The sequence below is a fragment of the Balearica regulorum genome, chromosome 6 (assembly GCF_011004875.1).
Source record: "Balearica regulorum gibbericeps isolate bBalReg1 chromosome 6, bBalReg1.pri, whole genome shotgun sequence".
Lineage (NCBI taxonomy): Eukaryota > Metazoa > Chordata > Aves > Gruiformes > Gruidae > Balearica > Balearica regulorum.
Window position 1 is genome coordinate 15,265,817 of NC_046189.1, and position 1,118,144 is coordinate 16,383,960.

The window sequence follows — 1,118,144 nt, forward strand, 5'->3', positions numbered from 1 at the left end:
ACTTTAGGTGTTTAGAGGTGCTTAGTGTTTAGACTCAGTGATTTAATGAACTTTTAGACTGTCTGAAACTGAGCTTTTACATCTGTGGTACATCTTTTTCTATCTGTACTTGTGTTGACACACAAGTTGACGGGCTACTTGTCACCAGCTCTTTGTGGGAGATATTTTCCTGTGTAATCTGCCAGTGAAGCTGCTTTTGTGAGTGCTGCCTATCACATTTCAGACATAATGAAGAGGGTTAGTGAAAGCTTGTCATTTAAGCTTGTGCTAGCTCATGTGACTAGTTTTAACTGAGGCCATTCAGGGCATGCTCATACGAACAGCTCAGTTGATCTACCTGAGCTGGGGAAGGCAGTATTGCTTCACAGGGGGCATGGCTGGGAAGTACATGTGAGAAAGGTAAACCACAGCTTCCTTGGCTACCATCCCAAGAGGACCTTTTAGTTTTGGGACTTATCCTTCACACACCCGTGTAAGCCAAAAAAGAAATATTGGGGGAGGGCAGGAAGGGGTTAAACGAGGTGCTATATTCTCATACAGACTGCCTGTCTGCATGGTAGAGTCTCAAGGCTCATTCACTCTGTTTCCTGTTCAAAGTAAAAGCTGTTAAGTCTGCGTCTTTCCAAGCAAGGAGATGTGTGCCTGCTACATTTGGATCCCTGGCAAGCCCCTGGCTACAGTGTGCTGCAGGCAGTTCTAGTGCTACAGCTCTTTATCATTTTGCAGGGGTAGGGGCTGGAAAATCAGTAGTTTTACTATGCATGCCACTGTCTACAGAATTGGGTAGTGACCCAGTTCTCTTTATGCTTACCAGTAAAATTAAACTGATGCAACAGTCGTACATGGCAGGTTTCCAGCTCTCTGCTCTTCTTCGGGTGACAGGGAGGGATTGCCCTTTCCTTAGAGAGAAAGAGGACTGGATACTTTCCAGAAGCGAAGGAAAAATCCTCCTGTGACCACTGTGGAACTGTAGATGAATCTTCTGAAGGAAGGAACTTACTGTAAATGCAGCAAGGTAGAGATAGGAGAAATAAATCATAGATTATAATAGGGGACATCCCCTTTCCTCCTCAGCAAATATAGTATTTCATCATCTACACTCAACCATAAAAGGCATTTAGGCTTCTCCCATGCATACTAAATAGGAACTGTCTGGCTCATGTATTTCTTAGAGTCAGAGAACTGATATATCCCTGCTCTTGCAATTCTAATTTTTTACCAAGCAATACAATGTACTAGCAAACATGCCAAGAAGGTTGTATCCAGGTGGAAAGGAAGGACTGAAGTACTTATGTTCCCCAAGTCACAACATCATTTGGGAAAAATACTGTGTCATCAGGGTTTATCTGCAGTTGTGAGTAATGGAGTTGACAGCATCTCCCTGTTTTCCTGTGTGATGGTTGTTTTTTAAACTAGCAACAAGTTTGGAAAATCAGGCATCAAGGCAGGGGTTTTTTATTTTTTCTTGCAAGCTATTGCACATAGGTACTATGAAGGAGGCAGCTGCTTTGAGCTTACTGGGAGGTGGGAGGAGGGAGCGGATGGGAATATGTTCTTACCAAAATATCCAGCAGAAGGTCTTATGATGAAAACCTGGTGGAAAGGCAGAAGTCCTGTTCTCCACTTTACTCCAGATTTCAGGGTTACTTCAAGCAAGGACACATCTGTTTTGTTCTGCCTCTGGTTCTCTCCTGTGCAGATCTCAGAGAGGGCTAATGCCCATCATTAAAGGCACTGGATATCTTGGATTAATCCCTATGTGCAAAGCATTTCAGGCCTCTTTATTTGTCTGTTCCCTCATGCGTTGGCTCATATGAGAGGGCTCACAATGCAGGTGTGTGGCTGAGGCAGCGGCCCATGCCCAGTTACATTCCAACAGAGATTCTGTGGTGCTAAACCGTAGGTAGGTAGTAGATCTTGTAGTGGGGCTCACTCATGCCTATAATCTCATGTATTCTTCAGTGGGTCAGGGAAGAAGCCAATTCAGAGAGGTACATGGGGCCCTAGATAGAGACAAGATCTGACATGGTGGTATAGAGTGGCTCAGGCACTTACAGCAGGTGGGACTTGCCTTTGTCTGATGTTGTAGCATATGGGTGCTAAGAAGCTCTGCTCTTGATTTCAACCCTAGTGCACTAGGGCTCTTTGGATACTTAAGCAGCCACAGCCCCGTGCTGGAACAGCATGAATTCCTGTAGGTCTACTCTAAGTCAAGCAGCAGTTAGAAATTTGCATGCCAACAAACCTCTTTCCCGAACCAATAGCCAGGAAAGCCTTTGAGCTTTTTAGTAAGGGAAACAAGCCAAAACTGGGGAGAAATACAAGGCAGTACTGGGCTTTTGTTCATCCTCTGTTCCGTTTAATTCCAGCTTGTCCTGGTTTTAGCTGAGATGATAGAGTTAATTTTTCTTTCTAGTAGCCAGTATATGCTGTGTTACATGTTGATAACACACTGATGTTTTTAGTTGTTGCCAGGTAGTTGTAGTGTTTACACTAAGTCAAGAACATTTCAGTTTCTCACACCCTGCCAGGAACACAAAAAGCTGGGAGAGCACAACCAGGACAGCTGACCCAGACTGGCCAAAAGGATATTCCCTATCATATAACATCATGCTCTGTATGTAACTGGGGATGCAGATTTGCTGCTCAGAAACAAACTGGGCATCAGATTGTTTTATTTTCCTTTCACATGTGCTGAGCAATTGCATTTGTGCATCACTTGTATTATTATTGTTGTTATTATTATTATTAGTAGTAGTAGTAGTATCTTCGTTATCCTATTAAATTGTCTTTATCTCAACCCATAAGTTTTTTTTTTCCATTCTCCTCCCTATCCCCTTGTGGGGCAGGAGTGAGCGAGTGGCTGCATGCCAGTGGCATGCTCAGTTACTGGCTGGGGTTAAACCATGACATAGCTCAAGAACTGTGGATGGTGAATGGTAAACTGAACACAGAGCCATAGTTATGCAGTAACATATGCATTTCTTGCAATTTCTCCAGCTCCCTGCCTCCTCTATTCTTTCTGCCTGAGCAATGAACATGATTTCAGGTGTGAAGTGCCCTGTTTCAACATCAGCACTTGTCCCCAAAGTTGATCTCTGGTCATATTTGGCCTTGATCTCTCATTCAGTACTTCCTAAAAACCAGAATGGAAGCTTCTTAAGCCCCTTTTAAATAATGCTGAGTGGTGATTTAAGAAGCAGAGGCAAGATAGGGAGGGAAAAAAGGCATTTTCTTCCAGTGTTAAGTAATGCGTCTATATTTTAATGGCTTCTCAAGTCAGGCAGTCACTGTTGCTTGGTCCCAGCTGGACACTAATTCCTTCTGGGAACACCTCATGGCAGCTTTCAGAGTGTTCTGAAGCTGAATCTGTAATTGTGACTCAAAGCAGATCAATTCCCTTTCCTATCTGCAGTGAAATTTGTGTTCCGTTACAGACGCGAAGATCCCCCAATGTACTAGCAGCGTTAAAACAGCAGAGCCTGCCAGGCACCAGAAACCAGTACTACACAGTATGGTAGCCAGGGTTTGGATAGACATGTTAAACTAAAAGAAGTGCAAAGAATAGAGCTTAGAATAGCTGAAAGTCTCTTTTATTAATTTGGTTGATCTTACAGCAATGGCCATGTGAGGGCTTTCTTCTCCTTGGGGATATTAAGCCATGGTTAAGAGCAACTTTGAAATATTTCTCCTTTATTTGAAACTGTGGCCTGCTACATTTTCATCCCACTCCTATTCCTCTTCTACTTGTTCTTGCTTAGCCATGTAGCCCCAGTTCATTCAGGAGTGATCAGTTGTAGCCTCTCAGATAGTGGCATCATTGTCATCCTGTGAGAGTAAGTCGATTATACAGCCTTACCTATTAATGAATAAAAGAGGATGATTTGTCTCTTATTAAATCCAGGTTCAACTATAAAATATAGAAGGATAGGTCTAGTCAGCAGTCAGGAGTTTATCATCCAAGTATTTAAAACCTAAATTTCTGAGAAGAAAGAGTTACTTTATCTCCCAGCTCCCTTACTGGACACCCACCCCTAGAAGTACTTTATCTTCACACTGGTACTTCCTCTTCTTTGCAAAAGCTTTTGAACAGTGAAGCAGTTAGTAATACTGCCACTTAAATTATTCTGTCTGGAATCCAGATTGGATTGGAAAGGAGCAATTCAAAGCTGGCATTTCAGGCTACTTGCAGACTCCGGCAGATCTTTTAAGCAGTGATACTTAAGTTGCTTTCTCAAAGTTCCCTTATCAATTGTTATACCTAGAAGGTGCTTAAAAATGGAAAATGAGAGTGTAGTGTACAACTGAAACATCTGGCTATTTCCCCACCCTGAAAAGAATGTGCCTGTTCCTTCTGGGAAGTGAAATTTTATGTTTTATGATAATTATGAACATTTCCTGTCCTACTCAGGCTAAGAAGTGCTTTCATATTGATTTCAAAGGAGCCATGATTTAGGCTTCTTTTATACTAGAATGGATGTCTGCTTCCACTTTAAACTGATGACATTTGTGACTTCAGAAGCTCATATTCAATATTAAGGATTTTATTATCTGGTCAGTGCTGCATTAAAATAACTGAGAAAGCTAAACTGTGCAGCAGAATTCTTCTCAGGCAGATTCAGCTTATATTTCTCTTCCTAGTGCACAGAGCACGGTCCACTAAGCTTTTGAATATCAAAGGATGAGACACTGGTGCCTGCCATTTAAAAGCAGCTGTTCCCATAGGAGAGCTAGGGAGTTGTGGACAGTAACGTTGGGATCAGATGTGCTGTCATGTTAATGGCTTGAATTTGCAACATGGTGCTGCATAACAGCTTGCAGAGATGCTCTAGCTCATGGTCCCTGGAGAGTATCTGGAGGAGAGAAGTTGGAGGGGGGAGCAGGGTGCAAAGAAGCCCCATTGGAAGTAAGCACAAAAGTAAAATAAAATGGACTAGGCTTTATAGTTAAAGACTATGCAAACTGTACACTGAATAATGCAAGACATCCCATTATCCTTAGCCTGTCACTGAGAACGTCTGTTGTGTTGCAGTCATCTCCAAGAAAAGTCTACTCAAATTAATTTTGATAGTAGCCTTTACAAGGCAAGCTCATCAGCCACTGGGTTTTTAACTCTCAAAAGCCTAACAAAAATTAAAATTAAAAATGGCTGCAGCCTCCCCACCTCCCCTGTGCTCCTCATCTGCCCCTCCTGCCCCTCTTCACTAACATTTGCCTTCAAGATGATTATGAAATTGCATTCCACTCCAGGCAGCAAACCCTTTGAAAATGTATATCCTTCCCCAAATGGTTGCATTTTTCCCAAATGTGCTAGAGACATTGTGTCATGATCTGCAGTAATTATCTTGACAGGTCAATTATTAAAAAAGAAATTAAAAAATTAAATTTAAAACACGATACAGGAGCTTGGCTGCTGATTTTCCTTTTACTGCTGTTTCTCTGCAGAATGCTCTTGGCACTAATTGACATGGGAACTGCATTGCACCAGAGAGGGAAATTATCTTCCCCTATCTTGATGCCAGAGGAAAGATAACCTCTAGGCAGAGATTTCTCTCTAGATTTGTGGGCATTCAGAGCAGGAGCAGCACCCCCTGGGAGATGGCTGATTATAGTACCTGGGCTAGTAATCTGAATAGTCAAGTCATTTACTCCTACTGGCCTGCCTGAAAGAACTATCTATTCAGGAAAAGAAACTTGGCATGAAAGAGTAAGAGTGTATGGAGATAACTGTTCTTGCTTTACTGAAAGGGCTTAAAGGAAGATGTGAATTTCCACCTATCAGATATTTGAACAGTTTAATAATATCCACATATCAAACCTCACGAGGGTTTTTTTTAAAGAATCCTTTTGAGCTTGTAGGTTAGTAATATATGAATAGTATGTACCTGCAAGATTCATGCTAACAAGTAAGCTCTTTGGGGGAAGTAGTTCATCTGTTAGTTCATTTTTCTTGCAAAATTGACATTAACATGCATTATTGCAAGATAAATACTTCAGCACATCATATAAGCAGCTATTGAAAAAGGTACCAACTGAAGTCCTTAAGCTTCTACACCAGTGGAGGAATGCAACATAAGGAAGAAATTGGGTCCTCAAGGTGCCTTTCAAGGCTGATTAAGAAACTAACTTGACAAAGAATCTCCTGAAATCTTGTTTTCTGCTCTGCTCTGCTCCTCTCCTGGGTCTTGGGATAATTTGTAATTCAAGCTTGGAAAGAATCCTATGCTATTTCCTTCAAAGTTATTCCTTCCACATGTGAAATCTAGTAATTTAAACACCTCATCTCCTTTCATAACTGAGGCAGGAAAAAATAGCCAATGATCACTGATTGAATCCATATTTCCACAAAGTTCCAGTTACTTTGTTTGATGTTTAAAAAATAAAATTAAATGAAGGTAGTTAAAGGAATAACTACACTTTTGTAAAAATACAGATGGTTGTAGCAAATGAATCTGTACTAATCTGGACATGCAAATAAATCCCTAAAAACCTACTGGCTCCATTCCTGAGGTGTGATATCAAGCAATGAATTTGAAACCAAAGACAGGTTTAGTAGTAAGTGCTGGTTCAGCTTCACAGGGTGGGAAGCAGCTCAGAATGAGTGATGATGTATTTTGGCTTAAAGCTTTAAGAAGAGCACAGGATAAAGATTGAAAATAAGCTCCATTACCTAATTACTTGGGGCTCAGTGGGAACTGAGGATGCTCAATATCTTGGAGCAGAATTTTTCAAACTTTTAAGAGTTGAGCTCTTCCTCACTAAAGCCAATCATGCATCTCCTGTGCTGCCTCACGTGGTTAAGGACCTAACCGTATTTCAGATCTTCGTAGTTTTATACTCCTTCACCATTCTTACATGCTGAGGACTGTGAAGGAGCTAACTGGTGGTATTAAAGGTACCACAGTTCAAATCTGAACTGGCTTGCTTTGAGATGAAAAAAGCAGATTATGCATCTCATAGTTGATGTTTCAGGCACTCTGCAAACTCCAGCAGGAAATGAATTGATTACATTTGAGTTATGTTTTCACAGTTGTTTGGTTGTTGTTGTTTTTCTTTCACAAACAAAAGAGCTACAGAAAAAAGAAGAGTGCTGAGACTAAAAAATCTGAGGAAGGCCTGAGCATTCTATACATCTTCCTTGAGAAATAGCAGCCACATAATAAACTAGTTGCAAACTGAATAACTTTCTTGCTTTTAAACTGCTTCCTGTTCATAAACAGACAACATCTCTAACTTTTGTATCTCATTCTGAGGATGACTTTATGTTGTGAATGCTGTCACTAAAATGCAGGAAACTGAAAAGAGCAGCAGAGTTTTTCCCATTAAGTTAAAGTTTGTGTTTCCTAGCCTCCTACCCAGATATTTAAGCAATATATTTGTTGACCAGGAACTTTTTGAAACCAGAGGGGACCCTGACTCATTCTGCACAGATTGTTGAAACAATGAAAATGCCACAATTGCAGCCACATTGTAGAAGACAAATGGGTAACACTGGGGAGCTGAATTTTAGCCCTTTTCCCCCACATGGCATGTTTCCTGCAGCAATTCCCAACTGAGTCATCAAAGGAAGAACAAGATGCTTTTCCCGCATCAGCAAAGCCATTTTACTCGTGCAAACCCCCAGGTTTAAAACAAACAATTTTTCAACTGTTGGCAGTTGAGGTGGACGGCACGTATTCCATCTGCCACCAGCTTTTCCCTTCCCTTTCCACACTTGTAACTGTACTTTCTCTTACTTGTTCTAGCAGGGAGTACAACAGCAGAGGTATTAAGTACAGTTCCACTCAGTAAAGCACTTCTAAATTATTTCTGCCTAAACTCAAATCAACTGTCAAACCCATCCCTCCAGACACATTTAGTCAATGTGCAACAGACTGGTGTAGAATTAGCCTGTATTGTGTGGTAAAGCTCAATGGCTGCCCTGGGAGAGGCGGAAGGACTGGGTGCTCATGTATACCGAGTTCAGCAGCTACACAGTGCTCAGGGCAGCTGCCTACTGCTCATTTCTGTTGTAACACTCTCCAGCAGAACAAGCAGAGAGAAATGGTGTGTTGGCACAATGCTACTTTCTGAAGTCCCAAGACAGCCCATAGAGAGGGTGTCCATGACATTGAAGCCTTGGAATGATACTAAGGAGATGTTGAATTCTTTCGTGACTGGCACACAGCTGGGCACGTCTAGCACAAGGTTTGCAGAGACGTGAGTATTGGAGGTACTCAGCATTCATAGATATGCTCAGGTCTTCCCTATAATGCAAAGGGTCCTTTGTTAAGCACTAACAAGAGTACCTTATGTGCTGTGCGTTCTGCTTCATTAGCCAGCTGCCTGGCTCTTAGGCAGAGCGCTGCTGTGTCACCAGGGATGCCAAGGTCCTTCTGCAGATCCTAGCCTTAACTCCTCTCTATTTAAGCATCTTCTCTGTAAAACAAGGATTTTTTCCCTGTCTGCCAGCACTGCAGGGAGGGTAAGTCTCTTGTGCCTACAGGAGATGATTACTGATAAGCCTGCTAGGAAGTATATGGAGTCTCTGCACCCAAGGCTCTTACAAAGGTAGAGTGGACAAGGGTTTCCACATACTCCATCCGCATAGAGAAGATACCCAGGAAAACCTGGCAGTGCTGCTTCTCAGCAAAAGGATAGGAGGCAAAACTTATTCCACTAAACTGAGCTGAAGGAAAGAAATTTATGAGTGGGAATGTGGGTGCAGCTGGCACATTATTTACAATTTTAAAAACTTTGTCTCTCTGTCTGTCTACCTTACCTCCCTGAAAAATTACTGTATTTTCAAACGGGTGAAGACTTTTGCTGTAGAATCAGAGATATCAGCTCTACTTAGCCCAATCTTTCTAATGAGCTGTTTAACCAATACAAAGTTCAGTCTACCTGATGTATGTCAAATGGAGAGCCTATTTAACTTCACATTAATTATGACAGAAGACTGGAGACAGGAAATAGTCATGGCTGAGAAGGTATCAAATCACAATTTATTGCAATGAAGCTTCAACTATACCACAGATGTGGTAGCTGTACACATCTCTTCTTTTACCAGATAAAAGAAGAAAACACATTCTGATAATAAAGAAATAAAAGCATCCATCCCTTGTATTAAAGCCTGACCACCCTGACCTTTATGCAATGCATTATTGACAATTCCGTTAGCATTTATTTAAACTTAATTTCCCAGAGCAGGACATGACAGAAAGTAAGAAACATTCATTTCAATTGTAAAACCTTTCACTTTAATGCATCTCTGAATTAATTGGGCACAGTCTTCATATCAAGTGAAATAAATGGGCTAATAATTGATTAGGACCTCAGGGAACAATGAGATCTGATTGGCTAGGAAAAGAGAAGTGACCTATAAAAGGTCAGGATTTTTTCAAATTGCTTTTTAATAAAGCATGTTGATGAAGAAATTATCTGCAAGGCTTAGATAAAATATTCTGATTTGATATATAACTTCTGTCAAAGTGAAAATGGGATTTGATGAAACTTAACTTGAGATCCCCTTTGAAAGAGATGAGTCCTCCTCTGAGCCCCAATACTCAGCTTTGTTATGCTCAAGTCCAGCATGGCTTTTCTTATCTTACCTTTCCATCTTTTTGTCAATAGAGTGTGGTGGGTTAACCCAACACATAGAGGTATGCCAGGTCTCCCCCTCTGCTGAAAAGCTCATGGAAGGGATTTTGGTTGGTTTTCTGCCTTGCCTGTTACGAACACTGCTTTTCCCTTCTAAGATCTCCTCTCGCCTCCAGCTGTGCCTTTAGCTGAGAGGCTGGGATGAGCAGACAGGGATGCTGACGCTTGTGGTGAGGCTGATGGTCTCACCTTCATCCATGGCCAGAACATTCACCTTTGGAGCAAGCCCCTCTCCTCTTAGCTAAACTGTTCAGCCTGTCCTCAGTCCTTGTCCTTCTTCCAGCTGCTCTTTTAGAGTCCTGTGCCCTTCTCTCCAAACTCCTGTGCTGACACAGCACTACAGCAATTATTGTGAATATGGGAGCCTTACAAGTTTCCAGCTCTATGAAAACCTTTCAAGGTTCTAATAATGATTCCTGCCTCACTCTGCTGAGCTGGTTGCAGCTTGACCATTTTCACTGTGTCACTAGAGGAAGATATGTCCTCTTCTTGTGCTCCTGGCTCACATGTCTATCCCAAGTTGACTTATTATTGGTTCATCTTGACCTTCCTGCAAGCCTCTGCTTCTCTCTGAGCAGATCCAAAAAGTACTCACCAGGCTTTGTGCTGTGCTGGTTAAATCAAACAGAGCAGACCACTCTGGGGCTTCTCTTCCTTGAGCTGGATCCCAACTAATCAGTACAGCAATAATAAAATGCTGATCCCTACCTGATGGACAGCCTCCCTCTCATCCATGAAGGGGCTGCTGAAAACATTGTGTTTCTGGGAAGCCTTCCGGTGCCGATGATCACATACCCACAGCAAATGCTTATTTGGTTCCTATTTGTTTTGTAATGATGTGTATTGCACTCTTGCTGTAATGTTTTATCAGCACTATGGTTTCTCAAGAGAAGGTGCAGCAAGGCTTTCACTGGATGAGCAGTCAGCCTAGTCTAGCTCCTGGAAATACCTAGTTTTTGCAGGATACCTAACTATGTTATTAGTATTGTCATCTTCACCACAACACAAGGTGATCTCATTGCATAGCTGTCCTCTTCAAAATATTTCACTGTTGAAAAGTAGTTCGTTACTTTCATTTTTCTGCACTCTTAGTTGTCAGCTTTGTTTGTGGAAGTGTTGCAAAGATTGCATTTAATGACAGATCCAAACTGGAATCTCAAATTTTACCTTGTAGATGTTGGAGATTTCAGCCCATCGGGGAAATGATCATCCCTTTGTACTTGGCATCTTTAAGACTACACCTCGAATGTTTGGTTTTTGCCCCTCACTACAAGAAAGATATTGAGGTGCTGGAGTGTGTCCAAAGAAGAGAAGCAAAGCTGGTGAAGGGTCTAAAGCCAAATCTTAGAAGCAGCTGAGGGAACTGGGATTGTTTAATCAGAAAAAGGGGCTCAGGGGAGACCTTATCGCTCTCTACAACTACCTGAAAGGAGGTTGTAGCGAGTTGGGTGTCGGTCTCTTCTCCCAAGTAACAAGTGATAGGACAAGAGAAAATGGCCTCAAGTTGCACCAGGGGAGGTTTAGATTGGATATTGGGAAACATTTCTTCACTGAAAGCCTTGTCAAGCATTTGAACAGGCTGCCCAGGGAAATGGTTGAGTCACCATCCCTGGAGGTATTTAAAAGACATGGTTGATGTGGTGCTTAGTGACTTGGTTTAGTGGTGGACTTGGTAGTGTTAGGTTAACAATTGGACCCAATGATCTTAAGGGTCTTTTCCAACCTAAATGATTCTATGATTCTATGATCCTGAATCTCAGTTGAATGCCCTATGCTTCTGAAGACTCACATTCACAGAACAAACGGCTGTATCCCTTGAAGATATTAGTGCCTTAGAGCACCATAGGAGAACAGATGTGCCCATGCTCATTCACACCAGCTCCTGAGTGCAAAACAGTCTGCCATTGGTTGTTAAGCCAATAGAGCAGAGCGTGAACAGGAATGAGCGAGACATGGGCCATGTAGCATGGAGATGGGAGCCTTGTGCCACCACTGCAGGGTGCACAAATCAGAAATGAGATGTACCACAGTTCACCTGGCAGAGCCCTTGTGTTTTGGCTGTACTTTGATTGCCTGCTTTTCTTCTGCATGAATCCCTTTTTTTCAGGCCCCTGTTGAACCCTCGATTTCCCTCCCTTCATAGCCTTTGGGCACTGACAGCTATTGTTTTAGTGATCTCTAAACAAAAGGACATTAAGGGTTTCTCTCCCTCAGCTGAATGGAATGTGGCTCCAGCCCCGGAGCTTTAGTGGGACCTGTGGGAGGTCAGGCCCCATTACGTAGTGCCTTCCCTCGGCATGCTTTCTTCGGGAACTCTGCACTGCACATTCTCTTTCTGAAACTTATTTATAGGAAAATCAAAGCTCTTTTTTCTAACAAGTTTCAAAAACACATGGTTCCTGGGAATGCTTGGATGGGGGTCTTTCTAAGAAAAACTGGTCTATGAAAGTAAAAAAATTCCCTCTATATTTCTAGAAATAGAAAGGATGCCATAGCTAATGATGTATAGGACATATTTTGAGGTACCCATTTGGAGATGCATATCGCTGCAGCAATATAATGTCCTTCTTCACTGATAGGTTCAGCAGTAAGCTGATGCCTCCCTTACGCACAGCCAGTGTGAGGGAGGCGGGGGTATAGCACAAGCCATGTTTGTCACCTCTGGGAAGCTGCAGATGAAGGTAGTCTGGGGCAAGGAAGGGGCCCTTTGGTCTATGATGGCTACTTGATAAAATCTGGGCATTCCCTATGAGTTAAACTGATAGTCCCACTGTTAAACTCACTGTATCTTCCTCTCCTCTATAGCCAACTGAGAAGTGGATATAGAAGTTTAATGCCTGAAATTGTTTATGACTTTCTCCCCCTCTTCTCCCCCAGCTTTCAATCTCTGTAATTGCTCAGAAAAAACAGTATCAGTGTTGGTCAGAAGGCATAACAGGCTTTACAGTATACAAAGTGCAGGCAGTCCTGGTCTCTGTACAGAGACTTGACACACATGGGCTTATATAAACAAGTCAAAAGAGGACCGGTAAAAAACCTTGCTATGTTTTTTGGCTGAAAGGATCCTAAACTTCTCTAGAAACCACAGCAGCCTGTAGGACTGCAGTGTTGTATATATTTCGCCCACCTGCTGGTCATCTATCTCTGAAGTCAACCTTCAGAAGTCAGGAGCCTCCATGGAAACTGCAGCCATTTCAAATTACAAGTAGCATGCTGACACCAGACTCCAGCTGGAAGTTGTCCAGGGAAACGAAGTTTGCACCTCAGGCAAGATGGGCTTGGACTGCTGAAGTGGAAGTAAGCAATGTTCATTGGCAAGGTTTTGAGATAGGGACCTTACAGCTGTAAACTTGAAGTCAGACTCTGCTCTGCAGCGGGTCTACCCTTACCTTGTCTTAGGCATTCCAGCCCCCAACACTGGTTTGCCTGTTTGTGAAAGAGCTTGACAACTGCTGTAAATAATAGCTCAAACTATTAAGGAAAACCCAAGTCACTACCAGGAGCTAGTTCACAAGCAGGTCAACAGTACCTGCAGTCAGAGCAGGAGTCCCCAGGAGAGGGAGAGGGTGGACAGCTGGGAACTTCTTGACATCTGTCCCAAAGTAAGTCATCTTCACAGTCCCCCTTGCCTGTGAAATCACAGAGGCATGTAATTGACAAAAAAGAAAAAAAAGATTAAAATAGAAATGAGCAACATTTGGGATTTCTGTCCAGTGGAAAACTTCAGCATTTCAGGACTTTTTTATTCCTGCTTAGGACAAAATGCTGACATGTTAACTATTATTTTTTAAGAAAATAGAAATTCTGCAGGAAAAAAAATATTGGAAAATATTGGAATATCTAATTTTGTTTTTCCAAATGAAAAATATGGCCTTTTACATTTGTGTGTAGTATAGCCCAGGCTCAATGTTTTCTTGTAGAAACTTCTTTCATTTTGTAGAAACTGCTTTTCTTTTCTACCTTGCCTTTCTTTCCCTTTCCCTTTCCCTTTCCCTTTGCCTTTGCCTTTGCCTTTCCCTTTCCCTTTCCCTTTCCTTTTTCCTCTTCCCCCCTTTTCCCTCTTCTCCTCCTCCTCCTCCTCCTTCTCCTTCTCCTCTCCTCTCCCTCTCTTTTCTCTTTTTTCTGCAGAACCCCCTAGGCTGTGTTTTGTATGAAACATGGCCTATTTTGTTCTAGGGTGACCTCAAGCACCATGCTGAGGAGCTGGTTCAAAGCTTTGCCAAACACTTCCCCCAGCCCTTAGATTTTCTTTTAAAGTCTCCTAGTCAAGTGTTAACTGAGCTTAGTCCTAGTTATAAGATCTGAGAAGATCACATCTTGCAATGATATGACTCTAGGTATGAAGCAAGTGTACTGATATGTAAGTTACACTCAGAACTACTCTCGTACATCACAGGTTGAGATTCTGTCCTGTTCCTTTCAATAGCACCTTATAACTGCTACACCAGAGGAATGTAATAAGATTCTGCGTTAGCAAGAGTGTGGGAAAAGGGTTGCAATTTGGTGTGCAGATGTATGCATGCCCCTTTCTCAGGAGAAACAAGGGCTAAAATGCAGTAACCAAAAGGCAATTGGATTGTGCTTTTGTCATTCTAACCCAGAAACAACTCTGACCATGTCTTGCTGTCTAATGCAACACTGACTGCAAATACAAGGATTTGTTCTCTGCTTACACCTATACAAATAGAGTGTAAATTCTTAATGTAATACAGTAATGTTTGCCTTCATATTGTATTTTGCAGGCAGAAGAGTACCTGTGAAAAGTGTACCATGCAAGAACAAAGTCCTCCCCGGCTACATTACAGATTAGGAAGCACAGGAACTCTTGTGCTTTTGAACTTTGGAGTGAAGTTGATCCAGTTTGGTACTCTTTTTCCAGTAGGAATATGTAGTACAGCTCCCTGCCCTAAGGCATTTTCACCTAAACCTATGCTGTTCTTTGAAGATATTTTGTCTAACATTCTTATAAAAACCTTCAGTGATCATGATTCGATAGCTTCCTTATGAAGTCTAGTCTGATAGTATAGTTCCGTTACAGTTTTTAATGATTAACCTAATGTTTGTGGTAATTTCAGGCTATTACAACTCATCCTGCCCACCATCAAGTGGGAAAGCAAACTCATCCCTTCCTCTCTGAAGCTGTTCTTTCTGCATTTCAGGACTTAGCACAGGTCCCCACCATGTTACCTTTACCACACTAAGCAACACTAATTTTTGCAGTCTTTATGCTGTCTTTTCCTGTCAATCTCCTTTTGTCTCCCATTTGATCTGTATCTCTTTTAAATAGGTATTGCTCCAGTGGAGGCCTTAATAATAGTCTGGAAACATTATTTCATATGATATGCAGATTACGCTCTTGTTTGTACAGGATGATATGTGCCCTTTTTTCTTTTTTTATTTTCATACAGAGATGCTATGGTGCTGTCAAGTCATGTTCAGCTTGTGATCCTTTCTTACAGAACTGCTACCCAACCTTGTTCTGTACTTGTACAGTTGATTGTTGCTGCCTGAACTCAGCATCATTGGTAGATTTGGTGGGTGTCCTCCCTAATCTATCATCTAGGCCCCCGTGAGAACATTAAATCTTTCCTATGGAACCTCACTAGGCTTAATTTTGACAGTGAATGATTTTCCAACTAAGTCTGCACTGCCTGAGCCTTAGAGTACTTTTGTCTGTCCCACATTTCCTTAGCTTCTTTTTCAAAGTATCATGTCAGTGTCAAAAACCTTGCCGAAGTCAAGATATATGACATTTTCTGGTTTTCCCCTAAAGTTATTCCCCTGTCATAGAAGGAAGTTAGACTGGTTTGACATGGTGTCTTTGTGACAAATCCATGTTGGCTATTACTCATCTTTTGTCTTCTTCTAGATATTTAAGTAATTTGTTTATTTGTTCCAACATTTTTCTAGGAATTGGATTTTAGCTCTATTATTTCTTGACTCCTGCTTTTCTCCCTGCCCCCCCACCCCCCCTTTTCTTTTTAAGATACAGGCATTCTTCTTGCCCTTTTGCAGTTTTCTGAAGCGTTACCCTTCTTTTTGGGGGTCTTGGTGCTCAGAGACATCTCCAGCCAATTCTCTAAACATCCTGGGATTTTCATTAAGACCAGCTGATCTGAAAATATGTGAATTATCCTACTGCTCTGTACTGCAGCCTCAGCATGTGCTCAGGACTTTGTCGTGCTAAGTGTTGGACACAAGTAATAAAGATAGCTCTTTCACTGAAGTCCTGATTAGCTGTGCATACGGATCAGCGAGACTAAGCAGAAGCCTCTGGCCAGACAGAAGGCAGGTTAAACAATGAAACATTCTTCATTCGCTTAAAAGATAAAAATGTAGTCTTGCACATGGTCTGGCTGCTATCAAACATTTTGCAGGCATTCCAGCAGGGGGGATTTTAAAGCAGGAGTCAAAAGAGGACAGGGTTTTAGCTGGCCTGCCTTTTTACACAGATCTTCTCTAAAGCAATAGAAGAGTCAGGTATAAAGACTAGACAAAGGAGCAGGTGTTAGGAACAAATGGTGAAGAAGAGATCACCTGGACTGCTAGGCTGGCCACTGTGTGCAGAGCTGGAAGCACAAGATGGGCTGAGTAAAAGTTGTTAAAACAAGCAAGGAACATAAGGATGGACCTCCTGCCATATGCTGTTTGCCAGCAGCTGGGGTCCACTGATGTGTTTTGGTGCACGTGCTTTCGCCCAGCAACTCTTCCCTAGAGCCCACTCAGATGAACTCCCATCATGGTGCTGTAGCCCTGGGAAAGTGGTGTGAGTGCAGCTGAGCTATGGTTTGAGTGAAACCTTATTTTGCCTTCTGTTTTCTCCCTCATTTGGCATAGGGTTAAGCTGCACAGGTTTGCATGAAGAGGTTAGTGTGGTTCTATTTGGACTGGGTGCATTTACACTCTGATCTGCTCAGTGCTCAGCTGCAACTGCTGTCAGTCCATCAGCCCAGGGGCTGGGTGGATGTTTGACAGTGATAAGAGCGCTGCAAACTTCTGCCTTGAATGCCTAGCATTACGGCAGCTGTACCGGGGAAATGGGGTGCATGTCCTTGTGGGAAGGATGACCAGAGCAGGGAAGAAAGAGGAGGCTGTGAGAGGCCATTGGCCAAAGGTGTTTTTCACTCAGAGGCTTTGAAGAGCTCTGGGTCCTGGGCAGGGGCTAAGGCACTTAACAGTTCAGAGATACCATTCCTGTCTGCTAGAATGGTGGAATTCAGATTGGCCCAAAAGTGGCTACATGTCGTGTTTTAACCTGGTCAGCAGCTAAAACTACCACACAGTCATTTGCTCACTCCCCATTTCCCAGTGGGATGAGGGAGAGAACTGAAAATGAAAGTAAAACTCATGGGTTGAGATAAATACAGTTTAATAGGACAGAAAAGGAAAATAATAATAACAGCAGCAGCAACAACAACAACAAGTGCCAAACTGCACAATTTCTCACCACTCCAAGTTGATGCTCCACAAGACCCCAAGATACCTCACTTCCTGGCCCGCCCCCCAGCCATATACTGAGCATGATGTCATATGGTATGGAATATCCCTTTGGCCAGTTTGGGTCAGCTGCCTTGGCTGTGTCCCCTCCCAGCTTCTTGGACATCCATCGCCTTCTTGTTGGCAGGCCAGTATGAGAAGCTGAAAAGTCCTTGACTGCTTGGCAACAACTAAAAACATCAGTGTGTTATCAATATTATTCTAATCCTAAATCCAAAACACAGCACTATACCAGCTGCTGAGAAGAAGATTAACTCCATCCTTGCCAAAACCAGGATACTACAGACTTTGTCTCCTGATACATCTGAGACTGTTCTTGGAAATGATTATTTTAATAGCTGATTAATGAGTTGTGAGCCACAAGGGGTAATTAGTCTGCTTATCACCAGGTTCAGCAACCTCACCAGCCACTCAGATTGCTCTCAATGGTAGCCCTTTTACGTCCATAATGCTAAACTGGCATTAAAGAACACTATTAACACCGTGATGCTCCAGTTGAGCTCAGCCTTGCCAAACAGCATTAAGCTATACATATTCTCCTTCACACCATGGAGCTCTTCACTGTAGAGATTGTTTCTGCATTGGGCAGCTTCATTAATTCAGTCATTGCATCTTGCTGTATAATGAGAGAAAAAAGTGCACTGGCTGAAGGTTTAATTCTACTGCCCAGAAGGTTTAAATAAATAACATAAAAATAAAGAATAAAGCCCTCTAGCCCATGTGTTGTGCAGAGCCCCAGCTGAGCCAGTTGGCTGTGTTTGCCCGACTGCCGCTAAACTATGCTGCAGGTGTTCTCTGTCACGGCGACACATGTTTGAACCAGGCGCCCTGTGAAATCCAAAAAAGTGCACTTCCTCTGCTTTGTCAGCACGGCTCCCCTTTGCCTGCAAGGTTTTTCAAAAGTATGAGGGAAATGACTCACCCAGCAGAATGTGGGAATTATCCTGTTTAGCTGCTCTGCTTTATCCTGTCAGAAACGCACGATGAAAAACTCTAGTCACAAGAGACCAAAGGGGCTCCCACATAACTGACAGACACCAACTGTTTGAGAGCACTCAGATCCTGTTATCGAGAGGAGCCTGACCCCTGTGCTGCACCTCCATTTATCATCATTTTAATCCAACTGGAAGTCTTTTCAAAAGTCTCCATGTTCTTTCATCTTTTTCCCACTTTCTCTTACCCCAAATGTCCTCTTCTTTTCTCCTTTTTTTGTTTACTTTTAAACTCCTTGCCCTCCCAAATATTTTTTTGTTCTTTTAACTTGGAAAAGGATAAATTTTTAGAGATGATCCCAGGCCAAAACCTCTCTGTTAAAGCAGCATAAAGAGAAGATTACTTCACCAAAATCAATGGAGTTAGTCCAGATTTAGCTATCAAACTGGGCAGAATTCAGCTGGCTAAGTAATTTTTTTTTCTCTTTTTAATCTTCAAAGTAATCCTGAAAGGTGCCAGACAGCAACTGAAAAGAGTTTACTCATACAAGCTAAGGTCCAAATTTCTCCATCTCCTGTTTGTCATTAAGGTAGTGTTACTCTGCCAGGTATTTTATACTCAGAATGAGTACCCATGAGATCTAAACATTTCTTCATGAAGACATTTAAATGCCTGAGCACTTTGTAAGCACTCAGGAGATTACTTGTGTGTTTAAGTTCCTATATCCGCCTAAATGCATTCTGAATCAGTGTCCAAAAGAGTAGGGGAAAAAAAATACTGTTGTCATTCCTGTTTTACGGGAAGAAGGAGGATGATACTGAATGATTCTGTCCCTTGAAAATAGAATCTTGCTGTTGATATGCTGGCACAGTCCTCCTGACTGTATCACCTGCACACAGTGGGACCTTAGTAAGGATCTGGCTGTGACGACATGTTAGGCTGTGGCTGTGGAATATATCTTATTTTTGAGTCCCCATTCAGCACAGAGAGAGAGTCACAAGGGACTATGGAAGGTGTGTGGGGTCATTCTCCTTTCTGCTGCCCAGCTAGTAGGTGATGTTCACATAGTTGTCCTGTGCCTTGGAGCCAGAAAGATCCCTAGAATGTCTCTGGGTGCAGCTGAGGGAAGGTGAGGAAGAACTGCGGACACCTGCACTCAGAGCAGGAGGCTTGAGGGACTGTAGCGCAAGTGCCTGCTAAGTGGGAAGTCCAGGGGTACAGCTAGGCCCCCGGAGTATGGGGCTAAGGTACTGCCTAGTTCAATGAATACTCTGAAGTTGTTATAATGCAGCATATAGGCTGGAGAAATAGGGAGAAGGCTGGAGTTTTCAAATTATTTTTTATTTTCATTAAGAAAATAAATTCAGCTGATGAAATTCCTCAGAAACCAGAAACAGAAAGAGCAAGCTTAAGCTCAGAAATTGTGTATTTTGCCTCAAATCTGGCATGAACTAGGTAACCTATGCAAAGGGCTACATGAAATATCTCGGTTTTCACGGTGTCAAACACTAGTCATGCTTTGTCCTTGTGCATACTCTGATATTATCGGGACCCATCAGTGTTTGTGCAGTGTCATTGGAAAGCTGCTGACAATAAAGTCATGCCTTCTGAAAACAAAACAAAGACCAAATAGTTTTACCATGTTTTTGTGTCAGTATGTTTTATGCATTTTATCTGAATGATAACTGCTACTACCAACAAAAAAAAAAAAAAAAAAAAAAAAAAAAAAAATAAAAAAAAAAAATAAAAAAAAAAGTAGCAAACAAAAGGTAATCTGAGACTTAGGAAGGGCTGAGGTCTAATTCTGGCTATGCTGTGGGGCTGCATTGAGGATCTGTGATGCCTTGGCTATTTGCACTTGCTGGCAGTACCTGTTGCTCTGTGGGTGCGTGGTGTGTTCTGGAGTGTCACCCTTGTCTGTGGGTGAAGGTGCAGGAGAGACAGAAGTGCAGAGCTCCTGGGGCTCACTGCCTTTCTCTGTAGGGAAAGAATTGCATAGGATCAGTTGTGCCATATTTAAAGCATAATTATTTTGAAGGCTAATTTGGTAAAAACATAAATTTTGGAAAGAACTGTGGTTTTGTGATGAAGGAAAGAGTGCAAGTGTTTCACAGCTTAACCAAGCCATCCTTGATGATTATTCTGATCTTCAGATTTTCAAAACTGGTTTGGGAGAATTCCCTTCCCTTCACGGCCACTCCCATTCATGATTATGGGAAGACTGAACCTTCCTTTCTGGTTCCTCTCCTTATCTTTTCCTGGCTGAAACAAAGCTAATCTAAGTAATTTTTGATGTTCATGATGTTAGAAAATCAAAAATGTAGGTCCGACTATCCGTTGTGCATGAAAAGATACTGTGAGTTTTCCAGAGCCATCTGTAGCTAGAGCATCCCTACACTCCTCCTTATGCCTCTGATCTCTTGTGTTCAAGTCAGGGTATACTCCTATCTATTTACTTATTTATTTCACAATTTACACCATATAGGTACACTAAAATTCTATCAAAAGTCAGTATGTAACACAGGTGAAAAAAAAAATCTGTAACAAGGAACATCTCCATTCAGCCCATTTTTTCAAGTGGGGAAAAACACAGAGTGCATAAATAGATGTCTTTAAAGCATTGAAAACATAGTTATGGATTTGTATGGTAAAAATTTCACCTTACAGGGATACTACAATTGTCACTTACATGAGGATATTCTTAGTATGTAATAAAAAGGGAAAGCTTGAATTATTTATTCTAGCAGAGTTTAAATTATTTCCATGCAAACTTTTCTGAATGGATAAGACTGAGAATATATTGCCCTTTAAAGTAATGTTAATAGAAATGTATAATTTAGAAGCCCTAAACCCACAAAACTCATGAAAAGTGTCAGGTATCACATGAAACTTAATATTGATTTGACTCTGAAAAGTGGTTGGGTAAAGCTGGAGTCTTGCTCGAGAGATCTGTTCATGTTTGCATTTGCTGCCTTTTCTGATAAAAAATACCTTGTATTGCTTGATATTCCCATTAGCACTGCAGCATCAGAACAGCCGGGGAAGAGAACTGCCTCCAATTCCTTCCTCTGCATGACAAGCAGAATATTCTTGCTAGTTCATTGTTCGTTTAGCACCTGTGCAAATCTACTTCATAAACTGAATGCAGTGCAGCTCCCTTTGCTTTCCTGAGGCTGTCACTGTGGCTGTAGAGCTTTTCTTGCTTGCATGGATGCTAAACAGAACCAAAGGACTCCAGCATGACTTTCTGATCCCAGACTTAGTTTGCAGTGCTGGTGGTTGTGAGAAAATCCATACAATAACTGCTCTACTGAACAGGTCTCTTTTAGCCAAAAATAAGCCTAGAGCCCCATGCTGTAACTTTAACAAACACTTCTACAGCTTCCCTTGCTGAACACATTACAGCTTTTAGAAGGCTTCTCAAGAGACAGAAGGGAATAATTCTCAATAAATAATTCATTTAACAATTCTCTTTTTTTTTTCCTATTCACAAACAGTTGTAAAATTCTCACATTGATTCATTATTTGAAAGTATTTTCCAGTGAGTTCATGGAAAAGTACTAAGATTTCAGATCATGTCAGTTGGAAATGTTAGAATTAACTGTGCCTTCACACTGTGAAGCATGTAACTAACTGATATAAGTTGAATTGCACAACTTGAGCTATGCAAATAATAATGTGTTTAATAACATGCAAATGTTGAAGTACAGAACATTTTATTTGGGCAGTCTATGTTAGTTCTGTAAGTCACCTAATCAAACCTGGGAAACATAATCACATACCTTTGGTGACTAACAAGTTATAACTTGGATTTTCGCTGGGATGTAAGAGTTTAGTAATGCCAGCACATATTGAAAGCATGGCTGTAGCTGCTAAATGCGTGCTTGTAACAACAGTGTAGGATACTTCTGGGACTTCCTGTACACCTTGGTTATTTGGCTTGGGTTTTTGGGGGGGGGTTTGTTTTGTTTTGTTTTTGTTTTTTTAATCTAAAGCATTAGGACTGTGCATACTAGTGATATTATAAGGGAGAATATATTCTCAACCCACCTCTACTTTAACCAAATTTTTCATCAGGGAATTCATTAGAATTTATGTACACTGGGAGCGATAAAAAAGTTTTATTTTGTGGAGTTTTTCTCATGATCACAACTCAGAAGAATTGCAGAATGTATTTGCTGATCTATTCGGTAAGGGCATACTTTACCATCAGTGCTCAGGGAGTTTGTAACTTTCATGAAGTCTCGTAAGTAGCTCTCAGGGGAGTTGTACAAGGTTTGGTTTTGTTTCTTATTTTAGTGCAAACACAAACGTACCTGAGAATTTATTGCAGTTATAAGAGTCACCTGGATAAACTGTAGAGTTTATTGCAATGAGCTGTATTTTTCCACTTGTGGTAACCACCTTAGCTGCTGACCAGTGCTTGTGTCCTTTTAAGCTAAGCTGGCATGGTCCCAGTTTCCTCACTAGCTATCAGGCAGGTATTCAAAGTGAAATCTGTCCCATGGTTGATGTAGACTGACAGCCAATCCCACAAAAACTGTGGGAATAAGAACTTCAATAGACCATAACTGAGGTTGGCAGAGATGCTGAGTGTCAAGAGCATAATGTTGGTTTCAGTGAAATTTGCACCTGCTTATACCAGATTTGCACTTCTCTCCAGCAAAGAGGCAGCGGATGTGGCTAAGTTTCCAGTCACAGAACTCCGTGGTATGTTGCTGCTCCTATCTGCTAGGAAGACGCTATGGGTAGGTCCCAATGAGCTGACCAAAACATGAACCAGACATCACGGCTGCTTTGTAATGGTCCTGATAATTCATGTTAAAGTGAACGACTTTTACTTGAAATCCAGCCATTTGCTATAATATGTTGTTCCTACAGATTTGCCTACAGGCTGAGGTAGTGGCAATACAATGTCAGGTATGGGGACTCAGTGCAGGGTGACTCCCTGTGCTTTCAGACTAACCAACTGCTCCTCTTTTCTTGTTGTTGATTCACTGCTGCTGAATCCTCAATGTACTTGATAAGAGAGAAGCAGGGAAGCTCATTTACCATTTTTGGGGTATCTCTACACATTTGCTTTGCTATCTGAATTGAGCCAGTGGGGTGGAAGACTTCTGCACATATATCTTCTTATCACATCTTGTTGTGGGGGTTGTTTCAGCCTATAATACTGTTGTTGCAAACTCTCTTCACTACAGACTGTCTTAAGAGCCTCAAAGTTATCCTGCAAGCCTCTGCACCCACACAGTCGAGGCTTGTCTAGCAAGTACCATGCCCTCCTGTAGTCTGCATTACATAGATACCACTATCACAGCTACTACTGTTTACATGACTACTCTTAAAGAGCTATTCAGTGGAGGATCTTGTTCTCCTTACTACTTGCTTCTTTTTGTTTTGTCCAACCTATTCATTCTGTATATCAAAGACGGACATGTGGAGTTTGCTTCTTAAAGGGCCCTTCTAATTCCAAGCCTACAGACTGGGAACTCTTCAGTCTAGACATGGCTTTCAGGCAGCCCACCTGCTGTCAACCTAAACCACTGCAGAACTGGCTCCTTTCCATGCTATCTCCTATCAGTCTCTCTGAAGGACCCGCTGTTATCCAGCTGAGACGATGTATCCTATTTGCTTTTTGTAATTAATCTTGAAGAGGAAGGAAGTGACTCGGTAGCAGGGCTGTGGTAGTACATTGCATTTTATGGTATTTGCCTTGTGGTACTCTCAGACCTATCCTGGACTACATGGTGCATAAAATTCAGGCAAGAACTCCTGCCCTCTTGAGGTCTGAGGGTCCGTTGAGGTTTGCACCTGTGCGTTCTGCTAGGTGTCACATGCATTGCTTGTAAAGACATAAAGCTCACTGTTTGACTTCTTTGCTATCCAGAATGACTATTTTTCCTTCCGGTCTCACTCTCTTGAACAAAAGCCCACAAGGTAGGTCATTCCCTTGATTGAGAAATCTGCTTGAGAATGAAATGGTGGCTGTGAGGCACCTAAAGGAGCTTTTTCTTATGTCTGTGGGCAGGAGTGTAAATTCTGAGGTAAAAATAGACAACGGCCAGTACCTGAGCAGGCCAAGGGAATCTCCTGGCTTAATGCAGAGACTGGCATCTGGCCTACTGTAAGTTTTGTGATTGTCACTGTTTGCCCATCCTGTTTGTAGAGTTTTTCCAGTATTGTCATGGCATCATTCATCCCTTCTTCATTGTAAAGCAGTAGGCACGTAGTGGATGGCAACTCGTTCCTCAGGAGGCTCCATGGCTGTCACAGAGAAAAGTGGTGCCTCTCTCTCATGATTGTCGTTCTCATGTGCCATGTCCCAGAACCAAAACTCTCTTGGTATGGTGTGCTGCTGTGTCCCTTCAGACACTGCAGGGCTATGTATTAGTGACATTTTGTCTATCTCTGCTGCCTCCTTGAGCATCAATTGTTGTATCCACCCTTTGCTCTGCCCTGCTCTCTCAGCTGAAAATAAAGGAGTCTCTGTTACTCCCTGAAGTCCCACAGGCAACCTAAAAGGACCAGAGCAGCCTCTCATGTCCCTGCCACTTCTCTACGTTGCAACGTGTTGGCTTTTTGCAGGTGTGTACATGGTTAAAGAGATCACTGAGCGATGCTTCCTGCTCAGCTCTGAAATACTCTGAAATACATCATTCTTGGTGTCCCTGTATATTTTTTCTGACCAACTCTAAACCACAAGATGCATAGAAGTCAAGAGAGGAAACTCATTCTGGTGAGATTTCATGTTCCCGTAGCACCTCATGTGTGCCTCTCTACTTTTCACATTTGAGCAGAAATGCAGTGCTTCTGATCAAGGCTGAAAGTATTCTATTTCTTGTGTATGAAAGCGAGGTTTGTTTTGGTGGGGGTTTTTTTTGGTGTGGTGTTTTTTGGTTTTGTTTTTTTTTTTTAACCAGAAAAACCAAACTTATGAAGTGCCTACAGAGGTTTGGGTTAAGGAGTCCAGGGCAAAAGCCACGGCTGTAAGAAGGTGTATTATAATGTTTCGTTTTCTCTAGCCTTTCAGATTAGTGTGAGAAGGGAAAAGTGCCTGTTGGCGTTTGTAAGTCTAGGTAACAGCACATTGAGTTCTTCTTATCCAATTTTCTTACATGTAGTAAAGAAGCAAACAGAATTCATGGGTACACCTGGTATGAGCATGGTGCTCTAACATGGTCCCATAAAATCAACAACCCTATTGGAGTATGATTTATCTCCTTCTCATGCCCAGACAACAAAATGAGACTTTGGGTTTCAGAAAGAAGGTGGTCTCTAAGGACAGTGTTTTGGCACAAGATAAGGCAAGCTCACACTGCCTGATCAGAGACACCAGCCTCTGCGAGAAGGTGCCAAACCACACAGCTGCGGCAAAGGGTGGGAGCCCAATTTCCCTGTTGGTCTGCCTTGGTGAGGCGTTGCTGGTGGCTTTTCTTGTGGTAAGCAAGAATGCGAGGCACTGTCTTGCAGTTCTGGGCCTGCTTCTCTGCTCCTGAGCTGCTGTTCACGGTGTCACAACCTCTTAGGGTTTTTTTCTGCATTGCTCTGACTATAGTGATGCTGGGTTACAAGATGCACACTTTGTATCTGCTGATGTCAGCATGAAAAGAAGGAAATCATCTTTTCACTTAAAGTATTGTAAATCAGCCCAGTAAACCAGACTATACATTATGCTTTTGTTACTGAGAGTTAAATTATAAGGAAATGAATGGTGCATAATAATTCCCCATGTCACTGAAATCTCCACTTCTCAGGAAAATAGTCTCACACACAAGCAGGTTTACAGTGCTTGTCCCATCGCTGTGGAAGAGGCGCTCTCTAGTGGCTTTTTGTCTGAAAAATTGCTGCTGGGTGGTGGCAGAACAGCTCAAAATAGATTCATCTAAATGTGGAAAAGGGTGATTATGACAGGAAGTTGTATTCAGATAAGTCATGTTATCCCAGTCCAAGATTTGTTTTGGTGAAATAATATATTCCCAAAAAGACTAAAGGGTTCTTTTGTATTTATTGAAGGCATTATTAGTTAAACGGTGAGCTCATGTTTATTATGTTTGCAGCCTTATTCTCTCAAGGGTAAAATGATAACCAGTAATTCCATTTTGAAAAGTAATGTTTATTTCAGTTCCCAGTTGCATTTGGTGATCAGCACTTCTAGGGCTGTGCTTTCTTCAGCTGGGTTTGGTGGTTGACTGCAGAGCAAATGTGCACTGCTGGTTGCCTGCTCGAGTTTAACAACTGAGTTTGAATAGATCAGTAAAACAAAGCTTGGAAACAGACAGAAACAGGTCTACATTTATGTACCTCAGGTGGCCATTTCTGTGTGCAACTGTTTACAAGGGTGTGTACAGTTAGGTATAACTAATCCTCTCTTTCACGTCAGATTTACAGATACCTATAGCTAATGTTGTCAAAAGGAATCTTAAAAAAAACCAAGAATCCAACCATCTGAGACTGTCCCAAGGGTACGGGAGCTAAGAAAGGGGGATCCTTCACGTACAAGTCATTCTTTCAGGTAGGAAGGGCACCCAGGAAAAGGGTTTTGTTTGCAGCATTATTACCCCTCCCCATACCGCTTCATCCCCTCTGCAAAGACAGGCTCTGTGCAGCTCAGGGAAGGATGTGTCAGCAGGGGAAGGTGGGGCAAAAGCAGGGACGTATGCGTGTCACATCTTTTCTGTTTCCTAAGCTTAGGTCTAGAAGGTGTCTGCACATTCAGGAAACCTTTTTCTGATATTGGTCCTGTGGAGAGGATGACAACAAAGAGAGACCAAGGGAAGGGTTTAACTGGAGATCAAAGGGTTTAACTGGAAACAAAGGCTGGTACAGAAGTTCTGAGGCTTTGAAAGGATGGTCCTTGTCGCTTAGGAGTCCCTTGAGATCTGCTAGTTTTAGGCAGTAAGCCTTACAGCCTGCTGTGCCAGGAGAGTTCAATTAAGGGCTTGACATGTTGTGTTTTGGGCAAGATGTCCTGCTGCAGTACAATGGTATGAAGGATATGAGCTGGTTTGTGGTTGCTAACACTAGGTAATATTTCCTCAGTTCCTCTGAATTCAAGAGGATAGGCTGAGAAAAGCTATGCTAGGGATACATAACTTGCAGCCTGAATCAACAAGAGTACTATCCCGTTTCTGTCTGCTGCCCCTCCTCAGTTTCACTTTCTAACTGGATGCTAAAAAGTTACGCTACCTCAGAGCTCTTTTGTGGAACATGGTGGCTGTGTTGTAATTTGACTTTTGGAGCTGTGGGCTTGAGAAACTGATCTTCAAGAATGCACTGTTCTTCCACAATCAGAAAACTCAATGTCCATGTTATGCATATAACAGCATGTGATTCTAGCTGTATAGTCAACAAGATGATATCTCTAGAGACAACCAGTCAGGCTCAAAAGCTACCACACCTTCATCTTGGCAAAACATTTTAGGATCTCCACTCAAACACAAGACTGACACAGTTACTGGTTCCAACTGGTCCTCAGCCCCATTCCTGGGTAGTGTTGCTGTCTGTGGAACTGCATGTGAAACAATTCCTGCGATGCTCAGTTTTGCAGATCAGTGTTAATAACAAGATGTTACCCGTATGTTCAGGACATGAGATATACACTGTGGTACTTTGGGTGCAGTTTCATTTCTATAGTTCAGTTGTCCCTGTCAAGGGGGAGGAAGCCTCCAGGGGATATGCAAGGCAGTTCTGAAGGGCTGCTACTCTTCAGGTTTAATCCAGTCCTTCCATGAGTCAACACCCTTCACTTTGTGCTGCCTGTCTGTTGGAGTGTCCAGCCAGTAATAGCACAGGTACTTTGTTGTCTAAGTACCTATTGTTTCCATTTTGCAAAAATGTACACATTGATAATGTGACGAAATGAGAGATTAAAGGATGGTGATGTATGAAGAATTGATTATCTGAGCTTCTAAGCAGAGTGAGAGATGGCTCTTCATTTGAAAACCTTTTTTCTCCTCTAATAAACACTGTAAGGCATCATTTTGTATTAAAAACTAATGTATGTGGCTCTTTTTTTAAGGGTATGAAAAGAAAGAAAGAAAATGCTTTGTTTCTCTGAGGTACCATACGTACCACATGCTGCAGTTGCTATGGTAATTATTCTCATTTTATTGAATAGCACTGCAAGGGGTTATAGAGAAATGAATCTGACTGGCCAAAGTGCTTGCTAGAATGAATATGTCCAGTTATTTATAAAAGCCTCCATGAAGTACTTGAGGAAAATAGGAGGGTGAGGGAGAGGGAGGGAAGGAAGAAGAAGAGAGGGGAAAACTTTTATAATGCTGAGACAACATAGTAACATAATGTCTTTTTCTCTCAATGGGAGATGGCATTCCATGAGCCTTCTTGCAGAAGAAAAACTAGCAAACTAACTTGCGTTTACTTAAGTTATTAAGTCATTGACAGACAAAATGTGGAGTAATTTCTGCACAAAAATACTAGTGGGGATCCAAGCTTGAGGGTCTAGTAGGACTTAAAGGGTTAACTTTGATTTGCCAGACTTGGCTATGTTTGCACTTTTCTTGTCCCTGGTTAGGTCAGACAGAGAGTACTAACTTTTTAGTTCTTGTGTGCTTTAAGGCTGGCTTTTCAAGGGGAGCACTGACCTTCTGAGCTGACTGAAATCCTGAGAGAGTGAATCACCTGTGAGGTAACAGCTTCCAAGATTTCAGAGTTGGCTAAAGCCAATATGGCTTGAGGTCACAGCCGAAACCTGATTTACAACTGAACACAGAATCACAGAATGGTTTGGGTTGGAAGGGACCTTAAAGATCATCTAGTTCCAACCGCCCTGCTGCAGGCAGGGACACCCTCCACTAGACCACGTTGCCCAAAGCCTCATCCAACCTGGTCTTAAATACTTCCAGGGATGGGGCCTCCACAACCTCTCTGGGCAACCTGTGCCAGTGCCTCACCACCCTCACAGTAAACAATTTCTTTCTAACATCTCATCTAAATCGACCCTCCTTCAGCTTAAACCCATTACCCCTTGTCCTGTCACTACACTCCCTGATAAACACTCCCTCACCAGCTTTCCTGTAGGCCCCTTCAGGTACTGGTAAGCCGCAATTAGATCTCCCCGGAGCCTTCTTTTCTCCAGGCTGAACAATCCCAACTCTCTCAGCCTGTCCTCATAGGAGAGGTGCCCCATCCCTCCAATCAACTCTACTTCGGTGTTTCTCTGAAACATAACATTGCAGTTAATGGAGCTATCCATGCAAGAAATATTCCTAGGCAATGCAAATAAATTAACAGGAATTAATTTAGCTAATTAATTTGATTGCTGTAAATTGATAAAATTTTACCAAACGCACAAATCATGTCTGCATATTTTCTATAAGGAGGTGATTAGCGTGCCTTGATGTCAGAGGCACAGATAAAGCTCAAGACCTTCTTGCACTTAAATCTAGAGAAATGTACTCTTCCCGTGACACAAGTGAAATGCTGTCCTTGTACTGCTTGTAGCTAAAGAGACGTCTGTGTAGATTGGCATTTGCAGTTTCTTTTGTAGACTTGGGAAGGACGTAATGAGGGAGGCCCCTTACAGATCTGTAGATACTAAAGTTAGAATGAACTTTGGTGGCACAGCTTCTGGGCAGTTACCATCAACTGGAACTCTGCCATGGTTTGCCACATCTCTGGAGAGTCACCAGTGCCTTGGGGGTTCATGTCAAAGGAGCACTTTGTGGGATCAGAGTCAGAGTGCTGCAGATGGGGTGACGGTTAGCTTGAGATCTAAAAAGTGTTAAAGCAAGGCTATTCACTTAGCAAGCTCTGTTGGTGCACGGTCATCTTTTAGTGCTGTGCTTGGACAGCAACTCTTATAGTGGGGCTGCAGTGTGTGAATGGGTTCTGGAGGGGACAAGGCTTGTATCTCTTCAGTAAAGAACATGGTTGATGTGACAATGTGTCTGCTAGTTAAACTTGCAGGTGGCACCAGGCATGCAGGGCCTGCGGTCACGTTGCTCAGCAGGAAGAGAATTCAAAAAGATATTTCCAATTTGGAAATCTGATCTGAAAAACAGTAGAATGAAATTTTGTAAGAAGATGGTACAAATGTCTGTATCTTATTAAGAGTAATCTGTTGCAAAAATGTCAGATGGGGAACAAAGAAATAGATAGAAACTTTGCAGAGCCAGGAGTCAAAAATGTGATGGCATTATAACAAAAGCAGAAGTGCTAGCATATATTTATATATATGTATATAAAATTGTCTATAAATTAGGGACAACACTTTTTTACTGTATTTAGTACTTGAACTAAGTATCCAGTTTGTGGTACTGTAATTCAAGGTATGGGTTGCCTGGCTGGAGAGCAGACATGACTGACAGCAACCATCAGAAATTCAGAAAATGTGGCAGGTGAAGACAGATTGAAGGTTTTAAGGTTGTTCAGTCTACCAGAAGATACTTAGGGGAGATTTGATAAATCTACAAGCAGGAAAAGCTTGCTTCAAAGAAAAGGGAATAATCTATTTTCCTTGCCCATAAATAGAGATGAAGAGAAGCAATGGGCTTAAACAGAGCATGAGATTTAAGTCATGATTAGGAGAACCTTTTGCATTGTAAGGCTAGTGTAAGACAGGGTAAAGCCAGAGGCTCCTGTCTGTGAGGCATGGAATGGGTAGAGATTTTCCTGTTCTAGGAAGAGGAGGTAAACAAGGTTGTTTCCAGAGGTCTTCATGCTCCACTTCCCATGATTATAAATAAATCGTCATAAATCTATAACACATAACATAACATGTATAATGACTCACAATTCTTATTAACTAAAATTGCAAATTTGCACCAGGACTAGGTGTTGGGTTCAAATTCTTTATGGAGTGTGCTGCTTCTTTTAAAGAGTCTCTCAAGGAAGTAAAAAAAACCCCAACTCCACAGACTGAGTAAAGTAGAGCATGGGGAAAAGCAGAGAATTCCCTAAGAAACAGTGTATGCCAAAAAGGAGTCCAGCTCGGTTGGCTTAATTTGAGAACAATTGTAGGGACACTTCCCCCGCCAGAAAAGTTGTCTTCTAATTGAACATGCATATGACATTGAATTCAACTGCCTGGTTAATGTTAGGGTGAGCCTCTTTGCTTTGGGAAAGGGGCTCTGCACAGGCCGTGAGAGACGTAGCTGGGCATAGACAAGAGCCATTGCTGTATGTCTAGTAGCCCAGTTTTTCAGTCGAGAAGAAAGGATGTTTGAAGTGTAAGGGAACAGGAGTCCCAGGGTTGCTCTGATTCTGCAACCTGCTCTGTGCTAGGACACACTTGGCCTGCTCAGGCAAAGTAATAAGGGTGAATGTCCAGGAGGAATATCTCTATTTCTCTTCCCATGACAATGTTTTCTCATAAACATAGGCCATGGTTTGCCCCCAGGCCTTAGCTTTGTCCACATGAAGCAGTTGGCCTGGCCTGGGACTTGGTTTGGTTGCACAGCAGAGTCCAGATGCAGCACCCAGGTAAGGGGGGATGGAGATGGGGCCCCACTGTGAGGTCTCCCAGGGAGCAGATGTCATCTTGTGTCACTGAGTGGAGTCTTCTGGTAATCAGGGAAATTGCTTTAACAAGCTGTCCTCAGGGATGTCTCAACACTGAGGACTCTTCTGGCTCAAGTGTTTGCGCTTGGTTGAGACTGGATTTCACAGTTGTTTTCTCCCTCTGTTCAGACCTTCCTCTTTGTGCTACAGAGGAGATGTGTTTTGTCTAAGCATGGGATTTGGTCTGCCACCTTTGGAGATCCGTCTTCCAAGCAGATGGAAGCGAGATTCAGCAAGCAACCCCTGCAGCCAGAGACAGAGATGCTTTTTTAGCTGGCAACCGGGGAGCTTCTTTTGCCTGCAAGTCTGTGTCCATCTCCTCACCAACTCCCACTAATTATGTCAGCTTGTCTTTCACCCAACTTCCAGCCGCTCCTTTTCAATGCCCACATCTGTGACTACCAATTAACACAACAGCAAGTCGGCACAGCACTACCAGGCAGCCCCCTGTAGCCATAATGGCATTGAAATACTGTTTTGACCTGAATGAATTCTCTTTGTTGGACAGTTACAGCCTTATGGAGGCTATAATTACAATGGTAGCCTTAGTTCTGCAGATATAATTTAGCAGTGATGTACTGAGAACAAACAGGATTACAAGGCAGCCTGTATGCCCAAATATTCACCACTCAGTTTAAAAATCTTTAAGAAATCATTACAGCTGAAGCTGAAAAGTACAGTGTGTGATTACATGCTCACTGCTAACAGCAGAGCTTGTCACTTGCTATGGGAAGCAGGCAGCACAAAAGCAAAATTTATTTTTGAGCAGCATGTGACATAAATAGCAATCTTCAGGGGATTCGCCGTTAAAAACATCACCAGAGACTCAGCTGCAATCTGAAGGACTTGGTGAAGCGATGTTTTGAGAAGAGATTGTAGTTTAGCACGTAAAACATTTAGATAAGGTACTAAAGATGATGTGCTCAGCTTCCCAGAAACACAGAAGGCACCTGACAATGTATTATTAACAGCTTAGAAGTTCGGTGGTGGGCGGGCAGGAGAGTAGAATCAAAAGGGATGGAAAGCTTATGCTGGGTAAAAAGATTTTGTAGGAAACACTCCAAAGGCTGGGCCTGGAGGGAAGTGAAGGCAAAGCAAGCTGGTGACTTAATAGGAAAAGATGCCTAGCCATTACTACAGCTGTGAAGAGTGCCTGGCAGGCATATTCAAGTTGCTGAGGGCAGAAATGTCAGAGAAAAGGATGCCTGAGGGGAGCTGAGAGGCTCAAGGAACTGATAAATGAAATGGGAATTGGGAATGGATTGACAACTTTTCACCTTTTTTTGCAACCAAGTAATTATTGCCCTGAGAAGGCCAACTTGAAAGCTTAGGGTAGGCTTAGTCTGTTGCCGAATACCTGTCTCCCAAACGTGGGCTGTAGTTAGCTTGCTCCCTGGGAGCTCTTCCTCACGAATAGATACTGACTACTTCCTCCACCATCTCAAAAGCCCTCAAGTGCCTCCTTTGAGCAGGACTAGCCCACCAAGTAGTAGCATAAAGAGTCACTAATGTTGAATTACTTTTCTGCTCCACAGTAAGACACGTTGGCAGGATTGAGTCAGGATCCCTAGACTGCTGCTGTTCAGTGTGCCAGTGTGTGAATGGGGAACTGCAACCTTGGGGGCTGCTGACTAGCAGCCTCCCTGCATGCTAGATGTACTTTAAAAATTAAATCTCTATTCTAATTTCCCAAGTCTGTCTGAATGAATGGTTTTTGCAGGAAAGACTTCATGAGGTTTTTATGGAGCTTGTGTCATTTGAAAGCTAGTGACCTGGAGACATGCAATATATTTTTGATTAAGTTAAGATGACCTCTACAATCAGAATGGGAAGTAGAGAAAAAAAACAAACCAAACCAAACCAAACCAAAACCCTTTTGTGCTTTTAAAAGGAAATGAAAATGTTTAAAGCTTCTTGAATATGTAAACCTAAGAGAAATGCAAATCACTATTTTTTGAAAGGCTCTATGGAGAAGCTATGTCTTCCGCTATGCTTAACGAAGGGACCTTAATATAAAGTACAGGGAGTTGGGCAGATTTTAACTTTGTAGCGTTGAGTGCCAAATTTTTCAGAGCTAATGTTTTGTATGTATGACATCCTGCCCTTCTGTTGTTATTGCCAAATGCTTCCATGACTAGATCTGGAGAAGCATATTTAAGGGGAAGGGTGTATATTTTCATATTGCTTTATTGCTGGGAAATGAAATACAACTCAGTGCAGATATGCCTGGCAGAAGGAAGGAATATGATGGAGAACTGAGCTGACAGAGAGGGAGATGTGGAGTGCTGTTTGATTACCCTCAAATTCTGGTTTGCAGCCATAAACATACTAATAAAATAGTTTCTCTTAAGGTTACTGGGAATAAAATATTCTCAAATTTTTAGATGAACCAAAAAAGAAGAGATTAAAGTATTTCAGCTCTGTATTCTTGCTTTCCAAAGATTTTTAAAAACACCTGGAAAATTAAGCCAAGAACAAGTCAGGTCAATATCATGCAGTTTCTGAGTGTATGCTCAATTCTCTCAATTCTCTGACCCCCGTCACTAATGAAATAAAAGATGATCCTGGACAGATCAGTGCTGGGTCCTGCTTCAAGTATCCCTCTAGCTGGAGAGAGATCCACTAACGGTATGTATTCTTTGTGAGTGATTTTTTTAGCCAGTCTGGTACAGTAATTTCTTTCTCTTACAGTAATTTCTTCAAAGATCTGTTTCTGTAGTTATCTGCAATGGCATCAGAGGCCCTCACAGTATATGCTTCCCCTGGATCCTGTCAAGAAGGCATTTTTCTACACTGTTCTGAGTGGGTGTTGGTGGGACATGACGCCATTTGTACAGGTTGGGGCAAAGGATGTTTCAGTGATGGAGATGAGAAATCATGAGAGTCAGCATGAAAGCTTGACTGAACAGGAAATGTTTAGAGATGCTGTGCTAAAAGTTACGTATAAAGCCTGTGTGTAGGCTGGGTTGGAGTACCGAGGGAAAGATCCCAGTTTTAGATGCCATTTGGGCCATGGGCAGAATGGGGATAACATTCAGAGCAATTGAACAGGAGGAAATGAGGGAATCTTGAAGTACAGGGAGATGCAAAGTCTCATTCCAAAAAAGTTGACATACATTCTTGAAATACAATACTTGAAATACAAGATGACAAGACATTCTGATGCTTTCAAAGTAAATTAATTTCAGGTATGTATCACGAACTTAGGTAGAATAGATAGCAAACAATTTCAGACAAAAAGAAAAAAATAAGGAGGGAGCATTGTTTTTAAAATGCTGTTTTGTTTTAAACAAACTTGCCTCTTCTTTTTTCCATTTTTGTACAGATGAAACTAGTTTGTCACAGTGTTCCATACAAGCTCATAGTTTTGAGCCACCTGAGATACCTTTTCTTTGGCAAATTGACCTTTTGTGGTAATTGCTTTAACTTGATTTGACTTCAGCCCTCAACTGCAAGTGTGGACTTCCATGAGCTGAATGATGATGCAGGGGAAGAGGAGGAGTTGGAAAACAGCAGGGGGTTGAGATGGACGATAACATAGTGGGAGGAATAACAAAAATATTTAAAAGGTTTTCTATGGCAAGAAAGTGTAAGACGGAGAGCACGAGGGCACATGGGATAAGTATATGTGAGGGGCAGAAGAGATAATACCTTTCTCTATGTGGCGAAAGGTACAGGAAGGCAGAGCAATAGCTAAGGCAATATAGAAGATCTGTAGATGTCGTGAGGATTCTTTCCTCCCATCTCTTTTCTTCATTTTTTTGTATCCTTTCTTGTGTCCCACACACTCCAGGAATCAGTAAGGTTCCTTTCCTTTCCCTCTTCATGAACAGCTCATTTTGCTTCTTGCAGCAAAACTGGCTCCAAGTGTAATTATTTCCTGGTGTCTGTGCATTTACCTATGCCTCCCAGCAGGGCCCTGTGTTTGGCTCAGACAGGCTCCCCTGCTCTCCTCCTCCCCCATGTGATGTGGCTCCTTAGAAGAAAATTTCCTGAGAGGGTTTTAAACTTCCCTGCCAGGGTAGGTTTCTTCTTTTGGGCCTCAAGGTTTCATGACAACACACTCAGCTTTTCTTTCAGAGCAGTTTACACTGGCTCTGCTCTTTTCTCTTCTTTTTGGATATTCTTTTATTCAAACAACTCCTGCAATATGTATCATTTCAATTACCCTCGAGGTTTACGCAGTTCTTACAATGAACTGAGCCGTGCTTCCAACTTCTGCCCATTATATTCTGACAAAGAAGCTCAGAGGCAAGGCTGTGTGACTGGTGAACAGTGTGTGAGGCAAGGTTCAAAGGGAAGGAGCTTATATAATAGTTACTCGTAACTCTTTTCCCCTTTCCACGGCCTAGCTCTGTCTTGTAATATTGAAATTCAAGCTGCAATCAGGGTCTGAGAGACTTCATTTTAGAAGAGATTTTTCCTAAAGGTAATAGGGGAAATGTAAATCAGCTGTTTGTTTGTTTGTTTATGCTCCTGGACATTAAGAACATAGGCAATTGTAATTCCAAGTATTTACTAAATACATTGAAGATTTCTTTTTATAGCAGATTTGTTTAACTGAAGATTATCCAACATGCAAACGACTGCTTCATGGGAACTTCTATATCTATAGAGTTTTTGGCTTGTTTCAATGCTTGCCAGCTCCTCAACCCTTTTCCTTTCCCCATCAAAGTCCTAATCATAACAGCCCTAAAAGCCTGGGAAACTGCCTGTTGTAACTAAAGGTTCCATCCATAATTTAAAACCAGAGGAATAACATTTGTTTGCTATGGGGAAACTGGTAGTGTCCACTATGAATGGCAGTCCCTAAAAAAAGCTATGCACTTCACACAGATGGAACATCTCCTGCTTTTAGAAATGAGGATTCCCCAGATAGGTGCCTTTTAAAGTAATTTAGTGGTGCCCTACTCCTTACATTCAGGACTGTGTGCAATCTGGTAACATCTTGCAAGCACACCTGGTCAGGACAGAGGATTGTATTGTAAATGCCTAACAAAAGGATTCCCTTTCCTTTCTCGCCTCCTCCTGCACTTACTAAGCTAATTACTTCATTTTCAAAAAGGGAAAAGCTCTTCTCTCTTCATCTTTCACATGCCTCCCATCTCTCTGGCTTGATCTTTGAATGCTGTGTGCTTTGACTGTGAAATGACAAGGTAAAAAGCTCACATTTGCTCTCCAGTTGGAATTCCGAGACTTGATTTTTTTCCTAACCCAGCTTTCAGCTGTTACTCGAGGGTCAAACCACTGTAGACAAAAGCTTTCAAACTTCAGAAGACATAATTCAGCAAGATTTGCTGAGGTGCTGACGGAAGGGAGGTCTGACCATGTCTTCCTACGGTTAAGGATGACAGTGCAGATAAGAACATGGTAATGGATGCAGCCTTTCACCTTCTGACGCCTTACTTCATCAGGACTACATTTTTGTCAGCTTGGATGATCATTCCCCCAAATATCAGAGACTTTGGCAGAGGGTCCTGATTCTTTGGTTACAGCTGAGCTACTGAAAGGAAAGTAGGATAGGTACAGCCTAACATGGCCAGTTTTGCCTTGAAAGAATAATAGTTACTCTGAATTCTTTTAGATGTCTGAAGTCTTTTTTTTCCATGTGCTACTGCCTAACTTACTGATAATTTCACCTGGGGTGGGACAGACCACCATGTCCTTATAAAAAACCTGCCTCTTCAAAATGATATTTTGGGGAATAACAGCAGGAGCAGCAGCAATCAGCTCAGCAATAATGGTGTGTGCCAATGCTGTTCTGGAAAAGCATTGCTTCTTCTCTACTAACACTTGCATGCCATCTCTTGCACAGCTTGAATGGACCGGGAAGAATTAATAATTTTTATTTAATTAAAAAGCTACTGAGGTAGCAAACAAATTCAGCAAGCAGCTTTTCTTTAACTTCAGAATGAGTTTTTATTATTGGTGATATTTTTGTGAGGTCTCAAAGCTCTGCTGAATTTAAGATCTATCTGAAGTCCTAAACAAAGAAGGGGATTTCATGGCTTATACATTCCCTCAGGACAGGACAGGCCAAAATCCTGACCTTTGGTGGGTTTATTTTCCAATCCAGATCTATGTTTGGCTGTCCCTCCTGTCTAGGAGACTGCTCACGGCATTTTAGGCTGTCATTAGCCATCATAGTTCTGGGGCAGAGGATGTCTGTCTCCCATACTGACAGACATTTAGACTATATTGCACATGCACAGCCATTATTTGTCATTGCTTTTCCCACCAACTACTTATCAACCTTTTACCTACCATCAACCCAACTTGCAATCAATCCTTCTTTTTTTTTTATTTTTTCTTGGACTGGAGGGTTTGAATGTGCAAAACCCGCAGAACCAGGGATCTGAAATGACAATCCTTTAGTTCTAAAAGTCATAACTACCAGTGGCATCTTTTGACGTATAGTCTCTTAATGAGTAAACACCTACTTCGCAATGCTATGAAAATCTATTTCCTAAGCTCCATCTTGCAGCCAAACATATATTCCTTATTGTTCCTTCTTGGCATGCTGCTCATAATGTTGATCTGCTCTTACAGAATTAGCCAGACCCTCATAGACAGAATTTCCCCCCTGCGCTATAAATGCTTTATCAACACAACTAGATATCTCTCTAAGTACAGTACCCTTTGCTTCTGCCTTTCTGCCCTTTCTTCCTCAGACCACATAAAACCCATCTGTCAGAAAGTCTAAAATTACTTGTTCTGTGAAGTGAAATCTTCAAAGCCCTTCAAATATCTTGTGTATGAAAACTCTTTTCTTTATCCCATTTAGGATTACAGCCAAAAAAAAAAAAAAAAAAAAAGGCAAGACAGTTCTTTCCTTACAAAGAAAACAGTTATTAACCTTCAGGATAAAAGCAGATACAATTCCAATGATGGACTTTTTTCCCAAAGGAAGTGTGGAGAAGGTAATTGCTGAGGTCAGCAACAAGCAAGTTGTAGAAGAGCAACAGCTCCCACAAAGATTTGTCACATTTAAGGAAGAGAGTAAAATACGCGTTCTAACACTGGCCTACTTTGGAGCTACCAGAAATACTAGTTTGCATCAGTGATTTGCAAATGGTCCCTCTCCTGACACTGTGCCAAGTAAAACCTTTGCAGCTCAGCAGTTGCATCTGAGTTTGGTGACTTTCACCAATATCTAAAAGGCATGATCTGAGAAGTGTTTGAAGCAGAGCCTTTTGGATTATGTTTAAGTTTGAAGTCACTCAATATTCACTTTTATGAGCCATATATCCATATATTCAATATATTCATATTATTGGCTTTCACTTTGTTATTTTTATACTCATTGAGCCATGACAAGGCTGATTAGAGGCATTGGCCCAAAACCAAATGTCAATAAAACATCAGAGGGGAGTGGTAAAACATACCCTGCCTGAATACTTTGAAAATCTTTGGAGAGAAGGTTCATACTGCTTTGGAAAGGCAAACTCTTTGTGTTTCTAGCTTCTTACATGTACTCCATATAAACTGTGTAGGAGCAATTTGCAGGACATGATGAAAAGGATAAACCGGCAGAACAGCAGCATGATTTGCCCAAAATCAGACATCTCCATGAGAGCAAAGAGAGAATATAAAGAAACACAGCCCAAACCACATATGCTGATAAGAGAACTACAGAAAATAGAGATGCAGCGACATGAAGCTTTGTGAGGTTTAGAGAACACATTTTACAACAAACATGTAAGTCAACATAAGTTTTAAAGCATCTTATCAGTATCTAACTTCCTTTTTCTTGCTGTTCTTCAGGTTTCACTGAAACCCTCAGCCATCCAGGTTCTCTGCACATTTTTCTGCTCCCAAGGGTGAAACTGGTGTCAGCTTTGCAACCAGAAGTGGTTCCTACCCTTGGGACTTTCCCACACTGATTTCTCTTTGCCTATTTGTTCACTTCACCATTTGCAGGTTTAGGCCTGTGAGCTGTTCATTTGGGTCCTCATTCTGCTGCTGCCAAAGCCGCTGACAAAGCTCTTTTTGGCCCAAAGACTGGTATAATCCCTGTCAGGAATCAGCAAAAACAATTCATGCCCATTTCAAGAAGAGACAAAACGACTTGGCCATTGTCTTGTCCGGAGAGGAGAATGCAGGTATCCCACACTGCTGACAGTTCTTATCCTTCTGCCTTCTCAGCTGCACACAGAAACACAACAGCAGCAGGAAGACTCTCTCCCCAGCAGAGGAGAAAGGGTTAAATCTTAGACAAAGCTGAAAAGAAATAAAAAAAATTTCAAATATCTCTAATTGCTGCCCCTATCATATTACTAGTGCCACAATAATGTCACTCTTTGCACTGCAGCAGGCCTTGCACTTTTCAGGGAATCATTTATTAAGATTAGTTTGGTGGTCCTCATTTGCTGAGTCAATACAGAGCCACACAGACACAACTACATATTTATCAGTTTTCATTATCCTGTTTGTGGATTTAATCACATATTTGGACACGTCCTGAGTTCTTAGCCTCCCAAATGCTCCCTATGTGCTGGGACAGGCAGAAGAGCTTCCTACAGGTTCCTGCAGGAACTACTGGGCTCTGAGTTGTGCTGATCTTATTTGATCTACATGGCTGCTGGATGGCCTCAACTAAGCTTCTTGACAGCTCACGTGGAATAAAAAACACTGCCAGCAGGGGCTATGTTCCCTAAACACAGTTTCCATCAGACCAAGGAGTGACAAATTATTTTGTCTTTCCCAGTGATGATTATGTCACAAAAAACAACCTACTGCTGCACTTCCTTATTTTCCAAGATGAGGTAGAGAATAGGAAAAGGGTGGGGGGAGTTGAAGTCGGAGAGGTTTGAGTTTTTCTTTGCTTTCATCTGTCCTCAGATATCATTCAGCACTTTGGTGAAAAGCATGTAGTGCCAGCTGGTATGTGTGGCACATTTGCATGTTAAGAACCACCAGTGGTTGCTGCAAAAAATAGGTGTGTTTTCTTATGGAGGAGCCGTCTCAAGGACAGCTGCTGGCTGTTGACTGGGTTTCCAAGGCAAGGACCCCACCTCTGGAGTCCCTCAGGGAGCAGCCTGAACGTGCATCTGACCTCACTGCAACCTGCACTGCTGCTGCAGCAAACTCACAGAATTACTCTCCAGAATGCTTGCAGATATGGTATTTCCTGATTTCCAAAAGACCTTGAGAACACTAGATAATGCTCCAGCCATGCAGGGAGGTTCCTCATCCTAGGCGTTAACCTAGCTGGGGTGCAACTCCATCTCTTTCTTACAGTGGGACAGGGAGCGAAGAAGGAGGCTAAAGCTTTGGATCTGGTGAGTTCAATATCCTAAAATGGAAAAGGCTGATGCAACATCGTTTATTTTAATGAAAGGTATTTCCATGGCCCTTATCACTGCAGTATCTGAGCCAAGGCCAAAACTCCACTTTCCTGTCAGGTCGGCAGGGCTAGAAGCAGAGAGCTGAGGGATAAGTGTCTGGTGAGTGGTTGCAGCTGGAGTCTGTTAACCTGTGAGGCCCACTGAAGCATGCAAAAGGAGGAAGAGGAAAGGGAGGGGGAAGGGTTGAGTATAGCTCAGGGATGGGTTTGGTGTTGGCTTTGGGTCCTGGCACCAATGGTATTTTTATTGAAGAGCTTGTCCTGTCTCTGAGAGGCAGGAAGATTTTTTGCTCTGGTCTTTTAGGCCTTTTTCATCTGTTTGTGAGGCAGGCTGTTTCTCACCCGTGAGCAGTTCCCTCAGTTCTACTACATCCACCTTGAAGAACATGGAGCCCTGTGAGACCTAATCGATGCTCTAGGAGGAAGCTGAGGTAAAAAATGGAGTGTCCTTGGTTTGCAAGGTAACTTGGCCCCTTCAAATGGAGTACATGCCTTAGCATGTCTTCAGACTCAGCTGGAAGAAGTTCTTTTGCCTTGCAAAATCTGAGTTTTGTGAGGATCTGATAAGCACGAGGCTAGTTTAGGAAAGGAGTTGGTGTTTCTCCTTGGAAGAACAAACATCCTTTTCTCTATGTGCCAACTTGAAAGCTTGCTTGCTGTCCTTCAGAATCCTGTGCAAAGGTCTTAGCCTTCAACAGGAATAGCCTCTTCCTTGCAAGGTTTTCAGGAGGAGCCTGAGTGATTTGGTTTCCATCTTCTCTTCCATTTCAGTTCCTGAGCACGTGCACCTGGTGCAGAGGGACTGTGGGTATGTGAGGAGCAGGGAGGGCCCCCTTGTCCCCCTCCTCTTTATCTAGTGAGGGTATATCAAGTTGTAGTACTGAATGGTACTGAAAGGAGTCTGTGCCCCGTGCTGCCAAAGGTGGATTTTTCAATGGAAAATGCTATTTTTGTGGGTAATCTTGAAATCATTCCACAGAAATAGCTAATTCAGGCCTTGACTTTTACATGACTGCATTCTGCCAAATGCTGTTTTTTATAATCACCTTGTGTAGTCCCACTTTCTTGATACTTTCCTCCTATACCTTGTTAAACTAATTAGCTGTCTTGGCTTGATTTGGATGGTAAAGTGCTGCTTAGTCTGTTTGCCTTTCCTAACTTACGGTTTCTATCACTGCAGCTTTCTGGAAGGAAAATAAAAATCTGCCATACATACCAGCAATAGATGAGTAGAAATTGCCTCTGCATTTAAAAAGTTACTGAGTGGCCCTTAAATGCTGCTAGAAGGAGGTACTGCTATGTGGTTAATAGAAATTTGGTGGGTGGGGAGGGAGAAAAGCAAGAGATACAGGTTCATTTCCTGTGTCAGCAAGTCGTGACACCTCTGTGGGCCTCAGCTTGCTTTTATAGAAAGAAGATACAGTTTTCTTCTACTCTGTTTAGATTGTGTAGTTAAATTGTCAGCTGTTTGGATTAGGGACCATACACATTTATGTATTGGCATGTAAAAGCCCCTGGTTCGGGATCTTAGTACAAGATTATTACAAGAGTAACAACATTAGAGGCTGTCACAGGAGAAGAGCCGTTGCACTTGGTATATGAAGCTCCTTTGAATGTGCCTACCACTAGCCTGCAGACAGGGAAAACCTGGTCTTATGGTGATTTGGGTAACTCTCACTTCTACAGCATACCAGTAGGCATCTTGAAAATGCTTTCTTTAGATTTTGGTGGTCACATCATCAAAGAGAAAAAAGCACTGCTCCATGATTCCAGCAATCAGTGATACCATGAAAGTGGTGAAGTGAATTTTCAACAGATAACTGAGGCAGTTTGCCACAGATTTTAGGCTGAAATTGGCTCTGTACAAAACAGCCTGATGAATAATACAGGACAAAGAAAGCATACTTATGTATTTCCTACTTGCTTAGAAGGAAGACTAAATCCATCAAAATCAGTTCCATACCACAAATCATACAAAGTCTGATTTTTAAACTTAATAAATGTAAGAATGTTGGCAGTGTTTCATGTTGGTTTTATCTCAAGTAAAGGATTAACTGTCTACCAGCAGCTTTTGGAGCATGAGTCAGGAGCTAGTCTGGAAACTAGGACTCTGGGCTAGGTACAGCACAAGTTCTTCAACTTGTGACTAATTGGGGCACAGCTACCAGTATTTCAGCATTCTTCATCATACCCATTTTTTTAAATATCTTTCTCCATGGAAAACACAAAACAGTGTCCATAATCCACTGAGATTTTTTTTCTTTTTTATTAAAAGCAGCATCTGTCATGAGCCACTTTACGTTTGTCCTAATCCTGAGACCTCATTCATCCTTCTGCTCACAAAACTATGACTCATCAAAACTGGTCCAGCCCCATGGTCTTGACTCAGAGACAGAAAAGAGGAAAAGAAAACTGAAGCATATAGAGTAACCTTTTCCCTGGTATCTCCCCCCTGTACCTGTAATCAGTGGCTTAAGGATAGGGTGTAGGATGGCCTACAGCTGAGCTCCCCCTTCAGGACCCTGATGCTGCACCATTACCATCTGGTAGGCTTGTTTAATTAGCTGGGGAGGGTTTGGCATTTTATTACCTACCCTGTCTGCTTTATCATTTGTGTTTTCTTGGCATGTTGAGTTATGTCTAACGACATTTTCAAATCCAAGCCACCTATTTTCTAGAAAAGTGTTTCTCCAAAACAGTGGCAATTTAAAGAATATTTTGAAATTGAAAGGGTAGCAGTTCCTGCCCCCATAACTGAAGCTTTTTTCCCCATGGCATTCATTTCCTCGGGAAGGGAGTCACGCATATTTACTTGTTTATCTCTGTCTCTCAATTGCTTTTTTGGCTTGTCTTACCACCCTGATCAGTTCTGTATATTTCTAATTAGTTTTCAGGCAATATTTTTGGGGTTTTTTTTGTTTTGTTTTTTTGTCTCCATCTGCAGATACTTGCTCTTACATGCGTCCAGCTTCAGCTTGGGATGTAGAAAATGCCGCTGGCTTCTATCAAGAGAAGCCATCCTTGTAATGGGAAGATAACTGCAGCAGTTAAGGCAAAGGTTGTGACTGCTCTTGGAAAGCATGCTCAGTATGTCTTTCGGTGTGGGGTGCCTGATTGCTTTGTAGCTTGCTTCTCCATAGACTTCTCCCTGTGTTTGCTTGTTTTTCTTTTTCCTGGACACTTGTGCTCGACATTGTCTGATATTCCAGAGACTGGTCCTTGAACAGCTGCCAGCCGCTCCCCTGGGTATTGCCTTGGCTTTCTTGTGCTATTTGAAAAACAAATATGAAACAATTAACAGGAAGATCAAAATCACTCAGTGCTTTTGGAATCCCCGAGAGGAATCTGTCTGGCACTCAGGTACATCCCAAGGCTGACTGTCTCTTCCCTGTCTCTTCCCTGTCTCTTCCCTGTCTCTTCCCTGTCTCTTCCCTGTCTCTTCCCTGTCTCTTCCCTGTCTCTTCCCTGTCTCTTCCCTGTCTCTTCGACTGTCCCACCATCAAACCAGTAGCAAATTTTATGCAAGCTGATCAACGTCTGCTGATTATATTTTTGCCATCTCTGATCAATGGCTCTGCCATGGCCCAGTGCAAATTCAGGATACGTTGGTACTACATGCCTTTCTGCTACTGGCATACTTGATGATGATGAAACCATTTCTTCTGTACATGCCTCAGTTTCCTGATCAGTAAAACACTACTTACCTGTTCTGTAATCTCATGATGAGGAGAATTCTTAGAGGTAGTTATTTTTAATTATGTCAGGTGGGTGACATTCCAGTTATTATACAGCTGGTAAAGATTGTTTTACATAATGGTTCTTGAGATTAAAGGGTTGTGGGTTTTTTTTTCAACTAATAATTAGGACATCGTAATTTTTTAGGACAGATAATAATTCTATCCACCTTCCAACAGAAAATTGAGCACAAATAGCAGTGAATCTGAGAGATATTTTTCTAATGAACTCTGTTGATGGGCTGTCACATTTTGAGCTAGCTGTATCTGTTTGGGAGCGAGGGATCCATTTCCGGGTATGCAAGAGAGGAAGAGATTGCACTAGGCTATTACAAATATAAAGGCCAAAGTTATTTTTTTCACAGCTAGCCATGCCTGGGATATTTTGCTCTGGGCCCAGCATAGCTATGTGGACATTTATATGAACTGCAGAAAGCATGTGCATTTCTGCATGGGTGAGGACAGCTGGATGGAGACTTCTTTACTTGCATGAAGTGGCTTGACAGAAGGCAGTTGCACTGCGCTGCTGCAGAGCTGGTACAGTCAAAAGACATTTACTTTAGGCTCTGGGCTGGAGAAGTATGGAGACTGGAGATGCCCAGGGAGTGTGGAGTACGTGCAGAGGTCTGGTCTGTCCCACCTTTGTAGACATGACTTAAATGGACCTGCAGACTAGCTGAACAGAGGGTTCCACTAAGCACGTTTTTCATGTATGAGCACATCTTAAATCAATTTCTTCTCCAAACTTTGCTTCATTCTTTCTTTTTCCAGGTAGTAGTCATAGGAAATCCACTTAGGAAAGTTCTCCTTTGCCAAAGGAGTGGATAGGTGTATTCTGATGGCACATTGGTACTTCTGGTGGGACTGGGACTTCTCACAGATGGAAGTTAAAATGAGAGGGAAAATAACAGCTGTGTAAAATGCTGGTAGCATTGTCCACAACACTTTCAGACTCTTGTTTAAGAGGAAAGACCTAAGTCATGTCATAAACTTAAGCCAAGATTGTTAGTTGTCATTTCACTCCTTCACGCTGCTTTTGAGTAGTGATTTGTGCTTGGCTGGCTGTTTCAGATGTAAAGCCTGCTGAGTTTCTTCCTGGAACATCCTGACACAGTAAACAAGGGAAAGCACAGGCAAAGCTTTTCCTGTGCAGCCAGCTGGAGTGCCTGTGCTTTCTCACTTCTTCGTGCATTCTTACCCTTGACCCCGGTGTGCTATCCAGTTCCCTCTGTGTCAGGTTCTCCTGAAAGCTGCGATTTCCTCTCCTGACAGGCAGCAGGAAGATGAGAAAGCTGTTGGGCAACCTTTGCTCTGAGAGTACTAGAGGGTTATTAACAAAGCATGCCTGACAGGCAGGGTTTAGGAAATACTGATAACATCAGGAAGAGGGAGAAAAGTAAACAGTCCAGTAGCTTAGGGTTTGTTTGTCATTTTAAAATTGGCCTAGGCCAGCAGCTTTATAAGCTGTTCTTTCCCTTGCAGTGTCACTGTCACAGACTTGGTGCTGCATATGAGGTCACCCCATTTCCACCAGCAGCTGAGATGGATTCATTACCTTTAGCTGGGACTGCGTTCTGAACCAGTCCAAAGGTTGGAGAAGTTTTGGCTTGGTTTCAGCACCATACAGGACAGTAAGATGATCCAACTTATTCTGTCCTCAGATGTGATGGTGTGGCAAAAGGGAAGAGTCTCTATTTCCACTGCCTCATAGCCACTGCAAGGAGAAGCCACCTATTTTACAATGGAATCAAGGCCAGGAATAGAACTTGTGTCATTGACTTCCGCTAACCCAGCTCTGTAAAAGCCACCTAGGACATTTAGCTGGGAACTGTGAAATCCCATTCTCTGGGCAGTTTGCAGCTCAGCTTTTGATATAGCCTTTTTCTAATTATCACTGACAGACAGATAGAGGGTAAGATTATACGTTTGAGTTCTTGTTTTTTCTCTTCCCTCTCCTTCTTCATATCATGTGTCAGTTCTAGTTTCCAAATACATTTCCGTGTCAGAGCACTAAACTTCATCCATCATAAGCACGTTTGTGCAAGTCTTCATAAAATAACCCTGCTGCCATGTCTCTGAGAAAGTAGAAACTCCAGTCATAATGTAACATGACAATGGAAGCACCATGAGGCTGGCTAGTGAGATTATATCTTTTCCATTTGTGCAGTAACTGTTGTTTAGTATGGCTTGTCAGTCTGTCAGATAAAGGCACACAGCCATCTATGAGGTATTATTAATGAAGATTCAGACATTTTTTCTGCTGGAAACAGATTGCTTCACTCTTCATCTCACTGAATTCTTACATTAGAAAACTAAAAATAGCCCTGAGTTTATAAGGAAAGACCTTCAATATCTGGCAGGTTTTGCCTTTCCTTTCCTGTAGCCCATTCCCCAGAGGAAGGCTAAATACACAAACCCTTTTTCTAATGGTTTGAGCTGAGCATTTCAGAACCATAAACATGAATACAAGGTGTGCATCTTTGTCCATTAAGCATATTCAGTCCACCAAGCCCCCTTATCATCCAAACAGAAAGCAAAGACCAAAAAATCCCTCCAGCCTCTGATAATTTACACTTTTGAGGAAAAGGCAGATTAAGAAAAATAAGTGCTAATCACACCAGCTTGAATAAACTTGGTGTTGCCAAATGCTGTACAGCTTTCCCCACTCTTCCCTGCCAATGCAGCTCAGCCTCTCTCAGAGCATCCCTGTTGTTGCAAAGCTGGGCCACACTGGAGCAGTGTTTTTCCCTTGCACCAGAATGTATTGGGGGATGTTGGGGAAGGAGACGTAGGGGGGGGGGGGGGGGGGGGGGGGATTGTTACACAGGCAGCTGTCTGTTGATGACCCACATTATTGCTTTATGACTTAGAAAATTCATTTCTACAGATGACCTTGACAGGGCTTTCCTTCTGGCTTTTCAAAGTAAATTGGCTGAAACCCAGAAATATTATTGTCTGTTGAGGTATGTTTTTTGCTTCTTCTTCCCCATAACATAGAGGGTCCAGGAGCTATTTAGATCCCCAGAACTTCGGTGTTTCAGATGCCAAGGGAGAAAATCTGTGTAGTTGGTTGTAGTACCTTCCCATTTTCCATCAGGATGATAGTGAGATATTCAGCTGATGTGGATGAGCTGCCCTTTCCAATGGGCATATGCCGAAGGCACCAGAATAGTGTGTAACACAATACCACCTTCATAAATGGGCAGTGAAGCTCCCTGTATATATACCCACACATGCACGCACACATCTAGTGCAGAGACTACGTTAGAAATGCGTGATTCATTTTCCCTCCTTACTTCCTGGAGGATGGGATACAATTCATGTCTAAATGCACAATCCTCAGGTGTGCCTCTTCATTGTGTGGTGCAAAGCTTTCAGTGCAACAATGGCCAACACTCTAAAATCCCAAGAAAGGGAAAGAAGATCAGACTCTTCTTTCTGCCAAAGAATCTGAATATGGTTCCACACGATTTAACATAACTGATTTTCTCAGATATACTGGGACTGTGCTCCATGCGTAGTGCTTTCCAAAACCAAACCAAGTCAACAGAGTGCTCTGCAGTGCAAAGCAAAACAAAACCACAGAAAGTTCATGTGTAGTCATCACACAAAAATTTGCTAAGTACCAGCAGAAATGAGGAGTTAATGGGTCCCATATGTGGCAGCTAACCTAGGCTTTATATGATTTTCCATGAGATTTCTGAAAGGATTTCTATAGCACCAAATGAGATCAAAAATCCATTTTCTTGTTAAACTGGACAGCATTTTCTTCCATAGCTTTGTCTATAAATACAGGCTAACAAACTTGGATAGGATTCTTATTCTGTAAAAAAAACCCAGATGACAGCCTCTAGTATTCCTGAGCAATAAGGCACTTAAAGCTTTAATCAGTTTCTCAGCAAGACAAGATCTGAAATAGTTCAGAAAAATATTTACCTTTTAATGCATCTTGTGGAGATGTGAGTTTTTACAGTCTTCCTAGATATTTTTGTATTCATAAGTTGCAGTCAGACCATGTGCCTTGCTGCTTGTACAGTGTACACATTAATTTGATGAACTTGGTGATCCCTTCAACAGATATGGCAACCAGTGTTGCCATAGCACTGGTGTTTAATCCTTACTGGGACAGATATGCATTGTATTGGACTGTACAAAGCCTGAGGAGGCTGGGTTTGGTTTGTTATTTCCCTGTTCATTTGAAGTGTGTTCTGAACAGCAGGCATAAGAAATATTGTTGTTTTCATGACATCAATTCTGCAAGAAAGGTCAAACCACTGGAATTCTGTTTACCATTGCATAGGAGAAGGATCAGTAGGCTAGGTCTGAAAACTAAAAGCAACGTGTTTCTCCCAATGATTGCCTGGAGTGCAGATGTGCAGATTTTGCTTGTGTGGTTTTAAGGGCTTAGACTGGTAGAAGTAGCATTTGGGGAATTTTGAGCTAGAACTCCTGACAAAGAACGTCTCCAAAGGCAAACTGGTAACAAAAACCACTACAGGCTGAAGCAGCATCTCTGTTTTTTGGTAACCATGCAGTTTCCATGCTGGCATTCAGAAGATTGTGTCTTCCTTGGCCATTTCCATGTTTACAACACAGCCTCAAATGCAATTAGGAGGGCTCTTCAGACCTTCCTCGCATTTCCCCAGGAAAGCTCATCAGTGTAGAAGCGAGTGATTATCCCTAAGAGCAGGACACAGAATTGCTGTTCCTTTGACACCACTTGCAGAGCCTGCTTTAACATACAGGCTTTAGCCTCTATTGAAGTTAGAAGTTTTAAAAGTATCAATAGATAACTTGCCACATCATCATATTCTCAGTTTCTTCTGACTCTGAGATTCTGGGTAGCTTCATTAATTTCTGTCTGTAGCTTTCTATGTGATCTTCAGGTGGAACATGCTCAAGAAATGTAAAGTGTTACTGCTGAAGAAAAAAGTCAATGAGAAAGATGAAGAATGCAGCAAAGTGTGAGGGCAAACTGTAGGTGTTTATGTGGGAGACATTATTGTGTTGAGTCACCCTATATTACAGTCTGAGCTGACCTTGGAGATTTATCTGTTCCTGTATGGCTTTTCCAGAAACAAGTAATAAAGATCTGGACAATTAAGAGCAGCCTACAGCTGTCAGGGGGAAACAAACAGAAAGAGAGAGAGAGAAGTTCTGGAAGGTGCTGCAAAGATAGACAAATCTGGAGAATCCTGTCAGACAGTCCTCCATAAAAATCACAAGGATAGCCAGGAAGGCCAGCATGAAATCGTGTCAGTGCATGATGTAGGAGGAAGATTTGGGCATAGGCTTCCCATATCTTGCCATCCTGTGAGGGGTGCACCAAAGGGTGTGTTTGTCATGCCACCTGGCAAAGCCATGTGGTAACTTCAGTCAGCATGCAAAAGATAGCTCAGAAACTGAGGCCAAGGGAACAGCAGTCTGTTTGTGGTAGGAGAAAAGCTGAATTCTCAGAATTAAGGGGCTGCATTAGTATGCCAGAGTTAGTAGTCTATTCAGACCTTTTGAACTGCCCTGGGACCGTAGGAGAAGCAGGTTTCTCCTGTGGCAGCAGGACTAGGTCACTGAAGTAGCACAGAGCACTCAGTGGTGTAGTTGACTGGAAAGACCATTAGGTGAAACTCCCAAGGAGCAAACCCAGGCAGGGAGCAGATGCAAAGCTGGACACAGTGGGTACAGTCTCACAGGATGCACCCCGCAGCACTGCAAAATGCAAATACTGCATGAGCAACCGAATGCAGCCTCCCACTGAGGTGCGTGGGCAGGAGTTCCTGGTACTGCCAGCAGTGGTGGGATGATGAGCCACCACAGAGTGAGACAAGCTTCAACTCTGAGATAGTGTCTTCAGTTGAGCCTTGGCAAAATTTCTCCTGATGGACATGTTTATATGCTTTTTTGGGTTCCCCAGTTTGGGGTACGCTTCGGTATTCTCCCAAACATTCCTCCTCAGAATAGATGTTTTCTTCTAATGCACCCGAGACACCTCCCCTCCCTCATAGATGTGGCTGCTCTTTCAGGAATGTGGAACCTGTCTGGACGTTTGTCTCCCTCTCTGAATTGGCAGAGGAGAAAGTTTCTCTTCTCTAATAAACCCCTTGCCCAGCTTACCTTTGGCCAACCATTGCAATTAATCCAAGTTTCTGCTAACTGATCTGTTCCTTAATTAGTCAGTGAGCCTGGCAGACTCTGTTTCTACAGAGGGGGAAGAACAGCTATGGGAAGTTGTTCTTTGGTTGGGGTTTTTTTGTTTGTTTGTTTGTTTGAGGCTTGTTTTATTTGAGTTTTCCCTGGACAGTAGCCAGGTATTTGTCCAAGGCTGTCTGTATGTGAACAGGGCATCACCAAGACTAAATCACCCCCATTGTTAGCCTTCTGTCACTATCTCTTGGCACATAGGTCCAACTTGGAAACAGAGAGGCAGCAGAGAAAACAGATGTTGAAAATTAAATTTGCAGGCTGACAAGGATACAGGAAGATCATTGTATAAAAAAATGTTTCCTGGATGATCACAGCCAGCGGACAGAGAAACCTATGCATCGTAAGTGGAAGAAGATGACACTCAATCTTCAGTATTTCTCTGTTCAGCCTTTGCCACATTTGTGCTCCTGCCAAATCCCGTTACCTCTTCATTTGCAGTGATTCTGGAAACTATCCTTTCCTTCTGAACTTGATTGCAAAATCTTTGAAAGTGAATCAGGGACTGGGCACGATGTCTTTCAACATTTGTTATTGCACCTTAGTTCATCTTTGTGGATCAGCATTTTTGTCTGAGCTTTTTTCAGAGCTAAAATATTTTCCTGCTGATTCTGATCATGCACCTTGCTTTCTCAAGAGTCTTAATCAGTTCCTTCTATTGTCAAATGTAGTGTTTTCGTCCTCCCCTACTAGCCTCCGCACAGCTCTGCCCCAGTGCATCTAACACATCTAACATCATAGCAAGCATGGTGCATCAGCTTAGCACTCTGGTGGGTATATCATCTGCTCTTCCAGCAAAACCTCATCTCTAGAACTATATACACTACAGCCAAGCGCCAGGGAAAAGTAAAGCTGGGGAGGAGGGCACTCAGCACTGCAGGAGGGTGTAGAAATGCCTGTCTTTGACTAGGTGTGGGAGAAGAAGCTGTGTTTTCGAGGGATCTATAGTGTCTTTAGAGGTCTGGAGAGGAGGGAGGAAAGCAGGCTAAAACTGCATGTGGCCAGAAGCTGTGTTGTCCCACTGAATGTATTGTCAGTGCTTATATGCAACTGAGAACCTGTTTGGCAGTGGAGACAGATATGAAAAATGCTGGAGGAGAACAGGCTCTGTGTGTCTCTCTGCAGAGTGCCATGTGCTGTCATGCTGGTGGACTTACAATGAAATGCCATATCGATACCAGACAAGCTCCAGATGCAGAGCAGCCCGAGGCCAACGGGGGAGGAGATTGAAATGTAGGACACGTGAAGAGACAGTGTGATCCACCGAGATAATGCAGAAATTCCGTCTGACATCTGAAATGATGTAGCCAGGAAAAGATAAGGCTCTCCCTAGGAGGAGAGACAATAATTGTTTTTTTAGCGTAACAGATCAGAGATTACGCACTCTGGCCTGTAATCTGCCATGCTGGAAACAGTAGCTTCCTGTGCTGATGCTAAATATTTAAATTGAAGACTGCAACTGTCCACAACATCCTCCTCCATTTATCTCTGGAGAGAAAGGATTAAATTTCCATCCAGCTTAAGTTAATTTTGAACTTGAAAACACTGCTACTTCTTTCTTTTTCTCTGATCATTTCCTTACAGATGAATGGAGGAGACTGGGTAAAGCAAGCCAGAAGGAGTAGCAGAGGCTCTGCCAGCTGGGGACATGTTGGGGGACACTGATTTTGGAGGGCTTGCTGTTGACCTCCTGGGAGAGCTTGTAGTGATGTCTGTAGCGTTCAACTTTCTGCTGTAGACAAGGAAAAGAGAACTGAAGACAGTGACTAGCAGGTCTCCTTTTCTTCTCACGCATCTTCACTCCAGCTTTGTTTTCCCGCGAAGTGCTATTACTAAGCAGGGTGCTATATAACACTCAGCTTGCTATATAAAGCAAGACAGCCAGGGAGCTTTAAATGAAAAGCAGTTAGCCAGTTTTGCTTCCCCCCCTACCCCAAGGAAGCAAGCAGAGCTTTGGTCTGTTTTTACATCTGCTTCATAAGTGCATAGCACAGACCGCATGCGCATGTTACAACCCCACCTCCTTCTAACACACCAGCACATGTACCAGCATAAATGCATAAGCAAAGAATTGGGTTATTTTCTCTCTGTGAGGTAGATTTATTCGCCCCCCCCCCCCCCCCCGTTCCCCACAAGCCTCCTGACCCTTTCGCCCCCCTTTGGCAGGCCCCTTACGCTTGTACTCTGGAAAAACAGTAGTAGCGAACATTTGTGCCTTTGGCAATAAAACCACAGGCCTTGCAAACCCCAAATGGCAAAAAGACATTTCCATTCCAATCCCAGTTTTAAATTAAACTGTAATGAAAAATCAGCAGTGGCAGCTGGGACCAGAGACAGTGATTGTCTTGAGGAACAAAAAAGCGGAAGGAGGAGGAGAGAGGGAGAGACTGCAAGGAAAGCTCAGCCTGGTAATAAAGCAGCTGGTAAACCTTCAAGTAAAAAGAAATTAGAAAAACAAATCTAGCTGCGAGGGAAGCAGAGGCGCCTGCCCTTCCCGCACAGTGCGGTAGAGGAGGGCCCCTGTGTGCCGTGGCCCAGGCGGCTGCGGGTGGGAGCTACGCAGTCCTGTGCTGACATCTGGAGGGCACGTGTGGCAGCCCGGCACTGAGCTCATCGCTCCCGCCCCGGCCTGGCCAAGTGACACCCACCTGAGCTCCATCCCAACCAGAGAAAGACCCTACAGCTCTGCTTGAGTGGTGACACGCATGACACTTCATCTGCCTCTCTAGGCACATACAGGCAGCCAGGAAGAACAGAACTAATGGGTAATACTGCTCCAGGAGTTCGGGTAGGTTTTTCAATGAAAAATGGAAAGCTAGCCATCAAAACTCTGAGGTTTTTTTTTCATATGTCGGTTCTTCAAGAAGTCAAAGTTTTCTTTGGCAAGCAGACACTTTATTTTGTCTCAGTGGGAGGCTAAAACAAGGAAGACAGACCAACTTTGAGAAGGATGTGGGTCTGCAATGTGAGATTTGTTTGAGGGTTTGGGGTTTTTTCCTTAATAATGTATACAGCAATTCAGCCAAAGACCTGACTTACATTTTCCTGGCATACCTTAAAGAGACAATCACAAGAATATAGTGCTGCTACATCTCGTCCTTGTGGACAAAATTATAACATCCATGAACTAAAAATGAATTTATATTCTTTTGGTTTTCTCAGTTGCTATTATTTTTTTTATTTCATCACCCCTGCATGACACTGAAGGATTAAAAAACCAGAAATTTTTGCTCCAAAGAATTTGCAGTGAGAGAAAGCAGGCCTGGGAGGGGAAGTAGAAGTGCAGAGGAGCGCAGGGATGCTCCAAAGGTCATGTAGCACATGCATAACATTTCTAAGAAAATAACTGATGTCTCGGAGAGTCAATTCAGTGCCCCACGCACCACAGCCTTTCTAGAACCTCTGCCTCTCCTGGGCCCTAACATAGATCTGATAGGGTGAGATTGAAGGGTTTGTGGTACTCACATATAGTACAGCTAAGGTGCCTGATTCATCCAGACAGACACAAGTGTGCCTGTAAGTTAGGTGACAGTGCACTGGAAACAACTGCACAGGGTTACACTGCTCACTTGCCTATACAGTTTTGCAGTCAGCACACACAAGTGCGGGAACTAAACGTCCACACTTACTCTGCCAGGCCTGAATACAGACTTGATGTGAGTTGCAAGTTTTAGCCATGTTACTTGTAGACCATAGAAAGAAGTGCTGATTCAAAACAAATTTGTAATTTTGTTGATCTTTAATTTTCAACAGTATTTGGAACATAAATGAGTTGCTAGCCAAGTGTTCTCTTTAGATTGTCTGTAAGATACCTGAAATTAAGATCCCAATTCAAGTTCCTCAAAAGTAGTTAGGTGCTTAAGTCCTTTGGAAGTCCCAGAGTAGGAAGCACCTGGATATTTAGGGCCTAAATTTCCAGGCTGCTGAACACCACAAGCTCTTTCACTGAACTGGTAGGAAAGACCCTTATGTATTTAAAAATTAGGCCAGTTATATTTGCATCTAAACAAGAATTTAGCGCCCACATTTAATTCAGAGGAACTGTACACCTATTTAGAAAAGTCTCTGCCTGTCTTTGTGCCTCTGTTATACTAGATAATGGTAACTGCTGTGTGTGTCTACCGGTAGAATATGTTTCCATGTGTGTGGCAAATACAAAGGGCGTTGCTCTATATTTTTGTGATTGTTTGCAAAAAGCTGTTCAGGTTATTTTGTTACAGAATAAGGGAATTAGATACCCAGCTTCCACTGAACTGATTGTGCTTCATTCCATGGCAGTCTTTTAGAGGAGGAAGAGAGAAAAACGATGAGATTTCAGAATCTCCCACTCCTGATCTCCATCACAAGACACACACAAGCAAATCTCTCTTCTCCTGTTCTGCACCTCCTCTGCTGGCCTCATGTGTGTACATGGGGTGTGATGTGGGTGAAGGCAGTCCTGTGAAACAGTGTCTTGGCCACCACACATCCTCTTCTACTTGGCTGAAATGCTTATAATGCAATGCTTCATTTCAACTTTAAGTGAGCTTCTGGTGGTGTGGATCCCTTGAAAGTGCCCACAAGAATTTAGATGTTTGTGAACAGTTGATCTAAATCATCCCTTGGACCTTTCAACACAATGGACAGACTTTCCTCAAAAGCTGCATTTCTCATGGGATTTTTAGTCATACCCTAAACCTTCAAGTCTCACCTCTGCTTGCTTCTTTACTCAGATTGCTTGTGTTGGCCTTAACGTTACTGTTGCTGTGCTTACAGTTGTGGCGGGGGGGGAGAGAGAGACGTTCAATCAAGACCACAGCTATATGTCACAGCTGGGTTTTTCTCCACTGTTTGTTTGCTTTTTATACAAGCCATGTTGGGATATTTGCATGATAATGCGCTTTTTAAGGTGCTCTTGGATGGGACTGGATCCTTTTTGTTTGTACAGTGGTTTGAGCCTTTGAGTCGTGCACTGGCCAGAGGCCAAAATTCTGCTGTCTGTTCTGTGCCAGCAGCTTCCACTGACTCACAGACAACGCAGAAGCCACAGGAGCTGCCTATTGCTGTGTGTGTCTGGGGATAGAGCTTAAAACTCAATCAGTGACTTGCTAATTTTGAACAAAGCTGTAAGCAAAGCTGTCTCAGAAATCAAAATAAACTCCTGTGAAGACTCAAGACAGATACAATCTGTATTGTTGCTACTTCGGTGAACTTTCTTTTGCTTTTCAAACACAGCAACTTGGTTGTGGGACTGTAACTGGTTCCTTATAATTATTTTCTCTTGTGGAACCTCTGTAAAAAAAGAAATAGTATGAGATTTCTCTGTGAAAGGTTTCAGAGGGTTTGCAGACACCAAACCATATCAAAGAGGTTTCTGACTTGAATTTCTGAGTTATTTAAATTACAGAAGGTCACATCTGAGTTTGTGTTACTTAAAAGATCTAGTGGGCAAAGCTTTTTATGCTGTGGAAACAACTTAGTGCACATACAATCATTCCTGTATCTTTTGATCTATGCACAGGGCACAGAAAGCAGCACAGCTGTGAACTAGAAGGACACAGAATAGGAATAAACTTGGGTCTGTTTGTAGTTCTGTCAAAGCCAGTGGCAAATGTCCCATCAATTTCCCAGAGATCAGGTTCAAGCCTCCATGAGCACAGCAGAACACGCTCATGCAGTGGGGTGGGTAAGTGATATACCCCAGAAAGTAAAGTCTGGAACTGCGTTGCATGGAAGGTCAGCATTAGAAATAGGCTTGGGATCTCCGAGTGCTGCTGGCTTTCTGCTCCATGCCCAAATCAGACTCCATCTCTCTTAAAACATTCCTCCACGTGGAAGAATCATAGATTTTTAGCACATACATTAAGAAGGGACAATCACGAAAGTCTGTTCTGACCTACTGGAATCAATTTTATAGGTCTTTTATCTGGTCCTTGTATGAGTCAGCATATCCTTACATAGCATGGGAAAAGCCCTTTCATCTCCAAACCTGGCATCGCAAGGTATTGGTTATATGGCTAGAAAAGAAAGGCTGTTTCTAAAACTCCAGGCTGCTCCTGGCCTGTCATCTGAGGTAACTGAAAGGAGCCCCAACCCCAAACCTTCTGTTACCACTGCTGACGTAGTCAGTACTTTCAGAAAATCAGAGAATCACAGAATGGTTGAGGTTGAAAGGGACCTCTGGAGGTCATCTGGTCCAAACCTCCTGCTCAAGCAGGGCCACCTAGAGCCAGTTGCCCAGGACCAGGACATGTCCAGACAGCTTCTGAGTATCTCAAAGGATGGAGACTCTACAGACTCCTGCTGGCAATACTTTGCTTAATGCAGTCCAGAATGCCATTAGCTTTCTTTGCTGCAAGGGCACATTGCTGCTTCATGGTCAACCTGATGTCCACCAGGACCCCCAGGTTCTTTGCTGCTGCTTTCTAGCTGGGTGGTCCCCAGCATAAATGCTGACTCCCTTCATAGGAAAATTGTTTTGTTGAAGCATTGTTCTTTGACAGCCAAAGCCCCATTCTCACCCACCCCCAAGTGTGTTGGGACTGGGGTTTTTTTTGCTGAAAACTGCCAAAAGAATTCAGCTGAAATTTTACTGGAGACAGTTGTCTCTTGATTGGGGAGAGAAATCAGATGGTATTTTAGGAGCTCAGAAATTAGCTCATGTTCTTGCAAATCCAGCAGATAACAGCTTGCTTAGTGCCATTCACACAGCTGTAGGGGAGAATATTAAAAAACTTTCAAATTCTATTTATTAAACTCACTAGAAAACTTGTCAGAGTAAAAAAATCCCTCTTCAGCAACTCCATTCGCCCAGCTCATGTGAGATGCCATGGTAGCAAAAGAAATGTCTGCAGCTTTACTGGAGGAAGTGAAGTGTTAGAGTAATAGAGCAGGAATTAGGACTCCTGACTCATTCTGTCACTGCCTCAGACTATTTCTGAGCGGCTCTTACCTGAGCAAGTTCAATGACACTGCTGCCTGACTCATTCAAGTAATCAAGATGACTGAAAGCCTAATTTGACCTGAGTTTATCTGACAGTGACGCATGATAACACCTGGCTGTCTTGCATATAACAACTGATTCTGGATAGTTAAACTGTTTTGAGATCTTTTGAGTAAAATGAACTTTGTAATTACAAAGAGCTCATATTTTACCTAGTCTACACTGGCAGGTTCTTTGCAAAATACAATTTTAATTGCTTTTAAAAAAAGATATCTTCCCTACACCTTGAAAATAAAAAAGGTTAAAAATCTCTATCACATTCTTCTTTATTCTTCAGGAAAATTCAGCTCTGTTTTTGAAGCTGCTTTAAGTGAACAACAACAAAAAATGTTCACAATTTTCTCACCCAACTTTGTAGAAACCCAAAATATAGGTCTCAGCCTTTAAGACTCTTGATCTTCTATTTCACAAGTCATTTCAAGTTCATATCAAATGCTAACGCACTGGTAGAGTTTCTTCTTTTTTTTTTTTTTTTTTCTTTTCCCAAGCTATATTTAAAATGCATCTATTTCATTCCCATTGGACTCATGGTCATCATTTATCCATTTTCTTTATCTAAGGGGAAAGGGAGGGAATGATTTGACAGAAGCAGTAATCTGCTTGAGAAAGCCAAAGGCTGTTTGATATTAATATGGAGAATAATTAAGCAAAGAAAGAGTAGTCCTCCAGTAATAAGCAGAGGATGAGGTCATTAGCTGGGTAGCAGAGACCAGGCAGCACTTCAGGATATGCACTGGGGTCAAGAGTGAATAAGGGAACCACGGGAGTTTTCAGTCCTTTAGAACATGGTAATGGCCTTACTGGTTAGATCGAGGATCCCTCTAGCTCTGCAGCCTGTTTCTGACACAGTCCAGTAACAGATGTTCAAGGAAGAAGTATAGGAAAAGGGGAGAGTGCAGAGTACTCCTTCCCTGCTATATACCTTTTCAACAGTTAATAAGTTAGGGACCTCGTGAGCATATAAATCATTGTGTTTAATAACCACTGTGGGTGTATCTGCCATTCTGTTGAATCATTTTTCAATCCATCTCTACTTTTGGCCTCCACCAATAATGAGTGGCAACGAACTACACAGTGTAACTGGGCAAAGCGTGAAGTAGAAACCATGATACAATCCCACCAGTGATGCTGTTACCCAGGCCTGAGAAATATCAGAGGCAGGAAGCACTCAGTGTTTCTTTAGTTCATTTCTTCAGCGTCTGTTGAGGACTGAGAGTGTGTCTGCTTCCCCACAAACCTGCCACTACAAGCTCATAGACAGCCTGTGTGTTCCAGCAATTCATGAGTGCTGCAGGCCCTGTGTTTACTCTACTGGTGCTTCTAAGTCAGTGTCTGAAGGGGATTGGCAGGGAGATGAATGCAGGAGATGGGTCCTCAAGAACAGGAATAGTGTGGAGAGAGGGAGACAAGTATAGAAGATGATAGCAAATGGAGGGACTGGGTGATATAAAGACTGTGAACCAGAAAGCTGAAACCAGTTTTGAATGACCTGCTGTTTTTATCCTTGGCACGGGCAGTCCTGAAAGGAGTCTTGCAAGTCTTGCTTTTAGTGCAGAACACAGTGATATGGTGTGGGTTGTGAGCTGCAAGCCCAGCTCTCCAGGGCTCTGGAGAATTAGTAGGTACCAGTCCCATCAGTCTGTGGGTGGTTCCTCTTCTCTCCAGGGGATTTTACCACTTGTGTGGTGTAGATAGGAGAACAAGCTGGCTCCTTGTCCTGCTGAGCACTCCCAGACATGGGAATGAGCCCTTACTCCAAAGACAGATGAGAGTCCTTGGACGCTGCTTCTATCTGGTCTTAGACATCTACAAGGATTTGACGGTTGGACTTGATGATCTTAGAGGTCTTTTCCAACCTTAAGATTCTATGATTCTGTGAATCCTGCAGCAGGGTCTGTCCTGGCACCGAAATCAGTGAAACTCTGTGCAGATGCAGGAATTGACCCAGTTGGATCCAACCACAGGAGCAGGGGTCAGAGACAGGTTGCAGATAAATGTGCCTTCACAGGCCCAGGGTTCATGTCTCAACTGTGTTGTGCTTGCAAGGCAAAAGCTGAATGCATCCAAGTCTCCTAGAAGCCCCCCTCCCTTTCTGCTGTGTATATTAAAGACAAAGCAGATTTCATCTCTAATAAATAATTCTTGAAAGTCAAAACAACAAGCACATTTGTTCCATCTATTTTTAGCTTTGCCACTTTTTTAAATCTTGGGTGCCTGACACTGCTTAGATCTGTGATAAAGGCAGACAGCAAGAACTTTATCGTGCTTTGATAGGGCTGGTTTTTGTCAGCACGCTCTCTCCTTTGTCATCGGCCTTAGAAAGCAAAAAGCTGGAAACCATTCATGAGGAAATAACTGAAACTCATTCTGCCGAAGAAACAAAAAAAGAAAGAAACACAAAAAAAAAAAGAAAAAGAAAAAGACCCTTGAAACTGAGTGAGGCAGTGCCCTCATGATGAGGGGTACCAAGCCCTGGAGTGACTCAGCCTTTTACAGGATCAGACCAAAGAACAGCTTGTCTGCTTTGCAGGGAAGAACAAACACCTGCATAATCCTGCCAGAAAAGCACAAAGCCTGGAGATGGTTTTCTACCTCTCTCGCCCCTGCCTAAGACATATACATTAGATTCTACCTGATGGGGAGGGAGATACTAGCATCTTCTATTCACCTAAATCATATCACCAATTCTCTTCCCCTTCACTACTATGATGCCTTGTGAGGACAAGAGCCATCTTCTTCCTGTCTTCAGCGAGTCACTCACTCTCAGCTTCTGCCTTCTTGCAGTAAGCAAAGAGCTTTCTTTCTATAACCTCTTCCTCTCTGTTACCCCCAGCAGACGGAAAGGGAAAGACATCCATCCTGGTCCTGCCAGGGTTATTTTCCAATGCCATTTAATAAGATAAAGGCAGACCTTGGATCAGGATCACTCTGCTGTTTGCCAAGAATCCCGTAACTGTTTATCCTGGTTAAGGCCATTTACTGAGGACCAAACCAGCAGGATGTGGCTCACACAACCTAACAGCAACTCCTATGGATGATGGAGGAGCACTGTGAAATCCCTGTGGGTACCCGGTCCATGTGGATTGCTCCTGTGACTGTGCTCTTTGCTAGATTTAGAGAGAGAAATGATACTTTCCCACAGCTCAAACGGGAGGTCTCTAAAGGGAGGGGTAAAGGACTAATTGCTATTTTTTCACTTGTTTCTCATCTGTAGAGTCCTCCGTGGGCTCACAGCACCTTTTTACCTGACAGGTCCTGTTTCTTGAGGTTGATGGAGTAATTCTGACTTCTCTTACGCTCTTCCTGTGGTGTGCTGTAGTTTCAGGGCTTCTATTGTGCAGGCAACAAGCCTGCATTTTCAAGTGTCTGGACTTAATAACTAAGGGATACCTGTGCTTGGTTCATAACTACTGAAGTACAAGGTAGTTTTACAAATTCAGCCCTAAATGGGTATTAGGCATACTGTGCCTCCCAGTGGTGGTGGCTCTATTTCCACATGTGTACGGTAGACATTAAGGAGGGAAGAGCTTCAGGTTTTACAAATGATTTGGAGCCTGTTGAAGCTTTTGACACCCTAGAAGAAAAGTGGTTTGGAGGCAGTGCTTTTGCAGTGGAGAAAGGATTTGCTTGTTCTTTCATCTCTTTTCTCTGAACATCATTGATGTGATGTGAAAGTTTGGATTCCTAGCTCTTCGTCTCAAACAACTGTTGAAAGCAATCGATCCTACAGCTTGGCAGTTGAATAGGACTTCTATAAAAAGATGGTTTATTTTCCTGATACAGAAGACACAGGGCAGTGGTGTGTGCTCCATTCCTAGTCTTACTCATGCTTCATAATAACATATGGGCAGGTCACTCAGCATCTGGTTTGTTGGTTTGTTTGTGGGGTTTGGTTTTTTTCAAAATTGTATTTGAGAGAAATATTATAAGCTCAGAATCACTCTCTCAGCTGCTACAATCAAGTTACTAAACACAACTGGCCAGTTTCATCACTGTATATACAAACACCTAATTTGTGCTTGCAACCACATCTCTTGTTTCTATGCAATTAGGTGCACACAGTTTAGAAACCCAGACCTCTTTAAAAAAATAAACAAAACCTGCTGTAACTGACAGTTTGGTGAGCCAGTTACTCGATGTCTTTATTAAAAGAAAGGGGGGAAAAAAGAGATAAAGTACATTCTTGAAGGGAGGCCATGAATCTCAATTTCTTAATACTTGATAATTATCTTTAGGTAGCAAAGAGAAAAATGCATTAAGACACATGCAATGTTATGACTTGCACTGACTAAAAATAGCATTTGCCAAGAATATGATGCACTGGAAATGGCTGTTACTGTTACAATGCTATCAGCCAGGGTAGCTGTGAAGGATTTGTTTTTATGTCTCTGCCTTTAATTTCATTATGATTTTTAAAAATTCCCAGAGAGTGTTGCAGCTGCTCCAGCATTAACAACCCTGAAATAGAAATGTGTTACTTAGCAAGATACAGCTGCAGAGGAGAAAAAAAAATCCCCAAACAACAACCCTAACATTTGGATTGATTAATCTACCAAGATCATTATTCGTATTTTAAATTCATGTTGTTTAAACTCAAATCTGTTTGCCTTCCAGCCATTTTATTTAGTTATGTTTTTCCTAAAGTAGTTACAATTTCCAAGATCTGTGTAAAAAATGAACACTGCCCAAGCAGCTCAGCAGCTCCTGCCGCTTGTTGGCACCTACTTGTTTCAGTATCACAAACTGAGCCACTGAGATTGCTCTCTTGAGGCTCTTTATCCACAGTGATGTAAATAACCATTCCTCCTTACTTTGCCCTTTCTGTAGATGCTTCCACCATCTTTGGCCTTTCCTAGGTACAGAGGATTTCATACCATCATTATTAGAGGTTGGAAGAACACACAGTGTATTTGCACGTTTCCAGGTATGTAAGACCTAAGGGAGCGATAGGAGAAGTTCACCAGTTCCCAGACTGATTATCGCACACTCCAACACTGCTGTTAGCATGTTTCTGCTCCCTTTGCTTCCAGTGCCATAAAACCATTGCTATGTCATGAATTTAGTAGAGTCCTTCGCTGGATGGGTCTTGAGTTACAAAAGCCTGTCTGTAGCTCAGACTGCCTTTCTGCACCTTGGATAAGCACAAAGGAAGCTCTCTAACAGTTGTTGTCAGAAAAGGAATCTCAGAGAGGGGTGGCCAATTTTTCTTGTCTCAAGAGCTGCTTATGATGTGGCTGAGAGCTGCATGAGACCTGCTGTGAACTGAGAGGCAGAGAGCTCCTTTGCCTGCCAGGCAGGACGAGGCATGGTGCAGGTCCCTGCTCAGCTGGTGGCTGGGCACAAAGCAAAGCAGTCCCTGGTAGTTGTGCACTCCCCTCAGGAGCACTGATGTCTCCAGGGGCCAGCTCAGAGCACCCCCATGGCATGGCAGAGACCACGCACAGGAGCCCTCCTTGCCTGTCCCATATCTAGAGAGGCCAATAAGAATAACTCTGAGCAGACCTAAAGGTGCCTGATTCAGGTGCCATCCCCACCCTATGGCCGCACTGAGCCTTCCTCCTAGCTCCACCTAGGAGCTGGCTCTTCACGAATGAGGGTATGGTGGGTACCTTGCTAGGAGAAACTCAGTTTTGACATTATCTGTGGCTGTAACCCCACACAGGCTTTCACATATGGTACTGGCGAGACGTGCTTAGGCTAGGAAACAAAAGAGTAGGAGAAAGCATCCCTAAAAACGTCAGCCTGCATCAAGCCGGAAAGGATTTTCCTTCCAACACATCCTGTGAGAACTCCCACTCCACAGTGCCTCCATCTGCAAGAAGATGAGAGGAACGTGACTTTTGAAAAAAACTGTGCTACCAGAGGGGTGTTCCTGGAAGCACAGCATGAGAGCAGGCAGTCCCAAAAAACAATGTTTCAGACCTCCTGACATGCTCTGATATCCAGGGGATTTCCTCCTGCAGTCTATAATATTCATGGGTTTTGGAGAACTGTTATCCCTTCTAGTCCTGTGAGACCATATAATTTATAGGAAACTCAGAAAACAGGAAATCTGTGGCATTTCCCAGCTCTCTCACATTTTTTGTGCTGATGGTATAATCTCATTTTCATGATCTAGAGAGAGATATATCTTTTGGTCAACTGATCATTGTGTAGCATTTAATACTACTCACATCATTGACTCCTACAATCACACATTATGCAGCCAAGCATGCTTTACCTTCAGTATACCACTTACAGAAACCCAGCTGGATTAATATTTTATTCCTTACTTGAAAAGAGCTGCCCAAGGTTATCTTATCCTGTCAGACCGTACTTTTTCCCCTCTCTAAATAATTCCTTTGCCCTCACATTGTTTCAACTTTTTATTTAGCAGCTCTCCATTTCTCTCCCAGCTAATCTATTCCTTGAAGTGCCTCCTCAGTCCTTTTAGTTTGTCTGTTCTTTGTTGATGACATTCATGCACCCTAGCTCAACTAGGCTACAGCAGCTTTTTCTTCTTCTCTCAGAAGTTGCCTGCAGTACTTTAATAAGTCCTATAATCTCCTTTTTTTTGTAAAGAATGCAGATTCAGTTTACCTAACCTTTCTAAAAACTGCTGTGTGTCTGAGTCATCTCTGTTGCCCTCTGGTACTTTTCCACAATATCCTTCTTTTATAAGGTGACCAGAAAGGCATACAGCATCTCAAATGTGACCTCACATGTACTTAACCAACACTATAATAATTTCCTGTGACTTATAATTGATACCGCAATATTAATGTTTCCCAGGATTTTGCAGAGCATTCCTTTTTCCTTGAGGCTTCCCCCACATGTACTCTTCCAAGCTGGCTCTCCCTCATACTGGCCCACAGTCTTCTGCCATTAACCATGTACTCCACTGTTTCCACATGCAAGTCTGGACAAGGTGTTGGGAATCATGCTTCTCTTCAACCTTTCTGTATTGGCGGGTAGGCATCCCTCTTAGACAAGTACAGCTGTCACTTTCCAGATATCCAATCTTCATGTTGAAGGGTTAATGTTACAAGGGTCTTTTTGCATTCAGCCCTCTTCCCCATGAGTTTGAATGCTTCCAGACTCCAGTGCTGGCTGTGCTGTGATGGCTGCAAATTAGGTATTTACTGTTATTGACAGTCTCTCTGGACAAGAGATGATCTGAGTCTCTCTCTTCTGCAGCAGGTATTGGATCTGACTGATGGAGAATTAAGTGCACAGTTGCTGTAACAGTAAGGAAAGGAATAAGTCTGGGAAAAGAATGAGAAATTACTGAGTTTCAGTAGTTGTAAATCTATGCTTGATGCCTTCTATAAAGTGCAAGGAATTCCTGACCACTCACCTCCCAGCAAACCACATACTTCAAAGGATAAAATCTGGTTCTTTGTGCTAGAAAATATATTACATTTTTTTCAAGTCACTCTTGGCTTTTTCAAGTCTGAGAGAATGATTCTATAAAGATAAAAGAGTAGAATCTATGGCCTATTACCATTCACTCCCACAGGTATTAAACCAGGTATCTCTAGCCTCAGCATTCTTGAAGGCAAATTTCAACATGGATAAAGGGAATCCCTTTCAGTTTTACAAAGTAATCGTGCACATTTATCTAGACATTCCAGATTGTAGGCTCCAAGTGCTATTAACCTGCAAGGCAATCACTTGTGTGTATACATGCTGTGCTTTTCTGGCTTTCCTGCTTGAACAGTTAAGTACACAACTATGCACCTATGCACCTGGTGTCCCTATATTCGTATAATTACATGCCTCAAGTAGACATTAAAGCAGGTATGTTTCTTGTTTTGTAAAAAGCAGCCTGGGTGGCTGACTTCAGAGGTACTGACTGAGGTTCTGTTCTTACACAGTGTGTATGACGGCGCTGCAACCAGGTCACAGGTCTACAGCACATCCATAGGTGAAAATATGATTTGTGTGGAGTGTGATTGCAGCTCCCAGTCTATAATCATTTCATCCTGAAGTGTACTTGTTATATAATTATCAGGAGGCCTGAGGTGACAGGGCAAAAAAGGATACTGGAAGAAGTGGAAAAATTACCTGGGATCTATTCAAACAAAGGAGCACTTGCTAATTAATTTCACTGGAACTCTGTGATTCTCTTAGACTTACTTAGATGATGACTCCAAAGCACGCAAACCTAGCAGTAGCTAAGCTGGATTTCAGTGAGTGGTATTTCACAGCACTGCAGAATGGCTAAGGTTGGCAGGCATCTCTGGAGATCGTATAGTCTACCTCCCCTGCTCAAAGCAGGCCGCTCAGGACCGTCCCATCACGCTCCTAGTGAAAAAGTTTTTTCTTTGTTTAAATACAATTTCCTATATTTTACTTTGTGCTCACTGCCTCTTATCCTGCCACCACTGAGAAGTCTCTGTCTCTTTATTTCCCCCATCAGATATTTATGCACACTTATAAGATCCCTCTGAGCTTTTTCTTCTCCAGGCTAAATAATCCTAGGTCTCTCAGCCTCTCCTTGCGTGACAGAGGCTCTGATCCCTTTACAATTTTTGTGTTCCCACCTCCAGATAGAGGAGTTGTTCTGGTAGCAGCATCCACGTGCTTTGCTGGGGCTTCCTCAGAGCAGGTGAAGGAGTGAGCACCTACTGCATGCACAGACAGGAAAGCTAAACTCGGTCTCCTTAGGCTCCCTCAGTAGCCAGGAACAAACTGCAGTTGCTTTGTGCTTGAAAATTCCTGAACTAGTTTTTGGATTTGCACAACCAGTTTGATTTCCTGAACCTTTGGTGAACTTCAGCTATGCTTTATTCAGGGATGACTCAAGTTAAAAATATGCACATTTCTCCAGCTCTGTTTCTGGGAGTTGAAGACTATCCCTCAAAACCTTGGCTGCCCCAGATGAATGCTTCTTCCTTAGACTCAGTCCTTGGCTGGCCTGGATGGACATAGCTGCACTGACATGAGTGAGTGCTCAAGGAGTTGGGCTATTTCATTTTCTTCCTAACCGCCTCTTACTTTATTCCCTGCTTCTCTTTCATAAACACAACTGTTGCCTTCTGACTATGCAGCATATCTCTCCCTCTTTCCTCCACCCTTTTGTAAGATTTTCGGCCAGATCCTTAGCTGTGATAATAGCTCATTGCTCCATTGAGCTCAGTTTGGTTTTACTTATCAGAGCCGCACAATTCGTTTTAAGGGAGCTGTGCCAATTCATAACAATCGATGATTTAGCTCCTTTTTTTCACCTCTTGTTACAGCATCTCCCTTGTTAACATTCTTGGATATTCAAATACTATGGTGCTTGCTGCAATAAAAATATTCTCCCTTCTCCCAGCAATTTCTTGGTGAATAATGGAAAAAAAATACCCATTGATAAAGCAGACATCTTACCGAAGCTGTCTGGCTTATCCTGATCTGGTCAAGAGGCAGGCTGGTTCGGAGTTAGTTTCCTAGTACCTCAGCACGCTCATGAGACAACGCATTTTGTGCAATTTTTACAATTCTCTCTGTAACGACCTGTCTCCAACTCTTTAAAATTAGATTTTTTCTCATTAATTAAGTTCCATGGCCTTTATGAGAAAATTAAAGAAATATTATCTTTTTGAACCAAATTGGTATTTTAAAGGTCTAATAAGTAAAAGTATGATTTCAAAATTAAACATGATATTTCATCTTTGTCTGCTATGTTCATTAAATATTTAATTAAATTCCAGGTTGAAATGGATTGATGGTTGAGAGGAGGGGGATGTGAGTTGCCCTTGAACCCACAAAAGTCTTTTATTTGGAAGTCTAAAGGTTTTGTCAGGAAAGCAAGCCTTCAAAGCCCAACTATATGACACCACTGCTGTTGAAGAAACAGTGAATCATAACTCATTAGTTCGGTCCACCAGCAGCTAAACCCTGTATTCACCTTACCCTCTCCTGGGTGTAGCCTAAGGAGATAGGGGAAAGGGCTGACTGTGGCACTGCCACATGTGTACGAAAGACCTCCTCCGATCTCTAGGGACCTCCAGGCCCAGTGGACCCAATGCACAACTCTGCTTCTTTCCTTTAGGTCAGGAAGTACAGAGTGAGATTTGCATTTGCTCAGCAATGTGGGGCCAGAACTTAGTGAATCCAGATGATTCTTCATTATCTTTCTCATTCCCTTATTCTGGAATTCTTCCTGGCTGCTGGTGTCAGTCTGGTCCACTCCAGAGCTGTTCGTTTTTATCTTCTTCCCCTGTGATGCCAGACAAATGAAGACTCACCATAGTGCTGCTTGCAGGGGATGTAGCTCCTCACTACTTGGATGCTGGGAGCATGTATCACATACTAAAAAGTCTGTGGTCTCAGGAGTGCCAGGTTGGTATGAAGTACGCCTTTGTGAATAGTGCCACAGCCAATATCTTTTTCTTCTTAGCATGCCTACCATATGTTCATGTCCAAAGTGTATGAGTATGAAATAAAGACCATAATTAACTCATTTGCTACCCACATTATATACAGATTCATAATCAGATCAGACCCCACTTGAAACTAGATAGGAATCCTCCTATTCTGGAAGGCTAATTTCCATTCAAACTCTATTCTTGGTTGATTTAGACCCTCTTTTTCATGTGCCAACCTGATTCTTCAATGTAAACAGTTTAGCCTGGAGAACAGGAGGCTGAGGGGAGACCTTATCGGTCTATAACTACCTGAAAGGAGGTTGTAGCAAGTTGGGTGTCAGTCTCTTCTCCCAAGTAACAAGCGATAGGACAAGAGAAAATGGCTTCAAGTTGCACCAGGGGAGGTTTCGATTGGATACGGGCAAACATTTCTTCACCAAAATGGTTGTCAAGCATTGGAACAGGCTGCCCGGGGAAGTGGTTGAGGCACCATCCTTGGAGGTATTTAAAAGACATGTAGATGTGGTGCTTAGTGACATAGTTTAGTGGTGGACTTGGCAGTGGTAGGAAATGGTTGGACTCAATGGTCTTAAGGAACTTTTCCAACCTAAAAGATTCTATGATTCTATGATATGCCTATAACAATGTCTTGATACACAGCAATCTGCTCCACCCTCTTCTCTGAACCTGTTCCAGTCTGAAACTCTGCCTTGAATAAGTTTGCCCAGTATTCCAAACCAAGTCTCAAGCCTTGTCTGATGACACCAGTGCTTCCTTATTTTCCTTGGAAACCTTTCACCCAGCAGTTCTTAGAATTTTACTTGCCTTTTTAATGGCCATGTTACATTGCTGGCTCATAATCATTCAGTGATCAAATAATATACCTAGTTTTTTCTCCTTTTTAGTCACTTCTGACTAATGAGCCAAAGCTTACAGTTGGAGTTCTGTTACTGGTCTCTAAGTGCATGACTTCACACTACTTTATTTCATTTCTGGTTTTTGAGTTCTTGCCACTTGATATATTGACAGTCTTTTCTTTTTACTGACAATGCCTTTCAACTTTGTGCATCTGTTAATCACTTCTGCATACATCAGCTCTTCATGCCAAGGTCATCAAAATACAGAAGATACAGAATGAGATTGGTTTCAATACCAGCTGTTGAGGGCTGACACTAACCAACCTCCCACCAGAAATGTCTTCCGCACAGAGAGACAATTGCCTCATTCCCTTTAAGAAGTTCTTACAAGTTCTCTTATGGTTTTAAAGCTGTCTGATTTCTCCAGTTAAACCCATATCTTTCTATATTGTATCATATTAAATGCATTATCAAAGCCAAATTAGTAAGAAGCAGATCATTGCCTTGAAAAGTAAAACCCTATGTTGCATTTTCTTTTAACTTCATGTCAATAGCTCTTGATTCTAAAATACATTCTTTAACCTTGCATACCATAAAGGCCAGGCTAGCACATTTCTCTACTTGAAAAATGAAAAGTACCTAGAGTGTGCAGTTGGTTAGCTACGCATTCATATTATATATTGTTTATTATCTAGACGCAATGTCAGCACTTCACGAGTAAGAATGAATTCTGTGTGCTAGAGTTATGACTGTCATCTTGAGAAAGTAACAGGAACAGGCAGAATAAGCTGGTATTAAATGCTAAATCATATGGCAGCTCAGGAGCTCACCTTTCACCTTTGGGAAGCTGGATTTAATAGAAGTCCATCAGAGGGAGAAAAATATGACTTCAGCTCAGCCCTTCTGCAGTTCTGCACACCCCGGGCAATTGGGGGTGTGTGCTGGTGAGGGAGGCATGCCAAAGCCAATCGTTAAGCTCTTGCAGGTGCTGCAGCTTGCACAAGGCTGCTGTCCATGAGGCCTCTGATATCAGGGCTTGTCTGACCTCATGGAGTTTAAAAGCAGTACTTAGAGGCTGATGCTGTACCTTACTAGCCCAGGCTTCAAGAAGGGGTGAGGTGAGGGTTTTTGACCATGTGAGTAAATCAGTTTGTGAGCAGGGAGCCTTCAGCCTCACTTTACCAACGTATAACCTAGTACTGATGTGGGAGGACAGCCCACTGGGAAGCCTAAGGCTGCTGTGGGTTTTGCGCTCAGGTGGCCAGCAGGACTGCTTGAAGAGCAGGGGCCAGGGGAGGCATGGTCAGGCTGCTTTCCCTCCACCTGTCACTCCGTACTGCAGGGGTTTGGGGGCACTTGTCATTTCCTCCTGTGCAATACCTGTGAGCTGTGGGAGAACTGCAGCAGAGAGGGAAGAGCTAACTATCAGGGTGGAGTGTGCCCTTCAGGTTTTGAGAAAGAAAATGCCCACGTAAAGCAGAAGCTACTACAAGGAAAGAGCTATGCAACCTCATTCACTCCCCTTCATTTGCCTTGCATACATGCTGTGAAAATACACACACAGAGACAGCAGCAACACTGGATACTCCTTGTACATCACTCTTGCTGTTTCCTTCCCACCCCATCTCCTTCCATCATTCACTGTACAGGGGTTCTGCACCAAACTGATCCTGAGAAACAGCCGATCTCCTCTGCTCTGCCCTTGCACAGCCAGCCCTGCCACTTTTGCCTGTCTCAGTCTCCCTGCTGTCCACGGGTTACTATTAGATCACTGCTGGTTTGGCCTGTCAGTTCTCCTTATGGCCAAGCAACCTGCCCAGTCGTTTCATGTTCTTTATTTTCTGGATTACATTGTTCTCCTGAGTATGTTGCCTGACTGCATGAAGTGCTCTCTCCCTTTCTGCCTTAGTTATTCCAAGTATCAATCACTCCACAACCACCTTTACTGCTATTAACCTTCTTCCTGTCTTCCAAATCAAAACCCATTTCTCACTTCCATATGTCAACACCAGCAACAAGCATCGATTAAATGTCTTTCATTTTTAAAGCACACAGCCTTGATACCCTTGCTTATATCTTAATGCTTCCCATATGCTTCTCATCAAACTCTAAATTCCTCTGTTTGCTTCCTCTGAGAAGTCATTCTTCATTATAATAAGTTGCCCCAAGTAAATTTATTCATCATCTTTTTCTATGACAGCCACGTTCTTTTACTACGGGAAATTAAACACTGTACCATATGGCCAGAGCAGCAAACTTTCGTACTCACTTGCTCAATTGTTTTAACACTTTGCCGCCTTCATACAACAGTCTGTTTGCCACTAGTGTGTCAAGCTTCCGCCTGACATATGCATTAGACACATTAATGGGAAGGAGAAAATTAAGTGAAGTTGACAATGTGAGGAAAGAACAGTATGATTCCCATTAAGTTCCAAAAATTCACTATTTCTACTATTTTTCACTGGGTTGGGGGAAAAAAAAAGCCCCTTAAACTAATTCCTCTGAACGTGCTACATCATTAGCCTGCTGTGCTGCCATATGACACCTTTCAAAATCAGAACAATGTGAGAATTCAGAAGTCTGGGGATAGCATATACATGGCTCTGCTGTGCATCCCTTTTGTGAGCCTTGTACTGTCGTTAGCTTTACTTTTCATGCTGCAGTTGTTCCTCAAGCCACACTAGATCCTGTCTAATTAATGACACACCATCAACTACTGTTAGAAACTTAATTTTCTCCATGTTTGTCTTCAGAATTTGGCTCTCCTGACAGAGCCTTTTTGATACATGTAACAAATTGCATTTAATAGTATAGGAGGAATACAGACTTCTTTCCCTGGAGTCTCTTCTGATGTTGACTTCTTGAATATCCTTCTAATATATATATGCATCTCTTCTCAGGAGATAAAAGAAAATTAAAAACTGGGGTTGAAGACAGCTACATGCTTCCACAAATTTATTTTATTTCATTGCAGCAGCATGTAATTCTTTTTCTTTGGTCATTATCTCTCTCTGGGCCAAATCTTAAGCTAGAAGAAGGCACCCCTGCCTCTACAGTGAGTAGAATTATATCTGAATGTGCCAGGGCTGAATTTGGCCCTTCTCTCCAGATTTCCTCCAGCTCACTTATTGAATTTCTACTTTGGTCAGGCAGCTAGGAGAAAATTGGTACCTTCAGTTATGCCATGTTTCTATTCCTGTTTCTGATTTACAGCTGGGAGTGATGTAACAGCCAAGCAGCCCCTGGCCGATGACTGTCATGCTCCTTGAGTGTGACTCTTTGCCTCCTCATACTAGAGGGGATGTGACTCACTGCTGACTGAGGTGTATCCCACTGCGTCTCTGCAGGTGAGGTTCCTGTGAGTTTGTTTCAGTGGAGCACAGGTTGCTGAATGGAGCCACTGGGTGAGTTTGTGTAACTTCTTTAGATTTCCCTGTGCCTATTGCAACTCCAGCTCCCAGCTCGTTGGTTTTGCCTCATGACAGAGGATGAACTTTTGTTCTTCCACTCACTCACGTGCCCATGGCCACAGCCTGGGGACCTCAGCAGTTGTGCATAGAGCAACCAGAGATAGTCTCAGCAAGGCAGCCATGCCACTGGGCACAGAAACTATTTTTCAGAGAGAGAAGGAAAGATCATGAAGTCAATGATGTGGCACATCACTCTTGTGTGCCAGCGCTATTGGTACTCTGTCAAATATCCAACAGGCATTTTTCTCAAAAAATGGTGTTCTGAAATTATAAAGTTTTGAAATAATCAAACCTTTACAAAACTGTATTGATTTTTAACTCTGTTAAAAATAATAGCTTTTACCAGCATTATTCATGCATCAGATAATAGATAGTTTCACGTTTTATCAATTCAGTGTTATCCTGTGAGGGTTGAACTTGACTACACTATTATTCCTGCTGTTGTTATAAGTTAAGCATTGACAATGTTCTCAGCAGTTTATTTAAGGGAAAAAAGATGTAATAATACAGCAAAAAGGCATTTTGCATCCAGCATGGGGCTGCAGAAGGAACTGTGAATAACCTGTGATCTTAAGGAAAAATCAATGACAATCTCTCAAAGCTCAAGATTGGTTTTCAAGGCTGCTGCTGCTAAGGGGACGGACTAGAAACGTGTCTGCTGGTGATCCTGGACTTCCAGGCAGATGTGGGCAGCTGCTCAAATGGCAGAAATCCACAGAGTCCATTTGGGCTCTGTTTGTGTAAAAGCACCTGCTTTTGCCAAGCTTGCTGGAAGTTTAGAGCTCTGCTCATCTAATGTAAAATAACAATATCCAACAATCTCCATTACAGTTCTTCTTTCTGGATCCAATACTCAGCACTGATGTGTAGCAACCAATAAAATGAATACTTGAAATAAAATTAATAATAAGCAATAAAATAAAGCCCTTCAAAAGTACTTCCTGTACTTCAAGTAGTGATGATTTCATTCAGTGCAAGATTTCCATTATGCTGGTTTCTCTATTATCTCTATTGCTCAGTGTGCAGAGTTTCTGCATTATACATGAAGATAGATTTGGGACCGTAAAGAATCACAGGATTGGGAGGGAGGTCATCTATTGCGTCCCTCAGCTTGAAGGAAGGAAGGATTATACTTATGCCATTTTTGACCCCCTGTAATGGAGACTGTACAATCTCCCTAGCCAATCTATTCCAGTGCTTTATACCCTCAGAGAGAGAGCACTCTTCCCTGTATCTTACCTAGGTCTGCCATGCAGCAATTTCAATCCATTACTTCTCATTATATCCACCATGAGAAAACATTACTTCTCGTTTGTGAAGCAGACTTTTATGTATTGGAAGACTGTTATCATGTCCTCTCCAAGTCTCTTTTAGAATAAGCAATCCCAATTTATTTCATCTTTCCCTGTAAACCACATGTTTCTAGACATCTGATCATTCTTGATTCTCTCCTTTGGGCTCTCTTCAACTGGTCCGTGTCTTTCTAAAAGCCCTTTCCTGTCATTCCTGAAAGACTTGATGAGACCTTCACTTGAAGCAGTCAGGGAATAATATTTTCTTTTAAGTGTTCTCCATGGATAAGTGAAAAGGCTGCTAAATGGGCTCATGTAGCTGTTCTCAAATTTAAAATATAACCCTCTTTGAATAGCATTGGTCCAGTGAAAAAAGAAATTACACAGCTCTGAAGTGTATTCATTTGCCTGCAAAATGAGCTGATGTTACAAAAAAAAATTTAATCTAAAGACATTTCTAAGCTAGTCAACATGAATACATATCCACATGAAATTAAATGAGTCCATTGCATGTGTGCCACTAAATAGTGACTCAAATAGTAGAGACAAGGTGAATCAGAGATTTAATGCATTCACTGCTGGTAGAGCAGCTCTGAAGAGTATTGCTTTGCTAGCCATTGTGTAACTGCAGAGTATATGGTAGACATTGCCTTGAAGAGCAAACAGCCTAAAGAGGAAGGGCAAGCAGTGGCAGGAGATATTGCATTTCACAAATGAGATAACTGATACTTGGGAAAGGAAGTGTTTTGCTCAGGATTATTGTGGCAAAGAAGAAATTGATACTCACTTTCCTGAGCTCCTCTCTTGCCATGTCACTGGGGCATTCTTCCTTGCCATGAATGAATCTCTGGCCAGTCCTTGGAGTTTGCGAGATGCTATCTTTATAGATTTAGGACCTCGAAGGGACCCAAAATAGGGTTTCTTCCACAGAATCTGATGATGTATACTGAGCTCACAGCACTCAGATTTGCCATGAAGGACAGCAAAGGAATGTGTAATACCTATGTGTACAATCTTCTTTTAATCTCCTCTGGCTTTAGAGATACTGAGTTGTCAATGAGCAGGCTGTGACATCACATACAAAATGAGATCATGTCCTCCTCTTCTGCACTCTTACTCTACACCTGTACCAGCAATTTGGCATGAAATCCAATTTCTATTGATTTAAATGGATCAGCAGGGTTCCCCTTGGGCTATAGTAAAGCTCTAGGAGAGAGGGAGCGTGTGTGAGTCAGAGGTTTTCATACTTTGAATATTGTGAATTTTCTGATAGCAGGGATTTTAATGGCTTTTTCTGGGAGTGTCATCTGGCGTTGTGAGGAGATTCTTCATTCTGGTGGGGCTCTGTTGACCCCTTTTTCGCTCTCTTCTTTCCCATCCTAGGGTCAACAGCTTAAACATTGCAAATGCTAAGGATCTTCCACCCCCAGTGTCTCAAAGTTATTTATGGCAATCTGTCCAGAAGCAGCCTTGCCCTGGGAAGGAGGAAGAGCTGAGTAGAGGCAAACGCTACAGGCAGGGTCCCTGTATGTTCTGAAAGTTTGTAGCCTCTGGCCCAGGCAGCCCAAGGTCTCCAGGCAGTACACAGCTAGCTCAGTAGCATGCTCACTGTTAAGAGAGAAAAGGAAGCCAGCTCACCATGTAGCACACTAGGGATTCCTAAAGTTCTCCTGCCATGAGGCCTTCAGAGATGACAGCCCTCCCTGTTTTTCTTTTCCCAAAACTGTGTCCTCCTTTTACAAGGCATTCTTATTTGAAATTAAAGCCTCAAAATATTTCACTTTGATTGTGGTTTAGCTAGCCCCTTCCAGGCTTCACAAGAAATCTGACAGGCACGCTTCTAGGGGATACTACGAGCACTCAGAGTAGAGGCCCTTCTCCACAAGGAAGAATGCATGAACGAATTGCAGCCAGAGAATGAGATGAGAAAACAGCCACCCTTGGCTGCTAAATTGGAGTTGCAAAGCTCCAAATCACCCAGCATGAGCCCACTCTCTCTCCCTTGCTCCTCGCTCCCCTGCCATCTCCACATCCCCCAACCCTCACTCCTCCCCAGCTCCCAGAGTTTGCACAGCAAAAGCTAAACCCCTTGGTTTTTTAGCAGCTGCAATTTGAGACAGGGCCAGACATATTTTCACAGGCTTTTCCAGGGTTGTGGTTTGCACTGTATTCCCTCTGAGCATAATTTACATAGGGAGGAAATGAATCTTGTGAAATAAGTCTTAGTGTGTTTAGATGCTGTTCAGTTTGGTTAGCATTGCTCACAGTTTCAGAGAGTTGGGCTGCAGTAAAGATGACATTTGAAAGTGCAGCATTTCCTAGTCACTTCATCCAAACAAAGCACCAGTACAAAAAACCCCAACAAAACCTGAGAAGCCAGAAAATGCCCACTGCAGTCAGATTCCATACTACACTCTTGTTCCTCCAGCCAGGAACTTCTTTTTACTTTTTCCTTCATTTTTTTTTTTCTCTCCAATGCCATATGTACAGCTTGAGGTTATATTGGAACATATAAATCTCATGTGAGCCACAAAGCATTAAGCCACCATTATGCTTATAATTTCATTATCTCAGTTCCTACCCTAAAACATTTAAAACTAATTGAACACTCGAGGTTTTCCTGTGAAGTTTATTTCCTAAACATTATTGAAATAGTGTTGATAAAGCTAAAATGTACAAAGTCAGCACTTCCTAAAACAGCCTGATTTATTAAAGTAGAGATGTTTTTTATTAATAGGATCCAAATGCCAAATAGTTCTTATCATTTTATGTTTCCATGCCATGTATTTTATTTGATTTCCAAGAACAAGTACTTAACTTCCATGAAGTTGCGCCAGTTTTCCTTCTCCTCATAATATCAGTTTAAGATGCTTGCCAGTTTGTTCTTTTTAACTATGAATTTACATTGTCTCTTGGTATTTTCTTTGTCTTGATTTAAACTCTTTGGCTTTCCTTGTTCTTGATGTCACAGGCTTTCTCTGATACTTCATGTATGCTGCTAATGGTTCCCAAATGTTCTCATGTTACAATAGGCTATATTTTTCAGTAGAAATGTATTTTATACTCTTGGTGAAGTTCATAGCATGGAAGACTTGTGTAGCATAGAAGATCAGACTAAATGATCATTATATTCCTTCCCAACATGTAAAATCAGTAAAATAGTTTCACATGCTTTGTCATTAAAGATAGTTCTGCGTCTGCGTTTCCTTCTCCAGCCTTATGATATTACAATGATGTTGTATCCAGCTGCAAAATTTGGACTAGAATTTAAGTTTGGTGGTTTTCATTTGGCAGGTTATAAAGGCACAAGCCATTATTTTTTCCAGAATAAAAAACGGCAATCATGCTTCCACCATCAAGCAGCTTTGCTTTTATATAAAGAAAAATACATGAAGAGAGATGGAAAGATCAAAGCTTTCCAGATTTTTTATGTTTTGTACAGGTAGTAGCAACCTTAAACATAATGATATCTAGCAAAGCAACAATGAGGGAAGCTGGTTTACTACTGAAAATGCAATAACTAAACTGAGTAGTAACAAACCCTCACTCCCAATTTCAAATTCAAGTTGGTAAGCTTGGATATAAAGCTGAGATCAGACCTTTATCTGGGAAAGGGCTAGAATTGCTTTCTCAATACAATAAATTGAAGTAGGTATACAAAAGACAGGGGTTTTTAAACTTCATCCTGCTGGGTTACTCTTCCAAGTAGTTCCGCTGAAGTCACTGAAACTTCAGCTCAAGATCAGCAGCGAGTATTTGACCTATTAGATCACTGGGTCTTTGAGCTGGCCATGACAATGGTCTTTGGTAGCTGTTTTACATGTAATATCAGATTGCAAGTGAAAAAAACAAAACTAAGTTAGGTACCCAGTGGAAAAAATCAGTCTTTCCCCTTTTTAAAATAAATTGCCAGCAGTTACCATAGTAACTGCTAACAGTAGAGCATTTTGAGTGTCTTTATTATGAATGGCAAAGTAAAATACTCTGTTTTCTTGGGAGAGCTAAGGAATGTTCATCCAAAACAATGGATTAGCTCATCATTGCTTGCATAGCAATTCATCTCCAAGACATAGATGGACAGGAGGGGGGTCAGCTGAAAGCTGCAAAGCCAAAGCATGATTTGTTGTCCCAATTAGCTGGACTGCCTAGAAAGGAGAATGACACAGTGGACCTGGAGGTTGCCCTTCTTTGTCACCTCTTAAAGAGATTTCTGCTAGTCTGATATGAACTCTAGAGGAGGTGATGTGTAGGAAAGCTGAGCATGTCCCATTGTCAGAACTATTCAGCTGAAACCGTTTCCTCAAACTAATTCTTAACTGGAGAAAGATTCTAATCCATTCATGTGTTTCCTACACTAAAACCAGTTGTTTTCTTTTTTATTCTAGTTTTTGGATCACCCTCCTTATTTTTCCATCCTGTCTGCTTTCACAGCTACTTAGAAGAATGTTTTTAAGCCCTTGGGTTTTGGGTGTCATGGGCCCAGGCCAGGTGAGTAGCAGTCAGCACCAGGGCCTCTCCCCAGGCTGGAGCAGGTGTCAAAGCCACTCTATGCTAGAGCAGAAAAACAGACTGAATGCAAGGGAGCAGCAGTCCAAATAATAGCAGAAAACTGACAGGCCTCAAGTCATGTTGATGATCACTGGCACTACAGTCTGAGGTATGGGATTATGACATTGAGGCTGCGTTGAGAGGAGGTTTATATTAACCTCCCTTCCCCAGAAACGCAGGCCAGTTCACTCACCTCCCCAGGAGCTCTCATCATATTGTTTCCACTGGAAAATCCACCAATGCTCTTTCCAGTCCAGTTTGACTGATGTGAATGATGGGGCTTCCACCTCTGCTATAGTGAGACTAGTTGCAGTTTCACAGGTCTCCATTTTTAGGCATTTCTCCTGAAAATCATTTAGACCATCTTATTCTAGTTTCTAGGGGTCAGCTAGCCATTTTCATGAAGAGTATGAGCACTGGTGCAATTGCCACCAATAGTACAGATATTCAGCAAAGAAGGTCCAAATAGTGACTGGGCACAAAGACTGAGTTGCTCTGCCATTCCTTAAGTTAACTGCTGCCAGTCAGGACAGCAGTGGAGAGATGATTTGGGAAAGCACAGTCTGTCACTTCTATGCTCAGACAAGTGTCGAGATCAAAATCAGGCAGGCCGGGATCCTCAGCTGTTATGAAGAAGTTAAAAGAAGTGGCACTATCTTGGTTTGCACATCTGAGAAACCTGTGTCTTTGGTTTTTAATCAGTTCCCATCAGAACCTGTTGGACCATTTTAAACTATTTCTCCAGCCTTCATGTAGACAGGCACTTTTCTCCTTTGAGCCTTATACCTTCTTAAAGCAAAAGGAAAACCATACAAAGTATAGTTAAATATCCTTTCCTTAGTCATCATTTGGCCAAACTTTTCAACCTGAGGTCTTTTAATCTCTTGTCATAAATCTGTCACTTCAGTCGGTTAATCAGGTTTGTTGCTGCTCTTTTAATTCTCTCCGATTTGCCAACATCTGCCTGGCTCTGAGGTGCCCTGGAGAAATGGCAGTGTGTGCTGGCTCCTCGCCTCGGTGCTGAAGGATGGGACACTGCTGCCACCCTGGAGTCCTGCTCTGGTTGCTGTTGGGCATGGAAAATCTGAATACTTATCAGGCAAAACGAGTGTGGGAGAGACAAAGAATATCCAGTGGAGGTGTGCTGTGTTGAGCTCAAGTGAAATCTTAACTTTGTTTATAATTTGTTTATGCCAGGAAAATATTTGGGATATATGGTTTGCAGTTATAGCTGATAAAAATAGCTTTTCAGGTAAGCTGTCACAGGGGAGTTACTATAAAAAGGGTACAATCAAAGTAGGATTGTTTTGTTTTGTTTGGTTTGTTTTTAAATGGTTGATTAGGGCCTGATCTGGTTATATACATTTACTGTCATATATTTCTGCATGTGCAGTGGAACGCAAGCCATGATCATAGGAACAGAGAACAATTTTCATTGGAAGGGACTTTTGGAGATACCTGGTCCAATTTCCCTCCCAAAGCAGGGCCAACTTCAAAATTATGCTAGCTTGCTCAGAGCCTTAATGTTCACACTGCAAACATTTCTGCTAAACCTCTGATGAGGACTTCTGAATAAGCAATCAAAGCTTTCTTCAAAGAGGCTGTTACAGGTTTTCAGGGCTGGGACAGACCCTGGAAAGATGAATCTAGTGCTTTATGAAGCACTAACCCATAAATCTCATCCAGTAAGCGCTCCACTAATAAGAATCTGCGATCAGTGCTAAGATGTCCCAAAGCCAAGAAGAAAATACCAATATTGCATCAGACAGCCATCAAATCTTGTACTTTAGGTCTTCTAAGGTGTGTTTTTTATCTCTCTTGCCACAGCAATACATAGGTATGAGGACACAAGTGCTTTATGGGAATAGATGTATATCAGCAGGGACAGAAGTTAATGAGTGGGCTTGATTCTGACTGTTGAATGTGGATATTGCTCCTCCACTTCAAGCAGCCGCATGGGCTGATGTGTGATCATGAGCCACGGAGGAGACCTGAGGCTAGTCTGTGTGATCTCTGGGCCCAAGGGTGGCAGAGACATCTCCAGGTCGCTTGAGTGAAACTTATCAACCTCTCAGTTTCTTCAAAGATTGTCTCTTTTTGTATTTTAGTGATCCGAAAGTTCAGTTAAGGGGAAGCTCTTTGAGAACATGATCCGACACCACGTTACTAGAGCTAATTGGGGAGCCAGACCTGGCTTTGGTTCTGTCTGGTCAGATTTCCTGAAAAAAGACTTCAGAATCTTGCCAGAGGAGAAGATAAAAGCTGATGTCAAAAGAGACAGTGTGTTCTCTCCTATTTTTTCATTTGATGATGTAAGTCCTGCTGGTTTAATAGTGCTGCTAGTTAAGCAGAGAAGTTTTCTGTAGTTAACTGTTTGCAGTGACAGATATTAATTAGTTTTACTTCGACAGCAATTCTTCAGTAATAGCTTTTCAATGGCAATTCCTATTTGACTGATTTATAAGAGCTCTTTACCCTCTATTAAGAGACAAGTTAAACTTAAACTTAAATCTTATTACTCATAATTGGGGCTTGGAAAAAATAGTATAGACTTCAGACTTTTAAATTTTAATTATGAGTGCATTTAATAGTCATGAAAGTGAACAGCTAATTGCTCTGGTTTGAACTAGACACAATGCATGTTCTCTACAAGCTTCATCTTGTAGTTCAGCCAGTGCACCTCAACCTTGAATCCTGTTATTCCAATCTTGTGGTTTTTTTTGCAACAGGACAGCCAGTTTGTCAGTGTGTTTTATGACCTACACAAAAAAAGGAGCAAGGCTAGGATTGCCAAATTCTTTCTGTATCCAAAAGCAAGCTTTGAGCTTACAGCTGCAGGAGGCAACTGCTCATGTAATAGCCCGTTGTTCAGCAGCAACCTTTTTCTTCTGCAGCTGAAACCTAACACAGGTAAAATCAAGTGCTTGTCCATAAACCTACTAATTTTTATGTCAGTTTTAAAAAAACTTTATTATTTGTAATAATATTTTTAGTGTTGTATACATTTTCAAATATTTTATGTCTCTTTCTGGATCAATATTCTATCAAACATATGTCAGTTCTTTGTATTATTTATTTTTCCTTCTTTGGAGATTGGGTTCACTTGGACGTGATAATAACTTCCAGCTTGCAGTACTCAAAATTAATGGCCAGAGTATTGAAAAGCTTGCCATAGATGTTAATAATCCTTTTTTGTGCTGTTTTCGTTACTTCCATCTGTTACCACAGGAAAGATGACTTGGTAATAAACCCTGTTTATACCTTCACCACAAAACAAGAGAGAGGAAATGAAATGTCAGCAAAAATGCAAAGGGTGCCATAATCATGTTCAGCAATATTCTTTGTGACTTAAAGACTCTTACAAATATGTTGTTGTTAATGCCCATATCTCTGAAGAGTTTGGCATAGTTGCAATAGGGTAAGTTCATCCAGGATGCTGCTCCTCAAGAGCTGCAATGTCCACTGAGAACCAAGTCATCTCTGTTGTGTTGATTTACATTCTAATGCAATTTGAACTTCACCTTCAGGCTGAGATAGGACTACATTGCAGCATTTTACAATAGTGAGAAGCTATGCTGTGCTGTAATTTGAAAACCTGTATCCAAATGGTGTATTTGTGATCACAGAATGTCCCTGTTTCCACAAGTTGATCCAAATTTGCAAATCAGCCATCCTGGTGACTCTGCTGGCACAAAATTGAGATTCTCTTCTCGGTTTGCAAAGGTCTGGGCTTTATTCCAGCATCTGGCATCTAGCAAGAAGATCAGTACACTTCATGACTACATTCATACACCTGGGATATCTGGGCCCAACAGACACCCACCTTCCCTTCTTCCTATCGTATATGCTCAGCTGGATTCTCCAGAGCTCTGAAACTACATGCAGGTGGTTCCTAATTTTAGTAGCATCTACACAATGACTATCATGATGTGTGTTAGACAGAAAATCCCACACCTCTCTGATAAAATGAGCTTGGGCTTCTGATGGGTTTCTGAGCAGCCCTAGATATGCTGTGCTAGAGACGAAGCAGCTGAGCAGCTGCAAGGCTTCAGGTGCTTTTGTAAGAAGGAATAAAGATGGGGAATATGGGACATTTGGGGGAAATCTTACTTCTCCTGCAGTGGGGGTATAGGTTTTTTTGCCACAGTGTTAGCTAGGTAAGCCTTTCCCTCAAGGCGAAAACATTCTACATTGGACACCTCTTCCAAAAGACTGTAGTAGTGTTAGGCCCATTGCGAAGTAGCTTGTGGAAAGTAAAGGTCACTTTTCACATGGCTTTTTTACAGGTTATAGATAGGACTTTCAAGACCACACTTTCAGTTACCAGGCCCATGCTGTCTTTTGACAGTGGCTTCCGCTCTTGGTACTATGTACAGATTCTGTACTTGCCCCTGCATCTTTTCTCTTTCCAAGAAGGCACAAATATAGAAAAAGTGAAGCTCTCATTTACTGGCCACCTAGATGTCCCAGCAGGCCCATGAAATCCTTTCTGCTAAATGTGGCCTTGCAATTGTTAAGTCCTTTGTCAAAACACCCAGGGGACCACAGAGATTTTAACTATGTAGGTTACTCTTCTGCTCAAACTCTCTCCGCACCCTGGTGGCTTGCAGCAGATCATAACAGGTCAGTCCACAGTGGTGCAAGCTCATGATTCAGAAAAGTGAAGTTAGACTCATGGAAGTCTGACATGTCAGGGTACCTGAATGCAAGGCCTTTCATGTATTGACTGGAGCTGCATCTCTTTGCTGTGTCATCTGGATGTACTGCAACTTCTAAAAAGCCCTCAAATGTATTTTTGAAAACAGTGTGGAATGAAAAAGAAAAAATTCTTCCAGTGACATTTTCCAACAGTACTTAAAACTTCCATTAATATTATGAATGAATCCAGCACATAATCTGCTGCTGAATCAAAATTTCCAGCACTGTATTCCAACTGCATTAATAGCTGTATTTCCATTAATGTAAAGAATGAATCCAGCCCGTAATACATTGCTGAATCAGAATTTATGCAACAGATTAGTTAAAAGGCTACAATCAACTACTATAACTTGAATATCTGAAGCCTGACATAATACTATAGCCACTGCAATTAAAAAGCCAGCAGTAGATATGAAAAACATGTCTGTCTGTGGAGGAAAATCTATTTCTCTAAACAGTGATGTGGACAGAAAGTGAAGAGGTTGGAAAAATTGGCTCTGAAAGTAAAACAGTCACCTCCTTCATAAAACAGGCTACTATTGCAGTCTGTTTTCTTGGGAAGGTGGCAGAGCATGTAACAACTTTAGTATTTTTATTTAAGTTTAGTACCATCTTATTTTGCTTCTTCAAGAAAAAGTACGACAGGAAGTACAATAAAAGTTTGAGAAAAATACAAAAAGTTTGAGAGAAAGTACAATAATGTGTCCAGATTGTTCAAAAATTGCCTTGAGACTCTCTCCAGTGGAGTGTTCTTCTCTGAATGCCTGTGTCCTTTTCCCCTTATATTTTGTTATTTTGGGAAAACCCTTACCTTGTGAGGTTTATTTCCTAATTTGTCTATGCTCTTCAGCAAGGCATTCTTATTTCATTGACAGGACTTATAGGCAGAGGAATGCTCAGAGATCTCAGCAATTCAAGAATCTCTCCCAATTCAAGAGACATAAGAAAATCAGGAGGCAGCAGCTCAGTTTGTGAGAGGCAGAGATCCAGCATGGCTAACAGGTTCCCTGGGAGGGGAGGGAGACCCTTTCAGGCTCACAGGTAGCAAAGGGTCCTGGCAGGAATTCCCCTTCCCAGAAACTGGAACCTACATTTGCAAATTATCTTCCCATGTAACAGCTAGTGCCTTGAGGGGAAAGAGAAGAGCCTCAGGTACTTTGGTTTAGACAACTCTTTCCCCTCTCGTCCTCTCTCTCAGCAAAGTGCTGCCAGTGGTGACATGTACCTGTATTGTCCCTCCCATGAGATGGCAATATATAATTCTGCCTAAAGTTATCCTTTACAATTTCACTTCTACTCTGATGAGGCAGGATTTTACTAACAGGTTTATTGCTAAGCTTGATATCTTGGGAATTAGCATTACTCCATCCCTGTCTTTATTATCAGCCTCATTCTTTCAGCCCCCCCTCTGTAGCATTCCTTGGTATTAATTTTATATTTTTGTTATCATTCTACATAATCTTCTCCATTTTTTGCATTTCTTCTTTATTTTTACTAATGCAAAATTGCTTTATCATTCCTTTAATATTAGCAGTCTTCTTCCAGCCAGAGCTCTAATTTTAGCTCGTCTTGGCCTTCTCAGAAATGCTTAGACATCCTCAGTCAAAGGCAGCTGAGGATATGCAGTCCCTTGCAGGATCCAACCCAGATATGAGAGGAACTTGTATGCTCTCTAGATGTATTAAACTAATTACTTTGACTTCCATATACTCATTGTGGGTTCAAAGGCCAACAACCAGGCATCCTATTTGAGAATTTCAAGGGAGATGGCTGAGCACGGGAGAGCCTGGGAGCAAGTTTCAATTATTTTATTAGACAAAGGGTTAAGAGTCATGCCTGGGAGGAGAGATGAGTGTTTCTTGACGTGGGATTTAGAGTGTAGCAAGGAAGACTTGAGGGCTTTTGATCTGGCATCTTTCTCAAGCATTATCTCACTTCTTTTAAAAAGAAAAAGGAAAAAGAAGAAAGGATGGAAACATCTAGGCAGGAGATTTTGTAATGAATTCTGACACCAAGAGAAGCTTATGAAACACTTAGTTTGTGTGGTTACAGCTAGCAAATCTTGGGCAAACAAAAATTCATGCTAAAATGATAAGGAGTTTTGTTCACTGGGAACAGGTCCCCTGTCCTGATACTTCCAGCAATGGATCAGGATACAAATTTCCATGTTTTGGACAGGCTTATGTATTAAGAGTTATGGCCGGGAAAGGCCATTAAGAAAATCACTGTAGTAAAACTCTGAATCAATTATGGAAGAATATCCGAAATATGATTTTAGTTTATAGATGCTTTCAAGCAATAAAGTGTGATGAGTTAATTCCCTTATGCTTATTTCTAGAGCTGCAGAGATGAGATTAGAACTTGCAGATTCCTGGCACCTTGTCTGTGCTGAGTCCACAGACAATTTAACTTCTATAGCATTTACTGTGCTAATGCATGGAACATAGGAAGTGTTTTAATATTACTGTTCAGACTTCTCTTTCCCCACTTTACATACTTGTAGTCTCTCAGTATAAACTCCAAATATCTGCTGTGGAGGAGAAAATTACTGTAAAAGAAAGAAACCTATACTTTATTCCAATTCCAAAATACTGAGTGTAACTGGCTATCTGTTCTGTGACACCTCATAGGGTGAGCCGAGGACAAAAGCCTATTCCTATTACATATTTCAATGCAGCTTGGGACATCAGTAGTCATTTGAATGAAGTTGTCTGCTTAGCCTTAAAAACAAGCAGTGGAACTGTTTAATGTGAAACCTGGGACAGAATTATAAAATGTGTGAAAAATAGTACAGCAGCTACTATAACTTCCAGTAGTTTTTATTCAAAGTTGCTTTCAGAACAAAAACTACAAAAGAGTCATTTCAAGAAATACACCTCAGTAGAGAAGAGGTACATGAAAAACCATAGATGGGTGGGCTAGATTCAACCACCACTTTCATACTTGTAATGAAAATTAGTAAATACAATCCAGTGTATTCTCCAAATGCTCCCAATATGAATCAGTACGTCCATGAGTAGGTCTAAAGAGAGTATGATAACAATTCAGCTGTATTCCTGCCGCCTACACTACTGCAGTATTTGAATACTACAGAATTGTTACAGGATTTTGTCTCTATGATGTTATTCCCCCTCCTCCTCATAAGGTAGGGAAATATCCCTTCTCACAGGTAAGTTGGTGTTGAGCCTGACCGAGAAAATGGGGTCATTTGGTGCACTGGATTATGCGCATGCCCAGGTGCAACCGCACTGATGTGGTCTGCCCATCACTGCCAGTATCTGCAGGGCTGATTACATGACCTGCATAAGGTCATGCAAAAAGTTGATCTAGAAACTGAATTTTGTGAGTCAGAGCTGAAGTCTTACAGAACTGATTTTCTAAATAATCTAATTGTTTCAACAGAACTAAGTCCTTTGCCTAGTCCTGTGAAGGGAAATTGTAGAGTTTGGTCTCCATGCAATAAATATACAGTCCTGCAAGGCATTCCTTTATGGACATTAGAAAAATTAGAGCCTTGAAAAATCCAGAAGAGTTTCTTCTGAGGCCTTCCCCTGCAAAGACTTTTGTTTACTGTCTCTGTGTTCCTTACAGCATTAAACACTAAACTTTCCTCAGTGACTTTCCCTAGTGAGCCCTTCATATGATGAAAACAGTGAGGACATGATGTCTACTCCTGTACCATAAAACATTAAGTGTTACCTTTTTTTATACCATTGCTATGCCTGTTAAAATTGGATATATTTATTCTTTGACTGTTGCAATTTCATGTTTGGTAAGTGTCAAAGTGACTCTGAATCCATGGACCACTACACACAAAAGTTTGATTTTCCTTCTTTTATTTTATGTTATACTTAAAACCAAAATATTCTTGAAGCTCAATCAAAACAAGGAAAATAAAAATGCTTAATTCAAAAAACATTGGAATGTGATGCATGGACAAAACCAAGAGTACTCTCTCTTTCCTCTTTTGTTTGGTTGCCAAAATAAACTTAAGCCAAACTGATTTAGCTTGTGGGAATTGCATCTCCTGATAGCAAATGGTTCCACCAACACTCCATGCGGCATTTTCCAGCAGGTTTTCTGTGTGCAGCATCCACCTCAGGGCCCCGCCAAGGTGGCTTTGAGAGGCTTGTGAATACTCTCTAGTCCTTTTCCAAATCAACTTTTCAAGGCGCACAAATTTGTACTGTTCTCTCTTTCTACACAGCATCTAGATAGCCATTTTGATGAGTGATCATAGCATAAAAGTTGTGGTAGTTATAGCTCTGCCTAAATCAAAAGAGTGGAAGGGGGGAACATGAGGGTATAGAAGTGTACTCCTGAGCCAGACCGGTGGTCTGTCATTCAGTGTCCTCTCTCCATGGGTGTCAGTAAAAGTAGTTGTTCAGGGAGATCATGCAAGCTTGGCCATAGTCTGCAATCCATAAGCTTTGTACTCCCTGAGCATCAAAATCGTTGAGTTAGGATGTTAGAGCATATATCCCTGCCCAGATTTTCACGTTCCATCTGTACCTGTTGTCCATGAATTTGTCTGAAACCTTTTTTTACCTGCTGCTGTGCTTGCCTCCACAACCTCCTGTGGCAGCAAGTACCAGAAACTTACTATGTGTTTTGTAAAGAAGCACTTTCTTTTATCTGTTTTAACCCAATCTCCTACTGGTTTCATCAAGCGCCCCTGGTTCTCAAGTTGTAGGACTTAGTGAAAATAGTTCTGCCTTTACCTGAGGAAGTGCTGTGTGCAGACAGTGGAGGTGGAGGAGGAGAGAGAAGGAAAGAGCATTACATGGGTTTCTTACAATTCCCTGATCACAGAGTTGTGTAAAAATATGTCTGTTGGTAGATTATGTAAACTAGAGCTCTAGCAGAAGCCAGAATAACACCTTCCTGGTAGCTGTATCCTGCCCCTGAAGCCTAGTGCAGCAGTTACAAATTCCAGAATAAGGGAACCAAATTAGTGGCTTAAACGTGGGCATTCACTGCCTGCAAGAGAGTGTGTGGGCTCTCTACCTGGTACAGGAAGCTCGTCTGGTACTTAGCCTACATTTTCCTTTCTTTAGAATGATTTTTGTATTTATAAGCATAAACCCATAGACCACACTAAGTAATTCCTTTCCATTCTTGATTTTAATTTTCTCCACATATTTATCTTGTCTCACCCGCAACTATCCCTGTGTCAGGTTATGCAGTACAATGGCTTTTTTTAGCTTGTTCTCTATTCACTAGATTCTCCCTGTCCTATGGCAATTTTAGTTGTGTTTTCACTTCACTCTGATTTCCCTGAATAAGACTTGTCTGTTGGCTGTCTCATGGTATGTTTTATTTCAAGAGACATTTGGTGTCTGGTATTTCTCAGTGCTCCAACTGGTTTCTCTTAAAGTCCATGAAGGTTTCTAATTCCAGAGACACCCTTTTTTTGTAGTCTCACTGCTTGAAGTGGGGGCCACAAGACAAAATAGAGAAATAAAATCAAATACGTGCCTGTGAACTACCATCTCCTCTTAGTGGCTTTATGCAACTATCTTCTGTTAGAGGCTTCATGCAGCTGTCACCAGAGATGTTTCTGAATCAAAACCTTGGAATTAGAACTGTGGAGCCCCCCGGGGGGGGGGGGGGGGGGGGGGGCGGAGGGGGAAGGAAGTTGCTCCAGATCTAAAACCTGCTGTTTGGGTCCCTCTGGCTTCTCCCCACCCCCCAGTTTCCTTTGAGGCACATGTTCCGTTTTGAAATAAAATGTCTCAAAGGATGCAGTGTTGGTGCCCTCTTGTGGGGTGAAAAAAGAGATATGAGGTGAGGAAAAAAATTGTGACACATCAGTGGGACAACATTTAAAACAGGTTATAATGGATTACTTTGGCAAGGAATGGAAATGGGGAGTTCACTCAGCTACACAAAAAGACTTAGTGCAAAGATTTATTGATGAGCTCCAGGGGGTATTGGCCAGATGAAACTTCAACAGATTGCCTGAGGCAGGTCTGCCTGACTCACAGCTGATGTGTGTGTCATGCACTGTGGAGCACAGCCAAGAGATGTTGGTGTCGGTGCCACAGCAGGCAGCGTGCTGTCCCCTGCAGAGAGCCAAAACCTACCACAGAGGTGGGGCAGCTGCCTGAGCAGTGCTTTGCCTGGGCTTTTGGGGCCTGGCCATTAGGTTGGGCCCAGCTCAGCTCTGATGCGGCTGCAGGTTTGCAAAGGGGGTTCAGTGCCCTCTGACACTAATGTCTTTGGACTCCACTGTATGGCACAGAGAGGCCTTGCATTTCATCAGGTCACATGGGTCACCTCTGAAAGGGGACTGTATACCTATTTGTTTTATCTATGTAATCCTTGTTCACGGCAACTTATGCCAGCATCTCTGTATTCTGGCTTTTCAAGATCCCTTTTGATTATGAAAAACAGAGTCCATAAAATGTAACAGAAAGTATGGTTCTCTACTCATTTCAGTTCAGTGTATTTCCCATTCTTTTTTCCATTAATTAGAGCTCATGGTTTGTTTGTTGTCAAATGATTTGTGTGCTATCTTTTTATGAAATCATGAACACAGACTTGTAGCACATGAAAACAGTTAGGTTCTTCACCTGAGACACCAAGTTTCTTAGGCTGACCTGCAGTCAGCCATCTCCTTGCCAGTTATCTGAGATGTCTTCTGTTTCCTTCAGCAGTTAATAGTTCTGGTTTTAGCTGTTTGAAGAAAATGTCCGTGGATGGTCAACAACATCTTGATGCAAAGATTTGCCTGTGGTAGTACATTGCATGTTTCTGAAGTAACAGGCTATTAGATTCCACTGCCTTTAAGCACCGAAAAGAAGGCTGTGAGCCAGCAGAATCCAGCATTAGAAGACATTAATGGGATAGAGAACAGCCTTATTGCATCAACATTAAGTAGCAAACAATAAGTCATAAACCTAAATCTAAAGCCTTCTCCATTGCTTGATGATTTTAAGATTTCCCTTGAAGTGTTTTCTGGCTTCAAGGCTTCTTGAAGATTTCCAAACTCTGGCTTAGTCAATTTGCAGGTGACAACTATACTTCTTTAGGCTCCCCATTTCAAGTTCACTAAAGTGAGGGGGCTATCTTTTTAAGCAGAGTCCTGAAACCTATTACAGGCTTGGGTAGATTTCAAGGTTACTTGCTATTATTCACAAGCAATAGCTGTACTGTATGACCAATCACCAGGGTAGTGGCAAGGAAATCAGTATGGTAGTTCTAAAACAGCTATGAGTAATAGACAAACCTATTTAAAGTAGAAACTAGGGGAAAGGTATGTCTGTCATTCAAGTAAACAGAGAATGCCATTTCTTTAACAGAGAGACAAAGAATTCTTCATGCAGGTGACATGGGCAATGATGTACAGCATTTCAATAACCACTTGCTTTTTTTTTTAACCCCGCAGTAGAGGCATAGTATGTTTAAGAAGGGAACCTCCACTAGGCCCTCAAGGACTCCCATTGTGAAATGGAAAAACAAGGGAAGACGGAAGCAGGCAAACTATCATGCTACTGTCAAATCTTCTAACCTGGCTTTTCATCTTGGAGGGGTTATTTTGTCCCTAGTCCTTCTTTTCTACTTTCAATAGCACTAAATCTCTAGTAAGGATAGAGGGACAAAACTGGCCTGCCCTTTCTATCTCTGCTTTTTACTATGGGATAAATTCTGCCACAAATTTTCTTCCAAGGCTAATCACCTTCTTGGCATCCAGTTTGTTCAAGCCATCTGCATTTCATTATCAATTATATACAGTCCTTCCTTGACGCATTCCACTACAAATGTCGAAGTCTTGCAGCATCCTTATCTGCAGAGTGATGTGTGTCAAATCTGCCTTATCACAATCTGCCACCAGGGTTTTTACACATGTAACTTTCATTATAGTTGACAAGAGTGATATATGCAAATCGACCACATAGCAAGAAAAAAATGTCTTTTTTTTTTAAATAATCTGATTTGTGGAAATACCCTCTGTATATTACAGTGAAACAAAGCCAAGATTGAAACAGAAATAGCTATTAACAGTTAAATATGACATGCCAAAATGAAGACTACTAAGCCTGCTTTAGAAACAGTTAGTTAGGTCTGTCCGTGGTCCATCTTGGGCCAAACAAGAGGATATTCCATAATTTCAGGGTTCAGATTATTAGATGGACAAACCAACAGCAATGATGGAAATCAGCAGAAGTGTTGTGTCACTTCAGATGTTACGGGCCAAAACATGAAAAAGACAGTCAGAGGAAATTGGAAAAGGACCTAGTGAAAATCTGAACCAAAAGGTAAAATTTTGTACAGGACCTCAGAGGTAGTGAGCTTGATTCAGCTTGTCACCAAACACCCAGTTTTGGGTGGCATCAACATGCCACGCAGTACTCTGGCCACAGGAATGCTTTTACCGGAAAACCAAGAAAATGTATGTAACAAGGCACAACATATATTGCTCATATCCACTAAAGACAGTGAAACTATCAAGTTAGCTGCTGACTAAAAGCTTCCAAATTTGTAGTCGGCTTAGACTGAAACAATGAAAGTGGTGTGAGTCTGGTGCCACATATGTGGGAGTGCATCAATGCACAGTCTGAGTTTACAGGATATCAGGCAGTAAGCAGTTGGGTATCAGCAAATAGAATTAGGACAGGAACTCTAATCTATTATAACTATTAATTGTTTGGCTCTTTTCCGGGGCTTTGTAGACATGAATTTTCTTTCGGGGTTCAGTTCCCACAAACTTCCTGTGCCTCTCAGGCAAGTTTCAGAGCCAGATTCTGATCTTCATTTATTCTTTGTGAATTCAAAATAATTCAACTGAGCACAACATGTGAGAGTTGTTCAAAACTATCCTCAATGAGCTCAAAAGGGCATGCAGGGTGCCGTATTTCTTCTTCTGTAAAAAGAGGAAGGACTGTTCTCTCACTGTCCTTTTTGCCTATTTGGTATTGTAGCAGAAACAGAGTTACTGTGCACATATCGGTGAAATCTTAGCTGGGTTCTCTATCTCCTAATACGATACAAACAAGGGATTGGTACTCACAAAAGATTTGAGCAAGTTTTTCAAGATGCAGTCCCAAATTCCAAACACCATGAGAGCAGAGAGCCATGTAGCCCTGGCACATGTGCAGTAATTCAGAAGGGAGCCTGACTGGAAGAATTTACCCATACAAATAAAGGCTCAGGATTTTAACTCTGAAAGTGATCAACTAGCAAAATAAACTTTCAAAAGAAGTGGTGGGATTTCTCCGTTTCTTGATGGTTTTTAAATCAGCCTGCAGATGTATTTCTGGATGTTATGTTTTAATCAAACACAACTTTTTGTCTTCCAAGCAGAGACAGACTAGAGAAATTCTATATTCCATCTGTTTAAAGGAATCAAATTCAATAAATTAATGTGTTAAACCTTTAAAGTCACTGAAATCTAAACAGGGGAGACAAAAACATAACAGAGATTCAGAATGAAGAAAGTACAAGGAATATTCGTACAAGAACCTGCAAAAGACCAGGCAGTAAATTGCTCTAGAGTAATAACAACATAGTGTCTATATTTCCAACAGACACAATTTTAATAATAAAAGCAAAGAGAGACTAGATTGCATAAAGTAATGCAATCCCATTCTCAGTATCTGTGTGTGCTCCTAGCCTTCCCTAAATACATAAAAAAGTGCCTTTGCAAAGATACCTTTCAGTTAAGTGTTCAGACTCTACACAATTTGTAGATTAAAATGTATGTTTTTCTTGAAATGAGGACTGTTTGAAAGTAAGTAATCTGAATTCAACAATACATCTGAGTAGTCTATAGATTTATTCATTTTTTATGTTGAATCTTTCACATTTCCCAGAAAAATTACCTTAAAAGTACTATCTATCTAAATCATCTTTACTATTTAGCCATATTTGTTAGGAGAAGGAACATATATGATGAAATTTCGGAATCATGTACCTGAAATGGATATTTTAATCTTGAAAGTCCTGATACCTAAGAGGAAAGGTGACTACATTTTTAAAATCAAAACTGGGACACTTTTGCATTGACGTGTTTTAAGATTGTGAAATGTTTCTATGAAAGAGAGAGGTGCTTCTTGTAAAAAATTAGTATATTGAATACACTGGAAAACCTTAGGTGTAGCAGCAGTGTATACCTTTTTTCTGAATAAGTATTTCCAATAGTTTAGTGTCTGATTCAAAGTTTTCTCTAAGCCCTGAAAAGTCCTATTAACATTTACTCTCTGAAAAAGAACAACTTAATGAAGGCTAGGTTCGTCTGCTCTTTCTCTTGCTTCCAAATACTACTCATCACACCAGAGACCCATTCCACTGGTTGGTTTATTTTGTGATACAGACAGAACATTGTGTCTTGGGCAAACATGATGTAGCCATTTATCTAAAAAAAAGCTTGATGTAAGAAAATGAGATGTAAAAGATTTTGTTCCTGCACAGTGAGAGTAGACCATGCAGAATCCGGGCTTGTACCAACATAAAAATTCAGAGCATGTAGGCATTTTAATAGAGAACTCACATATGCTGAACTCACATATTCTTGAACCATAGTTCAAGAATGGTCCTATTAATTTGGGCAGCATAATCTCAGTTTTAAGGCTAGGAGAATCTGGCATGTAGTAAGTAGTTATTTCTGAGGAAGTCAGAAAGAAAGATACAGAGTGAAGGGGGTTATTATGTATTCTTTGTGTATTTGAGAGTTGTTTAAAGTAATTTTCCCTGTGTTGTTTCTATGGAAGACTATAATCACTTGGCTGATTTCATCAAAATCTTTAATTGTGAAGAGAAAATTATAAAATATGCTATTTTTAAAATTATTCAGGTTTGCAAAATTCAATTTGATTAATTTCTTCATAAACAGTAATGCCCGTGTTCTGTTTATGAATGGCTCTGTGCCCAGATTATTTGTGCTTATGTATGGCTTTTCTCATTGGTGTTAGCTGGTGTTAGATTCTTCTTGCAAGGACCTTCTGAGTAGCAGGAAAAGATAGAGCTTTGAGGAAAGTGTCTTTGTTTTAGTATTCTCCAGAAGACACTTGGGAGAAGCTGAGATGAGAATTTAGAAAATAGGAGGTCAAAGAGGGTTTTCTCTCTTTCTGGAGTGAGACTTGTAGGATTGCTGCAAGCTGTTGGGATGAAAGCAGGTTCTAGGTAGCTGGAATTAGGGAGTGGGGTAGACAGTGGGCAAATGGTAGGATAAGAGCTTGATTTCTCTCCTTTTCCATAGCACTTGCTTTTAAGGAAGAGTCTCTTTGAGGACCACCTGCTGTGTCTCACAGTCCCCTTGGAGGCAGGTGGGTTTCAGGAGTGGGCATTACTTTGCAGGTCTTTGGTTAGAAGCCATAGTATGTGGAAGGTCTTCTCCATGAGCCTGGCTTCCATCTATGGGGCTGCGTACAGAGCTGAACACAAAATACTTAGTAAGTCATGCATGAAGCCATCAACTACATCAGCATGAGAGTAGCTTTTTTGTGCATGTTCTAAATTATGTAGTCAGTCTTGTTCTGGATGCTTTGATAGTGATATTTAAGAAGCTATATCTGCAGTTTTTAAATTACAATGAGTCTTAAATTGTAAAATCAATAAGTTGACAAGAACCAATGGATAAAGCTTTCTGAAGGCGAGAGAAGATTGCCTCCTGGCTAACACCAGCTCTATAGAATAAATTATCTGTACTAGGATGTCCTAGTGGGCATTACATTTCAGCACAAAATTCTTCAGGGCCCAGTTATACTTCTGGAACTGAATTCTGGAATATTGAAAAATACACAGAAAAAGCATAGTAAAGTGTCTTTTGTGAGTTACTTGTCATACATACTTGGCTGTGTATTTTAGTTCTTGCAGACAGCTGTTAGGTAGGAGCATTTTAGGTTGCTGCAAAGTACCATCCCGCCGGGGGGGGGGGGGGGGGGCACAGTGACCAAATTGCCTATTTCTGCGATATTTCAGGTGTCTTTGTCATGTCATTACTTCCCACCTGCGGGTAGAAGAAGATGCTGTAGGAAAACAGGAATCAAAAGATCAGCTAGTATTAACCCAAGAGATATGAGAGGAATCAGGATAAAATGACAAAGGCAAGATGCAACAGCAGAGTGAGACAGGATGGGGGGGTCATGGCATGGAGGTTAGTGCAGGGAATGTGTTACAAATCTGGGTGTCATGCTGTGCAAATAGGCCAGTCAGGGAAGTACCTTTGTACCAAATTAGCATGGCAAGGAAGTGATGAGAAAAAACTCCCCAACCAGTCCTGCTAATAAGTCTTATCTCTGATCTTGAAGGGCTTAAAACAATTTACTTTCCATGCCTGTGTAAGCCATTTGTGCTAGTAAATCAGAAGTGCGTGCTCCATATCCTGTTACCTTCAGATCTGCCTCAATAGCCGCAAGCTGTGTAATGCCAAAAGACGTGCCTCTATCTTAAAAAGAAAAAAAAACCCCTGAAGGTCCTTTTGATCTAAATTGAATCTCATTCAAGTCTATATAAACCCTTATGTCTGTGGCACACAACACATGCTTCGTGGCCTTGTTCCATTGCATTCAGACTGATGTCCTGTGGTTTCCTTGTCATTTTTTGCAATCAAGTCACATGAAATATATTATTGTCTACCTTGTTCTGATAATCTCGATACCACATTTTCCTGTTGCACAAACATCTTTTTCAGGGTGATTTGATCTAAAAGTTTAAACCCAGCAGAAAGGAAACAAAATGTGAGGGTTTTTTAAACATCCTACTTCACCACACTGAGAGCTTGTTCTAACTGCTGCATCCTAAATTTAAATGTTGGGATGAAAGTGGAGTAAAGGAATGATGTAAGGAACTGGACCATATCTTCTTAGATCTCTGACACTGTCAGTATCCTCCCAAAGATATGGGTTACTTTGATTTTAATTAGAATAGTAAATTTATGCCCCTTGTGCTCCCACTTGAGAAAATTGCTAGTAACTCCATGATGGGTGGGTCTCATATAGGCTACTGCATTAGACCTCCTGGCCCACACGTTCGTTTTCACTCTGCTCTTCTTGTGTGGGAAGAGGGCAGGCAGCTTGTACACTTGTTCTCTATGGCTACGGGCAACACGAAAGTAACTGGCTCAAACTGTTTGGGTCAAGAACTGGAGGCTGTTCTGGGACGCAGCTGATAGAGGCAGCAAAACCGCAGTCAGAGGCACTTGCCTGCTGTCAGTTTGCCTGTCCCCAGTATGGAGAGACTGCCTAGCCCCTGGCCATGGTCACTGCACCATTCTTTACTTCTTCCAGTTAGAAAATGTGACAGGTTGCCACAGCTAAAAAACAACATCCATTAGTCGTCCTGTCACAGGGACAGAATGAGTTAAAACAGAAGCAACTCTGTCATGCAACTCTTGCTGTTTCGGCTGTTCGCTGGAGGTAGCATTGATGTCACTGAAATAGTGACTCAGTTTGTGTGTTTCTTGAGTCACCTGTACTGAAACTGGCAATGTGTGTGCTAGTAAAGCCTATTTCAACTTTGGTTTTTAGTGATCCAAGTATGTTCCTTCCTCCCCCACTCTAAAACTAGATTGAAACTGTCACCTGATAAAATCAAATTATGAGCCTTCCTCAGAAGAGAGCTTAGACCAAGACTTCTCCAGGTCTCACTTCATATAAAGCCTGATATGAATACATAAAGTCATATAAATCCAAGGCAGCACACCTCCCACAGCAGCTTTTCCCCTGTTTCAGCTTTCTGGGCTGAAGGCAAGATCCAGATCCTGTCCCTAAACCTCACACTCACTTGAAGGCAGAAGCCACCTGCTCTGTCAATGAACAAAACGGCTTTTTAGAATATGGGGGAATGGGGTGGGCTGTGTCTTACATCATCTTCCTCCCTGGTGTGTCATATTAAGTGCAAGGTATAATCCGGCTCCACAGGCAAGAGCACATTTGCAGCTGAGTGTGATTTTTCTGTGGGCTGGACTCTAGCAACGTCAAGCTGTGGTGTTTCTGGGGGCTGGGAGTTGGGGTGGCATGGGAGGCTGGCCACTAACTTGGCTGGGTTTTTCTTTGATCATATTGGAGCTGAGGTTTATGCCTCCTAAACAGCATATGGTAGTTTTCCCTCAGTGGCCTGAACTACAAGTGCACGTGTGAGAAGCGAAACTAATTACCATTGAAAATGGCAAGTAGGAATGAGGAGACACAGGTATGGTTGAACTAAATCTCCTAGAGCTCTGCATAGGAGTACATTCTATGTCTGGACTGCCCTTAAGCAACTAGCTGAATTCCTTCAGGTACCAGCACTGAAACCAGCCTGTAATCATTGCCAGTAACACCTGGCAGCAGGATTAGAAATCCTTTGTCTCTGCTCTGGGCTCCATTTTCTGCTGCTGACTTAGAGCTACCAGGTCTTAAACTTTCTTCTAAAGCCCTTCCCTAAGGAAAGGGAAGGAAGGAAGGGGGAAAACGGAGAGAAAACAAGAAGGGAAAGGCCCTTTTACCAAAGGAGGCTATGTGAGTGTGTTAGAAATCAAAAAAGCCTAGAAAAAGGTTATTAACAGATGTAGGCCAGTGACATTTTCAAAGCAGATGGAGTTATTAGCGTGCAGAGGACAAGGTGCCAAATAAGATTACTGGGGAAGAGCATTTGCTCTTTTTACCTTCAAGAATTATAAAAAGTCAACTGCAAACATGGACAGGGTTGACATGGTTGAAATTGCTACAGCTGTAAAAGGAGTAAAGGAAATGAAGAAGAGGGAATGTGAGCTGGGTTAGACCATCACGAGACAGGTTAGTTTTACCTTACTGATGATGTGTTGCTGCAATAGTAAACAGCAAGTGAAGCTTGCAAGCAAGTAAATAGCAAGTGAAGTAGCTGGGGTGGCAGCTGGATGGAAGTCTCAGAAGTGTGTGATGTTTGGACAGGGATGCTTTCAGGAGATAATATAAGCGATGAGAGCTTTTACTCTACTCTGTGCAGCAAAGCCTGTGCTGCAGTTTGCCCACAAATCATGAGTTCAGGTTTTACAATCCTGTCAGTTAAATCCTTGAATCTCTCACATTCTTGGGAAGAGGATTTAGTGGAAATACTCTATCCCTACAGCTGGAACAACATCTCTGAGGAAACTGCTTTTCAGATCTCCTGAGGGAGGTAAAAAAATGGACATAATTTACGGTGCACTGCTATTATTTGTTCCTTCAGGAATTATTGTTTCACATGAGCAAAGGTAGGACAGGTAGGCTAAGTTGCCTGAGATACTGCTGAGCAGTGAACAGATGGCTGGAAAGAAAATCTCTAACAGTGCTTAAATGTTTTCCAGGGATGGTAAACTAGCCCTTATTTTAAGTAATTCTGCTGAGGCGTTGTTCATGAATTCCTCTCCACCACAGAGATTCACAAAACATCTATCTGGTGGTGCGTATACATGGACACTGTAGAGCAATGGCATGTGGGGGACTTGCTATACGTGGGTTATACTGCATACTCCTTCAAGAAAAAAACAGTGTTTATTCCTTATGTAGGACAATTTGCTTTAAGTTCCTGTGAGTTATGTTGACACCATTACCAGAGAAATAAGGGCAAATAAATCCATCATAACATTCCTTCTTGGTAAGGTAATGGTTAAGCTTAGTCCTAGATCATCAGAAAGCCTTTGGATTTTGAATAAGATAGTTATTGGTTGTGATCAAAGTTAGGAAGATACTTCCATATGCCAGAACTATTGCACGATATGTCCTTCAGTGGGTTCCTGATTCGCTATGACGAATGTGACGTGTAGGGCACATATCTGACAGCCTGTCTCAAAAAGCTGTACCCTTTTTCAGGAACAGCCTAGAAATTGCCAGGCCTCATGTAGTGGTAGGACATTTTGAATAAGGTGGATTCAGTACTCTCAGGGTAGTGTTTGTGTCTGATGTATAGTAAGAAAAGGAAGCCTAAAATAAAAAGAAGACTTTAGTTCCTATTACCCATGTCCTCCTAAACCCTTTAGAAGCAAGGTCAATAGACATGGCACCCACCATTTGTGAGGAAGAAGTAGCTGAGAAAAAATATGAGAAACTTTCCCATAGGTAATAGAGTTATGTTAAATGTGGCTCTCATTCACTGTGGTTTTGAAGTGTCTGTCAAAGTCAGAGCTAGAACTGTTTCAACTCTTACTCACCCAGATTAGCAGAGAAAAAGCGTCTACGTAAAGGTCCTTCCTGTGTCGCTTATCACCAACTTTTTGCTGCTGAGAATGACATTGATTACATGGATTTAAAATATGACCTGTCTCCCAATCAGAGATGTTTCAACCAGTATTCACTGATTAAAGCAGGGAATCTGAGGGCAGAAATTTACTTTGCAAGGATGCAGAGTGACCACCACTGTTAACAGGTCCAGGTGGGGACTTTTTGAGAATGTTATAGATACAAACTATGGGAGAAGTTGGCTACCCAGGAACATGGACACTACTCAGCTCACTTTCATTTTATAAATATGAAGAAGACATTCTTAGACATGTTTCCCTGAAAATGGATCTCTGGTGATTTGCTCATCCCAGAGCCTTCCATTCCAAGAGTATGTTCACACTGACAAATCTTATTAAACAGTGCTTCAGCCTATGGTGTAAAATCTTTGCTGAGTCCATCCAGCACTTCTAGAACACCAAGGGCAGCGATCTTTGGATTTAGCAGATACTTGGCAGGCTCACTCTTCCTGCTGTGAAAGAAACAGCATTAAGTTTCTTTATCCACATCATTTGGCTTAGGCTGTGCCAGGCATTTCTGAAACGTGGAGGAGTAAGACTTACTTTACGTGTTCATATAAACCTGTCTTTAGAGAGTAGCTTTCATTTCAGCCACTGCGGAGTTTTCAGTGTGATTCTGGTGTTTTCTCCTTTGAGGAGAAGGCTTTAATTGCTACAGCTGATGGCTGGGTACCAGGTGTGGTACAGTTTTTCAGCATAGCTATTGCTTAGTTGAATTAAGGGATGGAAAAATTTTAGCATTGAGGTGATTAGCCCCATACATCTCCCAGCTGTTTCTCGCCCTCCCTGTTTTGGGTTTGTTTTGTTTGTTTTTTTTTTTTTAAAGCCTTTTGTTACCCACACTTTTTATATGCTTGCACATCGTTTTTGGAATGCCAGTTGGTGACTTATCAAAGTTATTTTAAAGCACTGAGGGCTTTTCTAAGACTGTGGCCACTATATTTTCCAAGGAGGAGTAGAATAGAGCTATTCTCCACCAGGTGCAGAACAGGACAAGAAATTCTAAGAAAGCCACATTTCTCTTCAGCCTCATGACATCTACTCCTGTGGCAGGCTCAGCTTGGAGAAGAGGTTGCTATCAGCCCATCTTAATTCATATCCAGCTGACTTTTTTTCAAAAGCTAAGTGACTGCCAATCTGCAGAAGAAAGCCCTGCTCTGAAACTAAAACTCTTGGGGACAGAATCATTTAACTCCACTGCCACATAACCCATTCTTTGTTACATCCTGAGTAGTCTCTGAAAAGATATTTGACAGGCCTGGTTTCATTTGCCTCACCAAAGGTTGCAATCTGTCATTGATCCTGGGTTGTTTCATAAAGAATTGTGCACTTTGCCTTTACGTTTGTAGAAGGTCAGTTTTTCACTCAAGTGAAGATATTTTGGGCTAAGTACATGGCAGTCAGACTCCTGTGATGTATGTATTTGTGGAGGCACTTTGATTTTCACCACCTTCACAAGCAGAGTCCATCAAATCATCTGCAATAATTGTGCTTATTTTGTGGCTGGGAAACAATCAATCATCATTAACAGCAATAGTCAAGCCTCTCGCAAAATTAATGAGAGAATATTTGAAATGCAATTCTTCAGACAAAGGTTGCCAACTATTGTAACATCACACAGTATCTTCAAGTAACGCTTAGCATTATCCATCCTTTTTTTTCTAAAGTAACTTTTACCATGGCTCCTGGGTGCTGTGAAAATGATAGAAAGGTATACTTCTATTTTCAGTTGGTGGAGAGGATAGATTTAACCCTTTTGGCTATAATGCTCTTGTCAAATCATTTTCTTAGTCTGCTTAAGGGCTTGTATTTCTCATTTTAGTTTCCCTCAGACTTGGATTTCTCACAAAAAGCAGCAGTTACCTCTTTCTTTTGAGGATTCTTCTGAGGACCAAGCTGTACTCCAGAACAAACTACTTTGAACTGCCAAATCAAGGGATTTTCCTGAGTAGCACAATGTAGTGTAATCCCCATAACACTTACATAGATGATAGGCTTTTCCTCAACAACTTGTACCCATGCTTTTTCTATCCTGCCAACATAAACTCTAAATTGGTCTGTCAGGAGCTCATCTGAGAGTTCTCCTGAATTATCACTGAGGGAAGGGTTTTGTTTTCTTTGACACCTCAGATATTACCAAGTCTGTGTCACGATTGAGGTAGGAATTTTGCAACTGGTCTGACAAGTTGCATCATTCTAAATTAGCATAAGCAGCAATAAACCAGGCTATGAAGTACATTTGTATAAGTAATGTGTACAGCAGTGTATGTCTTTGGCATGTTGCTGGCATGTTTTGAAGAGACGTATCTTCAGCCTCTTTCAATCTTGTATAGTCATATGATGAAACTATGTATTCTGGGGAAAACTAACATCAGAAGAATTTATTAGCATCTTTCACAATGCTGAATTTGGGGAGGATCTTATTCGCCAAATTTACTGCACAGAAAAATTTTAAACAGTTTGACAATTTGTTGTTCGATAGACTTCACTTCCTGTGCTTATGTTAATGGACTCCTTCTCTCTCGTTGAACATATTAACGTACTTCCTTTCTTTTCCAAAGGTTGTATACTGTGTGGGAAATCCTGAGGTCTCTTGTTTCTGCCTGAGGTGGAGTTTTTTCATAATGAGAAAGAGGAAGTTACATTTCTCTTCAAAATGACTAATCTGGTAGATTTTTTAGCTATCCTGTAACCTTTGCTCTGATTCCCCATGAGGGACATTTCCTCACTGTTTTCTGATGCTTTCTTTCGTAGATGTGCTAGAGAGGGAATGTAAGTTTGTTACCTACTCTGACATACGACATGAGGGAGAAAAGCCTTCTCAGAAGACATGTTTTAACTTCAGCAACTCCAGATTAATTTGAGAAAGTGCCAAAATTATGATGATTGATTCTAAGATATCCACCAAGGAGCGTATAGGTTGGTAAAATCATAATAATGGATTTCTTGGTTGGGTTTGGGCTTGTAATAAAAGCACATACATTGATTGTTTCCCCAAAAAAGAATATCCCTAGGGACCAGAGACCACAGTAGTTGAGCTTTCTTTAAAACAGCCACAGGCTCCCTGTCAAGTTCTAGCATTCACAAATGGTCAGATAGTGCTTTAGAGATGCAGAGATACATAGAAATAATCTGTAGCTTGTTCTGGTAAGAAGAAAATTGTATGTTGGTCTCATTAGCAAGTATCTCTCTCTTTTGCAGTAGCAGGTGACAAAATGTGGGGGGAAAAAATCTGTTAAATTCAAAGGCCATGAGTTTCCCAATAGCAACTGCATCATCATCTAAAAGCAAAGGCGATCCTTTAACTCTATCCTTCAATATATGACAATTCTCAGTGTTCTTTTTGTGTGAGATAAATAACAGTTGCTGTTGATGGGGTTGAATATGTTTCTCCACCTGTGATAGCTGCCTGCAAGAAAGTGCTGTGTTTCGGGTCTTTAAAAATATAAATCTATACCTAGCCATGCAGAGATATGCCAAGGCTATGTACTGGTAAGGCTCTGAATACTGTTTCCCTATCCTGAACTTTTTCTCCTCCTTTGTGACAAAGGATTTCTTTGTCACTGATGTGATCTCTTTCCTGTTGAGGAATCAGGTCCATCTCAAAATACAAACATCCTGCTGGCAGCAATTAAGAACCATGTTCTGCAGATCACAAAGTTTTAACCCTGTTGTTCTGACACCATTCTAGAAACTCTGCTTCTTCCCAGGCATCATGCTGTCAATGCCATAGTATTCCTCCCTTGGTAAAGGACCAACATAATGAAGTTTTCTCATAATGGCAAGAAACCTATGGCAATATGCTTTAGAGCCTTTAAATCCCATGACCAAGAGGGAGCTTGCAATTTTTTCACAGGCAAAGAATTTGCTCTATGAATTTTATTTTTGTGCACACCAGATCACCCTCCTCAGTGTAGACTGCTCAAGTCTACATTGTCTTTCCCTTCAGGAAACTAAAAGAACCCCAGTAACCCCAGTAACTGTTAGAATGGGGCACTATGAAAATATAGCCCACCAATTTTGTGCCTGTAAATCTTTTACCAAAAGCTGGTAGACATTGTTCATCCTCAAATTAGTAATATTCTTCCCGTTCTGGAATTATTAAAAAAAAACAACTATAGAGCATGTATCTCCCTGTCTCCTCATAATCTCAGAATTGTAAATAATACAATTTTCTGACTTTTCCAGGTCTTTTATTTGGAGCATAAATGTGTCGTCCAGACCAGGCTGATGTTAATAATATGTGTGTGTGTGTGTGTGTACGTGTGTATAAATAATAATTATATATATAGTATTTATATGTAAGACACTGATTATAATGATATCCTTATCATCTGTAACTCTAATACACACGAGTGGCATCTTTACTAAAATTTTCAACCATCATTCAACCCAATTCTCAGAAGCCAAAACCGCATATGCGTCTAAGCAGTTTTTAGAACAACAATACCGTCTGCAACTAGGACATCTCAAAGGCCACTCTGCACTGTCTGCATCCTTCTCACCCAGACAGAGACAAGGAGATACCAGCAATCATGGCTAAAGCTTTGCTCACTGAGGAAGTCTTTCACATCTGAGTAGCATACTAAAGATCCACATATACCAGCATGAAAACACTCTCAGAATACATGGGAGTGCCACAAATTAAAAAAACCAAACGAACAGGACCTTTATTTCATTGGGAGAAACCATCTCAATATTGACCTGCACAGGGTTTTGAAATTATTCGATGTTACTGTGCATTGACTTTTTTTACCATGTTATCCCAATTCCTCATTTTTGATCATTCTTATAATTGTGTACCATCATATCTCCAGCCAGCAAAAGAGACAGAGATGGTTTCAAAACACAGATTATTGACTGCGTTATCTTAAGTCCACTAGACACCTCCCTATTTTTATGGATGAGAATATCACAGGGCATAGAATAATGCCTTGCCGCCACTTCCCACTGCTCCGATTGTTTCCACAGTGTTCGTTGGTCCTGAATGGGGGCACCTGCCCTGCGCTTCTTCCAGGAGTGCACCCCTGTTCTGAGAGACTCCCTGCTTCCAGTGCATCCATGGAGGGGACCCACAGGTGGAAAACCCATACTGCAGATGCAGGGAAATAGAGCAGAGTAATCCATCACATACAAGCCTAAATATAATTATGGGAGATCCAAATATATCTTGGGCCCCAGAATATATTAGGGTGCTCTGAACCCACCTATCATTGCAGGGGGAAGGTTCTGTGCCATAGGGCTGCTTGTCTTAGGAGTAATTTCTTAAGAGGGCAATCTTGCCACAACAGCTGTGCCTCCACTGCTACAATTACCAGACATATCTCAGGAGGCAGGGAACAAAGTTACCTTGTTCAGCTTTCAGTTCAGCTTGGCACTAGGATTAGAGGTGTCCATGAGTTGGAAGAGGAACAGAATGGTGGGCCTGTGAAGCACCGCAGTTCTAGGCAGACCTTGTTCCTCTGCTAGCTGTGCTGCATTAGCCGGATTCAGGAGCTTGATTTTTGCTTTGTCTCCTTTTTTGCTCCAATTTTAGATGTCCACAGGAGTCACTGAAGTCCTTAATCATGCAGCCTGAATTCTTGCTGAGGAATTCCTTCCCATCAGCAGCGGAACTCTGACTTTCCAGTATGGAGGGGAGAGTACTGAGCTGTGAAACTGAAGAGAGGAATTTGCTGTGGGCTATTTGGGATCTTTTGAGTTCCCAAGGGAAGCTCACAGGCTCTTTGCTGATGGTGATGAGGAAGTGGCTTTTTAGTTCTGCACAGTACCCATATTGTCTGCGCCAGTAGACTCCAGTTGCCCTTGATACACCCATCATAGCTTGTACTTTGTGTTAAACAGGTTTTGACACACAGTTGTTTGTAGTCAAAAGGTGAAGCTCAAGATCAAAGGTGGATGTTGGTGCCCTATCAGCTCACGTGTAATGAGGGCACACTCGTTGTGGCTTCACAGTACACACGGAAGCAGCAGCTGAGGTGACAACTCCACAGCTGCTGCCTCCCAGCCAAGTGAGCATTGCCCATTTACAGCTGGGTGAGTTGGGAGCAGGTGAAGTTCAGGAGATGTTTAGAGATGGGAAAGGCTTTTATGATTTTATTTTATTTACACTGTGTGTACCAGAAGGCCTGAAAGAAGGGGTTGGGGCCTTGCTGTACCCACATGGCATAAAGCTTACTCACTCAACTGAGGAACCTCCAAATTAAAGGCAGAAGACAAATATGAAGAAGCAGGAGGGAAAGAATGAAATGGAACAGTAGAGAGATCAAAATGATTTGTGAGAAATATCATTTAGCTACTTCAGTTGTTCTTTAGGAAAAAAAGTGAGGATATATATGTATTTGGCAACATGAAAGACTTATAAAAGCGTGCATCAATCCTATGCTCCTCAGAAACACTTCTGCATATTTGATAGATTAAGTTATTTGATCTTCAAAGTCTCAATGTGCTTAGATAAAATACAACTTTCAAAAAGAGGTTTAGCTTGTAGGGTTTCAGTTCCTGGAAGCTGTGTGGTTAATCATGCATTTAAATATTACTAATTTTACCTTGGTAATATTGAAAATAATATTCTCAAAATACAGCCAATCTTGATAAAAGATTGTGACCTTGTTGCTTCCCCGAAGATGAGTCTTGCTGAAATTGCTGATTTTGATCCCAGGCTGTCATGAGAAGCTGTCTGGGTTTGTTCAGAAGTCAGACTGCCTGTAGCAGCATATGCTTGCTTTGAATAGAAGCAGGGAGAGAGTACCGTCTTCTAGCAGATCTGCTTACTCTGTGCGTTTAGGGTTGTATATGCGTAGTTTCATTATAAGAATATTTCATTAATTTCTTGTTGCTGGCAGCCCTGTGGAGCAGTGGCACACTGAGAAATGCTTTTTTGGCTGGCCTCACCAGCTAAACTTCCAAACAAGGGCTTGATTCTCCACATGTGAACTCACGTTGCTGTTATTTTTATTTACTGTTATTTATGAGCATCATTATCTGTGGCATGTATTGCAGCGCTGCATAAAGATCCTAAGCATTGCTCTGTATGTGTTCAGTGGAGTTATAAACGGGTGCAGGTGTCAGCAGAACTGTGCTGCAGGCCCAGATCTATGTGTACAGAATCAGAGACCAGCTGCTTTTCATGCTCTTTGCATTGTTTTTTAACTCTTTTTGATGCAGCAGAGGAAACGATGTGTTAGAAGTCTGTGTTGGAAAAGGGGCTGGCGTCAGAGATGGTTTTCTGCCACTTTCAACCCTCTGGGAATTCTTCAAAGTTCACAGCAGTCAGTTTAGTGTCAGGCTATTCACTGTGCTGAAATCTCTTGCTGGTGGCATAAGAGATCTGTGGCCCTGACAAAACTTGAAGAGTCAGAGAAGGTTTGTGACGAAAGCTAGTCCCGATTGTCCAGCCTTACACAGGACCCCAGAGAGCTGCCTGGAAGGGAAGTTCCCAGGGACCTCTGAGGACAGTAGGAGAGAGACTTCAGTGAGAGTTTTACTGTAGCAGTGCTGGAACTGGTCTGCAGAGTTGTCAGCAGTGACCACCTAGGAACCAGAGAAAAACAGCTTGACTCTCCATTTTATTTGAGTTCATTTTACATAAGTTGCCTCTGCAGATAAAGAGATTGAGATTAGCTCAAATCTTTAAGCAAACTTAATGAAAACCACAGAGTTTCATCAAATGTTTAACTACAATGGAAGCACATCATGAAAGGACTGTGAAATTTGCATTATTTTGATGTCAAATCAAAAGTAGCCAAATGTGGCAAAAGTATTCACAGATTAACTGTATTTTAAGCAAACATGACCTGAATCTCAACCTTGGTTAAGAAAGTCCAGATAATTTGATTTTTGCATAGTTTGGAGTTTCATTAAAGTTTACCCATACAGTTTACACTGTGAAATAAAGTGGCGTTGCAAAGCATTACTTGAATACAGGTTCTCCCAAGGAACAAGTTTGATCTCTCTTCATCCATTTAGCCTCTTAGCATTTTCTTTTCCCTTGCTCCCTCCAAAAGACCCAGTTCAGTTGACAGGCATTGAGCAAATCTTCCTGAAGTACGGACAAAGGATAGATCTCACCTAGCGCAGGTCTCATCTCTTCCACCCTGCTTCCTGTATGAGCAGAGCTACATGCAGAGCCTTTTTTCCTCTTCCTTCTCTCCAGAACTGCAGAAGACACCATGAGCAGAGGCTCCTGCAGGGGAGGAAATTAGGCAGTTGTATCACAGTGTCCCAGGTGGGAATTCTGTAACCCTAAGGAGTGAGGTAGTAGAAGGGGGAGACAGTAAGACTCCCCTTTTTCCTCCTACACAGGCCTGAAACCTCAAAGCTCCTTCTGCTGGCCAGACCCCCTTAACTGCAGTGTCTCTTTCCTGTGTCCCCCATTGCACTAAAACCTCACTCCCAGCTTCAATTTTGCCTGTTATGTTTGAGGGGCAGTAACTGAGGGTAGCTCTAAACATGCTCGATCATTTCCTGACAGCAGTATTAGTCTGTGACACAGGAAACACTGGCGATGTGTGAGATACCAGACAATGATGTATAAAGTAGTTGCAAAAAACTCTCCCAAATTTCTAAACTCTCCTATGTGTTCCCTTGCTCTTCACAGATATGGGTCACCATCTATCTGCAGGCACAGAGACTAGCCAGCATCCAGCCACAAAATGCCTAATTAAGGTGATTTGTAATTCTACCAGTAGCATTTGGTTTACCCAACGTGGAGTATTTTACCGAGCATCCTCCGGGTTATCAAACAGCTCCTCCCAGGAGGGGTGATCTAAGCCTGGAGATTCACTGAGGGAGAGGGAGAGCGTGGGAGAGAGAAATCTCTGTAGTCTACTAGTCACTGGCAGTCAGCTGAGAAGGGACAAGCCATAGTTCTGATTCAAAATCCATTTTGGTACTTTATTGCTGAATTTTTTGCATGAAGTTCATTAGCAGCCCTTGGGATGGTGCTGTGAGGGTGCAACGATGAGGCTGCAGGGACATGGTCCATCCCTTCTCCAGCTCTGTGACCTGCTGCAGTGAATCCCCTGGTGAAGTGCTGCCCCCAGGCCCTTAGGACATGACACCATAGTACTTCTGTCAGCTGTGGCATCGACTGCCCAAGTCAAACAGCTATACATTGGCTTGGAGAAGGCTGAGTGTTTCAGTTTCTCAACTCTTCAGTGGATCTCAGATCACACAGGACACCAATACCTTACTGGTGAATGAGCTGTGTTCTAGGTACAAGTCCTAAGCACTTAAAAAAATCCCTTTCTGACCTTAAATCCATTTATCCTGTGACAACACTTGTGAATTCAGCTGCTGGAATGTGGCTGCAGGGAGCTAGTGCACACAGGCAAAGAAATTGCACTTCTCTGCTAATAGGTTCTTTGGGCAAGATCTCTGGATGCCTCAAGGAGCCACAGACCCAGGCAGGTCCTTTATGGATTGCTCAGTACCATTTAAATGCCTGAAAAATTATCCTTGTTGCTCTTACTCTAGACTCACATTCTTTGTCTGCATTTGCCAGCACCACAGAAAGCAGAGAAAGTGTAGCTTAAAAATGACTCAGAAGTGATTCCATGGTCATGTGGTGTGATGATCTAGACAAAGCAATCTGACTGAATGTCTACATTAAAAAAATCCACTGCGTACATTTTATTCCACTAGCTTAGCTGTAGCAATGTTTCTCTGCATATTTTTCTTCACAGCTGTTGTTTTTATTGGTGTCTAGTAGCCAAACACTGTTTTTTCATGGAAAAGGAAATGGGTCACCATTACTGGAACATAGTCCAGGACTCTGCAAGACACCTCAGCTAGTTGTAACTACAGGAGAGATGTGGTCTATGTGCTGAAGGCATTTGGAGTCACTTGGAGACTTGTGTTTGAATTTATAACTGCAGTTAGTGACAGGAATTTTCTTAAAACGGATAGAGGCCTCTTTTCTCATCAAATAAAGTGTATGTTTTCACCATCTTGAGCAAAGAGGATATTTCTTTTACTCAAATTTTCAGTGGAAATTATGAATTATGAGGCACTATTCAACAGGAGTGGCCATTTTCTTTAGTACGTCTATGTTTTCTAGTAAAGAGCACACTTCTCTTTAAATGGAAAGATTACCAACAAACTTAGCAGAAAAGACAGGGCTTGTTTCTTCTAGGTCAGATTCCTGATGGAGATGAAGTTTCCTTTAGCTTTTGAAGCTGATGAGACAGATGTTGCGGTAAGAAACGCTTCATAACTCTTTGCATTGGCTGCATGAAAAAGAAACAAGGCAATGCAGAAAAGGCGACACTGCAAATACAGGTGAAGAGGTGCTCAGCAGCAGCTCTTGCACTCCCTCGATATGGCTCCTTGGCCAGGCCAGACTGCTGTGAACTGCAGAGGGTGCCCCTGTCAGGGGCTGATCAGCTCCTTCACAGAAGGAAAAGCCATGGGTAACAGCTAGTGTTTTTCGGGAGAGGAGTGTCTCCATCAGACCTTTGTACGAGGAGTGTTCTGTTGAATAAATATATTATGCTTGAAAGAGATCCTTATTCACTGGCTGCATGTTTTAGTCAGTCCCTTGAGTAAAAAACATGGCTTTTTGGAAGCAAAGATACTTTTTGTTCTGGCAGTATGCCTTAAGAGTTGCTTATTTTAGGTTGTTGTACTCCATAGAAGTTACTGCTTGGCTAAGGTTTTGTCAAACAACTTGGTGGATGCCAGGTATTTTTCTGGAAGCTACCTGTCCTCACAGGCAATGTTCACAATCTTTTATTGCAATTGGAGACCATGTCATGGTCCCTAAATCCTAAATCTTTTCATTTAGTTTATCTTTCTTACACTCCTGGAACCCACACATCCGTCTAACATGACCGTGGCAATCTCTTTAATTTCTGTTTCATAACCACTGTATAACCAAGCAGGGGCTTCTGCCATGCATCTCCCCTGAGCTTCGCCTTTCTGAGCAGATGAGCTACTGCAAAGTCCTGCTACTGACAGCCTGATGCCCTGGAGTGCTTCCCTTGCTGCAGAAGAGAAAGTCCTGGTGGGATCTCTGAAGCACAGGCCTTAAAAAGGGGCCAGGGCATGGGATCAGGTAGATTTCCATGGAGCTGTGGCTGAACAGCAGGGACATAGACAGGAAAAGCAACGGAAATACAAGCATTGATCTGGCTTTCAAGGATGTAATAGCTAGTAAGAGCTTCCTAGGTATATCTCAGTTTCATGAGAGCAGTAGCACTAAACTCTGATTCCAGCTCTGACCCTCATGATACTCTTGTCTCTTTGTCTCATGGTCACGGTCCTGCCCAGCTGTGTGATAGCCCCATGCCAGCCTGATCAACAGGAGGATGCAGAGATAGGAGGATCAACATAGGCACTTCTGCGGGCACTCAGCCAGGTGCTTACTACAATGTCCCCTGTTTCACTCAGGCTCAGAAGAGCCTTCATGAGTAAATCCTGTAATTTTTTTTGTCTTACAAATGGAAAATGATGTGATTGAATAGACAAACACAGGTACCTTAAATTTTGTGGAGGAAAGTAGCCAGCAAATGGTCTGAGAATCCCAGTTTTGAGCTCCCTCCTCCAAAATTTGGCCTCAGTAGCCTGAAAAGCCTTTGCAGAGTTCTCATACTCCATAGATTATGTTCAGTTAAAATACCACCTTTGGAAGGCAATATGCTCCCTCCTGCTCTCATCAGCTGGTGCTAACATCATTTCCACTTTTCTCAGTGTTTCAGACATTTTTTCAGAAGAACTCTAGGGCAGCAAATGAGCATTCCTTCTCAGCAGGGGGAAAGGGAATACCCCCTTGCAATCCAGACATTAAATGCTGGCCTAAATTCTGGGACATGGCAACAAACTGTGTAAGCTGCAGTGAAACTTGTTCCTGCAATGCATTGGGACAGAGGATGAAATATTGGTGATAGATTTGCCAACAGCGTGCTGAAAACTGGGAGGACTGATGCAGGATTTAATATGTGGAAGATGGTCGGTATTCAAAGTTGTTAATGTTTGCAGTTTTAAAAAATGATTATGCTTGATGTGTGCAGCAGCTAAATCTTTCTTGTTGATAATCAGAGCTGATTTATCTCTTTTTAAAAACTGATCTCAAGCCATACAAGATCTTATGACTCCCAGGAGGAATTAAATAGCTCAGGCATACTCATTTAGATGAAGTTCACCCCCTGACCTCTTCTTCATATCTCCAGTTCATACCTGTCCGGTTCATTTTGCCAGAAAAGCTGTTTAATCCTTCCTATTCCTCCCTCTTCTCCAACCAATCCCTAACACTGAATTGAACTCATAATCATAGAACATAAATACAAATCTCAAAATTTTATCTCTTAAGGAAATGGGAAATTTTTATGACAGTGGGTAGACTGCTATAGCAATGATAGACTGGACAACTCAAGGGACTTGGGTGTATGGCGTGTCCCATTGCAGTTAAAGTCAAACCAAAGGCAAAGATTTAGATCCAACTCCCCAGTAAACCTTGTGTGGGCAGAAGTCACCACTAGCTGATTGGATTTATTTTTAGCCAAATAATTTCAATGACCTGTATTTTTTCTATTTTTATTATTGCTGTGTTCTTCAGCATGGCAAGTTATAGATTCACATGCATAGGGGACTCTGCACATTGTAAAACACTTTATGAATAAAGGTGTATGGTATCTTCAGTACAGATCCTCATTTCAATTAATTTGTTTGCTTTACTCTAGTTTGAGAGCCTCTTTTCCTCAGCCTTAAATAAACTTTGTAAAAGTCTGTAGGAAGTATGATAGAATTTAAAACTACTTGAAATTTGAAGTTAATGTAATACCTGTACTAAGGGAAAATGGCCCACAACATTTCATAGTGTCATTTCATTCTCAGTGCTATATATTAGGTATGAAATTGCAATCTTGAATCTAATCATTAAACTCCAAGAGCGTTCAGATTTGGGTTCATAATTCAAGCTGGGAAGACAAGCTTGCAAAATACATATCAAGGTTTGGATTTCAAACCATCTCAAGATATGCAGGTGTTCAAATGATGATTTTCTTGTCATTTATCCTTCCTTAAATTTTGGAGTTGTCATCCTTAACATCTTTCACCTGTTCACATTAGACCATACTATCTGTTTAGCAAGATTAAGTTTGCTCAAGTTGTAAATTTTTATTTCAGGTCTTTACCTTCAAGGAGATTATGAGTAGTTCTTTGCCATACATACCTATTTGTTTTATTGACTTACTGACTTCATACTGTCCATACTGGCACGGACTGAGAAGATCTAAAGGGCATTACCGAGTGTAAAAAATACATGTGGGGCAACTTATAGCAATGATGGATCAGAAAGGATGAAAGCATCTTACTGAGACTGAATCTTATGTTACATGACAGAAACTAGTTTTACATGAACACTGTTGTTAGGGTTTCAGCTCCTGGAAAAGCCCTAGCCAAAATACTTTTTCAGTTATATTCCCCATAAAGAAATAAAAGATGGAGAGGGACAGGTTGTAGAACCCCCGTCACAGACTATAGTACAATTGTAAAATTTCTGTTACAGTTCTAAATCATTACATAGCAAATGGAGAAAACAACATAGGTTGAGATTGTGTCTTAGTAGTTTATTTTACCCTCAAACCTCTGATTTCCTGGACGTTATTTGGATGTTACTCATGTTTCTGCTTGTCTTGAAAATGAATTTTGTAGAAGAGTTGGCTGAAATATTCTTATTTGATTTTTTTTTCCCCTGCTAAAATGGTCTTTTCCCAAAGCTGGGTTTCCAAAGAGAGTTTTTACTTTTTGAAATGCTGATCTGTTAGAATATCAGCCTTTTTGTTTATTCTTACTGACTCCTTTATTTATTCTATTTTAATCCTTTCTTGTCACACAGTCTGTAGACTCAGTTCATGTTACTTTTTTCATAGGGTGTTTTTTCTCATTCTGCCATCCTTTATCTTCTTCCAGCTCCTTTTGATTTGGAGGTATTGAAGAATGGCAGAAAGAAACTGAAAAATGTCCCAAAATAATCCTGAACATTATCTGTATACTGCATAAGGGATTAAAAGAAAGGAAGAAGAGATGGGAAGAGATGGGACAATATGAGAAAAGTAAAAGGAAACAAGCAGATCCAAACAGTGTCATTACTTCACTGTAGAGAAACAGATCTGAATTTTTGGTTTTCACTTTTTTTTTTTTTTTTCTTAATCCTTTTCCTGTTTCCCACTAAGGTGCTATACGGGGTTAAATTGCTCCGTACTCTCTTGTCATTGCACTGTGGATTTTATAGAGCTTGTTTCTTTTACATGACAGGCGTGCATGCATGAACTTTCTTATGGACACATGTAGCATAATAAAAAAATGTTTTATTAGGAATAAAAATCTCTTTTTCCAAAAAGAAAGCAGTGATGGAACCTCAGACTTCCAAAACCTTTGTTACAATGAGTATAAATCATTTATCTCTCCAGAGTAGAATGTATGTATTTTGAACTACCTTGTTCAGACTTTCATCATTTGTCCTTTATCCAGCGGCATCTCAAGGCAAAACTCAAGTTTTTCCTTCTTTCAGAAACTCTTTATTCCTTGAATTTCCTTCTCAGTCTGGTGAAAGGTTCCGGGGGATAGGACTCTCCACTGTTACATAGGATCTTGCATCCAGCATTTCCCAGAACAGTAGAGGTTAGCTATTTTCACCAATAATTTTCAAAGGCAGTAATTGTCAAAGGTAATAATTTTCAAAGGCAATAATTTCACCAATATTTTTTGTACATGGTGAAATCAGTGTATTTATGGTTGTACAGAGGAGAATTTTCTTTGCTGGGGAGGTCAAGTGGTTTGGCAAAGGTTATGTGGCAGACCGACAGGAGAGAATGTGATGTTACTCAACATGCCAGGGTGTCCCTCTGCATCTCTGCCTAAAAGCTGGTTATCTAAGCAGGGTACCCGCTGTGAAATTGGCAGTCCCCACTTTATTTGATGTATTAACCCTTTGCTTAATGTCACAGTTAACAATTTGCACCTTCTCTGTGCAGTACTTCTGTGTATTTAGGTGTTTGTTGAGGAAAACCCTCTTCTTGACATATGAGTTTATGTCCTCTTCATGCCTGACAGTCCCTGTTTGTCCTATCAAATTTGAAACCAGCCTTTGGTTTTCCAGACAAGCAGGCTGTGTGTCTTTCATAATACTGTCCTCTGACCGATATTTGTTTTTTCGATGAATTACAGAGAGACTCAAATCAATGCATTGCTCTGGTTCCAGCAGCCAAATGGTGTCATATCCAGGCTGGATTCCGAGTTGGTCATTTATGGTCACTTTTGACGGATTTCACAAGGAGCATGAAGGATTGATCATTTCATTCATACTGAAGGCTCTGAGAAATTTGAGGCAGGTCAAGTAACCCCTGAACCACTGGGGAAGTGGTAAAAGTTTCATGTCGAACCACAAGAGGAAGATAATTGCAATGCAGAGTCCATGAATACACTGGCCTTATGGACTGTGTTGTATTTGTGCTGCAAGACATGTGAATACCTGATCCTGCAGGTTTGAACTGATTTAAAGAACAATTGCAGTCTGGAAAGCAATATATTCCTCTGTTAGTTAAAAGAATTCAGAATTTAATTAAATAAGAGGAGTCCGAAGGTGTGAACAGCAAAGATGTATTGATAGCACAAATATGAAAAATGCAGATGCACGTACTTGAGGTACTGTGTCACAGTGAAGTCTCTGCTGTGCTCTCTCAAGTTTTGTTCCCCTGCTGTACCACAGCTTGGTGCAGGAGAGCATGTGTGCATACAGCACTCTCCTAGTGTGGTGCTGAGAAGTTTGACAGTGAATCTGAGGATTAATTGATAACATCAGGCTAAATTAGCCCTAACAAAAGGGCATGTGCAATACATTGACAGTGCTTCATGGCTGTGCCAGAAGGATTGGCATTGGAGGTAGTCTCTTTTTTTTGTCCCCAATGGAAAGTTTATCATAAAGGAGACTGTAGAAAATAAAAGTTCCCTCTGTAGTAGCACTACAGGAATCTACTCTCAAGCAAACTCACTAAATTTTCTTCAACTAAAAGCTGACATCTTTAACACATTGATAGCACTTCAGGTACAAGTCAGTGGATCAGGCAGTGTGCCAGTTAACACACAAGGCTCGAGCAAAACACAGCTCACAACAGTACTAGAGTGGGTGTCTCATGACTGAGCACAGGACCATCACAAGAGCTCAGGGAGGCTGGGAAAGGTGAGGAAATGCTGATTTCCCATTGTCCAGGTTCAAGTAGCTGGAAACCTCTGCTGCCAGAATTTCCATGCCACAGGCAACTTATACCTGGAATAGGAATGGAGAATTAGTTATATGCAACCCCCATACATCTGAATCAGTCCACATTCTGCTTCTGTTCTGTATCCAAAACTGCTTCTGGCTACTATGCAAAGTCTTAAGTAGCTAGGAAGTTCCTCATTCTCTACAGATTATTTGCCATTAGCCAACAACACCCAGTAAATCTAGCAAATTACTTCCCCACAGAGATTTTTGGTACCACCCATCATCTGAAGAATCTGAATGGAACAGTTTCACATCTCTTCCTCATGCATAAGATCTTTACTTTGCACTCATGTCAAGCAATTGCATTTCTAGGAACCAGCCCACCATTCTGATTCAAAAGGTTTCCAGAAATTGTGCTTTTCGTTTCCTCTTCCTGCTACATTGCAGCATAAAGTCTGTTAACAAGCTATTGTAACAATCCCTCCCACCCACCTAGAATCAATGGGAGACACAGCAAGCAGCCCTTTCCCTGCCAGAGAAAGCCTTGCAACAGATACAAGCAGAGGTGTAAGTAGAACTAGGCTTAATACAACCTCAGATTCTTGGTTTTTTAGCTGCATTCACTGCTGCCATGGGCATGTATTCACCGTTATACTCATGGGAGTTGGATTCACACTGCTGATTCTGCAAACAGAGAGAAAATGCCATGAATTTAATTTGTGGTCACTAACCCCCTGCCACTCCTGCCTTTTGTATTTAAGAAGGACAGTTACTCTGACTGTTTTCAGTGGGAATATTAAAGTCAGAATAGACAGGCACTCATGTAGAAAACTTGGAATAAAACAAACTGAAAATGAAAAACACAGGTTGTCCAAAAGAATAAATAATGTCCATGGTCTCCCTTCTTTCCTGAGCCAACTAGTTCTTTGTTTACGTGCTTTTGCTCCAAAACAGAGCTGGAATTGCTCCACTGATCATTTGTTTCCCCTTATTGAAGAAAACAATCAGGTGAATTGCTTACCAAAGTAATTTTGCTGACTTGTGCAGCATTTCTCCTCTTTCCTTTGATGCCCAGCCTTTAAATCAATAAACAATTCTGTCTTAGAAAAATTAAATGTGAGCTGCTGTTATCAATGACTGAATTCCAGTGGTAAATTAACAACTCAGTCTGTCAAAAAACACAGCATGTGCTGAGTGAGTATGTGCCTGTCCCACCTTCTAAATCTCATTAAATCAAGTTCCACATCCATGACCCTTGGAAGGAGGGTTCTGCAGAATCTCATAGACTTGCTTACCTTGTTCCTTAAGCAACAGGCTACAACACAGCACACACAGGAAATCATGGCAAACGTGATCAGGCCAATAATTATCCATGACATGAGTCCCAGTGAAATGCAGTCTTCCTTATCTGGAGATGGGGAGGCAAAAAAGTTGTTACTGATAATTTGCATTTCCCGCCCTAGAGATAACTTTTCAAATTCTTTCCCCTCTTCTCTTCATATTAATAAAATAGCAAAAGTGAGCTCTGCAGAAGGATTTCCCTGAGGTGAAAAGCCACCATGGAAAAGTGTGTTCAGGAGAAAGCAGAACATTGCAGTTTTCCAGAAGGAGAGGTGAAACTGTTGGTACACAGAGCTGAAAGTATAGACTGAAAAGAGACCAAACCAGGCTTGAGAGCGTGATGGTATTTCAGATCTGAGCAAGGCTTATGCTTACATTCAGTGAGTACCACAGGTGATTTAAAGGGCACCCTGGTCAAAAGAAGGGTGAACTTTGGCAGTCATGTTTGGATAGGAAGGCAAGCTGAGGGACACAAGATTACCCTTGCCCAGATCTGAGAGAAAATATGATAGGGCATAAAACATCTGGCAATAGCTATGAGCATCTGGCTATCGATGCAAATGGAAATGGATAGCTTTGGGAAACACTGCAGACAAAAAAGGATGTCACAGCTTGATTCTGGGAAGCTGTTTTAAGTTCAGAGAGGGCTGAGAGATAATTTGACCCAACCACATAATTGTATCCTTAGCATTTCAGCTTCTATCTTTTTTTAGTCTTGCTGTTGAGATATAGGAAAAGATGGCAAGGGAAGGACAACAGGCAGTACCATGTTGCAGCTGAACTATATGGAGAACCAAGAAGCGGTGTGAGCAAAAGCACTGTGAACTCTTTCAGCTTAATATACCAAAGAGCCACTGAGTGAAAGGCAATTCAAAATTAAAGCCTGTGCAGCGAGTCTTCTGAAGTTAGTCCAAGCCCTTCTCAGTAAAAGGCCCAAAATTCTCAGCAGTTATGGATCTTTTCTGCTCCAAGAAGGCTCTAAAGCTGAAGGCCTGCTTCAGAGAGGTGAACACCATCTTGTTCACATCAGTGTGGCATCAGAGAGTTCCATGTACCATTACTAGTACAGATATTTGACAGCTGATTTTTGTTTTAATCCTAGGCACAGGAAGATAGCTTTCAGGATGGATAATTTTCCCCCAGCTAGAAATAATTTTAACATTTACATTCAGCAGCTTGAAAAATGGACAATGGGAAATTTCTGGTGCAGAAAAAGGTGGGAGTGCAGTACTCCAGAAGAGGTAGTCTAGCTAGCTTGAGTGCCACCAACAATATGCAGAGCTCAGCATGACCTGCAAAACCTGTCCAAGAAGATGAATAAATATGGAGAGGCCATGCTGAGCAGTCTGCCAACACTGCTCTGTTACCAGCCCCCTGCTAAGTAGTTTTAAGCTGTCTTGGAAATATCTCTGCAAATTCTAGTCACATTTTTCACTGCTGCATAGATGTGCCCAATGTCTACTTATCAGTAAACTGAAGTGAAGGGAGAAGTAAACTTACCTTGGATATACAAATAGGTTTCTTTCAGCCGGCAATCTATATAAGGAGGGGGTAAGAACATCTCCAGGCAGTAGGTATAAGTGTCGATGTGCTTTCTTTCCAGATTTTTAAGAATGAAAGTGGTGCTGCTATTTGAATGCTTTGTCTGACAGTAGGAGACATTACTCTTGGGGATAACTTTCTCCTCGCTCGAATGGAGTGCACAGATCTCCTTCTTTTCATGCCCTTTGAAGAGGGTCATGCTGAACTCACTCACATTTTTGGGGTTGGGGAATGTGAACTTGAAGTTTCCATTTTCAAATTCCACCATTACCTGGGAGTCAGAGACATGAGGCTGATCTGAAGACATGAAAACAATAAGTACAGTCACTCACATAGCAATGAAAAGAATCCCTAAAATGCTAAGAAACTAATTTAAGCAAAACAAGTGAACCACGTGATTGAAACTTAAGGTATGTAGGTACTCAGAATAGTCTGGCTGTGGAAAGCAGCCTGTACTTCGAGATACCAGTGCGTCATTCTGGTCATGTCAGACATTACTGAGAAAATAAATGAGATGAGATAAGACCCAGCCTGTTATCTGCTCTAAGGCTGGAGGAGGTCACTGTTATCATTGGGTCAGTGAGTTACTTGATAATGTTTAAAGGCCCCCTTGGACCAACCACTATACGGACATGTAATCCCTGTCTCTGATTGATTGTTGTGTTGACAGATAAAACAGGGTGCGATAAACATGATGATAATTATGTCTGGTTTATGGTTCATAATCTGCACCCTAATGATGTAGCTGAAAACTTAAAATGGGATGTGAACCCAAAACTCCTACATAAGTGCCTTAACGACAAGACCTATCTATCGTTCCTTTCTAGAGTAGTTAGTGGTTTGAGGCATGACATAAAGTTTAAACGTAATTACTTAGATGGCTATAGCACCTTTATCACTAACATAATGGGAGGAGAGAGGACAAATATCACTGTGTGCATGCACCCACGTGCAAGCCAAAAATCACATTTGACCTTCCCAAAAATTGTCTGAAAAAACTCTCAGATGTTGTGCAACTCTCATTTTGCAAATTTCTTGGAGAACAGAGAAAGTAAACTGATCAAGGACCTCCTGCTACCTCTCAGTTTGACTTTGTAAAGTCAACGACCAATAGCATGGGAAACTCCTCAGACAAAAATATGTTAAAATGTGCTGTAAAAAAATGACAATTTTTTTCATCAAGGGCAGTATTTTCTGATCTAGAAAGACATTTAAAACTGTAAACCAAATTATGCAAATGTGTCTTACCTATATTTTTGCATCTTGACGAGCAGCTATCAACTCCTGAAAAATACAAAATTATTTCCTGTTTAAAATTCAAGAACAGAGATGCAGGAGCAGGGGCTGAGCCATGCTATGTTGAGATGCTGAAGTATTTTCTAATTTGTGTCTTAACCTATCTGCTCTTTTCTGTGCTACACTATAAAATCATATGATGTGATAAAAGCACAAAATATAAAAATCAAAGTAAAAGAAAATGCATTGAGCAAGAATAAGTATTGATCATACTTATAGCATTTACAAATTCTTAGACCTCCCCCCACTCCTCCCATCTTCCCGGGCTCAACTTCACTCCCGGCTTCAACCTCCGCCCCCCCCCAGCGGCACAGGGGGACGGGGAGTGGGGGTTACGGTCAGTTCATCATGCCTCATAAATAGAAGGTGAGATGAAAGTACGATTTCCCCAAAAACACTGAGGAAATCTGCCCCCAAATGAAAGATCATACTTTTGATTTCTCATGAATCCACAGTTTGCAATGAGCCAGCACTATACTTTGTTTCCAGACCAAAGTACTCCTTTTGGTCTGTGTTCATTCTGGTTCCCCCACTGCTCAAGACCACATCAAAACATCTTCTTATGGCACATCCAGACTTAATATCTGGAAGATGCTCCAGTACATAACAGCAAGAAAATATTCAAGCAGTGCATATGGGTTTGTTCATTTTTCAGTAGCAACTTTTTCTCTTCATGATTATCAAACTGTATTCAGTCCATTGTGCATAGGCAGCTTCCATTACAGGAGACAGGCACATTTTTAATAATTTTTCTGGATTTGTTTTTTAAGCCTCTGCCTCCATAACCATGGCACTATGGCAATACTGAGAGTGGAATTTCCTGGCTGTGTTGGTGGCATGTGCCACTTTGAAATAATTTGCATATCAGTACTGACAGCATAGCACAGCCTGATAATGTTTCATTTGGAATTTTTCTTTCTCCAGTGCCCTAAAATTAAAGGTACAGACAGGTATGCAGACAAGTAGAAAAAAACTGTATCTGCTTTTCTTGTTTTCTGGTAGCCTGAGTAAGTTCTTCAGAGTCTGCTTAGACTGAAATATACTCTACACCAGGATTTTATGATGCTAAGGAAATACGGGGCAAATACTTAAAGACTTTGATGCACTACCCTATTCTTCTTGTTACTGCTACATGGTAGTCTAGATCCACATGGAGTAGGTCCCCAACTGTGCCAGGTATTGCACTCATAACACAATATAATCTTTTTCCCAAGGCACCTGTTATCTTTGACATCCAGCCTACATATGCACAGGAACAGAAGATTATTCTCATTGGGGTACCCCTGTAAGTTCTCAACTCTTTCTAGACAGAGGCAATTTTTCACTGTCCATGCTTTTTCCTTCTTTGAATTCTTGCTCCCCAATTACTACCATTGGCAAGGGCATTGGAATGAATGATACTAATTTAAAATATTTTTAGTGTGACACATAAGCTAATGGACTTCTGGAAGACACTGTGTGATGCTCAGTTGGAAAGCCTTAGAAACGGTTATTCCTTTTTGATTGATTTCCCTTCTTCCTAGTTATCACAGTCTTCCTGGTTTACAGTGCACAGTCAGCACCCTTATCTAATTCAGCAACAGGTCTAATATCTGTACTTCTCTCAGGACCATTACTTAAGTGTGTGATAACAGACAAGGTATTTGGCATCTTGTACCACTGGTGTGAAGATAAGATAGCAAAACACCCAGCTCGCCAACCCACAGTGAAATAGAGCTGAAGGCACAGATACTGAAAGCGCCAGCCCTCATAACGGTACATAGTCTGAAAAGCTGAAAGCAAAGGTCAAATAATGAAACAGTTCTTGATGACTCACATGTTGCATGGTGAAAGAAAACAGTTGGTATGAGGACAGCATTTGAAATAAAGGTCTTTTAAAATGCTCTGTAGTTTGATGGCCTGTAGTTATATATATAAACATATACCTTTAAAATTAAGCCCAACAGCAGACAAATTATTTAGGGAAGAGAAGAAAAAAACAAGTGTATCGATATAGCAGAAGCTAGGGAGCATGGTGAATATGTGAACTGATCTGATACTTTTGAGAAGCATCTACCTGTAGCTGAGACCTCTACATTTGTCACTGGTCATCTGAGAGGAGAGGGACATGCTGACTCTGTCGGGGCAGCTACAGAGCCAAGCACTGCCATATTCCCCCAACACCCCAGAGGAGTGCCGAGCTACCCTACTCTGAGTGCTAAAGCAACAGCTTTGAATTATATTTTTCTGTTTGCCTCTGAGAATAGTTCCATTTTGCTGATAGCTAATGAAATCACCCTTTCATACTGGGTGGTTTAAAATGCTTGTCAGAGATCATAGTTTTAATCCTTGTTTTTAATGGAAAAGGGCAGAGAGAGGTCATTAAGCGTGTAGTTCGTGTGACCTTGTGGCAAGCTGAAAGATCGTTTTGTATCCTCTCAGGCCCAGAATCCTTAACTGGCTATTTTCAAGAAAGACTCAGTAATGTATTTCCCTGAATGAGCATTTTGGTAAATGTGAAGCAGTTGGTATTCCTCTGAAACAAGTGACCATATAGAAGAGTGTGCTTAGCATAATATAAAGGGAGCACATTTTAAAATGAGATTAACAGTGCCTGAGATTAGAACACAAAATTGTCTACATGGATGACCACAATGGGTGAGATTTGATATGAATTTCCAACTCACTAGCTATACTGTATCGGCTCCTAATGTGAATGCTGTCACTGCATACTAAAAGGAGGCTTATTCTCCCCTCCCTGTGCCTGATTGCTGTTCTCTGGTGCCCATTTGTACTGGTTCATTCTTAAGGTAATCCTATGGGCCTGTTGTTACACTCTGTAGTCAATGGCCAGACACATTTGGGATGTCATTTGCCAAGCTACAGTCAGAATAAATGTACTAATAATAAATGTCCCTAATACTACCTCAAAAAATATTTGAATAAAAGACTCCATCACGGTATTGTTGAAAATGAATCACTGGTTCAGTAGCAAAAATACTTAGATTTGGCCATAAGGTTCCTTTTTGGTATTTTTCATAACAGAGCTAATTCAATTATATATGAAGGTTTTGAGACAAGAGGAAACAAATCTTTCATTCATTCCATAGCAGTGTCACACTGTGGAGCTGTGTAGAGCTGTTCCTGGCTCACCTCACGTGAAGCAGAGTGTCCAGACAAATATTGTGGTTCAGATGTGAATCCAAGAGATGAACATGTGTATGAAAGTAACATCTTGCTATGCTAAACTATGAAAGAGTGTGTGTGTACATTCTATCTATATGTGTATTTACAGTCATGTACATTTCTGTCTGGATTTCATCTTTATTGCAGTGGGAAAGCACTTTGGCAGAGGTTTGGGAATTTCTATGGTAGTGTGCTTGGACACTGAGGCCAAAGGAAGGCAAGTTATTTTTGTTATAATGAGATTGCAATTTTTAGTTTTCTGGTTGCTCTTTGGCAGACCCAATGCTATTTGCAAACTTCACCAATCTGTTACGCATATTGGTCCTAACAGAAGTTTAAAAACCACTTTTGATTAATTTTAAAACTTGGGGTTTATGGTAGGAGAATAGTTTTCTTGCTGTTTGTTTTATCTGCCCCAGCTCTCAGAAAACTAATTAGCTGATAAAAAAGAATAAGCATAGTTTCACTTGGGTGTGTTTGCCTCTGAAGATGAGCAAGGAGAGTGCAGACTCTGCCTTTAAAACAAACACATTTGTTTTATTAATACTAAATCTGTAATGAAACTACACGTAGTTTTTTGAGTTGCTATAGCTTTGACCTTCCAAGGCACTCTGAAAGATGACACTGTCAATTCAGTGTCATTAGTCATACGCCTAAAATTAACATGTTCCTATCTTTCAAGAATCAAGGATTAAGAGAGTAAAGCAGTGCTTCTGGGCAAAGCAAGTAATGGCCAGAATTACTCTAGGAAGCCATTACTTTATATTCTGAATTATTTCTATGGTATAACATAATCTGTGAAATACGGAAACTCATAAAAAATACCACTAACACATCAGCCATTGTTGACAATATTTCAGACACCCTTCTAAGAAATCACCATGATTTCCTCCTGTATTGACAACAGGAGATCTGTGGGTGAACAGTAATAATGCTTTGCAAGTGTTGGCGTGCAAAAACTCATGTGCAATGTTTCATAGCAAGGGCCTCAGGTGCTATGGAATCCTACAGCTCTGTACTCCAAAATCCCTGTGTTTCTCTACAGGCACCAGAGCGGTTCCATGCTCTTACAAACAATTTCTTTCTCACAACTGGGTTATCAAATCATAATACACCTATATCACCTTCTGTGGCCTATTTATATTGAAAAAAACTATCCACAGATCACATGTAGGGCTTGCTAATCGCTAAGTCAACTCCCCCTCTCCCCTCCCCAATCTCAGATGTTACTCTGCTTTTACTCCCAAAAATTTGACACAGTGCTGGGCAGCGCTCTCTGGAGTGCTAGCTTGTTCTCTAAATGAAAGTATCATTCCAATGTGTCTTACATCAAGCTGATTTTTTACAGCCCTTTTCTTTTTAGCAAGAATGATAATAATTAGTACTTTTTATGCTGAAAGCACTGTGAGGTTAAAAAAACTGAGAGATGCTATTTCTTGTTACAGGCAATCTCTTTCTCCTGCCATCTCCTCTCCCTAGCCCCCTGCCCAAATCCGATCCTCCATATCTGAAAGAAGGGAGAAATGCCGGTATCAGATAGAACAATTATTTGTACCTTTAAAATTGCAGCCTGTTTGTTCCCACACGGAATGGCCTTTTAGATAGCTCTAGCCACATGTAAAAGCGTGTGGCTAGAGCTCAAGTATACCTGCTAAATTGACTAGCTGAGAAATATTTAACAAAATTGATAACATTTTTTGTTACTAGATTTAAGAATAACTTTTCAAGGAGAAAAAGAGCAGTTCATGTCCCTTTACAGATACTGATCACAATACTGCTTCCTTGTGATTTCACCCATCTTTTCAATCTATCTGAAAACTCAGTATACTATTGCTGTATTAGTTAACCTTCAGAAGGATATCTGCATTGCCTAAAGAGCTGGAAACTGTTTTTTATTTAAATGAAAGCTTAAGTTCTGTGTGAAACCTCAGGAGTACTTAAATTCTACAGGAGGACTTGAAACCTATTCTGTATCACTAGAATTTCAGAAGCAAACATATTCAATAGCCCTTGGCATGACCTTCAAAGGAACATGTTTAGATGCTGCTTAGTAACTATGCTCACTAAATCTCAGGTCTTACTTATATGATGCATCATACCAAATCTTTGGACAGTGTATGTAGGAAAATAAAAAAAGACTCTTCTTAATCAAGTAGTATCTGTATTTCCATCCTGGCCTGATAATATGTGGGTTCCAGAGAGGCTACTGATAAATGTGAGCTCTGGCATTGTACTTTGCATAGCTGTGATAAAATAGTGAATCTTGTAAAATGCCACATCCATGTTTATGGCTGGAGTGAGATCAGTGCTCTCATCATGTGCCTTCTCAAACACAGCATTAGGAATGCTAGGCTTCCTTTTAAGTCAGTCTGCATTTCAAGCCTGCACCAAAATGATCTCATTCACTCTTCCATGCCATATACATTTTTCACAGTATAAAAATTCCCTGCCCAAACAAGAGCATGTTTAATATCAATAACTCAGCCATTCACCATCATGTTGCTATAAGACCTTATGCCCGGCAAGGGAAACTGGCTGGAGCACTACAGTCTAAACATCTAGAGGGTAACACTGAGCAGATGAGCTAAAGAATATAAACAATGAAAATTTGTACTTTTTTGCTTCAGAGCAAATGCCCTGTGCTGGCAGGAATTCACTTCCCACCAACTTTAATTATACTAAAGTTGAGAGCATTCTTTTTGCAGCTGGTTCCCTTAATTACTTCTATTCCTCAAATCCCTTGCTATCATGCCTCATTTACTGTCTTCCATCATTGGGTGAGTTATATTCCACAGAGACATCTACTGCGAGGAGAATAATCCAAAATGCTACTCACCGTACAGTGCTTCAAACTGAAAGCAGAGGACACAGAAAGTTGCAGCAACCAACTTCATGCTTGCCTGATGCAGAGGCACCAGCCTTCTGTCTACTGTGAAGATGGGGAAGAATTCATGGGTAGAAAAGGAAGTGGTTTGTGGGCAATGGGGGAAATTATATGATAATCAGGACTTTTTAATTTAACCTCTGACTACGTTATAGCTATGTCAGCATTAGCTGTCGCCCACACCTGTTGAGTTTGCTGCTTTTATTTTTTTCCTACCTCACAGCTTGCTGTCACAGACAGAAAGATGAAAGATTTTCTGATATTACATTTGATGTTCACTGCTGTAAAGAGTATTTCCAGTTAAATCTATTACGATAGAGGCTACAGTCACCTACAATACACTTCCTGCAGATGGCCCATGGTCAGCAGCTTGTTCTTTAACTTACAATACATGCATATTTGCAACTGGCAACCTAGTTTCTCCTCACCAGTTTCAGCAGTTCTTACAAAACTGATGGTCTTGCTCTATGCAGAAACTGTTTATTAGTAGGGCAGGAGTCTTGTGTGTCCTGGTCCTGGAATTCATTGGAAGAACATGTACAAATTGCAGAAGGATCCCCTCAGCCCTGTGACTTCTTGAATCATAGAATCATAGAATGGTTTGGGTTGGAAGGGACCTCATCTAGTTCCAACCCCCCTGCTGTGGTCAGGGACACCCTCCACTAGACCACGTTGCCCAAAGCCTCATCCAGCCTGGTCTTAAACACTTCTAGGGATGGGGCCTCCACAACCTCTCTGGGCAACCTGTTCCAGTGCCTCACCACTCCAACAGCAAAGAATTTCTTTCTAACATCTAATCTAAATCGACCCTCCTTCAGTTTAAACCCATTACCCCTTGTCCTGTCACTACACTCCCTGATAAACAGTCCCTCACCAGCTTTCCTGTAGGCCCCTTCAGGTACTGGTAAGCTGCAATTAGATCTCCCCGGAGCCTTCTTTTCTCCAGGCTGAACAACCCCAACTGTCTCAGCCTGTCCTCATAGGAGAGGTGCTCCAGCCCTCCGAGCAGCTTTGTGGCCCTCCTCTGGACTTGCTCCAACAGCTCAATGTCTCTGCTCTACTGGGGCCCCCCAGAGCTGGACGCAGTACTCCAGGTGGGGTCTCACAAGAGCAGAGTAGAGGGGCAGGATCACCTCCCTCGACCTGCTGGTCACACTTCTTTTGATGCAGCCCAGGACATGGTTGGCTTTCTGGGCTGCAAGCGCACACTGCCGGCTCATGTTGAGCTTCTCATCAGTCAGTACCCCCAAGTCCTTCTCCTCAGGGCTGCTTTCAATCCATTCCTCGCCCAGCCTATAGCTGTGCTTGGGATTGTGCCGACCCATGTGCAGGACATTGCACTTCATGCGGTTCACATGGGCCCACCTCTCCAGCCTGTCAAGGTCCCTCTGGATAGCATCCCTTCCCTCCAGCATGTCGACCACACCACACAGCTTGGTGTCGGCAAACTTGCTGGGGGTGCACTCAATCCCATTGTCCATGTCACCGACAAATACGTTGAACAGTGCCGGTCCCAGTACCGACCCCTGAGGAACACCACTTGTCACCGTTCTCCACTTGGACACTGAGCTGTTGACCACAACTCTTTGAGTGTGACCATCCAGCCAATTCCTTATCCACTGAGTGGTCCATCCATCGAATCCATGTCTCTCCAATTTAGAGACAAGGATGTCGTGCAGGACAGTGTCAAATGCCTTGCACAAGTCCAGGTAGATAATGTCGGTTGCCCTTCCCTTATCCACCAACGCTGTAACCCCATCACAGAAGGCCACCAAGTTTGTCAGGCACGATTTGCCCTTAGTGAAGCTGTGTTGGCTGTCACCAATCACCTCCTTATTTTGCATGTGCCTGAGCATAGTCTCCAGGAGGGTCTGCTCCATAATCTTGCTAGGCATGGAGGTGAGACTGACCAACCTGTAGTTCCCTGGGTCTTCCTTTTTACCCTTCTTAAAGATGGGGGTTATGTTCCCCCTCTTCCAATTGGCGGGAACTTCGCCGGACTGCCAGGACTTCTCAAATATGATGGTGAGTGGCCTGGCCACTTCATCCACCAGTTCCCTCAAGTCCCGCAGATGCATCTCATCAGGTCCCATGGACTTGTGCACCTTCAGGTTCCTTAGATATTCTTGAACTTGGTCTTCTCCTGCAGTGGGCCGTTCTGCATTCTCCCAGTCCCTGCCTTCTGTGACCTGGGCAGCGTGGCTCAAGCATTTGCCAGTGAAGACTGAGGCAAAGAAGTCATTGAGTACCTCAGCCTCCTCCATATCCTGGGTAACTAGGTCACCTGTTTCATTCCAGAGGGGACTCACATTTTCCCTCGTCCTCCTTTTATCACTGACATACCTGTGGAAGCTTTTCTTCTTGTCCTTGACATCCCTGGCCAGACTAATTTCTATCAGGGCTTTGGCTTTCCTAACCTGCTCCCTGGCTGCTCGGACAGTTTCTCTGTATTCTTCCCAGGCTACCTGCCCTTGCTTCCACCCTCTGTAGGCTTCCTTTTTTTGTTTGACTTTGCCCAGGAGCTCCTTGTTCCTCCATGGGGGCCTCTTGGTGTTTTTGCTTGACTTCCTCTTTGTTGGGATGCATCGCTCCTGAGCTTGGAGGAGGTGATCCTTGAATACTAGCCAGCTGTCTTGGGCCCCTCTTCCTTCCAGGGCTTTGTCCCATGGTATTCTACCAAGCAGATCCCTGAAGAGGCCAAAGTCTGCTCTCCTGAAGTCCAGGGTAGTGAGCTTGCTGAGCGCTCTCCTCACTGCCCTGAGGATCCTGAATTCCACCATTTTGTGGTCACTGCAGCCAAGGCTGCCCTTGAGCTTGACTTCCCCTACCAGGCCCTCCTTATTGTTGAGAATAAGGTCCAGCATGACACCTCTCCTCATGGGCTCCTCTGTCACTCGGAGGATAAAGTTGTCATCAACACATTCCAGGAACTTCCTGAATTGCTTGTGCTCAGCTGTGTTGTCCCTCCAACAGATGTCAGGGTGGTTGAAGTCCCCCATAAGGACCAGGGCTTGTGAACGTGAGGCTGCTCCTATCTGCCTACAGAGGGCTTCATCTGCTCGGTCTGCCTGGTCAGGTGGCCTGTAGCAGACCCCTGCTATGATGTGCCCTGCCCCAGCCCTCCCTTTAATCCTGACCCATAGGCTCTCGGTCAGCTCCTCATCCATCCCCAGGTGGAGCTCCATGCACTCCAGCTGGTCACTGACATAGAGGGCGACACCCCCTCCTCAACTGCCCTGCCTGTCCTTCCTAAAGAGCCTGTACCCTTCCATCCCAACACTCCAGTCATAGGAGCTGTCCCACCACGTCTCTGTAATACCAATAAGGTCATAGCCTTGCAGGTGCACACACGTCTCCAGTTCCTCTGGTTTATTCCTCATGCTCCATGCGTTCGCGTAGAGGCATTTCAGTTGTGCCCCCGATGAGGCTGACTTATTGGCTGGGGTGGCTGGAATTCTCTGATGTATTCTCCCAGTGTTACCCTGTTGGTTCCTGTTGTATCCGGAGCCCCTGGCTCGTCTCCTCTAGGCTTCATGCGTGCTGTAGCGTGTCCAGCACGTCTCTGAGCAGTAGGCCGAGGGCCCTTGCCAGCACCCCATCCCTCCAACCTGGGCACATCATCCCACAACATGTCACTGGCAAGCCTGATGTTATCCCCCTCCCCCTTCAAGCCTAGTTTAAAGCTCTGTCAATGAGCCCTGCTAGTTCCTGGACAAAGATCCTCCTCCCCCTTTGAGAGAGATGAATCCCATCAGGGTTCATCAGGCCCAGTGCCGTGTAGGCTGCCCCATTGTCAAAGAACCCAAAGTTGTGGCATCAACACCAGCCACGGAGCCATGCATTTATGGACCGTGTCTGCCTGTTCCACCCAACACTGCTGCCCTTAACTGGAAGGAGGGAGGAGAATATTACCTGTGCCCCCGAATCGCTCAGTGACTGTCCTAAGAGCCTGAAGTCCCTTTTGATCGATTTTGTGGTACGTGTCTGCTTCATCCCCACCCACATGGAGGAGCAGCAGTGGGTAATAGTCAGAGGGCTGCACCAGGCTGGGGAGTTTTCTAGCAATGTCCTTGACATGGGCCCCAGGGAGGCAGCAGACTTCTCTGAGGAGGCTCTGCCCTGCATATCGGGCCCTCTGTACCCTTCAGAAGTGAGTCCCCTACGACTATAACTCTCCTTTTCTTCTTTGTTGGGGTGGTCACAACCCGAGGCACGGGCCTTTTGGGCCTAGGTGCTACCTCTGGAGTAGCTTGACTGTCATCCATATCCTCGCTTGACTGGCCTTCTACAGCCAGAGCCTGGTACCTATTACACAGGGGTACGTGGGATGGTGAGGTGGGTGACGAGGAGAAGGTTCGCCTGCCACGCCACACATGGACTTGTTTCCATTCACTCCCCTCTTTGAGGCTTCTGCCTTCTGCCTGGCAAGGGGAGAATACAGGGTCCCCTTCACTTTGGCTTTGGTCTGTTAGCTGTCCCTGTTTCTGCATCAGGGAGGGTAAAGCTTGGCTCCCCCAGTCTGTCTCTCTCTCAGCCTCTCTTATGCTCCTTAACCTCTCCACTTCATGGACTTCTGCCACCAGGCTGAGCAGATCATCCACCTGGTCACACCTCACACAGCCAATCTCACTACTGCCTTCCCCTGCCAGTGCCAAGTTCAGACACTCCCTGCAGCCTGAGAGCTAGGTGGCTGCATGTTTCTGTGGCGGCTCTGTGTTGCCACATGCCTTCAGGGGAGCACAGAGCTTAGGGCTTTCTGCCTGGTGGGCGCCATGGCTGAACTCCTTCTATGAGAGCGTGATGACCACCAGTGGACTCTCCTCTTGAGCAGGTAGACTGACTAGGCCCTACCTGCACACCCTGCCTGCGCAAACTGCCGCGCAAACTGCCGTGCCATGCCCTGGCTGACGCACCACACTGTTTGCCCGCTCTGTCAAAGGCTCACTCTGACGTAAGACTTCCACCCTGGAGGTCAGGCTTGGTCTGCGAGGACATGAGAAACTTCATGTGGCTCCATGAGTGGAAGGAATCTGACCCAGTGCCCTAGGGCTTTAGGTCAGAAGTTTTTCTCCTTCCCTCTCCCTGCTTTTGTGCAGCACACTCTATTCTGGCCTGCTATCCATCTGTATTCTGGGATGTTTTAAGACCCTTTGGGATTACATATTCTGCAATCATTTAGAACTGACTATTTATTCATGCCTATAATACTAATTTAGATAACAGATAACATGCTGGAAAAGCAGCTTCTAAATCATGTTTAAAATATTAGATGCAGTTAGCATTTCTCATTGCACAAAGAGAAGACAAAAAAGAGTAATAGTGGAGCCTGACAGACACTCCTGGGGTTGAGTCCTTGTAGTGATCATGCAGTGGTACCAAATAATTTGTGAATAACAGGAGTGGGTTACAGATTCGCTCCTACTTTGTACTGTGTAAATAAATCTTCACGTGTTGCTTTTCGTCAAAAAGTGATTCAACTTCTTTCACTACTACTGCTAAATATCTGTTCACATGGACACTGGCAGAGAGTTTTACTCTCTTCAAATCTTTACAAAGCCATGCAAATCTTTGCCTTTTGTTAAATTAAAATCAGAGCTAAGCCTGAGTCAAGTCAGGATTTGATCTAAATTTTCAGCTCTGGTCTCTGAAGCCGAACTTAAGCAACTCTACTAGAGAAAGTTTCTGCAGTATACTTTTAATTCTAAAGCTCAAGAGTAATATGTGGAGGTTCAAGCAATGAAAAAGCCAAAAAAGATACATCTGACTCCTGAGCTTTGCCTAGGAAGTTATGACCCATGTTGGGATCTACTGAGGTTCCAGGTAGGACCATCTTTCCCATCCCCTGTAACAACTTATGGGAAGTGCTGAAACAACAGAGCAGCCCTCTCCTGGGACAGGACCTTTATTGTAAGTGTAAGACAAGCAGCCAGAAAGGCTTATTGTAAAAAGAGCTGCTGCTGCTACAAAATTAAGGTAGGAAGAGAATCATGTGTAAAGTACTCCCACCCACACCTTTGGGAGAGCATGCTGACAACACACCAAGCATTGAGTCCCTACAAAGCCTACCGTTGGCTGGGAAGGTCAATAAAAGTGTAGGGGAGTGTACTGTAGGGGAGCAAAGTTTTACCTATTTTTTGTGAAAACAAGCTTTTTTATTAGGGTTCAAAAATATGTTGTCTTTCTTAAAAATGTCAACATTTTGCCGGGAAGGTAATTTTGATAGAGAAGATTATTCTTTTTAACCAATATAGTTATTTTGGAGCAACTTAGTCCTTCCCTCCCCTCTCTGTGACCTTATCAGTTATACTAATGCAGAGATGATTAATACACATCTATTTCCCTCCTGGGGTAAGAATAGCTACCAGCATAGCTTGGTTGGCATAGATCTCGCTACAACTATTGGAGCAAGTCCCACCGTCCAGTAAACAGTTTGTATTTGTCCTCTCTTTCTCCTGTCATTACAGCCTCGAATCTGGAATTACCCTTTTTCCTTTTCTGCTTCCTGGCACTTGGGCTTGCTAGAACACACTGCTCCCTTTGTTTCAAAAGGGTTCAGCCCAGAGTACACTTTGGGGTATGTTTGGCAGCACTCTGAAGTTTGATCTAGACAGTGATTTCTTTTGGTGGTCATGTGTATTTGATGATGAGCCAGCAGAGCCTGGGGCATGCACAGTGTATGTTCACAAGTGAAGAGACACAAAGTCTAGCTCAGGGCCAAGCATGAGGGATGCTCGCATTCTAGTCCCACACCAACAGGGATTCCTCCGTTGCCTTTGAATATTTCTGTCATTGCCTCCCTCCTCTGCCAGTGCTTACCTACTTCACAAAGACATTGTGACGGCAATTTGGAAATGTTTCTTGCAAATACTACGGTTGGTTACAGTTAACCACCTGGAACAAGCAGTCTGTTTCCACAACACACTTCCTATAACTGCAACTATTTTTGCTCACAAGCACGTGTTTCCTTTTTCCATCCTCACTCATTTCTCTTCTTTTTATCTTGATTTTCACTCTCATCCACATACACCTCTCATAGCTGACATCTTTCCTGACTGTCCTTCCTCTAACCTGACTGTCCCCCAGTCTCTGTCTACCCTTCTTCTCAAGAAGAGGCTGCCCTTCAGCATATGCAGTAACTCCTTTCTTGAATGTGGTTTCTCCCTCCCCCAAGCCCCATCCATTATTCATGTTCTACTCCCAACACTACCCTACAATGATAAACTCCTGTTTCACCTATCATCTCACTTCAGACTTGCCATCACTGACTATTAACAACCTGGAAAATCCTTAAAGGCAGTTTTATGCCTTTAAAAATGCATCCAGTGATACACCCAGTTCTAAAAAGAAAAGTTCTTGCTCATCCCTTGGTCCATACAGCAGTGTTCTCTTCCGCACAGTCTTCAGTGCTTCTCCCTTATAACTCCAAGCAATTTGGAAAACAATGCTTCTGCTGCTTCCCTAAGGAGGCTGATTCACAGCGAAGATTTTCCCTGTGATGCACAATGTATATTTTTCTTTGCTCTCTTTAATCACATAACTCTTATTATACTTACTGTTATCACCCTAAACAATGTCCATGTTAGCTAAATGCTACTGCATTGTTTGCCATGAAACAAAGGTGGTGTTTACATTGAAGTAGCTTGTTCTGTCTCACCAGCAGTTTTCCACTTCTCCTTGTGGATGATGAGCAGTTGCCCACAGCAATGTAAAATATTCTCTCAATAAAATGTTTTGTGATTGTTTCTGCAGAGGCTGGTACAGTCTATCCACACAAATTATATTCTGTTGTCTCCTGCTGCTTCTCATTCTTTGCTTCAATATCTGGCCTATATTCTCATGACTCTGGGTCATTCCCTCAGGGCTGGAGAAGAAAGGCTCCGCACTCATGTGTTTTTGTTTCCTGTCCTAACTGAGAAGGGGAACAATGACTTTCACTGTGCTATTTTTAGGGTTCTGTGATGGCTTTAAATCCCACTTCCCATCTGCATCACTCCCCATTAGGTGTGTAAACAAGCTGCAGTCATTCCGGATGTAGAGATTTCAGCCCAAAATGCAGCTCAGGTGCTCCCTCATTTGTTCTGATGCCTCCTTTGTTGATATATTGGTCTGATCTCTGCTACAGGCCTGTGAGGCATGCTGTAATATTCTCTCCATCAATGTGCCAGTGGAGGCTACCAGGACTCAGCAGCAGGGCAAACACCTCCATGCAGAGCAGATCTAATGAGATAGTCCCCTTGCTACAAGCTCAGGTATCCCATGAATCACTTTTTTTTTTTTTTTATGATGTTTGAGAATATTTCATTGTCATTAACTTTCCTAAAAGAAGAAAAAACCCATGTATGTTAAGGAGTTAAACCCAGATCTAACATATGCAAAGGCATTGACCTATAAATTCAGTCAACAGGCACTAAGTGGCAAATTTAATCAGTCTAGACAGGTTTCCCAGAGAAGTGGTAGATGCCCCATCGCTGGAAACATTCAAGGTCAGGTTGGATGGGGCTTTGAGCAACCTGATCTAGCTGAACGTGTCCCTGCTCATTGCAGGGGGTTTGGACTAGATGACCTTTAAAGGTCCTTTCCAACCCAAACCATTCTATGATTCTAAATGCCACTTCAGATCCTGCGACTAGTGTTTTGGACTCGCTGGCTGAAGGCACCGAGAGCTGACTAGGCAAAAGACTGTCTACATCTGGTCTCGGGAGCTTCTATGCCTCTGTGTATCCAGCCCCTGTGCCTGCTGCAATGCAATTATCTAAAGAGGTACCTAACCACTCCTCCAGGACACAGACTATAGATAGGAATGGACCAATAAAGGTCATGTGCATATGCTGGTGGTGTGGACTGCAGACCTGCGGGATGGCTGTGGAAGGTTTACTGTCTCGATTAACAACAATGACAACAACCACCATGTTCCTGCCCTTCAAGATGTTCTGGGAGGAAGACTATGAGCAGCTGGAACCTTTCAGTGGCATATACCTGAGTGTGCAGGCAGTATTTAGAATACCAGGGTTGTAAGTGGCCTGGGTTCATGGAGTGCTCTGGAGGATACCTTCTGAAGCCATTGCATTTCCCCTATGGCCAACATGCTGCTGAGTGGGATTTTGTCATCAGCACTGTTTATATCTAGGTTTGGAAGGGAGGTCTTCCAGAATGAATAGTAAATACGCAAAACCCAAATGAAGCGCAAACCTGGGGACCCAGACTGTTACTGTCTTGCATGACAGATACAGGCTGATGAGCTAGGTGACCATGAAAATTATTCTGCTTTTGGATTTGAATTTAATTGTCTTTGGGGTGTGACAGTGATCAATTAGACACATTCTGTAAAATTTTCACACCTCAACTGTTTCAAAGCTTGCGGTAGGGTGAGGACTCCTGTTATGTGGTTATCTGGTCAGCTGCCTTGGGGGAGTTAGGACTGAAAGCCACATACTGTGGTGGTACTTGGGGTTTGTGGTGTGATTTTTATCTCAGCATTCTTGTGATTACTTTTTAAAGGTAAACTTTTGCTACCACTGCATTGACATTATAACAATGGGGAACTTTCTCTAACAGAAACAGCCCCCAAAGTTGTGATGCATTCTTGCAGATAAGAGATAAATCAAATGTCATGCTGAAAATTGCAAGGACAGGTAACCCTGGCTTGGACTTCCAGAAACATCGAAGTGACTGAGGACACACAGGCCACTGTCTGTTCTCATCTGAAGTGCTTTGGAAAACCCTATCTTTCAAGTGTTTTCAGGCCAGGCTTTGCTGTTGCTAACAGTGGTTAACTGGAGCTCGGCTTAGTCAGCTCAGGTCTTGGTGGATTTGAAGGAGTACATGCAATGGAATCACAGCTTTCTCAAACATGTAACTAAGTCTCCTCTAATCTGTGTCTGTCATTCAGAATCTCACAGGTTACTGCCTTGGGAACAAACTGCTTTGAGCATGTAGGTCAAAGCTACACAAGGCAGTGCTCCCACCTGCAGAGCAGAGATCATTCGCCCTGTCGTGCTCAAGGCGTGGTTCAGCCACGCTCCTCTTAGGGGTGACAGAACAAAGACAACCAAAGCTGGGCACGCTGCGGTGCTGTGTCAGCCCTTGGGCTCCTGTGGCAAGAGACCGGTGAAGGGTTTGTTTCCCCTTGGGCAGGAGATGCTTCCAAGAGCTGCCTTTCAGGCCGAGCTGACCTGGGTGCTGTGAAACAGGGGGAACGGCAGTGGGCCATGGGGCAGGTGGAGCAGCAGTTCCTGGGCAATGAAACCAGGCCCGTGGCTGAAAGCCCTCTACATCCCACTGGTGACCCACCACACTTGCTCTGTGTGCACCTGTGCTAGCAGAGCCCCCTGGAATAAAGTGAACCCCCCATCTCAGGAGGGTGTCGGGCAAGGCCCAGCCGAGGGACAAGCTCTGATACCGCCCTGCGGCCGAGCCGGGGCGGCGCCCAGGCGCACACCGCCCCGCAGCAGGGTCCGCTCAGCCGCGGCCGGATACCCACGGGCCGCGAGGCGGCTGCTCGGCGAGGCGTGAAGCCGCCCGCGGCCACGGCCGCCGCCCGCCTTTGGGGCAGGAAACTGCGGGCGGGTGTCCCCGGGCGGCGGCTGCGGGGCGAGGCTGCGCCACAGAGGGGAGGCCGCACGGGGGCGCTGCCGGCCCGCGCTCCGCCGCCCGGCCCTGCGGAGTGCTGCCTCTGGCGCAGGCCCAGCGCCGCCGGGCAGGCCGAGCTGCGGTGGGTGTCGCCGCGGCGAGGGAAACGGCGACTGGAGTGAAACCAGGTGTGCTGTGGGCGCCGGCCAGGCTCCTCCCCTGGCCTGGCTGCGCAGCGGTGTTTTTTGGGGAACTGTTCTGAGGTGCCAGACTGTGTTCTCCTTCACCCAGACCTCAGCCCAGCGTAGCTCGGGGCTTGCAGTGCACCTTTCCAGGGTCTCACTGACGTGCTTGGTGTTGGTCCCTGGCTGCTGAGCCTTGAGAAGGTCTGACTGCTCTCTGTGGTTTCCTAGAATCCTGTGCAAGTCTCGCCACATATACGTGCCTTTATGTTTAAAAGGGTCTTTTTCATCAGAAAGAAATTCTGAACCCTGCACAGCAGAGGCCAGTGCAATGTTTCCATCTCCACTGCCTGCACTTGGAGGGGCAGAGCAGGTTTCTTAGGGCTCAGGAGCTTTTGGAATTGTCATAACTGAGAATGGGAGGATTGGTCTTCTGTGTAGGCATTTGAACATTGTCTGTTCTTGCTACTTTGATGTGAAAGAACAAGCTGTAAAAACAATCCTTCCAGCAGGCAGGGAAAGACCAAGAGGCAAAGCAGTTTGAATAGAAGTCACTTCTTTCTTTGTGTCACTGTGCTTCATCCTAATTGTTAGCAGCCCCCTCCTCAGGGCAGTGGGTTAGGTTTGCTGGTTCCAGCAAAAGCCCAGGTTGGCTTGTTAGTAAAATTGTGATTACCCACATTCAGAGCAGACAGGCTTTAGGTTGGAAGGTTCCCCCTTACTACACAATAAGTAACAATTTATTGAGTGTAGTTATACTGACGAACCTATTGAAATCAGAGCAGTTAACTGATAAAACATACACTTACTCATGATCAGCACGGCTCGTGTGGCCGTACTGGGTCTGGAAGCATCTATCACACAAAACACGTTAAAGAAAGTATGTGATACTGGTCTGCATGTGTTAAATTGGAAAAGAGGACAAAATACTCACATGAGGGCACACATCAAATCCTCAACAGAATGAGGAAGAAGATCATGCTAATACCTTATCCTGGCATTGACAGTCCCGGATACAAAAGAAATTCAGAGCAAAATGAGTTCTGTCACAGCAACCCTGAATTCTGGATCCTGGCCAGAAACAGTTCCCTGCAGCCACGCAGAGGCTCCAGTGATTGAAGGCATCGTCTTCTCCAATCTGCTTGGCAGACCCAGAGTCTGTAGCACAAGCAGAGCATTTACACTGCGGTGCCCAGAGCAGTCCTGGGCAGGGGTCTGCCCTGTCTGTGCAGAGGGAAGACTCAGCCCCTGCATAAGCCATTGGGGTGGATAGTGCCTCTGATCGGCTGTGGGACTGCCATCCTTCAGCAAGGGTGGCTTGGCTGGAAACCCCCACAGGGTGCGAAGGTTGTTTCATCCCTGTGCAAGCACCTGAATATGCTGTAGCTGAGGGACAGCTGAAGGGATCGTTGGATGCGAAAGACCAGGGAGTCACAGCAAGGAACTGCAAGTGTGTGGCTCATGCAGACTTGGAGACACTATAGTGCAGAGTGGAGGACAGCCATACCTCCAGAGAGTCTGAAGGAACTCCCCAGAGGCCAAACAGAACTCAGCAGAGTTTCCTACCACTCAGAAAGTCACTGAGTTAACCAACATTAAGCCTGGGAACAAATACCTGCCTGCAAGAATGCAAAAGACAGGACAGGAGTTGTCAATAAACCCTTCTGATGTGTTTGCTATTTATCCCAGACTATTTTTAATCTAGTGAAGTATGGCTTAAAAGCCTTTGGTGTTCTTCAGGAGTTCATTGTAAGGAAGGGGTCTAGGCACCCCTCTCGCAACCAGCTTGGATGCTGTCACCACAAGAAAAATAATTTGCAGTAAAAATTAGAATGACAATGAGCAAAAAATAGAAATCAGATATCTGTATTCTCTAGTGAGAACGTAAGTGATTGAAATGACTACTCTAAAATATCACTTTAACCACATTGATTGCATTACAGATCACCATAGGATATTCTGGTGAGTTGGCCTTTGTCAGGTGAAGACTCCAGATTTCCTAACTGAAGTTCCAAGCCTCCATGCACCTCCATGTTCCTGGGAAACAGGCATAGCTACTTTGTAAGAATAACTTGCACAACTTCTTAATTGCTGAACCTGCACCTTCAAAGTACGATGACATTCTTCCTCATTTTGAGGGCCCTCCACAGCCATACATTACCATGTCAAATCAGCATGATTATTGGGGACTTCACCCCGCGAATGCAACCAGAAGAAACTGCAGCGCATGCAAGTTACAAAAGTTAACAGAGCCAGGACACAGCACTCACAGCAAAAGCAATTAGCTCTGCAGCTGCCCAGCTCCCATCTTGATTAACTGTCTTTCTGTGTCTCTAATGCACACTCTATACAGTTCAGGGTGAACATATTCAAACTAGCTCTTAACTGGATCACAGCACAAGCCTGAATGCAGAAAGTATCTAGTTACATTCAGGCAAGCTCTGCAGTAGCTAATATACCCTCGTTCTCAGAGTAAAGCCTCAGTAAGCTCTGCTCAGTCTAAGCTGTTCCCAGCTATTATTAAGTTGGGCCAGGCAGATGTATACACATCGTATAGCAACATACAGCTCCCTGCTTGCCCATGACTGACTGCTGGCAAACTGTAAAGAACAGGCTTTTCACGTGTGGTCTCTTTGATCTCAGCTCTGTGGTTGCTGGTCATTAAAAGTGAATGTTTGCTCAGGGGGCTTTTGTTGTCCTAGCCAAAGTGCTTCTTCAGTTTTGGGTCTGTAGCCTCATGCAATTCTGACTGAGCCACAGCAAAGCAAACCCATATCCAGAGGAGAAGTCAAGCAGCCTGCTGGAGCCTGCTGCAGCATAGTGAAGCTGGGGAAATAGAAGTGTCTATGTTGTTTGTAGAGACACTACAGAATCCTGGATTTTCTGTGTCCTCATCTTAGTCAGCTGAGTTACAAAGACATCAACCCAAGTAAAGTCCTCAACCTGCAAATTTTTGTAGGTTATGAGAGTCTTTCAGGATAGCATTACCATATGCTTTTCCCGTTGTTACATTCCTCACTAAGCACCCACTGTTGGATACTTACCTGAAGGCTAAATACTTGACCTACCATTTTTTTTGTTCTCATCTGATACAGTCAGCCCTTATGTTTACACTCTCATCAATTGTTTAGATGACTATCAGAGAAGGTGAAAGTTGGTGTTTCTCTGTTCTCACTGTGTGCATACTGCTGCTAAACGTTAATGTTACATTAGTGTCTAGGGCTAATCATAGCGCTGTTCCCAAGTCTAACTTCAGAATTCCTCAGGAATCCCCTTCTGGCTAGGACCTGCCTTGGTTTGCTGCCAAGCCAGGAATGGAGCTATGTCTCATCAGATAGCCCTGGAAAATATGGTGTGATAAATCTCAGTTTTCTCTCCGTAGATCTGTTTATAGATCAGCTGCTGATTGTGTTGTTTCAGGTTAACACTGAAAAGTCACACACATATGTCCTATCCCTCTTTAATTCAAAGTCAACTCTTCTTGCTGCTTACCCTGTTTGGTTGCTAGAATTCTTTATTCTTTGTCTATCTGTTATACTCTGTCAGCAGCAGAGGCAAGGTATGGCCATGGAGAAGCTGTTAGCAATGAAGTTGTGTTCAGTGCATACCACAGAGATCAGCATCACAGCTGATGCTTGTTTTTGTTGGCTGAACTATACTCCCTTTGACAAAACTGGCCCTTCAGGTGCTGCTGTGTACCTCTTCAAAGGTGCTGTGGGATGTGATTATATTCCTATTGGTTATCCCAGATCTTTTTTAAGACTTATCTCTGTGCGTGATGTTAAGGGATGCCTGTTGTGGCCCAGGAATTTTTAAGGACTGTTTGTTTTGTTGGTGTTCACAGTATGATGGGGAGCATACAAATGTATTATTTCTTATGCTAGGGGTCTTGCTGCCCATGCAATCAATGATACACAGTTCTTTAGTTACCAAATCATTGATTCGTCTTATATTGATTTAGGCATTTAGCTCTGCAGGCCGTTTGTTTCTTTCCTTCTGTGCTAGGTAAGAAAACAGCTGTAACAAAAAAAAGTAAGCCAGTCACACCACTTGACTTCTCATTGGGTTGCTGTGGTTACACTATGTTTTCTGGTGACATCAGTGAGAGCTCTGTAATGCTTGCGTGATGGACTGTTTTGGTGTCTCTTTTGCTTGAAGAAAAAAAATAGTTGAAGGGGAAAAAATTAATTTGGCCATTTGCATCTTTCCTTCTAGTTACATTTTCGTAACTGGGTGATTAGTGTTAGTGGTTTACAGAGGAGCAAGTGGTGATTTTTTTATTGGTTTTATATAATACAGCTACAAGTTATTCTAGTCACTGCGGAAACATAACTATTTTTCCACTATGAAAAGAAACATTTCATTGTTTCCAAGCTTTGAAAACTACTTCAGATATTACCTTTTGTCTGTCTAGGTTTTTCTGCTGTTTTCAAGGCTATTTGAGTTTTTTTCCAAGTTCTTTCATTTCTTCTGTAACACAGAACAGCTGATTGTCCTTGTTTCCCTGGACTCTGAGTCCACAGGGTTTCAAAAAGTGACAGGATAAATCTGTGGGAGAGGAGTCCCTCAGGGTTGTTAAATACAAAGACATCACCCTTTGAAGTTCTTGAGCTGCTGGTGAGGGTGAGCTGGGACAGTATTTTAGGAAGGTTTCAGAGCATACTTTCCTTGATTTTATAGTCTTCCCTGACATCTGCTCTTGGCCACTGTTGGAAAGTGGACAGTGGGTGGAGTGCACCATTTATCTGAGCTGCTACGGGCTCAGTTATGTTCTTAGGTTCTCATTGTTGTTGACTATGATAGCAAATTGCAATTTTGTTCGATAAATAAACTCAAAGCCTAAGAAGTAGAATATCCTGCATATTGTTTGAAGCTCATAGGATTGTAATGCCTTTTGGGTGGCTTATCGCTTTATAGGAAAAAAGTCATACTTTGGGGTGATTGTGTAGGTCAACAACTGCAAGTTCTCTGACTGACCTGCTATTTATTTCTGTTGCAGGCCAGGCAGTTCACCCATGTAACAGAGTCTCCTGCAGCACAGTTGGCGGTTGGAGCAGTCAGATGTGCTCAGCACAGAGAAAGGAAGGAAGCAGCCTTGAAAAAAATTGTCGCAGAACTCAGGGAACAGCCTGCAGACTGTGTGCTTAAAGTGAGTAATGTCTTATCTCCTAACAGGTTAACTGGTTAATTTCACATCCAAGTCAAGCAAGGGCCATTCCTGATTTCACAGAGGCTGGGACTGTTTAGCCTCAAGAAGGGAATACTTGGGAGGCATCTTATTAGTGTGTATACATACCTGATGGGGGTTATAAAGAGGACAGAACCAGACTTTTCTTAGTGGTGCCCAGTGACTGGAGAAGAAGCAATATAAGAAATTCCATTTAAATATAAGAAAACTCTTTTATTTAGGGAAGTCAAACACCGGCACAGCAGCTGACCCTGCTTTGAGCAATGAAGTCGGACTAGACAGTCTCCAGAATTGTCTTTCCACCCTAACTATCCCATGATTCTCTATTCCTTTGTTCCAGGCAGTCTGAATTGTGGCATTGTCACATTCTCTGTTATATGTCTGTATAAGTTTTAGGTCTCATCCTGACTTACCCTTTCCAACAGAAATATCAGAGGGGAAGGGTCTTCTGTTTCACCACCTAGGAATCCAGAGGTGGAAATCACCATCTGTATAGCTGCTGCAGTATCTTTTAGCATCATTGGTACCTTTTACTTCTGCCTGCTACGTCTGGTCTTGAATCATGCCTGCAGACACTATAAAGCAGGTACTATTTTATTAGTACTCATTTATGTTGTACTCAATTACTTCAAATAATATTACCACATATAAAATAGTTACTGTTGCTATGTTGTCCTACCACAGAACTGAGTGTCTATTGGTATTCACACAGCCAGTGAGTTAACAGTGACTCTTATTTTGTGTCTGTGGAAGGAAACAATAGAAACTCATCTTAAAGAAAATGCTAGACATTCATTTTGCAACAGTAGCTATCAGTGGATTCACTCAGAAATGTGATCATACAGCAGCTTGTAAGGCCCAAACTATTCACAAAGGCATAAACTTACGGATTTAAAAACAAATATAGGGAAAAGGAAGGAACCTACAGGGGCAAACATAAGACCCATTAAACAAATCTGAATACACTGTATTAAAAAAGTAGGAGACAACCTTTTTTATAAAAAAAAAGAAATTAAAAAGTCTCTGTATAATATATGCCTAGTGCAGACTGTTTTGGTGACAATGAATGTACTGCCTGCCTTGCTGTGGAAATCTCTGTCCCAGAGTGAGTTAGCTGCAGCAGGACTTAGAGCCAAGGGCAGTCTGCTACGTAGTTTGCCAGTTTCAAAAAAGATGAGCTATGATATCCCATGCTTAAATACCTGCAAACGGTACAAATAAGATGCATAACTGCAGTATGTGTGTGACTTGGAAAGGGAAAAGAAAAATTAAACACAGCATTACCAGCATAGATAAAACTACAGCTGTAAACAGATTCAAAAGACTAATCCTTGGTAGGCAGCAGCACCTAAATGGGTGATATGAGTTACATATGAGTTTTTCAGATCAGAGATCTTTCTTGCATAAGCATAAAAGATGCTTATTGGTTTTGAACCTTATACAGTCAGTTTCTTCTGTCATAAAAATCTACTGAGTAAAGTATGTTTAAGTGTCTCAAAACTGTTGAAACAATGATTCCTAGTTCTATTGCAAGACATAGATTACAGTACTCATCACTAAATCTGCTGCTGAAATCACTAAATCCATGCTGTAACAGGACAGTGTTAATAGCATAACCTCTTTAGCAATCTCAAAGAGCTTTAATACAACAAACAAATAAATCATTATGATGTTTGCTATTAGATTTGCAAAGTTTCAAGATAAGAATTTCCCAATCTGTATCAGTGCAAATTTGCAATCTTTCACAGATTTTCAGTGAAAATAAGGAGGGCCTGGCAGCCTTGAAAATTTTCCACTGAAAGCGCAGAGAGAGTGAGCACTCTCCTAGGATAGTCAGTGGTCTTGGCACGTCTCTGCCTTTGATGTGGAACCAGGCAGCAGCAATCTGCGTGTCTTACTTCCCAGCTGAGTGCCACAGCCTTCAGGCAAGTGGCTTTTCTTGTTCCTGTCTCTGGCACTGAACAGAAAGTCTAACTTTGACCCAAGGAAAGTTTTGTCAAAAACAGTTTAATTGCTGCATGCATGTGTGTACACACGCACAGAGTTTTTTAAAAAAGGACCATTCTCTGTATGAACAGTCTGGCCAATTCTAATTATGTGAAGGTGACTAATAGGACCAACTCACCCACCACTGGAAAGTGGCAGCCATGTACTCATGCATACCCAAGTGAACAAATGAGGGCAGGAAAAGAGAACTCTGCATGACTTGTAAAATATCTTGATTTGATATTTTGCTGGGGTAGTCTCTTTAAACACTTTACGATTACAAAAATGCCATGGTATCTCCAGTGATCACATATCATTAGAGCATCAGTTTCATGTCGAAAGAACTGAAAACAGCATTTCAGCAAAACAAGGAAATATATTCTAGCAACTAGACAGAAACTGGCAACATTTCATTTTTCAGATAATTTATAGGTTTTATTTTAGAACAGAGTCATGACAATATTTCTGGATAAGTGACAGGTTTTTTCAAGAGTTTTTATTATAATCAAGTATGGATTTGGGTAGCATGGGCAGCCTTCAGGCATGCTCAATATAGAGCTATGCGTATTTCATATGCATAATTCTATATTACTATATTTCATTGTATATGTTTAATAGATTTAAATCCTAATTCTACTTTCCTACACTACCTGCTTCACATACAACACACTATTTCCAGCTTCTGCACTTCCAGTTCTGTTGCAGGGACAGCTTTCTGCAACACCTAAACATTTCACTAATCTTTGCCCTATTGTTACTATTATATGATGAGTAAGATTTTGTGATTTATTCATGAGCTTAAAGCCACATGAATGAGCTTTTAGGGTGAGTCTGACTAGTTAGCTGCAAGTGTCAATGCTTTTAATCCATATACTGGTCTCCAGAAAAATTAAATTCATAGAGAAAAGAAAGGATTAAGTTAAAAGGAAGTTGGAAAGATCCAGTTGGGTCTAACTGGCAGTATCTAAAGTTCTATTCATCATGGTAATGAATTGAATTTGGAATCACATAATGGTAGCTACCTATAGCATAGGAAGAATTATAATCAGAAAAAAACCACCTGACTAGTTATTGAAAAATAATTGTACCTTCATTAGCCACTCAAATGTCATAATTGACACAAAATACTTCTGGTTTTATTGTAAGGTGAGAAAGGAGGATCAACACAATAGTTTCTGCTACATTTGGCCTCTTCTGGATTTTGTAATATTAAAGCTTCATTATTTTTTTCTTTACAGATTTGACACTCACATACATAATTTCTGTTCTTTTGCAAAGACTAGACTTATAAGAATATCTTGTTTTAAATTCACTGTCCAATATGAAAAGAATCTGAATTTTTTACAAACTAGGAAGTTGAGAAAAAAATACTTGTATGTTTGCAAAGTTTTTTTGTTATAAATTTGATATAGTTAAAGTAAATCTTGAAGAGAAACACTATTTCAAAGAAGTCAAAGTATTTCATTTTGAAATGCCAACATATTTCCTTTTCTCCAGAATTTTTCTATACACAAAAATTTGCCAAAATAGATATAGACAAAATGTTTAATGTGAGCAGTTTGTCAGTGGAAGAGGATATGCAATTCAAATACTTCATCTATCTGGAGCAGACCTAGGTGCTGTGTGTTTCCTGCTCTGCATGTTGGAAAGTAACACCAAAAGCATCAATGTTGCCACATCTAAACTGACGTTTTGTGGGGAATCATTTAAAGCGGTGCCGCATTTAGACATGACATTCATGCTATGTGCAGACAGGCTGACTTCCTCTCACTTCCTCCAGACTCTTCCTGTTGCCACCTGGCTTTCATTCAGGTGCCATGCAGTTTGTTATCCCCCTCTGCATGTCATCCACCTAGTGAATAAGACATAGTCCTATTTCATACATTTGTTGGATGAGACACAAGCAATCTGGTCCTATGGAGCACCCAGCATTGAAAAACAAAAGAGGAGAAAGAAACACATGTCCACACTTAGCATTGTGACTGCCCTACTTCCAGGAACCATAAAGCAAATGCTTAAGGTGTATTTCCAACTGAGGTATCTGAAACCTGAGAGTGAAGTGACTTTGTCCATTTCCATGAAAGAACTACAACTTCCTTGTGATCACTGGTAGTAGAGCAATTGCTGTATTTAATAATAGTATATGGAAGCCTGGTCTTTCTTAATCATAAAATATGAAGTAAAAACATGAGAAACAATAATGGAAGTTAATCTGAAAATTACAGTATAAATGATGACGTTAATGCAAAGAATTTTTACACCGGATATGAGCCTGTGGCTTACATATGGGAGGGGGAGTAACATGAGTTTGGAACCTATTGGTAAAATTATTATAATGACATTATATTATTGCAGAGAGACGAAGAGAGAAAAGAGCTTAAAAGATGTTCCATCTTAATGAGAGAGTACTATAAAAAGACTAGACAAATAGTCATAAAATAAAATATGATATAGTGAATTAGTTTGGCATTATAAGAGAAAGGAAAATATTATTAATTTGCGAAGCAGACAGTCATCTTTGCTACAGAATTAAAAGTGAGAGAGCTTTTATAAATACTACCCACACGATGTAACACCTCACCAAAGCTCAACTATGAAACCAACTTATTCTGCTGATTACTGCTGTTCTAGCCATCTTTCCTGCATGTAAAACATTAAGTCAGCCAGTTATGAAGCTATCGAATGTTTCCAGAGTGTCACTTACCAGAAGAATTTGATAATTTACAGAGAAATGAACTGTTTTGCTTTCTGATCTTGATTAAGTAGTGCTAGCATACCACATTTTGTGACAGTTTCAAATGTGGATTATTTTTGGTTCTTGTTTCCCCCTCAAGTATTTCTACAATTTTTGTCCAGCTCATTGCATCTAAATTTATAGTCTGTATGATGCAAATCAATTAGTGCAGGTTTTGTGTTTCTATAACCACCTAAACGCTGTTTCTGGTGCAGGAGAAGAGAAGGCCTATTTTTATCACCTATTTGTTGTATTTGTTTTGGTTCAAATGAAGTAAAAAGATGACAATAGCAGGAACTAGAGACTGTCTAGCAGGCAAGAAGGTCAACTCTGAAAACATACAAGAAGAAAGAAGTCTTATCAGAGTTTCTGCAGAACATCAAACACCTCAGCTTTCACCACACACCAGCACATGAAGAGAGGTCTCTGTGGTGCGGCTGAAGGCCAACAGAGACCAACTTTCAATGAGAATTTTCACAGGGAGGAAGGAGGTTGATATATTTTTTATAGTTAATGAATGATGATGCAAGTGCCCAGCACTAAGTACTGTGGAAGTTAGTACATACCAATCCCCTTACACTGTGGAGGGACACTTTCTAGTTTGCACAGAAGTAATCAGTACTCCTTCTGGCCCCATTCATCACTAGTTCAAGGAAGCTACAAATCCCCAAGTAGAAGCTCTAAAAGCGGGACTAAGGTGTAGTAAGTTAACAATAACCCATTTCATATATAGCAGGGTTCATTTATTGCCTCTGTGTACTGACCTGTAGGAGTCTTTGGGGTCTGGCTACTCAGTTTCTGGTTTGAAGAATTTGCTCAGTGTATATATTTTTATTTATGTAAAACCAGCAATTCTATATTTTTCATGTAAATGGTGATCTTGGCCAAAACATTAATTTCCATTTCCCTTAGAAAACCCACATCTCAGGCTCTAATCCTGTCTGTGAAGAACGAAGCATCCTTCTGTTTGTTCCAGCTTTCAACACAAGCTGCTGCATCACAAGGCAGAGCATGAATGTTGATAAATCCCACCCATGACACAGCATAGTCCAACCAGATGTTAGCCAGTGTTTCAAGCTCTCCCAGTTGTATCACATATCCTGTTACAGGAGGTGGTCTTCTTAAAGTCCCACCTATTGGAATCATGCCATTATGTGAGAAATTCCATTTTCCTTAACAAGAAGGTATTGTTTTTAGTTGAAAAAAACCAACTAATCCAAGAGTAGTCCAATGATGAAAGAAACATATCTCAAAATGGATTTTTTCAAAAAAAATTTTTAATATACTTATATTGAAAAATGCCTCTGTCTTACCGCTTCTGCTGCAGGAAGCTTGCCTGTTGCTGCTCCAATGAACAAAAGTAACTTGAATAGTTTTGGACCTCATTTATATCACGTGGATATTTGAACAGAACAGAAGTGGTGTTGTATAGAAACATCCCACCCCAGAGCAGCAAATGAAACAGATCAAACTGAATATTTTAAAGTACTACTTTTCCAAAAGAGCCAGTAAAGAAGAAAAACCGTCAGTGAAGAAACTGAGAACTTTTTGTTCAACTGTAACTTCATAACCACTAAAAAAATGTTCATTAAGATGTAAAACCATTACTGTGGTTAAGACAGCTGACTATGGAAATAGAAAGAAATCTCCATTTTAAAAGTTAAAAAATGAAAGAATAGTGAAATTTTGAGTGGTTAATAATCTTCTACTTCATGGAAGCATCTGCCATATCACATCAGCAGGAATAATTAATGATACCCAATGAAGTTTTGTCCCTTACATGAACTCTTCCTTGCTCTGTCCCTCCAGTAAACAATAAAAAATTTTAAACTGACACAGGGACAATTTTTACAACCCCCTTCCCATAGTTACTAAGATCTTTTATCAGTAACTGTTATTTCCTCAAACATACCACAGTTCCTCACCATTCCCCTTTGGTATACAGTATAAAAGTACCCTTAAATAAGACTATTCTTTTATCAGTCAAAAAAACATTCACAGAAAATGATAACAAAGTCATGTAAGTGCTGAATGTATGCCTGTAGAAGTACAGGAATAATTATGCCCAAGTGATGCTCAGGAATCTGCAGGATCAGCAGAGTATGGTGCTGTGTATTTGTAATTCTTTCCTCATTTTCTGCAGCTCAAAATTTTTCTCAATTTCACCTCTTCCCCACACCTCCCTCCCAGCCATAAGCCTGCATTCAAAATTTACATTACCTTCCAAGGATGGAAGCTAGCTCAAAGTACCATTTATGTGTTCAAGCAAGCATCCACTTTACAAATGTCAAGAATAAACTGGGTTTAGGAATGCATAAAACCATCTGTTATACACCAGCCATCTTTGGTTTGGATTTCATGATATAACTTTTGGCTATATCATCTGATCCTATTTATGCCTCTCCTAGAAGCAGAGCTCTTTAGTCATGGTTCAGACTGTTCCCATCACAGGGAAAACTGATGCATTTTCTGGTTTATTTTTCAGGGCTCACTCCCCAGCAATAGCTTTTGTCTAGCGAAAGGAAGAAGCCAGTCATAGCTTACCTTCCGACATACTTTGCCTCCAAATCTCACCCCAGCCCCTCACATACATACTTATACGCTTTGGAGCTGCAAAGCCTGAAGTCAGTACCCAGACAGGAATTGTATCAAACCAGTTCAGTTAGTTAGGAGTTACCTGGCCAATGCAAATGTTGGTTATTGAAAAGCAAGAAATTAGGCCCAGAGGAATCTTGAGGAGGTCAGGAGCTTAGGAATGATTGGAATAGGTCAACAAAAGTCTGCTCTTGCATAGCCTAGGGGTCCTTGATTATTCTTTTTTTTTTTAATTTGGTAAAGATCTGTGGAAAACAGGATGAATGGATTTTCCGTACAGACCTCAAGGCCTGGCTAAGTAGTGAGTTCAGATTCACATGTTCCTCCAAAGAGTGGGGAATCTGAATATTTCACAGGAAAATCTCTAATGATGGACTAAAATCATCATCTAAAATGATGGACTACTCATTGCCTACTCATAGAGTAGCCAGGTAGGATACTTTTGTCACACGTTTTTCTGTATCAGCTAGAACTCTGATAATTGAAAATGGCAAGGAGAAAAATACTTCAGATAAAAAAGTGGACGAAAATGGAAGAATATTGAGGGGGTGTTTGTATGCATATGCCATTGTCTTTGATGCAGGTAAGTATACCTGTGAACGTCCACTCAGATGCAGCCAGGCACTCACTACTTCTTTTTCACAAACAGGCTGACATATGTCCTGTCTGGATGAAGGGGCACATCAAAAGAGACTCCTTCTGAACCTCACCAAGCAGTATGGTCTCATTATTTGGCTGTCCAGGTAAGATTCTTAGTTATGTTTTTAAACTCCCTGTTCTAATAAGCAGAGTTCTGAGACCAAATCCTTTTGCCTTTGCTTTCCACATTCTTACCAGAAAGAGTCAGGATTTCCTCTTTATTGCATTTTTCTGGGTTGTACGCTGACCTAGACTTTGTGCCTTTCATATTGGTACTGCTGTGATTCGACAGAAAACTATATCGGACTTGCATACGTCAACTTGGTCATGGCAAGATGCTCTCCAAGCACAGAGCTCAAGGTCCTGGAGGGCAGCACAGGTCATCAGGGGAATGGGAATTCCCTGAGGTCTGGGCTCTGCACTCTTCAGAGCTAGCTACTATATGGACCATATGGAGATAGGTATAAATATCATCTCTGTGGGCACTTAGGCTCCACTCGCCCCTGTGGTGCCAGATATAGATTACAAGAGTATTAATGTCAATAAAATCTGAACTGAAATCCCACTTTTGTCTTAACTGCTACATCTGCTGATTGGAGTGCACCTATTACCCTGGCAGAAAATTCAAAACAGGAACCTGGCTTAGAACAAAAATGACAATGTGTACCTACATAACATTTAGCTCAGGGAAGGCTGCTACAGTGGTAAGGAAAGCCAGAGAAAATTAAGCACTGCAGAAATAAAATGAGGTTGGAAAAAGTAGCTACTGTTGATGAAGAGAAGTTCAGAACAGCCAGAGAATTTGGGCAAATTAATTTCCAATAGGATAATTAATAAACATCATACCAGGAATTATTTAAGTGCAGGAGCAAACACAAAATATTGCTATTGCCATATGTGAGATGATGGTTTCTGCTCTGCTCTCCTGTAACCTTCACTAATCAGGCAATTTAGCGACTTGCAGCTTATTTAGGGCAGAATTCTTCACTGGTCATTACAGGCTGAATGTCTCAAGGAAATGCTACTATACTAAGAGGGGTTAGTCCAGGTGGATGCAGAAGGCCTAACCATGGTCAACTTAGCTGCCTGAAATTAAGCTGAATTGGGATATACAGAGGTTCTGCGGTAACACAGATTCATAACCAGCTGTGGTCAGAGGTCATGGGCTTGTTGATACAGGTCCAAAGCATCTCTTCACCCAGAAATGATAAACTTAGAAAATCATTTAATAGAGCTGCTTATAGATTGCTTTAAAAAACTGAGTTCTTGGTCCCAGTGTATAGGAGTTGTCAAAGAAAAGAAGAAGAAGAAACAGCTGATTCCTGATTAGGAGTCAGACACATGATTCAGGGGATATCTGAGCTACTACTTGCTGTGGTGGAAAAAAATTGCCCTGGATAGTTATTCTTGCTTTGCCAGGGTAAATTTATTGAAAGACTTCACAGCTTGTACAAGTGGATGTGTGGGTCAAATCTATTTTTACCAATCATGGAACACATTTCTCTAAGCAGGCTGCACTTGATTAGGCAGAAATTCAGTCATTTTGCAGTGACATCAGATGTGTGATCTTCGACCATTTTTTATCCCCAAAACACCAGGTTAGTGGAAAATTAGGGGAAAAATCTCAGACTGATGTCAGAATACTGAAACACCTTCAGCAAAAGGTAGCATCAGATGCTACTTTTACTTAATGCGCTACAATTGTAGGTTAACACTGAGAGAGCAGTTAGCACCTCCAAATGCTGGCAAATTGAGAATGTGAATGTTTATTTGTACAGTTGGAGGTGGTGCCAGATGAAGGGGCAAGAGGGGAAAAGTGAACCAAAAGAGCAATGAGATTTGGTGTTTTGGGAGCTGCTGCCACCGCAGGAACATGGCATAGAGGGCTGTGGGGTTTGGGTTCACAGTTATGGAGCCAAGAAGATAGATTCACAGCTGTGAAACAGAGACACATGCTGCCAAGTTTTTCGGTCGTAAGGTGAAATTTTGATAGCAAAGAGTCACAGTAGTATGCAGTAGCTGAGAATGCTGAAATTGTTTTAAGCTCCAACAGCTTTGTGTGTCAGCTACCATTTAGTGAGTGAGAGTGTCAAAGAGGTGCAAAGAAAACAGGATTTGAAACTAGGACTAGCTTTTTGTATAAACACGTACAGGAGAAGCTGTCAAAGTCGTTACAGCTACCTTCTGCAAATAAGTAACATTGCTGGAAGTGAAAAGGTGATTGGTAGCATCTCTGAACCACATCACAGCAGCTCTAACTAGACAAATAGAAGACTTGATGGATTTTAATGGTGGCCCCCTGAGGAGGAGAGCTGAGAAAGCAAGTGTTGGCATGAGCACATAGGCTTTCTCAGAAGGACAAAACACAGGGTCAGAGGGGAAAGGTTCATCTTCTCATCGCTGCTTTCTAACATGTAGCCACTTCCTGTTTCTTCTGAGAACGGTGAATAAGAAATGAACTTGAATTTGGGCAAAGCTTCAAGGTTTTTATTGAATGGTACATAACTAATAAACAAGATTATACACTGTTGGTATTTTCATGGAAAATAGACTCAGTTAAACACAGCAACATACTTCTGCCTTTTGGATAGATGCTAATTTAGCATTTGTAAAATGCAAGGCCCCAGCAGAGCTGGAACAACCTCCCAGCAACAGCCTAAGAGGGCTCCTGCTGGGCAGCCTTTCTCTCCAACAGAGCTGTCAGCACTGGCTCAGATATCATTGATATTAACTCCAGCACGGCACTGCTGGGACACAATGCCGGTGAAAAGAGATGAGATCGGGCTTTCAGAGCAGCAGTGTCATCAGTGCCAGCCTACGGTGATGTCTCTGTGGAAGCGCAGAGCACTAATGCCAGAAATGGGACCAATAAATAGCAATGCAGGGAAACAAGTCAACATTCCTTCGTACATTAGTGTGCTCTTCTGCCTCTGCCCCCCAGACCTATAGGATCAGCCTTGCAATGACACAAAAGCCTCTGTTGTAATAGTGTTTGGATTTCAGTTGATCAGTAGACATGGTGAAATTTGACAGTAAGATGCAACAGCAATAGCTCTTAATGCTATACATATATGCATGTGTATATATATAGACTACATATTGGTACAATACAACTCCAAGAATCAATGGCCTAATGTAGCCATTTTTAAGTGACAGGGTTAACCTTGAAATATTAATGCATAAACTATTTATTCTCCTCCAAACCATAGAAGTTACAAAGAATATTCTCTCTCCTTCCCGCACACCTTTGTGATAAGACAATTTTATTTCTTTAACTTAGGTGAATTAGTGGACTCTCCATCCCAGCTAGGAACGGTTTCTCTCTTTCCTTATTTCAATTAACAGTGATGTGGAATGGAATCACTTTTTTCTCTAGCTTTTCAGAAGGCATTTTCACATATACCCCAGTAGTGAGACATCGTCTTCTCTTTATCTATAAAATATAGGAAGACAGTAAAATAAACAAGTGATCACAGCATTATCATTGACCAGCACATTTTAGAGAAAACTGATGGATGTTCTGCCTTTACTGAGTAGAAGGTATTCTAGATACCTTTCCCTGTCACCCACTTTGTAGAAGATCAATTGAGACCATTTGAGGGAGAATCAGGAGTTACAGAGCCCATGTAGCAAAAAAATGGAGTCCTGACATTCGTTTAGACCTTTGAAGGTGCTTCTGCTGCAGAGTTCAGCACTGAATACTAAAAACTAGGAGTGTTCACACCGGACAATTTCATTTAGCTTCTAGGGACAAGGGCAGACTGAAAAATATGGGACAAGGATACTGTTTGGTTTTAAGCTTTGGCATCAGGTTTATTTCTAACAGACTGTGAGTACTCCAGATCCCATGGAAAGAGGCAACCCAGGCTTACATTTCGCATGCCTTTGTCTGTGTGCAGACATTTCTAGCAGTGAAGTTAAAATGCTGTAAGTTACAATCCCCCCCCATCACAAGGGGGAGCCTCTTTAAATTTGCTTTGCACAGAGGTGAGAAAAGAAAAAAATCAGATCCTGGGATTTTGTATGAATCAGTTGTGAAATCAGAGTACAGATGAAGACTGTTGCCTTTGATCCCAGAAGCATCCAGGACTCCAACCTTTTCTAAGCATCCAAACCTAGGCCAAGGGTCAGTCCAGCTGATGTAAGCTGACTGCTTTCTGGTACTCTGGCAACACAAATGAGCCATAAACAAATCTAAATACTTGCTCCAGCAAGTTCTCTTATTTTGCATTATTGTAACAGCATTGCACTAGTAAAAAGGAGCATCCCAGTGTGTTTGTTCCTAGTGTTCTCCCCTGTTCTCATTTCTTTCTCCTTGTCCTCATCAGACAAAGGGGTGTTATTAGCAGGATGGGGCTGAGTTGATGGGACTTACCGCTTTGCCCACGAGAATGGCTGAGATGATGACACTGTAAAGAAAAAATCCTGAGGCAGTAGCTCCTAATACCCAGAGATATATGGCAGTGTCTGGGCAAGGTTCTGGATCTAAAACATATGATATCACACAAGTCATGTCACACATGAGCCTCATAAGGAAGACCCTAGAGTCAATAAGTCAGCCTCCACACTGCTTTTCGCTAGCATGTGCTATCCCAGGATACTACCAGGAGTGAGCTCTGACTCCCTGCCCACTCAGTCTCCAGTGAAAATAGGCTTTATCTCCAGAAGAACATACACCTTGCTCTCCACTGTTTCTACACTTACATATCTAACTGCCTAGACATACATGAACACATGAATACAAGAAATATATGGTATTTCTTATGCTGTCAAACATCCATACATTGCTAAATACATCACATGGCTATGATTATAAATGCTTTAAGTGTGTGCAGGGACACCTGAAAGGAATAAGAACTAACCATGATTCTCAGAGCTTGAATCAGTGTTCAGCCTCACTTCCAAACAGAACTTTGAAGACTTTTGAGAAATAATAGCAACTCCCTTGACCTGGGAATATCACAGTACTGTAAAGCAGCTTGGCTTACCAATGACATAGAGATGCGTCCCATTTCCCTTGTTCATAAAATAAGGTGGAGGGTACATCCGCTCCATCTTGCAGACGTAAAGACCAGTATCATTAGCTTGCAGGCCAGTGAGGGTGAGGGTCACATTGTTTCGGCTAGGGCTAACATGGCACTGAATGACCTCTTCCACACTGAACATTTTAAACTCCGTTGTATAGGTTGAAGCACAAATTTCAGTGAATCGGTCACCCGTCTGTTTAAGCAGAGTCACTCGAATTTCCTTTGCATTCCCAATGTGCTTGTATTTACACACCAAGCTGGCAACTCCTTGCCTGTTCGCCAACACCATTGCTGGCTGAGTCACTTCCATTACTGTAAGGAAGTAAAGAGCATGATGGTAAGTGAACTGTCAAGAAATGATCTGCAGTCATGTACTTGAAACCTGCACAATAGGAAGGGAGTCCTACCACCTCCTATTATCCATAGGCAATTCCTAGAAATGCTGCTAAATCCTTCCAAAAAAAGGTCTCCCTACACCACAATTAATAGGCACTGCATTCATATACTTAAAAAAAGCTCCAGAAGTGCCTTGATTATTACAAATGATATTATAAATCTCAGCAATTACTTGTTGCTTAAATAGTAATTGGTAATTTGGCCCACTTACTGGAGCAATGACCTGCATGCTTCAGTTGCCCTCAACAAAAACTTTGTAATATACTTAAGAAAGCAAAAAAAATAGAGTTCGTATGGTAAAGCTGAAATTTGAAATTTAAAATTAGGCATTTAAACCCCTATTTCTTCCTGGTACAAATAAGCATATTCACATCTAGAAACAAGCAGGTTGACATCCTGTATGGAACATGGAACAGAACCATTAGATTAACAGTAAAACTGAACGGAAAACCTGTTTGCATATTTTTGTTTCTGATCTTTTTGCTCCTCATTTTTAACCAGCTATTCCCAAGCCACAGTACTGCAACACACAGCCAAATCTGATAAATATACTGCAAAAAATCATTACAAATCTTAAAGGGAAACTAGTGTACCATGTACATCCCCACTGGCTGCTTTTTACAACTTCTGTACTCTATCCTGCTACACAATGGGAAGACACTGACTTTTGCTTTAATAAGCTCTGAAGACTCAGTATTATTTGTTCATTTCATTTTATATCAGTCCATTTTGGGGCAGGGCTTATCTTCTTCAGTTCTGCAGTGCAAGAATTTGGGATGAAGAGGAATAGAATTTCTTCATCAATTCAAACCTCTATATCCACATTATCAGCTGCCAACAACTCACAAGGCCTGGTTTGTCAAAATCTTTCTTCCTTCTTGAGCTACTCTGAATCCTGCCCAGCCTCTCTACAGATGCTACTGCTCTAATGTGTCTGGTTTTCCAAATAGCTTGTGGTTGGCCAAGACCTTGTTCCCAGACTGTCCTATGGAGGGATCCCATGTCATTTCCCTCTCCCTGTTGTACCCAGTCTATCTCCTGCAGAGATGTGAAACCGAGAAGATGTAGTCACCCCCAGCTACCTTGCCTCCTTCATCTACCCACCTGCAGCAGTGGCAGTGGCTGTGCAGAGAAGGCCCACGGTGACCAATATTGAGAACATTCCTGCGCTGGGACAGATGCTGAAGGGGCTGAAGGTGGCTGATGTCTTCAGAGTTTAAGACAAACTGGAAGTCTCAGGACTGGAAAAAAGGCGACACCTTTCAGGATACTGAATCTTCGAAATGTTTGAACCCACACAGAGTCAGTGTGTATATATATAGCTTTGATCCCAGATACTGTACCTGAAAGTAATATGAAGCTTTGTTTTGGTTTTACGAGAAAGGAAGTAGTAGGTTTGATTAGTACGTGCACAGTTAACCTCAAACAGCATGAACAAAACAACTATTCAGCAGATGGAAAATATATATTCAATCTGAAACTGCCATCCATTCTGCTTTAAGAATTGGGGAGGAAACGTAATCATCCAATAGAGCAGTTCAGGCCCTTTGGTGCTGCCAGCTTGCACAATCACAACATTTAATATTTTAGCAATCATCAGGTATTTCCTGCTAGGACAACACACAGAGAACTATACTTCTGCCTAATGTAGCACAGCGAATCAGTGCAAGCTAGCTTTTTTATGGAGGACTTCCCTCCGCCCCCAATTTCTTTGCTTGCTTTAATGTTAGTGCTTTTGATGTTTTAAAATTGCTGCCCCCTTCAAAATACTGATTACACTTGCAATGACTTCAGCTTTTCATATCAGCAAATGTGACTTGAATCATAACCCAGCTTCTTTAGGCTTTCTGGTTTCCAAGAAAAAAAATCTATCTAGGTTTATAGCTAATGACTACCACATCTATATAGTATTTTCCCTACCTATGGACTTTACTATCTATGTACCTTGAGATCAACAGATGAAAAACACTGCAGGAGCTTTGATTATTGCTATCTCTGCTTAGAGCACCTGTGTAATTTCAAATCTCAGTGAAACAGTTTTCACCCACTGGCCTTTCAAAAGTCTTGTAAGGTCTGAAAATCATTTTGCTGTTTTATGTGATTGACTGTCATATCCCTGAATCATTGCCTAAAGAATTTCATAAAAATCAAGTTACACTTCAGTTACACTGAAGGTCATGATTCTTTTTTTCCCTCCACTTTGAGAAGTTCTTCTAGAAGATGCTTCATCATTTATATATGCAGATCTAGTAGATTGCAAAGACCTACTTTTGGACCATGACCTAGAAAAACTAACAGCATTAGCTCTTGAACAGTAGCCTCCCCAGTCCAAAGATATGGGATAAATATTTGATCTTGAAATCACATAAATACCTAATGATATAAATAAATTTACTGCTTACCTACTTAGGTGATGAAACAATTGTTTGTAATGACAGATTCATGGTCGGTTTGATTTTAACCAGCATTCAAAACAGAACTGATGATAAATAAAAATATGGCTATGGGAAAATGAAAAATTGCACCCTAATGAGTCAGGCCCATATTGTATTACTGGTTAGACAAGCTTAAATCAATTTTAATATTAAATTTAGTATTAAATAAATGGTATTGCAACATCGTGTATCAGAATATCAGTGAGATTTATGGCATGAAATTATGAGGTTATGCCTGACATTTTCATATCCAGAGTAGTAACCAAATTACCTGTCCTATGTATCTTTTGGGCTTGAGTTTTGTATGCAGTTAAACATGATGCATTTGAACCTCATCAACCATAACATCTCCTGATAATTGATCGAGACTGCAAATTGATGGTGCAATTAACCACTAAACACTTGCAAAGGATTGCCATATAAAACTCAGTGCTGCCTGCCCCACATATCCACAGTATCTTAGACAGCTAGCGTGAGAAGTAGCACTCTGGTGCTCCTCTCTCTGGCAATTGAGACTGTTCTGGCAAACTTCTGTTTCTAGTGGTACTCATCTTGTTTCCTGGCTGGTTTGTTTTCAGGGTGCCTTTTCACACTGACCACTTTTTACTTTTTACCTTGTTCCTCCTTAAAAACCTCATGTTACAATGACAGATCTTCTATGTAAGGCACAATATGTCTCCCTGTGGAGTCTCTTGAAGTTGTCTCTGTCTTCACAGCCAGAGCAGCCTCAGCTGAGCGCAGGGTATCCTCCTTCCAATGGATAGAGACCACTTTGCTATGGTGCCCTCTATCCTTGCTCATCAGACTTTGGATCTTGAGTTAACGTAGGCAGATAGCAGATGGATGATGCAGTAAAATAGAGATCTTGTTCCAAATAAGATCTCTCCTTCACTGCTCCCACCCTTCCCAGTTCAGTTATGGCATGGAACAAGGTATTGGTAACTGTATGTGTTGCACCCTAAAATAAGATCCACAAGAATCACTGGGGATGCCTTTTCTCTCTTTTCTGCCCCTCTTCTAACTACTCTTCAGCTGATGAAGAGGCTCTGGACTTCTGCTTGGTCCACCTTTCCTATATAGCAATGCTGCATAGGAAAGCATCACAGCCATGCTTTGTGGGCTACAGCCATAGGACCTATCTTACCTAGTTACTGCACCTTCTTGTCTGTGTAGTCTGGTATCTTCCTACCTTGACTTCCTCATCTTGAGAACTTTTTTCCTTCCATCCTTTCCCCATAACTGGAAGCTGACACATAGCCTAGGGCAAGGGAATGGGTGAAAGAGCCCTCCCTATGACTTTGAGACTCAGAAGGTCTTTCAGGAAGGATATTCCCCAGGCTGCCTCCAACAGCCTGTGCTTTACACTTGCTGTGTCCAAAAGCTCAGTGTAAGATAAATCTTTCCTTTAAATGCATGTACTTATAGTATTCTTTGGTTTTAGGGGTGATATTAATCCCTAGGTCACAGGAAACCTTTATAGTCTCCATATGCTACCATAGCAAAGTGTCAGAGCAGGGGAGGGGACTGAGGGCCTTGCAGAGCTAAGCTGTAGAGCCTTAAACTGAGGAAACAGCTTAGGAGTGGTTTGGGTCTCGGCCTCTTTGAACCTAGCTCAAAGAGGGACACGTAATTTACACTGAACACTGGACTACACTACTGTGATTAGTCAGATTGCTAGTAAGTTAAATAACTAGGTTTCTCATGTAAGTTTCTTTCTCATTTTGGGTTAGTTGCTCACATTTTAGTGATTTGAATTGCTTTTCTTCATTGAATGCATGTTGGGGCAAATCTTCTGGCTGACACCCTGTTAGAATTCCCATTGCGAAATGTTATTATTCACGCAATTATTTTCACAGTTTAAAGCCTGTCTCATGCTGCCCATGTTTTTTTCTTCTGTGACAGGAACTTGCTTGGTGAATTGCTTGAGATGTAATGGGGAGAAGAGAAGCTTATCATTTGCATAAGTATCTGGTTTCAGGATATTTTTTAAACTCAGAATGTGAGATCATGTCTTATTATGTTAAACAGTTCACGTTTTTATCATGTTAGTTTGCCACAAACCTATTGGGGTTTTGAAATGCACTGTCATTTGAAAAAAAAATCCAGACCTCTAAGTGGTATGGCTGAAGAAAAAGTCTTTTCTACAAAACAATAGGTAAAGAGAAAAGGAAATAACACAGTGACTGGAAAAATATTGTTTCATTACCATTAAAGGACTAAAACCTGATTAGTGTAAGTAAAGGCCTAGATATGACCAAGTTTGGTGGATCAGTCTTGGTTCCTGATGGAACCACAATTCACATCATAAAACCACTGATTTTTGTGTCTGAGAAATGTGGCCTGTCAGCTTTTCTAACCTGGCTTTGCAGATGCTGCTTTCTAGTCCTGAGCCTGTGCCCTCAGTCCAACCTCAGAAGAGCAAGGACAGCACTAGCTAAGGAATTCTCTTTCTGCTATTTCTCAGGGCACACGGGGCTGGTCTTCGTGTGCACTTCTGCTCACCAGCAGATTGTCCACAAGGATATGAGGTGTGGGTGGATGTGTGAGTGTCCTTTTTCTTTGTGCTACCATTGTTGGCATTTCTTTTTTAGAGTCTAGGCTTTGTTTCCCCTACTGTAAAGTTAATTATATCCAACAGGCTTTCCTGAAATTCAGGGCATCTACAGTTATCTAACACAGAAGGAAAATTGTCTCCCAGCTTTTCTTGCTAACAGTTCTCAGTTAGCCTTGAAGGTCTGCATTTTACCCCTTACCTGGCTGGGTTTGCTACATGTTATTTGTAATAGTCCATAGGTGCCCCAATAGCAACCAGGACCCCTGCCCATGTGAATGTATTACCTCCTCTTCAAGCCCCATGCAGCTTACAGTCAAAATGTAAGATCTGAGAGACTGTATGGAAAGAGATACAGACAGAATAAGAGGAAATAAAGAGACAGTACTGAGAAGCAACACAGACAAAAGGTCTTTACACACCAGCTTCCCTACTCTTCCCCAGTTTCCTGTAAGGGACTGTGGCAAGGGAGAGACTTTAGGAGGAATTTGAACACAGACCTTGAAGTATCTTGGCAGATGTTTAAGGACTTACCTTTAAGGAAGGAACTTTCCAAAGCAGAGCACCAAAAATCTCTTGTTAATAGGCTGATCACTTGGGAGTGAACACAGAATAAAGCAGCCACCTTCATCCCAGAGGGAACACTGAAAGCTACTCTGTTTTCATGAATAAGCAAAAAAGAAGCAAAGGAACCCCCCCAAGTTTAGAAATAAGCAGTTAAGTATACCTTGTGATAAGTTGCAGCTGTGGAGACATGGAGAAATACTGGAGAAAGGTTTTACTTCTGCTTTCCTTTATTTCTTAAAGCATTGCAAAAAGGAAAACCAGCAAAAGGTAGCTGTATTTCTGATAGCCTCTGGCTCTGACAGTAGTTTGCATTTAACAAGGGACACAAGAATAAATCATTATAAAGCTTTGCTGAAGACATGTGAAGAGTGCTGTTCTCCTCAAAAACGAGATGCGTAAGAAACATTTTTAAAGGGTACAGACAAGGTGTGTAACACATGTGTGGTATATAGCTTAAGAGCCTACCTCCATTTTCACAGGGCTAATTAATTCCCTGGCTTGTGTGGCAAGGTTTTGGTAGTGGGAGGGCTACAGGGGTGGCTTCTGTGAGAAGCTGCTAGAAGCTTCCCCCATGTCTGATAGAGCCAATGCCAGCTGGCTCCAGCATGGATCCACCACTGGCCAAGGCCACGCCCATCAGCCATAGCAGTAGCACCTTTGTGGTGACATATTTAAGAAGAGGAAAAAAACTGCCAAGAGCAATTGCAGCCGGAGAGAGGAGTGAGAAGATGTGAGAGAAACAACCCTGCCAACACCCAGGTCAGTGCAGAAGAAGGGGAAGGAGATTCCCCTGCAGCCCCTGAAGAAGACCATGTTGAGGCAGGCCATCCCCTTGCAGGCCATGGAGGATGATGGTGAAGCAGATATCCACCTGCAGCCCATGGAGGACCCCATGCTGGAGCAGATGGATGCCTGAAAGGAGGCTGTGACCCTGTGGGAAGCCCACGCTGGAGCAGGGTCCTGGCAGGACCTGTGGCCCTGTGGGGGACCCACGCTGGAGCAGCCTGGTCCTCAAGGTCTGCACTCCGTGGAAGGGACCCATGCTGGAGCAGTTTGTGAAGAACTGCAGCCTGTGGGAAGGACTCACATTGGAGAAGTTCGTGGAGGATTGTCTCCCATGGGAGGGACCCCATGCTGGAGCAGGGAAGGAGTGTGAGGAGTCCTCCCTTGAGGAGGAAGGAGCGGCAGAGACAACGTGATGAACTGACCACAATTCCCATTCCTTGTCCCCCTGTGCCGCTGAAGGCAGAGAAGGTGGGGAATTTGGGAGTAAAGTTAAGCCGGGTAAGAAGGGACAGGTGGGGTGAAGGTATTTTTAAGATTTGATTTTATTTCTCATTACTCTATTCTGATTTGATTGGTAATAAATTAAACTCATTTCCCCAGGTTGAGTCTGGTTTTCCCATGATGGTAATTGGTGAGGGATCTCTCCCTGTCCTTGCGGTGTATTTTCTCTCTCCTGTCCAGCTGAGGAGAGGAGTGATAGAGCAGCTTTGGTGGGGACCTGGCCTCTAGCCAGGGTCAACCCACCACATTTTTTAAATTTTTTTTATGGCATTTCAAACTACAAGATCAAAGCAGGACTCCTAGAAAACCTAGAATTAAAGCTTTATATTTAACATTTATAAAGCAAAGGACTAAAAGTAGTTTCAATAAAGGAGATTATGCTCCAGCTCAGTGGATATACAGAAAATCCAAATATTTGAAAGACAGGAGACCTGACAAGGAAAGGCATTTTCCTAAGCTCACAGTGGGAATTTCATCCAAAGGATGGCACGGAGCACATTCTAAAGCACCTCTTTAAATTGATGACAAGTGGGTAATCAGCTTTGTTCGCAAGTCAAAGTCTGGAGGCCGTTTCTGAAGAGTGAAGGAGAGCTGATAGAATGGGATGGGCTGGAAAATGAAATGAAATTAAATGAGGGAAGGAAACTTAGTAATATAGCAGAAGGGGGAAGCCAGCAGATAGGCACAAAGAGAATAACCAGGTGTTCAAACTGGCAGATTCACAGTAACATTTTGAATACATAGCAGTGAGCCAAAGTTTGTCAAGGCCAGAGAAGAGAATGTTTCAGCAGTTGAGGTGAATAGTGATCGCAAGCTAAGACTTCTAAAGGTATTTTGTCACATTCACCCACATCCGCACTCGGTCTGAGTTGCCTGTGCGGGGACTGGATCTCAGAACTACAGCACAGGTATCCATCGTTTCCTGGGGCCCACTGAGTTTGGGAACAAAAGCCACAAGCCTTGGACATCTTAAGGAAACAGCTTCTATGTGGAACTCTCAGAGGGCTTGTGATGAGATGGAGACAGGGAAATGAGAATACCAAGAGGCAAAAGGATATGTTGGGCAGAAATATGAGTGGCGGGATCAGTGAAGGGTATATGTAGCTTTTCAGTGCTTTCAGATGTCACTGTTAGGCTGTGAATGAAACATATTCCCAGACAAAACCTGACCAGAAGCCACTTACAAATTAAAACACATTTTAGTAAAGACCAGACAGTGCGCCACCTGCATCCCCATCAATAATGTTCTTTAAAATTTGCATGAGAGAGCAAGGTGGCATGGAAACACAGCACTGAGGGATGTGAACCACTTCAGAATCCCTCCTTGCTATAACCTCACCTTGCTCTTCTGCTTCCCACACCTTCTCCTTGCCTCTTTCCTGGCAGTTTTATCTACAAAAGCCATAGAATGAATAGTGGCTTTATTACAGATTGCTTATTCATAGCTTGTCAGAGAATCTATTCCTGGGAATTATGTCTAAGGTCTGTAGGGTTGATGCCTTGATTTATGGAACTGATATGCTTGTCCTGCTTGCCTTCAGTCCGTAGGCCACCACATGTTACTGTAAGTTTATAGTGATGTGTGCAAGGATTGTGAGTTTGCATAGAATATGTGCTAAATCATAGGCTGGAAGCTCTGGAAAACAAAGATAAAGAATTTCTGGCAGAGGGTTGTAGATTAAATCCCAGACTTTGCAAGAATCTTCTTGCTTTTGAAGTGTAGCAGTTGCACGAAAATTTGTCACCCCATAACCCAGACCTCTCTGCAAATGGGATGCTGTAGCCAAGCTCTGGCTTTGTGGCTGGCATCGTGTGAGTCGGCAAACTAAAAGGAGGTCCTATACCTTCCAAAAATGTATCAGCTGCAGGATTTGTTGTTCAACCCACTCCTCACCACAGAATCTGATCTGATGTACAAAGCTTTACCCTTGCATTAGTGATAACTCAAACTCCCTTTGTCTTCCCTTGTTTACAAAGTACTTGAAACCACATTTCTAAGACTTAGCAATTCCCCTTTCCCGGAGTCCCTGCCGGGGCTAAGTATGAAAACAAAACCCTGAAATGTCAGAGAGGCCAGATGTGCAAGGGGAGGCTGAGTCTTTCATTAGCCAAAGTGATAGTTTGAAAAAGCTGACAAGCCTCTACCTCTCTGTTCAGAAGCTCTTTCTTACTGTACCTGTTTGCTGACAGATATTACCACTCCCTACAAGCTTTATCTTTCTCATATACTTAGACAATCATATCTGTAGCAACTTTAAGAATATTAACGTGAATGTGTCAGTATGGCCACCTTGCTCTCCTGGTTATTTGAGCTGAGCACTGATTAATGCCTGCTATAAAGCCTCTGATTGCAGTGAGCATCCAACTAAAGTGCTTCTTCACAGCTCCAGCTGCCTCCCCCCACTATCATCACCTGTAGGAAGTCCTACATTTTAAAATTCAGATCCAGCATCCAAAAGAATTCTTTGGCTACAGGGATAAGGGATGCTAGAACATATGATAGTGGGCAGTTTGGTTGGCCTAAGGATGAAGGAGAGAATCAAGGAGGTTTGCAAATGTGTTTCTAGGGGGAAAAGACATTATGAAACAGGGCTGCAAAATCAGTAAGAGGGGATAAAAAGAAGGACGAGCTTGTGGGTAACACACCGCTTGGGGAATTTTTATTTTAGATAGCAGTGAGATTATATCTGATACAAAGAAAACAAATGTGTTGGATGGGGTCCAATGAAAATCAAGTCCTACGCAGAATGGGAGGAAATGTTTTGAATTTTATAATTTTGATGAAATGTTGAAGGAAAAGGGGAATTTTTTTTTTAGAAAATGCATGTACATCTTTTCCTAAGGCTTTTTTCAAGCCCCCACCAACAACATTTTTCATTTTTAAATCATCAGCTTTTTTGCAAAGAAAACAACGGTGTCTTACACACTGGCAAAATGTAACTTTGCCTTTTTTCTGCCTAGACCCAGTACTGGGTGAAATGAGAAAAATGTGAAGGGAACCCTTTGCAGCAAGAGCAACTGCAGTTAAGCAGAGCTTTCTTGAGAAAGTTTCACTTCCTAAGGTTTTTTGCTATGTTTGCTCATTTAAATGGCCATTGTATTAACCCACTTTTAATGATTTTCAAACGTCAGCAACCAACTTATGTCTTGTAAAAGAAAAAGTGTAAAGCAGAAAACATGGTTCTCATTAAGGATCTAGCTGCATCAACAAATTTTGCTGCCACAGCCTTGTAAGTGACGTTGCTGCAATATTACCTGCCTGATATATCAGCCTGTGTTGGGTTATTGCCAGAGGTCAAGATTCAATGAAAATACATGGTATCTCTGTACCAAGGTCTTTGGGCTAGAGGGGTTAGGCAAGACTTGGTCTCCCTTCATTCCCATTCCTCCATTCCTTCCATAGCTATGAAACTTCAGCACTGCCCATTCCTGACTTGAAGGGATTTAACTGTGAATGCTCTGTAAGGGCACTTTTGTTGTTGCTTTTTTAATACTACATCCTGAAACAGAGTAATTTCATTTGCAAGCTATTTAATAGTAGACTGTGTATTAGGTCATAACACACTGAACTAGTGAATGCAGGCACTGGAGAGAGTGCAGATATCATTTTTCTCTGTGACTTTGCACTGACCGCTTAATGTTTTGTTGAGTTCCTGGGACACTGAGGAGCTGGAGAGACATGGAGCTGTAGGTTCTGGAGTTTTGAGAAGTTTGGATTTGTAAGATAAACTGTTGAGCCTGGGAATGTTTTTGAAACAAACTTCTGCAGTCAAAAGTTCAGGATAGGAGATAGTAATATATTTCAGGGGCTTGGCCAGTATGTTCATATTCTTTAATATCACGGAAAAAACCCTTCATAATTTCCAATGAAATAATTCTCAATGTTTTTCAAATTAAGTGATTAAATTTTTCTTGTTCAAAGCAACATTTTCTTTCAAAAATCCCTGTTATTTTTAAATATTCAAACCATACTTAAATAGCCACCATCAAAATGAAGCATTATTTTTTTTTTAGGAACAAATGTCTCATTTGAAGCCTCCAAATTATTATTTGTTTTACTTTTCAATTCACAAAAAATCAATTTTTTTTCCTTTCAGTCTGATTGAAATGAGTCCTCTTGACTTTCCAAATTTGCCAACGAAACAAAAAAAAAAATTAATTATTCATCAAGTTCCAATGAACACCCTTCATAAAACGTCTGAATTATGCAAACTAATCACCTTCTGGGAAATAGGTATAGATCATTTTATGGTACAAGCTTGCAATGTGACTCAATGCCTCTTCACTTGCACACTATAACCCTCCTCACTCATCTGATTATTCAGACTTTTGCCTTGTCTATGGTTTTCAGCTCATTTCTCCCCCACTACCGCCATCGATCTTTTCTAGTTTTCCTTTGCTTACAACAAAATATTCTTTATCTTTCAAGATATCAAATGCTGCCATCCTGTGAGGCATATGCAGCTGGGAGAACAGACAATGGTTATATGACTTGGCTCACAAAGTTACTCGTAAAACTTGTCACTACTCTGATGGTGTCAGCAGGAAGGGTGAGGAGCAGCCACCTGCCCCTGTCACACCCATGGCACCCCCAGGTAGCACGAGTACAGGGATGGCGGGGACAGCAGGGATGGCAGGGATGGCAGGGATGGCAGGCTCAGGATGTCTAACAGAGCAGGCGTTCTTGTTTGGCACAGGGAGGAAGGGATTCTCCTCACAGAGGTCTGGCCTTGCAGGTGGACCTATGGGGAAAAAACACTGAGAAACATAACAGAAATAAGACACAGGAGCTCAAATTGAGGGGCCAGAAGCAGAGGGAGGAAAGGAAGAAGCTTTGATCTCTCCCTCCTCTTGCAGCAACCCCATTCTCTTCATTTACCCCTTCTTCTGTGCCCCGTGGCTGCAGATGCTGCATGAATGAGCATGGTGGGAAGGAAGGGCTGCCAGCCTCCTCCTCACAGTCAACCAACGCTCTCCAGAAGTGAATCACTCTCTCTCCCTCCCCAGCAGCCTCTCTGAAGCAGGACCCCGGCCTCATTCACCCACATACTACCAGGCCCTTCAGCTGACCTTAAAGAGGAACACACCTGCCTCTTGCTTTTAGTGTTGCTGCTTGCAATTTGCACAAGAAGCTCTATATTCTCTTTCCTGCGCTTCTTACTCATGCGCAGGGCCAGCGGGGCCCCAGAGTGGTGTTCTGGGTGCCCGGGCTGAGTACCCATCCTTCTCTTTGCACTAAAATGGACAGCAGCCACATGCACACCATGCACATGGTAATCCATTTGCTCTGCACTTTCAGGGATTAACTACCTTTTTAGCTAACCTGCATGTGCTGTTCTTGGGATCCACTTTATTATCTTGATTAAGTGCCCACAGTTTCTTCAAGACTTTTGCCCAGTAAACTGGTTTAATAGTAAATATCATAGAGGCCACAACTAGAGTCTGTACACTCCAAACTGTGTAAATGCCTACGATAGTTGTTTGCATAATTGTTGGACATTTCTCCCCCTTGATAGCTGGAAGTTTTCTACAAGAGTGACTGCCTACAGCAACCATCATTCATTTAGCAGGAAAGGGAGGGCAGATACCGAGGTGTTTTTTTTATCAAGGACAGATTGGTTCTTTAATCCCAATGCCACCGAGAGCTCCAGTCCTTGCAGAGCAGGCAAAAGAAGGGCATAGCTGATGGCACCTTTTCTTCTGAGCTGTTTGTGTTCATTTCAGGGACATTGTGAAGCCCAGACAATCAACATGTCTTTGTGGGAAATCATGTTTCATGTGGCTTGACTTCTGGTGAAGACATGACAAAAAGTTTGTCCATGTGCTCTTTAGCTGCAGGCTGCAGGCAGCTCTAATTTGCATTGGTAATCATCAGCCTCCAAGAGGAAATTCTCCTCAGGGAGCAGCACTGTCTACCAATGACAGGGCCACTTCTGCTGTTGCACTGTGGGCTCACATTCAGTCTAGGTACTGCTGTGCTGCTTTGGAGCTGCCTTTTTTAATTCCTGTTGTGACAGCAACCTCACATAAGGCAGTACTAAGCCTTCCCTGCCAAGGGAGGACTGGCCTGCAGTGAGTCCAACAGTTAGATGTATGCCACTGCCAGGGCTCAGTTCTTATCCCTGAAGCTAAAGTGGTTGTGGCTCCCACCTCAGCATTTCCTTCAGGCAGGCCAAAGCTACCATTTTTTAAGCTAATAAACTCGTGGGGTTTCACTGTATTTATTACTGTGATTTGAGTGAGAAGGCACTGCACATTGCCTAAATTATCTCATCACACAGAGAAGAAGGAAGGATCCTTGTCCTGCAGGTGTGATTTCACCAACAGCCTGACCCCATGGCAGAGCAATTGCTACCAAAATGGCCAGGATCATTCCCTGCCCTCCAAAATGGCTCTCCCTCCCTTGTACCAGCACTAGCCCTTGTGCAGCTCTGCAAGCTAAATCCTTTCTCTATTCCAGTGCATCCCACAGCCAAATTAATCCCAGCACCAGTACACGGGGGGATGGGCGTGGTGGTGCCACTGGAGGCCAGAGGGACAGTCTGGATGGCACTGCCTTGTCTTGGCGATGTTGACTGAGATCAGGTAAAGCAGAACATGAAAATATGTCCTAAAATACTACCTGGCACAAAACTGTCCTGACAGTCAAGACAGGACTGGAGAATTCCTCAGGGCTTTCTCTTCAACCACATACATTTTTGTTGCATTTGAATCTTTCTGAGTTTTGACTCTCCAGCACACCATATATAGTATATGTAATGTATAGTGAAGATAATTAAATCCTAAACATGTGATCTGAGATACAGCTAAGCTGTGTGAGCAGTGACAGCTCAGGGAATAAATCAATGGAATTAATCTTTGAAATTGAAATTTATTTCTGCACAGTTGCCTGGTGAGGCACTTGAGGTTTACTCAGCTTTGACCTCAAAGGCCCCAAGCAATGACTGCAGTAGTAAAGTCTATGAAAATGCCACATTTTCACTGATAGAAAGGGCTGAAGGAGTGGCTGATTGAATGATTGCTGTGAGAAATATCAGCGATATTGAATTTGGGCAGGGGAATGTCTTCCAGAGGCGGATACATGCAGTTCACTCCAGAGACAGACTGGCATGGCAAGTGATGTGATGGGGTTAAAGCAGGGTTGAGCTCTCCGAAGGATAAGGCAAATCTGGGCATGTTGGGGACCTCAAGAGAGGGAGCTCAGGGAAAAGGAGTCCTGGGTGCCCAGAATTTCACTGCAGCGCTCTCTGTTTATAAGGTAAATCCTGCTGGATCAGTCAAGGCCATAGGAATGAGGGAGATGTGAGGAACCCTGCTACGTGCCTGTGTGAGCAGCAGACACTGCTTTGGGTGTTTTCCATAAGGTACTTGCTTCTGGAATGAGTGGCTCTGGGCATCAGGAATACCCTGGCTGCACCCACACGCGTTCTCCAGCAGCTGTGCCTGACTGTCATAAGGTATTTAAATTCAAAGATCAAGTATTAGCTACCAGCTTGGGTGCTGGCAGGAGGGGAGCCAGCCATTACCCGGGGCAGGGGTGAGCCAGCAGGTGCCCTCACTGACCAGACCCACACATGCGCAGCAAGAATGTTCTAGTACCAGCTCCACTGCAGCAGTTTGGGTGCAGCCACCCGGCCTTGGAGGCTGAGAGTTTTTCCCAAGAGTGTTCTTGGACCCATTTGATATACTAACAGATACAAGTCATACAGACCAAAGCAAGATTTAGCCCCAGGAAAATGGTGCAAAGAGAACTTTTTTCCAAGCTTTCTGAGCAGATGTTCCTGTAACTCTGGGGTTTGGCACTCTGAGGCTTTAGAAGTAACTCATGAGGTTCCTCCCCTTCTAGGAAGAACACACCTTTTACATTAAAGAGTGGGTCTCAAATCTTAAAAGCATTGCTAGCTTTCCCATCCCCTTAAATACACCCACATATACGTGCTTCACATTTATGGTGTGGTCATCCTCACCATTACCTTAGGACCAGATTGTGTAATCTTTTATCTAGTCCTTGTAAATGGGGCTGTGATTGCCGTTGTAATACGAAATGACAGTTGCCGATGGTTGTAAATTGCCAGCCCAAAAGAAGAGGGAAAAAAGGAGGGGAGGAGTGAATCTCAGTTTAACATCTCTAAATTCAGCATCCCCCTAAAACATTTAAGTATAGCCAATTAGGTAAAGACTCTACTATAAATGGATGATGAAAAATTAACTTAAAAACAAGTAAAAATGTGCTGAGTGCACAATGATATTCTCATCAGACCTCCTCAATAGATGGGCAGGCAATATATATCCTTTCGCCTTTCCGCTTTGGCAAGAGTGTTATGTGTTATCATGTGGTGTATTCTTAGAAAAGCATCTGCCATACCTTCCTGAAGAATTCATTTCTCGCAAGCCCTCCTCCTTTTCAGTTTGAGAGCTGTGGGTTTGTATGAAGTGTCATTGTAAAACAGATCTACCACAGCCAAATGTCATTTGGCATACTATATTCTCAGAACCAGCAATAGTGCACCCTAGGCAGGAATGATGAAATATTGAGGGTAGCTATGAAACACGTGTGAGGCAAGTCTTTCCTTTCATACCCTTCTCAGCACTGCTGGTCTTGTCTTTAATGCTGAATGGGTGTCGAGCACAGCTGGGTCCCCCTATCAGATGTCCTCAAGAAGGGAACATGCTCCCTGCTTTTTCTACTCTGTATTACTCGCAGTCATGCTGGGCAGACCACAGCTGAAAGCTTGGTCCCCTTCTGCAGGTGACAGACCCATCTGCACTGAGGTCTGGTTGCAGAGATTTGCATGGCCCCAGACAGGGCACACAAGGCACATTATGGCAAGTGCTACATGAGATAAGGGAAAAGCGCTATCAGTATCACAGGGGTCCAGTACAGAGCTTGAACAAATCTGGTCCTTCAAGTTCATTCCTCACTGCAGTGTCACTACAGCACCATTCCCCAGTCAGCAGGTGAGGCATTGCAGGTGTAGCATCCCAACAGCTTTTCTGGTGGGAGCGCCACACAGGAATAAAACCAGTGAAAGTCCTTTGGATGTGTTTGTGCAGAGTCTAATTCTCCTGCCAGGGAACATTTCATCATCACCACGCATTGCTCGGTGCTGCTATCATCATAACTCTTACAGGGCTTAAGGAGTATCACTGCCTGTGGATGTGAGGGGAGAAGCCAAAAGTTTGGCACTAGTTTGGGAGCTTATAGGGAATGTGAGGAATATTTCCTGCTCTCTTGGGATGGAGTCATTCTTTGTCTTGCACAGGTTTAAATCAGGAAGCACAAGTTTAAACCAGGAATAGTTAACTACGTCAAGCAAAGCTTGTTCCCGGGTTTTGTACCATTGGGCTTTGTTTACCAACTGAGACAAGTGAGCACTATGGAGTGAACGAAGTTACGAGAACTCTGGTGAACGTCCTGGAGTCTCCAGTTCCCTCATTTTGTGTTCATAGAGAGAAAGAATCAGCAAACAGACCCCTGACCTTTTTCTCCCCTCCACACATCCTCTGATGTGGGAACTGCCCAAGCCAGGCCTACCAGACCTCTGCTGCTCAGCCTGGAAAGTCACTGCTTGCAGGAACATTTGTTACTTTCGCAAATGCATCAAATTCCTTGGGACCCTGGGGAATGGCTGAATGGCATCTCAGCAGAAGAGGCACCTCCAGACTTTTTCCCACATGCAGTTTTCCTGGGCTCAGCTCACAAGCTGCCCACGTTGAACAGAGGACTGCAGCCCGTTGTGCGTTAGCAGCATACCGGAGTGGATGGTCTGCCAGAAGGGACACACAGCTTTCCCTTTGCGACATAACTTGAGCCTCTTCTTGCAGCAGCGCAGTTAGATGCATGGCCCAAAACTGAAGTGAAGCACGTCCCAAAATCTGTGGGGTGCTGCTAGTTACCTCCCTGCAGGCCTTCAAAGGCAGAAGGAGAACTTTGATCCGGATGGATCAGCAGGTGGAGAAACACCGCCCATTGAGGTATTAGGAACTGCCACGCGTCCTACCTGTGCCCTCCTGTCCCCCAACTGCTTGTGGCAGAAGGGCTGTGGATCTGTGTGAGTGTGAGGAGAGTTAGGATGTGGTCCTCGGCTATGCACGGCCCTTCGGGGAATGTACAGGGAGGTGGAAGGGGTGTGCGGAGGGAAGGTGCGCGCTAGGGGTTTGCAAAGACATTTGCCGCGAAAGGGCATTTCATTGCCTTCTCCAGCCGGCCTGGCAGGCAGAGAGGCAGGAGGGCACCTGCCGACGAGCGGGAACACACGGCCCCCGGCCCGGGCCTCCCATCCCGGCTGTTCCGCAGCCCCCGCGCCCGCGGCTCGGTGCCGCAGCCGCGCAGTCCCGGGGCGCAGCGGCGGGCGGCGGCCGCGGGGGGGCGCGCTGGCAGCCGGGCCCGCGGGGCCGCGCGGGGCCCGACAGCGAGGGAGGGCGCGGGGCCGGCGGGAGCTCACCCGCGAGGGGCGGCGGGCATGCGCCTCGTTTGTGCCTGCAGTTCATTGTCATTTCCGGTGGCAGAAAGTACCTTACGGTGTTATGGGAGGGTCCCCCCCAACCGGTTACCCGTCACGACTTCCTACCTGCTGTTTTTCCTTCTCTTGTGCTGTGCGTTTCTCTTCCCTTTGGCCCAGAAAAGGCATCACGGCATGAACGCGGGCGCCCAGGGGAGCGTGCCTGCGTACTGGGAGACGGTCAGAGCGTCGTGCTTTGTGTGTACAAGCTTTAGGGCACCGCATGCTTCAGCCTGCTTTCACTAGCTTGGAGACCACAGTCGGGTTAACAGGAGAGGACAGTGTGAATGTAGCTTTCTATAAATTTTGGATGCTGCTGAAACCCAGTGCTTTTCCACCAGCACACCCACAAGTAGACCTACAGCAAATAGGAGCGTACTGAATCCACCCGCTGGAGAGCTTGGAGAAGAAAAACATAATCTCTTCAACCACATATGAGCCTTTCTCATTTAATATCCATGACTCAAACATGCCCATGCAAGAATGAAGTTTTTTGGGGTTTTTTGGGTTTTTTTGGTTTGGTTGGTTTTTTTTTTTTTTAGTCCAGGGACAGCACTGAAGTGCTGTACAAACTCTACAAGTTTAAAGGCAGGGAAATGGTTTGCAGCATTTTTTTATGTCATTTCAGTCATTTAAAATCAGTCTGCATTGCACATGTGTCACAGTTAGGAAAGCAACTGAATTTCTAAGTGTGGGCACACACAGTGATCTATTTAAAATGATGGTTGCCATTTTATTGTGAAAGCAAGAAAGGCATAGGTGAGCGTTAGATTTCAGGATCGTATTCTGTATTTCCTCATTTCCCTTTTTATTATTAGATGCTCCTTTTAACTATTGATTAATTTTTGTCCTGTTTTATTTATGTATCTCCTTCTAGCTCAAAGACTGCCCACGTACAGAAGCTTAGTTTGTTTTATTATTGTGAGGGCTTGGGTTGAGGTTATATGTTTATATACTTTTAACCAAAAATATACCAACCCTGTATCAGTTTCCAGCTTTCTGTTGTTTATCAAGTTGCTCACTTGTGTACAGCCTTTGTGTGCAAAAGCTCACTGGTGTACTGCAAAACCCCACTGTGTCTGAATTTTTAGCATGTATCCTCTCCACTATAATTAGCAACCTTCACTCTGCACACTGTTGAGTCATCATCCAAATATTCCAGTTTTCATCTATTTTTTCATCACGGTCAAGTAAGAATCCAAATGACCCGTGCATAGCAGGTAGATAACATTTTTACCTGAAATGATTAAAGCTTTGAAACTAGAATCCCCCTGTGTTCAAGGGGAAGAGCTGGATTTCTGTGCAGCCAAGTAAAAATTGAAAGAGTAAATAGAGCCGTTGCTTGTGCTTTCCCCCCAGTGAGACATGATTACTTCAGGCAACACCTCAGGCTCATTTGAGGGTTGTAGCTCTTAGAGGATGGCTGGGCTTAGATAGGAAGTGTATTCCCATCCCCCAAATTACCATCTATGAGTTACTGTACCACTGACATGGTTAACTGAGCAGTCACGTACAGAGACAGGGAGTTTTGTAACGCTATGTGAGCTAAGTAGCTGTTTGGCAGTTGTCTGCTTCTGTGAAGCTCTGGCCACCATAAAGCCTTTTAATACTTTTTTCTCTTAGCAAGCACTCCAGCCCACAAAGTTTTTCTTCTCTGAGGGCTTGCATGTGGCCTGTGTCGCTTAAGTCCATCTGTGAAGTCTTTGAAAGTCTTGAGCCCAACCATACCAGCCTGTGTGAAGAGCTAGATCAGGATTTTCTTGCTGTGTCACAGCTTTGCTCAAGCCAGAAGCAGACAACCTTCAAGAAGCAGAAGCAACCTGTTTTCCCAGACTTATCTTCTAACTGATCAGAGGAAATGCTTGGACTTAGCTTGGCAGGAGTTAAGAGCAGTGGATGAGGTTGGGCCGTTATTAATCAGCACCTTTCGGTGGGTCAGAGCCAGAGAGCAGAGTGCCATTGCTGGCAGTGGTGCGAATCAGGACACAATACCTGATGTTAGTTGACTGTGTCAGAATGTCATTGAGAGCACAGCAAGCTCTGGCTGCAGCTCTTGTTTGTTTAGATGGCAACGAACTATTAGAGCAGAATCAGTCTTTCTAGAAAGATCATTTCAGTGTCGCAAAATTTTAAAATAATTGCCTGGTTTATGTTGTGTAAATGCTCACAGAACTGGCTGTTGGGTCTAGCAAGGAGTTGTGTAAAACAAATACACACCCATTGTAACGGAGGGGATGTGCTACTGTAGTTGCAAGATAAAGTAAAGGTGGAATGTCCAGTAGGAAATCTTAAGTACTGACTAGCCTATCCTGTTTTAAAGTACATTTGGGTTAATGCCTTCTTTCAGTACTATAATGATACATTTATTCTTTTTGTCTCTTGTTAGTCTGGCACATAGTCAAACCAGTGTCAAAATAATTTAAAAATCAATTTGAGGGTGACACATTTTTGTTCTTAAAATAACAGTTCCTTTTGAGGCTGTTGAATGAGATGGATTTATCTGGGGAAGGGATGTGTGTGCATGGGGGAACAAAGAATAAAGAAGTCTGCACCGGAAGGGTTTCTCCTCTAATCTGAATCTTCTGCACCATCTTGACTAGTCTTGCTTAGACAAAAGTCACTCCAGACTTGAAGCAGATGAGTCTTTCTTCTGCAAGAACTTAGTTAATATCCAGGTCTGGGTGACAGCAGACAGGAATGGTCCCTTAGAGCCTCTCTGGTAATAAAGGAAAGGCTCCACTACACTCCACAGTGGGGTTGGAAGTCACAACAGCACTTGGAGGAGCAGCAAGCAGTTTTCTACCCACCTGTGAGGAAATACCTGCTCTTCTACAGATGGATGGCAGCAGGGATATCTTGCTACTCCCCGCCCAGATCGCTCTTCCTTTCCAGCTGATGTTGTGGACTAGGCCAATGATGTTATTCTCCTAGCATTTCTAGCAGAGTAGCCAGCTCAAGCAGAAGATGAACCAAAGAGAAGGTAGAACAGAGCACAAGAGAGGGAAAGTTTTTTCTCTGGGAACTGCCTAAGGCAGCCTGTTAGCCAATGCAGGTGCCTGCATCTAAGGCAGTTCTCCAGGGCTCCTTTCAAATCAGCGGAGAGAAATCATCTGCTTACTGGAGATGTCAGAAGTTAGATGAGATGAACCCCAGTCTTGCTGTAGTAAGTGTCAAGTATAGATGTACATAAAATGACTGAAATAAATACAGGTCATTTTAACCATGTGGACTGGAAACTTACAATCGTGGCATTTTTGTGAATAAACAAAGCAACTAGGAAAATGGGGAAGTGGGTATCTGCATAGTCCTGGTAAGAAACAGGATCCATCTGATAGGAATGAAAGAACTGAGTTCAGAGAAGATCATGGAGATTTGACATCAAATCAGGGGCTGAACTATTTCTAGGACAAAATATTAATGAATAAAAGGTGCCCAGGTAAAGAAAATAGCTATTATATGTATATTATATGATGTTAGTATAATGAAATGGAGCAGCAAAGGACATACATTATCTCCCATGAGATTTATTGAGTATTTATACTTCTTCACTGAGGACTCTTTCCCAGTTTTCATTTTTTCGTCACAACAAATCTCTCATATCTTCCACCAGGGTGTTACTTTATTGTGCACCAGAGGAGGGAGATACATGCCCACAAACCTTCTGAGAAACACATTTACAGGAAATAAAAACCAGAAGTAAGTCTTTCTGCCCCATCCTCTATAGGGAGAGTAAGCCTTTACTCTCTTCCACACCTGTTAAATAGCTTAGCTCAGGATTAAAGTAGTGCTAACTATTGAAAATGCAGTGGACTATATAGTGATCATAGCATGGTATTCGCCAGGTGCAGCTATGCATGAATATTATCTGAGGAAATCATAGCCCACTGAGTGTCATACACAAATGACAATTTCTGCTGTTCTAAGAAGTCCATCTTTTTAATTGCTTCTCTGGCAGATTAATTCTGCACAGGGTCTTTTTTTCTCACTGCAGGCTGCCTTTATTTTTTCACACTTTCTAATCAGAAAATTCAGTATGGTTTGCAGATACATCACAGTGCTTAGACATATGCACCACTAAAAAGATCTCTTTCTGCAGTGTTGGAGTTTCTCCATACTGGTGACTTAATCCTTCATAACCTAGAACAACTCAATATAAAAGGAAATAGATTTTACACAGGTAAGGGTTGCCATTTTAGCTTTGAGATAATGGAGAAACTTCCACTTTCTCTCCATCCTCCTTGCCGTGTGCAAGAAATAAAAGGCTGACAGTCAGGCTCTCCATTTAGATAAAAGATTCAAGCTTCAGTCTGTCTCCTGAAATAGTTTTTAAGTAAGAGCATCTGCAAACTTTTTGGAAAATTATTTGCTTTATTCAGCAGGAAAAAGATAAGGTGATCCAACATTTTTGTCTCACGTGGGGCTCTTTCACAGTGAGTGGAGAACTCAAAAGGTTTTAAAAGAATCCACATCCTAAAAGCTTAATGGATTATTTAGGTGGCATGCATAGTTCAGCCTTGTAGTGCCTGAATTGGTCTCTGTACATCTGGTGGCTCAGGAGTTCCTAACTTATTTAAATAAATCGCTTTCAGGTACTTGTGTCTGGGGAATAGGGATCCCGTATTGATTTGTGGTTATGTTGCTTCAGAGTATCTGATTCCTTGAAGAGCTTCTGTTTGTGCTTTTGCTTCTTTGTAACAGAAGGCTGTTTTGCATGTGCGGCTGTTCTTTGTGTGTCTCACTCTTCACTGTGGGACTTTTCACTTTCTCAGGACCCAGGCTGTTGCCAAGTGGAGGGCTAAATTTCTTCTGACATTTTGAAGGAACTCTTCTTCACGTGGCTGTCCTCTCTGTGCACAGAACTCACCAAGCCACATCACGGGGGCTCTGCTTCAGAGCAGAGACCTCAGATTTGAGGGCAAAATAACCATTAGATAGCCTCTATGCTTGTATTTTTGTATTAGTCCCTCAAACCAACTGATGAGTTGCCATACTATTTCCCTAGGGAATGAGATTTCTGCTCTAATGTAGAGGTATCTCTTCCTACAATTGTCATCAGTGAGATTCAGTATTTGCTAAAGAAATACCAGCACATGCTGATATTGCAAAGAGGGCACGGTACTTGTGCTTTCATTCAGCATCACCGTAAGCAATTTCCCTATCCTGATGGTTAGTATTTGCAAGTGCAGCTGGAACCCGGAGGTCAGTGGGCTGTAGATGACAAATTTGTTTTGATCCAAGGAAGGGAGAGTTCCTTCGAAATAAAAGGTATTTGATAATAGAACATCAGTGGTGAAATCTAAATTAACATCATCCAATTGCCAAGGCTTCTTCGCTGCAGAAGGAGGTTAATTAAGCAGCAATCTCTTCTCCTGAGCAGTCTCTGCTTTGAGAGAATGAGTAACAACATGAGCTGGAGTCTACAGTACATAATGCCATTAGGTTTATTACTCCCGTTTTACATCTTGCAGTAAAGAGAACTATTGCAATTAATGAATGAAGCGGATACAATGCTGCAGTCGAGGTCAGAGTGAGGCATAAAATGCAGAGCCCAGTTCTGCCTGAGTCGTGCTGGCAGTAGAAAGCACCATAGAGGAAAGGAAAATGGCATCAGCTCTTCCTTTGAGTGCAAAGAAACTTCTCTCTCACATCTGTCTGATGGCATCCTACCAAAATTCTCCAGGAATGATACGTGGGAGCAGAGAGGAAGTTAATGAAAATGTCAGTAGCCCAGGAAGAGAAAGACTGTTCAACCAATTAGCCAGAAACTGGTGACACTCCTCAGCAGATTGCTGGCTATGGCAGGTTATATGTGTTGTTATGGGGAAAAAAAAAAAAATAAATGGCTCCAGTTCCAAATGTTGTGCTCTTGCACTAGTGTAAATGCCAAAGAGCCACCGCTGACTGTTCAGTGTTGTGTAGTGATGTAGAATGTTTTCCTCTTCTCAAGCATTAAACTGGTGCTTGACTGAAGACAAAGCCAGCTAAGCCTGAAAGGCAGTAACAGTATATATTCCTTTATTTTCATTCCTTTTTCGGTGGTTATACACCCAATTTAAAAGCAAACAGCCACAGATGCCAATCACATTACAGTTCCTTACATTTTCTTGTATTCTATTTCCCAGTCGATCAGCTCTCATCTGTTTTGCTTTTACACTCTAAACTCTTCAGCGCATGGAGTATCACTTTTCAGCTTGTACAGTTTGAAAAAATATATCTTTGATTATTACTGTAATATAAATGCATATTTGTGATCACAATGATTGCAGTTGTAGAAAATGGAAATCAGAAGATTATTTCTCAAAGCTCCTGTTAAAGGCCATGAGATCATTGCTAGCTAATGATAGAAGCACATTTTTTTCAGGACAAGCTAGTCAATCATGAAGGCTCAATATCTTCCACTGGAGCAGCTAGGTTTGTTGGAAACAAGACACCATTGCCAGATGGAGCATAGGTCTGTGTGTTTATGTTCTGATGCAAAATGCATGTGAAAAGCCCCAAGAGTTCTAGGTCCCCCAGGATGAGGGAAGAGAGTTAGTAAGATCGACTTTGCCAGAGGGCTGACGGATGCATTCAAATAGCAAGTTTCTTCAGGCATGGTTTTTTCCATTAGAAAGGGCCGCACTTTGCCAACCAGAGAACAGGGCAATCAGCAGTCACTGAGCAGCACGGACTGTTTGTGCAAGGAGGCCTTACACTGAGCAAAGCTGGGGAAATAGAAAAGCATGCTGGCATAACTGTAAGAGAAACATTATGTACTCAAAGAACTGACTATATGTCTATATGTTTACACACACACCCAACCATATACCCATGTTCACCATGGGTAAAAGCATTTTCTGAATGTTCTAATTTGAAGGGGTGAGGTGGGGCTAGAGAACCATAAAAGACCTTCCTCCTGCCCTTTGAGAAACACTCATTTGTATTCTGGGTTGTGTATGTGCGCTTGAATTGCGCTCCGTTCCTCCTCCTTCTGTCACCCCCAGTACTGTGATGTTGCAAAGTCGTTGGGAGTCAAGCATCAGCAATTCTCTCTCAGTGGAGCTGCTTCAGAGCAGGCTGTGCTTGAATACAGTGTGAGGGGATTACCTGTGGTTTCTGGGTTGTGAAATGAGAGATACCACTTACAGAGCTTTCTATTGATACTGCTTTCTTAGCTTCCCTTTGATGATGACTTGTGTGGCCATATAAATAAGTGATAAAGTGAAAAATAAGCTCTGGTAAGACCACAGCTCTGATGGCCAGATGTGTTCCAAGTGGTAAATAAGAGGCTCATCAGAAAGGAAGTGAACAAGTGAAAGGAAGAAAACAAGAATGTTATGTGTTTCTGCCCCAGCCTCTACAACTTTGCAGGTTTGTTTTTATACTTTCCCCTCCATGGCTTTTCGTGCTGACATTTGCTGAGGAAGGGACGAGGATCTGATATAACACCTTCTAAAGTTATCGCTGTCATTTGTACTAGAATATGAGAGGCTTGACCAAGTTTGGGGTTCCAGGTACTGTACAAAAATGTAATGACTAGTAACACATAGCCCAAAGTGATGATGAGTCACCCAGGTATGCACAGTAACTACAGTGGTGGCCCTTCCAACACCCGCAACATCCTTTGCACTGTGTCTTGGTTTCCTGTTCCCAGCACAAAACCTGTTTGCCTTCAGCAAGTTAAACCTGTTGCTTCCCTGTATTTTCGCCCGCCTTGGATCCTTTAGAATTTTGCTCTGCCTTTGCAGTCTATATGCATCTGAGATCCTAAACTTGGAGAAATTACAGCGTGAACTCACTCCTAACCGATCTGAGAATGATACTCATCTGCTAGTGCTCATGCCATTCAACAAGTGGCAGCACTCGATTGATCAGTGCCTCAAATTTCACAGGTCTTCGGTTCTGATAGTTTTCTTGTGCTGTTCTCTAGCCAAAAGTGCTAAACATTAGTTTGTTGAACCAGATTGCAACCCAGCACTTACATGAGGGAAGAAGACACTCCCACAGCAAGTTGCACAGATGTGCAACTTCCTCACACAACTAATGATACTAACATCAATTGGATTCCTCCCCTCAGTAAACGGACACAAGAACTTGTTGTTTGCAAGAACAAGGAACTAATCATTATTGACCAAGCATTCATTATGGCAGCTATCGAGAACAAGTGAGTTTAATTTTTGTAAAGAGGTCTGTTTAGTGGGGAAGGTGAATGTCATATTTTGCAGTTGGGTGAGAAGGATTAGTCAGGTCCTTGGTTTTCTTGGGCTATAGCTGGGGCACAAGAAGAATGCAACATGCCTTCTTGCTTGATGATTAGAACAGCTATAGCAGAGCCACAGGGAATCCACTCTCTGATCTGCAGTCGAAAAGGGATGATCATCAGTTTTCTCACTGGGCTTAGTGATAAAAGGGAGAGTCTTATGAATATATCTCAAATCCAGGGCTAGAGCAAATTACAGCAAATTTGGAGGTGGAGGAAAGTGTTATTTTTAAATACAGATACTCTGAATTTATAATTTTTCAGTTTTCTGATACTTCTTATATCTCAGAGGCGAGTGAGTTGACCCAGGCAAATCAGTACACAGCCAAGTCAAACATTAATCTAAAGATATCTTAGACCCAATGAGCATACTGTGCTTGACATACAATCCAGGACATATGCTTACTGGGGTTTTTTTTGTTTATTTTTACATATATACATAATGACGGGGAGAAGAAACAGAGGCTTGCATCTGTGTTTGTACAGTTTTTTGCATGTCCATACGTAAAGTATCCCTCAGTAGTTCCAATGTAGGCGATGCCTTTTCTTTAAATCTTTCTGAAAATAGTGAATTCTATGTAATGTATGCAGCAAGCAGTATTTAACTGTGTGCAGAGATTCACTCTGTGTCACAGACACAAACATGCAAGCACGGAAGAACCACATCTACATCTACACAGATGCTAACACTTGTGCCATGGGTGGTAACCCAGGGCTTCCAGTTTCTGCAGTTTCCCTCAATAGCAGCCCGAACAAAATGTTCATCTGTAAATTGATTGCATGGCAGATGATAGAAAACTTTTCATGTTGCAAATCCCCATAGTTCAGCAGATGGGAGGAGAGGGGAGGGAAAAATCAAACTCCATGCCATGAGAGCCAGGCTGTCTTAGTGATTTACAAATGACCTCAGTGATCTGCAGTCATTCTGAGCACTTGATATTACTCAAGTACCTCTGTCTCCCTCTCTCTTGCACTCTCTCTCAGCATAATAAAGCTAAGGAAATCCAGAAGACTAAATTCAGTGCTGCAAATTAGTGACGGGAAGGAAACTGGATATGCATGAATTAAACAAGACCATTTGCCTTCTCTGATCTGCAGATGTTTTTCTCTCAGCAATGCAACTTCTTTTTTTGCAGGTGACACCCACACATCTCCTTCACTTACTGGCGATGGTAATAAAGGAGATAAACAACTGGAGCTCATGCAGTTAGACTTAATCTTTGTATGTCATCGTCACCAAGCAAAGCCACAGCAATAGGAAAATAGAGCTGTTTGCTGCTGCTCGTTTCTAACTGACATTTCTTCACCAAGTTGCTCATGTAACCTATGGACTCTTTGAACTTTGTTTTCTGCCTGCTGTCTTTCACAGTGTGTGGGTACTGCCATGCAGTGCTGAACTGCCAGCACGTATATCCTCCGCCCCATATGCCAGTCCTCAATTTGCCTCTCTGCCTCAGTGGTTGAAATCAGATTGTAGAAACTACAACAGAAACTCCTGTTTGAATAAAAATTCAAAAAAAAGGGTAACAATACTCCAATTTTAAAACCTTATACGGCAGGTTAAATGTAGGATTTGTAAGTAAGTAACCCTTTAGTCCAGAAAGGAGAAAAGGAAGAAATAAGGGTATTTTAAAAGTCTTTCTTGGTTGAGTGTATATGAATGGTTATTTTGACTTAAATCTCAGGAAATAACCACAGATCTTCATCCTTCCAAGGGCTGCTTTTATTGGAGGAAATTCACTGGAGCTGCAGCCCAAACTAATGCATTTCTCTAGCTGCTGGAGACAAGCCCTGGAGTCTCTTAACTCCACTTTTCCTGCAGTCAGCCATTGATCCATCCTGCCTTTCCAGCCTGCTGTGGTTTGCTTGGCCATTGCCCCTTTGAATATAATTTGCTGCTTTTATCTCAAGAGTTTCCTGGGACTCAAACAGTGTGCCCAAGTCCACGCACAGGACCTAACCATGGCTTTCACCATCAATGCAGCTAGTTTCTCATTGATGCATAGCAGCCTATGCAGTAAAAAGTGCTTCTCCAGGCAAGGACTAGGGTATTTTTTAATACTGTTATTTCTACTGTGTGGCCAGGGAGAGGCAGAAGTCTGCTTTGTGTAATGCATCCTGCAGCTGGTTTGTTCATTTCCATTCCCTGAGGGACCGTTCCAGAGTTTCACTGAAGTGGTGTCAGTATGGTTTCTCCTTTAACCCCTTTTGCTTCTTCCATCCTTAGTGGTGGATTGCTCCATCACAGGGCTGGACTTGAAAGTAGTGTCAACTTGGTGTGTCTGCAGCAAGGAAGAGAGGTTATTCCCTTGCTGTCCAATTGTGCAGCTTCATAGTATCATACTTTTTTGTTGTTGTTAAGATAAAACATTGGCATTACTTCAGCATTCTGCTCTGCTAATGAGAGAAAGAGCTGCATAGGTTAATGCTCCCAAAGGCAACATTCCGCCCTGGACTTCAGCCTCTGTCCCTGTGAATGAGGAGCTGATGAGCTATGCAAACAGAGAAACAATTTCCTCTCTGCAGCCAGTTTTGATTTGGCTGGGGAAGGCTGAGAAGCCCAGGAAAAAATGCAAGCAGCCTACTTTATGATTTTCATGAGGAAAAAAATAAATCAAGCTGTTATCTTGACCACTGGTGTTTGAAGATTAAAGTAGCCCAAAAACTGTCCACAGGCAGCGAGCATAGCAGGAAAATTAGTTCATTCTGACTCACAACAGAGTGATATAATTTAATGGGGCACTGACAAGGCTGTCGGGCATGAACTTAGCTCTTATCTAAGGTAGCCTAATTGGTGGCTGGGTCCTGCTACAGCCCTCCATATGTGGGGCTTGAGATGTCACTCGGACTCTAACTGCAGCGTCGCCAACTGAGTGCCTACTCTGACTGGAGCCTCTTACTGCAGCCCTCTGCAGTAAGACCAGCATCTCTTGGCAGTGTATGCTCAGATTAGAAGGCAAAGTCCCTGAAGCAGGGAGAAAAATGCAATTGTAATTAAAGAGCCACTCCGGTCACACAAGGGGGCAGAAGAGAGGCTGGATAGGAAAGCTTCCTTCTGGCATTTCCTGCCTTTGATTTCTTAATTTTGCAACCTGATCTCTTTTCTTTAAGGTAGTTTAGTAATGTAATTCTTAAGCTTCTTTATTTTAGAGCAAAAGGACTTTGTAAAAAGGCCATTTGATCCTCCTACCAGATTGAAACCACTATGTTAATTTCCACAGAACTGTACTGTTACAAATTGCTTGTTTGCGTCTTTGTTTTTGCTGGTTAGGGAGTAATCTCTCCTGACTAAAAAACTAGAGTTGTTCCAGCCCATGAGAACACTTCAACCTGATCCAGAAGAGTACCCTTGAAGGAATAAAAAGCCAGTGAGGAAAAGGAATCATGTGGCCACATAATGATATTATGGCTAGGAAAACTGTGGCATTGAAAATTCCTGGTCATTTTCAGTGGTCAGATGAATGAGATGGAGCCAGCTCCCCAAAACTGAAGTGCTCCTGGTAAGTTTGTGGGTCCTGAAAATAAAGTTACATTTTGCTTTTATTATACAAAAAAGGAGAAGAAATAAGAACCAGCGCCTTGATCCTTGAGATCCAGTAAAAAACCCCAAAACAAACAACAAAAACCCATCACGAATTTGAGACCATTCAACTTTTTGTCTTTGCAAATGAGTTTGTATGAAATTGGCAGCCTCCTATTACTTTGTCAGCCAAATTGGCCACATCAGACTATGCGTGCCCTTGAGGCTGGAATAGTAACATACTGTAATGTGATGCTCTGACAAAAGCACCTAATTGTGAAGAACAATCCATTTGCATCAAGATAAGCAGCTAGTAATGTTTCCCTCTCACAGCCCGCTTTACAGACACTGACTTCGGCTATAAATTTACTGCCTCGTGCAGTTTTCAGCCTTTCCCACTCTTTACTGGACCTTAACAAAGCTGATGTACTCATTACCCTAACCTGTTTTCTGGTTAGTGTGAGTGACTAACAAAATTATGTCTTGGTGTGTGATTCATCTTGAATAAAGTATTTTCCAGTCACACAGCAAAAGCCTTGCTGAAAACGGAAAGATTTGATCTTTCGCACTGAAGCCTTTGCCTGTGTGCTCCTAAAACTCAAGCTTTTTGTACCCTGTTATTTGTTAGTATCAAACATACCATCAGTAGCCAAAGTTGCTTCTGCTGTCAGGGCACGTCTGCAGGCATAATGAATTTGGCAATAGCCAGAAGCCTGCTATGCCCAGGAAATGAAACATACAGAAATTAAATGCACTGTGGGAAGCACGTGGGGTATGGGATTCCCACATGGTTGGTTGGGACGACTGAAAATCTGAAGATGATGGGAAAAATCAAAGAGATGAAGGACCCCCAAATCCTTCAAACAGAAAACAGGTACCTACCCAATCACCACATGGCTCCTAATCTCCTATGGCAACTCCTTACCCCAAACTGAAGAGGAATGTGACACACAAGACAGTCTTTTGTGAAGCACATAACTAGTCAGGGTACCGTGGAAGGCTGCACAATGGTGTTACAGATTAACAAATTGGATGGCTTCCTGAATTTCTGAGTCTAGCACTAGAAACGAAAGTAAAAGAGATGATACATAAAGAAGAAGATGTGATTATTGTTTGACAGATGGGCAGGGTTCATATTTAAGCTGCAGAAGAAAGAAGAGGGTATTTTTGAAAAGTCTGATACAGGAAGAGGATATTGGAATTTGGGGGATTCAAACTAGAAGGAATGTCTGAGACTTTTGGCTTTAGTAAACCTGACAATCCCAATGGTGAAGGTTCAAGATACCACAAAGATCAGGCTACCTCCGCTGCATTCATTTCCTAGGGGCTTGGTTCCTGGAAACATAGAAGAGCCAGGCTGTTGTTTTGTGCTGTGCTGGAGACATGCAGAACAGGAATCAGCATGCAGGCGGCTTGGAGCTGCACAAACCCTTGGTTGACCCCCTTGCAACATATGTTGATTGCCGTTCAGATATGATGACTGCAGATCAGATGTTCATTTGACACTGAGATCCAAAAGTGGGGGAAAGGAGGACGAAAAATTAAATCACTCTTCAACAGGATTATATTTGCATTTGAATTAAGACCTGTGTGCAAGGCAGAAAACCCTATTGATCTCTCACTGCCCTCCATGAAGGCCAGTTTCCAAGTTCGGAGCAGCAACAGAGGGAGGTTTCTCTTTACATCATCCCGTAAACTACATATAGACCCCAAAGGCAGGGCCAGGGAGGGCCAGGGCTGTGCTGGCATGTTATGCATTGCCTAAAACCAGATGGAATAAATTAGGATTGTTCTGTTTGTTGTATACGCTAATCCACGTGTGCAGAGCCAGACTCCAGGCTTAACTGGCTTGCTTCCCTGCACACGCTTTCTTTTAGTCCCTTACAGTGGTGGATAAAAGGTATTTACTGGTATCTCATCTCCAATAGTCTGTAATTCGTGTCCTTGTAGTGCTTTAATGTAACAGTGTTGTCTATTTTAACACAGTGCTGGGGCCTCTCCTGCCTGTCCTGGTTCTCCTAATTTTTTTCATTATATGTTTAGGATGTTTCCCTGTATCTCCCTTTCTTTTGGTCAAATGAATTAATACTTGTTCCAGATGTTCCAGGATTTACTTTTCAGTGTCATATCCTGGGAACTATCACTATGTTTTAAATATGGAAATTACAAAAGTGTTAGGGGAGGAACGCAAATTATACCAACATTTGCTTTAGAAAGTAATACTTTCCTCTGACTAGCCTCAGGCCCAATGCATTTATTCAGGATTCAATTTACTGTATCTATTTAATAATCTTAAAAGGAGAGTGCAAAAAGTATAATAAAATTCTAAGGAATATAGATATAATGAAATAGATACATATATATCTAAAAACATATATATATGCAGTTTAAACAAAGAACGTTTACCCTCTTTTATGCTTTTAATACACATTTGCCATCTCACCTTACATTTGCACTAGATGTGATTTTTCACTGTGCATTGTAATCAGAGTACTTGTTAATGTGTTATAAAATGACAACACTGGTAGATGGCATGGAGCACGGTGAGACGGTGCTGTACCCTGACGGAGAACTGTGCCCAGCCTGCTACTCTCCACCAGGAGTGGCTGGATGCCCCTGGCGCAGGTTCATCTACTTCTCCCCTCCAAGTGTGGAGGGAGGTGGCAAGGGGTTGGCTTTCCCCCCAGTCAGTGCCAGTAACGAGGGTCAAGCTGGGACCATGCAGGGACTGCCATGGCTCCTGCCTGGCTCCCTCCCCTCCACCCCCTGGAGGTGCTCCTTGCTGCCTCAGCTGTAGTACAAAGGTGCAGTAAGGGGCTTTTCAGGAAAAGTGAGTAAAAAATGTATGCAGAAAAATGTCAACCTTGGGAGGTTTGTGCAAGTGGTGAGTGGAAAGGAGAAGAAATAAATAAGACTGTGTTTTGAAGTTCTTCAACCCAATCATAAGCTTTTGGGTTTGCTGAACTGACCCAGAGCAAAGCTCTCAGGGCCTGCTGTCCAAAACCATGGTCCCATGACAAATGGATAGCACAGCGTCATGGCAGTGGGCACTCAGGCATTGCTTGTCATTGCCATTGGAGCTCCTGCACCCAGCCCTGGCAGAGCTGTGCCTGGCTAGGGGGGCAGCAGGCACCTCACCACTGCCCAGAGGTGGCACAGCACCATCCAGGAACATGGATCATGGTGATCTGACCCAGAATTAATGGACTGGGGCCCAGTCAGCAAACTCAAATAAAACTTCCAATTTGAAAGTGCCAAAGTTTTTTTCTTGGGTTAAGATGTCAAAGCAGATTGTTGCCACATTTCCACGTCTCTACTTGTCCTGGTTTTGGCAAGGATAGAGTTAATTTTCTTCCTAGCAGCTGGTATAGTGCTGTGTTTTGGATTTAGGATGAGAATAATGTTGATAACACACTGATGTTTTTAGTTGTTGCCACGCAGTCAGGGACTTTTCAGCTTCTCATACCAGCCTGCCCATGAGAAGGCAGGGATTGCCCAAGAAGCTGGGAGGGGACACAGCTAGGACAGCTGACCCAAACTGGCCAAAGGGATATTCCATACCATATGACAGTATGCTCCGTATATAATGGGGGTTGGCTGGGAGGCAGCGCCGCTCAGGAACTAGCTGAGCATTGGCTTTGGGTAGTGACCAGTTGTGCTGTGTATCACTTGTTTTGCCTATTCTTTTATCATTATTATTATTTCCTTTTGTGTCCCCATTAAACTCTCTTATCTCAACCCATGAGTTTTACCTTTTTTTCTTTTTGATTTTCTCCCCATCCCACTGTTGGGGAGAGGGGAAATGCACAAACAGCTGTGTGGTTTAGCTGCCTGCCAGGATAAACCATGACACTACTTTTGTCCTGTCCCCTCAAAGAGAAAAAGAATCTTCTTATCCCAACTTGGAGGAAAGTAAATGTTGTACAATCCCAGTTTTATTACAAGGCGGAATATGGATTTGTTTTTCATGTAATTGTTTATTCAGAAGTCCCTATAAAATAAACTGCATCTCCTCAGTGTGAAAAGGGATTTTATGGCAAGACGACCCCACTTACAGTTTAGGATGTCTTGTTAATGTAAACATGCTTAACTGAAGGAATGAAGCAAGTTTTGCTGAAGACTTTGTCCCTACTCCGGCATGGAGCATTCCTGAACAACATTTTTAGATAGAAAGGTAATCTCCAGTCAACACAAAGTTCCTCAGAGTGCCCAGAGCAGTCTCTGCAGGCAGCTGAGCACTTGCACATCCTATTCACAATGGTGGGAATGAAGGACCCTTTCACACCACAGAAATTGAGCGCTTATGGGAAAAAAATTAAGTGATCTTTAGTTGCTCATAACTGGACCCAGATTTGGCTTCTGGTACAACCTAGGTGCCAGAAGATGTGTGTGAATTTTCAGGAGGACTCAGCAGAATGTGTTTTGGATAGGAACAAAAATTCAAAAATAAAAGTAAAGCTCTCCTCAAAATCTGACCTCTGAGTCTTCTAATGCTTCCCATATGACTTGGAGTTCCCTGTAGGAGGCAAAAAAACCCAGAAATGGGGTTCTTCATGATGACAACAGATCTTTCTTCCTCTCCCACTTGTCTTGATTTTGTCTTCAGGTTGATTACTTTCTCACTCTGTGGAGTTGCTTGGTCATGACTTCAAATGGCCTTATGAACATTTACAAAGTGTCCAACCTAAGGACTCACATATTGAAGGTTTAGTAGTTTTCTGTCAGTTTGATTTGTCCAGATGGCCCATTTGTGCCATAGCCTCGTAGCTTAGATGCCTTCAGGCTGACTTTTCCCTCTTTCTTTCAAGCATGTGTTTTGAACTTCAAACTGTGCCCTGGTCTTGTAGAGAAGAAAAGACTTTTTTTTTTTTTTTAAGTTTTTCCATATTTAACAGCAACAAGGGTTTCCGAGGATTAGACATACAGGAAAAGGAATTAAGGGTTAAATCTAAGGCAGCAGTTACTGAGAAAGGTCAAAAGTTCTGGTTCTCCAAACAGCTGAGCAAAAACACATGTGTTAGGAGGAGACCAGCTCTGAGGTCCAATGACATCTTTCTGTCTTACCCACTGACAACTGTCAACACAAGTTGTATCTGATTTTCAGCTGTCATGGAGAATAATCCTTTTCTACTCTCCCCCTGCCCCCCCTTTTAATGTTTGTTTGCTTTTTCTTTTAGTATAATATGAAAGTTTAGCCAATACTTGCTATGGTGTAGTTATCCATGACCAATAATGACAAACATGATGAGAAAATGAGAGACTGTCCTTCCGTGTCCAAGAGCAACTGCCTGCCTAGAAGCACGTGAGGCTGCTGGTGGGTATCACGGCTGCCAGGACCGATATGCAGTGTAGTCTCGTGTTGGCGCATAGGATGGGTAACCCTTGTTCTTTTGGTATGGTGGATGCCGGGGAGTCATGTTCATGTAGTCACTCTGATGGTACATATTCTTTTTAGATTTTTGCTGTGGGAGAACGGGAAAGAGAAGTGTAAAAACATTTCTGCAATTAGCCTGTCCTGCCTGGGGTGAACATTCAAAAAGGGAGAAGAAGAAAGGGAACAGGGATCCTTTCAGCAGAGAGGTTTTTGACTGGTTAATAAGACCTGAGAAAAGTTAATAATGGATTTGATTAATTTTTCCTTCTTTGAATTAACAAATTGTCTCACCCAACTCTCATATTAACTGCTGACAGTTCTGGCCCTAGGCCCTGGTTCAGGGAAGCAGGCATATTTATAAGGCAGCCTCAGGTTTAAGTACATTTAGACAAGAATTAGAACACATGTTCTCATAATATAATCTATGGAATTTGCCCAACCTGAATGTAAGTCTCCAGCTTATCTGCTGAGAGATTTACAGTGTTAGTTCTCCAGGTAAAGGAATGCTGCAAACCAAGGATACAAACTGATACCTCTCACCATTAATCCTCAGCTGGAATGACTCAGCAGAAGCAATACGGCCTGAACAATGAAGGCTGTCCTCATTTATTAGGAGAAAAAAAAATAAATTAGCTTAACTCAAATAGCATAAGAGTAGGAAAAAGCAGCCTAGGCTACGTGTAACATGGTTTGCCTATCGTTTACAGCAGGAACACACAATGTATATGTTGTTCTGAGCCTTCCTTCAAGGGGCAGAGGAATCAGAGCTGATGTTAGTCTTTTATCTGTCTCACTATCTGGGCCTCAAAAATCTCATTTCCACTGTTGAATGCCCCTGTGAGACAAGGCAGGCATCATCTCTTTCAGAAATAAGAGTAGCAGAAGACAGGTGAAATAATTTGCCTATAAGCACAGAGGAAGTTTGTGGCTGTTAGCAGCGTTTCAACCTCTGCTGCAGGCTGTGTACAAGGACGGTGTTTTTGTGTAGCTTAAGGCTTTATTGATCAGGGGCTAGGTAAAGTGCTTCCATGCTTTTTCCTTAATACTGATCATAGCTTCTTTTGCAATCTCCTTTTTACTGAAATTTCCTTCCTATGTACATAAATATTTGCATACTCTGCAGTATACTTGTGATGCTGTGGAATTGGAGGAGGTTTGCATTAGAAAATCTGATGGCTGAATTATGCTGTACATGCAGAGTGGGGCAGTTACTATGAAACAATTTAAGCTTTTTTGTATTAATGTTACATATATGCAAGGTGTTGAATATAAGTTACATGGTGCTTAAGCCATACAATGCAGTCAATGCACATAAATCATTAGATACAAAAGCTTTATCTGTATGTGTTCATGTCCATAATGTAAGATTTTTAATTCACCTAAGAGGTAATTTTGCATGGGAGAAAGACATTTTGCTGGAATGAATGAATGCTGGACTGTTCCAGGATCAAAGACTGCTACTTTTGGAGAGGAAAGCAGTTTTCCTCCAGGGAAGGCAGAACTGTATGAAAATAGACAAATCTTTAGCTGCTTTCAGGAACTCAAGTGAAACAGGCTTGCCACGGCTGTCAAGTATTATATTTTAGGACCTTTTTTTACAATTCACAGTGTCTTCTAGGAAGCTGTATTTACATTCAGCAACACTCTAAATGCATCCACACTCAGAGTACATACTGGCAGGAGAATACCACCAGCAGTGATAACAGCGGGTAAAAACTGATGCAGCAAACAGCACACATCGCAATGCAGCCTTGTCACTCTTGCTGGGGGCAGACATGTTAGTAGCAAAGTGCGTAGCCATTAGGCACCAAATGAATATAGCAGAGAGAAAATGGTTCAGATGATTGTAAATGATGGATTTGAAGCTACAGTATCTCATCAGGGCACAGCCACTGTAGCACAGCACTGTAACACCAGCAGCTGTTTGCTGTAATCCTCTCAGCTCTCCTAGGAGTCAGCCTCCACAGTAAGGCACAAGGAAGGACCACTTAACCTGCCTTTGCATTTTCCTGTGGCAATGCCCCATTTGATTGTTTTCCATTAGGAATAGCTATATATTGAGCAAGTGTATTTTTGTGAAGCACTTAACAGATCTCAAGCTTCAGCTAGCAGTAAGAGTGGCTTTCTGTATGCATGCTACATTTAACCTATCAGGGACTCTAGGCCCTGTGTACAGGCTAACTCATCACATGTTGAAAAACACTATTTAACGACAAAGATACAGGGGAAAAGGAGAGTGCAAGGAACAGAGCTCTCTACAGTCATTGTTCAAGCCTTTCCCACACGGAGTAAGTAGCGTAAATCAGCTCTGGGAGATCACAATCCTAAGCCTTGTCTAGGAAGATGTCCTGCTGCCTCTGTGTGACGCCCCTCTCTTTTTACTCCATTGTGCAGAACTGGATATGACCTTGGCCAGCCAACTCTCCAGAGAGATGAGAAAGCAAAAATATCGAGTCATAAGACTGTCTCAGCTTTCTTAGGGTTAATATACAGAGACAGACGAGGGACTACTGACATCCCGGTGCTCCTATTCCCTTGCAGTCAAGCTGCCAGAAATAGTGGGTACTTGAGGGAATTGTTGGAGAGGCACAAGACATTGGTGCAGATGGTCTTGGGCCAACTGAGGGTTCCCTAAAGATTGTTTTACTGTAGGAGAGCTCCTTCTGTCAGTATAGTCTCAAAAGGGTTTGCCAGGAATGCTTGCAGTGCTAGAGTTCCCTCATGGGGACAATCAGCAGACCTAGAGACAGCATCCCAGAATTGCTGGTGTGCAGGGCACTGCCAACACTATGGCATTACTATTTGCTTTAGTACTCTACTGCAGAAGCCTGACTGCCCGCCTGGAGAGCATCTGGTGTTTCAACTCTTTGGGGGCATAGCATGGGTGTGCATATATAGCTGGGGTGAAGAAGCACTGTGATCCTGAAGTGAGGGGTATCAGTGAGTGAGAACTGAACTAGGGACAAAGAGCATATAGAGCAAAGGAAAATAGTAGTTTCTTACCCAGTAGTTAATAAAAACTGCAGTTATTAGCATACTGTACAAAGCAAGAACTCCAGTCACTGCCACCATAATCCACAAAGGAATTGCAGACTGAGGCTCTTCTGTTTCGATGGGTGTCTCTTTAAGGAAAAGAATAAAGAAAACTTTAAGTACACGAAAGCAAAAACCTCAGTCTCTGCTTAGTTACCTCTTGCTCCAATGCACCATTTGTATTAATCATCATTTTAAGATGTCTTCTTCAGGACATCAGGAGCAGGTAGTTTTACCAAGAAACCCAACTTTTTTTTTTTTTTTTTTTTTTAAGGAAACAAACTGCCTCAAGCCATCATATAGGGAGTGTGTCTAGGGAGGATACTGGCCTACAGACATTTCCCAGCTTACCTTTCACATGAATGACAGTCCCGTTGCTCTTTTCATTGTAGACATATGGGGGTGGATACATGGCCTCGATTTTGCAGAAGTAGATGTCAGTTTGGCTGGCGCTCATATTCCAAAGATTGAAGATGACTTTGTCTTTATCATGAATCCCCTGGCAGTTGAATTCTTTATTTGAATTACTGCTAATTTTGGTCGTGTTCCATGAAATAAAGCAAACTTCAACTGCACTGTCTGTTCCTTTGTGCAGAGAAGCTCGAAATTCCTTCCCTGTTCCATTGTATGTGTAGTTGCAGACTAAAGTTGCAGTTTTGTTAGCTACAATGAGCAAAGGACGCTGAGCCACTAAAATCTTGTTTTCTGGAAGGGAAGGGAAGGGAAGGGAGGGGAGAAAGTGAGAAAAACACTTGTTTATAAAATACAGTATGAGACTTCAGAACCACACATCCTCCCGTGCATCTCTTCTCCATATCTCCTCTCCCTGCTGACACTCCCTCCTGGGCAGTACGTAACCACCAAGCTGCAGAAGCAGTTTCTCACTCTTGTTGCAGCAATTCCCCTCTATATAAATAATTACATAGTCACTAGGGGAGACTGTGAAGTCAAGAGTGTTTTTCTTCAGAGTCAGAACACTAGTACGGAAAGTGGCCCATGTGATTAAGATTTAACATCAGGGCTCAGAAGGCTTTTTTGCATGTGTGTATATATATAAGACCACCTTGGTCTATCCTTTTGTTAGCAAGCAGATTCCCAGGGGGCAGGAGAGTGAAAATACTGTGAATTAGATGCTTAGTTTAGCAGTCAGATAAGAGAATATTATTTATACATTTGCTTTTTAATCCGAGGACAGATTTGAAGAGTTTGCAGGTAGAATTTGCTGAATCATTTCAAGGGTTTGGACCTTGGACAATGAGCACTAAATCATGATCTGCTATCATTTTAATGTAAAAGAAGTAATATCTCTAGCTAGCAACTGTATTAGATCCTTAATCTCTCAAAGGACTCAGGAGCTGTCTAATTTGACACTGCATTGGCACTTAGCACTTGAATGGCCTGCAAAAAAACATGTGACATGAAGGTATAATTCAATTTGAATTGACTGGACTGATACATAAACAGGAAATGTTTTCTGACATGTAGACCTCTGTGCTACCATCTGCCAGACAATGAAACACTGCAAGCACTATGCAGAAAGACAATTTCTTCCAAGAAAAATCATCCTGTACAAATGAGGCACTACTTTTCAAATGATGACCCCTAAGTAAGAGGAAGTAAGTTTTGGCTTCTAAGCTAGGAACTTGCCAGAGCTAAGGACAGCCCTTTCCTGTGTGTATATGACTGCATAAGTCTTCATGCAAGACCTCGACTCATGTGAGGTCTCAGTAACCTTTTACAGATCCCTGAGTATTGCTGTGGTTGTGAGAATGACAGTTGTATCTCTTGTCCTCAAAATCTGCTGCAAAACCTGTATTCTTTCTACTTAATCCATGTGACGAGACTTTAAAAAGGCTAGTAAGGGGAATAGAGTGGGAAGAAGGCCAGATCCAGAATGCCCGAAAAACAAGTATTTCACTGTGTTTAACAATATTTAGGACCAAATGGCTACATTTAATGTGTTCACACCTGCACAAGAAGATGGAGTACCCCACCCTCTTGAGTAGGATACACCTTTGGGATGAACATGATCCAGGGAGTAAAGTAAATACAGAGAGATGCATGAGATGGCCAGGACTGGTGGTAGGGTGTGGGCAGTAAAAACAAGCCACGGCTAACAGGTTCTCCAGTTACCAGCCCAACCCATGAAACTACAAAACTACTGAAGTTGTTCATTTTCTCACTGAATGTCTTGTTTACCAGCTTTCTTCTCATGAGAGCAGGAAGACATGAGACAGGGAATGCTCTACTGCCTCATCTTTAGGAAAGAAAGATTGTAGTCTGTCTCCTCGTGTCTCTTTGTTCAACATAGTGTGAGGGGTGGAGCAGAGGTCATCACAGCTCTGAAATCCCATGTTTGCAGGGAACTCAAACACTGTGAAACTTTTTGTTTTGATGAACAATAAGCATTTCCAGGCTTTCCAGCAAAAAGAGACACAGATCTTGGAATCCTAGAGCTGAGCAGCAGATTAATAAGAGATAATGCAGGTTTCTACTTGAGGTGCTGCCTGTGGTGAATTTTCATCGAAATGAAGACATTTCAGCAAAACATTTCAGTTTCATCGAATCAGCATTTTCCGACACAAGCTCTTGCATAGGCTTATAAGGCATTCTAGTAAGGGGTGAGGTTTGGATTCCATCCCTTTAGACAAGATATTTGATCATATTTTCGTCAGCCAGAAAATTGATCTTTGGCCTAAGTGTCAATGTGCAAGTCTATGGTAGAATTGTTCTACATTTAGCACAGCAGAATTCTACACATCTCGCTTGAGATGGAGTTTTTCTTCTGATTTGCACTACAGTAGTACCCACCACTACAACCCTGATTGTCAAAGGGACTGAATACACCATCAGAAGAGACCTTTTCTGTCTCAGTTTACAAATCAAATAGGCATCCCGGAACAGAGCACTCGCAGCAGCATTACACTTCAGAAAAATGCTTGCCTGTTTTTCACTGCAAGTACTTACAGAAAACTAATGGATGTTTATTGCTCAGCCTGATAAGATTTTTGCTATGGCCAGAGGAAAGACAAAGAATACTGAAAAACTCATCACTGAGGAACCACATTCAAATGTTATTTAGACTCATCTGCAGACCCCATTGACTTACCCTCACCTTTTGCTGTTGTCAGCTAATCTGGATGCCTGATATATAGTACATAGCTTCATGCCTTGAGCTCCACCATTTAACTATAGCTTTGGACTATTTATGTCCTTGCCATGGTATTGTGCTAATTGCCAAGTGGTCTCTTTTCATATACCCACCTAAAAAAACAAGTTCCTTCAACTTATTTCCTCCTCTTGGATTTATGGCCCAGTCTGTTTGCCTTGGCATGCAGGCTGGGTGTTGATAACCCAGCACCCTGCTGCTGATGCTGGGATGCAGGATGGCTGAGCAGTTTATTTGTGGATCATTAAACGAAGACTGCTCCTACATGATTTAAGCTAAGCTCCCAAATCCTTTTACACAAAGTGCCTCTGCTAGTTGAAATCAAAATTGATTGAGGGAGATCTTTTATTTTTCATTTATAGGAACTAATTAGCACCACATGAATTGGTTGGGCTGCAATGCCAGCAGGGGCAAGGCAGGCATACCCCACGGGTGTGTTAGACAGGCCCTGCTCATCCTCCTCCTCCAGGCTTGGATTTTTTTTGAATTGAAGAAGTCAAGCATGCCAAAATGTGTATTAGTTTCACAGGAAAAATAGAGTAAGGTCAAACATCCCTTACTTCACTTGTGATCTGAATAGGATTTGATTATATTCTTAGTAGGATCTGGACCATTCTGAGCAAACATGGGCTGAGGCTGCTTTTGCCTTCACAGAGGGTTTTTCTCGTAAGTGTCGCTTTGGGTTTGTTAAAATGGTGAAACTCTGAAACATTTAGAACGTGTTTCCATTAGTGTATGCTTTCCTCTAAATAGGGTTATGATTGCCATTTCCAGAGCTGTGTTCAGGCATGCTGCACAGTAATAAATATCTGTATCTTGGTCTTACCAAGCCAAGAAAATGGCAGTTATGAAAAATCATTGTCTACAGTTTCAAAAAGCTGTGAAGTCTAAAAATATAAAATCATTGAAGTCAGTGTGCACAGGCTGCAAGCTTTCTCAGGATCTTAGGATTTATATGCAACAGTGTGTAAGATCTCTAAATGTTTGTTAAGCTTTTTATACCTTGTTTGTCATGCTAGACATTTGTTATAATCACGTGAGGCTTTTTTTTCATCATGAAAAAAAAATGCCATCAATATATAATATCCGTAAAATACTGACTCTCTAATCATGGACCCCTGATGCAAGCAAAACTTCATTGACTTTTTTTTCTTTCTTTCTTATTTGCCAAGAAAGTGAAATAGAGACGACAAAGTACGGAAAATAACTATTTTGAGGGTTTTTTTCCAGAACTTTCCATGAATCATCATCAGCTACTGGAAAAAATATTCTACTAAAAATATTTTGTACTCTCTTTCTTTTCCATGCCAGTTGACTTCAAGGAGCTATTTGTCAGAGCAAGGAATCTGGGATAAGTTGGGATTTCTAGAAGCACGGTAAAGAAATGGCCCACTTAAGTCCCTGGGGGGATAGGGGAAAACCTGAAAGGAGTTTATTTAATCCACCAACAGAAAGACACACATCTATGTTATAAACAAGGCTAGTCCATTTTTGCTGCTGCTGATCTGTTGTTCAATTATCTTTACTCTTCTTTCCCAGGTACAAGGGTCTTTCTCTTTTACTTTGGTTTTAGGTCACCCAGCTGTGTGTATAATGTGCAGCTGGAGGGACCTGCCCCTTCTAGCCGTTACAGACTTGCTTTTTGCTAATCTTTCCTACTTTGGTGCGAGTACTGCAGGAAGCACGGTACTACAGAAAGCCCAGGTGACACTCTGGCTTTAATCAAACCCAGTGTGAGTACAGGGGGGTTTCTTGTCAGTTTGTGGTATTATTTTTGAACAAGAATTTGCTGATGTCATTCTAATCTCAGCTAACCTTGCCTCATACATCTTCTGCATTCTGGTAACCTTAGTGGTTGATTTTAACACCCAGAGACCATAAGCCAGAAGGTTGTGCAGGTAGTAGCAAGATGAGGCGATTTGCGGTACGCTGCAGTGGGAACCCACTTACATATTACTTATTTCACAAAATACGTGGGACAGGCAACTTGATCTAGCTGCCTGTCTGACAGACCATAGCAATAATTATTTAGCCAACAAAAAGGTAGGGAGGACAAACTTTGTAAATGTTAGTGTTTCTGCAAAAGGGAAATGAACAAACCAATCTTTTAAGTCTCTTTCCATGATTCAGACTCAACCTGCAGCACTCACTGGTACAGTCTAACAACAGCAGAATGGGACAAATTTTGTTGTCTTCTCCAAAACAAAATACCTGAGGCCTACAATACACTCCATGATTGAGGAAGTCCTGCAGGGTTTTGACCTGCCTTAATGTTTTCCATGTACTAAAGATCAATCGTCTCGATCGAAATGAAGAGGTGGAGAAAAGATACGGGGAAAAGATGAGAGCCCTTAGAAGCAAGTGACCTCACGTTCTTCTCTTTAAGCAGTTGAACAGTCTCAGTGAAGCTATTGGAGAAATTCAAGTTCTTCATGCAAAGCAAGTGTATAAATGTCTATAGAGTCATGGCATAACATCTGTGTCTGGAAGCCACACACTATATTTTATTTTGTTGCAATTCAAAAGAGTTGCTTAAAAGTCGTTCATGCCTCATGGAAATGTTTTTAAAACTGTTAGCCCACTGCTGATACTTATCCCCTCCTGGAATCAGTGTCTTCTCTGACAACCCAGGGGCCCGCTGTGATATTATGATGTTGCAAACACATAATTGTAAACATGGGAAAAGGACAAGGAAGAAAAAAACCTATGATCTCTTAAAGAAATGTAGATCACAATGTCATGCAAATTACAATGCCTTCACTGAGGAAAAGAATTGTAGAAAAATAAGGCAGAAATAAAGAAAAATTAGATTCAATTGTATCTCTCATATTAGAAAGAGCAACTCTTTAAAGATGTTCTGTATGTGAAAAGTTTTGTCCTGGAAAACAGATTTTTGTTCCTCTCTGTAACTTCCCTGTAAAATACAAAACACTGATATTTGGAGAAGACTCAATAACAACAGTTCACAGGCCAGCGGTTTGAAAAATTGTCTGTCTCAAGATTATCCTAGCACAAGCCATCATCCCTTGCCTTGCTTTGCATTTTGATCTACCCCTTGGAAATACATGTTAACCCTGAACATACTACCACTGTATCAGCAATACAACACCAAGACAAAATACCCTCTCAGCTACAACTGGAGAGTCAGAAAGATTCGCTGAGACTCAGTATTTCAAAATCCCAAATAGATGTTTTTTGTTGTTGAATATCTTTTCAGAAAGACACTAGATATCTAGTAAGTATCAATAAACTACTAAACAATGCAAAAATCAGAAAATCAGCAATTCCGATCCTCCCATCTTTGAGCTCAGTAAGCAACTCTGCTTTTGGTCCATTTATTTGCTAGTTCCATGAGGATGTGTGTGGGCTCAGCTCTGCAGCCCATCACATCGAGCTGGGACATGGTGGGACCTGGAGCTTCGCACAGGAGACTTGGGGATGGTGGACAGGCACTGGCAGCAGGTCTGCTCAGCCTCCCCGCCCCCCAAGAAAAGCCACTCGTGAGCAAAATCTGTAAAGCCCATGGGGAAGGTGACATAAACCCTCCTCTATGTATGCATGCAGTTTCCAAATGCATCTAAAGAGATCAAATTAAAGGAAAGCTCTTGGGTCTTATCTTGGAGGCATACTTGTGGCATGAAAAAAAAATCAGCATCTTAGTTATATCAAGTTGATCCATGTGCAGTCTTAGCAGTACGGTCTGTTTCTCCCCTTTCATCTAAACACAAAATGATTTGTGCAAAATTAATTCAAAGCTATACTAGACCTTCTCCCCCCCGATGATGAAAGTGAGGAAAAATAGCGGAAAGAATTGAACTGTGGGGGGTTTAGTTACCTGTTACATCAGCAGCGGGGATGAAGCAGAGCACCACGAGGATCCCCAGGAGCATGGTGCTAATGGTGGGCCTGATGCCTTGTCCCCACCCCCTCCAGGCACTGCCACGTCTCCCAGGGCCCCACGCTACCAGCCTTCCTTCCCTGTGGGGCCAGGCTGCACCCTTGGTTGCTGACACAACTTTCTTTCTCCTCCCTCCACACCACATGATACACAGCCAAGTGAAAGCACTGTAATAGCAACGCTTGAACAGGAAGTTAAATTGTTTGATGAAGTTTTATGAATTTGCCTCTACAAAGCTCAGTAATGTCTACAAGGTAGCAGAAGCCCACCTTTCAAAACAGGGACTCTCGTCCCTGTATTGCAAGATGTGTGCTTGTGTTTGGGGCTCTACAGAGTTGCTCCTATCAGGGAGAAAAGGACTTCCCTAGAGGTGCAGTGCCGTTTCTTTACCAAGAGTACATGCAGACGTACGCTGTTCCCATCATCATGGTAGAAGCAAACGGCAGTTTCCAAGTTCCTGGTGGCCAAACCTGGCCCCTGAGGAAGTTGTGTGCTCAGGAAGCTCCATCTCTCCTCACTCCTAGGAGCAGAAACCTTCCTCTTCTGGCCTGTCGGCTTGCTTCTGCTTGTCTTCCCAGCCCCTGGGAACACTGACATATTTTTCAGTAGATGATCTAGATTTGCTCATTTGAATTTTTCTGCTTCTGCTTGCCAACTAAATGCAGACCAAGCAATGCAAGAAACAGTGATCGGGTATACCTTCCCTTTTTGAAAAAGATCCCAAGTTACGAATGAGCACGGCTGTAATCCAACTGACATTTAAAAAAAGGCAGCATGCAGCAAGCACACTTCTCAGTTGGTGCTTTCACTGGAGGTCTTCTTATTTAAAGTTTTTCTCTTCAACTCACCTGGCAAATGCTCACCCTTCCCTGTCCTCCAAGCTCAATGTCATCTCTCCCCTTGAAACAGCAGGATTGTGAGAGCCAGTTAATGGCATTTATAACTCTGGTTATTAACGATTTACTTTTGTACACCAAAGTAGAAATATTTAACTGCATCAATATCTGTGATTTATTTGAGAGAAAAGGAGAGGTGTTTAGCAGGAAGACTTTCAAGAAAATTGGGCTGCTGTAGAAAGGGATGAAGAGCCATGAACGGTTCTTCCTTTTCCCTCAGTGTCTGAGGTCTTTAGGCCATGTTCTATCAGAAAGTACATATGCAATCTAAGAGCAGCTTTAGCTGGTATATCCATTTGCAGTCTAGGAATTTTAACAATATTCTTTTGTTTTGTAATCAGTGTAAATTGCCTGCAGTACTGAAAGTTTTGGAATTTCCTTGTACTTAAAAAATAAAAAAGAGAAAAAAAGTCAGATTTTCTCTTTCTTAGCCCACTTTTGTGGTTTCTAGATAAATATCCTGAAACCTTTTTTGAGTCATATGTGTGTGCCTGCAGTTATCAATGAAATAGTCTCAGCTTAACTTGAAGTGATAATCCCCCAACAAAGTTACAAAATTCAGTATCTTTTTGCTGAACTGCTCTGACAACCACTGTTGTCACGTCTCAGGTAACTGCACAATGTTTGTCAGGCTCAGGTAACTGCAGAACGTTTATGGAGTCTGCTGCACAATTCTGCATCCTGGCTGTCAGATCCTTTCTGTATTTGGGATACGGACTGGAAATACAGAGAGTACATTGTCCCCTCATCACAGAATTAGCAGAGTATATTGCAGAGACACAGCTACTGCCATTCATTTCACTGGCATGTGTTGACACAGGGGCATCATTCAAATGGAAACCTGATTGTGGAAACAGTTGTATAGGAAGACATCCTGCTCTAGAAATACCACTAACAAAAAAAAAGAGGGAACAGGGCACTCTCTAAATGTGGCTGTGGACCCATTTCTTACCTTCCATCCTTTTTTGTTCCTCATGTGCCTCTCCCATGGTGAGGACAGACCAAAGCACTGACTGCAAACAGGGACTGGACTGGTGGAATAGAGGAGAGGGAAGAGGGGCCACTGAGGAGTTATCCACTGTGGCCCTAGAGACCAAGCTGCGATGCAGCATTTCTCGCTGTGCTGATGAACAGCATTACCAGTATTGCCCTTTCTAGAGCATCTGGTCCTTCAGTCATGTTTTCAGTTTTGCCTGATAGTTTCCTCTTTGAACCCTGGAGTGAGGAAGGGCTTGGTTTTTTTTTTTCCCTGCTTCCCCCCCTCTCCCCCCCCCCCCCAAATACCTCTTGGCTCATCTGCACTTCGTGGTTTTCTAGGATTTTAAAAGGGCACAAACTGTCATTGTGTTCCCAAGGATATGGCTCTTTTCCTTCTTCAAATTGCAGCTTTTGCTCTAGTTTAAACAGTTCATTTCCGATCACTTAGGTACTTGACTTTGTCACTTCACGTGTATGATCTTTTTCTGTTGCTGAACTTATCATGAGGGTAGGGGAAGAACATATTATAGCTTTCAGTAAGCCATCTTGCACTTAGGACAAACCACATAGAAGTTTATCTAGGAAAAAAAACCCTGAAAATGTCCCTCCATATGGCCTCACTCTTAATTTTTTATTATTCTCCCATCTCTAAGTATCTCTCCTTCTATACCCAGAGCATTACCCAAGGGTGTTCTGCAGTAGCATTAATTCAGGCACCTTTCACTCCTATTCTTACCCCATTTTCCATTCAAATTTCAGTGTGTTGAGTCTGTCTGAACGCTGGCAGCCAGGCTCTGCTTGCTGTCACAGCAATGGAAATCTAGACTATCATTATAATTTCAGTGGAGCTAGAGCTGTGAGAGCACTGAAAAAGCTAAAAATGCAATTTGGCCATGTTTGGGAAAAAGAAGGTTTCCATCCCATCACCAAATGGCTGAAATAGCAGTCCAAGAGACGTAAATGAGAGGTTTGTAAATGGGTTTTCAGGGTACACAGAGATCTAGGCTACAGGCTTGGGATTTTTACTCATCGCCATATGTAAATAAAATAACAATCCAGGTATTCGATCATAGCTTTTCCTGCCTACTGTTAGAAAACCAAGCACTGACGGGAGCTATGACCTGAGTTTTAGAGAAATGCTGGTATGATCTGGTATGGTTTCGCAGAGGATTATCTGCATATCTTTAAAAAAGTCCTAAGAAAACCCAAACAGGCTGCCAGGTTGTCTTTATGTCAAAGAATGAGGAAGTAATGACCCACATATCTGGAGACAAGTGTTCAGCTATTAAAGTCAAGAAAAAGATTCCAAATTTGTTATGATTAAAGAGGTGGATAGTTTAGAAGCTAATTTTAAAATAAATGAAGTCTCCCTTCAATCACTGGAAGTTGTATAGTGCCATAATGGTTCCCAGTACATACTCCTGTTCTCAGGCAAATAAAAATGTGTGTGCATACTAGGAGAGTAATTGCAACAATATACTATAATTCACTTATTCCTCAGGACTCCAGTCTAATGGGAGAACAGTAGGTCACTAAAATTCCCCTTTAACTGCTATAGACAACTAACTTTTAAGTCCCTTGACTATCCTGCAACTTCATACAAAGATTAAATTTAACAGTTGTCTGAAGAGAATCTTCCTCTTTATTCCCCACTGTGAAGATTCTTAACATAGACCTTGAGCGAGTAGTCTAGGTAGGCTTTGTTCTGCTTGTTCTGCATGCGTGTATGTTATCAACTGCTAGAGTGAATGCTTTCTTTCCTACAACTGCAAATCTTAAAAATCTTTATTCTTCCATTGCTGCTGCAAGTAATGATTTGTTCTCAAAAGTGCTATGTGTACTTGGTACAGATGGAAGGTTGATTCTTTCACCTCTTTATTACAAAGAGAATGCACTTTAACTAGCAGCTGTAGAGATGCAGAAGTGGGGTGACAGAAAGAGTTTAACAAATAGTAACGTTATTTTTACCTAGGGACACAATGAATGATCGATGTTATTCACACACTTCTGTGTCCAGTAAGCTAACCCTAAGGAGTTATGTTGCGTTTGTAATCTGAAGCACTTCATAAAGTTACACGTTATTATCTTCACTTTACAGATGGGGAATGGAACCACAGCAAGGTGAAGAGACATGCTCGAGGACATACCTCAGGTTAGTGGCAGAGCTAGGAACCTCTACAAGTAGCCCTGTGCTCTCTAGCTTCCAAGATCTGATCGGCTTTCTGAGAGTGTCTGTTCTATGTTGTCGTTTCTCTTGTACACTCATGAATTTTCACTGTGTTGTGAGTCTTTTCACATCCTTCTTTCTATGAATCCAAATGCCTTCATATGACAAGTACAACCATCACACTTAGAAGGGAAAATCAATATAGTCCTTCAGTGGGAATTTTAAGTTGGTTTTCTGTACCTTAAAATGTTACAACTGATGTCTGGTACATAGGAACCTCCCAGGGCCAGAGCTTAATATGATATGTCGCAGTGAAGAGGGAGCTTTCTTTTTTGGAAAGATGTGAAATTTTTGTTTCCAGCCCTCAAGATAGCAGCCCATAAACGTGTCAGTAATATAGGACTAAGTGCTACCATCAAACACATATAAATTTGAGAGAAAGCTTGAGGGAAGCCTTCCCTATTTGAGGAGAGAAACATTCCCCTGACAGGTTGATTATTTTTAATGCCAATAGCTGGAAGCTGTTCATTAGTGTTTGTTGGGAAAGGGGCAAGAGTTCACACATGTACATTCCTGGATCTTTTCAAGTTAAAAATCTCATCCAAGTTTCAAAGTTGTAACCATTTCTTCTGGCTGTACCTATTCCTGGTTTGGACTGTTAGAACAACTCTCAAAGGAGGTGGATTAATGGATAGAGAGGGAATGGCTCAAAGCTGCATGATTAACTCCATCTATCACCTGCCCGTAATATGACATATAGCTGCTGCTTCATTAGAGGTCACATGTTTAGGTAGGAACACCTGAAATAAAGCCCACATGTGAGTATGGATATACTAAATGTTCTGTGATAAAAGAGTTTTCAGATTAAGGTTAGAGGGAGAATAATTTCTCTTAACTGCACTGCCTGCTCCTTGTTTCTCTTGGGTAGAAAAGGTGAGTGAGACCCCTGCATATTACTATGGAAGTTGACAAAATTGTTCCAGTTTACTTCAGCTGAGGACCTGATGCTTGGGACTGGTAGAGCAAAGAGAGCCTGGGAAAATAATCCTTAGCTCTTCTCAGCCTCTGTTTCAGAGCTGCTGCCAGAGAGCTGGAGGGAGCTGAGCTAGCTCTTCCATTTCTGCTGTGAATGACAGGCCGGTGATCTTCTGGCCTCCTCTAAGGAGAGGAGTATGGGAAAAGTTGGAAAATAGCCAGTAAAGCTGTGAAGGATATGGCAGCATAGCAGTGGTGTCCTGTGTATGAGGGAGTTCAGAATGCCTCATTCCTTAAGAGGGAGAGAATTTCTTTCCCTCTCCTTTATCCTGATGAAAAGAAAAGGTATTAATGAAGACTGCAGGAATTCTACAAGCAGTTTTAAATAAGAGGAAGCATCTTCCAAAGAACTTAAGGCCTAGAAATCTTGAGCAGACAAATTCAGAATTCAGCTTTGTGCAACAAGACAGGTTCCAGACCTGGCTGTCTGTAGCTTGTCCGTAAAAGTTACATAGATCCCTAAATATCAGTAATGATTTCTGTTTCCTGGGGCTGCATTTTCTTATCTGAGGGCAAGGTGGAGTGTCATGGGTCCTGTAAGGTCTGAGGGCCTGTAGAGGGCTGCTGAGGGAGGAAGGTTTTCTGGGGCTGTGCTGAACGGCAGTCACGTGGAGCAGGAGCCCAAGCCTGGGAGGTACACATTCATTATCATCTGCCTGGAGCTGGCTGGTCTGCCAACTGTGCCCGCATTTCCTTTTGGAGACAAATAATTGACCAAAATCATTGCTGCCAAAAGGAGCACGTGGACAGTATGGATAATCGGGAAACCAGAGCCCTGGGGTGAAACGAGAATGAAATCAAACTGGTGGTGTAGACACTTGAGTCACTTGGCAAACATTACCTGTAGTAAGGGAACGCTGTAGCTGAGGTTTCCAGGGAATTGTCTGCATTGCCTTTATTTGTAGAGAACAATCTACATAGCCTGTATTTATGGGTAAAGCCTTAGCTAGGCAAAACAATTCCACCTCCATGGGGTTCAGCAGAACCAGGACAACCCAGGTTCAGCTCAGAATATTAGTTTTTAAGGCTGCCATGATCAGGCTCATTTTTAAAAGCTTTAACTCTTTCACGTCCTCATTGCTGTGTTACTTTTTGTTTCACTCAAATGCTATATTTTATAAAGATGGTAGTCATGCTATCAGCATGGTACATGTATGGTGAAGCACCACCCATTTACAGTTCTTCCCATTTACACAAACTTGGAAGGAAGCATTACTCATGTTTATGAACAATTGAAACTACAATAGAGCACTCCATACAATGAGAGCCCCTTTGAGGAAGTGTCGGAGGGGCTGTCCAGCGACATCACTTGTACAATGGAATATATTCTTTGAGATTACTTCATTCTGAGTAGCCGTCACAGGAAATAATTATTTTGGTAGACACTAATGCACTCTAACTTGTAGAATAAGCATTTCCAAATTACTCCTTTCCCTGAAGACAGTGGCTTCTTTACGCCTAGGCAAACCTAGCTTATGTCCAAATTCAACAACTTTCTGCCTGAGAAGTGCCCTATTCTTAGACTGTGGTGTTGCCAACACCAGCCCACAGAGTTGTTTTCTGCCAAAATACTATGAGAAACAGGCTTTTCATTGTATTTTTGCCACTTCAAAAAAAGTACTGAGTCATAGCACACTGGAAATGTTTGTGCTGGGCTGCATAGGAAAACATCATAAATATATTAGAAAGAGTTTTAAATATTTCCACACAGGAACTAGGGACCAAAATTCCTGATTCTTAACTGTGAAAAGTACCTAAAGCAGGAGGAAGCCCTTTTCAAATCACAGTAGGAAGCAGCTGCTTACTCATTTGGATATGCACGTGAATTGTGAGAAGTACTTATTAATTTTGTAATGAATTTTTTCTTAGAAAAGAAATCCTGCTTTTATTCAATGTGTCAGCATTCCTTTAAACTATTCGTTTAAATGAGAAATTGAAAATAACCATTTTGCTGTTTACAAAGACCTTCGTGCGTTCAGAGGATGGGAATCCTTGCTGGTTTAAAGAGGAGGAGAAAAAAATCATATGATGGTTTATTAGAAGTCACGTCCACACAAGAAACAGAAAAAATTTCCATGCTTTATTTCAGAAGTGTCCATTCTGTCTACTGGTGCAAGCCATAAAGTCCATTAGGGAGCCACCTGGGTGCTGAATGTTTAGGTGTCTCCCCTAATGTATCTTAGGACATGGAGCCAACAAGTACTGGTACTCCGGACGTGCCAATGACGTGTAATGGCACAGACTTATCCCTCATCACATCAACCAACAGGCACGTGCACAGCCTGTTAATGTGAACGGGCGTTCTGCTGTCCTTTGACTGGCATATTGCATGGCTGATGTGTATGACTGCTGCTAAAGGGCCTGTGGGAGACAGCAGACTGCAGGTTGGGTGTATTGTTCTTACAGGCTAAACTGGGCCCTTAGACCAGAGATTATCCAAAACTGACTGATAATGAAACACTGTGTGCTAGAAAAAGGAAACTTGTATGTGTGCCAGCAGGCAACTATTAGGATTAGAAAGCTAGGTATATGGGCTTCCACTTCACATTGCTGCTGTCTCATATACATATAGATTCCTTTATAATAAAACCAGAAGAATCTCATCTTTTCCTATCACAAAGTTTGACCCTGAAGAGGTCCTGCTACATATTGCTTGTTGCAGCTGTCTGGATAATCTTTCAGATGATATTAAAATACAGTCAAATTTTAATATCTCACTAAGCTTTGGAGGTTATTAAAGGCAATGTAAAAACTCTGGTTTTGCTGACTTCAGGATAGTCTGAGTTTATAAAAATTAAGGCACATTTTTGTAGCCAAGTCTGCTAAGGTTTTATGATAAAATTGGAGTTCATGATTAAATTTCTGAGCTTTTACTTTTATGCCTCAGAAACATGAAGTTTTCTGGTGTCATTTTTCCTTGGCCTCAGCAGATTATTGTTGATGATTCCATTAGCCCTAATTCTACCTTTTAAGGTACTTGCACATGCTTGTTATTAAAAAATATTCTCACAAGTCTCCCAAGTGTCCATGTGGCATACCAATAAGACAATCATTAATTCAATCCTCCTTTCATAATTGCAAGTAATTTTGTAAATGTCTTTTACAAAACAAATTATTCTATATAACATTTTGCCTGTTCAGTCAAAGTTCCCTTAGTTAGTATTAGTCAAATTTTGACTAGTTGTATGTGGGGTTTATATTATATGTAATATCCTTGGAGGTTTTCACAGAGCAGCCCTGCAGGATAAAAGACAAATTAGTAAGCAGCAGAGCTTTTGGTACTAGAAGGAAGTAATTCATGACTATTCTCATGATTAGATCTCACTCCGGGTTTCCAGGGGTCATGTTTATTTAAGATGTTAGTTTAACAATTTATTTGTGAGTCCTAAACATTTTGTAAACAATTTTTAATACAGATTAATATTAATCTGGAAGATCATCATACAGGGGCATTATTATCTGTTCAGGAACTGATATGCTTCCATCATTATTCTCCTATTTTAAAAGTTTTAGTTTCTCTGTTGGAAACGATGGCATGTGAATTAGGCAACCAGCCACATACCCGTGAGGGTGAAAAATAAATTGGGTATTTTCAAAGACATTGGTCTGCAAACAACTCATCAATTGAAATGTATTTGTATAATCTGTTTGGTGAATGTTTACAATTAATCCTACAAACACAGAAGTCAGGATGATGTGATGGTCAAGTCACAAGTAGGAAAAAATGGACTAAGTTAAACGAATCACTTATTACCATAAACGATTCATTTAGCTCTGGGTCTGGGAAAATTGCATTGCACTAATAAAGCTAGTAGAAATAGATTCCTTTTTCTGAAGGCCTAGAGAGAATTAACAGTGTGAGGGCAGTAAACCTGTATAAGGAAGGTATAATCTTTATGTCAGGGAAAAGCACAATCTCTGTAGTGCTGCAATGATGGGAAGGAGAAAGAGTGTTTAGCTCTTCATTTGACCTGTGTTGGAGGAAAAGTGCAACTTTCCTTTTCAGTCTTGCCTTTCCACTTGACTGTTTTGTAAAAAGGTTTAACTGACATCATCACTTTGATATTTCAACATCTGGTCTTGGCTTTTCCTCTTGTCCCTAGGGATAGGTTATGCTAGTTTTTATTTGTTCATTAGCTTAAAATAATGCATTGAACCTAAGCTAATATCAGAGTACTAGAGCCAACATTAGTTCTGTACAGGCAGAAGCCTACAAAGGTGTGGAGAGCAAGAGACAGCACAGGAGCACTTGAATCCTTGCTGCTGCCTGGCTGTAAACACTGGAAGGAAGTGAGAAGAACACACACCATACACAAGTCAGGCATGAACAGGCAGTCTAAGGTAGAGTATATTGTTCAGCTGTCATCAGCTGAAGTGGTAAAGTATTGTTTTAAGTTTAAGACAGCAGTGTAGATTTCAAAGCAGAAGGAACAACTCCACAGTCAAGACCCAGGTTGCACCCATGCTAAGAATACCTGTTTGTTATTGTCCTGTCCACTGAAGGAGAGCAGCGATTGTGGGCTAAGCAGCTGGGAGAGAGCAAACCATCTGAGGCCCAGGTGCTGCGGCTGGGTATGTGTGAGTTCCAGAAAACCTGACTCATACTCATCTCTTCCAAACAGCACCAGCCTCTGTTAATCTGTACAACAGAGAAACCGCTTCTGTTGCTGAGTAGCATTTGAGCTTGGCGCATCTTGTGGAGAATAATATAACTCTCATGGATCTAGGGATCCATACCAAAATGGGCTCTTATACCAAAATCCATAGCTCCACAGAGCACCCTACTTGGCTCCTATCTGCCAGCATTGCAGAGTATTCCTTTGTCCATCCTTTCACCTACAGTAGGGACAGTGTCTTCCAGAGCCTATTTTGACCTGAAACCAGGACACCACCCTATGTATATTTCCTTGCCCCAAACCATTCCAGTTTGAATATCACAGAATCATAGAGTGGTTTGTGTTGGAAGGGATGTCAAACGTCATCTAGTTCCAACCCCCCCTGCCATGGGCAGGGACACCCTCCACTAGACCAGGTTGCCCAAAGCCCCATCCAACCTGGCCTTGAACACTTCCAGGGATGGGGCATCCACAGCTTCTCTCGACAACCTGTTCCAGTGCCTCACCACCCTCAAAGAGAAGAATTTCTTCCTAATATCTAAGCTAAATCTACCTTCCTTCAGCTCAAGGCCATTACCCCTTGTCCTATCATTACACGCCCTTGTAAACAGTCCCTCTCCAGCTTTCCTGTAGCTCTCCTTCAGGTACTGGAAGGCTGCAATAAGGTCTCCCCAGAACCTTCTCTTCTCCAAGCTGAAGAACCCCAACTCTCAGCCTGTCTTCATAGGAGAGAATATATTCATGTACAAAACGCTGCATGACATTTGCCACTTTTTAAAAAAGGTCAGCATTTGGACACAGTTTGGCCAGGCTGAAATCCTGGCCCCAGAAAAATCAATGGGAGTTTTGGCATGGTTTTCATTGGGCCAGGATTTCATACCAGCTCATTATTTGACCTACTGAATTCTGTTAAGCTGGTAAGCCTGGACTGTGGACCATGTGAGAAGACTGTCTCCCCACATTTTGGTTTCTGTTATATTCCATCCTATTCCATCAGAAATGTTATAAAGCTCTTTTGCCTTTCTTTTTTCTTGGAATAAGTAGCCAATCCTGCTTCTAGTTCTGGACAGAACATGAAAGCAAGGGAAGAGATGTATGTGTTCTTCAGTTAATGCGAAGCTGCAAATTTTAACTTTAGGTCTACGTTCTCTAACGTTTGCAGGTGCTCAGGTTTTGTGTGAGACATGTAAGCTATAGGCTGTGGTATGCTTATGTGGTTACATCACATTTTAGGAAGTGATGCTGGAAGGATGTAGATTAGCTTGTTGATTTGTTATTTCTTTTGTGGTTGTTCTGTCAGCATCACTATTGTTCAAGTAAGACAGGCATGGGCTGAATTTTGATGACTTCCAGGCATATCATCTCACATGTCGTAGGTGTAGGAACTAACTGAAAGGCTTGAGATGAGTTTCTAATCCAAATGGTTCAGAACTTGAAAAATATGCTAAATTTGGCTCTTGAAATCGTAAGACCTAAAGCCTTCTAAGTGTGCCCTCTCACCGCAGAGCACATGCACAAGTCTTGTCTAGCTTGTCATCTAAATTTTCAAGGCCATCTTTGCTATTAGGTAACAGATGTGTTCAAATGGAATACAATTTCAGAAACATACAGCTGTGGTACAGTGCGGGCAGTTGGCATTGGCGATTTATACCTGAGTAAATGCACTTTAACGGGAGTAGCTAAAAACCCATGGAGACAGTTGTATGTTTCCCAGCAAGACCAAATGTGTCTGTGGGTGACATAATTAGCTGTCTCTGTAGCATTTGTGAAAATCCTGATGATATGAGACTGTTTTCTCCTGATGGGGACTAGAAGCACAAGAGACTTTAGCAGCTGGAGATGCTGCCAATTTTTGAAAACTTTCAAAAGCACTCTGTGCACCTTGCATCAGATACCACGTGCAGATAAGAAATCTTGAGAGGCATCCGCACTGTAATGCAGTCTGGCATAAAATGTTTCTACAATAATGCTGAAGAAACAGGAGGCCTAGAGCTCTTCTTGCTGTACAGTTAAAATGCTGGCCTTGTGATCAAAATAATAAAAACACAGTTAAAATCTCATTTTCAGAGTAGCTAACTGCTTCCAGCTTCTATAGCATTCCTTTGGAAATTGAAGGAGAAGGAAGACAGCAAAATAAGGAGTATAGACATCAAGAAGGCATATTTTAAAATGTTCAGAGATACTGGACGGATGTAAGGGAAAGGCTGCTTAGAAAGAGAAGACAGGTATTAAGAAACTAGAGGATTACTGAGGATGAGTGTACAAACACGGCACTAGCATGTGAGATTGAAACACAAAAGCAAGAGCACAAAATGAGGTAACATAACCAAATTCCCTAAAGGGTAACAAGAAACACTCAGAGTAAAACGAATCCCAGGGAAATAGCTAATTATTAACAGAAAGGGGAAATGTTACTGAGAAAGCCACGTGCTGTTTTTGTCTCAGGGGCTTCAGGAGCCAGCTGCAGGCAGGCAACCAACACAACCGACACCACAGCAAAGCAGTACGATCTCCATCTAGGAGAAGGGGAGAATGCATTTGGAAGGGCATAAAACACCAACTATATTCAAATTAACTGGGCATGATGAATTATAGCCCAGAATACTTGGAGAATTACCTGATGTAATTTCAGAACCATTTGTGGTTCTGTCAAGAAAGGTGAGATATCAAAGAAGGGAAGAGGGCAAATGTAATACTTCTCTTTTTTAAAGGGAGAAAGAAGAGTCAGAGCATTATAGAGAGATCAGCTTATTTCAGTTCCTCCAAAAATACTGGAAAAATTACTGAAGCCATTATTCATAAGTACCTAGAGGGAAAAAAACATGGCTGTCTGAAGAACAGACTGTGTCAAACCATCTAATTTCATCATTTGATGAGGTAATCCTTACCATGCTGACAGGGAGAAGCAGTAAATGCCATATATCTTGATTTTCAGAAGGCTTTTGGCAGAGTTTTATGTAAGCAAGGAAGAGAAATATGGCCAGCTGAAAAGTGAGTATCAAACTGATTGGAAACAAGGCTCAGTAGTTACAGACAATTTGCTGTCAAAACAGAAAGATAAACTGAGCTTCTCAGTTCTGAGTTCCCCAGGAGTCTGGTCTGGCCTGGCACAGTTCATTACTTTCATTAGTAACTTGGATGATGCATAGAGTCTGCTTTTTAAATCTCCACACAGCCCTGGGTGGGAGGGACTGCAGGCATATTGGGGAATAGGATTCAAACTGTAAAAACTGAACAATCTGTCGAACTGGTCTTATAGAAAACCCGTCAAGTACAAGGTCCATTAGTCATGCAGAGGCAGTCTGCAGCACGAGTATGCAGCGAGGAACAACAGGTGAGATGGCAGCTCTGCAGAAGAAGGAAAAAAAAAAAGATCTGTGAGGATCACAGGCTAAACACCAGTCACTAATATTATGAAAAAGGCAAACACCACACTGCACAAGCTGGGAGAGCGGACTGAAAGTTACGTGAAGTCGTCCTTCAGCTTGGTTCTGCATCGGCAGTGCCTTAGCTAGAGTAGCAAGCGGTGGTTGGGGCACTGTGTAGCCAGGAAGTTGTGCCCAGCTGGAAGGAGGTGAGAGGAGTGCAGTAAGGTCAGTCAGAAGTCTGGAAAGGATTGAAGGGTGTGTGTTCACTCTGAGAAGAGGGGACTGAGTGGGGAATAGCAGATGTTGAATACGCAAAAGGCTGCTGCAAAGAGGAAGGAAATCATGTGTCCTTCATGTCTGCTGTAGGCAAGGCAAATAATGATGGGATTGCACTGCAGCAAGAGAGATTTCAGATTTAGAAAAAGCTTTCTAAAGGCAAGAGTACCCAAGCAGAGCAGCAGACTGACCACTGGTTTCCATTTCTAGTGCTGGAGGCTTTTAATTGGTTAGACGTCCATCTCAAGCAGTTCAGGTGGTATACAAATCCTGCTTAGGATCATGATCCTCTCATGCTCCTTTTTCTATAGCCATTGGAAAGTGTGTAACACATCACAGTGAGCAGTTACAGCATTGTAAAGCTTTGTGAATCCTTTGTAGGTGAAGTCTCTTCACCCTACTGTAAGATCATAAATGTAGGGAGAATATTTGCGCACGTCATCCTGCCACCTGTGGAACAAATGACCTGGTTTTCTTTGAAATACTTCACATAAAAGGAGGTTCCTTGACTGGTAAAATTAACATACTACACGTCACATGTAGTTTTGAGCATCACAGCACTTGCTCACTGGCTTGTCGAACCCATGAAAATTTTTAGTAAGGACTGCTCTCAGTTTTGGAATTTTTTATTCAGGAACAATCAATCCAGGTAAGGAAACCCTGCTAAAATATGCAGTCAGGTTGACAGTGGCCCTCTAATGAAATTATGCACCCTTTTACCACAAAATCATGCATTAATGTTCTCATGAATTACTGTGGTATTCAGCAAGTTATTACATATTTATTATAGATCAAATGGCAAGTAGCAGATATCAAAAGGGCAAGCTTACTAGCCAAACATTGCTTGTTCACAAGCACTCAGGGCTCATGCATCTGGAAGTTTCTTTTATGGGAAAAAGCTTTATTTTAAGATTTCCAGTACTCCTGGGTTTCAGTTCTATAAAATCCAACAAAACAGCTGTTGTGGTATTTTAAGTTATTCCTGCTTGCAGCCTCAGCTGAGACTGGGATATGTGCATAAGAATGGGAGCACACAGATGCAAAGCATCTGATACTCTGCCACGTTCAGCCAAGTCACGCAGGAGAGGAGGTTGGTCAACGGCCCCACCGTCATTGTGATCACAGGGTGTCCCTTCTGAACAGCACTTCTTCTTGGAAAGGGAGAGACTACCTGAAGCAATATATGTCTTATTATATGTAAGAAAGAAAAAAATGCCCATCCCAACCCAAGAGGCTGATTTAAATTCTCATGTGCTCTGTGATAGGAAGCTTTAGGAATAGAAATAAGAATAGCCTTGAGAAAGTCAGACAACTCCAGCTATTTATGATTTAATGTTCTAGCAGGGTTCACTCTGCTTCTTTCTGTCCCCATTGGTTTCCTAAATGAACTCCTAAATTTTGCCCAAACTGCAGATCATTAGTATCTTCAGGTTACAGCTCTGTGGTCCCTGCTTCTCTCGCAGCTGGTAATACCTTTCAGGAGAACCTGCCTTTCTCCAAGACCACAAGCCTGGAAGCCTTCAAGAGGTTCCTTGGGAAGATGCCGGTGATTGTGTGATCACACATGATACATAAGGCACTGCAGTTGTCATCTGCAATATGATATGCATCCTGCTCTTCTTTGTGGAATAGAGAGCACCTCTCTCTCTGGTCTCCTCCATTCATCTGGGTTTTTTTCTGTTCCCTTCTACCTTTCTGCACTGTACAGGATTCCCTGCCATGGGACACTTTTTTTCCAGCCACTCCCCATCTCTCTCCTCTTCTGGATATAGATCTTGTTTGCCTCATACCCTTTCCTCTAGACTCTGCAGAGGCCGTTACACAAGGGGGATGTCTCTACCAATTTCTGTGGTTTCTTTTGCAAAGGACAGCCTGTCCCCAAGTCCAGCCAGATCCTCACAGATGTTTATTCAAACTGCCAAACTGTTAGAGGTTTGCCCACTTAATTTCTAGCTAGTGTGCTGGAGTTGTTTGCAGAATGCCATGGTAACGGATGAAAACACTGCTGTGTCATTTCATGGTAAGGAGAAGTCTGAGGAGCTGGGCTTGAAAGCCTCAGTGGCCTTCTTCACTCTCTCTTCTTCCATTTTTCACATCCCCTCATGCAAGTCTGTTTCTGTGTCAAGAACTGGCCAGCCCAGAGGAACACAATCTGTGCCAGGTCACCTAGACATGATTGCAATACAAGTAATAGGACACATCAAGATAATCGTAGGTAGCAGATGTATTTTAGCTATTCTGCAGCTTCTGGAAATGATATGGAAAGAATATTGCCCAATGGCAATATTGAGGAAGATTTTTCTGGGTGACTAAAAATGATTGTCAAATCTGCAAGACATAAATGAAATATCATTCACTGGCTTTTACCTACAAAGTTAATTCATCAAATGTCTTTAAAAAGAATATGATTCTGCTACTAAGGTGAAAAATAAAAATCCCACAGGAAATGATCCCTGTTCTTCCCATCTTTTCGGTACTGCACCAAACAACAGCAATAACTTTAACAGAGGAATGAATGCTTGTCAGAGTGCTGTTGTGTTCCATGTACTTAGCTCTCCTCTGCTGAGTGAAGCAGGGATCTTCAGGATTTTCTACCAGTTTTGAATCAGATACAGTGTGACCTTTTCTCACTATTCAATGCTACCTCTGAGTATACTGATGTGTCATGCCACAATGTCATCATTATCTTGGTGCAAGTGCAGACCCATGCAGCAAGGGAGTCCCTTTGGCTTTTCAGCACCTTAGTGATTTGAGTCACAGCACCACAACAGCAAAGACCATACCCTTTAATGCTGTGAACATAGACCATTCTTTGTATGTCTTTAGTCTCTTTCTAATTGTCTCTTTCTAATTGTGTGTGAAATTCTAGTCCATTTTTGAGCTACAGAATTTTATCTATAAGAGACAAATACACACTGTTTAGCAACCCTGCCCTGTACTGTATTTTCCCTAATTAAAACCATATAACATATGACAAAAAAGCTTGTTTCAGGTTAGCAATGAGTTTTGTACAAAGATTCAACTCCATGTTTATTTTATCTGGGCAGATTACTTCTCTGTACAAATTACCTCTATCAGTTTCCTGTAACATCTCATTAGTAAATCCAGTAATTCATGTTGCCATTAGACTGCAAGGGATCCCAGCTTAGAGATTCACCTGCTTGCAGGACTGTAATGAGCATCAAGCTTGAAGGTATGAATGACTCTGAGCAGCAAAAAAGGCACTATTTTCTAACCTGCAGCCCACAGAATAAGCACAACTAGGGTACAGCTCTCAAATCACACGGTGTAGTGAGGGATTTGGAAAAGGACATTTCAGAAGTCAGTGATGCATGAGTCTTCAGTTTGTGGGCTGCTACCTGAATGTATCTGACTGTGCATTTTCTCCTTAATATAAATTATCTTCAACTGCCTGTCTGCCTAGCATAGATTAGTTCTGATTTTAAAATGAATGTAACCCATCCTCCAGCAAATCCTTAGACATTGTGTTCCTCTACAACTGAAAAACCCCAATGAAGCAATATAAACTCAGTAATAATAACAAGTAATGGCCACGGCTTAATGAAGGATAGCAATTCTGCTCTGGGGAGATGTCTAATGGATGTGGCTGTTCTGGTAGCTGATTCTCTTCCCTTCACATATGTTGGTCCATATCTTGTTGCATATATGTATAGACAAAACCAGGAACTGCTTCTGTGTGGGGAGGAAGGCTAGCATCCAGGTGTTGGGCTTGGACTGGACTCCCACAACAGCCCGGCTGCAGCTCTCCTTTCCTTTGGAATGAGGCAAAAAGCAGGTCTGCCTTTACACCTGTATGAATACTTCTGCTTTTGAAGTATTGGCATCTTGTTTAATTTGATGTGTCAATTGCTGAGTGCAATAGGCTGCTCACTAAGGGAGCTGGGCAATTAAAAGGAATCTATAACGTTTTTTTTTAAAGTATCACTCTAAAAGAGTGAAGCTAGAAATCAGGACCCAGAACACACATGCATTCAGACAAATAGGCCTTAACTACCAGAGCGAGAAAAGAAAACAAAACAAAAAAGAAAAGAAAAGAAGAGCAAGAGGTCTCTCCTTTTTCTCTTGCTTTTAATTTACTGTTACTAGTCCTCACCCAAGACTAACCACTTAGGGGAGGCAAATGTTTTCTCTCTCTCCCTGGTTTTGAGACTAATGCCTTCCAACCAAACTAACAGTACTGGAGATGCAGCTGTGTCTTGGAATTCAAAGATGGTCTCAGTAAAGAGCACATACCAGTCTCTGTGAAGGGCCTTGTTTCAGAGGAAAAGTAAATAGCCAGTGTCACACAAACCTGCACACTCATCAAACACTGGAAAACAGAACTGAGGTTTTTTTCCCTTAGTCATGAATCAAGGTTAGACTTGTCTAAAATTGCCTTCTTTGTATGATGCTTTAAGTTGGTGAATTGAACCCAGAAGACAGATTTCAAGCATTAACCAGTGAAAACACAAACAACTTTTCATTTCAGAAATCTCTCTTGAGAGTAGCCTTTGCTGTTTAACACTGAAGAATTACACTCAGAAGTAGGTGATCTTTGCTGCCATGTCTCCGTTCAAACATGATTATAAGCAACAATCTTTCCAGGCTTACTTGTTGTTTCTTTCTTTCATAATTTAACATCTTTTTTTTTAAACCCTGTAGAAGCTTTTACTACAGATAAAAAAGGTCATCCTTTGCTCCTGCATTCTCCTTGCAGCATCATCTTTATCAGAGCACAAAACACTTACGCATATTTATTTATTTTTCTTGTAAATATCTCATTGATTGAAGTAAGAAAGGTCCAGGTCAACAAACATGCACTAACTGTCCTCTCCCAACTCCATTTCCTGAAATCCTTTCCCAGCTGGGAACACAAATGAACTCAGGGAGTCCTGCTCCAGCAGCACACCAAGGAAGAAAACAAATTTGCCATTTCTACTACACTTACTATGTAATACTCCAGGTAATTATCTTTTCCTGTGTATGCACATACTATTTTAGGTATATACTTACAAAATCTAAGGCAAGCATCGCTCAGATCTTTGACTTGTTGATGCTGCGTGGCTTTCAACTTCTTCAGTATTTAAGGGAAGAAGGATGAGTTTGTGGTTCAAGTACAAGTCTAGGAGTCAAGAGGTCTGGATTCTATTTCTGTGCTGTGCCACAGACTTCCTTTACGCCCTTGAACCACTCACGTGACCTCTTTGCATTTTTATACCCCGTCTACTAAATGGAGAATAATTGTTGCTTCATACACGCTGCTGCTGTGAGGCTTAAGTCATGCTTCTCTGAAAGTGTTTCAGGTTCCTCAGAAGAAAAGCACTCAGAAATAAAGCCTCATCTCAGTTTTAATATTGTCTGAGCTGTCTAGCTTATATGTAAGCTCATCCAAAGGGAATGATGTTTGTAAATGTCATCCTTATAATGAAAAATCTGTTCTCCTTTTTCTGCCCCCCATGCCTTCTCCACTTCCTCCCCTTCTTTCTCTTCCAACAAGCTGCAGCATTGTTAAAATACCTCCTCATCCCCTGGGACACCCGACTGATTGCAGACCTGGATGTGGGGTTTGTTTTATGTGGAGATGTGCATGCATCTATGTTGCAACATTCTTTCTCTGTCTCTGAGCAGGCAAACGGCTCTGCAGAAAGAATAGAGCATATCTGTATTTGATTTAAACAAGCATTCAGAACAAGCTGAGCATTTCAGGGAAAAGATTCATCTTTAGTTTCATTTAAAACAAAGGGATTCCCAGACTCTGACATTTCTGAGGGCTTGAGGCTTTTTAATCATCTCTTGAGGGTTTCTGAAGGTACAGAGATGAGATACTGTGCTGCTGTTGGACATGAGTGTTTCAGTTAATGAATGATTACCAAATGATCCATTACTGAATCAGCATAATACAAAAATTACAGTGTTTGCATATGTAGAGGAGAAGCGAGTGCTTTGTGGGAGCTGGATGTGTTGTCTAGGCCTGATAATTAATGAAAAGTTTTTATTATTTGTATAACACTTTAAGTAGTGCCATCTTTGTGCTACAGCCAGCTCCGTCGAAGTCTGACCCTGCTCAAAAGCTCCATCAACTTAAAGGCTTGGCAAGGACTGCAGAGGCTCGTGTGAGTTGTGAAATCCAGACCCTGATTCTGAGTGCGGTGGCTTGTCTGTGCTGCGTGCCCCAAGGACAGAGGGCTGTCGCCTTCACAGCCACTACTTGGACTAACCTTGTGGAATAAAGGCTGATGGTGAACAGGGTGATCCTGCTCTTCTGTTGCGCAGCCCCCAGGGTGCAAGAATAACATCAGGAGTGCGTGGAAGAGGAAGGCCTTTGTGCACAGAACAAAAGCACCCTGGTTAGTCTTGGACTATTTCAGTAGTCCAGAGGACCCGTAACAGTGGTACACTGGTGAAGTCACTATATAATTGCTCACTTGTTCCCCTGAAGCCCCATCGTGCATGTCTCGAAAAGTGGATCCTTGCATTTAATCTGCACATATACAGAGGTCAGTGCTTTAAAAAGTCAATCAGTTCCCTGAGCTGCGTGAGATAACCACTGTCTTTTCGAACTTGTAAGAGCCTTCCGCAAAATAACAGAACGAGTGCTGAGACACTCGTGTATTTGCTGTAAATGCTTTCTGAAAGAGAGATTGTCAAGCAGAATAAGCATAAAGAAGAGGTAGAAGTTTGGCCTGTGAAGAAGAGAGAGAAGAAGCAAGTTGCTACTGGGAATAGTAAACTCCAGTGCTAAAAAAACCTTGATGATGTTTGAGAGACCTGGAGGAGCCTTCATCAGGAATGAGAAAGGAAAAACAGAGAGGCAAGGTCTGAAATATTGAGAGCCATGAAAACCAGGAGAGGAAGTTGGAGCTGTCTGCAGAAGGCAGAGGAAGCAGGAAGCCAGGTTTAAGAGAGGACACAAATTTATGTGGGGGTGCCAAGGTGTGACAAGTTCAGTGTCCCAGATTCCCCTGCATCAGGTGACAAGTGTCAGCTGTCAACGGTTTATGTGGGGGTACGCCAGTTATCAGATGTGGACCCTTTATATACTGCCCATCTCCTCCTTTTCTCTGTCAATTAGCAACAGGAGGTGGTGAGGCACTCGCATTATGCATGCTGTGGATGTTAGCTGTCAGAGCTGCAGCCCTCTAGCCATTCGGTGTTTTCAGGGAATGCAGGGCTCCTTTATCAGTAACTTTAGGAAGTTGCATTAATCAGTGGGGGGATTTATTATAAGGCCAAATGGATAAATTTGTGGTATTTAGCCTGCCATAAATTATCTCACACCGAACCTTTTTATTTTCCATTTGGTGTTCTCCTGAGGGTTAAAACATACAGCTCTCAAAATGACAGATTCAGGAGAGCCTGGGAAAGCAACAATATTGCAAAAACTATGTATCCCTCCTACACCTTCAGTACATTCTTCTCATTACTATGAACTGTCCCCAGGAACACTTGATCTGAATTAACTACAAGCTCTGCAATATTTTAAAGATCTCTCTAGGCCATTTCCTGCCCTCTCCATGCTCCCTTAGTTGGGCAGATATCCCAGTGAAGGTCCATGGGAGTTTTGCTTGAGACATCTGTTCAGATTTCCATTTCTGCTTTCTTTTTTCAGCCAGTGTTTTGCTGCTTTCCTCTCACTCCTTGGTTTTCTCCTCTTGCTGCTTAGTGCAAAGTGAGGAGAGGAAATGACTAGATGACACAAAGAGAGGAGAAAAAGAAACCTGTCAGAAAAGAGCAGTAAGGGCCAGGAGTAATGGGAAAGACTGGAAACTTGGTCAAAATTTATTTCATAATACCTCCCAGCAGTGTTGGTCACAGTTTGGTGGGTACGCTTTGAGTTCAGCTATCCAATTTTTGTCCCACAAAACACATCCCTGTCGTAATTACCAGGTCCGAGTTAGCTTAATTAAGTGTGGTAGAAAAGGTGATCAAAAGATTGCCTTTAGCAGCTGCTCTTTGTATTATTTCAGGTCTGAGAAGGGTCGGTATTGAAACAATGCCAAGTAGGAATTAGATTTTTGTAGGTCTGAGCTACCTCTTCAGTGTCCTCTCACAAGGTGCCTATGCCTTTGCATATTACCAACTCACTGCATCAATTCAGCAAGTTAAGCAGTCACTCAAAAATAAATGGCAGACAAAATGAAAATACAGTTCGTTCTTCTTGATGGTTTGAACCCCCAAAGAAACCTGCTTTCCTCATCAGAAAAGACACATCGCACCACTTCAGCCAGGAAGCAGGAGAAAATCACAGATGTCGCTATGCGTATTTCTTTTTCTGTGACGAGCTTACATGTCCTTGTGTAGACATGAAAGTGTCGGTGCACATTTTTTTCTCATTTAAACACATCTAGCAGCAACTTGGTTTTATTTCCTGAGATGGGTTTTGGTTTATTTTCTTTTTCAATTTTAACATGAGAAATTCCAACATAGCTTCTTGTCTCATATATTCTACTTCATGTTTGTCCTGCAGAGTAAGTGTTGCTTAAATATTTTAGGGATTCGATTGCTTCACTTAAAAATTTCTGTCTCCATGACAACCTTTCTGTGCTTTGTAATACCTTTGGCGAACACAGTAGAGCTGACTATTTATTTACTTCAACCTATATAACATTTAGCAGTGAAGATGCAAAGGGAAATGGAATCAAAAGAAAAATACCAAAACATCTAATTTGCACCATTTTCTTTTAAAATAATTTTCAAAATGACCACATCATTTACTGCATAGGAAGCCTGGTCATGTCAAAACTGCCTCATTTTTCTCAAAATCCACCTCTTCTGGGCTCATTCTTTATCTCACTACTGTGTCTTGATACAGACTGCAGAGTTTGGCTTTCAGTGTCATCTTCATGATCATTACTGCTCTGTGAAAGAAAGTTAACTTCATGTTGAAAGTGCTTCCCCAAGCATTATATTTTTTCCCCCCCCAGGCATCCAAATCAACTCCTACACTGCAAAAAGCAGAGCTCCGTTCTTGCCTGGGATGATGGATGATCATCTGCCACATGATGGAAGGTGTGGCAGGGTCACGCAGCTCTTGTGAATCTTGAAAAAGATCCCATACTTCCCTTGTTTGGAAACTTGAGTTATGCAAATAATATCCTGTATATGGAATTTCAGTTCTCTGATCTATAGCTGTGATGGCTTTCTAATAAAAAAAAAATAGCACTCAAAATAATTTGTCTAGGTATTTTCTACTCCATTCTCAGACACACTCCTACATTTGTGCCTTTCTCTTTCTTCCAGATGCTGTCCTATATCTACCTCAATTTTCTAGTTCATACCTGCTTCACATATAGAGTAGCTAACCTGCACATCTATTTGCTGCCATTGTGCTCTTCCAGGTGTCAGACTTCTGACAGTTGGGCTTTGCGTGAGCTCTTTGTGAATAAAGCTCCTGGTGAGTATGTTTTTTGAATAGTGGCTTGATTTCTGGATGGATCTGTAGCTGGATCAAAACAAGGCCTTATTTACATATAATGTTAAATGCCAGGGTCTTTTTAAATTGGACCATGCAAAAGTGGTTGAAGTTGGCCATGCCATATCACCAGTGCCTGCTGAAGGGTTTGCTGTGTAACATCTTAGTGCTTCTATACCTCTGAAGAGCAGCAATAATAGTCAAAGACTGTCTCCTCTGCTCCTGTGTCATACTGGAACTTTCTCAGAGAAATGAGGAGCCAGGAACTACATGTGATCCAGGCATTTTGATAAGATATCCCTATAGCAATGCTGTTTGGTATTAAAAATATCATATATCTGAGAAACCTTTCCCTTCCCCGCCCCCGTTTTGAAAATTAAGGCATAGTTAGAGCCTAAAATTTCACACTGAATCCATAAAACATAAATGCTCTTGGTGCCAAGGTTGTCTAAGACACCCTCTTATTCTTAATACATCATGTTGTTTCATAAAACCCACTGAGATGCAGCCCCAGAAGTCTCCCATGCTCTTCTGATGCCTTCTCTCTTGGTTTCTAAAGCCACTCAGCTCTGCCTCCTCCTAGTCATCAAGTGCTGTAGTGTTCTCTCATGAAAGAACTCCGACAATTTATAGTGTTAATGACTGCAGGTGGTGCTACCTTGACTATAAAAGCAATCTAATTAGGCCACCTTCTGGCTGAATCTGATTTAGTCTTTGACTCAGAAGAGACAGGGAAGATGAGTGAGTGTATGCGATAGTGACTGTTGTGAAGAGCAGGCATTGCTGAACACAGTTTTTTAAGTTCTACTGTCTCCTTTGTTTTTGTTGTTTCCTTGTTGCACTTGGACTATCTACAGAAGACCTTGGTGTAACATGATATAGCACTTAGGACAAGTGGGATGATTATAAATGGCTCTTGCCCCACTTCTGGGTCCTACAGATGTTGCTACATGAGATTTGGTTCTTCCTGATTCTATAATTTGATTTTAATGGCTAGATACCATTGGAGCATGCAAGTCCTACAGACAGTGGTGTCCTTTTACAGTCAGAAACATCTGTTAGCTAAGTGCTGTTGTACAGCCTGAACTCTAAATGAGGAGATCTGTGTTTGAACACCGGCATTTCATACCAACCTGACAGACAGCTTTCTCAGGAGAAACAAAGTCTAATATGTCTGTTCTCATTTGGTAGAGCTCTTTTCTTTCGCCTGTCCTTCATGTTTCTCTTTATTTCATCTACTACTTTTAGGGATATGAAGTGTGAGAGCCTTTTCTAAGAGCTTAATGCAGCCTGGGGACCAAATGTGTAATTCAAATAATGGTGCTTTGCTGTTCCCTTGAAGTGCAGGATAGAACTGGCGCCACTCAGAGTAATATTTTGGGCTGTCACTATTTGATCAAAGAACTTGGACTGGATCTGCCAGTGTTAATGCTTTTAGGATGGATGACTCTTTTGCTTTAGAAGGGGTTTCCAGTAACCGAGGGCAACACATAACATCTTTGAAATTTCTGTATGTACAGAGTAGTGAACTCTCCATGGTAGTGTGCTTCAGGCACCCTCCAGGGAAGAAACACGTTACAGAGCTCTTTGGCACGTCCCTCCTTTTCCACTTCTAATTTTTGTTCCTTCCAGTTTGGTCTTGTTTCTGCAGATTTCTATAGCTTTCCATAGCACTCAGCTTGAGGAACAAGCCTGAACTCAAACCCAGCTAACAAAGACAGTTTACTCATAGCCATGGGCTGTAAGGAATAAATTTTAAAGATGCCTGAGTTCTTTGGGGTTGGAACCACAGTACTCTTGAGTCAGCTGAGTACGTTTTATACCTTTAGTGCTGTACAATAAAAGTGGTCTTTTTAAAACAGCATATCACATGTACAATTAACGCCTGCAGATTAAAACAGCTGTCAGGCAGCAAAACTGTTGCATGCAGAAAAATCAGGTGGACACTCAAATTTGGACCTTAAATTAATTGTCTGTTAGGGAGGTGCAAATCTTAAGGCAATTTCAAACAAAGAATCTTACAGAGGTTTGGAAATTAAATTCACAGCAATTTTTCTTGACCTGTGTTTAGCTTTGAAGGCAACTGCTTTTATTCTAGACTTGAAGAAAACTTGCCCGGTCTAATTATTGGTCTAATAAAAGTCATTACTGCTCCTTAAAAACGCTGCCTCATATAGTGTGTAGCTAGCTCATGACAAAGCCACTACCATGTGTGCTTGGAACACAGCCACTTATACTTTGTTCTTTGTATTCAGAGCATCTCCCTGCAAACCAGCAACAGTTACAGCTTTCAGAGGAAGTTAGCAAGTACTGGGGAAGGATCATTTGTTTCTGATAAACCAGCCAGCTGCCCACTTACTTTTCAAGTAAATCACCACATTCCGTTACCAGATTTCAGGCCTGTTTAGAGTATTTATAAAGAGAATAATTGGACTTACTAACTTTATTATTTATCTTTTTAGACATTAGTTATTTTAAATTGAACTAAGTGAAATTTAGGTTCCAAACAGAAGTATATGTTCACTGGACCTAATTCTGAAAGCCATATGTGAAAGTTGGTACAAAGATTCAATAAATTTAACTTCCCTGCCATCATGCTCAGAATCCTTTCTTAATATCACCTGCTCTCTGTATTGAAAAAACCATATTGCTTCTTACTGGGCAAACAAAGCACATTATGAAACACAGGAAAAAAGAGAATGGGATTCTCCAGAAGAACAAGCCTCTTTGCAAAACTTCATTTCCATTTATGTCACGTTAGAACTTTTAAACAGAAGCTTGTGTGTGTTGCCACTACACATTGTTTTGCCTCTGACTCTCACTGTCGTTTAGTCCTTAGACAGTTCTGGAAGTATCAATATTCAGTGTTTCTTCCCTGCTTCTCAGCAGATTAAATCAATCTGCTCCCATCTGCCTTCCTGAGACAAAAGTTATTTCATCCATGGCTGTCATGTATTTCCCAGATAACGTTTTAATGTAGTTCCACCAGTCATGACTTTCATAAGCTTGATTTACTGTCTGGTTTATTGACCTCACTTTGCTAGGCTTTGCCTCCCTTCATAACAGCTGTGGACATGTTGCCATAACAGGAGTTTGCCTTCTGTACACCAGCAATTTGCCCTTTTCGTGTTCTGAAATCTCCAGGGAAACTCTGTTGGTGTTAATCTTTAATTCCTGGGAACCTACCTCAAACTCAAGACACTCTGGGCATTTTAATAAAAATGTAACTAAGGAAATAATTTAGGGTAATGAGCAATGTGCATTAAACCACCAAGACTACAAAGGATGTTTTCCAAGTAAATTGTTTATTGAGAGTAATATCCTTGGTCTCCAAATGAGTAGGAATTTAAAATAGACATGAGAGTACGTTTGGAGACATACAAGGCACGCACAGTGTCACCTTTGACTAGTTTGCTCATGCCAATCTAGACCTTCATATTCTCCAATGTCAATAGGTTTCTATTCACAGGCCCATTGGAATAATGAGAGACTGACATCTCTGCAGCTGAACAGCCACTCAAGAGCTGATTGGAGAAATATATATATTTCTGCAATATATATAACCTCCCACTGTATATGTGGAAATGGCAATAGGAGCCTACTGCATATGCAGGGATGTAGAGAGCTGGCAGCTAGGGAATGAAGGCAAATGGGATTGCAAGGGGCAGGAGGAAATGACTAAGAACTGTAGCAGAAGTGAGATCACACTAGTATACAGGCTGAGCAGCAGAAGCACGGAAAGGAAAATAGAAAGGTGTAGAAGATGTGGGAAGAGAAGTCGTCCATGGGATGTACAGAAGCAGAAGGCAGAGAAAATTCTCATGGCTTAATTAGCTTTTTTTATTGAAAAGCACTTCTGCTTGTTGAAAGTTTTAGGCAAAGCAAGCTGAGGCAAAGATACAAAAATACATAGGCAAAGGAAAAAAATGGACTGGAATTTTCTATTTGTGATGCCAATAGACAGTGCAATTAAATAGCTTCTGAATTTAAAAAAAAAAAAAAAAAAAGATATCAGGGACAAATTCCCACCTCCAGTAGTGTCCCTGGCAAAGGTCTCCCTTTCTGAAGAAAGGCTGTGATTTTGTCCTAGACAACCAAAATTAATCAAAACAAGGAAAAAGACAGATATTAGTAGTGGGAATCAACAGGAACAAGCTTGCAAACAGAGGTCTAGAGTCAGACACAGTGAAAGAGAGGTTGAATGGTTAGTGGCAGAGTGAGAGGCAGACACGACCTAGGCAGCAGCCTCACTAACTGCAGAGTTTCCTGCCTTCTGCTCACTCTATTCACCAGTGCACTGAATGGCCCTTCAGCAGAAGTCCCCAAACTTCTTTTCTGTTGCTGCTTTATCAGCATTTTGATAAGCTGGCTTGTTGACACTCCTGAACTGAGGAGTGTTGCCATGAAGTGCCTCTTTCCATGTTACTAAAAGTTACGGCCTTCCTTTACTGTGGAGTTAGCAGATGACCTTTCAGAGGCCAATTATAAAAAATATCTTGGAAGTGTATGAGAGCCACTTCTTCTTATCCAAGCTTTTAGCCCAGCCCTGCTGTGCTGTGGCATGTGCATAGCGGAACTACTTGTGCAGAGTGGGATGTCTCCTGGTTTGGATTGTAGGGTAATACATTCTAGGATGATAATATTTGACTGGGTCATGGCAAGAGGTTTGTGGTTGAAAGAAAAATCTTAAATTGTTTGTATTCCGTCAGGGGGAAAAGGCCATATATTATTGGATTATGCATATTTTATCATCAAGTTCTATAAGTGGGCTATTAAACTGCATACAATTCTTGCAAGTCTTTGTTTTATAGATTAGTTTTACAAAGCATTTTATGTTCCTGCTGAACATAAACAGCCTCTCATATCTCCACCTACTACACCAAGTATTCTCCTGATTAATTCATGAATTCTATAATATTCAAAAGGAACCAGGGAGAAGAAATATGGTTTTAAGCCCTCTCCTAGCTTTGGCAGAGCAAACTCTCTGTGTTCAAGTCAGGAAAGCAGATTCCTTGATCAGTTTTGTTCAACACAGCATGTGTTGTTCTTTCATTAGCATCATGTCTGGTCCTCTGTCTTTGCAAGGAATACAGGGTAGTTCTGCAGCTACACAATGGACACGGTGGTAGGTCTCAGAGGTTATTATCATCAAGGCTAAAGCTAGAAATGGAGGAAGATTGGGACAAAATCAGCCTCACTTGAAGCTTCATCCACAACTAGGTGAAATGCCAAACCTCAGCTCTTCCCAGCTGGGGGCACACTGGCACCCCTTGGTACACTGGTTCCCAAAACCTTGGCCAGGGCACCACGCAGAGGCAAGTTCTGTAGGCTCTCCTGGGCGCTACTACAGTGACCCACAACCACACCATGGCAGAGAGAAGGACAGGCATTCAATGGGGAGATTTATAGCCTCCCCTGGGCAGGTGGGTAGAGCAACATGGCAGACTGAGCTCCCTGGGTGCTCATCGCTCTGGCCTCTGTTGGGCTTTTGCCTCAGAGTCCTTTGCCTCAGAGCATGTTGGGTGGCTGTAGGCTAATGCCCGGGCATAGGAAGTAGCTGTGAGACTTCAAGGATGGGATGGCAGAAACAGAAAACTTCCCCAGGAGCAAGGACAGCTGTTTCACAGCCAGTTTATGACCAAATATAACATCATCTCAAATAGGTTCATTCTTACGTGTGGATGTCTTCCAGGGCCCAGAGCAAGGGATGCTCCATACGTAGTACGTTGTTTTCACTTTCACAAAACAGATTATCACAGGCTGAGCCTGGCTGGCCACAGGCATGCAACAGAGCCAGAACAGTAATCCCGGTATTTCTGACCGACCCACTGAAGGGAAGTACCAGCAGAAATGGAGGGAAAGCCCAGTCTCCCGAGGCTTTGCAGGCTCCAAATTGCTGGCTGCCTCACAAAAGGCTGAGTATTGTGCTCATCCAAGCAAACATTCCTTGGATTTTCATTGCTTATTAGTTGACAGCTCTTAGAAAACCTCTGTCTGAAGAAGATGGAAAAAGTCCCCAAACCAGATTTTTGTGTGTACCTCACTCTCTATGTCTGCTGTATGCATAATGCAGCAGCAGGGCATTAGGGTGAGCAGTATTGCTTTGGGAAGTATCTGGGGAACAAGGTTTTTATGTGTTTCTATTATCTATAGTCTGGCAGGAATGAGGGGGAGACAAGAAAATGTTTCAAGGTGCTGGCTGTTGTGCCCTCACTTGCACTTTGATTTCTGCAATGAACTAGGTATCTATCCTTTTGCACTAATGATGAGCTAGGTTTACTGAACGTTTTCAGAGCTCAATTTAAAGCAGATGTCATTCTGCTAAATTAAGGAAACATTTATAAAGAAATAGCATGACGTTATTATTGGTATTGTTATCCTTTCCCCCCAGAGGCTCCAGGTGCTCTTAATTCTCACTGGAGTGCTAAATACTCAATTCCTTCAGGAAAATCTGACAAATAAAGGTTAAGTATGTTCAACTCATCATTTTTGGCAATGTCTTTTTAACTCAGGTGTCAGCTGGAGGGGTTCTTGCCACTGTTTCTTCTGTTGTTCTCTTAAAATCCCACTAGATACCATAGCAACAGCTGGATCACATGCTCCTCTGGTGTGCTCCCTGTAAGCAGATGTGAACAATGCTGGCTAATAAAGTCTCAGCAAGTGTTGGACAGGAAAAGGGCTGAATTCAGCCTCTACATTTTTCTTAATAACTTCCAACAAAGGCTTTCTGTCATTTCTTATGACACAGGTAAATCCAGATCTGCAGGCAAAACAGATTCAGGTTACTTCCTCGCTTAATAAAAAGACTGTCCAGGTAGCTGACATTTTACAGCTATTTTCTCCCCATCCTATGTAAGCATTTCTTGGAAGCCTGAGGCTGGAATATGTTTCTATATTCAAATGTGTTTGCAGTGCCTGAATAAATGCTACCTCTGCTTTACTGATGGGTTAGTCCTGCTGTTAAATTGATTACACTCTTTGGTATTTTTTGAAACTTTACCCCAAAGAAGGAATTCAGAACTATTCATATGTCAATTGAGTGCTCCATATTCAATTGTGCTCTAATTATTTTCCATGCATGTGGCAAACATTTAAAGTAATACAGGTTGGTTTGGCCTAATAAGTATGTCATTGTTTTTTAAATCACAGAATAAAGCTTTCCACATGTCAAGTGAACATTTAATAATGCCATCGCTTAGAGGAAGTGTTCATAATCCTTTTCCTCAACCAATGCGGAAAATCTATGTACAGCCTTATTTATGTTCATATTTAGGCAAGCAAAAAATAATAATTCTCTCTTTTAATCTGATTTCTTCTTCCAAGTATCTCCCATAAATTCTTCCCATATAACACTAAACCATATGCAGTCTCAGCTGTGTCATACTCCCTAGGTTGAGAGCTGACTTGCAATGCATAAAGTCTGCAGCTATGTCAGACATTGTGTAATCAATCTCTACTTTAATTATAGGTTCTTATAAGGACAAATAAATCATACCTCCATGAGCATGATGGAAGGACTAAAACCCAAAACAGGGAAAGAGAATAGTAAATTTATTCCCTTATGCAACTAGATGGAGGTTTAGTAAGAAATCAATGCTAATACTTCTGATGAAAATCCAGAGTGAATTCTGTGATTTGTAAAATCCGAAGTGGCTCTGAAATTGCAGATGCCTGTGGAGTTCTTAGACTAATGCTTGTTTATAGTGTCTGCATCAATTTAGATGCAAAAACTTAAGGGATCTAATTATTTTCCTTCTGTTTTACAAAGTTTCTTTTCATTACATACCATCAAGTTAGAAATCCAGGGAGGAAATCTTAAATAGTAATGTCTGCTGCCGATTTTAGCTCTCTTTTCTTTCTGAAGACTTACGAATATGCATGTGTGTTCCTCACAAAGGGTCTGCTTCTGCCACCCGCTTAGTAGTGCTACAAGAAATTTTTAGTGATTACTGGAAATGCTCACTGGTAAGTTCAGAGTAAGGGAAACATCCTCCAGTCAAGTAAAATGACAGCCCGTGCTCCAAAGCATGAGATCATTGCACAGCAAGCTGCCTGACGGGCACTTCCATGCATGGCTTCCATAGGTCTGGAGCAGGCACTGAGCGGTGTAAAACAGCACTGGCACTTAAACAGGGCAGGTAGGGTATTAACAGCATCATAAGGTTTACTTGGTGGGGCAGATGCAGGTTTGGATGGGACAGTATCTGGCATTCACAGGGTCTATGTGTGAGTCTCTCCCGCATGTGTCTCTGGGAGAGCAGGGCACAAATGGAAGGCAGCATCCTGGCGGGCAAAGAGGAGACACCAAAGGCATGGAGTATCCCGATCCTCAGAGCAGCTCAAGTGTGCTGCCAGTCTCCTCCTGGACTGCCCGTCACTGCCATAGGCTGTTGCGTAGCTCCTCATGAGCAGTCTGGAGTGTCAGGACAAACCCTCTGGGCCAGGTGGGCCAAGGGTGCTTATTCTGCTGCCGCCCCTTGTGGGGACACACCAGTGTATGGTCCCCAGACTGCTGGTTCAGCATTTCTCACAGGAAGAGCAGATGAGGTTGAAGCAGTGACAGTGCTCTATGAAAAACTAGACCGGTTCAGGCTAGGAAGATGAGCTGTTCTGTACAAGCTGGAGTGGCCATTTGCCCCTGCCCTGCTACCGAGGATACATCCTCCCCTGTCACCAGGAACACATCTTCCCCTGCCACCCAGGACACATCTTCCCCTGCCAAACCGTCCAGCTCCAGGAAGGATACTGGCACAGGCCTGCAAATTGATATTGCACTTAAATGATTACAGGCTCTTCACCTTCAGCCTGATTGCAGCTGACTTGAGGAAAAGCAAGTTCAGAAATCTAGTTCTGTCTGTCTAAGGGTTGCTGAACAACTGGGCTAGTTAAACCAGGCTAAATTAGAAATTAACAGGCATTGCCCTGGGGATGGTCTTATAAGCCATGAGTGAAGGAAATAGGCAAGTATTCAGCAGCAGCTCCTAGAAGGATGAATTGCATGTAGACATACAGATTTAGAGTCAGGAATAACAATTGTGCTTAAAAGTGGAAACAATTTACTTTATTGTTTTATTTGTAATCATTGGGCACTAGTATTTTTGTTCAAAACTCCTAGACAGACCATGTGTTATGAAAGTCAAAATCATTCTTAAGGCATAAGCATAATCACTAAGAAATTTTTCATCACAGTTCTGTTTACTGACCTTTCACCAGCAGAAAATGTTTTTTATTGCAGTCTGTGGCAAGAGAAATTCCAGAGAATTGTAATGAGTGCAATTAACAGAGGGTCAGCATTGCAGCTAGTATAAATCAGGGTAGCTACAACTTGGAGATATACTTACTTACATCAACTGAGTGTCTTACCCCAAGAATGTAAAATAAGATGTGGTCTGCAGAATGAGACTACTGTTACTCAGGATCCCATGACTAGCCTTTGTATGGTGAGAAAATGCAGAGTTAATAGGATTTTGCTATTAGTGAATTTGATCTGATACCATGCTTTATTTTATTCCAGAGCAGCCTAGGAGATATTTAGCATCAACAAAGCAAAAACCGTGAGAACATTTCTTGCTATTGCGAACATTTTCCTGAGTGTACCGTTTCTCCCCAGGAGCACCACAGGGTGGCCCCGGGTGGCCTCACCCCGTAGAGGGTGCCCTGGAGTTAAGGCTGCCAGTTCAGCTCTGGCATCATCTCCGTCACGCTCCTCGCAAATGTTGAAATGCAAATCAGAAAAACCAAACCGCACCTCTTTATTTCTTGACAAGTACTTAAAATAGAAATACTCTGACCTATTTTTTTAAAACTACTCCTGTCTTGATATTCCCATGTACAACAAAGCTGCATGTCACTCATCACAGCAGCCCTGTTCTCAAAGACTTAGGGCTGGATTCAGCCCAGCAGCTCTAAACTAGGGAATATCCACCACACTGCACTGAAAGCTGGGGTCATTTGACAATGGCTCAGAGCAACCCTTTTCAAGCCTTGAAGAGCACAACAACTAAAATAATAGTCACTGCCTGCTTTGCTCTTTTCGTGCTCTCTCCTAGCTTGGCACTGCAATAATAAAAAGCCTCTTTAGAAGATAATGCACACTTTGTGTCGCTCACCCTTCCTGTAATTTACAGGAGCTAAGGACACTAGTAAGGTCCAAGAATACCAGGCATTTCTGCTGCATTTGAAGATACCTTGGCAGAGTCTTCTGATAGATTAGAAGAAAAAGTAAACAGTTTAATGCAATCCCCAGTAAAGCCCAGGTCTGGCTTTGAACGTAGACAAGGCCAATCTTCAAGAGGGCTTTGCCTGTACAGTGGCTGGTGCCTCTGTGCCTCGGGGCAGCAGAGCCAAGAAGGGAAATCCTGTGTGGACTAATTCCTGAGCCCTTCCCAGGCCGCAGGGATGGTCAGTGCTCAGCTGGGCAAGACCCTGTCCCAGGAGCACCCTTGATGTCAGCTGTGGGTGGGCACAGCTCTGTCCTCATGTAACTGTCTGAGGACAATATCCAGCAGAGCAGAGCATCTCCCACATTTTACAGAGCATCTCTTCTCGCTCCCACCAGCTGCTGCATCCCCTCACACAGTGCTTTCCTTGTTCCCTTGAAGCAAGGACAAGCCTTTCCTGCTGCCTTCTGTCACTCATGGTGGAAAATCCACAGGTGAACACTGTACTCGTCATGACTGTCATCGCAGGGCAGATGTTTTCTGCAGCAGCTGGGCAAAAATAATTAGTACAACAGAGGTATAAACAATCCTGCACTGTCTGTTCCTCAGCAACAAAGACCTTAGGCTTTGGCTGCCTGTGCAGCAACATGAAAAAGTGATGTAGTCTGAGGGATCTATTACACTAATCTGCATTTAGCTTGCAGCACAGTTTGATCACTCAGCTCCTTCAGAACACCCATCTTTGACCTCACTTGCTTCTCATTAATGCCTTCTGCTTCTCCTTGGTACCAGCACGTGTAAAACAGAGGCCTTCTGGAGGAGAAAACAGAGGTTATCAATATCTGCTGTGCAGACTGTAGTAGCTGGACTCAGAAGGGCACCTCCTTGCCAGAGTGAATTTTGTTTTGCTCTTCATGGGTTACAGCTGTTCCTGAGCAAACTTTTCTCTCCTTCTCTTATTTGCATAGGAGATTGCAAATTTTTCAGGCCACTTCAAATGGCAGTCTGGTTGAACATGAAATCCTTGCCACCAAGAGGTCTGTCATTTGGCAGATAAATAAAATAATTGCTAAAGTATTAAATAATAAATCTTCCACCCTCTGTGTCTTATGGCTGTCCTGGGTCTGTGGAGCTCCCAGGTGTTTTTCAGGAGGGAGACAGATTTATGTAGAGAACTAATGTGCATGTAAATCTCTTCCACATATATGCTGTCTCCTCCTGCGTTGAATCTTGGCCTTGGTAAGAACTGTCATAACATCCAAAACTTTTTAGCATTGATTGAAGAGACTATCTGCTGTGAAGTCACTCCTCTGTTGGTTCTCTCTGAATTGGGGAAAGAATAAAAACTAATTCAGAGATAGCATTGCAATCAGTAACAGATTCATACTGATCAGATTCAGAAACATTCATACTGAAAGGGTGCAGTCTGTTCTTCTCTCTGTTAAACTCCTGTTACGTATATTGACAGAAGAGAAGCACTTCTGTATCTATGTGGGGTCCTTTAAACAGAGGTCCTTATAATTCTGCCAGACTCTCATCTCACTCATCTGAATATTGCCCCCTGTCTTGAGAAGCAGCATAAATCTGACATTACTGTAAAGAGTTATTCCTACCCCATAGAGAATTTTCATTACATGTGATGCAAATGCTGCTCCAAGTTTATGCTCAGAGTTTCAGGTTTCAGAACAGACTGTAAGTGCTAAGAGGAGCAAATTCATGATAGAACACAGCTCTAGCAAAAAATGGGAAGATTACGGAGCCACATAAGAGTATACATGTAGAGACTACCAGGCAAGCTGTCTTAATCTGGTGGTTACCTTCAGCCTGGAGGTGGTCCTGGATGGTATTACCCTGCCCAGTCTCAGAGCAGCTACCCCTCCTTGTTTCTGTAAAAGCAGAGAGGACAAGGACTGGATATGTCTCCTACTGTCCATACAGAGCCCAGCTTCTCAAACCAGGGGCTGCCACCACTGCAGCAGAGCTCATGAGTGGAAGCCAAATATACACTGACCGTGAAAGAGGATGCACCTGGAAGCGTGTGCATCTTCCAGGAAGATCATGGAAATCTAGAATTGCTCAGTGACTTTTGTCTTGCGTGTTCAGGAAGGATGACAAAAGGTGAGAGATGTAGTGCAATGTGGCTGCAAATGCTTTAACTCCAGACATGCAGTTATCCATGCATAGAAGGGCAATATTCCTCCCTCACTCGCGCCGATTCAGGGGATGAAATTTCTTTCGGTATAACGGGACCTGTTGCCTAACTACTTTGCCAGAGAGGTTCCTTCTGTGCTGAATGAATCCAAATGCAGAGCTTGCTCAGACTAAGACCTTGAATGCAAGCTTCTTTTCATTTTCAAGAAAGGGTCAAACACTTGATCTGTTCTCTTGTCAGCCATCACCACAGACAGGCTGTTTTCCAGTATCAGCATATCCTAAGAATGGCAAAAACCTGCAGCTGGCTCACCAGCCCCTAGCACTGCCAAATCAGAAACTATGTCCAACTTTAAATCCACTGCAAATTAGTCTGGATCTGAGAGCAAACAGTATGCTCTGTTTCAAACACCAAAGCGAGAGAACAGATCCACCCTACAAAAACAATTCAGCCCGGTATGACCTGCATACCGAAAAGCATCTGTTAGCATTAGCATGCAGATTTAAACATGGCAAGGCAAAGAAGGTGGCAACTAAAATTAAGATGCATAGGGCACAGAAGAGTCCTGTTCAGCTTCTTGCTCATATTGCACCAAAAAAAGAGAAGGAGGAGAGATGCCTTTTGTCTTTTGTCTTTTTTTTTTTTTTTTAAACATAGCATTATATAGAATAAACTAATCCCTTTCATTTAGCAAATCCATTTTCTTTCTTGGAGGGTTAAATCCTGCTTGCCTCAAACAAATGAGTAATCCAATTGGCTTCAATGTGACAACTCCCAAAATGCAAACAGGATTTGACTCCCTCCAGAATGTAGTACACAGATTTTGTGAATGAGCTATTTGAAACGCTGGATACTTTGTGTGCTAGCTTTGCTGCTGCCCTATAAACCCATGATGACTGTGTCAGCCAGTTTTTCTTGTGCTGAAGGTTTACATGGCTTCCTATGGCTCTAAATTTAAACTAGGGCCTCTCACTACAAATCATAAATTTGGCCATGTTGGTTTTGTAAGATGAAGAGAAAAGGGAGGAGAAGGAAGCACTCTTTCTGAAAGCAGTAGTTAGGGCCAATTTACTTTTAGTGGATCTTTAAATTTCTTGACAACCACGTAATCTCTTAGGATTCTTGCAAAACTGTAAGCTCTGTATCTCTAATATGAGAGAGCAAGAATGATTGAGGTATATTGTATAAACTTTACCAGTTTGCTGGCATCAGGGGCTTTCTCATCTCCTCACTGACTGAATTTCTGTTTCTAAGCCCTTTCGCAAGAAAGCAGACATCTGAGCTTGCAGTTTGTCTCACATTTGCTACTGACAGTGCAGGCCATTTTCAGAGTAGCCTGAATTTCTTTTCTTTGACACCTCCAGTTACTTCACAGAAGACACCTAATTAGACACCTCCCAGCACCCACCTACAACACTTGCATCACTACAGGAGGGAGCTCCCTTGATGAAAATGTTCATTCTGGCAGGAAACCAGATCAAGAAGGTAGTCAAAAGTCCATATGGATGAAACTCATTCAAGGAAAATAGCTTCAGTGATCTAACTCTGAGAGCTGAAAGAATGTGGAAAATCACCCACTGGATGTTTAAAAACAGTCAGATGTGTGAAGGCACTGAGACCAAATAGCGAGAAAGAGAAAATAAAATTGCAACAAACAATGTGCTAAACACATTGTGTGTTGATTTAACTATATTGCAGTTGCCCACTGCCCCATGTGTGCTGACAGGTAGCAAAGCTTAGGCAACTTGCATTTTTAGAAGAATATTTGCATCCTCTTTTTTTTTTTTTTTTTTTTTAAATAAAGCCTACAGAAGGAGAGGGGGAGTGAAGAAAGTTGTTATATAAGCAGCGAGGATAGGGAGTTCTGGTTAGGCTTCTACTCTGGGCTGCAAAATAAATAATCAAAGCAAATGAAGGTGCAGGTGCTTACATGAGGACTGAATGTGGCTCAAGGTTTTGTTTCCTGGGCACTTCTTCCCTGATAATAGAGATAGGGTCAAGGGACTCCTCTGTGCTACAGTAATCAAGCTATGTAACACCACCACATACAGTACATCTCACCAGAAGGGAGTGTATTGGAAACTGGCCTAGTAATTTTAAACATGCACTGCTCATTACTAAATTCGAGCATCATATTTTAAAGAAAAGTCTTTATATTCAGAACAGGCCTCAAACCAAAATAGTGGATGTGAATATCTCCTGTCTGCTGCACCAGGTTTGATTCAGGATCACTTTGGAGCAAGGGACTCTATATTCCAGCGCTCCACCCAGACCGGGTGGGTGATAGCAACTACAGCCTTCCGGCAGCAGAAGGGCACTGTGGCCAATCTTGTGTCCTGCCCTTGGCAGAATAAAATGCTGGAAATTTAAGGCAGGTTTACAGGCTGTGCCATTCTCTCCAGAGAAATTTCACAGGCAGGACCATGTAATCCATGACCATTTGAAGAAGAAAACTCTTGCACACCTTCTTAAATTACTTACAAGGACTTTGATTTCAGTATATTACAGGTTTTATTTTGGTAAACATGAAACAGACTCCAAGCCTTGAAAGAGCAAACATCATTGGAAAAGAAGACAGAAGTCACCCATGAGCTAATTTGCTCTTTTGCCCAACTAAGTTGAGATAGCTCCCTGGAGTCTATTTTCCTAAGATTTTTTTTCCCAGTTTAGTCAAAGGTCTTAATTAATAGAGCTCAGCAGAAAAAAAAGCACAAAATTAAAATAATCCAAAGCTCATGGTATGATCTGAAGTGCTTTCCAGTTCCACTGTGTGAAATTTGCCTCCCAATAGCGTGTGGGAAGACCTGAGAGCTTGGCTGCTGCAGGGGCTGTGTCAGCATGGAGGCGGGCTGTGGGAAGATGAAGCTGTACAAACCTCAGCCGTGTGAGTTTCCCAGATTTGGGGGGGTTTCTGTGTCACATGGAGGGCATTTCCAAGCCACCTTCTGGGAAATTACTGCCTCAAATCTTGTTCATTGGAACTAGATATTCCAAATCCCCTAGTTAACCCTACAAAGCTATTTTGTTAATCTTATAAAAACATTTAAAATCTTCATCTTAAAGGTCATAAGAGACAAAACAGTGCTCAGCCTCCCTCTCCTGAAATCCTGTTGATGTAAATTGGAGTGAAATACTGGGCTGAAGGTGATTTAAAGGGGCAGGAAAGAGGCAAAAATTTTACAGTGATTACCAAGACTGTTTTAAGGTTTAAAACTTTTTCTTTCGGAACTTGCAGGGCCATGTAGGAAGAGTGAAACAGGGATTAACTGTGAAGCCAGATAGTCAGCCGACAGACTGCACTTACAGATGTTTCAATCCAGTAGAAAACTATTGATTTGTTTTCTGTGAAAAACAGCAGCAAATATTTCAGTAAAACTTCCCTCTTTTCAACAAATACAAGTCTAGGAGTGTGGGTTTTTTCCAACGTCAACTGCCAGTAAGTGACATAAACACCTACAAGAACAAATACATTTAGCGGAACAAACCCCCAGCTTTTAGCTGGAAGATACCATGAGTTCAGCTGAGACATCTGAGCACACTTGATGGCCAGCGCTGCTGCAGGATTCACAATCCTTTCCAGATAATTCTTTGAAGAAAGAAAGCTTAACCCCATTTGACCTGCGCTTACTCAGGGTGTCTCTTCCACTTCAGCAGCTTGAGCCACATACAAAGGACCTTGTTTTTGCAGTGGTTTTGATAGATTTTCAGGGACACAAATGTGCCTGATCCTGAGGGACGGCTGATGCGGTTTGTGCCTCTGGAAGTTGACTTGCAGTTCGTTAACCCTAGTAGCAGCTGTTGAAGTCTGTTGTGCCAAAATAATAAAATGCAGCCCTGATTTCCTTTCTTCTGGGTCAGGTCTTGACAGCAAGTGACGTTCTCAGCTCTGATAGCAGCTGAGGTCACTGGCTCTCAGAGAATTAGGCTCTCTGTCTCCTATGGAAAGTCTTTGGTCTGTTGTGGCTGTTGCTTTGATTTTCTAGTGATGTGTATTTTTATACATGTCTGTAAAAACAAACATAGTTTACCCTGCTGCCACACAGATCCCTAGTGATCCCATGTCAACAATGTCAAGCCAATGTTACACTCAAGCCCAGGAATGACTCATTTTTTACAACTGTGGTCTTCTGAGAACATTACAAAAGGCTACAGCGGAAATGGTTTGATTCAGAAGTATTTCCTGCATCACCATCAGTGGCTTATTTTTCCTGGGTCTCCATTTCCTTTGCTTTTCCAATGGTTTGGGTGTTCTATATTTAGCCAGCCCACTGAAGCACATGTAGAGAACTGAACTAAGTGCTTTTCCCCTGAATTTCTGCCTTCATAGTAGAACCCCCTGTAATTTGACTGTCTTCCTACTCCCACTCATCCCTGCTGAATACAGCTGTATAAGATTTTAGCAGTGCACATTGCATTTTTAATTCACTGTGTGCCTCTCCCTCAAATGAGAAGCAGATGACATCTGCTGCCAGGGTGACTCAGCACGCGAAGAACTGCAATCGCAACCCAGCAGCCTATGCTAAATAACCTGACCCATTTACTTCGAAAGTCAGTCAAATCTAAATGCCAGATATTAGATTAAGGTGTGGGTGGGTGGGGATTGGAATGAGCCTAGGAGAGGTGAGGGAAGGGACAGATGGTGTCCCTGAACTACAAAGGCAAGCACCGGAATAGGGAGCAATGCAGTGGTGGTGCTTGGACCTCTACCCTGCAGTCTTGGGGAGGGTGCGTGCTGATTTGTAGCCCACCCAAACAAAAATATCAGGCAAAGGTATTACTGCAGTTGAAGGGGGAGAGAGATATGCAGGGGCAGACCAGGGGAGCCTGTATGAACCTGCCTTCTGCTGCAGGAAGTGTAAGAGAAGGTAAAATGACTGGTTTCACAGGTGGCTCAGACAGAGGATGGCCTGCGGGCAGTAGAAGCTCTCAGGAAGCAATTGCTCGCTTTATCTCCAGCAGTATTTTGGGAGGAGAAGAGAGGGCACTATCCTGCACAAGCTTTGGCACATGAACAAAAGACACTAGGTAGCCAGCAGTTAATCCACTGAAAAGGTGGATTCCCTGCCTTTGTAACAATGGATTTTCAGTTCCAAGCGAACAAGTTCTTTGCAGGGATAAGAGATTAACAATCTAATGCTTCTCAGTCTGCCTGATCAAGTGTAATTTTCCAGCAGTGCTTATCAGTGTCCAAACTTGATTTTCATAGGAATGTAATGTTTTTACAAGGTTGTGTTTGGTGGCCGAGCCTCAAAAGGGCCTTCCTGTATGTGTGAAGCTATCATTGATTTTAGTATCTTCACTGAAAGTTGCTGGTTATTTACAAGCCTGCTATAGGGGAGTTGGGCTTCATACTGCTTGCTTTGTGTATGTGACAACATTGTCATATGCTTGTCATATTTTCCTTCAGAGTAGGAGGAGCTTTCCATGGATCTCCAAGCTAAGCCCCTCCCTGCAGAAAGCTTTCCTTGTTCAGAGATGAGGAAACTAAACCAAGAAATGATTCAGTGATTTTCCCGAGTTCACACAATGATTTGGAACTTATTTCATGTCTCTGATGGAAGAAGCCAGGTTTTGTGGCTGAATCCAGTGGCAGGAGTCCTTAGGTCTGGGTCTTTACCCCTTCTATGACCTAGAAGTTATGTTACAGCTATGTGCTTCCATGTGCCCATCTTTTTGTTTAAAGCAATCAGGATGAGTTCTAACTTTACAGTGATTGTGTTTGGAAGAATTAATTGTGAAATGCCCAGGAGTTCCTGGAGGAGTGAAAGCATAAAGAATTTGCAGGTTCTGTCTTCAGTCAAAAGGCTCTATTCTCATCTAGTAATGTGACTGCAGTTTCAGGGGTCTCTTTTTTTTAGGAGCAAAAGGTCCTAGATTACTTTCCTGTGAGATCATTTGCAGAGCTCCCTGCGAGTCCTGGTGGCTTTGACTGTATAGCGTTGCAATGTATGAGTGAGAAGACACGGAGGCAGCTGGCGTTCATTCCAGAAATACATGGGCACTGGACTTTGCCAGGGCCACGCCTGGGAATGTCTCAGCTCTTCCGCTACAGGGATGGAGAAACACAGACTGTTTCTTCTGCAGAGCTGGTTAGTTCAATCTGGCAAACTCACCATACTTTCTTCTTGGGAAAACAGTTTTGCACTTTCAAGATCCTTACCCTTCAAAGGTGTCTGAGCCTTTGTGCAGACTCAGGTAGAGAATGCTCTGGAAAAGGTGGACTGTTGGCCATGATGCACATGACAAATAGCCACAAAGAGGGTTTTTATTTCAAAATGCCACATCACATGCATTATGAAATTATATGAAAAGCTACAGCTGCTCTGCTAATAATTTTCTACATTCCTTAAAATGAAATACTTCAGGAACTTACTATCTTTCTTAGACATCCTTTATCATGATCTCCTAGCAGCCTCAAGCTAGTTACATTATCATAACGATAAACAAAGTGTCCATCTTGCTGTCTCATCCACACAGATATCCTTTATGAACACTAGCAGCCTCTCTGAAGTCAACTAAGCCACTTGCATGCATAAAAATGTTTGCAGTGAAATTTCAAGGGTCAGTCCCAGCTTTCATTTTGTTTGATTATGTTTCATACATTCAGCCATTTCCCAGTCCTTATCTAGAAAGCATCCGCCCCTCTAGTTACACGGGGAGGAGTGAAGAAAAGAGCAAACTACAACATGCAGGCACTTCAAAGGCAGGGAACAATGATATCTGCAGAGAAACACATACACACAGCCTACTGCCCATAAGGAGCTGGATGAAAAGACTAAAGCAGCACAGAGGGAAAAAATAACACAGAGAAGGCCAGCTGTGCCTTGAGGCACAGTTTCAGTTGTCATGTCTACTGTAGTATAGCAGATACGCCTTATTTTCATTAGTTGTGCTGAGGATGAAGTGAAGCTGAGCTGCCAGACAGTGCCTTTAGATCCTGAGTGCACTCTCCAAACATAACATGCAACGAATGCATTAAACAGTTCTGCTTGAATGGTGCAGCCCTTCAAAGTGTGTGGTGTGAGCACGCTGTCGTTTCACTGCCTGATCCATTGCAGCTCTAATGTCTAAGCCTGTGTCATCAAGGACCGGAAGGGATGTTAGCTACCACCCAGCCCTTCCAAACGGCATATGAGGATGACTGAGGACAAGATGGGTGTCACAGCTCTAAACTGCCCATCAGTTCATTGAAACTTGAGACCTTTAAGGAAGAGCTGAGTGAAAATACAAACTGCATTAATTCAGTAGTATACCACAAAAACACTTTGAATGTGAGCTGTGTTGTAAGTAATCAATACTTAATGTTACGGTGAGTGCTTCTGGTTTCATAAAAACTATCTTAACGGTACAAAGCACTCAAAGGATTAAAAATAATCTTTGCATGTCCTGCTAAGATAAACGGGGGATGTTTGCAATGAGTTGATCCTGTTCTGTTATTCTCGGGCTGTAATACACACAACAGTACTCTATTGTCTTATACTTCAAAAAATGTCTTCTTGCCCACCAGAACAGCAATAATCCTTGTTTGAAATGAACAAACCCATCACCAATTTAACGTGAAAAAAATAGTGAGTCAGCCCATAGATTCCTTTTTCTTCAAATAGCAAATTCCTGTATTTATCTCTGAAGTTCTCACACATAGTTGATCTGCTGGGGAATAAACTGTACAGCAGCACTAGAGAGCCAGTCCTTAGGCACATATGAACTGATCACATTAATGCATAATTAGCACATAATTTTCTGGAGATCCCATAAGGCTCCAATCATATCATTACTCACAGCAGCACATCATATCATCCAACAAGAGCAGGTCAAGCCCTGACCTTTTTCTAGCATACATGTTCTGATAATGATAGATATTTTTTTTGGCTAGAAATAGATTTGTGGTGTAATTTATGACCCAGCCTATTCTTCTTTTTTCTTAAGAGTGAATGTTCTCTTTGATGATCTTGGTGGTGGTGTCTGATATCTTGCTGCTGTGGCTCACAATAACATAACAAAGCCGATGATCATCAGCTCAGTCTTACAACTGAGTAAGAGTCTGGCATCTTCCCAGCTCAAATAGTGGTGCACTGGCTGCAGGGCCCAGGAAAAAAATGCAAATATTTCAGCTGTGCAGACGGCTATACAAACAGCAGAGCAGACGAGGCACCCTCATCTGGGGAGACAAAAGATATGTGTGATGACCTCCTTCATTCAAGTTAAACAAGTAAAATCTTACCCTGGCTCATTGTCACAAGCTCCCCTCCTCTGTGAATGTGCACAAAGGGCAATGCTCTATATCTGCAACTTGGCAGCATGACAAGAGCCTGGAGAGGATGTTCTGCGGTCAGGTCTCGCTGTGCCCCGTCTGTGTGCCTGCTGCGTGTGGTCAAGGTGCCTGGGGCTGACTGAGCACACAAGGCCGCAAATACCAATGCAACCTGCATGTTTCCTGCCATTCTGTCTCTGCTCCTCCACCAGCATCTTTGGTGTTGCCATTCTCCCCGTGGTGCTCTGCTTTTCTTGCATTCATTTTTTTCTTGAGGGAGCACAGAAGTTTTGCAGGAAAACTGGAAGCTGCCTCCTCTCTGCTGAATGTCCAACATCTTGGCCATTCTCCCGTTTCAGCATGGTAGGCTTGGATGTTGGGGTGTGATAGAGGTTTCCTTGCCCATTTCCGTCTATCAAGTCTGGCACAATGAGCAGCCTCAGCTGAGATATTTTTGGCCGACAGTGTCCCAACATGCCATGCATTGTGCAATTTACTTGGTTTTGCTTCTTACCACAGAAATTAACAAAATTCATACCATGCTTCTTGCCTGTCAGGAAGCTATACTCTGCATTAATCTCTTGTTTGGGAGACAGCCTGTGTGACAGAGATGATTAATCCTAGCTACAGATAACACTTCCTGTCTTTAAATAGTTTCAGTAGAAAAATAACTTCTATAATGAAACACTATCCCACATTGGGGTTTTGGTCTAAGCCAGGAAGTTTTGGGTTTTAATTCTGGTTTTCAGACAAAATCGCTTTGTGAATAAGAGTAAGTAGAAGCCTGATTTTTTTCACGGAGAAGGTACACTCAGATTTTTTTCACACTCCTCAGGAGTTCCAGCTCTTCAGCACCTGCAAATGCAACTCTGTTTCTCTGGCCAGTTCTTTTGCTAGAAGCTAGTCATAGAGTTTTCCCTGCAGAAGTATCGAAAGAATAAACCATTCAATGTCAAAAAGATTTCTGAAGATGCAGGTCATGGCTTGAGGCATATTACAGTCATGCACAGTGGGGACCCTGCATTGTCTGCTCTGGGAAGCCTGCATTGTCATCATGGATCCCATCAGTACACAGTCTTTACCTGGAAAATGTACCCAGCAGACCTCATTTTTGAATCTGGGTTGCACATACGTTCACTACTGCTCACAGGTAGGATCTGGGCCAAAGCCCATTAAAATCAGCAAGAGTCTTTCCTAATCTAAGTGGGTTGGAGTCAGGGCTTTGCAGCATGCATGAACCCCAGCCTTCTCCACTTATGGATAGCACAGTGGTGATCTAACACACAGCTGCGCTCTGAGAGCATGTTTACACAACTGGGGAAGTCTTGGCCTCTAGAAGATAAAGGACTTTCTACCATGGGCACTGTCCAAATGGTATTTAAAAAATAACATTCAGACTCCTGCAATCTCTCTGCAGTACTTGCCATTTAAATCCCTTTTCAAACCACACAGAAATAGAGCATGCATTGTAGCAATTTTCTTTGATTCCCTTCCATCAGACAAACCAGGGAGGGGGGGCTGTGACCACCAGGTCTTGGGGCTGAGGGGAAATAAAGAAAAACAGAAAATGTTGTGTGTAGGAATCTCATGATTGCCAGGCCATTTAAAAATAAGGAGTGGTGGTGAGATAAATCCTTTGAAAGAGCTTGAATTTGTTCCAGGGACTCTTTCTTTTTGTAACATGCAAAATAAATGCTCTACATGCTGGAAGTGCATACTAAAGATAGCTGTGCAGATGCAGGAGCATCACTGAGCCTCCAGAAACGCTACGACTGCAATTTTAGCTTTGAATTAGCTACAGAGGACAATCTCCACATCCCCATGGCTGCACTGCTGCTGCTGCTAGGCCCTGAACTAGCTACACAGCACTGCAGAGACTTTCCCATGATTTTGCTGGTACTTGTAATACCTTAACGCAGGCCAAAGTATCAAGCAAACACTGGGATTCTGCATCGATACAGGCTGGCAGCTGTGAGCTGTGTATGATGGTCTGATTAATGTTTCAAGTAATAACCCATTATTCTTTCATAATGGTGAGAGAATGGACTCTAGCATATGGTGGTGATTGGCAAAGTAGTGCTGTCGCTACTAGCACTCGTTTAATGCACCATGCAACAAACAGAAAGATGAAGCCAGGTTCCACCCTGTTGCATAATGATTTTTCCTGGTAAAAATGTAGGCACAAGGATCTCAAGGACTGGAGGGAAGTGGTCCTTGATCTTTTTTCAGAGCAAAGTGGAATCTAATACCCAGTACCTCTCCCTCTGTTGCCTCAAGAGGAGACAGTGCTGTAGCACCAGTTAACCAGAAAAGCAGATCGGCTCACCTGTTTAGCCTCCCAGGCCAAGCAGTGAGAAGCAAATAAAGTTTCTGTTTCATGAATTAGAAGCAGGGAAACTCTTTTACTTGTGATTACTTTTGGCTAGGTATTTACAGGGAAAGGACTTGTGCACTGTGATTGAATGACTCTGCCAATTCAGCACTGCCTGTGACAGGTGCTTTCCCCAAAACCCTCGCCCTTCCCCAACTTGGAAGTCCAAACAGGTCAGCAGAGCACTGAGGCTCCAGTCACCAGCTCTTCTCAGAGGGCAATGGTACCTCTGCCCAGGATGGAAGCCACACAGCTACTTTTTCTGCTATAATTTAAAGATATAAATATATAATTTAAAACCAAATAGACCAAATAACAAAATACTTATTTTGATAACAATTGCATTTAAACAAGTTTTTGCTTGTGAAAATGCTGACTATTGGGGCTCATATCCGTGAAGGACGTTATTGACAGAAAGGTTTCCAAGAAGAGTTCTCAAAACAAGTTTCTCTCCTAGAAACCTAGACTACAGCTAAGGTATCTCAGCATATGTGTAATATTTTCAGAGGTGGGGGAAGGTCAGCATAAGAATTGTTTATCTTAGTTAACTGTAACCTCTACCATTAGATCAGACATCCTACTTCAAAATAGGCTTTAGATACTCTGGCTTAATATTTTAACTCCAGGACATGAAATTTAAGCTCCAAATGTCATATTTAAACTCCTAAATATAAGTGGCCTGATTTTCCAGAGTGTTAAGCATATGCAATGCCTGTTGATTTCAATGAGAAATGTGGGTGCTTGCCAACCGTTTTGGAAAACCAGGTCATTTTATTTAGTCATTGATACATAGATTCCTAACTTTAAGCAGCCAGGTTTGAGACCTTTTCTGGGGTCATGCAGTTCTGCTTCAGCTTTAGCAGAAAATAATTTCCATTAAGAAGTACCCTTGGCCTACTCCCTTCCAGCCCTATCTTGTATGCTGTTGTAAGTATTCATTTAAGGGTGATTTTGCAGAAGCAAACAACAAAACCACATGAATTTAAAATATTCCTTTTTAATTTTTATGCAGAGTAAATAATTTCATAAACATTTAAAAAAATGTTCCTTACAGAGAGAGTGACCTCATTTTTATACAGCAATTACTACTTAGACAGAAGGGAATTTGTGCTGCAGAGCTGTTCTCTTTAGTACAGATGACACATTTCAGTGGGAAAGGCAAAGTTAAATACATAGCAAAGTTAAATACACACACTGGGTTCCAGCATTATTTGGACTGTATCACAAACTAAATAACACTAGAATATTAAAAATGAGCACTGCTTCTCAACTCTAATCGAGATTTATTGTGCTCATCCCACACATGTGATGCTTGAACAGAAAGGAATAGGAATGCATGTAGCAGGATACAATGTGCCAGGTCTATGCTAGATTGAATTTACCAACTGTTCAAAAACATTGTCCTACTGTAGGGACAACAAATACAAAGGAAAACAAATATGCTTTAACCCTTATAGCTTACACTAGTTCAGTATTAATTACCGTGACCAAAATACTTTCTTCTTAGGACACTCTCTTTAATATATTATATTAGTTATAAATACTGCCGAAATTTCCTTTCTCTGATTGATATTCATACAATGGCACAGGCTTTTAGGGGTCTTAGCCTTAATCTTAGACTTTCAGAGAGAATTAGCAGCATGTGTTGCTTGCATACATCTCCTTGCCATCTGTGGATTCTTTAGGTTCAAAGAAGGCAACAAATACATCAACCCTTAGGGAGCCATTTGGATTGAGAAGTCTTAAAAGGGAAAGCATTTATAGAAGGTTGCAAATAGTCTGAACCTTCACACAGGAGTGGATGTTGCAGGCTAAGATGTCTCAACATGGGCTCAACAGAAACATAAAATAAATTAGATGTACCTTTCAGAGAGCAAGGGTAAGATGGTGAGGGGACAGGTGGGGTTAGGGAAGACTTTGGAGACCGAAGGATGTAGCAGAGGGACAATAAGTCTCTTTGAAGTCTTTTGAAAGAAGGAGGACATTTGTTTCCAAGGGATAGGTCTGAGCTTCGATGCATCTTACACTGTCCTGCACACAACATTCTGACCAGCAGTAATTCAGGCTCTGGTTACATTATCTTCTGGAAGAGCAATTATGCTTCTTCCCTCAGTATGTCCTGGGGTTTCTGTAAGTCCACTGTGCCAAGCTGAAAGGTGGATCTGCACAGGGGCAGTCAGATGAGCAGGGAGTAGGTGACAACAGTCCTGCGATCAGCTGCTTAACACAAGGCACCACCAGGTTACTCGCTGAAAGGAAAATCTGGAACTATAGTGGTGTGGTCTTGGCATGCTGAGGATCTGGTTGCAATTTGACATGTATTTAGTGGCGGTATTTCTATTCAGCTAACTAAAATTGTTTACAATGGTGTAAGAATAGCTCAGAACAGATCATACTCTCATTTTTCTGACTTTCAAGACGCAACCATAATGCTTTAAACACAGGTGTTGGGCTCAGTCTCATGTCTTTGACAGTGTACACAACAAACCCATGACATAGTCATAGTTGAATCCTAAGTAAACCCATGCAATAAACATACTCAAGCAAACAAAAGGCAAAGAACATATGGGGTGCTGCTGGGGCTGATTTCTGGTTGGTTGTAAAACAAAAAAAACCCCAAGGTGAGCACCACTCATAAACTATTTAAAGGAGACACAGCTGTAATCTTCACCATTCCCCAGCCTGGCCCAGCTGCACAGACTCTCCTCACCACCATTTTTTTGGCTGTGGCAGAGGAGAGCTTCTCAGAAAGCAACCACTGCACTAAGAGCCTTACCACATCCTCCTGCAGCCGCAAAGGGCTTGGCACTCCCCACAAAGCCACTGCTCCCCAGTCCTAGCAGAGCAGTGGGCAGGGCAGGATACCTGCCTGCTGCAGCAGATGTGCAGCCCAGCTCAGACAGCCATGACCTACAGCACCACAACACAACCTGCCCCAGGGGCAGAGCTGCAGCTGCAGCCCGGGCCCCTTTCCTGGTGAGGCTGGAGTACAGCTGGTCACCTTGAGTGTTCTCCAACACTTTTGTAAATCAGCAGAGGTAAGTCCCTGGAAAGACCAGGCTGCTTTTGTATCATTTATTGTTTGTATTGTAACAGAACACAGGCTGCTGTGCAAAAATTTTGTGTAGGTGGAAGATGGATGGGGTTATTCATCTGGAACTGCTGAAGCAGCCCTGTGGGAACTGTCACTCTGAACAGGTAGCTCAATAGCTGGGTGTCTCCAGTCTGGCCACTTTAACCAGACCAACTGTCCACCGTGTTCACCAGCATTAGGTGTACTGCTTGCACACTGGCATTAGGTAGCAGATCTGTTGTACAGCTGATGCAGCCAGGATACGTGGGATTTGCTGCCTGCTGTGTGAGTCAGTATTGCCACCCCAGGCAGCAGTATGGGTGTGGTAACCCAGGTCCTGACTCTGCTCTCAGTGCTCTTTTATGCCAGATATTCACATGTGTAGCAGGGGACCTACGTCTTACTAAAGAGCTGACAGTCAGTTTTGACACGATATAAAAAGTGGAAGAATATCCAGTGGAGGAAACAGGCAAGGAAGGACAAGAATAGCAAAGACAAAAACAGGCAGTTGCACACATTGATTTTGTGCACTGTAAGCATTGCCAGATTGCTATTTTGAGACATATGTATTCTCACTGGTTGCTGTGGTAGCATTATCAACTTCACAGATGTCAAAATGGGGTGCATATGGAAGACGTTTGTAAGGGACCATGCAGTGGCTTCATGTATTTGTCCAGGGAGTTTACTTTAGGACACAAAGGAGAAGACAACTTGTACTTACAGGAGAAGAGGACAGCTGGTCAGTACAAGAGGAGGAAATGGTTAGACTTTGAGTTTTACAAGGATTCAAAACTTATGTGAAGAGGGTCAGCTGGGCAAATTGGTTAACATGAAGGAACCTCTGGGAGGATCTGGAGGAAGTAGCAAGACAGCAGAATAACCTAGTATACATACAGTTCTAGAAAGAGAAGTGCTATTACGGTGACTTCCAAATTAAGGTTTGGAAGAACTCACTGAGGCTGCTAAATATGAAAATTGTGGGTTTTAAATCTGATATCACAAATACCTTTTAAAGTAATTTTATAGATTTTTCTGGTTGAAAATCTGTCAATTTAGTGTAGGCTTATGAGCTTTGCAGTCACATTTATAAAAATGCATTTAATAAGAAGGCAGCATCCAGTTATGACTGTCTGACTTGCAGATAAACTATGTGCCACAATATGATGACGAGTCAAAAGAAACCACACGGTCCTCTCTTTCTCTGCATGTACATATTGATACAGTACAGGTGAAAAATTAGTTTCAAGATTCCAACAGAAGACAAAGTACCTTTCACCTAGACAGTATAATTTTGCAGGATTTCCCTCATAACCAGTGAAACTTCATACCTGTCAATTCCTTCCTCAGAAAGCCTGTCCACACAGACTCAGAAGTAATCCTCTAATAAGCAATATAAGTGTGGCAGAGTAAGATGGAGGGGGATTTTATTTCCAGCTTTCTTAACACCATATGTTCACTTAATCCCACTCTTCATTTAGTTAGAGGTAATCCCTGAGTACTTCAGTACAAATTACATGCAAACATACATTATGTGTATGGGTGTACCTGTATATAACACTGCATGCATCTCAGACTGAGAGAAATCACACTGACAGATAGCTAAGGCAGCTGGATTTTCCTAAACAGATGCTCCCAAATCATCTACCTCAAAAGTACACATTAAGATTCAAGAAGGAAATTATCTCTGAAATAATTAATAATGAGGATTGCTTGGATTTTTACCCATCAGATCTTGAATACAAATCTTCACAGTTGTTCTGAAGTGCCATTTAATTTTTCCTATCTCATCAGTAAAATTATTCAAAAAATAATGACTTTGATAAGTCCAGAAACATCACACAGACCACGTTAAATATAACAAAATGTTTATTTTCCACTTTTCACTTCAGATTGAGAGTTTTAAATAAATTGCAAAAGTTTCAAAATACAATGAGAAAAAAGCTGAAATTTTATGTTCAAAAATCTACTGTCCATTTATCTACAGCTGTTCAAAAAAAAATCTGAAACTTCCCACAACTATTTTCAGTCGCTCACAAAGTTAAAGAACAACCACACCAGTTTAGTTCTTTAAAAAAAATGTGACAAGTCCTGCCAACATCACTTAAGTGGTCAAGACAGAAATTCCAGTAAATCCTAATGTATGTTTTACAAGAATATATATCAAATATTTCACATATGTACAAAAATTACAGGAAAAAAATAGTTCTGCTCTGTAAACATTTGGTACAGTTAAATAACACAGAACTTCTAGAGAAAGCTGTACTTTCTATCCAGTCTTGCAACTCGATTGGTGCCAGCTGGCTCCTGAAAGAAAAAAAAAGTCCACTTGAGCAAGTCACTGTCCAGAGCAAGATCTGAGAACAAGGCATGCCTGAAGATAGCTGGGAATGAACAGTTAATAGTAACTAAAAAACAAAGAGTAGAGCCAGCACTGAGTATACTGGAGAAGTGCATATCTATTCCTGCAGCTCCAGAAACTGTACTTCATTGCTGCAGTATATACACACAAAGCTTCCCCCTGCAATTATGTCCAGTGCATAAATGAGTTAGTTTGACTGAATTTAAAATATTTCACTCTATAAAGAAAGGAAGCTAACTGTAGCATATTTGATTTTCACAGTGCAGCAGAAGCTCCGAAATTCAATTCTACTTCAGAGAGAAATGTGACCAATAGCTCTATTTTATTGCACATTCATAAAATCACTTTTACGTTAATAATTATTAAATCACATTTAGCAGGTAATTATTCTGTAATGAGGATTAGCTACATATAAGGTGTTTGGTCTTGAAGAAAAGACACTTTCAACATTTACATTAAAATGTTGTTCTTTTTCTAACTCAGTAAGCAAAACACATCACTTCTGAAGTGAGATGAAATAGAACCTTTTCAGTGTAAAATGAGCAATGTTGTCATGCAGGAAGTAAAAACGGAAGATTAAAAGTAATCCGGAAGGTAAATGACTACTTGTTGCTTCTTTTATGCTTTACTCTGTAATGGTAAAATGGATAACATGAACTCCCAAGCCCTTCTGAGAAGTGCTTTGCAGCCTGACCCAGAGAAATGCCTAATCCAGACCTCTGAATTATCCTGGGACTCTTCCGGTTTGATATCAGGCAGAGCCATTATGCCTAAAGAGTCAGTAAGGCCATATCAAAAAGGTCATTGCAAGAGAAGAACTTTTTGTCAGAACTACAAGACAAATTTGAGCTGCAAAGTAGAAGTAGCAAGCAGAAACAAACCCAATTTCTTTTCCCACCACACTCTGCCACTCACCTCCCTTAGTATTTTAAACATATTGTAGACTTGGGGTTTTTATGTAAAGCAATGGTTCTCATGACTGCAAAACATCTGGTATACTTCTGTCATTTCACTGAGATGCTAATGACCAAACCTCTGCCATTACACCATAGCAAATGGGAAGTTTTAATGCTTTTGAAGTTATGTGTGATGCTTGCTCCTATGCTGAAAATTCTAGTGTTGTTTGAATGAATGTGTGGAAAAGAATCACTATCTGTATTTTAAGTGAATTGTCGGCCAGAACCTCATAATTCCTATAAATGAGTAACCTCATCATTTTCAGAGGCATCACTCAAAGAAAGCAAAGATCCTCCAGGCTGGATTTATCTGCAGAGTTGTTTGCAGAGTTGTTTGCAAAGTTGTTGCCATAGGTTTGGCCTCTTTTCTTAGACTGGCCATTCTTACCCTGTAGTGACTTCTCCAAAAACTGACCATGACAGAGTCAATGATGTCCTCTACATTTGCATTTGTTTACACCATCCCCCTTGCTGGTTTTGGCACCTCATTCCAGTTCATGTAACTTTTTTTTTTCCTATGCTAATGAGCCTTTTCCAATTAATCTTCACCACTGAGATTTTCTTCTCTTGGTTTTAAAGGTACTGTCGGATAGAAAAGTATTGGCTCCTCCTATCTCCAAGAAGATGATGAAAAACCTTGTTGTATGAATGGCCAGCGCAACTATTGTGATTGGGCCCACAGCTACATTATTTTCCCTTGTAATCGTATTAAGTCAGAAGAAGGAAAAAGAAAGGCAGCTAGAGAGTACTAATAGATCTTGGGGCATGCTAGATCTTAAGGCTTGTAACTGTGCTGCAGAAAGCCACTCATTTATTTGCCTCTCAGTAAGAATCTCTAGAAACAGAAGTGGTTTACATTATTTTGTTCCTAAAGATATAAAAATGTATACATTCTAATTGCACTTTGGAGAAGGAAAATTAATAAAGACAATTGTGCCATTCCCCATTAGTGAAAATGCCCCACAGTTAACCTGCCTCAGGCACTTTCAATATCACTGAATCCCTTGGGTGGGATTTTCCAAAGTGCCAGCATTAGCTCAGCCCTGCTCCCATTAAAATCAATCACTGACTTCAGCCTGGGAGGTGAGTCCAGAGAGTCCCTGTGGTGCCCTGTATATTGGAATATCCTAATCTTTGTGTGTGCTGTTGCTTCACTATACTTATGTGCATGGCTGCACAGGTGCTCAGGATATGTTCATGAAGGCCAGGATTTTCCTCAGAGGACCTAAAAAGGAACCACAGAGTCAGCCGTGTGGAATAAAGAGTAATGGAGGATAATATAAGTCATGGAGGAAAAGGGAACTTCACATAAGCTGAAACTTCAGTGTCTAGTGAAGTCAGTTAGTTGCAGCCTCTGTGCCCCACGTCACAGAGCAAAACCTTCCCGGACATGTTTTCAATGCTACTTCACACAGTATGTTTTCTATATATGGAATCCAATTGCCATAGGCAGTCATCAAGGCAAAGAGTTTAGTAGAATTAAAAAAGGGATTTAGGAAGCTTTGTGAGCAAAGATAACATTTGCAGCTGCATGCACTAGATTAAAACAATGCAGGGGACAAACAAGTTTGCTGCTACAGCAGTATAAGCTGATTGCTTTGAGGGTCAAGAAGAAATGTTTTCTTGCCATGTGTTAGTCCTGCTGATTTGTCGAGATGTGGGACGGGATGGTTTGAATTTTCACTAAAAGAAGTCATAATGATAATGAATGCTATAGGTAGATTATTTGATAGTGTATTATGGTAATGCTGGCACTTGCATAAAAAGAGTATCAGTAAGTCTGCCATGAAGAGTAATCTCCCAAGCAAGGGACTGGTTTGGCACTGATGAGAGCAGAATTCAGACCCTGGGTAGAAATGAGACTTCCTTTCTGACTGTAGGGAGATAGCTTACTCTTTCTGCGCTTTAAATCATCACCTGAGAAATGGGAAGACAGTACTTCTCTAGTTCTCAGAGGTCAAATGAGGGAAAAGTGCATAAAGAGAGTGATCATGTTTTCATTCACAGCCATTCTGTGCTTTGGATTCAGAGCTGTCATCCCACTGTAAATCAGTAGTACTTTGGCTGGAATTAGTCAAGATTTTCCTGATTTACACTGATGAAATGAGTTCAGAAAACAGTTTGTGGTGCTTCTCTGTTTGAACTTGTTCCCACATGGAAATAGCAGCAGCCTTTCCTAAGAAGAACAGTAGCCCTGAGAAAGCTTAGCAGCCTTAACCTAGAGCACGAGCAGTTTCTGCAATGGATTATATATCGTGCTGGCTGGCTTGAAATCCGAGAAGCTCCTGTCCAAGTCTTCATTCCTATTATGGGCTACCGTTGTCATTACACCTGTTGCTTCAAGGTCAGATCCTTTTCAAAGACATTCTTGTTTACTCTAAGAAAAGACATTTTTAACATATAGGCTGGATGAGCTGAATTATTTATGTTAATGGCTATGGGTGCTGTACCTGTTGCTAAAAAATACTGTAATACTTTGTCATAACTCCTATTTGGAAATGCCATTATAGCTAGCTGAGCAGCAGTAGATACAATATAGGTTGAGCAAGCTATTGATGCACAGGAAAGGCTTTTTAATGATTTTGTACCTTGAATGCTGCAGTTGGCAAAAATTTGATAAAGAAGCTGGTGGAAAGAGTCAGACTGCTCTTCTCCTTGTTAGAGCTGGCAGGGATCACAGGTGCTCAAAGTTCCATGATGGGATAGCTGCATGTATAGATAGATGTACGTATATATGCACATATATATATAGCGATAGAGAGTAAAGTTTTGATTGATAGATATAGAATCTGGATCAGAATCAGCTGGTCTTCACCAAAATGTGAAATTTCTACTGCACAAGTCCTTGAGCTTTCTTGGGTCCAACAAAGCAATCAAGATGGCAGTTGTTGGGTTTTTTTTTTTAATTTTGAACTCTCATATTTCCAGCCTTTGCCTGCTGTGTCCTTTATGGAAATTCCCTCAACTGCCTAAGGATCCAAAAGCCTATGTAACCTTTATTTATTTATGTTTTCTTATTCACAATCATTTAAATACGGAAAATAAAACCTTTGAAGGTTTCAAAGTTAAGCTCAGCTGACAATGCTGCTTAGCCATACTTAAAATTGAGATTGATAGACAACGTTTAGGGAAAAGGAAGGGTCAATAGCCATGGAATTATTGCCCTGATTAAAAACAATGATCCATTTTATCCTTTATTATTTGGAAGCAGATATACATTTAAAATGACCTTTTAACCTACTCAAAAGGCTTAACTATTTTGATTATTTCATTTGCTGTTCATTTTATTGGCAGATGTATGATTACACCCCCTGTACTACTTTGAGAACCTTACCCAACGTCTACTGCAGGTATGCACTATTTCCCTAGCCTGGGGGATGATTTTACATTAGTAACTGATGTATGTAAAAGTGGTTCTATAGGATGCACACAGATCCAATCTGGTCCTCAAGCTTAAAATGGTCTGGCTCTGATCTCTACCTTGCATTAAATTAACTGTGTTGTCTGTTCCCTGCTTAGGCTCAGGGCAACTTAGCAAGTTTGATATAAAGGAATAACATTTCCACGCACCAAAAGCAGAGTTTGCATTAGTCAGCTGCAGCCTCTTTTTCCTTCTGATACAATTTCATAGTTGAGTGTATGAAGCTTTGCACACTTCATGGCCACGTAGTTCCTGAGCTGCTGTGGTGTTGAACGTGACTTGGCGGCACTTCTGTGCTGGGTTAGGTGTAGCTGGAGCTGCCACAAAGGTACAGAACGAACCTGGGCACGGCACACCCAAGTTGCTCCTTGTACTGCCCGTGCATTCACTGTGCTTACTCCATGAATCTGAGTCCACTTCTGGTGTTGTCATTCTAATCTTCTCAGGGTCACAGAGGACCATTGGGAAAGCATGGTGGGATTAATACAGCCTGGAGACACAATCTAAACCTGCTGATAACATCAGATTCATAGTCACTGCTGATATTCAGCAAGTACTGAAAAGGCACTGAAAACTGAAGTACTTATCACTTTTGTTAAATAATGTGAGCTCAGACATTTATTAATTGTGGAACATTTCCACAAACTATGAAGCAGTGTAGCAGTAGTGGTCTATTATCTTGAATGATTGGATTAAAATTATTTTATTTCCAACTCCAGAAGGCAACTGTAGTCTCTTGGTGATGAATGCATGTATTTTTATTACACACTGACAATTTATAAAAGAAATTCAGAGTTGCAGTTGAAACAGTCTGATATTTCTGCATCCAAAACTTTGATCTCAGCTTGTCTGGGATATTGTTAATTGTCAACATTTTACTATGTTGTCCAAAATTTGGAAGTGATTACATGCTAAGGCTAATTTGTATAGCAAAGAATTTTTGCTATATACATTAGAATTTTATGTGTGAACTTTGTCTTTCAAATGACTTAAGTGTATGTACACATGAAAATCATTTTCTCTGTGTACTAGCTTGTATTTTAAAAGCTGCCTCTTCACGTTGGTTTTGACCTAGCTTATAACCTCATCAGTAAATTAGTATTTACAGAAGTAAAACAACTAGCATGATTTTGCATAATTTTTTTCATGTATGAAAAATACTGTGCTTTAGCTGACTGAAGTTTTCTTCTTGTCAAATACTGACAGATAAAACTTGATGTAAAAAATACCTCTGTTCTGGCATGGTATGACATGCATGGTTCTGGCAAAGGGGAGATGTACCTTCCCAGCCGAAGGCAGCATGAATGTCACCTCTGCTGCACTACAGCTTGGAGCCCCAGCACACTGACACGTTCCCAGCAGCCCACACACTATATGTAAGCGAATCTCTTCTCGCATAGTATTACTTGCAGCAGCACCCATCATTTTATCCCATTTTGTAAATAATTTAAAAAATTGTGATCTCGGCCCTGAAGTTGTGGTAGGATGACAAACAAGGGTAAATTCCCAGCCGGGGGAGAGCCTGGCCGAGGCGGCGCGGCCCGGGGCTGCCCCAGGGCAGCCGCTGCCGGCTGTGTGGGGGACACGACCGAGGGTTTCCGTAGGATTTCCAGGATTTGGTAATTTGCTACCTACAGAAACCCTGGGTGATCGGCGCGGGACGGGTAGCGCCTGTAGCTGCGTACGGAACCGCACCGTATGTTCCGTGCCGCAAGCCGCCTGGGGCACAGCCAGCGTCCGGCGAAAGCGCGCTTGTCGCCGACAGGTCCGGGCGGACTTGCTCTGCTGGGCTCGGCATCGCGACCGCCTGGGCGAGAGCCAGCGGCCCCGGGGCGGGGGCGGCAGCGCTCCTCAGGGCACCCCGGCACCGCGCCCAACCGCTCCTCGCGCGCCCAACCGCCCCTCGCGCGCCAACCGCGCAACCGCCCCTCGCGCGCCCAACCGCCCCCCGCGTGCCAACCGCCCAACCGCCCCTCGCGCGCCCAACCGCCCCTCGCGCGCCCAACCGCTCCAGCGTGCCAACCGCCCAACGGCCAGCAACTGTCCAGCCATTACGGGGCCTTCGCCGCCCCCCTGGGCGCTGGCGGTGGGCCCGGTGGGGCGGGGCGAGGTGCGGCCTGCGCGCCGGAAGTGAGCGGCGGGGGGGGGGGGGGCCTGGAGCGGCGGTGGGCGCTGGAGCGGTAGCGGCGTGGAGGGAGCGGTGTCTGTGCTGCCGGGCAGGGACGTGCTCCGGCGGCCGGGCGGAGGCGGTTCCGCGTTTGGCGGAAACAAGAAACGGGAAAGGAAGGGAGCGGCAGTGGGAGCTGGTGACGGCGGCTACCATTAGCGGCGGCAGGAGGAGGAGAAGCAGCAGCAGTCGCCGCCGCAGCAGCTGGGGTCTGCAGGCGGAGTCCGGGTGCTGCCGCCGGCAGTGAGCGGGAGTGTGCCCGCCGCCTCGTTCTTCTATTTTGTGGGAGGTCGCCGCTGCCCGCCAGCCCGCCGGGGGCTTCCCCGGAGCCGGGGCGAGGTGAGTGGTGGAGCCACCTTGTCGTTTTTTTTTTCTTGGGGGACGCCGTCGCCGCAACGCCCGGGGGGGGGGGGGGCGCAGGGCGACGGCGGTGGGAGAGCCGACGGGCGTCTGCCGGGCCGTGGCGGGCGGGGGGCGGGCAGGCGGGGAGCGGCGTTTCCTGCCGCTTCTCCTTAGCCTGGCGGCGGGGCGGGGGCCGCTGAGGGACCCTTGCGGCCGGGAGCTGGGCTGGGAGGATCGAGGCGAAAGAGTATGAGAGGGGCGAGGATTTAACTGCCCACGGTGTGTGTCTTGCGCCCCTCCACGCCCCAAGCATCATCGGGTGATTTTTTTAATTATTTTTTTTTCAAACGGCCTTTGCAATGCTGATGACTGGTGGAGGTTTTGTGTGTGTGTCTGTGTCCCCCCCCCCACCGGCTTTCCCCTGTGTAAGGCATGCCCCAGAAGAGGCTGGGAAGTAAGCCGGGGATGCGCGAGGCATGTAGTCTGTGGCATCCAGACAATGTCAGCTTGGGTGAGTCTCCACCCTGTGGAGCTGCAGGCAGTCGAGTCCCCTGCACAGGCATCGCCAAGTCTCTGGTCGACCTGGGGAACAAAACACGCTCAAATTCTCTTTCCTGGTGCAGAAAGGAAAGATTGGTTTTGGTTGGTTGTTACAGTATTTTATTTAAAAAAAAAAAAAAAACAACACACCAAAACCCTGAAATCTTTTAAGCTTTTTAGCTATATGACTTACTGAGGGCAGGCTGGTTTGTGAAGAGCCTCCTGAGCAAGGCTGGTGTCTGCATCGGTTTTCGTGAAGATGGGGAGAGTGGTATACTATTTTTTTTTGCATGTGGAACATCATTGATGGTGGGAGGGGAAGGAGGAATGTCTCTATACATGAGCATTACATGACCTGTGTAAAATTCATATAGGTATACTTACTTTTCTATTAGGTTAATGCTAGTTGTTTTAAGAAGCCAATGACTTACCTGTTCATTTTGGAAGGTTTTATTTCTTTTGGGTTTGTTGTCTTGTGTGGCAGAAAATAGTCACCTGTGTGTTTGGGCAATTTGTTTGCATTTTGTCATTTTTACTAGTATTTCAAGGCTTTTATTGTTTTTACCTGGGTATAGGTATTAAGATGGGGACAAACAGTAGTATGTGTAGTGTAATTCCTTTTTTACTGGAGGAATATAAGTACTGTCAGTTTGGCACAAGTATATTATTTCATATGGCTAATATCTTTACATTGCTATTCATGGGATGGAGGAATGGGGAGCTGCTGTTTCATGAGACTAGAATCGCATCCACTTCATTTTAAACAAATTGCCTTCTGTCTGTCCTCCAGACAGGGACGCATTAGCTTGTAAAAAACCTTTGAGCAGAAAGAATAATTTAGATGTTTATTGATGAATGAATTTAGATGTTTATTAAAACAATATGTCTGATCCCGCAAATCTTCCTATTTTACTGTCTGTTTAATCAGCTTTTCTCTGCTGAGAAGTTTACTATTAAAATAGAGGAAAAGAAAAATCACATGCTAACTCATCTTAAAAAACAAAAGTATAGGCCATAAACTCCAGTTCTAGGGAATACTTTACATGTAAGTTATATAAAGGTGTAGGCATGTCCATATTTAATATGCTGGTATCCTTCGTGGGTGGGTGGTCGATAATGGAATATAGAACTGTGTTTCTGCACCTAAGTTGGTATGTGGTTTTTCGTATCAGTGGGTGACACTCAAATTATCTTACAGAAATCCATACTAGGGAGACTTTGCTTTTATAGAACAAGGAGGTGGCACTAAGGAATTTATTTATTGCCCTCCTATAAATTTCATTTTCAGATAGGTATTTCCTTAAAATGGCTTGGTTTTTTAGAAGAGTCTTTCTACCACTGTTTCTCTGACTCAGCATGGGATGACAGAGAGAAAAGTATTGCAGAGATAAGCTACAGTTCAGGAAAGCAATGTACTTTACCAGCTGTTCATCTCTTGAAAGAATATTAAAAAATAATGTGGAAAGGGATGCTGACAAACTTTATGTAATCTTTAATCTGCCTTCCTTGAATAATACCTTGAGACCACTGCTTTCAAACTTGAATTTAATACAGTTTTTTCCAGGGGAGTAGTGCATTGACATAAACTGTTTTGAACTTACTTGCAGCCTGTTCCTTTCTTAATAAGGTGAGCCATGGTACAGAGAACACCTGTTGGTTTAAAGGAGTGTATGAGACTGCAACAGTAACTTTTGTAGGTAATGGTTCGATGCGATTGCTTTTAAGAGACTATTTTTCAAGAGTGTGTCTCAGTCTTCTGAATATAAGAATATGTGGATATTGCTTCATTTCTCCTTTCCCCCACTGACTCTTTTTTTTAGCCCTAAAGCGATTGTGTTGCTTCTTTATTTGAATTTTACAAGAATGTGAACATGTGCTCTTTTATCTCTTCCTTCAGCATTAAGATTTTTAATAAAATCAGCTAGCTCCTCTAGCCAGAAATAGTAATTTCTTTGTACTCCTAATTTAACATCTTTATGTTGTATTAATCTGATCTTTACTGGTCATACAAATTGCTTGCCTTCTTCAAATGTCTTTTAGTTGCTGGAGGGGGAAAAAAAATTCTGTCAAACTGGGACAGAGTTAAATCTGAGTGATTAAGCCAGTGAGGCAAATACTAAGAAGAATAGTGCTGAAGATCCCAGCCATTAAGTAATTTAGATCACATTCTTAACAGTAGGAAAATCCAAATCTCTTGTAGTAGAAATGAAACCAAAGGTTGCAAAATAATGACAAGGCCTTTTTTGTTATGTTAAACAGCAGTTTTATTACTGAATTTTCAAGTAGAACTGAAATAATGTGCTTCATAACTTCCCATTAACATCTGTTCATACTGAGGACCCTGCTGATTAAATCTAGAACTTGTTACAGACACTTACCAAAGCCAGAAGTGTCCAACTCTACTTCAGTCTCCAACGATAAACCAAACCTTGATGGATGCTTATTTTGTGATGTTTCACACCCTCTCTCTGCCATCACTAGAAGAAAACATATGTTGATTTACAACTGAATCAGGCAATCTTCTATAAACAAGCCTTATAAAGAGGGGCAAGCCAGATTTTTTTTATTGCTAAGGTTTAATAATATGCAGAAAAAATGCAGACTGCTGAGTAGTCACATTTAACATATTTCTATGTGGAATGTTAATTCTATTTCTACTTAAGAAAATGTTTACAAATGGTTACAAAACCAAAATTGTCATACTGAGTAGATTCTTTTTAAGGATTCAAAAATATCTCTATCATAATTGGCAGTCACAGATTTTGAGCGAGTAAACATGTTGAATGCTCTCTGCCTTTAGGAATGCCTACAAGGTTAGGGAATGCCAGTAAAGAAATTTGCACTATAATTGCCTGTTATAATTGTTCTTCAGATTGGCAAGGGACTTAAGTTTCTTCTTTTTAATCTTCAAGCATTATCGTCACTTTAAAACTGTGTTCGTTGAAAATGGCACATTATTTTCAAGAGTTTGACACTAGAAATTAGTAATAACTATCCAATTAAGCATATCAGTCCCTGAGAGAGACAAAATTCCTTGATGGTTCAGGTTGCTAATAATCATCCTCATAGTTGAAAATCTTATAAAGACTAAGAAAAGTGTCTGCAACATACTTTTTATGCAACTTGATCCAGATACATTGGCTGATATTTTCGGACTTTTCAATGAGTTAGTCTTCTATTTTGTCCTAAGTAGTAATTTTAATTATTTGCTAGGACAGGCTGTAGTTGAAGTGTTTAAGATGTTACATAGAATAATATTTTTGTTGACCTTGCTTTTTTTAATATAATCTATTAATGAAGAGCACTTGAAATGTCTTGTTCTGTGAGCTGTCACTCTCTTTGTTAAGAATTGTATGGAGGAAGGTAACATGCACAAGAATTTGGAACTGGTCTAAGGTTAAATATTAGGAAAATTATTTTTTGCCATCTTATTTTGTAATGAGTTAGTTGAATTATATAGAGAGGGCTGGGGAGTAGGAGGAATTCCAGAGCTACTATAAAAATAGTTTTAAAACTTTTTAGTTGTAGAACATAATTTTTATCTGTTACTGAATTTCTAGTCTCAGAGATTAATCAGATTAGTTTAAATTGATGTAATCAGAAAGATGATTGAATCTTCATTGCCTCTGGTATTTCCTTTTAGGAGAGCAGTGTGTAAGGTGAAAGTTTTTATAAAAAAATATTTTAGCGAGTCTGGTGAGGGAATATACACAGTAGCAAAACTGTTATGATACATTTACTTTTCTTGAGTAAATATTTTAAAGTGTACAAGAACTCAAGTTGTTGCTGATAAAAATGATGCAGAGTAAATGGTAAACTGAATGAGGATTGTTCTCATGTTGTGTAAAAATTATCTTAAATATCATCCCTTATTGGAAAGTGAACATATTGTTCTAATTGTTATATTTGACTTCTGCTGAACTGATCTTGTACTCTGTAAGGGCATCGGTACTCTGTCAATGTGTTTAGAATAGCAAGTTGTGTTCATATAGTAAAACAATGCTCTCTTGTTTAAGCTATGTTAAGCAACAGGTCCAAACCACCTTACTATTTCCTACTGTTTATTACAGCACAATGGCTGATTTCTAGCGTATCAGGGTTAGAAAGAAACAGGAGGAAGAAGTGACGTCATTTTCCAGTTTTGTGGCTCTGATCAGTTTACTAATTGTGTCAGTATTGCACTTTGATCTGAAAAAATCTAGGAGAAGTTAAATAAAGAACCTGATCATTTCTCTAAAATACATGTATGAAGTGGAAAAATAAGCTAAATAAAACATATATACAGAAAGAGGCTGGGGGGGGAGACTAATTGGCATCATTCATCCTCTCTGATAACTTTAGTCTTCAGAAAGCTTTGGGAGCAGTTGCATGGGGACCAGCAGAAACTTCTGTTCATGTGATAGAGTTGAAGTCCACTGCCTATCACTGGCATAGGGTCATTTGCTATTGCCAGTGCTGTCATTATCTCATCTTGTCCTTCCCTTTCCCCAAAGACTTAACAATTTGCTATGTTTGTAGGCCCTGTAGTATTCCTGGCGTATCTTTTTGTCCTTAATACTAGGATAAAGAAAAACAAAAAGCGCTGTGCGTAGAGTTGACATGTGCAATACAATTACTTCTTGCAGTTATTTTTTTATAATTGTTGCTTTTGTGACTCTTCCAGAAGAAAGGAAGAGTTTAGTAGTTTGCTCCCTAAAGAAAAGCTCCAAGTAGAGCTTGTTGCTTTCCAATGATAGACTTCATCTTGATGCAAATTCTGTCATGTTACCAGTTTTCTGCTTTAAGAACAGCCATCTTTAGCATAGGAAAGGTAGTTCATTCTATGTGATCATAGTCTTAATGTGTGAACTTCGTTATAGAGTCCTGGTAAAAGTGCTCCCGCAGACTAAAACTGTTACCAAGCAAGTAGTTTCTGCTTCTACTATACCACAATCGTGTATCAATGACTTGTGAAAAACTCTGCAGGTTCTTCGAGGATCTACTGCAAAAGGATTATTCTGTGCAGAATTTTACATTATCTTCTGAAATCCAGTTAGTCATCGTAAAAGCAAAAATGTTTTCAGAAATGTCCAAAAGACTTACTAGCCTTACTGAAACTGTAATCGGTAAATTTACATCATCTGCTTGTAAAATTGGATTTTGAAGGCTTTGTCATTAAATGGTGTTAGAAGTGCTAATAATGAATATGTATCAAGCATTGATGATGAAATAATCCAGTCTCAAACGGTTGAATTCTTACTCCGATATCACCTTTGCAGTTAAATCCCTTCAATATGTGTCATAAAATTGCCTGCTGAGTTAAGTACAACATTAAAAGTTGAGTGAGTTACTGCATACTGTGAAAAATACTACCTTTACAACATAGAATTCAAAAAGGGCTTTTTGGTGTGTAGATTTTAATTCTTTTTGGAACTTACAGATGGTGCTAAGATAGCTTTGCCCCAACTGTGTTTTTTCAGTCAGTGATGAAAAAAATATTTAGTGTTTTCTTAATGTCTCTGGGTTTCTTTTAAATAATTTCATTTATTATTATAATGAAATATCTCTTTGTCCAAAATGCCTATTTGATTGGTTTAATCAATAAGAAAGTATGCTGAAACTATATTTGACAGGTTTTTTTTCTGTCAAAGGGCTTGTGGATGCGTAGTGGTATTCTTAATTCTGTGAAGTTGCTGAATTGATCCTTGTGATATACTATTAGTGAAAAGACAGATGTTCAGAAGGAAACAGCTTGTGTACACGGTTGCTGGCTTTCCATCTCTCCTCTTTCCATCTCTTTGTGATGAGATGTCACTGGTGGACTTTGTTATAGATGCTATAGAAGATAGCATTAGCGAAACAAATGTGCAGGTTCTTTGGAGGAAGTTGTTCCATGCGTTGTTCGTAAACTTCTTCTAGTCATTAATCTCTATACAGATGCATTTGCTACACCTGGATTAGCCACAGGTTTGCAGTTCTCCCAGCTTGTGTCTCTGACAGTGCTAACCCAGCCTCAAGAACTGTGTGTTCCACTCAGTGGTTTTTCTAGTAGGTCTTTTAATGAAATGGTATAAATAAGAGCAAAAGAGAAGCAATTGAGATTAGAGACTTTTTTTTTTTCCTTATGTTTTTCCTGGCAGAATTATCCATAGGTCTTACTTAGCTTTAGTGATCACTTAACTGTTGTGTGCTAAAAATACTTTTTAAAAGAAGAGAGACTTAATTCACCTAGGTTATGTGATCCAGTTTACAGCATGATCCATAGCATGCCAAATTGATAAAATTGAAGGCTTGATGAGTTGCAGTGAAAGGTTCTACCTTGGGGAAGCTGTTGAGAGAGGAAGAGAAGCTACATCCTTGTGTACATCTTCCTAGACCATGATTATATAGTTTTGAAAAAAGTAAAGGTTCTTTCATCTCTGGGATATAAAAGCATTTTTAAAAACAAAGACAGACTCCCAGGCTGCAATGTGCATCTTATGAGTATTAAAAGGCATCTATCCAGGATTTCAGAATCTGTCATAGGAAATACTTTGCACTGTGATGTTGTATATGAATTCATTTTCATATACAGATGATGAATGTTATCTATAATTATTTTACACAAGCTGATTTACAAAACTGGGATGGGTTCTAGCACAATATTGAAACCAGTAAGTTTTCAAGGATGTTTTCAAACATCTCATGAATGAGACTGATTTATTTTTTTTTTAGCTTAATGATGATCTTGCAAAGGTGAAATTGGCATGGGAAGCTTATTAGTTTTGCAGCAATACTGTATTTGCATATTAATTGCCTTAATTTTAATCCTGTGTTTTTTTCTGCTTTGTGTCTGAGCTTACTGCTTGTTACTCCTCTTCTTTATGGTTTAGAACAAGAAGTATTGAATTAGGTGGGAAAAGAAATACTGTCTAACAAATGTGAAACCATTTCATTATGACTATGACAGTGTTCCCTCAGGTTTTCTCATATCGTTGGCTGGGAATATGCAAAGAGAAGTTCAGATCTGAAATTTGTGTTAACTCTGAACCATTGTATCTTCAAGGACAAGGCACCCTGTGTGAAATAAATGGCCTATCTACTCTAGCTTCCTTCAGAAGTGAGGACAATGTTCACCACCCAGGGAGGTTCCTCACAATTGTTCTATGGGAGGTACGTTACTGATGGATTGTGTCTGGACTTAAAATAAAGCCTCAGTATTTGGTATTGTGCTGTTGGCTATTCCAAGGCAGTTTCCCACTCATGTATGGCTGTTTTCGATTTCATTCTGACTTGCCTAGTTCATGCCTGTATAGTGATGAGGCATCTTGCATAGGATTTTTGAATACATGCCAGAAGCCAAGCATTCCAAGCTCTGTTTATCCTTAGTAATTTTGCTTCCTGCTTTTCTCCTTGCTAGAAGGATCACCATGATCTTGTTGCACTATTTAAAATTGAGTTAATCATTGTTGGAATCTGTTTTCTTTTAATATACTAATGCAAGTTTGGACTTCCTAGGTGTCTGCAATCATTCTTAGTCACAGGTGACTAAAGACCTTTTACACAAATGTGGTTTATAGTGCATTTAAGAAAAAAAAAATCCCAGAGCGAAAAAAACATTAAGTTGTTCTGAGTCTTTAAAGAAAAATGCTTTACAGACCTCTGTTCTCCAAGGATGTTGTCACTTATCTCTTTAATGCATAACGTAAGAAAATGACCTTTTACTTGGACGTGTAGTTCTGAGTGACTTTGATAGAAACATGGATGATTGCACGCTATTCCCGGAAAAGCCCTCTGCAAGTTTGTTGTGCATATCAGTGACTAACAATTCTAGTACTTTGGATTTTAGTTAACAGTAGTTGTGTCTGAGGGCTTAAGAAAAGCACTTATATCTATTAAATAGTGGCATTTTATTGGGGGGGGGGAGGGGGAGCCAGTAGTTTTCACTCACTAGTAACTTTGCGAGGTAGTAATACTGACTAAAACTTGTGAATTCCTTTGGCCATCTGTGAGCATGTCACAGGTCAGGACAACAGCTCTGCCTGAAGCTGGGTAACAAAAGATCACTTTTTCTTGCACCTCTACTCAGGTATGTCTATCAATAAGTAACTTAATGATATCTTATGATCAGTTCTGTGAAACTGAAAGGCTATTTGTCGGATTGATGTGAGTACCAACAATAAATGCCTGCCCAGGGAGGAAGGAGAGGAATTCTTTTCCTAAAGAAATGTTCAGTTGTTCTGGATTAGAGACCTCAGAGATTCTGTCTAAGAAGCATAGCAGAAGTGAGAAGTCTCATTTTCAGCAGTTACATGGAAGGAGGAGGAGGGCCCCATAGAAAAGTGTGAATGTTGTCTTCCCTTCTGGCAGCTGGCAGAGTGGACAATTGAAGCAAAAGGGAAACGAGTGAAACAGCCACGTGACAGTTCTTAAAGACACTGTACATTTCACTTTATGAAGACTGATCTATATTAACTAAACTCCAGTTGATAGTGCAGCATACAGCTTAACCTTTTGTGCTTGCTATCCTAGTTAATGGAAATCAGAGACTTTCTTGTTAAAAGTAAAATGGAAACCAAACCCCCACTGACTAGTGCTTGTGATTAGCTTGAATGAAACTTTCTATTTTGATACTGCTTTTTGCTATTTAGCTTGAATCTGTGCAAAAACTTCAGAAGGTCTTCAGAAACAACAAGAATTAAAAAAAAAAAAAAAAAGGCTTTGGAATTAGTTATTCTGGCTTTGTAATGAAAAATCTTAAATTATCTTTTATCAACTGGAATGGAATATTTGTGGAATGACTAGCATGAATTGTGGGGTTGAAAGTCCAGTGTAGAGCAAACAAAGTATTTTTAGACTGTGTACTTTCAACTTTAGTGGTTTCATTTCTGAAATGTGATGGCTTGGGCATCTCTCCTTTTGAAAAGAGATGTCACTTAATCTTCATTCTCCTGAAGTGTCAGGTAGTTAATATATTTACAGGTGTCATGTAGGAAGTTAGCTTGGATAGATTGTTATGCGCAAAAGTTTGGGGAATGATTTTGTGTCTTTTTTTCTGGGCCTAGATTCTTCAAAAGTGTATTAGGTTTGTGTGGCCTTTAAATTTCAAATACACATAATGTAGGAAATAAACATTGTCACTTAACAGAAACTACTTCAATTTAATGTACAGGCTGTCTGCTGTCATTGTCATGAAAAGAGTTTAAATTAAACTGCTGTTGCTTGCTTTCTGGCCTAAAGACTGATGTGAGTGCAGTACATAAGGCATGTTACTGTATTGTCTGTGAATTTTCAAATTATTACTCGTATCTAGTACCTTCTGATGATTAATGTTTTCCACTAATTCTTGTGAAGTGTGTCCTTTCTTATTTTGAAGATGACAACACAAACTGTTATGTCCCTCTATAACATGACCATGGGCCAGCCTCATGTCTTTGTATACTGTAAAGTGAAAAGTGCATTAGCATTTGAGAAATGAGAATTGAACCTAAAACAATAATAAAATAGGTGTAAAGTGTTTATAAAACAGGATAATCTGCTTTAAAGCAATGTCTTCCTAAAACTTTACTTAGTTTCTCAATTTTGTAGAGCATGATAAAACCCCTACCTTCTGAGCGTGGATTACACTTCTCATTTTTTCCTTCCTTCCTTTTGTTTAAAATGTCTCACCTGAAACTAGAAGGCCAGAACTTTTATTTTTCTGCATTTATGCTCATTATTAGCCTTCTGAGATAAGGTTAGTCTGGCATACTCTGATAAAACTCTTGGCAGGCTGTGAGCATTTGAGAACAACACTTCTATATATGTGATCTAATGAAACATGATAAAATGTTACAAGATATTGATGTCTTGTGTAGTACGCTGTTCCAGTTAAAGCTGCCTAAATCTTTAGTTTTCTACTTTAGAGTGAGTTGAAAAGCAAGATAAAGGACCAGTTGTTCTCTTACAAAAATGTTAAAAATTGCAGTTGACCTTATGTTGTCTGCATTCTTTTTGCCTTCCAGTGTGGATTTAAATATTTGGGTTTACAACTGCGCATGCTTTCACTATGTTATGATGTGCCATAAGACTTGAGAAGCTATAGCCTACTGGTAAATTCAGCAGCTGCTTCTTCATTCCTAAAATGACTTTTGCTGGATTATTTTCCTTAAAATGTTGGTATTTTAGCATGGTTCAGGCAGCATTGTGGGTGGGAATATGGAACTAACATATATTCAAAAGTAGGGCTTTTTTTGTTTTGCAGTGTGATTAAATATATTGTTTCGTATCTGGTTACTCTATATAAAGTATGCATCTTAAATCATCACCTTTTATCATGTCTATTCCAGGACACTCAGACTGAAGTATCAAATTTTTTGGAGTATAGTGACAGCCATTGCTCAAAACAGTGGTATGTAGGGTCTGAAGTTTGGTTGGTTTTTAATAGAATTTGGAATATGTAGACAGTTAACCAGTTAAAATATTATATTATTAGTTCATTTTTTGAAAACAAAATTTAAAATTTTGCCTGATTTGACTCATTGTGGATAACTGTAGCGCTGTGATGGAATCACCTATTGAACTAAAGAACACTACTTTGTGGGGGAATTGAAGGTCCAGTAAAAGAAGCCCTTAGTTTACTTATTATGTCTCTTGTAACTTCTGAAGTTCTGGTTGCATCTGTAATGTGATTAGTAACATTCAACTGGGGGGTGAGGGGATAGCAGCACTCTGGTCCTGTGTGCATCAAGAATTATCCATGGAGGTACATGGAACTAGTTTGAATATAGGGTTTGAGGCTTGTATTTCAACACTAGTAAATAGTGGTGATCTTCCTAGTATTAGGTATGCACGCAGTAGCCTGGTATTTAATGGAATACAAGTTGATAACTCTGTAGTGTAGTTCGCGTATTTATATTGCCACTATGCTTAATATATTTATAGATCATGTTTAGAAAATCTGTTTGTAACTAACTGATCTTTTTCTTTCCAAGGATGAGCAATATAAGCACTGAAATGATACCCATGACTCTTGATTTGTGCCCTCTGTGTATTGCTGATCTTTTATAGTGTCTTGAGGAACAGGACAGTATTTAAAAAGAGGAAGTTAAGTCTGCCACAGAGGAAGCATTATATTAAGGATTAAATACTGTCCTTGTCATCTTTGAACCACACTTATTCTGCTGTCTTGTTACATGCATGGGTGTTTTTCTTTATACAGTCTTCCAGTTCTCTAGCTGAGTTGCAGACAACAAGTAGTTTTGAAAGTTAAGTGTGTGGCTCTCTTGTCCTCTTTTTGGGTATTGGTCTTGGAATGTTTGTTTCTGAAACGCTGCTTGATTTGAAACTGGATAGGTGGAAAAATCCTTTTTTCTGTGCTCAATTCCTTCCTATACTTGGGCTTAAGTTTGCATGTGTGCTCTTAAGTTTTGTTGGCTAGAATTGCCCCACAGGAGATATTACATCCACTGATAACTGGACAGAATATTGTTCTTTGTGTTTCCCATCTCAAAATGCATGTGGAGGGGGATTGGATAGTATAATTAGCTGTGCTAGTCCTGTGCTTTGTGCATATTCTCCTCATCTGGGAGAAATTCTTTAGATGATGCCCAAGAATTGAAAAAGGGGATGAGAACTTGCTTTCTGTGACTTGTTTGCATTTTAAAGAATATAAACTGTCAGGAATAATAGAGCTGTAAAGACATACTGTTAGAATTGACCTTACTACTCAGCACAGAAGGCTGTAAATGATTCCACAGATGTATTGTTCTTTTAATTGTTTTCTTCTGAGAGAAAGTTGTGGCATCAGATGAAAAGTTGAGATCAGGAATAAACAAGGTCTTAGGACGGATCCTGTTTTTTTTACAGGTATTTCTTCATAAATGATGTTATGGGGCACACTCTGGCTTGTGACTGAGCTGTTTCATCTCGAGATCTCATAAATGGTTGCACTGAATGGATAGAGACAGTGACATACGAATAATGCTAACAGCCAGGCATGGATCCCTGGTAGTCATTCTCAGTGGTATTGCCATGGGACCATAGCCAGTCAGTTCCCTTAATAAGTGTGAAGGTCCACTGGCAGCTCTGACAGAACAGCTGCAACTGATGTTATAGCTTACTAGCACCTAGTTGTTGAGTCATTCACTGCTGATGGTTCTAGCTACTGTCCAGTATGAATTTTGGCTAGTTTCTTGACTAAAATTTCCATGTGCACCTTAGTGACCAGGCTTTCAAAGAGTGGTTACTACACTAATTTTGCACTTATTACGGTTTTGTCAGGCTTTTCTTACACTGCTGTATATTCAGGCAATATCAGAATGCAAGGTTAAGATTTTAGAATATTGTTGGACAATAAAAGGAGAGCAAAACAACATGACCCATTTTCAGCTTTTTCTAAGTTCAGTAAAACTGAATTGTTTGTATGACTTCCTTCAATATGACGGGAAAATTGCCCAGGTAATTGCTTCCTCATTTTTTTTCTGTTTATTTGTGTCATCCTTCAAAGTGGTGCAGGATTTCTGTCAAATGCAAAAGAGCGTTTTCAACAGAATGCCAAATCCAGCCGTATGAGAACAGAACTAGTTGCTTTGGCTTCACCAGGTTAAAACCTACCTTGTGTATAAGTAGTTTAATCAGGGAGGGGGAAAAAAATAAAGCCCCAGACAAAAAAACCACCCACACCCCAAAACCTAACTATGTTCTGCGTGGAAATGTTCTAAAGACTTATTTGTTGAGACTTAAGTATTTGAGGACTCGTGGTAATGGATTATGTTTGTAATACTACCTGCCTCTTGTCTAGTGCTTTTTATGAGCAAGTATGCAAAAAATATACTGGTATAAATAAAAGTAAAGTTGTTGGCTTTTTTCTTTCTAATTTTCTGACCTCTCTAATATAGTTGCAGCTAGAAAGTGATAGCAGTGAGTACTAGGAATCCATCCTTGGTCTGTGTGACCAGCAACGTTTAGCATTGCAACAATAGCAATGTGTGGAAATCTTTCCCAACTTTCTTCCACTGACTTTTGGGCTTGTTTTTCTTTTTCCTACAGAAGGTGGACTTTTCTTATTTGCTTTTCTTTACTTGAAAAGGGATGGGGGGTCTCATGGTTGTGTTTTGTTGTTGTTGTTGTTTGTGCGTTTTTGTTTGGTTTGGGGTTTTTTTTGGTGGGTTTTTTTTTTTGTTTTTTAAGAAAAAGCTTTTTGAGGTCCTTCCAGTCTTTGGCTTGTAAAATTAAATTTTAAATGGCACACTGTCTTTCGTGTGTGTGTAATGTTGTCCAATCCTGAATATGCTATTGTATATCTAATATTTCTTGACTTTTTAACACTGTGGTGGTTCTTTCTGCTATCACTTCCTCTTGGAAAAAAGAAGACCTAATTTATTTTAGATGAATCAGAAGATATATATGAGAAACTTTGATTTTCTAACTTCACATATGTGAATTGCTTGGATTGTCTGCTGCACCCTGCAGATAGTTTAGTCTTAACCTTTTTTCTTATGAGGGGAAGGAGAGGTCTTCTGGCTCCTTTCAGTACTTGATTATGAGGGAGGTGATGATATGTTTATACCCATGTGAAAGCTTTGCATCAATAAATTTTCAGTACTGTAATGAAGTGATTTGAATTAGTCACTTTAGCAGTTTTAAAGGCTTTTGCAGGACTTGACAGTGGGAAAAGCCTAATTCATGAGAATTAATTTTATTCATAATAATTAGTAGAATTTTTAAACTGCTTTGATAATAGCTTTCATCTGATTCTTATGCAGTGTGACCTACAAACTGAACTTGTGATTTCTGTGTTTAGGCATGACATTAGCTAAATTTTTTTTTTTTAATATCCTGAAGTTGTTTTGGATGAGACATCTGAAATATTTTATGTAGTGGTGTCAACAAGCATAGGCGATTTTCCTAAACTTTTCTTTTGTACTTTATTAAATGTTTGGGTTGTCCTTGACCTAATTTGAAGTCTGATTTTTTTTTTATGATTTTTTTTTTTTGTCCCACCACAACCTGCAAAGTCAATTTGGCAATCAACTTTTTGATGTTCCAATTTATACAAAAGTATATAGAGATTAAATGCACCAGAAATGCTCAGGGATTGTTAAGTCTAGAGATATAGCTCAGACATTGGTGGATATTTTTTTATGAAATGGTTTATTATTATTTGACCTGTTTAAAAACTGTTGCTCTGAATTATGTCAAATCCTTTCAGCCATTGAGTCACAAATAATAATTCAATCTCTTATTCCTCTCCTAATACATCCATGTGCAATGAAAATTCAGATGCCTTGTCTGTTCTAGGGTGGACTCTGTTACTTCCTCTATTATCTTAAAGGCCCAAAGTTGACTTCGCTTGTTTATTCGTGGAACCGATCAACTTGTCTTTTATCAGGCTGCAGTTTGGAAACCTGTTTTCCCCATGAAACATATTCATCTGAAGTCTAGTATGGCACAAACCCTGTTATATTGCTAGAAGTCTTCCTGAAAATAATTGATTTACAGTTCTAGGTCTACTTTTACTGTTGAGTAGAAGGAGAGGGGAGATTAATGTCAGGGGATACCTTGACGAAAGAGCTGCATTTCTACCTACAGGACCGTGTTCTCTGCCCATCCCTCTGCATGCTTTAGAGCTAGTCAAGTGAACTACCTGCTGTAAATGAACAGGATGAGATGCTCTGACCTGTATGAATGCACTTCAACATGTTTCTGGAGAATGAAAAGGAGAAAGAAAAAAAAAAAAAAGAAGACGCAGAGGTGGTGATTTAATAGTAAGAGCTGTAATACCTCATCTTTTGACATGGAATGGCATCTCTAATTCTGAAAGGTAAAGATGGATGAAGTCCATCACCAGTATAGATTTTGGGTCCTCCAAAGAAGAAGCTTCATTTAATTCCAGTGTTCCCCTACTGATGATGGAAACAGATGTGTGGCACTATCAAATGCAACATTCCTTTACAGTCTGGATGTGGTCCCTGGCAGAAGTTATAAATAAGTATACATAAGGAATTCAATTACATACGTTATTAATTATGAGCTACCTTTAGTGCAGAGATATGTTGGGATGCAGAGAGAATGTGCAGAAGGCCCCCAGTGGAATGAAATTTATAACTCTGCAAAAATGATTTCTTTTTTTGGCTTGTAAACCAGTGTCTGATTTGTCACAAGCTGGCCCTTTAAGATATGCTAGGCTGTGGCTCCTATCAGCAAAACTTTATAAATCCTTCGGAAAGATAATAGGAAGAAGTTGCCAGCAAGACTTAAACCTGAATGGCCATTTAGAGGTCTGAAGGAAGATAGAAAACCAATAAAAGCAATGAAATAATTTTTCTTTTTTTAAGCTTGACTGTAAATCCTTTCATTGTGCTGCTTTCTTGATTTAATTCAGCTTGAGATAGAGAGCTAAGATTCAAGTGTAATAATCTTTTCTACAAAAAATGAAGCTAAAAAAAAATCTTGCAGCCAGTTCACACCTCACTGTTAGCAATTCGAGGAAGTGAGACTGTAGGCTAGTGGAATGTTCCACAAACTTCTGCATCTGCACAAATCTTTTCATAGTGCAGTAGACAAACACAACTTGGAAATTATTTTGCTTTTAAATATTGAGGTGTTAATGAATTAAGAGATTTACTGTAATGTGGCTTTTAAACTGGTTGCTGTCACCTACATTTTAAATAGCCACTTTTGCTGCTTTGTGTCTCATTTTGGCTACAGCAAATTAATGTACATCAGTTCTTTCTTGCCAACCCTTGTCCTTAACAAGATGTGAATGTGGTCCAAGCGATTACCATTTCTAGTGTCACAAATGACATTCCTTATACAGTGTGGTCAACTCAGTACAGCTGCTTTAGCAATAAAAACAGTTATTGTGGTACATATTCCACTTTTAGTGTTGTATTCTGTAGTTTATTCGTCTGCCTCAATCCTTAGAGAGGTCTTTATACCAAAGCATATATTTTTTGAGGAAACAAAAATAATTGTTGCTTTGGGATGTTCAGAAAAAAACTTCACTCTGAGGCTTGCCAAATTGTTACACAGCTGTTAAGATGATATAATGGTTTTTTGTTTGACTAAGGTTGTAAATACGAACTTCCTTCCTCCTGCATTTATAATGAATCTAGCTGTATGCAGAATTTGTGATAAATCTTCCAAATTTCTGTTGAGGGAGAGTACCTATGAAATGCTTACAAACTTCAACATGCAGTTTATGTTTGCTTATGAAATGGGTGACCTAATTTTCTGTGAACTAGATATAACCTCCTCCCCTAGTCCTGCCAAAAGAATGTATGTCTAGAGTAAGAGTTTGTCCTGGTTTTATATAGCAGAAAAATATTAATCTGTGAGAATTCTTGGCCAGAATAACCTTAATCCTGGGAGGAGCTCACTATGGTTAAGTTGCAATAGAGCATACTTAGCCAGACTTCAAAAATGGGCTCAGAGTGAACAGTAGGTTCTGTTTTGTTTGTGTGTACCAGGTATTCCTGCATTTGTTGAGCCACGTTTCCTGCTGGCTTCCAAATTATACTGAAGGAAATGACAGCGCTGGGGATCAGCTTTGTGGACATAGACTTAAGTATTTTGGAGAGGAACTGAGACTGGCTGCAGCGGTACTGTCAACCGAGGTAGTATTTCACCTTAGGATGGGCATGGCTCTTTGAGCATAATGCAAATTCAGTATGCAGTACAGTATAAGCTTGTTTTTAGCCTTGTTTTTCTAATTATTTTTTAATGCTTAGAAATTGCATGTAATTGTTTTCATATGAGGACATGAATTTTTATGTTCTGTAGGAAAAAATGAGGCTGTGTTAAAAAAAATAATACATCTATAAAAGGTTTGGGTTTTTTTAACAATATTGTAGTATCAGTATGTCTGTAAAAGGTTTTTTTGTTGTTTGGGGTTTTTTTGTTCAAACAATATTTTGTTGGTGTCACTACATTTGTAGCAGGGGAAGATGAAGGGATTAAAATATTTGACTATTTGAGAAAAGTCATCTAGAAGTTAATCTTCTTGCAAAGTTTTCCATTTTTCCATTGAATTCAGGAAAGAATGAGCCTTGATGGCTTCTCATATTAAGATGTGATGGCAAAAAGAGGCAGGGACATTTGTTTCTTGACAAACTGTTACTTGCTTGAAGTTTTCTCAGGTTTGTGGGTTTGATTCTCAGTTATATAACAAAATAATAATAAATACAGTAAATAGTTTCATGATCACCTTTAGAGACAGGTATTGGGAAGACAAAAACATTTCTTTCAATGGCAACAAGCCATTTCACAGAGTGTTATTAGAAACCATAGATACAGCTGAGGGTGTAGCTGGCTGGTACCCTTGTTTGAGTACTGAGCTCTGTATGCCTGCTAAAACCAAAAATTTCCAAGCTGTCATTTGAGTTAGGGAAGCCTTGAGAGTGTGCTAGTGAGACATGTCTGCGCTCAACAAAGACAATGGGAAGTGGTCATTCTTCCTTCGCCAGGAAACAGAATACGGGTCTTTTTCATCTTCTATAAGAGAAAGATCACTGAAAAAACAAAAATTGTCTGTAGTTGCAGTTAGGGTTCTCTTTATAAACTTAGAGTTAAGGTATTCAAGGATCTACAGCAGAGTGTTCTTGTAAGTATTCTTTACGCTAAGTAAAGCTCTAGCAGAAGATATTTTAAAAGTGTCATTTCAAAGGAGTTTTGAAGTCTAGACTGTGTCAATGTGGGGAAAAGATTAGAAAATTCATACTTGCCTGTGTTACTCTAGACTTAGCTTGGCACTGCTAATATCTGGTTGTTACACAGAATTTTGTGAGCCCTTACTATTCCTTGCTTGGGATTATGAGTGATTTTTTAATTATTATTTTTTAAGTATTAAAGTATGTCCAAGTATTATTCTGAAAGAATTTGAATGTAGGAGTTTCTGAAAATATTATGGTATGACATGAAGCATTCATGCTCATATCTTTTTGGCTTTTGAAAAAAAAAACCTCAACAAAACCCCAAACCATAGATGTAGTTATTAGCATGTAATGGTTTATAAAGCACGTATTGTAGTCTTGAGGGCTGTCAAGGAATGTAGGAGGATGGGTGCTCTGTTGTGTGTCTGAAGCTGGTCACCCCATTTCTCTTTCTCATTGCTCACAGCAGAGTCAGAGGCAGTTAGCTGTGTGCTGGTGGTGTCAGCAGATCATGCATACTCATCTGAATGAAGCCATGTACAAACTTTGAAACAAATGTGAACTTGTGTATCATAACTTAACATTCTGCAGTCTTCATACAGGAATTTCTTACATTGGCGGGAGAGGCAACCTATATCAAATAGTTAATGTATGGTTCAGACAATGAAAAGTTGAAGTGACTTTAACTTCATAGAATTGGTAGTAAATGTCACAATTATAGCTGTACCCAAATGAGATTTTCATAGAATATCTCAAGTTGGAAGGGATCCATAAAAATAAGAGTCCAACTCCCTTCTCCTCGCAGGACTACCTAAAACTAAACCATATGACTAACAGCATTGTCCAGACACTCCTTGAGCTCTGACAGGCTTGGTGCTATAACCACTTCCCTGGGGAGCCTGTTCCAGTGACTGACCACCGTCTTGGTGAAGAACCTTTTTGTAATGTCTGATTTGAACTTCCCCTGACGCATCTTCATGCCATTTCTTCATACCGTTTCATGTAGCAAAAGAGTGTTTACATCTAAGGAAAGAATGTCTTGTTTGTTCCTGATAATTTGGGAAAACTGCTACAAATACAGGCCTGGAATTTGTGTTGCAACAAGTATTCATTTGTACCTTTATGTCATTAGTTCTGTGATGCATTTTAACAGAGCTGTGCCTTTGCTCATGCACAAATGTTTCAATGTTATAAATACCAAGAGGCTATTCTAGTGAATAAATAATTACATTGGCAAGAGAGTTTTATAAATAATGTATTTTAAAATTTTATACGCACATGTATATATTTACAAGCACAGACATGCTTGGATGTGTTGCCTTTGGGCTGGTTCTGAGACCAACAATTCCACAAATATATGCAAGGTCCAGCGCTTGTGAAATAAGTTTTTAGTTTCCAGAAATGTCTGACCAGTGCTTGTAAGCATTAAATGAAGTAGTGCAACAGGGAAAACACCATTTCTGTATTTAGCCTCTAATTTGAAAACTCTTTGTAATGGCATGGAAATGCTGTATTTTCATGATCTTGTGCCTCAGTACTACAGAATTAATGCTGGAATTTTTCTGAAATCGGAATTATTAATGTATTTATGGATGATAATGCTTTACTTCCCCCCCCCCCCCCCCCCCCCCCCCCCCAAATTGCTCTCACTTCTGTTTAAATGTAGTCTTCTCTAGGGGTTAACTTGATAGCTGAAAAGTACTAAAGCATTAAATGCTTGTAATGAAAAGTATAAACTTTAAATAGCTTATAGTTGTAGCTAATAGTTTGTACCTAAAGTAATTTATTAAGACTTTTCATTTTACTGATTTGGTAAAACTAATCCAATTTCAATATAAATAAATGCAAATGCAGTAAAACTATAACTGTTTTTCAGTGTCATGCATATGTGTTTGCATATGCCCTACAATAGGTAGCACTTGAAACTTTTCTGTACCAATTGGAAAGGTAGCCTTTTCTATTCATTATGAACTTAGGAATGTAAGGCAAGAGTTTGAATTTTTTATATTACACTCTGTGAGCTAGAAGCAGAGTTCCAAGTTACAGGTGAACTTGCTGCTGCCAAAAAGGGGAAGTCCCACTTGTTTCTTTCTCTGTCCCCTCTTCCAGCTGTCTGGTATGAAACAAAAAAAATGTGTTCACTCTAGTATTTCTCCAGTCAAAGGGTAATCTATTTCTGCTTGCTGACTCAGCAGACATATTATTTTGGTGTTTGGAATGTTGAGTGAGTTTTCTGGTGGTTTTGAAGGATGAGCAGGCTAAGTGATGTTCTGGAGCAAAGTACTAGAGGATGGAGGGGAAGAAGAGTCCTTCCTTTTCTTGACTGCAGTGAGGTATTAGACTGGCTCAAGCTTTAATGTGTGTGGGTGTTTTTGTTGTGGTTTTTTTTAATACCTTGCAGCTCTTAAATGCCAATAACAATAATAAATTGCCTGAATTTCTCAAATGCTTTGCTAAAAATAAGTGTTTCTAGATTTACCCAGCTGATAAATTTGTAGGTGTATTTGATGAATGAGTTTTGATCATGCAGAGTAATGCAGTTAGGAGGCAGGCTGCCCCTTTCACAATAGCATGTTGCTGGGAGTAGGTCAAAATGAAAGATTTGGTATTGGAAGTATCTTAACATTTTGGTGCTCAGCTTCATCTGAACAGGCAGTATATTTATCCCAGGAGAGGACAGGAAGGAAAAAGGAGGAAGTGTGTGCTGTAGCTGCACTTCTTGTCCTGTGTGACTGGAACTGTTGGGAATGCACAACCCAGTGTGTGCTTGTAGGTCAATTTCTTTCTGAAGGGGCAGGCATAAATGATCTGCTACCTTCAGCATATCACACAACCTGCTCCCAGCTTTGCTTTTCCTGGTCAACTTGAATGTGATCTGTGTGAATTATGTTGAAAGTCATTCCCCTGTTTATCTTGAGAAATAGACAAGCTGAATTCATCTATAACTTTTTACTAAGCAGCATGTTCCAAATAAATCCAGTGTAATGGAGGAGAGGCTCTGTGCCTGCCGGGAAGGATGGCAAGTCAAAGGATAGTTGCTATCAAAAGAAATAATCTTCCATTTTGCTGCTGAGGATTCTGTGGGAAGGTGCTGTGTGGTGAAGCCCACGAGCCATCCTCTAGAGTACCATTCTTCTTGAAAGTTACAGGGACTCTTGGTCTTCACAGTTCAGTTGTGATAGGAGAGTATCTGTCCCTCAGATTGAAGGCCGTGGAATATCTCATTCCTGTCCCTATGAACTTGTGTTTCTTAGCGTGGAAATGAGACTACTGTACAGTATTTGTCAGTCAGTGTGACTCTTGCTAAGAAGTCCTGGTGTTTAAAAAGGCTCACTCACTTTTTGTATTAACAAAAAAAAGTTGCATAGAAAACAAGCACCCATGTTACTTTCACATTGCTTTAAAACTAACCATAAATTATATCAGTCTGATCTAAAAATTGTGGCTTCAGAAGAACTTTTTTGTAAACTTTAAAATCATTTTAGTCAGCCTTTGGTGTTCTTTTTTTTCCTCATCACCTAAATCTGTCTTACCTGGGTTTATCAATTTACCACAACATCAAACTTAGATGAGAGACAAGAATCACTGAATATTGAGTGACAGAACTTCCTAGTGTGTTTATAAGCAAAATGTAATGTGAAACATAACATACAGTCTATATATGTCTGTGTGTATAATAGCTGCACTCAGCCACCTGCTTAGGATTATCCTTCACTGGATAAAAAACCTCTTAGTTTAAAAGTTTGGGGGTTTTTTTTTGTTTTAATCAAGAAACTTTTGGGGGAAAAAGTCTTGAAACTTACATTCATGAGTGGCACTATGGAGTTTGACTCACTTGATTTATTTTTTTCCCCACAATTGCAGTAGCAAAGCGCTCTACTGTCTTTAGTTTTCATATGCAAGAAAAGTTCCATTTGCAAAGCTACCAAGTGTGGTGGCAGCAGGCTTTACAGTAGTTGTTTATGTGATTCAGGTGCTGAGCTGTTTAGATAAGACCTGTGCATCTTAGGATCTGAACAGTGTTTCGTAGGAATGCTGGCCTAATCCCATGAATTTAAATCCTTCTTTTTAAAGTCCTTCTTTAACAAGACCCAGCTGTCAGCCCTGTCTTCCATGGTTGTCCTACCGTATAGAAATTTCATGTTCATTTCCTCAGTGGCATGACTTACACTTTCTTTTTTCCTTGTTGCTATGGGAGCTGATTTTCTTACTTTTTCAGGAATGCATGCTTTAAAACATTGATTCTGTGTTAAATATTTGCATTTCGTCTTTATCTAGAATTTAATTATAGATGAAGTCCTTTTGGTATGGATCAACTGGTCTTTAACTGGCTTTTAGACTGCTCTAACCTTTGACATAACAAAACTGCTTTATGTTGAGGCTGCTTTCTTGCTTTAAGTGCTTTTTTCCAGAGAGTCATGTCTAGAACTGGTGTTTTTCCCCCCCTTCCCTCCCTCACTTACCACTGCCAGGATTTATTTAGAAACTGAAGTAATGCAGCTTTTCACTATTAACGTATAACTTATAGAGCATATCTTAAGTATACAAAATTAATTGAAAAAAAAAATAATGAGTTTAATAAGGCTTATAAGCCAGAGATTAAGGTCAGTGCGCAGTAGGCAATGCTTAGATTCCTGTTAGCAGTCTGTGACAAATTTCATGGCTTTATACCTGAAATTGCTGACACTGGTTTGAGTTATTATGTGGTTTAAGATAATTAAACCGTCCTTCCAGGGAAAGGATGTTGAATTGATAGTAGAATCAAAATCGTGGGTGAGGAAAGTATTAAAAAGAAAAAAATGCAGGGAGAAATATTGTCAAGTTTCTCGGTTTTTTAGAAACTTCGGAGATAATTCTTACTTGCCGTTTTAGCAGAATGTCACTGAAAAACTAAGTTGTATTTTCAGCCTTTATCAGTGATGAACATACCTTTCTATATCTGCTCACAGACTTTCTTCTCTTCAGCAATTTGTGCAGGCTTTACTAGAGAACAGTGGTGGTGGAATTGGCACCCTGCTCAACCAGATGTCTCACAGAAGTTGCTTTGTGGATTGCGATCACTTCTGGAATGGCTTCTCTCTCACTTTTTGATGAGAAAAAGAGCAAGTGCTGAGAAGAGTTGTGCAAGCGTAGGACTTCCTTCAAGGGGTGTGTTTTTTTTTTTTTTTCCTTGCCTGGTGGGGTTGTCAAAATACAACTTTGATTCTTCCAGTATCAACAAGGAAAATGATGAGTTGCAGTTTATGCAGCAGGAAATTGGCTTTCTGTCTTGTTATTGCATGTGAGATTTATGGGGATCTGCAATTGTGCCTAATCACCTGCAAGACCCAAGGGAAGATTCTGATGAAGTACTCTCTCAAAGCAGTGGTTCTCCTACAGTTGTGAGATTCATAAACATATTTTTCCACCTACAGCCATATCATGCAGAACTTGTCTGTACTTTCTCCTTTCCATGCCACATAGCTGCTCCCAAATTTCATTGCGTGGCAATGAAATTTCCTGTCATAGAACACCGCCCCATACCTGCTAACTTCCAGCCTTTCTTTCCAGTCTTGACTGCTAGGACTCATCTGTCCAATGCCCTGCGTCAGTCTCTCCTAGACTCACAAGGCTTTCCTCTATGAAGTCCTTCTAAGCCTCCTGCAAGGCACAGCTTTTCCATGGAAAAACCTCTCCCTACATAGTATTTATTTCTTTTCTGGTAATGTCATGGTGCAGTACCATACATTCATTTCTTTTTTGCTCCCCATCAGAGTGGCTAGCCTCATCTGCCTCACACCCCAATAGACACACAACCTTCTGTGTAGAGGTTGGTGATGAGAGTGATGGGGATAGAGAGGGGTTTTATGTCCCTACTTGTAGTTTGCGATGAAGTTGGAGGATGCAAGTAGACTGCTGATTTAAATACTTAAATCTGTCTTATTAGTTGCTTAAAATATAAAATTAGTTGATCCAGGTAGCCTGTTGTTTAGATGTGTTTATTTTTGGTTTAAGCTGGTGGTGGTGGTGGTGTTTTTTCGTTCAGCTTGTTAGGAGTGGGCTTAAAATAAATAAGGTGTCTTCTAAATTGAATATACTTTTTCCTTCTTTGAAAATGTTAGAGCCAAAAGATTATTTCCCTACTTGTTCTCTAAACACTTTTTTTTCAAATGGTGTTTCTTAAGGTTAGGCTGTTTTGAAATGGCTAACTGTAAACAACAAAATGTGTTGACTCATAAATGCTAAGAATGAAACACCTGTACTTTAGGTACATTAAACATTCATTTTTGGGTTTTCTGAAACATACGCAGTTGTAGTTTTTTTATTTTTCTTTCTTTCTTTGGTAGTTCCAGCTATAGTGAGATTCACAATGTAATCTTAATTCTTACCAGAAATCTTAAATCAACTTCCAGTGTGTTGCAGCTGAGGTTAGTGTAAAGAATATATACCCTGATACAAAAGCTTATATAAAGCAACCTGTGAAGAATGTTGGTTTTTTTAATCATAGCTAAAGCACTACTCTACTTCTTTTTTTTTAAAAAAAAACCACGTGGTTCATAGGCTGTCACTAGGCCCTTGTTGAAAGGGATTTGGCAACATCTTCTGAGTCTAGATAGTACCCCCATCGTACAGATTACCAGTGTCTGGTGTGGTATCTTAAGTGAGCATTGGCGTTATGATTATTTTTAACCTGTGAGAGGGTCCCTTGAGCAAAAATTAGTTTTTAACTGTACTAAAACGTAGAACAGTTCAGAGTCTTATGAGGAAATACTCTCACCTGCATTGTAATTTGACCTATGACCTAAATTATTTTCTTACACCTCCCTCCTCCTGGTCGGTTTGATCCTTCATATACACGATCTTCTATAAGCACTGTTAAGATGTCCAGCTTTTACAGGTAGTTGGCAGTTACTTGCTTTATTTTGCTTTCTTATAGTTGAAAGACAGCCTAGTATACATGTTAAAAAAGAATTTGAGTATTTATTTATGGTGGAAAATGACCCTGTACAGGTACAATAGACCGGTCTATAAAGGGATGTGAATTTTGTAGTGATAGGTTGGCAAGGGCTTCTTCCCTTCCCAAGTGCAGGGTGAGCCTAAAAGTGCTGCTATTAGTCTGGTGATTGTTATTACTGGGCCATAGCTACAAAAATATTAGGGTATTTCCTGGGATCTATGCATAAGGCCCAATATTATAACAAAATTCATTGCTATTCTTAGTCTGCTGATGGAGAAGAGAGACTACATAATCTTTTCTGGAATGGATGAAGTTGCAAGAGACAAGTAAGCCAATAAAAACTAATTTATATTGTGCCTTGTGTTTTTCTGGATTGAAGAGAAGATCCACAGGGCAGTGTGGTAGGTTGGATACCTGTGGAGCTATCATTCAGGGAGTGGCCAGAATGACTTGAACGTACAGCACCTGTGCACAAGCTAGTCTTACCTGCTTCTGTTGTTCATTTAAACCCTGCAGCTGACAAGTGTTTTTCAGTGCCAATTGGGTTTAACTATGGATGTATACAAAGCCATTCTTTCATGCTGTGTGTCTTCTCATGTATTGTTTGAGACATTCCCTCCTACAGAGTGCACATCCCTTCATGCAGTTTCATACATCTTGGTTCAGTCGCCTGCTGATTGTGAATTAAGAAGTTTCCTGTTTGCTAGGTTTCCTTACCAATCACACTGACATAGAAGTACCTCTTTTTGCATTACCTGCAAACAGAATTGTCAATGCAACCTGCCTTTTGGACAGCAAGGACAGGGGCGGAACTACGCACTGCCTGAGAGGAAAGAAAGTACATCTGCATCACAAAAAGATGCTTTGCTCCTGTCTCAGTTGAATCCTTCTTTTGAAGGCTGTTCTGTGGCCCTCTTACAGAATAAGACAGCTTTGTTTTTGTTGTGTGTTATTGCTTGGTTTTGGGTGTTTTTTTTTCCTTCTGTTATAATTCAGTCAATGTTAACAGCTATAGAAGAAAGAGAGGGCCAAATGAGACGTAGTAGAATTAGGTGCTGTTTTATTTGAAAAATGTGTTAGACATTTTGGATCATCATTTGGACTGTTGCTAGAGGTATGTCTGAAAATGTTGTCCTTATTGCAAACTAGAATCCTTTAACTTGTTCTGTAAAATACTATGCATATTTCTGTGCTTTTTTAGTCAGACTTTGTATTTTGTTGTTACATGCAGAATATTGCTGAAGGTACAGTTAAGGATGTAGGCAGTTTTCCTTGTTCTGTCCTCCCAAACCATGAGCAGTTTTCTTTGTATTCCTTGCCTTGGACTTTAGCTGTAAAATGGAAATCTTCCTTCATTCTTCCAACATGTCTGGTGTAGTTTTGATAATAAATGCATACAAAAATGTTAAAGGCTTTCAATGTTACTTGAATCATTAAGCCCTTGGGAAGTTTCAGTAAAAGTTTAGGTATCTAAGTTCTTCATTTCTTTTTCTAAAGGTTTTATATAAGCTTTAGCGGAGCTTCAGTTTGGCTGATCAGTATGTGTGAGTTTACCACCTCATTAGGAGATGTGTACTTCTGGATCTCTCGTCCACTTTCTTTGTGTACTCTGGGGACAAAAGGATTGCCTACATTGCCCTTAGTGTTCTCATATCATTTGCAGCTGTGTGTTAGGATACTAAGTCCTGAAGCGTAATATTCAATTCAATTATAGTTGAGTTGCCTGCCGTGATCAGGAATGTTTTCTCCCTACGCTGCTGCACATCTCCCTCCTCCTCCTCTTCCTTCACAACTGATGAAATATTTAGGGGTGTTCTCCTGAACTGTGTGGCCATAGCTAGAATTGGGAAAGCAGAGCAAGGAGCCCAGTGGTCTGAGGCAGAGAATCCTCATTCTGAGATGCTTGCATAGTCTATTTTGCTTTGTACCTAAACTAGTGACTAGAGTTGGCTGAAATCTATTCTGCCTCTATCCCTCAGATCAAATTGTCAAGAAATATCTGAAGACTTCTTTTTCCTAATGTGTATGCACCAAAAATCACTTCTTCGAGGAATCTGAAACTTATTTTGCTTAGTAATTTTTCACTTATTGTGGAGGCTTCATCAGCCTCCAACCTGGGGGAAGTTTAATGGCCTGCAACGTATAGGAAGTGTAATCCTGAGGAACTGTAGGAAGGATTCTTCTGAAAGAAGAACTCAGGGTTTAAATAGCAGAACTAGTTGCAAGTCGCTTGTGGTTCTTCAGTAGGTAAGAAAGAGATCATTTACTTGAGCAAAATTTGCCATTAGTCTAAAAACCTCTGAGAGAGATTGACCTGATGGTGTATTTATGTCCTCTTCAGATACTGTCATGAGAGCATATTCAAAGTACATGTTGTCTGGAATCAAGCATAAATAATCCCCTTAAAGCTTTGAATTTGTACATTCTCAAATTGTGTAATAAAGCTTAACTTACTATGACACCATTTTTAGACATCTACCTGTCTTTTGTCAAGGTTGCAGCTGCTCTAAGATACTTTTGTTTCATTTATAATACAAAATGCATCCTCTGTCTACTTTCTACTAATATTTTAAAAAGATTAGTTGTATAAAAAAGTTTATTTACAGACATACACTTCTCAAAGTAACTGCCTTAAACTTAGTTCTTTCTCTTCTTCTGCATCAACTTGTTTGTTATTCTTTTTTTTGGACATTGTTTCAAAGCTAAAACTGAATGGGAAGAGATGCTACAATAGTGTTTGTGTTACAATAACTGTGTAACAAAGATTCCAGAAAATTGGAGCTAATGTATGTTAAGTACATCTCTCTGCCTACTGAAGGCAGACTATACTTTAATAGAGATTTAAAGCTATACATTTTTCTAGCTTTCATAATCTCACTCTGTTTTCAGACTGAAAATTCTCTAGTCTTACCAGCTAAGACAAAGATGTTGGCTCCTGCAACTAATGACTGTCACTGTTTGAGAGACCACCTTTATCCTCTGCTTGAAAAATACCTTAGCTAAAGGCAACTTTTGTTTTTATGATCTCTAGCTAAGCAGTCTTTTAGAGCTGTCTTAAGGTTGTCTTCATATAGAATCTGCTATGAAACATGATGTAATCTAGGATGCTCTTTTTATGGGAATTAATTTAATGTCCACTTGGGTACTCTGGCTGGAATCTTGATTCAGGAAATGGGGCACAGTGATTGATAAAGCCCCTTCTTTTCAAGGCAACATCTGTTTGGCTAGATGTGAGACATGTACTGAAATATAGTGGAGGGAATAAAGGTTTTACTGTGTGCCTTCTCAGCAGTGCAAATCTCAGATGCAATTAGGTTCTTCAGTAGACATTTCAGTAATTTTGGTGTATCCCCTCTCTTACAAGAATAAAGATCTTTTAAGTGTGTTTTAATATACAAGCAGTCACCCTATGGAGACTAGTTTTAAATTTCAGGCTGCAATTGTGGAAAGCTAGTGTCAATATAAATAGTAATAATAATACAAAGACAGCTTAAGTGATAATGAGAAACCAATGCTGTGGAATATAGGGTAGACTTCTGCTTGACTCACTGTATTTTACCTCTCTTCAAGCTTTCAAACAAAGAAGGGGTGGGTGGGTATTTTGTTGGGGGGATTTGCTGTGGCACATCAGAAGTATTTCGCATGGTTCGTTAGAAATCAAGATGATAAAGTAAACGTTCTAGTATCTTCCAGTTGTTTATTTCGGGAAATTGTAAGTGCTTGTGTCAACTAAAATTAGAAGGGGAGTGTACAAGTTTTGATTAAATACAGAGGGAGTGGGTAGCTGCAGTGGATGTGAATATGGAGAGTTACATTTTTCTGTTTCTTCATACTGCTAGCCAAAAAAGCTTTATTCTTTCATATTTGCATTGTCTGTGAAGAGTACTATGTTGTCATATCCCTGCTAACACACTGTCTGCTTTGTTCTAAAGATTTGGTGCTGAATCCATGGAAGACCAGGGAGCAACTGTGGTATGTTTGACTTCCCTGGTTAGAATCTCTGGGAGTAGTTGTTGAACAGCCTGTTGTAATCTGAAAGGCCTAACAGTACTCTCATGAACAGCACTGAGTTCTAGAAAAACTGTATTTACTGTATACAGCATTGATGTATTTTGGGGGATTCTAGTAACAGTGAGACAGTTTGCTTTGATGTTACCATCTGATAACTGATTAAGACTTTCTTCTTCTTCCAGTTGCTTTTTCAAACAATTGTTTCATTAGCAGTTGCTAAAATTTATGTAAGTTGTGTTCACTTGTGTTGCTATAAATATTTATATTACAAACTTATAGATAATGTAAAGAAAAATATTTTTAAGAGCTTAGTGAAAAGGTTGTTTGAGTGGGCTTAAAATACAAACAGCTAGAGGCAAAGGCAAGTTCTTGTACAGGCTTGTGCTTAATTATAGGAGTAGTGTTAGAAATCATGCTGTATATGTTTGACTGTGTAACTTTCAGCAGCTTTTAATTGATCTTTTATTGAAACTGTAGCTTGTCTGCAATTAAAAACATGCATTTTCAGACATGAAGATTTCTTTTCTGTGGTTTCAAAGATACATTCTTGCATGTCACATGCATCAGTGGGTAAAGGGAGGGAATATCGCAGGCTGTCCAGTCTTGCATCTCCACCTAAACCTGAGAATAAGGCCTTACAGCGAGGATGACTGGTTTTCATAATTGCTGGATTTCTGCAGTCCAGACCAGCTGCCTAACAGAAAGTAAAAGACTTGAAAATGAAACGTGCTTAAACTGCGCATTATTTTAAAACTATTTTTTGTATTCTGTAATTATTTGCCTTACTTCTCCTAGTTGCTTTGAATAAGTCTTGTACGCTTCATATTCTGCTCTTCCTATGTTTGAAGAATAGGATTTATTGCTAAAGTCCAATGTCCTATTTTAATTTCAAAGAACAGCTTAAAGAACTGCATGCGTGTAAATGTTTGTTCATTCCTTTTTGCCAACCCTATTTCCAAATTGCTACTAATTAGTTTATTTCAGGGAATAAGTAAGGAACCAAATAAAGTAAATTTTCCAAAATAATGCTGAGTCCCATGCTTCCTTGAGAATTGGAACGCAGTTGAGTTTGACAGGACAGATCAATTGAATTGTGGCAGATAATGTGTTGATGTAAAGAAAACATCCTTAATGGGTTGGGAAGAGTTGGTAAGAAGGGCAGGAAATAGGTGGTAGACTTGAGTCAAAGGTTGTCACATTTCTTAATAATCCAGTGACCCAGTATTGAGATACATTAGTAACTGTGAATGCTTTATGCATCTTAATTATATCTTCAATCTATTGATGTGTGATTAGGTGCAACTATTTATTTCTTGGATGTTATATTGAGGCAGGTAGATATTGCTGACCTCAAGAGATGACTCACAGTACTTTTGAGAATGTGAATCTCTCCGTGTGTGCAAGACATAGATACAATATTTTTTCATTTTAAAGCTGTATTGCATAAATAGATTTACCTGTTTAACTGGTACCAAAGAGTGCACAGACTTTATTTGATTTTTAAAATATGGCAACAGATGCTATCTTTGTGTAATACATAAATGCAAAGTTTTAACTATTATTGCCTGAGTAATTTCAGAAACATGTGAGGTTATTGGTTATAAAAGGTCTCTGCTTTTACTGAAGTGATTGAAGCTTTTATCTTTTATCAGACATTCAATGTGTTTTCATCATGTCGTGTGACTACATGCCTGGAAAACTATTGCCTGAAGCATGGTTTAAAAAAAGAAAAACAAAACTCAAAGTTGGCTCAAAATAGTATATTGAGGGAGGCTTTCACTTGACATAAGATTTTTATTTGGGATGGTTTTAATTTGAATTTTTTGGCTCACACATTTGTACCTCAGGTTTTGAATTTGGGAGCCGTTGGAATGTCTGTGTGCTGTAGGAGCCTTGGGATGTATTCAGCTAGTACCTATGCTATTTGAAGCTAAAAGAAAAAAAAAAGTGCTCTTTTGTTCAGGTTTTCATCTAGATTACTCTTAATGTAAACTGGGTTATAGGACACTGGATAATGCACAAAAGATTTCCCATAACTTTCTAATCCCCTTCCAAATCTCTTTTTCAGGAGGAGTTAATTTCAGAATATTTTATGCTTATTAAGAAGAAACATGGAAGTACTAAAGCAAATGATCTTCACTGTATTGTTGGCTTAGTGTGCTGCAATATTAAATTCAAAGGAGAAATGTTAGTGTCGGTTATGGCATAAGACTTTCTTATTTTTTACTGAAAAACATGCTGGATTTGGTTGCTGTCATGTAGACAGAGTATTAGTATGAAACAATTTATGTGTTCAAACTACCTTTCATTATTTACCAGAACTTCAAGAAAAGGGGTGGAGATGTAGATATGAGCTTTGGCTCTCAGTTTTGTGAAAGTATTTAAGTTTTTTTTGTGTGTATAAGTACCCTTATTTCTTTAAGCAGTCAGGTGACTGAGTACTAGAAGTGAAAACCTGCTAGAATCTTACTCTTGTATTTATGTGCGCACGCTATGCTTATATGCTTGTACGGTATACTACTGCAGTATTCTGTCATATACAAGTCTTAAACAGAAATGGGTACTGGCATGATGACACGTGGATGATCACAAGTGGAAGAACAACTCTGATTTCCAAACCAGTTCCAGAGTTTTTTCCAACCAGATGATGATATATAGTTCCTTTTGGTTCCTGAGGCTAGACTTTAAAATGCAGAAATCCAGTTACTTGTTCAGATGATATTTTGAATGTTTGTGTATCATCTACTGCATCCCTATAACAGATTTGTAACAAATTCCATAGTTGTTTTTAGGAAGAAGATCCTTAGTTCAGTAACAAGCATGAGCTTGTACAAGCTTGGTTTAAATAATGAGGAAGATTGGGGGTGAAAACGTCAGCTGCCTGAAAGATGGATTGTTTTCATTTGGGGGTTTTAGGCTGTTTGTTGCTTTTGAACATACTTAAGCATCTCTAGTGCAAAATGCTTATTACTGTGGTTCTGAAATTATAGTGAATTAACACATTCTTGTTGCTGACCCTTTAAGCACAATGACTTTTCCATTTAGACTCAGAATTCTTTGTTTCTCTGATAATCTTTCCATCATTAAGCGTGGTGTAGACAAATCCTGTAGTCTGATTCTTTTACAACTACTTTTTTCAGTGCAGAGTGTTCTCATTATAAGGAAATGTTAATATAATAAAATTTCTTACTGTCTCAAACTGGATTGATTTAAGGTAGTAACTACCATCTCAAAGTGCAAGTCTGCAGAATGAGGTGTCAGTGAAAGACACTTAAGTACGCTTTTGATTGTAACTTACCTCTGTCCCAAAGCTGTTGCTTTCTGATGACAGCAATTTCTTATTTCAGAATTCTGTGATGGTGTCTTTCTTGAAAATGTCAAAATGCTGTATTTGAAGTATTGTTCTTGGGCTTTTGATCTTTCTTTATGTTATTTGATACCATCATCTCATGCTTGACCTGGCATACTAAAAGCTACAATGCCTTGCATAAGAATCAACTTGAAAGAGTAAATGTTTCCTTTTTTCTGAATTATTGGTAACTTTTTTTTGTTACAGTGTAATTAAAATAGTTGGATATGATTTAAATGTTGCAACTGGTGACTTCTAATGAAAGCCTCAGTATTTTTTTTATAAAATAATATTAGAATACTGTGCTTCATGCATTTAAAGGTGAACAAACCTAATGAACTGTTTTGGAAACTAGAAAGTTGACTTACAGCAATTATGGGTCTGCCTATTTAAGTAGCATTTCAAACATAAAATTGACTGCAGTCCATAGTGGATAATGAAAGAGTACATAGAGCACACTTTAGTGCAGGAAACCTTACTTATATATGGAAGACTATACCATGTTGGTACCTTGTTTTACCTAGGTATCCCAGGATACTGCTGCTCACTTTCATTAAGTTCTATTCTGACATACACTTGAGCAGAATAGAAGGTGAAGTGTTGAAAAATAACTTGAATCCTACAATTACTTTGGCACTTCACCTGGTATGAGCTAAGCAGAAGCAACAGCAACTCTGCTATCCTGCAAATGCTTTAGGAATGTTAAGTGGCTTACTTTATGGTGTCACACTAGAACAGTTATTCCTTTTCCATTTCTTAGATCTAATTTAGTTCTAAATGACTTCTTTAAAAAAAGCAAACAACAAAACACACACAAACTCCCCCCCCCCCCCTTTAAACTTATGCTATTTTTTCTTTCTTGTTATAAATAAAAGTGTCATATCCTTAGAAATATGGGATAACTCCCAATAAGGCCATGATTTGCTAAATTATGGTGGACGTTTGCTGTGATTAACAACAGTGAGAAAGAAAATGGCTGTAAAACCGAAAATGTCAAGCTTTTTAATTGGAATATGCACTCTTTTTTGAGTTGTTACTGTTTTGAGTTCTTATGTCAAAATGTTCAGATACTGTTATGTGAGCATTTTGCCTCTGCCTTAGTTTTTTGAATTAATCCTTTAATTAATGCCCTTTGGGATTCTCCTTCCAGTAGTGGAGTTTGTGCTAAGAGAGATCCCTTTTACAAAACTATCAAGTTAATATTAGCTGTTTCTTAAATGAGACACTATCCTCTGTGTGCCTTTTGCAAGCAAACATTGACAGACTCATAGGAAATGCAGCTGACGTTAGGAAGCTTGGGTGGGGACTACAAGGAGCTGGCAAATACTGCAGGGCTTAGTGCCAGACTTGCTGACACAACAGTACTTTACTTGTAAAAGTTTTCTTTAGGCTGCTAATTCTGTCTTCAGAGTAACTGGAACTGAAGCGATGTCTCTGACGCCAAGTTAAAATAGCTAAAGCAACAGTTTATGGCAAACTGAGAATGCTGTTTTCTTTCCACAGCTTAGATCCTCAGGAATATTAGTAAAATGAACAATCTCCTCTCTTAATGAAAGGATGAGTTATGAACAGTGCCACAGAATGAATGCACTGCAAAACAGGTCTCATCTAACTGGCAAAAACAGCTCAGAGGGAAAGGCTAGCGGTGTAGGTATCTGTAAATACCGAGCTCTGTCTGTTTTATATCATGGTTTCCATTTATTTGATTTGCCAGTTCATAGTCATATTTCCTAAGTCACGCTTTTAATAGCTTCCCTTAGTCTTCAAATAAAAATTCTTTACGTCAAGTGTATCTAGACATTGAGAAATGCTATGTTGTCAAATGCAAACGTCGTTACAGCAGTTCAACCATGTCACCTTAAGTATAATGTGTTTTGTCTTGAATTTACAATATTTCTGGTCCACGTAAAAGCCTAAGGCATAGTAAAGCAAAGCTTTGAAGGGGTGTGAAAGTGGATTCCAGCTTCTCTTTTGCAGAAATTCAGACAGCGTGTGAGGTGCGGCAACCCTGCTGTCCCATTTCTGTATGCGGGAGGGCTTTCAGGTGACATGGAGAGGAATCTTGCAGGGGGAAGCATGCCTGACTTACAGAACATAAAAACTGGTGCAGCCCTGGTGGAAGGATGCAGCTCTATTGTATAAGCATATTGGCATTTTTTGGATTTCAGTGTCACTCTTAGATTTTAGGAAGAGCTTCCTTTCCTTCCCTGGAATGCTAGAAGTACTATACAGGACTCGAAACACGTGTTGGAAGAAATGAGATTCAGATTAATTTCATCTGTTCAGTGTTTGCTCAGTGTAGTATGCCATGCCAGGTTAGCTTTAATATTATTGCCTCTTTTAAGGTAAGTAGCTACATTGTGCTGTCCCACAAAAGTAAAATCTTAGTAGGAGACTGAAGTGGCTTTGCGTAGAGCAACTGAATAGCAGTATCTTGTATCTGTGGGAGCCATTGGCTTGTGCTGACCTCAGAATTGTAGATGACGTCTAAGTCTTCTGTTCCTTGATTATTTTATCAAGGTAAAGTGAAGTATAAGCAAAATATAAGTAGAAGGAAACGCTGTTTTTAAATCATGGAGGTTTTTTGCATGAACTATTGTAATATAAAGTCAAAGATTGAACAGTTTTTCTCTGAGATCACCTTTATCATCTTTTTTAACATCTCCCATCAGTTCAACTCTGCAACACTGTGATGTCTTTCAGACCAAGATTTTTTCTTTTCCTGAAGATTAGTACTTAGAAAGCTTGCTTTTAAATCCACAAAATGTAAACTGGTGTTTTCTGAAGGCTATGTAGCAAATCACTATGTAGCCCCTGACTTGACCCAATCAAGCTGTGCAGTACAGCATGAATTTTTTGTGTAGCTCTTGGTCGCAATCTGTTCTCATGTCTCTCTGGACATTCTGTAGCACATCTAGGGAAGAACGATCCCAAGAATCAGTACAGGTTAGGGGTTGACCGGCTGGGAAGCAGCACTGTGGAGAAAAAAACGGGAGTCCTGGTAGACAGCAAGCTCTCCATGAGCCAGCAATGTGCTCTTGTGGCCAAGAAGGCCAATGGTATCCTGGGGTGTATAAAGAGAGCGTGGCCAGCAGGTTGAGGGAGGTTATCCTCCCCCTCTACTCTGCCCTGGTGAGGCCACATCTGGAATATTGTGTCCAGTTCTGGGCTCCCCAGTTCAAGAAAGACAGAACTACTGGAGAGAGGCCAGCGGAGGGCTACAAAGGTGATTAAGGGACTGGAGCATCTCTCTTATGAGGAAAGGCTGAGAATGCTGGGTCTGTTTAGCCTGGAGAAGAGAAGACTGAGAGGGGATCTTATTAGTGCTTATAAATATCTAAAGGGTGGATGTCTAGAGGAGGGGGCCAGACTCTTCCAGTTTGTGCCCATTGCCCCTCATCCTGTCACTGGGCACCATTGAGAACACAGGAAGTTCCATCTGCGTATGAGGAAATAAATTTCTTCACTCTGAGAGTGACCGAGCACTGAAACAGGCTGTGCAGAGAGGTTGTGGAGTCTCCTTCTCTGGAAATTTTCAAAACCTGCCTGAACGCAATCCTGTGCAACCTGCTCTAGATGATCCTGCTCTAGCAGGGGCATTGGATTAGACGATCTCCAGAGGTCCCCTTCCAACCCCTACCAATCTGTGAATCTCTAGGATTTACTCTTCTGTAGTGCCTGATCACTCCCAAATTGTTGCCTGTATCATTTCCCACCCCCAATCCCCCAAGTATGTAAATCTTCATTCTGAACCAGATCCTGGGTGTAATAGTGTGGATGTACCCAGGAAGGCATGTGCGTTTTTAGCCCCATACAAGGGGCTTGAGGACATGTTTGGGGAAGAGAATCGAGGCTTGTTTAACAAAAGATTAATTTCCTTTGAGGTGGTAAGAAATAACCTTTGGAGAACATTAAGTCTTTATCCTGGTCACTCAAATTTGTTGAATGAAAGAGAGTCTGATAGCTGTAATGGTGACTCTTTGCTTCCAGAGAGGAGTTTCTTTGTTGGGGAAAAATTGCGTGGTATCACTGAAGTGATCTGGACAGTGTCCAAGATTTAAACTGTCTCATGGGATGTATTGCTGGCATTCTCTGTAGCCTGTTTAAGCATTTCTGTTTACAGATGTGTGGAGTCAGCTATTTGTGGTGCAGTGAGACTGCACTTCCTGTGGGTTGAATGGTGTTGCTTAACTGTGGTCAGCGGAATTCCTTGGACAAGAGTTGAATTTTTGTAATGCAAAGTCACTAGACTTTGCCAACAATAGCTGGCAATGAATGCACATGCAAGGCTAGCATGCAATAATTTCTGATGGTGTATTAAATATTGTGGACTGTTCTTTATCTTTTTCTGCATGGTTCTGACAAAAGTGAGCTGCAAGAATGTTTTTGTAGTTATCCATTGCAGCTTTCACACTAACTCTTTACTTGTGAGCAGGATAATAAACTGTGAATATATGCAATTTTTAGAAGGCTAACGGAAAGACATGTGCTTTGACTTCAGAACACTTTTTCAGGAATTTAGTAGTTTACACCAGTTTTCTTAGACACTGATACAGTTTGAGTATCAAACGTTTGGGGGTTTTGTTTTTGTTTTTTTTCTTTTTTCAGATGGAGCAATTATCAGATGAAGAACTTGACCATGGTGCAGAAGAAGACAGTGATAAGGAAGATCAGGACTTGGACAAGATGTTTGGGGCCTGGCTGGGGGAACTGGACAAACTCACACAGGTTAGGAAGGTTTCAATCAACTCGCAGAATAATTCTTTATAAGTATTACATGTTTCTTTTCAGTTAGATGCTAACTACTTAGCACTGCCACTTGCAGCAAGGTAGACTATAGCGTGTGATCAGCTCAGTACTCCTTAAAGCTGTCTAAATTGACTTGCTTTCCCCATCTTGAAGTTGTTAAATTAATTTTTCACCACCTGCTAGTATGACCTTTCCCAAAGGGTATGATTCCTTTGAATGAGAACTACGGAATTGATACTTTGTCCTCATGTATATAGAGAAACTCTGACTTGAGTTAGGCTATATCTCCAAACATATGATTGGACATTGTCCAGCTATGACAGCATTTATTTGTTGCACCTGAGCAGTAATAAGGAACAAGAAATTGTGAATGTTGCCACTGATGACATGGTAAGGTGCCCTGATACACCCTGGAGGACTCACCGTTATTACAGAGTACTTTTCCTGCGTCAAAAAGGCAGCTAATAAGACATCTTCTTTTGGCACTTCCTTCTTTCTAGTACTTTTCCTTTTCTTCACCAGCAGATTTTGCATTTTGCATGGTATGCCAGACTCCTGGGGTGACAGACCGTTTCTCTGTGACTGCCTGCTGTGGTTTTCTTCAGCTGTGTGAGCTGGCCTTCCTGAATAATGTATTTCATCATAGAGTCATAGAATCCTGGAATGGTTTGGGTTGGAAGGGACCTCAAAGATCATCTAGTTCCAACCCCACTGCTGCAGGCAGGGACACCCTCCACTAGACCACATTGCCCAAAGCCTCATCCAACCTGGCCTTCAACACTTCCAGGAATGGGACCTCCACAACCTCTCTGGGCAACCTGTTCCAGTGCCTTACCACTCCAACAGCAAAGAATTTCTTTCTAACATCTAATCTAAATCAACCCTCCTTCAGTTTAAACCCATTACCCCTTGTCCTGTCACTACACTCCCTGATAAACAGTCCCTGACCATCTTTCCTGTAGGTCCCTTCAGGTACTGGTAAGCCGCAATTAGATCTCCCCGGAGCTGCCTTTTCTGCAGGCTGAACAACCCCAACTCTCTCAGCCTGTCCTCATAGGAGAGGTGCCCCATCCCTCCCATCAGCTTTGTGGCCCTCCTCTGGACTTGCTCCAACAGCTCGATGTCTCTCCTGTACTGGGGCCCCCAGAGCTGGACGCAGTACTCCAGGTGGGGTCTCACAAGAGCAGAGCTCTTGTGCTTAAGCCACATAGACTTAAGCAAAGGTATGATACCTCAAGTTTCAGTAAGCTAAAGAGGTGGCAGCTTTTATCATCTTCATCTTACCCAAAGACTGAAGGAAAATTGAGCTAGTCATGTGACAGCATTTCAAATTCGGGCTCATTTCTGTTACCTTCTGGTTAAATATCTGCCTGCAAGATCTAAATGTAGATAGCATCTAAAGGAAGATGATTTTATTTTTTTTTCTCTGAACTTATGCATGCAGAACAGTAAAGAATCCTGCCTTTTGAGATAGAATGGAAGACTGTGAAATAAATCTGCATATTGTAATTCTTGTTTTTTTTTTTTTTTTTTAACTTCTATGAAGGATTTTTAATGGTAAGCAGGAGCCATTTTGAAGGCATGGGCTCTGTAAATTAACCTCGTGTGGATCCTCACAGAGGAGCGCAATGAGTAATTAGTCTTAAGCCTTTTGTTTTCTGCCCCATTTTTTTCAGGTATGAGCAGCCTAGAAATATAAGCATACTTTACTTGAGGCTTATGGCTCCACTATTGACATACAGACTTTATGGTGATGTCTCAATTTGTGTGCTGATCCATGCAAAGTTCTTAAAACCTACTAACAAATAGTTAACAAGAGGACCCACCTTATTTCTTTCTCACTTTCATATTGCTGTACAACACAGTCTGCAGCATAGCCTGACAGTTGCCCTTCTGTCTCTTGCAACTACTGATAAATGACATTTCTCCCAAAACTTTGAATGACCTCATATGCTTTTGTATAAATAAGTTAATGCAGTTGTTATCTCTCAGTTTGTTTGGTAAGTGATTGTGCCCTGATGCAGCTGTCCCAATAAAGTCCCAATAAAGGGGGTGATTAGACCTAAGAAGCTTCAAAGTGCATTCTCCTGTAGTATCAGTATTTGTTGCTACTTATGAGCTGGACTCTAAAAGTAGTAGGAGGAAAGGGTTTTTGTCCCCGAGTGCCTTGAACTTTAACTTCCTTTTCAGATTTCCTAAATGTTTATTTGCAGGGAATTAAAAGTAAGACCCAGATTCCTTTCCAGATGCAACTGCTTTTTAAAAGATTTGTAATGGCTAAATATGCCCAGGAGAACATTTGAATTCACTTTGCCCTCTTACACTGTTGGTCTAATAAAAGCATTCTAAAATGTGGTCACAAAATTTGCAGCAAATGTGAGCAGTGTGTGGCACTGATGCAGAGTGCATTAATGTTTATTCTGCTCTATGGTGCAGGTTAAATGAAAGAAATCTTACCTTGCTTCTCATGGTCATTCAGAACTAAGCTTTTGGTGCTGTTGCAGTTTTCAGCAGTTCTCCAAACTGCTAGTTTAGCATCATAATGCATTATGGAGAACGTCTCTGCTAATAGTGAGAGCATATCACACGTGTTTCCAGGGATGCTTCCAGGGATGTGAAATTATTACTAAATTCAGTAAAACACATTTTAGGTGCTTTTAACCAGAATTTGTCTGCTTTACAGAAAATCTTTTGTGGCAGTGTATGGGTTCAGTCTGAAGGAATGAGCTCTAACTTGCCTCTTCTATCTGCAGTTTCACTGCTGCCTTTAGGGTTATAGATACATATTTGTATTATTTTAAATTTTTTCAGCTGTTCTGTGTGGAACAATATGTAAGCTCCATCAGAGGTACTAGAGGTGAGGATTTTTCTACCTGATGGAAAACAAGGCTGTATCACTGGCTTCTCATTAAGTGATAACTGACTTCCTAATAAAGTGATTTATTTATTTATTTATTTATTTAAATTCAAGCCAAAATGAGGAGAGAAGAGAGTTCAGCAAAAGTAAATATTAGGGGGAAACAATGGTGCATTTGATTTCTAACAAAGGCTTGAGTAACGATGTAGAAAATGAAAATTAAAAGGCTTAGGTGAGAAACTTTGTTCTATTAGAGCTAGAAGATACTTTTCTTTCAGATAGGTGTATCTTCAGGGAAGCTTTATCAGCACAAGCATTGTTTTAATTCAAACCTCTGCAGGCCTTTTGAGCCTGTGACAGCAAGAGCTGATTCCCCATAAAACACTTGTTACTCAGGGACAGCAGCTCCGAACCCTGTCATGCACCTCTTGGATCACCAGCTGGATCATAGCGCCCTACTGCTTGCTACTTACAAAAATGCTGGTATTAATAATAAATATATTATGCCCATATTAGCCTTCATAACATAACAATTCAATGTATTGGGTAGAAAGATGTCTTGTCTCTTTTTTTAACCTGTATTAGTTCTTCTAAAAAAAATAATAATTATACTATGTAAACTGGGTAGGGTTTGCTTTCACAATTAACATTTTTGTGAAAAATGTCTGAATTTAGCCAAATTAAGATCCTTTTTAATAAAATAGAATTCTTCATTGAATGCTTTTGTGGTCTTATGCCATGATTATACTCATAAGCTAACGATGCATTTCTTAGAGAGGGTGCCACAGTTTGAATGTGTTTAGGTACTTGTGCAATTCACTGCAGAGAAGTTGTTACAGGTAAGCCAGTTGTCTGTGTTTCAAAATGAGCTCGTATGTAACACCACTTAAAAATGCATTTGGGGTATGATTCTGTCCTTTTGATTCTAAAGAAAACAGAATGTGTTTAACGTATTTTCCATTGAATATCTGAAGCTAAATCTCCGGTATGGTGACATATGTTTTCAGTCTAAAGCCTGAAAAAGTTAGGTGGGTTTTTTTACGTGCCAGGAGTTTTTGAGAAATTTCTTAGAGAAAATTGATTTTCATTCATCTTGAAGATTTGCTTGTCTAGTTCCTTGTCAAACTTTATTCTGCCCTTTTTCTTGTCTTTTTCAGAGTTTGGATACAGACAAACCTGTAGCACCAGTGAAGAGATCACCTCTCCGTCAGGAAACCAATCTTGCCAACTTCTCATATCGCTTCTCCATGTACAATTTGAATGGTTTGTTGAATTATTTACCCCCTCAAATGTTAGTTTAGGGAAAAAACCCTGTTCCAGCTATAAATGAGAACATTTTAAAATATAAGAGCATTTAGACGTACTTCTGGCTGAAGTGAGAACATGTTTGCTGAAGGTATTGCTTTCTGATGGCACAGAATTTTGAGTATCCTAAAGCAGTATCTTTTACAGCACCCAGTACCTGAGAACTGTAATCTAGTGTTTGTACACAAACATGTTCTGGGATCTGGTCTCATAAAGGAATGAATTGATCTCTATCTGTTAAACAGGAAGAAAGAGCATCTTGTTTCATTGGACAGGATATAGGAATATAGCAACAAAATGCTTTCATGTTAAACAAAAATTATGTTTTTCCTTGTCTTAAAATAGCTTTCCTTGGTTTTAATACAGGAAGCCTTAATATAAAGGCTCGAATATGTGTATAGTATTTTGCAGGGTTTTTTTAAAGCAGTGTCACATACCTTGTATTGCTTTAGTAGAAAATGCCTAGCAAAACACCTATGCTTTTTTAAAAAGTTGAGGCATGATATTGTATAAATGTGTGGTTTAGATTCTCTTCACAGGACAACAGTTTACAGTTTTCAAATGTAATCTGAACATTCATAGATTTCTTCTGTCGGCAAAATATATTTAACCTAAATAGTGGGGTTTGGGTTTGGTTTTTTTTAGTTGTACTTAGACTGGTCAAGAGTAGCACTGCAAAGAGATTTGTGCTTAGCAGTGAGCAGAGATTTTGCAGTACAGATGGGAAAAGAAAATGCAGCTTCCTTTGCTCCCCTAACCTAACTGGAAAGTGAAGAGTTTTACAGACAAATTAAGTAACTCTGCATGTACTGAAAACTCTTGTTTGTTGCAGAAGCTCTGAATCAGGGGGAGACTGTGGATCTAGATGCCCTCATGGCTGATCTCTGTTCCATAGAGCAGGAGCTCAGCAGCATTGGGTCTTATTCAGCAAACAATGCTGCAGTGAAACGCCTTGCCACAGAACCCAAAGCCCAGAAACCACCTGCTAGCCGACCTTCTACTAAGCACAGCAGCATGAAAGGATTATCCTCCTCATCTGGTAAGGTGACTAAACCATCACATGCCAACATATCTTTGGATGACATCACTGCACAGTTAGAGAAGGCCTCTTTGAGCATGGATGAGGCAGCCCAACAGTCTGTTGCAGAAGACACCAAACCACTAGTTACTGCTCAGCACAGGAGGACAGCATCTGCTGGCACAGTGAGTGATGCTGAGGTGCGCTCAATCAGTAACTCCTCCCGTTCCAGCATAACCTCTGCAGCTTCCAGCATGGACTCCTTGGATATTGATAAGGTGACAAGACCTCAAGAACTGGACTTGACATCACAAGGGCAACCAATCACTGAGGTAGTGTGTCATTCATTCAAGATTTTGGTTTGATTAAGGTTTTTTTGCCTTCAAACTCTCTTCTTGTTTTTTTTCCCTTTTTTTTTTTCCCTTCCCCCTCCATCTCTCATGCTGATACTCCTAGCTGAACGTCTTCAGTGCAGTGGGGCTGATTAAAGATAGCATGTGCAGCCCATGCAAAAGCAGTAGCTATTCCTTTCTCGGTTTTGTTTCTGTCTGCAAGGAATCTTTTTAAAGAATGTGTACTTTTTTTTGTTAAGGGCTTCCCCATCTCTTCCGCCTCCTAAGCCAGTCACAAATTTCAGTGTTTTATAGTTAATGGTTTCATTCTAAGTAAGTCTCACATTGCTTTTAATTTAAATCTGAGGAGCACACAGCTATGGAAAAAAGAAAGTACAAGTGACAAGACCACATTCCTGTTACCATACACTTAATACCTGAAACACAGAGCAATTTATGAGTGCCTGTCTGAAGCTATACTATACCAGTAGTTTGTTGCTATTAATATTCTTGCTTAATGTATGACAGGGAGAACTCTTTGAGGCAATGCACAACACAGAACAACAACTGGGCTGTGATACAGCAGTAGCAGATGTTCATTTTGGATTTTGGTGCTTTGGTGTTGCTTAATCAGAGAGGAAACTTATCAGTAAAAACACAGCCAATTTGGGCAACATTCAAAGTGCTGCTGACTTATGTGAGGAGATGTGGAAAATGTTCTGGTGAATTTAAAGAACTTAAACTAGAAGCTGTCTTGTAGGAATATTCTCTGAAACAGAAATCTGGTCTGTTCAAAAGTCAGTTGTACTAATGTGCGTGTTCTCTTTTATGGGAGAAAATTGAAACAAGTTGAGTTTATTCTAATCAATAATTAATTTCAATGAGCTGTGCTGAAAGCATGCCTCTACCCATCTGCAGCAACAGTTAATCTGATGTAAAGAGTGAATGATGCAGGCTTGTCAGTCTAATGATCAACTCAAGGTTACACTTAGATTTAAATCTTTATTTGAAATGGTGAGAAATGAAGAAGTAACAGTTTACCTAAACTTTCTTTTGTATAAAAAGTTAGTGTTCAGTATGTTTTTATTGGAGATTCATATTGACTGAAGCAAAACAGAGGTAGATAGAAATGTGTCCTTTTGTCTTTGAAAAGTTAAAATGCAAACCTTCACATTATTGCTGTAGGCCTAAGAGTTGGAGCCAGCCTGTGACAATCATTGATTATATTGTTGTTTGCTTGTCAGTCATTTTCCTTCTGTGGTATGACAAGGCCTATTTCTGGGGGTTTTTTTGGATTTTTCTTATTCATGCTGTGGTTTTTTTTATTTTTTTGTGGAAAGTTGGGTAATATTGCATTTTTGTCTCTCCTCAGGCTAAAAAGATTATTTACTTGAATTAATCACTTCTGTAACTTGCACAGCTCAAGAGAGACTTGAATTTTGCATTTCTTCATTTTCAGAAATGCAAGATGTTTTCTGCAGTTAATTTTGCAGGTCTCCCGCTAGATCTCAGCCTGTCTTCTTACTTCAGGACTGATATGCTTGAGGCATCAGTAAGATTGCCCTTCTTGTCTCCCAGATTTTTCAGTTCTTTGTGTGGCATGAGTAATCAACAAACCAATTGCTGCACTTAAGTAACTTGATGTTGGTGAATCAAGAGACTGAGGTCAAGAAGTTACTTTGTCTTCACCGGAAGCTAATCTATGTTGTTGCAAGTGTTGCAGTTGCTTTCTCAGTTGCTTGCTGAGCTCTTAGCCACCGACTGCAAGGCTCAAAATCACCCCCAAAAGCTTTTCTCAAAGACATGAGAGGTGCTTTTGTAAACCTGGTGATTGCTTCTCATAAGAATGTGGCTATTGTTCATCTGCACAGATAAGTTGATAAGAATGATTCCTTTGAAGGAGGTAACCAGAAAGTGTTGGTAATTTGAGAGCCAAATTCTGCTCTGCTCTTGAGAGCAGAAACCTCTACGCTTTGTTTTTGCTCTATCTGTTCTTTAATTTCAGTAGCCTGAGGAAGGTGTTCCACTCTGACAAATTTTCCCCAAGATCACAGAATTGGTATTTAACTATTCAGTATTAAAACTGTTATGTGATGGGATGGGACTTTTTACTGTGAAGCAACTTTTTTTTTCTTATCGTTGGTGAAAGGAAAAGGGGAAAATCACATTTGTTTGGAGTTTGTGACAGACTCTGTGGTCATAGTTATTGTTAAATAAAATTCACCTTATAAATGGGCAGAAACCCAAGGATTCTTTGATAAAATCATTGGGTACCAACAAAGGAGTTTATTTCCTTTTTCATTCATTTAGTGCCTGAAAACTATTGTTTAGGGTTTATTAATCTTCATGGCTAGGTTATGAACCAAAACACCTTTTCCTAATGTGGAAAAAAAGTCACCCACACAGGTGACTCAATGGTGCTGTTTCTAATGGAGGACATCCCTCTGAGAAAGTAGCCTTTGAAGAAAACATAATGTCCATGTAAGGAAAAAAAAAGTTTTTTATGTGTAAACTGGGAGAGGCTAATATTTCATGGCCATAGCAGATCTGTCTTGAGATTTGTTATTCTCACATAGTGCTTTAAGTTAGCTCTCTTCTTTTTGCCTGCTTTCCTTGAGACTGTCTGTAGTTGAGCTGACCTTTAAAATTTTTCTCTGCTGTTATGGTTCTTACAAAAGAGGTCAGTGACTTGGCAGCTCTGCCCTTTTGACCGATCCTTTCTGTTGTCTCCAGGCAGTATAGGGACTTTAAAAAGTCATCCTTTCTTCCACAACTTAGTTTTACTGGAATCACAAGAGTATAACAATAAGTAAAATGAAAGACTGTTTTGATAGGCAGAAATGCTTGTCTGAAAAAGAATACTGAAGTTAACTGCAAAGCTTAATTTCCTATCTTAAAAATAATTCTGCTGTGTATTTAAGAGCTCACTGACGTGGAAATGTAGGGAAATCCTGTAAAAGAACTGCCATGCATGGCCCACTGAAGGTATGTATAGTCTAGTATACTTTCTGATTGATAATAGTGACAAATCTTATGGAAAGAGGCTGTGATTCCATAGCCACCAAAAATGGGAGGATATGACTTCCCCTCCCTCCCTTCCCCAAAGCTCTTACACTGTCTCATCTCCTCCCTTGGACCAGCTTTGGCAATTACTGGTACTCAAAACACCAAAACTTACTATTTTTATTCTGAGGCTTGTTCTGTGTTATTTGAGTGAATTGCATAGGCTCAGGGGGGTCTGATGTGTGCTAATGTGCAGTAGGAGGATTGTAGCTAAGAACTGGAGGCTGGAAGGGAGAGCAGGAATACACCCATTGGTGGTAAGGGATTATTCAAATCTTTTTTGCCTGAGCAATTGGACAGGCACCTTAGTGCTGTGCTGTAGGAACTTTCTGGGGTTGAAGATAAATCAGCATCGTGACAGACGGTAAGTCTCAGTGGTCCTATTGGTCAAGATCATTGTTGTTCTCATTCTGAATTTGTTTCTATGGCACTTTCAGGAGAGTTGACTGGAATTCCCTGGGTTGTCTAAAATCATGGTTTTATTAGTTGTTATCATGATTTGTTTAATTTCTCCCTTTCATAAGAATTCTTAACCCTATCTCTTTGGATGCTATGAACATTAATGTCTTCAAAGACTATTGCTTTGCAGTCTCATGATCTTGTCTTTGTGGTACTAAGTGTTGTCTGTCTGCACTTAATGTTCTTGTCTTCAGTTTTCTAAGCATTGCTGAATAAGAAAAGTTGTTTCCACACCACCCCAACCCTCCCTAATTTTTGCTAAATTGAAATTTGTCTTTCACAAAAATATTTCCGAAATCCTTGCTTGAACAGTATTCTTCCTTAAATTGGTAGGTTGCTTTTAGTTGTGTAATGAGTGCCATACACTTGAAATCTTTTTTTCTGCATGTGGGATACTTCACTTGAATGTAGACCGAATGAGTGATGTAATAGCATGAGTAAACATAGGGGAAGTGATGACTATGACTAACTTGTCCCTTCTGCCCACCCATATTACTTTTTTCCTTCTTGCTTCGGTCCCTCTGCCACCGATAAATTGTCTCTTATTTTCAGTGAGCTGTGCTAGAGCAATAGGAGAAGTAAGTAGTGGGGAGAGAATAGAGAACTGTGGTGATCATGCTGTCTGATCAGTGAAAGGGTCCATTCATGGACAGTCATTGAAGGTTGCAGATAAGTTTTTGAAGTCTGCCATCTGGTCTGGCAAAGTACAGCATCACTCCTCCCTCCTAGCGTGACGGACTTCTTTATGTCTGTAAGCCAGTTTGCACAGCTGAGAGATTCTGACTTAGATACAAAGATAATGTGTAATTAGGCAGTTAGTAATGCTGCATGATTGGCAGCGGGGGTGGTGTTTTTTGGTTTTGTTGGTTTGGTTTTTTTAGTTTAAATTCATTGTTGTTTTAGTCTTGATGTATAAGCAGTGAAAATCATGATAGGTTGCAGTATAGAGTAAACGTTAACATTTCTTTTGGGGAAAACAAGGGAGCTTTGGGAGCATGACAGCTGGTAATGGTTGTGATGTAAGTTCAGCACACATAGACAGATTTGTATTGGCTAATAACTCCTGTGGGATAAAGTGGAAAACTTGAAATGGATGTAAGGAAAGACAAAGTTTGTGTTCCATAGCAATTTTGCCCTGATTCTTGTAGGACATGTCACTAAAATAATACTTACTACACAGTAGCACAACACAGATGCTTTCCTAACCATTAAAGATTATTGTAGGTCATGTTTTATCTGTGATTACTAAATATTACATTGTATGAAAATGCAGTTAACTGTTTCTGTATGCAGAGAAATCAACACATAATATACATGGTCTTTGGTAGGCAACGGTATCTTGAAATAGAGTTGGACTACTGAACTTCATCTACTATTTGCAGGTGATTTAAAGAACAGTTGTGATCTATTTTAGCTCTTGGAGGAATAGAGCATTATTGGACATTCTATTTTAGGAGCTTAAGGTTTGAGTAGTTTTCCTTATGTTCCATGTTTTGTGTAGTTAGCAGATGCTAAGGATGTTAGTCTCCGATTTGTGAGAGTAGTCACAGAGATGCAACAAACAAGGCATGACAGACATTTGTTTCGTGTTTCTTCTAAAGACCTTTAAAAAAATTAAATTATTTTCATTTTCTGCCAGTTCTATCGTGTTTTTAGTTTTGTATACAAAGTGTATCCTGGAATGTTTCCAGTTATCCTTTTCCTAAGTTGAAAATATTCATGGAAAGACTTAATTTGGAACACAATTAGACCATCTCTTCCTCTTTCTTTTTTTCCAAATATTAGTCACAAAATGTTTTTTAATAAGTCAGCAGTAAAGGGAAATTGTGCATATCTATAATCTTAAGTTATTACTTTGGCTTCTAATTTCCTTGGCATAAGAAGTGTGAGCTGTCCAGTTTTCAAATGTTCTTGAAATACATGTAAAATGACTCTTCATTTGCCAGATTTTTGGAGGCTTTCAAAACATCCTCTGAGATAAACATATCAGTTTATGAAATATAAGCAATACTTATGTATTTTGGTAATCAAATGTGCTTGGCTATTCATCATTAAGTTTATACATGACAGTGAAACAGTTTTCATCATATGATGCACTAGAACCCAAAGATTACTAATACAGTCTTCCCGATGCCTGTAGAATTAGCATCTAAATTTTTTTTCCCACATTATACTTATGGACTCTGCAAAGCAAACGATGGGAAGGGATTATTATTTTTTTAGTAAGAATTTTGAATTAGAATCCGAAAGAGAAGTTCTAAAAGTTTATATTACTGCACGTGCATGGAATGGTAGGCTTTAAAAATTGGATATACAGATTCAAAATAAGTGAAAGGGAAATGAGAACCTAAACATTTTCCTTGTGTTGATAAATCCTGATTCTCCAGTCAGTGTATCTGACTTCATAGTCATGAATTTTAAATTTACTTTTTCCACATAGGAGGTCATTAACTAAAGTGTAGCAGGAACCATAAAATATGTAAAAATATATTTATCTTCTGAGATTGCCTTTCAACTTTGCCTCACACTGATGAATAAGCTTAGAAGTTTTCTCCCTGGAAGGAACAGGAAAATGGACAGTATGATACATATCTTGTTTGACACAGCTGGCTGGCAAAGCTGGTATCAACTAAAAAATTACAATAGTGTTCATACTTAAGAAAATATACCATAAAAGGCATTGTCTATGCCTAAATGCTGTTCTTTCTGGTTGTTCTGTGATGTTGGAGTCTTTTGTGGATGAGCAACTGAATGACTCAAACTTTACTAACCCAAATGCATTTATCTGCAGTTAAAACTGATTCTTCAGAAACTATCCTGATAGCCCCTCGCATATGGCATTAGTGAGATGACTTTCTCCAGCGAAGTTGTACTATATCACTTAGAATTTGCCTGTGGTGTGCTTGTCCATTCTTCTGGAAATACCAAACACTTGATGGTTTCTATTCTCTAGCTGTTCTGACTTTTTTAAGATGAAGGCACACAGTTCAAGGTTTTTCAGCCTTCACTTTCCAGTTGCAGTAGATGCTTGTCTATTGCAAGAAAAGAATGTGAGCTAGTGGCAGTGGTAGTCGGCTGAGCTGGTACCCTCTTGAAATGGTAGGCTTCTGTGTGTGTATGTACGTGCACTGTTTTGATTAGTAATGCTAACAGTAGAACATCTGCTGTTGCTGATGGAAGCTTTCTGCAGTCCAGTGACCTTTTTTTATCCTTTTTGCATCTCCTCCTGCCTCTTTACATGCTTTGATTAGAGAAGTTGCTATCACAGACTTCATCAGTTGTAGGAGACAGTTTGAATTGGGTGTTGTGTAAATAACTACATTTTAAATTAAATCTCACTGCTTTCATGCCAATTCCATGACACTTTAGAAAAATACTTGTGTTTATGATGGGATTTATTGAGAAAAAATGTATCATTGATACAGACAAGCTAAGAAAATGGTTGCTCAGAGATTGGAACTCTTACTAGATTCATCTGCAAGAGACAAATACCATAGATCAATGACCAAGTAAATCTAGGCAACATGCCTTTCGGAAGAAGCCGTCTTGGACCAAGCCACTAGACCTGAGTTGAGAAATGAGAATTCTTACCTTATGATGTTACCAAATCTTGTCAAAGGCACTGCAGGGAGGAGTTGTATGCTTTGGTTGCAGTTTCCAGTGAAGATACCACTCGACAAGTTGTGATTAATTAATGGAGTTTTTAAATCAGCCAATTTCTTTGTAGATACTCCAGTCCACTTAAAACCAAGACCAATTCCTTTACTTTTTCTGCAACATCTAATTAGATTACATCTGTAGGAAATTAGCAACAGATTACTTGTTTGTCCTTACGTCAGGTTGCCAAAACTCAAATTTGGAACAGATGACAAAAATTAAGAGCACTATCGTGGAACATTAAACTCTTAAGAGGAGAAAAGAATTTATGCAGTTGTTTTCAGTTGCCTGTACTTCTAACTTACAAGGATGAAAACTAGGGTTTGCCAGGTTTCCAAAGGAGTTTGAACCCAAAAAAATGAGACTTCATGTTCTGAAGAAACAACTGAGCTTGTCAGTTTTGCACGTGTTGGTTAGTGTTTAGTCTGTTATAGTATAATAAAAGTTGTCTGCAAATACAAAGAAAAGTCTTCACTTTTAGTTAACCAAATTTACAGCCTTGGTTATAGTTTCCTATGTTGGACATTTACAGGTCTCATGTTTATAAAAGTTATTCAAGATTTTAGACCAGCCATGTAAGTAGTTTGCTTTATGAATACAATAGGGCAAGGGGTAATGGCTTTAAGCTGAAGGAGAGTAGCTTTAGATGAGATATTAGGAAAAAAATTCTTCTTTGTGAGGGTGCTGAGGCACTGGAACAGGTTGCCCAGAGAAGTTGGGGATGCCCTATCCCTGGAAGTGTTCAAGGCCAGGTTGGATGGGGCTTTGGGCGACCTGGTCTAGTGGAGGATGTCCCTGCCCATGGCAGAGGGGTTGGAACTAGATGATCTTTAAAGTCCCTTCCAACCCAAACCGGTGTGTGATTCTTTGAATGCAGGTTTAATTTTTTCCATATGGCTTATCTGCTCTTCACCGAAAAGGTAAATTTGTGACTTTTAACTCCCCAGCTGTGTGTACCCATTCTCTTCTAGTGATCGATCTCTGGATGATTTGATGTCTGCAGTCATATTTTTAGGACTGATTCATAGTTTAGAAGTCAACAGACATAAGCAAATGTTACTTAATACAGTTACTACTTAGTGTAAAAGACAGCAGATTCAAACAAAACCAATTAAACCAACACGTACTTTTATTCCTTAGGTTTCTTAGCTGCTTTGATGTCTTGTTTTCTGTGCTGCAGGTAGAGCCCTTTGCAGCCTGAAGTATCTGATATTCTTTAACTAATGCAATTATGCATGAATTAGTCTTACTAAAGTTTGGGGTTATTTTTTTTTCCTTCCTTCTTTCAGTCTTCCATTTAATGCATTCTCTTTTTGGACAGATCAGATGTGATTTTCCATGAAATTATACTCCATCTTTTTTTCTTTCTTTTCTTTTTTCTTTCTCTTTTCGGAAAACTCCACTGCTTGAAACCATCTCCCTGCAGACAAACTTTATTTGGGATTTCATGTTTGGTTTATGCCAATTTAGGTCCATGCTACTGCTGAATTGGGCAGTTTTGCCCCATCTTGTACTGGCACTAGTGTTTGTGCAGCTGCCTAGTGATTTGGATCAGCTTGTGGTCTCCCTGAAAATGAATCCTTCTGAATTAGTTGTTCATTGATCCACTGGACTACACGATCAAAATCACTGCTGTCCACACAAGAGATGTGAGATCACATGGCTGGGGGAAGGTTGGGACTGCTTCTTTCTTGTGGCAGTTTAGTCTTAAACTTCTTAAAACCAGTAGTGAAACTAAGCTTGAACTGAAATGTTTACTAGCTTATGCAATCCTTTCTGTCCTGCTATGTCCCAAGGAACTTGTGTTTGACAGGGAACCATCACAACCTGACATAGGTAGTGTGCGTGGACTAGCGAATAGTGCACCTTATGCACATGGTGCAGCAGTTTCTCAATTTGACATGTCCACACACATGTTTCTTAAATTACAATGAATTTCAGTTGGTTTAGACTGTAACTGTCAGAACTAGCATGAAGTTATAAGCATCCCCAGTAGTTAAGAAACACTTGCGGTAAATGAATTTTTTTTTTTGTCCTGATTTTTTTTTTTAAAGTTGCAAAGTTGAACACTTAGAGTTAGGAAATTCCAGTTGCCTGCAGTGAAATGGAGTTGCATGAGTTCCAGGAGGAGGATTGGCCACTTGGGAGCACAGAGTAATAGCTCCAGATTCTCACTTCCCGTGTCTGGCTCCAATATGCTCTGCAGCAGCCAGGCATTGCAATTTCAAGAAGGCTGCTGTACTCTCCTGCCCTGGACCCAAGCATTCCCAAACTTGACCAATCCTTTGTTTAAGGCTAGTAGTGTGCAGTCCAGTTGAAGGGCTGGGCAATGCTCTGTGAGAGGATGCAGCCTTGAGTTTTTTTTAATTTTGATGCTCCAGGCTTCACTGAGGCTTTATGGACTACAGTTTCAATTCTAAAGGTTTATGCTCAGACAAATTTGGGTAACTTCTGTGGGACAGCACAAAGCAAGTCTTTGAGGATGCCCCTGCCGATAATCTATTTCCTGGTCAGACATGCAGAGGTCTTTAAAAACTTCTATATTTTAAATGAGATGCACCTTCCTTTCCTCTCTTGGAAATACTTTGTCTAATGTAAATAACTAGTAATCATCCTATAACAGTAATCCATGATGGAAAATTTCTGTCTTGGTGGTTATAGTTTGGCAAAATTTTTATAAGTAATTGAAAACACATCTTGTATGTGGAAGCTCTGTTATCTAATGTTACTGCTTCATTTTCTAAGTCTATTTTCCTTTTCTGAGGCTTTGATAAGAATAAATTGTAGACTCTTTTGCATCTGTCAAACCTTAACTGTGTAGTTCGGTTACCAAAATCAACATGCCTGAAACAAATACTTCTATACCTTTGAAGGAAAAGGAGCAAGCGTTGGATGACACAGTGGAAATCTTAGGCACTCTGCTTTTTAGTAGCATAATATTCAATTTTTTATCCCTTACCAACTTCACACTAAGAAGCTTGTCACTGCCATGAACACTGTCCTGAGCCACAGATGTGGGTTGATTTAGGTTTTTTCCTTTCCTTACTGAAAATTACAGAGATACAGAAACACTTCCTCTTAATTTCTTTTTAAATGAAATTACACTATGAGGGTGCTCAGAGATCTAAAATAGTATGACCAACTGGAAATAAGATAAATCTCTACTAAGAGGACATTCTTATTATATGCACTTAGTAATTGTTCACCAGAGTGTATTATGTTACTTCCTCAGTTATTCATATGGAGGAACTGGGATGGGAAACAGATAAGCTTGTGTAAAGTGACAGTATGGGGTTTTTTCTGTTTGTAGTATTTAGAGAATTTAACTCTCAATTATTGACTTAGTGAGCAACTGTTTGTGCAAAGAGAATCTTACCCAAGTTTATTTTCTGATTTGTTTCAACAGAGGTAGAAAAATTGTGTGGTGTGTGCCTGCAGATATTTTACTGCAGTGCTTTTATCTAAGATTATTGACTGTTTCCCCTCTTATTGTGGTCAAAAACATACCAGTATCCTATCTCCTTCTCCCTTCCCATAGGAGAGAGCCTGAATCTCTTCTTGTCTTCAAGTCATTGATCATTTGTGCATAAGAAATTTGGATGAGGGACACTGCAACTTCTTAATTTAATTTTGTTTCCTTTGCTTAATTGTCATCACTGCTTCTTTCTTCCCTCTTCTGAGCGATAATAAAGCCTTTCTTTCTCTTCCCTCCCTCCCTTTCCCCTCTTCCACTTTTGCATCCTTCCTTCCCCATTTTCCTATTTTTACTGTTTCTATGGGACATTCCATCAATCAGTTCAAGCATCCTATTAACTTTCCAGAAGAGGAAGCTGAATTGACTGCTGTAAGTTATGATATGCTTATATGGCTTCTATTTATGTCAATAGTTGTGTCAGTTTGCCTGTGTGTGGGGTTTGCATGGCAAGGTTTTGGTAGGGGGGGGGGGGGTGGGGGTGGTCTACTGAAAAATCACATTAGTGACTTGAGTTTAATTCATATAGTATCCCAACAGTGCATTAAGGTAACCATGTATATAATTACAGTCAAGCTTTTTAGTCGTATGTTGCTCATTGCCTATTTTCTAGTTATTAATTGGGTGAGACTACTTAAAATACACTTTTTTTCTGAAGCATGATTGCTCTTGGCAGTCATAAAATCATAGAACAGAATCATTTAGGTTGGAAAAGACCTTCAGGATCATCGAGTCCAACCGTAAACCTAACACTGCCAAGTCCACCACTAGACCATGTCCCTAAGTGCTACATCTACACATCTTTTAAATACCTCCAGGGATGGTGACCCAACCACTTCCCTGGGCAGTCTGTTCCAATGCTTGACAACCCTTTTAGTGAAGAAATTTTTCCTAATATCCAATCTAAACTTCCCCTGGCACAACTTGAGACTGTTTCCTCTCATCCTATTGCTGCTTACTTGGGAAAAGAGACTGGCACCCACCTCGCTACAACCTCCTTTCAGGTAGTTGTAGAGAGTGATAGGGCCTCCCATGAGCAGAGTTTGCAAAGAAAAAATTCAGTTCTCCTTTCCAATCTTTTCCCCCCTTCAGGACAAAATTACAAAAATTATGTTTAAACTATTTTTAATTCTTGAGTTCTCTTTTGAAAATAGAGGATTCTAATTCTTTAAACTGGACTCTAAAGAATTCAATATGTGGATGTAGTTGAAATGCAAACTGTAGTAGTTATCTTTTTCAACAAAGTTTTGCAAGCGTATAGCACTCTATTGGACACTGCTTACTCAGTTTTCCGTATTTTAGTTCGTTTCTTAGGGACAGAAGGAGAGTTTTTAAAAAGATTTTTGTAGTGTTTCTCAAGTGTAGTATTAAATCCAAAATAGTGGCACAAGGGTGCCACCAGCTGGTTTAATTAGATATGTGTGTTAATGTTCAAGTGTTACAGTTTTGCAAGAAATGTGGCAAGATATTTATTTATGTACACAAGTCCTCAGTGTCTTGTCATTTTTTATTTTTTTTTTGATGGACGGAAGTATGTTACTCTATTCTATATAACTTGAGTGAATGATGTCTTTGAACCTACAGATAATATTTAACCAGAAAGGATTTTTTTTCTATTTAACATATTTAAGGCATTAGAACAGTATCATGAAATACCTTAGAAGATTGCCACATCATTTTTTTTTTACACTCCTTACACTTTCTTACACTTTCCCACCTAGTTTTTGTTCATGATTTGTAAATTGACAGTGTAACGAACACGTTTGGCACCTTTGACACTGTATTGTACTGTTTTTAAACCCTGCATGTACATATTCTGAGCCCTTACCTTAAAATTAGAGGAATTAGATACAACTCTGTCTCCTAGCAATGAGATTGAATCTTTCTAAATTTGTCCCACTTCTGTACTAAGTGATAATCAGGTGTGTAACAAGAAAATGGATCAGTGGTCAGTATGAATGTGACTGTCAAGATTTTGCAAAAACATGCAAGTGGAATTGAAGAAATGAGGCAACATATTTCGCATGTCACCTGCAAACTGATGGCCTGCCGCAGTTGCAAGAAGAATCCTTCAGAAGCTAGCTATACAGCTCAGTTTATCACCTCTTCTGAAAGGAGCTTACTTCTTAAAATCCACCCATCAGTTACTGTCTGTAAAAAATAATTTTAATATGCTCAGTAATTCAGTCTTAGTTTAGAAATCATTTCAATTTGGTGGTTGTTTTTTGTTTTGTTTTTTAAACTGCCTTTTATCCTAAGACCTCAGAACCTCAATAATTAAAACAACCCACTGAACTTTTCATAAAGGAACTGACAAGGATAATAGGGGAGAAAATTTTGAGCTTTTGGACAGGTAGAGTATTACTTATTGTTTAGTATAGTGCAACTAATTACATTCTGAAAATCTGAAAGGTATTTTCATTTTCCTGGTAGTCCATCTGTTGTACCATGTTTAGCAAACATATTTGTGGGTTGTGGTTGTTTTTTTTTTTTTTTTTAGGGAAGGAATAGTATCTTCTGAAGATTATAAACAAACAAACTTAGTGAGATGCAGTCTCCAGCATGGCTAGTGCTATGTCTGTCCAGTGTCACTGTTGTAAAGTCTTGTAGCACAGTTTATATCAACTGATTCTTCACTTAAACAGTTTCTGTGGAAGTGTAAATTACACAATTTGATGACCTGACAAGGAGAAAAAAATTCTTATTGCCTCTTCAGAATCCTTTTAAAGTCCTATCACATTTCCCTTCCTGGCTGCTCACTAGTCTATGGTATTTTGAGTTCTGCCTGAGCAGCAGTGGTGTTAGGTTAACTGGGAAGCTTAAGTGAAGTCTGGCTCTCATCATTTAAAATATCAAAGCACATGTTGGTTTTAAGGGGTTTTTTTATTTTCAGAGTGGTTTTATAGATCCTGTTTTAGTAGAAAATTTTAACATCTGCTAATGCTTAATAAATGAATTTTTTCTACATATAGTGGAAATAACTTTGAGAAACTTTTTCATTTGCACTGCATTTGCATTAGTCATTTTATACAAAAACTTATGAAAAGGTATGGCTGTAACTGGCTGGATTTTATTGAGAAAGCTATCCTATACATAAAAAATACAGCTTTTTAAAACCTAGTAGAAGCAAAGAATTATAGCTAGCTTTGGACTGTGCACATGTTATATACTGTTTGGGTTTGCACCCTTACTTAAGTGCTGGCCTAGAAGTATGTGATTTTTCAAAGAATTTGGTAAATTAATTAGGCATCAAGTCTTTGACTCGGTGTTATTCATGTTGAATAAGCTTTACTGAGTATTTTAGTGAATGCAGCAACTAAATAGTCTTCCAACACTATTATAACCAAGCTCTCATATAACTTCATGCTTAGTATAAAGAACTGCATGTTTTTGCCTTCTCTAAAGCTTTTGTTGAATTTCGATACTTTCATGATGTTTCAAACTACTTTTACCTTCCAAGGATATTTTAATGTTCTGCTTGCGTGACAATTTAAAACAAAAATACCCGTTATGAGAAATGGTGGCCTTGTACTGTGGAGGCACTGGTGGTGTGGGGGGCACAGGGCGTACTACTTTGTGTAAGTGGAATTGGTTTTATATCCTAAATGAGCCTAAGACGATGCACTATGGGAGAAACTTCTTTGTTGCCAGGGCATGAGTTCTCACTATTGTGATGGGAGCAGGTGGAAGGAGAAGAGATGCTTTTCATGGTGGAAGACTAGAAATGTCTACCAGGAGTAATTAATGTTTTGATTTTGTTTTCCTGTATTTCATTGGTGTTATTTTCAATCTGGGAAAGTGCTTGGGGCAGAAAAGTAGGTTAATTTATTTGGAAAAATCGAGCATTTATATTGTCAGGGCTTTGATACATATTTGAACTCCAGAAGTAGAGAGGAGGAGCGGGCTATTTAGATCCTCTGTGTGGTCCAATATGATTGTAGTATCTTAAGAAAAAATATTTATCTTCCCCTGAACAATGGAATATTCCTAGGAGCCTGTATTAAAGGGCAAAATCTCTTCACATCAAAGCTTGATGTTTGAGATGAAGTCTTTCCTTTGAAATAGATTAAATGCTTTAAAACTGTGGATTGTGAAAGAATAACACGTTCTAAATGAAACTTATTTTTCTTTCTATAATGGTTTGTGCAGATCAAATATTTAAAAAGTTTTATGTGCATATAGGTGGTGTTGAGTCAAGCTATAACTCGTAGAACTTGGGCTTTCCTGTTGTCTTGCTATTTCTGCTCTTTGTAACTTTCGGGTATCTGCAGTACTGCAGAACGTATTATGCAGTAGGAAGGAGCCATGCACAAAAGGTATCTGGCAAAGAAGTGTTGCCTTCCTGTTTCTAGACATGTCTTTCCAGCTCAAATTCACATAGGTAGTTGTCATCGCACTGTTATTTCTCATTTTACTGGTCAACACCTGTTCCCATGAAATACCATTGTTCTTGATTTCCAGAAAAACTTTCCTGTGGTTATCTGTTTTCATATTTTGCTGCACATCTGGAAAGCAGTATTAGCAAAGACCTCAGTGGTTGTTATTTTGTAAGAAATATGTGGCATTCCCATATCTGAATAGAATAAAAGTTCCTTAGTGGAGGAAGTGTACTTAAATGCAAGGTGACAACAGTCAAAATGACCAGTGATTGGAAGAAGGTTAAACAATCTGCCTTGAGCTTCTCTGTAGGAGGAATATTCTCCAGCAAATAGTATTTCCTTTAAGGAGAGATTCAGTATCTCTTCTTTACCCTGACACTGTTGTTGACTGATAGACTAAGGAGAGAAAGTGGTGAAACACTAAGGAAGAGGCTGCAAAGGTACATTGTAATGTTCTTTCTACTGCAGTGCTCCGTTCATCAAGAAAAAGTGATCCATATTAATTGGAGTCCAACAAGAACTCTATCAAGAAATTCTTTAAAAGAATTTCCTTGAACTTGTCTTTAGTTTTTTATGTATATTTTTGAGCTTTGGATTGAGCCAACCAATTTATTCTAGAAGTTCTGGAGTAGTATGTTGTAATGAGACCATTCTAAACTGACTGTATGAAATTAGAGCTTCTGTGTAGATTCAGAGTGAAAATGCACCTAGCAGAAAACCTGAAAAGAGGATTAGTCTGCCTTCAAGTTAAGCAAAGCTGTATTATTTGTCAGCAATGATAGCATCACCTCAGCCTGCTCAGGCCGAGTAAATGAACTTTCTTTAAATGATAGCCTTTCATAAGTATCATTGAAGTTGCTGGAAATCCTCTGTATGTAGAAAAAGCAGAATGTATTCATTCATCAGTCCCAAATGATATGATTATGTGTGTGAGGAAGTCTGATCTGAGAATTCTGTATGTAAACAATGCATGAGACCTTTTAATTATATCATGTCCTGTATCACAATGCTCTCATTAGCGTGTGCTTGAGGTGTGAAAAATTTGTCACTAGGCAGTAATGCTGTGCTTCTAAAACATACGATGTAGACACAAATGGTAATTAATCTGCAGGCTGAAAAAAATCTTCAGTCTGTAGCGTATGTGTCTATATTAGTGGCCAAGTACCAGGTTGAGCTTATGCTGGAGCCTAGGTTTTACTTCAGATGCTGTCTAAAATCTTTTCTGAGCTGTAACTTTTAAAGCCTGTTAGAGATGCTTAATTACTCATCCCAGCATATGTGGCAGTCACATCAAGTAGACTTACCCAGGAACTGCATTCACCAAACTACTTGATATTGCCTTGTGTGAAGTTGTAGACAAGGTATCTTCATTTTTTTCAGGATACTATACCTTATTGTCTGAAGAAGAGGTGGGGATTCTGTGCTGCTAGTTATTAAACAAGAGTATAGCAGGCTGCTCAGTTGTCATGCCTTGATCTATATAGCGTTGGACCAGTCAACACAAATAAGGCTGAGACAGATGCAGCCACATGGGACAAAATTTGCAGTACAGTGGTGGTACACAGGAGATATACTTAATGCTCCTGTTAAGTGCCACAGTATTAACCTAATTTCCTTAGCAGACTTCTGACTACGTTGTTCTGCAAATTTCTGTGGGCTGATGGTTTTGTTGTTCTCTGTAGCAGATGCTGGAGAAGAGAATCACTCTGTTAACTGTCATTATCTGATTTTTTGCCTTTCGAGAAGTCCTTCTCTACTGGTTGCTGCTACTTTTTAAACAGATTAAAAAATATTTTCTGCTAATTTCTCTTCAAGAGAAATACAGGTATTTCGTTCTAACTTCCTGGGTTATATAATTTGGCCTGTACAAGAGAAGAGACACTTAAGTCCTTTTGTTTAAAAAAAAAAAAAAAAAAATCATTTTAAGTCAGGTTTGGATTATTATTATTGTGGTAACATCTTTTTTTCTTTAACTATGGAAGCAGCAGACAATGTAGAAAGCATGAAACCAGTTCCGTGTCTCCAGGATTACCAGTTTTTAGTGGCTTTAGGTTTGTGTAACAGAAGTAGAACGTTCAGTTTTAGAAGACTGGACAGGATTTTGGAAAGCATTGTAAGTGCATGTTTTCTTACCTCAGTAGTTCTAAATGTCTTTAAAAATAAGATGTCTCTTGCAGAAAAGAAACCAGTAGCAGGTAAGCAAAACTTTTAATTCTATTGTGTGACATTTTGTACAGGGGAAGATTAAAATAGTGTCCTCTGTTAGCACGACTGCTTTTATACTAGTGTGTTAGGCTCATAGTATTTGGGAATACTCATGTGTTTATGGGAGGGAAATAAAGTGATGATGTAGGTTTTTTTCCTTAAACTCTACTTTGTCTTCTGCAATCAAGACACTATAAAATTACTATACTGACTTCTTTTGACTTGTGTTCTTTCTCTTTCTTTCTGCACAAGCACTCCTATTTGGACAGGGAAACCTCCCTCCTTCTGAGAAACATTGCAGGAAAGCCTTCTCATTTGCTGACCAAGGTGATGCTTCTTCTTTCCACCTGTATGTGACTATTTCTATGTAGAAAGAATGCTTTTGGTGTGTGCAATGCTCCTCCCACCCCTGCCCCTTGTGACTTACATGATTTTCCTGATTGTCCAAGATGCTTTTAAAGGGTGAATTTTATTGTTCATTTCTGCAGATTTATCAGTGTTCAAGTTCTTGGCAAATACTTAATAGCCATGTCAGCAGGTAAAATACCTTAGCTGAAAAGAAAATGTGCTGAGCTATAAGTTCTTTTATTCCTATTCCCATTCAGTAGTTTAAAAAAAAACCCACAACTCTGGAAGATATGTGGGAGTATTCAGTACTGTTAAATGCAGTAGCATCCTTAAAATAAGTTCTCTTGTTGTATTGAAGGTAAGTAGTAGTAAGTAATGGAATTTTTTTCTTAAACATTGAACATTTTGAATGCTGTCTTGATATGATGTGGGGACCATATCTTAGTAAGACAGTGGTCTAATGAGCCAAATATATACAAATCTTGATTATAAATAAATTGTCTTTACAGGAAAGAGATCAGTAATGTACTAAGAGAGCACAAATTACCATTCAGTTTAAGGATTACATTTTCTATGCGTATTTCCTTTTGAAACTAGAGTAGGAAGGATTGGTGCAAGCTATAAATCTCCTTGCTGACAAAGCAAGCTGGGATGAGGAACATACAGCTTCATGTTGTTGAGAAAACTTTGAATGGTCAGTAGCTGAGGTGTCAGATATGTCTGATGCTACTACCTACTGCAAACCACTCCTTGTGTTTATTCTTCTAAAATAGACGCTCTAGAGGAGAAACCTCAGGCAAGCCTGAAGTAACAAAATGTACCTTGGCGACTTGAAAACAATAAGGATAGTGTTTGGGCATAAGTAGTCTGTATTTTTCAGTAAAAGTTTTGAACTAGTTTACTGCTTTTCCTTAAATACCTTAACCTTCTCCTCAAAATACTCAGTGTGCATCATGACAACTAATGTTCAGACTGTCTTCTAGAGGAGTATAAACAGCCAAAACCAAGTTTTTTTTTCTGCTGTTCTGATTGTTTTGCTTAAAATGTAAGTCCATACCTCTTTCCTTCTTCCCCATCAACTCCTTGACCCTGCACCCCCAACAAAGCAAACAGCCACCAAACCTTGCTTGACTGCAAATAAATTAACAATGGCTGTGGCACAACCAGAAACCATAATTTTTTCTCTTTCATCTCCATGTGTGTTCATATCCTCTCTTCTGGTTATTTATATATGGGATGAGTGTTGGTTAGCATATGGAACTTCAGTGTTTAAAAAAAAAAAGCGTAAGTCCATTGTGTCATAGGACCATGAACTACCTCATATCAGTGATTCTAATAGTTAAATGTTTGGATTTATAAATCTTTGTCTTGGCTTATTAGACTTTGTAGCCCTTTGAGTCAGGTGCTTATGGTGAGCTTGCTAGTGTTCTGAGGATAATACTTAGGCCTGTGTCAGTACAGCTGTACCCTCTACTTCTGACTAGTGAGCACACAGTCCTGGTATGGATACTTACTGGTTCTCTTCTGTCCTCCTGTGGAGAGAAATATCTTCAGTAAAATGATGAAATGAAAGTCCACTTTGCTGCTTAGATCTGTTCAGCTTGCTGTACATGAGATAAGCCTCAGTATGAGAGAAGCAGTCCCAAGAAATGGGGACTTTCCCTGCAATTGTAGCAAGGTGTTAGATCAGTTAACTGTAGGATCATGATGCAGTGCTATGCTGGTGTCTCTGGTGTGTGAACTTTTTCTTATTGTCTTACTGTTTCTTCTATTCTTACCCTTCTTTGATCTGTCTACCTCTTATATTGAGACTAGAGACATTTTGGGGAAATGACAATGCCATTTTTGTCCTCTGGTAATATCACTAATTGTAAAAAATTGTAGTCATGGACTAGATTGCTTTTGTGTAACAACCATGCACAAACACATTTCATGTTGCAGCACAGGGCAGATCTCAGTGCAGAAAATGGTCTATTCGTTGTGGTGGTCTCTTAATTTTTAAATGTAATTCTATGTGTTGCTGTTCACACAGCATTCAAACCCTTTTTTTTTTTGAAAACAGAAAGAAGTGAAAGCATATCAGTAAAGTTATTGAATATTGAAATTAAAGCAATGTATCTTTAATGTCAAATTTGCAAGCTTGTTTCCCTATAGAGTTGGAATTAAGCCATCAAATGAATACTGAAAACTAAGCTTATGGCTATGAAATATAGATCACAATAGAAGTAATTTTGAGAGAGTATTCAGGGCTCAAATGTATCCCGGTTTAAGACGTTAAAGTAGGAAATAGAAATGTAACATGTTGGATTTTGAAGTTACCATTTCTTCTACCATTCTGACGCATGTGAAGCTGAAACTACATTCAGGAAGCCAGATAATGGTGGTTTAATGATGTAATGCTTCAGATATGTATGTCAGCATCTGGAGAAAAGGAATCATGTTGTGCATTCTCTTCCCAAATATCTACTACTTCATTCTTCTTTTCTTGTTGACCTGAAAGGAAAATATTCTTCTCATGAATGTTGATTCCCCTGGTTTGTAGATTTTGGTTACTTACACATTGTAATCCCTTCAGACCTTTGAATAAATCAGTTGTGAAGCTAACTTCATGCCTCTTAGGTCAATCTGATTCAGATGTCCTCATTCTTGAATGAAGCATCTGTTTGACATTTTTTTTAATGCAGTTTAAAAATGCAGCGATCTGAAAACTCCAGTCTCCTACAGCCAGTTTTTGAGGAAGCTATGATGGCCACACCTGGAAACCACAAAAAGAATGTAGGTGGTTAGTAGCAGGGTTTTTTGCAACGCTGAAAATTATGATATAAAATTTTTATTCAACAAGCTGCTTTGTACTAATCCACTGTGATTATTGTGGTACTCCTCTATAGTTTTAACGTCACCTTTTGTCTTTGAATGAATTATAATAAGTTATTGTGGATACATTGCTAGACAAACAGTCTGTGTTCTCAGATCTGTTGTTTCTGCCCTGTTCTGCATATCAGTCAAGCTTTTTGTCCAGCTATAATTCCTTACCAGTCAGTCCTAGTGCCTATCTCTTATGTTGTAGTCGTCTTTCCACTCTCAGACTTCCTTACCATGGTTTCTAAGGGCTATTCTTCTTCCTGTTTGGTTTTTTGGGTTTTTTTTGTCTCCCCTGTCTTGCTTTTTCCTGGTCCCAGTTCTAGTACTTTTTATCATATAATTATTTGCCTTAGGTAGCCCCAGGAGAAACCTGGCCTAGAGCTGTTAGAAGAAAGGTCCTATTCAGAAGCAAAAAGGAAGATAATGTAGTGCAGATGGATGCTTCAAGGGGTAAAGTGCCAGTGAAATTTCTTGCAAATGTGTTTTGGTTTTTTTCTTCATTGCTACTAGCTTTGTCAAATCTACTTTGAGTATTCTTTCAGGGGGACAGCAGAATGTATGTCCCTGCTGAAGAAGATTATATTGTGCCATACTTTCTTACTTTGAAGCATACCTTCAAAATGGCACAAAGTCTAGGTGGAGACCATTAAGCACTTCAGAGATCAATACTGGGTCCAGTACTTTTCAACATCTTCATTAATGATCTGGGTGGTGGGGCAACCACTAACCCTAATTTCTGGCTCAGGCTTGGACTAAGTCCCCCACTTCTGGCCCATACCAAAACCTGCTCCTCAGCACTGATCTCTTTACTCCAGCTTGCCCTTGGCTGCCCAATTCCAGCACCACTCCCATGGACCCTCTATACACTCTTTCACTCTGCCCTAACCCTATAGACAAGCTAACCCTCACAGATAAGCTGTTGATGTATGGGCTGGATAAGCAGACATTGAGATGGACTGAAAACTGGCTGAATGGCTGGGCCCAGAGGGTGGTGATCAGTGGCACCAAGTCTAGTTGGAGGGAAGTAACTAGTGGTGTACCCCAGGGTTCAATACTGGGTCCCATTGTCTTTAACATCTTTGTTACTGATCTGGATGATGGGGCAGAGCATACCCTCAGCAAGTTTCCTGATGACTCCAATCTGGGAAGAGTGGCTGTGGTGCCAGAGGGTTGTGCTGCCATCTGAGGGACCTTGATAGGCTGGAGAAATGGCCTGACAGGAACCTCACAAAGTTCAACCTCACAAAGTTTCACAAAGGGAAGTGTGAAGTTCTGCACCTGGGGAGGAACAGCCCCATCCACCTGTCCATACTGGTGACCACCCAGCTGGAAAGGAGTTCAGCAGAGAAAGGACCTAGGGGTCCTGGTGGGCACCAAGTTGATCATGAGCCAGCAATGTGCCCTTGTGGCAAAGAAGACTAATGGTGTCTCAGGTTGCGTTGGGAGGAGTGTTGCCAGCAGTTGGGTAGAGGTGATCCTTCCCCTCTAATCAGCACTGGTGAGGCCATACTTGGAGTAGTGTGTCCAGTTCTGGGCTCCCCAGTATGAGAGAGATATGGAGCTACTGAAAAGAGTTCAGCAAAGGGCCATGAAGATGATGGACTGGAGCATCTCTCTTGTGAGGAGAGGCTGAGACAGCTGGGGACTGTTCAGCCTGGCAAAGAGAAGGCTCAGGGGGATTTCATCCATGTATAAAAATATCTGAAGGGAGGGTGTAAAAAAAAGACAGGATGGACCTAGGCTCTTTTCAGTGGTACCCAGTGGCAGGATGAGAGACAATGGGCACAAACTGAAACACAGGAGGCTTGCTCTGAACATCAGGAAACACTTTTTTTACAGTAAGGGTGATGGAGCACTGCCACAGATTGCCCAGAAAGGTTTTGGAGTCTCCATCCTTGGAGATACCCTGAAGCCATCTGAATCTGGTCCTGGGTACCTGGCTCTAGGTGGCCCTGCTTGAGCAGGGGACTTGAATAAGATGACCTCAACCATTCTGTGAAAATTGGGAAGAACAGGTTTCCCAGGGATAGACACATCCACATTTTTTGATATGGACAAACTTAACTTTTGTTTTCCTCATCCTTTGAGGTAGCTGAGGTAGTAGTTTTGCATCCTCTCTTCCTCAACTTCAGTTTGAGATAGACACTAGCATCACAGTTCTTTCTAACCAGTTGGTTTAATGATATTACAAGCAAATACAATTCTGATCTTGTTAAAGTTGCACAGTGGTTCTTTTTAATAAAAAGTAGCACTGCCACATTTGTGTGTGAAAATTTCTTTGCATCACGCTTGTAGTATTAACATTTTGCCAAATAGTGTATGTTGTTGTAGTATGGCCCAAGATCATGGGGGAGAGTGTGAAAAGCTTAAGCACTGGGTAATTTTGATCAAGCACAAGGAGTGTTCTGGAGAGATTAATAGATACCATTACGCATTTAAGTTCATAAGCCACTGCCATCTATCTTTTGGCCTTCCCTCTTTGCACTTAATAGACTGTGGGGGGAAAGATCCCTTCTGTAGGAACTTGCAACAAGGGCCAGTGTGACTTTGAGATGCATTTAAAATGTAACTGCTGCTTTCCAATTTCCATTCAGAAGTCATCTTCTGCGTTGGAGTAAGGCTTCTCATAGCACAAAGTTTGTTAATGGTGCACAGAAGTGGAACAAAGGAAAAATATGGCACTACCTCTGTACTGTCATTGTAATATTTAAAAACTTTTCAGGTGAATAATTCTCAGATACAACACCCAGAACAATACTACTGCTTTACATGCATTTCCATATTTATTAACATAATATAATCTGGTGACAATAACTCAGGAATGTGCCAGATGTATAGAAAACTCTATATAGAGTTGGGAAGGAAGAAGGAGAAAATGTAGGATGAGTCTACATTAGGGAGGATGGACCCCTCATCAGGAAAATGGCTGCTGTACACTCACATTTAGTGAGTTTTGAAAGAGAGTAATGTTTTGTTTCCCTTTCTGCTTTACCCAGATAAAGGTTATTCTGGGTTAAATTGAGAGGAAATACAATAAAACATGTTTTTAGAAAGGTTGTGAACTACTCCTGTAAACACAAGTTCACTGTTAATAAATGGGCTGTACTACCATTGCCACACGTTGTTTTTTACAAGTATTCTGCCTGTCCTATTGAGTTTATCAAGAAATACAGAAGAACTGCTGTTAATATTCACTTGTTCAGCTTTTCCCTTCCAGTGCTGATCAAATACACACTTGTTCTAGTGTTCCTTTTTAAAAAAAAATAAAAAAAATTAAACGAACCAACAGAAAACACTTCACTAAAGTGATTAATGTTCTAATTCACCGACATTAAACATGGCGCTAATAAAGTTGTCTTGAAGTTTTGGGGAATTGGGTACAGTTGAGATGTTAAGATGGTGTTCTCAGGCATCAGGAACCTCTGTTTCAATAAAAACTCTGCTGGAAGGAGAGTCCTTGCAAAACAGGCAATTACCTTTCTATCTGAGGCTAGACTGTAGCTGGGAAAATAAACAGTGGATATCTGCTTCTACTTCGTCAGAAGTCAATGCTAGTTGTGTATTTAGTTATCTTCTTACCTGCATTCAAAGAAGGACTTCAGAGAAAAATTTCAAATATTAAACATAAAAGAAATTTCTTCTTTTATGCATCTTGTGATCTGTGTATCTACCCTGCTAACAAGTGAAATGTGGACTTTGTTACTTACCTCTTATCATTTAATTACTAGCTTTCCTAAGTACTGTGACCTTTAAGTGATCTTCTTTCCCCCTTTTTTTCCATTCTGCCTGTGATCTCTGCAAAAAATGTACAATGAAACAAAAAATAAAACCCCAGCCTAGAAATGTGAGGCATAAAGTCATTTGAACAAGGTCACCTCTGTCATAGCACACATCTTGCATATTTAATGTTAAAACACAGCTGGAATATCTTTAACTGCACATTTAATTGGCAACTGAGGCAGGAGACTGTGATTGTTGTTATATTAAGGAAATCTTAACTTTAGATTTTTTGGGGTTATTCTTTCCAATATTCCAGTATTGGCTAAAATTATTGAAAACTGAGTTCTGGTATAAAAATACAAAGAAAAGTCATTAATTTATGTAAGTATATGTATGTATCTCCTTTGTGCTTTTCCATAGCATGTATGTGACCATGAAGACAGTCTTATCGAGGAGTGGATTCTGCTGAATCTTTCTGCTGTGTTAATTTGCAACCAGATCAGCTCCCTGACTCAATTGTCTGTGTGGCCACAGCAGCACTGTGACTGCTATAACTGAGAAGTAACACTATGCAAGGGAGGCAGGTGTATCAGCCATATCATTGGTATATGCCGCTTGTGAAACCATGACCTATGCAGCAGTCCTGCCATTTATATGCCTGTTTATGACCCTTTGGCAATTTAACTTGTATCACTATTACCAGAAGGATTTACTACCAAAGGGGAAATAAATACCTAAGTGAAATGTGATTGAACTGTATGTCCTGGCCTTGTTAGTTTGTGGTGTTGAGTAGTTTACAGTTGCACTCAGGTATTTTTGCCACCTGTCACCTTTCTCCATGTGCAATGAAAAATGTTGTTAGCTTAGAACAAATGGATGGATTGCATGTGCTTCCTCCCATTGAGGAGCTGCCTTGGTTCCATGTATGGGGGAGGAGGGAGCCTGTGTTTGTGTCTGAGTGCAGTTTTGGGGTGGCTTTGATGGGGAACAGTTGTGAATGGCTGTTTTCTTGCACCATTAGGAGATAAATAGAATAAATTGTGAGTTTTGAAGAATTCTGTAGTTATTCAATTATTGTATTAAGTAATCAAAAGATATAGTTACTCCTCCAGCTCCAGTGAAATGTTTATCACATCAGCAATGATGCAGCAGTGGCCTGAGCACTAACTATGAAGCAAAACTTGAATAACTTAAAATCCTTGACTACTGTGAGCTTTCAGAAATTTCTAATTCTTGCTTCCATTTCCTCTGTGCATTTCCAGTAAGTAGATTCAGACCTTTTTTTATAAATTGTTGCTGGTTGAAACTGGTTCTTATTTCAATAATCGTAATTCTGGGATTTTGTTTAAAATTAAACTGACTTTGTTTAATAAAGTATAAGAAATCCTGATCTCTGGACCCACACTAAAAGTGAGTGGGAAATGAAAAGTAATTGGTGGGTGTTAAAATAGTAAATCCTCAAAATCTTTTTTTGATCTACATATTTATTTTTTAAAGCATTTTAGGGAATGGTGGATTATAAACTTTGAGATCAACAAAGATATTTTAGCTATGTTGGTGCAGCTATATGAGAGAGCCCCAGCTGATTCCTTGTTGCTTGCTCTCTTGTTGCTGCGTGTGCCTGCGTGCCGTGGCTGTAAAGTGCTCCTGCTGGGGTTTGCTATAGATAGTTGCATTGCACAGGTGTACACTGAAATGGGGTGGAAAATTGTGCTACTTGACTTCAGTGAAGAGCAAAACTAAATGTGCTGTCAACCTTTGTACAGCAATAGAGGTTTATGGTTGGCTTAATAAGCAGCTTTGTTTAAGCCATAAATTACAGTTTCTCCAAATGGGTGATAAAATAAAAAGTCTTTTGCTTTTCCTGATTTCATAATGCACAGGTGCATAGCATCACTTTTAGAAATTTACAGGTATTTAAAACCTTGGGTTTTAGTAATAATTTATTTCTACAGATGATTAATGTTAAGGAAGAAGAAGAATATTTTAATATTTTAGGTGTGATTTACGTTTAAATGAATCCAAGTATCATGGTACTTTGGTTTTTTGGGTTTTTTTAATAGAATGCTAATCTGATTTAACCTTTCTAAGCAATATGATACCATCATTATGGTGAATAAAAAGCCACAGTTCCTTGTAGACTAATAAAAAAATGATGTTCCTAGGTAACTGAGTTCCCACATAATGTTTCAAGCTCACATTATTTCTGCTCATGTCAACTTACTGGTTCATTTTATTAAAAAGGATTACGTTTCTCACACGGCAGCCTATTGTCTTGTCTAGCTGATGTTTTTTTCTGGTGCATAGTATGGTCACAGGTGTGAGGGAGCAAAAGCAAAAAAAAAAAGCAAAAGTAAGAGTACAGTAAGCAGTAGTACAGGGAATACCCTTTAGCAGTTGATAGGAATATTAGTAATTCAGTGAGAAATGGAAAACTTAAACCCCATGGATTTCAAGATAGCTGAATCTTGACTTTTACAAGAAAAGCAACCATCTAAACACATGGTAAAGAAACAACAAATTACATTCATACAAGAAAGCAATGCAGAACTAAATGTGGCATGCTGGGTGTTGTTGTGATGGGCTTGGGCTACTTTTGATCTAAGAAAAATCTTAATTTTTCTTTTCTAAGGAGATTTAATATTTTGGAGGGGATTTGTTTATTTAATATGTTTGTTTCATGTTCTAGAAATTTTAAAATTATTATGAAGCTTTTAGCTATTAGTCACAATGAACATCCACAACTTCAGATTTGTAAAATGTGAAACCTGCATATGGCATCCTAGAAGGAGTGGTTGCTTGTTTAGGTGTGTATTTCAAATCCACTTTGAACAGAAATATCAATAATCTCCAGAAATTAAAAAGCAGTATTGCTAGTCTTACAATATACAGGCTTCTTTAGTCTCAGCAGATAGATTTAAATTATCTGAATTTTTAATACATTTCCAGTTGTAACAAAAATAGATTACTTAGAAGAGCATCAAAGAAAAGAACGCTTGTTTGCTTTATGCATCTTAAAATATTTAAAGTGAGGAGAAATACAGCCTGGATTTAGTAAAGATAAAGGGAGCATTCAAGCTATTTACTGCAAACGGGTTTAATAGTTAAAAGTCTTCCAAACCAATGCACATAGTGTGGAATCCTATTTATAGGATTTGTTTTCCATGCTTTCTGTGTGCTGTTAAATTCTGATATTTCTCAGTGTGCTATTTATGTTTTATGTTGATCAGCCAAAAATCTGTTGGGTGTACTCAATTGTACACTCTTGTTAAATGTGTATTGTCCAAATCTATGACTGTAAATACATGATATGCTAAAAATATTTGGTAGTAATGTACAAGGCTACTTACAGTATGAAGAACAGACAAATGCTAAATGTGTATATACAAAATACATACCTCTAGTTTGTTCTTTTGGAGATAATGGTAGTTGTATTTCTAAATTTTAGATATAGATAGTAACACTTTTTGTCTTAAAAAACAATGGTCGTCTTCATCACTAAGAAATAGTTGAGGGTTTATAGGTGGGTAAATCAGCATGTCAATTCATGTTTTAAAGCTTGGTAACCTCAAAATTAAATCCACTAAAACCAGACTGATGTTTGTGTTAACTGGAATTCCATGTGTTGTGTCCCCCTAGGAGGAACAGGCTGCTAAACTCAAAGCTGAGAAGATTAGGGTTGCGTTAGAGAAGATTAAAGAGGCACAAGTGAAAAAGGTAAATTATTTATACTGGTTTATAGAACCTTTATTTTATACTTATTCACCTGGAAAATGCAGGCAAAATTCTTCTCATTTGTATCTGTTACCTTTAAACTGCCCAAAAGAAAGTAGGAACACTGTAGTGTTCTCTTCTTGAGTGGTAATGTACTTTCTCATCTAGACTGGACCTTATGAAGAAAATCCTAGCATATGGAATAACGTTATGTTTTTCTTAAGGAATAGCTTATTTTGCAGCTAGTACACAGTGAGAAGGCTTTGCCAACTTCCACACAGAGCTGAAATGAAGGTCCAGCCTCCTGGGGTTGTCTTTGTATATTAAGCTGTCACATATTTAAAATTCAAGTCTGTTTTCTTTACAGAGTACTTCCCATTATGCATAGCGGGATTTTCCAGTGACAAATGGAGCACAAGCATTCCAGACTACATTCCATACAGACAGGGGTTACCAAGCAGAGAAAGTCTACTGACATTACTTGATGCACTATCAAAGAAAATAAAATGTTCCCTTTAAATTTGGCATTTTTATTATGTTTGGAGTTTTTCAGTAGCTTAAAATGCCTTTTATATTTAGTGTTTATGTATCAAAAGCTGAAAAACCATCCTGGCTGGAAGATGGGAATTAACAAGCCAACCTGTGTCTTACAACTAGTACATTTTAACTTTGCCAGCTGAGCAAGGTGTAAAAACGGAAGCATAATGATTGGCAAGAAGGATCTATTGTCTTAAGGTTTTTTGATTGGTTAAAAAAATGGCTGCATTGTTCTTTCTGGTGTCACTTTCTTTAAAGTGCCTATGAAAAGCCATCGTGTTTTAAAAGCAGATTTCTTTCACACTAATGCTTCATACTCCCCAGAAAAAGAAGATTAAGTATAGGTATATTGTTTATATAATCAGCATTTCTAGAAAATATGGAGGAAGTGGGCAGAAAGTTTGAAGTGCAAATCTGAAAGATTCTAATTCTGTATAAGTTTGTGCAGAACTCTGTATCTATGTTTGTTCCACCTAGATATGTGAGAAAAATGGTCACAAAGACACTTTATTAATCAGAACAGGACACTTTGGTAGAAGGGATTTTTTTCCTCCTTAACACACAACTAAAGCACGTTGTCATTGTGTTGGGAAAACCTTTATATTAACTCTTTTATACTGAAGGAGAACAGTATCTTGTTAAGTGTCCGTGATACAAATATCTAACCATCGTTTATGGCTTTTTACGTTTTGAAGGATGGTTTTGATTGAACTTAATATTTTATGCTATTTAACACAATCTTAGATAAAGAAATAAATCTTAAAAAACATGTTTTTATTCGAAATCTGGGAAGTGAATCCTTCTTGTTTTCCTAATTTTCTGCTTAATAGTTGGTGATCAGAGTCCACATGTCTGATGACAGCTCAAAAACAATGATGGTAGATGAGAGGCAGACAGTGAGACAAGTATTAGACAATCTGATGGACAAATCACATTGCGGTTACAGTTTAGACTGGTCACTGGTGGAAACCATCTCTGAATTGCAAATGGGTAAGCAATAATTATAAACATTTATAATTCTTATCTTTTGATGTAATGCTTGTCTGTATGTCCTCAGAATTATTTAAATTCTTGTCTTCATAATGTTCATCATCCTGTTCATTCATGTAGTAAATGTTCATTCAGGTAATAAAGCTCATGAATGACATTGTTTCAGAATGATCTGGGAATGTTTTTTTTTCATTCATGTTAAAAGCATGTCTAAATTCTAAGGTGTAATATAAGAATTTTACTAAGGTCTAGTCACTGAGCCTCTTGGCTTTGATGTGTTCCTTGCAGAAGAAAGAGGTAAGGGATAAAAAATTTACTGTGCATCTTCCTCTGTGTAAACAGTATTTTGTACTGATCCTATTAGTTCTTATTACAAAAAGCTGTTGGTTTTTTTCCTATTAAATATTTTAATACAATTGGCAATATGGCTCTAAAAGCAGTTAAAGCTTCTTTGCATTGCATTGCATGTACCACAATGTAAGTTGTTCATTTAGCCAAAGGATATAGTATCTGAATGGAAAAGAAGGGGAAAAATGATAGAAAACCATTATTATTAATCCCCATTATCAGAAAAGAATTACATCAAAGAGCTGTTAAGCAACTTACACATTGACTAAAGAAAAGCCCAGAATTGAACCCAAATATCTTGATTTCACGTTAAAATGTAAATTATTATTTTCTCTGTCTTTTGGTGAAACCTTTTCTATTTCAGGCAATCTAGCATGTTAACTTTGCTTATTGTTAGACAAAAAAGGCCATTGTAAGGTGACAAGGTATCCTTTGAATCTTCTACCTTTCATATGAAAAACAACATCTTACTGGGCTCAAAACCTTAAAATTTTAATCAATGAAATCTTGAAGTTGTCCACTTTTAAAACCAGAAAGAATTTGCACAAATTCTATGTAAGTCCAAATTAGGTATATAAAAATCAAAGGTGTAACTCTGTACGTTTTTACCAGTGAGAATAGTATGAATAAATAACCTTATTAGTTCTGCAATAGTTTTATATTTCTGTCACTGAAAAATCTTTGAATGTGTAGGTAGCAGGTTCCTGGGCTCAACCAGGGGTCTTTACCATTCTAGATTTGCTTTCATAAGACATTTCCATTCACTGTGCAGCCTGTAAAGAATAAAGGAAAAAAATATTGGAAAAAATATTTTCAACTTGTGTTAGAAACAAAGAGCTGGGCTGCAGACAGAAGGATAAACTGATATTTATGCAAATTAACAGTGTGGCTGAATTAAGATTATTTTGAAGTTAAAACTGGGTTAATAAATCTCTCTCGGGTGTTTTGCAAGTATATGCATGACCTACTGGATGGGCTCAGTGACATACAGGGAATGTCAGAATTTAACTGCTCTGTTGAAAGAGTTTCAAGCTAGAGAACATCATCTATTGTAATTACAGAATTTTAAATTCAGATTACAACATGATAAACCTAAGAGATGCAAGAGGTTAAAATTCAGTTTCCTCTTTTATTTTTCAGTTTGGCTTTCCTTGGTTGGACAACTGTTAGGTAGTTTTTCATAGATTTCACATACGTGGGGTTTTTTTTAGAGACAATCAAAAATGCAGCCAGTTTGATTAATATATTTTATACTGGAACTTGAAAAACAGATGAAAAAATGATTACAACACAGCCCTCACCCTATGTACTATTGTGTATTGTATTGTGTTATTTTGCCAGTGGCTCATCTTTTGAAACACTTTTTCTGGCAATGCCTATGTAAGAGGAAGTAAGTTTATTATATTTTTCTTTAGCGAGACACAGAAGACCTATGTACCTTCACAGTGTATTTTACCACGTTGTCTTGTCAGTTGATTTTTAATTGCACAGTTCAATAAAATGCAGTGAAAGCTTTAAGCTGACATACTGTGGAGAAAGACATGAGGCCTGTGGAGTTCCTGTTTGCCTTTGCATTTTATGTGGTCTGCTTCAAATGTGCACGTTTAACTAGTTTTTGAGGAGTCTGATTTAAGTACGTGTACTTGAAGTAGAAGACCACGTGTTATTATCTAATGGTTTAACCAGGAGCTTTATATGTACTTTCAGAAGAACTCAGTGATATTATTTCCAGAATGCAGAATGAAATGCTTTGCCCAATTTTACCCTGCAAGTTTGTAACAGAAACAACTCTGGAAGGTTTCTCTTGGTTGAGATAAAGGTTGTTTTTATATTTTTAGTTAGAGCAGAGTATGTCTATGAAGTATCTAAGTTGCGATGTTTTAATTTTAGACAGTATGTTTAATAACAGGAACATTGCAAGTACATCATTTATTCAGCAAGATAGATTGTGAGAAATAGACAGTGTCAGTTTTCAGACTTCTACCGTACCCCACTAACCATGGGTATTCTACATTTTGGAAGCATTTTGTTTCCTTCTGATCTTGTCTATTACTTTTTTTTGATACTTTATGAATGAGGTAGTGATTTGGGATGTAGAAACAAATTTTGTGCTGAAAAAGCTGCCTAATAAATCCCTCCAGGGACTGTGTGGACCAGAGTACACATAAATGTGGTAATCTTCTTATTTGTACTTACAACATTTGAAATGTTACATTTGAGTCTGCTGTGCTCATGTGGAATGGTAGGCTCTGTCAGGTAAAAAAAAAAAAAAAAAAAAAAACAACAAGAAAACCACTTCATCTAAGCCTGAAGAGACAGAAGTGAGAGTGTTGAGTAAGTGTATGTGTAAAATTAAACCAGGCACATCTGAAAGTTGACTAAGATCTTTTAGTTTCTTCGTGTAAATTTCTTCACCATTTTAGTAGACCTTGAACTCCGTTTTCTCTCCATATATGCCTTGTCTCCCAGATATGACCACAGAGAAGTTTCTATTACAAAATGTGACAGATTCAAATGTATTTGCTCTCTTATTATTGCTGCAGAAAGGATCTTTGAAGATCATGAAAATTTAGTTGAAAATCTTCTGAACTGGACAAGAGATAGTCAAAACAAACTAATGTTTGTGGAACGTATAGAGAAATACGCATTATTCAAGAATCCCCAGGTAAGCCTGAGATGGATGTTGAATGTGTGTGCGTGTGCACGCATGCATGCCTGACTGCAGTTTCTTACATTTTCTGGTAACATTTGTTTCCCTACCTTTATTTTGATACTTGTGTATGTATTAAAATGCCAGGCAACTTTACATTTCAGCACCGTGTACATCCACATTGTGGTTGGCATAAAGTCAAGCCCCTAGCAGAAAACCATGAGCTGAAGCAATCTGTTTGCTAACGTGTTTGTAGGTAATTTTAATGGAGATGAAGGCAAGCAGTTTCATGGCATTTGCACCAATACTTAGCGCTGTTCAAATATGTAAAATGTGCAAGAAAGGTGTTGACAGATAGTGCTAATAGCAGTGCCTCTCCACTGCGCGTTTTTACGTTGCTGGCAAAAAAGAGGAAGAGAAAATCGAAGAGAATAGCTACTCTGTGGTCAAATGGCGGGTGAAGAGAAGAGACCATGTGTCCCTCCCTGTGGAAGCTGGGACCTGCCTCTATTCACCTGTGTTTCCTGTTCCCTGACGAGGAAACCAAAGGCCCCTCTTCTCTCTCAAATGGCCTCAAAGGCCTCTCTTTTCTCAAATGATAGCTGCAGATCTCATATCCAGCAGCAGTTCAGTACTGTAAGGGAGTGAAGAAAAAGAAACAGAAAAGCAGAAGGTGTCTTTCTGAAGAATTTGACTTGAAAAAAACTGGATATACAATCAATTAATCTCTCTCTTAACTCTTACCTAATGTATTCCCTTTTGGGGTCATAGATTGTTTTTATGTCTTCATGGCTTCTGTGTGGTAATTTCTTGGATTTAAACTGAGTATCAGTTTTGCATGCTCATTCTTTGGGACACCATTAGTGTACTTGATTTTTTAAAATTTTTTTTAAGAAAGAATTGAAAACCAGGTCTTATTGAAGTGCTTTGCAATGAAGCAGCAAAACGCTAAATGCTTTTTAAAAGCATGTAGTTGATACGTTTACTATCAGTACATATGGTAGGCATTGTCCAAAAGAATGAAGTACCAGCATAAAACCAGTATTTCTCCTTGGTGTAAAATATTGAACTGACTGAAGTTTGTGAATATTGGGTCTTTTCCCCGTATAAGAGCTAGGGGTTAGGAAGCAGAAGATTTTCATTGTTCCAGTCCTTTCCAAGCTGAAGAAGACTAGAAAACTTCTTATTAAATAAGATAAGGTACCTATGCATATTTAGTTCATTTTAAGAAGACAATTGAGTATTTAGTAATACTTCATGAAAAAAATTTATTCAGCAAAACTGTCAGGGCAAGGTGGAAAGAAGTCCATTGCTTCTGCATGTGCTTCTTTGAACACATAAATAATGGCAGTATGTAACAAATTTAAAGATCTCTGTTTTTTTAAAATATTTTTATTGTGGGATTTTCAAATTCATAGTATTATTATTTCTGGGTACATTGTACTAGGCAGCTCTTTGTTTTGTGGAAAGCCAGGACAATGTTGTTTTGAGGCTGTAACTTAAGAGTATGGACTGATATTTCTGGAAAAGGGGATTATAACTTAGTTCTGTGTATTATTTAGCGGCCTGACAGTTTCAATTCAACTACAAAGTTTTATTCAATTAACGTACTGTTCTTAGATAATAGCTAGTTTTTTCTTACCACTACAGTAAGGTAAATGAGAAATGTTATTTGACTTGATTTCAGAATGCCTATAGAAATATTAAGCTTTCTCTTGTTACAGAACTATCTTCTGGGGAAGAAAGAAACCTCTGAGATGGCAGACAGAAATAAAGAGGTGCTGCTAGAGGTAAGACTGCCAAAACAAAAAGTGCGTAGTAGTCATTTCAGTCAACAAAAGGTTGTGGTGATTGAAATTGATGGATGGATCTGAATGTAATTCTGGAACAACTGTGAGTGGAGTGTGTTACATTTGAGATAAATGGCTCTTTTGATGTTACCCTGTTTCAGATATGATCAGTTAATAAAAATATGTTTTTATTTTGTTTAATAACTAAAATACCATAAACAGTGATAATCAAAATGAGGTTACCTCTAACTGTGGCTAAAACCAGTCGAAATTTGCAGAACTGTCAATTGTTTTTTTGACCTGTGCTGGTAGAAGTATTTTACTAGTACTCTACAAAATTCTATAGCATTGATTCAGTGAATGATCTATGTTAATATTTTAAATTTTGTTAGTAAGTGAGTAGTTAAAAAGTTGTTTCAATTAAATTTTAAAATAAATTACCAAATATTAAATTTAAAAAATGAGCAACAGAAAAGGAAGCCAATTAATATCAAACACATTAAATAGTTTACAGAACTAAAGACAACAAAAAAGCGTGGAGCAAATAAAGCAAACAGTAAACATAGCCTCCATAAGCTGAAAACTGCATGGTTTTATGACATTTTTGTAGAGACATACCCATGCTGAAGTGTCATAGCTTCCACTTGATTTTCTGAATAATGATTTCAATAGTTACACAAAATTAAATATTTTGGGTATTTGTGGTGGGTTGACCCTGGCTGGGGGGCCAGGTGCCTGCCAGAGCCGCTCTATCACTCGCCTCCTCAGCAAGGCAGGGAGGGGAGAAAGGAAGATGGAGAAAAACAACCCCAGACTCGTGGGTCAAGATAAAGGCAGTTTAATGTAGCTAAAGCAAAAAGCCGTGCAGGGAAGCAAAGCAAAAAGCAAAGATTATTCTCTACTTCCCATCAGCAGGTGATGTCCGGCCACTTCCTGGGAAGTAGGGTTTCAGTATACGTGCCCCTTACTCCGGAATACAAACATTGTAAAAAAAAAAAAAACAACGAATGCCCCCGCCCTGTTCCTCCCCCTATTCTCAGTTTCTTATTGCTGAGCAGATGTCGTATGGTATGGAATATCCCTTTGGTCAGTTTGGGTCAGCTGTCCTAGCTGTGTCCCCTCCCAAGATCTTGCCCCCCCCAGCCTGCTGCTGGGGAAAAAGAAATGTTGTAGAGACAGCCTTGATGTGTGCTGGCACTGCTCAGTAGTAGCCAAAACACTGGTGTGTTATTAACAGTTTGCTAGCTACCAATACACAGCACAGCACCATGAAGGCTGCTGTGGGGAGAATTAACTCCATCTCAGCCAGACCCAATACAGTATTTAATTTTGAATTATACTTAATACAATTTAACTTATAAGTAGCATATGCATGCTGTTAGTATATTATTAATATGGATTTTAATAAGTGGTCATGTGAACACTGTGGATCAAAAACATCCTTGAAGCCATGATGTGCAGAGGGATGTAATTCTATCTAATTCTATCTTCTAGGATTACTCATAAATCTGTGCTGCATATTAATCTGGAATGTATTTAAAGCATTTGTTTTCCTCTGTTAGCCTTTTATAACTTCTGTTAAGGTTCTATTTATAGTGTTGGCAGTTAGTAGCAACACAGTATTCATGGAATGAATTCTAGCTGTATCTGATGGATATGTAATTAGATTTTGTGTATACTTAGACTTATGAGGCTATATCTGTAAGGTGACCTCGTGACTGTAAAGCCAGTAAAGCCATTGGGGGTCTATTACTGATAAGCAGTGGTTAGAAAATCTTTACAGGATCTGCTAATATTTTTGTTGTCATTCTTACACTGAGAAAATGCTAAGATCTCCTATTGTGTTTGTCTGAATTACCTTATTGCTTCTACAATTAATCTCTAATTCATGTTACTGCATGAAAAAAAGAGCTGTCCCTGTTATGTGTGCATTCCTTAGACAAAGAATTACAGAATTTCAGTCATTAAGAACAAACCACTGCATGCTGTTCGTTCTGTCTCCTTCTCTCTTCCCAAACCACTGTGTTTATTGGCAGGAATGTTTCTGTGGAAGTTCTGTAACCGTGCCAGAGATTGAGGGAGTTTTGTGGCTGAAAGAGGATGGTAAGAAGTCTTGGAAGAAACGTTACTTTCTTCTTAGAGCTTCTGGAATCTACTATGTCCCTAAAGGGAAAGCAAAGGTATTGCTATTTTAAAGCAATTTTGCTGAATTGTTTATTGCTGGTAAGTCATGCACACAAGAGTCAGCCTTAAATTTTGGCTTAGCTATGCCTGGACTAGTGCTACATCATTAATTAAAAGTGCAGCTTTATCATGGAAATTTTGTGTAGATTACTGTGGTAGCATTTGATGTGAAGGGTGTAACCTCAAATTTAAAAATACAAGAAGACAGACGTCGGCTTTTTGAGTGAGCTTGGGGTTAGGTGTGCAGAAACAATTGAGGAAAAATGATTGGTGGAGTTAAGAGGCTGTCTTTTCTCAAGCAGAATTCAGGTGAAGGGCCAAATTGCACTGCAAATGTAAATCATAAAATATCAGACCAACTCCACAATCAGTGTGCATAATTTTATTGGGTTTAGTTAGTTCATATAACTGGGATTCTTTTTGGACCAATTTGTGCTATGTTTTTTGAAACTGGTAAATATAAAACCATTACTTCAGTGTCAGTTACTGCTGTTCTGTGAGTATCAATAATGAAGGGTGAATAGACAGCTGCTACTAATGCATTATAGCTTCAAGGCTGAACTACTGTGAGTTCAAGTTGTCCATGAATCCACCAGTCTTGACATCATCAACTGATCCCCAGTACAAGGAAGTCCACTTCCCACACAGCTGGCAATGAAGAGGAAATCTCTGTCAGCACATCAGCTCCCTTTAGAGCTGAATGCATCTCAGATGTTCTTTCCACAGCCTTTTGCTTCATTAAAACACTATACGCAAGATAACCTGTTGAAATTCTGTGCCCTACGATCCCTGCCAAACATCATTAGAATTTTACTCACAGTCACACTGGAATTTGGACACCTTGATTATTACCAAGATGAAAAGTAACCAGCAGCTCTTAAACAGTTCCTGGACAAGCAATCCTATTTACTTTCTCCTAATACCAACTGTAAATAAACATTAGTAGTCCGGTGTAAGATGTTGTCAAAGGGCAAAATGCAGACAAAACACAAAAAAACCAGACTGAATTTGGAAAGGGATATACTGGTTAAAAATGAACATCTGATGCAAGAGTTTATGCATGACTGTATCTCCTTCTTGTATTGGTAGTTTTCGAATCAGATTTAAACTAATATTAGAGCTTAACTAGACCTTATATTAGTATTGGATCTTAACACTAGACTGATTTGTCAATGCATGTCATTTTCTTATAAAGACATTTTGTGATTTATTTTATTTTATTTAATAGGTCTCACGGGATCTCATGTGCTTTCTACAGCTAGATCATGTCAATGTTTACTATGGACAGGACTATCGGAACAAATACAAAGCACCAACAGACTATTGTTTAGTGCTAAAGGTAACTTGTTAATAGTTTTAAAAATTCTCATACTGAAAAGAGCAATTAAAGAGCTTGAAACATTTCCACACTAATCTTAGTGTCTTACAATAACTACACTTCCTAATTGTGAGCAAGAGCTGATTCACAATATTAATGTTGGGAGAGATTATAATTGAGAATACACTTCCTCTAGTAATATAACAACTGGAAAACTATACCTGTCAGTTTTCAGAGTGAATCTCTAAATTGTTTTTATTCTGCACATGAGAAATCTAAATTGCCGTAAAGTACAGTGATAATGAGAAAGCTGTACTTAACTACATTTTCTGTGGAATTGTTGTAATGACACTCCTTGACAGAAATACAGTAAAAAAAAAAAAAAAAGAGAAAATGCCATGCGAGGACTAGTGCAGAGGGAAGAAATGGCTATGAATCACTTTCTTCCACACCAAACTGACAGATTTCCTCCTCCTGCCAGAAGATCCCATGTGGATTGTGTGGCGGGGGGCGGGGGGGAAACAAGATCATAGAGAGCAGCAGAAGAATGGCTTTACTGGATTCATCAAGCCCAGTAGGTTTCTCTGATAGTGGCCTTTCTTTATAAGCTGCTTAGGAAAAGATTAGAAGTACAAAACAGTGTTGCAGATATACTTCCACAGAATACTTTTTCAGCCTTTAGAAATTTAGGGAGCCAGGGAGTAGATCTTGGCTGTTTAGTAGCAGTAGTGTGCCCTTTCTCTTTTGCGATTCCAAGAAACTTTTAGAATGCTGCAGCAGTTGGGTACACCTTGTACGCTCTTTACTTGTTCTGAGCCATCAGTTGTTTTCCATTTCATTTTCCCCTCGCTCTTGTTTAGGAAGCAAACAGTTGGTGAACAATTGTTGCCTGTTCTCCATGCTCCTCATGACTTCGTAAATGTTTTCATATTGCCCTGAATTGTCTTGCTTCTAGACTGATGAGTCCCAGAGTACGTTCATCACACTCTAAAACATAATACTAAACAGTTTTTGTCCTTTTGGCAACTCTAAACCATACAACAACTCAGGTTCAGTGAGATAATACCCTTAAAACGCTAACTTTAGGGAGTTGCCATCTTCTCAGAGTGTAGGTCCAGAGTTGTGCCGAAAGTGGTATTAGAGAGTAAAGTCTACCCATATTGCCCAACCTGAGGGAAAGGGGATGCTGTAAAGGAAGAAGTATCCTTTGTACTTTCTGAGTATAAAGGACAGGTAGAAAGAACAAGAAAGAATCAGCAGTGACCTGATCTTAAACTGTGATATTAATAACTTGAGTTCCTCAAGTTATTTTAAATTGCATCAACTCATCTCTCATCTCTCTTGACTCCCACACAGTGTTCAAAGTGGTGTTGGTTCCTGCAGGATAGCTAGCTACAAAGCTATTTTAATACAAGTTTTCACAGTATGTTCACAGCAAGTAAAGTGTCTTCATGGATTTGAAAATGATGCAAGTAACAAGAAATAGTTATAGTTGAACTTACAGTTTTCTTTTGACCTCTTACCTTCCCTGTTTTGTAGCTCATGTGGAGTTGCATATGTCAGTATATTAGAATGTTGTATGTGCCTGGAGTGTGTGGCTGCCTGTCCCCTGTGTGAAAAAAGGATTTAATCTTCCAATAGACAGGACAACATGCATTTGAACCCACTGAGGGGTAGACACTGAATATCAAATAAGGGAGAAAGCATATGGCTGAAACTGGAAATATTTTCCATGTTCTTATAGGTCATTGGCACAGTTAATTGAATGCAATTAAAAGCAAAAATGTCAGTGTTTGTAGGTATTTATAAATTCCTTGAAGTAAATTGATTTTTTCTGCTTACATTTCACTATCCACATCATTTTGACAGGTTAGCAGTGAATTGTTTTTTCAGACTTGTTGACCACACGGAGTAAACCAGACTGAGTCTTATCTAAGTAGGTTTTTTTAAAAAGTATTGTCATTCTGAGCATAAATGAAGACATGAAAATGTTAAAGTCAAATTTTAACGTGTCTAAATTGTCTCTTATTGACTTATTTAAGTAAATCAATGGGGTGTAGAGTTAGTCGGGTAACTTAGACAAAGTTTTCTTGTGGAACTGATGAATCGCCATATTAAGGCAGATTGAGTTCTGCCTTCCTCAATTCTTAAAATGTTACATCAGTGTTTTATATTAATACCAACATACAGAAGCCATACAGTTGGTTTTTTTTAATAGAAACTCAGTTTTGTGCCACACAGACTTACTACACTGGGAAGTATCTCCAAAACATGAACGTGTTTTTGGAGAGGTGAATGGCAAATACAAACTCAAAGGTCAATTCTCACTGAAGTCCAGAATGGATTTGTCTTTACATGTTTGCTTCCTTTGTTTATTTTGAACCCTTATTGTGCAAGACAGGTGCTGTGCTATTGTTATATTTAACATTTGTATGCTAGTATATAATATTAGCTCCTTGGTCCTAAATGTTAGATTTCTGAGAGGTTCTTTTATTTCTGTATAGACAAATTTTTTAACAAGTCCAGGAAAAAGATGGCTTGTTGGTGAAGTAAATTTTTGTGCTTGTATAGATTCTTCTTTGTTATACAACATATATATGAAGGAGACTGGTAGTGAAAAATGAAAACAATTATCTAACATTATGAAGTTATACATATTCTGTTTATGGAGATAAACATGTTCATGTTCATTTGAATTTTGTTTGGAAGACAACAGGAGAAAATATTCTGAAAAGAGATTAAAAATTCTTTGATATATGTTTCAGTCAGTCTTCAGTAAAACTTACTATGATCATCTGGTAGAACTCTGTGTCACTGAACTGTAAACAGAGGAAATTATAAGAACTTGAGTATTCAGATTTGCCCTGACATGTAACTTCTACGGCATGGACAGGAAACTACTGAATAATCCATCCAGAATGATTTCCAGTGTCTGATTTTTGGAAAAAAAAAATTTTTTTGAAAAAAAATTTTTTTGAAAAAAAAGTTCTGAATTGGTAAATACAGCGCCTTTTCTTTTTTTATACACGCGTGTGGGAGCAGCAAGTATTTTAGATGATAGCTCTGTATCAGTAGGGTTAGGAAAGGTTTTTACAAGCTGAGACTGTTCTGACCACTTGGCTTGGGAGTATAAAGATTTCTAAAGAGCCTTACAGGTACAGAAGACCCTGTTGGTAGGTAGAAATACTAAATACTAAAATATTGAAAGATTCACCCTTTCTTAATGTTTCAAAGCTGAAATCAGTGCACACTGCCCATCTGTGTGTGAAGCAATCCCCACTGCCACCTCCTGAAATACTCTTAAACATTTTAAGTGGGCTGAAAACACAAACTGCTGTTGAAGAGCTTCCAGCATTAAGTTTGTCTGTATAGACCTCAACAGATAAGTGGCTTTCCTTGCATTCCTAGCTATTGAAATATTGATGAGGATTAACAATTTTTCTGCAGCATCCTCAGATCCAAAAGAAATCCCAGTATATCAAGTATCTTTGCTGTGATGATGTAAGAACTCTACACCAGTGGATCAATGGCATCCGCATTGCTAAGGTAACCTCCTCTAGGCAGTCTTGCACTGTTGTCATGAGTTGTTGTCATGCTCTGTTTGGAACTATTTACAGTTGCTTAGCAATATACATGCTAAATCTACCTTCCCTGTTTAACTATTCTGAACATGAACTGTACAGTCTTCTTACATATTTCATTCTCTAGCAAAATTGTTAGGCTTCATTGTTATGGTAATTCAGTAATTGGGCCCTTTCTTCTTGTTTCTGCTGCACCTCTTTGTCACATGACAAAAGTTCTAACTGCCATCATGGCTAGATTTTAGCCAGCTCCCTTACAGCTTTTATAAAGAAGGCTTATGGGAAAAGAAGGGAAGTGAGAAAACAGAATTGTTTCCTAAGATCCCCAAGTTGGTTTAGTTTACTCATTGGCCCATTTCTTGCTTGACCCTATCTCTTCTAGCATAAGTAAACTGTTTTTCTTTCTTTCAGCAATTCACTAATAAAAAGGCAAAAGGTTGGGGGAAGGGAGTTGCTACTTTGTTAAATAAAACAAAATGAAATTTGCGCTGAATTAATGTTGCCTGAGCTCCTTAACAAGGAGCCTGTTGTTTCTCTCTGTGGGGAAAACAAGGTGGAATAGAGAAGCCAGAGATAGAGCCCAACAGTCTGAAAAGGGTACACAGCCTATACAGTTGTTAAATTTGTTTGTTGTTTTGCTTAGTATGGGAAGCAACTATACATGAACTATCAGGAAGCATTGAAGAGAACAGAATCGGCATATGACTGGACTTCTTTGTCTAGCTCCAGTATCAAGTCAGGCTCCAGCTCATCTAGTTTGCCAGGTAATAATGTGATCTGTCTCATAATAGAAAGATTTAATTACCTTTTTTATCATCGGCTATCTGGAGACCTCAGGAGAGACTATTGCAGGAAATGGACTGTTTTTCCAAAGTCTTTTATGCTATGTTTAGGAAGATGAGAAATAGCCTCTGCCCAAAGGCAAATATCCAAACAAATTCTTTAGAGAAAAAAACTTTGAAAATACTGTTTCTGTTCCTGTGTCAAACTGTGCATTCCTGCAGTAATATGCTCCTGTTTACCTCTCAGCAGGACCAGGACTGTTTTTTTTTTACTAGCACATAACTGTTTAAAAATTGATGAATGATTTATATAGTCTAATTTCACTGTTGAGATCTCACTGATGCTCTGCTAGGTTATTCTGAACCCTCAGCAGCAAGTTTCATTATTGAAAACAGGTTATTGTGTGAAACTGTTTTGTCCATCACAAATACAGGTCAGGAAGTAATGCTACTGAATTGGAAAGGTTCAGAAACTAGCCTGTGAAAATGAGCTAAGCAAATTCAACCTAACTGGGAAGGCACCATGTTTTTTCGACTGTGTGGGACAGATTGCCGGGTGTAGCAGTAAATTCTCAGTTACTAACAATTTTTTCCATCCAAGCTGGGTGGTTTTTGATAAAGTTTCTCTGGTGGTGGGGAGCTGAGCCACAGCCCACAGGCCATGCAGGTTCTGCCAGAGCCACAGTCCAGCCTGTGCCTAGATGGTCTTTTTCCCCAGGATAGCTTGGGACTACACTGAAAGTAGGTGCCAGGCTGGATAAATCGGTCTGGCAGTGGCTGTTGCTGTCTTTTCAAGTTACCCTGTGGACCCAGAGCATCATCTGTATTTGCAAGTTGCAAGATGTGCATCATTCCTTCTCTTCCCTTGAGGAATGGAGCAGTCAGAAGCAGACTGTTGCCTTGGCTAGCGTAGTTTGCCTGTCCTCAGCCTATGTCCAGTGTCTGTTTCTAAGGTTGTGCTGGAGAGAGCAGGCTGCGTGCGTTGCATGAAATGGGACTTTTCCCAAAGTGCAGGAGGTGTTGAGTGTTTCGGAACCTATACAACTGCAGTCTGGTTTTAGTTGGCAGCATATCTGACACACTGTCATCTTTCTGGAACTTCAGATTTGGTTAATATCAGGGATCTGTTGCACTGTTTTGTTTTCTAGACAGAAATGTCCTGGATGTGAGCTAGAGCTTATGCAGTAGTTAATGGGAACAATGTCCTTTGATGGGATAACATGTTTAACAAATGTCACCAATAAATGTCATACAGAGTTGCATTATAAATACATCGACTTTACTCTTGCATTCAGAAACATGTGCTAACTGTTTCTTAACTTTCTTCTAAACAGAATCGCAATCAAATCATTCCAATCAATCTGACAGTGGAGTTTCTGACACCCAGCCAGCTGGACATGTCCGTTCCCAAAGTATTGTCAGCTCCATGTTCTCTGAGGCCTGGAAACGAGGCACTCAACTGGAGGAATCCAGCAAGGTAACAAGAAGACTTTAGTTTTGAGAACCAACGCCCAACCAAATGTACGAGATAGAGCGATACCTTTTCCATCTCTGTCTTGAGTGGGATTTTTTTACTTTTTTTTTTACTCTATGTTATTGACATATGCTGCCATATAATTGTTTTTTTCAGGAATTGTTTTTTCAGGGATTTCAGCCCTGGAACCTTCTGTTCTTGCTTTTATCTGTGTGCACAGAAGTCCTCTGTTCTTTGAAGGCATGATACAGCCCTTCCCATAGAATCCTATTAACTAATGTTGAATAAAGACAAAATAAAAAGATCAGCTGTTAACAAGTTGAATGAAATTCTTTCACTAAGATCTTTCTCCAGTTAACTAGCCACATCTTTCCATTGTAAAGATGTGAATAACTGAGACCTGAGGGCAGGTATATCTATTTAAGTACTCCAGTAGTTTTTACTCAAATGTTTTCTATTATATTTGGTGGAAATGGAAAGAGTAACCAAAGATATGGTAAAAGCAAAAGTACTAAAACTGACAGCAATTGTGGATTGAGGCAGATTTGGTATCTCTTGTTGCTGGTAGAGAGTTACAAAAGATTTTAACCCATTGAAGCCTGGGGCTCGGGTCTGTTGTGGTTTGGTTAGTTTTCTGTCCTTTCTGTGGTAGTTGACTGGTGTAGTTCCTGGGGAATACTTCCAAACACATCAGAATTGCTACTTAAGCTGGTTTTTTGTCAGATGCAAAGGAATTTCCAGGTTCCTGAACAGCTATGGCATCAGTATTAACTGCGGCAGTCACATGTGGAAGTACATTGGCAGGATGCTATGAGAAGCTATCTTCACTCCTGTCAGTTTTTAATCTTTCCCAGAACCCAAGTTCAAGCTAGAGAAGCTTTTTAAAACTAAACCCACGAGTCACTACATCTGGCTTTGATGCATCAGATAAATAAATAAAAATAAGACACGACATCACATTTTCAAATAAGAAAGCACATGTGGCACAATGTGAAAGCTGACATGGCTGCATTCTTTGGGATTCATAACTTTTCTGCAGTGCCTGCTGGCTTGGAAGTTGTCTGATTCTAATGGTAATGTAGTACTCAGCCCAAGAATGTAGCTTGCTAATTGTGATCCAAATTTTTCTACTGCATGAGTGCAACACCTGGTGCATGTTCATTAGCAGATGCTTTGTTTACGTGTACAGGGTGCATCGTGTCTGCAGGAGCAGCTTAGATGCAAAAGACAGGGCACTTGAGTCTGTCTAGCATATATCTGACAGAGGTGAAAGAGTGCTGCTATGAGAACTGTAATGTTATTGTTTGCTAAAGTTTTGGGTTTAATGTGAAAATTTTGCTGCTACACTCTCTGTGAGCTTTTAGAGAGAAGTTTGAAGTTTACCACAGTGAGATCACTGTCGTTCTTATCAAGTCTGGAATGTTGCTGGCAATTGCTCATTTAAATAACCCCTAGGAATTCTTATGTAATCTGATTAAAGCCATTTTAAAAATAAAATATTCAGACTGCTCCCTGTTGAGGGCCATCCATGTTTCAAGATTTCATCAATTTGAATTCCTTTCTATACACAAATCCAAGAAAAGCTGTATTTCTCTTCTTTGTGTGTCACACAGGTGAATGGATTGCCCTAAAACTTCCAAGAATCCAAATGAAATGAACCATGTCAAATTATAATCTGAAAGAATGATAAAAAATTCTGAGTAAATTGGTGACAAATTTATCTTCAGTGAAACTACAGTACATGGGGTTTTTTTTTTATCCTGTACAGGTCGGGCCCAAGGAACTTTAACTAATAAATCAGACTGGCAGTGGAAAAGTTAAACTATGGGGCAAGAAAGGAAACAACAATGTTGAAAAAAATTGTAATTTACATTAAAAGGTAGCTGTACTTGCAGTGATACTGAGACATGCTGGTTTAGGCAGATTAGTCTCCAAATGATTATTTCAGAGGTAGTTATTCCACAGCACTTTGGTGACAAAGCTGGCTTAAGAAGTTCATACAGGCAGGTTGCTGCAAGTGACAGAATGAACAGACTTGTCCAGCATGTCCCTTCCCCTTCTGCAACAGCTCTCTCCCCCCTTGTCACCCTTGTCTCATCCCTCTCAGCAAGCAGGGAGATGACGTTGAGGCTGACCACCCAACCAGGATGTTGTACTGGTTGGCCAGTGGCTAACTGCTCGGCAGGTTAAAAATGGGTGAGTTCTGCATCCTTTCCCCTCATTTACCATGTGCCAGTAACTTCACAACAATTTCTTGAAGTTGAAAATATATTGAGCTTTCTAGTGATCTGTCATATTTGACTGAAATTTGCTAACCAATCCAAAAGCAACCAGCATAGGAAAAGAGTTCAGTTGCAAAAGTTCGTTTTCTTAGGAAAAACAGCTTAAAAAAAAGTGCAGTTGTTGTTTTAAAAAATAGATAGTATTATTCTTATAGCATTTCTGAGAGTTCCAGATAGTCATTAAGATGCATGTTACACATATGAATTGATAGTATGCAGTAAGTAATTTCAGACACATAGAAGAACATCATGTAGTTACAAGGATGAACAAGGACAATGATCTGTTTCAAAGTTCTTCTGTAAACAAAGTATGACTGAATATGTGTCTGGTTGTGGAAATTTAATTTGATTCTGTGAGATGAGAGGGACTCCCCCTCTTGAGATGCACAATATTCTTTTCCCTGTCCTGAGTGTTTAATTTGCTCACTGAAAATGATTGTCTTTAATGGATATGAGGAAAATTCCTCTCTGTTTCATGTGTGTGTACCTAAGATTTAAAAAAACCACCTTTCCCAAAATGTAGGTCATCTGTCCACTTCATATTTTGAAAATTGCTGTTTGCCCAAAGAATACTTTATTCGTCTGTTCACATTCTTCATAACTGGGCAGTGAACATGATCTCATCACGTCTCATTTTGCTTGTTAGATTTTGAAGACGTTATTTCAATTGGGATGCTAAAACAGGCATCAAAATGCGTGCTTGCTGTGTGTGCTTTAAGTGACAAATGCAAGATTCTCCATGGTCTTGCCATTCAGGGGTAGCTGTTCTGTTATGCCTTGGTCTCCCTGTTTGTTTGTTTTATGCTGCTTTTATTTTTCCTGTTGCCTTTTGCTGTCTCAGGTGTCAAAAGCGAAGCTCAGCACAGCTAAGGTCAGCACACCCGTGGTGCCTTATACAGGGCACAATTAAGGTCAGGTGGTGCTAGTTGAAAATTCATTAACCTGGGTGATTGGGAGAATGGTAATTTACAGACTAACACTTGCAAGAGATCAAGATTTCTCTCTTGTTTTGTTATGTGAACACCTTAATTTAGCTTCAGAACTTTGTTATACTCTTGCCTTCTAGACCTAATGTGACAGGTAAAGGCACACCCTATGGGTGGTGTAAATCACTGGTTGTTGTTTCTGACTCTAATCCTTTTGGTGTTCTGCGCATATAGAAACTCTGTGCATCTGTGTTTAGAACAAAGCAATAGGCAAACCTGCTCATGTAGTGCAAATGAGCATAACTGGGTTAACTTGTGGCAAAGTATCTACTAATGAAGTATAGGCACCCAGTGTGGTCAGTTGCCATGTTCACAATTTGGCTTGTAGCCAAACCACTTTGTATTAGGAGGATGTTTATAAATTTGAGTAATGCAATTATTTTTTTCATTTTTAACAGGAATGTAGGCTTACAATTTCAAAGAAACAATTTAACTTGAGCAAAACCCAACCAGTATTCTAAAACATTGCCTGCTGCTTTCCCATTGCTCCTTCCCTTAGTCAGTTTTTCCCTGACTTTCCTTTCTTTTTTCTGCTTAACATAATAGATGCATGTATAGCTCTTCTTTCCCAAGCTAACTTTCTTTTGCAGATCTCTAAACATTTCCTTCTGGGGAGATTTTCTTAGGAAACCTCAGTTCTCCCTCTTTGTCCTCATTTTTTTCCCCTGCCTGTCTTGGATATCAGAGCATGTGGAGTGGAAGGATCTCAGTAGTATTCCGGCATAGAGCTTGCTCTTCACATGTTTTAGAGCAGTTCAGGATTTCTGCATTTTGTAACACTGAACAGTGTAAGGCCTGAGCTAACCAATGTAAGGGCTTGACAGATGCTCTGGGAGGCCATGTATGGTCCTACTATACTAGTATACTCTAGTCTGACTGAGCTGAGGAGGTGTCTGCAGGGTCTCTTGTTCTGCATGATGTCCCCGTCATGGCCTGTGGCGCTCTGGGGAGTGCTCTTTTGGGGTCATTATACTTGCCCAGAGGAGGTCCAGCGATTCTCCCTAGGTGTACAGCTGCCGGCCCCACAGAAGTGATGAGGCTGGTGTATTCTCTCCCTGATACTCAGACTAGCTTGGAGTAGACCTGGCTTCACTGATTCGTGCCAGCTCCCCTCCCTGCCTGCCTGGTCCAGGCTTGTCCCTGTGTGGAATTGTCTCTTGCTGCATTGTTTTGCTAATGCTTCCTGCATGCTGTAATCTGCCACTTAATTTTTAATGACAGGCACATTTAGACCTTGACTTTATAATCTCTTTGTCTCCCTCCCTCCCTCCCCCCCCCCCCCCCCCCCCTTTTTCTTTTTCTCCCTTTCCACTTTCACTAAAAATCCCTTCCCAATAGGCCCGAATGGAGCCTGCAGGTCGACCCTTTGTGTCTGTCGCACCTCCTGTGTCCCCACAGACAAAAGTGGCGACCCCCTACACAGCATCGCAGCCGTCCCCCCCACTGCCCCCTCCACCTCCTCCACCCCCCCCTCCCCCACCCCCCCCCTCCTCCGCCCCCACCCCCACTCCCCAGCCAGGCCACCCCATCTGTGGTCTCACCTGCCACCATGTTTGTCAAGTACAGTACCATCACCAGGTTGCAGAATGCTGCTCAGCATGGTGGGCCTTTTTCCAAAGCCCCTGCTGCACAGCAGGCCCCTCCACCCCCCCCACCCTCAGGAAAGCCTCAGATACTGGTGCCCCCCAATGGGGTCATGCCACCTCCCCCCCCTCCACCACCTCCTCCCACACCAGGTTCGGCCATGGCACAGCTGAAGCCAGCACCTTGTGCCCCCTCTGTGCCACAGTTCACGCCGCCGCCACCGCCCCCCAAAATCCATCAGGTTCAACCAAATACAAGCCAGGCCACTGCCACCTCCTTGTTGCCACCACCTCCTCCTCCAGTGCCTGCCCCACCACCACCCCAGGCACCCCCAAAGCCTGTCATGGCAGCTCTCCCACCACAGCCTAGTGGGAAGGCAGCATCACCAGGGGTCACACATGTCACCCCCCCTGTGCCAGCTCCCTTGCCCCTTGCAATAAAGAAACAACCAAGCGTCACCTCTCCCCAGGTGCCTCCACTGCCCCCAGCCCCTCCTGGCCCCACTCCCCCCCCAACGTTCCCAAAGCAGCAGAGTTTCTCTGCAAAGCCTCCTCCATCCCCTCAGTCCCCAGTGCCATCGGTGGTGAAACAGATAGTTAGCCAGTTCCCACCTCCTCCCACCCCACCTGCCACTGAGCCCCAGCCTCTGAAACCCCTTCCACTGAGCGTGGCTCCACAGTCACCTCCAGCAGTGAAGGCAAAGCCCAAATGGCAGCCCACTTCTGCTCCCTCACCAGATTTCCCCCCTCCTCCACCAGAGAGCAGCTTAGTGTTTCCTCCTCCACCTCCTTCCCCCGCTTCCTCTGCAGGTTCTCCCCCCCCTGACAAATCAGGGTCTCCAGTCAAAAAGACCAGCAAGACATCAAGCCCCGGAGGGAAGAAACCACCTCCAACACCTCAGCGAAACTCCAGCATCAAGTCCACAAGCTCCACTGAGTACCATGAGTCCAAGAGACCTTCAGTGGACCGCCTTGTCAGCAAATTTGCACATCCACCAGAGCCATCAGGGTCTCCTTCCAAGGAGTCATCACCTCCTGCAGCCCCTCCAAAGCCAGGAAAGCTCAACCTTTCTGGGGTGAGCCTGCCCATTGTCCTTCCGCAAGGAGGGATCCCAGCCAAGTCTTCTGCTCCGGGTATGTCTGGGAAGGAACCTGTGGTTGAATTCCCTTCACCACCATCAGATTCAGACTTTCCACCACCACCACCTGAAATAGATCTTCCTCTCCCACCAGTTGAGATCCCATCTGTGTTTTCAGGCAGCACCTCCCCAAAAGTTGCTGTTGTCAATCCCCAGCCTCAGGCATGGTCAAAACCATCTGTGAAAAAAGCCCCACCGCCCACACGTCCCAAGCGGAATGACAGCACTCGACTGACACAGGCAGAAGTTGCAGAGCCACCAGGGTCAACTGGCCCTCAAGTGCCCACTTCACCCAAGTCCAGCCTTAGTGTTCAGCCGGGATTCCTGGCAGACCTCAACCGGACACTGCAGCGGAAATCCATCACCCGGCATGGCTCCCTCTCCTCTGCACGGATGTCCAGAACAGAGCCCACAGCCACCATGGATGACATGGCCCTGCCTCCACCTCCACCGGAGCTGCTGGCTGACCAGCAGAAGACGAGCAGCTTTGGGGGCAGTCATATATCCGGCTATGCAACGTTACGGAGGGGGCCACCCCCTGCACCTCCCAAAAGGGATCAGAACACCAAGCTGTCACGGGACTGGTAGTCAGTCCCCAGGGGCCGGTGCTCTCTGTGACTTGTGGGCCACTCCATGATCAGCCAACCTGTGATCTTGCGCACTTGGAGAGAATGTGGGGACGTGGATGATAGCCCCATCAAAAGAGGTGATCTCAAACTGTAGCTAAGGCTAAATGTAAAGACATTCCCCTTTCAGGGCTAGGACAAAAAAGTTGGGGGCTTGGGGTGTCGGTATTTTATTGGGAAAGGTGGGTAGAGAGGCATTGACTTATCATTTCAATTTCTTTCACCCGTCATATGGATTGGACCAAAAACCCATTTTCTTACTTTTTCTGCATTTAGGGGGGGGAGGGAGATAATTTTTGTAGTGTCTGTCCATGTGAGACATGTTTGTGCATGTATTATAAGTGTAGGTATATAATATATTGTGATATATTTCGTCGCAATTATAGAAGATAACCAGAATGTTTTTGTAGAACCGTATTTATTGTTTCAGTCACTATATTATCTGGAATTGGACTCTATAACTAGTCAAATCTTACCACAAAGATGAAGATGTAGGGGGCACTTTAAAGAAAGGAAGAAAAAACCCAAAACAAACAAGCAAAACCACAACAAGAAAAAACCCCCACACAAACCTCTTGGCAGTTTGTGGTGGGTAAATGGTACAGCGCTGAGGTGTTCTGCTAGTAACTGTGCATTGTCCATTGCTTGAAAAGTACAGATGCAACATACCAAAACATTCTGGTCATAATACTACTGAAAATGAGTATGTTCTGAGGAAGAAAATAGATTTTATATATAGTGGGCTGGAGTGAAATATATTTATACTATAAAGAGCCTCCCCCTCCCTTCCAAATAGTTTAAAAATATACACTGCTACAAATTATTTCAAAGTTATTTGTCCATGCAGTAAGTAGGATAAATATATATTATTCCAATCCATTATGCATTCTAACTTTATAGTAGGCTCAATCATTTGTTTCTATGTCTCAAGATGAATATATTTGTGTTAACCCCTTTAAAAGCTGCCAGGACTCCTGCAATGGCTGCCAATCCGCAAGGCTGACCCATACCGATACGTCACTTGTATGTGTAATTCTTTCCCTGAAGGAACAGGTAGGTTTCTGTAGAGAGTGTTATGTTCTCACACAAGCGTACACAGCATACAGTCTCATCTTGTCTGTGCCTGATAAGATGTATTATCTTTACCAAAACAAGTGTCTGGAAACATTTAAAGAAGGTATTGTTTGTAATTCATTAGAAACTGTCAGGAAACTTTCCCTTTTGAAAGAGAGAAGGGAGTGGTAATTTCAGGCCAAGCAGAGTGGGAATTCTCTTTTCTTTGACCCTCCAGAGGCCGTGACCATAGCATAAACCTGTTAATTACGAAGTTGCACTTCTAGCAGTCGTGGGAGAAGACTGGAAAAAAAACCCAACCTTGAGAGGCAATAACATTTGCTAATAACTTAATTTAAGGGCCCATATGAGTAGGAAATAGACTATTTGCTTTGGTTTTTTTTTTTTGTTTGCCACTGATTCACAGTCACTCACCAGATCAAGTACTAGAATCCTTTTATGTGTACTTCAGTAGCCTGATTGTACAGTCTTACCCGCGTATTTGGTCGTTGTGATAAGGTAGTGTAGTTAGCGTAAGTGGTCTTATGTATCATGCATGTTCATTACAGGGTAGTGGTACACAACCTTTGTAAAGTAACTAAAATACTTGGACTGTACCTACCCCGTCTTTGGTTGTTACAACTTCCCTTGTCACCATGGGGATACTGTCAAGGCTCGGATGGCAGATGATTTTACTGTTTACCTTTTCTCCAAAAGTAAATTTTAAATGCTTTCCTTCCCCCAAAGAATGAAACAAAGGAAGAAGCTTGACCTGACAGTATCCTCAAGCGTGTAAAAAAGATGTAAACTAATCTCTCATTAGAGTAATTCAGGCTGATAGATTTAAGAAATATTGTGACAGTGTCCCCCATTCCTTTTTTTATAAAGTGTTTTATAAAAAATCCAAATAATAAAATAAATGTCTTTGTGAATAATTTATGAATAGGAAAAAAGCTTTGCTAATTAGAGGGGGGAAATGACACATCTATAACTATATAGTTTTACATAAGTACATCATGAAAAGAGAAAAATTAATGGTGCTGTCTCTGCTGACCTGTTTCATATGATTTTTTAAAAATCTGTTTCAGCACCTCTGGAAATTGTTTTAATATTTCAGACTAGTTTTTTTGAGCAATAAGAGTATATACCATTGTGTGCATTTTTAAAGCACTGCTATGGAAAGGCACTTTTTTGTATCTTTCAAATTGTTCACAAAGTTTTGTTTCTACTATTTTTGTGCTTATAAAGTGTCCTTAAAAGCATTTGCATTGTTGATTTTAAGCATGCTCAGTGTAGCTGGCAAGTAACTTCACAGGAAGGTTGTGAAGCTATACTGCAATTCATGGGTGCTGTAATTTTCAACATTGGTCCTCCTGCTGCTTTGTACTGTACGCAGCTCATGGGGCTCATACCCACCAGTGGAGCAAAAGGTGCACAGGTAGAGTCGTAACTCCCCAGCTGTTACTGATGATAGGTAAGTGGACATGTTCCCTGGCAAGATGCATCTAGGCTGACACAGGATGTACTTCCATATGAGAGCAGTCAGGGAAAATTCTGCTTGCCCCACCTGTTTCTTTTCCCCCAAGACAGCTTCACTGGTGTGTGTCAGTCCCAGCTCTTCTTTTCTTCATTCAGTGCAGATACCTCTGAGCTTTGGACTCAGCAGAGCAATGTTTTGAGTGCAGTTTCTTCAGAGGCATTTGAGCTTTGTTCTCATTTTCCTGTGCCCAAGTTCATTTACCCAGTATCTCTCCCTAGACAATGAATCCATGCTTACTATTGCAGGCTGCTACACAGCTTGGTGGGAGACAGAAGTTTAACTTTTAAGTTTGCAGCAAAAAAGAATGAACGTCAGCAAAGGTGGCACCCTGTATTCCTTCTTGTTACAACCTACTTCCTAAGCCAGTCGTGATACAGAAATATAGTGAGTGGCTGCAGCTTGGTTCAGACAACCTGGTTGCCTTTTCAGCTTATGATGAGATCCCTTCATTGTAACTTGCTTTTCCAGTGTATTCACTGTTTTTGTGACAGTAAATATTTATGCCTTATTTGCAAGTATGTTAATTTTCCACATGTGCACTGGTCTCATAATTGCACCATTGTATTTCTTTAAATCAGAAAACAAAGAGGCCAGATCTTAGACACACAGCGAGAAGCTTCCTGCTACAAACATGGGCTGTAATCCCTTTGGCACTATTAAAATAAGCATGTGAGATCTGAGCTTTCATATACTGGACACAAAGATAGCAGATGATTTGATCCTAAAATACTAAGAGAATACAGCTGTAGTTGTGTTATGTGATGAAGCATATGGCCTTTGACATTGGTTAAGGTCAGTGTCGGGGAAAGCCCCACTGCTGCAGGGGCAGCTGAGAGCATACGGCTGTATTCCATAACCTGTTCCAGATTTGGTCTTTATTTCCTTTCTGCCATGCAGGAGTAGCATCCACCTTTGTGAGCAGCAGGGTCCCTCCCGTTCAGCCAGGTTTCTTTGTGCCTGCAGCACAAGTATAGAAAGCAGGGAGCTACTCTTCTCGGACACTTTCATTTTAATTCTGGTCCTGGGGAGCTGCTTTGGAAAGGAAAACTAGGTTCTTATATCAGCACTAATCTTAGAGGAGAAATTATTTTAAAAACAAAAAAACCCACAGGTTCTAAACAAACCAGAGGTAGTATGTTTGAGGTGGATATGGGCAGGGTTCTGTTTAAGTCAGTCCTTCAAAAGGTGTGATTGGGGGGGCAGGTTAGGCACAAGTCTTATGCTAAAATAATCCTTTTTCTGTGGAAGAGGAAAGCTCCTGATTTGCCCTGTGCAGGTTCCTCCTGCAGCAAACTTGCTCTGACTTGGTGCATGGCCTCAAAACCAAAGAGCTCCTCTCCTGAACTTACCCTGCAGTTTCCTGCAGGGCATAAGTGACTGACTGACTGACATATCAGGGAAACAAAGTGAAGGTACCTGGATCACTTTGGTTTCAGGTCTGATGGGAGAGGGAGCAGTTTTTTTTTTTTCAAGTGCATTTTAAGATTTACTGTTCTGGACTTGCACATTTAAAAGTTTTCTAATTTCTTCTTTCTGTGCCCTTAGGCAACCAGATAACTCAAATCAGCTCAGAGATAAAGTGTGGCCAGTTTTCCTGAGTCAAAATTATTTTTTCCACAGTTAAAGGAACCAAAAGTGCCGTTTCAACAGCAGAAGGGCAAAAGAGAAATTTTCTGATTACAGAAAACTGCACAGAACTAAATTGTTTTACTTCAGTGGTACATTGCAGGTAAAATTATTTCTTATTCAAAATAACATCGTAAGTGGGTCTTACTAGTATTAATTCAAATAGAGGGGGCATGTTAAAATCAGTTGCACCCCAGGAAAGCAATATAAACTCCTGACAGACGGTAGTGAGAATGCAGCCAGAACATGTGAGTGTTTTGTTTGTTTTTTTCCTTTTTTCATTGTTAAGGTATAGAATACGTACTTGTTCAAACAATGCTTCCTCATCTGGAGGTGAGGGGAGTCTTACTACTTTGAGGGAGGAGATGCTTTCCCAAAGCCCATTTGTGGCTTCTGGTGTTTTAGCTTTGGATTCCTTCACACAATCAAGGCAGACTCCAAAGCAGAGAGGATTTAACACTACAGGGGATAGTTTGTCTTAGACATTTTTGTAATGTGGTGGTTGGTTTTAAGCTTTTAGTTTGGCATTACAAGTTTTGTCTAAAGTTGAGTAATTTTGTTTTCTGAATTCTTTTTCTCCTTCAATTAAAAAAATGCTTATGAGGACTGACAGTACTAGCGTTATGTTGCAGGAGTCAGCACTTGCTAATACTGTGATCCAGTGAGTCACAGGCCTTGTCTAGTTTTGAAAAATTTAAGACACTAAACTGCAAATGAGGTGACAATGCATGCTCATCCCTCACAATGTAAATTAAAGTAATTGCCACTAACATGGGAAAAATAGTGATTTGGGTTGATGGCTACGTGGTGCTCTGAGCCACTCAACAGGGCGAGGACTCAGTGAGCTCTCTGTTCATCAGCAGTGTGTATCTTTGGTGAGGAGAGCTAGAGAAGTTGGAAGAACAGGAGCAACAGGAACTAGAGTAACAGATTTTGGACCTCTCCCTTATTTAATGCTTAAAGGTGAGTTGTCTTTTAGGACACTTAGGAATTCAACCAACTGTTCAATAGTTTCCTCCCCCCTTTCCCAAGATGCCAAAGATGCAGTCAGAGCTAAATTCCAGGTACGCAGAGGTGCTTGCACCAGCCTCTCCTGAGGCCAAGTTGCTAGGAGCTGCAGTGCTGCCAATCTGCAGCAGCTGTTTGGCAAGGAACAGGGCTGCCACTGTTAGACATTGTGCATCTCTTGCCTTTAACCAACACTGGTAACTGGGTACAGATCTTGCAAGGGGCAGGGGCAAAGGACAGTTTAGCAAATGAACCTGTGCCCAAGGCTCCCTGCTGCTGATTTGGAGCAGCACTATAAAGCTTATACTACTAAAAGGAAAACTAAATGCTTTGTCACAAGTTTTAAGTGCAAATCTTAGGTCTCCTTCTAGTGGACTGCAGTGGACCAGAAATTAACTGGAGCAGCAGTTTGGTTTATGGCTTACACTAATTGTTAGCAGCCACTGGTAATATTCTGTATAATACTGGGGATGCAAACGTAAGAAAAAAAGTGTCATTGCAATGATGATTTGTCTGTGCAGCAAACTTGTGCTGAGTGCTGTAAATACATCCATGTTTACTGCTTTAAAAAGAAAATTGCACATTTTATCTTTTAATGGGATTGCCTCCCCTCTTCTTCCCTTTCCAAAAAACAAAAATCAAAGCTCTTTTAGACTGATAGCTTCAGGTTGGGGGGAGCTTTGCCATATTATAAATATATATATGTATAAATATACTTTTTTAAGCATGGGAGAGGACAAAAAAATACATTATAGAGTACCCAATATAGATCATTATACAATGGAATATGCACAATTCAATAAAGATGTAGTTAAATTTAATACTCTGTTTTAATCCTCTGTCTTGCCCTTTTCATTTTTCATGAATTCAGAACCCACATTGTCTTCTCAGGGCATCAGTGGTTCCCCTCTGTAGGGATCAGGTATCTGATGGCCCACAGGTTACCATTTATATGATCACTCTCAATACAATTGCTTTTTATTGTTCCTTTGCACAGTTCTTTCCAGTGGGTCAGAGCTGGCTGTACCAGTAACATGGTGCATACCAATTACAGGTTTAAAGAGGACCCAGTGTGAAGGCTCACCTTTTCCATCTGCGTCCTCCCTCAGGTCTGCAGAGTCCTGTACAGCTCTGCTCAGGCAAGAACAGCTGATGGCTGGTAAGTGTTGCTGCAGCCCTTCTCTGGGGTCCACGGTAGGGAATTTAGCTCTGTTCACCTCCTCCTGGGGTACACTCGCAGGCTGGCCCTGCATCAGTCATCAGCTTTTACAGCAGAGATTAGTGGTGATTGCAGGAAATGAGTAGAGGAAGACAGAAGTGGAGAGAGGACCTGCTGAAGGCAGCAGGCTCATCAGTGACCATACCTTTGCTGGGGGAAGTGCTGTGCTCAGAGGGCCTCTGTGACGGGGCTCCTGCATACATAAGCAACTATCCTTGTCCTTGGTGTCTGTAGCCAAAGACAAGGAACATGACGCAGCAGGGGCACACTCACACAACACATGGCGTGTGCTTTGTTCTTTTTATTTAGGGCTCGTAACAAGAGGGTTTAGTACACAGCAACAGTTAATTCCAAGTACAATTAAAAAAATTTTAAAATTGGGTTTTGCACTCACTGGAAGGTGGTTCAAATGGCACACACAATAAAACATTACTGGTGGTACACAGCTCCCCAGAGTCCTGCGGGCTTGGTCATTTACTACAGTGGGCTCTGCACTCATCTGCTGCATCAGCAGTGCCAAAAGCAAAAGCACAGTGTGCTGCTCCTCTGACTGCAAACCAAAGGGGGGGTATATCTGCTTTCAGAAAAAAGTGCATGGACAAAATCCATGTTAGACACTGACATTTCCAGAGAATTCATAGAAAGTACTTGTCCATGCAAGTTGCAAAAGACACTTTTTCAAATGTGAAAAGAAGCACTTGTTCTTTAAAAAAAAAAAAAAAATCTCAGATATGTCAGCACTTTAGCAAGGCGCTGTAATGGAAATGAATTTGTACAGTTCTTCCTCATTAGTCAATAGTGGTAGGATTCTTCTGAGGTTTTAAGAGAAACAGGAACAAATCTACTGCACACATTTGAGCAGCGTCACCACAACTGTGTTCAGCAGGACACTGGGTGTAAGCTTACCTCCGGACAACAGGCTGCTGCTGACTTTACTGTTTTGTAATATGTTCTGTAAGAAGCAAGGTGCTAATAAAAATTAAAATAGTTAGAGTACCAAAGAAAAAAAACCACTTCCTGCAAGGGCAGGAAATTGCACAAAACATACGGGTGGTGGCTGTTTGTTTTTTTTTTTTTAAATGAAAGCAGCAGAACACCATGGCCTGTGAATCATTCTTTTTATAACAGCAGTTGGCAAACCTTGATCAAGTCTTCAGCAACCTTCCCATGGACATGAGGTGGGGGGGGGGGGGTGTCCCCGCTATTCTTGCAGTTTCAAAATCAAAAGTACATCAATAAAATTATTACTACACACTGACTTAAGCTACTGGGGGGGGGGAACCCCCCACAAAAAAAACAAACCACAACCCAAACCAAACACCACACACTGTCCTCTTCTTGAGTACTCTGACCCCTGTGTATCCACAAAATGTGGGAGTGCCTAACACTGACAGATGCCAAAAGGTGGGGAAGGTGAACATATATGTAAGCACAGTAAATTCTTGGAAGTGATGCCCCATAAGCTATAGCCCAGCTGCCTGCTAGTGCTCAGTTTACAACACTATCTTCTCTAGACACTAGGGTTGTAAATACTTGCCTTAGTGAATGCAACAGCACATTTCTCACTGCCAGTGTTGTCAACATAGGAACTGAAGTCTCTGCAGGGGTGTTGTAATGCTTCCTGAAATGCTGCAGTGCTCCCTCAGTGACTCCTATACTCTCAGTGCAAGTACCACTCCCAGTAGGAGCCACAGCACTATGGTCTTTCCAACAGCATCCTCCAGCAGTGTCCAACAAGTTGCCCGGCAGAGAATACAGATGCCACCTGTTTCACAGGATGTCCTGTCCCACCTCTGGGAGGAGAAACCCTGTAAATGCTCTAGGTTTACTAACCTGCATAAAGTCCCCGACCCAGAAAGGAAAAACATGAGAAAGTGCTGCTTTTGATTTATGCCTGAAGCCCACAGTCACAACTAATAAAAAGCGAGGGCATGTCCAGCAGAGGCACATCTACAGCACTTGCTACAAGTGGTGGAAGTTGCTGGGACGAGCACAGCATTAAGTCACCTTCAAGCACAGGTGGGAGACACCACAGAAGCACAACAGTTTGTATCAGTACACAGCCCTCCTCCACGTCCAGTCAGATATGTGTGTACATACACACCAGGCACGCAGCCTACCCTCTGCCAAAAAAAAAAAAAAAAAAAATCAGTCCACCTGCTGTCTTGCTTTCTTTTCATGATCAACTGAAAACAGCCTAGATAAAAGTGCCACTTTTCAGAAGCTGCATCACCGCCAATGTCAACTTTGGCTGGCACAAAGAACCCTCAGCAGCACAGAAAGAAAATGCCCAGGGCTCTGTGAAAGGAGAACAAAGTGGTCTAGCAAGAACTAGCTGGTTCTAAGCCTTCCCAGCACCCACTGGTAAGCCACCCAACCTCAGACCACTGTGACTGTGGGGAGCTGTGGTTCAAATCAGCAGCAATCTCCAGCCACTTTCAGGAACACTCAACTCAACTAACTGCAAGGACAAGCTGAGTCCCAGGAATGTAGTCAGCCTCTTGGTAACACAAGCACAAAATTTGCTGCATGCCTCTCTTGCCCCTCTCAGCAGTCTGCTGCAATGGCCACTGAGAGAAACAAAGAACATGAATCCATCATTTAAAAAAAAAAAAAAAGGGTGACACACCTGCAACCTCAGCCATCTCCCAAGCTGGAATGAAGGCACCAAAGTAACCTGCTTCAGCACTAGATGGGGACAGACTCGGTCAGACTTCCTCCCATGCAGGGACATGGCAGAGAGGCAGCTGTAGTTAATAGCTTTGTCTCTGGGGCCAAGAGCAAGGAAGAAATCTCTGATAGCACAAACCAAAGCAAAATACAGTGCTAGAGGATGCTGACCAATTTCTGTGCACAATGAAAACAGCTGGCTGGGCTAAGGCAGCTCTCACAAAGGGAAAAAACATACTCATTTTGGCCATACAGCACTCTCTGGGCTATTCCGGAGTGTCTCCTTCCCCCACCTCGCTCATGCATATGCAACTGCTAATTCAACTGCCTGTGATTCTGAACACCTTCAGCTGTGGCAGCAGAACTCAGTGAAGAGATGTTGCACACCTCTTTGAACGATTAAGGTGTTTCTCTTCCCCCCCACCCCCATTCTCCAGCCCCTTTTAAAGTAAACATGTATTAATGGGGAGGAGGGGGAAGATTTTGGAGAAGTACAAGGGACAAAATGGGAAACACAACCCTCACTGACTTTACTAGCATGCAATCTATGTAACATTAATATACAAAGCCTGTTTACCTTGGCCTGGTCTATGACCATTACATCGCATCATCCCCAAACAAGCCACAGAATTAAAATCTGTACAAAATAAAAATGCATAAAACTCAACAAATTTCTTTACATTAGTACTGCATAATAAAGCATAAAACCAGCAGGAGGTGACCCAAAAATTCCATCCACAGCAGTTCTTGCTATCAGCAGGGACCAAACTACCCCCGGCCCATCAGACCAAAGCCAGTTCTTTAAGGAGCTGTACGCATTTCACTTTCAAGGTTTTGCAGTTTCATCTTCTGTGCTGAGATCTGGCCAGAGTTCACCCCACTCTGCTCTCACAACACAGAAAACTTGCATGATGAACAACCCACTGAATGAAGGTTAAGGACATGGGTGTCTATCACACGCAGTGGAAGTACACGCTATCCCCACCCACCTGTCAGAAGCATTCAAACGCATGCTCTTGCACAGACTGAGTCAAAGATGCATTTCACCAACACGTGACCTCCCAGCCGGAGCATGGGTGCACAGGGAGAGAGGTTCAGCTCTCATTTAGTAACTCACTACACTGCCATAACGATGCATTTGAGCACCGTGTGCGCAGCCTTTACCACAGATGTACCCAGGGCAAGAGAAAACAGGAAAATTCAATCCTAAGAAAACATAGCCACGCTGTGAGCACCACAGGTTTGTCCAATACTGCTGTTCAATCACCTGGGCCGCTAGCTGGGCTGCAAGCACCACCTCCCTGTGTAGACCTGCACTATCATACTAGTGATTGCACAACCAGCATTTCTAGGCTTGCTCCCAGAGAAATGATGGGCTGAGGGAACTGAACATAGATGTTCTGGTTAGTCTTGCTGCGAGACAAAAGTTTTCACAGAGGAAGGTAGAAGGGTATCTGTTCTGGCTAACACTCATCCGAAACAATAATACTGTCAACTTCCAGAAGGAAGACAACAGTGTCTTGGCTACACGGCTGTGGACTGAGCAGGGGAGAAAGTAACTTCTGTCTTTCTAGTATCTTCAAAGTTGTACCTCCTGTAGGCTTCAACCAAACTAGTTCCTTACACACTGTCACAGGAGTTAATGCACACACTCCTCTGCAAGCTCACCGCAGGTGATCACATTCATCCATATCCCACAAACATACCTCACCTGTTTGTTTCCTCCTTCTCCCGCCTTGAGCAGCTATGGCACCTCCCTGTACCTTCATCCTGATATTGCACTAATTGCCAAGCAAGGGGATTGGGTCAATTACCTGCATCGTTGCCAATATCATCACAAATCCAGCCCTAACAGCGCTCTCCTGTGCACCGCTCTGTTTTACACACAGGCCTCAGAAGACAGCTGCAGCATTGTCTCGCTTTTTGAGAAGCTACTGTTGGTACCAGCTGGGACCTGGCCAGGCAACAGTCAAAAGTTGTCTGGGAAGATGCCTTGGCCCAGGAGGCTGTCATGACAGTGGTCAGCTCAATTTGCAGGCTAACAGGACCACAACAGGAGGTTTAATCAGTTCATTCTGTTAATGCATGACATTTACCCAAAGATAACATTTAGTCCATCCTAAGGGCAGACTAGTATAGCCATCACTTTATGCTGATCTGCTAGACAGAATCACTGAGCAGCATTTTTAACTGAGATTAGATCAAAAAGCAAACTATCAACACAAGGGGCTACAGAGCCTTCACTTAGTATTACTCCACCCCAGATCCACCAGTACAGCTCAAAATATCAATTTCTTTATAATAAACAATGGAGAGGGCTGGGGGAAGAGCTAGGACTACTACTAGTTACTGCTTGGATTTCCATGGGAAACCAGTACACACAACAGCCCTTTTTACTTCCACTGAAGAGATTTTGGCAACAGACATGAAGACGACAATTGCCGTTTGTCCTGCCTCTGCACAGGGCTCTCACAGTACATATGCAAATCTAGTCATCAAGTATAAAATAGCCAATTTACAATACCTGATTGGATTTGTAAGATTATATTGTGCATAAGACTAAAATTGGGAGTAAGTTTCTCTAGTGCAAGCAGGCGTGAGTAGATTTGAACTTTAGATCACAGCCCCTTGAGTTTATCCTCAGACCCCAGGAGGACCTGTAAACTTTAGTTTCACCTTCACCGTAACAGCATCTGGGTGTTCTGTTTAAACTGGCAGCACCCATGGTGAGTAGCTCGCTGCGGAGAGGAGCACATTTACATCAGTGCAGAACACAAAACAAATCTGTGGCATTCAAAAGATGAGGAAATGGGAGTGAGGGTCCTCCGGGCTGCAGCCATCTTAATTGTCTAAACTGAAAGGTGAGCAAATGAAAGCCAGCTCTGTGTGCCCCTGTGTCAGCCTACATGTGCAGAGCAGCTGCAGAAGTGTTTACGCTAAAGATGTATCCAACTATCTGGAAGTCAGTTACAGGAATGGCTCTGTGCAGAAATCCCAGTGTTTGCTAGCATACGGCTGTTCTTCCAGCTGCACAGGAGTGTAGTGTAGAAACAGGAGGGATGTCCACTGGCCAGTAACCCTTCACCGCAAGCATCCAGGACATCCCAAGCGCCAGGCACTGCTGCCAAGGGGAGTACCACGAGGGCACACAGGATTCCTGAGACAGATCCCAAAGCCTGTCAGAAGTCAGAATTCAACTGAAGCATCAGCTACTCAACGAGTTTGTTACATCTGAATGGGTCAGCTTAATTCAATGTCAGATGGCTCAGGATAGCCTCTGCTGGCAGCTGGAAGAGCCATTTGTTCAAACAACTCAAATCACTATTGTTTCATAATGGGGGGGGGGGGAGAAAAAAAAAAAATGAAAGAGTGGTTGTTACAATTATCCTTCATTCAGTTATACTGGATGGGGCCCCAGAGGCTGGTGGAGATCTGGGAAGCCCTGACAGCTCCTGCAGCAGGAGATGCAGTGTTCTGTCTTGTAGTCTTCACTCTGAGTAATGCATGATCGACTCCACATAGTTCCCTGGGAAGAGCCCCGTCACTCCATTCATGACTCCCTCATACCAGCCGTCGTCATTTTTCTTGATGACATAAATGATGGCACCTTCCTGAAAGGAGAGCTCATCGTCTTTGTCCTTTGTGTAGTCATAGATCGCCACCACTAGGAAAGAACAGAGCATGACTGTTAGGAGAGGTACAGGGAGGAGGTGGAAAAATCAACCTACCTTGTACAAAGATCTCCATATTCAAGGCAATCTCAGAGAACTGCACTGCCTCACCTCTGTGTGTGCAAAATGACCGGCTGAGAGGGGCGGTTTCTTCCAATCCCTTTTATAAGAGCTCATGCTTTGAAGCACATGAGCCAGGACTACTTTAATTCTTCTATTCTTACTACTTCCAGACCCATCAGAGGAAAAGTTTAAAAACATATGATAAACTTTTGGTGTGGAATGATGCAAGGAGGTGGATGTAACTCCCCATGGCTATGACCACTCAGACCTACTCCAAGATTCATGTATTAGATATATGTGTTAAACCAGATCTGTGCACAACTAACAGTCAGCAGGAAAACACGGAAGAGGGAGAGTAGTAAGAGTCTCTTCAGATCACAGTAAGACTGAGCCAAGGCTAATGTCCCAGACTCCATCTGCTTTAGCTACCTCCACATTTAAATCTGTAAAACACATATGTGCAATCCCAGTAGCTAGAAGTCACTCCCAGGGTATACAGCGCCAAGGTGAGGCAATCCCAGATAGAAGCTAGGAAGAAGTAAGGTGGTTCTCTGAAACAAAATGTACACCTACTATATCACAACATTTTTCTTACAGCTGCAGAATATTTTACTGAAGGCACAAAAGCTGTTAGGAAAGTCAAAGAAATTGGACAAAGCACTGGCAAATATTAAAGACAGCATTCTCCTCAAATGGCAGAAAATAGACATCAACTTGATATGTTTTTCTATTCTCAGTTCTATCATTTTGTGTTCCATGCAGAAAATTAGCTGTCGGACTCTGAATACTTTAAGAAATAGCATCAGTCACTGCCTTCAGCACTTGGCAATGAAACATGCAGTGCTGCCATTGAAACAAAATGGATGTTGGACAAGAATCCTAAAATCTTGCACCAAGGATAGAAGGGAAGATACTCTAAATCAAAGCAAGGAGAAAAAATTAACAGCATGTGTTCCTGAGCACAGCGTCCAAAAGTCCCACTAAACTCATCATCCTTTTCAAAAGAAAAGAGGTCATTTCCTTTTGAGAGAGCAAAGGAATCAATACAAGTATTTACTAGGGAAACCCGGATCCTGAAGAGATTATAAGCCTGGTTGTTTTTACTTCACCATTGCTTCCTCCTGCATGTTACTTTTGTACTGGCAGCGTTGCTCTCTCTAAAAGACTGTTTAATCCTGCTGTCTGTAGTCCCACCCATTCAAGCTGTGAGCTTGTCACATACCACGAGTTAGCAGGAGCCCAGGCCAGTATTGCAAAAAAGGCTCCAGATGATCCAGGAAGCAGCAATACTGACTCAGGAGGTGGCATCCTTCCCTGCGAGACTGAGCCAGGACCTCTTTTAGTTTCTGTCTGAACATGTTTCAACACAGATATGAAAACCAGAATTACTCATTTAGGTTGATATTCTTCCAATCAGTGATCTTTGGTTCTGCAACAATTTCACAGAGTTTGGCTGAACTCTGTTACATCAAACACCACAAATGCAGGCCAGACTGATTATCCAACTGAAATCTGATAGCTGTGACCACACACTTTCTCTGTGTGGTATGAGGACAATTTTTCCTTCTGGATACCCATTTCTGTTCATCTGATTTGCAAAGTTAGGACATTTTCTTACCTCTTCATGTCATGCACCCTGACACACAGCTCAATGGAAAACTGCAGTATGTTTTCCTGGATGCTGCTGGCTGGCTGTTGCTATTACAGCCATCTGGTAGCGTCCTCAAGTTCAACATCCCTAGTAACTGTTTCCTATCTAAGAGTTTCTCCATCTGTTCAAAATGGATCTGCTATTCACCTCCTTCCTCAGCTGCAGGTTACAGCATGGCTTGATGTTAAATATATGCCCCATACTGCATTACCCCTTTACAGAATAGGATCATACTGAATCCCACCTCAATATATAGCAACCCTCTGTATTTGACACCTCCTTGGTGTCCCAGCTTCTACATTCTCACTTTTGCAAAGGTTATCTACACTAATCCTGTTAGAAATGCTTTCATATGAACCTAAGTGAACAGTCATACCAAAAGAACAAGCACAAATCCTAGGAGCTGCTACTCTACTTATTGAGGGTAATAGTGTTTGAACAGTCATTTCCTTCCACCAGTTCTCACTGCTTGGAATCATGTGGCACAGAATACTACTTATAGGAACTTAAGGAGTTGCCATAGGAATAATTATTTTGCAGAAGACAAAGCATTATCAGTTTACAGCAGGATAAGCATACACATTCTTTCAATACAAAAGCCCTCTTTTAGCATGGGGCTTTTCATTAACTTTAAAGCTTGTTTGCTAGCCAAAAAATAAATAAATAAATCACAGCCAAGCACCTCTCAACTCCAGCAATGCAGTCAAATTGCAAGACATGGGCTGAATATAAGCTATTCATATTACTACAACATAAGCCACACCTATGTCAATATCTCATTTTTTCTGGTATCCTAAAACTACTATTTAACAGTTCTTAATACATTGTAAGCACTTTAATTTTTTATTATTTTTATGAGTGTTTCTAAGAACAGACCAACCTTTTAGATGTTTTAGTCATCTAGTTTTCAAAACACAGATCAAAATTGTGTTTTTGCATGGTATTCTACATCAATATGAGAGAATGCTTGGTTTCCTATACTTTTGCTTTTCTGCACGAAAAACGTTCTGACTAAAAACCTGACTTCCTCCAGCTTATCTTTAAAGACTTGCAGTACAGTTTTGCTATCCCATGGGATTTTCCCTGTAAATATCAAACTACAAGTGCCTCAGAAAAGGAGATCAGAACAATATGCTATAATTCAAATATTATTTCTTCAAAGAGAAAATTCTTTTCCCTGGCCAGGTACGTATGTGTACACGTACGCACACACCCCCCCCCCCCCCAAACACACATCTACACCCACACACCCCCCTTGCATTACACATGCACACTGAGGGCCAGGTGGCAGGAATAACTGAAACATAAGAAAGTTAGCGATACAAATATAGAATTAGGCTAAAGAGTGTCTTATGCCTGGAAAAATACAGAGAAAAATCTGAAGATGCACTCTCCTATCAAAAAGTAACATGCTGCAATCCAGCACAAAATACATCAACAACAATGAAACTGAGCAGATCCTGCGCATTCTCAGAACTGCCTGATAAGGAGGTGTTCATTAAGCAATGTAGCACATCCAGTATGTGCTGAAAAGACCTGTACTGGTCCCAACTTGAAGAAACTTGCCATCCTCCCCCCAAAGAAAGAAATGCAACTTCAGGAACCCCACCCCACTCCAAAACCTGATTTTGTGAGGCCAGGTAGCTAATATCAATACTCAGGAACACCCTCCAAACTGCACAGCAAGAGTAGTGCTTTGTATATGAGACCCCTTTTTCCCCCTATTCTCCCTCATGGAAATAAGCTTCCCTGACAAGAATAAGCTGAGGCAACTTTTACTCAAAGAGCCTGTGTGCATCAATAGAGTAACAGTGACACTTGCTGTCAGCCAGGGGTGTGGAGAGGTCAACAGATAAAGCGAGTCAGGTAAACACCCTGCAAGACAGCCACTTTGACAAATGGTCTTGGCTTGTCAGCAAAGCCTGGGTACTCCTTGCACTAAACACTTACACCAGCTAGACAGAGGGTGGGGGAATAACAAAACAATTCCCACATATTCCTCCATCTCCCTCAGGAATAGTAATATTTTCTTTGGGCTGGAGTTGGCAGAAAGTGCCTCTTCCATCTTTGTTTTTTTCCTCCCCTCAAGTCATGCACTGGGTTTGTGTCTAACAGTCACTCAGCTGAGATGCCTGGTTGCTTTGCAACATTAGATTTTACATCACCCTTTACTAAGAGGTACATGACTGTTTCACAGGAGAACACCAGACAACAGATTTTTTTCATATTCAAGTGCCATTTACCTACTCAATTCACTTTACCTGTAGTTTTACTGCAGCATGTTTCTACACACCTGCTTCAGAGCTGGAAGACATCTAGATGCAGCGATGCAGCAATGCCTCAGTTAGTCAGTCCTACACAGACCCAGCACTTTTTAGCTTAGTACAGTCCCATACTGATGCAGCATTGCAACTTCCAGAGCCCCAAACACACATTGCAGCACTTCTCAGATGCACCCGTATGTTCAAAGTTCAAGTGCAATTGCAGCACTGATCCATTCGTTTTTGACCTCATATGAGTCTGATTATTAGAATTAAGCAGCCTACTGAAAGGTGAGTCTTAAGTAGATTACAAAGGATTTAAAAAAATACGTAATTAGCCAGCTAGTCATTATCTTCCCTTTGTGGAGAAAGGGGTGAAACAGTCAGACTCAGAAGAGTAGCTTCACTTTTGTTCTTTAAGTTGCCATTGGAGGAGCATGTCTACCACAAGACCACATACTGACTACAAAGGAGTCGAGGCAGACTATGTCCAAAGCAGGATGGCAGGAGCTTATCCAAAAGGTTGTTACAGGCATGACCCTGCTACCTCTACTAGCTCTAAACCTACCCTTTTCTAAGTAGGTCCTTGGTGCCCAAGGAGGGTCCTCCTCAGCATATGGATCACTGTACTCCACCACTGCTGCTTCCTCCTCCTCATAATCCTCTGGAGGTGGGGGTGGAGGTGGAGATTCATCAAACACTGGCTCATCCACAGGCGGTGGGGGGGGAGGAGTATCTGAAACTGAAAATAAGCAATAGTATAACCATGAAAATGTCTCTAAAACCATGGTAGCAGGTTGAAGTGCTACCCCCTATCCCAATTAGTTGCACTGGGACCAATAGTTAGAACTTGTAAAAATACACTAGAGACAATAAAGATCCTTCAGAGAATGAAGGATCAGGTTCCTCCAGTAAAATTATTTCCTTTTCCATCCCTTCTCAATTTCAGACAAACTTGCAGAGGCAGTAGAGAAGGCAGAAATCTGGCTATAGACAGACAAACCTTTCATCCACTCAAAACAAAAGCCACATCCAGTAATAAATCATAGCACAAGGAAGCAGCAAACTTACTGTTTTCTTGAACTCTGGCCACAAATCCCATTAGCGGTAACTGTGGAGTTACCTGTAGGATGGAGGGGGGAGGAGGAGCAAGGGATGCTGCCACAGAAATTAAAAAAAAGAGAGAGGCATTCAGTTAGGGACACAACAAAGCAGCAAACAGGAAAGTAGACATCATCACCACTCGGACAGTGTAGCAGTCTGCCAAGAAGCTGAGATAAAAAGGCTGACATTCAAAGAAAAGTGGCTCAGGTGGTTTAAGCATATTCCTAATCCTTACTTCAAGGAGATTTCTCTATTTTTAAAATTTCCAGCCCAGCACTTTTTCATAAGATGGAGAATCCATGCTCAAGTATTTTCCTGATCTGACTATGAGATTCCCTTAAGTTGAAGTTTATTACTGCAGCAATATAGCACTTTATGAACAGACCTAAGTAACAAATATATCAAGAGGATTCTCTCCCTATAAATCTCCACCATTCAGATCAAATTGCTATTTATAGACGTGACTTCTGTAACACCATACATGAATACTTAGTTATGAAAATGGATATAACTAGTTTTCTCCAAAATGTAGGCCAAAAAACCCCAGCAAATAAGGCAGTTATTTCAGGCAAGACATAACACCTTTGAGAACTCAGTGCACTCAGAAGACATGGGACTTCTGATCTTATTGGTAGAACAAAGCGCACGGTACTGCTGCTGAACAACAGGGCCTATTCCAGATGTGCTGGCTCACTTCCTTCCCACCTGATTTTGCAGCACACTGCGCTGAACTCTGAACAGTCCTTTTACTGGTACCAGAACAGCTGTCTTTGTACAACACATGTGAGTTCACATTTAAAGAAGACAGTGTCAGCCAGCTGCAAATGTTGTAACACTGAACTGTGGTTTAAACCAGGAATGAAAGTTTCCATTACCTAGTTAAGCTAAAAAAAATAGGTAACTAGTTTTATCTAGTTTTAGTATCACTTTGCAAGAGTAATGCAGTAATACTCTTTAAGCAAGTTACAAGATTATTTTTCAGAACACACATTTCAGGAAAAGCACAACTAAATAATTTTCTTGTTAGTAGTGACATACAAAAACATTTAGTCATGTCCAAAAGAATGAGAGGAAAAAGGTCTACACTTCATTGTACCAGTACATTTATTTAGCTTGCAGAACAGAACTAAATAAATTTTAGACTAATTCCAGAGCTGGTAAGAAAACTGCCAGGTATGATGTAGCATTTTTCAGAATTAATTTACATCATCATAGCAAATGAAAAGAACTCCACAGCATTTAAAATTCATGTCTCAAAATTTCTTCAGTTTGCTTATTTCAGAATTTCTTCTGTCAATCACATTCACATTCCTTTCACAACCACACACCCTAAACAAACAAAAAAAAACACAACAAAGCAACCATCCTGTTTGTTGCAAAAATATCCTTGTACCTCCATATGAAGCAAGCTCAATTATCTCACCATTTAATTGATATTTCTTGAGAAAAAACAAAATACATTTCTAATTACAGCTTCTTTGACTTGAATGACATGACCTCTAAGAGTATTTATTCCTTCAAGTGTAACCACAGTAGCTGGAAAAAGATTTGGTCTTGCATTTTTTCAAAGCAGGAAAAGAGAACTTGAATTTGAAGTCCTACTGAAATGCAATAACATTCATGAATTCAGCATTCTTGTGCAACTATGAAGTCCCTGCCTTTTTAATTATATATGCTACAAAAATGTTCTGTTTCAAAATGTTTCCTCTACTCAGCGTCATATGGATTCATACAATTCAAATCTATTATATGAGACTAGCTTCAGTTTCCTAGGCCCCTTCAGTGTACTTTGTGTGCTATATATATTCCTTTGAAAGAAATTAATGAGGCTTTCCCTGTAGAAGAATAAATCACTCCAGACAAGCACTCCAAGCAAATACAAGAAAATCCCTTAGTTTCGTTTGGGTTGTGTAGTTTATCAAAACGGCGATGCTAACACTAGCTGACATCATTCCTTGCTTATCTTAACCATTTGGTTTGTGCTTCAGTCTACGCACAGTGCAGGGACTTACATATTATATTGTCTCTATAAGATATATAATGACTCTAAGCTAGTTTTGACTTTTAGGAGCCAATACAATAAATATTTTATTAATAATGACTGTTTATAAAGTGCATCAGAAGAATTTTACTGTACCTCTGCTGTCTCAAAAGATAAATAAACACCATCTTAAATGTTCCCTCCATATAGACCATCGGTAGATTAAGAGTTTGTCTACACAGTTGCTGTAAATTAATTCAGAAATGCTTGAAAGCACCTTCCACCAGACTGCTTCAGCTGGTAAGAATTCAGCTATACAACTAGTGTGTAGTGCAGATCACCATCTCAATACTTGCCCAGTTTCTCCCACAGGGCTTTTAGCCTGTGCTGAGCTCTATATTGCTTAGATACTGGTATCTGAGGTTGCAAAGTTAAAATACTTGTTAGGTGGCATGGCTGGCAAGAGCGGCTTTGGGACAGACACATGCTGAGATCATTCAGGGTCTACAATTCTTAATATTTTCTTTCCAGTTGTTAAAAAGGTCTCACCATGAAGTAGAGAAATTATGTTATCTTAGAAGTGGCATTCAAAAGAACAGGGCAAGGCAAATAAGTATCTTTCATCCTCCTGTGAAGTGAATAAACAAAAATGACTATGCCAACATACTAAAAAAATAGAAGTGGAAAAAACAGTACTGCTTTATTGCCAAACAGCCTGCAAAGAAGAATAAGCCATAGCTGGCACACCCCTCTGCCTGTTGTAAGGTCTCTTTTTCATCTCTTAAGTTTGCATTTTCTCCCTCTATTCCGGAATGCTGAGAAGCAATTGTAGCCCCCGTCCTGTCACTTACTAACCCTGCTCCTTACAGACACAGCAGTCCCTCTGTTCTTAAAGTCTTCATCAATTATGCATGCTTGAGCATCCTCTCCTTTCAAGGTGCAGGCCAGAAAAACTTGGTTCAGTATAACTGCAAAGCTAAGAAATTCTGTATTCTGCTAGGTATTTTGAAAAGTCTCTTACTACAACTGCTTATTTATATTGTATCAAGTATGCCAGTATAATTGAAGTATTTTGTGATTTACAGCTCAAGTGACTAATCACCATAATAATTATCTTATTTCTGGGTATGCAGACTGTGGTTATGTAACTTATGTAAAGTCTATTTGGCATCTTCTGTGATTACCTATCAACAACGCAATGGTAGCTTGCAGAGCACTATTCCTTTGCTAAAGCAGAAATGCACAGCACTTGTCAGAAACTCTCTGGATACACTGAAAATCCTCTTTACTGGCAAGGTAATCCTGAAAGGTTTCTTTTGTTGCCATTACCCTATCCTTCTTGCCTATTGCCTTTCAGCCTTCGATATGCACACAATGTGCTTAACAAATACCACATATTTCAGGCAACTGGGCTGCAATTTAGTCAGATAACCTCTTCTACCTCCCTTGAGAAGGGCCATCCATTTCCTTCTCAAGTTAAGCAGACACATCTCTTTGCAGAATAGCTCACAAGCAGTTATATTTGAACCTGATCATATACCTTAAATGTAGATTGCAGCATTTGACCTAATTCCAAGTTCAGAGCTCAATTTAAAAAAAAGCACCAAAACCCACCACCACCACAAAACACAAACGCACTGTAGTGCTTGCAAGTCAACATTCCATCTTGCTGCTAACAGGGCACTTCCTAAGAAGGAATCTTTAGTATGTCCCCCTGCATCTTTCTGTAGCCTTGTCAAAAAAGGTGGCCTCCCCTTCTCTGGTATCAAAACCCTCACATTGCATCAGAAGCACAGGGAAAAGGACTCCTTAGATAAAAAACTACTGCGTTCTGCCTGACACACAGGACACGCCACTCCTTGTTAATATCTCATCCTGCCTTTTAAGACAGGTCGCCCATTAAAATAACATCACCTGTGGACTTGGCAGATGACACAGCTCCCTTGCATCCCATACCAAACACCACTGATGTCTCCAAGATGTCTAATGCTTACCCCTTCTATAACAAGTCCAATTTCTTGAACTGTCCATTAATCAGAAGGAAGAAGAATACAAGATAAAGACTGATTAATGAAGAATCAGTGTTCTGGTGCAAAATCAAATACCCATCCTACACCAAAGCAGATACATGCACATGGTGTAGCAAAGGACTAAAGCATGTCTAACAAGGATGTGAGATCAAAAGTAATTTATCTGGCAACAAAGCCAGCATTGTTTTAAGCTGCTTGCCATAATGGAAGCTGAATGCTCTGTACTTGGACTACAACTTTGACATGGCTACCAGCAACATACTGAGACTAACTGCAAGATCTGCAACGGAGACAGAACATAAGATTTGAGAGATCTGAAGGCCACTCCATTCACCACTGTGGTGAATTCAACAGAGCAGAAAAACTTTCTTACCTGGGTTCTGGTTATAAAAGGGTCCTCCGTTCATCTGGTTCTGAAGGCTTGTCTGTGACGTGATCGAAGGAGGACGCCGATATGGCAAAGATCCCCCTATTGTTGGGGGGGTGTGTCGAGATGCAGGCCTGTTCATGCTGTAGAACTGAACTGGGTGACCTAGGTGAGAGAGAGAAATGTCTTAGCAAAGAGAAGAATGATGACTGCCTTTTTTATATCTGCATTCAAAGATTCAAAGGCTTGGAAAAGATTTTGGTTTTTTTTTAAAAACCAAAGTGTGCAACCTAGAAGCAGTCAGCCAGTTCAGCTGCCAGACTGGCAGGACACTGCATGTCTCAAGAGCAAAACCAAAAACAACTCTCCCAACTGCCTGTACTCGGCACTGCTCACAAAAGCCAGTATGAAAATACAAAGGTGTCTAAGCTACAAAGTTTCAAAATGAAAGAAAATAATTCCCAGTTATCCTTTTTATATCAGGTATTATTATAACTTCTTGCAAATTTAGCTATCTATAAAGCGTCAAAAAAGTAGCACCTCAGAGTCCAGCCATTAAGCAACATACTAACTAACCGTATGCCATTTCCAAGATTCAAAGCTGTTACCTTCTACAACTGAAAAACACAATACTAACTATCTTAGTGCTGTTCAAGAAATATGCAGAGAATTATTTGGGGAGAAGAGAATCTTTGAAACTGCTTGAAGGATGGAATAAATGAAATCATACTCAAAGACCCTCTTTCAGGCAGCTGTCAACTGAAATGACTCCATAAAAACTTGCTCTCCATTTTAATCACTTCCTGTATCAAAGTAATCGATCCTGAATCTAAGCAAGCAATAAACGAAGCAACACCATTAAGCTATCTTCTGTGTTCACAGAAAATTCTCTAGCTTATATACTGTATGTAACAGTAAACTGGATTTATTATACCCATATGGGTTATTACCCTCCCTAACTATTCTGCCTCCTTCATTTGTGCTAGAAGTAAATTTCAGAGTTTGCAAGAAAACAAGGGAATAAGGGATGGTCACAGCAGTTGAGGAGACATGCATGTAGGGAAGCAAAAAGCAAAACAGAACAAATGAACATGCAATTTTTTAAAAGCCTGCATTGTTGTCCACTGTGTTTTGACTGCTTTGCGAAACTTCACACTAGGTCAGTAAAAAAAATGCAAGTTGCTTGCTCTGTTACTTGCTTCTAAGAGCAAATGCATGAAGTAGAGATTCACATTCCTCCTGCTTTGTACAGATATGTACGTCTCAAAAAATGCACTTTTTACAGGTGAGGAAGAACAACAGTTAAGAAGCATCCATCCATAGAGGCTTCTTCACATTTTTCCTAACACGTCTTTCCAATGTGCCTGTCTCCCTGTTACTTAATGCACTGGTAGAAATTGGCAGTGATTGGAGAGAAGAGGGGAGAGAAGAAACAGGGGTAAGAGATCCTTAAGGACCAAAACCTGCAACCTCATAAATGGTAAAGTATCCAGTCTCTTCAAATACTTTATTTCAGAGAAGCCATGCAAGCAACCTCACTAATAGCACAGGGAAACAAAAGATCTTAAAACCAGTAAGTAACCTGAAATTTCTCTTATGGAATTGTGAATGTGAATTTATAGCCATTAAAATATTAATCGCTGCTTGATTTTGACTTGTCAAAAATACAGAAGCAATATGGCTTAATAACTGAGATACTGACAGCACATCAAAAATGGCAAACTGATTGAGGACCCGTATTACACAGCTCATCTTCTAAACAGGAAAGATATTTAGACATCAGGATCATCTTCTGATACCAAAATTCTTCACAGTTTGGAAGCTTCTAGTCATAGTCATGGATACTACCGTAAGTATTTTCTAGTTTTATATGAGCCACTGCACCTTAAATTAAATACAATTTCAAGAATGCTTCCAGCACCTGGTAAAATTCGTACTAAGAAAGACACATAAATGAACACTATGAACACACAAACCATTCATACCATTGTGATCAGCCTATAATGTGAAGTAACAAAGCATGTAGGTAGCTATACATGAATTTGGTTGTCTAAACGAGATCTTTACAATACAGGTGTAACTCTTCACTAAAAGCTGATAAGAACAGTGTTATGGTTAGTAAGTACTATATGCTGCAACTTCAGCATATGAGAAAATGAAAAATGTAGGGTAATTTCATAAGCATTAAAAAAAGCAAGTTGCAATATACACCATAATTACCATCTATTAAAACAAAATGCTTTAGTACTATTCTGCATTAAAAAAACCTTGTATTTTACCTGACATTGAACACAAAATATTGCCCTTTTTATCAGTTCATTAAGAGGAGACTTGTCATTTGAAAGCATTGAAGAGACAAGTCATATAAATTATACTTTGCTAGATGCACTTTTTTTTTATTCCATTAATGAAAGAGAATAATCAGACCCAGAACTAACATTGCTGGTGCGCCCAAACATAATTATTCTATGAGATTCTCAGTACCCAAAATGGCAATAAAATGATAACGTAATAAATAATGATATAAATGTAAAAATAATAAAATTATAAAATTACATGATTGCTGTTTATTAAACTAGCACACCTTGAATTGTCTACTATAACCATTACCTTACAGTTGGGTATTAGTAAATATTTTCTAGTTATATTTAAAAAAAAAAAAATCACTGCCTCTGAGGTAACTTTGAAAAGCCTTGGATCGTGATCACATCTGGGTTCATCTGCCCACCAGCTGGAGCAGACACTCACCTGTAGAGGGTGTGGAAGAAACAGCAGGGGGAGTTGGAGAGGTGAAGCCATCAGCAAGGGGCTGAGCTCCTGCAGCAGCAGCAGCAGCATCTGGGGCAGCGGAGGAAAGGGCAGGAGCAGGAGGAGTGGGGGCAGGAGCAGAGGTAGCAGGAAGGGGAGAGGTGCCAGCTGAGCCAGCAGGGGCTAAGTGAAGAGAGGAGGAAGAGGTGGAGTTAATAAGGAGATATGTTAGCAAGGATTAGAGAAAGCCTTTGACTATTCAGAGTTAGCTATTTATTAGATGCATAGTATTTTAGAATGCACGAGGAGATGAGAGAAAAATGGAGCTGTTAAAGAAAGGTTCATTCCTATGTAGACAGTAAATGAGGGTCAAGCAAATCCACTTCTTTCCAGGTCTGAAGGGAACAACCCAGAACTTTTCTCTGAAAGCCATTACTTTTGAAAGATGTCTTTACACTTTGTTATTTATGTTTCAATCTGTAACACGGCTGCCTTTAGCTTTTTTATGAATTACAAAATAGAGAGAAGAGGGAAGCCAAAAATTTCCAGTTCTTTGGTTCAGAAGCATCATGTATTTCAGATCACACTGCAAGCCAACACTGTGGACTCTTCTTCACTGAAAGGGCTGAGCAAAGAAAAAAGGACTACTAATATCACTTCCTATTTCTGGAAAGACTGGGACAATTACATTGAACAAGTGTCTGTCTGTGACAACTCCGTTAGGCTTGCATTAATGCACTAAATATTACTCTGTGCCTGCCTCTCATTTCCTCTAATTTTCTAAAACCACACTTCAATGTATCTGCATGAACAGCCAATGAAAAAACACTAATTTGCTTAAAAGGACAAGGGAGAAGTTTCCCCCAGCCCACTGAAAAAGGTGTTGTGTCCTACCTAGTCACATGCAGGCAGCCAGGCAAAAAACTCTGATAAACAAATTGATATATAAAACAAGCATTAGAGCACATCAGACACTACCAGAAAAGATACTACTTGATTCAAACTCATACTATCAATAGCAAGCAATTTTCAAGGCTTTTACATTTCTAGGTAATGAAATTCAAAACTTCTGTTGGGGCTTAGAAGACTTGCAAATGGTAAAGGTTAATGCCGAGTCAGAAGGAGGAACAGCACGTTTCCATTTACCTGGATAGACACTGGGAGGAGATGGTGTGGGAACAGCAATAGGAACACCCACACTTCCACTTCCACTGTTCTCTCGACTGCTGCTCCGACTACTTGGATGGCTTCCTCCACTACTCCCACTGCTGCTGTAAGAAACCAGAATAACCCAAGGTACGAATATGCTGCTGTGCATGCTGAAACATAACATCCCTCATAGAGCACCCTACTAATTCAGAGAAGTAACAGGGAACAAGAAAAGAGAAACAAGGATGATATAAATCTACATGAAGCTTTGTCTTCCTAAAACTCTTCACTTTGACTGCAACATAACAGGTTTTTCAGTTACTCTTAGTGAACTTCCCCAAAAATGAAACATTTTCAGAACCTTGTTCCAAAGCATGTCATTTCAATATTGTTACACCCCTACTGAGCAAATACAGACCTTTTTCGTATAACTTATAAAACATGTATATTGTTTAGACTCTGATTTATATGCTTTCATGAGACTACTGAAATCTGGAGACTGTAATATAGTAAAGTCAGATTTTCTTATATTTTAAGTCCATCTGTTTAGCCATCCTCAAGTACTTACAATGTTTAAAAAGTAAAGATGTCAAAGGAAGTATTTACATCTGTCACATCATGAAACTCTTACTATCCTAGAGAAAAAGCTAGCCTTCTGCAGAACCTTTGGTGATACAGTTCAGCTTTACTCTGTGTTTGAAGTTACCAGCATCCTCAAAGTACAATGCTCTTTTTCAGCTACTCAACCTATAAACATCAAAGACAGTTCAAACAAAAATGTGAACTATAAGCATACTATGCAGTCCCTCAACATGTATAAGGCAAGTTGTCTACAAAGTCTTTTCCTGGTTTTGCAAATATTTCATAAAATAACAGCATGATCTACCTCCTTGAAAGACTTCACAATTTTAGTAATTCATTAAGTACTGTAACTAAGAGTTAGCACTTAAATTAAGGTGACTAAGGTATTAAATGAACAATCTTAACGATTCACTATTCTGGTTTTATTAGAGTGCATTCTCGTCATGTCAAATGACGTTCCCAGTCCATATCATGAATGAGCAAGCTCCGCTGTAGAGGTGCAGATGGATTTGATATTTATCGTAGCATTTTCTGTCCATATGCTTATACAATACTAACCACATTTTGTACAGGACTACACTGAATACCTGTATGTGCGATTCCTCTGATTCACAGAAGCTGTTCTAACAGGGCTCTGTTGTGAGGGAGCCATATTGCGGGTTGGGCTAGGCACGTAGTCATTTGGTACCACCGGAGGACGTACTGGCTCCAACGTACGGTAGGGAGAGTGACGCCTACACAAGTACAAGCGTATTTCAGAAGCAAATGAAGATAATACAGATAAAACCAAAGATTTTTTCATTCTTTAAAAGATAGCTACATACTAATCAGTAATGAGAGCTAAAAAAAAATGTTTTTCTATCAGTTTGCAGTATCTACTTAATAGGATGAGAAAAAACAATTCACGATGTTCTTTATGTACTTCAATCTTCCTATTAATAAACTCTGTGTTGCACATCCCATTCTTGTTTTAAAACCAATCCAGATCTTATTTTAAAATAAAGGACCACAGTCTGTATGTATATACATAATCACATACCAACAAACAGCATTCATCCCAGCTACAACACATTTTCCTAAGGTCAAAGTCGAGTTCACAGACTTAACAGGAAAGTACCTTTATCACACATAATTAATGAACAATGCCACATACTAATTTTCTAGTTGTTTAGCATCACCTGTCAAAGCCACACAGTTAATGACTTTTTACTCTAACACATGTAGTTGTAAGTGTTCTGCAATGACAAAAAGGTTCCTGTTGGGAAAGGCTGATGATGCCCACTGTCTTCTGGCAGAAACGTGCTAAGACACGATCCGTATAAAAAAAATACCGATACGACACCTCTTGACCTTCGTGAATGGTTAAAACAAACACAAAACAAAACCAAAACCGCACACACAACAGAAAAAGAATCTTCCCTTCTGTTCACCAAAGCCGTTTACACGTTCGGTAACTGCACTTACCCAATAGTTCCTTTTCCTGACATTGGTGGACTTGGAGGCTTCTGGGTGGGTGGTGTTGTACGAGGCAGCCCACCCATCTTCATATTCTGTGTGCTGACCTGCACGAAAGAATGGCGAGAAAAACGGCCTTCACTAAGCTCGGCTTCTACGGGGAGAGACACTGAGATGCCTTTAGCAATTAACTCTAAGTAGGGGAAGGTTAAAACAAACAAAAAAATTGAGAGGCCATGCATTTTATATGCAATTTCCACTCTGCTAGAAGTCAAGAGTTGTGCTCAAAGGACTCTTTATTACATAGGGTTTTTTAAAATTGTATATGCAAAAAGTAAATTTGCCTTTAGGCTATCACATAAACATTATATCACTGACAATACAGACACTGCATCTAACTTGGCTAAAACTCCCAGTCACCTTTTAAGATAAAGGCAGGTATTTTCAGGCTGCACTACTGAATGGTAAATTTGAAAAAATATTTTTGAATGCTCTTTAAAAAACACTATAGTTTATCTAATAGGCCACAATTTTATGTAATTCATACAAATATGGAGAAGTCAAAGTAATCTCCAAATACGATCCATTAATGTTTTAATGTTTTCACAGTACAGTATCAAACAATTTAAGATAATATTTATTGTAAATATTATTTATGTATATGAAATCAGAGAGAGAAAGCTATATGGAAAAAATACAAAGACTTTTTTCCCCACACACACCACATCTGTAGCAATTTGATCTCTAAGAATTCATAAATAAAGGGGAGAAAAATATTTAGCAGTGATGTGATGTGATGCAATTGTAGTTGTCCCCTCCCCCTCTTTCAGGTTAAAATACTAATGAGGTAACTTTTATATAAAGAATTGACTCTTAACTTCTTTAAAAAACCTCATCTGCATTCCTGACTGATTGATCAATCTAGGATTCATAAACAATTGTTACCAACGTAGGCATTTTGCTTATCTGTATACTGTGAGCTAAGCATAATTCTCTTAAAGCATGCATCCTTACTGGAATCAGTACATGGTCTTCTTACAAGTCTCTGCTAAACAGCTTTGATTTGTGAATGCTCAAACTATTGCTTAGACACAGAGCTATTCATCAAACCTAAATAAGTATGCTTACATCCCTTCTTCTGTTGTTCCTGTCATGCTCTATTTCACACTGTTTCCTATTTCCAAAACTCGAGTCTTGCCTACTGCCCCCACCTCCCATCTAAAAAAGGCATTAAGAGTAATTGCAAACATCATTAAAGGCTAATTACTCCTTTAAAATTTGACTATAAACTCACTTAAAACCCTGGCAATGCTTAGATTTGTGAATTGATAAATATTGAGAACAGTGTAAAGAATAATATATTTGGTATTCTAATCCACTGAAACTTGATACCCTGGCTTTAAATAATCCCAGTGCTATCACATTTTCAATCTGCTGGGAGGAAAAGAAAACCAAGCATTGGAAGGGGTTTTATTGTCACATTAAAAAATTAGTTGTGCAAGAGTACTTTGTAATGTCAATTTAAGACAAAATTCATTTGCATAGCATTATAAAGTCCTTTAAGCCAACTCTAAGCAACAAGAAATCTAAAGTTAATTCAAGTGAGGGATGAGGTAAGCACTGAACTACAACTACTTGAAGGGAAGAGGGAAAGTGTAAAATGAAGTATATTTTATTCTATACACGGAACATTAAGAAATAGCACAAAATCTGTTATTTTTTTTAAAGTTGCAGCACTTCCTGTATTTCCTCTTTCATTAAAGATGCCTGTTTCACCCACCTACCTGTTTGAGTTGTCCAAAAAAACCCACAAACACACACAAAAAACTCACCTTAATTAAGCATTCCCTGCATTGTCCCTTGCTATATTTCAAACAGCCCATTAAGCCTAGGGGAGCAGGGGTTTTGGATGTCTTTAGATGACAGCAAACTTAGACCAATCTGTGTGCCCCTGAATAGACCATTTAGATGTTCCAACTGGCTGCACTATTGTTTCTGACCAGATGATGTAACCACTAGCTATCACTTTACAGTTAATGTAAAATTCTGTATCTTTAACCATAAACAATCTTATTACTTGTATGCAACCACTGCACAAACAAAAATGAAGTTTTAGGCTTCCACTGCGCTAGAGCTACATGAAAAGAAAGGACAGTAGAGGTGGAGGACGCAGTGACATCACACAGTAGTCAGTAATACTTGCCTGACTAATGCAGAACTCCAGTGACTGCTAGTTACTTCCATTAACACTGCGAATAAACGTATCCTTGACATAGGATGGGAAGAAAGCTTTAGAAAATCTGGCCAAAGAAAAAGTGATCCTTTTTCAGCCATGGAACTTTAGACACAAAGAAGCCATCCTTAAGAAAGGCTAAACTGAAAGGTGGGGAAATGCACTGACAGTAAGCTTAGTTTCAGGCTCTTTGAAATGACTTTTCAACATTGAAATCAAAACATTGGAAGAGCAAGTAATTAAAGTTTACAGGGCTATCTTCAAATCTGACGGGATTGATGGCTTTAAGATCAGCTACTCTAAGTTAAAAAACCCTGAGTAACTTCCCCTTTGACTTATGGCCAAATAATCACAGAAGAGAAATGAAGAATATAAAATTATTCCAACAGTTCTGATCCAAATGGACAGATTTGTGGAAATAACATCAGGCAAGACACTAAAAAAGGTTACAGACTTCCTTAAGGAAACAAAAAAGAGGGAGGAAGGGAGGAAAATTTACAACTATACAAGATGCAACTTAGTTGAGATGGAAACATTACAATGTTTCCACCTGTCCCCTTCCTTGATGACTTCGGGAGGGTGGGGAGGAGTAAAGTTACTAATGCCCCTCTCTTGCAAAACTTTATTGCCTTTTCCATTTTGCACATATGGTTGTAAATATAGTTTCCATACACAAACCTTCATACGCACACATCTCTCTTACAAACTTCTAAAATCTGAAGCAATCACTAAAACTCAAGGTTACATTGGCATTTGCTGTCAAGTTTTAAAGAAACATTTTCTGGAGTAAGTTGGAATTTGCCAGAAGTTGCACTTTTCCTGACAGCATTTCCCCTAGCTCCACACAGCTGGAACTATCCAGATGTAACCGGTTTAATTAGAGGGTGGAAGAGGAATGCATCTGTCGATAGTTTGTTTGACTGCAGGACCCCCCAGATCTGTGGTAGGTTTGTAGTTAAGAGCTTGCAAATTCTTTTAGGAAATTGTGTGGCAAAACAGAGCCTGCAACCTTAAACACAAAAGAGTATCTCTGCCTTTGCTCACAACTACCAAAACAGCTAACCACTGTGCTAAAAAAAGAAAAAAAAAGTAAGAGAAGCAGTAACGATTTGGGCACAAAGCTCAGAAAAAACCCCCAAACAACTGATTGTTCTAAAAGCAGGACAACCACCCTGTGAACAGACAAGTAGTGCACCGGGTCTATGCAGAATGCAGGGATTTTTCCAATTCTTTTTTTGTCTCTTCCCACAAAAGCAAAAAAGTAGAAAATATTACCAATTGAAATTACATGGAGGAACACCAAATAATTCTAGGGAGATCTTGGATAAGCTTTTTTTTGTTTGTTTTTTCATTAGATACTTTGCAGAAGTTTTTTATACATGAGTTAGCAAGCACCTGCACTACAGAAGAAAATGTCTTCTACCTAAGCTGTAACTCTGTCAGCGCTGGAGCTGGAATTTCAAGTTCTGCTGAAGAAGAAACTGCATAAACAACTTAAAACAAGCAGATCCTTGGTAAGTACCAAAGATATCCTGGAGGATGGTCTGAGATCCAGCTCCATTGTAACAGTCATAAAATGAACTGTAAAGAAATGGACCGCCTACGGACCATTCTGTTTAAAAAGGGTACAATAGTATTTCATCCAATATTTTCTATATTGAGCTACAGTGTCAGTTTTAGAAAGGTAACATCTGACTTCAAGACATGATATGGGACTGACTAGAGCACTTAGAGAATTAAGAATTATATGTCCAATTTTTATTTTTGGCAACCAGTTTTTCATAGATCCCAGTGATTAAATCACCTTCTTATGGTCCTACATATAACTGAGTTTCCTTCATAGTTAAATTTTTATAAACATTTAACAGATTGAGCTGCTTTAGCACTCCACTGTACAAAAAATTTGTAGTGACATAAACTGGTTAAAACTGAGAAATCCTGCAGTTCATTTAACTCAATGCTTGAAATGTTTCATGAGCAAAAAATTCACAGAACAAGAAGTGCAAAAACACACAGTTGCTCAGATGTAAGAGCTGGTCATCAGACATGCAAAAACTATTTGCACCAATGCCCTGTGTATTTACACGCTTGTAAGGCACTTACCTGCAACAAAGATTTCAATCCACATTTTTTTATCTGCTGCAGAACATTTCATTGTCAGTTCAATTACCAAAACAAAGTGTGGTTTGTTGGGGTTTTTTCCCCCCCAAAAATCCTGAATACCAGATATTCCACACAATCAAGTATCAGGAAGAGCCACTTTCTAAAGCCAAAGTTGGACTCAGCCCAGAAATTTTTAAGTGGTGCTTTATAGTCACATCAGATTTTCTAGAACTTTCAGGATGTCAAAAGAATCATTTTTTTGACCAAAATCTAATAAGAAAAAGTGTCCCATCAGTGATGTACCATGGATTATATTCAGAAACTTCAAGCAGCTGCCCAACCTTCTTGAGCAATTTTATACCTGACTCCAGCAAAAACAACCTAAGGCTGAATGAAAACTACCTTTCCATGCCTTGCTTCATCTTGTAAATGCTACAAGAGGATAAACAGATTTTTGGCCCATCATCTGCTACCTCAAAATAAATTCCTTTTCAGGCTGTGCTCAGCCTCTCGAATACTTACTCTGCATGTCTAATTAATCCATATGTTGTTAGTTGATTAACTAGTTTATATGGAAGTGAAATGTCTAAATTTCAACCCTGTCTTGGCAAACAACCACAAGTAGAAGCTTCAGCAAGTGAGTTTACTTGTTTTTACCACATACACCTATGTAGAGTAATAGAAGAACGAAGTTTGGTAAATATAAAAAGGCTTAAACAATGTCATTTTCAATTGATTTACTCCTTTGACTTGTAATTTTCTTCAAAATCTGCTTAAAATTTAAATTTAAGCTCCCCAGACACAAGCACAGTTAGCCTGGCTACAGTCAATCAGTTTAATATTGTAACCGCTAGCTAAGACTAGGGTTTCTTTGCAGCCATGAAAAATAAATGCACGCTAAACATATCATATCCAATCTCTCCTAAGTGAAATAAAATTATTATTCACAAGGATCTAGACTTAGCAGCCACCTTTTAGTTTTCTCCTTTCAGGCTGATGCACAGCGACCATAGAGAGACTTAAAAGAATAACTTATGTCCACTGAGAGGTGCTGCGCTGCTTTTTGCCTTTTCTTTATTTTTAAACTCTTATGTTCTGGTAATGAGAAGTTGATTGACATATTGTGATTTCCCAAATCAAATTTCTGATCAGGTTTACTTTAGTAAAAATAAAGCAGTATTTTAACTGGCGTTATAACAACAAAACAAAAGGAAAAGTTATTTTCATTCCGAACCTATAAATAGAAAAAAATAATTTTCTCTGAAAAGCTGAAGAGTCTCTTATCACTACTGCAGATGATGCAGAGATATGGCAGTTCACATATAATCTATAATTAAACAATTTGTAATTTTCTTTTTTTCTTTTTTTTTTTAGGGCAGTCATTACTTGTTTATAACTGCAACTGCAGAGAGCAAGAAAGAACACTGAGTTTGCAAATTGTTTTAAGATCACTGAGAAAACCATCCTCCAATATGAACTGTGCCCAGAATAAGGCATATTCAGCACAGAAGTATCCATTTTGTGTGGATAAAGAGCCAGGAAGGACTGTATTTTGCAGTTCTCAAATAAAAAGCATTTAAACACCATATGACTTGAAATACTGTACCTCACACACACGTGTGTAAAAGTAAATTTCAAATGACATGCAACAAATCTCTCATTTATTAAACATTTTCCATTGTGATCAGATGTGCTACATACACTTAAATACCTCACTAAAAGTACCATCTGGCTAATTCCATAAGGATATCATTGGGATATCTACAGTAATGCTTGGTTTTACGGGCATTATTTTCAGGAATGTGCAGAATTTTCTTTTAGCTTTTTCCAGTCATGCAAAATACTTAGTCATGAAAAATATTTCACATCAACTTGGAACTTCATTTAATTAATATACTCATACTACATCTCAGTATTCTATGGTCTCTGGTGGCTGCTACTAAAAAACTTTCATTCCCTCTTTCCCCAAACTGGTTGCCCTTCAGGAGGAGGAGGAGATCACAATATTCAATAAAGACTATAGCCTATCAATTAATGTGCTATGAACTCCAACATAGATTCCTGTAACTTCATTTAACTACTTGTCTAAATGATTTGCTGCTTTTTATTGCTACTTCTGCAGCCACTAAGGCTACTAACATTTAAACCTCTTTAAGATCCTTGAGAATTTGACATACTTCAGTCTGAGTTCTTTAATGCACTATTCATTTAATATTCAACTACATAATCACTTAGCTTGTTGTTTACACAACTATCAAACTTGTGAAAATTTCCACGAGTACCTCTCAGTAGTGAAATAGTGCTAGCAGTTTCTGAAAAAAAATAGGGATACTGCAACTTTAAAAAATAATATACAGATTTGAATTTATTACACACCTTTGGAGCCCATTATCTGAACAATCTCACTGAAACGTTAATCCCAATCAAATCATAACTTACACCGTATATAGGATAAAAAGAATATTACACAGGGGGAGGCTCATATTCAGCTGCTATCTATTCACTGTATCTTTTTCTCTACCCAATTAGCACAATATTCCTCCCTTGTAAATGATCTGGTAAATATGCTGAGGCATTCAATATTTTGCCACAAAGCTTTTAAACTGAACTGTGTTAGCTTCCTTACATAAATGCATCAATTTATATCACAAAATGTTTATCTGCAATGAAATCATTCAATAGAAGGTCTGATACACAGGAGGGAGAGCAGGTGTCGTTTTAAACAATCAGTAATATTCCTGTTAATCATCTCCCCGTGTGTAATAGTCTCAGAAGAATAAGAATGGAAATCCAGCCCTGGGGTTTCTTACCTTAAATCTAAGCAACCACTTAATGCATAAATGGAGCAAATAAAAGAGGTAAGGAAAAAAAGCATTGAAAGGTTAGTTGGAACTTCAGGATATGAAGAGAAAGGAAAAAGAAAGAAAAAAGTTAAGCATTCAGCATTAACAAAATAATGTATCAGTAGATCATAGAAAGAGTGGTTAAAGCAGAATGTGTCATGAACAAGAGATTTTCAAGCTGAAAATTTGAATATACATTGACCACAAAGCCTTTAGATTAACACCTTAAAATTAATGTTCAAATGCTTATACACTGTTTATTCAAGTTCTTACAGTGCTAACAAAAAGTCACCTTCTTTCAGAATGGATCATGCTGTCTAGATGGATTAACTTCAGAGATTAATTTATTTGAGCTGTCAAAGAATAGCCTTATCAATACCTTGCGCTCATTTAAATTGTTACATGCACTAGCACATTTACAACTAGCTGAAACAGAAGCCTCTAGAATATATGTTCTTTCCTAGACAATGTTGTTAGTCAACTCTTAACCTGATGCCATGAGATACCTTTTGAACAAAGATCAAGAGCAAATCAGCAGGTCGAGGGAGGTGATCCTGCCCCTCTACGCTGCTCTTGTGAGACCCCACCTGGAGTACTGCATCCAGCTCTGGGGGCCCCAGTACAGGAGAGACATCGAGCTGTTGGAGCAAGTCCAGAGGAGGGCCACAAAGCTGATGGGAGGGATGGGGCACCTCTCCTATGAGGACAGGCTGAGAGAGTTGGGGTTGTTCAGCCTGGAGAAAAGGCGGCTCCGGGGAGATCTAATTGCGGCTTACCAGTACCTGAAGGGGTAAGGCCTACAGGAAAGATGGTCAGGGACTGTTTATCAGGGAGTGTAGTGACAGGACAAGGGGTAATGGGTTTAAGCTGAAGGAGGGTTGATTTAGATTAGATGTTAGAAAGAAATTCTTTACTGTGCGGGTGGTGAGGCACTGGAACAGGTTGCCCAGAGAGGTTGTGGAGGCCCCATCCCTGGAAGTGCTTAAGACCAGGCTGGATGAGGCTTTGGGCAACGTGGTCTAGTGGAGGGTGTCCCTGCCCATGGCAGGGGGTTGGAACTAGATGATCTTTGAGGTCCCTTCCAACCCAAACCATTCTATGATTCTATGATTATGCCTTGTAAGACGTACAGCACTCTATATGAATACTGCACCGCATATCAGTATTTTCTAAACTATGTATTAAGACATTAACCAAGAACAAAATCGTATTTTAAAGCCTAAGTACTAGCTTTTTGATATCAAGCCCTACATCTTACTGGCATGATACCATGTATCTTCTTTCCCCATAGTATTTTTTTAAAAATACTTGTCCTTCCATTTCAGTATCGTTTGATCTGTTTTAAGTTCAGCTAATCTAAATGTATCATTACATTTCTCACACTTTTAGCAACACCAAAGATTAAATTTGCAGAATCTCAGCAGTGGAGCATCCAGAGTGACTGCTCTGTTTCATCCGTTTCAATCAGAAATAGACCCTAATGTATTAAAAAGGAAACATAATCTGATTTACTAGAAAATCTCCTGTCTGAATTTAAAGTTCCACAGATCTATTAACCAAAATGGTCTCTGCTTCACACAGCTACACTGGAAAACCAGGTCCCCCTGTACTGGCCAGAGTGGCCAGTTACAGTGGAGGGTCCATGAGCTGAGACCTTTTCCTCAGCAGCACTGCCTGATAATTACAGTGCCTTAATACATACCACTTTGAATGGATCAAACTTCCCCCCCCCCATCCTCTTGACTAAAGAACTCTTCAGAGGGAAGAACAGATAGGAAGACTTTGTAAGTCAGGAAACATTTCAAAAAATTGAAAGCAATTCTCTTTCAGACAAAAGGTTCTTTAGACTTCTGCAGCATTGTAGCCTCAGGGAGGGAAGATGAGGGAGGACTGTTGGACAGATACAGTGGCACTTAACTTCTCTCTCACCTATGAAGAAACCATTTTGTAGAGCACTTTTTCCTGAAGATGGTATCCACTGATGCTTTGAATTTCTGAATGGAAGGAACAGGTGCTTAAGTGCCTATACTACTCTTAACATGGCACACTGGATTTCTTGGCTAAGAAATCCCTTTTTCTCCTGTATTATTCTCTGTCCAGTTTGCCATCTTCCTCAGGGGTTGCAATGAATGCTTGCTGCATTAGCTCTTTGATTGTCCTGACAATGCATAATTCTGGTCCAAGTACTCTCTAGCAGAAAAAGGACAAAGAATGCAGACTGAGGCACCCTGATGCTAACTGGAACTTTAGTGCTACTTATCCAATAACGCCTTCTGAATACTCATTTGAAGGAAAAAATGGCACAGCTCAAGCAATAAGGAGCTATAAATAGGAAAATTTAAAGCTCCTACCCATTTTCTTTTTTTCTCTTTGTTCTACAGCTAGAAATCTAGTAAATTAATCTGTCGTTACTCAAGCAGAACAAAAACAACAGATTCATAAGCACAACTGGCCACTTTCTCCCCATAAGCAAGAGAGTGGTTCTTTCTTCTGTGCTGAACACAAAATTAACCTGATTGGAACAGATCTATGGATCTTAATGTTAAAGATAGCATGCTGTCAAGTTCTCTGCTTACTGTTTCACAAGTACACAATACTTTTTCATTTTCTAGATAAATATAGTGTATTGTAAATATAATTTGTAAGATGTTTCAAGCATATCACAAGTATAACAAATGGATGCAGATACACATTTGAGTCATCATCCATTTGATGAACTATGTTCTTTCAGAAGAACGTAATTCATTGCATCACAGCGAGTGTGTTTCTGCTACATTGAGGTAAGTGGGATACCAATTATAATGGTTTAGAGCCAGTGCTACATAAGATTGTGCTGCGGAGCAATTAAAAACTATTCTTTAATGAGTTCTAAAATAATCTCATTAAAACAAAAGCGATCATTAAAATATTAGCAACAGTAATCCTACAGGTTAATATGCTCCATCCATATCCAGAAGGAGTTCTGCTGACCTGCATAAATTCAAAATTTATAATTGGCAGTAGATTTTAACACAAGACTGGTAATAATTTCCTGGTCAAAACTGTAGCTATTAATGCTGGTTTGTTTTTTTTCCTTTGGTTTGGTTTTCCAAATCAAGCTTAAAGAGTCACTTGTCTTTTTTAAATCTGGTTTACAAACTGAGGTTGACTCTTTTGGTAAGAAATGGGGGAAAAAATACTTTCTGTTAACACTAAGTAAAAGTGCTTGGGAAAGATATTTTAATAGCACTGTTCAAAATTTGAATTTAAGAGTTTGGTTAAACAACCTATTGCCATTTAAACAACTATCCAGATAGTTCAAATTGAACAACATAGATAACCTAATGCACTTAGGTGTCAAGCAAAAGAAATTCTGGTGTACTTTGACTGGAAGAAGCATCTTACCTTACTGCTATTTAGTAGGTTTACAAATTTGTTAGTTTGTCATGTAAAAAAGACACCGCTTTGTGTTATTTACCTTTCTTCTCCTGGAACTTTAACACTGTCAGTGTTCTCATTTCCATATTTGTTTTCCTGGCAGCACAAGTTAACAATGAGCTCACACCTGCTGAGACTGTTTACATTCAGGATGTGCTTTTAAAAAATGCACATTTAATCTCACACATGATATTACTGCTGTTGTGTACACTGATCTAACGTTTGTATACAACAGGCACCAGTTGTGTGTCAGTCTGATCTTTGCCCTGAAATTCCTCCTTTTTTCCTACTCTTAAAAGGGAGAACCAGCTGGCTTCAAACCTGGCAGCAACATTCCCATTCTGAAACCCCATATGGCACAAAAGTTGTAGAGAGCTCACTTCAACAAAGCACATCACAGGATATGGGTATAACTGTCTCTGACAGAAAGAAGAAAAGGGAGCACATACTACTTCTCATGCAAACCCTTTCTTCAGGTGAGCTTCAAAGTAAACCAGTGGCAATTACAGCTGGATCATACTTCATGGTGCTAATTCAGACAGAAAAGTGATGGTGATTAGCCTTTCAGTCCGCAGGTTATTTCCCTGGCAACTGATTCCAACAATAACAGCATCATCACACAAATAGGCATTCAGAAGCATTTTAAAAGATGAGACCCATAGTCCCGAATATCCTCGGAAATAAGATTCAGTGGGTTTGCAAGGTTTAGAAACACTGGGGCAAGGGAACAGGAAGGGGCAACTGTAAATTTGACATGACTCCTCTTATGTTTATAAACACACTGGCCAGGCAAGGAGAAACTGGTATATTACCATGAAAAGCATCAGGTTATTTTGAAAATATACAAAGACAACGTATTTGCAGTTTGGCTGTTTTAACAATATCACCTACCTTCACTCCATGTCCAATATCATCTAGAATTGTATAATCAATAGGTTTCCTGATGTAGCGAACTGGTCGCTCCAAGTTAGCTGGTGCAATGATTTTGTGAGTTCTTGAGGTGTTTTTGTTTGTAGTCAAGATACCAATTTCTCTTCTAGCAACTTTCTCTTTGTGAATGTCCACCGTCTACAAAAGACGCAGTGTATTTACTAACAGTGGTATGCATTTGAATACAGAGTCAGTATAAAAAAAAATTTAATCAGTTCCAACGTTTCAAAGATCTCTGTATACTGTGCTAGACATATCACTACATATATTTGCTTACATCATCTTTGTTCAATTTACTGTTGAACTTGTCACCTCTAAACCCACACTAATAGCCACAGGTTCTTTGGGTTTTCTGTTACTCTCATGCTTTACAGTTCAGCAAAATTCCTTCTCCTTTCCATTCTTAGCAGTTCCCATTAATTTACTGACACTGTTTTATATGATTCTTTCAATTATCCTCTTTAATTTTACAATTGCTCTCCAAGTCAATCTTTGACATAGTCTCCAACTAGATGAAGCGTAAGGATACCTTCCCAAACCTTATCTTTTATGACCTGAAAAATAAACCATAAGCAGGTTTCCTTATACTGTAAAACAGTTTGCAAAACTAGGACAGGTAGTCATATGATAGAATAAAATTTCACTCAGATAATCAACAAGGTATTTCAGTCATTACAAATCACTCCTCACAAAGCAATGATTAGATTTTTAGAAGGTGCTCAGTACTAATTTATCCACAATGAAGCCAGTGGTTAAACCCTGTGCCTTCACTTAGAATGCCTAAGGCTAACACTTAGAATGCCTCCCTCCACATTTTACAAGGAGTACCACAGAACAATCTCTAGTGTAAGACAAAGCCCTGATGAAAATTCTTTGCCTAAAAACATGTACTTGAACCTTATTTGGTAACAACACTAGGAAAAAGTTACTAAAAAGTCTATCTATCCCTTCCAGGAAAACAAAATTTCTTAAATCATGGTATGTGGAGTTGTTTGCATCATTTAAAACAAAAATAATTCCTTGCTCACAAAACAGCTTTTCTTATGGGAAATTTGCCGGAATTGTGAACAAACATTTTAGCTACAGGGTAAACAAAAAAAAAGTAAGAAAACAACCAGAATCACCACCATTAGGATTTCTAAACATTCATAGGATTTCTTGTTACCACTTTAGTTATTATGAATGGTACCAGAAAGACTTTTCACAGTTAGGAGGCAGGCTCTGTAGTAACTAAGGAACAGGTACAAATGAGAACTCATTTTCATAACACACGGTTTTTAATTTTATTTTTTCTGCGGGCAGGGATTGGGGCAGTGGGGTTGGTTACACTGTTTTACCCTTGTGTTTGTGCTACTGATAGCAAAACAAGCAAAATGGACCCTGCTTTACCTTGTGCAATCATCACAACCTTTAAAATTATAACAGTTTAAAAAAACAAGCAAACAAAACCACAAAACAAACAAACAAAAAAACCCAAAGAAAACCCTACTTCCAAGAAATTGTTTCTTCACATTCTTTCCAGAGAAGAATTTCCACAAATATTTGGGCATTATATGGAAGCTTAAATTACTATCTATCAAGATTACCTAGTATTTGCCAGCAACATATTTTCAAGATCCTGTAACTTTGCTAAAATTAAGCACTGAATATAGCTGTCATGAACATTTCTGCCACCTCTAGTACCACCTGCCTAGAACTGTAAGGTTTCTTACTAAAGCTGCACAGCTATTTCTTAAAACAAAGCTACAGAAAAATACATTATTCAAGGTCAAAATATGTTGGCAACCCTCTCTTTGGAAAGCTTGAGTTCACTGACCAATGATTTGAAATTTAATAGGGGTAGTTAAACTATCTGGGACACATCTTCCATCACCCCCACAAAAACCCACCCAGATTTGGCCAATATATAAACTCTGCAGAAATTCACAGTTCATACAAGCTTAACAGAAACACATATATTTCTGTGACTAATTAACAACTAAACCACTCTCCAACCAATTTAGCCGAAGTCGTTCCTGAAGCTCCCTGTAATGAGTAGGTCTATATACTATCCCCCGATACAATAGCGACCAGATCTTCACAGCTCTTACGATATATTACTGATCGTACAAGCACTAGTGCAAATAGAGCTCATGTTCCAGGGGAAAGTACCAAAAGTATACCATTCTGCATCAGGGTAAGATTCAATATTTTATCTGCTGTCACAGGTTTGTATCCCTTCTCTGTGCCAGACCTTTGCTTTTGCAGCATAGTGGAAGGAGAAGTTCTGGAACAAGTAGCAGTCATACCAAAGAGATCATCTACAGAATCCTCACTTCATCTGTTGAGGAGTTAGAAAGCACATACTTTCTTGATAAGCTAATGGTATGTGATTGCAGCAACTTGGAGAAGAATCTCATGTATAATACCACTGAAGAATTCAATCTCTGCGATTACCTCAGACTTCATCTGTGATCTGGATATGTCACTAGATAACTGCAGAACATTACACTGACTCTTGTACATTCTTTGTCTCACAGGCCTCTGATACCATTTGCTAGCATGTTAACCTCAGCTGCAACAGCAGCTGCACCTCAAATGCTATATGATGTTTCAGATGTACTGAAAGATCAAAATCTTATAGGTCTGAATATGGTCATTCAAAACTAGTTTACGCTTTGGACACTACACTCTCAGAGCCTTAATTTCAATCTGCAGAACAGAAAGAAAGAAATTAGGGCAGCATTGGCAAGATGCTTTCTTCATTTCTCTGCATTTCAAGTGCTTAACCTCTGCAGCTTTAAAGATGTACTTCTAGTGTTTTCTTATGCAATTGTCTACTAATACGATGTCAGTACTGATATTTAATGCATGTTATTGTATCAATGTTATCTGTGCACTGTGGAAACTTGTTTCCATGAATGAAAAGCATGATTTTTTAATTATTCATAAGAGTTATGAGTACAACTGGTTTCCTTAAGGACTATGGTGATCACTGAGGCACGACTACAGTAACAAACAATGAAATGCATAAAACCTAATTAAAACCTTAAGTTCATCTAATGGGAATTCTCTTGCATGATGATTCAGAACATCTCTTTTACCTTGAATAGCTATGGAATGACTAAGAGTATAAAAACAGCACCTAATTCTGGTACATACTCCTAAAATTGTACTGAAAAGCATTTTGCTGACAGGTTTTTCAAAAATTTCTTGTTTTCTTGCTTAGTAGACTACTGGAGTCATAAGATCTTAAGACACTTATAAAACAGCAGAAACAAACATTGAGGTATTTGATTAGTAGAGAAAGGAACAAAGATTAACATACTACTAAAGAAAATGAAAACATTTATCCTGAACACAAAGGTAATTATTGCCTCCAGTGCTAGCACAAATCCCTTAAGCTAGTCAGGATAATCCTAGCAGAATATTTATTCAGCAGTTTAGAAACTTCTATTGAGAAGTTTTTGGGGTTAGAGCTGGACTAACAAAACACCTGGCTTGGAAAGTCTACCAGGAAAAGCAGATGAGATACTCTGTGCCCTTCTATAACATAAACCACTGTTTTCTAACATGAAATTTCAGACTCCTGACAGCATTATGCATTTTTTTTATCCCCATAGCTCTATTACCTTTAGCAACAGCTTTTAAATGACAGTTTGTCAGAGCTTAGGCTTATTACTATCACCTTTTCATATGCTTTCCAAGATGCCTGCCATAAGGCAAGGGATAAGCTTAAGGGGAAAAAAGTATAAACCACTGTGCTTTTTTTTCTATTAGGAATTTTCTGGCCGTTTTGAAACATCAAGTTTCCATACTCAATTCAATAAAAATAGCCTCAAGATCTGTGAAGATTAAAATAGACAAAATATGAAATCATTTCTGGGATTCCAAAGTTAACACTATTTAACACTTCACTTAAAAGTCACTGAACTCAGAGTTTTGAGAAATATTCTCTTCTACCTGTAAGTAAAATTTCTCAAAGTTAGCACTTGTGCTGGTTTTGGCTGGGATAGAGTTAATTTTCTTCATAGCAGCTAGTATGGGGCTATGTTTTGGATTTGTGCTGAAAACAGTGTTGATAATACAGGGATGTTTTAGTTCTTGCTAGGCAGTGCTTACACAGAGTCAAGGCCTTTTCTGCTTCTCACACAACCCCACCAGTGAGTAGGCTGGAGGTGCACAAGAATTTGGGAAGGCACACAGTCGGGACAGTTGACCCCAACGACCAAAGGGATATTCCATACTATATGACATCACGATCAGCAACATAAAACTGGGTGGAGATTGGCAGGGGGGTGTGCTGCTTGAGGACTGGTTGGGCATCAGTCAGTTGGTGGTGAGCAATTGTTTTCATTTGTATCACTTCTCTTTCTTGGGTTTTATTTCTCTCTGTTATTTCCCTTTTCATTACATCATCATTATTATTAAAATTCTTACACTGTTTTTATCCTGACCTACAAGTTTTCTTCCTTTTACCCTTCTGATTCTCTCCCCACAGCCTGCTGGGGCGGGGAGTGAGTGGCTGTGTGGTGCTTTGTTGCCAGCTGGGATTAAACCATGACGGCACTCAAAGTCTAAACTGTAGTAACATTTCGGAAATAAAAGGCTCCAGAAACCTTGATTTCTTCCTCTTCTCAAAACATTCTAATTTAAATTTATCAATGTATTGTCAGTCTGTTACTCCGGGCTTTTAAAATTCAGTTTAAAAAAAAAAACCTTAGAAGAAAACTTTGCTTAATCGTGTTGCTGGGCTTTTATTTTTTTGAGATCTAATTTGATGGAATTTAAACAAACTAATTGCAAATTACCTTGAAATCCAGATTATTACTTTAAAATGAGTAACTGTCTAATTTTGACATGTTAGAAATGTGACATTAATTGCCTCAACTCAAGTTGTGTGTAATTTATACACAAAGGAAGAGGTCATAATGATACAAAAATGCTGAAAAGCTACTTGCTCCATAAATGGGTAATATATACTGTGAAAAATTAGACTTGCATTACCATTTTTGAAAGAGTTTGGCTATTCTTGTAACTTGAAAGAATAGGACAACTGAAAACGGTTACAAGCCTTTACTGACTTATCAATGGAAGGTCCAAGTGAACTTCCCTGCAGAGACCAACCAGCGCACACATGCTGCTACGCTTCAGCTAAGCAACACATGCTGACTACAGAGAAGTTCAAGTCTGCAGTCTATTCAATACCTACTCTCACAGTTGCTATCACGGGAGTCAGATTCTGTAAGAGGATGAAGCAGATTTCTCCATCATGCATTGCCATTGGAGATAACTCATCACTATCACTCATCTTTGTGATAACATGCTTGTTTATATAAATAGCAGCAGAGTTTTAAAGATGACCTTGCTAACTAAGAGTATTCTGTAACTAAACCAGAAAAAAGTATTTCTCATCATACAAAATATTAAAACCTGAAATCTGCCAGATTGATTTAAAGGATTCGGATGTTAGCAACACTTCACAGTGTCTGCTAACTTCAAAACTTTAACACAATTTTTTAAACAAGTATAAATATTTATGCAGATGATCTGTATTTAGGATTTAAATTTTCAGCCAAATACAAAAAACTGCGTATCATCTAGTTCTGGACAAGGTTCAAGAAGGCAAGTAAGAATAGATTCATCAGCTTTCAGAACAAATCAAAGTAATCCTAAATTTTAAACCAGTAAGATTTAATCACTTGCATAAATACAGTTTCAATAGTAATGATTTCCTAATTCAGGACCTATATATAATCTGAAAAACCACAAATGATTAGCAACTTCCTTTTCAGCTCTTTGATTAAGTTGGCATTTAGAAGGAAACACAGAAAGTGATATAAATTGGCATTCTATCAGTGAGCAAAGAACAAGAATACTTTATCTTCTAAAGTTAGTCATGTCTCTTACAGTTTGAGCTACACTTGAACAAAACAAGCATTTTTTCAAAAGTTTTCTTACTAAGAGCCAAATGAGTTTGCTCCCTTCTTTGGAGAATGTGTGGAATTCCAAATCAGAATTAAAAGCAGGATTACACATCCATTTATCTTATTTTGCATTAGTGTTTTCTAAACTGAAATATCAATACCTACTGACCAAAGCATTGATGCAATGATGCACTGCAAGCAGATGGTAACAACCAACCTGTTTTCTGTTCTACGTTACTGACATCATTTCACGTCACACTAACTGAAATCATAACTTGGCAATGAGGTATTATACCATGAGGCTTTTAAAGTGATACTAGAAACAGTCCACTAAACGTTACACCCAACATAAAGACCAAGGAAGTCTTCTGCAGGTTAGGCTTGTTTCAGGAGAAGTATAATCCAATTTCCCAAAAAGAAATTATTCATCACACAGAAACGGTGACAAAATAAATTCATTTTTTAAAGAAAAATAACCACTGAAATTAAGACAGATAATATAAACACCTACAACATTGGTGTCATGGAATGAAGCCATTTCTGAACATAGTGAATTCAACTTTACTAAGTTCCTTGGATCAACACACTTGGTGTATGTAATGTCCAAAATTCTAATACTGCCTGCTCCTCTGATATCACTTCTTCCATGAAGATTTGGGGCGCATCCCACATATGGGTAATGCATACTCAAAAAAACCCCAAACCAAAACAAACAAAAAACCCCCAAACTTAAATTTCAATTTTACAGAGGTATTAAGAAAACCAAACCAAACCAAACTTTTTTTGGTTGTTAAGTGCAGCCTATGAATTTTGGCAGATACATCTTCAATAGGTGTTGGGCGCTGGTAATTTAGTGCTCCATTTTAAATAACTAGCCATTATGTATAAATGCCAAAGACAATCTAACCCAGCATCTCAATCTGCATAAATCTCAACTTCTCAGAAGGAAGAAAACTTAAAATGTTATGGCCCTTTCCCCAAAAAGTTAACTTACAGAAACTGTGACAAAATGAACTTTCCACATCTATAAAATGCAAAATCCAATGAACTCTGAATATTTTTATTCATATACTGTCTTTTGCTTCAGGCTCTCAAATAGTTGAAATACTTGTCAGCTGGCACTACTCTGTCAAGAAGCATATACATACAAACACAAGCACATACACATGTATATACATACACAGAGGTATATACACACATACACAGCATACATATAGCACATACACGTGCACACACACACAATCTGTGACATTTTCTGGAAAAAAAAAAAAAGAATTTACTTGTCCAGGGATTAACAAGAAGCATGTAGCAGAAGAAATCAAACTTCTCAGCCTATTTTTGAGAATGCAGTTGCATGAGATAACTGAGGCAATCTAATAGTGTACTACTACCAGAAGGAAAAATCCTCCCCACCTCTTCCTTTGCACCTGCTCTGGAATTCATCTGACACTTCAGTAAGCCAATTCAGCCCATTAAGCTAGCATAAAATTATTCACTACTTTTGCTAGTTCAAACCTCTATTAGCTTAGCAACCCTTTCAGCACCAGCAAGTTAACAGATTGGCTCAATCTGCATATTTCATACCTTACACAGCTCTTACTTTCAAACATCTTTCTAAACGCCACAATATTCTTTATTTTAATTTATGACATTATCACATGGAGATCAAGAAATGCTAGCAGCCAAAATGTATTGGTCAAATAAGACACAAAATATTCAGTAAGGATGCCAATCAACTCTCCAGTAACAGAAAAACAGAAAGTGCTGTATCATTGCTCTTAATTTCTCTTTTAATCCATCATTGGCATATAAACTTCCAATAAATCTATCATCCATTCTCACCTCATTCTCACAGTCAAAAGTCTCTCATCAGTGTGGTGATGGGACATGGATTCCTGATAATAGTAGCTTAATTTATTGCTGCTCAGAAAAACCTGCAAACAATGGCAAGAGTTCTGCAGCCATACACAATCTTGAAACATTAATTTTGCCTTCTGTTCATGTCATTGCAAAGTACATTTTATTAAGAAAAGCCAGGAACAAACTATTTTTGTCATCTCTGGTTTTATCATCAAATGCCAGAATTACAGCAATAGGAAAAGTAAAAAGATGACAAGTATTGTTTTCCACCATCCATTTCATATTTCTTTAATTTTAAGTGCCTGCAGCCAATAAATACCAAATACACTAAGTCACCAAATAGGAGATGGAAAGCTTAATCCATCCCTTAACATAATATTCTGATTTTTCCATTAGTGATTTTTCTGTGCTTTTCACTTATGCAGAATGAACCCTTCTCCAAACAAATTGGGCAAGAATATATTTAATCTCCTATCCTATGTAAAATGCTGACACTAACACAGATATACAATCACATAATGTGATCTGTTCCCAGAATTAACATGAGAAGAAATGCTTCCTTCTGTTTTAAATGTGACTATTTTTCTTATTCACAAAATGTCAGGTGAGAGTTTTACTTGCTGTGTAACTTCAAAAATAAAGACAGCGGGGGGTGGGGTGGGGGGTGAGGAATCAGAAAAAAAGTCTCACTTGTGAAATATGGTTGATTGAAGATTCCATGCGTCGAAGTTGGGATGCTTGGATATCCAGCATTTGGAGAACATTGTTGGCCAAAGTGTTGATCAGATAGGCTACGCTTGCTAATGACTGGGTTGTGTAGGCTTTGGTTTCTTCCAGGGCTCGCTGCTTATCTGCCGACTAAAAGCAGAAATAAAAGGTTTATTTAGTAAACTCTCTCACACAAAGATTCTTGGAATTAACTCCTTTTGCTTGTCTTTAAAGGACAAAGAATTATACAAGTGAAACTAATTCCACATCAAAGTTACCATTTTTCCTCCTTTCCCTTCATTCCACAAAAGATACTAACTTTGAATTTTAAGAGTTTCTATACTTTATAAAAGGAATTAAGCTAGTATACAACATGCTCATCTCTTCTTGAAATACTTAAAGTGCAACTTTTTGTACTGTATTTTAGCAATAAACTTCAAAAGCACTCTGAGGTACTTTCGTTCTTCTAAACTTCATACTATTTAGAACTATTTAGTTGTTCTGAACTTTGTACTTCAATTAGATCTCATAACAGCCTACAAGGATGTGCCAAATACCATATTCTTCATCTCTCCCAATTATTTAGACCTAATTAAATCCACAAATTGTCATTCACAGTGAATGAACTATAATTACTCCCTTAAAATGGTAGCCGAATAAAAAGTGAGATAAATCATTTTTAAAAAGAACAAGTCCATGTTTTCTTTTTAAACACATTTTGTGCTTTTTCACATTGTCAGTATTTTCTTCTATGAAGAATGTGTGATCCATTTTTCTAGTATCAGAGCACTTAAAAATATTTAGGCTATCAAGCCAGGAGACATCCATTAGAAGTTTAAAAACATACATACATTTCAAACAATATTAAAAATAAAAAGCTATGAATCTACTTGTCAGGGTTCTGTGTTTCTCCTTGAATAATAGTTAACATCACTAAGATCTAATTTGGTACAAAGAATACAGATTAAAGCACTGGTAAAACATACAAATAAGATGCTAAGAAACTTTGCAGTTTCCAAGGCTTTGGCATACACTGAATTTCACTTTTAGGTGAAATTCAGCCACCTCACAGACTGATGGTGCTGTTTCTAAAGCAACAGTTGACAAGCGTTCTCTACTCCCACCTGCCATTATAATACTATATTTCATAATTTCCTTTCCTTTATATATTATTCACAGAGGCTGGCTATCAAGATTCAAGAAATGTGCTTTCATTAGAGGGAGAATATAAAGTCATTCCATATTTTTCAGCACAAGCTGAATCTACCATCCATTTTATTATATGTACTTTGGGAAACACTAAAGTAAGCATATCTCTATTTCAGGAAAATAATTCTTACAGCCCAAGATATTTCCTAACACCTTGTAGTAAGACTCTTAAAAGAACACTGCTAGTTTTCAAGAAAAAAAACAACAAATAGAAAACAACAACAACAAAACAACCACACATGTAAACACAGACACAGGACTTCAATTAAATGCTCTCACAAAAGATATTCAATACTTTTTCTTTCCTGGCAACCTCTCCTGTGTCCACAAACAACAACAGAAACTTGGTTGGCCTGTTAGCATCCCTTCTTCATGCAGGCCACACTGGTACTACTTCCTAGTCTACTTCTAGAAAGGAGGAGAGAAACAGTTGCTGTTCAGCCGTGCAAGAGCTTCCACCATGGTGCAGGAGGGGAGGAACGCTGTAAAAGGTAAGCATTCTTGCCTGGCTGTTTCTTTCCCATGCAGCTGACAAAACCAGACTCAGCAGCAGAAAGAACTGAAAATTTTGGGAGACAGCTTCTCAGGGCACAATATGATGATGTTCCCCTACAGAGTACACTTGTAAAGACTGCCTTATATCCAGCTATAAAGAAGTTAGATAAATGCTATCCCCAGACCCCATTTAAGAACTCATTACTTTTAGCCAGCTGGATAGCATGTCTTTCATATAAAAGAGCTCCAAACTTAGCTTAAGCACTCCCAAATGAAGGAATACAGAGCTCTTTGCCTCTACTCTCACACTGTTGGCTTATAAATGCACTCTTTCTTTCCCTCTCCCTACTCATAACCTCAGCGCAGTCTGCAGACATACCTACCACTGAACATTTTCAAACAATTTCTGAATGGCAATAATAAAAATAACCAGAAGCTTGTCAGTTTTGCTCTGCAGCTGCTGAGAAAGTCTATTTATAGAAGCAGAAACTGCTGATTTACATTAGCACACTGTACATCCAGAATAGCTGAGTAGAAGCCAGCAAACACAATATTTTTTCATTAATAGCCAAAGTGTTTGAGAACAAAAGGAAAACAATCTATCATTTTAGAAATTATGAGCCTCTGCTATGGTTTTACTGCTTAAAGAAGCACAAATATGGGTATGTGTTCAGAGCTAGTCCTTCCACTGATGTAACCTAATAGCTAAATTCAAGTCACCCTCATTCACACCAGTTCAAACCAAGAAGAAACTAGCTTCTCAATGTTCAAACACAATACAAATTTCATAAAACAACAATCCTATAAACACATTTGGAACTGTTATTAGCACAAACCCCCTTCTGAATGAAGGTCTAGTTTATGTATTTGGCTGATAACCTGAATAACTGTGATTGGCTCTGCATGCCTTTATGCAGAGCCCAAAATTCTGGGAGCAAACTCTACTCATGCTTGGCACAGCAAAAATAAAATTTGAACTTTCTCCCTGTATACTGAAAGACGCCAAATGTGTTGTATTTTCAAATTAAAATGACTATTTGAACCTACTTATTGTCAAGACATTTCACAACAACAACAAAAAATTCATTAATGACAGCATTTTAAAACAATCACGTTTACTCTAAACACTTTCAAGAGATGAAACCTTGGGTCTCACACAACAACTAGGAAAAACAGTCCAGAATACTTATAGCAAATCTGAAGTTCCCCAGTGGAGATGTAATACTAAATGTCAGTTAAAATTTGACTTGAAATAGTAAGTTGTGTTTAGTATGAAATCTAATTTTTAATTTGGAAAGTAAATTTCCAGAGGTGGTATCTTATCATATGCTCCTATGTAACAAGCTCCCCATGTATACTCCCAAAGGATTACAGCTGCTGCCATGTTCAAACCTAGCAAAATATTTAGACAACTAAATGGTATGCTGATAACTATCTGAGTATGTAACTATGTAACTAAAGGAATTTCTGTAAATAAAATAACGATTTCAAGTTATCAATAAACCAAATTCAAAACATAACCCTCATCTCATACTCTGTTCTTCAGAACACCAAAATACTAGCCAATATGCTTCATACCTCACTGTAAAGGCATGAAAAAAGTTATTTCAATATCCATACTTCCCAAAATGCTCTAGTCAAAGACAGAAATACTCATCTGGCCCTAATCAAACTGATAGCGTCTCTACAGTAGTTTCAGTAACCTATGGAATACTGTTTCTATGTAGAATATTCAAAACAAGAGACACATATTCTGCTGTTCATCATAACAAAATGAAGACTCATTACCATGAATATTTAAGGATATTAACCAGAGTCCTTGAAGCTCTTCAGTTCTCAAACATTGCAGTCAGCATGGTCAAGAACTGGTAGCAAGTATGTTTTCAGTGCCCTGACCTAAATTAAATGCCATAAAACAGACCATTGAGTATCTCTCCATTTTAAAGTTTTTAAATATCTTTAATCTAGCACTCACGCACATAAAATTCTGCATACTTATAAAAATTGGACATCATAATGGCTATACACACACCACTCTTAGGGAAGCAATGCTTCCAACTGTTGGATCAGTCTGACCTGTACTTTTTTTTTTTTTTTAATGTATATGACATTTAAGAAATCAAAGCCATTGTTTGACAAGTCTTCCAGAACACTGCCAACATAGGTGGCCTCTCATTCCCAGTCTTAACACATCCATTCAGTTGTGACAGTACTGTATTTGTAGGGCTGCATGGTGGACTGAGTACCTAATCTAGTTTACAAATAACCTAAGAAACAAATGGATATTTTAAACTCCAATCAATTCCATTACCTTCCCTGCAATGCAAACATGCAAACACTTGCCCTAGCAAAACTAAGTAGATGTCACAAAAAGAGCAAACCATGTTTACTGAATTATGGTTTGAGCAACTAATTGTGATATTATGGTGACTCAGGTTCTAGTTTCATCAGCAGTACTTGTGGAAGTAGAGGTCCCCAACACAAACTGCACACTCCCTTTGCTGTAGTGAATTAGACCAGGAGGTGAGTCCCAAATGAAAATTATCTGATCCATACAGCAAATTATGAGTTTTCCTGTATCCAAACTACTGCATAGCCACAGAAGCACAAGGAAGCACACAATCAAGAATAAAGAGGGAAGAACTATCCAGAGTTGCTCTGCTTGCTAGAGAAAAGGAACAAGTGCTGGAAAGTAGACATCGCTGCAGTTTTGCCAGCCCTCCACTACTTATAATGTTTTCTCTCAAGACCTGTGCACAGTGCCTCATTTGTTTCCCTTAATATTTTTCCATTAACTGTGTTAAGAATGCTGCTGCGCCTCCACCTCTTCCAGCTTTGACTTTTCAAACAATGTTAAGACAATACTTAAGCATCACAGCTGGATCATCTTCACAGCCTTTAAAAGATAAAATTTTTTGATCATTGATACCTTCTGTGCCCATGTTATCCAATTTGCATGCAGCAGCCTGCATCTATTCTGTTTATCATTTTTTTCGCCACACAATGAACACATCAGGTGGTCCATGCCGAGTCACGAAGCAGCATCCTTTTCTCCTGCTCTCAGCGGTAAGTGAGAGCACCATTTTAATTCACCACAGAGAGCTCATCTGATGCTCCTGCCAGCCACGTATGGGGTGAGGATGGTGTCAGCTACTAACGGGAGAGGCAACCTTTGCTGCAGCAGGAAGTGGTACCTCATGCACCTAGACACAGCAGCAGCCACTGAGAATATTTTCCATTTGTAGGAAGCACCCCCTACTAAAACAGTTGTTTTGCCTCCTTCAGAAAAGAAAATAAAACTATAGACTAGATAGAAATATTTCCAGGATGGATCCAGTCTGAGAGTTACAACATAGACTACTCTATATAAAGGTGGGGGTTTTAGATAAATGGAGAAGATCAAAGTCATTCAAGTCAGGTATGAATGCACAGACTTCAAATTCAGTCAGAAAAGGCATGTATTACATACACAGTGCAATAGTATGTGCTTGTTTTCAGAGAGTTTCCACTTCCACATCCCAGTCCAAACAAAGATGGACACTAAGTCTAACACAGCTCAGGAATGATAATTCAAATGTTCACCTGAAAGTATTTCTCATTTTTATATTAGATTGTATAACCCAAATTGCGAACATTGGAAAGGATGTGGAAATCAACCTGCACTAAGTGGAAAGATGACTACTTTTCATGTCAGGATGCAGAGCCTAGGCATGGTTTTTTCTAGTCACTCTGGAAGTACTATTTGCATAGCACAATTACATTACCAGATATGAATAAGAAATGGCCTGGAGTGCTGCCTATGTAAGATATCCTTTTACTTTAGGAATTAAACCTCTCAATTTTTTTTTTTCCTGCCTAGGGAAATACAAACTTTTGTATTTGTACAAACCATATAAAAACAAGTTACAAAGAAGAAAAAAACTATATTGAATGGAAAGTGTGGGGCAGATGAGTGAATAAAACATGCAGTAAGGTATGTAAAGTGCCAAAATAATTTGGCTATATAAATGGTAAAAGGAAATCTTAACATGCACATGAAACACAAAAAGAAGGGCTAGAAAGGAACCAAGAATTTAATGCATTCTCGCACCCCAAGTGAAATCAGCCAGAACACAGCGATGGTCTGTTATGCCACTGTTAAGAACTTGAACAATTTTGTACACAAAGCTATTAATGCAGAAAGAAATTCTACAAGGAAACAAATGATGGAGACAACATGAGCACTATAGTAAGATTTACAGAATATCAGCCCAACTAGATGAAAGAAGAAATACTACAAAATGCTACAAATTAGACAAAAAGTAAAGACTTCAAAGACTGCAACATGTTAAAAAAAGAAAAATACAGCTCTCATGAATTGGAAAGAGCTAATTAAGAGAGGTCTGAAAGTGGTACATGAAGCACTAACGCTGCTGGTGGTTTACTTGGTTATTGCAGCTAGGTTTTACTGCTCTACTTCTAAAAAAAAAATTATTATTTAACCACTAGTCATCATCAACTTGGAAGTGCAAAGTTTTCAGTTGGGCTAACAAACTTATACAACAAATTCTATTAGATGAGCCAAAAAATCTGGACCTATGAGTTAATAAAGAAATTGTGTTTCTTATTACTGAAGATTAACACAAGTTGTTGGCTTTCATACAAATACGACAAAAAGAAAAAAAATCTTCCAAGATTAATACTTAGTGTTGAATTGAGGGGGGGGAAGTTTTTCATTCCTGAGCCTGCTATCACTCACAACTAGCCTAAACCTAAAAACTCTCAGAAAAAAAGTGTTCTGAATGGAAAAATCTCAATTCATACACAAATCAACTCTTTGGCATACAATGCGTTTATGCAGTAATATTTAGGTGTCAAAGTGGAAGCTGAGGTTAAACAGTTTGACACAGGACTAACTACACTGAAAGGTGTGTCCAGAATCTAATAATAATTTCCTGAACATATACAGCATCTCTTGCTATTGCTCAAAACAGTATCGTTTAGTGAAACAAAACTCATATTTAATATATGTGACAAAAAAGTAACAGTGAAATTTTAAGAATGAGACAGAAGATCAGTTTCATTTAATCAATATAACAGTTGTTTCTTTTGATTACTTTTAATACAAAACCAACCAGGCATTTGTCCTAAGACAAACAAGCAAAACCCCTCAGGTTTCTGTTGAAGTTGCATCAGCTTAAGAAGCCTCAAGAACAAAAGCTGCATGCCACAGAGTTCAACAAGCTTGCATTACTCTCTACAAAATGTGCCCAACTGCAATACTGACAAAGCACACTTCAGTTTTCCTGTGAAAAAATAGAAGATTGAGCTCTTATATCATCCTTTCCATTTTAATTGTTGCTGAATTCCTTGAAGTTACTGAAAGCTTCATACATAATTAAATATTTTACACACATTTATTCAACTGCACAGATGGTATTTGCTTAGCCCATCCAAGTGCTTTCTGAGGTCCTTTCATAAGCTAGAAAAAATGATTGAGAAGAAAACTGAGCATCGTTAATCCAATAATTATGCCAAAATCGTGCCAAAAAGTTACATAACTGCCAGTGAAAAATACAATCACTTTCTGTTTTAACAAGCTACCTCATTAAATGCTTACTTGCTAAAGAATACCTATTACTCCTTCACTACCAGAACCACTCATTCTCAGCATAAAAAACATATACCATACAATTCACAAGTAGCTGGTCTATAACATGCAGGTGAAACAAGCATGAAAAAGCAGAAGCAATCACTGACATGTTACAACAGAAGGAAATGAGATCTCCCAGAGCTCCTGAAAAAATAAATGCCATAGAACTACCAGAAAACCTCAAAATTTCCCCTTCAGATGTGCAGGAAGATGCAAGTATTCTATTAGTATGCTGAACACAGGAGGAAACCCGGTCTACCTGTTCTTTATTATAACCAGGGCTCCAAAGTACTTGGAGCGGGGGTAGATTTTTTTTTTTTTTGTTCCCTGTCGATTTTAATACTGTAATATCTAAACTATTAATCTCTATGTGTAAACATTTTTATCTACATAATTGCTTATTCATGTAATTATTGCTGTTATTATTTTAGGAAGAGGGAGGGCTAGCTTGATCGCTTTGTGACCCTACTCAAATGTATACACATTTATTTTAAAATCAAGAAAAGATGGTAGTCATCTTGCCCATTTATATATACTCTATACCCTAAACAGTATGAATTAATCAAATGTTAAGAAACGTAAGTAAAGAACATTTTAGAAATGAAAGGGAAATGCTTCTTCACGCATACCCTTCCACAAACGCACTGATAAGTTCTCTGACAACTTTATATTATTCTGTATCCAAAATAATACAGAAGCAGCAAGATGTACTGAGACCATGCAACAAGGGAAGCAAGAAGATTAATGGCACTGGTAATTCCACATACAACTTAGTAGAAATGGTACCTCTAGACTTTGGAGATAGAATATTTTTACTTCACAATAATTTTAACATGATCTTATCTGGACAGCTAACTATAATTAAAGTAACATGCTTGACAACTATGTCCCATCTGTGAAGAATGGACCATGTTAGTCTCCTAGTGGCATGACTCCTTTTTAATGCGTACACTACTCTCCGAAGTGACAATACACAATGCAAGAGTCAGCTCTACAATGACACTTGAGTTGTTGGTGGACCATCCAGGCACAGACGGACGTTACAGTCAAGCACCTAATCCATCCCACCTTACAAACATCTGTGAAAATGAATAGCAAATTTTTTCACAATTGCATTCAATGTCTCTATTCATCATCTAAATGAAAGCATTTAACTTGCTGTTTACACAAAGTGCTTTTAAAATTTAAATACCTTTAAATGTGAAGTTACTGAAGTAAACTCTTCTGAATACAAGTCAAAGAAATGGGATTAGGAGTACTCTCATCGTACTATGAATTCTGTATATTCTAAATCTAATCAAACGCATCACCTTTTGAGCTGAGATCACATGGTAATCTAATCGCAGCACCTGACAAAGCTGTATAAGGAACTTTGGCATTTAGGCCAAACAATCATTACAGAAGATACCAGTTTTAGAATTAAGAATGCATAAGAACTATCATTAGATTTTATAATTCAAACAACATTCAAAGAGCAAGCAATAAATGTGATATTTAAAAAAGAAAAGCCACTTCCAAATGCAAGGTTAATTGCATTCATCATATTCCACTGATATGCATATAAATATAAATAAGGTTATTTCCATTTTTATAATTAAATTATGATAATTTAGCTTAATTTATCTGCATACTAATAACAGGCATGCTAGCTGAGGAATATACTCTTAGTATTCATATTTTTGTAAAGTCTTTTACATCAGGTTGTTCTGTTTTTCAGATTACTACAAAACTGTAATGATGCACTAAATGTCACTAGAATTTCTTGATCATAAGTGTGCCTTCTTAATTTTTAAGCCAGCTGAAACTTAGCATCAATAATCTGCTGCAGTCAATATCAGGTCATCTGCATTAAGTTGAAGTCTTTTGGTTTTGCTGCAGTTGATTCATTTGATCTTTTCATTTCTATACTGAGCCTCAAAATATAGGTTTGATTAACAGCTAGGAAAATTACCTTTAAAAAAAAATATACACAAAACCTAACCTCCTAAATGGAAAAACAGCTTTTTCAAATAGATAATGCATTCAAGGTTGTCAGTGAGGGCAAAACTAACTCACTGGTTTGAAATCTATGACAGGAATATCAGTCTATTGCACCCAAAAGACAACGATAACAAATGATAGCTGTGGACAAGCAAGCTTCCCTGACTTTTAATCACTTGCATCACTGTCTTCATGCTGCCAGCATCATGGCAACAAATCTGTCATCTGTTTCCCTTAACCATCACCAGGATCAAACTTAGTATTTATTTCCATACATTCACAAGCACAGACAACCAATTTTCACATGCAAATGTCCTGCTTTTCTGAAAGTAGAGCCAATGTCCTGTTTATGAAAAAAACAAACAAACAAACAAAAAAACCCAACCCAAACCAGGGCACACTGCATTCACATAAACCTACTCAACAACACTGTAATAAAGTTTGTCCAACACATAAATAATATAGTTTAAAATGATATATCATAAGAAACTGAACAGCATGATAGCATCCAAATGTATTTGCATCTGAAATGTAGTTAACATGTAGTTGTATTAACAGTTGTATGTACAGCATCAAATGTAGCTCTTGCTTGAGAAGCAAGTAGCAGTGAGAGAAACCCATTCCCCATGTGCACTGCTCATTCCGTTAATCAATGCAGGCTTCACCTTACTCCGTTAGTTCTTCTGCACTAACACAGCTGAGAGAAGTGGATCATTTTCTAGTTCATACAACATAGTTACTATAGAGTTCGAAATACAAGGCCAATTTTGGCTTTAATACCAGTACAAAAATCAACATATTTGTGGCCAAGACTATGCCATAAGAGACTACGCCAATACCAATGTGATGAACAAAGAACCTCAGAAACAGCAAAGATCCACAGGCTTAACTCTATCATCTCATGTATTTGCTGTTCTACAATTCTTCATTCACCAATGCTTTAGTGTGCAGAATTTTCACTGAGCGTACAAGTAAAAATCATTGATTAATTCAATTCAACTCAAATTTGATTTTACAGCTACTTGATAAAAATAAAACCAGTCATAGCATTTGCAAGTTACTTTTCAGATGCAAAGTGGCCTTGAGAAGTTAGAACAAATTACAATCATCTAGTAATTACATTCTGCTGTACAAAAAAATGTTATTTGCACCGATTGTTTTCTCCTTAGCAATATGAGATGAACACAATTTATCTCTCTCAAGAAATCTGACAAAATCTACCATTTCTAAGAAAGGATGTCTATTTCAGCTTCCCAAAAGACTATCCAGTCACAGGGGTTTATGTAACATCTGAGTTATTTCCCAACTTCGCCAGTTTCTTTGTTCCACTAAATTCTCAATTCAATTCATTACATAGCAATGACTGAGGCCAAATAATGGTTTTAATTTAGAATCACAGACAGAGTTATCTGTGGCAGTAGAAGCAGGTTCTGCTTCCAAGTGTCCACTGCCAGACATTACAATCTCATAGCTAAGTAGGACGCGCAGCCACGTCATCCACCATCACAGTTTATAGCCTAATGTACTAATGTAATTAGTCAGATGGCAGGACAGCTTGTAATTGCCAGAGCGTAACTGCAGTGTATAAGGGGAAGATATACACCCTATTCAGCCAATAGCTCCTAAAAGGGAGGCAGGCAAATGTGAGGATGACACCCACATCAGTTACCACTGCCACATCAGGCTGCCATTGAGCTGTGGTGCAGAGTCTCATTTCACTAGGCACGCTAAAAAGGGGTAAGTTAGCCCAAGGAACACAAGCTGCTGGAAAGCCTTTGCTGTCTGTCCACAACAAATACAATCCTGTGATCCTCAGAACTCTTCCAACATTGTCAAGCCAACTAACACAAGTCTTTCAATTGCCATTCACTGTCCCTGCTTCCTCACATGAGCATGCCCCAAAACTTTATCATTCTAGAAGTTATTTTAACTTAGCTATCTTTGACAGCTATGACTAAAAAAAAGCTTTAAGAGAAATAAAGTCACATAGATACCAGGTAACACGAGTATGCTATTTCAAAGATAGTAGATAGAGGAAAGGGCTTAAACTAACCGGGGGCAGGAATTTCCATAATCACTCTTCCATTTCTAGGAAATAACCACACTTGGATTATACACATCCCTTCACAGTGATCAGTTAACTCTGAATTTGAAATTATTCTTACTTGGCACTTTTAAAGCTGCTGCCAATTCGGACATACTGAAAGGAACAAATTGTCTTCAGATACATGCCCACAATCTGACAAAAAAAAAACCCCTTCTTTTATTTCGTATAAAAAAGTAGAGATCAAAATAAGAAACCTTCACACAACAGTTGCAACATACAATACTCCTCTAGGAGGCAACAGAACCTTTGGCAGCATACTTGAACTCCAAAATCTAGAGATTTATGCTCAAATTAGCAGAGCTTGGGAGAGCTGCAGTGGCAGCTGATCAGCTCTAAAGCACAGAACAAAAAAAATCAGAAGCTTCCTGCATTTGTCCGTGAAAGGTTCCCCAATCTCTCCCACTTTTTGGTTTTTGGGTTTTTTTTCATTTCTAGACAAACAACAAGACAGCCTTCCTTGCCTGTTGTGGAACTACCTAAAGGCCAAAGTTTCCAGCTCCTCCAACACTACATCATCACAAATGCCAGAGTCTTATCACCCAAAATGCACATTCACACCCCATTACATGACCAGGCACAAATAGACTCTTGCCTGACTCTGAAAAATCACTACAGCCCATGCAGCTCACAGGCCTTTTTCCTTGCCCGCTTAGGAAGGGCTTGCCAGAAAGAGAGCAGAACAAAGCAGATGACAGGTTGATTTGTTCTTGATGTCCATGTTCAGCCTGCTGAAAGCTGACCTCTGTTGTACCACCCATCTGCTGAAGGTGGTCATAACACTCAATGGTACCCAGCCATAACCAAGGAACCAAGGATGAAGTCTAACTAAACAAACTATCGCATTCAACAAAAAGAAGTGAAAGTAAGTTAGTAAAAGTTCATTCTGAAAACAGCTAAGAAAAAACAGTGCTTTCTTATTCAATAGATTCGTTCCTTATGTGCCCTGAGAGCTGTATCTGCTCACTTTTCTGGCAAAGAATGTTTTTACAACCTTTTGCTCCCGTTACCATAGCACTGGACAAAACACAATATTGGCAAAGTGAGAATGGGATTCTAGCCTCTTATGCAGAGACTGTTAGAGAAACTCTAGATCTGTTCTGCACTCCTTGAGTAACTAGCAAACATTTTATAAATAAAGAAGTCATGTCCTCAAGAGAGAAGTCCCAGCCTAATTCCCAAGGGTAGACTGCTAGAAATAAGGACTTTTCAGAAGTTTATCAGTTTTGTTCATATTTATAATAGAGTTGTCAACACAAAAACCAGAAGGTTGCAGAAGGCTTTTCATTTCAACTAGACTCAAACTTTGCTATGCTGTTACAATTAAGAATCTCAGAAAATAAGCAGAAAAAAACCCTTTTTTCTGCAGGCACTGTAATTAGTAGTTATTTTCCTCTTCCCAGTTTAACCAGCAGTTTTGGTCTATTTTCTTCAAAATTAGAAGTAAATCTTCTGTCAATTGCTATGTAGCTCAAGAGCAAGCAGTAAAGTTGCTATATTCAACCTGCAGCATATAACTTAACACCACAGCATCAAGTTTTCTGTAATTATTTCCAGTGCGATCTGTATTTTACACACACATTTTCCTAAGCATGACCTACTTTCACACTAATTGCAGTGCTTCTTGCCCAGAAAGAGACTATTCTATGCCAGTGGCAACTCAGTTTTTTAAAGCTGTATAAGGATATTTTACATGTATAAAAGGATATGCATTTAATCTCCCATGTTAACTACACTGCAACTGTAATGCAGTCATCTCTGCACAATTTAAAGACTGTTTCTTTCTGCAAATTAGCCAATTCTTAAAAGAATTAACAAGTATCACACTGAGGTATAAAAACTAATATGCTTGATAAACAAATCCGACTTGGGCAAAGTTTTTCTCCATGTATAATAATTCTTACATTCTCCAGTCTGGAAAACACTATGATTGCATTATAGGTCACAGAGCCATTTCAGAATGTCTCTCTGACAATATGGAGAGTTCTCTGTCTGCTAAAGAAAAGCCAGAACTCAAAACACATAATCTACCAGCAGTAAGGTGGTTCTTGCCTAGCTACAAAGGATCATGGTTCAGAACATCAAGTCAGGATGAGCTTGAAGAGACTGCATTTTTCTGAAAATTCCTTCAGAACAGTATCAAGGATTTCATACAGTGAATGTTTACAACTGCTGTCTTAAAAGAAAGCATTATTACCAAAATAACAGAACTGGACACCTCAGCAGAAGTTTCTATGAATTCTACATGGTTGTTTTTACTCATTCACCCAAAGAAAGTAGATTATGTACCAAATACCTTCTTTGAATCTAGAGCATAGGAGGTTAATAAACATAAATGAACATGACTAACCCCATGACAATGACAGCAACACCAAACAAGAGTTTCTATTTCTAAAAAGTTTAAGTTCCTTTATTCTAATATTTAAATGTCAGTTGAAGATAGCACTTAACTATAACTCATATGAACACCACACAAAATTACATGCTAAGACTCTTTGAAAAACACAACTTCAGCAACACCCCAGTCAACATGCAGAAGCAAATCTCTGTGCAGGACCTTGCAGAGGCAGCAGCCAAGGACATGGTTCTATCACCTGTTGATTTCGTTGAGGGTGGAGAGGCCTTGCAGAGAGATCTGGACAGATTGGAGAACTGGGCAATCACCAACCGCATGAGGTTTAACAAGGGCAAGTGGCAGATTCTGCACCTGGGAAGGGGCAACCCTGGCTATACATACAGACTGGGTGATGGGATGCTGGAGACCAGCCATGCTGAAAGGGACTTGGGGGTCTTGGTCAACAGCAAGTTGAACATGAGTCAACAGCGTGCCCAGGCTGCCAGGAAGGCCAACTGTATCCTGGGGTGTGTCAAGCACAGCATTGCTAGCCGGTCTAGGGAAGTGATTGTCCCACTCTACACCGCGCTGGTGCGGCCTCACCTCGAGTGCTGTGTGCAGTTTTGGGTGCCACAGTACAAAAAGGACATAAAACTATTGGAGAGTGTCCAAAGGAGGGCAACAAAGATGGTGAAGGGTCTAGAGGGGAAGATGTACAAGGAGAGTCTGAAGTCCCTTGGTTTGTTCAGCCGGAGAAGAGGAGACTGAGGGGAGACCTCATCGCGGCCTACAGCTTCCTCACGAGGCAGGAGCTAAGGAGCAGGCGCTGATCTCCTCCCTCTGCTGACCAGTGATAGGACCCGAGGGAATGGAATGAAGCTACGACAGGGGAGGTTTAGGTTGGACATCAGGAAAAGGTTCTTCACTGAGAGGGTGGTCGGGCACTGGAACAGGCTCCCCAGGGAAGTGGTCAGAGCACCAAGCTTGACTGAGTTCAAGAAGCGTCTGGATAATGCTCTCAGTCATATGCTCCGATTCGGCTGGTCCTGTGTGGAGCCAGGAGTTGGACTCGATGATCCTTACTGGGTCTCTTCCAACTCAGGATATTCTATGATTCTACCTTGCAAAGAATCAGACAATCAAGTTATTTGGGATCCAACACAAGACAGAGCTCTAAACTTGACAGCAATTAGAAAATGAAAGATAAGCAGCACATACAAAGGCACAAGAAGTTCTTCCAAGTCTGTCCTGAAAAAGTTGGTTATCACAAAAGCTGAAAGGGTGTTTCAGAAAAGGACAAATGAATGACTCAGACAAGGCCTCTGAAAGTAGAACAGAGTACCTGCAATGCCCAAAAATTAGCAGGTGCCATCTTTGCACATGTATTAATCATACATGTGATTTGCCCCCTCTGCTCCACTCTCGTGAAACCCCACCTGGAGTACTGTGTCCAGCACTGCGGTCCCCAGCACAAGAAAGACATGGACCTGTTGGAGCAAGTCCAGAGGAGGGCCACAAAGATGATCAGAGGGCTGGAGCACCTCTCCTACAAAGACAGGCTGAGAGAGTTGGGGTTGTTCAGCTTGGAGAAGAGAAGGCTCTGGGGAGACCTTACTGCAGCCTTCCAGTACCTAAAGGGGCCTACAGGAAAGCTGGAGAGGGACTGTTTACAAGGCCATGGAGTGACAGGACAAGGGGTAATGGCCTTGAGCTGAAGGAAGGTAGATTTAGATCAGATATTAGGAAGACATTATTTACTGTGAGGGTGGTGAGGCATTGGAATAGGTTGCCCAGAGAAGTTGTGGATGCCCCATCCCTGGAAGTGTTTAAGGCCAGGTTGGATAAGGCTTTGGGCAACCTGGTCTAGTGGAGGGTGTCCCTGCCAATGGCAGGGGGGTTGGAACTAGATGATGTTTGAGGTCCCTTCCAACCCAAACCGCTCTATGATTCTATGTTCCAGACCTCAGCTTCCACTAAAGAACTCTTTTTTTTTACCACAAAAGCACTTGCAGGGACTATTTTAACATTATTTCCACAAAACATGTACACATTTTTTCTTTTCTCTGTCTAACGAGAGCTGGATTTCTACCAGATCCTTTTAGATTTGTTCAGATACTGATTTCTGCACACACTAGTGCTGTTCTGCCCAAGATGAGTATAAATATCCCTTAGTCACTCCTATATCAACCAAGACACATTTTTTTTAAAGCTATGGAACACCATTTTTTTTTCTCCAATCAATATTTATAGAGTGGGAAGAATTCATATTGGACAGACGAGACACCATCTGTCACAGATATCTTGGCAGAAGCTAAAAATGTACTGCTATTTTTCCCCTACAACAGCCACATCCAGAGTAGTGCAATAAAACTTAAATTCAGAACTTTCATGAAGTAAATCAATTCATTATTATCCTCACCTAACAAAATTCCTACTAATGAACTCTTTCAGATGCAATAGTCTTAAAAGTCAATTTTTACACACATTTTTCAAAGAAAAGTCATATACAGACTACAGTTGTCTCAAATAGGGAAACAATTCCTTCCTGCTATACAATCTAAATTAGGTCATGAATATTTCAGTAAAAGAGTAACTTTAACCTCGCAGTTAAGAATTATTATGCAGTTCTCCATATAGGCCTAATTTCATCATATCCAAGTACAGCAGCAATACCAGATAGTTTTACGCATTCTGGTAACTCTCGCAATGGCAAGAGCTCTCAGCCATAAAATACATCACTAAGGATGCAAGCATTATGTGCAATCTTGAAGCCAGCCTACTCAAACTGTGCCAACAGCATTCCTACAACTTACAAACATACCTATAAGCACTATATTGTAATGTAGTGACTACTCATGTCATTATGCTTAGATAGCATGACAGTGTTACATTGAAGTTACAGAAATGAAAGATTATAGGATAAAAATAGGAAGTGACACTGCCGATTTGTGAAAGAACACAAGATTCCTCTCGAAGCAGTTCTGTGCTGCATTACAGGATATGAAGAATCTCCACCTTTGTGTTTACATTTACTATAATTATGACACTGAACGAGAGCCTCAAATTTCACTTATTCACCCAATTTCAACAACATTCTTGTAATGACAATCTGAGCTCTTCATTGTCACAAGAACAGAAACATTAGAGAGATGCAACAAAATAAGAACATTTCAAATGACTGCCTTTTCTATGTCACAAAAGATTCTCTTGCCTCACATTCTTTCATTTTTTTGATGTGATTTCATTTTTTTTCAAGTTGTCCTAACAGATTGTTACAACCGTATATTCAGCAAGTTCTACTACCATCAAAAAAGGTCTTTTCTCTATACCCTGATGAATAAAAGTGCTGCACAAACAACTTTTTCATTTGACAGGACATGTTTATATAGTATCACCTCTCTACCTATCTGGCTATGGCAATAAATAAAACTATCTTGGAAAGGAAAGAAAAGTTTTACAATATGAATGATAGAGAGGCTTTGAGACAGAGAGGCACAGAGAAAGCAGGAATTTTCAAGCTGCTTTTTAGACAAGCAATTCTCTCCATTTTGCAGAATGGCCCACCAACGGCATAATCTCTAATCCTCCACCTTCCTAGACACAAGCAATTTTTTTTTTGTAACACCATCTTCCAGTCATCTTACTCAATAGCTTGTCCCAAAAACACAGGAAATACCCCCTTTTCCCCCCTATATTCAGCAGAAGAAATATATGCAAACAATTCTTGAAGTACTGTGTTCAAACACAGCTTTAAGTGCATATGAAATCCAAACCAAAATGTCCTTCAAAAAAGCTCTTTCCACTCTGTTTGTAAACAAAAGTAGTACCTACTCTGATTTGTAAAGTATGAGATTCAGAGATGAAAAGCATCACATAAGAACTGTGTTACTTAAAACCAAAAGAATTATGTAAAGTTGCTGACTGCTCAAGCTGTGATTTGGTTTGTGCAGAGGCATGTAATGAAAAGAATGGCATCTATTTGTTTAGCCAAAAAGCAGAACATAAACAAAAAATATAATTTTCAGAATTTTGGCCTTTTGAAGCTGCCCTGGGAGTTTCATTGAATATAGTATTTACCATGAGGAAATGACAAGACGCTCGAAAACTAAGATCAAATCAGTTCAAAAACTACCACAGGAAGACTATCATTTCTCTCCTTCAAAAAAAAGAAAAAAAAGGGGAATTGAAGTCTTACCCATATAGTAACTCTGCAGTAGATCCCCAAACTAAACTTCAGATCTAAAATCGGTGCTTTATCTCCAGAACACCTGTCTTCCTCAAATGATAAAACACATCACACTGCTTATGGAAAAACACAGGTCCCCAGAAACTCCTACTGCTGCCAGTATTGTTATGCAGCCTTAAGGGTGGCGCAGAAAATGGAAGAAAATGCTGTTTAGTTTTAGAGTTTGGTTTGGGGTTGTTTTGTTGGGGTTTTTTTTGTATAATAATTTAAAACTAAAAAGAAATAATTTCCTTAAGTATGTTTTTCATTTTTAAGATGTTACACAGAAAATCCTATTGAGATTATACACTGAATATTAAAAAGTTGAGCATGCTGCTTATAAAAGAAGCTAAATTTAGTAATATACAATACTTTGAACCCTCAGCAGGGGCAAAGGAATCTCTCATTCTTCTTTGGATCCTTAACACAAGATATAACTAAAGAAAAGGTAAGAAAATTTCATGGAAAGTGAAATATAAGGAAAATACTAACTTTTGTTCATTATAAGAAAATAAGCAAAAGCAAAATCCCCTTCTCTTTATAGTACTTTAAAGCACAGCCTTTCCAGAGGACAAGTTGATTACTGGCATGGTATTCCCCACTTGTTAATTTCATGAAAAATTTATTTTTTATACGTACATATAAGTGGTTAAATAATTTATACCACAGCATTAATTATCCACCTGTTGATCAAGTGAGACAATTCAGAAGAGCCAGTCTTGCATAATAGATACAATTTATAAACCTTATTTAAATGAGGGGTCTTAATACGCTACAGATGTTAACAACAGGCTCATTACAGTGAAAAATTTTGTTTTCAAGGATCTCTGCATTTGGTATATATTATTATAGACTTATGCATACAGAAGCGAAAAACAAAAATTAGATTTTTATCCTCCCATCTTGCCCCAGTCATCAAAACTGGATTTGTCTTATTGTATTAGTATTATATATCAAATTAATGACTAAAGTAAATGTAAAGACTGCATATGTATTTTAAAAAAAATTGTAAAATTTAAGTTTTAAGCAGATCACAACACAGTAATGATTTACAATAGTTCTATTAACTCATCCCATCAAGTGGTTATAGAAGTGTCCTCAATTTGAAGATGATTTAAATTATTATTACCACCAGACAGCTATAACAGAGATCCAGAGTCTAGAGACAACTTTTTACCTTCTGTTATCCAAACTGATTGATTTATACAGATGCACATATAGTCAGAAAGAATTTCTTCTTTCTTTTAGGAAAGGACTGCTCTTACAACAATGCACTGCGAACTTGACAAAAAAGGCTGCAAAACCAACATCGTCACTAGTTTAGGCTGACTACACACTACTTTCTCATCCAGAGTTTGCTCCTCAGAGCTTCTACATCCTCAATCATTCTGTTCCTTCTCAGAGTTGCTCCATGCCCTTAGGAAAATGACACCCATGAAGACAAACAGGCCTAAATCTTTGAAGATAATTCCCTTTCTTTGGAAAGCTAAACCAACATCAATTTGTGCAGTAAACGTTTCAAAGGATACAGGATATACAGTATTCAGGATACAGAAACTATGATATTAAATAGAAGCAATATCCCCAATAATCCAGTGAAATAGATTACAGTGGACAATACAAAACATTTCATATAATAGGCATAAAACTCCATCATGGACAAAATTCAGAAGAAATGCAAGGCAAAAACTTAGGAAAGAAAAAGATAAAATTGCTTATATTGTTATTATTTATTTAAAATGTTTAGCCTTTTTTAGAATACCATTAAATCCTGAGTCATAACTCACAGCAATAATCCCACAGATTATGTTAAAAAGCATTACCTATCAAATCAAATTTAGTATCCATGTACTTTACCCAAGAAAAGTAGAAAACCAGTATACATAGTTCATACTCTTCACAACTTTATTTGCATATTCTTATAATTTATTATTTCTCTGTCAAAAATAACAGCCCCTTTTCAAGATTATGCTCATATGGGCATTTTTCAATCTCTCTGTTGTCTGTCATCCACCTCAGCCTCCTGTTCTGCTGTTAGCCATGTGGGGGTAAGTGGTTGGCTTTTGTTTTTACTATTTCTCCTTCTAGATATATTTATAAATAGTGACAATTACTGTAAACTTTCCATAATAGCATGATACCTTTAGTACTCTATAAGAATTTTTTTTCTCCTTTTGGTTAAATACTTTGTGCTTGTCTGCCCACGCACGCTCTCCAGACAGATAAATGTATGTTAACTGATTCAAGATAGCCATTTAATTTGGGATATTTAACATATTTATATTCCTCGCAAGCTGCAGTAGACTTGTGGGTTTTTTACCCAATAAAAAGTAGGTAGACAACAAACTTTTACACTCTAAAGCAAACATTCAGCCTCACATATAAAGCTATAAATCTCCACTTCTCAAGCCAACTTACAAACTTACCACCTAGTTAAAAAATGAGAGTTAATTACAAACTTTGCAATATCCAACACCTCTCAAACTTAGAGTTTAAAAGGGCATTCTTTGAAATCGTTTTGAGATTGCACCGTATATTCAGTAAACATGTACTATTTAATGATTATTTCTAAAGTAAATCAAGACAAATTAGTATGCTTTGAATTCATACTAGACTAGTCAGTAATAAATGGCTTTGTATATTTTGTCTGTTAAACAGAATAAAGTTTTCTCTTTGAAAAGATATCAGACTCAAAAATACTATTTCACCTATGTTTATATATCCCTGTCTGCTAAGAGCAGTAGAGAGAACAGACTTTCATTGTTCTATGAAACAGATTATACAGAAAGACAAGCACTAATTCTGCTTTCAAAAGTCACATACTTAAAAGTTATCTGTAATGACTCTCATGTTTAACAAGTGTTAGCCCCTACCTGTCACAGTTTTCACTGGGGGGGGGGGGGGGGGCAGAAACAACACCTGACATTTTCACTACTAACCTTCAGGCCTAAAGAGCAGCACTACTGCTGCACAAAAGCTTGAAATAATCAAGTTTGATGCCTGATATTTTGAAGAACTTCTCTCCTAGCTTACAATAGTCAATCTAACAGCTCACTGCCCTCAGCAGAGATGGTCCCACTCATTCCCTATTTCATTACCCCCTCCGCCCTTGCTTCACACTCCCACTATCACTTAAGCAAAGGCAACAATGCTTTTCTTATCCTACTTAGTGTTCTTTTGGTTTAGCTAACTGAAGTGGCTCACAAATGATCAGATAAGGACCAGACTCAGGACAAGGATATAGGTAGAACTAGAAGCAGAAATATGTTAGATCAGCTCAGCAATCTTGCCCCTAACCAGCAACAAAGCCTAATATTTGCAGCTTTTGACAGGCACTGCTTTAATTTCTAGCCACTTTATATCCCAATAGTTTCTAGATGGGTAACAGGAAGAACTTATGCACTTAGCAATTTTAAATGCAAGTTTTCAAATCTACAAAAACCAGCCAAATACTCTAATAAAAACATTTGCATTTACCTAGAAGAGTTTTTAAACTTTAAGAAAAAATACCAGATTTATGAGTTCAGCACAAAACTAGCTTTGGCTATGTGTATAACCAACACATACAGGCAACCAAAACCCCGAACCAAATATCATTTGTTCCTCTCCTTGTAATGCCCTAAGCGTAAAACAACTTCATTACAGTAATGCTAAGCCAATAATAATAAAAAAGCACTTATATTTCAAACTGAAAGACAATTAAGAATAGATATTACAATGGCATCTACTGGGAAATAAGCTACGGGAAAAGTAAATAGCATATATAGAGTCCATAGTTCAGAGCATATCACTATAAATTTGACAGCGCAACTTGTTCATTGTACCTGGGAACTGGAAAATTAAGATTTCTCACTGAAATAGGCACAACTCATCTGCAAGAACATATTAGTTCATTCACGCTGAGAAAGAATTGCCAACCTAACCTGTGAGAACTTTGAAAAGAGGAAATGCACCTAAATTCAGTGTGCTGTGATTACATGCTTCATCTACTGCCATGCAGTTTTGCTTCATAAAGTATGAGTAGCCCAATGACTAAAGTTCCAGGTAAAGCAAAGGCAAATTTGCAACAAAATTTGCAAAATTTACATTATTAAGCAAGAGGTTAATTTCAGGTGCATGAGTAAGTGTGAAAGCATAGTATTTGAAAACAAATCCAAGAAAACTGGGCGAGCAGATTCTGGACATAGACTCTACCGAAAATTCACTGCAAAACATGGTACTTAATGTTTTCTTCTCCAATAAAATGTTCTGCTGAACATAACAGTGAGATTTCACTTGCTTAAAGCACTGACTGGAGAAGCTTTTGTCTCACACGGTGCACCACTGTGGTGCACCACTTCCTGCCTTAAAACCTACAGCACTAAGCCACAAAGATTAATGACTGCAAACGCAACTAAAACATGAGCAACAGACAATAAATTTTAGAGAGCTTATTAAATGTAGGATGCAGAAGCTTGCTACTCTGAATTATAATTCTTGATCAATATTATTCAATAACCACAATCTGAAAATAAACTATAGAAGGCAATGACTAGAATGCCACTTGTAATGAACATTTAGGGTTACAACACTTACTTTATATTAGCAACTTGCATATTTACAAATACTATTTTCATACCTATATGTACAATATTACCACCAGCAACTCCCATTACCACTAATAAAATGGCTCCTGCTATTTCCACAGCCACTCAATAGACAATCAATCCTGCTCTTCCTGAACTCCAGGTTGAACTTCTGACACTGTTAAACGCATTAAATTATCCTTCCTGGCAAAGCGCTGCAGTTAATGCAAGGGAAAAGTAGATTGGTTGAGCGATAAATACTCCACCAACTTTGCCAGCTACATTGACTCACTTAAAAGGAAACAGGCAAGATGGTCCTAATCCTAGATTATCCTCACTAAACTTACCAAACTAACAACACTGTAAACCTTAAGTATAGAGAGACATGCAATAACACTTTGTGCAACCATTTAATATAGTTACAACTCTGATGGGCTTATATTGTGACTGAACTACTAACATGGAATTTTATTTCAGAAAATTAGAATCAAAGACACATAAACAACATCCTTTAAGTACTTTTTTTCTAATTTTGTCATAAATATTGAAAACATTTGGTGTCACTTCAGAATATTTTTCTTTTTATATATCCTGATGATGCAAGGGAGGCTATCTAACTCTCTCCTTCAAACAATAGTATCTGCCAACCTTCCTTTAAATTACCAGGTCCTTAAAGCTTAGGCATTTGGTGATATAGCAAGTATAACAGAAGGAGGAAAAGAAAAAGAACCCAAAAAGATCATTAGTATTATTACTGGTTGCATTATATTAGCACCAGAGTCCACCATCCAATTCCACCTTCTGCCTTAAGGGAACATGGAGAAAAGATGATTGTGAAACCACTTGCAGGCTGAACTCAGAAAGCACCAGAGGGGAGACACTGGAGAAAATACTCACACTTCCACATAGCTAGCTACTTCAAATCTGCAGAAAGCATCACTTCGTGAAATCAAAAGAACAGTGGGCACATACAGTCTTATTAATTGCTAACCCTCACTTCCTCTTAATTGTTTGCATTTAGTGATTATGACAAACATGAGTAAACGTTGATGCAAACGGAGTGTACTGAAGTAATATCCCCTCAAGTATATGTATTGGGTTTACATGGAGAGGTTTTGGTAATGGGGTGGCTGCAGGGGTGGCCTCTGTGAGAAGAGATCAGGAGCTGCCCCCATGTCAGACAGAGACAGTTCCAAGCCAGCTCCAAAACAGACCCACCACTGGCCAAAGCTGAGCCTGTCAGCAATGCTGGTGGTGCCACTGTGGTAACATACTTAAGAAAGGGTAAAAAACACTGTGAAGCAGCTGTGAGAAAGAGGAGTGAAAAAAACATGAGAGAAACAACCCTGCAGACACCAAGGTCAGAGAAGGAGGAGGGGGAGGAGGTGTTCCAGGCGCTGGAGCAGAGATTCCCTTGCAGCCCATCGAGACGACCACGATGAGGCAGGCTGTCCCCCTGCAGCAGGCGGAGGACCATGGTGGAGCAGAAATCCACAATGCAGCCCATGGAGGACTATACTGCAGCAGGTGGATATGCTCTGAAAGAAGCTACAGCCTGTGGAGAGCCCACACCGGAGCAGGCCCCTGGGAGAAGACACAGCCTGTGGAAAGGAGCCCATGCCAGAGGAGGCTCCAGGCAGAAGCTGCAGCCTATGGAGAGGAGTCCATGCAGGAGCAGGTGTTCTGGCAGGAACTATGGCCCGTGGAATACCCACGCTGGAGCAGTCTGACCCTGCAGGACTGTACCCTGTTGGGAAGGACTCACACTGAAACAGTTCTTGAAGAACTGCAGCCCGTGGGAAGGACCCATGTTGGAGCAATTTGTGAAGGACTGTATCCCATGGGAGGGACCCCATGCTGGAGCAGGGGAAGAGTGTGAGGAGGAATGAGCAGCAGAGACAAAGTGTTATAAACTGACTGCAACTCCCATTGCCCACCCTCCTGCACCACTCAGGAGAAGGAGGTAGAAGAGTCGGGAATGAAAGAGTGAAGTTGGGCCTGGGAAGAAGGGAGGAGTGGGAAGAAGGTGGTTTTAGTTTTGGTTTTGCTTCTCACTATCCTACTTTATTCCTAATTGGCAATTATGCCATCCAGAGGGACCTTGGCAGGCTTGAGAGGTGGGCCCATGCAAACCGCATGAAGTTCAACAAGGCCAGGTGCAAGGTCCTGCATGTGGGTCAGCACAATCCCAAGCACAGCTACAGGCTGGGTGAGGAATGGATTGAAAGCAGCCCTGAGGAGAAGGACTGGGGGGTACTGATTGATGAGAAGCTCAACATGAGCCGGCAGCGTGCGCTTGCAGCCCAGAAAGCCAACCGTGTCCTGGGCTGCATCAAAAGATGCCTGACCAGCAGGTCGAGGGAGGTGATCCTGCCCCTCTACTCTGCTCTTGTGAGACCCCACCTGGAGTACTGCATCCAGCTCTGGGGGTCCCAGTACAGGAGAGACATCGAGCTGTTGGAGCAAGTCCAGAGGAGGGCCACAAAGCTGATGGGAGGGATGGGGCACCTCTCCTATGAGGACAGGCTGAGAGAGTTGGGGTTGTTCAGCCTGGAGAAAAGGCGGCTCCGGGGAGATCTAATTGCGGCTTACCAGTACCTGAAGGGGTAAGGCCTACAGGAAAGATGGTCAGGGACTGTTTATCAGGGAGTGTAGTGACAGGACAAGGGGTAATGGGTTTAAGCTGAAGGAGGGTTGATTTAGATTAGATGTTAGAAAGAAATTCTTTACTGTGCAGGTGGTGAGGCACTGGAACAGGTTGCCCAGAGAGGTTGTGGAGGCCCCATCCCTGGAAGTGTTTAAGACCAGGTTGGATGAGGCTTTGGGCAATGTGGTCTAGTGGAGGGTGTCCCTGCCTGCAGCAGGGGGGTTGGAACTAGATGATCTTTGAGGTCCCTTCCAACCCAAACCATTCTATGATTCCACGATAAATAAAATTAATACTCCCGAAGTTGAATGTGTTTTGCCCACGATGGTAATCAGTAAGCCATCTTCCTCTCCTTATCTCACTTATCTCTTACTTACTGGCTGAAATGCCTCCATCTGGTAATACTTTCTGACTCTTTCAATAAAGAGTCAGAAACAGACACAAGCATTTTGTTACTCTAGAAAGCTCTGTGCACTGCACAAAGAGAAAAGCTGATTTTTTTAAAAGAGCAATGATCACGAGAAACAAATAAAAGATTATTCCAGAATAGACTTATACAGGACAAGCACAAAGAAACTGGACAGGCCAAGACAGTGTTGGAATTTATGTTGGTACGCCAGTAACAAGATGTGCAAATTGCATAATTGCTTGGATTTGTTACTTACACCATCATAACTAGAAATTTTCTTTAGGATACTCCTGATCAAAAGCAATGCAGAAATATGAAAGTTTTGTAAACAGAACACACTGTCCAGTAAAACTATTCTCTGCTTTTTTATAAAAGACACAGATAAATCAATGCAGACTACAAATACATATATATTTATAATATCAAGTACATCAGATAATCAAATTTTATAGAATTATTCTGTTGCGCAGTTTAGACTGAGATGGAACTTGGTAACAGAAGACACAGCACTAATACATACAGCATTGAACAGACAGTATAAAATTTAACCTGTGATTAACACTGTGTCAGATACAACAAAAACATCCTCCTAAATAAAAATTAGTATCTTCCCCTTCTCTTTAAGAAATATGACACAGAAATAACTGTATGATTTCTCCAAGTTATTAGAAGAATAAGATCTTTTTGGTAAGAAGTTAATCTGCTTGTATTACTACAGAAATAAAGTAAGAAATTTATGCATTTATGCTTAAAACTGAACTAGCAGTAGTAGAATCATGATCCCATGAAAGAAGTTATCAAACTAATTGTTGTAGTATGCAAGTTGAAATTACACTTCAAGTTTTTTTACTATCAATTTATTTTCCTACTTAACAGAGTAGTGCCTCTTGAAAAATATATCACCTTACTAGGTAACTGACTGGCTGGAGGGCTGGGAGACCAACTTACTCAGTGGGAAAATTTATAAAGAACAATCATTGCTGAAGAACAATGAATGAAAAAACTTTTTTTGCCCAAACAGTAGCCTTTCGTCTTTCATTGTTACAGGTCCACTTATTATATATTTGCCGTATTTCCTATCATTTTCCACAAAATTTTAAGCTGATGTGCTCTGATATACTACTGTACCAAAGACTCAAGGGAAGGGTAATAATTTATGTAACGTTCCCTGTTGCTAAAGTAATGGAGCTCACTAAGTATCACTCATAATTTGGACAGACACTGATGAAATTTTAAAGAACGGATTTTTTATTTCATAAGCAGAAGTCAAATGAGTTGCAATCATCACAACTCTACTACTATGAATTAGAAATTTACACGTGTAAGAGATTACATGTTCAATTATTTTGAAGCTGCTATGATGTTGTTAACAGGGAGGTAAAGAGAAAAAACACATTCACCTTAGCACTGAGCTTCAAATTCTCTATTAAACTGACCTATGCCTTCACTGATTTTTGCAACAACTTTTGTACTTGACAATAAAACCTCAAAGCACTATCCTGCAGATCAAGTTCAGATCTCAGTCACGTTCTGAGCCTCCTCTAGGAGATCTCAAGAATATCCATGACAAAACCTTCTGTCAACAAGGAAACACTAAAGACTAATTCTACTGTAATCCTATCTTCACTACATGACTTTCTGGACGATTACTCTTCCACACGCTTCTGAGCAATCACAAGCCCATCTTTGCCACAAAATCCAAGGCTACCATTTTCTAATATAATTTGGACTTAATTCGACATTACAGCTTTGGAACAATCATAGAATGGTTTGGGTTGGAAGGGACCTTAAAGATCATCTAGTTCCAACCTCAACAATGATTATTATTAAAAGCAAAATCACCAATATCCAACTAACCAATAGTTATATTCATTTACCTAGTCCTACGCTTGCAGAGAAGAAAAAAATCAGCTTTGTATACTGATCCTTTGCAGGAATTTATGTAGCTCTGGCATTGTGAAGGTGGAGTGGGTTCACTGACAGATTTGTTACTAGGACACTCACATCACTAAATCCAGAATCCCTTCCCACCAGACCTCTTCTCTACAATAATCCCACTCTATGGTCTCTCAGGCTCTGGCCTTTGGAATTGGCTGTCACCTGGCTGATGTCCTCCATTCCCCACTTGTTTAAAATTTAAACATGTTCATGCTGTGACCCACACTGTACCTCACAGCCAACACTCACGATACAATTTCATTATTTCATTCTCACCTCCTCCTTAGAGCTCTTTGTTGTCACGGTGCTTGGATAAATTGCCAACAGTTGGGGTATTGCTGTGTGGTGGCCAGAATCCATCAGGCTGACCAAGAGTGCCTCATTCTTTTCCTTCACTCACCATCTGTCTGTATCCATCTCCTATTATCTTAGACTGCCTTTACGGACTGTATGCTGTCTGGGGCAATAACCATCTTTTTTTGTTCTGTATTTGTACAAACAGCATAGAATCCTCCTCTGTAGTTTTTATTAAAACAGTAAAAGTGGAGCTGTTCAATACAGACTTAATAAACTCTGGTTTATACAACGAACACAAAAAAGGTCAGAGAAAGAAACTACATCCACTACTTCTTATCCAGTTCTCCTTTGCAAGACTCCTCTCCCCTATTCCAGAAATATCAGTTTCCCAGTTTTCAAAAAAGGATAAATTTAAATACATGTATGTCAGGTTATGACTAAGAAAATATTTCAATATATTTCTCTTAAGGAATGTAAATCACACTAATTCAACATAGGAAAAAATATTACATAATATGTAATTTCACTGCAATTGACATGTTTTGTAAATGATCCAAAATATGCTAAGTCTTCTCTCTAAAGAACAGCTCAACAACTCAAAAGAAACAGTCAGAGCTTTTTTACAGGGACATTTTAAGTATTCTCTGTCACTGGTTAAATGTTCTCTCCAATTTTCACTGACAGAATAATCTTACCACAGATCTCATCCCTACTTGTCCTCTGAAAACATACAAGTACTCTCCACTTAGGGGACTGAAAACGAAAATAAAACCAGGACCCTTTGTACTTCTCTCAATATTGACACCACAAATCCATACTCCCCTCCTTTCTTTCCTACACACTCAGACCCTTCTTAGGAATAACCCACAACTAATGCAAGGGGTTTTTTGGGTTTTGGCTGGTTTTTTGTTTTGGGGGGGAACTCTTTCATTTGGCCCTATAATCACTATGAAAGTAAACTGACTATATTTTGCTTCTCTTCTTCATAGAGAAAAAGGAAAAAACCAAAGTCCTAACACTAACCTGGCTTCAGAGCGGTCAGCACAAAAATCACATGCTGCGGTAGCAACTTGCACTTGATCTCTTTCTCCTTAATTCTGTATCATCTCTACTACATCATGCTTTCATCCTGCATCTACCACTTGGTATCTGCCCACCCTATCAAATAACGCAGCCCTGCTTGGGAAGGGAAATATAAATCGACAGGCATATCCCAATTAAAACGTATGTCATTGTGCTCTAAATTAACAAGCACAAATACTGTATTTACAGGAGTCAGATATCTCCTCAGTTTATCACATCATCTCAGTACTGTCAGCAAAGGAGAGCAGAAGGTAGCAAGAGAACGAAAAGGAGCAATTGAGACAAAATCTGAAATAAATATTCAACACACTCATAAAGTGGAAGGAATTTAATTTGGAAATCAATTAAATATTTAAACACCTCGTCACGCCAGGGTAGTTCATTCTGGAGGTGAACCAGCTTTCCTCCTCCCCGGGCTGCAGCAGCCGGTGCCACCCGCCTGTCACCCCCCATCGCCAAGGGGACGGGGGTGGCACGACCCCGCTCCCCTCACCCGCCCACCCCACGGCGAGCCGAAGGCGCCCGCCGACCCTGGATCCGGGCAGCGGAGGCAGCCCCACAGCAAACGGCGGGGGAAGACACGACTCTGCCCAGCCAGGGCTGCCCCATGCCCAATCCGCGCCACTGGGGCCGCCTCTGCGAGACGCGGCGCCGGCGACCGTTAGACGGGGACAGTGACCGTTAGGCTACGACGGCGACCGTTACTCTGCGCGCGCCCCGCCCCGCCCGCCGCACCTGGATGTAGTTGGTCTCGCAGTACTCGGCCACCCGCTCCAGGTTCGTGTAGCTGTCGAACAGGGCCCGGCGCCCCCCGGGGATCTCCTCCTCCAGCAGCATCTGCAGCTCCGCCATCTTCACATCCTCTCACCCCGTCCGTCCGTCCGTCCGTCCGTCCGCCCTCCTCACCCCCCCCCTCCGCGCCTTGCCCCCTCCGCGCGCGCGCGCGCCGCACGCCCCCCACCCCACGGCGCTACCCGCCGCCCGGGCCCGGCCTCGCGCCGCGGGCAGGGAGCGCGCGCCAGACCCCCACCACGGCGGGGGCGGGGCGCGGCCGGGCAACACCTCCTGCGCATGCGCTCGCCCCCACACCCGCCGCGCGCCCACTTCCGGTCCGGCGGAGCGCGGCGGGCGGTATCCGGGAGCGGGGCGGTTCACCGAGCCGGACCCTGGGGTTCTCCCGCCTCCTTCACCGTGAGCATCTCCTAAGAAAAGCCGCTGGAACGGGCGATTCCTGCATTACTTTGTGGGGTTTTTTAATGGCCGTTTGCAGGTGGGGGCCCGGCCCCCCGCAGTCTTGCCCCGGAGGGGAGGACGCGGAGGCGGCAGCGAGCGTCGCAGCGAGCCGTTGCCCCGGGGGTGCCCCCCGGCAGCAGAGCTGGCACCAGCCGCCGCGGCGTTAGTCCGAAGGGCGAACACCAAATAATAACGTGTTTTCGTTTTAGGAGGTCTTGGCTTTTTTTTTTTCCCCCATCATTTTGCATTAATTTACTCCATGGCAGCTTGTTAGCAGCGCTCTTCCCAGCGCAGAGGTCTAACGCCACATCGACTGGTATCGCTGGGAGCTTTGTCTTTGAAGACAATGTGAGCGAGGGGCAGACCCTCGTGCTTTTAATGTAGCTGCTGCTCAGCTCTTCTGGTCAGCAGAGGAAGAACAAAATGTTTCTTTTGTGCGGTTTCTGTCTGAAAAGCTGCTATTGTACAGGGCCGACAGGAAGGGTAAATTCTCAGCCGCCAAGTTGTCAGCTTTTCAACTTTTAACAGAGAAAAGCGTATAATGAAGGGTCAGCAGAAACCAAGGAAGGAGAGCCTCGTGGCTGAAGCCATGAGTTAGGAGGCCTGTTCGGTCAGTTCCTGGCTTTAACACTGACTTGATGTCCCAGGCAAGTCCTTCAGTATCTCTACAATTGGGATGAAAATGCACACCCTTAGAGGAATGTGGAAGGCTTTACCACTAAATTCCTTCACCTGAACCTAAAAGTAGCCTTTCTCCACCTCCTCTCTCACCTCTTCCCCCTGCCAAAAAAAAAAAAAAAAAAAAAAGCAATCAATCAGCCCTCTCAGCACAAGTGTCCCAGCTTTCTCTAGGAGAGCCCATTTGTCTCTTTGAAATGAATTGCAGCTGTGGTTACTCACCTCATGTTCCCATGAGGCTCCACATAGCTTCTGCTGCCTCTGTGGTGCAGCCCTGGGTTACGTGACATCCCTTGCATACTCTGACACGACAGCCTGATATTTTCCCAGCCTTTGTGTTACACACACTTCCGTGGTAGTCACTAACTAGTGAAGATCCAGTGCTGCTGCCCTTGTACATCAGCCTGGTATTATAGGAACAGTTGTTCTCATGCTTTGAAAGCTGCTGCAAAGGCATCCAGCTAGATATGCCTGGCCTCCAGGTGACTTCTAGAAATACCAACAGATTGCAGACACCTGGTGGGGTCAACCCACAAACTAGTCTTTGGGTCAGTCTATGTAAGCTTCTTCCCAAAAAGAAAAATGAAATAAAAATCCCTGCCATGAGGGATGTTTGCCTGGAGACATTTCCGCTTAGTTCTCCCATGTGAAGGATGAATCAGGCACAGTGTTCATTCTACTGCTTTAAAAACCTCATGTGCAAAACATTTTTCTCCTATTTTTAAATGTGGGCTAAAATTCACAACTTCACTTGATCGTGTGTTTCAATTTTTCTACAGGCAGTTGAAAGTGCCAAAGGTAATTCATAATTTACAGCTACAGTAGTCTTAATCTCACAAAAAGGCTTAAGAATCACGAAACACCCTGCTAGAGACCCCCACCATGATGTATGTGGGGAGGAGGGGGGGACTGCTCAAAAGCACCCATACTCTGTCACCCGGCACCCACGCTCCAGCACAGGGCTGTGTTAGTGTGGTGTCAGGCCGCCTGCAGGTCTCTGCAACAGATACTGGCACTCCCTGCCCTAGAACGACAAGGACTGCAGAAGTGAGTGTCGTGCAGCCTCACTCATGGTGCCCTCTACCCCCAAAGTCTATAAACCATGAGCTACACATCCAAAAATACTGATTTTGCTCTAGTTAAAAAATAAACCTGGTTGTCAGCCCCCCTGCTGATTGTTAACGTACCTTTTGAGAGAGCTGATCGGAGCCTTTGCTGCAAAGGCTCTGGGAAGAAAAGCCAACCAAACCAACTCACAAAGGGCTGCTGTACAGTGTGGAGCTCCAAGCCTTGTCCCGCCCCTCCAAGAATCAGCCACGGCAAGGCTTCCACCTCACCCTAGGGCCTGCAGCTGACAAATAAAACCTTCACACGTTGGTAATGGGCCCCACGCTCCCTCCTCCACAGTAGCTTCAGCTTGGACTTGCTCACGTCACATCTGCTACTGCCGCAGCTGCAGGGGTTGCTCACACCCACGCTCCCAGGACTCTTTGCATTTGTGCCAGGCTGGAGGCAGGCTGAGGCTTTCCTTCTCTCTTCATTCATTTGCTTTTCAGGTGTGAAGTCAAGCTGTCACTTGGCAGCTGCCCAGTAAACCTGCACGATCTTTCTCTCGGCAAAAGGAGAAAGCTGTCAAGATGTGAAGAGGAAGGTTCTCCAAAGATGCTGTTAGGAGTTTTAACTTAGATTAGCAGCAGCAGACTGTAGGGAGGGAGAACTGTTAATTGTGTCATCTCTGGGCTTTTGGGTGCCATCAGGGCCTGCTTTCAGAGGACACCTGCGAGAGCCTGTCTGCTCTCATATCTGCACTCGGCATCAGCAAACCTTCTTACAGGGAGCTCCCACCTGTGGGTCAGGCACCTCTTGACCTCTCAGTGGCCCTGCCGGTGACTTTTAGGGTGTAAGAAAAAGCATTACCTGAAATATGTACACACTGCTGTTCACCGGAGTAGCTGGACTAACCTGTCTGCATAATTGGGTGCTTGTTATCACACCATGTTTGCATTTTAATATTTTTGTAGATTTAAATTTAAATATGAAGCGCCCTCCTGTCAGAATAATGGCCATCCTATAATCCTCTGTACACATACCAAAAATAATTAGAAAGTGTTTAAATTAGACCAACTGAATGCAACTACCACTTCCCTAAATTTACATAAATGACTTCCCATCTGTCAACTGATGTGCTAAACTAATTTTAAGTTTTTATACTCCCTCAATCCTAATTACAGTATTATACACTTTAACTTTTCCAACTTTTTTTTTAATCCTTTTGTGCAAGATTTTCCCTTAGATCAATATCTTCAAGACTGGGAAGCAAAGATATTTTCCACCTAAACATGCTGTTCAAACAGACACCAGAAAATAGAAAGGCAAGCACCTAGCTGGACACTCCAAATTGGAGGTCAAGATCCAAAAGCACAGGGAGACCACGATTCTTCCAAGTTCTCTCACATGTGTTAGGTTTTTACCTCTGCCAACCACCCAAGGGAGTCCCCTGCTCACCAAGACTTGCAGAGACAAGCAGTTCCTTTGGTCATGTGCAATCTTGCAGCTGGGCACTGTGTGTGCATGTCCCACATACCACAGTTTGAATTACCAATTCTTAATTAGATAAAGATAATAATAGGGTAACTCAAAAGCCACCTATTTTTGGCACCACGGTAAGAAATCGCAATCAAAAGCCTCTTCTGTTTTGTTTGCTATATGGAAAACTGAACAGCACAATCACCACATCAGGGTATGTGAGTAAACATCCCGTTGAGACAGATGACCAGGTCAGATCTCTGACAGATCCTGCTGCAGGTTTTCGGTTCACTTGTGTAAATAACTCTGCTCTAGTTTTATGAGGTTCCCATTTCTGAACATTTTTCCCTTATTTTTTTCCCCCCACATTTTGTAAACAGTAGAAACAAAACCTGAAAACCCCTGTGCTTGCTGCATCACATGCAGCTGAGTATATTTGCAGATGGATAAAGGACAAAAGAGTCTGACACCAAACATACAGTCATGTGTACTGACCATATACATAGGCCCATGCTCGTTAGCCAGCAGGTAACATTTACTGGAGGCGTAAGAGAGGGAGGGAAGATTAGAGGATTGAAGAAAATAGTGTGTAACTGAAGTATGCACTTTCACTCCCTCAACAAAGTCATGACATTCTGCTTGCTTCACATAGTGTCTGGATCTGCCTCTGGGTGGATGGCAGGTCTTTGCCAGTCTCATAATCCAAAGCACCTAAGTGAACAGCAGCTTATTTAACTCCCACGGCTATTCCAGAATGCCAGGGGTGGCCTCCCAGCACAGAATGCAGCTCATACACGTCCAATGCTGCAACAAATGGTGTCAGGATCCTGAGGCGTCTTAAACACTCAACCTCCAGTTCTCACTGTAAAACAGAATGAAAAACCCACACACCCTGAAGCTGCACATTCTCCTCCTGCTTCCTCGGGCATTCAGCGATTTGCTGGGCAATCAAGATTGTAACCACAGACCACCTCTTTGCTTATGAGAAACGGCATCTGGGTGAAGCGCTTGCTGCACAAAGGGTAGGAGAAGTGACCCCTGGGGTAGTTTACATCTCATGGCAGCGTTTGCCCTCACATTGCTATTTCAGAACCACCTCAGACAGAGGCAGTGCAGGACTGATACCTCACAACACCTCCAGAGAGGGGCAGGACGTTGCTGAGATTCTGACTGTCTGTTCTAGGACATGGCTCATTCTAAATAGCACGCTTTTTTCCTAGGAATGCAAGTTTTCTCTTGAACTTTATTTCAATACAGCACTGTGTGAGAAGGACAGAGCCAGTACAAGGGGAGAAACTCTCCAAGGGAGGAAGAGGTCAAGCTAAATAGGAAAAATAATGATCTCTCTCTAACATTTCAGACTTTAAAAGAAAACAGGCAACAAATGGTCTCAAAGAGAAGCCAGCACAAAGCATAGTTGCTCATCAGTTTCCCTCCAAGGGTTCAAACAACAAAGCGCTCTGTGAGCAGCAGGAGGAAAGAACCGCTTTAATTTGTTTTTCTTTCCTGCTAGTGTTCCTTCTCAAAGACGCCAACCCGGACCAACTGCCAGTCCTTTCCCACCCTATCCTGATCCTTGTGACATCTGCCAGGTAAGGTCTGATATGGCTGCTGAGGAGACAGACCCTGAAAGGTAGATACTGCAGTTAACGCTCCACTACAGCACATGGGAAAATCCACCCGCTCTCAACTATTGATTCCAGCTCACTACAGACTGGAGCAGATGTTACTGGCCTACTTATGCTTTTTTCACATTTGCAAGTTTGCTCTGCAGCTACAATGGTTAGAACCATTCTCTGAGGTCTGTGTTTCTTCCTGTATGTAATTAAAGTTCAGATTTTTAGGTACTCGCATAATTCCAGGAACTTGCCCCCTGGAGCTTTTTTAATCCTATCCTGTTTATAATCATGCTTTTACCACACAAACCACTTTAAAAAGTTTTTTATGGCCTTGCATATTCTTAGGAGCCACCAAACAAATGTGTGTTGTTCCTGGAATTAGCACAATTCCCTTGCATGGGAAAGATAATAGATCACATCTGTGAAGCCATCTTTCCTCCTTCCGTCACACATCTGGTCAAGTAATCCCCTTTGATGAGGCTGTGAAGGCTGCTCCTCTTTGCACAGCTTCTGTTCACTATAATAATTTTCATCTCTCTCCTCCTAACTGCTCTGTCCTCCTGCTTGGCTAACACGTGGGAGCATTTCAGCCCTTTCTCTCACCCACGGCTATTTTTGACAGTATGGTAGCAGCACAAATCTCAACAATGCAGTACTGCCTACCAGGAGATGGAGACTGATGGCTTCCCATCAGCCGCAGCAGCTTCACCCACCTCAGCCTGAATCTGGTTTGACAGAGTATTTATGTGCAGAAGGCAGCCAGGCCTCCCCGCAATGTCTCCTCTAAGAGGGAGCTTAAAGGACTCACTTATTTCAAAGGCAGACACCTCTGAATTATATGAGTGAGCTTTTAGCAGGAAAAAGTTAGAGCCTGAGCTGTACCCATCCTGCTACAAACTAGTCCAAGTCACAACGTCTGCAACCTGGAATATAAGACAGGACCCGAATGACCATCATGTGTCAGCACACAAGGTTTGATCTGTCTCATAGAGGTGTAAGGATTTTTTTTTTTTCATCTTTATCTTTTTAGGACTGGGTTTTCCAGGGAACACAATGGAGCGAGGTGGTCACACCCCTGAATTCAAATGGGGCAGAGTATTTAACCTATTTTGCAGGTGCCAACCTTAGCTAACAAGCTTCTGGTGGGTTGGGGCCGAGCTGGGTGTGCAGCTGGGGTGTACAGCAGCTTGTGACATTGGTTTCAAGAGCCGCTATCAGACTACTGCTTCCCCAGCTAGGGAATGGGATTGCTGCAGGAGACATCCCTACTGTGGGGCCAGAGGTGAATGGCTGGAAGGCCACAGGTTGGTCCCCCTTCACTTAATGGAGCCTGGGGTTGAGCCGTTACTGAAGGATGAACAAAGCTGAGCTCTGCTGTTTAATCATACAAGTCTGTGCAGATCCCTGGCCTCACACAGAGATTTATTAGAATCAGGAACACCAAGGCAAATCATCCTCTCTAAACAGCCTCATTCCCTGCTCTATGTGCTTACTACCCATGGGGCCCAGCTACGCATTAGTTCTCCTCCTTCCCTCTCTGTGTTTTTCTGCAGCATGTATTCACTAAATATAATCTGACAGCTTACTTTCTCAGATCCACGGCCTCAACACCCATGCATTGCTTCTCTGTGCCAGAAGCTCTATTTTACAAGTCAAGCCATAGTCTCCCTCCCAGTTCATCTTGCATGAGGAATGAGCGCATCCTTGTGTCCTCTCCCCTTTCACACCCATCGCTGCTGTTGGAAGGGGCTCACGTAGCCACTTGCGGTAGCATGTCCCTCGAAAATCTTGCAGCCTCAGAGCCACACAACCAAGAGTTAACTGTTCTGGTTGTTTTGCAAATGCCAGCTAGCCCTCAGCTGTAATCAGTTTGTCCACTTCCACTAGTTCCAGTTTTTGGCTTAATTCTAAGTCTCTTTGAACGCATCATACACGTATAATTTCGTTGCGTAAGGGGGCTCTCACATCAAAGTGGTATCCTGCTACTCTTCAGTAACTTTCTGCCTCACCAACTTCAAAAAATGCCATATTCCTCCAATGGGCACTCACTGAAATGTCATTGAAATCTGCCTTCTAGTTGTATTACCTGACCTATGGCACACCAAATCTCAAGGGCCTATTATTTGTTCCAGAAAAATCTGGTGCTTGTCAGTATATGCGACACCTCCAACCAAAGGGCTCATTTAGCCACTTGCTAGCTGTACTTCTTGATTCAAGAATCCAGAGTTCATTAGAGTACTGAGTGTTGTTTAAGTATATACATCGCTAGGATAAAGAGATTATTTCAGGGCACAGACTGGCTATCATCTCTAATATGTAGGAAGAGGAGCAGAAGAGCAAACATACAGCTGGTATACTTTTGTTCCTCTACTGCCAATCTGATTTTCAAGCTGTTTTTATACAAAGAGAAAAGCAGAATGGAGAAATCCTTATCTTAAAAAAATGGCTGGGAGCTTCACTGAATTCAGCAGCTCTAAGGATAAAATACCCACAGTAGCCTTCCCCCTCCCCTGCCTCCTCAGGAACCAGCAGTATTTCTCACAGCTTTCCATTAACTACTTTTATTATCTGAATGTCTGCCCACATGAGTAATTGAGTGAGTCACATCAGCAAAAGACTTGGTGGAGTTTTATGAGGAGGCTGCACTGTAATTTTTTTTTTTTTTTTTTTAAATCACAGTTTAATTTACAGAATGAGGATTTTTAGCTGTGGTGACAATTTCAAGACCAGTGCTGCAGTAGTCGGAGAAAGAAACACAGAGGTGATAAGGATTTCCAGTTCTTGAGGGTAATTAAGAAAATGTGATTGCTCAGCTCAGTTTACCACACTGGAACAGTACAGCCATAACATATATAAAGGCTAATGCAGGATGTATGTTTGCAGTATTTTTACCTTTACTATGTAAAAGTCACCATGAAGCTTCCTCAAGCACAAAACAGGTTCACTATGAACTATGGTGTATATATAGCAACAGGCCCTACCTAGTTACCACTGCTGGGATATGAAACCAGAGGCCTGATCCAGCAAACCCTCTATATAATTTCCTTTTTCTTTGCGTTATGGCAATACTAGACTTACAAAGACATCTAGGCATTTAAATAATCAAGTAAGCACTTAATGCGATATTCAAAATCCAAACACCTAAACAGCTTCAAAAATTTGTTTTCCAATGACTGGAATCCACAACTAAGATTGCAGCACAACTGTGCTAGGCCACTGTATTCACTGCAATCACACAGCACAGATAATAGTCGCAGTCATACAAAGGTTTGCAGGCCCAGGCCCAGGCCCACGCTGGGCCCAGCAGTCTGTTAGCAAACAATCAATTTGCTCCTTCCTTTTACAAGAACAATACCACCAACTCAAGGCGCGGGTTCCAGCAAATTTAATACAAATTCTGTGCAGCGGAAGGACTAAGGGCTTCACACACTCTCTCTGTTCCCATAAATCTTGCTCACCAATGAACGTGGGGTGGCTGCAACCATTGGTCCAGCTGGTTTTGCATCATATGTGATGGTGTATTCTTGCAGGCATCTCTGTCAGCTCCCATTAACTCACACAGCTCACTCTTCCCCTCCCAAGGCACCTTTCCCCCATTCAGACTCCTGGAGGAGCTTGCAAAAGCAGGATGGCCACCTCACAGAGCCAGGGCATGTTCAGAAACTATCTGCCACACAGTGAGCAACCAACCTCCTTTCTTCCCGAGCAGGACAGTGGCAGGTGGTAGTCAAGCTGCCAGAAGAAAGGGCTTTCGGGCCTGGAAACTGTATTTGCAGAAGCTTAGAGCTGTGTGAGAATGCTCACACATGTTGCAATAAAGCAGCAGTTCTTTTGCTCCCCCACACAGCAACAATCCAGTTATTGCTGCCTAACGCCCGCGGTGCCCCGAACCCCATCACTGTACCAGGCTGACTTACAAGCACCCAAGGATGGAGCAAGAGTCAGCTTGTGACATGCTGGATACTGAAGGCTGCTGAGCAGGACTGAAGTCGCTGCATTTCTGTTATTTAGGTATCGCAGAGTTCCTTCATACCTCCCAGGGTTCAGCTGTAAGGCAAATGCATGGAGCTAGAGCACCAGTGTGCAGCACAAAATACAAGTGGTCTTAAAGAAAGGGATGGAATAAACATGAGATACATAATCATGTATATAAGTCACAGCTAACAAGTCCTGCATGAGCAAGTCAGTTTCAGTCCAAGAAACTACAAAGCCAGCGTATGCATTTTCATGTCAGTGCTGATGTCAGGGCATGAACATTGTTCCCAGAATTAAAAATAATATATCTGACAACAGTGAATTCCAATAGAGGATCCAACAGTGACATGAAAAGTGCAGCTTTCTTCCACGCTGGCAGTAGGTTTTATCAATGAAGATGTAGGGAAGTTTACAAGGGTAATAAAGTCACCTTTGCTAGATCTGAGCCTTGCTTCTTCTGTATCAGGGTCTCAGCCAATATGAAACAGTGCTACCAGCTGCCCATTTCCACACTTTGACAGTATGAACTTTGCTTTTTCAGACACCTTATTTGCTTCCCCTCCCTCACCCCAAAAGATAAGTGGCCAAATATGACTTACTGTTTTTCTGTTACTGTTCCAATAGATTTTTGTTCCTTTCCCGGATTCATGGCCTAGGGAATGAGGGCAAAAGCCTTAAGAGGTGAATAGCATCTTCTCTTTTATATATGACTATTAATTCCCTCCCAACCTCCCCTGCCTAAGGCTTCTGAACACAAAGTACTTGTAGGAATCATTTAGTGTATTGCTGTAACACAGCCCCTGAGCCAGAAGATACACAGCACTGCTGCAGCATCTCGTTCCATCAGTTAAATTAAAGAACTGAATCCAGCTGATGGCTGGGTCCAGCAAGCTCTCTTTTAGAGAGGAGACCCAGGGCCTTCTGTAAAGCTCTGAAGGCGAAGATGATCGTTTTACCCTTGCTGCAGTGTCTGAGTCATTACTGAGTTGGAAGCAACTGTTAAAAAAAAAAAAAAAAAAAAAAAGCCTTTTTTGGTGAGACTAGAAAGTTGGCAGCCAAGCAGGCACAGCATTGGATGTCTCACTGCCAGGCTTGTGACAGAGCTGACCTGCCTGGATGCCAGCAGGGAGGTGGGAGCAGAACGTGCCAGTGCCTGGGAGTTGCTCAGCACTGCAGGGACCGGAGCAGAGAACTTTCAGAGAGGTTCAGAGGTGGCCCCAGCACTGACACCCCATATAAAGAGCAAACATTTCCTGCCTAACAGTGTCACTGGAGCATCACTTGCCCACTAGCAGTGATGTTTCACTGTCATCAAGGTAACTGAGATACTCACCAGGGACACATTTCACCTGGTTCCTCTCTGGCCCAGGCAAAAGGCATCAGCTACCTTATCACCACTACTATCACTTATCTGTACGGCGATTAGAATTAAGATTTTGCTCCACACTGGTTTTAATGTGGAATCCTGCAAGATTTGTCCTTGTGACTTTTTACTGGCCATTAATCTATTTAAACTACTTTTCCCATTAAAGAGATGATCAAGTGCTAGCACCAGAGATATTGGTGCAGATACAGAACTATGACTGACGTTTTTTGCCTCCTGGAAAGAGCATTAACATCAGAGCAATTGCAAGTAGTTCATTCATCTTGGGTTCAGGCTTCTCTGTAAAATAGGAATGACCTGAAAAGTAAGGGAAAAAGTTCTTTCTACTCCAGCCCTCCCCCAAATCTTTTTGTGGGAAACACAGCTGTGTTTGGAATGCTAAAATTCACACAGATTTAAAAATACTTATCTTCAAGGAATGTTGTCATGGAAACCCTCATCTTCTCTCCTTCCCCACCCTCCATATGTGAGGAACATTTTCTTAATATTTTTTTTTTCCTGCATGTGGTAGTTTCTCTTCCCCGTCTGCTACCGCCAAAAACCTGGCATTGAATCCTAAGATATGTCAAACGGACCTTTTGTTTAGTTGAAAAGTGATTGCTAAAAAACAGTCCTGAGCTCAACCAGAGAGAGATGCCTGGAGTATTTTCCAGCAGTTCCTCCTTTGGACAAGTGGAAAGCAGCAAGAGCTGCCACGGTAATTGTAACAGTTCTACTTCCTGGTGGCATAACCCACAAGCGATGAAGATTTTTTCTCATTAGAAGCCTTTTTTCCCCTTCCCTGTCACTCTTGATAAAAGGGGTAGGGAAGTGGGTAAAGTCCTGTATGTTCAAAGTGCTTTCATGAAGGTACTGCTTTACCCCATTCCTTTTGCCCCAAAGCTACAAGAGGATCCAAGCACAGAAAGGAAGTCAATAAACTGTAGACTTCACTCTGTTGATATATCTATATCCGAGGATCAATGTCAGGAAGCTCCTTCTGCACATTAATAGAAACCTTGGGAAGGTCATACATGGCCCTACGGAGTGGTGAGACTCTACAGATATCTCCTGCTGTCCGTGAGAATGAGTGCACAGTACTCGAGACAGAAAGAGTGAGAGGGCAATGCTACTTCCCTGTGAGTTAAGCAGTACCAAAATGTTCACGAACAAACTATCCAGGTGAGACAGATATATTGTTTTCCCAGTCTGGATTGCCAGCAGCCCCAGGTTCATATAACTGCACAGCTAACGGGGGAGCTGGCATGACAGCTGCCCAAGGCATTTTAAATCAGCAGACATCCGCTCTCCCCAGCAACCACCATTTATTTTTGCAGCAAGTAGGACAGAAGTTCCCAAGACCATCCTTTCCATTTAATGATGGAAAACAAACCATACAGCCCTCAACTCTGTACTGCATGCCACAGCCATTACCAGCAACTCCTTAAACGGCTGGGATCAGGATATTACTAATTTGCAATAATGGCTCTATATGCAGCCCAGGTTAATTAAAATCTAGAGGTAACACCATTCATGGATATTTTGGAGGTAGTGGAAGGCTAAGTCAATAAGCTGTCTGCTCTGCTCAGTTATGTTAACAACTGTCTCATGAGTTGCCACCAGTACAAGGGGCAAAAGTATAAGGCTTTGTCAGCCAGAAACAGCCATGACAATCAATTAGCGATGGCCTGACTGCTCCTGGCACCTGCACTGGCTGCCTGCTTCTGAGAGCAGCAGGTTGCATAGGCACAGAGATGTATTTAGTTTCTTAGCTTCCATCAGTTTGTAGCCCTCTGTAGAAGCTTTATTCTACAGTAAGAGTCAAAGGAATGATATGATAGCTTTTCATTATGCTTTTCAAAACCATCCTGTGGAATGCAACTTTCTGGTGTAGTGAAGGAATATGAAGCATAAAAAGCAATAATTCCCTATATTATAGAAGGAGCCTCCCCCTCTTGGCTTTGTTCCTAGATTATAATTTTTTTCCACAGGTTGCAATGCTTGCCCGCATCCCCATGTTACAGCCAGAAGGGAACTTTGGGCCTCAGATGTGTTTTTAATGCGTGGGTCTGAGCAGCAGGATCGACAAAACCCTATTCTCTATTGACTGGACTCCTGAGATTGGCTATCTGCTACAGCACAGGCACTGACTCAGGCTCTTCCCCAGGCTGGCATCTAACAGTGCTTTGGCTTTGGCTGCAATCTTGTGACACGTCTAGCACAGACTCCCTATGCCCAGTCGTCTTTTTTTTTCCCCCCACAAAATTTGTAGGAACATAACAGTGTTGAGATTTCAAACCCCAATCCCTGTCAAACGCCCAAGGGCACAGAAGTTACTTCTTGTGAGAAGGGGAAAATGGCCAAACATAAGCAGGGAGGGGGGCACGCTCTATGAACACAAGTCTTCCTTAGGAAACCAAGCCAAACAAGAACCAGCTTACAGTTCATGCCAGACAAGGGATGAGGGGAGAAATGGCACAAAACTGGTATTTCAAGCTTCCAGTCAAAAATGATTAAAACTTCACGAGAAAGCTCTGATCCATGACCTTTCCCATACTAACAAGGGAGTTTGCTGTACAAGAAAAGGATCCACAGCTGGGCTGATGAGCATTGCGCTAAATCTTGATAGTTAGGCTGTTTGAAATGACCGACGCACATAGAGTGAGGAATGGAAGCTTACAGACTTCAGCAAACAACGTGGCTGTGACCTCAGTGTCACTCCGAGCAGTGCATAACAAATGCTTGAGAGTGCCTTACCCCTGTCTTTTCCCTCCATGCTCAACACATTTCCTTAACTGATGAGTCAGTGTGTTTTTGACAGTTTTGAGCAAACACAAACTCATGATTGGCTTTCTCCAGCACTTTGGGCCACATTATTCTCTCGTATCAGCCATGGGACTCCTGTAGCATGCTTGGTTACTGGCCCAGACTGACACTACAGTCTTACTGGATGTGATACCTGTGCAGGCTGATGGAAAATTTGTAACAAATTATATGGAATTACTCCCATTTTTGATTCTTGTAACTGGGGAAGGGCTGTTGCAAGGCAGTTGGCCTGTACAGCTCCAGCAAGGCAGAGAAATGCTGTAACAGACGTCTGGACAATTACACTTGGGAAGCTTTTCTGGTGTCCGAAAGCTTCACTCCTGTGACACGGCTACAAGAGAGCAGATCTTCACCACTCAATTATATGTAACAGTCAGCTTTCCTTGTCTGGTTCCTAGCAGGGACAGTGCTATCCTACCATTTTTTTCCTGAGAAGGCAATAACTTAGCCTCCATTTTGCCTCCTCTGCACACCAGGGATGCTTTAAAGTAAAATCCTTTACCACACTGATTTCTCTGGAAGGTTTAGGAAACATCTGCAACCTTCAAGAAAAACAGGCCTTTTGCATAAGCAGTGAAGCAAAGCCTAACAGGAATTGCCATCTGGGGACCAACCTTCAGTTAAATGGAGGTCAGATTAGCAAGAGCTTTCTTGCAGTTCACTATAAAAATCAATGCAAGAGAACAGCAAGCTGAACTGCACAACCCTCCTTTTTCTGCCCAGCAGACAAAAAAACAGTAGAACAGCAACTGTGTCTCCCCTCTCCCCCAATACAAACTGCACTGGGGAGGATCTGAATCTCTACAGCTCTACCGAAAGCAGAGCTGACACATTAAACCCAAGAGCAGAATTTTCTTTGTCTGGTGCCCAGAGGCTGGCATCAGATGTTAACCCCGTAAGAGCTGACAGGACTGCATTCAGGCTGGCACTTTGCAGCAGTACAAGAGCCATAACATTTTTAAAAGAGCAGCAGATTTCCTTACTTGGAAGGTGCCGGTGAAAGGAACAATGTCTGGAGAAATAAGAATTGCAGCTCCCAGGTATGTGTCCCTATGTAAGGTGTGTCCTGTCTGCAGAGGCAGTAGAAAGTGGCTCTAATGGGAGCCACACACTCCTGGCCTGCTCTGTGGTGCATCAGTAGCTGCGTGCAAGAGCAGCTCAGGCATGCACAATGCAGGCTGAGCAACACCTCACCTACCACCACAGAGCTTCTGAGTGGGAAGGGGGCTAGGAACTGGAGCTACCAGAGGAGTCAGTTTTATGGGGAAAAGACTTATAAAGATCAGGTACAGGGTGATCCCCTGTAAGCGGGTGGGAGCAGCAGCGGGGAGGCAAGAGAAACACAACTTGAAAGGAAGTCAGATGGCAATTAGTCCAATGAGATCATGGGGTAAGAGGTTCCTGCCTCGCAAGCCCCTCAGTGAGGCTCTGAAAAATCCTTCAGGAGCTGGCCTATGATGGCCAAAAGACAAAGAAGCAGGGAAAAGCATTCTTTGAAAGGCTTTTAAGTTATTAAGTACAACATTAATCCAGAGCCCTATAAAATCAGCACTCTTCCTTTCCAGTATTTGCATGACCAGTCTCATGCTGACCCAGTGTTGAATGAATTGGAAGCATCTGTCATCAATTTCTGATGCTGATTAGATTAGACACTGCCCTCAGAACTGTGAGGATAAAGAATCCCTTTCTCAGGGCTTTGTTCTGTGGTTTTATTTCATTTCATTATATTATTACTGATGCTTCTGTTTTCTCAGGGGCCAAACCAATTTTATTCCTCATGGTTTACTAGCATTTCTCAGCCATCCCTTCTCTTGCAGCCTCACAGCATGGCAAGATTACACAGCGAGAGAACCTGTGGTGCAATTCCTGCCCCACTTTATTTCTCTCTTTCTCTCTCTCACATACTCACACGTACTTCCCACAAGATATATCTGCTGTTCTTGACAGTTATAGCTATAGCTCAAGGGAAGGAAAGACACTTTGAATAAAAATACCTATATATAGAGAAAGGCTTTGTCCTTGTGTCTCCAAGGTCTTATCTAGCTAGAAACCATGAAGAAGCATTCCACTGGATGAGAGGCACTCTTACCCAGCTCTGACTGCTGTTGGAAAGGGGCTGGATTAACCAGAAATCTGGTCTTTGACTAGGTGTACATACACCACTGCAAGGTTTTGTTGCTTCCTTTGCAACTGTTTGGCCAGAGATCCAAAAGCAAATGTAAAAAAGGCATACAGATTCAATCTACTTTAATATGACTACTGCTTGAGTTAGAAAAAGTGCCCAAGAAAGGCACGTGATTAAGAACGTGGAAGGTAACAAAATCTGGATGTAAAATTCCTTGGCTGAGTCAGTGCAGTGCCAGCATGATTCCCCCTAGGACCCTTGCTCAGAACTTCATTACTGGCACTTTTAGCACCTTCTTTTGCTTGCTCTTAGCCTCTTTTGGACACTGTTATCCAGGCTTCCTCCTTTGGTGAGGTTACAAGCTCATATTTGGTCTCCAGGACATGTCCTTTCACTGGGTGGAGATACAGTTTCCTTACCAGGACACTCAGCAGAACTGTAGCCACCATATAGGCAAACCTGAGAAAAGAGGCAGAAGAAAAGAATAAAAATCTTGCTATGATGTAAATCTGGCAAAGGACAACTGCCAGCTTGGACAGCAGTAACAGGAAGAGGCTGAAAGCACCTTCTCTCCTGTCTGCCACAGAGATACACAAAGACCTCCTTCCCTATGCTCACCTCAACTCTGGGCACTCCTGGCTTCCTGAAAAACCCAACAGAGAGAGGTTTTTCATGGCTGATTCCTCATTGAATCTCTCTGGGTCAAACCTATGAAAGACAAAATACACTGAGGCTTTCTGTGTAGGCACAGGATCCTTACCCTGGTCACATGTGTGCGCGCACACGAATAAGAAACTGGCAACAAATACAGAATCTCACTAATTTGCTCACTGTAAATCATGCTGGGTAATTCCACACAGATATATGAAGGCAATTGTGCATCCACTCCATCTATGTTCCCAGCCAGTCAGCTGTGTCTCAGCTTGGTCAAAATGCTGATAAACTGAGTTAGTGTGACACAGGGCTGGAACTAATATGCATTACCTCTCAGCAGTGGGCATTTAGCTTGAGTACACAGCTGAGCTGATTGATGCTACTATCTGCCCTCTATTCCTCTCCAGGGTGCACACAATCTAATTCATCTCCCTCTCTCTCTCCCCCTGTGACCCCTGCTCTCTCACTTCCAAAAATATTTCCCTTTTCTCCTTGCCCCTCACCCTTCTCTTCAAGCAGCTGGTGTACGTATGTACTGGAGGAGGGAAGCTGGTGACTCACTCAAGTGTGAAAAGTGGTTTCCAGCACTAGGATGGTGGAGGCTGTCAGAAAACTATTATCTTGGGCTGGCATGAGTTAAAACAAGATTCCCATAATCAACTAACCACAGGGAGACTAATAAAATAAAATTCAATTTAAATATATTTTAAAAAACAAACAGCAAACAGGAAATTTGATTGATGGAAGGCAGTTCTCTTTCACTTTCTGCTAAATATTTCTGCTTATACTTCAAGCCTTTGGTTCCCTGCCTAAACATCCAAGCTCTGCTTCTACCAAGGTGAAAAGGCATGTCGGTGCTGACCCTCAGTAAAACCAGTATCAAACTTACATTCCCCCTGAGCTGGAGGGGCAAATTACAGATGCTGTAATAAGAAAGAAAATGCAGCTGCCTAGCAAAAACAATAGGGAGGGCAAACAACCACGCACAGCATTTTTGCACAGTAGGTACATGAAAGGATGACAAAAATACAGATCTACCTCAGGCTAAACCTCAACCTCCTCCTCCTTGGAATAAACACAGTGTTCATAGCAGTCCTCACCGTCCCTCCCATGACGCCTCAGCAAACCCTTCCTAAACACAGTGCGTGTCCTGTCCTAGTGGGCAATCCCTGCCAAGATGTTCATAGATCAGTGCATCAATGCTTGATCCTTTTCTACACTTGCAGAAGAGGACAAGTGCTGTTCTAAAGGCTCTATTCTTTCTCCTAAATCTCAGCTGTTTGTTCTCTCTGTCTAGAATAACTGACCCACATTTTTTTCCCAGCCGAAGTAAGTCAGATGCATGTCAACATTTGCCACCTGGAGGCCACAGGAAGCTACAGCAATTTTTTTCTTTAAAAAGTACAAAATACTGGCCTGGATCCAGTTTTGTTTTCACAGAGAGAAGTAATGAGGTAGCATTTCCCTTCCCCCTGAAAAAAAACCACTTCAGACTGACATTTCCTCCCTTGCATCATTGTTTCATGATGACAAGCAGTGATGCCAAAGCCATTCAAATCACTGCTTCTTTCTCACAGAAAATGGTAAAAAGAATTTACCAACATTTGCCAGGGAAGCTCTGTGTGCATGCGTGCGCAAAAATATTTGTTATTAAACTCTAACACATACACACACACAGACTGGAGCATGGGAGGATCATGACTTGAATTGCCCAAGATTCCCACCCATGGAGACACACAAACCAAGACCTTCATAAACTGACTTTCTTACAAACTCCCTTTCGTCTAACTAAAAAAAGGAAAGGAATTAGTTGCAACAAAAGTCTTGATTCTACATACTTGTATGGTGATGGCCAGGATGAACTATCCTGCAGCATCACACCAAGAGCATAAAGCACAAGTGTCTGCAAAGAAAATTAGGAGATGCAAGTCAGAGCAGAAAGAAATGCGGAATTCAAGACACATCTGGACAGCCCCGCTGGATGACTATTCTGTAGATTACTCATGTTTATGGGGTGGACTATAAAGATAATATGCTATATTCATCTACAGATTTCCATAACCCATGCCCAGCTGTTAGGATTTTAACTTCTAAGGCCCATGCTGCAACTGTTGCTAGGTAGAGAGGGTCTGGTCCTGTTCCTCTACTCTTGCTGGCATGTACATATGGAATACTTTATTCTCTGCAATGGAAGGTACCACTCTGTGTGGGAAATATAGGTTATATGATCAGGCCTGAAATTATGCTCTTTTATGCACAACTGAGCCCATAAGCCCCTTCAAAAGATGATTCATCCCTGGTGGACCCAGAACCAGAAGCAAATCTGCTTAGGAAGAGAACATGAATTCCCAGAGCCTCTCCTGCAGAGCAAATACAGGGCAAACTTTGAGCTAAATTGTACTGTCAGATGACAGAGCAGCTGCGCAGGTTCAACAGTGTCAGAAAAAATGGCTTTCCTGCCTCACCCCTCCATGGGAAGACAATGAAACAGCAAATTCCCCTCCAGGAAAGAAGGGTGGCCTAGTGCTCCCAGTACTGCCCTACCTCTTTGGGGATAGTGTGTTGGTCGACTCTGCCCTCCAGCTCCTGCAGCTGTGCAGCAATGGAAGTAAGCTTTGCTGTTCGCACTGTCTCACACAGGACTTGCCGACAGTACCTGCAACCAGTAAGATTTGGTCAGTTTAACCCTCCCAGAGAGAAGCTTGTCCGCGTCCTTCGGCAGCAAGGAGAGCTGAGTCGCTGCATTTAGGGTCACAGTCTGCTCCTGGAGTTCTCTCAAGCCACACTGAGGCACTTCATTTTTGTTTGGCAAGGAGTCCCAGCATCTTTGCAAGGATTAAATCTCATTATCAGCTTTTAGGGAAGGTTATCAAAATCTCTCTTCATCACACTTTTTTTCAGGTTTTAAACCAAACTAACTCTGCTAAAAAGCATAAACACACCAGCCTTTTTCCTGGACCTCTCACCCACACAAGCAGCAGCAAGAAATCCACATACTCAATACTCCCTTGCTGAAACTCTAACACTAGTCCAAATACAAGATGCAAGAAAGATCACAGGAGACTGTTGACCAGTCATCATCCTAGTTCTGTGGTCCTTTGAAAAGAAGATTATTTCATGCTTTCCCTCTAAATATGCCTAACATGACTCCAACCATTAAAATGACTGATTTCCTCTACTTTTGGAAAACTAGGACAGAAACCAAACAAAACAGTAAGCAACCAATTTTGGCCTGGCAGCCAGGGCACTGATTCTGTGCTCTCCTCTGCCAGTGAACCTAAAGGGTTTCCTATAGACACCCTGAAGACAGCAGCTTGGTCCCCATGTCTGGAGGCCTACAGCACATTCACTCTGTGCTGCAAGTCATCATGTCGTTTAATCACTTCCAGAAAAAAGAAGAGAGTAGCTTTTGGATGCCTTCTCCTGGCCCAGTGCAGGCTGGGAATCAGGCTCCAGCACATGAGTACTCTGTTCCCACCACATGAGATAACCTTCCTCTGCAATTCCTTCAGTGGGACCCACCTGAGCTGCTCGATTTTCTCATGTGTAATTGGTCCCTTCCCCAGAACACGGTCCATCTCCTTGTAGAGATTATGCTGAACATCTTCTGAGGTTGTCAGGAAATAGACTGCCCAGGTACACACTGGGGAAGAAATCAAGACAAGATTGGACTCAGAAAATTCAATCCTTTACAAACTGCATTCAGTTTTCTTACTTCCTGTATTTGCAACATTACTTTTTGACCCAGAAAAAGGTGACCTCTGTTACAGCAGGCTGTACTGATTCTGTATTCAGTGGCATGAGTAGAGGCTGAACTCCTGTGTAGCAAGAGACCCTGCAAGCTAAAATTCTCTTTCCAGTGCTATGAGGAGCTTAGGAAGCTGTGCAGGAGACTGAGCCATTCAGCCTCACAGCTCTGGGGAAGGGACCACACAGCCCAGCAGACCTTGGGGCACAAGGTTATTAGACCAACCATGCAAATGAAAAGCAGGCTTGTCAAAAGCATCAGAAAATTTCCTTATTTAGGGGGCTTCCCCAGCACATGTCAGGTGAGTGCTCCAGACAGCCAATGTCTGGGGCTCCTGACAGGGAGTGACAAGAACAGTGCAGCTCTCTGCAGCACGTTGGCCAGCACTTGTCCCCCCTACATCTATTTTGTGAGCTACTCAAGAGTTATCTTCAATAGCAGAGTGAAAAAGAAACCTTGCGTAAGAAATGAGTGTGTGGGATGCAGTTTCCCTAAAGCTACAAGGAAATGTTGCTACCACTCCAAACTGTTTATTCATGAGAACTATCTGGAATCCCTGAGGAGTCAAGCCCCTTAAAACGGCAGTCTTCCTGGAGTACTTGGAGAGGATGTGCTCTGGGGAGAGTGTTATCATACTTGCCAGATTTACTTTTCATGTTCTTTAACACTCGGCTGCACTTGGGAGCCCCACTAGCTGAAATACAGGGCGTGATAATCGTCCTTCTATCATAAGAGATTTTACACAGCTCCAGTTTGTATTTTTGTTTTGTTTTTTCCCCCATAATCTTTGCACAAATCCCAAAATAGCTCCTTTAAAAGTCTTCCATACATGGAACACACCTATCCTCCAGAAATTCAAAGTGGACAGTCAGATTCCAGCACTCTGCTCTAATTTCCTTCCCCCGTGCCAGAACGTATTTTACAACATGATCTTTGTGGCTTACATATTTTGATACTTTTTCATCAAATTTAGCATCAGTTAGCTGGGGTTAGAATGCAAGTGAAAAGCAAGAGGAAGAGATTCTAAGGTTCACCAAAAGACTGGGAAGGTTGTCAAACACAGTTTAGTTTCAGGTCACTAGCTGTGAGGCTGTGTCAAGAGTCTGCTGTAAAATTAGCTACTTCTATACTACTTCTGATCTGTAGCTCAGGGGAAACAGAATGACGAATATGATTTTTATTAGCCTAGAATAAGTCTCATGTCATCAGACACAGTTTTAGACAGCTGAGGATGGAAAGTTACCTACAATCTGTACTTACAGTTAGCAGTGATTATGGATCCTGCCAAGGAGAAAATCATTGTATCCTCCAGAATCTAGGAAATAAAATCTACTTCAGAGAATGAAGTTCACAAGACTGTAAAGATAAAAAAGAAGTGGTCCATTCTGCAAGTGCATGAAATCTCTTTAGTGCAGAGAGCAGGAAATACATCTAGAAGACACAGACTGAACTCTCTATAGAACTTCCACTGGAATGGCATGAGACATGCTTAATACTAACATACTTCTGGCTTATAAAAATAGCAACAAAGCAGTGGCAAGGAAAGCTACCAAAGTCTAATGCAATTAAACATTGAATGGAGAAAGAATGAGAAACCCTGCTTTAGTAAGGAATTTGACCTAAAATGCAAAAACTTAAATTAATCAAAGGCTACAATGTAATGAGCTTGTAATAGCAAAAGTCCATTACTGTGTAATGACATAACAGCTGCACAGACCTGCTGGTCACTCAGGTTCCCCTGCAGCAAAGTGTCTATAAAGACATGCCTGTTGAATGATTTGCCTCGGCGTTCCTTTGTAACTTTCCTTAAGGTGGATTCCATCTCCATCAGAGCTTTGGAAGCAGAAAGAAATACTTGTTTTAAAACCTGGTCATCTTGAGTGCTGCAGAGAAGCAAATCCATCTTCCCAAGCAGATTTTCAGACCAGCTGTCCCTGCTGGGCTCACTTACAGAAGCAGCCTCTGTTACATGTTACTGTCAATGTGGAAGGCGGTATCTCCAATTTAGTTTAAAATGTAGGAACCAAATAAGACAGGTTGCATGTAAAAAGCCACCCTTACAGGTATAACTGAGACATGTACTCTGTGAGCTGAAATCACATACGGAGAAGTGAAACATCAGTTAGTGTTGCACCATTAGAGAATGTGTTTAGTCAACCCCCATATAAAACGATTGAGCCAGATAACACTAGTTGCATGGCCTGTAGAGTTATAATTACTCAAGTGTTACAGCACCTCCAGCCACTGATGGTCTCCCTTTTGCTAGGGGTTCTACAAGCATGGTGCAAGAGGATGGATCTGTGCTGAAGAGTCTGCATAGACAGAGATAGGAAGGTGGGGAAAAGGTGGGAGGGTTTTGGCACAAAGAGTCCAAGCGTCTGAAGATATTTGGGTGCCTAACTCCTGCTTGCTGTTGTGGGAACTGGGGGGAATTAGGGACCTAGATGCCATTGGCTGATTTAAATGACCTACTCAAGACTATCCAGGAAACATGGAGCAGAAGTTGGATCTGAAACTTGATTTACCAAGGCCCCATTCAGTCCCTTCATCTTGGAACTACCCTTCCTCCCTCCCCTCTCCACATAAGGCAGTCAGCAACACTTAAACACCAAGCCTTGTGAAAAGCTTGTGAAATTACGTTCTAATGCATCATCCTACAACTCAGGAACAGTCCTGAACAAGTGCCCAAGGGAGAAGTCCATTTTAACGGGGCAGTAGTTGTCCTCAGGTTGCGAAACCCACAGAACCAACAACAAAGAAGGAAACACTGGGTTTGCAGGATTTATAAGCAAATCCTTAGTTCCAGATACAAGCTACTTTTGTTTAACATCTTATCAATCAATACTGAAAAGCTTTAACTATTACCAACAAGAAAGACAGGACAACTGAAAAATAAAATAACTTGCTGTGAAATATATGAGAAATAAAAGCACTGCCATTACAGACCTGAAAATCATGTTACCTTGTAATAGCACATCAGAGGCTATCACGTGGAAGGTATCCATCAAAGCAGCACCTCTGTCTTCTAGCCTGTGAGTGACTGTCTGGCAGTGCATTCACCAAATGGTGCATCATAAGAACGACTATACAGGCCAAATCAAGTGGCTCCATGTGTCTGCACCTAGAACAGTTGCCTGCCTCCAAGAGAGGTCAAAAGTGGACGCTAGGGAACAGAATAGGAAGGGAGCAAGCACAAGATACTTCCCGGGATCCTCCAGACAGCCTCCCGTCAGCCTCCAGATCCTCCTGTCAGCCTCCAGACTGGACGGATCCTAGAAGTAGACCTGGAACTAGAGTTCTAGTCCTACACGCTCCTTGTGCGATGGCAGTCTTGTCACTCGACTCCAAAACAATGATTTTATGTGCAAGTAAGGAGGACACATCTGGTAGCTTATGGCACAATTATCAACTCTGCAGAAAAGCCAAGACAGCTGGGCAAATTAAATGCTTCCATACACTAGCTAACTCTAAGTATTAATCAGAGTGGGAGGAAGACTGTGATTTTGGGAGGAACCTACCATCTTCATAGAGCTTCTTCCTAGTGATATTTTTGTCACGGGACCCATCCAAGAAACCTTTCCCAATCTCCGACCAGATCTGAAAGAACAAAGAGAGAAGAGTACCATCAGGCTGAGAACCTTCTACTCTTCCCTATTCAGGAATATGAAAATAGCAAATAAAATGAAGACTTCCTGTGAATATAGGACTGGTCTCCTCTTTAGGACACCATGTCCCGTTCCAGATATTACATCTATGATAGCTGAAACTGAGTTAAAATGGAAAAATTGTAATTGCAACTGTAGGGGAAAAGGCATGGGAATCTTAAATGGGAGATGGAAGTTTCCTTTCCACCCTATCACCAGCAGATTTAACATCTCCAGATGTGCATGCAGCTTGGGACCTTCTCAGATTTTCCTTTCTCCCCAATGTCACAGAGCCTTCAGAAGATCTTTGAAAAGGAGAAGTTCCACTGGCATTCCCAGTAGAGTTTAACTGACTTGGGTACCAAACACCTCTCAACTGCCATTGGATCTGGGTTCCCGATCCCCACAGATCCTTTAGAAACACCTTAGACTAATAACAACAGGATCAGCAGTAGGATCTTGCAGATAGTTTTAGCTTGGGACAAATGAGACAGAGCCCTCAAGCTCTTAAGCTTAATGTTAAAGTCTTAGCAGTAGCTTGTACTAAACTCTGCACAGACACAGGCTGCATGCTGTTGGCATGGCAAAATATAATAGGAGATTTCCCGGGTCTTTGTGACACTTACTGCATCATGGTGCCTGCGGAATCGGATGACTTCCCGGTCATCTTCAAAGCTGCTGCCCATAGCTGTCTGCGTGACAGACTTCATGGCAAAACCCAGCATGTGCTGGCAGAGTGGCACGTGTTGTGCCTCCGGTAGGGAGAGCCATTTGGCTAGCAACTCTTCTGACAGCTTGAGACAGAAGGGATCATTAGCTGGCAGTAATATCAGCAGCCTATTTACCAAACATACCCTGGAGACATTCCCACCCAGTTCCTAAGGCAGACTACGCTTTCATGGCTGTGGCATGAAACCATACTCTTTCCAGGCTTTCCTTCCATTGTTAATTCAAACATTAACATTTTAGCCTCAAATCTTCTGCCTCTTCCCAAGGTTTTCCCCCAACAAGGCAGCCCTGTCCTCCTCTCTTGTTCCCTCTGTCACAAAAGAAACCTTAAAACCTTTAATACTAGTAGCTCCAGACTGGGAAAACAGTTGGCTACTGGACTGAGTCAACAGAACAGTTCTTCGCCTGTTAGTGGTCCCAACAGCTGGCTTCTTGCTCCTCCCTCCTGTCCTGGGAAATAAATCTAGAATCCAGATGCTCCAGTATCTTCAACTGTATCTGGTATCTTGGCATAAAAAGTCATCAAGCTCAGCCCTTCCCTCTAACCCACTGGAGGTAGGAGAAACCAAATATTCACACCATGCTTGAACGGGCTGTCTCAGATGCTTATAGCTCCAGCACGAATTTGAATGCAGCTCCTTTATCCTAGTGATCATTCTCACTAAACTTTCCCCTGTAAGCCACACAGGGCTTCTCTGCTGTACAAAGACAGTTACGCACCTTCTGGATGAGAGCAAAGTTACTTTGCAAGGACTTGGTCACACCATTTTCATACAGCTTTCTCCTCACGTGGCTCTCTCCAGTATCCCCATTCAGGCTGGACTGGTACCTCAAGAGGGACTTCAGCATTGTCTCAAAGGGATCCACTGAAAGCAAATAAAGGAAACACCATTTGAAAGTCAGGCAGCCACACCACACAGGGATGATGAAAACAGCAGCCTCTTTAATTGGGCACTTCTACTTCTGGGCAATGAGCATGGCATGGCTCCTTCCCCCAGGAACAGTCTCCTTGGGGTGTCAAGCTTCTCTTGCTCAGTGTGGGCTGGGACCTCATAAGGTCTCTTCTCCATGGCAGGGTACCATCCTGTGATCAGCTTCCCCCGCAGAGGTTGCCTGCTGGCTGTACCAACTAACTCTTTAGTAATAACGCCTCGGAAGCTTCTTCCCAGCTTGCCAGTTCCCAGCTGGTTGTGCCATTGACTTGGTGACAACAGTGAGTGTGGCACGCTCCTTCCCCTTCTCCTTCAGCCTGATCTGCAACCCCTCGAGCACATTCCCCCTTGAACCTGCTGTGCCCTCCTGCCCTGGCCGTGGATACGCACTCCAGACATAGCAGCTCACCCAAGAGACTTAGTCAGAGGTTGCTCTATGCACTCCTTACCTTGCTTCACAGCCCCAGCAAACCTCACTTGACACCCTGCTGCTCCTGCATGATTTCTCTTGCATGCACTGAGTTCCCTGCTGATGAACTCTTCCCAAACTAACACCTGCCTCTCTCAGTCAGGGCTGCCTCCAGCAGAGAAGCTCTCAGAGAAAATAGTGCCCCACTAAGCTACAGAATGCTTTCTACTTCTAATTGCCTTACTTTTCCATCTTCCTTCCACATAGACGCTTGCAACAGTGTACAAACTAAACAAAAACACATATCCTCCATCTTCCATATCCACAGCTCACTTCAGTTAGATTTTTAAATCTGAATTTCACCACCAGGGGCCTCTACTTAATAAATTTGCTAAAGTACACTAGGTGTCAATACAAAACTGTGCAATAAAGCATAGCATATGCTCTTCCCTTTCTGTAAATTTTTCTGCAGGTCTTGCAGAACTGGCAGAATCTTTAAGAAACTATTTGGAAGCAGTCAGGGGTTTTCAAGAGGGATATTTTCACTGTTTATCACAGTCTGTTATTTCTCCTAGATGGAAAGTGAAACCTCTGAGGCATCAGAAAACATCAAGGCTGAGGAGACACATGTAACTCTACCAACTGTGGATGTATCTAGGATTCCCAGCAGAGATCATGGCCTTGTTATGCTACTGGACAAACATACAAGAGACAATTCCCACCTGCAGAGGCATTACTATCTAATCACACAAGGCAGCTAATAAGGCCAGAGGCATGAATAAGGTAAACTAACTTTCCTAAATGCTTTTCTTTCACATCATTTCCTTTCCAATGTTTTTAAGCTCCGCACCTCACCCTCTTTCCCACTTTGAATGGCAAGAATTATGTGCATGTGTCTTTTGGCACAGTAGATGGTACCTGTGGCTCTCCACGTGGAGAGGCTATTATGTGATTCTAGCTGCTGCTGACAATTCCTCCTCCAAGCTACTTTGCCATGGAGTGGCTGCAATTATTCATGCCACAATCCCCTGCTAACTGGCCCTGACAGAGCTGGACACAGTACTGGGGTAGCACAGAAAGCCCACACAGCAAATCTGGCAAGCAGAGGCATTTGGAGAGGCCAAAAAAAAATATTTCAACTGTTCCTTCCATTTACAGGGAAACCTTCTCCCTCATCCCAGGAACCTCAGAGTCCTGCCCTGCATACCACTGAAAGTAAATATGGAGACAAGATCTAACTCTGGAGAGTCAAGATGCCACGCAGAACTGAGTATCAGAGATGGAAAGGACCTCTGAAGCTGCACACTACAAATGCACACAGAACAGCAACAAAGCTGTCCTGCTCAAACAGGCCAGGACCCATAGCTCCATCTCCAGCATTCAATGTGTGTGAGGTTCGTTGTCCCAATCCAAAAGGTGACATCAACTCCTGGGAGTTTTCCAAGTGGGTGCCTGAACCCACTGCTCCTGGCAGTCCTAAAGTAGTCCACCCTCTTCACGTCCACACCCTTTGCAGTCCTGGACTGCTTCCCCAGAGCCTCTCGCAGGAACTGCCAGCCCCAGCAGCAAAGTTTTACTTCCTTTGAATTCTTCCTGCAAACTAAACTCAACCAAGCTTTAAGAGGCCATAAAAATGTACCAACTTCAAACACTGCTTTAAGCATAAGGAAGAACAGTCTCCTGGCATTGGGAACCTGTTAATAATTATGAATGCAATTAGTCCATCATAAGAGATGCACTATCTGCATTTTACCTCCCCAACCCAGCAGTTCGCTCTCCCAACACAATACAGCGTCGCTCCCTCTTTCGCTTCTCATATCCCATCACCTCCAGCTTCAGTGATGACCCAAGCAGTATCCAAGCAAATTCTGAACTGAAGCCCTGACAGAAACACAGTTCTATTGCTTTTTTTGTCTAGAATTCTAATCATCAAAGAAGTATGGCATGTATTTCCTACTTATTCCTATCCTTAAAAATATATGTTTAGCCCTTAGCAAAGCAGGACACCAGACTAGTCTGTAGCTGCCTGTGTCAGTTCATTTCCTGCATTTAAGTCCAGGCACTGTATTTGTTTTTCATCAGTATTTAGATATTCCCAAACTCAGTACATTTCTGAGAACTTGCCTGCTCAGGGGCCTGTCACCACTTCTCTGAGCTTTGACAAAACGATCATCTGCTCAATTTCCCTCAAACACACTTGAGTGCATTCAGATCTTTCAGGGTGGGTTTCCACCTTCTGAAGTGTCATTGCTATCCACTGTGTCTTGCTGATCTTCATCAACTCCCACTCCTTCCCCAGATTCTCACTGGTTTTTTTGAGTCTGTAACACAACTGTCCAAGAAGCTTACCCGTTACGACCCCAGCATAAAGTGATGCTGAGATATCTGCCTGTGTCTAAGGACAGCCTACACTGTCAGGTCAGAGGTCTGCAACCAGCACCTCATTCAACTTTATAAGATGAAAACTGGAAAAACAAGAGGTTAAACCCAAACCTCAACCGAGTTAACTTATTGTCTGTGGTCACCTTAGGAAGAAAAACACTCACCTAAGGGGCTTACACCATAAATTAGAACACCCTCCCAGGACTAAGACAGTCAACTCAGGTACCAGCACCACTGACCACTTCCAAGTCTGGAAGATCATGAAAGCTTTTCAGCACAAAATTCTACACACCAAAAGAAAGCCAAAAGTTAAAGAACTTCTTCAAATAACATTTTAAAAACCTCCACACTGAAGCACACAAGGGAGCTATCCCAAAGTAGCACAGCTGTTTTCAGACTTAATTTAGTGAAGTTCCCCCTCTTGAATTGTATTTCAAGCTGCTTTTAAAATATGTGCCAAGCAGTTACAGGATCATCGCCTTGCTGTTTCAAGTGACTAATGAACACGATGCTTTCCATAAACATTTGTCTGTAGGGAAATGGTAAAGACACAAGCACACTAATTTTTTGACGACCACTGGAGAGCAGCAACTCTTGGTCACCGATATTCAAGTCCAATAAGCAGGACCAAGGACACACCTGAACCACCATATCAGCTGCAAACCAATTCTCATTTTCTTTCTACTTAGAATGAAGCCCCAGCTTCCTTTGACATAGGATGCCTGCTAGGCCAGAAGGAACAAATGGACTCAAAGACAAAGCAAAGGACACTTACACGACCGGTTGGGGTTAATATGTTGTTTCAGGAGATCAATGGAGCCTAGGCTGACAACAAGACGCCTTCCAAACCAGAAAGAGACCACTGGGCCATATTTCTCATGAAGGTTCACCAGGAACTCATGCAAACTGCTGCTGGCAATGATATCTGGCAGGTTGCCATCCCTGAGGAACACAAAGAGGATATCTGGTCACGAACAGCATACTCTGCCAATGCTGAACTTGATTGACGTGAATGAAGATAGAAGGCACTTACTTCTCATCAGTTGGAGCCAGCCCAGGGATACCTGATGCTTGCCTAGATGCCTAAAGAATAAAAGGAAATGCATCAACTTCCTTGAACTTACGAATTTATACAAGCCCCACAGCTTTCCAGCAGGAGAGCCGGATTTTCCACATCAATACTGCTGCACTACTTAAAATCATTAAACAAAAGCTGGATAAACCACATCTTCAGGCCTCGAACCCGCTAAGGCTTATGAAGCAGATCAACTGTAAGCGTGTGCCTGGTCCCACTGGCTAAACCAGGATTATTCATCTGGTTAAATGAAAGATTCCTGCGTACAGATTTAAAGGGTCAGGTTTGTAATACAGATCTTACACCTAGATTTTGCCCTGGAGATCTGCACACGTGCAAAACTGCAAGGTGAGCAGATAAAGCCTTTCTAAGAAGGATTCACCGGGCCACGTATAACACGAGGTATGCCAAAGCCTGCGGCCGGGCTGCCCCGCTGGCTCGGAGGGCCGGGAACGCCCTGCACAGCAAGCGCTCCTGCAGGCGTCAGCCACGTACCCGGCAGGACCCGGGCCCGGGACACCGCCAGGGCGGGCCCGAAACCCCACACAAGCCCAGGGAACGTGGGAAGGGACCGGGGTCGCCCGGGGCGCGGTGGCGGCTCGGCCCCGCGGCCGCTCGCTCGCTCACTCCCTGCCCGCCTGCACCGGGGGCCGGGCCAGGCCGGGCCGGGCCGGGCGCCCCCCCCCCCCCCCCCACCGTCGGCAGCATTACCGGGTAGAGGTAGAGCACGGCGCCCACCAGGATGAGCAGGAAAGTGACGGCAAAGATGGCGAAGTCCAGCATGGCCGGGCCGGGGCGGCGGGAGAAGCGGCGGTGGCTCGGCCCCACCCCGCTGCCCGCCGGCGGGGCAGGAAGGGGCGGGCCGGGCCGGGCCGCCCGCACCGCCCGCAGGCACGGCACGGGGCGGCATGGGGGGCCCGCGGCGTCTGCTGCTGGTCTCCAACTCCACCCTGCACGGAGGGGGTTACCTGGGCCACTGCCAGCAGCACATCAAGAGCTTCCTCGGGGAGTAAGCGCTGCGCAGGGGCTGCGGGAGCCTGCCCCGGGCCGCCCCCGCTGCTCTAAGCGCTCTCTCCCCTCTCTTCTCCCAGGAAGGTGAAGCGGGTGCTATTCGTTCCCTACGCCCTGCACGACCGAGATGCCTACGCCCGGACCGCGAGGGAGAAGTTTGAAAGCTTGGGTAAGGCTGGCCCTCCCCGGGCGCCGACTCCCAGGGCCAGCTGCGGCGGAAACGTCGCCTTTGCCGTGGGGCAGCCGTGCCGCAGGGGCCGGCCTTGCTGGGCAGCACCCGGGCGGGCACTCGCACACCGCTGCTGTAAGAGCGGATAGGGCTGTGAACGCCTCTGGGCAAGCAACTCTGCAATAGCCTGGTTTACTGGGGTCCGAATGTACTGGGGTTGTGGTGCAGGCAGCGGTGGAGAGGGGCTTGGCTAGCTCTGCTGCACGCTGTCAAGTTTCAGTAATGGGACTGAGAACAGCAGGGAGCTCTTTGCTAACTTCTAGATAAAAGCAGATACGTTAGAGGCCTCCAGAAGAAATCTTGTTGCAACACTTCTAACCACTTCAGGGAGGAAGTTTTTATTCCTGAATACTACGTGGCATCTTTTTATCCTCCTTAATCACATGGGGAACATTTCCTCCACTATATGTACTCAAGCCATGCAACTACTGCTGTTAAGTGAAGACCATTACTATAATACACTTCAACCAGCCAGATGTTTCTGTAATGACCAGCAACTGAGCTTTGCATCGAGCAAAGATCTTTATAGAGCAGCCTACACTATCACTGTTCAGGATAACTTTGGACCTGTTACTGTAGTAATAATTAGTACTCACTTCCCTGGGCAGCACACTTTGCTCCTTGTCTTGCAGAAAGATTGCCGCTATCAAATGTCCATGTTCTTCTGGCTCTCTTGGCACTTCCTGTACTCAGTGAACCCCAGCAAGGCAAATCTGTCAAAGTCAGACATTTTAACCATTACAAAAAAATACTCAGATCAGATATTTGTATAAGTAATGCTAGACCAATGATGGCACATCCTGTCCAGACTCAGCCAAGCTGAAGACTGACAGCTTTCCCCCCCGCCCCTGCTTTCTTAAAGTTAGCCGGTAACGCTCAGCAGGACTTTGTGCCTCAGCCTGCACCTGCTGAGTGAAATGCTGTGCTCTTAGACCCTGAGCACGTGTATCCATAAAACAAACATTTGCTTTGGTACAGTTGGATGCAGAAGCCCTGCACTATTTTAAAACGTATACTCTGGTTTATGTTGTAGAGTTCTCTGAAGTTTCCCTGGTTGTCTGGTGAGACATTTGTCTCAGGGAGGAGGGCGGGGGGGGGGCGGGGATTGAAAACATACCATATTCTTCCTCCAAACTGAAGTGGCAAAGGTAAATACTTTTAATACTTTTTCATTTAAGGTTATGGGCTGGACAGTATTCATGAATCTTGTGATCCAGTGGAAGCTGTAAGGAAATCTGAGGCAATATTTATTGGTAAGTTTTACTTCTTGCTCCCTAGTGAGAGTTTATACAGGGCACTAGATTACTCCTGCTTAGAGCTGGTGCTGTAGAGACAACAATGAAAAAGTTGGGCCTAGCAATTATTAGAAACTACAGAAAACAGTACTTTAATTGGGAACACTAAGACCCTAAATTTAGTGGCAGGGATGGAAGTAGGAGAGATTTATTAATGGAACTTCATCTCCAGTAATTATTCATTTGAACAGTACTTCAGTGTTAAAAACATGATCATCACACCGTATCATCACTTTATCAAGTCTAAGAAGATTCAGGGCTACTGTGCTCAAACTAAGCATAGCCCTAACACCATGCTCCTGGGTATTAGAACAGTGTCCACTGTCAAACAGCCAGCATCAGTGTTACAAGAAGGACTCGGGGATGAACCCATGGCCTGCCCAGTGACCATTCTTCTGAAGCTTGTGGTTTTACTGCTGCTCAAAGCAGGACGCTACCCTGAATAGAGCACAGAAATCATTGAGCCTGCTGAGTTTGTAAAGGCTTCAATTAAAACTGGTGGTGAAAGCATGTTAAATAAGCTGGACTCTCTTTCTACAGGAGGTGGGAACACATTCCGTCTCCTGAAAGCTCTCTATGACAACAGTCTGATACCGGAGATCAGGAAAAGAGTTCTTGAGGTAAAAACTACAGGACTCAGGCCACGTCTGAATGGCGGAATCCCGTGCATAAGCTTTTGTTCAGACAAATCCAAGTTGATTCCACATCTTTGTTTTTAATATATTTCAAACATTGAGCCATCTCATGCAACCTGTTGAACTGAAACCTGTGGCCAAATAAGGCTGTCATTAGTCATTGAAAGACTAAGGTCAGCAGTCTTTCTAGGGCACTTTCCCAGATGTGGGGCTGCAAGGCCGTGGGATGTACAATGCTGTGTAGTACCTTTAGAAGTAAGGCTCTCAACTTAAAATACCAATGAAGAGCAGTGTGGGATTTAATCTATGTCCAGAAACCCTGTTTTTCAGCTTGAGATGTCCACTTTGTATCTAGTTAATAGACATAGATGTGTTCATTGCAGGTTGTCCACTAATAAACTGATAATAGAGTTGGATCTATATATGCCTTTTAGACAATGCCCTGTTGACATTGCAAATACTGCAATTACCTTGGGTACGTCCTTGACCTGGAATTGAGAGGTATGGGTGCCATTGAGCCCTTCCAGTTGGCAGCCCCATTCTGGCTGGTAAATCTCATAAGGCACAGCAAAGATACACCATCCATGGAGGAGAACAGAAGCAAGGTGATCCCCTAGCAATGTGGAACTGCAAACTACTTCAGGCAGATTTATGCAAGCACAGTATGTTTGAAAAGGCCAGCTGCCAAAAAGAAAGGTTAGCTAGGCTGTGTTAATATACAGAGATTCAATACCTGTTTTGGGCAGAAAAGCCAGAAAATGTTCAGGTCCCAGTGAAAGCTAGATAGCTATTTGGCTATATTAGCACCAGTTCTCTCAAGACAGCTTCTTTTTACAAATTGTTCAGCATTATCCATATAGTTGCATGTTTATGTGGAATCCTTCCATGCACAGCATAATGCATAGCACTATGTCTGTAGTAGTAATACCTAAACTAGCACTAAACTGGCTGGTTACAGTAGTGGTAAGCTGATGCTGTGGCAACATTGTACTCGGCTTCAGATGGTCTACTCTCTTCAGAAGCTAGTTCAGATATTTCCTGTAACTGTAATGTAGACAAGTCTCTCCTCTTAATAGGAAAGTCCAATATATGCACTGACAACCTTACAAGTTCTCTCTTGTGATGGGGTCACAGAGTTGTGAGTACAGGACATTCAACAGCTACTTCTCTGACAACCGTGACATATACAAACTTGCCCGCCTCAAAACCTGAATTATTTTTGTTGTTTTTCGCCTGTAAAGTTAGCAGTGAGATGAGCTAGAAGGACTAAGTCTGATCTGATTGCTGAGTCTCCGAGATTGACAGAAGATGCTATAAAATGCAGTTCCTAGTTCTGATACTACATACTAATCATTGCTTTTGTCTTTCAGGATGGGATTCCTTACATGGGATCCAGTGCAGGAACTAATGTTGCTACCGTCAGCATCAACACTACCAATGACATGCCAATTGTTTATCCACCTTCCCTGCAGGCCCTAGGTTTAGTTCCTTTTAATATTAACCCCCACTACCTGGACCCAGATGTTAAAAGCACTCACATGGGTGTAAGTAAAGCATGCCAGAGCTAACACAGTACCCAGGGTGCAGAGGTGTAACAACAGTGTGCATTTGCAAGGCCTTGCAAAGCTATAGAATGTAGAGCAGCTGCTCCCTAGAGCAGTTGGAAATGCCAGTGAGGCAGTTAACATTTTACTCCCTCCTAAAGCTTTTCTTTGAGTGGGAAGAGGAGTTGGCAAGAGTAGTACTGAGGTGTGGAACAAAGTGTTTTTGACAAACAGAAGCTTTGCAATGCCTGAAATACTGTTGCTTCATACCTGGCATGGAATGTGGGGTGGGGAGCAGGTGAGGAGAGACAAACTTGAAATGTTAAGATGCAATGAACTGTGTTTCTGGAAAGTCCTGCCATAGTCTGTCTCGCCTATTGCTTGAGAAGGCCAAACTTAAGCATATATTAAGAGGCTTAAATATCTAAAGGTCTGAAAGAACCATCAGAATCTGAGATTGCATACAAACCTGCTGTGTAAGAAAATGCCTTGGCACTAGTGTCCCTGCAGAGAGCAGAGCCTGTAATGTCCAGTACTGAACAAGCACATATACTGGTACAGCTGAAAGGAAAACACTAACCATCAAGCATAAAGAACAACATCTCCACTGTATGGAGGAGCTGATTCTTGAATAGCTTGTCAGGAGCTAATTCCTCAGGGAACAGTTTCTGTGGTGTATCTTTTAACAGCCCAAATATTTTCCTCCTTAAAAATCCAAATTTCTTCATGGTTAGAGGAAGTATTAAGAATTAGGGGACACTGAAGAGATGGAGGATCAGGATGTGCTTCTAGAATTTAGATGAAGTTGAAGGTACTCATTTAATCAGCTTGTCACTAGATAAGTAGGCAGTCTTCCCTATAAATAACTTCTGCTATTTCTCCGAGAGGAGGCTGGAAGCTCTGTGCTGTACCAAGTCCCTGCTGTGTTCCTGTGTTTCCTTACCAACAAATCCTTCTGGTTTGATTTCTTTTAACTACTGTTGCTCGGTTCAGCAGCAAACCCTCAGGAAACATGGCAGAGCTGTTCACAGAAGGCCGTTCTTCAGTGTAATACCCACTTGAAGACAAACAAGCAGATATTTAATCAGTGGAAATCCATGGTTCACTACCCTCTCTCATGAAGGGGGCATCTCAGGCATTTGCTTCCACCATCCTCCTCAGTGCTCTTGTTCTGAAGGTGAGCACACAGAGATAGCATTAAAAAAAAAAAAGCAGCTGGATGAATTGAGTGGAAGTAAGTTTTAAGGCTTTTCAGGGTTGGGATTGTGCGAGTTCTGTTTGATCAACCTACAGCAATTGCTGCTAGTAATGAAGAGTACATATCTATTAAAGTCAATCCTACTACCTCCTTCAATATCAGTCTAAGGAAAGCATTCTGCTTGAGAGGAAGTACCTGCTTTGTTTAACGTTATGAAATTGCTCAGTGTCACACTACTTGGATAGCTCCAAGTCCTACCTTACTGCCTGGGCAGCTAAATCTACACTCGTTATTGCAGGAGACAAGAGAGGAAAGAATTCATCAGTATCATGAAGAACCAGACACCCCTCCAGTTCTGGTGAGTAGTTCCCAATCAGGAAGCTCATGGCTGTAGTATGGTAAACATTTTAAATGCATTCTTGCTCGCTTTCAGTGTGGGTTTCCCCTGCCTGACAAGCCTTACAGAACTATGACATGGAAAGTTAGTTACATTCTTGCTAAGAGCTTCCACCTTGGATTTTGCTCACTTGCAGAAAAAGGGTTAGAACAAATGAAGTACATTCTGCCCATTACATGCTTGGAGTCCTGTTGCCAAACACTGTATTTTAGGCAGCTCTGATCTTTCCAGTCACTGGCCACCAGGTGTATGTTGTGTGTTGGGGGTGGTGTGCACACAGATGGTAAGATACCTCCCCTTTTTGCAGATATTGTTGACTTTACATTTTGGTTTAATCTCTGTAGGTTTCTGAATTTGCTCATACAGTAGGATGTTTGCAGTTACAGTATGTCTATCTGGAGAAGTGGGACCTCTGGGTTTCTTGTCCTGTGCTTGAGCTTGGAATATAAAGTTTGTGGTCTAACAAACCCAGCTGGCTGTTGCTTGGCCCAAACTGGATCTAAGAATGGTGGTAGTGGAAGTAATTGTGGAAAAAACACATTTTCCTTTTCTCCTTAATGGTTTCTCCTTCTTTAAAAGGGAAAAAGTAAAACAAGAAAACCAACTTCTAAACCAAGATAACTCACCTAATTTTGTCTATTTGTTAGAAATAGGTGAGCAAGAAAGTCTTGTTTGTAGTCATGGCAAGCTGCTCTAAGACTGGCCTGCTTGCGATAAGCATTCTAACCTTTCAAATAGCTTGATAATAATGTTAAATGTTTCCACCTACATTAGGGCTTGCGGGAAGGTGCGATGCTGCTAGTGGAAGGAGACAAAGCCACCTTGCAAGGAGTGACAGGAGCACGTCTGTTTTTGAGGTAAATGCTTCATTTGAATGGATAGCCTCCTTCAGATAGAAAGGAAGAGAGACTTCTATTAGACTCCTGGCACGTGCTGCCTGTCCCCCCACATCATTAGTTACTTAATCCCTTGCTTCCATTTCTCTTTGGGGAAAACATGAGCATTATTTTATGCTCCGAAGGAGCAGGCAGTATGACAGCACTCTAAAGGGTGTCTAACTTACCTGTAAGTGCTATGGCATTACATCCATTGATGCTTACGTTTCCAACTATAGTTATCGTTCACAGAAAGAGCCCTTAAGTAGTCAGCTCTGTTATCGAAGGCCAGGGGAATTCCAGTTTGGCCCTAATGCACTGAACTCTAGAACACGAGAACTCATATCTTTAGTCATATGAACATTACTAAGAAATCTAATATGTATGTCCCATGTTGCAGGCAAGGAAGGGAGTCAAAACTCTTATGAATAAGGATGCCTTGTTCTGTCCCTAGTAACAGATGGAAGCACAGTAGTCCTAGCTCCTGTTAAAGCTCACAGCATCATTTGTCTTATTTACAGGGGTAAGAAACCAACTGAACATGAGCCTGGAACAGATTTCAGTTTCCTCCTGATTGACAGTAATCCCTTGAATCTGTAGCCTTGCATATTCTGCAGCAAAAGTCACTATACAGGAAGACAATGAGGAAGAAGGAAAGAGATGCTTCCAGTCCCAGGGTGGGTGGAGAACCTTATCTTTATAAAGATGAATATGCATTAGTGGGTTCTTTCCCCCACCTTAATTCATGTCTCAGACATTTCTCCTTCCCAGCAAAAAGGCAATTTTTACTGCAATACTTGAGTAATTATAGCTATTCTTAGTTTGAAAGGGTCTATACATTCATGTATCCACTTAGATTCCTTCCCCACCAAAAAGAAATTTACCTTAACACAACTAAGACAGGACAAAGTCAGCTGTTCCTGCTGCCTAGCTTTACCTGCTAAATGAAAGAATTGTTCATTTAGTGTACTCCAACACTATTAGTTTCATTTTTGTGCTATTAATAAAGGGAGAAGTTATGCATTCAATTGCTTTTATTTGCTTCAGACTCATGTTAAATATATACAATGCTAATTATGTACAAAAGTGTGCATGTTAAAAATTGTCGGGTTACAAACTTGCAAATCCTAGAAAAGTGCAAAATTTTAAAACATCTTCCACCATGCTGTACAGAAAAAAAATTCCATCATTAGCCAATATACACACTCTTAAAACACACTGATCAAAACAAAATAAGACATACAGTATACTCTTAAAGCACCCAGAAGGGAAAAAGATATTGCACAGAAGACTGACAGCAAGTTCATTACAGAGCCTGAAGGCTCATTTTTGAAAGTAGGTATTTCCAACACTCCTCAGACCTAACATTTAACTATTAAAAAAGGCATTTTTTGGCATTTAAAAATCCATTTGTAATCACATAATTGCACAATCTGTAAGAATTATCAGACGATATGGTTAACTGTTGCTGTAAGGCTTTTGATTCCACTCCCTCATTAGCTTTAGTAAAAATTCATCAAGCAAACTGAGTAGCATCACAGCTTCCATCAAAACATTGACCAAAGGGATGTAAGTCTTACAAGCAGCATTTCTCTAATCTTACATCAAGCTGCTCCTGCATAGCGAAGGGTTGAATCAGAGCACATGTAGCAAGTTTTCCTTGATTTTTTTTTCCCCCTCATGGCTTTCTTTAAGCAACAGCTCACAGCTATGTATGACTAAAGCAGTACTATCAGGTGCAAGACTAAGTTTATTTTAAAAAATTTACTTCAAGGCAAAAAAATATGGCTCCCTCAAGAGGAAAATACTGACTAGATAGGAAGCTAAACAAACAAGTTGCCTCTAAGTTCAGTTAGATCTATGATATATATATATATATGGCTGGATGTTTTATATTTCAATCTCAAAACAACTTAGCAGCTTTAAACCACAATCTATACTGACAATCACGCTTCTGGGTTAGAAGACATGTTATGAAATTGTGTCTGTGCTGAGTATAATCACAGACCTAAGCTCTGGAAATACCTACCAAATTTCCCAAGTCCAGTAGCCGAAAATAGAAAGAACACAGAACTGGAAGAACTGTCTTGTGAAGAAAGTGAAACACCTGTTTTATCTAGGCCATTTGGGTAAAGGGTAACTAAAAGAAAGACACACTAGTTTCTCCCACAGATGCACAGCAAAAAGGTGAATTAAAACTGAACAAAGTGTACCTTTGATTAAATGCTACAAGGAGTTCCTCACATACAGGGTGTTCAAGACTGCAGTAAGATGAATAGCATTTGACTCAAACTGTGCTGAGCATGCTATGCTGCCACTTGGAGGCATTTCTGCATTCAGGCATCTGATGCCTATAATAGTGAAGAATGGGACAACAGTATTTTACCTTTTTTTTTTTTTTTAACTGCAGTAGCTTTTCAGAAAACCCTTGCTTCCTTTAAAAGTATGTGCTAACAAGGGCAATGAGTAGTAATAAGGAAAAATTGGCTCCTTGGGATGGAAGGAAAGACATCTTCCAAACACTTCAGTTGAGTCAAACATTGGTGTACAATGAACCCACATGCATATGACAGCACAAAAACTATTAGCTCCCCCCAAAAGGAGACTGCTAATAAGTGTCATGTTTACAGCTAAAACCAACATAGCTTTTAAGCGAAAAGCCCATTATAGAAAGCACTGAAGCACATGCTTGAATTTCCACCCAATTAAATATAACCTTATGTAGTGCTTTCACCTAACTATTTATTAGATCAGGCCTTAGGTTCAACATTAGGATATACACTTATATGCACTTTTTAAAAAATTCTTTGAAAGGAAAAAAAAAGTCACAGCACCTAGCCTCAGCATCTAACCTAGCCAGCAAGGTGCCTTGAACAGCGGAAGACAGGAGTGCCTTCAGGTGACAATAGAGAGCAAGTGTCTACACAGACTCTCAATGTAGGAGGGGGACACCTCCTCTACTCCCCTCCCTAGCTCTAAAGCTCCCTACCATACCATAATCTGTATATAGATACACATTTTCAACTAAATACACATACACAGTAAAAGCTTTGTGAAGCATTTGGTTGCTGTACATATATTTTCTAATGATTTTGTTAACTGAGATTGGGAAAGACTTGCAGAGGAAACAGGGAGGAGGGAGACATGGTCTAGGGAAGTGAGGTATATGACTCCCATTGACTAAGGCAAGAGTTAAAAGGCCTACCTAATTATTGTGCATTACAAATAAAAATAAATTTATCATTCCTGCAGGACTATCTTAAAGCAAATGTAGGACTATTACCAGTCCCATACAGAATTTTTACAGTGCAGAAACTTAGTTCTTTGTGCTTCATTTAAAGGACACAGATACAATTTTAAAGACAATCCTTATAAAGCAGCCAATTGACTAGACTATTCAAAGCCTGTAAAGACTTTGATAAATCTGTTTTGTCATAATATTCATGATCTAAGGTATATCAGGGGAAAAAACTCATTTATATCAACATTGCAGATTAGCAAAACAATTGTAATATGTGGGTGGGTTTTTTTTATTTGGTCCCACCCCCACCCACCCACCCTTAAAAATCAAACAGGCTTCCTAAAACCCAATTTCCACAATGTATATTAACCATCAGGTGAAGCACAATTGGGTTAAGATTGGGATTATTATTTTGTGCTGGTGTTGGTAAAGTATATAGATGATAGAACATGTGGTTTCTAGATATGCCATGAGTGAGTATTAGATAACAAGTATATTGATATAGAATAATCCGCCTAAGTCAGATGCTAACTTGAACAGCAAACGTTTCACTTTCTGAACACTCATATAGTACAAAAATTGCACAGACTAGATGAGATTCTTCACTATAGATAAAAAGACAACTAAAAATACTATCAAGAATTGTAAGTAAATTGATAAAGAGAAATTTAACAAATATTTTACTTGAAATAAAGGAGAGATGTCTTCTAAATACTATCCTTTGGTATGCAAGTTCAAAACTGTGCTAGGGAGAAGTTACTCAATACTGCTAACTACTTGATCTCATTTATATACAGGTATGAAAAGAGAGTCAGTTTTCAGCTTCTTTTAGACATATATATATATTTACACTCCTACTTACTCAGCTTCAAAGGCAAGCTTATCTTAAACCTTGATAATTATCATTAGGGTTGTTCCACAAATTAAATGTAAGAAGATACCACCAAGATGATCTTGACAAACATAGTGTTATGAAACAACTGTCACTTAAGACTTGTTTATTCTTAATTCCTAATCAGAATTCTTTCATCTCACAGCTTTACTTTTTACACTTAAATAAATCATAGTTCAAAACCAAAGGACAATCTTATTTCACCAGTACTACATGAAAAACAAAACGTGATCCTAAGCTTTACTGACTTGAAGAAATCAAAGAATTATGGAAGTCAGTTCCCTAATTCACAGTGGACTGCATAGCAGACTGCAATTCAACCAACCTAAACAGCTGACTAGAAAAATTATTTTCTACTTTTTAAAAGACTTATACAATTAAGATAAAACCAAAAAACAACATCCCAGCTAATGCTCACACTTACAACATATCTTTTATTTAAAGCTGGCTTTAGATAAAGGTAAAGTGCAGACCTTCAAACCTATGGGGGTCTTTCCAGAGGGCCTCTGGCAAGAACACTAAGCATGTAATGGTGCATACTTCCTATCCTCAAGGACCAGATAAAAGATCAAAAGGCAACTGATATTACCATTGTCTGTAGAGCATGAAGCAGCCCAGAGCTCACCTGTCCCTCTGTTCATTCTGCTGCTGCTTTGTGCAGAGCACAAAGTAGCCTCAAGTTGGCAAGCCCAAAAGCTATCCACATTTAAACCTGTCCCAGACATTTGTGAAGATCACCTAATGTTTGTGATGCACTGAAATGATGGTATTCAAATGTCAAAGCTCTTCACCATAAACACTTTCATCCCCAATTATTGCAACTACATTATATTTTGCTTAAACTGACACAGTGTATTCAGTGTTCTTTAACATTAAAGTACTAAAAACATGAATTCAACTGTTGTATAAACATACCTAACCCACAGTAGGACATTTTCAAACCCTTATGTGAACCCCTCTGTGCACGTGACAAAAAGAAAACCATGCTCTCACCAAACACTACAAAAGACCTATCTGCTCAATTTTTCCACTTGATTCTGCTAGCCCGAAACACCATAATTTCCTGCACCTTCCCTGCCAGTAAACACTTAACCTCTTATATGCATTTAAACAGAACACATATGCATACTTCTAAAAACCACCAACTCAATGCCCCAAATGAGTTCTGTTTTCAACTTCCCATAACGCAGAAAAATCTCACATTCTGAACTGAAATTCTTCTAAACTACTGTCAAAAGAGCTCCCCTGAAATTCTTCCTTCGTGAAATCATAAATGGACAAACATACTTCACATTCTCATATACACACTTAATACTTGCAGAGTATCCTTAGTACTCTTACTGGATAGATAATGGATTTAAAATAATATCTTTCACTTCTCTATAGCTTATTTGAAAATACGGGATGTGTTTGGGTTGGGTTTTTGTTGGTTTTTTTTTTTTTTTTTTTTTTTTTTTTTTTTTACATACATGGAGTCTGAGAAAAACACACCGCTCCACTTTTGGAAATTTAATTCTCTCTTGGCAAGCAACTCAGGGAAGTAATTCTTATTTTCTCCTAACTTTCCAGACGATCCAGTCTGTCACAGTGATTAGAGTATTGCAACTATGCATAGACCCACTTGTTCACTAGTTGGATTTATTATTTCATTTACAAAAGTTAAGAAAAAGCAATGCAACTTTCTTACACAGCACACTAATCAGTCATTAAGAGGGATTTCCCCTCCCCCCCCAGTAAAGAAATTGAGGAGGAGAAAACAGTTTTAATTAGACTAACAGAATTTGTAAAGATTATCCTTTTGCAGGGTAAGGAGGTATTACTATTTCTACAAAGTTAATAAATATTATGCTAAAAGTTACTGAAATGAGATTATACATTATAGAGTTCCTCAGGTAGTTCAACAGCTCCCCAGCCACAGGGATTATCTGATAACATTTATAGGAGATACAACACACATTCATTTCCATAAATAAATAAAAATAACAAGAAAAGTGATGGTAGAGGGAAGAAAAGGGTAGCCAAAAGGGAACATACTAGCTAACAATCACTCATAGCTCTGCCTTATATCTATACTCCCCTTACCGTATGGTATTTTCTCCTTTTAATAGACATACATACATGTATATATACATATATATACACAAACATACACACATATATACACATGCACACATACCTTAACAAGCGGATCCAAAAATTCATATTTTTCCCTCAGCACCAGGCTGTTCCAACAGTAGGGGGTTTATCATTTAAATCATTAACATTATAAAAATGTCAGAACAATAGGAAAACACACACCCTTCTATCATCATCACGTATCTCTAAACGAAAAAAAGAAAACCCTCAGTAATGGCTTCTCCAAAACATAGCATACAATCCATAACTATTTTGTTGGATATAGCACACGTAAGGATCTGGTATTTTCTTTTCCCAGGTCTTAAACACATGTTGAAAATGGATACATTATCTGTTTCCCTGCTTGTTTTTACAGAAAATAATATGGCTAACAAGTGGTTTGGTGAACACCAAGCCAAGAAACAAACAGGTGCTATTTAATTAAATTGTGCTGCAATGTTGTTTAAATGATCTTGCAGTGGAAATTTATCTGGTTTTAGGAGTTGCCTTACTAATGAAGCAGACTGATCTTTGACCATAGATACTGATTCTTCCTCTGTATTTCTTCAAGATATTAAATATATTATGGGATTTCTTGGTATGTGTCTTAATCTACTTAAGAATATAAATAATTTTCAGCAGCAAGTATTTCCTATCTCCTTCAGCTCCTTCACCACCTTTAACTCTTGTGAAGTTATTCATGCCTGTACTTTAAATAATTTCTGATAATCAAGTAGTGCAACACAGATGTTCCTTGCAGAACAGCATAAAACTGGAACTACACAAGACAGCAATAGCCATTTACAGGAACAAATTGCAATAAATTGTTCATTGGGCTAAAAACATATTGAAAAGGTCATAACTGTCAGCTGTCCCAATTTTGAATCCGATCACTGCAACTGCCAGAATTCTAATTTACTGCTAGGGAATTACAATGCTCTCAAAGCAAAGCCAAATATCTTCTTTGTGATCAAGGAGCATCTGGCCCTATTCAGGTTTAAATCGAAGGCTACGTATCTTAAATTCAATTAGCAAGCTTGAGTTTGGAGGTTTGGGGGCTTTTGGGGTTGGGTTTTTATTTTTTTATTTATTTTTTTCCTGAAACACAGTTTTAGCAGCTATTTAGAAAGGGATTCTGCTGTGACCAAGTCAACACAGTTAAGGAAAAATACGCAAGCAAGCTAACTTGCATGAGTATATATGCTTATTACTATACCTCTACCATAGGTTCATCTTCAACGGACTTAAGAATCAAGCCCCTGAAAGTTGATATATACATTTAAAGTGACCAAAAGATTAAACATGTTTCTGGAATCCATGAGAGAAGGTAGAAGCAGCAATCACTTGGAATCTTGAGTGTTATATTCAGTCTCTCCTGATGAAATCTGGCTGAGCCGTTTGCTTGATCCCCACAGCTTTCGGGAAAGCTGACCTGAGCGCATCTGTTTAAAAGTAATCCAGAGAAACAAAAGGAGGGGGAAGGGATAAGGTGGATAAATTAAAAAGGAATTCAGACACTGATTCTGGTGAAATGCAGACAGTACAATGTACCGCATAAACAAAATTACACCAACAAAAATTATTTGAAAACAAACCAAAAGTTACACTTAGGGATGATTCTTGGGACCAACGAAAAACAACAGACAAAACACTAATCGGTCTTCTCTGATTTTGAACAGTTAAAGAGATATTGCCAAGTAATGCATACTTAATACTTAACCTACTTCCAACGGCTTAGAAACAGGGTTTAGAATGCTATTTTGATAAGAAGGAAAAAAAAAGAGGTGAATGTCAAGCAAAAATGAACCAAATTAGAAGAAAGGACATTTTATTTTAGAGATTGCAAACAGAAATTGCTAGAAGTGAAAAGGAAAAGATAACCAAAATGCAGGGCAGTGATGGCAGAATGAAGGAAAGAGAGAAACGTTATCTTCCGTTGTCAAATTTATAGTTTTCCAAAGATCCTGGGTGAAGTGTTCAGAGTAAAATTTAAACCAGAAATAATTCATACTGAATATTCCATAAGTAAAGATAGATAACAGGCAACCAGAGGCCATATTAAATCCAGCATCTGGTAGGTCTGCAATCTGACAACAATTTGTAAGAAACTGTTTTCATTTACTCCTTAAGTACAAGGCTTATGATTGGCCAGTAGTGATCAGTCTGGCAGCTGATGAGGTTATGAAATCCCTTGCAGCTTAATAAACAAGATGCACGCCTTAGCAGCACAAGTTTGAGAACAGTTCCCTGCAGTTAGTACTACGAATTAAGCATGCTTAAGAACTGTATCCTCACAGCAGCAGTATTGTAGAAAAGGCATGGTGCTGACAGGGATTAACACTAACAGGTGATAATCCCCTAGACTTCTGCAACATCCCAAACAGCTAAGTAATTGTTAAGAATACAAAAACATTTATGATACTTCACTTCATACTGGACTCTGTCAATGCAGAAACACTAAAGGCCAATCTTAATACCAAGCAGCATTTCACTTTATGCATAATAAAGGTCTGTCTCTCCCTTCATCCTAAGGATCAGTATTCACTACCAAAACCCAGAACTAAAATGCTGTCTTCTGTATAAGGACAAAATGCTAGTAATTAATATATTCCTTCCAAACTACAAATAAATCTATCCACAAATAAATACCCCACATACACATGCTTTTCAAATATATTGATTGATGCCATTATAGAAAACTAGAAAATCTGGGACATAATGTTGTTCCTTATATGTCTGTGGTTTGTTGTAGGGTTTTGGTTTTTTAAAATCTATTTACATGGACATTAAGCTTGCAGATCATCTGAATTATAAACAGAAAATCCTGAAAAAAAAGTAAATGGAAAGCCCCTACATTCATAACACTTTCTCCATAGTTAGAAAAATAGATGTGATTAAGAACTGAAAAAAAGAAAACAAAAAGCCTTCAGAGATACATACAAAAGATCTTTTCTATGGAATAGGAAGCTTAGAAATGACAGTGACTTGAAAACTGCTGTTACAAACATATGTTTAACCACATCATAAACAGCTCTTTGTCAATTCTGCAGTAGGAAAAAGCTGTCCAACTAGAAGTCAGTGGAAACCTCCCCATCCACTGCAAGCAAAATCAGACTACCATTGTGTGAAGCCTGTTTCAAATACTAAACTGTGTATCTCCTAGCTAAAGCATTTTAAAATACTGGCAAATAAAGTCATTTTGTTTTCACAATTAAAATATAAAATTAAATTAAGACACACTTTTCTGGCATGTACTAAAGGTCATGCAAAAGTGAAAATCACATTTTCAAATAAATACACTGCAGCACAACGGAGATTGGGTTATAAAGAGAAGCAGGTTTAAACAAACTCAAGTACTTTGAAAGTCATGACAAGAAGTACTTAAAGCAAAACCTATGTTTTGCACAAGAAAAATTGGGCATAGCTATTTGACAGATGGATGCTCTGTATTTGATATTGCATATGCAGTACCAACAAGTTTATATTCACCATATGGAGCACTGAGCATACTGGGAGCCTACACAAGTGATTCTTTGTGCACTGCAATTAGAGATTCTTAACAGAAAGTAGTAATATTTTTTCCCCAATGTCAGTCAATGCATATTAAAATATATCTGACAGAAATGGTAAAAAATAAAGTAGCTTGCTCTCTTTCATATCCAGTTTTCTTCTGGAAAATTATTTCATCGAGAAGTGGCTGACAACACTATCCTGTTCAGAAAAGGTTAGCTACTATGACTTTGCTCATTCAGATGTGAGTGTTAAAGTCTGGAAGTTAGTCCAGCTGAGCTTCCCATCTGCGATCCCTATATACCTTTGATTCGTAATGAGAAATTTCAGTAGAGCAGTCTCAAAAGTTACTTCTTTCCCACTGAAAACTGAAACTTGCTCTTAAATTTACCCTGCCATAGAGGAGACCTCTTGCTCAATTGGAAAGCAGAAATCAGTGAACTTCCCACTGTTCGGTAGAAAAAGTTCTTGATGGTGGGTTTTACCTCTGCTGGCTTGCCAACACCAACGATAATCAACTTGCCGTCCTCCAAGCCAACAAGGATGTGGCTATACTCTTTGGTGACAGAAATGCAATGAATTGGCAGTCGCATGGCTAAGGGGGAGATGCTCAGACTCAGGCTGAAATGAACAAAAATGACATAGAGAAAGCACATCATGTATTTATTTGCACATACTGCAAAGAATCACACTGCAGTTGAAATTGCTGTCCGCAGGATGCACTATAAAACACAGTTTCTCAAGGACCCAGTTTGCAATTCCAATTATTGTAAACTCCTAAGGAACAATCTAATCATACCCCAGAACAGAGCTCCAATAACAAGAAAAGGCATGGATGGGTAAAGCAGTAAATTAAGAAATTTTTCACAAAAGAACATTTTCACAAAAGTAACATTAGTCCTGCAACTGCCTAAGGGACAAAGATCACTCGCATTCTGAGGAGCAACGGAGCTCTCTGAGCGTAGCAGTAAGTGGAGTTTAAAACTCAATGCAGAACTACACAAGGCTTGATCCTGCAGTTGCTGAGCTCCCAGTGACAATTAGACATAGGGACAATGAAAGCTTGCAGATGTCAGACACAGCTCTTCCTAAATTCTGTCAGTTCTAGGTGTATAATTGGGATAAATGGCAAAAGAAAGGGGTCTGGTACAACCTCTCATTTTCTCCCTTAGTTCTCCCCAAAATAGTTTTTTCAGGAACACTCTAAAAAGCAATGGCTACCACCTACAGTACCAAGCAAAGTCCACGTTATACAGCCATTTCTCAACAAGCCCTTATATTTGCATCTCAGTAATAAACTACTGATGGCAGCACATTACCTGTAGAGATCCCGTATGGAAAGAAATCCCTGTAAGCTGCCCATCACGATATACTCGCCAGTCACACACATATCTGACACTTCCTCCTTCAGAGTCTCAGAACCCAGGTATTTTCCATTGACAGAATAGAGATGTAACGCATTCTTATCCTGAATAGATCAAAAATAAAACTGTCACAGAAGACTGACTGGATTAAGACTATTATTTGTATCTTTAGATCACTATCAGGAGCTAACTTGGGCAATAACCCACAGATAATATTGCTGACAACAGTTTACTTGTTGAATGATACACGAGTAACGAGCCTATATGCAATATGTATACCAGGTCTTGTATTGAAATTTTTGAAGTTATTCCTCATTACCTCTTGATGTAACATGGTAACATCTTACCTATCCATGTAATCAATTCCAAATTTTCTGTAAACATCCATGGATTTAATTGACAGGTTCCTATTTTACAAGGGTTTTTGTTAAGGAAGAAGAAAGAGAACGCTCTTATCTTCAGTCCTGCTGCACCTTCTGTACCCCCACCCCAAACTGAAAAGCAGAAGGAAAGATATTTCCACCGAGCCAGATCTAGAAGCATTTTATGGACAAGGCAATGAATTCTTGACAGATTAAAGACACAGCTAACACGACCATCTAAAGTTCTTCCAGTCTGCCAATACCTTGGTCTCTTCTCTCCCCATATTCCCAATGCGGCTATTATGCCTTGCACACAATAAATTTGTCTTCCATGAAATTTCTCATGCTCACAGAAATCATAACAGCTCTACCGTTATTAAAGCAACTACACAGCTACTCAAGAGACAGAATAAGCTACACTGTGAACCATATAGCTATCTCTCCAATCCAAAATTAAGAAACATCAGTGTATCACTGGGCATCTTGCACCCAGAACTTACTGCTCCCCTCATAAGCCTCTGTTATAAGGGAACTTGTTTCCCCTAGTTTTCCATTTCAAAGCAGCTCTCCGAGGAAGATTCATTAGTGCATGCTTGGGCTAATGTGTTTGGAGATTTTCACAAAACTTAGGGGAGCACGCTATGCCTGTGATTTATCTTTTAATTAAATTTCACTCAAATTGGCTAGTAAAATTAAAAAAATAAGGAAACAGACACAGCATGCTCAAAAAGTCTCATTGCTTTAGGAAATAAGCATAAAGTTAGGTACATTTATCATTAAAGTGAAAGAAACAGAGGTATTCCATGAACCTAAGTACCTTAAGAGTAGTCTTTCCTTCTATGCTGGTGTGGACAACTATATGGCCTTCCCATGACACAGCCAGATTGGGAACAGTCAGCAGGAGAGAACTCTCACAAGGTGGTCGCAAAGTCCTCACGTACTGACCTTTCCGAATAGTGCGGACAATAACAGTCCCATCCTGCAGTGACCAAATTTAGTAAGTTGTTACTCAGCAGGTAAGTTACCAGAACACACAGAAAGAGTGTTTAAATACAGAGGGAATATTTTGAAAGCACTTAAATCCTTAACTGGAGATCAAGACTCCTGAGCATTAGGAACTCTATGCAAAGAAGCCTTCCCCTCACAGCCGTACTATAGGCATAAGGGGGAAAAAAAAAAAAGCAAACAGGGCAAGAGGGGAAGGACAGGCAGTACATCAGCCATTTTATAGGTCACATTTATGAGTAGGCATTATATGCAGTACAGAGTCAGAGTTCAGCAGCCAGCCAGTGTAGTACAGAAAGGTAAAGCATGAGTAAGCTGCACAGAACCTTCAAGGTTAAGGAAGCAGGAAAGAAACTGTCACAGAATTGTTTCTATGAGAAGCTTAAGATCTCCAAATAAGTTCACACACTTTAAAGCTCATGTGTGCAGAATAACGCAATATGGTAGCTCAGGCTTATGCTGTGCAGAGCCGTTTGAGACAGCGTGATTTAAGCAGGCAGCAAAGGAGATGGCACATATCTTCTTGATGTGCAAGGCTGAAGAAAACAGATTGTGAAATAGTCACATTTTTTGTATTACTCTTAATCAATTTCAAACATGCTCTATGGTTTGAGTAGAGAAGCAAAGAAGGGAAAAGTATGAGGATGCTTACCCTGGATCCTGACACAGCCATATCCAGTTCAGTGCTGATGCCAACACTCGAAACTTCATCAGTATGCCCATAAAGGATCTGTAATGGCTTAGATGCCAGGCCTACAGGCACTCCTCCCTGAGAGTAACAAAAAGTGCAATGACACATTCTCTTGCAGCTGAAGGACAAACAAAAAATAAATTTCTGGTATCTTCAGAATCAGTTGTGTGAGATCTATATTTGACATAGGCCAAAACCAAAGGCATAACTCATCCATTCCAATTTCATTTTATTGCCTTTTATGTCAGCAGGCCTATTTACTGAAACCACAAGAAGGAATGAACATAGAGTTACTACATGGATGTGACAGAGTTACTTAGCTGAGTTGTTTCTATCCCTTCAGATGTCCACGTGTGCAAGGACCACAGTGAGCAGTCCTAACAGGAGTTATTCACCCACCCATCCACCCACTTTTTCTTCACCTGCTGTGTATCTGAGCTTGTTCAGTTCTTACAGTTTACCCTGAAATTAAGCACTATCTTCACAGTCAAGCTTAAAGATGCTGAAAGCTGTTTTGCTTAAAATTACAGCAACTCTATTCCATTTTCTAAGGAAAAATAAGGAAATAATCCTTCTCAGTGACTACCAGTAGTATGATATGCAAAGGAAATCTTGTAATAATGCTCATTAAAAAATAGTCATTTTCCCACATGACTGTAGGGTGTCAAAATTTAGTACTTTTTTCCAGTGAGTGTACTGTCAGCATGTACAGACTTATTCTCAAATCAGTTCTAAAACAAGACTTGTGCTTAGAGAGAAGGTACAGTCAATAGTTCTGCAAAGGACTCTTTAGTCTCATTTCTGGGATAGAAATTTGACTGCCAACCAACACCTGAAAGCCTGAAACTTGCAGGAATGCAGAAGTGATGTCAAAAGACAGAGCTGGGAAAGGTGACAATGGAGGGCAGACAAGTAGAATGGAAGCAACAGTATGCAGCCCATTGCTGCCACTTTGTGAAGACCAAGATAAAACTCACAAGAAGAATTTACAATACATCCATCATTTATATATCTATTAAATAAAAAAAATTAATTACATTAAAAAAATCTTAAGAAAACACAATTCTAAACAAAGTTAATCTCCAGAGGATGACTTAAGTCACTGAAAAGATTAATAAATATTAATAAACTAAAAAATGTCCAACATTTATCCTCACTTGAGAAAAAAAAAATACTGTTGTGAGCACTAAGGTCTCACCTGTTTGACCATGCACCATTAGTACAAAGTACTTCTTGAAAGAATTATAAATACTCCCACCAGAAAGACAGCTTCCACAAAACCACATGCAGTTATGCAGCACTGTACTGGTTTGATGTGCTGACTTTAGTTCAATGGTGTTGAAGGTTTTAGTTTAAGGTTTAGTTCAAGGTGACCTGACCAAATGTACTGGCCATAATATGACAGCTCCCCCCTGCAGTTAATGCTACTTGTGTGTCTGTAATGCAATCAGAAATGAACATTTAAAATGTATAACAATGGAAATGGCCTCACATTTTGAGCACAAGTACACACGTGCATCACACAACCACTTTCATCTTGTGAAAGCACAAGACCAATATTAAAGAATTCTAAAATGCTAGCATAAATCCAGGTAATAGACTAGTGTTGTCTTCACTAACTCCTACCATAGTCATCAGTACTTCCCACAGAGAAAACACAATGCTAAAACACAACTACTGGAATGAACGGCAGCCTAGAAATGTAAAAATCCTCAACTATAAACATTGTTCTGACTAATTCTGGTAGTCTCAAGCAGTGTCTCTCTTCTTCCATTCTTCCGTCTGTAGAATGAGAGATAATATTTGCCTATCCTGAAAATAATCTATGAAATCTTTAAGGGTGCTTCTAAAATACTTCAGCTATATAGTAACTGATGTGTATAGTGAATATTTCAAACACTGAAGACAATGGGAGTAACAAAATTACTAAGCTAAACAATTTTAGTGGACTATCTTCCCTGCAAACCTGAAAGAAAGAAAATCAATAAAACATCACAGCAGAGAAACACAAAAAAACCCCATCCAGAAACTGCTTCTCAGAGTATGCTTTAATTAACCTACCTGCTGAACTATTTGCCATATCATACAGGTAGTATCTCTGGAGCCTGAAATTAAATGTATTCCACAGTAGTCTATTGCCAAGCAGGTCACAATATCTAGAAAAGGAAAGAAAACAACAAGTTATAATATAGTTAAGACTAATTTCCCACAGAGTGACAATGTGCATGCAATATGTCAAAATGTATCCTGATTTGCAGTCAGCATGAAATGTTCCACTGTGATAAGGGCTGATGAGACTGTATTAAACAATGAAGTCATTGCACAATCAGGTGTACCAACCTGACAATCAGCTTTGCTACCTAAAAACAGCAGTCAAGCCTTATTTTGAAAGTATATTAAACCATCACTACAATGACAAAAAGCCATGCTTAAGTACTTACATATAATTGTGGTTCAAATATTATTCTGTTTTTACGCTGCCACTCCTTTATAACTGCTATGCTTGTCTGCCCAAGTGCACTGGCTACAATTCTTTCCAAGTAGACTGGATATCAAGGTACCATACATAAAACCTTTCATTTCACAGTACAAAAAGTTACTAACCCATGTGCCTGATGTGCTGTCCAACCAGCTTGCCTTTTGTAAGAGATGTCACTCTGATGCTATTGTCCCAGTGTCCTCCACTAAAGAGCAGTTTTGCATCATGGGATACTGCAAACAACTTAGAGGTGATCTCCAGCCCCGGTGCAAAAGGACCACTCATATTGCGTTGTGTTCTGTAGGCAAATGATGAGTAGTTAAGAGTACCCTTAGTTCAAATCAATGTATTTCCTATATCCTTAAAAATTAATAGATTACATTGATAGAAGAGGCTATATAAAAAAAAAAAGTTAAATTCTGACCCCCTGATATCCATGGCAAAACTCTCACTGCCATCAGCAAATGGAAGCAAGATTTCGCCTTAGATCTTTTCAGTCTTTTATACAATTTGATTTTGTATGGATAACTCATGTCCCTATTAAGTATTGTGACATTAAAGAAAAAAGGAATATTCTAAAAACCAAAGAAATGAAACCACCACATATATCTGCACTCTAGTGTAAGAAAGTATGAAGACTGCTCATCTCAGATTCCAAAATGATTTTTTATGATAATTAAAAAAAAAAATAGAAGTAGCAATAAATGCCACTTACGTAACTCTTTACTAGAACAGTATTACAGATTAGAGGGAGTATTATTGAACATCAGGAGATACATTCTTAGGTGAAAACTCAGCCAATGAAAACTGTAAAATCCGCTCATTGTTAAACAATTACTGTATTTTATTACTGTAGATGCATTCATTTGCACCTCTCCTCTTCATTTGCTTACTTGGGATTAGTTACTGTGGTATCTTTGATGAATGTAAAATAGTTGGAGATATTTTTATCATAAGGTAGCCAACCATGAGTTCCAATAATGCAGTTCAGACTTGCTGTTACCTAAAAAAGTTTGATAGAAACATTGGTGAAACCCAGACGCATATTTTCTGCTTGCCTGGAGCTTGCATAAAATCCAGCATAGGCTTCTTGAGAATTTACCAAACAGACCTCTCCCCCCACAAATTAAAAAAAATATCCAGCTCAGATGACTTAATCCACATATGGTACATATTACCAAGTTAGAATAGTGTATGTTCTAGGTAGGTCAGAGAAGTTGAAAGGAGGGGGCAGGGAAGAGACAAAACCCAAAAAACCCAGCCAACCAACCCCTCTCAAACATTTCATTGCAATTCAGTCATTTAGTTTAAGCTGCTTCTCTTCTTGAAATAGTAATCATTAATAGTTAGCATATTAACACAGGAACTTTTAAAAACATTGTACTACAGTTTTATTTCTGAGAAAGTAAGAAAGCAATCTAAATACTCAAGGTTATTTTCAGATATTTAGAAAAAATGCAGTGAGAATTTTAGACGTGTCCAAATTCCAGATTACATATGCACATACGACATTAGGCCAGGACAGTAAGTTTGACCTACAAAATAGGAATATTGGAAAAGAAGATTCTTTACTGCAAAACATAGGTATTATTACTCAGGGGGCAGTATGCAGACCATACATACAGATGTAAATACAAAAACACTGTCCTCCTTTCATCATTTGGCCATCTGCCATAGTACCAGCACCTGTGTTAGTCAGTGCAAAAGTTAATTTTAGGAACGTTGGCAGGTCTTTGGAGCATGCATATGCCACATATGGTATAGCTGGAAAGTAATGATAAACATAACTATACCATTAATAACTCAATCCTGCCAGTTTAAATCTGGGCTGCATTGCATTAGGAAATTGATTACTACCATGGTAGTGGATCAAGTGGGCAACTTACAATACAACTCACTACAACTTATACTCATGTCTCATCAGCTCTTAAATGCTATTCAACAAATCAGCCTGGCTTCTCTTCAGAAGACAAATATTTAACTTCTAACTGACATTCATTATAGGTTAAAGGAACACATTTGAACAGGAACAGTTAAGAAGTGTTTACAAGCTGTATGAAAAAAATACACCTATTTGACCGTCTGCAGTCTAAGAATAGTATTGACATATGCAACTCACCAAGATCTCTGGGCTTCCCTGAGAAATAAAGGAACGTGACTGATTCCTGGGGACAACAGCTTTGATGATGGGCACACCATCACTGATTCCCTAAGAGAAAGGACATGGTTTTGGTCTGATTATATCGAAGAGCTAAAGGACAAATTTAGAACCTGTAAAGAGTAAGACCCAAAGCCTCTGGAATCAATGTTAGACCTGTACAGTACTCTAAGGCACTGGTACATATACTCAGTCAAGCAGGCATGCTTTGTTGCAAAGACCAGAAATGAAACCCTGCCTCTGTCCTGAATCAGTGAGTTTAGCTACCAAGTTCAGTGAGTCCTCAGATACCATCACTGATGTTCTTAGCTTTCTTGGTGTAGTGGCTAACTTAAACACCTTCCGTACAAGCAGCCAGCAGATACAATTCATGGAATTCAACATCTATGAAGCTAACTAAAAAGACAGAGCTGATTTTACACACACTACATTTTAAAATATGTTCTTTAAATAAGATGCAAGTTTATTTTCATCTAGGTTGTGACCTTCTGTTTCAAGTACATCAGAAGTTTCAGATTAAACTTTAAACAATTTCAAGTAATGCATCTACCTCTATGAAGAATGACTTCAGTTCAGTGAGGTGCTGGAAGAGATTCAGAGTAGAGGTATCACTTTTAGTTAGTCTTTGCACTACCTCTTCTGCTGACAGCCTTTGCGGATGGGGCTCCTAGGAGACAATATTTGAAGGAATATCAAATTAGACAAATTCATCAATTTGTTCAAGTCACATGAGATACTCAGAATCTTACTGGCAATCGATGGGAAAACAGACTCTTAAGCACCTAATTTCTCCTCTTAGAGTAAACAGATTTCTTTTGAAAAATGGTATGCTAAATTTCCATCAGTGTGACCTTTACAAATGGAAACGTGGCAAAGACTTAACATTCCTAATGCTACAAACCATTATCTTGTCATTTTTTAATAAGTCCTTTGAAACTCAGTTGGATTTAACCACAAAGGTCTGATTGAGAGGGAACAAAGAGCATTACCTTTAAGAGCTGACAGGGAGTTTGCCCAAAATTGTTTATCATTCCTTCTAAAGCTTTCCTTTCTTTCTCATCTGTTAAAGCATCCAAATCCACAGCCCCTGAATCACAACCAGAACCAGAAGGGTAGAAAAAAGGAGAAAGAACATAATTCAAACAACTTATTGAGAACTGATATGGTCAACAAATGTTGCAAAACTTAAGGAGGGCCAAAGAAGCTGATGGGAGGGATGGAGCACCTCTCCTATGAGGACAGGCTGAGAGAGTTGGGGTTGTTCAGCCTGGAGAAAAGAAGGCTCCGGGGAGATCTAATTGCGGCTTACCAGTACCTGAAGGGGCCTACAGGAAAGATGGTGAGGGACTGTTTATCAGGGAGTGTAGTGACAGGACAAGGGGTAATGGGTTTAGGCTGAAGGAGGGTCGATTTAGATTAGATGTTAGAAAGAAATTGTTTACTGTGCGGGTGGTAAGGCACTGGAACAGGTTGCCCAAAGAGGTTGTGGAGGCCCCATCCCTGGAAGTGTTGAAGGCCAGGTTGGATGAGGCTTTGGACAACGTGGTCTAGTGGAGGGTGTCCCTGCCCATGGCAGGGGGGTTGGAACTAGATGATGTTTGAGGTCCCTTCCAACCCAAACCGCTCTATGATTATCACCCTTCACACCCCAGAAAAGCCCCTCAAACAATGCCTCTATATAAAATATAATCTGAAAACTCCACTCTGCACATGGAAATTTAAGTCTTTAAGTACAAGAATTACAGGCTTTTGTCTTACCAAATGAATATAACATACCTCATGAATGCAGTAAGTTGCACACAAAATCCAGACAAAATTCAGGTTTAGAATTAACAGACTAACTATTATCTTCAGTATTTGATGTTTTTAAGCAACTTGCCTCAGCTCCTAAACCACAAGAAACCTCTTCCCACAAAAGCTTTAAAGCAAGCAAATGAAAAGCTAACAAAAACCTCCAAGCACTTTTAGAAACAAAGTAAAAGCAACTGGAATAACCTCCCCCTTCAAAAAAAACTTTATGAACATTTCATGTTCACAATTTCTGATCAACCATTCTGGTTATTTGGTGATAAATTACAAGTTATGCTGCCATATTTCATCTATAATTCTGTTGTCTTACCATATGCTACTCTATGGCATGCTCACAAATGAAGTGTTTTCTGTCTAATACTGAAAACCCACAAGTCTGATGACAATGACAAGAGGGCATATTGCTTTGTACCTTCATAAGTACAATAATAGAACACATTGAGTGCCTCCACTGCAGCTGGTCCCCTCTGCTTGTAGCCAAAAATCAAATCTATCCATTCATGAAGATGAGCAGAAACGTACTCAGACTCCTAGAAGGAAAAAATGCTCTTGTAAGAATAAGAGAAGTACTCCCTTCATGAAGTATTTACTATTTTATGTGAAAGAGATTTAATTCCTAAACTAAGAGTACCCACAAACTAGGTATATACCAATGTATAGGGCAGAAGCATAAGGATATCCATGTGTCTTAAGGGCAATAACTGCCAGGTAAGAAGGAAAATTAATACAGTGAAGCAGTACAGCTAGACTATTGAAATGCAACTGTGCAAGGGAAGGTAAACTGTTAGCTCCCTTGTACCACACAAAATCATCTATAAAAAGCAAGGGAAGTCTTATCGCCTAAACCCACCTAATTCTGTGTTTTATTTCCTAGGGCAAACTCCCAAATGATTAGTATCTTTAGTCTCTTTCCTTTTTTCTTTTGAGCATTTTATTGACATGCACAGTGCTTTTAACTGAAAATTCTAGTGGTACTTTATTTCATTTGCAACCACAGCTCTGGTTTGAATGTAGTCCCAGTATTTTTCACTTAAACCACAGTGACAACATGTAGGTGTACTTTATCATTACTTCACACATAAACATCATCTTACCAGAGCTTTCCTGTGTTTATAAATGAAGTCTTCTGGGGAGTGGGCCCATTTGGGGAGAACAACATCATTTACCACCTCTCTGGATATTTGAAGCTGACCCAAGTTAAAACCTAGTGAATGATTTGGAGAATTTTAAGAGTTACTATAAAATATTTCAAATATCTTGATTTTTCAATAAAGATTAAAAAGCATTCTTTTCTCAATCAAAGGAAGGATACTGGAGATTTACATTAAGAATTTTTCAGTAACCCTACCACTGACATAGGAGGCTAAGTTCTGCTCTGAATGTTTAAAATGTTAAATGATACAGGATAATGATTGCCCAAAGCACCAAAATGATTTCAAAGCTGAAGTCCCAGCCTTAAAAATAGCATTAATTATTTACACACACCTGTAAACATATCTGCATTTGCTCTGTTTCCCAGGATTAAGAGTTCAAAACATTACAATGAGGTTATTCGTAAGAATGAAGTTACTTATAGCTTTAAATGATTGTAGAAGCAAGGCTTTCAAGAAGTCTTAAATCCCACCAGCATTCATTAGAACAACTCAAAACACTTAAATGACTTTTGAAAGTGTGACTAGGCTGTTTCCAATTTTTATAACTTGGAAGTCTAGTAGACTGTAGCTAGCAGACTAAATTAGCAGCAGCACAAACATGCAAATCCATTTTTAAATTGTCTAACAGGTAGAGAAACAATTCCCTATGCAATAAATGTGAATTTAAAATGGCTAGGAGTCCCATATCAGAATGTAGGATGCTGTGTTTTCAGTCAGCATTATATAGGAGTGAAACAATTTTGTGGTTTTTTTCCTCTTTCTTCTGATGGGTACCAAAACTTTACATGGGTCTAGAATCAGGTGACTTAACGCTGCATTGGAAGATAACAGTAACAAGCAGAAACTATGCTGGTTGACTAGAACAAATAGAAGTCCTCACATCTTTGAAGATGTCCAAACTCTATCACCCAATGAACCCAGTAAAAAGAATACTAATTAATCTGAATTAACTTTTCTAACTAATTAACCAGTTAATCACTAGTACCTGATGCTAACTTTTTCAAACATCCAAATGAGCATCTCTGATATTTTACTTCAGGTAAACACCGCCATTTTTAGCCATCCTTAAGCCCCTAGTCTAAATTATAAACAATGTTTAGGCTGCTGTTTAATACAACTGGTGTCTTCATTAAACAGTTTGAAGCCACCATGATGATTAAAGTAATTCCTACAAGCATACTATAAAGCTTAAATAAGAAGTGTTCCACAGCATTCACAAATGGTTGTAACAATGCTTTTCTGAAGAATACAAGAGCAGTTTTCTATGTGAATATTCTGAGCCATCAGTTTACCATTTTGATTCTCCAGAAACTCGGGGAAATAGAAGAACTCTGGAATAAGTTCCTTGACATCATTGGGGTTGTCCATAAGCGCCTGCCAGGTAGCAGGAATAGAGTGGAACTGCCTGTCAGCACAGTCAAATCTGTGGATCAGAACACTCAGGTTAGACTTTCATCATTCCCTCAGTAAAATGACAAGGAGGAAAAATAAAGGTGCTGCTTATTTGCTCACAGCATACCTGCCACTTTGTAGTTGGATATGAAGTGTTGTGAAAGGTTCTACTCGAATGAGGTAATGCATGACACCAGCAGCATTTGAGTAGTGTGTCCCATAGTGAAATTTGTCAATTATCCCAAGGGGATCCTCAAAATTCTCATATCTAAAAAAAAATTAAATCTTTGTAAATACAACTGAGCACTACAGCCGATTTACACATGGATTATACTTATTGGAGGTAAGGATTCAAAAGAAACAATCACAGCAATCTGTAAGAGCAAAAAATACATTGAGTTCTATTAAACATCAGGGTTCCAATTCTGACTTAGAAAGTCCCTAAGCAAAAGACTGCTGAAAGATAGAAACGTATACCAGACGAAGCCTTTGCACACCTGTTCTTATACTCTTCCCTAGGCATTTGCTATCAGCTGTCAGAAACTGGAAAAAGGGCAAGACAGGCCTGATTTAGCATGGCTTTATTCAACAGACAAAAAACCCCCATATCACTAAGCTGACTATTTATTACTGAAGGGATTTTTGACAGTTTCCTGCAATATTAAAAAAAAAAATTAAAAAAGAGTGCGTGTGTGTGACTGTGCAGGATGCAGAAGAGAGATTTATTTAACACTCATGCCCATTTCCTTTTCTACTGGCAAACTCACTCTACAGTACTATGCCACTATCTGGCTGATATACTAGCCTTGTGACACAGAGGAATAAGAGAAATTAAAGTCAAACATACTGCTAGAGAACCAATTTCATTAGTCAGTGATAGAGGCTAATCATTCAAATAAAATTCTCCATGTTCCAAATTTTCAGAAGAAAGCTGGTTTTTGAGAATGCCTGACAAGCACAATCTTCTAGTATGACAGCACACTCACTCCCCACATTAGCAAAAAAGGAAGGATCACTATACTGATGCGTGGGTGTAGGTGCTTGTCATTCCTACCTACATGGGAGATGCTGGAAGTCACCAGGTCATATTTTATTTCAAAGATAACTGTCTATACTTGGGGGGGGGGGGGGGGGCAGCGGAAGAGCAGGAAGCACAAATTTGGGATCAATGCTACCTCTCAGCACAGACAACTCAACTCATCAGTATGACTTCACATTCCTTATCCTGAAGCAGACATGGGACACAGTATGTCTGTTCAAGCTGCTGGGCCATTAAAATGTTTTCTAAAGCCTTTCAGTTTTTTATCTCCACATCTGAGAAATAATTGAAAATTTACAGCAGTAACTTTTGTCCTTTCAGTGCCATATAAGCTAATTAATCTGAATGCAGCAGGAACAACAAATCAACCACCTTTGCAAATGCATCTGTGATGTTATAAAAGCAGCTTTTAAAAATTTCACTGTCACAACTTTATTTTTAAAATGTGTTATCAGCCTGGAGGCTCAGAAAAGACATAGAAGTATAACTGAGTGTTCAAATACATACTTCTCTTTCACAGTCTTAGCATTCTTTTCATTTACCACCCCTATGGGTTTGGACAGATCTCTGAAGACTGCAGGGTTATTCAGGTCCAGTTCTTCTGAAGTATAATCTCGTAAAATCCAGGGGAACTAAAAAAAAAAAGCATCAAAGATCAAATCGAGATTAAAAATCCATCTTTCAAAATAGAAAAAATGCATTTGTCAAAAATTTTAAAATTAAATTTTTTAAATTACCACAGGATATTGAGCAAGGTCATTGTAAGTTCGTCCTGCCATTGTGTTCAGCTGAATAAGGTAGTCAAAGTTGGATATTTCTCTATTCACCCATTTCTGAAGGACAAAACCAGATACAATGGAAGTCATTATATCAAAGATACCACTATTGCAAATTACATGTCTTGTCAGTATTTATCTGCCAGAGGATAATACTGGCATATGAAAGGCACAAGACTGTAAGAATGGTATGAAAGTCCAAATTTAATTTCTCCTAAAAAAATTCATTTTCCCTTTGATTCAGTGACTGTCCTACCTATAATTCATTGAAACCATGTCCCTGATTGATGCCAGTACTGTTTTAAATACAGGGCAGCAGACAACTATCAGGATCAGAATAAAAAAGGAGAAGAAAAAAAAAAACAAAAAGAAGGTAGGTAAATAGGTACCGAGAAAAAGGGGAACAGAACTTTGAAATCCATTAGAGTTCTAAGGTCAAAACTTACTTATAAATTGTTCTCCCATTGGTTAACAGTCCAGGAATTTGTAAACTAACATTGTCCTTGTGCCTTTCCTCCACTATTACATTTTAAACCAAAAAACAGACAGAGCAGGGCTCAGTATCTGTCCGTAGTGTGATGGAGACATTTCATTATAGACAATATTTTCTCTACATAAATATACAAAATGATAGTTTTTATCATTAGGGAAACAAAGAAAAAACAAAGTATTTTGGATATTTTAAAATTAGTCTGTTTCCTCCCTCAGAGAAAACAATAACTGTGGCATAAAGAGATGGAAGATAAAAATACATTTTTAAAAGTATCCATGTTTAGGGTAATACAGACATTTTGACATTTTCCTTTCATACCGATATTACTAGTTTCCCTAAGACCTTATTTCCTGCTTAGTCTTCACATGGGTTTTATTGAAAGGCTCATCATAAAAAGGTAGCAGGGAAAGTTAATTGCGCATATAGTGAAAGAAGTTCCAAAACGTGTGCTCAAGATCACAGACTAAAACCAGAAGCAAGTCTGCTACATGTTTTCCATTCTTGTTGGAACACTTGTCATAATCACATCAACAGAGCCTGGCTCTATCCATTTACCTCTATAACAGTAACCACAAAACACAGCAATTCTAAAAACATGCATGTGAAAGTTCAGGGGCCAGACTGAAGGTACAGAAGTTGACAGTTGCTATCTAAACACTGAGAGGAGGAAGTAAAAATCAGTAATCCAGGACTTTCTAGGATTCCTTCAAGAAACAAAGGAATGCTCTAGACCATTTATGCTAAAAAGTCTTGTACCTGCATCAAACCTGAAGCTTTAAAAAGTTCCTGCGGAGATCTAGTCCCAGAAATATTTGGAGAACGCAGTGACAATATTCGACTATATACTTTGTTTCGTACCTGTTAGAAAACAGCATTAATAAAAAAATTATTCTGGAGATTGAAGCTGACAAGTAAACAACTTCTCTGCTAATTAAAATGTGAAATAAATGGAACACAGTTACACTTTTAAACACATCTATCACTGCATAAAACATTTGGACATGAATGGACATGACATCCTTCAGTTACAGGATATAAAGGCAACATATATAACAAAGTGATTTTTTTGTGTGTGTGTAGATGCTACACAGAAAATAATTTTCTGCAAGTCTTCTAAGAACTATTGCTCCTGTTCAAATACAATTACACCAATGTTTTCCCTACAAAACCATTGCAAAAGATTTTACTTAAAAAACCCCCAACCCACTATGTTTTATAGGAGCTATTAATAAACTGACCTACTAATATGTAACTCACCCTAAGTTCTGATATTTATCTTAGTCCCACATACAAAGGATTACTGATATTGGGGGGGGGGGGGGGGGGGGGGGGGGCGGCAGGAGCAGAAGGACTTCACTAATCCTAACCCATGGAATACAGAAATAGCAATGATAAAATAGAAAGTCTCCTTTGCTTTGTAATTAATTTACTCAGAATATTTAAAAAGATGTGAGAGCTTCAAGATATTTAGATTACTACTGATATAATTTTAGTTGAATGATTGTTCTGAATGATTGAACTCAAACTTGACGCTTGTGCTAATTATATGAATCAAGGAAATCTGAGAAACCCGTACCTCCTTATTGAAGTTGAGGAAATAGTTGGTTTGATCTGTAAGGAAGATCTCCAAAGCTGACCTCCTCAGGTTGTACCGACGCAAATGTATCTCTCGAATTTGAGAGAGGTGCCATTTGAAATCAAAACCTACCCCTAGGAAGAGCACTTTGATTACTGACTTAGAATATATAAAAAACTTTTCATCTAGACATAATACAGTATCACTTCCAATCACCCCAGTTATCACTAGAAAAGGCAAATTTTTATGTGGCTTGATTAACCATTTTGCTAGGAAAACATTAACTTCAGCTATTGTTCTGCTGAAAGAAAGAGGCAGCAGGAAATATCTGATGGAATGTAGAATTTGTTTTTGCTTTCTGATCAGAGACATACTATAAAAGTATCCTGTTGACAAAAAATATGAACCAAACCCCTTTGCTTTCTTAAATAGGCTCAAATAGAAGGTTTTATGTTTAGAATTCCCAAAAGGCCAACTTTTTGATCTACTGTTTTTGACAATTTTACCATTATTGGTCAAATACTTCAGTTCACTGTTTTCATAATTAACTGTGTATAGTTCACCGAATTAATATAGATGATTAACGTTTACATACTACTACTACTTAATCATTACTTACTACTACTTTTTAAGTCAATGTATGAGTGAAACATTATTTGTCAGGGAGAATAGGGACGTGCCATTTAAGCAGCAAATTAGAGATAATGACTTTTTTAGTCAGCAAACTTAATTTTTTAAAATATATTAATTTTTTTAAGAAAGACTAAGAATAGTGAATCAATTAACACCTCAGCAAGTACAGTTCCAGATTCTTGATTCTGAAGGGATCAACCAGTCATTGGCCACCAAGTACAATATTCATTTTAAGTACAGATCCACAACTTGACTCTTCACAATTAGTTTGATATTCATTCTCAAAAAAAATCAAACTCAGCCTACTGAAAACAGAATGCTGAACTGAACCGAAAAGAAAGAGATACTGATCATGCTCACCTTCCTCTTTTTCAATGCTACCATCAAAGAAATAGATGTGCTGGGTAGTGATCTCCAGCCTGCCAGGTATCACATCAATTACTGTAATGAGTTCACAATCTTCAGACAGTATTAGCTTTTCTTTCTGACTTTGCTCATCCTTATCATCCCTACAAAAATACCACAAAGTGTTACAGGGTTGGGTAGATTACACAGTTGCTTAGGTACTTGGTAAGAGTACAATTCAGAAAAGAATCAAATTTGCATAGCATTAAAAGTACAACATAAATGATTATATGAAGCTACTTCCATCAGCAGTCTTGGATGTTTCAGACAAACATCATTTCATAACATCATTTTTCAGGTTTGATATTTCAGTCTCGGGCACAATGGACTTGACCTCCCTTGAAGTATGAAAACATGAGGCTGCATTTCCCTTCCTTATTTAATTGCTAGGTGCTTAAATTCTCTGGCCCAGAGCAGAGCTGAGTCCTGGTTCAAGTGAATAAAGTTATCTTCAGACCTATCTTAAGTAATGCTTGCTCAGAAGTCTATAGATAGGACACATCACAAGCAAGCATTCAATAACCTTTAACGTACAAGAAAATACATTGGTATCACTCCAAGTGTCACATCTCTACTGGATTTCAACAGCATAGGCACACATAGAGCATGCACAGCATCACATGTCCAGTTACTGGAATGAAGCATTTGGTATCTCCCCTGTCCTGGCCACCACCCCCTTTTTTTTTTTTTTTTTTAAAGTCACACAAGTGACATGAAGGAGGCACAGCAGGTCTCTCTGCAATGCTCTTGAACACAAGGGACTCTGTAGCAGATTAATGCCAACCAAGCAAACATCCATGCTATGCAGCTGACGGTACAGGGAATGACCCTGTCATCTATGGGCAAGAGCCAATTCCTGTCTGGTGTATTCCTTTACAGGGCAGACCATCTCTGCAGAATGTACACAGTAGAAAAGCCTCAACAATTCTGCAGCTTCAGATCAACTGTGAGCAGTGAATCACTAACAGTTCCTCACAAACATCTGCTCTGTCTTCTTTTCCCTGGGGCTCTTACGTCTCATTGTTGACAACGAAAAATCCAACAGCAACTTTTCTGTTGTTCAGAACTACTACAAAGCCCTGGATTAGACTGTTAAGGCCAGACAAATAAAGAGAGAAGCTCTGATTGCTAATCAGCTCTGAAGTTGTTTCTCACTTCTCATCTCTAGCACAGAAACAAATTTTAACTGCTCTATTTTGCTGTACTTACAAATTGGAGCTAGCTGCTGTCTCTTCATCCGGCAGTTCAAGAACATCATCTTCCAAGTCACTCACTTTCACCTGCTTCACCACCTCCAGAAGCAGAGACTCACTAGAGGGCTGTGTCTGGTGCACACCTGTCATAAATAGACATTTCAACTCAGGAAGGTTTTTGCTACAACATTCTTAGAAAGCTAAACTACTGAGTGTAACTTCTACTGTTGAACATTGGTTTTAACTGAGTAAGAAGGAGCCAGACTTCTTAAATACTTTTGGGGGAAAGCACAACATTAAAAATACTCCCTGGACTACACTGAAATATATGTCAAATCATAACACTATAAAGGGAAGACATAAATGCATTAGAAAATTTTAAACTGAATTCTGATGTGAATATCTCCAATAAAATATTTTGGAGTGCTCTGCCAGAACTTAAATACACTGCATGTGGTTTTCACTTACTTGGGTTTACAAGAGCAGGGTTGGTTTTTTTTGTTTGTTTGTTTGAGTTTTGATATCCAATACACCTAACTTAAAGAACAGTTTACACCACTAACTCAGCTGTTTGGCACACTTGTGAAACAAAGCACTTCATATCCACACATTTTAATCATAAGCTTTAAAAGGTTTTAAACAAATAATGCCTGCTTACTCTGATCTCAACATTTCCTTTTCTTGAAAAAATAATCTTACGCAAGAAAGCTACATGACTGCTTATTTTAAAACAAAGGAGTTCTTTAACCTTTTTTTGGCAACAAAAACACACATTTCAATGAACAAGAGGAAATTAATTCTACTCAGTAGGAAGATGTTATTTCAGGTCAAACCACCACTCGTACATTACACATTTTACTAAGGGGGAAACAAAGGGGTAAAACAAAAAAATCAAGATTTAAGTATCTACCATACACTGATTCTTAAATGCAAAGAGCAAAGTGTGTATCTTTCTTCAGTAAAGACTCTCAGTGAAGTCTTTCACTCACTCTCAGACTTCAGTAAAGAATCTCAAGTGAAATAGCAAATACAATACAACATTACCTAAATTATCTCTCAGGTCACTAGCATCCTGATGAGAGTTGAAATTGTAATTCTGCACAAGTTTTAGTCTCATACGTGAAAAATTTTCCACATTTGAAAGTTTCCAGTGAATAGGATGGTGTTTCCTAGGAAAACAAGAATATTCATAAAAACAGTTAAAAGAAGGTAAAGACCTATATGAATGAATTATAAAAGAGTACCTACTTAGAGAAATACTTGTCATCCACTTGTACATTGTAAAACATAAAAGCAATAAACTGCATTTTAATTTTTATATTTCACACTGCAGCTCTGATCATGTCAAAGCACTTTGTAATTCAGTTAACGACAATTAAAAGGGAAAAAAAAACTTTATCCAGAACTTCCCCAGAAGTTAATATAGGCAAAATGTATTCTTTCAAATTGAAATTAGATTCATGCATAAAAACTCAGAGTCTTTATTAACAAGTCTATTCACTCTTTTCCAACAGAACCACCAATCTGTAGGATCACACAAGAAGTTTTTGCAATCACTTCATTGATAGCTTATTTTTATTTGTCACTTGGCAAGAAAATCTAGTATCCAGGTAACCAGCTCAGCATTACACTTCAAACTTTGCATTTTGATAATTAGATGCCAAAAAAGAAATAATTATAAAACATGCATTCAATATTAACTTCACATCTAAAGAACGGTTATCAGAGTCAATCTGACATGGTTCTAACCACGTGAAACAGTAAGTTAGTCATGTGAGTAAATTCCTTTTAAGCACCACATACGGTTTGACTTAAGAACTTCACTCTTACATTTCAGACCAAGGACCACGTTCAGAGAGCAAGTAAAGCTGGGCTGCTCTCCACTGCCTCAGAGTAGCTGTGTGTTGACTATTAAGTTGCTTTAGCATACTGTTGTACCGTAGATTTTCCTGTCGAGCCTTTCTGCTGAATGGTTCCACAAAATGCTCCTGAAAGACCATTAAAAATAAATCTAGCAAAGAAGTAACTCTTATCTTTGAAAACAGTTTTGTAGCTTGCAAGAATTCTCATAAATTACAAAGGAACAGAAGAGGTTTAGCAGTTAAAAATTAAAAAAAAAATAAATTTAAAAATTTAAGTTAATGCTTATGAGAGAAGTTTTAAAAAGCTTAGTACTGGAAGAAATGGCACCAAACGTCAACTTAAAGATGTGAAGAAAGCATTGAATCCATATGAAAAGCAATGAAAATTGAATCCATAGGAAAGCAATTTTTCATCATCAGAAAAGTGATCACTATTGGAAATGCTATTATAATAGGTAGGATTTTTCTTTAAATTCTGGTATTCTATAGAATGTGACATGTATTCTTCCTTTAGCTACTTGAATAAAAAAATATTTACTAGAAGGATCCTTATTAAGAAGGTAAAGGTAAAACAAGAGAAATGTAACTTAGCTATGATATTTGCTGTAATAACCAGTTAATTCTAATGCTTAAAGTGAGTCTGGACCTTATACAGAAAGGTCAGTTCAGAAACAATTTTTCCATGCATTAAATAGGAACTGTTCACCATTTAAATGTTTTTATCATATTGAAGTAGAGTTAAAAAAAATAAATAAAATAAATCACATTGACTCACTGCATAATGGAGAAGAGGTTTAAATAATTCAAAACATAAATCACAGTAAAAGAAGATGCAGCTTAATAGCTGAGCATAATTCTAGGTTGCTGTGCTATGAGAAAGGCCTACTGTCCTGAAGTAACTCTGCTTACAGATAAGACTCTTAAATAAAAAGAACAGAAAAAAACCAACATATCCTACAAGTGTGTGTAGTCACACTGCTAATAAAATCTTAAAATAATCAACCTGCCTGGAATCACTTGAATTGGAACATCCTGGAATTCACCTTCTCCATCTTTTAGAAGGCAACTCCTGAGATAGTTCTTCTAAGAGAAACGTGCACTCACTCAAAACCTTACCTGAAATTTAAGCTTACTTTCTCCTCTGTCCCGGTCTCGCTTGTGCATGTTCACCATAAATGCTTCATAACAATCTTTCCAATAAAGTGCCATCTGCTCATGATCATGTCTGAATGAATTCTCTTCATACTGTTTCATATTTGGAATAATCTGGTTCCACCAAAACAAAACAAGAAGCACAATGTAATTTCTGAATGAGTTCCTCTGCTTTCATGGCTAAAAAGAGGGGGAAAAGGATACAAAAATAATCTACTACTTACATATTTGTCAATATAAACTTGCCACTCATCAGAGCTGCAGTATTCTTGAAAGTCCTCAAAGAAAGATGGGCTGCCATTGGTAGAAGGCAATGAAGGGAGATGCAAGTTCATGAAGAGAAGTTCATAAATCTTGGATACCAATGTCCGAACAAGGGGAATCAAAAATGAATAAGTTTCTGTCTTCTCTTCAATTGATCTACTCAAGATGCCTTCCAGCTTCCCCAAGAGATAGCATGCTTCAGGCTGGCTCTCAATTACTTTGGTCTGAAGGAGGGTGTTTAGTTTGGCTGCTGCCATAGCACAGACCTACACAAACAACAAAAAATGAATGCAATCCTCAAAACAGTAATTTTGAGCACCTATCTTTTTAGCACCGGATTATGTACATATTCTGGCTGCTTCCCAGGTAGCCTGAAGGCACGCATGCATCAAATGTGGGCACTGATCACTTATTCGTCCTGTGATGACCAAACCCTAGTCAGCTGCAACCCCAAAGTCACAGAGCTGCATTAAGACAGTCATATACATAGATTAACAATCCTGGCTTTACTGAAGGGCTCATATTCCAGGAACAGCTCTACTAACATTGTTCCAAATGTTGATTTGGTAGAACAGTCCAGGTTCATGTGCACTTAATGTATGTAAACCTGAAACCGCCAATAAATGTATTTTATGGTAGAAACAAAAAGTCACGATCAGAATCACTATCTTACTGCCACTAGTGCCTACATAGTCCCATCTTCAAACAGCTTGCCCTCTACCTCTTTCTCATGCTCAGGAGGTGCAGATTGACAGGACTGTAGAGTACATTTGCAAATGGTAAGAACCAATAAAATATCTCCCCTACAGAAGAATGAAGGATTGCCAGTCTGCTCACTAGTATGAGCAGCTCCCCCATAAACTGCACAACAGTTACATCAAACATGCACTTGAAACACAGCACCACTTGCAGGAATTTGCAACAAACCTGTAAGTTATCTTGTGCAATGAATCCAAGGAGCAATTGGACTTGCACCTGTGAAAGCTTGGTTGCTTCTAGGCCAGCAGAATACCAGACTGATAGGCTATCCATGAGAGTCACTAGTTCTTCCAAGAGCTATTGGATAAACAGAAGATTTGCATGAAATATAACTAACAGCAGCTACTCCAGCTGGAGACACAATCATTTCAAAGAGCTGAACAAGATGCTGTGTTCACACTTCTGATTTACCCAAATCCAGAAAATAATCCCAGAACACTGCAGTTAAACCAGTAATTTGAAACAATTCCTGACTGCAAAAATCTATCCAGCCCAGCATGTTAATTCAAGGATCTCCCCTGAATACAGCCACAAGCAGCATATAATATATCTTTTTTCTATAAATGCCATTTCCTTAGAAAAGTCGGAGACTCCATGAGCAGGATTACTACAATTGAAAAGACACTATTACTAATAGCACAGATACCCCACCAACTTGCAACTTCTGGGTACAGTATATATAGGATTTTATTTCATTCTTTTGCTTTGTATTTTTAATGATTTAAGTGTGATGCTAGTATAATTTACCAGCAACAGCAATATGCACAGTGTCCTGAGAAGGAAAATAAGGCTTCTTTCATGAATATCTGATTTAGTGAAATGCTTGGAACTTCTTAACAGCTATTAATGTCTTTTAAAAAATAAAAAATTAGGAGACACTCCTTTCTGTCAGTATTTTGATACTAGAAATGATACAAACCGTGTGAAAGGCTATGTTTTCACAAGGCAAACAGCACATTTCACTATCCAGACATGTTTGCTTAAAACTAATATACCTTGATGCATTCCCTAATAAGTCATTTAAATGTGAAATCATTCTTTTGTTAAGCCCCAGAATCACATGAGTGCTTCTGTGGCAGACTGAAAGCTGTCCTCCTTAGAATATTACCATGCCCTAAATTCTCCCCAGGCACCGTGGAAGATAGTTTATGAAAGTACTGTTATTTCCAATTCAGAGTTGGCAATAACCACAACTCTCATTGCTCCAAAGTCCAGATCTCATTCCTAATTAGATTTCACAAAGCTAGATCACAAGAGAAGGCAAAGTTTTATCAAGAGGAGACTTTTTAAAAACAAACAAAAGCTTTAAGATTAAGCTATGTTTACTTATAAGCAGGCATTTTGGAGAACAGCTTGGGAATTACTGTGTTGATGACTCTTAACATTATACTTTTTTTTATTATTTTTTTTTTAAAAGTAGCCTTAAAAAATTATTTTTTAAGGATTTATCGTCATATAATTACCTCTCCCCTTTAGTCCTGAAAAATGGAAAAGCAATGACAACTCAGTGAAGGAAGCAAGACCACTGCCAGAAAACACGTAAGTGTTCAGGCAAATTATGGGTGTCTACAACATGTATGTCAAGAAGGCAGGAGAAACAGATGACAGAAAGCTTCTTTACCTTACTACTAAGTGTGTTTGCTAGTAATTTTCTTCTTCAGACTTCATATTTCTGACTTTGATACATAAAACAGAGCAATTTGCACATATGCACACAAAATCATGTTGGAATTCCAATATGCGTCAAAGCCCAGAAGTGACGTGTCTCAGCTTGCAACTGAGAGCAGAGTTTTGGCTGATCTTTTATTCAGGACACACACAAGGAGTCATACATGCTGATAAACAGTGCAAAATCTGCTTAGGCTACAACTGACTTTGTTTCATCAGCTCCTACATTTTCTAAATATTTCTCCAGTCTGAAGAGACTTGGATTTTCAAGAGTACCATTTATAGGCCTATTTAATTTATAAAATTAACTATATTCCCTGTAGTAAGTAGTCACACTTTTTTACTCATTATACAGGCAATTTAATCCATTCCACTATGAACCCTTATTCTGTAATATCTACAGTTTAAAAACGTATGCCTGGAAGGGATGACAGTATCCAAGCTGACACCTTTTCCATTACTATTTCAGCCTATATACAGTATTTCCGTTATGCAGTTACTGTACCTTTTCTGTCCACAAATTTGAATTAACTAGTCCTTCTGCCTGCAGGAAATCTTGTACAATTAGCAAGAGCTTGAAGGCATTTTCAGCATGTGTAGGGAGAGCTTTTGAATCTCTGTTATCAGTGACTGACCATTCTAACATCTTCTCCAGTAAGCTGCACGGAAAACAAAATCCCAAAGTAATTATTGCATGTTCTAAGTATAAGTGGCTTTTAAAAAATCCAATTAAGTACTTAATTGAATCTCAGCCTGCAGTGACATAACTGCTGTCTTCTTGATAAGCCAATGAAGTAAAAGAGATTTTGAGATGCTCATGAAACCAGTAATACAGTTTCAAAACCTTAAGGCCACATGACACTACTAAATAGGTAGTGGAATATACTTCTGACAGTATGTGAAGAGAGAGCAAAAAAAAAAAAAAAATACATCTTGACATCTTGTTGGGAAACGCTCGCCCCTTCCAGCTTCACTAATGCATCTCACTTTTTCTGTTTTTCCTCAAAAGGGATGAAAGAGCCCGTCCTTGAACTGTACACTCACTTGAGTTTTATCTCATCAGAAGGTCGCAGCAACTCATTAGATATCCCCAGTTTGGTCAGTGCAGAAAACACCTGTCCTCTCTCAATCCAAGCATCATCATCAGATTTTTCAATGCCTTTCCACATTATACACAGTAGGATGTCTGTAAGTAACTGTATGAGTTCATTGTCACCCCCCTGCAAAAGAAGAGAAATATTTACAGCCATTCTAGTCTAGAAAACCTTCAAAATGTTTCTTATTCACCACAGTCCCTATGCCTGCATGTTTCAGCATTTTTGAAAACTCTGCAGTCTAAAGTCCAATTGCTAAATACCTGGAAACTCAAATATAAGATACTGTGACTTGCTTGTATGTTGTGATACATACTGACTTGACTTCTACATCATTATTTCAACCTGATCTTGAGCTACCCGTGATTTTTTCACAGCAAGTCTGCTCCAGGCCTCCTCTGGAAGATGAGGGATGTTGAAATAGAGAAGGGGAGGGGTGTGTGTGTGTAGTTTTTTCTTTGTTTGTGTTTTGGATTTTTTTTAACATCAAAGCTATTCCAACTAGACACATTACAAAAGGAAGTACCCTACTCACTATAAAAGAGCTACATGGTTTGCTTTTCTGTCAGAAGATGACTAAAAAATATAAAGAGGAATTGCAGACATTTGGAGAAATTAACCACATGGGAGTGAATTACTTACTCCTTGGTTTTCAAATAAAGAAAGATCAGCGGTGAAACCCACATCATTTATAATGCCCAGCTCCTTGTCAGGCTGCCCAGAGAATGGTTTTGTGTTCTCTATAGGTGATGGTGTGCTGGGCTGGCTATCTGTCATCTGATTCACAACGTCAGCCAGTTCATAAGAGTCAACACTGGACAGATCTAAACTCAAATGTGAAGGATTGCTGTGCCATAACTCTTCTCGGTCCTCCGACCTAAAAGACATCTCTGCTGTGGATGCATCTTCCAGTGGCATAACAGAGAAATGAGCAGGGACATCCAGGGATTTGCTGTCTTCTAAACTCCACTGATCAAACAGACCATTAACAGATGCAAAGCTACCAGTTTTGTCTCCCTCTGTCTTATCAGGTTGATGTTTCTGAAGCTCTTCAGCAGGAGGCTTTTTTTCCTCTTCCCTTGAGGAACGGGCCCTGTTCTCTTTAAAGCTAATCCGGACCTCTGAGTTTTCTTTCAAGAACAGTCTAATCAAAGTGTCCTGCCAGCCCAGCTGCAGAGAAATCTGTTGTGCTGCATCCAGTTGGGAATGCAAAAGGTGCAAAACCTAAGGACAGGAGAAGATATTCCATACCTACACGTTAATTTTAGCTCATAACTGCATTCATTCTAGCATTTCAATTAGACATTTTACAATCTTACAAAGTTTTGGAGGTTTTTTTTTTTTTTGGGGGGGGGGGGGGTGTCCAGAACCTTGTAAAAGAGCCACAATTGGCTGAATAATAAACAAAAAGCTACAAAATCATTTTTCTCATTAGAAATATAGATTTGAGAAAAAAAGAAAAAATTATCAGGAGTAGGGGAGAAAAGAAACTATCGAAACAATCAAAGTATACTGGTAAGTCCTCATATTTCAGCCACTCTTCTGCAATAATTCCTGCAAAAAGTCAGTTATCACAACAAATAATCCTATTCGGCCACTAGTCTACAAAAAAAATATCTAGAACAGAAAATATGCTTGATTGGGAACTATCAAATAGATAAAGAAAGGTGCAATATTAATAGCTTACCGATATTATTGGTTTACTTTTTTCACCTTAATAAACAATACAGTGCCTCACAGCAACGTTCAGGACTATTAATTCCAGTAATACAAGCTAGAGAGCGCTCAGTTTAGGAAAAAGTCACTGCTTCTTCCCTATCTCTTCCCTGCATCCACAACAACTCTTTTGAAGCATATGTTCTATCAAAATAACATATTAAGAATACAAACAAAACTTTGACCATGGTCTTAAGCATCCTTTGAGAAAACTCAGTATTTCAAGGAGCGTACTTGTAGAAAATACAAGCTATTTGAGAATCATGATAGAGGTTTTGCTTTCTGTTTTGGTTTTTAAAAGGACTTGAACACACAAAATTCAACATTAAGTGACAGATGGGCTTCATGTTTAACATAAATAATTGCTAAAGAAAGCAGTAGCAACAAATACTGCCACTGTGTCTCAAATAAATAATTCAGATATAACACTGTACAGTTTATGGGCTTAAAGGACAGCATTCCAGTTTTAAAGATGACAACTAACCTTTCTACAGATAACCACTCTCACATTTATATCTGATCTATGAGCCAGATGTACTACAGCTATGAGATCTTTATAATTCACAGCAGGATCTGTAGGGGAGAAAGAAAAAACAACACAGTATCATGCAAGAGAATGTAAAAGCTAAATATTAAAAACTGCCTTGGAGGTCACCTCTACATCCAGGGGTAGTAAAGGGAACAAACTTCAGGGAACTAAGAAAACACTAGCCAAGACTAATGTGAACTTTGACTGTTCAAAGTTGTAAGGTAACAGCTGTGGTTTTCCTGAACAAAATAAACAAAATAAACAAAATACATGCCTCTGAGCAGAGGGAGTTTACTAACGGTAGACACAACACTTGCCAATTACCTGCATACAGAACTTGGTTTAGAAGGTTTTTAATAAGAGAAACAGTAACTGGCGATTCATTCAGAAGGAGCCCCAGTCCAGAGTATCCCACTTCCCTGAGTCTCATACGGTGCTTGCTCCGTTCGTAAACTTTAGTACATTTCAGCATCTCTTCTACAATCTGCAAGAAAAAGTACACACAAATGCAAAATAAACAAAATTGTGTGTGATATAACATGCTGGTCCACTGTTTTTAAAGTTTACTTTGTAAGCTAACTCAAACAACATTGACTTTTTTTTTTCTTTTTAAAGATCCAAATACCTAAAGAGAACACTGATTCCATTGTGACTATGGCAGTAAACAGTAACATCCAGCTACCATAACAGAAGAGAGAAGAAAAAAGTAAAAGTTGGATGATTAGTATCTTTACAATTGCATACACTTCTGCAATTAGACCATTGAAAAATGCAAATTTATTTTCAATTGATTAATTTAAGAACAAATAATTCAATTGATTACCTTGAACACAAGTTCTCTAAGCCTGTCAGAGTATCTTTGATGCAATAACAGAGCGTAAAGGATATCAGCATTCCCTGGTTCAAAAAGCAATAAAAAAAGCTGGTCTGGGCTTGGGCTGGAATGAAGTAGGCTGAAGAGAACGTCCAGAATTCCACAGAGCTACAAAGTTAAGACAAAATTAATCCACAGTTCATTCAGACTTCATGCTCTGTTTGGGGAAAATTTTCTTGGCTTTTATATTTTACCCTTTGCTTGTTACAAAATAGACATTTTGTCTGCCCAATATTACTGCATTTAAAATCAGATATTTTGGATACACTTTTTCTATATATAGAACACCTTATCAAACTGTAATTAGAGCTACAAAGCAAGTTCAAGTTCTGTTGATGTCTACAAAATAGAAACCGCATCACTACAACTTCTGATCAGTTGCAGTCCAATTCATTTGGTTTTGTAAACTAAGGGAACTTTTCTAATGGCAGTATTACACATCATATGCTTTCTGACCTCTTCAGAGAGGGGGGAAAAAACCCCAGAACCAGTATAAATACGGCCACCTGCAGAGCGCTTTGTCAGTTTCCAGTGTACTTCTATAACCTGCCTCAGGTTCACCTAAACAGAACCGCGCATCAAGGAACACTTTGCTTGTGGTCTTTTTCATTCCCCTCTCTTTATGCACACAAAATTTCTAAACATCAAGAAGCAAAACCAAAACATGTATAGTTTTAACTATTAGTTTATGCCATATTGGATACCTGCTCCTCTTCACTGGTGGCAGCTATGTATCCTACAATGCTCTGTATTTCTTCATGTGTTCCACCTTTGCTCAGGAAATATTTGATCAGTCCATAGAGGGATGTCTGTATTGTTCTCAGGTCATCAGGAGCCAAATCACTGTCTTTACAGCCATTCCTATAAATCAACAGACAGGAAAAGCAACCTAAGGAAGTTCTTCATAACTCATTAATAACAATTTGACTGTGCTAGTTTTGTAATTTTTCATCTACCAAGATACCATGGCACAAGCTATCAATTTTTACTGAAGTGGGGCAACTGAATAGTAACAAGCAATAGCAGATGAGACTTACCAAGTCTGTAAAAGCCCTGAAATGTAGACTTGTATTGATCTGGATACAGGTTCCCCCCCCACACACACCCTCCAAAGGGCAGGGCAAGGTCTCTAGCCAATCCTCCTCAATGGCATAACTATATTCATAAGCAGATACAAATCATCAAGACTGAAAGTCAATTTTAAATTCCTAAAAAAGTCCTACTTCAAATTCTACAAGGATATAAAAGAACTTAAAATGATAAAACATCCTCTGTTTTCATAATGTTAATGATTTATGACTTAATTCACATTGTTGATAACAAGTCCCTCAATTTTGTAATTTTAATGACTTTTCCAAGCATTTCTAGTATCATTGACACAAATTTTATATAATCCTATCATAAAAATTAAAGTCAAGGAAAAGTAGCAAGTCAAATAGGAAAAAAAAAAGCCATTTTGAAAATTAAATCAACCACCAAAAGCCAACCTGCAGTTTTATTTATTAATTTTCTCACTAGGGTGATGGGGGAAAAAACCCACGACAGCCACATACAAGAAACAAGGAGGGGTTAGAAGTAGTAAAACTCATACCCATAATAAATCCTGAGTGTGTCTAGAAGAAACTGCACACCATATTTCTTTCTGAAGAGTCTTCTGCTGTCTTTGATGATAGTAGAAAGATATTGTATATGTCCTACAATATAAGGTTTTCTATTAGAACCTAGATAAAGATTTGTGTCAAGTGAAGAGTACTGTGTCTTTGCACAGTTGTCCAAGTCCAAGAGCTCACCAATTCTGAAGGGAAAGTCCCCACTGTTCCAGATACTGAAGTCAAAAAGTAAGTGTTGATACATCTGTTGCAAAAGCTGCATGTTCTTCTCTACTGAGACTTGCTCTATCAACAACTGTACAGCCATCAGTACATTCACATCCATTAAGTTGCTTGGCACCTTTCAAAATAACAACAGCTTTTAGCACTCAAAATATTGAATATCCTAATAAATTTCATTTTTTAAAAAATCTTGTTACCTTCTGTAACAAGGCTCCTAGGGTGGCAACTCCATGGGAGTGAATGAGATTTTCTTGATTAACATGGTGTCTCTGAATAAAGTGTTTTATCATCAAGATGAAAGTTGCAATAATGTTCTTCTCCAAGCGTGCTTCTGCAAAACACAACAATACCAAAAACCTCATGGTTTATTCTTGGACCGCTGCATAATCACAGACAGGAAGAAGTAAAATTAAGTGTTCACATTCCTCACTATTTCCTGAACTTCTCAACTCCTTTTCTGGTTGTTCCCTATCTGTAGGCTGTCTTTAAACTTTTTCCAGTGCAGAGTCATAGTCATTCTATGCCTCTCCAGAGCTAAGTGACCCCAGTCCTGACTTCAGTTGCTTCATCCATCTGGCTGCAGGTTATAGGCAAACTTCTCTTTCACTTACAACCTTTTACATATGCTGCAGTTGTTCTCCCTGTGTAGTTGCAGACACTTTCTAGCCATGATACGCAAAAAATTAAGAGACAGAGAGAGATATATTTTTAAAATTTTACTCCATCATTTCATATTTGAAACAAAAAATGCTGTTCTCCCTTTCAAGGTCTGATTTCCCAGTAGTTTCTGTTAAAATCAAAGTTCATCTTCAATATGAGCACAGCTTTAAAAAATCTATTCTTAAAGCTTCCTTTCCATTTTTTAAATTTATTTTAATACTAAAATCTGACTGTGTGGACAAGGTAGGAGTTTGAACATTTTCCTAAGAAAATACAAGTTTGGCTAAAGGCTAAACAGTATTGTTCTGATGCTGCAACATCTTCTTGTGGCTCTGACTCAAGTTGTAGTAAAGCTCCTCCTATTGATATTAGTAGGCTTCGCATCAAACAATTTCTCAGAATAATCAGAACAAACTTTTCAGAATAGAAATTTTAAAACTGCATACTTTTATACTAATGTAATAGTAAATCATGAAAAGAAAAATAATGCTATTAAATATTGCTAAATTTAAAATATGTAAGTTAATTTTACATAGTGCTGAACTCCTGGTATTCAGTATTTACGTCCTATCTAAGAACAGAGCGATCCTTTCAGCTTTACATAGGTACTCCAGAAAAGCCAGCACATAATAAAACAGTTTTCTGTCATTCACAGGAAGACTTTTAAAAATCAAGCATAAAAGTTATTGCAGTTCAACTGTACTTTCATACCTGACGCCTTTGTGGATGACAATACCACCCAGTCTCCCTCTACAGGAGTAACCAGTTCTGGAGGTAGAGTTTCCCCTTCAGACTTCTCAGGCATCTGTCCACCAAGAAAGCTGATCTGCTCCAGCAATGGAAACAGCACATTTATTCCACCAATACAGTTGATCATATCCTAAATCAAGAGAAAAGGGAGGAAAAACATCATCATAAAGAAAATTCTCTAGACTACATAACAGAAATTTACTCCAAATACAAGGAACTCCCAAATACATACTCCCAAATTATTCACATGCCACTGTGAAACTAGTTTAAAACACTGTGTTTAACAACAGAGCTGCCCAAGTTTTAGACACTGCAATGACACATATGCCTTCCTGTCAGCTCGTTTTGAGTGTGCATTTTTTACATTTCCTTCCTACTGCGCACCACATAAACATGGGAAACTGAAGGATACAAATCTTAGAAAGAATCTTCTGCTAAATATATTTGAAAAAACAGGAAAAACATATTTTTCCCATTTCTAAGTTACTTGCAGCAAGCAGTGAGAGCAGGTTATACACATCTGTGCTTTAATTATATCCCTGTAAGATCTCAACTTCATGCAATTAAAAAATAAGATGTGATTAATTTTTTTAAAGTAACTTTTCACATACCTCAATTCTAAGCCTCTTTTTAGATTCAGGTCTCCTAAGCCCCCTTTTTTTCCTGCCTCCTCACAAGCAGGGATAGCATGAGACTTCAAACAACGCTTCTTGTGGTAAAGTACAGAACATTCAAATCACAAGATTTCTAGAAGTGATTCACAATGTCACTTAAAAAATCAGAGTCTCAGCAAGCTAACCAAAGACACCTATTCAACTGCCCAGCTTAGTCCACTGAAAACCATTGTGTAGTAAAATTTTAACAGCCAAAAAACTCCAACATCCTGTAAGCCAGCCTATTAATGTGGGATACCACTCCACCTTCCCAGTCAGAAATGTTGGGTAGAAGTAGAGAAAACCACCCTTTTCTTCTCCATCATTTTCTACTTTTTCAATTATTATTCTGCTCCATATGTCTTTTATGATACCCCCTCTCCAGTCCACGTTTATTAAGGTGAATTTAACAAAATTGAACAGTTAAATTAAGAAAATTTTTTATAGCTGCAAAATTTATCTCATGGATGAAGATTTCTATGTTTGTTGAGCAAAACAAGAGGGACCACAGACTTGCAGCTTTTGGAAACAGAAATCAACTTAAAGTCAAACAACAGAATTTGTCTGAACCACCAGATAGCAGTAACTGCAGCTCCTTCTAGGCCGTACCTATCTCCTCATGAGCTCCTCATCAGCTCTTGTGGTTTTTCCTCACTCTAGTCCTCCTCAAGAGGGTGCTAAATCCCATCATGTTTGTTAATGAATGATTCTCCTAAAACTTGTACTCACAATATGCTTTCCCATAAAGCTAGAGATATAAACACTCCTCTTCCCACTACTGGGTGAAGAGAAGAAATTGCAGTATTTTCAAACTATTAATATCATAGCAAAATTAACTAGCTAGCATCTGTATTAATACTAATCTCCACAAGTCGGTATATGCACAGTGTAGCTCCAACAATACTACCTTATTAATTAGTTTGCTAGTACAGTTGATTGTTCACTGTTCTTAAAAAAAAAAAAAAAAGCAGCTTGTATTTATTTGTTCATACATTTTACCTGAAGACAAAACAAGATGTGGTATTCTACTGAGAAGTTTTCTACACTCAGACTTTGAGAAAAAATAAAAATTTTTTTCTCAAAGCTAAGAGTCCTTAATCAAAGATTCTGCCTATAAAACAGAATTGGATGTATCCTATCTAAACTTAAAAGAAATAAATCCTTATTTATTTCACTGTTTCTCAGTCAAACTCCGATGCTGCAAATAACTTGATTTCCTCATGCACAGAGCTAAGCCTGACTGTGATTTTTGATATTAATATGTGTTAGTGATCAGAGAACAAATAAGCAGACAGGTACACAAAGGTATTTATTAAGCTGGTGTGAATTTCATGGTTTCCTCCTCCTCTCCATCAACTAGCAAGTAGAAGACCATTTGGTATTTTACACAGAAGATATCTAATGAACGTGTAATTTGCCTAAATGGTATTCTGTTTGTGGAGCATTGGCAGTGTTGAGTTGACAAAACTGTGAGTTTTAATTCTAAAGTATAAAGTCAGATCTGAAGTGTTGGTGGCATGAGACTAAGAAATTAACTGATTAACCAGAAGGACATAAGGACCCTATGTGTTGGTTAAGAAAAAAAAAAAACAAAAAAACCCAAACCCAAACCCCAAAATATAAAAGACAGTTTTGCTATAATAGAATATTTGAGCAGGAGACTAGAAACAGGTTTAGCCAGAAAATGTTACATTTTAAGCTCAATACTAATATAGCAGTAGTGTTGTGTTTACAACTGCTAGCAAATGTTAAAAGATGATTTGCATAGCCTGTAAGGATCAGATATCCCAATGTGTCCAACAATAAGGAAAAAATATTAGACAATTAGTGTATAGCAGAAACAGAATAAGGTCTAACATTTCAGTGAATAGTGGTGTTTTTTCTGACGTGAGGCTTTTGGACTGCAAGATCATCTAGTCCTGCCGACCCCAAACCAAAAGTAAATAAGATAAGTTAATCTAGTTATGTCTTAAAAAAATTCTAGATTCTTGTAATATTTTAACTCCAGACCTTGTTCTCTGGTGAAGTTAGTCTGCAATTTAGTAATTTTTTTTTTTTTTACATGACTAACACAGCAAAAATCACAAGTGTTAACTTAACCCTACTGATCTAATTCAGAGTTTAAGACTGCAAGAAAACCATGACAGAATCCCCTAGAGATGACAAAATGCTTTCAATACACAACAGGAATATCTTAATGCATTATCTATGCCATTAAAAGCAGTAGCCCTTGTAAGTTCTCAATAAATGTAATGTAATTCTACTCCAGATACAGGATTAATCCATTAACACAAACTACAAAAACATGCTGTATCTGCTAAATATCATTTACATTACAATGATAGTTTCAGGCATTCAAAAAGTTAGATGAACATATACAACCACTGTCGTATTTACATCAGGTTCTGCTTCTTCATATGCACTTACCTTGATGTCCCAGTTCACTACTTTGTTTCCGGTTAGTCTTCCGTGTAAAAGATTTGCAGACAGGTCAAGACAAATTGGGTTTCTGCAGGCCTATTAAACAAATGAAGAGGCTATAATATCACTTAGGAAACAAGTTACAGATCCTTGAACATATAAGATTCCTGAATGATACATAATACTTTTCAGGAAGTTAGTGTCATTGTGTTGATATTAAAGGCTTAAAGAATGATGGAACATCATATATGTTATCTTAGATTTGACATTCACAATTGTGCAAAATAATCCTGTCCTTCTGTCGAACAAGAACAAAACCTATTATCTCTGCACAAGACTACAGTTTAAGAAAGCTCTCACTCCTCCTGATCTTCCCATAACTACCCCAGCATAAAGATGGCAGGCTCACCTGTTCTGTGAAATAGCAATAGGAAAGCAAAAAAAAAGACCATCTAGAACATACTCTGAAATTACTGCACACTGTGTAATCAAAGAGAAATTATGTATTGTTTCATACCTTTGGTGTATAATGAAGCAGCACCTTACTGGGGAGATCTGCTACTTCAGCCTCTTGAGACTTCCATGGAGTTAAACAGTTTGGACCTATTAAAAAATATATAAAAATTATATATAAAAGTATATATTTATAACAATATATATTTACGAGTCCACTGGATATTAATGCTGACCTTCACAAATTTTATACTACTATACTTTGTTGCAATAACAAACAGGACACTCTGAGCCATACCTATTTGAGACATGCTTTGAAGTAGTCTCTATGACTTAAATCATTCATTCCACAGGGTCTGCTTAAAAAGAAATATTCTTGATAAAAAGCTAAACTGCACAAAGAAGGATTTTTTTTTTAAATACATTCAAATAGCTCTAACATTTCTGTCTTTACAAATATCTATTTCATATTTGTCACCAATCTCTGTCATCAAGCCCATGTGCCCAGAAGATGAGTAATCTTCAAGATAGTTTAGTTTTGTTTGGTAATACAAAATATTTCCTTTAAATGATGGAAGTGGTTTTATGCTAATCTCTAGCAATCTCAAGTTACTATGGAACCTAATCGCTTAGCACCTTGAACTGTAAGACATAGCTTATCAGAATATTTTAAAATCACCCCTTAATTATAAATTCTTGTGGAAAAATCCTCAAGTATAAATCACCTTTAAGTGGCCTATCAAAACAAGGGCAATACTTTAAAGAGTCTCAACTGGAAACTCACATGTAGGCAAACAGTAGCAAAAATTAAGAACTTACAAGTTAAAATGCTACCTAACATTTTGATTTTGGCAGGTCTACACATAAGATAAATAAATGAGCTTATGCAAACATAACATTTTAAATAAAACTTCATAAAATACTTATCATTCCATTTTAAACTTATTTGTTATAAGGCCCTCTCACTTAGGTCAGCTCTGCAGTTCTTCTGGATTGTATCTTCTTTATTATGTGACTGTGTAGAGCAAAGCTCAGTGGGGTCTTCTCCATAACTTATCCCTTTTATTCATTTAAAACCAGTACAATCACCACTTACCTGCTAAATATAACGCTTTCACCTGAGGAGGTTGTAGTGCTTCATGAAAGATGATAACTGATCCAAGCTGGCCCTCCAAAGATGTTGGACACCCCCATTCACTGTCCTGAGTCCCTGCTGAGATCATCTTGGTGATGAGCTCCGGTTTTCCAAGCATTCCACCCCAATTTCCTGCAGTCAGTATGCCCCCAAGTGATGTCCGATGGGGCATAACAGGGGAGGAAAAAGGAGGATCTGGTATCTGAGACGGAGGAGGAGTTGTTGTTCTTTGACCAGCTGAACCAATACAGCAGGAAGTAAAAGACTGGAGAGTCATGCATGGAAGAAAAAAACCAAAAATACATACTGTAAACCTAACCTCCTTTTTTCACAGTTTACAAAGTAAATCTGAAGACTATCTCTGGCAAACCTGAACTAAATAAATCAAACTAAGAGCAGCAAGTTCTGGTGTGCCCTGGAAAAGAAATAATCCAGCACAGTAGACCAAAAAAGAGCATATACTTTCCAGACACCAGAGTGCCCTTTCTCCAATTAACAGCAATTTGGTCACCTCAACTGTTGTGTAACCTCTGGCAGGAGCAGAGCCAGGAAGGACGGTGCTCCAGATAACCTGGGTAAACACTCCTCTTCTGGATTATATTTCAAAATACTAGTCCAGCATATCTGCTACTGTACATTTCTTGTATCAGTTATTCCACTCAAACAGATACTCGCATGGGAAGCTTACTCACCCTACTTTTTAGCTACTTTGAGAGCTTATTCTACAGATGGGCCAAAATCCAGTTTTTATCTCACAATGGAAGTTACATTTACTTTCCTTTTTTAAGTGTTATACTGATTTTTACTATGATTGTGCCCAAGTGGTTACTCAACATATTTAATAAATATCAAATTAGGACTTACACGACAGGGAAGAATGTTCAGTGTTGTAGTCCAGTTTAAAATGGATTTGTTCCACAAAAAGAATGGACAATGCTTACAAAGAAAACTAAACATTTAGATGGCTAGTGTGGTGGTTTTTGTTTTACATTAAATGTGTACACATTCAAAGTGGTTAGATTAACTGCATGTAAACTGCTTATCTAGCTAACAAAGCAGGTATAAGATAAGCATATTAAGGGAACATACAGAAAATAGAAGTAAAAAAAGTTATTGCTGAAAGTCACAGGGAATATTTCTCACTGAGTACCGTCACACCAATCCTACTGGCAGAGCTGTGATTTATTATGATTTACCCATAAATTATGTCAGTATGGTCCGGTAATTATTTCAAGGAAAATCCCACAATCTAATCAAAGTAATCTGGGTTTTGTTTTGTTTTTAAACTGAGACAACTAACAATTAATTAATGCTTGTTTACTTATACTCCAAACTGATACTCTAGACGCTGTCCCAAGTTGAACAAAAGCTTATTATCAATAGACTAAGCTATCTTAAACTCTTACACAATTCCCAAATTAAAAAAATCCAACTATGTTCTCGTTGTTCTATGAGAGCTCATCAGAACAGAGGTATGACTCAGAAGGTGAACTTACTTCATTCATGGCAGGGAATCGAAGCGGGGCAGAGATTTTCTGCTGTCCATTGACGTAGATGTACACAAGGCTCTGACCAAAGGGCCTCTTTCCAGGCATGTGAACAATAGTTATGTTGTGCTGGTTAAGCAATATAAAATAATTAAGTCATTATCAAAAAGTAGTGAAATGACTGTATGGAAATATTTAACTTCATCTCTACTTATCTGGTAAGGAAATCACTTAAAAAAATAAATCCAAAGCATCAAGAAGAAAAAACCACCTATCAGCTGCATCCATTTTTTTAAGTAGTTAACATGTCAACAGGTTTTTTTAAGAGAAAGATACAGCTCTTTCACATTAATGCATATCAGTCCTTAAGTATGGGAATAGAAAAGGCCAAGGTAGAAACAGGGTAGCACATTTTTTTCCTTCACATAGCATCACAGCCACCTATGCCTATTGTAATTCAATATGAAAAAAACCTCTGCATGTTAAAAACCTCTAAGCACAATGCTGTAACCAGCTTGTCAATAACAAATGCCTAATAACATAGGCATAATTTAGCTCAATCAATCACTAATCTACATGGAAATTGCTTGCATTTTTTGAGATTAGATCTGTTCTTATGCAATGAATTATTTAAATATTATAAAATACAGCATTTGTAAAACAAAAAATTAACTTTGATGTCTGAGCTAACAGTATTACACTAAACAAAATTTCTTTCAGTATCACATCTTACCCAGAGAGAGTCAAAAAAACAATGGTCAGGCAGCATCACTGTTGCATATTCCCTCTTTGTACAAACTGCAACCACCAATACTCCAGAGCATGTGATAAATGCTTCAAAACCCATACCACTTCCTGTAAAAAAGCTACAGAAAAAGACAACACAACACACAATCAAGGACTTAACTTCATCAAAACTATTGGAAATCACCTAACACTACATTCATTAAGGAGAGAACCAACTAAAGCCATTTGTCACTGGCCCAGTATTTGCTATTTGACTGGCTGGCTGTTACTTTTGTTCCAAAAAAAAAAAACAACAAAAAAAACAACCAAGAGAAAGAACTGCCTCAAGGAAGGGACTCCAAGGCACAGGACATGCAGGTCAAAGGTGATCCACAAAGCTGCCAAAGCAGCTTGTAGTCATCCATCTTTTACATGAAAACATAATCTCAGTCCCCACAAGTAATGCTTCAGTTTGACCCACACAGTTTAAGCTGGTTCTGCTACAATGTCCTGCCCGCTGCAGTCTCTGGAAACCACAATATTGTTATAAAGAAGAGACTGGTCTGCAACCTGTGCTGTTTTCTATCAATTAAATTGTGTCCATCAGCCCCTAGTAAAGCTGCCAATATTGCATGCAGATTCGTGACATTACTGTTACAGTTGTTAGACAGGTTTCTTCCAATTTCCCTTGTTTCACATTGTAGCGTTGTGTACAGAGATTTTATTTATTTTAAAGACCAAAACAGCACGTGGAAGAACTCTTCTAGAAAATGCGGAAAGTTCAATCTTTAATTTTATAGACAAATCTGCATTAAAACTGTTAGATGAGACAGTAAGTGTGATCCATGACTTTTTTTAATCTGTGATTATCTATCAGCAAGAACCTTATCTTAGTGCAAAATGTAAATGTAGTCACATTCTTACGTATCTTATTTCACTCATATGATGAAGAAAATCAGCTGTAAGCAGCTATCTATAAATAAGCCCTGCAAGCACAGGTTTGCATTGACAAACCTTTCATTTTTTTAAGAAGTTGTGAACTGCTATCAAAACCTGCTATACACCCTTAGGCACCATTATTCCAAGTGCATACATTAATTATTGATAGATGCAGATATTTGATAGCACAATGTAAAACACAAATACAAACACAGAAAGCATGAATGTTATAGCTTACATCTGTTGAGGTTGTCTGTCTTATAAATAAACACTGTAAAACATAGCAGTTAGATCAATTTTTAATTATTTTTAATTCAGTTGCGTGCTTAACATTTCAAGCAGAAACTGGAATTTTAAACATTTTAATTTCAATACATTACTTTATCTTCCCAAAACTAGAATGTCTTCAAAATTGTATGTAAATGAAGAAAACCAGTCAGTTATTGGTCTAATATCACCACATTGAAATTCAATTGTAGCTTTTTCACTTTGTAGTGCAATTCCACCCCAGTTTTCTAGAACTATAGTCTACTTAAGATCTTTAGTGGGACACACTGACAAACTCTGGAAACAGAGTTGTGGCAGTTCATCAGGTGGCATCCTTCATCAGGGCTGTGCTATACAAATACATGGGGCAGCCACAGAAATCCAAGAGGTCTCTACCTGCCACCACGGTTATTAATAAACAGAAGTAACACTCTAAGACACAGGGGTTTGGAAAATACTAATTCTGTTACGACTGGAATTCCATTCTTCAACATTTCCCCTGAAACTATAGTGCAGTAAAATGAACTAAAGGGAGTGAGAAATTCTTCAATGAGTATTCCTCCATTCTGCATTTTGTTTGCTGCTTAATGTTAGCACCCATAAAGTTAAATTTGTAGACAGCCAATGTCTACCTACTAGCAAAAGTGTCCTTTTCATTGTGCTGTCATATAGAAAACAGATTTCATTACTTTTACAGGAAACAGGGGGAAGGCTGTTCTGTTTTGGGGTGGGGTGTTTTGGAGGGTTTTGGTTGGTGGTTTGTTTAAGCTATGAACCTTAACAAAATTTGGAGCTATGGATATTGAAATTGTAGACAAGAAAATATTGTAACTGAGAAATTACATGCTTATTTCTGTAACACAGCCTGGCTCTGTTGACAGATGAAACTGCTCCCTTTCACAAACTCAGTGTTATGTATTGCATTCTATAAAGATAAGCAGAAGTACCACATGCCATAGGGTACCATATGCCACAAGGAACAGATGACCTAGATTTGTGCTTTTGAAGCCATTATAGTAACTATACCTATAGAGTTGCTTCCTCTTGCCACTTTTGCTAGTCGTGCTAGGGTCCACTCGATCCTGGTCAAGGCAGAGCCAAGCGTTGAAAGAAAATGCAGAGCCTGGCCACTTATGAATTGATGGAACTGCAATTCCGGCCATGCTGTGGTACAAGTTGAAATACTGCAAGGCACTAGACATGCCCTGCTTCCGAGCCATTGCTAGAATGGCTCGCATCGCTGGAACAACATAAGGGTGAGCACGTTTTGGTTCCTCAGTCCTCAGAAGCCGTATTAGTTGAAGCAATTCTTCTGAGCCCATTGACTGGCTCCCCAAAGAGCCCAGAAGGGCAATGAGGTTCTCTGCACAAGTGCAATGGAGCGCGGAGTGGGAATTTAGCGTCTCAATGATACGGATGACCATGTTCGCATTGACACACGTGGCACGACTCTGTCTGTTAATACAGCAGATTCGCCTCAACCAATTTGAGATGAAAATCTGCAGGTCATGTGACTCTAATTCTGGAAGCCACTGGATAAGCAGCAATAAGGGCTGGACATTACTAATGCCTAGGATCCCAACAGCCATGTGGTCACCTTCAACAGCCTGAAAAAGAGCAGAGAACTCAGACGTGAAATACAATAAAATAGGGCTAGAAGTACTGTTTAAAAGATGTAAACATTTTAGCATTCGAAGCAAGCACATCTCACCATATTCATGAGTTCTTCCAGCAATTCCCGTGAGGGTTGACCCAGCGATTTTAGTACCTCATATATGTGTGCATAACCAATCCTCTCCTTGAAGACCTCCTGAGGATAAAAATCCCAGTCTCACTAACAAATAAAATGGACAAAAAAATCCCATCTACTGCAGCAGGTTCTAATTTAACAAAAAATAATTAGAATGCAAGAATAATGTTTTACGTGCTATAGATCTCTTTTTGATAATACGTCCATGGTGCTCTCTGTAGCATGCTGCAGATGAGAAAGATCTCACTGCAGCACATAGATAAACAAATAAAAGATCAAAGTTATATTTTAATAATTACCCATACAAGAACATAATTGCTTTGGTATAATCCATATGTTAATTCCATCACAAAATACTAACAGCTTTATTTTTTTAATGCAAACTATAGCATGAAATTATTACATTGAGAATTAGAAGTATTCAGGTATTAATTTTTGAGTGAAAGATCTTCCTAGACCAGCTTGATTTAAAACCACCCATCCTAACCACTTCAAAAATTAGAAAAGTGTTCCACGGAAGTATGTCTGAAAAGTAATTGATTTTACGTGAAGAAAAAAAATAATCAAGCACCAAAATCCAAACTGTAGCATCCATTTATGGTTTAGTTAGTAAAGAGTCAACACATCATGTAGAATGGATACTCCCAGCTGCATTCTGCACTGAAATTAAGACTTTTTTTTAAAGGATGAATCTGTAAGCAGAAGTGAGATGACTGCTTAAGTAAATACCAAAAGAAAACGTATGTATGTTGCAGCGAAAGTACAACTGAAAACTTTACTGACCCTTTGTGAATCACAGCCAGTCCCCACCTCCAACATACAACTCTTCCCAGGCTTTCCAGAGTCAGTGAGCACTCCAAGTAACGCTCTGGAGAAGCATAACTGACCCCGTCGTTTCTCACTCAGACTGTACTCCAAAGTGGCTGTCAAATCAGATGACTCCCACTCTTTAGCCTCCACTGTGCAGCCACATCCCTTTCCCTGTGCCAAGACTAGAGAATCATTCAACCACAGGGTGAATCTAATGAATTCAGTAATCTAAGAATAAATACACTATTTTTCTGAGGGCTTAGCTTCTACTCAGATTAACAAACTAACCACAACATATACATTTAACAAACCACAAGAATAACTACAAAGGAAGGGCAAGGGAATGGCAAGACCACCATTCGGACACCAATATCGTCCTGGGTTAGTTTAAAGCCATGATAAAACTACAACACACACTCCTGCCTGAAAACTCCTGCAAACATCCATTAATTCTGCCCTGCACATTCATGGCACAAGTAATGATGTACTTCCTTTACACAAAGGTTCCAACTGCCATAACTCTCTGATCTTCCAGTTTTGATAGAAAGATGGCTCAGTGTCCAGCCATTAGACACATGTAAAGGGATAAAGGATGCTAATCAGCTATTCCTATCCAGCAGAAATGCGCAACCACAAGCTGCTCAGCCTCATTAGCAAAATTCATCAAGACATTGTGACAGAAACACTAACTGGAAACAAGACCAAGAAGCCTACTGCAGACAGACCTCTGCATACTCTTACCTTAGCAGCTGGAGACTTGTGCATTACTGCTGTGAGGGCTTGAATGGTTGACACTGCCAAGCAGTCTAGATGTCCCTGAAACACCTGAAAGTAGCAGGTACAGAAGTTATATACAAATGCGCAAAGCTCCAAAATCTATACTGTGCCCTCCTGCTGGGGGGAAACCAAGAGTTTGCTAACATGCTTCAAAAATCATCTCCTCACCAGTCAAGATTTCATAACCCCACGGCCTACGCGGAATTACATAACAGTAGACAACTAGCCACATACTTCAAGAGGAGAGAAGCATTCACAACACACATTGCACTTCAAATATTCTGATGGACAAACAGGTTTTCCTCATGCGGCTAATGGACAACCTCAAGAGGGAGGGAGGAAAACAAATTAGGAAGCCTCTTGCAGTATGTATGTGTGTGCTGCTGGAGAATTGGGCACCCGCAGTTCATATAAAGTGTTTTCTTTTCCATCCAAATCCCTACACACCAATGCAACACACACACACAAATTATAAGAGATAAGTCACACCAGCACAGTAAGGTGGCTGCCTCACCCATAGCCTTGTTGCATTAATCAACATCTCTTTTTCCAATTTAAGTCATCTTTCGAGCGTTTTCCTGTAATTGTTGTTTGATATTTCTATGGTGGTTTGATATTTCTATGGTGAACAAAAGTGTTGGAGCACTATTTTGCATCCATCAGTAAACCTAATTAGCAAAACTGTGCAAATAAACATACTCTGTTTCATCATCTCTGAATTATTATATGCATATCCGACATTTTGAAAATGAAAAAAGTGTCAAGAATCAGAAGACAGTATTAGACACGAAGAAACATTTACATGCGGTTAGTGTCGCACTGAGTTTCTAAAAAAGCCAAAGCTATTAGTTAGAATCACAATTTGTAGATTACCATACCTTGTATTTAGCATTTCTTTGCATTTTTAATGAGAACAAATAATTCTACTACAAAATTAATACCACAACAATTTGCATTTGAAACTTTCCACATTATTTTGGGAAAATTTAAGCACCAGGCTATTCCTACCTCCCTGATTCAGCCTGTCCATTGTTTTGTGAACATCTGTTCTTGATGACAAGCAAAGAATCAGGACATCAAATACACCCATTAAGATTCACAAATAAGGCTCCAGAATCCGAAACACCACAGTGCTGAGACAAAGAAGCAAAAAAAAAGGGGGGGGGGGGAATCACCACCAGGTTGATAGAATTTCTTTGGATTCATGTACTTCACCTTTTCCTTAAAAGAAGCATAACTGAGGCTCAAATCTATTGCAAATATCTGCAATTTGAAGCAGATGAATAAAACTGAGGTTGAATTCAATCTGTTATTCAGAAAAATCTTTTTCCAGAGACAGCAAACACTGATGTGTGCAGCAACACAAGCTCCTCTTGCTGCAGAAGGCTTAAAGAGGACAGTTAAGGTGAAGCACAGGAATCAAGTTTTACTGTGATTGTGTCTTGACTTCAGTTGAAGCAAAATACAGGTTAGGTAGGTACCTGGTCCTCATTCATTTCTGTCAGTAATTTGTTGGCAAGGTCTTTCTCACTCTTGTCTGCCACTTTATTGTTAGCATTTAAAAACAGCTGTTAGAAACAGAGACAAGAATAATGGAAATAATTGCATTAAACAGTTACCTGCAGCCAAACCTGTGGAGGCTGCCTTGAATTTGTATTTTACATACAAAAAAGAGGAAAAAAAAAAAAAAGAAAGTTCTCACACCGGTGAGACACAATCCTCCATTAATATTGACCTTCTGTTAATTCTTACGATACTGAAGATTACATTGTATTTTTGCTAAATACTAATCACTTTTTCCCCCTCCAGAATTAAATGAAAATATATAATCACTGAGACAAGGAAACAGATCTATCCAGAATTTATATTGGTCACTGGCTTAGCAACTCTGATATAATTTACCATATGCAACATGACAGGAGGTTCTCAAACATTTACTTTTAAGAAATAAAGACTACAGTGGGGCATTAGCAAAGAAATGGATACAGATGTTTCACCATTTTTCACTTATATTTCATCCTAGGTGAAGACTGAAGATAGCTAGACAGAATATTTTAATCTTCAAACAGCAACAGCAGCAGAATTCCTGGGGCACATAGCCTTTAGGACAGGAAGAAGGGTAAAATATCTCTGCCATCATCCTAAGAATCAGACAGGTTGTAAACAGCTTTAAATCAAACATACACCTATACTGCACCTTCAGCTAAGAAACTGCTCTGTGTATAGTAGCTCTGTGTATAGATTCCTTGTCAGTTCCTGAATTTGCAAATTTAAAGGTCACCAAAATATCTTCATAATCAATTGCAGTCACTTTGTGTGCAGTTTAGCTGTAACCTGATCAGGACTAAAATTTATCTTCTTGTGTTTTTAAATTCTACTGAGATGGTAAAAAAATCCCTGATCAAAATGTTTTAAAAGTTCCTTCAAAGAAAAGGAACACCACTTTCCTTTAGTGGGTAAAAACTAAGCATTTGTCTTTTTTTTTCCTCATACATTTTGTTCCATTATCTGCTAGGTAGTCTCTCTGAAGAAAAACCTGAGAAATCAATTCCATAAGCTAGGGCAAACAGAAGGACAACACTCAAGATATTACTTTGACTTACACAGGTGTAAAAGCACATAGAAACACAAGTCATTTTGAAAGGTACATCACGGTCAAGAGCACTCAGTACTGCAGAATAAGGATAATATGCCTCAGAGGGTTGTAACATTAACAAGTGGAAATAGGAACATTAAACAGAAGCAAAGGCAGACATGCAAAAAAAACCCCCACATTAAATTTTTCATATGGGTTACTTCAATTCTGATAATACATGTAAAATAGAAAAATAGATTTTTATTACAATATCCATATGGGTTTAGTTGTTCTATTTAAAAGCTGTTCAGAAAATAAGTTAGTGGGTTTTTTTTTAAACACAGCAAACTGCTAGAGGTCAATGTGCTTTGCTCAAAGTCTGACCTCTAAGAGTTTAATAGATGAGAAAAGATTCAAGACTGACAAAGCAGCTTGTTAAATGTCTGTCAGTATAGAATAAGCACTCCCTGATACATTGAAAGTACAGTCACTCTTTTCGGATGTCACAGGCAAAAAGCAACATTCAGACATCAAAACTTAACCGAGCAGTTTTGAAAAGCCTTTGTGCAGATCTCTAGCCCTAGAGCATAGCTAAGGGAAGGCAGTTTGCCCATAAGCCTTAAAGCCAGCAAATATGAAAAAAAAAGATTTAAATTTTAGAAGACTGTTGAACTGCAAATGACTAGGAAGTATGACTAGAAGTATGACATTAGTACTGCAAGTTCTTTGGAATATCTATAGCAGAAATGGTGGTATGGATTTTCTTCACCCCTCCTTTCCACGAAAATTTCTTACGCTTCAAATTTGCTGAAGATCCAATAGCTTCCTTAGTTTCAGATATGTGTCTGGACTCTCCCGCTATCTGCAGAGCTGCAGAATTGTGCTTTACACAGCTTGATCATGAATCCAGTAGCAGTATTTTCATAGGTCAAGAAAAAAAGTAATCTAGAAATAGGGTGTCCACCCCCAACTAATAAGGAGAAAGCCTAATTCCACAGCTAAATCAATCTATACTATTTGGCTTTGAAAAAGAACAGATACACAGTATATTGGAAAATACAAATAGACACCACCTTCCCAGCCTCCGCTCTCTCCCTGCTTCTCATCCTTGGGGGTATCTTGACTATGACAGGTTAGAAAAAATCCCACTATGTAGCAAACTGGCAGTATTGGTATCCAGTCACAGTAAAATGTGAGACTATCACAGGGCAAAAAATCCTCAAAAGAGCATATCTTACGACATACATACAGGCAGAGTAAAAATAAAAGGAGCAAGCTGCAAAAATAGAGTAGCTGTTCCTGCTTTCTTAAATTCCACCACTTGTTTATATGAGAGCAGGAACATAACTTAAGTCTCCATAAACAGGTAAACATCACACTGCTTGATAATTTAAGAAGAAACTAAAAAAAGAAATTTCTTACAGAGTACAAGGTCAGTACAAAAATAGGCACAGATTCCCAAACAGAGGAGAATAGAAAGGTCAAACAATGTATTTTCAGGAGGAGATACCCTACAAACGCTACTCAAAACACTTCAAGTCAGTTGGCATTCTGCCACTAAGTATAACTACAGTTAAGACATAATCCAAGCACATTTATTTTTAATATATCACTGCACTGAAATATGTTCTAATCCAAAATCTAAATGGATCTGAATCAAATTGCATACTGTAGCTAACATTAAATTATATGGTATTAGAAGAGCTCAAAATAGCTACACCACCAACGTATCACAAAAAGATAAATAAAATATTCCACAAAATATTCATATCTATATTCTTTTGCATGAGAAAAATGAAATCTACAAAGCAGTAAGTGGAAGACACTAGCTTGCAAATTACGACCATCTGGGATTGGGATGAAAAAACAGTATCTATGTAAACACTAAATCCTACACAGAGGAAGAACAATCAAATAACATTCATAACAGCTTGAGCTGTTTTGAGCATGTTTTATGTCAGCTACACAATACTCAAATATTTTGAAACACTTAAAAGACACACCAAAGTTTTTAAAATTGAAAAATATGTCTCCAGTTGCAAATGACTTCCTAGCAATCCAGTGACAGATTATTAAAAAAAAAAAAAAAAAGGAGGTGGGGTGTGGGGTGTGTGTTGATTTCAATTATTCCAGTAACAACCTTAACAGATTTTAGAGACTGAGCAGGAAAGGTATTTTGCTCATGACTCAAACTAAGCATTCATTGCCTTAACCACAACACAGACAAGAAATATCTCTACTTCATTAGGAATAAAAAACAAAAGATTTTAGAGCAACTTGCTCATTTCTGATCATTCATGGCATTAGTGGCTCTAACCAACCCAAAGTTCTCCTTCCAGTATGCAGACACTATAAAATTGCATCTAACTCAGAAGGAAGATATAAAGGTAATTAATATACCTGCAATATTAAAAGACAGGTTTTGTTAAAAATATGCTGATAAGGGAAAATTTACCTTGCAGTTCTGCAACAGTCGAATGAGATGCTCAAAGCAATTACTGTTAAGGAAAATTGCCTGCAGAACAGGCCTATCTGTGCAGTCTAACATGGCTGTGATGGTATCTATAAAATTAAAACAGAACTGGCATCAAAGACAAAACACTTCCCAAATCCATCAAGCATTTTTTCTGCACATTACATAATAAACATGGGGAAAAAAAATTACACAATAAACCATATGCTGTGAATTCTTTTATCAAGAATAATGTGCATTTTAAGCATAGAGCACTAGGCCTAAAGCTAAACATTTTGATGCTGTAAAAATTATCACATAACCTACCATATCAGGAGAACAAATCAGCTACCAAATATCTTTGATTGCTTTGGGGCTCTGTTTAAGCTCTTTGTGAGTACATAAGCAGCATGCCTTTTACTTAAAGCATGCAAACACTTGCTTCCTCATCAAGCTATTACTCTGTATTGTACAGCAGCCTTATACTGTAAGCATTCTTCATCACCTCAGTACTATTCCTCAATTGTCTTGGAAGTTTGGGAAAAGAAATACCTTTATTTATATTTCCCATTCTGAACAAAGTAGAAAAAACTCCAAATTCTGAATTCTTATCCAATGACTTAAACCCAACTGTTTCAGACCGTCACCTTTGGCCAATGTTTACAATAACGTCATTTGAAAAGCGAACTATCACAAAACAGCCATCACATGGGTATTTTATTACAGACCCATCTTATCCTGCAATTAAGGTGCTGATGAGTGTCAGCTGTTGCACAGCAAAAGTGTTGTTTTGGTTTGCTTCTTTGTTTTGTTTTTTTGTTTTGGTTTTTTTAAATGGAGACTGGCAGTCCACAAACCTTGACACTCTGGTTAAATGGTAGCAATCTGATATGGTTTCTTCTGGGTATTTTTGTAGTGAATGATCAAACAAGAATACATCTAAAGGCATGTCAATGAAGAAATGTTTGAAACTTTTCAATTGCTTAGCCAAGTGAACATTTTTGGTAGAACATTCAGTTATATTACTATCATGGTTCAATCACTACTTGCTTCGGAGTTATTATCAAGAGATATTTAAAGGAACTGCACAATTGGGTACTCACTCAGCATTTGGATTTGTAGTGCTATGAACCTGCTCTCCCACTGCCTGCACCGCCTTGCATTAGGTAAAGCTGAATGGTCTGAATTAAGCAACTTGAAATAGTTCTCCAATATCGTACTCGTCTCCACTTGCCGCTGGTCAGAACTGCTGGTTAGAAGGATATGGACAACTTCTGTCAGGCATTTCAGAGTCAGCTCTGCCTTCCTGCTCACTTCCTCAGGGTTCCTGTCATCCCAGTTGTCACAGTCTGCTAAAACACGCATCAAGACTTCCATGGTGGCAGGAGATACTGCTTGAAGAGCATTCCTCTGAAACCCATGGAGAAAAAAAGATTAAGGAAAAAATAATAATGAATAAATAAATAAAACCAAACCTCTTCAAACCAGCAGTTTCTGAGTTATCTGAATAATGCAACATGCAATACTATGTCTGTTAATGCCCTGTAATTGTTAAATAAATATGAAACATTCTACTTGGATTCTACTGATGGGTACAGATGAAATGCAGCCCATCTTGTTCACTTAACTAGGCTTTCTTTTTCAAAGAGAATGCTTATAGGGAAAAGGAAATATTTAAGTGCCTGTTACAAAATTCTTATAAGCCTTGAAAAACTGCTAATTCTAGGTAAACCTTCACTTGCATTTTTATTTTAGATCATGAAATTCATGATACTTTAATTTTTTTTTTAAAATAACATAATAATTAACAAACATTTGTCTGGGCCCTGAGTGTATTTTCCTCACCTCTCTTCCTGGGGGTCTGACTGCATAGGCTCAGGGCCACCTTAAATCTGGGGCAGGGGCCCAGCCTAGCTTTGAGAAGCATTGTCAGGGACTCCTGCCTTCTCCAGGGAGCTGCATTCAAGCTGCAGATCTCAATCTGCCTGAGCTACACTCCAGCCATGCCCACACCTGGCCATGTACTGCCTTGAACCTGACCCACAGACTTGACTGCTCAGCTTGACGTTAGACCCATCTCATCACTACGGATGGGCCTGGCAACCACCAGACTCTTGACTGACCCTAGTTACTATCACTAGACCAAATCCCCACCCTGATGTGCTGACCAGACTTCCTGGCTTGATTTCAGGCTTCAGCATTACAGACTTGTGTAGCAATCTAGGCTGGTTGATCCTGGTTACTACCACCAGACCTGCTCTGATCACCTTGTTCAGGTATAGTAAGACTGTGCCTTTTGCCAGTGAGGTCAACTGCCTCTGCCTGCCTGGTCATCACACTCAGTCTCAGATTGCCTTCCCTGGTGGAGCAGTGCCTGGCTTTGCCACTGCCTGACAACATTTAAAAACACTGTCTCTTCTGGATTATCAGAATTAACATTTGCTTGTGACCAGACTAAGCAGCACATTACAAAAGTCAACCAAGAGAGTGGATGTTGGCCTTGCTGATGATGAACACCCTCTTTTCTTCACATTCTTTCAAATATTTTAAACAGCTTCCAAGCTATAAAGGCCCTGTGCCTCTTACAGAAATAGCTTACTTCCTAGCTTACTTCCCAGCTTACTTCCCAATGTTGAAGAATTTCATGTGTTGATACAAAATTTACATCTCGTCAGGTGGAAACTCCTAATCTAGTTACACACATTTTTTTCTTTATGATATGAAAGTATTACAGTATGGTCATACGAATGTGTGGTTATTGTAGACAGCAAATTTCTACTGTTATTTGAAAGCAGGATCCAGCTTTTAGCATTTAGATACTATTGCTCAGAATGATCCCAAACCTCATAAGACAAACAATTCATAGTCAATAACAAATTCTTCTGATTTATGGGTTATGGGGTATTTATAAGCCTTAAATAACAAACAGGCATTTGGAGGCTTCAGCAGCTGAAAAGAGCTTAAAACATCCTTACCTGACCACCAGCCACAATAGCTCCAAAGAGATGCAGCAGGCAACATTTTAGGCTTTCCTTGAGATGTTCACTTTCTTGAAAGCATTCTGATTGGAGTAAATAAAAAGGAGAAGGGATTCCTTTGGTCATAAATTATACAGTTTTTCCTTTCAAAAAAACCCTACCAACAAACAAAACAATTAAAAAAAGCTGCTCTACTTCCTGTCATCATGCAAATTAAAAAAAACCAACTGTATAATCTCCACTGTATTTTAGACAAGTCAGGCACAAACACATCAATTCCAGCATTATGAAAGTAACATGACAAGACCACATTTATCAGGAATTCACAGGGCCAGACCTTCAACTTGCATAAAACTTTTCATGCAGGCTGACAGAACTATAGATATACAACAACTGTTGACCAGATCCATAATGTAAAATGAGCACATTTTGTCCACACTATAGAGAAATAGGAGGACATGCTAACACACAAGCAGCTAGAAAGCATGACAAAGGTCAGAGCAATTTTTATACAGCAAGTCTAATACGATATGCAGTGCAGGTAGCTCAGAAACAGTCCCTGAGCTTGGTCCCTTTAAGCCAAACTTCCCAAGGAAGCCTGTGCAGGTCTGTAACCTTTCTAGCAGTAGTCTCTTTAAAGACAATTATCCTGCATCTCTTCTCATGCCATATCTGATATAAATTAGTTATAAAGTGCCTCAGGAACTCTTCTTAGCAATAACTATAACCTGGATATTGTTGCTATAGCAATAACACTAGACTCAAAGTAGCTGCAACAAACTACAAAGGATTATTTTATTTGGAATTAATCATCGTAAAACCTCATGAGATAGAACCGATAATGACTTAGTTTTGTAAAAGCTGAGATTTTAAACAAACAACAGAAACAGAAAATGCAAGAATTTTATATTCATTAAAATTATAATATAACCTTTAAGACAATTACCAATTACTGGTAAGATTTCTGACTATATACTGAATATATAGGCCTGTTTTAAAAGAAAATTGCACAGCTATTTTTAAAATCTGGTCTTCAAAGGAAACAAAGCTTAGATGATGACACTGTCAGTCTGCTAGTCCCACCACTCCCTTGACTTCTAGCCTCTAAACCTTTTGGGGAAACTTAGACAAATTCAAAAGAGCAGTACGTAGCAGACTGTGAATAAATCATTAGGCTGGGTAGACCAAAAAAGCCTCAAATTAGTGCTGCTATGGCAGAATGTCTAAAGCAGTTGCTCAGCAATTTCTTGTTCTGTCTTTCCTGCCAGCTGGCCAACCAGCAGATGAGTATCTGCCAGCTAATTAGTGCACTTGCAGCTCAGTCACAGTATTTAAGGGATTTAGGAGGATCCAGAGTGCAATGTACTGAATGGGGAGGATGCAGATGACATTCCTCAGTAGCAGTGGGTTTCCAGTGCTCTGGCACAAAGATAATGGCATTTTACTGGCATCAGTTCTTTGGTCTTTTTGGCAACTAGCTTGTTTTACGTACACAGAGGGAATCTCAAGGAACAGAAAGAGTATGTTACTCAAGCCTAGAGAAACCAAATTCATAAATGTTACCACTCTAGGAACAGAACCTTACTTTTTTATTTTCAATTAAAGTTGAGTTAACAGATAGCTGCAAAAAAAGGCTGATTTCACTCATACCCCCACCCCTCCAGCATATTCCTACTCTTCACTTCTGTTGGCACTAGCAGATGCAAGAGCGAAGCACTTTGGTGTGCTAAAGTGGCAAACTAGCTGGACATCCCACTTTCCCCAGGTTTAAGTACAGAACATGGCCACAGAAGTCCTCCTTTTCCACACAGCCAATCTGTAATGGTAAGAACACATGAATTCCTAAGCAGCCATCATGATATTTAATGAGTTAACCAGAGGCAAAACAGAGCAGTTTCCCAAACTGCAGTCCAAGGAGCATTTGCTAGTTGGATAGCACAGAGCTTCCTTCTTTCTAGCTATTAAATCATATTAAGAGACAAAAATGCATGAACACTTTCATAAGATTATTTTTCCATGTGAGTTATCATTACAGTTGCTACAGGAATCTTACGTGCAATCACTATATGTACCCTAATAAACAGGAAAGTTGGCAATTCCCAGAATCAACCCTATTAAACCATGTTAGGCACTGAAAGAGAATCTGAAAAAAAAAAACAGGCTTTCAAAGATCAGTCAGAATGGCAAGATGATAATGCTCAGAGCAAAAAAAAACCAAAAACAAGTGAACAAAGCAACCCACTTCATTCAGCCTCAGAAAACAAGTAAGGGGCTTTTACATTTATCAGGCATTCTTAGGGGAAAGGAACTTGGAATCACTAAGTTCACTCCTCCAAAGGTGACTATTTTTAAACATGCTGTTGATAATACTTACGGTAAAAGAATGGGACAAACTCAACAGTGAGGGAAGCTGGTTTATACTTCTGTCTGCTCTTTTCAACTGTACTAATGAAACGTCTGCAATTACATTGAAAAAGATACACAAAAAAATTAGATATGATACCTTTGTTTATGACTTCATAATAGAAAACTGCCAAAAATCAGAAGTTATCTTTTGCCTACAGGATCAAAAAAAAAAATATATATATAGCAAAGTAGTATTTCATCCTGAAAAAATTAAATCATAGCTAATCCCCTATTTACTGTTCTGCTCCTAGAAATACCTTAAATGTTTACAATATGGTTTAGTTAAAAAAAAAATAAAAGCCCACAATTTATTATTTAGTCCTTGTTTATTGTAACTAAGCCACCACCTAGACTGCCAAATTTCTTAATCATGCAATTTGAAATGGGCACAAAACATTATTATGGATTTATTGGGGGGACCCATCAAATTAAAGGGATATAATTCTACTGACACACATATACACTTCTTTTCAAAGATGCAACATATCTATACTGTGATTATCATTAACTTCTTTTGCCTTAATTCAACCAGGTCCACCTATCCCATTCTTTTTGGCTTCCTTGTTCCACCAGTTTAGAAAAATGGGCCAGTTTTTGAAAGGAGAAAGCAATGGAAGGACCATCATGTTGGTCAGTTACAACCAAACACCTCAAGTATATATTCAAATTTAATTTTATTTTAACTTCTAGACTGCCGGTAAATAAATTATAAATTTAAAAAGGCATTTAAATCATACCCAGTTTCAGAAAGCATGACACTTCTCTGTGGTGTGATTATATTCATTGCCAAATTCTGCAGCTTCATTGACTGTAAATTCACTGATTTTGAGTACTTATACTCTACCTAAGATACCACAAGATGTGCTGGCATCACCTACACTAAATCTGAAAACAACTTAGCAGTACGCTGGCAGGCCATATGGGAGAACTGGTGTCATGCTCTGTTCTAGAAAAGGGGAATTCTCATGCTGCACAAAAATACCAGAAGTTATGACCTTCACATGCTTCTTAAAACTTTGTGCACAATGATTCAAGTTGTTATGGAGAATACTACCTTTTGTTTCCATAACAGCCTCATGAAGCCTGCAGCATTAGGGCATACTGCAGGTTTCCAGCTACAATGAAACCCCAGCAGCCAAGGCACACAGCTCACATGATCCCCACTCTGCACAGGGTCAGATAAGTGACTTGCTGCACAAACGCAAGTCACAGAGCTAGCAGAAATGCACAAATCCTGTCCTAGCTCTACAGAATGTATACTGTGAGAAAGGACCCGAGGTTTTACAAGACTAGGTAATATGAGGTACAATCTTTCTATGAATTTAGTTATTTGCATGCACAGGTCCAACATTTGATGCATGTCAAAATGGTCCTGACTGAAATAAAATTGAGGAACTAGAGGAAAAGCAGCTCTGAACAATAGCAGCAAGGAGCAAACAACAACTTCAGCCCTTGTACACACAGCAGAAAAACACAATAACTATACAAGATTATGTACATTTAACATTATTGTCATTAATTTGGGGCTAATAAGGGAGAACTGTACATGAAAAAGACCTCATGGAAAATTATAAGAGGTCTCTGAAGAGCCAGTTTATATCAGATGAAGTGAATCACTAGCAGCTTCAAAGAACAGGGCCTGTGCCGAGAATGACAGAAATTAAGCTTCTCAGAAAGCCCACTTCCTGGCTCTCTACTCTTCCCACCTTTCAAAAAGCCTCACAACTCAGCTTTCCACTAAATGGAACAGGCTATATTAGTACTCTGACAACTTTGCTGGCAATGAATTTCAGTTTCAAGCACGCCTGCTTTATGATGTTAATTTTGGTAGAAGAACTGTTTCAATTAATGCTATTCTAACAAGTGGGGGGGAAAAGCTCTAACACACAGTATCAAATCAACTGCTCAAGGCTATCAGTTCTAACAGTTGTAAAATACAACAGCAGAACATCATACACGTAACTACTTTTTATTTTAGTTTGACATCAGGTAGCTGCAGTTCTATCAGAAACTTTACATATTGTTTACCTAAACTTATCATATATTTATAATCCTGTCCTAGTCCGCACATACCCTGCAATTTGCTGCCTCCAGTTTCGATATGGATCGTAGAGACTTTCACAAAAAGCCAAGGCATGTCGCACAAATTCTTCTATGGGGGTCTGATCTGCCACTTCTTTTTCTTTTGTTTTGCTTTTTAACTGAGGAAAAAAAAGAAAGCTATGGTGAGAAGATTTCTAGAAGTTGAAAATTAATCTTGATCTCCTCCAGAACAGTTTTGAGCCCACAAATTGTTCCCCACACAACACTATTATTGAAAAAGGGGATCACATAAGCAGGAGCAGAAAGTATCAGATGGCAAAAACAAAAGATGAGAATTGTTAACCACATACCTGTTGAATGTATAACGTTGTCATGGTGATAACATGGTTAATGTATGAACACATCCCAATCTCCTCCACATTAGCCAAATTTCTATGAAGACAACATAAAAACCACAGAAATGTACACAGTGTACCATGTGAGGCTAGTTGAAACAGTGTTTGTTTTAGCATTCTGTCTATATTCATACAAAAGTGTATCAGCATTTCAAAAATACTCTCCAAAAGACTGCATGTACTCAAATGTTTATTTCTGTCACAGTAACAGAGCTAAGAAGTTTTCTTCTAACAGGAAGGAAAAGAAAGGTCTAAGTGACTCTGCTGTAGGCCAATTCTATCTGGAATTTGGGGGTTCAGAGGTTAAGCAGATTCCCAGGACACTACATAGAAAGCTCAGAAAGAGCATCTGATAACAAAAGACAGTAACCTCCACTTCTCCCACATTACTAGCACATGCACTTTCTAAAATTTTAACAGACATATTACCTAGAAGCATTTACTCACTTTAAATTCTCCCAAGGAAAACAAACATCTAATAAATTATTTTAGAACATAAAGAAATCAACAGCAACAAAGAAATAGCATGCACATGTTATTTCTCAGTCTTGAGGACAAGTCAAAGATCAGATACTGAAGGGATGACATAAGGAGAACTTTTCAGCAATTAAATAAGACTGACAACACTTTGTAATTCAGAAACACATTACCACCATCTACTCAGCTTATATGTAATATTCCAGGATACTTAAATACTCCCCTACAGCCCTTTGTATTGTTTCAGGGGTAAGAACAGCCAAAGGACTCAAAAGAGCTGCTTCAAATACTCCTCAGAAAAGGAGATTCCCTATTACATTTTATCCCCTTCCTCTCTTAATGCAGTTTACAATAGAAGACTAAAGAAATAGGGAGGAATAAATCCCTAAAAACAGTTTATTCACCTGCTTCAACAGAATTACAAGATAAGGCATAAGTTTCAGAAGGAAGCCAGTTGCATTAATCATGTTTCCTAAGCTGTTTATGGAATTATAAGCATGTTAAGAATGTGAAACAGTTCTTCCTGTACAATGCTCTCTCTCTCAAGTTGTTTCATATCCAACACGTGTTAGATTGTGCCTTTTTTTTAAAAAGTATTTCTTATACCAGGTACACCGTATCTTTAATTCCCATAGATATATCTTATGTAATTACAAGGAATTTAGTGCTAATCCCCTTCTATTCCATTTCTCATGGCAAACATTATTGCTAAGATGATTGCATTGCTCCCCTCTCTCTCTTTTATTCCCTCTTCTTTTATTTTGAATATCCTGAGAAGTGGCACTTCTCTGTTTCTGTTGGAAAGTATCCAACCACATTGTATGCATCATTAGAATCTGCATCAAGCTGCATCAAGATTTCTCAAACAAAACAACAGCCTTGCTGAGGTAACAATTGGAATGAATACCTGCAAAGGATGATAAAGAATTTCACAAGTAAAAGTGACAGAGCCTGCTGCTGCTCTTCTAGGCCATCTGACATTTTCTGGACACACTGTAGCAGCTGGAGCCTGAGGACCTGAAGAATGTTATCAGGAAGCAGTGATATTCCTGGAGGAATGTCATCTACCCTAAAGAGAAAAACCACACACAAAATTGTTTTAATCATGCAAATGTCACGTTACCAATCAATTTCAACACCCTCATGTAGTCTTCCAGTATACCTCTATAAGAAAGGTTACTGAACTGACGGCTCACGCTTTCTAATGAACAACAAGGAAATGCCTGGGTGGCAACATGCCAGCTTGAGCTTCCTTTTCCCCAGCAATGAACTGCACTGAAAAAAAAAGTGTTAAAAAAATCATTAAGTGGATTCCTAAATGCTCCTCCATGCAATGATCTGCCTTAATTACTGCAGAGAAATTGCGTGATATTCAGCAGGTAAATAAGTGGCCTGGGAAATCCCTAAATAAGGTAAGGGATGGCCACAATGGAATGAAACATGAAAACTAAACACAAGGGGAAGATTTTCAATCTTCTACTGAAGATTAAAAGTGTTCAAATAAATGTAATGCCAATTATCAAATAGTTATTGAAGTCCAGTTGGTCTTCATCCACAGTGAATCTCATGTCTTTCTTACATGAATTACACAAAGCTGTACAAAATAAGATTAAATGCAAAAAGAAAACAGTTCACAATAAGATTAAAGAAAAGACGACTTGAAAATCAGGGTCTGAATGTGCAGGAGAGGGAGCTCTCAAAAATCCACCTCTCTCGGCACACTGATTTTTGCATGAAAAACCGACCCATCTGTATTAGTTTCTGGTTATCATTAACCCAGCAAATAGGTTTATTTCTGCCATCTAATTATTTTTAAGAGACAAAAACCAGACTGATATGTTGGTATTAAATGCAACAACTCTACCAAGACCAGACATTGCCCTGAAGAACATTAGGTACTCTTGCTTATTGTTTTTGCTGATCAGAAACATTTTTAGAAATACACCAGCAAGAACCAAAAGAACAAAAGAAAAAAGGGGGGAAAAAAATCACAAATAAAACCAGTAACTAAGCCAATGCTCCAGGAACAGCCATACAGAAACTCATTTCAGCAACAGCACAGAATATATAGATATGTTAGAACATTCTCTGGGATGAAGACTGTTTATCCACTGTTGCCCATGCTAAAGACAGCTCGCCTTTGGCTTCAGCTTTTTACCCTGACACGTTCTCTGTGAACTCTACACAGGAAAAGGAAGACACAAGCAAGAGCCTTACAGCTTACAAAAGCTGTCAACATGGCCAAAGCTGGGGGGAAAATATAAACAAATAAAAAATTCAGCTATCTCAAAAACCTCACTGATACGACACTTGCATACATACATCTGTGTAAGAATAAGCATCAAAAAGTGTGAAGAAATGCAGTGACTGACACTAAACACTGTGATACCAATTATGTGAGGGAAACAAGGAACAATATGTTGTTTAGCTTCTAAAGTTGAAAATGAAGCCTACATAGAAGGGAAAAACTGAGACCTGATTTAGTAAAACAACTGGACAGGTATAAATGATAGTAAGCTCCCATGTCCTAGTAAACAAGTGTTACCTATACATATACACAGGACCAAATACTGTTCACTCCCTTGTCCCTTCAGAGAGTTGTGCAATTTGCTCTTCAGAGCCTGGAATTCAGAATCTTAAGGGATTCACAAATTTTATAGAGGCTAGGCTCTAAACTGATAAAGACACTAACCACAAAACTGAGAGCAACTGCTTTTTTCCCCCAACACAACTGCCCCAAAATATTCTCATTTCCATGGTAGTAGCTTCACTCCTCAAGATGCCAGCAGATCCATATCCTCTGGGACTACAAGCGTTGCTCCTCATAATCTGGTAATTCACCATCTCTGTATTAGGAAGACCATAATTTTTGACAGCTGAAATCATATATCCAGAAGTAATTTCCCTAAAATGGCCAACAAGTCTTTTTCAGTAAGATCATAAAATGCTTTATAAGAAAGCAAACAGCATACCCTTCATGCCTCACATCCCAAAGAATGTTTCCTCTGCAGTAGCTGCCTGTCTGTGCTATTGCACAACCCACGAGAATTTAATGCCTTATGCAAGACTGGCACAAGAAATACTAGTTGGGATTATTCCAGACTGAATATAGTATAAAGTATCTAAATATTTATAAATGATCAAACTTCTTTTCACCCCAAATTACTACTATCTCACCACAAAAATCAAAAAGTTAAATTTGTGGACATGTAGTATCAATTTTTTTCCTGACAAGACTAGCTGTGTAAATTAAGCATTCCAAAAGGAAGAAGGGAAAAAAAATAATCTCAAAAAAATCATACATTAACTGATGTTCTTATTTGACTGCTGATATCCTGCCTCAAAAATAGGAGAAAGACCTTGACACATTTGGGCTCTTTTTATATATAATTTCCTTGCATTACATGTAACATGGTTATGCAGCTTTATAAATTGCCATCTCAGGTGTTTGAAAGAAAGTTAAATTAGTCTCTAAATTGTATTCACCTATTACAGCTCAAACTCACACACTGGGACTTTCAAACTCTCCTCCACCAGTGGTAAGCACTTTGAAACAAAGTGCGGTAGAAAACCACGCTTTACTTTTCAACAGCCATGAAACCATGTAATCAACATTCCTATCATGATTCCTGCATCATTTTTATGTGGGTTTGAAGTCAGTAAGTTAACAAAACACAGTTTCTATGGTACTTTGCATGAGCTTCCTTTAAGCTCCTTTGCTCAAGATCATGCAAACCAAAAGCAGAAAAAGAACATGACAACACTCTGGAGGCCTTTGTCGTTTCTAAAAGCATTAAACCAAATGACAATTCCTCTCCTTCAATGAGGGGAAAAAACCCTCCCACCAGCTGGTAAAGGTTTTATCCTTTTCACAGTAAATACATGAGATGAATAAATGTTTTTAGGGAAAAGAACAGAGAGGTACACTAATCTTTTGTGCTCAATCCTCAAAGCTGTCAGCATAGCTATTTTCACCTTTTCAGTAAAATCACTGAAAACACTATTAATGAACCATTTCACTTAAAAATATAGGGTAGATACACAAAGATTGAGGTAGAACTGGCACAGTACAAGCCCATAAGCTGCGTAACTATATAAGCTCTACTTATACAGTCAAATCCTACCACTGGATACACTCATCCTCTGTATTTAGATATTTCCTAATTCTGCATTATGTAGCATCTTTCAGATTTCCAAAGCAGATTTCAGGAGATTTTATATTTCAATTTATACAAGAAATACTCTTATCAGTTAAATCAGCAAATGACAGTGCCAATTAAGAGTCCTTTCAGGGGAAAAAAAACAAACCACACACACAAGAAATACAATTGAAACTATTAGTAAGTGATGTTTTCTTGGATACTAAAAAAACGTATGTTTTACATTGACACAAAACTTCAGGCCTGTTTTCCAAAAAGTTAGTTTTGTCCAGCAATCTGTACAAGCTTTAGTCTCCCTGCACAGTTTTTCATTATTTCCTGGCATTTGCTCTTCAGTACACAGGGTCTTTCAGGCATACAGCTGTAAAGCATATCAAGATTTATATAAGGGAAAAAAACCCCAAATGTATTAGTCCACTCAGTTTCTCATTTTAGCTAGCATCATATATTATTTCCAAGACCAAAAGACAGAAATAGTTATTAAATAAGCAACTCCAGTAAAAAAAGTTGAGTACACAGGGTCCTATGGCCCCAAGAGAAGAATGACTGGAAATCAGCATTTGGTGGTTCCACACTGACCTACTTGGTCTTTTTTGCAGGCTCCGTAGCATCAGTTCCACACTGTAAATACCTGTGATATAAATTGACAAACTCCAGAAAGATGCCACTTTTCACATGCCTGATTATCTCACAAATGCAAATGAGGTCCGAAACTGCAATTCTTTGATAATTCTACTATCTGCTCTCAAACAGTGTAATTTTTAATCCAACCATCAAAGCACAGGAATGATCTGCCTTCATCCCTATGTTGTTTTGATATGTTTTCTCTACATCTGTTACACAAATTAGTCTAAATCCACATAGGCCTATTCTTCCAGACTAAATCACTAATCCTGTCATTAACCTCAGAAAAAATACACTATTTTTATGCTCACAAAGCCATTATTTAGCACAATGAAGATGCTGCTATTGTTCTGCACAACTAAGCTTCATGTTTATTTTTTCTTTTGTTATGTTGCTGTAAAAAAACCCCACACCCAAAAACCCTGAACACACATAAACACTGAAAAAACCCCAAAGTACTGAGATACTCTTCCACTGTTCAAATTTCAATATTAAATAGTATGTATCCTGTGTCAAAGGATAAACTTTTTTCCTTAACTAAACAGAGTAAGATGCATTTTTAACACTGCAAAGAAAACTGATATTCTGAAAGAACACAGAATTAATGTGAAGGTCTCACTTATTGGTAATTGCACTATATATTTTGCATTCACATAGACATTATGAGGAAAATTTTAATAGAGCAGAGAAGACCAGTTTTTATCCACTGAGATCCAGTTGCAGCATTCTTCATTTCCTTTTAACAGCAGAGGCTATCACTTACACTTCAAACAGGATCTGATCCAAAGCCCATTAAAGAATTTCCATTGATTTCAACAGGGCTTGGACTGCAGCCATCACGCAGAGAGCGCCACTCCTTGCATTCAAACACCAGTAGTGGTATCAGCTATAATACTGACACCAGTTCTCATGATTTCTGAATCCTATAATATCTGTTTTTTCTTAAAACCTGTAAGCCATGCAAGTATCTCAAAAGCAAGAGAAAACATTCAGTGACTAAGTTTCCTTTCCTCATTTGCAAAGTTAGTCTTTGTCCTAGTTTCAGCTGGGATATACTTAATTTTCTTACTAGCAGCTGGTATAGTGCTGTGTTTTGGATTTAGAATGAGAATAATGTTGATAACACACTGACATTTTTAGTTGTTGCCATGTATTTCAAGGACTTTTCAGCTTCTCATACCAGCCTGGCACAAGAAGGCGGGGGGGCGCCCAAGAAGCTGGAGGGGACACAGCCAGGGCAGCTGACCCAAACTGGCCAAAGGGATATTCCATACCATATGACAGCATGTTCCATATATTATGGGGACAGTTGGCTGGGAAGTGGCATGGCTCAGGAACTAGCTAAGCATCGGCTCCAGGTGGTGACCAATTGTGCTGTGTATCTCTTGTTTTGTATATTCTTTTACCATAATTAGCATTATTATTCTCTTCCTTTTCTGTCCTATTAAAGTTTATCTCAACCCCTTAGTTTTACCTTTTTTCTTTTCGATTCTCTCCCACATCCCACTGAGGTGCGGAGGGAGGCAGGGAGTGAGTGAACAGCTGTGTGGTTGTTTTAGCTGTCTGCCACCTTAAACCAGCAGACAAATTCAAAATACTAAATATGGAACTCTAAAATTAGACTTCAATACCACCTCATGATTATATCTGAGAACTTGTGGTCAGCAACATGGGTGAAGTCAGCAATATTCTTGCCCTGAACGTAAGTCTTCACGAATGCAAAAAAATCACTTTAAAGTCTCTAATTTGTGCATATTTTAATTTTTTTAAAAGGTTTTCAGCTAAGATATCCAAATCTTTCATTGGCCGTTTCATGTCATCCTTAATCTTAAAGCAATGCCTGAAAAAAATTACAAAACTCTTTACCTACATCTTACTTCTATTCAGTCACTGCTGATATAGACACTAAGCACTAATACTGACTAATACTATTTCATATGCAACAAGTAATGAACACTTATTGAAAAAATGCACAAGGAACAATGATTATATTTCCATGAGCAAGAACAAGTGAATACTCATGCCATCTCCTGATATAGTGCAAATACCAGTATTTGCCTAGCTTCATCATTCCCAACCCAACTCGACCATCAAAAGAATGGGAGTGCCACTCAACAACTAAAAATCTTTATTTGGTTTAAAGGCAGTATTGCTGTTGAACAAGACTGGGCTCTCAGCCAGGTCTGTTTCAGATATGAAACAAAGATGAACAGGTCTGCAATTCTACATACCTAGTTGGCAGCTTCTCAAAGTCCACATCCAGAAACTGTTCATAGCTAGAAACAAAACTATCCAACCAGAGCTTCAGGTAATCTGGATCTTTCTGTAAAAAAACAGAAGAGGAGAACATTAGGCAATATTGCACTCAAGGTCATCCGTCAACCACTCTGTAGTACTAACTTGAATGGAAAGCTTTTCTTTAATGCATTTCAACTGGAAGGATGGAAGGAATACACAGATTTTTAGAACTAAAAAAACCCCAACAAACCAAAACCACGTGTTCTTTGAAATTCTCAGCCATGTTGCGCTGATGTGACATTCTTGCTCTATTCATTAGTTCATGTGTTTCCACTTCCTGGTACCAGTGCCAACCAAAGCATTTTAGCTTCTCCCCCTGCCAACAATCTTCACTTACTCTCCAGAGTAAAACATACCAGCCTTGCAAAGTTACTAGGACATTCTAGTCTTGATAGCATAGATGTTAGTACACAACACTCTTCATGGCTTCTAAAATTAAATAAGAACTCTGACAACAATCCTAAGCACAAAATAATTTGCTTTTTTGCTTCATTCATTGATCAATATGGCAGCTAGCAGCAGACTAGAGTCAGATGAAGCGTTCCAAGAGACAATGCAGAGCCTGTGACTTGTATACTAGATACCTATAATAAAGAGACAGGAATTTAAATTTAGGCTTCCTAGTTGTTCTTAGTATAGCGCACAGACTCTGTAACCAGCAGTTCCTCAGGGCTGCGTACTGGGTGCCAGCAAGGAGAACAGATATCAGAACCTGTAGGACTGCCAAACAGACAAGACTTGCAAAAGCAGCAGGTAGATTGTACATGAGAAGCATTTGGCTGATTAGATGTTGGTAACTTAGGGTTAAGGTAACACTAGGAAAAAACTATTTCTTCTAGCTTCTACTGATCTATCTGCTGTAATAACAAGGCTTCTCTTATGCCACACAGATTCTGTTTGTGACCAGCAGTTCCTCAGGGCTGAGTACTGTGCCAGGAGTGAGGACAGATACTAGACCACCACAAACCATCACAGCAAAATTCTGCCAAAATATGTCATTTGAGATAATCTCACTTTAGAAGTCAAGCTCCTTAATTTTCAAAAGCCAGCTGCCAGACTATAGCTAACATATTCCTCCACAAGGACTGTACATTAATACACACCCATGCAGTCTCACACTCTACGTTATAAATAATTTTCAAAATAACTTTAAAATATTTGCCTAAAATTATAAATTTTAGATTATTTCTAAATATACTCCATAATTTATAACATTTTGCAAAAGTTTTAAACTTTTTTGTTCATCCTTCTCTTTTCCCTTTTCTGTATCTCCTCCCTTTTGCTTGTTGCCTTTATATTACCATAGCTGTTCCCAAGTAACAGATTATTTCCCTGCAGCATTAAGACCAAGGAGCAATCTGTGAATAACTCAAATGCACACAGTATTCTGTGGCAATGTCAATGGTAAAAGAAAGAGTCACCGAGAAAGACTGACACACAGAGTCCTGTTGGTGCAAAATAGCTACCTACAAAAGAGCCTCCCAGAGGAAAAACAACCTCCACCAGAATAAAGTAAAAATGGAAATCCAGAATCTGAAATGCTGCAAAAGTCTTCTCAAAGCATCTTTCAACAGCAAGGACAGGAGTTATAAAGCATGGGAATCCCCTTCTCATTCTAGACCTTACCCTTCTCCATATCCCCAAAGACCCCTCTAAGTCAACCAAGAAGTGTCAGAAACACCCAGACACAATTTACTTCACTATTAATTATATATGAAATGTGTTCAGATACTGTGACAACAGGTGCCAAATAAAACCCTCAGCTATATACATATCTTTTGTGATTATTTGTTTCCACTGCATTTACTTGTTCATCTTTCCTAATTGTTTTATTTCCCCTTCTTCCACTTAATTCCTAATCTCTCCCTCCATGATCTTTCTTCTTCTCATCTTTGCTTTTATTTCCCTTTCAACAGTTTTCTTTAAGTCATCACTCCCTTTTTCTGTTAAAAATTTGTCAAAAAAGTATTATGTCCTGTGTGACGTAGCCTTGTCCTCATTTTTAATATGCACTGAACTACCAAACAGTTATCTTAAACACACACCTATTAATTGTCCTCAAGATGAAATCACAACATACAGAATGAAGAAAGCTGTTAAGAATAAATTCAAGGTTTCCAAGCTACTGGTTTAAGCTACAGAGACTGACAGATTATCTCAACCAGATGAGTAAAGAGTACACATTTCTCAGGTTCAGAGATCAAACACCTTGAGAACCAAGCCAAAAGATGGGCAAGAAGACTTGCTAATAACCTAAAAGAATGAGCTGGAAGTAGCAGAAGATTCTGTCTTCAGACACTATGGCCTTTTAAAAGTGTTCACATATTTAAAGCTTTAACTTTCTTGTAATTCATAGTAAGTTATTTTAGCCACATGCAAACTATTTCACAGGATCATAAAGATGAGGAAAATCAGGATACAATTTCAGCAATTACAGTATATCTCAGGCTACAAAGGACAAAGCAATAGCATCCATGGCAAAGTAACCAACAGAAACTTTGCCATATGTATCTGTCCATGCCTCTAATGATAACATCCATGCATGTGCAAAAATTGAACCTATTTGACCTCTTTTTCCTTTTTTTGAAAACTGCTTTGTTTTTTCTTGGCACGAGCAAATTCTCCTTGAAATATAACCTGAATTACTAAATTGATTCTATTCATATTCCAAAATTAAAATCCTTTTTTGACACAGCTGAGGCTCATAACTAGTCATTGACAGTAAACTTTTGTAAGAAAACTCAGTTTTTCATGGTCATGTACCATGAAGGAAGCTGTGCAAATAACGTCATTATCTGACTTAAAATTGCTTTAACAAAAGGTTATGGATGAGAGAAAGGGAAGGGGATGACAAAAGACAAAATTAGATTCAATGTCTGCTTGTTCCTTTTTAATGATATAGCCCAAATCAGCTTCATGCTTAAGAGTAAATTAAACCTCCTTATCCTTAAACTAGAATGCCTTTGCAAGGCTATCAGGGCAGACTAGCAGTAACAGAGAACACTGGCAGACAAAATATGCAAGAAGAAGCAATTATGTAGATAACAAGAGTACACAGGCCACAGATGTTATAAAAGGCCAAAAGTTTTCGCTTCCCTGTGGTACACATACTGCTCAATTCACTTTGCCACTAAAACTCCCAATTGTGGTAAAAACCAAGAACTGCAGTACTGTTTGATCATTACCTGCAGCACACTATTTAACCCAACTCCCTTCTACCTCAGTCCCCTGTCTGCCAATTAATTATTTACTATTCCAAGTTATTAAAATAATCAGCTTTCATAGCAAAACACCAGGTAACACTACTGGTATGTACCAGTAGAAAATAGCTTACACAATAATTGACCCATTCCGAGTCAAATATAGAGATTTCCATCCAGGCAATAGTACTAATTCAACGTCGGGGGGGGGGGGGGAGAAATCAAGGCAAAAAAGTAAACAAGGTCACTTAGCAACATAAGAAACACTAAGAAATAAATATCCATTAAAAACCACCTAAAAGAATTATGCCACCTTTCCAGAAATTAACAAAATTGAAGACTTATGAACTAGGATTACATCATTCCAGGAAAAAGTGACCAAATATTTAACAGTTTTGCTTCAAATTAAGATATATAAGTTATTTCAAAGATGTTAGAAACAGAAATTAAAAGCAGCTTTCAAACTTTGAATCTGGCCCAGGTTTTCATTTTTCTTTATTAGCAGGAATCAGCCCAGACCCCGTGCACAAGTGCAAGAAATCTCTACTTTACTGAAGCAGTTTTAAGAAAGGAAACTTACAGTGGTAAATGTTACCCATGGCAAAATACCCAAAAATGACCATTCCTGAAACATAGCTAAACACATATCTTTCTGAAGACCAGCCTACATGTATCAAATGCATCTTATATTTTCCCAAACCACAGTTTCAGAGAAAAACTGTCTTTTTACATTGGTTTAAAATTCTAATTTCATAATAAAAACAGACAGTAATAATGGATATCAGCTGCTTCCTGTGCACCACGTACACTGCAATTAGCCTACCCAGCATCTTTATCTTGAACTGAACTTTTTCTGAGGTCAGCTGCTGCCATTTAATCTGAACTTTAAATTCAGTGGATTTTAGAATTTATTTCTGTTGCATTCTCTTCCCACCCACCTGTTCAATCCTCTATTTTCTCATGACAGAAGTGGTAAACCACAGTAACAGCAGAACACAAATTGACCTAATTTTAAAATGATTACACTTGTGTTCTTCAATGCCAGATCAACTTTCCAAGCCAGTGCATGTTGCAATCTGACAAATATCTGTGTCACCATGTGGCAAAAGATGGTATGGCAATACTTCACATCTGTGTTGCTACTGAGAGCAACAAATCAATGAACTGCAACCCCAGCTCCAACTGATTGACTTAAAATTGTTAGCTACTCCATTATATCTGCAGTCCTCCTAACGAAGCTATGTAACTTAGCCAGACAATAATAAAGCATCTTAAATACTCAGAAGCCTGATTACCAGTAAAAGCAGTGAAATCTATGGAACATATGCTCTTATTCCCCACCTTCATAATTACTCTTTTGTTGCCATTCTGCAGACAGGTAGCTGGAGGCTGCATGTCAGACAACCACTCCAAATTGTTTTCCATGGTGCTGGTTGAAGATGTACCATGCTTTTAAAGCACAGCTTACAAAGCAACGTACATTTTGATAACACGCCACAAGAACAAACTGTGATAAACCAGGTTTTGGTTGGTACTCTTTCCCAGCCCTGCCACACACATTCTGCAGATACGCCCTAAGTGAACAGCAAAAACTGCAGAAGGAAATTTTTTATTTGTGCAATGGCAGTAAAAGCAGAAAGAAGCTGCTGGTAATAAAACACCTTTAACCAGCTGTAACTTTCCAATCACTAGAAGATAAGAAAATGTTGATTTTCAAAACCTTGCAGCTTTCTAAATCACAAGTCTAAGCTTTTCATTTATTGAAACTTGCCTAGCTTTTGTGCAAGACAAATTTCTGTATCTTATTTGAATAATAATTCATATATAGAAACTGCATGCCTTAAAACTTCTGGAAGATAATTTCTCCATGGCTTGAAATTCCAGGAATCTAAAATCCAACTTAAGTTAGCCACTCATCTTCATAGTGATAGCCACAAGTCTGCAGAGCCTAAGCTCAGGTTTCTGAGCTCCACATACTGTAATGAAGGCCTGTGAAACTGCTATAGCAACAATCAGTCATTCACTTGCAGTAATAAAAAAAAAAAGTATTTTAAGCCAATTAAATCAAATGTGGCTCAGAGCACGTGAAAGTAAAAATACTTCCTTGTTCCTTCCCTTCCTTAAGTACTTCTGGTTTTCTTTTAAAAAAAAAAAAAACAACACAAAGAACAAACCCAGCAAAATAACACACCACCCTTTAGGCCTCCATTTTCATAAGATCCTCTTGGCACAGTAATAGTTGTCATAGCTCTTTACATTTTAAAAAGAAAGACTTCCAGGCCTAAGCAGTACAGTGTTTCTAATAGGTACCTAAAAAAAACAAAATTAAAAAAAATATCAAAACCCACACCACATTGAAAAACCCAACCATAGAACATCCAGAAGAGGGTGGGCTTTTTTTTCCTTACCAACACAGTTAGTACAATGCTAGAAAAAAAAAAAAAGTTGCTAAATAAAACCAGTCTACTGGTCTACAGTATGCATAGCAATACTGTGGCTAAACACTGCCAAGCAATTAGCAAGCTTCCCATGAAGTATAACATTTTAACAGTTTATATACATATTAAAAAAAAAATCTAGCAAGGCTATCCTTAGACTTGGCAGAACTGGGAGACAAGCTCTCAATGCTAACACCAATATTAGTGTTTAACAACACCGAAACAAAGCCAATAGCAAAGAGAAGGTCTAGTCTAACGCCCTTCTGACATATATGACAATTCTCTAAGGCAAGGAAATGAAAACAGACTATAACCAAAATCTACACTAATTTGGGACAGGCTCTTGTCTTTGATATACTGAATTATCTAGAAATTACAATAGCTTTCTCTATTCTTTATGAAGACTGATAAAATGAATGACAAAGGAACGTTCTAATTCAGTCTTTTTTTTCAGTAATTAGTTTGCCTATGTAAGAAAGTCAAGAAGAATTTTTTGCAGTAGTAATAACACTTTTTTAAATTCATAACAAGCCAGGTAGCACTGAACTCTTACAGCTTAGTCTAAGTTAAATGAAAACATTTTACACAAAACTGGCATTGAAGTCCTCCCACTGGAAGTCTTTAGAGCTGTGCTTGTGGAATACAGGCACATTTACCCAGGGTTTCAAGTCAACACTATTTATGTATCTATACATGTGTTGCTTTTAGATTTAACAGTAACTTCCATTTCTGCTAAGGCTTCAAGCTGAGACACAACTATAAGGGCAAAGCTCAGTACAATTTTTATAGCTATGTTCAGGAAGTATTAGTTGCTAAAAACAAAAGCTGGATCCACCCAAGGCTATTTGCCATGTCACATTCTATGCTCTAAAGGCAAAAATTCCCTGCAGGGCAGTTCAGAGTCCTACTGTCGGACAAGCCCGACTTGTTTGACAAGACAGTTGTTTGAAGTCGTTAAATTTAACATGCAGTCATAAAATAACCAGCCTGGTCTGACTACTGTGTGTAGCAGTCAGTCAACCTTCAAAGTGGATTTCAGCTTAGAAGCCCTACCACAAAATCTCACTGGCACTATGGTAACTAATTCCCCATCCCCAAGCATTGTACTGAAAATAAGAACAATCCCTTGGTGTTAAGGCAGAATTAGACCTACAAAAAATAACGTTAGGAAATTAAACATGAAATACTGCCTTTAGATCACTGGTGAGTTTAACAATCTTAAAACTAATTGAAGTAGTCTGCACGATGCAAAATTGTAGAACATTTCTCAACAATGTTTGAAATAAACTATTCATTACGGGATTAGAAGGTTTGTTTTAAGGGAGCTCTTCCTCTTCATGTTTTCAGACATAAAAGGCAACATTTTCAGCACGAGCTCTCCTAGCAGCCTCTATTCTGAAACATGTCAGAGTGGTTATGCTTTTTGTGAACCTTTCAAATCTGTAAAATGCCAAAATAAAACCTGAAAAGCTTCATTATAGCAGTAACACTACAGTTAGAATTAATAAAAGATTTCATGATAAACTGTTCTAAACTGCCTAAACTGCCATTATAAATTCAATCAATCGATTCTAATTATTATTATTCACCTTTGGGCACAACTTTTCATTTTAATCACAATACTAATTTTTGAATCGGCTGCTGATCCAAAAGAAGAAAAGCTCCTCGCAAATAATTGTAAACTTCCTTTTTTCAAAATTCACACAAGCATTCTGTTCTATTTCTGAAATTAAAAGCAAAAAGGGGGAAGGGAGTGTTTTGTTTTATAAATGGGAGTTTAGTGAATCATAATACAAACAACTATTTTGGGACAAGTTTAGCATAGAAATTTATACAAAAATAAACCTATAGCTGTCAATCACGATAAAATTTAGCCTACAAACATCAGAAGTCAAAGTTAATATATTTCTTCTCTTTTCAAAACAAGGACAATTATAATCTTCCACTAATGCCTTAGGTTAAAGAAAAAGACAATCATCTGAGAGCTGTTATTCGATTTCCTTTCTACTTCAGATCACCAGCAAAACTTGAAAACCAAAATGAAAGTGTTTTCTTACTAAAATGGAAGTGAAGGCTCTATTTCTCTTTCTCCTCCTCTTTTTTTGTTGTTTTTGAATGATAATACAACTACAGCCTTGTAGCTTGGAACTGCCATGTGACTGATGCCATCCATGGGATGAATCTAGTTAATTTGAACTCAGTTTTTAATGCCTTCACATTTGATAGAAAGTACCACTAGGCAACTTCCATGTACAAGCCAGCACACAGTATTTCAGACCTCTGGAGCCCACTGCACAGTGCACCTACCACACTGTGATGTGTTACATTCTATTAACATTCACTTTTCCCATCAAAGTTGACTTAAGGAACCAACAGAAGTAAAAGCTGGAAGCTGTGTTTTAAGCTGAAGGGAACAAGAAGCATCTTAAATAATTCAAAGGCAACTAAAATAACATGATGTCAAAAGTCCACAGTGTCAAGCCTAAATTTAATGAAAATTCAAACTATAGCTTAGGAAAGGTTTAGAGTTTAAGGCTTGATTGTTTTGAAACTTGAAGTTATGCTGGTGTTTTACACGAGAAAAGGGCTGAGTTTTAGCAACATCAAACACAATTTTGCCCCACCAAGTTTCTAACTTTCAGTGTGGTGCAAAGACAGTAAAAGTTTAACACAGACTGAAAGGAAGCAGGATGGTGCTACAACAGTAAAAACACAGCCTATTATTTCACCATATCAACAGCTAAATATTGTCAAGTCTTTCAGCAGACAACGGCTGAGAACTTGTGTAAGCTTATCAAAAAGAAGTCTATTTGTTTCAAAGTGTCATGTGAATACTCTATGCTGAATTTAACTAAAGTAAATTTTTATTTCTTTAACTATGGATTTAACTGTTTGTCTTCTCAACCTCATCAGGCCTTACGCTAACATTATACTGCAGCTGAACTATACACTGAAGGCATAAAAAAACCCCAAACCCAAATCCACTTTTCAAAAGCATCCTTAAAAACAAATAATCAAAGACTCAAAAACTAGGAAAGAGCAGAATTTGCGTTACTTGTGCAACTGCTGTTTGGCATCCATTGCGCTTCTGTTGGTACAGTTTTAAAGTGGTTTGCACAGGTAAACAATGAGGTCAGATTTATGCAAATAACACCCTTGCTCTCTATACCCTGCTTTATTCCCAAGAGCTTTACTCATTCAGTACAGTGAATGATGCAGGGTCCTGTGGAGAAAAAACTATATGCAGTCAATAGCTGAGCCACTGTACTCCTTGCCATTTTTGAGACTTTTTTTGTATTTTGGGTTATTATACACAACCAAGGACAATCCTTTTCATCATGATATTGTCTCTCCCAAATTCCAAATTTGCCCTTGAAAGCATGCGAACACTACAGATTTAACCAAAATTGTTACTTAAAAAATTAATTTAAGAATATCAAATAAAACCTTTTCCCTCCTTGCTTCTCAGAACATGCTAAACCATTCATCCTAAAGTTTCCATGAAGCTTCAGTCATTTAATCAAGAAAACTGTTCATTCCAGCTTGTCCTAAGTTCAGCAAATGCACAGGTGAATGAATACCAATTTTTCTATAACTGAATGCATTAGCCAAACATCGACAGAGTTGTAAGGCGACTTACAAGCAGCCTGTATCTGCCATGACCACTTTCTACAAAAGTTATGAGGATTACTTCACTGGAAACTCTGGGCTGACGCCCCACGTACATTGTCAGTTAACATTTCCAATCACTCTTCCACAGAAGCCAAGCATTTACTCTTTTTGCACGATGCTTTTAGAATAAGAAGTCTCAATAACTTTTAAAAATTTTTTCAGTTCCTAAATTCTCCTTCCACATTCCAAGTGAAAACTGGCAGTAAACCATGTGAAGGTACAATGTTTTCCTAAAATTATTACTAATATTAAATGAATAATTTTGCTATCTTATTAAAGGAGTCAAACTCAAACCGCTTCATTTCCACTTTGCTTTTCTGGCATTAATGCCGAAATCTTCTTTCCAATGCAAGTGCTACCTTCTTAACCTCTGCCTTCACTTCCTTATTAGTTTTTAAATGTCCAAGGGGCTACTCTGAGAGGTTCTTAGGCAGATTCTGGTCAATGATAATTGACAATAAAAAGAGTACTAATTCTCCCTACATTAATAACTAAAACCAAACTCATTCACTGTTTTCAATGAGACTTCAGGAATATGTCCTCAAAGATTTGTCTTCATCCCCCGCCAACTTCAGTCTAAAAGCCAGAATTACTAGGATTGGTTATTTAAATAAAAGTGTATTTTCTATGTTAAATTGCTATCTATTAGGTAATTAAAGGTTTAGCATCTGGTTTGATTTTTATGCTCTCTTCCTGCTATGTAAAAGTAGTATTTAACCATGAATTTATTTTGAGGTTTTGTTTGTGCCTCCCTCAAATGTCCTTTAGATAAAGCATTCAACAGCCTCTAAAGCCTTTGGAATTTAACCTCAAATATCCTTTCCATTTTAAAATATGGTCTACTTTTAGATACTAGTATAATTAGCCATTCTTACAGTTAAATTTAATTCCTAATTTTACACAGCAATAGTTAGCAGTGTTACTCAATGGTCAAACAATTATTTAATGCCACTTATTCCTATTGCTTACTATAGATACATAGAATCCTCAATCATAAATCAGACAAGCAGATCACCATAAATGCTTTAAATATCAGAGAAAGCATCACCACACACAAATATTTTATCAGCACATAAGTCTAACAGCTAATGTGTAGATTCACAGATGCATGGAGGAGCCTTAGTGAGATGTCAAACTTAAAACAGCATTTATGATGAGAATAATCAAATACAGTTTTCATTTCTTGGTGTTTCCTATTGTATCTCCCATCTTCCTCTACTGCAGCCTCCCATTTACTAGAAGATAAACTGGAAAAGTTATTTTTTAAAAAAAAGTCGTCGGTTCAGATAAGATGCTTATCTGTACTGCCAAGACATGTGCATGTTTTGGTAGGTTTTTTCCTTCATATATAACTCAATAATTAAAGAAACTCTTCTCTCTTCCATGGCAGCTGTTTAACCTTTCTGAAGCCTGTAAATATTTTAACACTGTCTGTTGACAACATTTGGATTCAGGCGTTAAGCTACAAAGCTGTTCAATGTGCAGCTGGCAAGCCTTTCTCCCATTTCCGTATTACAGCACAAACATAATGCATATGTGAGTTGATTCTGCTATATTCTTTTATCAGGACACACGCTATCCCTGGATATGAACCAGATGACCAAGTTAAAAGTGCCATAACTCAGATACCACACAACAATCCAGTGTTTGTTAAATTCACTCTTATATTAGTACATCAACACACAGAACCAGAAGCCTGTGTTTTTAGCTTTGTGATAAATCATTCCGTTTAAGAGACACTTGATTCATTTCAGTGAAAGCTTGATCTGAAATACATTTGTTGGTATGTTCAGAACTAGATGTTTCTCATTAAATCTGTAAAGCACTAATCCATAATCCTGTGGACATGTAAGAATTTCAGCCTCATGCTAGACACCAGTAAAACCCTGAATCTTACAGCAAAAGGATGGACAAACCTCAGACACTTTATCTAAAAGTAGCGGCTACATATATGCATTGGTAAACACATTACAGAATTATAAGAAACAAAAATAATTTCTTCATAGCTTGCAAAATGTTATGGTTTTCTTACATCTCTGTTTAGATTTACCTGTGTCACTCCAACCTGAAGTCTGCCTTCTCTGTGACAGTCCCCGTTTTGTGTCCAAACCATCAGCAGAAGGTCGCCCCAGTCCACAATTAAGGAAGGTAACAGCTACTTTAAGTTAAGAGATTGTCTTATCTATATACATCAGTTATTTATATGAAAAGTTCTATATTTGTAAATATCAGAATTATACTAGTTCTTGGACTATGAGACATCTCTTTAAATAGCAGACAGTAAATTCAGAATCGAAGACCAACTGTTCTTGTACATATCCATTCTTAGTACAGTATCTCATAAAGACAAAACAAAGATATTTTCACCAACACATGGCCGCAAGTGACTTGTGACACGCTCTTTTACAAGTTACACTCTCCCAGAATGCAGAGATTTATTTAAAATAATCTGCAGAAAAGATATTTTACACAGCAATTGTTCAATAAAGCTTCACTCACTAGTTTTAGCAGAGACATGAATTTACATGACCGACTTATGAAAAACTACTTTTACTGAACATTTGGTTTTCTCAAGCATTCATCTAGCTGAAAGCCGAATACTTCTTTACCTAATATAACAAAGACAATATATAGTGTTGTGATATGAATCACTGAAAAATGAGCAATTGCACAAGAAGGAAGACAAGTGCAAGCTAAGTCAGGATGAGATCATATTGGGGATGCAAAGGTCAGTGTTTCACATGGGGCTTACAGTTTATTGTCAAAGATTATATTGTTGAATTACATGTGTCTCACCACAACTAAACATAATTTTGCTAACACCACTTTTCTTTGAGAAACACAACTACAACGTCATTTAGGTGAACAATTCAGTTCAATCATACTGCTTTATGCAGCCCCACAACAGTCATGTCTAAAAGCTGATTTGATCATAAACTTTTATAGGTTATTTACAAATATTCTCCAATTTTATACAGGGACAAAAGTTAAAAAAACCCCAACCCTTACAAGCAAAAACTCACATTATTTAATAAAAACTGATGAATCATCCCTTGTAATTTTGCAATACTGTCCCAGAAGGTATAGATTTGCTGTCACTTGCTGAACATCACATTAAATACCCCAATCTTTTGATGCAGGTGACTGAGGGATTCAATTGAACGATAAAATATCGTCTGGGAGGCAGTACTTTGTAAAACAGAAGTGAAGGGATGCTGACAATATGCAGGACTCCTAGTTAGTAGGTCAGCTTAGCAAGACCATAACACCACACACTGAGAAAACTAGTACGTTCTTGCTCCAAGCCAACTTTTTTGACTACTAAGAGCGCCCTCTTTTTATGTTGGACTTAGCCCAGCACAAGGTGGCTGATGCTAACTGAATTCCCTTCAAGGAGCACATCCTTGAAATGATCCAAAGGCGCATAAATTTATTCTCACAATTCAAGATCAACTTTATGTCAATTCTATATAGTATGTTAGGATTAAGACATGGGAATGGGGAATGAATGGAAATTATTCTCTTTCACAGACCATTCTCACTTACAGCACAGAGTACACATTAATTTAAATGACCTGTTTAGTCCTCATAATGCAAATGTAAGTTTAACTCAAGCCAATTAAATGCACATGTTTGTATGTTATAGCTTCAGCTTCTAAGTATTTGCATTGCAATGGTCTTCCCATAGTAGAGACAGCCATGTAATTACAGAACAGCTAGCACTGCTAGCACACCACTGTTTGCAGCACCATCACAGTGGTCTGCTCATGACTAACAGAGAAATCATGATTTCTTCCGACACCGCTTATTTTCTCATTCAAATCTTCTTCTGATTCCTGTAAGGCAGCCTATAAGGACCCTAGATGAGGAAAAAATAACTCAAAAGTAACAGGATTTTAAACACTTCAGGACATTTTTAGGATAATGCGTAGAATCACATTTAATGTTTTTTTCTGTCCAGCTTTTCATCTAGTACTAGAAAATGCTCTCTAAAAAAGTACCACATCTTTTTCTATGCTACAATATTAAATGAGAAGATATTTATAATATATAGATATCCCTCAGTATGCTAGAGAGAAAACCACAACATATTTATCTCAATACAATCAGACTGTGTTAAAAAAACCACAAAAAACCAGTACAACTAAGAAGATGACACCTTGTACACAAGTCTGCTGCTCTTAACACAGCAAGAGACGTGATTGTCTCAACCATCTGCTTTACTAAAGATCAGAACGTTATGATGAGCTTTACAACTGCTAACACACAGATTTCTTACTGTATTAGTGACAGTAAGATTGAATGTGCCCTCCTTGAAATGTGAAGCACAGGCTAGAAGCTGGCTGAAGAACAGTCTCACAGCTTCCCTTCAAACTATTATATCACCTACAAGATAAGGCAGTGTTTAAATGAAATCAAGGCTTTACTGAAGACAAGAGTATAAGAAAAAACTCAGAATCATTTTAATACAATGAAAATTGAAGATTTTCTGAAGTATATATGGCAGCTAAGTGCCTGCCTTTATGCCTCTGAAACCCTTTCTCAAGGTAATTGGAAATTTATTTTTTCTGACAGAGGAGAAAAATCTCTTTCTATAGAAAGTGATCAGATACCCTTTTGTAAGTAAAACAAAAATATCAGAATTCCTAACATGCTTTATGTCTAAGAGTCTGAAATACCTACCAGAACAACTGGAGAAGATGAAATAACATAGTTAAAATCTAAGCATTTTGGGGTCTCTTCTGCATATGCACTTATATAAGAAGTGTTTCATGCTCTTGTGTAGGTTATTGAAGGTTTGAACTGACAATCAATATGCTTGATACTACCATTGTCTACCCAGCCTACTGGAGAAAATTTTTCCTAGCGACTTCTGTAGAAAGGATCTGTGTTACCTATTCTATACATAATTTGATCACCTTAAAATGCACACACTCCTACATTTGGATAAGAGGACAGCAGCTTACATCCATATCAATATTCAAGTGAATAACAGTATTGTACATTAACAGAGAATTGAGTAGAAAAAAAAGAGAGACAAAGCCATTTGAAACCAAAAATCATCAAAAAAGCATTTCAGCAAGTTGCATCCTTAACAATTCTTTCTTTGCAGAAAGTTTGACATCATCATTAAAAAAAAAAAGGGGAAAAACCAACAACAGAAAACTCAAGGCAGGAACAGCTCACATTATTAACAATACATTGCTGTGATACAAGCCCAGTGACTCAAATTTAAACTTCACTACATTTAATGAATTTTTAAACTACTTCCATGCAACATCAGAAGCATTATAAATCATGTGTGGCTACTACTTTCACTGGGCATCTTAAACAGCAGACTGTAATCTGCAGCTTTGTAGCTATTGCCCTATGGGACAGCTTTTAGGGGAACAGAAGCAGAAACAAAATATAAAATCAACCCCCAACCTTAGACTAGAAACTGTCAGATGAAAAACAACTGAATACCAACTAAAAATCACTCAAACATAATCTTAAAAGAAAAAAAAAAAAAAAAGAAAAATAAACCACCTCATACATGGTGTCATCCAAAGACTGTTTTGCAGAGATTGTAATTACATGCTGCTGTCTGCCCAAATCTCCAACTGCTAAAGTATACAGGAGGCAATGAAAATAGAAAAATGCTTTCCTACTGTTACTTTACACAAAAGTAATTGTTGCAAATGACACCTGACACTGCCAGAAGCGTCAAGTGATCACAAAGAACAAGAGTCATGACCCAAGATAGATGGTAACACAGCATTATCCATCACTTTAAAGCCGTAAAAAGTCTTGCTGCCATAGCACAGTGTGCTATATTTAACATACTATCACGAAGGACCTGATTATCTAAAAAAGGCAAGACAAACAAGGTGACTTACTAGCAACAAATCTGAAGCATCACACAAAAAAGGAGCTTGGATTTCCCTGGGCTTTTAGATAACAAGGCTGCAAAAGCTAAAGCCACATATTTGGGATTTGTGGCACAACAAATTCCCACCTTACTCAACTTTGACTCTCCAGCAGTTTTTGTAGTTTGGAGAAATTGCCTAGCTTTCCTTCCCTGGATGTCATCCACAACAAAGTCATGACAGTGCAACACACAGGATATGATACCACACTTCTCTAGACAATCCCAGGTATAAAGAAACTTCTCCCTAAACCACTACATCCCATCACTGGTGATTATTTATTGCTAGATGTGCCAAGGAGAACAAAGTACAGCACACAGATGTTTTCAATACATGACTGAACAATCTAATTTACATTAAGGCTTCACAACATTTTACACACTTAGACCCAGCTTCTTCAGTTGCTCTTCACCAAACTTAATCCAAGATTGAACACTTATGCTGGATGCCTGCCTCAAGCAGATATCATTTTAACCTGAACCAGTTGAGAGAGATAGAAGGAAAACCCAGTTTTATGTCTAGTACCTTCTAAAAAAGTGAAGACTCCTTTTTTGGAGTCATTCTAGTTGCCTTCAAATTTTGAAGACAAACTATTTTATTTAAAAAAAATCTATTTTCCTACTTAAGAATAAGTCCTTATCAACACATGAATCCACCTAATAATGCTCTTAATATATGGGTCTGGAAGAAAAAAGGCCTGACAGCTCATGGAGGCTAAGTATATACAAAGAAGTTTTTTTAATAGTCCATCCTCCACCACCTGAGAGCTGAGTAGACTGTGTACGCATCATTCCCATAAAGAAACTGAACATTTTATAAGTGATCTAAGGCACACATTTTAAGGAGTACTCCTTTATTTACGCAAACTTCCTGCTAGCATGCAGACAACATGGAGATGGAAAGCATGCAATCTGAATGAAAGGTTTAGTGAAAGGGGGAGAAGGTATAAGACAGACAAATGTAGTTTATAAAGAACTAGGGAGGAAAGAGACAAAGACTGGCTGGGCAAAGAAATTCAGAGCTTGGCTCATATCTGCAGCCCTGTGTCTCCCAAAGCTGAGGAAAGCCTGGATTCTTGGAGTCTGTTCCAAGTGTCTTTGTTCTTCTCACATCGATGAACTCACTGGGAAAACATCCATCTCCTCTAGTGCTAGTCTATTTCCTACTGCCGTTGGATTACTACATCAGTTTAAAAGGCAAAGGTCTATGCAAATATGTTTCCATCCAACAGATCACCCATGCGAGTAACAGTAAGAAGTCATACCACGCTGCTATGTTTGCACTAGTTTTATTTTTAACTACATATGGAGCATTAGGGTTGCAAACTCACATAAAAAAATTAAGAAAAGCTACAATTAAGACCACTTTGTGCAACCTTCATCCACTGCTTTGTGCATTTGCTTTGTTAAGATGGTCTGTACTTAAAATCTCACATTCTGTGCTCGAGATGGGCCTTCTCTAGAAATGAACTGAGAATATTTGTTCTACCCTTAATGTCCTACCAGTTTGAAAAGTTAAAGAAACTGTGATACTTAGTAAGCATGAGACTGCAAAGATAAAGGCAAAATAAAACCAGAGAACAAGGCCACCAAAAGCTATTCTTGCCACTGCCACTAAGTTCCTATATGACAGGAGGCCAGTCCTTTCCCTTGCCTTTACAGTTATTTTTTCATATGTTCCTTATTTTATAGATATCTATTTAGATAATCTGCAATCCAATTTGCGTATATACTCAGCACAATTAGGACCTGTGCTTTAAGCTTATTAACTGCTTTACACTGTAAAATGCAGAGACAGGACAGTATTTTAATAACACTCCTACCAGATGAAGGAAATTCATTATTATTAATGGAATACTTAGATGTTATGGTGATAACCAGCAAAGATTAACTCAGGAGTAATTTAACAAATCTGCTCTTTGGGAAGGCTTTCGCTAATATAGTTTAAACAAAACTGAAGCTGCACAGAAAACACTAAGTATAAAGCTAAATACTAGACAGCAATGAATTAAATTAATACAATACACCTCAATGCTATGGCCCTACAAAACAAAGAATTATGTGAACATATGCATTCACATAGTTAAAAGATGTAGCTACAATAACGGCTTAAGCTGAGCCACGAACACTGCAATTCACACCTCACACGAAAAGCCCAACCTGAACAGCAAATCAAGAGATGAGGTTGTATATAGTCTAAGAGGCTTCTTACAGAAGCTAGACGAGTCTATGCAACTTCTAGGAAAAAAAAAAACCGCGTTAAAAATGTTACAGATACATTTTAAATACCTAACTTCCAAACAAAAGGGGGAGAAGACACACAAACACACACCCAGTACTTACCTTACTGCAGTAAAGCATCCAAAGCTCATACAGCCTTTCTCGGGATGCCATTCCTTCCCTTCCTCTTTTCGTCGATACCAGCTACTTTTGTTCAAGATCCTACCATGCTCAGTTCCCAGGTGCTCTTTCCACAGTTTTTGCTTTATTATTACAGTTATATCATAACCCGAGAAGTCAAGGATGAAAATAACAAGGTCTCAGTCTCTCCTTTTCGGGTAAACGACGTAGCACAACACAAGCAACTGCAGACGAGTGTGAAACATGTCCGTTCTTCGCCAGCGCTGCTTCGGTTTTAATCACTGAAAGTGAAAACATACCCTTCAGGCCTTCGGTAGAGGAAGGAAAAAACAAATCCGTGCTTAAAGCCCACAGACAACCTCGGGAATTACGCGGCAGCAGGTCGCATAGCTTTCGTCTCTGGCATTATTACCCCTGAGACGGAGAAGTCTGGGTTTTCGTGGCGCCTTCTCTTTTTTTGCGGGGAGTCAGCGGGGGCGAAGCAGCAGGGCTGCTGAGAAGGGACACCGGAGCCCTGAGGGCACGGGGAGAGGCGGCAGTGGTAACGCGGCTTACCCTCCCGCCGGGGGGACATGGCCGCCCCCCCACACGCCGGGGGCCCGGCGGTGACAGCCGCCCCCACCGCCCTACTCCCCCCACCCCCGGGGTCTACAGCCGGCCCTGGAGCCCGGCGGGCCCAGGCAGCGGCGTCTCTCGCAGATTAGCAGCTGCCCAGGCAGAGACGCCGGCCGCGGCCTTTCCCGTGCCCCGCAGGGCGCGGGAGAAGCCCTGCACTGCCCCGCCGCCCACTCACCAAGCGAGAGCAACTACCCCACGCCGCCACCTTCCGCGCCCTCAGCTTCCCCCAGTTCTCCCCGCGCCGCCGCGGCCTCTCCCCACAGCCTACCCAGGGCACAGCGGGTGGCGGCCAGGCAACGCCGCGCAGCAGCCGGGCGGTGGAGTGGGCCGAGCCTCGCCACATCGCCCGCCCCGCCCGCTTTCCGGCACACGCCCCGGGCGGCCGCCGAGGGGCGGGGAGGCCGCGGGCGCCATCTTGGCTACGGGCAGGAGCAGCACCTCCTCCGCAGGCGGAGCGCCTCGGGCAGCGCTCCGGCGCTTGCCCGGCGGCCGTGGCGCAGCGCCTCAGTTCGGAGCCGCTGGCTGGAGCGGGGAAGCGGTCCGGGGTCGCTGCGGACACCCCCGACGGCAGACCCGTTCCGCAGCGCCTCACCTGAGGAGCAGGCGATCCCTGTGAGGCGGCGCGCCCCTCTACCGCGCGGGGAGCCTGTCGGTAAAAGGATCGGCATTCCCCATGCTTGCGGGGCAGAGCGCCTCAGGAAACCCCCGGTGCTGTTTTACAACTGATAAAGGTTATGAAGCACATACGTATGTTTTACATATGCTCCAAAGGCCAGCCTGCATAGCCTGAGGAGCGTGCGTATAAACATATATACAATCTGCTATGGCTTTAAAGTAGCCCATACCTCGTATGCAGAGCTTGGGTAGAACTAACAAAACACTCTTAAAGTTACGTTTCTAAAGGGGAGACGTGAAAAGACATGCCTCAGCTTACTGCTGCAGCTGTTCCCAAGCCCACCGGCACAGCGCTCCAGCAAAGGACCTTCCTCCTGCTCATTCCATAAGACGATGGCACAACTCGCCAGGGCATGGCGTTCCCTCTGTGTCTCTCTGCTCCCTTGGAAAGTGGGGCTGGAAATTAATGTCCCAGGCTCCAAAGCAGGGAGAAGGAGATTTAAGGAGACCTGGGTCTTCTCCCCAGTTTGCTGGGAGAAGCAGAGGTCTGCAACCTCTGGCCGCAGCCCTGGTCCTTCTGCCACTGGGTCATCTCACCTGGGTAAATGTTGTACAGCTTCATGTGATGAAGTATTCATTGCCATTCGCTGCACAGTCGGTTCCTTTGCAGGGGATTTTGCAATGATTTCGTGTAAGGTTTGGAAATCCATTGCAAAGGAATTTACTATGCAACATCATTATATTGTCTGCTGTATAAAAAATTGCTAGGGATGGGTAAGTGTCACCAAGAGCCCAGAGACAATCTGAGATCAGTCCCTGCAACATGCCTTTGTGCATTGGTCTTGCTTTTAGAAGATCAGTGAAGCTTCCCTGGAGAAATTTAAGCGCTAATCGGTGCTCAGTGACATATCATGTGGGTCAGCAGTGCAGGAATGGGAGAAGTATCTTTTACTGCAATATCTAAACATAGTTCCTAGCACGGATGGAGGGACACTGACAGAAATGAGTCTGTAAAATTATTTTTAGTCATGTGATACACATGCCCTGGTACATGCTGCTAGCCACAATAATCTCCAGCCTCAAGGCCACAACATAATTTTTTTCCATCAAGAAAAAAATAAGAGCTCAGGGTCCAGCTCTACCCCCAGGGCAGGATCTACTGTGCTTAAATCTCCCTGGACCCCTCTCTGTGAACAGCCTCCAGGAATGGAAAAGACTCCCCAAGAGACTTATCTCAGGGCTTGAGTTACTGCTAGGAGTTCCTCCCTAACAGCTAACCTGCTTTACCTTTGAACCAAGTACAAACCATTATTATTTGTCCATTCCACAGCAATATGGAAAAATAAAGCTCTTTGTAGCATGCTTTGAATTACAAATTTTTACTGGATCTTCCTACAACCTTTTCTAGGCTAAACAAAAGTCTATTTCAAACTTTTCTTACAACTTACAACTTACTCCCTTTAAAGGTCAGGCCCAAGCAAAGTCATGTACAAACCCCAGTCCTCCCTTGGGATACTCTTCTGCTTTCTTGCATTACTAACTTTAGCAAGTGATAGCAGCTGTTCCCACATACAGAAGTCCTACAACAGGCTCTAGCAAAACAACAAAAAAAAACACATCCCCTGATAGAGATGGGAGACTCCTCCCTTGTTAAGTGCTGCCGCCCACGTAATTAGGATGCTTACAGACTATAAAGCTGCCTTCCCCTCTGCTAGAGTTGTAGTGACATAGCTATCTCAGTGGGTCTAGGCAATTACTCTACCTTGTGTGAGTGGTTCTTGCTTTATATAGATGTTCTAGAGCGAAAGTAAAGCATTTGTATTTTGCAACAGGTTGGTCTGTTCTAGTGGCCTACAGGGTAAGTGGTCTCTAGGTCTGACCTTCTAAAGGTTTTCCTAAGCCAGTTAGCTCACTCTTAAGGTGACTTTTAGGTGTCTGTATTATTGGATATAAGTGAAGTTTAGTCTCTTCCTGTTGGTACAGATATACATTCAGTATTCTTTATAAGTTCTTGCTCACATGCAAATATGAGCAATCATGAGAGATGTCTGTAGAGAGAGGTGGGCTACAGCTTTGTCCCCACAGGTACAGTATAATTCTAGGTGAATTTATATTTGGTGTAATTACCTTCATAAAGACTCAGCTAAGGATATCAAAGTCAAAGAATAGAAGAAGATGTAAAAAAGAAGCATTATCAGCTATGTATGGGCACTTTAAAATGTGAGTATTAATGGATTGGTTCAGCTGTGAAAGCTAATTATTAGATTTTTCATCACCCTTTCTTCCATAATTATGTATCAAATGGTTCATGAACCTTAAAGAGCCAGGTAGGCAGTGTTTGTTTGTATTTCATTGTCCCTTAGCTGCTGTCTTGTGGTAAGTGTTTACAACAGTGGTTGTTTCTCATAGTTTCTTATTACTTGTTGTTTTGTACTTTATCTTACTTCAGTGGTGGTATATTGGTAATTTAGCCATTTTACTATGGACTGAACTTGTCAGTCAACAAGTTCAGGTAACAGAATGGGTAGAGAGAAGGGTGTAGATAGGGAATAGGCATGAATTTGAGGTTAAGGAAGAACTCAACAAAGGAAAGGTGTGCATTGGATTGCAGCTTTGAGTCTAGAGACCTCTGAAGTGGCAGGAGTAATGTATACACTTAGAGTAATGCTTTTGTTAAGTTATACTTATTTTCTGTACAAGCAAATGAAAAAGATAATCTGTATATGACTTTCAGATATTCTCAAACTTGTTGTTTGGCTCTAAGGCTTCTACTGAGATCATGCCCCAGGCCAGCAAAAATCATGCCGAGAGATAGGTCTGTGTCAAAGCTTTTATCTGAGGTTTTGGTTGATGCCTTAGGGCTAATGCTTTGTTTACTAACAATGAAGACCTGAAATATGCTTAGAAATGAACCTGCCTCTCAACTCTTCCCTCTTACTCTACACACGAACCCTTGCACAGGAGCAAGGAATAATCTTTACATTCTAAGTAAGCAAGTGGCCTTGGCAGCTATATGTTAAATTCCTGCTATCAAAATACCTTTTACTACATGTAAAGAAAAGGACTTTCTGGATGCTAGTTTCTAGGCATTTGAGCCAAATTAACTTGAGATTGTATTTGGTGTGCCTATTGGAAAGGAGCAAGCTGGCCCTTGCAAGATGCCAAGGCCTCTGAGATGGTGTTTTGCTGAGGGTAGCACAGGATCAGCTTGCCTTGAGTTTCTCTGGCTATGATTGCACAAAATGAGCATGCAATTGTTCTATTAAGTAAGCCACCAAACTTGATTAGTGTTTAATCTTCCTTCTGTCACCATATTCATACTGTACCCCAGGCAGTTCAGAGCTTGTTAGTTTGCAAAGTTTGGAAATGGGAAGGAATTTGTCTGCCCCTTGACACACAGGCTGGTATCTGGGGATTTTAGCTGCTTTCTTTCAAAGTGTTGGAGGCTGGCCACAGCTAAAGCAGGGAGATGATGGTCTGGCTAATAGCATTAAGACCCTCTGGACCCTGTCTGCTCTGCTTTCATATATGCAAGGTTAAACCATTCACCATGCTTAAATTCAGGAAGGAATTTATTCCAGGGTAGCCTGGGACCATTGTGAGTGGTTTTGTCTTTTCAGGTTGTTTCTACATGGGATCTTCAATGTAATGAATCCCCTGCTGTAAAAGGCCTAGGCAGTGACTTGAATCTCTTCTGCTCCTTTTCTGTAGCATAGGCTCCCTTACCATGGGCCTTAAGTTTGCACCTGTGCTAGGAATGTTCTTGTGTAGGGTACATCTTAAAGATTCTTCCAGATTAAATATACAGTATGTGTTTATGTGCTTTGGTGTACCTGGGTTCTTAAAACTTTAACAGCCAGTAAAGATTCATGGATGGGTATTCAGTCTTAGAACTGCCCCTCTCTGCTGTGATTTAGGTTAGCTATGCTAGAGCTAGCATGTGTAGACTCATGCTACAGCTGTCTTTGTTTTGCAGCTGCTTGTAGAGATCAGTTGTTACTGCCCAAGATTGCATTGTAAGTGTTCTCCTTCTTCCACCAAACTGACTTTTCACTTGAAGTAAGCCATCCCATATTGTTTACCATCTTATTACCAGTGATCAGTGAAGTTACCATAGTTGCACTTAAATTGTTCTGCTTTAGTTAAGTTGCTTAATGATTTCATTATGTTGCAGTGCTCAGCAGATCTGAATCTGCAGCATGGGTCCTGAAAGCAATCAATGTGTCGGGGAAAAAACAACCATGGCAGCAACCAAGGTTTAAGGATGTGTAGGTGTTTGTAGTCTCTGGTAATCTGTCTGAACTTAATTCCCTCTCAGTTGACAGGGTAAGGTTGACCCAAGAACAGCTGATTTAGCAACTTGGGGCCTAACCCCTCTTGGTTAGGGGAAGAACATGAATGAAGGGAAGTTATTAAAGGGAAATGGGCTTAGGAAAGCTCCAACTGCTGCTAGAGGTGGGATCCTGCAAAATGTGAGCACCATGGCCTCACAGAAATTAGGTGTGACTGCAGCACAGTGCCTGCTTCTGAGTGGGATGTGAAACCAAGGCTGTGCCCTTCCTTGTGCTCTTGTGAATCTTCCTGGGACTCTGCTAGCCTAACTCCTGACACAGAAAGGGTATACAGGCCTGAATCATGGCTAGTGTCCTAAAACTTGAAAACAGAGTTTTAAAGATCCTTCAGTGTTGTGTAAACAGTGTGCTGTTAAAGTATGTGAGAGACTTGTGGGGGACCACTCACACACTGGTAGGTTGTAGACTCCTTAATATAATGGGTCTCTTTTCTGGTTTCTGACCCTAGGGAAAGTTGCTACTTCTCTGTGCTATGGAGGGTCAACATGAATTCATGCCTACACTGTGAGGTCTTGGCTAAACAAGAGTGTAGTGTAGGCCCTGAGCTGGAAGTGGGAGCAAGGCAATCCTGTGCAGAACTCTGGACTTAATGCCAAATGGGAGCAGGAACTATTGGGCACAAGGTCTGTTTTTTCATCATAAAGCAAAAAAGAAACTGAGATTTATTTTGATATCTGTAGCATTACAACTAGTCATAGACAGAAATAATTCTGATTAATAAAGATGGTAAATACTGCCATAAGTCATCTAGTGTCACAGCTGCAGGGTTGGTATGTAGTACCTCTGTGATTAGACTGGCAAGTTCACTGCCACAGTTCTTCACAGGAGAACTACTTCTGAGAAGGACATTACTTTTATGGGGCCATTCAAGATGTAAGTTATACTCTGTAATAAATTCAAGCACAGGCTTGGTCCCATGGACTCAGTTACAGGTGGTTTTGGATTTTCATTGTCATAAATGAAGAATTTATTTAATCTGTTTCCTCTAAGGTCTGAAATAATATTTTTCTTCTAGATGGTCTTTTTAAATTCATCTGAGACTGCAGATAAAAATTCAGCTTGGCAATTTAGATGCAGATTTTCTCTGAGCTTGGGTGTTACCAGCTCATCTCTACTGACTTCAGGGGAATTACTTCTACTAGTAAAACAAGCACAAGCTCTGAAGCCCACTGTAGTCAAGGCACCTTCTGACTCTGGTGGGCTTTAAATCAAAGGCTAAAAGCATTGCAAGAAGAGGTAGCCTAATCCATGTAGGCTTAAAAACTCTTTGGCCCTAATAAAGTACAAATGGCACTACTCATTGACATATGGCTTAGGAAAATGCTGGTTGGGAAATATCTGCTGTTGGTTGGAAGGATCCAACTTTGGCAGTCATGACACCTCAGTTGGTGAATTGCCTGTACTCACCAGGCCTCAGGAGGTACCACTGTCCTTGGAAGTGTGGCTGTTCATAGAAAACCCAGCTTTGGTCAAGTATGTTACAAGACTCTATGTCCCTGTAGTGAAAGTCTTCCTGGAGAGAGGGGTGGTCATCCATGGACTCCAATATCCTGTCTCTGAAGTCATTCGTCTCATTTTTCTGGAATAGTACTTCAACCTTATTTTCCCATACATCTTTGAAGTCTAAGAATATATAATCTTTAGGTTTGTTTGAGCAACTAGCAAAGGGAAACTAACCAGAGAGAAAAATAAAAACAAATTTTGTGTAAATGTTTTTGCATTTGAAAGCTTCTAAGTACACTATAGGCTTTCTTTAGGAAACTTATCAAAGAGCTAGATAATAAAACAACTACTCAGGGTTTCCCCTCTGCTAATTTGTTGGTAGACCAACAAACCATGCTTGCAAACATACTTGCCTACAAGGAGCTATGCGTGTACTAGGTTGTTTGTCAGGGCTCCATTCACTCAGCCACTCTTACCTTAGCCATTTTTTTGGCTAGGTTTAGCTGTGAAACCTCAGTGTGCAGGAGGAGTCAGCAGTCCTTTATATAGAATTCACAGTGCTGCATCCACAGGAATAGGATGAAAGAGAATTTTTTGCTCAGTAAAGAGAATGTTTTTTCCTCTCCCTTTCTCCATTGTCATTCTCTGAACACAAGGCAATAGCAGTAGTCTGTGGGGTACCAATGTTTTTGTTAGTCAGTAAGCAGAGGATCAGAGTAAAGGGTTGGTCAAGCAATCTTTCTGTTATTTTACTGATGGAACATGTGCAAGCAAAAGTTCTGGAAATGCTGCAGCAGAACTGTTTCATGTCACTTTATTTTAATGTGTCTCTGTTCCCTGATTATGAGACAAAGAGTTTTTAATGTATATGGATTACCAGTGGTGATATTGTAAACCAGTTTTCACAATATGCTAATAAAAGCTGTCCTGATTTTCAAAAGCCTTCAGACCAGGTATTGCTGCCTGTTTCCTTTAACAGTAAGAGTATGTATAAAGAGAAAATGATGTAATAAAAAATGTGTGGAAATGGACATTTACATCTATCCAGGCTTCACTGCTGAAATTCTATATTAACGTCATTCAGAGTTCATAGCTAGAGACTAGAAGTTGAAGGAAGGATACCACTTGTTTAAGGCACAGAAGAGCCTTTTTCAATCTGCATGGAGAAATGTTTCACTTGAGATATACAGATTTTTTTGGAGCTCAGGTATGAGTCATTGATGCAAAATGAAGCAGTATAGTAATTTCATCAACTGAAGAAATTTTAATTGCAGTTGAACTTAAAAATGTTTAGGAAGAACATTGTGGTAAGTTTTCAGTCTGATCTGATTAATTCCAAAGATGCTCAGGACTGTTCGTTCTGGGCCCTTATTTCATGTGATGTAGTGCAGTTCTCAGTCAATCAATACGTTGCAATAGTCTTTAGAATTCTGGGCAATAGGCAGCCTCAAAGTCAGAGCTGTTTTGAATTTATTGGAAGGGTAGGCTGAAGCTGATGTACTCTGGGGCTGTTTAAGTAAAGTTATTCTGCTGCCCATCATCTTTGGGTTCTAGCAGGAATTTCTTTCTTGGTTTGTCTCATTTGAGTAATGGGACTTTAACTGAGTAAAAATTTTGCGCTACCAGTGCTAGATCAGGCCTTTAAAGTATTTTCCATTCAGTCTAGTAATTACAAGGCCAAAGTACAAACCAATGTTAACATATCAAGGAAATGTTATTTGAAATAAATGTAATAATCCAAGACTGTTTTTCAAAGGAAAAAGATAAACACAGATTTGAGTTACTCTTCTGGAGTTTAAAATATTTCTCTAACTTGGGCTTTTCCAGGGACCATTCCTTTCTCTTCTGCTTGCCTGCCTTTTCTCTCCTTCCACACCCACCTTTGAACTAACCTTCACAAAATCCTATCACGTGCAGTGCCACTTTCATATTTCCTGCTCACACTGCATGGAGCAATAGTGGATCTTTTGTCTCACTGACTACTTGTTCAACCAAAATGCTACACGTTTGTGCTTTCTTGCATGTGTCTTTCACTAGGAGTCTTGTATGGTGATTTCATGAAGCTACAAAACTTCAGGGGCAAATCTTTAGCTGGCCTGTTTTTACACAGCTCTAGTTGTGCTTCTAATGGGAGTTGTAAATGGCATCACTGTCAGCCTCTCTTGGAGGTGCTTCCTCAGCCAGGAAATTGTAGCCTTTAGCACTGGAAACAGACTGAGGGAAGAGCGTGAATTTATGTCTAGAAGTTGCTTCTGAATACTGTCATGCTTTCTTTGTATGAAAAAATAACTTCCTGATGGCTAAAACGAAGCAATTGAATTCACTTACAGCAACAACAACTGTGTACAGGCCTGTGCTTGCATTTCTTAAAGATCTTTGACAGGCTTGGAAGTGTTAACACTTTTTTGTTCTTTCTGTGATCATGCTTGCTTTGTGGAGCTGGTTTGTCTTTTGGGTCCCATATGGTCCTTCATAGCTTAATACAGTGGGCACCGTGCTTGGTGATGAAGTTTAGAACTCGAGAAAACAGAGTAGGGGCAGTGATGTGTGTATTTCTTATTGTAGCTACAAATACAGAGTAGTTATTGTGGGTCAGACTGGCAGTTCTGCTAGTCAGGTAACTTGGCAGCAACTATGACCAGGAGCAGGCACAAAGGTAGATATGACACAAATACATAACACTTCATTCAGACTGACCTCAAGTATTTTTAGCTCAAGGGGGTTCCTGAGCAGGAGACTGCTTCTCTCTGGTCAATAACCTTCAGTGGATTTGTCTTTCAAGTACTCATCCAGCTTCTTGAATCCTGTAGACCTTCCCTCCCAGGACCCTATGCCACAGATGGAATATGCACTGCAGGAAGGGCTGTGGGTTGATCTTAAACTCTGGAGCCAAAATATCTTGTTAGCTGAATAGTATCCATGACCTGAGAAGTCTGGTTATTTACATCTGTTCCAACTGCCCTCAACTAATATGCTGTTATGACAGCTCTTTTTGTGGAGATTGACTGCTTTTGCACCCCAGAAAAACTTAAGCATAGGGATAATCTGAAAATAGCATGAAGTGTTTGTGTAGAGAAACATACCCTGCATGCCAGCAACTGTAGTGCCTGCTACTAACTATAAAACAAGCTACATGAACCTAGAAGACTTGTTAGCAAAAACTTGGATGCTCTCTGAATTCCCAGTGCTTCTCTCCCTCTAGCACTCCTGTTTTTAATGTCTGCTTGAGATTTTCTGAGCATTTGCAAACAAAAGCAAGTAAAACCTCTCTGTGCTCCTTAAACTAGGACTTGGCACCATTCCTGTCTCAGGTGGAGACATTTTGAGAGGTTCAGCCATCCCCAAACACTAGGACACAGCAGAGTCAAGAATCCAGACATCTTAACTATTGCTCTGATCACTGAATAGTATATTTCTGTTCATTCTTGCCTTTGACCAAAGGAATGCCAGCATATAACCTACACATCACCATGTAGCCATATTTCTCAATTGCACTAACTGAACTAGATACTTTGGAGTAGTAGGCATATGTTAATTGCTGTCTGGGGATCTGGTCTGTTTTTTCTTTATTCTTGCTGAAGGCAAATGAAATATTTTGGTTCCCTGTTCTAAGCAGGCAAGTAGATACTGTGTTTGAACTGCTGTGTTATTTTGCACACTTGGGTTAGCATGCTAACGCATGTATTACTTACACTGTGAAGTTCCTATAAATGCACAATATTAGGCATTTATGAACAAGAGGAAACATGCTTTTTCACACCTCTGACTTGAGAGTGGAATTGTTCATGCTTCACTTCTCTGTGGCTGAAGGATGATGTCCCTATATACACTAGACATTTGCAGCAGCTGAACAGCCTACTTTGTGCAGTAAAGGACAGACAGAAGGGCAGAGATAGTGTCCTGTGTACAAAAGAGGATGAGAAGGATAAAGAACAGTTCTATTTTCCTCTTCAGTGTTGTCAGGGAAAGGCTGGTGAGGATCACTAGCAGGCTATTATTGATGGGTCATGTGAGTGTGAAATAATGGCTAAATGAGGTCTCTGACATTAGCAAGTAGAGATCTGAGTTTTAAGTAGCCTACCTAACTGCTGTAGAAGTTGCTTGGTTTTATTGAAGGACTCCATTATCAGAATGATTATTAGGCAAAACAAAATCAACGCATACCATTTAGACCCCAGGTGAAATTATTTAAAATTAAACATGTACTAGATAACGTTGCAGAGTGTCCTAATAGTTCTGTGCTCTCTGTACTGCCTTCTCTTTCGAAAAGTCTCCAGCACCTTGCCGAAGAGCAGTAGTATATTTGCCTAACTATGCCTGGAAGAAAAAATCTAGACTCCACTACCTAAATGAGAAGAGCTATGCTAAGTTGTGAGATCCCTTAACCGTGTTTTGTTATATTTTATTATGGCTCTCATTCATTATTGCACAGAGTGCCTGCTGGCACAGGATTCAGTGATGATTAGCAGGCATATGCATAAGTACTTGAATGATAATTAAAGCTGCAACAGACTTTTTCCAGCACAACAAGATGTTGTCCTATTTCTAACCCACACTGTTATGCTTATTTATTTCCTTTTGCGTGTAGAGTAGCCTGGCAATTGAGGGATTTGACTCAATCTCCTGCTGCAGCAGATAGTGCAGTTCTCAAGTTAGTAGAGCAGGGTGATAGACGCCAGCTAAACATCTAGTTCATGAAGTACAGGTTCACTAAAACATGCTGTATAAAGGGAGTGTGATTTAAGGATCTGGAAAAATTATTTCTGGAGGGATCAGCTGGGATAAGTCTAGAAAGCTTTGCTGGACTGGTGGTAGCATGGAGCAGCTTGTTTGCATGAAGAATTTGATGCCAAATAGTGTTCACCTTGCTCTGAGTCCCTCTGCATCTTTCTGTCCTTTTCCTCCTGAGTCAGTACTTCACTGGATATACTTATTAATGGGACTGACTTTTCTGTTCCACAGTACATGATAATTTAAATAACTGTTAAAGGTTTGATTGTATATTGTTAACTCTGCTAAGTTTAGAGCTAGAATCTATTCCTAGATCAAAACTTGTGAAACTGGGGAAAACTCAGATGAAAGAATGAGACCTTCCCATTAATAGCTATATCCAGTGGAGTAATGACCTAGGAGCTCTATACTTACCAGGGTTAGCAATATGCAGTTGGACCTTTAACAGTTATTTAAATTATGTACTGTGGAACAGCTGGATAACTGAATATTTTTGAAGTATTCTCCCCCTTAAAATGTGAGAGAAGTTGGATTTCCCTCTGGACTGCACAACTTTAATTTGTTTGTAGTACTAAAGGAATGTTCATTTGAACAAGGATTTTGGAATGCATTCACTGTTTATTTAGCATGGGAGCAATAATTCAGTGCAAGTCAGCCATCCTCTGCAAAGAGACAACTTTACTGCATTTACTGCACCCCAGTCAAGGAATCTTCTGTATTACCCTGGTTTCAGTAATACTGTCAGCTCCCAAAGTTGAGCATTCCATACAAGATCCAAGAGCCATCTAAACATTGAGGGAGTAGATCTCAGGGATATGGACTGATGGACAATCATCAGTGAGCTCCAATGTTTGGCCTTGGAGCTCCTCTTCTTAGAACTGACTCTTGTGGGGAAAAAGAATTCTGCAGTGGCAAACAGCAAAAATGTAGGAAAGACAGAAATCTGATTCTGACATTACTGAACAAGACAGACATACAGAAAAAGGCAACTTTCCCAGTTACTATGTGCAGAGAAATTGTTCTGTAATTGTGAAGAGATTTGCTCTTCTGAAGCTAATAGAAGAGGCTTAATTCTTACCCATATGGAGTAGCTCAGGAGTGCCAGTAAATGGGTATGATCACATGTGTGGTAGGAAGTAAATGGAGGATGCTTTATGATTTGAAGAAATGGGATTTATAAGGACTCTATATTGTGACAATAGAAGAAAATGTGTTCATGTGACTTTTGAGATGATCTGTGGTGCTTACTTGTGACCAGGCATGAATAAGGTGGCATTTTCAGAATTATGCTAAGAGACATTTACCATGTTATTCCATATGTTCCTGTTATACATGAGTGTGCAGACAATTGCTGTAACAAACTGAACTATGTGAAGCACGGGCATGTGGAGTGTTTCTGCTGCTATGGCTTATACTATACAGTATATCTTACTAACCACAGAAGTAGTTTAGCAAGTATTACTGCTTTGTCTGATTTTAACCAACACAGCTCTTGTGTTAGGAAAGCTGTACCCATTGCAACTCTGATTTAACAATTCTATCAGCTGAAACCAGAACATTGTGTCATAGAATCATAACATAGTATGGTCATGAGCAAGTTGTGTACATCAGCCCACAGCAGAACTTTGTATCAGCTGGCCCTGCTAGCCCTTCCCTGGGCCATGTAAAAACATTCTCTACCTAGAAATAGTCACTCAGCTTTCTTTTAGCATCTCCAAGTTATGAGCAGGCCCTGGAAATAGCACTAATATTAAAAAGATTATTTTCTTCATCTCCAGTGAAACTCTGCATTGCCTTACTGAGCTTTGCCTGTCTCTTGAGTTGCTTGAAGAGACTGTATAACTATATTCTTAAAGGATAAACTATACCCAATTTCTTACTGTGATACACTGCCAAGCAGAACTCATTTCATAGACTGGTTTGGGTTGGAAGGGATGTTAAAGATCATCTAGTTCCAACTCCCTGCCATGGGCAGGAATGCCCTCCACTAGACCAGGTTGCCCAAAGCCTCATCCAACCTGGCCTTAAACTTGTAGGATTACATGACAAGACCTGATGGAGTTGCAGACTGAACCAGTTCTGGGAATCAGGATAGTCTCCCCTTTTTAAAAACTACTGGTGTCCTGAGTAATTGGAGCTTTCATAAATCATTCAGCTGCCTTTCTCCACCCAGATGGAATTGCATTGTTTCACATAGGACTGCAGGTCAAGATGGTCACTGTTACTTTGACAGTAGTGGCCCCAGAAGCTCTTAATAAAAAATGATATGCAATATAAACATTTGCAAAGACTCATAGTCCATCCCAGTGTCTGTGTCAGAGCGGGATCCTGGCATACTGGGGCTTCTGCTTACCTTTCCCATTTTTGGCATTTTTCTGAGGTGAAAGCTGAGACCTGTGAGCAAACGGTTGCTTTTATATACCATAGTCATAATGCTGCATCTGCAAAAAGTAACACAAGAGAGCCCATTCTAAGCTGTGGGGAGATGTCATGTTTTGTCTTTATTGTAATTATGGCATATATTGCATTTACCATGTGAGACTTATTTTTCTGGGTTTTGGGCTGCATTTGCTGATGCTATGTGCAAGTGAATTATTGTGTAACTGTGGAGTAGACTACACTTTCAGATGGTATCCACTGTTTCATGTGGTGCACCTGCCCCAATGGGGGATGTGTGTACAAGAAAGGTTCTGTAAAAAACCTTCTTTGCCTGAAAGCTATCAAGCTCAGCAGACTTGAGCAGTTTCTGGTGTAGGTCTCTTCCTCTCCTTCCCTACTCTGTATTGATTACCTCTTGCCTAAGTTTGTCCCATGGTAATCTTTCCTTTCATGAGAGCAGATGAACTTTGCTTCAATTTCAATACTTTGTTGCCTGCTTTATCCTGGAAACAGGAAAAGTCTCCATCTCATGTGGTGGTGTTAGCTTTTGCCTACTAATGCCTTCTGTTGTGTACAGATTTTAACACAGATGTGTTAGGAGGAAATAGTGATTAAAAGTTTCAGTCCCTTCCTTGTGCGTGGTTAACTGCTGCATTCCTGAAGACTAAAAAGATTGAAATCAAATGGTTCTTATTAGATGTTTATCAGTGTGTCTGAATTACTGGCTAACATTGCAAATCAGTTTGGGTCACCTGGTTCAATTTTTTTCCTTTTGGAAGTCTGCTTTAAAAATTCAAAGGTAGCAAGCTGCATTAAACTCAAGTTGCTCTCTATTTGGAACCAGGAAGGATTGCTGTTTAATGCTACAGCAGAGTGCTTTAACACTAGAACACAGCTAGTAGGTTACAAAAAACTGTATTCCTCTGTTTCAGAACTCTTCCACTGTAATTTTTTTCTTGTTTGGTGCAGGGCTGGAACAAACCTTGACTTGTTCTATTCTGATTGTAATTTTCTTGCACTGAAGTCTTAGACTTTTAAAAACAAACTGCTTCATGGAATATGCAAAGCTGGTTATACAAATGTCTTATATCACCAGTAGGTGAGGCTTCAGATCAAAAGAAACTAGTGCACTCCAAAACTAGATTTATAATCTTGTGTATTTGGGGAAACTCATTCAAGCATGTAAAGACCTTGTCAACATGATTCATCAGTTAACTTGGCATGCAGATGAACACCTTTGTAGATTTAATTTATTTAAAAGATCTCTGTTTGCAACTGCATAGTCTCTACCTCCAGTGGAACAAATGAGTGTTTGTGGCTGTAAGGAGGGAGAGCAAGGCAAAGTTTGGAGACAGTGGAGAGCAGCTTTGCTTACAAGGTTTCAGGCCAAAGAAAAGGGCTTTCAGTGCTGTAGCAAGAAAAGAAAAAGACAAGAGTGTCTTCTGGGGAAATATGAAACCTTCACATCCTTCTGTCACAAACCACTCCACTGATGTTGTTTTTAATTGTATCCTTATTAAATGACAGGGGCTAATGTGCACTGACTAATTCCAAACAGGTTAGATGATATCCTCCTGTACTCTATTGTATATTCAGCCCTATTTTTCTGAGCTTTCTCGGTTACCTCAGACCAGCTGCCTCGATCCTGTTGGATTTCCTTGTGATGTTTGCCTGACTGTTGCACTTGAGTCGATGTCTTGTTGCTATTACTGTAAGTACACTGTTCAGGGCTTGATTTTTGTCTGCTGGCTGGGTTGTTGACCTGGACTCAGTGGAACTGGCAACAGGCAGTGTGAGTGTGTAAGAAATACTTAATACAGAAAGTGAGTGAAAAGCTGTCACAGTGCTTTAATGTCACACATCTACAAGCACCTTTCAGTTCCCTGATTTTGGCTGTCTGAAAATGTGAACATGTGAACAGCGAACCACCTGATCTGCTGGGCTTGATTTTTTTTGTGCGCAGACAATCAAATGCCACCCAGCCAACAGGGGAGGGAGTAGCAAAGGAGGAAGTACTTACACTCTGAAAATTAAACACTGCTTTTATGCTTATTAGCATAGCTAGATTTCTGTTGCTTACTTCTCTTAACTCTACCAGCCTTATCTATAAAACCAGGAAATATTAGCCAATGAACAGTGAAAACCATGGCAGTACTCTAATAGCAAAGACAGCACAGGAATAACATGGCTAATCACTTATTTGTTAAAGTCTTATTGGTTTATTGCAGGTCAGTGAACACAAATCGGTCATGAGATGTTAATCTCTCTCTCTAGCTGCTTAATCTTAACTGCCTCCTTGCCATTGTTCTCCTACTCATGTGCTCAGCAGCAATATCCCCTTCTCCCCTCTTGTAATGACCTCATTTCAAAGTATAATATCTCTCTGCTTTGGTTTTCAAGAAGTCAGACTGATGCTGTTTGAGTTGGAATGAAATTTGCTCATGTCCTGGCTGCCTACTGCTCTACTGAATTTGTTTAGAAGAAGAGAAGCCTCTGTTTAGAAGCTGATGGATGCTTTGAGCTCCAGGAATGAGCTTGTGCTGAATGTGACAGGGCAGGCCTGTCCCAGTAGTGAACACAGGCCATGGAGGAGAGGCAGGAACTGCGAAATGGGATTGGATAGTGTGTTCCAGCAATCCTGCTCCCTGCAGAGTGAACTAACCAGGCCAAAACAGCTGATGCTGCAGAAATTCATGGCTAAAGAGTTTCTGTGTAAGGGAGGGTGATGTTGCTGTTGATCTTAAGTCCCCTCTAGCCTCCTCATCTGACTCCTTAGGCCTTGAGTTTTGGCTACATGGCTTGAAAGGGAAGTGGGGGGCATGCATGGTATAGCTGAGAAGCCCCATCAATATCAGCAAAAAGACTCACCAGTCAATCTGTAATTTCTGAATGTACCAAACTGTGGTTAGGTCTTTCCCCATGAACAGCTCAGAATTGAAAGGACATGTGTTTACAGCAACTATGTTTTTTCAGACTGATTTTAACAGGAAATTTGTGATAAGTTATGTTAAAAAAAGCTGTGAACCTGGTGAGTTGAAAGCAAGCTTTAAGTCCATGAGGACTTCTAAAAGGCCCTTGGAATCCCTGATTAAGTTTAACTATTCCCAGGCTTTCTTGTGTAGTGCTGTCTTATGGCATCTCCATAAATAGGCCTAGGGGCTGAGAATCAATGGGCAGAAGAAAAATGGTTTTGCTTCACAAACATTTATTGTTTTTTTCCTATAGCAGATATTTTGCATTAAAGTACAGGACCATCTCCAAGGCATGGATTAATACAGCTGCTACAACATGTGACCATACTTTGGATGGATGTCTGTCCCATGGCTGGAAGTAGCTGGGAATCTTCATTTCTATCATTTTCATATGTAAAGAGCTCTGGGTAATGGAGTCTCTATACCCTGCAGTTAAACATACTTCTCAGCAGTGAACACTTCTACTACCCCAGTGAGCCCTGAAACTTCAATGGAATTAAGTAGGAAAAGGTACTATAGAAACACCCCATGCTGTGCCCAGGCTTCCAGCCAGAGGAAGAACCACATGCACCCAACTCTTATCCCAAGGTAGATTTAGTGCAAGGTTGAGGGTTGACAGCCCATCTAGGAAATGGGCAGTGTTCTTGGGCAGCACTGCATGGATGTAAGAGGCAAACCACTAGAGACCAACAAATAGGGAATGGACCAACAAATGGCTTCAGTGCTACACTGGCACTGCAGGGACAGGCTTTTTCTTTAGCAGAGTCCTTTAAGGAAATAAGCAAGCAGGATGGTTAAAGGGAAGAGCTCAAGAAAATGAGATCATCCTGAGAGGCACAACCCTCATGTCACATGCAGAGAAGCTCATTCCTGCCCCACTCTGGATCATGTGTAGGAGTTGTACAGCACTGTGGACAAGGTGAAGTGTGTATTCCCTGTATTTGAAGTGCTGCATCCTCTCTTTGGCTCTGTAAAAATAGCATGGTGGGTTGAGAAGCAGTAGGGATGCCCTGGGAAACTGTAAGCTCCCAACACACTGGCAGGCAAGCAGGAGAGAGGTGGCTAAAGGTAGAGGAGGGAATATCAGTCTTCGATACAAGATATGAGGGGTGGGAAGGAAGGAATGACTCCTAAGATTTAAAAACAAACAAAAAAAACCCCCAAAACACAAGTTGCAAATGTATTACCAAAGCTAAGGTAGAAGATGTCAGCTCACCTACAGCTAAGTGAGGTACATGAAGTCTGGGTCTCTGTTATGTCTTTGCTTCCTTTGCATTCCTTGCCTTTGAATCTGTTCCAGGCTTCTCCGGAGATATTCCTTGTTTTGCTTCTGTAGCTCCCTGCAGGATGCAAATGTTAATAAGCACAAGCACAGCATGGAGGGCTGAATCCATCAGGAGAGATGGGGACTGCATGGCAGATCAGCTTCCCTCCTGCTGTGTGACATGTGATGCACATTGAACTCAGGGCTGTGGGGGAGCCCCTTTCCTCTACTTGGTCAAATCCAGCCCTGCTGCTGGAATGTTTTCTTGGCTCTCCAGCTCAGTGGAGCTGCAGCAAACAATAGAGTTTAGCAAATCATGGACAAATAGAATGGCAGAGCCTAGTTCATGTACATGTGAGTCTAATCTGACATTACTGGGTTCTTTATGGAGTCAGGTTTTTGCAACTTAGTCTTCAACTGTTTTTTTAACCTAAAAGTGATAGCAGTGAATGTGTTTTGCAGAGATATCAGACAGAAGAGTGCCTTCCATATGTACGTTGAATATTACTGGAGCTGACTTCCCAGCTCATGAGTGACACCTCCTGCCAAGGTATGATACAGTTGTTGTGAAATTCCAATTTAGGATTGACATTATATTATAAATTAGTGCTACTGTGAAACATCTCATGCTAGAGTGTTGAGAAAGGCAAACAAGAAAGGTTTTGTGGGCTCTGGGTGGTCTGAGGTGCTGTTCTAGCTGTGACATTCAGTGTTAGTGTTGCAAAAACAGCTTTACTGGGTTGTGACATTCTTCAGACCCACTTTGTAAACCTGTTTTCCTCTGGTCAGTTGCGTGCTGTCTTTTTTAGTGCTCCTTGCTGAACAAGAGTTGGTCTTTTGATATGCTGTTGCTGTCTGGTACTTGGTGCCTTGGGAGGGAGAAGGAGCCTTGTATCACCTTGGGCTTACAGAGTGCCACCAGGCTGGTTTACAGACCTACTGCATGAGATCAGTTGCAATACAAAGCTGGAGGTAAGAGGTCCCAGCTTCAAATTCTCTAATGCTCTTGAAGTTGCTCTCGTTTTTGTGGCACTTGGAGAAACAGGAGGGAAGGGAAGGGGGTGGCTCTTTCACTGCCCAGTAGCATAACTAACCTTTGGAAAAGTCCTAGTATTAGTCCAAACTTAAGAACAAACAAGTGACTCGGACATGAAGGCTGATTCTACTAGAAATCTGTAACCTTATTGTTTACCTCAACTTGAGGAAAATGCTCCTTTTGCAATTGTCATGAACTTCAGGAGCCTGAGTGACACACTATTTCTAGGCTACAATGAGGAAACACCTGCACCCCACCCTGCAAGAGAATAGGCACAGACCAAGGTTTACTCTATTCTTTCCATGTGCAACTGTTGGAGCTCAGCAGGCTGCAACTTGGTGGCTCTGCTGTGCCAGGTGCTGTTGCCCCTTGTCCCCCTGCCTTGGCCTTTTGGGAGTTGGGGTGAAATGTGCTTACTGTGCTTCCAGGCATACTCTGCAGCTTCAGGGGCAGTCAGCATGGCAAATGGATGCAAGGAGAGCTTGAAAGGTTGAATCCAGTGGTCCTGGAAGGACAAAAATTCATAGATTAGTATGTCTGCAGAAACTATGCGCTAAGACAAATGGGCATACTCTTTTCTGGTCAGCAGAAAGATAACCGCTTCAGAGGTTCTGATGGATAAATGAGCATAGCTTTGCTGGCAGTTTTTGCCCTGGCTGTTTGGCCCACCCAGCTTCTTGCAGTGCCCTTCCCTGCTGCCCAGACATTTCAGTTGTTCACACAGTAGCTGAACTGCTGCATTTTATAGGCCTGTGTGCACTGGTGCAGCCTGAGGATTGTGATCTGCTACAACATCCTGGCAGGCAGCTTGTGGCTGCTCAGCTGTTCATGTGGCAGCTCCTGTAATGTCTGGATAATGGGGTAGGACACTCTGAGAAGCAGCAGGCAGTTGGGATAGCAACCATTACGTCCATCTCAGGCTAGGATGTCCCTTCTCATGAATCAGAACTCTTCTGGATCCTAAATCCCACTAGGATGTGAGCACTCCCTAAGTGTCTAAAGATCTTGGTAAAGCTAGTGCTTGATTTTCAAGGAGATCTAAGTCAAGGCTTCAAAAGTGATGCAGGATAAAAGGAATCGCCACCATTTTACTGTGATGGGAAATGGGGTGGGGTGGGAGGGCAGATCCACAGAAATTGAATTTTGAGGGGGGCTGGATTCCAGGTCTCTGAGTCTAGGACTCCTTAAGGAGGCATAAGCTGTGCTCCAATAGTTACTGTTAACAAAACCAGTAGATTTAACCTCTTAAACTAATTAGGGCTTTGCAAAAGAAAGTACCCTTAGTTTCCAAATTCAGCAAAGCATTTCTGTTCCTTTCTCATACAGTGGGAATGATCTTAAGCCCATCATTAAAATTAAGCAATGTTGTTGGCTGAAATAGAAACTGGAGATCCTGATAACACTGCTTATCTTCCTCTTCAGAAAATCTTGTAGCTTTGCTACCTCATGACCATCAAGGAAGTATTCCTGAGTCCACTAGGGACAGGATCTAGGCAAGTGCACCATAAAACAAGATGAACAGAAAGACTGTTTCTGTTCTCTCTTTGCCTCTGCTTGCATAACACTGGAATATAAACCCAAGCTTAAAAAAAACCAGTATACCCCTGTCCCCCCAGAAAACCTCACAAAAAACCACACCATGGGAAACAGCATGCATAACTGGAAAACTTCCATGAAAACATCACTCCTCTGCAGTGTATGGTGTGCACTCAAAATGGAGATTTCTAAAAATGTCCTGTGTTGGAAATTCCTAGAGAAAAGGATTACTGCCCATAAGGAGCATGACAGTAAAAACATACAGTGTAATGTTCACAGCAAAAGGAGAGAGCTGATCCACCCATTTATCCTAGGTACAGAGGGACAACTAACATATTGTAAAATGTCCCTACAGGCATCTAGTGGCATTTCTAGTTCTTGACATGGGGAAAAAAACGACTAAAAGGTTACAGTCAAAGGTGTTCTTATGCATGTAACTATATGTATGTTTGCTGCTAGAGAAACTTGCTCTGAACACAGGCAAGCAGCCTGTATCTCCTCAGACCTGCATAGCCTCCTTCCCCACTCCACATTAGTGGTAATTACAGCACACTGGTGGGAATGCCCCTCTGTAAAGCACTATGCCCAAGCCCAGGAGCTGGGTTACATCTTAATGTGGCTGTGAGTAGTTGGACTGATCTTTTCTTGCCTCTCCTTGGTGCACTGTAAGGTAGAGGAGGAGGTGAATAGTTCAGCTTTTTGCTATCTTCAAAGAGAAGGCTGGAGCTAGTTTGCTATTACTAATGGGACAAAAGCAAAAGGGACAAATGACTTGAGTTTAAAATGTAACATTTTTTAAAAGGCACAGATATTAGGATCCAAATGCACGATGCCTTTATGCAGCAGGAGATTCCTTCCACTTTATTGCTCGTAGCACACTAGTCTAGGCAGTAGAAGGGGGTCAATAGCTTACCATTGCTATGGCCAAAGCTAGAAGTCACTGGTACCTCTGTTGGTGGACTCTCTCAGATCTAAAGGGCAGATGATGTCAAAAGGTTTGGGGTAGATTCTGTAAGGTATGCGATGCTAGTGATCCTGAAAGCCTTTTAAGTATGTTTGGGAATGGGATGCCACTTTAAGACTGGAGCTAAGTGTAGGTATTAGTGTCAGGGCAGGATAGGATTGAAGAATTTTAAATGGTAGAATCTCTGTAGGGCCAAGATGAGATCTGATCAGTAAAGCTGGAATGACTCCTTTTTGTCTACTAAAGGCTTTTTTTTTAATCCATCTGGTTGCTCAGTTACATTTGTCTATTGTATCCAGTTTTGCATGGACCAAATACACATTTTCTGGTAGCCTGGGGATAACTTTCAGCAGAGGCCCAACAGAGGGACAGCACAACAGAGCCAAACAAGATGCTTCTGCCCTTTGAAGAACAAAATCATATCCCTGAAAGTCAGCTACTGAAGACAAAGAGCTTTTATGTGTCTGTTTTCTCTGCACTAGCATTTTGTTTGCTTGGGTTGGCAAAGTCCCATACCAGTGTGCAGGCCAGAAAGGAACTATTAAGTTTGTGGTCAACCAGGCATTTAAGCCAAAGAGGCATGCCAATAAAAAGCCTTCATAAACCTCTAAACCCAGGAGCACATCATTCAAATATTCTAGCATGCAATGGGTGACTTTTTAGACTAAAAAGATGGAGCAGGGATTTTATAAGTAGTCCTTATGCTGCTAGATGTTTCTGACTCCAGTGGGTGGTGTAATGAGGGAAGCATCAAGAGGTCAAACTCTAGAGGTTAAACATAGTAAGCACCTTTCTTGTGGTCTTGAATACTATCTGAGTGCTTATATTCTGCTGTAACAAGAAGATACAGGAGAGTTTATTGTAGGATGTTGCCAGCTATCATCCACATATCCCTAACTGCTCGCTGCTGGTCTAACAGTAGTGATTGCTTTCCATGCAATGAGGTCTCTTTATTAGTATGGGAGAGCTGGAATAAACAGTAGCTATAATACTAGACCCCTCCCACAATATGATTTGCAAGCAATTAAGAAATATGCTGTACTCTGCAGCTTTGACGGACAAATACCCTCAAGACTAGCAGCAGGGATGAAGTACCCCATGGATAACTGCAACTGCACATGGAGGCTTTACACCTCATTATGATGCTGAAAGGCCACCCACAAGGCTCTAAGCCATTCATGGCAGATGTGAGAAGGGAATAGTTCAACAGTGTTTAGTCTGTGTGAGAAGAGAAATATCTACCTGTGGATTGCATTCCCAGAATGCCACCCTAATGCACTACATGCTGGACCAGGCCACTACAGGTAAGAGAGATCTTCACTCAGACCTCCATCAGAGATGCTGAATAACCAACAAATCACTCACACTTGCAGAGCTCTGCCAGTGTGTTGCTGGGGGCCTCATGCTGTAAATCTCAAAGATCTCTTCAATAGGAATGCTGTTCTGTGAAGACAGGTAAAGAGAGGTTCAGCTCTCAGAAGCAGTATTCTTTAAATTGAATGTATGAAATCCAGCTCATATCCCCTTCCTTTGATCTCTGAAACTGTTTTCATGTGAACTTGTCATATTATTTCATGCTGCTAGTACAAATCTATTGAGATCTGGTCCTGAAACTTGCTCACCATTTTACACTTGGGTGATACAAGATAATTAACTTATATGCATGCATAGCACCACCTACTGAAACTGCCTATTTTGTTTTCTAAGGCTGAGTAAAACTTAATGGCTACCTGATAAAAATGAGACAGATTTGTAGTATTTGCACTGTCTGTATACTGTGCTTTCAATGAAGAAAGACATCCAGGGTACAGGGAGTGTTGCCAGACAGGTACCATACAGAAAAAGATACTGTTCTTTCTTGCCCTCTTACCATTAATATTCCAGCATATGAAGATAACATTATAGCTTCTCTCCCAATTCGATTGGGATATGTGTACCTGTTGCGAGCTGCAAAATTCCTGTATGGTGTTTTGAACAAAAGATTATTAGCCTGGTGTTATAAATGCAAAACGTAGTCCTAGGCTCAACTCACTGATTCTTTTGCTCCATTTTGCTCCACTGGTGTAACCCACTGCAACAGCAGGGCTTTAGCTTTACAATACTTACATTTTCTCTCTTGTCAGTGTAGTCTGAGCACCCAAGTCACTTAGCCACAGCAAAGCAACACTGAAGGCTAAGTTGTAGTGGACCTGGAAAGACAGAAAACCCTTATGTGTTTTATTTTACTGTAATTGATTGATTCAGGGATGACAAAGACCAGAGAAATGCAGGGAAATATAAGCTGGAGCCCAGTATTGTCTCAACTACACTGGGTACCCTACCAGTTGTAAGACACTTGCTGAGGTTTGAGGGGTTTTAAATTCACCCGGGAATACTTCCTCAGCTTAGATGAAAGATGTTTTGTTATACACAGCTTTAGTGTGTGAATAATTTGCTTAGGTTCGTTGACTTGAACTTTATCAAGTGTCCTCTGTGGATGACCTCTGTCTTGCTGAAAAATCAGCAAAATCTTAAATTATCTTGGATACATTACACCTGGATGTTAGTCACAGTCAATCTCTTTAGACACTCATTTCAGTAATGGGCTTTTATTGATCATTGTAGAAACAGGTTATTTAGCTGTACCAAACAGCCATCCTTCAGAGTTCTCAGTAGCCCTGCAGTTAAAGAGGATAGGAAGTAAGAAGTCTGATTACTGTGTCATCTAGAAAGGTGGGCTGCCTTTGTCCTCTTGGATCAAATTCATTTTCTCTTAGCCTGATGCCAACATAATCTCCCCTTAAAGCAAGAAAGTAACTCCAAATTACAACTGGTTCTAAGCAATCCAGTGCATAAGAAATGTAATAGATGACTTGCACTAGCTTTATTTGCCATGACTCAGGGCTAGGAATCTGATGCAGGGTTTCTCACAGACACCTAAGTAGGAAAGCTGTTAGTTTTCTCCATCACTGCTAATCTTAGCTTCCCTCAAACCAGACTGCTGTCTTCCCCAAAGGCTCCAAAATACAGGAAGAAATACAAATATGAATAAAGTATTTAAAGTCTAGGGACTTGCAGAAGGATTTCACTCTACAGCCAAGAGACTGAACAAGATGCTTCACTGGTGCTTGTTCTTGTTCAGGGGATGCCTGGTTCTGCAACTCTTTGTCAGACTAAGTATTACTGATCCATACAAGCAGTCCTAGGGAAGATGGGCACAGGACTTCTATGGAATAGAGCAGACACTGCTTACAACCCCTAGGAGCTGTCAGCTGGGCACTCCTGCATGAGATGCTGCTGCATGAACTAGGAGACACCTTACAGACAGAGCTGTACTGGCTGCATTGCAAGGGAGGAACTCTGAACCTCCCCGGTTGCTCCCACTGACACAGAGCAAGTTCTGGGCTGTGACATCTTTACTGTCACATATGTGGTCAGGCGTCAGACTTCACGTAAGAATGAAGAGCATCTCAAAGTCATACTTTCCAGCAAGAACAGACTAAAGTTTTACAGTTGTCATCCAGCTAGGTTGTACAACCCTTTGCAATGAAAACAAGTCCATCTCAAATGCAGTGAAGGCAGTTGTGGGTAGTTAGTACTTACAGGAGTTTTTCAATCTCTTTCTTCAGGTGTTTTCTTTCCATACTCTAGCTGTCACTGTAACATAAGGTCAATGGGATCTAAGAGAGAGAAAAGTGCATCTACCAAGTACCTCTGTCACTGAGCAAATCTGAATCACAGATTAAAAAGTATGGGACACTGAGATGCCCTACAAAAATCTGACCAAAACAATTTCACAGGTGGGATTGCAATAGAAGCTGAGAAAAATCTAGTCAAGAAAGAGAAGACAATACACAGTACTGAAAGTGAAGGGTAAGGAGTTTGGTAATGGGAAATGGGCAGAATGAGCCCATTTAGGGTGAGCATCAATATTGAGTGTCAACTTGCAGGTTGCTTGCATCCCCATGACAATGATGTATATTCTCTCATATAACGCAATCGACTGATCTGCTGCCACTTCTGAGTGTCTTAGCACATGGCTTGCTCTCCCTACTGTATGTATATTAGTCAGATCTATGTGGTACAAAGAGGGGATGAACTGGGAAGAGATAAGATAACAGCTGGCCTGACAGGACACAGCAAAGAGAGCAGCCAGCACCTGGCCCACCAATTTATTGTAAAATCAAAGTGCATGCTTCACTCCTCTGCTCCATAATACACAAAGTAATGTCATTACCTAGTAAGCTCTCTGTGTTACTGGATGTTGTCCCCCTATCCTCACTCTTATACATGTACACAAGAAATCATGCACTACCTGTGTCAACTCTTAGAACAGGCCTCAGGATCTGGGTTTGGAGCCTCTCTGACTTCAGGTATCTATGAGGAGGAATTCCCTCTTGATGTTGCTGTTCCTGTCTTGCCTCTGTCACTCAGTTTGTGTGCCAGGGAAATTAGGCTATGGCTTCACCCAGGACTGCAGCTTTCTTCTGTTGCTTAGAAACAATGCTGCTCAGCTGACAGAAATTAAAAGAAAAACAAACAACACAGAACAGGTTAAACCTGCACCTTCAGGTTGGGTTGTTGGTTTCAAGCTAAATGATCCTTTTACACTTCTAGGCATTGAGTTTCACTGCTGAGTGGCTGGCTGGAAACATAGAGGACTTGCTAACAAGGGAGGCAGAGGCTATTCACTGAGTTTTCTGATGGATCTAATAGCTTGTAAAAGAAGCTATTGCTTTCCACTGTTCTAGCATTCCACCATATGGGATGGTGAAAAAATAGACCTGATGCCCCCGAGAACCCATCTGTGGTTTTGTTTGCAGTTTTTTATGGCATATAGCAAGGATCCTGCTACTTGTTCTTTCATCAAGGTTATGCTTTTGCTTACAGTACTAGGAGATATTCCAACAGCTAAGAAATCCCAACACAACTTATTAAATCCTGCTGTTGTCCTTCCAATGGATGCAGGACACATCTGCCACAGGATTGCTGATGGTAGCCAATGCATCACGATGACCTAATTGTCAGTGAGAAGCTATTGGGTTTTGTAGATTAGGAAGGTTTGCAGGCTGTAGTTCTGAATGGAACGAGCCATCCCCCTCTTTGGGAATGTACTTCTCATGTTATTAGCTGATTACCTAGTAAACAATAGGAATGGGTTTGAGACATGATCATAATGTTGCCTTTGTGATGGCCTAAGAAAATCAAGTGTATTATCATGAGACACAGATGTTTTCCAGGAAAAAGCCTACTTGGTATTAACAGAATTTGTGCTGTGCTTTCTCTTATTTCATTTCACTGCTCTCTTTCCAAAGTCCAAGCTTTAGGCATGTGCCTAGGCAGGTGCAAGAGGTAAAGGCGGCAGACATGGTTCTGCCACCTACTGTGTCTTTGCCATAGCAGTGCAAAGTCAGGTGGGCAGCCACTGAGGGAGAGCTGGAGTTTGGGAATGGCCCCTCCTAGCAGCATTAGATGCCTTATGGCTGTTTCCCATTAATTCTATGGCAAAAGGAGCACCAGGCTTAGCATTTCCCCACCTTTCATTCCAGCTGTGGGGCTTATAATCAAGTTGGGTTTGATTTCTGAGAGCATCGATCTGGCAGGCATCATGGCAACCCTGTGCCTCTAGTAGAGCTGCTGCTTGTTTGCTTTGCTCTGCTCTGAGAAATGCAGAACTACTGCCTGCCTTTCCTTCAGTTACACCTACGCAGGGCTTATGTGCTGGCATGGCCAGGTCAGTGTGAAAAGTGCCCTTCACAAAATGAACACAGCCATGCCAGGACTGCCCCAAAGTCCTGCTAACCCAACTCTTCTTTCATTATCTGGCAAGGGTGGTACCCTGCTGAAGAAAGTGACTTCCCTGAAATGAGGCTGGTCCCTAGCCCTGAGGTGAAGTGACCCCCACTATTTTCCCCAAACCAAGAAACGCCCCTCTATATCATTGCAAGGCAGGGAGGGGGATGGCACTGTGTTTGTGCTCTTCCTCCGGGAAAAAAAATAGGCAGCCACTAGTGGATGCCTGGGGAAGAGATGAAAGAGCTGTGCCAGTCAGCATCAACCTTCTCAGTGTATTTCCCCATTCTCCACTGATTTGCAGCTCAGGACCTTCTTGAGCAAAAAGTGTTGTCTTGGCAGTTAATAACTCTTGCTTGTTTTTTACTTCCACAAACTTGTCCAATCACTTTTTGAAACTTAAGTAATTGACTTATGCAATATAACCTGGCAAAGATTTTTACTGTTTAAATAGGCTATGTGGGAAAAGGGTCTCCGGTTTTAAGCTGTCCACTGCTAATTTAATCTGCTAACCAGTGTGTTTAATAAACTTAGTAAAGTAACTTAGTAAGAGCAAGTTTAGGCTCTTCAAACTATGGAATGTCACGTATGGAGCACAGAACTCGTATTAAAGAAGGATACTTAAGTCTTTTCCCCACACAAGAGCACATTTAATGCCAGTCACAGGTTCCCCAGAGCAGAAATAAAAGCAACAGGCAAGTCTGCAGCACTGTTATCCACTGGAGATCTGATTTTTCAGGGCTGGTATAGAGGATGTTTGTCAATCTGCTACTTAATTAAGTCAGAAGGAATAAACTTATTTAGTAATTCCCATGATTTAATGCTCATCAGCCTATCTGTTAACAAATACCATATAAAATAGTAACAGGAGTAACTGTTTACAGGTACAAGATTTAGGACTCTTGCAAAGGGCTAACATTCACGTGCCCATGGCTGCAGGAAGAAGGGGTTTTGCCAGCCTTATTTGTGTTGCAAATTCCCTCTGCACCTCAACTCTAAGGTGCTGTTCTGCAAACTATTTGGCTGCTTTTTCCTTATATGTAATTTACTTAAAATATTTAACATTGTGACATTGTTAACATTGAGGCTTTGGGCAATGTGGTCTAGTGGAGGGTGTCCCTGCCCACAGTAGGGGGGTTGGAAGTAGATGATCTTTAAGGTCCCTTCCAACCCAAACCATTCTATGATCTGTACATGTAATGTCAACTTCTTGACAAATTCAAAGGTGTCTGGAAAGAAATGCATTATCTCGGACTGAAATGTAAATTACTTTTAAAAAATAATACTTTAAATAGACTGTAAAATGTCATCTTTTGACAGGTAAAAGCTGCAAGCCAGGTGCTGAATTCTAACCCTAACGTTTGGGTGAGATTTGTCCTTCAGAACACCCCTCGGGCTTTTCTGAGGCGTTTCAGGAGCGTTTTAGCTCTGCGTGCCCGCGGCGGCACGGGCGCCTCACAAGCGCGGCCTCAAAGGTAACAGACTTCCAGCCAGAAGGGCGGCGGGGCCGTGGCGGCTAAGGCGGCGGCGTTTAGGGGTTCTCTTTCCCCGTGAGGGCGGAGAGCTCCCCCTCGGCGGCGTCGGCCCGGACCGACATGGCGGCACAAAATGCCGGCGCGGCCTGACCCGAGAGCGCGGGTGCCGCGAGCTCTCCACACACGCAGGTCCGCCCGCGTCCCGAGGGGCGGGGGAAGTAACGTCCCCGCTCCGACACAACCGGCAGCGGGGATGGAGAGTTTGTGCGCTCCTGGTCTTGTCCCTGCTCTTCCCGGCGGAGCAGCACGCAAAGGGAAAAGGCCGCTAGATCCGCTGCTATGCCGCGGGGCGGGGCGAAGAAAGGGATACCCGTCCTCCCGGTTGTATTCAAAAGTTTCCCGGCAGGCAAGGCTTCCTTCCGCCCCTTCCCTACTTCTCCGGCCGCGGCGAGAGGCAGCCGCCCACCGTTCCGGGGGGCTCGCAGCGCAAGCAGGTGAGGCGGGGGGTCCGCCCGCCCCGCTCGCGCGGAGTGGAGGGGCTGTAGCCGCCCAGAGCGGCCGCCGTGCCCGGGAGCAGCTCAGGGTGAGGTGCGGGCGGGTGTCTGCGGCCGCCCTGGGCCTCGTTCCTCCCTGCGGGGATCGGCGCAGCGGCGGGGCAGGGGGCGAGGCCGCAGGTACGGTTCTCGGGGAGAGTGTAAGTTTTGGCTGGTAAGTACTCGTTGAAGGGAAGACTGCGGGTGCTAACTCTGCTTGGTGTCGCTCTCTCCAGCTATGGCATCTCGGGAGGCGACTGAAACATCCTTCTTCAGCCTGAGTGGTGTAAGAGAGCGGATGCGGGAGAAGAAAACGGAGCCTTGAGGACTGCAAAGTTGAATGCCTCGCTTGCATCAAAAATCAAAACGAAAATAATTAGTGAGTGTATTTTGCGTTGCGGCATATGCAGAGCTTGGCAGCTACATCAGCTTGTAACTGTGCCTTTGGTTGTGGTGGTGGATGGCTGTCTCTTACCCAGAGCTTGTATTTAACAGCTGCTTCTCTGCCTCTGGGTTTCTAGAGAATTCAGTACCCTGCAAGTGCCACTTGAGGTGCCCAAAGGTGTTTGAGGTATCTGTGACTGGCAGGTTAAAGCAGAACTTTTGGAGCAGCAGCCAGGGGCATCACAGGCTGCTTGGCAGCATCTCAGATGGCATTAGACAGCCGTGTCTGGGTAACCAAGTCTTTAGGGTTCAAACAGCAAAAATAAGAGGTGTGGAAAGTATTTTAGTGTATATGCAATCCTGCGCATAAGCTAGCCCAACTGTGATTTGTTTTATGGGGGAAACAACACAATGATAGTGTATGAGATAATTTGGACTACTTTGAGAAGGCTGGATATTTCTGTTACTTTTATTTATTTGTTTTGAAATTGGGAAACATGGATCTAAATCTGCTCAAGGGCTACTACAGAGGAAAGTAGGTTTTTCTCCCTCTTTTTGGTTGGAGATGAGGACTCGGAGTTATAGGCAACTTGTTCAAAGTCAGAAGCATGTCTTTCTAAACTCAGCACCTGAACTGCCTCTTCATTAAGAATAAACCAATTTTTCATTAAGAATTGAAGTGGTAGCTGGCTGACTGAGTGTGACCCACTGGGGACGGAGAGAGTGTCCGTCTGAAGTGTGCAGGTTATTATGGAAAGTTTTCCCTGCTGTTCTCTGGAGACTTCTGTTGCTGGAAGGAATTACACTGCTGACTTTGTGCAGGGGCTATTGAATTGTAGAGCTCTGAGCCTGAGGGAGGCTATTCTGGGAAGAGGAAGAAGTATGATGAGGGAAGAGGTATGGATGAAAACTTGGATTCTGACTCTGTGCAATACTTCTCTGTCGCTTACAGACAACTCCTCCACTATTAAAGTCTCCCTAAAGCACAACAATAAAGCACTGGCCCTGGCCCTCAATGCGGAGAAAGCCAATGCACAGCGGCTCACCCAGGAGAAGACCATCTTACAGAAGGAGGTGGAGCAGTGCCACTTCCAGAACGCTGTGCTGCGGCACAAGCTCTCCTTCCTGGTACAGCACTAACGGTGTGGCTGGCGTGGCAGGGGGGTGGTGGGCAAGGTATGCAGCACTAGCATCTCAGCCTTAGGAGGAGTGAGCTGTCACTGACTGTCCATACGCTCTGCATATGAAAAATGTCATCATTCATTTGCTTACTCTTTCTTCCAAGCTGTCTTCTCCCCAGAATGGGCCTTGCTCTGGCTACCAGCATCCTTGTTGGAATAGATGTTTTGATTTAATGTCTTTATGGTTTTTTCTCTCTTTATTACCTCAACATAGAATAACACCTTGAAAGAATTGAAAACCTATGGCTGCAGTTAAGATGGCCCGGCTTGTCTGAGGTAAACATGGGAAACAAGAGCACACTGCTCTGGGAAGGGGGATGTGTTCGTCTCTGTATTTGCTTTGTGTTGCCTGCTCACTTCAGTGTTTAATGCTTCAACTGTTTTTCTTCTTGCTTGAATTGTCTTCTTGCTGGCTGTGTCCTTGTGTGAGCTTGGTGTTAATGATTTCCAGGGTAACTTCTTCTGTAGGAAAGGCTAAAATTTTAAAATGCCGCCCTCTGGGTCATTAGCTGTATTGGCCAGTAGGCTCTTCTGCTATGACAGGTTGTGACTTCTTTTCAATTTCTTTTTTCAAATGTTACCACGGCAACTTGGGATCAGGAATAGGACGCTTTCTCTATGTGTTGTCTCATGGGTGGGTGGGAAAATATTCCTGATTACTAGTCTCAGATTATCTGAACTAGTTTAACTTAATCGTTAAGCCTCTGGAGACAGAATCTGACTGCTGCAATTTATTCCATAATTTGTACAATTTTAAATGGGAGAGGGTCACCAGCAGTATTTGACATACTTTCCAGGGTGAAACTGAGCTGCTGTTTCTGTGTAGGAGTTTGCACAGAGGATTGCAAGAGCTTTAAACCACCCTTCTATTTCTCTGCTTTCCAGTTCCATACAAGTTCTGCATCCTCGTCCAATGGCCAGAAAAGCAGCATGACTGAAGATAGCTGGGCCGATGATATTGCAGATGGTCAGCTTGTCAGGTGGGCCTTAAAATGTCAGATATCACCAAGCTTGTTCTGAATTTTGATATGCTAAACTTCCTCTTGTGTTTTATGCATGAGCCCAGTTGTCTGTTTTACATGAGATGTCTTCTCTAAACCATCACTGCTTCATGTTGTCCTTTACTCTGTGTCCTTTACTCTGCTGCCACTCCTTTTCTTATTTGTTCTGATGCCAAGTCTATGCATAAATTGGTCTTCCTCTCTCCTTTGTTTGAAAGCACATAGCTTTTAGGTAGTTTTTCCTTTGTAGCTGGTGAGCATGGCAAGGTTCCCTTGAGTGAGTGCTATAGCTGGCTGCTTTGATGTTTGTTACATATCAATGCTTAATAGTCATCTGCTTGTATGATGTAAACTTTGTGTTAAAGTTCTGTCTCTCCTCTGTCTAGTCTCCCCTTTGAACACAGGGGAGCCCTTGGAGCTGCCCACACACATAGCTTCAAGGTGCTGTGTTGGTGTTCCACAGCAAAGTGAACCTGCGATCGCAACCTGTGCGCTGAAAGGCCTTACTTCCTTCTTGCCTCAGTGGTTTCTTTTCTCCTGCTTCTGTGTCTGCAGCAGTGTGCTCTCCTTATGAGTTGTGCTTGCACAAAAATGGGAGATCTGTCCTGGCTGGGCAGTGTGTTCTTCAGCACTTGAAGCCTTCAGAAATGTATTTCAACAACTCTTGATGGAGGCGAAAGCTGTAGCTATTCTGCTGGATTCAGGGGGCCTGTCACAGGTCTGGAATGTTCCTCCTCCATTGCTGTTCTTCCTTCTCACCAGGGCTGCAGGGATGCCGATGAGGGTGCCCATTCCAGCTGCGTGATGCAGGACAGCAAGGTGGCAGCTCCATAGCAGTACAGACATCCTTACTAGATCTTCAGAGACCTCCTTCTAATGAGCTCCTGGAAGTTGTGCCTGTTGCCTCCAAAGACACTTTGTCACCACAGCCTGCTGAGGAGCCTCAGTCCCACCAGGAAGAGAAAGGGAAGAAGCCAACTAAAGCAATGGAAGCACAAGAGGCTTTTCTTGACTCTCACATCTTTGGAGGTAAATTTGCATCTTTTTGCCGTTTCTTCTGGTATGACTTGCATGCCTGTGTTCAGAAATGAATGAGTGCAGTGCCATAGCTCCAGTTAGCTCCTAACGATCACTCCAACAGCTCCTAATTACTGTTAGGAACTGCATGCTTCAGTTGACGCTGATATCGCTAGAATTACATATATCCCAGAATGGGATGTCTTGGTGGGGATGTTTGGCATGTTTGCAGTAGCTCAAGATCACTCACCAGGCTTTCTGAGTAATAGGCACTGAACTTACATAAGATTTTCAGAAGTGTCTGAAGGTGCAGAATCTGACTAGATGCACATCTTCTCTTCCTTGTGGATTTGCCATATCAGTAATAACTCTCATACAGATCATAAGCATTCCTAAATATTAGGACTGGTTAAAGGATCTTGCTTTGGGCTGCCCTTCTGTTCTGAGGGGAGTCAGCTCAGCAATTATGTTACACAGTGAGTCTGAGGAGTCCCTGTAGAGACAAAATCATACTTTTTTCTATGCTCTGGATTTGTGGCAGTGTGTGGGGCATGGGTTTTAGTGGTATGGGGAAAGCTGGCATTTGCCTGCTGCATTTCTCAGTCTTAGGAATGCATTTTGTCTTTCCAGCAGAGGGCTTGTGTGCTACTGAACAAAATTCCAACAATTTGCCACTGCTTGCCTGGGAAAGTAATCCTCTTTCATCTGAGGGTGATGAGATGGTAAAACAATTCTTTGATCGTCTCTCCCAAGGACATGTTACTCAGAGGAGAAAGCGTTCCACCCTGTTTGCAACCAGCACTCCATCTTCTGGTGTGGATATCTTCCCACGTGTCAGTTCCACTCAGGCAGCTCAGTGGAGTATCACAAAGGACAGCAGCAGCTCCAGCAACATGCAGCTGCAGCTGAAATCTCCCAGCTCCCTGGTTTCACCTACTCAAACCACTGTTATTCCTGATAGAAAATCATTGGGTAAAGAGATTTTCTGTGATTGGCCACAGGCTAAAGAAACTGGGTGTGGTGTTGAAGTGGACCCTAACAATAGCCAAGTCCCCGAGTTTGTTCCTGTAAAGGTTAAAAGCAAAGGTAATTGTAAAACTCATGAGAAAACAACTGTTAAAAAAGCAAGCACAGGAAAAAAGAAAACAAATGCCATTATAAACAATTCAGAAGGTAGTCCTGATCTACCTCAAGGTGAGGAGAGTGCTCAAAATGTGAAGAAGCTTCAGCCAAAAGTTGCAACATGTTCTAGTGAGTCTGAAGCCTCTGAGATGAGGCAGAATGTTTGCATGGGGGCTTTCAGCAGAAAGAACAGAGGCTGTGGTGTGGAGCAACGTTCCTGCTCTCTTGATGGAGTCCAAGATCTCAGAAGAACGTATGTGGTGAATCCAGCACAGCTGCACAGTCTTGGAAGTGGTGACTTACTGCAACAGGTTAAGAAGGAAGCTGTCTTTGAGATCCAAAGTATGGATAGCTTGTCAAAAAGCCAAGTTCGTACCTTCTCAAGTCCTGAAGTTCCCTCAGATGATTCCAGTTTACAAAATTCACTTTTCTTGAGGAGAGAGACCTCAAGTGCCTGTGCTTTGCAAGAGGACTCAAGTGTGAGCACAAAGAGCATCAGACAGAAAACCAACAGGAAACCTAGAGTAATTAGGCAAAGAGATTACTCTGGTGAGAATCTGCCAAACAGCATGAAAATACCAGAGGCCAAAGCTGAAGAACAGCCTAAAAGAAGCCAGACAAGCAGGAAGAAGACTGTCAGGAAAAACAGTTGTAGTGATCAGAGAAATGAAGTTGATGGTTTTGGGCCATGTATAGATATTCAAAGAGTAGCTAAGGAGAGCACAAAGGATTTGCCAGGTAATCTGAAATGTAGCAGGAAAACTTACATTGTCTGTCCTTTGGATCTTTTAGGAAACTTGGGTTGTGTCCAGGCAGATTTTGAAGGGGGTGAAATTGTACCTCCCAGGTCTGTTCCTGGGAGCAAAGCTAGCAAAATCCCCAGAGTTCAGAGGATGGTAGCTGCTCAGAGCAATAAAAAACAGACAGGGGGCCTTCAAGAAAAGGGACAAGCTAAAGTTGACAACAACATGAATGCTTTGAAAAAAGAGGCTTGTCCCAAACCGAAGCCTCAGAGGAAGAGGAACACCCCTAGTCCTCCAGAGACTGATTCCCTGGACAGCCAAAGTGACGGTGCCAAGGCACTCATTGGAAGTTCAGCGGAACTTGCATCCAACCAAAATGTCCTGATGGGGAAGTTTTCCTGCATTACAGATCTGCTGTCTGAGCCAGACGCCTTCCTGGAGGAGCAGATAGCTGAAATACCGCTTACAAACTATCTTATGGATGTTTCACACAGTCTTGAATCCTCCTCTGTGACCTGTTCTGCAGCTTCGCCTGGTTGCTCCAGGCTTACGGATATACCAGTTTCCAAGAGCTTAAGTACTGAGGGCAACAAAATGCCAGAGAAATCCTCTGTTTGGCCAGAAAGGTCCCTGATATTTAAAGAAAAGACTGCAGAGGAAATATCTGGCGAAAGAAACCAGGTTGAGTCAAGTTCTCAGAGCCCACCTTCACAGGAACCCGGTAGGTGGTGTACGCTGGGGAGGGGACCTATGTTTGGACATAAGTGTCAAAAATCCACGCAGCAAGTGCTTATATTTTTCTTCCCCTCCTCTCATTTTCCAGAGTTAAAGATCAGTGTGCAATATACCATTTATGCTTCCACTTGTGCTGGCCAGTCATTTCTGTGGCTGCATTTGCTTTTAGTTTATCAGCATTCCTGTAAGAATTTCTGGTCATTTGTTCATGTGTGGATATTGGGAAAAGACTAGAAGCACGTGCTGCCAGTCCCGTTTTACTGCTCTTGCTATCTACAGGGCATGCCTGTCAATTTAGAAAATCAACTATTCAAGCAGTTGAAAAGTATAATTTGATGCTGACCCTTTGATGCTGATACAGTCAGCATTATTGGGGCACAAAATATGATGAAGGTGGCAGGTTTTTGGTGTGGAATGGTTAGAGCTGCAAGGATTGAGACTTTATACCTCTAAGTGGTATCTTCAAAGGAAATTCATCAGGAACCACCTAAATTCTCTTGGTTGTGGGTTGGTTGTTTGTTTGTTTTTTAAAGGATTAGGAGGGTATTTCTCTTGGCTGGTAATACAGTAGTTAAGCCGAGCCTTTTTGGGAGCTTGGGGTTATTGGATACTCTGTAAAGAGAGTTGTTCTGTGGGGTTTTTCCATCCTGCAGCTGTTGACAAACAGGCCTGTTACAGCTAGAGTGGGCTCTAGAGAGGGAGGAAGCTTGTTCTGCTTCCCCCTCTTGGCTGACTTCATTTGAAAGCTGTGGTAAAACACTGACAGGGTCCTGTGTCTTGCTGGAAGTCTGGTAGGTTGTTTGGGTGCCATAAACTTGCTTTCTCCTCCAGGCTGTAAGGTCCTGGGCATTAGAACTATCAACTATCATTTTTGTATCATTTTTCTACTATATCAGGGCCCAATGATACTAGCAGTATTAGTGACCTGTATTTTTTCAGTGAGGAACCTAATTTGATTCATGAGCTGGCTTCTGAGGAGCAGGTCTGTGATTTTGAACAAAAATGGTCTCCTGAGTTTAGAGGGAATATGATTGAATTCAGAATTGTGCAGTGTTCAAAGAAACCTGGTAATGCAGCCCTTCTCTATTTAGCAGTTGTGTTTCTTAGGATATCTGGAAATGATTTGGAAACACTTTGATTAACTCAAGTTGAATGTCTCCCTTTGCAGAGATCAGGCCACTACAGGACTTGACCAATGCCAGGACTCTGTCTTCCTCCAGCTTGGAAGAAGTGTCAGGGCGCTCATCCAGGCGGAGACGGGACCCAGCCTGCTATGCAGAGCCCAAACTCAACAGGTTGGGCTTTAAACTATTCCCTCCCATGCTGCACCCCTTGCTCTGCTCTCATGTGCTCACTCTCCAGGGCTGGACCCTCTGTCACTTTGTTCCTGTCCTCTTCTACCACACTGCGGTTAAACCAAAGTTCTGCATCGGCACAGATGCATGTGTAGGCTTCTGGTAACAAGCTACCAAAGGTGTTATTTCCCTCACTGAAATGAGCACATCTCTTAGCAGACTGCATCTGTGGTACTCCAGTGCTAGTGAGGGATTAGTGCGAGGATAAAATACAGGCTAAATAAAGACAGCTAAGCAAAAGCCCTAATTTCACTTTCTGCCATTCTGTGACATCTGAAGTTTTGTACAGTGACTGAGTAATGCTTCCATTTTAATTGGGTTTCAATGAAGGAAGTGCAAGATTTTGAGGAGGGTTCTCCCCTGTGAGCAGGCTCTATCTATATTCGCTTTTCTGGCAGAGATACAAGTACTTAAACAAGTAGCTGCATCTTTTCCCTAAGAAACTGTAGATTCAGTACATCCAATGGCTACTGTACAGAACCATTTAATTCCTAAAATTATGACTTTGTTGTTGTGCTACTGGGTAATACTATGTTCTTTTCCCTGAAAAGTCTCACAATTTGAACTTTGTGAGGAGTTGGTTACATTGGGTTAGAAGGTGCTCTGTACTGGTACAGCTATTCCTGTACTGGACAAGGAACAAACTGTACCACTCAGTCCATCCTATAGCAGAAGCATTTCACTAAAATCAGAAAACTTTAGAGACTGAATATGTGTATGATTTCAACAAGTACCTTGATGGTTCAGTCTAATCCTTTTGGTTCTGCAGGAAACTGAGGCGGGGTGACCCATTTACAGACATGGAGTTCTTCCACTCCCCCCTCCACAAAACCAAAAAGAAAACTGCCAAAGCCAAGGAAATGACCAGGAAGATCAAAGAGGAAAAAGAATGGCTTCCTGAAGGATGTCCCAGTGTCAAGGCAAGCAAGCTAGTGACAATGGGAAAAAACATGGAGCCAGAAGTAAAACAGTGGTTGAACAGGCAACCCCCAAGCTGCTAGAGCCTTGTGTGTCTTTGCTAGAATCTCTCTGAAGTTTTGCAGTTTATTTTTTATCTTAAAGTATTAATAAAGTCTTCTAAACAGTATAGAAACTTTGTGACACTTATTCCTGCCCTCCCCCCTCCACCTTTAAATGCTGGGGTGTTTGTATGAAAAGTCTCTATGCTCAAGTGCTCATGGCCCCACAGACAGCTAGCTGGCTCTGCCAGTTCTCTCCTGGCCCTACACAAGCCTGGGGAGAGTATATCCTGGGAGGCTGATCTGGCACTGCAGAGACCCGCAAGGGCTGCTGAAAGGGTATGGAAGGGTTGCAGCAGCCCAGGCTGTGACAGCAAGCAGAAGAGGCATGCTGACACACTGCCTTGCGTTACCTCCTGGAAAAGGTGGCTTCTGTACAGGTAGAGCGGTCCACTGGGAAGTCACGTTTAGGGTGACTAAAGCCTTGGACAGCCCTAGAAGTCAGAGCTCTCTGCTGCTCTGGAAGGGAGCCATGTATGTCAGACAACTGATACATCCCCTCCCACTGTATTTGCTGTCAGTGGGGATTTGCTTATCTATGGAGTTGAAAACTGAGCCTTCCACCAGTCCTGAGCTTGCCCTAAATAGGACACAGACACACACATCTAACTACATCAGTGTTGACACCAAGGGTAAGCTAGGCTATACCTTGACTGAAGACAACTTTTGCTGGGATCTGCTAATGGGAATGTTGGTGCAAAGGGCTACTACTGGTGGTGGGGGCTACAAGGGATCTGCCCAAGAGCTCTGAAACATCTGGTATACTGTGAAGCAGACAGTCATGTTTCAAGAAATCCTGTACTCTTTTCCATTGCAGACTGAGTGCCCACTGGCCTACAGCACTTGCTTTTTTAGGGTCTACTGGTGTCTAACTCCAAAGGTTATTGGTATTAAATGTTTGAGGGTGTGGTGGGGAAAGGATTGTATTAGTAGTAAAGGGGAAGGGAATGTGCCTCCTTGGAAGCAGGAAAAATGTTTCCTTTCTCTCCATGGCAAAGCAGAGAGACACACTCTGGTCATATGACTGCACTTACTGCTGCTTCTGCCAACACAGAGACAAGTGTTCCTTCCTCTCCTCAGCACTTCAGCAGCATCCATCAGTTCACGAGGATAGATTGGGTCTTGCTGTACTCTGCAAAGTTCTCCAGAAGATGGAAACTTTGTTAGTACAGAGGGAAAATAGTGTCATCTGCAGTCAGGTAAATGCTACTACTAAGCTGTACTGTTAAATCATTAAAATAAAGTATAAAATTTAAAAATGACCCTTTATTTATTTGTTCAGTTTCCTGAAAGGTACTAAGCTTCCTCTGGTACTCTGTAACTCCAGAAGCCAGGAAGGAGCTAGTAAATAACAGGGAATTTGTTAGAGGTGCTGCTGCAGTATGACCTGCCTGTGCACAGTAATTTGAACTACTGATGTCAGAAGCCAGGCTGGAACGTAGATCTCCAGCTGTTCCTGATAATTGTTTCTGTAGCTTCTATGGGTTAGTAATGGGACTTTTACAGCAGCACTTCTTACATGTTTGTGTTAGTAACAAAATAGCAGACCACTGTGTTCATTCATATGAATTTCAAACACATGCTCACCCCAAACCAAAGGTTAATATTATGTGATTGCATTTCTATCCTAACCAACACTTAAAGCTAGTCAGCTGCAGGGTGAGAGTTTGTCTCATGTATAACCAGTTTCTGATCTTTGTTGAGTGGTGATACATCAGTTTTAAATTTCTATTAGCTCCAAACCAAAATTTCAGTGGAAGTGGTACTTGAAGTTCTTGTGCACTACTTGATGCTTACCACCACATTACAGACCACATTTTGCCATGGCCAGAACAAGTTAGAACCCTACTCTAAGAAGGGAGAGATTATTTTGTGTTTATATCACATTCCAATAGTCTGTTCCAACATGTACTGGAGAGTCTGAGGCAGAATTTCTCCATATCTGCTAATCACACAAAGGAAGGAGAGACCACAGAGAATGTTAGTTGGCTTTTATTTTAGTTTAAAATATTTAAAAAAAAAAAACACAAACCCCAAACACAAAACCATGGATGGAATAGTTTTTCACAGTCATAATCTGACTTGCTGTATCAGAACAGAAAGGTAAGTAATAGCCCAGACAACTGGAGAAAAGTTTGCACCTTTATGAATTGTGGGATGGGGGAAGAGGTAACAGTTCCTATGCTTCACATCCGTCAGGAAGAGTATAACTAAATGCATGGACTGCATTTAGGACACTGCAGCATGACTTTATTAGGCTCTTAACCTATAGGGCTTGTTTCCAGCATTTACTAAGTGCTCTTCTCAAACGCTACAGTCCTGACTGTAGCAATGGGAACCAAATCCCTTAGTATCAGGATGCTATGCTCTGGTTGGCACTAAAAGATAAATTAAGTAGGAGAGGGGCTACAGTAGAGCTGGCATAGCCCTGTGAGCTCACTTCTACTCAGTAGACAGTACTGAAGACATGAGGACGGTTCTGATTTCTAAGGTCTGTTGGACAGTAAGTCACCACTGGTTTGACCAGAGCTGTGACACAGACTGGCTTTCAGTTTGAGAGAAAGAAAAGAAACACAGATCAGAGTCATAGAGAAAAATCTCAGGTCTGCTGTGAATGACATTAGGAATCCAGACCTACATTGAGTTTGAATACTATCACATTCAGATGCTTAGCAAAAGTAAGGCCTAGCCCAGCAGCTCAAGGGGTTTAAGAAAACATGGTCTTTTAAACATTTAAAAAGGTGTACATGTTCATTTTTGTCTAGTATTTGAATGTTACACAACAGTGTGATACAGTGCCACTTACACTCTGGTGTAAGTGGGAGATGTTTTGTTAGTGGAACTTGAGTAGAACCCATGCCTTAAAGTCTGGGCAGAGAAGCCAACTTCCCCTTCAAGTTGTCAGCAAGCTTGTCCATGAACTCAAAGGTGTTCAGGTAGTCAGAGCGTGTGACACTGAGGAGGGGGAAAACAAAACAAGACAGATTTTAGTTGTAAAGCCACTCAAACACTCAAAGCAGGGGAGGACTGTTCAAAGAACTCTTAAGTCTTGCCTCTAAAACCAAAAGAGTTCTACTAATCAGGATGATGGTTTTTGCCCAAAGGCTCCAGAGAGGAAGTAGCCAGGTGATATTTTGCAGTGAAGTAGGTCTCCATTCTAATAAATGGGCAGGGCAGGATCTGACATAAAAGAAATCTTTGCAGGTCCTTCTTTATTTCCCCATGCATGTGGTACAATAGCAGGGACAGAGCAACCTAGACTTAGCTGATTCGAGCAGGGAGTGACTCATGTTCTGTTTGTACAGCACTGGGTACAGATGGGCCCTGTTCTGCGACCCAGACTCCAGCAATTCTTCACCATACTGAAAATAACTTCCCAGCAAACGCTGCTCAGAAACACTAAGTAAAACAGCCTCCTCCAAGCACAGCTGACTACTTCACATACTTACTTAGGCAGGCCTTTGATACAGGCAGCGAGGTCCTTTGTCATGAAGCCAGACTCGATGGTCTCAATGCAGACTTCTGTCCAGGGCAATTGCAAAGTTCTTGAGGCTAGTGTTGTCGTCCAGCTTAGCTCTGTGAGCTAGTCCTCTTGTCCATGCAAAGATGGAGGCTGAGAGAGAACACTAGATTACTCTGTCCTTCTAGAACTCTCTGGACATGGTTCTAAACTGTTACATGGAACAGTAATTATTTAATATTAATAAAACTGAAAACAGAAATAATAGAAAATTTGGTATGGAAAAGAGAATGCTTATCTTCATCTAGGCATACCTTTGCCTTTTGTGCAGCTCTAAAAAGCAACACCAGAAAACTACTCCCTGCCTCCAGCAATCTCTTTGTGCATGCCACTTTATCTTACTTTGTTCCTGCCCAAGTCAGAAAGAATGATCAGTGGTAGAACTTTGTGGTTACATAGAAGATTGTCCTTATGATAGAAGGGTGCAGTCTTCTTCCTGGTATTACATTACACTCTGGTCCCTATGCAATTCTAGAGGACTCTTTCCCACATCCCATTCTAGGTGCACTTACACTTTAAGTGTGTACATGGTTTGGGTGGTGGCTGGGTCTTTTGGAGCATCAGGAAGGAGATTAAACTAAAAAAATAACCAACATAACCTTAAGGCCATTGTGCTATAAAACCCATTGTTTCCTGAAGAGTGAGAGCATGTCTCAAAGGCTAGCTTAGGTCTAGCTTATTGCTCACACTCACTCGATTCCAGCATGTTTTTGCTCCAGGCTGCAGCTATCTCCACAGAAGAAAAATGCCTTATGAACTACCAGTTTCACTGCTCAGCGGTGCAATTCTCTGCAGAAAGGATGCAGATGTTCTTACTCCATACCTGTTCTTACATGTGTAGAGACCACTGAAGGGCAGTGAAAAGCAGCTTACCAATGGGATTAGTGGATGTTTCTTGGCCTTTCTGGTGCATGCGGTAGTGACGAGTAACTGTGCCGTGAGCAGCTTCTGCTTCAACAGTCTTGCCGTCAGGGCAGATCAGCACACTGGTCATCATCCCCAGAGAGCCATAGCCTACAGAATACACAGTTTTAAAAAAGTTCAATGTCTCCTTTGGACAGGCCCCTTAATCCCCCCACATCCTCCCAGCCTTGATGCAAGTACTCCTGAAGAGCAGTGCTGCTGCAACTAACTGGCTATTCCTGACACATCAAAGTTAGAGCTTGTCTGAACATAAAGAGCTGCTGAACCATGAAATACAGATATGCAGGAAGTCTGCACTATTTCAAGAAAATTAGTATTCTCACCTAACTTGCTGGACAGATTTTTACTGAAAAGATGCAGTATGAGAACAAAGAATCCTAAATAAGCAGCATTGGGCTGTCAATTGCTGTCTTTCCCACAAGGTGATAGGAAACAAACCTACTTCCTATCAAGAGGATCTGCTCTAATGAAAGGAACCATGAGCTGGCAAAACTGGACATTCACTTAACTTCTAACCCTGTAGCTTTCAGAGATCTGTCTTTGAAAGCTTCTTTGTTCAGTAGCCCAACATACGTCCTTGTTCTGTGGGAGGCAGTTTACTGGCATTACTTTAGAAATAGCATATTACATAAAGCCACACATCTTGCCCTGTTGGTTTCTGTATCCACATTTTTTTTTGGCACCAGGCAGCTTGGTTATATAGGATTTTGATCAATCACTACAAGTCTGTAAAGTTAAACATAGCAATTTCTCTCTTTACACATGACAGGTAACTTTAGGTCCTGAAGGTTTTCTTATTTATCTGTAGAGCATCTGCCAGTATGCTCACCACCAGTCGGCTTAACTCAAACTGTCAGTGACAGAATCCCAGCTGCCTGGGTACCTGCCATTAGAATGGAAAGCTTATCAGTTACAATGGTGGTAGGAACTGCCATCTGCTAAAGAAGTGCAACTACACAGTCTACATTCAATGGATTTTCTTGTAAAAGTGACATCAGAAATTCTTGACCTGCCTGTTATCTCCACGGCTGGCCACAGGTTTGAAATGTAAGTTCTGAGACTCAACACCACCTCCTGGGCCATTACATAAGATATGACACGAGGTCATGAGACTGCTACTGAGCCTACTTCAGTGTAGTACAGGGAACATCTCATACCTTGCGCAACAGAGTCAGACTGCACATCCCCATCGTAGTTCTTGCAGGCCCAGACAAAGCCTCCTTCAGATTTCAGGGCCTGAGCAACCATGTCATCAATGAGCCTATGCTCATACCAGATCTTTTTGGCTTCAAACTGGGACTTGTATTCTCTGAAAAACAAAAAAAGACAAAACCAGAACACCTTGTCACATAGATAAAAACAAGGATTGCACAACTTGTGCAAGTAATTGTGCACAGAGATAAGACTAAAAAAACCAAACCCACAACAAAAACTTGAAAGAAATTTGCATCTTCTTTACTCTTTTTTTTTTTTTCCTTCCTGCTTGCTTTGCTAGGCCACCGCAAGTCCTGCTTCAGAATCACAGGTGAGCCCATAGAGAATCTGTGACTCTGCTAGGAGAGGTGAACACCACAGCCACATTTAGCAGAGCTTCAAACATTGAGTAGTGTCCTGCAGGACAAGGGAGGCTGCAACAGGGAAGGCATGCAGCCCCCTCAAAGTGCTGCTGAGTGTCTGAAAATGATGAATTAACTGTAGCAGCTCACAAGGCTGGAGAGGATGTTCCCACTGCAGACTTATGCACCGTGGTAGGAAGTACACAACTACCCTAGTTACCTGTCATAGATCTCTTGGAAGATGTCTTTAAAGCGACCATCGTATCTCTTCAGGATAGTGTTCTTAGTGCTCATGTAGAGAGGCCAGCCTTTAGACAGTGCCATCTGGAAGGAGCTGTGGGCAAAATCCTTGATAGACTGGTCAAGATTGTACATTCCCATGGCTACACCACCACAGCCTGTTAGTGGAGGAAGAACAGATAGGAATCAACTAGATTTAGTTTTGGTTAAGGATTTGAGTTTCCCCATAGCACACTCTGGCAGGCAGGCATTATCCCCAGGTGTCTTGAGATTGTTCTCAATTTAAGGCCAGTTTTTTCCAGAGAAGATTCACTTTGCACTATCAGCTGAAAGCTCCAGCAGTCCTGTGACACATGGATAGGAAGGTGGTTTTGTTTTACAGCTAGGTACATATTAATGCTGTGATCTAATATCCCTAAGAAGTTTCTTCCTAATCCAGCCTAAGCAGCAAAACTGACAGGAGTGAGTGTGCCGGAACTACTATTAGCCATATAAGTAATACAGAGTATTTTTCTATCAAAGCGGCAGGCAGCAGTTTGGAGCAGGAGTCTCAGTCAAAACTAGAAATGGGTTTGCTCCCATCTTAAGTGCCTTGTACTTTCAGGCTTTGACTGCCCTGCAGAACTAACTCCAACAGTCAGAGGCTGCTTTGCCTAGCTCAGGTAAACAAGTTCCCACATGCATTCCCACATCTTTTCAGCGCATGACTCTGGCCTACCCTGCAGCTTTGTTTCACCTGCTCAGGCTCACTTCCAGCAAGTTGTGGGAAGAACATGCCAGTTATCTGGGTGCACAGGGAAAGTCCTGAGAAGGCTCTGAGGAAACTATTAACACTCACATGATTTAGGTTGTGTAATGCAGAAGTATTAGCAGCCTGAACGGAAGTGCCTTAAACTTACAGCCCAGCTCACCTGAGGGAAAGCAGCATTCAGATCATGAGAGGCTGACTGTGGGTGAAAGTAGGGTCTAGGGCTTCATTAAAAAGTTTTACCATCCTGAGTACTGTGTCCTGCAGGACAAGGGAGACTGCGACAGGAAAGGCACACAGCTTTACATGCAGCACAGCTCTTTCTAGTGAAAGGTAGATACTATGTACTTAATTTTAAGCACCTCACCATCACCACCTCTCCAGTTCATTGCACAGTGCCTTTATCAGAGATCTTTGCTCTGGAAACACCCCAAATTTATTATTTTTGAAAATACCTTTTCCTAATCTCATTTGTAACAGCCATCTGGAGGTAAGGACTACATGGACGTGCATGCAGAATGAAGAGGGGAAGCCAGAGGAGGTTTATCTGCTTGCCAAGATAGCAAGGTCATTTAAAGTTGATATTGGCAGGGAATGAAGTTCCTGTTGTTACCAGCAAATATACATGTTGTCCCCCTGCCTCCCTTAGGAGTCAAGGGCAGAACAGAGTCTGATCAGTTAAAGAGACTGTGTCCTCTGGAGCCATGATTTCATAGTTGCTAGAATGTCAGCCATTAAGTTTTATTCAAATACTTATTTGCATATAGGTTGTTGCAATCATACAATCCTACTGCCTATTAAAATCTCTTGCTTCAGTGTCAAGGTTGAACATATTAGTATAGCAATAGGACAAGCTTCCCTTATGCATGGTGGAGATACGCTGGCACAACAGTTATCTGTGGGGAGGGGAGGTCCCCCAGAGCAACAGCAGTAATCTGCCATCTTTGCACTTCCTTGCTTTCTGCTTGCTGATGCAACCCAGAGCAGTGAATCAGACTGGCAGCTGGAACTGCCAGACATCTCCAATGGCTTACCAGTCGCCTATCAGATGACAACAGATTAGGACTGGCAACTCCAGATGAAAGGCCATGCAACAAGAGAGACTAGAGATTTAGGCTCCCACAAGCATGAATGCCAGAGAAATCAAGTATTACAGAAGAGGGTCATATGGCAGTCCTGGTACCTGTTTGCCAAGCCAACTCCATACAAACTAGGATTCTGTGGTTTACATGGATACATTAGATTTCTGTAGCTAGAAACAAAACATTGCACGCTCACATACATAGATCACCATAAAGCTTCAAATCCTGAACCCTTTGATCACTGATAAGCAGGAGAGATGACTTGTGATGTGTTCCTGAATCCTGCCCCTAGAGAAACACCCTGAGTTCTAGCAATGTGTGTGTTATTGTTTTCATGCAACAAAGCCCAGCAATGTCAGGGCTCTGCCTCCTAAGGCTAGCAATGTCCACAACCAGCACAGCAACATTGCTAGGAGGGACATCAATACATCTGGGGCTGCATCTGTTAAAACAGTTAGAGCCTACACAGTCAGAAGCATCCTTGTCAAATCTCCTTTCCACCTTGCAGAGTAAGCATCAGTTCTCACTTCTATTGAAAAAAGATTGCTTAAAGAAAGGTACTAATTGCAGAAGTATGTAGAACCCAGTAAGACAAACTAAAACCAGAAAGAATTATACCTGAATTGTTCTTAACTATATCTCCCCTTAGGTCAAGCCAAGTTTCGCTCTTATCAGAGGAAAAACCCTATACATGCCACTACTAGTGACATCATACAAGGAGCATGACAGGTGGCCAGTCTAGTATGATTGTGTGTTTGATATGCCTCTTTGATCCCAGGAAGGTTTCAAGTATCCTTCAGTACTTCTCAGATAGATGAAGAAGGCCCAGACCTTCTTCCTGACTCTACCTCGAAGGCATATTTTACCAAACAGATCTGACTGATACTTAAAGGCTGCATTAACCAAAAAATATCAGATTTAATCACAACTTAAAGACAATACCTACTTTCAAAGTTATGGACCAGATATGTGACTGGTTTGCCTCCATCTGCTGGAGTATAGGTCATCTCTACTTTTCCAGGCCCAGGTACCACAAAATCAGTTGCTCTGTACTGTTAAAAAAATAAATAATAGTATTGTTATTTTATCTATCAAGAGGACAGATCCATAAAAGACAACCACATTTGTGAGGGCTAGGGTGCAAAAAAAGCAAATCAGTTGTACTAAAAACCCCATTGAACAGGCTCTGTTTACTCAGCCATGTGGTCATCAGATTATTTTACTAGAGATTAGAAAGACAAGTAGTCAAGAGTCTGCCTGTTTCAGAAGAGATTTTTCTCTTTAAGGGAAGAAGCTTACAGATTCTTGGGCCCCATCAATTGGCAGAGTATTTTTGCAGATGCACTTAAGTTTTAAAGTGCAAAAGTATTCAGAGTGTTGTGTGGCCTGTGAGTAGAAATGCTCCTCTCCCTGCCTCAAAAAAAGCCATTCATATCACAACTACAGATCTCCATGAATAAGGGGTGAATCATACAGCACCTTAATAAAATTATTTCTATCCATGATGACATTTGAAAGGCCAATCTGTTGTAAGAGTTCTTTGAATTCTGTAAATAGATTACACATTTTGCTCCTCTGAGCTACAGACTCCAAAGCAGAGCCAACATGTACTTAAAGTTTTTAAATGGTGTCTCATCTTCCCACTGCCCTGAACAGTACTATTTAAGGTTACATTTCCTTGCAATTCATCATCCTTTTCTAAGTAGTTTCCCTCCTATTGAGGGAATCAGTCGCTGAATTGTTCTAAAAGTTACAGAAGTATCTTGCTCCTGTGTCCTTTACATGTTCTTACATTATTTCTTTCACTTTAATCTCATACTTTGGCAGGGTTTCAATCCTTTCCCCTTAATCCATTGTTTCCTATTATTATTTTGACCTTCTCAACTATTCAGTACTGTTAAGGATGTTGAACCCCATTCTTTTCTAGTGTCAGGGCTCTACAATTATTTTCCTTTTGGAAATTTATTCTTTTACCTTCCCACCCCAGCTAGTCTTATGACTTGCCCTCAGTTTGTGGGTTTACCCATCTATTTAAGCATTTGGCTCTTCTAGAAGACTTTTCTCTTGTCATGTTTGGCTGCTTTACAGCATATCATTACTCATGGAGACCAGCACTGTTGATTCTTGTCCTCTGGGCTGCCCAAAGGCCAGAGTGCCATGCTAGGGTTTTTCCATGGCTTGTACTACCTCTGCCAGGAGAGGTCTGATAAAGGATATTTCCCTACTTTGATACCACAGCCTGATGTGTCCAGTATGAATACCAACTCTGCAGGAGTGCTGTGCAAGTAAGTTTAAGAAGCAGATCACAGTTTAAACAAAAAAGAAAACAAATCCACACCCATGCACAGAAGGCAACTTTGCCCACTTCTAGAAATCACTCACTCTGATCCATTTTTGCTGTGAGCAACATTTGCTACCAAAAAGTCCTTCTGAGAAGTAAGATGGGCAGTGTAAAGGATATTTTTCTAAATATACTGCTATTGAGGGAGGAGGAGTCTGCAGAGGTGAAGAAAAATAACTTAGAAGAGTTATACCACGTGTTTAGGTACAGACCTATCTAATCCAAGCACAGGCCCCTGAATGCTGTTTATACAGCTACATTGTCTAAGGAAGCAGGGCATGGACCAGGCTCTCCCACACTTCACTAGGTGCTGTACAAACAAAGCAGTAGCATGCACCCTCTCCCAGGTAGAGTACAAGGGATAAAAGCAGCACAGGGATGTCTAAGTCTTTGTAGTTCTATGAGTTAGGACTAAGCCTGTTCAGATAAAAGAGGGGAAGCACTGAAGTGACTCACTTGATCCCCATAAGCATGACGGCCAATGACAATGGGTTTCACCCATCCAGACACCAGCCGGGGAATGTTGTTGCAGATAATGGCCTCCCTGAAGACAGTGCCACCTAGGATGTTTCTAATTGTCCCATTGGGAGACTTCCACATCTGCTTCAACTTGAACTCCTCCACTCTTTTCTCATCAGGAGTGATGGTTGCACACTTTATGCCAACGTTGTATTTCTTTATGGCTTCAGCAGCTTCCACAGTTACTTATCATTTGTAGCATCGCGACGCTCAAATTGCCCAAGTCATAGCTGTAACAAACCCACAAAGATGGTCAGAACTGCCCAGGACATTTGCGTCCACAGAAAGAAACCAGACACCATATGTGCCTATGAGTGTGGTTCCAGCACTCTGCCATAACCGAAGTTATCCCTCTTCAGTGCAAATGCTGCTAGACTGGAAGAAAACATAGGCTCATATACTGATACTTCTGCTGCTTGTAGGGGGTTAGAGAAAGGACAGCTTCAGCTTATGGCTGAGCCTGTCTGCTAGCATGAGACAGAGCCAGTATCTCCTTTGCCTTCCCTTCTGAGCTTGCTGCAATGGAAGCTTTCAGTCTGGGATTCTAATGGTATGGCACAGCACAACATCCAGATGAATATGGACCTTTATTTCAAACCTCTTGTGCTGAGGGTTTCTGCCTTCCTTCATGTACTGAACATATGAAGCTACCTAGGCTTAAAAACTGCTTTGACAATGGACCCCACAATGCTGCTCCAGCAGCAAAACTGCCAATGTTCCCCTCAAACAGTTAGAGGAAGCACATTTCCCACACTCACTGTTTTAATAGCTTTTGGAGAACAATGGTGCCCAGCATGGGACAGCCCTGAAGCATAGCCAGCTGTACATGAATTTAGCCATTGTGCTGCCTCAGCCAGGGGTCCACTTTCCCTCCTCCCACCCCTCATTGAAAAGGGATGTGCTCCAGACTGCGTGTGTGTATTATGCTGCTGGGTTCCTGTTTGCTTGATTCTTAACACCAGCAAGTAGAAAGCCTGATGTAGGTGGCATACAAATTACTCCAGGAGCAGGGAAAGAGGTCAGACTTGTGAGTTTAATAATGGCAGATATCATTGAAGGCCTCTGTTCATATGGCTAGGAGCAATGCAGCTGGATACTTCTCTAATAATTATAGCTCAGTGGCTAGAACGGGAGAGATTATTTGTTCTGCTTGACCAGACACTGTAGATAGCAAGTCTCTTTTGCCATACCAGCTGCTAGTATTTGTCTTCTCTAGAAGAGAGTGTAGGAGCACAGCCTAGGTTTGGGAAATAATTGCAACAGTTAGCTCACACTGTCAGTAGCAGAGCTCAAGCCTACAGACATCAGGGCAGAGTCTGTGCCCTACAACCACCCTTTTGCCTCTGGGCAGATCTTCAGAGATTGCAAGAAGCTGTAAACCTACTCAGAGTCCACAGATGCTAGGCTTCAAGTCAGGGAGTGGCTGAAACACCCCATGTTTCTAATTGTTTAGGCTGCAAGAAGCCATGCAGACTGCCCAGGTGCTGGAAAACCAAGACACAGGAGATAAAAATGCAGACCACATCTGTGGAAAACCTTAGAGGCACAGTACAGAAGCTAACTTACAATTAAGCATTCACTGCTTACTACTGTGAGGAACCCGAACCCCAGAGGGACTGCCAGACTTTGACAAAATGTCTTCACCTTGAGCGTGTGCTTTCCAGAGAACTTAGTGAGGTTGGCCCTTAGGTAAGTTAACCATAGGTAAGTTAACCAGGGGAGTCTGCTGGGAACTTTACCAGTATAAAAAGGGTTAGTTAGCCTCTCTGCACTAGTGCAGGAGGAGCTGTAAGGCTCTCAGTGCTAAGTGAAACATGATCAATGCTTAATAACACATGCAAATTGCAGTACAAAGTGGCTGTGTGTCATAAAGAGCCATTACCTGTGCAAATCCAGATCTACGTAAGGAAAAATCAGCTTTTCTTTAATCAGTTCCCAGATGACCCGTGTCATTTCATCTCCTTGCATCTCCACAACGGAGCCCCCATGGATTTTTTTAGACATCGTGAGCTGCAACAGATAAAAAAACAACCTAACTTAAAAAACTGCCAACACACATCACCAATACATGTATCCTGCATTTTTACAACACAACTAGAAAAGAGGTACAAACATAGCATACTGGATCTCTCCTAAAATTTTTTTTAAATAACCACAGTTTATGCCTAATTTCATGCTAACTGGTATTTTTCCTTAAAGCCCCAGCTCCTAGGGAGATCTATCCAAAGATAAAAATAAAGGTTAATATCAAAGATTTAAGGGCATGTGTTCTAAGGTTAAGAGCTTTATTTATTAAGGTTGTACAAAAGAATTCGAAGCATGACCAAAACTCATCCCCCAAACTCCACAGAAATAGATAAGTCCTGTTTATTTTAGATTTCATGAGTTCTAGTCCAGTTGCCTGTTTCTCCGCCCTTTTCTGAAAAACCCCAGGGGTTAATGGACATTATTTTAATGACAGCTCATATGGCTGGCACTATTAAGATTGATACATTGTCAGTTGCTTTATTAGCTTCCTTCCCCAGGAAGGAAGGAACAGGTACAGAAATCCAAGGACAACATCAAGAGTACTTTCTCATGGCAAGCTTTATTTCTGCTGTTAAAATAAATACTGGACAAATTTGTTTTCTGTATGGAACAGAGGTTTCCCAAGACATTTGTTCACAATGCCTCAAAAAAATAAACCCGAACTCTGCCCTTCTATTTGCACTTTGTTTCTTGACAAAACCCAACCCTACAAGCCACTGAATTGCTCTAACACAGGGCCCTGCTTTCTAACAGCCACAGTTTCTCAGTTCTCAGCTCTGATTATGCAAGAGCTATGACTTGGCAAGTTCCTCCTCCCAAGACAGCCCCGTTCTTGTATGCAGCTGTTAGGATACTACAGTGAGATACCAAGCCCTCGTGCCTGAGGTTGCAGTCTCACAGATACCAAGGTCTATGAGTTACTTTATTCAGAATGAAGGGTCCTACTGTACACAAAGCCTACTCATCTAGATTAAGTTATTCAGAGGTGTGAGGTTGGCAATGTAAGGGCCCCAGGTTACAAGCACATGGAGAGACTGCTCCCCAGTTCTATTTTTTTTTTTAAATTAAACTAACTTGTGCTGTATTTCCAAAATCCAATCCATTAAACATTTTTACTCTGGGAAGAGACTAAACTTTCTAATTTATGTTCTAGCTACTGCATCAAGCTTTTCCACACTTTATAGAGTAGAAATTTAAAAAAGAAAAAAAGTCAAATAAGGTTGTGAGTTACTGAAACTCTATTTATTATGAGAACATAAACTTGAAAAATTAACTAGTCCAAAGCACTCCTATCAAAAAGAAAGACAGCATCTTGGCTTATATTAGGCCTCTCTAGTCCTCATGGAAAACTAACTTCACATGACCACATTCTGTCTGAGCTCAGTTTATTTATGCGAGTATTTTGGGCCCAATTTTCAATTGTGGCTATCTAAATAAGGACTCTCTCACACTCCCATGGCCTAGGCACAGGATTACTACTCAGGAGACTTCAGTTTTGCTTTTGGCACTTGCACAGTCTGAGAAACAGTCCGATTCACTTAAACCAAAGTGTACATTACACCCACCATAGCTTTTTTTGTGGTTTGACCTCTACTTAAATAAGACAAATCAGACTATGTCAGTCATAGCAATAGGTTTTACAAAGCTGGCTTCAAACCTATACAGTGCTCTTGTCACAAGGGGAACACAAAGGTACATGAGACACATCTCCACTGAGATACATCTCCACTGATAGGTGGATAGCTTCTTAAACAACTCTGATAGCATCCTACATGTTTATCTGATCATGGCCCCAGTACTTTTGCCCCCCTCAAACACTGATGTCCCTAGTTTCCCTATGTACAGGGGCATCCCTCTTCTGCACACCAGAGTCAACAGGCCAAGAGGTTCCTCTAGAGAGCACACATTCCCCAGAGTTCAACCCTTTCTGTCACTCTTTCCCTTTGATTTTATACTCTCCAGAACTGCCCAAAGTCAGCAAAGTCTTTGTCGTACAGCAACCCTTCTTTAAATACGCTTAATGTAGGCATTTAGCCAAGGCAGCTTGGAAGAAACTCTGAATTTCCAAATACTCCTTGGTCCTCAGGAAGGACTCGTAACCTACAGTAAATAATTAACTATTGCAACAACTCCTTAATTCAGGTTTACAGAAGATCTCTTCAGATCAGGCATGCTCCCAAGGAGAGCACTGCAGATCATTGTCACTAACCAAGATCTTGCCTGCACTTGCTTTTTGGCTGCACACACGCAGCCCACCCTTGACAACGCGATGCAGGCGAGCTCTTCTGGCACTGGCAGAGTTTGCCGACCAGGCCGCGGGCTGCAGCCGGTGCCACAACCGAGGCTGAAATCCAGATACTGGCACCGCTTGAGCAAGGCCCTGCCGGGCCTGGCCAGCACGGCAGTGACCGGGGACTCCCCCCAGCCCAGGAGGGCTGCCCCGGGATACGCGAGGCGCCCTAAGCATAACCGGGCACTAGGTGACACTACCGACTATTAATCCGACATCTGGATTGCGACGAGAGAAAGCCCAGCCCCAAGCCGGGGAGGCCGAGTCCGGAGTGCAAGCACCCCCTTGGCACCTGGGGCGCCTTCAGCCATAGGTGCAGCGGGAGAGGGGGCCGGGCGGCAGCCTGCCGCAGAGCTCCCGCTTCGAGCCGCCAGAAAAAAAAATCCCATTAAAACACAAAGCCACCCCCCCAGGGCCCCTCTGCAGGGCGGAGGACGCCGCGCCCGGGAAGGGAAGGACAAAGGGCGCGGTTACCCGCGGTGCGGTCCTATCCCATCGTACCCCACTCCACCCGCGGGGCCGCGGTACACCGGGTGCCGTTACCTGCGGGCCGCGCCGGTCCGGCTCTCACGGCGATGCGGGGCCCAGCCGTGCGCGCGGCCTTTTATGGGACCGCGCCCCCGCCGCCGCCCGGCCCCGCCGCCGCGTCGCCCCCTGCCGGCCCCGCCCGGCCCCTCCTCCCGGCGGCGGGGCGGGGGGAGTGGCTGCTCGGCCGTGACCCGCGGGCTAGCTCGCACCGTGGCTGTCCGGTCAGCCCGTGGCGGTGCCCGCCCCGCCGGGTCTGCCCGGCTTTTGCGCGCCGATGTCTCCTTGTGAGGAGGCCGCGGCAGCACGTAACGCGCCGCGGCCGTTCCGCCCGGCGAGGCAGCCCGCAGCGCGGTGGCCTGGCCGCCAAGCCGGGCCTTTTCCGCGCTCTCCCGAGACAGCCGCAGTAAGTGGCCTGCGTCGCCACAGGGAAGCCGATGGCGTCGGCGGACACGAAGGCCTGGACGCTGAGGGGGCTCGAGTGTGTCAGGGCTGCTGGAGCGGGCCCCGGGGAGAGCGCGGGCGGCCAGCCTGCCCTTAGCGCCGTCCTGGCCCGCCCCCAGCCGCGGGGTCTCGGCGGAACCGCGCCGCAGCCCAGTCCGGGGGACTCGCGTACACACGGGCGGACGCGGAGGTGTCTGTGTCGGCGCTACGGCTCCCTGAGGGGCGGGAGAGGGCGCCCCTTTGGGGCCGGGGCGAGGCGGGGAGTGGGAACGGGGGAGGAAGCCCGTGGGGGTACACCCTCCTCGCCGGGCTCCCTCCGCTTCCAGGCTGGCGGCGGCTACCGCTGTGGCAGCCTGGAACTGCCACGCCCGGGACGAGCCTCCTCACAGCGCGGAGCCACAGAAGCGCCGGGGGCGGAGGTGCCCGCAGGGCAGGCGGTGCGGAGGACACCGCCCCAGTGGCCCCGCCCCAACGGCCGCTGCCGGCGGGTAGATTGGCGCGGAGCCTCGATTGGCGATGCCTCGGCGAGGAGCGTCGCCATCGGCGGGCGATTGGGCAGGGCTGGCGGCAGCGCGGCGGGTTGCTAGGGGCGGGGCGGGGGAGCGGGCCGGCGCGGAGCCGGGGCGGGAGAAGAGAGGCGGTGCCGGCGCGGGGTGCAGGCCCAAGGCGGTACCGGCACCCGCGGGGAGCAGGTGAGGACAGCCTGACCGGGACCGGGCGATCCTGCTCGGGCTTCGCGTGGGCTCGCGGTAGTGTTTCCCCGGGGTGCGTGAGGTCTTTCAGTGGGGCCTGGCCCCTGGTAGCGGCTGATGGCCGCGCTCCTAGGCCGGCCCGGGGGTCGCTGCGTGGCCACTGCCTGTGAGCAGCCTTCCGCAGCCTTCCGCTGCCTCCTTCCCGTCGCAGGTGATCTTCCGGGTCCGCCGTCCCAGGCGGGTGCGTGTCTGTGGCGGGGGAGGGAGGGAGAGGTGTCTCCTCTACAGAGAGGAAAGAAGCAGTCACCGCGGCTCCGGCGCAGACGTTGGAAGTGAAGAGTGCGTGTCATGCAGTTATGTTTAAATTCGGGCTGTTCGGCTTTTACACCTGCGGTGTGTTACCCAAGTTCTTAGGAGTACTATCCAAGTGACAAGGAGTGCCTGGGCCCTTCTGGCACTGAGCGGTTGTGGTCAGTTTTGCGGGGTGCAGGCTGTCACAGAGCCGTTCTGGATGTAACTGCTGAACGTGTCTGGAGGTTTGCACCCCTACTTGCACTCTGTGTTTTATCAGTGATGAGTTGGTGATTGTTGAAGACGTTGCAGCCTAAAGTGGCTTTAGGTATATTCCCTGTGGCTATTTGGTAAGGATCCTGAGGGAGATGCAGTCTGGTTTTGTGCCTGTTGACTGATATGTGTGCCTTGCTTTCTGTTTTACCATAATATACAGATAAGTGACTATTTCCATGTTTCTTGGTGCGTGTGTCCTTTTTAGTGGGAGAACTAAAGCGCTTTGAGAAAGAGTGGTAGACTCCATACCTGATGTGTTGTGCAACACAGAAAATCCAGGTGTTTCTAGAGCTAATGCCCAGTGCAGTGCTCTTCAATCTGTTTTAATTAGGCTAGTACTGCTGTCACAGAAGCAATTACTGTGTGTTTTTTTTTCCCTTGAAGCTAAAGTTTATTTTTCCAGAATCACATATATGATATATGCAAGTTCAGAGACTTCCTTGTGTTTGGTTTTTTTTTTTTTTTTTTTGTGTCTTGCCAGGCTATAGTCAGTTGCTGAGAGATGAACATAATTTCCTATAGAACTTTTAATTGACTCAGTAATGGCATTTTTAATGTGTCAGTGTGTGTGGGAACACAGCCCTGTCGTACATTCAACATTTAAAAAGCAAGTTATCAGTTGCCTTAAGTTTTGAAGAAACAATTCCAAATTTGCCTGAAGATATGTTCTTGAAGGCATTTTCTGTGAGCTCTAATGTTTAAGCATGTTCAAATCATCCGTTGTTTGAATAATATTGCTGAAAGAACACCAAAAAATACCGTGGCTTACAGGGGAGAGAGATGTGGAAGCATTCCAGACTAAGACTCAACCTTACATAAAGAACCTGACCAAAGTTTCCCTTGAAACTCTGTGAATGATGTCTTTCTGATTTCTTTCTTAAGAATATATGAATATCAGGAGAAACTCTGAGCTAAAGGTGCTTCCTATACAGAGCAACAAGCAAAAGTCCACTGAGAAGTCATATGATTGACTTGCAGATACCATTGCTTGTGCATTCATTGTAGGAGAGGTCAAACCTTGTCATATGAGCTGCATGCAGCCTGTTAGCACTTCCAGTGTCACTTGTCAACCATGTGGATTTTCTCTGGACTTCACAGATTTTTAGTATGGCTTCTTAGAACGTGGAAGAAAATGTTCTAGTCAGCAAAATACACCTGTAGATTCTAGGGAGCAGTTGTGGAAACTGGAAACTGGTCTTTCATGAAGGCGCACGTATCAGCTGCTGAGCAGGAAGTAGACTCATACAGGGTTTTGATCCTTGGCACGGGTAAAAGTCAGCTGTCACTTGTAGGTTCCATCAGCTCCCCATGTTCCTGCTTTGTCAAACATTTCACTAAGTCTTACTTAAACAAAGATAAAGGTGCTAAGCACCTTAGCTTAGCAGGCTAGAAGTGCAGGCTTAGTGAGGCGTAGTAGAAGAAATCAGGTGTGTATTGAGGTTAAAGAATATGGGCTGTGGGAAAGTATGACTCTTGGCTGAATGAATGCTTTGGTACACAGCAAGTAGGCTTAACAAGTATGGCTCCCCCAAATACAGAATGTGGTTTGGTTTTAGTTTGTTTGTTTTTACTCAATGTAGCTACCCTTGAAAATAAGGAAGTTTGGAGGTGTTACATTTGACAACAAATAAACCACAGTTCGGGTTGTTTCCCTGGTAACTTGCACAAGGCCCTGTGTTGTAGTGCAGAGGGGAAGGAAGCAGTGTGCCACCAAACTTAATCTTTCAGTCCTGCTTTTATTTACAGTTTATTCTGTTTCTCATTCTGAAGTTAACCTGGCCAAACAATGAGTATGCCTTGTGCTTGTTCAGGCGTGCCTGTCTTCAGTTTTGTTGTTGCAAGGGCTGCAGAAGTCACAGCATTGACGGCTCTTCTCTTAGGCTGAAGTTAAAACTTTTTTGTGATACGTATGCAGAGTCTCCATTTGAAAGTTCCCATAAAACAGCAACTGGAGCGTGTCATCAGACAGTGTAGTGGCTGTTTACTTACTTTGATTGCTCTGGATGTTTAGCTAGGAGCTCTGAATTGCTCTTTGCAGAAATGTTGATCTCTTGCCAATGACTAGGCAGGGGACATGGGTTCCTAACTGGCACTCTTGATTTGTGCTAATAGCAGATGTCTGTGGTAGGTGGGGTGAGTGTTCCCCCTCTAGCATCTAACAAGAGACCTCTTCCTTGGTTGACTGAAGGTGTTCTATTTCACCACCCTGTATATAATGCATGTTGCTGAACTCTTTCCAGGGCACGTGAAATGGCCGCAGATGAGAAACGGTCTCCAACACTGGACTCTACCAGTGATCTACCTCATTCTCCTAGTAGTCCATCTCATCTCACTCACTTCAAACCCCTGACTCCTGACCAGGATGAGCCTCCTTTTAAATCAGCCTACAGCTCTTTTGTAAATCTCTTCCGTTTCAGCAAAGGTAAGTGCTTGGGGGAATGTGCATGTGGATTGTGTATGCTATTTTATTGATGCCCTGTGCTGCCATATAAACTTGTAAAAACACCTCTGAATATAACAGCGTGATGTCAGACGGTTGGCCAAATGGATGGTTAGTTAGCTCTTTTGTGAGGGATGTTGCATCTTGCTTTTGGGTGACATAGTAGAGTTCTGCTGTGGGAGAAGATAGATAGCATCTTGCAGCTAGAAGTCTCTGGCTGCCCATGAAGGTACGAGACCAGCCAGTTAGCGGATAGTATTATATAGCTTCTTAGCTGAGCATCTGGATTTCCTTTACCTGTATGAAGTTTTTGGGGCTAAGAGTAGGAGTAACCCTCTGCAAGCTTATAAGAGTAAAATATGTGTCAGTCCTTCCAATGCAAGTTCTTACTCCATACTTCTTCCACTCCTCACCTTCCTGTGCATCTTGTAACTTCAGTAGAGTGGCAGCTGAGTCGCAATAAATCAGTGTATTTACAGGAAGTCCACCCTTAATTTGCATGGCTTAAGTGTTCCCCATCAAGAGGTCTGAAGTGCTGTGAAAGTTTTGTTTATTAAAAAGTACTACTTGATTTTGGCCTCTGTACTACATATATCGTGAAACACTTACAATATAAGTAGGCAAGCTCTTAAAGAACTATGTGAGTTTTTCTTTTTTTGTTTCAAAGAAATATACTGCAAACAGTGGTGAATGAATGTACCTTGGTTTTGTACAAAAACTGTGTATCTCTTTGCTGGGGATAGCAAGCTGGTCAGCTGCTTTTGTTTAGTCTGTTCATTATCCAGCTCTGCTAAGCATACTTCTTCGGTGTTTGGGCTAGGGGAAAAAGGGTCAAGGTAGCTTTTTACGTAAGCAAACAGCTCTGTTCAGACTCTTCTTTTGCAGGATGGAAAATAATTACTTGGTATGACTGCTATTAGTTTGCATAGTAGAGTATCACCTGTCATTATTAATTTATTGAAAATAACATAAGATGTTGTCAATATTGCCTTCACTTGTTTGTCTCTGACAAATGTAGCCGAAGTCAGGAAAGTATTGTGTTGAAAGAATGGGAAAACATGAAATGGGTATGTTACTGGAATGAATGAGAACCTGTCTATACTTGATCCTCTGAGGGAAAAGGGTGGTTTATTAAAGGTTGCAGTAACTTTAATGTGACCTCAGTGCTGGCTTCTAACATAACTGAAAAACTCTTCAGGGCAGAAGCTGATAATGAACTGTAGTTATTCCATATAGCAAGAATAATTCATGCGTGCTGGTTTGGTTTTTTTAGACACTTTTCATGTTAGGCCTGAGCCTTGACAGGCAAGGTCTACGTACTGGCCCGTTCCCGTGTTTTGTATGGTAATTTTCAGACTAAAAATTTATGTCTTTTGTTATGTATAGTCATGATCCAAATGAGCTATTTATGAGAGTTTTTTTACCTTTAGTTTTGCATGCACTACTGGTTTTCTTTATCATGTCTGAACAGTTGGTTTCTTGCTTTTTGTCAACAGATGATGGCAGGCTTTCATCTGCGGCAGAGAGACCAGAGGTGGGACAGAGTGATCCACAAGCGTTGAGTGGTGGCTGGTCCAGTCCTCAGCATCCCACCAGGGCTCAATCTCTGAGGTCACCAGTTCCTTACAAAAAACAACTGACTGGTGAGCTGCAAAGAAGATCTTCTGCAACTCTAGGTAATTTCAGCTCTTTGTGCTCCAAGGGAGTGTTGTACTAGCCACACTGGGATGTTTCAGAGTGAGGTGGAAGGAGGTGAACAAAGATTCATTGACTGTCTAGATTGATAGCAGAATTTGGTATCAGGCTACACCGCTTCTGTTAGTGCGGTTGCACTTTAACCTCGGAAGCATGTTCCCTCCACCCTTCTTATTGTTCCAGCAAGGCACAGTTGTTGGGGCTCTGCTGGTTCAATTACAAAACAGTCTGGAACAGAAGAGGCTGCCAAAACACGTCCAACATCTTAAAGTCACTTGAGCCTTGATCCTGAAAATTTTTGCTTTGTCTTGAGAGACTTCAGTTTCTTAACAGCCACGTACAAACTATTACTTTAGAGCTCAGTCTGAATGGGGTTGATGTTTGTGTCTTCAGGGGAGTTTTAGATGCAGGTTTTTGCTTGTAGCTGTTTTGAGGACAATTGAATAGGAGCTTGTGTCTAAACCTTTTTTATTCCTAACCTTGGATCTACTGCTGGATGCCATACTGAATCTCTTTTAGCTGGAGTGGAAATTGAATGTGATTTCAAACGTGCAGGTGCAACTGTGTAATGGCTTTATGAAGATCTGGAAGAGCTGGGAAGTAGATTGCAGGGGTCCCTCTTGAGATCCGTCTGATTACTGACAGCCATTTGTGATAGCCTTGAGCAAACTGCTAAGCTGTGTAAAAATCCTGTGCAAGACAGTCTTTTGAAGAGTATGGTACCTAGTGCAAACAAATCGGATCTTAAACGTTGTTAATGTGAATGGGATTTTTAGAAAGATATCTAGTCTTGGTAACCAGGCAGAAGTCCAGTACAGTTAACTAACGGTTTCATCTAAGTCATTTGCATGCTGTCTTAGTTGAACACATTCATCGTCTTCCTCCTTGCCCTCTAGTACTGTTTGGCTCTTCAGTTGTACTTGTCACAACAAACCAATTAAGGTGGTGGTGTTTTTTGGTTTTGGTTTTTTGTTAAAGCTTTTTCTCAAATGCCCAAGGACAGCAGTGTGCTCTTGGCTGATTTGCCAGTTTGTTTTACTTCATTCTTAGTTACCTCTTGTAAATCACTTGGAAATTACAGGTTTGGGGATTACAGGTTAGAAACCTTTAGATGAGGTAGGTTGTTCGGTACTCAGAAGGCAGAAATAATTTTGCTCTTTGATTATTGTTATTACCATTATTATTCTCTTTCTTTGTTATCCTACTAAACTGTCTTTATCTCAACCCATGATTTTTTTTTTTTTTCCCATTCTCCTCCCCATCCCCTTGTGGGGAGGGGTGAGCGAGCAGTGGCGTGGTGCTCAGTTACTGGCTGGGGTTAAACCACGACACGCCTAGATTGGTAGGTCAGTTCACCCACTCAATTCAGTGACAGTGAGGTGTCTAATCTAGTTGAGTATTCTTGCAACCTTGTATCTGCAGGCCTGTAAATGTCTTTCTAGGCTTGGCCATTTCTCATATACTTCATACCCTTGGCAAGCGTAGGCAGGAAAATGCGTAAGTCCTTCACAAAAGTCTGTCTAGCCTACTTGAGTTTAAATAACATGCCAAGCTTAAGCAAACTGAAAGGAATAAATAAATAAAAGGCTGCCGATGCCTCTAAACAGTGATGGAATGAAATTGCTCTGGAAGATGTGACTCCTACCCGTCATCTGTCCATTAAATTGCACTGTCTGCACAGCAGATACCCTCATTGCTCAGGGACCATGCTGGCTGATAACTGCAAACGCAGAGCAACATGGAGGGGTGGTAGCTTTTGTAGGAAACTGTCTAGCATCAAACATGTAGGATTTCAGTTGTGTGCTTCCCTTCAGGACTGCTTACACAAAAACATTGTAGTAGCACCTTATTGGCTTTTGGCTGCTGGATGCCTGCCTTGCGTCAGAGATGCTTTGTGGGTTGTACAGCTGAAGAACCAGTGCTGACTTCTGTGGCCTCTCTCTGGGGTGATCTGTTGCATTCTCATGTGCTGGAGTAGGGTGCTGGGGAGCTGGTGTCACTTCTGTGGAGTCAGTGGGCCCAACTGGGTCTCTTGGCCTGCATGTTTGTGTGTGCTGGGTGCTTTCAAGGTGCTGGATTGAACCAAGATAGTCTCGTGCTGAGATAATGTCACAGCTTGCAAATCCAGTTGAAGGAGAACTGGAAATGCTGACCAGTTGGAGAGGGAGTATTGCTAGTAAAAATACTCCTAGCTTGTTACCCTGTCATGCAGGGTAATGTTATTAATGCTAGACAGTTGTAGCAGACTGACAGTAATAGGGAACGGCAAAGGAGCTTACTAGGAGTAAGGAAAGGCCAACAATCATATGAGGGGGAAGAAGGCCTAAGGAAAGCGTGTGGTGATGTGTTGGGTTTGCGTGGCAAGGTTTTGGTAGCGGGGGGGTTACAGGGGTGGCTTCTGTGAGAAGCTGCTAGAAGCTTCCCCCGTGTCTGACAGAGCCAATGCCAGCTGGCTCCAAGACGGACCCGCCGCTGGCCAAGGCCAAGCCAATCAGCGCCTCTGTGATAACATATTTAAAAAAGAGAAAAACAGCTAGAGAGAGCTTTTGCTCTCCTCCTGGAGAGAGGAGTGAGAAGATGTAAGAAACTCTGCAGACACCAAGGTCAGTGCAGAAGGAGGGGGAGGAGGTGCTCCAGGCGCCGGAGCAAAGATCCCCCTGCAGCCCGTGGTGAAGACCATGGTGAAGCAGGCTGTCCCCCTGCAGCCCATGGAGGGAGGATGAGGGGGTGTAGAGATTCCACCTGCAGCCCGTGGAGGACCCCACGCCGGAGCAGGTGGAGGCACCCGAAGGAGGCTGTGGCCCATGGGTAGCCCACACCGGAGCAAGCTCCTGGCAGGACCTGTGGATCCGTGGAGAGAGGAGCCCACGCCAGAGCAGGTTTGCTGGCAGGACTTGTGACCCTGTGGGGGACCCCATGCTGGAGCAGTCTGCTCCTGAAGGTCTGCACCCCGTGGGAGAGACCCACACTGGAGCAGTTCGTGAAGGACTGTAGCCCGTGGGAGAGACTCATGTTGGAGAAGTTCGTGAAGGACTCTCTCCCGTGAGAGAGACTCCATGCTGGAGCAGGGGAACGATGAGAAGAGTCCTTCCCCTGAGGATGAAGAAGTGGCAGAAACACCGTGTGATGAACTGACCGTAACCCCCATTCCCCGTCCCCCTGTGCTGCTGAGGGGGGCAGAGGTTGAAGCCGGGAGTGAAGTTGAGCCCCGGAAGATGGGAGGGGTGGGGGGAGGTGTTTTAAGATTTGATTTTATTTCTCATTCCTCTACTCTGTTTTGCTTAGTAATAAATTAGATGAATTCCCTCTCTAAGTTCAGTCTGTTTTGCTTGTGATGATCATTAGTGAGTGATCTCTCCCTGTCCTTATCTCAACCCATAAGCGTTTTGTTATACTTTTTCTCCCCTGTCTAATGAAGGAGGGGAGTGATAGAGCGGCTCTGGTGGGCACCTGGCCCTCAGCCAGGGTCAACCCACCACAGGTGGTTACTGTGAATCATAAAGAACATGACTTATTACCAGAACATCTTTTTTATTGAAAAGGGCTTTGGAACATGGAAATGCATGTTGTAAAACGAAGTTAAGGACAGCTTTCATACTTTTCATGTCAGTACTTTGTATGGCAGTGACTTGAGGAAGATGTGATGTCAATTTGAATATGAAATTATATGCTTTGGCAGCGAGTAACTAGAAAGCAATTCATGTTGATTTATATTAGCAAAACTGTGGTATCGCTGGTGGGGGTATTTGTTTATTGTTGAAACTGTGTGAGGCACTCTGTTGTACCTCTTGTGTTAATGTATGGTCAGCTCTCTTCCTGTGAACTGAAACTAGCAGTTAAGTTGCAACAAAGTAGTTGTCCTAGTGTTTTTGACTTGTCATTCACTGTGAAATGAATGCTAAAATACATAGGGTCATGAGAGAAACTCTGGAAAAATATATTTTGGTGGCTCAGTAACTGAGGATGCAGAACAATTGCATGACTTACTGAGCAAATCTTTCTATGGCCTGAACTCAGAAGAGTGTACTGAGTAGGTAATCATAGCTGGAATCATATTGCAAGTTCCTTCCCAGTGATCACAGTTCAGATGTGGAGAGTAGGAAAAAGAGGAGAAAAACATACAGTATTTCAGAGGATGTATAGGTACTGCTAACGATCAGCAGCCATGAATACATATAATTAGGGTGAGGATTACTGTTGAAATATGAGGACTTTTTTTTCTTTTTTTTAAGCTGTAGGAGTTAATTTTTAGCTTAAGAAGGATAAATAGATTAGAAATAAGTCAAACTGGAAATCTAGATGGGGTTCTTCTGGTATATTGAGGTTTTGTTCAGTGAACATGTAGATGGGAAGGGAATGGATGGGAAAAACACACAATTGCTGTATAAACTGGTAGTCCTGAAAAGATGTGTTCCACAGTCATGTTGGTGTGTTACATTGAAGGGCTGAGATGCAGCTGGCTTTCGCTTGTTAAATGCAAAATTATATTAAGTGAAAAATTACTGTCTTGTCTGAGTGTTTGGCTAGGAAAGAAGAGTAAATGGGTGAAGATATGGTAGAGTTGTGGACTGAGAAAGTATAAGGACTCTATATATCAAAACCATGAGGAAGCTGTCTTCACTTCCTGCAGTTTTTGTGCTGGTTGGACAGTGACAAGGAAAAGTTTGTGGAGCTGATCTGGTTGTCATAACAGATGAAATAACACTTAAATAAAGTTTATTTTTTGAAACCTAATTGCTTGTGTGTAATTTTAATTGTGCTGGTGAGGTGTGTGGGTTATTTTTTTGGTGTGTCTGTGATTTCTTTTTGGTATAATCTTTTGTGTGAGTGGTTGGGTTGTTCTGGTAGCTTGTACTGAGTTTGCTGCTTCAGGAGCACTAAAAAAAGCTTACCACTGCTTAGATGTGTAAGTCTGGTCAACCCTCTTGGGATCAAATAAAAAGCAGATATGAAATCTCTTCAGAAGTGCAACCGATGGCAGTTGGGATGATGATGTGAGCAAAGCAAGAAAAATACTCTTATAGTTTCTGTGTTTGTGGAAGAGAATGTGAGTTTGGTGGTGAAATGGTGAAAGAAGTAAATACGTTTACAATGCTGAAAACATATACATCTGTAAATCATGTGTGCATTAACTGAGAAAATGGCTGTGGCATTTATAGTAATGGTATTCAGATCAGGAGTAAGAGTTGACCTAAGATTTGTACATGTGAATTCTCTTATAAAGATGGTGTTTTAGATACAGTGTGTCCTGTACTGCAGGAGTGATAACTTCTTACATTCTTGCTATTCAGTGTGTTTTACCCCAGAAAGGGAGAAATCACATGAGTGAAAAGGAAAAGAGCCAGCTGAATTTTAATCTGAGAATCAGTCAGCTTCTGTAGTATAAACAGGTTAGCCATGTGCTCCTACTGCTGATGGCATGCTTTTTCTAATGTAGATGACATCCTTTTGAGGTTGTTTTATGTAACACAGCAAAAGGCATTTAACTAACCAGAGAACCAGTGTGGAGTTACCTGTGGCATTTCCTCAGTGCTGTGTATGTTCATACTTTGGGAATCACTTGCCTGACAAGATTTGTAGCTAATTAAGCAGGAAGCGTAATAGTAATTTTTTGAATTGGAAGCAACATTCCTGGAAAGAAGATATTCTTGAATTCAAAAGTTAGAGCAGGAAGGTCCAGGAAGTAAATGCAGCGTAGGTCTTGTGTTAGAAGTAAGGAGAAGCCAAAGGTTTCTATCGTATTATCAATGTTTTCTTGAAATATTAAAGTCCCTTTAATCACCCTAAAATACTCAACTTGGTCTGTCCAAAAGTGTATTTCTTTTGCATTTTTCAAAAATAAATTCCAAATGGCTAGCCGCAGAACTGGGTTTAAGCACTCTAGAATCTCTTTAAAATCATCTCCTCTAGTGGCTTCTTTTGTTGTTGTGGATCATTAAGCAGCTATATGTGGGCTGATTAACTAAAAATATCTATCTACTAAGAATCTGAAGAGGAGGCATGGAATCCCACAGTTCTAATCACATTGCCCTAAGGGTTTTGATCTCCTGCACACAAAGGAATAGCCTAGTTGTTACTGCATGGCAACAGTTAATACACTTCTGCTAGTGCTGTCAGCATTCCCGCTGACATCAGTGATATCTAAAGCAGTAAACAGAAAGCAGCCATGTCTGTTCTTCCTGTACTACGGGGAATCAAAATAAAATGCTAGTCAGATGGAGAGCAGCGAAGCTGGTAAGAAACTTTAAACTATTCAGAAAAGTTGTTTATGTAGCAAAGCAATGCTAAAAATGTTTAAATGTTTAGGTAAATACAGCACTGTGTTTTCAGATCTTTCTGGAGACAAGGATCCTATTTGCAACTTGTACAGCAATGCTTCAAAGTAATCTGGTGTTTTACAGGAAAGAAATTAACTGTATTACCTTTTTATTGAGGAGTCTCTTTGCTATAGTTAATTAAGAATGACTGTACAAGTTCTCAACAACTTGACTTTTTTTCTTAGAAAATAACAAAACTCCCTTAAAAATGGGAACTTCTAGATGCATTTTATTCTGAGTTATTGTTTTTAATAAAAACTGAGAAATTGAGTCCTGAGAGTTGCTGTAGTAATTTATAAATAAGGTCAATCTAAGGCATTGACTTATACCAGTCCTAGAATGAATGTGAATATTGTTGCAATTATTTTGTAAGTATTAATATCCGAGAGGGCATTCTAAAATGAGACTTCAGTGATTTCTAAAAGACTATTACAAGATTCATGTAGTAGGTTGAAAATAACTTCACTTCTTTAAAAGATGTTTTCATTCTCAGAGAACTTAAATCGGTTCTTGTAAACACAGAGGATGGTATTTAAAATGCCAGTCAAATCAAGCTATCTGGCATCAGAAACTCCTTTTGGGGGAGAAGAGTGCAAGGCCAAAAAGTGATACACACTTTAACTTTGTAAACTGCATACATATGTGAACATATCTCCCTCTAATGGGGGTTTGTGTTGTGATGTGAATGTTGATGTATCATGGAAGAAATGAATATTACTGTCCCTTCCCTTCCAGACAATCGAAGGAAAGTTGAACCACCTCTTGGAGGTCATGATCCTCGAACTGCAGTTCAGTTAAGAAGCCTCAGCACCGTTTTAAAGCGCCTCAAAGAAATTATGGAGGGGAAGAGCCAGGTACTTCTTCTGAGGGATTTGTAGGTGAAACTATCCAGAAACTGAGCTTTTACTAAGCTTCTCTGAGCTTCGTTTTTAAAAGCATCACAGGGGCTTTTTCAGATTTTTAAAGGATGAGTGAATAAACTAAAAAGTCATTGTGTGAGTGCAGGAGAAATTATTTAAGTTGATGCTGACTTTTGACATGTGAAACATCTGTCACATTGTGGTAGTGAAACATTACAACTGCTCGGCTTCTTGAACCTGGACCAGATGCTTTAATTTTAGACTCCTTCACACTTCTATATTACCCAATCTAGTATTACTTGATGGTTTTCTCCCTTGAAGGCTAACTGTGGGCTGGTGAAACACACTGATTGTCACAAATAGTAATGAGAATTCTGAGGATGAATTAAATCTGCTACTTACTGTGGTAATGATTGGTCAGCAATGTTTGCTTGAAAGGCTTATCCTTTTAATCAGTTTTGATTCAGCTGGATAAAGGTCTGGTGGTTGCTACTGACTTGCCAATTTCACCTCCCTCTGCTGTGTTGGACCATGCATTTTAAGAGGAGGATCTAGCTGAGAAAAGAAGCCACAACTATTTATAAGTGATGATATAAATAGCTGTGTCTGGGAGCAAGACATGAACAAGCAAAAGTACATTTTATTAAACTGAATGGAGAGGAAAAAGGCTTTTGGCTTGGTAGCTTTTACAGTAGACTGAGTAAACTCACTTAGCTCCCAGTTAATATGCTTGTAAGAGTAACTGCTTTGGTAGAAAGGGCAATATTTTTGAGGGTGAAACAAAAGCCTTTCATTGCAGTAAGCAGGGCATTGAGGGTTGCCCCACTAATGCTTCAGTTTGTGGCAGCTTCTGAAGGCCCTGGGGATTTTCAGACATCTTTGAAGCTATTGGAGAACTGTTCAAACAGACAGGATGCAGCAGTAAATGAATATGACTAGATTTTTCTCTGAAAGCAGTATGTTAGCAGTCAACATGCTGACTTCTGTACAAATGGTAATGCATCACTGCCCTTGACTGCAGTCACGTCTTGGGTCACTCCAGGCAACAATTTATTCCTACTGTAGATTTGGTCTGACTACAGGAGACCACTTTACTGTTGTAGAAAGCATGTGTCAGATCCTGGAAGGTGCTGCTCTAATCAACCTCTACTTCTAACAGGGGCCAGGCTTCTGTTCTGAACCCTTCCTTGTAGGCTGTTCTTGTCATCAGTGTTGGCTCTGACTTGAGCAGGGCAGAGAGCTGGAAGGTGTCAACCAGCAATGGCTGGGTTTCTAAACACCCAGCCATGTGCAAGTGGGGCGAGGCAATATGGGAGAGGTGTTGGGCAGACACACTGCTGCTTGGAACAGCCACTCTCTGTGTGGCAGAACCAGGGACTTGGCTTATAGTGCGGAGCCACAGCAAAACCTGTTAATTGGCATCCTCTGCAGTTTTGCAGCAGTTCCTTGGGAAAGCTCTTCACTGCATCTTTCCCTGCTTGAAGCTTAGCATTCGTCTTAATTTCTAGACTCTCTTGAACAGTAGTTTGCCTTGAGCAGTCTTGGACCTCTTTCTGTACAAGTTTTCTTGTGTGAGGACAGCATGAAATTGTTGTCTTGTTGATCATAGCTGCTTTGGTCTCAAAATTGGTCTAGCAGCTATGTCAAACATCACTTTGTGAACATCCAAAAATAACCCCCAATTCAGGGTATGCTTTGCCTTTTGGTTTTGTGAAAATCAGAGTGTGGATCACCTTTCTTCTCTGTGGTTACTCTCTTCTTAAGTTTTTTTGAGACAATTCTTGCAGCACTTTCTCTTCCTAAGAAAAACCCAGAGTATTCAGTCCCTCTGAAAAGGGTTATTGCCAGAACAGAACTCTAGCAAAGAGTGTTTCACAGTCAGAGCTGTCATGTGACCATTAGCAGTTGTATCCATCCATGGTAATTGTAACTGATGTGCTCAGAATCATAGTTGAGACATTTGTCTTGCTCTGTTTATAGCTACACCACCAAATGGCAGTTTTAACTCTTTGTTTTCAAGTCTTAAAAACAAGGCAAAAATTCCTCTGGCTGCACCCATGCTGTAAATCAGTACATGTTGCTATCTGCTGAATGCGTATTCCACAGTTGTCTTCACCTAGCAGTTAATCTGGAGTTTTGAAACAGCATCAATCTCAGACACAGGCTTTTACAACTGTTTACTGAGGTTTTGAATAATTTGATCATATAACAAAACTTCTTACATGTGTCTATAATCCTTTCAAAGTACTTCCCAGTATTAGCTGTTGAAATGATCTTCCTGCACTAATAATTCCTGATACTTGACTTACCCCTAGTAACAGCTTCAACTAATGCGTGGGGTTTGTGTGTGGGGGTTTGTTTTTGTTTGTTTGTCATTAACTGTGCTAGTTGAGGGTCTGTCATGTGCTAGGGGCAAATGAGAGGAAAGAGCAATCAGTACTTCATATGCTTGACCTTTATCTACAGCTCATGATAATTTTTATCTGCTTTTCTTCAGTCTTGGTTCAAGACAACAAAGGCTTACTAGAATTATTCTCACAGTTAAGAATTCTGTCAGCCTTCTAGCTCCCTATAAAACCACCCGAAAAATACTTTCTGTGCATGTGTGTGCTTATACACAACAGTGTGCGTATACACACACATATATGAAATTGTCCTTTTCATGTGCACAGTCTACAAAAGCAGTCATGAATCTAAACATGCTTTTTTATTTAAAAAAAAAAAAAAAAGCTTTTGTCTGCTGCCTTCCCTTGTAGGACAGTGACTTGAAGCAGTACTGGATGCCTGACAGCCAGTGCAAAGAATGCTATGACTGCAGTGAGAAATTCACCACCTTCCGGCGAAGGCACCACTGTCGACTTTGTGGGCAGATCTTCTGTAGTCGATGCTGCAATCAGGAAATCCCTGGAAAATTCATGGGCTACACAGGTAGGGTTTATCTGTTGGGAAGCAGAACATTCTCTGTGTGCTCAGCTCTGTTTGGACTACTGCATTTTAGATTTTGGCATCTGCTAGAGAATCCTGTACAAGTCTCTAGTGGGCTTAGAAATAAGCAAAAAGAATCACAGGACCTAATTCTACCAATTTCTTCAAGGACAATGGTGGATTGTGTCATGCGTGCTTATTTTTACCAACACTACATCCGTGATGAGAAAATAAATATGGCCACTATTTAACAAGGATGTTCACTACAAAAAAGTGTGCTGAAGTAAAAGCTGCTCTAAGTAATGGTAGTTTTAAAATGTAATGAGCCACATGTTCTAATTGAGGGTGAGGGAAACTGTCAAATACCGATTACCAAACTCCTGATGGAGGTAATGATTTCCAGACATCAGCTGGTATGTCATATCTGACTGGCATGTTGTACCATGATTTCAGTGTGCACATGTGCTCTCTCTCCCTGCCCCTGCAACCTGTGTGTTTCATCAATCATGTGTTACACATCATTTGACTTGGAGAAATTCCCTGAGTGTATAATTGTCTGGGGTTTTGCTCTTTAAGGGAATATGAGAAGTAGACTTAAACATGCAAAGAGGTTTTGAAACAGGAAATCCTTCTTTTCCCACTACTACACACTTCTGATCCTGTAGGAACAGAGTACTATTTGTTCCTGTTCACTTACGCTCTCTGGTTCCCCTTTCCATAGGGGATCTCCGAGCCTGCACCTACTGCCGCAAAATAGCCTTAAGCTATGCACACTCCACAGACAGTAACTCAATTGGAGAAGACTTAAATGCTCTGTCAGATTCTGCGTGTTCTGTGTCGGTGCTGGATCCTGGCGAGCCGCGCACACCAGTTGGGAGCCGTAAAGCTAGCCGCAACATCTTTTTGGAGGAGGATCTAACCTGGCAAAGGTAAAATGAATGGCTTCATGCTGAGCTCCAGATTCTTAACTGTGTTTTCAGCCTGACACCTGCCTAGACAAAAGCTGGTAGTTTCCATCTAGGAAACTTAGAAATATATCTCCTGTAAAAATCATCTAATCCTGTGCTTGCTTCTAGTATTCTTCTCTTCAGGCTGAAATGTGCAAACTTTTCTAGTGGAGTTTTAAATTATTTGCAGTTCTTCCTTTAACCTATTGAAACAGTGATTCTATAGCTGTGACAGCAGGCTTTTAGCTTTGGAGTTTAAAAAGACAAAACCAAAAACCACCCTCTCTAACCAGCAATGTATCAAAAGGCAAGTCAATGTAACACTGTTGCTTTACCTATCAGATTTGGATTGGGGAGAGAATATAACAGATGCTGTCTGTGTAAATAAGAGAGAAATGGTGTAAGTAACTGCCTGTTTCAACTAAAGTGGGATTGAAAGGACACCTATAAAGGTTCTCTGATCTCCTTTCAAAGCATGTTTCTTCTTAATGCTCTTGAATGATGGGATCTTTATTTTGGAAGGTGGATAAAAGAAACTATACTACTTCTCAAGTGGTAATGCAGGTTAATTTCCGAGGACCTTGATTTAATTAAATGTAGGGGGAGGAAGAAATAATCAGATGTGGTGTTTGTGCTTAATAGAAGTACAGGCAGGTGTGAAACTACTGAGGAGGTCTTGAGTCAGAGCCTTTCTTTAACTGAGGGGTAGTGTTAGTGACATGTGCCCTTCTCAGCAGATCACTTCTAGTGATTCTGATAGTGTTAAAAGAAAAACCTCGAAAACAACTGTCTTCAGAAAATGCCCTGACTCTTGCATATTGCTTTTCGGAGTATGGTGCTCCTATATGGAAGCAATTAAATAATCAGTTTTAGGCCTAAATAAAGTATTTTATTTTTATATGTTTAATTTAATATTATGGTCATCTAAAGCAGTAATGTTGTAATGCTTAGGTTAAGTACTACCAAATTTTGAATTAGGGAATAAGTATGTGCGCTCGGAATGCTTCTCTGCAGGTGTACAAAAAATAGAAGATATCATTAATTCTGTCTTTGGATGGGTTCTTAGTATCTTTATTATGGCAATACAACAGCTTGTAGACATGAACATGTAAAGAGACTATTTATATCTTTATTTTGGGCAGCATGTAGCACTCAAGTATAATACTGCCTATTCTTGAAAGTCTGATAACTCTTTCTATATTAGAACACTTAGTCTTGTTGGGAGACACTGAGTAAACATGGGCTGCTTCTGTGTGCGAGATTGAGATCAGGTATTTTGTTGTTGCTTTAGGAGGATTAAAATTTTCTTCAGCACTTGCTGCTCTTAAAATGTAAAACTTTGCAGTGGGCTACAGTGCTTTTTTTTAATACTGTATTTGGTAAGTTCCTCATTGACCTTCAGAGGTTTAAACTCAAGACATTGAACTTAAATGGCACCACAGTGGAAAGTGGCAACTCACAGCTTCATAATGGAAGCAAAGTTATTTTTCTAATATGTGGCTTCTGTGTGAGAAGTAGTTTGCTTCAGAAGAAAACTTTCGACTTGAATCTCTTCCCAAAATAATGTAACTGAGATAAGGCTTTTGCCTCTCCTGCTGTCATATGCTGCAAAGCAGTGAGAAAAGCATTTAGGTATTTACTTGTCTGATGTTGCTCTGCTTTTGGAGCAGTTGGAATGCAGAGGCATGGGCTCCTGCTTTAACTAACTTGAAAGGCTGTGTCCTTTTAAAGTGAAGGAGTGGTGTACTCTGGGCAAGTACAGCTACTCAGGCAAAGTTGTATTATGTACGTTTTCTCATGAAGAGTATTTCTCGTGCTAGTAACATGTCTGCATCACAGAGCACAGGCAGTAGGGCTGTATCAGTTGGAGTGTAGTGGCTTATATCTGATACAGTTTTGCCAGTAGGAATGTATATTCATGGTGTATGAACATCTGCTCTCCTTCCTCCTGGGGTGGAAGGAAAAGGAGGGCAAGGGTGATAGTGATCAGGTTAAACAATTACAGAAGGTTGTCAGGCTATCTTGGTAAAAGCTGTCTAGCAAGAGCTATAGACAGCATTGCTTGCGTTGCAAAGATGATGCGTTGGGGAGATGGGGCAATGCCTCTACCTCCAAAGCATGGAATAGCAGCCTGTAAGGAAGGAGGATGTGTAAAAAAGGGATATAGGGGAATAGGGCAGGAAGGCAGGATAATACAAGTGGGAAGAGACTGTATTGTCCAAGACTTAAGTCTGAAGGGAGAAGACGAGAGCACGGTCTTCCAGATATCATTGGCCAAGAGATGGGGAAAGATTTCCCTATTCCCTTGTTGATTTAACAATCATGGGTGTGAATGAGAGGTAACGTTATAATTAATGGTATTTTAATTCCAGCTGTTCTGATGCTGCTGCATGTGGCAGATCTGTCAAATATCTGTAACATGCTCCTTTTCCTTGCAGTTTGATTCACCCAGACTCTTCAACTACCACATTGTCTGCACGCCTTGGGTCTGTCCAGGAGGATGCAGGCAAGTCGCCAGCAAGGAACAGGTAAACTAATCATATCTGACTATTTTCTGTTCTGGATGCACTCCTAGCATACACTTCACTGTAAAGCCTGTATTTTGGGGCTTGTTTTCACTGAGCGTGCTGTTTCATGTCTAAAATAGGACCCCTCATTACCCATATGTAATGGTAAGGAAAGACCATCTATGTACATATTCATATTAATAAATATATATATAAAATAAATATATTTAAAAAATAAATTCATACTTTTGAGGAGCCTGTAGTTTGCTGCTGAAGTCAGTCGAATAGAGGTGGTGGTGAAAAGGACAGAAAGGGAAAGAAGCGGCTAAGAAAGGTAGAGTTCTGAGGAAGAGTGAAGGAAGTAACATAGACTTGGTAGTGGGAGGCAAAGACTGAGATCATGGAGGAGCAGAGGTGTAGTTTTTGTTTGTTTTGTGGGTTTCCCCCTGCCCTCCCTCCTCTATCTGCTCTCTCTGCTCTTCCATTAAGTATAATCTTGTTTAAGTTACCAGGCTTCCTTAGGCTAAAATTTCATCATAGGTCTTTATGCAAGAGCGCTGGAATGAACTTGGAAGTGTTCCTGAGAGCTTTAGTATAAATTGTGAATGCTTGAGCTTAATCCCACTAAATAGGCTGGTATTAGAAAAACAAGTAATTTCCACTTCACAGTTCTTTGGCTATGGTTCTGGTTACATACTTCCCTTATGGTTAAAGTGGAGAAATAAAGGTGAGGCAAGGATATGAGGAACAGGGCAAAGATAATCCAAATTTCAGTATTGGAGTCAGGGAACATTCAGAGACTTTTTTGCATTGGTGTTACAGGAATGCAGAACATTTAGCAATTTGGAGGGATCTATTGGGACCAGCGAAGACTAGGGAACTCAGCTGAGAAGGATGCTGGGCATGCCTTTCAGGGACGGACTACTTGCAGCCTTTATCTTCTGTGGGTTGGAGACACTTAGGAGGAGATGGACACTGACTGTACAGCTGAGAACCAAAGATCTCACCTAAGGAGCATAAATTACTGGTGAATAAATTAGTGCCAAAAATCAATTCTGGGCAAATATGGCAAGGAGTCCAGAATTAAAATTTCAACGCTAAATAACTGCAGTGAGGTCGAGAAATGTCTGAAACCTTGAGTATGCTCTCCTGCTTCCTGTTTGATTTGATGTTGTCTATTTTAAAAGGCCTTTGCAGTTTGCTCACACATGCAGTAGTAAGAGGGTTCTAAGCTGGACTTGGCAGGCCCAAACTGCTCATTCAAGTTAAAATTTAATTCTCAGACTATTTGTGGCCTCACCGTAGTACTTACCTGTCTGGACTCATGTTTGAGAAGTAACAATGAGGTATAGCCTATCTCTGTCAAAATTCTGAACCCGTGAAAACAAAGCTATGAGCTGTGGGCTAAGCAATGCTTAGATCTTCTCAAAGCAGCTGTAGATCTTTCTTTGAGGCAGCTTTGACCATGCCTCTTGCTAGATGAGATGAAGCAAAAAAGATGCAGGTTGAGTGCCTTTAGATGCAGGTAGCAGAAGTTACTTAGTATTATTTGTTTTCCCTGTGAGTGGGGAATATGTGTTGGTTTTTTCAGACTGATTATTGATGGGGGAAAAAACAGCACAACAGTCAAATGTTGCAAGCGGAGGGATTTGAACTTCTCCTTTGCAGGCCCTTCTAAAGGATAGGGATTTTCATTGCAAAATCTCCCGCTCTGTTTTTAAAAAAGGTAAATACAATAAAGTCCCAGATGTAATTGGTGATGATAAAGACACAGATATGAAATATGACTGTTCTAACTCTTGCTTAATACCTGTTTACACAAATTAAAAATCCCTGCTGCTTACAGGTAGGTGGCACAGTTCAAGTAGCTGTTGCGAAACAACTGGGAGGAGTGCTTAATGATGGACTTTCATGTCAATCTCATATTCTACATAAGAATGCTTTCTGTTAAGCTGCATAACTCTGCCAGTTCTAACTTTGTTTAACTTGAGAGCATCTGAACAGTGGAAGACTGGCAGAGTTTTAGCCTGCCATGAATGCCTGTGACAAGTTTTTGCTTATCACCCCTAGATGTATATGGATGTAGTGGCGACATTAGTTTCCTTTGATTCTGCATAAATGACTGAAAAGGATCTAACTAAAACCCTTTATCAGTCCAGTATTCTCCTCAAGAGACAGAGGAGGAAAAAAGCAGTGATTTTGAGACTATTGTACCTTCAGTGCCTACTTTCTTGCAGTACAAAAGCTGAAATAGGGTGGCATTGCTATTCATGCCTGGGCTCAGTCATGTCATCCATTGAGAATTATTAGGAATAATTAGAGTGTCTGTTAGCCAGTTAGCAAGGCCTGTGAAGTTATCTGAGTTTCATTCCAAAGACTAGAGGCTGGCAACAGTTCTCATCCCTGTTGCTGTATGCAGAAGTGTTTTCCATCCTCAGTCCTTAGAGCACTGTTAGCATGAATAGCTTACACTGCATGCTTTTTGCGGTTGCACGATGAGAAGTTGCACTCTGGTTATTCAGAGGCTTAGTTTAGTTGTGGGATGTTGGAGCAGAGGATATCTGGAACTTGTGTTTGCATTTGTAGCTTTGCAATGATTATTGCAAAATGGTGTGTTTGTACTGGAGTGAATAGCCAAGATTTCTTAACAGCTGGGCTGAGATCAGGTGGATGCTCCATAATGCAGTACAAGGAAAATTGCCAGCTGGTGTGGCCTCCAGCTTCAGCTGACAGTGTAGCTGCCCTTAGGGAGCAGGTGCTCAAACTTCCAGACTCTGCAAGCTGTAAGCCAGGTATTTCAGAGAGCTGAGGAGAAGGAATTTTAAGTGGGTCAAGGAGAGGAGGAATCTTGGTGCCCTGTTACAGGGATCCTGGTGTTGGCTGCCCTTGCTGGCATCTGTCTTGCCTCCAGACCACTGGAGCTTCTAATTGCCCAGCATCCCATGCCTTCTCCAGTCTATTCAAATGCAGACATATATGAATTGCTGTGCCTAAACTTAGTTCTAACTGCTTCCTACAAAAAGCTTTACAAAAGTTTGTTTAACTTAGATGTTCCAAAGCAATACACTTTTTTCCTAGGGATCCTTTCTTCTGCTTTGACTGGGGAGGAGGCTTTAAGCAGTGTCTGTACTGAGGAGAGTGAACAGTGTCACAGGCTTAAGTTCCTTTTTAGCATGCTAGAAGATCAATGTCTGCTCTGGTGAAGCACTGCACAATGAACACTTCAATTCTTCTCTCTTCCACTACAGATCAGCCAGCATCACTAACCTGTCGCTGGATCGGTCAGGTTCACCAATGGTGCCTGCCTATGAGACATCCGTCAGCCCCCAGGCCAGTCGCACACATATGAAGGCAGAGACCAGCGAGGATGAGCGCAAAATCCTTCTGGTACCTTTCAGACTTCTGTGTGTCTTGCTGTGTGAAGGCAATGAAGTTTGCCTTTCTTGTGTCATGCAGCAGGAGTATCTTGCTGTCTTTAAAGGCTCTTGTTTGAGCACTCTTACCTGGACCTCTCCTCCGGGTGGTGCAGGGATAGAAAATATTAATGCTGCTTTGGACACTTCTGTCTACCTGAAACAAATCATAGGTTCATGTGGTGTTTGCATAAAAGTGTTTACAGTTTTAATCTTGGAAAGTGTGTTACGCAGTGTGGAGTTGGTGTATGGTGGCTCCTTGTGGATTAAACCTGTCATGGTTGCAGCTGTAACGCTATGACCTCATTCTGTATTTCTCCAAGTTCACATTTTGCCTTTCATAGGCCACGTAATCGGAAACTTTTAATGATTGCTTCAAAATCATTACACCATGATGAATGAGTTACAGCCCCTCCCCTTGTGTGCAGAGTAAATACAACATTTTGTAGAAGGTTGTAGTGACGTACTTGTTCGAAGAAAATTCAATGTGCAACAGTGTTCTGTGTAATCCTATTATCCCCTCCCCCCAGAGGCAGTGTTGTAGGTGGCAGTTACTGTACAATGTTCAATAGAAAACAGTGTTTCTTTTCTTTGAGGGAGGGGAAATGTTGCCAACAAATAGGACAAAAAAGATGCAGAGAAGGGAAGGGAGAGTTTTTCACACATTGAAAGATTCAAGATTGTTCCCCATTGCCAATTTAAGATCAGGAAGGCTAATCTCTGTGTTGTCAGGTATTTGCCTGCTGTCAGCAAAATGCATACAAGTATTCCTGAGGGTGCAGAAACGCTCTAGTTCCTGTTCAGTTGCACAACTCCTTCCCAGGGTGCTCTGTAAATGGATAACCATGTGAGGGGAAAAACATTTTCAAGACATGTCTTTATACCACCCTACCCCATGCATGTATTTTAATGCAGGGAAAGTGAAATTTACAATGCTATGAATGCAACTTGGACCAAGATGATCATGTCCTAGTGCACTTCAGCTTCACTTTGTTTTTTAATTTTTTGTCTGTTTCCTTCCTTGGGGGAGAAGATGATTAGTAGTATTGCTTCTGTTGATGTAAGAGCAGAAGATGCAGTGTCAATTAATGTAGGATTTTCTGTGAATACCCACTGTTTGTTTAACGCCCTTGGCATGTGGAGCTGACTCTCTATTAGGAGTTAATTTAAAGTTTAACATATTCCATTCAGAAGACTAATGAACTTTGCTCATGAAATAAAAGGTAGGGGAATATGTATGTACGCTGGGGTAAGCACATACTTCTGTGAACTAGAGGTCAAAATCCTTGAGTTGAAAGGATTTGCTGTGTTTTGCCAGTTTGTCTAGTTTACTGAATTCACCATGTGAGTTACAGGTAAACTACAAGGTAGCTGAACTGTGGAATCGCCAGTTGCATCAAATCTTTTGACCCTATGACATGTTCTGTTACTGATCCACTTGACTCTATACCTGGTACGGAAGGGGAGCTGCTGACATTAGTTTTAGGATAATATCCAGGACAGCCACTCCTGGAAATAAAAGCAGCAAGCTAGTCCAGTAACAGAAGTGGAGCAAAATTCTTGGATCTCAGGGCACATTTGGGAAAGTTCAATAATATAGCTCTGGCAGTTAACTGGAAAGCTGAAACCAGTTAGAATTTAATTAAAGATATTTTTTTTTTTCTCTGTTACACGAAAATAGAACCAGTGAGGCATTTGAGAAATTGAGTTGCAGTGTCTCTTCTCCACCCCTCGAGGTGCTCTGTTGCTCTCTCAAAATAATTTCAGGTCCCAGTTTCCACTCTGCAGCAATAGGTTGTGCTGTGCCAAACCAGGGTACATATAGGAAAGCAAAAGGGGCCAGGTGCAGAGAGACAGCTCAGTATGGATGGAGCATAGCCTACACAAGAGTTGGCATACATGCTTAACAGGCCCCAAAATAAGTTCGAGGTACAGGCTCAAGTGTTCCAAGTGGTAAAGGGAAGAGATCCACAGAGTGAAAAATGGTTAATTGAGTTGGGGGGATACAGACCTTTTTTGCTTAGTGGTTAAAACTAGCAGTGTCTAAAAAAGGCTTGGTACTGGACAATAAAAAGGGAATCCCCCATAAGAAATGGTATCCCAGCAGTTGGAAATAGCAGTGTGCATTGCTGTGTCAAATACTTGCTTTATATCTGGGCTTGGTAATGGACTAGTATGCTTCACAAAGCCTAGGTTGAGCACAGATTATGTTGGAAAAACCCTCTTCCAAAGGATTAGTTTTCTATGATTTACACACACCACGTGAGTTTGAGATTAGGGTGCAAGAGGGCAGTAGTGAGGACATAAGTATCTTGTAGGCAGTACAAAATCTTGCCACATTAAAAACAAAACCCCCTTTACTCTGAGGGTACCCACTTTGTTTCTTCCTTGTTCTCTCAACTTTATATATAAGGAAGGATATAAGGAGCTGATCTCATGTCTGTTTGCCATTTCTGTTTGCACCTTTGCACAGGTTGTGCAGAATGGCTTAGATTTTATGCCTGTTTCTGGAGGGCTCTTGATCTAGAAGCTGATCTGAGGACCCAGGTTGATGCCCTTGAAACCAGTGCTAAGGTCAGACTAGTAAGTAACTTGCATATCTCCTTGTCCAGGACTCAGTCCAGCTGAAAGATCTCTGGAAGAAAATCTGCCATCACAACAGTGGGATGGAATTTCAAGACCATCGCTACTGGCTACGGACACATCCCAACTGCATTGTGGGAAAAGAGCTGGTCAACTGGCTCATCAGAAATGGACACATAACCACAAGGTAACCCTGATGCTTTAGTACAACAGGTGTCTCCTGTCTCTGTGACAGGAGGTTGTGAGTTTAGCTGATATAGGGTATCTTAGACTGCAGAGATAGACCCCCTTTGCAGGGAGATGAGAAAGAAAGAAAGCTCAGATCTCTTCTTTACTGCCTACCAAAGCAGGTAGGGTTCTGACTCTGGCCCAGAACAACAGGGCACAGGGGGCTGTCTGGTTTGGGAGCTGGTGTGGGAGGCAGCTTATGGAACAAGTATCCCTCAAATAGTTGGAGAACAGTGAGTATATTTCAAAGACTGTCCAGAAAATGTTCACTGATATTCCAAAGGGCAAGTCTGCCCCTGGGATCAGAGATCACTCATAGTGTTTGATAGCTAAACTTGGGGCTGGCAGGCTTTTAACCTTCTAAGTGAGTATAAAGAATCTGGTGTATTTAACTATGTGAGAGGGAGATAAGAGATGCTTCTTAAGTTTAGAGCAACAGTCCTTACTCAGCAGAGATGCTCAGTATGTGTAACTCAAGCTAACACTATTGGAGGAGCACAAACAATATGTCTTAATTATGTTGGACACCTCAGCTGAGTTTAGGGTACTGGCAGTCTTTTTGTCTGGCTCCATACTTGAACCAGTCACTCTGCTGCGTCTCCACAGTATTTTAAATAGTGCCTGGTTAAACATGGCAATGGGATACTGGTGTGTCAAATAATCCGTAGCAAATGACTCTTTCTTTTTGTAGCATGCTTGTACCATAAACCATTTGTGTGTAGAACTAGACCTAGAAAACCATCTCTATTCTTATACCTCCAGGGTCCAAGCCATTGCAATAGGACAAGCGTTGGTTGATGGACGCTGGCTAGAATGTGTCAGTCATCATGACCAGCTCTTCAGAGATGAGTATGCTCTCTACAGACCATTGCAGGTAAAAGGAGTGAGAAAGCTATGGGTCTTGCTGGGCTTGACTGCTGACTAAAATCTTTTCTAATCCTGTTCTCAGCAGCTGTTGTATGTTTTCTAAATCAGCTCTGCTGTACAGAGAACTGGGATCCAGGCCTTTTTCCTTAGTGGTTTAAAGCCTGAGGAAGCTGCATTTGCCCAGAAAGCTTTGGGGCTGTTCTCTGCAGAGTTTGAGTTGTTACATGTAGTGCTGCCTAAAGTGAAGGAAAGGGTCTCTAATCAAGGCCAGCTCCTCTCATGGTGCACATCTTCCATGGAGGCCTTGGAATGGCACAGTCTGTGCTTATGTCAGCTGTGCTGTCATGTGCAGAATCTAGAATCTGTGTGCAATTACTGGTGTCTGAGACACAATGGTGGTCTTGTGTTTCAATATTTCTTCTTTAAAAACTTCCAAAGAATGGATATTTTATATATACAGTATCAGATCTTATATATTGTATTGGTAATCTTCTTCTGAAAGGGAGGAGTCTTTGTCATGTCTCCCAAGTAGGACTGGCTAGCTGAGGGGGAGGCAGGGAACCAGTGACCAGAGATGCTATGCTACGTATTTCATTGCAATCAAACTTGCTGAGGTGTAAGAGCAGTCACTAGCCTGTGTGATTGGATTGGTTTTTAACTTGACTTGGATTGGTTTTTAACTCTGTAGCCTCTATGTTACCTGAAAGCATTCAGTTGAGTCTTTCACATTCTGCAGGTTCTCACAATAAACAATGGCTCAGCTGTCACGTGGACCTCAGTCAGAAAGCTTGCAGCCATTAGCATCTTGTCTTTCTCATGCATTTCAGCTCTTGGCCACAGTCACATAGTCTTCCACTGAGATTGCTCTGGGCTTCATCTGGCATCTCAGCTAGTTAACTGCACTGTCTCAGTTTGCTAGTAAAAGTTTGCCCTTAACTAGCAAGTGCTTGTGGATCCCTGTTTGTAACTATTTGTAAGAGGCTTATGTTATTCAAGATTTAAAGCCAATTCGTGTTCTCATCAGCTGAAAGCAGTGCCTGATCTTGTTTCTCCTGGACAAGAGTCAGGAGAAAGCGTGTTGTTGACTCAGGTGCTTGCTGCACTCACTGTAGCCAAAGGAATGATAGTGAGAACTTCCTCTTGAGGTGACTGGAGGCATCAGGATGGCTGATGGAAATTGCTTAGATGCTCTCCAGGTTCTCTGGCACTCTAGCCAGGCTTTGTTTTGACACAGTAGCCCTAGCTAGAGCCTGACTTGTGATTGAAACTCATAGAGCTACTTCGGTCTGTCACAGAGTTGCTCCAGTAACTTAGAATTAGCCTCCACCAAAAGCTGCATGTGCTGGTTTCTGGGCAAAGGATATGATCATCACCCACCTCGGCTGGGGATAGGAAGCATTCAAAACTGCTTAGCTGGATGTGGTGACAGAAAATGTGCAGTAAATTTGTGCTTTAGTGCCACTTAGTCACAACTTCTGTGGAGGTGGGGAGGAGGCAGAGACTAAGCATGTGGGAATTGTAAAGAAATACTTGTTTCCTGTCCCAAAGAGTTCCTATTTCATGCAAAGGGGCACGGCTCTATGACTAACCTCGTTCAGCCCACTGAAAGTATCCTCTGATTTTTAAAGTGTGTGATCTGTATTTGTAGCAGGCTGCTTTCTGAGGCTGCTTGATATTTCAGCAGAGCTGCACTTTAAGTCCTTTTTTTCTTCCTTTTCTTCTAGAGCACGGAGTTCTCTGAAACCCCATCTCCAGACAGTGACTCTGTGAACTCTGTAGAGGGGCACTCTGAGCCATCCTGGTTCAAAGACATCAAGTTTGATGACAGTGACACAGAGCAGATTGCTGATGAAGGAGAAGATAACTTAGCCAGTGAGTGTCACCTGAGTCTCGTTCTCACTGCCTTCTCCCCTGTTATCCCCAGTCTTTTGGGACATAGTAGTTTAACCATGTCTTGCTTTATGTGTGCGTTTGTCTGTGTGCGCATGGGACTGTAAGGATCTAAGCGAACTATAACCTAGCTAGTCCTCCTGTTTCTTATGATGGATACGGTATTTTGTATTTAGTGGAACTAGTAAAGCTTCATACTTCTAACGGAGGAGAAGCATGTAAATTGCTACCTTCTGTTTCTCAGGCAGACTTCTGCTTGATTTGGGCCCTATAGTAATGCACTAAAGAATGCCCAATATGTCAGCATGCACACATGAAGATAAGATTAGAACTATGAAAAAACTGTAATCCTGTAGTATTGCACACTGGTCTTTATGTATTAAAGACAATTTTTCTCCTCTCCGGTACCCTCATGATACCCATTTGAACCCTTCTCCTCCCTGTATCTTCCCCCTTACCCAACACTAAAAGACTCCGCCAGCCCTAGCAAGCGCACTTCAGTCAGCAGCTTCCAGTCCACAATGGACAGTGATTCAGCCGCCTCCATCAGCCTGAACGTGGAGCTGGACAACGTGAACTTCCATATCAAGAAGCACTCCAAGTACCCACATGTGCCCCCTCACCCTGCCGACCAAAAAGGTATGAGGTAGTCACCAGCTGGAGTTGCACATGATGGAGAGCTGGGCCCTAATAATACTGACCTATTTGGACACTACTTCTGTAGCTGTCTTACAGAGGGGGAAATATGACATGTAGCTGGCACTCGCTTGCAGTTTTGATGTGCTTACCTCTGAGAAGGCTCAGTAGACCTGTTGAAACACCTTCTCTGCAGAGTGTGTAACTTCCCCTGTGACTTTCTCTTTGCAGTTGAAGCAAAGTCTCCTGTCCATACATAAAAGGGCAGATCCACATATACAGTTTCTGGCTAACTGGGGTGGAAAAATAGTCCGTGCATAAACCAGTTTGATATGTGTCTCTACAGTTTGAGATAAACTGGAAAAGCAAGCAAGAAAAAAACCCAAAAACCAACCAAACAAAATTAACTTGGAAGAGCTCTGTGCTGACTTCTAATTGTATCTTAAGAAGCTTACATTTGACAGAAGAATCTTACTGATGAGCAGTAAGGCCTAACTTAATCCATGTATGTAACATTTCTTCAAAAGAGAACACCCACTTAAGCAAAGTAGGAAGAAATCAAATACTCAGTATTGAAGACTTCTTTTGATTTTTTTTTTTTTCCTCCTAACTAAATTGAAAGACTGTAACTATAAGCAAAATCTTTATGGAAAAAATAACGTCCCTGCCTGTTGACAACTGCATTCTCTAAATTGGACAAGGGCTGACTGAAAGGAGGGCTTGTCACAGACTTGGGTCTAGTATATTCTAGTTGCTTTACATGCTGGGTAGCAATTGATGTCTTTCTCTGCTTCCTTACCTAAGACTACATCAGCTCTGTAAACTTCTATCTTTGGCTGCTTCTAAGAAGTTTCTTATTCTTAATTATTGTTTCACCCCACCCCTTCAGTATTTCCAACTTTAAAAGATGATCCAGTATTAAATAATTTGGACTCCTTCTAATGAATTAATCCTTCTGTAAAGTCTAACGGATCTCTTCTGTCGTTGTGGATCAGAATGCAAGACTTACCTTTTGCTTGCATACAGATTGCATTTTCTGAAACTGCAATGGTCACTGAAGAGAATGACGCAGAAGAACTGGTCACAGTTGTCTTTCAAAGTATGTTAGACATGGGAGAGAGAGTGAGGCAAATTAGAGGGGGCCTATTGTAGTTACATTTTGTTATTTGCTAAAAATATGTCTAGAAGAAGGGAAATCGTAACTGCTTATTTTTTGCCCCCAAAGAGAGGAGCAGAGGAGGTTTGAAATTTGACTTGATGTCAACAGCAGGGATGAGTTATCAGCACTACTGGCACCAGCTTGTTATTGGGTCCTTTCAACGTGTTTCCAGTTCATGCCCTAATCAAATGAAAAGCTAATGCATCTGCAGGGAAGGAAAGGTGTGGAGAGGGAGATTATATCAGCGAATTCCTCTTAGGAAGGAGGGATTCTAGATTAAGTGAGCTTGAAACAGGCCCAGGTGTGCTGCAGTATCCTATGACTTTACAGCTGTAGCAGGTTTATCTTTATCAGTGTGTGTTGGCAGTAAAGCAGGCAATAGTCAGTTCGGCTCTGACCAGTGTTAAAGGACTTGTAGAGTGATAGTCTTGGTTTGGGTATATCTCAGTCTTTATCTCCTTATTCAAAAAGGAGTACATGATGAAGGGGAAACATAAGAGAACCTACCTCTCTCGGAAACTGTTGACCAAATCAAAGCTTCTCCTAGCTAGAACTGAAGCTCTTATGAGAAAGATTTTGATGATGGAGAGGTCAGAGAAGATCAGCAGCAAAGGCAAGTGGTGAGGAAACTGAAATGAGAGAGACTTCTGCTTCTGAATTATGTTTTTTGGCGGCACTTTGCTGTCTATGGTGCATCTCTGCTGACTGGTGTTTGTTATCTGTTCCTGAAATGTGTGGTCTCTTAACCAGGTTATTCTGTAGGAGTGTTAATTTGTAGTAGAAAACTGGGAACAATTCCCTTTAAGAGAATGGATTTCCCTTGAAGGAAAAGCATCAGAAATGTGCCCAGAAGTGGGACAGGGTGGAGATATGAGTCATTAAAATGTACTGTGGAGAGGTAGGTATTATCCTGCAGGTTTTTGAAAAATCTGTATCCTCTGCAAATACAGAGGACTTACTGTACATCTTTTTTTTTTGATTTTTTTGATTTCTGGCATGAAAGTTCCTAGAGGAAGGGCCTAACCAGGGAGCAACAAGTTAAAATGAATGACAACATCCTGAATAGCAAGAAACACTTCTTGGCTATAGGGAGACTGAAATTTTGTAGGTACTTAAATGTTTTTTATTCAAGACCTTCAAAAATTAGGTGGGACAGAACTCTGCAGTGCCTAGAGTAGCAAAACAGATGAATTCTAAAACTTTGTTCTGGAAATATTAAAGTCAGAGTGCAAAGACTTTCACCTTGTGTTCATGATTTTTCCTGGCTACATTCGACAAAAGATGTCATCCAGGATGTTACAGAGTATCACAATGATTAGACAGCCAAGACTAGATAGTTAAACTTGTATGTAAGGTGGGACATGGTTATTTTAAGAACAGTACTGTAGTCAATCAGTGACATGATGTGTTTGCTGCTATCAGGGGTCAGCAACTTCCCTATGATCATTACGGACACATGTTTTGGCTTGATTTCATTGGAGTTGTTTCTTGTCCTTAGACTGGATGATAGTGACTTAATTTTCTTTGAAATAATGAAGTAAAACTGAAGATCACACCCACCATTTGAGGCTAGTAACTCAATTTCCTCACAATTGTGTAAATTACGGTCATTGAGGGAGGACTGACAGGACAAAACATCAGTGCTAGAAGTACAGGTCAACTTTAAGGGGTTAGTGGGTTTTTTCAAATGATTAAGGGATATGCAATTTCCACCAGTCACAGAGGTCAGCTGCTTTGAAGCAATGGCCTGTGATGTACCGGCTGTGTTTTAGAACAGAGTGGTTTAAATACAGTCTGAGTCTAATGGCAGGACTTCTTATGATGTTATGGGCTGACTAATGTCTGATGTGTTTCCATGAAATTCTAGTGACTCCAAGTTAGCTGGCTTGTAGTATCTTACAAGTGAGTAGTATAGTGACTCATTTGTAGTATCTGCCTAAAGACATTGGTACTGTATAGTGTGTATCAAAATGGGAAACAAACTAAAATTGCTGTCTGCATTTAAATTGAGGGAAGATATTAAGTGTCATTTTAAATGTGGGTTTATTTGCTGGTTTTGGAGAGATACAGTTACCAATATGGGAAACTTTATTTTCTAAATGTCCTTGCAGCCAGATGTCCTTGATTCTGGTAGGAGGTATTTTGGGTAGTTAGTTTTTGATACCTGCATCTAGTTAGGATGGGAGGGGAAAGAAGAGTATCTGAGTAACCGCAACACAGTTCCTTATCATCATTGCTTGCCAAGGCTTAGTGTGCCGTTGCCAGGAGTCCTTTTGGTGCACCTTCTTTTGAAAAGGTGCACATCAGTTTTCAGTGGATATCTGTGGATGCATGCATCCTTGTTTGCGTATCTAGAGGAAAAGCTGTGGTTGTTGCACAGTCTGTTTTTGGTGTTTAACCAGAGCAATCTGTAAGGTGTATAAAATCCATACCTGTTGGTTTCCATTGGAGACCTGTGAATTTCTGTGTGTGTTGTGGTATTTTCTTCCAATGATGCCCTTGAATCAGACCTAGGAATTTGTATGTTCTGGAGTGGTGGTTTTTTGTTCTTTTGTTGTTGTTGTTTTGCTTTGGTGAAGTTTTTCAGGGGAGCCTGTAAGATAGTCTCTTGATAGCTAACTGCTTGCAGACAAGGCTGCAAAATATACTACAGGAAATTCCTCCCTCCTAACATTCTGTGGAGCATGATGCATGTAGGGATGGTGTGAGGTAAGAAATGTGTGTGTTAGCCACTCTCACCATCTCAAACTTGCACCTATGAGTGTGTTATTTGTCCAATTGAGGAAGGGGTACGGTATCTTTGTCAGGAACTTCCCCTGGGGCACAGTTGGAAGCAAAGTTATAGGAAGTGAAGCTGTATCGAAGAGAAGTGTTCCTGGTTTGGAGGTGCCACCTGTGTCTGTCCAGAGCATAACTAAGTTTAGGTTTCAGCTGGGGTTAACTCCTGCCTTGGCTGTGCCAGTCAGGGATATGTGTCAGACGTAATTTGAATGTGTTCACAGTAAGAGCTGTTGTCCTGAGGCTGTTGCAAGATGGAGAGGGATGGAGGTGCTAGTATACATGTGTAGGTACTGCGTGACATGACTTTCTCCAGGTAGTCTGTGGGTGAATGAATACTGAGGGTAAGCCGACTTTTATCAAGCAGTAGGTTGCTTGTAATGCTAAACTCTTCATCTGAGCAAGAGATGAAAGGAATCTGCAAATAACCATCGAGCTGCAAGGGAAGCTTGCAACTTCTCTTTGGTACATTGATCATCTATTCAGTATCTGTTTGCAAACTGGTCAACTGCAGATAAGCTCAGATTTTTTAACTGGTGGCCTGTAAGGGGTCTCTTAAGTGCTGCTGGTCAGAGAGTTGTGATTGCTTGTGTCCTGTCAACTTTCTGTTGTTTTCTGTTGGTGTCTGAAAGCTGCCTGGCTTTGCATTCTGTTTGTGGCAGCAGGTCTGGACCATTCTCAGGAAAGTTGATAAAGGGTTAGCTTCAGGCTTCAGATCATCACGCTATATAAGCAGTTGGGTTATTGTTCTTGTTTTCACACTGTGCAATCCTTTTTTGTAGAAGTAAGGAACAAACTAAAGGCACAACAAGCTAATGGCCTCTGTAGAAAACACGCTTTTTGTAGCCAACCAGCCTGCATGAAAGATCAAGATCTAGCAAGCTAAACAAGCCTAGTAGATGGAGCTTCATCCTATTTCCCATATGTAAAGTGATACATAGCTCTTGCTTTCCTCTGCTGCTGGGTGTCCAGCTCTGTCAGCATGGATTCCTCAAAACACTTTAAACTGTTTTAGACTTTAGACTTCTAGCTCTTGAAAGGCAGGCTGGGTTGTTGGTGTTTTTTTTTGTTTCCTTCAGTGTGTAAGATAAATCTTAAGGCTGGTCTCTCCCTCAGTCTAAGATACTGTATTGGAGTGTGAGATCAAAATGGCTTCTGAAGTGGCATTTTTAGAACAGAGTGAGGAGGCCGTTCCCTGTCTGGACATTCCCATGGTCTGCTGGCAGCTTAACACATTTGTATTCAGATCTAGAAAGTGTGGTGTGGATCAATTGGAAAAGCAAACTCTTAATTCCTAGTTCAGTCTTTGCTCATGTGTACTTTGTTTGTTTTGTTTCTTCACAGTAATAAGTACTATTTTCTTGTTGTCTTAGAACTTTTTGATAGAACAAGAATGAGAGGATATTCTTGCCTTGACCACTCATCAAGCTGTTGCTAAATTGGTGACTAAACACTTAGATGAGTAATGCTGCTGCTTCTGGTGTGGGCGTGTACATTGTAATTATATGGGTGCACCAGTGTAACCTGTCATTTTTTTTGTCTCCGCCTATCTCCCTCTTCTCTCTTCTTTCAGAGTACTTGAATCCTGAAAACGGAGGGCAGCAGATGTTCTCTATAAGTGATGCTTTTATTAAAGGTAAGGAGAAACTTCAAATGTTGCTATTGTGTGGTTTTAATATAACAATAAAAACTCCTCAATATCCCTTTAATAGGGCATTGACCCTTTAAAAATATTTACTTGACAGTAAAACTGAACTTACTTGTGGCAAAACTGATATAAAACTATACTCTTAACTTTTTTGAATGCGCTATCAAGCTTAAATTTCTTTCACTTCTCAGATTTCTTCATGCAAAAGCACTCAAAGAAAAGCTTTCACTTTTTTAAAAAATAAGTGTAAATGGCAAGTCTGTTCACAACTTCCCCACCCACAAACTTATGTAACAGAAACCGATTTTAACTTTCTGTGCAAGCAAATGAAGATGTGATATTAATTGCACTGCTTCTACAGAGTAGCTTAAAGCTTCATCTCTTAAATCTTTCTGGGTTTCCTGTCATTACCACCTCCACTGCTACTACTTCTGAAATGAATGGCTGTTAGATGCAGTTGTGAGTTTTAAGACCCATGTGCCTTCCAATATTGTGGCCAGGTGCACTTGTGGGTTTTTTCTCTCCCAGTTAATGCTACTTACTGATTTTGGTGAGCTCGTAGGAGGAGGAAATAAGGTGGAAACCCCAATGTCAGTGCAGCCAGAAGAGCAGTCTTTGATTTAAACTGATGCTTAGTTTTTAACTGAGTTTTTGCAGGAGAAGAAAGGAAAGGGGAAAAACCAATGTAACTTTTGTTAATCTTCTACACAGCTGATGTTGGGTATGGAGCATCTAGTAGTAGTTAGTTGTTTTTAAAGAGTGGTTTTTTTCAGTAGTCCTGCTCAGCTTACTCTTGTATAAGGATTTTGCAGTTGTATCATGCACTCTGAGGATTTTGAAGCTTGAACTCTGAATGCTTATGTACTTGCTGATGAAAATTTATATGCTCCTGGCATAAATGACTTATAATATAGCCAGCCATTATGAGAATGGGGAATTTTATAACTTCCATCTATAATATAATAATACCTGTGTGGGAAATAACCTAGTAACTCTTTCAAAGCACAGAAAACTGTGCTGAAATAACCTCTATTCTTGGTAATGCAAAACAGAGAACGGTTCTAAGGAGTTACTATGCAATACTGTGATTGAAAGCAGCAGGGCCTCTCCAAGTGAGGACTGTGTTATACTGTTGAAACATGCCTTCTGTTTACAAAACCAGAAAGGGCTATAGATCATGCTGACATTTAGGATTTTAAAAAATTGTATTCAATGAAAACAGCCTTCATTGTCATCCTGCGTATCGTAGCAGAGAGATACCTGTGTGTATGATGGTTAGGTGGATGGAGGTGAGAAGATGTGCTGAGATCTTTTGAAAAGCTTGTGCTGCTTTCTTGACAGAAGATCCTTAAAGAATTCTGTAGTATTAAATACTGTGACGTAGGCTAGATGAACCAGCCTGCTGGCAGCTCCCTCTGCACCTGAGCAGCAAAGAGGTGGTGTGTGGGATCAGGGCTGCAAGTCACATAAAGGTTCAAAAGTCTGACATGTGAATTGGTAGTATAGTTTTTTGGTTTTTTTTTTTTTAAAATACGTTTGGGAGATGTGCTAAACGAGCTTTATCAAGATACTTTTGATAGTTGTGCTGCAGCCTGAATGAAATAACTAGATCTTTTAATGCCACTTATACGTAGATGTCTTCAAAGCAGCAGCTTTTTGTGGGTCAAATTAGTGCCTTTGACCAATGTTCTAAGTCTCAAAGCCATTATGATTATTTATTATGAATATACATGATATTTTGAATTTGCTGCTTATTTATAGGCAAAACTGGGATGTTATATTTTTTCTTGTGTTAACAAACTTGGTAACAATTCAATTTCAGAAGACAAAAGTCTGCTCTATTCTGGCAGTACAAGAATTTTAGTAGCTCGCTTTTTCATTTGTACACTCACCACTGTTATACTGTTTGCTACATCATGTTACCACGATGTCTAGCTCAAACTCAGTATTTCAAGAGGCTTAGACTTATGTCTTTGAAACAAAAGGATTTACTAAGTAGCCTTTCAGAAAGACACAGGCATTCAACTGTGACCTTATATTAACAAGGTTTGTTTGTCTCTTACAGAGTCCTTATTCAACAGGAGGGTGGAGGAGAAGTCCAAAGAACTCTTTTTCACGCCCCTAGGCTGGCACCACAGCAATCTGGATCTGCTGAGAGAAGAGAATGGGGAGAAACAAGCCATGGAAAGGCTGCTGTAAGAAACATGTAGAAAAAGGAATTTGCATATCTTGAGTAACAATTCCTGAAGCCCCTCTATTCCACCAACTTTCAGTGGGACTTGATCTGCAGTGGACAATGCAAGGAACTAATTTGCATTAAGAAAACAGGATTTTTACAGTATATTTTGATTGCTTTTTTTTCCTGTGATTTTTATATATTGAAGTACAGGACCAGAGTTGACTGTAGAATGTTCTAGGCAGCGTTCCTTCAGAGGACTACCTGTACTGTAAATGTTAAGAAATTTACTTCTGAAATGTGACTTCAACTAATCACTACTCTGTATTTTTCTCAGGAGAAATCTATTTGTTTTGTCTTTTTCGCAGGTCTGCTAATCACAACCACATGATGGCACTGCTTCAGCAGCTTCTGTACAATGAGTCCCTGTCACTGTCCTGGAGGGATATCATTGTACCTGTGGTCTGCCAGGTAGTTCAAACTGTACGACCTGATGTCAAGAACAGAGATGATGACATGGATATCCGCCAGTTTGTCCACATCAAAAAAGTAAGTTTCAAACAGCAAGAAAACAAAAGGATGCAGCTGCTGGTGGTACTCCTTGTTTGAAGAGTCCCCTTCCCACTGCTTCCAGCATGTTCAGTGGCATAATTGGCCACCATGGCCTTTGGATAAGGTGGGGTTCTAGAAAAAGTTGTGCAGAAGGAACTTTGCATCCTGTGAAAGGTGCTTTAATGCCCTGGAGCTGGCCTCTTCTTTCAGGCTGTAGGCTGCAGAAGGTAGCAAAGAGCAACACCTCTGTAATGACTTGCTTCCTTTTTTGGTTTCTGCTTGTTTTGTGCTTGGATTGGAGATGTACTAAATGCTGGATAAGTAGCTTGCAGGACTCTGTGTAGCAATCTATTGCCCTGTAACTATCCATTATGGAGGTTTGAACTCCTCCCATGCCGAGTACAGAGACTTTCTTCAAGAGGAAAACTTAATTGTTATGGGATGGTGCTTCCAGTTCTGCCAGATGTGTTGACATTGTCAAACTGTAAGGCTGGAGTTGTGGCATGCAGAGTTGTGAAACTAACATCCAAGGAGCTAGTGTGACTGAGAATCAAAGGCTCGGGCTTATTTTTATTTGGCAAAATTCATCTCGGAGGCCTTTTATTTGGAAGCATGTAAGATATGAGGAGAGCTGTATGGTGTTGGTGATAGCTCTGTGGCATCTCTTTAGGCAGCATCAGGTGTTGCTGCCTCTCCTGAAACTCCAGTTCAAAGAGCAGGTGTTCAGAGGTGAAAGCTCTTTGTAGCTGTCTGCTGTTTTCACATACTGATAACAGAAATATCCTCTGAAAAATATTTTTCAGAAACCTGTTTCATGTTGTTTGTTACTCCTGTGATTGCTTGTGACTGTAGACACACCAGTCAAGTGTTTGATGTGTTCAAGTAGTAGGTACAGGTTTGGTTTTACCTTTGCTTTTTTTCCTTCTTTTCTTCTTCTATTCTCCTTTCCTTACAACTTCTTTGTTGTTAGTGGATGTGGCATGTGCAAAGGTGTATATATAATGCTCCCCATGGCCTATAGAAGTTAGGTTCCCTTGTTATCTTCCAGAGTGTACCCAGTTTAATAAATATGCATCTGTTGGGAGGGGCATAGAGATCCTGGAACATAGTACTTGCTTTCATGTTGTTCTTCGTTTGCCAGACTTTAAAGGAAGAGAGTTGTGTGTCCAGCATGACTGTATCTGATCTTTCATCTGATAATTGAGGGTGTAGCTGAAGCTTGCGCATCAGCTACAATAGGTATTCTATGTATTAGGTTTACTGCATTAGAAGTTATGGGAGTGTATGATGGTTCTAAAATGTTCTTTGCTTTATTAGATCCCTGGTGGAAAGAAATTTGACTCCATGGTGGTGAATGGATTTGTTTGCACTAAGAATGTTGCACACAAAAAGGTAATGCAGGCTTGATTAATCCAGTGCTGGCTGTAGCGCATGCTGAGGAAACAAGTGTGCTGTGACTTCCTTTTTGTGTCCTGAAGCTTCTCTCACCACTTGGGAGGTTTGCAAGCTTTCTCTAGTTTGAGATCCTAAACAAGAATGGCTTTTAAAACATTTCTTTTCCAAGCTGTTTTCTTTTAGCGCAGAGATTCTAGGCGGGGAAGCTTTCCTCATGCATGTATAGAAAACTTTCCATCCCTACCACCTCAGAAGGCATCTAATAATTCCCCCAAGTTTTAGCCAGAAAAAGGCATTTGTGGTTCCGATTTATGACAATATAATAAGGTGAACCTTTATATAAGGCAGAAGGTCAAGATAGAAGTGATCTGGATGGAGGCTCCAAAGTGTATCAAGACTTTGAGGTTCTTGGGGGTGACTGAAGGAACCTCTAGCATTGCACTTTTACTGGACAGTAGCTGTGAAATTCCAACAACTGGGTGTAACATCTTCATAAGAAGGAAGAATGTGTAGTTGGCTCTGTTGTGGGGAGGGATAGCTGAGGCACTTTTTTTTTGAGGGGAAAAAACAATCAATCATAGGAAGTCTGTCTCTCTTTCTTGTATACTTTTTTCCTATCGAGGTGTTCGTATTTTTAACTATTTTTGTATCTTTCTTAGATGAACTCTTGCTTAAAAAATCCTAAAATTCTTCTGCTGAAGTGCTCAATTGAGTACCTCTATCGAGAAGAAACAAAGTTTACCTGCATAGACCCTATAGTACTTCAGGTGAGAGCATGCTTTTGTTCTTGCTTAAAATTACCTGATGTCTAGTGATTCAAACAAAATGATGATCAGAGCACATTTGATTTTTTTTTTCCCAGGATGTAAGGTGGAGTTGAGTAAGTGGGATTGCACAGGAAAGAGAAAAATTTCCTCTTCTAGCAGCTAGCCCAGGCAACTGCTGCAGTAAATACAGTACAAACTTGTAGTCTTGTGCTGAGGGCTTTTGTCATCAAGTTACATGTATGGAGAGCAATCCTCAATTAAGTACAGCATTTTAGAAAACATGTTTTATTTTTAATGATACACTGTGTAAGGAATATACGGTTCAGAACGTGAGAGCTGGGTGTGCTTTAGGTGCAGAAAGAAATAGTGGAAAAGTTAATGTAGGTGAGCGTTAGGTTGCACTTGTGTTATTTCTTGTCAGGCTTAAAAAAAAAAAAAGGGACAACCAGCAACCTAATGAAGAGAAACACTACAAAATGTCAGTTTGGAACAGGTGCCCTGCCCCTGTGAGAAGGGAGGTGCCTTAAGTATGAAAACACTGAAATGGATAGACCTTTTCTTTAACACACTGCATTCCTGTCTGAGAATAGGCCCTAAGGTGTTTACCAGGATACTCCTAACAAGGGTATTTGGTGCCCTACTGAGCTTGGGCCATAATGTTTCTGTATTTGACTCTCCTTAGCATGCATTTAAGACCACTCCTGTTTGGTGGTTAATAGACAGAATTACAGGTATGAAAGCTTTAGCAGTAAAACTTGTCTCTGCCTAGTGAGTTGGTTTTCTAGTAAAAGCTTAAACTGAGACTGTTGTTTGACTGGGTGGGTTAGAAGTATCTACTGTACTTCCTAAACATTGGTCTGTGATTATTTCAGTGTCTGCATCAGAACATGATCTGTAACTATTTGTGTATCTGCATTAAAGTCCTATAGGACAGAAAATACTAGAGAAATACTAGTTCAATTGAAAAGGTTAGCTTCTAGCAAAAGCTTTATCTTTGTTACACTAACATGAATGCTTGTTCTGAGGAGCTGGCAAACTGCTTTTGTGGTATCTTTCCCTTGAACAGAACTCTTAGGGCCTGACTGATGTGAGCTGCAGTAACACAACTGAGAATCCCTGGCTTTGGAAGCTGTATCCTCCCTCTAGCAGTGTAGGCCTTTAGCTCTGGTAGAGTTGCAGCCTTGCTTTCTCTTTCTGTGCATGGTAATAAAAGTGTGTGTGGGATAGTGAGATGAAGCCAGAAGGTTGGCATGGTTAGAAGAGCAATTTTGCAGCGCACAGCATTTGGTATCCCACTCCAGAAGCACTGTCCCTAAGTACAGATTTAGGGACTGAGGCTTTGTGTACAGACTTGTAGAGGCATAGAGCACTGGCATACTCTGCGTGAATGGAAGCATCTCTGAGTGCCAGCACTCAACACTAGCAAGTGTCTGAAGATGGAGAACATGACATGGCAAACAACTTTGGTTTAGGATGCTCTAATTCTAGCACTTTTTGAATGTTAAAGCCTTTTTTCCATGTAAGGATGTAAGGTGCAAATATATATATATATATATCTGTTTGGATTCTGCTGCAAGTCTCTTACTTTGGACTCCTCATGTGCAATTAGTGCATATAACAAATTACTGATAAACTGGGTGTTGTGGGGGTGGGAAAATGTGCACAATGAGCAGCTAATGGTGCTTTCTGGATAGCTGTTTTCCCTGTTAAGAAAGGTCAGTATATAAATGAGAGAGAAAGTTGCAATAAGCATTTAAGGTTGGTTTGTTTTTGGTTTTTTTTTTTTTTTCAGATGGGTTTGCGGTAGTTAACTGCCATACTTTGTTCCTTTCTGCAGGAAAGGGAGTTCTTGAAGAACTATGTACAGCGAATAGTTGATGTCAGACCTAATTTAGTCCTTGTTGAGAAGACTGTGTCCCGAATTGCCCAGGACATGCTCTTAGAGCATGGTATCACTCTGGTCATCAACGTCAAGCCGGTGAGCATTTCCTGTCAGACTGGGTCTTGTGGTGGATCTCTGTAACTTTTCCTTGTAGAAAGCTCCCTGGAGAAAGCAGAATTGTCTTATTTTCTCCTCTAACCAAACCTTTTTCTAATGGTACTTTTCTTCCAAGAAGACAAGACAGGCAAACCTAGAGAGTAACTTTTTCCTCAGCTCTTCACAGCAACTCTGCTGTGCCCTTGCTTGATAGGTCCTTGTACCCTGGCCTGGTTCTAGTTAACTATGACTCCTATTTCTAGCAAATCCTGCATGGGTTCTCAGTGATCCTCAGAGAGCCTCTCTGTCCCTGTGAGGCAGGGTACAGACAGCCAAACAGAGAGCTGCTGTGGGAGTTTGCTGAGCTCCTGATAGCCAGTACTGTGCTGACTGCACTGTACCTCCTGGAACTTTTTTCACTTGAACGGATCAAGATATCACCAAGGAAGAGCACAATCTTACTTCTCATCAGAAATTCTCACCCAACTGCTTTTCTAAGGTTCTTGTATATTGTGGGTATGTGTTTCTGTGACTGGGTTTAACCCAGAGTTTACATCTCAGTGAGAGGTTTCCTGGATCACAGTGGCAATTTTTTTTTTTTTTTTTTTTTTTTGAGGGCAAGCTAAGGATGCTAGTATCCTCTTTGCACTGTAAATTCTTACTGTTCTTTCCATTTTTACAGCAAGTATTAGACCGGGTGAGTCGAATGACCCAAGGAGACTTAGTGATGTCAATGGATCAACTGTTGACCAAACCACGTTTGGGAACCTGTCATAAATTTTATATGCAAGTTTTTCAGTTGCCCAATGGTGAGTAAAGCTTGATGTGTTTTAACTTGTGTGTGTGTGAAAGGATAAATGCTTTGTTCCTCTTAACTAGTTCTGAACTGTTGGGTGCCTTGTCTAATCGAGTATTATCCTTCCTACTCATTTTTCTTCTGTTACATCTTGGAACTACAATGTTGTGGACACAAAAGCATGATCTTACTAAGATGAGGCACACTAGATTTTAATTAGGTTGGCTGCTTCTTTCCAAACTTTTTTCTCTTCCCACCACCCCGGAGTTTGTCTAGTCCAACTTCCTGTTCAAAACAGGAAGGATTAATTTCAATGCAGGATCAGATTCCTCGGGGCTTTGTTAGCCAACTGTTGAAAATATTACAGAACGGAAATTTCATAGCCTGTCTGGGCATCTGTTCAGTTGTTTAACTATCCTCAGCATAAAGAATTTTTCTACATAGAAACAGAGAATCATAGAAAGCCCAGGTTGGAAGGGACCTTGAAAGATCATCTGGTGCATCCTTAACATATCCAATCAAAGTTTGCCTTGCTGCAATTTGTGCACACTGCCACATGTCCAGTTATTGTACACCTTTGAGAAATGAGGTTCCTTTTTCTCTGTAACCCCCTTTAGGCAGTGGAAGCCTGCAAAGGAAGAAATGCTGCTTGACAGGTTATCGATGGTGCTGGCACACATAAATGCTGTTGATGTAAATCTTTGTGGAGACACAGTCTTTGTGTCTCTTTCCCTTACCCATGGCCCCTTCCAGCCTTTAAATTGCACTCAAAATCTTGTAGGCTTTTGACTTGTAAGGATGAGCAAATGTGCCTGAGAGGATAGTGGAGTTTTTGCTTCACTGCTGCAGAGAATACAGTGATCTTAGAATACGCTGTTTAGGCCAACATGTTCCATGTGGCCTTCACTTGGACTTTATGATTACTCACTTTACAAAATGGGAGAATTTTTGTAGCAAATGCTTGTTTTGCTTGCAAAAATAAGTTCTTTCAGTATAGTGGTGTGAACTTCTGCAGCTGGATTGTGCTACCAACGTTACTTGCTCTTAGTTTCTGTTACAGTCTCTTCAATATGTGAGATACCTAAGATCAGGTTAACTGCAGTTGTCATCCTAACTGCTATGTTTTCGTTTGTTTATTTTTCTTCTAGATCAGACAAAAACCTTGATGTTCTTTGAAGGGTGTCCCCAGCACCTGGGTTGCACTATCAAGTTGTGTGGTGCTGCAGAGTATGAGCTGGCCCGTGTGAAGGAGATCCTGGTCTTCATGGTCTGTGTGGCTTATCATTCCCAGCTGGAAATCTCTTTCCTTATGGATGAGTTTGCCATGCCCCCTACTCTGACCAAAAACACCTCCTTTCACTCCCTTATTGAGGAGCCAGGAGATGAAAACGAACAACAGAATCTCTTCAATGGTGAGGATTTCAGCACAGCAGTCAGAGACATTGAACTATCCTCTGAAAAGCTGCCTGTAATCTCTGAGTCAGTGTCCTCTGATGAGGTCAGGTTGCTTGAACAAAGGGTTTTATTTGAGAAAGGTGACCAAGAGAACAGTCAACTGGAAACAGCGTCCTCAAAACAGCCAGAGCACCACAAAGCAGAGTCACCATTTCCAGTGTTCAACTCTGTACCTCCTGCAATACCTGAAACATCCCTGCTGCCCCTCCATGGCATGGACCAGCACTTGGTTGGTCTGGATAGCCAGACACCAGAGCCTCTTCAACAGGTCGATGATCTGCAAGAATCCAAGAGTCAGATGAGAGTCTTCAGAGACCCTCTCCAGGATGATACTGGTTTATATGTCACGGAAGAGGTAACTTCTTCTGAGGATCGTCTCAAGACTTACTCTGCAGCATTTAAGCAGGAGTTGAAAGATGTCATTCTCTGTATTTCTCCTGTAATGATGTTCCGTGAACCATTTCTTTTGACTGAAAAAGGCATGAGGTGCCCTGCCCGGGAATACTTCCCTGAGCAAGTTTATTGGTCTCCTCTCCTCAATAAGGAATACAAGGAGTTGGAGAGCAGAAGGAAGAGACAATTATTGCGGGATCTCTCTGGCCTACAAGGGATGAATGGGAGTATCCAGGCCAAGGCTATCCAAATCTTGCCTTCTCACGAGTTGGTTAATACTAGAATAGCAGAACATCTAGGTGATAGCCAGAGCTTAGCCAGAATGCTGGCTGACTATCGGGCCAGAGGAGGGAGGATACTACAGAAAAGCACGGATCCCTTTGCCCAAAGTAAGGATGTGTCTAGTGTCCCTACTGGAAAAACTGGGTGCAGAATTGACGAGGATGAGAAAGGACTGGCTCAGAGTGAATCCTCATGGTCTCATAAGGTAAGATTCAAAGCTATGTTACTCAAAACCTAGGCTACACCAGTTTCTCCTGGTAATACAGAAGGTGTAGCGTCTCATATTAAAAGTTAAACCAGAGTTGGTGGATTTTTTTTGTGGGTTTTTTGTTTGTTTTTCTTGACTGGTTCAAAATGGCATTTTAGATTGCAGTGCTCTGGGCACTAAAGTCAATATAACCAGGGACTACGTGGACATAAGAAAGAACAAGTGACTGACTGCAAAATTTCCCTAGAAAGGGAAGAGGTGGTGAGACTCTGCTTTCTGAGAAACGCAGAATCGGCCAAGAATCAGTGTATTACGTTGCCTGTTCAGCTCAGTTATACATGACTGATTTGTGAAAATGAATACATGAAAGGGCAGCAAACTTAAAGAAGTTTCTGAAACTGAGCTTTCTTGCTGCTTGTATTGGTGATTTCTAAAAAGCGTAATATTTTCATCTTCAGAGGGCTTAATGTCCTGGAAACAGCAGTAGGCTGTAATTCCATTAAAGTATTTGGCTGTTCATAAAAGTTTTGGGTGATCTGAAGAAATGTGAGAATCTCATAATGGAGGGGGGGAATCTTTGAAATTTCAAAGAAGGCAGTATGTGCTTATAATCAAAATATTTAAAGTTTTGGGAAACTGCTGTGAAAGTAACTAACTTGTATCTGAGAAAAAGGATCTTGGGAATTTCTTGAACTAGAAGCTGTTCAGGAGAAAAGTCTATGAACAAGAGTCGCAGAACTGATCTCTTGAAATAGTCAAATATTTTGGTCCCTGGGCCAATCAGCCCTCAGGTTCATGAGCAGAAGTCACTTTTTAATCGGTGCTTAAATGTAAATCTGTGTAGCTTCACAGGCTATAATCTTACAAACTGTAAGACTAGCCCTTGCTCTGGATCAGGCTGGTTGATGCTGTTTTAAATTTATTCAGTGACCAAAGAAAAGTATTTGGTAACTTCATAGTTCGGTAGGGCGTGGAAGGGGAAACAGCTCCATTCCATCAGCAGCGTCGTAAATCTCTTCACAGAGGACAGAAAGTTGTAAGTCTTTCTATAGCCTGAATGAGTAATTGAGGTATAATGTATTGGCAGAGTTTTGATTCCAAGGTGTCCTAAACTGTACAGTGCTTTGGAGACTCTGGACGTTTGTCTTGGGACTCTTGTTGTTTTCTGTTTCCCTTAGCTTCCTTTCCACAGAAACAAACACATGTGTGCATTGGTTTCATTTTGCATACTAGTTATGCTTTTCTAAAGATGGCAGTTGCCAATTATACATGGTACAAGTCTACCTGAAGCTCAGAGATAATGCAAGATTAATCTGTACAAAAGGAGCAAGCAGAGATTTGTCTGTAAATGAAACTACTAGAGTAGATTTTTGTCATTGGGAGTTGTGTGTAGATGGAGGTGTCTGTAACAAGTAAATGAGTTGTTCTCTCTCTACCAGGTGGATTGCCTGAGCCCAGTAAACCATCAGAGGCTCTGTGTTCTCTTCAGTAGCTCTTCTGCTCAGTCCAGCAACGCTCCAAGTGCCTGTGTTAGCCCCTGGTATGAAAACTACTCCTCTACAGCTTGTATAATTGCTATCTTTTTTCCTAAGTCAAGGTCAGTGCTTGCCTCATAGCGGTATTTCTTTGAGGAGTCCTTGGTAGGTTGTGCCCATCCTGTAACAGGTACTGTTGCCAAAATAGTTTTGTGTTGCCTGGTCAGGTGGATCTAGAGCAGTATCCCATAGCCTCTAATCCCCAAGATATGAATGAGAAAGCCCAGTCTCAACCAGAATACTTTAGTTGGTCCTTTCACTGCAGAGTAGTGGGGGGGGGGGGGGGGGGAACAGGACACTGCATACAGTCTTGTGGGGAAGAGTTAGTTTATATAAACACAGAAGAATGTCCAAGCCCAAAAATAAGCCTTGAGAGAATCTTGGAATACATCTAGATTGCATTATCTGAGAGTGGCATTTGAATATATTGTTATCTTTCTCATATTATAGTCAGTGGCGTTAAGAGTTTTAACTGTATTTCCAGTTTAGGGGGCTGTAATTTGTTGTGTGCAACTTGTGACATGCTTCTAGCCCTACTAAACAGGACAGGTCTTTGTGTTTCATCGTCTATCTCAGGTGAAAATATAGAGATGGCTCTCTTAGAGGGACGGCTCTAGAGTTGCTGTAAAAGCTTAGGAATTAACCAAAGGTGGTGGTGATAAGCTTGCTAAACAGCGACAATAAGAGGATGTAATATACTGATATTAGAGATGTCTGAATTGTGACACTTAAACTGCTACACATTTTAAGTGGCTTGGTCACCTCAGGTTCTGAGAAAATGAAAGATGCTACTAAATCTTCTAGAAGAGTAAGGTTTTCTTAAAGCTTTTTTCATCTTCTGGATATACCCTTTTTGTAACTGTTTAAATGTCAGTGTTTGAGGCTTCAAGCTGTCTAGACTTCTGTGCCTAAATATTCTTGAATGTGATCTTCAAAAGTGCAGTTGAATTGTATTTAACTTTTAAATGCCAAGTTTAAAGTTGTTCTAGTAGGACTCTGATCTCGTTATTAGCAGACTTGACAGCAGCAATCTAAGAAGGGCGGTCAAGAGGAAAACAGCTAACAGTGGCAGCATCCACCCTCTAAAGCTTTTCTTTCTCTGCTTTAGGATTGTGACCATGGAGTTCTATGGGAAAAATGACCTGACTCTAGGGATTTTTCTGGAGCGCTACTGTTTCAGGTGAGGAGGAACTTATTCTAAATATCATTCTAAACAAAAGAAAAGCTTTTGATAGCTCTGTGAAGTTGACCTGCTGCCCTCTTCATGGACTCTACTTCCTGTGCCCTTAGGAGAACAGCATGCGAGTCTACAGAACCAGTTGTGTCCTAGTAAAGCTTACCACTTAAATCTGCCACTCCCTTTGCTTTGTTATCGTGCTGTAGTGAAAGAGGAACTGGATTTAAGAATTCACTTACTCATGCTCACTTCTTACAAGCAAATATATCCACTGCTTCCCCACTTTGGCCCTGTCCCTCTTATTTCCTTTAATGAGAAAGTCAAACAGATTATGAAACAAGACTTACAAGTTCATAAAGACAAATGTGTTCACTTATACCTTCTTGTAGCAATTAGGGCTCTAAGGGCTTAGTTAAGAGTCTGAGCATGGATTCCAAAGAGCTGTTTTTCAAGACAAGCAACTGTACTATTCACAGTTTTCTGAGGTTCCTATTTGAACTTCATACGAGTTCTAGAAAAAAACCCCTACTACTTTAGTGTTATCTGAGGGTGTCAGAGTAAGGCTTTGTCATATCTGCAAGGTGGCTGATGTAAATCATCTAGAACACTTTTAGCCCTGGCAAAGTACTGTGTAATTTATTTAATCTGACAGAGGTGGAAGTTGTTACGTTTCAGTAATAACCAGTACTATCAGATCCTCATACAGAGTCTCAGCAGGCTGTGAAGCTGGATAGGTAGCCTATGACTCCTCAAAAGCCAAGATTACTCTGTTCTCTCCATTGGTTACTTGCAGTAGCAAAATGCTCTTAATATTCAGCCTTCTCTGGAGGAAAAAGTATTTCTCCTTGTGCTGATCAATGAGGAGGAGGAGGAGCTTAGCTGCTCACTGCTAAGTTAGTGTGTGCTGAAGTGAATGCTTCTCAATCTCCATAGTTTCAGTAATTTTTAATCTTTTTTCATATAAGCAAGGAGGATCTGGGCTGTTTTAGGCTCTTTCTGTTTTTGAAGAATTCCCTATTTTTTGCTTTGGTAGCTAAACAATTCAGTTTTTATTTTTCTGATGTCAGCCTCTCTTCTCTGACTTAAAAGAAACCCATCCAAAGAAAGGTCATGAGTTTTTCTGTTCAAAGAGAAACTCATCTCTTCCTTCGGGACCTGAAACACTACCATTTTGAAGGCTCTTTGACACATCTTTGGTCCTCAGTAGCCTTTGCTCTGGTACACTGCCAAAGTGGTCTTCTAATTTGGTGCCAGGCACTTCCAGGTGCTTGATCCATGTTTTGTGGACTATGTGGAATATGTTGGTAGAAAGTGATTAATTCAAAAAAGATTGTGATAGCAACCAGTATCCAGTCTGCTTTTGGGACCTATACAGTCATTACTGGCAAGGGAACTTCCCTCCATGCTATTTCTAAATGAATACAATTCACTCGGCAGAAACAGTCTTCACTAAAGGCTTAGGAAACTTTTACAGTAAAGATAAATAGTACAGTGATATGAAAAGGCATATTGGATATGTCGAATCAGTCCTTCAGCAGTGTCTAGCCTATGATCATTCATAAATGTTTCCATTTCTCTCTATAAGGCCTTCCTACCAATGCCCCAGCATGTTCTGTGAAACGCCAATGGTGCACCACATTCGTCGCTTTGTTCATGGGCAAGGCTGTGTGCAAATTGTGTTAAAGGAGCTGGACTCCCCAGTCCCTGGGTACCAGCACACCATTCTTACTTACTCCTGGTGCAGACTGTGCAAACAGGTAAGGATGTGGGGTTAAGAATCATTGCTATTCCAATTTAGTATTCCTGTTGTGACTGACCTCCTACGGAAAGGCAGCATTTTTGAGGAAAGTGCTCATCCCTGGAGCTATGGCTAAACTAACACAAAACCTGTTACTGATACAGATGGTCTCACCTACCTACAACTCCCTCTTGCAGAATTTGGGCTGTTGAGGGCGAAACATCTTGTGTGGGATAGTCCTGTTGGGAAGTGTTAAACCTGGCTCTGAGAGGACAGGTTTAAGTGGAGTCAATATATTGCTGAAAACTCATTTCTAACATATGGAAAAATTGGAGTTGCCCTCTTGGAGGTGAAGAGTATGGTCCCTTCCCTGCAGTGAATCAGTGTGAGCATCAAATGAGTTTACGTATGGGGAAGGGCAGACACTGAGACCTACTGGCTTAGTAATTGGCTAAAACCACTTGGTATTCTTTGATCTGCTATGGACTGGACAGTCTGCATTGCATCAATGTGATGTCTAGACTTCCTTTAGTAGTCGTTACAAAATAAGTAAAATATTAATTAGAGGAATGATAAATTGCTTTAAAAAAGACAAGATAGTAAGATTGTGTATTATCTGAAACTTGTTCTGTAATTTAGCTAAGAAAACATTACCAACTGGATACTCATCTCTAGCTAAACATTGTAAAACTTAAGAGCCTTCAAAGAGATGAGAGTAAAACTTAATTAGAAAAGATTCATGCAGTACCTGAAATGAAAAACATCTCAATTACTCATGTGGATGACTCAATTCACCTGTTTACGCTGGCTTAAAGATGGGTGTTGGATTTAAAGATACCTGGAGGAAGTTAATGTCATTGCTGAAGGCAAGTCCTACGCTGCTGTTTATACACCTGTTCTATAACCTTTTATTTTTGTGTGCTCATGTAAACACTAATATGTTTGTGGCTATTAAGTATGTATAAAGCAGTGACTGCTCTGAGCTTTCAAGCACTGCTGGAGTTGAAATACACTGCAGAGCAATACCAATGTACTTGTAGCTGAAGAATCACCAGGGAAAAAGTATATGATGAAACCATATGTTGCTGACTGGGTTGCTGGAAATTGTCTCTATGCAGAGAAATAGCATTCCCAAACAGAAGCTTCCACGAAGGATATGTTTGTACTCCCCCATTTTAGCACCTGTCATCATCAACTAGCAGTTGTTGTTTATCCAATTTATTGTAACTATGGCCTGAGCTTTGCATAAATGTTATCTTTGCTGCTGTTTAGTATGTTTCAGGGTCACGGATGCTTCTGCTACTAGAAATACTACGTTGCTATCTAGGTTAGCCTGTCCTTAATCTTGGTTGAAGAGTGAAGTTAAGATACCTGGCTTTCAATTTTTCAGGTGACACCAGTTGTTCCCCTTTCCAATGATTCTTGGTCTATGTCTTTTGCAAAATACCTTGAGCTGAGATTCTATGGGCACCAGTACACTCGAAGGGCCAATGCAGAGCCTTGTGGTCATTCCATTCACCATGACTATCACCAGTATTTTTCCTATAATCAGATGGTGGCATCTTTCAGGTGAGGTCCACTGCTAAAAGCTTCCTTCTCTCTCTAATACTATGTGAAGCATATAGCTCTAGTAAGGATTCATCAGGTCTGTCCTTCACTTTGATTAAAGCGTGGGATAATGTAACTGCACTATAATCACAAGTGCACGATTGTGTGCTGGCTTGCAGAGGGCATTGTGGGTGCCATCATTGTCCTGGATGGGGTGGGCAGTGTTCCTAAGAATCAATGGCTCCAGTCCTTGATAGAGAAGGGAAACACTTTTCCCTATCTACTCTTGAAAACTTTCAGAGTTTTATTTTTGCAACATGACCTGTGGTTTTACTTTTTTGCCTAGGAGGTAAATAAACAGGGTGTTATTGCTAGTAAAGTAACTAAAGCCCTGGACATGTTGGCAGTGCCCCTTTACATATAAGGGTCACAAACCACAATATGGTGTAGAATTAGTACTATGTGGTGAGAGTCTTGTTAATAGCTGTCATATTGCCTTCTCAGCTACTCTCCAATCCGGCTGCTTGAAGTGTGTGTCCCCCTCCCCAAGATCTACATCAAACGGCAGGCTCCATCGAAAGTTACTATTTTGCAGGATCTCAAGGATTTCTCTCAAAAGTAAGCTTTGTTTTAATACCTTCCTCACTTATTTGTAATTTGGACTTTTATTAGCAGAGCACAAAACCTTTTTTGCTAGCATAGATAAGACTTGCTAAATAGTCATTATTTAATAGAAAAGTAATGGTTTTAAACCCATTTATATGTGCATATACTTCTAAGGGAGGGTAGTATTGGAATCTTCTTTACTTTACCTGCTCTGTCTGTCCTAATCTCTCACCTCTTCATCTGGCGTCAGCACAGCTTAAACATAGCCAGTAGAAACTAAGATTCTTCTCTTCTCCATCTCTGAATGTTGCACTGATATTTGAGTGATACAGCATGTTTCTGACACTGAAAGTTGACCATTAGGCGGTATCTGAAATGTCACCTCTTCTTACAAACTACCTTGTCAAGCACAGCTAAAATATTTCTAATTCCTCCGTCTAATACTAAAAATGTAACAGAGGAGGTGATCCTAGAAGGCTTAATCTGAAAACTGCAGGTAACACTTTGTATCCTTACCCTAACATTCCTTTTTGGAAGAACTGACCAAATTTAAATCCTGCCTTCAGCCCAGAAAAACTGTAAAGAAATTGCTCAGATCTGTTGTCTAGACAGAATTGTCTTTGTTATATTGGTCATGTGGCAACTAAATTCTCTGGTGCATAAAAGGCATTGCCTTTGTTAGCTGTTGAATATAACAACAGCAGACAGTCTGGTACCTTCTTATGGTCTAAGGTAAATTACCGTAAGCCTAGATACCTTCTAATTGTAAGAACAAAAAGGTGGGAGACAGGCATGATGGAAACTGTATTAAATCCAGCCTGACTGCTGTTCTGCGTGGTGGCAGCATTCCTGTATGGCTGATGTCTTGTGACTGCCTGACTTCAGAACCTGTGGAGCTTTGTTTAGAGCTGAAGTAGAGTTACTCACTCTGACTGTCTCTGAGCCCTTCTGGTGGAGGTGTAGCTTGCAGTCCCAGATTCTTCCTAAACACAGATGACACAACAATTCCCCTCTGCTAGTAATGTGTTTGTATTGCTCTCTGACAACTTCCACTGCTAAGAATAAGTTGTGAAGAGGAATGTCAGTGTATGTAACTCATAGGTTTCTGCTACACTGATGAATTTTTTTCCAACTTTCCCTGTAAATTCAGTGGGATGACCTATTGCGCAGAAGACTGCCATATATCGTCTTTTGTATTCTTAAATGCTAACCTTAAACACATTCAGACTTTTATTAAAGAATGTTGAAGATGTTCCAAGTAGTCACAGCGTAACTCTTTGTATCCCTGTTGACAGGGTGTCACAAGTGTATCTTGCTGTTGATGATCGCCTTGCCTCTCTGAAAACGGACACTTTCAGCAAAACGAGAGAAGAAAAGATGGAAGACCTCTTTGCCCAAAAGGAGGTAATGGACTGTTTCTCCACTGGCAGACCATAGGCTACAAAGTGTGTGGAGAAGCCACTGGGATCTAGTGTCATCTTTGGTCACAGAACACTGACAGTTTCTCTTTTGGCAGATGGAAGAGGGAGAGTTTCGAAACTGGACTGAGAAAATCCAAGCAAGGCTGCTTTCATCATCATTAGACACACCTCAGCAGCTGCAATCTGTTTTTGAGTCTCTGATAGCCAAAAAGCAAGGACTTTGTGAGATGCTACAAGCCTGGAATAATAGGTAAGAGGACACATGTTGGAATCGTGAGCAATACCGATACTGTGCTGGTTGTAGAAGGCAGGAGGTTCTTTTGTACTTTCCCTGTAGTGCAGTTGCTGTGTAGAGTCTGTTATGACAGCTTGTGCTGAATGTCCTCTACTGGTTAAGACCACAGAGCTCGTTGGTTGGAACAGAAAATCATCAGAGGCCAGATAATAGAAATGTTGTGTTGTGGAGCACAACTTGCATCTAAGAGAAGAAAGTGTTATTTGAATAAGGTCGGAAGAGAGGGGAAGAGGGGAGCATGGGAAAGCAATTAATTGGGTAAAATTATCTCAGAGGTGAAGAAAATGTTCTGATTTTGGCCATTTGAAACAACATAGCTTTGGCATATGTTAGCAACCATCTGAGTTTGCAGTAAAGACTGGTGAAGGCATGCTTGGCTGTATTCTAGTATGAAGAAACTTCATAACTTGTGCCTTTCACAGCTAATACCTGTAACCTAACTCTTAATTCTTCTTTGGGTTTTGTTGTTTTGTTTTTTAAGATTGCAGGATCTCTTCCAACAAGAGAAAGGGAGAAAACGTCCTTCAGTACCACCCAGCCCTGGGAGACTGAGGCAAGGTGAAGAAAGCAAGGTACGAGTAGCAGGCCAGAAGCTACTTAAACATTTCTTTTTTTTCTGGGGCAACACAGTAGTCTTAAGACTGGCTTCGTTTCACTTGGTGAACTTGTTTTACTGCATCATGTGGTTTTCAGCTGTAAATGCTTGAATTGCATGTTAGTGTATGTATCTTATCCTAAAGCTGTGAATGAAGAGCCTATTAAACAGAAGAAGGCTAAGTATGAATAGGATTTGATGATTTTTTTGTGGTGTTCGTGTAGTGTTAATCTGAATACTGACAATGGAGAGCCGCACTCATTGTCAGGTGTATGCATAGATAGGAAGGAGGTCACCTTGTTAGACCCTAGGTTGTTGCCCACGAGGTTTATCCCTTGTGAAAAAGAAAAGGCAAAAATTGTCAGGAGAGGCAGAGCAAAGAACACAGGAAGGACAGATAGTGAATTTGCAGGTTCATCTCTGTTCTGTGGGAACTGGCTGAGGGGATGTATAAATAATTTTGGCCTGCTGCCTCAAGAGCAGGGTCTAAGGGTACAGTTGCCAGCATGCTGAACAACCACCTTTTGGGGATCTGGTACTCTGAGAAACTGTCCAGACTGCAAGGCAGTACAGTATAAGGATCATACAGAGAGGCTGAACTCCCAGTAGTTCTAATGTTAGCAAGGCGCACTAAGAAAGCTCATGAGACCCTGGATTTGCTCTACTGCATTCATACGTCCCACTTACACATATTTGTTAGATGCTAAAACGTGCTTAACCTTGATTTACCAGCAAGTAGGTTTATATAGAGGAAGAGTGTAGTCTTTAAAGCAGCATAGAGCAACGGTAGCAGTAATAAGCATGTTGTGAAGCTGGGTTGCTGTTGCCTTGTCTTTTTCATGTGGTGGTAGATACAGTGACAGTGCAGTGGGTGGAAGTACTCTGTTGTGGTACATCTGCTTTTGCAAGTGTTCCACAGAGGAAGGGATACAACTATAAGAGCTTGGCATCACCACTGGTATTTTGTTATTCTGCCTAGATCAGTAGCATGGATGCTTCCCCACGCAATGCTTCTCCAGCACTGCAAAATGGAGAGAAAGGTCTGTTGTTTGCTTATTTGTTTATTTTTCTTAAGCTGCCAAAAGAAGCTTGCTTATAACCCTTTCCCTGACGTAACATGGGAGCCTTTGTCAAATTTGATAATTTAGAGAAACAGTGAATCCTCAATGTATCAGATGGGAATAAGCCATTTTGTAGCTTACTATTATAAAAAGCACAGTCTGCTTCTAATGTGAAGCTAAATTGGCCAGCAAGGGTTTTCCTTTGAACTTGAGTTTAAAAACTTTCAGAGCCTTTCTAAATAACTGAATAACTACATGGAATTTGGGAAACGCCTCTCAACTGTTCTGTGAAGTGGTTATGGGTGCCGAGACCTCTTACGTGAGGCATACTGAGAGTGTGTGGGAGCTGAAGGTAGTGGGTATAAGAGTGTGCATCTTCTGGAGGTCATGTGCTACATTGATCAGCTTGCTCATTCCTTTGCTCTGGGTGGCCTTACCTGCATTCTGAGTAAAAACTTCTTGAAAGTAGACACTGGTGATAGCTGGGCCTGAGAGCAAGCAATATCACTTCTGACAGCCATGTAAAACGCTTTCTTCTGTCTTTAACTGTCCTTGTACCCTCAGAGGATCGTTTCCTGACTACTTTATCAAGTCAGAGCTCCACAGGCTCCACCCATCTTCAGCTGCCCACCCCTCCAGAGGTTGTATCGGAGCATATGACTGGTGCTAACACACTGTCTGAACAGGATACAACAAGCAGCTCAGAAGGTATAGTTCAGTTGTGGTCTTGTATTCTTTCTCTTGCTTCTCTGTGGCAAGTGTATGAGATCGATTTAGGAAACAACAAGTCTGGTAACTCTGTGGTTTGCAACCTTCCTTCTGAATTTACATTAATATTGTGATGTAAACTTAATTTATCTCTGTTCCAGATGTGTTTGATGGACACTCACTGGGATCTACAGACAGCCAAGTGAAGGAGAAGTCTACTATGAAAGCTATTTTGGCTAACTTTTTGCCTGGAAACAACTATAACCCCATTCCATTTCCCTTGTAAGTACTGCATAATATATATGATGTACAAAATTACCAGTCTGATCAAATTGCAATGCTTCCTTCAGTAGGTAATTTAAGTTATCATTTGGGTTTGCCTCTCAATAAGCTATAGAACTTCCTCAAGGCAAGAAGTTTTCTGCTTCCCTTCTACGTGTTTGTAGGTTACCCACTTTTCTTATCAATGATCCACCCTTGTGCATATGCATTATCAGTTTCTCTTCCTCCTAGCAGGCATGCCTCCTCAGAACTCTTGTGGGAGGGGAAGGGGTGGGGGGAAAGGGGAGAAGGGTGCCTTCTAACTTCATTGCTGCAGGGAGGGAGCAGAAATGTCCTTCCTTAGCAAAGACTTACTGAAGCTATGTGCCTGCCTCTTGTTTTTGCTTCCAGACCTCTTCCAAGGGTTGGACTCAAATTGGCATTGTCTGGGTGTAGGTCAGGTTCAATGGCTACTGCATGTACCCTCAAGTCCTCTTCTCATGTGAAAATGGGCAGGCTGGAAAGTCTTTCAGCTACTTGGTCTGCGTGCTTTGTAGTGTTTCTCATTTGACATGAGCCTAACGTTTGGCAGCCTGAGTTCAACATATGAATCCTACCCCCAGGGTAGTAGTGGAGGCCATGGGCGAATGAGGTAAAAGTTAAATAACTGGACCCTACAGACAAGTAAAAGAAAATCTTACAGAAACCCAGGAGGCTCTTGGGAATTTTCTGTGCTAAACTGCTTGTTCAGAAAAGAGTCCAGGTTTGTTCCCTAACTTCATTCTGCAGGCTATGCTGCAGGACAGTCAAAACAAACTCAGGCGGGTTTTGGTGCCATTAGAAACAGTGGCTGCTAAACAGAAATAGACTCTTATTCTAACTTGGAGCTGGTTTTCTGATATAAGCAGCTTGCTTGAAGTGCTGATTGCCCTAACATGTTACCATTTAGGTTTAGCCACATAGCTATGAATGTGTCTATTGGGAGAAGCTAATCTGGGGAGCTTTGGTTCCTTGCTAAGACTTGCAGCTTGTGCCTGGGAGTGCAGTGATGAGATCTGGGTTTTGACCAAAACCTAACCTTTTCTTTCCGCAAATTGTTACGATCTGCTAATATTCTCCCTATTTCCCTTTCATTTAGCGACCCGGATAAGCACTACCTGATGTACGAGCATGAACGTGTACCTATTGCAGTCTGCGAGAAAGAACCGAGCTCCATCATAGCTTTTGCTCTCAGGTACTGGTGTGGTTTTGCTGTTCATCTGACACATGTACTTTTCTGTGCAAGGAATATTTAAATTATAATGGTAAGGAGCAAACATGACAGAATTTCTTCACTCAGCTGTGTTGAGTGTTTTTGCCAGAGCTGAAGTTCTCTCTGTTTACTGCTGAGATGCGAAAAGTAGGTTTTCCAACTTGCAACGGAATTTTATGCTTTTCTTGCTGAGCTCTAGTACACAAAAATGAATTAGTTGTGTACTAGTTGAATTAGTGCTTCCTGTAATGAAATATTGTTGCAGAAAGAAGTGCAACTACATTTCACTCAGCTTTCCAGCGTGGAGGAAGTGCAACTGAGTATTCATACTGCAGTCTACACCTTGCCTACCTTTGGTCATAGCAGCTCTTGCCTGCTACTCAGCTCTCCAAACCAGCTGCTTCAGTAAATCTTGGTGTTTGCATGTCATAAGGCAGCAGACTTTAAGAAGCGCATTCTTAAATTTTGGGAGGGGGAGAAACAAGAGAGGATTTCTCCTGCGGTATGATCTAGAGCAGCTTCTGGTCTAAGGGAACTATGTTCTAATTGTAAGAAAAAATGAAGGAGAGGTTTTTCTACTGTGGGTTTTTGTTTCTTGTGATTGTCTCTGAACTGAATCTTTGGGTTGGTGTTACAGAGTCTCCCAGAGAACAGCTGACTCTTTTCATATTCTTGTTTTTTATTTTCCTCTTCCCTTCAGTTGCAAGGAGTACAGAAATGCCCTGGATGAGTTGTCCAAAGTATCTCTGAAGAACAGTTCCGAAGAAGGACTACAGCTGAACAGGTTACATGCAGGAACTACAGCGCACAGAGCGAAGGCGCAGTGCTTGTAGTGAATAAGCCAAAACTAGGATGGGAAAGGACCCTCGAAATATGCCTCTGTTAAGATCTTGGCTTTCTGATGGAATCTGACACATTCCATGTAACCAACACATTCTTGCAGTATGAGTTTGCATTTCATGTTGAGGACTCTGCTGGCCCCATCAGCTGATCCCTTGACTTTGTGCATAGTAGAGATTACTGGTCCGGCTTACCTTTCCTGTGGTGATGAAATGGAGCTGTTGCTATGGAGCCCTGTGCGGTTTTTCTCAGGGAGGTGGAGGAGGACAACTTTGGAGAGTCCCACACCATTGCAACCTTAAACTGTATCATCTTCCCTTAGTAGTACTTAGTGTTAGGCATGAAGGAGAAATAAACGTACAGGAGTAAAGCAATAGTGTCTCGAGTGGCAGTATTTGTTGGGCTTGTGACTTTGTTTTTTTGCCTTTCAGCATGTCAGACAGCAAGCCAAAGAGCAGTAGCCCTGTCCGCCTGCCTGAAGCTAACACGGGCCCTTCAAATCGCAATGCAGAGCCAGAACAGCGTAAGACCATTTTGCCAAAATCATATCCATGATGCTAATCTCAGCTCAGACTTGATTCCACTTAACCTGGGTTCTAGCTTTTGTGAAAGTTAAGTTAGAACAAAGAAAATGCATTCTGAGTTGAAATTGTGACTAGTCTTAGAGTTGACTTGATGTAGAACATGTGTGTCTTTTGGGTTTTTTTTGAAGTCTGTGCCCATGATGGCTTTCTGTGATTCTTATAAGATCAGACTATCATTCCCTGATTTAGTATGTTATGATGTGGTGGACCTTGGGTTGTTTTTGAATCTAGGCTGTTCAGTGGGGTATGATGCCTATAATATGTTCTGACTTCTTTTGGTACTGCCTTCTTTAAAAAGGTGGCAATTAAAATATTTTTAAATGGAGAAGTTAAGTTCTTCCTATGTTGAAGGTGCTTACGCTTGGTCTGTGTTTTTAAATGACTCAGAATTCCCCAATGCTACTCAGAATGCTAGGTCTGCTAACCTGATGGACCTTGGTTGCCTGAAGAATTGCAAATGAGTTACAGTTGAATGACATCATTCCTTCAGTTAGAACAATGAATGGAGAATGCTCTTGTAAGTAATGTTTTTATTAAACTGCCTGTGGAAATGCCAAGACCAACTTTTTTATTCCTTTTCACTGTAGCAAAGAAACCGTCTAGCGTTTTGTCTTTCTTCCGTGGCACGGGAGGGAAGAGCCCAGACCTCTCTTCCCAGAAGAAAGAGACCTTACGTGGTGCTGACAGTGCCTACTACCAGGTTGGACAGATGGGCAGAGAGGGAGCAGAAAACCAAGGAGCAGAGCCTCAAGGTACAAGACTTGGACTGTTGAGTCCATCTTCTGTCTTGGACTGTTACTTCTCCCAAACCTCATTCGTACTTGTAAGGCCCAGAATGTGCTCCTGCTCATACTTTTTCAGCAGTCCCAAGATTATTCAACTTGCACTGCGAATGAATGATTTGGGCATCAGATGTGGGTTTCTCCTAAAGACATTGCTTTATGGGAAGGGAAATAGGGTCTTTCAAACCCCAGTAACTATAGGGACATTGAGGGTCTGGGCTTGAATGCCTTTGGATTGAGTTGACTCTAGTTAAGCAGCCCAGTCTCTCTTCCTTGCTTCCTGTTTAACTTTTGTTTCAACTCATGGAAAATGAATGAAGAGAAAACAGGGAAAACTTGTACTTGTTTCCCATGAAGAGCAGGGCCCTTCTAGCATACATATATCATACAATTATAGCTGTATCTCTGATTCCCTTTATATAGTTCCCTCTGTGTTCTTGAAAATAAGAAAATATTTCTCTTGTGATGGGAGTTTACAAGTAGTATCTTACATGGCTTTCTCAGTAATAATAATGAACAACCCTGACTGGTCCCTTTATGCCTTCAGATGATGTAGATGGAGGAGATGGGCAGAAGAAACAGCTGGTGAATCCCCATGTGGAACTCCGTGAGTAGTTGTAAATAATAACTTGAAGTTTTAGCTGACAAACTCCTTTCCTCATGTAATGGAAATCTTGAAGTTAATAATTATTTTTTCTTTGTATTGGGCAGGAAGGAAAGACAGATCAAGAACAGAGCAATGCAATTTTTACTTACTGTAATCAATCTCTCTGTTGCAAAAATACCCCATAAAACTTTTTTTTTTTTTACTTGATCTTTTGTCTGGACACTTTCCCATGGCATATAAAGTGAGCACCTGAAGGGAGTTGACTTTTCCTGTAAGTTTTCCATTTAAGTCCTATAGGTTTAAACTTCCAAAGTACAATAGGCATGAGGGAGAGACATTTAGCGCAATAGAATCATATCATAGAATGGTTAGGGTTGGAAGGGACCTCAAAGATCATCTAGTTCCAACCCCCCTGCTGCGGACAGGGACACCCTCCACTAGAATAATAGTCTTCTAGACATGAGTAAAATCTCTGAATGTCATCTCAGGTAGTCAGTGGGTATTACATGCTGTTAATGAGTACAACCTTTTTTTGCAGAGTTTTCAGATGCGAATGCCAAGTTCTACTGCCGGATTTATTATGCTGGCGAGTTTCACAAGATGCGTGAAGTGATACTGGGGAGCAGTGAAGAGGACTTCATCCGATCCCTCTCTCACTCTATGCCCTGGCAGGCACGAGGTGGCAAATCTGGGGCTGCGTTCTATGTGACTGAGGGTAAATGCAACTTCTTCCCCCTTCATAATTAGAGGGTATTATTTGGGGATGGTAATGGTTAGTGCGTCAGTCAATCCCTGATTACCTCTAGCCAGAGGGTTGCTGACTGTCAAGTTGGCCACTCGGAATGAAAAGTTAAGTGGATTGTTCTGGGGTCTTCAGTGTCAGATTATTTGTTTCTGTACGTGCAGGAGAACAAAATGTAGTTCTGTTTTTCAGTAGTAGCAGCTAGGGAGGCCGGTTTAGCAGAAGGGTTGTACTCTTAGGCAGGATTCAGAAAACAAAAACTTGAGTATAGTTCAAGGAAAACTGGTTATTAAAGACACAGTGTTTCTTATAACACCACATGCTATAGTTGATTTCTAGGATTTATTTTTTTTTTTTTAATTGTGGCTGATTCTAGGCACCTACTTGAAACGAGTCTTGAATGGGAAGGATCTGTAGGCTGTTTCTGTTGTCTGTATAAGAAGTCCATATAGTGGAAGTAAATCTAACTTAAGCAGTCTTTTTTTCCCTGATTTGCTATAAGGCTGGAATTCAGAATATATGAAGTAAAAAAAGTTTCTAGAAATGAGCTTCTATAGCTAAAGATTTAAGAGCGTTGTAGACCTTTATTTTTTTCAAGCCACTTCAGCTGTGCGACAGTCCTAAAGAACTTGCAAAGAATACATCACTTACTGTATATAACTCTGTTGCCTCTGTCTGATGTTAAAACAGATGACAGATTCATCTTGAAGCAGATGCCTCGTCTGGAAGTCCAGTCATTCCTCGACTTTGCTCCACACTACTTCACTTACATCATTAACGCAGTTCAGCAAAAGGTAATTTAAGGAAAAAAACAAGTGCCTTTTAATTTAGGCAGTGTTCTGTGTTTTACGGACTAGTAACAGTTTCCATTAACCTCTTTCATTTAAGTAAAAGAAAATGTCAGAGGGTATGAGTTGCACTAATAATGTGGTTTTAAGATTAAAAGTGGGGATTTTGCTGGAGCTTCGAAGCTGTAATACACAGTCAAACAGAACAGTGGCGCCTCTAGTATTTGATTGCTGATAGCCTGTACGCAGAGATCTATCTTACGCCATGTCTTCTCTTCATCAGAAGCCCACAGCGCTGGCCAAAATTCTTGGGGTATATCGAATTGGATACAAGAACTCTCAAAACAACACTGAAAAGAAGCTGGATCTGCTTGTCATGGAAAACCTTTTCTATGGCAGGAAAATGGCTCAGGTAAGAACAAGTGGTCTGTTCTCTTGCAGTGCAGCTCTGACTGGGAGCAAGAGCAGGGTTACTAGGAGCTGTCTCGGTAACTTTCAACTTTGCATGTGCTGTCTGTATCTCACACTGCTCAAAGATGACGGTTCATGCCTGTTGCCTTGTTACGTGCTCCTTGGTAACTTGATGCCTATATTGGCTAGTTCAGCTAGCTGTACTGCAGGCTTCAGCTTTTAGAAGTTTTATTTGTCCCTGCATCTCCTTTGTCTGATATAAAACATTGCCAACTTAATTAGGAAAATCTGAAACCTTTCTGCAAAGCTTTCAGAAGAACTAACTGGGATTACAGAATAATTTGTTTGGAAGGAGAGCTTCATCAACAGAGATGGTGAGCTACCATGTAGTGGGAGGGAAACTAACAATATTTTGAACCTGCTGTTCTCTCTCTGAACCACTTCATGTGTGGGACAAGATTTTGAGTTCAGTCTTGCTCTTAGTAAAAAGAGCAACCTTTATGAGGCAGTAGAATGAAGACCTTAAAATGATGGTTTCAAATACAGAGTTAATGCTGAAAAGGAAGTTCAAACAAATGTCACTTCTAAAACTAGATAGTATCACTTCTCTCCACCTTCCCTCTTAGTGCCTGGTCTCAAACAGGGGATGTTTGTGGGAGGAAGTGAACTGAGGGAATTCTAGATAGATGTGAAGGATGTTGTTGTGGGTTTTCTTTTTGTTTGTCTGTTATTTAAATCATGAGGGTGGTCAGGCACCAGAACAGAGACCCAAAGAGACTCTGGGACTCTGTCCCTGAAGTTAGTCAAATCTTGACTGGACAGGGCTTGAACAATCCTCTCTAACAGGATCTGCTTTGAGCAGGGCGTTGGACTGGAGACCTCCAGAGATCCTTTCCAACCTAACGATGGTCTGTCTCTTGCCTTACCAACAGATATTAAATGAAGCTTCATGCAAGACCCACCTCCCTCTTCAGTGGCTTTACTTTTGTCAGTGTTTGAGTCTGTAGAAGCTGGCTGGAAAACTGAGTTTACCTATACAATATAAAAATGGGGACACCCTTTTTCCCTTAAATTAGGCTAAACATTAATGAAAGAACTTGCCTAAAACTTTTGAATTGTAGGCTTTGATGCTACTCGTCACTAAGGAAACTTTAATTTTTGTAGTATGAAAATGCTTTTTAACTGTCTTCCTCCTATGGAGAAGGAAGGAGTTTCCCTGCTGTGCTGTCTTCTCAAGCACTGTCGTGTTAGGTATGTTGAAGTCTTTAACCTAGCAGAACCATGGAACACAGTAGTGCTGTTCTGCATTTGCAGGTTTTTGACTTGAAGGGCTCCCTACGGAATAGAAATGTTAAAACGGACACAGGCAAGGAAAGCTGTGATGTAGTCCTTCTGGATGAGAACCTTCTGAAGATGGTCCGAGATAATCCTTTGTACATCCGTTCCCATTGCAAGGCTGTGCTGAGAGCTTCCATACACAGTGATTCCCAGTTCCTCTCCAGCCACCTCATCATTGACTATTCCCTGCTGGTGGGTCGTGATGATACCAACAATGAGTTGGTTGTTGGGATCATTGGTAGGTTGTCTCCTGTGTTTTCTTTCTTTCTTTCAGCTGGTGAAACTGCTTTCTTCTGGTTTAGATGTTTATAGTACTCTTAGAACTGTACCACCACCAGAGAGACGTGTGTCAGGAAAGCTTGTCTTCTTGATGGAATACCACCCTCATCTCCCATGGATATTCAAAGTGGAGGCAGGAAATCTTGTCTCCAGCTCTTGTATGGGCTTGTTTTAGCATTTGCATTAATAAGAATATATGCAGGAGGCCTCACAGGTAGTGAAAAAGCAGTCAAGTTGGTGTTTAACCTACACTTTGACTGCAGTTGAAGTAGGAAAGGCTGTTTGTAGGCTTTTACGTGTTTAATCTTTAAAGTTAGTTCAGTAATGTTTATACAGCCATTTAAATTTTAACTTGTGTGGAGGGGACCTCAGGAGAAACAATATTGGTGGGGTGGAAGCGGGAAGTTAAACATCACGGGATTACTTGTGATCATGTAGTCTGACCTGGATAATAGGGGTGGCAATGCAGTAATTACCTTGTCACATCCTCTGACTTGTGACTGGAAAGTAGAGCCTCAATTTTAGACAGGCAAACTTGTGCAGAAGACTTGGAGATGAAGCCATTTTGCAGAATGTGGAAGTGGCTCTTGGAAATGAGATGCTCTTGGAACCTAGCTCACAAATGCTTCTAGATGAGATCTCAAGCCAGGAGGTCTGGATTACTCTTTTCCAATAAAGCTTGGAAGCCATTCTAATAACACTTCTAGTTGAGAAGTGAAGCCCCAGCTACAAAGAACTGCAAGTTGTTATTACTTGCTAGTTTTGTAGGCTCTTGAATATTTGGGTAAATCTGCTCCTTCTGTACGTGTGGCTTTTTGCTGTCCTACACAAAGTCTTACCTGATTAAAGAGTGTATTTTATGTGATGATTAAAGCTAACAGTTCTTTCACTGTGATGAGAACAGCTGTTCATGATCTGAAGGAGCTTGTTTAACACAAATATAGTCAAGAAGAGAGAAACATACGTTCTGTATCAGGCTGTCACAATATTCTGTAAATGGTACCCTGAGAACTTACAAAGTACTTGAGCTAAACTTGTGGCGGGGAAGCAACTAAAACCCATTACATTGGACTGAGTTAGAATCTGAGGTCAGAATCTCCAACTATTTTAGATCCTAATGTGATACGGAAAACAAGTAAGTTAAGTCTGTGAGGAGCTGTGAAGACTGTAGGCTCTGTTGTGTGGAACTCTGGGCCTTGGGGTGTGAAGTGACAGTTCTTATTGCACACACTGATAATATCAGTCCCAAAGCACTCTAAGGGAGCATTTTTAAAGACTATTCAGATAAATGAATAGGTCTTAAGATTGGCAGATCCGGATGAGTTTTGTGTAAAGCACAGCTGAGGTGAAACACATGGATACATATGGTGGCCTTTTGTAAATCCAGAAACAGTAAATTCAAAATTGTATCATTACAGTTGTAGTCAAATGTTAGGAGATAATGATATCTAGTAATGAAAAACTTCACTTACTGCAGCTTCAGCTTTGTAGACCAAAATGTTCATGTGCTTGTAATGACTGAGCACGCTTTCTCTGAAGGGGGTTTGGAAACAATTTTGAAGTCTTTTCCTTGCAGCCCGCTCTTCCAATCAGGGTCACTGATGGTGTTTCTAGTCCTCCATATCATGAAGTGAAAAGTGTTTTGCTTTCTGTTATCAATCCTGTAGGTGGCCGCAATGATGAGGAATACTACTGGCTTAAATGGATAGGTGTCCAAGTCCTAATGCTGTTAGCTGTTACAGTAAAGTAGTGGGAGCTGCTAAGGCGAAGTGGGGCTTGATACATTTCTGGGATGAGGATCAGCTAAGAAACTCTTGTAAATGAGCCCTTGAAACTCTTAACATGGATAAAGATGGATGTACCTGGGTGGTCTGTTTTTGTAGAGGCAGGAAGAGTTGATTGTGGTCTTGCTGGGCTTTTGAGATAACATATTCACCCTACCCAAATGTAATCAATACTCCAGAATGTGAGGCAACTGGTAGGGGGAACACTGAAGTTCTTCTGGCTATGGAAACCTACTGCCTTCTTGCCCCTCTTGAGGGGAAATAGGTATGTTTTAGAGTAGTGTTACTTGGGTTATAGCAGATATGATGTGTTTGTTTATGGATTTATTTTATTTTATTGCAACAGACTATATTCGCACTTTTACCTGGGACAAGAAGCTTGAAATGGTGGTGAAGTCAACTGGCATCTTGGGAGGACAAGGTAAGTCTGGAATGGAAGCAAAACTTTTGATCATGTTTCCTCATTACCTGGAAACTTCTAAAAACTGTGCTAATAAAGCCACAGCTTCCCCACCATGCAGATTTTCAGCATGGGATTAAGTTGTCCAGAACAGGGGAAGGGAATAACAAGTTTCAGGAAAAGTAATACATTGATCTGCCTTCATGAGTGACCCTTTACTGTAATTCCTGAGAATGGGGTAAAGCTCATCTACTTATGAGACTGCTCTTTTCTGTTTCTTAGTTACCAACTACTTACATACAAACTTAGTCATCCATGCAGAGATACTAGCAAAAAACCTTGCTGCCTGGTTTCAGAAGGTGTTTTCTGAGTCCAGAAAACCAGATATACTCTGAGCTGTTAGTGTGGGGGAATCCTTATCAAACGATTGACTACTGCCCATGCTTTGATGAGCTGAGGAGTTCCCTTTGTGGAAGTGAGTAGAGTACCTTTTGTGCAGCATAGCCTAGTGTTGGCCACATGTTAGTAGGAGGGCTAGAAAGAGAAGGGGAGGGGAACGCTTGGTGTAGCACTGTTCAGGTGTCTGGAGAAGATAAGAGCATGTCCATAAAGTGAAATTCTTCATGGGAGAAATTTGCATCTCTACTGGAAAACCTCAGAGACCTGTAAAGAGGAGAAGAGAAAAAGAAACGATCTGATCAGGGCTGATGTAGAAAGCTTAGATGGTTCCTCCAACTTCAGGTATCTCAATTCAGTGTTAGGGGTCCAGACCTTGATCGTCTTTTCTCCCAAATGTTTAAAATAAAAAAAAAAAAAAAGACCCTTCCATGTACAGTATACCTTCATTACGCTGTCTGTTGTTGTAATCTCATGTGATGTCTGTCTACTGCAGATTACTCTTTAGCCTGTTTCTAACTGCTCTTGACTCTTACACGTTAGGTAAGATGCCAACTGTGGTCTCTCCAGAACTGTACCGGACCAGGTTTTGTGAAGCTATGGACAAGTATTTCCTGATGGTGCCAGACCATTGGACAGGACTGGGCCTGAATTGCTAAGCTAAAGCCCATATTGGGAAAGCACAAGAGGACAATGACATTATAGGCCACTCTCTTCCTGTGGTCGGTCCAGCAGTAAGCAAGAGGATTGCAGTTCCATGTCTACACTGACCATGTGCGTCATGTTGTGAAGTGTGAAATCTGCTTGTTGCACTTTAATCCTCTCTTGGAGGCTGAGTGAACCAGCCTTGCTAAGAATCTTAAGCTGTGAGGTACCACTGAACAGCATTGATAAGAGGCATTCCCTCTGTCAGTAGGGAAGGTGATGCTATCTCCATGTAAGAGCACTGAAACGGATACTATCCTGTTCACGATGGTGTAGAAGTACATGATCTCTGTAAGGCTTGCACTGCCTAAGTGGTGTTGAATATGAGCAGCTCATGTTTCTGTAATGGATGAGTGGTGCTTCAAATGTGAAATAACCCCCCCTCTGTATCTGAGAGTGGATGAGAGAAGAAAGAAGTTAATTCCTGAGTTCTGCTATTGTTGCAGTGGTCTGTAGTTGACCTGTTTAGGATCCATGAATAATTTGTCCTGCTTATGCTCTGTAGCTTCAATTTTTCCTGGGTTCTGTAAACAGTATTTTAATTTTTTTTAAAAGGCAGCTCCACAGCTCTAATGCCATATCACTACATCTTTTAAGTTATATTACTGCAGTACAACTCTGTCTTAATCTGTCATAATTTCCTTTTAGCTGAATCCCATAAAAATGGGCTGTCAGTCATCAACAGACTGCAAAGTCCAAAAGATACCCCTTCAATCCTAAACAGTACTTTGATCTGAATGTTGCCGAAATTGCTGGAAACAAGTAACTAAAAAAATATACCCTTTAACAAGACTTGATGAATTATGGTTATGAAGGTGATTAACCCCTTCCTTAGCAGAATACACTAGGCTGCTAGACAAAATGAAGTGCATTGCCTTAGAGTGACAACTTTCTCCTTAATGAAACCATCATTCCTGGCCAGATCACTTCAAATCCATTTCAGTTCTCCAGGACTTTCAAACAGTGCATTTACCTCATGGTGAAACTTTGCCAGGAGAATGTTTTTCTTGCATTTGTGACATGCTGATGAGAATGAGCATCCAGATCTCATCACACTGTGCAGTCCCAATGAAAAAACTGTCTCTTCAGCAGTGTTAGAGATTTTTTTTTTTTTTTACCACTGAGATGAATGTAGTCATCTTTCTGTAAAAAGAAAAACCTGAACAGGTATCTTCTATGACGGATAAGATGTGCAGAGATCTGTGAATCTCTATGTTATGACAATAAGCACTTCTTTCCGTTTTTATTAATTTTTACCTGTTTTGTAGGTGATGAGTTTACTTTTTAGCTTCATTATGATGTAGGCCAGTAACTAAGAGAGTTTTTTATGAGTTTGAGAGGCAAGAATACTGTCCTTTGACTTCCAGTCTCTGATGGAAGGACTTCAAACGAACATGGAATCTGGGACAATATAGGTCTTTATAACCACTTGCTCGTTCTGACCAGTTGCCTGGTAATGCCATCTTCACTGTAACTATGGATTGAAACATGCGTTTTGTTCACTCCTACGTTCAGTATTTTGTTCTGCAGCAGATGGTGGTGGCTCTGTTCAGGAGGGACAGCTGGGTAGCACTGAGAAAAGAAAATGCCAACAGTGAGAATTGAACTGTTAGCTCCAAAAGCAACCAGTGCAGCTCAGGTCTGAGCTGCCAGGAGGCAACAGTCATTTGTGTTGGAAGAAGTCTTCCCTGCCCCATTGCAAAGCCCTACTGGAGGATGCGCAAAGATGCTGACCTTGAGCAAGGAGAAATGAAAGTATTCTCGCTTCCTCTGTACAACGTAGTCGTTGTTTCTGGGGGTGCAGTGTTGAAGGCTGCGGTGATGTGTGCTGTGGAAAGATGACATAGTACTTCTTGCTTCCTCTGGCCCAGCATCCCTTCGGTCCAACACAGTGCATCAGGTACAGCTGACCACCTCTGGGACACATCTTGCCTCCTGTGTTGAAATGTACTCCCAGGATGGCAAGCTGTGTGGGGGGCCTTGTGTAATAAGGAACCAGCCAGTCCATCAGCTCAATGCTACTCTCACTTCTGTGGCTTCTATACCTTTTGTCTTGGTCCGTTGATGTGAAAGAGTATGCCATGCAGTCTGAATCTGTTCCAGTCTCAGTTAAAGTCTGCATGTGTTCTTCCTTCTTCTCCTCCTAAAGTTTACAGGGAAAAAAACTTGACTTGCCTGACCAGCTAAGGTGGCCCAACAGCAGCTGATTATGTTATCTTCCATCTTTGTCAGCATGTGGATTGGTTGACGGAGCATGAATACAGGCAGTGTCATGGCATCTGCACTAGGCTAATGTAGAGCTGTGATGTGCTAGCCCTGTCCTGTCACCAGTAACCCTTACTGCAATGATGTGTGGCTGCTCTGTACTGCTTGTCTTCTAGAGTCCCAAGCAGCTGGCTCTAAAGCAACATGATCGTCTGACAGTAGCTAGTGTTCACCTGTACAGGACAGCATGCGGCCTTTGGCACTGTAAAAGTGAGAGAACCTTCCACTGGCCAGCTGTTTTGTAGCCTGTGAACGCAGAGCCCAGATGTGGGAATTGTGACCTTCTTGGGCTGAAGTTACCGTAGTTGTAGAGGTTTGCAGGAGTGATCTTGAGCTGGCATCAACAGCTAACTTTGGGTCAGGATGTGGCTGATAAGCTAGTCCTGACCAGACTGGAGTAAATAGCAGACTACTAACTGTCATGGGTAACACAGTAGCTGCAGTATCAACTGGAATTGGGACATCTTTGGGTGCTGTGTGACATAAAAGCTGTAAGCATTTCTAGTTCAAATCCCAGCAGTTGAACAGGTCTCCTCAAACGTTCCCCTTTCAGAATAAGAGTTGTCCTGGCATTTCACTTGTTACAAAGCTGACTTTCTCAAAAGGAGAGCAATACTTCGTGCAGAAGAGATCTTTGAGAGAGCTCCTTGTGGGGCTGTGTTAAATCTGTGTCCCTGCAGCATGCCGAAGGATGTCCTAGGGGAACAGCCTAGGTATTACATGAGCCCTCTGATTAGAGTTTTTTATCTCTTTGTAACGCAGGTTTAGCACGTATGTGTGTAACAAGATCTCAGTTGCAAACATGAAGACTGCATTTCTTCAGAGCTGCGCTGGCTCCTTTTCTTCTGTTGTTTTGATCTGAGGCCTTGTGACAAGTGTCTAAATCTTGTCCCAGTCAGAAGTGATGACTTGCTTTGAGTCATTGTGTAGACAGCAGAATGCCTTGTAGTGGCCCAGCGATGCATTCTGTCCCCCAAAAACACATGATGGACTCTAGCTGGTTAAGTAGCTCTGCTGGGCTCAGGGGAGTTACCTGTGGAGTGGACTCTCCTCTGTGAGAATGACCAAAACCAAATGAATTGCTCACTAGCAGGTGGCCAGACTAATGATTATTCAAAGCACTTAATGTACCATAATGTATGTATTTCGAATTTACCTTGGTTCAGCTGTGTTTTATAAGATTGATATACTAAACTATTTGGGAATAACTGCCTTGACTACTTGGAGAATCAAAATGTAATGTATATAGATACAAATAAAGTGACTAAAATATACCTGAGTCTATTCCATGTGGTGGAGCAGTTAGGTCTCGTAGCATCCTGTTTTCTTGATCAGAGGCTAAGCCCTCTGCTTGCTCTGCAGCAGTTGCTGTGTTGGAGATTGCTAGCTTTGCATGCGGTGTAAGCATGCCTGTCATGTCTCTATACCCTGCAGCTCATCTCTTCTAATGGAGCGGGACCTCTGGGCAGCTCTCCAGGTCAGTGGCAGTAGAAAGTGCAAATAACCTTTCACGCACTTCTCCCACCTTCTCCCCAGCTGCTTTTCAACACAGAGTGCTCTGTGAGCCAGGGAGCCAGTTTTCTCCAGCAGATGGTGGTGGTGCCATGGCCCAATTCTTCCAAGAGGTAGAGCACATTCCTCAGGAAAAATCTCCAGGTGTTTCTGTAGTCTTCACTTAAGTAGACTAGACAAAGAAAAAATCCAAGGAGGTCTGAAAATTAATTGCATATCTTGATTGCTTCGTATTAACCTTGTATATAGTAACCTCCTCTCTTAAAGCTGAAAATGGTGTGTGATTAGTTCTGGGAGGGGGACTTACTGGTTGCTAGAATATAAAGCTAAAATCTAAAACTTAAGGATTTTACCTGTATTATGTGCCATCACCACTTTTGCCAGGTGAGTTTGAGTTCTTTTATCTACTGCAGTATGAAACTGCATCAGCAGCTGTCCTACCACGGGGGTGTGAGTAAGGCAAGAGGTGGGATACTCAATTCAGGGGCAGTGCTGCCTTACGCTGGTGTAAGGCTGAGCGATGGGACTTGAGGAGCTTCTGGCATGAAGTTGAAAAGCATAAGTGCAGGGTTATCAGAGCAGTATTCCTCTAATACTTACAAGTGGGACTGTCAACAACTAGTAAAGGACAAGATTTTTTCTTTTAAGTGAAACTTCTTTTTGTTGGTACTCAAGTCATCAGTGTTAGAAAATGAAATGGTAATTGCATGTGCTTTCCATTGATGTAACTGATGGTACGAGTCATTGGTTAACTTCCCCACTACCACCTTGATTTAGACAATACTAGTATTTAAAAAAAAAAAGTTGGGATTCACCATCTCAGTCTATGCTGTAATGTTTCAGTTTGAGTCCTATGGTGTCCTAATGTGAAAATACATAAGCAACGAAGAGTACTTCAGTTTTAGTGTGGAGGATTTAAGTCAGTGCAGATACAGAGTAACTTTGCACAATATTTGGGAAAAGCTAGGCCATCCCTCTATTCTCCCTGTTTTCAGGACACAGAACTGGAAATCTGGCACACCAGAGATTTAAGATCTAGCTGTGCTAGACACTAATACTAGCCTAGTTTTGCCACTAAGGTACTAAAGTAATAACAAAACAGGAATCTAGGGTCTCCAAGCTCCTGCTGTGGGGCCTTGGTTTGTTGCCATATCTCTGTGAGGAACAAAAAGAACCAGAAAAATAAACCACTTCATTTTTTTGTTGAGAGGAAGTTTGTATCTTTAAATGTGTGCCTGCAGGCAGAGCCTGCTTCTCAAAAGATGAAGGATGACAGAAACAGGTAAGAGTGGGTTGGGGGCCTGTTTGGTAATCCAGCACAGCAGCAGAGTCAGAGTGAGCCCCAACATGTGCATCCTGTTACAACGCCTTGTTCTCCAGCCCCTGCTGCCTCTCATGGCATGAAATTCCCACACCAAGTGACGTGTGTGAGGGCAAAAAGCAATGCTTAGTTTAAATGATGAAAACCAACTCTGAAATATCCCTGGTTATGAATGACTACCATCCTACAGACTGAGTCTAAGCTTTGTAGAGCTCTGAGCAAGCTAGTTTCTTACACACCATAAAGCCAGTGTTCTTGAGTGTTTCCAAAGGCACAAGGTTGTCATCCTGCAAACCATGCTCATTCATGCAGCTTGTGCCAGTTACAGAGGCTGTGTCTCAGTTTAACTCCTGTAGTAGCTTGCAATAATACATGAAAGCAGAATTGTTAGCAGCCAGCCAACCTCTTATTTCCCTCCGTGTTTATTCCTTAGGTGAGATCCATTCCTGCTGGTCTGTGTCATTTGTGGAGCACCTCCTTTTCTGTGATTACAGGTAGCTTCTCTCTTGGAGGCCTGGCTCGTAGATCTCTGTAGGTAAACTTGTGTTACCAGAATTAGCTGACATAAGGTCTCTGGTCCTAATCTGAAGGCTCTTTCTAAGCCCAGTCTGAAGGCTACCTAACTAGTCCTTAGTCCTGGCAAGCTGTCTTCTGACTCCAGTTGTTTACAGCTATATTAAGGAAACAAGTTCTGGCAACAGGCGAAAAGTGCTAGGTACGCAGGAGCTGTGGTGTGAGGAGTCCTGAGGAGAAAAAAATAGAGCTTTGGTAGTGAAAGGTCCCTTCCAGTCAATACTCTTAGGATGACAGAACTGGCCATACATGTAAATACGCAAGACAAGTTGTAAAATCTCATTGCTATTCTGAAGGAGAGATGTCTAGGCTTAGTAATTACAGGCTCACCTTTGAAGTGCTGAAGATGACTTGTGTGGGGAAAATAGCGAGTATGTAAAAAGCACGTCAGTAGAAGAAGAATGTGAGAAGAGTATAAAAGCTGATTTGTCCCAATTATCATATCAGAAAGATATTCTTACAGAAGGGTGTGTTTTGGCTACCAGAAACAGAAGAATCCTGCCTTCAGCTCTGAGGATTTTGTGGTGCTTCATCCATGAAGCTGATGAAGAGAAGGTGGGAGAAAGAGGCATAAAACAACACTGCTGAAGTTAAAAACAAGAACCCCCCGAAACGGGTAAGAGTGTACGTGTAGCTAAAGTAGTAAATTACTGAGCAATACTCCCTACCATGCCCTAGAAGTGTTTAGCCTTTGGTTACCTGCACATGATCTTGAAAGTACAGCTTTGAGTGAAGTTTCCCGGACTTTGTCTTCAAGATGGAACTTCAGGTATTACAAGATCCCGTATGTTGTTATTTGTGTTTGGCATAGGGACAAAATAATTTAAGTTTGCTGCAGTTAGGAAGCTCTTTTTGCTGAAAAAGTAGGTGTGAGGAAAAAACCCACTGATTACTGTATAGTTACAGCAGCAGGTTACGGGTCATTTTGTTTTGCTTGTAAAACGTAAGCTGTTGGTGGGCTGGAGGAGACCCGCTCCTGAGTCATCGCTGCCACCTCCTGGCACTCCAAATTTTCAGTTCATCCTCTAGTGCAATGTTTGCTTGAATTACCTCACAGAATACAAAAATTGTAAGAGAAAATATCATCTTAGTGGCAGTTCCGTATTGTTTTCTGGGTGTCTAAATGTGCTGGGAATCTACCTCTGAAGAGGTGGAGGACTGAGTCCCATAACAGCTGAATACATGTGTACTTCAATGAGGACAGGTATCTTTTCTGTTAGTATCTGTGGTCAGTAAAAACATCACGGCTATGTCCCGCTCCTTGCTGAAGAAAGGCTGTGTGTGTACTAAGGATCCTGGGCCTGTGGAATTTGCTTCCCAGTTTCCAACCAAAACAGAGCGGTGATCTCAGTATGTCTGCACAAAACCAGTTTACAGTCTTTTTAATGTGAGCACAGTACTCTTAATATTTTTTTTAACTTTTGTCAGTGAAAATAAATTTTTAATTCCACGTTATCTGCTAGTTGGATATATTTCTATAGTAATGTGGTTTTTATAGAGGTATTCTATAGTAAATAGTGGTTGAATATTGTATAGTATTTGAATAGTGATTGCTCTTGCTATAGGAATGTCAGAATTCATAACTAGTATAACTTCTATTTACTTGTTTAGTTTTGGGGGAAAACTTATGCTTTCTTCCAATATCTCTGATTGGTATTTGGCTAGAGCTGTCTTGCGTGCTTGAGGTTGTCTATCAAAACAGCAGGCAGCTCTGTGCTCCTATCTCAGAGCTCTCTTCCTTTCATTGGCAATGGCACCTCTGCCTGTTCTTGAATAGCATACCAAGCTTAGTGGCCCTAGAAACCAAATTAATGATAAATATTTTCATATCTGGTTTCTGTAGGGACTCTTAGTTATGTGTACAGAATAGACAGCAAATGACAGCATATATTAAGGATTGAATCAAAGGCAATTTAATGACTAAAGCTGCTTTTACTAAAGGTACCTCCAGAAAAAAATTAGGCAGTTTAACTGTTTCCTGCTCTTCACTCAGCCCTGCTTCTCTGTTGAACTGTAAGGCTGAGTGGGTATTTGATGCAGCTGAGGAGCCAGCACATACTTCTGGAGTCCCTGCCGACCTTTGCAGAAACCGAAGGCTGGGATCACTGACCTGGTACTCTGCTCCAGTATCGATCCCTGCGAGGGAATACTTACACCGTACTGTTTAAACCTGAGAGCGAGCAGTGAACCAAGGTAGTAATGCCACCCTGAGTTACAGATGCAAAGACAATTAATGATTAAAATACTGATGTCCACATTGAATTCTATAACGGGTCTTAAAATGGCAAATACGACCAGTATCATTTGTCAGAGTACTTAGTGGCTTCTGAAGCTTTTCAGGTTAAACAAAGCAGAATAGGAGGTACTGCCAGAACTTCAACTGGCACTTCTCGGCTCTAGGGGCTGGCCAGGCATGCAGGTACTTCTGGCATGCTGTTCCAGCCTCAAACCTGAACAGAGAAATTGTGCATTATAAACACAGTTCACTCACTCTAGTATGTAATTGGAATAATGAAGTCATTCAAGACACAATGATTCAGTGACCAAAGGTAGGACAATAAAGTAAGTGAACCTAATTACTGAAAAGAAAGCTTTGAATTGCAGTTGCAGAGACAGGATGGGAATATAGTAACTGTTCTCCAGTGTTTACATAGGATGCTTTTCTTATGCAGCCTGAGCAAAAATGAAACACATAGAAGCCCACGTCCAGGGTACTGTTACTGAATGAGCTGAGATTGTTAGACATAACAAAAGTAAATTAGCTACCTGATGAAAAAGTTGTATATCTAGGATGGCACAACTGGGATTGTTTAATGTACATATATGCACATAACAAGAAGAAGAAAATGTTTGGTTTTTCTACCAGAATTTTAAAGACTACCTGAAACATATACTACAGGGAGAAAATGATTTTCTGAAAACTCCAGATCAGCTGCTTGAATTGCTAATGGCTGAAAGGATCTGTAATCAATTCTGGCTAAAGTGTGTTCTTGTTAACATGTCTGGTACTTAACAAGGATGGAAAAGTCATTCTTTAGTTGACTCCATGGTAGCCTATAATATGCAGAAATTATATCTACTTCTTCATGTAAGTTTGAGCTGCCTTATGGAAAAACAATATTCTGCTTTCTGTCCCTTTAAGCCCTAGAAAGCAGAGACCACTGGTAAGGCAGTATTTCCCATTCCAGCTCAGTTACATAGTAAAAATTCACCAGAACTCACTTTTACGGTGCATCATATTCTTAAAAAAAGCCCCAACCCCTACTTAATTCAGGTCTGGAATGTTTTTTGAAACACTGACGTTTAAGTAAGGTAGATGTTTTCTTACAAGATGTGTTGCCTTGTGAAGAATAAATGCCAAATGTTAACAGACATGACTCCTGTAGTCTTAGTCAAGAAATAGTCTGTGGACACTGATCGTATACGTTCATTTGGGAACATTCTTCTTTATGCCCAACTAACTGTAGTTAATTTCTGTTGGCAGCTAGTAACACAGAGAAGTCTATTAGAGCTTAGAAAATCAGCAGTACAAGGAGGAGTCTGTTTAATGTTGGGGGTAAGCACTTAATATCATGTTGATGATTTATCTTTAGCTGTTTGTTATCCAAAGTGTGGTGGCTTACATATAGATGGAAGAAAAAAAATGAGTAATGAATTCTAGCATAGAGAGAAGACCAAGGTTGAAAGCATTTGGAGTTGGAACGCCACTGTTTTCAGATGCAAAGTTTCAGTAAATTAAATAAGTTCTCTTTGTGCATTCCTGTTGAAATATTAAAACATTTTAAATCTTTTTTTTTTATAAACTGGTAAAAATATATTGAACTTTCACAACTAATAAAACCTGAAGCATACCCATGAATGGAAAAAAATCAGACTTGCCAAGTTTGATCAAAACACGATGTTTCCAACTGCAGACCATATAAAACCAATACGTTGCTTGAAACTTTTGCTATATTCCCTCCTTTTTTATGCCTTTTAGCATCAGTAGAAGTGAAAGGAGCCAAATGTGTCTTTGGATCTTTGTTGTTTTAGCGCAAGGCATGAGAGCTAATCAGTTCAGTGACGCTAAACAGCCACAGAAGTCCTTCTTTTAATTAAAGCAAAATAGGATGCCAGGGATGGTTAGGCCCTGGCACAGTGTACGCATATTTTATGTTTTATTATATGTTGCCCTTTCTTTGTGCATGTGTAGTTACACGAGAAGGAAAAGGTAGGCGGCCAGCCTCATGGTCTGCTGCTTGTAATTTGAGAAATTTGGCAAAGCTGTCAACACTAACTTAATACCCTGGCAAGTCCTAAGCAACAGAGGCTGGGAGAGTGCTCGTGCCCTGCTTTAACTTGATTGAGATGTTTGTGGTATTCTGTCAAAACCCACAGGTCATCACACTTGTCCACCCAGTTGAACAGTCACACTAGAGAGCGGTGCTAGGAAAGGAGTGAAGAACAAGGGATAATAAACACTGTCTACGGGTAGCTACAGGGAGAAGTGGCGTCATCTTGGTTATACAATGAGAGTAAAATTGAAATTTCCTTTGGGCGGAAGGGGACTGGTAGCACATTATTTAAAATTGGAGCATTCATTCATGTACTGTTTTGGATTCATCTTCCACTTGGTTTATTGCTTGGATATGTGAATTTGAAAGTTTTTCTTTTAAAAAATGAAACTATAACATTAAGTATCAAAACAGTTACTAAAATCTGACAAACTTATTTTGAACTCTGTTTGGCATTGGGGGTAGGGGAGTATATTCCAAAATATTTGTTGACTAATACAATTCTTCATTGCATTTTGAGAATTTTTTTATTATTCTCACTGGATTTTGTGGTTTGGTGGTGGGGTGGTTTTTTGTTTATAATTTGATATCTGAAGTATGAGGTGATGCTGATACCTCCATGATTCTGCACGAGAAAACTGAGGGACTTAGCTACTTCAAGACAAATCTGGAACAGCACTATTTTTTAAATAAGTGTCTTGAAGTTTAAACCCTTGATTAGTAAAAGTTGGATCACATAATTATGTGAATTTGTCCTTAGAGAAGGTTGGAGATACAACTAGGTATAAAAGGTTTTCTTTATTTACTTGTATGGCTAGGAACAAAGGCAAGATTTTATTACGCACTGTTTCCCTCAAGCTGCTTATTGAAAACTGTCAGAAAGGGCAGCTGGCAAACAAAACCTGTGAAAACTTGGAAAACCTTCTTAGAAACCTACAGCATCTGCAGCACATGCTCTCTGTGTTCTGAAGATTGTTTTTTTCCCCATACAGATCCATTTAGTCTCTAGCTTAAAAATTTAAAAAACTGGATGCAAAGACAGTATCACAATACAGAATTAAATTTTAAAAGTGAATTTTATTGGTATTTAAACTAAATCCTCTTCCCTACTTAAACTAAACCCTCTTCCCCACAGCCTAGATGAGTTTCAAAACCAGTAGCCTGGACAAATTAAGTCAGTGTAGAGGATATTTTGATGAGGGTAAGAGTGTTGTCTTTTCTTACTAGTTATGTATATGCTTCAAGCAATGAAACCAGAAGGAAGCAATGAAGTAACTCTACAAAAAGCTCAAGTATGAAGCTTTTATGTTACCATCAGCTTATGGAGGAAACGCCTGTGAAGCATGTTTTTTTTTTTTCCCCTACTAGTCTGTTCTTGTTAGCAGAAATACCATACATTAACAGGAATAAAGAAGAAACTATACTAGGTCATATTTTGATTAGATTTTTAACAGCAGGATCCTACAGTATGCAACCATGACCTCATTCTCCAGGAAGAAGGTAGGAGATGGGAACTGAAGCTATAGTTAAACATACATGTAATAACTAAGCAAAATGGAGTTTGTATTAAGTCACACAATACCAACATTTTCATTTTTTACTGTGATTGAGTTTGAAGTTTGATTTGGATGTGGGAAGATCTAATTTATTAAAAAATAGATGCAATACATTCTCTTCTTTCTCAGATTAATACACTGCAAAACCACAAAGGAAGAGAGGCAACCCTGAATGTAGAGGAAGAAGCATTTGAATGCCTTAAAGTTACTAGAATTCTCCTTTTATTTCTTGCTGCCTTCTTTATAAAATAAATTACTTGTAGATAACATACTTACAAATTTATAATACTCACACTACAGTGACTAGTCATACCAAATCTAAATACATGGAAAGCAGGGAGGAAAGTCCATCTGACAAGTTCTCAGCAGCATTTTATTGAAAACATCAAATATTTCAATGTTGAACTCAAACACAGCAGACATTTTGTTGTCTTCTGTAATTTTTTGTCTATTGAGAAGCTATGAAAAATATTACTCAAAAGAGTGGGAATTATATGAAGATGTATGAGGAGACATTGCAATTTACAGTGTTCATTATTAAATTAAAAAAGGCACTTGCTATCCTGCTTGCCTAAAGATTATATAAAAACAAACAAAAACCCCAAAACATGTCCGCAGAGAAAGGGAAAGTGGTAATACCAAAAGAGGTTAAATATGTTCACAGAATACATTCATATTTAAAAAGACAATAATGAAGTTATGACCTAGTAACTTAAGCAGATGCTTCTATGACATAACTTAAAGTTGAAAGTCATTGAAACACTGAGTTTGAAGTCCTTGATTTTTTTTTTTAATTATTTGAAAAAGAAAATAAAAAACCCAACAAAAGCTCTTCAAAGTTCTGTTCATCCAGGCACCGCCACCAGTGCCACAATATTGTAATCCACTCGAGGGCAGGAGCAACGTAATTCAATAAACCTATCCTGCTATCAGTTCTTGATTTTATTTCTTACCAATTGACTAGACAATAATGCAACCCCAAAGCAGAATAATCATCAGATAAAACTCTGTCTTTCAAACAGACAATCCCTCATTGTGTTTCTGCATTGCAGAGTGGTTGGTTTGAGTGCATATTCAGCCACAGGCTGAGTGCCACATTCCAAAAGTGTTTGAAAAGAGACAGAAAAGTATAAGGAACTAGTAACTGGGTAGGCAAAGGGATACAGTCTACATTTCTGGTCAATGCCAATGTTTGACTAGGAAGAACGTAGTTGGTGTATCAGAAGAGGGACATGCAGAATTCACTTGCAGAAACACTGAATACCTCCACCAAAACCAAAATGCTTTCATCTCCCCACAGTTTAAAGAGAATTCATACAGTCATATATGCCTGTGAATTCAAACTGGTTTTCATCTTTTTTGTCCTGTCATGAAAGGTAATCAGCCTTATATTTCCCTCGTGGTGTCTTCTATATTCACAGCTTCAGAATATTTTGTATCGGATCTACCTCCAGTACCAATTACAGTTCATCCTAGTGACAAGAAAACAAACAATTAAGTTCTTCTAAAGTACAAATAATAAAAATAATCAAGATTACTGGGGGGGTGTGGGGGTGTGTTTCTGTGATTTAAAATTTCTCTGTGGTACTAATTTTCTGACTGAACAAATGTTTCTTAAATAGAATTCAAGGTACTTCTTAACAGCTGTGTATTAATATCTTCTGAGTTAAAATGTTAATCCCAATCTTGCACTAATCAGTCTCTGTAATTTGGTGCCTGCTTACTAAGCCTGTTCTAAGGATTACATGTAAGGATACAGTGCTTCTCAACCATTTATCTTTAACACAGCTGTCCCATGGATATCTGTAAATTCTGCTAAGTCTTGCCATAACTGATGTTGCAACTGCAGTATTCTTTGCTACATCTGTGGACATGGAGAACTGAGGTTGAATAAATAATAGTAACTGAATAATAATAACCAAATAATAGTAACCAAAACAAGACTGGAAATTAAATGTACCTGGTACTATTTGAAGATATGGTAATTTAATATTTCATAGACAAAGAGTAAATACTAAGATATAGTATTCTTTACTATAAGTGTTTTGCAAAAGGGCCCACAGTAAATATTCTTACCTTATTTCTAGATTTTTTTCTTTTTCCTTTATTTTGAATTGCTTCTAATTTTTCATTCAAAAGGTCAGCAATACCTTTTGCATCTCTGCTGTCTATATATTCGCCAAGAACATTTTTCTAAAAAAAAAAAAAGTGCAACATGTTACCCATGCTCTACACTGAATAGAAAATCTGCTTACTTTCAGATAAAATTCAGGATGAATACAGGGAGGAAGACAATGGCTCTGGTAGGTTGATTTATGATTCAGATGTATTTTTGTCTCCATTTAAACAATGCCAGTTGTCTTTATAGCAAGAACCACTCTTAGCTGCGAGTTTTCAAAACTATACAAATTTTGTCTTGATCCTTAAAGAAACCTGAAATATTTATAATATTCTCACATTCATTCAATTAGGTATTTAATGTAGACAGCCATTACAAAGTCTGCCACTTCATAATCTATGCTCGTGAAATCTGTCAGTGTGGGTTGCTACTTTTGAGGCCTGAAAAGCCATTATTCTTTACCACAAAAAACTCTCACTGAATTTGATAGGATTGTGTAAGGAAGGATCTCTAGAACGTCCTGTAAGAGATTCACTTAAATGGAAAGGATAATTAAAAGAATTAGTTTAACTATCAGAATGCACTGAATACTTTCTCTTTAGTATTAATACATCTAAAAAGACTTGGAATTTAATAGTTTTACAAGAATAAAGGCAATTTCCTACAACTATCTGGATACTTTTCCATATTTTAATTTATTACTACTTACCTGTTAGTAGGAAATACTGATCTCAGAGTCACAATAATAATTGAAATGGTTTGATAAGGTTTGCTTTTGAGACATAACACAACTAAATATTTTTAATCAATTTTCTATCTTAAAATACATTATTTAAATCAAAATTATACTGAAATGCTATGATTACATTGAAAGAGTATTTCTCCTTAACCAAAGTTAAGTTGTTCCACATTTCATTTAGAGAGAGACTTTGCCTGCTTTTGGTAGCTGGTGGTAGAATTGGTAAAGGTTGAAAAACATTTTGTCACATTAAACCCTGGTTCTAGTTAAGCCCACATTTCAGTTATTCTTCTATTAATTTACAATTTATCATTTTTCAATAACACATTATTACTGTATCATTTTCCTACTATTTTAAATATTATTGAAGTTTATTATTATTGTATATCCAGAATATCTAAATTATGCACTTTACTGCATTACAGAAATAGTTTCTTAAGTCTTAATGTGCAATGAACCGCATCTACTAACAGTACTCGCTCACCAGCGTACACAAAGAGGATACTTTACCTTTGTTCCTTGGTAGGGGTAAAACTTAACAGTAGGATAGGCTCTGATATCAGCGGTTTGACAGGTCTGAGCATACATCTGACAGTCTACTTTTCCAGCTTTTACTTTTCCTTTAACAGTCTAAAAAGAAATGTTTATTAGAAACAAACTTTAAGTTTCCATGAGTGACTGTAAGCAAATAGCTTGAATAAGCCAACAGTGCAGCTAAAGTAAATGAAAAGCATTGCTTGAATCCTTTAATGCCTCAGAGTACTTGCTTGCTTCTCAGACTGTTAACCTTGTATCAGAAGTCACTACATGTTCTGCAGAGCACTTCTACTTGAATTCAGGGCAAAGCGTATCACAATTCTGAAGGTCACCCTGACATCTGTCTCATAAGAGGGTCTGTGTGTGGGTCTCTGCAAGACAATATCCACTGACAAGTGGGACCTAAAAGTATGGACTTGCAGTGAGAAGGATCACTGGGGTATGCGATTTTTGGATGATTGTTAAGAAATAAAGTGCTGATGAATTATATTTTAACCATTAAAAGTATAAACATCCACTAATATGGTTAAAAACCTACCCTTGCAAGGATCTCAAATTCAGGAGCAAAATTTTGACAAGGTCCACACCAAGGAGCATAAAAATCAATGACCCAGTGATCTTTTCCATTCAGAACTTTTTCTGTGAAACTCTGAGGAGTCAGGTCTACAGACACTTGTGGTAAGTATCTGTAGAAAGGAAGAATAACAATCATAATCCACTCAAAACTTTAAATGCATCAAGGTTCCATTAAAGCACAAGAAAAATTTCTGAAATTAAGAATATTAATAGTCTGGAAATCCCTCCTTTATAGAAGAATCACTTTTTAAAAGTAGTAGACAAAATAATTATATGGTCTTCAGAAAATGGGTGGACAGTATGGAGTATGCTATTTCTCCACATTTTAAAAGCTTGAGTTAAAGCTTCCACATATTTTACCATCTTAAATTAAGCAATACATATACCTATTTCTAATTCTTGATTTGCAGAGCATTTAAATATTAATTTCTCCTAGCAAGCAAACTATATAAGCAGCTTGTGAACAAAGTTTGATGTAGTTTCTTACCCCAATGCCCAGCCTCTCAGTGAATATGAATCTCTGTGCCATCCATTGTAGCTACTATAAAAAGATTAAGAGGAAAAAAAATACCCAGTTGCACAGTAGTTTGAATTACATTTGAGGAAAAAAACTCCCTACCACACCACTCTGTAGAGTGGAGATTATGAAATAATGAACTTAAATGCATATGTTTTATGATATATTTCTACCTTGCTTTCAAATCTGAATAAATAAGTCCCATTAATAAAATTGAAAGATATAGAATTAAGGACTAAAAGATGAAGCCTTTCAGGACATTGCTTAGTTTTAATATGCCAGTGACAGGTTTGAAAAAAGATTAATTCAGGATTCATATCCACTAGTTTACAACTTTATACACAGTATTTTTCAATAGAGTTACCTGGTCAAAATCTGACTTGATAGCTTTTGGTGATCTTTATTTTAAGAGACAAATTTCCATATTTTTGCAGGAAATTGCTGACTTGTGATTAGGAATTTGGCACTTAACAGTCATATTCACCAACTTAGTGGTTTTCAACAAGAAAAAAATAATTCTGCTTTTAAGAGAAACTTTATTGAGAAGAACTGAATAAAAGCAAGCAGTCCAATGATGAAAGCTACTGAAGTCTGCTGTTGCACACTACAATGAAGAGGCATTACAGTTTATTATCTGGCAACATTTAATAGAACTTTCCAATTTGTAAAATAACAAAGCAACATATCTGCTATTCCAGACAGTTAACTATCTTGAAATATGCACCTACTTCCTGAAATGCCTGGATCTTCAAACAGTACTATGAAATGGAGGGGACAGGCTGTTTGGATTTGGCCAGATTTCATTTCCCATAGAATTTTTTTGTTAATGATTACTGTTTCCACACTAATGACACAATGAAGGGGATGACTAGATATACAGCAGAAATTTTTTGCAATAGTGCTAACAGACTGTTGGCAGGGAGGACGATCAGATGGCTACATCACTCTGTTAAAGCTATAATCAGTTAGGCCTAGTAGTATTTTTGTATTATAAGATTTAAATAATCTACTTTAACCGGCACTTAAAGTTAGAAAACTAGCAATTGATAAAGAACAAGAAATAAAAATTAAGATTCCTGAGGCAGTCTCAGTTCAAATTACTGAAATGAAATGGCACTAAAGTAACAAAGTCAATATCTAGGACAGTAACATAACAGCTTATTGTAATAGCTGTGATGAACCTTTTCTACACAACAGAAGATGTATATTCATCTTGTTCCCACCATCTAACATTTCCCAAATTGAAGTAAACTACTTACTAATATTGATGAGCTGTGTTTGATTTTTGAGGAAAGAGTCTTATTTCAGGATATCCTCGAACACTTTCTTGATGACAGAAAGAATAATATTTTTGACAATCCACACTGCCTACACTGATTAATCCATTTAACATCTGAAAAAAAGATAAGAACCTACACTCAAATATGCTAATCAATAATCCTACACTTTCAGTAATACTTCAGAATTTAAGTCTCAATCACTTAGTTGGAGAAAAAAACCCAACAAAACAAACTGAGATTATCACAAGGCTTTCTCCTTTCCTGTAAATGGGTCTAATCTAATGGGACCCAGCCACCCAGGTACATTCCCATTATGCACGTGGCTCATGAGGCACCCTGCTTCAAAGATACATGTGAGTGTGGTTATTTAGCGTAAGGATTACCATATTACCACGTTTCATACCATAGGCTCATGAATTATGACAGATCCAGGCACAGTGCAGATGTGCTATCAGTTGCAGTATCAGTGGTACTTAACATTTATTTTCTTTCAGTGAAGAAAATAAGATCTCAGAAAAACAATCTCCCTAATGTAGGAAATAATTAAGATGGATAAGATTGTACTCCTTTAATCTTAAATTCGAGTCTGATGACTAATGGTCATAAAGAATACTGAGAATAAAGTGGTAAATTATTTCAACCAATTTTTATCTAATTTATGGATAAATCTTTTTTTCATATTGTATTGGATTTGCATGGCAAGAGCTGTTGTCTATATAAAGCACTAAGCAGCAAGGAAAAGTTAATTACTAAAGTTTCTTAGATCTTGGAAAACACACTTGTATCAAGAGGGAAAACTGGATTACAGTATCAGTGTACTGAACCTTTAAAGAAAAAGAAAAACTTTGTATTTGAAACAATATAAAACTGTCAGGTAAGAATTCCCTGTTTTGCCTGCAATATTAATCACTAGACTTTCTCAGCTGACAGATCTCTCTGACAGCAGTTGTATCGTCTCAATAATAATTCCACAGAACAGGACACAAAAGCAGAAAAAAACATGTCATTTACCCTGGCCATTTTTTTCCATTCTGGCATTAAAGCCTGACACGGTCCACACCACGGAGCGTAGAAGTCAACCATCCAGATTTCCTCTCGTTTTCTTCTCTGAACTAATTCAACAAATGTCTCTGGTGTTAGGGAGACCACTGATGGATTCCTAAGATCCTAAAGTAAAGACAGTTTATAGACATATACTTTACAACAATAAGTTATTCTGTATATAGCACCATCACATACAGACTGTACCAAATTCTGAGAACGTCCCTCTTTCAGTGAAATCTGCTTGCTACTGTGGTAGGGAAGATGCCACATCACAGAAAGGCACAGAAGCATCAAGTTATCCCTTCAACCTAACAATCACATGCCTGATTTCCTGAGAAGAGCTATCAAAAAAATACAGCCAGGCTGCAAAAGTGACATTTTCTGTCTCTTCTCCATAAAGGGAGGCAAAAGTCAAGAAATTCAGCTTACCTGGCAAGAACAGGCAGTAGGAAACTCAGCCATGCTCTTTAGGCTGGGATACAGAAGAATACATATGATGCACTAGGGGCCTCTGAATCTTGACTGAAAAAAACCCCTGATCTCCACCTGTTCCTGCATGTGTGCTTTTAAACCTGCCTTTTCTGGGCTGCCTGGAGGGAATGAACAGTCTCTTCAAAGAGTAGAAAATAGCCTGTGGACCTAGCAGTGAGAGAACCTGAATGCTGGAGGAAAGACAGGTGCTAGAACTCTGGCAGCAACAATGATGAATACCAATTATTTGCAGTTCTGTGAGTTAAGAAAGGTCACGTAACAGCTGAGAAGTGTGGAGGGCAGCAAGCTAATTGACAAAAAAATGTGAACCTCCTCCTATGTCAAGGCATGTATATGAGGCATTTTCATTGTTACAGCACTTCATACTTTTAATTCCTTTATCATCTATATGAGAGAGAAATCAGTACTATTACTCTGCAGATTGGAAGGGATCTTAAGTTATTTGATAATGATCTCAAAGAAATTACTTGACAGAGTAGGAAAATTCATCCATTAGGTATCAAGTCCCTGACTGACAGTTGCTGAATCACTTTCCTTGCCCAAGGTTTATTTTCACTCTTTATCTTACTGTTCTAATTAATTTTAAAAAATAATCTTAGGATCTTCCAACTAAATAACATGTTTATGGATGAGCTACATACAGAGAACGACTGCAACAAGGATTATGATTTACCTACCTCTATAAACTCCAAGATCTGCTCAGCAGAGTGATGTCCTTCATACTCATGAATGTCAGACTGATTGAACACAACTGTTGTTGGATAAGCTCGAATGTTATGCTAACAAAACAGACAATAAGACATTGCAAGGAATTATTAGGTTTCTTGTACTTTCCTTTAACTGCCATTGGTATTGGTAGCTCGCAGCTGCTATCTATCCAATTTGTACAGTACGACTGCCCAGATCACATGCAGATGGGAGTTTGAAACCATTACAAATCACTACAGAAAAGATGTCAATGGTATTCAGAGATGGCATCATTTGTTCTGAATTTAAAAACCAGCCAGTAATTCATTGTTTCATTCCACTACTGTATCTTTAAAGAAGTGTATTCTTTGACATTACTTTTACTTTGAAATTGATCCTGCACTTAAGCACTACAAAACAAAAAGCAGAGTCAGTTAGGGTGAACTGAATTAGAAGTGATTTTGCAGACATTTTCAAAAAGTGTTATATCAATATAAAACTTGTATTTTTAAATGTTTTACTGGGTTTTATCATCCTTTGTGAAGAACAAAAAGAATACACATATGTACTTATATACACACTAGAAAAAGCTTTCTGGTTCTGCTTCAATTCTTTTTTTTGTCTTAAAAAATCCCCAGGAATTATTAAATTCTGACACTTCCAGAGTCTTCCAATAACACTATGAAATCAGAGCAAAATGTGACCTGAATTCTGCATTAATATATTATCTGTAGTGGTTACATAGTTTGCTCCTTTGAAAAACATGATGATACAAGTGTCCTGTTTGGTTTATTGTCTGCCCCCATCCCTCTACCCCAACTAGAAGAAAATAATATTATCTGAAAGGATTTTTTTTTTTTTTTTTTTTAGTTCCTGCAGCTTACCATGTTGCAGAGCCCTTCATGGACAGTACAGTCTAGTGTTCCAAATTTAAGCTGACCATAAAGATGTTTTGATGCTTTCCTCAGCTCTGGTAACAAAGCTCGACAAGGAGGACACCACTAGAAAACAAAAAAGCAAGTAAGCACAATTGCTTTCCCCGCAGTTGGCTCTCAGGAGAATGTAAGCTGTTTGAGATTAGTAATATGCTGCTTTGACAACAGACTCCACTAAATACAAAACCCACACAGTCTAGGAGCTAGTGCTGCCAACGAATGAGAAATTACAATACCATCTCATGATGCTGAAAGACATTTTCAAGATACTGCTGGTGTGTTGTTACATAGTTACATAACAGATTTTAGAAGAGGAATACAAATATTAAATATTTACCGGTGCAAAGAAATCCACAAGCCATGGCTCCTTTTCTTTGTCAGGAAAATTCTGAGGCCCCAGTGTGATAACATGAGAGTTGACACTTTCTTTGGCAAATGCAACAATGTCATATAAGATCTTCTTTCCTTCAAAGAACAATGTCGAAAGAAAACTTTATTTTTCCCTATGACAGATCTCATTAAAAAACTCACTGATAGCAACAGGAGTTCTTCAGTCAGTTCCCTTGCCGGATCTTTAAACATGGCCTGCTTAAATAAATTGAACAGGTACTGGCTTGCTTTTTCTCAGGAAGACAATGCTAAACTGTCCAAACCTACACAGGTATAATCCTAGAATCTTTAAGGTTGAAAAAGACCTCTAGGATCATCAAGTCCAACCATCAACCCACCACCACCATGTCTACTAGACCATGTCCTGAAGTGCTATGTCTACGTGGTTTTTGAACACCTCCAGGGATGGTGACTCCACCACCTCTCTGGGGAGCCTGTTCCAATGTCTGACCACCCTTTCAGTGAAGAAATTTTTCCTAATATCCAACCTAAACCTCCCCTGGAGCAATTTGAGGCTGTTTCCTCTTGTCCTATCACTTGTTGCTTGGGAGAAGAGACCAACACCCACCTCACCACAACCTCCTTTCAGGTAGTAAGACATACTCTAGCTGATAATTGATATTTGGCTAAATATTAAACTGGGTATTTACCTAATATTAGCCAAATAAATGTTTTATCCAAGACAAAACATGTTTTTGTCAAACAAAATTAATGTTTTTTTGTGACTGGACTACTGGCTGTTTTACTAGCGTTTGTTGGAATTAAACAGTTACTATTCTAGATGCACTTGCCTTGGCAAAGGTATTGACACAGTAAAGACTTCAAGCAAAACAAGAGATACTGATAAATCACAGCTTTTTAGGTGTGACTGAAGTTCCTGCTGAAACAGCTCAAGTGGGCAAAGATCAAGTCTCTTCATACCCTTCACATACAGATTTGTCAGCAGAAATGAGTTTGTCTTGAACTGAGAATAAGAACTTCAGGGTAATTAAATCTGAAGTCACTGCACAATGACTTACTAAGGTTTATTACTGTTCTTAGATTTTAAACTGTTGAAGCCCATCAACATAGTATATAAAAACCACTGATTCTTTCAAGTATTATATTATTATAAATACTGGAGTGAGATGACTATTGGCAAACATTCTCTATTTTGTAAACAGTAAACCAAACCACTCAGAAAAGAACATATGTACTGTAGTCCAATGTATTTCTCTTACACTATTTGTAATCTATGCCATTATAAAAAGATCTAAAAATGCTGTATGTATATGACCCTTTCTTGGTTTTCTACAGGAGTGGAAATTTCAGAGAGTACATAAGGCTTTTCCCAGCAGCAATCATTAGATGTATGGGATCGTCTTTTCCGCTTAGATACAACTAATCTTTTCTAAATGGGCAAAAAATTTTCTCCTTCTTTATTACAGTACTGAGGTTCTGACTTCATTCTAGCAAGCTGTTTCTAATACTTCAGAGGCTGAAACTGAGAACCTCATCTTGCAAAATTGTCTTGTGCTGCATTCTGGATGAAGCTACATGTATTGCTGCAATATTCAGTTTTGCTTAAGGCTCCATTCTTTTTCAACCAGCATTTTTGAATACTTTCAGTGGTACACAGTAACATAGTTCCAACCTTTCCTGGAAGGAAACTGCAACTTCGGAAATGAAAGTAAAAGTCGCAATATAGATTTTTCTTGGATGAAAGTCCACAAAACATGGAATTAAATTTTAGTCCAGTGACACATGAAATCAAATCCAAGCTTCTCAAGTTGGCAGCACTGTATAACGAGCACGTTAAGCCTCTACGAAGGGTGTGCCTTACAGCATTCTTTGGTTATCCTACCCAAAGCAGAAGCTGTCCTGATCAGCTTCAGAGATTTCCTTTGTATGTACTTATGTATGATATTGAAATAGACAGAATTGTAAAGACAAAATACATCTCTTGGCATCTGATGACTATTTACCCGGGAAAAAACAAAAAAAAACCCAAAGGAGATGAATTTGTGCAAGGCTACAGTAAGGTCAGAAGAAAAATAGCAAATATTAAAACTACAAAACTGTTCTTTGGGAAAACAAATGCAGTTTGCCAAAGATAGTGTAATACCAAAGTGATTACGTAATGATTTAAACTTGCCGAAGTTTCCCTTACCATGATGAATTTCATAATCTCCAGTTCCTTTTCCTTTGAAGACTGCTAAACAAGGCTGATAGACATATAGTTTGTTGCAGATGGTTGGTGAGGAAAGACAGTCAAACTTGCCAACCTATTTAACAGACAGTGCCATTTTAATTAAGGCATCCTAATTTACATAGATGAACATATTTTGAAAAGCAGTAAGAATTATGATAGATTCATTAAGAAAAGGTAAAAATATGGAAAAGTAGTAGCCCTTTTATAAACAAGAGTGGTCTTAAGACAATCTTGTAACTATGATGTTTGAGGAAACCTACTGGCACAGCTATATGAGGTTGTTTGCTAATTTTTAAAGGCTAAAATGGGGAATAAAACCTTGAAGAATCCTCTTTTTTTTCCCCCCTCCAAACAAAATAGCAAGGAGGCAAAAAGACACCTAAAATAGATGTGACATTAAAATTCTTCTAGTCAATGCAATGATTTTTTAAAAATATATACCTTATAGAATAACACTCCATATGTCTTTAGTACAAAGTTTAAACTTGGTTTCTTTTTATTAAGAAAATTTTGAAGATAATATAGGGTTTTCTGACTAATTAAAATATAGTTTCACAACCATCAAATTGATGTTGAAGTGTTGACTTTTAATTGTTAACTGAATAGGATCTGCAGCAACATTTCCCATGAGAGAGCAGTTTTAAAAGATAATCTTTCCTAACTACTTTTAAATTATTCAAACCATACGGGAAACTTCATTGCTTGCTTTAAATTAAAAACTTTACTACAGATCTACCATACAAGAGTATATTTCTTTCAGTACCAAAGGTGGCAGGTGGTAGTTACAGCTAATAATAATGAAAAACATACTGATTGGTTCTCTGATTGTAAATGGTATTTAACACTAGACAAGTGAACAGTCTTACCTGAATATGTTCATCTTTAAGTAAAAATTTAAGTTTTTTAAATTCCTGTACATTCGATTTATCACTCTCCCCAAACTGGAAGAACAGCAGCCATCGGTGATGAGCCAGATGGTCCTTTAAACAAAGGAAAAAAAACCACCCCACAACAAAAACACAGAGAAAAAAATATTATTCCCAACTTATACCAACTTGTAAATTCCTTTTATGTTTTATAAGGCAAATGGCCAATTATTCATCTGATCTCTAAGTGACCTCCTCCACTCAACAAGGTCTTTCATGTTGTCCTTCCACTAACCTTCACTTTACTTCATCATAAGCAGGAAAGAGGAAAAAATCTGAAAGCAAGCTGGCTACGTGCTACCCTCTGTACTCTTTGTTTCCATGTGCATTTCCTACTGTAGATCAAGATGCTAAGTACTACTACAAGTGCAAAAAGAGGTTTCCTCTTTTTTTTCCTCCAAGACATGAGTAACTTTTATGACTTCTAATTTCAGTTCATACATAATTTATCATGGATTAACAATTTTTTTCTTTCTTACATTACTGACAAAATATATTTAAAATAATATTCCGTACAATGCAGTTGATTAAAAAAAAAAAAATCTAGAAAGTTAGAAGTGCAGACTGAGTTGCAATGGCAATTTCTGTGGTTTTCTGTTTTCCTGTTAAATACAGGCCCCCTCTTACTTTTGTTGTTTGGCACGTAGACAAACCATGTTAAATAATTTTGGCCACAGAGGGGGGGGGGGAAAAAAAGTCATTTTCAGTTAAATAAAGACTAGGTTGTTGTATCAACAGGATTTGAAAAAATGTAAAAAGTAATGATAAAAAATATAAAAATATATTATTTAAAGAAATCTTAACATATTTTTAAAAAATTACCTCTAATGATGCTGCAGAGATAACTTCGAAGTCTGGCAGATGCTGCATTACTTTCTGATATATTTCTCTGGCATCTAAGGACTTAAGAAACTAGGAAGGAAAGTTAATTGTGTTTATTACAAGGAATTACAAACATCAACCTGATTGTTGTTGACTAGTACTCAAACTGTCAAGGAAATTATTCTGATTTGTTCCTTTCCATCAGTTGAAGAGTACAGTTAGTAATATGTTATTTGATCAATTTCTTTTTCATATATGTAGTTTCACAAATAGTACTCTCAGAATACTGCTTTTTAGCTTGTTTTCCTACCATATTAATCTCAAAATATCATATTTTGTCAAAATGGATGTTAAAAGTCCCAAATTCAAATTTCAAAACAAATTTTCCAATCAAGTTTACATGATTTCCAATCTAGTTTTACAGCCTTCCTTAACTGCACTGTAGAGATATTTAAATTTCAGTAATTTTTACAGTTTAGGACGTAATATGAGTTGGTAAGTTACAAGGTTGAAAGTAGGTAGGTTACAAATTTAATTTCCTCCTTTTAAAGATATAGATAACAGTAGTGACAATAAAGGAACAAGCTGCTCTTCAAACTGAGAAATGCCTCCCACTGATTAAGGAGGTTACAAGTAGCATACGAATGTAGGAGGAGGAGGTTGCAATATTAGAATATGGGTGAACATAATCCATGCCGACAGACAACGCAGGACTGCTCTTATCACACACGTCAGTACTCCGTTCAGAGCAGCATTTCTCAAACTTGGGATACCTGGGGCACATTCGTTCTGGAATAAAAACTGGGGGAACACAGCAAATCTTCCAAGCTTGCCCAGGATAGGTGGGTAGCAGCTTCAGAACCAGCTCTGGGGCCTGTCACAGAGCATATTCCACCCCTGGATTCCCACGGCTGCTTGGGGAGGCTCTGAGGAGGCGGCTAGGCAGAGCTACAGGCTGCTGCTGCTGCAGCCTGCTCCTCTTCACCCTCCCAGCACACCAGCAAACTGGGGACCACCTCCAGGGATTGCTGCCTTAGAAGCCAGGAGGCATATAAACTCATACCAGAGCATACAAGCTTAGCAGAAAAAAGAAAAAAGCATATTTTCAGTTGTATATAATCAATCTGGAAATTATTTATACATTCCTTTATTATTGTCATCACCTTATTTTATCTAAATACAGAACAGTTGAGAAACAACTCGTACCAAAACACCTCCTTTCTCTTTGTTATTTATGGTGGCTCCAGGTGGAAAGTATGCTGTAGTACTAGATGAGATATCTAAATTATCACAAAGCTCACCCTGGGTGCCACAGTCCATCCAGCCTACATTAACAAGACCTTCCTGTAATAAAAAACAAACCAACCACAAACCAACAAAAACAAACACACAAAATATATTTTTTAATTTCAGGTTCAAAACTGCTTTTGAAAATCCCAACACAAGCAATTATAAAAGCAATTATATCCCAACACAAGCGTTTAGAAAATGGAAGGAGACCGCATTGAATTTTTAAAGAATTTTATAAAATATGAATGAATGTTAACTAATGAATTACAATGTTATTCCAATAGCTATTAAGTAAAAATATTTCACTCTTTGAAAGCTATTGGGTGAAATCTTGGTTTCATTAAACTCAGAAAGAGTTTTGGCTACAACTTCATGCTTTCACTTCTGTTATTTTGTTATAACTATAATAGGTAATGCTTTCAAAGTGAGACACTGCTTACCAACATGCCAGCTAGCTTAAGGCGTGTTTGGTAACTCAAGCAATCTGCAAAATAAAAATTATTTATTTACAAACATAAAACTTCAAATTATTAACGCACTAAACCTACTCTTGTTTAGAATGACCCCTTTCCTCCCTACAAAAGTAACCATTTCAAAAGGCATGCTTCCTGGCTATTTGTCCAGTATTTCAGTGACTCAAAGTTGTAACATCTAGTAATCAGCACTTCATGGTTGTCTAAGTTAAAAATAACATGAATAACATTCTCTTGCTTCATCAACACAGATATCTTATTTTAAAAATTTGAATATTTTATTTGCTATACTAAGACTTACCTTTAAAATTTCTTCTTAACCAGTGTTTAAAAAAACACCAAACAACAAAAAAACCAACCCAAGAGGTATCTACGTACTGTCTTGGAATGAGATTTCAACAGATATATCAGCTTTCTGTGATTCAAACAATAACTCACTATAATAAATACATCATATGCTCTAATTACCAACCCAGACTTTGAATAGTTACCTTCTGATGCAGATTTTTTTCTGAAATAAGAAGATGCAACAACCTCACTTTAATTGGACCAATGTTGAAAACTAAGTAACACAAGAACTGCAATTTGAGATCAAGCTATTAACAAATGTAAATCCAAGACTGCAGCTCTGGTTATTCAGTTCACAGAGCAAAGGTCTCTTCATAAGACCACGAAATCTTTTATTTGTCAAAGGTGTAGTGCATTTACTTAGCTCTACCAGCTAACCAAGGAACTTTCTCATATACTGTATCCAGTACTGATCCCAAGAAAGTCAAACAGCTACAAAAAATAATGCAAATCTAAACTCTGTCATGACATCAGTGGTAAAAGCCAATTACTGTCCAAACCTAAGTTAAGAGAAACTATTCAGCTAATTTTTGAGTATTGGTGGTTTAATGGGAGATACATCCTTTCTTCTGCTCAGCTACCATGACAAGCTGGCATGTACCTATGCAGTACCTGTCATTTGAGCTTGAGCTGCAAACTGAAGTCAGAGGCCTTTTCTGCCAGTCGCCTTCCTGAGGGGTTACACTTGAGTGCTGCTGTAATGACTCACGTCACATTACAGAAGCACAACAGCATAATCTCTCTATTAATGTCCCTTTTGTCAAACTGCCTCTCAAATGGATCTTAAATGACCCGCAATCCAAACGCTGTGATCATCTAAGATGTTTTACAACTTTTTGTTAGAAGCAAAAGGGATTATGCCACTATCAGCCAAAGTACTTTCTTTTCCTGTTTACCTTATTTGAAAAGTATTTAATACACCTACCCCCACGCTCAGCACAGAAGGTGATCAGCCAACCAAGACCAGAAGCAAATGAAGTTTCAATGGCATTAACAAAGTTTCCTACGAGCGAAACAATTTGCATTAGTTTGTGACTAGTTAAACAAGAAGGTTTTAGATTTATACCAGCAAATTACAATAAGCTATTTTTGATTTCAAAAATAACACTTAGCGACAGTGGACAGATTCAGCTGTACACATAGTTTCTGCCATATTTTATATCATAAAAGCAATTTCAAGAACAATACCCCAAGCAAAATATGTGAACATTACCTGCCCATAACTCGGTGACTGTACTTGTAACATATTGCATGGCAAAGTTCTTTAAGCTCTCTTTTGACCTATCTCCATAATATTTCACTGGTTGCTACAGAAGACAAAGAGTAAAGTTTACAAAGTTTAAAAAAACCCCAAACAACAACAACAAAACCAAAAATCCAAACCCCAAACCAACCAAAACCTACTGTTTGTTTATAACAGTACCTATGCAACTGTGGGACACCCCGCCCAAGCCTTAGCTCTCACTGTTCTCTCCCTCCCTTATTGGAATGTTTGGAATTTAACTTTTATTTTAAATTTTGTAATGTGATTTCTTCCCAAGTCCAGCAATACAAGGATAATTTAGTCTTAGAAACACCAACTCCCAATGATTATATTTCTATTTAAATAAAAATTGCTTCCGTCAGTCCCTTTAGCATATGCACAATCTCTGCCTTCAGCCTCTCAAATCTCATCATTGTCAAAACGTGCCAAACTATTCAAGTGCAATTTGTACACCACCTTGGCACCACTACTTCACAAGCAGCTATAAAGTATGATGTACATAATGCAGCTTACATGGAGGAAATCTTGTGGAAGGAATTTCCAAGTTTCTTCAGGCACATGGTCATTTTCTTTAGACTCAAAACCACAGACTACTCTTTGTATTTGAAAAGTCCATTACAATACCATAAGAAAAACTGTGTAAGCAGACTTGTTGCATCGCTACAGCACCACTGCCGACAACATCTTCCCAAATCAGAAGTGATACGTTGCACAGTAAAATGATTCAAAAAATACACTGTATAAACCACGTATCTGTTTTCAAAGTTAACTTTCTAAATTAATTTAACCAAGATGAAGGAAAAGAAAACATAATTTACTGAAAGGAAGTAATACGTTAAAAGGAAGATCGTTATATAAAGATCTATGATTGAAGAAGTATTAAAGAAATATTCTTCCAGATTTCAGTCTTTCTAAAAATGTTTGAAGTTTTAATCACTCACCATTCCGGTTTTGAAAACATACAGACTGGGATAACTGTTAATCCCTTTAATTCGACAAAGCATTCTATTATCTCCACAATTGACAGCTCCAATGCGTATTACTCCATCCATCTCCTTAGCAAACTCCCTCCACTAGAAAAAAAGAGGAAAAAAAAAAAAAGGAAAAAAAAAAAAAAAGGATATTTTCCTATACAGATATAATGAAAAATTAGCACATATTTTATTCCTGGCATATTGAATGGTTGTCTTTGGCTTCAGCTTCCGAGTAAAAATTCATTAAGTTTTATGCTGTTAAAACCAATGAATTTTCAGAGCTAATTTGCTTGTTACACATACCGTAGGTGCTAACTCATGGCAGTGGGAGCACCGAGGAGAATAAAAATTGACAAACCATAATTCTCCCGAGTTAACAGCAGCATCTAGATGGAGAGAAGAAAACTGTAAGTAACACACATCTACAATACAGTTATATCTAGAATGTACATTTTTACTATATTGTTTTCCCCAAGAGCTGAATTAAGTATTTATATGTCAGACACAGTTAGTAACAGTCACTCTGATAGGATAAAGACCGAACCTCACTTGCACATACTCGCTGTTGTAGGCAAGCGTGCAAAAATCCTATTTCAGAGGATATCGGCACCATGACATCTGTTTTATCAATTAAGAATAAGTTTATTCTCTACAGATTAACCTAGCTGATATATGTGCTAGTGTAAGTCTGGTTACCTTAAAAACAAAATACAAGTTCTAAAAGATTTTTTTACCCGCTATAACTTCACATTTCCTTATATCACTTCATGTACTTTCTGGGTTCTACTAGGCAACCTTTTTAGGTAGATTCAGTCCATACAAAGGAAACTGTACTCAAAATGCAGATGAAAAAAAATATCACACAAAATCCAGTACTTTCTCCCTCTAGTCTCTTTTAATTATAAAAATCTTAGCTGTAATTTTAAAAGGGAAAAACCCACAAATCATGTCCTCACTGAAAGCGTTATCTTTCCAGACCTTGTTTTACTTAGCTGTGTTTTTAGTATCTGGTATTACCTTCTGGTATTGAACCTCCTATGCAAGCCACAATTGACTGGATTTCACAGGAAAAAAAAATATAATAGAAATATAATAGAAAAGTTCTATCAAGTGCATTTTCAGACAAGAGACAAAAAAAATAGTGATGACAAATTAAGAGAAACAAAGTTTTAATTCAAATAATTTCCTCTTACAGATCTCACAAAGTATCTTTCAAACTTAATCTAACCTGTTTACTGATATTGATCCATTTGCTAACTAGCACTTACAGGAAGCGCTAAGGGTTTGTTTGTTTTCTCATCTGAAGATGATTCTCTGGCAATTTTTTGTCTAGATGTGTAATAGAAGTCTATAGATACGCAGCTCAGAACGTAAAAATTGTTACTTTGGGTTACCATACTGTCAAACAGATAGCTGTTTACTTAAAACTTACCAAATTCTCCTCTATCCAATGTTATAATTTCAGGATCATCATCATAAATACCTATTAAAAAACCCCAACAATTGCTTTTTATTTTTGACATCTTTAAAATGAAGAAATGAACTATCATCTTACTCACAAGACAGAAAACAGAAGACAGTACACTTAAATTGAAACAGTAAGCTGGTAAAGAGATTTTACAACAAAGCTATATTTATTTAGTAATGTGTAACCTTAATCTCTTATGAACTCCCACACCCTCATGCTACAAAAGCCACTTCAGGAAAGTTCTTCTGGTGTTTTAGCAGAGAACTTGAACTACCATTGTTACAGCAAGAGTATTAGAAACAACATCAACCAGTTGTCAGATTAAAATTCAAGAAGGTTCAGCTCTTAGTGAGCGCGCTATATGTAATGTCTAGAAGCTTTCACTTCTCTCAGCCTCTGGTTATTATCTATTTAGATCACAAAGGCATTTCAGCCACAAGCTTTTCCACTAACAGAATGTCAGAATGCAGTGGAATCAAGTGGTCACAATAAAGGTGAGGAAGACAGCTTTTCTAAAAAGCTAACCAGTACCACCCAGAACATCACGACAAAACAATCTACTGCTTCAAGTATGCAAGAAAGGCAGTGCAGATACCAAAAATACTATTAGGCAGCATTATATTACGCTACTATGGCTACGGATCTCTGGTGAGATGCTATTTCACCTGAGTATTCAAGGATTAAATGCAAATAAATAATGAGAAAAAATAATTTATACAGATGACAAGCTAGTTTTTATATTACCATCCATTTATATCTCATGCAATAGAAAACATACACTCATCAATACATATATATAATATCTATGTATATATACACACATTAAAAATATATATTTATATATAATTATATATAAAAATATATAGATACTCTCCAAACGACTAGTTAATAGACATTCAAGGATATTATTTCTCAATCAAGCAGTGCAACTTCAGACAGATAAAATTTCTTAAATCTGTTTATCTGAAGTTCTAGGGTAATTTCCATATTTTCCTGTGATAGTTGCACTTCTGGTTTATTCAATTTCAATTTGCACAGACGTTATTTTTTAAAGACTGGGACGTACTAAATCAAATTACACCAGGAAAAAATTTTGCCAAGGTGGAGGTTCATTTCAGCTTTTTCTTTCATATCAATCAAACCATGTTCCTCAGCTCCCCATTTCAGCTTACACCTGTTACAGCAGCTCTGAGAATGGTTCAGCCTTTCCCTACAAATACCTAAAATTTGTTGAGACAAACATTAAATAACTTGTCTCAAGATCATTTTAGGTATGACTCTGTTGTTATTTTTTCATTTTCTACTACCACTTTACCAATCTCTAATTGTATAACTGTATATAAAATAGGCTTGACAGTGCAAAAATCTCCTCTCAAAATCCACTTGAGAATACTTTAGATAAACAAAAAGGTATTCCTGCATTAAAGAGTTAAAAAGAATACTGATGAAATATTAACACTGAAATTTAAGTGAAGGAAAAAAAAAAAAGCTTTGCACTTTAAAAAAAAAAATAAACAAGATGTTAGATGACCAATAAAAAGGTAAGCAGCAGGAACGAAAGCCTAGGGAAATAGATTATTACATTTTTGGTATTTTTGGGTAGCCATTAACAGGGTAAGTAAAAGATTGCATCAACACAGAGAAAATAACAGCTACAGGAAAAAAAGCAGAAATCTGGAGAGGAGACATCAGAACTGTGTGAAAAGATCTGATAGAGATCTGAATATTGCCTTTACTTGTGACCGTTTTAAGCAAATCACAAACATACATCATAACTTACCAAAATCATAGCGATAAAAGTGCCAGCTTTCATAACGACCTCCTTGCTGCTGATCTTCAAGACCTTTCTCTCCGTATTTATCATACTTCTTCCGTAGATCTTCATCTTTAAGTACTTCATAAGCTCTATTTATTTTCAAAAAATTTTCATGTGCATTTGGATCATTCTATTTAAGGAAAACTATAATTAGTAAGTAATTAATAAACCATATTGTACATACAATGCTGAGAAAACAAACTTTGGAAATACTTTTATATCCCTACTAAAAATGTCAGTTGCGATGGGAGCAGACATTATGCAGTGATCTCCAAAGAAACTACAGTAGTTTTCCTTTTCTGAAGCCAGATGTGCCTTCTGCTCTTGTCTTCATCCTCACTAAAGTACCAACTGAAATACAAAGTGAACTGGTAGGAGGCTGTAACATTCTCCTGTGATCCCTCTTTTCAACTCTCTTTCTTCAATGGAAGAAAAAAAAAAAAAAGTACTCAAGAATGAAGACTTACCATTTCCTCTATAATCTTTTCTACTCCCCTAGAATCCTCACTCATCCAGTTTGAAAATCTCTGCTATAAAGACAGATTCATCCCTTCTGATGTTATGGTGTAGACAGAGGCCCCCTTTTTATTTAAATAGCATTCTGGTTCTAGGTAGCTTTGGAATTAGAACAGTGAAAAATCCACAGATGTATTCTGAACCCCAGTTTGGGTTCTGAGCTGGGGCAGTATAACAGTGGTGAGCAAAAATCTGTAGCATTCTCCCACCCTTTTAACTTGTGTTTACACATTTCATTCAAAAGACACTTTCCTGAAAGATTCATGACTTATTTACCTAGATACACATGAAATGAATTACCATTATGGAATTTGTGTACAGCTTCATCTTCTATAAATCATCTTTAATGTTGAAAAATCTTTAGTAGTATTCGCATACTTGGAAACTACAGAATCTGACCCAAAATGTTATTATTTTGAAAGGTATCAACACAGGAAAAATAAACCTTGCAGTTAATAGCTACAAGTTGGCATTTCTAACTTTGTTGAGATTTGGCTTTCTCTTTGAGCTCTGTCATGTTCAAATCCATTGTAAAACATGAGCGCCTAAGAGGCTTCAACGTAGTCTGTGCAGGCTGGCCCTCAGCTCATACGGAACATCACTGTCTTCTGGGGCTCTGTGCAGGTGCAGTTGTACATACAAAGATCCAACCCTCGTACTTCCTGTGAATTTCTGATTATTTCAGGAAATCTTGAGGAAAAAACTAAGGATGTTTAAATTTAAAAATTATTTCTTTGTACTTCAGAAAATATGGTAACACAGACCGAGCTGTTCCCAGTCTTCTCTCTCTAGTTAGTTTGTTTAGAGTTCCCTACTACCCTCCCTTGTTATGCCTTGGCAGTGCCAGAATTTCTGTTTTGTCCTGTTTGATACTTGGGAGACTGATGTCTCAGTACAGGCTGATGGTGTTTGCTGTTTAGATGAGGCTTCATGTTAGGGAAACAGTAAGTTCCCCTAAGCTAAATGGAAAGAGATAAACTCATCAGTTTATCAACAAGATACTATGGTACAGACATAAGTTTTCCTCCATTTACAAAAATGTAATTGAGAATTAAATGATCTTGCCTTTTTTTTCTTTACTATAGCAATTTAACATGGCCCAAATTCAACACAACCATGTATGACCAATCTATCCCTTTTTGTAAATTTTCTCTGCAGAAAATCTGAGCTGAACCATGTTATCAGGTGGTTATGTTACTTCACAAGAACAGAGAAACATTTTAGATAAATTAAAACCATATTTTGTTTAAACATTAAGATCCATTAACTCACCAACTTTGACTTGTTAAAGATTTAACTTACCTGATTTTTGTCAGGGTGCAACTTTAATGCCAGTTTTTTGAATGCTTGTCGTATTTCTCTACTACTTGCTTCTTTGGATACTCCAAGTAAACTATAGTAGTCCTGATCAGTGCACACAAGAACTATTACACATACTAAAACTAGCCATAAAGATCTTTTCAGATATCTAAGATAATCTCCTTTGGATACGAAGAGCTCCATTATGAAGCTTTTGGAAAGTTTACAGGTTCTGATTTGAGCAAGCTTTGGGAAGAGACTCCAGTAAATCCGCTAACATTCAGAGATACAGCTGTATTTATGACGGAGCTCTTTGAAATGCTGGTTGTCCTACTTCATGTCACAAGACTTTCAAAAGTTACAACCTATAAGAAGAGGGAGGAAAAAGCAACTGAGCACATTTTCCTACTTATTCAGTAAATATGTTAGTAAAGAATCCCATTGCCAGCTTGTGCAGACTGCATGTGAACATTAAATTTCTTGATGGCTAATTATCTGCTTTCTGAAGACCACACAAGTGACAGACCATCTCTTGATTATGGATATTGTGAAAGAGGTAACCACACAAAGCTTTACTGAATGACACCTAATACCAGCCACTTGTATCACAATAAAAAAAGCGGGTTTAGTGCGGCTCACTTTTCCTTCAAACTTAGTTTTAGTACCGCAGGGGAGCATTATTCCGACAGGACCGGGTAGCTGTGAGCCAGCAGCCGCTCCGGGGCGGAGGACTGCTCGTCAAGGAGACGGCGGACGCCTCTCGCAGATAAAGCCGGGCAGAGCCCGGGGGCGGCTCGGCCCGAGGACCCGCGATGGGACCCGCCGCGGCGAAGGCCACGGCCACGCGAGGCCGGGGGGCGGCCGGGCTGCGGCGGGAGAAGGGGTGTGCGGCGAGGGACGGCCGCCGGGGCGGGGTTGCCGCGCGGTCCCCTCCCTCACCGCTGGCGCGGCCTCGGTGCCGGGCGAGCCCCACGGAAGCGGCGCGGCGCTTACCGAGCTGCAGGGAGGGCAGCGGCGGGAGCCGGCGCGGAGAGCGGGCCAGGCGCGGAGCAGCATGGGACGGCGGCGCCTTCACTCCGGCGCCGGGCGGAAGGGCGGCCCGCGCCGGGATCCGGCTCTGGGCCGGAGGCGGGCGGGGCGGCTCCGGGGCTGACGTGGCCGCCGCGCCCGCCTCGGGCGGGGTCTCAGCTCCTCCCAGCCGCTCCCTGCCGGAGCGCCCCAGTCCCGGTCCGCCCCTTCCACAGCCGGGCCCGCCCTCTGCCCAGCCTCGGCTGCCGCCCCCTGTCTTCGGCAGCCTGCGCTGCCGACGGTGGCGGCTGGGGCTGTTGCGGGGTGGTCAGCACCACGGCGGTGGCCGAAGGCAGGCGTTACGCAGGAGAGCCCAGCCGCGTGCCCAGGGAGCTCTCGGCGGGCCGAGGGGTCTGGGGATAAAGGTGGTAGGGTGAAGGGGGAGAGCGGCTGTCTGAGGAGAGCCCGCCGCAGGCTCCAGTCTGTGCCCTCACCTGAGCCCAGAACCGTGTCCGAAGATGCCTCACAGGTCTCTGCAGATGAAAGACATTCCATTTCCTCAGGGGCCTTTCTCTGCAGCTCGAGGAGCTGCCCTCGGTGAGGCTGGTGCTGGGGAGAGGCTCCCAAGGGTGGGCAGACGGACCGCGGTGGTCTCCTCACAGTCGATCACTTGCCTCTCACCACACACGTCCACAGCAGCGTAAATGTCTGAAAACAAACAAGCCTAAGATGTTGCCAGAGGCTTCCCGTCGGGCAGACAGCACAGAAAATACCACACAAATGTAATGGGGTTGCTGGATCCCTCCTGGAGGGCGCAGGGGGGGCTCCTCCCCTCCAAGGTCCGGCTGACAGCCCAGTACCGGACCTCGGGCCCAGGGTTCTGAAGGGGCTGGGAAGTGGAAGGGGGCTGCGGGGCGTGGGGTGGGCTGCTTTTCAAAGTTCAAGTGTGGCTAAGAGCTACTGTGCTTGCTGCTAGTTGTTATTTGTGGAGACAAAACATTTGGTTTTACGAACAGAGCCTGGAAACCGGTTCTCAAATACATATACATTGCATATACATTACAAGAAATCTTTGCAAGAATTATCTTTTTTAAAGATAATTCTGGATTATATAGCAATGCCTATCATCCAGAATTTCTTCCAGTTCGTCCCTCCACGCGCTTGCTTTGCTTGAAATTACACCAAGTAGCCTTACAGTTCACTCTCTGAACTTAGTCTTGTTTACGTAGACAAAACGAAACGTGAGTTAGATACTTCAGCCTATGTCAAACTGACATAGAAGCACCTAAGGCTCATTGAAAATTAATTGATTCATGCTTTTTGTGTTTGCTTCTCAGTCTTAGCTATCTGAACAAATGTTTCCATTGTGAAATATTTGGGAAAAAACTGTTTAGTCAACAAAGACAAAATATTTATGTCTAGTAGAGTGTACCTGAGAAATTAGTTTATTTTTCTCATGTTACTAGAAATATACAGAAATCAAAACATCTGTCAAACTAATGGTGAAAAGCATACCTGCTGAACATTTATATTTCCTTCCTAATGCTTATGTCACAAGGTAGGTTAGTGGATGGTTCCTTTGTTTGTAATTTTCAGCATTTAAATGAGACTTCTTATAAAAGGACTGGCTTTTTGTTGCAACATTTATCTCTTTATGTGTGCATTCAGTGACTTGAGATCTTCTAGATGAGGTGGAGATATTGTCCTGCAATCGTTAAAAGTTAATTTAACAGATAATGATACATAAAGTCTCTCAGGGGTATTAAGGAAATAATGCATGCTAAGACATATGAAATGTGTCAGTCCTAAGTTAGTTTACTGTAACTAACTGTTATGTGTTTCTTCCTTTTTTTCAGCCCAAGCTTCACTTAGAGGAATATACGCAACTGCTAGGTAAGCGAAATCAGTTCTCTCTCTGAACACATGCAGCTAGAAGGCAATGCACGATGTATTGTGGAAAAGTGTAAAAGCTCTCTTCTTTAGCTAGATGAATACAGGAATAGGCATTTCTTGATCTTCAGTAATGATTAAAACTTTAACTTAATTTAATGTTCTTTTTTTGAAAACAATGCAAGTCTAAAAATATTCGCAAAGTATTGCTTTAGTTCCTAATGGTAGTGAGTTCCATGAGTTATTCTGCTGTTCTTTTTGTCTGTGGTTTTGAATGCCTGATTTGAGTGTTAAAGGAGATAGGGAGCAGACACTCTTACATAGTATAAGGATTCTGATCACTTTAACAGCTAACTATCCTAGTTTTATCATATTACTGCAGTTGTTTTTCAAGTTGATATTCTGATTTACTCAATAAAATGCTTCAGTTTTTTGGGTTTTTTTGCAACTGCTATTTTTATCAAAATACATGTCTGCATGTCTAGATGGAAAAATAGGTTATTTATCTTTCTACACTGTACTGGTCATATATAAAGAACTGTGCTGTGACATTGCTGCATTTCATCAATTAAGGAATGTCTATTAATGTTTTGGTTTGCTCCCCTGCTCATTGGTGGAGGCTTGTGTTGGGTCAAGAGGAGCAGGCAAGGCCCCCAAAATTTTGTGGAACTCTGAGCCGCAGAGTGCTGAACAAAGTGCCCAGAAAGAACCAGGAAAAGCTGCTGTAGCTTAAAGTGTGCAACATGCCCTAGTGCTGGAGCTTTTGATTTACGTGGAAAGTGTAATGACATGACTCACAAGTCACTTAAAAGCAACTTCATGCTTCACTTTGTGATAGGCATTTGTCGTCTGCTTACGTAAGTATTGTACTGAAGTGTAAATGAGCAGGGCCATTTATGCACACAGTGAATGGTGTTACCTTTTCTTGCCAATTTGAACTATAAACCACAGAACACAATGAAGTTAATTCTAATCTAAGCTTGTCTTTAGTAGTCACACAGTTAAACAAGCCCCTGGCTCAGTGATTATATTGTTGTTTTGTCTATTTCTACCTTTCACTATGTTTGTTTTGAATCAGCTTTAAACAGTCATGCCAGTAACTATAAATAATAGTTGTGAAACCCTTCCTTTTGCTGGAATTACTGCATCAAATTTATACTCGGTAAAGATTTTATGAAAACTTTACCCACTGTGCCCAGTCTTTTCTTTGCATCCCTCTCTTTCTTCCAACTGTGCGATTGTAGCTTTGTGGAACTACGTAACCTGATTTTATTTTCCTCTGGGGAACTTGGGGACAGCATACCTTTTACCAGTTGTCTGTCTTTCATGACATGAATTCTAAGCAATTTCTTTAAACCTTCTTCATTATCATCTCTCTCAGATCTTGCACACTCATCAGTAGTTGTATCTTACTATCATAGTGGCATCCATACCTATATCTTGTTTGGAGTTGGTTTTGAGGTTGTCATAAAATAAATTCCATCCTAGTGCTCCTGTTTCGCTATTTTTGGGTTTTTTTGTAAAGAGGATAGGAAGGGAAAATCTAAAATACTGGCTTTTAAATTAGGACTATTTAAAATAAAGGAACCCAGTAGAATTATGAAAAAATGTTACTGTTATCATGAAGAGGAAATAGGAAAGAGGTGGACAATTAGATTTTTCACATGTATTAGAAAATAGAAACTAGGTTGGATATGAATATTTTAATTAATTTTCTGGTTAATATGGTACATATATACAATTACTTTGTAATTCAAATTTAGAAAGCCCATTGGAAAGAATGACATCAGGTATGATTTTATAGAATATATAAAATGTTTACAGAATATTTGAAATATAAAATGTTTTATAGAATATATAAAATGTTTAATTAAGCAGTAAAGCCATGTAAACCATCTGCTTCTTTTTAAATAGTCAAGATGTTACAGAGCCATTTCTTGAAATTTAAAACATCTATGCATTTTGATTGCTTTAAAATTAGCATTCAGCTTTCCTAAGGACTTACTTTTCTTTTTCTGCAGTGAAATATGCAATAATTGTTAATGAAGAGAATTTCGAGCAGAATTTCTGTTCATTTTTAGCACATTTTGAACTTTAACTTACTGATTTTTGTAGTTTAAGTCTTTTGTTCTTACTAGCAGTTTAAAGAAGATCAAAAGCTAAAGTAGACTGTGGCAGTTTGAAGGTTTCTGTATGATGCATGGTGGATAATTTAGGAGGAACTGAGTTTTATTTTTTTCTATTCATCTGCCAGGCCTTTCCCTGCAAACTATTTCATCAATGCTTAGTAGCTGAAAGTGTCATAGGATACAGCTCTTTCAGGCCATGGTGTCTGCAAACTAATTGCTGTTGCAGGCTGCTAAAGAGTCAACATGAACTCATGTTATGTGGAGATGGCAGGAGAAGGAGTGTGAGCAGAAAGGATATGTCTCTTCAGTCACACCCGGTGGCAGAATTCCTGGGGAACCCTTGCACGAATGAAAGCCACCCACCAAATCCAAACTAAATCCTAAAAGTTCAAAGGAGCCCACCAGGAATTCCATAGCCTCATTAGGAAACTTTCAAAATCTTCTGTAAATGGAGTTTGGTCTTATAAACGGGCAGAGCTTTATTTGACCATAACTTTCAAGTGTATTTGGAGTTTCTCTGATGCAATTGAAAAACTGTTTGCAAGGTGCTTGTCAGAAGGACAGTTTCTGTTACAGTTTAGAAAAGATGAGGAGATAAAATGAAGTATGACTGTGGGGGCAGAAGTTTCCTGTAATGTATACTTCACAGTTTAAGGGTTTCTTTACAGATCTTGAATGCAAAAATGTAGTTTCTGCCTGACTTGGTCTGCCAGTGGTTGATCTTTCGAATTCCTGATAATGGTGCTATAAATTTTTTTTCCTCTTGTATGTTCCAGGGATTTGCACCTCATTTTGTTTCCTAATGGCCTCCCAGAAATCTTTATACCTGTTTTAATGCACAGTTTAATATATACAGACATTGTTATATGAACATGAAGTGTTAAAACCAATGCTTTTGTAAGTCTAAATGGGATAAATTGTTTTGAAAAATAAGCTTCGAGATACAATATTTGATAGTATTTTCAGACTCCTTAGCTGAAGAGACGTTCAGAGATGACATCACTATAGTACACTAAAAGGTTAAAAATTTTGACAGATTTGATTCCAAAACTCCTGTGTTCCCCTACTCTGTCATGGCTTAACAGTTTCTCCTAATTCAGTAATAATAAAAGGACAAGGGAGACTAATTTGTATACAATGCATCCATAAACTTGACTGGGTCTTAAAGAGCTCTGCATCTCCTGAAGTGAGACTTCCTATATGGGAGGCATGCAAACCACCACAGTGCAGCAGATGGTGGAGTCATCTGAACATTTCAACATTTGATGTTTTAAATAGTGATGATTCAGTTCCTAGTATCCTTGAAGGAGTTTTTATTAAAGACAGCAGAAGAATAACAACACTCTAGCTCTTCAAAAAAGTCTAAAACCAAAGCAGAAACCTTCAAAAATGATGATGGATGTGTCATTTTGGAGAGAATAGCAGTGGCAGTCATCTATCAATGTACCAAAAAAAAAAAAAAAGCAAACAAATGGAAGCCATTCTTAATGTTCACAGTATTTAGTCAATATACAAGATAGGCTTGCTTCTTCTCATTTATCATTTAAACTTCCCTTTGGGGGTTTCAGATTTTTCTCATCCTACTCTGATTCTGCCTTTTGCCACTTTGGATGCTGCACTAGCCTCTTTTCAGCAATTCTGAGCTGTTTGGAAACAAAACAAAGCATTCTTACTGCGATACTAAGGTTTTTCCATCTTCACAAACTATGTACTATGGCTTTGGCCCATGAACAGCAAGTCAAATTGTTCAACTTTAAGCTGATGATATGAATTAGGATGAAATAAGACAAGTCTGTATTTGTCCTACTTCCTCCCTTCACCATGCAGCTTTCTCATTCCTCGGCATTATGTCCCAGTATTGTGCTTTTTAGAGAGTGCAGTTATTCCCTGTAGACCCTTTAGTCCAGATTTAACTACTTGGACTAGGAAAGGCTCTACTCACAGGAAGTAGAGACAAAAGATAAAAAGGAGAAAGAAGAGTCAGTGATTAGGCAAATTGGGTTGGAGGAGGCAGAGTTGGACATTTTTAGGTTAGAGGTATCAAATCATGCTTGTCGAAAGCAGTGTAACTGACTGCTAGGGTCATGTTGGGTTAGTTATTTAAAGATTAGTATTTTTCATATTAATGGCTTAGGTTGTGAATTTCACTCTCACCGATGAGCATTTATTCACAAAAATAATTCCTTTGACGTCATGAGCGTTATTCTTGTAAATGCTCTTCAGAGCAAGGAGTTTGTGATGGGGCTGAAGTCTGTCACATTTGCATTCTGCTTGTCTTTGTGCCTCATTATTTCCTCATGGCTGTTGCATTTCTTCTAAAGTGAACCGTAACATACAGCATGTAGTGGAAACCATACGTCTTGAACAAATCTCTACATATTGTCATACATAGTAGGAGCAAACTGTGTGGCAGCTTGTTTGCAGACTAGAAACACAACTGTTCTGTTGTCACTGAGATTTAAAATCATCCTCCCTTGGGGCACATAGGTCATTCCTTTGGTTTTATTTAGTATTTTACCACTGAAGGATGAAACAGGTGTTTGACTAGTGTTTGCAGTGATGATGCTGCCCCTTCCCCCTTGCAAGTAGGTAAAGGTTTATTCATTATAGACATGTTCTAGAATAACTGGAACATCGAATTCCATACAGTTATGTGCTGTATTAACATGACCTCTTCTACCTATATTGTAGCTGTCTTAACATACAATGGGATTTTTGTATTAGGCATCATGCTTAGTTTGATTTCTGAAGGTGGCATTGTGAGAAAAAAGCATTCATTTCCACTGATAAGATATATATCACTCTTTATACATCTGATGGTTCAGGGTGCTGCAGTTTAAGCCTTTGAGATAGTACAGAGAATTTAAAAGTGATTTATTTGCATAGTCCATTTATTTACTTTGTATTTATAATTTCTGATGAAAAGAAAATGTTTAAAAAGCCTGATGGATAAACCAAATATATTATTTTAAATTTCTTGTGATTCACATTCAGATATCCTTAATTGGCCTGAGGAATGATAGCCAACTAAACTTGGCTCATTAATTTAAAACTGATGCTAATGGCATTATTTTTATCTATATTCCTTTAAAATTGCTCCCTGTGCTCCTGTTAAAATTCATGATCCATAAATAGATTCTTAATTCGTGCTCTGAATCATCATACAGTTTTAACTTCTATGCTGGAATTGTAATAAAGTGAAGATGTTTAACAAACACTAGCTTTTAGCATCTATCAGTTCAGTAAGTTTGCACTTGAGACTCTTACAATAACCGTATGTGCTAAAGTAAAAATGTAGTGTTTTAAATGCCCAGTCTGGTTGCTGGGCTGGATCCTGAACAGAGAACTGCTTTCCCTGTGGTGTGAGCTGGAGCAGTTTCATTGAACTCACTAGGAATTGTCACAGTGTCCTCTTCACAACTCTGGAAGTCTCAGCTTACTTCAATTTCTTTACTAGTGGTATTTGAATTAAGAAAAAAAATAATGCTTATGTTTGATTTTAACTCTGTCCTCAATTTATGTTTAAGGTGAAATGTTGTAATAATATATGATTTCTTATAAGCAAATTATAAGGATATTAGTAGGGCTATTATGAAAAAAATACTTTTCAAAGTAAGAGGAAACTGTTTAGCACACATGGTCTCAGTTCTGTAGGCACTTTGCATTCATGTGCGTTTGTTTATTAAAAAAAGACCCATGAATGCACTGAAGTGCTTTATACTTAAAAAAAAAAAGGGATGTTTGTGTGTATGAATGTTTGCAGAACTTAAGTCTGTACAATTGAGGTAATAGATTTAACAGCTGTAGAAATGCCATAATGTATTAACGTGATCCAAGAATTTATGAGAATGTGGTGGAAGCCAAAGTTACTGTGATTCATTTTTGTTATGTAAACTAGCATTCATACATAGATTGCAAATCAACATGCTTCAATCCTGACTGTCTGTGATATTTATTGTAAATATGTAAGCAGTTTTTAACTGCTTGGCAGTTGTTCAAAAATGCGATATTTACTAAGAGCTTTGTAGTTGCTTTTAGAGTAAACAACAATTATCTGTATTCAACCACTGCTGTAGTTGAAGCTGAGCCATGTGGCTGTGCTGGGGGACGGCAGGCGCGGGCAGCCGTGGGCCTGCACTCCAGCAGCTCGGTCCTGCCCTGAAACAATGACAGAACTGAGATGCAGGCAGATCTCAGTTTTGTTTGGGAAGGGCATTGCCAGTGCACGTGGCCTTGCAGCGGGACCTGGGGGGTACGGGTCCCACCTAGGCCCAGGTCCCACCTGGACCTGCTTCCCTGTTACGGTCTGGGCTGTCACTGGTAAAGTCAAGGATGTTTGACTGCAGGTGGTCATCTGAAATGGACTGCAGCACGGAGGAGCTGTGCTCGTGCAATTGCACTGATCTCAGTGGCAATATTAACCTTATGATGAGTGTTGGATCAGAAGGTACCAGGCTCAGCTGAAAGGGGTGTTTTTAACTGTTGCCTCCTAGGAAGGGAGAAAACATGCTGCTTATCTTAGCGAGGATGCAGCAAGTTAATGCTCAGAACCCTCTGCTTTGACTGCATCCTGTCTACCTTACAAATTAGAGCTCCCAGAAGTGTGCTGCATTGGTTTTGGGTTAGGAATATTAAATGCCTAGCCTTGGCTCAGCCCCAGGCCAAATGGTGTGCTGGACTAGTTGCAGTAAGAGCTTGGAGCTGCAAAGTTACCCAGCTGGAGGTAGGATAGTGGCTTGGCTGCTGATTTCCTAAGGAAATCTATAGACAAGTGGTTTAAAGTAACTACTTAATTTATTCGTTTGAACATATTTTTTGTAGGATGTTGTCATAAAATTATTTTAATCACAGACTAAATGTTACTATGAATTCTGATGGTGTATTGTGAGATGCAGTATATTCAGGTTTTGGGATGAATGTTGACTGAAACCCTTTTAATAAAATATGGAGCTACTAAAAGGGGTTCTCCCTGAAGAAATTGATGTTGGTAGTGATACATTCCTTTGATTATTTTTCAAAAACTTACCCTCTAAGCATACTAAAAAAAACCCCAAGCCCATCTTTTACACAGCTTGTGGGGAGCTGCAGGACCTGGACAAAGAAAGGAAGCTAATACGAATTCAAGGCAGACTGAGCTTTATAGAAGGCCCTGAATTAATTTTGTGTTAAAAAACTTATGTGATGTTGTATGTAATATCTGATAATCCTTTTCAACCCATAATAACAGATGCTAGCTTGTTTTATTAATAGGTGAAACTAGAAGGAAGTCTTAACTTCATTAGTAATGAAAATTTGATGTAATTACCCACGTAATTTTGCACTGAAGCATAAAGAAAGGAAAATATGACATAATGCATTTATTTCTATTTGTCTTGGTGCTTACTCACTAATATAAGGTGATTTAAAAAAATTAGAAACTTTTTTAGAATATTGTTGCTCTGTAAGCTTGTAGTCCTATTAACTAACTGAACTCTGGCATATATGTATCAAAAGCCTAAGGGACTGCATGATGCCATTCCACATATTCTTTTAAGCAGTGCCACTGTTTTTTAAGAGATTGTATAGACAGTTTTCTGTTCTCAGCCTAAAGCATTTAAGGAAGGCTGAGATAGTCAAGGCATCAGACTCTTTACTCGTTATACCTTGCCAGACTCTGCAGAGGATGACTATAATGTCAGCCCTAGCAATCCACCTAGTACACAGCAAAGGGAAAATGTAAGTTAACAGATAATTTGCAGCGGGGGAAAGAAAAAGCCTGAAAACTATTCTTAACTGTTCTGAAGAATACTTAATAGCCACCTTAATCTAGTGGTGTGCTAGTTGGGTTTTTTTTTTGTTTGTTTGTTTGTTTTTTTAAACCAGTATGAGATTTAGATTTAGAACTGTAGAGCAAAACAAGAGTGTGAATACTGGCATTAGGGAGTGAGGGAAGCATTTATGGTTTGTTGTTATCTCTGTCAATGTCAGATTGTAATCCACATGTTTATTTTGATTGTAATTTTTATATGTGCAGCTGTGTTAATTACATAATTGTAATTGTCAGATTTATGAGGAAGTAATAATCTCTTCGTTCTAGACGAGGCTGTCACATATACAATATAATATATTTTTCTGAAGGCAAAGTCTTGTGTTTTCTTTCCCAATGAGTGGGAAACAAAAGAACACAGAAACACAAGGCTGGGAAGGTGCTAGATTTACTGGGATTTTATACATTCAAAACCATTTTTTTTCAGTTGTTTGTTTCTTTTGTTTTACCAGTTTACAGAAAATAAGATGAAACAGTTCATTGTTGTAAAATTGTTCTATTCCTAGGATTCATCACTGCTGCTTGTATTAGGTGGAGAAAAAGGTACTATATATTTGCACAGAGCTGCTCATGGAATTGTGTCAGGGACTGTATCCTGAGATTCACAATATGATTTCCCTTTGCTTAGGGAAGAAAAACTAATGATGCCAGTCTTTTTCCTGGTTCAGCCTACTACCCCATCTATGCTGCTTAAGCTCTGCTTCCCTGGCGTATTTGGTGGGGGAAAGAAGACACAGCCCAGTCTCACTCTGTTGCTCACCATCTCCCCTCCACACTCACTGTCTTCCATGAGTACGGGTTATAATACAATTTTCACTAACTGATGGCAAAAGTTGTCCATCCACCCTTTTTATGCCCTTCTCTAGGTACTGTGGAGCCAATGATCTGCTTGCATGTTCTTATGGGAAAGCATCCACTGACCTGAATCAAACAAGATCAAATTCCAGGTTGCTCTGAGTTCTGCTTGAATTACTGAAACAACTTTAAAAGGTGTTCAAAGAAAAAGGTATATTTTTAGATATACATAATGCATTTAAATAAAGAGATAATTTTTTTGATATACAGATAGAGGATTCCACTTATAAGCTTTGCTTCAGGTTTTTGAAATATCTCAAAATTTATTTGGATCATGTGACAGATATATGGAAGAGCAAAATTTGCTGCACTGCCTTAAGAATTTAATTGATCTATACAAATACATAAACTTATTTAACTGGGAATGTGAAGGTTTTTTGCACTAAGTAGGATGTTGGCACATGTAAATGACCTATGCAATCTTTTTATAATTCAAAGTTTGTATCAGAGATAAGACTCTAGAGGGAGCCCATCTCACAGTTTTCTGCATTGAGAGAAATGGCTTTACAAAGATAATAGAACTATTTCTATTAATGAGTAATTTAAAGTAAAATATCTTCTGGCTCTGAGATAGAAAAGAAAATATCACAGTACTGTAGGACACTTATTTGCAAACATCTTTAGAAATTTCTCAATTCATAAAGTCAATTCTACCTTACCATTATCTGTATTTTTTTAATACTATGGAAGGTGTACAGTAGAGGATTTTTCAATCTTGTGCTTAGGTAGTAAAAGGCAATTTATGACATTTCTTTTCTAAAGAGCTCTCAAGACCCTGAGAGCGCAGTGACACAGAGGAAGGGTTTGAGTACGTGCATTTTGAGGCATTCTACTTGTGCAGGCAGTGTGGAAACATGAAATTTTTGAGAAGAAGGTCAGAATACAGGATTTTACATGTGTTTGTGAAAGTCTGTATATTGCATATAACTTCCTGCCACATGTCAGGGAGCACATAATATATGGGTCACGCAGTAATAACTTTTTTAGCCATGATTTCTAACTAGCTAGCTGCGTTGTCAGTTGACACCAGACAACAGACCTTGCATAATGTTACAGTAGCTTATGGTTCATGGCTATGGTCATTATTTAATTTTAGTCCTTAACCCATTGATTGCCTTTCCTCACTAAATAAAGAGGCTTTAGAATTTAGCAAGGTTTTTGTGCAAGACAGATTGTTTAAGGCTGCACCTGCACTGCATGACGTCACTTCCATCCTGTGTGACTGGGTTTCCTGCCTGTGATACTTTCAGGTGATAGTGCTCACCCAGTCTCCTCCCGTTACACAGTCAAGACGCGCATGCAAATCTATAAGATGGGAAGCATTCCCAGCTTCAGTCTGGATGCAGCTGGACTCACCCAAAGTAAGAGTGAAAGTCTGGATCAGAGTTAAAAGCAGACTAATTTCAACTTTCCAGCCTCATATTCACTGTGCTGGATACCTTTATTTCAAGGAACTGGGAAATGGAATGTTTCCCACATTTGTATTAATAGAGAATAGTAGGGAAAAACCTGTTGTTTTTATAAAATACTAAAATGCAATATTTATTAATTCTGACTGACAGCTTCCGTATTTCATGTAGCAATTCATAAGGGATTTGGTACTGAAGACATTCAATATCCTAATTGCACTTTATGTTTAGTCTCTTGGTTTATAAACGATAGAGCTAAATCCATCAAAATCTGTTTACAAAGACAATATCCAGTATTAACTGCTTTTTACTTGCATTCAAATCACTCTGTCATGCTTCTAGCTAACAGCAAGCATTTTTTTCAACACTTCACATTAGCAGAAGATTATGTAAGTGTGTACTGCAACTTATTCACAGAGTAACTTGTATCAACATGGTATTTACAATTCAAATAGGAAGAGAGATGTGTGTAATTTATCAGGACACACTCTCTCCATCCATCTGTTACACTGTGCTCTTAGAATGCTCCACAAACTTCGAATATTCTGAAAATACTAACCCAAACATCTTTTCTTAGTGTATATACCATTTGTCACCATGCACTATACTTGTGGTTTGGTCCAGATTGTTTAGTCCAGACTGTTGTGTTTTAGTTCAAGGTGCCTTCTAATCACAAAGAATTTGACTGAAGTAGCTTTGCTAAGATTAATAGGAAATTACTCCTGATATTAAGAAATCACAGCTGCTTGTGCAATTTTTAAAAATTAGCAGCTGTTATCATCGTGTGTTACGTATGTGTTTTAATATATAAAATATATTAATTAAAAGTTTGTATACATTTAGTGCAAAGCTATTATTTATATTTTTTTCATGGTTTGAAGAGTAGTCAGTGCTTTTTCTGCTCTCTGTCCTTAGCACAGAATGAACACAGAACTGTTAATTTTATTGGCCTTTGTGGTGCTTAGCATGAATGTACAAAAGGTTTGTAAGTATCATCTAGCTGATTTTCACAACATCCCTCTGAAACAAAGAGATATTTCTATTCCCATTTTAAAACTGGCAATATGATACTCAGATTAATACTGGAGTAACAAGTAACTTTATGTGTGCTTTTAAGCATAGCTTCTTGTGTTACATGGAGAAAGGAGCTTCCTGAATTCCAGCCAGCAGGCTGTAGGCTTCTAAGTGTTCTTCAGATGACAGTTGACCTGGCTGGGCTTGATATATAAAACAGTATTCAGGTGTTGGTGGAAGGCTGTACTTGCCAGATTTCAGTGTCTGAAGTTCAAGTTCAGAGAGTCTGGAGAAATACACAGACCCATGGATCTCAGAACATTCCCAGTAGCTGGAGATTTCTGGACACGAGTGAAAGAACCTTTAACAGAAGTAACAATTCACAAGTAGTGAGGGATTGAGGTTAAGTAGCTGTGAAAATCTTCTGAAAGCATAATTTGGAGGGAAAAAGCTATTTACTTGTTTGAATGATTGACAATTCCATCACTAGCATTTTACACAGCCTAAAAGCTCTTTCCATTAGACAAAGCAAATACAAGTATACGCTAGTCCTGCATCATACTGATGCGTTTTGAAAATAATTCTAGCTTTTTGTAATTGTTTACATGAATAACAAGCTTGAAAGAAAATTACTGAAAATTAATTGGTGAATCTGCTTTTAGTCATGTATAAAATTGTATTTGAAGATAAAAATCTTGAAGTGTCCTTCAAACAAAATTGTCTTACATTTTCACAATAAAAGTGATTGCTAACTTGCAGAAGTAAACCATAGCAGGGTTTTTCCACTTGCCAAAAAGAGGGGGCGGGGGGGAAGTCCCAAGTACCTGCCTACTTGTTCCATGTACTTTCCAGGCTCTTCTTATGTAAAGAAGAAAACTCATAATATGATGTTTCTTATGTATTTACAATTACTCTGAGCAATATTTTGTTTGCATTCCCTGTCATTGCTGTGTGCAATATGTGAAAGGGTGGAGCTGCAGCTGCAGTACGAGATCTCTTGGTAGAACCTTGTATTATTACAATTCGTTATCTTGACCTGAAGGTGTGGAAAGAGAAATAATACACTGATGGAATCTGTGTTGTGCAAATACCATGTCCTGTGCACTGTACTGTCCCATGTAGTACCTAGAAGGCTTATGTGGGCTTGAATTTATTTGTCTGGACTCTGATGAGGGATTTTGGTTTCTTTACTGTTTCGAGTAAATGCCAACTTCTCGAGAATGGGCTCTGTTTAAAGAAGAGCAACACGCTGGCCAGCATGCATGAAATATCGGGTAAACAGATGATGAGCCTTGTTCCAGTGCCTGTCTTATTCTAGTTGATTCACAACCTAGATACAAAATTTGCTGAAGGATTTTGTTTAATCCAAGTGACGGGGGCACATGATTCTACAATAAAATGTCCAGGACTGCATTTCAAAGGCTATGTGAATATAGATTGATGTTTTCACTGTATGTCTTGTAACCAAAGATTAATTCCAGAATAATATACTTATTTTAACTAATTATTTACTCTACACTGATTGTTTAATATCCCTTTTGAGGCATTAGTTTTGTGAGACTCAATTGTTGTTGTTACTGGTGTTAGTATAATCATGGAGATATATGACAAAGTAAATATTATACTTGAGAGGTATGGAAAGTAAATTTCAATGACATGTGGCTCATTTGAGGATTACTTTTTGTTTTGTGAGAAAGAAGAAAGCAAATACTTGTGATTTAGATGTGAATTACACATTTTGTCCATCCTAAGGAATTTAGAAGGAAATTGTACTTTCCTTTTCTCTTGAATCCTTAACCAGATGTGGGCTTCATTATCTTCAGGTAGATGCTTTTTGTAGGCTGCTATGTTTTAGTGAACAGTAATTGATTTCTTACGGTATAAAGACATAACTCTACGGTCTAAGCGGAATGAAAAGGAATATCATCATCAGAACTTAAGTTCCCTTAAGCTAGAGGGTGATGCATCTGTGTAGGGGTGAGCATGAAGTTAGGCACTTGCAAAAGCAAGTTTTGAAGGGTGTCGCCTGTGATACTAACAAATTAGGAGCCCAAGGGGGACTGACCAGAGTCTTGTCTTGACCACCATTGATTTTTCTTGTTTGCAGCTTATTATTGGTGATCCAGAGAGTTTCCTCTCTCTTCTCCCCATTCTGCAGCCCCAATGTAAGGAATTGGCTTCTATGGTTCTCCCCTTCCTCTGAAACAATGTACTTTATCAGAAAATATGAAATTGTTGTTTCTTCTTCTGATATTAAAACGCTTCAATTTCAGGGTTGGGATGACTTGCAGTATTTTAAATCTGGACAGGAATTTCTGGTAATTGATAGAGCACATTTTGATTGGTTTTGTTTGTCTAATTCTTGTAATGTGGTGCATTATCCACTTCAAAAGTCACCTGGCAGTTTTATCTTCTGAATTCCCTGCTGTTCTACCTCATATTCAACTTAATAGTTTCTGTGATTGTCTTGAAAATTAGATTGTGTTTTGGTTACTTAAAATATTTGCTTTCCTATTTAAGAAATAAAGGCCTAATCCTGCTAAACTGTGAACAGCTTCCGTTGTTCTAATGACTTTTCATGCCTCACATTGTGAGGAATATTTCAGTGACCCCTTTTTAAAGGTAACTTTAGTTTTCTGTAAGCATGAGGTACTGCTTACTGCATAACAGTACAGGTATGCTTAAATAATAGCAAATAATCTGATTCTGTTTGAATATCAGTATGACTAAGGGGTTTAGAGTGATTATTAGTATTTATTCCCTCATGTGGAATCTTGATTCCACTAAAACAAGTCTCCTATTTACAGGATTTGACCAAAAACTTCCAAAATATGTAAACCTTAGCATTCTGTAATGTGTTATGTTTTATATCCTTCATCCTATGTCCCCAGTACTAGCGCTGGCAGATTGCTACTTATGCAATCAAAACAGATCAGACTTTTTTCCAAATCTTTGTTTGCCATGTGCATTTTATGTAGCCATTTATTTTCTAGCACATACTTGGGGAGCACTGCAAAAATCCTGACTGATTGTCTTAAAGTCTTAAAAAAATACATCTCTTCGCCTGATTTGAACATTAATTGTTCACTTTAGAAAAGGTTATGTTACATGTAATGCTGCTTTTAGAAATTTTTTCAGAATCTTGCGTATCCAAAGATGATTAAGAGCTACGTCTAGCATTATTTTTGACAGATAACGACATAACTTCTTCTTTATATAATTGTAATTCCATAAGTTAATTATTTTTGCAAATGAAACTGGAAATGGGTACTGATAAAATATTCCAGTGCTGATTCCAGTGCGTGGTCTTAGGGTTACTTGATTAAATGATTATGTATTTGTTTAGAAAGGACAGATAGAATGTGTCACTTGCAGCATGGGTAAATTGCTATTGAGATCATTGTTCTATTTTTCAAAAAGCAACCATTAAAGATAAAGGCTGATCTTTCAAATATGTTGAAAGTGAGATTAATGCACATACAGAAGTGGAGAAAATACTTTCTTTAGAGATTACAGCATTGTCTAGCAAGTATAGACTAATGTGTTATATATAATAAGTCCAGCCTCAAACTATAGATAACTTATTCTTGATCTCTTTGCCTTGTTTTTGTCATTCTAAAAATTGAATTAATCTATTAAAAATGCTGAATGCAAGGAATCTCTATCCTTTTATTCATCTGTGTAATATGTTAGAGAATTGCAATTGAACGAGATATAAAAAATTGGAATATTTAGCAATACTTATATACACACACGTACATGTGTATGTATACACACATATAAGAATATGTATGATGGACAGCAGAATTTTCTGCGTCCTCTGCTTTTTGTGGAATCATTGATACTTTTTTCAAAGGACAACCTATTTCTTAGCTATAGTATAACTTTTCATATCATTTTAAACAGATATTTCTTTCTAAATATTGCTTGATGAGAATAGGCATTGCAACACCCTTTACAGATCTGTGACTTTATGGTGTGCAGGTTTGTTTAACAAAAGTAACCACAGTAGTGTGAGTGTGTGTTTCTGTAGATACAGAAATCCCATGGAAGTTAATGTTAACAGGGTGGTGCAGCAGAGAACAGTAGAAGAGCGCTGAAGTTGGGAGAGAGGGGCATTGCATTAGATATTTCAGGTGACCAGAATAATATATATATGTGTTTAATTTGCTTCTGTTAGTTATGTGCTGCAATGATAAAGGCAGCTCTATAATTTTAGACTTTAAAAATATTTTTTACCTGTGAAATGCAGCTATTTTTCTACTTTGGATTTATGGTCATTAACATCTTGCCATTTCATTCTTAATAGGGTAAAATCAATCTGTTTCTGCTGCTTATAGAAGTTCAATTTTGTATACCATACACAGTGTTGTAACTCAGAAGACAAAAAGGCAATAGGTATCACAAAAACATTCCACAAATGATTGCCTTTTTTTGGTAATATATAGGCTATATATATTTTTACAGAGCATTCTTAGAGGCCTTTTTACTCCTGTGTTCTATAGTCTATATTATACACTATAATGTTATATCTCATGTGTGTGGTCTAGTGAGGCTACTGGAAACTTGCATTTATTAAAATGGGAAGTTCCTGCAATTAGAAGCACTTTCGTACTGAACTGGTCAGATTAAAGTTGTGGGAGAAGCCAAGGCCAGTCTTGAATTATTAGCTCTTGAATCTGAGTGGGGCAAAGATGGGGAGAAAACCTGTGTAGACTGGTGGGAGAAGGCAGAAAACCATGCCCTTTTTGCACTAAAGAACAAAACGCCAATGGAGTTTTAAAATCTGGAGAGAATGTGTAGATTGGTATAGGGCCTTTAGCTGCCATTTCTTTTGGACTACTGAGTGCTGGGGGGATGCTGTGGTGTTGGAGATGCTGCTTTCTAGAGGAGAAACTTCGAGTTGCAAGTAAATGCCATTGGCAGTTAGAGAATGGGAGGAAATAGGGATATAGCTATCCAATAGTTTCAAATGCATGCATTTCCTTAAAGATGTTACTTTTCATTATACAAGCAGTGGCTTTGCAGCAGTCCTGCACAACTGAATGTTGTAGAGCTTGATAATGTCTGTATATGTCTTTTGCATCCTTTTCAAAGGCAGGATGTTATATAGCCATGCATTTATACTAGTAATTCTTCCTGTTTTCTTTCATGTCTAATACTGAAGATGTAACTGAACTTCCATTCAAGACACAGAGAGCTGAAATCTAAGAAATTCAGTGTTATGAATATCTATAATGTCAAGTATTGGAAGGATTTAATTAAATCCTTAGGCACATTTGAATACCTCCTGAATTTCATTTCAGTTACAGTCAAGCATCTACAAATGGAGTTGGTGTAGTCACAGGTTTTGTGACATTTGATAAAGGATTTTTATTAGCAATCTCAATCAGCTGCAAGATTTCAGAATACTTCTTCATTGCGGCTTTTGCAAGTCCAGTAGTAAAAGATGGGGTTTATTTCATGGGCAGTCTAGTTGGTAGGGTGTTTTAGGAAAGGAAGTTGTTTAAGGAGTAAAGATCCTGAAGTTGTCATTCAGCAATAATCAAACAAAAAGTTAAGATTTAATGCTTGAGGTTTTTGTGCTTTTATGCAATTACAAGAAATTGGACTCACATTTCCATTTCGTAGGGGAACTGTGGGCTCCGAAGTGCTTGTATCTTTTAAACAAGCCCTGCATCTCCAAAAAAGGCAAAAATGTTATAGGAATGACATTTTAAAATAAACTGTGTTTTTCCGCGTTAAAGTTTCTTGTTGAAAGGCATAAGTTCCCTTACCTCCACCCTCTTATGGTAGAAACAGGCATAGTTTTGCATAACCACTTCTGCATGATAAATTTTCGTGTTGGTCTTGCATACACATTAAAACGTGATTACAGAAGAAACAGAATTGAAGAAATTAGATTGTGCTTTTTGGTCAATAATGAAATCAAAAAGCTTCAGTTGCATATATATCCAAATTATGTGAAGCTAAAGCAGTTCTGATGTGGTTAGTTTCCCTGAAGAACCCTGAGCAATGGTAATGCCTCAGAGAGATATGAAAGATTGGCTGTACGGTGGAAATATATTGAAAAGGCAATTAAATTAACAGTTCAAACTGCAGATCCTTTAGTTTCTTTACTTTATGCATTGAGGTTTTTACACTGATTAATTCACTCCCCGCCTATGATTCATTCAATAGCATACCCAGCCATTGCTTTCATGTTTTGGAGTACTGACTGCAGAGCTACTATTTTGGTCTTCAAAGCAGGCTCTCAGTTTTATGAAGTGTGCACCATTTATACTGAGTTTCACCTCTAGAATGACAAGAACAGTGTTACTTTTCACTTCAGTAAACTTATGTGCTTAAAGAAAATCATAAGTACTCCTCTCTAATCAAAGATGTATTACTGAACCAAGTATTTCTGATTTTAATTACTAAGGAAATGTTGGCCTTTTTTTCAATATATCTGAATTGAGAATAGAAGATGTACAGTCCATGGCTAGAATTTCCATTCAGGTGGTTTAGCTAATACCAGCTCTCTGATGTCGATGTTTTTCAGCCAGTCTTCTACTGAAAAGAGAGATCCTGCCTTTCCTTTCATCCTCTGCCATGTATTTTGCCCTGTCCTTTAGGCTGTTGCCAAGGGAGCACACAGTATGCTGGAGCAAGGAACCATGCTTATTGAAAATGAATAATTTTTAATGGTTTTTTGCTGGCTTAGTTCCAACCAAACCAATTTTCTGATAAACTCACCATGTGGCTGCACAAATGCTTGCACTAATAGAAGGGAAGCAGCAGTAATATACTAGCTAGGGTAAGGGGAAGGAGCTTACCCCTTTAGGTAGCAGTGTAGTATTAGATCAGATTCACGTGGTCCATTGAAGCACATTCTTTGTTGTCTGGCATTAAAAAATTAAACAAACTAAAGCGATTGCACTCATATGACATATTACTTGCGTCTAGGGTCCTTCAAGGGGTTGGAAGCATCTCTCACCTTTTCTAGTTTCATTGCTCTGCTTTCCCCATGCGGTCCATTATAACAGAACTGTACAGTTGATGTACGTTGAAGCACAGCAATTGAAAGCTCCTTCCTTTCCTAAAAGTAAAGGTCTGCTGGTCTTGCTGTGCAAGGGAAAGAGGGGTCTTGTGCACAGGCATTTTGCCCTATGTCTGCAGCAACTAATATGGTGATGCTGATGGAGCTTTAGGTGAGAGAAAACAAGCAAGCTGGCTTCTAGGGGAGGTAAGCACTGGTATTAACAATGTTAGTGTTTTTAGTGTTGTTGTAGATACTATTTTTTGTTTAAATCAGTTAAATCACTGGTTGCTGTTACCCAGATGATTTCCTGTCTTAGCCATTTTTCCTGTCTGTTTAATTCTTCTCCTTGCCATCCTCAGTAAGCTTCTCATCTAAAAGTATCCAACTCTTAAAGGAAATAATTTAGTATCTGTGGTTTAGGCATGCTAATTATTTTCCATGGTCTAAGCTGCATATTCCAGTCAGGGCTCTCAGTCCATCTGCAAGTAGAGATTCTTGCTGCCACTGCTCCTTTGTTCAGAAGCGTTTTATTCCAATTTGCTGATTTTCATAGTGGGATTTTAATTTTATGTTGACATAGCAGTAGCCTTTAAGGGTGGCAGGTAGGTCCAAGCAAGATCTAGAGGTGGAGCCTCCTTATTTTTTAAAACAGACTTGTTCATTAACCAGTCCCAGCACTGAAACTAATACCCTCCAATCTCCTGAACATCTCTTTATGGGGAAGTGCCGTATCTAATCTATGTTGTGGCCAGATGTGTGATGGAATGGAGCAGATCTGGGAGTGAAGACCAGCTGTCTTCTGCAGCAATGAGTTATTACCATGTTCATGCTGGTCTGTGATAGCATCTACTTGCAGATGCTTACATGTGGCAGGTGCAATGCCAAGCAGAGTTGCTTACTCCTTGCTTTGGCTGCTGATTTCCTAGGACAAGCAAAAGAAGCTGAAAGGTTTATTTTAGTCATTAAAGTCAACGGCTGTTTCTGTTCTCAGTGTATATTCAAGTAAGAAGTTGCCAGGTTAACATTTTTTTAAAAGCTTAATTATTGTTTGGGTTTGTGGTGGGTTTTTTTAATTATTATTTTTCATTTTTTTAATGTGCGAGTTAGAATGTTTTATGGAGATCTTCATCCCTACATGACTGAATGTGGGGAGAACTGAATTCCAAGTTAAGAACAGGTAGAAAAGAAGACAGTCCTACAACAAAGGAAGTATTTACTACCTTTGTTCTGTCAAAACATGTATGTGATATAAGTATGATGTGACTGACATTTTTTAACCAGCAATTTATTGTTGTTTGCAAATCCTCTAAGATTTCCTGATTCTTTGCCAAATCTCTAATTCATTTGATTTATATATGTATTCTTACAACATGAGCTTGCTCGGGGATATAAATCATTCCTTTTTTTTGAGGGTGAGAAAGACTCATGGTTACATTTTGATGACTAGAATAATAGGGCCTCAATTTAATAATAGGAGCAATACAAAGCATCCTTAGATATGCCTATTTTCAGGTAGTATTTTTAATGCAGTACTACATGTAACTTTTGATAATTCTTTCAAGTAAGAAGCCCTTAATCCCATATATGAAATAACATTTTTACAAACTATAATTCAGTCTATATGAAATACATGTTATCCATTAATACAGCTAACACTAGATCAGGTTCCTATTATTCTTATTTTTCAAACATAGGAAAGGTTAGACACAATCAAATGAAAAGATGCATTGACAAAATGCAAACATTCTGAACTTGCTTGGCAGCAAATCTTAGATTATGTTTCACATTAGGATGTTTTTCTCCTATTTTCTTCCTTTATACTCTCTCCAACCTTTAGATATTATCAGCTTTTCCAGTCTTGGGATTAATGTGAGCTTTGGATGTTTTTAAGGGGAGGGGGAAGGACAAAAGACATTTTAAAAGATTAAGTTCTGAATTTTCTCGTTAGAGTTGCAGAATTTCTGTAATAGGAACAGCAAACAATGAAATAAGAGTACAACAAAAGAGAATGTGAGAGGCATCTTGTTGATGATTAAATCCAGGTACTTGAGAGACAGTCACTGTCAAAACTGATACAGTTTAAGGGTCTTTTATATATTAATTACTTGGAAGAAAGGAAAGGTCATTTGCATGGCATGCTCTCAGACTTCACAAACCATTCTCTGAAACATGAATTTCAAAGTGCTGCTAAAAATGTATCCTTCCTGCTTGTTCATACCTTTGAAGAGACGAACTTAGGCACGTTTCCAAAGAACTATTTAGTGATATTTTTTTTAAAGTATTAGAGTGTGTGTGATGATATTAAAAAAAAATAAAATACAAGGAGTCTTTTGATGGACAGTATTTTGAAGACAAATGAACTGAAATGCACTCATAGATTGTTCTCTGTTCTTTGGCCATTTGTTTGATCCTTGTTTTTATAATAAATTTAACGAAAATAAATGTAAGAACTACTAATATAGTCTTATTCTTTGTGGTGGTTGAGAAATTAATTGAATAGGCAGAGGATTAACAAAAGCACTTAGTGTAGGACATACACAGTTTTTCACACTGCACAGTTCGCATTGGCTGTATGTATCCTCCCAGGAGTCAAGTTTGCATTTGCATGTTTCTTTGCGAACACATGAACACAGGCTTCTTAGAAGTTTTGCATCATAACACCTAAGCTACTGATAGTGGTCTTTATGAAGTACATGGAATGAAGAACAAATGAAATAAATAAAGTATAATCAAATTATCCACTCATCACTATTTCCCAATTTTTAACATTAGAACTGTAAATTCTTCAGGTAACTCTAGTTACAAGAACCAGCATCTGGAAAGACTGCAGTGACCTGTGAGTGGTGTGGGCTGTGGGGTTTTTGCATTCATTTGTTTGGTTTTCTTTTTTTGCTTGTGTTTGGGGTTTTTTTTGTTTTGTGGTTTTTCATTTGTTTTTTTTTTTGTTTTTTTTTTTAAACAGTTTTGACTTTTATTTTCCTGCCTTACCAAATTTGCAAACATTCAGCTGCTACCTGATTTTTTTCATACTGGGGCTATTGTAAGCTTTGGAAATTTCTGGAGGATTTTTATTGAATACTTCTTGACTAGTTACTGTTTCTGTTCATTTGATTTTTTCCAAATGTGAAACTGTTGAGATTAGTCTTCTGTAGGATATGGGTATGTATTAGGATTCCCAGATGTTATGCAATAATTTTGTTTTACATCTCCAGAATAATCTGGCTAAAAGCAGAAGTGCTTCTGGCCCTGGGCAGAACATCTCTGCCCCATTCCTGCTTTTTGCCTTGTGTTCCTCTTGTGCTGAATGGGGTTTGGCCAAACACATGATTCAGAAAAAGTTTACTTTAGTAAAGACGTTACTCTGATTAATACCAGCGTGGCAGAAGAGTATCGGCGTAAGAGTCCCTGTGAGCCAGACTGCACATCTGTTTGGAGCAAGAAACCTTAGATTTAAGACATATAAATTGCTTTATTGCTGCAATAAAGTTTCTTATTATGACAGAGGATGGAGTTCTCTAAAGCACAGAACTGGTATTTCAAGTATGTCCTGTAGAGTCCAGCGTTGTGCACAAATTAATTGGGATTCATTGTCTCATGTTTATATGCTGTAACAACGATCCAGGAAGTTTCATAGCAGTTCAGAAGAGTCTTGATTCCTGAGTTGTCTGTTGACCTCAGTGCTGGCAGTTTCAACTTAATTTTTCCAGTTCAGCAGTAGGTTGTAAATCAGCTATATTCTGGCAGTTTGCCAGTTTCCCTGCTGATATACATGTACCTCAGAGGAGTCATTTGCAAATTTAATTTTGAAAAAATTAAACTGGATAAAACCCTGAGCAATCTGACCTCATAGCTGACCCTGCTTTGAGTACGAATTGGGACTAGACTCCTCCTGAAAGGCCCTTTTGACCTGAATTATTCTGATTCTGAATGAAAAGTGTATGTATCTCAACTTCTGTTTTGTTGGGTGTTTTTTTTTTTTTTTTAATTTTTTGGGGGCTTTATTGTTGATCTATTCTTCCTCACAATGGGACTGCAGGAATTCAGGTTTAGGAAATCATTCCCTTTGCGACTATTCCAGAATCAAGAATCTTGCAGAGTACCAGAAACTGGAGTGGCTGCATAGGTGGACCTTAGAACTGATTTCTACCCCTTTTGATGGCAGAAATATTTGTTCCACTGAATAGTGCAATTGCCTTTTCCTTTGGTCTTTCAATGCAGTTTTTGACATGGATAATCTTAGTTTAGAATCATAGTCAGAAAAGTGTTACCCACTGGCATTTTCTACATTGTGGTGCTGTTTGCAGTTTGGGCTTGTGTATCTTATTAGATAAAAGCAATGCATATGTTTTCTGCTCATAAAGCAACCATCCCTTGGGACCCATAACCAGGTAGTGACATCTCTCCATCTTCATCCTTTCTAGATATAAATATTTTGGTCAGATGTTGTACATATCGATTGCAGATGCTCCCTTTTTGTCTCAAAGACCAGTATGTCAGAACTGACCTTGACTACTTCACAATGAAAAATCAAAATTTCCCCTTTGGAAACTACATGGGAAAAGATCTGACAGCACAGGCATGTATAGTTTATCTTACTTGAAAAATACTTTTGTCTGTTCTCACTTTGGCATTACTTATTAGTAATTCTTAATAGGGATGGGCAGTTTAGTAAGCGCTTCTGTCATGAAAGTGGTGATCAAATACTGGCACAGGTTGCCCAGAGAGGTGATAGAGTTGCCATCCATGCAGATATTCGAATCCCAACTGGACATGGTCTTGGGCTACCTGCTGTAGGTGCCCCTGCTTGAGCAAGGGGGTTGGACTGGATGATCTGGATGGGTCCCTTCCAACCTCAACCATTCTATGATCCTGTGAAAGTTTCCTTGCAACAGGAGAACTGCAGTTCCTGTATTGGATTGTGTTTATACTGCCAATAATCCTGTCTTATGTGATCTCAACATTTTTTTCACTATATACATCATCCCTAAGGCATTTAATCACAACGTAATATCCTGCTATTGATTTTCATTCAAAATTCCTGTTGATTCCAAGGGGAATGATGGCAGAATATGACTCTGGAGAGATCAGTCAATATCATACTCAAGTCTCCTAACACCTAATTTCCTACACAACTGAAACTCAGCACTTGTAAAATTTACTGCCTGGTGATATTTTTAATTGGCCATTTTGATTTTATAAAACATCCCTCAGCAATCAGGGACTACTTTGAAATTATATTGTGCAACTGGTAACTCTTGTTGTATGTGTAGTAAAATATGAACAGTGTTTAGCATCTGGATACAATGAATCGGTTAAAAATTATAACTGAAAAAACAAGGCATCTATTAAAATTTATTCCACTTGCATGGGGAAAAGTCAGCACTTTTGCCTAGAAATGTCTTTTAATCTTTTTAATGGACTGCTGAGTTCACAACTGAAGTTCAACAGCAATAACTGTGGGTTTTATTTTAAGTTCCTATAGTGTAGTAATTCTGTAGTTGATTTTTTTCCATTGTATATAATATTTATAGGAAATAACTACCAGGTAGAAACACCTGGTGAAAGAACAAGGTGTAAAAACATGTTAGAAAATGTATGAAAATAGACCCAAGTGGTCCATAGGGTGAGGAGGAAGAAACCATCAATGTAATATCATACTCCCTGCAAAAGAGGGGACTCTCCCCTTCCTCCTCCCACCATCAACATCACCTCACCACCATCATGCTCCTCCCAATGAAGGTTTGGGACACAAAGGTCTCACTATAGTGTTCCTGTAGGCTGAAGTGACTGACCTTAGGACCCAAAGGGGCAGAGCAAAGCTGAGTGTAACACCAGAGAATGGGTAGATAGTAGAAAGCTTGTGTATATCAGTTTTGACTCAGTAAAATTTGAACTGTAAATGTTAGTATAGCATTTTAACTGGACAAATAATTCTTTGATTAGACTGTTAGAGTTTTAATTAAACTAATATAAATTGTAGCTTTGCATTTAAGTAGTACTCCTCCTTTTGCCTGCAAGACATTGAGTATAACATGAGTCAGCAGCAGGCACAGGCACACACTCTGCTCCTTCTGCTTCCAGTTCCACAAGGGTCTAGGTAGGTTCACATCCTGTGTTTTGGGGCAAAGCAGGGGGAAGAGTTGATACATCCATAAGATACGTGGCATAGAACTCAGTGGACTGAAATATTTTGTATCATATTTTTCCACCCTTCTTTTTTTCTAGGGTGATCTGTGTATGAAGAAAATCTTCAGAGACAAAAGATTCTGCTTATGACTATGCATCTGCTATCTCAAAGGGCTCAAGAGGAAACATTTGACTTTTTTGTGATTATAGTATTTTTCTCTGATAATTTCTGTAATATGCTAGCTGGCCTCCTACATCAACTCCTGAATGGCAACTGACAGGATTTTTTCTTCATGAAAAGAAATTTTAAATGGGCTGTACCATAAATAGCTGGAACTTGCTGCCTTATGTGAAAAATACAGGATATGAGTCATTATCAACAGTAGGAGACCTTAGATCCTCTGTAGCTTTACGTATCTTCTGTGGCCATATCAAGGACTGCATTTAATCTGAGCGGCACATGTTCATTCCAGATAGCTATAGGAGGCAACTTGGCTCCCACTGGCTGGTTTTGTAGTACCCGTTCTCTAGTAAAACCTACTCCACTCTTTAAAGAAACTCCAGTTCATTTTTCCGTCACTCAGTTTCTGGTACCTTAAAGTAAAAGTGAGGAAAATTCAGTAATTACTGGCTGGTCTTTGGGACAAGAGGGAGGAACAGGCTAACTCAGGAAGCCAGACTTCAGTTCTTTGGGGAGTTTCTCATGTCCCCTGTTCTGCCAGAGAGTCATTTTTGCGATGTAAATGGTGTTTTTCAATGAATCTTTAAAGATTTTAACTAGGCTGACATGTTTAGCAGTCAAAGAGAAATTAATTACAGTTATTTATTACAGTTTCTGTAAATATTTCTAACATTTTTAAACATACAAAGCAATGTTATCTATTTCTCCTCATATTCCATTCTCAAGAGTTACATATGAATTTTGAAATTCTTGGAAACAGTTTTGAATGGCTTTACGGTTTTGACCCCCCAGACTGTGCTTTAATCAGATACCATACTTCTGAATAATTTAGCAGTAGTCTGCTAAGCAAACTCAAAATCAGGTGACCTTATTGCTTGAAACCAGGGCTAAATAAATAGTTTTAATGGTTCACATTTGGCAGGTCAATTCCCAAATCTTTTAAGGTAAAAAAGTTAAATGTTTGTTTAACACAAGGTGAGACAATAGTGCTGACACAATGATAATGGCTGGAAAGTCACATTTCAGGTGGTCGGCAGGAACTTCCAGTGTTCTTTGAAGGCTAAGCAAAGTCGGCCTGAAATCTCTTCCACTTCTTAATATCTCAGCATGTTGTGTTTTGTTGTGTTGTTTTATTGCAAAACACCAGAAGCAAGCATTGAAATGCAGGTGATAATGCAGTTATCTGTCTCCTAGGTCACTGCCAGCTGCTTGGCAATAGTTAGGCTGTTCTTGTGTACATTCTGTTTCTCATTCTTTTATGCAAAAAATGCAACATCTTTAAAGAAAAGCACTGAATGAGTACCTGGGGTTACGTGTCCCTCCTAGCTTGGTGGTTAAATAAACTTTTGACAAGTGTGACTCATGAAGATCACATTTCTATGTCCCTTTGTGTGTCCTAGGCCAGAAAGACTTGGAATGAAATACTGAAACAAACCAAATAGCTGTAAACTGAAAAATTACCTGGAATTTTCTCATCAAGGTCGCTGTGTTTGAGTACCATAACTATAGATGTTTTTTCCCATCAGACCTCACATATTGCATTTTTGAAATTAGCCTCTACAAGGAAATGAGGGACTACTTAATTGCAATTTAAGCTTCAGATCTGCAATTCTAGCCACAGAGAAATCCCATCTTCCAAAGAAGTGGGTGGAAAGAACTCTAGTTAGTACTAAGGGCTCTTCTCTAAGGATGAAAGTGAATAATTCAGCCAGGATTATGTTTTTCTTAACAGAATTGCCATTTTAGATGAAAAATCTCTATTTTTTTTTGCCACACATGATGAATACATGCATCAAAAAAACCCAAAAACCAGAGAGTTGACTTGAATTGAACTGTACTCAAATATTTCAAATATTTAGCATGGAAATCACTAGTTTGGATTTGTCCCTATGGAAGAAAGGCAGGAGAAGGCTCAGGAATGTGTCTGGATCTCTGATACCAATACTAAAGTAATTTTTAGGCATCAGTTATTATTTATTAAATGTGAAGTATAAGCAATACTTGTAATTCAAATGCTGATAAAGTCTTTTCCAAGCAGAAGAATTTTATGGTTGACAATATTTAATCTCTTATTTTAAATTCTCGTACACAAATTGCCTGTTAGATGTTGATGATGACGACAGCCTGGTACCATGAGGGGATTGTTCTCTCATAAGAAAATGCACTGCCTTGTAGCCATGATATTATACTGTCGAAGGAACTAATACGCACAAATACTAATTTTCTGCATATGTTCCAAAAGAAGAGGATAAAAATGGTGTGTAACAATGCTGACGTCCCTTGGGAAGTAGTTTGGATTTGTCAGCATATATGCAGTGCTATTTAGTGTTATGGACCAGCAAAAACTCTAATCTGAATTTTTCTTAGGTACTGTGACAACATCTGTAGCTGAACTTATTTAAATGCTAATGCTTAGTTAGATCATGATACTTTTATCAAGAACTGCATAAGATATTCCTGCAAATGGCTCGTGAACTTTATGGTACATTAGGTCATACTGGAACACCTGTTAAGCTGATTTCTGTTGCTGTGACAAGTAATAATGTGGAGATTTTCACTATGGAATGATGAAAATCTGTATCATACTTACAGTAGGGTAACTGTACCATGACTGCAAGGACATACCCATCTATGGTATGTCACCATAGATGAGCTGAGCTCACCACAGTGAGCTGAGGTTTAAATTCTGGTCTAGAGTGGCACCTAGCAGACCTTGGTTTCCAAATACCTTTTGTGCCCATAGAAGATACATCTTGAGCTCCCAAGGCAAGTATATGTCAAGTGAATATTGTTCTGCTAAAGCTGCAGAGTAATGCAACCCTGGGGAGGCTGCTGCGGTTACTCAGGTGGAAATCTGGAATGTTTGCACCATAAGACTAAAGACAAAAAACTTAACAGCTGTATCTGACTAAACTGCTTATGACATTAGTAAGTAAATAAGTAGGACAGGGCTGATGGGCCCTTGACTAACTTTGAACTGTCAGATGTCAGGCCAGAAAAAGGATGGGTGGTTATGTGCTTTGTATTTTTAGATGTCAGCTTGAAGCTGATTTATAGTAGCTTTCCTGTCTCAGAGCAAACTGCTTAGGGCTTCAAGGACTGGATTGGATGCTACAGACTTTGCAGCATGTACACAGGCAGCTCAGAGAGGCTTCCAGTACAGAAAATGTGAGGTCAAATTAAGGGATTGATGTAAATCCACACTCTGAAGTTAGTCTTTCTGCTATTTGAGACTTCTGATTCTAAAAGACAAAGTGCTGGAATTTTGGCAAGTGCCACTGAAGATGAGTAGTTGTTGCTTTCTTTCTGCCTTGATTTTCCACTTTTATTGGAACAGTTATGATGTGCAAGGTTACAGATTTCTGGCATTGCTCACCAACCTTTAATGAGCGCTTTTGCTTTGGTAGCAAAATACCTATGTATATTTAATGACTAAGAAGCTGCCTGCAACAGAGCAGACATGACAAAATCTTTTTTATCTCCTGAAGTTTTATTGGCTACCTGTTAGAGCTGTGTAAAAGTTAAGATATGAACCTGATTTGGATAAGGCTAGTTAACATCTGTGCTTGCTCGATAGCTAAACAGAGATGGAAGTCAAATTCTAAACACCTTTCCCTTGTGATACATTTCAAAAAGGGGACTAGCCAGAAGGTGAAGGTGTGTATTGCTTCTGCATCCATCACTCTGTATGCTCCCTGTCTTGTGGCAGGCAGTGAAGCTGACTCACAGTTCAAGCAATAGTGGCTCATGATGTTCACCAAGTGGCAGACCCAAATTTCATATATGCTTTCCTCCCATCTGGTAAGTGAATGAGTCATTTATGACTCAATTTTCTCCACTCAGCTTAAGAATAATTCCTAATGAGTCAGATATAGAATGTTTTCAGGGACTCCTGCTGTTGGAGAGCACTTCACCTCTACTGCTCTCATCTTCTCATCTGTCCCATACTGTGGGCTGCGGTCTAACTTCCAGAGCAGAATCCTCTTACCTGAAACTCAGCATTGGTGAAATTACTGCTCTAGTGAGCTATTTCTCATTTAAGTATGACTTGTATCTTTATCTATAGTACTGTTACTTAGTGAAGTGGAGGTTAGCCTCATGCATTGTAGTGAATTTGACAGTGTATGTAAAGCCCAGGTACTGGACCTCCTGGAGGTGCTTGTGGTGTGCACAGTGCTTCTGCAGGATATGCTGATACAGGGACAGGACCTGCCCTCTCTGGTGGCTGTATCCACCATTGCCAACAGATGATCATGCTCACAGCTGTCTAATCCAGTGCCTCAGCAGCTTGGGTATAGGCTTGTCTTCAGCTGGAGGACATTCAGTGGGGACAGTAAGGGTCAGCAGTTTGTTATTCTTTCTCTTGTGCACAATGAATAGAGCAAGTTGGGCTGGGCTTTTGTACTAGCTCTGTCTTAATTCTAGGCAGATCTTCGTATGTTGGCTCTGTGTTTGGAGGGCAAGTTCAGTGTATGTCCTTGTCATGTCCTTAACAGAAATAATTGCTTGAAAATGAGGATTCCTACATCTGGAAGGAAACCAAAAACATTTTAATGTGATCACCTGAAAGGGATCAAATTATTTCCTCTCCAGACATCTGATAGCCATGGAATGTGAAAGTTTTTTTTATTTAATTTATTTGATACCAGAATACTGGAGAATTATTTTTAAAATAACTGAATTTGAAGAAAGGGAGTGAGCAGACAAACTGCAGACCTCTTTGTTATCAAAATAATAATAAAAAAATTCCTCTTAAACACATTTTTGAAGGCCAGAATCATTAAACAATCACATTTGGGGACAAACAGTTATGGAAAAGAGAGACAAAAATGGGCCAAGACAGCATAAAAAACAGTCAGGGTGGAGTAAGATTACTAGCTAATATTCATGAATATAAGCCTAAAGCCTGGTCTTGGACTTGGGTCTTACTAATAGCTATAGCATAAAAAGTAGTATCAGTTTATTCATGCCACAAAGTCAAGAGATGATAGAAAATAGTGAGGGTGATCATAAACATATTGCAGAAAACAATTGCATGACCTTGTGAAACAAATAATACCCACAGGAAATTTAATAATGGGAAAGGTAAGGTTATGCTTCTGTGGGTTAACATTTCTATTAGAAACTGGAGGCCCATCAGTTGGAAGTGGTGGGGAAGGTAAAGACTGTTAGTTTACTACAAGGCACAAGAAGACACGTAACCTTGAAAAAAGCAAACATGTTCCTAGGAGCGTATTTGAGGTCATTCCAACAGAGATGGGTACCCAAAGATGGCTTCAGTGCTGTTGAACAAGTGACTGTTTAATCTTTACATACTTCTGCACACTGAAGCCTTGCTTGTCAGAGCAAAAAAAGGTATGCAATCTATAACTTGTCAATTTTGCATGCTAAACAAGTATATGGATTACATGCTTCCGTGGCTGTCACTCAATAACATTAATGACTGTAGAGATGATTTTTGCATCACTGGAGATAAAGCTACTGGTTGCAGATTTTATAGCTCGAAGACACTGTTCTCTAAAATGTAGTTTCCCAGCTAAGTACTTTGATTTATCTACCACTAAACAGAACTACATTTCATTACTGACTTTAATGGTATTGGGAAGGGACCCAAGAATATCCTTATTGGTGTCTAGTGTTTTGTAGATGCCTTTGGAAAATCTATTATGCAGAACTGACCAGGAACAGCTATCTTCTCTTATGAAGTGGTCTGCAAATAGAAGCAACTGAGAAAAAGATCTCTGAATTATGTTGTTGCCATTTTACTTAAATTAGAAGAAAAGGTAGGAGAAAAGAGTTAATTTAATCACATGCACTGCATATTATTCTTTATTCATCATTTATATTTTCAATAGTACAAGCTGCCAAGTAAAAATACACATGTAAAATAAATATTTGGAGAGTGTCCACCAACAGGCTATGCCAGTGGATCCTCCTGGATTATTTTTGAACTCTAAACAAAAATTAATAGAAGTTTAGACTCAGCATTGGTTTAGTTTGAAAAGATTTATGACATTAATTTCTTTCATTTGTTTTGCTGGAAGAAATGATGCAATAAAGTAACAGGGCTAAAACTTTCATCATTTTTGCATTTCAGCAGGTTGATAACCAAATTATTTTGTCATCAGTGAAACATGCATAGATTTACATGCTAAATATGAACTAGAAAGTAGTTACTGAAATATTAACATCCTGGGCATCTCTGCAGCCTGATAGTCCCACTTGCATTAAAATAAAACCCATCCTCTCTCTCCTGTTACTGGTTTATTAGCTATTTTACAATTCTTATACTGACCCTCAGCTTCTCCAGTGTATAAAGAAACTTCCCACATGGTTCCTTATGGTATGTTGAAGTCTGACTTTACAAGTTAATTGATATTTATACTCTGGATCATTTTCTAGCTCAAAAGAATTTTCTGAGACTTTTTTAAAAGTTATTTTTCTGCTCAAGAGGAAAGGTAGCTGAAGTTCTTCTCCTTCCATACCTCCCCTAGTTTGTAAGTCCATATTTTTGCTGACCCCAGCTAGGATTCTGGGAAAGAAGTAATTAAATTTTCAGTACTAATGACTAGGCAGGTCAGTATTTCCTAGCAAGAAGGAGTGGAGCAGTGGATACAAACTTAAATGTCAGTAAATAATTCTCCAACGGATAGTGGACATGAAATGAAGAGGTGAAGTGGGGCTGAGCTAGATTTCGATGAATGCTATCTAGGATCTATAACCCGAAATAATTTTTACCTTAGATAACACTTATTTTTGGATTCATGATTCCTTTTTCCAATAGTCTGTGTCTTGCTACTGTGTTTCAAATAGTACAACAGAAAATCTCCACTAAATTGTCATTTTTCTCAAAGAAATCTGGAGGTTTATTAGGCAAGATAATAGTGTTCAAGAGCTCCAACTGCTCAGGCAGGGACATCTGAGCACACAAGTTATCACAAGTAATGTTGCAAGATTAATAGGAGTAACTAGCAGCATCGGAGAGCTGCAGTCCTCGAGGTGTTGAGGGCAGAAGGCTTCTGATACGTGAGATTTACATCTAGTCTAGGAGATAATTCTTAAAACTGTTGTAACTGATCTAATTTTTACTTTGAAGAGTTAAGCAGGTGCCTCTGCAGTTGTCTTCACTTAGTACTTCTGTGCTTGCCTCTGCAGAAGGGTAGTGCTAGGATCCTTCAGAGTATAAACCACACAGTATTTATTTTAGCTGTATTAGGCCCAAAGAAATCCCTCCACATTTAATTAGAAGTGTCAAAACAAGTTTTTGTGTGATATTTTGACCTGGTGTATCTTATAGCATTTTAAAATTGTTTGCATGTTTGGAACTGTAGATTAAAAAAAACCCCAACAAAACCCCAAACTGTCTTAATTCAGTTTTATTCAGTCCTTTGCACTTGCACATTTTAAGTAATTTATTCCATTCATCTTTGTGATGTTCGCTGTTCGCCACTTCCTCTGGCAATTAGCAATAAACTGGGTGTTGTCAGTAGGGATTTCCTTTTGCATGTAGAGGAACGCTTCTCCAAGGTATTATTGCTGTCTCTGTGTTCCTTCCAAACCTGTAAGCATATACTCAGCTCACTGTACAGCAGACAGATGGAACAGTAAGTAATTGGATAGTAATTCCTAGTTCACTGATTAGTCCTTGCTTGAAAAGTTGTGTTTGAATTTATTGCTCCATTATGCCAAAAAGAAAAGTTTTTTGTTTGTTTGTTAGGTTGTTTTTTTTTTTTTTTTTTTGCCACATAGCAAGCACATGGCAGGCAGCAGCAGCACCATTAACTTGTCCATGTTGCTCTGGCAATGTGCTTCACTCCTCTGCAGGAACCATCTCCTGTGTGAGATAAAGCACTTATTTCTGCAGCCATCAGTTCTTAATGTTTTAGATAGCCAAAGTGAAGGGTAGCTCTACTGATGATGTGCAGTCCTCAAACTATGTTAAGAATTTCTTCCTCAGGAAAGATACTGAGATTTGTTTTCTATAGACCAATGCAGACCAAATTAAAACTATTGCAGGGATATGAATGAAAACAGTGTTCTAAAGTGAATATAATGTATATATATATTTAATTTTTTTCAGAATTTAAAAAAAATAATTAATTTTATATAATTATATAAATTTTCTCAACAGCTACATATCTGCATTTTAGAAACCTAATAAACGCATTTCCTGTTTTATATTGAGTTTTGCAAAAGAAAAAAATGAGCCACCTTTCTGTTTTATTCTGTTTTTTTGCTCTGTATTGTCATTCTTTACTTTTTATCACAAAGACAGCTTGTTTCCACATCACTTTCCTGACTGAGTGCTCTTTTTTTGGTCTACTTAATTAGATGACTCCAGACAGCATGAACTGCACTAAGCTTGAGCAACATCAGCCGCTGATGGCATTGTGTTGCCTAACAACTTCAGAACAGTTTCTCCAATTGTGCTGAGTTGCCATAGTAATATCTGCCCACTGGTGCTGGACTTGCTTGAGAAATTTAAATAAAAACAACTGTCAGACTAACACCATGACAGATACACTAGCCACAGCAATATCAAGAAACTGGAAATTATTTCTGTCACAAATGTAAATGAAGCTTAATTTCACTTAGGATCATCCCTAGTTATATCTTGGTTTTGGGAGGTCCAGTATTGTGCTGCTTTATTTGATAAATATGACTACATAAATATATGAGACAGGCACAGATGAGTCCACAGAATTACTTTTTATCCATGATACCACTGTCTCCTCTTGGTTAGAGTTTACTGGATTTGCACCTTAAATTTGTGCTTTATACTGTGGAATATTTCAATATTGGACACTTAGCTTGAGTATCAAATACTTGTCTCATGTGAACACTGGTCGGAGAAAACCAGTTTTAATACTGTGTTTCTGCAACACAGTACCTCTTTTTGGTATGGAACCATGCTTAATTGTATTTCTTCAACTTGCTGCAAATATTCTTGAGATAATCTAATTCTCCTTTTTAACCAGTTCAGTTATTTGGAGAAGATAAGGGAGAGAGAGAGAATGTTTGTGCATATGATTTAAAATTATCTTTTTTTATTTTAAAGTACCTCCGATTTCTGAATACTTGTGAGTCCTCCCACTTCTACAGAGTTTTTCAGCTACTTTAATGTATATGCTAAATTTGTAGGGTTGAGGTTTTTCTGCCCTGGAAAGCTAATGTAGCAACTTTAGCCCAGTAATAATTATTAGTCCATCTGTTTTGCTTCACTGCCCTATTCAGACAGACAAAAGTAAAATCACTGTCTCTACAAAAGATGCGGGAGCCTTTACTTTGGGTGCCTGTTTCCAGAGTTCCGTTTAACTCGATAGATTGAGAGAACCCTTTCCCCTCTGCCCTTCAGTCAGTCTGTTTAGGTTTCCTGGATTAAAGTTCAATTTAGTCAAATACTTGGATGAAATGATGCTTTAATTTGGTCTCCCTGACAGGGATTTTTCCTCCCCTAAGCAGCAACTGATTGCTTTTCTCAGTATGCTCTGCAGCTGTGGTATGAAGTGATGACTGACCTAGGTTTCTGTCTTGAACCACAGTGTCAAAATCTCCATTTAGAAAGTATCATGTTGTCCCATCCCACTCTGCCTTCACTGTCCAAAATTAAATGTGATCAGAGTGGGACCCTGTTTAAACAGACACAGCGTGGAACATTAACTGCTTGCTGATGATGTGTTTGCTTAGCAATTTGCAGGCTATCACTCTGATTAATAAAAAAAGTTGCTGTATCTATGGAAACAAAGTGTGGAAAATAGCTTTTACGTCTGAGGAATGTTCAAGGAAAATGGTTAGGTGGTCTTAAAAATCATAGCAGATGTCTTCAGAGCAAAACTCAGGGCATTGCTGGTGTAAAAAGGAATGTAGCAATGTGTGGCATGTAGAACCCCAACATTTTAACAGCATTCCAATCAAAAATTGTTTTAGCAAATCATGTTTATGCAAATCATTGCATATGTTTTTTCCTCCTGCTGCTTTTGTGAATTGCCATATCCTGATTAAGGAGATGTCCCAATAGAGGATTTAAATCATACTTATTATTAATGAATTGCCCCTAGATTCATTCTAAAAGAAATTAAAATTGCTACATGAGGATAATAAACAGTATTTGCACCAAATTTGCCACTGCTTTGTTCTCTTGAAGAGCCTCTGTGTGGATGTGTCTTCTGCCCAGCTTCTTGCTATAGAGTTAAGGAAGCATGTATGTATTCTGCTCTCTTTCTTTCCCATTTTATTTTTGTGTCTAAAAAGTGTTGGCTAACAAATGACAGTTTTAGGAAGGCTTCTGGCATTAAAAATTCCAGCCTTAAAGATGTGTTTTTCCCTCAGCTTATTGACTTCTATAGGTTATTGCTTGATCTGCTCAAAGCATCTGTTGTCATGTGTCGTTGTCACAGGAAACACAGAAAACATCTGCATTCTTTTTATGACAACTAAAAATAGGTGACTGAGTTTACTTGCCTTCTCGGATACTGTTGATGGACATGGAGGGTCATAATCTTCCTCAGTTATCGCACTTCCATTCCTATTACAAATTTATCTTGGGAAACATGAACTAGATTCCATTTGGATGGAGGTAAATAAGATTTGCTTCAGGAACACACACAGTGCTTTCCAGCCACCAAGTGGTGATTGATCCAAGGGACTAGGCAGAGCTTCTCTGGAGTAAATCCCCTGACACACATCACATCCCCTGTGATGTAGAGGAGACATCATGCCCTCAGCTTATAGGCTTACTCTTATTGCAGTCTATTACTGAGATAATTAACTGAGCTGCGAGTAGACTGGCGTAAAAACCCAGCTCTCCCAGAAGGATAGCTCTGAACAGGGCATTTTTCCTTAGAAAAAAGAAAGGAGCTGAGGAAGCAAGTGGATTTCATATTTCACTATCTTCACTGTTTTATTAAGCATGTTCTTTAACAAATTATTGTGAATGTCAAAAGTTTCAGAAGAGAATATTCAATTTTGTTAGTAATATATTAGTATAACATATTTTCTAATTCAGGTCCTTTATTGTAAGCTGTTTCTGATGTGGAGTTAGGCCAAAGGGCTTGCCTGTTGATTTGCTTAAAGGAAAGGCTTAAATTGGAAGAATAAACAAAAGCTCATCTAGTGCATCTTTCTTTGGTCAGCATTAAACAGGACACAGATCTGAAATCCTGTGTCAGTAATAATTTGTAAAGGTTTTGGGTAAAGGCAAAGGAATGGAGCTTTACAGAATGTACGTTGCGTGGCCATGGGTGACATGAAACATTTAAAAGAGGAAAAATTTATTTAGGCTATGGTGGGAGGGAGCCCAAAGCACAATTGGTAATACTTTGTAGCGGGAGCAGAGGGGAACAGAGTTTTTTCTAATTTTTTTTTTTTCCCCAGTGAAATACCGATCCTCAGGGGCCAGTGAAGGTGTTTGAGTATGATGCAATTTGAAATGAGGTGCAAGAGCTGTGTGGCAGAAGAGACCACTGCTCCTTGTGAAAGCAGCTTTTGACGGCAGGAGGGTGGCTGCAGCAGCTCTTCTGTGACTGTGTCCCATTTAGATTGATTGCAAAGTTTCTTTTTCAGTTAAAACTCATAGTCTTGCCTGTACTCTGTGTTCTAGAGGAAAAGAAACTTCTAGAAGTAAAATACTACTAGTGAGAGTCAACCTTGGGAGTTTTTACTTTGATCCATCTTGTAACCACAGTCTGAATGTTTATTTAGAGGTTTGGGGTCCTTAATTTGACCTGGCCTAAACCTGCTTGTTACAGCAGTGGATCAGTTCGTGGGGAACAAAACGTAGGTAGAAAAAACAAAGAAAAAGAAAATATGATATAACACAGAAAATAAATTAACAGGCAGACAACAATAAATATTTAAGATATGTCTCAAGATATATTTAAGATACATGATATATTTAAGATATAATGCAATATAATTGAAATGTTAATTGCCAGAATATACATGTCTGAGCCTTTGATTGTTTTAATACTTTTTAAAAGCCCATGTAAGACATAAAACCAGGTATTTTAAAACTGCTATAAAGTGCGTTGATGGACTATGAACATTTATTTGCTTGAGAAGAAACTGAGCTCAGTGGGGAATCCAAGAAGTATATTGCTGTAGTTCTAGATGAATTTATACCTTTTCACTGCATGTCAAAAGAATTTTTTATATGGATTAAAATATTTTAGCCGTTAAGTATTATTCTAGAAGTTATGGGCAGCTGAGTTTGGAAAACAGTCACGTAGAGGCGGTACAAAGTGATATAATATCATCTGCAAAAGTGTTTGTGAAGGACTACCCTGTTTTTTATCTAGCCATAAGCAGCAAAGTGCTCCTTAGTGGATGGTACAGCAGGGCTTTTCTGTGAGAAATAGTGGTTTGGTTTGGTTTGTTTGTTTCCATATGCTTCCAGATACGATAAGAGTTTACAGGAGTGTTTCCAGATCATCTGTGTAAGCTGTATCGTGTGTGCGGTTTGGAAAGTCAGAGGTCTGCAAATGTGTCTGGATGTTCCAGACAACATTGGATTGGTTTTGTAGTGCGATTCTCTTGGAGGGACACAGAGTGAATTCCAACAAGTGAAACAGGAACTTGGAAAAACTTGGTGAACAGTTCTAACAGAGAGGCTTTAGATTTCTAGCACTGAGAATTAAAAAAACAAACAACAACACAAAACCCCCAAAAAGCAACCAGCAAGCAAACCTCACTGCCTAAATAGAATCCGCAACCCCCCAAAAACAGAACAACAAGAAAAGCCAACCCAAACATAATACATACCAGATAGTTGCAAAAATGCCTTTTTGTTTGTTTGTTTGTTCATTTTGGCATCCTGATTTCCCCTCTCCCTCTTTAAGAAACATGTCAAGGAATGGATGAAAATTATAAACGTTACAGCAGCAAACCTATGATGGGGGACACATGCATTGCTTTTGCTTACTAAAGGGGAGTCTGAGGCATGGGGAGACTAAGCAAGTTAGGCAAGGTCATACAGGCAACCTGTGACAAAAATAGACCCTCCCTCTCCAGATTCTCAGGCTGGTGCACTTACAGCAACACTTTTTTCCAGTGTGCCCATTATTAAATCAATTTCATTGAGAAGGCGGCATCACTGATAACGTGTAAAAATTAAATTTATGACATATGTGAGCAGACTCTTAAAAAGGCTCCTGCTAAATTAATGATGTTTCTGCAACAAAGTTCGGCCAGAGACCAGAATATTACTTACTTAGGTTCTAGGAAAAGTTACATCCTCAGTATATAAATGAAAACAACTGCAAATAAAATAGTACTTTATGTTAAATCTAGCAGATATGACCAATTCACTGCAGTATAATTTGCGTAAATTACCCTATTCCTTTCAAAAAATGAATGACAGCAATTCGAAGTTTCCGGTTCAGGTCTCTGTATCAGTGAGTATAAAGGAAGGTTTATAAGAAAATAATCACAACATATTCTTAAGATAGCACATCAATTAAACAAATTATTTCAAAAGCTCCTCAGTGTGTGTCTGTGTGTACATATATATATCTGAATTAGAATAATGTATAAATGTACATATAGTGTGATACTGCTAAAAGATACTGAATCTTCATCTGCAAAAGCCATACCTCATGAAAGGCAAACTTTTTTTTTTTTTTAAAAAAAAGCAGTTTGCTCTTTTTAGCATTTATTTACATTGTTGCTACAAGCAGAAAGGAAACTGTCCTTCATATGAACCTTGAGTATATTTCCTTTTGTATTCACATAATCCAGAATAAACTATATTATGTGACATGTTTTATTTAAATGTCACGAATAAATCTGTTAAGTTAATAAGTCTGAGCTGTGATTTGGAAAGGAAAACACTACAATTCCTTCAAAAAGCATCTTTTTATCAATGGAAGAAAGATAGGAATACAAAAATATCAGAATAAAGAATTGTTGAACTTGGAATTTTATTTGAATGGTTAGTGTCTGTGGAGACACAAAATGCGGTTACAAAATCACAGTTTACTTACAAAATCATTTGACTTTAATATTACAAAAATTTATTAAAAATGAAGAGGAATACTCTTTCATGTTCTCTCAAGTATAAGTAGATACAGAAAGTATCCCATGTATTTTTTTTAATTTTCCTCACAGGCTTAACATCCTCACAGGTATCCTCATGCCCATGTTTCTGTGTACCAGAAGGAATTTGTGAAGTATGAGTGGTGAGTGGGTGTGTGATAAAATAAACCAATTGAAATTAATAAATGTCATCATTCTACACTTTATATCACAATAAAAAATGTCCCTAGAAAGAATGGACTTAAGCAGAACATGTCTTTGTGTGCAGTGTAACAAAAACATGAAAATAAAATTTTTGGTGATTACAGATAGGCTTTGTTGGGATGACCTGACTGAGTGCAAGCGATTTGTAACAGTGGCTTTGGGTTTGTATTTACAGAAGGCTGCATCTTGCACCAATTCAAATAAACGAGTGATCATACAGAAAACAATGTATAATCCAACCTCAAAACACTAGTGCCCTGTTATATGAATGTCTTTTAAAATGCAACATTAGCCATTCTGGTCTTTATTTTTAATACAGAGAGTTTTCTGCAGGTAGCTGAGAAAAAGAATGTGGATTGTACAAATGACTTTTTAATCTAGGACATATTTTATTATTTGTGCTACCTTGCTTAGTTGAATTTTGCTATGTGCAGCTGTTTATGATTTTAGAATTTATTTTCCTTTGTCAGATTGCTTTTCTTACATAGTATTAAAATATTGCCAAAGTACTTTTGCTAGTAGAAAAAAAATATCTAATAGTTTATTTGGAAGAGAGGTTCATTTTAGCTTTGGCTTGCAGCTTTATTGTTATAGCAGGGACAGGGTAAGTGCCAGTTCAAGTCCCATTTCTGTGTACTATGTACGAAGAAAATAACACATGGTTGATGTCCCTTCCTTGTATGTCATTTCTTACAGAATTGTTTCATGACTTGGTAGATGCATCAGTTTTTTCACTTTTCAATTGTCAAATGAGTATTAAATTTCTACTCTCATTAAACCTCAACAAGTGTATTTGCATTGTAATTCTGACTAGTTACCACAACTTTAGGGCGCTCATACAGATGATTACACGTATAAATTTACTTGCAACTGCTGTCTTTTAGGATTTTGGTCTGCATATTCATTGAACTTCCATCCTGCATTTAAAGGAAAAAGAAACTTCTTTTAGTTTTAATCACTGGAACTTATTTATTTTAAAAGCTACTTATTTTAAGGCAAAATGAACAGTGCTCCAACATGTTGATTATTAAATAGTCTGCTCTGTAATAAAGTGTGAGCAAATGTTATCTCCATCTGTGGTCTTCACTGAAGACTAAATAAGGCAGAACTTACATCTAAGAACATTTTGAATATGATGCATTTGCTGTTGAAAAGGCCAAGTTTGTGGAACTTTTGTATTGCAATATTAGTACTTGGAAAACATGGAGACTGTATTCATTCGTGTAAATGAGACTGCAGATAAGGAAGACAGAAACACTGACAACTCTGCAGTTAAAATAAACTTGGATATCAATGTCCCATTGCTATGCTATAATGCATTTCATTTAATATCTTTGAGTCCTCAAGGTCTTCTTTAGGATAAAGGTAAATTGAATATATTCCATACTTCTTTAATTTAGTTTTGAGGATTCTTCTCGTGTGTCTGTTCCTTCTGAGTTTTAAACTCTGTGTGAAAACTACAGGTTGATGTATTTTTTTTTTTTTATATAGAAGAAAAAAAAAGCAGAAGTATAGGGCCCAATTTTAATGGTTTTGAGAAGTATAATGCATCTTCAATGATAACTAAAATCAGTGGGCTTTAATCAGTAATTCCCACAATCAAAGGTTTAGGTAAGGACCCAGATTGCTATGGCTTGAATTAACATAATATTTTGAAATGTTTTCTAAGAAAATAGGAATTCAAAAAAGCAGCATGTAGATGCTACGTAATCCATTTAACAAAATATATTTTTTTCTATACTAACTGAAGAGACTCCTAAGTCAGCTTCAGGTTCACTCCCATGTTCAATGTCTGTCACAGAGAACCCAGTGAGTACGCTATGTAATTGTGCACCCATGCTAGTATTTCTGTGAAATCCTTGCAACTGTCCTTAAGGGCTTAATGATCAGGGAGAAACAGGTTCATAAAGTGGCACATGAAGGAGCTGACTTGTCCCATTGAAAATATAGCTCCTTCAGATTTAAAGGACAAATCCAAAACCAAATCAGCTAACTCTGAAGAATTTATATTTTCTAATTTTACAACATATTAATTAGATAATTAGTAATAATAGCAGTAATATTGTTACAATGATATTACAATGAACAATCACTGAAATGCTACTGGGATTATTAGTTCTTTTTCTTATTGCCTTTTTTTTGTTTCTGTAGAGGCCAGCAGCTGCACCCCCTGACAAGTAGCTCTGATTGCATTGTAGGTTGAGACAGAGTATAAAGATACTTCATAGCTTCAGAAAAACCAGCAGAAATACTGGCTGCCTTCAGCGCATAGCATCAGGGTGACGTGTGCAAGCCCACTTAGCTGTCACTGTGCACCGTCCATGCAGTGATAGCTATTGCTGTCGGTACCCACAACAGCCTGCTCATAGCTCACTTAATAACTACCCTGAAACGTCCCTGTAGGCAAAGCTGCCTTGCTGGGTTAGCAGATCTGCAATTCAAACTATAAGCAGATACTTGTCTGCGTAAGCGTCTTCAAATGGATATTAATGTATTTCAAATTATGCTCTGTTTTAAATATTTTGAAGTAGGACCATAGTTACAGTTTTTATTATTTGCTCTTCTAAAATTCAGTGTGTAATTTATGCAAATTTCCAAGATGTTTTGTTTATCAGTTAATTAAAAATCTAAAATATTGTTTTTCAAATTTTTTCTCCTCTTTACAATTTTTGTTCAGCAAATGGATTCTTGTCTTGGGACCAAATAACTATGTTTTCTGTATAATTAAGTCCTAAATGTACATATATGAGAAGGACAAAAATGAAAGGAATAGGAGGATAAAATGCAAAGATTTAATTTCTTTAAAGTGGCAGTCTTATAAGTTCATTACTATTCTTGATGCTGTTCTCAGCTTTTAAAAATATGCCGAGTCTGATTAGAAACTATTTAGAGAGCATAAATTCTTCATTGAGGAATTCTTTTTAGACTTAAACTCCGTGTTATTTCTGGGATCTCGAAGACATTTATGAACTGGCTGACAGTGAACAAATTATGGGTAAAAAATTATCTCTGCGTTAGTGTGATCAGTGTGATGAGTGTTTTGGTTTTGTCTCCTGTTGTTTGTTTTCTTTGCCATTGTCAGTTTATTTTTCCTTTATTTCTTTTCAATTTGAGCTTTCCAGCATGCCTGTAAATATTTTGTGGCATCCTTTGGGATGCCGTGGGTTTACACTGACTTTGGATTAAGTTTATTTTTACTCACACTGAATTTGCAGCAAGAATGTTGAACATAAACCTTACAAAGTTTTTTCACTACTGCTTTTGGTGCATTACAAAAGATATTTCTAAGCTGCTGTCTGCATCCAAATGGCTGAAACCTTGTACACGAAATGAAAGAAGGAGCTGCTTTGGAAAATATGGAGTGATTATGAGAAACTTGACGTACTCTATATTTTTAAAATTTCTAGCAAAAACGTTCTGTTTAATCCACCAGATATACTTGCTATTAAAAGTATGTGGAGAATAGGAAGAATCAGAAATTCTGGACTAAAATGATTCCACAGTACAAAATATTTGTTAGTTAAAAAGGCCGTATTTCTTTGAAACTTACACCGGTGCCAAGCGTAATTTTGTTTGTGCAGCCCTTGGTGCCTTGACCTGGTGTTAATTTACTGTATAGGGCCGTACAGTGAAGGCTCGCCATCGTTTCTTCTGCATTATTTTGTGCCAGAGATACAGCCCTTTTATCTCATGCTGTAATCTCTTACATTTGCCTGAGCTTTATGTAAACTAAGGGATACTAAGTATTTCACATTCATAAAGATTCAGACGAGAATAGTGAACTCTCACCTAAAATGAATGATATAAAAAAGCATTAGAAAAGGGTTTAACAGAATGTACTTATACTAACTCTGTGCCCTGAACTGTGTCTTACAGATGCAGAAACAAGCAGTAAATTACAATGGGGTGAAGTTATCCATAATGGCCTTGGCTAACTTCTCCATTTATGGCCTACTGCTGTGTCCCCTTGGCGCTGCCCCTGCCTTTCCTTATGCAACAACACGCTGCTCCGCACACCTCCAGCTGCCAGGAAATCCATATTTGGCAAACTTTTAAAAGGTGAGTGCTCTCATCTTTGAAAATCCTTACAACTCTAAATCCACAACTTCTAAAGGAAATTGGTTGTTTCATGTCTGACGTCGTTGAGCTTTGTTGTTTGAAAAAAATAATTTGGAAGAAGACTTTCTGCGGTTTATTTGCCTTCAGCAAAGAGTATAACCCAGTTTAAATAGTTCTGACCAAGCAGGTCAGGCTTGCTTTTGAAACTCAATCTCCGCTATCATCAGGAACTTCCTAACATTCATGATTTCCTGAGGAAATCTAAACCCATGTATGTTTTATCCTCTTTTTCTTTTTCTCCTTCTTCTTTACCTGCCCCCCCTCAAAAAAAAACCCCCAACAAACCAACAAACCCACAAAAAACCAAACAAAAACCCCTACCCAAATTATTACTGCTGTTGGCAGAGGTCACAGCTGAAGAAAGTTTCTCCCCTTTTCTTTATAAGGAAGTGGCAGATGAAGACTGAAGAAAGGTAATGGGGAATTAAAAAAAAAATCAAAATAGAAGCTCCAGCTTGTTAAGGAAGTGGTTGCAATGTGGAAATAATTATTTTTATCTGTTAATAATTGTGTGAGGCAGTGTCGAGAGATGACATTTATTCTATTAAAATAAGTAAGAACTGTGTTTGCCTTCTCAGTAGTCATTTTAACTAAGTTCAACAACTTCATTGACACAGATGTTTTTGGGCATGTTCATAGTCCACAAAGGGAATGTATCTATTATTGTATCTTTCAGATTTTTTCTAAAATACCATTTTGTAGTGTATAGTCAACCGTGGCATTCTTACAAACAGAAATTTAATTTGAAGATATTTATTGATTAGGAATGTAAACCTAAGGAAATGTACATAAGTGGATTTTGCACTGATGAGCACTTTCTTTTTTCAGTGATCGGCCTGAAGGCAGTGGACATGTTGAATAACCTGATGTTCTGAGTGAGTTAGCAAAGTTTTTTGATTTGGGGTTTTTTTTTGGTTGGTTGGGGTTTTTTTTACCTATTCCATAGCTTTGTATTCTAAGGTTTAGGAAAGCATTTCCAAAAAAGCTCCTGGATATGAATTTTATCTTTATCTAAGTTTTACTTTGGGGTAAAATTATTTCTTTAACACTTGCTCCTATGAAGGAGTTGAGGAACTGCAAAGGGAATGGAGAATGGTTTTAATATATTATGTGCTTGGCACCTTTATGGGCTTGTTTTTAAATGCTGTAATTTAAAAAAAAAAAAGTAGAATAGAGTATGTGTATGTTTCATTGCAACTAAAAAGTGTTTACACTCTCAGATACTTACAAATAGAAATCCTAGGAACTATACAAATGCACACTAGTGAGGATTAATGAACTGTTATGTAACTGTTAGTATTTAATTGATTTGGCTAAATATCAGTCTGTATGAACAAATGCAATTTTTTTCATGCAAGAAATGTTCTTTGCATATGCAAATGTATGTGCTTGGAGCTCTGTCAATCGCCAGCAAATTCTTTTGTGAGATTATGGAAGGCTCTGCCAAGTGTACTTTCAGATAGTTTTTCTAAGCAAAGTTGGAATCTAAAAATTTCCCAAGAAAGCTTCAACTCATGCAATTTCCTGCCAATTTTGCAAAGTCAATAACAGAGATGAGCTACGTACACTTTGTATCTACCATAAAAAGTAAAATAGATAAAATTACCTCTAATCTTCCTTTCACCATTGTCACAAATTTAAAGTCTTGCTAAATATCATGGAGGTAGGCCCATCGCAGAGGTTTTCCCTACCTTGGATTTTCCTTTTCTCTTTTCTGTGCTTTGCTTACCATGCCATACATCTCTCTTCCGTGGTATTTTCACCGTATCAATACATCAAAGTCATCAAATTGTGACACAAAGCATGTGTCTGTCTAAAAGAAAAAATGCGTTCAAAAGAACTCTAAAGTCTGTGCTAATACTTGGAATGGCATAAACCATGCTAATAGTAAGCAACATCGACTAGAATGTTGTCTGAAGCCAGTTTAACATATATGTCATCTATCCTTACTTGTAGGAACTGTTTACAGAAACCATATTTGGTTAAGTTACTTTGTATTGTCATCAGCAGATAATGGCAGTCAGATGGGTCTGAATCTGCAGAAGGCATTACTTTTATTAAAGCTTCACTGAAATTAAATTTGGAATTTGAATTGATGCCCAGGAATGATGTCAGCTATAGCAGATTAAATTTGCTAAGGTCTCTTCATTTTAAATGTGTTTTTAAAACAAAGTAGATAATTCTTCCAGACTTTGGCCTTTTAATGTTTTTAGCCTTTGTTTGGGCTGAATGAACATCATACTTTGGGTTATTGAATATTAGATTTTAAATCTATTTTGTAGTACCTTTGCATACAAAAACATGGATTTAATAGATGCGTATGTTTCAACAGTAATTTGTAAGTAGTAAAAATGTCAATATTTTATCTGTCTTTTCCATACTGTCATTAATTGTTCTTTTATATTTTGGAGGAATGAGTAAAGGGAAAGGCAGAGAAATAATTACTGATGTGCAGTATTGTCTGTTACTTACTCTCAAAAATCAAATACACAAAATAGTTCTTCCAGTAGTTCTTCAAATACTTAATAGTGAAAACAGTATATAACATGTAGGAAAACAGTTAAATAATTCAATTTTCTGTCTCCAATAGTATTGTATATTAGATATATCTGCCCAGGATTTTGTATCATTGAAACAACATAATTTTGTTTTTGTTCCATCTGGTGATATGCTTATGATCTGACTAAAGCCTGAAAATTGCTAGCCTTTTTATTTGTATCCTATGTTACATTAATAGCAATTGTCATTATTATTTATACTTAATCTGCTAAAAATCTTAATAACATAATTGAATCAATTGCATCCTGCAGCACTGAATTCTGCAAGTAAATTATATCGTCTATATCCTGCTACTGGAGACAATGTGAAGTGTGCAGATTTCAAGTACTTCTTTAAAAGAACTTCCAAGTAATTGGAAATGAAAAGTCCCAACTTACTGCAGTGCTAAGCACAGTTTTGCTAATACAACTTTATCCATGGTGGCAGTACTTTGCTGTATGTTAGAATCATAGAGCCCCAGTTGTAGTTGGAAGGGACCTCAGAGGTCATGTAGTCAAACATGATCAAGGTGCTCAGGGACTTGTCCAGCTGAGCTTTGAATGCCCCCTAGGATGGCAATTCTACAACCCCTCTGGGCAACCTCTTCCTGTACTGAACTGCCCTCATGGGGAAAATTCTTTTCAAAATATTGGAATTTCTCACAGTAATTTTCCCCCCAAATACCAGAATTTCTCATGTTTCTACTTCTCTGTTTCTTCTTGTCCTATAAACATGCACGTCTGAGAGGAGTCTAGCTCCATCTGCTCTGTGTCCTTTGACTACGTAGCTGTAAAGAGCAGTGAGGTCTCCCCTGAGCCTTCTCTTCTCCAGGCTCCCCGTTTCCCTTGATCTTTCATAGATGATAGAAAGCAGCCTCACAAGGACTTTGTCCAGCTCCTTCAGCATCTTTGGATGCCTCCTATCTGTTCTCATGGATTTGCTATGTCCAAATTGGTTAAGTGATCCCTTCCCTTTCTGCCTCTACAGCGAGTACTGCTTCACTCCCACAGTGTCTCCTAGGAGGCTGAGGGACTTGGGAAGCCTCAGGACAAGCCTTTTCAGGGAAAAATAAAATGCTTTTTTCTATTCTTTTTTAATGCCTTCTAAAGAAGATATTTGGGAATCTTCTTTACTATCCCTTCTTTTCCCCTTTTCCAGATCATACCTTCACCTATGTGTGCACCTCTCTCTCACCAATGTTAGTAACAATCTCAACACCATGAGAATTTCTTGACTGAGACCAATCAGAGAAGGCAGGGGGAATACTTTTGCCATTCCTGCAGAAAAAAAGGTTGGCTAGGTTGCATCTATGTAGCTTCAGTCTGGTTTTTTTCTGTAGGATATTAACATGTGAGGATTCATTGATGCCTAATGCTGAAATAAGGAGGTACTAAGGTAACCTCTATCTTACTGTTGTATTCTTCTCTTTCTGGACTTTGTCTTATACAAAAGTCTTTATGTGATCTGACCTATTATTTAAAAAAAATAAATTAGACATAGTAGTTTCTGGTGTGAAAAATATCAAGCACTAGGTTGCTAATACTAGAAAATGTTTGTTAGATTTCCTAATGTCATTAACCTTTGATCTCAGAAGCTGTACGTGAATACTTTTTCACTCTCTTAGAAGAGCAGAATCAATGTTGGTCTGTCTTCTGAAGACAAGTGTAGGATGAAATCTTTCTATTATGTTCTGTTATGCTTCTGCTCCTACTTTTTGTCTTGTATACTCATCATAGCACTTGGATAATTTAGATTTCATCTTGTTTGTTTTCCTTCTGTTTTCCTCCTAGTTTAATATAATTTCCACATCAACACAAGTTATTTATGAAATTCACAAAGCCAGGTACAAAGTTCTTGTAAAACTTCTAGCTACTTTTTTGTACAAAATAGCTTCTTTTTTATACAAAGTGAGTATATCTTAAAACTGTAGTACAAATTGTGCTATCCACTACCCCTTAATTTCTCTAGTCTTCTTTATTAAGCTTTTAAAATGACAGGGGAATTATATTAAAAAATATTCGTGTGATACATAAGAATTGTATAAACCTTTGCTAATTTTAGCAACACTCTTGAGCAATCAGCCTCTTTAGCCCCAAAAGCTCTTTCCTCTTCAGAGTCAAATAATTTAGTCAAGTTTTAACTGATTTGCAAAGATTCTGTAGCATGGTTAAGTTCACACTAAGGAAATTTTACTCTGACCGAACCATTTGCACAAAACCTGAACGAGATTTTAGCACCATTTCTTACCTAAAGTGGGAATTCTCTGCTGTGGGACATCTGCACAGGGGATGCTTCTTTTCCTGTTTTAGTTCATTCTCTGCTGCAGCTTAAATTTTGACCCCAGGAGTGGTCTGTTTTTCCTGACAGTGAGGTGGCAGCATATACCTTCTTACCTCTGACTGTAAGCTCTTCTATAATAAGTGGGAAGCAGGGTTTGTGGAGAACTGTTGAATGGGAGAAGGAATAATACTTTGCCCAGCTTGGATGTGATGGATGGTATCGTGGCTTAGGGTACTGCGTCACCAAACAGAGCCACCTCGGATACCTATCTTCTGAAATGTCACAAGGACTGGTAAGCTGCTTGCAATCGTCCCAGTGGAAGTCTCACTCCTGAACTGTGTAATTTTAAAATACCAATACCGTTGACAGAAAAGGGAAAGTTTGTAATTTGAGAGGTTTAGGCTTCCTCCTGTAAAAATCTCCCAAGTCAGCATTTTTTCATAGACCTGCATTGTTTAGCTTCAGTTACATTCATTGTTATACTTCTATTTTCAGAGAACACAATTCAAACTTCTTTGAATATTATCTAGTGTTTTTGCAAAGTAAATTTATGTTTCCCTATGAAGTACAATCTTTCATTAAAAACTTGGTTGTATAACTATAGAAAAGCAGAATTTCTAAACTTCTATGAATAATGCATCAATGATTCAGAGTTTAAACTCTATAATAATGGATCAGAATTCAGGAATAGAGCTAAATTCTAATACTGCAATAATAAACTCATATCAGTTTGAGATATGTTACAGGGACCGATTGAGGTTTTCCTAATTCAAGGACTGTATACAATATGTAATTCATGTTCTGTGAAGGTTTGTTGGAATGCAAAATGAAACAAAATCCACATGATGAAATGCTGAAAAAGCTGAATTAGAAGAGCACGCTAGAAGTAATTGATAGTGTTTTTGTTTCTTGTTAAAAAAGAGCAAAGAAAACAATGTTATGATGTCTGACAAATACTAGACAATTTGAATGTTAGATAATTTGTGGATAAATGAACAATCATTAATATAGGGAGGGAAAAAGCCCAATCTTGAACTATGCATACACAGTAATGGCCTCTCTAATGTTTTTATTACTCAAGAAAGTGATTTCAATATTATTTTGATACTTACCTCAAAATGCCTGCTCAGGGCTCAGCAACTATGAAAAGACACATGAAAAATTTGTCATTCTTAGGAGGAGAACTAAGAATGAAACATGAAATATTATGCCACTCTGTAAATCCATGTAATTTACATGTCAATAGTATGAAACTCTGAATGGTATGGAGAATGTGAACAGGAAATAATTATCTAATGTTCCTGTAATGCAAGAATTTAGAGAGATCATAGGCAGTTAGCATGTGTTACACTTAAAACATGCAAATGACAATATATTTTCCGTAATGGGTTACTGAAGTGTAGAATGAATTGTCCCAGGATGTTGTGGAGAATAATAAATAAGGGATTTCAAGAAAGCTTTAGGCAAATTCATATGGAATAAATCTAGCAGGGGCCATGGGACATGCTATTAAATGTAATCTCTGGCTCAAAAAGTCCCTAGTTTGGGAAGATGCTGGAGAAGGCTTGTTTTATGCTTACCTAATTTCATATTTGTTCTCTAGATATGTAATGTTGGCTGGTTTTGCAGACAGGATATTGGCGTGCAATAATCAAATCAAAGGTCTTTATAGCCCTCATATTCCAGAAACTGGGCTGTTTTCATGAACAAAAGAAAAGTTATTGTTCCAGCTATATCCAGCATTTTAGTGGTCTCAGTAATGTTCTGGCAGGTGCTTCAGTTTAAACTTGAGCTATGACGGTTTAGTATAAATGTTTGCAAGAATTTTAGAGTTACAGCTCAAATCATGCTGATATTAAAAGTTTAAGATTAATGACTGGAACACATTCTTTCTATCTGTCAAAATTTAATACCTTTACTTAAAAATAGGATCACAGGAGATATTTCCTGTTGTGTAAAATTCCTGCTACGTGACATAGAGGCCAGATCCTTCAGAGTGCAACAGCCCTAAGGCACTTACTATTCCAAGACCCATTTGTAAAGGACCACCCAGTGCAAAGGATTGTGTCATTGTGTGGCCTCTCTTTTGCAGTTTTTGTGTCAATCACTTTTTGTGTCAATGTTGATATGCACAACAGTCTCACAAAGAGAAGTTCCCTAAGCCAGAAGACCTCAGTGAGAGCTGAATCAGGCCTTCCAGAAACAGTGGAACTGTTTGAGTTATATTACCACTTTCTCAAGTAAAATCCCAAAGCAGAGCACCTTAGTTCTCAGATTCTCACCAAAGTTTTGCTCTATATGAAAGGTAAATGAACTGCTTTTTGCAAGTATAAATACAAGCTAATGCCATTAAGTTCACTGAGATAATTTAAATGTTACAAATTACTTGGATCACTTTTATAAATAGTCAAAGTATATTAAATTACATTTGGGTACTGGAAAAGTTTTAAACTAGGTTGGGTTTTGGTGGTTGGCTTTTTTGGTGAGGGGTTTTTTTGGTCAGATGGTGGCTTTCCTTCAAATTTTTGAGGAAGGTATACAGTTGTGAGGAAATCCTGTTAATCTTCAAATGGGCTGCTTTTAGTGAAAAAAAATTGTAGCCTGAAATAAAATCTTATATTATGTAAGATCTTGTACCAGACAAGTACCAGACAAGTGTTGCACGTGAACTGCAAATATTTTTCATGTATATTGGAGCCAATAATGAATGTTGATGTTGTTAAAATATGACTTACTAAATGTCATATTTTCCTCCGGTCATTTTCCATTACAATATAGTAAATACTTTTCCTATCCTAATGTACAGTCATCTTTAAAACAAAAGAACAAAAAATAACAAAAAAGCCACATCACCATGTGATGTTTGATAAAGCTAGCTGTTATATTAGAATAGAAGCACTGTACCTCTTTTTTTATCTATATTGGTAATTATATTTTTGACTTGAAATATTCCCTGAACTCAGCATTTTGGAATTTTCAGAGGATATACTGTCATTCTTTTATCAGAGGAAAACCAAAATATCAGGTTTGAATTCCATTTCTAGCTTCTCCTTTTCTGCAATGATAATCAGATATCTATCCTAAAGATCGTCATTTAGGCATCAAATGCTGCCCTGAAAAGTGGTTAACAGTGTAAAGGTGGTTAAAATAGTTCTGAACGGACAATCAATCACTAGTCCTCTATCCTGTTTTACTGAGTTTTTTTCTTACACATTCACCCAGGTCATTTTGTAGCCTGAAATAAAGCCTTATTGTCTTAAATAAGACAAGTCTCATTGTCTATCTTTTACTCATCTTTTGTTAAAAGTCATGTAAATCTGATCATCTGATTGATGACCCATTGATGTTGGAAGCTATCAAACATATGCTACTTTTCCTAAACACTAGTTATTAAAAAAAAATAATTGCATGAACTTAATCTTTCTGATGACAAATTAAGTTACTTCACAGAAAACAGCTGTGGCAGCACAGAAAATAGAACTGTTGAGAGCTCAGCTGGGACACTCAGGCTGATTTCACAATCAAGTTATTTTAACAATGGAAATGGCTTTGATCTTGTAAAAGAGTGACAAATGTACCTTTTTGTTGGAGGTTTAAGAACTCTGATTTTTTTAGTTTATCAACAGGATTATGTGGTTATTGGAATATGATCCATAGGTATGGACAAAAGGAAGCAATGTACTGCAGAGAAGATTTATAAGGCAAGAGATGAAAATGGAAAAAGATCCCATTATTGGAAGCTGGAGCTAAAACAGTTGGAAATGAGGGGCAAGTTTTTTAGTAAAAAGAATAATTAAACACTGGAACAATTTAGAAACAAGTTTGGTTCTTTCTTACTATCATCTATTACTCTAATCTGTAAAATAAATTTTAAAAAGTGTTTTGTAAAGATACCGTTCACTGATACCATTGCTCCTGAAAGTGATGTGGAATTGGTTAAACTAGTGTGCTAATCTTTGTTCAGCAATGCACCTGACTGGATGAAACAACACCCATTGAGATCATAGAACATGCACATATACTCATTGCTTTCCATAGATGCTTTCTGGAGAGTCAGAAATATTTTAATTTTGTACAAACTGCTATTTGTTGCTAAAGTGTTTCTAGAATGTTGGGTTGATAGCATGGATATTTTTAAGAACACTTTCTCTCTTTTTAGAAAATGACTGTACTTTATTAATGGAAATGAAAATTAGACTTTACCAGTCATGAGAATTCTCCTGTGAGTAGCTGAGTGTTCTTGTGCTTATAATGTGCTATCCCGTTGCTTCTCTGTGGGACTGCCTGCTATCTTCTTCTTCCTGGGATATATATGAATAGTTCAACCCAAGCTAATTAAAACACTTATTTTCAAAATCAAGATTAAAAAAATTGAAATAGAACAGATGCAAGGGATTGTCTATATTTCTATAGATTTTTGGCTGTCCTGTTCTTAAGCTTCAGTGAAAAAGATTCCATTATCACCCTGGGTATCCACCTTTAGTGTTTAACTATCGTAATTGGAGAATGTTTCTTAATTTCTAGTCTAAACTTTGTTTGTTACAAATTAAACTGATTACTACATCTGCTACTCTAACTATATATTGACAACCACTGATTTTTTTTTTTAATTTTTTTTTTAGCATTACCATCCATTATATATATTAAAAAAGCATCATATCTAACCAAACTCTTATTTTGTAGACTAGGAAATACAAATGTTATATCCTTTCTTTATGTTAACTTTTTTCTTTATTTATATTTATTTATACTTATGCTATTTTTTATTGCTGTTAACCTCTGGACTCACTCTTATTTGCCCAAACTATTAAAGTTTGGTTCCTAAAACTGGAAAGAAGGGTTTATCTGAGATCTCCTAAACACTTCCTGTATTTTGCATTTACTTGCTTATATTCTGAAATTTGCCTTTTTTTTTTTTTTTTTTTTTTTTTTTCAGCATGGTTACCTTGTTGACTTAATAAAGAGCAGGGAGAGCCCTGATCTGGTAAGGTAGCTTTGTCAGATCAAGCAGAAATTCTTCAGCTCTTTTCCCTTCTGTAAGCTGATAAATCCATGTTTGGTTTATACTCAGGCTGTGTTCTATTTCAAGGGAAGCCACCTCACTGTTTTATTAAATATTTTTACATTTTTTAACACTGTGAGTTCACTCGTTCATCTCCCAGAGCCTGACATAGGTTCTGTCTGAACTAATCTCCAGACTTCTTTTTTGCTATTGACACAATAGCTGCTTCTTTACAGCTATTTACACAAGCTAAAAATGGTCACAGATTATGTTGATGAAGATTAATACAGGCAGGAAACATTATAATGATAAATAGACAAACAAAAAGAAGAAAAACAAGCCCAAAAAGGATTTGGATGAACTGTGTAGGGCTTACTCTTCTTTACACTCCTTTTTTGTAAGTCTTTATTGCTAGTGCAACTTTACCAGCCATATCAAAGTTTAGTCATCAGTGTTAGTAACTGTACAGAATGAATATGAGAAGAGATGGAGTCATGGTGTTTTTCAGTTCCCACTCGACCCAGCAGTTCTGTCAGTGGTCTTAGAATAATGTCAGGTGCAAAAAAAAATGTAATGAAAAGAATCTGTGCTGGAGGAGTTACAGCTATTCTTAAGGTAGAAAAAAGCTCTTTTGGTTATATACCTAACAAAAGATGTAAACTTATTGCTAATGTACTGCTCCATCAGTAATGCATTTGGCACTAGATGTAGTTCAGTTGCTCCTCTGGCCTCAGGTTTCAACCTGTAAATGCAAGTAGTTTTGCTGGCCTCCACTAACAATCAATCTTTCAACATATGTTTAACATTCAATTGCTCAAAGGTCAATAAAGTGCAAATTAATAAGGTAGATAATGAAATCATGCTTTTGGAACCTGTCATTCTAAGCAGTCTATCATTTAAGAAACAAACAAATGTTTTATCTGAAAACTCATCATTTTAGTTGCTTTTTGACTTGAATTCACACATTTTTCTCTTCTAATTTTTGTTTGGAGAATGTGTGCGTAGACATTTATACCAAATCATGGGTTGATATGAAAAACTTGACAGAGAGATATTTTGCCAGCACAGCTTTAAAACTTACCTAAACTTTACCTTTACACTTTGGTTGAACTTGCAGTTCCGATGGTATTAAACACATTGAAGTGATACTGAACATCTGACTGTCAGTAGAGTTTTGTTCTTGTCATTAATCTTTTTGCATGCTAGACTGTTGAACTAATTTCTAAGTGTGCTGCCAGTTTTTACCATCAGTTTAATACTCCACTCATCTTTTAAGATGTTTAAAAGCCAAAAGCTAGAATCCATCTTGCTGGAATTAAGGTTAAAATGCAGAATATGTTAAGAAAAGGCCCTTCTACTTTCAGTTGCACTTAGATTTCAAGTTATTTAGCAATTCGCTCAAGTGTAGAGTTTCTAAATCAGATTATATTGTGCATACTCCAACACAGTCACATGATGAACTTAATAATATTCAATACAATTCTCTTTCATACTGACTTTTGGAAAATATTAACTTTGTACAGATTGATTTTTTGAAATTAGAAGCTGTGAAAATCAAGCTTGCATTTGCTGATTTTTCTCAGGTTTCTTACATGTCTTTTGTAGGTTTTACACTCTATAACAAGTTATCCAAACTAGGTTGAAGGATGTGTGGAACATATTCTTGGCTCTTTGTTAGGGAGTCTCTCTATATTTACTTCTCTACCATGCATATGTGGTACCAGTGACTCCATCATTGTGTTTACTGAAGCAGAAGGCATTTTGCAAAGGTTTTATGGGAGACGACTGCTTTATAAATTAACGAGGAAAACTACTGCATCTATAGATGCAGTTTTTTTATTTTAAAATGATTCCAAAATGTTTTCCTATGTCATGAGAAACGCTTTCACATTGAATAAAGATGTAAGAACTGCCATATTTCTATCACTTAGTATTCTGTTCCCAGTGATGAGAAGGAGAAAATACCTAGGAAAGGAATATAACAAGGAATAGGTACATAGAGTGATCCTTCTCTAATATGCTTTTTTACCTTGTAACATCCCACAGTTCGTTCACGTTACCTGAGCTGGAGGTTTCATGTGAAGTGTTTTGTTTAACAGCTATTGTTGGACTTGTGGTTAATATCTTACCTAGTCCTTTCAGAAATAATTTATATTTTTGGTCTTCACCACTTCACCATGATGTTGAGTTCCACATCTAGTAATGCAATAAGTGCAGAATTACTTGCCTGGAGAAGTTTAGTTCTGTTCTGTTACTCATTAAAACTTATTTATCGAGGAGGATGTGAAGTGAAAATACGAATTTTCCTGTTAACTATTTATTTGTTTTGTTGATTCTTACCCTCTGCTTTCCCTGTTTTACCTGCCAGTCATCTGCTACTGGATGCCCTTTTCCTCATGTTTTCTCTAAGGATGAGAGAGATTTGGTGTGACATCGGGGCTTTCATCTCTCACTGGTAGGAAAGGTTCCAAGTGAAACCTGACAACCCACCTCAGAATGCTTTTACTTACAGATGCTTGTCTTTCCCCAGAATATGTAAAGTAGCAAAGAGGGTAGTATAGTATTCAGTATTAACTGCTTAGTTTTTTGAGGGGAAAGCCATTTTCTGATAACCCAAACCTCAAATCCTCTAGTTACAGTTCAGATAATCATGATTTAGCTTTCTGTACACACCTTCTGAATTTTTCTGATTTTTCAAATACAAATTTATAAAATTGGGGACTAATGCTATGGGACTGATACAGGCACCCAGAGTGTGAGAAGATAGGCTTGCAAAACCCCTCACCTTTGTTTTGCACTTTCTTCTGATTGTTGGAGCATAATCTATAAATTTAAACACAGTAGTTGTGACTGCCCTCACATTCAATAAAATACAGAGAAACAGATTTCTTTTACTTTCTTTTCCTTCCCCCTTACCTAGGAGCCACAGTGGGTCCAGGTAATATCCACAAGAAAGTAACTGTGTGTTTAGGCCATATGCAAATGAAAACAATCAGGTTATGTGTTTAGTTGTTTTTATTGCTTTCCTCTCTTGATCAAGTGGCTGTTTCATAGATGCAATATGTTGCCATTACTAAGGCGATTTTTCCTTAATTTTTATTACCTGGATTGAGGAGGAGGTCATGATTATCTTATCTTTCTTTAAAGCAAAAGCATACATGAATGAAGACCTTGATACCTTTGAAAGCACTGTTTGATGTAATCCGCTTTCAAGGTATCACATGCAATACTGTATGTCATCCTGAACTGCATCAAACATATGTTGCAGAAGGTCTTGTGTCTCAAAGGGGGTGCCTTTGTCCTTCTGTCCTGAAAGCTCAGATTTGTAGTTTGGGTTTGGAAGGGACTGCTATGTGAGATGTAATGAATTCATTTCACCTGTTTGAGGTCAACTACTAGGGCAAAGCTGGTTTACAGTAAAACCAGCTATGGTAAGGGTAGATTCCCTAATTTACATCTTTAGTTTGAGATGAAGAGACATTTTTTTCTCTGCTGGCATCTGTTCTGTTATAGTCTTTTATAAATATCAAGAAACATTTTCTTGTTGCTATGGTCTTTGTGTAAGTAATGTATAGCAAAAGGGAATGATTTGCTTGTTTTCTTTGAGTAGCTCAGAATGAATTCTTGAAATAACAGGCAATATTTTAGAAAATAATTAGCTGAAACAACTTTACTCCATGTTGTCTTTGTCTACACACATCTTGCTACCATGGACTAGTTATTTTCTTTACATCTGATGTAGTTCAGTGGGATAAAATGGCAAATGCTTTGCCAAATCCAGATTTCCTAATTCCTTTTGCCTTGTTTTCTGTATTCTTTCTCTCTTTCTTTAGTTTATACGGTCATACCAATAACTTGGCAGTTAGAATTTTTCAGTCAACTACAGCTTTTGTGTTCAAATGACTTTCATCTTACCATTACCTCTTCCGTGCATGATTATTAAAATCATAATGGCTTCATAAGAACTCCTAAGGAAGAGATTGAAAACATATGAGATGTGATAAAACAGGCAGTGGCCTCTGACGAAAGGAGCACAACTAACCTGAAACATTGATATTTATTTTACAACTGTTTATTCTACACTATGGGGGCAGTCTTGCCCTTTTTGACATAGATAGGTAACAATCTCATCTTGTTACGAAGTACACCGTTATCCTTGTGATTCCCTGTGGCAATTTCAATCCGTCTTATTTCAACACTGCTGCCAGTTCTAGAATAGTTTTCTCTCTTTGCAAAAATCAGCATATTAGTTTTTTAGCCAAACTGCTTCCTAAGGAGTTCCAAAAGTTAGTGTTTGTTTCATGAATGTTCTTCCTCAACTTCATCCAATGCTTTTCAACAACAGTTTGCCAATTCATCCTAAATAAAGTACTGAAAAGTTATAAATTAGTCACTTCTAATGGGAAGTTAGACTAAAGAAAGTCTCAGAACTACTCTGTACTCTCCATTTTTTCTTCACTCAACATCCAGTTTGCTTCCTGTGTATCCAGTTATCTTTCATCTTAAATTACCAGTGAATTTCTGCTGACCAGTTTCTACAGGCCTGGAGAAAAATGGAGCATGCAACTGCCAACTGAGCATCTATCTTACAAAGCAGGTCAAGATGATCCTTTTATCACCCTGCCTTGAACAACTCTCCTTCTTCATTTCATTCACTGACATGCAACACACTTTCTGCTGAATATTTGATTTCTTCTTGATTGACAGCTGTCTATCTTTGTTTCCAACAATTTTCAAACTCTGCTTCCGAGGCCTCTTTCCAAGACCAGCTGCTCAAAAAATAGTTGTCTCTATCTTTTTCTGTCTTGCTACTGGTGATGCAGTAGCAAGTATTCCTCTGCAGTTCTTTTTGTTCAGATTATCCATAGCGTGCCTTCCTGCATTCCACATCTCTGCCATTATTCATTTTTTGCCATGTCTCCATCTCCCAAAATTTTTCAGATTGTTTGGTTCACTGAAGTAAATGAAGTATATTTCTTGAAGTAAATTGAGTGAAAGGTTGTATTCAAAGTAAACTTAAAAATAGATGTACCTACCTAGGGCACTTGGACATCTAAGTTCTATTGACCGCAGTGAGGTCCTAGACAACATTAGTGCAGATTTAAGACATCTGCTTTATTTAACCCAACTTCGCTTGGCACTGAACGGGGCTGTGAACACTCACACACACTCATGACAGAATTTTGGAGCTGGTGTCCTCTAGTAAGGGGCGGTATTGAACAATCAAATGTGACAAGGTCTTAGTGTGTCATAAGTAGATTTGCAAATATATGTCTATTTGTGCCCTGAGGTTTATCAGCTAATTTCCTTGCGAGCTTTCATGGGTATTTGTTTTCATTTTTATTTGCCTAAAAGCTTTGATAAATTGGACTCAACGTTCATTACTAGTATGATATGCCATGCACATAGCAAACAGAAGATCTTTTTTCTCCCTGTTATACTTAAAGCTTGGTACTTGCAGGACACAGCAAATCAGATGTAGCAGAAAATACTAAAATTAAAAAAAAATAAAGGGAAAATGGTCCTTGTTAGATCTCCTTATTTTGATCATCTAATAACTGTTAATATAGCAATCCTAACTCTTTTACCTACTTATTTGAGTCAATGCCAATGCGCTGTGTAGACCATATGTGTAAATCATCTCTAAAGTCGCTATTCCTCAATTATGTAACTCTCCCTAATTTTATTAATATATTCTATGAAGGATTTGAGATTACTGTAGCATCAATATTTTGCCATTGCCAGATTGCTTGAGACCTATCTATTTAAATAAAGTCCATGAACTTTAATAAGACAAATATTCATTTATCCTCTTCTGTGCTTCTTATTCATTAATAATTCACACATTTGGGCATTGCAAGCAAGCTGGAAACTCTGCTTGTGAAGAAGAGGATTGCACATCGCTTCACAAATGCAAATGTCATAGACAATGGGGAGGGCAGAAGGAGACATGGAGAACACTGTCTAGCAAAACAATCCTTTTCTGCAAGGGCAGAATTTGAGTGATGGGATCTCTATCCTACCTTATCTTCTGTTCACAAAGTACCATGTAACGCTCGAGTCCACTGGCAGGCAGTTCTTTAGTGATTGTCCTGGTTCTGGCGAGGATAGAGTTAATTTCACAAGGAGCCAGGACAGGTGAGCCAGAACCAGGACAGTGATTTAACTCCATTATTTACAATGGTGTTGAACTCTGTCTTACCCAGCAAATAAATGGAATGCTTTACTTGCTTAAAATTAAATGTGTGTTAGTGCTTGCTAGATCAGGGCCAGGACAGTCAGCATACAGATCTAATACCTGCTGTCACTACTTAACGATAAATTTATCTTATCTTTTTGAGGGTTTGCTGATTTGGTTTTGTTTTTTCTTATGTTTTCAAATTTCTTAATTGGTTCATGACTCTCCTGCAGGTCCACCACAGGGAAGTTTGTGTTGTCAGGTTTGGAGGGATAAGTATTAGTCTGATAAGTCACCCTGCAGGCCGCTTGAATCCTTATTCTCCACTTGTCATGACATAGATGTTTTGAAGATAATTTCAAACAAAGCAGTGAATTTAATTTCCCTTCAGGAGCAGAGAATTTATTTAAAATAAGTCTCTAATTCTCCTCATGAAAACCTGCACGATCCCTTTCCTCTTTCTGTAGTTAATCTCTAACTGGTCTAGCTGCAGGATTTTCCCAGTTTTAAGGTAAGTTGTTTTCATTGTAACTGTGTGATTTTGGCATAACTGTAAAGGTCTCTCAGTACTCAATACTGAAAAGCCCACCTGATTTCTTTACTGTTGGGTGTATTTTAAAATTATTTCTTTGCATTAATATTACTATTGAAGTGAAGTATTTTTAGATGAAAGAAAAGGAGCTTAGGATACATTATCATTAAGTGTGGCTTCCTATCTGAGGATTAAGTGGCACTGGGACAGTTTTATGTTGCTATAATTAAGGGTAAAAAACTTAATTTTTCCTATTTTGATATTTCTCCATATTGACTAATAGAGGCTTTCCTTTAATGTTCACTTTAGCATGGAAATTTTAAGCTGAAATTTAGAAAAAAAAGAAAAAGCTGTGGGCAAAGGGCAAAAAAGATTATATTTTTATAGGGGGAAGATGGACTCTGCAAACATCTTGGTGGGACTATAGCACAAACACCAGGTTAGCTAGAGCAAGAACAGAAAACCAGAACAAGAACAGGAAGTGAAAAGAGAAAAACTATTTAAGATAACTTATTTCAGGTGCTATCTCTCTGGTTGATTTGGCTTCCTAAAATAGCTGCTCATTGTTTAGTATTCTGGATCTTCTTTGGACCAGTTTGTACTGCAAGGGCAGAGATGTGTGTTTCTGAGCAAGTCAGGTAGTCCCTAATTCCTTCCCTGATCCCCTCGTTGTTACTTACAGATTATAATTTATGGTTGTCCTGTATTCCAGCCGCAAACCCCTGTCCTTTCTGCCCCATGTCACCTCTTGCAGCCAGAGAGGTGTTGGCACTGCTTTGGCTCTGTCCTTCTCAGCCCCTGTGCCTGCCTTCCTCTGAGCGGGAGGAAGGGCGCAGGCTTGACTGCTTGATTCTCTGACCATTATTCACAGAAGCTAAAGGGAGAAAAGATCCTTCCTGTCCCCATGGCTCCATGAGGATTTCTTTGCTCATATTACCAAGATAACAGCATACCTAAAAGTTGTTTGTTTGCTTGTTTGAAATGGTTTGTTTCTCTCTCCTTGGGGACATAGAGGACACTTGCTCTTGCTGCTTCCTTGACCTTTCTAATGCCTTATCTACCCGTTTTTATGTGTTTACTGCTGTTTCTTTCGTTTTCAGAGACACAATTTCATCCTTCAGTCTCATCTCTGGTGGTTTGCTATATTGATCCTTGGGATGAACCTTTGGGGAAGAAGCTGCTTTGTTTGTCCTTCGCTTAAGCCATGCCAGGTACTTTTGTTGTAGGAATTTCTGTTGTTGTAGTGGTGTGGTCCTGCAGGGAGCAAAGTTTTTTACAATTTTCCTTCGTGGAGTTCTGTTGAAGTTAGCAGGTGTATCTCCATTTGCAGTGGTATTATTTGGACAGTTTGTTTCTTCCTCCCTTTCTGAAGGATATTACCTGCTCATAATGCTTTTCTTCAGTAAATCAAAGAAATATATCTTCAACTACTTATTTCCTTGTGAGGGAGAGAGAACAACCGACAAACACCACTATTTTTTCATTGCAGAATTGGACAACAAGAGCCAGGAATACTTTGTGAGAAAAAATAGGTCCTTAAAATTCCCCTCTGTCCCTGGAGGTTTATGTGGTTTCTATAAATACTTACTTTCTTTGTGTTGCTTCAGATATCTGGCACTTAAAAGGCAGGGAAGAACCCAGATTAGTGTGAGAGGTTCTCATTAGTTATTCAATGGAAGGATATTTATACTCTTTCTTACAAACTTTAGCTGGACTCCATGCATAACAGGAGTGGAAAGTTTGGACATTTTTAGGTGGTTCCTCAGTGAAGTTGCAAAGATATTACTGCTGCCTTTAACCAAGTAAATGCTTTGCAGTTTTTGAGAAAACAGCTGCTTGTATCTCTTCACCGTTGTATGATGCTGTTTGAAAACTGTAAGAGACGTTGCTCACCCAGTGACTGTTTTTTCAGATATTGGTAGTGAATTTTATGGGACTGACTCTTATATGTCTGAGACAGCAATAATTCTGTGAATTAATACCAGTTTAAAATTGTGTATGTGTTAAATCCATAGAAGTAAATGAAATGTACTATTTAATTTTCTACCTGAAATCAGTGTGTAAAAGACTCATCTCAAACTGGTTTATAACTCTCATTGGGTATATTGTACATCTATAATGTACACAAAAGGTATCCTAGAGAAAGAAACTAGGAAGTTCTGAACTGTTAGGATTATTTCAAAGCACTGAACCTCTTTTTTATTTTTCTTTAAGATCCTGAATACTTAACGATATTACCCATTTCTGCCGATTGCATCAGATGGGAACCTCTCATCATCTCACATCTTTGTAAAATTTAACACAGATAAAGATGTCCAGTTAAAGCCATACTAAAATATACATCTCCTACCCTTAGGCTCCTTCCAGTCAGCATCTGAGGTCACTCATCCTCACTGTTCCATTGTGGACCCAAAGCCCCCTTTCCCAGCTGGCAGTGACACCAGTAGCTGGCAAAGCACAGAGATGTTTACTCCTCCTTGTCACACCTCTCTTGCCTGGCTTCTTGCACAGTTGTTACTCTGATTGAAACAAACATGATCACTAAGATTAAGTCTGTGGTATATTTGATTATTTGGCTGCTGCTTCAGAAATGAAGATTGTTACTGACTCACCAAACAAGACAGGTGCTATTTACAGAGTACAGGAGCTGTTCTGCAAACCCAAGTCTGTGGCTGAGCGAGCAGCAAAGAAATCCTCTCCTTTGCCCTCTCCAAACGCCAGCTTTGGCTGTACAGCTAGGTGCTTAGGTTTGCACTTGAAAGGCAGAGCTGGCAATCTGCTGCATGGCTGGCGTACTGCTTAGTCCTCAACCCTTTTGCTGTTTGCATGCACTTAATTGTTTCTTGCTGGCAGATACACACAGTTCAGCACCAGATTTTGACACGCGCGTGCTGCTGTCCCGAAGGATTCACTGAACGGGCTGTCTTGCAGCTGCTGCGTTTTCCACCAGTTAAACTGACAGTTACCTACTGTGTGGAGTTGCTAGGAGAAGGTGAATAGTCATCATTACAGCATATTCCTTCAATAACAACCTGTAGAGCTCTCCGATTTCTCTTCTGCAGGGATTTATACGTCTTCACTACCGACTTAGCATTTGTACAGTCCTATTTTTATTGAGAGGCTGGTAGATATTTATTCACTAGGAATCAATTCAGGATCAACTAAAGAGAGGAAAGCTCTGGCATTTGAACATGCACTCTTTTTGTAGGGTGATGTGGCTGATACTGGCTTCTACCATCTGCTTTCCTATTGCAGCCTGTTTCTCCAACCTGCAGAGCCGAAACCAGCCTTTCTTTCCTTCTGGATTGTTAAAGCCATTCACATTTATCCTGCATTGCAATGAATTATAGTCCATTTTAAGGAATCTTTTGTGCTTCTGTGTGCATTCCTACAGCAGAAAAAGTGCACGAGAAAGGAGCTTGAGCAGTCAGTAGTATAGTAGCTGGCTCACCCGTATGGATTAGACTCGTGAGGTCAGAAGAGCTGTGTGTACTTGCTCTGTGCTTGTGGGGGGTGGGGGGGTGGGGGAAGAGTGGATTTGTCTATCAAAGTGAATAGCGATTCAGGCAGGATCGTCCCTCAGCTGTTGTAATTCTGATGTGTTTTGATATGACAGCAGCTACTGTCTAACATGCCTGGATCTTCTGACTTTTGTAGTGGACTAAAGAATGCTTTTGCTTGCTGCTGAGCCTGACTGTAACTGTATCGCTGTAGGACAATAACGATGGGGGCTCGAGCAACAGAAACAACTCGGGAACTGGAAAGCACCTCTATAAAGTATCAAATAGGAGGACACGCAGAGAAAATGTGGCAACGGCTTAAAGGAATGTGAGTAGCTTCTCTCCTTGGCTTTTGTTCTGTTCCCTGGGAAAGATAATTTTCATCTGTTTGTTAAAATGACTAATTAGCAAATGAGAGAGTTATCTCTAAGCTGTGAATAGTATTTGCTCTCATAATACAGTACATTGCTCTCATATACGATGGTACTTAGATTAATGTCAGACTCTGTATAAGGTTCAATCACCTCATTTAAAAGATATATAACTGGTGAGAGTTATTATCCAAATTGAAATACAGGTAAGTCCTTTCAGGTTAACACTTCCATAGCTCTGATATGATTTTGTAAAGGTTATCTTCAGAATCAGCATCGCTGGAGCTGTTTCATCATTCGTCAGTATATATAGGTAAGTATATTATTGCAGTTCCATAGGAGATATCAATACTTTGCCTTTTGAGAGTACAGGTAAAGAAGTCTATGTTAAAAGGTGCTTAGCTATTAGGAGGATGCTATGTCTCTGGTTTTTTGTCAATTCTTTTGGTGTTCAGTAATGGTAAAAACTGATTGAAGGACTATTTGAAGGGGCCACTATGCACCTGCTGTGTCTAATTCACTCCTCTCAAATGCAATTTTCAGTGTAGACTTGTGGTGCAAATGATCAGTAAATAAACATCTGCAACCTGTCAGAGAGAAACTCCATCAAACTAGTGTGTTCTAAACCCCTTAAACTTCGATGCTTCCTTTTAAGTATTTGTCTGGTTTTTATTCTGAAAGCTGATGTCAGGATGTTACAAATAAATACATTAAAGCAACATTTGTTGCTTTGAAGCAAGGAAATAGCACTATTATTTCTGCTGGAAATATTTGAAATACTAGGTTTCTAAAGGTATTCCATGGATGTTATATAGTGCCTCAGCTGTTGAAGGAAAATGGGTTACTTACAGTGCTAAGAGGATTAGATGCATTGGCTATGGCACTGCCTGTTTGCTCTGTGCATTGGGTAGAGATTCAAGCTGGCTGTGGGAAAGGGAGTTTCCACCATCTGGTTTCTCTGAAGAGAAAGTTGGTTTGCTTCATTGGAAAGTCACTTTTCAGCTGTGGCCAGGGATTTATTAGAACTTGTCTGTGATACGCTTTTGAATATTTGCTCTGAATCCTATCATCACTCTGTTTAAGATTATGCACTTTGGGGACCATTTTGTCCCTAGAAACCCCAAAGTGTATGTAGTGGAGCAAAGATTTTTATAATTTCCTCATGGCACACATCTTGCCTCTGAGTTTCCACTTCTAGAGACATCCATCACTTTGTGCAGACTTCCATTTGTGTAGGGTCTAAGCTGCTGCTTTTGTTCATTCTGTAAGTTCTCTGTTACTGCTAGGCTCTTGGGTTGAAACATTTCCTTTCAGCAGCCTCTGGAATGGTTCCATTAAACAAACTAGTGTAAATAACTAAACATTAGTGATGCTCAGTACAATGGCTCCAGGAAATAGGGTTAATGCTTCTTTAGGAGTAGTTAAAACAATAGTTGGAGTTTGTGGTATATCAAAATCAAATGGAGCTTAAGTGTTTGAAAACCGTGCATCTTTTGCAGGTTGGTGCCAACCTCATGACTGTTGTAACTGCAGGACAAGCTAGTGCTAAAATACTTCTATTTAAAAGAAACAGGTTATATTATTAGATAAGTGCTCAGCTGACTATTTTTCAGACTTCCTGATGATTTAATTTTAATTATTCACTAGTCAATTGGAAATCACTGACTAGTCAATATTCTGAATATTGTATGGGGAAATTTCAGAGTTGAATTTTTCAGATCAGATCCCTGTGTTCAGTTTGTAGTATAAGCATCAGTCATTAAGGAAAAGGATTCATTTTGCTGATACACAGATATCAAAGTAGAAGTATGTTTGTATGTGGTAGGAGGGAGGAACAGATAAATGAGACTGCCACAGATAATCATCTGATTTGGGAAGAATTATTTCATAAATTGTCAGTCAGGAGAATTGTTTCATCTTAGAGAGGGAAACTGTTAATGAAACTAGTATGTGTGAAGCAAGTTATTGAATTTTTAAAGGAGCGTGCAGTAGTATATCTATGTTGAAGTCAAGTCATGATATGAGTTATGAAGCTGAACCTATTCTTGCTGATAGAGTCCACAGACCTACAGAGTTCTCACCAATGTATACATGTGATTTTGATACAGTTTTACTGTATTTTGCCAGTTGAAAGTACTGATTATCCTCTTGCAAGCAGGTCATTATTTCTTGAAAGAACATTGAATTTCATTTAGGTAACTATCTGAATAGTGCTTAAAAGCTACACAATAGGTCCTTACTTAAAATAAGCTTTTATTTTCTTTTAGCATTTCAGTTTTTCACATAATAGGCATTTAATTATGCATTTGGCTGCAGAATTCCATATACAATTAACTTCGTATGTCTTGGGGTGTTTTTGCTGTTGGTTTGTTGGTTAGAGGTTTTTTATTTTTGTAAAAGCAGGCTGTTCTAGAAGATAGTTGAGTTGAATACACTTAAGGATAAATGAAAATCCTTATTTGAATGCCCAATGAGAAAAGCTGGGTATTGTGGAAGCTTGAATGAAAGGGCATTTCTATGGGTTTTCTACTCTATAGGCTTGCACAGACCTTTTCCTTAAGTGCTGCGATAAAAGCTTGGATGTTTTGAACAAAACAAAAACCATACCTAACTTTCCCGTGGCCCTACAGCTAAGCTCTGCCTTCTGCATGGCAAGTCTAAATCCAACTCTATTTTCTTTACATTGCAATTGCAGCAATTCTGCAAAAAAGGAGATTCTCTGGCAGAGAAGAGATTAATTTGAAATTAATAACTTCATCAGCATTGGTGCTGAGTTTATTGATGCCTGAGTGTATAAAACACAAGCTCACTGAAACAGGACTTACTTGTGAAAGTGACTCATGTACATTTCTGTCTTGACTTGAGCTTCAGGTCTTTGAAGTAAGACATTTTCAGTACGCAGACCGTGAGCTTCTAATGTTTTGTACTTCAGGGAGAAAGCAAAAACAAATAACAAGTGACAGCTAAATAACTCATATAATCGTGGGGCTTTTATAACTCTTTGTTATGCAGAAGAATAATAATAAAAGCAAAAGCCATTCAAGCCACTGCTGGAATTACTGCAGCCCGACTGAAGGGGAGTGTTGTACACCACCTGCTTCAGAAGGCATCTCGTCACAGCCTGGCCAGGGGACTCCTTCTCAGACCCTTCGATGCCACTGATTACACTTTTACTCCCTTAGCCTTTCATGCTCTATCAGATGAAATCTTACTTTAGACAGTAACTAAATCTCCAGCTTAAGTGTATTCTGGCGTCAATAGGACCATGAGATTTGCTGCCTAGGAGAGTTTATCCAGATGCTGGTAGAGCATGACAGTGAGCTCTGAAAGAGAAGCAGCTTCTTTAAAGCATTTTGATTAGAACCCAGAACCAGATTTAAAGCAAAGCTCTCTATGCTTACTGGCCGTACAGTGTTTGGTAGTCTCCTTAATCTGCAGATAGACTTGACTTTGTGTTCTTCATTATTCTGTGAAATGGTGTGCTGTCTGTTTACGGTGTACATTGGCCATCTGCCACTTCACTCATTGTAACCCACAGATCAGTCAGACCCCCTCTAACCTTGTCTTATGTTGCAAGTAGGCATCCTCTTTGCAAGTAGCTTCTTGTAACTCCACCACTGCTGAACCTAGTATTAGAAGCGAGTTCCATTTCTGAACTTTTAAATAATTAGTGATACAATAATTCTTTCCTTACCTTCTTCCCTTTCTTTTCCTCCACATCCAACATAATAGACCCCAATTTCTGCAGCATTTCTGCAGAAAGGAGAGTCCAAACTGTTGTATACACTAAAAGGGACTGACTCGTAGAGTCAGTTTGTTGATCCTGCAGTGCTGCAGTGACAAATGCCTATCATTGCATGCATACACATTTTGTAAAGGCAAAAAGGGGCCCTAGTCACTGATTTGAGGAAACTTGGCTTGATGTCAAGGAAAGTAGAGAAATGGCTTCTTCCACACCTGCTGAATTATCAGAAGAGAGAATGCTTTAAAAGGCATCAAATAGAATCCAGATTAGCAGCCTGTTAGGTCTAAAAAGGACCAGAATGGGTAACTTTAGTTAGGGAACCTCACCCAGTCATTTCTTCACCAGATCCATGGATACTGGTGGAAGAGCTATAGAATAGTTTCCAGAACTGTATATGACAAAGAGGTCTTCCCTTTTTTTTTTCTAAAAGTTCCTTGTTCACATTTTATTTTATACTGTATTTGGTGTTTGTTTGCTTATTGTCCTTTTTTGTATGCTCAATTTGCTTAAACTATGAAAGTTTAGTGAAGATTAACTGAAGAGATTATCAGTATCAAACCAACATTTTGTGATATAAAGGTTTATGAATTTGGGAGTACTGAACAATCAAAGAGAGGAGAAGAGCTAGAATCACAGGTGGATAAGAGACAAAAATTGTCACTTTCTGCTAACTACATTAGGAACAAATGGATATACAGTTCAAGTAGTTTTTACTTGTAATGTTGCCTATTTTTACTTTTTCCTAAATGTTAAAATTTTTCTTTAAAGGAAAATCTTAAGATCTTGAAAAATTCAAATGACAGCTATTTCTAAAGGGAATTAAAGTAAAATTAAAGCTGTTATTTGTCAAATATGATTTCAGAAATACTCTGAACAGAAAATTGAAGAAATTATATAATGATTTACCTGTTGATTGATATGTATCCCATTAGTGCTATAGTTACAGTAAGAATTATTCCATTATAAATTGTGAACAGCTTATTTTGATTTTGAAACCAGTCTGTTTCTGTGCCTGAGTAGTCAAGGTAAACCATTTATAATAATAACTTTGTAACCTAAAAATATGTATCTAATTAAATTTATGATATGATAAATGTTAGAATTTTCAATAACTATAGATATTTTAGCCATACTCAGCTACTTAGCATTTGCAATTTAGAGAACACTTTTCTCCAGTCCTATTAGAATAATGATATTATTTTGCTCTTATAAAGGCATTTCCATTATTATCGTGTACAGGAGGCATAGAATTAATTTTCTGGTTCATACTAATTTTTTGCTACAATTTCTGGCACATATCAGTGCTCTTGATTGATTAGAGTAAATGGAAATACTACAATTTACTGTGGGTAGGTGAATCGCTGTGCTTATAGAAAGATCTACTAGATTGCAAGTTGAAGGAGTGGTGCACAAGCCATAATTTGCCTATGATATCACTAAGAACAGCAGCAGTGTGTCTTTACAGGTATCACAGTCCCTAAATAACATAACAACATACTATTAACATTAGCATTAGCATTAACGTAACTTAACATACATCTAAATCGCCCATTTCTAGACCGTTAAATGTACATGTGCGTACACTCCTCACATATGCTTGCAATTAAAATTAAGTATTTTATCTAAGAACACTGCAAAGGAAATTAAAGATAAGATTTCATGAAGCTGACTGCTAAACTGCAATTAAATGAAGTCTCAAATTTCTATACTCTATTTTTGTTTAGCTTAGTCTTCTGACTCTACTTATGCTACATCAAACACTTCTAAGATTTCCTAAAAGATGCTTTCTGTGACAATTGAACTTATAAATGTTCAATTGAGATCTCTGCCTAGAAAGAGAATTCATATAACCCACTACACAAATAATTACTTTCTTCCTATTTTGAACTCTTGCCAGCTACTTGTGCAGGGGCCCTTGTTTGCCCTGCAGACCGACCAATTATTATAAACGTTTCTTTCAAAAACCTCATTCTCCAATTTAGCTGGTACACATTGAAGCCTGCCACAAAATGGTTAGCAGTTTCTCAGAGCTATTGGTCAAAAACTCACAGTTCATACTGCCCTCCCACATGTAACTCCTAGTTTCTGCTCCACCTCCACAACAGAATGAAGTCAAAATATCTGGATAGGCAAAAAAGCGCCTTTTGTCTTGCTAATTATATAGAGTAGGAAAAATGTAAATGCCTAAATACTGAAATTACATAGTTACCAGTGGAAGTTATAATAAAAATAGGCATTGACTTCATACATCCGGAAGAGGAACATAACCTCAGGTTTATCAAAATTGTGTCTGACAGAAGTTTTCCTGTAAGATGTCAAAATAATCATTTAGGAGTGAGCTAAGCATTTAGCACTGTTCCATTTTGTTTGTGTTTGCCATCTGATCTGGTTTACTCTTGATACCATGTCTGGAGGAGGGCTAGAGCAAAATAGTTGCAATTATTTCTGCTGCCATTTACTGGAGTCTTAGGAAACTAAGACTGCAAAAGGAGGTTTAAGATCTACTGTACAGTAGCAAGTCATCCTGCACTACTGTATTGTCATATCTAACATGGGGTTTTTTTTTGTCAAACAAACAAACAAACAAACAAATAAAACATCCAAAGCCCCCCAAAAGAAGCAAAATCAACCAACCAACCAAGGACCAAATGGGCTAAGCTTGACCCACAAACTGCAGAGTGATGAAGTACTTGTTTGCTGGTGCCAGTAGGTTTTTGGGAAGTTTTCTGTTTTCCTTTACTGCCAGTAGGTTTTTGGGAAGTTTTCTGTTTTCCTTTACTGCCTTGCCATACAATTTCTTGAAGTACTTGAGGTCACCAAAGCGATTTATGGAACTTTTAAAATAAGGCCTTGTAGAGAGGAGCTATAGTGGCAGTCAGAACGTTATATAAAGTCAATCCTTTAATTTTACTAAGGAGGTAGGGAAAACTGAGCAGTTGTGACTAAAATTACAGAGAAAATTGCACTCTGCTGTGGATAAGGGAAGCTGAACAAAAATTGAGTACATCAGTTATAAAGTTACAGCTGACAATGAAGTGACTCAGTTTTCACGGTCCATAAAGCTTTACAATTAGTCAGGCAGTGTTGCAGACTGAGCAAGCCTTCTCCCCAGCCTCTCTTTTCTGTTAGAAAACTGCTTAGACTTGTAAAGAACTACTGTTAAAAGCTGCAGCTGGCTGTAGAGTAGTCTGTGGCTCAGACAATAGCTGCTCATTCTCTGAATACATACATGCAAGGAATAGTAATCTTAAAGGAGTATGAGACTTATTCGTGAAAGTTTGGGTGATTCTGACTGCTTGCCAGCATATGTAGTTTCGTAAGTGTAAGTCAAATACTGTTAACATGACTTGTTGCATTTATTCCTGTGGATTCTGCTAGAAAAGTGACTTCCAAATTTGTCTGCTGTGAGCTGAGGGAGTTTGTCAGCTACACAGTCCCTAAAAGATGACTTCTTTCAGCGGCTGTCATGGATTAAGTTGTCTCCCATGACTGATTCTTGCCTCCCAACTCTCATTGCTGCCTCCATGCTATCTTTCTTAGCTGTTCTAGTATGACTGGTTTTGATGCCATGCAGGGAATTCTTCTCTGTTAAAAATAACCCATAATAACTCTTTTTTACCCCTACTATAAATTTAAACTTGAACCAGCTCCTAGGTTGGATTCCTTCTGTGTTTCCATACCTACTTGAATCCTTACTCTAGAGTACCTAGTATTAGATCAAAACGTGACAGAAAGTGTTGATCCAGTATGAACTTGTCCTGAGGGTTCAATTTTGTTCCAGTATTTTTGAAAGGGTAACTTTGAACAAGCAGATTTTATGAAGATCAAGTACTGCCCACGTCACTCCAGTTTTATGATGCATCAGATAACATCTGTGCTCCTGTAGTCAACAGAAAGCTGGTCTGAAAGAAGGCCAGTACAAACATCTGCACGGTGTACTTTGGCTAATTCAAGACAATTGTAATCACATATTAGCATCTCAACTGAATCAGTTAAGTACTGCTAGGTAATCTATAACTAGCTGTTACAGAACTGTAATCTAACCCCTCTAAGCCTATTGTTTGTCTTTGCTGTATAAAGCCCTTTGCCACCACTGGCAATATTTCAGGTGTCTGCAAATCAAAAAAAGAGTGAAAACTGCTATGTTAAAATTTTGATTCTTCTTGATCTGAATGCCCTAAGAATGAGTACTCATTAGCTGCCATTGTGCTTTTTATGCTCTGTACAATGAAGCTGGACAGTCATGAAGTTCAAAATGGGTTCTTTACAATGAGTAAGAGAAGTAATGCTCATCTGAGTCAGTGTCATAGAATGATGAAAAAAAAGTATTCCTAAGTTGCTTCTCTGTTTAGCAATTTAGGCAAATACATCTGATTCTAGACCTTCCAGAGAAGCCAGGATACCTTGAAGTATCATCTGCTGGAGAAAAGAAAAATGTGAGACATCATAGATTAAATTTACATTTTCCTGAACTAGTAGTTCTACAAATATCTCTCCAAGGTTTTATAAAAAAAAAAAAAAGAAAAAAAAGAATGTGCTTTTTCTCAAGTTTTCCTCACTGATCTCATGGCTGCTGCATGATGGCATAGCTGAATGTTTGAATGTTTGTAATCATAGTCATTCAGCATTTTTGCCTGGTTTTGTTGCTATTTATTTAATGACTTTTTCAGCTTTAGAGACTGTTGAATTACAGCAGTGCAACCTTCCAAGCATAATGCAGATATTATTCGATGCAGTGTTATTTAACAGGGAGAGATCTAAAGGAAGATGTTTGTCTATGCAAGTGCTTGTGCTCCATTATCTATTGTTTGACACTGGCTGCAGTTTGTTTGACCCAACCCTTCTCCAGACTTTTGGCGCCCCCGGGAAAACAAGTAGCCTCCATAAATATTGTGCAGACATTTAATTGTTGTGAATTTCTCTGATAAATAGTGTTTGGAGGCAGTTACATTTGAATGGTTCACTGTTAGTGTAATTTATGCCAGAAAGACACTAAGGAACAGACTACTGGGTAGTTTTTACTTCTTTCTTTTGTTTAGCTACATTACAGAACTGTTTTTCTGCCTGGGAAAACCGAAATAAGATACTGTTGTTGGGTTTTTTCCTGCTGTGTTGTCTGCAGAATTTATTGAAGAATCAATATCTAGCATCATACTTACTTGCAGCTATGTTTTGTATTTTTATTCACTGTTTGGTTTGCATAGTTTCTTTTCTTTTTTGTCTTTTTGGGTTTTTTTGAGGGTTTTTTTTTTTTTTTTTGTAATACCTCTGAAACCACTTAGTCATATTCAGTAGTTTTCCCTTTTTATTAAAAGCTTGATGAAGTTTTGATTTTTTTTCCTCTAAACTGAAGATTTTTATTAATATCACTGTATTTCCTAACCCCAAATACTTTCAGTTACGATAACTGAAACACCTGTTTGGCACAGATGCCAAACATGCCAGGCTCAGCTGGAGCTGCAAATGGCTGTCCCTTTTGATAGTCTCTTTTTATCATCAGTATGTTATTTTCTGATGCACAGGCAACTGCACTGCAAAAAGCATTACATCATTGGCATTGATTTCCATTAGGGTGGGCTGGAATGCAGAATTCCTGCACTGAAGAAAATCAAATACATAAAAAACCTTGAAAGGGCCACCAAAATTAAATCCTCAGAAGAATGAGTATTCTGAAATGTCTTTTAAAAAATTTGAATCAACATATATTTCTGACTTTTCCTACCTCCAAGACCATAAACTGAGGTGGCAGTAAACTGGTTTTTTGAAGAACAGTGGTTCTAGTCCCTGTGCTGCCAAAGATGACCCAGGAGCACAGCTCTGAGCAGCACAGTAGAAGGGTTACCTATAGTCAGGAAATCTCCAAGATATAATTTTATGAGGAAAGTGAGCTGTACATAAAATCTGAAGTTTTCCATCAGAGAAGAAGTTCAATTAGAAAATTACTGACCAATGGTGATTTAATTCATTTCAACTTACCTAGAAAGACCTTGGATTTTATGGGTAATTGGAAATTAGATGTTTCTCTTTCACAGAAAACTGCTAAAGTATCTCAGAATTTTTTCTCTGATCATATATTCATTCTTTGGTAATTTGTATGGTTTCAATGGCTACTACGATACCTTTACCGCGTGTAACGTCAATTAAAGTTTACAACCCAGGTTTATGGGATAATCCTATAACAGTCAAGCAGATTGATTTAATATGGCTTGTTTCTCTAGAAAAATTAAAAAATATTTGTCAAAGACATGTCAAAATGAAGAACATTAATAACATACACATGTAAATAGTTTAGGATAACTGTGAGGAAGCTTTGCCTCCAAGAGAAAAATATTTAATTCTATTTTTAGTTGTTCTCGAGTAGTTTGGTTAGCCATTGTCTGCCTTGTGTGAGCTTCACATCAAAAAGGGATTCCCTCTACACTTGATTGCTCAACAACCCTACTGTTCCAGAAATGTTTAAATATACAATGTATAGAAGTAACTAGGCATGAAAGTGTTAAAACATTTTGATTCAACACACTTCTGAACCTATATCCAATTAATCATTTTCCTGGCTTTGTAATTAAAAAAAGTATGATGCATGCTTAGTAGCTTTCTGCTGTTAAGTGGGTTATGTCAGATGATCTTTTGGGTAAGAAATGAAAGATTGGTAATATATTTCTGTCCTGTGAAACAGAAATTGAATTTCCAGGAGTGCCAAAGAGACAGCTCATGAACACTTATGGCCTTGGCCTTATGATTCCTAATTCTAGTTTAATATATGAAAACTTTCCCCTTTCCTTCACCAGTAATGTAATGTTTTATTCCTCAGTATTCCAAGATCACACACGTATACTCCTGTTGTAGATCAAACGTGGTTCATATGCTGTGTGAAACTGAACATTAACTATGAGAAAAATGATTTGCCAAATAGCAGATAGGGACAAAAAGGTTTAAAAGTGAACGTACAACAGCTGCAAGTCTGTTTTAGAGCTGGGTACAAGGTAAACACAGGATATGAGCATCCTGAAGATTATGACAGTTTATAGCTCGATCCAAACTTTCTGAGTTACTCCTATCACTGCTACAGCCTAAACCAAAGTTTGTGTTTAAACACTTGAAGCCTTTTAGAAGACTAAATTGTGATAGATTTAATGCAACTCTGACAATGCCTGTCCTGATGTTTAAAATAAACATGGTATTAGAATTCTTACGGAAAATACTATCTTTGATTTGGTTTTCCAATTGTAATTCTGCTTTTCAATTAGAATCTTGCATATCCATTAACATCACATGCCAGGTTTGCTACAGTCCAATTAAATTCAACGCTAACAAACATGTCATAATATGTTAATATTATAACTTCCTGGAAAAATTAGGTGGCTTAGGTGGGCATAAGCCCTATGGAGCCATCTATGTCACCTATTTCTCCCTTGACATAAACTCAGCGTTGGCCAGATTCATTCTGGATGCACAAGAGAGTCAATCTTGTCTTAGCATGAGGTCATATTTAGCCTTCTAGCACTGTGCTGATCTTTTCTTTATGACAAAGGGCTGTGTCCAGAATGCCATTATACGTAGTTTTAAAATACCCTTGTGTTCACATACAAGATGAAAGCAAAATGTAGAGTGTGGATAATGAGTTAATGAAAGTATATGATTTCCTATGAGTTTTTCTTAAGACCTTTTAGTTTGAAAGTTCAGAACATTTTCATCGTCAGTTCAATGCTAAAATCATCTCTTTGGTTTGGGAGAGGAGGACTCAGAGTCCTTGAATCATGTTACTGTTTAGGAAAACATGGTTATTAATAGAACTTGATTTTTAAATACTTTTCAACCTTTATATGTTAAATGTGTTGTTCTTTAATCTGGCAGGCATTAACCCGGTGGTTTAGCCCACCACAATGTAATCTCAAATACATGCTTAGTTTGAATGAGCAAGGGAATAGAATGAAACTTTATACTTTAAGGCATCAGCTTCAATAGAGGAAGATTTCAAGGGGAAGTATTCGAGGAAAAGGTAGAATTCGTAGAAGTTTTAGAGATTAACTGTACTCTTTTCATTCCTAGTAATGAAAAATGGTATTGGAGCTTTACGTACAGTGGCTCTGCATTGAAATAGACTCAGAAAGATACTGTGTAAAGCTCTATAACAGCAATGTAAAGTGACAACAGATGTGATTTCTCGCACTAAAATGCATTCTTATCATTTGACAATGATTAACATTATGATTATCCTCTTGGCATGGAACTAAAATTTTTCTACATTGTACAAGCTATATTAAATCCGTCTTTAGTTGGCACCCATGCCTTACTGAAGTTGGCAGACTACCACATGCATGGGACCGGTTCCAGCTTTATACATGGGCATGAGTGCAAAAATCTCCATATGATGCTTCACTTCGGAAAATTAGTTGATGATTTTCGCAAAAGGGCTGCTGCATAATGCAATTCTGTATCTCAGCAAAAAGTACTTCATGGCTCAGCTATGGATCCTAATTTCTCAGTCATCTGCTTTTATCCAGTCCACTAGGACATGATAATATTTAAAGGCACTCCAATTCCTGGCTGTACTGGGACTTTGTGCTTCAATCTGATCTGAAAATCTTGTAGCTTTGGGAGACTGCAGCTCAGAGATGTAAGAAAATGTCAAGATCCAACATTCAGTTAATTCTTTCAGGCAAAATGTGGTGTTTGACTACAGATTTTTCTGAAATGGACAGTGTGAAAGAGGTTTTGGGTTTGAGAATGAGGAAAAAAAGGTATGTAATAGTTTTTGTGGCATAATTAACATAATACAGTTGATGTCATGCCCATAGAGCATAGACCATAGAACTTCAGCCTGTGATTTCTCCATGAGTCCATAATTTAATAAATTTAATAAAATTAGCCTGGTACTGATATAATTGGAGGCTATTGAATTACAACACAATAAATGAGACCTCAAAACAGATTTACTTTATTGTGACCAAAGAGCACAACATTTCAAGGATGCAGTGGAATTTGGCTAAGGTTTATTGGTCACTCCTTTTTATGAACACTGGATTATGTCAAGTAGGTTATAATTTTTCAAAGTTAGTTGTCACTGAATGTGATTCTTCTTTTCTCAATTGCTAAGTGAGCAAATCACCTGATAGGATAAGAATGGTTCCCTGAAACTTCTCTTTTTTTTTTTTTTTAAATTTTTTTTTTCCCCTTTCTCCCAAAGGAAAGAAACATGTTTATCTCCCTTTGTCTATCACTTGGCTGCAGCTATAGTAGTAACACAGAAACAGATTGCAACAAATTTGCTATTTATTGCTATGATTTTGGATTTTTGCCACTCTCACTAATGAGCTATGATTTTGCAGATAGACAAACTAAGGATGGGTAACTTAGCTCACATGCACTCGATTGTATCCCAGTTTGTCATTAAATTTATTTTTAACAATAAAATCAGCAGATTGTAATTTGTGTTATGATCGTCACAAATAGATCTCACCATGTTTAATGCAACTGGAAAGCTTTGACTGTGCAGATGAAGGGAGTTAGACATTGAAAGAAAAAAGAGTTGCACAACATAATCTAAAACGTTATTTTAGCAGTTTTTGTGGAGTAATTTGGGGAACAGGAACAGCAAGGAAAGGAAAGATAGATGGGAAGGGACAGTTTTATCTAGTGCCACCCCCACTTTAACCAAATAATTAAATTGCATTCCTTTCTAGTGCAGCATGCAGCTTGCATGATACGCACAATATTATACAGTTTTTGGTATAATACTAGAAGTATATACCACATTAAGTGATGAAGTCTTAAATGTTGTACTCACATTTTTATAGGTAGCTGAAGTCTTCTCACTATACACTCAGCACTGCTAAAAGTGTATAACAAATTAAAGTTAGAAGTTTTGTTTTTTCCCTGCTGAGTTGCCTCAGAGGAAAGTGTCAGAAGCACAAAAGCCTTTGTTGCTTCACTTCATGATTAAATCCAGCCTTCCCCGTTGAAAGAACTCTTTTCTTTTGTATTATTACCCTGTTACAAAATGTCTTTTCCCATCACAAATATTTCAGTTTCCCTATGCTTCTCTTCCTAATTAACACTGAAAGCCATTCCTAACATTGTGAGTCTAGAAGCTGCCATTTCTTCACGTGTAAAGAATTAAGCTCAGCAGTTACTCACGTAAAAGAGATGTTTTACTCAGTAAACTCTCTCTGTACCAAAAGTAGACTGCTAATGAGCAAACGTAGGCTACCATTTTTAATTTTTAATTTCATTATCCACAAAGCACCAATGCCTACATATGTGATTGCAGCTACCCAGAGTGCCTTATGTGTGTAAATGAATTATGAAAGTGAAAATGAACAAAGGCGTTATCTGAGCAGCAATATATTACCAATGGTAGTGATGTGATTATACAATTATAACACTTCTATTCAGGCACCTGTACTTCAATCGAAGGTAGCTTTTTTCTCTTCACATTATAACTTTCCTAACAAATTTAGTAAGCATAAAAAGGTTGTATTTATACTGTGGGAAAAATTATTAACACTAGAAGTTATCCCTGTGTCAGCTTCAATTCACAGCTTTGAATACAATGACACATGCTTGCTTCAGTAGCGAAGCTAATTTCTTCTGTCTTACTTCCCAACCCTGTCTCGGAAAGGAGGGTTACCTTTAATCCAGATTGTTTGTAGGAATCCAGATAATTTCAAGGATCTAGTTTATTGGCATCATTAAAGGGATAATGGATGTGGCATGGAGCGGGAATGACCTGTCAGAGCTGGGGTGCAAGTAATAATTCACAGCTGAAACTGGTGTTTTGAGAAACAAAATCCCTAAATTTTCCTTCACTGAAGCTGACAAACATGAGTTACCCTAGTGCCGTTCACAGCGATGCCAGTGCTGAGGCACTGTTAACAAAACCATGAGATTGCCTCCCTCCCTCCCCCAATGCAATAAGAACAATAGAAAATACTGAATCAAAGATTCAGTGTTTTACATTTGCTTGGCACCGTGCTAACTTAATCAAGAATGAACTTGCTCAAGGATTTTTTCCATAGAAATAGGACAACAAGACGTTCTGGTACCACTCCCAGAGTATGACTCACAAAGAGAAAGCAGCAGAGAAGGAGAGTGGTTTTTTTCCCTTGCACAAAACCGCTCACTTCCTTTCAAGGTTATGCACTTGTTTTTGTTTCTAAATGTGCTATTTGATTCTCTTCCTATTAATGTTTGAAAAACAGTCTTAAAGGTAGATGACAGCAATATTTATGGAGCGGGTTGTCATCCCCCTCCATTTTTGCTGAAAGATGCATGCTAACATTCCTTCTGTGTTTAGTCACTTCAATACAACATGAAATCCTGACATGATTGTAAATTCTCTTGACTCCTTACTAAATGAGTTTATTCTAGGAGGACAGACCAAACGATAGCAATAAATTCTCTCTCAATGTTCATTCATTAGTGTTAAGAAGCATTGTGACAGGCAAGACTTCTCTTGCTGGTTAAGGTACTTCTCATGCAAGCTAAACCCAAAGACTAGCTTTTCACTTCCTCTTCCCCCCTCTGATAAGTCATTTTTTATCAGTCAGTTTCTAAACAATACACTCAAATACTAGGCTCAGATTGCCCTCCACTTAAAACCACTGATCAATATTTTTGTCTTACTCGTTACAGTATGATTAGTTTACAAAGCCCTAAACTCAACAGTAGTTGCAGTTCCTTGGTATAAATTAGGTCATTGTTCCACATTCTTAATGTCATGTTTCCCATCTGCTGTAGTTCATTATGACCCTATTGCTTATACTGTCTATATAAAAGGCAATCAAAGAACAATTCAAACATTTCAAGTAGCTCTTTGAGCTCCAGTAGCATAAAAACTTTAATGTATCTGGGACTATTAAGCAAATACCTGTTCTGAGTGCCAGAGAGTGAATTAGTACCTGACCCAGAATAAACGCTCAATTTTTAGTTTCAATTAATTCCATTTTGGTCATGTCAATGTGTTTTGCTAGCAAGAGAGTTTCTTTTAACACTTCACCTCTCAGAGAAAGAGGCTGAAGTAATATGAATGACTGGTGGTGCTGAAGGAGGTGACTTCTTCACCAGTAAAATCTGGTAAGTAAACCTCATGCATTTCAGATAAACTTATGTTAGTGGGGCTTTGGGAAATGGGCACCTTTTAAGTGGATGGCTCATTGCTATTTCTTTGCAAGAACAAAAGTATTAAAAAGGTATTTCAAAGGAATCATTAAGAGAAAAAAAATGGAGAAAGGAATATATATTTTGGAAACGTGAAATATATATCAACGCAAATTATCAGGATTTATTAATATGCCTAATATTTTGCGTTAGATAAGAAAGAAAGAACAACAGGAGAGAAAGTATTAGACATGTTCATGTTACCACATGTGTCTGTGACTACTGTGTTACTGTACCTAATCACATGTACAGAACTATGAGTTGCAGCTGATGAGTAGTGAGCGCTATAGCTGAGGGCTGTACACTCTAGATAATTCCAGTATCTGCAATGTCAGGGTTGATTTCTGTGTTGGATTTTCATTTAAAGGGGACTTCCAGCTTGTTTGTTTTTTGTTTGTTTGTGGGTTTTTTCCTTCATCTCAAAGGTAGCAAAACTAGCTAAGAAATCACTTGAAAAAAAAGTTATATTGAATCCTCTGCATCTCTACTCCTGCTTACCTCTGTGGTTTTTGCTTATTCAGTTTCCCCTGATATATGCCTGCATGAGACTTCCTTTATCTGGACTGACTTCTGAGGCCTCTGAAATCCAGAGTCACTGGTAAAACTGATTAAAAGTTAAAAATACCATCCCATAAGAAATGTTAAATTCTGTAGGTTTCTTACTGGATTGTAAACTGTTTCAAGGTTAGAAAGTTCGTGCATCTTTTACTTTTCTGATATTTTATGCAATCAGCTCATCTGGGAATTCAGTAAGAATCTCAGACAAATGATTATTGATTTGTTCAGGTGATTTATTGTAATGGGACTTGCCCAAGTCCACCTTGCAAAGATGTGGGAGAGGTATCTAGTTAAAGATGACAATACACATGAAGAACAAGTTCTGAAACCTCCTCACCCTCTTCCCTCTGACCTACAAACAAAAGATTCTGGACTATGGCCAGACTTGGAAAGCAGCTCTGCACAGGGTTCACAAAAATGGTATTTTAGTTTGATTTATCCTGGTTTGCTAATAAAGACAGTCTTTGCAATAGGGAGTTTTTATAGTGGATATATGTGGGTACACCACAACCTTCCACCCTCTGCATGCTCATGTAGACTTACATCTCATTACTGTCTAGCTATTAATTGTATGTGTCTGTGAACAATAATGGCTTCAAGTACTAAGCTGTCAATATGACTTCACCAGATGAACATCTGAGTAGGCGTAAATGTCATGATAAGCATGCTGCCTTCATGTATCACAGAAAGTTATTATCTCCTTTTTGCTGATTCTTATGTAACAATACTTTTGGCTGATAAAATAAAATATATACTTAATTTTTTTCAGTCAGCTGTGTTAAACATATATATATATATATATGAGTGAAAATTCCTTTTAGTATTATTTTTTCCTTCAAAATACCTTTCAAATCTGACTGATACTTTTTCATATGATGTTACTTGGGTGAACTTGAATGCTTTAGAGCACTTAGATATGGGAGGTTAAATACACCAATATCAATTCAAGTCACCAACACCAATTGGCCCTGAGAACTGTGGAAAAAGAAATTAATTGGATGCTTTCTTTCACTTAACAAAATGTAAGAATAATCTTTAGAGGTAGAAGCATTGCATACCACTGCCAAAAATGTATCTGAGGGGCTGGACAGGCAGACTCATTGACAGTTTCTGAAAATTAGAATAAATTTTAAAAGTGCTATTTATATTAATTTTGGATTTTTTCTGTTAGTTTTCCAAACTGAAATAGTGTTAGACCTATAATAAATAGCAGGAAAACACATGGGAATAATAAAAAAATGTGGCATGAAATCGATACTTTAGACAAAAATTAGAAGAGGCATCAAAAATAGTCTCCACATTTAAGATAAGTATTGTTAATGGAGAATCTCACAGAAAAAGATTTCTTTGCCAAAAAAAAACCCAAAAAAACCCAAGATCATTGAGGTCCTGTACAAGTTTTATCCTTATAAGCACCTGTTATTATTATTTACAGTATAGCAGCTAAAAAGATTTTGGAGGTTTCTGGACATTATTCTCTGGGTGGTTTAGGTCCCAGGCTGCTGACGTAGCTGTTGGGCTGCACTGTCAGTGGTGCTTTTTCCCAGGAATCAAAGTCTGACAAATGTGATGAAATGCAGAATACTGGTAATCAGGGAAAAACCCAGAATTTAAATGCAACAAAGCTTTGGGGCAATTCATGTGTGAACTTATAGGCTTCTAGTATTCATTTTATTTAACATTTACTGCTACTCCAAGCAGGCTTTTTTTAAAAAAAGATCTTTGTAGTTTTGTGTCTTTTTGTGTCAGGGTCAGAAGCAGATGCTTGAACTTTCTAATCTCTTCTTGTCAGATCTGCACATGGAAACATCAAACAATGCCGCCTGCTACTTCTAAGCCTTTCAGAGACCACCTTTTTTCAGTGGCTGTTGGAGAACATGAGTATGAAAACATTCAAACCAAATGTTCGCCAGGCATCTCTCAGTGTTCATGTAATCCTCAACGCTCAAAGGCTTTGAGAAAAAGCATACAGAGGAAAGTATTTCTTATTTCTTATTCCTCTTTAAAAGATACTGCTGATTCTACTCGTCCATTAATGCCATAATTGAATAAACCAGAAAATGCTCCTTTGCTTCAGTTTAACTTTTCTCAATCAAAGTTTCTAAGCATTGTTTTCTTAGTTTACCTCTGTGAGGAGCATAGCTGTGTGCAGGTCACAAGAAGCTATGCTCAGGAGTGACTGACTTTTGTCTTAATTTTTAGTTAAATCTCAGATAAAATGGAGAAATGAAGGCTGGACTTTTAGGAATTAGATTGTGTAGACACCCAGCCTTTAACTTTTGTTGGAAACTAAGCAGAGGACTTTAAGGCACTTTTGATAGTCTTGCCTCAATCTGCGATATTGATAAATTCCACCATTACAAGATTCTGCTCAGATAATGGACATAGCACTTGTTATTTCACCAAAGTATCAATGTATCACAAGAAGCAAACTGAACTCTGTCTTCTTAGCCATTCTCCTCCTCTTAGATCCATTTACATGTGACTGGGGTTCTGCAGCTCTTTCACCATATCCTGTAGCTTAAAACTCCTCTTAGTTCTTGTTCAGCATTTTTTTCTAGAGCTGTATGTTTCCTCCCCATACCACTTTGGAAAGCTTAATATTCTGGCAGTTTAAGTAAAGCCTCAGACCGCATCTCCAGAAGTTCTTGGACTTCTGTTGTCATTGGCTTTTCTTCCTTTCTTTTTCTCTTCTTCAAGCAGTTGTGTTCTTGTTACATTTTTCTGTGTGTCTGTTTTAACCCTTGGTCTAGAAATATATGCTGCAGCTTTTTGGACATATCCCAAAATAAAAGGGTAAGTGCCAAGTTCTTAGTTTTAAAATAAGACCAGCAAGAGAGTATGGAATGATTCATCACTTCCTGGCAAGTGTAATTATCACTGCAATCACCATTCATTATCTGTTTGCACCCTTTAAAGATGTGCTAAGTATTACTCTAAGTTCAGAAAGTTATCATATCAACTGAAAAAAATCAGAGCAACCCAGGTGTGTGCTTTAAGCAGGAAACAGCACTGATCTCCAGGACTCCCAGAGCTGCCTGCCTTAGAATGACCTGCAAGAAATGTGTCACATCTGTGTAAAAATGGTATACACTGAGGTTAGGATAGCAGCTACACAAAAAAACCTATTTCAGCTGGTTTAGCAATTGAGTTTGTCATTGTTGGAAGCTGACTGCTGAAATGTGAAACCAGTTCTACCTCTTAGTTGGGTGTTTATTCACTGTCTAAACAGGGACATTGGAGGTCCAGTAATTATGTTTACTATTCAGTTTGTGTATTTATTTTTCCTGTTTTAAGCAAATCACTTGTAGCTTCACTCCTATAGATTCTCCCTGGCAATTATCTATACACAAACAAGGAATCTTATTTTATCAGGGTATAGTTGTAATTTCTCTGTATTTTGAATCTTATAAAAATGACTCAAAGCGTAATTGATTCTGCCTATAAGTAAACTACTGTGGGATGCAGATTCATTCGCACCAGTCATTGCTGAAATTTTAAAACCAAATTCAGACTTGGTAACATATCAGTGTACTAATTTCTTGGATAACTTATGTTGTGAGATCTTTGGGGTAGCAGTCAGCTTTCTGTTCTGTTTGTATAGTGACTGGAACAATGATGTCTTTGTCTACCCCAAGGAATTTTGGGTACTATCACAGCAAACAAATGTTTAAAATACATTCTTTAAAAATCTTACAGTGCATGAACGTTTTTCCAGGTAGTTATGAATGACTGCTATGTTAGTGAAAAATCTTCACCTAACAAGTAAATGTATTATTTAGTATTTCAGCATTTATTTTTGCATGTCACCTGAGCTCTGTTCATACCCAGGGAAGTTAGGTGCAAAGAGCTGCCTTTATTCCCCTGATCATGTGGCATTCAACTCTAGCTGAAGGTCTCTCCTGTGACCTTACATTGGTGTACGTTAGAATCAAAGCCTTCCCAAAACATGTCTCATGCTGGAATACTGCTAAAAATGGAGGCATCAAATGGTGTGTAACAAAAGAAGTTTTAAGAGTGGAAGGAGGGGAGGAGGGAATGACTTCAATGGAAGCATTAAGGGAGGGAGAAGACCTAAAACTCCCAGAAGTGATGTGTGTGGGAATAGTCCTAACCCACATTATCTTCTAATTTCCTTCAGTCACTATGCCCAGCTGCTGATTAATTATGGTAGGACAAAACAGTATTTCAAAGTAGGTTTCAGCTTTAGAATGAGTGAATATATTGTCTAAGAAAACTGTGTCACAGTGTAGACATTTCAGTACTTTTACATCAGGAGAATAAATAAATGGATATTTTGTGCATTGTGATATTAAATTTAGAATCTTATATGAATTTGCCTTTTAAAATTTCATAGTATGAAAAATGCTAGAGGTTAAAACAGATTTAATTTCATTCTGCATTAGAGTAATTAAATAGCTGGGAAGGGCACTGAACACCTTCTATGTTTCCACATGTTTTTGAGAGTCTGGAATAGTTATGTCTTTGATCTCCTCTCCAGGCAACCTCTATGAGGCTGACTTGTGACATTTCAGCACTATTCCTACTTAGTTCTACCTCAAGTCAAAGATGTTAGTGAAGTCCTTTAAGAAGCTGAAACAAGATAAACCTCCTTGGTTTTGTATCTTGGACTTAAGGGGAGTTATTTGCAGATGCTGTTCTTGCGTTATAATGTTGCTTAACTTGAAAGATTGCATTGTGCTGATGGGAGAGGGTAAGTAGGTTTGCTGAACTCCAGACTTGACTAAAGATATTTTTTAGTTAAAACCAAGATTATGGTTATGCAATAAATTACATGTAACCCTGTGATTTAGTGAGTTAATCTGGTCAAGTGTAGTGGCTGCCTTCTACAAGGTTCTTCAGTATTTCTCACTGTGATTTGAAGTTTTATTTGCATTACTGATTGAGCGAAAGTCTGATAATCATAGATAGGGTTTGTCAGCAAGCTGGCAGAACATAAGTTTTCCTTTCCTGGCACAGATCACATTAAGAAATGTATCAGGCAATATTATGCAGACTCAAAATCTGTCAAAAATATGAATGACGGTGTGACAGAAACCACCTGCATAGCTCGTGATGTTCTTGGATCAAAGTACCAGCAGGAAATTGCTGCAGTATTCCAAATAGTAAGTGTGGTTTTGGAACAAAGCAGAAACTTTGAGAGCAAGTTGATATTTTCCTTTGTCACTTCAAAGCAGTTCCTTAAATCTTATACGAAAGGACATACTGAATTTGTGGCAAGTGCTAGCAAGAAATAGTGAGTTACATATCCACAAATTAACAAAATCTGTATGAGACTAGGGCAACTGATACATAAGAGGGATGAAAAACATATTTTTAGATATTGCTGCATAGGAAAGGAGTTTCAGAAGAAACTATTGCTACAAAGTCACAGAAATGAAAATTTGCTTGATACAGGAGAACAAACAAAGGAAGATAGAATACCTAGTTCTTACAAAGAATTTTAGTTCATAAAAATCAAAGTACCTTTCATCAGCTCCCAGTGTTGAAACTTAGGCAGTCTGAGTTGAAAGTGACCTGTCCAAGATCAGTCAATGGACTAATCAAAAGCTCAGGGCTCTTAGGTCCCAACCCAGAGTCTTATCTATCAGTCCACACTGTTTACATTTGTACAAGAAGGAAAAATAACCAGGTTATTTTTGCCATTAATCTATTCTAAATGCCACTCCACTTAACAAAGGACATTCTGTGAAGCAATCAGCTTCCACCATCAAAGTGGCATAAGCATACAAGACTTTGTGCAGTAGTAGCAATAACAAGCTAAATCTCTGTAAGTTAAAACTGAAGCTGTCTCCTATGCATTCAGATGTCACTTCAACATCATAATTTTAGATTAATCTAAGAAAAACTGTGAGGATAATGTACTTACCACTCATGATGCATGTAGTTTCCAAGGTGGTCTCGTACAGTTGATGAAATTGGTTTTTATCCAATTTACATTTATGTGTAACTTGTCAATATCACTTTAGATGGAGTCTGAGAAAGGGCCATTGCTTATAACAGTTACCAACAGAAGGATATTTTCGTGCAAATTTGAACGTATGCTTTCGATACTAGTTGGCTCAAGTTAGAGTGCGAGTTTGATCTGTTTGCTGTGTGGTGACTTTGCCTTTTAGATTTAGTTTTTCCTCTGCTGTTGTTACTGTGAGTGAAGACAGTGATTTGCTTCATCACCTCTTTTGGTCTATGATTCCTTGAGAAAAATATCCATATAATTGCTTTCAGGGCTCAGAGGAACTTTCTAAGAATCATACACTGGCTGGAAACTGTATTTGGCACAGAGTTATCAAAGGTTTGTTGTCAGAACAGAAAGGTGTATCTACTGGCTCTGAAGTGCTCTGGCACAGATACACTTTTGTTCTATAGTTTGGAGTATTATTAACTTACAGCAAGAGCTGCAAATACAGTGAGAGGAAAATTAGAATTCAAAATTTTATTTATGGTCCAAAAATACAGTGCAATTGCCTGACTTTTGCCACATTTGGGCAACAGTAATCAGCTGTACAAACACTGGATGGGGAAAAACTAGCTGCATTGCAATACCACAGAAAAGGATCCAGGAGGTAATCACAAACTTGAACAAAAGTCAACTGTGTCCTGCTGTTACGAAACAGGTAAAATATCACGCTGGGAGATATAATCTCTGCTAGCACTCATGAACACTGTCACAGTGATCTAACTTCTGCAGTTCATGCACCTCTTTCCAAACCCTGGTCATTGTCTTGGCTTGTATTGTTTCTCTTGGTTGCAAAATACTACTTACACATCTGATTTTGAAGTCTGCATGCCCATCACAGTGTTATTCTTGAGAGGTTTTGTACCCTTTTTAATGTTCATAATGTCAACCTGAAGAGCAAAATGTTCTTTATTTGCAAATCAAATTGGTCAAGAGCAAATACAGTCTTTAAGTAATATCATTCTGAGATATTTGTCCCACATCACCATCATAATTTGTTTGGGTTTGTTTTTGTTTTCAGAGATTCAGACTGCATGTTTGTGTTAATGACTGTCTCCCACTTTTCACTCTTTTCAAGGATATGTGTTTGCCATTGTAAAATTTTCAGGTTTAGGTCGAATGCGATTTTCTTCAGCATCTGCAATACAGTTTCATAGTTAGTCTCTTTGCCTGATCTAACAGGGAAATACTGAGATGTGAAGTGCATCAGAACCAGTTATTCTAAGGACTAACCCTACTTTCTGTCTAACCCTACTTTCTGTCTTATTTTCTCACTGCTGGCAGTCATTGCTGGAAGAGACCAATGAAGCACTATTTAAATCTGCATTTATTCCCTGTGTTTCCAAAAGCCTGAGCTCTCTGGGAGCTTTTAATGGCTCCCTTCTTGCAGTTGTGTTTCTTGCTTTTGAAAACCTGAGCCACTTGAAAGTCTAATTCATTATTATCCCTGATCATTATCCCCCAATGGCTTTGTAACATGAGCTTCTGCAGAGCAAAGTCACTGTTTGAAGTCCCCCTGAACCCCTCCCCAAAGATATGGTTCCCCAAACCAGGAAAATCCAAATCACAAAAAAGTGCTTTACGCAGAAATATGAAAGACAGACGTTATCAGAACAGAAAAAAAAGTTGTTTTTATATAGACATATTCCTGGCATTTCCATGGTCTTCCCTGTGTTTCTTTGTGATCACACCACAAGAGCCTTAGCAGAGTTGACCTGAGTAGCCTGTAACATTTTCCTTAGGCTGCATGTTTTTGTGAAATGTTTTTCTTATTCATGGTTTTTAAGTTTGTCCCCATAATATCATTTAAAAAATAATTTCCTAAAGGTCAAAGTGTATAATGGAAGAATTCATATAACTAATCTGGATAAAGGGATAATTAAATAGCATTGTATTGATCCAAGTCAGAAAAATCCTTAGTCGTCATTGACACTTGACTGACAGAAGTCATGTGGGCACAGATGCGTATTTGTTTAGAGTCAGGGTGAAAGCCAGGTTCATAAATGTCTCAAATGCTCTGTAAGAAAGGCTGTTAAATGAACAATTATATTTTAGTACCTGTCATATAGTCATTAATTATAACATGCTCATTTCATTTCACATGCTATTTAAATGCTCACCGTTGTTAAATACTTTCTTGATTATATGTATCTGTAGAGTGAAGTCATTCACTGCACCAAATCAGAATCATTCTGTGTAATTGAATTTAAAGTCTTTAACTTACTATAGTGGTGTTGCAATAAATATTGTGGGTTACTTCAAATAAAACTGCAGAATAGGAGCAGCTGTTTCAATCTGAACACAAGACTTACCTGAACAGGACAAGTTCAAGCGATGCACCTCAAGAAACTGAACAGCAGTATCAGTGAAAAGAGTGGAAGCTCAGTCTGTATAGTTTGCAGTGAGGCACAGAGCACTGGCTGGTGAGCATTGACTACTAAAAGGGCAATTTGACCCAGGTGTGATTATCTCAGTCTAAGGCTTGGAGAAGATACCATGCTAAGTGCCCTGCTCAGGGCGGAGTGGTAGTACTCGTGGCTGTTCTCTTTAACATTCCTGTTTCTGAGCTACGATGGTGCTGCTAACAGGCTATGCAGAGGGATGCTTAGCATCATCATGGTTCATATTGTTCTTAGGTAAAAGGGTGTAATTCCTCACTTGAAAACTAGCAGGGAGCTTCACTAATATTTCTGGAAGCATATCTGACAGGTGTTACCAAAGTTCAGGGCTCTCGTGGGGGAAAAAGGTTATAATTCAGTGGCAAGTCTGTTTTCCCATAGGTTTACTTTAAGATCCGCTAAAACCGGTTTCTTTAGAGGAACAGAAGTAGTTCCTTCCTAAGGCTATCTCAAATTGCATTTTTTGTTTTCCACCGCAGATGTCCTGATTAGTTGGGACCTATCCTAACCGGACAGGTCTTTTTGTTTGGAGTATGATTTACCACATACAGTGTATTTAATGACTATTGCTCCATCTGCTCTTTAAGGACCACACTGACAGTGAGTTTAATCATGCAATGAATGCTACTGACATCAGCGGGACTGATGTTATAACAGCTTCTCTCTGATGTGAATGAGAGGCTCTCTGTTTTTCAAAATGTCCAAGATGAGACTACTGCAACTCATGATGGGAAATACTGAATTCGTAGAATTTTGTTTAACTGTGCGAATTAATTGTACTGAACTGGTGGTGGTAAGTGTGCTCAGCTGCAGCTATGTTGGCTGGTTGGGACTAGTTACATGACCACGTGCATCTTATACTTCTTTTTTCTATATGTGTGAATTTAATTCTTGTACCAAGCGGTCTGGTCTGAATATTCAAAAGCATAGAGTAGTAGACAAAATAAAAGTCTGGTAATAGCAGAGCCACTAAATGCTTGACATTCCCCATGGCACACCTACTGGGCTTCAGCAAAAACATCCGTTTGTGATACACATGGTGGTATCTGTTACGCATTGTTTGACTGGGTTGGATATTGTTATCTTGGACATGTTAATTCCAGTTCTAGGTTGTCTTGTCAGGATAGTAGCATTAGTGAATGTACAGATCTCCCTGCTTAATTATAAATTCTGCAACTAGATAATGAAAAATCTGCTACTTGGCTATTTATATCATTAATTTCAAATTAGTCTCATTATGCTTTACTGCCTGACAATAATCTGTATAACAAAAGAAACTTACTGTTCTCATGGCAATGGTATTTAAGAGCTGTTGAGAATATGTATTTTATATTAAAGGCAAAATGTATATTAAACATTAGCAGAGATGATTTTGTTACTCGTAAAAATGAGATTAGAAATTAATCTCTAGTGTCAAATATTTAACAGGTAGTAGCCAGAAAACAAATACTGGTGTGAAATATACTTGTCAAAGAAAAAATGGATGTCAAAATGACTGCTGTATTGCACAATGCAATGGCAACTTCTGCTTTTCTCATGAGACTTTGTAAGAAATAGATGATGAAAGTGCACAATATTTCAGTGTGCTGACTAAGGGGAACCATGAAGCTCCTGGGACTCAACAGAAAAATCTTGCATCTTTGCATTCATGATTCTCATCTGCATTGTGTTTCAGTGGTTTAGTCCAAATTGCTGGTTCTGATTCTAGTCAGACAGTACCCGCATAACATAGTTCAGAGTCATAACAAATAACGCAACTCAACACGGTTTTTGACAGGTTCCAGAGAAAAAGGTGAGATGGAATGAGTGTGAAGCAAAACGGTTCATCCTTCCATTAGGGGATGAGTGGAACTGAGTGGTAAAATTCTAATAAGAGCTACAGAATCAACACCTTTTGGGTGAAGGGAAAATGCACTCAGTCTTCAGTTCAGATAACATAAAATATTATACAGCAGTCAATTTTATTCTACATCTTATTGAAATTATTTTTCAGCTGTTGTCAAGATGTTTTTAGATACTGGAAAACCTTTTTCTTACTGAATATTATGATTTATTTTATCATTCAGTAGTGACTCATGAGAAGTCTAATAGTTCCATGAAAGACATCAGTACACAGATTTTGTTAAAAACACTGTTCTTTGTTGCTTTTAGCTCAATTTTAAGACTTTAGCATGAAAAACAACTCATTTTTAGGTCCAGGTACACCTACAGACCATAGGTAAGGAATTTAACAATGCCTTGGTGTGTGCTTTGTCTTTTTAGTGGATAAGCAAAACTGCATTCTCTGGGGCTGGGAGCATAGCCCACTACATGTATGCTAAATTCATATGTAAAATAATTGCATGAGTAATAAAGCCAATTATATTGTACCCACTTTCAAACATCTTAGAGAATTTAACTAGCAAAATTAGTCCGCCTCAGCCTTGAGTTCAGGCAGATTACGGTATAAAATGAATGCACATTCAATTTTTTTTGCAGTTTGTGGTTCTAGTGCACTTTCGAAATTAATTTTTCTGAAATGAGATTTTAAATGTATGAATAAAGAAAGATGTATTTCCATGAAGAAGGGGAGGAAACCATGACTTATTCCTTGTTTATAAACCATAAAGTTTGGTGTGTTTCAAATTCTCTAGTCAGGTCCTTTTTACTTTATATTGCTGGCAAACTTTTGACCCTTGATAAAAAGTGTGAGCACTGAACTACTTCTGAGCACCCTTTTTATTTTAAAAAGTTGTTGACTAAATAAGTAATATTCTAACAAGCTCACAGTAGATTAACTGACTGTGAGCAAAGGAGTAACAGGTCCTGAACAGAAACACACTAGTAAACCTTTCTTCAGGATCATTACCAGTGATTTCAGTGGGAAATATACTGCATTTTCCACACATATAATTGTACTCACTTTCTCTAGTAAGAAGCTAAAGGATTTTGTTGGGTTTGCACACATACTTTTTTAAATCAAATGAGCTGATGCATTTGAAATGTGTTTCGGAGTTCTCTCATATCTAGACTACAATTAGCAGGAGAGCCTTGTTTACATAGCTTAGTCATACTAAGAATTAACTTTACTGGGGGAGAGAGAGAAATATTTGATATAGAAAAAGTCTACATTTCTCCTTTGCTTGTTGTTTTCCTCTCTGGAAATGCTGTTGCCAAAAACCAGGGTGAGTTTTCTTCTGGGTCTCCTTAAAGTTTTGCTAGAAAAGATAAACTTCCCACAAGTCTTCTGTCAGAGTACACATAAACTTGGCACACTTGGAAGGATGTCATCACACTAAATAGAGACTTGGGAAGAAATGTGTGTGTGGTGTTGGGGAGATGGGGAGATGGTATAAGGAGGAAAATAATGTGGGTAATTTATATGTAGAATAAAAGATATAACTCTGTGCAGTCTTATCTTTGAAAACCAGTACTGTGTATTGCAAAGACCACAATAGAATCTAGATAGAAAGAAAAAAAAAAATCAGATCATTACTGTATGCATTACATTTTGTGAGTATCTTTGTAACAGAAAGATAAGAATGATCAAAATGTTATTGTGTTAGAATAATAGATTTCTGAGTCATGCACGAGACATTTTTTGTCTATGGCCATGTTACATATCTGAGGATAGAGATGAACTCAGAATTTCATTTATCACTATTTGTAAGACTTTAAAATGATGAATGTCAGATTTCAAGACATCTACGGAGAAACTGTTATTTAAAAGCAATTTTCGCAATCAGAAAGCAAAGCTCTGGTATTATTAGTGTTCCTATTTCAAAGAAGCAGTTTTGTAAGATGATATATAATCACCTGTAGAGTTTTTGCTGTTGCAGCTTCTTTTGCATCTAACCAATGGATAATGGCAATGTGACCAAAGAACAAATGGTTGATAGAAAAGATACTGCAACAACTCCCAAATACTGCTAATCCCCTAGGGAAATGTGTATGTGTGTGTACTTGCAGATAGTTTCCATGTCTCTCACACTGGATGCCAGAAATGTAATGATGAAAACCAGAAAATGTCAATAACTGTGCATAGACCAGAATATTTTAACCAAGGAAAATGAAGTAAGTTCCAGAAAACTAAATTGAACTTGGAAACCATGATGAAAGGCAGTGCAAAATACTTTCAAAATCTAAAATGAAAAAAAAAAAAAAATCTTATTGTATCTGACGCAGAATTGCTTGGAAAAAAACCTTAAAAAACCACTTTTTTCATATACCATCAGGCCTACAGTTCTTCCTCTTGTCTTGCAATGGTTTCTGTATTAGGTAGGACTGCTGGTTGTTTAAATTTTGTTTCAAATTCATACTCTGCCACCTACACAGAAATTTAAACTGGATATGAATGCGAATTAAGGTGAAAAACCTATGAGTAGAGTGGTACTTATGATAGATTTCTTCCTCTTCCAGTCCTTCAGATGAGAACTTCTATTATATAGAGAGAAAACTGATACAGCCTACCATGTCTCTTCTGATTCCTTTTACCGTAGTTGCTGTCCTATTAAGTGCCCATATATTTTCTGTGGGGAATTGCAGTTGAGCAGAGAAATTCTTTTGGTCATGATCTTGCTGTTGCCCAATAGCCATTCTTAACATCTGCCACAGTTACCCATGTTTTTGTTTCTGGATAATTTTGGAGTTTTAAACTATTTTTTGCTATCTTTAATTCTTGTACCAAATATTTATACTGACATACATTTTTATCATTATCTTTAAAGAGTTTAGCCATTATTTTTTGCTTGATATTCTGTAGCCCATCTCTGCTAAGTCCTGGACATTTTATTACACTTTTTCCCCTAAAAGAACAACAGTACTGTTAGTCAGTAGTAGCTCTATTGTCTAATATATAGTTGCCATTATATGTATACATTTAGAAAACACATGGCAGAGCAATTACAGTGTTTTCCAACAGAGGCTGAAATTCCATCCACCGTGGCCAATAATAATATTGCACTGGCTCAAAATCAAAGAATGCCATGTTTTGACTTGTGTATCTCAGTGCTAATTTAGCATCATATATCCCAAAGGAATTTCTTTCTCCTTCTCGTTTCCCCTCCCTTCCTCTCCTTCTCATCCCCCTCTTCCCCTTCACTGAGGATGCAGAGTATAAAATCCTAATAATACAGGTAGAATTGAACAAAATACAACAGTTATGCCAGTCATGTACTTCAGAAGAGCTTTATTAATGGGAAAATTGATGTCCCCATGAGACATTGGTATTTGTATTTTTTGGTATTTCTACTTATTTGCTTTGAACTTTGCTAGAACTCTTAAGATGTAGTAAAATACAAAAGCAAAATTAAAGGACTGGGAAGCTTCTTAAGCCGAGTTCCTGTGCTCCAGTCTGAGCAGGAAGGTCTTAGCATGGAAATTAATCTCCTCCGTGACGGCATTGACGTAAGTCTCTGCTCAGTTTGTGTGTGCATGTAAACAGGGAAAGCAAGAGAGAATAAAACAATTTTATAAATATTCTTACTTATAAGAGGTAAAAAGGGAAGCCAGAACTTAAAGACCTGCACAACTGCTTGCACAGAGCTTTACCACATGAACTACAATAAATCCAACAACATTTGCCAATATTTCTATCTGCATTCTGAATGAGTCACAATTATCTTCAGTACTGTCTAGTTTTTCAAGCTTGGAGAAGCCATTAGGTTAAGTTTTAGAGTGGGTTTTGCTGACGCCAACATGAAGAAATAAATTCAGACTGTCCTACACATTTATGTGTGGAGAGTGCAATAAGCTTAATGCAAACCTGGTAGAGCAGTTGGGTGAAAAAGCATTCAGCCTAATCCATGACACGATGAACTGTGCTGGGGAATATGGGTACCTATATGGAGAATATGGGTAACTATAATTTAGCTCTTAAGCCGTTACACAAACACAGTTCTAGTAGGTAGTATTCTTTATTAAGCATGACATGCTTGTGATAAAGATTACCCTTTGTATGGCAGGCAATCACAACATTTTCTATAGCATTTAATCTGTGTCTGGGGACAGCACAAGACATCAGACACCTGGGAAATTTTAATGGCTTGATATAGACAGTTAGATTTGGAGAGCCTGCATGTTGACTGGAAGCTGGTAAAAGGAGTGCTGAGAGACATATCCCTCTCATTATCATGAAAAGTCTGTGACAGCTCTACTGTCTTGCAGAGAGCTTTGGAAGACCCTCTTCCTTGCTTAAGTGACAGTGATGGCATAGATGGATTTCACATCATCCCCTTCAGTTTCTTATGCATTGAGTTTAAATGCTTAGCCCGTATGCAGCCTTTATGGAATGGGTTTAATCCACCAAGCATATAAATACCTAAATAAAGATCTTGTTAGGAGTTGCACAAGATACACTGACTTTGTACTGTAACAAGTTTCCTCCTCATGCTTTAGTTAGTGATTTAATTACATTTCAAATTTCTTAAACAGTGAACTGATGCAAGGTACTGTACTGAAAAGTAAAATAGCATTCTTGTCATAAGTCTTACTTTAGATTTTTGTATTTCAAACCTGTACATTTCAAAAAAGAGTAAGAAGAGAAGCATGTAGAAGTATGTTGTCTTTGTTTTTCCCTACTTCAGTTAGGCCAGAAAATAAATAGACGCTCTCCACTTGTTCTCTTGTTGCTCATGAACAATAGGGGAACGCCTCTGAACCCTTGCTTTCTTATGGAAGCAGGACAGAGATTATGGCATTTAACGGATTAAAGTTTTAAGTGTTACACTTCATTGCCAGAATTAAGTTCCAAAGTTCAAAATTTGCGTGAAGTGGCAAATAGATGAAAGAGTTGAAAGCCCAAATGGTACAGTTGGTTGGTAAATGGTTTCCTGTACACAAAAATCCCGAACTAAACAGCAGGTTCAGTTAGAAGCTGACAATAGCAGTTGGTTACCAAAGAATTTTAGAACAATAAGGTTGGATGGTGTATTCAGAGATTGTTTCCTCTTTTCTCCTCCAAGGCAAGGCTGATAATTTCTGAAAGGTGTTCATTTAGCCTTTTAAAAATATACCCTTAAAAACCTACTCATTGTGACTCCACAAACAGATGCCATTAGCAATTAATGTGCTTATTATTTTCCATTGAAAAGTATTCTTTTCACCATTGAATCTTTATTACCTCAACTTATGGCCCTGTGAGCTGTTTTGCAGCCCATTATTTCTTGACCACAAGGATAAGCAAAATAGTCTGTTTCCATAAACGTACCTGGCTACATTTATAATGTGGAAGATTTTTAATTATGTTTGCTTTTACTTTTCTTTTCTTTAGGCTACATTACGTGTGACTTTCTGTCTTTCCTCATATGAGATGTTTTCTAGATTTCTGTTTTCTCAAGGTTTAGTCCAGTATGTCTTTGCTGAATCCTGTTGCCCAAAGCAAGAAACAATGCTTCAGGTGAGCTTTAGGAATACAGAGAGAATGGGAGGAGGTAGCTCTTCTGGATTATACTCCTTTATATATGTCCCAGGGTGATGCTTGTGTTTTCATAAGACTGTGATAGTATTTTTAGTTCATGATTCACTGCTACTTCCCATGCATTTTCTGAAGAAGTGCTGCCATGCCAATGGCCCCTTGTCCAGCAGACTATTCCCATGTGTATGCAGAGCTCGGTATTTTTTATATCCTCTTTTTTTCTGAATGTTTCTGCAGTTTGTCAAGGACATTCAGAAGATCTCACTATCTTAATGTTGGCACTGCTGGACTAAGTATATCACCTATCTCCATCCAAACCATTGAAGAAAACATTGAATAGCGCAGGCCCTTGGACAGCAAGCTGCTTAGATAAATTATCTTTCTACTTTGACAGAATTACTACTCTTTCAGTTTACCAATTATTTTTCTCTCTTATATTCCAGCAGTTTCATAAAGATAATTTTTTTTCCCATATGTGGTTGATCATGCATTTGTAATTTCTTCATCTTCCCTTTCGGTTGGTCCTCCCACCTATCTGTCTTTCTACAGGGGTAGATGAGCCCTTTATCCTGACCAGCAATGCCTACGCATATCTTCATTAGCCAGTTGATATTTTAGCTAGAAAGCAGAAAGAATCAACTGTCTGACATGTACAGATTACTGGTTCTTAAATTTGCCATCTTAATTGCCTATAGCTATGAAATTAAAGTAGGAAAAATAATTACATTTCTAGACTTCTGGCTAAGAGCTATAGATCAGTAAGAAATATATGGCATTAAAACAAGCAGAATAAAATATTTTGGGTTCTAGCTCTTTTGCCTTGAGACATAGCAATAGATATCAAATTACTTAACTATTGCTATAGATCTTGAGGTTAGGGAAACTCAGGTTTTGTGAGTGGTAATGTATTACATGCTTTTGGTCCAAAAAGTCTGCTTTCACATGAACATACGCGTGGGAGATGAACTTGCATTACATAGAAAGAGCAGAAGTCATTTGTTGCAATGGGCAAACAATAGCAACAACAATTGGAAAAGAAATTGAAAACCAAACAATTCAGGAGTTTTCTGCTTGAGTTTAACCTAGTGTTGGCAAATTAAATAAGATATCTCTAGGGCATAATTTAAATAGATTTTTACCATTCTAATTACTGCTGAAAGGATTAATCTGAAGTAAGAAACATGATGAAGATTATGTATAGAGGACTTTTAAAAATTGCAATAATGCTTTCATCAGAAGACTTCCTCATTCTAATAAAAATGCACCACTTCAGTGCATTCTGTGTCTTTGGTCCAGGTACATCCTACAGTTGACTAATATTACTCCAATATGCTCTAATACTGCAAAAAGTTACATGCTGGTGATTTTTATACATGTGATTTTTCCACTGAACAATACAGGAATGATCTTAGTGGGACTCAGGCTCCAGGCACTCTAGTAAATCTATTGTATCTTTCTGAAATGGTCTTTCTTGAAGAATTTGTGTGAATACTTATTCAACACGTAGACATTTCTGAATATTATAAGGAAAAAGTCAGTGGGTTGTTGCTGGTTGCGGTGTTGAATGAAAATATGGTCAAAAAAGGCTCTTTGGAATATGAAAACCAATGCAATTAAAGTGAAGTTCTGTTACCATTTTATATTAATATTTTCTTTCCCTGTCTTCTTTTTTTTTAACAGCTCAAAATTCCTTGTAGCCAAAGTAATTACATTGCAGGAATTTCAGCTCCCCCAAATAGTACTTTACAGTGCCATGCTTGAATGGAAGTCCCATGAACAACAATATGTATTGCACTAGGCCCAGAAAAATTTACTTTTAAGATGATACCAATTTCAGGACCAATAAAACTGCTAGATGAAAGCTTGGGGAGTTCAATGGAAAAACATATTTCGTATAGCTTTCACTGAGAGCTTGGAGACTTTTTTTTTCTTTCTTGAAACTCTCAGAAGATATCAGGATTTTTACCCTGAGCTACAGATAATCCCTCTGAATAACAGAAGTATAACAGTCCTATGCACATAATGTGAAACAGAAAGAAAAGGGCTATTTCTTTGTGATTTTCAGCTTTCTGTATAGACAGTGAGAGAACACACTTCAAAAAGCAGCAAATTATTTTGAAATGCTGAAACCCAGAGCAGGAAAACTACATGAAGAAAAATATGAATCTTGGCAGGGAAGAATAAGTAAGATCATGACTACCTGAAAATCTTTAAAAATGCGACAGCACTCTGAACACTACATATTGTTGAGGAAAAAATCTTCAGATCCTTCAAGATCTTGGCAAAATCCAATCTGTGACCTGATAAAGATAATTGGTTTTCTGATGAAGATGTCTTTTTCTCTACTTCTCAAAGGAGTAGGAATGAAGAGTGGGGCAATTGACACAAAATAACTGGTTATTGCTGTCCTATAATTTTGCCTTTAGATAATGACTCCATGGCTGTGTCAAGAAAATAGTTTTACATAGTGTGGGGATCAGTTTCTGGGTCCTTTCAGGCTGACCAAGCTTGACACTGTCACTGTTGTATAAGCAATATATATTAGCTTGAGAAAGAGATTTTACCTGTTTCAGTAAAACCCACTAAACCGCTAAATTTTTCTTTGTGAAAACACATATTACTGGAATGTTTGTTATCTGTCTGTAATGTAGCATTATTTCATGGAAATTTTATGAATTTAATAATAATTTGTGCATAATGTAATATGAACTTTCTTGGTCATGTACCGCCTAAGTCACATCTCTGTGTTACTTATCTTGCCTTTGCTGCAGATTTGCAGCATCCCTCAAACTTAATTTGATAATGCCACTGTTATGCACTTAACTGTATACATCTACCACTCTTCTGCTCTTCCTCCAACCAATAATGCAATTACAATAGATGCCCAACCTTCCTGATCCTACTTGTCACATATCAATAACTTCACCTAGCACACATGGAGCGTTTTTCAAGAGTTAAGCAGCAAGGGAGCTCCAGTGCTGGGTCACAGGGAAGAAACATCAGCAGGCAGGTCCTTTGCTTTCTTGGCAGGAAGGGGGCACACGGTTCCAGGGTACCGTGCAGTTGGAGTGTACAGCTACACACATGGTGATGGCTTGCTGCTGGTTTACTGCTCCTCTGGCTGGGTTCCATGTTTCCCATCAAGTCCTGTGCCAGCACAGCTTAGTTATGGGCCCTTTGACGTGCCCGGGAAATGGCATCTCACCTGAACCACTCATGATTTCAGTTCACTGAGAACCACGGTCAGCTGCTTCTGCTTTACAGCTTGCTTTACAGCCTGCGTTCACTGTGGTTGAATTCTTCCTGATTTATGTCAGCGTGATGTCAGAGCAAGCTTTTCAGTTTGGATTGCTGTTGAAATCTTATCTTGCAAACAGCAACAGTTTGCTACTGTCACTATCTGAACTTGGTCATTTGTTTTCTTCACCCATGTAGCGTCAGTTTGTTTTATGTAGTTATGGTCCTACCAGCTGCAAACACCATATTCTGCTTCAGCCAACTCTAGGTTATTAGGTTATGAATGCTAAAAATTATGAGCAGTGCTTTAATTTGCATAGCTATATCCACACATCATCCAGAGCGAATAAAAGCCAGATTGTAAAATAATTACAATCTCTTGAAGTAGAGCCAGCCTCACAGACCAGATCCATCCGTCTTCATTAATTTGTATACAGTTCTTTTACCAGAACAAACTTTCTGAAGGTACTCGCATGGGAATGCTGAAACAGCTGCACAACTTTTATTTTGAAGAAAAAAAAGTTGAGCCTCGGAACAGTGTGTTTTAAAGAGAGAGAGAGAGAGAGTGACTCTGCATTTAAGACTTTGACCAGCATGTGTAAGAAGTGCTCTCATGGCTGGAATAATCTAACAATTTTTTACCTGGGTAGCCCTTGGCAAAGCTCCCCTTTTTTCTCGCACAGTTGAAAGGAATTCAGTACAATTCCGTGCTTCGATCAACTTGACTCCAGTTTTGCACAGCCTGCCCGGTTTGGTAGTGCACGGCCGTGCCTGGCTTTTGTGGCCTCTATGGCCCTTTTCTGCTCCACTGTCAGAAAGAGGGAGGGAGGCTTCCCCCAGCACCAAAATATCATTCTGTGTGCTCTCTGTAGCACAGTAGCTAAGCACAAGTTTCCTGATTACTCCCTGGTCTTTTTGGAGTTATTTGCTGGAAGTCTTTTCTCCCACTTTAAATGGATGATTGTGTTACGATCAAGAAAAAACATCTCCAAAGACCAATCTTTAGGTAAGTGAGGCTGTTATTTGAACTGAAAATGTTATGAACTTTACTCTCTACATCCTATTTGTTAACTTCAAGTTCTCATGCAAACACACAAAAAATTGTTCAAGAGTTTAATATTGCGTAGCCTAGTAACATATTGTATGATTTTGGTGCTCAGATTATATGTTTTTCACTTGTACTGAGACTTTATATAAGTTCTTTTTCTTCTTCTCTCTGTCATCTGCGTTCTCTAAAGTTTTGTGTGAGATTGTCTTTATTATGAAAGAGTAGCAGCATAGCTCTTGAAAACTTTTTTGCATGTGTTTTGTTTTCCTACAGCTCTGTAGTCCCTCAGTGTATTCTGGAATTACAAAACTGTTTAAGTGTGGAACATGGTTCTTGGTTGGTCTGGCTGATTATGTCTGGATAGCAGAATTTTATTACTTGAAATGATACACCTTCCAGAGTAAAGTAGCTTGCTTACTGGGATGTGCAGGCGAGTGCTTAAAGTATAACTAATCCATAAGATTCTTTTACTAGGAAAGGCTCAAGTTTAAAGAGTAATAAGTTGGAGTTTTTGTGAGGTCATTCTTCACTCCTTTCTACATATGTTAGTTTGATCTATGAAATGTCTTTCTGATTTCTAATTATTTTATATTTTAAAGTCCATTATAAACTTATTTTCACAGATCAGGATTAGATCTAGTTTCTTTGTGCTTTTTACTACAGGAAACCTCTTTTTTTCCTTTGGCCAGTCCTAGCTTCAGACCAAATGACCCTGAGTGGGAAATAATGTTTCTCAAATTACTATGAAATAGGATGCAGTGGCTGTAAGATTAAATAAACCTGCAATAGTTTACACTTCTGTTTGTGGCTGGTGTCATCTTTAACAAAACTCAAGTTTTTCCTGGATGACATCAGTAGGAAGGATATTGTAACCACAGTGTTGATATGACAAATAAATATAAAATTATAGATGGTCCCAGAGCAAATATAGGATTGTAATTTATTGGGTGGCCACTACTGATGTCATATATCATGGGAGTACAGTAATGGTTGGTATTGCAGCTCCAGAGTAAGTTCAGACAGGTAGTCATGCCAGTTACGTACTACTGATGTTACACATGGAGAAATCTTTCAGTAGTGTTACAGTTATGGTGCAGAAAGAGAGTTTGGACATTAAAAGGTTACTATGGGAGTGAAATGACTTAACCATTAACCTTAAATTTGAATGTCCTGTGTGGATTTGCTATGCAATTTATATTGTAAAATACATTAAACATTTTGCACTTTGCTTTAATAAAGTGGAGTTAAGAAGTTATTTCACAGAAAAGTTTTGACTGATGATTAAGGGACATTTGATATTTTCCTGAAGAGATATATTTTTATTTAAACTAATAGTTTATTTGAATATATTTCTGTTTAAACAGCAATAATTATTTTTAAGGATCTATGATAATTATCCCATAAACTGTAACTTTAAAAAAAATCTTTCAAATGCACATTCTTCACAGTCTTTTGGGGCCATTAGAACTGTGGGTGAATAAGTGCATGTTTCCTGATGTGTTTAAGAATCTGCTGTAGAAATCTGCTGTAGCTAGTGTAGTACTGGATAGTTTGCAAGAGCTTTCTTAACAGATGTTTCCCTAAATTATCTTGTGGGAGTGAACTTAACTCAATGAAATACAAGAAGTTTCAACATTTCTTACTGAAATCCATTCCTGCAAATCAGTTCTAAATACAGAACGGCAACTAACCGCTGTTGGCATGCTTAATCCAGAGCAAGAAAACCCCTAATATGGAAAGCCCCCTAAGAGTCCATGGCTCTGCAGTGACTCTTCTGGCAAAAAATCTCTGTAATACTACAGCAAATGCTTAAGAAACTTTTCCAAGGTCGAGACCAGCATAATATTTTAGGCAGCTCAAAGAGAAAGACAATCTCCGTATGCCATAAAGATCATATCATGAACAATAAATACAGATGCTATCATAGTACATTAAAGGGCTGGTTTTTTAATGTGTGTTCATTTTCCTTATGACTCTGGAAAATATTTCTCCAGTGAAAAAGTGTTCTTATACAAGAATTATGAAGATTTGGCCTCAAATCTTTTTAATCCTGTAATTTTCTCTCCCTGTAAGTGAAATGGTTTTGCAGGGCACAGACCTTACATTGAGGTAACTGAATCAGCAGTCTAGTCAATTTTTCCCTCGAAAAGAAAATAAAAAAAGAAGAAAATATCAAATTACCTAAATTTTACATATATTTATCCATTTTTTACCAACATTAATTATAGTTACTCTTCAAATCAGGTTCTTGGGAGCTATATCAGAACTTACTAAGTACATTTGAATATCTTCCTACTGAGCAAAGTTACATTTACAGTGGATCTGTACTTTTACTTGAGTTGCCTTCCCAGTAATGTAAAAGATAGGTTGAGTATCTATTCTAAATAACCCCTTCAATATCACCAATCTTCTGCATAAGAATGGGATATGTATTATGTTTCAAGATAGGAAACTCAATAATAAAAAACCATTTCAGACTCATTTTCAAGTTTATTCTAAGTCCTGAATTCACAAAGAAGTAAACATATTAAAATACTGGGAACAAAGTGTAACTTTTGGTATTTGCTACCCAGTAGTGCTTGTAAATAACTAAAAATTCATTCAGAAATATAACTGTGTGAAAAAGCTAAGATTATGAATTACATTGAACTGATTACTAAAGCACATCAATTTGGATAAAATTTTGTAATTGCATCAGAAACTGACTGCCAAATACTTAAGAGCTTCCTATATTCCTTAATATCAAAAGAGTCTGCTATATGCAAAGATATATTTCAACAGAACTTGTAGCTTTGGTTTTCATGAGCTATTTTAATGCTAACATAAATTACTGAGGACATAATTTCCATATTTTTATTAAGAACAGAACGTTGAGCATGTTTGCTATAACTGGAGATGGTGAAATTAATTCAAACAATAAACAAATCAGCTTTCTCAAAGAAAGCAGTGGGAGCTTCATAGATCTGGCATTTAAAATTGGACTGAATAAAGCCATATAAAATATGCTTTAGGGAACAAATCCTTCCCTGCCAACTGCATAGATTAGATGACATAATAGGTGTTTTAGTTCTCAAATTTCTATGATTTCTAGTAACGTAAGAATCTACACAGTCATTAGTCAAAGCTTATACTGAAGTTCACATTTTTCTGCATTTTGCGTCAGTCTTCGGGGGGATGGGTTGTATGACTTTGGTCTTCCTGGTCTTGACTGTGAGTGGAAGCGAAAGGATCAGAGTATCACAAGAGAAGTTGTTCTTCTGGTGTCTCTGCCTTGGCAGGATCCAAGAAAGCCTGGAATTATTTCAAGAAACCCATGGTCTTTTGAGATTTCCAGATCAATGGCAGTTTGATAAAAACAAAGATTTGTCCTTGCTGTGTAACGTCTTTGATTTAAGGCTCTTAATGTGTTTTAAAAATATTAATGTGTTAGCTGCAAAATATGTCCCTCTTCTGTTCTGCACATTTTCTGTGGTCTCATGCAATTTTTGGATCAAGGGTTTTCCCTTAGAGCAGTAGGGACAGGAATATAGGGCTCATGGTGCTGAAAGCAAGAGAAAGAACAAGGGTGAAAACCACTTGTTTCCCAGCTCTTCAGGGAGCTCTATTATTATCTTTTCTATGGTGTCTGCATATGAGAGAAGCTCCTTGTACTGTTGCTGTTGTTCCAGTATCTTTGTTGGTTATATATATGAATGTTGTATTAACTGCAATTAACTGGACTGAATCTCTCTGTAACTCTGAATTCTCCTTTACTAAGAAAATGACCCAGTCCAGTCCTTTGGTCTCTTACTTCTAGTCCCTTAAAATATATACTGTTGATTCATTATTTTACTCTATACTAAAATCAGCTCCAAAGATCTGCTGGCAGAAACTATTCCAACATGTTTTTTATACAACTGCAGGCTACATTGATAGTTGTATACTGTATATACTGTACAGTATATTGTAAATGTTTACAAAGACCTGGTTTCCAGAAAATATTTATACTGCTGTAATTTATGGAATAAGAATAATGCATATCGATAAGTTCTCGGGTTTTTTTCACTTACATGCAATGTAATAAAATACAAAAACAGTATGTTCTGCGACTTCTAGGTATTATAAGTTTTTGGCAGACACTCTTTTCCTCTTGAAAAAATATACTAACAAGTATTTTCTAGCAAAAAACAATCATCCGTGTAATGCCCTTACATGGCTTCTCTTTTCTTTCTTGTCTTTCTTTTTTTTTTCCTCTCCTGGATGCTCAAAAGATTCAGAAGTTTTACCAAGAACAAGCAAATAAATCCTCATACTAAGCTAATGCCTTATTTTTTTTTCCTATTTGTGAGTTCTGTCTTACTCTTTTTTCCCTGTGGCTTCAATATAGTATGTACTGAACTGGCATATTTGTGTTTGGCACAGGTATAACTGGTGTTTGCACCTGTTCAATTAGTGTCTGTAGGAAAGGTACCAAATCAGAACAACATATGAAGAGGAAGAAACTTACTCAGTAAACAAGAAAATAATTATGTACCTGTGGGCAGACTAGAAAGTAGTAGATTTTAGCTGCTCAAAAAAAAAAAAAAAGAAAAAAGAAAAAAAAAAGAAAAAAAGGAGATGTTTTCTACCTGTATTTGTAGTCGCCTTGAAATGCGTCCGAATGATTATTATCTTTATACTGCATGTAGAGAATAAGCAGATGTATGGGAAACCACCAGGTTTATGTTGAATTGTGCATTGCAATTACAATGAAGGTACATTATATATCATTATTGCTAGCGATAGCTTAATTGTAAATTAATGTAGCATATTAATTTAATGAGTGACAATTTATTCCTGTGGTGTAGGAGGAAGGTGGGCAGGGAAGAGAAGATGCAGTCATCCTTTGCTTCTTACTCTAAGGAAGGGCTGGAATGTCAAAACACAGCTCCACAAGAAGACCCTGAAATCACAGTCTGTTTCTTGGTTGCTCTTTGTCTTAACGGCAAAGTTTGCTGCAACTGCTGCAAAGCTACATATAGTTCATAGCCAAGGCCATCTTGCTGGTGATGTTGCTAGAGGTATTTTCTGCCTACCTGCTTGCTTCTACCTCTTCCTGTGTGGCTTTAATGGCTACACTGATGGGTAAATACCCAAAGATATTCTATAGTTGTGTGTTAGTTTAAACCGTCAATAGTTTTTTAAATGGCAGTACCTTAGATGAGCTAACATTAATTGGAATGAGAAAGAGGTTGATGTAAAAAAGTAATAATGAAAGAATTGAGCTTTGGGAGGAGGATTGAGAGGCCAGGAGCATCTGCTCCTAGCATGATAAGAAGCTATGAAAAAAGAATTTGATTGAAGCAATAATTGAAGACATTATTGAGTATGCAAAACATTATGAAGGGTGTAAAAAGTTCTTAGAAATTCAGGCTAATAAATTACACTGTTTTTGAGAACCATGAGACTTCCAGAAGATGGTGGAAAGGAAGATAAAATGCAAAGCAGTACATCAAAAAATTTGGACAGTAGTGGCATTTTGTAAATTAAAAAAGCAGGAGAGATAGAACAGTAGATTAAGTAGGGGGAAAGCATGGAGAATCCAATTTTCAGACAGGTGACACACATTTATTCAGTAAGTAGATTGAAAGGAGGCAGAACCAAGTATGTTAGAAATGCAAAAGAAAAGGAGCAAATGTCTTATATTTGCTTTTGTAGCTTAATGCTGTTCAGATACATTTGAACAGCTCTCCAAATGTTAGTATTCAACCCCTTAAGCATACTAGAGGAAGGTGAATAAATACATTTTAGAAATTTCAGCAAGAAAAAAACCTGATTGAACTTAAATGAATTGGTAATGTGCTATAGTGTAGCATGCTCTATAATATAGGTAGCTTGGCCATAACCAGGTTGAGATAGGAAATTAGAAGAATGTTTATAGCCATCCCAGTAATTGTAGTCTGGATTGCTATTGAAGTGATGGGGGAAATCCTGATTGGTTTTAAGTATCAACTTGTGAAAAGGACTATTTGTTCTGGTACTTTCAACAGCTGAAAACAAAAGCTTTTGATGGTCAAGAACTATCACATTTTTTATATTTTAGTCTACCAAACGTCCTAACTTGAGAAACTTCATTAATGAGGGTATGCTTATTTATTGAAGTGAAACGCATTTTGTTTTGTATTGTTGTATATCCAGTTTTGTTCTGCCCTGGGTTGCATTCTCTAGGGAACATACCATATGAAAACCAGTATTGCCTATGTATCTCCTCTCAAGCTTTTTCTTACAGCTTTCCCTTTACTCTGTTCCTACTTAATCAAGAACTGATTTAACACTAACTTTGATTATAGACTTCTGAAGAGGTAATGTTAAGTGAGAATTGATGTGCATTCAGTGATTAACATTTTCATCCAGAAGGATTACTTTTAGTTGGAATTAAAGTGTCATTTGCATGGTTTGGAAGGACATTCTCAGGGAAGTCAGGTTATGCCTCAACCAGGACCAAAAGGAGATAGTAGCAGAAGAGCAGCAGCAGATCAGGCATAGTTAGGTGTTTTTCAGAGGAGCTAAGGAGGGAAGAGTGGAACTTATCCTATTATCCCTGAAGAAATAGGATTGATAAGCAGTGACCGTACAGCTGTCCCTGGCTTTGTGGCAGTACTTCTTCAAGGTGCGAAAGCAATAAAGAAGGTACAGGAGAAAGTTCAAAAGAAGACAGTGGATTTTTTGCACATCCTAGAAAACAGAGACTACAATAGGCAGCAAAGCAATTTAGTTCTGTTGAGATCTAAGACTGAATTTTTTCCCTGGTGGGGAAATTTTTTTTCTCCTATTTTTCTCTGAAAAATCAGGAGTGAAAATATAATTAATTCTGGAGTAGAATTAACTTACTCTGAAGCCAGACTGAAGTAGTAAATTATATCTGCAAGTATTTGGGGCCTGGCATTGTGAAACAAGGTATTAGAAATATGTTTCATCAGACCTAATAGCCATAAAAAACCTCTGTTATGCTGTGTTCTTCCCTTTTTTGAGACAAGGCCAATGAGTGAAGAAGAAACACTGTAAATGGATATGGTGAAAAGGAAAGCACTGGCCCACCATACAGATTAGCAGTGATTTATGTTTTCAAACTGGTAGGAAAAGGAGCTGTAGCAAAAGGTAAGAGTCACTCTTATTTCACAGACCTTGCAGCCTTCAGCTCAGTGGGAGAGATTTATTTGTATTTTTCCCTTGCATTATCCTTTTCTGGAAAGTCATAGGTTTAAATCACCTGGTAAGAATACTTATTTCTGCTTTCCTAAAGCATTAGTTCCTGCAGTGCCCACAAAGTACATGGCACCTGGCTTGTCTCAGGTTAGCATGCTTCCTATCTGTGTCAGAAAGCCCATGATAAAAACTGTAGCTTGACCAGTGCAGCAGCTCCATCGAGAAAACTTAAGGACTTCGCAAAGGAAATATGCCCTGTCTTGCATGTTTAAGTAATAGGCAGGTTTTACATCTTGTAAACACAGAGTTTTTAATTTGTCTCTGTGGTGGTAAGAAGGATGCATTGGAGCATGGCTTGGCACCCAGCTGGGATCAGGGACTGGGATGAAGGTAGGTCTTTTGCCTCCGTATCTGGGGCGGAAATCAGCAGAGGAGGGAGGGAAGGCTGACTCCCTCTACAAGCAGCAGTGGAGAGGTGAACTTCCTTTATACAGTTTTTAACAAGCCATTTCTATCAAACCAGGCTGAATATCTTCCACCATAATCCTGGCTAGATCACAGGGATCCCATGCCCATTGGTTTAAAAAACAGACTAGGATGGCTTTCTGGGTTTCTAATTTGCCTGTGTGCACATAAATGCACTCAAAGCAAAAGAAATCCTGATTCACCCATGTAGCAGAGCCATGTATGTTGGCGTCGGTCACAGTGTTGAGATACTCATTAGTATTTGTTCATTAATCTGCTTGGAAATTTTCTTTAGTAAACAGGAGAATGAGAACAGAGTATCTCAGGAAGACATTTAAAATATTTTTCATTTTTTTTCTGTCGTAGACTTAATATTTCAGTGTATTCTGTGTTTATAGTATTTTGGCTTGCCCTTAAGGACCTATCAGATAATGTCATTAAAAATTGATTTCCAAGCCAGGAGAGAACAGTAAAGAACAATCCAAGCCAATATTCTGTTTATTACTGGATATTACAGGCATCTTGACTTCTGAAATGTTTAATTTTCCATTAAACAAGCTTACACTTGCAAGCATTCATTTTAATTCTTCAAAATTTCTCCTTTTATGTACATAAAAAGCAGATAATAGAAAAAATGACAGAAACTGTCTACCCACCTAAGAATGATAACTATATTGATTTACTTTTTAAATTAATCTGAAGGTGAAAACAGGATTTGGCAAGGCATTAAAAAGAGTTTATATTTTAAATATTTCTAACTTTTTGACATGACTATGATGCCTATGAGGCAGTAATGACAAAGTCATGAAGAAAATTAACAAAGCCACAAGAGGGACTGGGGAACAGTTTATATAAAACTTTGGAACTGTTATCCCAAAGTATTTTCTGAATTCTGCTCTCAAGAATGATTTTAAAGTGGTTTTAAAAATGCGAATTTTTATGACCTTCAAAGACAACTGCATAGGCTGCATTGGCATAAACCAGTGGTTTTCTGAGCTCAGCTGCTAGTGTGCAAAAATGGACTTATTGGTATGTTCTCTGAAAAAATCTTAGTTGGCCATTGCAGCACAACATTTGAAATGATATCGCTTGCTTTAACGTTCTTTTCTGGCAATCTGGTTTTATTCAGAGTTTGGAAACCTGAAATTCAGTAGGGAAGAGGGGAGAATACAAAGGACATGAAAGCTTCATGCATAATACAGGATCAACTAGGAATACAAACTTGACTAATACAAGCAGTTATGTTAGCCTTAATTAATGTCTTAACTCGTATACATAAACTTGTATGTAGTCTTAAATAAAGCTCTGTGTGTTCATTTATATGTTGTGATCTCAGTGTAAAAGTAGCCTGCCCAATGTAAAACTAACCAGAAAAATGTAGATTTTCTTCTGGTATCAAGCATAACTCATTTTCAGCTTCCCTATGTGTCTCTGCAAGGCACTGTGTTGTGTTGTGGAGACATAACAAAATTTTTATTTTTAACAAGAAGCGTGCATGGAAATGTAGAAAAAGAAATATTTTCCATTACTTCATCTTTAAGTTTTGAAATTATTACTATAATACTAGGAGACATAAGTCAGGAATGTTGGATGATTACAAAAGAGCAAGCAAAGAAATTGCAAATCATGGAAATATGATTTATTGATCAAATATTTATAAAAATTATATCCATCGTCAACTACTATAATAGGTGCTTTCTGAGTGTGGATATTTATAGATCATTGTACTATTATGAAAAAGCCTGCCCTAATTTATTAATCTTGAAGATTATGCTTTACCATAATAAGAATAAATCCAACATTGTCTGTTGCTACTTTTTGTACTACGTTACCATTTAGTAGGCTCAGTCCAGATTGAGAACCTTTTATGCTAAGTGGTGTACTGATAGGGACTGTCAGTGCATTTTGATGATAGATTCACGTAAAGTTAAAAATGTTAGAAATCTCTTGAAATGGAGAGGATAACTCGTGGAGATGGCTGTGGATGGATATTGAGTGAGTTAAGGAGAGGGAAAGCCAGGCATGTCGCTGATGCTGGAGGTGGAGATCATAGTAAGAGAGGAGGAGGAATCAAACCTTGCTGGTTTTAAATGGAGCAGATCACTGCATACTGGTGGTGAGAGGGGGACAGACCTGGGTTGTGGGAAAGGTTGAAGAAAGAGCTGGTGATTGTGGGTGGGAAAGGACATAGGAAAGGAGACAAGTGGGAGGATGTGGCATGGTGTCAGCAAGTGAGGCTATGTTTACATTGTAAATTATATCTGAAAAAATCTCATTCCCTTACGTCCACACACCTTGCAATGGAGACAGGGTTCCTCCAGCTCTGTGTGTGCCCGTTGCTCCTCCCAGAGCCACTGAGGTGCCCCACAAGCTCATGCCAACACAGGTCTTGCAATGACTGCACGGTGACTTCTGGCACTGACAAACCAGGTTTTCAGTGTTGCTGTTTCCACTCCAAGGTCTCTCCCTGCTGCTCCAAATTTCTGTGTTCCTCTGTACTTTTTTTTTTCAAGCCAACAGAAGCCTCTTCATACTCTTCTTTTCAGAAGTCTCTTCATACTCTGCCCATTAATGTTTAATATGTGGCTGATGGTCATCTTCCTCTTTAATGTAAACAGTTTTGGGAAAGCACCCTTTCAGAGAGTTTTGTGTATCTCATCCACACACACTATTTACACCCATGTTCCTATTTTAACAGCTGATTTATCTGCCCCTTTTGCTGTAGATGGACCCTGCTGACACCCCCACAGGTGCAGATGAAGAGTCAGGATTTTAAATATAGGATGTCAGCACCAGAATTGAACTTGATGATTATTGGGGTGAATATGTAAATATATAAACAATGCAAAATGCAGTGTCTTTAGTGGCAGAGGAACACTGAGAAGTTGGGTAGGAGTTTGTGGAGTTGTGAAAGGGAGGATGATTAGAAACTTTACAGAGATGTGAAGAAAAAAAAAGAAAAAGGAGAAAAATGGATAATAAAGAAGTTAAAGCAAAATTAAAAGAGGAAGATAATGAGTAACAGAATATAATGAGTAATGTGGAAATGTAAAGATAAGCAGGTGGTGAGCTGACAAAGAAATTAATGAGAATATGGTCATTTGCAGTTTTACATGCTTACTCATCCCTTAATACACTAAAACATAAATTGTGTTAATTACTCCATGTTATCTGTAGGTAGACTACAGATAGTGACACTGGTGAAATATATTAAATATTTAATGTGGGCCTGATGGTCTGTTTGGGACAATGCTGTTTTGTACTATTCCCAGGCAAACTTTTCCAAACTTAATGATGAATACAAGAGTCATTACCAGATCAGTTGTTGAGTCATTTTCCAACTGGCATGAGTGAGCTTTGTAATGTTTCTCATTGTTAAAAATGTCTGACTCCTTAAGGTACGTTAAGGGATCTGAAAAATCCACCAAGGAAGAAGGTCCTGGTGTGTGTTTGTTTGTTTTTAGTTTGCAAAAAAGATTCAATAAAGCAATTTCCTGATCACCAGAAATGTTGACATACAGCTTTTCTTCAGGCCTGCATCTAGCATTTGCCTAGCCTGACACAGAGAAATTAAGTCTGCTTTATTGTTCTGTACTGCCATTCTGATTGCTGGAGCTCAAAGGTTTTCAGTCCATGGTCAGACCTTAAAGAATGCTGCTCTTGCCATGTTGTGGTCGTTGTTATAGACTTTATGCGTAAATGTTTGTATTTTTTGAGGAAATTAGTTTGGTCTCCTGGTGACATTAGCTGAGAAGCATTTTCTACTGAGGTGATCTTTCTTAAATTATTAATCCCTTAAATTTAAAAATGTCAGTTTTCAGCACCAAAATAACAGGTCCTTTTAACATCTCATTTGAAGACTAATCATGTGTTTTCTTACGGCTTTGGATAGACACGGACTGGAACTTGTGTTTTATGTAAAACAGGTAAAATGCATTGATGTAAAACTAATACATTGCAGTAACCAACCTTCTCTGTTGATAATGTTTAAATACTGTTGTGAAGCAAACTAACAGCTTCCTTAATGCTAAAGAAAGGATTTCAGTGCTATAACATCCTTCATAAAAATTAAATTAATATTATGCCTGAATAACTGGGATGTTTTTTCCTAAATAATTAACAGTATTTTCTTGTTGTTTTGAAAAAAAAAAAAAAAAATACTGAGTCCTTGTAAAAATGCATATAGATTTTAAACAGTTTTCAGCAAGACTGATCTAACCAGAATGATTGCCCCTTCAGGGCCCAAATTAAAATGTACTGTTATGTTAGCAGGTTTCCCCCTTTACATTCCATCCTCTTGGAATGTAAAAAACAGCTTTAATGACTCTACTACCTGATGTAAAACCAGACTACGTACAGGTTTTCGTAGGACTCCTGAAGTCTATGCTTTAGCCCAGACTGAGCTCCATTCTACTTGTGACTGCTTCCATGACCAGACTTAGCTTCTTTGCATATTCTCTCAATATCTCTGCAATACAATGAGAGATGCTGTAAAAACATGCCCAGTTTGAAAAGTTTCTTTGCTGAGTGTGTGGAGGAATAGTTTGTCATCAGCAACTTAGTAAGTTTTTCCATGTGTACCTCTCTGGCTTTCAGTCTCATCTTTGCTTGAGAAAACAAATCCAGTTCTTCAATATTTCCCTTCAGGTGGTGTTTCCTAAATTTCCAATTATTGTTTTCCTTTCAGTCTGTGGAATATCTACAGCATTCTTCAAACTGCAGTTCCTCCAAACAGACAGATTATTGCAGCAACAAGTTATTTAGAGTTTACCTGGTGCAAAAATGGTATGTCTTATTGAACATACAACTCTCTTGTATATCACCTCACCAAGACTTATTTTTTTATGTTATTGTCCATTCTCATTCATGTTACCATTCTCGATATAGTTTCCAGATTGTTTTCTGCATTGCTGCTGCCTCATCAATTGTCTCCATCTTCTTTCTGTAACATTTTAAAATTGTCTATATTAAATGTTATTTTGTGTAATGAGGAGCATTTCACCAAATGAAATATTTACCTAACTTCCTAGGTGCTTGCAACTTTACCCATTCTGTTGACTTTCACAAGCTCTTATCACTGAGCTTTATTTCTTCATCCAAGAGAATATGAAATGGATCTGAGCTGGTATCTTACGATACCCAGCTTGAAATGTGATCCTTTGGCAATGAACCATTGCTAATTATTTATTCAACCAGACACATCCTCATCTTAGGTAATTTCATCAAAGTTATATTTCCTTACTTTCTTTATGAGAATCTCTCATTAGGACAGCAGGAAAGACTTTATTAAAGTCAATATATTACATAAGCATTTCCTCCTTACACACTAGACCAGTTAGTCTAGCAAAGAAGAAAATTAAAGATGTTTGACACGATTCCTTTCGGCAAATTAATTTTGGCTGTATTTTATTACTTTTTCAACATGTATGCTCTTATAAATGGTTTTATTGAGTATGAGGTTTGTTTCTTTCTGTGAATGTCAGTTAAGTGGACGGATGTATTTCCCAGGTTGTTCTTTACCTCCCTCCCTATTAGTTTGTGAAGCTATAATTAGTGACTGAAAGCAAGATTCAGCTAGTTCCTTAAGTATGTAACAGTGAATTTCATCTGGCTTTGCCTATGTAAATCGGTGTTAGTTTAATTCATTTTATGCCTCAGCCTTTCTGATTTCATTCCCACTCATACTGTATTTCTTCTGTTCCTTCCCTTTTCTTCCCTTTTCCTGTAACTGTGACCTCCAGATTTCATCATTTTAAGCAAAATCTGTTTGCACTTTTCTGTCATAGGATATTTCTATTATTGTGCATAAAACTCAAATAATGGCCCATCATTGCTCTCCTTCTGTAAATATCTCTGCTTCTTGAAACAGTATGTTGCCTCAACGCCTTCCTATATACTTTGTGCTCTCTGACATATTATTTTACAAAAAAAACCTCAGAGCTCTTGTCTTATTATCTTTTTGTGCTTTTGACAATTTCTGTTCTTCCTTATCTTGGTAATTTTCTGTAAATTTGCTTCATAATTTGGTCCCTATAGTGGTCATTTAATAAAGCTACTTCTTCCCAAAGGTCCTATATCTTTCCAGCCTTTTTACTTGACACAATTTGTCTACATATTTATTTCTGATATTTATTTGTCTCTTTTGGGCCTTTACCTTCAGCTGGAAGTAAGAGTTAGAACACTTCCTGTGTCGCTGGTTGCTTCACTGCTCTGAGGATTGTGTCTGGCAGTGCCATCAGTGACCACAGGTGAGCAGCAGCAAGCAGAGAACTGATCACATGCCTCAGGCAGAAGAACATTTTTTGACCACTATCTTGCACTGGCTTCTCCTAGCAGAAGTGAGGTGTGAATTCTCTCACCAGCAGGAATCACTTTTCTTAATAGGAGATTTGGGATCTCGGTGGATAGAGGACTTGCACTGAAGGTAGAACACTGTCTGACATGTGAGTAGGCAGTGGCCGGTCTTACACAACTGCTGATGTAACTGCAGCCTTCACTAGATAGCTAATTGCCTCAATCCTGCACATGTTTGTGTTCATCTTGTTGATTAAGTCCTTTGTTTCAGGAAGTTTCATGCTCAAACCATGCTCTCCTGCTGCTCTCCTGAACTATGGAGTGACTTCCTTGACAGACATCTCCCAGACTGCATGATGCTTCTGTCCAACTTTCTTTGGCAGGAATACAGTCTAGTTATTAGCACCAGGGTGGATGTCCCCAGGGTCAAGATTATTTTGTGGGCTAAGACTTACCAGATTCAGACTGAAAATGACATATTGGTCTTGACATAATTTTATTTTCCACCTACTCTGATTCTTCTCCTCTGTAGCATCTGAAATAGTGATGGAAAAACCTGCTTCTGAGACTATTATCAATAGGTGACTTCAACAGGCAAATTGAGTTTGTCTCCCTGCTTCATTAGAGTACTTCTACACAGTCAGATTAGTATGACATGAAGACCATAGTAATGCCTTACCATACCTTTTAGCACACATTACAAACTAGTGTGTGGTAAAGCTAACTTAACAGGTGGAGAACTACATCAGGGCTGCAGGACTGAGTATAAGCAAAAGGGGAGAGCCAGGGCTGTAGTCAAAAGACTGAGAAGACTACATGGTCGTTACTGTGTCTTAGCTGTTAGGAATCAGCTCTGAGAGGAAGCCCAGTAGCAGGAACTTCTCCTTTGTTCTAGTGCAAAGAAATTAATTTAAATGATTGTCAAAGGAGGTTGAAATTGATCTGTTTGACGTGGCCCTGAAAGAAAAGCTCACATGGGCACTAGAGCCATGAATTACCACTCTCATTCAAGCATGGAACATGACTCCAACTCAGCTTAGCACGGGCTAACACACCAAATGCAAATTTGTATCTGTTGTGCTGGTAAATAAGCTGTGAACAAATTCAGGGATGAATGCAAAATGAATTAAGTATGCTGAAGACTCTCTAGAGAAGTGTCCGGTTTAGTTTCTGCTATGAAATTAAGTGAAATCCAAACCAGTAAACAAACAGCATGGATTACATACATTATAAATTCTTCATGTTTAAATCTTTAAAAGTACACCTGCTGTTCTGCAAGTGTTCATTTAAAATAAGAGGTGTGTAGGGGGGGTTGTTTGTTTTGGTTTTGTTTTGGTTTTTTTTCCATACAGTAAACTCTCCTTATTTTGTATAGTGAATACTCACAGAATAAAGAGTGACTAGATGAATTGGATTGCTGTCATCACTGTCCCAAGATGTTGTGTAGATCCTGAACAGATCCATTAATGTGGTTATTTTTTAGGCTGCAACACAGATGTTTGAAACTTCCATCTAAAGCACTCTTCTGAGATGGCCAAGTATACATTTATAGAAACTTGCAAACTGGTTTGGTAAAAGGGATTGATTTCATTATATCCCTATTTTTTCCTGATTATCCTTTGATGGTGTTTCTTTACTAAGTAAAGATGTGGTTCTGCAAATAATTGTGCCCATGGGTAGTCATTATAATGAAATCAGTGACACTGCACATAAGAAAACACTGCACTTGACAGTTAGGGTTTCACATTATCAGTCTGTAGAAGGTAAACAATCTACCCAACGCTGATTTGGATTGAACACAGAGTTATTTTTAATTCCATTCTTCTACTAATTAAAAGTAAAACATTAAGATGTCTGCAATACATGGTGAGATAATCAAATTACATTTACATCAAAAAGATCATATTTGTAAGGATTTAGAATGTAAAGCAACCTGGACTTAATAAATTTTTCTGTTTATGGAATGCAGTCAAAAGTTTGAGTAAGTGTGGTATACAAACCTGTTGATACATTTCTCAAGATAATATTTCTTTATAGCTAATATTTTAATTTTAAAGCTTTATCATGTAACTTTACAGAAGCTTTAGTCCAACTGCTGAGACAGATGCTACATATCTCTCAAGACTGATGCTGCTCAGTGTGAAGACCAATTGAGAAATAGTCTGTAGACTTGTTAAAGTTATCTTTATCGTTTACATGGTGCAGATATATAATGTCAGATGATATATTGCAGAAGGAAACCGAATATTACAATTTCAAAGTATGCTGGAAATTTAAAAACTGTAAATGGCTTTAGAGATTGTTCACTGCTCCAAAAGCAAGAATCAATTATTTCAGATCCTCTTTTATATAAAAATTTGCAACTGAACAAAGCAGGCAAATGACAATTAGGAATGGTCCAATGATGGTATATTAATTTCTTTATTATTTCTAAATAAATACTGGTTTGTTTAAATTTATACATTAATGGGTTTTACAAACAAGAAGGGATTACTGTATTTACCTGTGCTGACCTCATGTTTACTAGAGTTCATACAGTGACTCAGAATAAATCTCTGCTTCAAATCCAGTAATATTTATTAGATAAATCATATCTTTTAGGAAAAAAATGGTTAAATGATCAGTGATAGAGATTTTACATACTTTTTGTAAATTATTTTAATGCTTAATTACTTTCATTGTTAAGACAACTCTAGTGCTATTTTCTCTAATTTAAACTTAATTCAATCCAGTTCTATAACCTAGATTGAAATACTTGTCTTTTTAAGTTTTTGTCTCTTTCTTAGGCATTGTAAACTGTGTGCTAGGAACTCTTTAAACGGGCTCTATTTCTATATAGATTGCACTCCCAAAGTTTTGCTTGTAAGGCATTCATTCCCTTATATGCATGGATTTTCTCTCCAGTTTTATAGCTGGTTTTCAAAATCTTCCTTGGATGATGAACACCTGGTTGGACTGCAGTGTTGCCATGCTGATCTCACCAGTGCCAAACACAGAGGTGTATCACTTTTATATCTACTTAAGATTCCCTTGTTATACATCCAAAACTGTAATTTACTCCTTTTAGGTACAATATTGCTGTTTGGCTGGTTATCCCTCATGATACCTATGCAAGGCTACATGTGTATATGTACCTTGATCTATTTATTTAAGAGCTCAACAAAACCCACTAGATTTCTGACATTTATTCACTCAAACAAAATGAAACTAATATGACTTAGTTCAAATTATCTGACCTGATATAAAAATACCTAATCACTGGATCAGAATGTATTCTGTGTTTGACCTCACAGTGTCTTCTTTGTATATTTTACCAGTTAAATATCTACTAGGATAGAAACCAATTCCAGTTTATGGCTCCCATGCTAATGTCTCAATCTCCGAGTTAAATAACTATTTTCAAACTTAGCTCAGTGACTATTTCAGTATTCAGCAAAGGAGTGACTGAAGATCTACTTTGTGATTGTAATATAGCATGACAATTAGGACACTTCCATAAGGTATCTGAGACCCCTTCCATAAATCAGACAGGGAGTAGCTTTGAACACTTGCAAACTGTAATGATCAGGCATGGATTAAACTGCATTGATTGTTCCCAGTACTTTATGAAATCTTCTATCATTTCAATTATGTGAATCTTTTGACCAGATTTGAATAATCAAAATCACAGTTAAAATTAATTTATTAATTAAAAGCAAATACATGCTTATCAATGAATAATTCCAATTCAACTTATCAGCCTTCTAACTCTAGGTGACAGTCAACAGAGATTTATTACACACAGTGTTATTGGACTCCCTTATGGTGTCTACCTTGGTACTCTCCAAAGGATCTAGGTTTTATTGCGATACTGTACAATGCTTAAAAGAAGTATTCATCTTCCTCATCAGATTTGCAATGCAACTGAGAGACTTTACATTCCAAACCACATGGATCCTGTCTCTCTGTAGTTCCCTGCACCAGACATTCTTAATTTCCTGCTTACAGGGATCCTTCTGTCTGGGCCTCAGCTCTTCAAATGTTACCTCTTTTTGGTCACCATGGGGTATCTGAAAACTCCATAAGGTTTCACCACAAAGAGCATGAAAGATATATTTATTCCTCCTATTGCTCAGTCTGTTACTGATCTGGTTCCCTTGGAAAAGAATTTTCAGAAGGAGGAATAGCAGATGCCAGTATATTTGTCAGCACCAGCTGAGCCATCCATCTTTTAATCACAGTCTTTTATCCCAGATGATTAGAAATCCTTCCAAAATCTTATGAGAAAAGTTGCTTGACATCTATGTGGAAGCAGTCCAGGAAAATCCTTACAGTGTTGGATATATTGCACACAGCTGTGCCTGGATGGATAGCTTTACCCATCAGTGAAGAATTGTTGGACATGGTGAAAGTCCTTTGGCAAGCAACAGCTTCTTTACCACCAGTCTCCAAGAGAACAGATTGTCATTAGTGTGGGCCTTCACGTAAGCAGTTTGTTACTTGTTCTCTGCTGGACTTTCTGGTGGTAGAAGCAGTAAGCAAAAAGTCTGAACAGCAGTAGTTTGAATGTCTTCCATATGTAAAAGTTCAACTGTAATTGTTCTATAAACCCCAACACAGGATTCCCAGACCTCCTTTACGGACTAATTTAATTAGGGCCTGAGGGAGTTTTAAGTCCTTTATTAGTGATGCTCGGCTTGTAAACAGAACATCACTGAAGACACTTTGTGCTGATTCAGTAGATTATCACATCCATTGCAACAAGCGTCAGGCATTCTCCAGCATTTGAAACAGTTTTTTGAGGACTGCAGTTTTTACTGAAAAAAAACCCAACCCATGAAGCTTTACACTTTACCTTAAAGATTCCAGTGTAATGGTAAGGATAACAGAAGTCAGATCTCCATCATCAAGAGGCAATTGAGAACATGATGTCAGAAATATCGTAGGCTGTGCATCTGTCCTTGTGTGAGAGATGCTTCAGTCCCTTAATCACCTTTGTAGCCCTTCGCTGGACTCCTGGAGCAGTCCTGTTCCATCAGTGTGGAAGTGTCAAGCACCTACTCAGCTTAGTAACGTAAGTACCAGTTCCTGTGGACTGAGTTCCATTGTGTCAGTTACCAGATATTAATTATGTCAACGATACAGTTCCATATGAAATGCTTCTGGGAACGTGATAAATAGCTCTTACAAGGACTATTAATTACATAACAATTTTATGAAAATCCAGAATGTTCCAGTATTACCAAACCTGGACAGATCCAAATTGCATCAAGAAATACCATGTGTACAACGTCAGATCCAAACAGGGACATATTTTTTTTGACGTACTTTTTTGCAAATATACAAACAATGTTTTGTGGTACGTAAAACTCTCTTTGGTCCCAAACCTCCCTCTCACAGCATGAAACAGGTTGTGCAGCTTCACAAATCTAGATTTAATTTTTTTGTAGGTTTAGCTAGGTAAAAGAGTCTTTCCACGTGCTGTCAAATGTAGAAAGAGTGATTTGTGGGGGTTTTGTTTGTTTTTAATTTGTTCAATGTTCAGTATGTAATTTAAAGCTAGGCAAAATTGTGAAAGTCTTTTTTTTCTCTAAAGTGGTCATTAAACATGACTACTGGTTTGCAGTTTCAGCAACAAGAATTTTGCCTCCTTGGAATCTTGTAACAGAGGTCCATTTTATGTAATTTAAGATTTGTCAATGCAATTTTTTTTTTTTTTATTTAAGGCTTCCAGTTAAAAATGTTCCTAATTTGAGCAGAAACTGACAAAATTATAGATGTAGGAATATAAAATTGCCCTTTAGGATAAAAAAGCTATAAATCTGCAAGACTAAAAGTTAAAAGCTATTGTTAGAAATCGATAAATCAGGCTTAGAAATGTGCACTTCGTTTTGCCTAATGTACATTTAATAACTTTTAGCAGTTCTTTCTATTTTCTGCTTTGAGAATATTTGACTTCTTTCAGACATTTGGTCTCAATGTTTCTACTGAGCTGTGAGGAGGATTAGTATAGGATTTTCAAAGGTGCAAAGAAACATGTTCCTTAAAGATCTTTGCAAATGTTTCCTTAAAATTGTTTGTTAGAACAATGAATTTCAAGATGCTGAAAAATGTTACAGGATTTAATACTGGCATAAGATACAAGCTGTGAAGAAGCAGATACAAGAGAGCCAACAGGCTTTTGGAATGAAAACCTGGGAGGCATAGGAACGCTGAGGTTTTAAAATGTGTCTTTAGTCTTGACAGATCTCCTGGAGGCAATTGAGATGTTTGCAGGCATAACATTATTTGTGGGTACTCGATTATAAACATGTGGATAGCCATATGGTAGAACATGAACAAGGTAAAGGAGTGATGCCTTGTTGACCATGAATGAAGAGAATGAATCTACAGAAAATTAAATGTGGTAAATATGTTCATATAAAGGAGTTACTTCCTTGGCCCTCATTTAATCTCTGAGACCTCTAGCATTACCTCAGTGAGAGTTGTAGTCCTGGAATAGCAGAGGAAGCTGACAGGAGATTTCTGTGTGGACCTTCTGACTGCTGAATTTATTTCACATTTCCTTCCAAAATAAGCCTCTACTGACTACCTCTCAGCAACTCCTGCAAAACTTTGTGTCTCTGGCAGTAAATAATGGTGGTAAAAGCAGCTTTACTAAGAAACTGTAGGCACCTTTAGAACATTTTCAAAAGTTGAACTTTATATACGTGTATGTATTACTGAGACTAATAGGTTATTTTTACCACTGTGTTTTACTTTAAATCCTGTCAAGGCATACTTAAAATAAGTAATCTCATTCTGGAGTTACATATAGAGTTGTGTAATCTCATTCTGGAGTTACATATAGGAACGAGTGTAGTTTTTCTTTTCAGAGATTTTTTTTCTTTTGAATACCTCTCAACACAAAGAAGTTGTCTCCCTTTTTATTGCCCTTCTTGGGAAGGGCATCTCAAAAGATTTTTTTAATTTAAGCTGGAGTCACCATATGGAAATCTTTGACAATATCTGACCTTAGGGAAAGTGTTTCTTGATGGGGTAAATGAATAAGTAATGTATTAAAAATAGTTTCTTATATTTAAAGTATTATCTGCTTATCTTTTCCTTGATGGTTTCTTATCCATGAGTTTCAAGTACTCAATAAATAAAATTAAGTTGCTTTTCTTTTCACTATTCATGGAACATTATGCAAAGTACAGTGATTTCTGTCTGTAATAAACTGTGGTTGAAGTGGACAGGAAAACCTTGGCTCATTTAAGGGATATACAGGCTGCTGTCTCTATTCTGCTTTAGAGACAAGTGCTCTGTCTCCTAGTCAAAATATTTCACAATAAAAATTTTACAGGCTGGAGAGCATTTCCAGAAACAAACTGTTAATGTGGATATGAGTTGGAATAGCACAGGAAAACAAGTTGTGAGGAAATGATGTTTAAAGGGAAATGAAAAATATCTTAACTTTAAACAAATTTATATCCTGTGAATGCCATTTCTTGAATGGGAGGTCACAGTCTCCTAATGCAATGGTGCCCCATCTAAATCCCTGATAGGAGCCAAATGCTGTGGCTGTTCAGTGCTAATGCAGTATTTTTCGCGTGTGCTGTAGCAGGTAGCTACAAGAAGAGATGGGGGAGAGTGAGCATTTCGGAAGGAGAATAGACTTTTACATGCAGACAGACCTCCAGGCCATGCAGACAGACCTCCAGGCAGTAATACAATTCGAGTGGGAAATAAAGACCATAAAGATACAGGTGTAGTAGAAGTAATGGAAATTGCAAAATGCAGTTGGGCTAAAGTTGCCTAACACTTTGGTTATAAAGACCTGTTTCTTTCATTTATAAACTTGTCAAACTTACACTGAAATTTTCCATGCTAGGTGTCTTTCCCAGGCTGTTTTTTTTTTTTTTAGCCAAAACAGCACAGCCATTTCTGAAGCTACGCAAAGAACATTGTTTTCCACTTGAGCAAAACCCTACTTTAGAGCGGTTCTTGGGTTCCCTGGCACTTGAAATATGGCAGGGAGGTAATTTTGTCATCTGTATTGTACCTTTTACTGCCCTCATGAAATTTTATCTCAAACTGATAGTAATAACCTTCTACTAAATTTGAGTTTTAATAGACTGGGTTTTAGCTTGCTAGGGTTGTTAAGCACAGTCCCCAGGGGATTCTGTCCAACTCAGAGAGGGACTCTTGTTTTCACAGCTCCTCTGTGCTGACTGGGTTGGGTTTGAATTTACAAAGCAGCTGTGCTAGGGGACTTTCCAAGGTAGCCACATTGTTCTCCAGAGTGCTTTTGTTAGCAATTTTGCTAGGAGATTCCTGATTCCTGCAGGTCTGAAGCTCAGGGCAAAAATTCAAGGTTGTCAAAATGATTAAAGGTACAACTGCTACATAGTGTTGAGTAAGAATCTGTTCAGTAAAGCAAATCAAAAGCCCTCATACATCCTAGGTTTTATTTACATTCATGTGAAAAAAATAAAGAGAAAAACATCTTTATTTTGATGCCAGTACAATTTCAGCATGTATTCAGGTTGCTTTCTTCGTGATAGCTCCATGTACAATATAGTGCAGTTAGTCCAGAAAGCAGAAAGTTGAAATGCTGGCCCATTTTTTTGGCCAGATTTTTCTTTTCTGATACCCTGCAACTGAAGTCCTGCCATGCACAGCTTTCATGAAACAGTAGTTACTGAGTTACTTTTGTTGCAGAAGCAAACTTCTCTCCTTTTTTATCTTCTTTTTTAAAACCTTTGTAGAAATAGAACAAAGTGAAACATAAACCGGTGCTATTAAATATTTCCACGATCTGTTCTGGTCATGCCAAAAAGGGTTTTACAAAATTTGGTCTTAAAGAGAAACAAAAGCAGAACATTAAATTTATCTAGGGACTTCTGCTAAACAATGAAAATATCATGCACTCTCAGGGAGTACATGAATCAGAAAAAAATACAGTGAAATACTTGATTCAGCTTTCAGTATTTGCTTTAGTTATGCTTCTTTCTGCATTAGTTCATAAAGCTCTTTCTTCTCTCTCTTGATAGTTATTGCAAAGAAAACTTCTAAAATCTGTTTTACTATGAGAACACAGTACCATCATCAAGGGTATGGGAGTGCATAAACAGTGTCATTGCTTGGCAAAGTCACTTACTATCCTACCCCCACTTCACTTGGTAATTTTTGGTATGATGTGACCATCTGAGTTTTCTCAGATGAGAAGGTTTATAGCATGTAGGGAGCAAAAAGCTCATGGGAAAATTCCTTTTGTAACCTTTTCTCTGTTATTTTTCTTGACTGTTAGTTCTCTATTCTCATCTGTGTAAAATGTGTCTGCTGTAGTACAACTTAATTAGTTGCTGTCTTGGTGTGAAAGTAGAATTACTCATAAAATTACTTCAGTACAGTTTCTGACTGATGAAAAAAGGGAACTTGGATTTCTTTTTAAAAAAATCTAATAATAGAAAAGGGATATAAACTTAAGACATTTTAGCCCTGGAATCTGGGAATTCATTTCTGTCTGACACAGAACTGGTGATCAGCCTACAGTTTGTTTAGATCATGTTACTTTTTTGATTTTTTTTTTAAAAAAAGATTTAATTTTCCTTCCTCCCAGGAAAATAATCTTAAACCACGTTCTGTGAAAACGGTTGGATAGACTGATGTATATTATTCTGTGAAACTGCGTATTTTAAAGAGAAATCACAAAGCTTTTGAAGCCTGGGCTGTTCCTCACCATCTTTGTATTGTGTTTATTATTCAGATTTGCGTGTGCCCAGGATATTTTAGGATTCCAATATATTCTGAAAAAAGAGGGCAAAGCATTCATTTTGTGGATTCAAAATAGCACTCTAATAGAACTATAATTTCATTTAAAGCTACTGATTTCTCAGGTCCCCTTTAAGAAATACTAGAAAAATAGTGAATGAACGGTTGTGGAGTGTGAGCTGTCCGCTATCTCTAAATTGTATCTGCCTGGGTTAAGGTTGTGACCTAAAAATCGAGTATCTTGAAAAAGTACCTGAAACTATTCTTTGCTTCTTACTCTGTGTTAAACATGGATGTTCACGTTCAGTGGTCAGTTTGTTACTGAGGTCTTCTCTGCAAGTGTTGATTGTGTCCCCAGATACACTTTCAGAAATAATATAAGGGCTGTCATTCACTACTTTATGAACAAATTGTAATAAAAAATGTAAAAAATAGATCTTTTCTGACTTAAAATATTTTCAGAAGAGTGGCATTCTTCTACCTTTGTTGTTTTTCTGTTGAAAGTAATACTTGCTCATGGAAGGGTGAAAGATTGCAAATAGTTCATATAGCACTACCAAGTTGCCTCTAGTACTATGCAACGCTCTTCAAAGAAATGTGGGCAAGAACTCTGATCATTAGTGCATGCACAGGTAAGAAAACAGTTGCATGGGAAACTGTAGCAAGTAATGATTTTCCATGCTGGGCCTGTCAGCAGTTTTGAAATTTTCCCAGGATAGAGGAGAAAGTTACAAAATGGATAAAAAAGCAGATTTACTCGTAGATTTACTAAGACTTCAAAACACCTTCTTGTTGTGCCACTTGGTTAGGATACTGCATATACTAAAATAGACTTATGGGAAAATCAATACTACCAGCTGCTTCTGCTGTTTCTTCCATAATTCATATTAACTTCTTTGCTGAAAGTGTCCCTTTGATCTCATTGATTGTAATCAGCTGTCTGTTTATCTTTTAATTCCTTGTTGCTCTGCTTAATTGACGTTTTGTAGACTCTGTTAATAGTGAGTTTCTTCCTTATAGTTTAGCTATTTACCAGCTTCTCTTTTGCCACAACTTTATCTATCTACTATATTTCTCAGTGATACCTTTTTTTTTCCAGACGGAAGTGGCTTAATAGCTAATCTAAGCTACATCATGCACAGAGACCATCCTGCATGTGAGCACATCTCAAGGCTCTAATGTTTAGTTAAATAATCTTTCTACACATATAGGTATGGAAAAGAAATATGTCAAGACTGTCATTGAAAACATTCACTGGCAAGGTTCTCCTCTACTGAGATCACAAAGATTACTCAGCTAATGCAGTGTTTTCTCATTCTGACGTTAGGTATGACCTTGTACAATAGGCGTTTTCAAAGAGCACATTCCCTTTCAAGATGTGATTTCTGACTGCATCTAAACTACTTGGTGTCTTCACTCTGAGTCTTTGTGTAAAGAACCAAACAAAGAGCCACAGTAATTTGGACCTGTTGCTGGAGGTAAAAAGTTATGAGGGTATATACAAGGTTGCTGTGGTGGACAAAGGTGAAGATGATTAGCTATCAAACAGGGCGGTCCATAAGCCAGAAACACGCCCCAGCTTCATAGTGTGTCTGTACTGCCATATGAATTCCCCAAAAGCAAACAATTATTTGATCCAACAACCATGGGACCTTCATTGTACACACACACGATAACTCCTCGAATGCCAAGTGAGCTTCTTACTGCGATATAGCTGGACGTCATGCTGTGCTCAGAAAAACGCAGCCTATCTGTATGCTGTTATAGGGATACCTTTGGTAAGAAACAGCCTATTTTATGTTCCACTGAGATTGGAATAACTCCCTGCAGTGTTACTAAGAGCTAAGTTTCACACTACACCTACATTACACTTGGCTGCGTGTTTCCTTCCCCTCCCTGTCATAGCAGGAGGCAGCAGTAGCCAAGCAGTGAGTCAGTTTAGGCAGGTGAGCCAGGGGAAGCCCCATTCCCTTTTTTGTTTACCTAGGTTGCGGAGACTGCTTTCATTTTCTTCAGTTCAGGTTGCTCAACTGACTTACCTTGTGACGACCCTACCAGGACCTTTCTGGAGAAACTGGAAGGAGCATGTGGATGACACGGGAGAATAGAGTATGGTCACTGCACTGGGTATCCATCACTGTTACGCCCATTTGGGGGCATATGAGGTTAGGTCTGGCAGAATGTATAGAGAGCTGTCCTATGTAAAACACTGGTGCAAAGTTTAGCTCTGAAATACCAGATTCACCATTATAGTCAATAGCTCACATAGATACACAGTGTTTTTAATAGTAAAAACTATGAAATATTGATCTCAAGGATGATTCCCTGTAGATATGCTTTATCACTACTGCATTGGTAATTTAATTCCCCTTGTTTATTTAATTATGCTGACATCTCTGAATGTAAAGCCAATTTGCAGTGAAATTGGGCCAGTAGTAGACCTATTACCATTTAAATTCTACTTTCACCCCTAACGGATAGTCTAAGTTTACGTTGCCTTCTGCAGGGATGTGCCTGTCCCTTGTACAGCAAAAGAAATCCAGAAGATGGGCTGCACGTTTCTTAGCCGTTCAGGAGACATGACCCTGTAATGGCAGTATGACTGAATAGCTGTTCAAAGTATAGCTTATTCCCCCCTGGTTCCATTACTGCATGATTTTTTAGCTGAAGAAAGTTTGCATAGTGTATTGGAAATATAAACAGAGCTCTAAAAGCCACAAGGTGTCCTTAACTACAGTGCCATCAAACCTTCTGTTTCACAAATAAGTATCATGTTTTCCTTGGATTTATTAGCACTTTCTCACTGTTACTTTTTCCATCAGTAATACTACCTTAGTATGTCAGAATTCATTACAGCAGTTTTAAAAGGTACCAAATTACTGTATCGCGACAACGCTCTGCCTTCTAATTGTCATCAGAATTAAAAGCTCTTTCCTATTAAATATCCTTTTTATTATTATTTAAGGAACAACTATTCCTGTTACATGATTTGTTTTCTCTGTAATCCTGTTTCATGATAGTTACTGAACACTGCTTCAAATATTTTGCCAGTTCAGATTTGTTTCTCAAACAAACAGGAGGTTTTTATAACTAATGCTGAATCAACCACCTAATTTTGGAAAGCAAAATGTTTCCATGTTACAGAGATTAGCTAGTAAATGAATATTAACTTTCATTTCTTTGTGACATAAATAACAGGCGGAACAACTTTGCTTCAGGCAATTTTATAATTTTTTTTCCTCATTTAGTGCACACAAGGTAAGTTTGTTTCTTAGCACTTAACTCAAAGACTAAAATCAAGAAAGTAAGTATCTGCAAAGGTATATCAATAAATTGTGCAACTTGTTAAAACATTCTGAATTGGGATAGTCATGATGTTTAATGGCATATTAGCACATAGTGTCCCGCTTAATTCACTACTGCTAACTTCTAGTTGCTGCTCTGGTGACGGTTACACCTGTGTGTTCTTGCTGACGTCAGTCGGGTTTATATGGAAGTTAAGCAAGACCAGTAATTGGCATTAAACATAAAATGTTCTGTTTGTAAAGAAAACAATGTGTGAGGAAAGGAATGAGTATCAAGAGGGTTTAAAAAGTTTTGGCTTATTATTAAGAGGAAATATTTAACAGGATGGTTAAACTTTAAACTAAAAATATTTTCCCACTGGCTTTATTAAAAATATCTCTTTAGATTTTAAATGAGAAAAAGACACCTATAGACCAACTGTAGTCACCATGACAACAACTTAAGTGCACAAAACACATAGCAGTGTTACTTGGCAGCATAGTTAACTTACAAGCTAGTAGATCAAATCAGCATAACGTAGGCTATCCTTCACCTAAAAATCGTATATTTTTATTCTATCTTGATACATGAACAAACCCTAGCACACAACAAACATGAACTCATGCTCCGCCCTAGGTATGGAATAATTTTTGTGAATTTCTGTTGAATAACTAAAATCTTTTCTTTTAGAGACAGGTCTCTTTTAGGGGAACTGTGACTGTCCGCAATTTTTGTTAATGTTTGTGAAAATAGAGACAGATAACTTTTTTGCCTGTGCAGCTGGGGGGTTTATGTATTTCTTCACAGAATTATGGAAAGCAGAGATGGCAATGACCTACCAGTGTCAAGTCATGCAGCCATATCTTTTGCCAATGCAAAAATATTCCCCAAACTACACTGAGTGTTATTGTCTAGTCTAGTTTTAAAAGTTTAAGGCTATGTAGATTCCATTGTTTCCCTTGGGAGCCCAGTTTGTTTCACTGCCAGGAAGCTTTCCTGATATTCAGCCTCAATTTTTCCATGTTTAATTTCAGGCTATTAATATGCGAGTCTCATGCTGAATAACTATTCTACTTTTTGTTTATGATAGCAAAATATTTGTAGATGCTGTCAGTCTAGTCAAATGTGAACCAATCTACACTTAATTATTTTTAACTTTTCTCTTTAATTGAACATTTTAAGCTCCCAGTTAATGCTCTCTTTGAGCAATTTCTACTTTCCATGGATTTTCTTGGTTACAGGAGAACTTAATTCCATTTTTTTCTTATACCAAAGTCATATGAGAAGTAATGTTCTCTTTCTTTTCCAAGATATAGTTAAACATCTCCAAATTACAGGATTCTTTTTAGTGACATTCTAGCATGAATATTTGGTTCCCTGAAGTCTATCTCAGTAGTGCTCATTTTCGGCTCTCTCTCCCCTTGAAATGCATGTTGAAATATGTTCTCTCACATTTTGCTTAGCCTCCAATGCTGTGAGAGTATTTTCACAATGTTGTTTTCTCTGTATTTGCAATACCTTTTAAATCCTCGTTGTTCTCACCTGGCTTGAAATCTGAAAATTTCATTAATGTTTTTCTGTTATTAAATAATCAGTTAAAAAAAAAGTTTAGTCCTGGATATTAGCAAAGATACAGCATCTCATCTTGATGTTACTCTGCTTAAGATTTTCATGTCAATTTTTAGTTCTCAAAACTACCTTCCTTTGTGAGGCAATTTGAATTACATTTCCAGGTATTTCAGTGTCAAAATCTTTCTGGAAATCCGGTGATATAATTTGTACTCTACTGAATTAATCTACTTATTTTACTGCTTCATCAAGAAGGCACTTGAGATTGCTTGGTTCAGTCCTTATAAATCCCAGAAAGCTCAATTGCTCACAGTTCCATAATTCCCCAGCTAGTCAGTATGCTGTTCTCTTAATGTATGTTCTGAATTACTAGGGAACAAAAACTCAAATGACTTGTTGATAGCTGCCAGCATCACAATTTACTTTCTTCGGTTTTAACACATTTACTTTTCCCAGTTCTCCAGTATTAGATAGGTATATTGTCAGTATACTGACAGGCTTTTGGGGGGTTTGGGTTTTTTGCTAATTCCTTCTAGACAGGCATACTTGGAACACTCATTGATACATATGAAATTCTTTTGTATGTAAATCTGTTTATGATGATTATTGTGTTTAACAAGAAAGAAATTCTGAAGACTTTGCTTATAGGAAGTACTTATGGGAGATAGACTTCAATCATCAGCATATTTAAAAGTAGCGGTGGACTTAAGGGACTATTTGGATACATCTTTTTGTATCCTGGCAGGTTCATAGTAATCAGCTAATTTAAGACCATGCCTTTAAGAGCTACATTTAAACCACCTCAATGCCTAGAAGAAATTTTGTAAATTTTACCTTCAGAGCACACAGAGGAGTTAATTTTCCCAATATTGGAGTAATTGAAGCAGCTGTGCTGTGGGATTCATTGTCTCCATAGTTCTTGGACCTACTGAGCTTATGTAAATGAACTAAGGGGTTTATGCAAATCTCTCTCTGAAGTATTTAATTAGTTGTTCTTAGACATGCATACTTTTATCTCACTCCTCAGTCAATACTTCCTTGGAGGCAGAAGTACCCTCTGACTACATTCTTAATACTTAACCTGATGAAAGCACGTGGCACTGAGGGATTCTCTCAGCAGCTAGTGGCTGTAGCAGTCAGCGAGTGCCTATATGGACAACAAGGTGCTTTCTTGAAGAAGATGGCGGCTGAAAGTAAATGTCAGGGTACTATTTTGGGAATAAAGGGAGTAGGTAAATGAAAGGCAGACTTATAGGAGCAACTAGGTCTTTATGGAAGAGGTATTCCAGACACGTGCAAGACAGACAAAGATGAAAGCTTCATTTTTTAAGGTTATCCTAACTCACTTCTTGTAATGGAAAGGAACATACAACCAGTGGCAGGAATCCAGTTACAGGATAGTACAGTGAGCTTTATATCCTTCCCTGAAAGCTGAGTGTTAAAAAAAAATGTCTTTGCACACAGTTCTGTAGTATGTAGATAAAATCTTTTGATGACTTGCATAGTGATTGTGGGGTAAGAAGTACAAGTATTTTGCTGCTGCATATAGTGCCAACAGGGTTTCAAATTGTGAATTATAAGTATGTTAAGAATGACTAAAAGCAAGAAACAAAAAAGAGATCATCATGACCTTTTATAAATAAATGATAAAAGGTTCTTTACACTGCATAACATTATACTGTGGGTTTCCTTGCTAAAGGACCTTGTGGATGCCAGAAGTTTACGTGGGTGCAGGAGACTGAACAACTTCATAGAAGAGTAATATATTTCTAGATACATAGAAACCATCTCCATGTCAGGGAGTCCTTGAACCCCACATGGCTGGAGGCTAGGAGAGTATCCATATCACTGTATACTACTTATGCTCTTTTTCTCTTCTCTGGACATCTGCTCTTGGCCATTTTCGAAACTGCATACTGAGCCAGATGGACTTTTATTGTGACCCAGTGTAGGTGTGTTTATGTTGTCAAGAAGAAAACCAAATCATGTCAGGTTTTGCTGACAAGCTCATAAACTATTTAGATTTCACTAGAAAGGCTGAAGAAAGGAAAAAAGGGAAGAGACCAATGTTGCTTGGATTAGGAAGATATGTTTGATTTAACATTTAGAACTAATAAAGACCCAGGGTGTTTAACCAGCAGCATAATCATGTGGGCAAAATTAATTCCTCTTTCTTTAAAGTCACCTGGTAAGAACCACAGGGTGATTTAAGGAGGTTCACTGTGTTTAATAACTAAGAGTATGAGTTAATTTTGAGTTATCAGTAGCAAAGGCTACTTTAACTTCACTGAGTTAAGTAGATAAGCAGCTGTTTCATATCTTCTTTTTCAAGATCCCAAGCTTATTCTAGTTATTATAGCTTCTTGTAATGATTTTCTGTCGGTGAAGGTAACTTTACAGTGTGAGAAAGGAAAATTTAGCAACTGATCTGACAGTCATGAAGAAAGAGTTTTTTAATGACCTTTACTGGGTTGTAGAATAATTCAGGTTGGAAGGGAGCTCTGGAGGTCTTCTCTACCCCCACCCTCAAAGCAGGGCCCACTTTGATCAGATTTTTGCAGGGTATTGTTCAGCTGAGTTTATAAGAAGAGGGTCCATCCTTGGAGTCCAAGGATGGAGATAATGTAATTTAGTGTTCTTGTAAAAAAATCTATCATTAGCTAAAGAACTCTGGCTTTATCACCTATTTTACAATGAATAATACACATACTTGACCTGCTATGTTGCCATGAAACATGCTTATCAAAGAGAATATGTCATGCTTACTGAATTCTGGGGCATGAACATCGGGGGAAATACAGTACTTCTCTTTCTGAAAAGTAATGTAACATGGTGTTGAGAAAGCTCGGCTATTTCTTGTGTAGTAATGAAAAAACACAATTAGGGAAATGCCATTGCACCATAAAACATAAATCACTGCAGTTTAAACATTGTAGTATTGAAGTTTTTGAAATAAATCCTCCAAAACTTTAAGTTATACAAAAAGGCTGGAAGAATTAAAAATATTTCACAATCCACCTGTAGTTCCCCAATCAAATTCTGAACAATCCACTCTAATGTTGTATGGTTACAGCATGATATTTTTAGAGTTCAGAAGGGGATTGAGAATAAGAATCTCCATTGCTTTTTATTGGGTAACTCTCAAAATTAAGGCCATCATGGTTCAAGCTACTTAGTTATGTATATCCTTTTGTCTGGGGATATAGTGAGAGGGCACTGAGGTACACTTCTGATATGCAAAGGAATCGGCAAGCGGACAAGTTTTTCTGTAAAGATCTCCTGAAGTGCCACCAAGTACGCCTGTGCGCCAGCGCACGCGTTGCAGCCTGTTGCAGCTGGTGAGGTTCTGTGCTCTGCCTCCCGGGGGTCCCCAGAAAGCAACCAAGAAAATCCACGTGATATCTCTGCTTGGAAAATATTGTGAGGGGAGGAAGCAGACTGGAAACTGTTGATGATTGTTCTTTAGCTTGAGCAAGGACAGCTGCAAAATTTTATGCAAGTCGTCAGAATAGGTGAACTCAGCTATCTGTTCTGACACTCAAATCTGTGAAGTTTAAATGCAGAAGTAGGCTGTTGACTTAATTGGACTGACCTTAGAGTTACACACAGGCTTAAATAGCCTGCTGATTGAAGGACTAATTCTGTCTTTTGTTTGCTGATAACTGATCCGATTTACACATCAGAAAAAAACAGTTATGAATTTAAGTCGTACATTTGGTAATCAAACCTTTGAACTTCTCTGTCAAGCAATATGCACCTCTGACATAGCAGGAAAAATGTGTTTAGCATCCGGGCAGGCTGAATTAGAGAAAATAAGGCGAGAGGCATCTGCTTGTAAGTACTTCGTCTGTTCCTCCTTAGGCATGTGGGGGACTTCTGATAGTTTCAGGAAACTACTTCTTCCACTAGCGGCTTCACATGCCTTTACCATCGCTTGTGGGTGGAGTTTCCCCATCTGCACGGCAGATGAGGATTTTGGACAAGCAGTCACAGGAGTTCTTAACTGAGCTGAAAAATATCATATTTTTGGTACAAAAACTTTTCAAGATCAGAGTGAAATAAGATGCATATTTCAGTTTGGTTCTGTGGAGTTTATTTATAGATGGGGACAAGATTTGAGAGCAATAAATTGTGGAGACTTTTCAAAAGAAAAATATAGCTAAAATAATCAGTTTCTTCACTGGTACCTTTCAGAGGGGTTCCTGTCATTGGCATGTAAATACTAAAGAAAAGTAAATGGTTTTAAAAGTATGTCTTGAGAATGCTCCTGAGGTTAGTAGTAAATAAATGTAAATACTGTAAATATTGCGCATGGGAAACACCATCCATTCATTCTCTGCTGTAGAGCTGTTTGTCCTGTTTGACAGCAAACAGGCTCTTTTTTTCTCAGAAGTTTTGTAATATCACATGTGGCCTCTCTCCCAGTGGCTTTCAAAGCAATTTTATTTCTGCATAAGAAAATTGCTTTTTATGTTACAAAAGCAAGTCTTGGCATTGATACATCTCTGAACATCTAACCCGAAATATGGCAACCTGTTTAAGTACTTAATAAGTAAAAGGCAGTAACTGTGCCCTAGCGTTGCTGTTTGCTAAGAAGCAGTAGAACTGGTGATGGGAATTCAATCATTGTGTCACAGAGACAAATTTAGAAAGGGACATTAAACAAAATTAGGATATGTGTCATTTAATGATACTGAAGTATTTATCTCATCCTGTGCAAGAACTTTGTAAACACCAGACAATTATTCTCATGTGGTTTGAGAAAAATGAAACATTAAGCATTATTGTGTTTTTGAGCATACCACTTATAAAATGATTTGTAGATGAAAAAAAATCCTGTTATGCTTACTTATTTTCCTAGCAAAAAAGGCATTTTGGTAACAAATAGCAGCATCGAGTTACATAGCTAAATGTCATTTGGAAACAAGGATGGTCTCCAGCCACTAGCTCTGTATGTGCACATATATTCAAATGACCCCAGCTTTCATGAGTGTAATTTGTATTTATAGTGAAAAGATTGACTTCACAGATTTATGACAGATCAATGGTTATATGTGGCTTACCGATTTTATTTTTCAATATTATACATTGAATACAATAAATACATTGAATTAAAATACACCATAGTTTCCAATAGGATTATTGCCATGTACATTTGATATCCTTCAAATTCCTTTGCATTGAGTAATAAATTTGTCTTTCGTGGACTGCTTGAACTACTGCATTTTAAACAAGAGGCAGAACACTAATGAGCAAAGTCATTCATTGATCCTTGATTTAGTTACAAGAAATCTGCATTAACTAACAGCCTTTGGAGTGAAAAGATTATTATAATCAAGTATCTTACTCAAAATTTCAATCTTTTTTCCCAATTTTTCATAATTAATATTAGTATTGTAGTTTCTTCAGTGAATATGTTAGTTACCTGCAAATATTATGGATCTACTATATTGTAGCAGTATAATCTGTTTTTTCTCATTTGCCCGTGCTATTCAGTAAGGAAAGAAAAGATGTAAATTATGTAACTGAATTTTGTTTGAATTTTGCAACGAAATGTGGCATTTTAAGTTAGCTCTTCATTCATATTTAACCAGCTGATAGGTTTGGCAGAACTGACTCCTCTGAAACCATTTTTTTTTTTTTTTTTTTTTTAAGCTAGATAGTATGGCCATGTTAAGCAAAATAGAGATAACTTATCAGAGAGTACGGCAGAAAGGTGATTTAGAGATTGGAACACAAACATCAGGAGTGGACCTTATAGGAAACATTTTGAACTTCATTTAAAAGTCAGGTTTGGCCAGGCAGGTAGTTTTTGGTAGTCAGTCACTGTGGTGTCTTGAGGCCGTAGTTTTGGGCAATGTCGCTAACCGCCTGCTGGGTTTTCAGCATATGGGAGAAAGACAGGGCACAGAGTGGCAAGAATAAGCCTGTGAGCCAAGAGAGCCGTGTTCCATTTCCCATGACCCCTGGCACCTATCTTCTCATGTTCCTCAGTATCCCTATTTGTAGAACAGAGATAAAATTTGGTGTGCAGGTCTCGACTTGTTTATAAAATGTCACAATATCGTTGGAGAGAAAGTGGTATGAAAATATAATCTATTCTACCAACTGCAACCCCACACTCCCAGTCTCTTCCGCTCTGTATCTTAACATTTTAGCACAGCTAATTTCTATGCAAATAAACTGTCTTGGCAAAAAAGAAGACGTTAACTCACAAGAAATAAATTAAGTATGTTGTCACAATGATAGAAATGCATACAGCTCTTTGGCAAACACGTTTATACATAATTTACTCCTAGGTTAGTTTCCAAACAAGATGCCTTGGGATTCAAACACTTCTAATAGATTTTTTTATTTTTTTTTTTTTTAAATTTCCAGTCATTGAAAGGAAAAGAGATGAGGAAATTTAAATAACCTACTGGTTATATCTATACAGCATAGAAACTCTTAATCATATATTCATAATGAAATGTGAAGAACCGCTTATTACTACATTTATATGAATTGCTGCTTTTTGCTCAAGACTGGATGTAGAAGCCAAATAAATATGTGATGTTTAAATTTTGGGAAGTTGACAAAACCTCTTTCTTTAACCAGGAGTAAAAAATTGGTAGGATTCTGTAGAATTTTAAGTAAACTTTTAATTCAGATGTGACTAATTCGAAACAGCTTTTTAGATTTTATTGACAACAGAGTAAACCTTTACAAGGTGGCATAGTTAGGGTGACGGCAGGGCAGAATATACAGCTTATAAAAGAAGATCAAATAGTGCATTGCTGGTTCTGTAGGACGTTTTAATTGTAATTCTAAATGATCAAATGTGACAAACTGACTGCAAATTTCTTCTGAAAGTATTTCTTTCAAGTCATTTAATATTGTTAGTTTTCTATTTTTATGAAAGATTTCCACAAAATGGTTACTTTCACATAACATATATTTTCTATGTAAGCATGTGCTTTTTTTTTTTTTTTTCCTTTTCAAAAAAACCTTCCCTTAACTCAGAACTTATTTTTGACTTTGGGAAATTCAAAAATCAGACTTGACATTCTCCGTAAAATTCTAGTCTATTTCTAAAAGTGCTAAGTAACCTAAAATCACCATATCACAAATGTTTTTGTTTAGTCTCTGTTTTTCACTTTCACATAAATACTTTCTAAAGTTAAAACCAAGCACAAAGTGGGTTTACATCTTTTTATTTGAAAATCACTGGGTCAGATTCCTAGTATTAATGGCATGACCCCTCCTTGTTGAAAAGGATAAAAATTACAAGATGAGGTTTTATTTTATACTTTAAAGTTCAGATTAAGACATAATTTAAACTATCGGCATCTGGACATAATGTATCCCCCAGCTTAAAAGAAGAATAAGCGAGTTATATAAATATTACATGATGTGAAGAGGAAAAGGAGAAAAATTTCCCTTGCACTGAATGTTCTTGCTTAGTTACTACAAGATATAACAGTAGATTTTTTTCTCTTGTTCCCAACATCATTTTTTGTATTTTACCTTCCTGTGAAGAAATTCTTCTGGCTGGGGAATGTGCAGGGCATGAGTGTCCCTGACCTTGAAGGGAATTCCTCTGTCAGGACTCATGAGACTTCAGCACTTTCAGGCCTTTGCAGCTGCCCTGTCCCAGCATATGCTGAATGGAGCGGTTTTCTAGGCAATCCAATAGGCTCGATCACAGTAAATGAATAAATGCATCTCTCAGCAGAAAGTATGTAAAAAGTGGCAGGGCAGTTAACTATTAATTAAACAGTGGCAGTTACTCCTGTCTCAGGAAACAGCAGGATGAGACTGTGATCTTTTCAGATTTTCCATAGCAAATAGTCAGAAAAGGTCAGGGAGCTGGGAACTTTCATACAGTTTTACTACTATTATACTCCTCTGCTGATGCACCAGTTCTTTTTCTATCTGTTCCTTCTATTTTCTTTTGGTACCTGTTATTATGACTAAATTTCAGTAATGCCAGTAGCATCAAATACATAAGCAAAGCTATAATAAAATGAATATGCCAGACTGATGGATGGGTCCCAACTTAAAAAGGGTGGGATCTTTTGAACTTATCTGGGGCTTTTTGACCAACGAGAACTCTGAAGTATTTTGTACAACTGAAGGTATGGTCTTATAGCTGACAAATGACTAAATGACTTTCTAACCTCTAGAAACACATTCAGAGACATATTGCTATGGAGAATCTACTTCAGAGGTCACTGAGTGGTTAAGAAGTCTTTGTATAATTATTGAGAGTTTGGTGCCAAGGCAGAATCACAAGTGAAAAAAATATCCTCTTAACCTTTAGCTTTACTTTTCAGCTGACATTCAGTGAGATACAGCTCACGTGGTGCACATAAAAAACATATTATTCCATGTAGTTTCTTATGTTTATGCCAAACATACAGTCTTTTTCAAAATTGGTTTGACTATAGGAATTAACATCCAAATTTAGATAAAAACATTTTCTTGGAATAACTGTGGAATCTCTTAAAATTAGTATTATAGGGCACTTGGGTTTCTGGGAAGGTTTTATTTTAGTCTCCAGTGACGTGATATGGTATGCTGTGCAATTCGGCAGCAAAATAGCTGGCACTATTTGAAAAGTCCAGTTTAGTAGTATTTTCCATTGTTCACAGATGAGGCTTTCAGATTTAACAAATAGTACTTCTTTCCTTTGGAAAACTGTAAATATTACAATTATAGATTTGCAGCAGAGCAAATTCAAATGTTCTCAGAAGTGCGGGCTAAACTTAATTCTGCCTCAGCGTTGGGACAGCCGTGTTCAGGTCTCCACTATGCAGCTACCCCAGATGCTGTCCTGCGCGGGGCTGGTGGCACTTCTGACGTCTTTAAGTAGCAAAGAAGTACGAGAGGGTGACTGGGATCTTTAAAGAGCTGAAGCAGGTGTCTAAATTATTGCCAGACCAGTATTTTGCTCTGTCTTATAGGCACTTTATATGTTTTGATGGTTTCCTAAAAAATAAAGCAAGTAGTCTGATTTTAGTGGAATAGATTGTATATAAAGATAGAGGGATGTGTTTGTTTATATTACTTTTATAATGACTTTTTAGGAGAAAACTTCTATATAGCAATAGTTGTGCCATAGGCCAGAAGCAAAGTCAAGTAACTTCCAGTAGCTGGAAGCTCTCTACAGCAGCTTAAGATGGTTGTCTCCCACTTTGTACAGTCTTGAGTGAATAATGGTAAAGAACAGAAACACTGCCTGCTTCAATGAGAATCTCAAAAACAGGACAATGTCTCAATTTGAACATATAAAGCTGCTAAATTAATTACTTGCATCCATACCACAGACATTTTCCACAGTCTGAACACATTAATTTTCTAGTCTGTAATAGATAAACTGGCATTGTATTAACAAATGTTGTTTCATTAAAAAAAAAAAAAGATACTAAAAGTTTATGCATAAGAGTATTGTACAGAGGCCAGGAATCCATTCATACTTGCATGATTGTATTCATACTAGTGATTTTCAGAACCTCATGAAAAGGAAAGGTCATATGTATTACTGATCATCCCTTTAAGGATGATGTTTGTACCATGACCATTGCAAATATCAGAGAGACTGTTGAAATGTCTGTGAATTCTACAGGCAGAAACTGCCTGTGAAAGTTGCTTTGATTGGTTTAATACATTCCTCTTATTGGCCTGCAGTATAAAGTATTATGCATAAATAATAGTCCGTAATTTTGCATAAATGAAACAGTGGAGCTAAGGAGAGCTAAGACATGTACCTCCTGTCAGATAAATGTTTTGAAGTCCCTGTGGTCCTAGTTAGAGTGGGAATGGGTAAGATGCTGATTCAATAAATCCAGCCAGGACATTCTGGTAATTATCCATTTAGACAATCATTCGCTTGCTTCTTGTCAGCCGCTGATTCCTTTTCTCCAACTATACGTGTTAGTTAGTGCCCATCTTACTCATACAATTTTAACTCTCTAAAAATATTCTTGTTTTGTAAATTAAGTCAGAGTTTTGGACCTCACATCATATAATCACAGAGCCTTGTCGCGTTTTAACCCGGCAGGCAGCTAAAAGAACCACACAGCCGTTTGCTCCCTCCCCTGCTCAGTGGGGTGGGGGAGAGAGTCGGAAAAAAAAGGTAAAACTCATGGGCTGAGATAAAGACAGTTTAATATGACATAAAAGGAAGATAATAATAGTAATAGTAATAGTAACAGTAACAGTAATAGTAATAATAATAATAGAATATACAAAACAAATGACGCACAGCACAGTTGCTCACCACCCACTATCTGATGCCCAGCTAGTTCTCGAGCCACTGTCACCCCCCAGCCAGCTTCTCCCCAGTTATATATGGAGCATGATCATATGGTACAGAAGATCACTTTGACCAGTTTGGGTCAGCAGTCCTGGCTGTGTCCTCTCCCAGCTTCTTGGGCACCCCCAGCCTCCTCGCTGGCAGGGCAGTATGAGAAGCTGAAAAGTCCTTGCCTTACTGTAAACATTGCCTAGCAACAACCAAAACATCAGTGGGTTATCAACATTATTCTCATCCTAAATCCAAACCACAGCACTATAACTGCTACGAGGAAGAAAATTAACTCTATCCCAGCCAAAAGCAGGACAAGCCTAAAAAATGTGATTGAACACGATAAACTGAATTTTTAAATTATTGTGTGGTTTTTTTAAAATAGGGTGAAGTGCTAAGCTATTTTAAAAGATAGTATCATTTTATGTATCCTTTTATTATTAGCTCATTTCTGAAAATTGTCTTTAAGATAACCATCACTTTTGAACAAGTTTGTCCTTTAGTTCCTTTCCCATCCTCACATAAAAATATCTGGATGTGATTTGGAGGGCTTTTAAGGTCAAATGAGCAGATGCCATGGGAAGGACAGGTGAGAGACTGGATTCCAGCTTGGTCGTGATGAGCAGCGATGTAAGTCCTATTCCTTGGGGACAGGTACCTTCTCATACAGCTGACTGAGAAAAAAAAAATCTCAGTTGGTTTCCCCAGGGAACCACAGCGTATGTCCTCAGTTCAGAGGGTTGAGGGAGGTGACTGGGAAGATTTAGAACTGGGAGACAGGAAAGGGGAGGAGGGAGATCCTTACACTGGAGCACTCACATGTTCTCTGGGTAACTGGGTAGTCAGACCTAGTAACTAATAAATTGGATTAGGAACATAGAGTCCAGGCAAGGACTACAAAGCATAGCTGATCTCAAAAGAGACCAAAAAAATTACCATACATTTTCTCTGATGGGTTTGTTTCACATTTATGTTATGGCCAGTACATTATTTACCCATCTGTGGAGGCAGATTTAACCTGTGCTCCTTTAATCCCATGCTGGTGATGTAAAAAGATTTTGGTGTTAAGAATGTATGTTGCTTTCCTATGCATGTTACTCAGGCGTCACACTTGACTGAGAAGTAAGGTAAAACCTGGGCACAGTAGTAAATGACAAGGCCTCCTTTGTTAAACCAGGTTATAATCAATCACAAAAGGTGAAAACTCATACAAAACAAGGGATAATTGTGCTCCCAACATCTCAGAAGACTGCAGTATATATGCGCTTTCTCTGTCTCTGTCTCTCTGGCTTTCTGTCTCTTTTTTTCTGTTCTCCTCGCAACACATGTACGAGACCAGGCTTTTTATGTCATACTGCAGCAGTAGCACCATCCCACACACTCTCTGTCTCTGAAGAAATGTAAGCCTTCTCCCGTTTATCTTCAAGTAGATTTCAGTGATTTCTGAACTGAATATCTTCTGTCTGAAGGATCGTATATCTGCTTAACCTGTAAAGAAATGACAGCTTAGGCTTGAGTCAGTCTCTCAAATACAGGCATCTAGTGCCATTTGAGACACCTAAGGGTGCCCAAGACATCCACCCAGGGCTGGCAGATATGACACAGGACCTGCAGGACACCTGTGCTCTTCTGGAGCAGCAGCTGGGGACCAGGTGAGATACTCCAGGGCATCTCCAATGGCGCAAGATGCCTGTATTAGATAACTGATTTGAGCCTCCTGTTTCTGGGCATAATGTATATTTAATGTGTAAGATGACTGATCAGAAATTAAGTTCCTGGATTTGTTTTTGTTTTGTTCTGAGGCCAAGTTGTACAAATCTATAATTACGTCGTCTCCCTCTTGATGCTAATGGAACTGCTTATACACGTAATTGCTACTGTTGTGGGTAAAATGTACATGACTGAGCTCTCCAGTCTCCAGTTCTGGCTATGCAGCAGCTGTTCTTGATGGGAAATTTGATAAATGACAGACCATTCAAAATTTGTCTTCTTCACAATATTAAAGGAGAAAAGCCACACAACTTTTAGAGCTAATAACTAAAAATGAACATGTATATTTACACAGAAAGCTTTGCACTTTAGGGCTTGTAAAAATCTTCTGTCAATTCTGGCAGCGTACAATTTGTGAAAGAAGCAAAAGACTAGATTATATAGCATCTCTCTCTGAGACCAGATTTATGTTTTGTGTGCCAGAACAACATTAAGCAAATCCTCTTCTTCCTGCTAAAGCAGCTATCCAGTTTGTAGCTCTCAAGAATTTTCTTTTTTCAGTGATAAACATTACTTTAAAAACTTTTCCGTGCACCTGGGTGCTGACCAAAGACAACAAATAGCGGAACAGGAAACCATAATTCAATTCTTTACTATATAGAAAGCTTTGCAGATGACCTAAGCAGCTACACTATTTATATGTACTGGCTTTTTAAAGAGGTTGATATGTTTTTTTGGCTGATGGAAATGGAAAATCTGTCTCTTTTGGAGCATTCTGTGTACATTTAATTGGCTTTTAATCCTCTGTATAGTTACATGCCTATATCGCTTTTCCTTCTATTTCAACGAACAAGACACAAAAACAGGCATAAAGCATTCCCAGTGAGATGCCTTTTGAACATACAAATGTTGCAGACCAAACTGGCTGCATGTCTGTAAATGCTGAGGATTTAAAGCAAAATCAGTATAAGAGGGACCTTACTTAAACATTTCCTTGTTATGGGTATTACTAGCAGTTCTGGTATGCTATAGTTTTACTATGAATGCTGCTTTTTTTTTTTTTCCTTTTCCATATCTAAGGTGGATTACCCATTTTGTTAATACTTTTTAAAGTCTGATTTAAGGTTTTCTTAATAATTGAAATTTTAACATGCTATCAGAGCTGAAACTTATGCCAAACCTCAAACCTGAAGACAGACTGGATCGCTCTGTAGATTGGCTTCTTTCCTTTGACCTAGTTTAAGAAAACTTTCAGGCAGCAAAGTGACTTCTGGCACTGTTTGTTGGGTCATGGGAGGAAGCCAGTTCCTCCAGTACATCAGGTATATGCAGTTCCCTGAAAGTGCTTCCTTACAGTGACACGTAGAAATACATCTCAAAGAAAAGAGATGAAAAGAAAATTATTCATTTACTGTGGCAGTAGTTTTCCTTCATTTTTTTTGCTTGGACAGGTCCCAGACATTTTCAGCTACATGACTTCTCCAGAAGATACTGATGGCCAGCTCTCTGTATTGATAGGCAGGTTAAAGTTCAATGGATCTTTTGGCTTTATGCCTGTTGTGTTTTTTCCAGCAACTTAATACAGTTTTTCTTTCTGACATTTGTAGATATTTTCAGTTGATGTGTGTCTCTCTAGAGACAAAGTACTGAAGCTGAAATTTTCTATCATTCTGTCAAAAATGACTGAACAAAACAGGAACAAAAATCTACATTCTGCCTTCAGGAACTTTTAAAATTTCTGTACCGTAGATACAATACGCTTCAATTCTCCAGAACCTTTATCTTTTTTTTTAATACATCCAATAATCCAGTCTAGAAAATTTGTCTTCTAAACATACATTGGTAGTATGGGATCAAAACCTGCTAAGTATCATAATTTGTATGTATTGCAGTTCCTGGCAAGAGGTATAGAATGCAGAAATCCAAATCTGTTGAGGTAAACAGATCTTTAGATCAGGTACTTTTGCACAAGACAAAAGTCTCCTGCAGAAGACATCTCTCCTGTTCTAGAGAGATGACAATTACGTGTCCAGTCTAGCTGGCTCCACAGACTCAGTTAGATCACTTGATTGAATTTTGAATCTATTGATATAAGTGGATAATTATTCCTGGTCTTTTGGAAGTGGAGCTGGCTTAGATATTACAGTTATAATATGTATATTTATGTGCAAATAGCTCTTACTAGGTGGTCTGAGCTTAAAATACTGAATTTGTCACCCTTTGTTGGAGCTGAAAACATGTCCGCAGTGGTTCAAAATAATGTTAATAACATATGTTATGTTGATATTAATTTCTTGATTAGCTATAAGAGGAAATTTAATCTTGTTAAAAGGAACATGAATGGGAACTTATTAGGTTCATTTATTTTCCTTATGAATTTTTACACTTAGGATTTTTGTTCCTCCTTCTCTGTCAATGCTTTACTACCTGCTCCTCTCTGAAAAGATGAGTCAATTGCCTTAAGCATACACATGAAGAAACTACAGAATTGTGAATTAATATGCTTATTTTCATAGCTGGACATCTTGGTTCTTATTCCATCCTGGTGTCCTAATCCGAGTTGTCATGAGCGAACCAGATTATAAAATCATTGAGACTAGGAATTAGGACCAGACTGTTGTTTGTTGTTGGGCTGCTGAGAGTTTCCCTGATAAAACAGACATTCAGGAGTTGGCTGATATATACTTATGTCAGTTAAGCAGAGGTCTAATGTACTTAGTGATTTAGAGGAGCAGAACAATGCTTATCAGATGGACCAGGAGCTGATGCATGTAAGAATCAACTGCCGAAGACACAAAGCTGTTCTGTCATGTACCACGGCAAACATTCAGAAAAAAGCAAAGTGACTGCAAAATGCTTGCACTGTTCTGTGCTCTACTGATAAGTGGGTTTTGACAAAATATAGGCTTGCTTTTCATAAGAAAATGCTAATTATTCAAACCCAAAAGCTTTTCTGATATTGTATAATTTTCAGTGAAATTTTAGTTGAGAAAAAGATCCATACTCATAGCCTACTTGATAAACTCTATATTATTCAGAAATAGCTTTTTTGTTTTCTTTCTGGGATATATTGAAAGATCTGAGGAAGTTCTTGTCCTTTTGTTTACTGTGTTAAGTGATATGAATACCTACAGCATTAAATGTAAACATAAATGTCAAATATTGAGATTATGTCAAATCTGAATGTGGAATAGAACTGGTATTGGGACCGGCGCTATTTAATATTTTTGTTGGCGACATGGACAGTGATATAGAGTGCACCCACAGCAAGTTTGCTGATGACACCAAGCTGTGTCATCATGTGTGTTGCTGTCAACATGCTGGAGGGAAGGGATGCCATCCAGAGGGACCACAACAGGCTTGAGAGGTGGGCCTGTGTGAACCACATGAAGTTCAACAAGGCCAAGTACCAGGTCCTGCACGTAGGTCAGGGCAATCCCAAGCACAAATACAGGCTGGGTGGAGAATGGATTGAGAGGAGCCCTGAGGAGGAGGACTTGGGGTTGTTGGTTGATGAGAAGCTCAACATGAGCCAGCGATGTGTGCTCGCAGCCCAGAAAGCCAAACGTATCCTGGGCTGCATCAAAAGAAGTGTGACCAGCAGGTCAAGGGAGGTTATTCTCCCCCTCTACTCCACTCTCGTTAGACCCCATCTGGAGTACTGTGTCCAGCTCTGCGGTCCCCAGCACAAGAAAGACACGGACCTGTTGGAGCAAGTCCAGAGGAGGGCCACGAAGATGATCAGTGGGCTGGAGCACCTCTCCTACAAAGACAGGCTGAGAAAGTTGGGGTTGTTCAGCTTGGAGAAGAGTAGGCTCTGGGGAGACCTTACTGCAGCCTTCCAGTACCTAAAGGGGCCTACAGGAAAGCTGGAGAGGGACTGTTTACAAGGCCATGGAGTGACAGGACAAGGGGTAATGGCCTTAAGCTGAAGGAAGGTAGATTTAGATCAGATATTAGGAAGACATTATTTACTGTGAGGGTGGTGAGGCATTGGAATAGGTTGCCCAGAGAAGTTGTGGATGCCCCATCCCTGGAAGTGTTCAAGGCCAGGTTGGATAAGGCTTTGGGCAACCTGGTCTAGTGGAGGGTGTCCCTGCCCATGGCAGGTGGGTTGGAACTAGGTGATCTTTTAGGTCCCTTCCAACCTGAACCATTCTATGATTCTATGTGAGTAGGAGAACCACTGTAACATATTGGTTGACTGTAATAACTACCAATTTAGTCATTCTCATTTTAAATTTTAGAATGATAGCTAAATCTAGCAGCTAAATAAAAACAGTCCAGTTCTATGGGAGGATGCTGGTAAATGATCTGGCAGATTACATGATTATACCATCTAATCCAACAGTAGAGGAACTGCAGGGACTTTTTTTTATTAATAGACAGAATGCACTGCCATGAATCCATCTTACAACAGTGTTTATCTTTTTGATAATTATGAGCAGCTAGTTAAATGCAATGACAGATCTAATAAATAGAGATTCTATAGGCATCATGAATAGGATTATCATGAGATATTTATTTTAGTTTCTTTTTAAAACTCAAAACCTCTAAAAGGTCTGAAAAACTTCTCAACCGACTTTTATGGGGTTCCTATAATCCTATTTATAAAAGAAAAGTTTCCATGTTCATTCACTGATGTAGGTCCACAAAATACTGTTTAAAGATTTTTCTGTTTGAGTAAGATTTATGAGACAATATGTTTTGGAAAAGTGCCACAGTTTTACAAACGTGGGATCAGGAAGTGCTGACAAGATTCAGAAAAGCAACTTAGAAACTGCCTTATTCATCACAAGAAAACATTGGAGCAAATCTGAAGAGAAAGTAATTATAATTTCCAAAGCAGACCTAGGTCTTATGTGTATTAAATTTACAGTGCTATAAGGGATGCTACTGAAAAACCCAGTGATGCTTAAGATAGCATTTATTCCACCACCACCAAAGAAAGTTAAATTTGGATTTCTTTATAAGACACCTAAAATTGGTAGTTTAAGATATTGTCCTCCAAAACCGCGACAGACCTAATTTTTAAGCTTTCTGCTAGTAGAAATCTGGTGGAGTTAAATGGAATAATTATTTTGTTAAAGATGATGTGTTTTCCTCTTAGAATATTTCATGCCATTTAAAAGTCACTCCGCCATGTACCCAGTTTATAATTTGAAGCTTGGAAGAGGCTTACATTGCTGAAAAAACCCCACCCCAGCATTGCAACAGAAACCAGCTATCCTGCTGAAATCGATTCTTGCTATGTAACGAGAATAGCAGTGAGGAAAGGAAAAGTTGTTCTCAATTAAGTTTAGTGCTAAGCCACAATTCAAATAATCTGGATATGCAGCTGTGAATATAGTAAAAGACAGCTCAGTACTTGTGTTGTTTGAGAAATACTTATATAATGAATCCTTCTTCTACGCGTAGGAGGGCTGTTCTGTCTGGCGAGTCTCAGAGTCCCACCTTGCTGCCACCAGTCTCTTGGCTCAGCTGCCTGCTGCTTTGGCTCTGTGGGACACCAGTGTAGCTCTGCTCATGCTGGGGGTTTTCAAAGGAGTCCATCTTGAATTTTTTGTCAGCTAAGCCTGTAGTGAAACAAAGATATACTACAGAATTTTCTGTCTCAAACTGATACAATTTTTGATTTTATGTACTTTCAGGATGGAAATGTTGCTAGAGAGCATTGCAAACAAATTATGTGCATTTGAAACATGATTTGTACTTCATTAGTGACAGCAGTAAAATATCTTTCATGAACTGTTAATCCATATATCTTTATTATATGCATGAGGTATTAATGTATTTCTAAACAACTCTTCTTATCAGTCTGTGTAATTGAAGTTGTTCAATGGGTTTGTAATGAAACTTTGAATATAAGCTCAACTAAAAAAGATTCAGCGCAGATAGTCTTCACATAGAAAACATTGATTTTGCTTCTTCATGCCATTATACCAAAATACATCAGAAAACATGTGTGCTTATGTAAACTGATATAACTCCGCTGTGTCCCATGAGATTCATGCCAACTAAAATTCTGACCTGTGATGACTATTACTGACATCAGCATTATATTGCAGAGTGATGAAGATCTAGGAAGCAGTTGCCTTCGGTCTTAGAGAACATACGATGTTTCATATTTACTTGCTTTGCATCAATTAAATACCTGTATTGTCATTAGGACTCAAGAATAAACTGTAGGAAGCTGCCTTGCCTAGTGACTCAACTGTTACAGACTTGCAGGTGTATTACTTTCATATTGTTGTAGATAAGCATTTGAAAAAAATTGATCAAATCATACATCTAAGCTTATTCTGTAGTTGTGTATTAATAAAATTCCTCACTATGTGAGCTATACAGTTATGTGTAGTATATTTTGTAGATGAAAGGCAAGGTGAGGGAAAATGCCCTCTTAATGCCGGTACTCCTCAGTTTACTTTTTCGGCATGTCTGTTTGAGTGCAGTGAGTTGAATAACAGGGAAAAAACCCAAACCAGTGAGAAAACTAACTGGAAAGGACCAGGCCCAGTTTAGAGCAAAAGTGTTGAGGGACCTAAGTGAAGGAAGGCCTATAGGGGCAAAGTTTGTCTTTCACATGCCTGGCCCCAAGATTAGAGGGAATGCTAAATAGGTTAGGGATCCCAACTAGAACATGAAAGTGGACAGCAAGCATCCATGAGCCCTGGCAGGAATACATGGAGAGAGCAGGGAAGAACTTGTCTTTGGTCAGAGGTGGAGGCAACCTGGAATGAATGGAAAGATGAATGGCAAAGCAGAGGAAAAGACAGGGTTTATTGCTGTAATCTTTGCACTTGTATTTATGTATCTTTGGGCTAAATTGAATTACAAGTACTGGTTAAAAAACTCTGAATCACTTTACACAGCAGCTTTCATAGGCTTCTGAAAGAAAAGGATCTGTAGGTGCACAACACAGTTAGGCTTGTGAGGTTAATGTAATTAATGAAAAAGAACTGCAGGCTGGATTTTCAGCCTTAAGATGTTAGGACAGTGTGGTTGTAACCAGAGGTTACAGGGGTAAAACTCAGAAATCTGCCTCACAAAGGAATTATTCCCATGATTAAATTATATGTTGTCGGATTTGGGGGCTCACATCAATCTATGATCAAATATGTATCTGCATGTCAAGCTGTCAGCCTCTGGGTGGAATTAATTAATTCCTCCTACTGCAAAAATAATTGAAATCCATGTCAGACAACTAGATAGTATAAATGAGGTCGTGAAAGTTTAGTAAATTTTTATGTCATTTCTGTAATCATGTTTGTGGTTGAGGTGCCAAGATTTCTTTTTTCAATATATCAGAATCTAGCAGAATAGCTGTGGTTGAGTAAGCGCCTCCAACTCTATTAGCACAAAATAATTAGATCTTCTTTGGATTAATCCTCTTTGAGAGTTATTGTTGTCATTTTGTGAGATCAATTTTGAAAAGCTTTATTTCTTTGTACTGTAAGAATATCTTACTCTTCTGATTTGTGTTTGTTCATTTAATGGTGCTCCCATTTGAACTTTAGTAAGAGTATTCCAGAAAAGAGTCTGAGATTAACTATTCTTGATTAAAATTTAAACTAAATGCAGCTGCCGTGACCTCAAAATAATAATCATAGTGAATGAAATGCTTAAACAAGTATTTATGTACCAGTACATTTTGAAAACAAGAGTAGAAAACAGTTATTTTATGGCAAAACATACTTTAAATTACTCCCTGGATTAACTTCACATTAAATCCGATTCACTGTAATACAAATGCCTTTCTTTAATACCTGATCGAGGCTCTACAGGAGGAAAATTATTACATTGATTTTACTTACATTTCTTCTTCATGTAAAATATATTAACATGTATCCAACGGTAGAATATTAGCAGTGTTTTAAGATATATGCTGATCTATGCAAAGTTAGAATCACATTTGTCAGGCAGCAAATTTCAAAGATGATAAAACCTGAAGATTAATAGAAAAATGATACGAAACACTTATAGTCCTTTATATTCCAAACAGTTATGCCATGGACCGTATCTTTATCTTTTGGGTGCTCATATACCTGTTTTTTCATAACTGTTAGCTGTTCCCACATATCTCACTTTACTGTCACATTATTGAGCCTTGGACAAGTTTCTTCATAAAAATACATACACATTTTTGCTAGTTTAGTTACTGTATTAAATGTCAGTGGTCCGTGTTGCTACTCTGGCTTGTTCACATTTCATTCATATTCCTTGGCTGGCTATGGTAAAGGAGGGCTTTAACCTGACTTGCATCAGTTAATCAATCAGGCATTTCAACACAGGTTTCCTAAAAATGGAGAAAATTAATCTTTTAACAACCATTGCATTTGTCTTAATTGTTAAAAAGCTAGATTTATATCTCTTCATTGCTTGGTTTGATCCCCCAGCCTCACAGTGAGTGCACCTTTTCTATTTCAATGTTTATTTAATTTATTTATATATGGGAATACCTCTAACAACTTTGGTACTACAAAGTTTTTTAATAGGCTGGAGGGAAGTTTCCAGGTATGTATTTATCTTCCAGTTGGGTGTTTTTGCTTTTCCATAATTTTTTGAGGTGTATCCTCCTTATGGTAAGAAATGTGGTTGTTTTTTTTCTCTTTCTTTTTTTGTGCATCACTGCACAAAATGAAAATCTCTGGCCAATGTTAATACTGAAATCTCTCACACATCTTTCAGAATTACATCCTTGAATCCTTGAATCAACTTAAAAATTGTTCAGAATCCACAAGTTCCTTTAATGTTCCTTTCAATTGAGTTTCTAGTCATCAATAATCATAAAATATGACATTAAGAATACCTCAAACCCCACAGAAATAATGAGCTGAGATAGCTGTAAAATGGCTTAGAAGACTCACTTCCTAGTATGGTCAAATATAGTGTAAATGAACATTGCATAGAGCAGATAGCCAACCAGGGCCCTGACCCTGGTATTCAAGCCATTTAAGCACTGACAGTCTTTAGCAGTTCCTGTCATTTGCTGGCCTAGCAAAGGGTGGTGGCCTCCCAAAAAGATGATACCCATCTGATTTGCTGTCATTTTCACATTATCTCTCCAGGGTGAAATTGCACTCTAACATGATTATTGTCGGTCTGTAATGGCAATAAAATCTTAGAAACTTTTCATCCCAGTGATCACAATCAAACAGGCTGTAAACACTCTCATTAACTCTGAGCTCTTGTTTTTGTGGTTTGCTTGATCAAGGCACACATGCAAAACAATATTCACCAGAACGGAACTGTTAATTAGCATTGCACTTAGTTTCCTTTCACCATTATCCATTCAAGAACATCCTGCATTGCATACTCAGATGTTATGTAGATATTTGCAAGTGAAAGCAATATATTGATAGGAGACTACCAAACAAGGCACTTTCTCATTTGCATTAATTTTATTATATTTAACTCTTGTGTACTTTGCTCTAGTATTTATGGTCTTTATTCAGGTAAGCACTCTCTCACGACCAATGCCTGGATTAATCGCTACTGTATTAAAGCTGGCTTTTTGTTCTTGGGCAAACTACTGGCTTACTTCCCTGAGTAATGCTACGTTAGATTAAAGTATATAATTTGATTTCAAAACTGAGGATTCCAATAAAAAATATGCTGCAATAGGAGAATCTGAAAAGCAATGGAAAACAAAACAATGTATTGTTTGAGAATGACAGGCAAATCATAATACGTAGTTACACTTTCTAACAAACTGTTTTACTGCCTATTTTGATTTTTTTATACACACAGGCTTTTCTTAAATCCTTAGTAAGTGTGTAAACAAACATTATCTTCTAACATTGAATCAAGAACTTTACTAGTTTTCTATTTTGAAATTAAAATGTCACCAGGTTCTTACTTGAAAACAATGTCAAGGCTTTGCCAGAGAGACTGAAGGATAGTGATTCATTCAGTAGAGCTATGAAAAATGAAGCACAATTTAACAATTATGTTAGTCATGACCATAAGGGAGCTGAACTTTTCAGGTTAGATTTCACGTCCCTAGAGGAGTACATTTAGGGTTGTTGTACTGTCATCACCTTGAAGAATTCAGATTTTAATTTTTGAGTCGTAGAAAGGCACAGAATTTAAGAACAGAATTTTGTATTATTAAAACCTGGTTTTGAAGTTTTCTTATAAACCACTGCTTCCCTAGAAGCCCAGTAATTTTCCAGCTGGAAGATCTTTCCGATATAGTATTTGTGTAGATAACAAACAGAACATTTCTAAGTAATTTCACAAGTAATTAAATATAGCTGGATGAATATACTTATGTAGTTAATTCTGAAATCTGTGTGGGACTTTTTTCAGAAAGTAATGGAGCAGTGGATCATTTAATAACTAAGAAAGATGGCCATTGTGTTGGACAGAAAGCCTGAGAATTATTTTTAGTGGGTTTTTTTGCAATAAGAGCACAAGAAGTGCTTTATCAGGCACAGTCTATGTACTTTGCCTTAGGAAAAGATGCTAGAGCTGATGCTGTATTTAGCAGGGACAGTTGTACAATGGTGTAGTTCCTTAGAACTGAGTGATAATTAATTAAAGAACATTCTTTCTAAAATAAAGAAGCAAACGCATCTCTTCTGTCGGAAACATGACATATTCTGATAAATTCTGCTGTAGTATATTCAGGCTGAGAAGTATCTTTTGTGTTATGTTTTCTTTCACCAGGAGATACAGAGATGTTATGTAAAATGTTACCTACTGCAAAATTCTTGATGAGTATAATTTTCATGTTATTCTGATCATGAATATTCTCTGAGTATTGTCATGATCAGTTTGAGCACTAGGTTCTGAATTTTCAATCTAGTCTGCTTATAATATATGTAAAGTGTAAATAGTGTAGTGTAAATAATATATGTAAAGTGTAAATAGGCAAATTACAGTCAGCTACATATATGATGAAGAACAGAAGATTAAAATAGCATCTTGGAGGTGAATTACAGTCTATGTTTGCTAAATTTTCTCAGTTTAAACAAAACAACATAAAAGTAACACTTTTGGTGATAGATTCTGGACTACGCCTTCTGAGGAATGCTCCACTTCAAAGCTGGAACATCAACAAATTGAAAGCTATGAAAATATTGCCACTTTTTAAGTGAATAGGCTGATATTCAGGTTGGTTTAGTAGCATGTTTTCAAATCATGCAAGATAATAAGAACAGCAGTTGGGGTTAGTATGTCTTATTGGGACAGACAAGTTAAAGCACTTTGTGGGATGTGCAAGAACACCCCAAACTCATCAAAGTCCTGAGTGCAGTAGAAAAAACCTAGGCAATTCTGTAGTAAGGACTGCAGCCTGTCCTGTCATGGTGTCCTCTAGATTAAAGCACGGCTGCAGTTTGCTACTTTCTGTGTAACGCTTTCACAACGTATTAGTCTATTTTTATTAAATGTGGAGGGAATATGGGCATATGGGCAGCATGAATTAAGGCAAAGGAAACACCAGCAACTAAGGAATGGCCTCTAATCCAGTTTACCTTCCCAGGCCTACAAAGCCTGAACCCTGAACATTGAGGTGCCACGCACTTTGCAGGCTGAGGAAAATGGCAGCTGTGTACCACCCAATGACTACAAATGATTTTTTATTTATTTGGTTTCCTACAATTCCTGTCACAACTCTTTCCAGAACCAAACCCAATAAGCATACAGCCCATATATACTATATGCTAGATAGTGGGTTTAACATGGTATTGTTCAAGAATAACTTTTTTGAAAATACTCTTCCTGATGAGCTCCAGGGACTTGTTTCTGTTTAGTTCTACTCGTCCTGAAGTATTCAAAGATAGAGCTATTCAAGGACAGATAGCGAATTTCAGTTTCGTACCTGACCTTAATTCAAATATAGTTTCTCATGTAGACAAATCCTAGGTCAAGATCACATGTGTGAATAAGGATGGTCATGTTACATTTCATCCTATTTATGATCATTCTTAAAGAATATAGGGGAAAAGTTCACCCTCTTAATTCTTTCCATTTTTAAACATTTATACAGCTCTCAAGTGTGTTTAAGCTTTTCTAATGTTCTACTTCTCATTACCAAGACCTACTTTGAAGTACTTTGATTTGGCAATTCTTCAGCAGAACATTTATTTTTAACAATTCCAAATGCCAGAAGTTAGTTTCACACATAACATAGGGTGCTGGATTCTAGCATCTCCAAATTTTTTCTTTTTTTCTTCATTTTAATTGCAGTATTGCAATTTTAAATAAAAGCCCTATTCATATTTTTACATTGTCATATACATTACATGTACTATATCTTTTCTTCAGAACCACTGAGATGGTAATGATTTTACAGCGAAATTGTACTGTAATTACTACAGCTGTTGTGCTGAAGCATTTATGTCTTGCTCTGTCTTTTGAATGAAAAATTCTTCTAGTGAAAATAGATTTGTGGAAGCCATTAATTATTCAGTAAAAAAGACATCTGAATTAAGGTGGTGGTATTTTCTACAACATTTTAGGCAAACTAAGGTAACTCTTAAATTATTTTAATATTTTATTCATTAGTCTGTAATAGTTCATAATGCAAATATTTGTATTTGTTACATTTCATAGTTTTATCTGAACAAGTAGAGATCTGTACTTTGTTCCTCAGAACCCATGATACACCTTGAAAACAGAATTCAAGATGAATTGGCTCTGTCATCCTATCTGGACAGTGTGATTATATATTAAAAGTATAACTTCTATATTCTGGTACTTCAAGTGTTTAAGTTTAATTGTAAATAGAAAAGTAGGGCTTCTAAACCAAATGACAAGTTAGAGCTTGGATCGAAGTAGGATTATGTTAGTTGTTATGTTGACCTGTTAGGCCAGCTGAACTAACTACCCTGATTCATTGGATAGCATAACTGCACATACACATGACCCCTAATCTTGTTCTGTGGAAAGAATTCAGTAGAAATCCCCCTACCATAAAATATCTTGAAGGTGAATCAGATTGTTTTTTCAGTATCAGGTTGAAGACATATTGTTACGCATGCACTTGTGCTGTCAGATATGGGGGTGGTAATAATTTCTGGAAAAAAGGTGATGGAACAGGGCACACAGAGATAGCTGGGTCACCAAGTCTGACCATGTTCTTAGACTGAATACGAGGGACTGCTATTCCAAAAAACTTTTCTTCTGTAATATATTTTTATACAGGTCCTTCTGTAACCTCTGTTGACTTAATATAACGTGAGTGATAGGTTGTATGTACATTGAGAGAAATGGAATGGAAGATGCATACTAAGCAACCAAACAGTATTATATTTCATGCTCTGCCCATGAAGGTCTACAGGTCAGAAATAAATATAAAAGCACTTGTAAATAAGGACAGAGGACCCAGATTACTTACCAGAACCCAGATTCTACACCTTGATGTCTCAAAAAATCTGTAACTATTAATGAAACAAATTTAAAAGTTGCCACAAGTGTTAGTTGTAAAGGTTTGGCCACATTTATATATATTGACCTGTGGTATGCAGCAAGGAAATTCTGTCCTGGTTCTAATTTCTGTCTTGGGGAAATCAGCACATTAATTATATACAGAATATATAACATTTAATGTAGTTTGATTCCACAGAGAAATCACAGAACAAAGTGTCATTATTATAATATTAATGGAGGACATTACCTGGGTTGTTTACTCCTATGTGACTTTATCAAGTAGAGGAAAGGATACTCGTGGTAAGCATCATAGATGATTCTTTGATCACTGGGCAGTGATGTTATTTTTAGTGCCAAACACTTAGCAATCTTCTGTCCTTAACAGTTGCAGAAATTGCACCAAAAAGGCTGTAAAAAGCCTTCTCAATGACAGCAACATATTTTCTTAGTAGTAGTCTAGAAAATATTTTCAGTACAAAGTTACCAGTTCTGGTTAATGCAGTCTTAAATGAAAGACAATCTGTTGACTTTTTATATGATAGCTTGTTCTTAATGTTTCTAAAAGGACTTTCTACCTCTTTGCATGCTGTTTTTAAAGGATGAGTATCAACATTCTTCAACCCAAATTTTCTGGTCCTAAGGAATAAAGAAGATAGTCAGCATGTTGATTCAGGATGGGTATACAAATGACTTCAGAATGAAGGAGAGACAGAATAAAAGAAAGCCTAATGAGACATCCATTTCCAAACTCTTATAACCCTGTGATAACTGATAAGTTGGTAAGATACCATTGCATGGGAAGATACTATCTCATCCATGGGTTTCAAGAGCAATTAAAGCAAAATGTTGTTTCTAGCAGTACTAGGCAGCAGAGGGAATATGGGAGGGAGAAGACAAATACTTTCAGACCATTAGATTTATCTAGCTGCTGACAAGAGAGAATCCATTTGCTGGGTTGTGTGATGAGATCATATATTTAGTGCATCACAATCATATTAAAACAGTCTAGATCACGTGAAGAGAAGAAGGATTGTGGCATAATACTGTTATCTGGAGAAATGCCTTCTAGCAGGAACTCTTAAAACAGCAAACATCTCCCATGACTTTGTGACCATCCCTGGGGCAGAAGTAGGTCATGGTCTTTTTACAAGTATGGGAGATGAAGTTGTGATGATTGGGAGCTGTGAGGTAGGGCTAAGAGAGTTCCTCTGAAGCACAGACAGTGAGATGTTCCAGGCCTGCACCTCCTTTGATAATTTCCAGTGGTACAGAGGTTTGGATACAAGTTTATTGCTGGAATGTAGAGCCAACATTCAAATGTGAGTGTGAGGTGATCTATTTAGAAGTATCCTTTTTCTGTCATGGAATATTTAAAAAAAAATAAATGGAGGGGGCTGCTTTGGAAGATGTAGAGGCTTAACTTTTACCTTGTAGCAGCTTCTTTGATCACTGTGCTCAAAGCTGCTGTCTACAGGAAAAAAAAGCTTTTTAAATGGCTCTGGGGAATAAGGGCTATGTGCCTTTTCTGTGTGTTTATCACATTAGCTCCAGCAAGTAAGACGCACTGAAAGTCTTCTATCATCTTCAAGCATGATTTTTGGCAGATGATGAGTTTACATTTGATTTCCCAGCTTCTTGTTAGCGAATTTAGCTAGATTATGATGAAGACTTTGAGACATACAGGCTGTTCCAGTATTTGGCAACTTCAAGATGAAATAGCTTTAGCTAGCATTATATATAATGTATGTACAATTCAGGGGAACCTTATAGATCAAATGTCAATCTTCAGACAAAAAAATTCAGCAGAAGTCATAAGAAGGATAATTTGAAATTTACAAACCAGTCCTATAGATTGTGCATTATTTGTCTTTGATTCCATGGATTGATTGTGAAATGGGAATATCAGGTAATGGAAATGGAGTTTGAAACAGTCATAGAGTTTAGGGTAAGGAAAGACTAGTTGGTTACTTGTTGCATCTCATAGAAGACCGATAAAACACCTGAAGGTTTGTACATAGTAAATAATTTGAAGTTTGAGGATTTTTTTCATTAAGCTTCAACCTGCAAAGCAATTGAACAGAGGAACCAAATTAGCGTTGATGATGGCTCATTAGCAGAAGTGAGAGAAAAGTTTGAAAGTCACTTAAAGCTTGGCTGAAACAGGTTTCATTCTGTATCTTGGGTGTGCACAAAGGAAGGTGAGAGAAATTCATATGTGAGAATTTGTGCTGATGACGTACATTGACTCTAATGGTAAAATTTACTTTTGGGGAAGGATGAGTAACCAGGGGTGGTGAGAGACAGCAGGGAAGAGCAGCAGCAACAGGATCCCAGATGAGCTTCCTCCCCAGGGCAGCAAGTGGTGATGATGGAGACGATGCTGAAAGGTTACATAGCTGCAAATAGCAGACCTTTAGTGTTACTGAGGTTAAGATGCTAAGGCTTCTCAGGCACTTGCAATTTGTTTGATCAGGTTTGTTGAGAATTATGCAAAGATTCAAAAATGCTTTAGAGAGTGTGAATCAGTTTGTGGTTTCAGGTGGAAATCGTGTAAGACTTCATGGCTTTCTATGATTTCAACTAGGTGCTAAAGAAAACTTAGTATTTTTGACTAAATTTTGATTAAGCCTTTAAACACACTTGAACTTGTTACTAAATGAGACCCAAAGGACAATATTTATGCAGTATTAGAGTGCTAAATAATACGAAAATTTGTAGGATGAGTAAGGTAAAATGAATTGAAGCCTAATAGAGAATGCCTGTCTGAAGGAAACCTGCTTCATCTTCCATAAACATGATCAATATCTGAACAGCCAAAGCAATTCTATCACCATGAAAATGCAGTTTTATCATTAAGAAAGTGTAAAATTCAGTGTGTGTTATATAGCTGCAGAACTATTTTAATTCTTCAATATGGGACTGAAGTTTTGGTATATCAAAATGTTGGCTGAATTACCAGCATATTCAATATTTATTTTCTAATGACTGAATCATACTTACAGATCAGTGTGTACCACTCATAGTGCTTAAAATAATCATGAAGTGAATGTGATTCGTGAAACCCTTAGCAACCACAAGGCTTCCTGTGCATATGCTCAGACACAGCACTGACTGAGAAGTAATTTCATAAAACACATTTGCAGCACTGGAAATGTGATATATCTTTCTTGTGTTTCTCAGTATCAGAATTCATTGAGAGACAGCACCTCTAATTAGAAGAAAAATTAGGTGACTGCATTTGAAACTGCATTTTGTAAGTTTTCAGGGAAGTGAAACACACATCAAGGTCTGAGTCAAGAGCTGCGTAACCTTTGCTCTCCACTGATATGCTGGCCTTGCCTTGACTGAGAAAATGTCCCTGTATCAGCATGGTTTTCCCTACCATAATGTAAAAAACCTTGAAGTAAAGGTTAGCCATTTTGAAGCCGTGTTAGTTGGCCACTTCGTAACTGCAGGTAGGAGGAGGGGAACAGGAGTGTCTACCCAAAGGGATTGTTCCTGAATCTTTATTACCATATTCTGCATACTTCTTCAGTATCTCTCATCTATTTGTATGATCAGGTCTAGTCTTTTACAGACATGTATTACAAATATTACAACTGTATCTGGCATTTTCCTTTTTTGTAGTCGGTATTTTTCTTTCATCTTGCAGCAAACGCAAAGAAGGAATTATATCCTTTGTCATAATGAAAGATTTCTGGTGATCCATATATTACAATTTTTTACTTGAAAAAATCAGAGCATGAACTTTGTGCATGGTTGATTGTTATTATTACATTTGGGTTTTATTTCTGATCTACATTATTTTGAAGTATTTGTTGGAGGGGCTGGTGTATTTAGATAAAGATTTATTTTATACATGCAAGTTTTTAACAGAAAAATGTAGAATTCAAATGATACCAATTCACATAAAGAATAATTGGAATTTGAGTAATTTATGTAGGGAATTTTAGAATTCAAGTGAAATAGTGATATGTTTTATTTGTTGTGACTTTTCCAAGGTGATGTTTTTATATTCCCACTTTAAATTTCTCCTAATTCAAATATTTTCCTGAATCTCAAATGTGTGTGCATGTAAAACAATGTAGATTCTGGGATCAGGCTGTTTTGAATAGACGAGCTGAACTTCCCATTGATAATGATTTGGAATTGCTGGATATTAGCCCTTTTTCAGAGTGTTCATGTTTGAATGAGGATGTAAATTCTGCCTTTAAAAGCTGAGTAACTACTGGGTAAGCGATGCTTTCTACAGGTGTGAAAATTATTCAACTGATTATTACAAGAATCACTACAGGTAGCAAAATTGGTTTCCAGTTTTATTTCTAAATGGTTTTAGAGGAAAATTTACCACTTCCCCAAAGTTTTTAAAAACTAGTGGTATTTAAACTGTGACTAATCATATTGTGAGAATATGGTTACTCTCCTCCTCTTTACTTTTAATTTCACATTACATATCAGCCCATTTTTAGTTTGTAATGTTCATTTAGAGGGTCAAATCATTTGTATAATAAAGATTACAATTATCCACTTAATTTTTTATTCTATATTAAATAGTACAAACAAAACATGAAACAATTGTTTACAGAAAATAATAATTTGTTCTGTCCTTAACCTTTTTAACATGTTGGTATTTGCTCATAATCTTTTCAAGGAATTAATACATTTGGCACACAGATAGGCTTTTCTCAACTAGTTAATGGGAACATGATAATTCACAACTGGTAATTGGAGTTGATTTCACCAACACGGACTGGCATTATGGTTATTAACTATTAATATGAATAGCTATTTCTCTGTAATTAGCATTAGCATGTGTTTATTATTTTCAAAGAATTACCCATGTGTTCATTGCCCATCTTGAACAGTGACTTCCATTAATTTCAAAATATAATAGGAAGCAGGGGTGGTTTACATCTTACTTTTTATAGTTTATTTCACTTCCTCTTAAATAGGATCTGTGGCAAAAGGCAGCTTTTTTTCTGCAGAGTTTCCAAAACAGTTAGAAGTCCAGATGTGTAAGTCAGAACGCTGTTTCTTTGCCGTGCTCAATGGTGGGGGGACTCAAATTGCAGATAAAGGCAGTCTTTGGGAAAGCAGGTGCCAGGTCTTTTTCTCAGGTTTAAAAGTTAACTTCAGTTGAATTTTCCTCTTCTGGTTCTTGAAGACTGTAAAGCTGAACTGTTAGCTCTCATTTATTCTCAACAATTACTAGTAATTTATTTTCCCTTGGAAAAGGAAGAGGCAGTCCATAAAATCTGAAATTGAAATTGTCAACTTGTCTGCCTCTCTACCTTACAATCTCCCTTCTTAAGTAATCCCACCCCAGCACCTTTCTTTGTTATCTTTTTAATCTGTGTTTAGGAGAATTATTCAGTATTTCCAAATATATTCCTCTTGTTGAACTTTGCTTGATTCCATAGAAGAAAACATTTTCTCATTATTATTATTATTATTATTATTATTATTATTATTATTGGAAAAAGTCTTTTTTAATCACTAATTCCTTATTGTCCTGAAACTGTCGTAGGAAGCCTTCTCAAATAACCTAAAATCTGTCCCCAGTTAATATGGTACAACCCCTGAAAGTTACAGTAGATTTATCAAAACTTTAATTCAAACATAGGAGAATTTTAATGAAGGAGTGAACAATTGAGTGGTGACTTTGATATTGTTAATCAAGAACATACTACTTCTGCTCCTAGTAAAATCCTCATTTTCACCTGGTTTGCCTGTGTTGCTGGGTGGGCCTCAAAGCTTACTGCCCACAGCTGGACATGGGCATCAGCTGCATGGGGAGGTGAGGACCAGGAAAACACAGACAGCACTGTTAAAGATACGTAGAAGCACAGCACATTTGGATTGTCCGTAAAATCATTTAATAGCACAGCGCTGTTAATGGTGTTTACCCAATATGACAGAAGATGGTTCTCCACCCACTCCCTTTATTAATTGCAGATGTCTCTTTCTCTCTTAGAAAGCGGGGCTGCTAGTTTTAAAATACAGTTTTCAGTTGTCCTGAGAGAAATAATCTGTTTCTTTTTCTCTATAAATCTCTTTCATGTTGTGTCATATTAACTCTGTATACAATTTTCTTTGCACCTTAAAACAGTTCAGGTAGTTCATTTCTCTATTTCACAAAATAGTTCCTCCAGTTTTTTCTTGTTACTGTCTATTATTTCCTAATAGCACAGTTTCACAGGCAGGGTAATACAATTAGCTCCAATTTTAAGTAGCATTTCAGGTTTTTCTAATGGCATTTCTCATGTTTGTTTTCCATTTATCAAACTTAATTAAAAGAAAACAAAGAAATAAAATCCTGTCCAATACAGCTGGAGTAATAATTCATTTTTGTTACTTTTCCTTGTCTTTTTTACAATTTTCTTTGTCTTCAGGAATGCTGGGCTATGAGTATTTCAACACTTGGTTTGTCTTATAATTTGACATATTTATTCTTTACTAAAATGTTAGTTTCATTACTGAAATGTCGATTCTTAAACTCTGTGGCTCTTTCACGTTAATGCATAATATGTTGAGTATATTCAGACCATTCATACACTGTTATAACCCACTTAATTTTGCTGGGTTGGAAGTCCATTTTTCTAACTTTTGGGTTAGACCTCATGCTTATCACTTGACAAGTGTCTGATCAGCAACACTATGGAGGGATTTTATTGGTGTGTCCAGCTTCGTAGTGGAAAGTCGTACCATAGATACAGCCAGATTTTTCTTGGAAGTGCACAGCAAAGGTTAGAGGCCACTGGGCACAAGTTGCCACAAAGGACATTCCAGTTAGATATTGGGAAAAAATAATCCACTCTGAGGCTGGTTAAGCGTTGAAATTAGTTGCCCAGAGAGTTTGTGAAATCTCCATACGTTCAAAACTCGAGTGGAAATGCCCCTGAGAAATTTGATATAACTTTGAAATTATACCTAAATGGGAGGTTGGCCCTGCTTTGAGCAAGAGCTCGAAACAGGTAGAGGTCCCTTCTAACCAAAGTTATCCTGTGGTTCTAAGATAGATCTGCACTGGATCAGCTACAGACATTCTTGAGGACATCTCTACAAAGCATGGATGCATGAGATGACGAGGTCACTGGTCATCATTGCATTATATGGATTTTGTCCTTTTGTGATTCTGTAACCTCTTCAGAATCACTTTAACTTTGCCTGAGCCGCTTTTCCAAATTGCTTGGTCTGATACTGTGTTCTGCGTTCCTCCCTGAATATGAACTATAACTACAGGGCAAGTTACGTCAGTTGACTGCCACCTGTGCGGTGAGATACTGCAAGGCCTTGTGGCTTAAAGGCTCCCCCAGGGACTCCTTTCCTCCTGCAAGTGTAAAAATGATTCCATCTATCTGTCATCTTTTCTATGCCCTGAGAAAACATAGAACCACTGGAAATCGTAGGATTTCAAGCCATTTTGAGCAAATGTTGTTCTACCATAGCCTGGCTCCCTGCTGTGAAGTAAGTGTTGCATTTTTAAATTCATTTATGCTTCCGCTTCGGAAAGTGTGATTTGGAGACATGTTCAGTCAAACACCAAGGGAACAGTGCAAGTGGTGGAACCACCACTCTGAGCAAGTAGAGGCGATGATGCTGCCAGACTCACCTGGGCATTTTGGCGTTGGTGCTCAGGAGGGGTTGTATGTGTGTTTGTGTGCATTGCTGAGGAGTCGACATCCCAGGAGAATTACAGTGTGTGCGTTGGGTATGCGAGGTGAGTGTCTATGAATTAGCTTCTTTAGTCTATAGGTACCTCTGAAGTGGAAGGAGTTATGTATTGGAGCTGTCTCCCCATGCATACAGTTATTTCTGTGTAGGAGATGCACTCCCACAGTGTTTCATCCACTCACTTAACTTCTCTGAGAAAATTTTTTAACACTAATTTTTCCATTCCATTGATATACAATGTACTGTGTAAAATATCAAGTAGATGTGGTTGCTAAGAGCTTTATTTGTGTTATGTTCTATGCTAATTTGAATTGAATTAACACTTTGGAGAACTGAGGAGGCTGGTCTTAAAACTCCATTTGCTAAAATTAACCTTGCAGGCTTGGACATAACTGTACTTAGGCCAAATAAAACTTTAAAAAAACCTTTGAAAGTGGTTTTATGATGGAATAGTACTTTCCAAGTTTATGAGAGATTTGTTTTGAATATCAATGTTTTTTAATTCAGACATTTTAATTAGGTCCAATCAAATATTGTATACACACCATAAAATTAATATATAGTATATATAACATAATTATAGAACATACTGTACATTTTATGTATGCTCTTTCATGCCATAAATATGATTTTTTTTCTGAAAGTAAAGTCAGTTTAGTGCTGACTCAATTTCAATCCACTTTTTAACTAAATGCTTGTTTCACACATTTTTTTCACATTGCATACACATAGAAAAGACTATTTCATGAAAGTTAAATTAAAATAATGATGTATCTCTAATTACAGAAATCTTTATCTTACATGATACAAAACCATAGATGATTTCAACTCAGAGATATAGCACAGAAAGAAGGAAAATACCCATACTTCTTTAAGCATCCATTTAGTCACAGCTCCACACAGTTACTGATAAGGTTTTCATTTCACTCCAGTGCTGTGACTACTCTGTATGGTTAAGTTGAGCAGTGTCAGAAGTGTTCTCCTCATCGGAGAGTTTAGGAAAAATCTGGTATTCAAGGAGTTTGTCTGTATAAATGTGTTGCTACAGAGGCATGAGTCGATGCATTACAAAATCCCCTTTGGGCGTGTCTGTGTTTGTAATGTAAAAGAATGTTCTCAAAACTAAAAGTAAAAGCACACTTGGGAAAATATTTGGATTTTTCTGATGCCATAGGGGCACCACCTTTCGTCTGGTATAATGATGAATTTTCTGTAAACACAAACAATGGAGGTCCACATTAGCTCACACTAATAAGAAATACAAATTCTGCAGGAAAAACATACTGGAGGCCTAAATAAAAATCAAAGACATTTAAATGAAGCAAAATCAGTGTATAGTGGATATTAAGAAATTATAATCAACCTTCTAAGCACAGAAAAATTATTGTAAGACAGCTTGCAAAGTTCTATTTATTATTTAAACAAAATTAGAGACTCAGGCATAATTGTAATGTCAAAAGTAACATAAAATTGCTCTGATGGTAGTTAATGAGTCCTCTCTGACTTACTGGAATGTATATGCCTTTTCTTAATAGATCTTATAAATTTAGCAAGCTGTAAAAACATGTAACTGGTCATTGTTACATGCATTGTAAACCCAGATTTTTTTTTTCAAAAAGACAAGAGTTGCAGTGACAGTCTCTTGCCTATGCATTGGCTTTTGTGTTGTTTCCAATATTACAAATAGAAAATGCAGTCACTAAAATTTGATATAAGCAATGCACTGATATTTCTATTTTCTTTTTCACAGATTAAGATGCTTGGTAAAGCAGCTGGAGAAGGGTGACATTAATGTGGTGGATTTAAAAAAGAATATTGAGTATGCAGCATCTGTGCTGGAGGCAGTTTATATTGATGAAACCAGGTAAGTCTGAGGGGAGAGGGAAAAAAAAAAGGAGAGGATGTTGGGAATCACGTTTTAGAAATTTGGTCATTGCATGCAATTGTAACTGACATGAGCTGAAGGTCTCTGCACATCAGAAGAATTGTATGTGGCTTTTAGGTATTTTAGTGACAAGGTTAAAGCAAGTTAGATTCCAAAGGTCAGATGTAACCGTCGTCTGGAGAGTTTGCCTAGTTCTCGTCTCCCTCACTTGTCAAATGTCCACAGTATAAAGTGATAAGAATTTTCTGTAGGATGGATTTTCTTTCCCCCACAGGCCATATACCAATAATCATGCCTAGGACTGTATCAGTGAAAAAAATGAGCTGTTTTGGAATGAAATGCATACAGAGATGAGTCAGAATATTATAATCTCGCCTGTAAATACATAAATTTATAAAAAGCTGTGATTTGTTTTGTAATGTTTGATGTTTTGTTTATGATTATTGTTACTGGCAATATTACTGGCAATCATCTTTAATGTGGTTTGGCTCCAATTAAATTAGAAGTTCTAAGTATTTGGCTTCTTGCAAGAATTTTAAGATAAGTACTATATTGAAGTTAACTAGCTAACTTACAGTTTTTATTTCAGTATACTGGACTCTAAGATATTTTCTAAGCAGAATAGTCTTGTAAAGATGTCTGCCAAAACTTCTTCAGTACTGCTGGAGCATGCAGTGTATGTCTCGGTTCCATACTACATTTAAGAAGTCTGCCATTGTACAGATTATTTCATGGACCTAACACTCTCTCTCTTTCTGTGTCCCTCCACCCCACACCCCCACACCCCCCCCCCCCCGCTTTGTAAATCTGCTTATTTGATACTGTGCTAAAAGTACTGCTCTAACTTTTTCCTGTTTCTTTTCCTTTGATCAAACCTTGCCGGTCAGGAATTTGGAGCATCTACTGTTGGGCAATAGAAAGCCTACCCATTTGAAAACAGAATGAAAACAATAGCAAATGAAACTGGTACCAACGGTCTATTTTTCAGAGATTGTATTACAGACTATGTTGGCAGGATCACTTATACTAGTGTCCTGCTCTTAGGGTGCGAGCGCATGCAATTCTGTAAAAAGATGACCTGAGCAGCCTCTCAGCCACAATACAGTCCTTAGGGACACTTTCAAAAGTGTTGCTGGTGATCCCAAGTTAAATACAGAACTTGAAAAACATTAGGGATCTCAGTGACTTCAAAAGCACTCACGTGTCATGAAGATGTGGACAGGTTCAGTTAAATTAAGCTTAAGTGAGCAGACTTAGGCAAACCATCTTGTGTGACAGATGGAACCTAGGCTTTGCAAGAAAACTGCATTAACTTAAATTCAATATTTTAAAATACTGGCAGTTAATATACCACTGTGGATAGATTTATATCAGTTTTTCTGACTGACTTAAGTTAATCAAGCTTCTTTTACATTGAATCATGGGTTGATTTGTGGATTTACCCTAGTTTATAGTCATATTTGTAGTTAAATTGATACCGGTCCTTAGGGAGACAGATAAACAAGTGATCAACAAACTTCTCTTTAGGCTCACATTACCGCAATAGAGGCCATAAAATTTCATTTTCCAGCAATTGTTCTAAATTTAAATCTTGTTGGCACATCTCACATGCTCAGGAAGCTTTGGAAGATCTCGGTCCTCTCTCTGCTGTGTAACGGGATGTTGTATTGCCATCAGTAGTCAGAGCGTAAGCATGCATTTTTTATTACCATGGGACCTTTGACACAGCTCCCTTGGGGGGACATAGGGGACAAGGATATAAACCACTGATTATTCCTTCCATACATCTCCCAAACACTGCAGTTAAATGGGTATAGTATTCACAGCTCTTTCTCAGTAGTAGCACCCAGACTATGAAAATAATGTGAGATTTACTTAGTTTCTAAACTGAGGCCTCAGTGGAAATGAATAGTATCGTTACAATGAGGAATCCAGTTTTTCTGGCTCTGTGTGGGAGCACTGAGACAAGTAACAGACATTTCATACACAGAGAAAACTGTTACACCTGAAACTACATAGGCTTTGGCAGCAACAAATACATTATTTTTACTGTAAGCAAATATTTAAATAAGCTAATTGCCCTCATAGAACTTAACAGCAGGATTATTAAACTGCCAAAATGAAAATAAACATATATAATTTTATAGGGGGGTGGAAGATTTTCATAGTCCTTGGGCTATTTTCTTAGTCCTAGGGGCATTATGACCTAATAATGGCTATTTATTTTCAAAAATTCTACTTCAGTATATGGATAAAGCTTTTCCTCTTTCCTAGCTTGATGCACAACAGTGTTTAATCTTATTTATTTATTGCATCCAATATTTTGCAAAACAATCTGGTTTTTTTACTGTGCAAAGTCAGAAAGAAAATCAAACAAACCTGAGACAGGCATCTTCCTTTGTTCTAATTTATTGAATACTTCTATTCTCCAATGCAACCTCGAAGTGAGTTTGTAAACCTATCAAATTTTGGTAGCATTCCTTATATAAATATGCATTAAGCATATGGTTTGTGTATATCTTTCCATACTGATAGCTGTATTTCTGAAGTATATGTATGTAGACATATAAAACAAATTTTTTTACCCATGTTACATATGCTATAAATAGTTAAAAGTGAAATTACTTTAATGAAATCTACCTTTCAACTTTTATTCTCTTATTTTTAGTGGTTCGCATTTTATATCCCATATTCTTAATTTTGATTTATAGTGGTTGATTGTGGGTTTAATTTCTCTTTCTTTGATTTGTGCAGACTCCGTGAAAGTCAGACTCAGAGTGATGCATTTTTTGAACCTGGTGGTCTTTGTGTTAAATCTATGCTAAGAATATAGGCCGAGCCTCTGCTACTTAGTTGGAAAATATTGTGTATAGTGCTGTCTTAAACTTTGACACTTCCCCATTAAAAACACTTTGTAAATTAAGATATTTATTGTGTCACAGAGAGAAACTTTAGTGTTTACTGATAATAGTGAACACTTTTGCATGGCAGATTGCAAAGATAATCACATTTTAAATAGCATGACCAGTATTCTGTAGTCTAAATCTGCAATAAAACATTTAAAGATAAACACACAAAGAAGGTCTCTCCAGCTTCTGGGAAGCTAATCCTTAAGGAACAGAAGCAGTGTATCCAGTCAAATGGCAACGGAGGCTGGAATTAGCTTGTGTGGTTACATTTGTCCTCGTTCCCACCAAAGAATACAGGTTTTTTGTCCTGCACAGAGCTACCGCTGTCAAGAGTCTGGGACTGAGTTAACTGAGCTCATTAGTAGATTAGAAATAATAGTTTAGATCATAAGCAGAATGGCCGATTCCTGCTGAGCCTGAGCATGCACTTTTATACATCGCAAAGTTTAAATGACTTCAGTAAGTTTCTTACATATGAATCGCTGTATGGATAAAAGTAATTGCTATAGTATAGAGCAATAACAATTAATATACTGAGTAAAGCAGTGAGAAAACCATCTGAGTACAGATTACTTTTATTAACTAAGTCCCAGAAGGAAGTTGCATGCTTTACGAATATAATAGTTCTTGAGATTTGGCTTATAAGATAGAAAATGTAATGACGCCTGGTTCTACAAGGTACAAAGTATTGCAGGCTTAGGACCAAAGGCTCAGTACAGTTTCTGCAACTCACATGAAAATACCCATCCTTTCTATTTTAAGACCATGCTTGAGCCCTGGATTTTGTCCTGCTGAATTTACTGACCCATTGCTTACACATCCAAGCACCTCAGCTTCATCCAGCCACCTAAAACTGAATCCTGTCTGTGGTGTTCTCTTCTTCTCCACCTTTCTGAGAGACAGACTTTAGTACTAGCTGAGGGAAAGCCCTCTTAAATATCTCTACAGTCAAATTAGGAATAGCAACTAATGAAGAGTTGGTTAGGAGCCTCCTTCTAACTCATCTTTCCATTGTGATGTGCATCCTATTAAACAGCGTAATAAAATGGTCCTGCTAATGGTCCCACATCTATTGCAGAAGGACCTTCTGCAATTCTTTACAGGCACAGAGATGAAGAAAGCAAAAAGAAAACTCAAAACTAAGGTCAATGAGGAGATCCAAGTACGAGGTATCTCACAGAGCATGTTCAATAATGTAGCCAAGGATCAAGGAAGACCCTGGCCTGTTCCACAGCTCAGGGGACCATTCATGCTACTTAAAAACTAAATCTCAGGCATTAGTCTAGCAAATCCACTTTCCTTTTTATAAGCCTGAGCTTTTTTTGGTGATCAGTTCCAATTTCTTACAGTAGGAGATGCCCATTTTTTCCCCTGTATATTGTTGCTTCATTTTAGTTGATTGGAAAGCTCGTATCATTCTATAAAGTTGTGTGTGCCCATGCAAATGTGAAAGCTGGCAGTATCTTGAGTCTTTATTTCTAGTGCAACAATCAGCTGGAAATGGGCTGTAGAATTCAAACTCTTTAGTAGAGGATGAAGTATTTTTCTCAGGTCCTCTTACTTTCCTTTTGTCTGCTCCTCTGTTGCTCTACACTATAGCCTTTGATCTGAGAATAAGATAGCATTTTTAAAAACTATGTACACATAGTCATTTCCATACATGCTCTTTCTAAAACTACATGCAGTTGGGTTGGGGAAAAGGCAGAGAAATAACACAACAGGTTTTATTTGTGGAGTTCTGAGAGTAGACTCCTTAAAAACAGTGATAGGCAGCAGGGATAACCTTCCAAAAATATGAAAAATTCATTTGGGGCAATGACTGTCAATATCCCATATAGAAGGTTCTGAGCTGAGGGAAAGTTGGAAAGCACAGAGAAATCAGACATACGTAAGTGCTGCTTTCATATGAGCATAATTATCTGTGGCCCCATGTCAATTAATAAGCTTGTTTAACAAGCCCTTTTTAGGACTGCTGCATCTATCGGTGCTGAATAATTATGAGCTGCACGAAACACTTCCTTGAAAGAGATCTAGCACTTGGGTAGCTGAAACGGAGGTTCACTGTCAGCTGAAAATAATCAGAGAAACTCTCACAGTTCCAGCCCCTCAGCAGATCTCCTCTGTGGAAGAAGTTCAAACTTACTCAATAGGTGTTATAAATAATTCTGTCAAATCTTGCAGAATTTTCTCCATTAGTACCTGCCACTTGGCTCAAGATAGTGGAAGAAGGATATTTAGAGTCAAACAGGAAATAAATACAGCCTGATAATTCAGTCATGACAGCTGTTCCGTTCCTTGTAAACACAGCTCTTTACTCATGCTAACTGAGAAGAAAATAAGTCAAATAAAATCTAGGTGGAAATTACAAGATTAAAAATATATATATGTGTATTCCAAAGCCAAGCAAAACAAAAAATTTAAGCTTCTTGTGGAGAACATTTTTAAGTTGTTTTGGATAAAATTAGAATTTTTAGTTCCAGTTATGGTCTTATTACATTTTTTCAATGCCTTAATATTTTAGAAAATATACTTGATTTCAGGAGGATATTTATCTGTGCAGTTTCAATTCCATTCATGGTTTTTAGTTTGTTTTAGGGTGTATAATGTCCTTTTAAAAGGCTTTAACCTCTTGAGAACTTTTGACTTAGACTGTTTCAGTAATGTATGAAGCAGATCCATTGTATATAGCTGGCAATTGCTTGCGCATCTTTGATTCAACAAGACAACATATCAAATACAGGTTATTGCTACATTCACGAAGCGAAGGGAAATCTCATTAAGGGTAAGTGGTGTTATAACAATATATGTTTGCATGCTGGCTCTGGAAATAGTGAAGGTATTTCAATGGTATCATAATGGTAAACACAGTCTTTCTTGAGAAAATGCTCTTATTTACAAAAAAGTTACACATTCTGATATGTATAATGTTAGCTAAAAAGGTGATTAAACCCAAACTTTGAGACTGCTATTGTAATAAACATGCTGAATCCCCAGCACACTACTCCATTAAGACACCAAATATTTCTGTGGTTTCTGGGCTTAAAGCAGGGACAGACATACCTTCAAACTGTGGGCAAAAAGGAAATAAATAGTTTAAACTGTGATCACGTCACTTGCAAGAGAAAGAGTTTTGTCATTGCATATCGCCAAATGTCTCCATGACCCTTAAAGTGCACCACAGAAGTACTTGTGATAGGAACATACACTTGTGTATCATTGCCATGTGGAGTCTAAGAAAGAAGAAAGAAGCAAATGCTTGACAGGATGCCGGTGCTCACAGAGGTGTGTGTTGTGGAAGTGTGAATGGAGCTTAGCAACAGCCCAGCAACTAAACGAAATTCTCCTGTTTCCAGGAGATGCTGAGGTGAGGAATGGTCAGCATAGCCTGTTCTTGGGCAGCTTTCAGTGTGCAGTCTTGGGTGTTTGCAAGCTGGATAAGGCTGGTTTTCCCTGGTGTTTTCAAGTTTTTCAGTACTGCAACAGAACCCAAGTCCATGGCAGCTGCTCCATCTTAGGCTAGTAATTAATATCTCAAAAAATAATGAACTGGGATAGTTATTTGATACCCCCATGCTTTCTTTCACTCTCTTCTAGCCATCAATATAGGTTTAGCAGCTTCTCTGTATTTTAAATGAGAACAAAAGCCAGTGAAGACTCCATCTTTTACGTTTCTTGTAGTATTTCATTGTCACAAGCCATATTTTAATATCAGTGTTGAGAGGCTCTAAGCTAGCACTACATCAGCTGCTGCTGAGCATCCACAGCAGGAGTCTGTTGCTTTACAGGATCATTTGTATTCTGTTCCCACCCGTGGCATACAACATGTAGCTGACTTTGCGAACCACATAGTTTCACTGACTGTAAGGCTTTCATTACGGAAGGAATAATGCTAATTCAGATACTGTTACCTGTTCAGAGTAGCCAGCAGAGATGGTCACACTGGCAAATCTCTTTGTAGGTGCAAGGGTTGAGAAAGTTAAATTCTCTTACATCACAGAGATGTAGATGTTTGTTAAAATTTTAAAAGCGTATATTCTCCATCTCTCTACCTGAAAAGACTTTGTTCATTTATACATGAAGGTAGCTAAGTGTTTCATTCACAGAACAGTGGGGCATCAGGTCAATGATGTAATTTATTTTGAAGGATCTAAACAATATTTCTCCTCAAAATCAGCTCTTTTGAAAAAAATCTGGGAATATTAAAGAAAATAATCTGCCTAATGATACAAGGATAAAACAAGTGGAATGGGTTGCCCTATTTAGTAATTATTTGCCAGATAAAAATATGATCTAAATGATTCCTTTCTGAGTTGACTTAGCTGAGCAGAGATTGGAAGTGGCAATTATTTAAGCATGAAGTTAAATCATAATCTTGAATATTCAGTCAAGTTTGCTGTGAGTGTGTATTGCTGTCCTCCATAGCCAACCCATGGTTAAATGTACTTTGCCTGAATTTGCTTTGACAGCAACAAATGTACCATTTGAAGAAAATCATTGAGTTCATCCATTAAGGGAATCTACAAAAGATACTTCTGTAAAAGCCGCTATTGAGAAAAAGCTTATTGTGTTGAGATTAATTCAGTATATTCCACCCTTATAAAAGCTTAAAATAAGCCTTTAAAATCTTTTGTACTAAGCCAAAGGTTTTTTTCTGAGGGATGCTCACAACAGCATCAAAGTTATATAAAAAATATACTTAAAATCACTGAAAATCTGTTAAATTCTGACTAAAACTCTTCTGTTCAGTTAGGATATTTAATAAATGGCCTGCATCCCTTTTCTGAAGTTATTGAATTTTTCTGTCTCACAGTTATTGCTGTTAATTTATTCATGAGTCATGCCCTGAGATAGTCGCTGCCCTATAGAGCTTCCAGAATACCACATTAAAGGAACTGAATTTAAAAAAGGAAAATATATTAGCTCACAGCTGTACTCCTGAAAAATGATATTTTTTAATCATGAATATCCTGACCTGAATCTTAAGATTGTTGATGGCCTTGGTATGTACGTCTGTATTTCTGAATAGGCAGCACATATCAACAAGTGAATGTTTCCAGTAACAATGGTCCTTACTCCATTACTTATCTGCTGTTGTAATAACTGTATTTCATCCAGAGTCTGCGCCGTTTATGGTAATTAATTGGTACTTCTTAATATGAATACAATTCTTCTGAGAATGTGCTAAATTTTAAGAGTACAACATGTTGGTAAATTCATAGTTTCCTTTAGAAAGACCTTTGCATACAAAAAATGAACCTCAGTCATTTTTGCCGTTTGTTTATCCTCAGTGGGAGTCAAGAGAATATTTTAGTGGATGTTAGTGGAAATTGTAGCAGACTAGAGGATGTAAGTATTGATTGAATATATTGATTCATGCTCATTCAGGAAGATAGCAAGATACTAGAACACAAATAATTGATAAAAATGTGAATTGGCTATTTGGACTATAAATTCTTTGCCTTCTGCATTCTAGACCTAGAAGAGGACTTTGATCAATTCACTCTTAAGGGGCTGATCATTACCTTGATTAATTCACTAAATGATAAAGAGCTAATACCTCATTCTCAATCCCTCCACTGGAAATCTTTCTCCGTCTGTTAGGCAGCACGACTGATCAGCACTGATGGATTTTTTTCCCCATAGCCATTATCTAATTTTTTTTTTTCATTTTCTTTTCTTTCCTTTCTTCTCCTCCATAGTACATCTGATATACTCCCAAGGGAAAAGAAATATAATTCTGATGAGTCCATTACTATATTTAAAATTCTGATTAAATGAAAAGAGAGCTAGAAATTATCACTACTTGAATTTTGAAAAATTATTCTTGGCAAAAAACACAGTACTGTGACAAGAAGATCAGGTTATTAGTTACTCTGATTGCACTATTAATTGATTGCTAAGCTGAAATGCCATGGGCCATATCTTACTTATTCCCACAACTGTCAATGGGAGTTCCACTGATGGAATAAATAGAATTAAATAACCCAAGCCTCCCCCTCTGCTTCCCACGCATATCTCTTCCTCCTATTGTACCTACTTAATAGGCTAATGATATATGAGCAAAATAAGTGTATGTAACCCTGAAATTCTGGGTTGAAATTTGTGTTGAAAAAGCGTACTTTCTGTGGCACATTGTGTTAGAGCTTTTTTGTTTTGTTTATTAGCATTTTTAGATGTTGCTTAGCTTTAGGGAATTAAAAAATAAACCATGTACCTTGGTATACTAACATTTATTTAATTCAGCTAGGATATTGGAGTTCATGCCTCCCAGTTGAATGGGATTGATCTCAGTAGTGTTTTACTTTAAGGCTGTGTGGAACAGCTATGCAGCTTTAAAATAGAAAGTAAATGCTTGCCATCTCTGATCTTCAGTGTGGCTGATTTGGAGGATGAGGCTATGGATCTTGCAGTCACTCCAAATATTTTCTAAGCCAGAGGCTGTAGCCTTGTATTTGACAGCTATGGTCGCTTCTTATTTTGCTCATTAATTAATCAAATGGCATTTTTGAAGCTATGTAAAAGTTTACATATTGCAAAATGTTGTAAGATCATATTATAATTTACAAATTACATTTTGCAATTTACAATTACAAATTATGTTGCAAAATCTTTTAAAAATCCCTGTAATATTTGGCAGGAAGTTCAGTAGTTTAGCTATGTTTGTTTTGATCCTGTCTTCTGATACTATTTCATCTTTCCCCCCCCTTTTTTTTTTAATTTAAAGGCATCCTGAATAATCACCGATAATTATAATTTACCTATTCACCTGTGATTCATAAAGTGGCAAGTTAGAGCATGAAGTCTACATCACAGTAGAATTACATAATGCAGAATTTATAAATAAATTTTCCATTTATCTGGGCAATAATAACTTTCATTAGGCAAAAACGAAACAGCAAGAACTTCCTGTTGATTCACTGATTTTACTGAAGCTTTTGAAAGTCATCACTTCTAGGTAGATGTAAATTAAAATAGCAGTGATAGAAACACTCAGGAATAAAAATATTCTGAATATACACTTTGGACTGTTACATTTTTTCACAGTAATTACAAACAATGTTGTAGAATTTATTCAAAGGAAAGATGATGTTATAATGCTCAGTGATTGCATCAGAGTGATGTAATAATACCTCTGCCCAAAGAATCAGCCGTTGTTATGGTTAAGTTCTGAGCAATAGCAGTAGTAACAGCAAGAAGGACAGGCTCTGTTTTTTTACTTAATGCATTCACTGCAGAGATGTATGTCAATAGACTAGGGGCCAGCAAACAAGCTGCAAAATGGTTCGGCATAAAAAGAACATTGTCCATGTAAAAAAATATAGTGGTGGCCAATCAAGGTCTGGTTCTCATTGGATGAAAAAGCAAATTTCAGTTATTATTATAATGTAAGTGCTGAAGTATTGTTAGTACTTCTGGTTAATGTGTACAAGTTCTGATACTTCTTCTGAAGATTCTTTTTGTTACTTTTAGTAGAATTTATATATATATATATATGTGCATTTTGCAAACAGTAAGTAAAATTACTGGTAAAAAACATTTGATATTTTTATGTCTCAAAGTATAAATTTGCTTTATTTGGGCTATTTTAAAGAAATGTTTTCACAATCAGTGAGTAAAAGATGAACAATTAGCTGTATTTCACAGAATCCACAATATTGTGTATGTATACATATATATGCACATGCATGGAGATATAATGGAAATACTATATTTTATAATTCAAGTATAAATAGATGAATAAAAGTTGACCAAAGTTAGAAACTATGAAATGAGTTGAATATTGGATTCTAAGAATGTTTGTATGTGCAATACATAGCCTAATTTATTTCATTTCCTAGATAAAATTACCATCAAATTATATATCCGTCTAACCTTCCATTTATTCAGATGTATAGACCCATATATGAGCCCCGTCCCTGTAATTACAGAAGAATGGCAGTCATTAGTGAATTTATTCAAAGGTGATTTCTAGCAATGCGTATGTCATGAGTAATTTTCCCCAATATGAATCTTATCCTTCAAAAGGTCAGGGAAATGTAGAAAATAGACAGTTACAACATGTATGACTAGCCCGTGTTTCCTCTCCTTAGATGTTATTTCGGTTAGGCTTCTGAAAGAAACTAATTATTTTTGAGAAGGTGCTAAGGTTATGTGTTGAGGGAGCTGTAAGAGCTTGTACGTACAAAGGATTGTGCTTACAACGTAATTCTGTGTTGCCATTGCTTTCCTAGTTATTTAAGTAGGAACCAGAGACTCTGAATCTCTCTGTCTCCCATAGCACGTTGTTCAGTCACCTCTCATCGGAGACAGTGGTCTCATGAAAATTACTGGTTAAATAAACACTGTTTAAAATTCTGTTTGCTCTGCTCTGTCTTCATAAAGCAACTCCTGTGACTATCATTTGCAGACTGAATAGTCCTCCTATTTTGCAAATGAATGGTTAAAAAGGTTAGAGGAAGCTGCAGTGTGTCTTGCTAGCCTTATTTTGTACTCCAGCAGCTCATATCTGCGGAGCTCAGGACTTGGTCCCAAATTCAGATCTGCATCAGACTATAGCAAACTGATAAAGACCTCTGCTTCATGCTGCTGTGGTGATGTGGAATATCCCTGCTGCATGCTCTGAGGCAGCCTAATGCCCACGGTCCTTTTATTGCTGGAATAATTTCATCTAATTTGATTAACAGTTGGAGTAGTTACAAAAATATGTTTTAGGGATTATAAGGTTTATTTCTGATTTTACTACAGATACATCAAATGTCAAATACTCTTCAGAAATATAAATTTACTGGTGTCTCCAGGGATATTTAATAACAGTGTTAGACTAGTAGGGATTTAAGTGGACTATAACATAGTGTTTAATTTAGGGAATAAAATCAATTTATAGCCTTTGACCTATGGCCAGTCTCAGCCTTGGTTCAGTTTTGCAACATAATTTGCCCAAATCCTTTCCTCTATACAACTCCTGCTCCTCCAAAATAAATGACTGCCTTTTGGCCTGTGTCCCACTGTCAGAAAACCTCATAATTCTTGTCCATTCTGCTCCTCTTGCACTCTGTGTTAAAGAGCCTTCCTAGCCTGATAATTCTATGTCCCTAATAAATAGGCTGTTCTTTCAGTAAACAGGAGGGGGCATTTTATGAATTTTTTTTTTAAAACCCCAGTTGAAAAGTCTCACAAAATATGCCGCCAGCCAGATGAGCTGCTGAACCTGAGAACAAAATATACTACGCTCACTGTTCACCCGTAATTTATATGACACTTCTGACATGCTTCCTACTAGGCATCTTCCTATAACCCCTCAGATAGTATTAGATTTACGTGGGGATTACTTTGAACTATACTGTATTGAGGCAAAATCCATCAATTCCTCTATAAGCCAAAAAAGACCTGGATTAGGCAAAGTTTTGGAAACATTGAAGAAGAGAAACAGAGAAAGTGAAAGATGTGAAAGTGCAGCTGAATAAATATGAGGGGGGAGTGCAGAAATAGGGGAAAGAGTCAAGAGAGTTTTGCTAAGAGTAGAAAGAAGAGACAGTGGCAGAGGTGGCAACATGAAAATGGAAAAGGAAGTCATAATTGTCCCCTCCCAAATACCCATCTGCAAATGCTGTTAGCTGATTTCCTACCAAATATATTTTGCAGGAGTCCTGTTCACTCAGAAGAAACCCAAGTTTTAGCTCGACAAGCAGATTATCTGATAAGAAAATCCCATTCAAAAATACTTTGTCTATCATTGCTTTGTGTCCAATTCATGCAAGCTTGAGCAGTTTCAGAAAGGCAGCACTAGAGAAATAGATCTATGTAATGAAATAATGCCTGCAATTCAATTGGTACCACTTTTAATAAAACATTTCAAAAGGGTAGTATGCTTTACATATGTTCAGGTCATCTTATCTCTGGGGTTTCTTGCATAACTGCATGAAGGAAAACTTGTTATCTGACTAAATAAGGGATTTGGTTCTTGGAAAACCCCAGCAGACTGATATGTGCAAATAACAGCAAGAAAGGTTGTGTTCCTACATCTGGTAGGTTTATTGAAGTGTAGAATTGAAGTGTTGAGTCTATTTTAAGATATTTTAGTTACATGTTTCTTCTAAATAAACTGATGTCCTCCAGTTCAGTTTTTTTTGAAGTGAAGTTTAACACTTTTTCTATTTTGCAAGAGGTATACATAGGTTTTCTAACCTTTTGAACAACTAAGAACTGTAAAAGCTGACTTGCAGTCCAATCTTTTGTAATATCTTTACTGCTATGATTTTGTTACCCTGCCTTCAACAGGAATACAGATCTCCACACAGAAGGAATTAATTCTCTTTAATACTTTTATTGCACTGGAATACGATGATTAGCATGTATGTTAATTGAAATGCATTCACCATAGCATTGTTATGTAATATAATTTACTTTGAATGTAAGTATCAAAACATTTTTTGCACCATTTTGGAGGACAGATCAGATGGACCACTGGTATCCTCACTTACAGCAGCAACCCCTCTTTCTATAGATATTCATATCAGCCACTGTTGCAGAAGTCTCCTCTGGTTTTTATAACTCATTGATTACACTTCAGTCCACCAAAGCTGAGACATCTTTGTAGAAAAATCTTCACTTGCCTTTGATTATCTTTCACCTTCTGGAACATGAGCAGCAGGAGAGAGGGAAGATATCTGCTGTGCCCAGCTTCCCAGCGGCCCCAGGATGTCCACCAAAGAAGACATTTAGTGACATGCTGAGTCAGTTTTACAGACGACCTCTGCTCCTGTTAAATTCAGTTTTGTTAGCTGTTCAGCTGTCCATACTCCTTTTGCTTCAGTCTGCCATTGTCTCAGTTACCTTGTATTAATTCTTTTGTAGGAAGCTTTTGGACACTGAGGATGAGCTCTCTGACATCCAGTCAGATTCGGTCCCGCTGGAAGTGCGGGACTGGTTAGCTTCTACATTCACGAGGGAAATGGGAATAGTGAAGAGGAGACCTGAAGAAAAGCCCAAATTCCGGAGCATTGTGCACGCTGTACAGGCTGGGATTTTTGTAGAAAGGTGAGACCTTTGTTTTCTTATTACAGCAAGTACTGCATTTAACCACAGTGTCTGTTGTTGAAGACCCTTTAAGCACTGGGATGAACCTGAAGCAAATCTTTGAGCCAGAATTTAGGTTTCAATTTCTGCAATAGCCCCATTTTTCTATACAGAAACCTGGATGAAACCTATAAATTTGTAATGAAATCTCCTGGATTTTGGAAAATTCTGGCAATTAAGTTTATGGCTTTGAAGCTTCTACACTAAAATGTACCAAAGACTGCACTAACATAAAAGAGTAATATACCAGCAGAGGGGCTTTTCTCATATAAAAAGATTTACTTTATCTTTGGGATCAGACCCTTAAATAGCTGCATGTTATTTCACAAACTGTGAAAGATGAATTAAAAAAAGAGAGAAATTGTTCCAGTAGTTTTTAAAGTGGTATTCCTTAATATTTTATTTGTTTTTTCAGGATGTACCGAAGAACTTCTAGCATGGTTGGTTTGGCTTACCCAGCAGAAGTGATAGTAACATTTAAGGTGAAATAAGTTTAGTCATTGTGGAATTTGAATGTATTTGTACTTACGCTTAGTGACTTTTAGGGTGAAGTGAATGTATTTTTCTACTGAATATACCCTAGCCGTAGTTAGTACTACAGAGCTGAGAACACAGAACAGAGAAATTAATAGTTAAAAATTCACAGATAGCATATGATTCTGTTTAGTGTTTCACTGAGTAGTTGTGATTTCATTTAAATGTTATTAGAGCAATAGGATAAATTTTGTATAGAAATTTTTACAGAAATGCAAGACATGGTTTTATAAGCTCCCAGTGGTATGGTAATCAGTGTCTCAGACAGCAGCATTTGTTTCCTTTTTAGGAAAGAAAAAGGAGAAGTAGTATGAGGATAGAGCTAACAAGAGAAGCTGCAGCTTATGGAACAAGTACAGTATTTGCTGTGAATTTAAGGCATTACTGTAGTTCACCCAAAAGGCTATCTTTTATAGCAGTAAAGTTCCTATGGCTATGTATGCAATTAAAGAATGGTATTTCTTGAGAGTATAGTACCTCACCTTTTCCCCTGAAAGTCAAACACTGTTACATTATTCTCAAATTGCTGTATGGCTATAGTGTTAATGACGTTGCATAATAGCCTATTGAAAGGCTGGGTATTCACATTAGCTCCATGAGGTTCTATAGACAATTTGTATGCAGAAAGTTAAATTAGAAAGATTAAGGCCTTTGATTCAAAGCATACAAAGTTGAATAGGTCATGTTACAAGTATTTTATTCGTAACTGGCACAACTATTTTTGTCATTAATATTGAAGTAGTCATTAATGTGTTACCTACAGTAGGAGTTTGAAAGAGTTGGACAATAAAACACCAAACTCTCCCCCTTCCCTCCAAAAACCCCCAAAATATCTTTTCCAGTGATTAACTGGAAATCTACTTAAACAGATGGAAATTTTATTTTTTTTTTCTTTTCCCCTCATCTACAGGATGTTGATAAATGGTCTTTTGACGTATTTGCCCTAAATGAAGCAAGTGGAGAGCACAGTCTGAAATTTATGATGTATGAGCTGTTTACCCGATATGACCTTTTGAGCCGTTTCAAGGTCAGAAACTAGCCACAAATAAAAATATGTATGCAAAAATAAGTATGTCAAATTTAAAATACAAGAAAGCCAGCATATGTTTGAAATGTTTTTTATTGTGCAGTGCAGTGCAGAATTTCAAAGAATATGGCAAATTGAACACTGTAATATGCCAATAGTTCTACCAAATGGAACTTCACTCAAAGCATACCAATTTGTCTGCAACCCAAAAAATTGGAAAGCTATGTAGACCCATGTCAAGTCGGTTTGGGATGGGATGTTGCTAGTGAGCAGCTAAAAGCTGTAAGCATTAAATAAACAGGTTATGTATGCAACCTATTTACTCAGCAATACTGAATCAGTGTCCTAGCTTCATGGAAAAAAGATTCCTAATAAGGCAGAAAACTGTAGTTAGTCTTAAGTACTTTTTTCATGGGGTAGCCCATAGTATGTTGCCCACCACTGTTCAGGAGTTTCAGCTGAACCTTCCTCTCCTAACCAACTTGGGGGATATATAAACAGAAGGCTGCTTTTCCATGGTGTTTGCAGGGTGTTGCAATACAATATGGAGTACTTATAACCCACTTGGAAAAGCTGAGATTAAAAACGGATCGACATGCCAAATTTATCATTATAATAGTACCAAATTAAAGTTTCATTATAGTTTCAAAATCCCTCCACTGCAAAACTCTATGCTCCTTTCAAAGAGGCTGCCTCACCCTGAAGTTGGTTTGAATATTTTAATTTTAACTGATAACCCAGACTCAGCTTTTCCTGTCAAGCTTTTCCCTTCAATCTTTGGGTGCTTGAAGTCAGAACCACACCAGGGCTACCATTAACACCACAGTCAGAAAGTACACAGTGTTACTGGCTCAGTAGGCTTAAGCCCATTCTCTGTCCCACTGTTTAACTTGCAGGGCTTTTAAATAAAGAAAAAAAATCTTAAGGAAAGTGTCATTTCATTATATGGGAAAATAAATGGGACTAGATAGTACCTGTGCTTCATACATTGCCTGCAGGAAGAGAAGGAAGGAAAGTCATGCTATTAGATTCAAGGAAACCTTGTCACAGGCAAGGTAAAACTGGTGAAGAAAAGGAGATAATCCTATTGTTAGAGTCCTATCTGTCTTGCCTTTATTATATGAGCAATCTATGCATTCCTGGTACAGACAGACAGACATGAATGTCTTGAAAACTATTTGGTTGATAGCTCTGCAGTCTCTTATACACTAACTACATGCTGTGCATGGTGTATGTAGAGTGATACAACATCTACAAGAATTGGGTGAAGACTCCCTAATGCATGTAAGATACTAGAACTTTACATTTTAAATTTTTCTTCTGTTGTTTGTTAACTAAATTCTATGGTATATTTATTTGTGGTTTATTTATTGCATGATTAGTTGTGCAGCTGTTGCAGGAAAAAACCACTTATTTTAATATTTGCTTCCCCCCAGATCCCTGTTCCCAATCTTATTTCATTTGCTGAAGCTCTTGAAGTTGGTTACAGCAAATACAAAAATCCGTATCACAATTTGATCCATGCAGCTGATGTTACTCAAACTGTGCATTACATAATGATTCACACTGGTATCATGGTAAGAAATACTGCAAAGTTCAATTTACTTGTTTTCTCAGACTATGCTGTATGTGTGTCTTTTCTTAAGGAAAAAGCTCCCTTGAAGATTGTGCAGAGATAGATTCCAAACTACCATGCAGGCTGTGAACCTTATGTCATTTTAACAGTTATTCCAGGCTGAAACTCTCCTGATGTGGAGGAAAAAAGGAGGAAAAAGTCTTCCTTAAATCTTTTTTTTTGCTTTTAATTGCCTGGGCTTGGGTATTATATATCATACTAAAAGAGATACATTTGCAGGAGTGGGCAGGTGAGAATTTTCGCTTCCACATCAGAGCCTGGGAGGTGTGATCAGGCAAGGAAGCTTTAGTATCTGCTGAGGTCCTGGCCATTGAAAGATATACTGAATCAGTACAGGCTTACACAAATACTCTGCAGTTGCTTTTTCTTTTAGTTTATAACCTTATTTAGGACTGCTCTTGCATACTGTATGTGCCTATAGTAGGCAGGAGATTGCATTTGCCTTGCACTTTTGCAATATCCCAATATTTTTTAGTATTTGCTTTGGGAACTGAGGTCAATCTGTGAAAGCATTTTTACTCTAAACACTTATCTTGGATTTAATACCAGCAGTGGGAGTCTCCTCACTATCAACTTGCTAGATAAAAGTAAATTCTGACTGAAAGAAAATGGACATCTCTGTCAATGGCCTTTTGATGATTTGTCTTCACTATGAACACACTTGTTTCAAAAACAAAAAAGGTGGGAAGTGATAGTGTCTGATTGCTGATTGCAGAGCCATGAAACAATTCCATAAGACTTTTGGAAAGGAAAATTTTAGGGCTGACTATAGATGTTTGCATTCAAATATATACACAATAAATGACAATCATTCGCTTATGTTAAGACTTTTCTCACTGAAAGCTTTGCCTTTGGCTTCGATGGAGGCAAGAATAAGTCCCTAAGCATTGCAGAGTTTGATTCTAGTGTTCAGAGAAAGTGTTTTGCTTCTAAGCATCAAGTTTTTAAAGCTACATTTTAACACAAGCACTACTTGCAGAATGAAGTCTTCACCAGCCAAGATTCCTTTTCACATTGTGATATTTTCTTGACAAAGGACTTCCATATCAGACTGAAGCATAGGCTAGACTGCTCTTGCCAAGATGACTCCAAACCAAAGTTGTTGCATACAATGTTCACCTATCAAAATAATATTATAATAAAAGAAAAAGCTTGAAGACATTAGATTATGATTCCTACCCTACCCTTGTCTTCTACTGTAAGATCAACTGCCAGTGTTAAGTGATGTCAGACATGTCTTTGTTGCGTGCATACACCTGGATCAACAGCTTAAGAGGGAGGAAAATACCTTTGTTGTATTCTACATTATGAACATTGCTTTGGCCTGTCGTAACTGTGCCACTCCACCTTTCAAAAACGATGATATCATCCAGATTTTGTTTGTGGTGCCAGGATAAGGTTCCAGCTTCTAGAGCTATCCTAGTCAATTTGGCATGTTTAGCCGTTGATTAAACAACTTTGCAACACACTTTGTGTATCTCAGAACACTGAATGAAAGAACCTGTTTTGTATTTGAGTATCTGCCTTTCCACTGGGTGCACACAAGAATGAGAAAGGCCTCTCCAACTCAAGCTTTGCAATATCAGCATCTTAACCTTGTAACTGCACTTTGATATGATATGGACAACCATTTGCAGAAAAGCTTAGACTTCATTGCTGTTACTTTGCTGTAAAACCTCAATAATGTTGCAACACTGCTACAAAATATTCCTATAAAATTAGGCCAGGTTTTAAATAGTCGCATTTAAATTGCTAAATTATGATATTGGAAAGTTCTTGGAAAGATATCTAACTAGGACAACACTTAGTCAAGAGTGCCTTCAAACAGACGTAACTTGCCAGGCAGAAGGAACGTTTATAGAAATCAATGTTTGAAAGAAGGCCTAGTGATTCTGCAGCTTGCAAAGTATTTCTGTCCCAAATGCCATTTGTAGTTTGAGAATGCATCAGTATCATGTGAATGTTCTCTTTAAGTTGTTGGGGTTTTTTCCTGTTGCCTGGTTAACCCTGCAGAAGCCTATTCAATAACAATTTAAAGTTTGCTTCTCAAGCTAATAGTTTCAGAGTATGTCTGTTGTAATGCCTCTTTTAACTCTGCTGTACCTTCTAACACATACCTGGATTGGAGTCAATTTGATGCAATTCTATATCAAATTCCTGTGTGCTTTTTACAGACTGGCATGCAATTTGAAGTTCTTGTGCCTTCATTGTATCTTAAGGAACTGATACTGACTCCCAAATCTTGCAAAGAATTGCTGTCTTCCTTGTTCACTTCTGAAAGACATACTGAAGCAAATGTTTCAAAAAGCTGGGGTTTAGAAAATCCTTTTCACAGTTCCTGTTGTTGAGGTGATACATTTTGTATCTTTCATAGGCACCTTGAAAATAGCCATATTTCAGCATTTGCCAAAAACTTTGGCTAATCAGAGTTTATGCTTCTCTGCAAACCCTTAGAGATTCCAGTGAAGAACAGCGAATATTCAGAGTCGCATTTAAAGAAATAAAATTATAACTGTATTTTCCAAAAGTTACTGTCTGTCTTTAGAAACAAGATCCAGCCACCTCAGATCAATGTGTTAGAAAGTTAGATATCACAGATGGCACACAATCTATTAACCTTCCCGAGAGATTAAATCCCAGATGATACGACTGAAATATATAACTCAAGCTTGCATTTATGAAGTCTTCATCTTTATAAAGATTTAAGAATCCAAGTCCCAGGGAATATATCTTGTAAGGAACTTTTGAGTCATCGATCATCTTCCCACCATCCCTTTTCTCCTCCCACGTACCTGTATTGCTCAAACTAAAGAAAAAAATGTCTTTACTGTCAATAAGTGCATTGTGAGATTCCCTTTCTTACTCCTTTTTTAAATCCATCATTGTTTAAAAAAATAGTTTGAACTAAAGCTCATGAAAAGTTGAAATGTATCTATTTACTTATAAGCAATTTATAATACTGGTAAACATGTCTCAAAAGAAGAGCTCTTTTCCAATAGGTGTTACACCTCCATGGCATAGTACCTTCCAGGAGGAAAGCAGGTTCCAGCTCTTCACAGTCTTGCAGACCTCCAGATACCTGCTTTTCCCTCCCCTTTGAGAAAAACTCTTGTTAACTGTTTCTCTAAAAGCTTTCTCCTGCTTCCTTTGAAATTCTTCAGCTAAAGTAGTTCTCTGATTGTCTGATTCGAATACTGATCTGAATTTCGACTGTGCAGCTCCAGTCTCTAGAATATTTGCTGTCATATAGTACTGTATGAAGTTTCTGTGTAGCCCATAGATACTGTTTGTAAGGAGTGCTCTTCTACTTATAAACACATTATCTAGCAACTATTTTGTTTACTAAAAAAGCTGATCTTTGAGAAGGTGTCTTAAAGAAAAAGTTTCTGTTTAGCTTTAGTTACTAACAATTTCTGCGTTTCTATTCTATTTGGTAAGTTGAAAACATTGTGAAAGGCAAAACTGGTCATGGCCTGGTTTCTTGTGACACAAATACGATGAAGGTCATTGTTTCCATTTTTAGAACTGCTTACAGTACATTCTCATTCCTCTGTTGTGACCTTTTTTTAATCTGTGTTGCTTCACCACCAGCCAGTACTTGTTGTTCCTCACCAGACTTATTTTGTCACTGAATGACCTATTTCATTATTCTCACATTACTTATGAATGTTGACTGTTTCCTTTCTTCTTCTTTGAAAGAAGTACTACTATTGGCAGCTTATACTACTTCTGGCAGCTTATACATCTTATATCCATTCATACACATATATGTGCATATATGGGTGGATAAGGATGAGCTCTTTAGTACAGAAGCTTAATTCTACACTAAAAATCTGAAATATATGTGGAAATGCTTGACTGGCATCTGACTTAATCAGTCCTATGACTGCGGGGGTTAATTATCATATGATTTTTCTGCCCCCATTTTTAGATGGACTAAATTTTCTCCTCAAGGATGATTTATCATTCAAGAAATAGAACTTGAAAGATAAAATAACAGAGGTTATTTTACAAACTGAGTGATATAGAACAGCATCAATTAGCAAGAGGTATAAAAGTGCACAAAACTCTAGGGTCTGCATTATATCATATACGTGACCTGTATTACCTTTTGTTCTGTGTGACTGTATACTAGCCTTATGCACCCTTTTTTTGCTTTAGTACAAAGTATGATAAAATTTAGAACAGAAAAATCTCCCATGGACCTAATTTTAGTGCTATGTACACTGGTAAAGTATAGTTAATGCTGATGTTGTACCTAGAATTTATTACGAACTGTATGTATTTTCACTAAAAGACAAATTATACCTTTAAATTCATATCAAGTTTTTAGATTAATATACCATAATTTGGCAAGTGCCATATATGGGCTAGCAGATTAGATACTTCCTACTCAAAACAGCTACAAAGTATGCCATGTAATTATCTTAATAACTTCTTATATTTTTGGCTGCCCATATTTTCTTTGCTAGTGACCATAAGGATGTTAACTTGGTCCTAGAGAAATTATAGTAAATACAAGGAGTTATTTTACTGTGTAATACTGAAGTGTTATGGATACATAGCTACCTGGCATAAGACAAGAATAAAGTTTACTTAAGTTGAAGGTAATGCAAAACATTTCCAGTACTGTAGTGTTTAATCTGAGTTAGGCTATTATAGAAAATATGACTAAGATTTGTTTTTCGTTTACCAGCACTGGCTCACAGAACTGGAAATTTTAGCAATGATCTTTGCAGCTGCCGTCCATGATTATGAACATACTGGGACCACAAACAATTTTCATATTCAGACAAGGTAAGCGAAGTGGTCTCTTAAGTGTCATGCCTAGAGTTTCCTGTTCATTGGTCTGAACTGTTTCATACCTCTTACTGATACAGCCAGGCAGTAGCCAGGTTATTCCTGATTTTACAAATTGCTTCCTTGACCTCTGTACAGTTAATGGGACTACTCACATGAACAAAGACTGTGTGGAAAAGAAAGGAGTTAGCTCCATAGTGTTTGAAATCATTACATTTTGTAGCTGATATGTCAAGAGAGATTTCAAAAAGATTCAGAACATGAACTTGAAAACCTCTCACCTCTGTATTTGCTTGCTTAAAATCTGGTACTTTCAGTTAAAAAATTTCTGCACTTACTTCAGGTGCTACATTTTGTTTCAAGTTGTGTATTAAACGTGCAGGATCCTTGTACAGAGAGAGAAACCTTCAAGTACAAATCAAGAAATCCTCACCAAGAGTCCTCTCCTAGCATGTTTTGACAGCATCTGCAGTAGTTACAAAAAAGAAATCTAGAAAGAAATCCAGTTTGAAAGTCAGGCTCACTGTATTATCATGCAGGTGCAACATGTCATCCTAGCCTCTGGTCCAGAAAAACAGCATATACCTCTCTCCCTTAAAATATTTTCAGCTTTTCAGAGGAAAACACTGACCAATCCATTACTGGGTGATAAATGGTATACCTGATACTTGGCCTAGTACAAAGCATCTTATTGTTCTCTCACACTAGGCTATACTTTGGTTTTAGTAACCTCAGTTGAGGAGTCTGCTTTACCTGCTCTTAAAAAAAAAAAAAAATCAGCAAAGCACTGGCATTTTCTAACAAAACAGCTCTGTGCTAGAAACACTACTACTTTGAACAGAAGCATCCTTGCACTCACCCATATGGATAAAGTGCCCAATGGTTAGATTTAAATTAAATCCATAACATACTTGTGCCCCAAGATGTGTCCTTCAATAATGAACGAATTCTAGATCTGCAGCTGAAATAAAGACATAATTCTTTTCTCCCTCAGCATAGTCTGGCTAAAAATAAACTTCAGTTTGTTGTTCCAAGTTCATATTACTTTTCTATTTTTGTTCTTAATATTTTGCTCTGAAGTATTGCAAAAGTGGAAAATGAATTAAGCTGTTAGCCTTTGAATTTCACTTGGGCATACTTGCAAACAGGTATTTGTTTTGTGATGGAGCTCATGCTTCCCTCCTAGTGGAACTTGGCCCTGGTGTGGCATCCCAGGGCTGTGATTCCAGGATTTTATTTTTTTTTTGCCTGAGAAAAGCTGGTTAAATGGCTGTCATAGTCATAGCAAATCTTAGCACTGTTTAAAACTAGCCATAAGTAGCTATATGGTTCAAAGTGTGCTTCATAAACATACGTGATTGGAAAATCACAGATTTTCCCATGATTTTAGTAAGACAAGAGGAAATGGCCTCAAGGTGTGCCAGGGAAGGTTTAGATTGGATATTAGGAAAAATTTCTTCACCAAATCATTGGAACAGGCTGCCCAGGGAAGTGGTTGAGTCACCATCCCTGGAGGTATTTAAGACACGGGTAGATGTGGTGCTTAGAGACGTGGTGTAGTGGTGGACTTGGCAGTGGTAATTTAATGGTTGAACTTGATGATGTTAAAAGTCTTTTCCAACCAAAATAATTGTACGATTCTATGATTATGGAGTAAACACATTAATTACTTAGGTAGGTTATGGTATGTTCCCTCTAAGTAAAGTTTCGAATTGTATTTTAATTTTTTAGATTCCTTGGTGTCATACTGTACACATGGGTGGTTACGCTGACTATACACCACTGCTCAACAGAACAAGAGGTTGAATTTACCTTATTAATATCATCGTAAGCTGCACTACTAAATCATCACACCTTTCTTCTAATACAGACTTTTCAGTTGACCAAACTGAAATACTCAGGAATAGATTTATCAGACCGTAAGTGTAGCAGAGAGGGGAGACCCAAGGTTGGTTAGCAAGTCAGATCAGATCTTAGGGAAACAAATTCCCCAAGAATTAATGAGATTTGAAGCTAAGCATGATCAAACCATACCGCATCAAAATTTCTGAAAATCTATATGTAATTTTGGTATTGTAAGTTAGTCTTTAATTAAGAGGGAAAAGGTACTGTCAAGGGGTGCTAACACTATGGTAAGAGTCTGGCTTTAGGAAGCACTTAAACGCAATCAAATTTCAGCTTTGCATCTCTTCCATTCCTCATTTCAGGCTCAAGATTTGGCTGGTTTTCTGACAAAAGATGGCATTCATTTAAAACATATGAAATTGAAGGTTTTTAATGTTTTATTATTTACACATCCTTCTGATTATGAATGACATGGGCCAAAGCACATCTCTCTCAGAACAGGGGTAGTAACTTCTAAATACCTATGCTATGTGTGGAGTCCCCTCTGTTGGTGAATGCATTGCATTTTAAATGGTTGTGTCACCAAAGAGTACTCTTGAGTAGCCTAATTAGAGCATTTCTGTTTTTCTACGATCCTATCTACAGTCAAGAAGCTCAAAGATCTCCTCACAAATCTTAGTCACAGTTTTATCATATAAATAAAACATTATACATTTTAAAATATGACTTTCCAACAAACAGTATATACAATGGTATAATAATATTTTTTTATACATTTAGGATGGAAACTTTACCAGTATTGAATACAATAGGAACAAGTAAACATAGTTTGATATATACAGTCAATAGTTCTCATAGACAATACACAGTCCTACCTTCCCCAGTGCCATCATCGGGATGCTATTGCAAATTCTGCCTTTTTTTTTTAAACACTAGGTCAGATGTTGCAATATTGTACAACGATCGTTCTGTTCTTGAAAATCATCATGTAAGTGCTGCTTATAGACTCATGCAAGAAGAAGAGATGAACATCCTGGCAAATTTAACCAAAGATGACTGGAGGTAAGACCTATTGTGACATTCAAACTTAATTCCAGTATTTAAAAATAATAAAAAACACCAGGCCATCCCTGTGGAGTCTATTTTAAGAGTTCAAATTACAGGAAGAAACTTTGGCACTGGAAGGAGTAATGAACATTTAGAGCTTAGGGATGGCTGCTATGGTGTAAAGAAGTGCTGTTTGGGAGGCTCCATGTAATTTTCCAAGTGAGGTTTCGCACTTCTGAGGCACAGAGTTGAACTGTGTGGACAATGTGTCAGGTGAGATAGCTCTTCAGGAAAACCACAGTGCTGCCCCCCTTGAGCTACGTTCCCTTTGTCTAATAGGGGGTTAAAACCTGAGTGCAGAGTCACACGCTGCTGCCAGCTTGAGCACTACCGCCTCTGGGATTTCTGCTGTGTAACATTGCACAGCATGGTCACATCTTGGTTAAGCATTAAAAAATGAATTATCTGGAGAGTCCAAAAATAGTAAAGGCCCAGAAGCACTACAGAAATCTCTTTTGTCTTCTTCTTCTTCTTCATCTTCTTAATTTTAATATAATTCCTGAAGAAGATTTGACCAGCTAAAGAATCAGGATCATGATTGATATGTCACAAATACTGAGACCTGTAAGATCAAAAATGAACAAGTGTTAGAGATAAGACTTTCTCCATTATTAGAAAGGACATGTTATCTTTGTGTATCTTTGGTCACTACATATAACACTTAAAATATGAGTCTTCTGTGTGTTTCTGTAAACATAGCTATTATTCAGAGATCCTAAAAATAACTTTAAAATAGGTGGACTGTGAAGTGAGAGAGAGACGTTCTGCTTACAGGAAAGTATTCCACTGTGAATGATGCCACCATGAATAACAAAGCTGTACTCTGCTTTATATTTTCAGAAAAGTATACATTTATGAAGGAATATGTAAATGTCAGATCAAATTTTGGTACGCTGTATATTTACAGGTGAAGGACTATTTTACATGGTAGATTGACATGATTTTACTTATCTTACATGATCAGAACACCTGTAAATAAAGCATTTATTGACTGTAAGTCTGCTAATTTGGTTTTCAATTCATTATTTTTCTGTAGCTACTCCAAAACACTTAATATTAAAATATTTTTCATTTTTCATTTAAAAAATATAAGAGAGAGGAAAATAAAGTGAGAGAGGAAGTATACACTTTTTCATTCTCATAAAAGATTTCTTATCAGAGGATACTCATTTGGATTTAGTTATCATAAAGTTTGTATTGTAAATTTAGTTCTGGAGAAAGATCTGTGGGAGTAAATTGTAAACTTCAGCAATAATTGTCATACACACCTAGATTTTCATTGCCAACATGAGTCAGCCTTGCTCTGCTTGGAACTATTTTGGGCCTGATAGTTTTGGACCTGATAGGTCTCTCTGACCCTATTTTTGCTTGTCCTAGCTATTGAGTATGGAGAAAGTGATTGCACTAGTAGACAGTCATCAGAGGCTAATATTCTTTCCTTTAAAACCCTTGTTTTAGAGAGGTAATAATTTTCAAATCTTCAGACTTAAGTATGTTTTTTTTGAAGTGTTGTTGTTTTTTCATATTGTGTCCTACTAGAGAATGCTTCCAGGTAGAAGGGAGCAGATTGTCTTCAGTTGAATTTCAGGTCAGGACTGGATTAAGGATGGCTTGAAGACACATGTGTTTCCCCAGTCCTGGCTCCTTCGTCACTGGAGACCGCCATAAATGAATATAGTTTGGGATTCCTCGCAGCAACACGCAGTTGCTCCAGCAATCTGGCTGCCAGCTAGTACAGTGCATCCCAGTTGTTCCCTCTTCTTATGTCACTGAGGAAAAGAGTGATAGGATGGAAACTCCTGTGAAGGAAAGTATTTCCCAATGGCAAAAGGAGCCTATGGTTTCCAGGTGTGAGATGTTTATATATATTGCTCCAGTGGACTGCAATGGAATAAAGGGAGGAATGGGATAGATTGTCTTCACATTTCTGAAGCACACTCTTCTATGCATAGGTTGTTCTGTCTACTCTCCCCCAAATGGACCCTTTGCTCTAACTTCTGTTGTATTTAATTTCTCTGTGGTTTTTGAACCTGTGATAAACCACCATATTCCTTCGGAAGTTGCTCAATCACTGACTAGGTGTGTTTGCACTTGCTTTTCAAGCTCCTCTCACTGTAACCCAGTTTGGATTTCCTGGGGGATTTTATTTTAGTTTTGCAAATTTTGTTTGTATACAGTGGCTGCACAGATCCAGTCCACTATTATACACAGCTAGTGTGAAGTTGGTAGCATTTGGCAAACAGAGAAAGTAGAATTTATGGTCTCTCATTGGGGGTATTCAGTACAACTTAGAAGGGATGTATGAACTGACTAATAAGCTCAAGCTACTAGAGGACGACACTCAGTTCCATGGTTTGTCACTTAACTAGGCAATTACAGTCTGTACTTCAAACAAACTGATAACTTCCAAAGTGCCAGTCTGAGAAGCTGCACAACCTGTTGAAGTCTGATACTTAATTTAGTGGGTCAGTCATGGAAAGGATAGTTTCCTGGTATTTGTTTCTAATAGCCAAAAATACCTTTTACCCTGTCATCAGATACAGTTGTTCATTGGTGCAGTGACAGATTTTCTAGCCACTTAAAAGAGGATCTTCAATTTTCTAATAATTACTAGAGAGAACTTCTTGGACCTGTACTGAAATTCAGGCTGTTAGACTAAGTTTTGAAGTTTGCACTGAATCAAATTGGCAGTAAATTGAAATGATAATTTGTTCAACTTTTCAATGTACTTCCTGGCACTGATTAATTTCTTGACTACTGTCAGATCTGTTTTCTTGAGTTGCAGTGACTTCATTTTTTTAAACTTTAATACCCTGCCTATTTAAACTGTGGTTCTGCTAATTATTTCAGCAAGATGAAGCAAAATGACTGAGAATGACTTTATAGTATTACATTTTCTTTTCTACATGTTAACGTTAAGAAGATAAATGCACTAATAAACTGTCAGCTTCAATTAAGTTTAAAGCATAGGGTTTGGGTCTGAGCAGGGAAACACTGCCAGCATTCTGATGAGAACGTCCTTTGTGGATAGCGCATGTGACATTCATAGTCATTTCTCACTCTTTTCTCAACTCTGAAAATATCTTGCAGTCTTTCATATTGTCTGTTGTAAGTTGTGTTACTTACAACACCTCTAAGTAACTAAAGAGGGATCTCTTTTTGTCCCTCTTCTTTGATTTACCAGGCTTCTGGTGTTCTAGCGCCCCATGTGTTAATGTCAACAGTTATAGGTGATCAGATGGTATTAATGTCTCAAACCATTCCAATCATAAGGCATACAATGATATATTGCCTGATTATATAAAAAATACTAACAAAACAATACACATTATATACAACGCATAATGAACAGCTTTTCTTTCACAAATTCTCTTGAGAGTATTCTCTCTGAGGAAAGCAGGATTGCTGCGACTTGCAAGTTGAACTTTATGTCTTCAGTTCCCAACTTGCTTTTGCTCATCTTAGCCTCTTCCTGCATTTTTTCATTAGTTTCCAGCTGACTAAATGTGTTTGTCGTGGACAAATCCAGGTAAAGCTGTTTTCTGTTTATTGGTTAACTACTTTTCCAAGAAATTCATGTGCCACTCCCGCTCTCTTGCTTATTACAGCATTATTCAAGTCATTTTTTCACATTGTCTTGCATCTATTTTTTACAGTATCCTATCCATGGGACATACGGATATAGGAGGGTTAAGAGAGGATGAGCAGCGCTAACTGTATTAACCCAATGCCTGTAGCCGTGTATTGCTTGATGAAACGGGCAGAGATTCTGTCCAGGAGTTACCTATGAGACTGGTTGAGGTCTCCTGCAACGTGGAAGCTGAGATGGTCTTGTTTTCCTGGGAAACAATTTGAGAATGGTTTAAGTCCAAGAGTAATCTTCAGTGCAATCATAGTAGACTGAGCATTTGTAGCTCTAGCAGACCTTTAACATTTCCCCATCAGTTCTCAATTTTCCATCCCTCTATTGATGAGGGATGGGGGCGCAGACAGGAAACAACTGTAGAGTGTAGGTGGAGAGCCTCTTCTTTACTGTTAAGCAGCTTGTTAGTGGCCTGAAATCTTCAGAAGTGTGTGAGAAGGACAGTGCTACATTGATCCTTATTCAGGTGACAGAGATAGGAATTAGGGTTTGTCTGCTGCCCTGACAGTGTGAGTAAACTGGAAGCAGCATTTTGCTTCTCTGTATGTCTTGTGTAGTAGGGGTGAGCTTATTTCTAATTACTCTTAAAAGTTCAGACATGGAAAGTTCCTAGGAAAATCTCCCACAGAAATGGGAAGTGATAATTATTTCAGTCTTACAAACAACAGGGTTTAACAATGCAGAGCCGTCAGTTTTCATGCAATGTTAGCTGTTCTTTTTTTTTTTTTTCCCCCCCCAATGGTTTTGGCTGTATTTGAAGGGAACCATGGAGGAGGAACAGTTGGGATGCAAATTAATTAGTATCTTATTATGAGGTCAGATAAGGTAAGGCATTATCTAAACAGAAGTTGCTATGGCTGCATATTACTGAGTAGAAGTGAGAGGACTGAGTCTTTATCCAGTTACATCAAAGCATATCAGGAATAAATACACAAAAATCAATGAGGAGTATCAGTTTATGCAATTAATTTGGCTCAGAAGCAATCTTGATAGTTTTTATAACAAACTATTCTAACAACCCTAAACAAAACTGCAGTTTACCTCTTTTAAACAGTCCTTTGAAAAAACTGCAGTGTGAAAGATCTGTGAGAATGACTAAAGTAGGATTCTACTGTTGTAATTGATACTTGGACATCCTTAAGATTGGGGGTGTGCTCATGAAGATACATACTACATCAAAGATTTAATGTGATTAATTGTTCCCAATGTACATATAAGCAACACTTGCACATAAATCCTCCTAGGCCATTTAAAAAGCACGTAAATAAAGACCCAGTAGACTCCTACATGGTCTGTGTACAATCCTTCCACATCAAGGAAACAGAATTTTTCAAATCGGTAATTATTGTTGACAAAATTAATGTACTTTCATATGCAATGAGAACTGATACACTTTTTACATGATTCATGTTTTACTATTTTCATATTCATTTAATAGAAAGCTGATGGACAAACCAACATCTCTGACCATAATACCAAGATATAGATAATTTATAAATCCTGAACATGTTCTGATGCATGAAATAGGCATTAAGATATTTTTGAGATGAAGGGTAGTTTGTCATAATGTACATACATAGGTATAATGTTGATAGTGTTTCGAATATAATATTGCTTGCTCTTCTGAGTGGTGCCACAGCCTTCTTCCTAGGTTTAGTGCTATGCCTGCTCTGCACTAATATGAGGGTGGTAATAAAACACACAAATGTATCCTCTTGTGTGGTGGTAAGCCCAGAGACCAACTGTTTTTTTGAATACTCTGCTGCTGGAAAAATAAGTAAAGACTTATAATGGGTGACAGAACTGCATATAATTTTAGTTTATACACGAGAAAAGAGGAATTACAAAACAGTGTGACTGCAGAGTGCATTTTCTGAGGTACATTGCGTTCACAGAATCCCTTTAGGATACAATGTTCAAGTTGTTAATAATTTATTTAAATGCTTTTTAAACTATAATAAAACCCGTGATGTTGTTTAGAAAGTTATAAATTAACAAGTACTGCTTAAACAAATGTACCATAGATAGAATAAATGAATTGTAATCAGTCATTTTGCTTTTAATTATTCTTAGGGAGTTGCGTAGCTTGGTCATTGAGATGGTCTTGTCTACAGATATGTCGGGTCATTTTCAACAAATTAAAACGATGCGACATACTCTACAGCAGACAGAGGGGTAGGTTATTTTCCATTCTGTTCATTGCCTATAGTCTTTCAATGAGCTCATGTACAAGAAAAGAATTTAAATAGTTGCTTTTGTTTTGAGATAATTGGAGCATGTCCTTGAATTGACAGGGTAGACAAAGCCAAAGCCATGTCTTTGATTCTACACGCAGCAGACATAAGCCATCCAGCAAAATCCTGGGAACTGCACTACCGGTGGACCATGGCCCTGATGGAAGAATTTTTTCGACAGGTGCCATTTTTAAAATCTTTTCATAAATCTAGTTCAAAAACCAATGGTTACACAATTAAATCTTTTCATAAGTCTACCAGCAAGGATGCTGTTGGTTGTGATTGACAAGCATAGTCAGTAGTATATATTCCTTACTCTTCATACATACCACTGACATTAATTCAACTTTTATGTGCGTGAATAAGATGAAATTGTGATAGCTCTATATCTATTTCAGCTGATACCAGGATTCTGAGTGTTGTAGCATTTTTTTCTTTCAATAATAATATAACTTGTCAAGCTGTTTTCATTCTGTAGACAGGATTTATATATGCTTTGAGTTAAAAAGAAGCACCAGCAGGGTAGGATGAGGGACTTGAAAATCAGAAGAATTCGTGTTCAGCAAAGAAGACAAAATGTTGTCTCCATTTCACATTTCAGAAAGTCTTCCTATTTCTTTCCCTTACCAGTGCTTGCCATGCATATGCCACATAGATCTGAAGGTTTTGCTTTCATAACAGCCTGATCTGAAGCCAGAGGTTAGACGGTATCATCCTGTTAATGCTGTGGCCATATATCCTAAAAGAAAAATGAAGACACACTTTTGTGGAAGTCTTTTCATTTCTGTGAGATACTGAATTCAAAGAGAAAGCCCAGGAGGTGTTGGTGTCACTGATGCCATTTTTTAACTCACCTCACTCTCACTGTGATGAATATTTGTGACCATACACATTTTTAACATAACAGTTACTGAAGTACAATTGATAACCAAAATCCAGTTTAGGTTTTACACAGTTTCTACAGTTATACACAGGTTTTAAAAATGGTTAATACAGACAACGGAACAGTATATATCTTGCTCATCTTGACTGTCATGATTTTGCTATATGTAGACATTTTCAAATCAGTTGGGTCACACTGGAAAAAGGGGTCAGAGAATAAAAAAGTCAATATGTTAAATCATGAGGTTGTTAGTCCCATCTGCCCCAGAAGGTTCTTGCTTGATTCCTGGAGGTTCTTTATATGAATTCATAGTAGGGAGCATCAGGCCATCCTTAACTCTGGGCTTTGCACTGGGGAGACAGACTGGAGAGCTGATGCCTTAATCTAAATAATGAACGGACTAAGTTTTGTGGAAATACTGAGTAGAGTCATGAGTTTGTGTCTGCTTCTATAAATGGAAATTATGAGAATTTTGAACTTGAGAGGAAAAAGGAGTAGCAAATTACCGCAGATATATATTACTTGAAAAGGTCAGAAATGACCAACTGTAAAAACACTTTAGACACAGAGAGACAGACTAGACAGAGCCCATGGGACAGTGAGGCAATGTGTCCAGTCAAGTGGATGTAACATTAGCAATAAACAGTACCACACTGGTCGTTGAGTGCATAGGATCAGCTAATGTTTTAGTTATTCCTTTATCTTTTCACTAGAAGAAGTAACTGGATCCCAATAATTCTCAAAGACTTGAGAAGGCGTTTAACAATAGAATCAAATCTCCATGTATGTATTTCTGCAACTTACCAGTATAAAATGTGAAAGTCTCTCAGGCTCTAGAGGAGTGTGCGAGGAACTGAATCCATTGTTATATGTGCTACCAAGAACAGCATGTGTGGAGTAGTTCCAACACATTTAAAGTGTGATGAAGTAACTGTACATATATAAATGCAGGGCAGACACAGTAGGTCTCCTGCTTCCTAGATTCACTGGCTTGTTGTGCATCCCCTGGTCTGCTGATCGGAGCACGTGTAGATTTCCAAATCTGTGTCAGCCAAGATGAAGTAGTCCAATCAAAACCCACTAATTCCTCCTCCTCTTTTCTTTAAAAATAGTAATTCAACTACTTCTACTGCCTTGCAGGAAAAAGCAGCAGATGATACAAAACCTATGCTTTAACAGGCAGCTTTCAAAGTAGTGAGCACCAGCAAAAAATGAACATTCACCTAGACAAAAAACTTTGTTAACTGCAGCTAACAGTTAAAATATGTGCCAGTGTTAACTTCAGGGAAAAAGCCAAACAACGCTTTAAGTTTAAAAGCAACAACTACAGAAAGTGTGTTATAATGCCAAGGAAAATCTGAGCTACTTGTTTAAAATAGAAACACACCCACCCATCTCAAAACCTTAAAAATAAAGAAATACATAGTTCAAGTCACTTGAAGTGTCACAGCTCCATTCTGCTCTCATTCTGAATAGACCCAAAAGCACAATAAGAGAATTTGTCCAGTGAGTTCAGCACCTGGGCAAAGATTTTTTTTTACACTGTTTTGATCTTTATCTTGATTTTAAATCTCCTTAAATTCTAATGGTCAATTTAAATATCAATACTGTGTCCATTATTACAGTTTACAATAGACTTAGACTTATATGACATTTAAATTTAATTATGTATTTTATTATATTAATTGCAAAGTAATTCATAACTGGGGTAAACAGCTACTTGAAAACATAAAAAAAATCAAACTGATTCTTTGCTAGTGAGAAGTTTTCTCTTTTTTAATACCTAGTTAAGGGAAGATTACAAAATCAATATTGCTTTAGAAATTCTGTATTCAACAATGGCTGAAATTTTTAGAACTACCCCCTTTTATATTATGTCATAATCTGGCTCCTGTATTTGCATGGAGATACCATTAGCACTGCTCCTAATAGTAAGTGCTCCTGTGTTCTTCTACACTCTGAAGTCAAATTATGAACACTTGAGCATAGAGTTTAGTGATAAAACTCTCCACTTCCACACAAAACACAACCTGCGAGCTACATCTGTTCCTGTGGCTGAAGTGGATTTATTGGTATTATAGTTCTAAACTTTTCCCAAATCTAGTTCAATGATATATGATAAAAAGACTAAGGAAGGTTGATACTGCCCCCTTCATCCATCAGCTTCTGATGAGATCTTTGGGAAAATGGTATGTTCGTGTACTGCTCCCCACTGAATGATCATGAAACAGCACTCTCCATTACAAATGTAATATGTAGAGCCGTCTTACTTGAAAGACTTAAATTTTCCTGTATCTATAATGTCAGTGCCTTTGGGGGCCAGGTTTGTCCAGCAGCACAAATTATAGCCTCCTTTGAAAGATGTCTCTTCAGAGGTTTTTTTGCACCACCAAACTTTCTTTTTGAACTTTGACAATTCAATTGATCTACCATGCTGAAAATGGAGACAACACCCCCCTGTCTGTTAAGATTGTTATGACAAAAACCCTCTTTTAGTGTGTTAGGTGTTGAAATATTTTCAGAACTAGGTTGTAGAAATCATCTTTGTTATGAAATTGAGCTTGTGCTTTTTTATGGCTTCAGCAGTAGAGAGACATGCCTGCTAGTGAGAATGAAATCAAGTCAGATCATGCCCCTGACAAGAAATTTTACATGTCAGATAAACCAATGTGACAGAAGGAAACACTTAGTGTTTGGTATACTGTTACAAACATATCTAAATATCTCCAATCCCATTACATCTGGGATCAACAGGACTAATCTGTTAAATACTGAAGGATTTTGTGTATGTTAAATCTCATTGGCACATGCCTTGCTCTTGAGGAGAATTTGCTTGCAATAAATTCCTTTATATAAAAATTTTCAAATGTAAGTTAGAATTTTGACTTTTCCTGAAAATTCAAAGGTAAATAATGATGGGTTTCTTGCCTGTGGCTTGTTTTTATTTAGGAATATAAGTGAACAAAGTAATCTGTTAAATAAATACTAAGGATGTTCAGATTTTTTTGTCTCTCTGTCCCTCTATCAAACATGTGCTTATAATATTGAATGTTGTTGTTTGCAGGGAGACAAGGAGGCTGCTTTAGGTCTTCAATTTTCCCCACTCTGTGACCGCAAGTCTACTTTGGTAGCTCAGTCCCAAATAGGTAATGGCAAGTTGTGTTTTCCTTTTTCTTGTGTGTGTAGGAGCATGTGAAATCAGGTGCACATTTCTTATACCCATTTTGAATTTTAAATGTTCCAAATGCCATCATATAGAAGGTGTTTCTTTGCACCTCTCTGTTCACCAAACTCATATGCTCTTACAGCAGAAATGTGCTGGTCTCAAAAGAACATGAAGAAATTTCAGCATATGTGATGCCAAGGAGGGCTAGGAGAGGGATTAACTAAAGTACTGGACACGAGCCCAACTTTTACTTTACACGCTTTAGAGTTTGATAGATCATGTCATCAGACAGATCAATTCTTACTCAAGAACTCACAGGTCTGTCTCTACTACAATCTGAAAGCCTGGTACCATTTTGTAGATGCATCTCAGCTTAAGGCTAATTCATACATCAGATCTCTGGACTGCAGTTAAGACTGTCAATGTGGCAGGGCCAAACTACACAGGGTCAAGCCTCCTTGGGTTGACAAGGACCACTGCATTCTGTTCCCATCAATCCTAGTTGCATTTTGGTCAACAGTGGCCAAACATCAGCTTCCCATTTTAAGAAATGCGAGTCTTGGCTCTCGCTATCCCCATTTCCATCAGCAATAGTAAGGAAATAAAAATTGTTAAAGATCACTGGGGCTGGTTACAAGGAGGCACCCTAGAAGCATACTGAGTAGAAGAGTATGTCCTACCAACAGCTGTACCTCTTATGTCAGTGAACACAGTACTCAGGGAGAGATTCTATAGGTGACAGGGTCTTATCCAGGTGACTGAAGCATGTCACCCTGTCTGATTTTGTCACTCAAAATGTCCTTTATTCCATTTCACTGGAACTTGTAAGGCAATGTGCTAGAGCATCATATCTACTGCAAGAGGGAAGCTGGATCCTAGGCTGAAGCACTGTTGCTCACCTTTGTGCTATGTTGCATGGTTAGAGTATGAAGACATCTGGAAATCCATTGCTAGCTCATGTTTTAGCTTTTTTTTTTTTTTCCTGTTAAGTGCTCAGCAGAGAATAATGCTTCATTCTCTCACTGTGTCATTCCATACCTTGATGAGCACTTTAAAATGTAAAAGACATTGTTCAGAGCTGACATCTCAGAACTGTGGGATGAATGCTGTCTCCTAAGGATATTACTTGTTCTCTTCACTGATTTGACAGAACACTCCTACACACTGTGAAATAACACTTTACCTCCACAGAATAATAAACAGCAGTTTGAAATATTAACTCCTTGGCAAGAAGCTCCAAATGGTAAAAGAGACAGTATGACTTCTAGCCCCCTGGCTTAAACGGTAGCTTCCCTGCTATTCAATGATTAATATTCATTTCAAATGGTAGGTGTATTCTGCAGTGCATAAGATTTACAAGAAAAGATGAATGAAAAGCTATAATTATTAATATCTAGTTATATCTATACAGTTTCAGGTATTTTTTGGTTTAGTTGTGCTTCTTTCCTCAAGATTATACTGGTAGTGTCTAGTATATTGAGTCAGAACTACAGTCAGAAAATCAGCCTGATAGCAAGTATTTATTTTTAGATTTAAGAGCTGTGGAAATGTAAAATCTGATTTTCTCTCTTCTTTAGGTTTCATAGATTTCATAGTAGAACCAACATTTTCTCTTCTTACGGACTCAATGGAGAAAATTGTTATGCCTCTTATAGAGGAAGCATCAAAATCTGAAAGTCCTGCATTTGGGACACCCAGGTATGAATACACTGCTTAATTATTGAACTAACATAAGCTAACATAGTAATGTAGTTCTCAGAGTTATCACAATTATTTTAAGTTGGAAAAGTACCATAAATAGCTGTACGGTATTGCCACCATGTGGTGCTATGTTGCATTTGCAATATGCTATTACTCCACTGACTGTGGACAATCGTGTATATAAAAGGCAAAAACATAATAATGAGCAGAATACACACGTATAAAGTTGATTTTGTACAGCATATCTTACAACATTTTTTCCTTTGACTGTAATCTTTGCAATAGATTATTGAAGTTCCTAGTTCTCTTATCCTGAGCCATTTTCAGTATAATTTTAATTGACAGAACCAAAAGTCATTCTTACCTTTCTGACAGACAATTGGAAGTGGAGGTGATGAAAGTGGTTTCAGGACTTTTTCTGGTTTTTATTATGCTGTAGGTCACTTTCCTTCTTCACCTTTCCCTTTTAGTATTATTTGATATATACACTTGAGAGAAAATTGATTCCACTTATATTCCACTTGAGAGATCTAAATACAGTAGAAGTGAGATGCAGAGAGGGGTTGCCCATCAAGCTCTTGATTTTTGCATCATGATAGAAATTGTCTATAAAACAAACTAGCTATGACAGGCAGTGTTATCTGAGTGATTCCACACAGAAAGCATCGTTCAATAATCAGGTGCTGCTTTTACAAATATTGCCTCTATTATGACTTTTTTCTTTTTCATTTTAAAACTGTAATTTGAGCTTTAACTGAGGCTACTAATATGCTAACTCCACAGGGCTGTTTTTCATTTGCTGTTAGCTTTTTTCTGATCATGAGTTTACTTCACATGTATTTTGGTTACTAGAAGTAAGTAGAAGTTACTAGAAGCAGGTTTTTATGACAGTATTCTTAGTGTTTTGGGGAACAGTGCTAAATTAAGACATTATTGATAAACTTGTTTACCTACTCAGTTCTTCAGAAATGAGTGATTAGCAGCTGCAAATGATTAGTAGCTCCAAGCTTATTTTGGTTGATATTCATGACTGAGTGGTAGATGAACAAAGGCTTATGATCCAGCAAAGCTTCTTCATGTGAGGTACAGGAAAAAGGGATTTTTTTTTCTTACTATGGAATCAAGATCTACACTTACAAAGAGGATAGGGAGCCTATAGCATGATACAGAAATGTCTGAGGCAGCGCAGTTGCACTACTGGGTGGACACCGTGAGTATAAGATGTGACATTCACTGTGGTGCCTGGAAAATATTAGAATTATAGCCTATTCTTTACATTCTGTCCCATTCAACATCTCTGGAGCACACAGAAATTACAGTTAACTCTTCGTGTTCAGTTCTCGCTGATATGTTCACTGCAACTATATTTCCTGATTAATGGAAATCCATTTGTATGCATATTAACATCTATCTTTGATACCAATGAGATAAACTATGCAGCGTAATTGAGTAAACAAAACCTGCTATGACATGATTCCCTGTACAAGGCCAGAAATAGGTCTGATTTTCTTAATCCTAAAAAGAGAGTTCATTCTTTTTCTCCCACCTTTATATGTTTCTGTATATTTACATACGATTTGATTTAACTTCTACCTTAACTTATGTGTAAGGTAGCTGCAGTAGCTCTTAAGATTTTAAAGCCTACTAGTACTAAATCCTACTTTGACTACACTCCAAGGCATGCACCTTGAAGAGAATTTTCAGATGAAGCTAAACTTACTTACCTGTGATACTTTTGTGTGTTGCTTTTTTTAAATGGCTCAACAGATAACAATCAGATGTCTATCCTGTGAGCCCCAAAGATAGCATTCACTGTTCAAAAATACAGCTAAGAAGCTGCTCCAAAATGGCTACATATACATTCTTTCAAGAACCAACTTTAAAGTAACATATTTTCAGCTGTCACATTTTTCTCCTCTCTGGAAAAAGGTCTGTAACAATCAGTCCCAGGTTACAGCTTCATGAGTTGAAGTAATATCTTGTATCTTAGGCACTCTCAGGTGAAAACTATTATTTTGAGTTAGTGAGTACATGTAGGTCCTTAGGCATTTGATTCAAATTAACTGTGTATGATTAAAATTGCCTGACTGTGTTCATAATTTAGGGGTTTTTCCCTTCTGCAGCCAAAATAGTTTGGGAGCAGTAAGCAATGCTGAAGCACAGAGACGACCCAGTTTTAAAAGTACAAGTGATGGAGGGACTCACACAGAAAATTCTCTAGCAACTGTAGACCTAACGAGCTTTAAGGACAACTTGATGAAGATCATTCAAGCAAACAAAGAAAGATGGAAAGAATTAGCAGTAGAAGGTATGATATACTAAGGTGGAATGCTTTTATAGGTTACTCCCTAATATGTCCTCTACTTTCATTTTTTTAATTTCCTTCAACCTATAAAAATACATAGTTGTCTTGTATTCATATATATGTATGTCTTAATGTTTGTTTAGATGGCTCTGTTTCACTCTCCCAGGAGGTATAAAGAGATGTAGATGGTCAAGGAATGAGAGGAAGTCTTATAGCTTGCACAATAAGGCTCTGTGCCGCTCAGCTTATCTTTAGAGGTCTGGTTTAGAAATGTGCATTCTTGCACATTTAATCATAACGGATAGTGGCATCTGCTTTAAATGCCAAAATCAACAATTCAAAGTAGTATGTGCTGCCACATTTCTTAAGAAATGTAAAAGTTGTACTTTGTCATTAGAAATGCTCTTTGTTCCCCACTGTATGGAACAAAATTCAGTATTGCAGGCTTCTTGGGACTGTGCTGTAGGCAATTATTTAAATGACTCAGTGGATCTAAAGATTTGGGCAATCACAGAATGTATTAGACCCAAACAAGGCAAAAAGTGACTCTTCATTTGCTGGTTGGTAGTTAATAAAGCCAAACTTGCATCAAGCATCTTAGTTCCTAAGCCATACCTGAAAATTGTCTGGGGTTACAGTTATCTGAGTGAAATTATTTGTGATAATTGTTGAACACAATTTATAACCTTGTTCCAGGTTATAAATTATGAATGAATGGCATTTGGGAGTCTTTTGTCCACAGTCTTTCTGAGTAAGCACCTGGAATATTTCAGTATAGCGTTTCGCTTTAAATGACCTGATACTGGTGGCCTGGAATGGTATCTTGGAATCCAGTGCCAGCCTTTTCTTTCATCCCATCATCCAAAGCAGCATCTTTTTTCTCAAAGAGGTGTCAGACAAGACAGAAAAACACTGCTGAGCAGTGCTAAAATCTCATTTAGTGCTAAATTGTGAATGAATATTCTCCTTAGGAGAATATTAAGTAAGAACAGGCGTCCGTGATCTATTGTGACAATGATTTGAGAGTCAGGTAGAAGGGGGCAGCTGAGGAGGAGATTTAACTAATATTGTCTCTTCTTCATGAGCAGCTTCATATAATCAATTGCCTTTTATGGTGTTGTCTAACCAGTACTGACTGGTCAAAAGGACAAAGCTGCTAACTTGCAATGATCAGTAGTAGTACCAGACTGTCAGGGTGCCCAAGACCACTTAGCTACAGCCTGCAGGAAGCAAACAGCCCTACATGCAAGATTCTTCAATACTGAAGAATGGGGAACTTGCTTTTGCCATTTCCAGTAACATCTAACTAACCAGCTTGATTTTGGTACATCAGCATTTTGGTATATTGTTTGGAGGTGTACAGTGCTATCAGAAAAGATAATTTCCCCTTTGTTTCCAGTGCTTTGTAGTGCTCTATAAATTACTGATAGATTTAGCCCAGTTTTTCTGGGCTGTTGACAGCCATTGACAACATAAAGCTTCTCACAGCTTGTGAATAGTGCAAATACTTTTGACTACAGGTTTGTATTTTGTTAGTACACAGATATTTTTAAATAAAAGCTGTGGGACAATTATATAGGTTTTGTGAAAGTTATTTTCTGTTCATTTTTTGGAAGCAATGTGTGTATACTTACTTCATATGTGGGCACTAAGGGCTGCTGGAAAACAGTTTTCATTGAGCGAATATAGCTCTTTACAGAGCACTATCTGAGGTAACACGTCAGTTTCTTGTCATGTAATGGGAGAAGGAATCTTCCCCATGTGGTCCACGTCAGCAGTATATCCGCTTTCAAGCTGCACTCTGCAAAGGCTGAAAATCCTTAATCAAACTGTGCAAAATGAACATCTAGTAAAGAACGAAAAATATTGAAATACATCCCCTTTCCACTTGAAATTCCTTTCAGATTGCTCTCAAGTTTGACTAAGCTTGTAAGTGAATAACCTGAGACCTTGAACCTCAGATAATTTGTTCCTTCCTGTCTGGATCTCCTGTTACCTTCTCTGACTCTATTGCTTGATGAAAACTGTTTAGGTTATTCTGGGCATACGTATGAAGTCCTGTTTTATTCCTATGTTAGTGGGAGCATGTACCAAGGGAAGAAATACCGGGGTAAATCACTGCCAGGTGAAAGGAGTTTTGTTAATGTTGTCATTATTCCTGGCTAGATAGGTTATGACAAAGCACAAAGAGCTGAGTGCGCTGAGAAGGTCTCATGTATGAGGGTGGTATGCCATGATAGTAAGCAGGCTGGCTGTTAGCGTAGATCTCCAAACGCACTGCCTGAGCTGACTATGACAAACAGTACTTGGGCTGGTAAAAGAACCATCTGCATTCTTGTCAGTGGGCTCTGCAAACACTAGACATTGTTCCCAGATTAATTCACAGGCTCAGGAGGAGTTGTCTCTATAAAACGTGGTAATACAGATACACAAGTAATATAGAAAGGAAACTGGCAACAATCCATATAATTTCCTGAGCATGACTTGAACTCATTCCAGTTTCTCACCTTTTCAGGGTAAGACTATGCATGCAGCACGGGTTGGGAGGCAGTTCAGCCAGCGGTGAGGGAGGGCTGAGGAAGATAGTCTGACTCCTGTGCCCAGACAGGCCAGAGCAGGAGACCAAGACACGCTGACAGTGCTGTTGACAGGGCAGCTTTCCTGGAGATGTAGCAGGCCCAGCTGCTGATGCTACTCCTCCCTGAAAAGGTAGTTGCTGCTGAGACCTGATTCAGAGCAAGCAGCTTGTGCAAGGAACAGTGAGCTTTGTTTTGGAAATGCCTGTGTTAGTAAGGAAAGCATTTATCTACCTAGGTAGCTGTTTGAGAGCTTCCTTAACAGAAGGCTCACTAAATAGGATGGCTCCACTTTGCTAAAAAGGCCATGTCTTCTATAATTGATGCAGAGGAGCTCAGTGCTCAATAGCCTAAGGGTCCTCAACCTTTCACCACTGGAGAATTACAGGAATGTTTCTCAGGCCTTTCAGGGAATGCTGTTAACAGGGAATTACCATAATGATCAAACATCTGGGATTCTAATTTGAAAGCCTTGATGTTTAATTAATATTCCAAACCCCTAATCACCAGATAATCTGTCTTTGTTCAACTCAACACAGTGATAAAGAGACTGTTCCATCCGGTGCTATTTTCAACACTTAGCGGAGATGGCTGCTGCTATTTGCAATTGTGGTACTTGTAGCAAACAGACAGTAAAGATGCTCAGATGAGTCTGAGAGGTTGTTTCATTGGAGAAAATGTTTGTTAAATGGATTTTAAGGTCTGGAAGTTACTGACCTACTGAGAAAGCTGCAAGAAACACACAACTTCTTGGGAAAGATTTAAATATCATGTAAGATCCTTCATGATACAGTTCTTAGAACAGAGAAATTGTAACACAATGATTTAATATTTTTAAAAATACAATATTTATTCCTTATGCCTACAATGTTTATTCCTTCATGCTCATTTTGTGCTATAAAATGTTTTAAAAATTTACTGATCAAGTTGGTCAGTGGTTGGCAAGCTCAGGTACTCTAAATAGAGTAAAAGGGTATGGACTAGTAATCATGCTTACCATCTGTTCAGTAGATGTCATTGTAAATAAAGTTACAGGGATAAATAAGTATCGTCTTCACTTTACAGCTGAGCAAAAAGAGGCACAGACAGTTTAGGACACTCACCTCGGGTCATATAGTGGCACAAGGGAAAGCAGCATACAGGCCAGGGGTGCAGTTGCCGGTCCATTGGCATGCTAACGTGGTTCATCTTCAGGATAATACAACAGCAGTGTTACTTGTTGTTCCCATTTTATGCCTATGTAACTCTTCTGAAGAATTAGCTGTTACAGGACCTGAATCAGGGTTGCATTGTTTGTGTGGGAAGTGATCAGAGACAAACCTTGTCCTCAACACCTTTTGGCAGTGCCCTGTGCTGCACAGCTCGAAGGTGTGCGCGTCTGGGATGTCTGACTGCATCAGGACAGGATGAACAGTGTGAGGCTGAACAAGGCTCTCACACTGTCCTGTGTTAATTTTGGCAGTAAAAACATGAAAAAATGTCAACTACTGCATCTTTGGAGTAGGGATCAGCTTTTTTTTTTTTTTCCTGTGGGCAGCAACTTTGAATAACAAATGTCTCTTCTGAAAGACTCCTGCATGGTACCTGCAGGCCCCCCTCAGGCACTTCTGGTCCTGCATACTTCCAGTCACGATAACCACAGGGTTCAGTTCCATTTTGTCTGAAAGATTTTCTCTGCAGACTCGCTAATAAGAAGAGAGTAACAGCTGCTGAAATGTGAAAATCTAGGAGTGATGATCTGATAGCATCTTAATGTGATTTAGCAGCTGCTAGGAAGGGCGGGCGGTGGGAGGATGTGTGTGACAGTCTCAGAAACCGACTGACAGTTTGGCACATGAAAACTACCCTAATGGACTGTTTTAATCTGTTGGAGAAAAATAAATTCAGGGGGCTAAAGGAGTCCCATCTAGGACCAGTGAAAGTTATTTTAGTTGCAGTGCTAAAGCATTTAGGTCATAAGCAATTTTTGAGCTAATCCAGAAAAGTGTTAAGAACAGTGGGAAAAGGAGAACTTTTTCTCCACGGTCTGAGGAAGTGCAATGAATGGGTAGAGCTAAGAGTGGCAAGAAACGTTTTGTATTGGCAGTACCTGGTAAATCACAGATTAAGGAATGATAACTGAACCCGATAATGGAACCAGTTATATATCCTCCTGGAGTATACACCAGTAAATATATATCTGGCCTGCCTCTTCACGTGGCAAACTACATGACTTAAACCAGCTTTTCCCTCTAGTAGGCTCAGAGCAGCATGTCCCTCCCTTCCCCAGTCCCAAAAGTCCCAACATTCAAGCCCCTGTGCTTGCAGCTAAACAGCAAAAGAGAAGTAAAAGGCGGAGGTAGCCACCCTGGGAAACCATAAAGTCACGAATTATTTTTAACCAAATCTTTTAGTAAAAAGTTTTGATAGCTAATTAAGCCTTTGCTACATTCTCTATGTGACGTAATGCTGTGACATTAAGTTCCACTTGATTACGTGGTTTGCAGTGGTTTTATATACCCCCATATCTGTGATGAAATTTGTGTGAGGAGTTGAAAGTGGAAGGAATCCATGCCTAAATAACTCTGTGGGCTATTACAATGTATTCTTGTGTTTGAAAGTGTCAGGTTGGTTGGGAAAATCACAGTTGTTTGGGAACTCCTGAGCAAGTCTTTAAACTTGGGAGTCCCAGAGGCACCAGGATCAGCCCTCTTGTTTTCTCCAAAGTTTTAATGCTTATTGCTGGTCTCTTCCTCTTTTTAAAATGGCTGATGTGAGAACATGTCTTTTAGAAAGGTGCAATTCCTTCCCATGTTGTCCTGGTTTTGGTCTTTTGTCACTGCTTTGTGGAATTTTGTTTTCCAGTAAAAAAAAGAAGGCAGACAAGTCTAGAAATCAAAGTTTGTGGTAATATACACAGAGTGTCCGTAACATCCAGCAGCATTCCTCGTTACAGATTCTTCAGATAATTTAATTCTTAGTGAAAATGAACAGCTTTCCTCTCTAATTCAGTAGTTTGATGATTCTTTGTACTTCAGTGTCATTATGCCTTTCTGTAAGGGTAAGCTACTTTCAATACAGCCAATGAAAATAGCAATGTGATTCAGCAGACATTTGCTTTACTGGGGTTTAGTGCTGTGGCAGTCGCTGCCATTAGCTGATTCGAGAGGTTCTGCTTGCACATGGCTTTAGTGCTTTTTCTCTCCACTCTTGTTAAGTCACGACATACTCAAGTGGTGCAATTGCTGGAGACAGAAAGGTATCTTATAAGCCCTGTACTGTCCAGATGATAGTAATTGAATGCTCTGTTCCCCTTTACAGAAAGGCCAGGAAAAGAAAGTCGATGGACGTATACAGAAGAGAAAGTACCAAAATGTAGAAAAGCTTCCTCACCACTTAGTAGACTATGTCCTGAAAGTGTTGCTGCGTACACAGGCAGTAATGTAGCAGAGCTGATGGAAATCCGTGTTGGAGTTCATAATGCAAACTCACCAGAGCTTCTGCAGCAGCAGAGCAGCAATACTTTGGAGCCCAGAGAGTCCTGTGGCATGGTGCTAGAGATTGAGCCGTGTGACAGTTTCAGTGTTTCATGGACAGTTTAGCCTTTTGTTGGGCTGACAGGAATTCAGTGCTCCCATTCCCTCCAGCTAACAATTAAAAAAAAAAAACCCTTAAAGAACTCACTTCAATTTTCAGAGACTTATTAAGCAACCCAAAAAAAGGTGACTTTATGAAAGAGGAGTAGTATCTGGTGAAAAGGGGAGAGAAGTGACCTTCACTAGTTAACACATTTTCTGTAGCTGCAAAATTACTAAGTACCACAATTTTTCAACTATTCTGAAATTTGGCTATTGCCTTACAAGTCCTGCCAGTTTTCCAAACAAAACAATGCATTACAATTATTTTGTCAACAGCCCAGCCTAAACACAAGGGAGGAAAGACACCACTTCTACCATGTTTACGTATCAAATCCCATCGTTGCTTCTCATGAGGGACAGTGATTTAAGGCAGGAGTTCAGGAACTGCACAGAAGTACAGGAGAGAGGGAAAAGATTGAGCCACCTCTAACAGGCCACTTAGGAGAAGCCATTTGTTTTACAGATGAACTCACACAAATTCTGCTGAATAACACTTGGGTTCTTGTAAAGAAAACAATACCAAACAGTTGAAAATATGTAAACAGGCCTGGCTCCAGGCACTTTTACTGAGTTAAAACAGGGAGAACAAAACCAGTGCAACAATAACACAGACCCTGAGTTTACTGCACTGCACAACACATTTCTGTCTGTCTTTATCTGAATGCATATAATAATCCTGAAGCTATTCAGTGCCTAACTGACCCCCTCCCCTCCCCCCCAAAAAAAGAAGGGAGTTTTCTAGAGGACCAAGAAGATTATTTAATCTTATTAATCCTATTCATCTACTTACTCTTATTAAATATTGTTGATGTTGCAAATGCCAATTGTTCATTTAGCATACCCCATTTCCACCTCCAGCTGGCCATGGCACTTTTTATCAGCATAAAAAGACTAATGTTTAGCAATAGTTTTAACTCCACAGATTTTAAAATCCCACAGTATTTTTCATACTTAAAAAAAGATACTATTTTTCTCACATATTCTTTTTTTACTGACTTTTGGAATAAATAGTATCGCACCAGATTAAATGCAATAGGTATGCCATTTAACTAGTATGTTCTCTAGGTGTAACTTGGTGCAGAGATACTCCATTTCAAAGCTACATCTGTCAGATGTGCATAGACCTGAGTCAGAGTTTGGCTGTGTTTTAAATATCCTTAAACAGACATGTTTGAAATCATCTCAAGGGTAGTCATAGAAATAAGAGACCAGCATGACAGAAGTTATGAACATCAGCATTGTTCTGATCAAACTGTTAATCTTCATTTGCCAGTTTAAGTTTGTAGGGAGTGAAGGAAAGCAATTTTAAGTGTAGCTATTCAGCTTTATGAACTAAAAAATAAGAGTGGGCTTTGCCTAGATGAATATTCTGAGGGTTCTAATTTGAGAATGAAGTGGTCAGCCAAACAGTTACACCAAGACAAATCTGACTTCTGGTTAGCATTGTCCTAAAACACCATTCTGTGAGAAAAATACTGTCTGTTCTTACCAGCTTTCAGGTTAAAAAAGCTACCTGTTGTAGTGTGAGCTGAGTTAGTATTACAGTTTTATGTGTGATTGTAGTTCAGCTTTTGCTTTCCTCAATTTACTGATGCATCTGAACAGCATCTGAAATATTTTATCTTGTAATTTCCTTTGCTTTTTTACAAAGTTAAGGAAAAATGCTTGTAGCTTTGCCATATGGAGGCAAATATGGCACGCAAATCAGTTTCTTGGGACAAAAGCCTTAGGTACATAGATTATACCATGAGTGACAGATGCTTTAATTAACATATCTGGATTGAACACCAGATTTACAGCTGCATATAGATATTTCTTCATGTCTTTAGCCTGACCGCTTCTCTGTAAGAGCTGCATTGAAGTCTATAGAAAAAGAGTACCTGTCCAAGTTTCAGAAGATTTGGAGTCCAATACAAGCAGGTTTCTAAAGTTTGTAGAAAAAAAATGGCTTAACAGTTCAGAAAGTGCTCAAATTTGAAAGTTCTTGATTTTTTTAAAAGTGTTCCAGAAAGTAAAAGAACTGACAAAAGAAGGAAATGATTTAATTGTTCCATGTTTCTGCACATCAGCTCAGGTTTGGAGGTGTTCCTTTCCATCCCATTTCACAGGCCAAATTTTACTTCAGGGGTAAATTTCTTTGGATTCAGAAAAGTGAGGCGACAAAAATGCCAAATGCTGACTGTGGTAGAAATGAAATTACAGATTTTGCTATTTTTCAGTTGTCCTATGCATTCACTTTTGGTCTGGATTCGGACTGGTCACTCACAACCGGAGTTTCTGGGAGCTTGCCAGTTGAACTCAATAAATATCTCAGTGCTTGGTTTCCTTCCTTAACACAGTGAGCACAGCCAAGTTAGAAATTTATGCAATATCATGCAGCTGTCTTGTGGAGGTGTTGTTCAAACTGCAATGGTCTCTTTTTAAATTGATAGTGTTTTGTATCTTCTATATTAGTATACAGATTCTAAAATCTGAATTTATGAAACAGATTCAAATAGCAAGAGAAATAGGCCCTCTACGAAGATGGTACAGTTATTTTTTTATCAGACTTTTCACCCTCCATCACAAGTTGTCCACTCTCTGTTCATCTTCAAGTTTCTCCTGGTACCACCTCTCTGCGCTGCTCTGTTCTGTCACCTTTCACGCTGGGCCATTTCATTTGTACTGTTCTCCAGGTGTCTGCAGTAGAGCAAGGAATAGAGCCTTCCACAAACATTATTATCTCCCGTCGCTGCTGTCCCTGAAGCACAATTTCCGCCATATTTCGTCCTTCCCATTCTGTATGTGCACTAGCCATAACGGCAGCAGTACTGGACTGCATGTGTGTAACCCTCTGTAACTTGTTCCGGCTGAAGCTCTGTATTAGCTGCCATTTTGGACTTTTCCAGGCTGACAGGCCAACTTCCTTCAGGGCTTCCCTTTGGTTCTGATGCCTCCCCCATCGCCAGCAAGGTGCTCCCCTCCATGCCCTTTCTCTGTTGCAGAACTGATGAGCTCTGCTCGTGCTAGTCCTGTGGTGGTAAACACCACTGCTGGGGGACGTGCCTGCAGCGTGGGCTCCTCCTGCTCCCATCCTTCAGCTTACAGTGTGTCTGATGATGCTCCTTGTTCTGTACTATGGCCAAAAGAAAGAGGTACAAAATAGAGATCAAATCGGAAAGCAGACCACTATGGTTCAGTTGCAATAGTGTAATCGGGAGCAGAATCTGACCCATATTAAACACACCAGTGCAGATGTCCTCATGCAGAAAGTCGATGTTCACGGTGTTCCCATGTGCAGCTCTATGAGTCACTGCTCTGAAATCAAACAATTGTGACATATCCTTCATATCTAATTCACATATTTTGTTCCCTCTTTGTAGAAGAACTTGTGAAAAATGTTGGTGAACAGGAAAAAGACCAAAGCAGAAATTCCACAGATGCACAGTTACAGGAAGAGACAACAAGGATACAAAATGAGAGTAGTCAGGGAAGCGATGGTACAACCTGTCCTCCCAGATCCATCGTCCTACAAGTAGTCTCTTTCGACACTCCTCTGAGTGATGAATCCAACTCAGAAAAATGCACTAACTCTGATCCGAACCAGAAAGATCTCACCGATGCCCAGCAAGAAACACAGAATACAGACCCACTGAATGGTAATACTTCATCACAGAGCACCAGTCAATCTAATGAAGCTGTCCAGGGCGAAGCTGCAGCAGTGTGTGGTATCTCTCTGTCAAACATCGACAGTAATGTAAAATATCCAAATAAGGTGTTGTACAAACCACCAGCATAAGAAAGTTTCTTCAGGCATGTGTAGGAAGAGTAGTGTCCTAAAACCATCAAATAAAAGCTGTTTGATATAAACAAATATCATCTTATTGATATTAGCTATTTGGTAGCTAGTAGAAATTTTTTTTACACAAAATACCAAGACCTTTAGTTGAGCTAGAAGAATGATTCTACAGTAATATAAGATGTGTATTTGCAATTAAATAGCAGTTTGTTATTGGAGAATAAGGTAAACTTTCAAAACAGAACTAACTAACATTTTCTCTTTGAGTAGATAATTATTCTTATGCTATTAAAATGTACCCTCCTTAGTTTAGGCACCTAATATGACTATTATTTTGTAAACCACATCCTTTGTAGTAAATGTGAATTTTAGAGTTAACTTAAAGTAGATGGAATTTGCTAACTGTAGCAGGCATGGGACTGTGTCATTCTCTAAGAAGACTATAGTTCGCAGCCAGCAAATCCCTGTAATGTCAGAATATTTGGTTAGAATGTAAGTATTTTATCACAAGCTGACTGTGGTTTAGTGTCTGGTGATTGTAAGACAGTACTAAGGGCAAGATGCCCAAGCAATAGAAATAGATGTTATCAAAGTAAGAGAAAGACACTGTGCATTTTCATTTTATTTTCATATGGTCTAAATTTGCTTATTGTTGGAATAAGCTTTGAGGTATTAGGGTAATCAGAGTAATCAAGGTGTATAATGACACTTCTTTTCCTCACTTCTAATTAAAATGCTAAACTCATTAATGCTTTTATGACAGCGAGCCTTGCAATATTATGCCAGAAGTATGGCATTGTCTGAGCAGCAACACTGAAGTACTTATAAGGCTTAGCTTAGACATAAGTATATGACTTGGCATATTTCTCAAAAATGCTTTTTATGGAGAACTCCCACTTATACTAGGGTTCTGCATTCCAGCGCTCCCTGCTTTTTTTGTTGGCAGGTTTTTTCCATCAGAAATAACAGATGGTTAATTTAGGGTCCTAAATCAAAATATTTACACTAAAATTAATTTCACAGCATTTGAAGTTGTCTAATAATTGACATTTTTGTCTTTGGACATGTATTTTTTTGCAGCAACTTTTGTATTAACGCCCAAATTGAAATTTAAGTGCCTTAGAAAAGTTTCCCGTCCCCTGGATGAGGAACACAGTAAGAAAAGCTGCATCTTTTATCTTTCAAACTATGTTGAAGGCAGTTGTGGTGTAGCTGTCCTTGGGGGGTCTTTAGATGGCTGACCAACAAAAATGCTGTTTGAGAAGTCAGGTACGACTCAGCGTGCAGTTAGTGCCCTCTGTTGCCTTGTGAATCTTTACATTCCACCTTTCCCATGAGAACAGAGATATCTTATGTTAGAAAAAGTTAATCTTATTCTTTTTCTAAGGCAGGGAATTTTCTACAGGATGCCTTGTATTTTAACACTTCAAACTGCAAAAAGTATGAAAAGAGTAAGAAGTGATCGAGTTCCTAATAGTGTATTTCCAAAGGCAAACATGATCTAGAAGCTATTTTTTTCTTGAAGATGGTAAAAAAAAATAATCTAATAACACAAATTCCACCAATCCAAGGATGTTCCTTCACTAGAGATGGCAATGTTCAAAAAGAGTTCAGATAAATAATGACATAGAAATAAGAGATTGATTTAGTTATTTTGTGGAAATATGTAGTATTGGTAGGGTCTTGAACTAAAAGCCAGAGGTCATATGGGGACATTGCTCAGATGTACTGGTGACAAGCTATGGAGAAAGGGGAGAAATAGGAGGAGATATTAACTGCATCAAGTGATTAATCACACAGTAATAGAAGCAGCAAATTATTTTTAAGGCAGCTCCAGAGGCTGAGCGATGACCCAATACTCACTTACTGGGATCCCCCAAGTTACACCTGAGCCACTGTAGCTTTTGCAGCACACATCTCAGTTGCTGCTGATTGCCACGGAAAGTTTTGGTATAGAAATGTAGGTTTCTCTACTGAAACTAAACACCTGTGCCTGAAAAACTTAAACTGCTGTATAAAGATCTTTGGAAACGAACGGAACTGAAAAGATTTTTCTCCAAACACTCCTTTACCTCAAGCTGTGCCTTTTTCTGCTGGCAAGAGTGTATAACATAGAGGCTACAGCTCATGCCATTGATCAATCACATGCCCAGCCATTGTAAAATTCTGTTCTGAACAGGTCTTCAAATTAGTTGGAAAACTGTTCATCTGATACGGTTTGTGAACAAGTGTAGTCATCAGTTCTTGATGCTGTTACAGGAAATTCAGATAATTTGTGTGTTCCCAATTCTTTGGACTTTGCATTCTAGAATAGTGACTTTTCACCTATTTAGACGTGTGAATCCTTGAATTTTTTCCAGTGGAATTGTGCATCCCTGGTCAGCCAACTTAAGCTTACAGAAAGTAAGTTTGCATTTCTTTTAGTCTCATGAACCTTTCATGGATCCCCTCATAAGTAATTAATAGTCTCTTAAGTCAGAAAATCACAAGATGAAGCTGGATTTCTGATTTACACTGTCACAATTTTTTAGCAGAATGTTACTATGCATAGAGTAAGGGTATTGGTTAGGTGTTATTTTTAAAGGCATCTGATATTTGAAGGCATTTTTATTTGTTGTTTTATGTGAAACTTCTGTTCACTGTGGTATGTTGAATTTATTCTCATCCGTCTCCTTCAGTGATTATTTGTGTTCATTTTCCAACATAGATAAATAACCAGGAAAATGAAGAGCTCCATGAATGTTTTGCCTGGTTTCTGTAACGTATTAATGTCAGAGTCCAATGCTCTCTGACCAGGTTTTTAGATATTCCACGTGTGAAGGGTGTAATATTTAATATCAAATTTACCTTTTTGAAGATAGGTGATGTTACATGGGATTTTGGATTTAGCAGTGATACAAAATATACTGAAAGCACACTGCAAATCTAAGTTACGCTTAGCAAAATAGAGCAATTGCCGTACGCAGCTCAATCACAATGCCAATGTGATTCCCGTTACTTCTCTCTTGAATATGCTCACCGTCACGACGCTGGGTGTCACCATTAAGGCACACATGGGTTGGAGCCAGCTCAAGCCTGTTGCTCTCTTCAAAATTGTTTTGTTAAGTGTTTAGATTTTACAGTCTTGTCGTGGTTTTACCCCAGCTGGCAGCTGAGCACCACGCAGCCGCTCGCTCACTGCCCCCTGCCATCAGGATAGGGGACAGAATTGGAAGAGTGAAAGTGAGAAAACTCATGGGCTGACATAAAGACAGTTTAATAAGTAAAGCAAAAGCTGCGCGCACGAGCAAAGCAAACCAAGGAATTCACCACTTCCCATCGGCAGGCAGGTGTCATAGATCATATAAATAAATGACATATATGGTGGGGTTTTTCTGTGCCTGCCAATTAAACAAGTATACTGCAGGTGTTTATATCCCTGTAATGCGCAGGGGCTGCGGCCGCAGACTTTCTACGAACACAAGGTGAGACTTAGGTCCTGGCTCTTTGAGACAAAATTAATTATTGCTGGGTTTCAGCAGCAGCTTTAAGTACCTCTGCAGAGATTGTGCCGCCATATTGAAGGTAACTGAAAAGAAAGACGATGCGGGCATTTAGTATTGGAATAGTCTGCAATATTCGATACTGTTGTGGTTCAACCCCAGTGGGTAACTAAGCACCGTGCAGCTGCTCGCTTACCCCTTTCTCCGCAAGGGAATGGGGAGGAGAACGGAAAAACACTTGTGGGTTGAGATAAAGAGAGTTTAATAGAATAACAAAGGATAATAATAATATTAATGATGATATTAATAATAACAGTAATATTATTATTAGTAGTAATATTAATAATAATGAAACAAGTGATGCACAAATGCAATTGCTCACCACATGCAGAAAAAACCCCAGCCCAATGCCCAGCCTGTTTCTCAGCAGCAATCCCACCTCCTGGCTAGCTTCCCCAGTTACATCTGGAGCATGATGTTATATGATAGGGAATGTCCCTTTTGCCAGTCTGGGTCAGCTGCCCTGGCTGTGCTCTCCCAGCTTCTTGTGCACCTGGCAGGGTGTGGGAAGCTGGAAAGTCCTTGACTGAGTGTAGACACTACAGCTACCTGGCAACAACTAAAACATCAGTGTGTTACAACATTATTCTCATACTAAATCCAAAACCCAGCACTATACTGGCTACTAGAAAGAAAATTAACTGTATCTCAGCTGAAACCAGGACAGATACTAAAGGGAAAACTCAGGCTAAAATGTTTCACATTTCTCTTTCACAGTGGTGCAATGATTTAATATCATTCTAAATGGAGGAAAATGCCTTAAACTGTCATTGAGGTTGCTTAAATGTAGATACTTAATACTAGTGTTTTTGCAAGAGTTTTCATTGCTGCAGTGTGTGTAGAAGCCTCTAACTACAAATAGCACAGCAGTCTCTGTTTTCTCTTTTCGTTCCCCGCTCCTTTTTTTCTCTGTATAAGCAATGTTTGAGATGGTCAAGAGTGAGTGTGTTGTGTGTGAGGCCGAAGCACTCGGCACCGAAGGGAGATATAGCATGGTTAGCACCCCCACTTTTCACTTCTGCACTTCTGCTGATGGCCAGCGGATCCAAACAGGACTCGTTTAACCAAGGTCAGGTATTTCCAATGGGACGTCACTTCAAGCAAGCAGAATGTAGCATATGCATTACCTTAAATTTTTCCCTGCTTCCCAAATTAGTTATTTGAATATTCAAAGAAGCACTATACGTCCATCAGGACTCTAGTAGCACTCTCCATGCTAGATTTTTCTACCTCTGTACTTTCTGTACTGAGGATGGGGGTAGAAGGCTGAAGCGATGTCCAGAGTGCTTGCTGCCTCCCAGGGCAGAGAAGTGAGCACCTGCGAGTGTTGGGGCTGGGAGGATGGCGTAGAAAGTGAGAAGAAAAGCAACATAGTTATTCAGATTGAAGTTTCATGTTTGCTGTCGTTGTTCTGTCCTTTATAAAAAGCAGAAAACTCAGTTCGGTTTTCTGTGAGTAAGGGATTGAATTATAACAGAGATGGGGAACACGGGAAGATGACCTATCTGCATTCTTGGGAACTGTCACTGAGTGTTTGGATGTACTATGACGAGGGGGTTCCACGTTAAAAAGAGAAAAAAGGCACAATTTTTCTCTCCTTGTATCACATCTCTTTCTAGGTGTAGTTCTTGTAGAGTATCACATTTTACTATCAGGAGTAGCTCTGCCCTGTGTCCTGGTCAGTGCGAAGGGAGAACCGGCGGGTTGCTATTACAAGAACTCCAGTTGTGCCTGAGTGTTGGTTTTCTCCACGATACCTTTGTCCTTTCCATCATCTCACTTTCGTTTAATTGAATGTTACAGGATTAAGTGGAACTATTATAAGATGATTTTTTTTTTTTCAAGTGATGATTTTCCTTTTCTCCTGAGTGATTTATTAATTAGAACATTAATTTTAAAAACTGCTTATGTTTAATTAACTCCATGTTTCAATGATTTATAAATGCTAATTGGCATACTCTTAACTTTTCACTCATGATGATAGCCACATTAATCCTTAATATCAAAATGTAAAGGAGATAATAAATCTGTGATAAAACAGATTATCAGTAACTTTACTCTATATGACAGTAGAGGACTACCCAGTCACATCGAGTTGTACAAAGCCTTCAACGTCATCAGCAGTCAGTAACTGAAAGCTTCTGAAGGATAACTGGGTTAAATAGCAGTGGATGGATCCACATCAACAACGTGCCGGTTTGATTTATGGTAATGCAAGTGCCATCAAGTAATCACCCGTGCCATGCAAATGCTAGTGACCATTCAGTGCCGCGGTGGCCCTGTGGTGCTCAGCCGAGTGTGGGACCCTTTGCATCGGCGCAAAGCAGGCACACGTCGCCGTGGTGCCCGGTGCGTTGGCGTTCCTTGTGCACGCTGCATGGCTAAACAGCAACAGTAGATCGGGAGCCTGGTACTAAGGGAAGGTGTCCATGTTCGTGCACAGGATCAGGATGGCGGGAAGGTTATATTAAAAGAGCAAACGATGTGTTTATAAAAAGGGTAGGGATTATAGGATAACAGCCATTAGCAACCTTTCATAGGGAGAGTTTATCACATTAAAAACAGATGCATCAACAGGAAGAAAGCGATGTATGGTTTAGAAGGTAATGTTTAGGTTTTATGAAAATTAAACATACAAAATTTTTGTTTTAAGGCCTCTGCAAACCACTCCTGTCCCACTCCTAGAACTCTACTAACCACTCCACGTCAATTATGAAATTTAAATATTTAGATCAATAGATTTGACTTTCATACCTCTCCCCACTCCTTTTTTTGTATTTATGGTTAATAATAAAAGTTTTGCTAAATCCCTCCAAAAAAAACCTGCAGGCTGAAAGATCTGGAGACGTTCTTGTTCTAATTCATGTTAGTCCAATTTTGAGACTTTAAAAGCCTTTGGAGAACTGATTGTCTGTGTTCCACCTACACTAAATGTATGTAACCTCAGGGGGACAGTGAAGAATGCTGCTTGGGGGTACGTGGCCCATCTGCTGGTGGCTGCGTTACAGAGTGGGCAGCACCCACTCTGCCACCATTCGTGGCAATGAAACAAGGGTAAAATCAGTAGCAATTCTTACTTGTTTACAGTGGAGCCATGGTGAATTCATAGATATTATTTTTCTTCTCTCCTCATTCTCATTCTCCTGAGCTCCCTTTCCTCTTTTCCCTTTCTCTTTCCTAAACTGTGAGCCGCCTTTTCAACTTCAACTTGCCGTCTTTCAGTTTTCCTTTCGGATCACACATCATCCTCTTTCCCTTTCAGCTGCTTGTACCTTTGTTTTCTGGCTTTCAAAAATCTTCCCCTGCCTGTATTTTTATTTTTATAACTCTTATGCTTCTCCCAGCTCACCTTCTCCACTTTTGAGACTTCTGTGCTTTTCCTTTTTCACGTTTTAAGTTCAGCGTTTCTGTCACGGGTGTGATCATTCAATCAACTGGTTAAAATTGAGAAGGTACTATGTAGTTAGTAAATAAACTGTACGTTTGCTACATTCTCCCCATGCCCACTATCTCAGTTTATAATTTCCTCAGCTGTACTCATTCAAAGTTAGTGAAGGAATAGTTTAAGCAACAGCTTAACGTGATGATTGTCGGTTTGATATTCATGTTGTATCACTTAGTTTGAAAGCTGCTTGTGTCAGTGTCATTGCTCCTATCTGATTGAATTAATTGAATTCTTAGAACTTGACACTGGCATCTTCATTATCTGAGAGAAGCTTACTCCCAATTAAGCTTACTCTGAGAGAAGCTTACTGCCTCTCTGCAGAGGTTGAATTTTGACTTTCAGTAAGTCGGAAGATAAAATAAACCAAACCCCAACCCACTTTATTAACACTTACTCATCTAAATGTCTTCATATTTTTGTTTAATGCTGTGATCTATTGCTTTCATTCTATCTTTTGCTTTATGGATAAACCATAATGATTAGTTAATTCAATCTTATGCTTACTCTGGTAAGAAAGCAATTAAAGAAAGCAGTTACTGAAACCTCATTTTGACTTTAAAAAAGTCAGGAGGAAAAAGTTCCTGTCTGTCTAGGGCTGTGCAGATTCTCTTAACTTGGTTAACTTCCTCACTCAGGTTCCCAGTCACATTTGTTTATCTTCCAGGTGAGCCTAAACACTGTAAGAAGTCAGAAGATTCAGTAAAAGCCACTGAGAAAGAAGCACTGATACAGAACTAGATTTGCTATTTCTTAAAAGCTTCTGACATTTCAGGCAGGACAGGTAATTTTGTCATTTCTTTCTTATAATGGGGATAGGTTTATACCATAAAGTGCTATTATTATCCTCTTTGTTGTATTCCAGTTGTGGGTTTATTACAAAATTTTGAAATGGGGACACCATACACCCCACTTTCTCTGTCCCCTTAAAAGCCGTTCAGTATAAAGAAGGGCAAAACGCTAGTTTTACATCTCTGGATCCTTGATATCAGACTAAGTGATCATGCAATAAAACATCCTCAATTCATGTATATTAAATACTGGAAGCAGCAGTATTAAAAATCTATTGTTTATGGATTTTCATTTGACCTTTGTTGCAGGAGAAAAGAAGGACTCTAGCTGTTCCTACCTACCCCGTGCTCTCAGAGGCTGTTATCTGTCAACTTGTTCTTGGACCATCCTGTTTCTGTGGAGAGTGATTGGACAAAACAATCAAAAGTGTAAAATGTAAAACCCTGAGCTGGTAACTCAAGGCACTTAACTCACGAGATTTCAGTTGTGTTTGTTGTTGCTATTTCCTCTTCTATTCTGCTTTCTTACACTAGCCAAAATAATATTTTCAGCCAAAGTTGGACTTCGCTTTATTGCATCACTGACACCAGACACTTCCAGTTAACCATGAGACATGTGAAAATACGACATTTGTCATCTGCCCGGGGTTGCTGTTACGTGTCACTGCTACTGGCGTCCAATGGAAATGGAAAGTCAAAATGAAACGTTGTTATAGATACTTGTTCATGCAACCACGCTGCATGCAACATAAAAGTCCTACTTGTTAGCTTTCTTAAAATACCTGGAAATAAAAATACATAGACCGTACAGGGAAGTTGTAGAGTTACACTGACCAGCCCGTGTAGATGATGATTCTTCCCCACTGCAGTGGCTGCCATATGGAGAGAACTGGTGCTTAACAAATCAGTATTCGAAAAATCTCTTTAAATTTAATAAAATAGCATCCAGTATTAAAGATTAAAACATTCTCAGTCCTTTAGTATTTTTGAAGACCTCAGCAATGGTGTCAGCCCTACCGGGAAGCTGGTGCTTATTGTTTTGTAGAGCGGAAGAGACAGCGACAGGACTACATGGAAATTGCTTCACTTCGCAAAATATCGTGTTGCCTCTTAGACAGAACTGGAAGGTGACACTGAGGCCTTATGTCACGGTTTGTCTCAAATGCAAAGGTGACGATGTGGATCCTGCAAAATCCTCGCTAGTGTTTGTTTCATTAAAGAAAACACCAGACCATCTTTCTCTGAGAGGCAGCAAAAACGGAGCACGCAGGCAGTTACCTCTGCAAGAAGCCTCAGAATGAGCCCTCCAGCCCGAACTGTGCCCAGAAAGAGACTCCATTTTCATCTCCGCTTCCCTCGAGCTGCACGAGACCCCTCCTGGCTCGCCCGGGCGTCCCACACAGCTGCAGCCAACCTCATTCCCCTCTGCTGGAACCTGCCAGGAAACCTCCATGCTCCCCTTGGCGTTGTAGGCGCTCGGGTGGCTCGGGTCGCTGCACTCCCAGTTCTCCTTTTTGGACCCTGTAGTTATTACCTCACTGACCAAAAAGTCTTTTTTAATCAGCCATGGTCTGCTCTGAAGAGGACTGGTGGGGGCGATGGCACTCTCCTCTATGCAGAGGCAGAGGGATGATTGAGACCTATGTCCGATTCATCTGCTGCTTCAGGGATCTAACCAGAGCTCAACAGGCATCAGGCTCAACCTCAACAAGGGCACACTTTGTCCCGCTTGAACAAGGAATCGTTAAACCATCACCCTGGACTGAGGGACCCTTAGAAGTCCATACCTGTTGACTGTCTATTTTCTGACAGCGGAGGAATCGAAATTGAGCTGGGAACAGTGCGAGCTCCGAGCCCTGGGACAAGGGCATGCCAAAAGGTGGAATTCCTGTCATTGAATATGTAAGCCATACACATGCTATGCATAAGTAGTGTGCATAGTTTTAACTTAAGAAATGTTTGTGCATATAGGATGTAAAAAGTGCATTCAAATTGTTTTGTGTATCTGGTCCAGGGCTTGTATTTAGCATGGACAAATTTCTGTACAGTGCAGTTAACAAATGAAATTGTATCATATATGTTATAATGCAATTGATATTTTTTGCTAAGAGTTAAGGATTTATATATTCTCTGCTAGTGTTTGAGCAAATCATTAGTAGCCTGGACCACTCCATGCACCTTTGCATCCTTTTTGGGAATGTTGGACTCCATTTTTTTTTTTTTTTTTTTTTCTTCTTTATAATAAATTGTAAACCATCTTATGGCTTCTTACTGTCATTATGACAAGAGAAGAAAGGTAACGGTCATATCAGAGTTTTTTAAAATGTAAATTGCCATATACTATGGCAGTGGAAAATCTTGTTTAAGAGCTGAGAACTTAGGACCTTATTTCAGATACATTGAGCATCTGCCGTTCCTACTAAATTTGAAAAGAACAAAAGATGACTGATATCTTTAAAACAAGGCCAGTTAGGTATTTGTTTGTTACAGAGTGTTCTTCAACTATGTACTTTATGATTCGCTGAGACTGAAAGTCTGGAGCAATCAGAATTTAATGTTTTTATTATATTCTCAATTTCAGACTTTTACCATAGTTGACTTTTTTCTGTGTCTCTATCCCATCGTGATTTATGTACTCTGCAAGATTTTTTTTCCTGAAAATACAAGCAGAAATTGTAACAGATTCTGCAGAGTACTCAGAGCATCCTGTGGGGCTCTCAGTGTCCTGCTGTTATAGCCGGCACCAAGATCTCCCCCTGCAGAAACTAGAAGGAGCTCCTGATCTCACAGGAGGCACTCATTCCCTGCAGAACTCATTCATTAATATAGAAATGTGATTTGTGTATAAATAATCCTATTTGCTCATTTTTATTCAGTTTTAATCACTGTGGTAGATCTTACTGAAATACAAGAAGAGTCCTTAGTTTTTCTTTAATGCCAACTGATGCTCGCTCTTCTTCCTTTTTTCTTAGCAAGTTTTTACCTGGATATGACCCAAAGCTTAGTGTGTTGTTTGGAGGAGGAGAAATTTTCTTTGGTGGAGAAGACTGATACAGGCAACACGTGTTGGTTAAGGCTTTGACCTTGGGTGAAATTCGCGTTTGGATGGCAGAAAGGCTTCCTGAGAGAGCCTCTCCCTGGACAATAGTTTGTCTCTGAAACCTGTAAGGCTGCGCTACCAAAACACTGCATGAGGCCATAAGAAATGGTGTTTGTATACGCATCTCTCCCACAGCATTATGGGCATGTACCCCTGCATTGAGCACACTGAGGAGCTGCAGCTATAGATTAGCCCTCAAGAGTTTTTATTTTGTATCTTGAGATATCTGACAGATATATTATGTAATATTGTTATGGGTTATGATCTAGCCAGTATTTTTTTATTTAATTTTCAACAAGGCAATCTACAAATGTGTGTTTTTATTCTGCTGTATTTGTTCGTATTTCCTATGATGATATTCCCGAATAAATTTGATTTGAGGGCAAGGATCGTAAAGCTCCTGACTATTAGTTACAGATGTGCTTTCCTGAAGCATGTTTGCTCATTTGTGTGCTTGTCTTTGAAAAGTGACAGAGCATAAATGGTTGTTTCCAAACCTTTCACCCGCTTGTGACTCCACGCTTTTTCCCTAACTGTGCCAATTTGCCATACAAGCTGGCTCACATCCTCACAGCACTCTTGAAGACAATTTCTTTAAGTGAGTCTTGCAGTCTTAGCCTTTACTGCTAAAATAGCCTTCATGTGAATAAAACAATAAGTAGTAGAACATTTTTTACTCGCAAGACTTCTTACCGTGGGATGGTATTGATGGAATCGCTAGGACTGGCAACAGCTCTTCAGGAAGGGTATGACTTTCAGAGGCACCTCCATGGCATGGTATAAATTTAATCAGCAAGTTCAGTGGAGCAGGGAGTAAACAGGGCCCCTTCCTACTCAGACTGGAAATGAATGGAAAGAATCCCATTTACCTAGATGTGTATCAAATCCTAATGAGGTACATGATCGATATAAATCAAGATGACTACTTTATATCACATTCTTTGCAGTGCCTTTTTCCCAGATGATAGCCCAGCTACATGCACAAAGGACCTTCTTCTATTGTATATATGCCAAAAGTCAAACAAGCCACTACTGTGACCAAAATAACTTCAAATTAACAAATAAATCAAGATCCCCACTGGTAAGTGGCTAAACGTATATTTTAAACAGACTATACAGTTATTACATGAGAAAGAACACCATGTAAGTACGACTAACATTCTTCAACAGCAACTGAGAGAGATTTAAATTTACAATAGTTTAACAGACAAAGGTTTGTCTGAGAGGGGGCTCCATCCACTTTGAAATAATTCTTTCAAAAACCGCATCCTTGAAAACTGGCATGGAAAGATAAGTGGAAATAATGTTTAATACTACGAGGAAAAGAAAGTGTCCTCTGTCAAACACAACATGCAAACATTTATCCCACTTCCCTGGGATAATTTTACTTTCCTGACCATTTAATTATTTAATGGGTCTCTAGAGACCCCTTTTCCATGTCCCAGGGCAAACATTCAGAAGTTTTATCAAACTGTAAATGTCTAAGTAGTCCCTTGGGAACAAAGCAGCAAGTCATAATTGGAGTTATGAATGTGAAAAATCTCTTATAAAACCTGGGATTTTAACTGGTTTGGGCTGAACTTTGCTGCAAAATACTTCCCGTGTGCTTAGGCGAGTCCTTTGCTCATAGTCTTTTTGTGAGAACTGTTGGAGAACTTTCCATTGGCTGAGTTTGGATAGATAATATCTTAACCAAATATGCTTTCTGGACAAGTTACATAATATATGAACTTTAAAATGATGAGCTTTATGCATTTGTAATATCCTGTATAGATCTCTATTACAAACCTGAAGTAATATAAAATTATCTATAAATAGAGTGGTCAAAATCAAAATGGTAGGTACAATCTGGGCCTGGAGCTGGAACATGGTTAAGCAGAATAGATGTGGTTTTCACTTTTGATTGGACTGTAGCTATAAAGCTATCTCATCGTCACATAGGGTCTAATGCTGATGCTCTTACAAGCAACACTCCTGAACCTGCATGAAGGACTTTCATTAGAGTAAGACATTGGGACTTGGATCATAATACCATAAACAAACATCAAATACCATTAAAGTATTTTATTTGTATAAAGCCTGATATGATTATCTTCATCCAAATTCAATGAACCAGTGGGTCAAATTCACCTATGATGCAATTCTGTGAAAGCCAAGAGAGCCAGTGTCTTTATACCAGGAATCAATTTGATAATTGGATAGTAATTGGTTGTCTCTTTCTTTCTCTGTATTCAGCTGGTTTACTGATTGTTTTCTGCAGTGGAGGGTACTCTGAGGGTCTAATGTGTCTGTACAAAGCACTGCTCAACTTTAAGCGATCTTAAATTCTTTATTGAAATTGTGCTTCCTTTTTTTCCTTTGAGACCTCTCTCCTTTGAGAGAGAACTGCATTCTTCTTACCAGTCAGAAATGAACATTCACCTTTATTGTTTAGGGTACTCCGGTAGTTTACAACTGGAATGAATGGCAGCATATTTGTGTCGAGCATTGTAATATGATGCACAATGCATCTTTATTTTAGTATTCCTGTCCGAGAAGGACCCCTATTCTGTAAGTCACAAGGTGCTTTGGGGTAGGGATGAACTGCGACTGCAGCCAGAGTAGTTCTAGGGGACATACGTGTGTTCTCACGTAAATAGTTGGTACAGGAGCAGGGCTACAGAGTTGATATTTCCAGTAAATTAGAGGATAAAAATGGCATGAGCAATTTAAATATTATTTATAATTGACCTTCATGTCTGTTTTTAATATTCAATCCGCTGAGTGTTTAAAAAAGCAATTAAAAGTCCCATATAATGTTAAAGCCCTTGATAAATGTAATAAACAAATGACATATTCAAAAGAGAGAATCTACGTCCCATTAGGAGAGAAAAAGAAAGATGAGAGCAACATATGGCAGTATAATTAGCATGATTAGGGAAGCACATCAACAGAATTTATGCTGCAGGGAAAATGTAATAAGAAACCAACTCACTTTCCTCACTGCCTTGAAAACTGCAAATATCGCTCTCTGAAAAGGAGAAGATGCAGAAAGGCTCCCTGGCATTTAAAGCTGTAACTTGTGTTCTTCTGTCGTTATTAAAGATGCACACAGCCATCTGCAAACCATTTATTTTTTGCAGAGTTCACATTGTCCCATCGCTTTGATTAATAAGGAGCAATATTACACCTCAGCTGCTTTTCAGAAAGATGCTATTTTGGAAACCTAATTAATACTCGTTCCACAGTTAGCTTGAGGTGTTCGTTAGTGCCAGATACTGAGTTCTTATTTGTTTCTCATTATGTGGAGAGTATTGCTTCTCAATGCCAACATTTTTGTTTTGCATTTTGGAATAACCTTTCGACACTCCCGCTTCCCACAGCCCTCCCTTCAGAAGAGCTAATAACACCTGTCATCATTATTTTAACACGCCTATTATGTCTGTTGAAGACAATGTGGGCTTTTTACATAGATAGACTATCCTGATGTGCAGCAAATATTCCTGCCATTTTCTGAACAGTTGGGCCAAAGAGAAAAGCAAAATTTAGAAACTTGGCAATGCAATTTGAATCTCAGCTTACCACTAAGGGTCAGTATATACTAAGCAAATGAATCATTACAAAATTGAAACAGAGTATGTTTGGCCTAGCAGTAGTTATTTTGTACTTTTGTTATTTTTCTGCCCTAAAAAGCCCAGATTATTTAATAAACAAAACAAACCAAAAAATCTATAGCAGAAATATAGATATTGAAGTAGTATAAACGCCATCAGCCAGCTTTGCTGTAGCTGGAGATTAGTAGCTGCTTAACAAGTGGCCTGAGGTTTGGTAGAGGGTACACAAATATCTTGCCTGAGATTTGCCCAAAGTGCTGCTGTCCTCACTGGGGGATAAAGGAGAGAGTACAGCAAAGCATAGGAGGCATTTAGCATCCGCTTTGTTTCCCGGTATCATGCTCTGCGTGAAAAGGTCAAATGTAATTGCACATGTCAGGAACCAACAGAACGACTGAAACTCTTACTGCAGCTCACCGTTGCACTGAGCTGGCAAAGAAAAAAAAAAAAAGAGGAAAAAAAGGAAAAAAGAAAAAGAGAAGAGCTGTGGGCCTGAGCACCAACATGGATGCCATAGGAGAGGAAGAAAGGTGAGCTTTAGGGACAGCATGTTTTAAATATGCCCTTACATTGTAACCCCAGGGTTAGGGGACAGATGACGCCTCAGGTACTGCAGGAATAAGGTCCCTCATCAAAAACGCTGTGTCTCAATCTGTAAGAGAAAGACAATGAGGGGAACCCTGCGCTGAGCTAGGGACGTTTCATTGTACGGTGCCAGCTGCCCGGCTGGGACACCAGCAGCCCCGCAGCCTGCAGGAACCCCGCTCAGGTCCCTCCCCAACCTCTCGCAGCACCGCAGCCTACCCAGACCAGCTCTGGAGAGAGCTTGGACAGCCACCCAACAGTTTGCCTTGTGGGATACAATAAATACATTTTTTTTAAAGAGCAAAAGCCACCAGCGACTTGGTCCTCGGTATTGTAGCCTGTTAGAGGAAGTGCAGCCGGCCTGGAAGTCCCCTCCGTCCTGACTGGCCTGGAGCCTGGGCGCCGTGGGAGTCCCCGGCCCAAGCACGGGCAGCAGGAGCTCTGCCTGCAGCCGCGCCTCGGAGCCGGCACAATAGTGATGGATGACAGTTCAGTCACTGATAGTTCAGTGACACCAGCGGTGCAAGAACTAACGGTGATTTTTTTTCAGTTTACATTAGTGGGGAGAAATAATGACATTGTGAGAAGGCAGTGGGGTAGTCTTTGAGGACTTCAACAGCATTTTTGGCAAGCTTAAAAAAAAAATGCAAGAAATTCAGTAATTAAATTGACAGAAGGATAAGAAAAGCTTTCCTGTAGACTGCACATCATATTTCCCCAAAGGAGAATATACTGTTGGCCAAAACCTGTGGCCAATCTCAGGCAAAATTTCTCTGACTTCAGTGGAAATTATGCTTTAGAAAGGACTTTTAAATCTTGGCTCTTACTCTGTGTCTAAGTATTATCTGGTTTTGCACCTGGAGAATAAACAACATATACCGTCCTGTAAGTCAATCCATGGAATTTTTCCAAATAACTTATTAGCACAATGTCTCAATAAATCTCTCTGAAGGGAAGAACCTGTCATGGAATAACAAGTATAGCATAAGAAAAAGAAACAAGGCTGTAAAATGCAATAACAAAACACCTTTAAACCACTGTACATTAATGAGTTAAGGGATACTGGGAAAAGACTGAGACCAGTCGGAGGAGACAGCTTCCTTTCAATTCTGAAATAACATTTCCTGTAATACCTTGGAAGCCAGAACAACAGCAAACATACCATAGCATGGAAAGGCTGTCGATTTAAGAACATGGAGGGAGGAAGGGGAAAAAGGCACAAATCAGAGTTGCTCATTAAGAACGAACTGTATTCATTATTTGCCTGGGTTTTTTTTTTTTTTCTGCTTTCTTTTTCCATCAGCCTGTTTGTGGAAAAAAATCTCTAAAAATCCTGCTCCCACCAAACCTGTAAGACTCTGCAGCAGGAGCAGGTATTGTGAGAGGAGACAGCTCAAACAGGGAACATGGCATCACAATTTTCCTTTAAGGTGTTTTCATATTGACACTTTCTTTGAGACACTTTGCTGTCCACTAAATTTTTGTCTACTTTCTCAATCCCCTATTCATTCGTTTACACTAAACCAACAAAAGATTATATTAATGGAATTTTTTGTTTGTTTTAATCCATACTTTTGGTGACATAGACACTTTGGGCAACAATGATTAACCACTGACTCCCTCAAAGAGATCTACATCGTTCGAGTGTACCTATGTGGAGCTCACCATGCTGTGAGCTAACCAGAGCTTCCAGTTACACGCCAAAGCATATGAGAGGCTCTCTATCTAAGGCTGCTGTTTTTAAATGTCAGAGGCTGTACCAAAACCCAGAAAAGACCCAGTTTAGTAAGCAGACTGCTTTTCCTGACCTTCCTTTCTGATTTCCCCACACCCAGATATTTCTGGCAGGGGGTTCACTGACAATCCACTGTGGTGTTTCAGCTCTGCTTCATGACAAGCTCTTTTTTTTTTCTGGGCTCTGTTGTTTTACTGATTCTTTCCTTACAGCTTCACTTACAGTATGCCTCACAAGTGGAAGATCAGACAAGCAGGGTTATTATCTTTTTAAGCTAAAAATGGCTGATGTATAAAAAAAAAAAAAAGTGCATCCTGACTTTGTTCTTCAGATGAGGTCCCACCAGCAAATGGTGTCAGGATAGATCCGTAGTAAAATCTCTGCAACAAGTCCTATCCCACTGCCAGAAAGGAGGAGTCTATTCCTGTACTCAGACACACTGCTTGCATAACCTTGGGTCAAGAAAGAGAGAACGAAACAGGCTTTTAAAATGATAAAACACAGCTGGAATATTTAGAGATGGGGAGACGATAAGACCTGGATTTAGAGATGTGGCTAAATACTGCCGTGGCTATCTGAGCCTCTTATCGGACCTTGATGCTTCATCCAGATCACAGCTGTAAAACAGAACTGTTGTCCTCTCGTTGCTGCAGTAACAATCCTGACACTCAGATCCACTTCAAACTAAATCTTTTTTTTAATTATATTTTCCTACTATTTATAAAGTGTAATCATCCTCAAGTCCAACACTCATCCTGAAACAAGGTGTCCAGTGATGAATTCTCCAAGGTCTTCTCAGGTATTTTGTGTTGCCTTTGAAATACTGAGATTCCAAAGTGTTCGATACCTTGTCTTGATATTATAAATCATGCACACCTTTTTCATTTGCTCATAAGTTCTAGACAGACCCCATCAGAAGCCTGTGGGTACTAATAACTAGCAAAGCCATTAATATCAAAAGCACTTTATTAACTAGCAATACAGATAGATGGTGTGAGGTTAAACACCAATGACTGTTTTACAACTGGGAGTACTGTGGTAACGAGCGACTACGTGAAGAGCCCGGTGCTGTGCAAAAGCAAAGCTGTAGCAAAGCTGGGACCAGAGCCCAGCTCCTCTTGCTTACTGTTCCAGTCTTGACTTTGGTCCATTCAGATGGTTTCTGAAGGGTCACTTCCTTCTTTTTGTTGTTTGTGACGTAAAAAGCCCTCAGTCCCGAAAGTCCTGTAGCTGCTTCTGTACAACTGAAGGGTCTTTCTTTTAGTCCTTCTTGCATACTCATGCTGAGCTGGAGTCATGGATCCTGCTTGCAGCATTTCTACAGAAAAATGGCAACAAAGAGGACAGACACAGAGATACAGCTGGAGAGCAAAAAGATGGCTCTGAAATACAAAGAAACACTTGTTGAACAGATCCTGTTCTCAGCAGATCTTCGTGGAAGACCTCAGATTGAGAGTGAAGTCACCAAGGCATAGACAAAAGGCTCTATGTTTTCATACACTTCATCTTTTTTTTTTTTTTTTTTTTTTTTTTTTTTTTTTTTTTTCTAGCTCAGCCCTTTAAAAGAGACTTAAAGCAGTGGACAGGTAAACTGAGAGTAAAACTTTGTATCAAAGGCAAACAGTTAATACGAAACAACAGTGAACGGGTTTAAAAATTGGCCATTGATAAAAACCAAAATGATCTACCAAGTGTGACTTTGAAGAAACATGGTTTTCCTTCTGCACATTATTTCACGTCATGCCATATTTTGCATGGTCTAACAAATGAAAATGTTGGTGCGAACCATGCCAAGCTCCAAACAAGAACTCTAGGGCTCAGACACATGCTAAATCACTGCAGCTCGCTACGCTAGCATTTACTGGCTGAAACTGCGACAAGGGCAGAGTCGTCTGGCCCTCTTTCTCGGAGAAGGCTGTACCCTGCACTCGCTGCAGGTGACGGAGGGGAGCATTGGCATTTCCCGCAGCTCAGCTGGTGCGTGGGACCCTGCTCGCGGGTCTCACACCCTCCTCTGTTTCCCCTGACTCCCAAATCAAAACTTTTCCTAATGCCTCCACACAACAATGATCTTGTGTAAAAACTAAATCATTTTGGCTGATGTGACTAGGCAGCCTCAGACAAAAAGCAAAGGAAGTACTTTAAGCATCGCATATCCAGGGAACATGGGGAAAGTGTCTTTGCGTCCTTCTTTAGACTAAGAGTCACCTCTGCTTACTTTGTTTCCATCTGCATTACCGCGAGTAACTCTAACAATACTGGTAAAAGCTGCCCTTAACCGAAAGGATCAGTTTATATGAACATTTCTCTGCACGCTAGACAAACCCACTGTACAATATACAATCTTGTCTAAATGAACGTATTATTTATTTTGTAGCTTTTAAATCAGTTTTATTTACAACAGGCCTTAGAGTACAGCTCACACAGTAGTTAAGCTCTGGCAGTACTGATGTCAGGTCACTAACACATTCACAAATTACGATTCTAAAAGTCATAGAAAATGAACGAAAAATGACTTTAAAATAATAGGTTTATCTTTAGGTATAAGGATCACAGAACACATTTGCAGGTGGCTGCAAAACCCAGCCAAGGGCGCTCCCCGGGGAGCCCCGGCGCCGCCGGCACGCCGAGCGCTGCGATGCGGGGACACAAGCGGTGGCGAATGGCCTGACGCACGCACGGCTGCGCAGTTCAGTTACTCTCCGTGACGGGGCTCCAGGCAGCTCCGCGCTGTTTAATGGCCCCACTCCTCTTCCCTTTCACTAACTCCCTCTTCTTCCTCTGGAAACGCTGAGTCACTCTGACTCTTCAGATGCTTAATCCCTGAAAATACAGATGTCATGTTTAAGTTGTGTTAGCGCACATCAGACATTTTTTTCCTGAAGGAAGAAACAAATAGATAACCCAACTAATGGCAAGCTTTTTAATGCCCATACTGACTCTCTTTTCCAGAAACAACTTAGTTCAATCAATGCTAAAGGTATTTCCTACAGAAATATTCTCTAACTATAGCCTCCTAGGAAATTTACCACCTTTTGTTAGAAAAAAACCTGCTGAAAGATGCCTTGTAGAACAAAACAGTATTCGCGTCTCTTTTTTCCTCATTAATCCTCGATCAGGTTAGTGTTGCCCTTCTCGAGCAAGTTAAAAGCTCTCAAGGTTCAGACAGCAGACGTGGGAAATGTCCTGCCAGAATTTCAACTTGGGGCTCTTTCTGGACTGATCTGCTGAAGGCGGTCGCTCACACGGACCCAGAGCATTGTACATCGCGGCTTCCCATGTGCACCGGAGGTGTTCTCCAGCGTGTCCCCCCATGGTCCGCCCCGACCCGCAGAGCCGTCCTAATGCGAAGAGAGCATTGTACCTGACGGAGAGGGAACTGCCGGCACCGAAGCCGTCACAAGATGGGGTCATTTCTCACATGGAGAATACAGTTCTTTGGCTTCCAAATACCACGTGGGGCTGGATGAAAATGGTAAATACCTATCACGGGATATTTGGAAGTTTAGGTCTAAGGAAAGTTGTGAAGTTCCTGCTGCTGGCTGGTTTAAGCCAGCAAGTGAAGTAGGCTCTGTGAAAATTAATCCAATTGCAAAGTTATTTTCCCTGTGCCATGTCCAGTATGAGCAAGCAGGCCGCAATGACTGGGCCTAATCCCATCTTCTCAGCTCCGCCTTGGTGTGATAGAAGAGTTCAAGCTAAAAAAGGAGGCAAAACCAAGCTAAAAAGATGACAGAGAGGAGACACCAGAGATGAAGGGCTGTTATTTTCAAAAAATCTAAACACCAAATGCACAAGATTAGTTTCCGGGTCTCCTAGTTTTTTACTAAAACAGTCGTAGTGGGAACATAACTGTTAGTCAAAAATGCATGATTTCAACAAAATATAAGCCTGAATTAGGTTTTCTGATGTTATGACTGCCATTACATGGAACCATTTTTGATTTTGTTACAGATCATACATAGTTCTACTCACCATTTCTAATTGTCAGGGAAAAAAGCTTCCCTCATGCCCCAGTGCCTCTGTTTGTTGAGGGGAAATTGCACCCCAGCCGCTTGAGACAACTGCAGCTGGATAATCCAACACCCCACTGTCATAGCACTTGCAGAGCCACCATTTTCAAAAAGGGGTGCACCCTTATGGCATACAGGGTAAGATCCAGATTACCTCAAATTGTGAGTGATAGGAATTAATGCTGTATGTCCAAGAGTCATGGCCCCAGCGTCGCTTAACCTGGAGGTTCCTACACTTCACTGTTCATGTCCACACCACTCCAAAATACGGGATAGTTTTTTTCCAAATACACGACTTGAAAAAAATTTCAACATAAGTTGTTCCCGTTCAACAAAGTTACAAATAGCTGAAAACAGGATCTTACAACGGGAGGTACAACAGGAGTGCAGCCAGCTCCAGGTCCAACAGGAGCCCATCACTGCTCTGTGCTGAGCTCTGGGCTCCTCTATCTTTTTTTTCCCATACAAACTACAGTACTTGGTTCCCTGGGGAACTGTTGTTCAGATATAAAACAAGCAAATAAATTAATGGTCCCAAGTCACAGCACTTGTAAGTGTGCCCTGCAATAATCACACCATTTCCAATTAAGTAACTGTGATACATGAAGAAACACTTAGGGTGCTCAGCTACCAACAAGCTGGCCCCTTTAGCAACGCCCTTTAGTAAGACAAACACCTTAAATCTGATTTCACCTAACTATACGTTAATGGACATTCATTTCAAAATGATACTGTGTTTGTAAGGCAAATTAGTCTCCTGTTGTTTACCTCTGGACTTACAGAGCCATTTCTTGCACGTTCACAGTACCCATCTAACAGCCACTGTTTGGTACCTCAGACAGGAATTGCTAGCAGCCAGAATGCATCATTCTTTAGGGAAATTTTCAAAGATGAAGTTATGGACAGCAAAGAAGGCATGTGATGTACAGTTAGTATGATGAAGCTTCATGGAATGGTATTTTTTGTAGAAGTGAAGACTTTTGGCTATGTGGTTTAATTGCAATACTCTATGTGAAAACTGCAGGAAATGGAGAGAAATCACATCAATGAGCTTTACCCATTGATTTTCACGTAGCAGGCAACTATCAATCTTATTTAATGATTTTTCATAAGCTTTGTTCTACAGCCTGCCTTCACCTTTGCCAGTCATTTAATACCACAGTGTCAGCTGGAAGTAAAGACTCACGGGGTTTCCTGCACTCTCCAATAAGTGCACAAGACTCGATGTCATTATTCATAAGCCTCAAGATGTTCTGACAGCATCAGGTGTGTGGCATTATGAAAGAAGATGCTCAGCTACACAACAAAATAACTTAGCGTGAATCAATGTACAGGTAATGAAATTCCTGTCAGTAACATATGAATATGTGTGACAGAAAAGGCTGGTGACTTTCTCGAAAAGCTATATTTCATGCACAAAGTGCCAGACTTTTACAGTGGAAAAAAAAATCTGGGGTAATAAAAATACTTAGTTAAACGACAGCAATCATAGCATCTAGTCACATAACACGGCAGTAATCTGCCGTGGCTGCTGAGGGTGGTCAGAAGGCGTTGGAGCTGGGCATGCCCAGGAGCACGCTGGCTCATTCACCCACAGCTCCCGCTCAGCTAAAAGAATTTGGGAGAAGAGCGGGTGGCTCTCCAGTGTCACTCCAGCAGGATTACTCAAGCTGTCTGCCCTGCCCTGCCCTTTGGCAATACGAAGCAAATGAAAAGCAGGTAGCAAGGTGGAGCTTTATTCACAGAGATTTTTTCTTTCTCAGTTGGATCTATTCATACCCAGTGTCTTTGTTTAGCAATATCTAAATTGTTTGCTGAAAGGTTACGTTCTGGCTAGAGGCTGAGCGCAAACTTATTACTCAGGTCACCCCAACCAGTAGCACCCCAATTGCTACTATGGCAATGTTAATTTATTAGAAAGGATATTTCCTTCTCATCTTTTCAATCGTCATACATCAGTAACAGATTTCATGCCCTCAGCTTTCTCAGATAGTAATCAAGAGACACCAAAACACCGTTGTTTGGGGTTTGTTTCTATTCATTGGTGAAGCACGATAGTAAAGATGAGCAACAAATAGAGACCTTAAGATTTTACTCATAGAAAAAAAAAATCACAACGAAGCCAGGATATGTGGGGGGATACGTGAGGGATATTTTAGAAGATATTGTTTGTGCATAGAGCTGATCCAATTTAGAAACATCAAGTTACTGGTTCCATGTAAACTACACAAGCTTCATAATACCAGTTGCAAACAGGGAGGACTGCAAATGCTGATCCACAGAGTCACCCTGCCTCACCAGCGTCCCTCATTCCGGGCGGCGGGTAACTGAGTCTGTGGGCACCCTCACCCTCCTGCAGCACTGTGCCCGCACCGCCTGACGCTCTGTGTTTCCCTCACTGCTCTGCCCCTGCCCGGGTTGCCCGGCCCTGCTCTCCCCTTGCCCATGGAAGTGGCCGATGGGGTCTGAGCCATCCCACCGACCCTGCTGGTCCCCAGACCCCGCTGCGCCCAACCCGACCGCTGCTCCGCAACCTCGCGCTCTGCCTGGGGCTTTGCTCTTCGCTGGGGGGTCTGACAGCAAAACCCCTCGGGCCCAGGGCCGCCCCGTCGCACCCCACTCCCTGGCAGCGATCTCACACCCACGGCGTGTTCAAACCCTTACTCTGCCTTAAAACACAGCCTGTCTGAACACTGCCTCTTGGTTTCTTTTTCCCTTCTCCCTGCCCCCCCCCCCCTTGCTTTTAGGCTTCTAAAGCCAGCAGGACAAGAATTGTTTTTCCTCAAAGGATTCATATTTCACTGCAGGTACTTTAATCCAATTAATGCTGCTGAAGAAACCCTTAATGCCAAGCCATATTCAGCAGCCATGCACTAATACACTTTGAACTGGTAATTCTTTTTAGATGAAGTCACTGCCTCAAAGCATATTTCTAGATTACTTATGAGTGCAAATGGGACAACTTTCTGGCATTCTTGCAGTCACATAATAACATCTATGCTCTTTAATCAACAGCTGTCTTTTTGCTTCTCTCCATCTGACCAAAGCACCAGATTAGAAGGCTAAGCAGTGTCACAAGATATGAAATAACCAAGTGTTCCTGAATTAAATATCTCCTGGGGAAAAAAAAAAAATAAAAAAAAAAATTGATTTGAGTAATTAAGGCAGCTCCCCATCTCGAGTAATTAAGGCAGCTCCCCATCCCATTTAACACCTCTTCCTTCACCCCGCTTCACTGCCCAAGGAACAGTGTTGACATTTACCAAACTCAGGATTGAAGTCTGGTTGGCAATTTCAATTCCCTAAAGTTTGAAGGGTTATTTAGTTTTATGATTTGGAGCTGATCCTTTCTATCAAAAACACATTTCCAGATTTTCAGAAAGCAGTGAAAGGCAAAGCTGAGCCACAAAGCAGCCTGATTTGCAGAGTTTCAGAACTCAAATCACTTTGAAATTATCAAGCAAACAAACCTGGCCAAAGAGGATAACAGCTACATAAAAATGTCTACTTTATGCCAATCCTAAATGAAATATGTTCTAGTTCCCTCAGCAAAAATGAGAATATCAAAACAAAAATCATGTATTCATGCTACTAAACAGGAAAAAGAACTTTTCTTTTTTATAGAACATTTTGTTTTGAATTTATCAGTGAAATATACTTTGACTTCTGTGAAATGCCTTCCTCCTCTTTTTTTTTTTTTTCTCCAACTGAAATTAATTTTTGAATTAAAAAAGCAACAGAAAAAAAAAAAAAACAAAACCAAACATCACAAAAACCAGCACACACCACAGGTCATTGGCTAAGTTGGATGCAGTGGGAGGCAGCTGTGAAGGTGACAGAGCCCAGAAGAGCTGGCAGGTCTTCAGGACCAGCCTTGGCCAAGCACAGGAGTGGCCCATACTGATGGAGGTGGCAGGTGGGCTGCATGCAAGGGTGCAGCTAGACCCGCTGGTGTCAGTGTGAGACCATTCTCTGTCATCTATGAAGGGTTGTGGAAACCAGGAGAGGTTCTCAATTACTCACCATGCAATTAGGCTGTGCCCGCAGTACTATCTTTGCTCCCCTTGTACAAGAAGATGTCGATAGACTTGTTCTAATCCAGTGGAGGCCACCAAGGTGCTCAGGGGACTGAAGAGCATGACCTGTGAGGAGAGGCTGAGGGACCTGGGCTTGCTCAGCCAGGGGAAGGGGCAACTTTGGGGCACCTAAAAGCAGCCTGCCTGTACTATGGGGAGGTTTCCCAGAAGGTGGAGATATCTGGTCATGAATGTTAAGAGAGCATATTCTGGCTGGATATAAGACAGAAATTATTTCACTGAGTATTTTTAAGCATTGGCGTGGTTTCCCCGAAAGCCTGTGAAGTCTCTCTCCTAGGAGGTTTTCAGTACTGGACTAGACAAAGTCTTGAGCTATTTGGTTAAATTTGGTGCCGATTCTGCTTTATGCATCAGGTTAGACTATAAGCTTTCCCAAGGTTCCTTGCAATCTAAATGACCATATGATTTTATGAAATCAAAACTCAGTAAATCCATCTTATAGTTTATAAAAGTATATTAACATTAACAGCATGACTGAAGATTACATTTTGACCCAGGAGGCAATTTCAAATGTCTCCTTTCCCTGGGACAGAGATGAAGCGTCTAATTGCACCAGCCAGACTGATCTCAGGAACAAGGTTTCTTTTCGCTTCTTAAAACCATGGAACCATCAGCATTTCAGTACTGATTTTGGGAAACGTACAAACTCATAATTATGTGGTCCATTGTGATCTATATATACATATATGTAAGCTATATACGTTTGTATTTGTTACCAACTACAAGGGATTAAAACAATGGGATTAAGGGATTGCATCGGACCAAGTATTTGAAAATCAAGGAAAATAGAGCATCTCTTGTGTGTGACAGGTACACCTACAGGCAAAATCTCACACAGAAATCTCATCTCAGTCATGGTCCAGTGCATAGAAATGTCAAAGAAAAGAATTTAATTTCCTGAGAGGGAGGCATAGGAGCAGGCTGTCCTGCAGAGCAAGTCCTAGCGCACCTAGTGCCTGGTGCCGAAATGGGGCATCTTTCTTTACCGCTATATGCTGTGGTAACAAAGGCACTACCGTTACAAAGGAGATTGCTTTCTTGCTCAGCTAGGCTTCTGCACAGCGGAAGTCACACAGGCTCTCAACACGTCCCAAACACCCTGCCCAGCCCAGGACACGGCACTCTGCTCCACAGAGCTCCCCGCTGTGAAAAGCACAAAATGCTTCCTGCTGTTGCCACCTCCAGCAGAAGCTGAGGACCGTCAGAGCCCGTAGGAGCAGCCGCCTGGCAGAAGCTTCCTTCCACAGGAGCTGAGCAGTTATTAGACACTTTTTCTCCCTGTAACTTTCATCAGTTCAACAGAATGCAGCTTAACCAGCTTCCACTCAGCATTTCCTGCTTCATAAAAGTTTAGAAAACCAGGTTTAGTCATCTTCAAACATTCATTGTCAGGTGCATGCCAACTACACTGCCAAATTTGTTTAGAAGTAAGAAATACATGTCTTGTCTTCCCTCTGTCCCATTTGCTGAGGGTATCAGAAACACAGCTGTCACTGCTGGTCATGGAAAAACCGAAAGCTTACCCCCTGCACACACACCTCCTAGGTACTTTAACCTTCTTGATTAAAAATTCAGTTGTTGTTTGGCTAGAAAAAAAATTCCTACTATGTATTTTTTTTGTTTTAAACAGCTAAAATACAGAAGGGTATGTACTTCATGCAAAAGCAGGACAGTAAACCAGTAAGGAAAATGCTACAATTTCCAAAATGTCTATTTTGAGCTTTCTCTTGTTTCGTCTTTGTGTAAATGATCTGCTATCTACCTTCTTCATCTGTACAATCATTTCCTGAAACCTTTAATCCATTTCTACTTAATTGATTGGTTTAGATAAGCTCTCCTTGTATGCAAGTCAGAGTTCAGTGCATAAGCTTTTGTCAGTAACCCCTTAAAAAACATTAACCCCATCCTTAACCCTACTTGTCTGCCCAGCTGCTGCCCAGCTCTCCTTCTCCTTCTACCATCCAGCTCCCCAAAAATGATGCTCACTGACTCCGCCTTTCTTCCCCCCTCCCTCACTACATCCTCCATGTCCTTTGATCGAGTTGCCCTCGGACTCAGCCTAAAAGCTTTCTAGCAAAAGTGCCTAGCGATCTCTGTCTTCACCTTTTCCAACTTGTTGATGTCTTCACCTCTGACACTTTCTTGCCCTGGTTCTTCCTTCACTGTTTATAATGTTTTTTCCTCTGCCACGCTCTGAAGGTCCTTTTCCCCTCACTCCAGCAGGGTGGCAGAGGCTGCAAGTTTTCTTCTACTTTTACAGTGCTCCCTATCTTTGACAGTGTACTTCTGAAATACAGAAATAATCAGCACCTTTATAAAGATCCTGATGGAAAGAGTTTGTTCCTTCTGTCCAAATTAAAACTCTAGAGTGCATCTTTGGCAGAAGCTTGCAGAAGTGTAAGCCGTTAGCTCAAAGTGGTCAAAATCAAACTCTTGATCTCTATCCTTTCCAAAATGCTTTGTTCATTTACTACAGACAACATCATTATTTTTTTTACTGGCATTCAGGCTTACGCATTTCTGATTTCCACTCTTTTCTGCATTATCATACCCAATTTTCATCTAAGTATTGCGCATTTTTCTTGCTTAATGTGTCCAATATAGTATTTACCATTCGTCCAGGGAAAAACAGTAATGGAAAATCCTTATCCCGGGATCTTCACTACTACCACATCTCCTTCTCTAGGTTTTATAAATGTACCTGTGCTCCTGCATTCAGCATTTAGCAGTTACAATCACCTGAATCATTTCCCTGATCACTTTTATGCCACCACTGAGCAGCTCACTTTCCCTCTTGAGTTCCACTGATTCCCTACAAGAATTCTCAGACTAATGGTGGCTATTTATGCTTTCAAGGAAAATTAAGTTTTCTTTGCATATTATGAGTCCCACCCACTCTCACCTCAAAACAGGAACTGATAGAGCTCCATTTACTAGGCTTTTAAATGAGCATTTTCATCCTTTATCCCGCATTGGAGAAATACAACTATCAGCCTCCACAGTGACTTCTAAATCCTCCTCAAAACTGCTGGTTATAGAATTTGAGGAACAGCCTGAGAACATCTAGGTTGCCAGCATGCTGAGGCAAAGACGGTTGCATTCCTTCCTGACACTGTATCTGTTCCTGGGTTTGATTGCTACACCCCAGCTGGGTGTTCCCCAGCGCAACAACCAACTTCTGCTAAGTGTTTGAACGAGGTTTAATGCGGCATAGTCCTAATCCCTGGTGTGGGTTCCTGGGTGCTATGTTAACATCAACACAATATGACAAGAACTGTGGCATACAGTGATTGATTATTGAGTATGAAACAAGAGCTAGACCATGACTGGTATTTGTACGCAAACAGAAAATGTGCTTTACCTACCTTTCCTTGTGGTTCTTCATTCCCACCTACACGAACGGCTGCAGTCTGCCAAGCTGGCAGCAATTATTTCATCTGCTGATGCTCATGTTCATAAACATGAACAGATCCCCTGTGGCCGGAGGCTAGCCCTGCTCCCCAGCAGACCCAACACAAGAGCAGCAGCCCAGCCTCGCTGAGGGTGGCAGCCCTGCTGTGTCCCAAGGCAGCCACTCTCTTGGGTGGTCCCTGAGCCACCAGTGGTCCAAAGAACATCAAAAAGCAATTCGTGAAGTGACAGCAATGAAACACACAGACACAGAGCTTGACAATTCCCATGTGTGTGAGTGAGCAAACAGAACAAATGAGAGGGAGAAAAGACAAAATCAAAGTAAATGGATGTGGAAAAAATTTGCTTTATAGATGTGAGCAGTGTGAACAGTCTGCTTGATGCAGTGTTTGGAACTTTCCTAAAAGTTAGGTTGTTCTTTTTTGAGGAAGACTGAAAGATGCTGCTCTGTGGAACTATCTCAAAGGACACTCAACTGTACATGTGCCTGTAAGCTTTTGTTAATCGAGGTTTCATGGCAAAGTAACGCTAATCACTTGAAGCTTGATAAATGGCATGCAAAGGTCTACTCTTACTCCTGTGGTCAATGGGTCTGAGCACAACCAGGTCAGTTGTTATTTATTACACAGGGCTTGGTCCCACTCCTCCAGAAGTTAAAGAGACTTTCTCTTACTGTTTTCAAAGAAAGAAGGGTTGACTTTTGTAATTGATCTTAATTTTCATTTACAAAGAAGAAATAACTTCAAACAGCTACTGTTTATTTACAATGAATGTATGCAAAATGCTATAAATTAATGTTATATGTGGCTTTAAAGTTTGAGGTATGAGATAAACAAAGTGACACAGAAAATTGGCACACTAGGTATTCTCAAACTCCTGTTTAGATTATCCAAGGAAAAGTGAACTCAGGCTGTCACTCTGTCCTTTACAGCTGATGGAGCCTTCAAAGGCCAGCACACACGGTGGGCCTTCAGTGTTTAGAATACAAAGAATCTGAAGCACCAGTGTGGCAGTTCAAACTACGTTGACATTTTAGTAAGCTATAAAAAAATCTTGTGTGCTACATTATTTTATACCTAAGCTCAGGCTGAGGAAGAGAAAAAAAAATTTCGTGTGTCTGTTATTATGACACCAAGATATTATTCAGTCATGCAATTTCATCTATTTTTTTTTCCCCCTCTAACGTGCATCTCTTTCACAAGTGCTGATGACTAAATCAAAACAAATGAACTGAAGCACTGGCAAAAGTGATGGGTTTATGAAGGTCACATATCTGATCTGGAGCAGATCAGATCATCAGCATATCCAGCAGGTCACCATGGCCTCATAAATGTTTGTGAATGATCATTCAGATACCAAGCAACAAGGATTGACTAATTTTATAAATGTATGCTGGTTGTTACTAACTCTTCTCTTAGCTCTTCGCTACAATACTCGGTCCTCATGGTGAGCCTTTTAAATGACAAATTTTAGGGTTCATGCTTTCTCCACAGTCAAAAGATTCAGTGTTAAACTATCACAATGAAGACTGTATGAGAGCAGCAAAATTCATGCTGAAAATATCTGGCTGCTTTCCATTTTGTTCTCGCACACAGCACTTTCCATTCCATTTTTGCCTCTCACAAGTCGCTTGAAGCAGCGCTGGCTCCATCAGACCAGCATGAAGGAGCTGCTTCAGCACAGGAAGGCTTTTGTCGGTCCTCCCCGGGCTGGCCAGAACATGCACCGGAGACAGAGGTCAGCTTCGCTGTGACTGAAGGGACTGCATCTCCCACTTACAGTAGCCAAAAGAGTAAACAGAGAGGCTTTTGTCACCCTAGGCAACTTCTGCTAGTATGTAAACATCTCATTTTGCTGGTTCCTTCCTTCCCTCGCTAGCCCTCAGACTGCAGAAGTCAGCCAGTCTTCAGAGTTCAAATGAGCAGCAGAAGCCCCTGCAGCCAGCTAAGTGGATGTTCCAGCCTGTAACAACCTCAGCCCAACACTAATTCACCCTGTGGAAAGCCAGAAAACATTTCGCAGCTGATTCAGTGGAGGATGGCTCTTGGTCAAATACCTCAACAACAACTTGAGCAGAAAAACACGCAGAGATGACTTCCACCTTGATAATGAAGCCAGACAGCACCGCAAGGCTCTCCTCCTGCGCAGCTCCATGTGCTGGTCTGGCTGCGCAGCTGGAGGCTGCAACCAGGAGAGGATTAAAGCTTTTTGTTGTTTCATCCCAAGTTTTCATAGCTCAGAGATAGGCTCAGAGCTGTAGAAAAGTGTGCTTGAATTCAACCAATGCAGGCAGATCTTCAAAGGTGCTGTACTTTGACAGGAAACTTGCTAGATGGTCAGAATCACCCCTCAAAAAGCAGCTGTCTGCATTCCAAGCGTTACTGGGCAATATGTTTATTTGCTGGAATTGTTAAACCCTCACTTTTAACACCAGCACTATTTGCAGCCAGGCAGCTGTCTGTCTAACAGTAGATCAAAATCACAGGACTGGCAGAATTGTTCCCTTATGTCAAAGGGTTACAGTAATTCCATCAAATATAGGATCCCATTTTCAAACCTAAATCAGTGGCTCCATAATAACAGAAGCCAATAGCTCTGCTACTGTTCACAAAAATATGTATTAGAACTCACTGGCCTTAAAAGTTTACAGGTACCATTTTCTAAGCATGGCTTCTTTAAATCAAACCATCTTACATTTTCCCAGGCAGCTTCTGTCATTCTTACAATTCACCACATGCTACTCCAGGCTAGTTTCTCTTTCCAGTTTGAGACACTCTGCAGGCTGACTACCTTAAAATAAGCCGTGAGGAAAAAAGCAGGAAAGAGGTTTTGCAGCTAGAAAAGCACATCAGTCCGGACTTGGGAAAGTTGATGCTCAAGACAATATGTAACTATGCTCAATATTTCAACTGCAGCACGTAAGTCTGTTTAGAGGTAGGGACAAGACAAATATTAGTTAGATAGTCTGCTATGTACAAAATAAAACAATGTTATCATCCTGCCTGCCGTAAGTAAACGAAGGGAAAGGTTAAGGACAATTAGGTAAATCTTAACTTTCATAAGAAGTCTTAACTTCAGCAGTCTAAAATACATGCCATCATTCAACATAAATTATGGATCAAGCATAGAATTAGGTTGCAGGGTGTGCTTTATGCCAGAGATTCAATTATATAAAAATAATGGTCTTTTCATAGCCTTTAGATCAATGAGCATTTACAAAAATGATCCTCCTCTTGTCTCCAGGAATAAATGCTTTGTTCACAGGTACTATTCCTTTTGCTGAGAATTAAAAAAAAAAAAAAAAAGAGTTCTGCTTCCAATATGTTAACATATTAAATGGTGATTTATATATGAGAAAGGAAATTGAGTCTCATACCAATTTAATTTCCTCTAATCTGTTCCTGCTAATAGTGGCAACCAAAAACGTTTTCTCTTTTTTTATTTTTCCCTCACCAGTTCATAATGGGAAATCACTGACCTGCTCCCTCAGCCACTACAGCACAGTTATTCAAGCCTTTATAATTTCTAATGAAAATTAGAAATGCATTCTTCTCCAGAACTGCTGTTGAGCCTGCACAAACCAGTCTTCAAAGAAATGCATAAGCATTTCTAAGGGATTTTACTTCAATTAATTATTGGGGAAAATACTGTATTAAGAGAACCTGAACTGGAGTAGCCTGAGCTCTTTGGATGTTAGGTGGGCTGAGACTTGTACCCTGCTGGGATGTATGGTAGGTAGGGTTGCCAAGATATGGAAAAGTACACTGTGACAGAACAGAAGCATTGCTTTTTTTTCATGCCATATATTTTAACTTCAAATTAAATTGCTTCCATTTGAACGGCAACTTCCATTAGGGTTTAAAAAATTTATTGGCTGGCAGAGGTCGATTTATGGTGGGGACAGATGAAGCAGTATATCTCTGCTGAACAATGTGCAATGAAGGTAGTGTGTGGCTCGGATGCTGGGGAGGGCTGCGACAGCCGACCCAGCGCGGGGTGAACCCTCCACACGCTGCTGTTCTGGTAGTGCAAGTGACAGAAACAAAGTGAAAAAGGAAACTGCTGCTTAACTGCAAACTTTTGAGCAGTAAGAACAAAGCATAGCATTTTTACCAGTGCTTTGCTTACAATGGTTTGCTCCCAAATCAAAAGAAATATGTGATATAAACTCCAACTAGTAAAGCAGGAGAATGAAATCTTATAAGCAAAATAACCTCTCAATGTGTGGCAGAACCACTGAAAACAATAACGATCACCTTTTCACTCCCCAGCCTGGCCCCTCCACAAATGGGGTTTTTTTGAGAAGATAATTGTGTAGGTTCCCTTTAAAAACAAACAAACAAACAAACAGCAATGTAAAAAATAAATTTACCCAAATAAAAGAATAAGTTCATTCCCTTTGTGAAAACAAATATTTGTCCCAGCATAATTTGTGTTTGGTTGGGTCTCTGGATGGCAAGGAAGGGGTTTTTTTATTCCCAGGGGCAGTTATAGATGTAAACTTTAATCACGTGAATAGGCTTCTCATCCTATCAGGTCTGTGGGTACTGCTCAGGCAAGCCTTTGCACCGCACAACAGCGGCAGGTCACACCCCTTTGGGCAGGGAAGGCTTACTCAGAAAGCTTCTCTGCAAAACTTAACTAACCTGTGTAGGAAAAAATGTTTTTATGTCCTAAACATGCATAGAATTCTGTTAACTATAGAAGGTAAGTTTAAAAAGGAATGTAGAAGGAATAAGGGGATATTAATATAAATGCAATATTAAACCCCACGGCAGACTTGAGGAGATATGAGACCTACAAGACCCCATCCAGACTGGATGTGCCAGGTATTTGACAGCTGTGATTGAATTCTCATACAAGGACCAGCAGTTAAATTTAGGTCCAGTCACAGGTTGCATGTAGACAGAATCTGGGATCAGATTTCACCAAGATTTTACTTATGGGCCTTTTGCTAGAATATATAATTGGAAATGCTCATCCTGAGTTACACGGGGCCGATACCACCACAGTCGCACTAGTTTTGGCCATGCTGCCTGGCAAATGTTTTTGCTCAATGCAGAATTAATTCTTAAACATCAGGGAGGCTTTGTTTTGGTTTTAAGTGCAAAAATATGTGATTGTCCTCCTTGTTGTAATAATGATAAACCCTGTAAAAAGGTAACATGGTCAAATCTATCCTTGCTTTACCACCACTTCCTAGGTCTTTGTTTCCCTTGTTTCCTGCTCACTGCTGCGGCAACATCGGGACTGTCCCTGTGGATGTCCAAGGGCAGCCTGGGTTTGTAGCTAAGCACAGATGCCCACCTACCTTCAGGTACTTTAATACTGAATGCACTTGCCTGTGATTCCTTATGCAGTCAGCAGAGAGAGAGACTTCCAGGCCTTGATTCTTCACTTGGCAGCCTATAGCAAGCCCAGGGTAACTCCATGTCTGACTTGGTTTAAGCAGGATGGATTTAGGCCAGAGCATTTATAAAAATGACAGTAACAGACTTCAATAGGTGAATATTTGCACTTGCTTGGAGCCTTACAATTCTTGTTTGCTTGTGATTAGAAAAAAAAAAAATTCACTATTTGCTTTAGGAGGAAAAAAAGGAAAAAATATTTCACCAAACCATTTAATATTAGCAGTACCAAAACATTTAGTTTTGCCTAGTTTGTTAAACATAAAAATCTAGACATGCTATAGGAAAATTAATTAAATTTTTTATACAAGTTCAAAACACAAAGGAAATTAAGTTTTTTGCATTCAAAACCTTACTGAAAACATTTTACGAAGTATTTTCATCTCCACAACTTCACGAGCCATTTCCGAGCAGCTGTATTTCAGTTTTCTTTAGGCATTCTTATCTGACTTCAACGATAACGGACAGCATTACCCAGCTGGTCTCTTTTTCCTGGACAACTGCACTGTGGCTCTACTTTTTTATATTTTGGATGACATGGGAATTTTTCTGAGGTCATGAAACCTAAACAAAGGAGAAAAAACTTACTCAGGCCACATCCTGAGGGGAGAGAATCCTTGACAGAAAAGGGAGGCTGTAACACTGAGAAGCAGAAGCCTGAATATGTGGTGGGGTGAATGAAGTCCTGCGTGTAACTACTGTGCCGCTTTTGCTGTTTCACAGCTTCTTGTTTCACCCCAAGGCCTGGCATGGTACCCTGAGCGTTCTGTTCAGTTTATATTCTGGATCCATATTTTCTGTTTTTGCTATTCTTTTTGTGGCTATTGTTTCCTGCCGTGGCCTGGGGCAGATACACAACAAGATTTGTTAGTGGTGGATTTAAATCTCTTGCCGAATACTCTGTGCAGCCTGAGATTTTTAGGGCGCAAATGAAAAGCTTTTCAGCGAGTTGTACTTTTTAAAACAAAGACAGGAGCAAAATTTGCTGGCCAGCCAAAAATCCAAGGCCGTGTTTCTCTGTCATACTTCCACGTGCCGTGTGGCTTTCACTTTTAATTAATCCAGTCTGTTTGGTTTCTGTCAGAAGTGTATAAGCTTCTCTGTTAATTTGCTGGTGAATCCCCTACTGAGTTATAATTATAATCTTCATTGTGATCCTTTTTACGATGACAAAGGAGATAGGATTTTGGCATCAGCATAACGTGACATCAGTAATACTGTAAACATTAGAACGAGCACTTCTTTTCCTTTAAGTATTTTATAAACACCTTCAAAATTACCAAAACAATGTGGTGATTAAACAAGTGATTGATAGGTCAGTGTTTACATTAAATTATCCCCATCACAGTTGCTTCATGGGTGGCATATGAATAGCAGGCAATTATCATTTGCTTTATATTACAGGTGCTGTCGCTGTAGTCCTTACGTCCTCGCAGGAATCTGCCAGGAAGAATGAGCTTTTCAGTTTTTGCCACCCCGGTGCCTGTGAGCTGCCAAGATCATCTCAAACAGCTGGAATCCGCTTCAGAAGTCTGAAGCTCAAGATGACGTGAGTCCTTCCCCTCTCCCTCTGCAGCAGGCATTTCACGCTAACCAAAGCAAAGGCTACTACTATATGAGTTACGAATCAAGTCAGCTTAACTGCCTAGGAGCACCGGAGTATTTCTGGACGATTAGAGCTAGTCCCTCTTCTGGTTTTATTAACACCCCCTGGTGATGGAGAGGCTTTTCTCATGTTAAGAGCTAATTTATTTGGGGTTTGCAGCCTGTCCTAATCCTAATTTTTGATTCTGAGATATTTTCCACCTAAGACACAGTATCATCCAGACAAACTGACATTTAAAGAGCTTTCTTGCAGAAACAGGGAACGTACTACCATAAAATAAGATGTCATCCATCAGAATGAAAGGTGAAATTGTCATATGGGCAGCTGCAGGATGAAGTTTTTACTGTGCTTGTCATTACCATGATATGAAAGGTTTGCATTTCAGAAATGGTAAGTATACCGGCTATTGAATCACAGAATTGCTAAAGCTGGAAGGTACTTTCAGAGATTGCCTAGTCCAAACCCCTGCTCAGTGCAGGGTCAGCTGGAGCAGGTTGTCCAGGACTGTATGCAGTCAGATTTTTAATATCTCCAAGGATAGCGAGGGCACAAGCTTTCTAGGCAACTTGTTCCACTGTGTGACCACTCTCACAGAAGGAAAAAAAAAAAAAAAAGGTTTTTTCTTATATTTAAGTTGAATTTCCTGTATTTCAATTTGTGCCCATTGTCTCTTGTCCTCATTTTCTAGCACAGAGAAGTGTAGCCAAGCTAACTGTGCCTGTCATTACTGTTTCATAAGATGTAACTGTATTTAGACATAAAATTGCATCTCTAGTCTGGAAAGTAACTGTGTAGAAGAGGCAGTGTGGGTGGTGGCTAGATTCCCCTAATTTCTAATACCGTTCCAGTGTTCAACATAGGGTTTTCCAAAGAAACCATGCTCCTAACTCCTAAGTGCACACTTACACTGCTGAGCATTTTGCAACCTGAATGTCTACTTTGTTCTCCTAAAAAAAATACATTCTTAGGACAAGAAAAACATGACTAGTTCCTTTCCCTCATAGAAGAGTTTTGTAGGTTTTAAATATGCTCAAAAGCATTGGTGTTGACCTTGTTCCTGCTACAGATCTTCAGATTGAGTAACTTATACGCCCTGTGTGATTCTTCATCATTTCTACCTACTTAACTTCACCACCAAGTCTGAGACTACACAAATATCTTCGGGCGCTGCAATCTCAGCCACCCAGGCTGCTCTGAAGGAGCAGGGATAGCACAGCTCCCCATAGGTTGGTGCAGCTGCTTGTGGAGGCTGACAATTGGTATCAAAGCTGGAGAATAAATATCATGAGGTGCTGCAGCACACCACAACCTCCAAACAGAGACCCTAGGCTTACATGGGGTCCTCACCAACCTGAAACTGAGGTAAGAGACCAGCCTGGGCAGCGAGATGGCCTTGCCCACCAGCCAGCCAGGCAGCCTGGCAGGGTGCTGGGGGCACAGGGGGGGCATGGGGAGCTTGGCCCATGGAGCTGGGCTGCCTCAGCACCAAACCAGCAATGAACCAGCAGGTCCTGTTTGCCTGCTAGCTGGGACTTCTGCTGGAAAGTCCACCCAGATGCAGGCTGATGCCTTTAATGCTTAAGAGATGGCTGGCAACCTCTTAGGTCCTGCTACTGCAACCAGCAGGAAGGGGAGGGGGCAGGGACCCCTGTTAGTCCTAACCAGGAGCTGAACCGTGCCCATTTGCTGGTCAGGGGGCAAGTGGGAAGGAGGACTCCTGCGCCCTGGGATCCGGAAAAACAAAGTGACCCTTTCCCACAAAACAAATTAGAAACATCTGGTGGAAAACGCTTCTCCAAAATTGCCCATGCGCGGTGACTTCAACGGGAGACAGCGAACAGCATTGCTTTGCTGCAAGGAACAATTTTCACAGAGTAAGGGTACAAATCCTTTGAATCAAGGGAGACAAATAAAACGTAGTGATTTATGGTGTTTTGCACAATAATATAGGTGGCTTTTCCCACTTCTAAAAAAAAAAGCCCACAAAACAATTTTATACATAATACTTATGCACAACCAGGGTGCTTCTCTGTTACGCAAACTCAGCAAACCCAAACTCCTAGCTTAGACTTCAGAAGGGGTCTGGGACAGTGTCTCTGCACTGATCTTTTTGGAGAGAAGTGAAGATGAAAAGAGTGAAAGGTTTATGTTGACATCTTTAGTAATAATCTAAATATGAAATGTTTTCACTTTAACTCATTACACTTACTGACAACTGAAAACGCACCAAATTCTTATATTTAAGGTTTTTTTGTACTGCTGACAAATTAAAACCCCATATTAAGAAATCAGTTATTCAACATAAAATGCAGGCACCACAAACTATGTGCATTGCAGTAGATACAACCAGCCTCACTTTGCAGTTGCCATGGGCAGCAAAACATCAGGGGCAAAATCTTTAGTGGCTCTTTATTGTGCGAGTGACTTGAGCTTGCGAGAAACCTACCTCCTCTGGTTTGCCTAAGGCATCAAAATACCCCAGAGCCAGCATCCAGGACAACCAGAATGTAATTACACCATGGAAGCACACTATCTGGCACTCATATTAACAGTCAGAGCTGAAAACAAGTATTGCTCTCAATTTTGCTGGAAAGCACAAACAGTAATCTAGGAGAAAGAGTATCAATTTAATCAATTTCACGGTGGAAAATATAGACAAATTACAGAAAAGACAGTCTCTTCTCTAAAGGCTGAGACACATTCGTATCAGAGTCATAGATTCTGTAAAAATGAGTTTTAACACTATTCTTACTTTTGATCTTGCTAGGAGTGAGTTTGAAGAAAAGTCAGGCTCTAACCCCTTCTGGGATTTGGGGAAAACCGCTGGCATGTAGGTGAAATATAGTAATATCCTAACAGATTTTAGCTGGAAATTATAAATTGCAGTCTGACTTTAATACAATTTCACTCCTTCTCTTATAACCTTTCTTGCCTATTTCCAAAAATTTTCAGCGTGCTGCTTTAGAACAAAGCGTTTAGCAACTCACCAAACTGGTAAGGAACTACACCTACATGTCACCAGGGGGAGCTTGCATGCCAAAAATCCCATTGACTTTTTTTTTTAATAACGACTTTCTTGGGGATTTCAAGGAGATTGAAAGCCGAATTTACATAATTTCTCCTCGTTCCTCAAAGAAAAGGAAGAACCTGCTGCCTACCTTTGCCTTTGGAGGGGGTGGCCAGCCTGTGGGTATGCTGTTATCCTGGGACACTGGCAGCCGCTTGCTCTGCCGCCCCGGTACGGCAGCCCCTCTCTTGGGCGGCGATTTCACTGCCTCCAGCTCGTCTCCGTTCAACTGGCCTCATCTTGAGTGTAATGTCTCAAAGTGGACACAGTCCCAGCTAAGCTGGGTACATGTGCCTGGGTTTCCTGTACCCTACCAGCTGCTCTCCAGGTACAAGTGCAGGTCTGGTGTGTCCAGTGTCCCTGTCACCCAGAAAGGTGCCATTGCTGCGGGTAGCCCACAAACCTGCACCATTTCCAGGGTTTACCAGACACATGTTTACAGGTACTTCTTGCTGTGTGCACAACATACGCACTAAAGGTGCACCTAGAGCTGAGAGCAAATATTTTAGGTTTCTTTTTTTTTTTTGCTTCTGAGTGGTCATTAGATCCTACAACTCCTTTAAGTGCATTCTCAAAATTAGTTACTCATTAGATTGCTTAGAGCCTGCTGACAATCTTCTCTGGCTATAAAAGACCCACGGAATAACATTGGTTCACAGGTTGGGTGAGCATTGAAAAACCTGAAAAATCCTCCCACTCTTGCAAGAAAAATTAGCAGCTACACCAGATGAGAGCTTTTTCAACAACATCCTTCTGGCCCGTGCAGCTCTCAGGAAAATGAATCCCTTTTCAAATCCATATGCTTGCTGCAATATTTCCTGTGTTTTTCTAGTCACATTCACACACATAATTCATGCAAGTGTTCTGTCCTAGCTGCAGGCCTGAAAGGATGTGGTTGAAATCTTCAGGCTGCTCGTGTTCTTGTCTCCATGCCAAAGCTCTGGTGGATGGTTTTGGGAACTCTGTGTTCCTGCTAAACTGGGCAATGTTGCATCCCAAGGGGTGAAGGAAGGGAGAAATTATGGAGGGGAGGAGAACCACATGGCCGCCTTTAGAAAATTTTCACTTTTCAATAAATTCAGACTAATAGACATCCACTTCAAAAGGAAAAAAAAAAATCAAATCATAAAAAAATCAGACAACATCCCTACCACAAGAATCCCAACACAGATGGTCCCTGAGAATCAGAGGCAAGTTTTGTCTTAGCCTTATTTTGGTCTAACCGCAAAAATAATGACCACATTGTTCAGAGACTGAGATATCACAAAGCTAACATGCTGCTTGGATATTCACTTGGGTCAGAGTGAAACCTGATGGTAGAAGTAAAATAACTAATGTCAAGCTACTGCCCCTGGAAGGGCAGCTTGTGGGCAGGAGCTGCTCTGAAGGAAGTCGCTGCCTTTTTGCAAACCTCCCAGCCCTGACCCCAGGAGAAGTGAGTGCAGGTGGCGGGAGCTCTGCTGACAGGCTGCGAGCCTGCGCCTATGTACATGTGCTCGCAAGGACCAGCACAGTTGATGGCGTCTCAGCTGGAAGGTGGTGGGATGATATTGCTGTACCAGTCGCTGCTCAATGCACGGTGGTGCCATTCACGCTGTACAAATTCACTATGAACCTCAGGCTTGCCCGTAGCTTGGCATGCTCTCTTTGGAGAGCTTTGACTTTTTGGGGTGGAGGTTTTTGTAAATGAAATCTGACTTCATAGAGAAGAGACATTAATAGACATAGAGGAACTGTAGAAACACGCAGTTAGATACAAATGCAGGGAAGGCTTTTCTTTTAAGGGTAAATTAAATGAGACACGAGCCCACATAGCATGGAGGCTTTTTAGAAAAATACTGCTTAGAGAGGTACCTCTGTATTTATACACTGTACCTATCTCCTTCTCCAGAAGACCCCAATATAAATTGAGTGATCTCCCCAATGTCTCCCCACATGCCAGCCCCCCCGGCGATGCCGTAGGAGCAGCGTACTTGCCCCAGTAGGGCTGATTGGCGGCATGGAGCCAAGGAGGGGTGAGGACCTGACAAATACACTTGCCTCTGCTGTACGCACGGTCCTGCAGCTCCTGTCCAGGAGCCCAGGATGTCAAATGCCAAACAGCAGCAGCATGTAATCTAGGTCTTCATTTGGTCATCTTGCTTGGGATCAAATTCAGGATTTTAAATGCTTGAGATGAAACAAAGGGGCAATTTTTATTTATTACAATAGGACTCGCTGGAGTCAGCGTCTGCCGTGTGGCTTGGTTGTCAACCTCCAGCGTAAAACATACAGCTAAAGCCAGGAAATAAAATTTAATGCCCTGCCAAATGATGGGCTTCATAAGAACCTTACATCTTCTCCTACAAAAATATTATCTTTTCTTCAAAAACTGTTTCAATTCAGAGCACAACACTGCCAAAATCTCTGGAATTTCACTATAAATATGTCTTATGATATAAAGTAACCAGAACAACACATGTTGCCCTTCCTGGGCTTTCTACTTTATATTTTAAAATAAGTACTAAGTCTTCCACATTCTCTTTCTACAATATTTTATGGTGTTATCTCTTAAAAGGTTGACTTTTTAATGTCATCTGTTACTGCTTAAAAGCAATTAATAATGCTATGATGTTTATACTGCTCTATATTTAGTACAACAGTGCTTAATAACACTATATTGAAGTCATAAATGCCGTGTCACAGACATTTGTAAGATTATCCTCCTGTCATAAAAATAAAGTCATACCCTTAAAAAGAGGCCAGTTTAGTATTCATTGTATGAAGATTAGAAAGAACTATCAGACACGTGGACTTCATGCTGAACCGAAGGAAGTCAGTGGAAATACTCGCCTAGATTTCAGTCTGTGTTGGATCAAGCCCTCACACCTGGTAATTGAGGGACTAATATTAGTGCTTGGCACAATCTTTTCTTTTTCACACACCAGGTAATAGTGGCAGATGACAAGTTATAACACAAACATCCCAGTTTTGCTGTAGAGCAGATGTCAAGCTTAATCTCCACTGAACACCTCGGTCTCTCTAACGGGACTGTGGTATTTATTGCAGCCAAGGCCAGAGCCATTTTGGAGCAGAAGCCGCCAGCTGTGTGAAATGAAACGTATTCAAAGCTGCCAACAGTAAGAAATGAAATACAGACTGCGGTGGCGGCTGCCAACTTTTTGGGCAGTAGCAGAACGGTGGCAGCCAACTGAACTTGAGATGGCAGCAATCTAATGTATCCCATTCACCAACTCAGTGATTCACTAATTAATTTAGCTCGATTTTTTTTTAATTGTATCTACTGTGATCATACTACTGAGCAAGTCTGAGGAAGGAGAGGGGAGGGTAGAGAGAGTGAGAAAAAGAGACCAAGCACTGGAAGGTAGCATCTTGAAAAAGAACAGTACCATAGCCACGAAATTTGTTCAAGGCCATACTATATTACGTGGTGTGGCTGCATCGAGGTGCAGTCTGACTAAGACGTGGGTAAGAATGGTATACAAATGAAGAGAAGAACTAGTTTTGAAACCAAAGCTGCACCTTTCTTTTGTGACCTGGTTAGGCAAAAGGAAAAAACTGTAATGATAGAAGACTGCAGCATGAATTTTCTTTTCCCAGTGCTTCAGAAGGTCCTGGCAGTCATGGGATTTCCACCCATGAAACTAAATGCACTGGTGGCTCTTTGTCACATCACAACACATGAACAAACAAGAGCAGCACACACGAATAATGAGGCAGAGCTTTGCCTTCTGTTACCCAAGAAACAACATATTGAGACAGATCTACCTAAAAGGAATGGATTGAAGAATGGGTGTCACCAGGCTAAGGAAGAGATGCTGCTCCAGGAACACCGCAGCTCTGCTAAGGGATTAGAGGAGGACTTGGCCCCAACCTCAGGGAGGGTGCCTGCTTTTGTGGAACAGTCCTAGCCATCCACCCAGAATTTATCGCAGCCCTTTAGCCCACTGGAAAAGCAAGGAAGTCTGACACACACATTCAGGACTAAAAGGATAGTTGAAAACCATCTCCTCTTGTTCTGGCCTTGTGGTTCATGTGCAGCACAATCACGTTTAAAAAAAAAAGAAAGTTTTATCAACATTGGAGAGATTGGGAAAATGTAATACCCTGAGCCAAAGTGACTTACCCACATAAGAGACATCTGACTGACCACCAGCTCTCTGTGAATTTTGACAAACCTGGGCTTGATGTTTGGAAAACTGTACAAGATGTGCTATATTGTGGCTAACATGCATTTCCTAAAAATTAAATTTAAGCCAGCGTATGAAGCAGAAATCAAAGACACAATGTTTTTCTTTGTAGTATAACATATTTTTCGTTCTTATGCTGACGTATTTAGTAAATGCTAGAAGCTCTTCAGTTTGCCATATAAGAGGGCAGCCTGTAAACTGATAGAAGTTTCTGTAGTCTCTACTTAAGACTTACAAACTTCATTCCTCTGCCACTTGAAGTAAATTTAGCCTGAGATTTTTGTTCCGCAGTGATTCTCGTGGGCTCCAAACTCAGTGCTTACTACACTAACAATAATCCTTTATGTCTCCAGACTCTCTACGTGTTCCTTGTTAACCTTCAGTCACAAAGTAATGAGATGCATCAGACATCATCAAGCTGGCCTAAGGGGTTACAAATTTGGATGACGGCCACATACTGTACTAATTGCTTCTAATAAATTACATATTTCAGGAGGGACATCATGATTTTAATCATTTATTCTGCATGTTGTTTCCTTTGGAGAGAGGAACAAGCAGGCACTAAACAAGCCGAGCATCAGAAATTCATGGCAGAAGCTAGAAAGATTTCATTTAATATCAGCCATCATTGTAAATACTAGAATTATGCATGTATCAAATCCCTGGGTCTGAACACTTTGGGAACAGTCAGTGAGTCCTGGTTGTTTTAATGAGTCAAACCAAAATGATGTCTTTGAACATTCCTTAGATTTATAACAACTCAGATTTAATCCCATTTCAAATGCTGTGGCTGGGGCCTAGCTCAAGAAAAAGTCTTTGTTTCTATGCAAAGAAAAATACATTAAGAGGGGAATTTACAGGATGTATTTCCCAAAAGGCTGAGAGGGAAAACAGTCAAATGTACCTTTCACTTCTGTAGGGAAAGACTTTAATTATGATGGCAGCTAATTGCAAAGGTGGTCCAGCGAACACAGAAAGCTGCAGAACTTTCTTTAAAGCCTGCTGAAATTAGTAGGATCTTGATGCTGATCTAAAAAGCCTCCTGCAGGGTGAACGAGGATGAGTGAAGGTTTCCTAGTTCCCTGACCTTTAGCACACCCACAAAAGCGGACTGAATGAAATCCTCAAACCGCTCGGGAACACACTTCCTTCATGGGGGGAGACCTTGATGGTATTTAAATAACTGCTAGTATTAATAGCAGTAGCTGGTAGATAATGTGGAGACTTGGGAGCTCTAGGGAGCGATGCAGGTTTGGGAACAGCTCAGGCTGTCTTCTGTTTGTCTTTGTAAACCTCGTTTCCTGTCACTTGAGTCTGCATTTCCTTTCAAGGGTAAGCTGATATACCAAACCAAACGCAACTATCTAGGTAAAAGGACATCTACCTCGGTACAGAGTATGCCTTGGGATGGACAGTTGCAGTTGTAGCTCTGAGACTCAAATGTGCTCGTTTGATTTTCTGGTGGTAATGATTTTCTGGTAAAGGAACCACCATTACCTGAGATAAGTGCAATCTGCTTCCGCCGTGGCAGTCTAAGATACCTTCCACTTGGTCCCTCTCTGCCTGGGAGGGTTTTCATCCCATTTTAGAATTCGCTGGCGAGCGTGAGGGGACAAGGGTAAGAATCCAGCAAGGCTTCCGGGGGTCCTCTAACCCACTAACCAGAATAATGAAGATATCTCTAAGGATGCTATTGATGGATGGATGGTTGGATATTTGTGTTAAAACAGTTGAACTACTTTGTACAGAGAAAAAAGACCAAAGGATTTTTCTTTGTTTTCTGATACTAACAAGAACACTGCACTGAGCTGTTATCTGGTTTGTTCTCTGATTCGCTCTCCAGATTACCACTTAAATCAATAGCTCTCACATTGATTTTTCCAGTACGCTGTATTCCAGTAAAAAGAACAATGCTCTGAGATGAGTCAGCTATTTGCTCTGTCTGTAGGGATTCTGGTGCATTTTCGTTTAGGAAAATAAAAGCAGGAGCCAAAGTACACACTCATATATACTAAGAACCTGCCTGTTGCACCATAGCATGACGCTGGCTCTGCAGACACATGGGCTTGCTACAGCTTTGTCCTGGTTTTTCAGCTGGCATAGAGTTAATTTTCAGAAGAAGCTGGGAGGGCACACAGTCAGGACGGCTGACCCAAACTAGCCAAAGGGGTATTTGATACTGCATGACATCATGCTCAGTATATAAGGGGGGAGCTGGCTGGGGAGGAGGGATCGCTGCTCAGGGGCGGGCTGGGCATCAGGTCCCGGGTAGTGAGCAAATTGCATTGTGTATCACCTGCTTTGTGTATTCTTTTATTAGTATGGTGGTTGTTATTTTCCTCTTCCTTTGCTGTACTAGTAAACTGCCCTTATCCCAACTCATGAATTTTACCTTTTGCTTCTGATTTTCCTCCCCATCCCACTGCGGCGAGTGAATGAGCAGCCATGTGGTACTTAGTTGCCGGCTGGGGCTAAACCATGACAAACTTGCTGCAGCAGCTACAGACCTGTCTCAAGCTAGAGCAAGCTGTTGTAAGGATGGAACCAAAATATTTATGTCAATGTTAGACAAATAATAATAATAATACTGTCTTTCAGTTTACATGACTGCTATGGCAGAGGGGAAAAATATGCCCACATTTAACTAAAAAGCTGATCTCCATATATTTGCCCCGACATGTAGAACATCAGCAATACTGCATTTTCATTTATTTCAGAAAGTTTCATGTATTTGCTTATTCCATGAAACATGTACTATAGTCCTGGTACTGTAGCTGGTCATCACTATTGTCTGATATTGCTTCCACTCATTTTAATCATGCTAACAATTTCTGGTTTTGTTTGTAATCACAACATGCAGCTTCTTTTACTCTTGCTTTCTCTCTTACTTAGCCATGAATTCATGAAACCAGCAACCCTTCTCTCACATAGTTTTGTAATTATTCCAAGGAACTTACTTGCAAGAAGTGCAGAAAAAATGTTTTCAATTCAAAGAAGAAATAATAATCTCAAGAGCTACTTGGAGATTTGGAGTCAGGCTGAAGCATGACTCCCCCCACGGTTTCTCTTGACCACCTCTCTGCTGCGGGCGTAGAGCAAAGCTCGTGCCATGGCCCCTCGTCTCTCCCCCAGCTCAGCACACACGGCTGCTGTCTTGGCTCCCAGGCTCTGCACTTGCCCGCAAGCTTGGCTTATTTCTGGGAACTTTGTATTAACAGGAGCTAAAAACTACTAAAATGCAGGAGAAATGTAAGAAATAAAAATGTTAGTCCCTCTTTTCCACTACAATTTCTGTTTCATGGAGATTTATTATCTTCATCTTTGAATGTAAGGTACTGGATTACAGTCTATCCCATCTTCAATGAATAACAGTCCTGGAAGATATGAAGCAGTAAAGTAAAGGAGAGAGGCTCAACATGCAGAATCTCATTCTTTACTGTATTTTGAACATCATACTGTGACTATACTGAAGGAGAAACAGCCCATGGGAAACAAACATGCAAAGCTGAGGGAATAGTGTGTAATTATGATGCCTGTTATTCTGAAAATACTGCTGCATATTGCTATCTTCAACTGCTATAAAACTAGAATCATTACAAAAACTCTGTATTATTCAGTGATGCTCTCATAACATTGTGTATTTCACATTGCTACATGTTTGCTTCCTGATCTCTTAGTCTAAACAAAATAACATTTGTGTTTTCGTAACAATGAAGAGGAAGGAATAATGAACTTTCTATTTCAAGCCATTTTTAAATAAAAAGGATAGTATTTATGGCAGTTACAGTATGGTAAATCTGGAGCAATCCAGCCTGTTTACAGGAAGGGTTATCAACTTCCAGGTGTCCGCCCGTGTATCTGGGGATACTGTGTAGTTTAGGGTGTTAAGGTATCAAGGAGAGGCATTTTGTGCTTTGCTTTGTTCCATTTACAAGATATTTCAAGTTAGTTGTGATCTATCTTGAATCACTTACTTTCCTACTGTTTCCTGGGAATTAAGTTATTGTAGAAGCAAACTATGCCAGGTACCTGCCCAGGTCTCAGCAGGGTATTAAACGTAACACTGAGTAGGCTGCGGTCCTTGGGAAGAGGTATAATGACCTGTTTCACAGAGCAGAGTATTTAGTTTAGGCTTGTACAACACAATCATACAGCAGTGAGATCCATAGGTATTATTGCTGCCCATGCAAAGCTTCTTCCTTCCACAAATTATTATAATTGGCTGTAATAATCTGATTTCCAATATCCAGTACACAAACTTGAGCCCATTTTGACAAATAGATAGTAAGTCTTGTGCAGCACTTGAGTGATGTTTAAACCGTTGCTAAGACAAGAACTAGAGAACTGAAGCTACACAATGAGACACATAGAACTGGCTGATGGGGTAAATTACCTAACGACAGTGGCAGTATTTCACATAGTAAATCAGATATCTTAACTTTTTTGCCAGGTAATAAGTTCTGTTATGCAGAAGAAGTGGAAATTGAGGCTGTTCATTATCTACCAAGAGACACCTGGCAGGATAGCCTTTGGTCTGCCATCTGAAAATGATCCTGCACTGACAAGTGTGCTTCACTGCAAGCATGGGCAAGTCAAATTCTGTTCAGAGTCATTTGAGAAACGAGGCCTAAATATAGTTGTTCTGATCCCAGCTAATATTCCTGCTGCTTTTACATTCATTCCTGAAAAGCATGTAAGCAAGCCCTTTAAACATTTACTGAGATTTCTTATTTCCCCTTGCCTTCACACTTGCTATGATCAGATACCCAGCCCACAACTTTGGCTATTCTCCTTTTCCCAGCTGCCTGGAAAGGGAGGCAGAACACACAGGAGTGATTTAAATGAGAAACAGAGAGCTGTATGGAGCCAGCACCGCCACTAGGTATGTATTCAAGGAGTTCTCTTCAATGTCTGGGATAGAATTATCTACACTAATAGAAGTATCAAGGCTTTGCAAAAAAAGAAGCTTTAAAAAAAATAAATAATAATTGCCACCGCTGCGAGATTCTGTGGTGAGGATAAATAGATGGTTAGTACCAGGCGGCCAGTCGATGCCAGATGGTCACTTCAAAGCGTGAAAGCAGCCATGGCTAAGCATGAACCTCTCAGAGCTGGGCTGCTCACGGGCAGAGCGCCATCGCTCACACCCCCGTGTTTCCTCTGCGAGAGCAGACCCGAAGCCACGGCGCGAGGGGCGCGCGCCCTGCCAGGGCAGAGGCAGCCCCTGCACAGTACCTTTGAGGGCAGGGGGGGTGAAGACACTCTGCTTCCTTTGCTTGGGAGAGGCACTCTGGGACTGCGGAGGGACAAAACAGAGAGAGAGGCAGTCAGCGACGGGCACCGCGAGAGCTTGCTGCTCGTGACAGCGCCAGGTCTTGCCCCACAGCTGCTTTCAGAGGGTGCGAACACACACCGATCTGAGAAGTTTCTAAGAAAATTATGTCGTATAAATCTGACACCAGCTCCCGGGCTTTCACGAACACAGGGAAAACTAAGATTAGGTAGAAAAGATAACGTGTTTAACGGACAACCTTTGTGGCTCCCAGGCAAAACAGACTCAATACTACTGAAAATTACCCTTCACTCTAAAAAAATATTGTTAAGCATGAAACTAAGATAGCCTGTGCTTTTAACAGTCTATGTAACTGATTCTCGTAAGGCAAATAAATGTTTACATGTATTAAAACAGTTGCAAGTTTTACATTAACTGATACTCCAATTAAATACAGTGTAATGAATGATTATGTGTATAGGTAAAGTAGTACTGAAATTATTAATATATAAACTTTTACATAAATAAATGGAAGATCCCTCCCCCTGCATTTTATCAATATGTTCTCTTATTCCTAAATTAATAATTTCAGCAACCAATCACTCAACCTTTAACTGGGCCAGATTTAAGTGATACATTTAGCGCAGTTAAAATTTTATGGCCCCAAAATCACATCTATGCACAAAAGATAAATTATTCCAAAATAACGGTAGTAGAATTACACTTAGAACAATAGAAGTATAATTATACCGATGTATAGTTAGCAAAAACTAATCGGAATACATTCTAGTGCTAAAGCAGAGCAACTTTTGCAAAATGAAAGCTGTTAAATTGGTGTCCATATTATACCAACCTGAAATATGTCCATATACAAAGGATAATAAACCTACATAAGGTCACACACATTGCTAGCTTTTGAAGACATAAGAACCATATTACATTCGTAAGAAAAAGTTTAAACAAAAGCTGCATATAGGCAAGCTTTATTTTTTTCTCATTATTTAATCAATTTCTAGTTGTGTTTGGTCATAACAATGTTGTCTTTCCCCAAATATTTGCTAAAAATGCCTTTTTCCCTGAGTATTTGTCTCATATATAGTCTGTGAATGTTAAGCAGATCTATTTCTCAAGGAACATTGGAGACAACTCTTAAGAAAATCAGTTTCACACAAGTACGGCCAGTCCTATTACCTTACTTTATCACAATGGATGGAATGATAACATTTATAAATAAAATATTGTCTTCTTTTGAAAGAGAAAGCTATTTATAAACACTCCGGGATAGGTTGTTGATCCTCGCCCCAGTAAATCTTTATGTCTGTATTTGAGTCCAAATTTGAACCAATCAATACCTCCTGCTGCTATTTAAAGTGCTGCCTGCTTCTCTCAGCAATGGGTGAAGGAGGAAGAGAGCAGGGAATAGCGGGAGCTACTCAAGGGGAGGTCAGAAAACGAGTTTGGAGGAGCCGACTTTTAACTCTTCTGCAAACAACATCAATGCACTGCCTGCTGTGGGCTTGGCAAATGATGGACAGAGGAGAGGAGTTTGCAATGCTTTTGTAGGCCAGCAGTGATCTGCAGACCCAAAGCAATGCCGGGTGAGGTGACCTGCCAGGTCACCTTGGGCCAGATTTGCTATGATTGCCAGGGCATGGCAGCCAGGCAGAGGGGGAATTTGCCTTTCCCTGTTCCCTGCTACAGGAGGAAGGGAGAGCCGGCAGAGCTGAGACACAACACAGCTTTACACAGCCCTGGTTTGAAAGTGATGGGCCTTAAAGGGCTGTGTCACTGAAAATGGCATGACAGCATAAATAAAACATTAACTAGATGAATTAGTGAGCTTCACTGGGGTTTTAATAATAGGTCTATTTTAACAATAAATATGTTTTTAAAAAAATAAATTCACTTACCTCTGCCTGTGAGATGTTTGTTCTCTTCTCATCTTTTTCTAGTAGAGGAAAAGATACGGAAAGAGAAAAGTTAGTACAAAAGCATTTCTCAGTGCTAATAACCCTTACGGCTCTGCTCTGAACACTACAGCACTATTGTAAATAAGAAATTACCCTTCCAATTTACAGCTTTTTTTTGTCTTTTGTGTGTGTCAGCAAATTGGAGGCCTCGATTAGCATTTAGACATAAGCACTCTGTCTAAAGCACTTACCTCCCATTTTTTTGCCCGAGAATTAAGAGCAAGCGATGGAGTGCCTTTAGCAGCAGGTCCTTTGGCCAGGCTCGCAGCAGGGCTCTGCGCTCCGCAGTGGCCACCGGGATAGGTGGCTGCTTTGCCCAGGGACTGCGCTGTCTCGTATGCTCTGAAAAGGCTTGGTTGCCAAACAGCATGCAGCAAACTCACAAAGGGCTCTACTGGACTCAAATAATAATCAATAAGAACCTCATCTCACTTAAGCTACTAATATAACAATACTGGTATTGAAGAACACCTAGCAGTAATATGTAAAATTAGCACACCAGGGCTTAACAAAGTCTAATCTTTCATCCTAAAAGTTGCATGGCATTACTGGTATAGTGTTAGAAATGGCTGTGAAATATTTCCTCGTACTGCTTGATTTATTGCCTTAATTTGCTTTGGACTATAGGCATGGCAGAAATGGTCAATACTAGGGATTTCTAATGAAAATAAGCATCTGCGAGAACCTGTCCAAACAACTAAGAAAAATTGTATGAAGCAGAGGAGGGTAATGATCTTCCTGATCATTGACCTTAACCAGTTTGTGCATGAGATTAAATTATTTTTCTACTGCTGTCTTGATGCGGTCAATGGTCAAAAAGTGGCTGTCTTCTGATGATGATTTCCCAAATATTTGACCAAGATTACATAGGACCTTTGATGCAAAGTAGTCTGGAGCTCTAAAATAAAATGTCATTAAGAACAGAGGCATCAATCTCTCACTGTACCAACACCCCTTCTAAAATTTTCCACTGAGGTGTGGCAGATCTGTAAATGTAGCTCTGAGGAAAGAATTAGGTATATGTGATATTGCATCATCTAACTTATTCTCTAGATGTCAGCTGCTTGTGGTGTGCTGTGTGTGAGGGGAAGAGCCAGTCCGGGCAGACCTATTGCATTTCTATTGTATTCTTTACTGTTGTATCTGTGCATCTTACAAACATTAACTGACTTACTGGTTTTTTTCAATGTATAGATTTTCTATTACCTTTATATGAAAGACATCAAATGACTTATACTCAAGGTTAAAAAGCGCAGTTGAAAACTGTGCTGGTTACTAAAGCAAGGTCCCACAGATACAGAATTAGGACAATCAGGAGGCCAGTTCCTGCCATTGACATTTGCATGAACTTTGGTAAGGTGACTAATCTCTTCCTCGACTTCCCTACCTGTAAATAACTATAGTAGTACCTATTTAAGTATAGCAGTGTCTATTCCCCTTTGTAAAGCACTTTGGGGTATGAAGTAAGGCGGGCTAAATGGGTGATTATTTATGTGCTTGTAATCTTTCTTATTAGTTGTATACCAGACAGACACGGACTTTAATGATTCAACGCTGGATATTTTTTTTTAGCTCAGGATCCTGGATTTAGTTTGGACGCTGAAATTTGAATAAATCAGGAACTTTCAGCAGAGAACAATGAAAAGTAAGTTATGTCCCATTCCTTCCTGGAACTCTAAACTTGCCCAGATTAAAAATATGTTTTGTAAACCCAGGCTGAGGCTTGCATAAGGAACAAAAACTGCAATCAGCAGCTTTGTTGGGTTTCAGGTCTTATTCCTAAGGATGTGCATAACTCTAACCCTTTGGGCTTGCACACTTAGTGTTCTTAGGGGGGGTGACATTAAACCTACCAGAACTGGAAAGTTTCCAGGCTTTCCTTTCACCCAGCAGCCCTTATATGATAGGCAACTTTGGGAACAAGAACTGGTCCTGTACGGAGTTAGAGAAATCATTCATATCCCCAGGGCAAATAGCACCAATGAATAGCATCAGACAACAGGAAAATTTAAGAATGACTTACAAAACCACACTAACAAACTGTTTTTCAAATCCAGTAAACAGAGATCAGAAATGAACCTACAGGAGCAAAAGAGACAAACTTGAGGACATGCTGCGTTTCAAGTGAGTTGTGAGATGAAGGGAAAGGTAGAAGTGGTTGGAGATGCAGTTTGGTCAATGGTACATTTTGGCATGCATTTGTTTTTGAGGACAGAAAGACCATTGCATGCTTATTTTTGACCGGCATTTTGATAGGAAAGGCTCAATGGAGAGTATAGCTTTTTAAAGGAGAGGTGACAAGGAATTCCAGCTGAGATCACTGAGTGCCATAGACTGAGGCAGAGAGTCGAAAATAAAAATTATTTCTGTAGAGGAGGAGGAAAAGGTGAAAGGCAAGGGATACATGGAAGGAAGATAGAAGTGCTTGTGTGTAACTGAGGTAGTAATGAGAGACAGGGACAGTGGGGTTATAGCAGAAGTAAAAGGGGAAATTTAGTGAGCGGAGCTGGAGTGCAGTGGGGACTGGAGCTCAATCAAGAGCTCTCTGCTTGGGGAAACACTTAGAGCCATATTGGTCTAGGTGAAGGATTACATTAATAATTGTGTGAACATTCTTCCTTGGACAAATAATGTTTTTCCAGTGTAACTTTTATTGCTTTGAAAGCAGTCTAAATAAGTTCATGAAAGCATGTTCTTGTAATAGTCTGAATAAGAAAGCATCTTTGAGAGAGTCAATGTGTGTAGGAATCGATGCCCTCACTACAGCAGGCCAGTTCTGGCATCAAGAGATTTCATGTTGAAAATCTCTGAGACAACAAAATTTATCATAATAATGGGAGGCACAAGGTAAGAAAGAACATCATCAGTTAACTATTGCAGATCAGACATATCCACCTGCGGAATTCAACCAAGCCACACATCTCCCATCCTTATATCCTTCTCAAATCCACTGACAATTAGAAGCTGAATTTCTTTACAGAACTCTTTGAGCATAAATTTCTCTTCAGAAGGGTCAGGAAATAATCAGAAACTGAATCACAAATATCAGATTGTGATATCACTTGATTCACAGGAGAAAATGAAATCCCTTTTTCCCATTAAATACTGTGCAGTCAGGATTCTGCTCACAAAAAAAAAAAAAAAAAAAAAAAATCATAGTTACACAGAATGAGAAATTTCCTTACCATGTTTATTACTAGGCAATTATATCACAGAGAATGTGAATTCAAGTGATGAGCTATTTCTGTCTTACATGAAACAAAAACCAAGCTCTCAGTAGATAGCTTCTCCCTACAGGTTTGCTCTCTTTTTGGGGCCAGGAGAGAAGGAGACTTTTTAATGATGCTCCATTTTCCTCCCTCACAGACCATAACATTGCTCACAGAACACAATACAGCTGTATTATATTCCTATTCTGAACATATGGCATTTTTCCAGTTTAACTTACTCTTGGCTGCTCTAATTAGCTAACAGGAATCTAATTACTCAAGTCATTTCTCGACAATTTTTGTGGGTTTGTTTTAAAGTGGTATAATAGAAATCACAGGAAGAGCTGAGAACAGATTTGTATAAACCCAAGTCACTAGAAAGTTGAGGTATGTAAAAATAAGATTGGAGCTTTGTTTAGAGGTTTTTTAGACCTGTGCTGAGGAAAAAACAGTTGAGGACTTTCCTTTGTGCTGGGTAAGTAACCTCTGACCCTTACCTCATATAGACTGGACTAGCACCTGGCAAAATAAACAGGGTTTCAGGCTTTAAGTCAGTGTCCTCAGGAAGATAAATGGTCCGTGTTCATCAATGAAAGGTTCAGTCTAAAGCATGTTTTCATCAGTCCAGATACATACACAGACATTCTGAAATTAACCCTTATTTCTTTAAGGAGAGACACTTCTGAAAGTCCATCTACCTGCACAGAGCCCATTTCAGCATCACAGCCGTAAGCTTTAGTCTTTACCCAGGTCAACATCTCACCCACTCGCAGGAAAATCTGCAAGATTTGGCCCAGCTATATTGCTGAAATATGGAGGAAGAAACACCAAGGGATTTGTCTCCTAAACGCAGGGAGCTCTATTGATGTTTATTAGCACAACCACACAGCCAAGCTGACATCATAAGCTGAGCTACCCCAAAGGTGTCATTATATGAGGTCAGAGAAGAACCAAGTGGAAGGAGGCTGGTTATAGCCAGGATGACAACCACTTGACATTGCTGATCGCTTTTTCTGTGAATCTCCACTTTTGTGCAAACGGCATGACTGTGCTGGGGAAGCCTTATGCTTGTTTTAGGGTAAGATCAAAATTCATCTGCCTGTCTTCTCCCACTGGATAATGTTAATGCACTCAGAGCAGCTACGCAGGGCAAGAGGTGACCTATTTTAAAAGACTTGCCCCCTGATATCACCCATGGGCTCTGCAGTGGAGTCATCCGGCAAAGGCTTATCTCATCCAGCTAACTACCCAGCTTTCTTTCCCCTTGGCAAGACCAAATAAAAGCCTTTTCTGTAGGGTTTCAGACAGGCACTGGAGGAACAGATCAGGTCAGAGACACCAGCTTTTACACAAAAGAAACTCAGTAAGAGACTGGTATAATTGTTGGAGAAAGCTTCACGGAGAGAGTTTGGAATTTTCCTTGGGAAAACAAAGCTGAGAAGTTTCAGATAAAAATCACAGGGGACTGATAGGGCTTTGGATTTGGTTAGTTTTTGTTAGTGTCTAAGTTTTCCCTTCAAAATAATAAACACAATATTCTTTAATTGCTCAGATAGTGGAAGTTGCCCATGAGCCATATGCCTATAACAGGTTTTAGTTAAAGAATGATTTAAATGAGAATGGTTTGAATCCGAAAGAAATGAGCCTGAAGAGCCACTTTAAGGACATGGTATCACTGTTAGTCTGGAGCTTTCTTATAGTCCTGCCCCCACCCCTTTATAAGCGGTGCCACTGGACAGAGCAAAGTCGATGAACAGAAGCACAGATCCAGCCTTTCACATGTAAACTGTACTGCAGGACACCCCAAGCTAGAGACAAATCGGATGATGCCACGGCTATGAAATAGTTCAGCCAGTTTCATTTAATTTCATTAGTTTTCATGGAATGTCTCCATGGCCAAACTGTACCATGTTGATGAGCAAAGCTTTCTCTCTCGAAAAAATGTGAAAGAAATTAACTGACTGCTGACTTCTGATCAATATGCTCAACGATGACATACAGTTAGAAAAGGAAAATAATTTTCCCGGCTCTGGCTCCACTTAGCCATCCATCTCCTGTGATGAAGAGGAGGGTGGCTCTCTGCTCCTGCTGCGGTGTTGGGGGATGCTTGTGTGCTTGGGCAGTGGGCGGCAGAGCTCTGCTCCCTGCCTCGCTGTGTGCTAATTGTGCAACAAGGCAGATCACCTGTTCCAAAGTCTTACATTTAAATGGCACTGACCCACATGATTTTAGGAGCTAAGAAAAGAAGCAGATAATTCTTCATTCTCCTTCCACTTGCTGGCAGGTAAACCTGAAATTTTCTGAAAATTTGGCTTCAGTCATTTCACATTTCAATTTCTTCATCAGTAAAATAAGGGTATTTTTAAATCTACCAGCTTGTGTCACTGGTGTTTGACCACCACCTTTTGTATTTGCCATTGGTGTTTATAAAACAAGCTCACTGAAATCTGATTTAGAAAATGACTGGCATCGTGTTGTTTTGTTTTTTCTGCTCTCAAATCTGCTTTCTCTTTCCTCCAGAAGACTAAGTCAGATCAAAAAATATTTCATGCTCTGCTTTTGCCAGAGTTCTTACTACACATTGCCAGATCAGCTAGCATCTCATCGCTTTTTACTAAACCACTGAGGTAAGAAAAGGAAAAAAGCCCAAAAAGGCAAACAAAAAATGCTTATGTAGCTAATTGTTTGACCTTTGCTTGCTGGTTTTTATTTGCCTGTATCTATCAATGAAAACTTGACTATGGGTATAAATGTAATTACATTTAATTACAAAAAAATTCCCTGGTAAGCCCTCCTGGCGTGAGTATATGTTTCTGAAAATCTTCACATCGCAGAAGCACCTCATTAAACTCCAGTATCCCAGCTGCTGCGGTAAACGTAGCTGGAGGGTCTGCTCCCCTCCTCTGTCAAGTGCTGACAAGAGAGCGTGTACACTGCGGTTCTGCTGCATCTCACACACTAATCGGCAGCTGAATTACTGCCTGGCCCTTTAGGGAACACTAATAACAAGATTTGTATAGGAAATATTAATAAAAACGTAGGGGAGAGAGGAATTTGCTATATAGACAAACATTTTCATGCTTATTCCATGAGGCATTTGCAGTTGAGGTGTGTAGCATGGGAAAGGTCCCACGTTACCCTGACAGCACTGTCACCAAGAGACCTCTCGTCACTCTGGCTCGGAAGAGATCGTAGGGTAGCTTTGCCCAACCACCTCCTAACTGTAACCAGCCCTCTGTAGTTCACTAACATGCCACAGACCAGATAAATCAGCTTTTTGGACACAAATATTTTATTTCCAGGTAAATTAGCCCATTTATATTTACTTAGCTCTGTATTTCTCACCTTCAATATTCAAGTAGCCATTACTAGTACTGAGAGTAGGGGCAGCAATCTCCTTTGTTAGACCAAATCCTTCCTAACAGTGCCTAAAGTCAACGTCTAAAAGAAAAGAACGATCATCTTTTTTCTCCCAACAGACGCACCAGCATCTGATCCAAACAGCATCTGTATCTCTGAACATCATACAGACAGTATCCAAGGACCCACTTTCAACTGCACAGCCATAAGAAATAAAACCATGAAATAAAACAATGAAATAAAACCACCTTTCATAAATTACACAGATCAAAATTTCTTTAAAACATACATTCTGAGACCATAATTTGGTTTGGAAGAAAATTGAGCCATTACAAACCTCGAATGTGAATCTGAATGTATTTGTTTACATCACATGAATCTCAGAAGGGAATTATAGTGCTTGATTCACCACTTTGTTATTCCAGTTTCATGCCAGGCTCATGGAAATCAGTCTAGTTTCACTGGCATTAAACTAGAATGTAACAGTAATGAATCAGGTCTGCAGCCTTACCACAGAGCAGTCATGAATTATTACAACAAGCACAAAAAAATCATCCCTCTCTTAAGCATTTTGTTTTCAACTTTTCATTCTCCTTCCCTACAATACCTATTAAATATGAACATAAAACAAATTCTAAATAAGTCTCATAAATCAAATACAGCTTCTCAAAATATACATTGGAGGAGAATTCAAATTTAGTTATTTATTTTCTCCCTTCTTATTAATAAGGACTAAGTTGTTCTGTCTGCCTTCTTGGAGTTACACTTCTTCCTGATTGTGGTCTTCCAGCTGCTGCCAGCTCTGTAGGGCTCTTTCTGATACCGTCCTGGCTTTGCGTAACAGAACACAAAACAGGCTTTGTGGAGAAACCTGTCATGAAAAAATCCTTCCAAGCAGAAGGAGGATCAACAGGACAAGAGGTCCTGTTCTGTAGCCCTGCTCCATGAAAGGGTCAGGTGAGCAGGGAACACAGAGCAGACCTTCCTGACATGAAGTCCCTCATCCATCATATGGGGACAATTACAGACTTGGCAGGTCTTCCCAGAGAAAGTAATCAATGCAGGGAGAAATACAAAATACGCTTGAAATAAACAGTCTGTTTGGATAACTAATGTAAAGATTGACTTTAAATCACAATATAAACAATGCTGGGCTTGATGTTGCTTTCTTTTAGTTGCTTTCTAAGCAGCGCAAACTCCTCTTTGCTGAAGGAAACAGAGATGGCTTTCAAAGAGCAACTGACTAAATAAGAGGAACCAGAAGGAGGTAAGTAAAAGTCTTTTTTTGCTTTTGATGTCTCAGATGAGACATTTTCTGGACCCAGTAAAAATCTCTCACTAGATTGCCAGGAATGACCCCGAGATAATCTTTTCATATAATTTGCATCTGAGCAGTGTGGACTGATGGCATCAGAGCCAGGAGAAACCTCCGGCAGGACCACAGGGTGTCACTGTGTGCAGAGCTCCGGGCCGGGTCTCTGCCTTGCTTCAGACCTCCCTTAGATAACTAGTTCCAAACGAACACCATTTGGTTACCAGCAAAGTCCTGCTTTCTGGTTCCAGGGCAACAAAGTTAAGCTTCATCACAAATCTGCGCTGCCTGTTACGCTCTGACCCTCCGCAAAGAGGAGTTCTGTCAGTGCCCGGCTCAGCGGGGCGTGACGGGGTGCTCCAGGCAAAAGGAGTCCGGCACAGGAGGTCAAGCCGTGTGGAGGGCTGCTCAGTGCAAAACACTGGCGAATCTACAGTCTGCATCAGCAACACACATCGGGCAAACCAGAGTTTTTGAGGGAAGTGAGAGACAGAAAATGAGTTTTACCATTGACTTTACTAGGCCATAAGCAACAGGAAGTTTTGTCATTGACTTAAAAGTTAAGATTATATCCTAGATGTATAGAATGAGTTTCGTTAAAAAAATGAAAGGAAAAAAAGAGAGAAAAAAGGCAAACTACTTTCTCATTTAGTATACTAGTTCTAGAGTTAGTGCAACTGGGAAAGAACTCCAGCCATAATAAAACTGGCCACTTAGTCAGAACTCTTATTCATTGTCTAAACTAAGTAATGACAGTCAGATTGATATTCACTGCATCTTTGAAAATCCAGGTTAAATCATTCAACAAAAATAAGTAAGACAAACTGAAGAAAACTGCTGTGATTGGTGATGTGAAATTTAAAATCCTTGACCTCTTGGGAAGGTTGATGGTAAACTCTAGTCACAAAGTGTGCAAAGTAAGACTTAAAAGATGCAAGGTGATACATGCATGACTTTTATGCACATTTATTTAGGATGGCTCAAATCTCTCTTTTAGATTGAAATAGACTGAAGAAAAATTCCCTTATCCTTGAAGCAAATAAATGTAAATCAGGGTGACACAGATTTTTCTGGTGTGAGCAGGAAGGGGAACCTGACAGCCAGCATTTCTGGGTGCCCCAGGCGGTACTAGAGGGCCAAACTGAACTACAAGACGACCTTGGAAAAATAGGCTTTCACAGAGATATGGAACAAGGCAAAGGGCAAGGACTGGAAAATAGACCTGAAGCACAATATGGTGAAAGTTTGTCCAGCTGTGCAGAAGAACTCATCTCATTGTAAGGTTACACCGACACCGGGTCTATTCTGACACAAAAGCAGACGTCAATAAAGATTACATCTTTGCTGCACGGAGTAAGGGCAGTTTCCACACTCACAGCATAACTCCACCTGGCCTGAAACCCGACAGGGAAAGAAAAGACTCACATGAAGGAAAGAGGCAGGCAGTGGAGATGAAGACGGCTTCTGAGAGGTTAGAGGAGGGCCAGAACGGTTGAGTGACTGCCAGCAAATAGTCTGAGAAACAGGTTCAAAGAGCAAAAACGTCCCTCTGAAATGAATCTGCCAAAGCAAAGCATACTGCCAGACTACTAAATATTTGCAAATAATGGCTACTCTTTTACCAAATGTTACCAAAGCATGTGCACAAAAACTTCCCAAATAGCTTGCAATTACTTTCTCCATTGACTCAGTCATAACAATGTTTTAGTTCATGAAAAGACTCAACATGTTCATTAAATATTTTCAAATACAGAAAGAAGATAAGTACCTTGAGAAGACAGTTACCCAGTGTTGTGAATTCACCAGTAATACTGAACAGTATCAGTAATGTGTTACTTTCCAGCTGCTTGCTTGAATTATATTCAGTCTATGTTCAAATGGCATATTGAAGAGGTTGAAGATCTAAATACAACTGAGGTATACAAAGATCATGAAGAAAAATCCATGGTTACCAGGCATATAATACTAGCCAATCCCCTGATATACATTTAAATCATTTCCTAATCGCTTCATATACAGGAATCAATTGCAATGGAAAATGGCTCAGAATGGACCCTCCGATCAGGATCTTCACATTGGAGTTACAGCTGCAATAGCTATCACAGCGAGCAGTTCCTTTCTCGGTTGTGAGCTGTAGTATTCTAAGCTCTAAAATAAAAGGCAGCAGCAGCAGCCAGAACTAAAAAAGTCAACCTTTTCTTAGCATGCTATAGCTCATAAAGCCATTAAAAAAATACCATACCTGAACAGTTGTGTATTGTACATTCTGGAAACTGGCATTTGCCAGGGGAGAAGAAAACACATACAAAACAATAAAACTTCCTTAGCCAGCAATTATTATTGCTGCCTTTGCAGTTTCCTTCCTTTTGGAATAATACCTCAAGGATTTCAGTAGGAATGTGTTGTAAAGCTAGTCCTGGCCAACTGCTTGCAGCTTGCTTGTGGTTGGAATGCACATGCAGAAAGTCCTCACATACATGTATCGTCTTATGCATGAATCAAGAGAGCTACTAATAGTAGTACTTCTTGGGGTTTACGACCCTTTGTACAAAATGAAGATTTGAACACCAGTTTTGTAAATTAACTGTCTGGTTTTCTAAGCTTTCAAAGAGTCAGCAGAGTGAGGTTCCATAGTCTCATTCTCACCATCAGCACAACTAGGCAGGATGGAAAAGGCCGGGCAATCGTTAACTCAGACTAAGTCAGCTGTAATTTCTGAAGGCATTTTTCAGAATTTCTACTAACCTCACAACACACCAGAGACAGAGGGGACCCTGGGCTTTGTTTTATACTTCTCCATCCATACTGTCACAATCAGAAACACATCTCTGCGGCTCCCATGGAATGAGCTGTTCCACACCCTCCTACGGGATATGCTGTACACATTAAGGCCTAAGTTGCACACTAGCATCAGCATTGTAGGAGGCTTGAAAGCATATTCCTAAAAAATTACAGCCCTGCTGTCTACTTACTGTATTTCAAAAATAGACAGTGAAAATCTAATGTCAATCTGGATCAAAAAATCTTCTGGATCACAATTTTTTAAAGGGAAAATTATTTTTTCTCCCCTACCCCCCTCTCAATCCCTTTTTAGTTCATCAGTACAATGCCACTTCAAAGAGAAAAGGTTATAAAATTGCACTTAGTAATACAAATATGTTGCATTCAGACCAGCTGGGCTTGTAGGTTAAATTGCTCCCTGATCCTGTAGCTGTCCTGCAGCTCCTAATGTAACAGGGAGAAGGTGGAGCAAGTGCTGCAGCTACACGGTGGCTGATCCCAGAGGTATTACTGTTTGGGGGTGGTCAACGAAAGAACTGGAAAGGTTCATCCAGATCTTCTTTGCTTTCTACCACTGTCTGAGAACAACTATGGCAGGGAACTTCAGAAAGACCTGAAGGGAATACTATCACCACAAGCCTTTCTCTTTTCTGAGCAGTGGAGGCTCAGTGCTGAAATGTTTAGGCTATGGGATGTCTAGGTACCAGGACAAGTGGGACTGTAGGATGCAACAGAACTCACTGCTTTATTGAACTTCCCATCTGCATCGCTCAAGCTCATGTTCTGCCCTGTGTGACTCTTCTCTGCTGGTCTCATCAGAATGAAGGACATGGCTTCAGGTGAAAGACACAACCTTTAAAATGCACATTCATCTACTCAGCACTGCTAATTCTGTAAGTGATTTTTGGTTCCACAAGATGAATAATGCCAAGACATTAATTCTCTGTGGTACTTCTGCACCCCAGATATTCCAGGGAAAACATGAAGAGTGAGCATGTGACTGTGCTTCATTCTGCTACTATGATAATATCGCGATCCCCCCGTAAAGCTGTTTGAGAAAAATATTAGAAGTGATGATTTTAAATACAGACACATGAATAGGATTTTGAGGGGGAGAAGGGGAAAATAGAGCTCCTTCCGATAGACATATAGTTTAATGCTACCCTAGAACTTTGATTACTGTAAAAAGAGACTTGGCTGGTCTTGTTTCCACCAGCTGGTGACGCAGGCAGCTCAGACTCACAGAAAAGCAAAGCAAAGCTCTGCACCTCCCTGCACCCTCTCTGAATTTCTGCAGTCCAGTCTCGTGTAGTTGGCAAAAACTTTCATGACTGATGGCTTCGTTTTGTTCAGAATCTCTGTTAGCTTTTGGTCCAGACTTGTTAAATTCCCATTTTGAGTGTATTTTGAAGTGAAGCTTTAACTTCAGTTACTCCATATAAAGAGTTAAATTTTGTCTCTGAAAGCTCAATAAATGGGGCTATCTTGATTGATGCTTTAAGTGCAACCCCTCCCCAATATTCTGAACGTAACGAGGTTAGTGCTAAAAGCTGGGTTCTCTCTCATCTGTCTGCATTATCTATTTATTCTGCACACGTCACCATGGTAAATGAGTGCTGCACTAAGTACTAAATAGTAGAGGTCAGACAAACCCTGTGTTGGTTTTTTTTTTTCCCCTCAGCAAGACTGAAACACTTATTAATGGATTTTAGTTTATTACCTGATTAAAAAAAATAATCAGTATTATCACAGTATAATTGAAGTATAATTTAAACATAATCTCAAAACAAACTCATTTGATATTCAAAGCATTTTGTCTTACGATGTTTAAATGGACTTCCTTTCAAATAGTCTCTAAAATTCTTTACCATTCTAAAAAATCACTTAAAATACAAACAGAATATTTGCTCCAGGCTAAACTGGACCTATTTTGATCAAAACTTTTTTTTAAAAATACTACTAAACTCCCAAATTGTATACTCATGTAGCTATATTACATATAGCTTAAGTGCAGTGACTATAAGAAGTAGTTAATTATCCCCATGCATTTTTTTAATAGACAAATTCACCACCTACTCGGAATTCTCACCAAAACAAGCTGTATGAGGTGTATAAGTATTTGGCACGGCGCAAATCTGTTAGCGTTCCTCTAGCAAAATATTAAGTCTTATGAATGCAATAAAGTTAGAAGCTGTCCAACTAACTTCCTCACCAGGTTAGGCAGTTGTGCACGCTGCTGTTTTCTACCCCAGGCACACCTCTTTGTCGTGTTAATACACACAACGGCGATAACAGAGGTAAACAGTCTGAAAGCTTATCAGTCCTGATGCTGAATAATCAAGCAGCTGGAGATCTGTAACATGAAGCCATATATATTAAGAATGATTTGCAAATAATCTCCTGGGGTGGAAGAAAGCTGTTTCTATGGTGCTTTTGTATAAGGAACGAGGAAAACAGATGAAGGGTACAAGGTTCAACTCTAAAAATACCTCCCTCACTTTCAGATAGTTCCACGGACGTTGACCCTTCCAACACAAAACCAACAGGAGGCAGGGAGCAGGAGGAACAAGTAATGTCACGGTACACATTAGGGACTTAGCTGCACTGATAAATAAAAAAGTACGTCAATTCACATGTTGTGGGTTTGAAGCTGGAACGAGAGAAATGGATAAATGCAATTCCACCCAATCTGGGAGCAAGCAAACCTTTTTTTTGGCTTTATGGCCTCTCAGCTGCACCACTTCTCCAATCTAGGAGAGAAATCCGAGTCCCAGTTGTAAATATCCAACCTCTATTTCCATTCTGCCGGGCTGGCCCAGGCCTTTCCACAGGCCAGAGCTTTCTCAGGCAGTGTTTGCATCCCGTGCTCCCCCTTCTCGCGGAGGGAAGGCAGGCTTTGGTGATCAAGAGGAATTCGTTCTTGCTTTGACTAAATGTACGCACTTCAGCCAACCAGGCTGTAGTCAGTAGAAGCAGCCAAGCTCATATGGGCTACGTTTCACGTAAAACATACCTATGCAATTGTCATTACACACTGAAAATGAAGAAAGCATGGATAAAAATAAACAGGAAAAATGAGGTAAAATAAGTGAATTTTGACCAGAACATGCACAACACCTTTTTGTTTTGACTTCCTCTGAATAGTTTTCAGACCCTTCTCCTCGCAAGCATTACTTACTGACTGAAGAGGCAGTCCAGACTCTACTCGGATACTACACGAAATAGTACATATTTCCTACTGTTTCACACAATGACTAAAATGTTTCCAGGGAATTTTTATATTTGTGAACTGATATGTTCATGACCTCAAAGAATAGCAAACGTGCATCTGGCTGCTTTGGTGATATGCTTTGGTTTAGGCACTGCAGTGCCTGGAGCATCCCAACTCAAGCCTAGTCCTCCAGCTTGCTGTCTTTACTGCATTCCAGGGAGCATGACAGCTCTTTTTGCAGGCGATGACGACGACATATAAAATCCTCACCCTTTCATGAAAACGGAGCATTTTCATGAAAGATGCTAAGGAAATATTTTTTTGCCTTTTTTTTTTTTTTTTTTTAATTCATTGCTTCTGTTTGGACCCAGTGAGCTGTTGCTTCTGGGCTGCATTAAAAACAGCTCAAGTAGAGTTTCCTGTCTTTTTTCTTTTTCTCTCTTTTTTTTTTAAGTCCCTGAGCTTTTCTTTTTATTTTCATGGATCAAATCATGGAGTCTTTACTCACAATGCATATGTGTGATGAAGTTATGCTGTGGTTTGTCCCAGGGGTTTCTGTGAGCCTGAACTGCAGAGCAAATTCAGAGTAACCCAAACGAAAGAACATCCGAGCACAGAGCACACAAGAAAAAGGGATGAAGCTTGCCAGTGAACGTTTGCAGCCACACATCAGCCTGCAAACAGCAGGATATTTTCAAGCACACACATTTTCCTCTCTGTTCTGGAATCCCTATCACCTGTCAGGTCTTATGCAATGCTTGTTTTATATATTTCATTGTTCTACTGTGTCAGATAGTCCTTTGCAGTACAGATCTAAAGAACACGAAGGTCCTCACTGCCCTGACCCACAGTGCCTGATGTCTGAGCATCCTGGTGCCACCGGTAACGTACACCCAGCTGTACCCATCCTGTGGTGGGAGGGAACACAAATCTTTTTCATTGCTTATTGCCATACCTCCCCAAACTCCTAGACTGAAATAAAAACAGACAGCACACTTAAATGGTATTCACATTTAGCATATAGAAAGGCCAACTAGTTTGACCAAAAAAAAAAAAGTACAGTTAATGACAGTTTTTATTAATGTACTGCTTTTCTGAATGCTTTATTACCACATTAGAAGCCTAAATTTGCAATTGAAAACAGCTATTTGGCTTACTCGTTTTCTATTTCCTGAACCAAAGTAAGCAGTATGTCCTTCCAGAATCTCAAGCTCTTGAAAAACATATCAGTTTTCATGAACTGCGAGATCAAGAGTTCTCCGCTGATTCAAGTTTCAGCAAGAGTTTTGCCTGAGAAAGTATAGCAGAACTGCTTTACACCACCCAGAAACAGCTGTCTCCTACCTAGTCAGTCTTTTCTGATCCCAGCGTATTTTGTCTTGGGAGAAAAACAATGTGATCATTAGATGTAAAGCAAACACATTCATTCACCTAGAAGCATAATCTAACAAATATTAGTCACAAACATTGATGCTGGGGTAGCGCATATCACATTTATCCCCTCAAAGATGTGGTGCTGGTATAGTTTGCATCATCAGAAAAGCACATCTATACTTGCGTGGAAAGTCTGGGAGTGTCTAGAATCAATTTAGCGTGAAAAACCTAATCTACTGTGGGTTGTCGAGGGATTGCCACAGGTGTTAGGACAGTTTTTCTTCCCACCACCCCTCCGGCTGTGTTGTTTGCTACTGCACTAACTATTGAGGCTGCTCCTGAGGCATCTCAGCAGAGCACTGGGGAACTGGCAGTAAGCTGAACGGCGTGAAACCCTCTTTGGACAATGCAAAATCACCTGGGAACAAGAGAGAAAACCTGCTGATGCCCCAAGACAAGCTGCAAGTAAATTCCTTGTCTGGAGGCAGGTACAGCTTGCTTGTCTTCAAGTTACGGTTTCCAGCCTTCAGAAAACTCAGATGTACTGAGTTGTGCTTGGAATATATGTTTTATATTGCTTTTGCAGTGATAATATACCCTTTCTTCCTTGAAATGAGATTTGCACAATACAAAAAGGCAGCTCTGCTTTTTGAACTATCAAAACACATTGCTATGTTTTTCTTCTTTCCAAACACCAAGTACAATTTACACTACAAGCAGGGAAGCCAAAACATGCAACTGAGTAGAAAGGAGAGTTGGAAACAAGAAGTACATACAAAGTTCAGAAATGCAGACGTTTATCCTAATGTTTACCCATATTCTAATGCTTCAAGAAGACTGAACACTTTGACACAAGTTGAACAGCTTTTGCCGGTCAGACTGTTTGATGTTGCGTTGGCTCTGTGACAAAGCCAGGCCGTACAGAAACACTGGCATTGTTTTCTGATCAGAGCGAGCCCTAATGACACTAAACCCGAGTTGTGCTCTGACATGTTTTCCTCCCTCAACCGTCACTTCTCTATATTGCCACCAGCTTTTTCTTGAGCCACCGCTGTATGATATTCTGCTAGTTTAAAGTATAGTTATATTTTTATTTCAGATCATAAGAATTGATTTTCATACATATTCTGCTGGGCACGGTAAGGAGACAGGAGATTGTATGTTACGGCAGCGCAGCAAAGGTTGCTTTCAGGGTATGGTGATTTTCAGTTTCTGGTGGCTCCAATGACATTGCAAGAGAAAGAGGAAACAGGAGAGCTTTAGCAATTTTGGATTAAGCTCTTGTGCAGCTTAATAGTTAAATATATCTTTAAAACTAAGCATGTGCTTATGTTCCCTTTTTAAAGTACAGATGTGGAGCAACTGTGGCTACAGCAGGTCACAGGTGGGTTGCCTCAGTAACCCATACAGGCATCCTGCACAGGATGAGGTGCTGCACGGTTTTGTAGTTCTGTCCACTAATGTTTGGGTTTGCTTTCACAGATAGTAAAACTGATTAAACATTATGAAATCAGACATCAGATGCTCACAAAATATAACTCCATCGATGGCAACTGAAGCACAATAGACTTAAGTAACTTCATAACTTTCTTCATTGTTACATTGCTTCACAAGCCCATATTGTCCACTGCAATCATTGCTACTCTTGCAATTCAAATTTCTCTTCTGTTGCCTTTGATCGCAATTATATAAGATGTCAACCAGAGTGAACAGGAGAAAATGCACCAATTATACTAAAGGCTGAATATTAGCTCCTGCAGTCACATCTACCACTTCTTCTTACATCATTTAGTGTGATCTAGCCCTTACTATCTCCTTGGAAGCAAGGAAGCCAAGCAGACTCTTCCAGTTTTTGAGTAGCTGTCATCTGTTTAAAATGACTTAGCCTTAGTAGATATTCCATCTTAACCTTATAGCACAATGGACCTGACATAGATCCTAAATCGGTGAAGACAGATTCCCGTCAAAGCAGTAGTAGACATCAGGGATGATGAGAAGACTTAGAACAAAACAACTATTTTAGATCTTCGTGCAGCAAAATTCAAACTGAATTTATTATAAAGTTCTGAAATGTCCAAACACATTTTACTGCCTTCTGGCTTCCAGATGGGTCTGCATCCAGAACACCAGAATACCACAAAAATGCTGCTTTTTTCCTGCTGCAATCAGAAGCAGCTGCAACAGAAGGCTATAGAAAAGTCTGATTCTTAGAAAGTGCCTGTCTCTGTTTTTCAAAATAAAAGATGTTTAGACAATTTCAGTAAACTTTGCAGGGGCATCCAAACATTTAGAATTGCATTAGGACATGCATTTCAAACCCTTGGAAGCATATCCTTCCCTTGCTCTTTGCTCCTAATGAGGGAATTGGAGTAGTCCAGTGGGTAAAATTCAAGAGACAGGATTCTGGTCTAGCCCAGCTCCAATCTAATAGGTGGTTTGACAGTATCACTCAAATTCTCTGCTCCTCATTTTCCCCATTGACCTCGGGAATCAGGCCTCTAAAGCAATTTGCTGGAGTTTCAATTTTGCACCCTATTATTATTTTATTCACTGTAAACATGTACAGTGGTGAATTCAACATTTTTTGAGACAAATCATTGCTCAGCAACCCACTGAATTCTATTCAAAATCCAATAAGAGACTAGCATTTGGAGTTTAACCAGCAAGGTGTCAAGAGCCCCTAGGACTAGCTGACTCCTCTGAAAATTGAAGGTGTATAGTAATTTCAGAAACCACACAGCGCCTTGCAAGATCAAGCCCATAAGGAATTTTTTACTACTTATTCTTCCATTGTAAAGCTTTCATCTGCCTTTCCAATTTGGCTTTGCAGTCCTTGTATTCAGTGGGTTTACACAGCTACATGTGCACACTTGCCCATATCAAGCATATCAATCGGACATATGCATGTGCATGCTCATGCATAAACCACATGGTGAGGTGTAGGAAAATGAAGGTACTTTTGAAGTTTTTATTTTTATCTGATTTAATGGAAAATTAAAAAACATCACAAGATTATAATTTAACCAGGAATACCTTCACTGATAGTAGTTCCCAGTATCTAGTAAGAGGGGATAATATCTAAATGAATAAATATAAATAAGTGAAGAAGGTGAATATGCAAGTTCTTGGGCTTATATGGAAGTTGACTGATACTTGCTGCAATCCTGACTCATAATAAAAATGATTTATTTAAAGATGTATTATGAACATTGCAGGAAAGGAGATAACAGACATGCACAACTTTGTTTACAATAAAATTTCCTGTAAATTAAAAAGAGTTCTTATTCTCTGTTTGGTTTTGATTTGGTACTGTACCAAGTATCTGTTTATAAAAGGAAATATGACGGTACAAAGTGTACAAAGTGAATTGCAAAAGAGATTAACAGTCAAGGTGAATTTGCTTTAAATTAAATCCTAGCAACACAGACACTGTAGATCCCATTAAGGTAAGGAAAGTCGGTCTAAGGCAGATCTTTCAAGCATCATTACAGACAGCTGAACTGCCTGAAATTCAGACCAGAAAGATGCTCTCCAAACTGGGGTTGGTGTTAGCCCTGCAGCAAACTCATGGATCACTCTCAGTGTCAAAAGAATATAACCTTAGCAATATGTCATGCTTGAACGTCCCTGATCTCTGTGCTGTGCTGCAATGATCTCAACCCCAAGAGCAGGGCTCTCTAAATGCTTCTTCCTGCACTTTCTGAGGAACTTCAGCTACTAGTGATGTTAATCAGAAGCGGAGAATCTCAGCACAGTGCAGTAAGCGAAGATCCTAACAGAGCGAAGAGGGTTTTGTTTTACCAAGGTGCCAGTGCATACAGTAATGACCTAAGAGACACATCAGTGAGAAAAAGCCTGAACTGCTTTTAAAAAAAATTCAGGTGATGAAGAGATAAGGCAGTAAAAAAGTGCTGCAGAGCACTATAGAAAATGAAAGTTTGATATAAAGTAGGTAATGCATTTCAAAGGGATTATGTCTTGAGGACTTTTTCCTGCAATCCATTTTTGCTGAGCTTTTTCTCTTACAACACTCCCTAAACAGCTTATTAAAGAGTCATTCTGAAGTCACAGTTATGTGATGAAGTAAGTTGCAACCTCAAATTGTCCCATCCCATAGAAAATCTTCTGGGAGAAGTCTTGTGTGAAGATAATGTATTCACAGTTGAAAAGGGATAATGAAAACAGACATCACATGCTTCAGAAAACTAGAAAACAACCTGTTTTGCAGAAGCAATTCACTTTGTTGAATTAGCCCTGGAGCCACCCTGGTGTCTCTAGAGATCAGAAAACCAAGACTAGGACTTCATGGATCTCCAAAATATCCACCCAGGGAAAGAAAAGGTTTGTGGATAGAAGTGCTAGATCAGGGTCACATTCTCCTGTACGTACAACAAAAGATTTAAATGGAGAATAAAATCCTGAAATTATTGACATTATCTGGAGGCCAAGAGTTACACATATGCATGGGGTTTACTCCAAACTGTTCTATTTGATAGGTAGTGCTATGAAATTAATGTTGCATTTTTAAAACCATGTAGTTAATAAAACCAATTTGCAGACAATCCTGTGCATACAAGTTCAATGGTTTAGGAAGTATGTTGGCACTTACCTGGGGGCACATGTTCATTCATGATGACAAGTGATGCTGGTGTAGGCCGCCTTTTCCTGATCTGCGACATGCAAAAACCAAGGAGAATCATTAGGGCCCACCAACTGCCCCACACCTAAAGCAAAGCAAAAAATCCATCTGGTGCACTCCTGAATATAGACCGGGCAAAGTTAAAAAAGAAAATATTTAAAGGACAGCAACACACCATTGTCTTACTGACTGCTCATCTGGTCTGATGGTGATCAGGGTCATGCTGCTGCTTGTACATGGAAAGCTAAGGCACGAGGGAGAGCTTTCCAAAATACCTTTAGGATTTGCAATCATCTTGAATAAGTTTTTGGACATGTGCTGCTGACATGTATCAGTCATATCTTAAAATATTGACATTTAGCTTTGATTCAGGAAAATGATTGCAGCAGTTTGTGAGCTTATGTGTGCAAATACCTCATCCTGTCATAGCTCTCACAAGCAACCATTAATATTTTGTAAGTGCACTTGAGAGTTGATATTGCATATATGCCTTCCAATGAGTTTATGGTATTTCTAAACTGTGGCCAGAGGTGTTACTATTGTTCTTTAAAGAAAAAGGATACTTAAAACTTTCAAAATAGCATTTTCAAAGAGAACTATAGAACAGATTTTTACATATCAATATATAATCCTGAACTGTATCTGATTCTTATTCAGAGTTTATTTGGTTAAGTACTTTTGTTCCATTAACACTGGTTGAACTACATGGTATTGGACTACCCTCCTATAATGCACACATTTGCATTGAAAGCTTTGTGTTGCTTCACTAAAGCCTCCAGGCTATTGATATTCTATTGAATTTAAGAGAGAGACCAAGAGTATTTAAGGTAGAAACCATTCTGACACAAAGCCTCAATGTCAGTGTGTTTGTTCTTTTTTAGTTGCTGAGCCAACATCTGTATTTAGCTGGGTTCAAATTTTGCTTTCAGAGGTGTAAATGGAAAATTACATCATCGGGGTTAATGGGTTTATTCCAGATTAGCGTAACTGTAGCTGACAGCAGAATTTACTACTTTAATTTCATAACACACCCACAGTGAAACTGTACAGCACTTGGAATTAAACTCACAACATAAAAAAAGGACTGTCCATAAATACTGGGCTGAATTTGGACCACAGCATTTCAAAAGACATGGGAATTCCGGGAAATCCTAATCCTATGGTTCTCACAGATTTCAGCAAAACATCAGAATACATCCTGCTTGAATTTATGGCAGGACTGTTCCATAAGGTATGGACATCTCACAGCTCAGAAGTACCTATGAGCAAAATGAAGACCCACAGCAATTCTCCCCTGCACCCTTCTAGCATTTCTTCATTCAGTGGTCACTCACAACTCATCATTTTCCGGCAAAGGCGGCTGCCTTTGAAGAGATACACAACATCAGAATCTTCAGGAAACCAGACACCTGTCCTAAAGGTGCAAATAATTTTGTAGCTAATGGCACGGAACTGTCAAGGTTATAATATTCCCCTGGTATCATCTAAAACTAGACTTACCAAAATAGAAGCAAATGCCGAGAAGGACTTGCACTGAGAGAAATATACTGGGTCACCTAATTACGATTTATCCAGCTTTTCTCATAAGATTCCCTGTGTCCTTCTTTATGCAATCTGCACATATCTGTACACAATAGTAGATATTTTTTCCTCCTTAGATGTCTGTATTGCTATATATATTGTATGTATGTGTATGTTTTGGGAGTGAGTCAAAACCTAAAATAGCACACACGTAATTCCAACGTGGACATAAGTCAGGCATATTTCTATGCAGGTATATTTTTCAAATGTGTAAAACACAGTAACAACGACATAAAGAAGACCATATAAAAATAATGAGAAATACAGGAGGTAACTGAAATGATAACTTGTGCAAAACATAACTCGTGTATTCTCATGTTAAAATGCATGGTAAATAAGCTGTCTTCTGCGCAATATCTCCATTAGGTACCATTATCAGCTTCATGTTTTTCTTCATATACAAATAATATACTTTAGTTGATTTGTTGAGAGTGTGTATTCATGTGAAGTGTATGTATCAGGGCACAAGTCCAGTTGTAGAAAAGGCACAACAAATATATACCGAATAAACCTACCCAAGGTAAAGAAGCCTTATTCTGGCTAGAGGACATCTCCTCCTCCCTCTTTGGGTGCATCCAGACATTGCTATAACCTCCAGAGCATTTACTCTCTAGTTACACTAATATAAGTTAGAAAAGCATTTAGGCCACAAGCATTACCTGTTCTCACCCCATATCTTGCCCCCATTCCTACCCCATTCCCTCAAACCACCAAGAGAAACTCATCTTCCTTACCTGCTCAGCTGCCTCGGGATCTATTTGACTCTGAAACAGTGGCACGGCAAACTGTATTTTTTTAGGGCTGTTGGGCTCCATGGTGATGCTGAGGTGAGTCAGAGGAGACAAGAGCCTGGAGCTTGAGACCAGGTCCGCGCCTCTCCCCGGGCGCCCTCCCCACAGCCCGGCTGCGTGCTCCGCAGTAACAGCCGTAACTCCCAACTCAGCACGGGAATCTGCCGGAGCCGAGCAACTCCCTTAGTCCACATCCACAGAGATGCCACTGGCTTGGCTATTTTTTTTTCCCCTCTCCCCTCTCTTCTGCAGTCCTTCAGATCCTCTCAGCACAAAGCTGAAAGGAACAATAAGCTAATTGTGTACCAGTTCACTTCTACACATGCCAAGCATTCACTCAGAAGCTAATTGAAAATGCAATACTAGCATTGCATGGCTTGGAGCCCTGGGATTTGAAAAAGAGGATCTCTCCACCGTACATTACTAACTGGCTGCTCAGAAGTGCAATGCAAGCTCCCTCTGAGTATTGCTGATGGGCTCTTAATTATTGATGAACACAAAGCAGGAAGTTTTCAGATTTTTGGGGGTGGAGGTAGCAGGAGGGGTGGATTCAGTAATTCCATCTCTGTTACAGTGTGCCAGAACCGCTCTCCTCTTCTCACGTATCAAACAATCGCCTTTGCTCTTTCAAATCCCTTCCTAAACCTCTTCCAGGAAGATTTTTTTGATGATGATGCTACACAGATGCCTGCACTTTCATGAAGCTTATCTGGTGTGCTAAGTGGGTTTGCACCTCGGGCTGGATTTGCAGATTTAGACTGCGATCTCTTCTGGTGGGCTCCATCTCGACATGATTTCAGATATTAAGAAATTTAAGCCAGATACCTGGGCTCCCTCATGCTAGGCACATCAAAGGGCATTTCACCCTGTCCTGATTAAGTGGAATATAGTGTTTACTGGAGATGACATTTTCTCTCCGTTAACCCTAGAAAAAGTAAAAATGACTCAAACTAGTTACCTCACCTTTAGATGGCTAAAATTCAGAGGGCCAAATCCTGCTTCAGGGTACAAAATCCGTGCCGCCTTCTGAGATCAGGAAAAGAATGTGGTCAATCATACCAATAGTACCTTTGGGTGAACATAATTGATTTTCACTTTTCATTTCACCTTCATTCAAAACAAGTGTATGAAACGATACACGGCGACCACTGACTTAACCCACCTCTTTGCTGAGAGCACCTGACCCTGCCAAGCAGCGCAGCAGAGCTCCGACAACAGAGGCGTGCTTGATGCCAAAAGGGGTTCCCCGGACAGAAAATGCCCCAGAGCTCGTTGAAAGGGCTATGCTGGAAGCTTAGCTCTGAGCCAAAGCGCTGGGCCGCTCTCCTCTCACACACTGCTGCCGATGGGGAAGAAAGAGAAAATGAGGTGCAGCAGGAAGCCCAGGCTGGCCCAGCCCGTCACAGGATCAGCTCTACCTGGGAGGAGGCCACTTGCAGAGAGAAAGTGCATTTTGGTCAGGTTTTTGGAGTGCCTGGGAACTCTCTCAACAGGGAAGGGAAACACAAGCAGCCAGAAGAAAGAGCAAACAGACGAAATTCACGGAGAGGAGTAACAACTTGAGTCTGCCCCTGACAGACTGCCGTAAGCAAACAGAGGAGCAGCTGAATTCAGAGCTGAGGCTGGACATCACCAAAACTCAGAGGAATTTGAAAATGCATTTCTTGTTCAGGCCACTGAAAGCACTAAGGATTTTCACAGTTCATCACAGGTTTATTCAGAGTCACTGAGTATTTTCCCACCTGTGCCAGTGGAGGAAGGAGTGGGGATCATGGTTAAGAGCACCGCACAGGCCATACACAGCAGAATAAATCAGCAAGTCAGGAATATTCATTTTGCTTTGATTTATACAAATGAAAACTGTTAACACATTATCGGAATACCAGGGCATTGCTGAACAGAGGCAAGCACACTGGCTAGTTGGTTTATGACAGACCTGATAAAGCTCAGGAGGTGAGAAAACACTAAAAGACAAAGACCCAGTTGACTCCATGATCAGAAACAACTCTCAGTGAGGGCTGAAATTTCCCTCCTCGTCCAAATCAAAACTACTGTGTACCACAGTGGTTTCCAGCTGACGGCTAGCAGCTGGCAATTTTCCTGTTAGATTTATTGTGATAATTTATGTGGCATTAACGAAGAATTGTAGAACCAGAGAAGGGTCCCTGGAGGGGACTTCTGGAGACACCTGGGCCCACCTGTGCTCAAGACAGGGCCCAAGACTAGGTTATCCTGGGGCCTCTCAGGCTGAGTCCTGAGTATTTTCAGTGCTAAGGTGAAATGCTGCTTCATTTGCCACAACAAATGAAAGAGACGCACAGAACAGGGATGTTCAGTGTTTCATACGATCACCTTTATGCCTTCGCTATTCCTACAAATACAAGTCACAATTTGCTTTACAGACTTCCACAGACAATTAGAGCCAGAGTGCAACTGCAGCAGTTCTGCTGGTACAACTAGGAGTCTAAGACGCTAAAGTGAGAGAGGCACACGCCACTTACTTTCACTAAGGACAATTAGAGAGTTGTTTTCAGGACAGTCTAATTATCCAATTTCACAAGTCCTTCATGAATAGACATGACATTAACCTCAATGACAGCTTCAGACATAGCAGTTATACACAGGGATACACCCAGGAGGAGGACATACACAGGGATCTGAAGTTGTGGCTTTTCTCTGATAAATTTTCATACTTGAAACAAAATAATTTTTGTTTTTCTTAGTTCCAGATAACATGAGAAAAACATTTTCCAGCTGCTTTGGTATTATATATATTAAGAAATAGTATATTTTAAGTATCGTGTTACTCTATGGAAAAACTGTTTGCCATAAAATATCTATTATAGCTGTCTATGAAACTTCATGTATTGCATTATGCTACAATTACAGTGTATGTTACTGTATTGCAGGAGTTAAAATTCTCATTACAAAGGCTTAAAATTTCTTATATTAATTTTAATTGAAAAAACACATTCAGACAGGGAAAAAATATTAAAACATTAAATGCTGAAAGGATTATAGAGCTGCATTTCAGCTCTAGATTGCTGGACACTGCTGTCTAAAGGAATCATGTCTCCAAGTCATTGCTAGCAATGGTGTCTGAGAAAAAAACTCAACAATCCTATGAAGAAACAAACCAACAAAACCACTTCTTGGCAGGTTCCGGAGAGAGCCAGGCGATAGGACAGGACAAGACACAAGGACAAATCCTTAATAGGGCTGCTACACTCGACGAGAGGCCCACCAACGATGCGATGTGGAGATACTTGCCTCTGCAGGTCTCCTCTCTGTGCCTATTTGGAGCTGGCTGCCCAGCAATCTTCACATGCACTATAACAATAAAAGTATTTTTAAAATAGTATAAGAAGCATATTTCAGAGCACACTGGGATATAGCATTTCAGGATTACTACATCAGCTCGCTCTTACACCTAATTTGCAGCACTAGATGTCTCCGGGCAAAGTGTGCTTGCATTTTCTATAGACTGCATCATAGTCTGGGGAAGAGCTGAAATGCATTTAAGTACTGCCAAATACTTTTAGCTCATCTTCTCTTTTTAGTGCACTCCCCACAATGTTTCAAATTCCTTCATGATTCAGCTAAAACTATCATGGAAGACAAAATAATAATAACTGTCTAAGATCTTTCCTTCTTACGTCATCCAGTAGGTTCTGGTATGAAGCACTGCCTTTTTATATACTCTACTGTAGTGAGGAGCTATCAGAGGACTCTCAGCACAGCTCCTGCTTCAGAGGTTTTTCCTGTTGTGTTAGGGGAGGCTGGATGGTTGTTTTTCCCAGCCAAAGAGAGAAGCTGCCAGGAAGGGAATTCAAGGGTCTCTGTCCTGCACTCTCCTTACACAATTTCTGCTGTGGCTGTGAACTGCCTCAGCTTCTCTGCTGTGGCCAGGGACTACTGCAGCATCAGCCTGGCAAGGAGAGGACAGAGAGCTGGAGCTGCTTGTGAAGCCAACCTGCTTAAGGCTTTGGCTCCTAATTTCACCAGTGCAGATGCAGGGAAGCATTCAGTTACGTTTCTCTGATCCACCAGGCTGCCTTCACAGAGCAAAGGCTCGGCTTGGAAGTGGCACTCCTTCCAGGATGTCTCTTAGGATGTAATTTTAATCCCCATTGTAGCCACTGATCTGCGAGAACCTCTGCAAAGATGTGTCGATCCGTGCTACACCTGGGCTCTCCGGCTGGGACCTCTCCTCACGCCAGCATCTGCTCAGCACACTGCTGGGCAGCCCCAGCGGCGTGGAGGGAAGAAACGTGGTAGAGCGCATTGCTGCCCGCCTGCTGCTCACCGGCTTTCTGCTACAGCCAAAGGGGACTTTAGTGTGCCCCTTCCTTCTGCCCTTTTCTAACAAACTGACAAACTTTTTTTTCACTGCCTTTGTCCATGGGGAGGCATCAGTTTCACAGCTCTTGGCATTGGTCATGAATGCCAGACACAGTCTTTGCTGTGCGCACGGGACCTGTTCACGGACAGGTTTTCCTCACGCAGGTCTCACTGGGCATTGCTTATAGGTGCTAAAATCACATGCAAGCCTTCCAAGAGTGAACAACGACATATTCAAAATGACCCTGACAGTTTCCTTTCAGAATAGCTAAATACAGGTGTTGCAATCAGAGTGGCTCCCACTCAACTGCTGGAAACACAGTTCGCTATTTATATGCAGAAAATGCGAAGAATTTAAAATCTGCAAGGGTGGGAGAACGTAGAGCAAATCACATCTGTCTCGTGAGCAGTAAGTGCTGCCACAGGCAGGTCAAGAAGAAGAACAGAAAGTCTTGTTGAGCAGCAACAGAGTTGGTGGGACATTCAGCGAGAGCTGTTGGCCAAGTCACAGCCTAACCCAAACTTCCTTCGCCAATACTTGTCCATGGAGCAGGCAGGCTTGGACACGCTTATGGACTAACCACATACATGGATTCATAAAGCCTAGATAAGTAAAAAATACAGCTATTTCTATTTATACAATCTCTTTAGTTGAGATAATAATTCCTTAGCAGTATAATTTTAATCATAATCAGTTTAAAGTTACCTTTTTCTGAGGACATAAGAACAGATACTATCTATTCAAGTCTTCCTCTGGGACTCGCAGCTCCCTACGCTGTCAAATGATGTACAGATGTTTACTGGTAGGTGCTATCCACTACTGTCCATGGAGCACACACATCCAAAACATAGGAAATGAGCTGGATTACTGGGACATAAGCTGATTAGACAGTCAAAAGATCCATATTTAATATGGACTATAGTTCAATACTGCAGAAACCAAAATTCTGGTACCAGTTTGAAGGAGGTATTTCAGCAGGAAGTCATACTGGAATTTGCTTCCCTACCAAGAAGAGGGTAAATCTAATCTATTTTTCAATAAACAAAACTACTGTTGGCAGTTTAGATAGACTTCAGAATTAAATTATATTATTTTCATATTAAATCTTTAATGCAAAAATTGACTATATGATTGAATTAAACAATTGAAATATAAAATTGAGTTTCTACTGTACTTTTTTTTTTAAAACAATAGTTAAAATATAGATCACAGAGAAGCTGAACAAGGAATGAACTTCTACAGTTTCAGAGCCTGAGTTAGAAAACTCAGTGTACAAACACATGCTACCAGGCTAAAAATGGAAAGTCATCCACTGGGCTATAAAAGCTCAGTATGTCAAATTCAGAATATGTTTTTTAAATTCTGGGGTTTTTTTTAGTTTGAGACTCTTTAGATTTCCCTTCTTTCTGGCCTCCTACTCCACCTCAGAGGATAGGCTAGGCCTAGAGAAGTCACAGCACCCCCCAGGACAGTGTCTGCAGCACCCACATGGGAGCAATGCCATCGGCCGGACCTGTGCAGCTGGCACACCTGGAGGGGCTGTCCCAGCTTTGGTGACCTGGAGAAGGTGGTTGGGGCACATTTGTTCGCTATTTCTTATACAGGTGTTAGGAGCAGCAGGAATGGGGCTACTTCATGAGTAGGGACAAGCCAGGAGCTGAGGGCAACCCCGGTTTGGGCTGTGCCCTCTCTGCAGCCCCACGGGGCCTGAAGGCAGCAGCAGAGCTAGAAGGCATCATGCAAAAATTTTCAGGGATTGGTTCAAACAAAAAACCTTCTCCGTGCTGGCTGTGCTTACATTGTGGACCTCATCACCACAGGATGCTGTGACCGAGCTAGAAAGTAAATAGATACATTCTTTACACGAGATGATAGAAAAATAAATAGATACATTCATGGAAAAGAAATTCATCAAGGATACTACCGCTGGCCAGGAAATCCCCGAGCCGGAGATGCTCCCCATGCTCCCCTCGGGCTACGCTCTTCCCAAAGAGCAGCATTTGCTGTTGGCTGCTGTGGGGGTGAAGATACTGAACAGGCTGGACCTTTGGTTCATCTGCCATGGCTGCTCTTATGTTACTAACTGCCACAAGACCCAGTGGTTCATGTGCCTGTGCAGCTACGCTCCTTGGACTTAAGAATAATCAATCCCTTTGCTAAGCTTTTTTTCCATCACTTATGCCAGTGCAAAACTATGACTAGATGTAAATATTCCTGCCCCCTCCCCCCCAATAATAACAATACCTAATTTATTAAGGTCATATTTAAAACCTGCATTGTTCAATCTTTAGTATAGGACATTGCCCTTCAAAATCACTTCCCCTGTCCTTATGATACTAATAAAACAAAATCTAAAACTAAAGCTGAAGACACAAAACTAAACAGAAACATTTTTGTAAATGTTTTCTTAAAAAAATTGACTCTAAACCCCTAATATGTTGTAGCAAATAACTGATGCAAAACAGGACTGCTGTAGAACATTAAAAAAATGAGAAACTCTATATTATTATACAAAGACTTAGAAATTTAGAAATACCTGTGACAGCAGGTATCTGTACCAAAGATTTCACAGTAAGCAGAAGAGACACTCACTCACTGAGGCAATTCTTGCTTTTCATTGTGCTGCCTTCTCATTGCTATCATTTAATTACTTAACCATTGCCCAGGCTTTTCCCTTTTACCCTGTCAAAAAAAGAGAAAGATGTCTCTGTATATAATATTCACCATCACTCAGCAAGCATCTAAGCAGAATTGCCTGATATACAAACTCTTTGGAATTATCAAGTGATTTTGTTTTGTTTTGTTTTTAATTGTCTGTCATTATTACTACTTTTATTGTAACAATATTGTGCATTTTCTATGGCATCACTATGAAGGATTACCATCACATCTACAATCACATATGAAAAATCAGAGTAAATTTGCATTATGCCAAGTTAATAATGAGTTTCTTGTTTTTTATGAAAATAAAATCGCACATTATTTTGACATTATCATGTTAATTCAGAAGAAAGTGTCGCATTGGACTGAAGCCATCTAACCAGCAGTTATTCTGTTTTATGACATCTTCCAAGTTTCAGAGTTTCGGGTTTGTTTTCTATTGAAAAAAACACTCCAAAACAGAAATTTTCCAGTAGTTTAGGAATGATTTTGTTTTACACTGTTCATCATGGCTCGAATTACTCCAGTTTCCAAATTGGGCTCTTCTTCCCTTTTCCTAATCAGTAGCTTCCTGTCGCCAGTTTCATTGAAACAGATTCATCTGTGGTATAACTGAATTAAAATGTTCTGACCTACGCTGTATGCCAAGCGCAAGCCATTTGCTCAGCAGTACACGAAATCTGAAGGCAGTACAAATGCTGCCCCTCCAGACTCAGTGGAGCAGCACCAGTGAGCATCAGCGGTTGGGCTGTATCAGCAAGGCTTTAAATTCTCACCTTAAAAGAGACAGCAATCAGAGCAAACCACTCTAGGAAAAGCACAGCTTGGAGCATCTTGGGCATCTCTTCCCTTCTAAAAGCAGGCTGCCAAGGGCTTGCACAACACACATTTTGGAGAAAGCAGAAGATACACGGCAGCCTTCCCTCTATGAAGGTCGTGATCAGCAAAAGTGCCTGAAAGAGCTTCCAGAGCCTATCAGTTCTTTTGGTAAGGCAGGGCCACTCCGAGTGCTCTCTCCAAACCCCATTGCAGACACTACCAGCAGCAGGAGCCTGTCCTCCTGTGTACTCACCCCCGGCCACATAGCTGAGTCCGTGGCCACGCTCAGTCCTTTCCTTTTCAGGTCTCACACACACGGTGCCACGGGCGAGCGGCAGCAGCACCATCGCAGCACTAACCCAAGCGGTGCGGGGGCTGCTCCTGCCTTTCCAGCTCCTGCCTCCAGCTGCCGAACGCCAAGATGTTTCCACATTTCAGCAGAGGTCATTTTTGTAGCTTTTTGCTGCGATAATGGGGGTTAGAAACAGGCATTTACTCACCTTAAAAAAGAAAAGATAAAAAAATCTCCAACTACTAGGCCCCCAAACCTCTGCCGGATTTGAGCTGTGCCAGAGGCACTCATTGCTTTGCAGCAGGCTAAAGACGAGTCTGTTTTGCTACTAACAGGGATGTAACTGTCCTGTACCCACAGAAAACAGCTAGCTCTTAGGGTTTCCAAAATCCACCCCATGGCTTTACATTGCTGCAGCCAACTGGCAGCCACAAAGACCACTATCACAGTGAAGTCTAGAAAAGCATCCAAAATATCTCTGGCATTACTGCTGGCTTTATTCCCACCAAATTTGATTGACCAATATTTATCAGCTACTAATAAAGCTGTTTTAATCTCATAGAATCCATATCAAATTGCAGGCTGGCAGAAAAAAAAGACAACACTAATTTGTTAGGAAAGTTGCAGCTTCAATCATTAAACAAAAGAAAAACTGTCCACGCTCAGAAAATCATTACAGTTGAATTGACATTACTAAAGGGCAAGCCACGCAGGTTAGGCGTGTGTCCAATAATGATGACAGCTGTTCCTAAGGCACAAGCAGAATTGTCAATAGAGGTTGATACCAGTTCAGCTTAACTTACATGACAGCAGTGCACTACAATTTTGTTTGTTTTTCAAACAGGAGTTTATAGACATTCATTCCTGTATCTAGATAAACCTCACTCAGAAAAATACGAGCTGGAAGTGTCTTAAAGAATGGCAAAAATCTGTTACAAGGACCATGGAAAAAAAGGGGCTTCTATATTCATTAGTTTCAGTACAGTTTTTAGAAATGTCATTTTGAAATGTCTTTATTTTAAATTATGCCAGAACCTCACAAATCTGCCTTCCATCAGCAGGATGAAAAATTGGCACTATTTTTCATCTCTCAGGAAATATTAGAGTCTGCGTGGCTGAGATCAGATGTTCTTAGAAGCTACGAGCTGAAGCGCCGCAGACACTCTGGGACGTTACCTACAAGTGACTTTTCTTGGAGCCAGGCTGCTGCACCCGCGGAGGATGCTGCTGGCAGCCGCTGCTCAACGGCCACCTTAACTGCTTTCCTCCATTGCCCCAGGAGAGCCACAGGTGCCACCTTTCTTGGAACGACACTTTGAGTAGTACATGGGCACAGGATCTATGTTAACGGTCGAGTGCGCTAATTAACCTGGCTGGGGGACAAGGGGAGCATCTGCTGCTGCGATTATTTGAGTAGGTTTAGGGTTTGTGCATTTGTGAAGGAAGGTTGTAGGCACTTGGGTCTGGCTGGTTACTCTCCGGTGGCATTCTGGAATGGAATTGAAGACTCATGCAAGCTGCAAAGGAAAGCAGAAACCTACTGCAGCTTACCACCTCATACAGATTGCCATGCATAAGTGCTGTCAGAGCTAATATTTCAACTTTTAAACAGGTAGGATGAGGATTTCAAGAAAGCTCTGCGTCTACTCACAGGGACAAACTCTGAGGAGAGGTCAAGACCAACCCAATTCTTGGAGTTGCAACAGGAGCCAACAACTTTAAGTTTGGTTTTAAGTGCCAACATTTCTGAAATTTATGTCTCCCACTTCCAAAGCATATAGGGTCCCCTGCACATCTGACAGCTTTTGCAAACCCAAGTCCTGAGCTTTCCTGCTGTTCCCCATTCTGTGTACTATTTGATCAAATCTATGTTATTTATTTTGCTTAAAAGTAAACCACGCACAATGAAAAACACTGACACAGATTATAGGCAAAATAAATATTTTATTGGTTTAATATACATTTTTTTACTTAAGAAATCAGCCCTTGTGTGTCTTCCTAACACAATTTAAAATCTTATAAACTTTTTCATATAATATTGTTATATCTGAAACTAGTTTTGATTAAAGACCTTGACATAGTGTAAGGAGTTTTAGTAGATGGAAATGGCAAAGGAGTAAAGAGATTCCAAGCACAGCAAAATGGGATATTATATATCCACTAAACGTCTATTTGACCACATAAAACCTCCAATGACTTCCAATTTGCTCCATTGGAACAAATGCATGTTCACCAGGCTAACTGAAAATACACTCAGTGAGGGATGGGGATGGAAAAGAGGTTTTTTTTCCATTTTCCCCATAATACAAGCAAGGTCATTCATCCATTCCCAGCTGCACATCCTAATTGCTTTCAGAAGATCAGTACTTTTATTGCATTTTGGTTAATATGAAGCAGAAGAGAACTTCTCTTGGTGTGACTGAGAACAGTCAACACAGAGAAAAAACCAGTGCTTAAAATAAGGCACTTTTCTATAGAGGGATGGGCAAACAGTAAGGAAGTAAATAAAATTAGTTAAAAGTTGTCTTCTACACAAAGATAAGGCTTTCAGTGTCAGAACTTTAAGTAGTTTTAAGTAACCTCATGCCATTCTACCACTCTGCTAATAGTAACCGCCCCAAGAATTAACAGCAATCTTTACATCAGGATTGTTTCCTTCTTTTGAAGTGGCACTAAGTAACAGCAGTGGAAACCATTATTGGTTGTTTCAAGCTCTTAAAGTGGATCAGTTATTGCACAGTAAATACCTCACAGAGGTCAGTGTTTCTGGGGCGTTTTTTGTTGTGTTTTTTTGTTGTTTTTTTTTTAAAAAAAGCTAGGCTGAATGCGTGTGTGTTATTTATAAATTGGTTACGTCTGGAAATCTTCAAGTTTCATGATGCATCATTAAACAAAGAAATTAGCTACATAAAAATTTACAACATGGACATACAAATAAATACAAAACCTTTCAGAGAGCCACAGTTTTGTTGATGCTTTAAGGAAAGTAATGAACTAGTTAAAGTGTCTAAGTCTTTATAGACGACCTCAGGGAAAAGGTACACATCATAGAACCAAGCGTCGAATACAGTAGCCTATCTCAGCAGCTTTAACATCTCCTGAAGCAAAAATAACTTGACACTTTCGCCAGCGTACGCCGCCCAAAGCAGAATCCCACAGCATTTCGGACTACATCCAACCTTACAGAAAACAAAAAGCAAGACGAATATCTAAATTAGATTTTCAGACATCTGCTTGTTATGCTTAAGTATATATTTCGATAATATTCATTTCTAAGGCAGGCAAACTACAGAAATCTTCTCGCACAATGCATTCACATGCGAAGTCATCACGGAGCACACCAAAACCAAAAATCCAGGACCACTGCATGAAAGCTGACAATAGAATGGGCCAAACTATAAACCAGATGAATTTCCAAAGCTATGCAGGATTATCAGTAACCTCTGTATTTAATAAACTTCCATTTTGATCTCTTATGCTTCAAAGGGGAAAATGCAAACAAAACAAGATTTAAGTCAATAATGATATTTCACATGACAAAAAAAAAATCTGGTTGTGGCAGTTTGCCACAGATTACCTGTAGTACCCGTTTCATGGTTGTGTATCTTGTTTTGCAGTTGCAGATCTGCTTTGGGGCGATACAGCTGCTAACAATCCACTTACTATTTCTCGTCTTATTTCACCAACAATAGATTCCTTGATCTGAAAGGGATTAGCCAAAGTTTTAAGGTCAGTAAGTTATATAACCAACGGATAAAACTAAATGATATTGCAGATATGTTTGACATTATTGACATATGAAAATGTACAATACCAAAAAGTCAACTTCCAAAAAAATGCAAATGGAAAAATATAAGGGTTTCTCTTGGAAAAATAACTGTGAGTAATTTTAAAGTTCTCACAAATCATATAAATGCAAACCAAAGTAGTTTTATTTTTCCAGATGGTAAATATATCTGTGTTTTACACTTAGGATTACTGACTTTATGTTAAGAAAAAACACATTTCAACTGTGCTAAAGTTCTGAAAATGGCATTTCAGAATATACCCATCAAAAGCGCCCCAAATGCACCACTTTCTTGACATTAGCCATTACTTCTTGAAAAGGAAGGCAGGACTGATCTGCCTCACAAATGGATTATGCAGTAGCAAAGGTCCAAATCCATGAACAAGAGCTGCTGTTTTCATACAAATCAAAAGGAGATGAATCCTAATTACATACTTTCAGCAGCAAAGACAAACAGAGAACTTCAACAGTTGCTCACATCATCAGCTGGCCCCTGGGATATGATCTATGCCAGCAAAGACTATTTTTCACAGCATTGACAAAGCATTTACCCATTAAGTTTTAGGTAAAACAAACCCAGGAGTTACTACTCACAGGCACCTGAGTGTGACTGAGGCTAGAACAAAGAACAGAGCATTGACGGCCACAGTAAAGAAAAAGGAGAAAAGGAGGCAAAATCCAGTTCTAAAACAGCATGTTATGCCGGAAAGAAGCAGAGCGTGACAAAGAAAAACAATACGGGCTCCTCGCAAGTACAAGAAATCTTTGGCACCAACTCATTTTTGGATGGTCTTCACCTGGGGAAGGACTGACAAGTCAAATGCGGTTCCAAGCACAGGGGAGTACGACGATGGCGAGAGAGCGCAGGGGGTAGGAGCCAGAGCCTGGCCACCAGGGTCACTCACAGAAGCACTACTCAGCCCAGTTAAGCAACACAGTTTTCTTTCTCTTATGAAAAAGGCAAATAATTTCCTGGCACAAATAGCTGATCTTAGACTAAAGAAAATACTGTTCATAGTGTCATTTCAAAGTAGCTTTCAAGTGTCTGAGTAGCAGTAATGAACATGAGACTTGATGCCAGAAAAAAAGCCCAAATTTCTAATCCCAGTTTTGCCAGTAACAAATCCCTTCATGTTCTGATGGCCCAACAATACCATGGGAATAATATTTACTCAAACCCAGCCTTCCCAACGGCCTTGCCACATTTGCGTAGCCCTCTCATGATCTTGATGAGCATCTTGCAATTACTCTTGTAAGTCTCCCCTTTTCCTGGTGCGTCAAAAGGATTAAGCAACAACGTCAGAAGGGTGGCAGCAGCATTAGCAACAGGCTATTTATCCCTTGTTCTCATTGGCAAGCAATTCAATCCCCAAACCATTAGTGGCAAAGTTCCTCATTTCATTCCTACTTTGCATCAAGCAGATATTCAGAGACTATACTATTATTGGGAAACAGGTTTCCAGTTGGGTTGTTTGCTGATTAACTGACAAAAGAAAAGCCGGTGTGTAACAGGACCTGGCATACCAACGGCCACAGTCCTGAGGATGTCTATGCTGATGCACGCACAGACAGACAAAGCTTTAGGACGCTGGCACAGGGAAACAGCACCATGGCTGTGCGGCAGGCCACTGTGGTAAGAGTCCTGCTCTGCTCTCCGCTTTCCTTCTCCAGTATCACACAGGGCAGGTCTGCGAGTACGCTACAAAACAGTCATTCTGTGTCCTTCTCTTGACGGATAGACAAAAATAAACCTCACTTTCCAAAGAAAACTGATAAAAGCTTCCCAAATTAGCAAGTAAATTGTCTAGTATGACAGACAGTCTTGTGGCAAGGTGGAAACTGGAAGGGAAGCAGCTCCCGTTCTATTCTCAGCTCTTCCAACAACTTCTGGCTTGACCTTAGTGGATCACTTGAGCCCTCTGCCTTTCACCTTCCCGCCCAGACGAAAACAAGGCCACCCTCCACTGCTTCTTCCCACCCTCCTTTCCAGACTCATCAAGGTCATCCCGCGTGACGAGCATGGCATCGATTCCTGCAGTGACTCAGTCCCATGAGTGTGTCATGATAATTGCCAATGTTTGCTTTTTTCATTACAAATGATTTAGGGCAAGGAGCACCCTCCATTTACTCTGCAGAGGGCACAGCCTGCTGCCAAGGCTCCCTCCGTACAGAAGACAGAAGTAGTCAATGAGTGCTGTACTGGTATTTTTAGCAGCTGAATGAAAAATTCATCATTTGAAAAAGGAGAGAACCCATTCATTTATGGTACATATACTACATTGATACAACACTAATATTCAATATCGCATTAATAGCACAGCACCACATTTATAGATAGTTTTACTACAGTAAACTAGTGATCTTTCTCTCTATGAAAGAATTACCATTAGCGTAATATTATGTTGCTGATAAATAATGAACTGATTGAGAGTGAAATCATAGAATCATTAAGGTTGGAAAAGACTTCTAAGATCATCAAGTCCAACTGTGAACCCAACACCACCACGCCTATTAAACCATGTCCCAAAGTCCCCCATCTACACATTTTTTGAACACCTCCAGGGATGGTGACTCCACAACCTCTCCAGGCAGCCTGTTCCAATGCTGCCACAGTGGCAATTCTGGAGATGGATGTTCTTCACCTTTTCACTGTCCTCATGCTCCTGATCTGAGGCACATTTTCTAAAATTAAAAGAATTATTTTCTACTCTCTTTTCTTCTGTGCCACTCTCCAGCACAGCTGCTGAGTTTTTATGCTCAAGATAGTAAGATGAGGAACCCAACACCTGCACAAGGGAAGTATGAACAACCAACAGACATTTTTGATAGATACTGAGCTAACATGGATTTGAATGGAAGACGGAAAAGGGAATATTCTCTATCAAATCATCTCTCTCCCATAAAGATCCATTACAGCCTCTAAAACCAATGTTGACAGGAAAATCAGACATTTCTTTGAAGTATAACTTCATTAAATGTCATTCACAATGGAGAACTGTTAGCAAAAACAAATCCCACATTGCTCTTAAGCAGAAAGCGTTCTAAACTATCACATCTTTTAAACTGCAGAAGAGCAGAGTGAGGGGCCCAGTGACATTCCTAGCGACACTGTGACCTATGAGTCGAGCAATAAGTGCTTCATACAATACTCCAGTGGAGGTCAGGCTGCATTTACATCAAAACAAGAGGGCCGCTGTTTGGTGTCTTAACATTTTGCATTGTTGAATACTTTTCTGTGGGAGTTAGTCCATTAACGATAAAAATTAACACCACAGGGGTTTTTGATGCCAGCAAATAGTTACAGGTCAAAGCTCACATGCATTACAACCCACCCAGGCATATTTTGAAACGCTGCCTGACTTTTCTTCGCCCAGCATGAGGTCACGCAGCTACAGAGAATAGGAAGAATAAGCAAGGATTTAACATTTGTGAGTGCACACATCAAGAATGCATCCTACCAGATTTCTTTTGACAACGAAACTGCAATTCCTTTGTTAACTACAGAACTACTTACAGAAGACATATTTCAATTTATGCTCTGTTTTAGCTCTTATGAAATACAAAAGATTTTCCTGACCAGTACTTAGTAGCATATCCGGGCTCCGCAAAAACTACCAGGTGCTTCGAGCCAATGTATCTTCATTCTGACCTGCAAAACTTCTCATGCTGAGAATCAGAGCTGATCCGAAACAGGCTGCCAATGAAGTTACACTGAGGGACAATCTCTCTGTGTGCTCAAACATTTACGAAGTGAGTCAAGCTCAATTATTTGCTGACTACTCATCTTTGAATAGTAGCCTCTCAGTTCAGTGTGGATTCTTTCAGCATTACAATGTCCTCAGGGCCATACAACCCAAAGAACAATCTCTGTGCAAAGAGTACACATCTTTATGTGCTATCCATTAATGAAGTCAAAGAGGAACTTTCACACAGGCTAACTTCAGAGAAAATATTGACCGAAATAACTCTGTACTTTGACTACAGCTCCCTTTATTGTCTCTGCTGCTTTTACAGTACATTTGAATTACAGCTCTCACCTTTGTCTCTCAGTTTCTCTTTTAGCAATCCTCCACCACACCACCACACTCCTATGACACAGGTTTTTACGGAAGGGCTAGACATGATACAAATGCAATATCCTGGCTTCACTTCAGAACTGGCAGCAAAGTGCAAGGTGTGATAAATACTCATGTGCAAGTCTTCTCTGAGCATTAAGCAAAGAACAGCTTTAAAAGGGATGAAAGGAAAAAAATGGACCAGAGAGAGAGAGAGAGAGAATTTGGGGTGTCTGGGAATATTTTATGACATCTCCAAAACAAGGCCTTTCCCAAGACTCCTTCCAACTTTACTCCAGCAACTTTACAAAAGATGGCAGCAGGAGGGTGGCAGGGGGAAGACATTTAAAAACTGAATGCTTGCCACCCTGCCTCATTCACCCTTTTGCTTTCAAAGTAGAGGTGTAAAGTTGTAGCATCACAAGCTCCACTGCAAGGACCAGTGATGGCCAGAGGGTGTTTGGTACCGAATGCTGAGCACAGTAACGATGAGGTCATCTGTCTGGTGGTACCTCCCCGCAAGCTGACTGCAGTACCCTTCCTTCCACAGGATAACGCCACTTTCCATAACTCATCCCACTGACTCTAATGGGGCTACGGATGGGGTGAAGCACTATTCAGCATTGAGGCTACTTATCGAAAGCTGTTCTCCATTTCACCTCGCTGCCAAACTGCATCCTCTTTTAACAGCAGCAGTTCACTCACTGTTAATGCTTATGGCTATGCATTATTCCTTACGCTCTCAGCTCTGGTTATTTATAGAGTTACCCAAAGCTAAAAAAAGTAAATATCTTCATATGCTTCCAGCCATCATCTTCTATCAGAACACTCCTCAGTAATGCTCTACTGCTTCACAAATCTCACTGTGCAAGTGTAAAGTGCCTACGCACAGCAAAGCCCACAGTGAGTCAGTCAAGAAAACATCTCTGCTTTGCAGAGACAGACACGGCAGAGTCCTGCGGTCAGACAATGAGTAAAAGGATACCTTATGGTCCAGTACACTCTGCCTCTTTCTGCACTGAGAGAAGAGAGGCAGAGGCATGACAAAAGATCTCTCTGGAATCACAGCTGATGTGAGATGAGCAGCCCGCCTCTCATCTGTTTTAAAAACAAAGCTAAGGCAAAGCTGGTTCCAGTTATTCACAGCCTCAAAGCAAGCAGACCTGGATGGTACCACAGTGTTACAGCCTGGCCTGTTGTACATTCCTGAGCATAACGCCTCTCCTGGCCTTTTGAGGGGTTTATGGCAGAGCCACACCAAAGCTTCAAGGGATGAGCTGAAGGCTAAGGGACAGTGACCCTCAGCTAAAGGCTAAGTGCTCCCTCTCCAGTGACGGAGAGGGAATAAAACCCACAGGTTGCCCATCCCCCCTCTGCTGTGTACTCACAGCAGAGAACTCGCTCCACTTTCTCACAGGCATGGCTTTTGAGAACAAGAAGTTCTTTGCTTCCCTTTCCTTTCCCATTTATATTACTTGCCATAAGGCTTTCTGTCATGTCACTGACAAACAAAACATGCCGGTTTAGTCCTGTTTTTTAAGCGGCCTGCAGAAAAAATAGCCAAGCACCCTTCACTTTCATTGACTGCAAGTAAAACTAGTCCAACAGCATTGGTCCAACATCAGTCTTAAAGTCTGAAATAACTTCTCATCTGACTTCAGTGTGCTTCACTTACACTCCTACAGTCCTTAGTGGTTTGAGGTAGAGGGACTGGGAAAGTATTAACATTTACTATTTCAGGAACAGTATTTCAAATTAACTCCAATCTGGCATTTTAGCAAGCAAACATGACAGAGAAATTTTCACTTGGGAATCTGAAATACTGCTGCTTAACACAGTAATACAACTGTAGCTGAACACCAGCTGATGAGCAGTGAGCCTTTAGAAATAGCACAGTAACAGTGTGGAGCCTTGGCTTGAGAGGGAAGAGAAGACCCCCGTGGCCAAGAGTCACATCCAGTCTGTCTTTAGGTTTCAACATCTGTTTGAACAACTGTTCAAACATCTTGGATCTCAGCCCCTCCCTCCTCACCTCCCGTATGACTTGCTGCAGCTCCTCCTGCTCCACGCTTTTGTGGATGTCATCAACCGAAGGCACGAGAGGGACTTTCTCAAGTTTCTGCTCCATCTCTGGCTTGGAGTCCACAAGCTCCTCAGAGCTTTCCACCTGCTGTCCAGCACCTGCTCTCACCGGGGGAGTTGGTGTTAAGGCAACAGAGGCTCGGTATAGCTTCTTGCTTTGACCCTTAGACTTTCCTGTTAGTTCAGAGGATCCAACACCAGCTTTTCTACCTGCATGACCGGAGCACACTGAAGAGGAATCAGAGTTTCCATGGGAGAATACAGACTCTGTACCCTCTGCTGGGAGAGTCTCCAGTCCAAGATCTCCCAGTCCTAAACCCAGTTCAGACTTCAGAAATGACTGCTCTCGAATAAGTTCAGAGACCTGAGGATTCAGAAAAGAAACAGTCCTGAATAAGCATATTAAAAAGTCACATACAGACACAACTATGCTTTCTTGTTATTTATTCAATCACTTACTCATTCCCTCCATGTAACAAATACAGCTATAAAATAAATATATGCTTTGCCTTTATGATTGCAACAAAGATCATAAAAAGGAATGGGCTTTTTTGAAAGCCAACATAAATACGAATTGTGGCAGTTCCCCAAGCCACTGACTTTTGCAATACGGATGCATCCTGCCAGAGCCATGGACAGAGGCACACGTAAAGGCTTGATTTTGTTTTTCTCTGCTAAAACAAGTCAAGTTTGTTCTTTTCTTTCTGCAGTCTTTGAACTACTTGTTTTCAGTAGTTCAGGAGCTTACACAGGACTCCTAACATAAAATGTACAGAAAAATAAGAAATAATTTTCCCTACAAAACTCACCATGTAGTCATTGTATCAACTAAATACAAACAACATCTCACTTCTACATATTCCTCTTAAAAACAAACAAGGCTTCACAGCTGTTTACATCTATGGTTAATTTTGCTTAAGGGAAAATGCAGCTGTTCTGGACAGAACTACTCAAGTGAGTAAAGTATTTCCAAGATTATGTGTAAAATGAATCTCCTGCAATCTTTTTTTAAGAAATCCCTTCCTGGTTCTTCTTCTTAGTAAAATATACAGCACACAACAATTACTTACTGGTTCAATGACATTCAATGGAGAAGGGCATGATAGATTGTCAGCACTTCTGCTTCCATACATACCCTGAAAAATTAAGTCAAGTTAATGCATTGAGGATTTTTTTAGCACTGTCAGAAGCTAGTACATGAACATGCTATGTCTCAGACAACTTTCTGTAAAAGCAGAAACTTGGAAACAGGAAGCAAAGCTGGTTGGAGAAAGTTTATTTCAGTCATTTTTAAAGCTGACCCTCTTCTATAAAAGGATTTACAAATAAAAAGATATTTATACGGTTCAAAGAATGCAAGTTTGGCTTGGGATCACAGTAATACCATATTTTCCTGTTCTTGGGTTTCAATTTTTTTCCCATGACAAAGTACTGAAAGGAAAATGCAGCTTGTGCCTGTGCTGCTTCTACAGAGGAAGATTGGCTAAGAAAGAGGAATGAAACCCAGGAAGAACATATGATACTTTTCGTCTGTGTTGCTTTTGTTTGGCTGATGACAGAATTGCAGCAGAAAAAAAGAGGAACAGTCTTCTGCTGAATGAAAAAGGCAAGTATATTGCTGTGCCACCAATAAACATATGCAAATGTCTTTTTTATGGCCTCTCTTGTGCTTCTGGGGAGCATCTGTGGGAGCAGAGCTTCTCCCACTGTTTGGTGGGGAGCCACACATTCATCTGAAGGAGCTACAAAAGGCAATGGAGGAAAAAACTGAAGATGACAACTGGATTTCCCTGGGTTTCTGTTCAGTGGATTGGCAGAGCTAGAGGGGAAGCACACTCCATTTTTTGGGACAGAAACACTGTGCATTTCTCATCTCTGCCCTCATTTCACAAGTAAGAAAATCAGTATAGGGAAACTCCAGGAAGACCATCACCATCCCTCAAAGATTTCAGACATGAGCACTACCTACCAAAACTGTGAGAATTCAGGCTCATGATGAGGAAAAAGAAGAAAGCACTGGCAGAAGAGGCCTCAAATATCAGACTTAAAACCCCAGAAGATATATACTGATACGTATTAACACCAAGAAAGTCCCTCTATTCACACACCTTTTCCCCAAGATGAAACATTGACTGAAAACAATAAAATGTGACCCCTGATAATACACACGGCATCATTAGATTCCCCAGATATCATCCCACTGTAGCAGTTTTAACATTTATGAGTTATTAACGTTACACTGAGAAAATATATAATGTTGTTGCAAAAGTAATACTTACTACGTGTGTCTGAGGTCTGTAAGGTGAAGACATGTGCAGACTTCTCAGCTGGTCTTCCAAAGCAAGCAGACGATCTTCTAACTGCATCTCTAACTCCTGTAGCTCCATGCGGACAGACTTCCTCAAGCTCTGTAGCTGATCAGCTTCATATCTATATACCAAGTCCATCACAAAAAGAACAAGGGTATTCACTGCACTCAGCTGCACACCACAAAAGGGGAACCGAGAAGGACAGTCCCGTAACTAAAGGACTTCATATAAGGGAATTCAAAGTGGAACACAGAAAATTCCTCCTTCATAGACAAGTTAGCTGAATGCCTAGATAGAACAAAAGTCTTTCTCCATTTATAGAAAATATATATCACTTCATGGAGAAGACTAAACAACATAGTATAGCACAGAATATTTTCCAAATATCTCAGCTTTAAATGCTTAAATATATGCAAGCAGAAGAAATCGGCATTTATACATACATCTAATCAAATCCAATTTAAAACCAGTAACAACAAAAATCATAGAGCAACGCAGTAATCGTGTATTATTTCTCCTGCATGGTTCTAGATTCCCAAGCAGTCGCAGCTACAATTTGGCAGGACACCATTGTCTAATAAGGCCAACTGATTTCAAACATGTTTACTTTTAAAGTGGTTAGTCAAGAGCTGATTCAACTAAAGTAAATATATAAGCAGTTTTGAAAATTGTTCCAGATCAGCTGTTGCTGCAACTCATGGTGAGCACAAACACACAGATGCAGAATAGGAATGCCATCTGTAGCCTGCCCAGTGGCCGCTCTAAGTTGGAAAAGCAGCTGAATGCTACGATGTTCATTCTGTATTTACATCTACAAATATGGGGGGAGGAATCCAAGCAGAAAATCTTTAAGGCTTTCCCCCTCCTCAGTATCCTATGTTCAAGTAGCCGATGATAAAAATCCTTAAAATCCATAGCTGTAAAATCACTTTAGAGAAAGGATGAAGAAGAAAACCCCATCAATTAATGAGAAACAGAGATTAGAAGAAACCAAGAGAAAACACTCCAGAATGAAGACGTGTAAAGAAGAGAGTAAACAAGTTTTTGGCAAAAACTCAGCTACAACCCTGTTCAAATTGAAACTAATAAGATTTTTTGCTCTGATTTCAGAGGCAGCGGCACGTTTCCTGAAGTACCAGAGTATTTTCTCTCATTTTTTTTTAAAGATCAGTTTACCTTTCGTCTTCTGTCATGTGCTGATAAACCGTTGTCTGTTGACGTAACATAGTCAATTCCAAATCCATCATTTGGGTTCTGAATAAGTTTAGATTTCGCCTTACCACTTGTAGCTCCTGGAAAGTATTCTGGAGGGAGGGGGGAGGGGGTAAGATAATAATGCATTACATGGAAAATTGAATTAAAATAAGTCTGGATCCTATAACCACATTTGCCCAGATGTGCCCTTTGAGTCAAGCAGAACCTCAGCAACTTCAGTATACTACAAAGGCTGCATGTTGTGAATTCACAATAATTCAAGAAAATGTTTTTAGATGTATCGTACAAGCAAACACATGAAAGGATATCCATGTATTTAGATTAATTCCTTTTTAACATTATTTGCAGGATGGAGTCATCTTTTACCTCTTAAGAGCAAAGATAGGGAACTGTCCAAAGTTAGCACAATCTGTGGCACATTTAGGATGTTTCTTTGTGTTTTATTTTGACTAAGTACCACTGCGTGAACAGGGTCACTTACTTCGTAGAGAGGTAGAATGGATGATCTCTGAGTAGTGTAACTGCTGGCAGCTGAAAGATCCTGACCCCTCATCACTGGGTACTAGGGAAGAAACAAGCATTTTGAAATGGGAAAGTCAGCAATCCTCTTTACGAACTCATCTTCCCAAACGCACAGATACTCCGACAGCAGGCACTGTTAAAACACAACCTTGCTGGCATTGCGATTTCTGCTATCTATGTAAATATTCTATCAGGAAAAGGAAACCTTAGAAAATGGCAGTGCCAGCTCTTACCTGAAGCACTAAAACTCTCTAATGCAGATGTGCTGCAGGTGAAAAACCAAATTAATCCTGTGCGACACAGTGAGTAGGAATAAAAGCTGAGTTTTTTCTGCAGCAGGCATGCTACACCTGAAAACTCAGTAGTCTCGATTGTCTTAGCTAACAATAAAAAGAACAACTCGGAAAACAGAACTGAGCAAATTAAAGTGTGCCATTTTCAAATCATGGTTACAGTCGCATTTGTTGCGAGGTTTTTCTCAGTTCTGAGTTTGGAGGTTTTTGTTGATGCTGGTTTTTAATCTCACCACAGTGCCTACATCCAAAGACCCCTGTGTGCTAATGATCTGTCATGAAAACACGAGTGTTGAAGAATTTCTATTTGCGTGTTACATCAACACATGAAGCAATCAGCTAAAATTCAGGGGCTGTTACATGTAGAGACATGGCACAACAAACACCAGTGGAAGCAGCAAAAACATTCACCTTTTCAAATGTGAAAAAGACAGCTTGTCCAATATAATTTTGAAAGAATTCAAAGCACTATTGACACGCCATGGAAAATTTGAAGCATGTCCATTCATCCAGAGGAGTTTTGCTCAAACATGATCACATCAAGGGGATGTTTTTTTTTCCTCTCCCAGTTTTCTCTGTTCCTTGTTCTATCAGGAATTTATCTACTCCTCTTTATTACCTCCTCAAATCAGAATCATACATTTGAAACATCTCAACTGTTTCTTTAGCAGCTGAGTATGCTGCATGCCAAACTTGTGGCTGTAGGAAAAAGCAGCGCCAGGGAACTGTGTGTTGTAAGCAAGATGTTTTTATACAAACTTCTGTAATGAGAAGGACCAAGTCTCTGAAATGGAACTAGTTTAGACAAATTACGCTGGAAGTAGAACAAGCGGGCTAGGAGATATTATTATCCCCTCCGATACTAATTTTGGTTTTTTTTAATTGCACCAGCTTGAGCATGAGTTCCGCACATAATACAGAGACGACTTCTTCAGCAGGTTTAGTTAGCATGGTATAAAAGTGCTGTAGCACACTGTAACCTTAACCATATCAAGGCTGCAATTGGTTCCCAAGAGGAAATTTTACAAAGAAGGTTAAATTCTTCAAATGCTTACTCCCAGGCACACCGTCCACTACCTTGAGCAATGGCTGATGCAAAACACGACTGATCACAGCTTTCCACTCCAGAGCTGTGTCCCAGTACTCAAGCATTCTCCAAGAAGCAAGGCCAGCTGATATAACCAAAGTCAGGATGGACTAGCCTCTAACTTTTGACAAGTAGCAAAATAAAACAAAACAACTGGGGGGTAAAAAAAGCCCACTACAGCCTACCACCTGCAATGGTGCAGGCAGGCATGCATTTGTCCTTGGGTAAAACCCACAGAAATTGTTGAAGCTCTACAACTGAATAGTGTTCATGTATTCATATATAAACAAACAGAGCCTGCTCTGCCCACGTAGCCTCCTGCAGCAGCTTGCAGGCTCCTAAGTTGGAGCTCACCTAACAGAACAGCAGTACAGGGATGGCAGAGGAAGGACAGCTGGCAATCAGGAGGGAAGGAGCAGAAGGTGTGGCAGAAACTAGTAAAAAAAAAAAAGTGCTTGCATTTTAAAGCATTTCTTTTCTGAATTATGAGACAGACAAAATTTCACACACTGTGACAAAACTGGTTCTTAATAAAAGACAGATGACTTCGGGATCATGTTGACTAGCTCCAGAGTTGAACAAGCAAAAGTTTGGCAGGAAACAGCACAGAAATGTAGATGGAACAGACATCATCACTGGCATCATTAGTGAAACCGTGGGACTTGCAATGATAAAAATAATCATCTGGACGAGAAAGTATGTCAAAGACAATAAAGAGGTCAAAGGATTGTCAATATGTATTTTCAAATCTAAAGCTAATGACTATCACCTTAAAATAATATCTGATAAAGAGTACACTGTTCCCTCCCACCCAAGAATAATCACAAGAGTAAAAAAAAAAAAAATTTAAAAAAATCGAAAATCAATCTGGGTCAACTGCAACAAGAAAAAAATAAATGCAAAAATAGTGGAGCACTGGAGAGATGATCATTTGCCACTTTAAACAGAAGCTCCTAAAACAGTAGCAAATCAAACTTGCACAAAATGTCATTTTTTCCTGATCTGCTGTACTATGCAAAGGAATATTCAGATTAACATTTTTGGTTTTGTAAGCCTCTTTGCCCAAGGCAAAAATTTGGCTTCCTCTTACCTGTGAGAGGTTCTGCAGTGAGTTTCTGATGTCATGCAGAACCCTGCGCAGCTGCATCTCCACGGTGGAGGGAGGGTTGATGGGATGGGGTCGGTGAAGAAATCCAGAATGCCTTGGAGAGAAAGGACAGCTGAAGGGGGGAAGCAAGGTGCTGAAGGAAGAGCCGGAGATGCTTGGGACACTGTGGGTGCTCAGGGTCCTCATGTGCTCGCAGAGCGGTCTGTCCTGCCACTCAGCGGGGAGCGAGTGCAGGGAGCATGTCGACTGGGACATGTGTGCCGGCGTGTGCAGCGGGCAGCTCTGTACTCTGGTGGGACTGTGCTCCTCAGACAGTCTGTTGGGCCCAGCCTGGGACCCTTCTTTTTTGGAGGATGAAGGCGCAATGAACAGCGTGGATTTGCACACCGGCTGGCTGGTGGCGGCCTCGCTCTCACTTTTGTCATTCTCAGATACTGGTTTCTCATCTTCCTCCACGCGTGTGTACTTGTAGGTGAAAGAAAGAGGACTGCATAGAGTCTCTTTTCCTGGAGTTAACTGGACATTCACAGAGGACACCACTTTCACTGGATTCAGCAATGCAGTTGGGAGCGACTGAGACCGCCTTAGAGGATAGCCCGATTGAGCAAACCAGAGTCTCTGCTTCCTCAGGAGATCTTTTGACTTAAGCAGAGTGCGTCCAGCCCTGGAATCAGGTGTGCTGATGATCCTCATCTCGGCTCTTTGCAAGGCGATGTGAACCCTGTCCACAGATGATGGGGAGGAGCTGTCACCTTCCAGAGACTCCATCGACTTGAGGATATGGTGCGTGTGGTACTGAGGAAACTCAAACACACTGCCTTCCTCCAGCAGGTCCAATTCTTTTTGCTCACTGGAAAAGTCTTCCTCTTTAGAGCTGACCTCTCCTTGGCCTGTCTGTGATATATGAGATGACTTGCTTTCTCCTTCTTGATCTTGTTCAGTTTCATAGTCAATTTTTCTGTCTTCGCTCCTTCTGTTCTCAGAAGGTACCCCTACCTTTCGTCTCTCTACTTGAGAGATAATATCTTCATCATCATCATCATCATCATCTTCCTCCTCCTCAAACTTATTGAAACAGGACAGTTCCTTGGCTATTGGTGTCTTCTGTTCTTCACTATGTGATGTCACGGTTGTCTCACTGTCACAGCTGTCAGCACTGCTTCCCATGCCCTGCAAAGACTCCTGAACCTAGAAGAGACACGAGCCAGCAAAGGGGTGAACATACTCGAGACTCAACTACTGCCTTCTCAGGGGTCAGCCTAAGAGTCCAAGTCCATATTCCTTGGGCACTGTGGTAGGGAGCAGAATGAATAATACAAAATGCAGTTAGCGTGCATGAAAAACAGTGAAGGAGAACAAAGAATCCATAGCATCAGAGACGTCAGAAGCACATTGAAGTATGGCAGCAAAAGGAAAAGGGTTAAAAAAAAAAATAAGAGCAAACTATTCACATGTTTCTTTGATTTGACAATAAAGTCTTTATTGCCAGAAGAATAGAAGTGACAGCAGAGTAAAAGAGTAAAAAGAGCAAAATGCTAGTATTTTAAGTAGTGATGTGAAAGGGATAGCAGGGTGGGAGTACATGGCATCTCCTGTATATAAAGGTTCACAGTCAGCACTGAAATGAAGGGTGGTATTAGGGAATGCATACAGAGAAGTGAGGAGAACTGCAGACTGTAGTGAAACTAGTGTCACAGGACATCACTAAGAATGGGAAAACCACTCTGCCTGTACACTCAGCCTGATTTAAGTCACAGAATCGTCTGAGACTGGGAATCTCACATTAGGCTGCTAATCTCTACCGAAGACTGCATCCAGTACTATTACCTCATCCTCCCTTTCTTTCTCCTAATACTTCTTCCCCTTTTCATTCTAAATCACAGTTTAAAACACAGCACGTGTATTAGGGAGATGCTAATGTAATAGGTAACAAATGTCAGGAAAAGTATCTATGAGGAAGGGGGGGGAAGAGGAAAAAAAAAAAAATCTATGGATTATGAAGCATATTCCTTGGGCTGGCCTGCCAGACTGGTATATTTACAAGCAGCCAAGACATTTTCATAAGAATAGGTGTTATGAAGTACAGTCTTAAAAGTTTACCATAGTTGAGGCATGAACTAGAAATTTAGAGAAGCTTTTCCCATCTGTAATTTCTGCAGTTCTCACTGCCATTAGGTTACTATGAGATCCTCCTAGAGAGATTACTTATGATGTACTTCAGGTAGTAGTTCTTCCTCCAAACATCTAGAAGAAAATTTCCGTCATGGAGGTCAACTTCATTAGTATGTGCTTAGCATTGCACTCGCTGGCACAGTTACAAATTTGTACGAAAGACTACAGGTTCAGATACTGTTCAAGTCAAAGGTATTAAAAGAACAAAAGACTGTAATGTCTAGGTGAAATCAGGTGTGCTACATGTGTGCATATCTGTGTCTCTACACCTCCATCACATTGTTCACTTACAAGTCAGGCAAGCAAAACTTCAAGAACTTGGATGGAGAATTCTTGCTTCTTTGGTAACATGGATCTCCGCTGCAGAATATCCCATCTTAATGCGAATATCTCCCTTAGAAATCTTTATTTTGGATGTCCAGGATGAAAGGCAATACAGTTCCAGATTTTGAGTTTTCTCCTGAGTTTCAGAGGAATGCTATGGCTGCTAGACTCAATTATTTAACAGTAGATGGCACTAACTTACCATACTATGCTATACACCCTTCTGTATCCCCTTCATCTTCTTTTCACAGGTTCTCTTCACTAGCTGCCAAGTTCTCATTTCCCCTAGTTTCATCATTCACCCGTATTTTCAGAATTTAGCTCAGTAGTTGGTCTGAATAAAGCAGTGAAGGTGGCAGAAGAGAGCCTAGTGACTCCATGGCACAAATCTTGTGCAGTCTCAATAGATCTTTTCAAAACAGCATAACGGAAAGCAGAAAAATCTCATCCCTTTACAGCCAACAAAACTAAACTCCGCCAGTCTTCCAGTGAAGGGGCACTTAGCTGCAACATGGTTTTAATGGACTTTGAATCAGGCTGCAACCAATATAAAGATCAGGAGTGAGCAACTCTACCCTGAGATTCCTTCTAACATGCCTCTCAACTTCAGTGTAGTCCCAGTTTAGTAGAGAGAAGAACCAGTATCTCGAACTATTATGCTTATTACAGAGACTCAGGCTCACGATTTCCTTTATTCACTCTCTCGCTCTTGGAAAGTGTAAGCTGATGTTTAAGGGAGACACAAAGACTAGCACTGTCTTGGCTTTCATTTTGGTATTCCGTTGAAAAACTACTAAACTGGAAAGCACAGGATACCAGTACCAAAATGGAAAAGCCATGTTGATGGATGAGGGTGTGAATCTCTTCCGATTAAGTACCAAACAGCTTTAAAAATATTTGGTGTGCAACAAGGAAAAAAATACTGTAGCATAAAAAAAAAAGTTCAGCAGCTGCAAGCCACAGAAATATTCCTGGTGATACCCAGACTCCCATCTTTGTATTCCTCCGGACTGTGGTTTAGGTCCCTTTCAGCTGACTGATGGCCTTAAGGCCAGGATCCAACTCAAGACTTTTCTCTGGCTGATTGACAGGCCAACCAAATCATGGCTATTACTGTGTGAATGTTTTAGGAGAGGCAAGAGAACACCTCTCCAAAATACCAGGTACACTGCTGAGCAAACGTGTGCATTGAGCAGACACCTAAGCACCATGCTGGAACAAAAGCCTCCCCTAAGAAACGCCGTCTCTGGTCAGTATCACGGCAAGTTCTGGGACTGAGATCAAAGGAACTGGAACAAGAAAGAATGTGGGAGCTCGAGATTGACTAGACATTAGTATAGCTTCACAGTAAAGTTAGTATGAAATTGTTTTTCACTTTCTGTCAGCTGCTAACTAAATAAATAGAAAAATATGCAAAAGAAAATTAGTGGGAAGGCAAAAATGATACAAGAAATGAAATGATCAGCAGAAAAGCTGTATTCTTTCATTACCTTAATCTATACCCACCACAGTCATGAGAGGAACAGACTGCAATTCTAGAGCTTCAGTTGGTGAGAAAAGACACACCAGAAACAGCAAACAGGACATACTGAATTTAGAGCTTATTCCAGGCCCAAGTACACCCAGATTATCCTACCAGAAAGCCTTTAAAATTTTAACACAGTTCTGTGAGGGATTCAATAGGTCTAGCTCTGAAAATTAGAAGTTTTATAGGATCTAGACTGATGGTCATGGTAACAGTCAAACATCAACATCCCTTCCCGGTCCCTACTGTCCCACAGTAATCGATAATACTTCAGCCACAGCATAGGAACCTTACCTGAAGCTGATTAAATGGAGAACAATCTGTGGAGGAGTCCTCAGCGAAGCCACTGCTGTCAGAGTGCTGACTCGCGGTCCGTAACAGCTGATCTGTTTAAAACAAGCAAAACCCAACCGTAACTACTTTACAAATCACATCCTTTCATGCCTAACCACATTCAATACCTGCTTTCCTTTTACATCAAAGTAACATTAAGTGGATAACACAATTCCTTTTGAAATTCCACTTTGAACAACACAAATTGTTTGTTTCAAGCAAACCCTCTTCTTATGCAAAGCCCTACTTGTGAAACTTCGAGCAGCGGTAGAAGAGGAACCATCTTTTACATTTTTCTTTCCTGTACTGTGGAAAAAACCCCACTCTATAGATGTTGCCACTGCTGGAGTTTTTCTTCCACAAAACTGAATCACTGGTTAATTCACATCCAGGCAGTGGAACAGTTGCTTTTGTATTGACACGTAGAGATTCGCCACCCCTCCTGATCATGGAGATAAAGGAGATCACTCGTCTCCTGCCAGCCTACACCATACACCCAGAAGCCCATACACCCAGAACAGCAGCATCACATGAGCAGAGAGGGCGATGCACGAGAACTGCTAGAAACGGTCCTCCACTGGTTTAGCGGACAAATACAAAACATCTCTGACACATCAACGGGCAATCTGCCAAAGCACATTCCCAGCACTCATTTTATACACAAAAGATAAGATCCTCCTGCTTCTTCCTCTCTATTTAGATTAGGTAAGTGTTAAAATAGCCTAAAGAGACTCTAAAATCCTCAGTGCTACCCAGGAGCGGTTTCCTCTGGTGGAAGCACTATAGCCACAAAGCTGCTTTTCAGGGAGAACTCAGCAAGCTCTGCAGTACAGTATTGCATGTATATCGTTCCCTACTACCCACAGGAGGCACTCACCAGGTATGGGATTTACCTTATGGCACCATAAACATTTTGCTTAGTCAGATGGCAGCCTGGGCAGCAACTGTATCTGACCCCTAGTTCTCTGCAGAAGTGTAAAAGGTTGGAGATGGGATGAGACCACAGAGGCCTCTAGCCCCCAGACCCCTGCCTCCTCCTCCTCACCCTGGGGCGAAAGCTCGCTGCTGTCTTCTTGGAGGCTCAACGCAAAATTTTGCCCCACATTCCTGCAACCACTTAACTGTCATCATATAATTAAACCCAGTTCACAGCTCAATGCATTGGAATGCATTATGAAAACTGTTTTGAAACTGCTGGGTATTCAGAACTAATTTTTTTCAGTATTAATTTTGACGAACGTTTCACTAACACAGAAATAAAAGCCTGCACAGGCCCAGAAGCTTGTGAACAACCAGCAGAGGCAAACTGCCCATTAAGATTCTGTATCAGCAATTTCACACAGCTTTTAGGGAGTGCCTTTCAAATTGTGCTGCTGTTCTGTTATCATGGTAGCCACAATATCCTGCAATGATAAACAACTTTTCTACCTCAAGACAGACATCCCCACCCAGCTCTCAATAAAGACAATGGAAATGACTTCCTTGAGAACTGGACGAGCTCTTATTAACTGCCCGATACAATTAATACGGCTGAAGGAGCATGCCATGAACAGGTTGCCACTACAGCTAAGGCTGGTAGGAAGCTGCCACCTCCTCCAAGGTGAACAGTCACCTACTTTGGCCTCCTCTCTGTCCCTTTTCCTATTTGGTGAATTTTAATTTAAAAGGAAAAACCACTACTGGTGAAAGCCTTAGCCACAGGGGAGAGGTATCAACTAGTTCAGATAGAGCAATTCACCAGTGTGTGTGCTGGCATCTGGTTTCATGTGCATGAAGTTTGTTTCTGTTCAAGAAAAATATTGACCTGCCCTTCTATTTCCTTGTCAGTCAATATTTCCTTTTCAGCTATAAAAAAAATTTCCATCTATATATATGTATATATGTCTCCTCAAATCAATTCTAGGCCTCCTCGGAGACACAGTACTAAAGTAAAAATCAGTGGTTTAAATAATTTTCTATAGCATTTGTTATTTACGCACGTGCTTTGACAGCCTTACATTACAGGTACTGTCAGTCAACTGGTCAGTCGAGAGCAGAGGCACTCGTACCTGCCTTGTCGTCTTTATCCATGGCAAGAGACTAGCACAGCATGAACAGATTCAAACTGTCTTGTTTCCACCTAAGGAGACATCCCCTTAATACAGCCATCCCTTGCTTTCTGTGTTGCAGACCTGCTAGGCTGTGGGTTTTTTTAATGTTTTAAAGAAAATCAAAGAAGACTTTTCTTTGTAAGTATGAGTAGTCTTCTACCACACCTTACCCTTGTCTCTTGCAAGTTTTCAGAGTTCTCCACTATACCACTACCACGCAGATGCAGTAAAATTTTTTAAAGAACAGGAATCTCTACTTAAGTAGTGAAATGACAAGATTTGGCTCTGTAAAGACTGGAAATACCAACTAGTCATTGGAATATACTGATAGATAATTGTATCCACCCTCCTTGTCAACTACTGATCCAGATGTACAACCTGGATGTCTCTCAGATTCAAGCAGACAAGGGCAAGGCATGAAAATATTTTAGAAAAAAGCTAAAGAATTACATTCAGATCTTGATTAAAATGACTCCTGACAGTAAAAAGTCTTAAGGGAAGGAGGCTGTGATGAGCTACGGCTCCCCTCTCTTCGCCTTGAATGCGGGAAACTCGGCACCAAAGGCTCGGCTGTAGGGTCTAACCTGGGATCATCCCTCGCCCTGCGTAACCCCACTAAGGCAACTGTACCTTCCACAAAACGGTCACCGCACGATGCTGACCCTGCCGCCCAAAGCTATTATCAACACTATGTAGAGGAAATCTTCTGAACTAGCGGGAGAAGGCTAGAGGCAGCATAACAAGGAAAGTGTGGGAAAAGGAACCAGCCAAGATGAACAAAATCAGAAGGAACAATCAAACTCACGTCCCAGTTAAACAGAGCACAAATGAAAATGCCCCTGGATTATTGTTTTAAGCTGTATAAAAAAAATAAAAATATTTTTAGGCACTGAATACATGCCAGAGAAATGTGGGTATTCAGAAATATATCAAATAAACTGACAAAGTTCTAAACAAGAACAGATGATGAAGAAACAAGTCTGTGGTTTACAAAACATGAGAGCACAGATTTACCAGAGAATCGCTATCAAATAGTGGAATAATTCATCTATTGTAAAATAATATTCAGCCACCAATGGACTGTCAGTCTCACCAATCCAAACAGTCCCATCAGGTACTCGTTTTACACTTTCTGCATCACTCGACTGCTCACACAGAAGAGGAGAAATACGTGGAAACTGCTCACAAAGCTTTAGTAACATCTATGTTATTCTTGTACCTGCAGCGCTTCCAAAGCTCTAATGCACTTTGTATTTCACGCGATTATTAAATTGACATTCCCAACTTAGCTATAAAGTATTCCATTACAAGATGAAATATCTGCTGCCCCTTTTTCCCACATTGATCACACCCTGCACCTCAGCACTGCCAAAACCAGCCCAGCAGGGAGCCCTGCTGCAGAAACTCTTCGGAGTCTCTGGGGATTTCCTCGCTTCTGGACAGATAAGCACAGACTCCCATAAATACTAAATCTGTTCCAAATGTTTTCTTCTCACTCCCCCATCTCCAATCTCCTGTGGAGCTGCACCCACAGAGAGTTATAAATATAATAATACATTAAGGACAGGAAGTGCTGATGATGTGGTTTCTTCACTTTCAAGAACTAAGTTTTCAAATATCAATCACTACTTTTGACTATCAGTGTCAGATGCCTTAAAAGAAAAAGGGTTGTGGCTATTCAAAATTCCACAGAGCCACTGATGTTGACAACCAGACACTCACAAATTACAGTGCCTCGAGAATACTTTGTTCTCTATGCATTGTACCTATATTTGTCTTGTTTGTTGGGAATATTTGGAATAGAAGGTTCTGCTGTATAAATACATCAGGAAGAATTTTGTTTTCCAACTAACAAACTTTCCTTCCAGATAAATTCACAATAAGTTTTTTTTTTTTTATAGTGGACATTTAGCAGCACTGTGTGTTTACAGCACAAAGCAACTGAAGCTTTTCATTCTTCTCTACTGCGCTCCTAAAAAAAAAAAAAAACCCCAAATGCATGAACAAAAATACATTTGAGGTTTGCAGCAACACAAGACAGAATGCTGATTTTGGGCATAATGGCTGAACCAGTTCAGTTCAGTACCATTTGGAAGACATAACCTAAAAAGTACATCAAGCTAGTCAATACAATACAGAATTCTTTGTATCCCCCATAAAGCGTTTAACAAAGACACCACTATAGCAAAGCAATCACTTCCAAGCCACTTTGAAAATCTAAGCTTACCACTTGTAAACAAAGCTAATCTGAAATGAGAAACATGCTTTAATGAGGAGTCTAAGCAGCAGTAGACTCAGTGTTGTTCAAGCATGTCTTAAGTCCTCAGATTATTTCAGTAGGAAAGAGAGTATCTCTTTTTTTTTTTTTTTTTTAATTCAAATACTTCACATCTTATTATAGGCCCTCTTAAAATGCCTTACAAACCGCTGTAAATGTCAGAGAAAGCCTCTGCAGCCCTCTGTGTAGATGAAAAATGACACTGCAAGGTCTACAACAGTCTGTACCGAACAGCACTAACCCTGCTAATTGACACAGAAGTACCCCTACATGAAAAAAAAGTACAAATGTATTCCTTCAGGGGAAGCATTCATCTGGAACAAATTTTTTGTTTATGAGAGCTTATGTACAGTAGAGCCAGCACCACTGAAGGAGGTGGGTCATCATGTATGAGGATCATTAACTGAAACCACATTGCAACAGAAGACCGGTGCTTGAATTTCATGCTGATCCCACCTCAAGACATTGCTAGTCAGAGTGGCATTTCACATTCAGACACAATGGCTAGCATTTTTAATAAGTGACCATTAACTTTGGATGCCTTCAAACTTGGTGAGCAACACTTTAAGAAAACAGGCCTCTACGTTGTCTCATGTTGGACAACTTGAAAAAAAAAAAAAAAGACTACTGTTTTTTAACATTTTGGATAAGTTCTCCTCCCTCTTGGCAATTTTACTGAAACCCATATAGAACAAAGTCCTAAGCTTTCCACCTCTTCCAGGTGAAATAAAATGTTGGCCTCAGACTAACTTTTAGCAAACATGCAGGCTTACCATCAGCACTGACATCATTGTTAGGTAACTCATAGAAAACTCTAGGCAATACTTGTGTGATAACAAAGCGTCACCACTAATCTATGCCAAATGCATTCAGAAATGGGTGGGATATACCAGCTGGGAAACATGAGACAGCACGCCCTGCTTCGGCCATACTGAAGACCTATTGCTAGAACTGCTGGCACCTTTCAGCGGGTACATACAGGACCACCTGACTTTTTTTCCTTACATAGAGGAAGAAAAGGTTAAGATCGCTACTGGGATCAGAAAACAAAGAATTAGCATTTCAGAAGATGAAAAAAAGTATTTTACTCCTCCCTGACTGCAGCTCCTGGGTCCTTTAGTTGCCTTTCTCCAAAAAGCTCTTCCTGAAACAGGCAAACAAGAGACCTGACCTGTAAAGAATGCATCTCTTTACATGTAATCGCATAAAGCATGGAATCATGAACTTTAAAATACAGCCAAGGGAGAAATGCTGGGAACAGTTAGGGATGTAGTTTCTGGCGGTCCTTCTTGGTGGCCTCTGTTTGTAACAGAGGAAGACCAGCGAGTGCAATGCTGTGATGTGCAAAACACTGCTGAACCAGTAGCACAAGTTATCCCTAATGACCAGGCATTAACCTTCAGCGTTTAGTCCAGAGCATTCTTGACCATGTTACCGCAATTCAGCTGGTAGTTCACAAGCCTGTCATTTGTGAAAAGGCAAATAAGACCATCTCTCTTTCTTAAGACAGGTTTTTCTGTCTCTCTTTAGTATCTAGAGATTCTAATCATGTTTCAAGAAATTACATTGCAGCTAAGCATCTCACTAAATCCAGCAACCAACCAGATAGAAAATGGACTTCACTCGCCAATGTTGGGCAAAGTTACAATCACAAAAGGAACTTAAAGATCAGCTTTGTCTCTCTCCCAAGCCATAAAATATATAAATAAGAATTCGAGATGAAAGCACAAACTGAGTCACAAGAGCCAATGGACAGAATTTGCCATGTGAAGGACTACAATTTCCATGTGGGTGCAGAGACAGACACTAGTCTTCTGTGCAGCCAGCTTGCAGACAGAGCAGCAGCACATAGGAAAAAAGCTAGATGTATCATGCAATTTAGGTTTAAAACAATATAATTTTAGTTTAAATGAGTATCTTAAATTACAGGATCTGACAGGGAAAAAAAATCCCATACAATCTGAATTAACATTTCAGTTCCTCTGATAGCATCAACTGTACAAAAGTGAAAACAGCCAGTGAGGTTATAGGGCTGTTATCTTGCCTGTAATTTGGTTGCCATTTTGCAGTAATGTTCTGTGATTTAGCTGAAAAAGAAACCCAGATCTTTTTTATTTCTAAAGAGAAAAGAAACTTTAGAAGTTTTAAATATCTGAATCAGTATTTCAGAGAGGGAAGGACACTCAGCAGCCTGCTGTCTCCTGGGAGTTGAAGTCTACTCACCTTTCCTTGACTTGGTCACAGCCAGCTGGTGAGAAGTTGGAACGTGCGGTAGATCGCCCTCTGTACTCTGGATCTGTCAGGAAGAGGAGATGAAATTTTTTCAGAACAATTGGAATATGTTCCTGTGCTTAAGAATGCCCAAGCTATATACATGGCACATGTGGTGGTTGTTGGGGTTTTTTTCTCCAGACCAACAGCCTATATAGATTGAGGGAGTCAATTGTATCTCCCTGAACAAAAGTCTTACTTCATCAGGTACTCAGCAATGCCCCTGTCGGACAACAGTGATCCTTAGTACAGCACCTCTCACCCACAGCGCAGGGCTCCCCTCCTGTTACATTCATCATGCAAAAAGACCAGCAAATCACATCCTGTGACACTACTGAGAGTTCTCAGTTCCTCTTTGAAGAATGACTGAAATAATTGTGTGAAAATACCTTTGACCACCTTTAGACTACTACTGTCTTTTCCATTCAGCACTCTTGGCCGCTCATTTGAATATAAAGAACAAGGAAAATACATTTAGAAAAATATATCAAGAGATGAGCACATAAGGATTGTCATCGGCTGCCCTACCAAGTATTTCCTCCACAAGGACCCAGACACTGCCAGAACCTACTCCAGACTTCACCAAGCTATTAATTGTGGAAATACTTCTTGTGTCTACCAGTACAAAAAAAGGAAGATAATGTATTCAGAGCCATGCAGATTTCAACTGAGGAACTTAAAACCACATGAAAATTAATCCTATTATTGAATCACTTTGTGAAACACAGCCGTATTAAGAAAGCAGTTCTCAGACAACCGTTCAAACACTGAAAAGAATATGCCTAAAATCTCAACAGGGAGGCCTTTGTTTAGTTCAAAAGCTACAATAGGTTTTCTCTTTTGTGCACTACAGAAAAAATCCTGACGGTTCACATGCAAGTCTACATGCACAAAAACCCGAATCCAACTACCCCTCCAAACCTTCCCTCTAATGGGCTGCCTGCCTCATTTCTAAATTACCAAGCAATGAAATTTTCGTCTCCATTTTTGATCAACTTAAAAATGCAAAACCAGGATACTGATGGTTTTAAGCTCAAATTAGTATTTGGCTACAGAAGAAGCTATATTTGCATCGATATCGTGCGTACAGCAGCCACAAAGGTGCATATTATTTTAATTCCAAGAGTTTTGAGACGTACTTGGCTTGAACTTTTCGCCATTAATAAGTGAACAGCATTACTCTTGCACAATAAATCAAGAGGCTTCTGTTCCTTTAGGAGATGAAGGCTGTACCAAAGGGTAAATGCTCATTTTGTCCAAATGCAAGGGAGTGTAGAAAGAGCTCACCATGAAAATTTAGGAAAAGTACCTTTTAAAATAATTATTAAAAAAAGAAAGGAACTCTTACAGGCCCTTTGATTGGACTGGCCTTCCAGGAAAGGTGTCTTGATTCTCTGAAACCTTCCAGTTTCCGATGGCTAATTTTGCAGCCTCACAACAGCTAAGCCTCTTCTCATCTAAATGCCCTCCACCTCCTGTCCTTGGCTGGGAGACAGCATCCTGACCGCGTCCACAGCACGGTGCAGCTCCACAAGCACGCAGAAGCACTCCCCTCTCCTTCCCCATCCCTTCAGCCAATATTGATGCTGGTAAACGACCTTCGGGACTGTAATTGGCCACCTCGGGAGCAGGCGTTGGAGGGAAATCCTGCCCTGACTCACCCTCACACTAGCTATCTTCACAGCCACAGACTTCCGAAGGGCGCTCAAACCTCCAAGGCATTCGTAAGCATGGAAAGAGCTTCCTTGATATATCTGTCATCTTTCTTATGTGGATGAATGCACTCCAAGCCAAGCTGGGGAAATGGAGGGAGGAGTTACTGTCACTGTTTCTAATACAGTTTATTGTTCATTATACCCTGCTTAGAGACACACAAAAATAAAATCACGCTGCCAGGTATTGTTCTAAGTTTCTTCAAGAAAACTGAATCCCTCCCTCCCAGGGATCTGAAGGCAGTTGATATGTATATATTATATTGCGTAAACAAAAATTCACCACAATCCCATCCCACATCACATGTTGTCTTGCCAAAACAGCTGTGTTTATGCACTGGCATCACTGCAAAGTGTGTCAACCAAAACTTCAGAAACGCATTGCATTTGGCTTGTGCGGAATTCGGCAAGTCTTCTTCATGTCATAACCCTTTACAGTCCAACTTACTCTGAAGGAAAATTCCATTCTTTTTTTTTTTTTTTTTTAATTAGTTGTTTCAACTTTACCTAAGAGTACCAAAAAACAGATTTCTCCTCTGGGATATGTGAAACCAGTTCAGCTATCAAGAACATAGCAAAATGCATTGCCACTCAGACCCCTCCCATTGTGCCAATGCAAACATCTGTGCAGCTACACGACAAACTGGATCAAGAAAATTGTCTGGCTGAAAACTAAGCCAGGAATAATAAATAAATCCGAATACACTGGGTTTCTTTTTCCCCTCCCAACTGGACCAGTCTTTTGTTCTGATTCAGAAGATGTACACACAACATGTGAGCGATGACACACAGGCACAAACAAGTGGCAAGAACTACCAGAGGCTGGATTACCTCTTTCTACTTAATGAGTGCCTTCAGCTACAACATTAGTTGATCTAGAGGAGCCTCAAAAGCCTGCAGTGCCAATACAACACTAGACATAGTATCTACTAAATCATTTCCTCATTTGCTGTAAAACCCTGGGGGTTTTCTATTCACTTGCTTTCTTCACTCATTTCACCAATTAAATCACAATCCTTCATTTTACGTATGTATTTCACACAGATAAAAAAGTTAACCGCTGAATTGTTAACAACAGCCACTTTGAAACGTGTTCACAAAAATGCCTGCTCATTTAAGTTATGGCAGATCTTACAATTCAAGGTGTGAGTCTATGCAAAAAAATGCATTCTTGAATTAAAACAAACAAACAAATCACAGGAGCCTGGAAATTAAAATCCCTTTATGACAATTATCAATCTAAAAATGGATACATGCATTTATGAAGACATTAAAAGGCAGCTAGCACAGAATGTGTAACTAAGCTCCCACCAAAGGCACATCAAACAGCACCTTTCAGTGTGCTAATTTCCAGAGAACAAAGAAATCAACATATAGTAGATCACGATTAAAACCAAAAGCTGCACAAGATGAGCACCTCACTCTACTTGACAGACCCTTTCCCTTTCATGCAACAACACTCTTGCTCCATCCACAAATCATCCTTAATCAATATCAATTGATAAACTGAATCTACTTTTAGGCAACAAAAATAAAGATTTCCAGTTAGCAATTTGAGCAAAGCAAAAATTTAAAACCAAAGGCTTTTACAGATATAAAGGTGAATCTAGATCTAGTTCCACAGGAGAAGTTCCTAGTAGTTTTGCCAGTGACTGCAATTACCTGACCTCAATGAAAAAAAGAACGAGAACTTTCCTGCTGACTCTCAGGAACAACAACAGCAGCAGCACCAAGTTATTTCATTAAAAGGGTCGATTAGAGCAGCCTACCAAGAGAGAGCGACAACTGTCCTAGCACTCAGAGAATTTAAAGTATTCCTGGAGAAAACATTGTCAACTGCACAGAAGAGAACATTCCTCTGCTGGCAGCCAGCAAGTTATGTAAACTGTATGCAAAAACAAAGCCATCTATCTCCACCTACCTCTTCCATCTCAAAGGAGTCCTTCTGCTGCTGCATTACATTCATTAAGGACGGGTTCGAGAGGGGAGCGCAGAGGTCTCTACCCGGCGATGCTGCGGGCAGCCTTTGTGTGGAGGTGCTGCTGTTGGATGTGTTGGAACTGCTGCTGAGGCTTGGTGAGTCCAAAAGACCAGATTCTTCACACGGTCTATCCTGGGTGCTTGCCAACCTGCTGCTTTGCACATCTGCTGGAGGCACAGTATCCTCTTGCTTATCATCAGTCCCAGCAGGAAGGTTTGCAGGTTTACATGTGTCCACAGCATTTGTCTGACTACTGGCTATCTCCTCTTTCACAGTAGCCAAAAATGAGGGAGAGTCTTTCTTTTTAGAGTATTTTGGTAATTTAGATTCATTTTTAACATCATTTTCCTCGCTGTCTTGTTCAGCTAGACTTTTCCCTTTTTCAACAGGTGAAGGAGTCGAGGAGCCGCTACCATCGGCTTGCTGTGTGCCGCACAGATTGAGCTTAGATAAGGTCTTCATTAACCGACTGGCTGTATTGCTGCGATTTAAAGGAGGAGGGCTGGATGCCTCTTTGCTGGAAGACACTGAATTCATACTACCAATTTTCTGCAAAGGAGTCCCAGAGACTTGAGAATACAAAGAAGAAAAAGCATTGGCCACAGTAGTAAGCACTTCAATCTGACGAAAACGACCTGCACAAGAACAAAACATAAGGCAGAGTTTATGAGGACGTTTGCTGTCATCACATCCCAGACCTCTTGATCCATCTCTACACGATGGTTTGAATTCTCAGAGACAGCTCCTTTTTTCATTTCTGAAGAGGGAATTTTCATCATAACCTCTGCCCACCCTCACCCCCAAATCTCCTCCTGCTTACATCAAGGGCCCCAACACTTGACTGAACACTGCCTAGTCCTGTAATGCGAAAGTGATACCACATAGTGTGGAAAAATGGAAAAAACTTTTGCAAGAGAGGAGAAAACCTTTGCAGGAGAACAACGAGGAAAGCTTTCACAAAGTAAAAAAAAAGACACAGGGACATATGTGCAAGTTAATTTACAAAATGCTAGGAAGACAAGGGTTACTCGCATTGCTCTCTCCGTCTACAACTACAAGAGGACATTTCAGCTATGTCCTCATTTCAGCAACACTCATTACTGACCTAACAAAGCTCTTGTCCAAGTCAATAGAAACACTGGCCCAGATTTCAACAACTACAGAAGTAGGTCACTGCTGACAGATTTCAAAAATCCCACCCGGATACTGAAGAACACAAGAAAAAGAGAGATACTGCTATCTGTTTCAATGCTCTAAAGCTACAATGGAAGACAAGCTTAGGAGCAAGAAGCAGGAATGATACAAAACCAGAAGGCAATGTATCTTATGGCATGCCTTTCGCTTCCCTCCTCCACCATAAATCCTCTCCCCTCACCCCAAGGTGTGCAACGCTGATGGTCACCTCTTGCCATGTTTAATACCAGGCAAGAGTTTTATCATGGATTACGGAGGCAATTTGTCCTTTAGACTGTAACGGGGTTTTGCCAAAACACTAGATATACACCTTCTTTTAGGGTTGTATACATAGTTCACAACCTTAAAAATAAACTTTGCTTCAAAAACATACTTACTTGTTAGAGCAAAATTTGGATTTTCCACTTCCATGCGCTGTATTTGGGCATTCAAAAACACTTTGATATCTATCCCTCTGGCAAATGATGATGAATTAAAAAATCTTGCTGGAATTTTTGAAGCAATATCTGGTTCATCTCTTCCAAATCCAAGGTTATAGAGCACTTCTTCAGGATCTTCCTCATAAAGCTCCAGTAATTCAGAAACACTAAACAAATGAAAAGATGTTTATGATCTACTTGTCTCTTTTTAAGACCCAGTCCCTTCTGTCCAACTGTTAATTCAGGCCAGTAGCCAGCTTGGTCTATTGAGCTTTTGATTCCTACAGCTCAGTCTACTTTAGGAAATAATTGTGGAGATCTCTGCATCTGAAGTTTTGGTTCACATCACCAGAGATATCAGGCCAGACACATCTGAGATCCAATCCTCTAATTTATAAAGTCAGCCCTTATTCTGCAGAACTCCGATTTTAAAATGTCAGGGCCCAAAAATGTTCGGGCTCATTTGTTAGTATTTACTGCAAACCACAACTAAAATCAAATAGCAGTTTTTCAAGCAATCAAATGAAAATTCCCTTCCCAGCTACTAAACGCAACAATGCACATAAATCAAGCCAAGTCCATTTAACTGAGGAACAGAAGTAAGTTTTGCCAGCAAAATGCAGCCAAATTCCACTGAACTGTGCCACGACCTTCAAAGCATAGTACTCTTTTTTTACCTTGAAACAGTTGCACTGCTTTTTCCAGACCCGGTGGAGTTCATGCTTCTCCCCTTCTGGTGGAACTGCAGCCTCCTCTCCTTCGCCACCACACCATTGCTGTCAACACAAACGGAGAAGACCCCTGCGATAAACCCCTTTCGTTCGGGAACTCGATTCTCCGTCTCGGAGGAGAGCTAAGCCTCCAGCACTGCTGAATTTCTCTTTTCCCCTTCAGCGTTATCTGGTTTATATTAGCCATGTCATTTATTGAAATACAATAACAAAAGCAAACCCTGGGACGCCTCAGTAAAAATGTATGTAGACAGTAAGAATTTGAAGGCAAATGCAAGCTGAATAAACAAACCCCTGATCTCCCCTTGCTGCCCCACCCTCCCCGATCCCACCCTCCTCCAGCAAGGAAGCCCAGCCTCGGGTGAGCTGCCCTGTCCTGCCGTGCCCTGCCCTTCCCCGCACCGCTGCCTCCTCTGGCAGGGCCGCCTCTCCACTGCAGGGCCGTCGCTCCACTGCAGGGCCGCCTCTCCACGGCTCAGGTACCCGGCCCCCCTGACCCTTGGCTGTCACCTGCACAAGGCTGTGAGCCACCCCAGCAGCGGCCGGGGAAGCTGAAGAGGTTCCAGACTGGAGGAAACGGAGCAAGACGAGCTTCAACCAAGACTGCCGGCCAGTTTCTTTCCCAATCCCAAACTATTTCCTCCCTGCATCTGGAGAAGCCGCCTCAGCATTAGGTGGTACCCTGGCCTCAAACCTACCATTACTGACAATCTCTCTGGAGGACAAACCTTCCCAGGGTGAATTTTACTGTATAAACCCTAACACACACACACACCAGAACAAACACCAAGAAACCAAAGAATTCACCTAAAAGTGCATTCACAGAGCCCAGCTCAGGAGGAGTAGCGAGGATGCTGCCCACATGGGCGTGCTTGTATTTGCCGAAGGCTCAACGGGGGTTTTAGTCACGGCACATTCTATTTAGAAGCTCTCCCTATAAAGCAGGCTCTCTCAAAGTCTTTTTTCCCCACTCTCAAAAGATATCTGCTCTGAAACGTAACACTAATTTTCCCTTGACATTTCTGAAATGGCAAGGGATCAATGAGACAAAGAAGGTAAATCATACTAAGTTACTTAGAAGATGTGGCATTTCTCTGTTTTCCTCCTGACACCCCAAAATCTACATCAGGTCTGCTGGAAGAATAAAAGTTTGCACTTTTTTCTGCATTTTATAATGACTGTTTCTGTGCTATTTGGATCTTCTCTTTCCTTCTCACGTAAGCTGACATGACCAGAAGAACTTTAGCTCTGAGGTAGCCTCCACGACTTCCACTGCCCCCTCTTCCTCCCACCCTCCAGTATAAATATTTATCTGAAGTAAACAACAACAAAAAGATGTTTACCATGTTTCCATTTGAGTATCACTCCGTAGATGATTAGCTGTAGAGAAACAAGAAGTTGTTACACACAGACCTCTTCAAAATTACAGTTCCCACAACCGGTATGAAGCAGCAGGCAGCAAGCACGTTTACCAATACTCTCACATAAGCCAAGTTTTTCTTTTCGCATATAAATGTGATTGTCAAGTGTTTCTAGTACATGGCTGATATAAAGACAATCTGGTTTATTCAGGCTATGTTTAAAATAAAATCTCACATGGACACATGTTTATATACTGTCATTAATCATATTAACTGGAAATTTTACGTGTGGTAAGCTAGTAATTGTTATATAAACCGTTTATTGCTTTGCAATTGAAGAAGCGATTATCAGCTGCAGGGCTGTTCCCGGGCGGGAAGGGGAGGAGGAGAAGCGGACACGCGAGGATTGCTCCGGTAGAGAAAGTAAGGAATGTAAGAAAGGCAGCTGGCTGCACAGCCAGGCACTCAGACTGTATTCCTCCGTCGTGGCAGCAGCACGGTCTGCTCTCGAGGAGGGGCAGGGCTGCGGCTGCCCGAGCTGTGCAATCCACGGACAACAGTGAGGTGAAGCCTGCGGTGCCGAGGGGACCAGTGGCTGCATTCGGAGTCGAGAGGGCCCTGGAGGGAGGCCAGCTGACAGGTACCAAGCACCTGGTCACCAGCCTCTGACAGGGTCTGCGCTTTCTGCGGCTGCATCAGCCCAGCTCCTCACAGGAACATCCCAGGCAGCATTATTCTTTCAGAAAATCAACAGCCTGTCAAGCCAGAGAGTTGAGCGCCAACCTTAAATTATGGGTTCCCCAAAGAGGCGACTGAACATTAACAAACTCGCCCCAGGAGACAGATAAGGAGCATGAATGTGCTACAGCAGCCCTCAGAATCAGCTATGGAAAGAGCAAAATAATGTCAAACACGATGCAGGAAAACCCTGCATCTCAACTCCCTGTGCCAGAGGGGTACAGCCAACAACAGAGAGCAAACATGGAAACCTCACAACCTCTCTCTTCAGAGGCATCACAAAGAAACTTAAATGTATACAAAATGCAGACGTCACATCTTTTTTTTGTTTGTTTGGGGTTTTTTTAATATTCTTGCCTATAATGTGAAGGTGAGCTTATCTATGTGGATTAGCTGGTGACTGGTGGAAACAGCTGAACTATGGGTTCTAACAGCTCAGCAGGGGCCAGGGGTTACAGGACCCTGCCCGATGCCCTCCGTACCATTCACACTGGGCGCTGGCTCATATCTGGAATCAGGCAGGCACGGATGCACAAGGGCAGGCCATTCATACCAGCCTCAAAGGGGCTGTCTGTCTGGCAGGGCATGCAGCACTGCTCCAAGCAGCTCTGTTGTCCCCTTGTTCTCAGATGGGAAACAAAGCCCTGCAGAAACACCCGCGCCCTTACCCAGGAAAATCAACCAGTCATTCTAGTATTGGGACCTTTGTCATCTGAAAAGGAGGGAGACAACCTGCCTATATCATGCTAAAGGCTCATAAAAACCAGAAATCCTTGGCAATGACAAAGGGAAAAAATTGCAAAGAAAAAAGTAACATGATGTATTAAAATGTTCTGACTCTTGTATTATTGGCCATGTGCTCAGAGTTTCGATTATCGTTACAAAGAAACTTTTCCTATGAAATATTTGTACTGCAGGCAATCTAACAAGCAGAAAAGACTATCAGAAAGAAAATTTAATCCTATTTAATCTATTGCAGTAAGGGACTTATTTACTGCTTCTCCATCATTATCAGATCAAGGTCATTAGGTCATTATCGGATCAACTGTTCTCCTTAGAAGTCTTGAATCTTTAAAAATTAAAGACATTTCCTTCCTCCAGGCCCTGTGCCAGTACTGTGACAGCACTAGCAAGACTGCTGTGGAAAAAAGGGCTTTCTGACAAAGTTCTGACACTTTGCAAAAGGTGTAGTTCAAAACACATTAAAAGCTAAAGGGGGGGGGGCGGTTTTGCCTTTTTTTTTTTTTTTTTTTTTTTTTTTTTACACTGAAAACAGATATTGTCTTATATCCCCTATCCTGCAGATAACCCCAGGACCTGGGTTGTGAGACTGTTTTTTGATATTTTATTTCAGGATGCTGCTGTTAGAACAGGATCCACAGTGCTTTTGGTTGTTTATGGACACCTCTAACCCACGATCAACAGAGAAGCTAGAAGTCTTTTTCTAACAAAAAAGTCGACCACGAACAGCCACATCTCCTTCCCCTTAAAAAAGGGAAGAGAAAGAACAGGCAAGCAGCTAGCGACAGCAAAGCGTACATCATGGCTGATCCAAAATACTTACTCAGCTTTGGTGCTTTTCATTTTTAAAAACACTTATCCCTGAATGGGTCTGCCTCTTGGCTGACAGAATTTCATTCCTCCTTTCAAAAGTCCGTACATGCCACTCCCAGGGGATTCAGTGGAAGTGGGGCAGGCATAGCTGCCAGGAGTAACCCATGGACAAGAAAAGCAAGTAGGAGAAACCACTTTCTCACTGCCTCAGTGAGAGCTCCAGGCTGTGCTGCCGCTGTGGGCATTAAAATGAGAAGACAGAAGCAAATTTAGGGCTGCCTCTGACCTTCAGGTTAGACCAGAATGTTTAACACCAGCGATGGTCTAATAAGCTCAAAAAAGCAAATCTTCCTGCATTTTTCTACATGCTTCATGCTGGTTTTCTAGCCAGCTTTATCAACTGCCTTTGACCAGAAGGGAAATGCTGTCTTTCAAAATAAAAATCAGATGACTGAACATAATTTTTTTTTTTTCCTCAAAAAAAGAGTCATAATCCTGCCACACCCACCTTCAGCTCCCAGGGATAAGTCATCTTCAAAACTTCCTCCATTTCTCACCAGCATGCCTGAAAACGTACAGTTAGCAGTTCAACAACTAGAATGCTACAGTGTTTTCTTTGCAACAGCTTAACTAAAGATATTAGCAAGACACTTCAGCTGATACAACAGGATATAACCAGGCCATATTTACAATTCCTGCATTACTAATATACTGAAAATGCACTAAGAAGTGACAAGTTACATTTGAGAAGACAGAAACATTATTTTGAAAGAGAATGACTACAACGCTACTTTAGTTTTGTGCTCAGAAACATCCCTGAATTGACCTACAACCAAATTAATTGCAAGTGGGAACCTGGAGGTACCACCCAACATATCTGTGCCTTCTGCTGCTACATTATCTATCCTCCAGACATCTTACCAGGGGGATCCAAAGTCTGAGTCCAGCTTAGGCATTCCTCTCTCCCTGTACCAGATTAAGAGCTGAAGCAACGACTCCAGGCACAGCAAGTAATTCCTCTGCACCCTGTCACTACCTGCACATTCTCGCTGTACTTTGAACTTTAGTATTCAGACCTGCTCAGATAGTAAAATTTTCAGGTGTGGCAACCAGACTTATTAGAGACAGAGACTACCTCATGCCCGCCAGCTTGGAGAGGAAATTACAAACCCCCCATTCTGCATTTTTTATTTTTTTTGGGGGGGGGCGGTGTTTAGGGCTTACTAAACTCTCCAGAAAGACTTATTTAGGACCTTTTCCCCCTTCTCCAGTTTCTCAGGCAGAACTACTTCACAGTGAGAATAACTCAGCAACGCCAACTAGGCTGTGGTTTGTGTCGCTGCTAACGAGCCGAGGTCCCAGGTGAACATCCACGAAAGCACAGTCCCCAGCAAAAGCAATTTCAGAAGGTAAAGCCTTTCCTTACCCTTTAACAGAGGATTGCTTTGCTCATCCAGGGAGGCTCCCAGAGGCGTTCTGAAACCACAGAAGAGATTAATACTACTTTAAAAACTTGCTGCTTCATGTCCTTCCTTACAGCGTGTAACAAGCTTGTGATAGCAGCAGTTGTCCCTCCCTCCGCCCCCAGAAAACACAAACATCTGAGGACTGGCAATAACTTCCCAAACAATCCCCAACCCACTGAACAAATATGCCTTGTAGGGAAAAACAACAAAACAGGTTAATAATAACTGCAACGTTCAGACACCAGCCAGTGGCAAAGCTTTAGGGTCAGCAGCCCTCCCTCGAGGAAAATCACGGGCTTGTCAGCAAAACACCCAGAAAAAATGATCGTGGGTTTTTGAATGGCCTAATTCAATCTCATTTATACGGCAAAAATCGTTGCCATTTTTCTGTACCTTTGAAACTTCTTGGAGAGAGGGGTGACAAACTGTATTTGGTGATCAGGAACACAATAAAAATCTTGACAGCTATGTCAGATGTCACTTGCCAGTTCTGATACTTTATAGACTCTTCATGTTGGCTCTTATTTGGATGATCCCTCCTATTGTTGCTCCCTGAAGGGCAGGGGATTTGATGAACCTCACGGTGCCCAAAAGGGGCAGCAGCAACTGCACAAATGGCAGGTCCAGTCCCTCTCTGGGTTCACGCATCCAGATGCTGGCACCAGCTGGATGTTTCCACATCTTGTCTCTGAGACATGTTTAACCAAAGGCCTGTCACTATTAAGTAGTGCAGCATTCAAAAACAAATTCAGGAATATAATTCTCATAAAGAAGGGAAAAGCAGATGATTTATGTGCCTATATTATGTATGTTTCATTTGGGTTGTTAATTAGACAAATACATAAACCTGCCCAAAGACCTGAAAGTAAACAGTGCTCTGATACATTATTTGTTTTGGTGCTATGGCCAAACTATAGCCAGGAAAGTTTGCATCTGCTTTCCAACAGGTCTTACGCTTCACAACCTTAATTTTTATTCCCCCCTCTAAAAAGAATTCACTCTTTCCACGTGTGGCCTGCTGATAAGGGAGTGTGTCTTTTACGAAGCCAAGCAAAGCCCCGCTGTGGTGAGACGCCAAGGCAAACAGCCAGTGCACCCAGGTGCACGAGCGTGTTTCAGGTGACAGGACAGACTCTGCCGAGGCTCAGATCTCCCGGGTTTCTGCGTGTCTGTCCTGTCAGGGGTTGAAAAAACTTAGGGCATATTGTCTAAACCTGTCACGCTACAACAAGCCTTATGTTCTGAGGTAATAACTGTGCTGGTTGTTTACTCTCTGGCTTTGATGGGTGCACTCCCATTCTTCTCCCTCTCTGTCCCCGGTAGCTACTTCCACATCTCTACCTTTTTGATGCAGAAACTTGCTGCCAGTGACATTGACAGCCAAGGTCAGCGCTGCACGCACCGGCTGGCAGAAAACAGTAAAAGCAACCATCAACGCTGGCACTTTCTTTCAGAAATTAAGTCTGTCACCTCTACAGCACGTTAGCAGCTACCAGAAAAGCAGCCCTGTCACCCACCCATCTGCTGCCCTGCTTGCACTGCAGCACACAGGCACAGCTGCCTTATACTCCCCGCCTTTGAAAAACTTGCATTTAAGAACTAGACACAACATGAGTATAAACAAGGGGCAAATATCCACACAAAAATCCTCTTGGACAACAGCACAGACAGCTCTGCCTTTCCACACCAGGCTGTTTTTCACCAGCAAGGCCCACAAGCCAGCGTGGCCGGCTCTGTCTCAGAGCAGCTCTGTGCTCTCGGGAAGGTTAGGGCTGGGGGACATTTCCACTTGCCCGGCCCTCAGGATGAGGTCTCCCCGCCGAAGGTGCATCGCAGCAGGTCCCCGGCACGTCCCAGCAGCCTTCACACGGCGGCCGGCGAGGAGCGGCGCGGGGAGGCCAATGGCAACCGGAGGGCAGCCTCAGCAAAGAGCAAGTAAGCAGGCAAGTGCCTGGATCAAGGGATCCTATGGTTTTCCATTTGTGTTCACTCATTTATTTTAGCGTACATGGCAACAACTTAACTCAATATCAATCTAAAAAAGAACTGAACGAACTCTCGATGCACACACTGCCACAGGACGTGGGTACTGAGCAGGGAAGAGGACCATATGGAGCCTTGAGGCTTCCTCTCATTCCAGTGGTTGGTTTGCTCAGCTACCATCTGTGGTACGGTGGTCTTCAGGAACAGAAGGGTTTTGCACTGTGCTGTAAAAGTGTTTAAACCTCAGCTTTTAAAGCCTTAATTGGGCAGCAGCCATGTTTATTTTAAACTTGGAGCAAAAAAAATCTCTTCTTTCTGAGGCATTTCAAGAACTCACTTCCTGCATATCTACAGGAGATGGCTCCTAAATACCTCCCGCATCCCCTGTATTACTGGCAGAGTTTAAATATACTCAATCCAAATAATACACGTCATCATAGCGTTGACAAAAATTTCTTCTTTTCTATCAGTATAATACAAACACTTGCGTTTCTTGTCTTAGCTTTACAAGAGTTAAAATTGGAAACCTTAGTAAGCTTTCTTATTACTTCAAAATGCATTTTCAAAGAATCAGGGAGAGAGCAAAGGATGCCACTCTCAAAGGCATGCGATTCCCGAAACATGAATGAACCAGAAACTGTGGGTAACATCTGACATTTCTTAAGTCTCCATAATTCTTATCACAGTGTGATACATACTTGCTTTTTTGTTTTGTTTTGCTGTTATTGTTTAAAAAAAAAAAAAAAACACCAAACAACGTGTCTACCAAGTTAAATAGCATGGGATATTAGAAACCCTCCTCTCTCCTCCAAAGCAGATGTGAAACGAAGATGCCAAATAATAAGAGCCCCAAACTGCTAACGTGAATACCAAGGGACAGCTAGTAATTCTTTTTATCCATATTATAACGCTGTCAATGCTTTTAGAAACAAAGGAATAAATCTTATAAGCAGATCTATTTATGCAGTGGGTTGATATTAAGTTTTTTTGTGCCGCTGCCAACTCAAACCAGAAAATGAGATTTTAAAAGTGCCAATTTTCTTCTGATGTACATTTCACAAAAGCTTACAGAAACTCAGACAAAATGCGAAGGTCTGCTTTTAGAAAATACAGTAACAAAGAAAATAGTTTATTTTAGTAACTGAATGTTCACTTGTAGCAATGGTTATACTTTTTGCAACAGAGCTAACTTGTAAGAATGAGGTTGTGTGATGGACCAGAAACAGAAGCTCAGCCTGCGTATGTTGCCCGCACTTTGCAGCAATCAAAGCTCCGCAGCAAAGCCAGTGTTATTAAATAGGAATTTTCAGGGATGACAACAACTGTAAATTTCACAATTGTTGGTTTTAAGTGTTCTTTTTTAAACAATACACTGTAGTATCTGTAGAGCTATTTTGTCATCTGTTATGCTGTCCTCTTTTCCTATATACGTTGTTACCAACAGACAATCAGTTCAGGGTTTCTATACATACAGTCAATTTCTAACAGTGCAAATTGAATAATCATTTTATGGCACCTACCAGCTACTGCTCACAGCTATATTAGATACAAAAAAAATTAAACCATTCTGCAGTTTTAAAACACAAGGGACTGTGCACTACTTCAGGCAGTTCATATCCTCCCAGATATGAACCGCATATGTACGCACTCTGCACATTACAGAGTCAGAGGCTAATGCCAGTCTGAATAGCTTGGTTTAAGAAATCTTTAAAAAAAATGAAATTTTATCTTTCCGAGAACACAAGATTCTTCTGAAAAGATTACAACAGTAACTAGCCATACTTTAAAAGACTTCTGTGGAAAGGGTTCACAATGGGTTTCACAAACATGCATTAACTAAATTTGCATCTCCATATTAACAAAAGGGTAAACTTGTGCTTTATTTCCTTATGTATAAAACAAGATTCCCACATTTTGGGAATCAACTGCTAGTGATGCAAACACATTCCACAGAAGCCCTTGGTGCCAGTTTTAACAACAGATAGTTACCAGAGCACAGGAATAAAACTGCAAGCTTTGTGTTATTATTCAAAATTTGTGACCATATATCAGACATTCACATTGGCAGTTTGCAGTTTTGTGCTATTCCTTAAATTCTGTACAGAAATGGTAAGGATCACAGGGCCAGGGAAGGTTCTAGAGAGAAATCCTGCAGATACGGAGAGAAGTGGCACTGCAGCGTTAGGAAGAATTTCTCTCTCCAGGGCCTCTCGCCCCTCCACTCCTCCATTTTTTGCCCTCCCTGCTCAAAAAACACTTCTAATATAGCACTGAATTCATAACCTTATTTTTAAGGATATACCTTCCTAGACCAACAGGACACCAGATTTCAGGTAAAGTCAGAAAAATCTTCCCCCATTCTGGCATTCTGGAAGAACGGCCTGTCAGGTCTGAACATCATATTTTAGGGATACAGTATGATTTCAAGCCTCTAGCTGCCAACACCCCCTCCAAGGCACAGCCTGCAGATATCTGAAAAAACCGATACTAAGGAGCCTGTAGCTATAAAACAACTCACACTCCAGTTACGGGAGTAAGTTCAGCTCAGCCACTTAGTGGATCAACAGATCACAAAGGCACAGCTAATCTCAGACGTAAATTTTCATCTTAACGTAGCTGCTCTCAAAAGAAGAAGGAAATCAGAAATATCACGTCTTGAAATGTCATTGTTAACTACTGGAAAGCTAATTGTAAGCTTCTCCCCCTCAACTCTGGCTCCAAGGGTTGAATGGAGAAAAAGATCGGACAAAAGCAGCTGCTACTGGATGTAGCATTTACACCTTTATGTCACTGAAGATGAAGAAAAGGTAATGCTGTCAGCCAAACACCGAGGAAATATTTTGTAACAGTAACACGAAATATATATACCACGTCGCAAGTTAAGGATGTCAGTCGATATGACAGACGTGGAGACAGACTTTGATAAACCAAATTAGTCTAAATTGTGCCATTGCTCTTTAAGACCCCAAAGCACAGAGGCCATTGCCAGGTAAGCTCTGTTTCTTTGAATCTGCAGCAAAAACCAGGCAAGGCAGCGGGAGGCTTTAAACCGGAGCCCCTCGGTGAGAAACAGAGCAGCTTCCAAAATACTGCCGCCTTCCTTACCCTAAACTGAGATCCTCCGCAGTGGCTGAAAGTCTTCAGCCTCATTACGTGAGACATCAAGGAGAGAAAAGGTGCCAAAAACCAGCTCCTCTCTAGCCATACATACATACGTACGCTGCTGCTCCCCCTTGTAACCCCAACTGAAGGTACAACCTATGCAACACCGAAGGGCGCTTTAGACTCCGGGAAGGCTAGCGGCAGCGCCGATGACAAAGACTGCTCCAGAGCGCAGCGATGCCCACACTAACCCACGGGAGAGGACGCCGCCGAGATTTCCTCCCCTCTGCTACGTGGGAACCGCCCGGCCCGGCACCCCGCGTGGGGCACCGCGGGCTCCGGCCCCGCATCCGCAGCGACCCGCCGGCGGCAGCCGGAGCCGGAGCGGGGCGGCAGGGGCAGGCTCGGCGGGAGCACCCACCTGCAGTCCTTCAGCCATATCGCGATCTTCTCGTTGGGAACGCTGTGGCCTTAAGGGCAGAGCGGGAGAGAAAAGCCGACAGTCAGTAACAGCCCGTCCGTCAGGGGCGGCCCCTCGCGGCCCTCCGAGGCCGCCCCCGCTGCCGGCCCGCGGGGGTCCCTGAGGCAGCGACCCCCGCCCCACCGCCCCCCGGCACTGACCTGCTTCTGCGGCCAGCGGCAGTTCTCCGCCGGCGAGATCCTCCTCCTCCTCCTCTTCCTCCTCTTCTTCTTCCTCCTCTTCCTCCTCCTCCTCGCCGCGGGCCAGCGCCGCCGCCGCTGCCGAGAAATCCTCCGCTTCCGACGCCTGCCAGGAGTCCCGGCTCTTGGCCCAGGCCTTCCTCTTCTGGGTCGCCCCTTGCCACTCTTCCGCCGCCGGGGACTCCTCCATCAGGACGGCGGCGCCGGCGGGGTCTTCACGCCGGGAGGGGAGTGCCGGAGAGAGCCAGCCTGCCGGGGGAAGAGCAGCAGAGCCGTGCCTGCCTGCCTGCCGTCCGTCCGGGGGCCGCGACCGGGGACAGGCCGCCGGGGGGCGCGGGGCCGCCGTCCGCGCAGCCCCGCGGGAGCTCCGCCGCCCCGCCCTCACCCCCCCCCCACACCCACCCGCGATCACATCCCGGCCCGCCCCCAGACCCACTCACCGCCGCCCCCCGGCATCCCCCAGACGGCCGCTCCCGGCCCCGCAGGTGCCAGCGCCGGCCCCGCCGCCACCCGGGACGCAGCGGGAGGGCAGGGGGCCGGGCTGGGGTCGGGGCGGCCCGGTGCCGCCGCCCGCGGGTACTCACATATCGCGCCGCGGGAAGGCGGCGGCGGCAGAGGCTGCGCCCGCCCGGGCTGCGGACGGCGGCGGCGGCTCTGACTTCCTCATACCGCTGCGGGGAGAAAACTCGGCGGCCACGTGACGGCAGCGGGGCCGGCGGCAGCTCGCCTCCTGCCGGGGCCGCCCGCACCCGCGCCGCCTCGGGCAGGGACGCGGGGGTCGGGGTTTCGGGCGGGCCGGGGAAGGGGCGGGAGGGCACCGGTCCCCAGGGAGGGGGTCGCCGTTGCTGGGGACGGCCGGGCCTGGCTGGGCTCGGCGGCGCTCCTGGGCCGGGGTCGGGCCGGGCAGCCGCGGGCATGCAAAGGGTGTTTCCAAACCAAAACGCACGCAGAGCCGGCAGAAGAGTATTTGTGACTTTTTTTTTTCTTTGGGGAACTGGAGCGCTGGGAAGAGGGAAGGCACAAGAAGACAAGTAGCTTGGCTGGGCAGACGCAACTTTCTGTCTCGCTTTCAGGGGTGTGAAATCAGATAAGCCTCTGCTCTGGCACAGGCAGATGTCTGCAGGGACACCAGCAGTACCAAACAAGGCCTGTTAACATCTTGGATGCACTTAAAGCCTTTATCATCTGCTTCAGGGTGTACACTCAAGCAACCAGATCAACTGAAAACCCAGCAAAAGGCAGTCCCCGTGTCCGGAAGGAGATGTCACCCAAAAGGCCACTTTCACAGTCAAGGATGGAGCTGTTTCTCAGCCACTGTCCTGTTTGCTCGTTGAGATGGCGGCCAAGGTCTCTGCAGTGGGAGCCCTGCGCCAGGCACCCTCCCTGGGCTGCGCTTGACCTGCAGCGGCCACGTAACTGCCGCAGGCCACTCCATGCCTGCCCTGGGGAGCAGGACCCCACCGCTGCCCTGCGCGGGGTCTGCCTGCCGCCTCCGCTGAACCCTGCATGTCCGGCAAGCTCACCTCCAGCCACGGCGCCTGGGAGAAATAAGCTTTTTAAACAGGTCTGTTACAGCATCTTCAGGAACAGGTGCTGAATTACTAAGCACAAACAGCAAGAAGGACCAGAGTCGTCTGGGGGTTCAGCTGGCATTGACAGGCAGGCACATGAGATACATTTTGTTTAAAGGCAAATCTGCCTATAGAAGTACCAGGTTAACGATGCTCAGTAAATATCCGTTCATTTTCTAGCTTTATAGTTCAAACCTATCAAGGAATTTGTGACATTTTTCCCCCTACAAAAAAAAAACTTCTTAATGAGCGCAACACATTTCTTTTCCCTAACCTCTCCAACCCATCCGCTACTTTACGTATATATAGCCTTCCTAAGATTAATTTCTCCTCATCACGTGAGCCATTTTCTTAAACACGCTCTAATTTTCTGAATGCAGTGTATTGAGATTAAAACAAAGAAAAGTGGCACTAAGAAAAGTATTCGTATTTAATTTGTCTCTGAAAGTCTACATGTTTTGGGACCATATTTTTAAATGCTGGTATTTAAAAAAAAATGCAAACTACACTTGAATCTTTCCTGTTGATCATCAAAACAATCATTTTCTCAGCATGGCACGTTTCACACGCTACACATTTCTGCGTAAGCTAATAGAGAGCGTGTCCTGAGCCGTGGGCGTCCTGAGGGGTGAGTGGGGGGGTCAGTACGTGTCATGCACCCTCCACCACGGCACGCCGGGGCTTGGCCGTTGGCTGAAGTTGCTCGCAGGTGTATTTACAGTGCTGGAACCTTAAAATCTGATTTTTCTGGTTTTGTTGGCAAGAGCCTAGCACAGCATTACTGCGATGTAATGGCCGGTATTTCTATCTTGTGCATACGCCTAAATAGATGTAGCTATTAAAAATGACTCTCTGAGGTGGAGCTGGGTGGGTGGGAGCTGTTGGAGAGGCCTGGGGCGGGGGGAGGCCGGGGAGCAGGTTAGCCCCTGCCTCGGAGGAGGAAGAGCTTCTGGAAGTAACAGTTTGGTTTGGCTGGCACAGCTGAGGGTGAACAGTTGCAAGCTAAAAGCAGCTATTGTCTGCCGTGCCAATACATCCTTAAGGAGTTCTTAATCCACAAATTACTGACATTATTGTCTATAATTGCTTGTCTGTTGTGACAACACTTATTCAGGGAACGTTTGAAATGTAAACAGCAGCCAGTAGCTTTCCGCAATGAAGTCCTGCCACTTAGAGCACTGGACTCTCGCTTGCACCTTCATTCGTTCCCAGCAAGTTCCCTTTGGCTCTATAAGCATAAAGATTATACACTCAGTTCCTATATTAAGTAGAACTTTTTTCTAAGGAAAATATCTGGCTTGTTATTTCTTTTAATACTTGTAACCAAAAAGGGGGTTCGTTCTGTAATAAAAGCTTTTCTTGCTTCAAAATATAATTTGTTCCTCATACTCCAAAGAAATAAATCCTGTGAAGTCATCTTGTCACTTAAATCAGAGCAACTTTTTTTTCCCCTAAATTGTTTTTGAAACTATTAAAATAAAAAATGCATAGACGGTAATAAGATAAGGGAGAAATTGTGATTTACACTATATTATAAATTCCTAAAGGAAGATTTATAACCACAGCACCTTTAACAGTACTACCCGCCATCGCAGTAAAAAACACACACACATTTTAAGAATAATAATAAAAGAACTCTCACATTTGTCATCTGGGAGTTGTCCTTGAATATATAATTGTGCATATAAATACACACACAAATACAATTTAGCCCAAGGAACGCCACTAAGTCACTGTCTTTTGTTCTTAAAAGAGCAAAAACCTTGAAGAGGACTGAATTCAATTTTTGCCTGCAGAGGATTCTTTCAGATACAGGATTGTTAAAAAAAAAAAAACCCAAAAACAAAACCTACATAATTCAAAAAGACATAAATGAGGTGTTTCCACCAATTCCCTTGGGGACTTGTTCCCACGTCTGAGTGCCCTGCGAGTAGCACTTCCCTGCTATAGTAGGGCTAGGTTTCCCCAGTGCTTTGAGCAGATCACTTCCCTGCTAGATCTCTACATCGAGAGATCCCTCAGGAAGGATTACACAATTTATCTATGTCTCTCCGTATAGTAAGGAGGGATAGGGATAAGCCTCCGGAAACCAAAGAAATATTTACAGGCTATATAGCTGGGCCCTTGGTAGCACGGTCAGATCCTGCGTTTCTTCCTCTCCTGCCTCCCCAGGAACTACAGACATCCAGTGCTGGAGGAAGATGGGACCAAAGGGGATCACGAGGTGCCAGTGAGGTCCAGATGGCCAGATTTGGAAGCTGTTTCTTCTGTTTCCCAGCTCAGCAGAGGGCTAACCTCACCCCGCCAGGACAACCATCTGCCGCAGGACAACGTGCTGTGAACCAGTCCCCAAAGCCCCACGGCACAGATCTCACCATGGAGAGGACGCTATGACCACACGAGCAAATACAACATACAGAAGCTTTTAGACAGGGCAGTTAGGAATAGGTTTACACCACAAAACAAAAATAATAAAAAACCAACCAAAACCCCCAAGCAAAGCTCTCTGTGTGCCTAGTACCTTCTTTTGACAGAAGAAATGGGAGTGATATTAAAGGCTGTAGCATTAGAGAAGTGGTACAATGAGGCAAAAGCTGCCTGTTGGACTTTTACATGGCGGTGAGAACTGGTTCTTGACAAGGGGAGAAACTGCACGCTGCCGCCTAATGTAGGTCTGATCCTGGGACGAGCAGCTCCAAGTCAGCAACATTTCATGACCGCAGTTGGATTTCCATGTTGTTGGCCTTTTCCAGACAGAAGAGAGGAGGAGCTAACAAATAGCTCACCTTAGCAAGCATTTCACAAAAAAAAAGAGTCCTACATAGTAACAAAGCTATGATAAATACTGTGCAGTTATTTGCTTTGGCAGGGTTTGTGTTTAAGAGCAGGAGAATGCATGAGGAAACACACAACCCAGTGTCATGTACATCTTTAAAGTTTCCACAGCTCCGTTTTAGTAAATGCACTTTGTTAAATTAAGTGATTTCTTTCTGAGCCAAGATTATTAAAAAAAAAAAGTCTACTGAGGCCTCTGTTATGCTATAAATGAAAAAGACAACCTGGTGAGACAAGGGTAGTATTATTACATATCAGAGGGAAGGGCCTGTCACTGCCTTTTGCGATACTTTAGTTCGGAGTGCCCACTGCAGGGGTGGGCGGTTTGGTTTCCTGACTCCTCCATAACACATCCTGCATCTGCAAAGGAAAGCAAAAAGTGGGAGGTCAGTCTTTGCAGAGCTCCTCTGAGGTGGTGGTCGGGAAAGTGCTGCTGATTTCTTCAGGTTGCATTGGCAACGTCCTGGCTTCTCCAAGCGTATCTCACCTCCCCAGTCCTTCTGTTCTGGTGATGGCAAGAGAGCGACCAGCACCTCTTTCTCCCACAGAGCATCTGTAGGCGGCTTCTCTCTGCCAGTGGAAATGCCTAAATTTTTTTTTTTTTTTTTTTTTTTTTTTTTGGATGGCAGGGTCTTGTAGGCCATTATCTATTTATTCTTTTAGGCCTTTTGAGAGCTTGGTTTCTCTCAATGCTGACACTAACCATGCCAAGAATATCTGCCAGTTTAGAACTGGTGAAGATTTTTCTTAACACACTTAAAGGAAAGCTAGCTTGTTTCATGTCGTCACAGCTTGCAGCGACCAAACTGAGTAACTGGAATACTATTTTGCTAAGGCAGAACAGAGTGTCTCCTTGTATCCTGTGAAATATGTATGCCATAAGATAATAAATAATAAAATTAATGCCATGAAACAATAATATTATGCATTTAATATTTTTTCTAAATTTTCATTTTTAAAATTACATATTTGAAATGAAATGTTGCAAATCAAAGGTAATCACATCTGAAATGTCATTCAAATATCTTTCTCTGTAAAGAAGAAAATCATATACTTGACTTGAAACCATCACTGTTACCAGACAGATGTTCTCTCTCAAATATATGGAGTAGAAAGGATGGAAAAATAACCTGGCAGTTTTGCCTTAATAAATTAACATGTTAGGACAGCCTCTCTGGCTTTGCCAGTCATTCTGTTTATACATGAGTGATATGCATGATGTTTCTATAAGGTAAGAAACAAACGCATTAAAATTAGTGCAAAAATACTTCTTTTTCTACTAGTAGAGCACTTTAGGCTCTTTTCAAACCAAACGTTGTCCATTTTATGAAGTGACTTGTATTTCTGGGACCTTTTGCAGCAGGAGGAAGGAGGAAAAAACCCACTTCCGTCAGGGTGTTTACAAGAGCTATAGCATAGCAAGGGGAAGTTTCTAAAGGAAGAGCCGGATGTCTGTACTGAAGTGGATTACAGCTGCACCACCAAATCAGATGCAGGGAACTGAGGCCAAGTATACATAAATGTACGAAAACAACTATAGAGAAGAAGAGAGGGTAAAAGTGACTTTAAATCTTCCAAAAATGTAAATGCACTTCATGTCAGTGAATTATGTCAGTGGGTAGTTGTAATTTTTGAAGACATTAATATCTTTGCCAAGAGAGCACGCTAAGGAAATAAATCCACGGATGCAGGAAATTAAGGTTGTGGTTCATTTTAATTTTAAAGCTGATTCTGTGAATTTTCTTACTCAGTGCTGTCTTTTTTTTAATTTTTAGCAACTGTGTTCGTTCCATTTCTAAACGCCACCCTTACAAGACTATGGTGATGGGACTCTGTCCATTTATGCACTTGTATCCTATACTACTCTATAATACAGTATTCTGTGCTCTACTTTTACAGTTGAAGAACTTTAAGACGGTAATTTCATTTATAAATACTGTTCCTCCTCATAAGTTTTAAACATTATGTGTTCCAAATGGCTGATAAAGGAACAACCCATGAAAAATAGAGGAGAGAAATATTTACCCGCACTGAAAAGATCTTTATCTTATTCTTCACATTCAAAAGCAGTCGGCTAGTATCTTGACTCCTGCTTCTGCTCTCACTGGCATCACTGATAAAACTCTGCATATTTCAAATAATTAAGCCTTTTAATATGCATTGAGGTATGGAGCAGCTGTTACATTGTCCCCTATCAGTGATCTGCAAGAAGACAAAACAGGGGAACCCAGCACATCCAGGTTTGACCAATGTACCACACATTTCCTTCCAAATCCATTTAGAAAATTCACTGGATGGACATTTTGCAATGAATCAGTGAAATAAAGTTTTATCAGCTCCAGAATGAAGACAGTCAAGTTTCCTATAGATTTAGTGGTTGGATATTTTTGCTTCCACTAAGGCTTCCATCATTGAAGCATTTGTAACGTGTGTGTCTCCTGTGTATTGCCTATTGTCCAATAACGAGCAATTTCATGGTGCAGCCTTTGCCACTCAGCTGTCCAACTATTTCATGAAACATACTGAAAACTTAATATCATCAAGTCCTCTTCCCTCTCTAGAATTGGGCTGAAATTGGCCAGTAAGTTAAAAAATTAGGACAAGAGGAGAAGAAAATAACCTATATAGTCTCTTTTCTTAGGAAATTAAGATTTTTAAAAAGCAACATGAAACATAAGCTTGAGAATCTTTCCTCATCACAGAGTCCACACAAAGGCTGTGTATGAGCAAGCCCAGAGGACACGTCCCTCACTTGTCATCTGGAACCGAACAGCTCAGTTTGCATGACCAGCTAGTTACAAAAACGTGCTGTCAGATGTTTACCCAATGTGCCAATTCATTTGTGGGCTTGACTCAGCTCTGAAATTAATGCATTTCCTTTCCTTGAGAAGTACAAGAAATTCCAGAGTGATAATACTATTGACTTTAAGGCGTTGACCAAGTTATCCTATAGCTGTAACCAGTGGTAGGACCAAAAAAAAAAAAAGTCAGGAGAAAATTCTAAACAGAAAACTGTAAGAGTTCCCAAGTGAAACCACAGCTGAGATGGGCTAGACAGTCTTGGCATATTCACATTATTCGCTATAAATCTCATTCACTCAGTGCTGAGACATCAGTTCAAACAATGCAGCTCAGAACGGCATCAGCATCAACCCGATCTTTGGCAGCGGGAGCACTGGACGTGGGTGGGAAGGAGGGAGAGCCCACGCACAGGGAGGGGATCCAGGCATTACAGCTCCTTCGAGCTAAAACTTGGCCAACAACAGGCTGTCAATTAAAGAATATTGCAGCAGAAAACAGAAGAAAATTTTACATATGTTTAAAAAATGAGTTTATAATCCCATTAAAATGAAGCTGGAGTAAAAGGAAGAAAATAATGTGGGTTTTTTCCAGTATACATAAAATAACTACTTCTAAACTTAGAGATAGTCAAAGAATTGTGTAAAGGCTGGATTTCCTGCATGAAACTGCTTAAAGACAAAAAGGTAGATTTTACTTCCCCAGCTCTTCCACACTGATCAATAAATTCTAAAGAAAGATTTATCTACACCGTTCAATAACTCCTTGATGAGTCACTACGCTATTACAACCCTTTTCCATAGACGTTTAATGCTCAGATGGTATCATGCTAAAGAGGATTTTCCAGTCTGACAACTCTATCTTGTCATATATATTTTAAAATGTTTATAAATGGATACTCCGGTGTTTGGAGAACAGGGTATTTCTCTAGCTGACTGGTCAGAAGCTGATCTGATCCAGTAGCAACCAACAGCCATTCCTGGCCTGAAATTCTTCGATAACTTATGTGAATTCATTTGATATGGTCAACAGAAGTAGGCCCCACCAGGCAGAAGGCCAAGTCACAAAAGCGTCACATTTTGTACTAATCGGGTACCTCACTGCTGTATACGGTCCAGGCTGGCAAACCCTTCGTGCACAGAAGTCTCATTAACTTAAACTTGGCTCCTTAAAGAGCATAGCAAGCACTGGTAGTGGTAAACATGATGCCAAAAATAAATGGGAACCGACCCTGAGCTGCCCAGAGAAATTATTCCATTACATGGAAGTTCAAGCCTTCAGGTGCTGAATTATCAGAGGGCTTTATCTACTCAGCCCCCTTTAGATGCTAAATGAATGCTGCCTTTGGGAGCTTTAATTCAAACTTACATGGTTCCAAGCTCTGAACTCTGCCAGCGATTTTCTCCCATCCATTTAATAGATTGAAATATTAACTGGAAGTGCAAATGCAGCATCCAAAAAGAGAAACGCATCTCTTAAAATTAGCTGTCAACCAGAGGAAAACTTTCTCCTTTGCTGTACGCCGGGAAGAGCCAACGTTGGCATGTTCCCTATGAAGCTGGTTAAATTCCCAGAGCTCATTTTTTCTGCATTTGCCATTTCTCACTTCTCTGCAGTTAGTCAGCGCTCTCACACCTACCCTAGTACCTGTGCCTCTCTCCAAGTACACAATCACTTAGCACAGGAACAGTTCGATTATCACAGGTAGAAAATTGAGGGCAATAGATATGGAAGGGTGAGAAAACACCGCCCTGCTGAAGATAAGGAGTCTGCCTTTTGTGTAAGTTCGGAGTGAGTTTGATTAGGGGAGATACTACAGAACACAACACCTAAAGGATAAAAGTGCGACAGACTTTTACCGAGGCTCTTATCATTGCTATTTGATCGGGATACACTGAACTGTGATGGTGTATTTGGTGGATGTCCCTCTTTCCAACAGGCTCGTAGGCTCACCCTGAGAAGGGATGGGTCAGTGTGTTGAATCATGGCTTCCTGACAACAGCGAGGATTCAGCTTCCAAACACCGCTCATGTATCAGTTAGGCTTTACTAGCATTGGAAAACTTGAATTATGTTTAAAAAATGTATTATTAATGTTTAAAACTATTTTGACCTTTCCATAGACTAGACTATTTCAGTTGGAAGGGATCTACAATGATCACTGAGTCCAACTGCCTGACCACTTCAGGGCTGACCAAGTTAAAGCGTGTTGTTGAGGGCACTGTCCAAATGCCCCTCAAACACTGACAAGCTTGGGGCATCAACCACCTCTCGAGGAAGCCTGTTCCAGTGTTTGACCACCTCTTGGTAAAGAAATGCTTCCTAATGTCCAGTCTAAACCTGCCTTGACACAGCTTTGAACCACTCCCGTGTGTCCTGTCACTGGATACCAAGAAGAGCTCAGCACCTCCGTCCCCTCCTCAGGAAGCTGTAGAGAATGACGAGGTCACCCCTCAGCCTCCTTTTCTCCAAACTAGACAAGCCCAAAGCCCTTAGCTGCTCCCTATGGGACATGTGAAGCCATATCAGTACCTTTTTAGAGAATAGCGTGTAGAGATCCGGACATTTTCCCCCTCGGTCATTAGAGAACGCATGTTAACAGTTTAACTGCCACAGCCAACATCACATGTTAAAATTGAGTTCTCCAGAACAATAGCTTAGGATCTCTTGGATCCAGAAGCTTAAGTTTCACAAGGTGGATTTGAATGCCAGGATTACAATGTAGGATGACTGATCATTTTAATAACCATTACTGGACGTATCAAAATCTACCCTTCACAGAAAGCCATGGCATCTCTAATGAGAAACCTCCAGCACCTCAATCTTACTGCCAGCTCTATTGCCCATCCTTTCTGATGTATTTTTTTTTCTCCAGGGGAGATGTGCATTCACATACACAGGAGAAGATCACACAGAGTCTTATCTGTGAAATGTAGAGGTGATTAACCTCATGAAGCCAGCAGAGCACCACAGGAAACGTGCCTCCTTGCTGAAAGGTGGTCTTGCTTTTATGCAGACAGGTCATGAAGGAAGAAAGACTGTCCCAGCAGTTTCAGTTATGGCATTCTTTACTTTAATGACTACATGTGAAGGAATAATTATGCTGGCGCTACTGAGCACACCATAGGCTAGAAGCTTTTTATTTGCCAGTTATTGTTTGTATTATAAACGCTAAAGTGAAGTGACGCAAGTGCCCTTTTTGTTGTCATATTGTTTGCTTTAGCTTTTGTTGGCTCCAATCCAATGGTACCTTTACGTAGGCTCCTGTATAATTAAGATAGTGTGCACAGCCTCGGAAAGGAAATCATTAAGAGCCTCTTGTGGAGAACGCACTGATTTCCATGTCTGTGCCTTTTAATTGGCTATAGCTCACACTCCATCGATTAACTTCTTAATAGTCCAGGCATACTTCAAATATTAATCCCGTGTTAAGCTTCCAAAGCAGCTTTCAGCTGAAAAAGTTCAAGCCACTTTGTAGGCTATAATTCATTTGTTAGACATGAATTTCTCGTTATTTCTCACTATAAGATGTTCCTCCCCGACCCCCAAAACACCTTGGAGTTGTTTAAAAAGTTATAAAAAGTAAAACAAAACTAAAAAGCAGCTCCCCAAACTCTTTTGAGGTAACTGGCAGATGCCTTGGTTAGAGAGGTTAGATCAAGAGGAACAAGTATGCTTCAGGGGAAGAAACCTGGTGGTTTAACAACGGACCAGAGAGGGTAAAGGAATATACAATTTTGCAGTTTATTTGCTCACCTGCAGTTGCAAACATAAAGCATAAGCTTTCCCATTGCCTATAAATAACAACATTTCATTGCTACAAACTCTCTGTAGCTTCTGTACGAATTCCCAGGTAGGCGTGGTGCGTCCCGATAGCGGGTTATCGGCGCTGTGAAGTTTCCCGGCTGCTGCGCAGGGTTCTACCCGTCCTCCCTGCCCCAGAGGGCTCACCCACGGGCGCTCCTTAGGTGCTTCTGCATCGGAACAGCCCTAGCTGCTGGGCTACACCTCACCGCAGAGGATACTCCTCTCTTCCAGATCTAATGGGCCAGTCAAGAAAACACTGTAAAGCTAACCCACACCCACGATACAAGAGAGGGAAAAGATCTGCTTCTGCTGTGCTCACCCGCCTTTGGTGTGAGTTCAAGCTGAGGATTGATTTCTCTCATCTTTAAAACCTATCCAAAAATTTAGCAGACTCCAGGGGAGATTTGACATCTAAAAGAAGCTACTTAAGTGAAAAACAAATAAAAATACAACATACAGTGACTATATGCATATTTGTAGATGATCAATGCGCAATAGTAAAAAGTGGTCGTTGAATAGGTATTTGGTAAATTCTTAAATCTGCAACTTAGGACTAAACAGTAAGTGTATTAAACCAGGAACTGCTTGACCCAACATGCTTCAGCTAAAATTGTATCAAAGTAATTATAAAACCTGATTAAACAAGGCTTCATTCCCACATGCAACTCCACCTTACTGCCTTGGCAAAGCCGTAAGCTGGTAACACCCTTCTGCTGGTTTTCACAAAGCACATTAGCAATTAATGAAAGCAGAGTGGAGGAGTTCATGTTTATTTCCAACACGCTGATGGTGTTTAGGGAATTGGTGCGCTCTGACAAAGGGGGGGTGGTTCCAAAAAACCACTTTGAATCGGCTCCTGTTTTCTGTCTGACTTCAAAGGCAGCAGAGTCAGTCCAGCGCTGAGGACCTGTGCCAGTCACAGCCACGGCGCCAGAGCCCAAACCACCCTCCTCATCCTCTCCTGCCAGGTGAGAGCTGACTTGCTTCACAAAAGGTCCCAGTGCTCTCAGTAGCAAATTGCTGATAAAGCCTTCCCACTTCAGAAGTCAGTTAGAAAAGGAAATAAGTTGCTCTAAATACAGATGACTATTTTTCTCAGTGTCCAAACTGCAGCCGCTTACAAGCCTTTTGTGCGTTGATGTGTATCCTAATATATTAGTTCTTGAAAACCAGTGCTTTGATAGCAGCTACACTGAACGTATCCATCTACCCAGCTTACTGCTTGCTGGAAAATCAAATACTGAGCTTTTAACAGTGTGGGCTTCCAGCTGAGCTCCTATTCACCCTTAAGTAGGCTGCATGAGGTTTCAAAAACTATGATTAAGACATTGAAATAAAGTAGCTTAAAACTCCATCCAAACAGACTTCATCTGCACCATTAGAGACCACCTAAACAATCTAATTTCAATTGTATTCCAGTCTCTCTCCTGCTTTTGGAAAACAGCAAGTATTTCTTCCACCCCCAGCCTTTGCAAGCTTTCCATGCTGCTTCTATTTAAACGAAGAAAGAAGGATGCCCAACATTTTTTCAGACCAGTCACAATATCCCCAGCCTCAGGAATTTGTCTTCATATAAAAGCCACCACAACCGTCGCACAGTACCCAAGTATTTTTTACCCTTTGCTAACACACAGGAAAAGGACTAGACAAGGGAGGTGACTGACAGCATGCCCCTCTGCTAAACATCACAAAAATAAGATACTATCAAATAATTTTTGCAAGAATACATGAAATGCAGCTAGATTCTTGACTCTCCTACTCTTCCTTAACTCCATGAGTTTGCTGTCTGTATGGAATTTTAAGTAATTCGGCATTTCCAAACAGCTTTGGAGAGAGCATTCTGCACTGCTGCAAGGGCTGCTGCAGGGACTGTCCCTACCGGTTTCCATGGGACACAGTGCTGCTCCAGAAGGATTTTGGCAAGGGCCAAAATTGGGCACAGGTGAGCTTTGCTCTCACAACAAGCAGGGGCCAAAAAACCAGCTCCCAGCTCGGGGCTCACTCCTCACAGCATAAGCTCAGATTAGGCCATAACCTGGAGCTTACAAAAAACACATAGGAGCTCTGGTGAAGCTGTGGTGTCTTTAGTGAATGGATATATTAATAGTGTCTCCTGACAGTAGATAACAAAACTTTTTGAAGCTGAAACATCATGAAAATGGTGAATTGCTGTTGGAACAACAGTGCTGTTCCTGACTAGAAGTGGCAAGCTGCCATACCTGGGAGTACTTCACTGGCAGAGTTGTAGCAGATGTAAAGAGGTACCAGGTAACTTGATTTCTGCTATTGCTTTTCTCTAAGAAATGAGAATTAAAGCAACTAAAAATCAAATGCAAGTCCTTTCTTCCAAATCTGCTAAATAAATCCAATGAGCCAAATTCCTGCAGATACATTTGTTCCCCAGAGAAAACTGCATGTGTGTTTGCTTCTGCTGAATTTTAAGCTATTCGATGAGGACTGCCCAACCTGTCAGTTGTACAGATTCAGAATCTATTTTCCAATAAAGCATTTATCCAAGGGGAAGGAGGAAATTCAGCAACCTAAGTGCCTTTAAGAATGGTGCAGCCTTCACTCCCTCAAAGTGGCACTGGATGTGGGCAGCAATCTGGCAAATCTCCCAGGCTGCGCGTAAGTCAGTGCCCCCCATTCGTACCCAGGGAGCTGTGGCTGGGACGGGGGTGCTGGCACTGGTCACCTCACATCAAAGAGTAGCACTGGCCCCAGCAAACCTGGGTTTCTAACCAGAAACGCCCAAGGCTTTGAAGAGAAAAAAGGAATTAGGTTTTAATACCTGAAAAGTTGTGCCAGAAGAGGATGTTCAGAATTCAATAATTTGTTCCCTTTTATCACAAGCCGAAATACTGTCATCAACTAGTACTATTTGAGAAAAATGTTAACTTTCCGTTTTCCCTACTTAGCTATTTTCATGATTGTGTCATTGGTAAAGCTTCAGTAATAGATTGCACACTCATTAACAAAGATGTTTCACTTAGCTCCTCATTTGCATGTTGGTAAAAAAGTGAATACATATATTATTTAATTCAAAAGTATTGCCCATTTTAAAGCATTATGAGGTGGTTCCAGTCACAATTTTGCAGTACTAAGTAGAAATGAACTGAGCAGCAACTTGGTAACTTTGGAGAATTAAGGTAAGCAGCAACTTGGTAGCTTTGGAGAATTAAGGTACATAACCTATTGGCATAACAGTTCTCTTCCCAGGTGGAAGATACTTTCTGGCTCACGCACTGGCAGCACAGCTGCTTTTTGTCCTGCACTGTGACCTGCCTGAGATATAAAGTAGCTGTTGGAGCAGCAGGCGCAGCTGCACCAGGTCTGAATGCTCCCACCATGAACTCTAAAGCTAACTGACAGTCATGCAGTAGAAAAAACACAGAACAAAAAAATCTTTGGCACAGGGCAAGTCAGCCCACATGCCAGAAAGCAGGTTGGACGCCACTCGCAGCAGCGTGAAAGCATCTGCAAACAAACAGAGATGTTCGTGAATCTCCAACTGCTCCTGCAGCAGCTCCTTGGAAATTAGTTAAAAAAATTAGTTTGGCATTTGGAGGCCAGAAGCAAACAGTTGAGATTGCTGGGTCTCTGCGAACATCAGCCCGTGGTCACATCCAGGAGTCACTAAATTGCAGCTGCTGCAAGCAAACCTCCACAGCTCTATCTGACCCTACGAGGAGAGGCTGAAGAGCTGCCCTGCCAAGCGGGAGATAGTTGCATTCATTTTCTTTCACATTTGTGTAACTCAGCCCAAACCTTTTCTTTTGGTTTGGTGATAGGACACCAAAGTCCTATCCCCCTGTACTGAGGAAGGATACTAGAATATTCTCTATTTTATGCATGGACTTCATTTCCCAGCAGAACAGATTTTTTGGGAAAAACAACCCCAAACCTGAAGTACATGAATTTTTAAAGTTCAGATTTCTGAGTATTTACACTTAGTTCCTGTATTTATAATGGTGATGGTTCCTTTATGGGCTTCTTAATATAGAGACAGCACCATCCAGTGATCATGAGATTACAGCATCCTGCCAGGCAGGCAAATAAAACCCTCATGCTTTATAACTGAAGAAGTGGTGAAATGTGCTCAAGAGCTTAAGAGCATCAAATTAGAGTTCTGAGCTTAATCTCCCTATTGTGCTACGCTTATACCTTCAACCTCTGAAAGTCCCTCCGACACGGACAAATCCCAACATAGCTGCTGCTGAGTGCAGCGGCTGCTGGTGCTGCTGAGCACAAGGACAGCACGCTCTGTGGCTGCCCAAACCGAGATCATAGCACACCAAAACAAGCGGCTGGGAGGAAGGGAGCAGAGGACCTTTTCCAGTATTACTCTGGAAAAGGACTCTTAAAGCTACCAGGGCTATTCATGCCCCATCAATCGCTAATACCACCATGGGCTCATCTTAGACAAAAATACCTGAAAGAACAAACTGATCCTCCTCCCCAGTGATTGTTTACCCAGATGAAATGTTACACAATAAAAAATGAAGTATGTTGTGATAATGAGTGCTACATACTCAGAAAAAGGTGGCATAGAATTTAAAGGAAAGCTCCAGTCCTTTTTTTTTTTGCATGCAGAAGGAAAGAGTGATAGAAATGGATTTTAATTATTAACTTGGGTTAGCTATCACAGTACCTGAGAAACTGCCATATGGAACATATTACAATATAGTTTCTGCTCTTAATGGCCTCAAGCCTTCCAAGAAACAAATTTTATGTTACATAAACTGATATCAAAGTGGCCTTGCTTTCCCTTCCCCTAGAGCTACAAATACATCAGCTATGCAAGGGCCATTATTACACAGTTAATGTGTCTGGTAACATTTTGAGTGAAACAGTGTGGTTACTTGAAGTAAGCATTTGGATGGAATAAGACTTAAAGTAGTGGGAGACTTGAAGGAGAAATTTCAGCTATGTTACCCTCCTACTTTAATTTCTTCTCAACAAAGTCCTGCTGTGATCATGGCTGTGCTTTAGACCAGAGTGTGAAGGATGCAAGGCATGAAGAACTGTGCTATTCAGCCCTTTAATTATCCAACTCAGCTATCCCCAAAAAGATAACTTTTCACAGCTATTACTAAAGATGGCATAGATATCTCTGATATTTTCCACACATGGAAGAAATAAAAATCAGCACCAATGGAAGGCAGTACCTTACAGCCTCTGTGAGCCAGTATCAAGTTTCCATCACTATCTTTCAGATTAATATTTTGTTCTGGAGACACTATTTTTGATACTCCCAGACTTTTTTCCTTCCCCAGAGATGTTATAAATAATGTCACATATAAATATGAAAGCACCAAGATTGAAGTACTAGAAACTGATCTCTTGTTTCTGCAAAAAGCAGTGTGCATGGGTAAACCAAGGCAGAATTTCCAGAAATGCTTGTGAAAGCTGACAGATCAGTGTCCTCTGATTTTGAGAGAGGAGAGGTAAGGAGAAAGTAGTGAGAGCACAAATTAAATGATTCTTCAGCCTGCAGTCTAGCTTCAGGAGAGCTGGTTTCAATTCTTCTTCCACGTCACTTCAGTAAAACAAGTGAGGCGGTGTCACAGGCACGGAAAGCACAGGTGTGTCGTTTGGGTTAGCAGAAGTACGTGGCAGATGCCAGCAGATCCAAACTCCGGCTGCTGAACGTACAAAGAGCCGTAGGGCACAGCGCCGCTCTGTGCCTTTCAGTCAGTGATAGGCTCAACACACATGAGCTCATTTTTTCTTCAACCTCTTTTTGCTCACAGAAGGACAATATTCCTCACTATTTTTCTCTGCAAAGCAATTTAAGGGCATTTCAGAAAAGGGCTGCTAAATGGAGGTCACCAAATATTCCTCCAACACGATGATGAGATTGACTGTAACAAAGGCATGTTGTACACCAAACCCATCCTGTGCGAGGCCATCGTTGGCCTTAGAGTGGTGGAATACAGTGAATTCCTTGGAAGGCTCATTGTCCCACGCTTGTTTCCGAAAAATCACCATCTGAGGAAAAGCTAAGATGCAAAATGGCAGCTGTCCTCAAAGTTTCACACACACTTACACATGTGCACACGCAGACACAATTGCAAACAAGTCTTGAACAGAATAGCACCCGCCTGGCTTTTTTTTCCAGAGAGCTCAGACCTCTTCATAAACCAGGCTGTTCTCAGGACACTGCCCCCTCCAAGAAAGGATCAGAATCAGTTCAACCTAGGGTGGAAGAAGGGATAAGGGAAAAAAAATGCCTTGTCATTTGAAGTTTGAGTAAGTATGAACATAGTTTCTGCTGTTTTATTTCTGTCAGATTTGGCTCTGTTGGTTGGGTGGCTTTAACAGCTGTCTATCTGCACACAGTTGTGCAACCTTGTTTTACAGCTGGTTAATTTAGACTTGAGATTGCAGCATGTGGTTCCCTTCAGACATTACTAACTTAAAATAACAAAATCCAAAAATTCCTTCTTAAGAAGCTCAAGGTCATTTGTTTAAAGTTTGAAAAGGATCAAGATCCTGTAATTCCAGGCATTGTTACGAAACGGGTGAAAAGTTTCCTTCGTATTACCTTGGTGGGTGCACTCTGCAGCTGTATCCAACTGCAGACCCACCACCAAAATCAACTTGCTGTGTGCACTGATGGCAGAGAAAACTCTTGCAACAAACGTGTTACAGCTGCATGTAACACACCTTGGAGGAGGGGGGACTGCATGAAAAGTGGTAACTGAAACACGATGGCCTTAAAACACCAAACAAGCAAACAAGAGAAGATCTCTCAGTTTCATATCTTGGTACTCTCAGTTTATGGATGTGTTAAAACTTGAAGAAAACACAATTTTGCTTGTCTGCAGCACAGTAAAGATAGAAGTGACAAGGAGATGACAGTAAAAGTTCTCAGAAGATCAAAATGCAAAAGCTCTTCCCCTGAAGGGCTTTGCTCTAGCTGCAGGATGAGAACAACCATATACACGATGCATGGGAGCCAGCAAGGATCGGTTAGAGCCAAGTGCCAGAGAGAGAAGGTGACAGGGACAGAAGGGACGCGTGTGGGAATGGTAGGACTGATGCAAGCTTTTTGTTGTAACAAAGTGCAGCTTCACACTATGTAGCAGATAGAAACACAATAGATCTTCAAGATGCTTTGATTTAATAAACAGTTCTTTGCTAAGCAAGTTACATTTTTGAGTACCTGTGGCAAGCACGGGCTAAGAGAAGGAGGGACAGGGTCACATTAAGTACTACTGCTCCCTTGCCTGGGAGAATAACCTCAGCTTCAAGCTGGTGAGTGACAGAGTAAGAACAAGCACTTCTGAGAAGTCTCATAAGCAGAGCATCAAGAGGCATTCACTCCAACTTACTGTTTCCCTTTAATGGCTGGAGGCTGAATGTATTATTTCCAATCAGTCTCTCACGTTGTTTTTACCCCCATGTATGGACATTACATCTCTTCCTCAACCCAGGCCTTTGGAGTTCTTCCCAGCTTTGTGAAGGAAGAGAGTGTTACACTTTTTATATTTAGCTACTGTAGATTCTAGTCAAATATTTCTGATTCTCAAGAATGGATACTTTGAACCCAGACCCATAGCAGGCTGCTTAAATTACTTTGGTTAGATGGAAAACTCGCAAGCACTATTACTAATACAAAGGGCATATTTCGCTCTTCACCTCTTCTGACTACCAGATTGTCTGAGGGACAGAAAACATGAGAATTTAACCCTGTAGTTTACCCAGAATATGAAAAATATTTGCTTTTTGAAGAGTGAACTTGTGTTCTGATGATACAGAGAAGGGATTTTCAGCTGAGTTGTCCAGTAGCTTCTAATGGAAAGAAGAAATGCAGCTTATAGACAGCTCCAAGTTGCAGTGAAATATTGATAAAAGGAGGTGTAATGACATTTGCAGGCACAAATTCATTGGTCAGAGAAACACCAAGTTGCAATGTTTATCTCTACAAAATGCCAAGAATGCTCTTCTGTTGCACAGCAAGTAACTAAATTGTCTCTTGCAAATCGCAGCGTCTGCAAGGCCTACTGTATTACAGCCCTAGCTCATCTCACAGTTTGAGCGCTATGATGACAGCCCCAGTTAGTTTGGGCCAAGGCTTGTTGGCTGGCTGCTCCATTTGATGGTACAGGTGATGCACAGCTGCAGGAGTGGAATTTGCAAGCACACCCTCTGTGCAGCAAAAGGCTTCAATCCCCGTGGTAACCATTCACAACAGCCGCGTGGAAGAATGCCTGAAAAGCTTCTCCAGATTTTAGCACCATCCAAAGACCAAATTATAGACCAAATCTATAGCCCAAATCTGGTTTGGAGTGAAATGTCAAAATCATTTCTCAGGAAAGAGCGAACTTACACCTGATACCACAACAGCAACACAGGGCACAAAAAAATGGACTCTGGGTCTACTGTGTGCAAACACTGGGATGGACCTCCGCTTTCCCAACATTCATGCAAAATATAGAAGCAGCTTCTGCCTGAGCAGCCAGAAGCAAGATCTTCATGTGCCCCCTGGAGGAAATGTCTCTTATGGTGAGACAACAGTGCCAGGCTCTCCTGGCCCTGTGCATATCTTGTGGTACACCATGGCTGGTCTTCACACAGAAGCATGAGGGGGTCCCCCTAGCACAAGAGCTGCTGAGTTTAAGGTTTTTTTGTCCGGGAGAAAATGTCACCTCCAGTTCCTTTTAGCTGCAAATGGTGCTGAGCTCATTTCTCACCTCCCAATGAGTGCCTCCATGCTACTCTATAACAATGCTCCCTCCTGCAACCTACTGCAATTTTCAATGACAGTGGGGCTGCAAGTTCTGTGCTTTTTGCTGACCTCCTTTTAATCCCTGCATCTTATTCATGCTCACATCACGCTTCGCAAATCAGCCCCACAGGCAGGCTCTGCAGGAGGAATCCCAGGTGGCTTTGAGGGGACAAGGTGCAGAGATTGCACAGCTGCAGTGACTCTGACCAGGCTGAGTGCAACTCCATGAGCCTACATACCTTGTCTGGCAAAAACATGGATCCCCATGGATGTCTGGATGTGTAAGTGGTCAAACAGAGCTCTTGGAGGCTGCTCTCAGATGTAGGTGGATACATTCTCACTTAATTTGCATTTTAGCCCTCTAGATCCTTTTGTGAATCTGGCCTGACATTTTCTGATACAAGTTCTATTGCACTGATTCTCCAGATCATTCAGGATAAAGTTTGCTGAAAGTCAAATCATCTTGTTCTAAGGGTAATTGCTACAGTTGACTGTGTACACGTCACAAAGAAACACAGATACCATTCAGTCAGGAAACCTAGCCTCTCCAAAAGGCATGAAGGGACATGGAGAGGCAGGAGGTTGGCATGTTTTCCACTAGGCCAACAAGAACAGATTGCTAAAGCAGATTGTAAACCTTTTCAAACTAAGCACTTCCAATGGAAACTTCTCTTGCCATCAGTGCTGAAATCCAGGTAGGAACAGAGCCCAGAGACTTGCCACAAGCCAACAGGCAAGGCAAGCCTCTCCCATTCTCCAGGCATGCAGCTTGAGGGCACCAGCACCCAGGGCTGCAGGGGCCAGCTGCACCCCCAGAGCGGTAACACGTCCTGCTGTAGCTGAGCAAGGGAGCAGGGCAGCCCCAGGGCATCAGGCAGGGCTGGGCTGAGCAAGAAGAGAGGAAAAAGTTGCTTGCTCAGCACACAGAAGCAGGTATCTCGTCCCTGAACACCAGCTGACACCAAGACTGTTGGGGGAGCAGAGGGTCCACATTAATCTGAAGAACAGGCACCTCAAGAAGATACTTTCCCCTGTTTGTCCCTCAAGTCCATGTTAGGGAGAAGGTGGAATAGACTTACAGGGCAGAAGTGTCATAAATGGCAAGCTGGCACACTGAAAATGGGAAGGTGGGAAGACTGGAATAGAAACAAGCAGCTGGGAATACAAGGAGGCACAAATGATTGACAAAAGTGATGACTGTAATTTAAGAAACAAAAACCTCAGTTATAAAATGGAATAATTATAATTGGAAAAAAGAAAATAACATAAAAAGCACACCACATCAGAAAAGGTTATCAAACATCCATCACCCATTCCATTAAACATTCTTAACTCAAAGCTAATCATAGTTCTTGGCTCATTAGTCTTCTGAGTTAAAGATTCAGGATTTCCTGGCCCACTTTCTGATGTCAATAATAGGACAGGAACAATACAGCAGGATCACTGGCATCAGGGAGCAAACTTACAAAGTGCAACCACAGCACGCACACACAACGTGAGCAAATCATTGTTCACAGTAGCTGGCAGCCAGCTTGGAATGGGTTTATTATTAGTCTATTAAGCTCCTCTTTTAACAGCAATCTTCACTTAAACATATCTTCTCTCCATCATGAAAATCTAATTCCCTTTCCTGAAGGTATAAAGTCATTGGCAGAACAAAAAAGCTTCTTTTAATGTTCAACATGTTTGAACATCAGCTATTGCCTGCCAGTACTCTCCATCCGTTAGCGGAGCTGAGCTCATGCCACCGCTGTCAGGGGTAACTCAGTTACCCAGACATCGACTTCCAAAACCCTGCAGGAGAACAGGGGGCCACATAGGCTGTAAGCACAACACTGCATTCTCTGAGAAAACTCTGTTTCTTGGCAACCAGAAAAACAGTCTCTCTCAATTAACACACTTAGTCTGGTCCACATCTGCTGTTAAAACACTACAGAAAAAAAATTGAGCCCTTTCAAATTGCCAGTAATGAAATTACAGACAAGAGATTAGATTGTTCATTTGGAAACCAATTTAATAGCCTGCACGTTTTATTTAGTCTTTCTAAAATTCTTGATTCAATAGTTTCATTTCCTCTCCCTTCCATAGCATCACTCACCGTGGAGTTATGAAAAAGTACTTAGAATTTTTTTCCAATCACTTCAAGGCAGAGTTTGTATTAGAACCTCTAAAATATACCTATTTGCTTATGCGTTCAATAAAGGTCATGTGCAGCACTAGGGTTAGGAATACCGTTTGACCATCTTGTGTTCAAAGCTCATTCTGGCCAAACCATTGTGTTTCATCTTCAGTGGCTTTTTTTTTTTTTTTTTTTTTACAGTTAGGGAGTATTACTCTACATTTCTGTTCCTTGTGCTTTTCCCCCCCCTCACCCTTGTGAAATGCTAACACTCCCTGTCAGACACCTGCCTTACAATTCACAGGCAGCTCTCTCCATTTGTGGGTTTAAAGTTTAATCCCAAGGGCAGTGGGAGTTTTGCCTTTTAGGTGAGGTTCAAAAGTTGCTAAATGTTCCTAATGAACTTGTAAACACAATTCTACTAAACTAAAAGATATTGTCAGAGATTTCTAGCAGTGAGAGGGATTACTCTCCTCAGTCTACCTAATGGCTTGTCTATATAACTTTTGCCTGCTACAATTTTCCTACCCTAATTCCATTTTTAAACTCTATTACACAAAGCAGTCATTATTAGTTTGAGACAAAGTAGATATGATTCACAGAAGTGTCATTACTTAACTAGGAAACAATATTAAGAAAATAGTATTAGAAGAAAAAAAAACCACACATTGGACACAGGAACTCCAAAATTCCACTAGGAAAAACCCCATCACCAAGACTTTATTCTGGGCTCCTCGGAGCAGCACAGACACTATTACCAAGCTAGCCTATCCACGAACCTCCTGATGTTTTTAGTATGCTATCAAGTAAAAAAAGTAATTTGTACCTTAAAAATAGCTAATGCTTCCTACATTGCCTCTTTTGGAGCAAGAGCTAAAGAGAGCATTGATTACAAATGTGTAGCTTTTTCCAGGACACGGTTTAACAAGGCTTCTTTCTTTTCCTATTGATCAACCTTGCATACTTATATTTTGTTGGATGGCAAACAATAGCACAGGGGAAGTTAAACACTGAAATCTGCAGACACTCTGGGACAATATTTGTTTAACAGCTGCCGAACTCTGGAAGTAACAGCGAAGAGTATTATGTAAGAAAAACCTGTAACCCAAACAGATAATATTCTGGTTAACATCACATTGATGCTCTACTTGCTTAAAACATGAGTTGTTATAAGAAAACAATGTTCAGCTGAGGATCCACAGTGCAGAACTATTTGTTCAGTCCAGAAACGTAACAACTTAGAAATGTTCAATAAGTCAAATTCAAGCAAAGATATAATGGCCATTTCTTTAAAAAGAAACAAATACATAATACAACAGATTACTTGGTCTTATATCATCTTTGAAAAAATATTACTGAGTGATAGATTGTACACTAGGTTGTTCCAGCCTTCAGAGTTAAAACTGAACTCAAAAATAAATCTGAAATGAAAGGCAGTAAATGCAGACCTGGACAAAGAGTTGACAAAAAAAGAACTATTTGAGCCCATATTTCTTAGCAGAATCACCAGATTTCATGTCATGATTGTTTTATGATACTAAATAGAAAACAAACTGTTATTGTTTAACCTTCATAAATAAAAAATATTTTTATGAGCATTAACCCAGAAGAAAGTTGACAGTTTGCCAAATAGGTATGTAGTTCTGGTGCTACCAGACATTTAACTATAACCTCAAGCTGGCCAGTAGATTAACATAGCTTTAAGAGGTGGCCTCGTAAATTGTGTATTTGTTTGACTGTTACCAGAGATACTTTAAAAGTAACAGTAAAGAATGACCATTTCAAAAGAGGCCATACAACCTTTATCAAATTACTAATGCTATTTATTCATTCTGGATAGATGACATTTCAGATAGTTATCCAAACTACAATCAGTGCAACATTTAAAATCTGGTTACTAAGTTCTGCACAAGTTGCTTCAGAGGACTTGCAGAGAAAGTCTTGTAGGAAATCAATTAGGTAGTAGTACACTTGGTAAAAGTACACAATTTTCTGAATAAAACAGTATAATGTGCGTTTGCAACAGTTAATAGTTCCTATAGAAAAGTTAGAGGTAGCTCCCTCATCTAATTTTAGAGAGTTTCACTTAACTACAACCAACTGGAAAGTTTGAATTCAAGACCCTTGACTATAAATGTGCGATCCATGAAGACAATACATGCTGAAGATCTCTTCTTAAACAGAGCACAAAATAGTACCAAGTGAGGGAAACAAAAAGCTTACTCAAACTGAGTCACTTTTCCATCAGCTTTGTGGAAGTCTGGCCTAAGTCTAAAGTCCGGTACAAAAGCATATAGCAATAACATCTTCCTACCTCATCCATCAATTGATTTTACTAGGATTAAACACATCAGTTGTACGGTGTTCTCGGGTGGCTGTTGTACAGAACCAAAGACCTCTTCCTGTCACATTTTTCTTTCTAGCAGTAGGGTCACCTGGAGGGATCTCTGTCTATCCAGAGGCGCAGCAGTACAGGACCTGATTTCATGCAACCACCTAAAGCCCTGTACTAGCTACTATGAAGAAAGTTAACTCCATCCCAGCCAAAACCAGCACAGGAGCGTTCACAAATTTTGTGGGAAGCCAAATGTCTTTTCACATTATATCTGTTGGATACAATTTAGAAATCTTCCAGTTACCTTGACAAAATCTATCCACTAGATTTGATTAGTTAAAAGATCTTTCCTCCCTCTGTGCAACAGGACACGCATCTAACCTGGCCTAGCTGACAGGACAACATGATCACTGCTGAGTTAAAGCTGGCTCAGTCTTCTTGCAAATCTTCGCTGTCCGGAGGAGAATGAAGCACTGAAGCTTTACTGTCAGATGGAATAGGTTTCAAAGATAAATCTGTAGGGTTTAAACAGAAGCTGGGCAAGTCAGTCATCTCCCAGCACTTTCTTTTTTAATGCCTTGCTGCCTCCTGGACTACTTCTGTCACACAAATTTTCTCCCTCTGCTTCTTGAAGGTCCCAGCTGTATGGTCTTGTCCCTCTCTTCACACACACAAACACACCCCCCCAGCACAAATCCTGCATCCATATCCAACCCTGCCTGCTCCTGCTCTCCTGTGATGCCATTTTGCCCAGATTTTCCCATAGATCCATACTGGTCTCTAGTCAATAATATCACCTTTATCTTTAAGCTCATTAAATAGACTAGCTCCATTAGCTACCCGTTCTTGAAGGGAGTTCTTCTTGTCCACTTATAGTCTAAACCTTTTTCCAATCCAGCTTTCATCTTGCATCCTCTGCAATTTCTTTAAACAAAGCTTCTATTAGTCTTAGTGAAAGCATGAAATTCCGATTCCATCCTTGTCCTTTACCCATCAGCCATTATCTCTTCCAGCTCTAATATGTACCAGAAATTTTCCCTTGCCTTCCATCTCCTAATTTTCCTCTCACTAAAACCTTCTTTACTTCCACATGCTGGGGATGCTTATCATGCCTATACTCATTCCTCATTCCCATCTTTTCATCCAATTCACTGGTAATTCTGCATTGGTCTTTCAGTTATTCAGACCTTCCTCCTTTCCAAACTACAGCCTCTCCCTTGCTGTGATATCCCATCGAAGTCTGAATATCAGTTTAAGGTGAGTCTGGCAAATCCTCCCTAGGAAAGGTTTGATACTATCCCTTGCTTTATAGCAACAAATTGCAGAAGCAGTTTCTCTGCTAGGTGTGCAGCGTGAATCTCTTGAACATCCTTCTAAAACCTTCAGATCCGAGCTGCATCTTACTGACTATACTGATGAACTACTTCAAAGGGTTAGCTATCTCTAGCCTTTCAGCACTACAGATAAAGTACAAGGATAAAGGCTGTCATCACCTCCATTTTATTTACTGTAGCATGTTTTCATCTTGAAAAATTCCATCATGATCCACTACAGACATGTACAAAATTGATTTCCCATAGCCTACTGACCAAGCTCTCCATTACCATACTCTTCCAGCATGTCTCTATCACACCTTCTGTTTGCTTTCTAAATTCACCTACCTACCTTTTCCTCATTCTCTTTTACTGTCAGCTCCATCTTTCACTCAGCTCACGACAGCTCAAAATTGTGTTTCCCTTGTGCTGTCCCTGAGCTTGGGAGGAGGTATCGACAAGCATCTACTGAGCTGCCTGATAGCTGTCCTTCCAATTCCTCTGTGCAACACAAACTTGAAAACAGGTCACTGGCATGATGAGGCTGCTGATAGTCATTCTGATCAGTATTACTGTTCTTCCTCACAGTCCCTTTGATATAGTACCCTTATTCTAGGTTAAAGGCACATGGCAAAGGGTAGGGAGAGCTTTCAAGTGGGGACCTCAGGCCCTCCAGTAAAAATATTATTTCCTTCTCAAATATTTCAATGAAAAACAATTACTCATCTTCTCAACCCTTTACACCATTCCTGATTTGTACAAACAGAAAACCCTGCAGTATTATTCTGGCATTTCCTCAGCTTTAGAGAGAAGTAAGAACAAATGCAGTCCAGGCTCTATCTATAGCTCTGGCATGACTCTTGACTCTCACCAGAAAGCCCTGCCACCTTTGAAAGGGAGACCACATACTTGATGGTATTTTCAGACCTTTGCTTCACCCAGTCACAACACCCTGCTCGCTCACAGCGATCGAGGACCAGGTGCAGCAGCCGGGCCACAGCACAGTGCAGCAGCGGCACCACGCAGGCTTCGGTACCGTGCCGCCAACAGGCAGCTCTGGAAGAGGTCTCTCTCCGTTAACTCTGTAGTTTTCCTCCTTTGTGATTCACAGTTTACATGCAGCTGCAAGGGACATTAGTGGGAGAGATCCAGATGAAGAACTTTGCTTTGTTTTTGTCACACTAGAGTTTCCAGTTAAGTTTATTTAAGGTAATCATGTAGCCACTGATGAAGGCAGCTTCCCAGTCCCACTGTAGCCGTGGCAGCGCTACAGATGCGGTGAAAAGCTGACACTCGCACTCACCGTGTTCGAAAAGGTAATTTGAATGTCTGATGCATTCTGGTACAACCACTGTGCGCCAGCTAATGCTTTTGCACAGACACCCCCAGACAGGGGGGTAATTTTACACTGACTTTGCTATTTGTGCTGGATGCCCCCGCCAATCCATGGAATAGCTGGTGCAGGCTGGCTCACAGCTGTGCTTTGTTTGGGTCCTGGTTTCTGATGCACATTATCCTACTGTCCACACTTGGAAGTGGAGTAGAAAAATCTGCTCCCTGCCCACACAAGTCTGGTTAGTTTACTCCAGAGCAGATCTTGGGTGTAAACCAACACTATTCAGTGCAAATAATGCAAAGGGATTTGGATCCCTGCATCAGAGAGTGAACATGCTGACATAATTAAACAAGTTTACCCCATTTTCTTTAGATTCCTCTGCCTAATGTTACAGCTTAGAGCAGTTGCACAGGTAGTCCAATAGGAACAACTCAGTCCAAGACCTGATTGCAATGTAAACTGTTTAACTCAGGCTAATTTCTCTATGAAACCAGATTTCCTTTCTCAGCAGTGAAGATCTTGCTAACCTCAGACTGACCAAAGCAGCTCTGTAAAAGGAGAGCTATAGGTACAGTATGTATGGCTGTGTTACAAATTCTCCAATTTAAGCAAATTTATGTAATATATCTTGCACACTGTTACTCTACACCTCAATTAAATTTCTCACATCAGCCTAACATGTTCCCAGTTCCACTAGAATAAATATTTTCAATGAACCACATTCAGCTCCAATTTATGATACCAGCAATTCCAGCTATTTATGCAGGATAAGTTTCCCCCATTTTCTAGCTGACCACACTTGCACGTGATAAAGTTTCCCATGTTGCCAACACAAATTCACCCCCCACTCTGTGCAGCATTCCCATCCCTGCTAAGTATTTCCAGCAACATATCAGCCTGACTTGAGCTACTGAAGTGTTTGCTTTTCATATGTTCTTCTATTTTTTCTACATGTTAAGATATAAAAATGAAGTGCTTAAGAGTTCTTAAACAAATATCAACTCCCCTGTTGTTATAGGCTATTCTCCACTACAGGCAACCCCCAGCATTCCCAAGAGAAGCAATTTGTCCATCTCACACTGGATGCCTAAGAGTGGAGTGGGTTTTGGTATCTTTGGCTTCTGTTTCAAAACCATGAAGGTAAGGAACAGCCCCAAAAACCAAAGATCAAAACAAAAGCGAGGAGCGACGTACGAACTTCATCTGCTGCGTAGCATGAGCTGAAAAATAAGGACTGAAACCTGGGAAGGCCATTTGTTTTGAATTGAAAAAGTTGAGGGGGTGGGGGCGTTTCAGTTTATGGGCTGGAGGAAAGTGTCTGAAAGTCAGACTGAAAATTATTTCCATCTGAAAAAAGTCAGTTTGACATTTCAGTATTAGCACAGCTTAACAGAGGCTAGTGGATGAGGATTGCAGAATTGCCTAGGGAAACAAGGACTTCAATTAGGTTATGCAGGGCCCTGTGAAGCTGAAGCTTGAAGATGTCCTGTGAGATAGTTCACCACTTCTCTGGGCAACTCATTCCAAAATCTGGCTGTTCAATGGCAAAGACTATTTTTCTGACATCCAGTTTCCTGTGAAGCAACTTGTGCCCATTGCCTCTTGTTCTATCACTGTGCATCGTGAACACGTGACAACCATGAAAAAGATGTCCTCTGTCTTCTCTATGACTACCTTTGAAGTGTTGGAAGACTATGGTTAGATCCTACTGACCCTTCTCTTCCACTTGCTGAACAAACCCAGTTCCTTCAACCTTTTTTCATACATTAAGTCTTAAGCTCTGACCATCTTGGTGGCCCTCCACTGCACCCTCTCCAATTTCTCAGTCTCTAGGGGACAAGAACTGGATAAAAGTGTCGAACAGAGTGGAATAACCACATCCCTTGACCTGCTGGGTGCACAGAGGCAGAAGAGACACCACTGTACCCAGCAGGGTCTCAAGGGAAGAAGATTTTATCACGACTAAGTTGTTCAGGTTTGGGGGGGTTTGTTCAATTGGGTTTTTAAACTACAAATGGGGAGACTGACCCTCAGAGCAAACATCAGGTCAAGCAGTCACAAGAAAACACAAGGATGCAGGCTGGTGCTCAGGAAGTCTCTTTGATCCTGACAGATGCTGGGACAGAGCAGGAAGAGGGGGACACTGTGTGCATCCTATGCCACACACTTTTCCTCAAGCCTTTGGCACTGGTCACAGGTATAGACAGGACCCTGGAGTTTTGCTGTCATTCAGAACAGTAATTCTTGTGTTCCCATGCTACCAAACCTCACACCCTGAAGGTTTTCACAGCTGAAATCATGGTAAGACAAAACACTGCAGGACTTTCTGCTTATTTTCCCCAAGAGAGTAAATGTTTTGGTGCTGCTCTTATAGCATGACCCGGTGCCTTATAGGCTGGGCTCGAGGACCTAGCTATGCTCTCAGAAGGTATCTTAAGGTCACATCGCACAGTGTGAGCTACTTGTGCCAGCACAGCAGTGGCCCTGCTATTTCAAGCTCCTCTTCCAGAAACAACACATACAGCAGCTCCTCTTGCCACAGCTTCTAACTCAGCATTTCTGTACAACTCCATTAGCTATTACAGCTACATGCCTGAAAATTTCAGTAGCAACACAAAGTGAATGCAAAACAGTAGTTAGTGCTTCAACACATTTCAAGCTTAAGGACAAAAAACCCCCCTCTTAAGTGGAATGGATACTCATGTTCTTACAGTACTGCTGAAGACCCATGCTGATGAGGAGGGTGTCCAGGAGGGGAGAGCGCCTGTTTGGACAGCACTGTCCCATCCACCTGCGCTGGCAGGGAAGGGTGAAGCTGAGGGTTTCAGTGTTACTTGGTTACTTTCATTGAAAGGAGCTGGGGTTTGCTCAACAGCCATTGAGTACATTCCTCGGATTCTTTTCTTCTGTGCTTTGTAAGTCAGGGTTGGAAGTCCCTGCTGAGAGCACAGGAAGTTGAAAATCACCTTTTTCAACCTCCTGTCACCTCAGGGTACTTCTGTGATAAACTGGCCCAGGCTTGAAGAATGGAGCACCTTTTATAGCCCCATCACAAAACAATTTACAAAATAATGAGTTACTGCCCTTACCATGTCCTCAGTTGGCACTGCTGAGTCTGTAACAAGCTGTGCCCATTCACAGGAGCCCAAGTTGTGCCCCTGGTAACAGAGTCCAGCTGTCACAGGGGCCGAGTGCTCCTCTGGTGCCCACTGAAAGTATGCATTTTAACAAGCAGCATGGTGCATCTTATCCACTGAAATTAAACAAAGGTTTTCCATTGACTTTAAAGGGAGAAGGATTAAGAAATACATTTTCAGTGCTCACCTCCCTCCTTAGAAGGACATTAAAGTTCCCAGGGGAATTTAACATTGAAGTCTGGGCAGCCAGGACACAACTTTGTCCTGCATTGATTCAGTGTGAAAACCCAGATGATTAAAGTATTTCACAGTAATTGTGATCTACATGAAAGGCATTTTAAAATATTTATTCTATATTAAATATTTAACCATATTGGAAATGAAAAATAGTTAAAAGTGTTTACTAGCAAATTCTGGAAGAGAAGAAATCCTATTTAGGGCCAGTACCATGGTGGCCTGCAGGGCAACAGGCTGGTCACTGCCCATGATTTAAGCCCTGCTCCAAGTCTAACAGGCTGAGTTCAAGCAGCACCTCAGTAACATCTAAAGTCACAGGAAAAAGCCACCCTCCACTGCTCACTGAAAGCCAGCTTCTGTCTGTACAGCTTCCATCTTCATTCTTATATTACAGAAGCCTCTAAGAGAGGAAGAAGGCCCCAGGTACTAAATGTGAAAAGCCAACTATCATAGAATCACAGAATGGTTTGGGTTGGAAGTGACCTCAAAGATCATCTAGTTCCACCCCCCCTGCTGCGGGCAGGGACACCCTCCACTAGACCACATTGCCCAAAGCCTCATCTAACCTGGCCTTCAACATTTCCTGGGATGGGGCCTCCACAACCTCTCTGGGCAACCTGTTCCAGTACCTCACCACCCTCACAGTAAACAATTTCTTTCTAATATCTAATCTAAATCAACTGTCCTTCAGCTTAAACCCATTACCCCTTGTCCTATCACTACACTCCCTGATAAACAATCCCTCACCACCTTTCCTGTAGGCCCCTTCAGGTACTGGTAAGCTGCAATTAGATCTCCCCGGAGCCGCCTTTTCTCCAGGCTGAACAACCCCAACTCTCTCAGCCTGTCCTCATAGGAGAGGTGCCCCATCCCTCTGGCCCTCCTCTGGACTCTCTCCATCAAAGAACAGGGCACCAACCTTCATGCCAGATGAGGGACCACAGGGCAGGACTGAGCTCCACAAGAAGACAATGTTAAGTCAAGCCAGGAAACAGCAGGCAGGATTCCTCCTGTCTGTCATGTCAGGCACCATCCTCCCATAGCTTTCCAAACTGAGGGAGCTATTTCACTTTATGATCTGCAACCTATATTTTTTCCTCTGCAATTTTGCTTCCAATTGCATATTTTTATAAGACTTCTGCTCTTACTTATTTAAATACTGGTTTTGATTATCCCAGTGAATATTTGCTTCTGATTTTCCTGTGGCTACTTAAAAATCTGAATGTAAAAAAAAAAAATCCAGAAAAGTTTTTTTGCATTCAAAGGTATTCAGTTCAAAATTAGATGTGAAAGAGTTTGACTCTTTTTTCCAAACAAGTTTTTTTACCAGAAAGTAACAAGAAATTATGAGAGGACTGCTAAAGGTCAGCATGCTATAACCAAATTCCAGCCTGTTAAATTACTGCTATATTATGCTTCCAAGAAAATCTGTATTCAACATCTGTTTTCTTTACACGAGATCATTAGAAACAGAGTCATAACCTCATCCTGCACTTACCTCAGGTTTTGAAAGGACAAATCTGTCCCTCCCTAGATGTAGGACTAGATTCAAACCTGGCCTTGTTGGACTTGTTCACTACTGTGATGTTTTCAAGTTGCGTTGGAGGCAGACATTACCCCAAAATCAGTATTAACGAGGAAAACAGGAAGGCGAGCTGGAGACGAGCCGGCTCTGCTTCTTGTCATTTGCACTGCCTGCCATTCAGGCTAATTTTTTATCAAGTCAAAGCAGATTTCTCTCTATGACATAGTTGGCAAAAAACTTCCTGAAAAAAAATTGGTGGCTGATAGTCAAATTAGGAATCAGCATGGATCCCAACATCCTGCTACTTCTGAAGACATCAGTAGTCTAAAAAATAAAAACACCCCAAACAAACGCACATTGCGAACATCTCCGCAGTTGAAGTTACAGAAAGCAACTGTTACTCCCTACCATGTGCTAAAACAAGTGTTTTCCAACACCATCAACATGTTTTTGAGATATCAACATGAAATACGGAGACAGCTGGATATTTCAAGGTCAGTATGGTTGTGGATACAAATGCTACAGCAAAACAGCGTCCAGCTCTGCAGAAGGACAGACCTCTCTAGGCACAACCCAAAACACCGACCGGAAGCACCGTGTATTTCTCCCACCGCTGCTGTCACTTCCACCTACCTCCTGTCCCTCCTCCCCCGCCATTTCAGTCCCTCTTCCTAACCCTGACACAAATGCGAGGCAAGGACTAAGAGGAAAATGGGCTCTTGTGGCTGTGGTGAACATTTTGAAACTGTTCAACCTCTATCAAGATTGTCATTACCCAAATATTTGATGCCACAAGCAGAGATAAGTGTTTTCACAAGCAGGAATCCCAGAACTTAAAGAAAAGAGCACGACAGCGCCTGGAACAGCAAAGTGCTTGCAAATTTGGGGCAGCACCCTACCTGTGGGCTTACTGTACCTCCGGGGGCTTTTTCATCCCAGACCCAAGAAAGCAGCAGCCACCACAGGAGCCTGGCCAAGGGGCTGTGGGGACATTGACTCAAATACATTCACTATCCGGTTTTAAAGACTGATGAAATTACACAATGCAATAAAGATAAAACCAAAAAAGGAACATCCAAATAGATTATCATTACCAAAGTGCAACCCTGCTTTTTTATTTAACAATTTTCAAAGGATCACATTGCTCGTTTCCCTTATTCTTTCCACATCACGATCATCATGTTGCTACAATGCAGACAGTTTTTAAATGAAAGTTAAACCTGCAGCTAGTATAGGGAGAAGTTCAGCTTACACTGAGATTTTTTTCATTGTTTGTTTTGCCTTTAAATTATTGGTGACAAAAAATCCACAGTTTACCTACATGTAGAATATTTACCTACCCCCTCAAACAGCTATAAAGTTTATATCCAAGAATGTTTTTTGTAATAAATCTTGAACTGTGCAGTTGCACTATTCAGATTTTGAACCCACATCACTGATCTTGCAGTGTTTTAAGAAAAAAATTATAAAGAATTGAAGAAGCAAAGCATAGAGGGGGAACAGGTGGACCATAAAAAATTGGTAGGGCTTCATTTGACAGATGAGGGAGAGGATACAAAGCAGAACTCAGGAAAGAGAAGGGGGGAGGAAGGAAGAAGAAAGATTTATGAAATCTTGTTTCAAAGACCAGCAAGATAAAGGGTTACCCACAACAGCACATGGCCACCAGGATGGGGCTTGGTTTATTTTTCAGTGACAGGGATTATCCAAACTTGGTAGAGCAGAGACCACAAACTCAGCTACAACTGTTCCTATTTTGTTAAGAAGTAGCTGCTGAATTAGAGATTGCTCTACCCAAAGGTGACCGTGGTTTCCACACTGCACACATGGACTGGATGTAAAGCAGCCTTCCTGAGGGCTTGAAACTTCCTCTAAATTTGCATTTGTTTGTACGATACCTCGCTTTGTTTCTCCCTACAATGGAAAAGAGTTAAACCACCCCCTCCTAAAAAACCTAACATTTTCCATAAGCTAAATGCAAAAAAGTGATACCATTTCACTACTTCCAGGCAAAAGGACGAGTGAGATATGACATTATGAGGCTTTAAATATAAGTGCCACTGACTTCCCTCCTATAGCTGTTTTTTATCTAAATTATGAGGTTGCTTGCAGTAACACATCTCAAACAGAGCATAAAGGCAGACTAAAGACATTAATTTCAGATTTTGACTTTAAACGGTGTGGACAAGACAGCAGCACACAGAAGCAAGGACTTTGAAAAGCAAACAAGCACGAGGGCCCCAGGGACAGGACTGCCACACCTGACATTTGCTGACAGGCCCCTTATTCAAATCCTGGGTCAGCAATAAGAGTTATTGGCATTGCACTGACCATATAGCTCCTCCTGGAAGGAGCATTGACATTTTTAGGCTGATTGCTAACAGACAAGTGTTTGCAATATCAATAGCAAAAGCAAAGCTTTGATGAGCAGAAAGCTTGACCCATCCTTTGGTCCCTTTGAGGCTGAGCTGAAGCAGGTTGGGAAGGGAGGATGCAGAGGCACACTGGTAGACCTGCTGTTTGGAGAAAGCCAAGTGTAATGCCACTGAAAGGACCTCACTTTCATGTCGTGGTAGAGAAGTTAAAATTCATGGCCGTTGAAGAGAAATCCATCTGGAGACTTGTTATTTTCACACACAAGAAACAATTACAAGGAATAGCCCTTTCCTTTATCCCTGAAGGAAGTTTCAAGCTTAGTTAGCAACATCAGTTATTTCTATGGCAACAGACAGATATAAACACAGGATTATAACCTTCAACAAAGGATCAAGAGGAGGAAGAAATAGGACTTGAAGAGAGAAATGCCTGGAAGAGCTGCAAAAAACATAGAAAGTTACTAATTTTCTTAAAACGTTGGTTTTTTTTTTCTTGCTCCCAACAGGACTATAAACATTATATCTTTTTGGTAAGACTTTGATTTCAAAGAAGGAAAAGACAGAGGTCTGTACATTATTTTTTGCTGCAGGCATGATAGAGTTAATCAAATAGTTGGGATTGCTGACACTTGGTACAGGGCTTGACAGGGTGCCTTGCCTGGGGTGCTTTACAGCTCACAAAATTGAGTTTACACTAGAAAGCATGTACTTTCATTCTACGAATGTTGCTATACAGGTGGGATTTCAGGCACATATGTACAATTAAACTTAATTCCCACATACACTTATGTACACTAAATGGAGATGAGCAGGTAATTCTGGTGTTGTCAAACCCAACCTGATATTTGAGGGAAAGAACAGAGGGTACCTTTTAAAGTCTACTGTGTTGTGAGCCAAGTCACTATTCTCTTTCACCCATGAAGCCATTTGCACCACTCCCAAATGTGATCAAGCCCTACTAACACAACAGCAGCAAATCCTTTGCTGCTTGTCCCAGTGTAAATAACTGCACAAAGCACCACATGGTGCTGAACTGAGCCCTGTATAAAAAGCAGGTATTTCCTCTCCTGTTTTCCCCTTCCATTGTCACCAGCAGGATCAGCCAACCCTCTTGGCAGGGGCAGCCAAGGGAGCAGCTGCCCTGAGGGTGCCCAAGGGCCCATCTCCATCACACCGGGGGCTGTCTCAGGAGAGCTAACCCCAACACAGCAGCAGAGTATGTGTGGCAGCCTGAGCCAAACATACAGGGCCAGGGTTTGATTGCTTGTTGGGCAAATTCATTCTGAGCCTGCTTGGGTGTGTCTGCACAAGCTGCAGTTACTCCTTTGGATTGCCCTACAGCAGCCATTTCCCAGGAACATCTGTCTCCTTGGGTCCCAGCCAAAGGAAGAAAGGTTGCTTGTTTTTTTTTCTTTAATCACCACCCTCACTTACCCCAGACACATGCTTCTACACGAGAGAAAGAAAGGGAAAGCCCAGCCTGCACAGAGACTAGCAACAGATTTGAGGCATGACCCGATTAGCAGAAGGATCTGAGAAGAGGCAGGTGCATGAGACGCTCCCAGCAAGTGAAACACAAACTGGGCCATAAAGAAATCTTTGAGCCCACTTCATCCTGGCCCATAAGCAATGAGGTCAGGAAAACCCTTCCTTTGTAGAGATAGGAGGGAAGAGATGCACAACCCACTAAAGATCAATGCAAGAACATCTGCTGCTGGGCAGAGGTCTGACCAGTCCCTGGACAGTTTGTCAGGAAGCCAATAGCAATGATAGCAATGAAATAACCGGGTAATATTGCCTAGAATTAGATGTGAAAGGAAAGACCATTAAGCATCTTCTGAAGCTTAAATTAACTATTTACTCCAAGAGCAGGGAAGGATTGAAGGGAGCACGTAGTGCAGACAGGCCCAAAGGCAGGATGTTCTCTGCATCCTTCAGCACCTTTTGCCAAGAGAGATGCTGTGCCTCATTATTCACTGGTAATATCCCAGGCCCTGGAACACCTTTTTGCTTTTAAAAAGCCCCAGTGAAAATTCTCATTTTGCTATCCAGTTGCCTTTTGGAAGTCAGGTGCAAGAGCCCTGCACAATCTCACCCACAAGTCACCTGCTGTGCTGGCAGGGCTGCATGCGGAGGAAGACGCAGTGACAGCAAATAGAGCCAGGCAGAGCAGACTGACAGAGCCCAGAGTCCTTACAAAGTTGGCAAAGACAATTCCCTGCGTGCCTGGAGTTACTCTCATCACTTGTAAAACTTTAAAAATTAATCTGCTGCCTTGCACCCGGAGACTGATTTACTGTACAACTGTCAAAGGGTCTACAGTGCTCACATGCTTCCCCTAGGAAAACAATTCCAGTTGCCAGTAAGGGAGGACATAAGAAAGGATGACTGTTTTCCAGTCTTTTCCAAAGAAGTGGAAGCTGTCATAATATTTAACCTTTCCTCTACTCTTCCACTGACATGCACCCTGCCGCACCCCACCCCACCATTGGTTCCCACACCCCAGATATAAAAGCAGATAAGGAGGTCCCCGGCTTGCTGCTTCCTGATGGTGAGTCACAGCTCTGAGTCAGCCTTTGTGTTCTAGGGAACCTGGAAGGCTTTGAAACCCGATGTTGATTTTGGCAAAACCACCTCTTCTTGCTTTGAGGGTAAAACAATTTACACACATCATTTTTGGTCTAAAATAGCCACTGAGATGAAAACAGAAAGAGAATGAACAAATATTTTCTTGTACTGGACACTCTGCACAGCAGAAGCGGAACATCCCCATCCCAGGGCACCATTGCATTAAAGGGATTGAGCCACACAATACCCACTTAAGCACTGAAGATTTAAGATGTATTCACAGCCCCTATCTGTCTATTTTATGTACAGCAGGTACCACTGTCTATGACTTTGGATACAACCACCTCTAGAGCAGTTTGCCACGTTTTCAGTGATGACCAAAAAAAGTGGTGTCACCTGCTGGGTGACTGTCTGCTTCCCATAGCCAGGTGACAGCCAAGGTTAAACACTACCAATTCCAGCCCTGACATCAGTAAGCCAACCTCCTCCTCCTCTGTCTTCCTTCTAGCAAAGCCAGGCCGCTCTTTAGGTGCTCAGATATTAAGGAGCTTAGCACCCAGAGGTGCAGATGGAAGCGTCTTTTGGTAAACAGGGGTTTATCCCATCTCAGTTGAGACACTGGTAATGAGGGAAACTGGCAAATTCACCTCAAGAACCCAAGTGTGTCTTTGCCTAGTCCTTCTCTGTACTTACAGATCAGCACTTTATTTATATAGAAAAAAAATCCCCTCGTTCTTGGCAGAGAAAACCTCCCGTATTTTATTAACATGTTTAAACATTACATCAGCTGCTCATCTCAAACATTCATCTGCATCATCCACTTCTGTGCCTACTTCTGTATCTGTTTTACAGAACCTTTAATTAAATTAATTATGCTTTAATATACATGGTTTTTAATTTCCTTTTGCAATCATATTTCAGACATCTTTTGATCTCGTATTGCAATTCCAAACTATACTCCTTCCCTTCATGTCTGTTTGGTAAACACCTTTGCTTGGGCCAGATTCATTAGCATTTTAATTATTTTCTCACTCCAGGACTTCTCTGCTATCCCTTCTTCCCACAGTATGGCAAATTAGGCCATTTCTAGATTAAGCCCTAAATTCACTAAAATGTCTTAAAAAATAAGTATGACAGAATAAAGAAAAGAGAAAAAGTTATCTATAAAAAGTACAATTAGTTGTTACACTTCCTTTCAGAGTGTAACTATTGTTAAAGAAATTATTTCAAGGAAATTGGTTTTAACATGCTTTAATAGGGATTTTGCATGATAAAGCAGAGAAACTTGAAACATGCCAAAGCACATGAGAGTGCAATTAAAATATCCATTGTAAATAGTCTTTTTAAAGTTTTCTTGAATGAATGTTGAGAAGGAGAAAACCCGATAAGTTAAAACTTAGCAAAGATTTTAACCTTAATTTTTAACTTGACTTCAATAGTGGAAAATAGCTTCAGTACTCTTCTCCCTACACATCTCTTTCAAATGGTTTCTTTTAAAACAAATAACCAAAAACCATAGTACTACAGAGCACTTTTTCAATTCCAAATGTTTTTATTTTTAAATTTGGTTATTTTAAATGGCTACACACTTTAAAAAGCAAAGTGAAATATTTCAGCTAATCAGAGATGTCCTTTTCCCTCTCCCAAGTCTGGCCAACCAAACTAGGGAACAAAACATTTTGCTCAAGCTCTGCAAAAACAACTCCAACAATTTACCATGCATCAGATGCTAAAAATTCAGATACATGTTTCTTAGTCTGCTTTAGTCAAAGAAAAATGTAGCTTGCTTTTATTCATGTTTAGACCTCACTGATTTATGACTGATCTAGTGAGAGCATGCATATAATCAGCTATGTGGGTCAGCTATCAAGAGATTTCTAATCCCATCCCTTCCTTATATCACTCCATACATAGCACCATCACTAAGCTGTACTTGGGGAAAAGAAATCCACTGACACTAATGCTGATCCTGTAAAAATAACAAGCATCCTTAGCATGGCCAGTCTCATTCAATAGGGTAGCACTCGCTGTTCATTCAAGGTAAAGTGTGTGTGCGGACATCCAGCCAAAAGTACATTTGCAATACTTATAGACTTTATTTTCATTGTCAAAAGCACACATTTCACCATGGGGAGAAAAAAGTGGGTGTTAAACCTGCAGCTCTTCTATACAGGAGTGGAAACAAAGCTCTTGGTCTTCACATCAGGTGAAATCAAGGCTACAGGAGGGATAAGGGTAGGACCTACTGACAGCATGCTGAAAGCTTCCAATGCTTTTACTTCTCTTTGGATTTAATAAAGTCTATATGTAACATTCTTCTCATGAAGGACAGTAGCAACAGCAGTTCACATCTTTAGCTTATTAGAAATGGCTTCATCAAACCACTTCACTGCCTTTGCAGACAAAGTCACTTAGAACGTAAGTTGCTATTTTAGCTGAATTCACTGCCACACCAAAGACAGGCCACTTATATTTGGCTTAATCAAAATTAACTTCTGATTGGAATTCTTTAAGCAACAGTAAGACATATGCATTGTATAACTGGTTTTCCCAGGCAGACAAGCTTTTAGCTTGCTAACTTGTTTCTTATCCAGGAGGACTATTTTCATACCATGAACCTCTCCCACAAGCATTCCAAATGCACCTGCTTTCCTTTCTGCCAGTACTGTGGGAGCAACCCGAACATTGCACCACCTTTGTATCCTCTCATAACATTCACGGGTGTCTCAGGCTGGTCTAGCTGAACCCCTCAAGGATAAACAAACAGAGCAGGATCTGCTATTACAGGTCTGGGGCTACAATCCCTCCCAAAAATGATTGCAAGCAGAAATCCTGTTCTTCTGCAGTCACTTTCCAATTTATTTGCCTGAAATATTTCAATTCCCTATAGGAAACTGATGCAGGGTGAAAAAGAAGCATGCAAGACAAGCCCTTGAGGTCCTCATAGCCATTTGGCTATGGCATCCATTTGGAAATGTCCATTTCCAAATCTCAGCCTGTAGCTGGGTTCCGGTGAAAATATTCTTTTCTTTTACCAGTGTAGAGTGAATTGAAATTTAAAGGAGTGCTTAACAGTGTCAAAAATCTTGCCAGGAGATGTATATTAGACTCACTACAGTGAATTCTCTAAAAATTATACATGTGACTTGATTAACATTTTCAGTATAACATATCTTAAGACAAAAATCAAAATGGCTTTCTACTGAAGAGCCATCAACTAGGGCTTCTTTCAGGCAGGTAACAGTACCGCAATTCTGCCACTTGCTAGCAATAATTTCTCTTCCTTGCATGTTCCTGGGAAATGCTCCCACTGGAAATGGAAGATAAATTAATAAGGGCAAGAGTGAAGGAGAACAACAGCCTATCTTTGCTGGAACCAGCAATGTCCACCAGCAGGAGGTATGACCTTTACGGTTTGATTGAGGAAGGACAGTGTGGGAACCGTGTGGGCTCTGCGTACAGCTTTCAGATTCATTCGAAGGCTATTCATAGATTGAAATAGGATGTGAAAGCAACACAAGAGTTACCAGAAGAAATGTAACATTACTTCCCACAACTAACAAGCTCTTTCCAGTTTGGCCTGCCTTATCCAACCCTGGTTGCCTAATGCTCTACGCAAGTTGCAAAGTCTCCTCGAGACCCAGTGTATCTGATTTCACACAGGCACCTGTAAATGTAGGGCAGTGATATCAGGCATCTGTCCTACTTCAGTGGTTCCATCTAACTCCAAAAGGCTTGTCTGGAGCCTAACCTTTCATTATACAAACAGGACAAAAACAGAAACTCAGCAGGATACTGGCAGTTCTATTTATGAAAGTAACCTACCAGGAACTAGTATACAGTCCCCCACACTATCATCGTAGAAATCAGGATTTAATCTGAAAACAATTACATTCTGTTAATCTAATTGGACTGTTAAAACTTAACAATAATGATTCTAATGTTAGTTTTTGATACAGGGAGTGGAGAAAAGGATGGAAAAAATAAATGAAAGGCTATTCAAGAATACGGAAAGAACCAGAAATAGAGAAGGACAAATTACAGTCAAAGAGGAAAATGCCAAAACTGGAGGCTGTCCCAGAAATGAGTTTCCCCTAACGACAATGAACGCAAGGATGAGCTAGTAAACACCATCAACAAAAATCACGGTGACCCTTCTGGTGGGTTTTAGATTCTCACACTTCTGCCTAAGAAACAATTTTTGGTCCTCAGAGCTCCAGGGCCACCTCAGTGTCTGTAGGCTGTTGAGACCAAAGCTTCTACTGAGTACTTGCACTCAACTATGGAGCACACCCCAAAACTGAAAGTCTTCTCAGAGTTACCCCTTGGGAAACCTACCTCACACCTACCCCTCAGTACTGCACATTTTACGCAAGGTATATCTAGTGTTAAGTACTTAAATAGCATTTGGAAAAGATGAGGAGAGTTCCCTACACCACAGGCAGAGAAAGGAGAGGAATGTTACCTTGTCCCAGAACATCTCTACACTCTCAGCCCGGCCCTTGGGGTCCCTTCAGCACAGGGGGAGGCAATCCTGGATGGGTAAAGGAGATACATTTAAAGAGTCAGGGGTGTATTTTTCCCAGCTCTTTTTCCCTTTCCCTGCAGGAAAATATACAACCAGTATAGAAAATACCTTAGCTTACACTTTTGCATACCCAAAGTGATTTTTCCAGACTGGCTAGCTTTGAAGATGGTGTTTACCTCCCATGCTTCAGAAATTTCACAGGTTTGTCATGCTAACTAGAATGTCTTCCGAGTTGCCAAAGCATCTGTATCAAGAGACTTCCCCAGGGCCAATAAGCAACATTTAAAATCATTGCATACTACTGATGTGTAAGCAACACCCTTAAAGTTCTCATATCTTTTGCACCAAGATATCAGAAATCCTCTTTTGTGGCCAGAGTCCATAAACTATAAAGCTATAGTAATTATCACTGATAGGATCTGAGACAGATTCTTAATTTGCTGTGGGAAGGTAAGTTGTAACAAAAAACCATTCTTCTGCTGCGATATGCAAGTTTCATATCTTAAAAGAAAACAAAATTTAAGCAGAAATAAGACCTACACCCATTCGTTCATAACTTTCCCTCCATTATTTGCTGCATTCTATTGTTCATGAACAATAGAGATGTTTACAAATATATTTTTATGCAAGCCTTTTGTGATAAAAATAACTCCTTTCACAATTCACATTGAAGTGCAGCAGGATTCTTGCTCCTGCTTCCAAACCAACTTGCATGTATTTGAGCAGGTCTTGCTCCACATTTTCCTCCCTCTAAACATTGACAGCGGGGGAGACGAGAGCTGAAGGAGCGAGCTCACCCCTTTGTACACACGCACAGCAAAAATGAAAAGTAGGTAGGCTGATGTTGGGGGTAAATTGAATTGAGCCAGGCATTCCTTTCCAACGCTATTATTTATGACAAGCAGTAGGTATTATTGACCAGTGAACATATAATAATAATAATGTAATTAGCTTTCACTTAAACAATGACCTTGTTGTCATTTCCGACCCAAGTTCGGGAAGCAGCACAGACTCAGGAGGGCAAAGGACTGCAGTTAACAGGCACAGCTCACTGCTAGGAGCTGCATTCACCCGCTGTAGGTACAGGTTTGGGTACAGCGAGCAAATGCAGCCCACGGCAGTGCCCAGAGGAAGACTACCTTTCTACATTCATTAGCATCTGTGAAGTTACTCATTAAATCCTGACTGAGTCCAGTGGTGTGAACCAGTCTCATGCCTTGGCAGACAGATGATCCATCGGCTCCTGTTTCCTGGGATCACACCACCACACTGGAAGCAAGCTGCAGGTTTTATAGAGAATAAAGAAACTCCCTTCTCACCTTCTCAACCTCAGTTTTGCACTGGAGAAGAGCCACCGTCCAACCCCTCTCATGCAAATACAGCACAACCCTGGACTTCCCCACAACCGTCTCCAGCAGTTGGCATTGTGGAGCCCAATTCAGTTCCAAGGCCAGCAAATGTTCCTAAGTTTTCTTATTAAGAATTTCACTGACATCTTCTCTGAGTATGGTTCTCAGGGAACCATTCCTGGCTAATCTATCTTTAAATGTTTTATCAGAAAGCTACTCTGGTTTAGTATATCTGGTGGGGAGAAACCAAATCCTTAATTGGCACAACCATATCGGTGATCAATGCCACATCAATGTATCCAGTCTATATATGATTCTACTAGCTATGTATAACTATTTTGAACAGGAAACAGGTTAAAATTGTTCTAGGAAACTAATTTATTGAGGCTTACTCAAGAGAGAGATTAACACCATTCAGCAAATAAAAAGTCATCCTAGGTCATAGCATACCTTTTGTTTTCAGGCACTGTGTCATGAGGCTGAGAGCACTGGGAACCAACAGTTTAGGCACAAAAGAGACTTTATGCATTAATCACAAAAAGAGGACAGGGAAGAGCCTTTGCAGCTCCTCATTCAGCAGTGAGGGAAATTTCACCACTTGGGGAAATCCAGAATCCAAAACCTCTTCTTCCAGATTCAGAAAGGAGACCTTGTATCACCAGGGAGAATATGCTATAAAAAAGCCTATTGGCTCAGTCTGCATGTGCTCCCCGCGGATGCTTCCATCCATCAGCCGGGGATCCCGGTTCCTGGGCAGGGTGCACACAAGGGCGGTTTCTAGTCCCACAGGGATCCGATCACCAAACCCTTGCCAATTCTTTTCATTCTTTGAAACAGCAACAGAAAAATCCTCCCAGACCCTTTTCTAAATCCCTGTTTCCGAACCTATAATCACTTATTCAGAGGAGTACACTAGTGACAACTCTTTGGAAACTCAGAGGATGAAATTACAATTGACGAATTACAGTTTCTAACTTCCCCCTTTTCTACTGTAGGGCCAAACTCCCCATTGTTTTAATTTACAGGAGAGATTAGTACCAACTGTGTTTAGCCTCTTATCTTTGCTCAACGAAGAAAGTTATATAATGTTTCAGGAAATGAGCTCAAGTGAAAATAACCACCTTTTTCACAGCACTAAATCCCTAGGAAAGATTCTGGCATCTCGGGACAGACATGGCATGGACAGTAAAAAGCAAAAAACCTGATCTGTAATATTGAAGGACTCATCTAGGGTTAAAAACTATTTTCATGCCTAATAAAGTCCTACAACTCTGTAAAACTGCCAAAGCAGATGTCACTTATGATAGAGCAATTTTTGTGATGGTGCTACTAGCATCTCAGTGGAGATGATCACAAATTCATCTTTTAGAGACAGAAGTATTATTTTCACAGGCATATTCAGACAATATTAAGAAAACAACTCATCTAAAAAGATTAGTGATATTCACGACAAATAGATCCGTAACGCAGGGAAGATCTCTGGGTGTTGCAGGATGTATGACTAAGTGGTAAGATACAAGAAACGGCAGCTGTGGGGAGCACAATGCGAGCTCTCAGTACCATTGTTTTGAAATTAAAGTTTATCAGTTTTCCATGAATCACCAACTGCACTTTAAATACCAGTGCCTGTATTCTTCAAGAGACTATAAATACACACAGTTTATTTGACTGTTCCAGAGAAAGCTGTGAAAAGGATGACATTTGTTCTTAATATATAACAATGATGAAGAGTTGTCACAGGACTGAAACAACACGTTTTTCTTTTTCTAGGTTTGAATGACAAAATACTTCTGTACACTGTCACATCCCTTTCTGATGGAAGACAGCCTTATCAGTCCGTTTAGTAATAACATTCCTAAAGTTGTTTTGACTAGGCTTTTTTCCTTCTAATGACTCCAGCCTACAGTCCATCATACCAGTTATATTGGTTTGTAACCCTTGGTTACCTCCCAAGCTCAATATGATCGCCAGGCCAATAGTATTGGAAGTTTAAATCTGCACAAATCCATTTCAGTTAGTAGAGCTATAATCCCTTTCGCTGGTATTTCACAGTTGTCAGTTGTCTCATACTTAGAGCCATACTCGGACCAGGGAAACTTTTTCCTCCAAGTGAGAAAAGTAAAAGAGAGTCAAGTGGCTTGTGCTCTATTACACAGCCTGACCAAGCAAGTTATCGATCCTTTCGCACACCATGCTCACAGGGAGAAAGAGCATGGGGAGTCAAACCACTGAGCAACATGAACACACAGAGGAGCTGCTGGAGATCAGACCTCTGCTGCCATCTCCAAGACCATTCACTCTCTTCTGGACTTCAAAGACAATGTAAAAAAATACTAATCTTTGATCTTGGCAAAGATGCCTTTCCCATGCAGTGGGATGAACCTGAGATCCACACAGCAACCTCATTGTATTCAAAGTTATCCAAGAATGAATTTAGACTAACATATCTTTATCCAACACTTGAACAGAAAACAAATGAGTCCGTGCACAAAAGAGCACAGTTAAGAAAACCATGCATCTCAGTCCTGATAACAGGAAAAATTAAGAACTAAAAAAAAGATGAGGCTACATTTCTAGTGTTATCCAAGGTCTACTGATACATTTGTCTATTTTCTAAGCACTATTAAGAGAAATAATTTGATGTGAAATGTATAATCTAGTCTTATCTGAAAGACAGGACAAAGTCAGTTCTTTCACTTTCCTTCCCACTTCATTAACAGCCTGATTTCCACTCATTTGTCATGTTTCTATCATGTTAGCTCTGGCCTTTCAGTTCGCAGGGATTTGTACAAGCTCCTTTTTGCTCTTATTCGCATAACTCCAGGCCCTATGATATCTCACTTGAATTTCAGCTCCACCGTAGCCAGAATTGCCAAGTCTGCAGCATCCTTCCTGTAGAGTATAATTTCAAAAGAGTACATTATGGTTTCTTTGAAGTGACCCTTTAAGTGTTTCCCTGCTCAACCTGGCATATCGTAGAGCAAATCAATAATACCACTGCAGTTGTTTGATTCAAGTCAGATCTTCAAAAACCTGGAGGATACTTTGAACAGTGATAAAAGAATGCCGTATCAGCCTGTCCTCAATGTGCTGTACCAACTTGCTTTGTAGGAGACAGGCACTGGAATCTGGGTCAAAAGGAATAAGGAATTACAAGAAAACCATACTGAATTGTATGTGTTTTTCTACCGCGGATCAATACAGCTTCCAAGAAATCAAATGTTTGGAAGAAAAAACAACATACTGTGTGCGTACTTCTGAAAAAAGTCAGGTGATAGGTGTATAATACACATGCCTCCAAGGAAAAAATATTTGTATGATTCCTCTTTGAAGAATTACTTTATGGGGCAAAATAGGTTCTTAAATATTTTAGAGTTATGTCTTATTACATGTTAGGTCTGAAGGTTTTTTTTTGAGTGGCTGTATTTGTAACAAGAATGCTAACTTGATAGTACAAGTGCTTTTTGTAGGCAACCTATGTAGATCAGAGATGGACTTCCTGAGCACAGAGCACACGCCAACGCTTTCAGGCTGCAGCTATCACTGTTCCAAGAGACCAAGCACACAGATATCTTTCCTTCCCGCTGCAGCTGTTGGAAAGTTGTGGGGTTTCTGCATTAGTCAGCACAAACAGACCCTGTTTTTCTCATTAATTGCACCAGCAGGGTATATAATAAACAGCTGCCTCAGAGGGAAGAGGAGTGAGAAGGGATAATATGAACGGAGAGTCCAGTGTAATGAATCGAGTGGTTCTGGTTTAGCCTGTTCGTTCTCTTGCTGGCATTTGTGAACAGAAGGAAGTAACAGAAATAACAGCCTTAGTAGGCATCCAGTCACTAAAAGAACAGTGAGCTCTAGTATTTCCAAGGCACATGTACGAATATTGAATACATGTTCCTGTTCCAGACCTTTGCAGTCTCAGTGCAAAATCTGGGGCTATTACTCATGCACAGCCTTTTTAGGGGAGTTCCCAAGCCTAAGAGAGGGACACAGACCCTGTCCAGAGAGCTGCTTGAGTAGAAGTATGCAGTCATGGTCACCAAAGACAAACATAGAGAACCCAGGAAAAGGGAAACTCTTTCAGAGTGACCTGATTCATCAGGAATATATTTTTCCCAATTCAGACAAAAGAATATTTAGTGTCTGAAAACATGGCTGAAATGGCTTAGAGATTATGTGAACTGAAACGCCCTCCTAGCTCTGTTGTTTATTTTCTTCCCCTCCCTTCAGCTGCTCTAGCACAAGAGGAAGCTGCTGGAAGTGGCACGTTCTGCTTTGTATACATACATGCTTTTATAAACAGCGATATAAAAATCCAGGCCTCTCACCCTACATGCAAGGGATTTTTCCTGTCTTTAAAATGAAACCATTTAAAAGAAATCTTAATGAGAAATAAAAACATAATGTCCTTCTGGGAACAACAGAGTCTACTTATACCTGAGAGACAACCACCAAATGCTATTGTTAAGCATCTTGTTGATGGAGTTACAGCAAAGACTTAGAAGACAGGTCTCCAAATTATTTCAAGAATATTAGATACACAAATTATAATACAAGTTCAAGTGTGCTTTAGCTTTTCAAAAAAACCCCAGCATAAGCATGTAATTCAAGGCCTCAAGTACAAACTTCACACCCATAAAGAAATTGGATTGATTTAGGAAACCAAATTGTAAAACTGTTCTCTACCTTACTTTTTCTTTCCAAAGCATTGGAGAGGCACAACTTCTCTCCCAGGGAAGATCTTGGCCAGTGCAAAAGCAGAAACCCATCAGGGCTGGAGAACAGCACCCTACAGCATCACCAGAGAGGAGAGCAACAGCCCCTGGCTGTGCTTAAATAGGGCCCCAGGCAGGGGCGTGGGGGTCACAGGTGGGGGCCGCCCAACCTTCTTAAGGTGGAGTAGGGGCTCTTGGAGATCTATGCTGTCTGAGCTTGGAAAATTATACTTCCAGGCTCCATCTTTCCAGTTTTTGAGGGCATTTTCCCTGCTCATGTGGATGAGGGCTGCTGCTTTCCTTACCATGGCAACAGAAGTCACTAAGAGCGACACTTTCAAATAAGCCAGAAGGTTTTAGAAACACAAATCTTGCTACTTGTCTCTGAAAGCTGTAATCTTAAATATATCCCATAGATACATCCGTAAATCTCATCCAGAGCAGAAAAGATTTCTAGAAAGAGGGGGTGAGGTGAAATCCCTCCGTCCACTCCCCAGCACCCCCAAATCCCATGGTGAGCCGCAGCTAAGTGGCTTGAACCACGCCGAGCGGACACCGATGGGCCACACGTCAGTATGGCCACTGGAAAGGTGTGAAAGCATGGCAACGAAAGGGCAAAAGAACAGGGAGGGAGTCATGTAGAGCAGGGAGGAAGAAACCTTCCCCGACGGGAAGCGATCATCGGTGCACTACAACACAGCCTTGTGCTCCGCTTGCCGTGGGCTTTTGTGCGGCTGCGGGGCCATCGTGGCCACCGGCTTCGCAGGGCCCGCGCTCAGCACAGCACGGAGCTCTGTGACCAGTAAAGCCCCTCGGGCCGCCCTGTGCGCCGCGTGACGTGCCCTGCCCATAACGGCCTTTTGTACGGCTAAAATAAGCTGTGCATTCTCTTTTTAAAGTCTGTCTCTGTCACTGCATTATTACAGTAACATCAGTGGCCCCCCGGTCTGTGGGTTGGTGGTTAAAATCTGCTGTCAATTACCAAGCAAAATGTGAACGAGAGGAAAGACAAATTGTCTAACTTCACCACTGTTGTTTTCCTCTTCTTCCCCCAGATAATAACACCTTAAAATAGAATGCCTTATTAACCATAGACCAGAAGGTTAATAAGTACATCAACAAAACAAATGTAGTAAATTAAAACAATGCATTAACATTCATTAGTATTTCACTGTTGATTCCCAAACATGCTGCTATTGCTATTGTGTTATTATCAGGCAATAATTGTTATGTCAAAAGATAGGACCCATATGGTTCAACGAGTTCCTCTGGGAGCTTCTTCTGTATGGAAGTCAATCAAAACCATGATTCTATACGGAAAGATGTGGACACGGGAGAGCTGCTGTCAGTATGTGCAGCCCATGTGAGAGACTCAAGTGACTGTTTTAAATAGAAGTTTTTAAATCCAGGGGGGAAAAAGTGAGAGTTAGGAAACCAGCAGAAAAATCAGCAGATTTGTTCAGAGTACGTAAAGCTTACATGCCAGTCTTTGCCCGACTGGATCCTGTTATCCTAGCAATAGAAAATACCCTCTAAACACTTCAGGAAAATTCAAACTTTTATATGTTTTCCTGCCCATAATAACTGAGAATGCTGATCCAGGTGAGCTAAACCAGGCTGTTTTGAACAGCATTTACCCTCTGAAATCCCCACAATCTTTAGGTGAAGCCTGACTAGATAGAAGCTGGCTAACGGAATATCCTGGCTGAACTTGTCCGCCATCAGACATTACATCCTGTCTCACAACTCAGGTCTTTGTAGTAAACACTGAATCCACATAACTAACTTCTAAGGTGTTGTAACATACAAGACGTACAAATCTCTCAGCTGTGTCCTCTCATTCAGCTGCCCTTGCCCTCCCTTATCTCCCGGCCATCCCGCTGGAAGGAGTCAGGACAAGCCGCGGTGGCCGTGCCATGGCCCCGAGTTTTGGTGGCAGCTGATGTCTGCCCGGGACCTAGTGTCCCGGCCTGCTCCAGAATCCCCTTCGCGGGTTCATCCCCACGCAGTGCTGCGGCACCCGGCTCCGAGCAGCCACGTCTGCATGGCGAGCGTTTGCCTAGTGCTCTCCGCAGCGTCTCCTTCTTTTTCTTCCCTCGCAGCTTTGCCCACTATTCTTTTCTCCTACAGCTTTTCCCTCCGCCTCGGCGCAGAGCGGAGCTGGGCTGGGGCTGGCGTGCTCCGACCCCCCGCGCCTCTGGCCGAGCCACAGCCTGCGCCGCTTCCAGCAGCCCCCGTGCCCCTTTACCTCTGGCTGACTCGTGCTTCCGCTGAGGGTTTATTCCTATCGCTGTTGTTGATTTGTAGGGTTTGGTGGGCCACACAAATGAACAGAAACACTAACCGTAGGGGTTTGGAGCAATGCTTGGATTACATCACCGCCTTTGTATTTTTACATCACCTTCACAAGTTCATTATAAATTACTATGTGCTCCTTACTTCGCGATTTTAATAGCACCAGCTGTTTTGCTTGGCTCTATCTTGCCGTTCTATCTGCCGGTTTGTATTTACCAGGCACACGCGGGCTGTGAAAAGAGTTGCGTAAGCTGGTTTCTATGGCAGGTTTCTATTCGCCATCTGCTTGACTGAAAAAATATCTTTTTCAGTTAACACACTGGGTCTGGTGTTTGCATCTTTTGTTTCCTTCCAGATGCAATCTCAGAAACGTAGGAGGGGCTGCAAGGCTTTGCGGAGGGAGGAAAGGCCTTTTGAAATAGCCCTTTTACCCAGCTGAGAAATGCATTGTCCCCATTGAACGCTGCAGGAAACTTAACGTCCTGAAAAACCTCCTTCCCTGTACCCAGCTACTTCCCACGGCACTGCTTTATCACAGAGGAGATAAAACCGTAAGCCTCTTTCTAGATATACGTCCATCCTGCCTCTGGGCTGGTTTCCTAAGGAAACCAGGGTCTGCGCTCCCCATCGCCTTGTTCCCCTCTTTCCCGAGCTGTTGTTGAGCCACTGGCCTATTTCTGCCCTATTCAGGGCAGAAAAATTCTTTCCACACATTTCACATAATTGCAGCTGGGAAAGGGGAGAAGCGTATTAATGAGGCCAAGGAGAGATGCGCCGGAACGAGAGCCCACCCCTTGCTAGACACCGGGGAGGTCGCTCTGGAGAGGGATGCTCTGAATGTCCTGCTCAGGGAAAATTGCTTTACATGGAACTTGCAGCTCAGCAGACACAAATGCGCCCAAGCAAGTCCATAGGAAACTGCTCACGGGACGGCCTGTTTCCAGCAAGTCTCTCCAGCTGAGAATATCAAACAGGGACTGGGGAAGCGGAGCTTCTCTAGAAGGGCCTGGATGGGCAGCAGCAAGAGCGGCACAAGTGATGCATGATGAGACGTGTATTTTTGGATGACAGAAAACCACAGTCCTCAGGAGGAAAGGCTTCTGTTTTCCACAGCTGCATGAGGCAGTGGAAAGGGCAGGCTGTAAGATCACGGGTTAACCGCCGGAGGAGCTGACAGCAGGCATGCGGCGTATACACCCCGAAGCCGTCCCGGACCTGTGATTCATCCAACACCCACCACTGCAGCTTTTGCCACGCAAGGGGGGTCAGCAAAAGCAAGGGCTGCCGATTCACTTCGGTGAGCGTTTCTGAGCGCAGCCTCCCGATCGCCGAGCTGTGTCAAACAGCGCGTGCAAAGGCGCTGCGGGTGGCACGCTGCGTCGGCCCCTCCGTGCCGGCAACACAGGGTGTTCCCTGCACACCGCCTCTTCCTCCCATTCAGCACGGGGAAGGCATCGCCGTGCACTGGTGCCTGGCAGCACGCCGCTGTCGCGAGGGATCTGGCAGCTCTGCCAGCCCAGCTCCTGGGCAACCAGCACACGTTGCTTTTGGAGGAGAAAGCCAAGCGGCCCCCCAGCCGTGCTCTGCGGGGGAGAACGGGGCGGCTGCCGTGAGGAGAGGTGCAGGGGCCAGTGCCAGCAGCAGCCCCCCCATGGTGGCCCAGGCGTTGGCCCAATGAACAGGTCACCTGGAAGGTGACCCCAAGGTGGTGCACAACATGCTTCTGAGACCCAGCTTATGCCCTACACGTGGGCGCAGCGTGGGCACACCTACGCCACGTGGCTGTTCATAGATGTAACGCAGCCTCATTTGTTCCTGAGCGTGTCCCGCTGGCAGCTGTAATTCACTGCCAAAAGTATGTAAGGACGTTTTGATCAAAATACATTTTCTTCTTTTGTGCTGTTCCCTCAGCCATGGCTCACCGCTGTCTCGTTTGGCCTGGGAGAAACATTATATATGCTCCAAGCATAGCACATGTGCAGGGCTGAACCTTTTATTTTTAAGCTATAATAAACTAAAGTTTTAGAAGAGAAAAGCTATCAAGGTAGCATCTGCTCTCACAGTGTATGGTTTTAAAACAGAAGAAGCGTACACTTCCTGCAGGAGAGGAAGGTGTTTCCAGGCTCTCCTCTCCCTGACGTGAGACCTTTCACAGAGACCCGGTGGTGGGCAGTGGGCAGCCAGCGAAGCAGGAGGGATCAGGTACCCTCACATCGGAGCAACAGGCTCTGCACCAGCCCCATCGTTATGGTGCTTTACTGCAGAAAAAGATGCACACCCCAAAAGGTTTGGGCATTTGCAGAATTGTTTTTGCAATCTACAGTTTAAAAAACAAACAAACAAACAAACAAAATTTGAATTAGAAAGTAATTGCAAGTTTTTTCTCCTAAAACAGTGAAAGAAATATGGGAACAGGAGAAAAGTATAAATTTTTCTTTCAACAAGCAACAGCCTCAAGTCCTGAGTGGCTGCAGGGAAAAAAAGAAAAAAAAAAAGGAGGCCCAGGATAAGCAAACCAAAATTTACTTTGAGGTTTATAGCTTGTTTATAAGGTTCAGCCCGAGCACAAAGCACAAAGAAAGCCTCTGGCCACAATCCCTTCATGCACTTTAGTGGCCTGCAAATGAGATCTAAAACAAAAATAATCAAACAAAACAACTTCCAGAAGGAACGTTTTCCGTCGAAACCTCTGGACCGCTCAGCAGCAGCACCCAGACTATGCTTTAATAAAAGTTACCCTTTCCGAAAGGCTGGAGACCTCTTAGCACAAGGTGCTCCCGCCTGTCCACGGCCGCCCAGACCTCCTCGCCCCTGTGATCACAGCCAAGCTCTTCTTGGGAACGGGAAGTGAAATAAGATATACAAACAGATCCCTCTGTCATGGCCTTGACAGCTCATCACGTATGCTTTTTGCATTTAAATACACCGGGGAATGTTTGTGTGCCCTCCAGAAATCTTCCTGCCACCGGGGCTCTTTCGCTGTTTGATGGAAGCTCTGTGTCTCGCGGGCTGCCAGTCGCCGAAGCAGTAAAATCACCTGCTTTGGGAAGTCAGGTTTTAAGTTACAGGTACACACAGATATGGCAGCAGCAGACGGTCTTAAAGAAAAGTTCGAGTGGGAAAAATAATGGTGCTGCAGTTAAGAGAGTAATCCACTGCGGAAATTCACGTCTGCCTTGGCACTACCTCCCCACAGTCTGGAGGAGGCAAATATCGTAAGCTGAGCCTACGTGCTTCAGTCAATCGCTTTATTTCCAGCCCTGGTTAGGAGCATTCTGTTCTGTATGAAGCAGTAAGAGTGAAGTCTTAAGGACGAGGACATTTTTAAAAAAAGGCATTTATACGTATTTATGTGCAGTAATTTCTGATAACCAATTCTGTCACTGGTATGCACCGAGGTTGTTGAGCACCGTTTGCATGAACCATGGGGCTGGGCCAGAAATTGCATTAAAAACCCCTTACATCTTTTAAAAGAAATAAACAGCAGCAACAAGGGAAAAAGACCTTCTGTCCCACAGCTCTTCTTTTTGCAGGAGTAAGAGGCTAGCCCTGCAATCACAGCGAAGGTCAGCCGGGGAACCCCTGGCAGCTGCCCAAGCTGCTCCAGCAACGCCGGGCGCTGCTTGCGTGTCCACCCAGACACCCTGTCTCCTACAGCGTTTCTGTCTTTCACAGACAGGTTCGAATGAAGTGGAATCGTAAAGGTTGTGCTCGGGCAGGGGGAGCACAACCTAGAGAGACGGAGGTGCTGGGTTTGGGCCCCAGCGCCCAGTCGTGCAGGGCGTCTGGGAAGGAGAGCTTGGGTACGGCCGCTCTTCCCGAGGGGATCCTGCTGCTGTGTCCATCGTCTGCCAACCAGCAAAGCTGCCTCAGAGAGCGCTCGTTTTGCCTGTGAACGGCGTTATCCGCTTCCCGCTGCCTCCTCTATACAGTCTGTAAATTAGATCGTCTGTCCTGGAAGAAGGTTTAGTTCTTCATTGTTGGTTCCTGCTTTGTGAATTAGCTGGGGACTAACACCAGTTTTCTTGTTATCCAGCAGATAACAAGATAGCAGGCTTGCGCCATAATAATAATAATAATAATAATAATTGTATTTATAATCATACAGTGAGGTTCAGTCTGAGGTCCATCTCAGACTCTATCTTGTTCTTTTTATTTAAACTTGAGTGCACATGTTTTATACTCTTACTAAGCGACGATTTAAGACAAGTTTTTTCTTTATTTGTGATGAAACATACATTTTGTCATGAAGGTCTCATTCAAAAGAGAATGAATCACTTTGCTATCTAAAATATTTTTTTCTAATAAAATTCTATTTTTAATACAGTTTTCACCTTCTCAAATCTAGAACCATGCAATATTTGCTTTCTTGCCAAATATTTTTAATTGTGAATTCAGTGATATGAGTAGTAATGTACACAAAACAAGATAAACACACAATCTGCCTGCCCCCAAACCCAGGTGGAGGTCCAAACTCTCTCCAGAGCATTCCCGACCAAGACAGAGGCCCTGCCAGAGAGTACGAGCACCAGGAAGATGCAGAAGCACCTTGGCCATCTCAGGGCTCTGGCTGAGCGCCATCATGGCAACATCTGCTTTTATTGTCCGCTGAGTTGCTTGGTTTGGGATAAGATAGATGTGCACGGGATACGTGGTGCACAAAGAACTATTGCTCATTTTTCTTCACATGATCTGTGGCATCAGGTCCCTCGGCAAAGTCCAGCTTGCATTCAGCCCTGGGAGATAAAAACCACCCTGAAGACAAGGAGTGTCTAACTCAAGTCTTCTGACAAGACTAAATGGGACAGTCATGAAAAGAAGAAAGAAATGCTTATGCACCTGTCCTTTACAGGAATACATCTCTCTGCGAATAAAAGTAGCAAGTACGCTTTTAAAAAAGCAAACCACGTCTTCCTGGCAAAAGGACTGGAATTAGTTCTGGGAACAGGTTCTTAGAGAACGGTGGCAAAATCCTCCTGGAGTTTTCCCATGCCATGGTAAGTGACTTTCAGCAGGAGTAACTGGATACACAAGTTCATCTGTAAATATGCATCCGTAAATGCACAGGTATAAGTTACAGGGTATATTGTAGACCGAATTAAGAGAGTTCAGGGAATGTTTGACATTGACTTTAAAGCTGATTTAAAATAAACCGGAGCACAATTCTGAAGAAGAGTTCAGCAAAACCTTTTCAAGATGTCAGACAGACGAGGTTGTACTCTCACTTCCCAGAAGAGGCAGGGTTGCTCTCCATTTCCAGGGGAAAATCACATGTAATATAATCCTTTGGTAAAAAGGACAGACCTCAGGATGCAAAGGAAAACAAACTTTATTCCACAGGCAAAGGTTAAACAAAAATTCTTCTAATAGAAAATGTATCCAACTTCAGTATTAACAGAAAGAGGGAATTACAGCTACAGTAAAAACAAATCAAGAAACAACAAACAAACATGTATCCCTTCTGGAAAAAAAATAATATTCTGTTCAAGTAATGAAGGGAACTTCCAGCCTTTTTTTCCTTTTTTTTTTTTTTTAATTTTTAAAAGAGCTTGAGTAAGTGGTATATGTTCTAATTTCTCCCATTCACAATCTGATGATGGGCATCTCTTTCTTTCCCTGCCGGTGCGTAATTCCCTCCATCTGTCCCACCTCCAAAGTCCACACATATAAAATCAGCCTCTGCGAAGCAGCAGGATGTGACAAGCAGCTCACTTTTATCTACCAAGACCAATGACATATGAAGCTTGCATGTTAAAAAGCATTAAAACATGTGTCCAAAACCCAGACTGATCCTACCATATGTTTTGAGGCTTTCACCACATGGTACCACCAAGTAAGAACGTATTTTACTGCCTAGGAAGGCAGTTTTTCCACATTAGCTTAGTGCCTCCGTTGTTTCAGCAGGAGCACATTTGTTCTGCTTCTTCCCCTTATTTCTTCGATGCGTTCACTGCATTTTGTCAGCTAGAGCGTTGTTTTTCAGAGTCTGTAATGTGACCGCTTCCCAGGAAGCCCGTATTAGCAGTCGCTTATCATGCGTGAACCTCAATGTCTTTGGCTCTTTAATACTAATTAACCAACCAAATAATAAATTAGATTTAAAGGGAAATCTTTGGGGAGGAAAGAACAGATTCAATTTAATTACAATGACGTATCTTGACTATTTTTTGTATTAGTACTAAGAATCTGCACTTAAACAAGTAATCTTTGTCCTAATAATTGCGACCATTTGTCCCTACAGGTTATTTCCTGCCTGAAACGGAGGGCTGTTGCCGTGCGAAGGTGGAAAGCTGAGCCAGTGAGAGTGGGAACAGAGAGACAGCTTCTCATCGCAGCATTGCCCGCCTCCCACGCAGGAATGCATCTCCTTCCCAACAGGAAAACCTGGTTGCTGATCCCTCCAGGATCACCTGCAGTGAGCATCTGTAAGGGCTCTTGCGGGGCGGGGGGAGAAGCCAGCGGGCATGCCAAGTTTCTGGGGTGTCAGGAGGAAAACCTGGAGACTCTCAGAGCAAAGCAGCGGAGCAGGACGTCTGCACAGCTCCTCTTGTTTCCTGAGGTTTCTCTGGCACCTGAGAACTTACAGATGCGCCCTGCAGAAATCCTGGGCCAAGCCAAAATCTCTGTTCCGCTGCCCACTGGCAGACATGACTATTTCTTGCTTGTGAGACTGGAACACCCAAACCCCGCGTGCCTCATCTCCCATCTTTACTCAGGCAAAGATCCCGTGCAGGAGACGCGTGTGAAAGAACACATAAAAGCATTTGAGGTATTCCCGTAAAGCCTACATTGGTATTCAAGAAGAAGTTGGGCAAACCTCCAGCTATCCTTGCTCCTGCATGAAGAGGATGGACTCCATGACCTCTCAAGATCCCTTTCAGATCTTCCCCTCTGTGTTGATACCTGTCATTACTGGACCATGCCTCCATTTGCACTGTTTCACTAGAATGACGCTTACACATTTTTAAGGAAATGTACACCATAAAGGGAGGCTTTTTATTATTGTTGCTGTTGTTGTTGTTAACTTCAGAACTGCTGAAAGATGCATCGTGGTTCCTCAGGAATGTGAGCAATGTTTTTCTCAGGGGCTTCGACGTCCCGAGCAGTATCTGCAAACGAAGGAGAGGAACAAACCAGCCGCAGCAGAGAAACAGCTGCAGAAAAATGGGAACCTATTAACTGCAGCACCACCAAGCGTCAGCATCGAAAATACCACATAGCAGGAAAACATTGCTGCAGCAACTGCGAGAACGAACATTTAAAAAACTTGTTGGCATCTAAATGAAAACAGGTTAATTTTAAAAGTTTTGGAACAGCTGTGTCAATGTCTGGAACCTGTAAGCCTTCTTCCAAGTGTCAAGATACGTTATGTTGTGTCCAGGTAATATTAGCACTTTCAGAAAATAAAATATGTTTCCAATTGGTAAGGGAATACTTTAAATAGGAATTTAGATTTAAAACTTGTCAATATTTTGAACAGGTTCGTATTTGTTAACTACATACGCACAAGCACACACACAACTACTCAGCAGCTGTGGTATGCCGTGATGTTTGCAGGAGTCACAGCGTTGAGCACGGGTGGGGATTTGCTTCACGTAACGGGGACAGGCACAGCACGCAGCAACCGCCGACGGATGCTGTTTCAGCGAAACTCTTTCTCTTTTGTCACTGTGTTATACTATTGTAGGTGTGTCAGAGCCTTGTCGACATAGCTCCTGGCTTGTATTAGAGGACTCAGTTGCACCTGGGTCTCAAGAGTCACATCCTCTGGCCACACGCTGACGTGCCTGGACGTCCCCTCTCTCTGCATCAGACAAGATGGCACATTGTCACCGGGTCCTGCCAGCGGCTCACACGGAGCTGCATACATGCCTTTGCCTTGTCAACAACTGTCAGGGACTACATATCTATGGCAACATCACCTTTTTTTTTTTTTTTTTTTTGCAGGTATAATAAGCAAAAACAATGATTGATGGCTTTTTTCGATTTCCAGGCAATGTGAGATTCTCAGTCCCTTACTGCTAGCATTTATCCACAGGTGCCTTTACATGCTACACAAAACAAGCCAAAGATGTGTCCTTCTGCTCCTCAGAGCTGGCTGTGCTGGTTGATCTGAGATCAAAATCTTCAGTGGGAAAGGAGAGACACAGCATTTCCAGGTAAAACAAAGAAACCCGCATAACCCGCGTATTTCCATGGTACATTTTGACAGTACAACACTAGCTATTTTTATCCTGCCAAAAGCCCTCAGTGAAAATTGAGCAGCATGTAGCACCCACCACCAAACGCTACGTCATAAGAAGCCCTTCAATGGCGAACGGCTACTAAAATGATCATGTAGACCAAGCACCACCTGCTGCCCAAAAAAATAAGCTCTTCAAATCCCTAACTACCAACTCCAAGCTAACTGCATCAGGCTTCATCTACTAACCTGCTGAAAGGTCTGAAGTAACCTGCAAATAACCTGCTTCTGCAGATCTCCAAACCTTAACACTCGCCCTGACCAAACCCCAGAAATTCATGTGGTTTTGAAGTATAAGCCATTCACGCCTATCAGTACTAGCCCTGTGTGGGCTTTGAAATGTGTAGCACTGCTTTCTATTCCGTAATCAAACATGAGCCCTTAAACAGATAAGATAAAGTGTTGCTTAAATTTTGCTGCCCCAAAATTAAGAATATCGTATTAGCTTCTCCTCGCTTCAGCTTGGTATTTACTTGTATGGCTACCAGAAAACAAACCTTGACCCTAACTTTCAGGGTGAAACCTTCACTTTGTACCAGCTCTTACTCATCTTTGAGGAGACCTTGCAAGAATGCAACATAAACCTGATCCTGCAAGTCCTTCGTCTCTCACAGTCTCCTGTCGCTTTCACAAAAGTATAGCAACACTATTCCTACAAAAAATTAAGAAAAAGGCATTCAGATTCATAAGACCAGTCCTCAAATTATGTCATGTGGTTTTGCTGAACACAGCAGGAAATATACCTCTGTAAACCTTACCTTCCTAACTCCTTTTGTTTCTCTTCAAGAAAGCTCAAGACCAGAAAACCTGCTTCTGCAACACTTATTTTCCCAGATCCTAACCTTAACCTTAACCTCAGCCCCTCCTCTAGACCGATGAAACCTCAAATTTTACAAATAAAGCATTTCTCTGGGCCAGTTCACTGCTTGTCTCTGAGAAACTGGCCAACTGCCGGAGGAGCACATACCCCTGCCCCCAAACCTTCCTTTCCAAACTTGCTTTGTGCTCAGTTTCCAGGTTCGAACCCGTCCCAAACCCAGATACTAGAATTTTCCGTACCGTTCTTCAGCCGCGACACGGCGTGCTGCCCTGCCAGGGAAAGCCTGAGGTACTCCCCAAGCAGAGGGAAACCATTTTTTAAAGCGTGCAGGCGGCATCCCTCGCCCGACGGCTCTCGCCGGGGGGCGGCGGGGCTCGGGGCGGGCTCAGCCCGGCTGCCGGCGGCTTTCCCCGCTGCCCGGGAGATGGAGCTGCGCGCCCGGCTGTGCCCGGAGCGCCCGGCGGCGGGGGAGCTGACCGCCAGCAGCCCCGGGTTAAACACACTGCAATTGTCTAAATCCTGATCGGAGTGCTTTATTACTACTCTGCGGTAATTCGTTGCGGTGGGCTGACAGCTATGGAGCTACAACCTGTCCGTGTCGCTACCCTGTGGGCCAGCAGCAGAGCTGAGCCTCGACCAGAAGTAAAGCAGCAGATGAATACTACTGAACATACCGTTTTCGGTTGACAACGATCCGAAAAAGAAAAGGAAATTTAGCAAGGGAAACGGAAACCAACACAGTTGTCAAGTGATGATAGCAAAGAAACAAAACGTCATATTCAAATGCGAGGAAAACAGCCCCAATTCATCCAAAAATATATTGAGACCGATTATTTCAAGAGGCACGCTATATGAAATACAAGCGTCATTTACTACGCTAAACATTCAGCTGCAGCACCATTAAAATCACATGCTAAAAATGATCTTTAAAAATCATTAGAAAAATGAAAGCTAAATTTAAAAAAGTATAAAAGCCCTTCACCGAGGCGTACGTGAATTAACATCATTGAAATAAAACCAGAAGAAAACTAGAAGATATCTTCCTGGAGCACAGAGAAAACCCCAAACAAGAATAGGTAACATATAAGAAATGAGTAACAGATGGACCAACTGGAGGATTGTGCTTAATGTAATTAACATTAGCACTTACTGGTAATGGTTAATGGTTCTATACCATCACACATCCCAAAACAAAGCCTGATCAGGGATGCATCAAAAGACATGAAGTGAACCCTGAGGCTTAAGCGATATCTGGATTATGCTGAAGACATTTTCATCAGTCTTCATGAGAAGCTACAGCTATTGGAGACAAAGAGATATGAACAAGTTTCCATCTTGTAATCTCTAAATTTTCTGTAATAATTACCCTTTTCCACCGAAATATTATATATGGTTACTTTCTTCTTGTCTGTCTCTAACTGCTGCTGACTCTGAAGGATTTACACCCCTCCAGCTGTCATTCAATAGTAGGAACCTTTCTGAAATCACTGCTTTGCATTTTAAGACAGGAATCTGCTTTTACTGAAATTCAGCATAAAGCCGAAGAAATCTGTAATATTTACCAGACATGACTTTAAAAAGTGAAAATGTTTGTGTCATGAGAAAATCTGTGTAGTTTCAACTAAAATTTTAAAAATATGTTTCCATGTGAAGTCGCAGAATTGCCTTTTTTCAGTCAGAAGTACAGCTCTACTCAAAGTGACTTGGTTGTCCAGTCAGAAAACAGCAATTATAAATAATCATTCCCAGGTTATAAGGTCTTGTATTTGAAAGTTCAGCAGTGTTGTAGTTTGATAAGAGGACTTACTTGAGAAAATGGCAGCGTGCTTGTAGGTAACAGGCAAACTAAGATGGCATTCACTAGGTACGATGGTCGCACGACTTTTAGCCTCTTCATCATCACGCTTGGGAGTAAAATGGAAAAACAGAAAAGCCTTTCCTGTAAGCAAACATTATCCAGGAGAGGTACGTTTTGAATTCTTTTATATTCACAAACTCAAAGCCAGTTTGTGAACCTGAGTTTTCCTCTTTCTAGGTCCTGTGTATAGGACGGGTTCTTTCCATGCCATCTTCTGGTAAGCATGATCATTGGGAAGACCATGGCACTGAAGCTGATGTAGGGGTGAGAAGATGAAATGACAACATAGATATTTATTTCTGGTAAATTATAAAACAGAATGACACAATCCAGTGGCAGATTTTTTGTCTCCGTACGATTTGTATCATTGTCCTTCAATACATACACATATACATATGCAAATTTACTTACAAACAAATAAATGGAGCACATGTAGCATTGCTATTTTACATCTAGAATATGTGAGAGAGATTCAAACAAATGCAAATGTGAAAATAGATTTTTAAGGGGAGTTAACTTGCTTATTTTCACCATTGAATAAATATTTGCTCTATTTTGTACACAATAAAAGGACATCCCCATCTTCTCTGCCAGATAAAACCGACAATTTTTGCAAAGGAGAAGATGGCCTTTCTCACCATTATGTGCTGACTTTACAGCAACCTCTCTGTGCCATCTTCAAGAATGTATGTGCTGAGATGAACTGAGGATGGAGATGGAGAGAAGGAGAAACTTGTGCTCAGATATTGCTGCAATTTCAGAGCAGAACCGAGTGTCAGCAGACAGAATCCTACTCCCGTTTGTGGATGGCATGGTCCTGGGTGACAAACACAGGAGACCATTCAGGAGACGCTGCTGCTGCTGCTGCTGCTGCTGTGAGCCTCCATGGCCCCTGCAGACTGCAGAGCACAGTGGTACCTCTCTCACACTTTAACTGTGCAAGGCACCCAGCAGCTGGTACACCTTGGAGACATTCTTCATCTTCTTTAATTTATTTGGAAAGTTGATTGGGAATACAGTAGTTAAATGAGAAATACCTTTAAGTTACCTTGTTTCGTTGCCTCCCCCGCTCCTCCCACGCATCTGCACAGCGCTGCCCTCATCACCGCTCGTCTCTCACCACAGCAGTAATATGCCTAAGTGAACTTCTGCACGGGTGCTCCATGTCTTTTCTATTGCCTGTACCAAGCAAAATATTTCATCAAAACTATTTTTTCACTTAATTTCATATTCTAATACCTATATTTCATTGAAAGTTTCTTTGCAGTCCCTTGTAAACAATCTCACATCATGGTCAAGAATATTATCCCCAATTTGCACCTTCATGCAAAGAAATGGAAATGTATTCTCTTGAAGTTAACTGGAAACAAAGCCAAAAAAAAGCCTTGCTTAAGTTAATTGTGTTTAACATAAGGTTTACTTAATTCCAGGCATTTAAAGACAAGAGGTTTTCTTCTGTTTATAGAAAGGATTCATAGAAAATACTAAATTCTGTAATCAAATAAAGGTTAGCGTTAAGGTTGTTAGAAACAAGCCTCTGATGGTTGAAAGTGATTATATATTGCTCATGTGGGCTGTACCTTGGAAGGAAGAGTTAGCTGCGGAGATGCAAGAAGTCCTGTGTCACTAGTGATGGATCCTGAATGCCATCTTCTCTGAGTCTGATACCGACTCTTGCATGTTTCTTCCCAAATATCGCTTAGTGAATCCTTTTACAGAACGCCCTCCAACCTGCTGTGAAAGACTATCAGTATCTCGCTGGATATTTCCTTCCCCATGGAGCTTGCTGGTTTGGTTTCTGATTAAAGCAATGCTGCTGCCCAGATGAATGCAAGCTACCATCTCTTCACACTGAAAACGTAGACCTAAGCAGCCCCGTGCCTCTGTTCTTCAGACTGAACCAGCACAGGTGACGCATGAGGGTGAACTTGGAGTGAGAAGGAAACACATTGCAGTTGGACAGTGCAGTGGGTAGGATGACTTGGGCTGAAGCCATTCAGGGAGACTTCAGCCTCGCTGAAGAAATCTCAGGGATCAGTCGTTCAGAGATCCAAACTAGGATAGGCAGGAAATCCCTTCTGCCACTGGCTGATTCCAACAAAGCTAAAAACAAAGAGAAGGACAGAAGAACATAAATGTAGTAACACAGTGTTCCCCTACTGAACCAGATCAAAGGTTCATCTAGCCTGCTAACCATGTTTTCAGCAGGTCCATCCTGGATGGTTTAGCAAGGAGGAGAAAATGGTGCGGTTCCACCAGACGCAACAGCTCAATGCAGGACCTCATTGCAGCAGAAAAAGTGAGGGTCTCCTCCCACTCCCTTTTCCCCTCTCTCCCTGTCTTTGTTCTGCTCCTGGCTGCGCATTCCTGCCCTTACCCTGCACTTGTGAAGGTGTTTGTCAGGTCTTCCACGAGCCAATGTGTGACCTGTTCAGTGAAGAGCAGTTTTCTAAACCGAGTCTCACAGGCACCAGATCTGGTTCGGGAGATGGAGCTGATTATACCGACAGGAGCAAAGGGAAGAGAGAAACAGAAAAGGAGGCAGAGGGAAGGAGCCCTCCTGCCTTGAGCAGCAGCAAGCTGTTACAGTTACCTGACTGCACATGAAAAGGCAGCAAAACTGAAGTGTTTATCTATTTCAAAAGCTTTGTGAAACGATGCCCTGCTTCTGGCTCTGTAGACGTGTGAGCTAGAAGATACGCACGTGATCACACTAGTTTTGCTGAGATCCCTCACGTGCTTGACATTAAGCGTGCACCTACATCGTCACATTCTGGCTCATTTTCTCAGAACCAAGTCCTTAATCAAAGGATCGGAATACCCCAGCGCTGCCAGCAGACTGCTGCTTCCAGTTCACAGCTCCTACCTGCATCAGCTATTGAGTGAGCTGCCCCAAAAATTCAACAGATCATTTGAAATCAAGGTGATCCAAGAAATTTATAACTACTTGTGGATATACAGTAGAAAAAATGGACTATAAATTACCTTTGAACTTGATTATATGCCTGACACCAACTGAAAGTGCCAATGGTCTAGAATTATATCTCTATTTTATCCTTTTCAAGAATAATTTATTATAGAAATACAAATCTATCAGAGGTAAATACAAATTTATCAAGAGGATTCTTGCTATTGTGAACCTTGAACCTGTACCTTAAAAAACAAAAACAAAACCACAGCTGACAGTTGCTCTTGAATTCTGGAGGGATTCTTTCTTTTTTTTAATGAGATTTCTCCCACTAATTCAAAATCAACATGGACAACTTAAATCTTCAAATTCATTTTGGAAGGAATAGGTAGTCCTTCTATTTACTGATGGCTTCGCAGAGCACCAGTCTACCTAGAGATGACACAGATACAGAAGAACTACAGATGGTAATTTGAAATGGATCTTTAAAAAATACATCTTAATAGTATACTCTGTATTTCTGCTTCCACCAAGACTTCCAGTTAATTTTAAAAGATGCTGGGTCTCATTCTCCATTGCCCTGCTGTTGGTTTTGAGGTTTTCTACATTGCCAAAAAGATTCTGCCAAATACCACAGCATGAAGTGCCAGCACAAATGTACAGAAATGCAAACCCCATAGATTTGTTCTCCACTGCTTTATATTTCACATTGTCAAATACAGCTCTGCAAGGCACCTAAAGAGTGATCAGGTGAGAATTCTCCACTCCCGCCGGGAAGGTAGGTTTAACACCTCCTTTCAACAGTGACTGTGCTCTGCAAAACAGTGGAGAGGAGGGTTATTTATGTGTTCTTGTACAAGTGAACGTAAAGAAGTGGATGCTCTAGCAAACTGACAATAGACTACTAACAAATGGCCAGATGCTCTTATCCTCTTACAAGAGTGAAGAGGAGCAAAATGAGTAAATATTTATATTATCATAGTGGCATGTAACTGGAGCTCAGCTGTGGAGTGATTTACCAGCATGTTCCTCCTCTCTTGGGAATCCACATAAACCAAGCAAAGGTTCAGCAGTGAGAAAAAACATTCTGACAGAAGGACTAAGCCAGATGAGAGAACTACAGGTTTTCAGGACGTACTTTTCTCTGGGCTGGGAAGATGACTAGCAAAGAGCAATGTTTTCCTGGGCAAGAGTCACCACAGATGAATACGAAAGGTCTACATGGGCACATGAGAGAAGTGTAGGTGCATCATGGCACATAGTGTCAGCCCCAGCACTTCAGAAATCTTCTCTCCCAGAGCCTTGACCTAAAGCTCTGTGTTCAGAACCTCTTCCTGCAAGATGACTCCAGCCAGGACATCCTTAGCTATTGAGCCACTGGCTGCTCGTGTCATAACTCCAGTAAGGCCAGCAGTCCCCCAAAGGGCGCCTGGCAGGTTACAGTGCGTAGATCATTCCTCATCTACTGTTTTTTTCCACCTTGCCTGCCCTTCTCCCACAATTACTTAAAGTCAATGGTCACCAATTCTGCTACGCCTGAACAAGGCTTGCGAGCCTCAAGTGCTTGGACCTTTGCGTCTTCCCTACTGAAAGACCACAGAAAGTTAATTTTTCACAAGAACTTACAATAAAATATTCTGTATTTCAGACATGTTTTTGATCCTAATGGACACTTGCCTTTGAGAGTCCTTGGAATGTGATTGTGGGCTATTTACATCTATGCTGCGCTTGGTTTCAGTCCTAGAGCCTTAATATGTCCATAACTCATTTAGGTGAATGTTAAAATTGCCTACAGCCAATGGAGGGCAATCGAACCACACTTCCTGCAGGAACTGAGAGAAGAACAAAGATGTTTTTTGGACGACGAGATGTCATCTCTTCAGTGCATCTCTGGGGTGAAGGAAGGCAAACAAAGTATGTTACCTGATGCTCATCCTGTCCTTTGTGGATAAGAGGTTGGGACACCACCTTGAGACACAGAGAAAGAGCACATCATGTGTCAGTGGAGAGTTGGGGAAAGCACACTCATAGCTGGGATGGTTAACATCCCCGGAGCATCTCTGAAAAGCAGTCGCATGTGACGACACGTGCCCTTGGGCGTTTCCTACGCTATTGTGAAACACCAGTGGCAATCGTGGGGGTAAACTGGGAGTGATGACCGGAATGGCAGAGGAAGGCAAGCACTCAAAATGTGGTGCTGTATACAATGAATAATATCCCCATATACTCTTAAAATGCTTAGCAAGAGTTTCAGTGGACCAGTTTTGTTCTACAGCTGTAGAGTTAGAGGTTACACTGTACTATGATGGGAAAATGATTCTCCATCATGTCCAGCTCACTGTGGAGCACTTAAAGCACAGACCCAGGTGTGAACTCACTCCGAGAGGTAAAAACAAAGCCGCATTATGTAATAAGATTTAATGATTATTTGAATCTCTTTTTCCATCCCTGTGGATCATTGATTTAACCTGCCTTGTGTTATTCTCAGGATATGGCGAAAACAAGTAACCATCTTCTGAAATTAATCAGGATCATTTTTTGTGTAACCCTGTAAGAGCGTTCTGGCTTTTGCTTTCTCTCTTCAATAAAAGAACACTAACAGGACAAATATTTTTGCTAGGAACTGCAAAACGTTTGCAAAATGTTCATATTGCATGGCCAGAGGAAAGAAATGCAGAAGCTACTATGCGCATAGCCTGGGGTTCAACCATTATTTTCTCTCAGAGGAAAACAAAAGCAGACCTTTTAAAGCTGCCACTAAGGAGATTTCTATTTAGAGAATATGCAATAACTCATATTGAGGCAAGATTTTAATCTCAGCAAAGCTTTGGATAATCTGCTGGCACCTGTGTTTGCTGCTCTTCCACCCCACCGCACTGCCTAGGCCGAGGGCCAAAGGCCGGACCCTGCAGGCTCGTGGCAGTGGGCCTCCTCGCGCGAGTGACGGTCTCGGCAGGAGAGGCAAAGGTTTTTCAGGATCTGCCCCTGAAAGCGTCACCTATAAGGAAATGACAACAGTGTCCTTGTCTTTTGTATTTCTTTGGAGCCTCTTATTCTTTTTGCCACTATTTATTGTGGTACATATTATTATTATATATAAATATTATTATACTGATGTATTATGCTGACTGGCTTGAAGACAAGGTGTGAAGTATAGACAACTCTGTCCAAGGGAAACAGGTAGAAAGGTATTATCTAGGGTGATTTTTGAAAGAATTGGGAAAGGTTTTTCAGTTGCAGATCTAAGCTACTGGGCACATCAGCCTGCGTGCTCTGGAGAGATTTTTATAGTGGTGTCACGATACGAAGAAGCAGGGACGATTTCAGTGTTATGCAGATACCGTTACGGATACTGTGGAGCCTTGCTGCTGCTGAGGCCTCTGTACCCGACTAACATTTGAGCTCCAGTTAACAAGCGTCACGTTCGTAAGAGTTGTGTCTCTGCGGCTCAAGGAAAGAGAAAGAAATGTAAAACCAAACCAAAACAAAAAAAAAGGGGGTTTATGCATGATTATTTCGGCATGCAGTGAATGGTGCTGTAAAAGGAGATCACGTGGCTGGACATAGGAAAGAAAAAAAATCTGCCTCTGATGTTATCTTCAATAGGTTTCATCCCCTTAAAAATGAGCATTATTCATTTGAACGGGTTAAAAATAACATCAGATTTCTCTCCTTTGATTCTGTGATTCATGCTTCCCATTTTAAAGTCTACACCCTGTGAAGAGGACTGCATTAGCAAGGAAAGGAAAGAGGCTTGCCAGGGACAGAAGGTAATTTCCCGTAGCAGGTGCGTACAGCAGGTGGTACGCAGTGTACCTGCAACGAAAAGGTAGATTTAGGCTAAGATTTTATTTAATATGGAAAACTTATTGCATCCTGAGCCACTACTGGGGATGTGCCAAAAATCGTGTCTGCAGCATGATTTATTACGTGAAAATACCACCGAACTAATCAGTGGAGTTACTAATTAATACAAATCTGCATTTTTGCATAAGCAATTAGTGCAAAGAGAGTGCAATGAAAGAGGAAGTTTGACTCATTTAATCTCAGTGTCTATTCAAGCGGAAAGACCCACTAGGGCAAGGCACTAGGATCTACATTTGGATTTTTTTTTCCCTTTTGATTAGTTAAAGGAACTAAAAGGTCAAATTATCAATATTTAATTCAAATGGAAATGCATTTGTTCAAGAGGAAAGAAAACACTTTATTTAAACAAGGTGGGACTCTGGGGGTAAATGCCTGGATCAAAAATAATTAGATTTTGCAGTTATAACAGCATCTAAATCCCGCCTGATAAGAATCCTTTCTCCTAATAACAGAGGTGGTTTGACACCGATAGCAAAGACTGCTGATGTTATTTAAACTCTAGCTCAGGCGGTAGCTGGCCTACCAATACAATTTAGACATTTGCTTTAATGGTACGTACTTTTCTGATTTGGGGTTTTTTTTGTTTGTTGGGTTTTTTTAATCAATTTGAATTATATTTTAAATCTATTGTGATTTCATAATTGTGTGCACTTGACCAAAAGCGTAATTTAAAAAGCTGATAATTAAACCTTGGTGGTGATGTATTTTCCATTAACTAAATAGAAGTTTACATTTATAGAATTAAAACAACAACAGCATTTATCTAACGGGGAAAGGCTCAATAAAATTAATACACTGAGTCTTAAGGGGAAAAAAGCGCAGAAAAAGCACCTCAATCATTCGTACCGATTTCGACCCCAGCTGTACATGCATCCTAGCGAGACGCTGGGAAGTGCGATGCAGACGCACCCCAGCACCACACCGGTACCGGAGCGGAGTTTAAAAGCGTTATTCTCCCCGGCCATGTCCGAGCCCAGGCAGCCGGAGCGGGCTGGTCGTCGCTCGGGGTGTTCCGGGCAGCGTCTGCTCCCGTCCCCTCCTCTCGCCGCAGCGTGGGGCCGGGCGGGCAAACCCCAGCTGGCCCTTCCCCGGCCCGGGTCCCTGTGCCGGCGGCCCCGGCCCCGACCCCCCGGTGCGGTGCGGTGCGGTGCGGTGCGAGGGGGATGGAGAGGCCGGGCCGAGCGGGGCCGGGGGGACAGGGGAGGGACACTTCTTTTTTC

At 40.2% G+C, this 1,118,144-nt stretch overlaps 16 protein-coding genes, 3 long non-coding RNA genes and 1 pseudogene across 60 annotated transcripts; 6 read left to right on the top strand and 14 right to left on the bottom strand.

Moving 5' to 3' along the window:
• Window positions 1-113,515: 113,515 nt before the first annotated feature.
• Window positions 113,516-125,735, bottom strand: ICOS (inducible T cell costimulator). Its single transcript, XM_010300926.2, has 6 exons — window positions 125,611-125,735; window positions 119,562-119,597; window positions 118,272-118,610; window positions 116,726-116,838; window positions 116,024-116,114; window positions 113,516-115,493 (listed from the first exon to the last, which is right to left on the bottom strand). The coding sequence occupies exons 1-5, from the start codon at window positions 125,666-125,668 to the stop codon at window positions 116,025-116,027; spliced, it is 636 nt and encodes a 211-aa protein (XP_010299228.1). The 5' UTR covers window positions 125,669-125,735; the 3' UTR covers window positions 113,516-115,493; window position 116,024.
• Window positions 125,736-152,033: 26,298 nt separating this feature from the next.
• Window positions 152,034-156,244, bottom strand: CTLA4 (cytotoxic T-lymphocyte associated protein 4). Its single transcript, XM_010302138.2, has 4 exons — window positions 156,079-156,244; window positions 154,540-154,890; window positions 153,927-154,036; window positions 152,034-152,984 (listed from the first exon to the last, which is right to left on the bottom strand). The coding sequence occupies exons 1-4, from the start codon at window positions 156,134-156,136 to the stop codon at window positions 152,886-152,888; spliced, it is 618 nt and encodes a 205-aa protein (XP_010300440.1). The 5' UTR covers window positions 156,137-156,244; the 3' UTR covers window positions 152,034-152,885.
• Window positions 156,245-187,868: 31,624 nt separating this feature from the next.
• CD28 (CD28 molecule) lies at window positions 187,869-218,039 on the bottom strand. Of its 2 annotated transcripts, XM_075756470.1 has the most exons (5): window positions 217,899-218,039; window positions 212,130-212,589; window positions 192,834-193,187; window positions 192,453-192,571; window positions 187,869-189,537 (listed from the first exon to the last, which is right to left on the bottom strand). In XM_075756470.1, the coding sequence occupies exons 2-5, from the start codon at window positions 212,158-212,160 to the stop codon at window positions 189,397-189,399; spliced, it is 645 nt and encodes a 214-aa protein (XP_075612585.1). In that variant the 5' UTR covers window positions 212,161-212,589; window positions 217,899-218,039; the 3' UTR covers window positions 187,869-189,396. The 2 variants fall into 2 exon arrangements, with proteins under 2 accessions (XP_075612585.1, XP_010305518.2); XM_010307216.2 differs by lacking the exons at window positions 212,130-212,589; window positions 217,899-218,039 and adding an exon at window positions 199,487-199,639.
• A 39,860-nt stretch (window positions 218,040-257,899) lies between these two features.
• Window positions 257,900-356,435, top strand: RAPH1 (Ras association (RalGDS/AF-6) and pleckstrin homology domains 1). The gene is given in 15 exon segments (XM_075756455.1): window positions 257,900-258,060; window positions 294,586-294,705; window positions 298,741-298,846; window positions 299,721-300,238; window positions 328,043-328,120; window positions 329,485-329,644; window positions 332,536-332,657; window positions 334,367-334,432; window positions 336,469-336,612; window positions 337,845-337,955; window positions 341,382-341,480; window positions 342,159-342,279; window positions 343,632-343,774; window positions 348,378-348,518; window positions 348,520-356,435. Coding segments are annotated over 15 exon segments (3,771 nt in total). The 5' UTR covers window positions 257,900-258,048; the 3' UTR covers window positions 350,350-356,435.
• Window positions 355,127-428,536, bottom strand: ABI2 (abl interactor 2). 10 transcript variants are annotated; one of them, XM_075756463.1, is made up of 12 exons: window positions 428,220-428,536; window positions 398,548-398,715; window positions 390,053-390,229; window positions 385,712-385,729; window positions 378,575-378,672; window positions 377,698-377,844; window positions 376,526-376,650; window positions 375,380-375,562; window positions 372,638-372,796; window positions 368,221-368,307; window positions 367,718-367,891; window positions 361,534-363,167 (listed from the first exon to the last, which is right to left on the bottom strand). In XM_075756463.1, exons 1-12 carry the CDS (start codon window positions 428,334-428,336, stop codon window positions 362,992-362,994), a joined length of 1,629 nt encoding a protein of 542 aa, XP_075612578.1. In that variant the 5' UTR covers window positions 428,337-428,536; the 3' UTR covers window positions 361,534-362,991. The 10 variants fall into 10 exon arrangements, with proteins under 10 accessions (XP_075612571.1, XP_075612578.1, XP_075612579.1 ...); XM_075756456.1 differs by lacking the exon at window positions 375,380-375,562 and having other exon boundaries at window positions 355,127-363,167; XM_075756464.1 differs by lacking the exon at window positions 385,712-385,729.
• An 8,373-nt stretch (window positions 428,537-436,909) lies between these two features.
• On the bottom strand, window positions 436,910-438,869 carry LOC142602338 (uncharacterized). The gene is made up of 2 exons (XR_012836061.1): window positions 438,115-438,869; window positions 436,910-437,587 (listed from the first exon to the last, which is right to left on the bottom strand). It is a non-coding gene; the product is annotated as an uncharacterized LOC142602338 (long non-coding RNA).
• Window positions 438,870-443,934: 5,065 nt separating this feature from the next.
• CYP20A1 (cytochrome P450 family 20 subfamily A member 1) lies at window positions 443,935-458,266 on the bottom strand. Of its 2 annotated transcripts, XM_075756467.1 has the most exons (13): window positions 458,114-458,265; window positions 457,361-457,410; window positions 457,103-457,269; window positions 453,325-453,470; window positions 452,502-452,669; window positions 451,750-451,828; window positions 449,949-450,064; window positions 449,492-449,546; window positions 448,006-448,126; window positions 447,028-447,139; window positions 446,322-446,386; window positions 444,448-444,537; window positions 443,935-444,288 (listed from the first exon to the last, which is right to left on the bottom strand). In XM_075756467.1, exons 1-13 carry the CDS (start codon window positions 458,183-458,185, stop codon window positions 444,138-444,140), a joined length of 1,392 nt encoding a protein of 463 aa, XP_075612582.1. In that variant the 5' UTR covers window positions 458,186-458,265; the 3' UTR covers window positions 443,935-444,137. The 2 variants fall into 2 exon arrangements, with proteins under 2 accessions (XP_075612582.1, XP_075612583.1); XM_075756468.1 differs by lacking the exons at window positions 446,322-446,386; window positions 447,028-447,139 and having other exon boundaries at window positions 458,114-458,266.
• Window positions 458,145-465,614, top strand: LOC104639784 (alpha-aspartyl dipeptidase). The gene is given in 9 exon segments (XM_075756469.1): window positions 458,145-458,197; window positions 458,199-458,411; window positions 458,494-458,582; window positions 459,821-459,895; window positions 460,478-460,557; window positions 461,943-462,116; window positions 463,613-463,672; window positions 464,486-464,568; window positions 465,108-465,614. Coding segments are annotated over 9 exon segments (906 nt in total). The 3' UTR covers window positions 465,187-465,614.
• On the bottom strand, window positions 465,603-556,395 carry NBEAL1 (neurobeachin like 1). 7 transcript variants are annotated; one of them, XM_075756450.1, is made up of 56 exons: window positions 556,232-556,395; window positions 555,421-555,719; window positions 537,793-537,884; window positions 531,685-531,846; window positions 530,256-530,337; window positions 529,936-530,063; window positions 527,831-527,913; window positions 525,454-525,539; window positions 523,582-523,888; window positions 522,482-522,588; window positions 518,933-519,019; window positions 517,416-517,499; window positions 515,826-515,924; window positions 515,141-515,721; window positions 512,916-513,048; window positions 512,192-512,311; window positions 510,657-510,960; window positions 509,625-509,710; window positions 509,114-509,203; window positions 505,995-506,163; window positions 504,821-504,954; window positions 504,582-504,741; window positions 504,383-504,485; window positions 503,496-503,652; window positions 502,741-502,899; window positions 502,242-502,401; window positions 501,873-501,961; window positions 500,315-500,896; window positions 499,623-499,798; window positions 499,084-499,237; window positions 497,079-497,207; window positions 496,112-496,417; window positions 495,852-496,001; window positions 494,704-494,861; window positions 493,918-494,042; window positions 492,890-493,016; window positions 491,636-491,784; window positions 490,643-490,776; window positions 489,823-489,924; window positions 488,535-488,630; window positions 488,305-488,429; window positions 486,886-487,026; window positions 486,659-486,789; window positions 485,307-485,416; window positions 484,625-484,742; window positions 483,393-483,490; window positions 482,954-483,070; window positions 482,365-482,454; window positions 481,139-481,248; window positions 480,371-480,543; window positions 479,828-479,922; window positions 477,728-477,844; window positions 476,888-477,049; window positions 475,664-475,812; window positions 474,830-474,965; window positions 465,603-472,276 (listed from the first exon to the last, which is right to left on the bottom strand). In XM_075756450.1, exons 2-56 carry the CDS (start codon window positions 555,469-555,471, stop codon window positions 472,175-472,177), a joined length of 8,175 nt encoding a protein of 2,724 aa, XP_075612565.1. In that variant the 5' UTR covers window positions 555,472-555,719; window positions 556,232-556,395; the 3' UTR covers window positions 465,603-472,174. The 7 variants fall into 7 exon arrangements, 5 of the variants coding, with proteins under 5 accessions (XP_075612565.1, XP_075612564.1, XP_075612569.1 ...); XM_075756449.1 differs by having other exon boundaries at window positions 474,736-474,965; XR_012836059.1 differs by lacking the exon at window positions 475,664-475,812.
• A 6,009-nt stretch (window positions 556,396-562,404) lies between these two features.
• On the bottom strand, window positions 562,405-569,559 carry LOC104639154 (gamma-crystallin D-like; annotated as a pseudogene).
• Window positions 569,560-572,776: 3,217 nt separating this feature from the next.
• On the bottom strand, window positions 572,777-581,829 carry C6H2orf80 (chromosome 6 C2orf80 homolog). Its single transcript, XM_075755787.1, has 9 exons — window positions 581,643-581,829; window positions 580,931-581,007; window positions 580,045-580,126; window positions 579,455-579,537; window positions 579,219-579,306; window positions 578,714-578,791; window positions 575,266-575,353; window positions 574,575-574,681; window positions 572,777-573,888 (listed from the first exon to the last, which is right to left on the bottom strand). The coding sequence occupies exons 2-9, from the start codon at window positions 580,969-580,971 to the stop codon at window positions 573,802-573,804; spliced, it is 654 nt and encodes a 217-aa protein (XP_075611902.1). The 5' UTR covers window positions 580,972-581,007; window positions 581,643-581,829; the 3' UTR covers window positions 572,777-573,801.
• Window positions 581,830-585,366: 3,537 nt separating this feature from the next.
• Window positions 585,367-593,740, top strand: SGO2 (shugoshin 2). Its single transcript, XM_075756472.1, is given in 11 exon segments — window positions 585,367-585,436; window positions 585,439-585,507; window positions 586,465-586,640; window positions 586,908-586,923; window positions 586,926-586,969; window positions 587,579-587,673; window positions 588,457-588,486; window positions 588,488-588,723; window positions 589,342-591,297; window positions 592,480-592,606; window positions 593,436-593,740. Coding segments are annotated over 11 exon segments (3,051 nt in total). The 3' UTR covers window positions 593,668-593,740.
• A 2,671-nt stretch (window positions 593,741-596,411) lies between these two features.
• Window positions 596,412-609,606, bottom strand: IDH1 (isocitrate dehydrogenase (NADP(+)) 1). Its single transcript, XM_075756484.1, is given in 12 exon segments — window positions 596,412-596,640; window positions 597,135-597,208; window positions 597,210-597,298; window positions 598,079-598,219; window positions 599,287-599,438; window positions 599,906-600,083; window positions 602,702-602,807; window positions 604,553-604,803; window positions 604,806-604,830; window positions 604,833-604,845; window positions 606,498-606,625; window positions 609,477-609,606. Coding segments are annotated over 11 exon segments (1,245 nt in total). The 5' UTR covers window positions 606,620-606,625; window positions 609,477-609,606; the 3' UTR covers window positions 596,412-596,546.
• PIKFYVE (phosphoinositide kinase, FYVE-type zinc finger containing) lies at window positions 609,509-676,699 on the top strand. Of its 11 annotated transcripts, none has more exons than XM_075756473.1 (43): window positions 609,509-609,864; window positions 613,402-613,583; window positions 615,098-615,277; window positions 622,349-622,467; window positions 625,230-625,401; window positions 626,120-626,327; window positions 628,784-628,873; window positions 632,101-632,239; window positions 634,878-635,035; window positions 635,839-635,950; window positions 637,668-637,815; window positions 638,305-638,472; window positions 643,980-644,042; window positions 646,120-646,249; window positions 646,599-646,779; window positions 648,100-648,174; window positions 648,837-648,944; window positions 650,782-650,922; window positions 651,605-651,731; window positions 652,867-654,053; window positions 655,496-655,596; window positions 656,700-656,771; window positions 658,354-658,525; window positions 659,897-660,075; window positions 660,559-660,672; window positions 661,956-662,064; window positions 662,177-662,331; window positions 662,858-662,948; window positions 663,951-664,011; window positions 664,597-664,740; window positions 664,902-665,022; window positions 665,413-665,457; window positions 666,140-666,235; window positions 666,954-667,037; window positions 667,525-667,616; window positions 668,265-668,429; window positions 669,007-669,066; window positions 669,605-669,781; window positions 670,499-670,602; window positions 670,880-671,008; window positions 672,322-672,583; window positions 674,755-674,829; window positions 675,748-676,003. In XM_075756473.1, exons 1-43 carry the CDS (start codon window positions 609,509-609,511, stop codon window positions 675,861-675,863), a joined length of 6,768 nt encoding a protein of 2,255 aa, XP_075612588.1. In that variant the 3' UTR covers window positions 675,864-676,003. The 11 variants fall into 11 exon arrangements, 10 of the variants coding, with proteins under 10 accessions (XP_075612588.1, XP_075612589.1, XP_075612590.1 ...); XM_075756477.1 differs by lacking the exon at window positions 609,509-609,864 and adding an exon at window positions 610,273-610,426; XM_075756478.1 differs by lacking the exon at window positions 609,509-609,864 and adding an exon at window positions 610,496-610,594.
• Window positions 676,700-687,762: 11,063 nt separating this feature from the next.
• Window positions 687,763-711,263, bottom strand: DNAJC10 (DnaJ heat shock protein family (Hsp40) member C10). Its single transcript, XM_075756485.1, has 23 exons — window positions 711,107-711,263; window positions 710,117-710,478; window positions 708,263-708,428; window positions 706,447-706,497; window positions 705,318-705,400; window positions 704,982-705,113; window positions 703,990-704,083; window positions 703,702-703,779; window positions 702,396-702,439; window positions 701,872-702,009; window positions 700,666-700,755; window positions 699,784-699,897; window positions 698,876-698,990; window positions 696,674-696,801; window positions 696,286-696,402; window positions 695,392-695,493; window positions 694,190-694,345; window positions 693,158-693,291; window positions 691,869-691,922; window positions 691,344-691,491; window positions 690,779-690,898; window positions 689,487-689,603; window positions 687,763-688,882 (listed from the first exon to the last, which is right to left on the bottom strand). The coding sequence occupies exons 2-23, from the start codon at window positions 710,315-710,317 to the stop codon at window positions 688,871-688,873; spliced, it is 2,394 nt and encodes a 797-aa protein (XP_075612600.1). The 5' UTR covers window positions 710,318-710,478; window positions 711,107-711,263; the 3' UTR covers window positions 687,763-688,870.
• A 19-nt stretch (window positions 711,264-711,282) lies between these two features.
• On the top strand, window positions 711,283-756,781 carry LOC142602339 (uncharacterized). Its single transcript, XR_012836063.1, has 4 exons — window positions 711,283-711,650; window positions 712,978-713,014; window positions 755,664-755,846; window positions 756,735-756,781. It is a non-coding gene; the product is annotated as an uncharacterized LOC142602339 (long non-coding RNA).
• Window positions 756,782-773,566: 16,785 nt separating this feature from the next.
• PDE1A (phosphodiesterase 1A) lies at window positions 773,567-936,371 on the top strand. 13 transcript variants are annotated; one of them, XM_075756488.1, is made up of 17 exons: window positions 773,567-773,647; window positions 776,151-776,264; window positions 876,135-876,248; window positions 890,033-890,215; window positions 890,670-890,736; window positions 891,699-891,815; window positions 893,252-893,392; window positions 898,148-898,248; window positions 901,033-901,158; window positions 906,920-907,021; window positions 907,141-907,261; window positions 911,028-911,109; window positions 912,707-912,827; window positions 914,954-915,138; window positions 924,691-924,966; window positions 932,758-932,874; window positions 933,191-933,327. In XM_075756488.1, exons 2-16 carry the CDS (start codon window positions 776,161-776,163, stop codon window positions 932,829-932,831), a joined length of 1,914 nt encoding a protein of 637 aa, XP_075612603.1. In that variant the 5' UTR covers window positions 773,567-773,647; window positions 776,151-776,160; the 3' UTR covers window positions 932,832-932,874; window positions 933,191-933,327. The 13 variants fall into 13 exon arrangements, with proteins under 13 accessions (XP_075612603.1, XP_075612602.1, XP_075612601.1 ...); XM_075756487.1 differs by lacking the exon at window positions 773,567-773,647 and adding an exon at window positions 775,490-775,909 and having other exon boundaries at window positions 933,191-936,371; XM_075756486.1 differs by lacking the exon at window positions 773,567-773,647 and having other exon boundaries at window positions 775,985-776,264; window positions 933,191-936,371.
• Window positions 936,372-942,860: 6,489 nt separating this feature from the next.
• PPP1R1C (protein phosphatase 1 regulatory inhibitor subunit 1C) lies at window positions 942,861-997,631 on the bottom strand. Its single transcript, XM_010306246.2, is given in 6 exon segments — window positions 942,861-944,717; window positions 972,922-972,982; window positions 974,869-974,906; window positions 994,785-994,845; window positions 997,130-997,254; window positions 997,257-997,631. Coding segments are annotated over 6 exon segments (498 nt in total). The 5' UTR covers window positions 997,381-997,631; the 3' UTR covers window positions 942,861-944,628.
• Window positions 997,632-1,000,044: 2,413 nt separating this feature from the next.
• On the bottom strand, window positions 1,000,045-1,005,638 carry LOC142602340 (uncharacterized). The gene is made up of 3 exons (XR_012836064.1): window positions 1,005,262-1,005,638; window positions 1,004,121-1,004,210; window positions 1,000,045-1,000,516 (listed from the first exon to the last, which is right to left on the bottom strand). It is a non-coding gene; the product is annotated as an uncharacterized LOC142602340 (long non-coding RNA).
• Window positions 1,005,639-1,007,224: 1,586 nt separating this feature from the next.
• On the bottom strand, window positions 1,007,225-1,050,548 carry ITPRID2 (ITPR interacting domain containing 2). 3 transcript variants are annotated; one of them, XM_075756500.1, is made up of 19 exons: window positions 1,050,237-1,050,548; window positions 1,049,614-1,049,901; window positions 1,049,414-1,049,462; window positions 1,043,868-1,043,917; window positions 1,042,950-1,043,006; window positions 1,040,132-1,040,168; window positions 1,038,735-1,038,833; window positions 1,038,016-1,038,224; window positions 1,036,385-1,037,079; window positions 1,032,704-1,032,776; window positions 1,026,074-1,026,165; window positions 1,021,741-1,022,946; window positions 1,019,230-1,019,310; window positions 1,018,710-1,018,837; window positions 1,017,504-1,017,654; window positions 1,016,295-1,016,360; window positions 1,015,175-1,015,588; window positions 1,008,878-1,009,002; window positions 1,007,225-1,008,479 (listed from the first exon to the last, which is right to left on the bottom strand). In XM_075756500.1, exons 2-18 carry the CDS (start codon window positions 1,049,840-1,049,842, stop codon window positions 1,008,892-1,008,894), a joined length of 3,747 nt encoding a protein of 1,248 aa, XP_075612615.1. In that variant the 5' UTR covers window positions 1,049,843-1,049,901; window positions 1,050,237-1,050,548; the 3' UTR covers window positions 1,007,225-1,008,479; window positions 1,008,878-1,008,891. The 3 variants fall into 3 exon arrangements, with proteins under 3 accessions (XP_075612615.1, XP_075612614.1, XP_075612616.1); XM_075756499.1 differs by lacking the exon at window positions 1,050,237-1,050,548 and adding an exon at window positions 1,050,093-1,050,230; XM_075756501.1 differs by lacking the exons at window positions 1,049,414-1,049,462; window positions 1,050,237-1,050,548 and having other exon boundaries at window positions 1,049,614-1,049,673.
• Window positions 1,050,549-1,118,144: the final 67,596 nt, after the last annotated feature.

Excerpts from the sequence above, each read along its gene's own strand:
- ICOS (XM_010300926.2), bottom strand. The coding sequence starts at position 125,668 with ATGAAGTTGGTTGCTGCAACTTTCTGTGTCCTCTGCTTTCAGTTTGAA. Across the intron at positions 116,839-118,271 it reads AACCTATTTGTATATCCAAG|ATAAGGAAGACTGCATTTCA; the intron begins GTAAGTTTACTT and ends CCCCATCTCCAG. Across the intron at positions 116,115-116,725 it reads CCTGTTGCTTAAGGAACAAG|AATCAGCAGTGTGAATCCAA; the intron begins GTAAGCAAGTCT and ends CTCTGTTTGCAG.
- CTLA4 (XM_010302138.2), bottom strand. The coding sequence starts at position 156,136 with ATGTTCTCAATATTGGTCACCGTGGGCCTTCTCTGCACAGCCACTGCC. Across the intron at positions 154,891-156,078 it reads AGCCACTGCCACTGCTGCAG|TAATGGAAGTGACTCAGCCA; the intron begins GTGGGTAGATGA and ends ACTTCCTTACAG. Across the intron at positions 154,037-154,539 it reads GACGCATCTCTATGTCATTG|ATCCAGAACCTTGCCCAGAC; the intron begins GTAAGCCAAGCT and ends CATATGTTTTAG.
- CD28 (XM_010307216.2), bottom strand. The coding sequence starts at position 199,541 with ATGCTCCTGGGGATCCTCGTGGTGCTCTGCTTCATCCCCGCTGCTGAT. Across the intron at positions 193,188-199,486 it reads CCCCGCTGCTGATGTAACAG|AAAACAAGATTTTAGTGGCT; the intron begins GTAACTAAACCC and ends CTTCCCTTCCAG. Across the intron at positions 189,538-192,452 it reads CAGTTTTTATTAACTACTGG|CAAAAATCTAAAAAGAATAT; the intron begins GTAAGAAACTAC and ends GTTCTCCCACAG.
- ABI2 (XM_075756463.1), bottom strand. The coding sequence starts at position 428,336 with ATGGCGGAGCTGCAGATGCTGCTGGAGGAGGAGATCCCCGGGGGGCGC. Across the intron at positions 390,230-398,547 it reads CAATCAACCATATTTCACAA|ACGGTGGACATTCACAAAGA; the intron begins GTGAGACTTTTT and ends CGTCTTTTGTAG. Across the intron at positions 377,845-378,574 it reads TCAGGAAAAGGAACTATTGG|GCGTCACTCTCCCTACCGTA; the intron begins GTAAGTGCAGTT and ends GTACTTGTGTAG.
- CYP20A1 (XM_075756467.1), bottom strand. The coding sequence starts at position 458,185 with ATGCTGGACTTCGCCATCTTTGCCGTCACTTTCCTGCTCATCCTGGTG. Across the intron at positions 453,471-457,102 it reads TATTAACCCCAACCGGTCGT|TGGATCCCTTTGAGACAATG; the intron begins GTAAGTGTCCTT and ends ATTTGCTTTCAG. Across the intron at positions 446,387-447,027 it reads AACACACTATCCCCAAAGAG|ACACTTGTGCTTTATGCTCT; the intron begins GTAGGGCAGTAC and ends TTTTCTTTGCAG.
- NBEAL1 (XM_075756449.1), bottom strand. The coding sequence starts at position 555,471 with ATGGCATCCCGAGAAAGGCTGTATGAGCTTTGGATGCTTTACTGCAGT. Across the intron at positions 494,862-495,851 it reads AAAGTAAGCTTAAATTTCAG|GAGCATTTTGTGGAACCATT; the intron begins GTAAGGTTTTGA and ends ATGGTCTTTCAG. Across the intron at positions 491,785-492,889 it reads ACAGCAGCTAGCTCCAATTT|GGATGATAAGGATGAGCAAA; the intron begins GTAAGTACAGCA and ends GTATTTTTGTAG.
- C6H2orf80 (XM_075755787.1), bottom strand. The coding sequence starts at position 580,971 with ATGGAAAGAAAACACCTGAAGAAAGAGATTGAAAAACTCCT. Across the intron at positions 579,538-580,044 it reads CCACCTTTCTAGATGACACA|GTCCACTACAACTTAGCCTT; the intron begins GTAATCAGACTT and ends CTGTCTTTCCAG. Across the intron at positions 574,682-575,265 it reads AGAGTATGCCTGGAAGCACA|GCACCAAGTACCAGACAGCA; the intron begins GTAAGCACATTT and ends CTCCCTCCCAAG.
- PIKFYVE (XM_075756473.1), top strand. The coding sequence starts at position 609,509 with ATGCGGGGCCCAGCCGTGCGCGCGGCCTTTTATGGGACCGCGCCCCCG. Across the intron at positions 622,468-625,229 it reads TTATGGAGGGGAAGAGCCAG|GACAGTGACTTGAAGCAGTA; the intron begins GTACTTCTTCTG and ends CTTCCCTTGTAG. Across the intron at positions 668,430-669,006 it reads CCAAGGAGCAGAGCCTCAAG|ATGATGTAGATGGAGGAGAT; the intron begins GTACAAGACTTG and ends TTATGCCTTCAG.
- DNAJC10 (XM_075756485.1), bottom strand. The coding sequence starts at position 710,317 with ATGGAGCTCTTCGTATCCAAAGGAGATTATCTTAGATATCTGAAAAGA. Across the intron at positions 705,401-706,446 it reads ATTGGATAGAGGAGAATTTG|ATGCTGCTGTTAACTCGGGA; the intron begins GTAAGTTTTAAG and ends CTCTCCATCTAG. Across the intron at positions 702,010-702,395 it reads TTAAGCTAGCTGGCATGTTG|GAAGGTCTTGTTAATGTAGG; the intron begins GTAAGCAGTGTC and ends TTTTTATTACAG.
- PDE1A (XM_075756488.1), top strand. The coding sequence starts at position 776,161 with ATGGGGGCTCGAGCAACAGAAACAACTCGGGAACTGGAAAGCACCTCT. Across the intron at positions 776,265-876,134 it reads TGGCAACGGCTTAAAGGAAT|ATTAAGATGCTTGGTAAAGC; the intron begins GTGAGTAGCTTC and ends TCTTTTTCACAG. Across the intron at positions 907,022-907,140 it reads ACTCTACAGCAGACAGAGGG|GGTAGACAAAGCCAAAGCCA; the intron begins GTAGGTTATTTT and ends TTGAATTGACAG.
- ITPRID2 (XM_075756499.1), bottom strand. Across the intron at positions 1,037,080-1,038,015 it reads TCCAAATTTTGCTCTAACAA|GTCGTTTTCGTCAGATTGAA; the intron begins GTAAGTATGTTT and ends GTTCTTGTGCAG. Across the intron at positions 1,026,166-1,032,703 it reads TGTGACCAAGTCAAGGAAAG|ATCAGCTGTTACGGACCGCG; the intron begins GTGAGTAGACTT and ends TGTTTTAAACAG.